General features: G+C 39.2%; 2 protein-coding genes and 2 pseudogenes across 7 annotated transcripts, besides 19 other annotated features; 2 read left to right on the top strand and 2 right to left on the bottom strand.

Moving 5' to 3' along the window:
- Positions 33,283 to 33,854: an enhancer, noted in NCBI's record as "H3K27ac-H3K4me1 hESC enhancer chrX:148517664-148518235 (GRCh37/hg19 assembly coordinates)". NCBI's record gives its function as "activates a minimal SCP1, AML or CMV promoter by ChIP-STARR-seq in naive H9 embryonic stem cells {active_cell/tissue: H9 hESC(naive)}" and the evidence as "EXISTENCE:reporter gene assay evidence [ECO:0000049][PMID:30033119]".
- On the top strand, positions 54,481 to 55,110 carry LOC122319696 (uncharacterized). Its single transcript, NM_001395872.1, has 2 exons — positions 54,481 to 54,653; positions 54,841 to 55,110. The coding sequence occupies exons 1-2, from the start codon at positions 54,510 to 54,512 to the stop codon at positions 54,979 to 54,981; spliced, it is 285 nt and encodes a 94-aa protein (NP_001382801.1). The 5' UTR covers positions 54,481 to 54,509; the 3' UTR covers positions 54,982 to 55,110.
- Positions 270,372 to 270,691: an enhancer, noted in NCBI's record as "active region_30014". NCBI's record gives its function as "activates an Ori minimal core promoter by ATAC-STARR-seq in GM12878 lymphoblastoid cells {active_cell/tissue: GM12878}" and the evidence as "EXISTENCE:reporter gene assay evidence [ECO:0000049][PMID:35858748]".
- Positions 270,702 to 270,761: an enhancer, noted in NCBI's record as "active region_30013". NCBI's record gives its function as "activates an Ori minimal core promoter by ATAC-STARR-seq in GM12878 lymphoblastoid cells {active_cell/tissue: GM12878}" and the evidence as "EXISTENCE:reporter gene assay evidence [ECO:0000049][PMID:35858748]".
- Positions 270,792 to 270,881: an enhancer, noted in NCBI's record as "active region_30012". NCBI's record gives its function as "activates an Ori minimal core promoter by ATAC-STARR-seq in GM12878 lymphoblastoid cells {active_cell/tissue: GM12878}" and the evidence as "EXISTENCE:reporter gene assay evidence [ECO:0000049][PMID:35858748]".
- Positions 286,121 to 286,713: an enhancer, noted in NCBI's record as "NANOG-H3K27ac-H3K4me1 hESC enhancer chrX:148264804-148265396 (GRCh37/hg19 assembly coordinates)". NCBI's record gives its function as "activates a minimal SCP1, AML or CMV promoter by ChIP-STARR-seq in naive H9 embryonic stem cells {active_cell/tissue: H9 hESC(naive)}" and the evidence as "EXISTENCE:reporter gene assay evidence [ECO:0000049][PMID:30033119]".
- Positions 322,513 to 323,012: an enhancer, noted in NCBI's record as "H3K4me1 hESC enhancer chrX:148228505-148229004 (GRCh37/hg19 assembly coordinates)". NCBI's record gives its function as "activates a minimal SCP1, AML or CMV promoter by ChIP-STARR-seq in naive and primed H9 embryonic stem cells {active_cell/tissue: H9 hESC(naive and primed)}" and the evidence as "EXISTENCE:reporter gene assay evidence [ECO:0000049][PMID:30033119]".
- Positions 323,013 to 323,514: an enhancer, noted in NCBI's record as "H3K4me1 hESC enhancer chrX:148228003-148228504 (GRCh37/hg19 assembly coordinates)". NCBI's record gives its function as "activates a minimal SCP1, AML or CMV promoter by ChIP-STARR-seq in primed H9 embryonic stem cells {active_cell/tissue: H9 hESC(primed)}" and the evidence as "EXISTENCE:reporter gene assay evidence [ECO:0000049][PMID:30033119]".
- Positions 395,442 to 395,601: an enhancer, noted in NCBI's record as "active region_30011". NCBI's record gives its function as "activates an Ori minimal core promoter by ATAC-STARR-seq in GM12878 lymphoblastoid cells {active_cell/tissue: GM12878}" and the evidence as "EXISTENCE:reporter gene assay evidence [ECO:0000049][PMID:35858748]".
- Positions 469,324 to 969,370, bottom strand: AFF2 (ALF transcription elongation factor 2). Of its 6 annotated transcripts, none has more exons than NM_002025.4 (21): positions 968,843 to 969,370; positions 817,856 to 817,988; positions 807,219 to 808,079; positions 660,067 to 660,111; positions 632,254 to 632,340; positions 626,985 to 627,021; positions 626,554 to 626,605; positions 584,002 to 584,098; positions 565,729 to 565,766; positions 516,248 to 516,407; positions 513,374 to 514,384; positions 511,529 to 511,650; positions 507,050 to 507,272; positions 502,908 to 503,197; positions 502,295 to 502,358; positions 496,380 to 496,516; positions 491,983 to 492,054; positions 491,532 to 491,625; positions 489,197 to 489,249; positions 482,430 to 482,620; positions 469,324 to 478,776 (listed from the first exon to the last, which is right to left on the bottom strand). In NM_002025.4, the coding sequence occupies exons 1-21, from the start codon at positions 968,887 to 968,889 to the stop codon at positions 478,655 to 478,657; spliced, it is 3,936 nt and encodes a 1,311-aa protein (NP_002016.2). In that variant the 5' UTR covers positions 968,890 to 969,370; the 3' UTR covers positions 469,324 to 478,654. The 6 variants fall into 6 exon arrangements, with proteins under 6 accessions (NP_002016.2, NP_001162594.1, NP_001162595.1 ...); NM_001169123.2 differs by having other exon boundaries at positions 626,572 to 626,605; positions 817,868 to 817,988; NM_001169124.2 differs by lacking the exon at positions 632,254 to 632,340 and having other exon boundaries at positions 626,572 to 626,605.
- Positions 555,061 to 555,160: an enhancer, noted in NCBI's record as "active region_30010". NCBI's record gives its function as "activates an Ori minimal core promoter by ATAC-STARR-seq in GM12878 lymphoblastoid cells {active_cell/tissue: GM12878}" and the evidence as "EXISTENCE:reporter gene assay evidence [ECO:0000049][PMID:35858748]".
- Positions 647,539 to 647,823, top strand: RN7SKP267 (RN7SK pseudogene 267; annotated as a pseudogene).
- Positions 859,428 to 859,537: an enhancer, noted in NCBI's record as "active region_30009". NCBI's record gives its function as "activates an Ori minimal core promoter by ATAC-STARR-seq in GM12878 lymphoblastoid cells {active_cell/tissue: GM12878}" and the evidence as "EXISTENCE:reporter gene assay evidence [ECO:0000049][PMID:35858748]".
- Positions 913,824 to 915,023: an enhancer, noted in NCBI's record as "MED14-independent group 3 enhancer chrX:147636485-147637684 (GRCh37/hg19 assembly coordinates)". NCBI's record gives its function as "activates an origin of replication core promoter dependent on BRD2, BRD4, P300/CBP and CDK7 cofactors, and independent of MED14, by STARR-seq in HCT116 cells {active_cell/tissue: HCT116}" and the evidence as "EXISTENCE:reporter gene assay evidence [ECO:0000049][PMID:35650434]".
- Positions 967,833 to 968,710: an enhancer, noted in NCBI's record as "H3K27ac-H3K4me1 hESC enhancer chrX:147582797-147583674 (GRCh37/hg19 assembly coordinates)". NCBI's record gives its function as "activates a minimal SCP1, AML or CMV promoter by ChIP-STARR-seq in naive H9 embryonic stem cells {active_cell/tissue: H9 hESC(naive)}" and the evidence as "EXISTENCE:reporter gene assay evidence [ECO:0000049][PMID:30033119]".
- Positions 969,244 to 969,385: a tandem repeat, named in NCBI's record as "fragile site, folic acid type, rare, fra(X)(q28) E".
- Positions 969,305 to 969,349: a repeat instability region, noted in NCBI's record as "repeat instability region; expansion of the (CCG)n trinucleotide repeat is associated with fragility at this site". NCBI's record gives the evidence for it as "EXISTENCE:Southern hybridization evidence [ECO:0000078][PMID:8334699, PMID:9032643]".
- Positions 969,381 to 969,544: an origin of replication, noted in NCBI's record as "C amplicon; peak of nascent strand synthesis detected by quantitative PCR of size-fractionated DNA". NCBI's record gives the evidence for it as "EXISTENCE:fractionation evidence [ECO:0000100][PMID:16582587]".
- On the bottom strand, positions 1,004,406 to 1,005,318 carry RPL7L1P11 (RPL7L1 pseudogene 11; annotated as a pseudogene).
- Positions 1,027,903 to 1,028,577: an enhancer, noted in NCBI's record as "OCT4-NANOG-H3K27ac hESC enhancer chrX:147522929-147523603 (GRCh37/hg19 assembly coordinates)". NCBI's record gives its function as "activates a minimal SCP1, AML or CMV promoter by ChIP-STARR-seq in naive and primed H9 embryonic stem cells {active_cell/tissue: H9 hESC(naive and primed)}" and the evidence as "EXISTENCE:reporter gene assay evidence [ECO:0000049][PMID:30033119]".
- Positions 1,028,578 to 1,029,251: an enhancer, noted in NCBI's record as "OCT4-NANOG-H3K27ac hESC enhancer chrX:147522255-147522928 (GRCh37/hg19 assembly coordinates)". NCBI's record gives its function as "activates a minimal SCP1, AML or CMV promoter by ChIP-STARR-seq in naive and primed H9 embryonic stem cells {active_cell/tissue: H9 hESC(naive and primed)}" and the evidence as "EXISTENCE:reporter gene assay evidence [ECO:0000049][PMID:30033119]".
- Positions 1,042,863 to 1,043,718: an enhancer, noted in NCBI's record as "OCT4-NANOG-H3K27ac hESC enhancer chrX:147507788-147508643 (GRCh37/hg19 assembly coordinates)". NCBI's record gives its function as "activates a minimal SCP1, AML or CMV promoter by ChIP-STARR-seq in naive and primed H9 embryonic stem cells {active_cell/tissue: H9 hESC(naive and primed)}" and the evidence as "EXISTENCE:reporter gene assay evidence [ECO:0000049][PMID:30033119]".
- Positions 1,088,436 to 1,088,525: an enhancer, noted in NCBI's record as "active region_30008". NCBI's record gives its function as "activates an Ori minimal core promoter by ATAC-STARR-seq in GM12878 lymphoblastoid cells {active_cell/tissue: GM12878}" and the evidence as "EXISTENCE:reporter gene assay evidence [ECO:0000049][PMID:35858748]".

Raw genomic sequence — 1,128,651 nt, 5'->3', positions numbered from 1 at the left:
GACTACTGGGCCAGCAGTAGACTTCATTCTGGGCAGCCAGAGAAGGAAGTGGAGGGCAGCAGAGGGGGATTTTCATTGTATCATAGGTGGCACAACAAGCATTTCGGACCTGGGGCTCCTTAAGTTCCCGAGGTCCCAACATATTAATGTTCACCTCCCCCAACTCCTCACAAGGCTCTCCACTCTAGGTGGAGCTCTCCATGAGTCGGTGGTGACCTGCATCCCTGGAAATTTGTATTTTATGGCTTGGTGGATAAACAAGAGCAACTGAAGAGCCTCCAATCTCTGGCTCCCTTTTGGGGGTCTGCTTGGCAATTCAGGAAGCCCAGAAAAAAATGCCGGGGGATCTCAAGAGCAACAGCAAGGGAAGAGCCCTCGTGGCCCCAGATTGATCCTGTTCTGCCACTTGAGAGCTGGACAACATTGTGCAAGCCACTTCCCTTCTCTGGGTCTGTTTGTTCAGTGGATTGGGGAAAGTAGGTGCTCCTCTTGAGTGGGTTTTTGAGCCCTCAGTGAGCGGGTATTGAGAACATACGATGCCTGAGCAGTGTCTGGCATCTGTTCCATAAGTGTGCCTTCTCCTCTTTTTCCTTGTTCATGAGCCGTGGAGAAGGGTGTGATCCACCTGAAAGTGACCCTGATCCTGACCCTGCCATGTGGGTGACCCTGGATAAGTCTCCTTTCTGGGCTCGGGTCTTCCCATCTAGGGGCCATCCTTCCCAGCTGTCATACTCTACAGTCCTGTAAGAAGCCAGCTGTTCTGGACATAGGAGCTGTGTTCATTGTGAGCAGCAATATACATCTTATGCATTTACTTTCCTTCTTTTTGTAGACACTAGGCTTTGAAGGATCTTCCACCTCCAACCTCATACACATATATATTTCCTGACATCCTCAGGGGCAGAGAATCCCAGACTTATGTGGTACCAGGGCAGCCTGTAGCTTGACAGCCACTTCCAGGATGATGAGGACCAGGCCTGGGGAACACTTCCTGGCAGAAGGTATGCAGATGTGGGATCACCCCACAGGTTATCACCTTCAGCGGCCAGGGGAGCAGGATTTCCTCCAAAGATGCTGGGTTGTGGAAAGCACCATCTGCCTCATTCCCTGGCCATCAAGTCTTTAGACCTGCCACATCTCCCTCTGATTACCTTGCTTCATTTCCTTCATAGCATCCACCGTTTTCTGAACTTGAGTTCTGTTCTTGTTAATGGGTCATTGTACACTTCCCTGCTAGAATGTCAAGTCCAGAGAGCAAGGACCTTGTGGCATCTTACTTACCACTGTATTCTCAACACTTAGAATAGGTCCTGACAAATGTGTGAAAAATATGTATTTCATCACTTTTTAATGTTTATTTGAAAGCTCGTGAGAGAAACGGTGGCATATGAGAATGTGCCCTGAATTTGGAGTGTGAATTCTGACTCCAACCCTGACTGGCCGTGTGGCTTTGGGTAAGCGCATGAACCTCTCTGAGCCTTAATTAGTTTCCTCATGTGTAAAAGGGCATGATAGTACTATCTATCTCACTGAGTTGTTTTTAGGATATGATCAGACTATGTGAACTGTTCAGACTAAACTCAAGGTATTAGAACGGTTATACTACAGCAATATTGTCATGCATTTGGACAGCCCTTGACCTTGGGTGAGGCACTTAGGGGTTAGTGGTGATGTTGACACTAGGAATCCGGTCCCCTCATCCCTGGCCCAGACGACTTTTGATTCACAGTTAATGACCCCATCTGAGTGACCTTGGCAAACTGTCCGTACTCATGTAGAAGAAAAACCGGACTCAGATTTCCTAGTTCCCAGCATCCTTGCTTCCCCAGCTGGCCCTGAGCCACTCTTCTCACAGGATGATGGGTCAAAGGTGGGGGTGAGGGAGCAGAGGCCAAGACTTGTTTCCTAAAATGTTTCCTCTGTTGAAGGCTCCACTGTCTCTGTCATCATTTCCCACTCAACATGCAGCCCAGGCCCCTTTGGTTTTCATCCTTCTTTTGATGGGCTGCAGCTGTGTATGCTGCCGAGCTGCAGCATTCATGGGGATAGGGGTACACTTTTGCTAAGGCTAAATGCAGACCCTGTCCAAGGCTCTTTTTTCTAGGAGCTGCCCAGACCAATGTAGACAGCTTTGTCCCAGGAGACAGTGCAAAGAAACCTGACTGGGCCAGAAGTCCCTGCACCAGCTAGTTTTGCTGCTACTAACCTGCTAGGGTTTGCCATCTTTGCCAAGTTTATCTTGCCAATCCACTTTCCTAAATCAATGGCTTTAGTTAGATTCTGTAACAAGAGAAGTTGCAGCATCTGTAAGCACTTTGGCAAATATTAGAATGAGCTCGGAGCTCACGTGTGAGGACTCAGGAATAACCAGTATTGTGATTTTTTTGTTCTTTTCTTGGCCAGTTCCCCTAAAGGCCACTGGAATAAGAGACTTCAAAATAATTCACTTTACCTAAAGATGTACATTCATTCATTTGCTCATTTTCTTAATCCATCAACACAGAGTACCACCTACTCTTGGCCGTGCACACACTAGGCTGAAAGGCTTCAAAGGAGCCTGGGGCAAGATCCTCAGCTGATCAGATCTGGGCTCTAGGAGTGATACTTAATTTCAAGCTCCAGTCCCTTTGATGTGTGTGGGTTTTATTTATTTATTTTTGATGGGGCTGGGGAGGGGACCTCTATCAGGAAATGGAATAGGCTTCAATCAGCATGTAAGTATGTGTGGGGTAGGATAAGGTGGAGCAGGCTTGGAAAGCATAATTGAATTCAGTCTGGACTGGAATACAGTCCAGAAGAGGGATGGCAAGTAGATTTCTTCTTGCATGCCAAGCCCTGTTGACTGCAAAAGACTGCTGAGAGTGTATTCAGAGGATGCAACTGGGCCCAGAGGAAAAGGCCAATCCACAAAGGCTGTCATGGACCCGGGTGGGGGATCAGTAGGCAAGTGTTGGCCTGATCTTTATAGGTGGAAGCAGTGCAGGTCAAGAGATAGGGTTTCTAGTCTGAGGTTTACATCTAAGTAGTCTTGTGACCTCAGCAAGTCACCTACCTGTTCTCCGCTGTGGAATCTGAATCTTCATCTATAAGATGATGTCTTAGTTCAGCTCCCCTAGCAGCAGAGCCTGACAAGGATTCAGATACAAGTAGTTTATTTGGGAGGTTTTATTAGTCAGGATTCTCCAGAGAAACAGAACCAATAGGAAAATATATATATATATATATATATATACACACACACACACACACACACACACATATGTGTATATACACATATGTGTGTATGTAGTTGACCTTTGAACAATGATGCAGTTAGGGGCGCAGACCCTGCATATAGTCAGAAATCCATGTATAACTTTTGACTCCTCAACAACTTAATTACCAATAGCCTACTGTTGACTGGAAGGTTTATGGTTAACATTAACAGTCAATTAACACATACTTTATAGGTTGTATATATATTATATACTGTATTCTTACAACAAAGTAAGCTAGAGAAAAGAAAATGTTATTAAGGAAATCATATGGATGATAAAATTAATTTACTATTCATTAAGTGGAAGTGGATTGTCATAAAGATTTTCATCCTTATTGTCTTCATGTTGAGTAGGCTGAGAAGGAGGAGGAAGATGAGGAGTTGATTTTGCTGTCTCAGGGGTAAAAGAGGTAGAAAAGGTGGAGGAGGTGGAAAGGGAGGCAGGCACACTTGGTGTAAATTTTATTGGTGTCAATTTATCCTTATATAAGTGGACCTGTGCACTCGAAACCCATGTTATTCAAGGGTAAACCCATATATAGATGCACACACAAACATACACACCACATGGTATATACACAACTATATATATACACACACATACACACACATACGTATATGTGTGTATATATGTGTGTGTGTGTAGATATGTATATGTATATATATGCGTGTATATGTGAGAGAGAGAGAGAGTGAGATTTATTTTAAGGAATTAACTTACGCAAGGCCTTGGGGGCTGGAAAGTCAAAAATCTGAAGTGCAGGTCAGCTGGAAACCCAGAGAAGAAATGATGTTGCAGCTCAAGTCCAAAGGCAGCTAGGAGGCAGAATTCCTACTTTCTTGGGGGACCTCAGTCTTTTTCTCTTAAGGCCTTCGACTGATTGGATGAGGCTCACCCACATTATGGAGGGGAATCTGCTTTATTCAAGGAAAGCCTACTGATTTAAATGTTAATTGCATTCAAAATAAACTTTCACAGCAACATCTAGACTGGTGTTTGACCAAAAGCATCTATACTGTTGTTTGCCTAGCCAAGTTGAAACATAAAAACAACCCTTACAGAGGTGACCTCAGGAAACATTGGTAGAAGGCGAAGAAGTGATAAAGGGAAGGGAAAGTAGACAATAAAGGGTGTGTTGTCAAGTGAGTTACTACTGTGGACAACTAGAGCTGAATCCTTGTGGAGACCTCTGGGTACCTGATACAGTTTGGCTGTTTCTCCACCCAAATCTCATCTTGAATTGCAATTCCCACAGTTCCCCACCACAAATCTCATCTTGAATTGTAATTCCCACATGTCACGGGAGGAACCCAGTGGGAGGTGATTGAATTACTGGGGAGGGTCTTTCCTGCACTGTTCTCATGATAGTGAATGAGTCTCATGAGATCTGATGGTTTTAAAAAGGGGGGTTTCCCTGCACAAGCTCTCTTTTCTTCTCTTGTCTGCCATCATGTGAGACATGCCTTTCACCTTCTGCCATGATTGTGAGACCTCCCCAGCCACATGGAACTGTAAGTCCAATAAACCTCTTTCTTTTGTAAGTTGTCCAGTCTTGGTTGTGTCTTTATCAGCAGCATGAAAATGGACGAATACAGTACCAGAGTAGAATACATCCCTCAGAGTCACCCTGCCCACAGTAGGAAAGAATTGGGCCATTAATATACTAATTTCCATCAGTCAATGTTCCAGAGCTGCTTACAGTGTGGAGGTCAATTCCTCATCCTACAGGGATGCTATGTGGGCAGGTGAAGCTGACACTAGTGGTCAGAGACAGTGTCTAGGCAGAGACTCACATACTGACAGTCAGAAATTGGGCCAATATATATGGAAATGGCAAGGGCTAAGGGACATGGGTGGGACACAGAAAGTGTCTACAAAATAGAGAAAAACATGCATTCTCAAACTTTATTATTTCATTTCTAATGGTAAGATGAGAAAAATAGACATGAAAATACAATACTGGAATTTTAGTTTTTATAAATGAGATATTAACCATTTAAATAAAAAAGACTATTTCAAAAGCTATAATTTCAAATTAACATAAATACCCTAATTCATGAATATTCCATTTAATCAAGATTTTGCTGACAAATGCCATGTGAGGCTAATTTCTATTCATCTTTCCAATCTTAGTGAGGATGTCATATTTTCCAGGAAGCTTTCTCTGTCACCTCTAGCTATGTCAGGTTCTATGTTATACACTCTCAAAGCCCCATGTTCTTTTATTTTCCTTCAGAACGTTTCCCAGCTCCCTGAAGGAAAGGACCATATATTTCTTGTTTATTAATAATTCCCCAACATCTAGCAGAGTACCTAGAACATGTAGAACACCTAGTAGGTGCTCAATAAATATTTGATTAAAAAATTAAAGAGATATGGCAGAAAACCTTTCTTGAAATCCATAATGAATTACTGAATACTGTAAACTAAATTCATACTATGACTCATACTACATTGAGAAAGTATCTTTAGGAACCTAAGTGCCTTAATGAAGAGAAAAGAATGATTTTTTATCAATATGGCAATTATTCATAAGTAAATAGGTGCTTTTAAAGCACTTGAGGAAAAGTACTTTCTTAAGTAGATTGTCTGACCCCTGAAATTATGTTTACACTACTAATTTCAGTGGGAAACTCTTTCATCATAGTCTATTAGTCGGTATCAGTTACATTATGCTGTGGTAACAAACAACCCCACACATCTTAGTGGTGTAACATGACAAAGTTCTACTTCTTATTCACATGATTTCTCCAAAGCAGATCAGCAGGGGGCTTCATTCCTCACACTCATTCAGGAATTCAGGCTGGTAGAGGCCCTCTTGTCAAAATTTGCTTTCACAATCACCATGGTGGGAACAAGGAACATGGAGAATTATGTGCTGCCTTTTCAATTTTCTGGCAGAGAGTGACATGGTCATGCGGTTATCCATACTTAACTTCTGGAGATCAGGTTCCCAGAAGGAGTACCAGAAATATTTAGTGAATAGCCTTAATGGCATAGACTCCAAAGGTAAATTCCAGGCTAGGCTGTATCTTATATCACAAGTTCCAAAATCATAGAATATACGTAAATGAGGTTTGGCTGATTTCATCAGTATATCAGAGTCTCCCAATCAGAGATAAGATCTCTTTCTGTAAGTAGAGCTCATAAGAATCAACGCATGTTGGAGGAACTGAGCCATCTGCAGAAGTGTCCCATCCTCTCACAGGACCTGTAAATGTGCTGCTGATAAAGGCTTCAGAAAGCACTGGGTGTAATGAGGGCGACAAGAGTTTTTCCTCAGTGCCGCATTATATTAAAAAAAAAGCTACTTTATAAATGGAACAAGTGAAACAACTTCTGCATTTCATCCCCTTACAGGTAATTAAGAAGAGAGAATAATACACTCTACCACACCTCTGGTAGAGTGTATTATTTATTCTCTCTTCTTAATTACCTGTAAGGGGATGAAACATCATCTGTGATTGTCATGTTACCTGCAGTAAACTCCTCCCCATATGGAAGGACCATAAACTCCTGTCCCATGGAGTTTTAACCTGCCATGTCCATTCCTTTAGCTAAAGAATGTGAGTGGATATAACCGACTACATCCCAGTAGAAGCTTTAAGAGCCATTGTGAATTTCTGCCAGCATTCTTTCTCTTTCCTTCTGCCAGAAATAAGAACATCATCTCCCAAAGGGAGATTGCATCATTCAGGCTGGGTTCTGGAATGAGAAGACACATGGAGCAGAATTGACCCAAACCAGTGACCTATACTGTATATGAGAAATAAATGTTTCCTTTGTAAGCCACTGAGATTCTGGGGTTGTTTGTTACTGCAGAAAAGCTGACCAACACACTAAGGAATGAAGGTGCCTCAACAAAAAATAAAAGGATCTTTGGTCTAGGAAAGCTTTTTATACTCCCCTTTAGTACACACAGGGAGGCCCCAGAAGGAAGAACGTAATGAGAGGAGTTGAGATAAAGAAGAGTTCAATCACCATGTGTAATAAAGGAACTGAAGAACTTGAGGAGAATTTTCAATTTTCAATTTTCTGCTGGAGCACGGGATGGTAAACTATGGCCCAAGGGCCAAATGTAGCCCACCACTTGCTTTTGTAAATGAGGCTTTATTGGAACACAGCCATGTCGATTCATTTATGCATTATCTTTGGCTGCTTTTGCTCCATAAAAGCAGAGTTCAGCAGTGATGACAAAGATCTTATGGTGTGCAAAACATAAAATATTTACTGTTTTGCCCTTTACAGAAAAAGTTTGCTGACAAATGTCATAGAGAGTGGATGAGATGGGGCTCTGAAATTTGTACAAGAGGAGAGGTAGGAAAATGATTTCTATAGAGAGAACAGACACAAGCAACAAGAGAGGAGATTGGAGTCTAAGAAGAAAGATACCCAAGGACAAACATTGTGGTAGGGAAACCAAGGAACTTTGAGATGTCTAATCTTCAATTCTGCATTGTTCCCTTTTCTGTTCTGTGCAGTAATTCCCCTCCACTATCCCCAAGCCTTAAGTAAGTCTGTTACATAGAGTATTCCAGTGCATGGGGTGTCTGGAGGAAGGAAGGAGAGAGAGACTGTTACAGACATTGCAAAGCAGGAGAAACTAGGATAATAACTGCCCCTTCTCACCTCTTGACGATTCCTTAACCCTTAGTTTCATCTCCTTGACAGACTGAGTTACTTGTCGCCGTTTCTTACTCCTTCTTATTCCCTGTTAATCCTTCCTGGCTTTTGCTCTCTTAACAAGTTTGTGTTATTGTTGAGGTCATCTGAGGTGCAGCTGTCCTCCTCAGTCAGGAAGGGCAGATTAGTAGTCTCTCAGTAGTCCTGAGCTCACACTCCCCCAATACCAACCATTGGTCCTTTGAGTAACCTCCTAGGATTCTTGGGGAGCAATGTAGATTTTTGCTTTCAGAAGGCTCTAGAATGGGTCAGAACAATAGGCAAATTAACTTCACTTCAAGACTGCTGGATAGTCAAGGATGAAAATTAACTGCCTATTTTCCATTACAAATTATGTTCATTCATCTTATCTAGGAGAGCTCTTTAGAGATTCTTTATTGGTGTCAAATGGCAAAGTAAAGATTCTCTAACAATGAAGTGCTGGCAACATTGAGATGTCCTGAATTTGGATGTAATCCTCCTCCCCCATGATCTAATTCATGGAGGGAAATTAAAGCTCACAATTAAATCTTCTTATTTTTTAGAGTTAAGACCTAAAGAAGTTAAGGTTCAAAACTGAAATATCTTCTCCTTGTAAGTGAAAGTCAAAAGCTTAGAATTTCTATGTCCAGAGAAATTAAAGTCCAAAATGTATTATAATGCTGTATTCTCCTCTGTCTTAGCCACAGGGATTCTCAACATCTGGGTACAGTGTGGCCTTCTTCAGCAGCAACTGCCTGGGTTGTCTTATTCCTCAGGAGCCGAATGAGTCTGTCATGTGGCTATGCTGGTCTTCTACTTCCCCATAGCTGAGACTCAGCCTTCGGACCATTGCCATCAACTCCCATCACTGCACTCTGCTCCACTCCAAATGACCTTGTCACAACATACAATGGACACTTCTTAGCCCTTATTTAAGTAAATGACATCAGCATCGCACAGATGAAGAGGATGGTTCCCTGCCCTGTCAACAACTGTTCACCCCTCAGACCCACCTCCAACCCACATACAGATATCAGATTCCAGAACAACCACAGAAACAGAACCTGAAAAACAGACCCCAAATTGTATTACACATTTGGAAACATTAGTCGGTTTACTTCTTGTGAGAGGGGAGACTTGGCACTGATGACTCAGGTATTCCAAGTCTTCACTAAAATCACATAGATAGAAGGGATATCGGTGATCATCCAGTGAGGGCCTGCCTTCAGGTGGCTGACTCTCTAGAAGAGATGGCCAGTGATTCCCTTTTTAAGGACAAAGGAATAATAACATTCCTAGATGATCCATTCCTCCCCTTCAATATGTTTTATCATCCTGTTTCTGCTAAATACACCTTTGCCTTCTCTTGTTCAGCCAGACTTCCATTTTAAATGACTAAAGTGGTAACTTAATGCTATTGTTTCTATGTTAGTGCAATGGGAAGAAAGCCACTGGATTGGCAGCCACTGACTTGTGCAATGATCCTGAACAAGTCATTCCACCTCTTTGGCCCTCATTTGCCATATGTAAAATGGAGAAGGGGTTGCACTGGCTGATCTTGGAAAGTCTCTGTAGTCCTAGTGTTCTAGGGGTTGGCCTGATATTTACAAAAACAAGCAAACCAACCAACAAACAAAAAAAACCCTTGCTAGCCAGACTTTGCTCATGGAGACACTACAAATTCTGCCTGGTCTAGAGAACTTTTAGGATAGGTGAATGTTCAAAGTCCATTTTACTTAGGATTCAAATACAACAAAGACTTCAGCCTTAGATGATATGCCTTTGTACAGATCCCATTATGGAGAGCTATCTGCTGGAGTTTTTCAATTATGGATGGAGTTTATCAATTTTTTCCATCCTGAAGAATAGGGAGAAGATTCTAAGATTATGCTCATCTTTTTGGTTCAGGTGACTAGGTACGTGGTGGGGCCAATCTCTGAGACAGAGGAAAAAGAAGGAGGAGGTTTAGTGGGAAGATGATGTTTTGGATACATTGAGTTTGAGGTGCCTATGGGATATATTTGTGGAGATATTCCACATCCATTAGAAAATATTGTATTTTTAAAGAAAATCATGTTCATTTTCATAATCTTACTTCATTTTCATACCAATTCTATAATATTCCTCCCATATGACAGATAATTTGTAAGTATTATTTCCATTTGAGAGATAAACAGGCCAAAGAGGCTAACTTAAAGGAAATGAAATGATGGATGGAATAGTGACTTACAAACATTAAAGTGCTGTGCACATGGGGAGGCTGATAATTTCCTCCAGGTCCACCAGAAAGGGATCACTGAGCTCAGATTAGATCCTGGCATTTTCTGACATTTGTTCCTCTGTTTCTCCAGGAATTACATCATGCACCTATACATTAATTCATTCCTCAAATCAGCTAACTAATCAACATTTGTTGAGCAGCTATGTGTATTAAGCAGTATGCTCAATGCTGGGTTAATGAAGAAGACAATTTTTGTTCTTGAAGAACTTTCATCTGAGAGAGGAAGGCAGACCTATAAATGATGACAAGATAGTGTGGCAAGTGCTATTATGGGAGTAGAACAGTGAGACCTGACATAGTCTTGGGGTTTAGGGAGGGCTTCCCTGAAATAATATTAAGACCTGGAAGAAAAAGTCAGACAAATGGTGGAGGACAACGGTGGTTATGTGGCAGTGAGACATTGTGTGTGCAAAGCCTTGAGACAGAAGATATCACAGATAACCAGTACGGGTGGATGTGGAGTGAGGGAATAATGGCATGCAACAAGTCTGGGGATAAAGAACAGGGGCTGGGTCATGTGTGATCTTTTAAGACATTCGTTCTAGTTATCTATCACTGCATAACAAACTACCCCCAAACTTAGTGGCTTAAAGCAGCCATTTTATTTTGCTCATAATTTTATGAGTCAGAAATCTCGGAAGGGTGGCTGGTTGGTTTGCCTGTGATCCACATGGCATCATCTTGTGGGGGATAGGGCTGGAGAATCCACTTTTCAGTTGGCTTCTTTGCTTACATGTCTGAAATTTCAGGATTCTTTGACCTCTGTCTCCACACTGCATTTTACCCTGCGGTATGGCCATCTCAGGACATTTGGCCTTTTTATATGACAGCTGGCTTTCTCCAGAGTGAGCTCTCTAAGAAAGCTGGGCAGATGGTGATATAGCTTCAGAAGTCCCAGAACATCACTTCTGCCACATTCTATTAATTCAGCAAGTCAATAAGTCCAGGCCAGATAAAAGGGGAGGGAAAGTAGATTCCACCTCTCAATGAGGTTGGGTGGGGGTGAGGTTGCAAAGAATTTGCATCCATCTTTATTCTGTCACACCATGATAAAGAGTTTTGTATTTGTCACAAGTGCAATGAACTTATTGTGGTGTTTTTAGAATGAGGGTGACAGGATGATCAGATAAATTTTAAATATATCTCTTTAGCTTCAGAGTGGAGCATAAATTGGAAGGAGAATTGAGATAGGTGGAAGAGAGACCAGTTAAGAAATTTTTGAAGAGGCCAGGCTTGACTTGATGATAGGATGGTGGCAGTGATGTTAAAGAAAAGTAGAAGAATGTCTTTTAAAATTTCAGGAGGTAAAATCAACAGCATTGATTCAATAAGGGGGATGAATGTTCTTTTCATGTTATGCTGATGCAGTGTTTTTTCTTTTATTCATTTATTTATTCTTTCTTTTCAATCCATGTATTCACTGAAATACATTCACTGAACACTGACTATATTAATGCGATCTTTCAGGAACTGTGCTCTGTACTGTAGGAGATACCAAGAGGTTTCTGCTCTCAGGGAGCTCAGTGCAGTGTTAGAACTTGTTCACAGTTTCAATCGATTATTCAATAATAGCAATATCAATCAACCATGTGTTGACTCTTTATACTGTGCCAGCCACTTTACATATTCAGTAGCCCTTTGTTCTTTGCATATGTATTTATTTAATATGTGGTTTCAGCGACTGTTTAATAACACGTAGCCATTTGTAACTGATGGAGGCACTGGAGGTTGGTGTGTGGGAAAAAGTCTATAGCCCAATACCCAGTATCTGCAGATTCACATGGTTTTGATCTTCTCCATCCATCACTGCCACAGAAGAAGTTCTAATTTGGGATCCAAAAGTGCCCATGAAATTTTCCAGAAATACTTCCTTTCATGGGGAGATCTGTATTATGTATAGCCTTCTTTAATCCCTAACTCTATCATTACGAATGGGTTCCCATCATTACCTCTAACTCTCCACTCTCCACTCTGCTCCCAGAGACCAGACCTCTGAATACACTCTTGCGCAGGGCATGACTGTGATTCACTGGGGAGGAGGAGGTGACTCTTTCTCCTTCTTTATCCCAAGAACACGCTGCAGATATTTCACAGCTTAAAAAAAGAATAAAGAGTGTTAATTCCCACAAGCTTCTAGTGGATTTGGGACAATAATTCTGGGCATCCCAGCAATAATGGACCTCTTTCTTTGGAATCTAGAACCCAATTGGCCTAGCTGCTGAGAGTTCTGGTCAACCCATCTCCCCTCTGTCTCCATTCAGTGCCTCAGTACCACTTTCTCCCCTCTTCTCTCGATGCCCTGAAACTTTGGTATTTAGAAGTTAAACCTTAGTAATGCGGTTTGGTAACAACCAGACTGAGGTGGATTCAACCCAGTGACCTCAAGAGGAAAGAATTTCTGAAATGATTTTTTTTTCAGGTTTTCAAAGAAGCTGGTACTGTACTTTTCATTTCACACATCACAAATTTACATCTTCAAAAGCTAGAAAATATCAACACCTCAGAAAAATATGGTGTAAAATATGTGGACATCTGCTCACCTGAAGCAGCAGTAATCACAGAGAAAATTGTAATCCCCTGGACTAGACCAGCATTAGGCTTTAGTGCCTAGGACCTGACTTAGGGTCATCCTCAACCTTCTTAGTTCTATATAACATAAAAGTCCAGCCAGCACATTCCCTGAACTAGGCTGCTGGTAAAACCAGAGACTTGTTTCAACAGAAAGTCAACAATGAAGCCGTTGTGTTTCATTGGAGTGAGACAGGATTGGAGGAGCTAAGCTTCCCACTGTGGTTTAACACCTTCAATGGGGCCTTCCTCTCCAGCCCAGCCCTGTTGGGTTAGGAGTCAGCATTCGACAGGTATTTCCTGAGGGCCCTTTTCACTGTTCCCTCTCAACGTGTGCATTCACGGCCAGGTCGTTTATCCTGCCTGCCACCTTGGGCTGATGAAAATGTCGCTTTGACTTATGACATGAGCACTTCCTCAGAAAGTTGGGGACCCCAAGTGAGTTCTATCCCTAACTTTTCTCTATGGAAAGTTTTTTTTTTTTTAATTGTTTATAGTCTGTGAATTTTGGATGGCAGCCAATGCTGAAGCCAAGAGGAAGGCTGTCTCTGTGGGATGTTGCTTGCATCCACCACCGTGGTAAGCACGTGATGTTGTCATCAGTGTATTTGGCTCTAATGAAATGCTTTCTTTGTCTAAGAGGATATCTGTTTGCATGTTTATACATTATCCTACGCTGTTAATTGGCAATCATGTTTTTATTTAATTTTATGAGATTAATGTAACCTCTTTTTGAGCCCTAATACATCACATGGCAAATAAAACTCAGACATTTTTGGGTTGAACAGAACTAGCCTGCCACCAGACCTCTCTTCTAATTCCTGAAATATCAGCCAATTATACCAAGACTTAGCAGTACAAAAACCACAAACTCATCTGTAAGGCGAGGAATTGGTAGCACATAAAAGGATAATTATTTGAGTTTGAGGAAGAATAACTGAGGAAAGTGGTAAAATCTTTCATGACAATGTTTAGACATAATCAAAATTATCATGACTGGCTTGGTTTAGGTATTGCACTGTTGCAATTTGGGGGATGCAATGATGATGCCATTTAGGCACATAGGTGCCATCTAAGGGTTATGGTTGGTGGTAAGAAAGGTTTCTTAAGAGCAGCTTCTTGGTTAGATCACCACATTCTAGAGAATGTGGGTTTAACCTTTCTTGAGTAACCTTCTTGGTTAGGTCACCACATTCTAGAGAAGTGGGTTTAACCTTTCTTGAGTAACCTTCTTGGTTAGGTCACCACATTCTAGAGAAGTGGGTTTAATCTTTCTTGAGTCTTGGACCAATTTGGAAATCTGAGAGAACCTATGGTTTGCCCCACACTCCCACATGCTTATATGCTCATCTACACACATTTATACATATAGTTTAAGGGGGGCGTCCACTGAGCTTCCAAAGACTTGTCCTAAAGGACCATGGATTCCAGGTTAAAAACTCCAGTTCTCAGGCCTGGTTCTTAGTTTTAAACCGTCTTGGGGTGCCAGAGATGAGGATAGACTCATGCTAACTGAAATACCAGACAGTGATGAATAAGGCAAAATAATTTATAACAGGGCTTCCTTCTTTCCAATAACCAGAATGCTTTTGTGTTCACTTCTCAATATCCAGAGATATGGGAAATAGAATCATTTAGCCAAATATTACTTGGAGAGGTGAGTGGCCCGAGGGTGAACTTTTTACTCCATCAATGAGGGAACTCAGTGATCTGTCCCTGTCCTAGAGTAAAGATCCTCTTCTCAGTGGCCTCCAGATCCAGGATCTCTCTCCCTTAGACAGTGCTGGATATACACATGACAACTTGTGCTTCTTTGAATTCAGTTTTCCATGCTGGTTAGCCCGCTCAATTGATACGTTCTTTCTTTAGACAATACCTGTTCCCTTAAGCCCTGGAGCCACGTGTGTTTCTTCTAATTTTAAGATGCTGCAATCTTAGCTCCACAGGTATGGAGGATTCATGAGAGCAGAGATGGACCCAATCTGTGCTTTTCATTGACTCTAGTTGTTCCAGGAACTCACAAGAAAAGTTGAAGGAGTTCCTGTAAATTTGATGTGGTTTGTGGCAGTCATGTTTTGTTTGTGTCTACCCCAGCCCTGAGCTAGGACTTGGACAGGAGAAGACAGCAGTGGTCCAGGCTGAAAAATTCCCAGGTTTAACTCTCGGTTAAAGTTTTGTGTAGTCAGGGAGGCTGTGATTCACATTTCCCAAAAGACTGGTTCAGAGTATATATGCATATTTTAATGTTGTGTATTCATGCATTGGACCATATTTCCAGCCACTTTGCCAAAAAACTATCTTTACAATGTGCCCCCATTGGTGTAAATGTCTGAAGATCCAAGGGGGTTTGAATGGAATAGTTGAATGTCAACTTTGTCCCCAAAGTTGGTTCATAATCCTCTTAAAATGTTTATATTTAGGAGTTCTCTAATGGCCAAAACATCCTCATTGACTCATATAATCTAATACGGCAGAAGGACACATCTCTACCCTAACACGAAAACTGTTGGCCTCTCTTAAACCCTAATGGGACAACATTATTTCAGAATGCAAAGGCATCTGGTAGAATTTGTACTGTACCAATGCCTGGGAAGGGAACCACACCCAGTCCAGGCTTTTATTCATCAGTGGGTGAGTTGGACTTCTGGAAGGATGACAAGTATCTTAAAACAGTTATTACTTCCCTGTCGAAAGTTTGACAGTTGAGCTGAAACCTAATATTTCTAACAATAATTCCAAAATGTTGCAAACTAATGACTGATCCTGGAGAGAAAGGAGTGTCCGCAGCATAGAGCACTCATCCCTGGGGCACTGCCTTGCATTCTCATTCTTTAGACTAGCCTTACACCTCATAAATCTGTCAGTCATTTCAAATAAAATTTCTGTTTATGTTGTGAAAACTATTTCCAGTGTTTCACGTGAACTGTCTGCAAACTGATAAGACAATGAAGGCTGGATTCCACATTGAAATAAGGCAAGAAAATGAGTTTCTATTTTAACTGATAATTTCTTTGCTACCTCTAATGCTGCACACCTATTAAAAAAGCTAGTGTCACATTTCCTTCAGTTTGGAGAATTTAAGTTGAATCTTCTCATTTGGGTTGCCATCTGGTGTGCTACTAACAGTCTCCGAGAGTAAGAGGCCATCTGTTAATACTTTTTCCAGGAAGCTTTTTATAGAGCAGTGAAGTGGCAACTCTCAAAAACACATTGTAATGACTTACATGAACTTGAGTATATGTACAAATTGAGGCTGATACTTTGTTTCTACCAACACTATTTTCTTCCATTGAGGAGGGACAGAGGAATCAAGAAATGTATATTTGTATGCAAAAAATGTGCATCCCTACCATGTGGAGAGCCATAAAGTTAACAAGTTATTGGCTTTATGGTATTTTAAAAAGTAAGGTTATAAATACATACTGAGAAGTAATAATAATAATAATGATATTGATAGTCATATATTGACCACTCGCTATCTTCCACCTAATGTGTCAAATGTTTTACATGCATTGACTTATTTTATTTTTACAATGACCCTGATAAATACTTGCCAATATTATACTGTTTACAGGTGAAAAAGAATTGGTGCTCAGAGAGGTTAATGACATGTCCCTGTGCTGAGGTAGTAGTAGCCAGCACCTGAACACAGTTTTCTTTTCTTTTTAAAATTTTTTTCTGACTTCAAAGCCTGTGCTATTCTTTATGAGCTATTCTTTCTCACTGTCCTGTGAAGCTTGGAACAGTCTGTCTTTTGTAACTAGCTGGATACCAGCTACTAAACTTCCTATCACTAGAAATAAAGGTTTAAGTAAATTTGATCAAGGACAGCTGGTGGTTTGCATTAATAACAGTATGGGTTAGGTTTTGCTGTAGTTACAAATAACCCCTAAATCTCAATGGCTTGCCAAAAAAGAAAAAAACAAAAAACAAAAAACAAAACATATTTACTGGCCATGCAGCATGCCTGACTCAGGTCACGGGAACTCTGCTCATTGTGATGACTCATTGCTGGAGCCTCCATCCCTACCCAGGCTTCCATGATCACAGTGACACTGGCCACTCCTCACTTCCTCACACATTTCACTGGCTGAAGCAAGGACTTGATCAATCCAAATTGGAAGATTAAAGTTAATTTTTCTAAATGGGCTAGGAAATTTCAATTCTATATGTGCGTCCAGCAGGAAAACCACAATATTTGGGCCTACCCCTAGTTACTGCAGCAACTAGATCAGTTGATTAAAAGCCTTCTGATTTCTGGTCCTTTTTTCACTGTGGATTTTTCAATTTGAGATTATGATAAATGGTCCTACACCATACTTTTGCATTGCCTGGGCTACAATATATTTTTGTCTGGTGGCATTAACTGATCTTTAAGAATCACACCTTATTTGAACCAGACTTCTTTCTATCTAGCATCTGTCACATTTCTCTTTTGAATCTATGTTCTATAAACATAGGAAGACACCGGTGTACACAAATCATCCCAGTATCTTTTTCATCCAATTGGAGGTTACTCCAAAGATGATTTCAGATAGTATAATATAACTGAATTTTCCTTTTGGTCTATGTCATAGTATTTCAATTTCAATTATGTTTTAAAATTTTTGTTTTTAACAGGTCCCTATTATATTCAAAATAGACTTCATTTTTGCATTTGAGGTAAATAAATGATGAAGGTATTTATGTCCTGACATCAACTTTACAAGAGAACTTGAAGAGTAGTTTGGACAAAGCTATTGTTTAGGTGTTCCTTCATGTTGGCGGCCACTTCATCAGGCCACTAGGGTGAGTGTACTCAAGGACCCAAAGGTCAGCTTGCCCTTGTTAGACAGTATGACTTTTGGGGCCTTGGCAAACTATTCAGCAATATTTAAAATATCTAGTTTATTTTTGTTATGTTTTCTTTTACATTTACTGTTTATTTCTAAGATTATAAAAGTAATACATGTTGTATTAATCTGTTTGTGCCAGAGTACCACAGACTGCATAATTTATAAAGAATAGAAACGTATTTTCTCAGAGTTCTGGAGGCTAGAAAGTCCAAGATCAAGGTACTGGCATCTTTTGAGGGTCTCCCTGCTGTATGCTCCATAACACTGTGTACTCACGTGGTGGAAGGGCAAAGAGGCCAAAGGGAGCCAAACTTTCTCTTTAATAATGGCATTGATCTATTCCTGAGGGCAGAGCCCTCATGACTTAAATATCTTCCATTAGGTCCTATCTTCTGACACTGTTGGATTGAGGGCTAAGTTTCTAACACATAAATTTTGGGGGACACATTTAAACCATAGCATATGTTAATTGCTAAAATTTTGGAAAATATAGCAAAAATGATAAAAAGGAAGAATTGCTAATAATCATTAATGATTATATTAAAATAACAACCACTTTTACAATTTTGGAAAATAACTTTTAATACTTTCTGTATGTTCTGCCTATCACTCTCACCCTCCCAACAAATCAGTAGCCCATTTTGTACTGTAGTAGTAAACCTGTAATATTTCTTCAAAGTACTTAAGTCTGTAATTTTAAACAGTATTTATTTTTGTATTTATATGTTTAATATATCTGCTGCACCGGAATGTAAATACCATGAAGAGAATTTTGTGTTCTTGTGCCAGATGCTGGCACCTTGATCTTGGACTTCCTGGCCTGTGAGAAAATAAAATTCCTGTTCTTTATAAATTACTGTCTGTGGTGCTCTGTTATAGCAGCACAAACAGACTGAGATAACATGTATCTCTAGAGCCTATCAGAGTGCTTACCACACAATAGGCATCTGATAAATATTTATTAAATAGATGGAACGGACTGCCCGGGGAAGGGGAGGACTGCCACCTGGGCTGGTTGTACAACTCAGCTGTTCCAGCCTTCAGGCTATGGAGAGTCCGAGCCAACAGGGGCAGAGGTGGTTCCCCACCACGACGCAGCTGTTTGGTGGAGGCATGGCCAGACTGCTTCTTTAAGCGGGATCCCAATCCCACTCCTCCTTGCGGGGGTGGTGGGGGGGCGAGAAGGGGGGTCCTCCCAGTGGGGGCCACCGGCTACCTCGGCTAGTGTTCTCCCTGGGACGGAGTGGCTGAGGGCAGAGCAGGCCACTACCTTGACCATTTGAGCTTCTCAGCTGCTCCAACCTGTGGGCCTTGGAAAGCCCAATTCAAGGGCTGAAGGGATCTCCAACACAACAGAGCTGCTCTACCAAAAAGCAGCCAGACTGCTTCTTTAAGCAGATGCCTGATCCCATTTCTCCTGAATGGCTGAGACCTGCCAACCAGGGTCTCCAGCCACCTCCTTCATCCCCCCTGGCATGAAGCTTCCAGAGGAAGGGGCAGGCTGCCGTCTTTGCTGTTTCATAACCTTCATTGGTGATACCTCCAGGCACGGGAAAAATTAAGGCAACCAGCATCTGGAGCAGACCCCCAGCAAACTACAGCAGCCCTATGGAAGAGTGGCCTGACTATTCAAACAAACAAAGAAACAAATAGAAAACAAGAAAACAAAACAAAACAAAACAAAAAACCCCATCCAAAGGTCAGCAACCTCAAAGATTGAAGTTAGATAAGCCCACAAAAATGAGAAAAAAAACATGAAAATACTGAAAACTCAAAAAACCAGAATGCCCCTTTTCCTCTAAATGACTGCAACACCTCTCCAGCAAGGGCTCAGGACTGGGTTGAGGCTGAGATGGCTGAAATGACAGAAGTAGGCTTCAAAAGGGGGGTAATAATGAACTTTGCTGAGGCTAAATGAACATGTGGTAACACAATGCAAAGAAGCTAAGAATTACGATAAAACAATACAGGAGCTGACAGCCAAAAATAGCCCATTTAGAGAGGAACACAACTGACCTATTAGAGCTTAAAAACACAGTACAAGAACTTCACAATGCAATCACAAGTATTAATAGCAGAATAAACCAAGTGGAGGAAAGAGACTCAGATCTTGAAGACTATCTTTCTGACATAAGACAGGCAGACAAGAATAGAGAAAAAAGAATGAAAAGGAATGAACAAAACCTCTGAGAAAGGGTTCAATTCAACAGGAAGAGCTAACTATCCTAAATATATGTGCACCCAATACAGGAGCACCCAGATTTAGAAAGCAAGTTCTTAGAGACTTTCAGAGAGACTTAGACTCCCACACAATAATAATCAGAGACTTTAACACCACACTGACAATATTAGACAGGTCATCAAGATAGAAAATTAACAAAGATATTTAAGGCCTGAACTCAGCTCTGGGTCAAGCAGACCTGATAGATATCTATAGAACTCTCCACCCAAAAACAACAGACTATACATTTTTCTCATCACCATATGGCACTTTAAAATTGATCACATAATTGGAAATAAAACACTCCTCAGCAAATGCAAAATAACTGAAGTCATAACAAACAGCCTCTCAGACCACAACATAATCAAATTAGAACTCAAGAATAAGCAACTCACTAAGAACCACACAACTACATGGAAACTGAACAACCTGCTTCTAAATGACTCTTGGGTAAATAATTAAATTAAGGCAGAAATTAAGAAGTTTTTTGAAACTAAGGAGAAAAAAGAAATGACATATCAGAATCTCTGGAATGCAGCTAAAGCAGTGTCAAGAGGGAAATTTATAGCACTAAAGGCCTACATTCAAAAGCTTGAAAGATCTCAAGTTAACAACCTAACATCACAAGTAAAAGAACTAGAGAACCAAGAGCAAACAAACCCTAAAGCTAGCAGAAGATAAGGAATAACCAAGATTAGAGTTGAACTGAAGGAGATAGGGACATGAAAAACCCTTCAAAAATCAGTAAATCCAGGAGCTGTTTTTTTGAAAAAGTTAACAAAATAGACTGCTAGCTAGATAGCTAGACTAATAAAGAAGAAAAGATAGAAGATCCAAATAAACACAATCAGAAATGATAAGGGGGATATCACTACTGACTCCACAGAAATATAAACAATAATCAGAGAATGCTATAAACACCTCTATGCACATAAACTAGAAAATCTAGAAGAAATGGATAAATTCCTGGATACATACACCCTCCCAAGACTGAACCAGGAAGAAATTGAATCCGTGAATAGATCAATAACAAGTTCTGAAATTGAGAAAGAAATACATAACCTACTGGCCAAAAAAAGCCCAGGACCAGACAGATTCACAGCTGAATGCTACCAGAGGTACAAAGAAAAGCTGGTATTATTTCTACTGAAACTATTCCAAACAACTGAAAAGGAGAGACTCCTCCCTAACTCGTTCTATGAGACCAGCATCATCCTCATACCAAAACCTGGCAGATAACAACAAAAAAGGAAAACTTCAGGCCAATATTCTTGATGAACATCACTGCAAAATTCTCGACAAAATATTGGCAAACCGAATCCACCAGCATATCAAAAAGCTTATCCATCATGATCAAGTAGGCTTCATTCCCAGGATGCAAGGTTGGTTCAAAATAAGCAAATCAATAAATGTGACTCATCACATTAACAGGACTAAAGACAAAAACACATGATTATCTCAATAGATGCAGGAAAGGCCTTTGATAAAATTTAACATCCCTTCATGTTAAAAACTCTCAATAAATTAGATATTGAAGGAACATGCCTCAAAATAATAAGAGCCATCTCTGACAAACCCACAGACAATATCATACTGAATGGACAAAAGCCCGTTCTCCTTGAAAACTGGCACAAGACAAGGATGCCCTCTCTCACCACTCCTATTCAATGTAGCATTGGAAGTTCTAGCCAGGGCAATCAGGCAAAAGAAAGAAATTAAGGGTATTTAAATAGGAAGAGAGAAATTCAAACTATCTTTGTTTGCAGATGACATGATCCAATATATAGAAAACCCCATTGTCTCAGCCCAAAAGCTTCTTAAGCTGATAAGCACTTCAGCAAAATATCAGGATACAAAATCAATGTGCAAAAAATCGGTAGCATTCCAATACACCACAACAGACAAGCAGAGAGCCAAATCATGAATGAGCTCTCATTCACAATTGCCACAAAAAGAATAAATACCTAGGAATACAGCTAACAAGGGAAGTGAAGGACTTCTTTAAGGAGAACTATAAACCACTGATCAGAGAGGACACAAACAAATGGAAAAACATTCCATGCTCATGGACAGGAGAAATCAATATTGTGAAAATGGTCCTACTGAGGCCAGGCACGGTGGCTCATGCCTGTAATCCCAGAACTTTGGGAGGCCGAGGCGGGCGGATCACCTGAGGTCAGGAGTTCAAGACCAGCCTGACCAACATGGAGAAACCCTGTCTCTACTAAAAATACAAAATTAGCTGGGCGTGGTGGTGCATGCCTGTAATCCCAGCTACTTGGAAGTCTGAGGCAGGAGAATCGCTTGAACCCAGGAGGCAGAGGTTGCAGTGAGCTGGGATCATGCCGTTGTACTCCAGCCTGGGCAACAAGAGCAAAACTCCATCTCAAACAAACAAACAAACAAACAAACAAACAAACAAAAAAGAAAGAAAGAAAGAAAGAAAAAAACATAATGGTTTTACTGCCCAAAGTAGTTTATAGATTCAATGTTATTTCCATTAAACTACCATTGATATTCTTCATAGAATTAAAAGAAACTATTTAAAAATTCATTTGGAACCAATAAAAGAGCCCAAATTGCCAAGACAATCTTAAGCAAAAAGAACAAAGCTGGAGGCATCACATGCCATGACTTCAAACTATACTAGAAAGCTACAGTAACCAAAACATCTTGGTACTGGTACAAGAACAGGCACACAGACCAACAGAACAGAATAGAGAACCCAGAAATAAGATCACACACCTTCTACCATCTGATCTTCAACAAAACTGACAAAAACAAACAGTGAGGAAATGATTTCCTATTTAATAAATGGTGCTGGGAGAACTGGCTAGCCATATGCAGAAAATTTAAACTGGACCCCTTCCTTACACCATATACAAAAATTAACTCAAGATGTATTAAATACTTAAATGTAAAACCCAAAACTATAAAAACTCTAGAAGAAAATCTAGGCAATACCAGTCAGGACATAGACATGGGCAAAGATTTCATGATGAAGATGCCAAAAGCAATTGCAATGAAAGCAAAAATTGACAAATGGGTTCTAATTAAAGAGTTTCTCCACCTCAGAAGAAACTATCATCAGAGTGAACAGATGACATACAGAATGGGAGAAAATTTTTGCAATCTGTCCATCTGACAGAGGTCTAATATCCAGCTTCTACAAGGAACTTAAATTTACAAGAAAAAAACACCCATTAAAAAGTGGGCAAAGGACATGAACAGACACTTCTCAAAAGAAGACATACATGTGGCCAACAAACCTATGAAAAAAGCTCAACATCTCTAATCATTAGAGAAATGCAAGTCAAAACCTCAATGAGATACTATCTTACACCAGTCAGAATGGCTATGATTAAAAAGTCAAAAAGCAACTGATGCTGGTGAGATTGTGGAGAAAAAGGAACCCTTTTACACTGTTGCTGGGAGTGTAAATTAGTTCAACCATTGTGGAAGATAGTGTGGTGATTCCTCAAAGACCCAGAGGCAGAAATACCATTTGCCCCAGAAATCCCCTTACTGGGTATATAGCCACAGGAATATAAATCTATATATCATTCTATTATAAAAATACATGCACACGTATATTCATTGCAGCACTATTCACAATAGCAAAGACATGGAATCAACTTAAATGCCCATCAATGATAGATTGGATAAAAAAATATGGTACATATGCACCATGGAATACTATGAAGCCATAAAAAGGAACAAGATCATGTCCTTTTGCAGGGACATGGATGATGCCATTATCCTCAGCAAACTAATGCAGGAACAGAAAATCAAATACTGCATGTTCTCACTTACAAGTGGGAGCTGAACAATGAGAACACATGGACACATGGAGGGGCATACACACTGATGCCTGTTGGAGGGTGGGTGGGGAGGAGGGAGAACATCAGGAAGAATAGCTAGTGGATGCTGGGCTTAATACTTAAGTGACGGAATGATCTGTGCAGCAAACCACCATGGCGTGCATTTGCCTATGTAACAAACCTACATAACTTGCACATGTACCCCAGAACTTAAAATTTAAAAATCAGAAAACATATATTTATTGAATAAATGAATTAACCATACACACACAGACACACACGCACACATGCACACGAACATGATTCCAAGTCATATAATTGAATTTTCTTTTGTTAAAATATCACAGCATTTCAATTTAAATTATATTTACATTTCTTTTCTTCTTAGCAGGTTCCCAGTATATTCAAAATAGACTTTCTTGTTACATTCAAAGTAGGCCAAATGTTAGGGGTATTTATATATTGTAAATATATATTTTTAAAAAGTTGAGATCATACTTTATTACTATTTTACAGCATGATTTTTATTACTTTACATTATATTGTATTTTACTATATTTCCTAAGTACATTTATTACTAATTCTGACATAATTTTTCATGGCTGTATGCTGTCTTATAAATAGATCAGAGTTTATTTAACCATTTCCTTACTTTTGGATATTTATACTATCTTCAATATTTTGCTCTTATAAATAGTAGGGTGTGTTATCCTTATTTCTGGGAACTGTTCTGATATATGCTTAGGATAATTGGAAATTATTGGATCACAGTGAATGCAGTTCTTTAAGGCTCTTGTTATATTGCCAAATTTCACTTCATATGGAACCAAAAAAGAGCCTGAATAGCCAAGACAATCCTAAACAAAAGAACAAAGCTGGAGGCATCATGCTACCCAACTTCAAACTATGCCACAGTGCTACAGTAACACTGTAGGCACTTCAGAGAAATTGTATTAATTTATATCATCATCCATGACATATTATGCAAATGGCCTTATCTCTCTGTATCATCACCAAACTCACTTCACATACTATACTTCCTTTTTGCCAGTTTTGGAGAAATAAAATAAAATTTTATGTACCATTTTTTGGTCTGTTGGGATCTTTCCTTCCGCTTATTTTTAAGACCTCTTTTTATACATTAAGGTATTGATTCTTGCTTATCACAGATATTACAACCATATTTTTTTTCAAATTTGTCATTTATGTTTTATTCTTATTTATGGTCTTGTTGAAATAAATTTAAAATTTTTGATATAGTCTTTTCCTTTGTAACTTCTTATTTATGCTCAAAGAATTATTCCTTCCTCTGAGATTAAAAATTCACCTATTTTATTTCTAGCTTATTTGCCTCCAGTATTGAAATATTTCACATTTAACTATTTAATTCATAGATTATTTATAATGACATGCATTGCAATAAACCTATTCACTTCATTTTTCCCCATATTTAACCAATTGTACCAGCTCCATACAAGCTCCTTACTAACTTGGATTTCAAATCCCTCTTGCTAAAATGGAAGTATTATTTCTAAAATAAATAAAATGAATAAAATAAATAAATAAATAAAATGGAAGTATTATTTCTAGTGTTCTATAGGTTTTGTTTCTAAATGGGATCTCCTTTTAAAATTGTATTTTCTAACATGTTATTGCGGGCATATAGAGTACTGTAAATCCTATACATTTATTTTGTAACCACCTACTGAATTGTCTTAGTAGTTCTTATAGTTGATTCTCTTACATGTCTTAAGTAGAGTGCGACAGCATCTGCAAAGATGATTTTGTCTTCTAATTTCCAATATTACCTAATTTCTTCTTCTTGATTTGCTATATGCATGTTTATAAATATATTCTATAAATTTGGGATTATATAGAACATAAAATTCACACAATGCACATATATAATGTAATATATGTAGGATTTAATATAATTTAAATATAGTATGATAATTTAATATAGTGTGAGAATTTCCTCATTGGCACTCTACTATTTTGAGAAAATCCTAATTTTAATATTTGCATAAAATTGCATTGTATAAGGTGCACTATAATTTATTTTTACATTATTTTTCATTTTTAAATATTTATTTAACTTTTGATTTTAAAATAATTTCAGATTTACAAAAATTCAAAAAAGAATGCATAGCATTCTCATACGCCCTTCATCCAGTTCCCTCAAATATTAACATCTTATATAACCATAGTAAAATTATCAAAACCAGCTTATTATCATTGATGCAATACAGATGCTCCTCAACTTTCAATGGGGTTACCTCCTGATAAACCCATCATACATTGAAAATATATGTACAAAATGCATTTAATACACTGTAGAATATGGGTTGTTTACCTTCGTGATCACGTGGCTGGCTGGAAGCTGCAGCTCACGGCTGCTGCCCAGCATCCTCAGAGCATTGCACTACATATCACTAGCCTAGGAAAAGACCAAAACTCAATGTTCCAAGTACAGTTTCTATTTAATGCATATTGTCACTTTCATACCAGTTTTTATTTAATGTATATCATCACTTTCACACCATATGTAAAGTAAAATAAATTATAAGTTGAACCTTTGTTAAGTCAAGGACCATCTGTACTATTAATAAATCTACAGACATTATACAGACTTCAATTATCCCACTAATATCTTTTTTGAGGGGGATCCAGGATCCAATCCATCACCACACATTGCATCTAGTTGTCAGGTCTCCTTAGTCTCCTGTAATCCGAGACACTTCTTTAGTCTTTATTTTTAGTGATTCTGAGACTTTTGAAGAAAACTAGCGATTTATTTTGTAGAATGTTGTTCAACTTGAGTTTGTCTGAGGCTTCATAGGGCATCCTGTCTGGAGAGATAAGATGTCGATATGTTCCAATATTGATGACAACTTTGATTGTTGTTTGCCTGCTTTCTCCACTGTCAGGGTACTATTTTCCCTTCGTAAGTATAAGTATCCTGTGGGGAGATATTTTGAGAATATGTAAACATCCTGTTTTTCATCATGCTTTTATCCACTAATTTTAGCATCCATTGATGGTTTTTCTTGAAACAAGTATCACTGTGGTGTTTGCAAATGGTGCTTTTCTGTTTCCGTTACTCCTTCTATATTTATTAAATGAAAGAGCTTTCCTTTCTCCCTCATTTATTTATTTCAATTACGTTTTGTATGGACTCATGTATATTTCATACTTTGGGTTATAATTCAATACTATGTTATTTGTTTTGTCGCACAAATTGTTTTAACTGTAACCATTGGGTGCCTTTTCAGGTTAGCTCTTGAGTCCTTTTGGCATGTCCCCATCCCTTCATTCTTTGAGCATTTCTTTACTTTCTGGTACTATGAGATGCTTCAGGCTCATCTTGTCCATTCCCTGATCCAGTCCACTTCTCCAAGGAGAATGGTATTTTGAAATCAAAATCTGGGAACTAGGTGTGTTAGTTGCTACCAGGGCCATTGCTTCTGGGGTCTTCTTAGTGAGCAGAGCTGCAAAGTATATGTGTATATACACAGAAACATATACACATTCAGATGCATATTATATGTCTTGCTAAGGAAATGTTTTTATAACACATTTTATTAAGAATATTTCTTACGAACTTGTGGATTTTAACAAATGTCCTCCTGACATATATCAAGATGACTTTATCCCTTTGATACTGATGTGATGAGTGCTATTCATAGATTTCCTAACAATCGAACACCTATGCATGCCTAACATAAAACCTACCTAGTCATGGTGAACTAGTCTTTTAATACTTTTTATTCTTCAGTAATTGCATTGCTAGTATTTTATTTAGAATTTATGCTGCTATGCATCCATATTTTCAAATTATATTGGTTTTCAGTTCTATTTTTGGTACTTTGTCAGGTTTTGATATCAAAGTTAAGGTGGTTGTACTAGTTTCCTGGGGCTGCTGTAACAAATTATCACAAATTGGGTAGCCTAAAACAATAGAAACGTATTCTCTCATAATTCAGAAAGCCAGGAGTCTGAAATAACGGTGTCAGCAGGGTTGGTTCCTTCTGGGGGCTCAGAGGGAAAATCTGTTCCATGCCTCTTTCCTAGATTCTGGTGGTTCTTAAGATTCTTGACTTGTTCCTTGACTTATAGATGCATCACTCCAATTTCTGCTTCCATCTTCACATGGCTTTTTTCCCTGTGTGTCTCTGTGTCCTCTATTCTTCTTATAAGGAAGTCATCGGGTTTAGGGCCCATCCTAAATCCAAAATGATTTCACCATATGATCCTCAACTAGTTACATTTGCAAAGACTCTATTTCCAAATAAGATCACAGTTTGAGCTTCCAGGTAGAAATGAATTTTGGGTAGACACTCTTCAACCCAGTACAGTGGCTCAGGAAAATTAAGCAGATTATTATTTATTTTATTTTATTTTTGTAATTTGGAACCTGTTTCTTTTCAGTCATGGTAATCTGAAACCTGAGTGTCAGGTCTTATGCACTGCTTTTCTCATTTTATTTTATTTTTTTAAATTATTTTTTTTCTGTTTTTAGTTCTATAATCTTTTTTTTTTTATTATACTTTAAGTTTTAGGGTACATGTGCACATTGTGCAGGTTAGTTACATATGTATACATGTGCCATGCTGGTGCACTGCACCCACTAACTCCTCATCTAGCATTAGGTATATCTCCCAATGCTATCCCTCCCCCCTCTCCCCACCCCACAACAGTCCCCAGAGTGTGATATTCCCCTTCCTGTGTCCAAGTGTTCTCATTGTTCAATTCCCACCTGTGAGTGAGAATATGCGGTGTTTGGTTTTTTGTTCTTGCGATAGTTTACTGAGAATGATGATTTCCAATTTCATCCATGTCCCTACAAAGGACATGAACTCATCATTTTTTATGGCTGCATAGTATTCCATGGTGTATATGTGCCACATTTTCTTAATCCAGTCTATCATTGTTGGACATTTGGGTTGGTTCCAAGTCTTTGCTATTGTGAATAATGCCACAATAAACATACGTGTGCATGTGTCTTTATAGCAGAATGATTTATAGTCCTTTGGGTATATACCCAGTAATGGGATGGCTGGGTCAAATGGTATTTCCAGTTCTAGATCCCTGAGGAATTGCCACACTGACTTCCACAATGGTTGAACTAGTTTACAGTCCCAGCAACAGTGTAAAAGTGTTCCTATTTCTCCACATCCTCTCCAGCACCTGTTGTTTCCTGACTTTTTAATGATTGCCATTCTAACTGGTGTGAGATGGTATCTCATTGTGGTTTTGATTTGCATTTCTCTGATGGCCAGTGATGGTGAGCATTTTTTCATGTGTTTTTTGGCTGCATAAATGTCTTCTTTTGAGAAGTGTCTGTTCATGTCCTTCGCCCACTTTTTGATGGGGTTGTATGTTTTTTTCTTGTAAATTTGTTTGAGTTCATTGTAGATTCTGGATATTAGCCCTTTGTCAGATGAGTAGGTTGCGAAAATTTTCTCCCATTTTGTAGGTTGCCTGTTCACTCTCATGGTAGTTTCTTTTGCTGTGCAGAAGCTCTTTAGTTTAATTAGATCCCATTTGTCAATTTTGTCTTTTGTTGTCATTGCTTTTGGTGTTTTAGACATGAAGTCCTTGCCCATGCCTGTGTCCTGAATGGTAATGCCTAGGTTTTCTTCTAGGGTTTTTATGGTTTTAGGTCAAACGTTTAAGTCTTTAATCCATCTTGAATTGATTTTTGTATAAGGTGTAAGGAAGGGATCCAGTTTCAGCTTTCTACATATGGCTAGCCAGTTTTCCCATTTATTAAATAGGGAATCCTTTCCCCATTGCTTGTTTTTCTCAGGTTAGTCAAAGATCAGATAGTTGTAGATATGCGGCGTTATTTCTGAGGGCTCTGTTCTGTTCCATTGATCTATATCTCTGTTTTGGTACCAGTACCATGCTGTTTTGGTTACTGTAGCCTTGTAGTATAGTTTGAAGTTAGGTAGCGTGATGCCTCCAGCTTTGTTCTTTTGGCTTAGGATGACTTGGCAATGCGGGCTCTTTTTTGGTTCCATATGAACTTTAAAGTAGTTTTTTCCAATTCTGTGAAGAAAGTCATTGGTAGCTTGATGGGGATGGCATTGAATGTGTAAATTACCTTGGGCAGTATGGCCATTTTCATGATATTGATTCTTCCTACCCATGAGCATGGAATGTTCTTCCATTTGTTTGTATCCTCTTTTATTTCCTTGAGCAGTGGTTTGTAGTTCTCCTTGAAGAGGTCCTTCACATCCCTTGTAAGTTGGATTCCTAGGTATTTTACTCTTTTTGAAGCAATTGTGAATGGGAATTCACTCATGATTTGGCTCTCTGTTTGTCTGTTGTTGGTGTATAAGAATGCTTGTGATTTTTGTACATTGATTTTATATCCTGAGACTTTGCTGAAGTTGCTTATCAGCTTAAGGAGATTTTGGGCTCAGACAATGGGGTTTTCTAGATATACAATCATGTCGTCTGCAAACAGGGACAATTCGACTTCCTCTTTTCCTAATTGAATACCTTTTATTTCCTTCTCCTGCCTAATTGCCCTGGCCAGAACTTCCAACACTATGTTGAATAGGAGTGGTGAGAGAGGGCATCCCTGTCTTGTGCCAGTTTTCAAAGGGAATGCTTCCAGTTTTTGCCCATTCAGTATGATATTGGCTGTGGGTTTGTCATAGATAGCTCTTATTATTTTGAAATACGTCCCATCAATACCTAATTTATTGAGAGTTTTTAGCATGAAGGGTTGGTGAATTTTGTCAAAGGCTTTTTCTGCATCTATTGAGATAATCATGTGGTTTTTGTCTTTGGCTCTGTTTATATGCTGGATTACATTTATTGATTTGCGTATATTGAACCAGCCTTGCATCCCAGGGATGAAGCCCACTTGATCATGGTGGATAAGCTTTTTGATGTGCTGCTGGATTCGTTTTGCCAGTATTTTATTGAGGATTTTTGCATCAATGTTCATCAAGGATATTGGTCTAAAATTCTCTTTTTTTGTTGTGTCTCTGCCCGGCTTTGGTATCAGAATGATGCTGGCCTCGTAAAAAGAGTTAGGGAGGATTCCCTCTTTTTCTATTGATTGGAATAGTTTCAGAAGGAATGGTACCAGTTCCTCCTTGTACCTCTGGTAGAATTCGGCTGTGAATCCATCTGGTCCTGGACTCTTTTTGGTTGGTAAGCTATTGATTATTGCCACAATTTCAGATCCTGTTATTGGTCTATTCAGAGATTCAACTTCTTCCTGGTTTAGTCTTGGGAGAGTGTATGTGTCGAGGAATGTATCCATTTCTTCTAGATTTTCTAGTTTATTTGCGTAGAGGTGTTTGTAGTATTCTCTGATGGTAGTCTGTATTTCTGTGGGATCGGTGGTGATATCCCCTTTATCATTTTTTATTGCGTCTATTTGATTCTTCTCTCTTTTTTTCCTTATTAGTCTTGCTAGCGGTGTATCAATTTTGTTGATCCTTTCAAAAAACCAGCTCCTGGATTCATTAATTTTTTGAAGGGTTTTTTGTGTTTCTATTTCCTTCAGTTCTGCTCTGATTTTAGTTATTTCTTGCCTTCTGCTAGCTTTTGAATGTGTTTGCTCTTGCTTTTCTAGTTCTTTTAATTGTGATGTTAGGGTGTCAATTTTGGATCTTTCCTGCTTTCTCTTGTGGGCATTTAGTGCTATAAATTTCCCTCTACACACTGCTTTGAATGCGTCCCAGAGATTCTGGTATGTTGTGTCTTTGTTCTCGTTGGTTTCAAAGAACATCTTTATTTCTGCCTTCATTTCGTTATGTACCCAGTAGTCATTCAGGAGCAGGTTGTTCAGTTTCCATGTAGTTGAGCGGTTTTGAGTGAGATTCTTAATCCTGAGTTCTAGTTTGATTGCACTGTGGTCTGAGAGATAGTTTGTTATAATTTCTGTTCTTTTACATTTGCTGAGGAGAGCTTTACTTCCAACTATGTGGTCAATTTTGGAATAGGTGTGGTGTGGTGCTGAAAAAAATGTATATTCTGTTGATTTGGGGTGGAGAGTTCTGTAGATGTCTATTAGGTCTACTTGGTGTAGAGCTGAGTTCAATTCCTGGGTATCCTTGTTGACTTTCTTTCTCGTTGATCTGTCTAACGTTGACAGTGGGGTGTTAAAGTCTCCCATTATTAATGTGTAGGAGTCTAAGTCTCTTTGTAGGTCACTCAGGACTTGCTTTATGAATCTTGGTGCTCCTGTATTGGGTGCATATATATTTAGGATAGTTATCTCTTCTTGTTGAATTGATCCCTTTACCATTATGTAATGGCCTTCTTTGTCTCTTTTGATCTTTGTTGGTTTAAAGTCTGTTTTATCAGAGACTAGGATTGCAACCCCTGCCTTTTTTTATTTTCCATTTGCTTGGTAGATCTTCCTGCATCCTTTTATTTTGAGCCTATGTGTGTCTCTGCACGTGAGATGGGTTTCCTGAATACAGCACACTGATGGGTCTTGACTCTATCCAATTTGCCAGTCTGTGTCTCTTAATTGGAGCATTTAGTCCGTTTACATTTAAAGTTAATATTGTTATGTGTGAATTTGATCCTGTCATTATGATGTTAGCTGGTTATTTTGCTCGTTAGTTGATGCAGTTTCTTCCTAGTCTTGATGGTCTTTCATTTTGGCATGATTTTGCAGCAGCTGGTTCTGGTTGTTCCTTTCCATGTTTAGCTCTTCCTTCAGGAGCTCTTTTAGGGCAGGCCTAGTGGTGACAAAATCTCTCAGCATTTGCTTGTCTGTAAAGTATTTTATTTCTCCTTCGCTTATGAAGCTTAGTTTGGCTGGATATGAAATTCTGGGTTGAAAATTCTTTTCTTTAAGAATGTTGAATATTGGCCCCCACTCTCTTCTGGCTTGTAGGGTTTCTGCCGAGAGATCCGCTGTTAGTCTGATGAGCTTCCCTTTGAGGGTAACCCGATCTTTCTCTCTGGCTGCCCTTAACATTTTTTCCTTTGTTTCAACTTTGGTGAATCTGACAATTATGTGTCATGGAGTTGCTCTTCTCGAGGAGTATCTTTGTGGAGTTCTCTGTATTTCCTGAATCTGAACATTGGCCTGCCTTGGTGGATTGGGGAAGTTCTCCTGGATAATATCCTGCAGAGTGTTTTCCAACTTGTTTCCATTCTCCCCATCACTTTCAGGTACACCAATCAGACGTAGATTTGGTCTTTTCACATAGTCCCATATTTCTTGGAGGCTTTGCTCGTTTCTTTTTATTCTTTTTTCTCTAAACTTCCCTTCTCGCTTCATTTCATTCATTTCATCTTCCATCGCTGATACCCTTTCTTCCAGTTGATCGCATCGGCTCCTGAGGCTTCTGCATTCTTCACATAGTTCTTGAGCGTTGGTTTTCAGCTCCATCAGCTCCTTTAAGCACTTCTCTGTAGTGGTTATTGTAGTTATACATTCTTCTAAATTTTTTTCAAAGTTTTCAACTTCTTTGCCTTTGGTTTGAATGTCCTCCCATAGCTCGGAGTAATTTGATCGTCTGAAGCCTTCTTCTCTCAGCTCGTCAAAGTCATTCTCCATCCAGCTTTCTTCCGTTGCTGGTGAGGAACTGCGTTCCTTTGGAGGAGGAGAGGCATTCTGCTTTTTAGAGTTTCCAGTTTTTCTGTTCTGTTTTTTCCCCATCTTTGTGGTTTTATCTACTTTTGGTCTTTGATGATGGTGATGTACAGATGGGTTTTTGGTGTGGATGTCCTTTCTGTTTGTTAGTTTTCCTTCTAACAGACAGGACCCTCAGCTGTAGGTCTGTTGGAATACCCTGCCGTGTGAGGTGTCAGTGTGCCCCTGCTGGGGGGTGCCTCCCAGTTAGGCTGCTCGGGGGTCAGGGGTCAGGGACCCACTTGAGGAGGCAGTCTGCCCGTTCTCAGATCTCCAGCTGCGAGCTGGGAGAACCACTGCTCTCTTCAAAGCTGTCAGACAGGGACATTTAAGTCTGCAGAGGTTACTGCTGTCTTTTTGTTTGTGCCCTGCCCCCAGAGGTGGAGCCTACAGAGGCAGGCAGGCCTCCTTGAGCTGTGGTGGGCTCCACCCATTTCAAGCTTCTGGGCTGCTTTGTTTACCTAATCAAGCCTGGGCAACGGCGGGCGCCCCTCCCCCAGCCTCGCTGCCGCCTTACAGTTTGATCTCAGACTGCTGTGCTAGCAATCAGCGAGACTCCGTGGGCGTAGGACCCTCCGAGCCAGGTGCGGGATATAATCTCGTGGTGCGCCATTTTTTAAGCCGGTCGGAAAAGCGCAGTATTCAAGTGGGAGTGACCCGATTTTCCAGGTGCGTCCGTCACCCCTTTCTTTGACTCGGAAAGGGAACTCCCTGACCCCTTGTGCTTCCCAAGTGAGGCAATGCCTCACCCTGCTTCGGCTCACACACGGTGCACGCACCCACTGTCTGGCACTCCCTAGTGAGATGAACCCAGTACCTCAGATGGAAATGCAGAAATCACCCTCTTCTGCATCGCTCACGCTGGGAGCTGTAGACCGGAGCTGTTCCTATTCGGCCATCTTGGCTGCAGTCCTGCATTTCTCATTTTAAATTACTGATGCTATTGGTACCATATTTTAGCCTCTGACATTCCTTTATTATTTAGGCTATTTAGTGCCTCAGCCATCTTTATAGTTTTTTCATTGGTTAACTGTGTTTTCTTCATATATAAATCTATAAGTCACATGTAATCATGTAATTAAAAAGTATTTGTATGTTAATCTATGCAGCACAGTATGTATATTATATAGATACCTAAGGTTACACATTATTGGTATCTGGCAATAAGCTGACATCTGATGGGGAGTGCTAACATTTTATTAATTGCTTTGTGTTTATAATTGGTTTATGCATACTACATACGTATCACTCTTGCTTTTATTTAGAAAATTAACCATACATTTGTGATGCTTTTAATAGGGATCAAACTACTCCAATCAGTTCTCATTATATTAAAGAGCAATTATTTTCACCATATGCCATATAAAGCCTCAACCTTCAATCTTGATACCATCCTCAGGAGGGTGCCATTCAAACTTGTAGGATGAGTTGAATTTCAATGTAAATGTATGTCTTCTGTTAGAACTGGGGAATAACCTGAAGAAGGCCAGGAAGATCAAAGAGTAGGAGGTTGGCAAGCTCTGCAAGGAGCATTTGAGACAGACAGTGAGAGGGGAGGGATGTGGTCAATGAATCGAGGCCAACTTGAGGGGAGATCATGCTGTAAAGATTTTGTGGGAGAGGAATGCAAGCCCCTGTCTTCTCTTGCAGAGACTACTTGAATGTCTCAAGTCTTGTCTGCCTTTCATTTGGTTTATATTTAGCCCTGTGACTCTTGGGGCTCATCTGTCCAGCAGGGGTGTTTAATCCAACCTCATTCAAACCCTTCCAAAAAGAGAACCAGTCAAGATTCAGAAACTGAGTCATGGTCTTCCTTTGGACATTGCTTCTCTGCTTTTTAAATAAGCACATATGATGTGTTCAATTTATACTTGATGAGTAAATACTTCATGGTTTTTTTCCACAGCATAAAGCTGAGCATATAGTAACAACTGGCTACAATTTTCTTGAATACCTACTATGTACTCAGCTGAGTATCTCACCTGAGTATATGCTCACCTGAGTGATCTCACTTAATTGTTGCAAAAAGCAGATGACACTCAACTCAGAAGTTACTGTGAGATTAAATGATACAATTCATGTAAACCACTTAACATAGTGAGTAGCTGATTTTATAAATGAGAAAATGGAGGCCCAGAAAGGTTAAGCAACTTGCCCAAGGTCACATAGAAAGCAATAGAGCTGAGATTCCAGCCCAGCATTATCAGGCTCAAAACCCATGCTCTCCTTACTGTCCTATGCTAGAGGGAGGTGGCTTAATTCAAGTGGAATAAAGAGACTCTTTAAAGGCTGTATACCCCATGAGCACATTAAGCTGGTTATTTGACTGCTGTATTTTGCTAATTAATTTAATACTTGCTTAAACCTAATAAAAATGATTACAGTGAAGCTTTCAAATTTCCAGAGAACATTGTTTAAACACAGTGGAGCAAGCAGGGTAGAGGAAAAGAAATGGAAAAGAGGCAGAGGCCTTCATTGCATTGCCATGTGCCTGTTTTTTAAATTAGACATTCTAAATTCTTCCATCAGGGTGGTTTGGTGTGTCCATCTAGGCAGTTTTCCACTGCTTGGAAAAGACCTAAAGGCTTTTGTTCAACATAAAAGAATTTTCTCATTCCCACCTACAGTAATTGCCGAGAATGAGATCTGTTACAGTCCTTCCAAGAATGATTGCCTTTCTATGCCTAATGCCATGTAGTAGAATTTAGGATCACCTTGAGACCTTGCAGGGCACCAGCCTCCTATGTTGGTCAGCAGTACTGTGGTTTAAGAGGCATGCTTAAGTTTCCGTTTGCATCATGACGCTTGTTTATAATTATCTCTCTCTGGGTCACCCCAGGATGCTTCAGCAGCCATGAAGGACAGTACACTTTCAAACAGGGCCGTACACTTCCCTTGCCGTTCAGATGCAAAACTTGAAACCTGAATAGAAGAAGGGATTATTCTATGTCACATAGTAAGTTAGTGGCAGTGTGGACCCAGTATTCTGACTTCGTGGGGAAAGTGAACTTAATCTAAACTCATTGAAAACTGTTGAAGGATACAACTAATCATATGCACTAGATAAACTGTCACAGGAAACTGCAGGAGGTGCTGATAAAGAATTATAAAGAACAAAATGCCAGAGGAAGCCTAATAATCAGGAAAAACAGAACTCAAAAGTAACTACTGTCAAGGTAACTACTGATGTAAATTGAATATCTGCTGCTTCTTAAAAGTAGGATGATATAGAACAACTGTAGCTTTAATTCCGTACAAATAGACCTGAAAATCCACTCCAGCTTTGTAGACCGTTGCTAGTTCCCTGAATGCATTCAGAGTATTTTCTCCGGTCACAGTGCAATCAGCTAATTCTATAATTATGAACTGGTGTGCTCCTTTGAGTCTAGACATCTCTTTATTTTGTTCCCCTCGACACTTCCAAGCCAGCGTATTGTACCCCAGATAGCCTTTTCACTCCTTGTGGCCTTGCTGTTAAGGACTCAAGAGTTTTCTAGGAAATGAGGGAGTAGTCCTGTTGAAAGAAAAGAAAACCAAACACATCTTTCTCCAATTCCCCAACCTCCAGTGTTCCTTCAGTTCAATCATCTGCGAACTGCTACTATTATTGTTTTGTTTGAGGGTTTAGGATCCCCTGCTGGACACTATGTAATGTTCACCCCAAAGGTTTATGGATGTTGGCACAAATGACACATAGGCACCAATAGATGTTGCAGTAGGCTGAAATAGAGCCCCAGAATACATCAGATTCTAATCCCTGGAAACTGAAAACGTCAACATATTTGAAAATAGAGTCTTTGTGGATTTTTCTGCGATTAAGGATCTTGAGATAGGGAGATTATCCTGGATTATCTGAGTGATACAGAAATGCAATGACTTGTATCCTTATAAGAAGGAGGCACAGAAAGATTTTACAAACACACGGAAGAGACACCAATATAAAGACGAGCAGATAGAGACTTGAAGATGCTGGTTTTGAGGATTAGAGTGATGCAGTCACAAGCCAAGGGATACAAGCAGCCATCAGAGGCTTGAAGTGGCAAAGAACAGGTCCTCCCATAGAGCCTCTGCATGGAGTATAGTCCTGTCAACACCTTGATTTCAGACAAGTGAAACTGATTTTGGACTCCTGCCTTCTAGAAGTGTGAGAAAATAATTTTTTTTGTTGTTTTAAGACACTAATTTTGTGGTAATTTACAGCAGCCATAGGAAAAGCATACGGTTTATTACTCACATAGTAAACAGCAAAAGTATTCCCCAAAGAGAAAGCCTTAGGCTCTGTCTGGAGTGAATTAGGAGTGAAGTAGTGGTGGGTGGCTTTGGGTTTTTATTGTGGTTAAGGGTGGAGCTGGGGTGAAGGTTTACGCATGGGGTTGGTCTTTTAATGGTTTGCAATTTCTACTGGTACCAAGGGACAAAGCACCTATCTTGCTCAGATATGGGGCAAAGGGAAAGGAATAGGGACTGAACTTGAAAGTTCTCAGTGGAGAACTTTCTCTCTCTAAAATTAACTTTTAGAGTTAGTTATGACCTGACTCATAGACCTGTTGAGAGGATTAAATGCGTTAAAGCAAGTAAAACCTTTAGAACAGTGCTTGGCCCAAATTGTCTAATAGATATTGGCTGCTTTTAAAAATCACTTTGTGTTTTAGTTTCCCAAGCCAGTATTGGAGTACTCAAAAGGTTTGTTTCTGAGCTTTCTTCTTTTCTATACTTCCTCCCTAGGGTGGTTTCACCAATCCCTCAGCCTTTAAATGATATGCAATTTTACCTGCGCAGTGGCTCTTTCCCCAGGCTCCAGACTACTGTGTCCAACTCCATACTCACCATCTTTATATGGAACTCTAACAGGCATCTCAAGTGTAATATGTCTCCCCTTGCAAGTACTTTTCCTATCTCCAGTCTTCCCTGCCTCATCCTTCCTGCTGTCTAAGCCAGGACCCTGGAAGCTACGCTGGACTCCCTGCCCTGACCCCCATCATCACCAAGCTCAGCTGATTCAATGTCCTCTCCAATCTCGTCAGCCACTTTATTTCAGCACCTTAAAATGCACCCCTTATCTTAGCCCCTTTTGTTGGCAGACTTCATCAAAGTCCCCCACTCTGAATCTCTCTAGATTAGTGGTTGTCCATCTTGTGTATACATTAGAATCAACTGTTTTCTTTTCTTCTCATTACCAGACAAAGTCTGTTAGGATATCCAGAGATGAAACTCAGACATCAGTAATTTTTAAGCCTCTGGTAATTCCAATATGCAACCAAGGTGGAGGCCCACTGTGTTGGACTTCAGGTGAGAAGCTGGACACAATGCGTCAACAGAGGAGATGAACTTTAGGAAACTCCATACTGTTTTTTTTATAGTGACTGCACCAATGTACCTTTCTACCAACAGTGTACAAGGGTCCCATTTTCTCCAGATTTTTGCCAACACTTGTTATCGCTTGTGTCTTTGAGAATAACTATCTTCACAGGTGTAAGGTGGTATCTCTTAGTGATTTTGATATGCATTTTATTGATGGTTAGTGGTGTTGAGCACCTTTTCACGTACCTGTTGGCCATTTTAATGTCATCTTTGGAGAAAAGTCTATTCAAGTCCATTGCCAGGTTTTATTTATTTATTTATTTAGAGACAAAGTCTCACTCTGTCGCCCAGGCTGAAATGCAGTTGCACGACCTTGGCTCACTGCAACCTCCACCTCCTGGGTTCGGGGGTAAGCCATTCTCCTGCTTCAACCTCCCCAGTAGCTGGGATTACAGGCACCCAGCACAGAGCCCAGCCATTTGCCCATTTTTAAATCAGGTAATATATTTTCTTCTTATTGAGTTGTATGACTTCCTTATATAGCTTGGATATTAACCTCTTACCTGATATATGGTTTGTGAATATTTTTCCCAGTCTGTAGGTTGCCTTTTTATTTTGGTAATTGTTTTCTTTGCTGTGAAGAAGCTTTTTAGTTTGATGTGGTCTCATTTATTTATTTTTTCTTTTGTAGCCTGAGCTTAAGTTGTGATACTCAAGAAATCATTGCCAAGGCCAATCTCAATATTTTCCCCTTTATTTTCTTTTTGGAGTTTTATGGTTTTAGGTCATATGCCATTTGTACGTCTTCTTTTGAGAAATGTCTATTCAAATCTTCTGCCCATTTTTGATTGGATTAGTAGGTTTTTTTTCCTATATAGTTGTTTTAGCTCCATAAATATTCTAGTTATTAATCTCTTGTCAGATGGGTACTTTGCAAATATTTTGTTCCATTCTGTGGTTTGCTTCTTCACTTTGTTGATTGTTTCTTTTGCTGTGCAGAGTCTTTTTAACTTGTTATGACCACATTTATCCATTTTTGGTTTGGTTGTCTGTGCTTGTGGGGTATTATTCAACTATTTTTTGCCCAGACCAATGTCCTAGAGATTTTCCCCAATGTTTTCTTGTGGGAGCTTCTTGGTTTGAGGTCTTAGATTTAAGTATTTAATGCATTTTGATTTGATTTTTGTATACGGTAAGAGATAAGGGTCTAGATCCCTTTTTCTGCATATGGATATCTAATTTTGCCAGCACTATTTATTGAAGAGATTGTCTTTTCCCCAATGTATGTCCTTGTCACCTTTGTTGAAAATGAGTTCACTGTAGGTGTGTGGATTTGTTTCTGGGTTACTCTATTTTGTTCCATTGGTCTATGTGTCTGCTTTTATGCAAGTAGCATGCTGTTTTGATCACTGTAGCTTGAAATGCCATAAATTTTTGTTTGTTAATTTTATAACTTGCAACATTACTGAATTCATTTATTAGGCCTAACAGTTTTTTGGCAGAGTCTTTGTGTTTTTCTACATATAGTATCATGTCATCTGCAAATAGAGATAATTTTATTTCTTCCTACCCAATTTGTATATCTTTTAATTCTTTCTCTTGTCTAACTGCTCATGATAGTACTTCTGGTACTGTGTTGAATGAAAGTTTCAAGAATGGGCACCCTGCCTTGTAGTAGTTCTTAGAGAAAAAGTTTACAGTTTCTCAACATTGATTGTGATGTTAACTGTGGGTTTTTCATAATTGACTTTTGTTATTTTGATGACGTTTTATTCTTTATCTAAATTGTTAAAAGTTTTTTTTTTAATCAAGAATGAATGTTGAACTTGGTCAAATATTTTTAGTTTTTCTTCTTATTATTATATTGATAGTTTTGGGGGGAACAGCTGGTGTTCGGATACACAGATAAGTTCCTTAATGGTGATTTCTGAGATTTTGGTGCACCCATCATCCAAGCAGTGTACACTGCATCCAATGTGTAGTCTTTAATCCCTCAGCCCCTTCCCCCCAATTCCCCACAGTTCATTATATCACTCTTACACTTTTGTGTCCTCATAGCTTAGCTCCCACTTATAAGTGAGAACATATGATATTTGGGTTTCCATTCCTGAGTTATTTCACTTATAATAATAGTCTCCAACTCTGTCCAGGTTGCTGCTAATGCCATTATTTCATTTCTTTTTGTGGCTGAGTAGTATTCCATGGCATATATGTACACCACATTTTCTTTATCCACTCATTGGTTGATGGGCATATAGGCTGGTTCCATATTTTTGCAATTGAGAATTGTGCTGCTAAAAGCATGCATGTGCACATGTCTTTTTCTTATAGTGACTGCTTTTCCTCTGGGTAGATACCAAGTAGTGGGATTGCTGGACCAAATGGTAGTTCTACTTTTAGTTCTTTAAGGAATCTCCACACTGTTTTCCATAGTGGTTGTACCAGTTTACATTCCCACCAGCAGTGTAAAAGTGTTCCCTTTTCATCACATCCATGGCAACATCTATTTATCTATTTTTAAATTATGGCCATTCTTACAGGAGTAAGGTGCTATCACATTGTGGTTTTGATTTGCATTTTCCTGATCATTACTGATGTTGAGCATTTTTTCATGTTGTTGACCATTTGTATACCTTCTTTTGAGAATTGTGTATTCATGTCCTTAGTCCACTTTTTGATAAAATTATTTGTTTATTTCTTGCTAATTTATTTGAGTTCCTTGTGGATTCTGGATATTATTCCTTTGTTGGATGCATAGCTTGTGAAGATTTTCTCCCACCCTGTGGGTTGTCTGTTTACTCTACTGATAATTTCTTTTGCTGTGCAGAAGCTTTTGAGTTTAATTAAGTCTCCCCTTTTTAAATCTTTGTTTCTGTTGCATATGCTTTTGGTTTTTTGGTCATGAACTCTTTGCCTAAGCCAATGTCTGCAAGAGTTTTTCTGATGTTGTCTTTTAGAATTTTTATGTTTTCATGTCTTAGATTTAAGTCTTTGATCAATCTTGAGTTGCTTTTTGTATAAGGTGAGAGATGAGGATACAGCTTTATTCTATTACGTGTGGCTTGCCAATTATCCCAGCACCATTGCTTAATAGGGTGTCCTTTTCCCACTTTATGTTTTGTTTGCTTTGTCAAAGATCAGTTGACTATAAGTATTTGGCTTTATTTCTGGTTTCTCTATTCTGTTCCATTGGTCTACTTGCCTGTTTTTATAACAGTGCCATGATGTTTTGGTAACTATAGCCATGTATAGGTTGAAGTCAGGTAATGTGATGCTTCCAGATTTGTTCTTTTTGCTTAGTCTTGTGAATGTGTGGGCTCTTTCTTTGTTCCATATGAATTTTAGGATTGTTTTTTATAGTTCTGTGAAGATTGATAATAGCATTTTGATGAGAATTGCATTAAATTTATACATTACTTTAGGTAATATGGTCATTTTCACAATATTGATTCTATTTATCCATGAGCATAGGATGTGTTTTCATTTGTTCATGTTGTCTATGATTTCTTTTAGCAGTGTTTTATAGTTTTCCTTGTAAAGATCTTTCATCTCCTTGGTTAGGTATATTCCTAAGTATTTTATTTTATTTTGCAGCTATCGTAAAAGGGATTGAATTCTTAATTTGATTCTCAGCTTGGACACTGTTAGTGTATAGCAGTGCTATTGATTTTTTACATTGATTTTGTATTCTGAAACTTTACTGAGTTCATTTATCAGATCTAGGAGCTTTTTGAATGAGTCTTTAAGGTTTTCTAAGTATATAGTAATATCATCAGTAATCAGTTACTCTTAGACTTCCTGTTTACTAATTTGGATGCCCTTTATTTCTTTCTCTTGTCTGACTGCTCTGGCTAGGACTTCCAGTACTATGTGAGGTATGGTTCTATTCATCATGTGGTGAAAATTAGCACCCTTGTCTTGTTCCAGTTCTCAGGGGGAATGTTTCAACTTTTCCCCATTTGGTATAATGTTGACTGTGGGCTTGTCATAGATGGCTTTTATTACTTTAAGATATTTCTCATCTATACCTATTTCGCTGAGTGTTTTAATCATAAAGGGATGCTGGGTTTTGTCAATGCTTTTTTTGCATCTATTGAGATGATCATAGAATTTTGGTTTTTAATTCTGTTTATGTGGTGTATCACATTTACTGACTTGTGTATGTTAAATCATCCCTGTGTCCCTGGTATGAAACCCACTTGATCATGGTGTATTATTTTTTTGGATATGCAGTTGGATTCAGTTAGCTAATATTTTGTTGAGGATTTTTGCATCTATGTTCATTGGGGATATTGGTCTGCAATTTTCTTTTTTTTTTTTGTTATGTCCTTTCCTGGTTTTGGTATTAGGGTAATACTGGATTTGTAGAATGATTTAGGGAGGATTTCCCCTTTCTCTATCTTTTGGAATAGCTTCAGTAGGATTGGTACAAATTCTTCTTGGAATGTCTGATAAAATTCAGCTGTGAATCCATCTGGTCCTGGACTTTTTTTTTGTTGGCAATTTTTTTTTCTTACTGTTTCAATCTTGCTACTTGTTTTTGGTCTATTCAGAGTTTCTATTTCTTCCTGTTTTAATCTAGGAGGGTTGTATATTTCTAGGAAATTATCCACCTTCTCTAGGTTTTCTAGTTTTTGTGCATAAAGGTGTTCATAGTAGCCTTGAATGATCTTTTGTATTTCTGTGGTATTGGTTGCAATATCTCCCATTTCATTTCTAGTTGAGCTTATTTGGATCTTCTCTCATCTTTTCTTGGTTAATCTAATCTCACTAGCAGTCTATCGATTTTGTTTATCTTTTCAAAGAACCAGTTTTTTGTTTCATTTATCTTTTGTATTTATTTTTGTTTGTTTCAATTTCATTTAGTTCTGCTCTGATTTTTGTAATTTCTTTTCTTCTGCTGGGTTTGGGTTTGGTTTGTTCTTATTTCTCTAGTTCCTTAAGGTTTGAGCTTAGATTTTCTATTTGTGCTCTTTCAGACTTTTTGATGTAGGCATTTAATGCTATGAACTTTCCTCGTAGTCCTCTTTTGCTGTATCCCAGAGATTTTGATAGACTGTGTCATATTATCATTCGGTTCAAAGAACTTTTAAATTTCCATCTTGATTTCATTGTTGACCCTAAGATCATTCATGATCAGGTTATTTAATTTCCATGTATTTGTATAGTTTTGAGCATTCCTTTTGGAGTTAATTTCCAATTTTACTCCACTGTGGTCTGAGAGAGTACGTGATAAAATTTCAAATTTTTTAAATTTATTGAGACTTGTTTTGTGGACTCTCATATGGTCTGTCTTGGGGAATAAGTATGTATATTCTGCAGTTGTTGGCTAGAATGCTCAGTAAATATCTGTTAAGTCAATTTGTTCTAGGGTGTAGTTTAAGTCTATTGTTTCTTTGTTGACTTTCTGTCTTGATGACCTATCTAGTGCTGTCAGAAGAGTATTGAATTCTTCCACTATTATTGCGTTGTTGTCTATTTCATTTCTTATGTCTAGTAGTAATTGCTTTATAAATTTGGGAGCTCCAGTATTAGGTGCATGTATATTTAGAATTGTAATATTTTCCTCTTGGACTAATCCTTTTATCATTATATAATGTCCCTCTTTTTGTTTTTTAACTGTTGTTGCTTTAAAGTCTGTTTTGCCTGATATAAACAAAGCTACTCCTGCTCGCTTTTGGTTTCCATTTACATGAAATATATTTTTCCACCTCTATACCTTAAGTTTATGTGAGTCCTTATGTGTTAGGTGAGTCTCTTGAAGACAGCAGATACTTGGTTGGTGGATTTCATCCATTCTGCCATTTTGTGTCTTTTAAGTGGAACATTTAGGCCCTTTACTTCCAAACTTAGTGTTAAGATGGGAGGCACTGTTTTATTCATCATGCTGCTTGTTGCCTGAATACCTTGTTTTGTTTTGTTTTGTTTTTCCATTGTATTATCATCTTACAGGCCCTGTGAGATTTATGCTTTAAGGAGGTTCTATTTTGGTGTATTTTGAGGTTTTGTTTCAAGATTTTTAACTCCTTTTAGCATTTTTTTTTTTTGTAGTGCTTGCTTGATAGTGGTGAATTCTCTCAGCATTTGTTTGTCTGAAAGACTATCTTTCCTTCATTTATGATGCTTAGTTTTGCTGGGTACAGCATTTTTGGCTGATAATTATTTTCCTTAAGAAGGTTTAGGACAAGACCCCAATTCCTTCTGGCATGTAGGGTTTCTGCTGAGAAATCTGCTGTCAATCTGATAGGTTTTTTTTTTTCCATAGATTACCTGATGTTTTTGCCTCACAACACTTACGATCCTTTCCTTTGTCTTGACTTTAGATAACCTGATGACTATGTGCCTAGGTGATGATCTTTTTGTGATGAGTTTTCCAGGTATTCTTTGTGCTTCTTCTATTTGAATGTCTAGATCCCTAGAAAGACCAGGGACATTTTCCTGCATTATTTCCTCAAATAAGGTTTTCAAACTTTTAAATTTCTCTTGTTCCTCAGGAACACCAATTATTTTTATGTTTGGTCATTTAACATAATCCCAAATTTCTTGGAGGCCTTGTTCATTTTCTTAAATTCTTTTTTCTTTATCTTTGTTGGCTTGGGTTAATTTGAAAGCCTTGTCTTCAAGTTCTGAAGTTCTTTCATCTACTTTTTGAATTGTATTATCAAACCTTTCCAGTGTATTTTGCATTTCTCTAAAGTGTATCTTTCATTTCCAGAAGTTGTGCATGTCTTTTCTTTGGGAAATCTATTTCTCTGGAGACTTTTTCATCCATATCCTGTATTGTTTTTTGTGTCCTTAAGTTGGTTTCCACCTTTCTCTGGTAGCTCCTTGAGTAGCTTAATAATCCACCTTCTGAATTCTTTATCTGGCAATTCAGAGATTTATTCTTGGTTTAGATTCATTGCTGGAGAACTAGTGTGATCTTTTGGGGGTGTTATAGAACTTTGTTTTGTCATATGACAAGAATTACTTTTCTGGTTCCTTCTCATTTGGGAGACTGTTTTCAATGGAAAGATATCAAACTGAGCTGCTGTTCAAATTCTTTTGTCTCATGGGGTGATCCCTTGATGTGGTGCTCTCCCCTTTCCCCTTGGGGTGGGGCTGCCTGAGAGCCAGACTGCAGTGATTGTTTTTGTCCTACTGGGTCTAGCCACCCAGTAGGGCTACTGGGTCTAGCCACCCAGTAGGGCTACTGGGCTCCCAGCTGCTGCTGGGGAATATATCCAAAAAGTCCTGTGTTGTGATCTGTCTTCCAGTCTCTCAGCCACGGATACCAGCACCTGTTCTGGTGAAGGTGGCAGGGGAGTGAAGTGGACTCAGTGGGAGTCCTTGGCTGTAGTTTTGTTTAGTGAACTGTTGTTCTGGAATGCTGATTATGCTAGCAGTGATGTTGTCACCTAAACAGACTCAGAAGCCCCGGTTAGCCATACCATGGTGTTGCAGGCAGTTGAATTAGCTGTTGTTTACTCCTTCTTTGGAGCAGGGTTGTACTGTTATGAGTTGCCATAATGGCTTGAATTTGTTGGCCACCAGCCAGGAGGTGGTACTCTCAAGAGAGCACCAGCTGTGGTAGTAGAAGGGGATATGAGCTTACACTACATTGGTCAGGATAAGTAATCGGGTTTCTTGGGCAATGGGTGGAACCATAGTTTATGAGTTTAGAGCTGCCAAGCATTTATGTCTTTTGATTTTGGCTATCAGGGTAGATAGAGAAAAATGATTAGGTGGGACAGGGTAGGTGGGTCTGAGCTCAGACTCTCCTTGGGTGGGGCTAGCTGTGGCCACTGTGGGGGATGGGGGCATGGTTCTCAGGCCAATGGAGTTATGATCCCAGGGGAATTATGGCTGCCTATGCTATGTAATATAAGTCACCAAGGAAGTAGGGGAAAGCTGGCAGTGACAGGCCTCACCCAGCTCCTATGCATCTAGCAAGGCCAGTCTCACTCCTGCCATGCTCCATCAATAGCACTGAGTTTATATCCAGGCAGCTGGTGAGCAGGGCTAAGATCTTGCCCCAGGCTACAAGCCACCCTGCTGAGAAAGCAAGCAGGCCTCTCAGGCTTCACCCCTCCCCACTTGCCTGCACCATCAGCTGCAGCTTCTGCACTCATATCTGCACTTCTCATTTGCACCATTCCTGTATCCTGCTTAGGAAAATTCATGCTCAGTTGAAATCATTACAAAGTTAAGCTAGAAGCTTCCTTCACCCTATGGCCCCTCCCAAATTATACCGGCTGCCCTCCCCAAGGACACCTGTGAGATAATGTCAGAAATGGCTTCCCTGGGCTTGAGCTGGGGACTGGAAGGGCCTACAGGGCTCTTCTCACTGCTTCTTCTACTTTTATATTTTGCTTGGCTCCCTAAATCCGTTTCATCTCTAAGTAAGGTTAAATCCTTTCCTGTGATTTGGATTTTCAGGTTCTCCAGTGGGGATGTGTTTTTGGAGGCGTACATCCCCCCACCCCTCACACTTTGGGAACTTACAGTTTTTCAGCTGTCTCATGGAGTTTGCCGTGGCAAGCCACTTCTTTCAAAGCATCTGTGAATTCTTTCAGTTGTCCTGGTATATTCCTGCAGTGGTTCTTGGATCAAAAATTCATAGTGTGATTCTCCATATGCTGTTTTGTCCATCAAAATGGGAGCTGCATGTTAGTCCTGTCTTCTATCTGCCATTTTCCTCCCATATCTCAAATACTTTTTTGCATCAACTGATATAATCATGTGGGTTTGTCTTACGTTGGTTAATGTGATGTATCACACTGATTCAAGAATGTTAAATCAGTCTTGGATCTCAGGGATAAATCCCACTTTACTATGAAGTATAATCTTTTTCATGTGATGTTGAAATATAATTGCTAATATTTTATTAGGGATTTTTGCATCAATGTTAATGAGATATGTTGGCTTGTAGCATTGTTTTCTTGCATTGTCTTTGTATTCTTAGCTTTCAAGGTGACCCTGGCCTCATAAAATATGTTAGGAAATAGTCCATGCATCCTATTATTTTGAAGAATCTAAGAAGTATCGGTATTAATTCTTCTTTGAAGATTGGTAGTATTCACCTGTGAAGCTATCTGGTTCTAAGCTTTTCTTTGTCTGGAGGTTTTAAATTACTACCTCATTTTTTTTGTTAGTTGTCTATTCAGGCCTTCTATTTCTTCTTGATTCAATCTTGGAAGTTATGTGTTTCTAGGAGTTTATCCATTCTTTGGGCTATCAAATTTGTTGGCATATAATTGTTTATAATAGTTTTTTATGATTCTTTTTATTTCAGAGATGTTTATTGTAATATCACCACTTTGTTTTCTGATTTTATATATCTAAGACTTCTCTTTTTTCTAGTTTAGGTAGGAAAAATATTTTAATTTTATTGCTTTTTTCTATGGTTTTATATTTTCTATTTTTCATATTTATTCTTGTCTTTATTGCTTTCCTTCTGCTAAATTTGAGTTTAGCTTTTTCTTCCCTTTCTAGTTCCTTGAGGCATAATGTTAGGCTCTGTATTTGTAATCTTTCTTTTTATAATGTAGGCATTTATTAATATGAACTTTCATCCTAGAACTACTTTTGCTGCATATCATAGGATTTGATATGCTGTTTTCATTGTCATTTATCTCAATATATTTCTAAATTTCCCTTTTGATTTCTTCTTTTTTTTAAAATTTATTTATTTTTTATTGATAATTCTTGGGTGTTTCTCACAGAGGGGGATTTGGCAGGGTCATAGGACAATAGTGGAGGGAAGGTCAGCAGATAAACAAGTGAACAAAGGTCTCTGGTTTTCCTAGGCAGAGGACCCTGCGGCCTTCCGCAGTGTTTGTGTCCCTGGGTACTTGAGATTAGGGAGTGGTGATGACTCTTAACGAGCATGCTGCCTTCAAGCATCTGTTTAACAAAGCACATCTTGCACCACCCTTAATCCATTTAACCCTGAGTGGACACAGCACATGTTTCAGAGAGCACAGGGTTGGGGGTAAGGTCACAGATCAACAGGATCCCACGGCAGAAGAAGTTTTCTTAGTACAGAACAAAATGAAAAGTCTCCCATGTCTACTTCTTTCTACACAGACAAGGCAACCATCCGATTTCTCAATCTTTTCCCCACCTTTCCCGCCTTTCTATTCCACAAAGCCGCCATTGTCATCCTGGCCCGTTCTCAATGAGCTGTTGGGCACACCTCCCAGATGGGGTGGTGGCCGGGCAGAGGGGCTCCTCACTTCCCAGTAGGGGCGGCCGGGCAGAGGCGCCCCTCACCTCCCGGGCGGGGTGGCTGGCCAGGCGGGGGGCTGACCCCCCCACCTCCCTCCCGGACGGGGCAGCTGGCCGGGCGGGGGGCTGACCCCCCCACCTCCCTCCCGGACGGGGCGGCTGGCCTGGTGGGGGGCTGACGCCCCCACCTCCCTCCCGGACGGGGCGGCTGGCGGGGCGGGGGGCTGACCCCCCCACCTCCCTCCCGGACGGGGTGGCTGCCGGGCGGAGATGCTCCTCACTTCCCAGACTGGGTGGCTGCTGGGCGGAGAGGCTCCTCACTTCTCAGACGGGGCGGCTGCTGGGCGGAGGGGCTCCTCACTTCTCAGACGGGGCGGTTGCCAGGCAGAGGGTCTCCTCACTTCTCAGACGGGGCGTCCGGGCAGAGATGCTCCTCACCTCCCAGATGGGGTCGCAGCCGGGCAGAGGTGCTCCTCACATCTCAGACGATGGGCGCCGGGCAGAGATGCTCCTCACTTCCTAGATGTGATGGCCGCAGGGAAGAGGTGCTCCTCACTTCCTAGGTGGGATGGCGGCCGGGCGGAGACCCTCCTCACTTTCCAGACTGGGTAGCCAGGCAGAGGGGCTCCTCACATCCCAGACGATGGGCGGCCAGGCAGAGACGCTCCTCACTTCCCAGATGGGGTGGCAGCCGGGCAGAGGCTGCAATCTCGGCACTTTGGGAGGCCAAGGCAGGCGGCTGGGAGGTGGAGGTTGTAGTGAGCCGAGATCATGCCACTGCACTCCAGCCTGGGCACCATTGAGCACTGAGTGAACGAGACTCCGTCTGCAATCCCGGCACCTCGGGAGGCCGAGGCTGGCGGATCACTTGCGGTTAGGGGCTGGAGACCGGCCTGGCCAACACAGCGAAACCCCGTCTCCACCAAAACCAGTCAGGCGTGGCGGCGCGAGCCTGCAATCGCAGGCACTTGGCAGGCTGAGTCAGGAGAATCAGGCAGGGAGGTTGCAGTGAGCCGAGATGGCAGCAGTACAGTCCAGCTTCGGCTCAGCATGAGAGGGAGACCATGGAAAGAGAGGGAGAGGGAGACTGTGGGGAGAGGGAGAGGGAGAGGCAGAGGGGAGAGGGGAGAGGGGAGAGGGAGAGGGAGAGGGAGAGGGAGAGGGAGCTGTACTCTGACACTTCTACACACTCCCTTTTGATTTCTTCTTTGACTCATTGGCTGTTCAGGAGCATACTGTTTATACATATTTGTCAAATTTCTAAAATTTTATGTTATTGATTGCTAGTTTCATACCATTATGGTTGGAAACAATACTTGATGAATTTGATCTTAAATTTGTTAAGACTTATTTTGTGGCCTCACATGTGTTCTATCCTGAAGAATGATCCATGTGGACTAGAGAAGAAGGTGTATTCTGCTGCCATTGGATGGAAAGTTCTGTATATATCTGTTAGGTTTATTTTGTCTAAAGTGCAGTTCAATTCCAGTATTTTCTTATTAATTTTTTGTCTAGTTTTTCTGTCCATTGTTGAAAGTTGGGTACCAAAATCCCCTACTATTATTGTATTGTTATCTATTAATTAATGTTCATTAATATTTGCTTTATATATTTAGGTGCTGGTGCTCCAATGTTCTGTGCATATGTATTTATAATTATTATGTCCTCTTGATGAATTGAGCCCTTTATCATTAAATAATGATTTTATCTGTCACTTGTGACAGTTTTTGACTTGAGGTATATTTTATTGGACATAAGTATAGCCACCTATGCTCTATTTTGGTTACCATTTGCATGGAATACCTTTGTCCATTCCTTCACCTATATGTGTCCTTAAGGTAGAGTGGGTCTCTTGCAGGGAGCATATAATTGGCTCTTATTTTTTTGGGGGGTCCATTTAACCACTCTATCTTTTGATTAGATAATTTAATCCACTTAATTGAGGTGATATCTTATTGTGGTTTTGATTTAAGCATTTTTCTAATGATTAATGATGAGAACTTTTTCAAAAGTAGTTTTTGTAGTGCTGATTTGTTGGCAATGAAGTATTTTTATGGTCTTTTATCAGCACATGTCTTTTTTTCAATTTTGTTTTTGCATGACGTTTGAAAACAAACTCAATGTTCATCAATAGTAGAATAAATAAATGCATATACAGTCACATGAAAATTAATTCTATTCAGCAATGACAAAACTGAACTCCAGTATACACACAGTATCAATCAACCTCATAGACATTGTATTGCACAAAGGAAGCCAAGCATAAAAAATATATATGCTGTACAATTCCATATATATAAAGTTTAAAAGAAAGCACAACTATTCTATGTTGTAGAAGTTAAGATTGGTTTTTTTGGGGGAGGAAGGAGAAGTAGTGATTTGGAGACATCTGAGGGTGTGAGGGTGGTTTCTGGGATGCTGGCAGTGTCAACCAGGGTCATGGTTACATACGAGTGTTGACTTATGATTTATGCACTTTTGTGCTTTTGTCTTCATACATTTTCAGGTTAATATGTATCTATTATTCTGATATATATATAAGACATATATAATATATAATAAAATATATAATATATAAGACATATATAATATATAATATATTATTATAATAATATATATGTTATTATATAACATATATAACATGTTATATATAATAATATATTTAATATATAATAATATAATATATATAATATATTATATTATATATATATAATATAATATATATAATATATATGATATATATATATGTCTTCCCCCTAGGAGTGGAATTATTTGATAACAATGCATGGATATTTTTAACTTTAGTAGATACTGGCTCAACCAGTTGTCCAAAGTAATTATAACACATTACACTCCCTCCTCCAGCAGTATATAAAAATTTCAATTGTTGTGCATATATTCTTAAGGGGAATGTTAGGGTCAGTGAGTTCTCTGTGGTAAGTATAAAATGTTCTATTTACATTTTAATGCATACATGGGTTCTGGATTATTTGGGGCACCACTTCATAAATGAATTGTGACACATGACTTCAGCATCTGCTTTACCACTGGTATTTGTGATCGTTATGAACTAAAGTGGCAGTGTTTTTCAAACTTGAGTCCAAAAGACATGTTCTCAAGAGTCCACAGATTTATTTTTAGGGTCTTCATATTTTCATGTTTGAAAATATTTAATTTAACCCTTACAATAACTTTATAAGGTAGGTGTTATTAACTCCCTTTTACAGATAAGGAAACTAATTTGCCTAAGGTCACACAGCTTGTAAGTGGAAGAGCCGAGATTCAAACCCTATTGAATTACTTTCTGTTTGTTTGTTTGTTTATTTTTTGATATGGCATCTTGCTCTGTTGCCCATACTGGAGCGCAGTGGTGCAATCTCAGCTCACTGCAACCTCCACCTCCAGGGTTCAAGAGATTCTCCTGCCTCAGCCTCCCGAGTAGCTGGGACTACAGAAATGTGCCACCACATCTGGCTAATTTTTGTATTTTTAGTAGAGATGGGGTTTCATCATGTTGGCCAGGAAGGTCTTGAACTCCTGACCTCAAGTGATCTGCCCACCTCGATCTCCCAAAGTGCTGGGATTACAGGCGTGAGCCACCACATCCAGCCTGAAGCCTATTGAATTCCTTTCATGAGGAAAATTCATATTAATTTTAACAGCTTTGTTAAAATATAATTTACATATTATACAATTCAATCATTTAAAGTGGACAATTCAATGGCTTTTAATATATGCACAGAGTTAGGCAGCCATCTCTTCAATCAATTTTAGAATATTTTCATAATTCCAAACAACACCACTTCATCCCTTTGTTGTCACCTCTAAATTTCCTCATTACTTGGTCACCTTAAGGCACTACTAATCTCTTTTCTGTCTATAAATTTGCCTATTGTGAATATTTCTTTTATAGATATACTTTTTAATTATACTTTAAATTCTAGGGTACATGTGCACCACATGCAGGTATGTTACATATGTATGCATGTGCCATGTTGATGTGCTGCACCCATGGAAACATACAATATGTAATCCTTTGTGACTGGCTTCTTTCACTTAGCATAATATTTTCACATTTATGCATGTTGCAGCATATATCTGTATTTCATTTTTTCTATGACCGAACAATATTCTGTTATATTCCTATACCACATTTTATTTATCCATTTTTCAAGTTGATGGGCATTTGGGTTGTTTCCACCTTTTGGCCATTAGGAATAATGCTGCTGTGACCATTCCTGTACAAGTTTTTGTGAGAATATAATTTTCATTTTTCTTGGTACATACCTAGGAGTGGGAATTCAGGATCATATGATAATTCTATGTTTAGCTTTTTTTGGGTACCTGGCTGACTATATTTTAAAACTTCTGTACCACTTTATGTTCCCACAAACAAGATATGAGGGCTAATGTTTTTCACAACTTTACCAAATCTTATTATCTGCCGTTTTTTATTATTACCATCCTAGTGCATGTAAAGCAGTATCTCATTGTGGTTTTGATTTGCATTTTCATGATGGCTACTGATGCTGACTATATCATTATCTGCTTATTGGCCATTTGAGATATGTTTTTCCTACCCCTTGTCCACTTTTTAAGTTGGGTAACATTATTATTATTGAGTTGTAAGAGTTCTTTATATTATATATTTTACATGAATTTCACTTACTGATGTATGATCTGCAAAATTTTTTTCCCATTCTGTGCATTGTCTATCACTTTCTTAATTTTAACTGTTGAATCACAAGGTTTTGATTTTGATGATGTCAACTTATCAAATTTTTCTTTTGTTACTTGTGCCTTTGGTGTTATACTATAAGACACTATTGCTGAATGAAGGGTCATGAAGAATTTTGCCTATGTTTTCTTCAAATAATTTTATAGTTTTAGGTCTTATATTAAGCTCTTTGATCCAGTTTAAATTAATTTGTGTGTATGATGTGATTTAGGGTCCAAATTCACTATTTTGCATGTGAATATCCAGTTGCCACAATATCATTTGTTGAAATAACTATTCTTTCTCCACTGACTTGTCTTTGAACCCTTGTTAGAAATCAATTTTTCATAGATATGTGGGATTATTTCTGGCCTCTTACTTCTATTCTCTTAGTCTATATGTCTGTCCTTATGCCAGTATCACAATATTTTCATGACTGATAAGAGCTGCTATGTCAATCTGAAACTAGAAAACTTAAGAGGTCTATACAGACATTGGAAAAAGAAGGTGAGATGGGAAGTTTTGTGTAGTAGCCAAGAATGAAATTGTCTTCAAGGTGCATAAGATAAATCTTTTGAAGGGGAATGAGGTGATTTATATCTACACAGAAACTTAAATATAATCACATTTTCTTGGAGAGATTTTAGGTAAGATATCCAAAATATTAGGTCATGATGAAGGATGGGAGAGAACAAAATAAAAATGGAATGGGAGTGGCTATGGAGAAAGACTTGGAGGCATCACTTTTTTCTTGCCATCTGTACAAGTGATGAGAAGGGATTACAGGTCATTTTGGGAAGGCTTTTTAGTGGGATGTTAAGGATATGCCCCTGTCTCCAACCAGAGCACATGGATCTCCCCAGCATCCCCACCATTAGGCAGAAGCCAAGAGTGCTTTGTGATGTCTACAGCTCCTTTAACCCCTACTGGCCAGGGGAAGTGCCTAGATGAACAAATAAAGCTAAAGGGTGTGGCTCCTCATTGTCCTGATGATGGGCATTTTATATGCTGGTAGAGAAGACTACTGTGGGGTTTCAACATGGCTAAAGTTACCAGAAAGTTGAAGGGATCTAGCAAAGTTATGGAGCAATCAAACCCAAGCACAGAACAATTAATCTCAAGCACAAAAGGGAAGAACAAGATGAAGAAATCCTGTCAACCCAGGGCCAGAAAAGGGGGCAAGGTGAGACCACCTCACTCAAGCTCTTTTCTCTTGATCCACCCTCCCCTATGTCTCCTACGCTTTACCTGCCTGGCACAAACCCCCTCATTAGCCCATGTCCCTTTTTACAAAGCTCCTCTTCTCATTCAGTGCCTATCTCCTTCCTCGAACACAAGGTCCTTTTGTGATCACTCTATTGCCCTTTCAGGTGAAGAAGATACAGAGGGTGATAAAACGACTGCTTCATGGGAGTTCAAGAAAAAAATCGTCTAGTACTAGTACAGAAATTCCACAAAAGGTAAAAAGAGTGAAAAGAGCCAAGAATCGGCCACTAGCAAAGATTGAGTAGGAGCCAAAGCACTCAGGCCAGGCCCAAGATGCTGTAAAAAAAAATGACACTCCTACAAGATACAACAGCATAATGAAACAGCGATGGTGGTAATTAAAACAAAATCAACATGTTATGAAAAACCCTTTATTTCAGAACATGTGTATGTATTTCTGTAAGTTATCTGATTGTGGGAAAAGAGAGAAGGAAGGGAAGAGGCAAGTTTGTGAGACAGAAGCAAAGTGAGGTCCAGGAGAATTGGAGGGGGTTGACCTGCCAGTAGGTTTATATACTGACAGGTAGACATATTTGCAGGCCTACCATGAGCCAAACATTGGGGATAAGGACTAGGTGAGGATTGAGCACTGAAGAAAAATTTCCATTCTTAACATTATAACCCATAGGCAAGAAGAGAAATGGGCTTGGTGTTTCTATTTGTGCATATGTGCATGGGGATAACATTAGGGTTTAGGTTGCCAGAACACAAATGGGGAGAAGTGTAATGTGTGTTGGGTGACAGTATCACTTCCTATAAAAGGTGGACAAAGAAACCATCTCCAGGCCACATATTTCATAGTGGTGTTTGCTTTCCTTCAGACTATGTAACAAGCAATTAAATGATCTAAGAAAGGACCCAAAACTAACCCTAATAAAATTTGACAAAACTTCCAAACACTGAAATAATGGTGTTTAAATGCCACAGCCCCAATATGGAATATGCCATATTTTTTGCTAAGAAAATTTGGGATGCAGCAGTATCTTACTATGGTTAAGAAAATATCTGTCCAATCACTAGCCAACTGTTAAACTAAAAGAATAGATACTTTTGTGGTGGCTACATACAAGAAAAACTACTGACTATAGAAATAGTTCAGAAAAGTCACTAAACAAGCAAACAAACATTAAGCAACACCAAAAACCGCCAAGGAAATAGGGATAATTTGATTTCGAGAATTGCCACATTATATCATTTGTGTTAGGCCATTCTTGAAATGCTATAAAAATAACTGAGACTGGGTAATTTATAAAGAAGAGGGGCTTTAGTTGGCTCACAGTTCTGCAAGCTTCACAGAAAGCATGGTGCTGGCATCTGCTTGGCTTCTAGGAAGGCCTCAGGAATCTTACAATCATGGCGGAAGGTGAAGTGGGGGGCAAGGAAGACATATGGTGAAAGCAGGAGCGAGAGAGAGAGAGTAGGGGGAGGAACAGATGCCACACACTTTTTTTGTTTTTTTTTGAGACGGAATCTCGCTCTGTCACCCAGGGTGGAATGCAGTGGTGCGATCTTGGCTCACTGCAACCTCCATCTCCTGGGTTTAAGCAATTCTCCTACCTCAGCCTCCTGAGTAGGTAGCTAGGATTACAGGCACCCACCACCATGCCCAGCTAATTTTTGCATTTTTAGTAGAGATGGGGTTTCACCACATTGGCCAGGCTGGTCTCGAACTCCTGACCTCAGGTGATCCTCTTGCCTCGGCCTCCCAAAGTGCTGGGATTACAGGCATGAGCCACCGTGCAGGCCTCCACACACTTTTAATGTCACATGTGAGGCCACAGACCAGATCTTGTGTGAACTCAGAATGAGAGCTCATTTATCAGCAAAGGGATAGCCCAAGCCATTCATGAGGGATCTGCTTCCGTGATCCAAACACCTCCCACCAGGCACCACCTCCAACATTGGGGATTATATTTCAACTTGAGATTTGGGTGGGTAGAATATCTAGACTATATCATTTCACCCCAGCTCGTCCTAAATCTCATGTCATTCTCACATTTTAAAGTATACTTAGCTATTGAGAAATAGTCCCCCCAATGTCTTAACTAATTCCAGCATTAACTCAAAAATCCAAAGTCCAAAATGTCATCTGAGAGAAGGCAAGTCCCTTCCACCTATGAGCTTGTAAAATCAAAAACAAGCTCTTTACTTCCAAGATACAATGGCAGTACAAGCATCGGGTAAGCATTCCTGTTCCAAAATGAAGAAATAAGCCAAAAGAAAAGCTGCAGGCCCTATGCAAGTTCAAAACTCAGCAGGGCAGTCATTAAATCTTAATGTTCCAAAATAATTGTCTTTGACTCCATGTTCCACATATAGGGCACACTAGTGCAAAGAGTGGGCTCCCAAGGACTTGGGCAGCTCTGCCCCATGGCTTTGTAGGGTTCAGTCCCTGAGGCAGCTTTCAAGGCCTGGAGTTGACTGACTATAGCTTTTCCATGCTGAGGGTACAAGCTCCCAGAAGACTTACAATTCTTGGGTCTAAAGAGCAGTTGGCACCCTTCCCACAGCTTCACAAGGCAGGGCCCCATTGAGGACTCTGTGTGGATGTTTCAACCTCATATTTTCCCTTTACACTCCCCTAGTAGAGGTTCTCTCTGGGGTTCCACTCCTGCAGCAGACTTCTGCATGGGCACCCAGGATTACTCATACATTTCCTGAAATCTAGGCAGAGGTTCCCAAGCTTCATTCACTCTAGCCCTCTGTGCACCGTCAGGATTAACACCATGTGGAAACCACAAAGGCCTGTGGCTTGCATTCTCCAAAGTGGCAGCCTGAGCTGTATCTGGGTCCCTTTGAGCTATGGCTGGAGCTAGAGCAGCCTGGATGCAAGTAGCAGTGTCCAAGGCTGTGCAGTGTAGCAGGAACCTGGGTCTGGCCCATGAAACTATTCAGTCCTCCGAGGCTTCAGAGCCTGTGATAAGAGGGGCTGCCTGAAAGATTTCTGAATGCCTTAGAGGCTTTTTCCCCATTGTCTTAGTTATTAACACTTGGCTCCTTTTTAGTTATGCAAATTTCTCTATCAAGTGGTTGCTCCTCAGCCTGCTTCAATTCCTCTCCTGAAAAAGCTTTTTCTTTAGCACATGACTAGGCTGCAAATTTTTCAAACTTTTATGCTCTGCTTCCCTGTTAAATATAAGTTCCAATTTTAAGTCTTTTCTTTGCTCCCACATTTGAGCATAGGTTGTTAGAAGCACCCAGGCCACATCTTGAACACTTTGCCACTTAGAAATTTCTTCCACTAGATCCTGTAGGTCATTGCTTTCAAGTTTAAACTTTCATAGTCCACAGGCCATGGGAAAAATCCAGCCAAGCTCTTTACTAAAGCATAACATGCTTGACCTTTGCTCCAGTTCCCAATAAATTTCTCATTTCCTCCTAAGACATCATAAGCCTGTCCTTCACTGTCTGTATCTCTATCAGCATTTTAGTCATAACTATTTAATCAGTCTTTAATAAGTCTCAAACTTTCCATCATCTTCCTGTCTGCTTCTGAGCCCTCCAAACTCTTCAAACCTCTGTTTTTTTATCCAGTTCCAAAGTAGTGTCCACATTTTCAGGTATCTTTGTAGCAATGCCCTACTCCTCATTACCAACTTTTTGTATGTGTTAGGCTGTTCTTACATTGCTATAAAGAAATAACTGAGACTGGATAATTTACAAAGGAAGGAGGCTTAATTGAGTCACAGCCCATCAAGCTTTACACAAAGCATGGTGCTGGCATCAGCTCAGCTTCTAGGAGGGCCTCAAGAAGCTTACAATCCTGGTAGACAATGAAGGGGGAGCAGGCATCATACATGGTGAAAGCAAGAGTGAAAGACAGAGAGTTGAGGAGGAGGTGCCACAAGCTCTTAAGTGACTAGATTTTGTGTGAACTCAGAGAGAGAGCTCACTTATCACCAAGGGGATAGCCCAAACCATTAATTAAGGATTCGCCCCTTTGATCCAAACAACTCCCACAAGACTCAATCTCTAACACTGGGGATTAAATTTCAACATGAGATTTGAGCAGAGCAAATATCTAAACTATATTATTACTTGAACTCTTGTGTTTTCAACAAAAAGTTATGTGACATAAAAGAAATAAGAATGTATGACCCATATACAAGTATAAAAGCAATCAATGGAAATAATCCTTGAAGAAGCCCTAAAATTGGACTTACTAGGCAAAAGCTTTAGATCTCCTATTTACATATATTCATAAAGCTAAACTTCGCCATGTCTAAATCACTAAAGAGCAGTATAAGAACAATGTCACAACAAATAGAGACCATCAGTAAAGAAATATAAGTTAAAAAGAGCCAAATAAAAATTCTGGGGTGTGAAATAATTGAATTGAAATAATTGAAATGAAAAATTCATAAGGAAGGCTCAACAGCACATATGAGTGGGCAGAAGAATAAGTAACCTGAAATTAGTTCAATTGAGATTTTCTAGTCTGAGGAACAGAAAGAAAAAAGATGAAGAAAAATGAACAAGGCTTCAGTGACTTGTGCAATAATAGCAAGTGTGCCAAAATATGCATAATGGAAGTCCCAGAAGAGGAGTGAAAGAAAGATGTTAATATAGTATTTGAAGATACAATGAAAAAACATCCCAAATTTGATGAAATTAATCTGCCCATCCAAGAAGCTCAATGAACTCCAAATATGAGAAACACAAATAGATCTTCACCAGTACACAGCATAATAAAATTATCCAAAGACAAAGAAAGAACCTTGAAAACAGCAGGAGAGAAGTGACTCATCACTTACAAGTGAGCTTTAATGAGATCAACAGCTGATTTCTTATTAGAGACCATGGAGGCAGAAAACTGTGATAACATTTTCAAAATGCTGAGAAAAAATAAAAACTACTGTCAACCAAGAATTCTGTACACAGAAAAACTGTCATTAAAAGACAAGAAAGTAAGATACTCCCAGGTAAACAAAAAGTTGAGAGAATTTGTAACTGGCAGACCTTCAGACAGAAATAAAAGAAAACTAGATTGCAACCTAGATCCATATAAAGAAATTTAAAAAACTGTTAAAGATAACTATGTAGGTGATCTAAACCAGTATAAGTGCATTTTTCAGTATAATACCATTTCTATTCTATTTGACTTAAGACTACTGCATGATGTGATAATTATAAATCTAGTTGAGAGTCACACAAATATAAAGATATAATTTTTGACTATATTAGTATAAGAAGGAAAAGTTCCACAAAGGAGTAAGGTCTTTGTACACTATTGAAATTAAGTTGGAATTAATCTGCACTAGAATTTTATAAATTGATATGTTAAGGGTAATCCTCAGGAAAAACACTAAGAAAATAACTAAAAAATACACAGTAAAAGAAATGACAGCAAATAAAAATTGTACACTATGAAATATATATTTAACACAATACAAAGCAGTAATGGAGGAATTGAGAAACAAAAATAAATTACATATAGAAAATAAATAGCAAAATAGCAGACATAAATTTTGCCTTATCAATAATTACATTAAATGTAAACAGATTAAACATTGCAATTAAAAGGCAGAGATTTGCAGAATTTAGTTCAAAACTTTATCCAGCTATAAGCTGTCTATAAGAGACACTTTAGGTTCAAAAACATTAATTCATTGAAAGTAAAAGAATGAAAAAGATACTCCTAGACATGGATAAGCTGATCCTAAAATTCACATGGAAATGCAAGGAACCAAGAATAATTTAAACCATTTTGGAAGAGAAGGAAGTTGAAGGATACACCCTTCTTTATTTTAAGACTTACTATAAATCTCCAGTAATCAACAGATATGGTACTGTCTTAAAGATAGACATATAGATCAATGGAACTGAATTGAGAAGTCTATGGTAAAAATTATATCTATGATCTATCAACTAGTTTTTTTCAGTGAATGGTGCTGAGACAACTGGACATCCACATGCAAAGAAGGATTTGAATTCCTCCCTCACACCATATAAAAAAATTAACTCAAAATATATTAAAACCTAAATATAAGCACTAACATTATATAACTCTTAGAAGAAAACAAAGGTATACAACTTTGTGACCTTGAACTATGTAATAGTTTCCTGTATATGACACCAAAAGCACAAGCAACTAAAAAAAGTAAATTGGAATTCATCATGAGTAAAATCTTTGGCATATCATAATTAAAGTCTTTGAAGAAAATTTTTGCAAATTGTATATCTGATAATAATATAGCACCCACAATATATTTGTTTTCATATTTACTCTTATCTTTATTGCTTTCCTTCTGCTAAATTTGAGTTTAGTTTTTTCCTTCCCTTTCTAGCTCCTTGAGGCATAATGTTAGGCTCTGTATTTGTAATCTTTCTTTTTATAATGTAGGCATTTATTGATATGAACTTTCCTCCTAGAACTGCTTTTGCTGCACATCATAGGATTGATATGTTGTTTTCATTATCATTTGTCTCAATATATTTCTAAATTTCCTTTTTAATTTCTTCTTTGATTCATTGGTTGTTCAGGAGCATACTGTTTACTTTATATATATTTGTCAATTTTCCAAAATTTCTTGTTATTGATTTGTAGTTTCATACTGTTATGATTGGAAACAATACTTGATGAATTTAACAGGTAAACAATTGAAAAACAATTAAAAGGCAAGGCAATTAAAAATGGGCAAAGGATTTCAATAGACATGTCTCCAAAAAGAATACACAGGGGCCAGTAAGTACATGAAAGAATGCTCAACATAATTAGCCATCAGGGAAACACAAATCAAAACCACAATTAGGTACAACTTTGCAACTCCTGGGATGGTTGTAATTTTTGAAAATAGAGGAAAATAAGTTGTGTTAGTCTGTTTGGTCTGCTATGACAAAATACTTTTGATTGGGTAACTTATAAACAAGAAAAATTTATTGCTCACAGTTTTGGAGGCTAGGAAGTCCAAGAATAAGGCTCTGTCAGATTTTGTGTCTGTTGAGGGCTCACTCTCTGGTTCATAGTTCATGACTTCCCACTGTATCCTCACATAGTGGAAGGGGGCTAGCTAGTTCCCCAGAGTTATTATTGTAAAGGCACTAATCTCATTCATAAAGGCAGAGCCCTTATCAGCTAAACACCTGCCAAAGGCCCCAACTTTTAATACTATCACATTGATGATTAGGCTTCAACATAAAAATTCTGGGGAGACATAAACATTCAGTCCATCTGCACAAGTGTTGGTGAGGATATAGAGCAATTGGAGTCCTCATGCATTTTTGTTGAGAATTTAAATTGACACAGCCACTGTGAAAACCAGTTTGGTAGTTCCTCAAAATGTTCAACACAAAGTGGCCATATGATAGCAAATCTGGTTTTCACTCAAGATAATTTAAAACATGGCCACACAAAGACTTCTACACAAATGTCCACAAAGCATTATTTGTAACAGTTAAAAGATAGAAACATTCCAAATGTTCATCAACTGAAGAATGGATAAACAAAATGTGGTATACATACAATGGAATATTATTCAGCCATAAAAGCAACAATGTACTGATACAAGCTACAGTGTTGATGATCCTTGAAAGCATTATGGTAAGTGCAAGAAGCCAGTCAAAAAAGATCGCATATGATTCCATTTATATTTGATGTCCATCAAATCAAGACTACAGAGGCAGAAAGTAGATTAGTTGTTGATTAGAATGGGAGAGGGAGAGGAAAGAGAGTAGAAGGATGATAACTAAAGAGTTCAGGGTTTTTTTTTGAGGTAATTAAAATGTTCTTAACTGGAGTGAGGATTGCACATATCTGTGAACATATTACAAACCATGAAGTTGTCCATTTTAAATAAATAAATTGGATGATATGTGAGTTATATCTCAATAAAGCTGTCATAAAATCAAAAGAAAAACATGTCTAGACAAAATACATATTGATTTAGGCTTCTGCTTTGGCTAGGATCTAGCAGAGCATTGAGACTGTTAGTCCCACTGGACTGTTTTCAATGGAGGAAAGAAGATATTTACAATAAAAAACTGAGGTGCTATTATTTAAAGAAGGTGGGGCGAATGTATAAACTCCTCCAGTAAATTATAATTTTACTTACAATAAAATCCTAATATGTTACCATAGACTACTAGGTCCTAGATGGCCCATTTTCACCTGCCTCTCCAATTTCATCCTCTTCTCTTTCTTCTCCTTCTTCTTTTTGCATCTCCTTGGACACTTTAAGGTCATTTATGCCTCAGGGCATTTTTATCTGCTGTTCCCTCTACCTGCAATGCTTTTCCCCCAGGTATTTACACAGATTTCTTCTTCTCATCATTCAATTCTCAGATCACAGGTTATCTTTTGAGAGAAGCCTTCTCTGACTACCTCATCACAGTTGCTGGCCATTTTACCACTTTGTCTTCATAGGCATTATTATTATTTGATAACATTTTTATTATACTTATGTGTTTATTTTTGTTTTTCTCACTCTCATCCAATAGAAGGTAAACCCTATGAGAGCAGGAGCCATGATTATTCTATTCAGCAAGATAGTCTCAACCTCTGGCATATGGATTAGCACACAGTATAACTCAGGAAGTGTTTGTTAAATGAACTAGTGGTTTAAAAGCCCCAAACTTATCAAAAATAACCTCCTTTCTGTTATTAAAAAGAAATGTTATTACATTTCTTTTTAAACAGAGCAGTGGAAAGGAAAATAGGCATTGAAAAAAATCCTGAAGGAAGTTAAATCAGTGCTGTGAATGGGACCTAGGGAGCCACTCTCTGGGAGGCTGTGGCCCAACACATTTCTTCCCTATTTATTTTCACACTCTCAAATTCAATCCTTTCTGTCTCTCTCTTTGTAATGTAGACACATACAATAGGTAGTTAGCTGGGGCCTCATTTGCTGTATGTTTCTTTTTTCATGAAAGCAACTGTCCACATCACTGTTCATAGGTTAACTCAATCCCTTCTCTTTCTTCAAAATATTTCTAATTTGTGCCTGTTTATACTGTGCTACCTGGTGTTAGCATGCATAAAATAACTTGGTTGCCACCCCTCTCCTAGAGACGTCTTAAAGCTTCTGAAACAGAGTTCTAGTGTCCATGGCTATCTTTGAAATGGTTACGGGGTCATGGCTCAGAGGCTGCAGCCAACCTGAGAAAGGCAACACAAGAAGGTGTGTGACAGATGACAGATTGCTGCTGCTGAGTTGGTCCTGAGCCCTGGCCTAGCCCTTGGTGCTGAATGAATGAGTATCAGATGCCCACCTGCACCAAGGGAATTACAACACATAAGCACACTCATTCATGGGTGGTCCAGTGCTGAATGCCTTTCTGCATTGCACTACTTCTCTATCAGCAGCCTGGTCACGCATGAATAAACAGTTACTGGCTCCAGTCAAACCTGGCAGCTCATTGGAAAGGTGGAAATGTGCTGGAACTCTATTCTGGGAGAGACTTTAGGTAATCTATACCAGTAGGGGAACAGCTACTAAGCAGTTGTCTTGGTGTTCACTAACCATTTAAATGGGAATTACCTTTGGATAAACCAGTGAGGAGATCCTTGAGCCAGGAAGTCCTTGACTCAGAATAGGTTTCTTTTTGTCCCAGCCACAGGATCTTGGAGACCTGTAGACCTATTAAACCATAGGTCTATGGATGAAATTTTTGGGATGCAGGTTGCAACCTGACTGGAGAAAATAAGACAGGAAAGTGGAGGTAACTAGTTGTCTCATTTTATTTTCTGTAACTATATCAGAATACCCAAGAATGGGTAATTTATAAAGAAAAGAAATTTATTTGTTACAGTTCTGCAGGCTGAACAGTCCAAGAGCATGGCACTAGCATCTTGTGAGGGCCTTCTTGCTGTGTCAAAACATGGTGTAGGATATCACATGGTGAGAGGGCAAGAGCATGCACGTCATACCAGGTCTCTCTTGCTCTTCTTATAAAGCTACCATGATGATTTTATGTAATCCTAAGTAACTCCCAAATGTCTCACCTCCAATAAACATGTGAATTAGGGTATTAAGTTTTCAAACACATAAAAATTGGAGGACATATTCAAATCATAGTACTAGCAGTCTAGGTTTGCAAAGCCTACGAATGAGTTATTCCCTCTGAGATTGTTTCCCCTCCTTGCCTCACTGGAAATGGTTTAATTGGTTATCCTGTTGGCACAAACTGCCCAGACTTCCCATTTCTATTTTCAGGATTGGATAGGAGCCCTTGGAAGAGCAACGCCTCCTGTGGGCAAGGCCCTGGAACCACTAGCCATTTGCTCTACCTTATCTTTCTCCCCTGAGGATTTGAAGGTTTAGCGCCACATTTAGACACATGCAAAAATAACCCCTATATGGTCTCTGTGCTTTAAAGAACCTTACTTTGAAAAGGAGACAGTGGACCTGAGGAGATGTAACCATACAGAATCCTTGGTTCACCTTCTAGATCTGAGTGGGCACCTGGGAAGCTGGAATTCCCTGCCTAAATGTTCACAAGCCCATTCCTATTTCCAGAGAGTTCACAGACTCCATTCCTGGTTCTGTATTCCTGGGGACACACACACACACACACACACACACACACACACACATTTGTATGATTACCTGTATGCTTAAGGGGTTTCTAGGAGGCAGCTGTTTGTTATTTGGGGAGAGTGTGGATGAAACTTAGAAGCATGGGCTATAGGGGCCCATATAAACATGTGTAAGGCCCCTCACAATGAAGGGTGAACCCAGAGTAGGAAGAGAAGAGGGACAGGTGGGCCAGTTGCTGGGGTCTGGTCCTCTTCATGTCACCACATTTTGGTACAGAACTCTAAGGAATCCAAGGATTTTAAATTTGAATGTGGCTTTCCAGGTTGTTGTACACATATATTTGTTTAGGTAGAAATATAGAACAGTTTGTTAGCTTGATTTACAAATTTTAAATATTTAGTACAAATTTTAAATATTTAGATATGGTGTCTGAGCCTGCATTTATAATCTTATCTGGAGCCCTGTGGATTAGTCAAGTTTCTCCCAAGAGGTTTAGTTTAAGAAATTAGCTCATGCACTTGTGAGGACTGGCATGTTTGAAATCTGCAGGGTAGGCTTGTAGGTTGGTAAAGAAGAGTTGATATTGGAGCTTGAATCTTAAGGCAATCTGAAGGCAAATTCTTTCTTCCACAGAGGACCTCAGTCTTTTTTTCTAAAGGCCTTCAACTTACTGGATGAAGCTCACCCACATTATGAAGAGTACTCTGCTTTACTCAAAGTCTATTGATATAAATATTAAATCTAAAAGATCCATTCAGAGGAATATATAGACTGATGTTTTACCCAACAACTTGGCACCATAGCCTAGCCAAGTTGACACAAAATCAACTGTCACATCCTGCAAATTCTAGGAGCTGACCTAAGCAGATTCACCTTTCACTGCCACCATATGCTCCTCTGCCTGAGGGTCTTGTCAGATCAGACCAGTTTTCTAAATTCTTCCCAAGCCTCATGTCTGGTGAAAGTGTAAGTGGCCTCTTCTTTAAAAATGATAGTCACTGTGAAAAACCTCAGGAAAACAGGCTGGGATTTTTTTTTTTTAAGGTGGTACTCTCTATACCAGTTTTACCTTTCATTTCCTTCAAGAAGAGGTCCTCATGGCTACTCCAGGCCCTCAGGATTGTCTCTGTCTACACAGAATATTTCAGTCTTCCAGAGTCAAGTGGGATTCCCAGTGTGTCAGGAGAAAGTCAGAACTGGAGACCACTCAGTTCATAAACAGGGAAGGTGTGCATGAAGAGCAACATGATACAGTAGAATGAACAATGGATGTCAGTTCAGAAGATGTCAGATTGATTCTTGGCTCTGCCACTTATCATGACTGTCCTTGAGAAGCCATTTTAAACTCTTAGCCTCAATTTTCTTATGTGTAAAAATAGTCATAATACTACCCACTATAGAGGTTTGTTGTGATGAATTTTGGAGAAAGTGTACATGACAGCAAATAGAGGTCACTCATAGTCATCAGTTAAGTCTGAAGCTCTAAGAACAACTAGATGGAAAACTAACAATGTGATTTAAGACTTGAACAACACTATAAACCAACTAGATCTTTTAGACATCTATAGAACACACCATCTAAAATCAGGAGAATATACATTTTTCTCAACTACACATGGTATGTTCTCCAGGAGAGGCGTATGTTAGTCTATAAAACAAACCCCAATAATTTTAAGATGATTTAAATCATACAAAGTATCTGACAACAGCGGAATTAAATCAGAAATCATTAACAGAAAACAATTTGGAAATCCCTAAATATGCAGATATTAAACAACACACTCCTAAACAACTCACGATTCAAAGAAGAAATCACAAGAACTAGAAAACAAATTAAGATGAGTGAAAAGAAGGCATAACATATAAAAATGTGTGAGAAGCAGCTATAAAGCAGTGCTTAGAAGGAAATTTATAGCTTTAAAAGCCTATATTAAAAACCAAGAAAGATCTCAAATCAATAACCTACCTTTCATCTTAAAAAAAAAAAACTAAAAAAAAAAAATCCATAAACATTCCAAAACCAGCAAGAGGAAATAATAAAGACTAGAGTGGAAAGTAATGAGAATATAGACAAACAGAAAAAAATCAACAAAATTAATAGTTGATTCTCTGAAAAGATCAACAATACTGAAAAATCTTTAGACAGGCTGACAAATAAAAAGAGAAAAGAAAGACTAAAATCAGGAACGAAAAAGGGAACATCAATATTGATCTTACGAAAATAAGGACTGGCTGCAGTGGCTCACACCTGTAATCTCAGCATTTTGGGAGGCTGACGTGGGAGGACTGCTTGAGCCCAGGAATTCAAGAGCAGCCTAGGCAATGTAGGGAGACCCCCATCTCTACAGAAAAATTTTGAAAATTAGCCAGGCATGGAGGCACACACCTGTGGTCCTAGCTACTTGGGAGGCTGAAGTGTGGTGACTGTTTGAGCCCATGAAGTAGAGGCTGTAGTGAGCTGTGCTTTTACCACCGCACTCCAGCCTGGGTGACAGAGTACGACTCTGTCTCAAAAATAAATAAATAAATAAAAATCAGCTACTCGGGAGGCTGAGGCAGGAGAATCGCTTGAACCCGGGAGGCAGAGGTTGCAGTGAGCCAAGATCACGCCACTGCACAGCAGCCTGGGCAACGGAGCTAGACTCTGTCTCAAAAACAAAACAAAGCAAAACAAACCAACAAAACAAAACAAAACAAAAACAAGGTTACTAATTGTTTTGAATAATTTTGCTAATAAATTAGATAAGTTAAATAAAATAGAAAAGTTCCGAGAAAGACATACTATAAAAACTGACTGAATAGAAAATAAAAAATGTGAATAAGCCTATAATAAGTGAAGAGATCAAATTAGCATTTTTAAAAAATCCCACACAAAGGCCCAGGCCCAGAAGGCTTCACTAGTGAATTTAACCTAACATTTAAAGATGAGTTAATAAAAATTCTTCCAAAAAAAAAAAAAAGATAGAAGCTGAGGGAAGACTTCCCAACACATTCTAAAAGTCCAGTTTTATTCTTATACCAAAGCCACACAATGAAATATTAAGGAAAAAAAACTACAGACCAACAGCCCTTATAAACATAAATGCAAAATTCTCAACATATTACAAAATTAATCCAGTAACATATAGAAAGAATTATAACACAATGAATGAGTGGGATTTATTCCAGAAATGCAAGGTTGGTTAAACATATGAGAATCAATTGAAGTAATACACCGTATCAATAGAATGAAGGACAAAACTCACATTATCATCTTTTTTTTATTTTTTATATCCACAGGTTTTTGAGGGAACAGGTGGTGTTTGGTTACATGAATAAGTTCTTTAGTGGTGATTTCTGAGATTTTGGTGCACCCATCACCTGAGCAGTTTACACTGTACCCGATTTGTAGTCTTTTATCCTTCACTCCATTCCCACTCTTTCCCCCAAGTCCCCAAAGTCCATTGTATCATTCTTATGCCTTTGCATCCTCATAGCTTAGCTCCCACTTATAAGTGAGAAATACAGTGTTTGGTTTTCTATTCCTGAGTTACTTCCCTCAGAATAATGATCTCCAATTCCATCCAGGTCGCTGTAAATGCCATTATTTCATTCCTTTTTATGGCTGAGTAGTATTCCATGGTGTATAGTATATATATATAATGTATATATCACAATTTATTTATCCACTCACTCATTGATTGATGGGCATTTGGGCTTGGTTCATTTTTTTGCAATTGCAAATTTTACTGCTATAAACATGCATGTGCAAGTATCTTTTTTCGTATAATAACTTCTTTTCCTCTGGGTAGATACCCAGTAGTGGCATTGCTGGATCAAATGGTTGTTCTACTTTTAGTTCTTTAAGGAATCTCCACACTGTTTTTCCTGGTGGTTGTACTAGTTTAGATTCCCACAAGCAGTGTAAAAGTGTTCCCTTTCCACTACATCCATGCCAACATCTATTTTTTTTTTTTATTTTTTGATTATGGCCATTCTTACAGGAGTAAGGTGATATCACATTGTGGTTTTGATTTGCATTTCCCTGATCATTAGCGATGTTGAACATTTTTTCATATGTTTGTTGACCATTTGTGTATCTTCTTTTGAGAATTGTGTATTCATGTCCTTAGCCCACTTTTTGAATGGAATTATTTGTTTATTTCTTGCTAATTTGTTTGAGTTCCTTGTAGATTCTGGATATTATTCCTTTGCTGGATGTACAGATTGTGAAGATTTTCTCCCACTGTGTGAGTTGGTGAGTTGTCTGTTTACTCTGCTGTTTTTTTTTTTTTTTTTGGCTATGCAGAAGCTTTTGAGTTTAATTAAGTCCCATCTATTTATCTTTGTTTTTGTTGCATTTGCTTTTGGGTTCTTGGTCATGAAGTCTGCGCCTAAGCCAATGTCTAGAAAGGTTTTTATGATGTTGTCTTCTAGAATGTTTATGGTTTCAGGTCTCAGATTTAAGCCCTTGATCCCTCTTGAGTTTATTTTTGTATAAGGTGAGATATGAGAATCCAGTTTTATTCTTCTACATGTGGCCTGCCAATTATCCCAGCACTATTTGTTGAATCAGGTGTCCTTTCCCCATTTTATCACATGATCATCTTAATGGAAGGATTAAAAAGTTGATAAAACCCAAAAACCATTCATGATTGAAATTCTCAAGAAGCTAGGAATAGGAGAGAACTTCTATGAAAAACGTACAGCTAACATTATACTTAAGGTGAAGACTGAATGCTTTGTCTGCATGTCAGGAAAAGACTGGAAACAAGGTGAGGATGTCTGTTCTCCCCACTTCTATTCAACAACATACTGGAGGTTCTAGCCAGTCCAATTAGGCAAGGAAAAGAAATAAAAGGCTTCAAGCTTGGAAAAGAAAAAATAAAAATATGTTCATTCACAGATGACATAATTCTTTTTACAAAAATCCTCTGAATTCACATACAATAAAATTATTAGAACTAATTAATGAGTTTAGCAATATTAAAGGATGAGAGATCAGTATAAAAATATCAGTTGTATTTCTAAACACTAGCAATCAGCAATGTAAAAATAACTAAGAAAATAATCTACTTGATAATAGCATCCAGAAAATAAAAAACTTAGAAATAAATTTAACAAAAGAAGTACAAGACTTGTGGACTGGCAAATACAAAACACAGTTCACAGGAAATAAAGAACATTAAATAGAGAAATACTCCATGTTCATGGATTGGTAAGGGGACAATTTTCCCCAAATTGATCTGTAGATTCAACATATCTCTGTCAATATCCCAGCACAAGTGTTCATAGCAGTATTATGTATAACATATAAAAAATGTAAACAAGCTATAAATATCCAACAACTGATTAATAGATAAACAAAATGTGTTGTATCCATACAATGGGATATTACTCATCCATAAAAAGACATGAAATACCAATAAATGCTACAACATGGATGAACCCTGAAAACATTATGCTGAGTGAAAGAAACCAGTCACAAAATACTATTATACATACTGCATTTGAGTGATTCCATTTGTATAAACTATCCAAAAGAGAGAAATCTGTAGAGACAGAAAGTAGATTAGTGGTTGCTTAAGTCTTGGGAGAGGTTGGGGGAAATAGGTAGTGACTATAAATGGGCACACCAGGGATCTCTCTGTGGTGAAAGAAATCTTCTAAAACTGGAGGGTGGTGATGGTTGCACAACTGTGAATTTAATAAAAACAATTGAATTGTACATTTAAAATTAATAAATTTCATAGTATGTAAATTATATCTCAATGAAGCTGTTAAAATAAGCAAACACACAAAATCCTAAAGCTGTGGACCCTGAACTTGGTTCTAGGGATACGGCAAAACTGGGGAAGTGAGGCCTTGCTGGCCATCAGTTCCCAATTTAGAATTTCTAATTTTAATGCTAATCTCAATTTCTTGTCGTCTGCTAATTGTTCATGATAACCTAGATTTTTTCCTGATCAGTGAAATGACCTTGGGACAGCCTTCGACTGCTGAAGCTGTTACATTTTAGGAAAATCCATAATTCCTCCATTTCTTTGCATCATTAAAACCACACAACCCCATATCTACTAAAAAACAAAGACAGCTGAACTTCCTCTATAGTGTGTAAGTGATAATGCGTGTAGCCCCAACATGGAAGCAGTATTTCTAAAATCTCATCTTTGGTTTTCGCTTTCAATAATAGGGATGTAGATCTGGCAGTTCCGGTGGCACCCCACCACCGTGGTAACACTGAATCTACACTGCCCCTCCAGAAAGTTTATTTCTTCCCATCACCCCAACAGCCTAAGCAATCCATAGTATAATTGTATTCAGCCACTGAGCTATCAGTAATACAATAATGCAGACCTTCCAAATGCTTAATGTAGTCATTAGCTGTGCAGCATAGTAGAAATGCATGGATATGGTAATGGGCTGGGGGATAGCTATTTTTTGAATGAAGACAAATAATAGAACAGCTGCATCTCTCCACCAGGAGAACCTGTTTTCCTTTTAACTTTAGGAGTTTGGAATTAACTCTAGAGAGAGCAGTTGAAAAATTAGCATTAGAAGGAACCAAAATACTCAAGAAAGGGAGGCAGGGCAGGGGCTCACAAGAAACGTTCTTCTCCGAGGGCACAATGGTTGCTTTCTGCAGCCAGCAGCAGGCACTGCAGGTGGGGATGACCCAGGGATGATGCCAGACCCTTCTATTGCAAATCTGGGGGAGTGGCATAGCATTTGTACTGCTGTTTTAAAGTAAAAATGTCTCCTAGAAAGTAGGAGACTCCAATTTGTAGGAAGAAAAAAGTCGGAATGAGAAAAATTAGTCCATATCCCAAAAAAGAACATTAAGAAGTCTCTTAGGAACCTGATTGCATTTTTATAGAGCAATGCTGTCCAATATGGTAGCCACTAGTCATATGTTGATATTTAAATTTGCATTAATTAACATTAAATAAAATTAAAACTTCACTTTTTCAGTCACACTAGCCACATTTCAAGCGCTCAATAGCCACATGTAGCTAGTGGTTACCATATTGGAGAGTGTATATGTAGAACATTTTCATCACAAAAGCTCTTTTGAATAGTGCTCTTTAATCTAAAACAATATTAAAGACATCAGTGTATTTTGTATGGTGCCATTCACTTATCCTAAGAAGCAGGGAGATGGTATCTGTTGAGGGAATATGATTTTATGAGATTAAATTACGGCCAATAAGCATTGTCAATATGCAAGTGGTTCCTGGCACTTGCTCAGTGTCCTCAGCCTCAGGCACTCATCCACTATTTCTCAAACCTGGCTGCAAGCCTATCCTAGTATAACCTAGGGAGTCTTTAAAAATCCCAATGCTAAGGCCACAAAACTGATCAATTAAATCAGAATCTCAGGTGATGGGGGCAGTTATCAGATTTTTAAAAAATAAACTTTATTTTATAATACTTTTAGTACTACAGAAAAATTGCAAAGATACCACAAAGTTCTTATATATTTCATATCCAGTTTCCTCTATTATTAACATCTCACATTAGTTTGGTGCATTTGTCACAATTAATAAATCAATATGATACGTTATTATTACTCAGGTTTATACTTCATTCAGATTTCCTTACTTTTTACCTAATGCCATTTTTTGGGTCTCAGGATCCTATTCAGAACAGATAACACATTACATTTAGTCAACATGTCTCCTTAGGCTCCTCTTGGCTGTGTCAGTTTCTAACAGTTTCATTATTTTTCATGACCTTGACAGTTTTGAAAAATAATTGTCAGGTATTCTGCTTAATGACCCTCAATTGTAGTTTGCCTGATATTTTTCTCATTATTAGACTGAGATTATGGGTTTGGGGAGGAAGACTACAGAGATGAAGTGGCATTCTCATCATGTCACATCAAAAGTTCATACTATCAACACGACTCATAATTTTTGATGCTGACATGGTTGCAATAGTGTTTATCAGATTTGTCTACCATAAAGTTGCTCTATTTCCTCCTTTTCCACACTGTACTCTTTGGAAGGAAGTCACTTTTAAGGAGTGGGGAGTTATGCTGCACTTCATCGAGAGGAAAGTACCTGTATGAATCAGTTCTAGTTCTTCTACATGAAAGATTTGTGTCTTTTCTCTTATTTATTATTACATTTATTTGATTTCATAAGTATGGACTCATGCACATGTATGTTATACTTCAGGTTGTTGGCTATAAAAATCCTCTATGAATAAATGCTTGGTGCCACAAAGTGAAACCAGCACTCAGGCAAAAGTTTAATTCTCTCAGCAAGGCAATTTACTTCTGCAGAAGCATGCTACCTGCGTCAGTCAAGATCATAAGAGCACACGGAACAAAGGAGACTAGGAGTTTTTTATATCCTTAACACAATCCTTACTTCTGTGTCCCTCCCCCATGGGCTGGGGTCAGACTGCACAATCTGAGCTGACCCGATTGGCTACTTGTACATATTTTTCTAAATATAGAAGGGGAGAGGGATGTGTGGTACAGAGGTGGAGCATGTGAGATATGCAGTTTCGGGAGAACAGTGGGTGGGGGAAGGTAACCAAGGGAACAGATGTGAGTTATTCATTGGACCTGATGGGAAAGGATAGGCTGTTTTACAGTAACTAGGGGCAGGAGGAACAGGAAAGTTGAGTTTGAGAACAAAAGACAAGGAAGTTAGTAGGCTAAAATTAATTGTATCTTACAAGGTTATAATCCAATAATAAGTTATTTATTTTGTTCTTTAACTTGTTCTATCTCTGCCTATCAGAAGCTCTTTCAGTTGACATGTCTATCCCTTTGACATACCCCTATAATGTAGTGGGTTTTTTTCTTAGCACTTTCTTATGTTGTTGTACTATGGGATGCCCAAGGATCATCTTGAATATATCTTGACTCATTCCTAGAATCAGACATTTTTTCAGGGAGCACTGGTTCTTTTAATTGAAAAATGGTATTAGAGACCAAGATCTGGGCACTAAGTGTACTTGTTACTACTGAGGTATCATAGCTTTTAGGCCGACAGAACAACAAAATATATGTACATACACTAACTTGAGTATTTACATGCACATATCTTTCCATATTTCTCTATATAACCACATTTATATAATTTAAGCTGAAGATAAGCTCCTACTGATGTCTTCAAGTCTTCATTACCACATAGGTCATTCTAGCCTTGTCCTTTTACATATGTGTACCTACCCACTCCAATTGTGAGAAATCTGGCTCCCACCATATGCCTCCATTTACCTGATTGTTGAATTCCAGTAAACATGTATGGTAGTATCAAATTTGCTAACCCATATCCCTGTGGAAAACAAATGTATCAACTAGAGTACAAGGCTTATGTGCAGTTCTTACTGTCTTTAGTCCTACAATCTAAAGCAAAAAACACTCATTTCCAAAGTTACTTAGGTTGGTAACTTTTCTCCCATCTCCTTTCATCACACATTTGTAATACGGTTTGTATTAGTCCATTCTCACACTGATATAAAGAAATATCCAAGACTGGGTAATTTTTAAAGAAAAGAGGTTTAATTTACTCACAATCCTGCATGGCAGGGGAGGCCTCAGGAAACTTACTATATGGCAGAAGGTGAAGGGGAAGCAAGGGCCTTCTTCACATGGCAGCAGGAGAGAGAAGAATAAGGAGCCAAGGGGGAAGATCCCCTTATAAATCCATAAGATCTCATAAGAACCCACTTACTATCATGAGAACAGCATAGGGGAAACTACTCCCATGATACAATCACCTCCCACCTGGTTTCTCTCTCAATATGTGTGGATTATGGGGATTATAATTTGAGATGAGATTTGGGTGCTTCTTACTACTGAGGTATCATAACTTTTAGGTCAACAGAGCCAAACGATATCACAGTTCAATTCTTCATTTCACATTCTGTATTTCATCTTGGGATCCACTGACCTCAAATGATTTTTTAAATTTGTGTACATTAAGACTCACTCTTTGTAATATAAAGTTCTGTGGATTTTGAAAAAATAGCATCATATATCCACCATTGCAATATCATTCAGAACAGTTTTGCTGCCCTGAAAATTCCCCTGTATTCACCTATTCAACTGCCCCGATCTCATCACAAGCCCCTGACAATCATGATTTATTTGTTATCTCTACAATTTTGCCTTTTTCAGAATGTCACATAAATAGAATCATACAGTATAGCCTTCAGGCTGGCTTCTTTCAGTTAGAAATATTTATTTAATATTCATGCATATCTTTGCATGGTTTCTTGGCTCATTCATTTTATTACTAAATAATATTCCACCTGTATGGATATATTACAGTATGTTTATCCATTCTCCTATTGAAGGACATCTTGCTTGTTTCCAGTTTTGGGTGATTATGAGTAAAGCTGCTATAGACATTGAAATGCAGGTTTTTGTGTGGATGCAAGTTTTCAAATCAGTTGAGTAAATACATAGGAGCATGACTACTGAACTGTATAGTAAAACTATGTTCAGCTTTGTAAGCAACTGCCAAACTTTCTAAAGTGGTTGTATCATTTTGTATTCCCCACCAGCAATGGATGAGAGTTATTGTTGTTTTACAGCCTCACCAAGAATTGGTATTGTCAGTTTTTAATATTTGGCCATTCTAATACATGTACTTTTTTGAAAACCCTTAAATGTATTGAAATGTATTTTACATAAATTAAACATTAGTGCATTTTATTGTACAGTTGTATGAGTTTTGACAAATGTGTACACCTGTGTAACCACAACCACCATCAAGATATAAAACATTTCCATCACTCTACAAGATTACCTTCTGTCTCTTTCCAGTCATTTCCAAAACCTTGCTCCCACAGATCTGTAAATATATATCTGTAAAAATATATGCACCCAACACTGGAGCATCCAGATATATAAAGCAAATATTATAACAGCTAAAGAAATAGACCCCAATACAATAATAGCTGGATAATTTAACACTCCACTTTCATCATTGAACAGATCTTTAATACAGACAATCAACAAAGAAACATCAGACTTAATCTGCACTGTAGACTAAATGGATCTAATATTTACAGAACATTTCATCCAAGAACTCCAGAATACACTTTCTTTTCCTCAGCACATGGGTCATTCTCAAGGATAGACCATATGTTAGGTCACAAAACAAGTCTTAAAACATTCAAAAATGGAAATAACATCAAGCATCTTCTCTGACCACAATGGAATAAAACTAGAAATCAATAACGAGGAATTTTGGAAACTGTACAAACAAACAAACAGAAATTAAACAATATGCTTCTGAATAACCAGTGGGTCAATGAAGACATTAAGAAGGAAATGAAAAAGTTTCTTGAAACAAATGATCTTAACCATTTATAGGTGTGAAGTTCAGTGAGATTCAGTAAATTCATATTGTTGTGCAACCATCACCATCATCCATCTCCAGAAATCTTTTTATCTTGCACAACCGAAACTCTGTACCCATTAAACAACTCCTCCTTTCTCCAGCCTCTGGCAACAACCTTTCTACTTTCTGTCTCTATGAATTTGACTACTCTAAGTCACTTATATAAGTCAAATCATATTGTATTTGTCATTCTGTGACTTGCTTATTTCATAATGTCTTCAGTTTGTCCAAGTTTTAAAGTGTGTCAGAATTTTTTCCCATTTTAAGGCTGAGCAGTATCCCATTCTATGTATACAGTATCACATTACACATATCTCTTCATCTATCAAGAAGCACTTGGGTTACTTCCAACTTTTGGCTAATGTAAATAATGCTTTTATGTACATGGGTACACAAATATCTTTCTAAGTGCCTTCTTTCAATTCTTTTAGAATATAGTCAGAATTAAAATTGCTGAATCATAAGGTAATACTATTTTTAAATTATTTAGGAGCTGTCATACTATTTTCCAAAGAAACTGCACTGTTTTACATTCCTACCAGTAATGCTTGTACAAGGACTGTAATTTCTACATACCCTGTAATATTTAGCATTTTCTTTTATTCTTCTTTGTTAAAAATAGCTATCCTACTGTGTGCAAAGTGATAGCCCATTGTGGTCTTGCTTTGCATTTCTTTAATAATTGATGATTTGAGGATCTTTTTATATTCTTGCTGGCCACTTGTATATATCCTATGGAGAAATGTTTATTCAAATATTTTGCCCATTTTTTATTGGCAAAAGTGTTTACTATTTATTTATGTATTTTTTGTTGTTGAGTTATAAGTGTTCTTTATATATTCTGGATATTAACTCCGATATATAGCTTGCAAATATTTCCTCCCATTCTGTGGGTTATATTTTCTCTCTGATGATAGCGTCCTTTGATGCACAAAAGTCTTTACAATTTAATGTAGTTCAATTTGCCTATTTTTCCTTTAGTTTCCTGTGCCTTTGGTGTCATATCCAAGGAATTATTGTTAAATCCAATGTCATGAAATTTTCCCATTATGTTTACTCCTAAAGGTTTTTAGCTCTTTTGGCCTTTGATCCATTTTGAGGTAATTTTTGTATATGTTGTAAGGTATGGGTTCAACTTAATTTTTTCTCAGGTTTCCCAGTACCATGTGTTGAAAAGATCGTCCTTCCCCATCCAATGGTCTTGGCATCCTTGTTGAAAATCATTTGACTATGTATGTGAGGAATTGTTTCTGGGATTTCTATTCTATTCCATTGGTCTATATGTCTGTCTTTGTACCAGTACTACATTGCTTTGATTATTGTAGCTTTTTTTTTGTTGTTGTTGTTGTTTTGAGACTGAGTTTTGCTCTGTTGCCCAGGCTGGATTCCAGCTGGGACCACAGGAGCATGCCACCACATCCAATTAACTTTCAAATATTTTGTAGAGATGGGGTCCCCCTATGTTGCTCAGGCTGGTCTCAAACTCCTGGGGTCAAGTAATCCTCCTATTTCAGCCTCTCAAAGTGCTGAGATTATAGGTGTGAGCCATTGTGCCTGGCAATTACTGTAGTTTTATACTAAGTTTTGAAATCTGGAAGTGTGAGACCTTCAATTCTGTTCTTTTTCAAGACTACTGTGGCTATTCTTGGTTCCTTCCTATTCCATAGGCATTTTATGGTGGATTTTTCTATTTCTGCAAAAAGTGTTGTTGGGATTTTATAAGGTTTGCATTGAATCTGTAGATTGCTTTGGACAGTATGAATATTTTAACAATATTAGTCTTCTAATCCATGAACAAGAGATTTTTTAAAATTTATTTTTGCTGTCTTTAATTTCTTTCACCAGTGTATTGTAGTTTTCAGTGTACAAGACTTTTGGCTCAATGGATAAATTTATTCCTATGTATTCTGTTATTTTCCATGCTATTGTAAATGGAATTAGTTTTTAACCTTCCTTTTCAGATTGTTCATTGTTAGTGTTGAGAAATGCACTGATTTTCGCATGTTAATTTTGTATCTTGCATCTTTGCTAGATTTATTAGTTGTAACAGTATTTTGTGGAATCTTTAGGAGTTTTTACATATAACATCATGTTGTCTGCGACCAAAGACAATTCGACTTCCTCCCCTCCATTTTGGATTTATTTTATTTTTTCTTGCCTAATTGTTCTGGCTAGGAATTCTAGTATTATGTTGACTAGAAATTTCAAAAGAGTGCATCCTTGTCTTGTGCTTGATCTTCAAGAAAGATCTTTCAGTCTTTCATTACTGAATGTGATGTTAACTGTGGGTTATTTATGACCTTTATTATATTCAGGTAGTTTCCTTCTATTCCTAGTTTGTTGAATGTCTTTATCATGAAAGCGTGTTGAGTTTTGTCAAATGAATTTTCTGCATCAATTGAGATGATCACGTATTTTCCCTTCACTCTGTTAATGTGGCATATTACATTGATTTATTTACATATGATGAAACATGATATCCTCTTATTAGTATTTTAATATCTGTAGAATCTTTAGTGATGTCACCTTTCTCATTCCTGATATTGGTAATTTGTGTCTTGTCTCTTTTTTCCCTGATCAACATGACTAGATGTTTATCAACTTTATTGATTGATCCAAAGAGCTGGATTTTGGTTTTACTGATTTTCTCTATTGTTTTGTTTTTCTATTTTCTATTTCATTGATTCTGCTCTGTTCTTTGTTAGTTTTTTCTGCTTATTTTTCATTTTCTCTTTCTTTTCTAGTTTGTTAGGGAATAGGCTAATATCATTGATTAGAGACTTTTCTTTTTGTCTAATAGAGGTCTATAATGCTATAAATATTCTTCCAAATTCTACTTTGTGTTCCACAAATTTTGTTATATTGTGTTTTCTTTTCATTTAGTTTAACATACTTTTACATTTCCCTTTTAATTTTTTTTCTTTGATCCATGAGTTATTTATTTTATTTTTTTATTTTTTAAAATTTTCTTATTTTTAATTTTTTTTTATTAGTTTACAAATGTTTGGAATTTTTTCAGATACCTTTCTCTTCTTGATTTTTTTATTTGAAAGAGATATCTAGTCATGGGTGTATTATTTACTAGTTTCTAAAAGTACACACCTCTTGTTAATTTCTAATTTAATTCTATAGGTGTCAGAGAACATAGTTTGTATAACTTGAATCCTTTTAAATTTAATGTGACTTGTTTACAACCCAGAATATGGCCTATTTTGGTAAACGTGTCATGTGCATTTGAAAAAAAAATGTGTATTCTAATGTTGTGGGGTGGAGTGTTCTATGAATGCAATTAGATTAAGTTGACTAATTTTGTTGTTCAAGTCTTCTATATCATTGCTGACTTTCTGTTTATATTTTCTATTAGTTATTAGTAGAGGAATATTGAAATCTCCTATTTTAATGGCAGATTTTTCTCATTAATTTTAGTTTTTATTAGTTTTTGTTTCATATATTTGGAAGCTCTGTTTTTAAGTTCATAAATTCTTAGATTGTTACATTATATTGATTAATCAATACCTTTAACATCAGAAAATGATCGTTTTTTACTTCTGGCAATATTATTTCCTCTGAAATCCACTTTGCCTGATACTAATATAGCTGTTCCAGCTTTCTTTGGACAGCTGGACGTCAGCATGAAATATCATTTTTCACTCTTTCATTTTTGAACCTATTTGTGTCTTCATATTTAAAGTGGCTTTCTTTTAAGTAGCATATATTTAGGTTTTGCTGCTTTATTAATCTGATTTATCTGCCCTTTTGTGTGGTGTTTAGAACATTTATATTTCATCTAATTTTTGATATGGCTGAGGTTAAATCTACCATTTTTATATTTGTTTTCTATTTGTCCCATCTGTTCTTTGTTCCTCTTTCATGTCATTTTTGGATTAACTGAGTTTTTTATGATTCTATTTTATCTCCTTTGTGGGCTTGTTAATTATAACAAGTGTTTTGTTACTTAGTATTTCCTGTAAGTTTTATAATATGCATCTTTAACTTATCACAATCTGTCTTCAAGTGACATTATACTGTTTCACATGAAATATGAGAACCATACATAGTATACTTCTATTTCTCCCCTTTTGGCCTTTGTGATCTCATTTTATTTCAATATGTTATAAATCCTACGATACATTTTATTTTTTCTTTAAAAGAGCCAATTCTCTTTTTCTAATTACTTTATTGAGACGTCTTTGATATACTACACAGTCCACTCATTTAAAGTGTAAAATTCTGTTTTTTGCTATATTCAGAAATATATACTTATTACCACAGTCAATTGAAAATGTTTTCATCACTTCAAGGAAAAAACCTGTATCCTTTATCTGTCACCCCTCTATACCCCGTCCCCGTCCCTATTCCCCATACCTAGCCCTAAGCAACAATTATTCTATTTTTTGTCTCTTTAGATCCCTATTCTGGACATTCATAAGAATGGAATCATACAGTATGTAGTCTTTTGTGATGGACTTATTTAACTTGGCATGATGTTTTCAAGGTTCATCCATATTGTAGCACATATCAGTGCTTCACTTTTTATTAAGAATGAATTAATATCCCATGGTCTAGCTCTACAACATTTTGTTTATTCATCCATTGACTGACATTTGTGTTGTTTCCAGCTTTTTTTACTATTATGAATAATGCTGCTATAACAATCTGTATATAAACTTATATACAGGTGGACATGTGTTTTCATTTCTTTTGGGTATACACCTTGTAGTGGAATTGCTGGATTATGTGGTAACCACGTTTAATTATTTGAGGAAGTGCAAGAGTGTTTTTCAACATGGCTGCACCACTTTACAGTCTTACCTGCAGTTTATGAAGCTTGGACTTTTTTCATATCCTCACCAACACTTGATGGTATCTGACTTTTTGATGGTAGCCATCCTGGGGATCACGAAGTGGTATCTCATGATTCCAGTGATCTTTTAAAGAGATTTAAATAATGAGAAAAATTACTTATATTTACTTATGCAGTTACCAGCTCCAGGACTCTTTATTCATTTATTTAGATTCTAAGTTTCTGTCTGGTTTTGTTTTTCTTCCTTGTAGTACACATCTGCTGTTCAACTTTTCTGTCAGAGAAAGCTTTATTTTGCCTTTATTTCTGAAAGATAGTTTAAGATAGTATAAACAATTTTAGGTTGAATTATTTTTATTTCAATACTTTAAATATCTCGCTTTACTCTTTTCTAGTTTCCCTGTTTCTATTAGGAAATTTTCTATTATCTTCGTCTTTGTTCCTCTATATGTCAAATTTTCCCCTTCTGGCTGCTTCTAAGATTTTCTTTTTATCATTGGTTTTAAGCCATTTGATTATGTCTTAGTATAGCTTTCTTCATGCTCCTTGTGCTGCAGTTTGTTGAGCTGCATAGATCTGTGGGTTTACAGTTTACATCAACTTTTGAAAAATTTTGCCAATTTTTTCTTCAAATATTTTTGGACTTCCCCTCTCTCCTCTGTCTTTCGTAGACATCAATTGAATGTATATTTTGTTGCTGGCAGTTTGCACCATCGTTCATTAATTATTTATTTATGTTTTAGTTAGTTTTCACTCCATGGTTTATTTTAGAGTGTTTTTTACTCTGTGTGTATTTGTGTGTATTGGTATGTCTTCATAATCTTTTCATCTCCAATGAGTCATCTGTCATTAACCACGTCCACTAACTTTTTAAAAAATCTCAGACATTTTAGTGTTCATGTCTAGAAGTTGGTTTGGATCTTTTCATATGTTCCATTTTGCTACTTAACATGTTTAATCTTTCCTCCAGCTTCTTGAACATATAGAATATAGTTATAATAATAGTTTAATATCTTTTTCTATCAATCTATCATATTTTTAATTTTTCTGTCAATTTTGATTGATTTTTCTTTTGATGAAAAGAAAAATAGGTTTTGTAGGTTGTGCTTTCTGCTTCTTTGCCTGTCTGGTAAATTTTTATTGGCTACCAGGCATTGCATATTTTGCCTTACTAGTTACTAATATGTTTACATTTCTACAAATTGAGCTTGTTTTTGATCTTTGCTCTGGGATTCAGTTCTGTGGAAATTGTTGGTTTGCTTGTTTGTTTGTTTTCAGGTCTTACAGAAGCAAAAGTTTTCTTAGTTGGGACAAGAACAAGAACAGAGTTTAGTTTAGGGTTAATTTTTTTTTTTTTTTTTTTTTTTTTTTTTTTGAGGCAGGGTGTCACTCTGTCATCCGGGCTGGAATGCAGTGGTGAGATCATGGCTCATGGCAGCCTCAAATTCCTGGACTCAAGGGATCGTCCTGCCTCAGCCTCCCCAGTAGGTGAGGCAACAGACATGCACCACCAGGACTGTCTATTTTTTTTAACTTTTCTTTTGTAGAAATAGGGTCTCATTATGTTGACCAGGCTGATTTTGAACTTCTGGCCTCAAGTGATCCTCTTGCCTCAGCCTCCCAAAGTGCTGAAATTACAGGCCTGAGCCACCATGCCTGGATTAGGGTTAATTTTTGACTATTACTGAGGCAAGACCTTTTTAGTACTTTAACCTAGGACTTCTCAATTGCATCACTACTGACATTTTGGTACAGATAACTTTTAGTGGTGGGAGATTTCCTGTGCATTGTTTAACTTTCAGACTAGATATCAGTAGCATGCTCCCAGTTGTGACAACCAAAAATTTCTCCAGTCATTGCCAAATGTCCCCTTGGGGCCAAAATTGCCTTCCTTTGGGAACTACTGTTCTAACCAATGCTGCCTGAATTGTAAGATGTTACACATTGACTATTGACAGTAGATAATTTTTCTGAATATGTATGATCTCTGAGCACTGTTCTTTACAATCCTTGTGGGTGGTTATTTCCCTAGCCTTGCATACACAGATTAGCACTCTCTTGATTACTTGAGGGAGACCACTGCAGATCTCTGAAATTTTTCTCTGTGCATCTCTCTCCTCTTTGGTACCCTCTCATATGAACTCTAACCACCTTAATTTTCTCAGATTCCCACCTGTGTCTACTTAATTAAAGGAGGCTTCCTAAGTTACCCCTTTCTGTGTTGCACTCTGAAACTTTCTCCAAATAGTAGTCTGGGCCAATATTAGGGTTCACTTCATTTGTTTTTCATTTTTTTCAAGGATAATTATTTTTCATTGCCTGATGTCCAATGTCTTGAGTGCCATTATTTGCATGTTCAGTCTAGCCTTTTAGTTGTTTTAGAAAGGAGGATAACTCCTCTCCATGATACTTTGTCTTGATTTGAAGTAAAAGTAACATTTAGTAGGTTTTAAAATTTTTCAAATATTTGAGACATTTCCAGATATTTTTGTATTTTTGTTATTTATTTCTAATTCAACTCCACTGTGGCCATGAAACCTGTTTTAGTTAGGATTCTCCATAAGGACAGAGCTAATAGGGGATAAATACATGTGTGTGTAAACATTTTATGTATATTATATATATATATTTACACACACACACGTGTGTGTGTGTGTATGGGAATTCACTAGGAAGAATTGGCTCACAGGATCATAGAGACTAAGTCCCTCAATAGGCTGTCTGCAAACTAGAGAAATATAGAAGCTGGTAGCATGGCTCCTAGAGAAGCCAGTAGCATGACTCCCAGGGAAGGTATTAGTATGGATCAATCCAAGTCCTAAAGCCTCAAAACCAGAGAAGCTGAAAGTGCAGCCTCCAGTCTGAAGCCAAAGGCCTGAGAGCCACTGGTGCCAGTCCCAGAGACCAAAAGCCAAAGAACCTGGAGTCTGATATCCAAAGGTGGAAGGATGAAAAGGGCATATTGCTCTGGAAGATAGAGAAAGAGAGAAAGTGAACAAAGAAAAAAGAGCAAGCAAACCGAATGTCCCCCCTTCTTCTATGTGCTTTTTTGTAGCTGCACCAGCGGTAATTAGATGGTACCTGCCCATATGGAGGTCAGGTCTTCTTCTTTCAGTCCAGTAACTCACATGTCAGTCTCCTCTGGAAACACCCTCACAAACACACCCAGAAACAATGCTTCAGCAGCCATCTTGAAATCCCTTGATCCAGTTAAGTTGACACCTAATATTAAGCATCACAGAACCTTCTCTGTATGGTTTCAATTCTTTTAAATATATGCAGATATGATTTATGGCCCAAATATGTGGTCTATCTTGGTGAAATGTCCAATATGACTTTTAAAATAATGTGCTTTGTGCTGTTAGGGAATGGATGGAATGCTTTATAAATGCCATTTAGGTAAAATTGGTTGACAGCATTGTTCCATTCTTCTATATATTTACTAATGTTTAGGGTATACTTGTATCAATTACAGAAGATAGAATATCAAAATCTGTAAATGTAATTGTGAAATTGCCTATTTTTCATTTTCTTTGTGTCAGTGCTTCATGCATTTTGAAGATCTGTTATACACATTTATATGTTTAGAATTATATTTTTGATCAATTGGCTCTTTTATAATTATAAAATGTAAATGTTCCTCACTAGCCTGAGCAATATTCTTTGTTCTGAAGTCTTGTTTATCTGATGTTAATATAAAAATCCAGCTTTCTTATGATCAGTGCTTGAATGCTACATCTTTTTCCATTCTTCTATCTCTGTCTTCATATTTAAATTGTATATTTTATATGGAGCATTTAATTATTTTTGCAGTGTGATAGCATCTTATAATACATCATTTTCATTTAATGTATTTTCAATTTGTTTGGAATTAAATACATTGTTGTTTGTTTTCTGTTTTCCCCATGTGTTCTTTGTGCAGCTTTTTCTTTACTGCCTTTCTTGGCATTATTTAGGTATTTCATTAACATTCCATTTAATCTCTTTTCTTGACTTATTAGCTCTACCTCTTTGTTTTATCTTATCACAAGTTGCCCTAATATTTCCAATATGCATCTTTATCTTATCATGGTCTTTCCTCAAAAGATATTATATCCCTTCATGTAAACTGTAAAAACCTTACAACAATACTTTTCCATTTTCTCTTCTATTTTACACTATTATTTTCATAGATTTCCCTCTACATATGTTATTAACCACACAATCCATAGTTATTATTGTTGCTTTAAACAGTCACTTAGCTTTTAAGTAAATTAACAAAAAAGTGTGAAGGCATTTAAAAAATATTTACCCATATATTTAAACTTTCCAATTCTCTTTATTTCTGTGTATAAATCCATATTTTCCCATCTGGTATTATTTTCCTCCTGCTTGGTGAAATTCCTTTAATATTTCTTGTAGCACAGGTCTGATGATAATTAATTATATTAGATATTGCTTGACTGGAGAATTCTTTATTTTGCCTTTATTTCTGAAAGATATTTTCTCAAGATTGAAATTCTAAGTAAACAATTTCTTCAGTGCTTTAAAGATTTTGTTCCATTGCCTTCTGGCTTGCATAGCTTCTGATGAGAAGTTATTGTCATTCTTATGTTTGTTCTTTTGTATGTAATAACTGTATGTCTGCTTCTCTGGCTGCTAAGATTTTTTTCATCATTAAATTTTAAAATTTGATTATGGTATGTATTAGTGTAAATTTTTGTGTGTTTATTTTGTTTGAGATTTTAGGTTCTTGTTTATTGTTTTCATCAAATTTGGAAAATTTTCAGACATTATTTCTTTTATAGATCTATCTATTTATCTAATTATTTCTTCCCTTCTATTTCTGTGATCCCAATTACATATATGTTGAATCATTTGATATTCTCTCTCAGGTTACCAGGAACTCTGTGTTTCTTTAAAGAGTGTTAGGCTTTTTCCACTTAAGCAGGAGAGTCTTCAGTAGCCTTTTGTCAAGGAATAATTGAGCCCAGTACTCAGGTGTGGTTCTTCTTAGTGATTGCTTTTCTTCCAATGTAATATTCGCCTCCAAGTAATAACTACAGTGTCTTCATTATAATTATTTTTGAGAAGGAATTTTCCTGACTTTTATATTATTTCAGTGTGACTTACTACGTAACATTAATTTTTTAACAGTTTAAGACATGCTTGTAATTGGTCACTTCCCCTTCTGCCAACACATCCCCTTTTAGTGATATTTAGGTGTTTATACATGTTTGAATATGATATTTTAATAATTTAAAAATTACAATAGTGATACATATTCAGTTAATAATTTGAAAAAAGCAGACAAGAAAAAATGAGAAAATACAAATTATTCATATCACCCAACCCCAGTCAGAGATAAATACTTTGAACTATTTGATACACATATTTCTTATATATATAACCTTCTATAATAACTGTTAATTTTTATTTTTTTATTTTTATTTTTTTCCAGCCTGATAGATTTGATTTTAATAAAATAAGTGTAAACATTTACATATATGCTTATATATAAAGTAATTTCAATAAATGGAAACACATGCATACAAAACTGCAAAGAGCATTTTACTGTAGCAGGTATTACAGGATTAGCTAAAATGAAAGTTTCATTTCTTATTGTGTTTTTTTTTAAATTTATTATTATTATACTTTAAGGTTTAGGGTACAAGTGCACAATGTGCAGGTTAGTTACATATGTATACATGTGCCATGCTGCTGTGCTGCACCCATTAACTCATCATCTAGCATTAGGTATATCTCCTAATGCTATCCCTCTCCCTTCCCCCCACCCCACAACAGTCCCCAGAGTGTGATGTTCCCCTTCCCGTGTCCATGTGTTCTCATTGTTCAATTCCCACCTATGAGTGAGAATATGCGGCGTTTGGTTTTTTGTTCTTGTGATAGTTTACTGAGAATGATGATTTCCAATTTCATCCATGTCCCTACAAAGGACATGAACTCATCATTTTTTATGGCTGCATAGTATTCCAGGGTGTATATGTGCCACATTTTCTTAATCCACTCTATCATTGTTGGACATTTGGGTTGGTTCCAAGTCTTTGCTATTGTGAATAATGCCACAATAAACGTACGTGTGCATGTGTCTTTATAGCAGCATGATGTATAGTCCTTTGGGTATATACCCAGTAATGGGATGGCTGGGTCAAATGGTATTTCTAATAACTGTTAATTTTTAATATAAGAATTGGGATTATGCTGTGTACTTATTGAGCAACCTGCTTTTTCACATAATATACCATGAATGTCTTTCTATCAATTAAGCATTCTACTTTATTTGCTTAACAGTCATGTATATAATGCTTACTGTATTTCTGGCATTGTTCTAAGCATTTTACAAATATTAACTTATTTATTCCTCATGACATCACTATTAGGTAAATACTAATAACATCCCCCTTTGCACGGAAGAGGACACTGAGATACAGAGTAGTTAAGTAATTGCCCATGGTCCTAGAGATAGCCTTGTAAATAATGGAGCTGAAATTAAGCTCAAGTGGTCTAAAACATAGTTTCACTTTGTGTTCTAGATATAATCTAGTTTCTGTTTTTTTTTTTCACCAAGACACATTAATAAGGCCCAGATGAAGTAGTCTTCATTGTCCCATGCCTTATGCAAAGGAATGGGTTTGTTTTTTCTGCCTTGCATTCCATTTCCTTTGCTCAGGATCCTTGATTTCTTTTTGAGGACTCTTCTCTCACCGTGTTCAGCCTTGGTTGGGCAGTAGATATGGGACAGTTCTCCCACTTTCAAGGCTGGACAGGGTGTATGGAGATTCCTTCTATCAGATCATCCCCCTCACTGCCCTTATGAAGCTGGGGGCAGATACATAACCTCAGCATGGCCAATTGTGTGCTGTTTCCTAAGATTTTAATCTTTGAGGGTTTTGAATTTATTTGTTTCACCACAATATCAGCTTCACAAAGGCAAGGATTCTTATCAGTTTTGTTCATGGTTGTATTTCCCTTACTTAGGATAGGTTCTCTTGCATACTAGGACTCAGTAAATATTTTTTGAATAAATGTATGAATATGTAAAACACTTAGCACAGTGCCAGTCACACAGTAGATGCTTAAAAGTTGGAGATATTACTACTGTTATCAGTTTTTGCTATTTTATATCTCCCACTACCAGAAGGAATGTTCCTTGAGAATGAGGAATGTTGTCTGTTTTGTTTAATGCTATATCCTCACCATGTAGAGGATATAACAGCATCCTCTATCTGTTATCATGTGCCTGGCACATGATAAGTACTTGCAAATATGTGTTGGATGAGTGAATGAATTCCAGTGGTGGCATATACTTGATTGAAGCTGCTGGGTGTTCCCAAACCCTCTGGAGCTCCTGGTTCCTGTCTGTTTCAAGTCTAGTTCTTCAGTTTTCTATGATCTGATAAAAATTCCCCATGGCCATCTAATACTTTCTCATTTTTGCTTAAGTTACCAAGAATTCCTTGTGGTGGTTTATAATCAAAGACCTCCACCTAAAACAACAAACTATAGAAATGCCTCTTAAATTCGTAGTACTGTGTTATCAATATCAATAGAGGACCAGGGACACGTGATCTGTGATGTGATCTCTGTAACCTGTTGAAGTTGGTGTTGCTACAATTACTGACTTAATTTTGTCACTATTTGCTGAAATGTTGGTATTTCTAGGACACTTCAGGGGTTTATGTGGATACCATCTACTAGGGTATTTAAGGCCAGGACAGTTCCGGAAAGAGGGAGACAGACATTTGCTGTGTCTGTACTGCTTATTTAGCAAGGGCTCACATTCTTCCAACGCACTTTCTCACTTACTTGGCTGCATTCTGTTTCTAGGATGACTGCACATTTATTAAGGGTAGTTGTTATCTGCCTTGAAAGCAGAGATCTACAATTTGTCTTTTGGATGTGAAGCAAACTACACAATCTAGCATCAGAAGACCTCAGTGTTAATCTATTCCTGCAACTTATTTGCTCAAGCAGTTTCAAATCCATTTTTTAAGTGGCTTTGGTTGTACAGCACCAATGATATGAAGGACAATGCTTAGAACACTTGTCAAAGTCCCAGTCCCTATCTGTGACTGTCTCACGCTTTTCTTGGGACACCATTTTTGAAGGAGTTATAAAATGCCTCATTCCAAAATCAATGCTAATTTAATAAGCACTACCCATTTATTTTCTGTGCTTTTTAAAATAGCTTCAAGGGGCTAAGAATGGGCTCTAAGATGATCTGTAACTAGGTGAGCAGGCTGCTTCATCAAAGGTTATTTAGGGGGAAGGTAGTGGCCAAAAATCTACTGAGAAATTCTTTCTTTCACTCTAGGTGTATACCCAAATGTGTTTGTAAGTCCCTCTTCATTCTTACTTAGCAGCTTAATCGAAAGCCATTTAGTAGCTCTCACTCCTTCAGATTATTGCCATCTGGACAGTTTGCATTTCCTCCAAAAGATTAGTAATCAATTACTGTGCTAAATGTGTACATATATGTGTATATACACATATATGTACGCATACATATTACATAAATGTACACTATTACATTTATAAAATACATATATATTATTTTATATATATATTAAATATATGAACTATGTTTTTCATAGTTAAACAGGTGACATTTTGTTCCCATGCTTTCATACTTTTGTGGTTCCAGAAACATCATTATTTCCTAAAATAAAGCAGGAGAGTGGAAACCAGTAAGCCAATAAAATCTTTCTTTAGTAGTTTTTTACTATTATTATAAGAGAATACACAGATTTACTGGTAGGTGAATTTGTGAGGTGCTGTTGTAATGCCTTGAATTGAAGGCTTGTGGCCAAGTACGTAACCAAGCAAAGCTCGCTCCAACAGTACTGTGTTAGTAGAAGCACATAATTCCTTCTGAGTGAGTTTACATCTGCAAGGCTATTAACTGGCCATGGTTCCTCCAGATACTAATAGTACATGCTGGAGAGCCTCTTAGCCACACTGAGGAGAGTAATGCCAGGAACGTTGCTCTCTAACCAACATCATATTAATGATCTTCCTGTACAATATTGCCCATATAAGCAAATAGCTGGCTTGGAAGTTTTGTGGATTTCTTGTTTGTTTGTTTTACTTTTTAGATGCTGGGCCTTAAGCTAAATCCCTTTCTTATGTGTGCGCAGAACACTTTCTAAAAGGAGGAGTCCAAGGCAGTTTTGAGATTCAACTTGATTATGATGATTTTTGCTACCTTCAGCTCAAGATTTCTTAGATTCTCCATGGCAGAATACAAATGGGTAGAATGGCATCATAAAGGGCCCAGGAACAAAACAGATTCACACTGTGTCACAGACTTATAATTTTCCCAATAACTTCTTGTCTATCCCAGGAACCCATCTTCCGCAAAGCCTACCTTCTGGAGAAAAGATTTCAGGAAACAGCAAGATTATAGACTCCTGCGCATTCTCATCTGAGCTTTATGGGATGGGAGGGATCACTGGAGCATCCTAGAGAAGGCTTGGGCTGGTGCTCAGCAAAGTGGTAAGCAGAATACTTGGTCTGTAGCATTACTGTGCCCCCTCTTCTCTCGACCCCTCTGGCTGTCCAGATTCCTGATCTCAAGTTTCATTCAACAGGGAACTGCTTCACACTGGGGCCATAAAACAATGAATAATGGACAAGAAGAAGCCTGTAATGTGAAGATTTTAGGAAATTCAGGATCAAATTTCTTTTGGTTGTAAGTGACAGAAACCTTCCTTTCTTGTTTAAGCATGCAAGAAAATGTATTGGCAGAATACTGGTGTAGCTCCCAGAACAAGTGGAAGAGCTTCAGGAACTAAAGCAGCTCAGGAGACCTCAGTGATTTGGGGAATTGGAGACTTGATAACACCAGTGACTGTGTGCTTATATGCTAGTATGGACTAGTTCTCTCTCTCTCTCTTTCAAACACACACACACACACGCACATGCACACACACACACACACACACAGAGAGAGAGAGAGAGAGAGAGAGAGCTCTGCTCATTTATTCCTGGCTTCAAACTCTTCTACTGCAGTTGAGCTTTTTTCACTTGGTGGAAAACATAGATTCTGGCATCCTTGGATTTACAAAATCCCAGCATAGAGGCCCCAGAGAAAAGAGAATGCACCTTTGTTCTCTTATTGTGATTTGAACAATATCCAAGGAGAATTCTGACTTTGAATGTAAACATGGGGTATTAATTGGCCACAACTTGGTATAATATGACTTGCAGCTGATGCAAATGTGACCATGATCAGAGCTGCATTGATATGAGCAGATTGTCTAAAGCAAAGGATGTGGTGATCCAAAGTATTATCACTTTTTCTTTCAAAGAGGATGATGATTGAGTTTATGAGCCCTCTGAAGGTCTGGAAACCATGAATTATGAGGTCAGTTTTAAGAAGCTGTGGATGATTCATGTAGAGGAGAGAAGGCTCGGGAAAATTGGTTGGGGTGGTACAGGGACGTGAAAACTGTCTTCATATAATGGAGAGGGGCTAGATTTACTGGCTAATACAGAATGTAAAACTAACAGTAAAGCAGAGGCAAGGAGTAAGTAGTAGAAAGTAGTAGAAAGTTCATTGGTTTCAGGGTCAGAAGACCTGGGCTTTGACTTGGTTTTGCCTCTATCTGAATCTCCTCCTTGTTGGAGTTTGTTCAGCCATGGCTTGAACTGGCTGGGCCATGGTTCAGATGAGATTGCTGGGATTGTGGGGTGGAGTCAGTGGAGCCAAAGTTGTGGGTCATGATGGGGAGGCAAGTCTTAGTGTTTTACAGAAAGCTTGAGGCAAAATCCAGACCCCAGTCGAAGGTCCAGAGACAGGCCCAAGGTTATAGTCACAAGGAAGGCAAGAGTCACAAGGGTATTGGAACAAGAGCAGGTCAGGAAAAAGTGGGAGCAGATGGGTCTTGAGAAATTGGTAAAACATGAATAGGCTCTTTTTGTTTTTTTCCAAGTGTGTAAGGAGCCTGGTGAGGTGCACCAGCTTAGAGAGCTAAGTCATTTTTCAGCCATAAACTTGGCTAAATATCCTCTCATAATTAAGCCTCAGTTGCCTCAAATGGGAATTAAGGAGGTTGAAGAAAATGAGTTTCCAGCATCCCTTAAGCTCTAGTTTAAAAGTTAACAGGAAAGAAACCCTGGGAATTCTACTAAAACAGAGTTTTCTCCCATCTAGAAAAGTCCATTCACGGAGCTGGCAATCTTGGCAGCTTGCAGATCTATTGGCAGGGCAAGGAGGCCTAGACTGTGTACTTTCACCTCTTTTAACTAATAGCCCTTCTAGAAGGGTGACAGCATGCTGCTTAGGTAGTCTTCTATTGGCATCACTCTCTCTGTGCTAGGCTGGTTTTTCTCAGTCAGTAAAGCTATTGCAGAAATCGGATGTTCTCTATTTTGCCAAAGTAGAAAGCAAGACAAACACTTTTCAGATTTTCACTGGTGGGAGTATTTTCTGTTGTTGTTTTGTCTTCTCTTTGGAAAATCTCCATAGCTGTACTATTTGACTATCCGGAGCTTTCGCGTGCAGTGCAAACACCATCTGTTATAACCAGAGACACACATACTGCATGTAACTAATAATATAAGCCAGTGTTGCAGCTGTATGTGGCAGGAGAAATTGACAGAACCCCAACTTCTTTTTGTAGGACTGACAAGGTGAATAGGGCATTTGTGGTTTGTCTGAGCTTTTGTATTTAACAGTTAAAGATCTCTTTTGGCTGCTATGGAGATACTGCCTAGTTGGTTAGAAAACTTGCCTTGAAGAACAAAGTAGCTGTTGGGTGTTCATTCAGGAGGAGGTACAACCAAAAATGAAAGTCAGGTGGGCTATTTAAAGAGGCCTAAAAATTCCTCTGCCAGGGAAGTTCAGGTCTAGGCACAGAAGATGTGGTTCTTTCTCTGCTTTCACCATTGATATGTGCCAGAGGGGGCCCAGAGGGTCACCAGGCTGGCATATTCTTTATCTTTCCAGCTTTCTATACTAACTCTTAACCTCCCTGTTGCACTATTGTTTTTCATACACATGGTCATTGAGGCTTTCCACAAGGCAGGGCAGAGTGTACTATCTACTACTATTCAGGAGGTAACTGAAGCTCAGGGTTGATATGACCCATCCTTCATCCTAAGGGGCACAACTGGGATTAGAGCCCAGTTTTGAGGCTCTGGCCCTGTGTCTCTTGCCCCATTTTTTTCTTTATTTTTGCTCTGCTTCACCAGCCCTTTCAGCTCATGGCTTATGGGATGTTGTGAGGGCTTCCTGAGGAATATGTTTTTGAGAGCTATCTAAAGCAGAAAAGATCTACACAGGTGCAAAGTCCAAGTGCGCATGTTGGGGTGGTAGAATAACAATTCCTATGTTTGGGTATCGATTGTTGAGTTCCAGCTTCGAGCTGCCTCCTCAGCATTATAGAATGTAGCTCTTGTAAAAGGGCTTCTTGGTTCTTTCTAAGATGACTGTGAAAAGAAACCTGCCATAGGCACTCCTTAAAGGCAGGGATTATATGTACCTCATTTCTGTATTCCCTCTTTCCAGCTCAAGGTCAAGCTGCTTATGTTGCCAAGAGGCCCCTGGGCATCAGACAAACAGGTAATGGGAGCAGGAATACCTACTTTGTGCCAGGCCCTTTGCTAGCCGGGGAATAAGGGTACAACAGTAGCAAGACTGAATATTGTCCCAACCCTCCTGAAGGAGATAGTCAAATTAGGGAGATGCACTGCGAATAAGTGAACAAACAAGTAAATGATTACAAGGCATGATGAATGCTTGGAAGGAAATTAATTTACACAGAATTGTGTGTGAGATAGCTACTCAAAACTTGGTGTTCTCAACTCTTGGAGGAGATGGCATGGAAGTTGAGGCATAAAGGATGAGAAGGAGGTGGCTATTCAAGAAGTTGGAGAAAAGCACTTCAGGCAGGTTACCCCACTACCATGCTTATAAATTTTCCTGATGATGACAGGTGAGATGATGATGATGTGAGAAGATGCTCCTGACTTTCAGGATAGGGCTAGAACCCATGGAACAGGATTCAATGTTAAATGCTCAGTTGCCTGTGTGCATGGATGATACAAACTCTCAGCAGTGCCTGACCGCATGCTGCTTCATATGCACATTGCTCTGATGGTTTATGCCTATCTTAAATGAGGCCAAAGTCATTGATACAGGCAGCTGTCTCCCATTAGTAGTCTAAGCAGGATTGCACTTGGTGGTCCTCAAGGGCCTTCATAATCTTAAGATATTTAAGGACTTCAAGGGTCCCTTAGTCTCACTCTGTTCTCCAGTCCTTGACAGTATCTTCACACTGATTCCCAGTAGGACAAAATCATTAACCAACAAATTTGAAAATACATATTAATGACCATAGAATGTCCAGGAGTTTCACTTTTGGAAAATATATGCCAAGGAAAAAAATTCAAACTGTGTACGTACACATTGCAAATTTATCCAAATGGAAAATTTGGAAGCAATCCAATGGTAAACAGTAAGAGAATGGATAAGTTAAAAAATGGTAAGAGTAGTAATATCAGCTACATGTACTAAGGAGTTACTCCCAGCACCGTGTTAAGTATTTTATGGCATTATCTCATTAAGCCTCAAAACAACCTGATAATGGGTACTCTGCTATTGTCATCCCTAGTTTATAGAGAAGGAAGCTGAAGCTCAGAGGTTGAGTCACTCATGTAAGACCACAGAACCAGTAAATAGTAGAGTTGCAATTTGACTCCAGCTGCATCTAATCCCAGAACACATGTTCTTAACCACCTATGGTGCACTTTTTTGTCTCTATCACATCCATTTCGTGTGGCTCTCAAAATGATGGCTGTAACATGTAAAGATACTTAAGTTGTATGTATTTTTTAAGTACAATTGTGGACACGGTTCAATTACAACATTATAAAACAAACAGGACTTATTTATAACCAAAAAGACAGAGCATTTGTTACTCTTAGTCAGCTTGGGCTGCTATAACAAAATACTATACACTGAGCAACTTAACAACAGAAATGTATTTCTCACAGTTTGGGAGGCTGTGGAGTCCAAGATCAAGACACCAGTAGTTTCCATGTCTGGTGAGGTCCCACTTTCTCATAGACGATGCCTTCTTGCTGTGTCCTCACACTGTGGAAGAGACAAACTCCCTGGGGCCTTTTTCATAAGGACAGTAATTCCGTTTATGAGGACCCCACCCTCTTGACCCAATCACCTGACAAATGACCCCATCCCCTAATACCATTGCATTGGGGATTAAGCTTCAACATAATAATTGGGGAACATGAATATTCAGACCATAGCAGAACCGTATCAATGTTTACATTAGTCATTTTGGGATAGAACTTATTTCTCTTTTTGTACAATACTCTAGATTTTCCAAATTTTTCATAATGAGCATTTGTTACTCTTAGAGTAGAAACACTGCCAATGGACTTGTTATTAAACATGGGAACACCAATGGAAACCCCATTCATCTTTGCTAACCAAGTGGCCTCCATTTTATTTCCCTTTGACTAGTGAGCCAGAAGCCTCATTTGTGTATAGTAAGCATGGACAAGGAAAGGAAATAAATGAAGCACTTTAGTTGTTTGCCTTCAAGTCCTTGCAGGAGGAAGTAATCACTTCTGTGCACAGGAGTCTTGTATCCATTTGCTGCATATCCTATAGGAACAGGTGTGTAGCTGGTCATGATTTCAGTGACATTCACTTTGATTAGATATTTGCCTTTTATGTTGGATTTCTTGCTAAATGCAAAATGTTCTTTCTAGCCAGATTGACATGTGTTACTTCAAAAGTTTGAATGGTTCTGATCTTGGAAAAAGAAGGGCAATTTCTTGTCTTGAGCACAAAGAGGGGAAGTTTAAGAATATTGGGTTATCTAAGGCCATGATGTTGAGATGTGACTTGCTGGAGTGTCTGGATTTTGATATTTAAAACCTTTTTGTTTGAAATACTGTCTCCCTTGTGGCAGCTATCTGAAAAACTAAGCTTCTTGATGATGGGAGAAACAGATTTTTTCCTAATTATGAGATGCTGACAGGCTGTCTGTGGAATGACAGAGTGAGCCTGCATCAGCTAGGATATTACTGTCATGATTGAGGCAAGAATGCCTTTGGTCACTTGGGTAATGCGCACTTTGTTCAGGGCTAATCAAGTATCTCTAAGGCCAGGACTACTAGAAACTTCTGTCATGCCCACTGCAATTGCAGGACAACCCTGCTGATACTTGCTGGACCCTCTGCTTGGTGTACTTATCCTCAATTTCACCTGGCCCAGGCAAGGATTAGGGGGCTCTTCTTGTGTTCCCATGCCCCCGAGCTTGTTTTAGCCTTGTCATGACAGATCCAGATGGTCCTATGAGATCAGCTGCTGTAGCCCCTAATTAAGGACACTGAATTTAGGGAGGAGCTGGTATTTGCTCAAGAAAGAACACATGGTAGAGGTAGGACTGAGCTTCACAAACTTGATTCTGTTCCAAATATTTGTGCTGCACCTAATGTAAAAAATGTGTATGTGTGTGTTTTGGGGCGTGGGGACGTGGTCAGGGAGCTCCTATAGCCTTTGGGGCTCCATTGCTCATGGTCAGTGTTGTGGTTTCTTCCCTGGCACCCTGCCACATTCTGAGTATTGAGGAGAGTGAGTGGATAGGTTTCAAGTGCATGCTCTTTTCACTCTTATCCTTTCATCCCAGTGAAGTGCCAGAACTTGCTCCCCTCTCTCCCTTCTCCTTCCCCTCCCCATAGCCCCCAGAGTGATGACTAGCCTGCCTGCCCTGGTCTTGCTCACTGGACTCCCTCAGGTGTTCCATTTCCACTCCCAACAAGACTAAGGCATGGGGTGGTGGCTGTCATGTAAGTGATGGATTTCTCTCTTGCTGCTATATCCCAGCCTCCAGCTATATTTTCAGAACAGAGGTGACAGCAGCCTCAAGAATTTTTAATGTCACAAAATCTGCCTGCTTGGTGTTCTCCTTGGCATATTTTGCCATGGTTCTTTTTTCTTTTCTTCCTTTTGTTTTTGGCCACTTTCCAATACATCCAGAATTATCTGGTAATCAGTAAACAGAATTACAGAAATCACCAATTTAATCTGTGATTTCAATTTCTCCTTTCAGCCTCTCCTCCCTATTTTCTCTGTGAGCTTTTTGGTTCACTGAAGCTTGATCTTAGCACTGATTTTTGTCAGTAGACATTTTGGATATGAAGAATTCCAAGTGGTTTGTTGGTTGAATTGAATGTGCAAAGCAATAGGCAATGCCGCCTGAATCATGAATGACATATTTTTCCCTTTACTAATTTTAAACCCTCATATTCAGATTGACAGTGTTAATATTCTTCTGTCTGCTCCCTTCTTTCCTTGTACGAATTGGCAGCAAGGCTATGCGCTGTGTTGTCTGAGCTGGGGATTATGGGACTCAGGGTTTTGTCTCTAATGCTTTCCTTATGTTCACAGACCTTACCAATTTCTGTGTACAGTGGCACGTACCACCAGTGAAGGGAGCATGATTGGTGTGAGCTTCTGTCTCCTGGGTGATGGGAGGAAGCAACTGTGAGCTGAGGAATGATTTAGAAAGTAAAAGAGAAACTCAGATGATTGTCACTTTATTATTTTTTTAAATCCCCATTCAAGTGCAGATTCTGTCATTAGATAGCCTAGCTGTGAAGGCAGATTCAGAGTACCAGGGGGGATGATTCCACAGTGTTCTGGCATGTCAGCAATGGAAGAGCATGTGGCAGATCATTCAGGCAATAAACATTTTCAGGTACTGAGCTGAGGGTTAGGAATGCAGCGAAGAGCATACATCATCCAGTCTAATTACCTCTCTTAGCAGATAGGCACTTCAGCTTCCTCGAAGACAGGAGGGGCTTTCTCAAGGTCACACAATCCATAGCAGGGTGAGGCTAGAACCCAAGGCTCCTGGCCCCCAGATAGCAGTCATTTGTGTCTTAACTCTGCTGTTATCCATGATTGTGTTATACCCATGGTTGGACAGATTCCCCTAAGTGACTTGAGCAAATTTCCCCAGCTCCCTCTCCTCTCATCCTAAAAAAAGCCAGGTTCCATGCCAGGTAGGTAGATAACTCTGGATATTAGTTACCTGGAAAGACTGCAATAGGTCTGCCCACATGTGTATGTATATGTGAGCTCATAGATCTTGAAATGAGGTGGGTAATGTCTTAAGAGGGGAGAATAGAAAATGATCCTGCCAGGACTAGGGCCATACAGCTTAGTGACACTTAACAGGACTAGTTTTCTGTGTCCACTGATCACAGCCCAGCTCAGCAGCCAAGATCCCTTGAAGCACTTGGCCTGTTAGTCTCCAGAGTTCTCCTGGCTTTGCACATGCAGGTGCTCAGTAAGTATGAGTAGAATTGATCCAAGTTAGTGAGAGTAGCACTGCAAAGAAAGATGATGAAATAACTGAATTAAAGGAGCTTCTGGGCCATGAATTTCTGTTCTCTTGGCAAGTGGCTTCTCTGGAATGGCTCCAGAGAATTGTCACTTGTCCCTCCAACCCCCACTTGCCAAATTTTCCTGAGAATGGACTGCCCAGCACATCAGGTGCTGAGCTAAAAGTTGGGTATTATGAAGCATGCCACATTAGCACATCTTCCTCTTCTCAGAGATGACAGTACCAGTCACTGTGATGGACAGCAAGACACTATTCGTTGTTTGTTAATTATTAGTTGTCAACTCAGAGACTCGTTGGAAGATTCAGGCAAGTTGTAGAATCCTTCCTTTAGAGATATTACAAAAACATTGTTTAGAGGAAATAAAATACCCTTAATTATCAAAGTCTGCTGAAACCCTTGCATACTTGCCTCTGCTGGCAGCAATGGGTTTATTGAGATTTCACATTGAAGTGCCTTTATCTATGGTTTGCTCCTTGCATAATGGCTGGGTAAGAAATGGGAGTGTTTCATTGTCCATATGTCTCTGAAACATTTGAAAGGTTATTTTATGTTTTCTAAAGAAAAAGACCCACAAAAAGATGACTGGGCTCTATTGTTAACTTCCAGTTTGGAAGTGTGACCTCTAGAAGTTAAGAGACATACTTTTTAAAGAAGGATTTGGGGCTCACCTGTACGTAAACTAGCTAAGAAAACATTGAAGGTCATGGTGAATACTCTTGTGAAGCTGAACATTCACCTGACCTTCTGCTACCGTGAAAGTACTTACTTTGTTCATCTGACATTTTCTAAGACCGCATTCAAGAAAGGCACATTTATAGCAATTGTCTGGTTATTCACTGATTTCCAGACTTGTATAAATGGGTCTTGCTAGCAAGATGATTTGTCTCAGTGGAATTTTGTGTCGGTCCGAGCTCTTTACGATATAGAGCCTAACATTCCTCTGGTGTGTACTCTGCGGCCATCTAAGCAGCTGTGAGTGAAAGGAGTAAGCTATCCAAGTGCTTGCTTTGCAGCTCAAAGAGAGGATTACTTAGAACTTCATTCTTAGTCCTGGTTTCACTGTGACTTAGAGCAGAGGTAAGAGATTTGCTTGAGGGAGATGAAAGAAACATTGAATGGCCATAAATTGGGGGTGGGGGGGCGGTGTTGGAGGTGGTTCCTTTCCTGTTAGCTTCTTCTCTGTGTTATTTCCTAGGAAAGTTGGGGGAATCATGCCCATTTCTTGCCCATCATAGCTTTTGATACATGACATCACTGACTGGTGGATCACAGAAGATCTATAGGCTAAAAGTCTTTATGATTCTAAGACAGTAGAACTATAATTATTGTGTTTTTCCTCTGGGATACAGAAAACTCCAGAGCCTTGACTGTGGTCTGAGGATTGCAGAATCAGCATCTCCTGAGAGCTTTTCAGAAATCCAAATCTTTGGCCCACCTCAGACCCATTGAATCAGCATCTGCATTTTAAGTAGATCCCACAGGGACTACAATTGATCTTCAGTTTTTGCTTAGTCTTGGTTTCAAATTCTGGATCCACAACTTATTTAATGATGTAACTTTGAGTATGTTAACAAACTACTCTAGACCACACCTGTGAAATCGAAATGGGAGTAATAATAATATCTGTCTGGCTGGACGCAGTGGCTCATGCCTGTAATCCCAGCACTTTGGGAGGCTGAGGTGGGTGAATCACTTGAGGTCAGGAGTTGGAGACCAGCTTGGCCAACATGGTGAAATCCCATCTCTACTAAAAATACAAAAAAAAAAAAAAAATTAGCGGAGCATGTTGGCACTTGCCTGTAATCCCAGCTACTCAGGAGGCTGAGGCAGGAGAATCGCTTGAACCCGGGACGTGGAGGTTGCAGTGAGCCAAGATCGTGCCACTGCACTTCAGCCTTGGCAACAGAGCGAGACTCCATCTAAAAAAAAAAAAAAAAATAGAAAGAAAGAAAAATGGACTGGGGTGGAGCAGGAGATTGGTCCTGTTCTTAAAGGAAGGTTGATTTTTAGGAATAGACCCTGCTCTAAGGAACCCATGTGTATTAGTCTGTTCTCACGCTGCCATAAAGAACTGTCTGAGACTGGGTGATTCATAAAGGAAAGAGATTTAATTGACTCACAGTACTGCATGGCTGGGGAGGCCTAAGGAAACTTACAATCATGGCAGAAGGGGAAGCAAACACATCCTTCTTCACATAGTGGCAGCAAGGAGAAGTGCAGAGCAAAGGTGGGGGGAAGAGCCCCTTATAAAACCATCGACTCTCATGAGAACTCACTCTCTATCACCAGAACAGCATGAGGGTAACTGACCCCATGATTTAATTACCTCCACCTGGTCTCTCCCTTGACACGTGGGGATTATTGGGATTGTGGGGGAAGGGTTACAATTCAAAATGAGATTTGGGTGGGGACACAAAGCCTAACCATATCATCATGGTCTCTCCAGTCCACAAGAAGGTAGTAGACTGCTCTTTCAGCCAAAGACAGATGAGAGGAAGTTTAAAGGTACTTGCCACAGTAGTGAAGGAAAACAACTCCTGACTCCTTTACCAATTAGGCATGGGCAAAGGGGAAAGAGAAATAACGGTAGACCACAGGCTGCAGCATAAGTAGATTGAGCCTCAGTTTCAGCACAGGAGGAAGGGAAGCTCTTCAAAGAGCAAGTTTTAGCCTGGATTGTTACTCTAGAGCTAGACCCAGCAAGACCCTGTGAGTCCAGTCAAGCTGGAAGATGCGGCCCTGGCTTCAGATGAGGCTGATTTGGGATAATTCCTGATATTTGAGGGACAAGATACTACCTGGATTGGCCTAGATCCCTCTAAGTCCAGCCCACATACTTGGGCTGCTGAGAGAGAAAGGCCCCACCATCTCAAGTTCTCTGTGGTCAGCAGTAGTCTCTGCTCACGGAGGTCTCCCTGGTCCTGCTGTTGTCTTTGTTGAGCAAAGATTACTACCTTGATAGCACTGACCTCTGTGGCTTATCCTGTGTTTTGCTTTAAACCTGCTTGACCTCTTTCTCCTCACTTATCCCTTGGACCAGCCAGGAGCCCTACCTGGAGGTGTGATGACTGTAAAACAGGCCCGTGTGCACGCCTAGAAGCAGGCTTCTTTCTTTTTCTTTTGCCACTCCTACCCTTCTTCTCCTTTCTGTCTCTCTCTTCCATTTTATGTCAAATATTTGCTTGGTTTACAGCTCATAAAGTATCATTTTGTTAAATCATGTTTCCATTTAAGTAAGATGACTGTCAGAATGAAGCTATTTTATTGTGTTAGGAGTTAGAAAAATATAAAGAAAAATCCATTTTGAGAATGGAATAACACAACACATTTTAGTTCAGTCTTCTTGGTTTTTCTTTTAATAGGATTATAGATCTCTAATTTTTTTCCCCACAATTCAAAGCTAGTTGCTTCTAAGGGGGTCTCTGGGCCCCTTTGTGAACTGTACCCTCCACTCCTTTCTAGTTATGTCTTTGGACACACTGATCTTGCTGCTTTCCATTCAGTCTATCCAGCTGCTGGGTGTATGCAATTCAATAGTTGACAAACTGATTCAATGCCCATTATGGACTGCCCTCCATGTGTCCTGAGAAAACTGAAATCATCAGAATGTGGTTCCTGCCCCCTAGGAACTCATGGCATGCATGTCTGTAGGGATGACAGACATGGGAAATTCATTATACTATGATGTTTTTCATTCTATGCCAGAAGTGTGGAACATTACTGTAGGAACACAGAAGAGTTGCTAAATTGCCCCTGACAAGAGCAGGATGGCTATGTACAGCCATGCAGATCATGCACTGTGCAAAGGTGACAAATTTAAGTAGAAACCACCCACAGTGTAGGTACCCAAAATATCTACATTAGGGCAGTTTTCTGGCAGATAAAGGAACATGTCTGAAGGAAGGGATGTATTTTAAAAATTCTCACTAAGGCACTGTATGGGTTAGCGGGTGACCGTGGACAGGCACATGATTTGAAGGGCGATGGAGAGGAGATGGTATTGCGTCTGGGCTATACAATGGTATTAAAAGTTAGCTGGCCAGGCAACCAGGCAAAGAGTATTCTAGGCAGAGGGAGAATGAGTTGTGACAGAGACAGGAAATCACAATGGTGGGCCTAAGAAATGAAGAGTGGCTGAAATCATCAGAATGTGGCTGTTGCAGAGCACACATGATGGGGTATTATGGGCTGTGGTTTGTAAACACAGTTTAGAGTTAGATTATGAAGGTTTTCTGGAATGTTTTGCTAAGGGTTTGAACTTTATCCTGAAGGTATTATAAAGCCATTAAAAGTTCTGTATTGATCTATTTTTAAAAATAATATTTTATAAAGTATAAGTAATCGTTCCAAAAAGAATGATTTGAGATGGAAAGATACACCAGCCTTGTTACCAATATTGGAATTCAAAAATCATTGAAGGCAGGGCTTTCAAACTCAAACACCTACAGGGGCCAGGCAGGTAGCAAGTAAGGGTACTGAGGGAAGTGGATTTAATACAACAGAGGGTGATGCGAAGAGCACATGCCCCAAGGAAGTGAGTAACCATACTGAGCTCTAGCTGATTGTTTCCAGGAGGAACTCCTGTGTGGAGGGAGGTCAAGTGGGGCCATTTCATTCATGTTTTCATGAGAAGCTGGAAACTTAACATTTGTGTAAATTTCCTAAATTCTAAATGTTGGCAGGTAATTCATATTTTTAAAAATACTGTGTGTGTCTTTCAGTGCAGGTCTGCAGACCAGAGTCACCAATGGGCCACTGGTTTACAGTCTCTGATAATGAGAGATGGAACAGAAAATTCCTCTAGGAAACTGAGATGAGATGTTAATGAGCGCTAAGTTGATCTCTGAGCTTCACCGCAGGTAAAACAAACATAGATACCAATTCCACTCCTGTTCGTGATGGGAGAAGAAATGGAGGCCAAATTTAAGTGGGCAAGAGATGATCTCTGTGGATATGAAAAATGAATGGAAATTAAATGACTGATGAGTAGGGCTCATAATAGTCTTTTTGTGGCAAATTCTTTCTGTGAGAGTATTTCCTTAGTGATCCTTGAGTTGGTTGTGGCAGAACTGTCAGCTGGCCAGGGCCTGAGTAACGTTGCTTGAAAAAAGAGGCTCAAGGTGAAGAGTGTACTATCACTTTTGTATCACACAGCTTTTCTGGGTCTTAGCCCTTACTTGTGGCTGTCAGGGGGTTGAGTGCTATATCTAAGTGCTTCAGTGGCTCCCAGATTCTGAATAGGTTTTGAATATGTGTAGTAGAGTGCCTGTCCCATGCTCAGCCCCAGCTCAAGGGGTAGCCCTTAGTGGGATGTGTTTAGTACAACATGACTATTCTCAACTGTAACTAATTGGACTAGGGTGGGCACTTTTAAGGGTAGCTCATCTATAAGCTGATAAACAGGCTTCAATAGGATTGCCTGTATCATGACTTTTTCCTAAGCCTCTCTCCTTTTACATGATTATCTTTGATGTGGCCATGTTCTGACCTTGCCCTTTGGCCACTATTGTTTGGTTCAGTAGTGTAGGCACTATCCCAAAGCTGGATGTACTCCCTTCTGTAAGAGTTTTGAACTTAACCTCAAAAGAATCAGGCCTGTAGCTACACCTTGTAAGGTTTTAGTGCATGTGTGTTTGCATGCACACACACACATAAACACACACACAGAATTTACAAGTGAAATGTGCATATGCTTATGGGTGAGCTAGCTGATGGTATTTGAATTCCTGGTTCCTATTGTTTTTGAGGATTCTTGCCCTTCCCGGGGCTTGAATTTTCAAACTTTCCTTGGACTTTTTATTTTAAAATATTACTTTAAAACACTTTTTGGAATTTTTTTTTTTTTTTTTTTGCGGGGGAATGCTTAGGCTAGAATGAATTTGGTTACTTTCAGTTGAAACCAAAATATTCCTGAGTAATGGAGGTGGTCAACTATTCTGTGGCCTCTGGAAAATACCAGAAGAATGAATCATGAAACTAACCAAATAGCTAAAACTCAAAGGATACCTACAAAGAATAGTCACTGAGTCAAAGTACAGGGGGCCCTAGGAAGGGTTTTCCTGCTCATTAAATGAGAGTGTTAGATGGAGAGACAGTATGTGCTGAAGGATATCAGACTCTGGGAAACCCCAGATTTCTTGTAGGTCAAAATTATTAGTTGTATTTGCTATGGTGTTTCTCTATAGTTGCCTCAGAAAAAAGTAAAGCAACATGATATTTGAACCCCAGCTCTGCCACTTCCTAGTCACGTGACCTTTGGCAAACCACTTACCTCTCTGAGCCTTGGTTTCCTCATCTGTTGACGTTAATGGTAATACCACTCTCACAGGTGCATTCTGCGGCTTAAATAAGGTAGCATGAAGGAAAGCACTTAGCATTGTGCCCTCAGCTCTGTAGAAACTTAATAAAAATGGATTTTCTTCCAACTTTTATTTCTCTGATTAAATACCATAAAGAAGCCAGTACTGACACTTCCTAAAAAGCACTTGATGGGGCTATTTATCTATAGAGCTAATGTCAAAATTTAATCAGCAATTAACCATCTTCTTTCAGCTGTTTTATTTGTGATCATTTCCACCTTTCCAGGTATTTTTCCTGCCATTTACCACAAAGAATAATTTCTAATCATGTGTGAATTTCTTTTAGGCTGGGAAAAACCATGACACAGGAGTTATTTTTCATGTTGCAGACTTGCTTCTTGTCAGAGGGATCTTACAAAGATGACCTTAGTGATGAAGACATTGTGAATTAAAATCATTTGTTCTGAAAGGTGGGACCAAGATGTAAGCTTCAGGAAACGTTGCCTCATCTACTTTCAAGGTGGGGCTTTCTCATTAAAGTGCCTATACGATGTTTCTCCTTCCCAGAGATGAAGGATAAAAAAAGAATAAAACCATCAGGCATTTTTGTTTAACTATGTCATTGTTGTTTTATAGTAGTTTTATTACCTGCATGTATTTAGATATGAGAATTCAGAGAAGGCTGTGAAATATATTCTAAAGCTTCAGGGGTAGGAAAGTGCTCTGAACTGGTTAGTTGGTGTGTCTCCCCAGAGAATTATCTTCCAGGCTGCAGATTCTGACAGAAGGCACTCTCTGCCTTTTATAGTCCTGCTCACGGAAGGGGAAGTGGAGGGGGAGAAAGCCTCTGGAAAATATCTTACAGAGAACCGACAGAGCACTGTATTGCTTTCAACAAGGTGTTTCCATCTCCTTTTCTTGCTGTTAAAATTACCTGCAAGCCAAGTAGGCCACATAAAATGAAGGAAAAGGAAATGAAGTCCGTTAATCTCCCAAGACAGACATTTATTATACGAAAGCCAAGTGACAACTTTGAACCATTGGCCTCACCTTCTGTGGAGAAAAAGGCTCATGCCTCAGAAACTGCAGGAATCTTGGATCTGCTCCCTGGTAGGGGAGTTGTATTGGTCGTCTGAAAGGAGACTGGCCTCAGCCAAATGTCATCTCCATGAATATGAGCCCAAAGTTCCAGTTGCTGAAGTATCTATTGATTAAAGAATCATGATAAATGAGAACAAGGCTGTGAATAAGATCAATGCCACGGACCTCAGAAGCAAGTCTCCTGTGAAACTTCACAGGAACATCAAACACTCCTTTGGAGAAGCACTGATCTCTGGTCTGAGCGAAGCCTTGAGGATTTTTAGGTTCTTCCAGATGTAACTTTCTATAGTGGATCTTCAGTGAGCATACAGTTATATGAGAGGCAGTGCCATGTAAGGGAAAGAGCACTGAATGTGGAGTTCAAGCCTATTAGCAATTGCAAATCAGGGATATTGAAAACAGCCTCTGTTTCTCAGCATAGCATCCTGGTTGCAAGTACAAATTCTGGAGCTAGATTACCTGGGTTCTAATCCCAGCTCTGCTGTTTACAAACTGTGTGACCTGGGGCAAGTTATTTAACCTTTCTGTGCCCTAGTTTTTTCTCCTATAATATGATAATAGCAATGGTATCTACTGCAAATGATTGTGATGATGATTAAATAACCTAATCTTTGTAAAGGATCTAGAACAGTGCTATGGTTACTGTTTGCCGATTAAGTTCCTTCCCTATTCTTTTGTTTGTTTTTCAAACTAAGTCTGTTCTCGCCACACTGCAGAGACAGACACTGTGTTAGTCAGGGTTCTTCAGAGAAACAAAGCCAATTGTGTGTGTGTGTGTATAAAAGATTTATCTTGTTTTATTTATGTATTTTTTTTGAGACAGAGTCTTGCTCTGTCTCCCAGGCTGGAGTGCAGTGGCTTGATCTCGGCTCACTGCAACCTCTGCCTCCCGGGTTCAAGCGATTCTCCCACCTCAGCCTCCCTAGTAGCTGGGATTACAGGCTCCCGCCACCATGCCAGGCTAATTTTTGAATTTTTAGTAGAGACAGGGTTTCACCACGTTGGCCAGGCTCGTCTCAAACTCCTGACCTCAGGCAATCTGCCCGCTTCGGCCTCTCAAAGTGCTGGGATTACAGGTGTGAGCCACCATGCCCGGCCTATAAAGAGGTTTACCATGAGAGATTGGCTCACATGATTATGGAGAATGAGACATCCCATGATTTACCATCTGTCAGCTGGAAGTCCAGGAAAGCCAGTGGTATATTTCCAGTACAAGCCTAAAGGCCTGAGAACCAGGGAAGCCAAAGGTGTAAGTCCTGGTCTGAGTCCAAAAGTGCAGGAACCAGGATTGCTAATGTCCAAAGGCAGGAGAAGACAGACAGCCCAGCTCAAGGAGAGAGTATGAATTCCTCCTTCTTCCATCTTTTTGTTTTGTTTAGGCCCTCAGTGGATTAGATGAGGCCCACTCACATTGAGGAGGGCCATATTCTTTACTCAGTCCACTAATTCAAATGTTAATCTCTTTCAGAAGTACCTTCAGAGATGCCCCCAGAAATAATGTTTTACCAGCTATCAGGGCATCTCTTAGCCTAGTTAAGTTGACACATAAAATTAACCATCACAATTCCTCTCCTTGTCAACTTCACACCTGTATGCATCTCCTTAAGCCATACTTAATCTCCAAATAAAGGCCAGGAGTAGTGGCTCACGCCTGTAATCTCAGCACTTTGGGAGGCTGAGGAGGGCGGATCACCTGAGGTCAGGAGTTCAGGATCAGCCTGACCAACATGGAGAAACCCTGTCTCTACTAAAAATGCAAAAAATTAGCCTGGCATGGTAGTGCATCCCTGTAATTCCAGCTACTCGGGAGGCTGAGGCAGGAGAATCGCTTGAACTCGGGAGGCGGAGGTTGTGATGAGCCGAGATTGTGCCATTGCACTCCAGCCTGGGCAACAAGAGTGAAACTCTGCCTCAAAAAAAAAAAAAAAAAAAAAAAATCTCCAAATAAAGACAATAACAAAGTCATAATCAGCTAACATGATACAACTGTTCTCTGTGCAACTAATACACACTTATCCCTTTCCCATAAGAGGAGATGAAGTCCTTGAGTGACGTTTATTCTTCTTCTGATATCCTCTAACTTAAATACTATGAAGTAACATTAACATTACTTAAAAACTAATACAAACTCAATACATCTTATGTTACATGATAAGGGAATACAAGAGGAAACAAAACAAAGACATTTGCTTAATATTTCCCTATTCTCTTTTTTTCACACTAAGTTTACATTTATTCACACAAATGTATTTATGTAAAATAAGAAAGAAATACTCATGACAAGTATAGCCCCTGTTTCCATAACTGGTCTTATGATAGTAGCTGGTATTTATTACCCCCTTTTTCTATTACCCATGTTGGATTCCTTTTGTCTTCAGCAACAACCTCAACTGGTCATGGTTCTTTACCTGTCAGGATGACCCAAACCTTCATTCTTGAAGGATCTGGGACATTCATAGTCCTACCTGGATTTTTTCCCCATTAACCTTAATCGCAGGGTATGATAATACTAAGAGACACCCTAAGGGATCACTGTTACTCCAGACATATTCTTCTTTGCTTCCATTGTGGAGCATAGTCCAATTTCCCCCTTGACATTGTGACTCAATCACTGCAGCCAACACCATAACTCCCTTCTTGGCCTGTTGACTCAGAGGCATGAGGACCCCAAAGTAGAAAGGTGGTAATCTTATTTGCCAATTAAATGGAATCATTGTGTCTCCTGGTAGAAGCATCCTTCCTTTTGGAACTAACATATCTAGGCCAGTGGAACTGAATTCAATAACACATTAAAAAGATCATTAATCAGGACCAAATGGGATTTATCCCAGGGATGCAAAGATAGTTCAACATATGCAAATCAATCAATATGATACATCATATCAACAGAATGAAGGACAAAAACCATATGATCATTTCAATTGATGCTGAAGAAGCATTTGACAAATTTCAACATCTCTTCCTGATAATAACCCTCAGAAAAATGGGAATAGTAGGAACATACCTCAACATAACTAAAGCCATATATGACAAACTCACAGATAGTATCATCCTGGATAGGGAAAAACTGAAAGCTTTTCCTCTATGATCTGGAGCAAGACAAGGACGCCCACCTTCACCACTGTTATTCCACACAGTACTAGAAATTCTAGCTAGAGCAATCAGACAAGAGAAAGAAATAAAAGGCATCCAAAGTGGAAAAGAAAAAGTCAAATTATTATTGTTAGCAGATAATATGATCTTATGTTTGGAAAAACCTAAAGAATCCACAAAAATACTATTAGAACTGATAAATAATTTAAAGTTTCAGAATACAAAATTGATATACAAAAGTAAGTAGGATTTCTATATGCCAGCAGTGAACAATCTGAAAAAGAAATAAAGAAGCAATTTCATTTACAATAGCCACACATAAAATTAAATATCTAGGAATTAACCAAAGTAGTGAAAGATCTCTACAATGAAAACTATAAAACGTTCATGTAAGAAATTGGAGAGAACACAAAAAATGGAAAGATACTCCATATTCATAGATTAGAAGAATCAATATTGTTAAAATGTGCATACTACCCAAAGCAATCTACAGATTCAATGAAACCTCTATCAAAATATCAATGACATTCTTCACAGAAATAGAAAAAACAATTTTAATGTTGGTATGAAAACAAAGAAGACTCAGAATAGACAAAGCTATCCTAAGCAAAAGGTCACAACTGGAAAAATTACATTATCTACTTCAAATTATACTACAGAGCTGTAGTAACCAAAACAGCATGCTGCTGGCACAAAAACAGACACATAAACAAGGGGAACAGAATAGAAAACCCAGAAATAAATCCATACATCTACAGTGAACACATTTTTGACAAAGGTATCAAGAACATACACTAGGGAAAAGACTGTCTCTTCAATAAATGGTGCTGGGAAAACTGGATATCTATATGCAGAATAATGAAACAAGGCCCCTCTCTTACCATATATAGAAATTAAATCAAAGTGGATTAAATACTTAGATCTAAAAACTCAAGCTATGAAACGACTACAAGAAAATATTGAGGAAAATCTCCAGAACATTGGTCTGGGCAACAATTTTTTGAGCAATACCTCACAAGTACGGGCAGCCAAAGCAAAAATGGACAAATGAGATTACATCAAGTACACCACTGGCATTCCTGGGCTTCCAGCTTGCAGATGGCAAATGACAGGATGTCTCAGTCTCAATAATCATGTGAGCCAATCCCTCATGATAAATCTCTATCTATCTATCATCTATCTATCTATCTATCTATCTATCTATCTATCTATCTATCTATCTATCTAATCTATCTATCTATAAAGGATATAATCAAAAAAGTGAAGAGACAACTCACAGAATGGGAGAAAGTATTTGCAAACTATCCATCTGAAAAGAGATTAATAACCAGAATAAGCTGGGCTTGGTGGCTCACACCTGTCATCCTAGCACTTTGGGAGGCCAAGACGGGCGGATCACAAAGTCAGGAGTTCAAGACCATCCTAGCCAACATAGAGAAACACCATCTCTACTAAAAATACAAAAATTAGTTGGGCAAGGTGGCAGATGCCTGTAGTCCCAGCTACTCGGGAGGCTGAGGCAGGAGAATCGCTTGAACCTGGGAGGTGGAGGTTGCAGTGAGCTGAGATCGCACTGCTGCACTCCAGCCTGGGTGATGGAACAAAACTCTGTCTCAAAACAAAACAAAACAAAACAACCCAGAATATATAAGGATATTGTATTAGTCTGTTCTCATGCTGCTAATAAAGACATATCCAAGACTCAGTAATTTGTAAAGAAAAAGAGGTTTAATGGGCTCACAGTTTCACATGGCCAAAGAGGTCTCACAATCATGGCAGAAAGCAAAGGAGGAGCAAAGGCACATCTTACATGGTGGCAAGCAAGAGAGTGTGTGTGGGGAACTGCCCTTTTTTAAAACCACCCGATCTCATGAGACTTATTCACCATCACAAGAACAGCACAGGAAAAACCCACCCCCATGATGCATTTGCCTCCCATTAGATCTCTCTCACAACACATGGGGATTATGGGAGTTACAGTTCAAGATATTTGGGTGGGGACACAACCAAACCATATCATTTCACCACTGGCCCCTCCCAAATCTCATGTCTTCACATTTCCAAACCAATCATGCCTTACCAACATTCCCCCAAAGTCTTAATTGATTCTAGCATTAACTCAAAAGTCCAAGTCCAAATTCTCATCTGAGACAAGGTAACTCCTTTCTACCTATGAGCCTGTAAAATCAAAAGCAAGTTAGTTACTTCCTAGATACAACGGGGGACAGGCATTGTGTAAATATACCCATTCTAAGTGGGAGAAATTGGCCAAAACAAAGGGGCTACAGGCCCCATGCAAGTCGGAAATCCAATAGCACAGTCATTAAACCTTAAAGTTCCAAAATCATCTCCTTAGACTCCATGTCTCACAGCCAGGTCACACTGATGCAAGAGGTAGAGTCCCATGGCCTTAGGCAGCTCATGCCCTGTGGCTTTGCAGGATACAGCCATACTTTGGGCTGCTGTCACAGGCTGGCATTGAGTGTCTGTGGGTTTTCCAGGGGCACAGTGCAAGCTGTAGGTGGATCTACTATTCTGGGGTCTGGAGGACAGTGGCCCTCTCATCAGAGCTCCACTAGGCAATGCCCCAATGGGGACTCTGTGTAGGGACTCTGATCACACATTTCATTTCTGCACTGCCCTAGCAGAGTTTCTCCATGAGGGCCCTGCCCCTGCAGGAAACTACTGCCTGGACATCCAGGCATTTCCATACATCCTCTGAAATCTAGGTGGAGGTTTCCAAACTTCAATTCTTGACTTCTGTGTTTTTTTTACACATGGGCTCAACACTACTTGGAAGCTGCCAAGGTTTGGGGCTTGCACCCTCCAAAGTCATGGCCCAAGCTGTATCTTGGCCCCTTTTAGCCATGGCCCAAGCTGTACCTTGGCCCCTTTTAGCCATGGCTGGAGAGGCTGGGATGAGTGCACCAAGTCCCTAGGCTGCACACAGCAGGGTGGGCCCTAGGCCTAGCCCATAAAACCATTTTTTCCTCCTAGGCCTCTGGGTCTGTGATGTGAGGGGCTGCCACAAAGGTCTCTGACATGACCTGGAGATATTTTCCTCATTGTCTTGGTGACTAACAGTGGGATCCTCTTTACTTATGCAAATTTCTGCAGCAGGCTTGAATTTCTCCTGACAAAATGGGTTTTTCTTTTCTATTGTATTGTCAGGCTGCAAATTTTCCAAATTTTTATGCTCTGCTTTCTCTCGAACACTTTGCAACTTAGACATTTCTTCTGCCAGATACCCTAAATCATCTCTCTCAAGTTCAAAGTTCCACAAATCTCTAGGGCAGTGGCAAAATGCTCCAGTCTCTTTGTATAGCAAGATTGACCTTTACTCCAGTTCCCAACAAGTTTCTCATCTCCTTCTGAGACCACCTCAGCCTGGACCTTATTGTTCATATCACTGTCAGCATTTTGGTCAATGCCATTCAACAAGTCTCTAGGAAGTTCCAAACTTTCCCACATCTTCCTGTCTTCTGAACCCCCCATCCCGAGTATCTAGGAAGTTCCAAACTTTCCCACATTTTCTTATCTTCTTCTGAGCCCTCCAAACTTTTCCAACCTCTGCCTGTTACCCAGTTCCAAAGTTGCTTCCACATTTTCAGGTATCTTTATAGGAGCACCCCACTACCTAGTACCAATTTACTGTATTAGTCTGTTCTCATACTGCTGATAAAGACTTACCTGAGACTGGGTGATTTGTAAAGAAAAAGAGGTTTAATGGACTCACAGTATCACATGGCTGGGGAGGCCTCACAATCATGGCAGAAGGCAATGGAGGAGCAAAGACACATCTTACATGGTGCCAGGCAAGGGAGCATGTTCAGGGGAACTGCCCTTTTATAAAACCATGAGATCTCATGAGACTTATTCACTATCATGAGAGCAACATGGGAAAAACCCATCCCTGTGATTCAATTACCTCCCAACAGGTCTCTTCCACAACACTTGAGGATTATGGGAGCTACAATTCAAGATAAGATTTGGGTGGGGACACAGCCAAACCATATCAAACAACTGTATAGGAAAAAAAAATCTAATAATCCAATTTTTTAAATGGGCAAAAGGTAAGAATAGTTGTTTCTCAAAAGAAGACATACAAATTGCAAACAGGTATGTGAAAAGGTGTTCACCATCATTGATAATGAGATAAATGCAAATAAAAACTACAATGAGATATCATATCACCCCAGTTAAAATGGCTTATGTCCAAAAACAGGAAATAACAAATTCTGGTGAGGGTGTAGAGAAAAGAGAACTTTTGTACACTGTTGGTGGGAATGTAAATTAGTACGGCCATTATGGAGAATACTTTGGAAGTTCCTCAAAAAAGTAAAAATAGAGCCACCATATGATCCAGCAATACCACTGCTAAGTATATACCCAAAAGAAAGGAAATAATATATTGAAGAGTCATCTGCGTTCTCATGTTTTTTTTTGCAGCACTATTTACAATAGCTAATATTTGGAAGCAACCTAAGTGTCCATCAACTCAGGAATGGGTAAATATGGTACATATACACAATGGAGTATTATTCAGCCATAAAAAATAATAAAATCCTGTCATTTGCAACAACATTGATTAAACTGGAGGTCATTATGTTTAGTGAAATAATCCAGCACACAAAGACAAACTTCAAATATTCCCATACACTTGTGAGAGCAAAAATATTAAAACATTTGAACTCATGGAGATAGAAAAAGGATGGTTACCCGAGGTTGGAAAGGGTAGTTGGGGAGATGGGACAGGGTAGAGGTGGTTAACGGGCACAGATAATAGTTAGAAACAATGAATAAAACCTAATATTTGCTAACACAGCAGGGTAACTATAGTCAAAAATAATTTAAGTGTACATTTTTAAATAACTAAAAGAGTATAACCGGATTGTTTGTAACACAAAGCATAAATGCTTGAGGTGATGGGTACCCCATTTACCCTGATGTGATTGTTACGCATTGCAAGAATGTATCAAAATATTTCATGTAACCCATAAATATATACGCCTACTATGTATCCACAAAATTAAAATAAAAAATTAATTATTATCTCAAAACAAGTTTTCTAGTGGGTAACTAGGAGTAAGAGTGAATGGAACCACTCCCATTTCCACACTTTGATTCCTGGACCCATAAATCCTGGCTGTGAAAGACACACCAATACATATTACACACTGATTCAGAGTTTACAGCCTTTTGGAGAACCATTCCCTAGTCTTGCAAGATAATACCACCTAGCTGGCACTAACTGAATCTCCAAAAAGCCGTTCCACCATTTTATCAAGCCAGCTGCTTCAGGATAGTGGGGACAAGGTAAACAAGTGAATTCCATGAGCAAGAGCCCATTGCTACACTTCTTTTGCTGTGAAATGAGTTCCTGTGTCAGAAACAATGCTGTGAAGAATATCATGTTGGTGAATAAGACATTCCATAAGTCTATGGATGGTAATTATAGCAGAATCTTTGTATGCAGGGAGGACAAATCCATAGCCAGAGTAAGTGTCTTTTCCAGTAAGGATAAAACACTGCTCCTTCCATGATGCAAGTCGTCCAATGCAATCAACCTGCCACCAAATAGCTTCATGATTACCCTCAGGAATGGTACCGTTACCAGAGGCTCAGTGTTGGTATCTACTCCTTGTAAATTGAGCACTCAGCATAGTTGTATCCAGGTGGGCCTTGGTAAGTAGAAGACCATGTTCCTGAGCTCATGCATAACCTCCATCCCTACCACCATGGCCACTTTGTTCATGAGCCCATCGGGCAATCACAGGAGAGGTTGGGGAAGGCAGCTGCTAGTATCCACAGAACGGCTCATCCTATCCACTTAATTATTAAAGTTTTGCTCTCCTGAGGTCACCCTTTGGTAAGCATCCACATAAGACACAAATACCTTCATGTTCTTTGCTTATTCAAGGAGGTCTGTCTACATACTCCCTCTCCAAGTTTCTTTGGCACTAATTTTCCAATCACATTTCTCCCAAGTCCTTGCCCAGTCAGCCAAACCACTGGCTATTGCTCATGAACTAGTATACAATTGCACATCTTGCCATTTCTCCTTTCAAGCAAAGTGCACAATCAGATGCGTTGTTCAAAGTTGACCGATTGAGAAGATTTTCTTTACCACTTTCCTTCAGGAATGTCCCCAAAAGGGACTGTAGTGCTGAAGCTATCCACTTTTGGGTAGAGACTGTACGTTATGCAGAACTATCTGTAACCCAGGCCCTAGTCTTCTCTTCCTCTTTCAGCTGATTGTAGAGAACCCTCATGAAGCCATAGGTGCAGGCTGGGAGAGAGAAGCCAGTGTAGCAAGAGTGGGGACCTTGGGCATTTGGGTTACTTCTTGATGTAGCTTACTTGTGCCTTCAGGGCCTACTGAGGCCTGATCAAATATACACCACTTCCATTTAATGATGGAGTGCTGCTCTACATGCCCAACTTTATGACTTGGTGGTCAGATGACATCCAGTTCATGATGAGCAACTCAGGTTTTATGATAACTTGGTGGCCCTTGGTCAAGCATTCAGTTTTTACTAAGGCCCAGTAGCAAGGCAAGAGCTGCTCTCAAAAGGACAGTAGTTACCTGTGAATGATGGCAGGGCCTTGCTCCCAAATCTCAAAGGCCTGCACTGCAATTCACTTATAGGAGCCTCTTCAAACACCATTGGATTTGCTGGATCATGTGGCCCAAATGGCAGAGCAGCTTGCACAGCAACCTGGACCTGTGGCAGAACCTTCTCCTGTTCTGGGTCCCACTCAAAAGTAGCAGCTTTTTAGGTCATTGAGTAAATGAGCCAGAGTGACATACCCAACTGAAGAATATGTTGCCTCCCAAATCCAAACAGGTCCACTAGGTACTATGCCTCTTTTTTGTTAGGAAAAGCCAGATGCAAAAACTTATCCTTCACCTTAGAAAGAGTATCTTGATGTGCCCTACACCACTGGACTCCTGGAAATTTCATTGAAGAAGAAGATGCCTATATTTTAGTCAGATATATTTTCTACCTTCTGACATGTAAATGTCTTACCAATAAGTCTAGACTAGTTGCCATTTCTTGCTCACTAGATTTAATCAGCATCATGTCATCAATGTAATGGATCAGTGTGATATCGTGTGAAGTGAAAGGTGATCAAGTTCCCTTCAAACTAAATTGTGACCTAGTGCTGGACAGCTGATATATCCCTGAGGTAAGACAGTGAAGGTACATTGCTATCCTTGCTAGCTGAAAGCAAATTTTTTTCTGGTGGGCCTTATGGACAGTTATGGAACAGCTGTATGGATCAATAGCTGCATACCAGGTACCAGAGGATGTGTTAAGTTGCTCAAGCAATGAAACCCACACCTGGTATAGCAGCTCTAATCTGAGTCACCACATGGTTAAGTCTACTGCAATTCTGTAAGATCCATCTGTCTTTCACACAGGTCAAGTAGTAGAGCTGAATGGGGATGTGGTGGGAATTACCACCTGTGCATCTTTCAAGTACTTGATGGTGGCACTAATCTCTGAGATCCCTTCAAGGGTTGATTTTGATTTACTCTTTTTCTATGTAGAGGCAGTCCTAATGGCTTCCATCTGGCTTTTCCCACTGTAACAGCCATCACTCCAAAAGTCAGTGAACAAATGTGGGGATTTTGCCATTGCTGAATATGTCTATTCCAACTATGCATCTGGATCTGGGGAAATAACTGCAATATAGGTTCAGGAACCCACTGGGCCCAGTGTAAAATGGATTTGAGCAAAAACTCCATTGGTCACCTGTCTTCCATAAGCCCATTCTGACAAGAGGGCCATAGTGATGTTCAGCAAAGCAAAAGGAGTTATCCAAGGTCATTTACTTAATCAAGGTCAGCCCAGGCTCTAGAATCTAGTCCTCTGACTTTCTATACTGTACCCTTCCAGTGCCAGTCTGCCCACCTGTGGTCTTCACCTTGTTAGTGCTGGGTTGGGATGGGTAAGCCTGTGGGAAAGTGTCATGAAAGCAAAGCGACTTTATTCAAATATACAAGTTTATTAGGACTATGTGCTTATCAGTTGTGGCTGTTATAAGAGGTTTTGGCCATTGGATAAGAGACTCTATTCAGTTACAAATGTCTGGTAAAATGTTTCATTTTTCTTGAAAGCAGCAGAAGCAGATTCGAAGGCAGTACTAAGGGATAACTTAGCACTTAGGGCTGTTTTTACACTGTAAAGACTACACAAAAAATATGGAGGCCTAGGAAGGAGAACTGGGAAAAGCAAGGACTACTTAATGGAGCCTGCCTTCAAAGCCTTGGTAGCCAAGTGGTGGTGGCTGCATTGGTGGGAAGGCAGAGAACTGAGAAGTGAAAGTGGTGTGCAAGATGCTGAAGGTGGAGAAGAGGACATGTGTGGGAGTTTGAGTCTAGAGGGAGAGATGGAACTCTCCTGGGATGTGATTTGCAAACTTGAGAACTTATGGTTATTCTATGCATTTTCAGTGCTGAATAGGAGATCCAAGACTGCCTTTGATACAGGAGGGGGGCAGGGAAGTGCTGGGTAGAGAAGGGCAGTGTCCCTGGAGATGGCTTCACCCTTGGGCCTGTGCCACGGACCTAAGTGAGGGCAAGCACTTCTGTTTTTGTGCCCAAACTTTGCATTTTCCAAAACCACTCTGGCCCACCATGCCCCCATCCTGTGCCTATAAAAACCCCGAGACCCTAGCGGGCACATGCACAAGCAGCTGGACGTTGAGAGGAGCAGAGGAGCAGAAGAGCACACTGACAGACACCAGCAGATGCCGTCAGGCCATCAACAGTGGGGCAACATGGAATTCGGTTGGGGGCAGTCGGAGGAGGGTCCAGGCATTGGGTGGTTCGACTCCAAGAGAAGACTACATTCCCACTCCATCTCCCTTCTGGCCTCCTCATCCATCTCACTGAGAGCTATTTTCATCACTCAATAAAACCTTTCACTCATCCTCCAAGCCCATGTGTGGTCCAATTTTTCTGGTACACTAGGGCAAGAATCCGGGATACAGAAAGCCCTCTGTCTTTGAGATAAAGCAGAGGGTCTAATTGAGCTGATTAACACAAGCCACCTGCAGACAGCAAAACTGAAAGAGGACACTGAAACACACACCCACTGGGGCTTCGGGAGCTGTTAACAGTCTACCCTAGACGCTATGGTAGTGACGGAGCCCCAAAGCGCTCCCCATGACCTGCCCATCTGCATGCTCCCTCTAGGGGTTTGAGCAGCGGGGCATCTAAGAAGCGACCCACACCCCTGTGGCACGCCCTACATGGGGGATAAAGGAACTTCTCTGTTTCACCTTGTTCAACTTCCTCATGTGCCCAGGAAAACATTCAAGCCCCTGATAGATACAATCCATCCGAAGGATCTATAGTTGTGCCTCCATGTTGCCCAAGCAACTTTCTAATGGCAAGTTGGCTTCTCAGGGACCCAAAATGTCTAGGTTCCTTGGCAGTTTTATTTCCTTATTTTAATCCAGTAAAGAGCCTTTTTGGTTTTCTTTCTTATGGCCATTGGAGCTTTTGAGAGATGGATGAGCACCCCTAAGTCTAATCAACCCTGAAATAATTATGTGCTCATCATTAGTGCTTAGGGGATGTGGGCCAGGCTCTGTATATTCACCCAAGGGGGTACCAGCTTGTTTGGTCTTTGTGCTCTCAGCTGACAGGCCAATCCCAATGATACCTTTTCATATTACTTTGAGGCATTCCTTTTCTTTCCAAATATCAGCACTCTGCTCTCCTGTTCTGTTTGAGGACAGATGATAACCCTAATAGTGGTGAATACTGACAATGGTTCCATGTGTTTTTGGAATGTCATCTTAGTTTGAGTTTGGCAAGTCAGGGATTGCATTTAATTCTCCTACCTTTCTCGGGAAGAAGCAAATTAGAAGGAGCTCTAGTCCCAGAGTCAAGATAGCTGGCTTATTACTGGGGGAGTAGCCTGAAAGGTACTAGAAACCAGTTTATAGTTGAGGTTGGAACTTCCTCCTTCTGCCCTGCTGTTTGGTACTGGTACTTCTAAGGACATGGGGCTAGGCTTGCAAAAAGCCACCAATTGGGCAAAAGGGAGGTCTTAGGGAGGGCTGAGATTTTTCATCACAATGATTGCCTCTGGCTCCTCAATAATTCTTCCCCAGAATCGAGTTTGCCCCTTCTCTACAGGGATTTGCACTTAGTAGGCACTTATAGATGTTCTTGAAAGAGAAAGTTCTTAATAAATGGACTTGAACCCATCATATCTTAAAGCTAGAGGGGCCCATGGAAGTTGGCTTGCTTAAACCACTCATTATTTAAGAAATAAAGGACCTAGGTAGGGGAAGAGACTTGTTCAAGCTCACAGTGCAACTTGGTGACAGAACTGGGGTGACCCATTTTAGTTTTCAGATTGATTCTTCTCATGCAAGGAGTAGCCTCTGTTTCAGAACTGAACTGGGATCTGCTCAAAGGGCACATGAAGACCAGATATTAACATCAAGGTTTGCAGTGGGAGAAAAGAGGATGTTTATGTGCAGAGCACCAAGCAAGAAGGACTAGGCAGCTAATGCTCAAATCCAGACCTCCCTGATATCTTGCAAGCAAGAGTTTTTTAAAGGGGGATAAATTTCAGGAAAGCAGAAGTTGTAGGCAAAATCACAAATCAATACATAGAGATTTGGGATATCTTTTTTTTATTATTATACTTTAGGGTTTAGGGTACATGGGCACAACGTGCAGGTTTGTTACATATGTGTACATGTGCCATGTTGGTGTGCTGCACCCATTAACTCGTCATTTAACATTAGGTATATCTCCTAATGCTATCCCTCCCCCCTCCCCCCACCCCACAACAGGCCCCAGAGTGTGATGTTCCCCTTCCTGTGTCCATGTGTTCTCATTGCTCAATTCCCACCTATGAGTGAGAACATGCGGTGTTTGGTTTTTGTCCTTGCGATAGTTTGCTGAGAATGATGGTTTCCAGCTTCATCCATGTCCCTACAAAGGACATGAACTCATCCTTTTTTATGGCTGCATAGTATTCCATGGTGTATATGTGCCACATTTTCTTAATCCAGTCTATCATTGTTGGACATTTGGCTTGGTTCCAAGTCTTTGCTATTGTGAATAGTGCCGCAATAAACATACGTGTGCATGTGCCTTTATAGCAGCATGATTTATAATCCTTTGGGTATATACCCAGTAATGCGATGGCTGGGTCAAATGGTATTTCTGAATCTAGATCCCTGAGGAATCGCCACACTGACTTCCACAATGGTTGAACTAGTTTACAGTCCCACCAACAGTGTAAAAGTGTTCCTATTTCTCCACATCCTCTCCAGCACCTGTTGTTTCCTGACTTTTTAATGATTGCCATTCTAACTGGTGTGAGATGGTATCTCATTGTGGTTTTGATTTGCATTTCTCTGATGGCCAGTGATGAAGAGCATTTTTTCATGTGTCTGTTGGCTGCATAAATGTCTTCTTTTAAGAAATGTCTGTTCATGTCCTTCACCCACTTTTTGATAGGGTTGTTTGTTTTTTTCTTGTAAATTTGTTTGAGTTCATTGTAGATTCTGGATATTAGCCCTTTGTCAGATGAGTAGATTGCAAAAATTTTCTCCCATTCTGTAGGTTGTCTGTTCACTCTGATGGTAGTTTCTTTTGCCATGCAGAAGCTCTTTAGTTTAATTAGATACCATTGGTCAATTTTGGCTTTTGTTGCCATTGCTTTTGGTGTTTTGACATGAAGTCCTTGCCCATGCCTATGTCCTGAATGGTATTGCCTAGGTTTTCTTCTAGGGTTTTTATGGTTTTAGGTCTAACGTTTAAGTCTTTAATCCATCTTGAATTGATTTTTGTATAAGGTGTAAGGAAAGGATCCAGTTTCAGCTTTCTACATATGGCTAGCCAGTTTTCCCAGCACCATTTATTAAATAGGGAATCCTTTCCTCATTTCTTGTTTTTCTCAGGTTTGTCAAAGATCAGATAGTTGTAGATATGTGGCATTATTTCTGAGGGCTCTGTTCTGTTCCATTGGTCTATATCTCTGTTTTGGTACCAGTACCATGCTGTTTTGCTTACTGTAGCCTTGTAGCATAGTTTGAAGTCAGGTAGCGTGATGCCTCCAGCTTTGTTCTTTTGGCTTAGGATTGACCTGGCAATGTGGGCTGTTTTTGAAGCAGCAGCTTATAGGTCATAGGTAGAGTAAAAGATTTTCTGATTTGCAATTGGTTAAGGAAGAGAAGCATTCTTTAAAAATTTGGGATCAGCCGAAAATAATGATAGCTCTGGCTCATGGGTGTGACTCCCTCCAGGCTCCTCAGGAAGAAATTTAGAACAAAGAATAGTGGTCAGAGTTCAGTCTTCAGTTCCATCTTACCAGAGGGGAGTCAAATACTTCCTGACTCTAACTTCCTTGGCTAGTGTTTTAAGCTGCTATTACCTTCTTGCTTATCTAGTTGCTTATTTACTTCTCAGGGCTAACTAGGTGCCTAGAATTTCCCTTGAAGGAGCTCAAGATTTTCCTTTATTTCCAACTTGGGGGCTCCTAGACCCATAAGAGGGAGATTCCCTGCTCCATCTCACCTCTCCTTGGAAGTCAGAGTACACCTTTTTAAACTTGTTTGCCTACTGGCCTCACCCCTGGCATGTCAACCTTTTATCAGAAAGGTTCAACCAAAGAAGAGACATGAGTAGAATACACAGTTTGTTTGGGCTGGAACCTGTGACTATCACTGTCGTATCTATTTCATTCATGTGCAGAAGAAACAAGTTTTTCCAAAAATAAGGCCCAGGGATGTTGGGAAACATCTGGCTATCAGTCGGAACCCTCCTTTAGGCCACCCTTCCAGGATTCAATCCTTTTTGGTCAAAACTGGGCTGCAGGCATGTGGGCCTAGGTGCAGGGGCCTAGCAGGACCTCTTCTGTGAGGGAAAGCTGGGGAGGGGCAGGGTGGAAGAGGGCTCAGAGGGGTTGCTTGAGATGAGCAATAGGCAAGCAGAATCTCCGGGTTTTGTTATCAACACATTTAAAGGAACCAGCATTTGGAAGGGTCATGCTCCCAAGACAAGAAAGAGGAGTTCAGATGGAGGCAAAGAAAGAGTATTCAGACGTGAAGTGCTGTGCTTTCTTGACTGATCAGAGGACTCTTGAGGTACTGAATCAAAATCTGGGCTCTATATTCAAAGAGTCTGATAACAGTGTATTCTATGGGTTTATATCCTCGATCTACTACTTATTGTGCGATCTTGGGAAAATTGCTTAACTTCTGTGTGCTTCAGTTTCCTCCTCTGAAGAAGTGGGGTATTGTGAAGAATAAGTGAAATAATAGAAAGTACTTTGCGTGGGGCAGGGCACAAAGTCAACTTCCAATAAATGTCAGATACTTCTCCACCTCTTGTTACTCACATACTGCTTACATCACCATTGTAGAGGTCTGTGTGCTTGTTTCTCTCTCCGCTTAGATTCTAAGCCCTGGAAGGGAGGGCAGGGGTCATATTTGACATATTCACTGCTCTATGTCCAGAATCTACCTTTATAGCTTTTACTTAGCAGGGTAGGCACTCAAGAAGAAAAGGGAGGAAGGAAGCGGGGGAAGAAGAAAGATAAGAGAGTATTATTTAGTTGAGAAAGGGACTGGAAATCACATCATATGAGAAATGGAGGAAGGAAATGGGGATACTTAACTGATAGAAGAAAAAATTCAAGTTGCCATTAGAATGAATCTCCAAATCACCAAAGGATCTTCTAAAAGAGAGATATAATTTATTCTCAAACAAAGCCAGGGATGACCTGGAGAACAGCGTGAGGACCAATGATTGAAAGCAATGAAGGTTTTACTGAGTCCTTTAAAGAGAGAGCAGGCTGCCTTAAGGCCAAGTGAATTTCCTGATATTGGAGGAATCCAAGCCAGACCTGGACTAGCCTTTGATACTGCTGCTGGAAAAGGGATTCAACCATCAGACAGGACTAGACTGAGTGATCTGGAAAGTGTCTCAAAGTCTAACTTCCCCACCCCTTTCTCCAGGGCCTTATATCATTGTCCTTTGGATGGCTGTTTTTCTTGGGAGTGCAAATGAGGTGTGAAGTAACTTCTGATCTTTTCTGGCACAGTATGAAGTTGTGCGAGGCTCAGGGAAATAGTTAGCGCCACGGAACAAGCCTTTCCCAAGTCAGTATTGGGGAAAAAAAAATAACTCCATTAGAAATGCTAAATGAGGATCATAATGAGATATCCAAAGTCTTGCCAAGTGAATTTAATCACTTTCTGATCCCAACAGCCACACAATTCAACTCTTTCTGAGCATAATTAAGCAAGTGACAATGAGGATACTATTCTAAGACATAGTAATGAGATGCTGAGGGGCCTGAATTCAGCTGGAGGCAAATTCCTATTAAATATTTATTAGATATGCAAGTTCTTTAATAGCTAGAAAAAATAGAAAAGGAAATTTAGTTAAGTGAGGTCCATTTCCTTTGAAATTAAACTGTTGAAAACAGAAGCTGCCGGGTCACTGCTTGCAGGTATCTTCATTTTTCTGGCCTGAGGGCTTGGCTAGATTCTGTGGCTATAAACTCCTAGGTGAGCAGGAGCCACAGAAAAGAAGAATAAATTAGAGAATGATAGACTTTTTTGGCAGGGTAGTAAAGAAGAGAGAAGGAAGTACTAAGAGGTAGTGGAGTGGGGTAGAAAGCCTGAGTTCTGGAGGCTCCAGACAGACTTGTTTGAATTTGAACTTGAAAACCGCGTGTATGTGTGTGTGTGTGTATATATATCTGAGTGACCTTAGATTAATCTCTTTATCCTTCTGAGCCTGCAGTCTCTTGCTCTGTGAAATGGGTTTATTCATACCTACCTCACAGGGTTATTTAGAGGACCAGATGAGAAAATGGCTCTAAAAATGCCTTAGAAGGCTAGGCACTGTGGCTGACGCCTGTAATCCCAGCACTTTGGGAGGCCAAGGTGGGCAGATTACGAGGTCAAGAGATAGAGACCATCCTGGCCAACATGTTGAAACCCCATCTCTACTAAAAATACAAAAGTTAGCTGGGCGTGGTGGCACGTGCCTGTACTCCCAGATACTCGGGAGGCTGAGGCAGGAGAATCGCTTGAACCCGGGAAGTGGAAGCTGCAGTGAGCCGAGATCGCACCACTGCACTCCAGCCTGGCGACAGAGCGAGACTCCGTCTCCAAAAAAAACAAAAAACAAAAAACAAAAAAGCTAGAAACCGTACACACAGAAGGGGCATGGCTCATTGACTCAGTTCCTGCAAGAGAATTTCAGTCCCTGCAAGAGAATTTCCTGAGATGCTAGCAAGCTCCCAGCAGAGTTCAAAGCCCTCCTCAGTTGTTGCTTCAGGGAGTAAGCATATCCATTTGGCTGAAAGACTATTCTGCTTCACATTGACTTTGTTTCTACCCAGCCTTTACAGGACAAGGATCATGATCATGCATTTCTCCTAACTAGTGTTAATCAGTATGCAAATAAGATGCAGGCTCCAGGCTTGGCCAGCAGGAAGGGGAGTTCAACCCCTGCTGGGTCTCCTGTAGGGGTGTTTTGGGCAATTATGCGCCTCACCTGTGCAAGAGGCAGACTAAGCTAAGGCTCTGCTCAGGCCTTAGGCAAGCCTGTTTCAGTACTCCCAGACATTCACAGATTGCTTCCCTTTCTGAACTTTTCCTTGATTAACTTTATCACAGCACAGAGTGATAGCAATAACTGTTACTGCTTCTTGGGTGCTTACTTGTGCTAGGTGCCATTTAACCCTGGCAACAACCTGTTGGGTATGTAGCCCAGATATGGGAGATGATTTGCTCAGGGTCACAAAGATACTAACCCAGGTTTCTCTGACTCTCAAGTCCCTGTGATTTTCCCTCTTCCATACAGCCTTTCACAGAGAAGTACAAACTGAATGATTTGAGGGAACCATTACTTCTGCCTGGAGCACGTGGAGAAGCCAGCTTCTGAGGGCTGTATTCAGGCAGCAGAGGAAGGACTGCCCTTAGATGCATTGGGGTGGGGGTAGAGTTACACTGGTGAGCCACGTGTCTGCTGCTAAGCACACCAGGGGAGTGGGGGAGAATCATGCTTTCTGAGGAGCCCTTTGTGGTCTGGCATCTAGAGCTGGTGGGCTCTAGACAGGGCTTGTCTGTATCTAATCTTTGATATTGGGAGCCAGAGGGGTGTTCCACTCCTCCATAGGGATCTTTATCTTTTGGTCTGAAAAGGGCTTGGGTAATCTGCAGGGTGGGGCACTGGGAGTGCCAGGAGCACAGGCAGAATGCTTGCATGAGAGGGGCCTCTGCTGAACTACCCTTCCTCCTCCCCTGTGCCATCCCTACATGGGTCAGAAGCAGTGGATGATTTGGTCCTGAACCAACTGAGCAAATGGCCTTTGGCTAATAGTGCTCTTTTGGTATGGAGGGCTTATCTTGGGTCATGGATGTCAGCACCATGCTTGGAACCTTGCAGATCATAACCAAATCAGCTAGAGATATCCTTGACTCTCTTACTCCTTTTAGTCCATTCAGCCCTGTTTCTTCCTGAGAATTTACTTGCGTCATTTCCTTCTAGCATAAGCAAATACCATCTCTGTATCAGTCAGGGTTCTCCAGAGACACAAAGAAACAGAACAAATAGGAGAATATATATACACACACACAAATGCACGTATCTGACTGAAACAGTTGTCTCAGATTATCTATCTATCTATCTATCTATCATCTATCTATCATCTATCTATCTGAAATTATTATCATTATTATAAGGCATTGACTCATGTGATTTGAAGGCCGAGAAGTCCCATGATCTTCTGTCTGGAAGATGAAGCCCCAGGAAAGCCAGTGGTATAAATGGGAGTTCTGATAACTGGAGGGCCATTGGTGTAGATTCCTATCTGAATCTGAAAGCCTGAGAACCAACCAGGAGCTCCGAAGTTAGGAGAAGATCGATGTTCTTCATTCAAGCATTCAGGCAGAGGGAGGACAAATCCAATCTTCCTCTGCTTTTTTGTTTTATTTAGGCCCTCAACAGATTGGATAATGCCCACCCACATTAGGGAGAGCCATATTTTTTACTCAGTCAACCAATTCAAATGCCAGTCTCTTCCAGAAACATTCTCACAGACATGCCCAGAAATAATGTTTTGAATCAGATATCTGAGCATGCTATGGGCATATGTCAACGTGACATATAGTATTAACCATGAAAATCTCCTTACCCCTGCCTTGTATGATCATAGCAGGTTCCTATCAGAGAAAGCCTCTTGCCTTTCAGGCCCATCCACCCGCTGTCCCAGAGTCTGCTTTCTCAGAAAGCACTCTACATATGCAGTTATGCAGTTGTTCTAGCAGGATGGTGATGCTGCTGTAAACAACAACAAAAAATATCAGACCACATCAGGCCTCTGAGGTATATAGCTAAGTCTGGCAGATAAAAACAAGTTTGTGAAAAGTGAAGTGATAAGGCAAGATTCAAGCGATAGCTCAAATAGATAACACAGAAGAAGATAGATCACAAGCAGGGTGTGATTAATTTCCCAAAGAGTTTTACTGATGATCGTTCCAAGGGCTCAGAGTTGGGAGAAGGAGGTCATGAGGGATACTGGGTGGGAAGAAAGCTTGATATAAGAGATGGGTTGTGATATGTATCTTCAAGAATGAATTTAGTTTGGATGGGGAGCAGGGTCATGGAGATCATTTCCATTTATTCTAGAGAAGTTGTATGTCCTAGGTGGCCTCTGTGTCCAATGTGGCTGACACTGGGGATGCAGGGTAGCTTCCTGGGGTTGCTCACAGACAGAGCTTGACACAAGCAGGAAAATCAAAGGCACAGCCAAGGACCAGAGAGATTACTTGGTTTCCTGTCTCCTATAGAGTACAGATTCCTTCCAAAGTATTCAAGTCCCTCCACCACGTGGGTCCGATTTTCCTCTCCATTTTCATGTCCTCCTCTTTGTTCTATAATCTTTGCTTTATAAATTTTGAAGCTGGGCTGGGCACAGTGGCTCATGTCTGTAATCCCAGCAGCACTTTGGGAGGCCGAGGTGGGCAGATCACCTGAGGTCATGAGTTTGAGACCAGTCTGGCCAACATGAGGAAACTCTGTCTCTACTAAAAATACGAAAATTAGCCAGGCATGGTGATGTGTGCCTGTAATCCCAGTTACTCGGGAGGCTGAGGCAGGAGAATCATTTGAACCCAAGAGGCAGAGGTTGCAGTGAGCCAAGATCGTGCCACTGCACCCCAGCCTGGGCGACAGAGCGAGACCCTGTCTCAAAAAAAAAAAAAAATCGATGCAGGATACTTTGGTATTTTAAGATTCACAATGCTTACTACTTTTTGCTGAACTGTGTGTTTTATTTATATAAAATCTCTCTCTTCTGCTTAATACTGTTGCCTTAAACTCTACTTTGATAGTAATAGTACCAATCGTGTTTATTTGTATTTGTAGATATATCTTTGCCCTTTCGTTTTATGTCTTTGGGCTTAGTTGGTCCAACACCAGCTCTAAAAGTGATGGGGGTTGGAGGAAGGGGTTGAAGATCCAGCAGAACTGAATGCCGAGTGTCTAACAGTGAAGCTCAGAGGCAGCAATCAGAACACATCCTCAGTCTAACCAGCTCTGTCTTTCAAGAAGTTTGCCAGGATATCTGAGTGCCTTTGTCTGCTCCTCTCTTAGCAGGTAAACAGAACTCTTGGCCTCTACTGAACTTGCTGCTTCTGGCTTCCTTGAACCTTGCCCAATTCTACTAGCAATATAATCTTTGTCACCCTTTGCTAATTCCTGTGCCACTTGTTGGCCCAAACTGGGTCCAGTCTCATTTTACCTATCATCCCATCTGCCAATGACTCTGGCTGTGACTGATACACAAGTCTTGTCGCCTTGATATCTTTCCAGTTCTGGATGAAACTAAAAAGAATAAATATCTTAGAAAGCAACAGAATTCCTACTATAGTAATTAATCTCTAAAAATTAAGAGAGGAAGAAACTAAGCACCTATGATCCATACTGAGGTCAAATTCTAATAAAAAGAGCAGAAGTTTTAAGTCTATAAAGCCAATCAAATTTGAATTGTGGGTAATTCCAAGTTACCATCCAAGCCAAGGGAGCCTGTGGTCAGATGCCATTGCTGATGTTCATAGACTCAAGGTAAAGGCTAGCTGCAGGAGGCCATGCAGTAAGTCATGTGATCTCACTGGACTATGGGATGCAGCAGCTTTCAGAGAGCCCTGGAAGTAGAGGCTTAATAGAATTTTGGTGGGAGGGAGGGCTGTTCATTCCAGTGAAGTAAGTGTGTATCAGGTGTCCTTTGTGCCAGACACTGTGCAGGCACTATGGGTATGGGGTGGCTCCTCTGTGTTGCTCACAGACACAGCTGATACAAGCAGGCTTGGAGACAAAAAGGGGTGGAGAGTTCCTCCTAGGTGAATGGTGGAAGCTCAGTATGTCTTTGTGAATGAAAGAACTTAGAATTTAGCTTTTCAAATTACTACATATTTTTTCACTTGTACAAAGGAGTGTAAATCTTTTCTGTGTGCCGTTCACTTTATAGTTTAGAAAATATGTTCACGGCTGGGCACAGTGGCTCACACCTGCAATCCCAGCATTTTGGGAGGCCGAGGTGGGCAGATCACAAGGCCAGGAGTTTTAGGCCAGCCTGACCAATATGGTGAAACCCCATCCCTACTAAAAAGACAAAAAAAAATTAGCCGGGTGTGGTAGTGCATGCCTGTAATCCCAACTACTCAGGAGGCTGAGGCAGGAAAATTGCTTGAACCTGGGAGGCGGAGGTTGCAGTGAGCAGAGATAGTGCCACTGCACTCCAGCCTGGGTGACAGAGCGAGACTCTGTCTCAAAAAAAAAAAAAAAAGAAAGAAAGAAAATATGTTCACATGTTATCCAGTTTGATTCACAAAAAACTATTTTAGTCAGGCTCATTATCTTAATTTTACAGATAACAAAACATAGGCTCACACTGGCTAAGAAGCTCATGCAAGGTCACCTAGCTGGTAAGTGGCAGATCTGGAATTTATTAATTTTTTTACTCAGCTGTAATTTTTACTTTTTATCCATCATTTTTTCAATTATTAACATAGTTATACCCTTTGTTTAGTTCTGTATTTCATCATGTATATATTATTTATTTTCTCCAGCTTTATTGAGGTATAAATGATGAATAAAAAGTGCATATACTGAAGGTATACAACATGATGTTTTGATATGGAATTTAAATGCATGGCTCCTGATACCTAGTTCAAGGTTCTTTGTACAAAATCACTGCTGATGTCATCTGTTGGTGTGAGCCATAACAATCATGATTTGGACCTTTTCCACAAACTACTAAAATGCCAAAGAAATATGGCTACAAGGACATTGGAGTTTTACAATTGTATTATGCCTAAAGCCTTAGGACAGAAGCATAATAGGACAGAAGCATAATAAAGCCACTCATTAAAATATTTAAATCAACTGACAACCATAATAATATTAAATACTCATAGCCGTATTATACTGTGTTTTAGATTAGTCTTTTAAGTGCAGAGACTCTTTTAGAAAAGTGTATCTTCATTGTTTTAGGAACAAGAGGTTCTTCTGAGCAGCTGTAGATCATTGAGGATGGGAGGTGGAGTGGTGGGAGGACATTGAAGGTCTATCAGAGTAGGGTCCTGAGTACCTTCAGAAGTTTTAAGTCTATAAAGCCCAGTGAATTTGAAATGTGGGTAAGTCTTTCTTTTTTTAAATTTTTTATTTATTATTATTATACTTTAAGTTTTAGGGTACATATGCACAATGTGCAGGTTAGTTACATATGTATACATGTGCCATGCTGGTGCGCTGCACCCACCAACTCGTCATCTAGCATTAGGTATATCTCCCAATGCTATCCCTCCCCCCTCCCCCGACCCCACCACAGTCCCCAGAGTGTGATGTTCCCCTTCCTGTGTCCATGTGTTCTCATTGTTCAATTCCCACCTATGAGTGAGAATATGCGGTGTTTGGTTTTTTGTTCTTGCGATAGTTTACTGAGAATGATGATTTCCAATTTCATCCATGTCCCTACAAAGGACATGAACTCATCATTTTTTATGGCTGCACAGTATTCCATGGTGTATATGTGCCACATTTTCTTAATCCAGTCTATCATTGTTGGACATTTGGGTTGGCTCCAAGTCTTTGCTATTGTGAATAATGCCACAATAAACATACGTGTGCATGTGTCTTTATAGCAGAATGATTTATAGTCCTTTGGGTATATACCCAGTAATGGGATGGCTGGGTCAAATGGTATTTCTAGTTCTAGATCCCTGAGGAATCGCCACACTGACTTCCACAATGGTTGAACTAGTTTACAGTCCCACCAACAGTGTAAAAGTGTTCCTATTTCTCCACATCCTCTCCAGCACCTGTTGTTTCCTGACTTTTTAATGATTGCCATTCTAACTGGTGTGAGATGGTATCTCATTGTGGTTTTGATTTGCATTTCTCTGATGGCCAGTGATGGTGAGCATTTTTTCATGTGTTTTTTGGCTGCATAAATGTCTTCTTTTGAGAAGTGTCTGTTCATGTCCTTCGCCCACTTTTTGATGGGGTTGTTTGTTTTTTCTTGTAAATTTGTTTGAGTTCATTGTAGATTCTGGATATTAGCCCTTTGTCAGATGAGTAGGTTGCGAAAATTTTCTCCCATTTTGTAGGTTGCCTGTTCACTCTGATGGTAGTTTCTTTTGCTGTGCAGAAGCTCTTTAGTTTAATTAGATCCCATTTGTCAATTTTGGCTTTTGTTGCCATTGCTTTTGGTGTTTTAGACATGAAGTCCTTGCCCATGCCTATGTCCTGAATGGTATTGCCTAGGTTTTCTTCTAGGGTTTTTATGGTTTCAGGTCGAACGTTTAAGTCTTTAATCCATCTTGAATTGATTTTTGTATAAGGTGTAAGGAAGGGATCCAGTTTCAGCTTTCTACATATGGCTAGCCAGTTTTCCCAGCACCATTTATTAAATAGGGAATCCTTTCCCCATTGCTTGTTTTTCTCAGGTTTGTCAAAGATCAGATAGTTGTAGATATGCGGCGTTATTTCTGAGGGCTCTATTCTGTTACATTGATCTATATCTCTGTTTTGGTACCAGTACCATGCTGTTTTGGTTACTGTAGCCTTGTAGTATAGTTTGAAGTCAGGTAGTGTGATGCCTCCAGCTTTGTTCTTTTGGCTTAGGATTCACTTGGCGATGCGGGCTCTTTTTTGGTTCCATATGAACTTTAAAGTAGTTTTTTCCAATTCTGTGAAGAAAGTCATTGGTAGCTTGATGGGGATGGCGTTGAATCTGTAAATTACCTTGGGCAGCATGGCCATTTTCACGATATTGATTCTTCCTACCCATGAGCATGGAATGTTCTTCCATTTGTTTGTATCCTCTTTTATTTCCTTGAGCAGTGGTTTGTAGTTCTCCTTGAAGAGGTCCTTCACATCCCTTGTAAGTTGGATTCCTAGGTATTTTATTCTCTTTGAAGCAATTGTGGATGGGAGTTCACTCATGATTTGGCTCTCTGTTTGTCTGTTGTTGGTGTATAAGAATGCTTGTGATTTTTGTACATTGATTTTGTATCCTGAGACTTTGCTGAAGTTGCTTATCAGTTTAAGGAGATTTTGGGCTGAGACAGTGGGGTTTTCTAGATATACTATCATGTCGTCTGCAGACAGGGACAATTTGACTTCCTCTTTTCCTAAATGAATGCCTTTTATTTCCTCCTGCCTAATTGCCCTGGCCAGAACTTCCAACACTATGTTGAATAGGAGTGGTGAGAGAGGGCATCCCTGTCTTGTGCCAGTTTTCAAAGGGAATGCTTCCAGTTTTTGCCCATTCAGTATGATATTGGCTGTGGGTTTGTCATAGATAGCTGTTATTATTTTGAAATACGTCCCATCAATACCTAATTTATTGAGAGTTTTTAGCATGAAGGGTTGGTGAATTTTGTCAAAGGCCTTTTCTGCATCTGTTGAGATAATCATGTGGTTTTTGTCTTTGGTTCTGTTTATATGCTGTATTACATTTATTGATTTGCGTATATTGAACCAGCCTTGCATCCCAGGGATGAAGCCCACTTGATCATGGTGGATAAGCTTTTTGATGTGCTGCTGGATTCGGTTTGCCAGTATTTTACTGAGGATTTTTGCATCAATGTTCATCAAGGATATTGGTCTAAAATTCTCTTTTTTGGTTGTGTCTCTGCCCGGCTTTGGTATCAGGATGATGCTGGCCTCATAAAATGAGTTAGGGAGGATTCCCTCTTTTTCTATTGATTGGAATAGTTTCAGAAGGAATGGTACCAGTTCCTCCTTGTACCTCTGGTAGAATTCGGCTGTGAATCCATCTGGTCCTGGACTCTTTTTGGTTGGTAAGCTATTGATTATTGCCACAATTTCAGATCCTGTTATTGGTCTATTCAGAGATTCAACTTCTTCCTGGTTTAGTCTTGGGAGAGTGTATGTGTCGAGGAATGTATCCATTTCTTCTAGATTTTCTAGTTTATTTGCGTAGAGGTGTTTGTAGTATTCTCTGATGGTAGTCTGTATTTCTGTGGGATCGGTGGTGATATCCCCTTTATCATTTTTTATTGTGTCTATTTGATTCTTCTCTCTTTTTTTCTTTATTAGTCTTGCTAGTGGTCTCTCAATTTTGTTGATCCTTTCAAAATACCAGCTCCTGGATTCATTAATTTTTTGAAGGGTTTTTTTTGGTCTCTATTTCCTTCAGTTCTGCTCTGATTTTAGTTATTTCTTGCCTTCTGCTAGCTTTTGAATGTGTTTGCTCTTGCTTTTCTAGTTCTTTTAATTGTGATGTTAGGGTGTCAATTTTGGATCTTTCCTGCTTTCTCTTGTGGGCATGTAGTGCTATAAATTTCCCTCTACACACTGCTTTGAATGCGTCCCAGAGATTCTGGTATGTTGTGTCTTTGTTCTCGTTGGTTTCAAAGAACATCTTTACTTCTGCCTTCATTTCGTTATGTACCCAGTAGTCATTCAGGAGCAGATTGTTCAGTTTCCATGTAGTTGAGCAGTTTTGAGTGAGATTCTTAATCCTGAGTTCTAGTTTGATTGCACTGTGGTCTGAGAGATAGTTTGTTATAATTTCTGTTCTTTTACATTTGCTGAGGAGAGCTTTACTTCCAACTATGTGGTCAATTTTGGAATAGGTGTGGTGTGGTGCTGAAAAAAATGTATATTCTGTTGATTTGGGGTGGAGAGTTCTGTAGATGTCTATTACGTCTGCTTGGTGCAGAGCTGGGTTCTATTCCTGGGTATCCTTGTTTACTTTCTGTCTCATTGATCTGTCTAATATTGACAGTGGGGTGTTAAAGTCTCCCATTATTATTGTGTGGGAGTCTAAGTCTCTTTGTAGGTCACTCAGGACTTGCTTTATGAATCTGGGTGCTCCTGTATTGGGTGCATATATATTTAGGATAGTTAGCTCTTCTTGTTGAATTGATCCCTTTACCATTATGTAATGGCCTTCTTTGTCTCTTTTGATCTTTGTTGGTTTAAAGTCTGTTTTATCAGAGACTAGGATTGCAACCCCTGCCTTTTTTTGTTTTCCATTTGCTTGGTAGATCTTCCTCCATCCCTTTATTTTGAGCCTATGTGTGTCTCTGCACATGAGATGGGTTTCCTGAATACAGCACACTGATGGGTCTTGACTCTTTATCCAATTTGCCAGTCTGTGTCTTTTAATTGGAGCATTTAGCCCATTTACATTTAAGGTTAGTATTGTTATGTGTGAATTTGATCCTGTCATTACGATGTTAGCTGGTGATTTTGCTTGTTAGTTGATGAAGTTTCTTCCTAGCATCAGTGGTCTTTACGATTTGGCCTGTTTTTGCAGTGGCTGGTACCACTTGTTCCTTTCCATGTTTAGTGCTTCCTTCAGGCGCTCTTTTAGGGCAGGCCTGGTGGTGACAAAATCTCTCAGCATTTGCTTATCTGTAAAGTATTTTATTTCTCCTTCACTTATGAAGCTTAGTTTGGCTGGATATGAAATTCTGGGTTGAAAATTCTTTTCTTTAAGAATGTTGAATATTGGCCCCCACTCTCTTCTGGCTTGTAGAGTTTCTGCCAAGAGATCTGCTGTTAGTCTGATGGGCTTCCCTTTGAGGGTAACCCGACCTTTCTCTCTGGCTGCCCTTAACATTTTTTCCTTCATTTCAACTTTGGTGAATCTGACAATTATGTGTCTTGGAGTTGCCCTTCTCAAGGAGTATCTTTGTGGCGTTCTCTGTATTTCCTGAATCTGAACGTTGGCCTGCCTTGCTAGATTGGGGAAGTTCTCCTGGATAATATCCTGCAGAGTGTTTTCCAACTTGTTTCCATTCTCCCCGTCACTTTTAGGCACACCAATCAGACGTAGATTTGGTCTTTTCACATAATCCCATATTTCTTGGAGGCTTTGCTCGTTTCTTTTTATTCTTTTTTCTCTAAACTTCCCTTCTTGCTTCATTTCATTCATTTCATCTTCCATCGCTGATACCATTTCTTCCAGTTGATCGCATTGGCTCCTGAGGCTTCTGCATTCTTCACGTACTTATCGAGCCTTGGTTTTCAGCTCCATCAGCTCCTTTAAGCACTTCTCTGTATTGGTTATTCTAGTTATACATTCTTCTAAATTTTTTTCAAAGTTTTCAACTTCTTTGCCTTTGGTTTGAATGTCCTCCCGTAGCTCGGAGTAATTTGATCGTCTGAAGCCTTCTTCTCTCAGCTTGTCAGTCATTCTCCATCCAGCTTTGTTCCATTGCTGGTGAGGAACTGCGTTCCTTTGGAGGAGGAGAGGCACTCTGCATTTTAGAGTTTCCAGTTTTTCTGCTCTGTTTTTTCCCCATCTTTGTGGTTTTATCTACTTTTGGCCTTTGATGATGGTGACGTACAGATAGGTTTTTGGTGTGGGTGTCCTTTCTGTTTGTTAGTTTTCCTTCTAACAGATAGGACCCTCAGCTGCAGGTCTGTTGGAGTACCCGGGCGTGTGAGATGTCAGTCTGCCCCTGCTAGGGGGTGCCTCCCAGTTAGGCTGCTCGGGGTCAGGGGTCAGGGACCCACTTGAGGAGGCAGTCTGCCGGTTCTCAGATCTCCAGCTGCGTGCTGGGATTACCACTGCTCTCTTCAAAGCTGTCAGACAGGGACACTTAAGCCTGCAGAGGTTACTGCTGTCTTTTTGTTTGTCTGTGCCCTGCCCCCAGAGGTGGAGCCTACAGAGGCAGGCAGGCCTCCTTGAGCTGTGGTGGGCTCCACACAGTTCGAGCTTCCTGGCTGCTTTGTTTACCTAAGCAAGCCTGGGCAATGGCGGGCGCCCCTCCCCCAGCTTCGCTGCTGCCTTGCAGTTTGATCTCAGACTGTTGTGCTAGCAATCGGCGAGACTCCGTGGGCGTAGGACCCTCCGAGCCAGGTGCGGGACACAATCTCCTGGTGCTCCGTTTTTTAAGCCCGTCAGAAAAGCGCAGTATTCGGGTGGGAATGACCCGATCTTCCAGGTGCCGTCTGTCACCCCTTTCTTTGACTAGGAAAGGGAACTCCCTGACCCCCTGCGCTTCCCGAGTGAGGCAATGCCTCACCCTGCTTCGGCTCGCACGTGCACCCACTGACCTGCACCCACTGTCTGGCACTCCCTAGTGAGATGAACCCGGTACCTCAGATGGAAATGCAGAAATCACCCGTCTTCTGTGTCGCTCACGCTGGGAGCTGTAGACCAGAGCTGTTCCTATTGGGCCATCTTGGCTCCTCCCTGAGTCCAAATGTGGGTAAGTCTAAGTCACCATCCAAGTCAGCCATCGAACAAATCTAAACAAAGCTTAATGCTCCTACCCATGAGGACCAAAGGGCAGGATGCTCCAGTAGGCAGATCTTTCTAATGATGACAGATTCCTTTCTTGCATAAATGTTTGATCTTGAGATGTTGAGGGGCCTGATGGCAGTTGCCAAAAAAGTGTGGGAAGCTCAAAAATATTTCCTCATTGCTTGTGTCATAGTTTGTTCCACGCAGGTGGTCAAGAGAACACTTATAAAGCACCTAACCTAGAGAGGCTACTGTGGGCTTGATCTGAAATCCAAAGCTTTGTGAGATGACCCTTTCTCGGGCCACGTTGGCCTCTGAGGGATGCCTATTGTAGCTTGACAGTCGGGGTATTTTGTTCCCTGTGCCTGGGAGTGGTAGATTCACAAAGACTGTGGCTCTATGTTGAGCCCGGCTCTCGATCCTTGTTGCCTGAACCTATTGCCTAATCTTTGCTAGAACCATTTATGGTCCAGACTCCTGAGCTTGCCCCTCGCTGACCTCTGAATTCAGATCAAGAAAGTATATACAAAGATACTTACTTAGTACTATCTTTGTAAGGGAGCACCTTTCAAGTCACTTTGATTTTGTAATTACACTTGAATGAAGAAACATGGTAAAAATCAAGTAGCATAAAGGGGACTAAAACAAAAAGCAATATTTCTACACCTTATCCCTCTCCTGCCCCACCCTAGTAGTGGACATCTTTAATTATACCTGCTTTAAGCTTTTCTGTTGGCTAACTCTATAGCTGTAAAGAATATATTCATATTGTGATATCTATCTATTTATATATTTATAAAGACAATCACTTATGGATACTACCTTTCACTTCTTGGAGGTGGTCAACTTCCAAGATGGCCCTCAATTATCTCCACCTCCTATTATTCACATCCTTGTATAATTCCCTCCCATATTGTACCAGGGTCCATAGTTGAGCTGCATGACCAGTATCATATGGTTGAAGTGATGGTATGCCACTTCTGAGGTTAGGTTATAAAAGACATTGTAGATTCTACCTTGGTCTCTTTCACTCCCTCCCTGCCCCCCATCACTCATACTGGCTGAGGCCAGCTGCCATGTATTGAGGACACTGAAATAGTCCTGTGGAGAGGTCCACATGGCAAGGAACTGAGACTTACAGTCAACAGTCTGTAAGGAATTGAGGCCTCCTGCAAACAGCCATGTGAATAAGCTATCTTAGAAGAACATCCCCCAGCTCCAGTCAAACCTTCAGATGACAGCCAGGGCCAACAGCTTGATTGTAACTTCTTGAAAGACTCTGAACCAGAACCACTGAGCTAAGCTGCTCTCAGGTTCCTGACCCTCAGAAATAGCAAAAAAATGTTTGTTGCTTTCAGCAAATAAGTTTTGGGGTAATTTATCATGCAATAATTGATAACTAATATATCTTCCACAATTTCATGGATATTTTATTGTTTAATTCTCTCATTAGTTACATTATGACTTTAAATAATAACATTTCTTATTAGTTACATTGTAACTTTAAATAGTAGACCTCTATTTGGTTGACAACCACTAAACGGTTGTCATTTTTAAAAAGAGTTTCTTAGCTTTCTATTTTCTGGGATGAGAATAATATTGTAGTGTCCCTACCTCTTCCTCCACCTTTCCTTCTCTTTGTCTACCAATTAATGCCAGACAGCTTGACCTTTATTTTTAAAATTAGAAAGATTTTAAATGCACAGGAGTAAAGAGAATAGTATGAAAAACCACCACATACCCATTATCCAGCTTCAATAATTATCGATTCAGGGCCAGTTTTGTTGCATCTCTGGCTCCACCTACTTCCTCCCTCCTATATTATTTTGAAGCAAATCCCACGCTTTGTATAATTTAATCCATACATATTTTAGCATGTATCGATAAAAGTTATGAAATATTTTATAACATAACTAAAATGCAATTATCAAATATCAATATAGCAGAAATTTCTTAATATTATCAAATACCTGGTCAGTGTTCAAATTTTCAATTATATACACATATACACACACAGTATACACTTTTTTGAATCAGGATCCAAATAAAGTCCATATATTATAATTGATTGATTTGTCTTTTAGAATATTTAGAAACTATAAGAAGTTCTTCCATCTTTTTGTTCTCATAATTTATTTTCTGAAAAAAAGTTAACATTTTTCCTGTAGAGGTTCTCACAATCTGGATTTTGTTGATTGAATCCCCATGGTATAGGTTAAGATGTTCCTCTGACCTTTGTATTTCATATGAATTGGTAGTTGGATCTATAGGCTTGATCTGATTCAGATTTGATTTGGAGGAGGCAAAAGTAATGTGTCATATATAGTGTTGGTTGTCGCCTTCAGCAGGTAGATCTTTAGGTTTTGTTATAATAGCAAACATTATTTGTCAGTGTTTAGATCCATCACTTCATTAGTGATTGCAAAATGGTGATATTCTAATTCTAGTTATATTTTCACTTATTGGTTAGAATACTTCTATAAAAATAAATTTCCTTCATCTATGATTTGGTTGCCCAGTAGTATAGTTCATATGGGGAATACAGATCTAATACCTGATTCTTTCCTTTTAATTATGAATTTTCAAAATAATAAGTTGATTCCCTATCATCAGAAAAAAAGGGACCAACTAGATTTTTTTATAATAAAATTATGGATTTAAATATATTAAATGTGTTAAATTGCAGTCATTTTTGATACTTAAATTGTGCCATCTTTGGCCAGTAAGTTATTTCCTGAGTCCTTTTGCCACAGCCCTAGTAGTTTTATAGTTTCCTTGTTATCTGGTAGGACAAGATATGCCATGCTCATCTGGCGCGTTTCCTGACCCAGATCTGGAATTAGCCATTTCTCTAAGGGTATTTCATTTCTTTTAGTGGGAAATGGTATTTCAAGGCCAGAATCTGCATTTTAAGGGGATACATTTATATTGGATCAGTCAGTGTTTCTAGAGCATTTCAGTGGAAATGCTAGAAATGTATTTTTTTTTTCCATGGGGGTGGATTTCTGGTGAAAATCGGGAAATTGGCTAGACAAATTCTAAACAAATTGTAACAGTAGGAAATGTATTTTTAAGATTAAATATAACATGAGTTCATATCAATTCAAATTCAGTGCTACAGGGTATTTATGTAACTGCAGTCTTACATCCATATCATCTTACTCCCACACTAAGAATCCCAGTTTTCAAGGCCACAGGGACTGATAGAATTAAAATATCACACAATTACTTATTCAATTTATCTCACCTTACAAATAGAACTGTTTCAGAATAACAGTACTAATGCTACCACTGCCAACATAATTACTGTAAATAATTTACGTTTTTTAAAGTTATTTTTGTCCTTAAAATAAATCTCTCTAGGGATATACTATCAAATTCCTGTGTTTAGAAGTCATGTGGAATAGTTTCTCTCTGTCATCAACTACATATACATTTAGATTAGTTTACGTCATTTTGCTTTCAATTTTTAGGAATTGCTATTTTATAATGTTGTTTTATGATTATGTAACATGGTTACATTGTTCCAAAGTCAAATCTACAAGCCAGTATATATTCGAATAAGTCTAGCTTCTATCTCTTTCCTCTCTACCTTGTTTCCATCCAACTCTAGAGGCAACCATTTCAAAAAATTTTAAGTTTCATCCTTCTATTGTTTAATGTTTTAATAGAAGAATATTCATATATTATATTTGCATCCCTCTATTCTTGGATCAATGACACAATGATGTTAGCATTTTTCTACACCTTATTTTAGCTTAACAAAATTTCCTGGAAGTCACTTTACAGCAGTATATTGAGATCTTCTTCATGTTTTAAAAGCTGAACATATTTAATATATGCAACTTGATGAGTTTGGAGACGAGTACACACCTACTTAGTTCATCACCACCACAGTCAAGGCCGTAAACTTATCTATTACCTCCACAAATTTCTCTCCACTGACTTTATTTATTTATAGAGCTCTTCCTCATTTAACAGCTGCATAGTGCTCCGTTGTGTAGATGCGCTGTAGTTTGTTCAACTGATCCCCTATTGAACGTTTGCACTGTTACTAGACTTTTGCTGTTACAAATTATTCTGTAATGAATAGCTTTGTATATATGTGTTTTCATATTTTGGCCAGTATATCGGTGGGATCGATTCATAGAATTGGTATTGTCAGGTCAAAAGGCAAATACACATACTTTTGCTAAATATTACCAAATTTTCTCCATAAAGGGGTTGCATTTTGCATTTCCAACAGCAAGGCTTATAGCATTTCTATTCTCTCTAATGGCTATAATTTGCCCTTCCATGCTTTATCTGTAGTGGAAAGCCAATAGCAAGTGTTTATAGTACAAGGCAGTAGAGAAAGTGGTTAGACATACAGGCTCTGGGATCAGACTGCCTGCATCCCAAATCCTGGCTCTGCTACTAAGTAGCTGTGCATTCTTGGGCAAATTACTTAACCTCTCTATGTCTGAGTTCCCCATCTGTGAAATGGGCAAGTAGCCAATATTAGGCTGTTTTACCTACATTTAAAGTCTATTGTTTAATGAAGCCACTTTCATTAATTATCTAAGCAGGATCTTCTGAATAACTTGGCTGCAGCATCTCCATCTGCACTTACTGCTTCACTTTGCAATTTTATGCTATGGAGATGTCTTCTTCTTTTCTTAAACCTCATGAACCCACATCTGTGAGCTTCAGACTTTTCTTCTGCAGCTTCCTTACCTCTCTCAGCCCTAATAGAATTGAAGAGAGTTAGAGCCTTACTCTAGATTGAGCTTTGGCTTAAGGGAATGTTGTGAGTGGTTTGAACTTCTATCCAAGTCACTAAAACTGTCTCCATATCAGCAATAAGGCTATTTTGCTTTCTTATCATTCATGTGTGCACTTTTAATTTCCTTCAAGAACTTTTCTTTTGCATTCACAACTTGGCTAACTGACACAAGAGGCCTAGCTTTTGACTCATTTCTGTGTATTAGGCAATTCTTGCATTGCTATAAAGAGATACCTGAGGCTGGATAATTTATAAAGAAAAGAGTTTTAATTGACTCAGTTCTACAGGCTTTACAGGAAGCATGGTGCTGGCATCTGCTTGACTTCTGGGGAGGCCTTGAGAAGCTTACAGTTATGGAAGGAGGTGAAGGGGGAGCAGGCACATCAGATGGTGAAAGCGGAAACAAGTGAGAGAGAGTTGGGGTGGAGGTGCCACACACTTTTAAATGACCAGATCTTATGAAAACTCACTCACTCTTGTGAAGACAGCACCAAGCCATGAGTGATCCACCCCCATGATCCAAACACCTCCTACCAGGCCCCACCTCCAGCACTGGGGATTATAATTCAACATAAGATTTTGGTGGGGACACATATCTAAACTCTATCACTCAGCTTTCAACATGTCTTCCTCACTAAACTTAATCATTTCTAGCTTTTGATTTAAAGTGAGAGATGTATGATTCTTCTCTTCACTTAAACACTTAGAGGCCACTGTAGGGTTATTAATTGGCCCAATTTCAATATCGCATGTCTCAGGGTACAGGGAGGCCTGAGTAGAAGGAGAGAGATGGGGAAAAAGCTGGTCAGTGGAGGAGTCTGAACACACATATTATTTATCAATAAGTTTTGCCAACTTCTTTGGGCATGGTTTGCAGTGCCCCAAAACAGTTACAATAGTAACATCAAAGATAACTCATCACAGATATAATAATAAAAAGTCTGAAATATTGTGAGAATTACCAAAATGTGACACAGAGATGAAAAGTGAGGCATACTGTTGGAAAAATGGTGCTGATGGACTTCCTGGATGTAGAGTTGCCACAGACCTTTAATTTGTGAAAAATGCAATATCTGTGAAGTGCAGATGAGATATGCCTGTATATCAAAACATTACAATGTACCCTTGAATATATATAATGTTTATACCTCAATAAAGTTGAAAAAAGGAAACAAAATAGCTGTCTTCCATCAATGTTTTTCTAACTTTAAACCTTTGAACATTTTTTGTTAGGGATAAATGTTAGTCTTATGTTTCAGGCAGGGCAGGGACTAGGATGTGTGTGGTAAGTGAAGCACCTAGAGCATACAATTCAAGGAGCCAGTAGGTGCCACACTTATGCTGCCCTAGTCCCAGCCTGGCCCAAGGCTTTGCCTAGTCTAGAAGGATCCCTGAGGGAGTGAAAATATATAGTTAATGTTGAAAACAGAATCTGGGTCCTTACCAAGTAGCCAAATGGCTACCTCTTTGCCGAGAGAAACCATAGAAAAATAGTTGCCTGGTTCGTTTGTGTTGCTATAACAAAATATATGAGATGGGGTAATTTATAAAGAACAGAAATGTATTATATTTTCCCACCGTTCTGGAGGCTAGGAAGTCCAAGAGAAAGATACCTCCAGGTCCAGTTGTCTGGTGAGGGCTGCCATCTGCTTCCAAGATGATGCCTTTTTGCTGCATCATCTGGAGAAAAGAAGGCAAAAAGCCAAGCAAAGTGAATGCTGCATGAAGCCTCTTTTGTAAGAGCCTTAATCTCTTTTATGAAGGATTACTCTTCATGGCCCAAACACCTCTTAAAGACCCCACCTCTTAACACTATTACATTGGCAACACCTAAATTTTGGAGAGGAACATTCAAACCATAGCAATAATGTTTCTGTTATTCCAAGGGACATCACTCAAGGTACAGACTCCCTGGATCGAGCAGACAGAGCTAAGATCAGGAACAGCCAAGATATCAGATCCAAGTACCAACCCCCAAACATAGCAAAGAACAAATTTAATAATCTCAACATAAAGGCAAGAGTAAGCTTCTCAGCATCCTAGTTCAGATTTTTTTTTTTCTAGAGAGATTGGGAAAGGGCTACACACTACCTACAACATGGTAGAAAGGAAGTGAGCATGCAGACAGGAGGAAAAGCCTAGAAGCCTGGAAGAAAGTTGCCATGCAAAAAAAACTACTTCCAGGAAGATCCCCCTTCTTTTTCCCTGGTTCCAGAGAAGATGTGATCACCAAGGAGAAGTCAGTGTCAAGTCTCCCTCTATAACCTCTGATGATCTTGGAACTAAGATCAGTTAAACATATTACTTACTACAAAGAAGAAAACTTTATCTAATAAAGTTTCACCTGTTCTGGTTTCCTGGAATTTCTTAAGATTCCAAATATCCTAGCACCAAACACAAATTTATTTTAATTATGTTTTCCTTGATAAAATAATACATGATTATTGTGTGAAATGTGTTAAAGATAAGCATAAAGAAGAAAATAAAAATTACTCTTGATCTCACCTCTCAGCGATAACCATAGTTGATGTTACAGCGTATTTTCTTTCAGAATATTTTGTACACACAGGTGTGCATCCATGCATGGGATCAGACTGGTTTGTATACTGCTTCTTTGACTCACTGTATCTTGAATATCTCTATGTATCATGAAATACTTTTTGAAAATGTGATTTTTAGCAGCAACGTACTATTCTCATGTATGGCGGTACCATAATATCTTTTTCTACAGTTGAACATTTGGCTGTTTTCAAATTTTTGGAAAAACTGCCACAGTGGACTTCCTTGCACATGAATATTTGTTTATGTAATAAGTTCCTTAGACTGGATTCCTAGATGTCAGGCCATTCAGCCAAAGGGCCTGGTCATTTGTAGGGGTATAGGTTCTTACTCCTAAATTGCTTTTAAGAATGATTGTACCAGTTTTCACTTTGGCCAGCAGTATAGGTGAATGTTTCTATAGGTGTGTGCCAATCCAGAATATTATAATTAAATGTTCTTTTTTGTCTAATTGATAGGTGAAAAATGTTACTTACTTTTTAAATTTCCAGTTCTTCTATTACTAGTGTGGTTGAACATTTAGAATTGTTTATTGGTCATTTATATTTTTTAGTTGTAAATTATTTCTTATGAGGTATGCTTATTTTTCTTTGGAGATTGTGATTATTCTCTTAATGCATTGTAGTAGTAATTTTCATAATAAAAAAAGACTAATAGATAACATTCATTGAACATTTATGGCATGGTAGGCCCAGTTCTAAGCATGTTATATTTATTAACTTTTTAAATACTCATAAAATGCAAATAGGTAGGTACTATTATTATTCCCATTTTACAGATGCTGAAAATAGGAACGGGGAAGTTAGAATAATTTGCTCCAAGTCATACAGCTAGCAAGTGGCCAACATGCTTGAAGCAGTCTGACACTGAAGCAGCCACCACACAGTAAAGAGTTTATTAGCTCTGTGTTATAGTGGCTGTATATTTTCCCACTTTGAAGAAGCATTTGAAAAACACTATTAAATTTGACTACAGATATATATTTAAAATATCTGCACCTAAACATTCCATAAGAAAAACTTAAGAAACAAATGACCTTTTTTTCATGTATAGAAACTTTTTCTCCACCCCATGATCTGACATTACCTATATTTTGATGTACTGTTTAATAGATTTATTTCCAAAATGTAACTTTTTAATTAATTGGAATTTATTTGGATGGGAGAGGTGAGGTAAAAGTTATTATTTGTTTAATAATTCCTTGACATTCTGCCACCTTTATGAAGTACTGAGAATAAAATGGGGATAATAATGGTCTTTACCTCACAGGGTCATTATAAAGATTAAGTGAGATTAAATTTTTTTTAAACACACACACATACAAAGTAGGTACCCAACAGAAATTATTGCTTCCCAAATCAGTCTACACCACTCAGGAAATGTTTCTATGGCAATTGTGTGCATACTTAACTCTTTTGTACTTGTTTTCTCATCTTCTTAGAAAAGAGGGCATCCTTATCCAGTTTGAAAGCCTTTAGAGTTTTATGATCCCTTCTTGAAACATTTTATGAACAGTTTGAAACAATTTGAAGTAGACTTCTCTGAAAGAAGTCATACACTTCATAAACAAGGTATTTTGTCTGAGGAATGATATTTAAACAATTGATTCAGTCATGATGATGGACACAGCTATTGATTTAAGGAAATCAATGTGTTGCAATCAGTTACTTAAATTATTATGATGGGAAAAATTGATTTTGTATTTACCTGTTCCCTTTCATAAGTATTGTACTATGGGATGACTACAATAGACTTGTAACTTTGGTAGTTATAATCATAATAATGGCATCATCCTCAGTTCTTCCCCCTCTCACTCCTCACATTCAACTCAACAGCAAGTTCTGTTGGCTCCACCTCTGTCATATGGCCTATATCCATCTATTTCTCTCTAACCTTGTTGATTCTATCCTGGTCCAGCCACTATTTTCTCTCCTGTACCATGGTCATAGCTCCTGCTTGTCCCATGCTTCCACCCTTATCCCCATCAGTTCATTTTCCATGCAGCAGCCAAAACGAGCCTCTTAAAATGTAAGCTATATCTTGTCATTCTTCTATTGGAAACCCACAGATGGCCCTATAGGTCAGTGTTTAATCTTAATGTATTGACTCTGGACTACCTGCATAAGAATCAGCTGAGACGTGTGTTTACAGTATGAATGCCTGTACCCTGACTGAGACCTACCTACTGAGAATCTCTGCTGGTAGGGCCCGGGAGATTGCATTTTAAACAAGCATCCTGTCTCAATCAGTTCCCTTTGGGAGCCAAGATCATTCCCTGAACCCCTAAGAAACAATGACCTTGACTTTCTGATGTCTCCTCCTCTTAGGATCTAAGAAGGACTTGGCACATGAGAAGTGCTCAGGATTTCTGGGTTGAATGAATAGAATGGAGGATACAACGTATGCATATTTGAACCAAAGCTAGGAAGCAGGGGTGAAGACAGCAAGAGCTTGGGATGGCAGACTGAGGTGTTTCCTTTGCGCTGATGTTTAGGGTTTTTCCAGCTCTGACTTTTCTTATGCTTCTACCCACCATTGCTCCTTCCACCTGTCCCCTCTCCCACACAGCCTGAAGTCAGTCTGGACTGACTAATTCTGAACTCCTTGTTTTCCATAAGCCCTTGATTCTAGGCCTTTTGTATTAGTTTTCTATCACTGCATAACAAATTATCAGACATTTAACAGCTTAAAACAACACACATTTATTATCTCACAGTGTCTGTGTGTCAAAGGTCTGGACACAGCTTAACTGGGCCCTCTGATCAGGGTCTCACAAGGCTGAAATCAAAATGTTGTCTAGGGCTGAGGTTTCTTCTGGAGGCTTGGATGGGGAAGAAACTATTTCCAATCCTATTCAGTTTTATGGCAGAATTAATTTCCTTGTGGCTGTATGACTGAAGGTCTTTGGCTTTTGTTCCTGACTGTGGGCTGGGGGCCACTTGACCTTCCTTGTCACAAGGGCTTCCTCAACATGGCTGTTTACTTCATCAAGCCATAAAGGAGAATCCCTCCTTCTAGTCTGCTATGGTGGAGTCCTATACAACAAGGTAATCATGGGAATGACATTCCATGACTCCCATTCTGTAGGTTACATTCTGTATGGTTTGAAGCAAATCACTGGTACCATTTATACTCAGAGAAGAGATTATACAAAGGCATGAACACCAGGAGATGGGAATAATCAGGGGTTACCTTAAGGTCTGTCTGCCATATACTAGGATTGTCTGTCTTGTCCTAGCATTGTCACTGGCCCAGGAACTGCTTCAGAGGAGATTCCCTCTTCTGCCCCACCATTAGCAGTAGTGGGATCTTTGGCTATCACTGCTAAAGTGATTGATTGACTCTTCACATCCTAAGATTTATCCCAAGATACATGGTCTGGTACCTTAGGCACATCTGGGTCTAGTTAGATGAGTTGGTGAGAGCATGGTACCACAAGTTCTACTTCCCTGGAGAATATGAGCCTGACATGTGTGACCTGTGAGAAAGGTGATTGATTGGAAGGAGCGTGTATGGGAGCAGCAGTGCTCATGTATATGTCTATGTATATCTGTGCACACTACCAGATAAAATAATGCTAGGTTCAAAGGCTACTGGTAAGCTATTCAGAGCTTGTTCCTGGGTGTGGCTTAGCTGGAAGAGCTTTAAGAAGCTGAGGATCATAGGGAAATCTTGCTTTTGAAATTGTGGAGGAACTCTGATTTTATAAAAGCATTTGGAGTTAAGAGCCAAGAGGTAAATCAAAACCAGAAAGCCAGAGAAGAGAGTTCAAAAGGCTGACAACCTGAGGCTACAGAGGGAGACAGTGAGAGATGGGAGACAGAGCCTCACATGGAGTAGTCCTCTAGAAACCATGGGGCATTATTGTAATTAATGAAAGGTCTGCAGAATGATGGCCATGTTGCTTAGACATGAGTTACTCTTGAACATTTAATTTTCCATTTTCTCATAAATATTTGTTGGATAAAAGAATTTTCTTTATTTAGACATGCTACGTATGTAGGAATTTGATGCTGTAAAAATCCATGCTTGGGGCCAGGTCAAGTTCTCTTTTTGACTCATCAATAAAATAGTGCTTAAAGGAAATGATCTTATCTTGCCTTATGGGAACAAGTACCTCTTTGAAGGGCCCTGCTATCATTCCGTTCAGGCAAAGATTGCTCAACTTGTTCTTGATAGACTGTCTCACAGAGTCATTGGGCTGTTAAACATTGAGCTCTGCACAGTCCATTTTTTTGAAACCTCTTATGCCTTCTCCTCTGTGGGCCCTCAGATGGCCTGGCAGATCACCAGATCAGTTATGGAGGGCAGATATTCTAAATTGAACAGACTGTGTGAGGCTTAGAGAAACACTTGGGCTCATCACTGGTGCCTTCTGCACTCTCTATTAATGAGCATCAGTGCTGAAAATCAGGTGCCGTTGGGTTGGGAAACCTGGTGGCACAACTGCAGAAAGGCTGAACAGAGGTGGGTTGCTTATGGGTGGTAACATGAATGCTACAACCACCCAATTAATATCATTTTTAAAGAAAAGCCCCTTGGTCTGTAATCTACATGGGCATTTGTCTTCCCATGGAATGTCATTTGAGCTTGCATTGACCAATTCAGATACCTTCCTGAATGAGAATGATACTTTACCTCTAAAATTGATGCAAATCACTAGGCCAAGGACGGAGTCCTCACAGTGGTTGAGTCAAAAAGGTTTTTCTGCTGGAACGTGGAGTAAATATGCCAGCTAGGCAAAGTGTTCTCCTTCCTCCAAGGCATATCTCAGAGTAGTGTACTGTCATCTATTTAGTTGCTCAGCCCAGAATCTGAGAGTCATCCTTGATACCTCTTTCTCCTTGCTCCCAGCTCTGTAGATTGCACCTCCTGAATATCTTTCTCCTATGTACTCCTGTCTTCATTATTTTCTGCCAACCTAAGCCACATCATCTCTCATCTGGACAATTGTTATCAATGAAAAGTTTCAAACTCTGTAAAATATTTGAAGAGATTTATTCTGAACCAAATATGAGTGCCCATGGCCTGTGACACAGCCCATGGGAGGTCCTGAGAACATATGCCTAAGGTGGTCAGGGTGCAGCTTGGTTTTATACATTTTAGGGAGACATGAGACAGCAATCAAATACATTTGAGAAATACATTGGTTTGGTCCAGAAAGGCAGAAGAATTTAAAGGGGGGTGGGGGCATGCTTCCAGGCTATAGGTAAATTTAAACATTTTCTGGTTGACAATTGGTTGAGTTTGTCTAAAGACCTGCAATCAATAGAAAGGAAATGTTCAGGTTAAGAAAAAAGATTGTGAAGACCAAGTTTCTTTTGAAGTCTCATAGTGGTTGCCATTAGAGACAACAGATGACAAATGCTTCCTGTTCAGATCTTTAAAAGGTGCTAGACTCTCATTTAATCTCTTTAGGATTGGGAGGGCCTGGAAGAAGATCTAGCTATGTGAATAGAGACTGCAAATTTTCACCACAAAGGACGGCTTTGCAGGGCCATTTCAAAATATGGCAAAGAAACATATTTTGGGGTAAAATATTTTTATCTTCCTCTTTGTCAAATAATGTTATGCCGGAGTCAAATTGGAAGGTAAGTCACAATATATAGGGTTAAATAAAACCCATCTGATGAGAATATGTGGTTTGTAGGGCATGACTCCCCAGACCCCTTAGATAAGAATTTGGGCAAGATAAGAAAAAAATCAGAGCTTAGTTCTCACTGTCCTGGTTTCCCAACTCCAGGAGAAGGAGTCCTCTGTCAGTTTCTCCCCTTACCTGCTTTCAATCTGTACTCCATCCATTGGCAAAAGTGATTCTTACTAATGCAGACCTTATTAGGACATTTTCCTCCTTGCTTAGAACCTTGCAATTATTAGATCAAATCCTTAACACAGCTAATGATCACTTTTGCCTTTTTCAGCCACATCCTGAGCCATTTGTTCCTTCACTCTCTGCCCTCCAGTCACACAGGCTGCCTTTTGGTCTCTCAGAAGATATATGTTCTTTTCCACCTCTAGGCCTTTCTTTCCACATGATCCATTTGCATGGAATACCCTCCCCTTCTGCTCTTTTGATCTGGTTATTTCTTATTTATCCTTAAAAGTATTGCTCAAATGTCACTTTTTCAATGAAGCCTGTCTGATCCTTGCCCAAAATAAGATTAGTTTCATCTACTATTTGTTCTCATACCACTGTGTGCTTCTTCTTTGTAGTACTTATTTTCATGCGCGTCCCTGTGAAGAGACCACCAAAGTTTTTTTTTGGGGCACAGTCTAAGTTGGTCTGGTGTTGAATGAGACTGGGGCCTAATAAAAAGGAGCATCTATACAGGAGCTTAAATGGGCTGTACCTTGTAGCATTCTGAGGACAGGTCTGACTTCTGAGAAGGGAAAGTGGTAAAAGTATTGTCCAGTATTTTTTAAGTTGGTGGCTGAGCTTGGTGAGGTGTGTTTTTAAAAGACCTTTAGTCCGTTCTACTTTTCCTGAAGACGGAGGACCATAAGGGATATAAAGGTTTCACTGAATACTAAGAGCCTGAAAAACTGCTTGGCTGATTTGACTGATAAAGGCTGGTCTGTTATCAGACTGTATAGAGGTAGGAAGGCTAAACTGAGGAATTACGTCTGACAGAAGGGAAGAAATGACTACGGTGGCCTTCTCAGACCCTGTAGGAAAGGCCTTTACTTATTCAGTGAAAGTTTCTATTTAGACTAAGAGGTATTTTAGTTTCCTGACTCAGGGCATGTTGAGTAAAGCTAATTTGCCAGTCCTGGGCGGGGGCAAATCCTCGAGATTGATATGTAGGGAAGGGAGGGGGCCTGAATAATCCCTGAGTAGTAGAATAGCAGATGGAACACTGAGAAGTTATTTCCTTGAGGATAGATTTCCATGATGGAAAGGAAATGAGAGGTTCTGAGAGGTGGGCTAGTGGCTTGTACTATAGCATAGCCTGCCTTTGCTGGTGTGTGGCGATTAGGCCTGGTGGAACTGCCATCAATAAATCAAGCGTGATCAGGGTGAGGAACAGCAAAGAAGGAAATATGGGGAAATGGGGTGAATATCAGGTGGATCAGAGAGATACAGTCATGGGGGTCAGGTGTGGTATCAGGAATAATGTGGGAGGCCAGATTGAAGTCCGGGCCAGGAACAATGGTAATTGTGGGACTTAACAAAGAGTGAGTACAGCTGAAGGAGCTGGGGAGCAGAAAGTATATGCATCAGGTATGAGGAAGAAAATAGATTTTGGAAGTTATGAGAAATGTAGAGAGTGAGTTGAGCATAGTTTGTGATTTTTAGGGCCTCTAAAAGTATTAAAGCAGCGGCAGCCGCTGCACACAGACATGAGGGCTAGGCTAAAACAGTAAGGTCAAGTTGTTTGGACAGAAAGGCTACAGGGTGCAGTCCTGGCTCTTGTGTAAGAATTCTGACCACACTAACCATGCCTAGGAGGAAAGGCATTGTTGTTTTGTAAGGGATTGAGGTTTGGGAGATTAATCGGACATGATCAGCAGGGAGAGCAGGTATGTTTTTATGAGAATTATGCCGAGATAGGTAACAGATGAGGATGAAATTTGGGCTTGACTGAAGTAATGGGGGCTGTCTGTGAAGCCTTGCAGCAGTACAGACCAGGTAATTTGCTGAGCCTAATGGATATCGGGGTCAGTCTAAGTGAAAGCAAAGAGAGGCTGGGATGAAGGGTGCAAAGGAATAGTAAAGAAAGCATGTTTGAGATCCAGAACAGAATAATGGGTAGTAGAGGGAGGTATTGAGGATAGGAGAGTATATGGGTTTGGCACCACGGGGTGGATAGGCAAAACAATTTGGTTGATAAGGCGCAGATTCTGAACTAACTTGTAAGCCTTGTCTGGTTTTAGGACAGGTAAAATGGGGGAATGGTAAGGAGAGTTTATAGGCTTTAAAAGGCCATGCTGTAGCAGGCGAGTGATAACAGGCTTTAATCCTTTTAAAGTGTGCTGTGGGATGGGATCTTGGCATTGAGTGGGGTAAGGGTGATTAGGTTTTAATGAGATGGTAAGGGGTGCATGATCGGTCACCAAGGAGGGAGTAGAGGTATCTTACACTTGTGGGTTAAGGTGGGGGGATACAAGAGGAGGACGCAAAGGAGGCTTTGGATTGGGAAGAAGGGTGGCAATGAGATGCAGCTGTAGTCCAGGAATAGTCAGGGAAGCAGATAATTTAGTTAAAGTGTCTCAGCCTAATAAGGGAACTGGGCAGGTGGGGATAACTAAAAAGGAGTGCTTAAAAGAGTATTGTCTAAGTTGGCACCAGAGTTGGGGAGTTTTAAGAGGTTTAGAAGCCTGGCCATCAATACCCACAACAGTTACAGAGGCAAGAGAAACAGGCCCTTGAAAAGAAGGTAATGTGGAGTGGGTAGCCTCCATATTGATTAAGAAGGGGATGGGCTTACCTTCCACTGTGAGAGTTACCTAAAGCTCGGCGTCCGTGATGGTCTACGGGGCTTCCGAGGCAATCGGGCAGCATCAGTCTTCAGCCACTAAGCTGAGAAGGAGTCAGTCAGAGAGCCTTGTGCCAGAGTTCCAGGGGCTCTGGGAGTGGCTGCCAGGTGAGTTGAACAGTCCAATTTCCAGTGGGGTCCCACACAGATGGGACATGGCTTAGGAGGAATCCTGGGCTGCAGGCATTCCTTGGCCTGGTGGTCAGATTTCTGACACTTGTAGCAAGTTCCTCGGGGAGGAGGTTCTGGAGGAACGCCTGGCTGCTGTGGTTCGGGCATTTGGAAATTCTTTTGTGCTGGAGATGTGGCTGGGGTTTGTCTCAGTGGAGGCAAGGAATTGCAACTTTTTTCTATTATTGTACACCTTGAAGGTGAGGTTAATTAAGTCCTGTTGTGGGGTTTGAGGGCCAGATTCTAATTTTTGGAGTTTTATTTAATGTTGGGAGCAGATTGGGTAATAAAATGTATATTGAGAATAAGCTGGCCTTTTGACTTTTTAGGGTCTAGGGCTGTAAAGTGTCTCAGGGTTGCTGCTGAACGAGCCATGAACTGGGCTGGGTTTTTCATATTTGATGAAAGAGCCTAAACGCTCACTGATTTGGGAGAGGTCTGATAAAGAAAAGGAGCATTAACCTTGACTGTGCCTTTAGCTCCAGCCACCTTTTTAAGAGTAAATTGCTGGGCAGGTGGGGGAGGGCTAGTCACGGAATGAAACTGTAAACTGGACCGGGTGTGAGGAGGGGAGGTGATAAAAGGATTATAGGGTGGAGGAGCAGAGGCTGAGGAAGAATTGGGACCTAGCTTGGCCTGGCGAGGAGGGGAGAGGTCAGATGGGTCTATAGAAAAGGAAGATTAGAAAGACTCAGTGACGCTTGGGGTTGGGACTGAGGGGACAGGTGGGAGGGAAAGAAGGAAGATTTGGGATGAGTTGCATTGGGCACAGAGACTAGGAAGGGACCCATGTGTAAAAGAATGCCTGGACGTCAGGCACCTCAGACCATTTGCCCATTTTACGACAAGAATTATTTAGATCTTGTAGGGTGGAAACATTGAAAGTGCCGTATTCTGGCTATTTGGAACTACTGTCGAGTTTGTATTGGGGTCAAGCAGCATTGCAGAAGAAAGTAAGGCATTTAGGTTTTAGGTCAGGTGTGAGTTGAAGAGGTTTTAAGTTCTTAAGAACACAGGCTAAGGTAGAAGAAGGAGGAATGGAGGGTGGAAGGTTGCCCATAGTGAAGGAGGCAAGTTTAAAGAAAAGGAAGAGTAGAGACACGGAGGGAAGCAGTTCGGGGGTTCTTACCCTCCAGAAAAGTGGGAAAGGGGTCGGGGCATGGAAATAAGGGGTTGGGGCACAGAGATAAGAGGTCGGGGTGCGGAAATAAGGGATTGGGGTTTCTTGCCCCCTAGAAAAGTGGGACTTGCCACTAAGGGTGAAGGAGAAGGGGTTGAGGGGTACTTGCCCCTCCCCCAGAAAAGCAGAGAAGGGGTAGAGACATGGAGAGAAGGGGTTGAGGTACTTGCCCCTCCCCTAGAAAAGCGGGACTTGCTGCTAAGGGTGAAGGAGAAGGGGTTGAGGGGTTCTTGCCCCTGCCCCAGAAAATCAGAGAAGGGGTAGAGACACGGAGAGAAGGGGTTGGGGTACTTGCCCCTCCCCCAGAAAAGTGGGACTTGCTGCTAAGGGTGAAGGACCAAGGCAGGTGTCCCTGCGTGGTCTGACACCTCTGAAACATGGGTGAATAATCAGAGAGACATCCCTGCAACGATTAAACACCAAGGGAAGGCTGCCTTCCCAGTCCGTGACCGGCGCCAGAGTTTTGGGTCCACAGAGAAAATGTGTCTCCTTTGTCTCTACCAGAAAATGAAAGGAATTGAAATTAAGAGAAGGGAGAGATTGAAGTGTGGCGCCAAGATTGAAAGGACAAAGAGGTTGAGGGATAGTGAGGGAGGTTGGAGAAGAGAGTAAAAAGAGGCTGCTTACCAGATTTGAAATTGGTGAGATGTTTCTTGGGCTGGTCGGTCTGAGGACCTGAGGTCGTAGGTGGATCTTTCTCATGGAGCAAAGAGCAGGAGGATGGGGGATTGATCTCCCAAGGGAGGTCCCCTGATCTGAGTCACAGCACCAAATTTCATGTGCGTCAGTGTGAAGAGACCACCAAACAGGCTTTGTGTGAGCAACATGGCTGTTTATTTCACCTGGGTGCAGGCGGGCTGAGTCCGAAAAGAGAGTCAGCAAAGGGAGATGGATTATCATTGGTTCTTAGGTTTTGGGATAGGCGGTGAAGTTAAGAGCAATGTTTTGCAGGCAGGGGTGGATCTCACAAAGTACATTCTCAAGGGTGGGGAGAATTACAAAGAACCTTCTTAAGGGTGGGGGAGATTACAAAGTACATTGATCAGTTAGGGTGGGGCAGGAACAAATCACAATGGTGGAATGTCATCAGTTAAGGCTATTTTTACTTCTTTTGTGGATCTTCAGTTACTTCAGGCCATCTGGGTGTATACGTGCAAGTCACAGGGGATGCAATGGCTTGGCTTGGGCTCAGAGGCCTGACACTTATCACCAGTATAGTCATGTGATTAAGTGGAATATTAATTGTTCAATGACAGTCTCCAATTTTAGATCATTGGCTCCAGGAAGACAAGGACTGTGTTCTCTTGTTCACTGTGGTCAAACCAGCACTGAGAATAGGGCTTGGCATGTGGAAGCCCTGTACTGGATAGTTGGCACATGAATGAATGAGTTGTAGGTAGTTTTCTACCAGTTACTAGCTGTGTCCTCTTAGGCAAATTACTTAACCTTTTTAAGAGTCCTAATTTGTTAAATGGGCTGTTCTAAGGATTCAGTAAAAACACAGGTCAAGTACTTAGCACATGCTAGACACAACAAATATTATTCTTCTCTCAGAATGGAGAATCCCAATTCTGGGAATTGGTCACTGCAGATTCTCTCTACCTGGTTAAACATGTCAGAATTCATCTTGCTAATAAAACCTAGTTTCCTTTGGACAGGCCAATATTGCTTGGAGGACAAGATTAGGAATTTATCCATCTGACCCTACAAACCCCTAGAGCAAAACTGAGCAATTCATCTATGCATCCACTCTTTTAGTTAACAAATATATATTGAGCACCTGTGGGTTAAGAGCTTGTACTATAACAGTGATCAAGAAATATATTGTCTCTGACCTCTTGGAGCTTACAGTTAGATCCCTTCAATGGTTTGGTTTTCATGTCACCAAACAAAGGGCTTGACTCTTCTGTATTTGTCTTTAGGCAGCCCTAGCTGTGGTTTGTGGTACAGTGTGGAGGAACCTTTAGCTTCTTAGTTCAGTTAGAGACATTTTCTTCTCTAGATACATTTGCGCTGGGATTTTAAAATCATTATCCACAACTGCACTTGAAATTGCATTCTTTCTCAACATGAATGCAGGCAAGTTATTTGTCCTTTTTCTCAGAAGAACAGCTGTTTGCAAAGTGTTGGGAAGAAAGGTATCAGGTGAATGGGAATGATATTATAATTTATTGAAAACTATTCAATTTGTTTTCATTCCCTGCCATGTGTCCAAGCTGACAGCATGACTTTGCTTCTGAAGTCTGTTTGCATTTCTTGGTGATTTTAGCTCATTAATGACACCTACCTATTGAAAAGAACAAGGGAAATGTATAACTCCAAGGTACCAGAGCCCTGTCTTTTGCTGTGATTTTCAAAAACACTGATTGATGTATTGTGTATGAATAAGAATACCTCGATTTTGAAATGCATACACACAAAACTGCTCTGCAGAACAACTCATGCTATCGTGCTGACCCTGACCTGTGTAAGCTGCCTGGACTCCAACTCAGTGGGATGGGAAAACACCCTCGGAGCCAAGAGTCTCCTGGAACGATGAAACAGGAGGCTTTGCAAAATCTGTTTTTTTCTTAGTCACACGGAGAATCATCTGATCGTGGAGAAAGGCAGAATCTTGTCAGTACCTCATTTGTTTGTTTTGGAAAGAGGCAGCAGAGCACCCATGTGTGGATCTGTGCGTGAGCTTGTTGGTTTTGACGGGGAAACCCAATATTAGGAGAAAGAGCACCATTCTTCCTCTGTTCAGAAATGCAGGGGCCTCTCATGTGACAGAGCCAGTTCCACGGCTTCGCCTTTAATGGAGTGAGCAGATTGCAGGAAGAATGTGATGCTGCTCAGTAAATTTAATGACTTTATGAAGATAAATGTTTCCCTTCCGAGGCTCCTTCTTGTCAGAATACATTTAATACCGCCATTCCTTTGAGAACTAAATTCCTGTAGCACTTTGCAGCATATTAACATGTTTTTCTCACCACATGAAATTGCACTTCAAGCAAGAAATAATAATGTTTCTGCCTCCCCTTGTACATTTTTATTACTGCCAATGAATAGGAGTAAATTAACTATTATGGCTAACATTATTCACGGGGACAAATTCCTAACTCATTTTACAGAGAATAATAAATAACTGAATGAATAAGATGCCTTTAATTTCACATGTGAATTATCAAAGATTCCTCAGAGTAACAGAAGAGAGGCTATCATGTTTATACAGAAAATATAAATATATAGTCAGGGCTTAGCATCACAAGCTATGTCATCTAATAGTCACTTGCTTTTGGCTACACACAGGACCATGCTGCTCCGGGTCTCTGATCCTATGGCACCAAATTCCATCCATCAGTCACCCTCAGCCACATAACATATACTCTAATTAAAAACTAGAAGGGCTATGTTTAGCTTTTACAAACTGTAATTATAATTTTTCTCCAGGTGTTTATCACTTCATCCTCTGGGCAAAGTCAAGACTAAGTAGATCTTTTTCCTGTTAATGACATGACAAAGCAAATTCTACTCAAATGAAAATTGCCTAAGTCCTGGACAGTAATTTTTTTTATTTGGAATTGCCTTCAACACACCCAAATTCCAGTACAATGACATAATTTGAACAAATTCATGTAGCCTGTTCTAATGGGATTTTTGCTGCACCATAAATTGTCAAGGACCTGAAAGGTACAAGCAGACAGGATAATAGGGAACAGAAGAGCATACACACCCTTCTGGGATATTATTCTACTTAATGACCTTCCCAGATTTCTGTGGCTGCACTGCCACAGCTGTGCCCTCCTTGCCAGACATCTATTAAGCAAGGCCTGTGTTGGGGTGCAGGATACAAAGTTGAGGGATTTAAGCCTCCCTGAGAGAGCATATGCCACCTGGTATCCTTGGTTAGTTGCCTAAAGGGGGTGATAGGCCACAGCAGTGTAGGGTAGGCCTTCAGGGAAGCAGAGGATCAGCTTGGTGGAGAGGAGGGCAGGGCAAGAAGCCCTTCTGGGTTGACACACAGCAGAAGCAGATGTATGCAGGTGGGAATGTTTTGGGAATGCTTGGGAAAGGGGAAGGAGGAGTCCATTTCATTGGAATGGAGCCGAGGCTGTGTGGGGAAAGTGAGCATAGGAACAGACTGTGGCAGGCCTCAGATGCTTGGCTAAAAGAAGGGAGGGCTGCCTCATTCCCCTGGACACTGAGGAACTAATGAAAAATTTTGTGCAAGTGACATACCTGATACATCTATGATTTGTGAAACATTTTCTAGAAATTATGTGGAATGGATCTGAACAGAAGCCTGGAAGAGACAAGCCACTTACTAGATAATTGTTTCTCCATTCTTATCACCTGGAAAGTGGGGCTTGGTTTTCGTGACAGGAGAAAACTAAGAGAGCATTTGTTGTATACTTTGTCCTGTCTCCCCATCTTGGGACCAAGGAAGAACCACAAACATGGCTTTGCAAGGGTCACTTTAATAGATCACTCCTTCCAGCTACATTTTAGGATTAGGTTGGTGCAAAAGTAATTGCGGTTTTTGCCATTAAAAGTATTTGCAAAAACTGCAATTACTTTTGCACCTACCTAATAATTATAGACCAGCAACTGCTAGACTTCTAGGTCTACATAACACTAGGGCTTTTATTTAGGCGAATATCAGGGAAATGGCTCACTGAATGAATCTTGGAGGACATATTGATATGGACAGGAAGCAAGGAAATACTGGTTAAAATAGGATGTTTCCCCAGCAAAGACCTCACCCTTAAGCCTGGAAACCCGCAGCCCTAAAAGGGAAAGGGCATTCCTGAATTTGCTCCCAAATGTAGCCTTTTGGCTCACCACACCCCTCTATCCTGTACTCAAATAAGCCTCAAACCCCAGGCTCCACGAGAAGATGAGCAGAAGATCAGAGGAACAGAAGAGTGGCATGGCAGAGAAGGAGAGAAGAGAAGGAGCGTCTGTCTGGATGTTGAGAGGAGTTCAGTCAGGGATGGTTGGAGAGGAGATCAGCCGCAGGATGGCCAAACTCCAGGAGAAGATTATCTTCCCACTCCATCCCCTTTCCAGTTCCCCATCCATCTTGTTGGGAGCCAATGGGATGGTGAAGCCAATGATGAAGGAGCCACTTTCACCATTCAATAAAACCTCCGCATTCTCCATCCTTCAAGTCTGTGTGTGACCTGATTCTCCCTGGATGCCAGACAAGGACCTGGATACCAAGAGGGCGCTGAGCTGGTTAACACTTAAGCCATCTGTAAACAGCAGAGCTAAAAATAAAAGCACTGTAACATGCTCACTGGGGCTCCAGGAGTCACAGGCACCCAGTCCTAGACACTACCATGGGACTGGAGCCCAAAAACACTTGCCCTGGTTCATGCTCCTGCCTGTCTGCATGCTTCCCCCACTGTAAGGGGTTTGAGTGTGTGGTGGCCGAAGAGACAAGCTACACACCTGTCGCATGTCATGCGAGGGGGTTCAGGGAGCTCTCCTGTTTCAGTATAGGTGAACTAGTGTTCACCTGAGTGGCCATTCAGGCTGTTACTCCCTCAGGGAGCAGATACCCATTCAAAGACTTTCCTTGTGCTGAACCCTATTCAGATGCTCTTGGAACCACCCAGAGTAAGCCAAATCCCTGAGCACAGCTCAATCTTTCTCTTATTTGGATCAAACATCTCCAGTTCAAAAATCCCTGTGACGGATGAGCCAGCTTGCCTTGCTGGTCACCTACTCTTATCAAAGTTCAAGAATTCAATGTCCCTCTGAGAGCATGTTGTTGCCAAGAACTGACTAAGTCCCTCCAGCTGTGGTCTCCTTGGGACAGAGTTGGGCTGGTTCATCACCTCACTTGTTCTGAGCCGCATATTCTATTCAGAGAGCCCTAGCAGACACTGGTCTTCAGGGCAGCCCCATCTCACAATTGTTTGGGATACAACTGGTCCTTATTAAAAACCCACAATTCATTTTTATGAATGCCATTTATTCAGGTCTTCCCCTAAATACATTGACTTTTTGGACCTAAGTGCAGAACTTTGCACTATCTTTATTAAACTTCATATTTTTTCACCAACTCTTCCATTTAAATAACTGTGTGTCCTTATTCTCTTTGATATAGTTTATTTCCTTCCCAGCTTTGTGATATTTGTCAATTTGATCTATAGGCCATCAACGTCTGCATCCAAGAGTTTGTTGGAAATTGTTACACTAGATGGGCCTCAGGTCCCCCTGCCTCTAACATGTTTGAGTTAATTAGAATTTGAGGCATACAGGCAGTCATTCAACTGGTTATAAATCCACTAAACTATCTGATTTATAGAATTTGCCACCTTCTCATATTGTAAAATTGGGATAGAATGTTGTCTTTTCTAGTGTCCCAATATCATTCCTGTTCTTACAAGAGAAATTTCTCAAGGATTGCTAGACTTTAATTATTCTGTCATTATGATGAGCCTTGGGGCAGAATTTACCCAGGCCAGGAGGTACAAACTCATTTAGAATAACTTACAGTTTTCTTTTGGTAAATATATGCATTTTCTGATTGTAAAGTTACTGAACAAAATTGGAAAATGCAGAAAAGAAAATTTTAAAATCGCCAATATTCCTACCTCCCTGAGATCCTTCTGTTAAAATATTTTTGTGAGTTATTTCAGAATTTTTCTATGAACATATAGACATATGCATGAATGTATTAAGTGTATATGTCTGTACAAACATAAGATTGAGGTCATGCTGGATATTTTGTATCCTGTTTTATTTTGCTTATTAATTATATTATGAACAATATACTTTTAAAAACATAATTTAATGCCGAGTTGTACTCTATCACGTAAATATGCCAGAGTTTAGTTGACTAATTAGACTTTTAATAATAGTGTCAAATGCTCTCATTCACAAATGGATGCATTTTTCTAATTATCCCTGTAGGATACATTTTTGTAAATAGAAATATTGAGTCAAACAATATAGATTTTCCAAGATTTTCATATAATTTGCCAAATTGCCTTTCAGAAAAGTCTTACCAGTTGGTAATTTAACATAAGTGTATAAATAGTCATATCCCATTTGCTTTGCCAATTTTATGTATTTTCATGTTTAAAATTTTTGCTAATTTGATGGGCAAATAATGTTGTCTTATTTTCATCTGCATTTCTTTGATTGCCAATCATGTTGGCATTTTAAAGTTTATTAAATATATATGGTGCATATGTTATCATTGTCTATTTTTGTCTTTTGCCTCATTTGTGTTGTTTTCCACTTTCTGACTTATGAGAGTTTTTATATATGAAGGATAGTCACTTGTCATATTTCTTGGAATATTTATTTAGTTTCTCACTTGCTTCACTTTCTTCTGTAAAATAGGAATGATCCTATTTACTTTGTGAGACTGGTTTTATGGTTAGCCATGCAATGAATAAAGTCTCTAACACAGTGCCCAGCACGTGGTTGATGCTCAGTGCGAATGGTTATGACTATAGTTGTTATCAATTCAACTTGTAATCCAATGGATATGGCAGTCTAGGCATTTCCCCCACATGTCAGATCTCTGTGCAGGAAGCCCTAATACTAAAACTGCCTCTGGGCAAACACAGGGTCCAGTCATCTTCTGCCTGCAAGAGTACTCACTAGGTTGGCTGACCCTTTGAAGGAAGACTCCAGCTAGAGGACACAGACTCCAGTGCCACCAAAGAAGTAGCACAACATGCCTATGGAGTAGATGCTATCACTATTCCTCATTTAACCATGAGGAAACTGAAGCACAAGGGGCTTAAAGAGCTTGCCCAAGGTCAAAAAGTCACTAAAGAAAACCTAAGTGTGTAGCATCTCAAAAACCAGCCATATTAACTTGAGCAGATCTGCTCTCTGGGTTGAGGGTTTCTTATCTGTAAAGTGAAGAATTTTTAGTAGGCAATCTCTAAGACCCTTGGAATTCCAGCAGTCTGTATTTCACTTAGAGAATCTGTAGGACCCTGTCATTTACCAGCCCAAGTATAGCCCTGAATTTATCAGGCATAAAATTTATTAAATTAATTCACAGTTGCCCAAGGGCACTTTGTATCCTTTGCAACTCTTGGTTCTGTTACTTACCTTGCCAGTGAGAAGAGGGTTAAGAGGTACAAGATCAAGCCTCCTTATTCATTGGACTAGATTTCTACTTACATCTCTTCTGTAATACAAAGTGCAGGTACCAGCTCACAGGTCCCTCAGACTCAACATGTCCAAACTGAACTCAGCTTTTTCCCCTCTAGAATAGCATCCTGTCATAGCATTTCTCATGGTTTGTAATTATGCAAGGCTTGGTGGTATTATTTGCTTTGTATCTGTCTCCTCTAGGCAGTTTTACCAATCTAAGAGGTGAAAGGTGGTCCTGAGTGTTACTGTGCATTTTGATCTTACCTCAATTGCAGAATGTTCCACACCATGTTGTACTCGTTAGTTTAGTTATCTCTCTATGGCCAAAGACTGGGATCCTTAAGAACAAGGCACAACTTCTTTATCTTTGGACCTCTAGTTCCCAGAACAAAATAGCTTCTCAGTATTTTTTGAGCTGGTACAAAATAAGTGCTCCTTAAAAAATAGACAGCTGAAGGAAGGACTGCCCAACTGAGAAGGCCAGCCACTACTGAGGTCAGAGTCCACACCCTGACCCATCTCAGTGCCAGCAGAGCAGCTGTGGGCACCTCCTCCTGGCACACATCATACAAGATACTGAGAAAGCTTCCCTCCCAGATTGACGGCCATTCTAGCCTCCCACTGCATGAAGGAGTGAGAACCACTTCCCAACATAAAGTTGCCAAAAACCAAAGGAGGTAACCAAAATGATCAAACCCTATTAGGCCTCACCCAAGCTTGTTGGAGACCATGTTTTCTGTTGTAAGAACCATCTGAGTTTCCCAAAAGAGAAGCCAAAAAGAACTTCAAGAGACACTGAGGGAACACTGGGGAACCATAGTCCTTCTGGGGCTGCTCTGGCTTTGGCTGTCCCTAATACTATGTCCAGTCCTTGCTGAACATTCAGCCCAGGTGAGGATGCAAACATTTTCTATTAATTCCTGTGGCACTGTTGAGGCAGGCCAAAGTCTTCAAGAGAACTTAATACTGAGGGAGCATAGCAAGGCAGTCCTGATTGAGAGGCTTCTTGGGATGCCCCGATCACGATCAGGCTCAGGCCCCAAATGATTGGTTTTCCTTTGGCCTTTTGGTCCACTGTCCTGTAGTCCAGTCAGCTGTTATCACAGAAGATGCCAACAGACAACTGACTACGATGGGGTGGCTGCCTCAACAGGGATCCCCTACTCTGCCCTAGCCTGGAATCAGCCACTTTTCCAAGAAGCTCTGGCTCTTTTGAGTGGGGAGTTTAAACCAATATTTGGTCGCTAGGTGAGCTCATTGTCAATAGGGTATCCATGTTTCTAGCTTCTTTCAATGGACAGAGATAGAAATATATATATACACACACGCACACACACGTACCCACCCCAAATTTTAAATTGTAACTTGATAATGATACTTTTAGTTTTAATTCAGCGTTCTGTCTTCCTCTATTTTATATTTATATAACTTTTTTTCCAGAGTGAGAACTTTAGTTTCCAACAACATTAACGAATTTATTCTTTGCTCATTTCCATAATACACAAAAAGTAGTTTTGGAGCTGTCACCCCTATAAATACCATTACCACCAACAAACGTATTTAATAGAGTTCCAGCTTGACTGAGAACAGGAGTGCTGCTTCATTGCTGCTAGTTGAGGATGGAATTCTAGGTTCTCCACTGGGCCTCTGTTGACACTCAGGGATTCTTATTACTGCTGGACGGAGGTAGAAATTCATTCGGACTCCCCACCAGGCTTCCACTGATACATCCCTGGTCCAGATGGGGAAAGACACCTCATTACTACCCTTCACAGGGCCTCCACTGATACTGCATAGGGGGGCAGGGTTGATTTCTGCCAGCAGGAGATACCTTCAATAATACCACTCAAGCAGGGAGTGGGAAGGACACCTTATTACTGCTGTTCAGAGGTAGAAATTCTGCTTCCCTGTATGGTCTCCCCTGACACCATTGGGGGTAGCTTTGTCACCAATGGATGATGGTGAAAATATAGATTCCACTAAGTGTCCTCTGACACCACTGTAGCAAGAGGGATGGGGCTTCTTGTTACCAATGGGCTCCATGTGCCCTCTGGTGACACAGCATGATGGCAGCCTCTTTACTGCTGGGGAGAGGGAGTTGAAAATCCCAGCTCATCACTTGGCCTTCTGCGACACCACTCTTGTGGTGCTTGGTTTCAGTGTGATGAGGATGGAAGTCTAGGCTCCCCACTCAGTCTTTGTTGGCTGGAATGGGGCTGAGGCCATAGTTATTTCTGTGATGTTTGACTAAAATTGAGTGACTGTTGTTCGATAGTTTTGTCTCAATGTGGCTGCTCCTTTCCGGGTCCTTTGGCTGAAGAAAGTAGACTTTTGTGGAAATTTCCTTTTTTCCTGTACCTATTGGCCTTTCCACATTGCCAGGTTCTTCACTCTCGGTGGAATATATGAGGGGGGGGGAAAAAAAAGCAGGAAACTCACTGTCATGTCATGCCCAGGTCCTGGAATGCCTCCTTCTCTCTGATGTTCAAAATCTTCTCATGTTTGTTTTATATATAGTGTCCAGGGTTTTCAGCTGTACTTAGGGAGAAATGCCATGTCCCCCCCATTACTGGAAGTGTGCAAAAAATCCTATTTTTTTCCTGGAACCAGAAGTCTCAGTGTAGCTTTAATTTGCATTTATCTTAATATGAGTAAGTTGACCACCTTTTTATATGTTTAAGGGTAACTTGTGTACCTATTTGAGAACTATCTGGTGATGGTGCCAGAAATATTTTCTTTTTTCTCTCTTCTTCTCAATTTCTGGAACAACCTTCATTCTCAGCACAGACGTCAGCTTATGCAGGACTTCCAATCTGCAGCCCTCTCCCCTGGAACAGCTTTGGAGAAGTTCTCACTTCTTTACCTCTTTTTCCCGCAGCTCTTCAGAGTGAGCAATGCCAGTTTCTTGAATGCTATTGCTGATGCTGAAGGGAAGTCACAGGGAAGGCCTCTGTACTGAGCAATGGCAAACAAAAGTAGGAAAAATGAAAAAAATAAGAGGTTCATGAAATTGAGAGTGAGGATTTCCATGATTGAGTTGACTAAATCCCTGTTGTGTCAACACAATTACACAGAAAATACACTTTGGGCTTTGTGAAAAAGGCTGGTTAAATTTTTTTAATTTAATAGCAGTCAGCACGTGTAAAGGTTTTAATGGAAAACACTTGTGGCTGAAATGCCTATTAAGACTCTAAATATCATTCAAGGTCTGATGAACATGGCATTCATCATCAAAGAACCCTGCAAGGATTCTTCAATGTCTCCATCCTTGGTTTGCCAATGTTGGTCTGCACCAAAATATTACAAATCCTGGCTCAGTGGTCTCTATTGGGTTCCATGTATTGCTAATTTTCTGTGTTTCCAGGTGACTGTTATGTACAGAATTGAGAACCACTGGTTACAGGATCACTCTTACCTCCCTCTCAGCACTCCCTTCCCCTCTAACTCTCTAGCCAGTAGGATATACCCCTAGTTCCAGAAGTTTCAAGACTCTGAATCTTGCCTCCCATGACTCATTCTGCCTGGAACATTCTCACCTCTTCATGACGGTTGTCCAACTGGCAAACAGCCATTCTATCTGGGAACCATCCCCTGTTCAGTAGAACTGACTCCTTTGGAGTCCCATGTAGACTTTTCTCCTAGTTTCTCCTCCACTTTTATCTCTTGGAGCCTCTCAGGAGAATGTTCCTTGAGGGCAAGCACCACGACAGATTCATCTCTAGAGTTCTAGTGCCTGGCATTAAGCATGGTTAAGTGGATGGATAAAGCATGCTTAACCTCGGAGATTTTGGAAGAAAAACAAGAGGAATAACATGGTGTATTACTACTATTATGTCCATAGTTTTTGTCAGTGCAATTTTCTTTCGCTAAGTATAGTTTCAGACTCTAAAAAGTCAACAGCTAAATGTCAGTTGAATCAGCAGAATTGACCCACCACGAAAAAAGATTGGTTGGTTTTCCTCTTTTTTAGAGCAACCTTCCTGGGGATTGCTGCTTGGTGCGCTTGGTCATTTCCTCAAGGGATCAATATCTCACCAATCTTGTTCTGTAGAGCTGCGTCAGGCACTTTTAAACACCTTTCACTATTATTATCAGATCTATCTTTCTAGGCTAGATTCCATTTTGCACTGCATCAGTCCTTTCTCTTAAACTTAAGGCAGCCATACCTTCTTTCCCTTTACATTTGTTTTTATATTTTGTTTCCTGGATTACTGCCAAATAATTACATTAAAAGCTTGAATAAAAATTGAAACTATTTGAAAGACTATATCTACAAATATGGCCAAGGTCTTTTGCTCTGGGAGATATAGTCCCCTTTATCAGACATGATCTTCCTTTCCACCATGTGACCTTGACCTTCCTTTGGCCTATATTCATCAACACTCTGTACCTCGGGGGCTTCTTTCATCTTATAACTACACTGTCACTTTGGTACAGGTCTCAACAAATTGATGTGTAGTATCAAAGGCAAGATTCTGCGTGTGGAAGGAAGTCCAGTGGGCCTTTCCTAGACTGTGCTCAGGTTAACTACTTATTCAAAGGATCTTAGCAGACCTTACTTTTTTCTCTCTTCTTCTCAATTTCTGGAATTGTTTGTTTCTCATTTGTTTCCTTACTTCAATAAGCAATGCTTGGTCCTGGCTTATATTCCTACCCAGGGCAATGTCTTCTTTTTCCCTTATGTGTATCAAGTAATTAATCCCACAAATATTTATTGAGTTCAGAGTATTTTACTTCAGAATTTTCTTGAATGAGTAGCAAGATGTTCTCAGCATTGGGAATGCTTCCTCTGCTGGGAACACCTTTCATTTCTCCCCATTAATCTGGCAAATTCCTTATCCTTCAGGTTTCTACTTTGTCATCATATCTCCCTATAGCATCCCTTACCTCCCCATTCTAGGTTAAATGTCCTTTTGTTTTGTGCTCCCATGCCACCCTTTCCCAGCACTGATCTGCTATCTGGAAATGCCAGTTGACTTGCCTGTTTCATCTCCAATAACTCATGAGCTCCTTGGTGACAGGGACTATGTCTCGCTCACCACTATACCATTAGTACCCTGCACAGAGTTTTGTACTGGGCAGTTCCTTGTGTCAGTCAGGATTCAACCAAAGAAACATAAGGAACAGTAAGATACACAGACATAGCATATCTATCTATCTATCTTTCTAAATATATATGTATATGCATGTGTGTGTGTATATATATATATATATAAAACTACACTATTATATATACTACATAATATATATTATATACACTATGTATTATATACAGGTTGAGCATCCATAATCTAAAAATCTGAAATCCAAAACAATCCAAAATCCAAAACTTTTTGAGCGTGGTCATGATGGTCAAAGGAAATGCACATTGGAGCATTTTGGATTTTGAATTTTCAGATCAGGCATGCTCAAACAGTAAGTATAATACGAATATTCCAAAATCTATAAAAAATCTGAAATCCAAAATGTTTCTGGTCACAAGAATTTCAGATAAGTGATACTCAACTTGTGTGTGTGTGTGTGTGTGTGTGTGTGTGTGTATGCAAGGAACTAGCTTATGTGATTGTCAGGCCTGGCTAAATAAGTCTGAAGTCTGCAGAGCAGGCAGCCAGAAAGGAAAGATCACAAGCAGGCTAGCAGGCTAGAACTTCACAGACACTGGCTGAAGCTTGTTATCCACAGGCAGCAGTCAGGAGAGAAGACCATGGACAGGCTGAAACCCTGGAGCAGGAGCTGTTTGGAATCTCTGCCTCATGGAAGGCCTAAACTCTCTTTTCAAAGACTCATCTGATTAAGTCCGGCCCACCCAAGATAATCTCCCTTAAGTTAACTTAAGTGAATTCATTAGGAAATTTAAACACATCTGCAAAATCCCTTCTACCGTAGCACCTAGATTCATGTTTGATTGACTAAATGGGGACTGTAGCTGAGTCCCCATGAGTGTAAAATATCTGACACATCAAAAAGCCATCACAGTGCTCAATAAATGATTATGGAAGGAAAGGAAGCCTGGCTAACTGAGTGAAAAAGCTGGGTTGTTCAAGACCAAGGTCAGATCAAGTATGTATAATCTTGCATTTGGGCATGACAATGAAATAGGAAAACTCTGGAGTCATTTAAGTCAGGAGAGGGTAATCAAAGTACATGGAGTCATTTCTGATCAGTCCTGTGCTGTCTACAACTCTGCACTGACAACTGACTGAAGGTCTAATTCCTGAGTTTGATCTTCCTGGCTTTCAAGGAAAGGCCTCATGTCTTCAGCTTGTCTGTGGGGTACACGTGCCACAGCCAGGCCAGACCCTGGGGGTTTCTGGATTAGGCCCACATTCTGCCACCTCTGCTACTTTGCTTCTGTCTGCTGCCTGTCTCTGCCAACACACATGCTGCTCCTTCAAGTCCTTCTTTTAGTACTGTCTTAACTTCTTCCCAATTAGATAACACTCCTGCACACAAGGGAACCCTAGCCTACGGCATTAGTCTTGTAGCTATTTCAGCCCCCAAGCATGCTCTGTCTCTTGTTTATTTGTGGCCTTGTCTTCTCATCCATATTGGACTGCAAGCTCTAGGAAGGTGGGCATGGTGCCCTCTGCTTCTTTGTGTCCCCTTCAGAAGGCCTGCACAGAGCAGCTGCTCCATAAATCCTGGAAGCTTTGAATTGAAACAAAGAGTTTAAAATAAACTATCCTTATTCCTTAAGCGACTGTATTCTGTATCACGTTTAAATGAAAGACAATTTGTCTTCTAATTAGGTTTTAATGAATTGCACTTGACCTTTGAGCTCTATTTTTCAACCTCGAGAGCAGGCAGCAAATGTGTAAATTCCGAGTCTTGATTTAATCATAAAAATCACTTCCATTTTTCTAGCATTTTGCAGCCTTCAAATTACATTGCCCTCCCTTCTCTCACACAAGCTTGTGGGGTAGGTGGAGATTCACCCCATGTCACAGATGAGAAAACTGAATCAGAGAAGTCAAAGCCTCTGCCCAAGCTCACTCAGCTTGTAGGAGGCAAACCAGGGATTCCAACAGGGGTCTCCTGACTTCTAGTGCAGTGTGCTTTTTCCAAAGAGAATGGGTGAAATCACTAATTAGGAAGGCAAAACTGAAAACTAATCATTAAAGGTAATGGAGATTTTGTTATGGAACTTTCTGTCAAGTGGAAGCGAGCTCCTGCCTTCTGCTGTTTGCCCTCACCTGTACCTTTCTGCCATACTGTCAGCAGGGTCTCTTTGGGGGCATTTCTCAGTGCTCACTGGAGCATTGTGAGACATTTCCCAATATTTGCCAAAACCGATCTGCATGTGATTTCTGACAGCAATTGCTCTTATTTGCTTGTGGTGACTTTTATTTCAGTTCTTGGTTCTTGCCATAAAATTTTTTGACATGCATTCTTACAAAATTAAGACTGGAATGTAGAGAAACTGGGGGAGCAAGAGAGAACAATCATGGCTTTGGTCACCAGGCAATTGACAGCAGTTCAATATCTGGTAGCCCCATATGATTGGTCATTTTCTTTTCAGCACTGGGAGTCCACTAACCTGTTCTAGACTCTGCAGTGGCACTTTGGGTAAATAATGGGGAAAGGACCATTATTACCTTCGTTATAGAGACAGGCACAGCTGGGTTGGTTATCAAGGGACAGATTTGTCTCTCTTTATTGTAATTGAGCCTTATAACCTGGGGAAACTTCCTCATATTTTCCTCATTCCTTGTGAAATCCTCCTCAAACTTTCTGTCCCCACTTCACATTATCTGGGAGACGTGCTCAGATTACTCAGTCCTTGCTTGAGCCAACTGGGACATCACATTACTTAGATTCAGCACTTCATGATAGATGGAGCCCTTTACTCAGGCCACAGAATCTCACCTGGGTCTGATCATAGCCCCGTGAGGTAAGCAGAGCTATTCCTTTCACATTCATTGTACAGTCAAGGATCCTGAGATCCAGAGAAGTTATATGCTTTCTTCAAGGTCACGCAGGCAATATAACTGGTAGAATTGAAATATCTAGTCTCTGCAGCCCATTCTCTGCTTTGATCACAGCCCATGTTCTGCTTATCATATAAGAGGACCTATGAGTGTTCATTGCTGTGTCCTTGAATGTTGGATGAATGATTGTCTCTCTCCATGTGGTCCCAGGGCCTCTCTCTTCAAGTGTTCTTTTGTTATTTAGTAGTTTAGGCTGAGCTTCCTTACACAATGGTGAGCGTTTCAAAAGCGAAAACAGAAGCTTCCAAGCCTTCTTAAGGCTTAAGCTTATAAGTCACAGTGTCACTTCTGTCACATTCTATTAGCCAAAGCAAGTCACAGGGCTATGTATTCCAGAGTCAAGGGGAGAGCAAATTAACTTGATGGGAGGAACATTGTGTGTATATAGGAAGGGAAGAGATTGCTGTGGCCGTTTTTGTAGGTAATATACCATAGAAGGTATTTAATTAATGCCAGTGATCCCTTTTTCTAGACACAAGGGTTGGGACAAGCAGAGGAAGAGAAATAATGAATTAATTGATGAATGAGCCAGAGGGTGATATTATTTGGCACATGACAGAAGAGTTGAGTCAAAGAGGTGGGTTGAGTCAAATCGGGTGGGCCTAGTGGGCCCCCCTTAAGAGGTTGAGATTTATTCTGAAAAGAGTAGACAGTTTATAAAGGATTTCAAGGACATAATAAGGTGTGCATTTTATTTTTGAGAGAGTTAGGTTTCAGCAAGATCTCCCTAATGGAAGGAGAGTGACAGAGGGCAGAGAGACCAGCTAAGAGGCTGGTATAGTGACAAGGAGAGAAGTGGTGAGGGTTTGAATCATGGAAGTAGCATAGTAAATGGAGAGATCACCCATTTGGAGGATATTATAAAGGTAGTAGTACTTTTAAAACATTTTTGTAAACTTAGACTTGCCACAAAACCAGGCTGGCTAGCCCAAAATCAAACTGGATAATCCATGAGGGAGGACTGAGTAGGAGTTGGGAGATAAATAGAAATTTGGTCTCTTTACCTGACTCCCTTTTCATACTACTATAAAGAACTGCCCAAGACTGGAAAATTTATAAAGGAAAGAGATTTAATTGACTCACAGTTCTGCATGGCTGGGGAGGTCCCAGGAAAGTTGCAATCATGGTGGAAGGCAAAGGGGAAGCAAGACACCTTTTTCACAAAGCAGCAGGAAGAAGTGCTGAGTGAAGGGGGAAAAGCCCCTTATAAAACCATCAGATCTTGTGAGAACTCACTATCACGAGAACAGTATTCCCATGATTCAGTCACCTCCACCTATCTCTCCCTTGACATGTGGGGATTATGGGGATTACAATTCAAGATGAGATTTGAGTGGGGACACAAAGCCTAACCATATCATCTTATGTGCTGTTACTACCTGCCACAGTTCACTCAATTATTTAAAATCTCATCAGAGAGGAAGGTATTGTTATGGCCATTGAAGAGAGTATAATCCAGTTACCACCTTGTGTATATTTTTAGTGTACTCTCTGCACTAACATTCAGAGAGCAAAACCTTGTTCATAAGTCTTATAAGTCTGTAAAATATTTCACTTCTTGTTTAACGTATTTCTTCATTGGTTCATTTTAAATGGAAAAATAAGTGAGTTTTACAAGAGCAGTGGGCAACAATGACTCAATGTTTGCCCCTCCTTGAGCCTGTAGCCCTGAGAGCAATTATTCACAGTCCTGCTGGATGGACGTGTATCCAGCAGGGTGGCTGAGACAAATTACCCACTTCCCCACTGTCAGCACAAAAGGGCTTATTGGAAGCCATTTCATCCAAGCTACTTATTTTAAGGTGAGTATGGTGTGTGTGTGTGTGTGTGTGTGTGTGTGTGTGTGTGTGTGTGTGTGTGTGTGTTGGGGGGTATCAGATGGGAAGCCAGGAGAGGAGAGTTGCATGAACAATTCATGGAGGCCCCAGAGTCAGAATTGGGTTGTCTTCTATGCCTTGGCACACAGCAACCGATAAACAAGAACAAGTATGAAAAACAATTTAAAGTACTGAGGACCAAGGTTTTCCTTGCTAGGAGGCAGGTAGATGAAGCTGCATCCTCCTAAGCAATGAAAAGTTGTTCATCCGCCCTCTACATCACTCTAAGGCTTGCACCAGGCCAGTGTATTCAGACATTGATAGAATTGCAAAGCAAGTCAAGTATGGGAGAAAATCCCTGTCCAGATGGATGATGGTCTCTCAGGTGACCTGGCCTTATGTAGACTCTCACTCTAGAGAATGACACTTTCACAGATTTCTGTGGAACAAGCTCTGATGACTCGTGGAAGGAAAGCAGAAAAGTAGGCAAGAAAAATATTTGCATCTGCTACATTTGTCACACAAATCATGGGCCCATTATGTCTAAAGGGAGATCAGAACCATGTTTACAGAATGACTGTCAAGGAATGGAATGATTTAAGCATGTAGGCATCTGGTTTATTTTATGTTTGGTATTTTTCTGTAAGATTTGTAGTCATTGGGAATGATGAATGTGCAAAAGCCTGGGAAAGGAAAAGAAAGCCCCTGGATCTCCAGTGAGTATGTAAAGGTAGCTGTCAGAGGGTGGACAGCTGGGAGGACCCTACTCCCTGCCAGTGGAGACCACTGAGCAGGATTTGTAATATTTTGGTGTAATATTCTGGAGTGGATAGTGGAGGTGATGATGATGCTCATTGTCATTGCCATTATAAGCACCTACTGTGTGCCAGGCTCTGTGGTAAGCACTTTCCATGCATAATCTCCCTTAATTAACTTCGAAGCCCAGTGAGGTGTTGTTGTTAGCTTCCCCTTGTTACAGATAAAGAAACTGAGGTATAGATAGTTGATATAATTTCCCTCAGGATGCATAAGTAGTAAGAAGTGCAGCTGGAATTCAAAATTGTCTGGGCTGGGCGCGGTGGCTCACGCCTGTAATCCCAGCACTTTGGGAGGCCGAGGCGGGTGGATCATGAGGTCAGGAGATCGACACCATCCTGGCTAACACGGTGAAACCCCGTCTCTACTAAAAATACAAAAAAATTAGCCGGACGTGGTGGCCAGTGCCTGTAGTCCCAGCCACTCAGGAGGCTGGGGCAGGAGAATGGCGTAAACCTGGGAGGAGGAGCTTGCAGAGAGCTGAGATCACGCCACTGCACTCCAGCCTGGGCAACAGAGTGAGACTTTGTCTTAAAAAAAAAAATTGTGAATCTGAAAGGGGTTTGATGCATAATTTCTGCATTAAAAAAGTTACTTATAATTGAATTGTTTGCACTACGTTGGCAGATGTTAACATTTTGTGGTGCATTGTTCCTGCTAATACATACATTAGGGGTATCAATAAAGTTTATCATTTGTCTACAAATGGTGTTCGATGCATCTGTATACCTAGCAGTGTTTCACTAACATGACTCCATTGACCGTGTGAAAGAATGGGAATATGAGATCTAGTTATACTAAATAGAAGCTGTGTGATGTTGAACATGTGGTTTAACGTTTCTGAGTCCCAGACTCTTCACCTATAAACTGGAGTTAAAAATCCCTGCCCTTCCCCTTCACAAGATGAGTGTAAGGCTATAATGAAGCAAATTAAAAGCTTTCAGACTGGCCAAGTGCCATATGCATGGCAAGTAGGAGACTCGGTTACAGACCCAGGATTCATAAAACCCTCAGAAAGAGGGTCCAGGCAGGAGCCTATGACCCTTACCCGGCAAGGCTGATGAAGATCAGGGTCTGCCAGATGTAGGAGGAGTCCTTAGAGATCATGTGGTCTAAAATCTCATTGTACAGATGAGGCCACAGAGGCCCAGAGAGGAAGGGCCTTGCTTAAGGTCACACTGCAGGCAATTTCTCATTTACCTTTCTGAACATGAAGCATTTCATTTCATTTCAGTGCAGCATTGCACAGTTCCCATCTCAATGAACTGCATACTTACATGATAATCAGTTCAGAAAATTATTACAATACAAACTGAAAGATAAATGATCGTGGCATTTGTTAATACTGTAAACACCATTTGTTGACAAATGATAAGCTTTATTGATACCCCAATGTATGTATTAGCAAGAACAATGCACCACAAAATGTTAACATCTGCCAACATAGTGCAAACAATTCAATTATAAGTAACTTTTTTAATGCAGAAATTATGCAATAACAAAGGGTATGGCTGCAAATTAATGTGACACAGAGCCAGGTTTATATATTTAGAGGCATAAACAATAATTTTATACAGAAAGCAAGCAAAAGTTCTTTTAATCATCGCTTTGTCAAAATGACTCTCTGACACCAAATACAGGAGAAAGTCGGGGAATTGAGATGGTTATTAAATCTGACCTTGATCAGATTTTTATTATGTCAGAAAAAAATGGTTCTTAAGAGAGAGAGAGTTGTCATGGGATTAGAGTCCATCTACAGCGAGATGTTTCCATGGCAACAAATCAAACACCATTTCCTCTGACTCCAATCTCCTGCTTCAGAAGTATGAACTTAGCATTGAATAATTAGAGTGAGAAACAGTAATGTTGTGTAAAGACAAAACACAGAAGAATCAATCTGGAGGCAGTGAATTATTTTAAAATGGCAATTAACCCCATCAGCGTGACTGTCTGCAGCTCATGCTGGCCATGACAGGTCTCACGTAGGTATTTGCTTTTACAAATTGAAAGCATAACTTTTTTGTCACACACAACCTTAATAAAAAGCCAAAGCCAAATCATAATTCTACCCAAATTAATGAAGTCTGAAAGTTATAAATAAGGCCATAATAGAAATTCAGAGCTGTGTCCGAGTCTGCAGTAGGTGGTAGCATGCAATACTCTACCTGAATTCTCCTCATGTTTGAGGGATCTAAAAACATACTTGATACTGGTGCGTGGTTAGTGTCCCACAACCAATGAGCTATCTAAATTCATAGGCTCCAATGTCACACTCCTAAAATCTTGGTGGAAAGTTAAACTGGTGCACACAAAGCCACTTAGAACTTAGGGAGATACCTAAACCTTTTAGCTTCTTGGTTGGCTTGCAGTATTGTCATCTAATTGCATTAAGGTTGTGTTCTTCTTCCTCAGGAAATGTATCTCAGGAGCTAATCTGGTGGATGGCATCTGATGTTCACCGCTTTGTTGTATTTTTCCCCAGATGTTTCCCATTTCTTTCAGAAATGCTTTCTACCCACAGGAAGAGAAGAGAATCTAAGATCGGTATTTGTGCCAGGAGAACATGTTGTCTCACCCATGTTGCCCAAGTCATAATGGGTGAATTCATCAACACAGCAAATCTGTTCCAAACAAATTTGTTTCTATAAAGGGTCTTGGGGCTGGAGAAACACACTGCTCCTGAAAACACACTGTTTCATTCCTAAAACTCTTTCATCTCATTTGGGTCTCACCCAGTTCACTGTCAGAGACCCCCTTTTTGCAGCATCCCCTTTGTAATAATGAATAATAATCTCATTTATTTATTCAGTAAATACAAATGGTATGCCTCTAGATACAAGTCATCTCAAGGTGTTAATGTTATGGAGGTAGGCTGCCCAAGTAGGGCATGTGAGCCCCTAATTGGAAGGTGATGTAGACTCGTTCTCATAAATAAATATTCCAACTTTCTATGTCTCATTGGAAGAAAATGTTGGATTGGCTTGTCAATGGGACCAAATATGAGATTATGCGAGAGAGGCATTTCACAATTTATATGGCTGTGAAAACTGGTCTCTCATCTTCTACAAAGGGGGAGCAAACCTTGGCCAAGTGATTTCCCACCATAGTCTATGCAGAGCCACATGGCTACTATTGGTTGATTATTGAACAGATAGTAGCAAAAAAGAAGAAATACCTCAGTTCAAATTCTGGCTCTACCTCTTATTAGTTGTGTGACTTGGAGCAAGATATTTCAATTCTCTGGACCTCAGTTTCCCCAGCTATAAAATGGTGTTAATATCTGCCACACTGGGTCGTTGCCAAGGATGCAGGAGATAAAATATATGGTACACAGTATAGGACCTGCCATATAGCTTGACACACATTAATAAGAATGCTGATGAGTTGGATGTCAACTATATTTTCTGGTTAGATTTTAAAATAAGAACGATTCTGAGGGATTTTTGATGATGAATCTAAGAACAGTATTATTTAACAGACAGTACAAAATGGGTAGCTTATAAAAATTCATTGGGCTGGTATGACATTTCAGTTCTGTAGTACCTTTTGTGACTTAGAAAGGTAAGATAAACATTATTCCCACCTTCATTTTTCAACTCATTTCATTGTATGAAATCTCTTACATGCAAATTATTAGATACTTAAAAAAATGAAACAGCCACTCACTTGGGTTCTTGACCTCTTACATTTGAACAGTCTCACAATTTCTTTTATTCCAGGACAACTTAAAAGCCATCTTTATGTTAATGGTGAAATAGTTACTCTAGGTCTATTCTAATGCCTTTAATAATAGCTGGCAGTTAGAAAGGTGACAAATGCAAGTGTCCCCAGACAAATTTTGTGTCGTGGGTCTTGCTGAGGAAACATTTAGAAGAATTGCCTTTTCGTCAAATGGCTAATTGACAAGCATCTTGGCACAGGGTCAATGACTTCACCAAAGAAGAGGCCATGTTTCTGGAGAACATGTCATCCTTTGAGACCGTTAGTGAGATCCGAGTGTCTGAGTACCACTTCTATTGAGTAACAAGCAGCTGCCAGTACTCTGCTGTACTCCAGGCTTTCAGCACCCTAGAACCTGAGCTTGGACATTGTGTTCTCTAGATCCTTCCTTACTCACCATCTAAGATCTCAAACCTGGCTACCCTGTCATCTGTTTGATATTCAATCAAGAATGAGAAAAAGTCAAATCCCTCCCACCATCTCAGCAGCCGGTGTAGTTGCAATAAAGTCCATGTGCAGGTGGACTTCATTCAGAAATCTTTCTCATGGCCTCCACATAGTAGGTCGTTACTTGCCGTTGATTCCTAGGCCTACCAGCAGAGCAGAAGCAGCACTGAGATTTGAGGCAATATGTTATCAAGGCCGGGCTGCCAAAGAGTAGGAAGTTACAACTGACAGGGAAGGTGGAGATACACAACTAGTGCAAAGCTCATATTTCGATGCTGGAAATGCACACCCTTCACACACACACACACACACACACGCACACCACCACAAGCTGTCCCTTCTTTGGAGCAAGACAGTATTTCTAGGAGGTCCCTGTTGAATATCTTTAGGGTCCATATATGGTGGGAAAACCTGTTACTAACTTTCCACTGAGGTAAGCAACATGGCATGCTAGAAGGAGGCTAGCACAGAAAAAACAACATTGAGCTTGGGTATCCCCATGATCTGATAGTTCTTATAAGAAGGTGGAAACTGGGGACTGAGTTCCAAGTCTGTCTCTAACTCACTGTGTGACCTTGGGTAAGTCCCTTCTCTCTGGGCCACTTGCTCTCCAAATAGGATTGCATAAAACCAGCAATTGAGTTTAAAAGACATTCAACTGCTATTATTCTGTGGATATCCCTGAAGCTATAGAAACTGAGAGCTACATGTCCTGCCAGTCCATTGAAGGACAATTGGCTTATTCTACTGTAAAAGGAAAGCACTTTGTGAAGTTTAGTATCTTCGAGGTGGTTTCTAGTTTGACGTTCCTGGCCATGCCGTTATGCCTGTTGGTGAGTACATGCACATGGAAGATGGAGAAGGAAGGGGACAATAAGAGCATTGTTACCCCTGGTGCTTCAGTAAGTCTAGCCACATGTGTTTGCCTATGAGGGAAAAGTGTTTCTTCTCATCTCCTCCCCAACGACCCAGAGAGGCAGAGACTGGGAAAACAAGGGGCAGAGCTGCCTTCCCTATCCCCTTTCCAGCACCCGTCTCACTCAGAAAGCCCTTTGGGCTTTTGCGACCTCACTATTTATTTCTGACCTCTGGCCTCTAATTATACTTACCGTTACGGGTAGAATTTTGTCCATAGCCCCGCTATATGGTTTGAAATTTTGTCTCCTCCAAACCTCATGTTGAAACTTAACCCCAATTTGGCAGTATTGAGAGATGGGGCCTTTGAGAGGTGATTGGGTCATGAGGGCTCTGCCATCATGAATTGATTAATTCTCTTTTTTTTCTTTTTTTGAGACAGAGTCTCACTCTGTTGCCCAGGCTGGAGTACAGTGGCACAATCTTGGCTCACTGCAACCTCCGCCTCCTGGGCTCAAGCAATTCTCCTGCCTCATCCTCCCAAGTAACTGGGATTACAGGTGCCCACGACCACGCTTGGCTAATTTTTGTATTTTTAGTAGAGACGGGGCTTCACCATGTTGGCCAGGTGGTCTTGCACTCCTGACCTCAAGCAATCTGCCTGCTTCAGCCTCCCGAAGTGCTGGGACTACAGGCGTGAGCCACCGTGCGTGGCCAATTAATTCATTTATAGATTGATGGATTAATGGATTAATGGGTTATCGTGGAATTGGGACTGGTGGCTTTATAGAAAGAAAAAGAGAGACAGTTCAGCCTCCACAACTGTAAGCAATAAATTTCTTTTCTTTATAAATTACCCAGTTTCAGATATTCTGTTGTAAGCAACAGAAAACAGACTGAGACAACCCCTAAATTCATATGTTAAAGTCCTAAACCCTAGTATCTCAGAATGTAATCTTATTGAGATGAAAATCATCTTTTAAGATGTAATCAAGTTAAGATGAGGTAATTGGGATGGGCCCTAACCTAATAACCTGTGTCCTTATAAAAGGGGACATTTGGACACAGAGATGGATATGCACACAGGAAGAACACCATGTGAGCATGAAGGCAGAGATCGGGGTGATGCTTCTATAAGTCAAGGAAACAGCCCTGCAAACACCTTGATCTCAGATTTCCGGCCTCCAAACCTGTGAAAAAATACATTCCTGTTGTTTAAGCCACCCAGTTGGTGGCATTTTGTTACAGTAGCCTCAACAAGCTAAGACACTTGCTTTCTTACTTCTGCCACTCAACAGGTCACATGAGCTCATAACCTCTAGCAGAGCTCTCAGGGGATGAAATAGGCTTGTGTCAATGTGCTTGGATAGTATGGTGTCTTAGTTTAGGCAGCTATAACAGAATAACCATAGACTGGATGGCTTAAATAATAAACATTTATTTCTCATATTTATGGAGGTAGGGAAGTCCAAGATCAAAGTGCTGATAGATTGTCTAGGGAGGGCTCTTGTCCTGGTTTGCAGATGATCATCTTTTAGCTGTATCCTCACGTGGTCAAGAAAGAGATCATCTCTCTTGTTTCTCTTCTTGTAAGAGCAGTAATCCCATTCATGAGGGCTCTACCTTTATAACTTAATTACCTCCCAAAGGCCTCACCTCCCAATTACATCCTATTGGGGATTGGGCTTCAACATATAAATTTGAGGGGTAGGTACACAAACATTCAGTCCATACCATATGCTTCAGGAAGAATACATTCTAGTCTGTGCTTTGCCATAAAAAAATCTAACTGTGAGACTAAGGGAAAGGGACTTTCTTTTCTGGGCCTGTTCCCTTTCTGTAAATGAGTTGTTACTTTTAATTGATAAAATGTTCACTCTAGTTTTTAGGGAGCGAAATTTTCCTTTTTCAAAATCATTTTTTTTGTGTGTGTGGAATCCAAATAGATTTTTAAAAAAGTGGGGGCAGAGATTCCAATGTTCCTGCTATGCCTAAAAGTCAGAGATGTTGAGGGCAGGTCTGGGTATACACTGCTGCTGCCTCCTATCCTACAGGACCCAGGTCATGTTCATTGGTCTAAGGTGTTGAATTCAGTGGCATTCTGGTCACTTCCCAGGGGTTCTGAAGTTTGGCAGGTGTATCTGGTATGACAATGTGCATTGATGTCACACATCCTGGGAACAGAGGTGAATTCAGAGCCTCCCTCTCATGGAATTGCCAGGGTCTAGGACAGGAATGAGGTGCTCATGTCATTGCTGCCACTTGGCTATCTTTGGTGGAGCCTGAGGAAGACCCCAGTCTGCTTTTCCCAGCAGTTGGAGCTTGTAGGATATCTCTGGAAGTTCCTGCTGGTCCCTGGAGGATACAGCTCTTCTTAGCTGAGACTGCCTCTCTGGCTCTATTAGAGCCATGGGCCTTGGTGTGTGGAAGCTGGGCCAGAGTTGTTCACCAGGTATGGGGGAAGTAAAGCTGGAGTAAACATCAGTGCCTCAGGTTTTTGGAGCAAATCCTCCAAGGGCTAGTAAAAGAACAGATGAAAATGAGATCTGTCTGCAGGCCTTGTCTCCATGGAATGATATTCCCTGGGGAAGCCATGCTGTTCCTCAAAGGAGGAAGGCCTGGACTTTGGAGTCAGGCACCCCCTAAGTTTGTCTCTGTTGACTCAAAGGGTGTTTTTCTGAGAGACAGCACTAGGCTGGGCCTCTGAGGGGGTGGTGGGTATCATGCACTAACGATGCAGCAGGATACAAAGGGAGGAGTAAGCCGAGTGTGGTGGCACACACCAGTAGTCCCACCTACTCAGAAGGCTGAGGCAGGAGGATTACTTGAGCCCAGGAATTCAAATTCAAGACTACAATGAGCAATAATCACACCATTGCACTCTAGCCTAGGTGACATAGTGAGATCCTGACCTTCCCGACTAAAAAGAAGGGAGTGGTCACAGCTCCTGGAACACAATAGATGTTGAGTTTATGATGGCTCTTACTAATTCCTTCCTCCCACAACCTACAACTTGAGCCAAAGCTTTCTAAAATCTTGTCTTGAAAGCTTCATCAATAACAGGAAACGCATATTTACACAGGGTCCAGATGCTGCCTCAGACTCCTTCCCAACACAGCACTCAAGGCAGCCACTCCCACTCATTGAAAATTAGAAGGTGAGATCAATCGTTTTTGCTATACCTGATCCAGTTGCAGGCAGGCTAGCCTAAAGGAGTTATGGCTCCTGGCTGGTGATGTTCCAGGATGTCAGGCCAAATAGCCTCTGGCCCTTCCTCAGATACCTGAGATCCTCTGTGGGCCCCTTTTCCAAGCTGCGGAGGTGGGATTTGTGGGGCACGTGCCTAAGGAGCAGGCCTAGGAAAGAGTGAGATGAAGCAGGCTGGTCCCCATTGCCCACCCCTCCCACCTCAAGAGCCAACCAGAAAGATTAGTTCATCAAATAAAAGAGAAAAATGATTCCTACATTACTCTTAAATGGGTGATTATAAGATTTTGGGTAACAAAAGCAATAATGATTATATTGCTCAAATAATAAAAATGGAGAAGGGTTGCACATCTGAGCTGACCACATAGGAAGCATCAGGCCTAGCAGCAGGGGCACTGAGCAAAGAGCTGCTGGGGACCCCTGGCCACTGCTGCATGGGGAGAACAGCCATGGTGGAGAAACCTCATTTTCCCTGGGGACAAACCCAATTCTGCCCTCTCTTCGGAAACCTGGTTATTTCACTTATGTCTTCTTAAAACAAACAGAACAAGACAAGGGCTCCTGATGACAATAGCCTGATGTGCATTTGTTTTGGCACAACACTCTGGGACTGCCTTTGGAGTCTCTGACTACACTAGGGGGAGAGAAAGCTAAGGGTGAAGGAAGCCCTGGTCAACAGCTGGCCCTGTTGTTGGGCCAAGCCTCAAACAAGACCTGTTTTGATCTGTTCCTCGTCCAGCCACAGTGGACTCCTGCGAAGGAGAGACTACTGATGGCCTGGGGAGGTCCTTCTGTGAATCCTATGCTTTGGCCAAACCACATTCTTCATTGCTATGCAAGCACACCCATGCTTTCTTGCCTCTAGACCTTTGTGCATACAGTTTTGTTTTGTTTACCTGACAGCTACCCTATCTTGTGCCCTTTTGATTACTTTCTCTCAATGTCCAACTCACCTAAAAGACCCATCACAAGTGACATTTCCTCAGGAAGCCATTGCTGGCACCATCTCTCCCTACCTCCCTTCCTTATCTAAATTAATTTCTCTCTCTCTCTCTCTCTCTGTGTGTGTGTGTGTGCTTGAACTCTCTTTAAGAACCCAGGAATTTGTGCTCTTATTTTGGACATTTGTAACTCTGCTATGGGCCCATCTCCTCCACTAGACTGGGAGTTCCTTGGGGACAAACTCCAGACTTGCCTTGTCCCTGGAGTTCTCCAGGGGCTGGCCTGACTTGCAGTGGGCAGGAAAGTGTGCTGAATTGTATTTTGAGCTCAGTAACTCAATCCCAGGCTAGTTTAAGTAGGCTAAGGTATGGTCCTTAATGGCATTGCACTTCCCACCCTGTTGCCTGGCATGAAAGCATGTGTTTTCTAGTAGCATATGGCAGTGCCAAACCCTAATTGGCTAGGCCAGACCTCTGCTAACCCTCCATGGAGATTGATTGCTGGAACTGTACCCTAGTTCCTGAGTTGACAACAGACTTTCACTTAGCTTGTACCATCCTCTCTCCTATATAAATGGATGACAGTGTAGACCCATTAAGGTCTTAGCTTGGAGTGGTTGATCTAGGAAGAGGATGTCCTCGAGGGCTTTCTTATGCCTAGTGATCTCTGAAAAGTCCAAGACTCTATGTGATCTTATGAACTCATAGATCTCCAGTGTTAGAAGGACCTCAGAAAGTATGCACTATAACCCCTTCAGCTTAAAAGTATGGTAACAGAGGGGGCATATGAATTGTCTAGGGTCACAGAGCAAATCTATGGAAGGGATAGGAAGAAAATCTAGGTCTTCCGACTTCTGGCCAGTTATTCATTAAGTACATCCTCCTTTCTCTGTTTCCTGGTCACCCAGTTAACAAGACACGGTTAAGGATGTATGTAAACTGGTGAGGGGCTTGAACATTTCTGGGTTTCAAGTGTATAATTTTTAGAAAGCAATTTATCATGATTTATAATTGATTAATATAGAATGCCCTTTCAATATGCGGAGCAAAATTGTCATTAATAATTCACTGGATTCTACATTTGAGTGACTGTATAAATTGTTAAAGCAGTTGGAACTCCAAAATCCCAGAGCAGAGTGTCAAAAGTCTCATGGTGAAAATTCTCTAAATGATTATTGTCAATGTTGATGAGACTGCGATAAGACTGGATCCCTGGGATGTTTTAGGGACTGTGCAAATTGGAGCCGGCCCTTGGGGTTGCATTGCGTGTCATCCACTCACAACAGACTCGCTCATTCACTCTCATTTGTCTAGTCTTCTACTACATATGTGCCAGCCCACTCTGTCCTTTGGAATCTCACTTCTCCTAAGCTATGCTATGGAGTGGCATTTGGTCCCCAGTTTCCTGTAAGTAATGCCTGGGAAAGACAAAGTTCTATACTTAAGGGTGGCCACTGCAGCATTCTTTATAAAAGGGATATATACAAGTTACTTAGAGGAGACTGCTGAGTTTACTCAGGACCCATCACTGACGGATGATGTAGAACTTCAGACAGCTGGCTATAAAGACAATGTAGAAGCACATAAGATGCTTATGGTCAGCGAAACAAATGCCTTCTGTAGAGCAGGACTGCCTGAAACACTATTATGTCCATGCAAAAATGTGACTGATGTAAACAGGGGCTGGAAAGGGGTTATTCAAAATGAAAGTGTTAGCTTTGCTGTGGAGGTACGGTTGTGAGTGGTCCTTCTGTTTCCTAATTCCAGTTTGCTTGATTGATTTCACCTATTCACTTAAAAGGAAACAAAGCCTGATGTCTGCGGTCAATGCAATATGGTGTAGTTTTGGTCTTCTGCCAGCAGGTGGAGATGCCCCGCTTTCTGTTTCCTGGCAGTCAAGCTACCAGAAAAAAAAAGCCTTGGTCTCAGTTGGAAAGTCCTATAGATTCTCTGCATTTTTATTTAAATATCTAACCATGAATTCTCCAGCACCCAATGAGCCCTGAAAATTATTTCTGATCAGATTATGTGGCTTCAAGGGAACAGATCCAAGTTTTAAAGGCCTGAAGCTTACATAATTTGGGAGGCCTTTTTGAGAAAAATAATTCAAAATTACAAAATCAAGTGCAGAGCCTTGTAAGGGGCCCCTGCAAACATGGCCCATTGAGCTGAGTCTTCATGAGCTTCCCAATAAATCCACTTGAGACTGCTGTTCTTCACAGTCCATCTGGCCTAGGGAGGAAGGGCATTGCCATGGGAAGACCACAAGCTCTTTGAGGGATGGGTCATGTCTTTATCCCATCAGGCATTGGTAAAAGGTTTTTGACTTCCCTGTTCTTTTCAGTTTAATGCCGAGTGTTTAGTAGGTACTCAGTGACTGGGTATTAAATCAGAGGAAGCAGAAACAGGGGCTAGGAAGAAGCCTGGAACCCAAACTCACCTTGTATGGCAGAGGAAGCTTGAAAGTCATGCCTCTTCATCTCATTCTTCTGAGAGCACCAGCTAGCTGGATGGCAATGACCAGAAGTGCTGCTCTGTGGGCTTCCCACACATCAGCTACCACATGCAATTCATCTCTGGATTCCGGAGGGTCTGGATTATGCAGTCTTATTTATATAGAGAGAGTTTGACAACTTGAAAGACCCCTTCAGCATGAAATAGGTAAGGGAAGATTTTCCTTTAAATTATCCTTAAATTAAGTTTAAATTTAAATTCAAATTAATATGCACAAATAGTTGTGTCTGCAATTCATCTTAATTGCCCTGCCCCATTTTCTTCCTATACTTTATATACAGGTAGTCACAATCCTCCTTAATATAAGCATTCTGGTGACTGGCTACTTTCTTTGACCCTTCTGTTTATAGGAATGGTTAATCTCTCTCTCACACAACCATGGCATCTCCTTCTGGAATCATACCACCTGCTTATTCTGGTCTATAATGGATCAACCAGCAGTGGTGTCTGATCCTTATAATTTTTGTAACTTGTCCCTAAGGATAACTCCATACTGAATAGGTTTCTTCCTTGTCCTGCCTCCCTCACTACATCATTTGGGTTCGACTAGGCTGTAACAGCAAATAAACCCATACATCTAATGGCTTAACAGAAAAGAACTTTACTCTTTGTGCATGTAATAATCCAGAATGGCCCAAGAGTGGCAAGGGCCTCTGTTCCACACAGTCATTCAGGAGCCCAAGCAGAAGGAGGCTCTGCCTTCTTTAGCACATGGCTTTCAGCATCACTGTGATTATCTCCAACCCAATTAAGCAGAAAAGGAAAAACACACAGGTGCCCATGTTAAAGTTTGTAATGGGCCAGCCCTAGAATTTACACACCTTGCTTCTGCTTAAATTTCATCCACTAAATCTTAATGACATGGTCACATGTAATTGCAAGGGAGACTAGGAAATGTAGTCTTATTGTGCATCCAAGAAAAATAAATAGATTCTGGTGGACAGGTAGCAGTCTCTGCCATATCACATATAGCATGGCATATATTAATAAGCAGTTTAGGTTCCTCCCAGACATTAATTTTAAGATGTTAGAGTAAGAATGTTTTTACTTTTCGCTTTGAAACAAAATTGGGGAAAAATGAATGAGAAACAAAAACAAAGACAGTATTTTTGTTGAAACTGGGAAACTCCTATAATCAGGAACCAGACAAATAAGATGGGATGTCACATGCAGTGAACTTTGGACTGGAGTGATGGGGGCTCCAATAGAAAATAACTGCTTTTCCAAATCTTGAGGAGAGCTGGCAGAGCACAAAATTCTCCAAAGTAGGTGACCTGCTCAGAGGGCAAATCTAATAATTTTTTGTTTGGAACAATAAGATCTGGGTGGCTGTTTAGCTGAGGGAATCTCCCCAACTTCCTTGGATACTTTAAAATGGCAGGGGAGGTAGGAATGAGTGAGAAAACTCACGGATACTCCATCTTTGTAAATGTGCAGCATGTAGAAGAAAAACTGTGGGTGTTAAGCAGCTCTGTAGCAGCCATTCTTTGTGAGCTAAGAAGAAAGGTTAAACCACCTCTCAGTCACTCTCTATTGCACATGAAGCACATTCACAAAACCCGCTTCACAACCTTCTCCCACAAGACCATGAATCATAAAGGATTTTTCTAAGAATTAGGGGATTTTCTACTAACGCAGAACACAGCCCCAGCCCCTCTTCCACACTACTTCTTTCAAATACCTGCTCTAGGAAGATTTCTGCTCACTCAAGGATGACTAATAATAAAAAAGGAACAAGGAGATCCATACAAAAATGTCACAAAATGGTGGAAAATAGCAGGACAAAAAAGGCAAACAGCCTACACAGTATGAACATTTTGATGTGGAGTAGATGAAAATCATGACCAAATATTTGTTTAAGAACTCAATAACTTAACAATGGAAGTAATTTGTGAATTAAGAGCTTAATGCAGAGGTATAAGGAATCAAGAAAAGCAACAAAAATTAAAATTGAGCTGCCTGTATCTAGGACACAAAGTAGAAGAGAAAACTAAAATCATCAGAGAAATTATGGTTAGCTTGTAAATAGTAGTAAATGGTGACACAATATTATCATAGTAGCTGATGTAAGAGTACAGATTGTTGACAACAGAAAAATAGATAGCAGCTTTGAGGCAATTGAGCAAAATGAAATGGAAATTATAAAAAGTGATTAGAAGAAAATTGTAGATATGGAAGACAGGCAAAGACAGAATTAATGTTTTCTTCTTTAAGAAGAAAAAACTAGAGAAGTATAAAATATCCAAATATGTAAATTTAAAAACTTTACTGATATTAAAAAAGATTTGAATCTAAGGATCTAAAGGGCATGGTGTTTCTTAAGGAAAAAAATGTCTAGTCAGCACTGAACCATAGTCTAGTAAGGTTTCCTGAAATAAAGACAAAGAAAAATAATCCTATGGGGCATCTAGGCAAAAATGATCAAACTACTATAACAGCAAAATAAAAAAACACAAGTTGGCTTTAGGCTATCCTACATACAACATTACATGACAGTAGAGAAGTACTTAAAAAATTACCAAAAAAAAGATGATGTGAGCCAGTAAATTTGAGCTAGCTAAATTGTCATTCAGGTGTAATGGTGACAGATAAATATTTTCAAATATGCAATAATGTTTCATGGGCTGTAGTTTCCAAGAACACTTTTTTGAAGACACTACTAGAAGATAAAGTTGAACCAAAAGGTGAATGGGAAAAACGGTGGCAAAAATAAATGTAGAACTATGGTTAAAGGTTATAACAATTATGGGAACTACCACTGCAATATACATGTAAATGTAATCAACCACGATGATGAAGAAATATTAAAATACCCAGTAAAAATTAGGGAATGTAAGGGGAGAGAAAGTGAGATTGTGCGTGTAAGATGGCATGTTTATTTTTTATAGTGGGTGGGGTCAAAATATTTTTAAAGGTGGCCATTGAAGTTTAAAAGGTATAAACCTATTTAAATGTATAAAATTAACCACTAGAAAAACTAAGGCCAGTAGTATACCCCACAAAATTAAAAGGTGGAGGGCAAGGGGAGTTAGAAGTAGGGACATTTACTACTGTTATTGAAGAGTCAATATAAACTAGCTAAATAAATAGAAGATTAAGTACAGCCTATAAAATTATTTTTACAGAGGCAAACATTAAAAATAAAATGACACTATACACCTTAAAAAATAACCGGAGACCCCAAATAAAACAAAGGAGAGAAATCAAAGTTTTTTAAAAAATTGTAACACTCATACTACACATATCTACCCTATCAATACACAGGAAAAGAGACACTCATATTCAGTGACAAAGAAAAACCCAATTAAGTACTGACTGTAATATACTCATCTAGAATGAAATGACTCAGAAAAAATTGAAAGCAAATGAGTAGGCAAAAGCATATTAGAAAAATGGAAATAAGAAGAAAGCAGACAGCTGAAAATTAATATCAGACAAGACTGAATTCAAGGAAAAGTGAACCAAAGAAGGGCAGGGTACAACACATAATGAAGGTCTAACAGCAATGAATATCTATGCACCAAGTAACATATCAAAATTTATAAAGCAAATCCAGGCATGGTGCCTCTCACCTATAATCCCAGCTACTCAGGGGGCTGAGGTGGGAGGATTGCTTGAGGCCAGGAGCTCAAGACCACTCTGAGCATCATAGCATGACTCCATCACTAAAAATAAAAATAAGAAAAAAATTAGCAGGGTGTGGTGATGCACTTCTGTAGTCCCATCTACTTGAGAAGCTGAGGCAGGAGGATTGCTTGAGCCCAGGAGTTTAAGGCTACAGTGAGTTATGATCATGCCACTGCACTCTGGCCTGGGCAACACAGCAAGACCCCTGTCTCTAAGAAAGAAAACAATTATAAAGCAAAATGTAGAGAATACATAGAGAACTAGAAACACATATAGAGTAGTTCTATATTTATTTAGCTACACCTTTCCATAACAAATAGTCAAAAAATAAGTAGTCATGGAGGACTTAACCAAATTAATAAGGTAATTTAAAAATCTATTTTATTAATATCTAATCAATAGTTAAATCAATTACATATTCTTAAATCAGAGAATACATATTCTTTTTAAGCACCCATGGAATAATCATAAGAACTATTTAGAGCACCAAGAAATCACTGATGCCAAAACCTTAAAAAGGGTGCTAGATTTTCTGTTGTCAACTTGGTATTATCCCCACCCCTTTGGAGAAACAAGGGAATACATTTCCCAGAATTACCTGCCATGTAAGTCTTCTGGGTTAGACTTAAACAAATAAGAGGAAATCTTAAGAGATTTAGGAGACAGAAGAGAAGCAGAGGCCATTTGTCTTTGGACATAGTGCAATGAGACATATGAGCCATGTTGGTGATGGCTTGAGTACCACCACTTTATTGCCACAGAATGGGAGATTTCTCAGAGGTTCTTGAGAATTCCAGAAGTTTCTCAATAAGTATTGACGGATCCTTACTTCTATGCTTCAGGCTTAAGTCTTTAGTGTCTGCTTCCCTAACCTTCCAGATGTAACTTTCCTGGTCTTCTGCAGTAACTCTGCTGACCTGTTTCATCAGCTTTCCCAAAATTCAAATAAGCCCTCATTTCTATATGAAACCCTCCACTCCTGGTATACTTAAGTGGCTTCATTTTCCTGAGTGAACACAGGTTGATAAACACAAAAGAAAATTAAAGAAAACTTCTCATGTGAGTATAGATATAAAAATGCTAAATGAAATATTAGCTAATAGATTTATTAATATTTACAGATGTTACACCTGGAAAAACTAAAAGAAATACTGTAAACTATTAAGTAATAAAAACAATAAGGTAGCTGGGTAAAAAATTAATATACAAATATCAATAGCTTTATTTTCAAATAACAACTAGATCAAAAATATAAAGCAGAGGTTGGCAAACTTTTTTTGTAAATTGCCAGATAATAAATATATTTGCTTTCCAGGCCATATGGTCTTGTTATGACCACTTCATTCGCCATTTCAGTCTGAAAGCAGCCATACTCAACATGTAAACAAATGGGAGTGGCCATTTAAACTTTATTACAAAACTTTATTTACAAAAACAGGCCATAGTTTGCAGATCTTTGATAAAGAGCAAAGGGAGAAAAGACTATATTTAAGACATCCAAAATGGAGATTAGAAAAATAAACTTAATTAGAAATATGCAATATTTATATGAAGGAAGCTGTTGAGGGACATAAAAGAAGATTTGAGTATATGGAAAGACATAGCCTAATTTGGGATAAAATGAGTTAAATTACATTGATGTCAATTTGCCCCACAATAGCACAGAAATTCAATGCGACTTTTGATGCATAAAATAAACTTAAATATACAATAAGTTTAATATGTAATATTGTTTTGGGAAAAAGTAGACACAAGCAAAAAGTAATCTGAAAAACACAGGCTTCTGCCAAAAAACAAAACCAAAAATATAAAGACAGAAAAAAAAAGACAAGTTGGCTAAACACCAGCTGCCACCAGCAAGATAAAATGGAGCGGCAACATCTAGCTCTTCATAAGATCATAGAAATACCATCAAAGAAAGACCGCTCAGGCATGTAAAGGATCATCTAATATGTTAAGCTATTCCCCAAATTAAAATGACATAATAGAAGGAGCTGGAACCATTGGCTTACTATGGTCCCAGAAGAGGTGACACTGTGAATCCAGCCCAAGGGAGATAATAATACTCATAACTCAATAGCACTTATTAAGAACTTGTTGCCAGCCCTCAGTGGTTTACATGATTTCCTCATTTAACTTCTCATAAGGACTCTATGAAGTGACTAATATTATTACACATTGGGTGGAAAGTGGTGGGAGTAAGAAAAAGGGTTAAAGGAAAGAGGCAAATATATTTTGTATATATAGGTAAAGTTCACCTTGAGGACTTGAGAACTTCTTAGGTACTGCTGATTTGTTGCTTCTCCCTCTGACTTGCATCTAGGTGACGTAAATAATAAATTGTGAAGTTGCCCATTCATAGTTCCATATGAAGTAAGTATGGGGTGGAGAAAGGCAGAGGCTTAGTCCTCTGAACATTCCTGTGACAGGTAGACATAGGGTAATTTTGGAAGCCTTCAATATAGCTGGATCTCCTGTTTAGAGGAGAAGATGTTACTGGTAGCCAACAGCTGGGCTCTTGGAGTGGCTGTGGTCTCATTCCTGCCCAAATCAGTCACTATGGTGGGGAGAGCAGGTGCTAGGTGTTGTAATGTTTGGCAGGGCCAAGCTGGAGTTATTTCCAGCAGGCTTTAGTCTCCCAGGCCCTGCATAGTGTCAGGGAGAGGGCTGGATCCCAAATGAAAATTCAGGCCTATTACTAGATAAAGCAAAAATTAATTATAGGTAGGCCAACAATAGCTAGCTATTAATTATGCAAAGAATTTATCAATTTAACCAAGTACATATTAAGGTTTACATAGACAAATATTATAAGCAAAATGTAGAAACAGAAATGACAAACGGGGAACAACAAATTCCAAAATATATGACTAACAAAGAAGTAATTTCCTAAATATATAAAGAGCTCCTAAAAATAAACAGAATTGTTCCTTCTCTGCTAAAACTCCTTCAAATACCTCCTTATCTCACTGAGAGTCAAAGCCAAAGTCTTTCCAGTAGCCCACAAGGTCCTACTGAGCTGTTGTCTCCCTCACTCATTCCCTGCCACTCCATTCCACTTGCTCACTCTGTTCCAGCCACGCTGGCCTCCTTGAAATTCCTCCAACAGCTCTTGCTTTGGGGGCCTTGCTTTTCCTCACCATGTAGTGCTTGTCTCCAAGATGTCTGTGTGACTCACATTTTCACCTCCTTTAAGTCTTTACTCAAATGTCACCTTCTTGGTAAAACTGTCCATGTCCACCCTATTAAAATTGTAACGCTTCAATCCCACACTCCACATCTTTCTTACCCTGTTTTATTTCTCTCCATGGCACTTATCATGATCAGATTTTGTGTGTAGCTACTTGTGTTCATCAGAGGTCTCCAGAGAGACAGAATCAATAAGAGATATATAGCTATATAGAAAGAGATTCAGGATGAAGGATTGTCTCACACTATCGTGTAGTCTGAGAAGGACCATGATCTGCCATCTACAAGCTGGAGACCCAGGAAAGCCAGTGGTGTGGTTCCAGTCCAAACCAGAAGCCCTGAGAACCAGGGGAGTCAATGGTGTAAGTCCTGATCTGAGTCCAAAGATCTGAGAACCAGGAGCACCAAAGTCCCAGGACAGGAGAAGACAGATGTCCCAGATCAAGATAAGAAAGAGAGAATTTTACCTTCTTTGACGTTTTTGTTCCATTTGTGCCCTCAATGGATTAGATGATGGCCACTCACATTGGTCAGGTTGGATCTTCTTTACTCAGTCTACTGACTCAAATGCCAATTTCTTCTGGAAACGCCCTCACAGACACATCCAGAAATAATGTTTTAGCAGCTTTCTGAGCATCACTTAGCTCAGCCAAGTTGACACATACAATTAACCATCACACTAGTTATTTGTTTATTGTCTGCTTTCTCCCACTAGATATCACTGCTGTATCCTCAGTGCCTAGAACAGTGCCTGCACACAAGGACATCTCAATGAATATTTATCGGATGAAAAGATGTGAACATGTGGTTAACAGGAAAATATATGAAAATTAATTTTATTTCAATTTAAAATGTTACGTCTACTTAACAGGGCATAAATATTGCTCAAAATAAGTATGTATAGAGCTATTACATTCTTTTTAATGGTGCCGTGGATTTCTACTGGATAAATATACTGGAATTTATTTAACTGGTCCCCTATTGATGAATATTTACATTGTTTACAGTAATGTGCTATTGCAAATATTGCTGTGTTTGTGGAGAAAGAATCAACTCAAATGCCCATCAGTGACAGATTTGATGAAGAAAATGTAGTACATGCGCACCATGGAATACTATGCAGCTGTAACAAGGAATGAGAACATTTCCTTTGCAGGGACATGAATGGAGCTGGAAGAATAATCTTTCCAATAAATGATGCTGGAACAATTGAGTATTCAAATGCAAAAAAAGAACCTTGACCACTACCTCACTGTAATCAGAAATTAATCTGAAATAGAACACAGACCTAAATGTAAAACCTAAAACTGTAAAACTTTTAGAAGAAAATCTGTGACTTTGGGTTAGGCAAAGATTTCTTAGATATGACACCAAAAGCACAATCCATAAAAGAACCAAATGATAAACTGGACAAAATAAAAAAATTCATCTCCTTTACAGGACGCTGATGAAATAATAAAAAGACAAGGCACAGAAAATATTTGCAAAGCAAATACCTGACAAAGACTTATATTTAGATTTATACAGAGAACTCTCAAAAGTGAATCATAAGAAAACAAATAGCCCTCTCTAGGCAGCCCAGTACCTTAAGGGGCTGCAGCTTGTGCTCTCCCAAAGATGTGTTGCAAGCAGTTATGTCATTCATTCATGCAACAAATATTTGTTGAGTATCTACTCTGAGCCAGACATTATTTAGGCGCTAATGCTGCAGCAGTACATGAAATTATCATGAAGCATCCATTCTTTTTCGTTCTTTTTCTTCTTCTTCCTCTTCTTTTTTTTTTTTTTTTTTGAGAAGCCAGGATCCCAAGGCACCAAGTGAAAGACTGGTTGGCAAAAATCCATTTGAACTGTGATGTGAGTGGAAAACATATGCTTGTTGAATTAAGTAATGATCAATCCTATGCTCTGTTTTTACTCATAGCAGCTTCTGTTGTTCCTTTTATTAATACTTCTGGCTTGTTTCTTTTTTATCTCAGGGCTAAAATATCCCATTTGAAAAACCACCCTTTTTTTTCCAGTCTTTTGCTTTGTCAAGTTATAGCATAGCAAGTTTTATTATTCATTTAATTATGCTTTAAGTTCTGGGATACATGTGCAGAACGTGCAGTTTTCTTACATAGGTATACACGTGCCATGGTGGTTTGCTGCATCCATCAACCTGGGAGGAGATGGACCAAAACAAATGCACAGATTGATATATAATAGTCATCTACATAGGCTAAGTCTTCTAGATAATTCCATCTTAAATTACCATTTTCTCTGGTCACTAAGAAGGGACAGGAACCTCAATAGCATGATATATCCTTTCAAGTTGGTAGACATCCACGGGCATATGAAGGCAATCTTTCCTCTGTCCTCCTTTATTGGAGCTATTTGATAATGCCCACATCTTGAGTCTAGTTCTTAGAACTACCAACTGCCAAGCAAAGCAAAGTTCAAGCATCTTGAACTTGGTGTATAACACATTAGTGTACTTTAGTGTATTTAAAAAATTTATGTGTAAAATGGCCTATGCACATCCATGTTCTTCTACATACTACAATCAAGGATGCATAGGGGACCAGAGGACTTGGGGTTTAAATCCCTAATTTGGAATTCTTCAATGTAGCCACAGTTAACCCTGATGTTAGACAATGCCATCTTCTGGACCACTCTCAAACCATTCAGTTCTAGCCTCTTATTCACCTTGAGCCCAACCCACGTCTCATTCATGGAAGCAGAAGCATAACTTCTGACTTGCATTTCCTTTTTATGTGTCCTACCACTCATCAGAAGTCAGGGAATCTCCAGATTAAAGCTCTTGAGCCTTCCTTTGGGGAGTCAAGTTGGTGCTAGCCCAAGGGAAAAAGGAGGTGGTAATGGCCTTTGTCTTTTTTGTAGGCATGAGCACATGGTACTTGGCTAGGAAAGCCATTTGCATGTATAAAATATGTAGTTCCAGTAGCACCAAGCTAGCACTTTAAAAATGCAACATTTATTTCAACTGCTACTAACACTGCATGCATGCCTCATGAGTCTGGGTATCCAAGAGTAGGAATATTCTCCTTCCTGCTGACTTCTACTATGTCTATGCTGCACAGGGAACTAACTGAAGTTAAAATGCCATCCACTCTCATCACTTCTGTTCCTGTATTCTCATTTTTTTTTATAACACTTCTCACTAGCTGACATATTGTTTGGCTTGTTCATTTGTTTACTTATGATTCTCTCCCCTCACTAGAATCCTAGCTGCTTAGAAGAAGGAACTTTTATTTGTTCACTGTTGTCCCTCCACTGCTTAGCATAGTGTCTAAGTAAATAGTAAATGCTCATAGTATGTGCTCAAAAAATATTCTGGAAGAAAGAAAGGATGGGATAAAAGGAATGAGAAAGGGAAGGAGGCAGGGAGAGAGAGGAATGTAAAGGAAGGAAGAGAGAAGACATTCTGTTAACTGAGAGGGCTCTCTTACTTTTTCACTTCTGACTGATCAGACTTGGTAGACCAAAGGCCAGAATTTGGTCGACAGAGTTGCCAAATTCCTGCTGGAACCAATTGCATTCCATTTGTCTTTCCCTGGGGGCATTGAAGCCTACTCTCTCTGAAGCTCCTCCCCTTGATGGCAGACTGTTGCAAGGTATTTCTGCTCCGTTGTGCAGATGAGAAAAACAGATGTTATATCATAAAAGAAGACCTCACTCCTTCTTGAAGTTTCTGCAAGTGACTCCCCAGTGGCTGTGAAGGCAAGAATGCCCATCTTTCTGGAAAACTCTTTCTATTCTTGCATTTTCTTTTCCCTTATTAACTCTCCAATGCTCTGAGTTAGGACTACCCCCACTGAGAGCTCTCAGAAAATGTTGACTGACTAGCTAAATTATGCTATTGATGTGGCTTAATTAATACTAATGACTTATCATGAGAATTACAGATATGTACCCATGTCTAGGAAATGTCAGTGACAAGAGAATTAAGGTGTCAGTTCTCATAAAACATGAGCAAAAATCTCCTCAGGGTAGTTGGAGATAGTTACCTCCTCTCCCGGTAAAAATGCCCTTGAATTATATCAGAACCTGCTTGTGAATCCTGTATCTGTAGTCTTCTTAGGTTTGGAATGAGTGTGGTAACATTTAAATTACACATTCCACATCAACCATGCAGTTCTCAGTAAGATGATAACAAGAAGGATGGGGATGCAGGTGGTAAGAGTGCGTTGAACAGTGTTGTGCAACGGTTGGCAGCACAACCAGGCATCCATGGGTAACACATATCCAGGCAGATGAATATATAGATTAGCATCCTGGGGTTAATTTCACTTTGCAGATAATTAACGTGTCCTTATTTTGGAAATAAATGCTTCTGAAGTTAAAATAAATGTATTTAATTAGTAGAGGCATTTAGTTCTGAGGTGGAAAGTAAATGTACTAATGGAATAAATGGTTGTATACACATTTTATATTCCAAATCTAAGTTAAATGCATCTCCTTCAAGCCATACATATAGGAGGTGGATTTTAGATTGTGAGAACCTGTTGCTGGGAGGCAGCATGGCATGTGCCTTGTGCCAAGTTGCAGGCTAGGATTGTCCAATTTGTCTGAGCCTGTGTTCTGGATCAGTGACATAGCACTGGCCCGGCTTGTGGGCTGAGTCATCTCATGCTGTCAAATTCAGGTTGCTCTTTCCAGTGCTGACCTCTCTTCCCAACTGCCTGCTGGGCATTTACACTAGGCTGACAGCTGAGACCCCCAGTTTAACTGGTCAAGACAGGCTTCTGCACTCCTGTTGTCCCCAAAGCCCTCCAACCACACCAACACTTCCCTGAGGACCTTTTGTTTATCTTTTCTGTTCCTGGCTCTTTGTAAAGCTTGAGTCACCTCTGACTCAACTCTTGCCTCTTTCCTTCAAATCTTCCTTCAACTCCGACCCATCTTCCACGATTTCCCATCATCTGTTTGAAATCTAGTCCTGCTCTACATTCCCTTGCCACTGTCCTGGTTCTATTAAGTCTATCCCTTAAGCATCTCTTGATGATCCACTTTTCCCAGGTTCCCTCCATATATATGGTGCCAGTGAAACCTTCGCAATCTCTTCTTTGTTCCTCTGTACCTAAATCTTGCTTCCATCCAGTCTGTTTTCCACATTGCCACCAAAGTGACTGCAGATCAAAAGCTGATTATGTCACCTCCCTGCCTAAACTCTTTCATGGATTACACCCCCTACTCCTCAAACTGCCTTCAGGATAAAGCCCAAACCTTTCAAAAAGACCTTCAAGGAACACCATGGTCTGGGACCTACCATCCAGTTCAGTCTGTTCTTTATGTACCCTCAAGACACATATCAGAGCTCCTTACTAGCCTGTGGAAATTTCTGTACTCGTCATCATCAGTGCGTTTGTTTAGGCTATTGCTTTGTTGTAGTGTGATGAATTCCTTGGGCCTCTAAATTTGATTTATGGCAGAAACTATAGGGGAGTGTGGCCATTGTCCCAAGAAGGAATCACTCTTCACTACTCTATTCCTTGCTACCCACAAGCAATGTTCAGCCTTTGGAGACCCCTCTTGTAGATGGGGCTAGGAGCATGGGGGGAGATCCTCTTTTGATGAAGCCTTCCTAGGGATTTGGCTTGAAGATTGGGCTTCTCTTCCTTTATATACCTGTACCTGGACTCCAGGGTTCCTAAAGGCAACTCAGGGTAAATATCTCACAGTTAGGTCTACCTCCTGAGTTTTCTTGGAGCTAAAGGCTTCTCTCCATACCCTGGATTCTGACCTGGTGCCAACAGGAGAGTGAGGCAGCACTCTCACCTCAGCACAGGAATATCAGTTTTCTCTGCTGCTGCCAAGAATAACCCCTGAGCTCTGCTCCCTCTTTCTGTGGTAGAAATATTCTGAGCCTCCCCACTGGGAATCTTACTTCACACTCACCCACACCATTTGCACGCACACAGCTGCACATACGCACATGGGCACACGCACACACACACAAACACATAGTCATTCATCAGCACAGGCTTGGGCTGGAAATAACTGAGACTAGCTGAGGTGAGGACTTCAGAAAGATTCCAAGGGAGAAGGATCTTGCATCATGATTTGGATAGTACAGGAGAGCAAGCAGAGAGCAGAAGTCTTTGAGAGCCGGCAAGGTGAGACGTTTGGGTTGCTGAAGGGTCTATTCCTCTGGGTCAGGGAAAAGGCCCAGGCTGGAGATCCCTGAATCCAGTGCGATTAATTTATTTTATAAATGTTTATTTAGCACCAACTATGCACTGGGCACTATTCAATCTAGGCAATGGGGAGGAAACCACGAACAAGACAAACATGACCTTTCATAGTGCTTATTATGTTCTTGTGGAAATAAGAAACACTCCCTTAAGCTAATTGCCAAGTCTTGGCAGTTCTACCTCATAAATAGCTCTGAAGTGCACCAGTGTCACTCCTCTTCCACTGCTGGTCCTTTGGCTCAGGCTTTCGTTATCCTCATTCATTTATTCATTCATCCACCCATCACGTCTAATTTTTTTTTGAGACGGAGTCTCAGTCTGTTGCCCAGACTGGAGTGCAGTAATACAATCTTGGCTGACTGTAGCCTCAATCTCCCTGGCTCAAATGATCCTCCTGCCTCAGTTCCCCAGGTAGCTGGGCTACAGGTGCACACCACCACACCTGGCTATTTTTTTTTTGTATTGTCTATTTATTTATTTATTTATTTATTTATTTATTTATTTATTTTGAGATGGAGTCTCGCTGTGTTGTCCAGGTTGGAGTGCAGTGGCTCCATCTCAGCTCACTGCAACCTCTGTCTCCTGGATTCAAGTGATTCTTCTGCCTCAGTCTCCTGAGTAGCTGAGACTACAGGGGCATGCCACCACGGCTGGCTAATTTTTGTATTTTTAGTAGAGATCGGGTTGCACTATATTGTCCAGGCTTGTCTCGAACTCCTGACCTCAGGTGATCTGCCCGCCTCAGCCTCCCAAAGTGTTGGGATTACAGGCATGAGACACCGCGCCTGGCCATTTTTTTTTTTTTTTTGTATTTTCTGTAGAGACAGGGTTTCCCCATGTTGCCCAGGCTGGCCTGAAACTGCTGAGCTCAAGGGATCCTCCCACCTCGGCCTCTGAAAGTGCTAGGATTACAGGCATGAACCACCACACCTGGCCTCAGAATATTTATTGGGTACCTACAGTATTCCAGCAGTGAGCAAAACAGACAAATCTTATTTTCCTGAACTTAGAGTCTTGTTGGGGGAAACAGATATCAATATATCACTTAACATTTTAGACATTCTCGGATAGAAGTCTGTTCAGGGCACCTTGAGGACACAAAGGAGAGCAGGGTCACTTCTGCCAGGTCATTTGTTGGCAGGAAAGATTTGCTATGAGCTGAGTCTTTACAGATGAGGAAGTATCCTTCAGGTCAATAGGGAAATGTACTTGCCAGGTCCAGGGAGCAGGATGGGCAAAGGCATAGAGATGGGATACAGTCTGGGGTATTCAGGGAACTGCCAACCCTTACGTATGGCTGAAAGTTAAGTTGGATGATGAATTTGACTGCATCCATGAAAAAAAAAAAAACCGAGCTAGAGCTTTACCAGTTTACCTAGAAAGATTTCTGGGAGAGATTTCTGAGTGAGGAAAGTAATGTGCAGAAATTGTATACATTGTGATCTCAGATTTCTAAAACAATGATCAACTGCCCCAAATGTATTTGAGCATATAGAAAAATATTGAAAGATATCATTGAGGTTGTTGACATGTGTTATGGAGAATGAGACAGAAGTGAAAGGAGGTGAAAGAAGGGGGGAGGGTAGTGATGCGAAAAGGGAAAGAAATGTCAAGTAAATAAATAATGCATTTATTTATGAATGAATGTATGCATGCATAAATGAGTGGAGATTTTAATGGCAGGAATTAATATGTGTCTGGCTTCCTGAGTCCAGAAGATAAGGTTGAGTCCAGCCTGCAGTGGGAGTGTCATGGTAACAATAGTCTAGCCATAAACCTGAAGCCCTTGCCAGAGCCTAGGGTCCTGGGGTTAGAGATGAGTTCAGGCTCCTCCCACAAGATTGAGGAAAGCCCAGGTTTATGAGCACTTCTGATATGGTTTGGCCGTGTCCCCACCAAAATCTCATCTTGAATTGTAGCTCCCATAATTCCCATGTGTTGTGGGAGGGAGCCAGTGGGAGAAAATTGAATAATGGGGGGCAGTTTCCCCTATACTTTTCTTGTGGTAGTGAATAAGTCTCATGAGTAAATATATGAACATCATTAAAGACAGTGCCTGGCATATAGTAAGCACTCCATAATTGTTAGCTAACAACAGCAATAGCAATAATAACTATTTCAGAGTTGAGATTCTGCCAACTCTGAGGAATAATTAAAACTTTACTTTGCATTTAGATGTAGAAGAAAAGAAAGGACAACAGCATTTAACCAATGCCTACCATGTGCCAGGTTGTAGTAATACTTTTCCTCAGTTGATATGTCTACTACGTGTCAACTCAGTGAAGCTCAGGGAGGTTCACTGAAGTAACTGGGCCAGGTTTATACAGCCAGCAAATGGCAGAGCTGCAATTGAATTCCAGTTTATCTGATTCCAAGGCCTCTCTTGATTGACTTAGTCTACATACAAATGGTGCTTCAAATTCTTAAGTACAGCTTTTAAAAATCACTTTAGCCTTTTACAGTAATAGGAAACTTGAGCTTGGAATAAATGCCCAATGGATGTTGGGTTCCCTCTCAAAGGATTTACCTTTAATAGTTTCTTTTGGGTGTTGGCCCTGAATTGAAGCTATGACCACCTTCTCCCGGAAAATCCACCCAGGCACATGCACACAATGTTGTTTGGGAGGGTCTGCAGCTCTCTTGAACCCTCTCCACTGCCCCCAGTCTAAGAACTGCTGCTTGAAGGGGAAAGGAAAGCCTCGTGGTTTTAGAGGTGGCTTTCACTCCCTCTCCTTGTTGCTTTCTTCTTTCCACAGTATTCAGAGAAACACACTTTGCAGAAACCCAGGCCCAGAGATGGGCAATTCCTTATGCTGGTGCTACAACTGAACTGCTGCATGAGAGGAGGGTGAGAAGAGCTCCCGTTTAGCACTGTTTGGAGGTCTGTGGTTTTACCTGCACCAGCTCATTTAATCCTCATGATAATCTGAGTTACAATCCAGCTCTGCCAATTTACTAGCTATACTGGAAAATTACCAAATATTTCTGGGCCTCAATTTCTTCAAATGTAATTGAAGGATAAATCACAGGATCTTTGTGAGGACTGAGATCTTATGCCTGTGCCTGGGACATGTGGGGGCCTAGAGAGGTGATATCCTGCTCGCTTCCCTGCATTTCCCATGTCACAGGGCAGTATGTGGCCACCAACAGAGGTAACACATCCTAGCCTACAGTGGAGGGAGGCTCTGAGCATCCAATTTTTGCCCAGCAACAGAGATACACATATTTCCAAACATGCATAATTTGAGCGGTCTTGGGCAAGGTGCATGCATGACATGGAAGCCCTGTCTTCCAGAGCTATATCCTGACTGAGAAGTGTACAGCATTAGTGATATAGAGGCACAGAGGTGTAGGTCTTTGAAAGGCTCAGGGAAAAGGCTGTGAGACTCCACAGGAAGGACCTAAGCAGTGAAAGCCTGAGAGCCCAGGAAATCAGGTTTCAGCTAATCCCTACATGAAACACAGTGAATAATGGGAAAATCCCAGGCGGAATCAACAGCTCTATGCTTCAGGTGGCAAGCATGGGCTTCCCTGAAGATGCTTTCCACCACTGGCTCAACCTTTATTGAGCTACAAAGGAGACTTCAAGTGTCCTCATCATCTTTGTTTGACTCAGCCCTGTATTGCTTGGCTGTTTATTAGCCTCCTGCCTCATGACCAGGATGGAAAGAGCACAGAACAATGGATTGTGGGATTGTGGCCTAGCCAATCTCTTTGTTGAGTTATTGTCTGTGGTGGCTGCTGGCATGCTAGTGGCCCCCGTGTGTCTACAGCACCATGGTAAATGAAATGGTCAGGATAGGGGTGAAGTGTCTCCATCCTTCCCTTGGCTAAGCTGTTGCAGAGATGAAGACACCAGGAGTTAAGGAGTTGACATCAGCTCATGAAAGAGGCAGAGCCTCCCCTCACAACTACCACTAACTCTTTGGGCCCCACACACAGTTCTCTGCCAGTGCTCACTGTTGCCTCAGCAGGGCTGCCGAATCAGCCTTCCTGGTCCTCCCTCTCTCACATCCAGCACTGAAGTGAAAGCTCTCTGGGAAACTAAGCTCCAAGCTAGAGGAGGTCATTTTAAAATAACCTGCGGAAGTTCTTTGAAGACACTGCTGTCATGGCAGATAAAGGAAACTCAGGGGCTACAGTGTGCTTAGATTTTTAAAAAGCATCCGACAATGTTCAGCATCTGAGATGAATGGGTGAGGTAGAGGGTAATGAGAGAGGTTGTTAGATGGCATGATGGTTGAATTAAAAATAGCACTCGGCTCTTTTGTAAGTATGTCTTTGAAGGGTCTCTCCTATGAAATGCCATTGGCTACGCCCAGTTTCTCTGAAGACAGAATCATCCATGAGCCCAATTATTGCCAAGAGGGTATCTGCCCCCTCATCCCAGCTGCTCGTTGCGTAGAATATTTTGGACTTCCAGCTAGGATGTCCCCTTACACAGGGCTCACTTTACAGGGTTGTGCTTTGCCTTTGCTGTTTAATACAGTAGTCCTAGCAGGGATGTGATATGATATCAAGCCCTGGTTTCTTCCCCAACACCCTCCTGGCATATAATTAACACAAACAAATGTTCACTATGACAAGGATTCTCAAGGGCCACTATATGGGACGGGGGACATTGAATAAAGCCCTCATGTGACTCTCTCCCCAAGTCTCTTCCCATTGGAGAAATATTGCTGTAGCTGAATGAATACTGAGCTGGTAGACAGGAAGCCAGGGTTTGAGTCGTGGCTTTCATTTGTTAGTTGTGTGGCCTGCAGCAAGCCACTTTCCTCCTCCAGACCTAGTTTACTCATCTGTGGAATGATGACTTTTACAGTTCCTTTTCACTCTGGGTCTCTGGGTTTAGTGTTTCTCTCTGGACCTACCTGCCTGAGAACCATCAGGATAAAAACTTACAGATTTCTGGGCCCCTCCCCAGATTACTGAATTAGAATCTTAGGAGGTAGGGACTGAGGACCTACCTTCCTAACAAGATGCCCAGGGAATTCTTAAGCATTACAGAATCAGAGAGCCACTTTTCTCTCATGTCAATAATGCACATTCATACGTGTCCACCACTCACCCATACTTTCACACCCACACATACATAGATACACCCTAGCTCATACATAGATAACCCTAGTATTGGTATACTTACACAAATACCCTCACACAGAGACATATAGTCTCATAGATGCTTCCTCACTCATGCTGTCTCTCGTACATGTGGGTACCTAAACACACACACGTTTATATATATGCTTCTCACCTATTTTATCTCTCACACATAGATCCCTATACACAACACACCTACACAGAGGTGCATATACACTCCCTCACTCACTCTCTGTCTCAGCCACACAGATACCTAAACACCTCCCTCACCCATACATACACACACACACACACACACACACACACATTTCTCTTTTTTACACGTTTGAGTTCTTACTATGTGTCAGCAATTTCCAGACCCTATAAAACTCAATCATGTCCTACTAAGTATTTGTGAGCCCCAAGTTAAGATGCTCTGTGTTAAGCAGACATTGAGAAATAGGAATGCTCTCCCTCCCTTCCTCCTCCCCAGAAAGCATGGGGAAATATTTCTTCTGGCATTCTGAGCTGCTGGGGGATGACTGCACACCCTTTGCCAGTTTAGGCAGGCCTGCGCTCTCACCCTGCTCCCCCATGCCCACCCTTTTACCTCCACTTAGAAGTTGCAGAGGATCACAGTTTCCCTTTCCGTTGCTCAGTATGCCAGAAGAGAGTCAGTGACTTTTTCTGTTCTTCCATTTCTATTTTTAATTACAACTAACTGGGGACAAGAGTGAAACATTTTCGCAATTTAATCTTAGTGTAAAATGGTGTATTTTCACTTCATTAGCTAAAAGGGAAATCAAATGGCTTATCAAAGGTTGAGCTTCACATTTGCATATGGGTCTGGGATTCATGAAGCAGAATTTGTAACAGCTATAAAAGCCCTACAAGTGTCTCTGGAGACCACCGGCTTTATCATTTCAACTGCAGCATTATAAAATGACATTTGGACATGAAGTAGGGTGGGTGTGCTTGAGTCACAGTGAAGCATGTGGAAATTTCAGCTGTGTATTAGTTATCTATTGCTGCGTAACAAACAAAATCGCCCCAAAACTTAGTGGCTTAAAACAACCAACAATTATTATCTCACAGTTTGTATGGGTCAGAAATCTGGGTGCAGCTTAGCTGGAGGCCACTAGCTCAAGGTATGTCATGCAGTATGATGGCAGTTGGAGCTGCAGTCATCTCAAGGGTCAACTGTGGGGAAATGGGTCCAAGCTCATGCACATGGACCCCTCCAAATGATGGCATGGCAGCTGGATTCACCTAGAAGGAGCAATCTAAGAGAGAACAAGAGAGTACAAGCAAGACAAAGACACTAAGATGGAAACTGGAGGGTTTTTTTTGTTTGTTTTTTGTTTTTTATTCTTTGCCTGTTTTTTTTTTTATTATAGGGTACATGTGCACAACGCGCAGATTTGTTACATATGTATACATGTACCATGTTGGTGTGCTACACCCATTAACTCGTCGTTTACATTAGGTACATCTCCTAATGCTATCCCTCCCCCCTCCCCCGACCCCACGACAGGCCCCGGTGTGTGATGTTCCCAACCCTGTGTCCAAGTGTTCTCATTGTTCAATTCCCACCTATGAGTGAGAACATGTGGTGTTTGGTTTTTTGTCCCTGCGATAGTTTGCTGAGAATGATGGTTTCCAGCTTCATCCATGTCCCTACAAAAGACATGAACTCATCATTTTTAATGGCTACATAGTATTCCATGGTGTGTATGTGCCACATTTTCTTAATCCAGTCTATCATTGATGGACATTTGGGTTGGTTCCAAGTCTTTGCTATTGTGAATAGTGCCGCAATAAACATACGTGTGCATGTGTCTTTATAGCAACATGATTTGTAATCCTTTGGGTATATACCCAGTAATGGGATGGCTGGGTCAAATGGTATGTCTAGTTCTAGATCCTTGAGGAATCACCACACTGTCTTCCACAATGGTTGAATCAGTTTACAGTCCCACCAACAGTATAAAAGTGTTCCTATTTCTCCACAACCTCTCCAGCACCTGTTGTTTCCTGACTTTTTAATGATCATCATTCTAATGGGTGTGAGATGGTATCTCATTGTGGTTTTGATTTGCATTTCTCTGATGGCCGGTGATGGTGAGCATTTTTTCATGTGTTTTTTGGCTGCATAAATGTCTTCTTTTGAGAAGTGTCTGCTCATATCCTTTGCCTACTTTTTGATGGGGTTGTTTGTCTTTTTCTTGTAAATTTGTTTGAGTTCTTTGTAGATTCTAGATATTAGCGCTTTGTCAGATGAGTAGATTGCAAAAATTTTCTCCTATTCTGTAGGTTGGCTGTTCACTCTGATGGTAGTTTCTTTTGCTGTGCAGAAGCTCTTTAGTTTAATTATATCCCATTTGTCAATTTTGGCTTTTGTTGCCATTGCTTTTGGTGTTTCAGACATGAAGTCCTTGCCCATGCCTATGTCCTGAATGGTATTGCCTAGGTTTTCTTCTAGGGTTTTTTATGGTTTTAGGTCTAACATTTAAGTCTTTAATCCATCTTGAATTAATTTTTGTATAAGGTGTAAGGAAGGGATCCAGTTTCAGCTTTCTACATATGGCTAGCCAGTTTTCCCAGCACCATTTATTAAATAGGGAATCCTTTCCCCAAAAGCCCTGAAAACTCTCAATAAATTAGGTATTGATGGGACATATCTCAAAATAATAAGAGCTATTTATGACAAACCCACAGTCAATATCATACTGAATGGGCAAAAACTGGAAGCATTCCCTTTGAAAACTGGCACAAGACAGGGATGCCCTCTCTCAGCACTCCTATTCAACATAGTGTTGGAAGTTCTGGCCAGGGCAATCAGGCAGGAGAAATAAATAAAGGGTATTCAATTAGGAAAAGAGAAAGTCAAATTGTCCTTCTTTGCAGATGACATGATTGTATATTTAGAAAACCCCATCATCTCAGTCCAAAATCTCCTTAAGCTGAAAGCAACTTCAGCAAAGTCTCAGGATACAAAATCAATGTGCAAAAATCACAAGCATTCCTATACACCAATAACAGATAAAACAGAGCCAAATCATGAGTGAACTCCCATTCACAATTGCTTCAAAGAGATTAAAATACCTAGGATCCAACTTACAAGGGATGTGAAGGACCTCTTCAAGGAGAACTCCAAACCACTGCTGAATGAAATAAAAGAGGACACAAACAAATGGAAGAACATTCCATGCTCGTGGATAGGAAGAATCAATATCATGAAAATGGCCATACTGCCCAAGGTAGTTTATAGATTTAATGCCATCCCCATCAAGCTACCAATGACTTTCTTCACAGAATTGGAAAAAAACTACTTTAAAGTTCATATGGAACCAAAAAAGAGCCCGCATTGCCAAGACAATCCTAAGCCAAAAGAGCAAAGCTGGAGGCATCATGCTACCTGACTTCAAACTATAATACAAGGCTATAGTAACCAAAACAGCATGGTACTGGTAACAAAACAGATGGAACAGAAATGAGCCCTCGGAAACTGGAGTTTTTTAATAACCTAATCTCAGACGTCATATCCCATCACTTCTGCCATCTTTGGTTTTGTTTTAAGTGAGTCATTAGGTCCAGCCCAAGCCTAAGAGGAGAGAATGACACAGGGCATTGATACCAAGAGATGGGGCCATTGGGTGTCATCATAGAGGCCACTTTAGAGACAGCATACTACAAGTTGCAAGGAGGACTTGGAAGAGAAAATGTCATCAAAGATGAAGGAGCAGTACAGGCTTCCGGCCCCCTCCTCAGGTCTTCCTTCCCATTCTTTGCTTTTCTTCTTTCTGGGCCTTTTTTTTCCCTGTACCTTTCGAAGGCCCTCACAGAGTGTCTCATCAATTTATGGTGGGAAAAAATTATTTTTTTTTCCTTGGCCTCTCTAGGTACTCTGTTGTGCAGGTAGTGCCTGGGGATGTAGCCATGGAAACCAAGAGAAGGGCTCAATGGCTCAATATGAGAAAGTAGGCAGCAATATTTCAAAACCACACAAAATCCCAGGAGAGGGCTGGATTGAGGATGGAGCACCATTGAGGCCAAATGAGAGCTGCTTTTTGACATTAGGGGAGAAGGGAGAGAAATAGATGGAATAAGTAGGTACCACAAAGAGTGGGTTTGGGATGGAGAATTGGAAGAGGACTTAGAGAATATTTTGCTGCATGTTGTAAGATGTACTTTTGTCCTCACCTCTGCATACACTCTCCAACCTTCTCAAGGGTTATTGAGTGAAGTCCTCCCCTATTCTTCAAATCATTCTGGAGTTGGGTGTGTGATTCTTTTGCAGAAACACTGATCTTAGATTGGTTTCAGGGTGGTCTAGTTTCATTCCAGTTAAGGTTGTTTTGCTTTTATGGTATGCCTTTAAGATAAGACCCAGATCCTAGTGATCACTCTAATTCCATGTTTGGTCCAATGTTGGCATACAGTAAGTGTCATTGAGTAGAGAATGATTCTGGGATCAGGCCATTCACTTATATCCAAACATTTCTATGGAACATCTATCATGTGACAGAAACTGTGCTAAGCCCTTTAGAGAAGAAACAAAACACAAAAATAGCTCTTGTCCTCTAGGAATGTAAGACAGTGGAGAGAAGAGCTAAGACATAGGCAAAAACAAGAAAAGAACGATATTATGGCATGTACCAAAAAGGGTTAGGAAGCACTGTGAGAGTTGAGCCAGAGGCAAAATCACTTATGGCTGTGTGAGTGGAAAGGATAAAATATTTCCTGGAGGCAGTGGTTGTCAAACTGGACTTGAGGATGCCAAGGGAGGTGAGATTCAAGGTCAATGGAGTGACAGAAGCAAACAAAAGTGGGAAACTGGGGTCCTCAGTGTGACTGAGGCTTATAATCCACACTCAACTGTGGTAGGGGTGGGGAGAGGAGGTGGCATTGTCAAGTTGGACCCCAACCAAAAAGCTTTGAATGCCACACTAAGAAACTTAGGGAGCCTTTAGCAAGTTTTGAATAGATAAATGTCCTGCGCTTTGGTCAGAAAATGTCTGCCAATCATCTGTTGAATGCAGCAAGGTAGAAGAACTTTGGTCATGATCTGGATGAGAGGTAATAGGCTTCTGGATCACAGTGGTGCTTAGGGGAGTGGGAAGGAAGGGCCAGATGAGAGAACCAAAGCTAATGCTGACTGTCTGGGGCTTGGGGACAGATTAAGCAGGTGAAGTCAGGAGGATGGAGAAGGCATGGCTGGTAAGCTTCAAGCCAGGGTCAGTAAAAGAAAGTGGCATTAGGCAGGCATGGGTATGGCTGGAGTAGAGCTGGTCAGGCCAGGTGGTTGGCCAGCCTTGTTAGGATAGTGCTGACTATGGTATTGGCTGATGTAGCAAATACAAAACAGAATATCCAATTAAATTTACATTTCAGGTAAACATCAAATAAATGTTTAGTACATGTAAGTATTTTCCATGTGATTTGTGAGATAAGCATAACTATGGGACATACTTATACAAAAAAACGTATTAATTGTTTATCTGAAATTCAAATTTTACTGAACCTCTGTATTTTTTTCTGCATCCCTAAATAACTCTGTCATGAGGCAGCCGTGCATCTTTCTGGAGAGGCAGTGTAGAACAGCAGTGGTTAACTGCATGGAACCTGGTAGCAGACCAGCTGAGTTCAAATCCAGTTTCTACTGCTTATTAGTTATGTGACCTTGAAAAAGTGACTCTACATCCCTGAAAGCTCATCTAGGAATGGAAAGGATGACTTCTGTCTTGACCACCTACCAAGGTGATTGTGGATCCCAGATGAAGCAGTGGCGCGCAGTAGTGCTTTGAAACCCATAGGGCATTGTGAGGCACTGTAATGATCCCTGAACAAGATGAATACATTGGCCTCATTAAGAAGCCTGCTGGCTGGTGTGGGATTTGGGGCTCTAATTAATTCAAAATATCAAATACTAAGCTGTAGTTTTTTCTTTCTTCTTTCTAGAAGCTTGGGGGAGGAGGGGGAAAGAAACAGGCAGGCACTGTCCACGCATCCCCACCTCTGGGATTTCATGATGTCCTAAGGAGAAATATTCACCAAACAGCTTGCACTTAATTTCCCTGAAGCCATCATGCAGCTGAGACCAGAGCTTTTGGTTCTCCTAGGTACCTGTGTAATTGTCACACTGGCATTCCCAAAACACATTTCTGCTCAGCAGCTGAGTGCTGGCTGGGGGAAGAGTGAGGAGACTGAGTTCCGAGCACATTTCTCTGAAGGGGCAGGGCTTCTTATGCAGGAAGGGCTGTCATATAACACACGGGAAAGACAGGCACCAGAGTCAGTCACAGACTGGCATTTGAGTAGAATTCCAGGGAAAGGGCATATTTATCAGAAAGCAAATAGAGGGGTGGCAGGTATCAGCACAGAAAGTGTGTGTATAACTGTGATTTTTCTCAAAAGCTTGGCAACCAAGTCAGGGCACTGTGAGTGACAGAGAGAAGGCAAATTATTGCAATTCAAATCCCTTTTATTGCTTTAGATGTGGAGCAGCCATGGAAAAACCAACTACAAAACAGTGTCACAAAGCGCAAAACTCCTCTACAGCCACTAGACAGATGCAAAAATTCCCTAAATCAAAATGCTCTGAATCTAAAACTGCCAAAACATGGGTAGATATGTATGTATGTTGAGGGATGGGCCATTTATTTCTTGCAATGAATTCATAGGGGAAGTTTTCTTTTCTTGCAGTATTCTTCAGATTACCTTGGGAGTTTGTTAGGGGCTGAATCGTGTGCCCCTCAAATTCATACATTGAAGTCCTAACCTCCTATGCTTCAGATTGTAACTGTATTTGGAGATAGGCCTTTAAAGAGGTAAAATGAGGTCATATGGGTAAGCCCTAATCCAATCCAACTGATGTCCTGAAAAGAAGAACAGATTAGGACACAGACACACACACAGGAAAGGCTATGTGAGGACACAGGGAGAAGGTGGCCATCTGCAAGCCAAGGAGAGAAGCTTGGAGAGGAACCAACCTTGCTGACATCTTGATCTCAGATTTCCAGCCTCCAGGACTATGAGGAAATAAATGTCTATTGATTAAGCCACACAGCCTGTGGTACTTTGTCAGGGCAGCCCAAGCAAACTAAGACAGGGTCCGAGGCAGGAGCATCTCTGCTGGGCTCTTTTTAGTAGAGTCAGTTTAACAGTCTTTTTCTAAGGGCTTCAAGGGCTGTGCTGCTTAAACCTTTGCACTCATGCCAGACAACATTCTAAAACCTGAATAATGGCAGGACATCTTCCTGGAACAATCACTGTGTTTAGAAATGTCTAGGGAGCCAGTTTAAATTTAAATACCCATAAGTATATTTTGGAGCAGAATGAAAAATTTCACGTGAATATTTATTTGTTTGTTTGTTTGTTTATTTATTTATTCATGAGACCGTTTCACTCTGTTGTCCAGGCTGGAGTGCAATGGCGCAATCTTGGCTCACTGCAACTTCGGCCTCCCGGGTTCAAGGGATTCTCCTGCCTCAGCCTCCCAAGTAGCTGGGATTACAGTCATGTGCCATCATGCTAGGCTATTATATATATATATATATATATATATATATATATATATATATTTAGTAAAGATGGGGTTTCACCAGGTTGGTCAGGCTCATCTTGAACTCCTGACGTCAGGCGATCCACCTGCCTTGGCCTCCCAAAGTGCTGGGATTACAGGTTTGAGCCACCACACCCAGCCGCATGAATATTCAAGATAAAACAAGTTACCTTAAACAAATCTCCTGCTTGCTTCTGGAAAGGTATTAAGAACCAAAGCATGGAAAACCTTGTATGTCTGTGACAAGTGATGGGAAGCTATTAGAGGGTTTTGATGAGGGAGCTGACCTGGGTTGGTTATGTTTTTCAGTTTTTTAAGTATCTACTTGCTTCTTAAACAATATTTAACCAAGACACCATTGATTTAAAGCCCTCAACTCTAATTGGAATCATTAGAATCAAGGATGGCTAAGGTAAGGTATAAGAGTAGGGAGAGAAAGTGAGCACAATATTTTGGGGTTTGTTGATTTCTCATTGGTATTCATTGTTGTAAAATGTGGTAAGCTGTGGAACAGCATGTGGCCAAGATGGACTGGATATTCACCAATCCTGTTTTCTCTTCCTGGGTACACAGAAAGACTACATTTCTTAACCCTGCTTATGGTCGGGTTGGATGGAGTGTGAGCACAAGTAAGAGTGTGCCATTTCTAAGCCTGGCTATAGAATCCCTTATACCACTGTCCATGTTCTCTTTTTCCCTTCTTTAGAGATTGTGCACACTATATAGCTATCCCTCAGTATTCACAGGGATGAGTTCCAGGACCTCTGCAGATACCAAAAGTCGTGGGTGCTCAAGTCTGTGATATAGAATGGTATAGTACTTGCATATAACCTACACATATCCTCACCAATACTTCAAATCATATTGAGATTACTTTTAATACCTAACACAATGTGAATGCTATGTAAATAGTTGTTATACTGTATTGTTTTCTTCTGTTTGTATTTTTTACTGTTGTATTGTTATTTTTCATTTGTTTTATTTCTGAATATTTTCTGTCTGCAGTTGGTTGAATCTGTGATTGCAGAACCTGCCTTTAAGTAGGGCTCGTTATATGTTGAAGACTGCAGCATCACTAGATGGAAGAAATCTAGATCCCTAGATAATCACATGGAAAATAGCCTCCAATGAGAGCTGTCCAATCTATGTTATATTTTGATGTGAATGAGAAATAAATCTTTATTGTGTTAATCCACTGAGATTCTGGGGCTGTATGCCACAGCAGCTAGAGCTGCCTGTCCAGATACAGGAACAGAGCTAGCTTGATGACTCATCAAATACTTATTGAATGATTACTATATTCCAAGTATTGTGCCAGGTGCTAGGGATATAATGATGAGCGAATTAGACATGGTGCCTCTACTCATATCTTCTAGTTTGGTGGGAGAGGTATACATTTCAGTGAATGATCTCACAAATTTAAACAAAATTGCAACTGTAGTAAGTGCGCCAGCAGAAAGGTACATGGTGTGGCAAGAATGTAGAGTAAGGGGATATTACCTATTCTGCTGGGAGAGGGGATTTAAAATGACAGTGACAGTTGAGCTGAGATCTGAAGAATGTGTAGGCATTAGCTAAAGGAAGGGGTGGGGAAGAGGTTTCCAGGCCGAAGAAGCAAACAGCATGTGCACCAAACAGAAAGGAGGCCAGGGGGTTAATTCTTCAGTAATTTTTAGCTATAGTAACCTGCTCATTAGTCAAAAACTTGCTCATTTGCTTCTTTTAATAACATCCCTTCCTCATGATTAGGACCAAGCTGCAAAAGTGACTTCACCCAGATTTCTTATTTAATGGAGATCCTAAGACAGGAAGAAACACAAATGTGGTAGAAAGGAACTTTCTGAAAGGTATTCCTTGGCATAAGCAGAGTTCCATTTTAACAATAAACAGGAATTGATCATTTAGAGTTATTGTAGTTAATCATATCAGAGCCTACTCAAGGATTATTGACACTAAAAGCCTCAACAATGTGCCACAGTCTGTTTGGGGACCCTTTAATCTATGGTCGATTGACACCATCAACCATAACGACTTCTTCTGAGGGGAAATAAAATAACTACATGATATTGCTGCAGCACAATAAAAATGGAAGTTGTAAACTCGACAATGTGAATTAGTTTATTTTTTTTATACAACAGATGTTGTTTGACCTAGAAGAAGAAATAATATTATAGAAATTGTGATCAGTCTGAAGGAAAAATTAAAGATGTCTAAAAATAAAATACAAATAGCAGCTGCTTGAATTGTCTTTCTAATATATCAGGACTGACAGATTTTTCTTTTTCAATTGAGTTGGGATTTTCAAGGAGGCATTTGGATAGGAAGGTAGTTTCAGGAGGGTACTCATGTTCTGTGGTACATGACCTTTTCCACTGCCAGGAGGTCTCACTGTCTCACGACATCTCTGTGAGTCTGGCACTAAATCCTGGGACCAAAAGCAATGGCAGCTTTGTGGATCAGGGGCTCTCAGCAGCCCAAATCTTTTGCCATGGCATGCCCTGCATGCTTTTGCTTCTCTTCCTTCCTGTCCACTGATTTTGAGGACACGCTGACACACAGATTTTAATTTTTGCACATGGACTCCACTGTCTACAACAACCTTGTTTCTTCTTCTCAGCAAAAAAATAAATAAATAAAATAAAATAAAATAAAATAAAATAAACTTAGATGCAGAAGATGTAATTATCAAACTGCTCAAGGGATTGAGAGCAGAATATGGCGCTGGATTGGATCATATTAACTAGTGAAGAGCCACAGTAGCTTGAGAACTATGCAAAGACCTTACAATTCATGGTTTTCTTCACTTGAACCTTGCCATTAGCTACAAAAAATTCTATTCCTGTATCGTGTGCTTACTATGTGTCAGACACTATGCTAAGCACCTTACCTACCTTATGTCTTTTCAGGTCTCATGGTGAATTAAAGATGGATGCAAAGTTGCTGGCATTCCTTCCATCAAGAGGAATCTATATCTACACGATCTTTGACCAGTAGAATACAATGGCAGTGATGGGTACCAATTTTCTGAATCTTGAGACACCTCTCTGGGAACTCTGGGATGCTGTGGATGAACTCCAACTACCCTGAAGCCATGTGTAAGCATTCTGGTCAATAATCCCCCCCGAGTGGAAAACTTCCAACCATCCCCAGAAGTTGGGGCACCAGACATGTGGCTGAAGCCATCCCAAATTTTGCAAATTGGCCCACCTGTCAGCTGACACCACCAAGTGAGCCCAGTTGATGCCATGTGGAGCAGGATCTGCCAACTGAGCCCTTCCAGAATCCCTACCCCACACAATGATGACTGAAGCTACTGATGCATATAAACTTTGGGCCCTGGCTTCCTTCTGTTTTTGAGATTATCTTGAATGGAATAGATAGCATGGGAGCAGCATGGTGAGATTTTGTGTTAGATCCTATTTCTTAGCTATCAGGAGCTAACTATTCCTTGAGGACCCAGTTCTTGACCCTCTCAATCTCCCATCAGTTAGATCCTGCTCCTCAATGGTTACCCAGACAATAGCTTCCCTGGCAGAAAGATGGCCTGCTCTTCGGAGTCCTACTCCTGGCTTTTGCCTCCTTGGACCTCTTGGTAGCAGCAATTTTTTGACTCATATCTAAACTTGCCTTCCCTTCTAGACACTGTCTCCAGTCTCTCACTTAAGCCCTGGGGAATGGAAATACCCAGCCCTGTTTCTTTTCCTACATGTGCCATTGAATATAGCTCTGAAAATACCTCTTGAATCTGTCTACTCTTCTCCATTCCTACTGTCTCCACCTAAGTTCAGGCAACCATCATCTCTTGGACTATTTAAACCATCTTTCATATGGATAGTCTCTCCTCCTTCAACCTTTCACTCTATAGCCAGAGAGGGATTTCCAGAATTGAAAACTAACCAGCTACTTTATTGATTGTAACCTTTCAATAGCTCCATTACTGCAATAGTAATTCAAACTTCTTAATATGGTTTCATTACCAGGCTCCTGCCTATTTCTCCAGTCTCATATCTTGCTTCTTTGCCATTAGCCAGACAGACAAAATTGGATTCTTTAGCCAGCCTAAGTTTCTTTAGGTCCCCACAATGTGTCCTGTTCTTATTTATCTCTAAGCCTTTGGCCTTGTACTTCCCTTTGTCTGTGTAGAGTACCGTAGTACTCCCTGCTGTGTTCCTGATCAAGGAACACAGATTGTCTTGACCTCTATGCTACCTGGCCAGCTACATGTTTTTCCCTGCAGGCTTGAACACAAGCCAGGTTCTTGAATATTCCCAAACACTGATAAACTTATTTAGGCTACAGTCCAAAAAACTAAAAAATCAAACATATTGCTACAAACAAAAAATAGCCCCTCCCCCTGAGCTAGATACTTAAAGCCTCACATAAACTCCATAGCCCAACCCCCTTGTTGCAGACTACCTAGGTGGAAATTCTCCTTCTGCTCACTGTCCATTTTGAGGACTGCTCAAATTTACATACAGAACTCTGTATGTAAATTCTCTTAATAAATGCTTTGGATGGATCTCTGTGGCATTTAGTCCTTCTTTCTTTGGAATCCCAACTGGCCCTGTTTGGGGCAATCCCTTGCAGAAACACCCCTGCTACTGCTTTTGGGGCCACTCTAACCACAGGTTAAGCCTGATGGAATAACCTGCAACACCCTTCCGCCTTTGTCAGGCTTAGTGCTCTTCACTTCTATGATATCATCTTAGATGTCACTTCATTCAGGAAACCTTGCACCATCCCTGGAGACTAGGGGTTTTCTCTATGTGTTAGCATAGCACCTGTGCCTATCTTTATCACCATACTGGTCATAATTTATTTTAATTGGGTTAGTTATCTGTCTCCTTGCTATCTTGTGATCTCCTTGAGGGCCAGGGCCACATCTCTTTCCATCCTGAATTCATGATCATTTACAACAAAAGAAACAAGATATGGTCTCTTCCTGAGAGATCACAGGGTCGCCTGTCACTGTGGTTATAGCAAATATTTGTTACATAAATGGAGAAATGACAAATGGGGAGCAAGTTCAAGGCTTGGCAATTGGATGCTCCACTCCTGCTAGTGGCCATTGCCCTTGTTCTTCTTTTCCTTTTCTGAGCATGATAAAGCTGGTCTACAGGTGGGCCCTGAATTGCAGAAGTTAGGAGATCTGGTTGCCTTGCTGTTAGTGAAAGGTGCAGGAATTCTTTTGAAAGTGTATCCTTTTAGGCTTATATTCCCACTAAAAAGCCCTGACAAGCAGCCCAAGCTCTAAAGTATTTGACAGTGAAGAAGATGGGCAAGGCATTTTTAGATGTCAGAGTGGCTGAAATTCAGATTGTTGCAGAACAGAACCCATCCGTTTTTATTTTATACAAATGTGCTGAACTCCATTCCTTTCTCCAAGCTGCCCTGTCACGGAGGGATTCATGATGTGCACTGGCCATTTATTTGTCCCTGGCCTCACTGTTCGCAGAGGGAGGCATGTCCATTGGATTGATGGCATGATTTCTGCAAAAGGACACTATTTTGAAGTAATAGCAAAAGGCCTGTGTATTCTGTGGCTCAGTTAATCCAGAGAGATGCAGCTTTGGTCTAAGAAGGAAGGAACCGTTGGTGATTGCCAAGCAGACACTGAGTAACTCTGCAGCTTCCTACTAGGCTGGAGGGCTGGGATTGAAACAAGACTGGAAGGTGGCTCTTTTTGTCAGACTGTGTCCACTTTGATGCCACAGATATTAGCTGAGTCCATACTCTGTGCCAGCATAGCCAGAGGTGATGTCTCTGGTGCACTCCCTGTTCTCAAGGAGGCTGCTAGTCTTTACAATATTCCTTTTCACCTTATCTCTCTCTCTCTCCAAAAGGAAGGCCTGTATCCTCTTCTCTGTGCCTCTAGGGAGCAGGAAACGAAAAGACTCTCCTGAGCAATCTACAACAGGGGTTAATCATAGTAGGCAACCTAGGGTACTTGGAACCCAGAGATATTGATGAGAAGGTGGCACTGCCAGCTGCCTGGAAACTTGGTAGTGGGATAGCAGCACACCCTTTCTATGGCTGCTGGAGATCAAATGCTCCCTCTATGCTAGGCAAGCCCACAGCCAGGAGTCTTGGCTCCAGGTGGGGTTCATCTGTGGACTCTGCATGAGCTTCCTGGCAGAATCTTACAGCTGCTTTTGCCCGGATAATAAGGGACCTTAATTTGTGCCCATGTCTGTGACTGGGTGGGGGTCCTAGCAATTATGTATTTTGGCAGAAACTCTTTTTCTTAAAGAGGGGTTCCTCAAATTCTATGAGATTTAGACACAGCAAGACCTGGATCTACTCCTATAAGAATGGTTTGATTATTTCTTCTGTGTCTCTTTTTACTATATTGTATCTTATTTATTTTTACCAATGCTCTATATTTTTAATCTTTTATCCTCTTAAAAGAGATTAATTTCAAGGTCAGACTGTATAAAGGAAGGAAGCTAAGTTTCCTGTTAGTTCATTCACAAATATTTGCTGAGCACCTTCTCTGTGTCAGACACTGGCACAGAGGTGAAAAGAGGGTCAGTTTACCTACTCTCAAGGAGCTTGAAGTCTTATGAGGGAAACAATCAGTAGTCATATTAATACATGTAAAATTATAATAACAAGTGCTCCAAAGGGAAGGTTAAGAGACCCTCAACAGCCTATAAAGAAGGGGTTTGTCCTGGCCTGAAAGTCAGGAAGGGTTTTCTGAGAAAGTACTTTCTTCTTTAAATCTTCTAGGGCTTTCAAGATCTTTCTATGTGAAGTCAGAGATGTTATACTTGGCCTTAAAGAAAATTCCATACAAACAGAGATCAATTTTATAAAAAGTACACTTATCCCTGGAAAGCCAGGGTAATAGCCACATGGAAAGAACACAGAGCAACTTAGTGCAGCTGCACCTTACTTATGCATTCCCTATTGTACATTTCATCTGATAATAACTTGAACAAAACTTATGGAAGTGCTTATTCCCTGTGGGAATGTGGGCCCATCTGTGGTGCTCACTTCCAGCCTCAACTGGTAGCAATTTCCCTATATCTTCTTTATTCTGATTTAGCAAGCTTTCAGCTTGACCCCACCATAGGAGGCCACCTGATGTAGAAAAACTTTTTTTTTTAACTTAGACAGACCTGGATTTAGATTATGGTTCATGATATGGTTTGGATGTGTCCTCACCCAAATCTCATCTTGAGTTGTAGCTCCCATAATTCCCACATGTTATGGGAGGAAACCAGTGGGAGATAACTGAATCATGGGGGTGGTTTCCCCCATACTGTTCTCATGGTAGTGAATAAGTCTCATGAGAGCTGATGGTTTTATAAGGGGTTTCCCCTTTCACTTGGCTCTCATTCTCTCTTGCCTATTGCCATGTAAGACAAGCTTTTTGCCTTCCACCATGATTGTGAGGCCCCCCAAACCATGTGGAAATGTAAGTCCATTAAACTCTTTTTTTCTTTATAAATTACCTGAGTCTCGGGTACGTCTTTATCAGCAGTGTGAAAATGAATAATATAGTAAATTGGTACTGATAGAGTGGAGCACTGCTGTAAAGATACCCAAAAATGTGGAAACAGCTTTGGAACTGAGTAAACAGGCAGAGGTTGGAACAGTTTGGAGGGCTCAGAAGAAGACAGGAAAATTTGGGAAAGTTTGGAACTTCCTAGAGACTTGTTGAATGGCTTTGACCAAAATGCTAATAATTATGTGGACAATGAAATCCAGGCTGAAGTGATTTCAGATGGAGATGAGGAACTTGTTGGGAACTGGAGTAAAGGCCACTCTTGCTATGTTTTAGCAAAGAGACTGGTGGCATTTTGCCTCTCCCCTAGGGATTTGTGGAACTTTAAACTTGAGAGAGATGATTTAGGGTATTTGGTGGAAGAAATTTCTAAGCAGCAAAGCATTCAAAACGTGACTTGGGGGCTGTTAAAAGCATTCAGTTTTAAAAGGGAGACAGAATAAAAGTTCAGAAAATTTGCAGCCTGACATGGAATAGATAAGAAAAACTCATGAAAATCAAGCTGGCTGCAGAAATTTGCATAAGTAACCAAGAGACAAATGTTAATGGCTAAGACAATGGGGAAAATGGCTCCAAGGCACGTCAAAGACCTTTGAGGCAGCCCCTCTCATCATGGACCCCAAGGCCTAGGAGGAAAAAAATAGTTTCTTGGGGTGGGCTCAGAGCTCTCCACTGTGTGCAGCTTAGGGACTTGGTGCCCTCCATCCCAGCTGCTCTAGTTATGGCTAAAAGGCACCAAGGTACAGCTCGGTGCATGGCTTCAGAGGGTGCAAGCCCCAAGCCTTGGCAGCTTCCACATGGTGTTGAGCCTGCAGGTTCACAGAAGTCAAGAATTGAGGTTTGGGAACTTCTGCCTAGATTTCAGAGTATGTATGGAAACGCCTCGATTTCCAGGCAGAAGCTTGCTCCAGGGGCAGGGCGCTCATGGAGAACCTCAGCTAGGGCATTGAGGAAGGGAAATGTGGGGTTGAAGCCCCCACACAGAGTCCCCACTGGGACATTGCCTAGTGGAGCTGTGAGAAGAGGGCCACTGTCCTCTAGACCCCAGAATGGTAGATCCACCAACAGCTTGCATGTGTGCCTGGAAAAGCCACAGACACCCAACTCCAGCCCGTGAAAGCAGCCAGGAAGGAGGCTGTACCCTGCAATGCCACAGGGCTGGAGCTGCCCAAGACCATGGGAACCCACCTCTTGCATCAGTGTGACCTGGATTTGAGACACGGAGTCAAAGGAGATCATTTTGAAGCTTTAAGATTTGACTGCCCCACTGGATTTTGTACTTGTATGGGGCCTTTAGACCCCTGGTTTTGGCCAATTTCTCTCATTTGGAATGGGTGTATTTACCTAATCGTATCTAGGAAGTAACTAACTTGGTTTGGATTTTACGTGCTCATAGGCGGGAGGGACTTGCCTTGTCTCAGATAAGACTTTGGACTGTGGACTTTTGAGTTAATGGTGAAATGAGTTAAGACTTTGGGGGACTGTTGGGAAGGCATGATTGGTTTTGAAATGTGTAGACATGAGATTTGGGAGGGGCCAGGTGTGGAATGATATGGTTTGGCCCTGTCTCCACCCAAATTTCATCTTGCAGTTTAGCTCCCATAATTCCCACATGTTGTGGGAAGGACCTGGTGGGAGATAATTGAATGATGGGGACTGTTTCCCCCATACTGTTCTTGTGGTAGTGAGTGAGTTCTCATGAGATCTAATGGTTTTATAAGGGGTTTACCCTTTGGCTTGGCTTTCATTCTCTCTTGACTACTGCCATGTAAGATGTGCCTTTCACCTTCTGCCATGGTTGTGAGGCCTCCCCAGCCATGTGGAACTGTGAGTTTATTAAACCTCTTTTTCTTTATAAATTGCCCAGTCTCGGGTATGTCTTTGTTGGCAGTGTGAAAACAGATTAATACAGTTCTGCTACTTCCAAGTGTAATCTCATGTCTCTGAGCCTCAGTTTTCTTATGCATTTTTAAGTGTACAATTCAATGATTTCTCTTGTTTACTGAGTTTTACAACTATCAATATAATTCAATTTTAGAGCATTTTATCATAAATTTCTATCTATTAAAACAGAATGATACCCACATTAAAGTGCTATTACAAGGATGAAATGAGGTCATTATAAAGACAGATATTTCTGTGTCTGTAACACAGAAAATGCTCAAAAATGGTATAAAAGGTGAACTCAGTGAAATGCTGGAATAAGGAACTCCAAAAATCTGCCCCCCAAAAAAGTCAATTTAAAAAACTGGCAAAAATTATCAGAGTCAACTTTTTTGTAACTCTGAAAGTTAACCAAGTCTTGCAGCAACCCATGGGGGCACTTATTCAAAAAATGCACTGCTGAATCTCAATAAGAACAGCAAGCTTTATGGTATTTTCATTTACCCTAGTACTATTCCTCACTAACCAGCTCAGAGTTATCCTTAAATATAACAGCCCATATCACTGGTTCTGGAGGGAGTAGAGATTTCATTTGCAAAGAATTGTCATTATTTTATCTAGTGGTTCCCTGGAAGATCCAACCAGAAGCCCTCTCTTTATTTCATCTGACTCAGAACTCCCCCACTGCTCATGTTGCTACCCTGGGGGCATTTGTCAAAAATACTTATAGGCAAAAGTTTTAGTCTTTGCTGCTTGAGGCAATGCATAATAATCAGGGCAAACAATAGATTAACCAAAAAGCCTTGGAAGAAAGGCTGGGGAATGCATGTCCACAAGTGCTTTGTAAAGTTTCAACAAGTGAAATTATCCTGTTTTAGAAATAGAAAAATGAGTGAAGGAAAAAGAGCAAGGCCATCTGAGACCTGTGAGACACCATCAAGTGTACTAACATAGGTATAATGGAAGTTCCAGAATGAGAGAGACAAAGTGGCAAAAGAAGTATGGGAGAAAATAATGGCTGAAAAATTACCAAATTTTATACAAAACTATTAATCTGTAATCCGATAAGTTCAATGAACTATAAGAAGGATAAACTCAAAGAGATCCACACCTAGACATATCATAACCAAACTGTTCAAAGGCAAAGATAGAATCTTGAAAGCAGCAAGAGAAATAACTCATCACCACTTACAAGGGATACTCAATAAAATTAGCAGCTAATTTCTCACTGGAGATCACATCAGCCAGAAGATGGTAACATGGCATAGTCAAGGTGCTGAAATTAAAAAAAAATGCTTGCACCCAGGAATTCTACATCTGGGAAAACTATCCTTCAAAAATGAAGGAGAAATTAAGACATCTCAACATAGAAAAAAAAAGATTCTGGGAAGAGTTCATTGCTAACAGATCTGCCCTGTAAGAAATGCTAAGGGGAATCATTAAAGCTTACATAAAAGGAGACTAGAGAGCAGTAAGTCAAATACAAGTGGGAAAAAAGAACACCAGTAGAGGTAACTACATAGGTAAATATAAAAGACAGTATAAATGAATTTTTAATTTGTAAATCCTCTTTTTCTAGTTATTTGAAAAGACAACTGCACACAGCAATAATTGTAAATTTATGTTTATGAGAACTCAGTGTATAAAGAGTAACTTGTCACAATAACAGCAGGAAGTAGGAGTTTGAAACTGCAGGTACAAAGCTTTTGCATACTATTGAAGTTAAATGAGTATTAATCTGAATAAGATTATTCTAAATTAAGGTGTTATTTTTAACCCCCAGGGCAAACACCAAGAAAATAACTGAAAAATATATAGTAAACAATGTGTCAAGGGAATTAAAATGGTACACTAAAGAATATCTATTTACCACAAATTTCCTCTAGTAATAGAGGAAACTAAGAACAAATGGTATGGCATATATAAAAGATGTAGCAAAATGGCACAATTGTGTTCTTCTCTATCTGTAGTTATGTTACATGTAAATGAATTAAGCTCTACAATTAAGAGATTGACATAATGGATAAAAATGTGATCCAACTGTATCATGTCTACAGAAGACTCATGTTAAATTCAAAAATACAAACTCGATGAAAAATAAAAGGATGAAAGGAGATATACCATGAAAATGATAAAAAGAGAGAGTTGGAATGGCTATAATAATATCAGAGACAACAGACTTTAACAAAAATAAATTATTAGTAAAGATAAAGGAACATTTTATAATGATAAAGGGTAAATCCATCAGGAAGATGTTGGCAATGTATGTTCACAATTAGATAGCCTAGTGAAATTGACAATAAAAATAAGACCTAAAGAAATAGAAAGACAGCCTGTGTTAATGGATTGGAATGCTTAATATGCATTAGATGACAATACTCCCCATATCAATTTACTAGTTTGATGCAATTCCTATCAAGCTGCCATCTTTTGCAGAAATGGACAAGCTCATTCCAAAATTTTTATAGAAATGTAAGGGAACTTTAATCCCAAAACAATCTTGAGAAAGAAAAACAAATTTGAAGGACTCACACATTCTGATTTCAAAACTTACTACAAATTTCCAGAAACCAAGACAATGTGATACTGTGTTTTGAGAGCCTCCAGCTAAATTAGGGTTCCAGTACCAGAGCAACTAGTAACCCTGCCCTAATGGAAAATGAAGAGAAGCTGGGCTTTAGAGTTTATATTGTGCCTTTCATAAGATAATTTTTTTTTACCTAGTGAATGACTTAATGCCTACTTGTTCAACATGCAACCAAGGGGTCCCTCACATGAGAAACTTGTTTATACTGGCAGATGCCCTTGCGGCTCTTGTCTGACTCGTGTCCAGTTTATGCCTGCATGACCATCACTCTGGAGCTGGGAGACTGACCTTTTGTTCTCTCTGGCATTCTGGGGAAAATTTGACCTGGGGCAGCCCCTGATTCATCAGATGGAAGGCACAAATTCAATATACCACCACAAAAGGAAGTAAGTTCAAAGATTTTTTTTTTTTTTCTTACAGCTTCTGGACAGGGAGAGTACAACGAGTCAGGAGGGCAATGCTTCATTCCCACATCACAGGAGACAGGATGAACAGTCAGGCAGAGAGAGAGAGAGCATGGCAGCTAGAAGCATATAAATGTGACTGTTGAACAACATGGATTTGAACTTCAAGGTTCCACTTATACACAGATTTTCTTCCATTTATGCCACCCCTGAGACAGCAAGATCAACCCCCTCTTCCTCCTCCTCAGCCTACTCAACAGGAAGTTGGCTAGGATGAAGACCTTTATGTTAATCCACTTCCACTTAAAGACTAGTAAATGTTTTTCTCCTTCTTATAAATTTTCTTAATAATGCTTTCTTTTCTCTAGCTTACTTTCAAAGAATAAAGTATATGATACATATAATATACAAAATATGTGTTAATTTACTGTTAATATTTGTTATCTGTAAGGCTTCTGGTCAACAGTAGACTATTAGCTTTAAGTTTTGGGGGATTCTGACTTCAACAAATGGCTCTAGGACAACTAAATATCTCAGGCAAACGAATGTGTACCTTTACTTCATACCATATGCAAATATTAACTCAAAATTCATCAAACATCTAAATGTAAGAGCTAAATCTACAGAATTTTTAGAAGAAAATATAAGGATAAGTGTTTGTGACCTTGCACTAGGCAATGATTTCTTAGCTATGACACCAAAAGCACAAGCATCCAAATAAAAAATAGATAAATTGGGCTTCATCAAAAGCAAAACTTTTACAATTCAAAGTATAGTATCAAGAAAGTGAAGGGCAAAGCTCAGAGGAGATCTAGCAAGATGGGCAAATAGAAGCCTCCAGTGACTGTCCCTTCACATAGGAACAGCAAGTTGAATGGCTATCTACACACAAAAAGCACCTTCATAAGGACTAAAAGTCAAGTGAGTGATCACAATACCTGGTTTTAGCTGCATGTCACTGAAAGAGGCACTGAAGAAGATAGGAAAGATAGTCTTGAATTGCCAACACCACTCCTCCCGCATCCCCTGGCAGGGTCCACATGGTGCAGAGAATCTGTGTGCCTGGGGGAGGGCAAGTGTAGCACCTGTGGGACATTGCATTGGAACTCAGTGCTGCTCTGTCACAGTGGAAAACAATAAAGACAGAACTCATCCAGCAACCGTGGAGAGAGCTTTTTGACCAGCCCTACCCAGAGGCAAATCGTCCATCCCAGTGGTTGGAACCTGGATTCCAGCAAGCTCCTCCAACATAGGCTAAAGTTCTCTGGAGTCTTAAATAAACTTGAAAGGCAGTCTAGGCCACAAGGACTGCAATTTCTGGGCAAGTCTTGGTGCTATGCTGGGCTTGGAGCCAGTGGACTTGGGGTGAACATGACTTCATGGGACACCAGCTAGCGAGGCCAAGGGAGTACTTGTGTCACTCCTCCCCTAACCCCAGGCAGTTCAGTTCACAGCTCTAGGAGAGACTACTTCCCTCTGCTTGAGGAGAGGAGAGGTGAGAATAAAGAGGGCTTTGACTTGCAACTTGGATACCGGCTCAGCCAGAATAGAATATGATGCCAGGGAGAGTACTGAGGCTGCCATTCCAGGGTCTAGCTCTGGGATTACATTTCTAAACAAATTCTGGGCCAGAAGGGAACCTGTTGCCTTGAAAGGAAGGGCCCAGTCCTAGCACAATCCATCATCTGCTAACTAAAGGGCCCCTGGGCCCTGAATAATCAACAGTGGTACCAGGCAGTATTCACCATGGACCTTGGATGAGACTCAGAGCTGTGCTGGATTCAGGTGTGACCCAGTACATTCCCAGCTGTGGTGGGGGAGATATGCCTTCTGCCTGAGAAAAAGAGGAGGGAAGAGTAAAAGAGACTGTGTCTTGCAGCTTGGGTACCAGCTGGGCCACAGTGAAATAGAGTACCAAGTGGGTTCCTGGGGTCACCAATTCCAGGACTTGGCTCCTGGATGGTATTTCTGGACCTTCCCTGGGCCAGAGGGGAGCCCACTGTCCTGAAGGGGGACAGTGAGGTCTGGCAGCATTCACTGCAAGCTAATTGAAGTGCTCTTGGGCCTTAAGTGAACATCAGTGGTAATCAGGCAGTACTTGCGTTGGGCCTGAGGCAGTGGTGGCCCAGGAACAGACTCCTCTGCTTGAAGAAAAGGGAGGGGAGAGTGCAAAAGACTTTGTCTTCTGGCGTGGGCACCAGCTCAGCTGCAGTAGAATACCGGGTCAGGTAGATTCCGAAGGCCCCCAACTCTAAGCTCTGGCTCCAGGACAGCATATCTGGACCCATCTGGGGCTGGGGGAACTCGCTTCCCTGAAGGGAAGGACACAAGCCTGGCTGGATTTGCCACCTTCTGATTGTAGAGTCCTTGGGCCTTGAGTGAACATAGTCAGTAGACAGGCAGTGGTCACTCGGGCTTTGGGTGAGATCCTGGGCTATTCTGGCTTCAGGTCTGACCCAGCATACTACCAGAGGTGGTAGCCATGGGGATGATTGTGTCATCCCTCTTCCAGCTCCAGGAAGCTCCAGGAAGCAGAAACAGACTACATTTGTTTGGGGAAAAGTAAGGGAAGAGAACAAGTGTCTCTTCATGGTAATCCAAGAAATGATCCCAGATCTTATCCAAGACCACCAAGGCAGTACCTCCATAAGTCTGCAAGAGCCACAGGACTACTGGGCTTGAGGTGTTCCCTGAAGCAGACATGGCTGCAATTAACATAGATTTAGATCACCACACCCAAGTCACTAGAAATACCTGGAAAGCTTTCTCAAAAAATACTGGTACAAGTAAGTCCAGACTGAGAAAGATACAATAAATACCTAACTCTTCAATGCCCAGACACTGACAAACATCTACAAGCATCAAGACCATCCAGAAAAGCATGACCTCACCAAAAGAACTAAATAAGGCACCAGTGATCAGTCCCAGAGAGACAGAGATATGTGACCTTTCGGACATGTAATTCAAAATAGCTATTTGAGGAAGCTCAACGAAACCCAAGATAACAAAGAGAAGGAATTCAGAATCCTATAATAAATTTAACAAATAGATTAAATAATTAAAAAGAATTGAGCAGAAATTCTGGAGCTGAGAAATGCAATTGACATCCAGAATCTCTTAACAGCAGAATTGAACAAGAAGAAAGAATTAGGGAACTTGGAGACAGGCTATTTGAAAATATAAAGTCAGAGAAAACAAAAGAAAAAATAATATAAACCTATGAAATATGCCTACAAGATCTGGAAAATAGCCTCAAAAGGGCAAATCTAAGAGTTATTGGTCTTAAAGAGGAAGTGGAGAGAGAAAGATTAGGGTATGAAGTTTATTCAAAGGAATAATAACAGCTTTGCAAACCTATGGTAGCTATCAATATTCAGGTAGAAGAAGGTTATAGAACATCAAGCAGATTTAACCAAAAGAACACTACCTCAGAGACATTAAATAATCGAACTCCCAAAGATCAAGAATAATAATACAAAAGCCTTTCCTCTTAGATCTGGAACATGACAAGGAAGCCCATTTTCACCACTGTTGTTCAACATACTACTGGAAGTTCTAGTTAAAGCAATCAGGCAAGAGAAAGAAATAAAGCACATACGAATTGAAAAGGAAGAAGTCAAATTACCCTTTTTTGCAGATGTTATGATCTTTATTTGGAAAACCTAAAGACTCCACCAAAAAACTATTAGGATTGATAAACATTTTCAGTAATGTTGCAGCATACAAAATAAACTTACAAAATTGGTAGCATATCTATATGCCAACAGCAAACAATCTGAAAAAGAAATCAGGAAAGTAATGGTATTTATAATAGCTACATATAAAATAAAATACCTAGGAATAAACTTAACCACAAGATGCAAAAACATCTCTACAATGGGCCGGGTGTGGTGGCTCACACCTGTAATTCCAGTACTTTGGGAGGCCGCGGCGGGCAGATCACAAGGTCAGGAGATTGAGAACATCTTGGCCAACATAGTGAAACCCCGTCTCTACTAATAATACAAAAATTAGCCAGGCGTGGTGGCGGGCGCCTGTAGTCCCAGCTACTCTGGAGGCTGAGGCAGGAGAATCGCTTCAACCCAGGAGGTGGAGGTTGCAGTGAGCCGAGATTGCACCACTGCACTCCAGCCTGGGTGACAAGAGCGAAATTCCATCTAAAAAAAAAAAAATCTCTACAGAGAAAACTATAAAACGTGGATGCAAGAAATTGAAGAGGACGCCAAAAAATGGAATGATATTTCATTTTCATAGATTGGAAGAATTAATATTGTCAAAATGTTCATACTATCCAGAATAGTGTACAGATTCAATGCAATCTCTATCAGAATACCAATGACATTCATCCCAGAAATAGACAAATAATTCTAAAATTTATATCAAACCACAAAATCCCTGAATAGCCAAAGTCGTACTGAGCAAAAATAACAAAATTAAAGGCATCACATTACCTGAATTCAAATAATATTACAGAGGTATAGTAATCAAAACAGCATGGTACTGTCATAAAAACAGACACACAGACCAACGGAACATAACAGAGAACCCAGAAATAAATCTGTACATCCATAGTGACTTCTTTTTGACAAAGGCTCCAAGAACACACATTGCAGAAAGGACAGTCTCTTCATTAAATGATGCTGAGAAAACTGGATAGCCATATGCAAAAGAATGAGATTATACTCCTATCTCTTACCATATTCCACAATGAAATCAAGATGGACTACATGCTTAAATCTGAAACTTTAAACTATGAAACTACTACAAGAAAACATCGAGAACACTCTCCAGGACATGTGGAATGATCAAAGACTTCTTGAGTAATACCCCAAAAGCACAGGGAACCAAAGCAAAAATGGACAAACAGGATAATATCAAGCTAAAAACCTTCTGCACAGCAAAATAAATAATTAACGAAGTGAAAAGACAACATACAGAATGGGAGAAAATATTTACAAGCTACCCACCTGACAAGTCATTAATAACTGGAATATATTAACTCGATCAGAAAAAAAACTAATAATCTGGTTTAAAAATGAACAAAAGATCTAAATAGACATTACTCAAAAGAAGACATACAAATATTCTATGCCTGTTTCCTATGAAAAGAGGCATAGGAAAATGTACTCAACATCATTGATAATCAGAGAAATGTAAATCAATACTACATTGAGCTATCATCTTGCCCCAGTTGGAATAGCTTTATCCAAAATACACGCAATAATGAATGCTGGCAAGAATGTGGAGGAAAGGGAGCCCTCGTACACTGTTGGTGGGAAGGTAAATTAATACAACTACTATGGAGAACAGTTTGGAGGTTCCTCAAAAAACTAAAAAACTACCATATGATCTGGCAATTCCACTGCTAGGTATATACCCAAAGAAAGGAAATCAGTATATTGAAGAGCTATCTGCACTCCCATGTTTATTGCTGCACTATTCACAATAGCCAAGATTTAGAAGCAACCTAAGTGTCCATCAACAGGCAAATGGACGAAGAAAATGTGGTACATATACACAATGGAGTACTATTCAGCCATGGAAAAGAATGAGATCTTGTAATTTGCAGCAACATGGACACAGCTGAAGGTGATTATGTTAAATGAAATAAGCCAGGCACAGAAATACAAACTTTGCCTGTTCTCACTTATTTATCATTGCTAAAAATGTTAAGACAATTTAACTCATGGAGATAGAGAGTACGATGATGGTTACCAGAGGATGGGAAGGGTAGTATCGGGGGGATGGGGAAAGGGGATGATTAATAGGTACAAAATTATTGTTAGATAGAATGAATAAGATCTATTACTTAAGAGCACAACATGGTGACTACAGCCAACAGTAATTTATTGTACCTTTTAAAATAACTAAAATTGGATTGTTTGTAACACAAAGAAAGGGTAAATTCTTGATGTGATACTTATACCATTTACCCTGATGTAATTATTACACATTGTATTCCTGTATTAATATATCTCATGTACCCCATTAATATATACCTACCACGTACCACCAAAAATTAAAAATAAAAGGTGAATCACCGATCTTTAAAAATAAAAGGCAACTCTCCAATCTTAAAAAAATAAGAAAGTGAAAAGACAACCCACAAAATGGGGGAAATAAGGAGTTATAAATATTAAATAAATTAATAGTCATATTCAATAATACGTTAGCTATTATTATAAATTTATTACCAGGCTTATTCATGTTGTCCCAAATGACAGGATTTTCTTCTTTTAAAAGGGATAATAGTATTCTATTTTATATTTATGCAGTGTATTGCATTTTCTGTATTCATTCATTCATTCATTCATTCATTCATTGATGGATACTTAGGTTGACTCCATATCTTGACTATTGTGAATAATGCTACAATGAACGTGAGAATACAAGCTATCTCTTCAACATACTGATTTAATTTCCTTTGGGTATATACTCAGAAGAAGGATTGATGGATCATGGTAGTTCTAGTTTTGGTTTTCTGATGAAGCTCTGTACTATACTACATAATGTCTTTACATTCCCACCAACAGTGTCCCAGGATTCCCTTTTCTCCACATCCTCACCAACAATTCTCATCTTTTGTCTTTTGATAGTAGTCATTTTAACAGGTATGTGGTGATATCTCCTTGTTGTTAAATTAGTATTTCCCTCATGATTAATAATGTTGAGCATTTTTTCATATGTCTGCTGGCCATTTGTATGTATTCTTTTGAGAAATGTCTATTTGGGTTCTTTGCCCATTTTTTTAATCTGGCTACTTACTTTCTTACTATTGAGTTGTTTGAGTTCCTTATATATTTTGGATATTAACTCTGTATCAGATGCATGGTTTGCAAATATTTTCTCCCATTCTGTAGGTTGTCTCTTCAGTCTGTTGATTATTTCCTTTGCTGTGCAGAAGCTTTTTATTTTAACTTGATGTAAACTCATTTGCCAGTTTTCGCTTTGGTTGTCTGTGCTTTTCTGTCCTTAGCCATAATATCGTTGCCCAGAACAATGTCATGAAGCTTTTCCCTATGTTTTCTTCTAGTAGTTTTACAGTTTCATATCTTGTGTTTAAGTCTTTAATACATTTTGAGTTTAATTTTGTATATGGGATAGGATGAGAGTCTAATTTTATTCTTCAGCATGTGAATATCCAGTTTTTCCAGCACTATTTATTGAAGAGGCTGTCCTTTCTCTATTGTGTGTTCTTGGCATCCTCATTGAAAATCAATTGACCGTAAATGGGTTGATTTATTTCTGGGTTCTCTAGTCTGTTCCCTTGGTCTATGTTTCTATTCTTATACCAGTAGCACGCTGTTTTGGTTGTTATAGCTTGGTAGTAGATTTTGAAATCAGGCAGTCCGATGGCTTTGTTCTTTCTTCTCAAGATTGCTTTGGTTATTTGGGATCTTTTGGGCTACCATATGAGTTTTAGGACGTTTTTTATTTCTGTGAAAAATGTAACTAGAATTTTGATAGAGATTGCATTGAATCTGTAGATTATTTTTGACAGTATGGACATTTGAACAATATTAATTATTCCCACTTGTGAACATGGAATATATCTTTATATTTTATTATAGATATTTTATTATCTATAATATTATATATTATCTATATTATTATAGATATTTTACATGCTTCTAAGGTACGTTTGTCTTAGTAAATTAAGGTCATTTAAAGAGACTGGGACAAAATATCAGCTGACTTTTCAGCCCTGGTGTGGTACAGGACTTGTTCTGTAAGGCTCCCTAAGGACACCATTTTGAGAATACAGCTTGGAGGAAGACTTTCATCCCCTTGCCACTCTTATCAGTAGGCATAGTGAACTTATGTCACAGCTCAGAGCTACCCAAACATCTGTAGTGAAGGAAGTAAAACTATCCCTAAGAAGATGTACAACTTGGGGGACTGCAAATTTTTCTTCCTCCCTCAAGAATTCTACCAATAGAGATTCCTTTGGAAGGACAAACTACTCCCAGGTGAAAATTCATTTTTTACCAAATCGTTCTGGCATATGAATATTAAAAATGAAATTTGAGTTGCAGCAAGGTCCACAATGACTGTATGGGAGTGTCTGTAACTGTGGTTCATCCAGAGAAGCACTTCTCAACTATAGCAGCACATTGGAAACACCTGGAAAGTTTTTACTATATCAGTGCCCAGTCTCACTTCCAGAGATTCAAAGTTAACTGTTCTGGTGTAAATTCTGGCCATTGATGTGTTTAAAAAGCTCCTCAAGTAATTCTAATGTGCAGCTCACACTGAGAACTACCAAACTAAAGATACCTGCAAAGCAACAGCAGGTGACCTACACAAAGTTGACAAACAACCTGAGAATTTCTGTAGTTTCTATTTATTTAAATTCACTAATTTTATCATTTGGCATGCAGGATACTGTCCCAGAGCAGTGACCCAGCCAGCTTGGATGCATGGACTGAGAGACACTATGAAGCTTCAGACACATGAGCCTCTGATCATAGACTGAATGTGAAAGTGTGGGATTTCCATGTGAAATATATGCAGCAGAGAGTACGAGCTTTGATAGGTGCTTCCATGGAGACAGTGGTTTGCAGGATTAGCTATCTGCATGGGTAAATGATAAATGTGTAATGTTAATTTGCAAAAGGATTTGTTTTTGCTGAATTCATTTATTTTGTGTGATTTGCCTTAAGATTATTTGAATGTGTTTATAACAAACAAGACTAGAATCAGGGCCTATTTTAATTTATTAGGCATATAATTGGTTTGGATGGTTGAATGAAGTTTGGCCAACATGGAATAATGTGGCCATATCTGATTGCCACAGTCTCCACAAATGTTGATGGCATATATGGGTGTAACCATCAGCTACCAACCTTATAAACATGAGCAAATGGACAGCTGCTGTATTCTGGCCTCGAAACTACAAAAGCATAAAACGTACCAACTTCTAAGCCAATAAAAAAAATAACACATGACTTGCCGAGACTCACAAAATTGACACTCTGTGACTTCTATAAAATTATGCTAAGGATTTGGCCTGAAATTGTCAGAATCTGAGATAATGAAAGACCCATCTGAAAAATTTCACTGGCAGTTCTTTAAAAAAATATTTGCAGTATAATTGAGGGTACCGTGTCAATTACCATAAATTTCCCAGCCAAGGAGACTGATGAACAAATGAAAGTCCCCCTCATCATCTGAGCAAAAACTTAGCTCATCAAGATTTGGAATTACTTAGAGCAAGGCTACTTCTGTGATGGCCTATCCTTTAGCTTGGCTGTTGTGCACAGCAGTTATAATGAGGGAGAGCTGAGAGTGATTATTCTTAAAGAAGATATGCTGGAGTAGTTGCTATTTCTCAGTATTGGTAGATGGAGGTGTACAGATGTGAAAGGCCATGACTTGGGTTCTATTTCTGAATTTGCCCACCTGTATTTCCATATGTGAAATTTCAAAGTCAGCATTCTTTCATCAGCAACCTTTAGAGAGAGTCTACTATGTGCAAGGTATTGGGAGTTCAAAGGTGAATGTGATATGGCTGTTTCCTTTGAGACGCTCATAATCCAACACTAAGTACAGACACATAGTTCAATGTAACAGAATAGGAGTCTAGAATTTTACACACATATATTGTTCTTCACCACTACAGTTTTACCTTTTGGAGACTGTTATATAAGTGGATAATATAGAATACAACTTGAGACTAGCCTTTTGACTCAGCATAATGCCTTTTAGATTCATCCAAGTTGATACCTATGACAATTTATTTTTTATTGCTGAGTACTATTCCATTGTACACATGTATCATAGTTTGTTGATCTATTCTCCTATTGAGGGACATTTGAGTTGTTTCCAATATGGGGCTATTGTAAATAAGCTGCTCTGAGCATAGATACATATGTTTTTGTGTGGATATAAGTTTTAATATCTCTGGGGAAAAATGTTCAAGAGAGCTATAGCTGGGTTATATGCTTAGTGCATGTTTAACTTTATAACAAAACAACCTGTTTTCCAGAGTGGCTGTACCATTTTGAATTCCCACCAACAATGTATATGAATTCCAGTTGCTCACTGACACTTTGTCAGTATTTTTTATTTTAGCCTTTCTCATAGGTTTGTAGTGATATATCATTGTGGTTTTAATTTGCATTTCCCTGATAGCTAGCGACGCTGAACATGTTTTCATATGCACATTCATCTTTCATATATCCTCTTTGGTAAAGTTTCTCTTCAGGTCTCTAACCCATTTTCTAATTGCATTGTTTTCTTATTGTTGAACTATTGTTGAGTCTCTTTACATGTTCAGTACAAGTCCTTTATCAGATATATAATTTGAAACATATTTTCACAAGTCTTTAGATTGTATTTGCATTTTCTTACAGTGTATCGCACAGCAAAATTTTTCATTTTGCTGAAGTCCAATTTATCAATTTTTCTTCTATGCATCAGTCCATTGGTCATGTCTAAGAAATCATTGCATAACTTAAGCTTACAGAATTTTTCTCCTGTGTTTTCTTGTAAATCTTTCACAATATCATGTTTTACATTTAGATTGATGATCCATTTAATTTTTATAAGGTGTGAAGTTAGGTAAAATAAGATGTTTGTTTTTCCTATACATGTTCAAATTTTGTAAAACCATTTTTTGAAAAGACTATCTTTCCTCTGTCAAAAATCAATTGAACTTATTTGTGTGGATCATTTTCTGGACATAATTCTGTTCCATCGATCTGTATGTCTACCAATATCACACTGTATTTATTACTGTAGCTATATGCAGATAATAGGTTGTAAAACTGCATAGTGTGTCTTTCAACATTATTCTTTTAAATTGTTTTCACTATTTGGGTTCCTTTTCTTTTCCACATAAATTTTAGAGTTACCTTGTCTGTATCTATTAAAAATCCTGCTGGGATTTTAGTTAGAATTTTATTAAATATATAGAAAAATTTTGGGAAATATTGTTAATATGTTGAGTCTTCCAATCTGTAAACATAGTTTGTCTCTCCATTTCTTTCGGTTGTCTTGTTTTCCGTCAATGTTTTGTAATTTTAAGCATACGCATTCTATACATGTTTTGCTACATTTATACCTACATATTTTTTAGCTATTGTAAATGGCATTTAAAAAAATTGTGGTCTCCAAATCTTCATTGCTAGTATTTAGAAATATGTTGGATTTTTGTGTGTTGATATTCTATCCTGTGACTTTGATTAACTCACTTATTAGTTCTAGGAGATTTCTGTAGATACCTTAGGATGCTCTACATAAGCAATCATGCCAAATAAAATAGGGATGATATTATTTCTTCCTTCCCAATCTGTATGGTTCTTAGTTCTTTTTCCTTCTTTATTGCACTAAGACTTTCAGTAAGATATTGAATAGGAGTGGTGAAAGTAGACATTCTAGCCTTGTTTTAAATCTTAAGGGAAAAGCGTTTAGTCTTTCACCATTAAACATTATGCTAGCTGTAGGCTTTTTGATAGATGCCCTTATCAGTTGAGGAAGTGTTTCTTGTAAATGTATATTACATTATGTCAAATGCTTCTTCTGCGTCTGTTGTTAGGATTACGTTTTCTTCTTTATACTGTTAATATGATGGATTACATTCATTGATTGAATATAGAACCAATGTTATAATTTCTTTATTATTATTCCTTTTACATATAATTCTTTTTACATATTGCTGAATTTTATTTGCTAATATTTTGTTGAAGAACTTTGCATTCATGAGGAGTATTGGTCTGTACTTTTCTTATAATTAGTTTGTCTGACTTTGGTATCGCAGACATAATGGCTCATAAAATGAATCAGGAAGTGTTTCCTCCTCTTCTAATTTTGGGAAGAGATTATGTAAAATGGGTGTTATATCTTGTATGAGTGCTTAATAGAATTCGCTAATAAATTTTTCATTTCTTTTTTGAAAGTTTTAAACTACAGATTCAATTTCTTTATTAACTATAGTACTATATAGATTTATGCATTTCTTTTTAATAAGTTTTGTTAGCTTGTGGTTTTCAAGGAACTGGTCCATTTAATCTAAATTGCCAAATATATATAAATAGAGTTGTTCATATGATTCCCTTACTTTTATTGTTTGTAGGGTTTCTAGGGATATTCCCCATTTTATTTCTGATATTAATTTGTGTCTTCTCTCTTTTTTTTTTAATAAGTCTTGCTGTGGGTGATATCAATTTTATTGATTTTTGTTAAATTTTTTATTTCATTGTTTTTTTCTATTGTTAGTTTTAAATTTCATTGATTTACGCTCTTATTTTTACTATCCTCTTTCTTCCGCTTGCTTTTGCTTTTTTCATATCTTTTAAAAATTTTATTTTATTTTAATTTCCAGGATACATGTGCAGGGCGTGCAGGATTGTTACACAGGTAAATGTATGCCACGGTGGTTTGCTGCACCTATCAACCCATCACCTAAGTATTAAGCCCTGCATGCATTAGCTATTTATCCTGATGCTCAGCCCCCCAACTGCATCCCCACCCCAACAGGCCCCAGTGTGTGTTGTTCCTTTTCCTGTGTCCATGTGTTCTTATTGCTCGGCTCCCACTTGTAAATGAGAACATGCAGTGTTTGGTTTTCTGTTCCTGCGTTGGTTTGCTGAGGATAATGGCTTCTAGCACCATCTATGTCCTTGCAAAGGGCATGATCTCATTGCTTTTTATGGCTGCATAGTATTCCATGGTGTATCTGTACCACATTTTCTTCATCAAGTCTATCATTTATGGACATTTGGGTTGATTCCGTGTCTTTGTTATTGTGAATAGTGCTGTGAGGAACATACACATGTATGCATCTTTATAACAGAATGATTTATATTCCTTTGGGTGTATACCCAGTAATGGGATTGCGTGGTCAAACGGTATTTCTTGTTCTAGATCTTTGAGGAATCACCACACTGTCTTCCACAATGGTCAAACTAATTTACATTCCCATCAACAGTGTAAAAGTGTTCCTATTTCTCCAGAGCCTTGCCAGCATCTGTTGTTTCTTGACTTTTTAATAATCTCCATGCTGACTGGAGTGAGATGGTATCTCATTGTGGTTTTGATTTGCATTTCTCTAATAATCAATGATGTTGAGCTTTTTTTCATATGTTTGTTGGTCACATCCGTATCTTGAAGTGCAAGCTTATTTGAGATCTTTCTTATTTTCTAAAATAATCAGCGCTGTATACTTTATGTGCACCTTTGGCTGCATCCCACAGATTTTTATATGTTGTATTTGCATTTTTATTCAGTTAAATATATTTTTAACACTTTACTGAGACTTTTTCTTTGGTTTATGGAATATTTTAAATTGCATTTTTTTCTAAATTTGTAGGTTTTCCTGATGTCTTTGTATTATTGATTTCTTGTTTAATTCCCCACCCTCTTGGGACCAAAGCTGTTCCAAATGGGGAAGACTTACCCCTCTCAGAGTTCTAGGTGCTTTTGGGCCCCTGCTGCAGTGACTGTAATTTGCCACTTGGATTCAAACACAGCAGCTGGATTTGGGACCAGTTCTTTCCGATTCCAACATTTCAAATCATCCTTGACTTCTGCTTTTTTTTTTTTTTTTTTTAAGTTTTCTTTTACTATAAATTCTGGGATACACGTGCGGAATGTGCAGGTTGGGTTTGTTACATAGGTATACGTGAGCCATGGTGGTTTGCTGCACCTATCAACCTGTCACGTAGGTTTTAAGCCCTGCATGCATTAGCTATTTGTCCTTCTCTCCCTCCCCTCACCACCCCCCACAGGTCCTGGTGTGTGTTGTTCCCCTCCCTGTGTCCTTGTGTTTTCATTTTTCGACTCCCACTTATGAGTGAGCACATGCAGTGTTTGGTTTTCTGTTCCTGTGTTAGTTTGCTGAGGATCATGGCTTCCAGTTTCATCCATGTCCCTGCAAAAGGTATGATCTCGTTCCTTTTTGTGGCTGCATAGTAGTCCATAGTGTATATGTACCACATTTTCTTTATTCAGTCAATTATTGGTGGGCATTTGGGTTGGTTCCATGTCTTTGCTATTATGAATAGTGCTGCAATAAAGATACATGTGCATGTGTCTTTATAATAGAATGATTTATATTTCTCTGGGTTTATATCCAGTAATGAGATTGCTGGGTCAAATGATATTTCTGGTTATAGATCCTTGAAGAATCACCACACTATCTTCCAAAATGGTTGAACTAATTTACATTCCCACCAAAAAATGTAAAAGCGTTCCCTAATTCTCTACAGTCTTGCCAGCATCTGTTGTTCTTTGACTTTTTAATAATAGCCATTCTGACTGGCATGAGATGGTATCTCATTGTGGTTTTGATTTGCATTCCTCTAATGATCAGTGATGTTGAGCTTTTTTTCATGTTTGTTGGCCGCATAAATGCCTTCTTTTGAGAAGTGTCTGTCCATATCCTTTGCGCACTTTTTGATGTTTTCTTTTCTTGTAAATTTGTTTAAGTTCCTTGTAAATTCTGGTATTAGGCCTTTGTGAGATGGATAGATTGTAAAAGTTTTCTCCCATTCTGTAGGTTGCCTGTTTGTTCTGATAGTTTCTTTTGCTGTGCAGAAGTTCTTTAATTAGATCCCATTTGTTAATTTTAGCTTTTGTTGCAACTGCTTTTGGTGATTTCATCATAAAATTTTTGTCCATGCCTATGAATTGAATGGTATTGCCTAGGTTTTCTTCTAGGGTTTTTCTGGTTTTGGATTTTACATTTAAGCCTTTAATCCATCTTGAGTTAATTTTTGTATAAGATGTAAGGAAGGGGGTCCAGTTTCAGTTTTCTGCAGATGGCTAGCCAGTTTTCCAGCACCATTTATTAAATAGGGAATCCTTTCCTCATTGCTTTTTTTTGTCAGGTTTGTCAAAGATCAGATGGTTGTAGATGTGTGGTCTTATTTCTGAGGTCTCTGTTCTGCTCCATGAGTCTATATGTCTGTTTTGGTACCAGCACCATGCTGTTTTCATTACTGTAGCCTTGTAGCATCATTTAAAGTCAGGTAGCGTGATGCCTCCTGCTTTGTCTTTTTTGCTTAGGACTGTCTTAGCTGTGTGGGATCTTTTTGGCTCCATATGAAGTTTAAAGCAGTTTTTTTCTAATTATGTGAAGAACGTCAATGGTAGTTTGATGGGAATAGCATAGCTCATAGACTACAATCCTGTATACTATTTTACTGTACTGAATACTGTAGGCGACTGTAACAGTATGGTAAATATTTGTGTATCTAAATGTATCCAAATATAGAAAAGGTACAGTAAAAATATGCTATTATAACCTTATAAAACCACTGTCTTATATGTGGTCCATTGTTAACCAAAATATTATGTGACACATGAGTGCAGTTTTTTTAAACACAAAGCCAGCTGTACACAATTCATCAGTAGGCATCATTTGCACCCCAGATTATGACTCCTGATGCAGATGAAGAGAAACTGTTAAAGATAAGCAAGGATTTAACCCTGAAGTTCCTACAAGACAAGGCAAAGATGGACAAATCATGGCCTAGAGGACCTTCAGCTGCTCACAAAAGGAAGTAGACTAGCCTATAAAGAGAGAAAACTTGTTTTTTAAATTTCAGAACTCTAAGAAAAAATTGTTGCCTAAGTCTTTGCTTAAGGGAACTTGTATGACACAATGGATAATATACCTAACAAGAGTTTTACCTAAGAAAAGTACTGATATTTTACATATGGTATCTATTATGTGGGCCCTCAGGAAAATCCAAATGCATAATGTTAAGCTATAGTTTTGTAAAGGCAGTTCCACTGGGAGCAGAGTGATAGAGACCAGGTCTGTAGCTTCCTGGTGCGCTGGTATGAAAGGAGGATAAAGCTTTGAAATTTTGGAGGAATTCCGTAAAACTGGCACTCTCAAATATCAACAACTTCCTCTGGGTTTTTGACAGAACTGTAATGCAGATAATTCAAACTCGTGGTCCCAAGAGAGGGTTAGAAAGAAAGAGAGGTGCTCTTCAATGTTGACAGAAAGAGGATCTATACCCAATTCAGCATGGAGTAACCAGAATATCACCTACAGGCTGGGACTATGCTCATCTCCAAGGAAAGCTTTATTTATACATTTGGGATGTATTATTTCTTTCTCCAGTCAACCTTTGCTGCAATATATCTGTGCATAGCACAGACACACAAGGAGCCATGATTACATCCATTCTCATTGCTTTAAATATCAACTTTATGCTCATGGCTTCCAAACTGGTATTTCTAGTCTAGACTTTTTTCCCTGAGCTGCAGACTTGCATAGTCAACTGTTTTCTTTACATTTCCCCTTGGATGTGTCATAAGCATCCTACATCCTGCATGGCCAAAATGTAACTCTTCATTTTTTAATTTTTTTTAATTTTCAACTTTCATTTTAAGTTCAGGGGTACATGTGTAGGTTTGTTACATAGGTAAATGTGAGCCTGAGCCTTGAAGTCTGATGCTTGGGTGTGACTCCTAGGGCCATTTTTAACCAGTTGTGTGACATTGATCAAGTCATTCAAAACCTCTATGACTCAGTTTTCTTATTTGCAAAATTGGAATAATAATAACACTTTAAGAGTATTAAATGAGAGACAGCATAATAAACTCTTAGAATGGCAGCCAGCACTTAGTAGTGCATGTTCAGTAACTGTTTGCTGTTATTATCCTCCCTCCTACCTTGTATTCTGTCTATTAGCAGTTTTATTCCTCTGTGAAATATACATAATACAGTTTATATTGCAGGAATATTTGGATGATTAAGTGAGATAAAGTACATACAGCACCTGAGTGTCAGATCCTCGATAAATAGTAACATTTACTGATAATTATTATTTTTGCTGAGGCATCAAGGAACAGTAAAAAGAATTTATTCATCCTTTATGATTCAACAAATATTTTTTAAGCATCCACTAAATGTCAGGCATTATGATAGACACTGGGAATGGAGTCATGATATAAACAAAGATTCCTATATCTTTGCCCTTGTGAGAGTTTATTTTCCAATGCCCAATGTAGGATTGGATTGTCCCCCATCTAGGCAGATAATCAATCAATAAGTGAAGTAAATAAGTCACTTATATAGTATGTTAGCTGGTAAAAAGTGCTACTGGGAATATTAATGCCAGGAAGGAAAATTAGGAGTTTAGGAGAGGGGAGGATGATAGTTTTAAACAGGATGGCCAGGGAAGGACTCCCTGAGAAAATAATATTTGAGTAAAAACATAACTGAAGGGAGGAGAAAACCCCGTGAATATCTGAGGAAAGAGAATTGTAGGCAGAGTGAAAAGCACTTGCTGAGGCCCTGAGTAAGTCACATGGCCAGCTTGTTTGCAGAACAGCAGAGGGGAGTGAGGAGAATGATAGCAAACGAAGTCAGATAGGCAACAAGGGACTAGAGCATGGAGGGCATTCTAGACCCTTGTAAAGACTGACTTTTAGTTTGAATGAGATGAAGAGCCTGTGGAAAGTGTCAGTGATGGAAAAAACATGACACATTTTGAAAGATCCATTCTGCCTGCTATACTGAAACTATACTGAAGTGGTTTGGGGGAAGAATGGAAATAGTGAGTCTAGTTAGGATGCTATTGCAATAAAGTGAACCAGAGAAGATGGCAGCTTGGGCCTGAGTGGTTTCAATAGAGGGAAAGAGAAGGGTTCAACTTCTGAATATATTTTGAAGGTAGAGCTCGCATGGTTTTGCTGACTGGCTATAAGGTATAAAAAACCAGGAGCTGGTGGGGCGGGGCCAAGATGGTCAACTAGAAGCAACAGTGATCGGAGGCTCCAATCAAAAAAATCCAAAACAGGGTCCAAATCCTGCACTGGCAACCGAGGTATCCGGGTTCTGTCATTAGGACTGACTAGGCAGTTGATGTGACCCACAGAGAGGAAGAAAGAGCAGTGACATGCAGCCACCGACTTGAGAACCACGGGGGGCAGGGGAGCCCCCACCCCCAACCAAGGGAGGTGGTGAGTGAGCATGCTACCCAGACTGGGAAACTGTGCTTTTTCCGTGGAACTGTGCAACCCACAGATCGGAAGATCCCACTCAGGATCCCACACTGCTGGGGCCTTGTATCTTAACCATGGAGCCACGCAGATTCTCAACAGCCACTGGACTAGAATCGGCCTGAGCCTTCCAAGTTCCCCAAGGAAGGGGTGACCATCACCACTGCTGTGGCTGCCTGCAATCTAAGCTGTCCGAGCTCCTTGGGGGAGGGGCAGAAGCCAACACCAGGGCTGCAGGGCCTCCCTGCAGGAGCTACAACTCCAGCCAGGGGCTCAGGGACGAATTCCGATCTCCCTGGGCCTGGTTACCTAGTGGGAGGGGTGGCCGTAGTTTCCACGGATCAGCAGACTTGGTCTTTCCTTCTGCTAGCTCTGAGGAATCCAGGCGCACAGATGAGTGGGTTTCCCCCCAGTGCAGCATACCCCCTCCACCAAAGGAGATCCAAAATGCCACATTAAATGGGTCCTGCTTCCTGAGCCACCCAACTGTGTGAGAAACCCCAACAGAGACTGTCAGACATCCTGTACAGGAGCATTCCTACTGGCATCAGGTTGGTGCCCCTCGAGGTCAGAGATCCCAGAGGAAGGAACAGACACCCATCTTTGCTGTTCTCCAGCCTCCTCAAGTAACATCTCCAGGCATGGGAGCAAACCAGAGGAATAGGACCTGAAATGGACCCCCAGCAAACCACAGCAGCCCTACAGAAGAGGGACCTGAATTGAAAGAAAAACAAACAAACAAAGCAACAACAACAGCATAAACAAAAAATAGTCCCCACAAAAACCTCATCCAAGGGTCAGCATCCTCAAAGATCGAAAGTAGACAACCTGATGAAGATGAGAAAGACTCAACAACAACAACAAAACACTGAAAACACAAAAGGCAAAAGTGCCTCTTCTCCTCCAAATGGTCGCAACACCTCTCCAGCAAGGGTGCAGAGCTGGATGGAGGATGAGATGGATGAATTGACAGAAGAAGGCTTCAGAAGGTGGGTAATAACAAAGTTCACTGAGGTAAAGGAGCATGCTCTAAGCTAATGCAAAGAAGCCAAGAACCTTGATAAAAGGTTAGAGGAGCTGCTAACTAGAATAACCAGTTTAGAGAGAAACAAATAACCTGATGGAGCTGAAAAACATAGCATAAGAACTTGGTGAAGCATACACAAGTATCAATAGTCAAATTGATCAAGCAGAAGAAAGAATATTAGGGATGGAGGACTATCTTACTGAAATAAGGCAGGTAGACAAGATTAGAGAAAAAAGAAATAAAAGGAATAAACAAAACCTCCAAGAAATATGGAACTATGTAAAAAGATTCAATATATGACTGATTGGAGTACTTAAAAGAGATGGGCAGAATGGAACCAAGTTGAAAAACACACTTCAGGATATTATCCAGGACAACTTCCCCAACCTAGCAAGACAGGGCCACATTCAAATTCAGGAAATACAGAGAACCCCACTAATATGCTCAACGAGAAGATCAATCCCAACACACATAATCATCAGGTTCTCCAAGGATGAAATGAAGGAAAAAATGTTAAGGGCAGCCAAAGAGAAAGGCCAGGCCACCTACAAAGGGAAGCCCATCAGACTAAGAGCAGATCTCTCAGCAGAAACCCTATAAACCAGAAGAGAGTGCAGGCCAATATTCAACATTCTTAAAGAAAAGAATTTTCAACCCAGAATTTCATATCTGGCCAAACTAAGCTTCATAAGTGAAGGAGAAATAAAATCCTTTTTAGACAAGCAAGTGCTGAGGGAATTCGTCACTACCAGGCCTGCCTTGCAAGAGTTCCTGAAGTAAGTACTAAATATAAAAAGGAAACACTGGTATCAGCCACTGAAAAACAGAAGAAAATATAAAGACTAATGACACTGTGAAGAGACAGCATCAACTAGTGTGCCAAATTACCAGCTAGCATCATGATGACAGGATCAAATTCACACATAACAATATTAGCCTTAATGTAAATAGGATAAATGCCCCAATTAATAGACACAGGCTTGCAAATTGGATGAAAAGTCAAGACCCATCAGTGTGCTTTATTCAAGAGACCCATCTCACATGCAAAGACACACATAGCTTCAAAATAAAGGGATGGAGGAAAGTTAACCAAGCAAATATAAAGCAGAAAAAAGCAGGGGTTGCAATCTCAGTCTGTGACAAAACAGATTTTAAACCAAAAAATAACAAAAAAGACAAAAAAGGGCATTACATAATGGTAAAGGGATCAATTCAACAAGAAGAGCTAACTACTCTAAATATATATGCACCCAATACAGGAGCACCCAGATTCATAAAACAAGTTCTTAGAGACCTACAAAGAGACTTAGACTCCTACAGAATAACAGTGGGAGACTTTAACATTGCATTGTCAATATTAGACAGATGAACGAGACAGAACATTAACAAGGATATTTAGGACTTGAACTCAGCTCTGGATCAAGTGGATCTAATAGATATCTACAGAACTCACCACCCCAGATCAACAGAATATACATTCTTCTCAGTGCTACATGGCTCTTACTCTAAAATCGAGCACATAATTGGAAGTAAAACACTCCTCTGCAAATGCAAAAGAACTGAACTCATAACAAACAGTCTGTCAGACCACAGTGCAATCAAATTAGAACTCAGGATTAAGAAACTCACTCAAAACCACACAACTACATAGAAATTGAACAACCTGCTCCTGAATGACTCCTGGGTAAATAATGAAATTAAGGCAGAAATCAAGAAGTTCTTTGAAACAAACCAATGAGAACAAAGAAACAATGTACCAGAATCTCTGGGATGCAGCTAAAGCAGTGTTAAGAGGGAAATTTATAGCACTAAATACCCACATCAGAAAGCTAGAAAGATCTCAAATTGACACCCTAACATCACAATTAAAAGAACTGGAGAAGCAAGAGCAAACATATCCAAAAGCTAGTAGAAGACAAGAAATAACTAAGATCAGAGCAGAACTGAAGGAGATAGAGACACAAAAACCCCTTCGAAATATCAATGAATACAGGAGGCATTTTTTAAAAATTAATAAAATAGATGAACCTCTAGCTAGACTACTAAAGAAGAAGGGAGAGAAGAATCAAATATACACAAGTAAAAACGATAAATGGGATATCACCACTGGCCCTACAAAAATAAAAACTACGATCAGAGAATACTATAAACACCTCTATGTAAATAAACTAGAAAATCTAGAGGAAGTGGATAAATTCCTAGACACATACACCCTCCCAAGACTAAACCAGGAAGAAGTCGAATCCCTGAATAGACCAATAGCAAGTTCTGAAATTGAGGCAGTAATAAATAGCCTAGCAACCAACAAAAGCCTAGGACTAGACAGATTCACAGCCAAATTCCACCAGAGGTACAAAGAAGAGATGGTATAATTTCCTCAGAAACTATTCTAAACAATTGAAAAGGAGGGGCTCCTCCCTAACTCATTTTATGAGGCCAGCATCATCCTGATACCAAAACTTGGGAGAGACACAACAAATAAAGAAAACTTCAGGCCAATATCCCTGATGAACATTGATGCGAAAATCCTCAATAAAATACTGGCAAACCAAATCCAGCAGTCCATCATAAAGCTTATCCATCACAATCAAGTCAGCTTCATTCTTGGGATGCAAGGCTGGTTCAACATATGCAAATCAATAAACATAATCCATCACATAAACAGAACCGATGACAAAAAAACACATGATTATCTTAATAGATGCAGAAAAGGCCTTTGATAAAATTCAACATCCCTTCATGTTAAAAACGATCAATAAACTAGGTATTGATGGAACATATCTCAAAATAATAAGAGCTATTTATAACAAACCTGTAGCCAATATCATACTACATTGGCAAAAGCTAGAAGTGTTCCCTTTGAAAACTGGCACAAGACAAGGATGTCCTCTCTCACCACTCCTATTCAACATAGTATTGGAAGTTCTGGCTAGGGCAATCAGGCAAGAGAAAGAAATAAAGCATATTCAAATAGAAAGAGAGGAAGTCAAATGGTCTCTGTTTGCAGAAGACATGATCCTATATTTAGAAAACACCATCATTTCAGCCCCTAAACTCCTTAAGCTGATAAGCAACTTCAGCAAAGCCTCAGGGTACAAAATCAATGCGCAAAAATCACAAGCAGTCCTATATACCAACAATAGACAAGCAGAGAGCCAAATCATGAATGAACTCCCACTCACAATTGCTACAAAGAGAATAAAATAAGAATACAGCTAACCAGGGACAGGAAAAACCTCTTCAAGGAGACCTACAAACTACTGCTCAGGGAAATAAGAGAGGACACAAACGAATGGAAACACATTCCATCCTCATGAATAGGAAAAATCAACATCATGAAAATGGCCTTACTGCCCAAAGTAATTTATAGATTCAATGCTATTCCCTAGTCTAGGAGCAATAGGCTATACAATATAGCCTAGATATGTAGCAGGCTATACCACCTACTTACACCTAAGTTTGTGTAAGTAGCCTCTATGATGTTTGCACAATGATAAAAATTCCCTGATGAAATATTTCTCAGAACATATCTCCATCGTTAAGTGACTCTAGTTCATATCCTTATTGTTAAGTGACTCATGAACACACATAGCTTTTGAGCATATATATATATTCATCAGTTCCACAGGCCCTACTTATCTCAATTGTCTCAAACCTGGCCCCACACATTTATTTTACTTGCCTGGCCCCTTTAGGCATCTGCATTTGGAGTCTCTGACCCAGATCTTCCCAGATCTTCCCATATAATCCTTTTTTTCTCCCCTTAACTCCTTAATACGTGGCCCTTCTATTTTTTATTCTTGTTTAATAATTTTGTTTTATTGTATTGGTACTAAGATATCATACTTAGGCTGCCTAAAATCCTTCTGGAGAAATAGATAGGGTATAAAGATATAACACACTGATTGTCTCTCCACATATACTTGTATTCCCAAGGTTAATTATTTAAGAGTGTCTGCTTTGATCATATTACCAAATGACATTGCGTTAGAATGCACATAAAAGCTCAGCCAGTAAGCATGTTCAGAGTTCACAGAGTCAAGGTTTGCCAGAGATTGGATGGATATGTTGGAGCCTAATTCCTTGGGAGGACGACCAGATGGTGGGGCGGGTATAGTTTAGAGTGAAAGGTACTCTTCTTAAGGATTGCATTATGTAGCTTGAGAACAAAGATTATAATTTATTAGCTTGAGTAAGATCCTGTGCCTTCTGGAAAATGGTCAATTGGTGAAAATATTGACAGTTACTGTGTCATGGTGGGCCACCTTATTTTTTCCCCTGGACCTTTCTGCAAATTGTTCTCCATGTTAAGCTACACATCACATCTGTCCCCCTTTTCTTCTATGGATATTTTTCTACATTATTTTAAAGGGTAAGAAAACAGGAGGCTGCTGTCAAATTAGGGAACTTTGTGAAGTGGGTAGTGAATAGCCCCTGGATTAGAAGGCTAAAAGAAGGATTTAGAATGATTTGTGAGTCATCGATCTCCCTTTTTTCTAGTTACTGGGGATCAATGAGGGATTTATTTACAACGTGTACCCCACCTACTTCACACATGCTTTAGAGGTGGCTAAGTCCAACTGCTCAGTGTTGGTAGGCATGTTAGAGGTCATATGCTCCAACCTGTACATAATATCTGAATTATCTGTCAATTGTTATCCAGCTTCTGTTTGAATGTTTCAAATGATAGTGAATTCATTACCTCATGAAGCATGAGTCCTATTGTGGCATATGTCTAAATGTTCAGTGTTTCTTATGTCAAATTAAGATCTGTGTGAAGTAGTGTATATGGAGCAGGACAGAACTAATGTCAAGATTCAGTCTTCCTTCATTTGACTCTGGGGAAGCCACTTTGTCTCTCTGAGTCTGTTTACCAACTATAAAAGAAGAATAATACCTTGTTTTGCAGATCGGACCCTACTTCATGGGTGGTCTGAGGATTACATGAGACCATGTATGGAAACCGTAGGTCCCTTGTATGGCGCGTGAAAGGAGCTCAACAATGTTTGGTTAAAAATGTTTTAAATGTAGTTTTAGCTATTCCTTTGGTAGTCTAGAGACTATGTACAATCTCCTCTCCTCATGATGTCTTCACTAAAATAACTGAAAATGCCAACTGTATTCATCTAGAGCCATTTCCCAACCAACAAAAAGCCTGGCCATCTCTAAAGGTTTTCCCATGCTGTGAGTTCAGACCCTTCTCTCTGATTGCCATTCTCTGTACTTGCTTTACTTTGTTAGAGCAACCCTGAAAGTGTGGGGCCCAACCAGGGTCCTCATGCTTCATGCAGAAAAGCCTACTCATTAACCAGCATCCCTCTGCCCCAGCCTCAGCCCAAGCTTATGAGGCAACCCTCCTACAGAGCCCCCATTGCTTTGTTGAAAAGCTCTTCAGTCGTATTATGTCCTGTAGCAAGGAAGACGGCCTGGACTCTCAAGGGACAAACCACTTGCCAGAATATCTTTAATGTTAATACTTCAATTATCCTCTAGTGTCTCTTTATGGTCACCATCAGTTTGTGCTAATTTCTTGATTATTCTGCCCAGGCAGTAGTAGAAGCTGATCTTCTCCTGAGTTCTCAATTTTCATATTTCTTAACTGTAATTAGCCTTTATCAGACTCCAGATGCTTCTCATCACAATCCAGTTTTTAAATTGCAGACCTATTGGAAAATGGAGGGGCCATGGTCCTAAGCAGCCCAGTATATGGAGGCCCTATGGAAATGAGCTATTCACCAGTAGAAACCTGGCTAAATTTGCATGGGTCAGTCCTTAAAAAGGGCATGAAACTGGCGAAAAACCTGAGATCAGAGGATAGGCCACTTTCCTCTGTTCTTGGCTGGCTGGGTGACCTTAGGTAAGACTTTCGCTTTCTATGCAGGTGAAGATTAACAACCGCCTTACTTGCCTAAAATGTTTTTGTGTGAAGGCAAACATGAATTTATTGATGAAGATATGCTTTAAAAAGCACAAGTTCTGTATTTATGCCAGGCTTGTATGACACTAGTAATCACCATTCTAACACCGGATGGGCTGGTTGTAAGTGGGACTACAATCTTTGTGCATAAAAATAGACCACTGGTCATGAGACTGGGGCCTCAGGTGATTTGGGTTAGCCCCAGAATGTTGTTATGGGTCTGGGGTCCCAGACATGGACTCCTTGACAGCAGCTTGCCCCTTTTTAGTCTTCTCTTTGCCAGGCCTGCCTCACTAGTATGTTTGTGGTAATAACCTGTGCTCTAATCCTTACTGTAACACAAAATTATTAACCTGCCACTGGCCCCAGCCAAGGCAAAGCCACACTTACCGTGTCTAGAGCCTGAGCCCAGATGTTCCCCTCCACTGCCAAGGCCCATTCCTCTGGCTGCTTCATCAGTGTGGAGCACCTTCTCTCTGCTTTCCTCTGTCCTGGTTCATGCTGCACCCATCACACCTCTCCAGTTTCATGATGTGGCCCAACTGGAATAAACTGTACAATTTCAGAACTTCCATGTGACATCTCTATACCATGTAATACTTTATACTCTACCTAGTATTTTTACTTATGATATTTCAACTGTGAAACAATATCTAGTAGTCTTCAGAACTAGGCATACATAACGCTAACTTCTAGAAAAAGCTTTTAGTAATGAAAGTGTCAAATTCCCTTTGCCTTTTGATATGCTAAGCAGACCCCACTAGCAGGTTTCCATAAGACCAACAAATGCTGTGCTGAAGATTTTGGTAGGCAGAAGCACGATGCTCCCAGAGATGTTTGTCATACTCACCTCAAATCAGACTGAAGACAAATTAACTGGATTTTTATGACCAACTCAGGGCCTCTGGGTTTCAGGAGACCTTTTCCAGCTGTTCCCAATGGGCAGAGAAGGTTACACTAGCAAACAGGCTACAACACTCAGGTCTGTGTTGCATTTTTCCTCCCTGAGTCTTTGTTTCAATACCATATGCAACTGGTTTTGCTGGAGCCATGTTTATGTTCTTTGTCCCAAACCTAGCTATTGTAAAATTCTCTGAGATTAAAAAAATGCAAGACAATAAAACCTTAGGGGGAAAATATGGGCCACTGGCTCAGAGAATGTATGTGTGGGAGGCATTCTAGGGCCTCAGCTACTCTGAGTCACACAACTTGACCTTTGGCACAGGGTCCCTGGGTGGAGAAGTATTATCTTCCACATATATCCCTACTGAGACTGTGGATTATTTCTTAATCCAGAGTCTGGGTTGGGGCAAATTATAAGCCTATGATGCCCATACCTCAGTTGAGAAGGTTGAGGCATGTGTCAAGTTTCCATGGCAGCACGTTGAGCTTGGAGAGCTTGTAAGCCAGATTTATAGTGGCAAGGCCTTTGCCTGAACCCAGGAATTCATAAGCCCCAGAGGAGTTTTCAGACCTCCAGGTAATTTTGAGCATTCTTTGATGCTGAAAAGTAATGCATGTTACACATTCTACCCCAGGATCCATTATTTATGCAAAGTGCAATTCTTGGTACAGCGGAGAGAGCGTTATCATACAATGAGATTTTTCTGTGGCCCTTTCATGTCTGGTAACATAAAATTTTTCCTTAAATTCAGATTCAAGTTCTAACTTCATTTACACATTATTGAAAGCATTACAAAGCATAAATCAGTTCAATTTTTAAAGTTCCTGTATGATATTTTGAGAGCATCCAAATTCCCCTGCTTGTCTGGACTCTTTCCCACTGCCTGCCACAGCTCGTGGCAGGCGAAATAACTGTGGAGAAAAAGCAGGTTTTCAGCGGCGGCTCAGATTACTCTGTCACCCTTCCTACATGGCAGACAGGCCCCTGCTGACATGGAGAATGAAGACAAGAAAATTACTTCATTACAGTGTGTCCTGATCAATTACAAACGTCTAGGAGTCAGGTCTGTCCATCTGCTGCTCTGGTCTGGCCCTGGACATAACTCTGGGTTATGAAAACAAGGATTGTGTTGCCTTAGGCCCCAGGAATTAGCAAGTGAGAGGTTTTCAAATCCCCAACCAGAGTTGTTCTTCTGGTGTACGTTCCTATTGGAGTCAATGTGTTCCAGCTGGACTGCCTTTGGAAATCATCTAATTTACTCGTTCATGATCCAAAGGTCCAGAGAGGGTGAGTCGCTTGCTCAAGCTCACAATGTAAGTTGATAGCAAAGTCAAGCCTAGATTTGAAAGAACATGTCAGGTATCAAACATTGCGACCCTAAGTGATGGCAGTGAGGTTTAGTTTTATCAGTAAATGTTTCCCTTCACTCTCTTCCAGCAACCAGTGTCGCCAGATTCTCTAGAGCTCACCTCTTTGATGATGGCTGATATATCCTGTGGTGTAGGAGCCTGGCTTCCTGGGGAGTCCAGGTTTATGTCAGTTGTCCCCAGATCATTATTCTTAACATCAAGCGCTTTCTAAGTACTTTATGTTTATTCCCTCACTCAATTTTTATAGCCCTGTGAACTAGGTTCCACTATTTTCATCAAGGCTTAGAGAGGTAAAGTAACTAACCGGAGGCCACACAGCTATTAGATGGTAAAGCTGAGAAAAGAGGCAGGAGGTCTGGCTTCAGAGCCCAACTTTTAAATCACTATACTCTACATGTCCACTATCCCTTACCTGAAACTCTTGGAGCCAGGTGTGGTTCAGAGTTTTACAAATTTCAAATTTTAAAAAGGCAATGAACTGCATATATTGTGTATTACATAATACTAGGGCAGCAACTTCTAATCAAACAAATGATGTTTCTGCAGTAATAAGTAGGATTATTCACATTATGAATCTGGCACCTGCCTTCTGAGAGGGGTGTACATCACTCTGGGTTTAACAGCATGGTGATGTATTCCTTGATACCACCATTTTTGGTCTTCCAAAATTGAAAGTTTGATTTATCTTGCCAAATGTATGAGCGGCATGGATAAAAATGATTACTCACATGTGGATAGAGGACAAAGACTGTCCCTTCATGGCTGCATGTAATTCTCACAACAGCCCTGAGATGAACATAGGCCCCCTGCAACCTCAGAGCACCTTGGCTGGAGAGCTTTTGGGGATACTCTGAAATATTATTCATAGAACCAAGAACAAGTAAATTTAAACAGCTAAAGTCCTACATTTTGGGGAGGCATGCTTAGTGGTTTATTACTGAAATTATTTCCTAAAGAATATCTATTAAATTCAGGAAATTCAGCATGTAGTTGAATTTTTACATTTTTAAATGGTAGAAGAAACTATGTGGATATTAAAAGATTACAAATAGATCTGAAAAATATTGTTACCAAGATGACAAAATAAAAACACCTGTAAACAGAAGAAGAAAAAAAGATTGCAAAATATACTTCTATTTTACTCAGACCAGAGTAAAAACTAATGAAAAGCTAAATACAATGTAGACAACTGCAAAGAACAAAATATTCCTGAGCAGACAACAAATGAAGAATCATGTCTTTAGAGAAGAAATTTATATAGAAAGGTGACTTACGTGAAGCAGATATAAAAGTAATGCAACACTTAAAGCATTTTTGTCTACTCAAAACTAAGGGTATAATTTTAAAAATCCAGTTTGTGATACATCATTACAGTCTAATTATAACACATGAAAAGAAAATGCTAGATATGCTCATCCAAAGAGGCTGTCTCTATGGGCTTTTTGCTGAGAGGGGCCATATGAGTAGGAGGAGTGAACATGCCACTCTAGCCTTCAACATATCCCGAGAGATCCTCAAACATGAGACACCTACCACTTATACGTGGCATCATCTGCAATCCACGGCAATTTAGCTCTCAGAAAATTTTTTCTGAGGACATAGGAGTGCAAGGTTGAAATCACTATTTTTACAAAGTTAACAACCAATGCCTTACACATATTTGAGACTGAATAGTAGCCAAACTAGGCTCTTCTGTTCTCCTATCCAGAAAGTCCTTAAAGCAATGGAATAATTTTCTAAGATCATGAGGCCAGCCCATGCAGAATTGAGACATACCTTTAATGTCTTCTCCAGTCCAAGCCTCATTACTACAGGACCAGGCATCTATGTTATGGTTTTACTTTTGTCAACATTCTCACCTGTTATTTCTACTTTTAACACAGTATTGGCCCTGTGAGATATAAGACGAGCATTATTATTCCCATGCTGCAGATTAGGAAATCAAGATCTAGAGAAGTTAAAGCACTTACCTGAGATCCAAGCAGTAAATCTCTAATGTAAATCTTAGGCTGAAGCTCTTTGCACTCTACTATATTCTTTTGATTTGCACTTTGGACATGTGTCTCTGATCTCCTAAGGGTAGAGCAAGACTAGGACTCTGGTGGATAGATGCATGGAAATGGTGTCTGGTCACAGACTCTTAGGGCCATAGGTCTACTGCAGTGCCTTCCTTGCATGTTGTCTGTGCTTAACAACTACTTTTCATTTTCCCTTTTCTTTGAAGGAGAGTTCAAACGTTTCAATGCTTGCTCATTAAAGCCATTCATCTTTTACCTCATAAAATAACAAGCTATACTAGCAGGGTTATATCTTTCTTGCCTTTAGGGTTAACCATGTAACTGGAAAATTAAAAAAAAAAAATTTTTCCTGATCAATTCATAATAGTGTCAGCCCTTCAAAATCTCTTCATGGTCTCCTCAAGCTGACACCTCCAAATTTACCACTTACACAGTCCAGCTGTCTTTTGCTTTTGATAAAATGACTTAGCTACAAAAAGTAAAAAAGATTGTTACATATTTTGATTGAAATCTGAAGAAATGGGTTTCTTTTGTACTAGTTGGGGCTTTCCGGAGAAATAGAATCAATGGGATATATTTAGAAATATGGAAAGAGATTTAGTATGCAGAATTTGCTTGTGTAATTATGGAGTCTGAGAAGTCCTGCAATCTACTGTCTGCAAGCTGGAGATTATGGAAAGCCATGGTATAGTTACAGTTGAAGCCCAAAGGCCTGAGAACCAGGGAGCCAATGGTGTGAGTCCTATTCCAATTCCAAAGACCTAAGAATGGGGAGTGGGTGTAAATCCTACTCGAAATCCAAAGGCCTAAGAACTGGGGAACAATAGTGTAAGATCTGGTACAAGTCCAAAGGATGGAAAATAAAAAGCACCCATGTCCAAGGGCAGGAGAAGATGGATGTCTCTGCTTAAGCACAGAGAGTCAATTTGCCCTTCCTCTGCCTTTTTGTTCTATCTAGGCTGTCTATAAATTGGATGATGCTCACCCACAATGCTGAAGAAAATATTTTTTACTAGGTCTAGCAATTCAAATGCTAATCTTTTCTAAAAACACTCTCACACTGTATTAGCTCCTTTTCACACTGCTAATAAGGACATACCCAGTACTGGGTAATTTGTAAAGAAAAAGAGGTTTAATGGACTCACTGTTCTACACGGCTTGGGTGGACTCACAATCATGGCAGAAGGCAAAGGAGGAGAAAAGGCATGTCTTACATGGCAGCAGGCAAGAGTGTGTGTGCAGGGAAACTGCCCTTTATAAAACAATCAGATATTGTGAAACTTATTCACTATCACAAGAAGAGCATGGGAAAAACCTGCCCCCATATTTCAATTACCTCCCACTGGATTCCTCCATTAACTCAAAAGTCCAAGTCCAAACTCTCATCTAAGACAAGTCCCTTCCAGCTTGAGCCTGTAAAATAGAAAGCAAGTTAGTTACCTCCTAGATACAATGGAGGTACAGGCATTGGGTAAATGTTCCCAGTCCAAACAGGATAAATTGACAAAAACAAAGGGACTACAGGCTCCATGCAAGTCTGAAATCCACGGGGGCAGTCAAGTCTTAAAGCTCCAAAATGATCTCCTTTGACTCCGTGACTCACATCCAGGTCACGCTGATGCAAGAGGTGGGCTCCCATGGCCTTGGGTAGCTTGGCCCCGGTGGTTTTGCAGGGTACAGCTCCCCTTCCAGCTTCTTTCATGGGCTGGGGTTGAGCATCTGTGGCTTTTCCAGGTGCATGGTGCAAGCTGTTGGTGGCTCTAAAATTCTGGGGTCTGGAGGACAGTGGCCCTCTTCTCACAACTCCACTAGGCAGTGCCTCAGTGGGGACTCTGTGTGGGGGCTCCTACCCTGCATTTCCCTTCTGCTCTGCCCTAGCAGAGGTTCTCCATGAGGACTCCACCCCTGCAGCAAACTTCTGCCTGGACACCCAGGCATTTCCATACATCTTCTGAAATCTAGGCGGAGGTTCCCAAACCTCAATTCTTGACTTCTGTATACCCACAGGCTCAACACTACGTGGAAGCTGCCAAGGCTTGGGGCTTGTACCCTCTGAAGCCACAGCCTGAGCTGTACCCTGGCTTCTTTTAGCCATGACTGCAGTGGCTGGGATGCAGGGCGCTAAGTCCCTAAGCTGCACACAGCAGGGGAGTCCTGGGCCTGGCCCATGAAACCATTTTTCCTTCCTAGGTTTCTGGGCCTGTGATGTGAGGGGTTGCCATAAAGGTCTCTGACATGCCCTGGAGACATTTTCCCATCATCTTGGTGATTAATATTTGTCTCCTTGTTACTTATGCAAATTTCTGCAGCCAGCTTGAATTTCTCCCTAGAAAATGGGTTTTTCTTTTCTACTGCATCGTCAGGTTGCAAATTTTCCAAACTTTTATGTTCTGTCACCTCTCGAACACTTTGCTGCTTAGCAATTTCTTCCACCAGATGCCCTAAATCATCTCTCTCAAGTTCAAATTTCCACAGATCTCTAGGGCAGGGGCAAAATGTCACATCTCTTTGCATAGCAAGAGTGACCTTTACTCCTGTTCTCAACAAGTTCCTCATCTCCATCTGAGACCACCTCAGCCTGGATTTCATTGTCCATATCACTATCAGCATTTTTGTCAAAGCCATTCAACAAGTCTCTAGGGATTTCTAGACTTTCTCAAATCTTCCTGTCTTCTGAGCCCTCCACGTCTCTAGGGAGTTCCAAAGTTTCCCACATTTTCTTGTCTTCTTCTGAGCCCTCCTAACTGTTCCAACCTCTGCCTATTACCCAGTTCCAAAGTCACTTCCACATTTTCAGGTATCTTTATAGCAGCACCCCACTCTACCGGTAACAATTTACTGTATTAGTCTGTTCTCACGCTGCTAATAAAGACATATCCAACACTGGGTAATTTATAAAGAAAAAGAGGCTTAATGGACTCATAGCTCCACATGGCTGGGAAGGCCTCACAATCATGGTGGAATGCAAAAGAGGAGGAAAAGCACATCTTACGTGGGGTCAGGCAAGAGTGTGTGCAGGTGACCTGCCCTTTATAAAACCATCAAATTTCATGAGACTTATTTACTGTGACAAGAACAGCATGGGAAAAATCTGCCCCCATGATTCAATTACCTCCTACTGGGTCCCTTCCATGACACGTGGGGAATATCAGAAGTACAATTTAATATGAAATTTGCAACCTACTCATCTGACAAAGGGCTAATATCCAGAATCTACAATGAACTCAAACAAATTTACAAGAAAAAAACAACCCCATCAAAAAGTGGGCAAAGGACATGAACAGACACTTCTCAAAAGAAGACATTTATGCAGCCAAAAAATACATGAAAAAATGCTCATCATCACTGGCCATCAGAGAAATGCAAATCAAAACCACTATGAGATATCATCTCACACCAGTTAGAATGGCAATCATTAAAAAGTCAGGAAACAACAGGTGCTGGAGAGGATGTGGAGAAATAGGAACACTTTTACACTGTTGGTGGGACTGTAAACTAGTTCAACCATTGTGGAAGTCAGTGTGGCGATTCCTCAGGGATCTAGAACTAGAAATACCATTTGACCCAGCCATCCCATTACTGGGTATATACCCAAAGGACTATAAATCATGCTGCTATAAAGACACATGCACACGTATGTTTATTGTGGCATTATTCACAATAGCAAAGACTTGGAACCAACCCAAATGTCCAACAATGATAGACTGGATTAAGAAAATGTGGCACATATACACCATGGAATACTATGCAGCCATAAAAAATGATGAGTTCATGTCCTTTGTAGGGACATGGATGAAATTGGAAATCATCATTCTCAGTAAACTATCGCAAGAACAAAAAACCAAACACCGCATATTCTCACTCATAGGTGGGAATTGGACAATGAGATCACATGGACACAGGAAGGGGAATATCACACTCTGGGGACTGTGGTGGGGTGGAGGGAGGGGGGAGGGATAGCATTGGGAGATATACCTAATGCTAGATGACGAGTTAGTGGGTGCAGCGCACCAGCATGGCACATGTATACATATGTAACTAACCTGCACAATGTGCACATGTACCCTAAAACTTAAAGTATAATAAAAAAAAATAGAAGTAAATTAAAAAAAATAAATAAATAAATGACATTAGTTAAAAAAAAAAAAAAAGAAATTTGGGTGGGGACACAGCCAAACAATATCACACACACATACCTAGAAATAATGTTTAAACAGCTATCTGGGCATCTGTTAGTCCAGTCAACTTGACACATATAATCAGCTATCTTAGTTGCTTGTGCTTTTGTTGTCATATCTTAGAAAATGCTGGGTCAAATTGTAGGTGAGTTTTGCATTGCCATGGATAGTGCCAAATCAATCTCCAGAAAGATGATCTCTATTTATACTCTTACTAACAGTATAAAAGAGGTCATTTTCTTACTCCCCCTCTTATCCACACCAAGTATAATATAGTGTAGTGTGTTTTCAATGTGATAAGCAGAAAAATGGTATTGCATTGCTTTGATGTACATTTCTGTATTTTGGGTTGAGACTGAGCATATATTCTTATGTCCACTTTAAGAGAACCGTCCATTTTGATACTGTGGTTGTTAGGTTGAGTTAGTTTGGATTTGGATAGGTGTGGGTGATTCCAGGCAGAGAAGGCCCTTGGATCATTGCATTAGCTGTTCATAGGAACTCCAAGGGCCTGAGAGAACTGTTTGTCACCTCTGTTGGCCTGAGCATGTTGACATCCTGTCACAACACCACAGCGTGTGCCCATTCTCCTGCCTCTGGTCCCAAGTGTCGGTACTCAGCTAAGAGGTGAAATAAATGACCTGAATTTCCAACTTTGCCATTTACTTACCATGGGACTGTGGGCCAGTCACCCACACTTTTCTAACCAGAGGCAAGAAGGGATTAGGACTTCTCATTTTGGCATCCCATTACAGTTAGAGTAACCAGATAAAATACACAATACACAGTTGAATTTGAGTTTCAAATAAATAATGAATAATATTTTAGTACAGCTATGTACCATGTAATATGCTAAATTACTTTTACTAAGTTTGGCAACACTGGCTACAGTGCTAATTCTAGATATATAGTATACTTTTTCATTATCATTTCAGTCTCTCTGAGCCTCGGTATTTTCCTCTGGAATGTGGGACTAATAACATCAGCCCTGAAATCCTCATAACGCTGTTGTAGGGATCAAACAGGATAAAGCATATGACATCATTAAGCAAATTATAAAATGCTTTTCAAATGTTAGATGGCAGCATGAGTGCTTATAGTATACATAAAACTGGCATTATGGAGAGGCTTCCCAAATGAGAAACCCTCTTTTGGGAAGCCTCTTTCTCTCTTTGTCCCTACCAAAATATGTGAGAGGTTGTTTTGGAAAATGTGGATTGCATCTCAGAGACTGTGGTGGCATAGAATGAGTCACCATTATCTTCTCCAATGCAAACATAACAATGTTTCATATTTCGTACTAAATAAGCACTTGGGTTTAAATATAACTCTTTCTGTTAAATCGATATTTTAAATAATGTCTGCATGGGGTAATTATTTTTCCTAAAGAGTGCCAGGAATACATTGCAGCCTCCTTTCTGCTTAACAGTGTGTAGTAATAAAAGGTCTATCACCCTCAGAATGCTTATTATGGTGACAAATCACTTGCAGAAGGGGGAAATGATTTAGTACCTGCTCAATTCCATTTATTCAGATTCTGCACATTCCAAATCTGAGGCATGCAGCCCTGTGTGGAGGGCAAGCAGGAAGCAGTGGTTTAGGTGAAAGGTATTGGGTCAGTTTTCCACCTGGATATTGTTTCCAAATTGTAGCCAAGCAATTAAATGTTTTATTACTGAAGTTTGATCATCTCCCTCTTGCCACCACCTCTCCCCAAGTAGCAATTCTCTTGTCTTCCCATCGAAGTGAGCCCTGCTATAACTTTAAGAGCATGAAAGAAAACGTTGGGAGGAGGTCAGTGTGCAGGGCACCCAGCAGGTTTGATGTGTCAGTGGATAAATGATGGGATCACATCTGGAACAGTTTGGTGAATAAATAAAATGTGAAACCTCATATATCACTGCCCACCTTCCAATCTGTAAGGGAAAGAGCAAATAAATTCTCTAATGACCTTGTAAAGCACATAAAAGATATTGAATAAACTCTAGACATTTTGTGGCAAAAAGCGTCCATATTAAATAACAAATTTTAGAGTGAGAAAATACTTGAAATACAGGATGAGTCTTCCTCATAAAGTGCCGTTTTATTTTATGTGTTATTTATTAGTCCACATGTACATAGCTCCAAATAATATAATTTAGATTATAACTCAGTTTTACAGAAACACTTTTCCTTCAGATAAATTCCCAGAGGAGTTTTATATTTATACCTAGAAAATAGTTGTTCTCTGTTTTTATGGCTTTGGCTGCCACAAGATTCTACCATCTCCAGCCATCATTAGTTTATGCATTTTTTCCCATGGCATTCACTTTAGGAAATATTGGGGACAACGCAGGTACAGGGAATTCTATCTGCCAGGTATTAATCAGAATTGGGGTGCAGCTGAGTGCTCCTTGGGATAGGTTTAGGAGGAAGAGGAAGCCAGAAGCGACTTGTCTTGGATCCGTCAATGTTCTATCACACACATTATTTACTTTCAGGGGTCATCTATGTACATTTCATATTAAGGAGCAATTGACAAGCAGGTGGTACCCTGGCCACTGCCCCTGGAGGACTGGATTCTTGTCTCAGTTCTCTCCCTAACTTTCTGTGTGATCTCAAACAAGCCTCTTCTCTCCCTCCACTTCCTCATCTGAAAAATACATGAGGAGTGGGCCTTCATGTGCTCCAAAGGCCCTCCCACCTCTGGCATTTCTTGAGTCTCTGATTTGTCAGGGTGAACAGGAAGCAGCTGTCTGACCAACAGGTGAGTGTGATCATGGTACTGACAGACACAGTCAAGTGAAACCCATCCCCAATTCCTTTGATGATTATAAAAGAGAAGAGAAGTTTTTATAGCCAAATCTTGAGCTTTGCAGTTGTTTTTAAAAAGTCACATCTTCAGTCAGCTCTGTGGGCAGATGTAGCAATTCAGAGCAATGGCCACAGTTCAATCCATGTGATGCATCGTTAATGAAGGCAGGGTTGCTTTGGAGGGTCTGACCAAACTTTACAAGTGTTCAACCAGTACTGTATCATGACAGGTCTGAAAATAGGGGAGCCAGCTGCCCTCGCTGTCTCATTCCTCATGTGGTACCTTGGGGCCACTTCTCTTGCAGTTAAATAAGCCTGATTGAGGCTGACCATTCCAGAAGCCTGGTTCAGGGCCTTGGAGAATAACATAGTTTGTTCACTTTTCCTATCTTATTTCATTCCTCTCTGTCCAACCAGGATGACTGATCCACAGGAAAGCTGCTGGCTTCTGGGTCTCCTCACTGTTGCTGTAGAAGGACTTCATATTGTGATAATGAGGCTCATGGTCATAGCTCTTAGTGACCTTCTCTTTTGCATGTATTGACAGTATCTGCAAATACTTAGTTAAGGATGCAATTAGGCAGTTGTTTCCCCAAATGAGGAATGGTCAGCTAGCTCTCATAATTGCTCCAGCAGTTGAATATTTACAGGTATATTCTGGCCATCTCTAGCATCAGACTGCCTTGGGAATCACAGTTAACTCCAGAGAGAAAGTTTAACAGGGACCTTTAAATGATATGTCCCTTAATTACTTTGTTGCTCATTTTATGTGCTCCTAAGTGAGAAATTCTTAGAATTACTTCAGCCCATTTTTCCCTTCTGTGATCCCAGCGATTGTGTGTTCCAGAACTTTTGGAGTGGGGACATACACTCTGTTGCTAGTTGGTGAGTTTGTGATCTGAGTATGAAAAGCCAGCTCTCTGCCTTCCAAAAGCATTTGTAGCAGGGGCAAGATCTTTCTTTGTCCCTCAGCTGTTCTTGGCTCATTACGATCTTTCTTCTGTGTTTAGTTAGGGAAGGGGGTAAAGTTGAAATCCAATCATGGGAAGAACTGATTTCAGGTCCATTTTGGGGCATGTCATTAGACACACATTTGGAGATTTAGAAGACAATGTTATTTATTGGTGAGACAGGATTTTGCTGTTGTCCTCCCACCTAGAGGTTAACCTTGTCTGAATGAGAGCACTGTTTACTATGTGGCAGGTAACCTGTATTAACCTGTATTGGTACCCTGGCCCCTTTGGTGGTCTGGTGAATCCTATAGGCCCATATCAGAAAATGGTATTTAAATGAATATAATAAAATAAATGAGGTTACAAAAGACACAAATAATATTGAAATATAGTTATAAAATGTTTTTACAAACAAATTTGTAATACAGTAACATATGTACTCCTTGCTATGAACAAGTACTACAGTTTTAGAGTAGTGAGTATAAATGACATTTTGAGATATGTTCAACTACTCTAATCTAGATATAGATTTGCAAATATCTATAATTTATCTTGATAACATGTCAAAAGTACTGCTAATACTGCTGTGGTTTATTACCTATATTCATTAATTAGGGGAAATTCTAAATCTACTTAGAAGCTGGTGAAATTAACAACATAACTTTTTTCCAATCCAAGTTCACAGTTTGCAGGTCAAGAACCCCTGCTAGAAGAGGACAGGCCCTGAGCCAGGTGGCAGGAGTCTAGGCTGCTAGTTCCCTCCTTTTTCTCTTCTGAGCAGTGTGGTCTTATGGAGGAGAGCTGCTCCCCCAGGGAACATCCCTCCTGTACCTGCAAACTTTCATTCTTGTTCCAGCTCTGCCAATCATTTTCTATGTGACTGAGGTCAAATCACTTATTCAATCTGAGCTTCAGTTTTCTCAATTGTGGAAAGAGATGGGTGGGTTAGATAATTTCTTGAGATCCCTTCCAGTTGTAATATTTTGTAATATTTCTGATTCTATGACACCATTGAAAAATTTCAGTCATACCAATTCTGGGAAAAGCAGATAATCTGGCATTCCGTGGTTTTGTGTTAAAAGCACAGCTTTTCTAGTTACTAACTTGTGATCTTGGGCCAATTGCTTGACCTGCCTCAGCCTTAGTTTCCTTATCCATAAATTGGGTGAAATAATAATATCTACTTCGTGGAGTTAATGTGAAGAAGCATCAACCAGAGAAGGTTTTAGCTGGTTTATGTCTTTCTCATCTGGTCCATAAAGGACTTGAGAGGGCTTGATGATGCATACCCAGTCCAGCATGTGACTCATAGTAGGTCCTCAAAAAACGACTGAGATGATCGTTAGACAGTGATGTCCCATTTTTTTGTTTTAATTAGTTCCTTCAGAGCTGGTGTCATGAATCAGGCTGCCGCTGAGAAGAGGTACCATACATTGGTTCTAATCACCACCGTCCACCTGTGTTAACAGCCTTGTTTTTACAAGTGAAAAACTGAGGCTCCAAAGTTTAAAGATTCACCTCTCTCTCTCTTTCTCTCCCTCTTCATCTCTCCTTCTCACCAGAATAGGCACTCTGGCATTTTCCTTTAGTATCTTAACTTCATGATAAAATGTCAAAGCTAAATTTATTCTCTTCATTTGTGTTAAAAGCATCACAAAGAGTTAATATTTTGGAAAAGCAAAAAATGTAAGTTAGCAGACAGCAAAATTTTGAGCTTCCTCATGGCTTCCTTTTTCAGGTAAAATGTGGAACTGGCTATCAAATGAGATAAATGGTGGCTTGATTCATGAAATTATTATTGAAGACATCACGAAAATTTAGCAATTATTTTTAAAATTAAAAAAAGTGCTCTCTAAGATCATGATAGTTGTTAATGTGCTTCCTCATTTCCAGATCCCGGTGTCAGGAATGCCCATTTGTTTTGTTTTGTTTTGTACAGCATAAAAATTTGAAGAAAATACAAATACCCAATGAGGAAATTTGGATTCAGCTAATGTAATGCCTACCTAGGAAGACCAAAAACCTAAATGTGGTGGGTAATTTTCATATCTTGTTGGTTTTTAAAATCCTCAGGAGCACTCCTTCCATTGCAGAACAGGCTAATTACTAGAGACCTATGGCTAGCCTAGCACTGGGAGCCCGGGGCCAGTTTGCACATTGCCTATCTTCCTAAGTAGATTGCTAAGGTTCACATCTTATAGGTCCTCCTTCACACCCCCTCAGCCCAGGAGAAAGACCCCTCTGACCTTAGACCTTAGGATGACTGTCACCATCACCATTATTGACCATTGCTGGACCATTAGCTGGACCATCCCCATCCTATCTAAGTCCTTCTTTCTCCTAGAAGCATGTAAGTTTACTATTTGGTAGAAAAAAAAATGGCATCTTCTGGGGCTTCTGGGCCTTCAACACAAGAGGAATGTGTTTCATACATATGGCAGCAGGAGAGATTGATAGAAATATGACCTACCACATAAAGTCTGTTTCACTCTTTAAAAAAAATATGGCTAGAGAAGGAGAAGGATTCTGCTCATGAGAACCTTCCCTGTTATGTTCTATTACAGTGGAAACATTGTCTTGGTCAGAGGCCTGTTTCTAAAACATTCCCAGGATTTTACATTTTGAAACCAAAAAAAGGAAAGAAAGTTTTCTGTTATAGTCTGCCAAGGCAAATACAGGGCCAGTCCCCCAGAAACTAGAAATCATAAGATCATGCAGACGGTCTCAAGGGGGTCATCACAGGCCCTGAATGGAAAATGATTGTTCATGCAGAATGTGAGAATATGAAAAGCAAATGTGGTACCTTCCCCCAATGCCTGCCGACCTTGATTGGGATGATTTATTAAAGCATCAGGCAGAGAAAGACAAAATCGCCTTTAAGGACTGGCTAATTTCATGTTTTAGTTGCTGATAAATAAGTTAGTCCTAGATAAATGTACTCATCGCGTGCTACAAAGCTTTCTTCTGTGGAGGAAGAAACACCAGTCCTTGAAAATATTCAGTAGACTTACATGCCAAGTCCACTGTTGCTGTCTGTGTCTGAGTGTCTGAAGTGTCTGTGAAAGTCCCCACAGTGTAAGGCTCCTTTTGAAATGATTTTGAGGAAATCTTGCTTGAGAGGACATGCTCAAGTAGCTGTCATCATCTACATAGGGGCCAGCCAGAAAGGCATCCCTTTTCTGCCACCCAAAGCTATTCAACTAATCCTCATGCCCCCAGCCCCACATCCGCTTGTAAGTCTCTGGCTAAAGTCATTTTCAGAAAGTTTTGCATGGTGGATTGAGAAGGGAAGACTGCAGGACTGCCACGATCGCCTTGTTGATGGGAGTCATTGTTATTCTTGCTTATGACAGGCTTTTTATAATCTACTTCGCTCACCTCAAAAGGCATATTCTTCCTCATCGGGTCTAAAACAGTAATATGTGTCTACTGGGTCAGCCCAATGACTTTCTCAGCCTCTCTTTTTGGACATGAGTACTGTATGAGTCTAGGGTTGCCAGACAATTGTGTAGGTTGTGCACTGTACAGCTCTAGGGGATGCCCCTCACTTAGTAGATGGAAAAGATTTGTATATTTCTTAGAGAAGTTGTCTAACTAAAGTAAGTAAAGTGTCTAGAGGGAGGGGCACTTCTTCTTTTATTTTCACAAAGGCTAACAGCAGCCTTGGGATGGGACATCTTCTGAAATTAAACTGTGTACTCTGAGATTCCCATCTGACTATACAACATTAGAATGAAAAGTGTTTAGCAGAGAAAACAGAGACCCAAGGGGAAGAAGGAACTTGCTTAAGGTTGCACAGCAAGCCAGAGGCAGAGCTGAAGTTAGAACCTTAACCTGTCTTCCTGTCCTTCATCCTTCCCACTGCAGCCATTTTGTACCTCTCACCTGTGCCTATATTGCAGCCATTCTGTTTGGTTGGTATATGCCAGGTAAATGCATATCATAAGTTTGGCCCCAAATGAGCCCATTTCATTCAAGTATTCCAGGATTCAGCCAACATTCTTTCTATATCTTCTGTAATTGGATAAACATTTATACAGTTTTATACTATAAACTATGAAATGCAGGTTTTTCTTAGAAAATTTTCTCCCAGGCTTGGTTCTTACAAAATGAGGATTCCCCAATCATGCAGGCTGTTGTCCTCTGGCAGTTAGCCCATCAACCACAGAACAGCTCTTCTCCTGTGACTTCCGTGCTCAAACATGATATATATATCTCCCCATTGACTATGGGCTAAAGTCCATTTTCTTCAGCTTGGCAAATATGACCCTCTGTGATCTGGCCACTGTCTGCCTTCCATTCTCATCTCACAGCTCAATTACATATCTCTGACAGTGGTCACCCAGCCTGCCCGCTGTCCACCAAACATCTTCCATTCTTTCCTGGTTCCACGACTTTGCTGTAGCTACTCTATTTCCCAGAAACACACTTCCTCACCCTTCTTTGTCTGCTAAAGCATTACTGGACCTCCAAGGCCAAACTCCCATCCTTTCGTCTCCATGGAGTCTTCCTCTTTGACATGACTGCCTGCCCCATTCACTAAGAGCACTCTGCATCTCTCTTGGATTATTCATTATATCTGGATTGTTTGTGTGCCTGTCTATGCTCCTAGCAGCCTAGACAGAGGGCTCAAACAGGGACAGGGACCATGCTGTCTTGTTAACTACTTTTAGAACAAAGCTTTCTACAGACTATGCACTCAGTATATGGTGAATGAACTAAAAGTAATTGGTTCATTTGCTTGCATCTATTTATTATTTTATTCAAAATACTTATCAAGTACCTACTCTATGCCAGACACTAGGGAGTTAGCGAGGACGAAGAAAGATGTAGTACCTGGTTCATTTGAGCTTACAGATTATGCAGAGACAGGAAAGTAAACAGTTACTAAAGAGTGTGGCCAGTGTCACTACAGAATATACACAGAATGCCAAGGAGTGCATAAACATATACTTCCAGGAAAAAGTGACATTTAAATTGAGACTCTAATGATGAATAGGAATTAGCTAGGTGAGGAAAGTGGGAAGGGAGAGTGTTGCAAGCAGAAGGAACAGGATGTAAGAAGGTTTGAAAGTGAAAGAAAGCAAAACTCTTTCAAAGAACTGAGAGAGCAAGCTTTGAACCAGAACAACGGGCAGTCAGAAGACATGAAGCTGGCAAGAGGGAGGGGTCAGAAGATTCAGGGCCTTGTGAGCCATATCATAGAATCAGATTTTGTCCTAAAAGCAAAGGGGAACCTTTGAAGGGTCTTAAGCAGGGAAATGACACTGTCAAATTAGTCTGTGATTGCATCCACTCCCCGTCACCTCTTCCATGTGTCACAGTGGAGGGAGTCTGGCTTTTCCCTGGGTTTATATGATGGTTAGCATCTGTGTCCTCTGGGGCCACTTCCTGTTCCTGAAGTCAGTCACCATCTTTTTTTGTTTGTTTGTTTGTTTTTTCCATTAAAAGGAGAGGCCATTTCTCTCCACTCCACCTAGTCTTTCCTAATGAGGTAGCTTTGAAGGAGCTTCTTCCCCTAGGGTTAGATTCTGATTTCTCTTGCTTTACCTAACTGCCTCTGCTCTCCTAGCCTTTCCTTCCTCCTGAGTGGTGTTTGACTTTGGCCTCTTTTCCTTCTGATCATTTTTCCAACTCTGACCTGCCCCAGACCTGCCTCCTAGCAAGACCTCTCTGATGGCACTAATTTCATGTCCAGACTTTTTGTGACTGGAAGCCTGGGTGGCTTTGCTCTTTGTTCCCACATCAAATTAGATGATTTTAAATAGTAACCTCTTTGGGCAAGGACTTTTGCTTGTGATGCTTGAAAGCTGTGTTTACATCTATTCCGATTCCTAAATAATTGCTCCCAGCAATATGCATAGTAACTCACACAGTCACACTGAGAAATCATTGCCCAGGCCCTACTCTGTCTTTGTTTCCTGTCTTTGCAGGGGCACGAGCACAATTTATGGGTCCTTCAGTACTGTCTTTGTGGCAGAACAGCTCTGGCTCATGAAAGCCTTACTGGCAGCAAGCCTGATGTTGACCATTTACACACTCAGAAGAAAAACTTCTTAAGCCCTTAGAGACTTTGAGTTTAAATGTCCTGTTGATGTTCAAAAACTTACAAACGATTAAAAGATGCTCATTTTGATTATCTATATAGTAAAATTTCACGAATAGATACACTACTCAACAGTGAGGGAAATGATTTAATGCATTTTGGTACATTTGGTACATCCACTTAACATAGCCTACAACCTTAAAAATGATGAGAGTGGTGATATAGCAACAAGCAAGCAAGTCCATGATAAGAGCAAAGGGCAAGTTACGAATTTACGTGTAAAACAATCGCAGCTGGGAAAGTTCTATGTGCTTATGGACAAGAGTGGGAAGAGAATATAAAAGACAAAAGTAATTATAACCAAAGTACCCAGTAAATTACAGTTATGAGGTACTTTTAAGTACATTATTTCATTTAATGCTTACAAAAACCCTGGGTGGTTGGCATTATTGTCATGCTCATTCTGCAGGATGAGCGTGAAGCTTAGTGAAGCTGAGCAGCTTCAGACCACATTGCTAGGGCGTGGCAAAATCAGGACTCAAAAACTGATTGTCTCTGATTATGAGATCCTGTTTGATTCATATAGCTGGTGGGACTGCAGGTACAGTAGTCTGTTTTTGATTTCTATTAATGTTATAATGTTGTTATAAAAAGTAGTGAATGATAAATGTTTAAAAATAACTGGAATATGGAGATTTGGGATACCATTTAGCAAGGAAGTTAATGAGTGTAACTCAGTAAGAATGATTGTGAGAATATCTCGTAATCTTTGTTTTCCCCCTATTTTTTTCCTCATATTTTTCTATAGTGATTAGAAGGATAGGAGAAAGAAAGAAAGAGAAAGAAAGAGAAAGAAAGGAAGAAAGAAAGAAAGAAAGAAAGAGAGAGAAAGAGAGAAAGAAAGAAAGAAGAAAGAAAGAAGGAAGAAACAAGACAGAGGAAAGAAAGAAATGTGCAAGAACTTGTAGTGATTCCTATCCTTATTTACATGTCCCCTTTCCAGATTCACCAGTTTAGCAAGTAGGGATAGCTCTCCCACCTGTCTTCTGGTCCTGTCTTTCAGGTATTTTGCCCATTCTGCATTTTTCCTTTTTCCTAAGACTTATTCTACCCTGATAGCTGTGAGGACTCCACCAACCTCTGTGCTCCTAACACCACCACAGCCATGAAAATACTTTAAGAGTTGGGCCACGTAAGTCCTACAGGTGACTATTTCCAATTTTGGAGTATCTGCATTTTTTGATACAGGGCTTATTAAGTGCCAGGCCACATGCTATAGTATGATATAAGTGTTGTAAAGCTTAATTTCACATGGCTCCTGTCCTGTAAAGGAGCATTAGGGCTGAGAAGTCAGGCTCAAATCCAAGGTCAACACTTCCTGGCAATGTGACTTGCTTCAGGTTATAAGGTGAGATAGAGATAGAGCTAGGCTAAAAAGCACCTCTCACATAAGTGATTTTTAAAAAACTAAAGCTTATCCTTTTTTAAATTTTAAAAGCATATTTACATATAAAACATGTATTTTAATGTAAACCATTCTAAAATTATCTATATGTTAATTTTCCTAAGTAAATACAATACCAAGTAGAAAAGAAGACTTTTTCCCATTTGACTCAGTGACATAGTCCTTTTTGCTCCTGCACTGAATGGCCCCAGATTGTATGGTTCTTCATCATCTCCTTGACTTCCAGCTGCAGTATGGGGTACAGATGCTAACTAAGCACAGAGTCCATGATTCAGATTGTCTTTCATTCAGGACTTAGTTCTGCAACATTATCACTGTGTATCTTTGGGAAATTAATCTCTGTCAGCCTCAAACTGCTCATCCCTTAAAAAGTGCAAGAAGAGAAAGAGAAAGGGGAGGAGAGCATCTTTGAAGAAATAATAGCTGAAAACGTTCTAAATCTGAGGAAGGAAATGAACATCCAAATCCAAGAAGCTCAAAGGACTGCGACTATGATGAACCCAAAGAGATCCACACTGAGACACAATATAATCAAACTGTCAGAAGACAAAGACAAAGAAAGAATCTTTAAAGCAGCAAAAGAAAAGCAACTTGTCATGTGCAAAGAAGCACCAATAAGATTGTCAGTAGATTTCTCAGCAGAAATGTTACAGGCCAGAAGGGATTGGGATGATATATTTAAGGTGCAGAAATTAAAAAAAAAACTTGCCAACCAAAAATACTAAATCTGACAAAAGTATTCTTCAAAATGAGGGAGAAAAAAAGTCCTTTTCAGTTAAACGAAAGCTGAGGGAGGTTCACCATCAGACCTGCCTTATAAGAAATGCTAAAGGGAGTTGTACGAACTGAAACAAGAGGACACTAAACATCAACAAAAAAGCATGCAAAAATATAAAATTCTGTGAAGATAAATAAATAGATCAGTACAGAGTTCTATAATATTGTAATGATGGTACATAAATCACTGTTAATCCAGGTATATAATTTTAAAATATAAGAGCTTAAGCAATAAGGATAATTATAAAACTATGTTAATGAATACAAAATATAAAAAGATATAATTTGTAACATTGATAATGTAAAGTGGAGGGGGAAGGGTAAAGGAATAGACTTTTATATGTAGTTGAAGTTAAATTGTTATTGGTTTAAAATAGATTATTATAATTGTAATATATTTTATGTAATCCCCATGTTAACCAAAAATAAAATATCTACAGGAGCTGGGTTGTCTATACTTATATCAGATAAAATAGACTAAGTCAAAAATTGTAATAACAAACAAAGAAAGACATTATATAATGATAAAAGTGTCAATTCACCAGGAAGATAGAAGAATCACAAATTTGTTCACACCTAACAGCAGAGTAGCCAAATATAAGGAGCAAAGACTGGCAAAACTGATGAGAGAAATAGTAGTAATACAATAATAGTATGAGATTTCAATAGCCCATTTTCAATAACAGATAGAACAAACACACAGAAGATCAATTAGGAAATAGAGGACTTAAACAACACTATAGACCAATTGGACCTAACAGACATATACAAGATGCTTTACTAAACAGCAGAATGCACATTATTTTCAAACAAAGATAGAACATTCTTTAGAATAGATCACATGTTAGGCCACAAAACAAGTTTTAACAAATGTAACAAAATTAAAATTATAACAAAGATGTTTTCTGACCACAATGGAATAAAAGTAGTAATCAATAGAAAAAGGAAAAAAACTGGAAAATTCAAAAATATGTGGAAACTAAACAATACGCTATTGAACAACCAATGGGTCAAAGAAGAAATCACAAGGAAAATAATAAAATATCTTGAGACAAATAAAAATACAACATACAAAAATTTTTATGGAATGCAGTAAAATAAGTAGTGAAAGGAAAATTTATAGTAATAAATGCCTACATTAAAAGAAGAAAGATATCAAATCAACAATCTAACTTCATATTTCAAGGAACTAGAAAAATAAAATGAAACTAAGCCCAGATTTAGTAGAAGGAAGAAAATAATAAATATTAGAGCAGAAATAAATGAAATAGAAAATAGAAAAAGTAAAAATAAAAATAAAAGGACTACGAGTTGTGTTTTTTTTTAAGATCAAAAAAATTTGACAAACTTTTAACTATACCAAGAAAGAAAACAGAAGACTCAAATAACTAATACCAGAAATGAAAGAGGAGGACCAGAAAAATGGCAGGTAGGAGACAGAACTAATGTAAATCTCCCACTTGGATGGACAGAAAAGCATGTGGAAACTCACATTGTGAACTTTTTGCTCCAAGAACAACCACAGGAATATACCAAGAAAAAGGCAAGAATCCACAGACCCTTTGAAAGTAGCAGCTGGCCGCTGCAAACTCCATGAGACAGCCAAAAAACTGTGAGTTCCCAGCATATGAGAGGGGGAAATGTCTGCCTCTGAACACACATCACTAGTGGGGAACCTAAAAAGCTAGATCATGGGAGAAGAATTTAACCTTATCTAGTGCTGAAATGGATTTAGGGAGTTGAACGATGTATGAAAGACGAAGAGGGTAATTACATAATGACAAAAGGATTAGTCTAACAGGAAAATATCACAATCCTAAATATATTTGCACCTAACACTGGAGCTCCCAAATTTATAAAACCATTACTACTAGACCTAAGAAATGAGATAGATGACAACACAATTATAGTGGGGGACTTCAATAATCCACTGACAGCACTAGACATGTCATCAAGACAGAAAGTCAACAAATAAGCTATGGACTTAAGCTATACCCTAGAACAAATGGACTTAACAGATATTTGTAAAATATTCTACCCAACAACTGCAGAATATACATTCTTTTCATCAGTACATGGAACATTCTCTAAGAGAGACCATATGATAGACCACAAATCAAGTCTCAGTAAATTTAAGAAAAACAAAATTATATCAAATACTCTCTCAGACCACAGTGGAGTAAAACTGGAAATTAACTCTAAAAGGAACCCTCAAAACTATACAAATACATGGAAATTAAATAACCTGCTCCTGAGTAATCTTAGGATAAACAATGAAATCAAGATGGAAATTTAAAAATTCCTTGAGCAGAATAATAGTGACACAACCTATCAAAACCTTTGTGATACAGCAAAAGCAGTACTAAGAGGAAAGTTCACAGTATTAAATGCCTACATCAAAAAGTCTGAAAGAACACAAATAGACAATCTAAGGTCGCACCTCAAGGAAGTAGAGAAAAAAGAACAAACCAATCCCAAACCCAACAGAGGAAAATAAATAACAAAGATCAGAGCAGAACTAAATTAAATTGAAACAAAAAATACAAAAGATAAATAAAAGAAAATCTGGTTCTTTGAAAAGATAAACAAAATTAATAGATCATTATTGAGATTAACCAAGAAGAGAAGAGAGAATATCCAAATTAGGTCAATTCGAAACAAAATGAGAGATCTCACAAACGGTACCACAGAAATACAAAAGATCTTTCAAGGCGACTATGAACACCTTTATATGTACAAACTAGAAAACCTAGAGGAGATGAATAAATTCCTGGAGATATACAACCATCCTAGGTTAAACCAGGAAGAAATAAAATCTCTGAACAGACGTATGACTGGTAGCAAGATTGAAACGGTAATAGAAAAAAATTGCCACCAAAAATGTCTATGACCAGGCAGATTCACAGCTGAATTCTGTCAGCCATTCAAAACAGAATTGGTTCCAATACTACTGAAACTATTACAAAAGATAGAGAAAGAGAGAATCCTCCCTAAATCATTCTACGAAACTAGTATTATCCTAATACCCAAACCAGGAAAGGACATAACAACAACAACAAAAAAACTACCTACCAATATCCCTGATTAACATAAATGCAAAAATCCTCCAAAAATTCTAACTGAATCCAACAGCGTATGAAAAAGATAATCCACCATCACCAAGTGGGTTTCATACCAGGGCTGCAGGGTTGGTTTAACATATGCACGTCAATAAATGTGATACACCACATAAACAGAATTAAAAACAAAAGTCAAGGGGCCAAGATGACCTACTAGAAACAGCTGTCATCGGAGGTTCCCACGAAGAGAAGAACAAAATGGCAAGTGAATCCTGCATCGTCAACAGAGGTATCCAGGTTCTCTCATTTGGACTGACTAGGTGGTTGGTGTGACTCATGAAGAGTGAGGAAAAGTAGAGTGGTGTGACGGCCCACCTGGGAGCCACACGGGGCAAGGGGAACTCCCACCCTCAGCCAAGGGAGGCAGTGAGAGATCATGCTACCCTGTCTGGGAAACCACACTTTTCCCACAGATCTGTGCAGCCTACAGATCAGGAGATCCCCCTTGTGAGCCCATGCCACCAGGGCCTCTGATCTCCCTGGGACTGAGTCACTGAGAGAAGGGGCAACCACATTCTCTGTGTATCAGCAGACTTAGTCTTTCCACCTGCTGGCTCCGAGGAATCCAGGCAGTCCAGATGAGTGCGATTCCCCCCAGCACAGTGCTCCCCCTCTGCCAAGGAGTAACCAGAGTGCTTCGTTAAGCAGGTTCTGGATCCTATGCCTCCTGACTGGGTGAGATCTCCCAACAGGGGTCACCAGACACCTTATACGTAGGAGCGCTCCTACTGGCATCAGGTTGGTGCCTCAGTGACAGAGATTCCAGAGGAAGGATCAGGCAGCTGTTGTTACTGTTCTGCAGCCTCCACTGGTGACACCTCCAGGTGTGGGAGGGACCCAGGAAAATAGGGTCTGGAGTGGAACCCCAGCAAACTGCAGCCGATCTATGGAAGAGTGGCCTGACTGTTAAAAACAAACAAACAGAAAGCAACAACGACCACAGCATGAACAGAAAAGTTCCCACAAAAACCCCATCCAAAGGTCATCAGCCTCAAAGATCAAAGCTAGATAAACTCACAAAGATGATAAAGAATCAATGAAAAAACACTGAAAACTTAAAAAGCCAGAGTGCCCCAACTCCTCCAAATGATTGCAACACCTCTCCAGCAAGGGCACAGAACTGGGCAGAGGCTGATATGGATGAGTTGATAGATGTAGGCTTCAGAAGGTGAGTAATAATGAACTTTGCTGAGCTAAAGGAACATGTTCTAACCCAATACAAAGAAGCTAAGAACCATGATAAAACATTACAGGAACTTTTAACCAGAATAACCAGTTAAGAAAGGAAGATAATGACCTGGTGGAGCTGAAAAATGCAGCACAAGAACTTCAAAATGCAACCGCAGGTATCGATAGCTGAATAGACCAAGCAGAGGAAAGAATTTGAGAGCTTGAAGACTATCTTGCTGAAATAAGACAGGTAGACAAGATTAGAGAAAAAATAATGAAAAGGAGTAAAGAAAACCTCCAAGAACTATGGGATTATGTAAAGAAAACTGTACTTGCAACTGATTGGGTACCTGAAAGAGATGGGGAGAATGGAACCAAGTTGGAAAATATACTTCAGGATATCATCCAAGAGAACTTCCCCAACCTAGTAAGGCAGGTCAACATTCAAATTCAGGAAATTCAGATAACTCCAGTTCTCTGAAAGATACTCCATGAGAAGATGAACCCTGAGGCACATAATCATCAAATTCTCCAAAGTTGAAATGAAGGAAAAAAATGTGAAGGGCAGCCATAAAGAAAGGCCAGGTCACCTACAACAGGAAACCCATCAGACTAACAGTGGATCTCTCAGCAGAAACCCTACAAGCAAGAATAGATTGGATGCCAATAGTCAACATTCTTAAACAAAAGGATTTCCAACCCAGAATTTCATATCTGGCCAAACTAAGCTTCATAAGTGAAGAAGTAAAATCCTTTTCAGACAAGCAAATGCTGAGGGAATTTTTAACCACGAGATCTGCCTTGCAAGAACTCCTGAAGGAGGCACTAAATATGGAAAGGAAAAACCATTACCAGCCACTAAAATAACACACTGAAGTACAAAGACCAATGACACTGTGAAGCAACTACATTGACAAATCTGAAAAATAACCAGCTAGCATCATGATGACAGCATCAAATTCACACATAACAATATTAACCTTAAATGTAAATGTAAGTGGGCTAAATGCCCCAATTAAAAGACACAGAATGACAACCTGGATAAAGAAGCACAATCCAATGATATGCTCTCTTCAAGAGACCCATCTCACGTGCAAAGACGCACATAGGCCGAAAATAAAGAGATAGAGGAAAATTTACTAAGCAAATGGAAAGAAAAAAGCAGGGGTTGCAATCCTAGTTTCTGACAAAATAGACTTTAAACCAGCAAAGATAAAAAAAAAGACAAAGAAGACCATTACATAATGGGAAAAGGTTCAACAAGAAGACCTAACTATCCCAAATATATATGCACTATCCCAAATATATATTGATGGAACATACCTCAAAATAATAAGAGCCATTTATGACAAACCCACAGCCAATATCATACTGAATGGGTAAAAGCTGGAAGCATTGCCCTTGAAAACCAGTATGAGATAAGGATGCCCTCTCTCACCACTCCTATTCAACATAGTATTGGAAGTTCTGGCCAGGGCAATCATGCAAGAGAAAGAAACAAAGAATATTCAATAGGAAGAGAAAAAGTCAAACAACCTCTGTTTGTAGATGATATAATCCCTTTTTGTTATGTGTTTTTATATTATTATTATTATAATACTTTAAGTTCTAGGGTACATGTGCACAACGTGCAGGTTTGTTACATATGTGTACATGTGCCATGTTGGTGTGCTGCACCCATTAACTCATCATTTACATTAGGCATTTCTCTTAATGCTATCCCTCCCCTCTCCCCCCACCCCATGACACAACCTGGTGTGTGATGTTCTTCGCCCGGTGTCCAAGTGTTCTTATTGTTCAGTTCCCACCTATGAGTGAGAACATGCCATGTCTGGTTTTCTGACCTTGTGATAGTTTGCTCAGAATGATGGTTTCCAGCTTCATCCATGTCACTACAAAGGACATGAACTCATCCTTTTTTATGGCTGCATAGTATTCCGTGGTGTATATGTGCCACATTTTCTTAATCCAGTCTATCATTGTTGGACATTTGGGTTGGTTCCAAGTCTTTGCTATTGTGAATAGTGCCGCAATAAACATACGTGTGCATGTGTCTTTACAGCAGCATGATTTATAATCCTTTGGGTATATACCCAGTAATGGGATGGTTGGGTCAAATAGTATTTCTAGTTCTAGATCCTTGAGGAATCACCACATGGTTTTCCACAATGATTGAACTAGCTTACACACCCACCAGCAGTGTAAAAGTGTTCCTATTTCTCCACATCCTCTCCAGCACCTGTTGTTTCCTGACTTTTTAATGATTGCCATTCTAACTAGTGTGAGATGGTATCTCATTGTGGTTTTGATTTGCATTTCTCTGATGGCCAGTGATGATGAGCATTTTTTCATGTGTCTGTTGGCTGCCTAAATGTCTTCTTTTGAGAAGTGTCTGTTCAAATCTTTGCCCACTTTTTGATGGGGTTGTTTGATTTTTTCTTGTAAAAATGTTTCAGTTCTTTGTAGATTCTGGATATTAGCCCTTTGTCAGATAGGTAGATTGCAAAAATTTTCTCCCATTCTGTAGGTTACCTGTTCACTCTGATGGTAGTTTCCTTTGCTGTGCAGAAGCTCTTTAGTTTTTTCATTAGATCCCATTTGTCAATTTTGGCTTTTGTTGCCATTGCTTTTGGTATTTTAGTCATGAAGTCCTTGCCCATGCCTCTGTCCTGAATGGTATTGCTTAAGTTTTCTTCTAGGGTTTTTATGGTTTTAGGTGTAACATGTAAGTCTTTAATCCATCTTGAATTATTTTTTGTATAAGGTGTAAGGAAGGGATCCAGTTTCAGCTTTCTACATATGGCTAGCCAGTTTCCCAGCACCATTTATTAAATAGGGAATCCTTTCCCCATTGCCTGTTTTTGTCAGGTTTATCAAAGATCATATGGTTGTAGACGTGTGGTGTTATTTCTGAGGCCTCTGTTCTGTTCCATTGGTCTATATGTCTGTTTTGGTACCAGTACCATGCTGTTTTGGTTACTGTAGCCTTGTACTATAGTTTGAAGTCAGGCAGCATGATGCCTCCAGCTTTGTTCTTTTGGCTTAGGATTGTCTTGGAAATGCAGGCTCTTTTTTGGTTCCATATGAACTTTAAAGTAGTATTTTCCAATTCTGTGAAGAAAGTCATTGGTAGCTTGATGGGGATGGCATTGAATCTATAAATTACCTTGGGCAGTATGGCCATTTTCACATTATTGATTCTTCCTATCCATGAGCATGGAATATTCTTCCATTTGTTTGTGTCCTCTTTTATTTCGTTGAGCAGTAGTTTGTAGTTCTCCTTGAAGAGGTCCTTCGCATCCCTTGTAAGTTGGATTCCTAGGTATTTTATTCTCTTTGAAGCAATTGTGGATGGGAGTTCACTCATGATTTGGCTCTCTGTTTGTCTATTATTGGTGTATAGGAATGCTTGTGATTTTTGTACATTGATTTTGTATCCTGAGACCTTGCTGAGGTTGCTTATCAGCTTAAGGAGATTTTGGACTGAGATGATGGGGTTTTCTAAATATACAATCATGTCATCTGCAAATAGGGACAATTTGACTTCCTCTTTTCCTAATTGAATACCCTTTATTTCTTTCTCCTGCCTGATTGCCCTGGCCAGAACTTCCAACACTATGTTGAATAGGAGTGCTGAGAGAGGGCATCCCTGTCTTGTGCCACTTTTCAAAGGGAATGCTTCCAGTTTTTGCCCATTCAATATGATATTGGCTGTGGGTTTGTCATAAACAGCTCTTATTATTTTGAGATATGTTCCATCAATACCTAGTTTATTGATAGTTTTTAGCATGGAGGGCTGTCGAATTTTGTTGAAGGCCTTTTCTGCATCTATTGAGATAGTCATGTGGTTTTTGTCTTTGGTTCTGTTTATGTGATGGATTACGTTTATTGATTTGCGTATGTTGAACCAGCCTTGCATCCCAGGGATGAAGCCCACTTGATCATGGTGGATAAGCTTTTTGATGTGCTGCTGGATTCAGTTTGCCAGTATTTTTTTGAGGATTTTTGCATCGATGTTCATCAGGGATATTGGTCTAAAATTCTCTTTTTTTGTGTGTGTGTCTCTGCCAGGCTTTGGTATCAGGATGATGCTGACCTCATAAAATAAATTAGGGAGGATTCTCTCTTTTTTTCTATTGATTGGAATAGTTTCAGAAGGAATGGTACCAGTTCCTCCTTGTACCTCTGGTAGGATTTGGCTGTGAATCCGTCTGGTCCTGGACTTTTTTTGGTTGGTAGGCTATTAATTATTGCCTCAATTTTGGAGCCCATTATTGGTCTATTCAGGGATTCAACTTCTTCCTGGTTTAGTCTTGGGAGGGTGTATGTGTCCAGGAAGTTATGTTATCCATTTCTTCTAGATTTTATAGTTTACTTGCATAGAGGTGTTTATAGTAGTCTCTGATGGTAGTTTGTATTTCTGTGGGATTGGTGGTGATATCCCCTTTATCATTTTTTATTGCGTCTATTTGATTCTTCTCTCTTTTCTTCTTTATTAGTCTTGCTAGCAGTCTATTTATTTTGTTGATCTTTTCAAAAAACCAGCTCCTATATTCATTAATCGTTGAAGGTTTTTTGTGTCTCTATCTCCTTCAGTTCTGCTCTGATCTTAGTTATTTCTTGCCTTCTGCTAGCTTTTGAATTTGTTTGCTCTTGCTTCTCTAGTTCTTTTAATTGTGATGTTAGGGAGTTGATTTTAGACCGTTCCTGCTTTCTCTTGTGGGCATTTAGTGCTGTAAATTTCCCTCTACATGCTGCTTTAAATGTGTCCCAGATATTCTGATATGTTGTGTCTTTGGTTTCATTGGTTTCAAAGAGCATCTTTATTTCTGCCTTCATTTCGTTATTTACCCAGTAGTCATTCAGGAGCAGGTTGTTCGGTTTCCATGTAGTTGTGTGGTTTTGAGTGAGTTTCTTAATCCTGAGTTCTAGTTTGATTGCACTGTGGTCTGAGAGACTGTTGTGATTTCTGTTCTTTTCCATTTGCTGAGGAGTGCTTTACTTCCAACTATGTGGTCAATTTTGGAATAAGTGTGATGTGGTACTAAGAAAAATGTATATTCTGTTGATTTGGGGTGGAGAGTTCTATAGATGTCTATTAGGTCCACTTGGCACAGAGCTGAGTTCAATTGCTGGATATCCTTGTTAACTTTCTGTCTCATTGATCTGTCTAATGTTGACAGTGGGGTGTTAATGTCTCCCATTATTATTGTGTGGGTGTCTAAGTTTCTTTGTAGGTCTCTAAGGACTTGTCTTATGAATCTGGGTCCTCCTGTATTGGGTGCGTATATATTTAGGATAGTTAGCTCTTCTTGTTGAATTGATCCCTTTACCATTATGTAATGGCCTTGTCTCTTTTGATCTTTGTTGGTTTAAAGTCTGTTTTATCAGAGACTAGGACTGTAACCTCTGCTTTTTTTTGTTTTCCATTTGCTTGGTAGATCTTCCTCCATCCCTTTACTTTGAGTCTATATGTGTCTCTGCATGTCAGTGGGTCTCCTGAATACAGCACACTGATGGGTCTTGACTCTTTATCCAATTTGCCAGTCTGTGTCTTTTAATTGGAGCATTTAGCCCATTTACATTTAAGGTTAATATTGTTATGTGTGAATTTGATCCTGTCATTATGAGGTTAGCTGATTATTTTGCTCATTAGTTGATGCAGTTTCTTCCTAGTCTCGATGGTCTTTACAATTTGGCATGTTTTTGCAGTGGCTGGTACCGGTTGTACCTTTCCATGTTTAGTGCGTCCTTCAGGAGCTCTTGTAAGGCAGACTGGATGCACAAACTTCAGTAACCAATTCGATCAAGTGGAAGAAAGGGTATCAGTGATTGAAGATCAAATGAATGAAATGAAGCAAGAAGAGAAGTTTAGAGAAAAAAGAGTAAAAAGAAATTAACAAAGCATCCAAGAAATATGGGACTATGTGAAAAGACCAAATCTACATTTGACTGGTGTACCTGAAAGTGACGGGGAGAACAGAACCAAATTGAAAAACATTCTTCAGGATATTATCCAGGATAACTTCCCCAACCTAGCAAGGCAGGCCAACATTCAAATTCAGTAAATACAGAGAACACCACAAAGATATTCCTCGAGAAGAGCAACCCCAAGACACATAATTGTCAGATTCACCAAGGTTGAAATGAAGGAAAAAATGTTAAGGGCAGTCAGAGAGAAAGGTTGTTTTACCCACAAAGGGAAGCCCATCAGGATAACACCGGATCTTTTGGCAGAAACTCTACAAGACATAATCCTATATCTAGAAAACCCCATCATCTCAGCCCAAAAGCTTCTTAAGCTGATAAGCAACTTGAGCTGTCTCAGGATGCAAAAATCAATGTGCAAAATTCAAAAGCATTCCTATACACCAACAATAGACAAGCAGAGAGCCAAATCATGAAAGAACTCCCATTCATAATTGCTACAAAGAGAATAAAATACCTAGGAATACAGCTAACAAAGGATGTGAAGGACCTCTTCAAGAACTACAAACCACTGCTCAAGGAAATAAGAGAGGACACAAACAAAAGGAAAAACATTCCATGCTCATGGATAAGAAGAATCAATATCATGAAAATGGCCATACTGCCCAAAGTAAATTACAGATTCAATGCTGTACTCATTAAACTACCATTAACATACTTCATGTAGTTAGAAAAAAGTACTTTAAAATTCTTATGGAACCAAAGAAGAGCCCTCATAGCCAAGACAATCCAAAGCAAAAAGAACAAAGCTGGAGTCATCATGCTATCTGACTTCAAACTATACTATGAGGCTACAGTAATCAAAACAACATAATACTGGTACAAAAACAGACACATAGACCAATGGAACAGGATAGAGATCTCAGAAATAACACCACACATATACAACCATCTGATTTTTTACAAACCTGGCAAAAACAAGCAATGGGGAAAGAATTCCCAATTTAATAAATGGTGCTGGAAAAACTGGCTAGCCATATGCAGAAAATTTAAACTGGACATATCCCTTATACCTTATACAAAAATTAACTCAACATGGATTAAAGACTCAAATGTAAAAGCCAAAACTATAAAAACCCTAGAAGAAAATCTAGGCAATACCATTCAGGACATAGGCACAGGCAAAGATTTCATAACAAAAATGTCAAAAGCAATTGCAGCAAAAGCAAAAATTGACAAATGGAATCTACTTAAACTAAAGAACAAAAGAAACTATCATCAGAGTGAGCACACAACCTACAGAATGGGAGGAATTTTTTGTAATCTATCTATCTATCTATCTATCTATCTAATCTATCTATCTATCTGACAGAGGTCTAATATCCAAAATCTACACAAGGGATTTAAACAAATTTACAAGAACAAAACAAACAACCCCATTAAAAAGTGGGCAAATGACAGGAACAGACACTTCTCAAAAGAAAACATACAGGCACCCAATAAACATATGAAAAAAAGCTCAACATCATTGATCATCAGAGGAATGCAAATCAAAATCACAATGAGATACCATCTCACACCAGTTAGAAAGTCAATTATTAAAAAGTCAAGAAACAACAGTTACTGGTGAGGCTGTGGAGAAATAGGAATGCTTTTCCATGGTTGGTGGGTATTAGTTCAGCCATTGTAGAAGATGGTGTGGTGATTCCTCAAAGATCTAGAACCAGAAATACCATTTGACCCAAAATCACATTACTGGGTATATACCCAAAGGAACATAAATCATTCTATTACAAAAATACATGCACATGTATGTTTATTGCAGCACTATTCACAATAGCAAAGACATGGAATCAACCCAAATGCCCATCAATGATAGACTGGATAAAGAAAATGTGGTACATATACACCATGGAAAACTATGCAGCCATAAAAAGGAATGAGATCATGTCCTTTGCACGGACATGGATGGAACTGGAAGCCATGATCCTCAGAAAACTAACACAGGAACAGAAAACCAAACACTGCATATTCTCACTTGTAAGTGGGAGCTGAACAGTGAGAACACATGGACACAGGGAGGGGAGAAACACACGTTGGGGCCTGTCGAGGGGCCAGGGGAGGGAGAGCATCAGGATAAAGAGCTAATGCATGCAGGGCTTAATACCTACGTGATGGGTTAATAGGTGCAGCAAACCACTATGGCACTCATTTACTTATATAACAAACCTGCACGTCCTGTACATGTGTCCAGGAATTTAAAATTAAAATAAAATATTTTTTTAAAAAAGAAAGAAAGGAAAATATTTGCAAGCATATATCTGATATGGGGTTAATATCCAGAATATATCAAGTATTCCTCAACGCAACAACAAAAACCAAATAATTCAATTAATAATGGGAAAATGACTTGAATAGACATTTCTCCAAAGATAATATATAAATGGCCAACAAGTATATGTAAAAATGCTCAGCATCACTAATCATCAGGGAAATGCAAGTCAAAACTACCATGTGATATCACTTCACATCCATTAGGATGGCCACTATTCAAAAATGCAAAATAAGTGTTGAGAAAAATGTGCAAGAATTGGAATCCTTGTGCACCATTGCTGAGAATGTAAAATGATGCAGCCACTATGGAAAACAGTGCAGAAGTTCTTCAAAACATTAAATACAGAATTACCATATGATCCAGCAATTCCACTCTTGGATTTATATCTGAAAGAACTGAAAACAGGATATCAAAGAGATATTTGCACAGCCATGATCATTGCAGCATTATTCACAATAGCCAAGAAGTGGAAGCAACCGAAATGTCCACTGATTGATAAATGGATAAAGAAAATGTGGTACATACATACAATCAAATATTACTCAGCCTTGAAGAAGAAGAAAATTCTGTCATATGGTACAACTTCCAAGTTCATCCAGGTTGTACCATATGAAGTATTGTGCTAAGGATATATTATTGAGAACATTATGCTAAGTGAAATAAGCCAACCACAGAAAGGCAAATACTGCATTAATCCACCTATATGAGGTATCCAAAGTAGTCAAATTTCTAGAAGAAGAAAGTAGAATACTGGTTGTTAGGGGCTATAGAGAGAGGTAAATAGGAGTTGTTCAATGGGTACAGAGTTTGAGTTTGAGTTTTGGAAGATTCAAACGTTATAGAGATCTGTTGTACAACAATGTTCGTATAGTTAAAACTATTGTACCGTGCACTTAAAAAATGGTTTAGATGGAGGTTTTGTGTTGTATGTTTTTACCACAATAATAAAAAGTATGGAGATAATAATATTTAATACTACATTACTTGATTGCATATAATTAAATAAGTCATTGTTTACAGAGTACTTATCATGGTACCTGGCATTCAGTAAGTGATAGTTATCATCCTTGTGTGTATTATCCCATTAAAGGTATCTATTTGGCTTTAACTAGCTGACACCCATGACTGAAGGTCTAAGAACAGAAGTTAAGTGTTAAAAGAGAGAAAAGCAGCCTCTGACATCTGAAAGCTAGTTGAGCATTCACAACTAGACCTTGGTGTTCTCTGGTTAAGCATAAACAATTACACAGAGCATCAACATCAGATAACGCCATTCTGTGGCTTTGATGGATCAAGATTACTTGTAAACAAGTCTGAGCACAGGCATAAACAAAAACATTGTCCAAAGCACAAAACCAACCAAATATCCCACTATCCTGGCTAATATGAGTAACTGCTACTTTTTTTTAACTAGTTATAGACTTATTTTCATTTTGTTTTTCCCATCTTCAAGATAAAAATTAAGATACTCAAATCATAGAATTATCCTCACTCCTCACAGCATCCAATCCATAACAGAGTCCCACTTCATTGAACCTTTCCCTAAACCACTTAATGCAATCCCAGATCCTATGATAATCTTATAAGTGCTGTCTATCCTCCTCTTCTTGTGGCACCATACAATTCCTCATGATGTGTGGTCACCCTCATTGCAACAAATCAATAGTTCTGATTTGTTGAACTACAGTATGCTCCTTATGGTGTCTGGCTGGAGGAAATTGACAGTGCTGACCCTGTCAAGTGTAGCCTGGTATCTACTGATACAGTGCAGTAGTACAGATGCTCCCCTGTAATGACAATATATTTCAATGAAGCCTACCTCCTCCTCAAAGTTTTCATGGATTTACTTAGTTCGAAACAGTCTTTCCCTTTCCTTGCCTCCCATGACACTTGCAGTGTACCCCATTACCACCCTAGTCTCTCCCTGGAGCACAGTCTGGGAAACAGCAAAGACTAATGGGTGAAGGCACCAGCTTCAGAGTCACAGCCCTCTGTGTTAGAATCCCCGAACTTCCCCCTTACAACTGTGTAGCCTTAGGCAAGGCACTACATCTGTAAAACCTATATTACTTCTGTTGTGAAATGAAGAAAATGATATTTTCTTTCTTAACCTAACTCGTTTATGTTGTGAGGATTAATGGGATAATGTACAGAAAGCATTTAGTCTAGTGTCTGGAACACAGCAGATATTAAATGTGTTGTACTGCTATTATTATATTTATTACACAAAATTATTCTTCCCTGAAGAAATCTAGACCTTATGAAAAAAAGGGTTAAGGGGACTGAGGTTATGAATCATGTTCAAGGCCCCTCTAGGTTGATCTAAGGCTGTGGAGACTTCCATCTCTGGGTCCCTTCTCCGTTGAACAACCTTTATTTGCCCTACACTCTACAGTGGTAGAGGGGTTACCCATGCTTCCACCTTAATATACTGTCCTAATGTCTGGACTACTGCACTATATCAATAGATACCAGGCTACACTTGGCAGGGTCAGCCACTGTCTTTGTTGGCTTTGGTTCTGCATGGGAAAACAGCAAGACCAAGTGTATTGATCTTGGCCTTGTTTAACCTTTCCTTAACTTCTTTTTTTTCCTCCTCAGGTTTCATTGCAAGACTCTCAACTCCTTCTTTGCGTTTCCCTTTACTTCCCTTTTTATTTCTCTACCTCTTATTCCCTCTTTTTTTGCTTCAAATTATTGCCAGTAGGAATGACTCCTAATTCCTGTGCACTGAGACTAAAACTAGCACGATTGCTAAAAAGGCCAAAAGTGCATTTGCATTGCCTAGAATGTTATAAGAAGTGTTATAATTGGGGGATATAGTTGTGCCATATACAATGCTGCACAAACTCACTACTCAAAAGTGGTTCAAGCAAAATGCCATAGGAGCTCAGGGAAGGAGAATGGGGTGTGGGGATTCATGGAGGCTACATAGAGAAGGCAGTCAACGGACAATGTAATGGATGAACAGAGGAGGCCAGAGACAGGGAGCGGAGAGACCCTTCAAAAGGCTCTTCAAATAATCAAGTAGAAAAGTACCGAGAGACTGATTGAGAGAAGTGAGTGTAGGTGGGAATGGAAAAGAAGGATGGATAAGACAGACTTGGGTCTCACAGTCCACAAAACATGGAAAGTAGCATGCTGCAGGGGACAGAGACTGTGAATGAGCTCTGTGATCCAATGCTAGGAGACCTATACCACTCATAAGCTGAGTGCCCTTGGGCATGTAACTTCTCTTCTTGTGCCTCAGTTTTCTCACCTGTAAAATGGGGTTGATAAGTATCTGCTTCATGAGATTGTTGTCAAAATTACGTATGTTGAAACACCATTATGTTTTCTTATCTTTTGATGAGATAATTCTGCAAATGCCTTCTTGGTATTATTACCGGGAAAATGGAGTTAACAGGAGAGCCTTTGACTACAGCAGTTGGGGCCATTGGACTGCTTGAAACTATGTATTCCGTCTTTTCAGGATTACTCTGGACCATTCTCATTCAATGGTGGGGCATTCCTGTCCCTGACAGAGACCTTCCTGGAGCATCTTCACCCCAGACCAGTGGGAATGTTAAAGGGCTTGTTATGAAGCTCCTACATCTGGCCATAGCCAGAGTGATGCCCAATGGTTGGTTAAGAAGCACTTCCACCTACACGCACTGTGTCTGTGAAAATGAAGGAAGAAGGAAGGGGTTGTTTCTGCTAGCCGTGTCTTGTGAGGGAGCTCCCTCACAAACTCACCTCCTCAAATTCTCTGACTCTGAAAGGGAAGCATTCACACATGATATTTCTATAAAATTACTTTTATAGCCACTTAAACACAGGCCTGCTTTTTTTGTGTGTTTCTTTTGCTGCATGACTAATTGGGACTTGAGGAAAGCATCCAGCAGCACACCTGTTTTATCTGTTGTGACTATCTCTGCTCTCCAGAGAACATGTTCACTATGTAAAGAGGAGAAATGTGAACATCGTCATTAGCAACTGCTTATTGTTTCCTTTCCCCAAATCAGTTTTAACGCATCGACCTAGTAAAGCATATGCTGAGTTATTGGAGTTGGTTTTAAGAAGAGATAAGCCAAAAGGTTGTTTTAAATTGTTATGGCATGGAGGTGCCAGCCCTTTCAAAATATTGTGAAGTATGTCATGCACACAAAATAATACTACTAATAATAGTTAATAAAAAATTACCCACCACCCACCTTAAGAAATATTACCAGTAATTTAGAAGCCCCCTCTATGCCATGTCCCTCCTTCCTTGCCCCAGTTGTAACCTTTCTCCGGAATTTGTATTGATTACTCATTTGTTCTTTGTTTTTCCCATCTTCTAGATAAAAATTAAGATACCCAAATCATAGAATTACCCCTACTCCTCCCTTAGTTTTTGTGCTTATACATACATTCCTGAGCAATGTATTGTCTAGTTTTGCCTGGTTTGGGGCTTTGAATGAAATCATACTCTAGGGAATTTTCTGTTGTTTGCTTCTTTTATTCACTTTGTCCTTTTTGAGGTTTTCCAGGTTGATGCATCTATCTGTAATGGGTTCTTAACCTGTGTGAATGCCCCCTTCCCTGGAGTTCTGCCATAAACAGAGTAGCCCAGGCTGTAAAGTAGCCCAGGCTGTGTGAATAAACCACAATTCATTTACATATTCTGCCAGTGATCAATAATTGGACTTATTTCCAGGTTTTGGCTATTTGGTACAATGCTGCTATGAAGATTCTTGTACATTTCTCCTGGTATAAATTTTTCTAGGCCATACTTAGGAGTAAAGTCACTGGATTGTAAACATGCCAGGTTCAACCTTACCAGGTAATGTGAAGATATTTTCCAAAGAGCTTGAGTCACTTTGTGTTTTAAGAAGCATCTGCCAGAATGGAATTTGATATTCAAGAGATTTGTTGGAGAAATGGTGAAGGATAAAGGGGAGACAGAGGTGTAGACAGAGAAGCTTCAGACCTCAATACAGGTCTGGCCCTGTGAAAACAGAGGGGGATGAGCAGTACATGTCTATGATGCCACAGTAGCTACACCAATTCACACTCCCACCAGCAGCACCCAATTCCTGTTTCTCTGCATCCTTGCTGACACTTAGTTTTGTCAGACCTCTTAATAGTTGCCAATGTTTTGTGTGTAAAATGATATGTCATTGCGGTTTCCACTTGCATTCTCCTGATTACTAACGAGAATGGGCATCTATCCATAGTGTATGGGCCATTTGTATTTCATCTTCTGGGAAATGCCTATTCAGTTTTTGTGCTATATATATATTTTTTTCTGTTGGGCTATGTGTATTTTTCTAAGTGGTTTATAAGAGTCGTTTATATATTTTGGATGCTAATTATTTGTAGGTGATATATGTTACAAAAATTTTTACCCAGCTTGTAGCTTGTTTTTCTATTCCCTTCATTGTGTCTTTTGATGAACCAAAGTTCTAAATTTTGACGTATTTGAATTTATTAGTCATTCCCTTTATAATTCGTGCCTTTTGTGACTTGTTTTAAAATTTTCCCACTCTAAGGTTATATTGGAAATGTATTATTTTTGTAAAAGTTTGAATACTTTTAAAGTTCACATTCAAGTGTTTACTCCACTTAGAATTGAATTTATATTATGCTATGAGATAGGGATTCAATTTTATATTTTTCTTTATGTGAATAGCCAATTGTCTCAGTACTATATTTTGAATGGTGTTTCTACCCATGGTCGGCAATGTTATTCTGTCATACAGCATTTCCATATATGTGTAGGTTGTTTTCTGGGCTCTCTAAGCTTTTACACTAACCTGTTTATCCCAGGGACAATCTTGCACCGTCTTATTTACTGTAGCTTAAAATTATGTCTTGATATTAAGTAGGCTAATTCTCCCTACCTTGCTCTTTTTTTAGGAGGGTATTGACGGTTTTAAGACATTTGCTCTTTCCATGTAAAATTTAGAATAAGTGTAACTTCCCCTGGAAAAAATTGCAATTTTTATTGAAATTGCTTTGAATCTATAGATCAATTTAGAGAGAATTACATCTTTACAATGCTAAGTCTTCTTACCCGAGAACACCACCCATTTCTCCATTTATTTAGTTTGCTTTAATGTCTTTAAAGTTTTATAAGTTTCTCCAGAAAGTGCTTAAACATCTATTTCCAAAGCAGTGTTTTCAAATGATGTAGGTTTAGGAAATTTTTGCACCCTTAAAAATTATTTAAAAACTCGAAGATGGCCGAATAGGAACAGCTGCGGTCTACAGCTCCCAGCGTGAGCGATGCAGAAGACGGGTGATTTCTGCATTTCCATCTGAGGTACCGGGTTCATCTCACTAGGGAGTGCCAGACAGTGGGCGCAGGCCAGTGTGTGTGCGCACCGTGCGCGAGCCGAAGCAGGGCAAGGCATTGCCTCACCTGGGAAGCGCAAGGGGTCAGGGAGTTCCCTTTCCGAGTCAAAGAAAGGGGTGACGGACGCACCTGGAAAATCGGTTCACTCCCACCTGAATATTGCACTTTTCAGACCGGCTTAAAAAACGGCGCACCACGAGACTATATCCCACACCTGGCTCAGAGGGTCCTATGCCCACGGAATCTCGCTGATTGCTAGCACAGCAGTCTGAGATCAAACTGCAAGGCGGCAACGAGGCTGGGGGAGGGGCGCCCGCCATTGCCCAGGCTTGCTTAGGTAAACAAAGCAGCCGGGAAGCTCGAACTGGGTGGAGCCCACCACAGCTCAAGGAGGCCTGCCTGCCTCTGTAGGCTCCACCTCTGGGGGCAGGGCACAGACAAACAAAAAGACAACAGTAACCTCTGCAGACTTAAGTATCCCTGTCTGATAGCTTTGAAGAGAGCAGTGGTTCTCCCAGCACGCAGCTGGAGATCTGAGAACGGGCAGACTGCCTCCTCAAGTGGGTCCCTGACCCCTGACCCCCGAGCAGCCTAACTGGGAGGCACCCGCCAGCAGGGGCACACTGACACCTCACACGGCAGGGTATTCCAACAGACCTGCAGCTGAGGGTCCTGTCTGTTAGAAGGAAAACTAACAACCAGAAAGGACATCTACACCGAAAACCCATCTGTACATCACCATCATCAAAGACCAAAAGTAGATAAAACCACAAAGATGGGGGAAAAACAGAACAGAAAAACTGGAAACTCTAAAACGCAGAGCGCCTCTCCTCCTCCAAAGGAACGCAGTTCCTCACCAGCAACGGAAGAAAGCTGGATGGAGAATGATTTTGACGAGCTGAGAGAAGAAGGCTTCAGACGATCAAATTACTCTGAGCTACTGGAGGACATTCAAACCAAAGACAAAGAAGTTGAAAACTTTGAAAAAAATTTAGAGGAATGTATAACTAGAATAACCAATACAGAGAAGTGCTTAAAGGAGCTGATGGAGCTGAAAACCAAGGCTCGAGAACTACGTGAAGAATGCAGCAGCCTCAGGAGCTGATGCGATCAACTGGAAGAAAGGGTATCAGCAATGGAAGATGAAATGAATGAAATGAAGCGAGAAGGGAAGTTTAGAGAAAAAAGAATAAAAAGAAATGAGCAAAGCCTCCAAGAAATATGGGACTATGTGAAAAGACCAAATCTACGTCTGATTGGTGTACCTGAAAGTGATGTGGAGAATGGAACCAAGTTGGAAAACACTCTGCAGGATATTATCCAGGAGAACTTCCCCAATCTAGCAAGGCAGGCCAACGTTCAGATTCAGGAAATACAGAGAACGCCACAAAGATACTCCTCGAGAAGAGCAACTCCAAGACACATAATTGTCAGATTCACCAAAGTTGAAATGAAGGAAAAAATGTTAAGGGCAGCCAGAGAGAAAGGTCGGGTTACCCTCAAAGGAAAGCCCATCAGACTAACAGCGGATCTCTCGGCAGAAACCCTACAAGCCAGAGAGAGTGGGGGCCAATATTCAACATTCTTAAAGAAAAGAATTTTCAACCCAGAATTTCATATCCAGCCAAACTAAGCTTCATAAGTGAAGGAGAAATAAAATACTTTACAGACAAGCAAATGCTGAGAGATTTTGTCACCACCAGGCCTGCCCTAAAAGAGCTCCTGAAGGAAGCACTAAACATGGAAAGGAACAACCGGTACCAGCCACTGCAAAATCATGCCAAAATGTAAAGACCATCGAGACTAGGAAGAAACTGCATCAACTAATGAGCAAAATCACCAGCTAACATCATAATGACAGGATCAAATTCACACATAACAATATTAACTTTAAATATAAATGGACTAAATTCTGCAATTAAAAGACACAGACTGGCAAGTTGGATAAAGAGTCAAGACCCATCAGTGTGCTGTATTCAGGAAACCCATCTCACGTGCAGAGACACACATAGGCTCAAAATAAAAGGATGGAGGAAGATCTACCAAGCCAATGGAAAACAAAAAAAAGGCAGGGGTTGCAATCCTAGTCTCTGATAAAACAGACTTTAAACCAACAAAGATCAAAAGAGACAAAGAAGGCCACTGCATAAAGGTAAAGGGATCAATTCAACAAGAGGAGCTAACTATCCTAAATATTTATGCACCCAATACAGGAGCACCAAGATTCATAAAGCAAGTCCTGAGTGACCTACAAAGAGACTTAGACTCCCACACATTAATAATGGGAGACTTTAACACCCCACTGTCAACATTAGACAGATCAACGAGACAGAAAGTCAACACGGATACCCAGGAATTGAACTCAGCTCTGCACCAAGCGGACCTAATAGACATCTACAGAACTCTCCACCCCAAATCAACAGAATATACATTTTTTTCAGCACCACACCACACCTATTCCAAAATTGACCACATAGTTGGAAGTAAAGCTCTCCTCAGCAAATGTAAAAGAACAGAAATTATAACAAACTATCTCTCAGACCACAGTGCAATCAAACTAGAACTCAGGATTAAGAATCTCACTCAAAGCCGCTCAACTACATGGAAACTGAACAACCTGCTCCTGAATGACTACTGGGTACATAACGAAATGAAGGCAGAAATAAAGATGTTCTTTGAAACCAACGAGAACAAAGACACCACATACCAGAATCTCTGGGACGCATTCAAAGCAGTGTGTAGAGGGAAATTTATAGCACTAAATGCCTACAAGAGAAAGCAGGAAAGATCCAAACTTGACACCCTAACATCACAATTAAAAGAACTAGAAAAGCAAGAGCAAACACATTCAAAAGCTAGCAGAAGGCAAGAAATAACTAAAATCAGAGCAGAACTGAAGGAAATAGAGACACAAAAAACCCTTCAAAAAATCAATGAATCCAGGAGCTGGTTTTTTGAAAGGATCAACAAAATTGATAGACTGCTAGCAAGACTAATAAAGAAAAAAAGAGAGAAGAATCAAATAGACACAATAAAAAATGATAAAGGGGATATCACCACCAATCCCACAGAAATACAAACTACCATCAGAGAATACTACAAACACCTCTACGCAAATAAACTAGAAAATCTAGAAGAAATGGATACATTCCTCGACACATACACTCTCCCAAGACTAAACCAGGAAGAAGTTGAATCTCTGAATAGACCAATAACAGGCTCTGAAATTGTGGCAATAATCAATAGTTTACCAACCAAAAAGAGTCCAGGACCAGATGGATTCACAGCCGAATTCTACCAGAGGTACAAGGAGGAACTGGTACCATTCCTTCTGAAACTATTCCAATCAATAGAAAAAGAGGGAATCCTCCCTAACTCATTTTATGAGGCCAGCATCATTCTGATACCAAAGCCGGGCAGAGACACAACCAAAAAAGAGAATTTTAGACCAATATCCTTGATGAACATTGATGCAAAAATCCTCAATAAAATACTGGCAAACCGAATCCAGCAGCACATCAAAAAGCTTATCCACCATGATCAAGTGGGCTTCATCCCTGGGATGCAAGCCTGGTTCAATATACGCAAATCAATAAATGTAATCCAGCATATAAACAGAGCCAAAGACAAAAACCACATGATTATCTCAATAGATGCAGAAAAAGCCTTTGACAAAATTCACCAACCCTTCATGCTAAAAACTCTCAATAAATTAGGTATTGATGGGACGTATTTCAAAATAATAAGAGCTATCTATGACAAACCCACAGCCAATATCGTACTGAATGGGCAAAAACTGGAAGCATTCCCTTTGAAAACTGGCACAAGACAGGGATGCCCTCTCTCACCACTCCTATTCAACATAGTGTTGGAAGTTCTGGCCAGGGCAATCAGGCAGGAGAAGGAAATAAAGGGTATTCAATTAGGAAAAGAGGAAGTCAAATTGTCCCTGTTTGCAGACGACATGATTGTTTTTCTAGAAAACCCCATTGTCTCAGCCCAAAATCTCCTTAAGCTGATAAGCAACTTCAGCAAAGTCTCAGGATACAAAATCAATGTACAAAAATCACAAGCATTCTGATACACCAACAACAGACAAACAGAGAGCCAAATCATGAGTGAACTCCCATTCACAATTGCTTCAAAGAGAATAAAATACCTAGGAATCCAACTTACAAGGGATGTGAAGGACCTCTTCAAGGAGAACTACAAACCACTGCTCAAGGAAATAAAAGAGGACACAAACAAATGGAAGAACATTCCATGCTCATGGGTAGGAAGAATCAATATCGTGAAAATGGCCATACTGCCCAAGGTAATTTACAGATTCAATGCCATCCCCATCAAGCTACCAATGACTTTCTTCACAGAATTGGAAAAAACTACTTTAAAGTTCATATGGAACCAAAAAAGAGCCCGCATCGCCAAGTCAATCCTAAGCCAAAAGAACAAAGCTGGAGGCATCACACTACCTGACTTCAAACTATACTACAAGGCTACAGTAACCAAAACAGCATGGTACTGGTACCAAAACAGAGATATAGATCAATGGAACAGAACAGAGCCCTCAGAAATAATGCCGCATATCTACAACTATCTGATCTTTGACAAACCTGAGAAAAACAAGCAATGGGGAAAGGATTCCCTATTTAATAAATGGTGCTGGGAAAACTGGCTAGCCATATGTAGAAAGCTGAAACTGGATCCCTTCCTTACACCTTATACAAAAATCAATTCAAGATGGATTAAAGATTTAAACGTTAGACCTAAAACCATAAAAACCCTAGAAGAAAACCTAGGCATTACCATTCAGGACATAGGCGTGGGCAAGGACTTCATGTCCAAAACACCGAAAGCAATGGCAACAAAAGCCAAAATTGACAAATGGGATCTAATTAAACTAAAGAGCTTCTGCACAGCAAAAGAAACTACCATCAGAGTGAACAGGCAACCTACAACATGGGAGAAAATTTTCGCAACCTACTCATCTGACAAAGGGCTAATATCCAGAATCTACAATGAACTCAAACAAATTTACAAGAAAAAAACAAACAACCCCATCAAAAAGTGGGCGAAGGACATGAACAGACACTTCTCAAAAGAAGACATTTATGCAGCCAAAAAACACATGAAGAAATGCTCATCATCACTGGCCATCAGAGAAATGCAAACCAAAACCACTATGAGATATCATCTCACACCAGTTAGAATGGCAATCATTAAAAAGTCAGGAAACAACAGGTGCTGGAGAGGATGTGGAGAAATAGGAACACTTTTACACTGTTGGTGGGACTGTAAACTAGTTCAACCATTGTGGAAGTCAGTGTGGCGATTCCTCAGGGATCTAGAACTAGAAATACCATTTGACCCAGCCATCCCATTACTGGGTATATACCCAAAGGACTATAAATCATGCTGCTATAAAGACACATGCACACGTATGTTTATTGCGGCACTATTCACAATAGCAAAGACTTGGAACCAACCCAAATGTCCAACAATGATAGACTGGATTAAGAAAATGTGGCACATATACACCATGGAATACTATGCAGCCATAAAAAATGATGAGTTCATGTCCTTTGTAGGGACATGGATGAAATTGGAAACCATCATTCTCAGTAAACTATTGCAAGAACAAAAAACCAAACACCGCATATTCTCACTCATAGGTGGGAATTGAACAATGAGATCACATGGACACAGGAAGGGGAATATCACACTCTGGGGACTGTGGTGGGGTCGGGGGAGGGGGGAGGGATAGCATTGGGAGATATACCTAATGCTAGATGACGAGTTAGTGGGTGCAGCGCACCAGCATGGCACATGTATACATATGTAACTAACCTGCACAATGTGCACATGTACCCTAAAACTTAGAGTATAATAAAAAAAAAAAACATTAAAAAAAATTATTTAAAAACTCAAAGATTTTTTTGTTTATATGGTTTATAACTCTCAATATTTACCATATTCAAAATTAAAACTGATTCAATTTTTACATATTTATTTATTTTAGAACAATAACAAAGTTTTTGCTATAATTAAAACATGATTTTATGAAATATATTTTCTGAAACAAAACAATTTAGTCAGGAGTGTTCCATTGTTTTAATATTTTTAAAATCTCTTTAATGTTTCCTTTAATAAAAGGTAGTTGGATTCTCATATTTGCTTTTGTATTCAATCTGTTGCATTATATTATTTTGGTTAAAGGAAATATGACCTCACACAGATACATAGCAGGAAAAGTGAGGTTTCTATTCACCTTTTTATATAATTGTGGACATTCTTCTTTGATATTACATCAAACCCCCAAAAGTTAGCTTTTTAAAAGTTAAAATCTGAATTCTGAAATCATATCAATGAATCTTTTATACTCAGTTATATAAAAATCCATTGGTCTTGCTTACACTTTGAATGAATCTTTTACTCAAACATAACTTTTTAGTGTTATACATTAGGATTTTTTTGGTAAAATACTGGGTCACTGAGTTATGTAGATCTTCCAAATGTTCACATATTTCAATATGAAACATCAGGAATTCACATTCATTAATGTTCCCCCCAACTCATAAAAATCCTTAAGTACTGGAAAGCTGTCAAATTCTAGGTGGTAGATTCAAATTTTTCTAAATTCTAATTTTCACTTTAGTGATGGAATTTATCATAGGCAACAAATACCATCAGTTGTTTTTCTCCTTTTTCTTTTTCCTTTTCTTTTTTTTTTTTTTTTTTTTAGACAGAATCTCGCTCTGTCTGCCAGGCTGGAGTGCAGGTGGCAGGATCTCAGCTCACTGCAACCTCCACCTCCCCGGTTCAAGCGATTCTCCTACCTCAGCCTCCCAAGTAGCTGGGATTACAGGCTCACGCCACCACACTCGGCTAATTTTTGTGTTTTTAGTAGAGATGAGGTTCCACCATGTTGGCCAGGCTGGTCTGGAACTCCGGACCTCACGTGATCTGCCCGCCTCGGCCTCCCAAAGTGCTGGGATTACAGGTGTGAGCTGCCGCACCCGGCCTGTCAGTTGTTTTTCTTGAAGTAGTAGCCTCATTTTGTTCGTTTTCAAGAAAATGTCTGCTAAATACCCAAATTTGAATAACTATAGTTTGTTTCTGAGTTGTTCTTTAAAGTGAGTGTAATGCCATGAGAAAAGCAGATAATTCAGCTTGCAACTCCAGTCTGAGACAATCACTGGACTTTGGTACATGGCAGAAGTGTTCTCATATGAACTTCCCATTTTGTCACATGGAATATTAAAAAGATGTGCTCAGGGGTCAAGATTTAATATAATTAATACTTTTAATATAATTAATGATTCATAAAGGACATTCTTATGTGAAATTGGCTTTTTTTTTACTGTAAGCATGAGACAGTGAATAAAACAATGATTACTAACATGTTTATTTGTTGTAAGTTTTTTTGTTAGTAGGTATTGTTACACTAGGTAGTGTAAATTCTAACCTTCATAATCTAGATTTCTGGAAAGCTTTATACTTGGCCTCATTTGTTTAGCTTGCTATAGAGATGCCCTAATTGAGTTGTGCTTTATTGTTATGCCCTTGGCCACAAAGAAAATGACAAAATATTTTCTAAATGAATGGATGGATAAATTATCTGCTGCATTTACTACAAAACTATCATGTAAGATATTGTCCATTATGTTTTTCACAGTCCCTGGTATAAAAACCACACCACCAAGAGAAAGTTTAATTTCCTTGAAGAATTGTTAGATTTCCTTCTGTCAGAAAATACTTCTATAGCCCTTTTTCTCTAGTTGCTTGGAAAATCCGAGTGAAGTTTAATGCTCAATCACTATAACTCTCAAAGCTTAATGTTAGCTTATTTTCCCTTTGCATTTGCATATAATTAATCTTCCAGTTTTATCCTACTGATTTCAATGTGTATCTGTATAATGACAATAACAACAAACATTTATTGAGTTCTTACTACTTTCCAGATAATGATCTAGGAGCTTTGATTAAATTATGTCATTGTACACTGCTGCAGAACTTTTTGAAAAAGTATAGGGATATAAATCAATAAAGGTGTACATACATGTCAGTGTGAACTGATCACTATTTGATAATGAGATTTTATGGTGATAATAAGATTACATTCAACATGGGGCCACCCTTACATTAATGTGTCAGTTGATTACTTTTATTTAAAGAGGAGTTAGGGAACTTCAGTTTCCAACAGTATTATGTCTTAGATATCCTGAACAACACTCTTGATGAATATAACTAAAATACTAGATAGCACATATCTATCCCTAATTTAATGGCTTTAATTTGCTCCTGAAAACCCTGCTGCTGAGTGAAAAGCTGTTAAATGAAAAAAAAAAATCCCACTAATTTTAACAGGAAAAATTATTATGCATTCATCTCAATCCAAGATACATAAGCAATTATCACCTATACTGAACAAGAAAATTGAATAATTAAACAATGAAAATAAGTATATGTATGTAATAAACAACAATGTGAAAATAAATATAGTCTGAACATAAGGTTTAAAGTAATCAAGGTTTATTATGCTTTATTTTTCTGTATACATTATAATCTTGATCTATTTTCCTTTGTTGAGGTGGAGGGACTCATGATTATCTTGTATTGATACTGCATCTAAAAATAAAATTACAGAACAGAAAATCAACTTTAGAGGAAAATAAAGAAAAATCATTTCATGTTGAAATATGTGAAATAGCTCATTTGCACAACAGAATGAAGCTACCTCTTCATCCCTCTTACTTGGTATGTATGCCAAGCAAAATGTTTGGGTTCATTTAGACTTAATGCACAATTCAACTTTGTTCCACTATATGTATATATATATATATTTGTTTTTACTAAAAACTGTTTTGCTGATTAAATTCAGGAGGATGTTTTTGTCTGAAATTTTAATTTTGAAATATCACTTTTTATAGCATATTTATTTACCATGATTTTAGTGAATCAATACAGTGGCCAAAAAAAAACATGTCAGTAGTCATTGTTTTATTCACTGTCACATGCTTGTAGTAAAAAAAAAGCCAATTTCACACAAGAATGTCCTTGATGAATCATTAAAAATTATTAGTTATATTAAATATTGACCCTTGAGCACTAGTCTTTTTAATATTCCATGTGACAAAATGGGAAGTTCACATAAAAGCAATTCTGCCATGTACCAAAGTCCATTGATTGTCTCAGCTTGGAGTTATGAGCTGAATTATCTGCTTTTCTCACGGAATAACGCTTTCACTTTAAAGAACAACTCAGACACCAGCTATAGTGTCTATAAATAGCATGTTCAATATCAACTTCTTTAATTTTTATACCTCTCTGCTAGAGTTTTGCTAGTTTTATGGCATCCACTTCAAAACTTTGGTACTCTGTTTAACATACCTGGTAACCTGGTTAGTCAGTTAAGCTAAGATTAATATAACTTAGCAAATAGACAAGTTGGTGACGCTATTAAAGTTAACTACAGTGACCAATATTTTCACCCAGATAAAAGTTTATCTTGTAGACAGAATTTCTCTCACAATGCAGTTCTTCACCAATTTAAATATTCCTTTTTATGTAACAAACACTAAATATTTACCATGTACCTGACACTACTCTAAGTGCTTTACAAAGATTAATTCATTTAATCTTCATCCTATGGGGTAGGTACTATAACTTCTCCCCCTTCCTGTTTTACAGATAAGGAAAGTAAAGCACAGATATCTTTAAAAAATACTTACCTAAGGTAACACAGCCAGTAAGCAGCGGTCAGGAGTTGAACTCAGGCAATGTGGCTTCAAGATTCATGCTTTTACTACAATGATATGCTACCTCTTGGACAGGTACTTCACTGACATCCTGGAGTTCCACAACTTATGAGAAGCAGCTTTGGAACTGGGTAACAGGCAGATGTTGGAACAGTTTGGAGGGCTCAGAAGAAGACAGGAAGATGTGGGAAAGTTTGGAACTTCCTAGAGACTTGTTTAATGGTTTTGACCAAAATGCAGATAATAATGTGGACAATGAAGTCTAGGCTGAGGTGGTCTCAGGTGGAGATGAGGAACTTACTGGGAACTGGAGCAAAGGTGACTCTTGCTATGCCATAGCAAAGAGAATGGAGGATCTCAAAAGAAGACATTCATGCAGCCAACAGACACATGAAAAAATGCTCATCATCACTGGCCATCAGAGAAATGCAAATCAAAACCACAATGAGATACCATCTCACACCAGTTGGAATGGCGATCATTAAAAAATCAGGAAACAACAGGTGCTGGAGAGGATGTGGAGAAATAGGAACAGTTTTACACAGTTGGTGACACTGTAAACTAGTTCAATCATTGTGGAAGACTGTGTGGCGATTCCTCAGGGATCTAGAACTAGAAATACCATTTGACCCAGCCATCCCATTACTGGGTATATACCCAAAGGATTATAAATCAGGTGGCTGTAAAGACATGCACACGTATGTTTATTGTGGCACTAGTCACAATAGCAAAGACCTGGAACCAACCCAAATGTCCAACAATGATAGACTGGATTAAGAAAATGTGGCACATATACACCATGGAATACTATGCAGCCATAAAAAAGGATGAGTTCATGTCCTTTGTAGGGACATGGATGAAGCTGGAAACCATAATTCTGAGCAAACTATCACAAGGTCAGAAAACCAGACACCACATGTTCTCACTCACAGGTGGGAATTGAACAATGAGAACATGTGGACACAAGGTGGGGAACATCACACACTGATGCCTGTTGTGGGGTGGGGGGAGTGGGGAGGGATAGCATTAGGAGATATACCTAATGTAAATGATGAGTTAATGGGTGCAGCACACCAACATGGCACATGTATATATATGTAACAAACCTGCATGTTGTGCACATGTACCCTAGAACTTAAAGTATAATGAAAAAAAAGAGAGAGAATGGAGGCATTTCATCCCTGCCTTAGAGATCTGTGGAAACTTGAACTTGAGAGAGATAATTTAAGGAATCTGGCAAAAGACATTTCTAAGCAGCACAGTATTCAAGAGGTCACCTGGTTGATTCTGAAAGTGTTCAGTTATGCATGCTCACAGAGAGATGGTTTGGATTGGAACTATGTTTAAAGAGGAAGCAAAGTGTAAAAGTATGGGAAATTTGTAGCATAACCAAGTGGTAGAAAAGAAAAACCCATTTTCTGGGGAGGAATTCAAGCTGGCTGCAGAAATTTGCATAAGTAATGAGGAGCTGATTGTTAATAGACAAGACAATGGGGAAAATGTCTCCAGTGCATTTCAGAGACCTTCACAACAGCCACTCCTATTACAGGCCCAGAAGCCTAGGAGGGAAAAATGGTTTTCCAGGCCAGGCCCAGAGCACCTCTGCTCCATGAAAAAGCAGCCCAGGGTCTTGGTGCCCCGTGTCCCAACCACTCCAGCTCCAGCCATGGCTAAAAGGGGCCAAGGTACAGACAGCTCCAGCCATTGTTTCAGAGTGTCCAAGCCCCAAGTCTTGGCAGCTTCCATGTAGTGTCAGGCCTGCAAGTGCACAAAAGTCAAGAATTGATGTTTGGGAATCTCCACTTAGATTTCAGAGGATGTATGGAAATGCCTGGATGTCCAGGCAGAAGTTTGCTTCAGGAGTGGAGCCTTCATGAAGAACCTCTGCTAGAGCAATGTGGAAGGGAAATGTGGGGTTGGAGTCCCCACACAGAGTCCCCAGTGGGGCACTGCCTAATGGAACTGTGAGAAGACAGCCACTGTCCTCCAGACCCCAGAATGATAGATTCACTGACAGCTTGCACCATGTGCCTGGAAAAGCCACAGGCACTGAACACCAGTTAGTGAAGGAACTGCCCAAGGTTGTGGGAACCCACCATTTGCATTATCATGCCCTGGATGTGAGACATGGAGTCAAAGGAGATCATTTCAGAGTTTTAAGATGTAATGACTGCCCCACTGGGTTTTGGATTGGAATGGGGCCTGTGACCCTTTGCTTTGGCCAATTTCTCCTATTTGGAATGGGATCATTTACCCAATGTCTGTACCCTACTGTATCTTCAAGTAACTAACTTGCTTTTAATTTTACATGTTCATAGGCTGAAGGGATTTGCCTTGTCTCTCAAATGAAACTTGGGACTTTGACTTTTGAGTTAATGCTGGAATGAGTTAAGACTATGGGGGACTGTTGGGAAGGCATGATTGGTTTTAAAATGTGAGGACATGAGATTTGGGAAGAGCCAGGGGTGGAATTATATGGTTTGGCTCTGTGTCCCCACCCAAATCTCATCTTGAATTGTAATCCCCATGTGGCAAGGGAGGAACCTGATGGGAAATGATTAAATATTGGATCATGGGGGTGGTCTCCCTTATGCTGTTCTTGTGATAGTGAGGGAGATCTCATGAGATCTGATGGTTTTATAAGTGCCTGGCATTTCCCCTGTTGACACTCTTCTCTCACCTGCTGCCATGTAAGACATGCCTGCCTCCCCTTCTGCCTTGATTGTAAGATTCCCGAGACCTCCTAGCCATGCTTCCTGTTAAGCCTGCAGAACTATGAGTCAATTGAACTTCCTTCCTTTGTAATTACCAAGCTTCAGATAGTATGCTTTATAGCAGTGTGAGAATGCACTAATACACTTGGCCTAGAAGAATTTCAGAGTGGGTGTTACTCCCTTCAGCCATAGGAAACACTCATTCACACTCCTCAGAAGGTCTGATTCTATATGAGGCTGCTAAGATGAGTTGTCTGCCAAATGTGCCCTGGAATAACTGACCAAGTTTGCCTGCTGAGTGTTGTTTATTTATATTGTAGTGAGTGTTTACAAGGTCTACAAAGATAACTTTAGTTTTGACCAGGGCCAATTACTTATGAAATCTTCTCAAATTAAAAAAGGTACTAAAATATAGCCCTCTATTTTATCTTTGGAAATTATTTTCTGTCATGTCAGGGGAACATTTATGCCTACACTGATTCTTTTAGTGATACAACAGACACATTTTGCAGAGGCACTTATAATCAGGGGTCTATGGTAATGTCATGTAGTTTGCTTTATTGATAGCTTCTATCTGCATAATTGTGGGCAGTAAAAAATAATAAAGCCAACATTTTCATCTATGCTATGTATCCCATCCCTGCCCAATTTTACAAAATCATACAGCAATGATAATTTCTTTCTTTCTTATGTATATTCACCATTTTCCTCTTTACACTGTATCTTCTCCAATAATGTTTAAACATGCTCCAATCATTTATCTCTTTTAAGGATGCTCTTTGGTCTGTATTTCCTCTTCCTGCCCTTGTCCTGACCAGTTACCACCTCATCTCATCTGCTACCACTCACTGAATTGGTGTCTTTTTCTGTTCCTATGCTGCTATAAAGGAATATCTGAGGGTGGGTAATTTATAAAGAAAAGAGGTTTATTTGGCTCATGGTTCTGCTGGCTGTACAAGAAATATGAATCTAGCATTTGAATCTGGTGAGGGCCTCAAGCTTGTTCTACTTATGTTGGATGGTGAAGGGAAGCCAGTGTGTGCAGAGATCACATGCAGAGAGAGGAGGCAAGACACAGGGGAGGAGGTATGAGGCTCTTTAACAACCAGCTCCTGTGGAAACTCATAGAGCAAGAACTAACTCACTACTATGAAGATGGCACCAAGTCATTTATGAGGAATACACCCCCATGACCCAAATACCTTCCACTAGGTCCCACCTTCAGCTTTCAAATTTCAGCATGAGATTTGGAGGGCTCAAATATCCAAACCATATCAATTGGCTTTTGTCAAGATAATTATGGTATTGAATACTGATGACTAAATGTAGCCATTGGAATCAGTGTGATCTATTACATGAAGCTGAAGTTGGGTGGTCTTGGTGGTCACTAACTTCTCCTAAATTCGGATTGTCCAAAACTAAACACATCTCTCTTCTAAGTTTTCCCTCCTCTTATGCTGACCATTTCAACAAATGTAATTTTTCATTCATCCAATTAACCATGTCAGGGAGTCACTTTAAAATTATGTTTTCAGTTGTGAATATGTTGAATTTGAGCTATTCATGGTCAAGAGGAGATATTAGGCTAGATTTGTTCCAATATGTATTTATGAATATGAGCCTTAAATGGATCATTAGTAAGGCTTGACCTTCCTTGTATGTTTTTCTGGTCAAACAATTTTCCTCTTTCTACAGCAACTTTTCTTAAAACTACATGTGTCTCTAACCTCTTAAAATGTCTCTAACCTCTACCACCTTCTTCATTCTCAGCAGATGTCTTTTCCTTCTATTTAATAGAAAAATAGAGCCCATTAAATGGAAAATCCTCCCACATATACACCCATCCTCTTCTCCATCCCTCGTATTATAACACAGGATTTGCTCTTCCTCCCATATAAAGTCAGTTTTCTGTTGCGGGAAGTCAGGGACCCCGAATGGAGAGACCACCTGAAGCCAAGGCAGAAGAATGTGGATTGTGAAGATTTCATGGACATTTATTAGTTCCCCAAACTAATACTTTTATAATTTCTTATACCTGTCTTTACTGCAAATTGTGAAGATTTCATGGATACTTATCACTTCCCCAGTCAATACCCTTGTGATTTCCTATGCCTGTCTTTACTTTAATCTCTTAATCCCATCATCTTTGTAAACTGAGGAGGATGTATGTCACCTCAGGACCCTGTGATGATTGTGTTAGCTGCACAAATTGTTTGTAGAGCATGTGTTTGAACAATATGAAATCTGGGCACCTTGAAAAAAGAACAGGATAACAGCAATGTTCAGGGAACAAGAGAGATAACCTTAAACTCTGACTGCTGGTGAGCCAAGCAGAACAGAGCCATATTTCTCTTCTTTCAAAAGCAAATGGGAGAAATATCGCTGAATTCTTTTTCTCAGCAAGGAACATCGCTGAGAAAGAGAATGTGTTCCTGAGGGTAGGCCTCTAAAATGGCCGCTTTGGGGGCAGCTGTCTTTTACAGTCGCAGCTGTAGGGATGAAATAAGCTCCAGTCTCCCATAGCGCTCCCAGGCTTATTAGGATGAGGAAATTCCCGCCTAATAAATTTTGGTCAGACCAGTTGTCTGCTCTCAAACCCTGTTTCCTGATAAGATGTTATCAATGACAATGCATGCCCAAAACTTCATTAGCAATTTTAATTTTGCCCTGGTCCTGTGGTCCTGTGATCTCGCCCTGCCTCCATTTACCTTGTGATATCTTATTACCTTGTGAAGCATGTGATCTCTGTGACCCACACCCTATTCATAGACTCCCTCCCCTTTTGAAAATCACTAATAAAAAACTTGCTGGTTTTGTGGCTTGGGGGGCATCACGGAATCTGCCGACATGTGATGTCTCCCCTGGACAAGCAGCTTTAAAATTTCTCTCTTTTGTACTTTGTCCCTTTATTTCTCAGACCAGCCAACACTTAGGGAAAATAGAAAAGAACCTACATGAAATATCGGGGGTGAATTTTGCCCAATAGTTTTCCATCTGTATTCTAGATTCCATCCACATCGGACTTCTCAACAACTGAGCACCATTGATTGTCTCCTTTTTAAATATTAGACCACCCCTTCTCAATGATAACCTTCTTCTTTGCCTTAAAACATGCTCAAGCCTCTTCCATTAAAATAAACTACTGAAGACTTTTGCTTTTAAGTAAATTGAAATCACAGGGACTAGTTTTTCCCTCCCAGATGAAATAACATACAAAGGCAAACTCTGAAATGACAATTCTCAAAACATTAAAGATTAGACAATGAAGAACTGTGATCCTAGAGGGACAGGAAGCAAATATAGCCTACAATTGGTTTAGCTTACTATTTAGAGAAATTCTTCAAGCTAGATAGTAGGTAGGGTTATTTCCCTAATTTGAGAAGAAGGAATTAGGAGTCCAGGTAGGCTGTGGCAGCTGGAGATCACAGGGTAAAATACCAGAGAAGATAAGCTACATAGAGAAAGAACTCTAGAGATCTGCACAGAGTCCCCCATGAGTATTCATCCAAGTACTAGTAAGTGCATACATGTGATGAAAGTACCCAAGGTCATGAAAAGAACCACCTAAAAAGTTATAGATGGAACTATCCATGGTGTCCATACATTTCCTGGAATAGTGCTTGTTCTCAAGAGCCATAGTGGAAAATCTCATAACTCATTGGACATTAAGTTGAATACATAGATGAGGTTTACCTCAGTCACAGGGAAAAATTAACCCTAAAGTAAATGCTTCTCTGATCCCCTAAGAAAGCTAGAAAGTAAGACCTTAAAGGATAACACTATTTCCAAGTAATTTAGGTGAATTTACAAACAAACCTTGAGACTATAGGAATACAAAAATATACAACACACATCAATTTAAAAGATAGAATGTCTACATCCAATTGAAATTATCAGTCATGCAGAGAAACAGGAAAAAAATAATAAAATTTATCAACAAAAACATTCAGAAATGATACAGATGATAGAATTAATAGGCAATAATATTAAATGATTATTATAGCTATATTCTGTATGTTCAAGAAGCCAAGGGAAATATTAAAAATATTAAGTTGAGATACAAAATGTATGGAAAAAACCCAAGCCTAACATCTAGAAATAAAATCATAATGTCTGACAATAACAATCCAATGGATGCTATTCTATTAACAGCAGATTAGACATTGCAGAATAAAGGATTAGTGAACGTATGGATACATAGTTGGTGTATATATTTATTGGGGTACATGAGATTTTTTTAAAAAACTTTTATTTTAGGTTCAGAGGTACATGTTCAAGTTTGTTATATAGGTAAACTCATGTTACAGACCTTTGTTTTACAGATTATTTCATTACCCAAGTACTAAGCCTAGTACCCAAATAGTTATTTTTTCTGATCCTATCCCTCCTCCCAACCTCCACACTTAGAGAGGTCCCAGTGTCTGTTACTCCCTTGTTTGTATCCATGCATTCTCAACATTAAGCTGCTCACTTATAAGTGATAACATATGGTATTTGGTTTTGTGTCCTGTGTTAGTTTGCCAAGGATAATGGCCTGCAGCTCCATCCATGTTTTTGTAAAGAACATTATCTCATTATTTTTTATGGCTGCACAGTATTCCATTGTGTATATGTACCACATTTGTCTTTATGCAGTCTGATTTCATGTCTTTTCTATTGTGAATAGTGCTGCAGTGAACATATACATGCATGTGTCTTTATGATAGAACAATTTATATTCCTTTGGGTATGTACTCAGTAATGGGATTGATGGGTTGAATGGTAGTTCTGTTTTTAGCTCTTTGAGGAATTACCACTCTGCTTTTCACAATGGTTGAACTGATTTACACACCCACCAGCACGTCTGTAAGTGTTCTCTTTTCTCTACAACCTTACCAGCACCTGTTATTTGTTTGACTTTTTAGTAATGCCCATTTTGTCTGGTGTCAGATGGTATCTCATTGTAGTTTTGATTTGCATTTCTCTAATAATCAGTGATACTGAGCCTTTTTTCATATGCCTTTTGGTTGCATGGTATGTCTTCGTTTGAAAATTGTTCATGTCCTTCACCTTCTCTTTAATGGTGTTTGTTTTTTTCTTGTAAATTTAAGTTCCTTATAGATGAAAAATATTAGACTTTTGTCAGGTGCATAGTTTGTAAATAGCTTCTCCCAATCTGTAGGTTGTCTGTTTAGTCTGTTGATAGTATCTTTTGCTGTACGGAAACCCTAGAGTTTAATTAGATCCCAGTTGTCGATATTTGCTTTGGTTGCAATCGCTTTTGGTGTCTTCATCATGAAATCTTTTCCTGTGCCTATGTCCTGAATGGTATTGCCTAGATTTCCTTCTAGGGTTTTTATGGATTTTGAGTTTTAAGTCTTTAATTCATCTCGAGTTGATTTTTGAGTATAGTTTAAAGAAGGGGTTCAGTTTCAATCTCCTGCATAAGGTTAGCCAGTTATCCCAGCACCATTTATTAAAAAGCGTGTCCTTTCCCCATTACTTGTTTTTGCTAGCATTGTTGAAGATCAGATAGATAGTTGTAGGTGTGCAGCCTTATTTCTAGGCTCTCTACTCTGTTCCATCGGTCTATGTGTCTAGTTTTGTATCAGTGCCATGGTGTTTTGATTACTGTAACCCTGTAGTATTATTTGAAGTCTGGTAATGTGATGCCTCTGTCTTGTTCTTTTGCTTAGGATCGCCTTGGTTATTCTGACTCTTTTTCATTTCTATGTGAATATTAAAATAGTTTTTCTAGTTTTGTGAAGAATGTTATTGGTAATTTGATAGAAATAACATTGAATTGGTAACTTGCTTTGGGCAGTATGGCCATTTTAATGATATTGATTGTTCCCATCCATGAACATGGAGCATTTTTTCATTTGTTTGTGTCATTTCTGATTCCTTCAAGCAGTGTTTTGTAATTATCATTGTAGATATCTTTCATGTCCCTGGATAGCTGGATTCCTAGGTATTTTATTCTTTTTGTGGCGATTGTGAATGTGATTTCATTGTTGATTTCGCTCTTGGCTTGGCTGTTGTTGGTGTATAGTAATGCTAGTGATTTTTGTGTGTTGATTTTGTGTCCTGAAACTTTGCTGAAGTTGTTTATCAGCTTAGGGAGCTTTCGGGCTCATACTATGTGGTTTCCTAAATATAGAATCATGTTGTCCGCAAGCAGGAATAGTTTTACTTCCTCTCTTCATATTTGGATGCATTTTATTTCTTTCTCTTGCTCGGTTCCTCTGGCCAGGACTTCCATTGCTATATTGAATAGGAGTGGTGAGAAGGCATCCTTTCTTATACCATTTTCAAGAGGAACACTTACAGCTTTTGCCCATTTAGGATTATGTTGGCTTTGAGTTTGTCATGAGTTTGTCATGGATGGCTCTTACTACTCTGCGGTATGTTCCATCCATACCTAGTTTACTGAGAGTTTTTAACATAAAGCAGTATTGAATTTTATTGAAAGCATTTTTGCATCTATTGAGATAATCATGTAGTTTTTGTCTTTAGTTCTGTTTATGTGATGAATTACATTTATTGATTTGCATATGTTGAACCTACCCTGCATCCCAGGAATAAAGCCTTCTTGATCATGGTAGACTGGATTTCTGATGTGCTGCTGGATTCAGTTTGCTAGTATTTTGTTGACAATTTTTGCGTCTATGTTCATCAAGGATATTGGCCTGAAGTTTTCTTTTCTGGTTGTATAGTTTTCAGGTTTTGATATCAGATGATGCTGGCCTCATCGAATGAGCTGGGGATGAATCCCTCCTCCTCAATTTTTTGGAATTGTTTCAGTAGGAATAGTACCAGTTCTTCTTTATACATCTAGTACAATTTGGCTGTGAATCCATGTGGTCCTGTGCTTTTTTTGGTTGGTAGGCTATTTATTACTGATTCAGTTTTGGAGCTTGTTATTGGTCTGTTCAGTAATTCAATCTCTTCCTGTTTCAGTCTTGGGAGGGTGTATGTGTCTAGGAATTTATCCACTTCTAGATTTTCTGGTTTGTGCGCATAGAGGTGTTCTTTGTAGTCTCTGAGGGTTATTTGTATTTCTGTGGTGTCGGTGGTAACATCCCCTTTGTTGTTTCTAAGTGTGTTTATTTGGATTTTCTCTTTTTTCTTCTTTATTAATCTAACCAGTGGTTTATGCATCTTATTAACTTTTTTTTTTTTAAAAGATCCAGCTCCTGGATTGTTGATTTTTTGAATGTTTTTTTCAGGTTTCTTTCACAGAGTTCAGCTCTGATTTTGATTATTTCTTATCTTCTGCTAGCTTTAGGATTGGTTTGCACTTGCTTTTCTAGTTCTTTTAATTGTGATGTTAGATTGTTAATTTGAGATCTTTCTAACTTTTTGATGTGGGTGTTTAGTGCGATAAATTTCTCTCTTAGCACTTCCCTAGGTATGTCCCAGAGATCCTGGTATGTTGTATTTTTGTTCCCATTAGTTTTAAAGAACTTTTTATTTCTGCCTTAATTTCATTATTTACCCAAAAGTCATTCAGGAGAAAGTTGTTTGATTTCCATGTAATTTTATGGTTTTGAGTGACTTTCTCAGTCTTGATTTGTATTTTTATTGCACCGTGGTCTGAGTGAGTGGTTGGTATTATTTAAGTTATTTTTGCATTTGCTGAGTATTATTTTATGTCAAATTGTGTGGTTGATTTTAGAATACGTGTCATGTGGCCATGAGAAGAATGTATATTCTGTTGTTTTGGGGTGGAGAGTTCTATGGATGTCTATCAGGTCAATTTGGTCCAGTGATGAGTTCAGGTCCTGAATATTTTTGCTAATTTTCTGCCTTGATGACCTGTCTAATATTGCCAATGGGGTGAAGTCTCCCACCATTATTGTGTGGGAGTCTAAATCTCTTTGAAGGTCTCTAAGAACTTGCTTTATGAACCTGGGTTGGGTGCATATATATTTGGGATAGTCAGGTCTTCTTGTTGAATTGGACCCTTTACCATTATGTAATAATGCCCTTCTTTGTCTTTTTTGATCATTGTTGGTTTAAAGTCTGTTTTGCCTGAAATTAGGATCTCAACCCCCATTTTTTCTGTTTTCCATTTGCTTGATAGATTTTCCTCCACCCCTTTATTTTGAGCATGTGAGTGTCACTGCATGTGAGATTGATCTCTCAAAGAGAGCATACCATTGGGTCTTGCTTCTTTATCCAACTTTCCACTCTGTATCTTTTAATTGGGGCATTTAGTCCATTTACATTCAAGGTTAGTATTGATATCTGTGGATTTGATCCTGTCATCAAAGTATTATTATTATTATGCAGACTTCTTTGTATGGTTGCTTTATAGTGTGACTATTTCATGTATGTAAGTATGTTTTTGTAGTGGCTGGTGATGATCTTTCCTTTCCATATTTAATGTTTCTTTCAGGAGCTCTTGTAAGGCAGATCTGACAGTTATAAATTCCCTCAACATTTGCTTATCTGAAAAGAATTTTATTTGATTGGGAAGTGTAGTTTGGCTGGATATGAAATTCTTGATTGGAATTTCTTTTCTTTAAGGATGTTGAATTTTGGTCCCCAGTCTCTTCTGGCTTGTAGGGTTTCAGCTGAGAGGTCTATTGTTAGCCCGATGGGCTTCTCTTGATAGGTGACTTGTCCTTTGTCTCTAGCTATCTTTAACATTTTTTCTTTCATTTCAACCTTGGAGAATCTGATGATTATATGTCTTGGTGATGATCTTCTTGTGAAGTATCTTTTGGAGATTCTCTGCATTTCTTGAGTTTGAACATTGGCCTCTCTAGCTACGTTGGGGAAGTTCTCATGGGTATTCTGAAACATGTTTTCCAAGTTGCTTTCTTTCTCCCCATGTCTTTCGGGGACTGACTGTCTTATTTCAGAAAACAAATCTTCAAGCTCTGAGATTTTTTCCTTAGCTTGGTCTATTCTGCTGTTAACAATTGCTATTGCATCATGAAATTCTTATAGTGTGTTTTTCAGCTATATCAGGTCACTTACATTATTTTTCTATACTGGCTATTTTACCTGTCAGCTCTTGTATCATTTTATTGTGATTTTAGCTTCCTCAGATTGTGTTTCAACATTCTCTTAAATCTTGATGATCTTTGTTCCTATTCATAGTCTGAATTCTATTTCTGTCATTTCAGCCATCTCAGCCTGGTTAAAAACCCTTGCTGGAGAATTAGTGCCATTGTTGGAGGAAAGAAGACATTCTGGCTTTTTGAGTTGTCAGAGTTCTTGCACTGGTTCATTCTCAACTTTATGGGCTGACGTTCCATCAGTCATTGAAATTGCTGTCCTTAGGAAATTTTTTATTTCCTTTGTCCTATTTGATGACCTTGAAGGTTTGATTATGATATAAGGTGGGTTCAGTCAACTGGTTTTGTTTCTGGAACATTTTAGGGAGCCAGGGTTCAACACAAGAATCTTGGCAGTATGATGGACGAGGGGCAGGGGTGGACAAATTTTGGCAGCAGTGGCACCACAGGGTGCACACACACATTTGCACTGGTAGAGAAGGAAAGGCAAAGTTCACCTGTGCAAACATGCACTGGCAAAGTGATGTTGAAGGTGGCTGTGGGCAAGTGTATGCAGGCAAAGTGACATGGGGGAGGCTGCAGTAGGGGGAGGGCATGGGCAGGCTGGTGCATGTCCATAGGGGTCACTCTGTAGAGGCTCTCTGCTGGTCAGGCATAGTCTGCCAGTTCAGAAGCTATGATGCAGGCCCCAAGGGGGTATGCCCCCTGGGCACCGGAGGCTGCTGTGCAAGCAAGCATGGCCAGGCTGAGTCCCAGGAGAGGCCAGCAGACTGACACATGCTCAGCTTGGACTGGGCCTCTCTCATGGGCAGGACTACCCTTCAGAGTTCAGGTCCCATAGTTCCTCTACAGCTAAAGTCTTCTATAGGAGCAAGTTGAGCCTAGGCAGATGGGCTTCCCTGGCAGTGTTCCACTACAGATTCTCCCACACTAAACCCTCTGGGCTCTGCGCCAGCTGGAGTTCTGCCCCTAACACTTCTCTAAGCAGCTTTCCCTGTGAACTCAAGTGTCCATGGTGACCACAGGGTCTCCTTCTGCTGGGATTCCAGGGGCCTGTGGTGAGAATGGGTTGTTCTTTGCCTGTTTAACTTACCCATTCCCCAGGAGTCATTGGGGACCAGGACTGAGTCCCAGTGTGTTTTATCACTATTCAGGGTTCCTAGCTGCCTCCTCATTCATTCCAGCATCTGTGTCTTTCCTCCATCCACTCTCAATGCCTTCTCTCTGACGATCTGCTAGTAGTGCGCCAATCTTCCTGATGTCCCAGTCTCTTGGTGGCAGATGTTCTTCCTGGCTGTCTCCAGTAGACCATCTTGCCCCTCAGTTGACATGAGATGTTTTAATACAGGCATACAAAGCATGATAATCACATCATGGAGAATGGGGCAGCCATCCCTTCAAGCATTTATCCTTGTGGTACAAATAATCCAATTGCACTCTTTTTAAAAAATGTACAATTTTGAAATGTACAAATAAGTTATTGTTGACTATAGTCACCCTGTTATGCTATCAAATAACAGGTCTTTTTTTTCTGTTGTTTTATACCCATTAATAATCTTTACACCTCCACCCCCACTACTGTGTGCTCACAAAAATTAAAAATCAAAAATGGTTAGTGAATTTGAAGACTAGCAATAGCAAATATCCAAAATAAAAACATAGACTAAAGATAAAGAAAAATGAACAAAACATCAGTGAGCTGTGTGACAATTTTGAGCACCCTACTATATATGTAATTAGATTCCTGGAAGAAGAGAGGGTAAGGTAGAGAAGAAAGCAGAAAATATATTTGAAGTAATAATGAATGAAACTTTTTTCAAATTTGATATAAGCTATAAAACAACTGATATGGTTTGGCTGTGTCCCCATCCAAACTTCATTCTGAATTGTAGCTCCCACAATCCTCATATGTTATGGGAGGGACCCAGCGGGAGGTAGTTGAGTTATTGGGGTGGTTACCCCCATGCTGGTGTTCTGTGGATAGTGAGTGACCTGATAATTTTATAAGGGGCTTTTTCCACTTTTGCTGTGGACTTCTCCTTGCTGCCACCACTGGAATAAGGAAATGTTTGCTTCCTCCTCTGCCATGATTGTAAGTTTCCTGAGGCCTCCCCAGCCATGCAGAACTGTGAGTCACTTAAATCTCTTTCCTTTATAAATTACCCAGTATTGGGTATGTCATTATTAGAAGCATCAGAATGGACTAATACAGTAAATTGGTACTGGGTAGTGGAATGTTGCTATCAAGATACCTGAAAATGTGGAAGTGACTGTGGAATTGAGTAAAAGGCAGAGGTTGGAACAGTTTGGAGGGCTCAGAAGAAGACAAAAAAGAGGGAAAGTTTGGAACTTACTAGAGACTTGGAGGGCTCAGAAGACAAGATGTGGGAAACTTTGGAACTTCTTAGAGACTTGTTGAATGTCTTTGACCAGAATACTGATAGTGATATGGACAATAAAGTCCAGGCTAAGGTGGTCTCAGATGGAAATGAAGAACTTGTTGGGAACTGGAGTAAAGATCACTCTTGTTATAGAGAGAGACTGGCAGCATTTTGCCTCTGCCCTAGAGATTTGTGGAACTTTAAACTTGAGAGAGTTGATTTAGGGTATCTGGCAGAAGAAATTTCTAAGCAGAAAAGTGTTGAAGAGGAAGCAGAACATAAAAATTTGGAAAATGTGCAGCCTGACTATGTGATAAAGAAGAAAACCCCATTTTCTGGGGAGAAATTCAAGCTTGCTGCAGAAATTTGCATGAGTGACTAGGTGCAAAATGTTAATCACCAAGACAATGGGGAAAATGTCTCCAGGGCATGTCAGAGTCCTTTACGGCAGCCCCTCCCATCACAGACCTGGAAGCCTAGGAGGGGAAAATGGTTTCATGGGCCAGGCCCAGGGACCCCCTGCTCTATGCAGCCTTGGGACATGGTGCCCTTCATTCCAGCTGCTTCAGCTCCAGCCATGGCTAAAAGGGGCCAGCTCAGGCTATTGCTTCAGAGGGTGCAAGCTCCAAGCCTTGGTGGCTTACACGTGATGTTGGGCCTGCTGGTGCACAGAAGTCAAGAATTGAAGTTTGAGAACTTCCACCTAGATTTCAGAGGATGTATGGAAATGCCTGGATGTAGAACCTCTGCTAGGGCAGTGTGCAAGGGAAATGTGGGGTGAGAGCCTCCACACAGAGACCCCACTGGGGCACTGCCTAGTGGAGCTGTGAGAAGAGGGCCACTGTCCTCCAAACCCCAGAATGTTACATCCACCAACAGCTTGCACTGTGCAAATGGAAAAGCCACAGACACTCAGTGCCATCTCATGAAATGAGCCAGGAGGGAGGCTGTACCTCACAAAGCCACAGGGGTGGAGGTGCCCAAGACCATGGGAGCCTACCTCGTGCATCAGTGTGACCTGGATGTGAGACACGGAGTCAAAGGAGATCATTTTGGAACTTTAAGGTTTAATGACAGCCCTATTGGATTTCAGGCTTGCATGGGGCCTGTAGCCCCTTTGTTTTGGCCAATTTCTCCCATTTGGAATGGTTGTATTTAACCAATTCCTGTACCTCCATTGTAGCTAGGAAGTAACTAACTTGCTTTTGATTTTACAGGCTCATAGGTGGAAGGAACTTGTCTTGTCTTGGATGAGTCTTTTGAGTTTGACTTTCAGTTAATGCTGGAATGAATTAAGACTGTAGGGGACTGTTGAGAAGGCATGATTGGTTTTGAAATGTGAGAACATGAGATTTGGAAGGGGCCAGGGGTGGAATGGTATGGTTTGGCTGTGTCCCCACCCAAATCTCATCTTGAATTCTAGCTCCCATGTATTGTGGGAGGGACCCAATACGAGGTAATTGAATCATGGAGGCAGTTACCCCATGCTGCTATTACTATAGTGAGTGATTTGATGGTTTTATAAGGGGCTTTTCCCCCTTTTGCTGAGCAGTTCTCCTTGCTGTTGCCATGTGAAGAAAGACGTGTTTGCTTCCCTTTCTGCCATGATTATAAGTTTCCTAGGCCTCCCAGCCATGCAAAACTGTGAGTCAATAAAACCTCTTTCCTTTATAAATTGCTCAGTATCAGTACGTCTTTATTAGCAGCATGAGAATGAACTAATACACCTACAACTTCATGAAACCCAAACATACCCAAGAATAAGAAACATGAAGTAAATTAATACCAAGATACATGATAATCAAATTACTTAAAACTAGCAATAAACAAAAAAATCTTAAAAGCAGACAAAAAAATAGAATATACATAGAAGAGTAAAAATAAGGAGGTCAGCACATTTCTCATCAGAAAAAATGCAAATGAGGAGAGAGTGGAGTAACTTCTTTAAAATGCTGAAAGAAAAAAATCCTGTGACCTAGAATTTTTATCCAGCATACCAATGAGTGTTCTTAGGAAAACAGGGCCAGTAGGAGAGAGGGGTAGTGGGGGAGTTGCTAGTTATTTTAAGGAATTGGCTCATGCAGTTTTGGTGAATGGCAGTCCCTAAATCCATAGAACAGAGTTGTAGGCTGGGAATTCTCAGGCAGGAGCTGATGCTGCATTCTTGAAGCAGAATATTTTCCTGCTCAAGGAAACCTGTTTTGTTCTTAAGGCCATTTAAGTAATCGGATAAGGCCCATCCAGATTATTGAAGATAATCTCCTTTACTTAATTTCAACCAATTGTAGATGTTATCTACATCTAAAAAAATATTTTAACAGCAGCAAGTAGATTCGTCTTTACTTGAATAATGTGGTATTATATAGCCTAGCCAAGTTAACATATAAACTCGCCATCAAATTCAGCTAAAATATCTTTCAACAATGAAGACAAAATAAGAACGTTTTCAGACATACAAAAGCTGAAATAACGCATTACCCACAGAATTGCACGACAATAAATTTTTAATGAATTTCTTTTAGCAGAAGGAATATCATACCAGATGTAAATCTGGATCTATAAAGAATGAAAAATATGGGAAATTTATTGGCATGAGTAAGTATGATTGACATTTTTTTCTTAACCTCTGTAAAAGATAATTGACCATTTAAAGCAAAAATAATAACAATGTATTGTGGGGTTTATAGTGTATGTAGAAGTATTACAGAATGTAATGTGGACAATATAAAAAAGCTTGGAAGAAGACAATTAAAAGTATACTGTATTGAGGTTCTTATACTATGCATTAAGTGGTAATAACATCACTTGAAAGCATGTTGTGACAAGTTAAAGATGTATACTATAAATCTATCCTAAAGCAACCACTAAAGAAACATAACAAATAGTTATAATGAATAAGAAAACAAACGATATAAAATGAAAGTATAAAAATTACTCATTAGTGGCCTGGCGTGGTGGCTCACGCCTGTAATCCCAGCACTTTGGGAGGCCGAGGCGGGTGGATCACGAGGTCAGGAGATCGAGACCATCCTGGCTAACATGGTGAAACCCCATCTCTACTAAAAATACAAAAAAATTAGCCGGGTGTGGTGGCGGGCACCTGTGGTCCCAGCTACTCGGGAGGCTGAGGCAGGAGAATGGTGTGAACCCAGGAGGCGGAGTTTGCAGTAAGCCGAGATCATGCCACTGCACTCCAGCCTGGGCGACAGAGTGAGACTCCATCTCAAAAAAACAAAAAAACTTACTCGATTATCCAAGTTAGGAAAAGAGGGGGAAAAAGAACAAAGAACTAATGGAAAAAATAGAAAACAATATCAAAAGGATAAATTTAAACACAATCATATCAATAATAAGATTAAATATAAATGGTTTCACAATACCAATTAAAGAACAGATTCTCAGATTCAATTTAAAAAAAAGCATGAGCCAATTATATGCTCCCTAGGAGGAAACAACTTTAAACGTAAAGGCACAAACCATCTAAAAGCAAACAGACAGAAAATGAAATATCTTGCAAATACTAATGAAAGGAAAGCTGGAGTGGCCTTATTAATATTAGACAAAGTAGATTTCAGAACAAAAATATTACCGGGGTAAAGAGAGTAATTTTATAATGATAAAGGAGTCCATTCATCAAGAGGACATAAGAATCTTAAATGTTCATAAACCTTAAAATGGAGCTTCAAAACTCAAAAAACAAAAACTAATAGAATTTCAAAGAAAAATAGACAAATTCACAATTACAGATTTCAATACCCCTCTATCAATAATTGACAGAGCGAGTAGACAGAAAATCAATTAGATTATTGGAGATTTGAACAACAGTCTCAGCCAAGCTAATCTAATTGACATTTATAGAACATTCCACTCAACAGCAAAATACAAATTATTTTTAGTGTACACAGAACATTTAACAAAATAAATCATATTCTAGAACATGAATTTAAGAACACAACTTATGTTCTTTGACAACATGGAATTAAATTAGAAATCAATGCTAGAAATATAACTGGAAAAATCCTCAACTATTTGCAAGTAAACAACACACTTTCAAATAACCAATGGGTTGATAAAATCAACCAAAAGAGAAATTATAAGGTATCCAAAAATAAACAGAAATAAAAATACGACATATTAAAATTTGTAGAATGCAGCTTAAGTAGTCATTAGAGGGAAATTTATAAGTATCAAAAAGTTTATATTAGAAACATTGGGTGCACATGGACATAAAGTTGGCAACAATAGACACTGGGGACTACAAGAGAGGGGTTAGAGCTAGGGGAGTAAGGGCTGTAAAACTACCTGTTGGGTACTATGCTCACTACCTGGGTTGTGGGATCATTCATACCCAAAACTTCAGCATCACACAATATACCCATGTAACAAATCTGCACATGTACCCCCTGAATCTAAAATAAAAGTTGAAATTATTTTTAAAAATTTAAATATGTTTTTAATTTAGATGCAATATATTCTAATTGGTGAATTTGATTGTAGTTTTTGCAGGATATCACATTTTTTTTTTTTTGAGACAGAGTCTCGCTCTGTCGCCCAGGCTGGAGTGCAGTGGCGCAATGTCGGCTCACTGCAAGCTCCGCCTCCCGGGTTCATGCCGTTCTCCTGCCTCAGCCTCCCGAGTAGCTGGGACTACACGCACCCGACACCACGCCCGGCTAATTTTTTTGTATTTTTAGTAGAGGTGGGGTTTCACCGTGTTAGCCAGGATGGTCTCGATCTCCTGATCTCGTGATCCACCCGCCTCGGCCTCCCAAAGTGCTGGGATTACAGGCGTGAGCCACCGCGCCCGGCCAGGATATCACATTTTAAATGATATTTTGTTTTATGCTGTGTGGGAGGTTGTAACTCGTGGTACAAAATGTAAAACTGGGGTAAAAAGAATAACTGCTTACACAAACAATTTAAACGCTTATACCTTAGTAGTAATGAAACTTACTGAAAAAGAATAAATAGCTATATTTTTGTCTTCTTAAAAAATGCTTATATTGGAAATGAAGAGAGGTTTCAAATCAATTACATCAGCACTAATATTTAAAAATTAGATTAAGAAAAGCAAATAAAACATAAATTAAGCAGAAAAAAATAATAAAAATCAGAGAAGAAATCAATGAAATAAAATACAGCAGAATATTTTTTAAAATCAATGAAATGGATAGTTCTTAAAGATCAGTAAAATTGATAAGCTTCTGGCCAGACTAGTAAGAAAACATAGAGATGACACAAATTACTAACGTCAGGAGTGACAGAGGTGACATCTCTTCAGATACATTAGATGGTAAAAAAAATAAGGGACTATTACCAATAATATTTTGTCAATAATATTACTAAGTTAGATATAGTGGTAAAATTCTGTGAAAGATGCAAAGTATCAAATCTCACTGGAAAAGCTATAGAAAATTTGAATAAGCTATATCTATTACAGAAATTGAATTTGTAGTTAATCACCTTCCTGCAAAGACAACTCTGGAGCCATGTAGATTCACTGGCGAATCCTACTAAACATTAGAAAAAGAAATAATAGCAATTTGCAAACTCTTACAGAAAATTGAATTGGATTTTGTCAAATGTTTCCTATTGAGGTGATTATATACTTTTCTTTTGTAGTCTGTTAATATGGTAAATTACATTGATTTTCAAATGTTCAGCTAACCTTGCATTGACAAAATCCAACATCCATTCCTGATAAAAATGCTCAGTAAACTAAGAATAGAAGGATTCTTTAGTCTGCTAAAGACCACTGCTTCAACATTGTAGTGAAGGTTTTCACCAGTGTAAATAAGAAAAGTGAAAGAAATAAAAAGCATCTAGATTTAAAATAAAAATTAAATTATCTTTATTTGCAGATGACATGTATATCTAGGTAGAAAATCTGATTGAATCTGCAAGAAAACTATTTGAACTAATAATTGAATTTAGCAGATACAAGATCAATGTACAACAATTAATTGTAGTTCTAAATAGTAGCAAAGAACATTCAGAAATTGAAATTTAAAAACAATACCATTACAATACCATTTACAATAGCTTAAAAATATATAGGGATACATTTGACAAAACATGCAAAAGAACTGTACACTGAAAGCTGTAAAATATTGCTAAGAAAATTGAGGCAAACATAACTAAATGGGGATCTGTAACATATTCATGGATTGTTAATGTGTCAATGCTCCCCAAATTAATGTACAGAGTCAACATAGTCCCATTTAAAAGTCCAGCAGTTCTTTTAAGAAATTGACAAACTGGTCTTATAATTCGTATGGAAATTCAAAGAACCTACAATAACCAGAACTTTGAAAAAGGAGAAAAAAGTTAAAGGATTTTCACCACCTGAATTCAAGACTTATTATAAAGCTACAGAAAGCAAGGTAGTGACATAAATATAGAAAAATAGATCAATGAACCAGAAGATATGATCAATTTAATGTAGATGAAAGAACAAAGGCAATAAAATAAATAATGTAGATGAAAGTACAGTACATTGCAATAAATGATGCTGGAGCAATTGGATATCTATATGGAAAAACACACAAAAAATAAAACATAACCTTGGTTCCATACTTTACACCATTTAAGAAAATTAACTCGAATCACAGACATAAATATAAAACCTAAAATTGTGAAACTTCTGGAAGTAAGCATAGGAGAAAATTGTGACCTTCAGTTAAGCAAAGATTTCTTTGCTACAACACCAAAGTCATGATTAATAGAAGAGAAATAAAAATGATAAATTGAACTTTATCAAAATAAACATTTCTGTTCTTTGAAAGACACTGTCAGAGAATGCATACAAGGTGTAGACTGAGAGAACATATTTGCAAAGCATATAAATAATATAGCTAATAAAGGATTTAATTCTAGAATATATAAACAACTTTCAAAACTCAATAATAAGAAAATGAACACCTAAATGAACAAATGAACAAAGGATTTAAATAAACTTTAAACCTATGAAGATACATAGACAGCAAATAAACACATGAGAAGATTCTTGGCATCATTAGTCATTACGGAAATGTATATTAAAACCACAATGAGATACCACTACATACTTACTAGAATGACAATTAAAAAGAGAGTCAAGGAGATGGTGAAATTTGTGTCATACGAGGTAACTCTATGTTTAATAATTTGAACGACTGCCAGAATACTCTATTTTGTTTTATTGCCTGATTGTCCTGGCTTGAAACTTCAGTACAGTGTTGAATGGAAGTGGAAAGAGTGAACATATTTTTCTTCTTCCTGATCTTGGGGGACAGCATTCAGTCCCTCACCATTATGTATAATGACATTTGTAGGTTTTTCATAGATGCAGTAGGTTGAGGAAGTTCCCTTCTTTTTCTAGTTGTTTGAGTGTTTTTATCATGAAGTGTTATGGACTGAATGTTTGTATCCGCCCCCCTCCAAAAAAAATTCATATGTTAAAATCTTAACTTCAAATTTTTCTTGGACAAGGTGACTGACTAGAAGTAGCTAGTGTGTGCCACTCTCACAGAAAGCAGATGAGACTGGCTAGTTAACACTAGCTCTTCAGCTGGAATGTTCAGGAGGACATCCTGAACATTGCTTTCTTGAGAGTCATCAAAGAAGCAATGTGAACCATGTAGAGCAGAGAAAAGCAAGACAGGACAGCCACCCACTCAGGGCTGGTGCAGAGCCAAGAGAGGCTTACCACCGTGGGAAATGAGTGAGTGAGAACCCCTAGAGACTGACACTTCTGCCACAGACTTTTGCAATCCTGGGCATAGGAAATTCTCCCTTGCTCCCTCCTCCCAGGGCCTCCAGACTGAATTGAGAGCTGCATGGAAGCTGGAAAGAGCTGCTGCTCAGGCCTCCATGGAGCCCAAGGTCCTTGAATCCCTAAGCACCCCAGCTCCAGCTTGCATGCCCCCAGGATAGTGACTACACCCATGGTGCTGAGGAGCAGATGAACTACAGGCCTTGTCTCTGGTACACCTTGTCAGGCATAGTCAACTGGCCTAGGACCCCAGTGCAGTCACCCTACCCCTTCCTGAGCACTTGGACCCATAGAAGATCTGCATTTCTCTGGGATGGAGGTCCCAGAGGCAACTGACAGGCCCACCATTGTTGCAGCTGCCACAGCCCCCACTCATACAGCCCTCAGTCTATGGAGGGAGGGAGGAAAGAGCCTAAGTTCTATCATAGGCCTCCAGCAAACCACAGCTGCCTTATGGAAAAGCAGCCAAACAGTTTTTCCCATGAGTCCCTGCCCCTCCTATTCTTTACTGGGGTGGACCTCCTAACCTGCGCCTCCAGTATAGCTACGTCAACCCTGCCTGAACATTTCAGTGGGTGGCAATACTGCATTTCTCTGAGGAGGAAATCCCAGAGGCAGAGAATCCCACAAGTTCTTCTCCATTGCCACTGCAGCAGTGTCAGCTTTGCTTGAGTGTTATTCAGCTCAATAGGCCCTCTGTCTTTTTGCAAGGGCAGAGGGCCAATGTGACAGCTTTCTGTATCCCAAGTTCTCACCCAGTATCCAAGAAAAATAGGGTCACACATGGGCCTGAAGGATGAATGCGGAGTTTTACCGAGTGGTGGAGGTGGCTTTCCGCAGGATGCATGGGGAGCTAGAAGAAGGGGATGGAATGGGAAGGTGATATACCCCTGGAGTTGGGTCCCCCAGTGGACTCCTCTCCAACCACTTCAGTGGAACTCCTCTTGGTGTTCAGATGATCCTCCTCTTCTCTCTTTCTCTGCTGTGTCATTCTGCCATTGTCTGCTGATCTGCTGGCTTGCTGGTCTGCTTCTGGAGCCTGGGGTTTGAGGTTTATATGGGTGCAGGACAGGGGTCATGGTGGGCCAAAAGGCAACTTTTTGGGTGCAAAAACAGGAATGTCTGTCTTCATTTAGGGTTGTGGGTCTTCAGGTTTGAGGGTGGGGCCTTTGCCAGGAAACTGCCATCTTCTACCCAGTATTTCCCTCTCTCCTGTCCTTATCAGAAGGACCCCTGGCATGGGCCTGCAGTGTAGCTACCTCACCCTGGCCTGAAGGTTCCCCTTTGCAATGTTTTGTGTCTCTCTGGGGTGGAATTCCCAGAGGTATCTGACAGCCCCTCTGCTACTGCCAATGTAGCAGTACCTGCCCTTGCTACCACCAGTCCAAGAAGGGAACAAAGAGCCTGAGTGCTTTACTCACACCTCCAGCATGCCATAGCCACCATACAGAGAAGCCAGACTGTCTTCCCCGCAAGCCCCCCACCCTCTTGCTCTTCACCAGGCAGGGCTCCTCAGTTTGGGCCCACAATGCAGCTGTCCCACCCTAGGCTGATGTTTCTGATTGGTAGCTGCTCTGTGTTTCTCTGGGGTGGAGTACCAAGGGACAAGTGAAAGGCCCTCTGCCATTGCCAGTGCCAAGGTCTCTGCCCATGCTGTCCCCAAGTTGGGGAGGGAACAAAAGCCTGAGCTAGCCCCACAGCTGCAGTACACAGACTGGGAGTGTCAAGCCGACGTCTACAGCCAGCATTGAGGGGGAAAGGAGCCCACACTCTCAGAGCACTGAGAGGGAGCATGGCTACAAATGCAAGAAAATACAGAGAAGACACTTGGCTAAGGGCCTACCTACCATCCATTATGCTTAAGCACCATCTACTGGATTTACTGGATTGAAGCTCAAACTTCAATGCCAAAATACTTTGTGAATATACCCCCCTGTGAAATAAAAGACAGAATTCAACCACAAATAAGGGCCTTTCAGAAAGCCTCAGCCCTCTGAAAACATCCAGAAATGAAGACAACTGGCCATACTCAAATTGTACCACATTTAAAGGAACATCAGCCCATACAGATGAGAAAGAACCAGTGAAAGAACCCTGGAAACTCTAAAAGCCAGAATGTCTTCTTACCTCCAAAACTGCACTAGCTCCCTAGAAACAGTTAATCAGAATGAAATGGCTAAAATGACAAGCATAAAATTGAGAATCTGGATGTCAACAAAGATCACTGAGATGCAGGAGAAACTTGAAACCCATTTCAAGGAATCTAGTAAAATGAGTCAAGAGATGAAAGATGAGATTGCCATTTTAAGAAGAACCAAACTGCACTGATAAAGCTGAAAAACTCACTACAAGAATTTCATAACATAATCAGAAGTATTTACAGCAGAATAGATCAAGTTGAGAAAATAATCTCAGAGCTTGAAGACCAGTTCTTTTTTTTTTTTTTTCTTTTGAGATGGAGCTTCACTCTTGTTGCCCAGGCTGGAGTGTAATGGTGCGATTTCAGCTCACTGCAACCTCCACCTCCTGGGTTCAAGTGATTTTCCTGCCTCAGCCTCCTGAGTAGCTGGGATTATAGGCATGCAACACCATGCCTGGCTAATTTTTGTATTTTCAGTAGAGACGGGGTTTCTCCATGTTGGTCAGGCTGGTCTTGAACTCCTGACCTCAAATGATCTGCCTGCCTCGGCCTCTCAAAATGCTGGGATTACAGGTGTGAGCCACTGCACCTGGCCAAAGACCAGTTCTTTGAATTAACTCAGTAACATAAATATAAAGAAAAAAAATAATGAACAAAATATCTGAGAAATATGGAATTATGTAAGGAGATGAAATCTACAACTCTTCAGCATCCATTAGAGAGTGGGAGAGAGAGCAAGCAACTTGGAAAACATATTTGAAGATATGATACATGGAAATTTTCCCCAACCTTGCCAGCAAGGTCAACATGCAAATTCTGGAAATTTAGAGAACCCCTGTGAGATACTATACAAGTAAAACATCTCCAAGACACATAGTCATCAGATTCTCCAAGGTAAATATAAAAGAAAAATGTTAAAGTCAGCTAAAGGGAAGGGGCCGGTCGCCTACAAACAGAACCCCATCAGGCTAACAGTAGACCTTTTCTCAGAAACCCTACAAGCCAGAAGAGATTGGGGGATTATATTCAATATTCTTAAACAAATTTCAACCAAGAATTTTATATCCAGCCAAACTAAGCTTTATAAGTGGAGGAGAAATAAATCCTTTTTCAGACAAGCAGGTACTATGGGAATTCATTATCACCAGATCTGCCTTAAAAGAGGTCCTTAAGGGAGTGCTAAACATAAAAATAAAAGACTGGTACCTGCCACTGCAAAAACACACTTAAGTCCACAGACCATTGACACTATAAAGCAACTACACAATCAAGTGCACATAACAACCAGCTAACAACACAATGACAGAATCAAATCTGTACCTATCAATATTAATCTTGAACATAAATGGGCTAAATGCCCCACTTAAAAGGCAGAGAGTGGGCTGGATGTGGTGGCTCACGCCTGTTATCCCAGCACTTTGGGAGACTGAGGAGGGTGGATTGCCTGAGGTCAGGAGTTTGAGACCAGCCTGAGCAATGTGGTGAAACCCCATCTCTACAAATACAAAAATTAGCCAGGCGAGGTGGTGTGCGCCTGTAGTCCCAGCTACTGGGGAGGCTGAGACAGGACAACTGCTTGAACCTGGGAGGCAGAGATTGCAGTGAGCCAAGATTGCACCACTGCACTCCATCTCAAAAAAAAAAAAAAAAAAAAAGGCACAGAGTGGCAAGTTGGATAAAGAAGGAACATCCAATTGTATACTGTCTTCAAGACATCCATGTCACACGCAAGGTTATTCATAGGCTCTAAGTACAGGGATGCAATAAGATCTATCAAACAAATGAAAGACAAAAAAGAGCACGAGTTGCTATTCTTATTTCAAACAAAACAGACTTTAAGCTAACAATGATAAAAAAGGACAAAGAAGGACATTACATAATGATAACAAAATCTTCTTGTTGAATTGAACACTTTGTCATTATGTAATATATCCTAAATATATATGCACCCAATACTGCAGCACCCAGATCCATAAAACCAGCTCTTAGACATTTACAAAGAGACTTAGATAACCACATAATAATAGTGGAAGACTTCAACACCCCACTGACTGTATTAGACAAATCATCATGGCCAAATACTAGCAAAGATACTCAGAACTCAAACTCTACACTTGACCAAATGGCCCTAACACTCATGTACAGAACGGTCCACCCAACAAAAACAGAATACACATTCTTCTCATCTGCACAAGGCGCATACTTTCAAATTGGACAGATGCTTGGCCATAAAGGAATTCTCAACAAATTGAAAAAAGGAAAGAAAGAAAATTATGCCAACCACAGTCTCAGACCATAGACCTAAAAAAATATAAATTAGTAAAAAGAATGGAAATTAAATAATCTGTTTCTCAGTGACTTTGGCGTAAACAATGAAATTAAGGCAGAAACCAAGAAATTCTTTGAAAGTAATAAAAACAAAGATAAAACATATCAGAATCTCTGCGACACAGTTAAAGCAATGCTAAGAGGGAAGTTTATAGTGCTAAATGCCCACATCAACAAGTTAGAAAGATTTCAGATTAACAACCTAACATCATACCTAGAGGAACTAGAAAAACAAGAGCAAACCAACACCAAAGGTAGCAGAAAAATGAAATAACCCAAATCGCAGCTGAACTGAACAAAATGGAGATGAGAAAAGCCATACAAAAGAACAACACAACCAAAAGTTGATTTTTGAAAAATAAATACGATTGATAGATCACTACCAAGACTAATAAATAATAAAAGAGAAAATCCAAATAAACACTACAAAAAATGACAAAGGGGCATTACCACTGACTCCACAGAAATACGAATAAAAACTTCAGAGACTATTATAAACACCTCTATGCACACAAACTAGAAAACCTAGCAGAAATATATCTAGCTGAGTCTGGGGGTTTTCATGTGCTCAGAATGGAGGGAGTGCATGCTGATTGGTCCATGAGTGGCCATGGGTGGGCTTGAAAAAGCACCATTCAATTGTCTGAAAGGCGCCAATGAAATTCTCACTCCATGTGGTAGACTCCACCTTAACTGGCAGCCTGGCCCCCGGGCCCCAGGCTTCAGGCCTGGCTTGAAGGTGAGGTTTCACTGGGGACCTGCCCCTTCCCCCAGGAACCTGTCTGCCTCTGCTGCCATCAACATGCCACCCATGGTGCCCAGGCTTTCCATGCTGAGGAGTGCCTGTAGACCCATGCCAAGCCCCCCTCAGCCCCCCTCTGCCCTCCTGTGTTTGTCAGTTCCCAAAGTCCGGAGGGGGCCAAGGCAGCAGAGGGCTAGCATGTCAATGCCACCCCAAGCATGTGCACACTCAGCCGGGTTTACCACAACTTTGCTCCACACTGGAGCAGACACCAGGAGCAGGGAGAGGCCAGGGAGCAGGAGCAGGCACTCCCTGGGCTCCTAAGAGTGCAGGGATGCCTGGGTCTAGAGCCATGGCTGGGTGGCTACAGCTGCACCCGGGAGCAGGGGCTCCTGCCATGCCAACTTGGTGGGGTTCCCACTTGGATCACCTGTTTACAGCACCCACTGGCTCCACAGAGCGCATAGCCCTTGCCATGCCTTCCCCGCTGCTGCTGGCGTCTTCAAAGCAGCCACTCTAGATAGGCTGCTGCCACCATCAGTTTTACTTATTTTCACTAGCTTGTATAATTTTCACAATAAAAATTATTTAAAAATTATTTTTAAAACCCCACAAGACAGGGGAAACAGTATAGCAGTGAGAAAACATAGGGGCAGAATGAAGCCTTGGCCAGAGGAGATAAGGTTATAAGGTAGGATGGAGCCAGGTTTTGTAAAGTGACAATTGAAGTTTGAATTGTTTTCTCTAAGTTGCTGGGTATCTGTGGAAAGTTTTTTTTTTTTTTTTTTTTTTTTTTTTTTTAAATAGGGCAATGGCATAAGAAGACCTGGCCTTCTTTTTCTGGATTGAAGACATTTTTATCTGGGGATTTTTAGTTGAACAGCATCCCAGGTGCTTTCTGGTGATTTTCCAGGTCTCTCTTGGCTTTGCCTTCGACTTTTGAATGACCTGTTTGCATGTCTGTTACCACCATGATACTGCAAGCTCTGTGAAGGCATGGATTATGTCATCTTCAACCCTGCCGCCTCTCCAACTTCCCACCCCCACCCCAGGGCCTGACCCCAAGGGAGCTGTCAATGGATGTTTGCTGCATGGAATGAATGGGGACTGACTTTTGCTATGGCAGTTTCTTAGGCGCCTCTGACATAAGACACCTCCCTTCCCTAGGCACATAAATTTAGGAAGAAGGCAGAGTCTTCATAGTTATGAATTACTTCCTAACTAGTAAAACTGCAGGAAAGCCCACAAAATTGCCTGTAAAGCAACAGCCTCATTAGTTGTAATTATAATAAAGAGCAATGACTCAGCAGACCACAACCCACACCCACAAGCACACAGGCCCTCTAGCAGGGCGCCTCAGGAGGCAGGCCTGGCTCTGGGACACACAGGGAAGATCCATGTCTGTCTTAGCGTATTCTTTTGCTAGACTTCAGCTTTAACCAACTCCATGTGACCCCCCAACCCATTCTATTTTATACAACAAAGTCAGGGGGGTACAGAAGATAGAGTAGGCAAGCCTTAATCTTCAAAGTGTGACTGTTTCAGAACTTCATGACAGCCAGTCTAAGAAAATGCTTATCTCTTGCTATCTCAATTCTCAAAGTGTGCATGTAATTTACTGTGGACAATACTCCTACTGGAGTCCATCCTACTTCTGGTCAACATGTTTGAAAGCTCCATTAAGTCACTGACATGAATCTGGATCTCTCCAAACACTCTCTGGGAGGAATTAAACACTGATGGACTCTAAGCCATGGACCTTTTCTTCCATTGTACCAGTTATGATATTTCACAGATTGTAGGGTCAAAAAATCTGTTTATCAGTTAATATGTAATGATCTTGCAGGCACTTGCACTGCTAAGCATAAGAAAACTGTGTGTGATGATGCTGATAATTATTGTTTTGAAGATATTGTAGGAGCACTACACCACAAAACTTGCCCTTTGATAAGTTAGCAAGGATCAGAAGGCTGAGGTAGCCACATGGTGGTAGCGTCCTCCCAAGTGCCTGGGTGCTCCTCTGGCAGGAGATTTAGAGCTTTTCTGGGAGCAGATTGGGGATCATGGCTTGAGCATCAGTAGTTTACACCTTTGTTGGAGGGATTAAAAAGAAGAAAATGGTAAGTTACTGTACTCCTATTACATGCCATTTGCAAGGCTAGGCCTTTTACATGCATTAGTCAGTTTAGGCCTTAAAATGATACTGCAAGGTAGATATTATTCTTTCTGCTTATTTACTGCCCTTAAAACAATAAATGATAATCCATCACATCAACAGACTAAAAATGAAAAATCACATAATCATATGAACAGGTACAGAAAAAGAATTTGACAAAATGTCACACCCATTTGTTATACAATCTATCATCAAACTAGAAATAGAACAGCTTTATTTATAATTGCCAAAACTTGGAAGCAACAAAGATGTTCTTCAGTCAGTGAATGGATAAACAAACTGATATATCAAGACAATGGAATATTATTCAGCACTAAAAAGAAATAAACTACTGTCAAGCCACGAAAAGACATGGAGGAAACCTAAATGCATATTCCTAAGTGAAAGAACCCAGAACCCAGTCTGAAAACTTTACTAACTATATGGTTCCAGCTATATGACATTTTTGAAAAGGTAAAACTATGAAGACATTAAAAAATCACTGATTTTTTAAATGGAATGAATAGGTAGTGGATTTTTAGGGCAGTGAAACTACTCTGTATAATATTATAATGGGGATGCATGTCATCATACATTTGTTGAAACTCAAAGAATGTACAACACCAAGTATGAACCGTCACATAAGCTATGGACTTTGGGTAAGAATGAAGCATCAATGTAGGTTCATCAGTTGCAAGAAATGTACCATTATGGTGGAGGATATCAATAATAGGGAAGGTTGTGCATGTGTGAGGTAATGGGATGTATAGAAACTCTATACTTTGCATAATTTTCCTGATACCCTAAAACTGCTTTAAAACTAAAGTCTATTTTTAAAAAGATTATAATAAAACAGTAAATGGGAAAGCAGGGTAGTAAGGAATTTGAGAAGCCTGCCCATGATTACACAGTAAGTGTTGTTTGGAAGTTGATCTACTGGTAAAGAGAATATAACAGTCTTAATTTGAAGGTGCTTAGCCTGCTAGTCCATGATCTGGAAGAGGAGATCTGTAAACTCCTCATGACTGCATGAAAAATTGTGTAAAGAAAGTCTCTTCTGGATAGACTTTCCCTAGCTATCTTGGAAACTCCAACAAGATTAAGAACCACATTGGACACATGATATTGGAAATAGCTCCATGATAAAAGCAGAGAGTCAACGTTGGAATTATGTACAATCTGTTTGAAAGTAATGGTCACATATTCCAATATACCTAGGTTAGGATTGGTCAGAAGTACCCCCTTTCTATTTGTGACAGAGTCAGCACACCCCATATCATGTGGGCTTCCTTAGGTTGATTTTCTGAGGTGAATTATATTCTATGAGTACATAAGAGAGTCTTATTAATGTTACTCTGAGAAGTCCAAGTTACATTTGATGTCTTTTTTCTTTCAGAAGCTCTTAGATGATAAATTTGATCTTTGAATTATCTTCATTGAATGGTAAACTTATTTAAGATCACCAGGATTTCAACTGTATTATGTTTCTGTGACAGAACAAGAAATACATAAGCATCTGATAATAAACACTGTTACACGCTGTTAGAGCAAAGCAAAAACAAACCCTAAAATTTCATCTCTCTCAGTGTATATCAGGGGTATTGATTCTGAGAGAGGAAGAGGGCTTGCCCATGGTCTCTCAGCAAGTTAGGGGTTAAGTAATGAGCGATCCTGTCTGTAGCCTCCCAGGCCAGTACTCTTTTCGGAGGGATGACTCCTCAAACTCTTCCACTTGTGATACTCACATGCTTACTGGACAGCTGTACTTGTGATATTCACATGCTTACTGGACAGCTGTACTTGTGATATTCACATGCTTACTGGACAGCTGTACTTGTGATATTCACATGCTTACTGGACAGCTCTACTTGTGATATTCACATGCTTACTGGACAGCTCTACTTGTGATATTCACATGCTTACTGGACAGCTCTACTTGTGATATTCACATGCTTACTGGACAGCTCTACTTGTGATATTCACATGCTTACTGGACAGCTCTACTTGTGATATTCACATGCTTACTGGACAGCTCTACTTGTGATATTCACATGCTTACTGGACAGCTCTACTTGTGATATTCACATGCTTACTGGACAGCTCTACTTGTTTACCTCTCTCAGGCAGCTCAAACACCACATATTTAAAACCAAACTCATTATTTTTCTTCTGCTTTTTTCAAAACACCTCTTTTACCCACCATCTCCACTCTCTATTGTCCCCACAACCCCTCAAGCCAATGACCGATTTCTCTGCCCTGCTTCTGTTCCAGTTATCTACCGTATAACAGGTACCTCAGAAAACATTTATTTTGCTCATCAATTTGCAATTTGAGTAGGGCTTGACAGGGATGCCCATCTCTGCTGTACTCAACCTCAGCAAATTGTCTGAAAGGCTGGAGGGTGGAATCATCTGAAAGCTAACTTACTCACATTGTGTGGTAACTGGTACCGTCATCTGTCAGCTAGCAGACTAAACTTCCCAGGCTTTAGCTTTAAAGCCTACAAATAGTCTTTCCCTGTGGCTACTTGTCTTCCTCACATCGTGGTGGCTAGGTTCCAAAGACAAGCATCTCAAGGGAGGAATGGGGTGGGTAGGTGAAAGTCATGTTGCCTTTCATGCACTAGTGTCACATTGTTATTTCTACTACATTGTTGAGGCAGTTACAAAAGCCTGCCTGGGTTCAAAGGGAGGGAAAAACACTCCACCTTTTGATAGGGGAATAGCAATGTGCAAAAGCTTATAGATCAGAATTATTGCTAAGCCATCTTGAGATCATTAATTATAGCACCGATCTCTGGGCGCTACTTTCTGTTTTAGGATTTGAAAGTCACTTATGTACTTTTTCAGGACTCTGAAAAAAGGTATATGGTGTTAATATTACAGAACAGCTATGCTAAACAGTTTTTTTTCATTTTCTTCCATAAGATCTAACAATATGCCCATTAGAATAGTAAGAAACAGGACCTTGACTACTGTTTCTATATAAGCAGAGTTGCAGTCTCCAAGGACCTACATCTAAATCTATTGTGAATGCCCATGGATTTTATACTGCTATGGCAGGTACTGTACATTCAAAAGTATGTTCACAAACATTTTGAATATGTTTATGACTTCCCACTTTAAAACAGACTCTTCATTTGGAGAATTTACACACACACACATACACACACACGCACACACACTTACACTCATATATTCTGATTGGTTTGTTAAAAAAACATGCTACTTCAATAGATTATATAAAATATTCTATAAGATGTGTTCTTCCTAAGCAAAGCATTAACTGACTGCAAAATGAGAATAGAAATGGAAACTTTATTATTAAGATAGTTAATTAAAGAGTATGGTGGCTAATTAATAACTTGTTAGCAACATATTGATACCAAAAACGTCACTAGAATCTCACGTCATGTAAAAATAGACCTTCACAAAGACAGTGGTGGTAAATTGGCTCTACTGTGTATAGTTCCAGCAATACATGGAACCAGAGCTAATAGATGCCACAGCTAATATAAAGGGATGACCTCTGGTATGTATCTGCTGACTATCAACCATGCCTGAAATATTATATAGCCATGAGCCCAGTACATCTTCAGAGAAATAAGGAAAAACATGATCATGCTAAGGGAAGAGCTCCCAGGATGGAGAGAGGTCTCAGAATCATGTCGTATGAGAAACAGTTGAAAGACATGGGGATGATGTGGTAGACTAAATTATTGCTCCCAATTTTTCACTGCCCTGTAATATTTTTAATGCATCCACATCTGTGCCATAACCTTGTGGCAGGTAGAGTGTATTTTCCTGCCCCCTTGATTTTGGCCTTGCCAAATATAATGTTAATAGATTTGATGCTAACAGAGCTTGAAATGTGCTTGTGAAGTTAAGTTATTCTCCTGCACTCCTGCATTTCACCATGAGAATATGCTCATTTAGCCACGGCCCAAGGAAAATGAGAGACCTGTAGAACAGACCTGGATCCAGCCCACAACTTAGAGCAAAGCCCAGTTGAGCCCACCTTTCATCAGCTGATCTCTAGCTAATCCACGAATATGTGAATGCAAATGAAATAGCTATTATTGCATTGTGCTGAGTTTTAGGAGGGGAGCTTGTTATGCAGCATTATTGTGGTAATATCTTACTAATATAGATGGTGATTGGTCATTTTGGTGTTACATAGTACCAGTACCATAGGATAATTAACTAGCAGATGGAGTAAAATAGGAGGAAGGTTTATATGCCCATTTAAGGTCTTTTGTAGTCCTGATGTTCTCCAATTTGATGAATGGATGCAAAAAGTTTTTGAAGTAAGCAAATCCCTTTTGATCCGTTTTCACAATTCTAGTTCAGTCAGAAATACACTCCATTGAGATCAATGAGTTAAAGTAGGTATCAGTCTTACTCTAGCTCCTTAAAATCTTTCATATTTCTCACAAATTTTAAAATAACTATGTGATGTTGCTGCTCTATGTCAACTTTATTATCTCCATAAGTTTGGAGAAGGCTCCCCCAAACACTGGCCCGGTGAAGTTGTGATCCAGTGAAGAGCAAGAGAAAGAAGTCAAGGAAAATGATCTGCTCAGCTTTCCAGGCCCCAGATGAAAGCTATCCATAAGCCATGTCTTCCTTAGCTTTAACACATGCCAGAGACATTCTTCCTTTCACTGATTATATTCTACTCAAGTAAATTTTCCATCCTACAAAGTCTGCAAAGGGTAAATGATGGGTTAACAGTCATTTTGATCTCTATTTTTCATGAGAACTTTGGTCTTAGAATGTTAGCGTGTTAGTAGTGTTGCCAGAAATTTTAAAAATTCAAGGATCACTGGAATCTAGGTTGAATATATATCTAAATTATCTCTCCAAATCTTTCTGAAGTTAGAGAAAAGCAACCACTGGATAGCAAAGGTGACTTAGTAATCCACTACACCACTGACTGGCACTGATTTTTCAGATATATTAAAATCCCTGTTAATAAGATTATTTTGTTAAATAGTACTGATTTTCTGCCTTTCTTGCTCCCAAACTCCTAATATATGCCCCACCAGAAAATAACAGGAACGACCACTCTTCTGCCTTAATCTTTTTTTCTGGCTACAATACCAGGTTGAAACAGATTTGTTGATCTGAGCAAATGAGTATACAAACCACACCAGGGCCAATTCAAGTAAGGAAATAGTATTTCTCAAAGTGCAGGCTTCAGAACACCAACATAGATCTCTGATGGGATATCACGTGATTCCAAAAACATTCCCTAGTTTCAGTGGAAAAAGCAATGAAATTAATTTATTCACATACGTTCCCTAGATTTGAAATGTAAGATTAATTATGATTGTCACAGAAATGTCTTAATGTTCTTAATAATCATTATAGTCTTAAAATCGCACATCCACTATAAGGACTTAGTTGATTAACTTCTCTTGCCTAATATTAATTATAAGATAGCTCTTCATTTTCATATTTTTATGTCATTTGTATATTATTGCTTATTGGTGTTGTGCAGTATTTTTTGTTGTTCCTTGTGCTTGATTTTAAGCTCAATTCAAAAATAGATTAGTGACTTAAAAGTGTTTAATGAAGTATATAAAAAACTTATGAAAATGGTAACCAAAACATTGTAACTCAGAATAAAGTGGTAAATTTAAATGGTGAGCAGGACTCAAGTACAAATATAGACCATGTATCTGTATGTTCTAGGACAAGTGAATGTGTGATTGGGATGATTTCATGTAAGCAGGCAAAAAAAAAAAGAAAAGGAAGAAAGGAAAGTGGAAAAGAAGGAAGGAAGGGAGAAAGAGAGAAAAGGAAAAGTGTGATGAGAAAACATGCTTATGACTGTTCAAAATATTAAAAATTGTTAAATGGTTGCATAAAGGCATCACAGCTTTCATGTCCTTTTCTAACAAAACACATGACATTAAATATTTGTTATGCAAGTGGACAATTAAGTTTTCCAGTAATTAATTAAACACAAAGAACAGGTTCAAACTACAAGAGCACTATTTAAGGATTTGCTGCTTGTAGAAATATCAAGAAGTGACAGAGGTTACTGGAGGTCACCCGGATCTGTGCTCCACTTTTTTTGCAGAAAGAAAAACTCTGACATTTTAGTTGGGCACGTGGACACTCAGAACAAATGTGTAATTGCTTAGCTTCTTTGCAGCTATGTGTGTCCAAGTGACTGAATTCTAGCCAGTGAATATGAAGGCAAGTGATTCATGAGACTTGAGTATGTCATTAAAGGAAAGAGACATTGTGCCTTCTCCCTTTTTCTCCCATCTGCTGCCTGCATTGTGGATGTGGTAGTGAGCTATCTTGAACCACATGGGTGAGGGCAGCACTTAAAAGAGGAGAAGCAATAAGCTAGAAGAAGCCTAGATCTCTGGATGACTTCCTGGAGCGGAGCCTACGTGTCATTCCTGAATCTTCTAACTCCAGACTGTTATAAAAGATAGAAGCCTCTGGTAATTTTGGCCTCTTTCATACAGCCAAACACATACTCAGACTTCATCACAGGTGTGAAGCCACTTGATCACCAAGAAGTTTGTGATAGCATTGCAAATTTAGTGATAAATATACTGCTCAGAGAGAAAGAAGAAAAAGGTGTTAGATGACACTGTTGGATGTTACAAAACATCAATAACAAACAAAAGAAAGAGCAATTACTATCATTTGTGCATGAAAGCAGATATTTCACAAAACAAAACCACTCATGTATAGAGTATAAATCAGCTCTTGGCATATGTGTGGGACATATATGATTGTTGAATTCAATCACTTTTATTATTGTTATATTTATCACTGACAACTGACAGTACAGAAGGGGAGGGGGCTTTCTTAATTTACTTAATAATTATTTCATGAGTGATTGTTTAAACTGGAGAAAACAGTGCATCTGGATTAGTACTGATGGAGAATCTGCAATGTGTACATCAAGGAAGGGTGTTGCCAAATTAAACATTAGAGGTTATGCCTGAATGCCCAAGCGTACATAGGTTTGTTTATAGAAAATAACTAGTGGTCAACAACTGGTCTCCTGATCTTGTCTCGGTTCCGAAAGGAATAATGACAGTTACTAATACGATCAAAATATGTGCTCGATTACATTTCTTTTCAGGTTGCCATGAATCAAACAATGAATCTAAGACTCTGCTTTTCTACCATGAAGTATGCTGACTGTCAAGGGGCAAGATGCTGCATGTGATTTTGAAAAGAAGGATAAGATTTCCTCACTGCATTGAAACAATGCCAGTAAAGAGCATTCTGATTTTGGAGACTCGCTCAAATGGGGCATTTCAGTGAAGGATCTGAATTGACCCCTTCAGGGTTAAGCTGGCATGATGTTTTATGTGGAGGATTAGATATAGAAGTTTATTAAAAACAAACTGGGTCAAGTGGCTTGATCTTCAAGAGTTGTACTCTTTCCCATCACTAGCTAATTATCTTCACCGGAAGAAGAAGTCAACTGATGACATATTATTGCATGTGGTGGGCTGATACACACCTTAGTTCTGGATGCTATAACCAGTGACCACACATTGAGTAGTTTAAACAACAAACATCTATTTCTCATAGTTCTGGAGGCTTAAAGTCTAAGATTGGTGTGCCATTATGGTCAGGTTCTGATGAGGCCACCCTTCTGGGTTGCAGACTATCATCTTCTTGCTGCGTCCTCATATGACAGAAAGAGGGTGTGTGAGCTCTCTAAAGTTTCTTTTATAAGAACATTAATCTTATTCATGAGGGTTCCAACCTCATGATCTAATCACTTTCCAAATGCCTCAACTGATAATAACACTGCATTAGGAGGGTAGGATTTCAACATATACATTTTGGGGGAACATAAGCATTCTTTCCATTGGAATACATGAAATAATAATATGTCACACCTTTCTATCCCTACTATCCATTTATTTACCACATCACCCTTATACACTCAAACTAGACTTTGGCCTACACAGTCTCCAGGAAATAATGTGATAGCTGAATTGGAAACACAAAAGAAGTTAACTCCAGGTAACACATCTATGTTCCACACAGGAGACTGAATGAATATATAAGACAGTGTCCTGGCAAAAAACAGGTGAGTTAAATTATCAAATTTAATGGATGGACTTTTTACAATTATATGGGCAGAGAGAAATAAAAAAGGGATGGTAAGAAACCCAGGAGTTAGCAACGATAGGGAGCCATTACCATTCCTTGGCTTGAAGGGGAAAGGGACAGGAATGATTATAGTAATGCAAAAAGAGCTGCAGCTATGGTTGTAAGGGAGGGTTGCCTGATCAGAGCTGTGGCCTTTGATAGAGATAAGAAGCCACTGTCAACTTGTGGCCCAACAGGGAGAGAGCCCAGGGAACAAAGATCTTGATTTCTCTGCCCTTCCAGCATCACTCTCCTACTGGTGCCTCTCATTGGCCAAACCCAAACAAGAAGCCAGAGGACAAGGACACTGATGAGATCCATACAGGTTGGCCTGGGGCCATAGAGCAGAATGGAAAAGGGTAGAGCAATTCTGGAGGAAGAAATGCAGAGTATTCATTACAGGGGAGAGAGAAAGTAAAAGAGATTAGGCTACCTGCATGTACCTATTTTAAGGACTTTCATAGAATTCCCACTCAGTAATTCTACTTACATCTCATTTTCCAGCACTGAGTTAGCTACATCATCACATATATCTACAGGCAGGATTGGAAATTTTGTTCTTTTCTTTTTTTTCTTTTTCTTTTCATTTGGGCACATTTTCCTACTAAATAAAATTAAGATTCTACTAGAAAGAAAGAACAGGAGAGTGGATAATGCGTAGGCAACTGGCAGTCTTTGCCACAGCCTACTTGATCAGCTGCTGCAATTGATTGCCACTATTTTACTTAGGATTTTAGATCTATTTTCAGAGAAGAGAATGGTTATAGGTTCTCCTTTTGTGCTAAACTTATCTTTTGTAAATATAAAGGTAGTGTAGCCTTGTGTAACTTGAAAGTAAACTGTCAATGTCCTTAAATGCTGGGAAACAATTTACATCATGTGGAAGCTTTCTTGACTGTCAAAATTATTGGAATAAGCTTATAAATCCTCTAATCCTCTTGTAATTTATAAAATCTTAACAGCTATATGCAGTTATATTCCTTTTCACATTTCTACTTGGTTTAGATGTGTCTTCTTTCTTCTTCTTCTCTTGAAGAAGAGTCCAGCAATACCTCTATTCCAAAGCCAGAGAAAGACACTACAAGAAAAGAAAGTTAGAAGGAAAGTTCAATATCCCTGAAGAACATAGATGCAAAAGTCCTTAACAAAATACTAACAAACTGAATCCCACAGCACATATCAAGGACCTCACACCATGATTACCTGAGATTTATCTCTGAAATCCAAGGATGACTCAACATACACAAATAAATAAGTGTGATACACTACATTAACAGAATGAAGGATTAAAATCATATGATCATCTCAATAGATGCAGAAAAAATATTTGACACCATTTACCATTGTTTCATGACAAAATATCCCAACAAATACACTATGGAAGGAATGTATCTCAACATAATAAAGGCTATGTATGACAAGCCCATAACTAAACTCATACTCAAATGTGACAAGCTGAAAGCTTTTCCCCTAAGATCAGGAACACTATAAGTATGCCCACCCACTCTCATCACACTTCTGTTTAATATAGTACTAGAAATAAACCTACACATATGCAGTCAACAGATCTTTGACAAAGGCATCAAGAATACACAATAGGAAAAGGATAGTCTCTTCAGTAAATAGTTTTGGGAAAATTAAATATCCACTTGCAAAATGATAAATTGGACCTTTATCTGATACCATACACAAAAATCATCTTAAAAAGGATTAAGGACTTAAATGTAAGACCTGAAACTATAAAAGTCCTAGAAGAAAACATATGGAGAAAACTCCTTGATAGTCACCTTGGCAATCATTTTTGGATATAACACCAAAGCACAGGCAACAAATGTAAGTAAAAATGAACAAATGAAACTATATCAATCTAAAAGGTTTCAGCACAGCAAAGGAAACAATCAACAAAATGAAAAGGCCACCTATAGAATGGGAGAAAATATTTGCAAACCATTTGTGTGGTAAGGATTCAAATAACTCAATAGCAAGAAAAGAAAAACAAAACACACACACACACACACACACACACACAAAATTTTAAAATGGGCAAAGGAACTGAATAGGCATTTTTTCCAAATAAAATACACCAATGGCCAACAGGTATATGAAAAGGTGCTCAACATTATTAATCATCATAGAAATGCAAATTAAAACCACAATGAGATATCACCTCATACATATTAGGACGGCTATTATAAAAAAGTCAGAATGTAAGTTTTGGTAAAGATGTAGAGAAAAGAGAACACTTATACACTGTTGATGGGATAGTTCATTGGTACCGCCATTATGGAAAATAGGATGAAAATTTCTCAAAAAACAAAAAGTAGAACTATCATATGATCCAGCAATTCCACTCCTGGGGACATATCCAAAGGCAATGAAATCAGTATGTCAAAGAGGTATCTGCACTCCCATGTTCATTGTAGCACTATTCACAATAGCCAAGATATGAAAATAACCTAAGCATTCACTGATAAACATTTATCTCACATTTTCTGTATATATATGGAATATATATATATACACACATATATAAGGAATATATATATACATATATATACATATTCCATTGTGTGTGTATATGTATACATATATTCAACCATTAAAAAGAAGGAAATCCTGCCATTTGTGACAACCAGGATGAACCTTGAGGATATTATGTTAAGTGAAATAAGCCAGACACAGAAAGACAAATATTGCATGATCTCAATTATAGATGGAATCTAAAAAACATTGAACTCATAGAAACAAAAAATAAAACGGTGGTTGCCAGGGTCTGGGGTGTGGTTGTTGGTCAAAGTGTACAAACTTAAGATGAGTAAGTTCTGGAAAGCTAACATATAGCATGGTGACTATAATTAATAATGCATTGTATACTTGAACTTTTCTAAGAGTAGATATTAATTATTCTTACCATTTTTCCCTCCATCATCTCTCTCTTTTGTTTTTCTAGAATTCTTCTTGGAAGAAGTTCCCAAATTAATTACCTTAACTGTTAACCCTGGAGCCTCTCCAGCTACTTGATTCTATTGATTATGAGCTTGAAGAGATCTTCTATGTGTACATTGGTCTCAGTTTCAGTCCAATTTGTTTTCTATCTTCCAGGGATTCCTTAACATTTCTGGTCTCCCAATGACAGTCTTTCTTGTTTATCAGCACTTCTTTACTTTATTACTTCCCTATAAAACATATTTTTCTGTATTTTCTAATAATATGAGGAAGGATGGGCTTAATCTGCTATGTTGAGGGGAGCCTCCACACTTATTTTTGTCTTATTGTGGAGTATATCATTTACGTTGTGTCACAACCTTTGTGGAACTAGGCAGATTAAAAATATCAAACACAGAAACATCAATAAAAATCATAGAAGTTATCAAACCTGTTCATTTTCACACAAATATTTACTGCAAATCTTGAAATTCTGAAAGCAGTCAGTCGTGTTATTTTGGAGACAGTTTGATAACTTGTGTCTCAAGCCACGGGGGCGGCAGAGGAAGAAATACAGGAGTCTCCACATAGTGACAAAAAGCCATTCCAGATCCCTCAGGGCCACAAGTGTGAGCACAGGGTAGATTGTAAGCTCCACTCATTCAAGGACCACAGCGATCTATATCATTGTTCTATTCTTTGTGCCTGAGCCATACTTGTTGCTCAATATATAAATAAAATAAGAAGAACTTGTTGCCGAGAAAGAAGATGCCAATTACAAAGTTATGTCCTCACTCTTGTCGTTTCCTACTCTTATATGGAGGCTAGGTTATATTTTGACCAGTGGTAACTTGTGGGTACAATCTCAAAGGCAGCCATGTGTGTGAAATCTTCCACCAACGGTCTAGAATACTTTATGCATCAGCAAAAACAAGAGTTACCATTCAGTTAGTGCTTACACTGCATCATTCTTCTAAGTGCTTTAACGTGTGTAATCTTTTATTTTTACAACACAACCCTCTGAAGTAGGCACTATGGTGATCTCCAGTTTACAGATGTGGAAAGTGAAGTTCAGAGACATTAACATAACCATATTCACATAGCTAGTGGTAGTAGAGTCAGCATTTGAACCCAGGCAGTTGGATACACTGCCTCCATGTCTTGCCTTTTTTGGTGGCCCGACTCTACCTTATCTTTAAAAAATGCCTTGAAGCCTTTGTCTGGAGCACTGCAGCTTGATTCCGGAGTCTTTTGGGACACGGCGTATGAATGCTCATTCTGGTCTTTTAACAACCAGTCCCATGAAGGCAAGATGCTGAGTCAGATCTGGGCCAATCCAATGTTCCCTCCAACAAAATTGCCTTGCATAATATATTATATGGATCTGGCTGTAAATCCTCTTCATAAAAATCAGTACTAGATAGAAACAATTTTTGAAGTTGATGTCATTAGTAAGGAAATAGTCATTTAACCAATGCTATACTGTCCTTTAGAAATGATATGACTATATCTGTTCATTTGTGGACCATATATTTGTGCATAAACTATTTCCTAACTCTGTCACACACCTCATAAAATCAACAGGATCAATTCACAAATGATGTAACAGTTCTCTCTCCTCTCAGAGAGGCCTTCTCCTTCCTACTTGACAGACACAGTGCTTTAAACCTTTCAGTCAATCTCTTATGCATTCATTTTCGGCTGTGGTCATTTTTGTCTATGGTCGTTTTTTTCCAGGTTGTATTCACAGCTTTCAGCCATGTTTATAAGGAGCAAAGTATTATATTAACCTCTGGATTGATGCAGTGTTTAGAATAAAAACATTCCATTTTTGACTCAATTTTGCCATGTTTTGGCGAAGTATACACATGTCTGTGGAACACAATTTAGATTTTCTTTTGCTGCATGATGATTGTCCACTAATTTGTTTTTCCTTTGCCTTTTGTATGGTTCACTTCTGTCTGGACAGTTTTAACTCTTGAGAATTGGAATAATATATGCTCTAAGGAGCAATGAATCATTCCACAGATGAGTCAGGTTGTCTTATTCAAGGACAAGAATCCATTAAGGGTTAGTAGTGTATGTAGTGGGAGTGGTGGAGGAGTACTGAATCTTGTAAATAAGGATACCATCTTGGTCAGTATTTAATAGAAGAATAACTAACTTTATACTTCAATGATCTGGAAACGGCTGTTCCTGTGCACCGCTCATATTTATACATTGGAAACTGGAGAGGGAAATGTGACTTGCCTGGAAAAGGTTACAATAGATTTGTAACCAAAGGGTTATGTCTAAGGGGGCTTTTTTCCCCATTTGAGACTTAAATAAACTAAAAGACCTGCCCTTCGCTTAGATGGATTGAGTCCAGGTTTTCTCTTAAAAAAAAAAAAAGAAATTGGAGACCTTCACCTAAAAAACCAAAGGTCTCTTACAGTGAGCCCTGTGTAGGTAGGATCAGGTTTCCCTACTTGCAAACAGGATTGAATTGGAAACCAGCCTGAACAGATCTATCCCCACCTCAGCCCCAACCCCAACCTGGAATTCAACCCAGGGAATAATTTCAAAGTCTCAAATCCTAAGTTCAACCAAGGTACAATAACCTTCCTCCTACCAAAAATAAAGTGGGATATTTCTAATACTCTTTAAAATTTGAGATAGCTAAAAGTGGCTTGGATCTATATTTGCTAAATCTAAAAATATGGAGAATAACGTCAGCTACAACTCAAAGGAAACTTTTCCATGTGGGCTTCTTTGGGTGTTTGGCTTTTATCTATATTGAGCTGATTAAAAACAGCTGCTATTTTAAAACAAGTAGCAAATTTTATTCAGCAGGATAGGGGAAGGGCAGGCCTATTCTAAACAGAATCTATACATCTGTGTGTGTGTGTGTGTGTGTGTGTGTGTGTGTGTGTGTGTGTTTTAAGGGTAATGCTATATACAGGAAGAGGATAGTATGATTTATGTTAAATCTCTTGCAATCGTGTTCAACTTGACAACAAGATAACATGTCACTTAGCCTTTAATTTCAGCAGAAGCTAATTATACAGTGGATTGTCTAAGGGCTACTCTGTCTTACCATCTTTAATTCACAAACTCTGAATTTTAAAACCTTTCCAACCAACGCAAAGATTGCACCTATGCAGCCATCATTGCCATGGCAATAATGAGAAATTTCCTGAGGGTCGCCCTTTGTCCTCACGGTAGACATCATAGTTACTGTCTCGTGTTGTCAGCATCTGGAAACCTCGCAAATTTTCCAAGATGAAACAAGCCTTGGAATTTGGGTGCAATAAGTGAATTGCTAAGTGGGTTCCTTTGTTTAACCCAAGTGACTAAGATGTAGATGCAATAAATACATTTGTCTGTCAAGTGAGACTCTGGCCTCCAATATCCACTGCTCTTGGTGACATCAGGGTGGTTATGTGTGTTCTTGAGAACATAAATCTGTTGTTGTTTCTGATTTTTATTAATCTGCCTTCAAAACGCTTGATTTTTTAAACAGGGGCTAGGAGTCTTAATAAGAAAAGTACAAAAGGCAGTGGAAATAGAAATGCATGCTTCCGCTGTACAGAACAAAAGGATTCAGGTTGAAAATGAGCAAAAATGGAATCCCATTTGAAAGCAGAATTTGCAATACTAGGCAGCAGTTGTCTGCAAATGTCTGTGGGGAATTTTTTTTCAAGTTACAAATTAAAAGGGGTTCTTTGGTAAAGAAAGGTTTGAGGGAAAACAAACTCAAACTGCCATAAATCTGAGACAAAAATATTCTGAGTCGTAATGAGAGACATTTGGAAGTAATAGCGTTGTATGCCTCCTGAGTGATTGCTTGATTTTAAGGAAGCAATCTTTTTTTTTTCCTCAAAGAAAACCTTTTGAACTTTCAGAACTCCATTCATTTGTGTTGATTCAGTTTTTCAAGGCTAAAAAGGCCGTCTGGGTGAAATTGACACTCGTTTCTAGGCATACATTACATGTCATAACCAGATTACTGTTTTCCTGCTCCCTTTCCACTGTTCTTCCTCACTGATGAGTCATTACATTGTGAGTTGACACCTCAGGTCACCCGAGAAGGTCTCCATACATCATCATGGCTAGAATCTGTCACTTTTGACTGGCCCTTGTTTTGAAGCTTGCGATCTGGTGTTAGGATAGTCAGCACCCTTTGACCTTTCTGATGTAACTCCTCACATAGACTGCTTGTTTAGCTTTTAGAGCCTTTAGGTTGATTAGACAGAGTGATTAAATCTCCCGGATATGTTCACTTACATTTAATGTTCTTGGACATTAATTTTAATGCTCAATAAATGACTTAGTTTGATAAGGTGTTAAGTGACCTAAATGGATAGAAAACAGCTCAGAGACCTCAACCAGGCTTTCCTTCCAACTTGGGTGGGAAGGAAAAGTCATCAGTACATTCTCCGTTTTTTCTTATTATCAAGAGACTCCTGAGTGCTTGGTTTATGGGAAGGTTGTGAATGAGCAGTGGCACAGTGGGAAAGGGCCAACTGATTGCCAAATGTTCAAGCATCATTCACAGGGTATCCCTCAGAAATTGTTGAGAGAAAGAGTTCATTTTGGAAAATAAATCCGGTTTAACTACTAAAGTACAAAAACAATTCCCCCAAAGCAAAGCAATTCCATACATGGTGATTTCTTTTCATAGCCAACCCCAAAGAAAGCAATAGACCATTTTTAATCTCCAAAAATTGCATGGTTTCTGTGACTTGCCTTTCAGAATCAAGTATTTCACATTCAGCTCATGATTCTGAGCCAGTTTTACCTGAAAATCACATCTCAAGATGAAAATGGCAATTGACCTCAATAATTGGCATTAGGGAAAAATGATTTCTGATCTGTGGTAACTCTGCTGCCTGTAGTCCTCATTAGAGTTCCATCAATACATATTAAAATGCATGTTCAATTAAAGATCATCAGGAAAATATTTTAATTGCTATTTAATGACAGTTGAATCACTGTCACATATGATCAAGTAATGAGGGCTGTATGATCCAGCTAAGACATCTTTACTAATTTGAGAAATCTTACAAAAGGATTCCTAGTTAATTATGATGAATTTGCTTTCCTCTGATAAGTAAAACTGTTTTCAGGAAAAGTTAATAGAGAAATCCTGTTTTCAAATTATAATTTGTTTGATTTTATCTAAGCACATTTTAAGGTTCTTAAATTCTATGTTAAATAAAATTACATTTGAGGCATAGATTATGAATCTTTTGGGCACTCACTTGGGGCAGGTACGATAGATACTATCATGGAGAATGCACAGGATTATGAAGACTAGGCAGGTACCAGACAGGCTCACAAGTAATAATATTGTAAGATACAAAAGATAATTGTGTTCAGAAAAGTGCATAGAAAGAATTATGGGAGTATAGAGAAGGAGGCAAATTATTTTACAGTGGAGATGACATTAGAGTTGAATGTGAACCTCAGTAAGATGGCAGTAGGCCAAAAGGGTAGGGAAGGGAGTTGTAGGAGTGACCAGTTTGAACAAAAGTGTTGTATTAAGCCATTCTTGCATTACCATAAATAAACACCTGAGATTGGCTAATTTATAAAGAAAGGAGGTTCAATTGGCTCATGGTTCTGCAGGCATCTTCTTGCCTTCTAGGGAGGCCTCAGAAAGCTTAAAATCATGGCAGAAGGCAAAGGGGGAGCAGGTGTCTCACATGGTGAAAGCAGGAGCAAGATGGAGGGGTGGTGCCACATACTTTTAAATGAGCAGATTTTGTGTAAACTCAGAGTGAGCGCTCGCTTATCACCAGGGGGATAGCCCAGGCCATTCATGAAGGATCTGCCCCCAATGTTCCAAACACCTCCTACAAGGCCCCACTTCCAACAATGGAGATTACATTTCAACAAGACCAACCTTCAGGTGTGAAGCCATGAAAGGTGATTGTATATGTAACAAAAACAGGAGTAGTCTAGTGTGACCCAAACTCCAGAGGGATGCTGTGATGTAAGACTTAAAAAGCAGTTTGGGGGCTAATTGTAGGACAACTTTAAATACTTGGCTGTAGTGGGAGTTGAATGTTACTCTTCAAGCCCCCAAAATTTATAGGAAAATATTGAAACCTAAGGTTGAGGGATGTGATGGGCCTAGAAGACCTGAATATCCACTGGGGAATCTGAAAAGAAAGGTGAAAGTAAACGTGTCAAGAGACAAGGCAGCCTGGGCAAAATAACTTTTTTTGTTATTATTTAATACAAGGAGTTATGTCACTAAAACAAATTTCTACTTTAGGTTGAACGTAAGAAAGATTGAAATTATTATTGAAATTATTATTATTTTATTATCACTCTATAGGAAAAATGTAGATAAAAAGCTGGCAATTGATTTTTTCATAGTGTATGATCAGCACAAACATTTATTCATCAATCTGGGAGATTACTGCTTACCTTTATGTGCCAGGAACTGAGCTAAAAGCTGAAGATATAGTGAAGAATAAGGAAATAACTCTTAGCACTCAGGGAGATCAGAATGTGAGAAAAAGAGATGAATAATACATTTCAATGCAGAGGAATCTGTGCTGAGCTCCAGATTCCTATAAGAGTGGCAACAAGGAGGGGAGGGACCAAGTCTGCTTGGGTGCATCCAGGAAAGCTTCCCAAGGTGGGAGAAGCATAAGCTGGACCTAGTCTCTTCAAAGAGCAGTGGTTTTCTCAGGATACCAGAGTTTCTAAAGAGAAACCTTCGAACAATCATGGCTGAAAAGCCCAAGCTGAGTGTCCATCCCTGTAGAGTAAGAATCCTAGATAGTAGGAAGAGGACAGGGGCTGATGCCCGCAGGCATCGGATGGGCCCAAAGATAAGACAAAATTCAATGGGAGAATGATCAGGCATTGTAAAAAGGAAGCCCAAAAAGCTTTACTTTCTCCTGAGGGCAAGAAACATCCTACCAGATATTACCAAGTGCTTTTTTTCTTTTGAGTGTTTTGAAGCAAAGGCTCATGGAAGCCATGATTATTGACATAATTTTTAAAAGTAGGTTTAACCAATCACCATCCCCACCTGCTGCTAATTGTTCTTTAGAAGAACAGAAAAGGTGACCCATTTCTCAACTCATCAGAATACACAAAACTAAAAAGAGATGACTGTAACAAAATCATAGAAACTCACAAAAAATGGTTTGAGGGCATTCTGAACACATCGCCCTATTCTTTTTCAGGTTACCCATTACAGGCCTCAGACTCTCTAGGTTCTATTCCCCAACCCTGCTCCTGCAGCCCTTCCCTTGAGGAACTGCTGCTGGGCTCTGTTCAGCATTTGCCTGCAGTTCAAACTAATTATAGGTGGCAGGGCTGAGATTGGGCCTGATTGCCCAGAAACACATCAGTTATTTAATGAAGCAGGTAGAATGAACTCTTCGGCATCCACAGCCTGGTCCTCAGTGAGGTTTGTAGGAACAGGTCTTGTATCTGTTGGTGAGAGCAGCCACAGGCTACATCTCTTGCAGCAGCTGCTATTGAGATACATTAAAGTGTAGATGGCACCGTGCACATGCCTTGAGTTTGGGTTTACACTGCATCATCCATCATCCAAACTCACCAATAATACTGATGGTAAAATAACAGCACCTATTCACTGAGCACCTATTAAGTTTATACAGATGCTGTTTGACTTACGGTGGGGTTATGTCCTGATAAACCCATCATAAATTCAAAATACTGTAAGTGGGAAATGCACTTAATACACCTAACCTACCTAACATCATACCTTGGCCCAACTTACCTTAAACATGCTCAGAACGCTGACGTTAGCCCACAGTTGGGCAAAATCATCTGGCAATACAGTACACTGTAGAGTATGGGTTCTTTACCTTCGTGATGTCATGGCTAACTGGGAACTGTAGCTCTTTGCTGCTGCCCAGTATCACAAGAGAGTATCACACCACATATCAGTAGAGTAGGAAAAGATCAAAATTCAAAGCACCATTTCCACTAAATGCATATCCCTTTTGCATCATCGTTGTAAAGTTGAAAAATTGTAAGTCGAAACATCATATGTCAGGAACCTTTTGTACAGCTATGCATGACTTCATTTAATTATCACAACAGCCTTTAAGGTAGGCATTATCTTTTTGATACTACAGTGGGAAAAAATGAGAAAGTCAAAGTGAAGTAACTTGTCTTCCATACTGGTTGCCTTCCAGAAGTTTCACCTCCTCTGGATCTGGCTTTCTGAGAAAATTGATACCCCTTGGAGAAGAGAATAGTGCTTGGAATTGATCATGAGGAAGACATCTGGGATCCAGGTAATGTTCTATTTCTTGACCTGGGTGGAGTTGTATGAGTGGATTCACTTTGAAAAATGATTGGTTTTTTATATATTTCTTTATGTTTACTTTACTTGGCTTTTTTTTAGTTCCTACCATTTTCCTCTGTTTTCATTTCTGTCTCTATTATTTATTCCCACTTTGAATCAATCACTCAGTTTCCCAATAATTGTTAAAGAGGAAAGGCCTATGACAAATTGCCTGGAGGAATGAATGGGACAACATGCTATGGGGTCAAGTGGTCCACATGTGGATCAATCTGGAACCCTTGGCCTGTGAGCACTGTGCTCTAGCCAATTGAGTTAAATTAGTCCAGTCACCACAAAGTGGTCTTATCACAAATTAGTCTTTTGCATCAAATAGTGGTTATTTTTACCTCCAAATGATTGATTCCCAACCCTGGGTGTGCTCTGGGTAGAGCTATGAGCAGAGCAGGATCCAGGGGATAAATGCCTTACCATTTGCCTGAAGTTATTTTTGAAAAAGAAAACTGGCTCTTCAGGATACTGCTGAGCACATCTCACTTAGAAAAGGTCAGAAAACAATCTGCTGCATTGATTTATCCTAGGACAGGAGTCAGGTAAAAGTTGCTGGCAGGGGTAGGAGTATTTATCTCAGTGCTCCCTATTTCCCAAAGTGGGTAGGGAACTGTGTTAAGTACCCCAGGGAGGACCCAGAGCACATAAGTAAAGGGGCGGTGATGACCAATCCTCTGGCAACTACATTATCCTCTTAATTCTGACTAGGTAATGCTGAAGTTAATGGGAGGCCATTGCTTTGGACTAGTCTCCTATACTAGGCCCCAACAAACCAGGCCAAACAAAAATGGAGTCACTTATGCCGAGTGCCAAACAATCAAACTGAAACTTTATGAAAGCAGGTAGATCCCCAAATAGACCAGTTTTTTTTTTTTATTTCCTGAAAACAGGAGATTCACAGCAGCCAATCCGAAAAAGCCCAATCTCCCTGAATCAGTGTAATAAGGGAATCCCCTTCTCTTTAACCCTTACAAGAAGAGTGACTGGTAACCACCTGATGTTGAGCAATCTGCTTTTTTTATTGTTCTGTTTGCTTTTTCCCACCCTACAGAAACCAATTGTTCTGTCATGCCCAGAGACAGTCATTCTATTTTATGAAATAAGGTGTTGCCAAATTCCCAGATTGCAAATAAAAACCAATTAGATCTTTAAACTAAATATGTTGTAATTTTGTCTTTTGACAGTAAGCACAATTATGTCCATGTCACACATCAGGAAAGTGAAGACCAGATTAGGAAAGTGATTTACCAAGAACGTATAAGCCAAAGGTGGCAAAACACAGTTTCAAACTTATCCTTCCCATTGTCCTATGACATCCACACACCCAAATCATTTAGAGGAGGAAGACAAGTGGATCAGTTGAATCAAATAACTATCATTCTAATTAAAATCTGATTTCTCAAAAAAAAAAAAAAAACTTCAACCACATTTTTTCCTCATATTGACAAGCAGGAGTTATAAACTTGGAATCGGAGGAATAAACTTGGGTTCAACTCCTGAATCTGCCACAAACTGTAGGACCTTGGATAACTCATTTCATCATTCTCAGTCTCAGTTTCTTCATCTGTGAAATTAGGATAATAATGCCTACCTACGTGATAGAGTTGTGAAGCAGATTATAAAGAGTCTTAGTTCAGGCTGCCATAACAAAATACCATAGAATGGATGGCTTGTAAGCAAGAGAGATCTATTTCTCACAGTTCTGGAGGCTGGGAAGACCAAATCAAGGTGCTGGCAGAACTGGTATCTGGTAAGAGCTCATTTCCTGGTTCATAGATAGCATTTTCTCTCTGTGTCCTTATAGAGAGACACAGAAGTAGAAGAGGTGACCTAGGTCCATTGGGCCTCTTTTATGAGGGCATTAATTCCATTTCTGAGGGCTCCACCCTTATGACCTAATCACCTCCCAAAGGCCTTGCCTCCTAACATCATCATCCTGAGAGTTAGGATTTTAACATATGAATTTTGGGCTGACACAAACATTCAGACCATAGTGCTAAGATACATAGCAATTTTATAAAATAAAAACTGCTATTACATGTAACAGGAGGAATTATTCAAATATAGGCTAGAGAGTGACAAAGCACAACAGAGGCAGAAAGCAAGTACTCTGAGTGGGGGTCAGAAGAGGAAGCAATCACTTCTGGCTGTGGGAAACAGAAGACTTTATGGGGGAATTGACCTTTGAACTATATCTTGAAGGATGGAGAAGAGTTGGATATGTAGGCATGGGGTGGGAAGAAAGGGTAAAATATGGAAGAAATGTTTGTTAGGTGTACGCAGAACAAGCATTTTAGTTGCCTGGAGGAGAGGATTACATGAAGGGTTGTAGTAGCAAAATATTGGTGTGGAAATGTGGTACGAATAGGGCTTCTGGATTCTCATGGAACATGTCTTTATTTATTTTCTTTTTATTTTCAATTTTTTTTATTATTATACTTTAAGTTCTAGGGTACATGTGTGCAACGTGCAGGTTTGTTACATATGTATACATGTGCCATGTTGGTGTGCTGCACCTGTTAACTCGTCATTTACATTAGGTGTATCTCCTAAAGCTATCCCTCCCCTCTCCCCCCACCCCACGACAGGCCCCAGTGTGTGATGTTCCCAACCCTGTGTCCAAGTATTCTCATTGGAACATGTCTTTAAATGCCAGGACAAGGCAATGGGACTTTCTTATGCAAGCAAATTGAAGTCTTTTAGGGTTTTGTGATGGGAGTGATGAGCAGGGAGGCAAGTGATCAGAGCTGAATTTCAGGATGGAAACTGCCATGGTGCCTTGGGTGGAACAACACAGGTATGCAGACCCTTGGAGATATTATTACAGTATCCCAACAAGAGGTGATGAGGTGCTAAGCAAGGGCAGCCCCAGAGAGGCTGAAGCAGGTAGAAGACTCTATAAGACAGAGAAACAACGGGACATAATAGCATCTGATGAGAGGCAGAGAAAGGGTCCAAATATGGTTCAAAGCCTGGAACCAGAGGAAATGGCAGAATGATGATGGGGTGGAATGGGTTGGCCTTTCATACACAAGAGACTAGACCCACTGCTAGTGTCTGGCACATTGAACCTCTCAAGTTTGGGCACCTGGATAAATCTGCTTCCACTACTACACAGAGACAAGCTGGCAAAAGCCATTCAAGCTTGGTTTCAATAAAACCACTGGTGAGAGATAGCTTTTCCATTTTGTTGTTACTAATAATATAGTCTCAACTACAGCTCTATACAGACTTCTAATAATATATTTGCCACTTTACAAAGCCCAAGTTGCTTCAGCACCAGTAATATTGTACATAGCATGAACAACAGCCCACTGCTCTCTGGGGTTTAATATGCTGTGAACACATTTCTGCATCTTTAAATGAACATAAAGCATTTACCCAGACCTTTGGCATTGTCTTGGTCCCATTGTTAATATGATAGACCCAGCCAAATGCTATCAGGGAAGAATGATTTATACATGAAAGATATTGTCAGAAATGGTTGAGGGAAAATGTATGAAGGAGAGGGGCATTTCATTTGTCTTCATGTAACTCTTTAAAACCAGTGAGAGTAGTAAGATGACTGAATTCTTCAATAAACCTTTGATAAAGCATTAAGGAAGCTGACATGGTATCTCTTGATGGGCCATTACTACCTGCTTTGGATGCCAAGTACTTTCATCCACTCCAGAAGTATATTAATGAGGCAGGAAAGGCGTATCTGGGAAATAAAATCATCATCTAAGCATGGCTTTTCTTCTTTGTTAATCATCTCCTCTTTCTTTTTTTCTCCTTTACATTTCAAAAGTTGGTCTGGGTAGAGTGAAGCCTGCTGGGGTTTTAAGAATAAGAAACACATGCTATTGGCTCCCACTGGGTTTCACTGATTTTTTTTTTTTCTAACACATGCAGGGTGTAGGCATTTTGATGTTTGCTCTTGGGCGGCTTTTCCCAGGTGCTTTCCTCCCTCCAATTTCCCCCTTTTTGCTGGGCTTCAAAGGGGTAAATGAGGAGTCAGTGGCCACATTTAGCAGTTGAAATAGAAACAATGCCTTTTCAAAGGGGTGCCACAGAGGCTGAGGTTTGGAAGGTGGCTCAAGTGGCATTTCTGGGAGCAAAGAGAGTTCAGCAGTGCGTGGCAACTTGCTTCGTTCAACAGAGCTTTGCTAGCATTCAGGAGACTTTCAACTCCAAGCCTCTGTATTTGTTTTATTTTAAAGGGAGCAAGAAAAGAAATCAGGAGCATTCTTCAGATGCAAGTCACTAGGAGCCCTGCCTGTCTTCTGCATGGAAGCCTGTGTTAATCCGTAAAAAATTGATTTATGTCACTGCCAGTTATGTGCTCATGTGGAGACGAGAGCAGCCCCATGGAGATGAAGGGCTGCTCTTCACGCTATCTTCATAGGAAGAACTTAGCAATGGAATTGCCCTGGTCTTCTCCCTGCTTTCTTCTTCTGGGAAAGACGGGTTGCAGGTGTGTTAAAGAATAGTGTTTGCTTAATGATGCACTTAATGAAAGTCTTTGATCAATGATAATTTGTGAGCTTCAAGTAGGGGAGGCTTGAAAAGCACAATCATTCAGCGAGTAACTATTTTCTCAGGCAAAAAGGGGGAAAATTGATGCATCAGGTCTAGTAATCTGCAAGAATATGACAGAAAGATATGTGTGGCTAAATGCTAGATAGACAAAAGCTACGGATGAAGCTGGGAGGGGGGTGTACACCAAAGTGCTAATTGGCAAAGTGGAAATAAAAAACAGTGAGAAGGAGTGCCCAGGAAGAGAGACAGGTTAGGTGAAATGAGAGATGAAATCAAGGGAGGAATGGGCAGCAAGGGCATGCTTGCAGAAATCAACAAGTTAGGAGACCAAAAGGGAAAAAGCACAACATGGAGATCAAAACCAAGATTAAATTGTCTACAAAGGAAGACAGTGAAACAAGGTAAATGACTGTTAAATAATACACTTGGCTTGCAGCAGGCAGTAATTCAATCAGTAGCTCCATCAGAAAGGGAAGCTGCTGTGGCCATGAGAGAGCACTGCAGCAAAAGCTTCCTCCCCACAAGACAGACAGGGACCTGGAGGAAGGAGGAGGGAGTGACACCCAGCAGGCAACCCACCAGAAACTCTTAACGGTGGCCACAGGGTCTGTGACGCCTGCCCCAACCCTGCCTGCCACCCCTGCAAGCTAAGCAGAGCATTTTCTACCTCTTAAAACTTATGGACACTTTAGGTCAAAGGATAGTATGCTATTCCTCCCACCCTAAATTAACTATAAAAATTCCATTTATGTTCTCTGTTCTCAAGAGTCTAGAGGGCTACCGTAAGTTTGCATTTGAAAGTTTCAATAAAAAACCAATAGGGTTTTTTCTCGCTTTTTGAAATACACAATTATAATATTAAAAGCCTTTTTTTTTAAATTCCACACACTCTGAGATTCTGACACCCCACCTTGGGGAATGTAGTTCTCACTCACCACTAAGAGTCACTGGCCTTTGAATAGATAGTAAAAGCCAATTAATATGAATCTTTAAAGGCAGATTCTTAGAGCTGTACGTACCCCTAGTCTAATGCCTCTCTTTAAAGATGGAAAAGTTGAGGCTCAGAGAGAAAAACAGAGTTGTCTAAGGTCATACTTAGAGTGAAAGACTGAGTAAGGTTTGATACCTAATGTCTCTTGAGTTCCAATTTAGTGTTGTTTCTGTCTCCTTTCATTAATTTCTAATTCAACTTGGGTTGAGCTGAAATACACCGGGGTTTGATCTAGAAATAAAAAAGGCAGCTAAGCAAAAGAATTTTATTATCCAAATTCTAAAGGAAGGTGTCTTATCTGTATACTTCAGAAGTCTGAAAGTAATATAGGATCAAGGCCTAGCACCTAACGCAGAAATTCACATGGCCTAAGAGTGCAGAAGATATTTCGTGAGTAAATAAATGAATGAGTAAATTTTTTTTAAAACGTGGAAAATCTGCCTAGTTTAGCACGTGGTCCATGGTGTCCCTTTTTTGGGTGAGCCTCAGTTTCCTAATCTGTTCAAGAAGGGTAATGCTGCTCCCTGTCTTAAGCAGTTCTCACAAGGATCAAATGTATATCAAAGTGATTTGTAAACAGGGAAATGCAAATATTATACAGAAGAGCCCTGTGAATTGGTTTGATAAGAAGCCCAGAGAACAGAGATAAAGTCCCCAAAGAAAAAATGGAATTATACAAATCCTTTCCCCACTGTGAGTTCCCCTCAAGCAAAATTCTAGTGTACATAGCTTTATTTCTATATACTTTACCAGAAGCCAATCTTTGTTTAAGTATATGTGAGTCAAACTTGATAGAGGTAATTAGAGAAAGGGGGATTTGAGATAGGAAATGGAAAGAAGAGTGGAGTAGATGGTCTAGCAGGAGTGGAGACTTTTGGGTAGTGAAAAAAAGCTGGAGAAACAAAGGAAACTGCAACATGACAAACTACACCAAATATTTCTAAAATGCAATGGAAAATTTTAAAGACACAGTTTCTAAAATCGCAATGCCTCACATTTTGGTTACACCATGCATAACATATTTACATGATACTTTTAAAGACATTAATGTCAGTCTTGTTTAAAATAAAAAGCAAAAAGGGGAGAAGAGCCTTTGAGATATTAGGCAAAATTTTTAAAAAAGCAGACAAGTCATATAGCCTGGAAATAAATTGGATTAAGGGCAAATGAGTTATTTTTCTTCCTTTAGCTCAGACATATTTATTTAACTACACACATACCTATATTAACACACTAGTGTGTGGCATTTATAGTTCAAGCATCCAATAATTATGGTTTGGTTCTCTACAGAACAGGTGATAGTTTTGTACGTATGAAAACAAGGAACATTGGTTCAAAGAAAAAAGGTACAGAAGTTAAGTGTTTTGAGGTGGGTGTCTGGGAGCTTGAGAGAGACTCAGAAGATGGGAGCTAACCACATGACTCTAATATAGGAAAGTTGTTGAACATAGAAGTGGACGTAGAAAAATAAAATTGTCTTCTGGGTATCATGTGTAACAAGGCAAAACAAATGGAAAACTTCTTATTGACAATGCTGGGATGGTGAGATCCAGGGAACTTTCTAGTCCATAAAGGTTGGCAGGTGTAAATAAACTGGGTAATTTTCATGTCTCTCATTTGTGATATATAAACTCTTGTTAAGATCTTTAGTGATTTGTCTAAACTATTTTTGTGAAAGTAGAGGAACTGGTAAGTGTTTTCAATTGCTAAATTGGTCCCACAAGAATATTTTTGGATAGGTCTGTCAATTGCTGACTTCTACAAACACACACACAAACACACACACACAAACATCTGTGATGGTTAATTGTATGTGTCAAATTGGGTAGGCTAAGGAATGCCCAGATAGCTGGCAAAACATTATTTCTGGGTGTGTCTGTGAGGGTGTTTCAGGAAGAGATTAGCATTTGAATTGGTAGACTGAACTGGTCGATCAATTGGTAAAGAAGATCCACCCTCACCAATGTGGGTGGGCATCATCCAATCCATCGAATAGAGGAAAAAGGTAGATGAAGGGAGAATTTCCTATCTGCTTGAGTGGAGACATCTGTCTTCTCCTATCCTCAGACATCAGAGCCGGTTCTTAGGCCTTTGGACTCAGGCCAGGACTTACACCGTTAGTCTTCCAGTTCTTAAGCCTTCAAGTTTGGACTGACATTACACCATCAACTTCCCTTGGTCTCCAAATTTTAGACAGCAGATTATGGCACTTAGCCTCCATAATCAGGCAGGTCAATTCCTTGTTTTATACACACACACACACACACACACACACACACATACACAAACACACATACATATAACTGGTACACACACAAATATATATATATACATACACATACATATATACACACACACACACACACACACACACACACACACACATACACATATGTATATATAATGGTATGCGTCCCAGTTAGGGTTCTCCAGAAAAAGAGAATATATATATATATATATATATATACACATATATATTATATATTATATGTATTATGATACACACACCATAATAATGTTTTGATTGATCAGGCTAAGTCCATTTATCTCATACTGCAATAAGAGATATCAGTATTTGCCTGTCTTAGTAATGTCTAGAAGGGGTAGTCAATAGTAAGATATGCATAAGACTCTGGGGGTCTGATTTAGAATAGATAATTTAATGCTGGAGCATGATTAGGATTGGAATAATTTGTGATATTTCAATCATTTGGAACTGATGAACACAGTGAGGTAAGAGTTTTGAAGCAAGCCTTGAAGTGTAGCAATAACAAAAAAAGTGCACGGAATGACTTGGCAATTTGAGAAGGGGCCCATTGCCCTGATGAGAATTAGATGAGTGTTCTTTTGTTCAAATATTTGAATTTTTAGGAAGTCCCTGAAACAACCAAAAATTATATACAATTTCATCTTCTCAGATAAGAATTTCCTGGAATAGTAAGATCACGTTCTTAATGCAATTATGCTGTGTAACCACTGATGGTTTCAGTTCTCAGGTGACAAAATTGAGGCTGAGAAAGTCCTGGCTTCAAGAGTTAAGATGGAGTAACCATACTCTACCTTGTCTTTCTTAGTGAATACAGTTATAAAATTTAAACAGATTACCTGCAGCAGCTAAGTGAGAGCTTTGAAAAGTAAATGGTAGCAGGAAGATTGATGAGGAAGATGAGAATTTGAAGTACCAACCAACTGTTGGTGAGTTTCCCATTTTTTCCCTCCAGTATCTCCAGTCCTGAGTCCAAGGTAGGGACCTAGACAGAACTGCAGGAAAAACATAGTTCTGGTTTAAGAAGCAGGAAAGTGGATAACTAATATTCAGAGGCAGTAGGATTCATTTTACTTTTTTTTTCTTCTTTTCCTTCTCAGCCCCCAGACAGTCCCACAGTAGTAGTGGTGATAATAACAGTGATGTCAGCAAGGCTCCAGGTGCTGAAAACTGTGAGAAAGTGTAATTACTTGATGGGTTCTTCCTGCCCACTGCATGGACAAAACCAATTCACGGAGACTGTGGTTTTGCAGTGGAGAAAGAGCTTATGTATGTATTTTTTAAATTTCAACTTTTATTTTGTATACAGTGGGTACATGTGCAGTTGTGTTACGTGGGTATATCACATCTAGGTAGTGAGCATAGTACCAATAGGTAATTTTTTAGCCCTTGCCCTCCTCCTTTCCTCCCCCATCTAGTAATCTGTAGTGTCTGTTGTTCCCATGTTTATGTCCACGTTATGGACATATGTTTAGGTCCATGTTATGTCCATTTATGCTCAATGTTTAGCTCCCACTTATAAGTGAGACATATGGGATTTGTTTTTTTGTTCCTGTGCTAATTTACCTAGGATTATGGACTCTGGCTCCATCTATGTTGCTGCAAAGGACAGGATTTCATTCTTTTCTATGGCTGCATGGTATTCCCTGGTGTATATGTATTACATTTTCTGTATAGGATCCACCATTGATGGACACATTGGGTTAATTCCATGTCTTTGCTGTCATGAATAGCACAGCAATGAACATACAAATGTATATGTCTTTTTGGTATAATTATCTATTTTCCATTGGGTATATACCCCATAATGGGATTGTTGAATCGAATGGTAGCTGTTTTAAGTTCTTTGAGAAATTTCCAAATTGCTTTCCACAGTAACTGAACTAATTTACATTCCCACCAACAGTATATAAGTATTCCCTTTTCTCCACAGCCTTGCCAGCATCTGTTTGTTGGTTGCTGTTGTTTTTTGACTTTTTAATAATAAGCATTCTGACTGGTGTGAGATGGTATTTCCTTGTGGTTTTGATTTCATTTCTCTGATGATTAGTGATATTGAGCATTTTTTCATGTTTCTTGGTTTCTTGTATATCTTCTTTTGAGAAGTGTCTGTTTGTGTCCTTCGCCAATGTTTTCATGGGGTTATTTGTTTTTTGCTTGTTGATTTAAGTTCCTTGTAGATTCTGGATACTAGACCATTTTTGGGTGCTTAATTTGCAAATATTTTCTCCCATTCTGTAGATTGTCTGTTTACTCTGTTGATAGTTTCTTTTGCCATGCAGAAGTTATTTAGTTTAATTAGGTACCACCTGTCAATTTTTGTTTTTGTTACTATTGGATTTGCGGACTTAGCCAAAGATTCTTTGCCAAGGCTGATGTTGAGAAGGTTTTCTTCTAGGATTTTTATTGTTTGAGGTCTTACATTTAAATCTTTAATTCATGTTGAGTTAATTTGTGTATATGGTTAAAGGTAACAGTCCAGTTTCCTTCTTCTGCATATGGCTAGCCAATTATTCCAGCACCACTTATTGAATAGGGAGTCCTTTCCCCATTTGTTTTGTCAGCCTTGCCAAAGATCAGATGGTTGTGGGTGTGTGTCTTTATTTCTGAGGTTTCTATTCTGTTCTGTTTGTCTTTGTGTCTGTTTTTGTATCAGCACCTTGCTGTTTTGCTTACTGTAACCTTATAGTACAGTTTGAAATTGGGTAGTGTGATGCCTCCAGCTTTGTTCTTTTTGCTTAGGACTGTTTGGCTATTCAGGCTCTTTTTTGGCTCCATATGAATTTTAGAATAGTTTTTTCTAATTCTGTGAAGAATGACGTCAGTAGCTTGATGGGAACAGCAGTGAATCTCTAAATTGCTTTGAGCAGTATGGCCGTTTTAACAATATTGATTTTTCCAATCCATGCGCCTAGAATGTTTTTCTGTTTATTCGTGTTATATCTGAGTTCTTTCAGCAGTGTTTTGTAGTTCTTGTAGAGATCTTCCACCTCCTTGGTTAGCTATATTCCTAGGTATTTTTTTTGTGTGTGTGTGGCTATTGTAAATGGGATCGTGTTCCTGACTGAACTCTCAGCCTGGATGTTAATGGTGTATAGAAATGCTACTGATTTTTGTACATTAATTTTGTATCCTAAAACATTGCTAAAATTATTTATCAATTCTAGTAGCTTTTAGTCAAGAGTCTTAGCAGCTTTCTAGGCATGAAATCATGTCATCAGCAAAGACAGATAGTTTGACTTCATTTCTTATTTGGATGTTTTTTATTTCATTCTCTTCCCTGATTGTTCTGGCTAGGACTTTTGGTACTATGTTGAATAGGAGTTGTGAGAGTGGGCATCCTTTTCTAGTTCCAGTTCTCAAGTGGAATTGTTCTAACTTTTGCCCATTCAATATGATGTTGGCTATGGGTTTGTCATAGATGGCTCACTATTTTGAAGTATGTTCCTTTTGAGACGTGACAACGTGCTAGCAGCCCTCCCTCACTGTCAGCGCCTCCTCGGCCTGGGTGTCCACTCTGGTTGTGCTCGAGGAGCCCTTCAGCCCACTGCTGCGCTGTGGGGGCCCCTCTCTGGGACCAGCCCAGGCCAGAGCTGCTCCCTCTGCTTGCAGGGAGGTGTGGAGGGAGAGGCGTGGGCGGGAGCCGGGGCTGCGCCCGGCCCTTGTGGGCCGGCAGGGGTTCCTGGTGGGCTGGGCTCAGCGGGCCCACACTCAGTGTGCAGGCCAGGCGCCTGCTGGGCTTGATTGGAGGCTGGGTCCAGCACCTGCTGGGCTTGATGGGAGGCTGGGTCCTGTGTGTGGACTGCTGTTCCCTCTTCGCGGGGTCATTGGCCATGATGGCGGGTCTCTGTCTCTTTCTCGCTTCCCCTCTTTTCCTCTTGGTTGTCCCGGATGAGCTCCCTCTGGGCTACCAGACTGCCTGAGCTAGGTGCTGCAAAGTCCCATGGCCAGTGCCAGTGAGAGGTGAAGCCGGCTGGGCTTCTGGGATGGGTGGGGTCTTGGAGAACTTTTCTGTCTAGCTAAAGGATTATAAACGCACCAATCAGCACTCTGTGTCTAGCTAAGGATTTGTAAATGCACCAATCAGCGCTCTGTGTCTAGCTAATCAGGTGGGGACTTGGAGAACTTTTGTGTCTAGCTAAAGGTTTGCAAACGCACCAATCAGCACTCTATCAAAACGGACCAATCAGCTCTCTGTAAAATGGACCAATCAGTTCTCTGTAAAATGGACCAATCAGCAGGATGTGGGTGGGGCCAGATAAGGGAATAAAAGCAGGCCACCCGCGCCAGCAGCAGTAACTTGTTCAGGTCTTCTTCCACGCAGTGGTAGCTTTGTTGTTTTGCTCTTCGCAATAAATCTTGCTGCTGCTCACTTTTTGGGTCTGCGCTGCCTTTATGAGCTGTAACATTCACTGTGAAGGTCTGAAGCTTCACTCCTGAAGCCAGCAACAGCAGGAACGCACTGGGAGGGACGAATAACTCCGGCTGGGAGGAACGAACAACTCCAGACGTGCTGCGTTTAAGAGCTGTAACACTGACTGCGAAGGTCTGCAGCTTCACTCCTGAAGTCAGTGAGACCACGAACCCACCAGTAGGAAGAAATTCCGGACTCGTCTGAACATCAGAAGGAACAAGACTCTGGACACACCATCTTTAAGAACTGTAACACTCACTGCGAGGGTCCGTGGCTTCCTTCTTGAAGTCAGTGAGACCAAGAACCCACCAATTCCAGACACACTTTGATGCCTAGTTTTTTTGAGGGTTTTTATTGTGAAGTGTTGCTGGATTTTATCTAAAGCTTTTTCAGTATCTATGGAGATGATAATATGTTTTTTGTTTTAATTATGTTTAATGTGGTGAATCACATCTCTTGATGAGCATATGTCAAACTGGCTTTGCATCTCAGGAATAAAGCCTACTTGATCATGGTGTATTAACTTTTGGTTGTGCTGCTGGATTTGATTTGCTAATATTTTGTTGAGGATTTTTACACCTATGTTCATCAGAGATATTGGCCTGAATTTTCCTTTTTTGTTGTGTCGCAGCCAGATTTTTGCAGTATTAAGCTGATGCTGGCCTCATAGAATGAGTGAGGTCTTTCTCCTCAATTTTATGGAATAGTTGCAGTAGGATAGGTACTAGTTCTTCTTGATGCATTTGGTAGAACTTGGCTGTGAATCCATCTGATCCAGGCATTTTGTGGTTGGTAGGTTTGTTTTTTCTGATCCAATTTCATAGATCAATATTGGTCTACTCAGGGTTTTAATGTCTTCCTGATTCCATCTTGGGAGATTATGTGTTTCCAGGAATTTATCCATTTCCTCTGGAGGTAGTAATTTGTGTGCACAGAATTGTTCATGGTATTCTCTGAGGATATTTTGTATTTCTGTGGGATCAGTTGCAATGTCATTTTTGTCATTTCTGATTGTACTTATTTAGATCTTCTCTCTTTTTTTTTACTTTGTTAGTCTTTTTTTCCCCTTCATTTCTTCTAAAATAATAAATGGGATACATGTGCAGAATGTGCAGGTTTGTTACATAGGTATACGTGTGCCATGGTGGTTTGCTGCACTTACTGATTCTCCAAGTTCTCTCCCCTCACCCACTACCTGCTAAGAGGCCCTGGTTTGTGTTGTTCCCCTCTCTGCATTCATGTGTTCTTAATGTTCAACTCTGAATTATGAGTAAGAACATGCGGCATTTGGTTTTCTGTTCCTGTATTAGTTTGCTGAGGATCATGGCTTCCAGCTTCATCCATGTCCCTGCAAAGGACATGATCTCATTCCTTTTTATGGCTGAATAGTATTCCATGGTGTATATGTAACACATTTTCTTTATCTAGTCTATCATTGGTGGGCATTTGGGTTGGTTCCATGTCTTTGCTATTGTAAATAGTGCTGCAATAAACATACATGTGCATGTGTCTTTATAGTAGAATGATTTATATTCCTTTAGGTATATACCCAGTAATGGGATTGCTGGGTCATATGGTATTTTTGGTTCTAGATCCTTGAGGAATTGCCATACTGTCTTCCACAATGGTTGAACTAATTTACATTCCCAGTGTAAAAGGGTTCCTGCTTCTCTGTAGCGTTGCCAGCATCTATTGTTTCCTAACTTCTTGATAATCGCCATTCTGACTGCTGTGAGACGCTATCTCGTTGTGGTTTTGATTTGCATTTCTATGATCATCAGTGATGTTGAGCTTTTTTTCATATGTTTGTTGGCCATGTAAATGTCTTCTTTTGAGGAGTGACTCTTCATATCTTTTGCCCACTTTTTGATGGGGTTGTTTTTTTCTTGTAAACATGTTTAAGTTCCTTGTAAATTCTGGATATCTGACCTTTATCGGATGGGTAGATTGCAAAAATTTTCTCCCATTCTGTAAAGTTGCCTGTTCACTCTGATAGTTTCTTTTGCTATGCCTAGAAGCTCTTTAGTTTAATTAGATCCCATTTGTCAATTTTGGCTTTTGTTGCAATTGCTTTTGGTGATTTCATCATAAAATTTTTGCCCATGCCTGTCTCTTGAATAGTATTGCCTGAAATTTTCTTTCTTTGTTGTGTCTCTGCCAGGTTTTGGTATCAGGATGATGCTGGCCTCATAAAATGAGTTAGGGAGGAGTCCCTCTTTTTCTATTGTTTGGAATAGTTTCAGAAGTAATGGTACCAGCTCCTCTTTGTATTTCTGGTAGAATTCAGCTCTGCATCTGTCTGGTCCTGGGCCTTTTTTGATTGGTAGGCTATTAATTACTGCCTCAATTTCAGAGAACGTTATTGGTCTATTCAAGGATTTGACTTCTTCCTGGTTTAGTCTTGGGAGGGTGTATGTGTCCAGGAATTTATCCATTTCTTTTAGATTTTTAGTTTATTTGTGTAGAGGTGTTTATAGTATTCTCCGATGGTAGTTTGTATTTCTGTGGGATCAGTGGTTATATCCCCTTTATCATTTTTTTTGTGTCTATTTGATTCTTCCCTCTCCTTTTCTTTAGTAGTCTAGCTAGTGGTCTATGTATTTTGTTATTTTTTTCAAAAAGGCAACTCCTGGATTTGTTGATTTTTTGGAGGGTTTTTCATGTCTCTATGTCCTTCAATACTTCTCTGACCTTAGGTATTTCTTGTCTTCTTCCAGCTTTTGGATTAGTTTGGTCTTGCCTCTCTAGCTCTTTTAACTGTGATGTTGAGATCTTTCTAGCTTTCTGACGTGGGCATTTAGTGCTATCAATTTCCCTCTTAACACTGCTTTAGCTGCATCCCAGAAATTCTGGTATGTTGTCTCTTTGTTCTCATTGGCTTTAAAGAACTTCTTGATTTCTGCCTTAACTTCATTATTTACCCAGGAGTCATTCAGGAGCAGGTTGTTCAATTTCCATGAAATTGTGTGGTTTTGAGTGAGTTTCTTAATCCTGAATTCTAATTTGATTGCACTGTGGTCTGAGAGATTGTTTGTTATGATTTCAGTTCTTTTGCATTTGTGAAGGTGTGTTTTACTTCCAATTATGCAGTTAATTTTAGAGTAAGTGCCATGTGGCGCAGAGAAGAATGTATATTCTGTTGATTTGGGGTAGAGAGTTCTGTAGTCGTCTACTAGGTCCACTTGATCTAGGGCTGAGTTCAAGTCCTGAATATCCCTTTTAATTTTCTGTCTCATTGATTTGTCTAATACTGACAGTGGGGTGTTAAAGTCTCCCACTATTATTGTGTGGGAGTCTAAGTCTCTTTGTAGGTCTCTAAGAACATGTTTTATGAATCTGGGTGCTCCTGTATTGGGTGCATGTATTTTCAGAATAGTTAGCTCTTCTTGTTGAATTGTTCCCTTTACCATTACATAATGCCCTTCTTTGTATTTTTTGATTTTTGTTGGTTTAAAGTCTGTTTTGTCAGAGAGTGGAAATGCAATGCCTGTTTTTTTCTTTCAAACTCTAATATCCTTTTTCTCCATTTGCACTGTGTTCTGAGAGTGTGCTTGGTGCAATGTCAATGCTTTTGAATTTATTGAGACTTGCTTCATGACTGGTCATGTGGTTGATCTTAGCATATGTTCCATGTGCAGATCAGAAGTATATGCTGTGGTTTTTGGGTGGAGTGTTCTGTAGCTGTCTATTAGGTTCAATTGGTCAAGTGTCGAGTTTAAGTCTAGAGCTTCTTTATTAGTTTAGTTTTCTGCCTTGATGATCTGTCTAAAGCTTTCAGTGGAGATGTTGAAGGCTCTCACTATTATTGTGTGGTTGTCTATGTCTTTTCATAGGCCAAGAAGAACTTGTTTTATGAATCAGGGTGCTCTGTTAGGTTCATATATAATTAAGATAGTTATGTCTTCTTGTTTATCTTTATCCTTGTTTACCCTTATGTGATGCCCTTCCTTGTCTTTAATTTTTGTTGTTTTAAAGCCTTTTATCTGATATAAGAGTAGAAACTCCTGCTCAAGAAAGAGTTTAATTAACACAAGGCCACCAAGAGGCAATCCTGGAGTTGTCACTCAAGTAAGTCTCTATGAAGGTTCAGAGGTTAGAGTTTTTCAAGGATAGTTTGGTAGGCAAGGGGCTAGGGAATGGGTGCTGCTGATTGGTTGGGGACACAGTCATGGGGTGTAGAAAATGGTCTTCATGCAATGAGTCTACCTCTGGGTAGAGGCCATAGGAGTAGTTGAGTCTTGTGTCTGGGTGGGGTGAGTCAGTTGCCAGAATGCAAAAGTCTGAAAAAAATCTCAAAAGACCAATCTGAGGTTCTATAATAATGATGTTATATATAGAAGCAATTGAGGAAGGAAGTCAAAAATCTTATAACGTCTGGCCATATTGACTCTTGAGCAGTAAGAGATTATAGAAAATGTGCCTATATTTTAGCAGAATTACGTCCTTCCCATAATCTAATCTTGTGGTCTTTCATTAGTTTTATGAAGATTGTTTCAGCCCCCAAACATAGAGGGGATTAGTTTTAGGAAGGGACTATTATAATTCTTTCTTCCAAGTGAAACCATAATCTAAATTCCTTGCTTAGTTAGCTTGGCCAATGCCCAGGAATGAGTGAAGACAGCCAGCCTGTGAAGCTAGAACCAAGAAGGAGCTAGCCATGTTGGATTTCTCTCACTGTCATAGACTTTTCAAAGGTGGTTTCAAAAGGGAAATCTATTTTTCTGATAAGAGGGATTGAAGTTATAGGATTCCCACAAATAGAGAATAAAGAATGTGATGCAGGTAAAATTTGAAGAAATAACGACTGAAAAATGCCCACGTTTGATAAAAGACATAAACCCACAGATCTAGGAAGCTTAGTGAAATCTAAACAAGTTAAGTCTAAAAAAAATCCAGGCCCAAGCATATCATATTAAAACTTCTGAAAACTAAAGATAAAGAAAAAATTCTCAACTGTAGCCAGACAAATATAATACTTGAGTTATAAGGAAACAATGACTTGCCTGTCTGTGAATTTCTTATCGCAGTGGAACAGCTCCACCATGGCACTCTGACCATCTTGCACATTTCCACAGAGGTTCCACAGGCAAGGCTAAACCATACCTTGACCTAATCCTGTGATCTTTCTGAAACATGGTATGATAGGCAACATATTAGGAGTGATTGCAAGTTTCTCACTTGCCTCCCTATTTTTTGAGAGGCTGCCATGAGCAAGGTCCTCATCCTAACTCCCTGATTCTGGTGAAGTGTAGGGCTATTCACCTTGCCTCCTCCCCTTTAACTAAAGTCTAGAGTTGGCTGTTACATGACAGAGCAATCCTCAGCTTATATTGTTGATCATCTGGTCCACCCAGTTCAGTGTCATCCTGTGGGAATAGGGATGCAGATAGTTGACACCATGCTGATCTTGCTTATGCTATCAGTGTGAGTACAACTGTCTAACTCTATTTGGACTTGCTGTCTCCTTACTAGCTGAATCTGTGGAACTGTAACAACCCAACATAATAGTTGCTACAATGTTACTGCTCAGGGAATGTTTGACACTCATCAGAAACCATTTAGGCTAGAATGAAAGTTCAAAACATTTTTTTAAGTTCTAAAAGAAAAGAGTGCCATTCCAGAATTGTAGGTGGAAATATACTTCAGAAAAAACAAACGTAAAATACAGATATTCTCAAATGAAGGAAAAGTAAGAGAATTAATTTCTAGTATAACTGCTCTGAAGATTTGCTAAGAGTTCTTTACTCCGAGAGGGATATGATACCTGAAGGAAATATGAAACACCCAGAATGAAAGAAGTGCAACATAAATGATAATTAGACTATTCTTATCTTGATTCTTAAAATATATTCAAGAGTTGAAATCAAGAGTTGCTGAGAACAGTGGCTCACACCCATAATCCCAGCACTTTGGGAGGCTGGTTCAGGAGGATTACTTGAGCCCAAGAGTTCAAGTCCAGCCTGGGCAACATAGTGAGACTCTGTCTCTACAAAATTAAAACATTTTCCTGGGCATGGTGGTGTGTTCCTGCAGTCCCAGCTATTCGGAAGGCTGAGGTGGGAGGATCACTTGAGCCCAGGAGTTTGAGGTGGCAGTCAGTTGTGATCATGCCACTGCACTCCAGCCTGGGCAACAGGGTGAGACTACATCTAAAAAAAAAAATCAAAACTTATAACACCGATTGGGTTTTAATGTACAAAGGTGTAATACAGAACTCAACTATTAATATAATATAAAATGGGGGAGGGTAAAAGGACCAATATGATGATGAGAGCTCTATATTCCTTTGAAGGGGCAATTGATTAGTTCTAAGTAGACTATAAAAAGTTAAAATGTATATTGTAATTACTAGAGCAACGAATTAAAAAAGAATCACAGATGTGTAATCAAAAACACAGTAGATAAATTGACATGCATATCTTATGTTCAAATAAACCTAAAGAAGACAGAAGCGTGAAAACCAATGGATGAAAAATAGAGAAAACCAAAAGAAAACAAATAATAAATGATGAATTCAAATCCAAACCTATCAGCCATTACATTAAATACAAATGGTTTAAACATACATATTAAAAGAGATTGTCAGAATAAACTTGAAAAGCTATAGGACCCAACTATATACAGGAATTTAAATTTATAATATAATGATTTTTTCATAAATTTACCGAGTTGTGCAGTTTTAGAACATTTCCATTACCTCAGTAAAATTCTTCATGCCAGTTTACATTTAATCACCATTCCTTCCTCCAGCCCTAGGCAATCACTAATTTACGTTATTTCTTTTTAGATTTGTCTTTTCTGGACATTTCATATAAGCAGAATCATACAATATGTGCTCTTTGAGGCTTAGCTTTTTCTATGTTATACTTAAAATAGTATGTTCAACTAATATTATTGAACACCCATTTTATTACAGGCATTATAAACTAGGCTCCTTGTGACCAAAAAGAGACATGAATCTTATAGTCTAGTGAGGAAAACAGACTCTAACCACGTACTCATACAAATGAGTGTAAAATATTTCCTAGATTTCCTGATGCTATGGGAATGTGACTAGGGGTTGAGAAAAGCCCTCACTGGGGAAGAAACATTTGATTCATACTCAAGAATAGGAGAGGCAAAGGGTAAAGCATTCCAGCTAGATGGAATAGGATGTGCCTACTAGCAGGAGGGAACATATTTATTATAAGTGACTGACAAAATACTGTTTGGCTGGAGATCAGAGAGGAAAGAATAGTGGAAGATAAGGCTGGAGAGAAGGGTAAAGGCCAGACCATGTTGTCATATTAAGCTATGTGTACGATTTTGCTCTATTTTAAGACCAATGGGAAGCCATTGAAATGTCTTAAATTGGGTTGGTGGGGGAAGGTGGGTAACTCGACAGGTTTGTTTAGAAAGACCCACACTAGCTGCAGTGTGAATAAGAAATTGAAAGAGAATCAATGTGGGTGCAGGGAGGTGAGTTAGGAGACTGTTGTGGTAGGTGGGTCTCTCTGGTGCCCCAACTGGCATGCCAGATGGATCTCATCCGGGTGATCCCCTGTCATGCATAACCCTTCAGGGTAAACTTCACAGTCACATAGTGTAGGTTAAGGGATAGGCTTTATTGAGAAAAATAAATTTGCAGGTCCAGAACAGCCAGAAAAAAAAATAAATCACAGACTCTCCATCCTCCTGTCATCCCATGAAGAGGCAAGCCAAGAGCCAGAGCACTACTGGGTCTTAGTAAGGAGAACATACCCCATTGCTAGGCCCCCTTTTTATTGGGTAAATGTGAAGAAGCAGTCATATCAATGGGGGAATATACAAGCTGCTGAGCAACAGGCAGTTTGGATTTGAGGTGGCGGTGATTTACAAGAGTTGTCTGGGAATGCCAATTACCCATGGAATGTTACAGTCTTCATTGCTACAGTGAAAAAGGCACCAGTCCCATGGGAACTTGAGTTTTGGTGCAGCCCCTTCCCCTAGGAGAAGTCAGAACCCCAGCTCCTACTAGTTCATTCTCCAGGCAATCCAAAATGTACAGCCAAAGTCATTGTCTGATAGTCCTGCTCATTGTACTATAGGGGCTGCTTTAGTAATCTAGACAAGGGGCAAGCTTTATCTGTAAGGGAACAGATAGAAAATAGTTTCAACTTTGCAAGCCATATGGTCTCTGTGACAACTACTTAACTCTTCTCTTGCAGCATGAAAGCAGCCATAAACAATACATAAACAAGTGGATATGTCTGTGTTCCAATAAAACTGTATTTACAAAAATTAGTGGTGACCGAGATTTGGCCTGTGGGTCACAGTTTGTTGATCTCTGTTTCAGGTAAGAGATGTTACCTATTGATTTTTGACAAAGATACAAAACCAAGTCAATGGAGGAAGGATAGCCTGTTCAACAAATGATAGTGATTAATTGGACATCCATCGGTAAAACAATAAACCTTGTCCTAAACTTCATACTTTATACCGAAATTTGCAGACAATGTATCATATATCTAAATGTAAAACCTAAAACAACAAAACTTTTGGGAAAAACAGAAAATTTTTGTAATCTGGACTTAGGCAAAGAATTCTGAGACAGAACACACACACAAAAATCTATAAAAGAAGAAAAAAATGATAGATCAGACTCCATCAAAATTAACCATTTTTCTTTGTCAAAGCCACTGTCAGGATAATTAAAAGGTAATTACTGACTGGGAGAAAATATTTGCAAACCACATAGCTGACAAAAGATATGTATGCAAATACATATGAAATTCTCAAAACTCAACACTAAGGAAATAACCTAATTGAAAAGAAGTGGGCAAAATGCTTCAACAAACACATCACGGATGAAAATACACAGATGAAGCACATGAAGCACAGAAAAATAGGTACATGAAGATGTTCAATACAATTGCGCATGAGGGAAATTTGAATGAAAACTACAATTAAATACCATTACAAACCTATTGGAATGGCTGAAATAAAAAATATTCACACTATGAAGTGCTGACAAGAACGCAAAGCGACTGAAACTCTCACACATTGCTGGTGGGAAAGCAAAGTGGTGCAGTTGCTCTAGAAAATAGAGTGTCAATTTCTTATAAAGTTAAATTTATCCTTACTATATGACTCAGTTAATCACTCTTTCCTAGAGAAATAAAAGCTTGTGTTCACACAAAAGCCTACGCATAATCACAGATCATAGCAGATATATTTATAATCACCAAAACCTGGAAACAACCCAAATGTTCTTCAATGGGTAAATGATTGGTTAAACAAATTGTGGTACATTTATGCAATGGAATACCACACAACCATTAAAGGGGAGAACTTTAGCTAAGCACAGTAACTTGGATGAATCTCAAAGGCATGCTGAGTGAAAGAAGACAGTTTCAAAAGGTGGTATACTGTACGATTCCACTTATGTGACATTTTTGAAAAGACAAAATTATAGTGATGGAGAACAGATCGGTGGTTGCCAGGGAAGGGTGGGAGAGAGTGCCACTGTAAAGGGGTAGGAGAGTTGTTACTATAAAGGAATAGCAGGGGGAAGTTTTATGGGGTGATGGATTTATTCTGTTTCTTTATTGTGTTGGTAGTTACACAAATATACACGTGTTAAAATTCATAGGACTATACACCCCCAAAAGTCAATTTTACTTTATGTTAACTTTAAAAATAAAATTAAAAATCAAGTTTGTGAATAAGCAGTGATAGCTAGAGTTCTCACAATTCAACCAATAAAACAATTTAATGTTTATATGATAATTATTACCAGAATAAATGATTATGTTGATTGCTTTATTTTGTTAACAAGCAGTTTCCAAATTCATAGTTTTAAAAATAACAATCAAGACCTTTGGGATATTTTTAATAAAGCCTGGAAAGATTTTGAAAGAAAAAAAAAAAGTAATTGAATCTGACTGGCTCAGGGTTACATGATAAAAAAAAATTGCCCGTTTAGAACTTGAATAGCGATTTGTGACTCTAACTTCCACTTTCCTTTCCAGCGTCTTTAAACGGGCCTTTGTTGCTGCCCCCTGTGGCATCAATGTCTGCCCGGTAGCTATGAGGGTCACACACCAGTTTCTAAGGCAGAAACTCAGCTGATTGGGACATATGGACCAAGCTTTCCCGCACAGGCAGCACCCTACCCCATCATTCCCCCTGAGAATCTCACTACCGTCCTCCTATTTACAGCCCTGACTGAATGCATCTCTCTCAACCACCCAGTAAACACAGTTTTATGATAGGGATTGCTTGCTGCTCAAAGGAGAAAAAAGAATCACTTACAGCTAATTTTAGAGCAAATTAATAATACCAACAATAATAATTATTAATATGCATTGCTATTCTTTTAAGTCGAATTATATGTTGTTATAAACCAGACCAAAAATATGACTTTCTCTCCTAGTGAAAGTCTTAATTAAACTGATACGTTTTAATATACTTTTGCTACATAATATAAATTATCTCTCCCTACCTCTATTTTTGTATTCTTCCCTTTAATAATCTTTAATGTGCAGTGTTAAAGAGGAAGAAAATTGGTGATTAATAAAGGAATGAACAGGTGGCTACATTGCTTCTAAAAGATCAGTAGTGTCATAATTTCTTAATTATTTTTATACTCTGTAAGGATTTTTAAATACATGACGATATATTTCCTTCTTATACTTCTGGCATACTACAGCTAGTGGCATTACATTTCATTTCGAATAATAATTAATGAGAAATGAGGTATCTCTATACATTTCAGTCCTCCTGTTTTAGTCTCTTAAGTAACCGTTCTGTCACATTTGTTATGCAAATGCTGCAGCACTGCATGTAATTTCAGCAATATGGGGGACCACATCTCAGAATGCCTTGAAGTACTTTTGTGGAATTAATAATTTTTTCTTGAAAGCAGAATTTTCCATATGCCTTTCAAAGAAGCAGATGAAAGCTGCGTAATTGCTCTGTTTTCATCAAGGTGAACGAACCAATGAAACATTGAAAGTATCAGACAATAGAGGGAAAAAATAAGCTTGTCTTTCCTCTGGCACGTTGGTGTATGTGAAAGGGTGCTAAATGTACAATTAGATACAGAGTACCTGCCATCTCCTTAATAGCCACCCACTTAGTTGGATAAGTGTCCTGCCTGTCCAGATAAGGCATGTGTTTGATTAAAGGAAATCATTCAGTGTAAATGCTCGTCTATGGAGCCAATCAAAGACAGAGTCAGCTTGTCTATTATGGATCTGTCAATCTCGTCTGTTTGCTTATTAAAGTTTCTTTAGCAAACCCAGTGGCCTCCCTTTGGTATGCTAAGCAGGCCCAAACTTTGCTAACATCTTGGAGTGAAGTCACCAGCCTTTGAATGACTCTGGGAGAGTCTACAGGCCTTCTCCAATTTAGCAAAGCGTTTTGTTCCAAAAGTTTGTTTGTAAGTCAGTTGTTTGGAACTTGAGAAGCATTTTTCCCATGGAAACAATGTTACAAATGGTGAGAAGGTTCCCAGGCCAGTCCACAAAGGCCTATTTAACCAAGAATATGGCTGGACTATAGGGCCCATAGCACTAGAAAGCCAGCCGCCATTAAGATTATTGTTTCTATGGGAAAATGTGCTCCCGGGGCTAATTGTGGATGCCAGCAGCAATTCCATAGCCCTGTCTAGCCTCTGGCAGCTGGAGCCTGGACTACCCCAGTCTCCTCTTTCCTTCAGGCTTGCAAGGTGGAAAGGTGAAAAGTCCCAGGGGAATCAGAGAGAGAGCGTGGGAGGTCCACGGGCTTCAGCAGGAGAGATCTAGAGGGACAGGGTGGCCAGATTAGAAAATAAAAATATAGGATGCTTAAAGTTGACATTCAGAGAAACAATGAATACTTTTAAATATATATCTCATGCATTATTTGGGACATACCCTTTAAAAAGTATTTATCTGAAATTCCAATTTAACCAGAGTCCATATTTTATCTGGTAACACTAGGTAGGAATCATAGGCTTGGTGGATTGCCATGGTTGCAAGCACTCTGAAGCAAAAATGCAGGGGTTTAATAAGGAAGGATGGAATCTTCATAGGTCAGGGAAGTCTTCTTCAGGAAAGCAGCAGAATGCTGCTCTTCCGTATAAAGAAATATTTCAGAAAACTGAAGTTTATAGTTTATAGCCTTCAGCTCAATAACACTTTTGAGCTCTTTCAGTTGGAAATCTTTCTAAGCCATTGTACTTGCTTCGTTGACTTTTTAAGAGTAAATATAAGTTCATCTTGATGATATGAGAGTGACATTTTGGCTACAGAAGACTGTAACTTCTATCTTGCTAGCATTATTTTGTCCTCTTGCTGACTCACTCTGAAGGGAGCCAGCTGCCATGTTGTAAACTGTCCTGTAGACCTGTAGAGAAGCCCATATGACAAAGAACCAAGAAAGGCCCTGGCCAACATTCTGCAAGACATTGAACCCTGTCAACAACCTCTTGAACTTAGAAACGGATCTACTACTGTCAAGCTTTAAAATGACTGCAGCAGCAGTGACACCTTGATTGCAGCCCTTGTGAGAGACAGAGCCAGAAGATAAGCTAAACTATACTCAGATTTCTGACCCACAGAAATTTTGAGGTGATGAAAGTTTTCTGTTTGAAAGCACTAACTTTTGGAATTATTTGTTACACAGCTATAGATATAATATACCTCCATATGCCCATATTCTACAATTAACCTTTTACTACACTTATTTTATCACCATGCTTGCTGTATCTACCTATCTATTCATTCTTCTATTTATCCACCAATCTATTTTATTTGTTGTTTTTGTTGTTGTTTATGGCTACATTTTTTTTACTTCTATACTGATTACTATGTTAGAGATGCCTGAGGATGTGAGAACACTAACCTTTAAATAATTAAACTAATAGAGTGTTTGATCCTTCCTAAATTATGGATCAAATATGAACAATCCTATAACCCAGGGACATTGTCCAATAATTTATCCTTGAAAGATGAGACTATTGCCTCCAAACTATCATTCCCACCCTGCTTTGTAATCTTTTTACAATGCATTTATTTATTTATTTATCTTTTAAAATTCCATATTTAAGATGTTGCCACTTTTCAGTGCTTCAGCCAAAATTTTCATTTCATCACCTTTTTTCAATTATTATTGCTACACAACACTCTGAATTTAGTGTCAAAACCAACAACCATTGATTTATTATACTCAAGGATTCTTGAGTCAAGAATTTGGACAGAACACTGTGGGGATTGTTCCATGTGTTGTGGGGCCTCAGCTGGGAACACATATGACCGGGATAATTTGAATAGCTGAAGACTGGAATGACTTGGAGGGTTCTTCCCTCATTTATCTAATGCCTAGGCTATGATGTCTTGAAGGCTGGACTCAGCCGAAATTGTTGACCAGAGTACCTACATGTAGCCTGCCATATGACTGGGGCCTCTTACAATATGACAGCTGTCTTCTGAAAGAGAGCATCCTGAGATGATGCTTTCAAAGAGAGTAAATGTTCCAAGAGAACTAGGAAGGATTGGTCTAGCCTTTCATAAACTGGTCTTGGAAGTCACACAATGTCACTTCTGACATATTCTAATTATCAAAGAAGTCACAGCCCACTCAGAATCAAACGGAGGGGACATGGACTCCATCACTCAATGAGAAGAGTGTCAAATAATTTGCAGCCATGTTTTATAACCACCAGACATTTTAATTTCTCTTAATTGTTTCCTATGCCTACTAAAGAGGTAGTATATTTGGAAGATGCTGCCAAAATTGTTCACGCTTTCAGACAACCACAAGATATAATAGTTAACTCAGTAAACAATGTAATTTCCAAAATACAGCTGTTATATGATACTTGAGAAAACTTGACAGAAATAACTGATGACTCATTTGCAAATTTTGGAACAAAAGGTAGTTGACATTACACAGCATGTTACTATCTCACTATTACAACTGCAAAGAAAGTCACAACTGAAATACAGAAAACTTCTCCCTCAAATCATATTTCTATGGGTCCTTAAAGTGTATAAGAATCTCACCATACCCTTGTGTTTCTCTTTTCATTCATAAATGTGGTCATTCAATGGCTTAACCACCATCCACTTACCCAAATAGCCTCTTCTAAAACGCTTGTTGAATGTATGATTGAATCAGTGAGTGGACAGAAAAATTACTAAACCTTTGCCTACCAGAAAAGATACTTGGTGAAATAAAATTATTGGATTTGGAGTCTGGAAATGGAGACTTTTCACCAAATGTAAAAAGCAAATTCTGAATTGTTCAGTCATCCATCCATCTATCCATTCATGTTCAACACATTTTTGGAATCTAGGTCTAATAGGGCAGAAATTCAGTGGACAAGTAAAATATCTGATTAATATAATGAAAATACATTATAAGTACTATGAAAGAAAAAGCAAGGTTGTTCTAAGATACAATAATGTAGAAATAGACTTCATAATAGTTGGTCAAACAAAGTTTTTTTAAGGAGGAGACATTTAGGCTGATACCTGAAGAATTTGAAGGAAAGAAGGATTTGAGGAGTAGAAGAAAGATAGTATGTGTGAAGTTCCAGAGACAGGAAAGGAATTTGGAGTGTAGCTGAATTATAATGGACAAGGGAGAGTGATACTAGACAAAGTGCTGGCTAGCGTAAGAAGTTTGGAAGGCTGTAAGTGAGGAGTGATGGGATCTGATTTATATTTTTAATAAACACTCTACTACATGCATAGTGAAGTATAAAAAGCAAAGAAGAAAGCATTGCTTGCCTTTTCTCTCTTTTAATGAAGTCTTTGGATAAAAATTATTTATTTAATGTACTCCAACTTAATAATATTTTCCTTTATTGCTTATTGATTTTAGTGTCCTATTTAAAATTTTGTTTCTATCTTCAGGTTATAAATATACTCTCCTATATTAATTTCTAAAAGTTTAGGGTTTTGTCATTCATATTTAGCTCTACAAGATACAATTAATTTATTTTCATGTATAAAATGAGGAACAGGCCCAATTTCATCTTTTTTGCAGATATACATCCTATTGATTCAATGTCATTTATTGGAAAGGCTATTCTTTCTCCAGTGCTGTATAATGTCACCTTTACATAAAAAAGAATCCATATGTGTGTGGGTCTATTTCTAGGCTTTCTATTCTGATCACCTTGTCTATTTATTTCTCTGTGTATTCATGCTATGCTGTCTCAATTACTGTAGTTTTATAATAAGTGTTGATATCCAATATACCAAATCCTCTCATAATCTATAGATTGGCTTTGAGAAAATTAATATATTACAATGAGAGTCTTCTATTCTGTGAACATAGTACATCTTCTCATTTATTTCAATATTCTTCCTTCCTTTCTTCTTTCCTTCCTCCTTCCTTCTCTCCTTCTTGCCTTCCTTTCTTTCTTTTTCTTCCAACCCTCCCCCACTTATTCCACTAGCCTCTGTGTTTTTTACAGTCTTTTTTTTTTATTTTCCATATTTTGTCTATTTTTAGAAAGCTTATTTATCTTTTAAAACATCTGCTTTTCTATGGTTTCCTATTTCCTGTATGTATTTTCAAACTTGCACTTTTAGGCATATAAAATATAGCTGTTTTATAGTCTTGTTCTATAATTCTAATATCTAATGTCTTTCAGGTCTGTTTCTACTGTTTGCTTTTACTATTTAATCATTCTCATTATTCCTTATTTCTTTAGTTTTTTAAGTTGTGTTCTAATTCTTGTCCTTTAAAAATTATTTATAGAAATTGTTTGATGTCTATGGCAGTGAAGCTTTTCTCAAGAGTAGGATTGCATTTGCTTCTGCCAGGCACCAGGGTCACTAGTAGCCTGGAACCATTTTAATTTCAATTCATGACTTTTGGTGTTTGGGATCATGCAGACTTTGGCCAGTTGGGCTTTGAATCTTTATTAATATTAGCTTATGATTACTACTTCTGAGGGTGAATTCCCCCTTAGTACTAAGGCAACTTTCTTTACAGTGATCTGGGGGGTAAAGTGGTAGGTTTACACATGGTTCATCTTTACACTGAGGAGGCGGCCCTTTGAAACCCAAGTTTAAAGTAAAAAGATTATTCTGTCTGATGTCTCCCACTTTGGGTGGGCCCTATGTTTTGACCTTTGGCCTCCTCAGAAAACCCAAGTTAAAAATAGAGAAGACTGGCATATGCCTTTAGCAAAAGTGGTCTCAGTTTACCTCTTTATAAACTTGTGTATTTCTTTTTCCCTTTAGATTTTGACCTTGTAATTCTTTACTCTGTTATCACATCTTCAAAAAGCTAAAAAATATTTGTTATTAATCTTTTGTTGTTTAGTGTTGGAAGGTTGTTTGAATAATCTAGTATGTCATAAAGGGAAATTGAAGTCTCTGGGCCATTCTTTATCCATTGAACTTTCCTTCATACTTTTAGTGTTGAATTTACTGAAAATCTATGTTCAGGTGTAAAAAGGTGTGAGTGTGTGTTGGTACGCATGACAATGGCACTGTGAGGTCACTGTATTTGCTGCACTCCAATGTAGGTGGAATATTCTCTTCCAATGTGCTACCTCTGCTGCTTTTGGCAGAGCCAGAGGCATTGGAGTCTCTGCTCTGGGTCAGCCTGTGGTCTCTGGTTAGCAACTGCCTCACTCTTTTCCTTAGAATGGAATTGACTACTTGGGTCCTTTTTTGGTTGCTTGAAAGGGTCTTGAAGTAGTTTGCTTACTCTCTCTGCATTTACATGCTTCATTTCAACAATACATGAAGAAAATACTCTTTTTTATTTATGCTTTCACAGTTGAGAACTGTGAAAATGCTGGAGCTAGCTCATCCAATTTTTATAACATTTCCCAGGTCACAGAGAATGACAAACCAAATTTAACTTTTTGAGAAAAAGTGACAAATGTGTATCTGTTTTAGTCATTTCATAGAAATTAATCTTTGATGAGTAGAACTTTTAGGTAGAATGTTCAAATGTATTTATTTGTAAATTGATAGATAATATAGTGCTGTAAAAAACTTCGCAGTGCAGATATTTTTCTTGAACAATATGATGTTTTGAAATATATATATTGTGGAATGGTTAAATCTAGTTAATTAACGTATTGCCTCACATAGTTATCATTTTGTGATAAGAATACTTATCCACTCTTTTAGCACTTTTTTTTTGAGTTGGAGTTTCTCTCTTGTCACCCAGGCTGGAGTGCAATGGTGTGATCTTGGCTCACTGCAACTTCTGCCTCCTGGGTTCAAGCGATTTTCCTGCCTCAGCCTCCTGAATAACTGGGATTACAGGCGTGCGCCACCATGCTTGGCTAATTTTGTATTTTTAGTAGAGACAGGGTTTCACCATGTTGGTCAAGCTGGTCCCAAACTCCTGACCTCAAGTGATCCACCCACCTCGGCCTCCCAAAGTGCTGGGATTACAGGCATGAGCCACGGTGCCCGGCCTCTTTTAGCATTTTTTCAAGAATAGAACTACTCAGCTTCAAAATACACTATAAGGCTACAGTAACCACAACAGCATGGTACTAGTACAATAACAGACACATAGACAAATGGAACAGAATAGAAAACTCAGAAATAAAGATGCACACCTACAACCATCAGCTCTTCCACAAGGCCAACAAAACCAAGCAATAGGGAAAGGACTTGCTATTGAAAAAATGATGCTGGGTAACTGGCTAGCCATATGCAGAAGAATGAAACTGGACCTTTACCTTTCATCATATGCAAAATTAACTGAAGATGGGTTAAAGATTTAAAGGTAATGCCTCAAACTATAAAAACCACAGAAGACAACCTAGAAAATATTCTTCTCAACATCAGCCTTGGCAAAGAATTTTTGGCTAAGTCCCAAAAAGCAATCACAACAGAAGCAAAAATTGACAAGTGGGACCTAATTAAACTAAGGAACTTCTGCTCAGCAAAAGAAACTATCAACAGAGTTAACAGATGACCTACAGAATGGGAGAAAATACTCACAAACTATGCATCTGACAACAGGCTAGTATCCAGAATCTATAAGAAACTTAAACAAATCAACAAGCAAAATCAAATAACATCATGAAAAAAAAATGGGCAAAGAACAGGGACAGACACTTCTTAAAAGAAGACATACAAGTGACCAAAAAACATATGAAAAAAGTGCTCAATATCAATAATCATCAGAGAAATGCAAATCAAAACCACAAGGAGATACCATCTCACTCCAGTCAGAATGGCTAAAAAGTCAGAAAAATAGATGCTGGTGTAGCTGTGGAGAAAGCGGACACTTATATACTGTTGGCAGAAATGTAAATTGGTTCAGCCACTGTGGAAAGCAATTTGGAGATTTCTCAAATAGCTTACAGCAGAGCTACTATTCGACTCAACAATCCCATTACTGGGTATACACCCAAATGAAAATAGATCATTATACTGAAAAGACACATGCACTTATGTGTTCATTGCTGTGCTATTCATGATAGCAAAAACATGGATTCAACCTAGGTGCCCATCAATGGTGGATTGTATAAAGAAAATGTGGTACATATACACAATGGAATACTACACAGCCATATAAAAGAATGAAATCATGTCCTTAGTAGCAATATGGACGCAGCTGGACAACATAATCTTAAGCAAAGTAATGCACAATTAGACAATCGAATACTGCATGTTCTAACGTACAAGTGGGGGCTAGACATTGAGCACCCCTGGACATAAGCATAGGAACAATAGATACTGCAGGCTGCTGGAGTTGGGAGGAAATTAGGGAGCGGGGGGCATGAGTTGAAAAAATTACCTACTGGGTAGTATGCTCACTGCCATTAACAAACCTGCTCATCTGCCCCCATATCTAAAATAAAAGTTAAAAAAATAAAGAATACATCATCTTTAAATATAGTCACCATGCTGAAAGTAGATCTGTTGAATTTATTTCTCCTACCTAACTGTAATTTTGTATCCTTTGACCAACCTCTCCCCATCCCTCCCAATCAGCACAGCCTCTGGTAACCATCATTCTACTCTCTATTTCTATGAGATCAACTTATTTAGATTACACATATGTGTGAGATCATGCAGTATGTGTCTTTCTGTGCCTAATTTCACTTAACATGATGTCCTCCAGGTTCTTCCATATTATTGTGAATGACAGAATTTTCTTCTTATGGCCAAATATTATTTCATTGTGTATATATACCACATTGTCTTTATCCATTAATCTGTTGATGGACACTCAGGCTAATTCCATGTCTTAGCTATTGTGAATAATGCTGCAATGAACACAGGAGTACAGACATATCTGATACACTGATTTCTTTTCCTTTGGATATATACCCAGTAGTGGGATTGCTGGATCATATGGTAGTTCCATTTTTATCTTTAGGAACCTCTGTAAAATTTTCCATAGTGATTGTACTAATTTACATTCCCACCAACAGTGTACAAGGATTGCCTTTTCTCCACATCCTCACCAGCATCTATTATTGCCTGCCTTTTTATAAAAAAACATTCTAACAGGAGAGAGATAAAGAGATAATATTTCATTGTGATTTTGATTTGCATTTCTCTGATGATTAGTGATGTTGAGCATTTTTTCATATACCCTGCATTAGTCTGTTTAGTGTTGCTATAACAGAACACCTGAGATTGGGTAGTTTATACAAAAAACGTGTCTATTTAACTCATGGTTCTATCAACTGAGAAGTTCAAGAAGTGAGGTGCTGGCATCTGCTTGGTTTCTAGATAGGGCTTTTTGTGCTACATTATAACATGTCAGAGAAAGTCAAAGAGGAAGTGGACACACGGGAGGAGGCAAAACCTGAAGGGCATTTTAGTTTTAATACAGTGCACTTTCAAGGAAACGAATCCATTGCCACAAGAACGAATTCTGTCCTGTCAGAGTGAAAACTTAATCGCTACTTTGAGAATGGCACTAAGCCATTCATGAGGGATCTGCCACCATGATGCAGACACCTCCCACTTGGCCCCACCTCCCAACACCGCCATACCGAAGATCAAATTTCAACATAACTTTTGGTAGGGATAAACAAACCTTACCCAAACCATAGCTCAGTGAAGGATGAGGGTCATATGATGAGGAACACAGCCACATCTATTAAATGAAGTAGAGCAAGGTGTTCAGGGACACCTTTTGGAGTCAGACAAAACTGAATTCAAATCCCACCTCCACCATTTACTATATCTATGTGTCCTTGGGTGAATCATTTAAACTACATCTTATCTGCAAAATATGAGAATCAGAATTTACTACATAGGCTGCTTATATGGATTAAATGAAATAATGTGTAAACTACACCTAGCATAATGAATGACATTGAACACATGATAAGTCATCAGTAAATTTTAATCATAATAATCATCGCTGAGTGGAAAGATGTGTGTGTGCGTGAAATGGGCACCTGTATACATATATAGGTGTATATACCTGTATATATATATATGATATATACATATCTAGATATGTATATATCAGATCTTCTGGAATCCTTTTAATGATATGAATTTATGTTGGAGGAGGTATATTATAGATCCAGTTATCTGGGAATAAGTTATCATCTGTGATAAGCTTAGAAGTGTAGTTAAGCCTTTTCAATGTAAAAGTGAGACCAAGAGTCCCAGTGAGGAAGAATATGGCCAAGAATCTGGCAATTGCTTCAAAACAATCCATCCAAAAGAATTTTAAAATGGGTTCACATTTGGATATCTTGTTCATTTCTTGAGAGGTATGTGCATAACTTGCTCTGCACAGTGCCAGGCATATAACATGTACTCAATAAATTTATTTACTGAATATTTCATATAACAACTGGCTATACAGTAGGTGGTAGCTGACACCCTCTAAGAAGGAGTCTAAGGGTGCATTTGGCATTTTCACTTTTGGCCTATCTAAGATTTATATTCATTAGCCTATAATAACCGCAAGAGGTATACAAGTCCGATATGAAGCTCATATACATTAGAAAATGTTCCCAAAGTTGTATAACTAGTTTATTGGGAAGGGGCATTAGGACTAAGCATTGTTTCTTTTCCACCACAAAAACTGAAATTTGTACCCAGTAAGAGAGTTATAATGTAAGGAGCACTTGGAGTTTCACCTTCGAAATTTACTGATTTAACTTCCTTGGATAATTTCTTGTAACTGGAATAGCAATGACGTCAGTAAAATAATTTAGATTGATTTTCATCAGATAATCAAAGAAAGGCAAACAAGGATGAGCCCACGAAAGATATTGGAGGCTAGAATAAAGAAAGAGAGTATTACAGTCTCCCTCTGATGGGTCAGGTTACTCCAACTTTTCCACCCATGAACAAGAAAGGGGCTTGCAAGCCTAGAGTTCTAGGACTCTCCAGCCACTATTCCCAGCCTAACCTATGGCTGTCCAGAAAAAAAGCTAAGTAGTGACATTCTTTTTGAAGTTTAGAAAAGAAACATTGTGAGGGATTTTAGCCATTATTCTCTAGACATCTATTCCTCTCCAACTTTACTTTCCTTATCTTAGAACTTCCCATAAACCTATCTCTCCATAAAATCTCACATCACAGAAATCCTCATCCTCATGTGTATTTGCTAGAATTCTAGAGCAAAGAGAGTGCATATGCAAAAAGGTTTAACTGAAAGGAATTTAATGAAGGAACTATGTATAAAAGTATGGGGAAGGTTAAGGGAACTGACACTCTTCAATGCCTGAGTAGTGGGGCACTCAGAGGCTAGCAACAATGAGAAGCTGTTACATCTCTAAGCCCTAAAGGGGTAAGAGTAATAACATCATTACTACAGCTCAGTGAGAGTTAAACCCATAGAACAGGGGCTACCCTGTTGGGCCATGGGTAAAGGAAAGCAGCCCCTGAAAATCCATGGCACTGTGGGGACTAGGTGAGGAGAGAGTCAGTATCCCAACCTCTTTCCTCTCACCCTCTTATCTTTTACTGTTGCTCGAATTGGCCAAACTCAACCAGAAGCTAGGGAGTCTAGGTGAGGCAGTCTCATGGGGGTACAGAGAAGAACAGAGAAGGGTGGATGATGGATTTTGGTGTGGGAAAATTGGAAATAAACCCTACATGCCCACTTTGCCTTGAAGCACCTAGTCTCATCTTTTGCCTAGATGAAGAAACTCCTATCCTCAAAACAAAGACCCATTAGCCAATGTATCACAAGTTCATATATCTTTATTCATATTCCTGCCTAGAACACACTTCACGAAGTTAGAAATATTAAGGGGACCTGATACTCTTCCTGTAATGAACCAGGATGAAGGGAGGGAAATAATTCATACAAAACACATGGCTACCATAGTTCCCTTTTGTGTAGCTGATCATCAGGCCTCTATTGATAAATCGTATCTGCCTTGTTTACGTACCCATTCCACCTTCTTTCTACTCTCTGATATCTGCAAGGATTTTTACATGGCATGATGACCCAAAGCTTCATTCCTACAGGGGTCTAAGTCCTTAATGGTTCACTCTTATTGAATTGCCTCAGTCTTATATTAACTTTTGTTATTGACAATGGGAATGCTAGAAGGACCTCAGTGAATCACCTGGGTCCATTTTCAGTCCTCCTGGCTGCTAGTGTGTAACAGTAACTCAATTTTATCTTGGCAATCAGGATCAATCACCCCACCCAGTATGGTCATCTGTTTCTCTACCTCTTGGTTCAGCATGTTGGGGAACCTGAAATGATCAGCAGGCAGTGTCAACTTCTAATTCATCAGCTCTTGCTTAAAAACCTACGTGTGATATTTCAGGCCTGACCATAGGTGATTACAAAGAGTTTACTTGGCAGATAAAAATCTTCCCTGTTCACTGTAGACTTGGTGCACAGAAACAGAGTTGAAGTCAAGGCCTTAGATCCTTCTAGCCAGTCATGATCTTTACGTATTTATTTTCCTAGCCTGGACAGCTTAACTCCCGGACTCTCTATCTGAGGCCTTGGGCAGAGGCCTTTCTCAGGCATCTCTGCTGAGACCTTCTTATAGGAGGAAGAGGGGAAAACCTTGAAGACACTTCACACCCTGACTCAGGACCTAGTACTTTTTCACTCTGAGCTCTCTTCTTTCTCCCATTCCCCATTCCAGGGCCCATAAAACTACTGGAGCCTTTTATTTAGGGCTCCTTCAATAGTGAGATGACTCCCACATCTGCACTGATCCACTGGACCCTCAACTTGTGTGCCATTCCATAGGAGGAAATAAAATAAGGAGTTGGCACTCTGGTTTAGACTCTTGCTAATACCATCTTAGTAAGTGATTAGAGGCTTAACTCATTTGTAACTTGTTACTTTAATTGGCTACAATGACACCTGGCAGCTCAGCTGGCTCTCCCAACTCAGCTAATCTCCTGACAATGAGAACCATTACCACTATTTTCTGGTGGAAATATTCTTCCCTTGGGTACTGGCACTTCCAAACCCATTAACCTGAAGGCTTGAGAGAGAGGAAGCACACTTATGTAATGTATAATAGTGATTGAGGTCATTTTTATTTATTCCCTTTGGTTCCCAGACCTGTGTATTCTGGCTATGGAAAATCACCGTATCTTGACTAATGCTTTATTTATTTATTTATTTATTTTTTATTATACTTTAAGTTCTTTAAGTTTTATTATACTTTAAGTTCATGTGCACAACATGCAGGTTTGTTACATATGCATACATGTGCCATGTTGGTGTGCTGCACCCATTAACTCGTCATTTACATTAGGTATATCTCCAAATGCTATCCCTCCCCGCTCCCCAAACCCCACGACAGGCCCTGGTGTGTGATGTTCCCCTTCCTGTGTCAGTGTTCTCATTGTTCAATTCCCACCTATGAGTGAGAACATGCAGTGTTTGGCTTTTTGTCCTTGCAATAGTTTGCTGAGAATGATGGTTTCCAGCTTCATCCATGTCCCTAAAAAGGACAGAAACTCATCCTTTTTTATGGCTGCATAGTATTCCATGGTGTATATGTGCCACATTTTCTTAATCCAGTCTATCATTGTTGGACATTTGGGTTGGTTCCAGGTCTTTGCTATTGTGAATAGTGCCACAATAAACATACGTGCACATGTGTCTTTATAGCAGCATGATTTATAATCCTTTGGGTATATACCCAGTAATGGGATGGCTGGGTCAAATGGTATTTCTAGTTCTAGATCCCTGAGGAATTGCCACACTGTCTTCCACAATGGTTGAACTAGTTTACAGTCCCAGCAACAGTGTAAAAGTGTTCCTATTTCTCCACATCCTCTCCAGCACCTGTTATTTCCTGACTTTTTAATGATCGCCATTCTAACTGGTGTGAGATGGTATCTCATAGTGGTTTTGATTTGCATTTATCTGATGGCCAGTGATGATGAGCATTTTTTCATGTGTCTGTTGGCTGTATAAATGTCATCTTTTGAGAAGTGTCTGTTCATATCCTTTGCCCACTTTTTGATGGGGTTGTTTGTTTTTTTCTTGTAAATTTGTTTGGGTTCTTTGTAGATTCTGGATATTAGCCCTTTGTCAGATGAGTAGATTGCAAAAAATTTTTCCCATTCTCTAGGTTGCCTGTTCTCTCTGATGGTAGTTTCTTTTGCTGTGAAGAAGCTCTTTAGTTGAATTAGATCCCATTTGTCAATTTTGGCTTTTGTAGCCATTGCTTTTGGTGTTTTAGACATGAAGTCCTTGCCCATGCCTATGTCCTGAATGGTATTGCCTAGGTTTTCTTCTAGGGTTTTTATGGTTTAGGTCCAACATTTAAGTCTTCAATCCATCTTGAATTAATTTTTGTATAAGGTGAAAGGAAGGGATCCAGTTTCAGCTTTCTATGTCTAGCCAGTTTTCCCAGCACCATTTATTAAATAGGGAATCCTTTCCTCATTTCTTGTTTTTGTCAGGTTTGTCAAAGATCAGATGGTTGTAGATGTGCGGTATTACTTCTGAGGGTTCTGTTCTGTTCCATTGGTCTATATCCTGTTTTGGTACCAGTACCATGCTGTTTTGGTTACTGTAGCCTTTTAGTATAGTTCGAAGTCAGGTAGCATGATGCCTCCAGTTTTGTTCTTTTGGCTTAGGATTGTCTTGGAAACGCGGGCTCTTTTTTGGTTCCATATGAACTTTAAAGTAGTTTTTTGCAATTCTGAGAAGAAAGTCATTGGTAGCTTGATGGGGATGGCATTGAATCTATAAATTACCTTGGGCAGTATGGCCATTTTCATGATATTGATTCTTCCTATCCATGAGCATGGAATGTTCTTCCATTTGTTTGTGTCTTCTTTTATTTCGTTGAGCAGTGGCTTGTAGTTCTCCTTGAAGAGGTCCTTCACATCCCTTGTAAGTCGGATTCCTAGGTATTTTACTCTCTTTGAAGCAATTGTGAATGGGAGTTCACTCATGATTTGGCTCTCTGTTTGTCTGTTATTGGTGTATAAGAATGCTTGTGATTTTTGCACATTGATTTTGTATCCTGAGACTTTGCTGAAGTTGCTTATCAGCTTAAGGAGATTTGGGGCTGAGATGATGGGGTTTTCTAAATATACAATCATGTCATCTGCAAATAGGGACAATTTGACTTCCTCTTTTCCTAATTGAATACCCTTTATTTCTTTTTCCTGCCCGATTGCCCTGGCCAGAACTTCCAACACTATGTTGAATAGGATTTGTGAGAGAGGGCATCCCTGTCTTGTGCCAGTTTTCAAAGGGAATGCTTCCAGTTTTTGCCCATTCAGTATGATATTGGCTGTGGGTTTGTCATAAATAGCACTTATTATTTTGAGATATGTCCCATCGATACTGAATTTATTTAGAGTTTTTAGCATGAAGGGCTGTTGAACTTTGTCAAAGGCCTTTTCTGTATCTATTGAGATAATCATGTGGTTTTTGTCTTTGGTTCTGTTTATATGCTGTTTTAAAACATATACTGCATCCTATAGATCAGCACCTCAATTTTGCAGAGTGTTATCTCCCTGCTGGCATTATCACTGAGTCTCCAGTAGGCCGTCTCATCTTCTATTAGGCCTCTGAGTGAGGGGACACATGTTAACACTAGTGAATTCCACAGGAAAAATACAATGACTCCACTTTTGCTGCAAAATTAATTCTCTGGTCAAAAGAGGCAATGTTGTGGGTGATAACAAGGTGGAGAATAAAATATTCCCTAAATCCATAAATGGTAGGAGTGGAAGAAGTGCTGTGGATTTGAAAGGCAAATCAGTGCTCAGAAAAATATTTGTTCCCACAAAGACGAATTTCTGCTTCCTTCATGATGGTACAGAACAAACCTGACATGAGGTGATTAGCTCAGTGAGAGGCGAAGCCAGCTGGACATCTGCATCGAGTGGGGACCCAGAGAACTTTTCTGTCTTACAAGAGGATTTTAAAATGCACCAATCAGCACTCTGTGGCTAGCTAGAGGTTTGTAAAATGCGCCAATCAGTGCTCTGTAAAAACACACCAATCAGTGCTCTGTGGCTAGCTAGAGGTTTGTAAAGTGGACCAATCAGAGCTCTGTAAAATGGACCAATCAGCAGGACGTGGGTGGCGACAAATAAGGGAATAAACACTGGCAACCTGCTCGGGTCCCCTTCCAGGCTGTGGAAGCTTTGTTTTTTTGCTCTTCACAGTAAATCTTGCTGCTGCTCACTGTTTGGGTCTGTGCCACCTTTAAGAGTTATAACACACACTACGAAGACCTGTGGCTTCATTCTTGAAGTCAGCAAGACCAAGAACCCACCGGAAGGAACGAACTCTGGACACATCAGCATTCCAAGTGAGAGGTACCATGTTGGAGATCAGCATTGGCCTCTTCTGTTGACAGGCTTGTCACCCTGTAGTGACAGTATCCAAGTCAAGCCTGGTGAGCAGAAGGCCATGTTATGGAGCCCATTCATAGCCTTCATCCATGCCACTGTGGCCACTTTGTACACAAGCTTATTGAACAAATATTGATGTAGCTGGGGAAAGTCTCATCTTGCCTACCAGGTTATCAGGGGCCTCCTCTGGAGTGGCAAGTCTCTTTGGCAAGAACACGTGTAAGACATATATATGTGTGTGTGTGTGTGTGTGTGTGTGTGTGTGTGTGTGTATAATTTCAATAGGTCTTGGGGAACAAGTGATGTTTGGTTACATGTATAAGTACCATAATTTCATTCCTTTTTATGGCTGAGTAGTATTCTATGGTATGTATATACCAGCATTTCTTCATCCACTTGTTGATTGGTGGGCATTTGGGCTGCTTCCATATTTTTGCAATTGTGAATTGTGCTGCTATAAACATCTATGTGCATGTATCTTTTTTGTGTAATGACTTATTTTTCTTTGGGTAGATACCCAGAAGTGGGATTGTTGGATCAAATCATAGATCTACTTTTAGTTCTTTAAGGAATCTCCACAGTGTTTTCCATATTGATTGTACCAGTTTACATTCCCACCAGCAGTATAAAAGTGTTCCCTTTTCACCACATCTCCACCAGCATCTCTCTTTTTTTTTTAATTTTTTTTATTATGGCCATTCTTGTAGGAAAAGGTGGCATCGTATTGTGGTTTTGATTTGCATTTCCCCATCATTAGTGATGTTGAGCATTTTTTCATATGTTTTTCCATATGTTTGTTGGCCATGTGTATGTCTTCTTTTGGAAAGTGTCTATTCATTTCCTTATCCCAATTTTGATAGGACTGTTTGGTTTTTTCTCTTACTGATTTGTTTGAGTTCCTCATAGATTCTGGATATTAGCCCTTTGTCAGATGCATAGTTTGCAAAGATTTTCTCCTACTCTGCGGGTTGTCTGTTAACTCTGCTGATTATTTCTTTTGCTGTGCAAAGGCTTTTGAGTTTAATTAAGTCCCATCTATTTATCTTTGTTTCTGTTGCATTTGGTTTTGGGTTCTTGGTCATGAAGCCTTTGCCTAGGCCAATGGCTAGAAGAGCTTTTTCCGATGCTATTTTCTAGAATCTTTAGGGTTTCAGGTCTTAGATTTCAGTCTTTGATCCATCTTGAGTTGATTTTTGTATAAGGTGAGAGATGAGGACCTTGTAGTATGGTTTGAAGTCAGGTAACGTGATGCCTCCAGATTTGTTCTTTTTGCTTAGTCTTGCTTTGGCTATGCAGGCATTTTTTATATGAATTTCAGGATTTTTTTTTCTAGTTCTGAGAATGGTAATGGTATTTTGATGGGAACTGCATTGAATTTGTAGATTGCTTTTGGCAGTATGGTCATTTTCACAATATTGATTCTACCCATCCATGATATTGGGAAGTGTTTCCATTTGTTTGTGTCATCTATTGTTTCTTTCAGCAGTGTTTTGTACTTTTCCTTGTAGAGGTCTTTCACCTCTTCGGTTAGGTATATTCCCAAGTATTTTACTATTTTTGCAGCTATTATAAAAGAGATTGAGTTCTTAATTGGATTCTCAGCTGGGTCGCTGTAGGTGTATAGCAGTGCTTCTGATTTGTGTATATCGATTTTGTATTTTGAAACTTTACTGAATTCATTGATCAGTTCTAGGAGCTTTTTTGGATGAGTCTTTAGTGTTTTCTAGGTATTTGATCATATTATTGATGAACAGCAACTGTTTGGTTTCTTCTTGCTAATTTGGATACACTTTATTTCTTTTTCTTGTCTGATTGTACTGGCTAGGACTTCCAGGAGTATGTTGAATAGAAGTGGTGAAAGTGGGCATCCTTGTCTTGTTCCAGTTCTCAGGGGCAATGCTTTCAACTTTTCCCCATTCAGTATAATTTCGGCTGTGGGTTTTTCATAGATGGCTTTTATTACCATAAGATATGTCCCTTCTATGCCGATTTTGCTGAGGGTTTTAATCATAAAGAGATGCTGGATTTTGTCAAATGCTTTTTCTGCATCTGTTGAGATGATCGTGGGATTTTTGTTTTTAATTCTGTTTATGTGGTGTATCACATTTATTGACTTGTGTATGTTAAACCATTACTGTATTCCTGGTATAAAACCCACTTGATCATGGTATATTATCTTTTTGATATGCTGTTGGATTTGGTTAGCTAGTATTTTGTTGAGGATTTTTGCATCAGTGTTCATCAGGGACATTGGTCTGTAGTTTCCTTTTTTTTTGTTATGTCCTTTCCTGGTTTTGGTATTAGGATAATACTGGCTTCATAGAATAATTAAGTGAGAATTCCCTCTTTCTCTATCTTTTGGAATGGTGTCAACAGGATTGGTAACAATTCTTCTTTGAATATCCGATAGAATTCAGGTGTGAATCCATCTGGTTATGAACTTTTTTGTTGGCAATTTTTAAATTTCCATTTTAATCTTGCTGCTTTGTATTTGTTCAGAGTTTCTATGGCTTCCTGTTTTAATCTAGAAGAGCTGTATATTTCCAGGAATTTATCCATTTCCTCTAACTTTTCTAGTTTGTGTGTGTAAAGGTGTTCATAGTAGCCTTGAATTATCTTTTTTATTTCCGTGGTAGCAGTTGTAATATCTCCCATTTTGTTTCTAATTGAGTTTATTTGGATTTTCTCTCTTATTGATTAATCTTGTTAATGGTCTATCAATTTTGTTTATTCAAAGAACTAACTTTTTGTTTCATTTATCTTTTGGTATTTTTTTGTTTCAATTTCATTCACTTCTGCTCTGGTCTGTGGTCTGACAGAGTACTTGATATAATTTTATTTTTCTTGAATGTATTGAGACTTGTTTTGTGGCCTATCACATGGTCTATCTTGAAGAACGTTTTATGTGCTGATGAAAAAAAGAATGTACATTCTTCAGTTGTTGGGTGGAATGATCTGTACATATATGTTAAGTCCATTTGTTTTAGGGTATAGTTTATATTCTTTCTTTGTTGACTTTCTGTCTTGATGACCTGTCTAGGCTGTCAGTGGAGTATTAAAGTTCCCCACTATTATTGTGTTGCTGTTTATCTCATTTCTTCGGTTTAGTAGTAATTGTTTATAAATTTGGGAGCTCCAGTGTTAGGTGCATAGATATGTAGGACTGTGATATTTTCCTGTTGGACTAATCCTTTTATCATTATATAATGTCCCTCTTTGTCTTTTTAATTGTTATTGCTTTAAAGTCTGTTTTGTCAAATATATGTATAGCTACTCCTGCTAGGTTGTGGTGTCTATTTGCATGGAATATCTTTTTCCACCTCTTTACTTTATGTGAGTGCTTATGTATTAAGTGAGTCTCTTGAAGACAGTAGACACTTGGTTGGTGAATTATTATCCATTCTGCCATTCCGTATATTTTAAGTGGTGCATTTAGGTCATTTGCATTCAGCATTAGTATTGAGATGTGAGGCACTATTCTATTCATTATGCTAATTGTTGCCTGAATACTTTTGTTTTTTAATTGTGTTATTATTTTATAGGTTCCGTAAGATTTATGCTCTAATTTCAAGGCGAATTTCAAGGTTTTGTTTCAAGATTTAGAGCTCCTTTTAGCAGTTCTTATAGTTCTGGCTTGGTAGTGGCAAATTCTCCTAGCATTTGCTTGCCTGGAAAAGACCGTATTTTTCTTTTATTTATGAAGCTTAGTTTTGTTGGATACAAAATTCTTGGCTGATGGTTGTTTTGTTTAAGGAGGCTAAAGATAGGACCCCAATCCCTTCTAGCTTGTAGGGCTTCTGCTGATAAATCTGCTGTTAATCTGATAGATTTTCCTTTATAGCTTACCTGATGCTTTTGCATCACAGCTCTTAAGATTCTTTCCTTCATCTTGACTTTAGATAACCTGGGTACTCTTTGAGCTTCTTATATGTGGATGTCTAAATCTCTAGCAAGGCCAGGGAAGTTTTCCTAAATTATTCCCTAAAATAAGTTTTCCAAACTTTTAGATTTCTCTTCTTCCTCGAGAACACCAATTAATCTTAGCTTTGGTCATTTAACATAATCCCAAATTTCTTGGAGACTTTGTTCATTTTTTTTTTTAATTCTTTTTTCTTTTCATTGTCAGATTGGGTTAATTTGAAAGCCTTGTCTTTGAGATCTGAAGTTCTTTTTCCTACTTGTTCAATTCTATTGTCAACTTTTCAGTGTATATTGCATTTATATAAGTGTGTTTTTATTTCCAGAAGTTGTGATTTTTTTTTTATTTATGCTATCTATTTCTCTGGAGATTTCTCCAACCTATCCTGTAATATTTTAAAAATGTATTTAAGTTGGTGTTCACCTTTCTCCAGTGCCTCTGTGAGTAGCTTAATAATCAACCTTCTGAATTATTTTTCTGGCAATTCAGAGATTTCTTCTAGGTTTGTATCCATTGCTGGTAAGCTAGTGTGATCTTTGGGGAGTGTTAAATAACCCTGTTTTTTCATATTACTGAATTATTTTTCTAGTTTCTTCTCATTTGAGTACACTATGTCAGAGGAAAGATCTGAGGTTCAAGTGCTGCTGTTCAGATTCTTTTATCCCGAGGATGCTCACTTGACCTAGTGCTCTCCCCCTTCCGCTAGGGATGGGGCTTCCAGAGAGCCAGAATGCAGTGATTGTTATTTCTCTTCTGGGTCTAGCCACCCAGTGGAGATCCTGGGCCCCAGGCTGGTACTGAGAAGTGTCTGCAAAGACTCCTGTGATATGATCCATCTTCAGGTCTCTCAGCTGTGGATACCAGCACCTGCTCCGGTGGAGGTGGCAGGGGAGTGAAGTGGACTTTGCGTGGGACCTTGGTTGTAGTTTTGTTTCGTGTGCTGGTTTTCTCAAATGCTGGTTGTCCTGGCAGTAAAGTTGTCGTGTGGACAGACTCAGGACCTCTGGCTAGCCAGGATGTTACAGGTGTTGAGGTTAGCTGTTGTTTTCTCCTTTCTTGGGGCAGGATTGTTGTTTTATGAGCTGCTGTAATGGTTAGTGTTGGTTGGCCTCCAGCCAGGAGGTGGCGATTTCAAGAGAGCATCAGCTATGATAGTATGGGGAGGATACAAGCTTGCCCTAGGGTCTCCTGGATAAATACTGGGTTTCTCAGGCAGTGGGTGGGGCCATAGAGCTTACATCTTTTGAGATTATGTCTTTTGTCTTTGGCTACCAGGGTTGGTAGAGAAAGACAATCAGGTAGGGGCAGGGTTAGACCTGCCTGAGCTCAGAGTCTCCTTGGGCTTTCTGCAGGTGCTGTGGGGGATGGGGTGTGTTTCTCAGGCCAATAAAGTTACATTCCCGGGGGTATTATGACTGCCTCTGCTGCCTCATACAGGCCACCAGGGAAGTGAGGGAAAGCTAGCAGTGACAGGCCTCACCCAGCTCCCATACAGCCAGAAAGGCCAATCTCACTTCTGTGGTGCTACCCCAACAGCACTGAGTTTATATCCAGGTAGCTGGTGAGCAGGGCTGGGAATTTGCCCCAGGCTATAAGCCTCCCCACAGGACTTTCAGGCTTCACTCCCTCCATGGCATGGCTTCTGTGCTCATACCTGCACTTCCAATTCGCCCTGAACCCCCGGATTCTGCCCTGGAAAATTCACGCCCAGTCAAAATTATTATAAAGTTCAACTGGAAGTTTCCTTCTCCCTGTGGTCTTTCCCCAATTCCACTGGAAGCCTCCCAAAGGATCCCTGTGAGATAAAGTCAGAAATGGGTTTCATTGGCTTCGCTCAGGTCTGGGAATGCCTGCAGGGCTCTTCCTGCTGCTTCTTCTACTTTTATATTTCTCTCAGCTCTCTAAATTTGTTTCAGCTCTAGGTAAGGTTAAATCCTTCTCCCATGATCTGGATTTTCAGGTTCCCCAGGGAGGATGTGTGTTCAGGGGTGGGCTTTCCCTGTCTCACACTTTGGGCACTCAGTTTTTTGGCTCTCTTGGATTTTGCCTAAGACACATTTATTTTAACACCCTGTGCCCATTCTGAGATGGGCACATACCTCTCCAAACCTTGTCATAAAAATGCCAATATTGTTCTCTCCAGTTGCCTAACTAGCCACCCATCTGTTAGCCGTAATCAAAGAACCTGTGTCTGAAGTTCATAGAGATCAATTTTCTGGAGTGGAGTATAGATGGAGATGTGGCTAATGGATAATAACCAGCACACAGGCTGTTCCAGATTTCCTGCTCTTCAAGGGACTTGGATACCTTCCTGCATTCCTGAGGCCTAATTTTAAGTCATAAACTCTGACTTTGTTCTGCTCACGGTGCTGGTAGAAGTGGGTGGAGGAAGCTATCAGTCTCTCATTAAGCCTGGCTGGTACTCCCCTTTTTCTATCTCGCATCTGTCATTTCCTCAGCCAAATCAATGCTGAGGAGCCCCTAGAAACAAGCAAGAGACATACCTCAGACCTCTAAAATAGTGTTATTTGTCTTTCATCATTCATATGTTCATTTATTCTTTTAAAAAGTATTGAGGAACTATATTGTCATCTTCAAGCCCCAGCCGAGGTCCCAAGGGACTGAGTGGACGGGGAACAGGGAGTTGGAAGAACACTCAAGAGACAGCAGGTAGATGGGACATGGCTTTATTCAGCAGCTCTTTCACAGTGTCAGTCCTGCATTTATACACCTCACAGACAATAGTGGCTCAGAGCCAGGTGATGAGCCTTCCCATGTTATGGCTACATAGCTGTGGTTATATAATGCATGGAATTGTGCACCTGCACTCCAATCCCACTGAGTCATGCAGGATGTTTACCTCGGCCTATGCCTGCCTGGCTGCAGTACAGCCATGTTCCTTACAATCCATCCCCTAGGCCGGGGGAGTCCTCTTAGTGGGGACCTGTGCACATATGATGGCACCCTGAACCCATAGGCCACAGCAACAATACAGGGAGCAACAGCCTATCACTAATATTCCTGCTATAACTACCCATTATTATTAGGGCCCAATGTAGGTTAGAGCCCAGAGACGCCCACCATCTCTGTAGGGGGTCATCAATAAGGCACTCAATCACCTTAATCTCCTGTAACACCCCTTGTAAAGCTGCTATTATGTTCTGGTGGTTGTCAGGGATATATGTACAACATTGTGACCCTGTAAGGGCACAGGTGCCACCTTGGTCAGCTGTTACTATGTCTAAGGCCATCCAGTTTTGCAGTACTACCTTCCTGGTTTGATCAACCTCATCAATTAATAGAAGGAGGGCAACTCGGGTGTAATTCAGGACCTGAACTGTGTGTTATGCAAGGGCTGTAATCTGCATTTCTACAGTGATGAAAACTGCTCCAATGATAGTTATTGCTAAGGGGTAGAGCCACCAGGGGGCCCACCACACTGGCGAAAACCAGGAATGTAGCACCTTCCAGTTGTGCAGGCACCTAGGCAATGAGGGAAGTACGGTGGCAGGCACATAAGGGCACCGCCAAGTAAAACATCCAGTCCAATTGGCTGGCAGATATGGCCATCCCGTGTCCCCTCAGACCCATAAACTCCCAGGGATACAAAGTCCATCAGGGCTCAGCCTCGGTAAGGCAGCTTGTTCCACCACAGCCTTGGTGTGGTGACATGTGTTATGTTTTTACAGGCCACGGTGGGCAACCATCCCACAGTGACTTTACCCCAGTGTTGATCTATATATTATGGTACCTGCAATGGGGGCACCATGTGTTCTCTCATTAGCCAGCCCCATTCATCATGAATGCTATGGGTCAGCCAGGGGGCAGGCATTTTTTGCAATGCAGGTTTTGCAATGCCCCCTATCCAAAGTTTGCCATGTTGCATCCCAACCATTGTCCATGAGACCCCAAGTCTCTAGCCTCATCCAGTTTTTCACAGAAGCTGAATGTACATGCCACGGCAGGCCATCTACAGCTGCTGCTGGAAGGACAGTGCAGATCCAACAGTTGGAGACATTGGTCACTTTGCCATAGGTGTGGGCCCTGTCCACAATGATGTTGGAGCATGCCAACCTATGGCCGAAACGACAAAGCAAGCACAGGTAATAAGAGGGGTAAATCATGTCCCTCAGGCAAAATACAGGTCAACTTTTTATCTCTGGATAACAGTGCTGCCACCAAGGGCTTCTGCACTGGGCAATGGTACCACACCTTCTCAGCTCCCCGTGGTTCTTTTGGGTTCTGTACCCATGCCAATGTCGCAGGGGAGCTCATGATAGGCCACACAGACAGCATATATGTCCCCTGGAGGAGGGTCCCTTCCCTGGCCGTTCTCCTAAGAACGGTCAGTTGTGGAGGTCACACATTAAATACCCAAAGAGTAACATGTAAGTCATACTGCAAGCCCTCCCCACAGCGGGCTATGATAGCCAACCATCTGCAATTGGGGGCTTGGAGGGTACATGGCCAGCATCAGGTTTTCTCTCCCCCTGCCTTCAGGGGCATTGGGGCAGGCAACAACAGATTACTGTTTGTCCCCATATCTGGTTGTAACAGGTCATCCTTTGTGTGTATCTGTAGCTGGATAGGGGTGCCGGCCTGGTGTAACAGTGCCTCCACTGGGGCTGGGCCACCTTTCTGTGGCCGCCCATTCAAGATTTGGAGCACTAGGTCCAGCCTGGAACTCCAGGCCCGCAAAGACAGGGGAGTAACATGCAAATGTAACCTGTTCTTCAGGAGTCTGTTATATCACTCAATCATGCCAGCGGCTTGTGAGTTATAAGGAACATGAAACCCCAACTGTATGACCATCTGCTGTGCCCACTATTGTGCCTGCTGTCCAGTGAAATGAGTTCCCCTATCACTTTCAGTGGTCAGGGGATGGCTGTATAAGGCACATAAGTGTTGCAGGGCTTGAATAGTGTGTTGCTGGTTGGCCACCCTGCAAGGGTAGGTGAACAACAGGCTGGTGGCCATGTCTACAGCAGTCGGTGCATGTGTGTAGCCCTGCAATTTTGGCAGTGGTCCAATGTAATCTATTTGCCATCTGGTCAAGGACATCCACTCTACTGTCCACTTGTAGTGTTACACTAGGCAGTTGTCTCTGTCTATGGTATGCCTGATCACACACTGGTCACTTCTGGTAGGCCTTGCAAATGTCCTGCTGGGGCAAAGACAGATCCCAGCACCAATTGACCTGTTGCATCAGCTTATCCCCCGCATGTCCAAGTTTCCTGTGTAGCCGCAAGTCCACATCTCATGCCGACTCTAACCACTGGATCTTGGCCGAGGCATCTGCCTCATCATTACTGGGGGCGGCCAAAGGCATATGGCCTGACACATGATAGATAGTTACATCTTTCTGATGACCTGTTTCCCAAAGGTCTTGCCACATGGTTTGGCCCCAAGTGGGCTGATGGCCTGCAAGCCAATTCTGTAACTTCCAGGTGGTCAACCATAAGTTAAGCCTCAATAGACTGCCCAACTATTGGTGCAGATTATCATAGATGTCTCCTCTTTGGTGATCACCATCCACACTGCTCTGAGTTCAGCCCATTGGCTGCTTTGTCCACACCCAGTATGAAACTATATAATGTCAGGACTAAGCTGGACTGTAATAGCAGTCCAGACAGCAGCATCGCCCTGGCTGGATTCATCCATATACCTTGCACCATCAGGAATGGGGGTGGGGGGATGCACCCTTCCTTAAACAGTGATGGCTCAAGGTCTAGGGTGCCTCAGGCCCCATGGCCTTATCTTGCATTAGGACTATAGGCCCCAAGACCTCTTGTAATTCTGCTACTAAGGGACTTGTACTCAGTGTACTTCACTGTTCCGAGTAGGCACCCCACTTTGCTAAAGTGGGCGTTTGTGTCATCCCAGTGTGGAGGGTCGTTACTCAGGAGCATACCCACCCTGCTATTGAGTAAGCCAACCATATGACAACTGTAGCCCGTCCCATCATGCTCTCACACGCCTGAAGGGCAGCATATGCAACAGCTAATTGCCTCTTTATCAATGAATACTGGAGCTCTGCTCCCTTCCAAAGTTGGGACCAAAAGCCTACTGGCATTCTAAAATGTTTTGTGTGCTGCCATAAGGCCCAGCCAAAACCATCTGTAGTCACATGTATTTCAAGTTTGAATGGGCACCCCGATCTATCACTCATAAGCCCTGTGCTTGCTGAATAGCCCACTTGGCGGCCAGAAAGCCTGTCTCAGCCTCATCATCCCAATCCCAGGTAGCCCCCCTTTTTGTTAACCAGTATAATGGTTTTATCATTTGAGCCAAATGGGGCACAAATGCCTGCCAATACCCCCAAGAGGCCCACAAAAGTCTGCAGCTGCCTCACCATGGCGGGTTGGGGGTATGCCTGGATTTTATCAATGACAGCCTCTGGTATGGCCTTTGTCTTACCTGACCAAATAACTCCCAAGAATTTGGTAGACAATCCAGGCCCTTGGACCTTGGATTCATTGACAGCCCAACCACATGCTGCTAAATGTTGCCGCCAGAAGAGTGCCACCACTTCTAAATCTGCAAGAGAATCAGAGATTAACATAATATCATCAATATAATGGAACAAGTGGACCCTTTTGGACATTTCCAGGCAGCCAAATCCATGGCAACAATACCATGACAAATGGTGGGGCTAGGCACCCTGTGGCAGCATGGTGAATGTTCATTGTTCTTTCCATGTGAAGGCAAACCGTTCCTGGCTCTCTGGAGCAATGTCAATGGAGAAGAATGCATTAGCCAAGTCTACAACATAGTGGTACTCTCCCAGTTCCATTGTCAAGCGGTGCATCAAATCCATGATGGGAGGTACAGCTGCATGCAGAGGGGGTGTTACTTTATTCAGTTTCCAATAATCCACTGTCATCTGTCAAGTCCCATCAGGCTTTCTGACTGGCCATACCAGGAAATTGTAGGGGCTATGGGTGCCATGCACTATTTGCACCTCCTTTAACTTCTTAATAGTCTCAGTTATCTCCATATGCCCCCCTGGCAAATGGTGTTGATGAGTGGAAGTAACCCGTCAGTGTTGTGATAGAACTTGGGGCCGGTGATGTATGTCCACGCAGTACCGGCTTTACTACACAGATTTGGAGTCTGAATTCTCCAGCCATGGGTGTAAGTTCAGACCATGCAAAATGTCCATCCCCAAAATATATTCAGGTATGGGAGAGACATATGTAGTGTATAGGTGGGGCGCCAAGCGACCAATGCCAAGATGCAGAGACACAGGTTTTACCTTCACTGACTGGCCCCCATAACCGTTAATACATGCAGCTCTGCCTGGAAACTTACCCAGGTTCCCATAAACAAGACTGCAGTCTGCACCAGTATCTACCTGTGCTAGGACCCACTGTACATTCGTGGGGGACCAGTGGATTGCCAGCTCTACATATGGCCTCTGGTCATCTGGTGTCCCCCAGAGCCAGGCACCTTGGTCAGTTCCATAATCAAACAGGAAAGTCTCCATATCTTCACCTGCCTGCAAATAGTCCTTGAGTTGAAGCGTCCCAGTGGGATTAGGTTGAGCAACATTGTTTTGCCCCCTCTTGGGCATTTTCCGGAATTGTTGCTCTGGGGACAATTGCCTGCACAGAGCCAACAGCATTCCATTGGGTTGCCTGCCAATTTTCTCTTGAGCAATCCCATCTGAAATTAAATCAATCCACATCTGCATGCAAGTCACCTGCTGGGGCTCCTTTTTATCTCATGGGGTGATTACCTGTGGAGGGAGCATCTTCCCCTTTTTTATGGCGTGGACTCCCCAGTCCTGCCAATAGCCTTCTGCCTCCCTGAGGGCTGCCATAGTCACTTCATGTACGTGACATCCCACATACAGCGTGAGGACAGTGGCCAGAGAGCCAAAAGCACTTGGGGGTGCTGAGCCCAGCACAAGATCCCTCATGTGGGAGGTAAAGCATTCATCATCTGGCCCTGGGGTACTCAGATCAACCATGGCCTGCCACATACCCATCTCCTGGAGTATCTGCATTAAATCTGTATATGATTGCCATTTATTCACAGTTTCTGGTATTTCTGCAGCATCGTTCCACACAGTTTGTATGGCTCCCATCAGCCACTCAATCAGAGTGTGGTCATTTTGCCCTTTGCTAACTGTTGGCTCAGCTGCAGCCACTGACAAAGGGAGGGGTTAGTTGTAATAGAAACCAGCTTCTCCATCTCAGAGGCAGAGCAGGAAATGCTGTCAGCGCCTTCGTCCCAAAGGCAGAGTAACCAAGCAGGGAGGGGCTCCCCCGGAAGCTGCTGACATTGCTTGCCTAACTCCCGCAGCTCAGTGGGGGTATAGGCACTATAGGAAGTCTGTTCCACCACGGTAGGGGGTCCCTGAGGCCCCATCGGCTGCTCATATTCTACCTTCTGATGGATCATGAGGTAAGCCCGCAGTGAGGGAGCTTCCTCCTCCTCAGCATCAGACCAAACAGGAGTTTCTGGCCAGGAGGACAGGCTCAAGGTCGCACTGACGGCAGTCTCTAACTCCTGTTCCAGGCCGTTTATCTGGACCACTAAGCACCCTGTTTGCGCCTGGATGTCCCTTACCCCCAGGTTTTTCTCCAAGCTGTGTATTTGGGCCCCCAGGCACGTGGCTAGTGCTTGAAGGTCCCTTACCTGTGCAGCATCCCGCAGGGACTGAACATGTACTTCCCACAGTTCAGTCAGAAACACCCATCCGACTCTGCCAGTGAAGGTGCATTTCTTCTCAGTGCTATGTGCTTCCAGCTCCTTCAGTGCTTTCTCCACACTCATGGGAGACCCCTCCACTACCTCCCATGTTTCCTTTGGGGCCCATCCTAGTAGCACCACTGCCACCGGGTACCACAACCCATTCTGCAGCCACATAGCCAACCCGGGAGCCTCAGGGGCTTAAGGCCCACTCACCTTATCCTGCTGACTATGTCAAATGTCAGGTTCAAGCCCCAGTTGAGGTCTGAGGGGAGAGGGTGGATGGAGGGCAGGGAGCTGGAAGAACACTCAAGAGACAGCAGATAGATGGGACATGGCTTTATTCAGCAACTCTTTCACAGTGTCAGTGCTGCATTTATACACCTACAGACAATAGTGGCTCAGAGCCAGGTGATGAGCCTTCCCATATTATGGCTACATAGCTGTGGTTATATAATGCACAGAATTGTGTGCCTGCACTCCAATCTCACTGAGTCATGCAGTGTGTTTACCTCGGCCTATGCCTGCCTGTCTGTAGCATAACTATGTTCCTTACATATATGTACAAAGGAGGGACTAAGGATACAGTCAGTCATGGTGAATAAACAATGTGCGGCCCCTGCTCGTGTGGCATGCATGTTTAGGAGAAGAAACAGATAATAGGCAACCAAAAAATGCATAGGAAAAGTTTATGTATTGTAACTCTAGTGGAGCAATTAAATGGTCATATAATAGAGAATTACTACAAGGGTGTGTGTGTGTGTGTGTGTGTTTTGCACGTTGGATTTTCCATAAAGCTGACTGTGAGACAAAGATTAGTATACAGGAAATTTATTAGAGAGCTACCTCAGGATCAACAACTGTGGAAGGGTAGAGAAGAAAGGGAAGAAAGATCGGCAGAGGGAAATGTTGAACTGTAACACTGTTCAACAAAGGCCTGACTCCAACGGGGGTGCCAAGCTGAGACAACCCTTCAGAGTTGTGCCACGTTATGGCAAAAAGATGAAGCATTTTTACACTCACATTTATCAGTCATTGGGTGCAAATTCCCTTAGGAAGGGTGATATGAACTTGGGAGAGGTTCAGCTAAAGCCAATTTCCAAAGAGAGCTGACAGCTGAAAACTATAAGCCCAGCAGCTCCAGTGGAAGCTAGGGAAATAAATCCTTCAGTCCTGAAGGCACATTTGGATTGTACATTTTTAACAACCACTAGAGTCCATCTCTTCTGCCACTTGGACCCCCTTCTTTATAGAAATTCTGGGAGCATCAACTCCAGAACTCTGGTGAGTTTCTTTTCCTGGGGAAAAATTTGTAAGAGGGTTTATGAGACAAATTATAGCCCTTGTTGTTGCAACTAATTTTGAGGCCAGAACTGACACTCAATATCTCTCTCATCTAGTCTCCTCTCCAAATTCTTCTTTTCCTCAGTTAGTACTTTGACTGGTCTTGATGGCTTATGTGGTGGCATGATTGAGATCTTATCTCTGAAGTGCCTGAATCCCTGTTCACCTTTTCAGTCTTTCCTAGTTCTATTCTACAATAGCATCTCTCCCTCCTGTGCCCCTAGTAGAAGTGTTTTCTCTTTAGGAACTATAAGCTCTAAACCCATAGAGCCCAGAGTTGCGAAGACAGGAAACACAAATTCTCCAAAAGATCAGAGTGAACAGTAAACACCAATCCTACAAGAAGGGCCATTCCTGCCTTTACTCTTTGAATCTCGATTCAATGTATTTTTTACCCACTGGGGACACAAAACCATAAAAAGGTCTTGATTTATAGTGTACACTGTATCCTGGAGGGTAACTCCCTTTGAACTGTCACCTCTGCTGTGCCTTCATCAGGCTGTATTTTGTCAGGATGGCAGCTTCTAAGTAGTATAGGTGTGCTATAACCAGTGGATCCCATGGTCATGCACTCTTTTCAGCACCTCTTTGTCTGTAAGGTACATTCCTTGGTTTGATGTGATGTTATATGTAATCCTATGCCAGTAGGTAAATCAAATGTTCTTGTGCTGTCTGAGATTATTTCTAGAACATAGTTTTATTCTTGTCAAAATGAAGCACTTGCCAAATGTATCACTCTTCTCAGGTGGAAGAGTTCCCATGTAGTCAATTCTGCAAGTTCATACATATCTCAGACCTCCTTGACCTCAATCTTATATTTCTATTTGCAGGCCTCTGACCAACCAATCTATTGGTAATTTCCTGTGATGCCTTACATATTATAACCTCAGGATATCTCTTTTCAAATAAAGTGAATGAACAACTGCATCACCCAAAGCTCTGCCCATTGGGAGGATTTACCTTCACTGCTTCTTTTAAGGTCACCCCTCAGTGGGCTACAATGCAGCTATGGTCTGTCTTCAGCTTGCTTCCTGTTTCTTCAGCCAGTCTAAGAAAGAAACTGTGTTTTCCCTCCTCCATCAGCTGGTCTTACAATGGATTGCTTCTGAGTACACCTAACCTTATGACTTGGTGGGTCTAAAATCATCCAGCTCATGTAGAGCAGCTCTGGCTCCATGGTCATTTAATGACTCATGATCAGACACCTCATCTTTATCAGTGCCTGGTAGTATGCCAGAGATTGTTTTATAAAAGTTATATAATTCTCCACCATATATGGCATGACCTTGCTCTTCTTCAACCCTAGAAGTCTTTGTTGTGATTATCCTATTTCGGATTACCATAAACCCAAGTGACACAAGGGGCTTCGTTTGGCCTGATCCACTATTATACCTCTTATCTGTCAGGCCAAGAAACTAATTCAGGTCATGTGTCAGCTACCAAGTATGTCAATTCCAATTGTATGTTTGAAAACTAGAGGAATCAGTGATTATCGTTTGGGTCTATGGATCCTGCGGACATATTGTTGAGCCAGGTCTGGGCCAGGGCTACATTGGTTACCTGGTCCTCATATGCCCCTACTGTAATTGAGAGTCATCATGATGTTTCAAGTCCTTAGTTATCAGTAGAAACTTGTATGTTGTGAAATGTTTGGATAGTCTCTTTTCACAACTATACAGTTATCCAAGTAAATGACCATTTGTCCCTTTTGAGAACATGTAAAGGAATCATTACCATATATACTTGCCTTCCTCCCAGGGACCCAGCCTCCATTCAGTGGATTCCAGATCTGAAAATTTGCTCAGGTGTAGAAACTAAACAAGGAATTTTGACTTTTTGTCAGTGTGACTGCCCACAACCTCTTGTTCACCCGTCCTTGATTTCCTCTGACTGTATAGATTGAATGCTACACTTGCTGGCTGCCCATCTAGCTTGTCCCTAAGGATACTGTGTTTTTTTAACTATCTCCATAGCTCTCTATAGGTCAGGTCCTCATGGCAACTCTGATTTTGCTGCTCATTACAGTAATTATACTCATTGCTTCTGATGGTAAAATATTATCATATGCCCTCTATTGCTATTCTTATTGCTATCAGTAGACTCATCTCTATGATCTCCTGTAGTACCATCTGCCCTGTCCTGCAGGGGAAATCCACCACTGACCATAGTGATGCTGGTGTTCCTCTCTCCTGTGTTTTCCCAATGGCCTTGGGAAATGATATATCCTCCATGCCCTCCTGTACAACATATTCATCCAGTAGGAATTCCAGACTTCCATGGGATAGCTACTGTAGCATGCCCACTTCCCAGGGCCTTTAATTCCTTTTGCTACTGCCTGTCTCAATTCTGGCATTTCTACCTTAATTGGTGCAGACTACTGTTTTTTTCCATATTTCTAAGCATCATCTTAGGCAGCATTTTCGTATCATCTCCCGGGGTCCTTGCCAGAGTGTTAAATCTTGTGTCTATTGGTGCTCTCATATAAATACCTTTTATCCAGTTTAATATTCTGACTTCCTTTTGATCCAGTACCTTCTGAATTCAGTCCCATGCACATTCTCCTGACTCCTGCTGGTTAGTTCAGGTTGACTAGGTCCAGCAGCTTCTTTGAGGTCAAGTTCCTTTAGTCCCTTAGCAGGCCCATCATTTCCCCCAGCCAGGTTATATTGTGACATAACCTCCCTATTGGACTATCTGCCAGAAGAAGAGGCAGAGGCAGACCCTGAGAATGCGTGTGTCATTTTCAAGGGAGAGGCCTCTGAATCATCGTCAGGAAAGGAAACAGCATTTCTAGGAAAGACTGGGCCACTTCTGCATATGCACAAGGTTTGGGAGAAATCCTGAGGATTCCAGATTGCTGGTATATCAAACCAGGTGTTTGATATACCACACTATGATTTGGTGTCCCATTCTTTCCCAATCAGGGCCCTGGCTTTGGTCTAACAGGTCTGTGGTTGGGAGTTTAAACTTCTTTGGAGCTTTGTTACTTAGATGATTCATTTTTAAGCCTGGGTCTTAGCTTTCTCTGCTCTCTGGATGCAAGATATGAGAACCTCTTTACCTTCTACAATAATCACTTGTAGCCTTTTGTTACCTTTCTCCAAAGCATTAATTATGCTTAACACAGGCCAACCAATTCTACTCTTGCTAGTGAATTTCTTTCCACAAGCATCACATCCCAGTTCCCACAGGTAAAATTGTTAACAATTAAATTGTTGCTATTTCTGTGCCACCTATCTCCAGTGAAGGGTTCCACAGTGCCAACTGTCTGGCAGGTGGTCCAGCTCCAGAATGCCGTCTTAGTGTTTCCTTTCTCAGATTACTCCTGGCAGCAACCTTTGCAGTTTTAGTTACCTTGGACTCTGAGTTGGAAATTAGTGTACAAGAATATCTTTGGGAAATGCTCTTGGGATCAACAGCTACGGAAGGGGAAGAAGCAGAATTGGACAAGGGAGAATTTGGGCTGTGATGTATTCTCAGCCAAGCCTTCTGTCACCTGTTGGGGAGTGCTGAGGCTGGGATGGACCTTCAGAGTTGTCCCACATTACAGCAAGGTGTCTGTGCCCACAAACCTTACCAATGGCAAGTCACTGGATGCAGGCTGCACCTGAAAAGGTACAGTCTTTCCAGCCAAAGTCAAGTACTGACAACTTTCTCACCAGCTGGGGCAAGTTCTTCAGTCCCTGAAGGGGAATCTTGGTGGCACATCACAGCATTTACATAAAAGTTGTCTGTGTACAAAATCATCTAGAAGAATCAGGGAAGGAATCTTAAGGGAGGTGATTTGGGATGAGATCTAAATAACAAAAAGAGTTAGGGTTAGGAATAGTATTCCAATGTTGAGGTACAAGGGCTCTGAGGCAGGACAAGCTCAGCATCTTTGAGGAACAAAAAGAGGTCGGTTAAAGCATAGTAAATGGAGGAGGAATGCACTCAGGTAACAACGGGGAGACGGGCTTATAGGTCACATGAAAAAGGTGGACTTCAAGTGCAATAGGTAACCACTGGAGGGTTTTAAGCAGGGGAGAAATGTGTGATTAGACTTCTTTTTTTAAGATAACTCTAGGAGCAGTGTTGAAAATGAGGCAGAGATTGTTAAATTTTGCTATACAGTGGAATCACATGGGGATTGTTACAAAATGCTGATGCCTGACTCCCACCCACAAGTCTTCTGCTTTAGTTAAGTGTGTGACCTGGGAATGGGAAATTTTAACAGCTCCCCAGTGAGGCACAAGTGAGAACGCTTTTGGGGTGGGCCCTAAAATCCTGGGATCTGATATCAGTGAAGTTGTCTTAAAGGGCCCACAAGTCACAGTCTTGCTTGCCCATGAACTTCCCACCTAGAGCCTATAACCTCTTCACCACCCCTATCTGTACATTAAGGGTGGGGTTCTGAACTCCAGCAGGAGAGATGCCCAGTCATGCTTTGTTCTGTCCTTGCCTTATTATCTCAGTGGACACCAGCCCATAATGCCCATGACACCTTGATCTCAAAGAAGGGGAATTTGGGTAGTAGAGGTAGCCCCTACACCTGTAAGAGCCTCTACCCCTGGAGGGGGAGGAAGGAGCTAAATAGAGCAAGCTGGAACCATGACAGTGGTTAGCCATACTCCCATACTCCCTGCACATGTATGTAAAAATCTAACCATAGTATCTGCACATTACATGCTGGCAATAAGTATTAGTTAGCCAGTTATAATAGCTAAGCCACTTGTCCACCTATGTGGTTTCTTTAGCTGATTGGCTGTCCTAAACTGTGATGATTGAAGGCACACTCTAGCACAGTGTTTCTCAATCTCTTTTTTCATTATTGCCCATACACCCTCCACTCAAGGAGCCTTTCAAACTTAAAAAAAAAATCCAATTTTCTTTCCCCATGAGATGTTAATACCACAGATATACTGTACATCTATTTGTGAAGGTTAGTTTTACGTGTTATAGTGGTTGGGCCCTAACGTTCCCAGATATTTTGGTCAAACATTATTTTAGGTGCCTCTGTAAGGTGTTTTTGGATGGATTTAACATTTAAAATCAGTGAACTTTGAGTAAATCAGATTACCCTTTATGATATGGGTAGGCTTCATCGAATCAGTTCAAAGGATGAATAAAACAAAAGGACCAAGCCTCCTCCAAGCAAGAGAGAATTCCCCAGCAAATTATCTTTAGATTTCATTTGCAACATCAGTGCTTTCTTGTTCTATAGCAGATGGCTTTCAGACTTGAACTGGAACATTGACTCTCCTGGATTTCCAGGCTGCCAGCCCACCCTGCCGATTTTGGACTTGCCAGTCTCCATAATCACGTGAGCCAATTCCTTATAATATCTATATCTTTGTATAAATATATACACATATCCTATTAGTTCTGTTTCTCTGGAGAAATTGACTAATATACTATTTAGGTACTGTATGTATATTTGGGTCTTATATATAAGAGTAATAATTTTTCATCCTGCAAAAAATAAATTATTGTCCTCTTGGTAGTGATATGAACTCTCTTGAAAATGAATGCTCTAGAGCCAGATTACATGGGTTCAAATACCAAACTCACCACCTACTAGCTGTGTGAACTTAGGTAAACAGTGTAACATCTCTGAGCCTCAGTTTCCTCATCCTTATCATAGGTTAAAAGTAAAACTGACCTCATAGGATTGCCATGAAGATTGAACGAGTTAATATATGTAAGATTGTGACTAGCAACACATAGTAGGTGCTGTGTAATTGTGACCTATTTAGTATCTTTACTTTGCAGGTAGGCAGTAAACTATAATAGCTATGGTGGAAGAGGCTCAGGAATTAATTGAGTAGTTTCAAATCCTGATTCTGCCACTACTAGCCTTTGAAATGCTTTGCCACTTGTGAACAGACATTATTCAAAAACATGAATTAACAATAAATAAATAAAACTCCCCAGGTGATTCCAGTGCACAGCAAAATTTGACAACCAGTACAATGGACTGAATGAGATCAAGAGCAGAACCTGGGAAATCAGTTAAGTAGGCTATATTGGAATCCAGGCAAGATATGGTGGTGGCTTAGACCATGGTGGTAGTGACAGAGGTGGCTAGAAGTGGTCATATCTTGACTACCATTTTGACCTCTTCTCCTGCACTTTTTCTTACTCACAACCTCCATGCTGCTCTTCATGCTACTCCTGCACTCACCAAGGTCATTCATGCCTCAAAACCTTTGCACTTGCCTTGCCATCGGACTGAGACACTTTCCCCAAATCCTCACAAGGCTTCCTTCCTTACCACATACTTCCCTCTGTTCAAAGCTACCTCCCCAGAGACAGTTTCCTTCACCCCTCTATCTTAAAAGAGCACCTTTACCCCCAGCCTCACTTAATATGTCAGTCATGGACCTCTTGCCCTGATTCAGTTTGCGTCATAGTGCTTAGCACCACCTGATATTGTATATTCATGTGTTTGTTATCTGTCCCTCTACTAGATTATAAGCTCCATGAGGGAAGGGTCACTATCCATTGTTCATTCCTGTATCCTCTATGCCAGGTTGGGGGATGTGTAACCTTTTTCCAGGAAGCTCATAGCACATGTCACCCTGATCTCTGATGTGGTAGGGATTTATCATCATTACTGCAATGTTCTTCATGCATAGACTCTAATGCCGTGTAAACCACAGGGATGAAATTACAAATGAGTGTTACACGTTTGGGGTTAATTGATGTTCCTGGTCTGCCTCCATCCATCCTCCTATCCTTCATCCTAGAATTCAGAGCCATGCTCCTCCTCCCTTTGGCCTTGGGGGCTGCATGTTTATCTAAAGGACATTGATATAGATTAGAAACCCTTAGGAGCCATATTCATAACTGAATGTTGACACCCAACCGATTAAGTTCTGAGCCACTGAGCATTTCTAGGCTAGAGTCTCTCCTAACCAGTGTTTGTGTGCTGGATTCTTTTCTGTAAAGGGCAGCAGCAGCCCATAGCCAGGATATGCTTTATGGAATCTCATTTTTATACCATCCCCAACCTGTGCTTGAATAGAGCAGGGTACATTTCACCTCTGTGACTATCATGAAACCAAATATGATTTCTCATATTTAAAGGATTAGGCAGGTTATGCAGCCATTTCTCAACTGTCATATCATGAGTTAGAAAGAAAATGTACATTTATTGGGCATAGTTTCTGTGCCAGGCACTGTGCTAGATGATTTTACATGTATTACTCCTCTAATTTTCAAAACGAACTAGAAGTTAGATGTCAACTTTACAGGTTAAAAATGATATTTAGGCAGATGAAATAATTTGTTGCAGGGCTTGCAGGTAAGAGGTAGTATTTCACCCTGGGCCTTGTATAATTAGTTTCTTAATAAATGTTTTTGAATGCTTGACAGAGCAGAGCTGGGATGAGAAACTGGACCCAGTCAGTTCCTAATCTTAGACTCTGTCTATGTAAGGAAATGGCTGGAAAGCACCAGAATCATGGGGCAACGGCATCAAGGAGGTGTGCCATCTTTGGTTTCGTACATACAAATAAATAGCAATATCCTCTCTTGAAAATATTTATATTTTTTGGCATCAGTTGATTGAGGAAATGCAGAATAACCATAAGCTACATTAGGTTACATTTTAAAACAAGTTTATATTTAATTTATTATAATAGCATCTAGAGACATTTGAAAAAATGTGGCACACATGTAATAATCAAATATTTATATGCTTCACATATGCTAACTCGGGTAAATATTGTTATTTATTTCAATTATATAGATGAGGAAACATGGGGCATGACAAAATGAAGAAACTACCCACATGTCAGAACTGGGATTTGAACTCAAGCAGTCTGGCTCTGGGGCCCCAGCTCTTGACCACTATGCTATAGTACCTCTATGAATCACCTATACTCTTTATTCAGTCCGGAGTTGGTGCTTGCTTTCCATGCTGAATCTTCTTCATTAATTCCAAAGCCCCTCAAAAATCTGTGGTTTTCTGGGTAGAGAAATATTGGTCTAGAGCCCAGGTCAAAAGATTTTCTCTTGTGCTCCTCTGGCCACCTTTCTCTACTATTCCCTCTGGGCCTGGCACAGTGTCAGAAACACAGAAGGCATGAAAATGTGTGTGTTATGAATGACTGAGCAAGTGCATGAGGGGACGGAATCATTGATAGGGTTTGGCTCTGTGTCCCCACCCAAATCTCATGTTGAATTGTAATCCCTATGTATTGAAGGGGGAGCTTGACAGGAGGTGATTGAATCATGGGAGTGTACTTTCCCCTAGCTGTTCTTGTGATAGAGTTCTCACGAGATCTGGTTGTTTTGAAAGTGTGTAGCACTTCCACCTTAGCTCTCTCTCTCCTGTTCTGCCATGGTAAGATGTGCTTGCTTCCCATTCGCCTTCTGCCACGATTGTAACTTTCCTGAGGCCTTCCCAGCCATACTTCCTGTATAGCCTGTGTAACTGTGAGTCAATTAAACCTCTTTTCTTTATAAATTACCCAGTCTCAGGTAGTTGTTTATAGCAGTGTGAGAATGGAGTAATACAATCATGAATGGCAGATAAATAAAATCAGTAAAGTATGCTTTCTGGCTCTGAAATGCTGGGGCTCTCCTTATCGAACATTATCAATTGCAGCTAGAAACCATCCTGAGAATCACTGGCCCCAGACTCAGCAGAATCGATGACCTATGAGGCTCACTGGTGAAGCTCAAAGCCCTGTGCTGTGGACTGAATATTTGTGCCCCCACAAAATTTATATGGTGCTATCTCTGCTCTCAATTTGATGGTATTTAAAGATGGAGCCTGTGGGAGTCATGTGATTGTCATAAGGGTAAAGCCCTCCTGAACTGGATTAGTGCCCTTATAAAAGAGGCCACAGAGAGCTTGCTTGCTATCTTTCTGCTTTGTGAGGACACAAGAAGACAGCATTCTGTGACCAAGAAGAGGGTCCTCACCAGAATTCAACCATGCTGGCACCCTGATCTCAGACTGCCAGACTCTGGAACTGTGAGAAATCAATTTCTATTGCTTATAGTATTATGTTATAACTACTTCAATAGACTAAGACACCTGGCTACCCACTTCATCCCCAGTCTTTATCTTGCCAGTTCCACTCTTCATGGCCATGTTATACTTGAGCTTTGTTTAAAGACATAGGTGATTTAAGTGGCCTTTCAAGATGTTGCTAGACATATAGTCTTAGTTTTCTCATTTAAGAAGAGGAGTGATATAGCCTAACAAATAACGAGAAAAGGGGTGAAGTTGGAAGGGTAGTAAGATGGGTGCCTAGAGTGGCCCTGGATCCTCTATATCCCCTGAGTTTTTCAGAGTTGGAAAGCATCATTTGGGCCCATCACAAGCGTACTGCAGCCAACCACTTGCAGCTACTATTGATGCTTCTGCAAGTAAATTACTTTTTTATACTTTGGTTAAAAAAACACATATAACATCAAATATATTCTCCTAATAAATTTGAAATGTACAGTACAGTGTAGATAACTGTATGCACATTGTTATGTGCCAGATTTATAGAATTTATTTTCATCTTGCATAACCAGAACTGTATACCCGTTGATCAGCAACTTCCCTTTTCCTCCTAACCCCGGCCCCTGGCAACCACCATTGTACTTTTTGTTTCTATAGGTTGACTACTTTAAATACTTCATATATGTGTATTCATACAGTATTTGCCCTTCTGTGATTGGCTTATTTCACTTAATCTAATGTACTCAGGTTTCATCCATATAGTAGCATGATAGGACTTTTGCTTTTTTTGAAAAAGGCTGAATGTTCCATTGTATGAATATAACACATTTCCTTTATTCATTAGTTGTTGAACATTTACATTATTTTCACCTCTTGGCTATTGTAAATAATACTGAAATGAACGTGGGAGTGTTAATATCTCTTCAATATAATGATTTTATATTCTTTGGATAGATATTCAGTAGTAGGATTGCTGAATCATGGGTAGTCCTATTTTTAGCTTTTGAGGAAACTCCATATTGTTGTTCGTAGTGACTGTATCAATTTGTCTTCCCACCAGCAGTGCACAGGTATTCCCTTTGCTCTTCATCCTTGCCAACACTTGTTATTTTCTCTTTTGTTTTGTTTTGTTTTTTTGAAGGCCATCCTAATGGGTGTGAGTTGGATTATAATTTAAAACTTTTTTTGCATGTTACGTTTTTTATATACAGCAATTTTGCACATTGCAGAAGTGGTGTAAGATCTTTAAAGACACCGTGTTGAACCACATAATTTGAAGGCTTTGTTTGTCTTTGAAAGGGAATTGTGTTTGCCTTTCTGCCTTCTCAGTTTGAAGCATTTTTATTTGTTAAGAGGAAATATGTTTACTTATTTCGGATTAGAACCTGTTTCACTTCAGAGAGTCGTATACTTCTGGATACTGATCTCTCCAATGAGAGAAAGCTGGGACGAGGGCTGGGAACTGCTACTGGTGCAGCCTGCCTCAGAGATCATTGCCTGATAATCGGTGTTTAGCAGTCTTTTCAAAATAAGGGGTCTGCTTCTATTGGTGAAAAATCAGGACATTAGTGGCTCACGAATCAGGTAACCACCAAATTATATCATAGGGGCCTAAAGAGTTAAAGCACCCCTAAAGTGATTGCTTCCATTGTTTCACATGGCAGACCAGCCAGTACTCCATTCGCCAAGCATGCTTAGATCTTTGTCACCTGTGAATGAGCCTCTATCACTACATGTCACAAATAAAGGCCTGGGAGATTGATTCAGCTAGCTCTCCCAAGAACTCTGTCACAGGTCAGAATTGAAGTGTCTTGGCAATGGTAGGTACCTGTCCCACAACTGCCAAGCCAATTTGTCCTAATGCTTCACCTCTAAACACACAGAATGAATACAATCAATCTCCCTCCAAATTTCAGCAGTTCCTGGTCATCCCATTTTTAAAAGTTGCCTGAATGTAAGGGGACATGGGAATGCTGGTATGGTTTGGAGCTGTCATGCCACAAGACACGTAGGAAGTGGGACCCTCATGCTCATCTTCAGCCCTGGAAGAAGCTTAGCACAAGAGGCAATGCAGAAAGGAACACCTTTAGGCAATTCCTAAAAGGTACAAAATGCCCTTTTGCTGTACTTGGGTCACTATTAACTTGAAACATCTATGAAATACATAGATGACATGGCTTTTATGGCAGGTAAGAACTCTTTTAGCTAACAAGTTAGAAAACGAAGGTATGAAAAAAGCTGCCTGTGGTGCCCTGAATGTTTCATTCTCCAGAATATGTGGTCACTAGTGTTTGAAATCTGCTTTCTCAGATTTCCATGACTGTTGGACCAGATGGTGAAAATCCAGGTTTCCAAAACAGATAAAGCACTTTCATTTGGCTTGATCCATACCTGGGAAAGAAAAGTGAGGTTTCATCTGGGGTCATCTATATGCTGCTGCTTTTGATATCTGACCAACATATTTTGCTGATCACTTTTTCCTCATGGTAGAATCTGTAAGTGCTTGAGGCAAAATCTCATCCAAATCTTGCTGAATCCTTTACAATTACAAAAAGGTCATAAGGAACTTTTGATGTCCTGACAACCTACAAAGCCTTTGCCAGTTCCTTTCTTCTGACTCAGAGGCAAAGGATACCACAATACTCCAGCAGATCATGGCCTCATTTCAGAACTTAGAAGTGAAAAGTATTCAAGGATTTCAACTCCCGGGAGTCAGTCCATATTGCCTACTTGCCAGGCTGCCTGTGGTTTCAAGGTATAAGTTCAACTGGAAAGTGAAAGAACAAGTTCCATATGAGTTTTCCTGATGGAGACAGGAGACTCCAACAGCTGGTGTCTTGGTTTTGCATGCATGCCAGATTGGAAGTCGCAACAGGCCAGCATGAGGACCTCCTGGGGGGAGTATCCTGAGGAACATATTTGTTTTCTATGTCTTTATGTGTTTCCCATGTGAAATAGGAGGAAAAAGTCACAGAATTATTTGCAGCTGGGAAGTAGTAGAGCAATGAGACTGAAGCCTTTTTACTTCTAGGTCTAGCACTCACCACAGAAATACCGATTCTAGAAGCCTGAGGGTGGGGAAGAAACCAATTACATAATTTTCAAGGCAAGTGTAAAATGAAAATATGACTTCTGTTCAAAAATTATTACAAAATTCAAGACTCCTACAGTAGAGCATTAAATCAAGTACACGGAGCCCTTCTAAGCTTCAGGCCCTGTGCGAGTATATAGGTTGCATGCTTACGAAGTTGGCTCTAGTTATAACAAGCTTCCAGCTTCCTGAAGGAGACACTATGTGATCAAGTCCTGTCCATATAGCTCCCCAAGTAGGATCTCTCATTTGGGTTTATGGACCTGGAGGAAAGGCATGGTGGGGTTTACCCCAGCCCTTAGGTTCCTAATTGACTAGCAAATTGAGCCAGTTTGTGGTCCTCACCTGAGCACACACCTATTTGGCATAGTGGGGCTTCCCAGGGTGTCCTGTGAAGCACTTACTTCCTGGTGTCCACTGATTGCCTTCTCACTCAAAATGCATTACATTTCTTAAAATTTTAGAAGGAAAAGCAAAACACAACATGAAATAAATCAGAAGACAACTGACAAATTGGGGGAAAATTGTAATGTAGAGGTCTGCAAATATGTGTAGCTTAGAGGGCTAATATCCTTAATTTTAAAGACTGACAAATTTTTGGACAATGGACCCAAATCTAATAGAAAAATATGAAAAAGACATGAGCAGGCAATTCATAAGTAGGTATAGAAATAGTCCTTAACCACATTTAAGGCTGGTTAACCTTACTAAGTTAAGTGCAATACACTGAATATGCGTGTCCCCCTAAAATTCATAAGTTGAAATCTTAACACCTAAGGTGATGGTATTAGGAAGTGGAGCATTTGGGAGGTGTTTAGGTCCTGAGAGTGGAGCCATTATGAATGGGATTAGTGTTTTTATAAAAGAGGTCCGAGAGAGAGACCCTCCTTGCTCTTTCTATCATCTGAAGTCACATCAAGAAGACAGTTGACTATGAATCAGGGAGCAGGCCCTCAACAGACACCAAATCTTCTGTTGCCTTGAAATTGGATTTCTCAGCCTCTAGAACTGTGAGAAATAACTATCCATCTTTATAAGCCATCCAATTTATGGCATTTTCTTATAGTAGCCTTAGAAGACTACGACTAATTTAAAATGAAAGAAACATTGAATTTAAATTTTAAAAACCTATCCTGAGAAATGGAAACTGTCTCCAAACTGACAGATTTTAGAATTAGACAAAGACATTAAAATGGTTATTAAAACTGAATTCTATATGTTCAAACAGTATAGTAGAATTATGGGAGACATAAATATCACCTAGCTTGTGCTTATAGAAATAAAAACTAGCATTTGTGATGAAAAATACATTTGATAACATTAACAGTAAATTAGACATAGCAGATGTAGCAGAAGGAAAGGCTTGTGGACCTTGAAGACATAGCAGTAGAAGCCACCTAGAATGAGACACAGAGCTCATCCATATATAAAATGGATAATACACCATGATCAAGTGAAGCGTTTCCCAGGAATGTAGGGTTGCTTAAGCATTTGAAAATCAGTCAATGTAATTTACCTTATTAACAAACTAAAAAAGAAAACAATAGATGCAGAATGAACATTTAACAAAATCCAACAATCATTCCTTATAGAAACTCTTAGTAAAGCAGGAATTGAAGGGAAAGGTCTCAGCAAAAATACAAAATAAAGCCTGGACACTACAGGTGAATTAAAAAACGTTTTGGCAAAAAAAGTCTCCCACCAGTAGCATACACAATGCATTCCATACCAGAAAGTAGTATTTTTTTAACACTCTCTCCTTAATTGAACAAATTTTCAATAATATAAGGAAAATAATAATAATGCTTCAAATATATACATATTTTAAAATTTATTTTATTGACTTTTATTTATAATTAAGGCAGTAAAAATATTTTAAGGCAACCAAAACATCTGCAAAGGGTACAATTTAAGTAACCACAGGTAATGTAATGCTTTATTTTCCTGCTTTGTTCTATAGTCTTAAAATAAGTAACTAACAATTAAAGAAGAATAAATTCTGCTTTATTTTTATTTTTTTATTTTTGAAAAATGAAGACTTTTTCAAAATAAGTATAAAATATTTTATGCTCGAATACAGGAAAATCTTGGACTTCTCAAGCAAAACTTTGCACCTAAGAGTTCACACCGTTTTGCTGATTTAAACATAAATAAAAACAAGTTAATGTGGTAGTGTAAACCCTTACAATCTTTGTGCTATCATTGTTTGTTTATAATCTACTGTTTCAACATAAGATATAGGTATTCCACACATCAACACAGGAATTGAAGACAGGGATTGCACTGAAAGTGACCTAAAGCCATTTCAAACCATTAGAAACTTGCTACAGAAAGGAGCAGTGGTAACTGTCAGCCAGGGTTGGGGGCCAATCTGTATAACAGGGAGCTCTCCAAATTAACTCGCTTGAAGAATACATTGGTTTTTAAGGGATAAGTGCTAAGAATGTGGTAACATGAAATAATTTCATTCATATATATACACACACAAACACACATACACATACACATATACATACAACATAAATCACACCAAACTTCTAGAACTTAGACCACCAAAAGACTTTGTGGGGAGTGGAGAGTATTTCGTCACTGACATCTGACATTATTCAAAAATTTTGGAGTATGAAGGTGATAATTAAAAACAGCAATAACTTTTTTGGGGTTTATGTTTACAGAAAAAACAAAACAAAAGAAAAGAAAACAAAACCTCTGCAGATAGTGCTTTATTTTATTGCCTGCGTGGAACGCACACCACTACCCCCAACTGCTACTCCCTTGTTCATCCACTACTCCGCCCCTTTTCTTAGCAAGAAAGTTGCATAATCAGTGTTATGTATGACATCTCCAGAAACACCACTATTTTAATTCTTTGGACTAACTTTTAGAAGGGTAAGATATTTGGGGTTTTTTGAAGGCCTTTAGGTGCTTACATCATAGGGTAGAGTGCAACAAGCACCATTATCAGGTAGGTGGCCTGCAGTTTATTTTGTTGTCTGCCTTTTTTGGGGGAGTGTCATTGTCACCCCACACATCACATCTCATCTGGGTCTGCCCCCCAACCCCACAGGCAAAGATACCAAGTCCTTTTCCACCTTACCCATAGGTGAAAATGTTCAGTAGGAAATTTGTCTTCAGTGTTCAGCACTTACCTAATCATTATCTGCCGTGTCTGGTTAACTGTGGACCTGTCGGTCTGACCCCAACCCCACAGAATCCACTTCCCTCCCTTCCCATACAGCACCTCTTCCCTCCTTCCTCCCTCTCCACCATCCTAGAACATGCAGACACACAAATCATTTTACAACAGGTTTATTTTATTTTCATCACCATGGGGCGTACCCAGTGGGGTATAGAATGTACTCTAGACCCTGTTGGCTATTTATCTGGGGTCAGACCTCTGGAGACTTTTCAGATAGATCTGAGGTCTCTGGCCTTGCCCTGAAATTACTAGCTGTCCAGGGAGACACTGCAGATGGTGGAGGTCTCCTCACTTTTTTGGTCCTGCTGTGGCTCATTTTAACTGAGCTCCTCATTCAGCTGGTCACAGTGGCCAGATACTGTTGGCCTGCTCTCTTTCTCATGTTTTCTTAAAGAGGTGGTCTTTTAGGGAGTGGCCTTTTTCTTGGAACTTCCTCAAAGGGTTCCTTTTTCCTTCGGGTAGTCTTGGGAACCTGGAAGGACAACAAGGAGATCACAGAAGGGCATCTGTTTTAAGGAAGTAGATGGAGGAGGGGTGGGAACAGGGGCTTCATGAGAAGCGGTACAGTCTGGGGCGGGGGTTGTGTCAGGCGAGAACAGGGTAGGAGTCTTGGGAGGGAGGAGTCAAGGGGAAGACAAGGAGGAGCTTGGGTGGGTTCCTCACCTTGATAGGACTTTTGGACTTTGGTTGAGAATGGGCCTCCCTCTTCCTTGGCTCTTTGGTGTCCGCAGGTGGTTGTTCCACAACTGGGCTGGAAGCTCATGGTGTCCTGGTCATCTTCACCATGTCTGTGTGTCTCAATGGTCTACCTCAGCCTGCCTGCTCTTCCTATATATACCCCTCCCGGGACAGTGACAAGCCTCACCCCTGAGCTTTGATTGGTCAGTAAGCCACTACCCAGCCCAGCCAATGGTAGTCCTGGGTGGTCGAGGGAGAGAGGCTTAGATATCAAATGCACTATCCTGACAACTTATTACGGGAAGGGGTAATGTGGAAGGGGTAATGTGAGGGAAGTCATAATGTTCTAGTTGGAGAAACGGAGCACTTCTTTCGTACCCCCAAAAGAGCTTCCAGACTTACCTGTCACAGTCCTTATCTTCCCATGTTATTTCTGGTGGACCACGTGGCAAGGAGAGGATGTCTCTTTTGAGCCTTTCTCCACAGCCACCCCATTCAGTGTTACATTCTGTTTTCTACCATTCTTCACCATTACCTAGTTTTTGTATGTCTTACTTACAATCCACCCATGGTGATGTGGCCATATTTAAGTGTCTGTGGAGACATAAATCATCCATTTTCCTACTAAAATTTTATCTTATGCACATGGAAGACTTCTCACTTCATGGCTACCACCAGAAAACTTTTCCATCCCATCTCCTTTTCCCAACATCCATGCAACTCTCCTCAGTTTTTCATAATCCATTCTGAAATCACTGACCTTAGTCTGTGTTCAGTAAACAGACTTGCTTCACTGGGTATCCTTATCTCATCTCAAACCTTGGGGTCATGGTCATCTCAGCAGATGTAGTACTGGACTTGGGTTTTAACAGCGTAGGAGAGATGAGGCAGATATTCATATGCCAGAAGTTATGTTGGGAGATTGCATGCAGAAAACTCCCACCTAAGACTGATGAGTATTCCCATGGAGGAGCTTGCCTTAGCAGAGGTGTGTGACCTTTAGGTGCAAAGGTCTTCTGAAAATGTGTCCTCACAAGCCAGATGCTTTTCTCACCTTATTTTATTGCTGTCACTGTTAGCATCCTACCTTCCTGGGATCTTGCCTCACAGGAGGCAAGTTGATATACTGGTAGAATTCATTTTTATGAATAGCTCTAACAAGCTTCCAGTTTCTTGGATGGGGCACTGTGTGATTAATTTATATCCATGTAGCTCCCTAGTTAGAGGGTCTCCAACTCAAATTTTTGGCCCTGAAGGAAAGGGAAAAGAGATTGTGAAGTTATCCATAGGTCTTATATTTCTGATCAACTAGCGGATTCGGCCTGCCTGAAGTCCCCTGAGCATACAACCTTTGGGGTTAGCGGGGCTTCCCATGATTTCCTTTGCAGCACTTACTTTCTGGTGTCTGCTGGTTGTATACTCACCCAAGATGCATCACACTGCTTAAAATTTTAAAAAGCAGAACAAAACCACCATAACAAATTCAAAAGCCAACTGAAAAACTGGAGAAAATTTATAACCTAGATCATTAATATCACTAACATGTAAAAACTTTAAAAATTGTTGAAATAAAATACCAAAAACCTTATAGAAAAATATGAAAAAAGACATGAGCAGACAATTTACAAAAAAGATATAGAACCAGTCTTAACCATATTAAAAGATGTTTAACCTCACTAAGTTAAGAAAAATCAAATGAAAATTACCTTGAGAAATCAAATCTGACCCAGAACTAGCACACATTTCAGAATTATCAGACAGGGCATCAAAATAGTTACAACAACTGTATTTCATATGTCCAAAAAATAGGTAGAGACATGGAAATCATAAAATAGACCCCAAATGATCTTATGGAGATGAAAACTATAGTGTCTGAGGTGACAAACACAGTGGATGGAATTAACAGCAAATTAGGCATGGCAGAAGGAGAAATTTGTGTTGTTGATGACATATAGAAAATACCTAGAATGAAGTACAGAGTCCATCAGTACATAAAAAATCAATGTACCATGATCAAGTGAGACCAGAAGGGTTGGTTAAACATTTGAAAATCAATGTAATTCATATTATTAAAAAACTAAAAATGAAAAGCTTTATGATCATCTCAATAAATGCAGAGGAATAATTTGATAAGATCCAATACATATTCTTTACTTTAAAAATACTCTCATCAAATTAGAGATAGAAGGAAAATTTCCTCAAACTGATGAAGAGCATCTAAAAAACCCAGTAGGTAACATCATACTTTATGGTAGAAGACTGAATGTTTTAATTCCAATGTAAGGATCAAGAAAAAGCTGTTCACTTCCGTTTTACTGAAGTTCTGGCCATGAAATTAGACTATAAAACAGTATCAGAAGCATCAAGTTTGGAAAAGAACTAAAACTGTGTTTATTTGCAGATGGCTTGATCATTTATGTAGAATATCCAATGAAATCTACAAAAAAACTACTAAAACTGGTAAGTGATTTTAGCAAAGTTGCAAGATAAAAATCAATATATAAATTCATTTTTAAATATACTAGGACAAATAATCAAAATATTTTTAAAAAGTAAAGGCATTTCCACTAGCATTAACGTATGAAATACTTAGGGATATATCTCACAAAATATGTGGAAGACAACAACATAAAAAAATAGACAACAGATTTGTACAGCCAATTCATTGAAAAAGATATAGGAATGTAAGTAAGCACTACACACCTGCATGGATGGCTATGATGAAGAAACAGAAAACATCAAGTGTGACAAGGATGTTGAGAAATTGAAACTTTCATACATTGCTGGTGGGAAAGTAAAATGGTGCAATCTCTGTGGAAAATATTTTGGAATTTCCTTAGGAAGTTAACATAGGGATATCATATGATCCAGAAATTCCACTCCTAGGCGTCTACCAAAGAAAACTGAAAACGTATGCATACACAAAGACTTGAACACAAATGTTCATAGCAGCATTATTTCTAATAACCAACAAGTGAAAGCAACCCAAAGATCCATCAACTGAATAAACGAAACTTGGTATATCCGTACAATAAAATATTATCTGGCCATAAAAGGACTGGAGTTTTGATGCATGCTACAACATGCTACAGTTCTGAAATAATTATGTTAATTTAAAGAAGACAGACACAAAAAGCTATATATTGTGTGATTACACTCATATGAAATATCCATACTAGGCAATTCTATAGAGACAGAAAATACATTAGTGGATGCCAGGGCCTAGGACAGGGGGAGGTGGAAGGAAGGTGACTGCTAACCAGTAGTCTTATTGTGTCTCTTCTTAAGGTAATGAAAATTTTCTAGAATTAGGCAGTGATGATGGTTGCAAAAGCTATGCATATACTAAAAACCACTAAATTGTACACTTTAAATGATGAATTTTCTCCCAAACCACCAACATAGAATTCTATGTTCAGCAAAATTATCCTTTAAAACTGAAAGAGAAATAGACATTCTTATATAAACAAAAATTCAGGGAATTCACTCTTGGCAGACCTGTTATGCAAGAAATATTAAAAGTTATTCACACAGAAGCCAAATGATATTGGACAGAATCTAGATTCTACATAAAGGAAGGAAGAGTGTCATAAAATGAATACATGAAGGTAAAATAAAATCTTTCATTTTTCTTATTTTTTTGTTATGAATTGATAATTTATAATTGTATATATTTATGGGGTACAAAGTGATATTATAATTTATTTTTAAAATATGGCATAATTAAATCAAGCTAATTAACATATCAATCACCTAGAGTACTTACTTTTTATAGTGAGAATATTTTAGATTTACTCTTAGCAATTTTGAAATGTAAAATACACTATTATTAACTATATTCACCACGCTGTGCAATAGATCTCAAAAAATACTTCATTCTTCTCTGAGATTTTGTACTCTTTGGCGATCATCTCCCAGTTCTCCCTACCAGTCTCTGTAACCACCATTTTACTCTCTGATTCTGTAAGTTTGTTTTGGATTCCACATATGAGTGAGAACATGTGTATTTTGTCTTTCTGTGCCTGGCTTATTTCACTTAGCATAATGTTCTCCAATTTTATCCATGTTGTCACAAATGACAGAATTTCCTTCTTTTTAAGGCTGAATAGTATTCCATTGCATATAATACCTCATTTTCTTTATCCATTCATCTGTTGGTGGGCACTTTGGTTGATTCTGTAATTTAGTGTTGTGAATAGTGCTGCAATAAGCAAGGGAATGCAGCTATCTCTTTGATATACCATTTGAATATATACTCAGCAGTGGAGTTGCTGGATCATATGGAAGTTTTATTTTCAGTTTTTTGAGGAACTTCCATACAGTTTTCCATAATGGATGTACTAATTTACATTCCCATCAACAATGTACAGAGTTCCCTTTTTTACATCCTTGCCAACACTTGTTATCTTTTGTCTTTTTGATAATTGCCGTCTGACAGGTGTAAGATAATATCTCATTGTGGTTTTAATTTGCATATTCCTAATATTAGTGATGTTGAGCATTTTAAAAAATATCTATTGCTCATTGTATGTCTTCTTCTTTTTTCATTAACTTTTATTTTAAGTTCCAGGGTAAATGTGCAGGATATGCAGGTTCTTTACATAGGTAAACATGTGCTATGGTGGTTTGCTGCACAGATCAACCCCTCTCCTGGTATTAAGCCCTGCATCCATTAGCTATTCTTTCTGATGCTCTCCCTCCCCCCACCCTCAGGACAGGCCCCAGTGTGTGTTGTACCCCACCATGTGTCCATGTGTTTTCATTGTTCAGCTCTCACTTATAAGTGAGAACATGGTGTTTGGTTTTCTGTTCCTACGTTAGTTTGCTGACGATAATGGCTTCCAGCTCCATCCATGTCCCAGCAAAGGACATGATCTCATTCCTTTTTATGGAAGCATAATATTCCATGGTGTAAATGTACCACATTTTCTTTATCCAGTCTATCATTGATGGGCATTTGGGTTGATTCCATGTCTTCACTATTGTGAATAGTGCTGCAATAAATATACATGTGCACGTATCTTTATAACAGAATGATTTATATTCTTTTGGGTATATACCCAGTAATGGGTTTGCTGGATCAAATGGTATTTCTGCTTCTAGATCTTTGGGGAATCACCACATTCACAATGTGTTCCACATTGGTTGAACTAATGCATTTCTACCAACAGTGTAAAAGCGTTCCTTTTTCTCCATAACCTCTTCGGCATCTGTTGTTTCTTTGTATGTCTTCTTTTGAGAAATGTCTATTCAAGTCTCTTGCTCATTTTTTAATTGGATTTTTTGTATTCTTGCTATTCAGTTGTTGGAATTTCTCATACAACTTCTTATCAGATGTATGGCTTGCAAATATATTCTCCCAATTCATAGGCTGTCTCTCCTCATTCCTAATTGTTTCCTTTGCAGAAGCCTTTTGGTTTGATATATATATATATATATTTTTTGAGACAGCGTCTCACTCTGTTGCTCAGGTTGGAGTGCAGTGGGGTAATTATGGCTCACTGCAGCCTTGACTTCCTGGGCTCAAGCAATCATTTTGCCTCAGCCTCCCAAGTAGCTGGGACTACAGGCATGCACAACCACGCCCGGCTAGTTTTTAAATTTTTTATAGAGGCAAGGTCTCACTGTGTTGCCTAGACTGGTCTCAAAGTTCTGGCCCCAAGCAGTCCTCCCACCTTGGCTTCCCAAAGTGCTGGGATTACATTCATGAGCCACCATGTCCAGCAATTTGATGTGATTCTGTTTGTCTATTTTTGCTTTTATTGCTTCAACTTGGGGGATCAAATCTGAAAAATAGCTTCCCAGACCAATGTCATGTAGTTTTTTTAGTGTTTTCTAGTAGATTTACTGTTTCTTGTCTTATGCTTAAGTATTTAATCAATTTTCAGTTGATTTTTGTATGGCGTGAGATGAGTGTCTAATTTCATTCTTTTGCATGTGGTTATCCAGTTTTCCCAAAACCATTTATTGAAGAGACTATCCTTTTCTCACTGCAATATCTTTCTTATTCTTAATTGGTAAAAGATAAATGCTCATTTAAAGCAATAATAATAACAATTTATTGAATGTTTATAGCAAATGGATAAGTTAAGCGAATTACTGCGATGTCATAAGAGATAGAACAAAGAACACGAGACTACTCTGCTATAAAATACCTGTATTCTTTTTTTTTTTGAGACAGAGTCTTGCTCTGTCACCCAGGCTGGAGTGCAGTGGCGCAATCTCAGCTCACTGCAAGCTCCGCCTCCCAGGTTCATGCCATTCTCCTGCCTCAGCCTCCTTAGTAGCTGGGACTATAGGCACCTGCCACCACGCCCGGCTAATTTTTTGTATTTTTTTAGTAGGGACGGGGTTTCACCGTGTTAGCTAGGATGGTCTCGATCTCCTGACCTCGTGATCCGCCCATCTTGGCCTCCCAAAGTGCTGGGATTACAGGCGTGAGCCACCATGCCCAGCCTAAAATACCTGTATTCTATGTGAACTGGTATAGTGTTGTTTGAGGGCATAGATTATTTATTTAATAATATATATTATAAACCATAGGACAACACTAAAATTTTTTACAAATCATGTATAAATTATATGCAAATAAAATGAATAAATTGGAATCATATAAAATGCTCACCTAAAACTAGAGAAAACAGAAAGAGAGGGAGAAAAAGAAATAAATAAAAAGAAAATATTTGCAAAAATGGTAGATCAATAACCACTGCCAATATGAATTCTCTAAATATGCCAGTTAAGAGCAGAAGTTGTCAGAATAAATTTTAAATAGAAAGGTAAAGTGCATATTGTTTATAAAATTAATTATGAAGATTCAAATAGGTTAAAAGTAAAGATGAAGAAAGTTACCTTATGTGAACACTAATCAAAAGAAAGCTGGAGTAGCTCTCTTAATTTTAGACAAGCAAACTTTAGAATAATGAAGATTAACAGGGATTAAGAGGAACATTACATAACGTTAAAAGGTAAATTTTCCAAAGACACGTAACAATTCCTAACATGTATGCACCTAGTAACAGAGTATCAAAATACATGAGGTAAAATCTGATAGACCTAAAAGAAGAAATAGATAATCAGTCCACCATTACAATTAGAGACTTCAACACCTCTCTGTCATTAATTGCAAGATCTAGGAAGCAGAAAATCAGTAATGATAAATATGACCCGAACGGTACTATCAATCAATCAACTTGATCTAAATTACATTTATAGCAGAATCCATCCAATAAAAGAATACACATTCTTCTGAAGTATACATGAAACATTCACCAAGATAGATAACATTATTGGTCATAAAGCACACATTAACAAATCTAAATAAATAGAAATTATATAAAATATGTCCTCTGACAAAAATGTAACTAAATTAGAAAGTAATAACAAAAAGACAGCTGGAAAAGTCTGAAATGTTTGGTAAACTACACATTTCTAAATAAATCATCGGTCAAAAAAGAAGTGTCTGGAGAAAGTTAAAGATTTATTAAACAGAATGAAAATGAAAATATATCTTATCAAATTTGTGTGATACAGCTAAAACAGTGCTTAGAGAGATATTTATAGAATTACTTGCAAATATTAGAAAATAAAAATGATCTAAAATTAATAATCCCAAGATCCTACTATAGAAAATAGAGAGTGAATTAAAAAATAAACTAAAGTAAGCAGAAGAAAGAAAATAATAAATATTAAGCCAGAAACCAATGAAATAAAAAAACAGAAAAACAAGAGAGAAAATCAGCAAAACCAAAAGGTGGTTCTTTGAAAAGATCAATAAAATTGACAAGCCTCTAGCTAGGCCAATGAAGACAAAAGAGAGAAGACACAAATTACCAACATCAAGAATGAAAAAAGTTTCATCACTAATGATTTTATGAATATTAAATAAGATAATATGAGAACACTATGAACAACTCTATGTCCACATAAAGCTGATAATTTAGATAAAATGAACCAATCTTTTGGAAGACACAAACCAAGAATATTCACTCAATGAGAAGTGGATAACCTGGATGTGCTAAATCTATGAAAATAAATTGAATTAGTAGTTTAAAACATTCCATAGCAAACAAGTAAACCATCTAGCCCAGATGTCTTTTTTCATGAATGCTACAAAAAACTTAAGGAAGACTTAATATCAATTTTACGCAATCTCCTCCAGAAAATAGCAGAAGGAACACTACCCAACTCATCTTCTGAGGCCAGAATTACTCTAATATGAAAATTATGCAGAGCCATTTTAGGAAAAGAAAATTACATACTATTTCTCCTGAACACAGATGCAAAAAATTCCAAACAAAATACTAGCAAATAAAATCCAGCAATATATAAAAAGGATAATGCATTATAAACAAGTGGGGTTCATTCCAGAAATACATGCTGGTTCAACATTAATAAATCAGTCAATGCAATTCAACATATTAACAGCATTAATAGGAAAAACAATGAGGCTATAACTATAGATGCAGACAAAGCATCTGACGAAGTTCTATACATATTCATAATAAAAACTCTCAAAAGCTAGGAAAAGAAGGGAATTTCCTTATGCTAATAAAGAGTATATGTGAAAAACTTACAGCTAACATCATAATAGAGAGAGACTGAATATTTTCTTCTTAAGATAAGAAACAAGGCAACGGTATCCTTTTTCACCACTCCAATTCAACATAGGAATAGGAAGTCCTAAGACAACTGGAAGTCCTAGCTAGTGCAATAAGATAAGTAAAAGGAATAAAATGTGTACAGATTGGAAAGGAAAGTGTCTTTCTTTGAAGATACATGATTTTCTATGTAGAAAGCCCAAACAAATTAAAAAATGTTCCTGGAACTAATGTGAGTATATCAAGATTGCAGGGTACAAGTCTATATACAAAAGTCAAATGCTTTCCTATATATCAGCAATGGACAATTGGAATTTGAATTTTAAAATATATTACTTATAATAATAGCAAAAATGAAATACTAAGGTATTAATTTAACAAAATACGTTTGATATCTGAGCTCAGGAAACTACAAAACACTGATGAAATAAATCAAATATACAAAAAAATTGAGAGATAATCCATGAATAGAAGACTCACTATTGTAAAGATATCAGTTCTTCCCTATTTGATTTGCAAATTCAACACAATCCCATTTAAACTCTTAGAAGGGCTTCTTTTTTAAAAAAAAAAAGAAAAAAGAAACCATATTGGCAAACTGATTATAAAACTTATATGTAAAGCAAATGACCTATAATAACCATCACAATTCTGAAAAAGAAAAATATAGATGGATGACTCATATTACCCAATTTCAAAACTTTCTACAGAACAACTTCAATCAAGGCAGTGTGGTATTGGTGTAAAATAGGCATATGGATCCATAAAGCCAAGTAGAGAGATCAGAAATGGAAACACACAATTATAGTCAACTGATTTTTTCCAAAGCACAAAGGCAGTTTGATAAAGAAAGAATACAAACAGAGAAAGAATACAGATCATGGATGAATCTTAAATATATCTTTCTAAGTAAAAGAAGCCAGTTTAAAAGAATACAAATGGAGCTGGGACAACTTGGGATTCATAAGCAAAAAGAAATAAAAGAACTTGGACACAGACCTTACACCCTAAATTAAAAAAAAAATTAAAATGGATCAAGGACATAAATGTGAAATGCAAAACATTTTAAAAATGAGAAGATAAGTTCATAATGCAAAACCTTTAAGCTTCTAGAAGAATACAGGAGAAAATCAGCATGGCCTTGGGTTTGGTGATAATTTTTTCGTATAACACCAAAAACATGGTCTATGAAATAAAACATGCATTAGTTAGACTTTACTGAAATTTTTAAAATTTACTCCATAAAAGACACTGTTTGGGGAATCAAAAGACAAGTCACAGAATTATAAAGGACTTGTATACAAAATACATAAAGAACACTTAAAATTCAACAATAAGAAATCAAACCACCCAACTTAAAAATGTACAAAGCATCTGAACAAATATCTCACCAAAGATGATGTACACATAACAAATAAACACGTGAAAGGAGGTTCAGCATCTTTTGTTGTTAGGGAATTGCCAATTACAACAACAATGAGATACCACTACATGCATATTAGAAGACCCAAATCCAAAAAACAGATATTACCAATTTCTGGTGAGGATGTGGAGCAACATGTACTCTCATTCATTGATGGTAGGAATGCAAACTGGTACAGCCACGTTGATAGGCAGCTTGGCAGTTTCTTACAGAGCTGAATATAGTCTTACCATAAAATCCAATTGTGCTTCTAGGTATTTACCCAACTGACTTGAAAAGTTATGTTTACACAGAAAACCTGCATATGAATATTTATAGCAGTTTTAACCATAATCAGCAAAAACTGGGAGCAGCCAAGATATCTTCAATTATCAAATGAATTAACAAATTGTAGTACATCCATATAATAGAATACTATATAATCACGAAAAGGAATGAGCTGTCAGGCCACACAAAATCATAGATGAATCTTAAATACATCTTGCTAAGTAAAAGAAGCCAGTTTAAAATGAATATGCACAATATGATTCCACTTATATGACATTCTGGAAAAGACAAAATAAAGTCAGAAAACAGGTCAATAGTTGCCAGAGGTTTGGGATGGGGGTACGATTGAATAGGTGAAGCCTATGGGATTTCTTAGGGTGGTGCAACTACTCTGTATTATATTGTAGTTGTGGGCACATGACACTGTATTTGTCAATCACCACACAAGTACAAAGTATGAATCTTAATGTATGTACATTTAGAAAATCATTTGGGAGATTATGAACCCAAATTGGCAGACTGTGACAAAATAATCTAGTTGTATTAGAAATGTGTGACATAACCACACTAAAAGGGGTAGGGGAAAATTTGCTGACTTAAGCAACTTTGGAAATAAGTAGAGATGTTAAGTCTAAAGACAAAAAGAACTGTACTGGCGAAGTTGTTTTTTACTGTATGGATGAAAAATTCTGAAACCATTGTACATGTAGAATGGGATTGAAAAAAATAAGTAAATGGATGGCAGATGGTGATGTCATGTTCTTTTGAGATGATGTAATGAAAATGGCACTTTACTTCTGTGGCTTTCCTCCCCAAAACCCATAATACCAATCTAGTTATGAAAAAAAATCAGACAATTCCCAGTTTATGGTCATTCAACAAAATACCTCACCAATACAGATGCTCCTCAATTTATGATGGGGTTATATTCCAATAAACCCATCATAAGTTGAAAATATTAAGTTGAAATGTATTTAACACACCTAACCTATGGAACATCATAGCTTATCCTAGCCAACAGTTAGGTAAAATCATATAACACAAGATCTATTTTATAATAAAGTATCAAATAACTCATGTAATTCATTGAATACTGTACTAAAGTACAGTTTCTATTGACTCTATATCATTTTTGCACCATCATAAATATAAAAAATCTTAAGTCAAACCATTGTGTTGGGGACTATCTGTATTCCATAAAACCATCAAGGTTATCAAAAATAAGTCAAGCCTGAGACACTGCCACAGCCAAGAGGAACCTAAGGAGACATGACAATGAAATGTAACCCCGGATGGGATCCTGGAACAGAAAAATAACATTAGGTAAAAACTAAGACTTGGGAGGCTGAGGCAGGTGAATTGCTTGAACCCAGGAGGCGGGGATTGCGGTGAGCCAAGATTGCACCACTGCACTCTGGCCTAGGTGTCAGAGCGAGACTCCATCTCAAAAAAAAAAAAAAAAAAACCTAAGAAAATTAATATGGACCTTAGTAATAATAATGTATTGATATTAGATCAATAGTTGTAACAAATATGTCATACTAGTGTAAGATGTTAACAATAGGGGAAAATTGATGTGGAATACATGATTGCTCTTTTTACTATCTTTGTAATTTTTCTCTAAATCTAAAACTATTCTAAGAAAGCTTATTTTAAAAACACAACAATAGCTATTATAATAGTTCCATATGTTTAAAAGTGACTAAGACCCCTATAATTCTCATTCTCGTTGTAAAAGTAAGATGACCAAGACTTTGAAAGGTAAAGTGAGTAGCCCAGTATTATAAAGGCTTGTACATGAAGAACTAGAACTTCAAACCACATCTCACTGATTCCATAGCCTATGACTTTCCTGCCTCTATTTGAACACCTAATCCACTAATCTGAAAGGAATCCAGGTAGTAGAGAAATGCTTCTGGATTACAAACCATGTTTTGTTTGCATGTTTAGATTAGGAAACTTATGGTTGTGCTTCCGGTTCCACTTATCTGTTGATACACGTTCCTTGTCTCAGTAGAGAGGAAGAAGCATGAAAGGCAACTTGACCTCTCTCAGAACTGTTCACCATTGTGTGTTCTAGAGTTATATTATATCCTCCCCCTCCCCCTTTTCTCATCTAAGCCCTCAAGTGAGTGAGTTGAGATGAGATAGAGAAGTGAGAGGTGGAGAAAGGCACAAGCTGAGATTCTCTGAGGCAGGCAACTCCCCAGTCTCACCCCATTTTCCTCCTTCCCTCAGGAGACACAGCAGAGTCCCATTATCACATTCCCATCATCATCTTCACTCTTACTCCCTAGAGCACCTGTTATAGTGTGCCTTCAAATCTTCCCTGTTTACAGATGAGCAAACTGAGGCTCACAGAGGTAAAATGGCTTGTTCGAGTTCATACAACTAATAAGAGGGAGACAAGTAAGAATGGGCCTAGAGAATACTTTAGCAGATGGGAAGAGGGCATAAAATTGAGATGAATTCATGCCCCTTGGCTTCAATTTCCTTGATGAAGTAGGATAACAGGAGGGAATCGGTGTCGTCTCTGGTTTTAAGGCTGGGAGTCACTGGGTGAATAGGAGAGCTCACTGTATAAAATAGCAGACATTCAGGAGTGTCCTTGTCAGCATCTTCCATAGCCCAAATGTGTATGCAGTGAACCCCTCTGGCAAATTAACATTTTCTCTTCAATTCAAAATGGACAGGAGTAAGGAAATCATTTAAACCAGTTATTTGACAAAGCCAACAGTTGATTGCCTGATATTTTTCACTTTTCAGATGGTATTACTGGCGCTTCTGTAAACTGCCTGAGGCCAGGCCTACAGCACTGTAATTATCCAGGCAACTAAGTCAGTATTTTCCTTATTTACACAGGAAGTGAAGGGGAGAAAGGGATTGTTTATTTTTTCAGGCTGAATTATACATTCTGAACTGCCCAAATTTATAAGACATTGCTAATGCTCTAGACTTGGCAGCCTGGATTTGTCTGTGTGAGTGTAGCGCCTGAATCAACTCCCACACCAAACCTCACTGGAAATTACTGCCTCCCCTACCTCAGCAGCCAATTTGCATTGTGAAATATTTTATTACTTAAACACCTTTTGAGGGGGGCAAATACATTACTTCCCTGGGCTGAAAAATGCAATTGATCTTCTCAGCATCAGCCGCCTACGGTTGTTTTAACTGCCATGGAATCATGATTCAGTGAAAGCCTAGCAATTTGACTTAAAAGGTGATTATGGCATCTCAGCTAAGTTTTCCATTACCTTCAGTGTACAATTGCATTGCTATTTAGTAGGCATTTAAATAAAAATATATATTTATCAAGTGAAAGCAAAAGCATGGTATGTGCTAATTTGGCAGAAGAAAATGTGGTTTTTATGTTAAAAGTATACATACTTTATATATCTGTGAACAACAGACAACTGTAAAAGTACAATTTTATGGAAGTCGAAAATTTCCACCTCTGCAAAAAACAATTTCTCATTTCAGGAAAGAAGAGCTATTAAGTAGCCAGGCTGTATCATGAACCCCAAACACCAGAGGGCCTGAGTGTACAGATTCATCTGAGCCAACTAGATGAGTTTCTCATTTTGCTGATAGGCTGTAGACAGTGAGCATCTCAATGACCACCATGATGGCTGAAACACTGAAGGCTCTTTCTTTAGTTTCTTAGATTGAATAAACTCTTGTTTTCTTCAGATCCAATGGAAGTAGGGAGGTTCTCCTAGTATTACCACCATCACAAGGAAAAAAAATGATGGAGCTCTGCAGAAGGCAGAGTAATGGCCCCCACAGATATCTATGTCCTAAATCCAGAACCTATTACCTTACATGGCTATGTTAACTTTGCAAATGGGATTAAAGTGAATGACATTGAAATGGGAAGATTGTACTGGATTATCCAGGTGGACCCTCATTTTAATCACATGAGTCTTTAAAAGTGAATAAACTTTCCTGACCATAATCAGAAAGCAAGGTCACAATGGAAGAAGGGTAAGAGAAAGGTGACACTATTGACTTTGAAGATGGAAAAAGAGGCCATGAGTCAAGGAATGTCTCTAGAAGCTGGAAATGGTAAGGAAGCAGAGTCTCCCTCCAGAAAGGAAACAGCCCTGCTAACTAACACAATGACTTTAGACTTGTTATACCCATGTCTCACTTTTGATCCCCACAACTGTAAGACAATAAATTTCTGTTGTTTTAAGCCTCTAAGTGTGTAGTAGTTTGTTACAGTAACAATATAAAACATATACAAGCTCAGATATTGATCAACAAGTGCCTGGTCAGGAAGGTTATTTTCTCTATTGGAGGACAACAATGGCAGCCTGAAGGGCTATATTCTGTGCCGCTATAACCAGTGGGAATAAATTCTAGAATGAGTAAAGTGGAGGTAAGTGTAGCAACCAGGATTTTGTAGTTGGGGTAATGCCAAAATAGTGCTCTGGATAAACTGACCCACATTCAGTGGTTTGTTTTTGGCAACCAACATAACTTTCCAAGGTTCACTGGTCCCTTACCCATACAGTTTTTGAGGCAGTTGCACTTACATAAAAAAGAAAGGAAAATTCAGGGAGAGCAGGAGAGGGAGAGGAAGCAGTAGTAAGAGTGTGCTGCCAGATGTTTTTGGCTAAACTCGAGAATATTTGAACTTGAATCCCCCTTTAAACATCAACCTTATACTTTTAATGGCTAATCTTAAAGAAAGAATAGTCTCATACATCATTTTTTCTCCTTTAGAATGTCATCTAATGCCTTAGTTTCAAATTGTTGCTCAAAGTGGTGGGTACATATACACAGACATGCACACAGACACACACACACACACACACACACACACACACACACACACACACTCGTGCACCTACAGGCCAAATTGGGTAAATGTGATCTTTGGCTTCCTTCTGAAAAGAACAGAATAGAAATGTAAGAAGTCACCTAGAAGATGGGTTTAATGGCTTCTGTTATTTTCTCAAATTTTGCCCAAATGAGGTTTCTTTTAAAAAAGTTAGAAGCTCTTTCATAAAATGTTTATACGTATGGGTGGACTATTCATTCTTTATTCACAGAACCATTCTAATATAATATGTAACAAGAGTCTAAAAGCTAATCAATAATGGAACATAGATCTGCCTATGGAAGTGTCTGTGCCTCCTCAGAGAGGAAGATGCACAAGACAGTGAGCCTCCAAGGGCAGTTCCAACTTTATATTTACTTTATGATGATTCAACTCTATGTGTAATTCTTTGTATTGTCACTTTCAATTATTTTCGGAACAAAACCGCTAGGGAAATGAGTTACTCATTTCAAAAAGCGCATTCATATTTGATAAATAGCTTACAGATTAGAGAGAAGATGTTTACTGAAACCAGGATTCAAAGCTCTTTCCTGGGAATCAGACTAAACCACTAGATTAAGGATGATAAATCTGCGTTGCCCAGATCATCTGAAGCTAATAGTGTAGGGCTGGGCTGAGTTGCCTGTAAAGGTACTTCCCTAGGAAATAGCATTAAGACAAGGCTTTCAGTGGGTTTCTGGCCAGATGCAAGATCCTGGGAGGGCTGCAGTCATTTCATAACTTCATGTTCAATGGCCCAGTGGGGAAGAAAGAGTCTGCAAGGGCCTCTTCTGGTTTGACAGACAAAAGCCAATTTCCACCTTTACTGCATTGGATACACACTATCCAGGTGCCCAAAGCATCATGCTTCCCTATTACTGAGTTCTCCGTTCTTCTCCAACTTCCATTTCAGGGCATAGCAGAGGTTTGGAAAACAATATAATTATTCTCTGTTTCCTGAGCTCTGGGTCCCACAAAATGAAAGTGAAAATCTCTTCTTACCAATGTGCTTTTTTGTTTGTTTAGGTATTGGGTCATTTAACATAAATCTTTGCTGAAAAACCATTAATATGATTTATTCATTTATTAATATACTCCACACGTATTATCTCAGTATTATAGTGCCAGTGCTGAAACTCTAAATCATTTCCATTACTCACTTCAAAAGTAACACTTCTGGCCGGGCACAGTGGCTCACACCTGTAATCCCAGCACTTTGGGAGGCTGAGGTGGGCAGATCACGAGGTCAGCAGATCGAGACCATCCTGGCTAACACAGTGAAACCCCGCCCCTACTAAAAATACAAAAAGGTAGCCGGGCGTGGTGGCACACGTCTGTAGTCCCAGCCACTTGGGAGGCTGAGGCAGGAGAATCACTTGAAACCCAGGAGGTGGAGGTTGCAGTGAGCCAAGATAGCACCACTGCACTCCAGCCTAGGCAACAGAGTGAGACTCCATCTCAAAAACAAAGAAACAAGCAAACAAACAAAAAAAACCACTTCTGATTCCTTTTTTGTACCTTAACCTTAGTTGCCCTCAGTTCATAGGTAGACAGAAGTTTGTTTGGATAGGGAATATGGCTTTACACCAGAATTTCCTATATAGTGTAATTTGAGTCTTTGAGGGACTGCTATGGTTTGAATGTTTGTCCTAAGACTCATGTTGAGATTTAATTGCCATTGTAACAGTATTAAGAAGTGAAACCTTTAAGAGGTGGATTAGGCCATGAGGACTCCACCCTCTTTAATGGATTAATGTCATTATTGCAGGAGTGGGTTTGTTATAAAAGGGCAAATTTGGCCCCTTTTTCTCTCTTTCTCATGCCCTTCTGCCTTCTGCCATGGAGTGATACAGCAGTAAGGTTCTCACCAGATGCTGGTGCCTTGATCTTGGACATGCCAACCTCTATAGCTGTGAGGAAATACATTTCTGTTCCTTATAAATTACCCAATCTCAGGTATTCGGTTGTTGCAGCACAAAATGAACTGAGATGGACACTAATCAGCTGCAGGAGCCTCATTCCAGCTGAGGTCTATGGAAAGTAGCCAGAAGACTTGACCTCTTTGAGCATCTACTTCATAGGCTTCTTGTGAGCATTAAATAAAGGAATACATGTAAAGTGTTTAGAACCATGTCTAAGCACATGATAAATATTCTCAGAATGAGATATTCTATTTAAAATTATTAGAAATAATTAAGACTTGGTCTACACCAGGTGCAGTCTGGAGTCTATGTTAGCCAGTGGGTGTGCTGATTGGCAACGTCCTTCCTTCACAGGGCCTCAAACAACCACCTAACTTGTATGGGGAAACTCTAGTAATTCTCTGAAGGGAGGCTAATCTCTATGAGGTAAGGCAGGCATCTCTGGTGGTCAGGCCATTCAAGGCTGATCAAGAAATACCTGCACTAGCTCTAGGAGGAAGACTTGGGCTTTCAGGTTTTTCTACTAATGGTTCTGAGCCAAGCTACTTAGCAAATGCTGTGTTGGTGATAGGGAAGTGTAGTGGTTGAGGGCTCTGCTGTGCTGACACAGCAGAAATCTCTGAACTGAGCCATGGCAGTGCATGCTCTGACATCTCCTTGCAGCCACATTTATTGAAGCTACTAAATGCACAGCCATATAGCTAATGAGAAGACCAAGGTAAAGATTCAGCAGTGTTCCAGGACAATACTATGCTATAGCCCCTTGAGTCCTCAGGAGTTACTTGTTAACTGACTGAACCATGTCCCAATGTAGCAGTTACTGAAGATATTCACCTTTCTCTTTTCCAGGAACTCTAAGTCACAGAAATACTTCAGGAAGGTCATTAGACACTTCATTTTCTGAGCACAATATTAAAATAGCAATAATAACAATAGCAATAATGTATTATGGAATTATTAATAATAAATTCCAAGTACTGTTGTTGTGCTTTACATGTATTATCCCACTAATCCTTACAACAACTCTATGCGCCCAATAGTGTTATTATTCTTATTTTACAGAAGAAACTGAAACTCAGAGGAAAACAAGTTTTTTAATCACACTGCCGCTAAGTGGAAGAGCTACAATTTGAATCCAGAATTTTTGGACTCAAAAACTTCATGTTATGTCTTCCCCAGTGGGACTAAACAGTTCTTAAAAATGAGCTCAATCAGAGATTCTCTCAGGAGTCCACCCAAGTGAGTACATGGTGATTGACAAACTTGTCAAATGGAAAGATTAGATAAAGCCTGACTTTGCTGAGTGAGTGCTTCAGAAGCCTCTTGGGCTCCATTTATCCCAAAGACCCCTTGACCAGACACTGGTGGAGAACAAGGCTTGCTGTAGCCAGGCACTGAGGTATCCCAGTCTTTACTGCACTGGGCCATTAATTGCCTTTCATGGGCTTTTGTTGTTTAACATGTAGCACAGATTGTAGATTCCTCTTTTCAGTTTAAATGGGAATACAATAGCTTCCATGTTAGGGCCCTGTTACAAGACTCTGATGGTCTTTATCCCTTGCAGAATATATACTGTCATGGTTATTGAACACATTGATCATTACACTGTGGCTATGTCTTCCTAGTTAGGCAGTTGGCATGTTATGTTGCTAATAATGTGCTAATATGGAAAAAAGACTTGCAGAAACAGAAAAAAAGGGCAAAGTGGATTTCATGTGTGGATTCCAGGTGCATCTGGCTGCCATTTCATGTTATGCTTAGAAATCGAGGTTGCATCAGTGTGAACAAAGATCCTTACACGTCAGCAATACTTTGGGCATCACCACAAAATTATGCCTTTATATTTGATCAGGATTATAGCACAACTGCCGTGATTTATGTTTATGCTTTTTTAACATTTGTGGTAAAATACACATACCATCAAGTTTATCATCTTAACTACTTATAAGTATATAGTTCAGTAGTGTTAACTCTGTTCACATTGTTTGCAACCAATCTCCAGAACATTTTCATCTTGTAGAACTGAAACTCTATACCCATTAAACAATAATCCCCATTTCTCCCTCCCCACAATGCCTGGAAACCATCATTCTACTATCTGTCTCTATGACTTTGACTACTCTAGGGACTTCACATAAGGGGAATCATGCAATATTGGTCTTTTGTGACTGGCTTATTTCACTAAGCATAATATCCTCAGAGTTGATTCATGCTGTGGCATATGATGTAATTTCCTTCTTTTTGAAGGCTAAATACTATTACACTGTATGTATGAACCATGTTTTGTTTATCAATTCTTCCGTTGATAGACATTTGGGTTGCTTCCACCTCTTAGCTATTGTGAATAATGCTGCTATGAACATGGGTATGCGAATATCTCTTTGAGATCTTGCTTTCAATTCTTTTGGGTATATTCCCAGAATTGAAACTGCTGGATCATATGGTAGTTCTATTTTTAATTTTTTGAGGAACAGCCATACTGTCATCTACAGCAGCTGTGCCATTTTACATTCTCACCAACAGTGCCGAGAGGTTCCAATTTCTCCACATCTAACACTTGCTGTTTCCTGTTATATTGATAGTAGCCATCCTAATGGATGAGAAGACATTTATATATTCTAAAATTCTGCCTTTGCTCTGTAATAATTTCTTACATACTTTACATATCAAGTGTGGCCTACCAAAACAATGAGGAGCAACATACTCTCTGTATTCATAGAAGCAGTACACTCTGAGAGACTTGGCAAGCTTGCCCTGGAAGAAGGACCTAGTTGCTTCTTTCATACTTTATACCAAACTCAAGAGAAGAAAAGACAGTAACTTTCCTCTTTGCTTGCATGGGATTATATCATTATTTGTCTGTGTGCCTGTCTCTCTCCTCTAGCCTGTCAGCAGTTCGAGGCAATTCCTTATGTACTCATTCAAAAGATGGTCATTTATCTAACACCTACTAGACCTGAGCATATTGCTTAATGTTGAGAACTGTCCTCTCCAATTCATTTCAGGACTCGCTTAGTCCTGGGCTGTTTCTGGATGTATCACACACATAGTGCATCAGTTAAACATGGAGACTCTGGAGTCAGCCTGCCTGGGCTGGATTCCCAACTCTGCTGGAATTTGCTTTGTGGCCTTGGGCGGGTTATTTCCCCTCTATGGCCCTCAGTTTCCTCATCTGTTAATGAGGATAATAGTATCAACCTCATAACCTTGTTGTGAGAAGTAAATTAGCCCATGTAAATTGCTTAGAACAGTGCCTGAATAGACACTCAAACATGTTAGTTCTTGGTGCAGCTATAAGAATTGCTATTACTATGTTACATTTCAATCAAATTCAAGTTGTCTGGGTGGTCCATGGTAGTGCTCTGTTCTGATTCCCAGGGTCTATAATTAAAGAAGGTGGATTCTTAGACAACTAAAACTAGGTAGGTGGCCTTGAGGAAGCCAGGAGAGGGGAAGGGGACCTGAATACTCTTTAAGTGGATATTTTGCAGTCTACTATTTAGGGAGTACAGATCTCTGAGCTAGTACCTCTGGGTGCTTGCCAAGATTGCTTTTGCTGAGCTTGTAAGTAGACCATGAGCTAGAATGGAACAGGAACTAGGGGCTCCCTAGAGAGTAAAACTAAGCTTGCAAGACAGATTATATAGATTCTTAGCTCACTTTGGTTAATTTTCTAGTTGTTTTTCTCAAGCCTTTAGTAAAGTCTTACTTAAATGCTCCAGCCATGTCTCCGTTAAGCTGTGAAGTAGTAAAGTGCAAAGTCCTATGTCCATACTCTAGCCAGAATGATGAGTAACAGGATGGGGCTACCTCTACCACCATACCCTCTCTCTACTTCCAATAATGCCAGTGCATGAGCCACATCTGGAATCAGAGAGGTCATACAACGAATGAGGCTGGTTTTAGGTAAGGGTGCAAGATACAGCTTACAAAGTAGACCTTCTCACTTCAAGAATCTCCCTCTGGCATGAGATTGCTAGCCTTGAAGTATATAAACTTTATCTTACTTAGGAAGGTAGTAATTTTCTTCAAGTAGACAGAGGCATCAATATAAGTTGTGGATAAAATTTCATTTAGCACTGTTTAATACTAGGGTGGTAGAACTGGCCTGTAAGACCATCTGGCTGGTCTACCCCTCCTTTTCTAGCCAGGGAAAACAATGTCCAGAGATTAACCTCATTCTCAGGTCCAGAACTAGAGACTAGCAGAACTAGGATGAAGACAAAGGACACTTGTGTGCTTTCTTCACTACCCAGGCCTGGACCAGGCCCTTCAAAGAAGCTAGAGTGGGAAGTTAATTGACATGGTCTTGGTAAGCTGTTCCTGTTGGGGGAAACGTGGACCTCAGTGGTTGTGGATCCCTGGAATTATTGTGAGGACTCCATCAGTTCACAAGGACACTTATATTTGAGTATAGACTAAATAATAAAGACATTTAAAACATATAGTTAAAATCATAATTTTTTTCATGAAACTAATCTACCCCTTTTCTCACTAATTCTGTTACTTCTATCACTCTTCAGGTAACCTATAACCCCACCTCCAGATGAGCTAATTTGAGTAGCTAGTTTAGCACTGAAGGAGGTGCACAGACCACCTAATTTGTACAAAGCACCTAACATAATGCCCAGCAGATAGTAATAATGTCACAGATAACATTTCTTGAGGCCTTCCAATGTGCCAAGCATAGAGAATTTTATGTAGATTAATTAACTCATTTCATTTTCACAAGAATCCTATGTGGGAGGTGAGTCTTATTATCATCCTCATTTTGCAAATGAGGAAACAGAGGCTCAAAGAGTTTAAGTAACTTGCCCTAAGTTCACTTAGCTACTAAGTGGCATTGCACATAATAGATTTTTAATAATAGGTAGTATTATTATGTAATTGCCATTAATATTATCATAACTAAATTTTTAAAGTAGGGTGTTGAAACTGAAGAGTTCTTTAGAGATTGCATCCAAACCTTTATTTTCCTGGTGATGAAACCAAAAGCCAAAAGGGAGAATGGCTGAGGCAAGGTATCCCTGGGTGTGAGTGGCAAAGCCAGGTCATGAACTGAGGGCTCCTAACTCTCAGATGGTGCTGTGAGCTTTACAACCTCTGGGACTGTCTCCTGTGGAAGGACAGGATTGGATGTGAAGCATTTCCAGGTCACTTTACCTGCCTTCTCCTCTCACTGGTCGGGGGCAGTGTTGTCTTAAGACTGGGCTGGGGTTAAAAAATGCTTCTCAAAATTCCTCAGAAAGACTGTTGGAATGACTTTGTCAGGAAATTCTTGGAAATGAGAGTGGAAGAGATGTTTTTGTTCACTCTTCAGTGAGTAAGAGAAATGGGAACCATTACTAAGGTCTTACTTCCCAGGAAGATTTAGTAACACATTCATTTTCAAAGGGCCTTTCATTTTTTAAACATTCTTAATTTCAGGACTTTCTCCCCACTGGCCCCTGACTATTGGCTTTCTTTTTTAAATGGAATCCACTTTGTTAGGCCTGGGATCCTTAGGGAAGAACTGCCTCTGCCTTCCCAGGCAATGCTGACCTTGTGTGGGCTCTGAAGAAAGCACCGTGGGACTCTTACGAAGAGCAGTGGTGCTTCTGGGACCAGCAAGCAATCGGAAGTGACAGAGATGAAGAAGCCAAGAGCAGTTTACCCTTCACAAATATGGATAATTACACAGAATGTAAAGCTGTGGAGAGATTAAGAAAGTTCAGCAGGAGTCTTGGGAGCTTTCCGAACTTTTGAGGATTTATCCAAAATTAACCTTTACCCTTTTACAGTTCATCTTCAGCTAATAAAAAGAAATCAATCGCGGTTATAATCCTGATGAGTCCTCCAAGAAAGAAGATATCAGAGAGGACAAATCTTGAGACGTGTCTGTCCTTGGAAAACTGGATTTAAATAGAGGAAAACACTCATTTTCTTTAGACAATACCTTGCTGGCAAGCTGCCCTCTTACTGTCAACACACATATATGCACTGTGTTTTCAGGTTGAGGAAATTTCTCTCATTTTAGAGATGGAGAAAAAGCAATGCTAGTAAGGGCTTTGACAGTGTTAAGGGTGGATTCACAGAACCTGTCAGGGCTGCAGCTCAGGGCACACTTCTTGGGCCAAGGTTGTACCAAGATGGGAGGAGCCTGGTGCTTTCTCCAGATACCCATGGAAGCAGGGCAATCCAGCTCAAGCAGTGAAGGCCTGAGTTCCCATCTCAGACTTACCTGTTTCTGGCTGTGTCACCCAACTTCTAGGAGCCCCTGTTTCCTTATGTATAAAAAGAAGAATCATGTACTACTAAAAATATCATTACTATTAATAAAAGTCGACTATAGTTACCATTAATTGATTATTATGGGCTGGGCACTTTTCTCAATACTTTTATGTTATGTCATTATATCTTCCCTGCACTCCTAGGAGGAATTGAATCATACACAATTGCCAATATTTAACCATTTCTGATGTACGAAATGACAATTTCATGTATTTTAACCTATTATGGCCCATTTTACAGATGAGAAAACTGAGGCACATAAAAGATGATTAACATGCCTATGAACACAATCTCTTAAGTGATGGAAGTAGTAAGAAATTGACTTGCCTCATAAGGCTGTCATAGGGATTAGATGAAATGATGCATGCAAACCTAGCATAGTGCCTAGTCAGAACAATTGCCTGACATAAAATACCTATTATTATTAATGAGTCTTTATTGAAGACGAGTTGGCTACACAATTTTCAGGACCCAGTAGAAAATTAAAATATGGTTCCCTTGTTCAAAATTCAGGGGAAATGCTGTTAAAGTTCCAAAAATATAAAACTTTCTTTTCTTTCTTCTACCTTTTCTCTCTGACCTGTCCTGGTGATTTGTATTTGCTATTTAATGCTACATTCAGTTGGCCACAGAGATACTTGCAAGGAGAGTACAAACCTCAGAGATACCCAGGGGACCCTACGAGGTCCACCAGCAGCCAGATTCTCCCTCCTGCCAGTTCCTAGACATATACACACACACAGCCCTGGCTGAGTGCTTGAGAGCAGAGAAGCCAAGCCAAGCATTTCTCCTTCCCATTGGATGGCCACCCCAACCCACAGCATACAGGAGACTGCTGGAGATTGCAACCTCTCCTCCAGGGCATCTACAGTACCCGGATCAGGGGTAGATGCAAGGCTCATCCCTGCCTAGTTGCTGAATGTGCTGTGAAGCCATGACTCACCCTGACACTCCACAGTGCCTGTGTGCCTGGTTTCCATGCTCAGGCCCTTGCCAGGGGCAGAGGGCAACTATAGTCTCTGGGAGGTGATGTGGAGGGAGAAGACTGGTGGTCCCTAGAATACCGGGGTCAGAGGAGCAGGTAGCCAAGCACCTATTCCAGAGAGGTAGGGGGTTGGTGGGAGGTGAACTGAGGCCTTATTGTCTCACCAGATTTCATTTATAAAACACAAATTCAAATGAAATTATTAAGAATTTCAAGACAGTGACCACTGAGCATTAAGCGAAGCACAAAACCCTTATGAGCTCTGAGCTTGGAGCCCTGGGGAGCTACCCTGACTGCATGCTCATGAAGCTGACCCTGATCGGGCACCTGTTCTGTGCCAGATTTTGTACTCATTGCTGAGAGCAGAGAGGAATCAGGCCTACCTCTGCCCCAGAGGAGCAGACAGTCAAGCAATGGAGAGAGCATAGTTCCAGGCTATGGTAAGTGCCACGTGGCATCAGGGGCCTGGGGAACTGATTTGCCACAGAAAAGGATGCTGAGAGACAGAAGCATGAGAGAGGAGAGCTACACATCCATCCCCCTCCCTGGTATGTCTCAGGCCATCAGGCTGTCAGGCCAAATTTATCCACTCCCTTTCTCCACCCCCTCCCCATTTCTCCCTACCTGGCTACTCCAGGCTTCTCACATTTCCTCAGACACTTTTCCTCAGGCACATACCAAAAGGCATCTGTGAATTCTGATTTGATGTAAATTCTTCTTTCTTATGTCATTTCTAAGACGGATAATAAAACTCTGTACCCTGGATTTCCAAACCATAGCAAAGAGGAATGCCCTTCAACAGACCTCTGTTGTGGTTATGGTGGTTCCCGATCTGAAAGGTGGGAGAGACAGATGCTCACAGAGAGAATGCTGTGGAATTTAGCTAGTTAATATAGTTAAAACACTTTGAAGATAAAATGTGCTACATTAATTCCACATTCCATTATTACTAATAAAGGCTCAACCTTCGTGCATTGGAATATCCAGAAAGGGATATTTGATTCATGATGAGTCAAGCGTGATTTAAAATATTGACCCTAGCTCTAAGCATAGCCAGAGTTTTATGTGCATCATATAATGCAATAATTGCTATAGTAACCACTCATTTATATTAATTAGAGGAGTAAATAGAGTTCTGTAATATATATTACAGACTACTGCTGAGAGCATAAGTAACATCTTTCCATTGAAAGGTTTAATTGATGCATTTGCCTCATAGGAAAATTTGCTTTTTTGCTTCATAGGTATATTTAGCCCATTTAAAGCAATTTTCTTTTATTCTCCCTCTCCCCTCTGTCTTGCACTGCCTCTGGGATTCCAAGGCAGTTAGCCATTTGTGTGGGGAAAGGAAGGCCATAATGGACAGCAATCCTGAGATTTTTTTCTGAGTGAGTACTAGAGATGTTTCATGAGTAAGTAATAGGAATAGATCCTTCTGAAGCCCTGGCTACTAGGGCAAATCTTCTAAGCATAAAGTGTTAAAAGTTAAAGGTGAAGTCATCAGGTGACTTTAAGCCTATCATTTGGAAGACATTGTGGGAGGCCTATACTGGGTCCATTGTGTTCTAAAATTTGTCAGCAGAAAAAATGAGAAGCCCTAACAATACAATATCGCATAGATAGATATTTCAAGACTAACCAGGGGTCAATCATAGACTAGAGATGTACTAGTCAAATGAGACCCACACATGACTTTCCTCTTTCTTCTGAAATGTTTTAAAAACTTGAATTTTATTCCTTTAGGCAGGGCATGTGTTCATCTAAGTTCCTACCACTGCCTACTGCAGTAGGCTCAGTTGAAGCACATAACCTATTTGTGTTATCTGCCTAGTTCCAGAAGGCACTTGAGTGTTACAGCCCAGAGGCCACCCAACACATTCATCTTACAAATGGGGAGACAGAGAAGCCAAGAGACTTGCCCAAGGTTACACTGTGAATTAGTGGCAGATCTGAGACTATAGCCTTGGTCTCCTAGTTTCTGAGTCAATACTCTTTGTGTTACTCCAAGAAGCCTCTATTGTCAACACTGGGAAGATCCATGTCACTTTTCTCTGGTGCAGGCACTGGCCCTGTACCTCCATGAAGAAATGGCTGGTTGATTTATGCTCCATCATCTCTGTCTCCCTCACCTCATGTAGGTTGTTATTGCCACATGCCATATTCTACATTTTATCTACTACAGGCCATTTTGATGGATTTCAGCCACTTTAGTTCCCAAGTTAATTTGTTTAGGAGAATGCTGGTTTCAACTGACATCTGGCCTATGATATGATATGGTTTGGCCTTGTGTCTCCACCCAAATCTCATGTTGAATTATAATTTCCAGTGTTGGAGGTGGGGCCTGGTTGGAGGTGATTGGATCACGGGGGTGGTTTATAATGGTTTAGCAACATCTGCCTAGTTCTGTCCCATAATAGATTTCTCATGAGATCTGGTTGTTTAAAAGTGTGTAGCACCCATGTCTCATTGCTGTCTTCCTCCTGCTCTGGCTATGTGAAGGCCTTCACCTTTCGTCATGATTGTAAGTTTCTTGAGGCCTCCTGAACCATGTTTCCTGTAGAGCTTGTAGAACCATGAGCCAATTAAACCTCTTTTCTTTATGAATTACCCAGTTTCAGGTAGTTCTTTTTTTTTTTTTTTTTCGAGTTGGGGTCTCCCTGTCTTGCCCAGGCTGGAGTGCAGTGGTGTGATCTCAGCTTACTGCAGCCTCTGCCTCCCGGGTTTAAGTGATTCTCCTGTCTCAGCCTCCTGAGTAGCTGGGACTACAGGCGCATGCCACCACACCTGGCTAATTTTTGTATTTTTAGTAGAGACGGGGTTTCACCATGTTGGCCAATGTTGGCCAGGCTGGTCTTGAACTCCTGGCCTCAAGTGAGCCACCCACCTCGGCCTCCCAAAGTGCTGGGATTACCGGCGCGAACCACTGTGCTCAGCCTCAAGTAGTTATTTATAGCTCTGCAAGAACAGATTAATACAGATAGAAGGCTAAATCCTGAGCCACAAATTGTGGGGAAGGGGGTTAATATCTTTCTCCTTTGTTGATTGCACGATGGCTATCCTATGAGAAATACCTAAGAAGAATTGTTAAGGTTTAGGTTTCATAGACTGTTCTAAGATAAGCATGATTAATTTTGCAAAAGGTGCTCAGTAATAGAGCTGTGAGAGGTACACAGCTGGCTTTTAATATGATTCTCTCATATCCCCAAAGGAAAATATATCAGCGAGGATAGACTAGAAGGTGCTGCAGTAACAAACAACTCTCAAATCTGAGTGGAGTAACAATAAAGGTCTGTTTCTCACTCATGCTATATATCCAACATGAGTCAGTGAAGGGGCTCTGCTCATTGCAGCCATTCAGAAACCCAAACTTCTGGAGGCTCCACCTCAGTATGTGAGCTCATGATTACCTCAGAAAGTGGAATACTATGCAGCAAATTGCATCCAGAAGTGACAGTGTCACTTGTACTCGTATTTTGTGGGCAAATCAAGTCACATGTCCCAACCTAACTTCAAAGAAGGGTGGGGAGGTACAATCCTACCATGTGCCTAGAAGACAGAGAGCCAGAAATATTGGGTGATTAGCACTAATGACTCTCACAAGAAGTTATATGCAATTTGGTGCAATACTTAACTGATGCTGGTGGAGGGCTGGGATGAGACACGTTTACAATATTTTCCTGTACCATGTTCAACTCCTCCATCTCTAACATGCTCTGACAAACCCTCAGGACACAGAAAATATAAAAATATTTTTGTAAAACTTACTCTTCATTCATTTTTGAGAGAGGTGTTTTTATTATTATAATAAATATATGTTATTATAGTAGTAACTTACAAAAATGCATAAAAAAGAAAGAAAATTAAAATCACCAATACAGTAGTCCCCATATCCAGTGGGTAATTGAAACCAGCCTCTTCTCATCCATGGTTTCAGTTACACAGAGTAAACCACAGTTCAAAAGTATTAAATAGAAAACTCCAGAAATACACGATTCATACATTTTAAATTGTGCACCTTTCTGAATAGTGTTATGAAATCTCGCATTGTCTGGCTCCATTCTGTCTGGAAGGCAATCCTCTCTTTGTTCAGTGTCTCCACACTGTAGACACTACCTGTAGCCAGTCAGTCATTTAGCAGCCATCTTGGTGATCAGATTCACTATTTTGGTACTGCAGTCCCTGCGTTTAACTAACCCTTATTTTACTTCATAATGACCACAAAGTGCAAGAGTACTGTGCCTAATTTATGAATTAAACTTTATCATATGTACATGTGTATAAGGAAAAACCATAGTATATATTGGGTTCAGTATGATATGCGGTTTCAGGCATCTGTTGGCAGTCTTGGAACTTATCCCTCCATAAGAAGGGACTACTATACTTCCACATCTGTACTTCCATATATGTATTTCCCAGACATGATCATTGTAAACATTTGAAAGTATATCTTTACAATCTTATCTTATTTTGTTTTGCCCTATTTTTTATAAATTTTCCTAAGTCTAAAAATATATTATCTTGAATGGGAATCTGAGAGTCCCTTCTTTCTGGCCTTCTTCTTTATTTGCACCCCTTAGTCTTTTTCCTTCTGGTAGCTTCATAGGCCTCTCATACTCAGAAAATGTTGATTCCTTCCTGTTTTCATTTTGGAGCAAGAAGGGAAGCTCACAGTGAAATATTTATGGGTCAAGAAAAAGGGTCTCTGGCTGAAATTCCATCTTTTATGGAAAAATTTCAGTAATATTTTATATCAATGTCTCCAACTATTTCCTGGGACTTACCCAAAGTTTTTTTTGGGGAGGGGTATGTGGAAGGGTGAAGCTCTATCTTGCATCATGTGCTGGTCATGTAACCTACCAAGGACTTTGATTTCTTCCTCGATAAGTTGACATGGAAATTGCTGCCCAAGGTGCTGGATCAAATTTATGATTCTCCTTGGTCTCAAAAAATTCATCTCTTTGTGACTGCATTTGGCTTCCTTTTCACCCTGATGTGACAGGTTTTAGTTCCTATCATTTCTGCTGATTCTTGGATCCTACTATTTCCTTCTTCCATCATTTTTCTTCATTCTGCTGAAATATATCCTTTGTAGTTGTGGGAAACTCTCTTATTTTTTGTATGAAAAATCATCTTTTATTGTACATTTATTATTGAATTCTATACCAAATTAATCTTGACATAGAATCCTGGGTGTGTTGAATGATTGTGCTTACTCCAGAGCTATTATCTTTTTTTAAAAAATACTTTTCTTTTTAAAAAATTGACTCTTGAAGAAACATCTCTTTTATTATACCTAATTTAGCTTGGAATAAAATTTTAGGTTGGTTGCTATTTTCCTTCAGTACTTTGAAGATATTCTCTCATTATCTTAGAATCATTAGAATCCATTATTGCTGTTGAAAAATCTACTGTGAGTCTAATTTTTACTTCTTCATCTGCCAGTAGTAGGCAACGTCTAAAATGAATGATGCCTAAGAATCTCAACTTGCTATTATGTGTGCCCTTGTGTATTCCCCCTGCCCGTGAGTATGGGCTGAGCCTAGTGACTTTCTTCTAATGAATAGAATATGACAACAATGATGAGATGTCACTTTGAAGATTAAATTAGAGAAAATCTCAGATGCCCTCTACTCCTCCCGCACTTGGTTGTTCTGATGAAGTCAGCTGCCTTGTTGTGAACTTTTTATGAGAGTTATATGTAGCAAGGAACTGAAGGAGTCCTTTAGCCAACAGCTAGAAAAGGCTGAGACCCTCAATCCAATAACCGGTGAGAAACTGAATATTGCTAAGCTCACATAAGTAAACATGGAAGCAAAGTCTCTCATAGTTCAGCCTTCAGATGCCACTGCTGCCCCATTTAACATCTTAATTGCAGTCTTGTATGAGAAATTAAGGCTGAGTCAACTAGGTAAGCTTCATCCAGATTTCTGGGCCACCAAAACTGTGAGATAATAAATGTTTGTTATTTTAAGCCCCTAAGCTTTGGGATAATCTATTATGCAGCAATAGCTAACTAATACACTGCCTTTACCATAGTGTTTAAGATTTTTTCTTTTTCCTTCATATCAGAACATGAAGTTTATTATGATGTGTCTAGATGTAGATGGTGAGGGTTTCATTTTATTTATACTGCTTGGAATTTTAAACACACTTTAAAAAACTTTTATTACAGAATATTTCACAATTGAAATGGTGATTAATTCCTTAATATTATCAAATATTCAGTAATAGTACAAATTTATTTTCAAGTTTTCTTAATTTTTTACACTTAGTTTATTCAAATCAGAGTCCAAATACATATTCAATTTATAATAATACTTCTAAATCAAAATCAGGTTCATAAACTTTATAGTCAGTTTCTTTAATTTTATGTTTCTATTTCTTTTTTTGTGGAGAGGAAAACCTCATTGTTAAAGACATGATTCACCTAATTCCTTAATTAGGTTAATTATATATGTATAATTATATATATAAATTATACATATGTGATTGTTTCAAAGAACAATAATAATTTTTATTACCAATGTTACTGAAAACTGTTTATTTTTTTTCCAGTTCTCTTTTGCTTGTTTGTTTTGCTTTGTTGTTGTGGGGTTTTGACTTTGCTTTGGTTGATTTTTTGTCATTGTTTGATTGGCATTTTTTTTGTCCTAGGGTGTATCCTGCTAGGGATGAATGGTCCAATTAGTGACAGTTGAAATAATCTCTTTCTGTGTGGCTCTGCCACAAACTCAATATGCAGTTTCATTCATTTAGTTTCCAGTTTATAGGAGTAGATTTGTTTTCATTTTCATTCAATTATCCTTGAAAATTATGTAAAACATTCATATCATTCCAAAGTATAATATACAATCCAAGTATCCCCAGGAGACATGGCTTTCATCTCTATACTCCCATCTTGTGACTTACTTTTTCCTGTAAGCTGCCATTTTAAAAATATTATGGCTATCCTTCCATGCTTTTTGCGAGGAGGGAGTAGGGGTACAACAAAGACACACAGATATGTGTGTGTGTGTATGTATGTTTGCGTGCATTCACTTCCTCCCCTTTTTAGATAAATGAGAATATATAAATATTTTTTCTATTCTAATTTTTTCACTTAGCAATTTTAGATGTCTTTTGTCCATTATAAATTGTCTGTACACATAAAAGTCCATAAACTATAAGGGTATGGTTTGAAAAATTTTCACCAAGTGAATACATCTATGTCAGTACCATTTAGATCAAGAAATACATTACTAACATCCAGAAGCCCTTCTCCTGTACCCTCCCAATCATTTTCCACACCCACCTCTTCAAAGATAACCATGATTTTTAACTTCTATTGCCTTAGATTAATATGCCTGTTTTTCAAAGTTTAAACACATAGAATCATACATTTTCTACCGATTTGCATCTGGATGCTTCTATTCACTTCTGTTTGTGAAATTCATCCATGTTGTTGTGTGTAGAAGTAGACCATTCATTCTTATTGCTGTATAGTAGTCTATTATATAATTACAGCATAATTTATTTATCTGTATTGTTAATACACATTTGGGTTTTTCCAGTTTGGGGCTTTCAGAAATTGTGCTGCTTCTTTGGAATAGTTTGAGTAGGACTTATATTAGTTCTTTAAATATTTACTAGAATTCAGTGGTGAAGCCATCAGGTCCTCGGCTTTTCTTTGATCGGAGACCTTTTATTATGGCTTCTATCTTGGTACTTGTTATTGGTATATTCAGGTTTTGGATTTTTTTATGGTTCAGTCTTGGTAGGTTGTACATGTCCAGGAATATATCCATTTCTTCTAGGTTTTCCAATTTATTGGCAAAAAAAAAAAAAAACCAGAGTAGCCAAAGCAATCCTGAGCAAAAGAACAAAGCTGGAGGAATCACATTACCTGACTTCAAACTATACTACAGAGCTATAGTAATCAAAACAGCATGGTCCTGGCATAAAAACAGACACATAGACCAATGGAACAGAAAAGAGGACACAGAAATAAATCCACACATTTACAGTCAACTCATTTTTGACAAAGTCATCAAAAACATACGCAGGGAAAGGGCAGTTTCTTCAAAAAATGGTGCTGGGAAAACTGAACAATTATATACAAATTAATGTACCTAGACCCTTATCTCTAACCATACACAAAAATCAAATCAAAACGGATTAAACACTTAAATTTAAGACCTGAAACTATGAAACTTCTAGAAGAAAACATTGAGGAAAATCTCCAGAACATTGGTCTGGGCAAAGATTTCTTGAGTATGACCTCAAAAGCACAGATGACCAAAGCAAAAATGGACAAATGGGATCACATCAATCTAAAAAGTTTCTGCACAGCAAATGAAACAATCAACAAAGTGAAGAGACAACCCACAGAATGGGAAAAAAAATTTGCAAACTACCCATCTGACAAGAGACTAATAATCAAAATATAAAAGAAGCTCAAACAACTCAATAGGAAAAATATATATATATATTTGGTATATTTTTGGATGCATAGCTTGCAAATACTTTCTCCCATTTGTATGTATATATATATTTAAAAATGGGCAAAAGACCTGAATAGACATTTCTCAAAAGAAGAAATAATCCAGATGAAATTGATCTGATGTGCTTCATTAGGTAATAAGCTTGCTACCCAAAAGGTAGTTTTTCCATCCTCACTGTCCTCCCACCCTCCACCACCCAGTAGACCATGATGTCTATTGTTTTCTTCTTTGTGTCCATGTGTTCTCATTGTTTAGCACCAACTTATAAGTAAGAACATGCAGTATTTGGTTTTCTCTTCTTGTGTTAGTTCACGTAGGATCATGGCCTCCAGCTCCATCCATATTGCTGCAAATGACTGCATTCTTTTTTATGGCTGCATAGTATTCCATGGTGTATATGTGCCACATCTTCTTTGTGCAGTCTACCATTGATTCTGTGTCTTTGCTATTGTGAATAGAGCTGCGAGGAACATATGCATGCATGTGTCTTGATGGTAGAACAGTTTATATTCCTTTGGGTATATACCCAATAATGGAATTGCTGGGTCAAATGGTAGTTTTATTTTAAGTTCTTTGAGAAATCACCACACTGCTTTCTACAATGGCTGAACTAATTTGCACTCCCTCCAGCTGCATATAAATATGCCTTTTTCTCCACAACTTTGCCAGCATCTGTTATTTTTGACTTTTTATTAATAGCCATTCTGATTGGTGTAAGATGGTATCTCATTGTGTTTTTGATTTGCATTTCTCTGATGATTAGTTATATTGAGCATTTTTTCATGTTTCTTGGCTGCTTGTATATCTTCTTTTGAGAAGTGTCTGTTCATGTCCCTTACCCTTTTCTCATAGGGTTATTTGTTGTTTGCTTGTTGATTTAAGTTCTTTGTAGATACTGGATACTAGACCATTTTTGGATGCATAGCTTGCAAATACTTTCTCCCATTTGTACATTGTCTATTTACTCTTCTGACAGCTTCTTTGGCTGTGCAGAAGATGTTTAGTTTAATTAGGTCCTATTTGTCGATTTTTGGTTTTGCTGCAATTGGTTTTGGCATCTGCGTCATGAAATCCTTGCCAGGTCCTATGTCCAGAATAATATTTCCTAGGTTATTTTCCATGGTTTTTATAGTTTTTGAGCTTACATTTAAGTCTTTGATGCATCTTGAACTTATTTTAGTATATGGTGTAAGGAAGGTGTCCGGTTTTAATCTTCTGCATATGCCTAGCCAGTTATTTCATAGCCTTTCTATTATGACCATAACCATTCTATTATAACCATAACCATAACTATTTCATTCCCATTTATTGAATAAGGAGTCTTTTCTCCATTGCTTGTTTTTGTCAATTTTGTTGAAGATCAGATGGTTTTACATGTGCAGCATTGTTTCTGGGCTCTCTAGCTTGTTCCATTGGTCTATGTGTCTGTTTCTGTGCCAGTACCGTACTGTTTTGATTACTGTAGCTTTGTAATATAGTTTAAAGTCGGGTTATATGGTGCCCCCAGTTTTATTCTTTTAGCTTAGGATTGCCTTGGCAATTTGGGCTCTTTTATTTGTTCCATGTGTATTTTAAGATAGTTTTTTTCTAATTCTGTAAAGAATGTCAGCAGTATTTTGAGAGGAATAGCATTGAATCTGTAAGTTGCTTTGGGCAGTATGGCCATTTTAACAACATTGATTCTTCCTATACATGTTCATGGAGTGTTTTTCCATTTGTTTGTGTCATCTCTGATTTCTTTGAGCAGTGTTTTGTAGTTCTTCTTGTAGATATATTCCACTTCTTTATCCTTAGCTATCTGTATTTCTATGTATTTTTATTCTTTTTGTGGCTATTGTGAATGGGATTGCATTCTTGATTTGGCTCTCAGCTTAAATGTCTGAGTGGAGCACCATCCCAAGTCCTCATTTCAAGCTACAAGCCTTGCATCCTTTTCCATGTTGTGTAGTGTATTTCTGTGCCTCATCAAACATCAGAAACTTCTACGCACTTCTGGTTGTTTTAAAAACCATGCCTTGTACACCATCCTGGACACTTCATCCTATGTGCTACTTTGCTTTTCTGTATTAAGGGTTATCATTCTGTCTTGGAGTGTGGCTGTTTTCTTTTAAAATTTTCTCTGTACATTTTATCTAACAGTGATGTATGTCTAAAGAATGGGAAGGGAAAAGGGAGGGAGAAAGGGTGATGTGGTAGGACATGGTTCAGAATATGAACTGAGAATACCATCTTAATTAGAGGTCTCCAATTTTTTCTTTGCAAAAATATGCTTACATTATTATTATAACACTGTTTCAGTGTTATACAAAAATAATGATTATCTATTATTATTTAGGTAAGGTTATATAAATTATTATTTAGATAAGATACTGTTATCTCTCTTTTTGTAGTCTGCTATATTTTGAACACTCTTCACACCATTAAATATTCTACGACAGTACATTTCTGTTCATGCTGATCAAATTAGATTGTGGTAATCTACTAGATGTGGTTTGTCTCTGCCATTGTATGTGAAACTGAAGGCCTAAGGTTAAGACTTGTTTATCTCTTTCTGCATCCCGATGGCTCAGCATAGAGTAGGCTTCAGGAAATATACATTTAATGAATAAATAAGTCAATAGATAAGTGACCTTTGATTCCTACTATGTGCATATTATTGAATTAGATTTACTTTGTGATTGCTTGGAAGAATTTACAAAGATGAGTAACTGACAATGTTTCAACCCTCAAGGGACTAGTGATATATTTAGAAGCTGACAACCGGTTGATGATTGAGATGTTGCTTTTCACTCTGTTTTTATCTCTCTGTCTCGCTCATATAACTCTATCACTTAGCTATGCAGTGTTTCTTGGGCTTTGATAGCAGGGTAACCACAAAAGAAGAGATCATACTTGCTAAAAACTCCCAGGTTTGGAGTAAAACCAAGACATTTCCTATTGGGATGAGTTCCTGTATTAAAACAGCTAAAAATGAACTATGATTTCTATTGTTTTCTAAGGCATGATTGCTGTGGCTGGAAATCCCAGAGTTAATACTTAGGACCCTCTTGACAGTCACTTTCTGACTAAAACTTTATAGTTCTTAAAGACTTCCAATTTAATTTAGGATTCCTAATGATCTTCATTGTTGTTTTTTCTATTATAAGGCTGTAGTCTATAAATCTGGAAGCTGTTCAGCATGCACTAAAAATGTCAATATGTTTCAAATAAGTACTGTTGCATCTCATAAAAATCTATTCCTCATGAAAATCCCCCATTAAATCAATATCATCAATTATTAGTGTTCTATATGCTATATTTCAAAGTAAAATGAAGACTATGAAGGGCCATGAAATCATGTAGTCAATCAAAGCTCTGCCTAATAAATTCAGGGAGCACAAATCAACCTCATTACCTTTCTATACTTTTTTTTTTTTTTTTTTGAGATGGAGTTTCGCTCTTGTTGCCCAGGCTAGAGTGCAATGGCACGATCTCGGCTCACCGCAACCTCCGCCTCCTGGGTTCAAGCGATTCTCCTGCCTCAGCTTCCTGAGTAGGTGGGATCACAGGCGTGCGCCACCATGCCCGGCTAATTTTGTATTTTTAGTAGAGACAGGATTTCTCCATATGGGTCAGGCTGGTCTCGAACTCCCAACCTCCAGTGATCCACCCACCTGGGCCTCCCAAAGTGCTGGAATTACAGGCATGAGCCCCAGCACACAGCCCCTTTCTATAGTTTTTTAGCTCCAGGGTTAACCACCATTGTCCTAGATCCCTTACGTCTACAAGGGCTCCTGGACATTGGAGAATTTTTGTGGAAAGCTCAGACACAGTTGTCTGAACCTGCAAGTGTCAGTTTTGCAGAGTGCAGCTAGAAATGCAAAACACAAAAAAGACAGACCCATCCCTTTTGCTAATCCTTGTCCCCTGAGCTGTGACCTCTAGGCATTTTGTATCTTCACCTGCTACAGTCCCATTGAATCCCAAGCTATGTCAGATTTAATGAGGTTGCTGGTAATCAGAAGGCTAGAAGACACATTTGGAGAGCTTTAAGACTGTATCATGCCCACTCTTAATGTAAGCCCCGTGTAAACTTGAACTTTACATTTTGAATAACACTTGGTTCTCTAACAAATAAACCTCCCAAATGTCAGTAGCTTAACACAATAGAAGTTTATTTCTCATTCAGGTGGCAATGCATTATGGAAATTGCTGGTTGGCAGCCTTTCCTCCACGTATGATCTAGGGACATTGGGTCCTTCCATCTTGTGGAAGTGCCACAACTAGGGCCTCAGAGAACTCTGCTACCAGCTGGCAGAAATGGAAATGAAAGGTGGACAAATCATTTCTGTTTTTTTTATTAGTTTGGCCTGGAAGGACTACACATTAATTCCACTCACATTCCATTGTGAGAACTAGTCTTATAACTCTACTTAGATTCAAGGAGAGCTCGGAAATACAGTCTCTAGCTGCAATACCACCCTCAGACCTGAGCAAACATATCCTCTCATCCAGTCCCTATTCCTCAGGGGTCCCCTGCTTTGGAATGCTTTCCAGAATTTTCTGAGACCCCATCTGGTACCTGTGACTAGACAGGGCCAGTAGTATCATCCAGGCAGGGTGTTGCCAGTCTGGACTGGGTCCTTTATAGGTCCTGATCACCGGAAAATCCTTCCTTGAAAGTTTCTAAGTCCCCTTCCAGTGAGAGGGACCAGACAGACTGGCAGTGCCAGTTGAACAAGGCGTCCTGAGCCCAAACAGGGACCGATGTAAGTTCCAGTCTCCATTTCTTCTCTCTGTGTACTCTCCACCGATTTCCCTGTGGTGCCCTCACAGGGCACAGGTGATCATGGGGTCATCTAGATCCCCTTTGGAGCTCCTGGACTCATATCTACAAGTTGTTCCAGTGTCTTGTATGGCATTTCTTTCAGGAAATTGTGCAAGACTGGGCTGCTAGAATAATGCTGACATGCTGACTTGACTGACATAGGATAGGCTCAGAGCCCCAGGATCCTGTTAGTATACCATCACCAGTTGGGCTTGAGTTGCATGTGTGGGCCCATGCATGAGTCTTTGCCCATCTGTGTGCCCACCTCTAGTCTATAGCACCAGAGGTGGAGGTTGTGGCAGGAGTTTTTTACCTGATATGACCCCTTCCACTGACACCCAGGTCACCACTCTATGGGCTCTCTGGCACTTGTCAAGCAGTCATATAGAGTTAACTATTTCTATCTCTGTGAGCTTCTGATATTGTTGTCTCACTTTTTCAATGGGCCTTTCTGATAAATTTCCTATTTTGCTTTCAATCATGTGATGATGTCATGATCATTCCTTACATGAATGTGATCACTTTTCATGCTCTGCCAATGGGCCCCCTGCCCCCGCCACTCATCCTCCCTGCTTGTGGTGGCATGTGTAGAATGCAGGGGTGCAGTCAACATGGAAAGACATCCCATCCTAGGAATGCGATGATTATGGCCTCCAGGGTTCAAGAGAGGCTATGGTTGGAAGATGTGTCATTCTACATGTGTGCTATAAAGTGCCAAATGGTATATTGAACATGACCATAAAGTGATATATTGTTCACATTTTCCTGCACACTCTGGAGAAGGTATGCCTTTGTGCTCATCATCAACGAAGCACAGTAACAACGTCTGAGAGTCCACAGGGAGCTGATATTCACAGGCAGCCTGGTGGATAATGGCAGTGTCATGGGTCTTGGTGTAGCCTGCATGAACTTAAGGGTATCAGGGGCCTGTAGAGGCAAGAAGATCTAGACTGTTTCAGTACAAGTAGGTGCTCAAGAGCCATGGCACACTGAGCAACAACAGCGATGCTCTCTTTTCTTCTCAGTGGGAGATATCACCTTAGTCATGTGTGGTGCATTAGACAATTAGGAACATAAAGACATGCTTGCTGAGCCCAGACAAGATGATGTGGAACCTGAACCCTATAGGGAAACTTCACAAGCACTAACGGCACAGTAAACAGACAACTAAGTACCTCCTCTCCCCCTGTAATGCTCAATCTTCATCAACAAATCACTATACCTCATGTGGGCCCATGAATTTCACAATACATGTTTTCATTAAATTGTTCATATAGAGAAGAACCCACAAAAATATTTGCCTAGGACCCTGCACATCCCAGGGGCAGCCCCGCCTTTATGGACAGCCCCTTCTCCAGCACTATTCTAAACTGTAGAATGGGGAGAAAAAAATCTTGCCTGTGCTCCTAGCTAAGGTCAACTCTTCCATGGCAAGTGGAGTCAGGGCCTGAGAAAGACAGTGTCTTCATAGGGGGTTGGCCTCGTATGGAGACTCACGGGTGAGTAGGGTGAGGTTGATGTTGACAAAGAATAGCATTTCAGCCTGTGGAAACCAGAACCAAAGCAGGTAAGGTGGATGTCTGTAAAGAGGAGTAGCCTGTTGTGGTAAAATGTGATCTTTGGATTATACAGTTCTCAGCATTAATTAATTAATTAATTAATTAATTAATTCAATCGAGCTCCTACTGTTGGCCAGGCAATGTCCTAGGCCACAGTGAACACGACAGAAGGGTTTCCCACAGTCATGATTGCTGGACTAATTCACACACAACTCAGAACAGGAGAAAACTTCCCTGAGGGTTGCTGTCTCTCTTGCACATAGCTCCTGCTTCTTCTGTGATCCATGTGAGCTACCTTTTAAATGTGAGATTTGTTTTCAAATGTGGCTTTCATGTCTAAGGCTTTCTGTGGAGTGGCTCAGAAGACCAATTTTATGTGCCTCATTGTGATTCACTCCAATCTGCCCTTTAGGTGCAGCCTTCTCTCCCTGAGGGCCCTCCTGGTTCCATCTCCTCTGTCAATAGACCCCATTAGGGCAGCATCATCAGTATCTTAAAATGGAAAATGAAATAGCCTTTGCAAGAAAAGGAGTGGAATTTTCATTTTTCTCACTAAGCTCCCTTTGAGTTAGCAATTTTAGGGCTTCTGCAAACACTCCCTGCAGAGAAGGCTCTGTAAATGTAGCTTTTGCTCATCTCTGAAAGCACTACTCTTCCATGAGCGGTATAGTCCATTCTTACATATACAGAAATCAGAAAAGTGGAGAAATAAAGAGCATAGTAGCCACCTCCTGGTGAACCTTTCACAGTACCCTATATTCAGCTTCACTCTCAAGCAATTCATTCGTTCATTCATTCATTTTTTCATTCAACAAATATTAAAGGAGGGCCTGCCACATATCAGACCCTGTGCCTGATGACATGAATACAACAATGAGCAGAACCCCATCCTCACAAAGTTTGCAAACTGGATGGGGTTTATGCATAGAGGCAGACTCAATGGCACAGGTCCCAGAGTCTGGTGAACATAGGCACCCATTTTAAAGGGAGTGGCATGAAAATTAAACAGAACAATGATTCTTGAAGTGTGATCCATAGACTCATGGGCACCCAGAGACTCTTTTGGAGATTCTGTGAAGTAAAAACTATTTTCATTATTTGCTTTTTTCTCTGGCTTGACATCTGCACAGATGGTGCAAAAGCAGTAGTGAGTAAAACTACTGGCACCTGGGTACAAATCAAACCAGTAATGCCAAACTGTACTAGTAGTTTTTGACTTCTTCACTGCCACACTTGCAGTTAAAAAAACAGTTTCACTTAAGAATGTCCTTGAAGAAGTAGAAAAAGTTATTAATTTTATGAAAGCTCAAGCCTTGAGTACAGGTCTTTTTAATATTCTGTGTGACAAAATGGGAACTACATATAAAGCATTTGTTATACACTATAGTACAATTGTTGACTCAAAGAAAACCACTTGTGCAATTGAGTTGTGAGATGAACTGGCTGAATTTTTTTCCATAGAACCCCATTTTGACTTGAAATTACGTGGGACAATCTATGGTGACTTAGACTTAAGTATTTAGTAAACATCTTCTCAAAAGTGAACACAGAGACCCTGCCACTTCAAAAATAAAAAACAAATTAATTTCTTTCCAATGACAAAATTTGAGCTTTGGAGCAAAAATTAGAATTTTGGGAAACGTAGATTCACCACTGTGAGCTTGACAGCTTCCCAAAAGCCAAAGACATTTTCCATCAGATCAGTGGTGATACTAACAAATGTGGCTTTGGGGTATTACATAATGAAAGGTATCATCATTTAAAAGATAGACGCAACCCAGGGTACCAATGCTTTCCAAATGAACAGTGCACAGTGTTACAAAAGCATGACTGCTTAAAAATCCATTCAAAGTGATAGATCAATGGATTTTAACATAGCAGAGTACAATCATTCATTGATATGGTTTTAGATCTTTATTGTTACTAAACTTTTTAAAAAGCCCCTTTTGTTGAGATTTTTCATGTTGCATCAGTGAAGAATATTCAAAATTATCTGGTCTATTAAAATAATTTTATTTTTTCTAAATGCGTATCTATGTGCATTTTCTTCATATACTTCAAACAGAGCAACATACTGCAAACAGATTCAATGCAGAAGTGGAAGAATCCATCTATCTTTCATTAAGGCAGAGATTAGACATTTGAAATACTGAAAAACAATGCATCTCTTCTAACTAAATAATTTTTGTTTTGAAAAAATATAGTTGCTTTTCATAAACACGTGCTGTTTATGACACCATGTACTGGATTGATTTTTTATTTTATAGTTACTTAACAAATTAATATTTTTAATATCTTAGTCTTAACTTCTAATACGGTAGATAGTGATAGACATAATCCACGTAAATGCAAGTTGTTTAGGGTCCTCAATAGTTATTAAGAATATAAAGCTTGACATCTGCTGACGTAGAGAAAGGGGCATGTGGCTATGTACTCATCACCACCCACAGGTCTCTCAGCACAGGTTTTGTGGGGGCCTCTTGTCTCCCCTTGAGGAGGGGAGCCTGTCACATTCATTTTTGTATTCTTAATGACCAGCAAAAGTGCTCGTCACATAGTGAGTGTCCAGTGACTGTTGAGCTCATGATCATATGAGTAAATGAGACATTGGATAGCTTCACAGAAGATGGGGGCTGGGACGTAGGCAGAGCAGCTCAAATCAATATGAAGCCAGACCCAGGTGGAGATAATGAGATGATCTCTGAAGACCCAGTTTAGTTTCTTCCAATGTTCTACTTTGCTGTTGAATCAGCAGTCGGGGCTTATGCTACTGGCTTCTCTCATCGTGATCCAGTGGGCCATGCTAAGACACAGGTACCCTGGGGAAGGACTACTATAGGTAGAAGAAACCTCAAGTGATGTGTTTTGCTTGGCTCCATAGCAATGACCTGATTCAATGGGAAATGTGCTTTATCCTGGCTGCTGCCAGCACACCAACCAGGCTCATGAAGGTGATAGCAAATCAGCAGAGTGTTCACGGACACATGCCTGTGAGTTGAACCCATTCAGCAACAGAAACAGCTTTAGATTCTACCCACTGAAGTTTATTTAAACACTTCTGGCCTGAATTTACATGTGTCATGCTTACATTTTAATGGTCACTGTAGTGCACACCAGGCCAAATTCATTGGTAAATTCCCTGCATAGACAAGCCAAGAAAACTGGCCATTCCTTCTATACAGGTGCAGATAGACCACTACATTGGAAAGGTCCTTAGTGGTTCTGTCAGGCTGGAAGCCTCGAACCCCTGACAATGGGAATTTTCTAATTAGAGAGACATGAATGTCCCAGTGGACTTTAAAATGTTAATGCGGAGCCATAAAGGCTTTGGTGCATTTGAACTTCCGGCTGGTGATCAATTGAGAAATATACCCCCAGCTTTCTATACAAGAGAGCACTGCCAGATCTGCTCCATTCCTGTACATTCTTCCAAATGACTGTTTCCAAATTAGCACCAATGTGTGCTTTTTAATATACTCCCTACCATGAACTTCCTGCTTTATAATCTTAACGTCTTCCATATGAGGGAGACCTTCATTTTTCCACCCATTACCTTGGACTAACTGGGTCCTAACAAGCTCATAGAAATCTTCACAAGGGATCAACTTTCAGCCTTGCCCTTCTATGGTCCCCAAACCACTCTCTTGGCAAGAACTAGCCCTTTATTGGCCATTGTCTTCTTTGCCTGGGGAAGGACCTTGATTGCTTTCACATGCCCCCTTGTAGTAACTTGGGAACAAGTGGAAAGAATCAGAGACTCAGAAGTGCTGGTTTGAGCTGAGCCTTCACTCTCAGGATTTGTAGAGGGGAGGGGGCAGAGAAACTCTGAGCTTCCCATTCTTCTTATAGGGCTTCCTCTTAGGGATATCTGGGGCACTGGGGGCCAGAGGCCTTAAGACATCCTTCTGTGTCCAAATGGGGCATGACAGCCTCTTGGCCTGGGAAGTCTTGTGGTGAGGCTTCAGTTTTCTCCTTTGAAAAGTAATAACAATGGTGTGGCTGTGGGAAGGGAAGAGTTAAATAAGCAAAGAGTAAGGTAGAACAATTCAAGTTACGATTTTCAGAGCATCAACTCCAGGCAAGACCTTGTGCTAATTGCTAAAGAGATAAGGGATACAAAAACAAGTCTGATTTTGCCAGACAAAGAAGGGGGGAATCTGCACTTCAAGTAAAGAGGGCCGTGTGGGTAAAGAAATTCACTAGGTATTTTTGGGGAAATGGAAAGTAGCCGGGTGCTGCTGGAGTGGAGAGGCGTATGAGTATGTTGGAGGGGTGGAAGAAGGGGTCAGTGCTGACAAGAGCTAAGATATAGTGAAAAACTCAGCTGGAGCAAGAAGTTTTTTGAGTTAGGCAATTATCCTCTAGGTAGAATTTCCTGCACATTTTCCTGGAACACTAGAACATTTCATTCTCAGATGTGTGTGCCAATGTCCACTGCATGCCCTTCTGTCACAATGGATGAACTGTCTGTACTCCTGTGGAGAGCCAACCCTGCGCGTTTTCATTTGAATCCCTCCCAGTCATCCTCTTGTCACAGTTGAGCAGCACTTATTACCTGGTGTTCTAGAGTTTATTTTGTGTATTGCCTTTCTTCCTCACTAGACTGTAAGCTCTGTAAGAGCATAGAATTAGTCCTTTTGTTTTCAATGATATATTCTCAACACCTAGACAATTTATAACATAAAGCCCTCAAAAAATAGTTGCTGAGTGAATGTTAACTGTTGTTCAACAAAAGTCATTGTCAAATATATTTGGTAACTTGAGGGTTAACCATAGTTCAAGAGCTTTCCTTTTCCAGGAGACTTTTAAGACTCTTTAATATGCTACTGAACAAATGAGAGATAATGGTGGCTTGAACCAGCGTGGAGGCAGTGGAGGTGAAGGAAAGAGATGGCTTATGAATTTGTTTTTGAAGTTGAGTTGACAGGACTTCTTGATGGATTGGATATAAGTGATTATGGAAAGGAGAAAATCAAGGAGAACTCTGTGTGTTTGTGTGTGTGTGTGTGTGTGTGCGCACATACAGGTACGCATGCACATACGCATGCACATGCTTCATTTGTGCACCTGAGTTGATCGCTGGCCCATTCAATGAAGCTGTAGAGGAATTGGTAATTGGTTGGAAGAGGACAGCTGGAGAGCAAGGCAGGCGCCAGGACATTCAGGTCTTGTCACATCGCACCAAGGCTTCTGGACTTTATCCTGGGAGTGATGGGGAGTCTCTTAAGGATTATAAATGGAGAATTGGCATCATCAGATTTGCATGTTAAAAAGGTGCCTCTGGCTACAGTTAGAGTATATTAGAGAGGGCAAGAGTGGAAGCAGAAAGAACAGATATGAGGCTGTTGCTGCAATGCAAATATGGAACACCCCAAACCTTAGTTTGCTGGGCAGGGGCCAGTCAGGACACTTGAGCCAGGTTTGGTATGATCCCCTCAATGCTCACATAGCCTCTCATTCTTCACACTCCCTCCTGTGTAGGACCCTAGTTAGAATGGCCTCTTTCCACATCTGGGTGGGTTATGTGGATATGCACGCACACAGACCCAGTGCCTAGCAACCAGTCCTGGCACTGACCCTCAGAAACATTGCCACAGACACCCCCACATCAGATTAGTTTCCACCCAGCCATTGGCTACAGCAGGGAAACATGTCTGCACGGTCAGCTGTGCTCACCACTTCATTTTAGTTCGTATTTCCATCGCTTCCTCTTTAGTCAAAGTCTAATTTCACTTTGTTGTAGTTCTGCAAATCACAAGCTATGAACTATGCAAAGCCTACTCCATTGGAAGAGAATATGTAGCCATGAAACAGTGGATCATGTGAGTCTGGGCCATTGGCACATGTGCATATTGAATTCATGAAGTCTAATGGTTCATGGGGAGAATGGTTCAGTTGTATTAATGGCCAGGTGGTGGGAGTAAGACTGGCTAGATATGCACATGTCCGTAGAATCACAGCCAGTCAGAGGTAGGTGAGCACGTAGTGAGCATCTACTCCAACCCCCTTTATCTATAAACAGAAACTGAAGTAAAGAGAGGGATGTCTCCCAAGCTAATGTGCACTTGGACTATACTGCAGTGAGTAATGTGATCAGGGCAGTATAGGTAGTAGAAAAACGAGATTATTTGCCCTGAACATCAGAAGATCTGCTTTTAGGAGCTGTACTCCTAAATCTCTGGGCTTCAGTTTCACCATCTGAGCATTGAGGAGGCTGGGGCTCAATTTAAATATAACATATATTAATAGCTCTTGGCTCCTTTTTCAGATTCATCTGAAAAGCCTGAAGCTCCCCTTCCCATCCCAGGTTGTCATCCTTCTCCACTATGGGCAAGGATGAAATTTCAAGGGCAACAATTTCAGACTGGTTCCTGCATGGTCCTGCATCACACAAAGAACATCTGAGAAAATCAGCCAGACCCTGGTCACTGGAATTCAATAAAGTGGGAAAAAAAATCCCTATCTGCTCCAAAAGTTTACACCTGAGCAAAAATAAAATTTTACCCAAACAGCAGACCTGCTAGGCTGCAAGTTTAATAAGCTATTAAATGGCACCATCTGAAACCTGCAATCAAAGCAAAAACACTGTAAAATAAATCAAGAGAGATAAGAAAAGATTTCACATTGTTAAAAGTTTATGCTATTTCTGACTTCCCGAAATGTTACCATTAACCTGGGAGTTAATCAGAGTTTTTCATTTACCCGTTGTTCGAAGCCATATGAGCACTTTAACAGGGTAAATAAAAAGATCTAAAGAAGCAATAAACGCAATGTCACAAGTGGCAATCATCTACCTTGTGAGGCTCATGCCATACAAAGTGTCGCACAGCTGGAAACAAATGATTCCACAGAACACTGTAAATAACCTCCAAGCCCATTCCTAATTAAACTGAAGCCCCACTTTCTCATGGGCATTGAATATATGAACCAATTAAGGAAATATCATTTCTTTCCTGAAAGGGCTGTGCTCTCTTGTTCATTCACTCTCTCTCTCTCTCTCCCTTCCCTGTCCCTCCCTCTTTCCCTCTCTCTCTCTGTCTCTTTGTGTGTCTCATTCTCTCCTCTATAGAATTTCCACCAAAGAGCTGGTCCCCAATGTTCCTGAGCTGCAATAATGAGACATCCCAGCTTTAAGCAAATTTTGCACCTGTAACCTGCAGAAATATAGCCGTAGCATTTGAAAAATTACCTCTATGCTGCACAGTGCCATGAAAATTTATCTTTGAGATGATTTTATTGCATGGTTACCCTAGGCAATTAAATCAATAAATCTTAACTGTCAGGAAGGTTGGCCCTGTGCCAGAAATAAATGAAATGCACAAAATCAGTAAATAAAAGGTTCCTGACAACTCATTCCAGAAATTATTTAGCAGTTGGGGTTGTGGGGGGTTTTGTGTTTCACTCCCCAGCCTTTATTGACATTCTTTCTGCGAAATGATTATGCTAACAAACACAATGTCTCCACTACAAAGAAGTCATAGTTTGCCAAGCCATAAATTACAGTCCCTGAAAATCAGTAAGGAAATATAGCTACGTGGCCAGAAGTGGTAGGCCAGGACCAGTTGGGGCTGGAGGCAGGTCTGGAGCAGCTCCCTTGGCCCTGCCTCCTCTCCTTGACTACTCAATCCCCATTCCACTGGCCTTTGGCCTAATTGGAGGCGACCTCCCCTCACAGGGCCCAACCTGCTTGACTTGCCTTCTCATACCCTACCACCTGTATTCTGCTAAGGGGTCTAGGGAAGGTTAATCTTATGGGTATAGTGTGTCTACCACTCCCCATTTCCAGAAACAATCCCAATGCCATATGTGAATGTAGAGGAGTAAAGTATGGGTAGAATTGGTAGGTTAATAGTAGTAGTTACTGAGTATTTCTCCTGTGCTATATATACCCTTTATATGGGGTTAAAATTGGGAGGCACTTTATTGTCTCCATTTTACAGGTGAGAAAATGAAACTCAGAAAGGTTAAATGATGAGTTGACCAGAAAGCGGCAGAATGACTATTCCAGCCAAGGCCAGCCTTCTCATGACTCCATCATGTGACACCTGTGCTGTCTTTGGTGCATATGTCATGGACTCAGAGGGCAGAAAACTGAAGCCAGTATTTGGGCAAGTCTGTTCTTGCATTAGTTCCCAGGCCTTCTTCTCATCAGAATTCTTCCTCCCTTAGTGATGGGTATCCTCCATTGAGGGTCCTTTGGGTATGCCCTCACAGAGCTGACAATGGCTAATGGCACTCATGCATGGGCTGTAAGGGTGACAGCATGTTGGAAGGCCATCTAAGAGTCTGTGTGGGGGCCTGCAGCAGGTCCTAGCATAGGGCCTTTGTACCAAGTACACCCTCGGCCTGAACTGCTCTTCCCTCTCTTCCTTGTCTACTTGAGGCTTACGTAGTTTTCAGGTTTCAGATCAAGTGACACCTCCTCAGTGAAGCCTTCCTTGACTTGCCACCCACCTCCCATTATGCGCTAGGCTTTTACAGTAGCAGGCAATTTTTCTTCACAGTATTCATCTTAGTTGCAATTTTCCATTTATTTGTGTAAATACCTGCTGGATGGCTCTCTCTCCCTTTGGACCATATGATCCATGAGGGTAGGGGAGTATCTGGTTTTGCTTCCCCATGAGGTCCCAGAACCTCATACTGTCCACATAATGACTACTTATCAAATAAAGGAATGACTGCTATATTAATTTTCTAGGACTGCCATAACAAAGTACCATAGACTTGGTTGCTTAAACAATATAAAGTAAGGCCGGGTGTGGTGGTTCAATGCCTGTAATCCCAGCACTTTGAGAGGCCGAGGTGGGTGGATCACCTGAGGTCAGGAGTTCAAGACCAGCCTGGCCAACATGGTGAAACCCTGTCTCTACTAAAAATACAAAAAATTAGCCAGGCATGGTGGCAGGTGCCTGTAATCCCAGCTACTCAGGAGGCTAAGGCAGGAGAATCACTTGAACCCGGGAGGCAGAGGTTGCAGTGAGCTGAGATCGTGCCATTGTACTCCAGCCTGGAAGACAGAGCAAGACTCCATCTCAAATATACATATATATGTGTGTGTGTGTGTGTGTGTATGTGTGTGTCACAGATTTAGAGGCTGGAAGTCTAAAATCAAAGCATCAGCGGGTTGGTTCCTTCTGAGAGCTGTAAAGGAAGGATGTGTTCTGGGCCTCTCTCCTTGGCTTATAGATGGCCATCTTCACATTTACATGGCCTTCTTCCTCTATGTGAATCTGTCTCCAAATATCCCCTTTGTCTAAGAACACCAGCCATGTTGGATTAGCACTGAAATTAACGAGTGTATTTTAACTTGATTACTTCTGAAAGACTCTCCAAATAAGGTCACATTCTGAAGTACTATGAGTTAGGACTCTGACGTGAATTCAACCCATAACTAGGCACAACTGACCCAAGGGCAGAAATTCTTCAGACTTTTCCATGGCAAGCAGTTAGAACTTTTCTCCAGCTCAGAGCTAAGGAGAATGGCAGATCTATTCCCAGCTGGCTTCTACAACTCTGCACATTCAAATCTTGTCAGCCTGTCCCTGGGAGGATTACAGCTGAGCTGCACAGCTCTGACACCACTGGCTACATGGAAGTCTCCTGGAGCTAGTGGAGGGCTGGACGACCTCAAGAGTGTGGAGCAGCTGGGGTCCAGCCCTTTGTCAGTACAGCGAGTGAGAGGTACTGCACCAGCTAGGGATGAGCACAAACGAAAGGCCTCAGACTTGGGTATTTCTAGGTCAAGGCCTGCTTTCCTCTCCCTTCCCACCCACTCAATCCTGTCTCTACCCATCGGCTCCTACAGCAGGACAGAGAGGCAGAGGCTGGGGTAAACCTTGGGAAGTGCTCCTAAGGAGGATGGATTTAAGAGAACCCTCTAGGGCTGGAGACAGGCTAGGGGTTTCCTGAAAAGATAAAGGATCTGCCTGTAGATAAGAGATTCCCCCATGACCAACAAGGGCAGGGTCGATTGCAAGGAAAAAGCTCAGGAGAATATGCACAGCTCAAGGGGAAGTGGTGGAAGTAGGCAGGGACTATAGATGAAGGCTGAGAGAAATAAAACTTGGCCCCATCAAGAGTCTGATGCTACGTGGGGAGCAGGGCTTAGGTCTTCCAGGAGTGCTTGGAAAGCAGGGACCAGAAAAGGAAGTTGTCCTTGGCAAGCCCCCTGGCCAGGAAACCTTACGTCATCTTAGGGCAGCTGCAGCTATAGTCAAAAGAAAAGGAGTCAATCTGCACCTCACCCATCAGGACGTTGGGGCTCTCTGGGATGTGAGAGATGTCAGAAACCATTCTGCAATCTCTGGAGGGTAAGAGAAGCAAACAGTGGGAATATATTCTTCCTTCTTCCTCATTGGCTCTCCTCTTTGAGCTTCAGCTAATGCAAATCTTTTTTTTTTTTTTTTTAAATAATTCTTGTTGGCAAGTTCCCAGGGCAGATAATTCCTCATCAGCACATCATGAGCACCAAGGTGGTTATTTCCAAATTAATGGTTTGAAGCAAAATATGAGCATTGTTAGTGAACTGGGGGCTGATAGATGGCAAAGGCACAGTGTCTAATAGCTAAGTGCGAATTTTCTGATGACAGCCACAAGATTTCAAAATAACAATAATTTGCATTTCTATAGCACCTTTCATCTGACTAATGAGCTTAACACAATTAATTCATTAATTTATAACGCTCCCTTAAGCAGCACAGAAGTAAGGGTTGTTTGAATAATTTTCTGCTTGGAGAAACTAAGGCACAGAGAAAAGGATGGTGTTGGTGGCAAGGCCATAGTTTAAGTAGCTCCAGGTCCACTGCTCCAGGGATAATAGGAAGGCACAAGAGTCTTCTGTGCAGGATGAGAAGTCTTCTTGCACCTAAGGGGAATGGGGTAGAAATAAATCTAAGAGGGCCCATAAGATTCAGGCCCCCTGGTATGCACACCCTGCATAAGCCCCCTTGAGTGTGGGCAGGACCTGTGAAGACAATGAATGTCACTTGTGTGACTAGGTTGCATTATACGGCAAAGGTGAAGGGATTTTGCAGAAGTCATTAAGGACCCTCATCAGTTTAATTTGAGTTCATTAACACAGAGATTATTCTGGGTGGGTCTGAATTAGGGGATATTTTGAAAGAGGGTCTAGAGGACAGGCCCCATCTTCTGTTGGTCTTGAGGAAGCAAGATAACCTGAGTTTCATGGCTGCAAAAAAAATGATCTCTGCCAACAACCCGAGGAAGTGTAAAAGGAGACCCAGAGCTGCAGCTGATCACAGCTCTGGCAAATACCTTGATTGCACCCTCATGAGAACCTGAGTAGAGGACCCAGTTAAGCTGTGCCCAGACTCCTGACCCACCGAAACTGAGAGGTCATAAATGCATACATTGTTTTAAGCCACTAAATTTGTGATACTTTGTTACCCAATAATAGAAGCTAACATAAGACATCGCCTGTACCTTGCAGATGATGTGTTTTGTGTTCTGAGCTGATTAAGACTGTGGATTCAACTGGATAGTCAAATATAACTCTGAAATCCCAAACGGAAGAAACTTTTTTCTCAGTCATCTTGTAACCAGATGTGCCCTAAACAATGCTGTCTCTCTTAAAGAGCCTTTATTTCACTCAAAGACTTGATGGAATCATGGGACACCAGTGCATGTCTCCCTAGAGCTTAGATGGAAATCTAGGCCTCCTCTCTGCCCCAAACTAAGGGTTATAATCTGAGAAGGCACTGGCATGGCTTAATTCATAAGGGACTACAACTTACACTTGACAGTTTAATTAGCAAAGATTATGATTATTTTGTCGGTGGCTATTTCTATTAATAACAGATTTCACAGGGATTTTAAGACTATTCTGGGATGCTAAGTGTACACCACGAGGTTTGCATATGAGTTCCCAAGCCCAAATGTCCAATGGCTTTTGAATGACCTTTGATTATCTACCAAAGATAGGCTATGGGCCCAGAAATTTGGCCATATTCAAGGATCCAGTCCACCACTGCCAGACATTGGTGGGGGTAGGGGGTAAGGTGTACAGCCCCGGATGAAGCAGCTTTGGCTAGAAAGTGGATTCTTAGTTCTGACTGCTGATTAGAATTACTTGGAAAACCTTACAAACTACCCATTTACGGAAGTTGAGGGTTGGAGGTAGAGAGTAGTATCCAAGTCAACTAGATCAGAATTTCTGGGATGGGCTCCCAGAATTAGTAAGGTTTAAAGCTCAGCCAAGTTGAAGGTGCTCTGTGCCAGAGTGTGGGAGATGAGCTGGGTCTAAAGTCCAGAGCAAGGCACACCTACGGGGCACTGGAGGTGTTTGGGCCATACTTTGAAGGAGCTGGCTCTTTCTCAGTGAAGGCAATGCTTTAGGATGTGTTTGGTGTCTATCATGGAACTTATTCAGTGATTCTTGGCCCAAGACTTGGTCAGTTTAGGGGGGTGGCCAGGATGCTTTGGGGCTTCCAGGAGGAGACCCCAAATAAAGCTTGCCTCTTCCCCCTGTCAGTTGACATTTCAAGGCCCTTTTTTGGTTCCTGGTGTGGTGAGTTTGCGGAAATTTGGGGGCTGATCAAGGAAAAGGATACCACCGTGAGGTGGCAGTAGCACACAACAAGCTTTATTTGGATGACACTGACAGGTTTGCATGTGGAGGGGTGAGGGAAAGTCCTTCACAGAATCAGACCTTCCAGATGCTAGGGTCCAGAGGCCATCACTAGGAAGGGGAGGAGAGCTAGGGACCTGGTAGTGGGGAGAGAGAGGGGAAAGAGTGATATCACTCAGCAACTCAGTGGGGAGTCTCTGGGTCAGACAGCTCTGAAGAGCAGCCATGGTCTTTATCTGGGTTACCTGATCTATGCCTAAGAGATGTTGGGCACAGTTTCATGAGGTATGCAAAACAAGCAGGCTCTAAACTGCTAAAAATCTGCTTATTCTGGCTATATTTAAAACAATTTGTTGTGTAAAATTTTGATTTTGTCCCCAGGGCTTTTGAACTAAACATTCCTTGCCTGCTATGAAAATGTAAACAACATAGGGGAAGACTGTAGGGAGGACTTTTAAAATGAACCTCTATGAGAGAAGGTTCCTTCTGGATCCTTTCTGGTCATTCACTGCTGTGTCCTCAGAGTTGAGAATTGTGGGAGAAACTCAGATCCACAACATAATCCTCTGCCCAGGTCCAGCCATGCTGAAGAGAATTGTTTCCAGAGAGGTACATTCTTCCTCATGAGTGTCCCCTTACATCTATGGCCTGCTGCAGGGCTTATCTTATTTTGGAAATGAGAATATGTTCAAGTGCATTGTGGTTTGAGCTAACTGGAAAATTCCTGGAGAGTTATAAAAGCATGAAAGGAAATTCCTTCGCTGGAGAAGAATACTCAGAGCTTGGATTCCTGTGGGATGTTTTTTCTAGAGCACTAGAAGCACCATTATCTCCTGTTCCCGCAGAAAGGTGGGTGGGATAAATAGGTAACTGGGCCTTTTCTCTGATAAGCCTAGAACTGTGGTTCTTCATCCTGGTTTCACATAAGAACCAAAAAGGGAGCCTTAAAAGATACAGATATCAGAGAACTTTGACACACACCTATGGAATCAATCTCTGAGGTGGAAGCCTGACATTTGCATTTTTAAAAGTCCCCCGGTATTTCTTCAAGGTGGAGAGTCCCAGAGCTAGAAAGACAGGGATTGAAAGTCATTTCCTGCCTCTCACTGAACTCCTGAACTCACACACTAGTTCGTGTAACTGTCAATCCCAGGAGACCTCCAGCTCATGACCTGCATAATTGCAAAGGGCTTTGATAACATGAGTCAATTTCAAATGCCTATACCTGAAATGTATTGGCCAAATTTCCCTTAACAAATTGTATAGATTCTCTTTCATATCACAGCTAACGTTTTTACAATTTTATTCCCTTTTCTTAAAAAGGGGTTGAAACAAAATCTCCCACCTAAGCTAAAATGTGTTTCCTGGAGAAACTCACAAAACTAAACATATTCTTTCCCCAAAGCATGAGCCTCAGTGTATTCCTAGCCCTCTGTGTGATACACTGTGCCACTTGTGGCATATCCCCTGCTAGACAGGCAACCTTGAAGTTGCCTCACTACTCTTACACCCTCAGAGGATTAAGTCTCTTGGCCTTGGTAATGACAGTGTGTCAGAAGAAATTATTTGGAAAACCTCAGGGTTTCCAAGAGAGAATGTAGGATGGGAAACACCAGTCTAGATAACATCTTGCTCATCTCTGGGTAGCAGGGAGAAGGTGGATATGACCAACTTCATTTTACGAGGAAGAAAGCGGGGCTTTCTTCCTCTTACATGTCTCACTTAATTCAGGCAGTGAGAACCTCATTTAAAATCCTGCCAAAAGCCCAGGGGACTCACTCCTCTGGGATGTTCTACTTCCCTTCTGAACCAGTGTCTGTACCTCAGAGGCAAGGGGTAGGAGTTAGGGTGGGGCTGGACCTGTCTTAAAGTGAACTGATTTTAAAACTCTACCAATCGGCCAGGCACAGTGGTCATGCCTGTAATCCCAGCACTTTGGGAGGCCGAGGTGAATGGATCACTTGAGCGCAGGAGTTAGAGACCAGCCTGGGCAACATGGTGAAATCCTATCTTTACTAAAAATACAAAAATTATCTGGACATGATGCCTCGCACCTGTAGTCCCAGCTACTCTGGAGGCTGAGGTGGGAGTGTTATTGGAAAGGTATCCTGATCCAGACTCCAAGAGAGGGTTCTTGGATATCATGCAAGAAAGAATTCAGGCAAATCCATAGAATAAAGTGAAAGCAAATTTATTAAGAAAGTAAAGGAATAAAAGAATGGCTACTCCATAGGCAGAGCAGTAGCATGAGCTGCTGGATGGCCATTTTTATGGTTATTTCTTGATTGTGTGCTAAACAAGGGGTAGATTATTCATGAGTTTTCTGGGAAAGGGGTGGGCACTTCCTGGAACTGAGGGTTCTTCCCCTTTTAAGACCATATAGGGTAACTTGCAGAGGTTGCCATTGCATTTGTAAACTATCATGGTGCTGATGGGAATGTCCTTTAGCATGCTAATGCATTATAATTAGTGTATAATGAGAAGTCAGGACCACCAGAGGTCACTTCCGTTGCCATCTTGGTTTTGCAGGATTTGGCCAGCTTCTTTACTGCAAACTCTTTTATCAGCAAGGTCTTTGTGATCTGTATCTTTTGCCGAACTGCTATCTCATCCTGTGACTAAGATGCCTTAACCTCCTGGGAATGCAACCCAGTAGGTCTCAGCCTTATTTCACCTAGCCCCTATTCAAGATAGAGCTGCTCTGGTTCAAACACCTCTGACAGGAAGATCACTTGATCCCGGGAGGTGGAGGTTGCAGTGAGCTGTTATTGTGCCACTGCACTGCAGCCTGGGCAACAGAATGAGACCCTGTCTCAAATAAATAAATACATAGATAAATAGCTCTGCCAATCCAATGCCTGATCTTTATCTCAGCCAGAGTGACAGCCAGTAAGGTGGTGCCATCTCTTCTTCTATTTGTTACTTCCAAGACTAAGGGGCCCCACCTCACCAAACTTTTTCTGAGTTGCTGACTCCTCCTGTGCCCTGGTCTGTCTTCATAGGAAAAGGTGTTTCTGAAGATTGGCCCAATGCCTTTCCTTTAGAGACCTCTGGAAAGACTGAGCGGAAATCACTTCCTGAGGGCCTGTGGTCCTTCTTTACTTTTGTTTCTAAAATGAAAATAATATATGTTATAGAATCAGTAGCATTATTAATAATAACAACAAGTAGTAGAGGATAGTGGTTAAGATTAAAGCCTTTGGGGCCACATTGGGGTCACGCACCTGGCTGTGTGACTTCAGGAAAGTTGCTTTCCTGAAGACCTCTTTGTGTCTCCATGTTGTCATCTATACAACAGAGATATACTAGTACCTATCTCATAGGGCTTTTACAAGAATTACATGCATTAATATATAAGAAAGTGCTAAAACAGTGCCTGGCCAGTAGTGCCTTACTGGTTGTAAATGTCACAAAAACTAATCAATTAGCATAATGCCAGCACTCCTAATTTTTTAAAATGTCATTCTCTATATTTCCTCTAAGTTCTTCTCTGCATGTGTGTATACTTTTACCCAGGCATGGTCATCATTTATGGTATCTGTTTGTTTTGAGAGAAGCAGAAAACAACTTGGTTGCTTGAGAACACATTTATAATTCATTTAGCTCTATTTACTCAGCTCAAATATTTCCCCATCATCTCACAATAAAAATGTTCATATTTACAGATATTGTGGCCTTTCCATTTTGGAAAGGATTTGGAATTCACAGTGGCGGTATTACAACTATCAGTTTCAATCACATTTAGCTATATTCGTGCTTACACTTGGACTATGATTATGATTATGATTATGCAGAGTCAAAATATCTGGTCAAGCCAAGTGTAGTTCATTTGTTCACAGGAAATCTAGCCAAGCTGTTAATGTTGCATTTACTGACAGGTGTTTTGTGCCGTGTAGTCTTAGCATTGCAATTCCTCACTTTACATGGCCAGAGAATACATTTCATGTAAATGAAATTTCTAGATACCTGAAACCTACCCTTTAACTGTCCAGAAATCTTTTTGAAGGAAACAGTTCTAACATATATGGCATGAGTTTTTGTGTTAGTTAAGAGTATACTTAACCTTTTCCTGATGACTTTCAGACATTATTGTGACCCGAAATTATTGCTTGTGCTGTCCTTCCAGGGCTACTGGCTGCATACCCCTGCAGTAAGTGGCCATTGCCAGCTGTGTTTTTAAGTTTTCAGTCTAGTTTTATAATTCTCTCTCTTTTGTCAGCATCTACTAGTTATAACTTTATACTTTGCAAGCTTTTTGTGCTGTGTACTAGGAATCCAGATAACTAATATTTTACAATTTTCTCTTAAATGGGCTTTGAATGATGGTCCAAGGGTCTCTCTTATAAAATGAATTGGCTTTGTGAGAGTTATTTTCTTTATGGCCATCAGTTTTATGGCTGTTGATGTAAGCGGGGGCACTGGCTATGTATTATAATGTGGAAGAGTTGATAACAAGGTACTATGGCTTGGAAAGTCTCTAAGCAGAATGATCTACATGTCTAAAATGAGATTTTCATAAAAATTTTATTTTGCATTTTTAAATAATTCAATGCATTGGCAGTATAGTTAATGCCTCTATGAGAGAAACCAACGCACCAGCTCAGCCAATATCATTTTTACAGAGACATCTTGTTGGAAAACAACAAAACCACATTAAAATGTTTGTACACAGAGTTACTGTACTGAGAACAAAGCACCAACAAAACGCTTGTGCGCCACACATTTGAAATGCAAAGCCACACAGGCAGATATAGTTTTATACACATAAAGCACATGAAACCAGCTTTTAAAAACCAGATAACATTTCATTAATTGATTGATTTTAGAACAGTTTACCCTGGTCTGTACAGGAAATTGGAACTTACTGAAATTCTGACAAGACGAGCATGCTTGTTAAGAACAGTGACAGTTGGTGGATCTGCAATGAGCATGAATGTTGGAAATCTGCACCCAAGAAAAGGTGGTTCAGAAGACTAATTGGATTCTCATAAAGCCAAGGGGGCACTTTCTGAATGATCATCACAATTTAATGGCCACCTGGGGTGCCCTTGGGGAAAGGGTCTTCCTTTGGGGACAGGACGTCAGGAAGTTTTCTTCATAGGAGCCAGGCAGGCTGTTCCTGATGGTTCTGCTCCTCTACTTACTTGGGAGGGAGCATAGGCCAGGCACGGGCCCCAGGGTTTTAGACTGCAGCTTGGAGCAAGTCAACTTCAACACTGAGGGCTCAACTCAGCTCATGTTCTCCAGTTGAGGTGGCCTCCATCTTCCCTCTCATGCATCTTGACCTACTACAATTTCCTCTTGGAAACTCAATTGGATTTTAACAGAGCCTTTTTCATCACAAAGTCCGGTGGAATCCGTTTAATTGAACCATGATATTATGACCAAAGCTTCCAAGAGGAAAGGAATTTTCATTTCAAATCACTGCCTTCATATAGTAATGTAACCAGGGCCTCCTGGAACTGTAAAATAATGTTTTTCAAGAAGGGAAAGCTAAAATCCCATGAAGGACAGCAAGCTAGACATGTTGCACATGCAGGGACACACACACGCACGTGTGTGCGCGCACACACACACACACACACACACTGACGATGTGTACTCTTTGTGCAGTTATGGCTTGCCACAATGGTCCAGCGACATGGTGTTGGTAAGCATCCCCACACACAAAGCATATGATGACAATTAAATTCCCATTTGTGTCCCAGTTACTCAATAAATATTTTCTATGACACTTAAATATACAAAATTTCTGTTTAAAATATGCATGAAAATGTCCTTTTTTTTCCAGGAAGAAGAGAAAGGTTATAGAGTCACATCTTCATTTACAACATGTTGGGATTATCTTTCTGATTCTTATATACAGGCTAATGGGAATGTTAGGAAATACTTCATATGAGTACACGAGACGTGAATGTGCCTGTTAGATACAAAGCAAACACACACGCTATAGACCAGGCAGAAGACACCCCTGACAACTCTCAGGGGTATTTTGCAAGTCTCAGTCAATTTACCTACTGGAAAAATAGGTGGAGTCATTTGTTAAACTGCATTAGGTCTCAGAGGATATTATTAAAGTGCTCTTTTGAAAAAACTACCTCTATCCTTTTCATTTATCACTGTGGGGTGTGAAAGGGCCCAATGAACATGGAGCATTCTTTGAAAACCCATCGATATTTGCCCAGATTTCATTCCTAGCATATAGCCTGGTCTAATGCAGATTTATCAAAGACTCCAGATTTCAATATTTTAATGAGGGGTGATGGACAGAGGGAAGGAGGAAAGAATAGAGGAGAGAGAGAGAGAGGGGGAGAGAGAGAGAGACCATTGCAATCAAAATATTTCTTCAGTCAATGATAACAACCCCCCCATCGAAAAATAATGGAAAAGGAAAAGGAGAAATGAAAAAAAAAAGATAAACCTAAAAAGTCTTGACTGAAGTACTATGGGAAATTTTTTGAAGAGGTTTTTTTCATATTTATAATGGTTACAGAAACATCTGAAGATGTTTGTAATTGCCAGGCCTCCAACTAAAGTTGATTGAAAAATCCTGATATAACACTGTCTCATCTGCCTGCAACCACTCCACTTGCTCCAGAATTATGTATCAAAGGTCAAAACACTGCTCCACAAAGTTATACAATTGGACAAATGAATTCAACAGACTAATATTTATACTGCCATGTAATAATGCAGTTATATTATCACGATTTCATAATACAGCATGCCTTTCCAGGGGGCATGTTTTAAATCAGGACACATCTATTTTTATTAATCTGTTATGTTTTGAAAGTATGAACAAGTACAATTCAGAAGCTCACATTTAATTTAACTATTTGTTTGGAAAGAGAAAGAACACTAGCAGGAAAGCAAAAGCCAGAGCCAGAGAGAGAGAGAGACAAGTAACAACAACCATCACAGCCACAGATACAACCACTACCACCACCAGAAAAGAAAATAAACCAATCTCTTCTTTGCAGGATCCAAAGAATATATCACTCATCTAACCAAGTGGGCAAAAGGGGAGAATTTTAGGTATCTTCTGATCCCAAAGAGGATTTCTGAGCATGGTATCTCTAAAAGGCTCACTACTGACATTCATTTTATCAAAGACAACACTACAGCAAACAATCTTCAGAAGCACTACTCAGAATAGGAGTAGAAACAGTAATTTGTTATATTGAGTAAATGTGAGGGATTTTATCTCAGACATTTCTCTTTCTAAAATATCCAGTAAGTAGAATCATCCAGGAAGAAAATTAAGTATTTGACAAATTGTCTTGAGATGGAATCAATCTCATTTGTAATATTTATGGGTGAATATGATTGATTAGTGAGGATGGTTTTGAATTAGGGGATGCACTGGATGATGTTAAACACATTTCTAGCTCTTTGTAGCTGTGAAAACTGGTCCACTGTCTGGTGTGGTGACGGGGGTGCTCAGAGTCCCTGTGTAAGTGTAATGCCAATTAAATCAGACCCGGATGTTACCATTTTCCAGTAAGGACAAATATTGTAGCAATACCATGAAAGGATAGACCCCCAGTCCCTGCTATCGTGCCAGCTACAAAAAGAATTGCAGAGGCAAAAGACAGAAGGGCCAGAAAGAGCGAGTAAGACATGGATCTCCTCCAGGGCTAACATTCAACCATGGATACAGGCCCAGAGAGAAAATGGAAATTTTTTTTTGAAAAATAAGATTTTAGAACAAGTTCTTCCATCTTTCCAGATACAAACCTCTTATTAACTGCAGAAGATGCACAGGACCAGGAGAATGAATTCTTTGAGATTTTCTATTCTACTTTCAAAATGATTTATGTGTGGAGGCCTAATTTAAAAATTTAAAAAGTGTATGTGTGTGTGTGTGAGTGTGTGTGTGTGTGTATTTAATGAAAGCCTCATTATATACTTTAGTTTATGCCTTCTTGTTACTGAGCTTAGTTTTCTTCGTACTGGGTGGAAAAAGAATTATTTTGGTTTGGATTATTGTTTCTGAATAGTCATGCAATTGATACAGAGATATTCTGGTTTGAGTTCAGAGCTAAAACAGTAAGTAGATACTTTTAACTAAAAACAAATGTTAACAAAAAACTTAGATTCCCTAATAACTAAAGTAAAATTCTTATGAACAACAATGTGAAGGTGGGAGAATTACTGAGTTTCCACGTCACATAAAAGAAAAACACAGTAAATTCTGGATTGTGCTATTCTCCATAGAGTTCCCGTAAATACTTTATCCTAGTTACATGTAAAAGTTACAAATAGCATTTGTAAATCAAAATAATGATGACAATAATAATAAAATAAAAAACACTCACTTATCTTTTTAAAAAATCAATCGTGAGGGTTTTCTGAGTGCCCATTTTACCTGTGAGATATGGAAGGAGATGATGGAACCATCTCCATTGATCCATCTCTCCTTTCAGCTCAGGAGGGCTTCATTCTTCTCAGCTATTCTCCTGCTTAAAACCTAGGCTTCCAGGGCAACCCATACCTCTAGGGCCTTATCATAAGCTTTCTACATTCACACATTGATTCATATCTTAAAACTATGTAATTGTTTTAGTCATCGAAGTGTGTGTGTAAGGGTGAGTTTGTGTGTGTGTGTCTGTGTGTGTCCACATGAACACATATATTAAATATGAACCCTCTGACTGGCTGCATCCAGTGGCGTGTTGAAGCATTTTTGCCCAGGCTTGCAAGAGCCAACTGCGTGCATCTCTTTCCAACCATGTGTTCAGTGACATCACAGTTGGTAGCTTAAAATCATCTAAAGTGGTAGTATTTATGCCATGGAAATTGGCAAATGGTGCAAACCAGGTGCTTTCTATTCTCAGCGAGCTGGTTGTTAAACATTTTACCAGCACACCACTGGTTGCATGCTAGGCTGACCAAATGAGAAGCTAGATCTTGTTCTGGGCAACACGGCATTAACTTAGCCTCGTTGGAGTGTCTCCAATTTTGCTTACTGTCCAGGGTCTCCTTCCTCCCAATTTCATAAACACTGCAGAACCACAACAGGGCTTGAGCATCTGGGGTGCATTTGACTACCCATTGTCACCACATTGGGCTCTATTCTCAGAGACACTTTCGTAGCCACATGAGTGATGCAGGACAAAACCAAAAAGGTAAAGCATCTGAAATTCCCTCCGAATATGACAGCTGGCTTCCTGCTGCAGAGACTGGAGAACAATGAGTTCCCCAATAGGAACAAACTATTCCCAGCTGAAAGCATCAGCTGGGGCATTCTTCAGGAGGCTTCCCACAGCTGGTCTGCATGCTGCTGCTCACCAGCAACTGCTGGCAGGCAGGCGAGCTTGAGCTTGCTACTGCAGCATCCTGTCAGGGGCCTGGACGTAGGCTTCCTTCACTTCCCCCTTCCCTCCTCAAAGTCTGATACAAATCACAGAGCCAACAAAATTGAGGTCACTGGCAAAAGAGTTTGAAATTTTGAATGATTTTTATTAAACACCATTAGTCTACACTGCACAGTTAATGAAACAGCAAAGCTCCAATCTCTTAGAAGAATGATGACTGATCATGGATCTAAAAAGCAGTTCAGTGTCCCCTAACCCAATGTGAGCACTATGAATAATTCTTTAACATCTCATGTCAGACGCAAAAAGGGGCAAGAACTGCAATCTGGCTTTGTGGGGCTTCCCCACCCCCCACCCCCCCGCCCCCACCCCCACCCCCTTTCTGCCCTCCCCACAATGCAATTTTCTTTTAGCTGGTAGATTACAGAGTAAAATGTGATGATTTTGGTAAAGAGGGCTTCTATATTTCTGAGGAGGAGGATGGAAAGAGAATTAATACTTTTTCCTTCACCAAAAATATCAGATGGTAGGATTAATGTCTGAGACCGGCCTATCTGATTAGTCTCCTGCCAGGGTAAATGCTGATTATGAATACACAGATGCCACTTCTGTTGTTGGAGTCTACTAACACTAAAGAGAAAATGAATTAGATTTTAATTATGAGAATAAGGCCGTGCGAGTGAAAATGAGAAACAACAACAACAATAACAACAACGATGAAGAATTTAGTCTGCCAGTCATGTAACAGAACACTGACAACTGGCTCAATAATTTTTCCCCACAGAATTAAATTTGGGGGTGCTGAATTGACCCATTCATTTGATACTGTGTAGCTGTATCATCTTGCCACACATTTTTCTCAATGGGGATAGTGATGCTTCTCTAAGCAAGCAGTTCATTGCTTTACTGAGTAGTCTTACCCAGTGATCCAGTTTGGTTCTCCCACCTGCCAACTCATGCAGGTGAATTTTATCATGTCTGTTGAGAAGTATGTGAGGCTTCACCCTCACAACTCAACTGATTCTGCCTTCAAAGATATTTTCCAACCTCAAACTCCAACTTCAACCTCCGGGATGCAAATTTGCATGAAACAGAATCCAAATTAGATATCTTTGGGAAAGATATGCTAGAAGAGTATCTTTCCAATGCAGACAAAATCTAATGAATTTAGTGATGTAATGTCCAAATGAAAATTCATCCATTTGGAAACTCAACAAAACACATTTTTAGCCAATGGTTTCTAATTTTGCAACTTGCTTTTTGCCTGAAGATTTTGGTCTTTTCATTTCCTTACATGGAAAAAAAGGCATCCCGACCTTAAGTCTTTTAAAAGTAGTAGCAGCTAATCTGCTTTTCCAATTATGTCATCCAAATATAAAACTACTAGTATTTTCCCAATGAGATTATTAAGTAATTAACAGTCTACAGGCTGGCTAACAACATGCTTACAGCTAAATTCTACCCGGAGGACCACACTAGTAAACCCTTTTCAAAGTAATCCTACCTACCAAACTCAGACAGTTATATGACAAAACCACTAAAAATCCAAAGTTAATTAAAAATACAAAGCCAAGCCAACATCATAACACAAACTTGTCAAACTCTCTGTGGTTGGAGCTTGGGTGACAAGTGAAGGCGTAGTGGTGGCCCTACCTGGGTCAAGTTGCAGGGCTGAGATCATTTGGTGTACTTGCTCAGATGGAGCTTCCTTTTACTCTGCCCTCTATTCTAACCTCCACGTGCTTATTTAAGTGTGTCTCACCAAGCCTCCATCAAGATCTAGAGGCACGATCTCTCACTGCCATCCACATGTCTCATATCCCTCCCACAAACTGGTATACTGAAGAGATTCATTTGACAGAATATCTCCATCCCTTAGTCCCTCAAATAGCTGCACACCTACGACACGCATCACCATTTACACTGTGATGAACAGAGTAACTATAAAACAGCAACAATCCTTAATCATGAAACTGAAAGATGTCTTATCTCAAGGGATAGGAAGGTAATTCATCCTCCATGTTTAATTAGTTCCTAAGCTGCTTTATAAATGAGTCTACTACATAATCAAGTGGTGATCCAGAGCTCGATTGTCAGATTTGGTCACTGTGCTGCAGACTTGGCACATATTTTACACTCAGTCACCAGAGATGACAGAGAATCCTCTTGCCTCCCTGTTGTATGTAAGTAGATATAACAAGTCACTGAAACTAGAACTACAAGTCTTTCATCCATGAGGCAATATGCTTGTTTCTCTGGGAAACTGCCTCAACATTCTAATGTCTAGTTTCTGGATGTGGGATTTCAAGAAGAATCTACTCCTAAATCCATGATGGTCTAGGATTGTGGTTTAGGTTGAACTTACAAGTCAAGCCAGTGGGCTTCATTATATAGTAATAGCCAGGCACTCTACCTGGTAAACCATGATAAAGAGACAACTTGAGTCACTGCAAAGTCATCAGCTTAATTTTTATATGTGACACCAACCTTGGGTGTTCAGAGTCTTTAATGTTATCATCATTTTCCTCTTTTAAGAGGCTCAGAAAAGATTCTTTCAGGTTTCATTTGTGAGTGTTTGGATGCATAAGTGTTGTTGCTGAGACTGTAAACATAAAGCTCAACCACAGTGGGAGCATAAAAAGTGCTGGGTTCAGCTGCAGGGATGCTCCCATCAGCCATATTAACAACATGGCTTCAGCCATTGGAGTACAACTTCCACAGCCTTATACAACAAAAGGCCTTAAACTCAAAGATGACCAGAGCACAGCTCAAGTCTGGCTGTTTTGCAACTGGGGATATATCTAACCTTGACAATGAGAGTGCAGAGTCATCACCTGCTGTTTCTATCATGGACCTGCATGGCTGGCTTTAATAATCACACAAGTTTGCATCTTTCATGTGCATATCTATTATTTATCTGGTCATAACTCAGTGAACAGAATTTGATAACCCAGCATATTAAAGGCTACATGGAATTATATACCAGCAGGTAATTACCAGTAAGTAATGCATGGATAGTGTTTACCCCAAGTGTAAGAATCTTCTGGTGAGCTGGAACATCAAAAATGATATTTACATTGTGATGTTTAGGGACATAAAATGAATGTGAAGGATCATAAGGGGGTAGTCACAACCAGTGAGAAATGTCTCCAAATTAGGTGAATGGTTCCCAATGTTTAGGGCTCTTTCAAAGCATCTCAAGGTGAAGCACTACCCCACGACTCATTTTAAAAAAATAAAAGTTAGCTACTATTTAGAGAGTTTGGAGTTTTCTTAGAAATTTTCATGGAAATGATTCACAATAATATGGACTTTAATAAAAGGAGTAATTGTAATTCAGTCAAAAGTTAATGAGCCAAACAAAGGAAAGGGAAACACAGATAAGAGAAAAAAGAAAGTAGAAAACAGAAAACCTATAAGAGAGAAAATGTGAATAATAATTGAGGAAGTCCAGATTTTCAAGCCACTAGGAAGAAAACTGTATATCATTACTTCTAGGTAGTGATACCTTGACTTTTGTTCCCATAGATTTGAGCAAAATACAATTTAAAAATCCTGCCAGTTATGGACCCACTTACCAACTGTGTAAATGTTGTTGTTGCAAAGGAGGCAGAGGTGTGAATTCCTTGTTGGACACTTTCCAGACCTCTCTTAACTCCCACTTGTAAGTCTAGAGTGTAGCATTTTGGCTACTAAGGCATGCATCAACCAAACTGTTCTTCAAAAGGACAGCTTTGCACACAGAGAACCCCAGGTGAGGATTTACACTTCAAATAATGGAGTTGAAAAACACTGATGCCAGCTGATGCCTAAAACTTGTCAAAATAAATGTCACCCTTTCTTCTTATCATTAAAATTAACAAAATAGGGAATCAGGAAAGGGATGCTAACAAGAAAGTCCTCTGGTTGTGTGGCATAGCATCTTTTTAAGAGTAGCATTGCTATGCTCATTTATTTTCTTGATACTCTTGATTTTATGATGTTGCTACAACATCTAACCAGTGGGTTTTGACAATGAAAATTCTCACCTGAAGATTGAATCTGTGGGATACACAAAAGTTTGACAGATTCTGAAATATGTTCTTTTCTGGGTATAAGAGTAGAGTTTGGGGGATGGTCCCTTGTGTCTAAGTTCTCATGTATATGTAAGACCACTTGTTGCATTTCTCAGGAGCCTGTCTTTATCACAAGTGCTTCCCATTCTTTGTTTTGGGTAGTGTGGGCTTAAAACAATATTGTAGGGACTGTCATTCCATAAAGCACAAAAAGATGGTGGAATCTGAGAAATGCATATCAAATGCTAAAAGAAAAAAAATGACTAAGTAATAAAACGTACACTGCCCTTAAGTTGTAGTGTCAACTTACAATGACTTCTGTTTTTTACAGATAACAAAAGAAGCATAAAAACAAACATAACCAAAGAGAACGTTCCCCAGTGAGTGGAGTTCCACCAGTGACCATCAGTGCGCTGGTAGAGGTAGAGTGATGGGTCGTGATGCTAGAGATCTGAGAACACCCACTACAACAAGTGGGCATCGATGCGCAGCCAACACAGTCCTTGGCGAACGTAGCGGACAAGATTGGTCATGCTGCTGTGCTGGGTCAGAGGCCCCATCAGCGTGTCCAGATCACCAAAGAATTCTGAAAAGCAGAGCAGTTCTCAGTTAGGCCTTTATATGATATCATGAAAATATGCACCACATTGAGAAGCTGCTTTCACACAACACCACAACCACATGGACAATGGAAATGTGATTCATTTGTCCATTCATTCATTCAACAAACATTTATAGAGTGCCTACTAGGAGACCAAAACTCCACAAGTTTATCAAGCCCTATTATTTTAATCTTTAGTGAGCTCCAAAAACTCTGCAGTACATAATACATTTATGTTTTCATAGATTATACATTTATATTTAGAAAAGGGTATTTCTACACAAAATTGTAGGGAGCCATGGTCTATCTAATGTCAAGCTGTTTGTCATTCAATGTGTTAATGAATTGAAAATATCCTCTTTTCCTTTTGTCTAAATGAACCGAGTTTACTGAGTTTTCTTGGCATGGTCTAGACAAGGCCCATGAATCTGGACATTAATAGTAGCCGTCAGCCTCCACAGCTAAATAAACATCTAGGAGGAATTTGATTCTGTAAGTCTTCTTACCAATTTCATTGGGGATGGAAAATGGCCTGCAAGTATCTGTCACTTAACAACTTTTCCAGCCCCTGACCTAGGACATTAATGGTAAGAATGCCCAGCTGATTTCCCCTTGGTTCACTTAGGGAAGGGGGCAGCCCTGAGGCTACACTACTAACTAGCGCGACTGGAGTTTTGGAACGTCTGCCTTAGGCGATAGAAGTACTATGTGGGAAAAACTATATGATCTCTAAAAACTAGCTAGGTGTTCCCTTTTCATGTACGAATTCATTTGCCTGGCACTTAGTTATGAGAGAGCTCTCTGGCAAAGGAAGCAGCCTCAGCTATGTGCTGGCTGGCAGCAAGGAATCCGTGTCAGGGGGTGGGGTGAGGGGATAGGACTGGAGACTGCCCTAACGTGGGATGCTCTCCTGCCTTCTTGGAAAGTGATTTCCATGCATGGGTTACATGTGCTTGATTGCTCAGCAGATGGAATTTCATCAAACAATGCATTTACTCTTCATGTTATATATAACATATGGGATCCTTCTCTAGGTGTCAACCTCATTTGATTATATGATACTTTTTAACCTGTACTATGCAATAAAATAATTTCTGCTGATAAAAGAGTAAATTATTTCTGGCATCTAAAATATTTTCCTATGTAATACAGTATTAAGGAAAACATTTAAGGACCTAGTCATTGTTGAATGAATGTGAGCCTCATATGAGCCAGGATGTTCCCTGGGTATTCTGTACAAAGCTCTCTGTGGCATTCTTAATTAGACACCATTTTAATAACTGCTCCAAATGAGCAGTATAAGCAGCTGGGCAGGTAAGCTTCTAGACCAAAGGCCAGAGGGCAGCATAAGTGCCATTGGCTCATTTCAGCACCAGAACCTTCTACAATAAGCCATCTGCAGCTGCATTGTGGGCAGTATGAGGCAGGAGTGGAGACCTTTCACTGGGAGAACCAACTTCACCCATCTCCACTGGGTAAAAAACGTGCAAATACGTGGTTGTCTCCAGTGAGATGCAGAGCTGCAACCAAAAGGGAAGCTCTTCAGTTCTCTCTTTTCTATGTAGACAAGGTAGATGTGAATAGAATCCCCAAAGCTAAGTAGATCAGAAATGACAAAGTATGAAACTCCAGGCTTTGAGCAGAAGATTTCACACTAGTCTTCTCCCCAGTCCGCTGAAAACCCCAATGACAGCATTAACAGGACACATTTTCTCTCTGCTGGTAGAGTGACGGAGTTGTTTTCATTCAAGATGACACAGGGAATTTAGCAACTCTTTGACACACTGTGCTAATGACAAGATTAACACCATTTCACCCTAACATCAGCACAGCCATCACATTGCTCCTGGAAAGTTCTGAAGTTAGTTAATTTAGAAGGAAATACTTTTAACAGATTTTGAAAATGGATGCAATGATAAAGGAAATCCATAAATATTGAACTGCCCTCCAGTTACTAATACAAAATAAGAGAGAAATAGCAGAGGCAGACATGCTAGGCAAATCTTAAGATGTGTCTATCTTCACTTGCAATTCTAGAACCCCTGGATGAGTCTGGTTGTATAGGCCAGTTGTCTCTGAGTTTCCAGAGGTGTAGAAAAGTAGACAATTTAATAATTATCCATTGCTCAGATAACTGGTTTGGGATCTCACCAAAGGTCTCTGAGGACCTGTCATTAATCTTGCTCTCTAGATGGGCAGTGTAGCCTATTGATTAAGAAATGAGACTCTGGAATCAGACACTTCTAGATTTCTGCTTCTAACAAGCAAGAGCTGTGATAACATGGGTGAGTTTCTTAATCTCATAGAGCCTCAGTTTCCTCATGTATGAAATAAGGGCAAATGAGACAACAAATGATAAAGCAATAGTGCAGTTCCTGGCACATAGAAATTGCTGCACAAACCTGTGGAACCAATACATGCAGATATTCCCAGGAGTCAGTGTAAATTTATAGCTGCGTTGAGGGGTGAGGTCTCAAATTATGGAATGTGCTTTGTGAGCCACAAAATCTTTGAGTTATATAGATACATAATATTATGGAGTAAGGAAAGATAATAAATCTTTGTAGAATTTCTACCTTGAACTCAGAATTTTATACTAGGTGCTTTACACCCATTATTTAATTCAACCCATCTCTATCATCCATCTGGGACGTTTCACCATCATCATCACCATTACGTCCATTATAGAGACAGAAGCTAGGAAGCAGCTCACAGATTTAATTAACTTGCCTAGGTTGCCTAGGTAATGCATGACCCAGGTAGGATTCAAACTTAAATGATTGGGTTGCAAAATCTGCATCCTTCCTATTCCAATGAGATGGTTTCCCCACATGCTCAGCGATACAGTAGTAATGGGTAGCCCACATTTGTCCCCACCTTGACTGGTGTGGAGCAGTCTGTGACTGCTGGGCCAGAATCAGCCAAGTCAAATGAATGGCTGAGACAAATGTGCAGTTTAATTTTACTTCCCACCTTCATTAGGGTAGTGAGGCTTTGTTGTGATCCTCAATGACAGCTAAGGTCACAGATGTCTGCATGAGTCACCAAAGACCACGGATTCACTCTGGTAAAGCAGGGTCCTCTTTGCATTTGTTTTGTAGCAAAGTTCAAGTGTCATCATGAACAGCACCCTGATTCTTCATCCCAGCCATCGGTGTGTGAAAAGTACTAGCTGAACTTTGGCCCTTGCTTCCAAATGCAAGCTGCGTTATCGTGTACTCAACTGGAGCTAATAATTATATTGAAGGTTGAAGGCCTTAGTTCAACCTCACCTCTCAAAAAAATAATAATAACAATAATAACAGGAGCCAACAGGGTCATAATTAATTGTAAACCATTATTTTTGTCTTTGCCTCTGTTTCTCTGTGTTGATCTTTGTCAGTGAGTGAAATTCAAAACACATCACAGTTCAAATGAGTTTAAGCTTTAAAGGAGGACAAAATTCCGGGGCTTTTTTATGCTCTCAGGAATAATAGGTCACTGTGTCAGCCCTGAGCGAACTCTGTCTTCCCTTATCTAAGTTCTGGAAATCAGAGAGACAGAAAGATATAAGGCCACCAAGTACAACTCAAGTCCTTCAAAGTGAAGTTAACTCCATCATGGTCTGTGAGCTATATGGGTAGAACAGATGAGCATACCTTTGTTTTCTCTTGTCAGTTTGTCGGCCATATCCCAGTGTTCATAGCCCCGTAACACATTGCTAGTGATGTTGACGTGGCTGGCAGCCATGTGGTGAATGCGCTGGGGAATGGTGACTGGGCCATTGTTACAGTTCCCCATTGCGTTGATGGGGGAGACGTTGTTGAGAGACACTGGGGATGGAGTGTTCCTGGGAAATGGAAAGAGACAAGCCTTGTTAGGCTGGTAGGAAAGAGTGACAGTGGGGTTCTAGGCCTTCCCCATCACGCTGGGATCTCATCAGAATGCCATTTGCTGGAGTGAAGTTTAGCATAGCGTACACATGTGAAGCCCCATCAGAGTGGAGCTTGTTCTGACATCCCACTGACTCTTCTCACAGTACAGCTACAGCTTTTGTCAATGCAATAGCTTTTGTCAACACAATAGCTTTTTCCAGGGGCTCTAGTGGATACAGAGATTATTACCACCCCATACCTGCCTCATCTGACCAAGCCACCCAGAGCTACAGTGCCACACTATAGAATGAGGCCCACTCTTCTTCTTTTCTAACATTAAACACCAAAGTCTCCACTGCCTTTGACCACCACCGAGGGCTCCATGCACACCACTGCTTTTGTCTTCAAATACCAGAGAGGGCTGGGTGGATATTTCTCTGGCATTAATTCTACCCACAAATATAGCTCTTCCTTTGAATACATATAACAAGTGTTGTGATGTTTCAGAGAAAGAAACAGCTCAGAGCTATGATGATTTCTCTACCTGCTGCTGGAACGGCTATCAGCAGTTAGAAAACACTTGATGTCCAATATTGGTCTATCATCAAAGTGTTTTGTGGAAACCACAATGTCAGTTTGCTCCAAATACTGTTACCACAATAAGCAAAGTGCAATTCTTACAGCCCCCCAAGGAGCAGTATTTGGGAAGCTGGGAAAAGTAGTATTCTCTCTCTTTAGGATTCTTTAAGACATGCTACAGAGATGGGCTGTTAATTGCTGACTATTTACCTGCATGCTGATTTATAAAAAGAAGTCTTCAGGGTTTCCACTTCAGAGAGTACCAGTGTTTAGACACACATTTTCATTATATTCTTTAATATTCGCAACAAGGAGTCACCTGCTGGCTGTATACAGCATGGGGGTCGTTTTTCTTCCAGGGCCCAGGGTTAGATCTGGCTACCTAAGGAACCTGAAGGCTTGCCCAGGAACAGTCACTAAAGCAAGGTCTGTGTGCCCCTCTGGTTCTCTCTCCTCCTCCAGTCACACTATGAACATCTGCCCAGGCAAACGCATCAATTTTTCAGGACAGAACATAATGAGTGAGTAAATGAAATGGAGGGAAGATGTCTTTAGGACTCCATGAGTCTGCATGTTTGAAAGAATCTCTTCATTATTCCTCTGAACACACCTTATCACACAATCAAGGAACTCTGTCTTCTGCCCCACCCCCCACCCCCTTACCAGTTGCTATTGTTGGCAACTCTAGTTTTCCAGTGTGGCTCCCAGAACAGATGTGCACCCTGACGGGCAGCACATACAGATGATTTGGGGAAACAGCAATTGTAGCATACCAAAATGCTGAAATGCTGCTGACTAGATCTGGGAACAATTACAACTGCAATGCTCTTGAGACTCACACAGGCTGTGCCTACAGCTATAGGACAGAGTTGGACCATTTCTGCAAACCATCTATTTTCTGGTATGTTCTGGTCTGGTCTGAGGGAGCAAGTTCATCCTCACACTTGCTCTGTGCTTGTCTGGTGTGAATGGGTTCGAGAGTGTTTCTGCTATGTTTATAATTTCTGAGCTACTTCGTCACTTCTTGATAGAAAGATTTATTCTTAAGGTAGGAGTGGGATGAGGAGATGTCCAAGCTAAGGGGTCTAGGCACAGAAGACAGTGAAATGACAAAAAGGCAGTGAAAGCTGGGTTTCTTTGTTGTGGTAGGTTGCAAAAGCTATTTCCTAGTCTTTTTCCCCAGTGTTAGTCATTAACTCTTAAATGTCAATTTATGGCAAGAAAGAAAGACTTTCTCGTCTGTAATTCTTAGAGAAAATGACAAAGTTGTCATGTGCCACAAATGTCGAAAGAAGTTAGAAAGGCATGTGACGTGTGCCTGTAGTTGCAGCTACTCGGGAGGCTGAAGCGAGAGGATTGCTTGAGCCCAGGAGACTGAGGCTGCAGTGAGCCATGATCGCACAACTGTGCTCCAGCCTGGGAGTCAGAGCAAGGCTGTATCATAAAAAAAAAAAAAAAAAAAAAAAAAAAAAAAAAAGGCCAGGCACAGGGGCTCATGCCTGTAATCCCAGTACTTTGGGAGGCCAAGGGGGTCGGATCACCTGAGGTCAGGAGTTCGAAAACCAGCCTGGCCAACATGGTGAAACCCCGTCTCTACTAAAAATACGAAAATTAGCTGGGCATGGTGGCACACGCCTGTAGTCCCAGCTACTTGGGAGGCTGAAGCAGGAGAATCACTTGATCTGAGAAGGCAGAGGTTGCAGTGAGCCAAGACACTGCACTCCAGCCTGGGTGACAGAGTGAGACTCCATCTCCCAAAAAAAAGACAGAAAAAAAGAAAACAAAAGGGAAAGAGAGACCACATGGTGCAGGGAAAGAGGTGCTGGAATCCCAGGAGATGTGGACTCTAGCCCTGGCCCTGCCATAAAATTGCTGTGTGCCCCTGAGCATATCCCTTCTCCTTGCTTGGCCTTACTTTTCTTGACTGCAAGAAAAGGTTGGATTCAATGATTTCCAATCATGTCCAGGAGTCACAGGAGAAACCAAATCATCTCTCTTTACCACATACATCTTGAAAAGCCCTTTTTACTTTATTACACTGAAGTGTTATTGGGGACTTTTCTCCCTACTATTCTCTAATTTATTTATTTTAAATACTCAGTGGTGGAGGCAAGAACAGCTAGGATAAGTGTCTGTTTTCAATTGTTACTGTTCTCACACCAGGCTCTAAGGTCTGACATATTCTGATGCACATGTCTGCACACTACCTTGTGCTCATTAAATGAAAACCTGCCTAAGAAGTTGTGACTGTGGCTAAGAGAGGGCTGATGCAGGGCCCACTCACTTCAGTGTGCTCTCCAACTCTGACTTAGCTCTCATCACTGCGTGGGGTTTCCCTTCCTGTTCTTTGTGTGTATCTGCTTGCAGATCTCACCCTTTTTTCCACATTTCCATGGCACATGCAAATGAGCATGCACACAGAAGCACATGCTTCCCACCACTTCCGCCACTACCACCCTGGTCCAACCCACCATCCTCTCACCTCTAAGCCACACTCTGCCATGCTGTTCCTTGAACTTGTCAGGCATGCTCCCTCCTGCTTCAGAGGCAGCTGCCATCCCTATGCTTGGAAGAAACTCCTCCAGCATTGCCATGGCTTTCTCTACCATCATCCTTCTCTAAAATCCCTACTCAAGATTCAGCATGGTACCACTGCTCCCTCCCCTATCCTCAGCAGCCCTTTCTGCCTGCCTTCCTTGTTTCAGTTTTCTCCATGACACTTCCCACAACCTAGTATGCCACATGTTTGTTGTTATCTTTCTCCTTCAACAGAATGTGACCTTGATGAGGGCAGTTTTTTTTTTTTTTTGTCTATTTCACTCTGTGCCATACTTCAGTATCTAGAACAGTGTCTGGCGTATATGTTCTCAATGAACACCAGCTGAATAAATGAATGACTTGCTTCTATTCTTTGTTTAGTATCTACTACATATAAAGCGCTCTGGAAGGTAGAAGGAGAAGAGCATATATAGCATGAGGATAGGGGATATGTCTACAAAAGGCCTGGCAGAGTGTCTCACACAAGGTAGGCACTCAATAAATATTTGGGGAATGATAGGATGGATGGCTACTTATTGCAAAAGAGCAAAGAGTATACTAGAGGAGCAAATTACATTCTTTTCTGGCAATCTGGAGTAAGTGCCAAAACTGTGGTGCTAACCAAGTGCTGTGGGAATTCTAGAGGTAGGATCATTATCTTTTCTAACTTAAATAGGTAACAATTACAACAGTAATCATGGCAACAGTAGCTGCAGCAGCCATCATTTGTTGCACAGTCTCTATGTGCCAAGCATAGTTCAGGGCTTCACCAATATTCTGTCCAAGCCTCACCATAACTCTGCAGGGAAAGTTCTGCTGCCACTGTTTCTGGCCTCAGAGAAGTTCAGCTCCGTCCTGAGGGCCACAGAGCCCAGAGAGCCAAAAAGCCAGGATCTAATAGCAGGTCCATTTTCCTCCAAAGCCCATTCTCTTCATTCTCTTTCCATTCCACCATGTCACCTCAAAGTCCTGCCATCCATGTTTGCCCAGCTTCTTTCTTTTTATTATCTCTCTGTGACATTCGAAATTGTTGCTCAGCCTTTTTAAACTCTCCACAATGTGGATTCCAGAACCCTGTGTCAAGAGTCAGCAAATCTGGCCCATCTTGTGTTTCTGTATGGGCTGTAAGCTCTGAATAGTTTGCGAAAGATGAACATTTGCAATCGATTTGTTGAGAGGGAACACTAACTTTGAACCCCAATTAAGCAAAATGTTATGAAAAAGATTTACATTCTTCTCACCAATAGACTTGTATTTCAAAAATTATATGTAATTGTTATTATATTTTGAATCTTATCAGTAAAAATTTTGTGAAAATTTGTTTTCTCTCATATTTTTCTACATAGTAGCCTTGGTTTCACCTCTTAGCACAAAGCCCAAAATATATAGTGTCTGGTGCTTTAAATAAAAAGTTTCCTGGCCCCTGCTGTAAACTCAGCAGATTTTTCTGCTTCTCCTTCCAATTGCTTCTTTGCACTTTCTTTCTCCAGCTTCCATGGAAGCAGTTCCTGAATGTCTGTTCTTAACCCTCTGCTCATCTCTCCATATAATTTCCTGCAGAGCCCTTAACCACCTCTGGGCAGCTGACTTCCCCAATTGCTAGCCAGCCTAGGAGGGTTTGAAGTCAGAGGGTGCTGCTCCTGGAAGGTGCTGTGAGAGCCCTCCTTGGGGGACACCACCCTCATTCACAGAGAAACAAGGCCATAATCTTGCTTGCAGACAAGAAGCCCTTCCTGGTCACGCAGGGAGGCCCAAGCTCCTTCTCCTAGGCTTCCACAGCACCTTGTTCATACCTGTCACCTCCTTCCACTGGACTGTGTGCTTCTGGAGTGCAGGGACCATATCAAATTCAGCTTTCTGTCCCCAGCCCATCGTGCTGCAGATGCACGCAAAGCATTTGCTGAATGAACGAGACATAACCCCTGAGTGACTGTTTTGAGTTGCCTCAGTCAAAAGCTCTGTGGCCTACCAAAGGGAATGTGCTTTCTTCATGCAAAATCTGCTTAAGAATCATTTCAGGAGGCTTTTCATGCAACTTCCCAAGCTTAGGTTGTGTTTGAGTTCTTGCGTTTCAGAATTTTTTTTAAAAAAACGCTTTTTTCCCCAGTGATTCTTTAATAGCTGCTTACCTGCCCTTGCCCTTACTTTACTCTGTGCTCAGGGAAAACAGAGCTGGGCCTTTCTCCGGTTATTTTTATTTTCTGAACTTATTTTTTCTCTTAAGAGAGAAGCACTCTTTCTCTTTTGTTCGTCAATATAAGAGTAAGACCTAATTCAACATTTTAAACAGTGCTTCCTTTCAGTGAAGTAATTGAGTTAATGTGTAGTTTTCAATGGATCTGTTCCCTCGCACTGAATGTTTTTATGATTTCAAAGTAGAGTTCATTGTCCCGTTGCTTTTGGAGTACGTTTTCTAGATATTTATAAAGTGGCAGTAGAGACTGTTTTATTCTTGAAGAAATTATTTTGATCAGAGATGCAGGAATTTTGAAATGATGAAAAACTGAAAAAGCAGCTTGGAGTTATAAAGCGGTCTATGTCCACAGTCATCTAGTTTCCCTTCCCATCACTGAGGGGTGTGGGCTTGGGCTGGTAAGGGGTATTTGGAAATCAGAGGAGAAACTGATGCTCAGGCAAGTTAGCTAACTTCACAGCTGACACAGAACTGGGATTCGAACTCACTCTCTATAAGAGACATCTCTTCAGTGGGACTTCGAGGGCATTGGGTCCAACCCCTTCATTTTAGCGATAAAGAACAAGCCCAGATAGAGGAAGGGGCCCTCTTAGCTTACCCTGTAAGCCAAGGGCAGCTTCAGCACCAGGTCAACGGTTTTTGGGCCCCTACTCCACTGCTATTAAGACTGAGCTGTCCCAAGCAGATAGAACTCTAAATAAGGCCTCAGGCGCAGGTGAGTTCCCTGAGCCTCCAATCAGCATTATAGTGGATGCTTTTCTATCTTAGGCTAGGGCATTTTAGTATTAATATAAAAATTATCATGAAGGCTTGGATAATTGGCTGAGCAAGTGCCTTCACATTTTCAGCACTATTATGCCTTTGGTTTTATTAAACAGCACTTACCATATATCAATGAATATTTCATTGGTCTTTCATTATTGAGTGAATCATTGAAAAATCACTGCAGTGGAGTTAACTTTGTCCTGCCTCCCTAAAATGGCATGGTGCTTGCCATCTTATTAGCAGATATTTTTATGGCTATAATTTGGCTTAAAGATCAAATAGTTAAATAACTCTGAAGCACATCTTTTTAAACTTTTCTGTCTTGCCATTAGCCGAAGCCTGGCTGGAATTTTGTATGCACAAAAATGACTGTAGTTCTAGAATTGACCTTCACTCCTGACTTGTCAATGCAAAATATCTGGGGTCTATTGAATCACTCATCTTCACGAAAAAGCAATTTTCAGAAAATACTTACTTTCCATTGCTTACCCATGGAGAGGGTATCTGTGCGACTTTTGAAGCATTTTGCTAAAAGAGAGAGAGAAGAGAAAGGGAAATAAGGACATCTATTTTGTGTTTTATTAATTCAGAAACAGATGGAAGTGTGATTTAGAGTACATTAATATTGATTGCAGCATTTCGGGATGCAGAGCTGGGATGTATGTGCACGTCAGCACACCACGACGCACACTCGATGAAAATAGCTGGTTAGGATAATTAGTGGGCTCCAATCAGGACCATGAAAGTCACTTGATGAAAGATCTTATATACTAAAAGGCCCAGTGAAATCAGACTCGGTTCTCCAAGAAGTGGTTTAATTATCCTCATCTGAAATTTATTCTGCCAAACAAGCTCTTCAGAGTGCAAGTAAGCTTTTCACCTTTAGCTCCAGTTGCAAACTTTTTCCCTGGGATGCAGAGTGAGCTGTCATTTCTAATAATCCAAGAATGTGTCAGAGCCAAGCAGTATTTTCGTTTGTTTGTTTGTTTTCAGGAATCACCTTGATTTGCTCTATTTACATGCAAACCCTCATGGCTAAAGAGCTTCCCTATTTAACAAAGTGACTGGTCCAGGGCTGCATTGCAATCAAATACTAAATATGCCTTTGTTCCTCTGATGGAAGTGGGCTGGTTTAAAGGATGGGCTTCCTTGTATTTTCAAGACCACACACTTGTGGATCAGAGGGAAAACTGACATTCAGCATTACCACTACAGGACAGGGATCAGGCTCATTGTAATGGCCTAGCCAGGTGGAAGGTCAAGCAGCACAGATGGCCACAACTCACACTCATGGCACTGTGCCTGACTCAGACCTGCTCTCGGAAGTTACATCCCCAGTGATGCTCATCTTCTGCCTCTTTGCTGCTAGCCCAGCCCCCTTTGCGAAAGGAGGGTCAGGGAAAGAGTCAGCATTTTCGGGAGTCCAGTGAGAACGGAATACTTCTCTGGAGCTTTGTAGACCCACACCTAAGGTGCATTCTGCAGACTCCAGTTTTTAATCTCAAGAAGGCTCAACATACTCCTGGATGAATGAATTATTTAGTATTTGTTTGGAATTTTACAATACCCTGTAAACTATAGAGGGTAGGCCAAAGAGGGCAAATATTACATCAGTGGGTCTCAAAGTGTGATCACAAGAACAGCAGCAGAAGCATCACCAGGGAACTTATTAGCAATACAAATTCTTGGGCCATACCTCAGACCTACAGAATCAGGTATCTGGGAGCTGGGGCAAGGCATTCTTGTTTCACAAGCCCTCTGGGGGATTCTGATGCCCACTGAAGTTCAATAAAGAACTTTCTAAAGCAGAAGTTAAGAGTGTAGGCATATGAAGAGAAGAGGGCCTGTTGTATATGACTCCCTTTTACCCACATCAATACTAGCCTTATGGCATTATGGCCACACCACATAATAGCTGGGAAACATGCTCTTTTTCCCAACTGTGCCACAGTGTCGTCATAAAGCTGTGCACTTCCACTCACTGCATGTTTCACATAAGGCCATAATTTCGCTCATTTCAAACAACTACTTTGGTATGATTTAGCCAAGAGGTCTCACGCACTTGGCAAGAAAGAAAAAAAATCATGTCCTTTTCTTTTTAGACCTGCCCAACAGAAGGAGCTTGAGTCTCCCCAACTCTAAATCATGACTGTTGTTGGAGAGTACAGTGATCAGGCCTAGTATGAAGTTGCTGTTTGCAATTTTTACCTGGGCTCATTCTCAAATTTTGGCGTTGCATTTTGAGATTGCCTATATTTTTTGTGCTTATAAGTTAAAAGCCCCAGCTCCCTACGATATGGCTTTGTTTGTTTGTTTTGGTAACCAAAGCAATCAGTTGTTTTTAATTACAACTACTGCACTCCAAGACTCCCCATGGACAAAGGCCTTCCAGGGTTGTGGACGTGCACATAGAGCCAGGGTGGCCACAGTGACTTCTCTCACTTCTGAGAGATTCCTGGGCTGACCTATCATTTAACAAAAGACTGGCCAAACCTATAGCCACAAGCTGTGCCCACCTCACAGAGCAGCAAAAAGGTGACATACTCCTCACTGCAACCAGGAGACTGCCAAGGGTCATTTGGTGAGTCTGGAAAAAAGTCAGCAGATTGCACCATCGTGCCTTCTCTCCCTGGAACCAAATCAGCCATAAACTCCTTGCTGAGCCCTTAAGGAAGGGTAGGACGGCCATGGCCAGCAGGGAGGAGAGAGGTTAAGCCTTTGGCAGCATTTGACATTCGATAACCTGCATGTCGTGTCTTATTAGTGATTTTATCATCCTGTACCTATAAATTATACAAAATAAGCATTACCTTAAAATATTCCATCAGTGATCTGGAGTACTTCATAGCATGGTCCTTCTTCAGCTTAAACATTCTCAAATAGAGGAGTGATAAACATCGGTAGCTGTGGTGATGAGGAAAGGCTTCTGTTAATGCCAGTGCTTAGTGAAACTTTATAAACTGTTAAGAAGACTGCTGATTCACAATTTGCAGTTACTTTCCTATGGTTAGATTGAGAAACATAAGTAAATAAAGAAATTCTAAAGAGGGAAGGGGCAAGCATTAAAATCCCATTTTGATAAGGGTATAAGTTAGGAGAGTAAATGTTTAGTCAGTGACTGAAGAAATCCATTAGTTATCCTTTAATAGTTTAATGGAAAACAAGAGTAATGATCTGGGGTAAGCAGCTTAAGTTGATCTAGAGTTTTCAAATCCTTCCATGACATTTCAGCAATTTCCTTGTGGCCTCCATGGGACTCACCATAGTACTGCTAGCTTTTTGTCCCCATCCGAAGCCAAGGGACTTGCAAAGTTCTTCAGCCTCATTGCATACCTTTGAAGAGAAAAGAAAAGCTAAAGTGGAATCTGTATTACCCTTCAGAAATGCCTAAAGTCACTGGTATTCTGATTGCCTGAATGAGTTATTCCCACATTTGTTCTGGGCAAGAGGACTGACTGGTACATGTGGGCAAAAGCATGCTTCCCCGAAAACATACACAAAATGAGGATAAAAATGTCATAAGAGGACTCATGTGAAATACAGAGTTGAACTCTGGAGAAAGCAGTGAAATCATGAGCCTTAGGACAATGCTGTGGAATTACCGTGAGTGTGTGTGTGTGTGTGTGTGTGTGTGTGTGTGTGTGTGTGTGTCTAAATGCTGGTAAAATACTGTTTCTAGGAACACTGTAGCTAAATACTATGACTGGTTTTCAATGAGAGGTGGACAAGAATGTCAGTTTCAGTTCAGTTTATGACAGATTAGGTAAATAATATATAACTATGTCTGACATGAGCATAGGGAGACCTCAATCACACAGCTAAAAGGTCTTTTCTAATGGCTCAGGTTTTGAATATATTCCTATTGAAAGTGGTTTGGTTTTTTTTTTTAAAGGAAGGTCGATTTCACAGCATTTTAAGGTCTAAGCACCCTTAATTTATGATGCTTGTATATTTTGTCTTTCTATTCTCCTTAATTGTTACTGTTCTGCACTGGGGTGATAAAAGGTTGAGTAGTTCCCATTTTTTTTTCTTCTAGCCAAGTACATTCCATTCAGAGCATTTAGACTCTTGAAAATCAATTCATTGCATAAAATCATTGTCTGAGCTTTAATGCAATTTCACAGGTACTTGTAGTAGAATAAGTAATGGAGTTCAGTGTGGCAGAAGGAAGTTGAAAGTTCTCATTTATAAGAAGGCGACAGAAAGCCTGCAGGGCCACTGAGCTGGCATGCCTGACTCCTCGCTTTCAGCAACCTTCCCCCGCAGAACACTGGGGAGCCCAGGCTCACCCCCTGAGACTCGGCCTCCTCAGCATTCTAGCCGCCTTGCTCTCCTGGTTATTGCTCTAGTTCTGTTGAGTGAACATTTTCCAGGAAAGGCACTTGTACATTTAACGTGGGTCCCTTCCTTTGTTGCAATATTAAGCAAAGGAATTTTTATTATGTAATAAATCTAGCTTTCTTTGACAGTTGGATCACTGAAATGTCAAGTCATTGTGATGCCCCACTTGTTTTCACAAATACATTTCTATTGCAGATTCCCAGAGCTCAGAGCAACTATAATTACTTGAATGAAGAAAATGGGGCTCTCTCTCTGTAGCCAGCATACTGTCGGGGAGAGAGTAATAAAAATTTCTTCAACATGATATTGCACTACTAAAAACTATGTTCACATTACACTCACCCTCTAATTGCAACCACATTTGAAGTGACTTGATAGTGGAGTTTCAATTGCTTAAGTGGACCAGAAGACCTAGTTGCTTTAACTCATTTTATTCCCAACTGAAATTCCTCTCATTAAAAAAATATTATACACACATGTAATTTACAGAAAGTATAAAAAAAGTAAAACATAGAGAAGACATAAATGGGTACATGCAAAAATGGTGAAGTTGGAAACAAAACAAAACTGGTGAAATCTGAATGAAGTCTTCGGAGTGTTTCAATGTCAATGTTCAGGCTGTGATACTGTAATATAGTTAAGCAAGATGTTCCCATTGGGGGAGACTGGGTGAAGAATACACAGGAACTCTCTGTATTAGTTCTTACAACTGCATGTGCAACTACAATTACCTCAAAATAAAGTTTAAAAACACTGACTTTAAAGTGAATGCTCGTAAATTCTCCATTGACTTTCAGATTTCATTGAAATAAACTTCTATGGGAAGTAAAATAGCATATAATAAAACATAAATCATGTTTTTTTCCCTAAATAACTTTTTCGTGAATAATTAAAAGAAAATTACTTAATGATTCACGTTGCACTTTTACCATAAAATGAAATTTGTATTTTACTTTCATATTTTTTTTTTTTTTTTTTTTTGAGACGGAGTCTCGCTCTGTCGCCCAGGCTGGAGTGCAGTGGCGGGATCTCGGCTCACTGCAAGCTCCGCCTCCCGGGTTCACGCCATTCTCCTGCCTCAGCCTCCCAAGTAGCTGGGACTACAGGCGCCCGCCACTACGCCCGGCTAATTTTTTGTATTTTTAGTAGAGACGGGGTTTCACCGTTTTAGCTGGGATGGTCTCGATCTCCTGACCTCGTGATCCGCCCGCCTCGGCCTCCCAAAGTGCTGGGATTACAGGCGTGAGCCACCGCGCCCGGCCTTACTTTCATATTTTTAAGACAGCATGTGTCTTCTTAAAAGAAAATAAGAAAGAAGAATATGCAGAGAGGGAAATCACCCATAATCTCACTGACTTATTACAGCTATGATTTCATTTCCCTTCCAGTTTGGTTCAGATGCATATACAAACTTTTCATGATCATAATTGTAGTGTGCATGTTATTCTGCAGCTCGATTTTATTTTAACATCATATAATAAATATATTTTGTGCGGCTGCATAGTCTCTGTCATTGTTGTATTTCAATCGCTGCAAAGTATTCTGTTGAGTGTCCTACTATGTAATTACTGTTCTATTATTATTTGGTGTGCTTCCAATTGTGTGCTATTACATATAATGTCAAATTGAACATCATACCGATTACTTGTTCTAGTCTTTACAATTGTTTTCTTCAGGAGAGAAAACTCAGATTTCCACAGTTAAAGTACTGGATCAAAAGATATGAATACTCATTTGTATGGCTTTCCCTACACAATGCCAAATTGCCCTCAATTTACAATAATCAATTTCCATTCCCATCAGCTGCATAGGAGAGGTCTGGTTCACTGCTAGGCCTTTTTTTGCTGTAGTTTTTAGTGCTAGATATTATCATTGTTACGTTTTCTTGTTAATTTAAAAAGTGCCTTGTTTTAATTTGCATTTTTGAATGAATAGAGAGCATGAATTGTCCCTGTGTTTGTTCACTAATGTTTCCCTTCAGTTTTGAATCCTTATGATTTTTGCCAGTATGTTCATCTTGTGTATCTTTGAAAATCACAGGTAGTTTGACTAGACACTGGGCAATCAATTTCTCCTTGAAAGCTACAGAATGGTGGTGGTGCTTTTCACAGTATATAAAATAAGTCAAGGAGAAATACTTGACACTTTTCTCAGTGCCTACATTTCAGAGCAGTGCAAAGAGAAAGATGGCTGATTGGCTCAGCAGGCAAGGCTAGAGCTGCCCTTATAATCACCCTACTTTTGTGGCTCTAACTAAACTTCTGATTCTATGTGAGCAGAGTTGCTTTAAAAAAATAGTTCTTTTTATCTTTTGGAATGTGTCACTGGGAAAATATGCACACTAAATCTGTCCAGTGTTTGTCTGAAGATTTAGGTACAAATATCCTCAGATTTGTAACAGTTAATGCAGGTACAAGCAAGATAGATAGTATAAACCAGTCCTGGCATTATTGATTAATCAAGCCAGATGGGACTGGACATAAGGACTTTTCAGGTAAAAAACTGCTTACTCAATCAATCAAAAGTGATTATTTAGTCCATCTAGTGAACGATGGTGCTTATCCACTATTCAGGGGTGGATTAAATTATTGTACAAATATCTGCAAATCACTGGATAACACCAGAATGGATTATTTCTTCTTCTACCTCTTCTTCCTCTTCTTCTATGAATTTTTTGATAACACAGAATTTCTACACCACCAAGACCAACAGCCAGAAAATTTCATTTAAAATGTAAATGAAACCAATAATGTGTGCAGTTAATATCCCCTCTCTTATTCTCATCCTCTCATCTGTACCGCCAGCCCCTACTACCACCTCATCTATTTCCCTAATTCCAGATGCATGGAAAGTCTACTCCACACCTGCAGCCTTAAACACCAACTCTGAGTTGGAACAGTGCCCCTCCCTTTTTAATAACCAAGATAAAAATTCTTAGAAAACATGGTTTGTAATAGAAATCCTGAGAGCACCATTTTTTTGAATTATAAAACTGCACCTTTGAAAAGACAAGTCAATGCTAAACGGTAAAATGATTATACTTATTTCTACCCACTACATTTCCATTTTAATGTTACGAATATTGAAAATTATAACACTCACATTATAACTTCTGGAGGGGATAATTTATAAAGTCAGCATCCATCAATTATAAATTTTCCATGATATTAATAAAATGGCAAGAACTAATTATGATGACTTCTAAGAGGATGGCTTGGACAAATTATTAATAAGTGGAAATGATACATTTTTTAAAACATAGCTTCTAATTCTAGCTGAAATGAGTGTAGGAAGATGATTGCAGAAAGGCTATTCACCTGAGGAGCTCCACAGTCTCAGAGTACATGGTGTATGGGGACTTTGCTTCCAGAGGGTCGCGTTCCATGGCATTGCCACATTCAGTGAAGGAGAGGGCGGCATCAGCATAATTCACAGCTTTGCCAAATTTCTCGAACTGAAACAGGAAGATGACTCGTCAAGATAATACTCTCTGTTTTCTCCTTCATATAAAAGAGTGGTTTGAAACTGGGGGGTAGTTTTGCCCCCTTCCCACAGGGAACATTTGGCAATGTCTGGAGACACTTTCAGTTGTCACCCCTGGGGAGAGGGGGCATCTGGTGAACAGAGGCCAGAAATGCTTATAAACTTCTGCAGTGCCCAAAATAGCTCCCACAATAGAGAATGAGCTGGCCCAAAATGTCAGCAGTGCCCAGGCTAAGAAACCCTGATACAGAAGACAATGTATGAATTGGTCTTAACAAACAGCATGGTACTGGTACCAAAACAGAGATATAGATCAATGGAACAGAACAGAGCCCTCAGAAATAATGCCGCATATCTACAACTATCTGATCTTTGACAAACCTGACAAAAACAAGCAATGGGGAAAGGATTCCCTATTTAACAAATGGTGCTGGGAAAACTGGCTAGCCATATGTAGAAAGCTGAAACTGGATCCCTTCCTTACACCTTATACAAAAATCAATTCAAGATGGATTAAAGATTTAAACGTTAGACCTAAAACCATAAAAACCCTAGAAGAAAACCTAGGCATTACCATTCAGGACATAGGCGTGGGCAAGGACTTCATGTCCAAAACACCAAAAGCAATGGCAACAAAAGACAAAATTGACAAATGGGATCTAATTAAACTAAAGAGCTTCTGCACAGCAAAAGAAACTACCATCAGAGTGAACAGGCAACCTACAACATGGGAGAAAATTTTCGCAACCTACTCATCTGACAAAGGGCTAATATCCAGAATCTACAATGAACTCAAACAAATTTACAAGAAAAAAACAAACAACCCCATCAAAAAGTGGGCGAAGGACATGAACAGACACTTCTCAAAAGAAGACATTTATGCAGCCAAAAAACACATGAAGAAATGCTCATCATCACTGGCCATCAGAGAAATGCAAATCAAAACCACTATGAGATATCATCTCACACCAGTTAGAATGGCAATCATTAAAAAGTCAGGAAACAACAGGTGCTGGAGAGGATGTGGAGAAATAGGAACACTTTTACACTGTTGGTGGGACTGTAAACTAGTTCAACCATTGTGGAAGTCAGTGTGGCGATTCCTCAGGGATCTAGAACTAGAAATACCATTTGACCCAGCCATCCCATTACTGGGTATATACCCAAAGGACTATAAATCATGCTGCTATAAAGACACATGCACACGTATGTTTATTGCGGCACTATTCACAATAGCAAAGACTTGGAACCAACCCAAATGTCCAACAATGATAGACTGGATTAAGAAAATGTGGCACATATACACCATGGAATACTATGCAGCCATAAAAAATGATGAGTTCATGTCCTTTGTAGGGACATGGATGAAATTGGAAACCATCATTCTCAGTAAACTATCGCAAGAACAAAAAACCAAACACCGCATATTCTCACTCATAGGTGGGAATTGAACAATGAGATCACATGGACACAGGAAGGGGAATATCACACTCTGGGGACTGTGGTGGGGTCGGGGGAGGGGGGAGGGATAGCATTGGGAGATATACCTAATGCTAGATGACACGTTAGTGGGTGCAGCGCACCAGCATGGCACATGTATACATATGTAACTAACCTGCACAATGTGCACATGTACCCTAAAACTTAGAGTATAATAAAAAAAAAAAACATTAAAAAAAAAAAAAAAAAAAAAAGAAATAGAAAAAAAAATATTTTCTAGGATTGAAAAAGCCTGTCTAATTAAAATAACACAACAACATTACTTAATCTGCAATTCTTCTTGACATGCCTTGGGACCCTGCCTTCAATTTTCTTTCATTAATATAGGCAGGGAGAAATGAGAGGCGGGAAGGTGATGGAGGCACTTTACAGTTCCTTTCTACCTAAGGGTCTGTCCCCTCCAGAGGCAAGAAACAACAAAGCATGTCTCAGTTTCCACCAAATTAATAAGCAAGATAGGGGAGAAATTGTCTGATAAATCTGGATGACATAGAGGACCAGTCAATTTCTCAAATCCCAGAGAAGACCATTGACCTGAAAGATATTGATTGGCCTTTCTGATACCTAGTCTCATGAAAAAAAAGTTTAATTTCCTATTTTCCTTTGGGCATAAAGCCCGTATCGCCTCACTTAGACAAAAGGACAGTGACATGTCTGCAACTGTTTTTTCAAACTTATTAGCAACACTTAGCCAACTATATGCCACCTATCTGCCTATGTATACTTTTCAATGCCCAACTATTCTTAATATATATTCCAGTTAACCACCTATAAATAAACTTGATTGGCTATTTTCAAAAAAAAAAAAAAAAAAACAATGAAGTTACCGGCTTAAGGTTCTATCATCATGACACCAAGGCTAGTTGAGAAGAGAAAAATGCAGGCAGGGTATCATATGTGGTTTGTGGCATTGTTGTTGCTGTTATTGCTATCTTTTTGGTGGACCTGAATCCAAATCATTGCCTCAACTAGTTTCTATTCATGAAATTTACTAAACTATCTGCTCATTGTAGTGTCCTATAGACAGTACTTGCAACTAAGGGCTGCTTTTTAGAAGTCTCATGGACAATGAACACATACATTTTTGCTTTAGAACTCTTTGTGAGGACATCAATTTCACTCTCAGGAGAAGATTAACAAATTGATGCTATTGTCATGAAAGATGAGAAGCTGTAGTATGACTGTTGACAATAATCCCATCACTTTCATTATAAATGATAGTTTGAAATAGTGTGTCAAAAAGCCAAAAAATATAGTACTACTAAATATTTTAGTTTGGTAAAATTTTATTGCAAAGGTTTTAGCCCTGATAATGGTCATGATTAAACTGACTTAGACATACTGATTTCTTTTTTATGTGTAATGAATATTATACATGACACTTTTATAGTGAGTATTTTATAACAGGATTTAACATTTTCAATTTTTGATAGCAGGATGTAAGAATTCCACTAATATGGTATTTTATGTAAAAGAAGGAATATAATGCAGATTTAGCTGTTTTAATTTTCTTGTATACCTTTTATCAAAATATTTTCTATGCAACTGTGAAAGTTTCAATTCTCAAAATGGCAGAGTAGCTGTCTCTAGCAAAGGATTAAGTACAACTATAAAATGATTAGCTAGAGGTCCTGCAGAATCTTTTATTGTAAATGACTTTTTACAATAAATGTTCTCCAGCTTTTATGAGCTGCAGGAATTCTGTGGTTTTCTTTCTGTAAGCTACTGTGGAGAAATATCGGTTTCAATCAAATTCAAGCGGATTTTGTGAAAACCTGTGTACATATATGCAAACTAGGTACTTTCTCTTTTGCCTTACAGGACAATTTCCTTAGGTCATCTGGCTCCACTGGCTCTCCCATTTGGAAATTGTTCTTAGATCCTGATTTCTGAAAGTGACTTTTCATTCACAACCCAATAGCTGGAGAGATCTGTAGAGATCACCTAGCCTAAACCCCTTCGTCCCTAGGAGTAGCTGATGTCCAGACAGAAAATTACATGACTATAGTGCCAATTAATAGCCAAGTTATGCCCCCCACCCCTGGGACTGTTTCCCCATCCATAAAATGAGTGGCTTAAACTATAAGGGTGCTTCCCAGGCTAATATATGCATAAGCCTAGCAAAAATATCATTCCTCTAAGTGTTCCTCAACCTTGTTTTTCCATATCACCCCCCCACCACCACCAAGGAATTTTTAAGATACAGTCAGCCCTCTGTATCCGTGGGTTCTGCATCCATGGATTTAACCAATCTTAAATCAAAAATATTCAGAAAAAAATGAATGGTTCCATTCGCACTGAACATATACAGACTTTTTCTTGTCATCATTCCCTAAACAATTCAGTATAACAACTCTTAACATACCATTGCATTGTATTAGATATTATAAGTGATCTAGAGATGATTTAATGTATATTAGAGGATGTGAACAGGTTATATGCAAATGGCCATTTTATATCAGAGACTTGAGCATCTGAGGATTTTGGTGTCCGAGGGGGTCCTGGAACCAATCTTCTATGGATACGGAGGGATCACTGTATTTTTTCACGTACCCCCAATGAAATTTTAATACAAGAAATATACTTATTCTCTCTTTATGCCCTGTGGCCCTTTGGAGGGTCACACCCCATTGCAATAACTAAGATCTTTTCACCCCATCTCCAAAACCAATTTTTACCCCCATAGGGGCAGCATCTCCCCAATTGGGAATGCATATTCTAAATGGATTAGGCCAAATGTGATCCCTTGAAAGACATACATATAAACACAACCTTGGAATGTAGAGTGATGTTAGTTCATAATCATATGTATATATGTCTGTGGTACCGATTTTTCTCAGTTCTTCAAACATTTCATTTACATGGTCTCCTATGTATATCCCAGTCTTCATCAGCTCATGTAACAGCTTGTCAATGGAACATGTGTATGCTCCCTAACCCCTGCTTTGACAGATGGCAAACCCTAGGAGCACTTGAGTGCTCTGTAGTGTCACAGAATTGAGGACATTTAGAGAAAACCTTTGGTCTTTGAGGGAGCAGCATTACCATCCAGTGCCTTTCAAATCTCTCATCACCTATACAATGGTCACAGGCACTGTTGTCCTGGCATCTCCAATGGAGCTAGCACCCAGCCTGCCTTGTCATTTTTGTCTGCAGGAGCAGGGGAAAATTGCTTCTAAGGAACAATTTACACCACAGAAAGGTCACCTGCAGACACGAAGCAATTTGTACCACAGTGGGGAAATGACAGAAAGTAGGGAAAAGGCAGATGTAAGGACCATGGACAGTTGATGTTGGCTACACACTAGTCATGGTATTTCATCACAGCATTCCCAGTATCAAACACCACTGGGACAACTAAGTCCTAGCAGGACACAATGCAATGTTTGAGGATGCTATTTTTTAACCCAATGGGGTTTAGTCAAAGTGAGAAGCCTGAATTTAGGGCCTTCCCTAGGACAGTCGTTCTCAAATATCTGCAATTGGGAATCTCCTGGGGAGCTTTAATACTCATTCCTGGGTCCCAGTCCCAGAAATTCTTATTTCATTGGTCTGGGATATGGGCTAGGCATCAGAGTTATTCTAAAGCTTTCAATGTGATGTGTGGTTGAGACCCACTGTTAGGAGCCTCAGCCAAATCAAACAACTCAAAATGTTGAGCTTATGACTGATCTAGGTGGCTAAAACCCTTGGAGGCAGCTGGGCAAAGTATCTTGAGAAATCCAGATGACAGCATTTCTCTTCTCTGCTTGGGGCCCCAGCCTAACTGTGGGGCTCACTCTGAAAACATGTCATCAAATGCAGCAAGGAGCTGAGTTTTTCCTCAGGCCTAGTTTTCCCAAAGCCAATTTTTGAGGCCATTTAGACAGCTCTAAACAACTCTCACATTCCCACACGAGTTCTGGCTTACTGGACCAAAAAAGCACATCATTTCCAGGGAAGTTTCATAAGTCATTCCAAAATCACTTGAAAGGTAATGACAGTGGTATATGCCATTGAGCTTCTGAAGTTGGGGTAAGGGGAAGAACAGTGGGAAAACAAATGACATGATAACCAAGCCCTGAGAACTTTGGGAATTACAGAACTAAGTAATTCACTAGTTCAAATCTCCCTATGTCAGGGCAGCAATGTGTTGACAGGCAGGTGTGGGCTGTGATACTGAAAATTTGTTTGGAAAAGTGCTTTCTTTGTTTTCCTTTGAAACATAAATCCTTAATAGGAACAAAGCAATGAGAAAAAGGAAACTTACCAGTGCATCAGCTTTGTGCTTCAGCTTCTTAGCTTCTTGCATGTAATAATCAGCATTGTGAACCCTAAATAAACAAAACAAGCTCTTTCAGAAACCAATGCTTCATCTTTTCAGTAAAAGACTGAATCATCAAACCTTTTCTGCTATAAATTTATTCCCATATAATGCCTTGAAAAAGGCAGACTAATGCTGTCATTCATATCATAACCAACCTTGAAATAATACTGTAAATGAAATCTGAAGTACATAATGGCCCATTAGGATAAATAACCACATGCTCCAACCCCAACCATTACAGTTGTCCAAATAGATCAAACAAAACCTAGCTATACATCTGTGTGTTGGTTATATGTGAGGACATGGATAGGAAAGGACAGAACAACCTGCCTTTGGAACAGTAACAATGCTGCTTAATTAAAATGGGCCAAAAACATTTCTTGGTGGGGACAGAGTGGTGAGTGTGTATGCAGGGGGTGGGGTGGACTTTTAAGGGTATAGGATTTGATGCTGAGGTCTTATTTGGGGTGACACATGCACAGCACTAGAAAAGCCATGCTACCCCCACCCCCCATTCACTACTCCAAACTGTCCATGATAATCTGGAACAACATACGAGTCATCAAAAGTGAGCTTGGGTCTCCGGACATTAGTGCTGCTGCTGGATAGAAGGGGCAGAGCCGCCCAGGACGTCATCTCCAGGTGACTGCTATCCATGAGGCCAGTAGTGATGGTAGAGGTGATGGTGGAAATGGTAGTGGTAGTAGTTGTGGTGGTGGCCGTGGCGGTGGCAGTAGCTGTGACAGTGGTGGTGACAATGGCAGTAGCAGTGACAGTAGCAGTGGCAATAGCAGTATTGGTGACAGTGATGGTGGCAGAGGATGCCTTTTTTGGAGTGTCTCCCTCCTGGGAAAAAGGAGGACAAATAGTTTCCATTAGGTCCAGCTTTTTAAAACACCTTGTCATAAATGCTTTGAATGTCAAGCACGTTACGAAAGAAGGCAAAAAAAAAAAAAAAGAAAGAAAACAATGCACACAGCTTGAGGATAAATAGGTGACCCTGGATATTTTATGAACGCCATGAATCACCAGCTTTTGTTCTATTATGACACCAAACATCAAGCTAATTGGGTGCTGCCATTACATAGCTCCACCATCCCATTAAGACAGCCACAGCAAAGGTCTAAATCTAGTGATAAATGTGAGGGGAAAGGGAAGGAAGAATATAGAGAGGAGAGAGGAGGAGGGAGGGAGAAAGGAAGAGATGCATGGACAAAGAGAGGGAGAGATAGAGATATTAAATAAATCCCTTGACCCCGCTGTGGGTATTTTTGATAAGGGAACCAACCCAGAAGCTTTCTCTAGGGTAAGTAACGTCCTCAGGTCACTCTGCAAAATACCAGATACAGTCCAGCAAAATACTAGGAAATTGTACTCTAATCATCCCTGCCCTGGCTGAAGTGAGGTTGAAGCCGCCCTTTTGTTCATGTGAGGCGCTTGATTGGTTTCTAGCTAAGTGAAATGTGAGTGTGTCTCCATTTTGTTTTGCAATCTTAGGATGGTGAAGCCTCATTTCTACCAGGTCCAAAATCAAATGGGTAAGATACTTACAAGGGCTTTGCTTTGAACTGTCATTGCTATAGAGAGGATGGAGAAAGGAGGTGGTAAGATCTGTAATTATGTGACAGTGTGGCATCACAAGACTACCTGCCATGTTCAAGTGGCTGACTCTGCCCTCCCGCCCCCAGCAACTGTGGGACTCTCCTGACTGTTCTCTGTCTGACCATACTTCCCATGGTGCCTCCTCTTCCTTCTGCTCTTCTGAATTGGTATCTCTCTAACATTGGTGTTCCCCAAAGTTCACTCCGCAGTTCTCTTCTTTCTTGATATGATCTGTCAATCTTGTGTGTTGTTGGCACAGATTCAACAGTAGGTAGGTAACACCCAAATGGAAACCTCAATCTTACCCAATCTCCAAAGCTCCAGCCTACAGTGACCATCTTAGGACAATTCTACCAACATGGCCATTAGCGCCTCAAATTTTTGGCAAACCAAATCACTAATCAAACCAGTTTCGTCTTTCTGTTAATGGCAGGATGGTCTTCCCTGTCATCAAAGCTGAATTTCTCCGTGTCAATAAAGAGTTTCCAAACTGACTTTGGCACAGTTACACAGGGAACTGCAGTAGTATCTGGGCTAGTGGCACTGAAACTGGCAAGGTAGAGACTCCCCACCTTTCCTTCCATCTGAGCTGCTCTGCTTTAATCAGCTTTATATATTGAAGTTCTGTAAATTACTTCATTTTGAAAAATGATAATGCTCCTAGAACTCTTCTTGAAAACAATTCCTCTATTTCATCTTTAATTTTTCTCCCTCAACATTACCAGTTAATTGCAGTTAATTACTCCTATTAATTGTATCTCCCCAACATCTCTCGAATTTGTCCCTTTCTCCCTCAAAGCCTCAAAATGCAGGCCCTCATGGCTTCTCACTGAGACTAACAAAGAGTCTCCTGGCTGGACTCCCAGCCCTTGAGCTAGCTTCTCCCTCCACCCTCAATCTGCTGTCTGCTAGCTTGAGCTTCCTGAACAAAGTTCCTAGCATCTCCCTGCTCTGCACTCAAATGCAAACTCAAGGCTGAAGCTCCTTTGCTGGCACTCAAGGCCCTACCTGATTTGGCTGCAGCTTTCTGCCCAATCTCTGACTGTTCCCTTCCATGAACCTTAGTTTCAACTGAACTGAACATGTCCCCGCTTTTTTCACTTTCCTGATTTGATGATACATGTGAAGTTTTAGATTTCAAAAAGCCTTCCATTCATTTGTTTCTTTTTTTACCACCTGGTGATAATTTATTCAACTTATTATTTTTATTGCATTTTGAAATTTTCATAATTGTGGTAAAACACACATATAATAAAATGTACCATCTTAACCATTCTTAAGTGTACAGTTCAGTCATGTTAAGTACATTCACATTGTTGTGAATCCCCAGAACTCTTTTCATCTTGCAAAACGGAAACTCTGTACCCATTAAACAGTGTCTCCCCATTTACCCTTTGCCTTAGGCGCTTGCAACCCCCATTCTACTGTCTGTCTCTATGAATTTAACTACTCCAGGGACCTCATGTCAACGGAATCACATGGTTTTGGCCTTTGGTGTCTGGCTTATTTCACTTAGCATAATGTCTTAAAGGTTCATCCATGTTGCATAATATGACAGGATTTCCTTCCTTTTCCATTGTGTGGATAGACCACATTTTCTTCATCCACTTCCCTTCATTTTTAAACCCTACTCATCTATTAAGGATCAACTCAGGAAACGCCTCCTCCACCAGGAAAACTACCTTATGCCTACAGCCAGAAGTACTTTAATCCTCCTTGGACCATTCAGAGACCTGTCTCTATCCCTGCCCTAAGACACCAATCACCAGCTATTTTATATTCTAGTCCTTTGAGCATATGTCTCATTGCTCACTTTAGACTGAGAGTTCTTTGAGCACTGGAGCCATCTCTGATTTACGATACTGTCCCTCCACCCCACAGCCCAGTGCCCTCAGTGTTTGCTGAGTGCATGCATGCACATATGCACAGACACTTGCCATAGTCAACAGGGTCACTTTAAAGATAAAAGCCAAATGTGAAATGTATTTCTTATATTTCTGTGGATCTTTTACACTTCATCCTGGACCTTCTGAATACAAAATAATTATTACCACCTAGATCTCACTGATATAAATGTGCTGAGAACCTACGCATCATCTACAAATTGTTATGATGGATACGAAGAAAATAAAGATTTTTTTTCAACCCAAACATTTTAAAGGAAACAGAGCCGTAAAAAACTTGTAAGCCAGCTTCGTGTCTCCACTGCCACAGCCCGATTGGCCTAGACCAAACAGTTAGGCCAGCCCAAGACAGTGTCATTTGTCTCTATGGCCAAGATATGTGGCAAGAACCCTGAAACATTACATCCACCACCCACGGCATTTATGTCAGTCCTGGCACATCTGACTGGAAATGGCTGAATTCAGCCATGATCATGTAAGTTACATAAAAATGTCATCTCTCCACACTCACTCACCTGTTGAGTCAATAAACAGGACTTCATGCCTAAATGGAATAGAGAAGACTCTGCGAGCACAAAATTGCAAACGTTTTTGGAGCTAGAAGAAGCTTTATAGATCATCTAGTCAAATCCCCTCATTTTATTATCTCAGAGATGTTTCATGATTGGCCCAGAGTTATCGAGCAAATTTGTTGCAGTGCTAGCACTATACAAGAGTTAAGTGTCTTAATCACAGGCTAAGGCAAAAATTATGCCACAAAGTCTCCTAGATTTCAAATCATTAATAGAAAGAATGGCCCAAGAAGAGGCACTGGTTGCTCACTGCTATCAGAGAAGCCTAGTGATTTCCCTAAGAAGGATGATATATTTCTAGGAGCAAATATTAATATATTTATCATGTTTCCCCAGTAGATTTTAGCCCTTGTGGAAATGACTTTGCAGATTCTTTTAAGCATTATCATTGTCATAATAACATCTGTATCATTTATAATCCCTAATGATTTGTGACAATATACTAGGCACTATACAAAAAGAAATAATGGAAAGTTTGTGTATTTGTATACACAGGCCTCTCATATTTCTTCTCTGCATCTTCCTCCCTTCCTCCTGCAACATCCCCAAATGATCAAGTTAGATGAGCTGGTTAACTTGTTTCTACCTGACAATAATAATATTTCTTCCAAGATGCTTACATTTACCGATATCCCTTTGAAAGTAGCACAGAATTTGCCTTCAGTTCTCTTAGGTTTGGTAGATGTGATTTGTCCAGTCATGGCGATGTTTTTGTCTTGACCAAAGGGACCATTATTGCCACTGACATTTCTGCGGCGTGGAGGGTCCTCTGGCAGTGGGGAAAGTGGAGGAGGAAATAGTTTTTCTTCCTTTCTTCTATTTGCTCTCCTGGATGAATTATTTCTGTGAAAAACAAGAAGTGTAGGGTGTCATAAAGTCTTCTCTCTCTTTATTCTGATTTTCCCCATGATGCTAGTACTGTAAGCTGAAGTCATATTTTAATTGCTGTCCCTCTACCTATGGTGAAGAGCATATCTAAAAATGCATATAGACATAGATATAGATATCTTTATAGATATAGATATCTCTCTATATAAATATAGATATATGCATACATATGTATCCAAGAATAAACTCATGTCTTTGCAGCAGAACTCCATGACAAATGTAAATGCCTAATGGAGTGTGCTACAGTAGGATATTTTCAACTTTTCAAGATTGCTGTTAATTAGATTTTTATGGAAAATACAATGAGGACTTTAATCCCATCATTTTTCAGGATGGTTCCTACTTATTTTGCCCTAGGACTTAACTGCACAATCATGCAATAAATGGCACAATAAAGAATCAGTGGAAGAATACTTTCTTAAGAAATATTATGCTTACGCATTACTTAGAAATAAATAATGCACTAAATAGTATTGCGACATACATTGCAAATTGTATATACAGAATGTTCTACTCCAACGCCAAGCATAATGAGCCTCTGACCTTAAATTGTTATACTGAAGTACTGATGTACTCCACTTTACAAAACTCCATTTAAAAATGTTATTTTGTCATATTCACACTAGACATCTGCAATTTTAAAAGTACTCCCGTGCTTTCAAACTGATTTATCTGCCCATTAAATGGGCACCACCAAATAGTCTGAGACTTCAAATGAAACAGAACAACTGAAACCTTATGCTAGCTGCTTAACATGGTAATTGGGTCATGGATTTTCATTTTAGTTACTGTCTTAGACTAATCAAGGAAGATTACTTGAATTTTAATCTTTGCTTAGACAACTAATATTGCACTGTGCAGCTATTTACTTTTCATGATTATTGACTACAATTTTCAATGGCAAATTAAGTCAACAAGAATTTATGTTTTCCTCTTGGTCAATTTCAGTCAGTGTCTAGAAATATAGATTTACAATATCTCAAAGCAACAAATCAAAGATGAACAAGCATTCAAGTGGTCTGATTCCCTGAAATAGAAGTCAATGCAGACTCCTTGGCCCACTTCCACTGTGTTGCACAAAATTGCCAATTGTAATATGTGTCATCTTCTCCATCTTTTGTTTCATAAATGTGGCCCTATGTTACTTTTTGTTGTGTAGCGAAACTGAAAAAACGCAACTGTTTCTGTCATTACCTCAATTGATTAAAATTAATTAAAAATACTTTCCAATGGATTTGAAAAATTGCTTTGACATGTATAACCATTTTAAAATAGTAGTGATGCCTGATTAAAATGATGGTGAACATATGGATTAAGATTCTTGTCCATGAGGAAGCTCCACAACAAGCAGATCACATTAAGTGTAATAATTACAAAGGCACCAGGCCTTTGGGAATTTATACGTGTGGATGTCAAGCATTGCTGTGGCATCTACAGGAGGTGAATGGTGGTTCATTAGCTGTAAATACTCCCCCACTACTTGAGCTGCCTGAGGAGAAACTGGGGGCTTCAAGGGAAAGAGCTGCTTCTGAGAGGCAGTTAATTTGCCATTGGCAACTACAGTCATGCAATGCCTGCCTGTCTGCCACTAAAGCAACCAGCGGGGATTCAGTGCATTCTGTACAGTGAGCACCCGTGACCTGGCCCCCTTTACATCTGCCTGGTCATGATCTGGAACCACGGGGTCTTTAAGGACTTTCTTGGTGAAAGACACCTAGGGAGCATTTTCTAGAGACCACTCAGTCATTGTTATGACTTACAACTAGAAAAGCAGCTTTTGCGTCTTTGGGTACCTCTTCCAATAGGCCAGAGTAGAACAGGAGACAAAAGAAGAGCATCACCACCTGCACTCAATTCCTCAGAGGGCCTGCTGAAGGTACCAGCTCTAAAGAAGAAGGGGAGGTCCAGGAGAGTCCTTCTGTTGAACTATGGGGAACTATAGCTGTCATAGTCTGGTGTGGAATCTTTGTTAGGTTTAGAATAGTCATTTAGAAAAGTGAATGTTGTCTCCCATTTTGTTTGAAAGGTTAATAAGGCACAAAGGTGCAAAGCTTGAGGAGGGGATTCCCAGGAGGAGACCCCTAAGAGGTCAGTCATTGCTTCATTCTTCTTCAACTCCAGAAAGTTTTCCAGAGAAAACTCATCTGTTTGATGGGCGTAAGAAACTAATTGAGGCTCTTTCTGAACGATAAAGGCTACAAGGGAAACACTGCTTTCCCACCTACTAGAAAAGCAGAGACATTGTAAAGATAGTGGATTAAAGACACCATTTGGTGTAAGGAACATGGCTGTGCTGCAGCCAAGCAGGCATAGGGCAGCAGGCATAGGCTGAGGTAAACAGCCTAGATGACTCAGTGGATTGGGGCACAAGTGCACAGTCCCATGTCTTATATAATCATAGCCATGAAGACGTAACACAGAGAAGCTCACCACCTGGCTCTCAGCCACTATTGTTTGTGTAATGTATAAATGTAACACTCACCCAGTGAAGGAGCTGCTAAATAAAGCTATGTGTCATTTACCTGCTGTCTCTTGAGTGTTCTCCAAGCTCCCTGCTCCACATCCACACACTCCCCTCAGACCTCAGCTGGGGGTGGACCCCAACCCTGAGTGTGACATTTGGTAAGAACCAACTCAAATGACTAGGCCTTTATGTAATACTTGGTCATCTCTCTTTTATAAGATGGGGAAGGCGACAGGCCACTGGGTCACCTAGAGAGTGTAGCAGTGGGGACCAAAGGCTGTGGCAAGGCTGGATGGCCCAAACTGGTCCAAGCCTGGAAACTGAGGGAACAATGCCACCACAGCTATGCCATTTTAGTCCTTCCTCCTTGCAAACAACGAAGGAGGGCTCTGGAATGACCACGTCTTACCATCAGGGGAGCATGCTTCCTCACATGCCTGGTCTACCCTGAGGTGAAGGGGTCAGCTTGCTCCACTGGAAGGGTCTCTAGTTCTGAGAACTTCAAGTATGTATGTGAAGGGATGTTTCAGAGCAAACTTATATCAGAGAATACTGATGAACCTCACCAATAACTACTGATCCTGGGGGCAGGGGGCAGCCCAGGACCCAAATCTCCTTATTAGTTAAACCAGATCTAGTGGTAATTGATCTTTTCTTTCCTTTCATCTCAAAACAACAAAGATCCAGACAAATGTAAGCTGATAACTTATTTCCGACATCTTATCTGTAGCAGATTGATGCCATATCCCTGATGTTAAACTGTAATCTGTGAAATCAATTGTTAGCTGCAGTTAGCCAGATTGCCTCTCTGCTCTGGGCTGCTAATAGGCTCCAAAACTGGCTTTGATGGAAGTAATCTCTAATGTTGAATGAATTTATGGCAATAATTACTCAGACAGAATGGTTCAAGTTGCTGACATGATTGTTAGTTAAGTGATATTTATAAGACAGAAATAACTTGGTCACAATGCTTGGCAGAAACAGAAGGCAGGACTTCTCTGAAGAAGACTCAAGCTGTTTGAGTGAGGAGGTGCCAGGAGGCCTCCTGCTGGACTCTGGAACCTTCCACACACAGAGAGAAGGAAGAACAGGTGCCAGCTCCTTGGAATGACATGTTTGAGGAGGCCAGAGAGATGAGCTGTCTGGGAGTGGCCCTCCTCCTGGGACAGTTCTGTGTCAGGAAAAGACAGCTTTTTTTTTTTTTTTTTTTCATTCCCTTGGCTTCTGTGGAGTTCCGGACATAGCTACTGGTCCTCAAGATTCATATGAATGTTAAGTAATGACATCAAAGAGGAAGCAGCTGCCTCGTTCTGTCAAGATCAAGGAGTTGCTTTTCCAGGGAAACTGAGTAATCACCATCAGAACTGAATGTTGGGTAGAAGCAGGTGATCTGGTTAAAGTGATAGGGGTTCTCTTGATGCTTCTTGTTAATTTATTTACTTCCTTTTACCCTTCACTGAGTGCTAAAAGTTCGTTTTGACTAATTTTAGTGATAAATCTGAATTAGAGTAAAGAAATGTTGCTAAAAGCTCATGGAGTCACCCCAATTCTGGCAGCATATGTTCTACCCCTTATCACACCCTTGTTAGACCAGTGGCCAGGGACAGCTGTCAGGCCTTGACTGAGAGACTCCTGTTTTTTACCTTAAAGTCTTCTGGGGCAAGATCCCCCAAACAGGTTCAATTAGGATTTCTTAGGAGTCTGAACAATCATACCAAGCCATCAGACAGGGCCAGGGCAAACTCACTCTCTAGTGTTGGGAGGCTTGTGGGGTGGGGCTGGTGAGATGCAAGGAGGGAGCAAGCAGATAGTTGTGGCCTCCTCCAGGCGCTGCTTCTTCTCAGGGATCTTCTCTGCAACTTCTATTGGCTTTAACAGGGAAAAAAATACACAGAGCTTGAAATGCATGGCACCATTCAGACATCCATATTTTATACACTAAAAATGAGCAAGATACATAGTTTGCTTTTATTTTAACTTCTAGATTAGGTAGGTGAGTTAAATGTGCACCTTTGATCAGACAGAAAAGCAATCAACCTTGCCTAGCCGAGTCCTACAAAGAAGTTGGCATTTGAGAGAGTACAACTGTGTGATCTGAACCTCTGTGTAAAGACTGGGTGGCATGGGAATCTCACAACAAAAGTAAAGAGAATCTATTAATACAATTTTTGGACACTTCTCCCATCAACAATGCCCCCACAAATGAGTAGTTTAGAAACTAACATTGTAACTTGAATGTGACATAAATCCTGTCCAAGCAGCATGGGGATCATGGCTGACATATAAAGGTTGCTTACACAATGAGCATCACGTAAGGAAATGAACCACGTTCAAAGCACACCTTTGGACTTTTGCATGTGCTGTTTTGAAGGTACACTGTCAGCTGTGGTTGTACTGTTGTCATCACTAAATGTGGAGAATCAGTGGTAGGGCAAAGGTCTTTGACTTCTTGGTCCCTATTTTGGAATATAGGCTGAGTAGCCATTATCCAGAATAGTTGGGACCAGAAATGTTTCAGACTTTGAATATTTTTGAATTTTGGAATATTTGCATTAAACTTACCAGTTGAGCATCTCGAATTCAAAAATCCAAAATCTGAAAATGCTCCAGTGAACACTTATTTCTCCTGAGTGTCATGTCAGTGCTCAAAAAGTTTCAGATTTGGAGCATTTTGGATTTTGGATTTTTAGATTTGGGATGCTCAAACTGTACTCTCATTAGGTATGCAACTCCGAGAGAATATCCTCTGTTTTGGAACTTGTAAAGTCAAGCTGAATGATGACTGCCATCATTTTTGCATCATCCTAGTCAGTCGGATGGCCTGGCCACAGTGGGGGCTGCGGTTCAATGAGGAATCTTAAGTCTTTCCTGGAAAGGGACAGAATAAATGAAGAAAGGACTTGGAACCTCCTTTCTAGCCACTGTGGCAGCCTTAGAAATAAGATTACCTGAATATCATCATGAGATAACATCACTCTAAAAAAAGTACCCTGAGATGTGGAGATACGACAGAATGAGCATACTGGATACCAAACCATTTCTCTAGACATAGTTCAAATGAAAAGGGCCACTCTGGATTTCACCTTATGAGTATACTTTATAGCCTTGGAATTCAGCTCTAGCCTTCTGCAGGTAAAATTTTCCCAAGTCAAGCCTACCACATAGATCAGTGATCCCAGCAGGCTGGGAAGAACATGTGGTTGGTAGGACCCAGGAGACTTAGAGTATAACTGGACTGTGGAGATGCTAATGTTTGTCCAGAGAAATTAAAAAGCCCTAGAAGATGCATTTGGACATTGAGGGCACTTGCGTGCCTTGCCTAAGTAAGGAGACTTTCTTCATATTTTTCTTTCCTACACATCATAAGCCCTCATATGCCATAATGGACACTCTTGCCACTGGCTACAGATCATTTCTAGTTTTTCCTCTCTGGTCATGTCAAATACTGCATTTCCCACAGAAAGCATCATCACCTTTGCCAAAATCTGCAATGCACTGCCATTGGCTTCCTTGAAGATGAGGCTCAAGATCAAGTTAGACAACAAACAGACACTGCTCACAAGCACTTGGCAGGCCACTTTAGACAGCTTACCTTGTGCTTACGTTTGCCCTTAGGGGCTGGTTTCTCCACAGCTGTGACAGCTGTCTGACGCTTGGGTTTTGTGGCAGTCTCCTTGTGGTCTGGCTTGGCAGGTGCTGCATGGAGTGAGCTGTGGCCAGGTACTCTAGAGAGTAAGTCAAGGTCAATCTTCACCCAGAGGTTTTTCAGGTTCTCATGATCTCGCAGAGGGGACAGGATTTCAGTTTGCATGACAGGAATAGGTGAAAATGTTGGCTCTTCATTACTGATGGATAAGTTGTTGTTGCTGCCACTGCTACTCATTAAGGTGCTGAGGGTCAGGCTGGCACCACAGATTTCCTTGGATTTGGCAGTATTACCTCCAGAAATAATGCACGGAGGCAGGACTTTGATTTGCAGGGTCTCTTCCTGATCTGTGTTGGAGTCAGATGTAGATGAATCTGTTTCAATGAATTCCCGAGACTTTGGCACAATCTTGCCAGGCCCTCTGTACTTCTTCTTCTCGGGAGCCAAAGGGATGTTAGGTCTTGGTTCTTTCCTAGGGGCTGGTTTGTGGGCAGTGGCTTTGTTGCGGCCTCTTGGTGGGTCATGAAGCTCCACACTTTCTTTTTCTTTGGGAGTGCTGCTGGTAATATTTGGTTTGGGCCAGGTAAACTCGTCAGTGCTGGTGTTCTTCTCAACTTTTTTGGGCTGTTTTTTCCCAATTGTCCTTTGAGACACTGTCTCACTAGTTGTTGACAACTTATGCTTCAAAGCCTTTGTTTCTGGAATTTTCTGAGTGGGCCGTGGACGGGCTTTCTCCCTAATGAGACTGAGGAGAGGCCTTTCTTTGGGTTCAGCTGGGACCTGACTGGCATTCGTCTTCACTTTCATCTGGACTTCCATTGGTTGGATGATTGGAGGAGGCAGAGAAATAGTCTCCATGGGTGTTTCATTTTGGCCACAAATAAAAGACTTGTTCTGGGATGTCACTTTGTTAAGCCATTTATCCAGTTGCCACTTGTTGGTTGAGGGTGGCTCAGGCTGCAGATTGAGAAACAGCAGCAAGAATGATTTTTACACTTGGGAAGGATTCAAGAGAACCCTGAGTACAGAGACTACTACTAAAAGCTTTGGATGTCAAGTGACTGTTCACACATATACAAATACACACACTCATACACACACACCTGCACATACCCACTATCCATAATATTCAAATGACCTAAATAGTCAGATACAAACCAGCTGCAGTCTACTTATTTAAGCTCATTTCGACTCCTTCTCTGAAAATATTCTCTAGTTTGGCCAGGAAGAAAAGAATTATTCACAGAGAGATGTTCCAGTGGGTTGGCAGGGATGCCAATGAGGGAAACCTGTTTCCAAAATCCTTTGTGGGAATCATCACTCAACCTCTCACCAGGAGGCAAAGGTAATAGTCTCTGATCCTGAAAGGAACGTAAGCACACCTCAAGTATAATTCAAAAGGAAAGGCTTTCCAGCTGCCAGAGTGCCAGTGCCTTCTATGTGATGCTGTCATTCCCTGCAAACAAATCAGGCCTTTTGTATTTTTACTGAAGGACAAAAAGATTTTACTTCCAAAAAATAGAAACCACTGAGCTTTCGTCGGTGTATGGGCAATAACCAATTTATAGGAACATGCATGCAGACATTAGCATCCACTAAACCATGGCAATGATACATACTATTCGGGTCCTTGATTCCTAACTCTGAGTTCTGCCATCAGTTTTATTAGAAGAGCTCTTCCTTTGAAAGCCATCAGCTGAGGCTTATGGTACCAGCCAATAGAGGGTGACAGAATTAAAAACACTTGAGTAGTTGTGATAGCAACCTGCACAAGACAATGGCAGGCAAGGGTTGAGGAAGTTGTATCAGCAGCCACTGTGGGCAGTGGAGCTTTCAGGTTGAGAACATCAGCTCTGGATACACATGGACCAGGGTTTTCAGTCCTGGCTCTACTACTGTCTATCTGTGAGGTCTTGGGAAAGTTCTTTTTAACCTCCTAGAACCTTATTCTCTCATTTGTAAAACAAAAATAATAATAAGTACTCTGTAAGGTTGTCATGAGGATAATATGAGAAAATGCAAGTCAAGAGCTCAGCACAGTGCCTGGCACATGCATGGTCCATGTTCAACAGGTATTTCTATTATTAATAGCAGTAATATTATTATTGTCTCCTATTTTTCTTTTCTGATTATTGAAAAACAAGTGTATGAAGAGCCGGGGGTTGAGGGTGGAATTTACTTGCTATACCAAATGCAGGCTCAGGGAAATTGAGCGGCTATCCTGGACTCAGAGAGGATGTGAAGCAAATTCTTTTATTTCAAAATTATTATTTTAGTATTTCATGGAGCTGTGTTAAATGTTTTGGTGAATTATTATCAAACACACTTGAAGGATGCATATTAAAATAAAGAACATATAACATTTAAATAATCATTTTACCGTTAAGGAAAGCCATACTTCTTGGGTCTTACTTGCCAAGTGGCAATTCACACTTTAATCACTTTAATCTAGAGTAAGGGTTAGTGTCCCCAAGGCCAGAATTGGATCTTGACTGGCTTCATTGATTCTCTCAGAAGACAAGCTGCTAGTCTATTCATTACTATGCTAGTTTTACTATGCTAAGAGAAGCTAAGTGAGTCACACAGCAAATCAGTCACACAGCAAAAAATGTATGCATGTTAGGAGTATGTGAATATATGCTTTTTAAAAGTGCTGTTAAAAATCTGGGTACTTTTCTGAAGTGGTTATCATGCTAAATTAATTATTAATTATTGTGCTGAAAGTGTGTGTGTGTGTGTGTGTGTCTGTGTGTGTGTGTGTTGAGGGTGCTGCCTGTGGGACAGGCAGATCATGGTTAGGGCCCTGGCACCTTCACTCACCTCTGGAGTTGCCACACGAGGTGCCTCATTAGATTCGCTGTCAGTGGTGCTACTTTCAGTGTCTGAATCCGACTCAGAGCTGCTCTCCGATTCGCTGGAGCTGCCAGAACCCCCGCTGGCTTGCACTGCAGGTGGGGGCTGGGGAGTGGCCAAGGGTGGGCTGAAAGAAAAACAACATAATTCATTGCCTCATTTACTCTCAAATAAGATGGAAAACAGCCCAGTTCAGGTGAAGGGCCTGTGGTCTGTGAAATGCAGGTAGAGTGGGGTTTACCGTTCCCATTTTATAGATAGGAAACGTGAGGCTTAGGAGGCCCAGTGACTGGCCCAAGTTGAAAGCTTTGAAGAGAACCAGGCCTATGTGTATGCAAGTTCCTTGGCTTTCCATCACACTGCCTTGTCTTCCAGAAAAGCCTTGCCACCCTCATTCAACATAAAAACCTTAAGCCAAGTTTGCATGCCTTCTGGATGCAGATATAGATGTAGTGCCTTAGATGTTGAACTGTCCCATTTTTTTCAGTTAAGGTAGTTTTTCATTTTTTGTTGCCCCCTTGTTCAATACCCCACAGGTTCGTCAAGGGGCTCTGATCTTAGCTAAACATATGGTATATAGTTCTATTACCAAGAAGGAGTGAGTTCAATTATCATTTTAATTAGAGGAAACTGAGGTTCAGAAAGGGGGTGGAGCTGGTCTCTGCCTCACAGCTAGTTGGAGAGCCAAGACTAGCACCTAGGACCCTGGCCCCCCAGCTCCTTCAAAGGGCACTAGCTGTGCTGAGCATATTCATTGCTGAGGGCCTGGCGCTCAGCCCCAAAGTGACTAGAGTTGGTCCTCAATTTCTGTCTGTTGGGTGCATGAATAAGGGAATGAGACAACACACTTCTAGGCCTCCTCCACCATACTTTTTATAACCTCTTTGTAACTCTTACAAGGAGTTATGATCATAAGAGAGCAACCAGCTGTAATGATTGATTTTAAATTTGTAAAGCTGACCAAGCAAAGCATTTGGAAAGTGACACCATTTGCTACTCTGCCTTTATTGATAAATAATACTCCTCCATACCGATCGTTTGCTCTCTGCGTCCTATAACAAGTCAGCCTCAGCTGCAACTTGGTACACTGGGGTATGCCATCACCTTTCTTTTTCTCATTGTTGCTTTGGACTGAATTTTGCTTTCTCTCAGAAATGGGTCTCTAAATTTGGGGGAAGGTTCTAATCTCCCTCTGTGTCTTCAGCCTAACCCCTCTTTGGAGATCAGTTTAGCTCATGGGGAGGGGAGTGCTCGGGGCCTGTTTGTCTGTTTGCCATCTACTGGGCCTTCGCAGCCTCTTGCATGCAGCAGCAACCTGACTTGCTCTCTCCCTCGCATTCCACAAATCTGAAGCAGCAGCTCAGTCAAGAGAGCCCAGTATGGTCCTGGAGGTCACCTGGTCCTGTGGCCCCATGTTCAAATGTGAGAAAGAGGATCCGCAAGAATTCCCCAGCCCCCAGCTCAAGGAGCACAGACCTTTATTCATTGCCTGAACCCAAACGAGTTCATGACCCCACCCTATGCCCTCACTAGAGCCTCTTCTCCAACATTACAACTCTCACTCACTGAGCTGGAGCCATACTGAGCTGCTGCTTGGGAAGGAATAGGATCCCTTCAAAGCCAGCACAGGCTCCTCATCAGTCACTACTCAGTGCAGAGGGCCTATCCACTTCCTGTGCCGTGTGTCCTTAAAGACTGGCCCTTTAATCTCCCAGGTAGACATTTTCTTTAACATAGTGAAAGCTCATTTTAAACTGCTATCTGCTTAGTAAATGCGAACTACAAGTACATTTCTCTGTCAAGTACATCAAGAGATTAGGGAAAGTACAAGAAATAAGGAGACTACTGTATCTCCTGGGAACTGTGTGTCTTTCTCCAGCAGTGGGGGGGAAAGGGAGGAGACCTATAACAGGGCTCCTATTTCCCTGCATTCCTTTGTAGATCTCTCTTTAGTGTCAGTAATGATACCCTATTTATGCAAAGTTCTCTTTAAATCTAATCAATTGTTTTTGTCTTCGGTTACTAAATAAAGATTGAGAGAACAGAAATCTAAGTGAGACTAATCCAGAGATTAGGCTAACTTGGCCTCAATTCCTCCCAAGTGAAGTTTTAAATATAACACAGAGCATCTGCAACACTGAGAATACTGGGTGGTGGATTGAGGGATAAAATCTAATTTGTATCCACATTTATGATTCTCAAGAGAAAAGGCTGTTTCCTAGTATCATTTCACATTTATGCACTCATTTCTTTTAATACGAAGCTGGTCATCCTGCTATTACTAAGCTAAAATAGACTCTAGGTTGACTTTGGAATATTTCTGGATAGAGTTCCACTTACTAGATAATTTTTTAGCAACTTCTGTAAGAAACAAAAAAATCCCTGGGATTACTCCTTCAAAACCAAATACATTAAGGTGATACACATGAAGCAGGGATGATTTATTTACCAAAATCAACTTATTCCTCAGCTAAATCAAAGTTCCATGGATTTAGTAGAAAAATTGGGGTGTGTGTGTGTGTGTGCGTGTGTGTGTGTGTGCGTGTATGTGTTTTGTATATATCTTTCCTATCTAAAGCCCTTCTGAGAACAGATGTATTTTAGTATTCGGATGTTTTTAATTTTAAAAAGTACTATGCTGAATATACCATATATAATATTCTCAGTGGGATCTGGATAAGCACCCCTTAATAAAACTTGTTACTATTGTTGCAGTAACATTCACAGTAAGAGGAATACATAAATGTTTTAAATAAATATCTTTACAACAGTTTAGGTCAGGTTTTATCATCAAATGAGTTTGTCTCAAGGTTAGAAAAAATATTGGTTCTCAGAACTTTTTGAATTTCAGAAGTGTAAGAAATTATGGATGTAAATAGAAATCATATATGAAAATTTGACAATACTTATAAGTAGATATAAAGAAAGACATGAAATTAAAACTGTTTTAAACATAAGGGCAACCTTGACTGAGACCCAATGAAATGAGACCTGAAATTATGTATCCTAAGAATTTTTATAGCTAAATCTGTTTCTGTGTTCTCAGGTGGGACTCCAACACAGTCAATTTTGACAATGAACACTTAGAGGAAATTAGTATAGGAAGAACAAGAAGAAGTACATCAGCTTTTTATACTTACACATACAGATATGGGGATAAGAAGGAGGGTGGACTTTAATTCAGGGAGGACACCATGAGAACTCAAACTAGGGGTGAAGGACTTCAGTGTGTTAATGAAAAGGAATTGCTTTCTCCGGGAAGTTGCACAGTTGGAAATGGAGAGCCAGCGTTTGTGGAAGGGAATAATGGTTGCTTAAATGGAGGCAAAATTGCTCTCACCAGCACCTTTCCTGTGCCTCTACTCTCCATCTTCTGCTCATGGGCTTGCTGGAGACTGTAGATGCAGCCAGTCTGCTAAGGAATGTAAGCTTTACATCTGAGTCTGGGCCTCATTTCCTCTGGGCCTACCTTGCGCCCGGTTGGGACTGCTCCCAGGGACAAAAAGTGAGTACAAAACTGAAACATTGTCTTTAAAAGCAGGACAAACATCAATGTCTGAATAGTTGGCTTAAGGCCACATTCTTGTCTGGAATATACCATGGAACTTTCAAGTTGGCAAAGCATCATAATATGTCACTTTCAGTTCTTCACTGAAATCTGTTAGCTGTTCAGCTAGTTAAATTTCCACTTCTGCTACATTTATTTTCATACGTTACTAATTTATTTTCCAGATGTACATGAAAGTGGTTATGAGTAAAGCTAGCCCATGTAATACTTGATTCTGCCTAGGAGATGAAAAACTAATGCACAGTTTATATATTCTTCATTCACTAAGACTGTATTAATGTTATTTTTCACACATCATTTACTTTCATATTTCAATAAACTGCTTTTAAAAAGAATGCTAGTGATTACAACAAACATAATGTCTGATACTAAAAATAATTAACATTTGCTATATTAAGCCATCCACTCTATAGTCTGTAAATATTAAAAGTGTACTCAGTAACTTCACTACAATGTAACAAAACTTCTCAAAGGACCCACATTTGTAATGACTTCAAAGTCAACTGCTCAACCTTCTCAAAGATCAGATTTTGCTATCATATTCATCAGAATTTGCTATCGTATTCATCATTCATCTTTACCAAGTAGAACTAAGCTTTATTTTAATCCCAAACCCATTCATTAGGTCTTCATGGTCATAGGCCAGACTGGGGGCAGAGAAGATGGCTTAGCAAGTCAGTGACCCTAGTGGGGGAATCCAAAGCTGGGGAAGGCGATCAGAGAGTAGGCCAGTGGGAGAGAAGCTGGGGAGGCGTTTAAGGTGCCTTCTCCAGACACGGTTGACCCTGGTGGAAAGCTTGAGAGTGACAGGGGAAAAAAATGGGCTTTAAGAGATAGTCTGGGCACCCTAGACTCTATATGTGATAGTCTTTCTATGCTTACACCACCCAGACTCTTCTGCAATAAAGGGATTAATGTGTAGCACCATAATTAATGAATAGATGCAGATAAGATGGAGAGGCCAAAGGCCACATTGAAGAAACCGACTATTCTGCTTGAAGAAGACTCTGGGTTGGGGATGGGGGGAGAGGCACATATACTGAAAATTTTCAAACAATGTGCAGGTCTGCCCTGGCAGCAGGGAAAGAGTGGGCTTGTTCTGAACTTCCACGGTAAATACAAAACCAATGAGTTGGAGATCTAGTCAGGAAGATTTTACCTCAACATCAGGAAATACTTTTAAAAACTTACAGCTGACCACAGAAAGAATGCACTACCTTGCATGCCAGTGAACCCTGCACTTTAGGTGAGCAGATAGCCAGTGGCTATAAAGAATGTGGGAGAAGAATCCTTATTGTGGGTCTGAAGTGGGGTTGGATGATCTTTAGTATGGAGTCCTGATAAGTAAGCAAAAATGAGGAAGGGGCCCCAGGTGTAGGAGGGCCCAGGTGGGGAAGAACAATGAACAATTGTTCTGAGAGATGGCTAATCCCAAACAGTGACCTCATTCCACAGGCACAATGATCCTGTTTCATGGGCAAAATGACCTCATTCTGCACATAGCCCCCTCCAGCATGACCCTGTAAAATTTCCCTCCAGCCCCTGCCTCTTTGCAGACAGCCCCTTCTCTGCTGTTGCAAACTTGCAACATATTTTCATACTTTAATAAATCTTCCTTTCTTTACCTACAACTGTATTGGTAAATTCCTTTACCACTTGCACCACTGGCCCCACTACCCACAAAATTTAAGGTGTCTTCCAATTCAAAGATTATAATCCTTATGAACCTAAAGTGTATTGGGGATTTTAAGTGAGGCTGTTTATGGACTTTATGAGAAACATGTGAGGAGGCATTTGTGCAATCCAATCTGCTCCTTAAGGCAAGTCTAGGAATGTCCTGTCTCTACAGTACTCTATCAGTCACAGGGTTATTGTATAAACCTCACAGGATTAAAACTGCACTTCTGTAGGCTATTTTATAAGTCAGACTTTTTACTAATTCAGATTAACAGCCTCCAGAAAGCCAAACACCTGCACCAGTGCTGTTTGATTCTAATTCTAATTTAACTGTAAATCCCTTTCTCTGGAGATAAACAGAGATGATGAATTGGCCATTCTGCTCCAACAAGCTGTGTGGGCATCCAGACTATGTATAGGAAATGTACATGGGAGGATTCTATAAGCAAGTCCACATATTGATCTTGGCAACACATTTCACAAGGCCCAGAACTTGCCAAAGACATGGAGCAAGACATGTTTAATGGGAGAGTCCTACATGAAACTCTCCTCTTCAGTTAAGACTTGCATGAATTTCATCAGCTTGACTGTGTTCCAGTTTTACTGGGATAAAATGTCTATTAGGTAATTTAGAATGGTTTCATATTTGATTTCATCATTAAGCTGTAATCAGATGAACTTCAGGCAAAGGAATCAACATCCGCAGCTGATCTTATCTTCCTTCCTCCTTCGTTTTTGTCTCTGAACTCTGGGTTCCAGAACTGGAGCATTATGCCTGCCTCATCACATTAGGCCACCAGAGGCAGACACTCTGAACCCTGAACTTATTCTAGCTAGAGACTGGGAAGATTCCATTTTGTCTGTGTCAGCAGTTTTGAAATCTTCCCCCATCTCCCCTGTCCCCTGAAAATCCACTTAGCCCATTTCTGCAACAAATAGTGTATGCAGAAATAGAAAGCAATAGAAAGTGTACACAGAAGAATAATATATAAAACCGATAAAAACAGAATTGCTGTGGTGGAAAAAAGAAACAAGGGATGTGGAGAGGGGAGGGAGCCTATGTCCCCAGCAGCTTCCCTACCTCCTTGGGATGCCCCCTGAGCACAATTTGAAAATAAAATAATTCATATCCCAATATCATCACAAGCAAGTCACAATCAAATATATTTTCTGCTAATTCTCTGATGCTATTGATGAGCAGACAGTCGATTATGGTCCAGTTGTGATCTGGGCCACACCCTGATATAACTTCATAAAAAGATTGTCTTTGCCTAACATGTATACACTAGGATGTTTGTCCTGTTATCTCATCCTGATGTTTGAAATAGAGCCGCCTCAATTTACTTGCAAAGAGTAATAAGGAGGTCCACACCTATTCATTCCTATTCATTTTCTCAGACAAGTTACTATACATGACATTGCTTAAAGCCCTGAATGACTGAAGTGATCTGTGGTTGATGGAGTAATGACTGACCCAAAGATGTCCATAACCTGATCCATAGAACTTCTGAATATGTTACTTTATATAGCCAAGGAGATTTCACATATGTAAATATTAAGGATCTTGAGATGGGGAGATTATCCTGGATTATCCAAGTGGGCCCAGTGTAATCACGGGGATCCTTACAAGTAAAAGAGGGAGGCAGAAGAGGAGGCCAGAGTGATGCCATGTGAGAAAGACTTGACCTGCTATGCTGGTGTTTGAAGATGGACGAAGGAGGCCAAAAGTCAAGGAATGTGGCAGCCTCTAGAAGCTGGAACTGGCCCTCAGTTAACAGCCAGCAAGACAATGGAGAGTTCTGTCCTATAACCACAAGGAATTGAATTCTGCTAATAACTTACTTGAGTAGGAAACAGTTTGTTCCTTAGAACCTTCAGAAAGGAATGCAGCCATGCTGCCACCTTGATTTTAACCATGTGAGACCCACATCTGACTTTTGACCTCCAGAACTCTAGGATAACAAATGTGTGTTGTTTTAAAGCACTAAGTTTGAGGTAATTTGTCACGGCAGCAATAGGAAGGTAATACAAGATCCAAATAATTAAAATTCTGAGTGCACCCTCTTACACCTGAACAGATTTTCTTTTGTTTGTAAAATTTAGTTTCCCTTCAGAGAAGTCCAAACATATAAGCCCACCCTGGGAAGGGAACCTTGATGGCTAAATGACGTGCTGGGAAGCAGATCTCTGAGTAAAAAGACGCTAGTAGATTAATGCCACATCAATGGTGCAATGAGAGGTTACATCTTCCAGAGAGGCTGCAAACAGACCGTTTGGAACTTTTATGATAACTGTAAATGACCGGCTTTTTACATTTTTCGATCACCAGCTGTTGGTTCCTATTTCTTCTAACTTACTCAACCCCTACTTCCTTTCTGAGATGATAATTATGAGTGATTTTGGCAATGGCTTTTCAGCACCATGTTTGACTCACAACTAATCAGGGCTTGGTTGTCCTTTCTGTAGATTGACCAGACTCAGGCACTTGGCCTCTTCTTTTCCTACCTGTGCCCCGTCTCCCATTTTCAATCCACTGCCACATATCTAGACAGCTGCATTTTCCTTACTGGTTTTAAAGAGTCAGTTTTAGTACAATGGGAAGAGCATAGGGTTGGAAGTCAGATGATCTGCTTTTGAGTGTCACCTTGGATACTTCATCAGTGTATGACCTTAGGCTAGGCACTTAACATAAGGGTCTCAGTTTCCTTACCTGTAAAATGGGGATAATATATCACATAGGTTTTTAAGAGGGCTGGATGAGGTAATTTAGGTGAGGAAACTCACAAACCCATGCTTCTCCAAATTTAATGTGCATAGGAATCACCTGGAGATCTTATTAACCTGCAGATTCTAATTAGGTAGGCCTAGGGCAAGGTCTGAGTTCTGCAGTTCCAATATAATCACAGGTGATGCAGATAACTCCCAGTGGACCACATTGAGCATGGCAAGGCTAATATCTACATGGGGCTATTCAGATGGGAGCCACTGGGAGAAAAAGAAGTTGGTGAGTTACGAATTTGAAACTAAAGGCTAAAACCCAATTTTAAGGTGAACTGTGAATTTCACTTTTTCATAATTATTCTGTCCTCCTTTAGCAACAGAGAAAGTTGACTACCTTGTATCATTTTTAATCTGACTTGGTGAAATTTAAGCTTTCTTTAGGCAATTGTTCCTGAACAATTTCTATCAGATTCCTTCTGATAAGCTGGGATATCAGTTTACCACTTTCCTGAACCTACTTGCCCACACCAGCAGTTCACTTAATGTATGTTTCTTTCCTGTGAGCACGTCCTATGGATCACTAATGACGTTCAAAGGTGGCTTGCCACTGCCCAAGCCAAGGGTCAGGGTCATAGCAGGCTATATCCATGGCCGTAGTGGGGATCCAGGGCATAATTCATCCTGGTAGTGCTAGTGTTCATTATATGCCAGGAACTGGGCTACTGAGCACCTTCCCTGCAGTTTCTCCCTTAATTTGCACCACAACACGATAAATTAGATACTCTTACTACTTCCAGTTTACAGCTGAGAATACGGAGATGTAGCACCAAACCATATCAAGTTGAAAAATAGTTTTAAGGATACTATGAGATTAACTTCAATATTGCAATTTCAAAGGAATGAAAAAAAGGCACCTGGATTCAACCTGAATGAAAAAAAGGCACCTGGATTCAACCTCACCATGGTACATGGTGAGGTGACACTATGGAGGATGTCAGCATGTTCCCAGTAAGACTGGCCAACGTTGGCTAATGGACCATTATGTCTTCAAAGCATTGCAATTTGCATATGGAAGAATAAGCTGATATTTCGGTTTCTATGGAAATAATTTAAAAAATCACACTGACTTTTCTGGCATGAGACAGAGCTGTTTCAATCAAACAGCCAAACAGGTGGGAAAAAAAATCATATAAAGCCAAGTATTTTTGTACCTTTTGCCTTTAAAGCCCATTTTTAAAAATGGGAGCAAAGGAGAGAAGAAAGGCGGGCAAGTGGATGTGAACACTGACTCCCGTGAGCTCTGGCCTCTGCAAAGCTGAGAATGAATGATTGAGTGGCAGCTTGCATTCACAAGAAACCCAGAAAGGGCCAGCCTCCAGGAGTCTACAACAAGGTCAAGACCTTCCCACAAGGAATCATATCAGTTACAAATCGTAGGTGGAGCAGGCTGTGTACTTCCACTGGGTGTCTTAAACCCAGAAACTGCTTCCATGGAGGAATCTCCTCCACTGTGTTCCAAAAGCTGGCCCGGAGATGGGGCCCAACTGCTTGTCAGGAGAACCCAGGCAGATGGCGGGCTGAATTCCCTAGGAAAGTACAAAGCATGCTTAGACAGGCACAGGTCTTCCTGAAGATAGTCTCACAGTGGCTTAGCATAAGCCTCCGCCTTTTTCCGTGCTTTATGTCTTCTTTCCTATTACTCAATGTACTTAGACCTGCTGCTCAATTTGGGAAGTGGGCATTGCTCTTCCAATCTCTCCTTAGACTACATCTCTTTTGTGATGTTGGTCAATGCCATTCTCCTTATCAGTATTGTCTGCTTCCCTTCATGTCTGATCTGTTACCTGATGTATCACAGACACTTGATTTAGAAGGTAAGCTTCTAAGACCAGAGGCTTTATCAACCACATATTCTGTAAAATGCTTAGTGTGCTTAATACACCCTAGAGTAAAGCCACAAAGAAGTCTTCTCTATAAATCTCAGGGAGGACTGTCCACAGACATATCCTCTGCCTTTGGGTAGGCACTTAACATCCCTATTGCTCTGTGACTCTATGGTTCCAAGAGGATATCATCATCATTGGATCAATAAGATCAGAATACTTTTAAGTGCAGAGCACTTGATAGTTTTCAAGCAAGTTAACTCCCATGATTTGATTGCCACAAGAACACTAGAAGGTAGAAGGAACAGTTATCGAAGGATACCTATTCACTAGGCTACTGTGACCATCGACTAAACACTGTCAAGCTAGAGGCAATGAGAACAATCAAAACCCACTACAAAACTCATCTTTCTAATCATCTCAGAAAGCAATAAGACTCAAAATTAATCCAAAAAGTTTTCTTCAGCTGACCTAATGAATCTGGTTGTAAGAATTTGGTGCTGAAAACACTGAAGGACACCAACGCTGTGTGCTAGGAAAACCTTGTTGCAGTCAGCCTATTCAAAGTCACATACGCAATTTCTGAAATAAAAGTCATATAGTTTCCTTACTGAATGAATCTTACTTCATAATTGTATTGTAAACACGATCATCAGAAATCTAAGTGAATGGCAAAAACTGTAACTTGCAAAATTGCTGTATCTAACCCTCACAAGGCAGCAACACAACATATTGCCAAGAGAAGTGGATGATGTACAGACAGCCCTGCTGGGTGGTCACCCAGACTAGCCCATACATTCCTAATCAGGAAAAAGTCACTGACTGTCTTCCACCATGAAAATGTCTTAAAGATGTGGTCAAAGTCAACACTTATTGGTTCCACTTCCTCACCACTGGAAACTTCTTCAGGCCTAGTAATTAGGCTTTGAAACTCTTTTGGCTACTAAAACTGCTTCTTAACTGCCCGCAACAACCCTTCTCTTCCTGACTCATCATTGCCAATCCAATGTTCTTTTCTTTTCTATTTTTTTTTTTTTTTTCTGAGATGGAGTCTCACACTATCGCCTGGGCTGGAGTGCAGTGGCGCGATCACGACTCACTGCAACGTCCGCCTCCTGGGTTCAAGCAATTCTCCTGCCTCAGCCTCCTGAGTAGCTGGGACCACAAGTGTGTGCCACCATGCCCGGCTAATTTTTTGTATTTTTAGTAGAGATGGGGTTTCACCATGTTGGCAAGGCTGGTCTCGAACTCCTGACCTCGTGATTCACCCACCTTGGCCTCCCAAAGTACTGGAACTACAGGCGTGAGCTACCGTGCCTGGCCGCAAATCCAATGTTCTTTTCTTACTTGCCTTGACCTCATTCCCTGGTGAACTAAAAGCTTTGCTCTTTTATACTCACCCTCTGTGACAATATGTTGTATCATGAGATCTCTCTATTTCAGAATTCACAATGACTTTCTGGCAGATATATACACTCTTTGCTATAAGGTTTTCAGAGTTAGATCTCTATCAACACCCTACCTTAGTGTCAGTTTTATTTCTGATTGTTATTCCCAACAGAAATGCGACTTTTGTCTCCTCTCTGCTCCCACATTGCCTCCATGCCTTTGCTTATCCTGTTTGCTCTATCTACAGTGGCACGTTTCCCCTCTCTTCTGCTTGGTTAAATCTTTATCTTTCAAGCTCAAATTCAAATAATATGAAGTCATCGCTAATGACTTTTTAATTCTTACAGATATCTCCCTGTTTTGCATCACAGTTTATCACTTCATTAATCTCAGATGATTTTATTTCGTTGTGCTAACCTGCACCACTAAATTGTACATTCCTTGATGGCAGGGACCAGAATGTAAAGTCATTTTGCATATCCCAGGGTGACCGGCATGATAAATTGTATATAATTTTCTTGTTATAAGAAAATACTTCAGATGGCTTTATAATATATAGAAATGAAGCACAAACAGAGTCACCTGGTAAAGAACAATACTTAACTGTGAAATGTGTATCAACAGAAGCCAGTACTTAGGCCAGCCTATGGAACACAAAAACATCATGAAGCATAAGTTAATTTGATGAAAATAATCAGGCAAATAGGTTGCATGATGATGGATTTGTTGTAACCCTTCAACTGCCTCTATGGATGCTGGCCATATGACACAGTGCCCAACTCCTTCTTCAGCTTCAGTTTCATTGACAAAATGCAAAGTATCTGGATGGATATTTTTAATGTAATTGGTATTTAGAGCAACAACCATTGATGGGTCGCAGAGTGTACAAACATGCATGAACATGAAAAACAAATGGTGTGGTTCTTACTGAAAATGAATGCTACATACAAACAGACCTTCCTGTTTTTAATTAGAATGATGACTCCATTATTCCAATTTGTCTAAGATGTGAGTTACTCTAATCATGTCATTTTGATACATTAGCCAACCCAGCCTACATTGTGCCTGTTATCAACTCCCTCTCTAGTTGATGATTTTTCCAGTGGCATAATTAATTTCCTTAAAGAAGAAAAAATATTCAGTCAGTTTGGGATTAAATATGAGGTTGAAGGACTTTCAGAAAAGGCAGAGTTAAATCTCCTGGCCCACATGCATTGCTAATTATGACACACTCACATTAAGAACAAGAAGGTGTTCCCTTCTCATGATAAATGGGCCTGGAAATCCTCCCCAGCATTTACTATAAATCACAAAGACCATTAATAAACAATCAGAAAAAAAGGCAGTTTCTACAAAAATTCACTCCCATTCTTTGCCAAAGACTATCAATGTCATATTTAAAGCTGACATCTTAAATCTTCTACACAAAAGCCCTCTAGTCAAAAAGCCCAGCTATTTTAAACAGAAGTTCTTATGCCTGTTATTTTGAATGACAGCATAGGAAATACTAGATCTTTAGTCTGCCTGAAAATCTTACCTTCTAGCTAATAGTCTCCCTTCTCATCAATGTTAAATTGAAGGAGGCCAAGTGCAAATGGGAGAAGAAAAGAGGAACACAATTTCCTCATGTTAGGGGAACTCATTTGATATTGTACCCAACTTGCCTTTGACGTCAAGAGGAAGTCTGTACATGGCCACTAGTGATAAGATAGCTGAGGACAGGCAGCCTTACTCAACACTGACTCCTGTATGTGGAATGGCAGGGCTTACAACTAGATCAATAGCAAGAGGAATGACAATCCTGAGTTACAAATGAACACAGAGTCTATTAAATGCTGACATAGAAAGAAATGGAAACAAACTTAGGCATTTCACCAAGAACTGGCAGGACCTGTGATGATGACAAACAGGCAGGTGGTAATAAGGTCAGGATGTTTGGTTTTGTTATTAAGAGGGATTTAGGAAATTTAGCAATTTCAAAGAAGGAAGAATTTAGAATAAAATGGATTTAAAACAGGAATTAAAATACCTTCTGGGGTTAAGCAGATTACATTTGTGGTCAACCACTTCATCAGAAAAATCTAGAAATCTGCATTTTCTGAAGGTTACATCATATCCCCTTTTAGTATGTCAACAGCAAATCACAATGCTACAGGGTCCCTACCTACTAAATTCAAACAAATGCACATCTTAGGGATTATAGTGTAGACAAGGCTTTGACAACTTGGGGGGTGGGGTTTAAATGTCCAAAACAAACAAATAAACAAAATATTCTCACTTGCAAAGCATGGGAGACATGTACTTTTAGTGAGATGAGAGTAATTTCTAGTCTGATGGTATCAACATCTCAAAATCCAGTGCAGTTTCTGTGAGTCCCATACTACTACAGCTTCTTAATGACAAAACCTGGGTATGTTACTGTGCCAGTTAGAAACTTGGGCAAAACACTGGCAGAGAGATATTTTCCAGAAAGGTTATATGCCAAAATGTTCCCTTTCACTATAATTATATTTCAATACTCATTTCAGGTAACTGTGCCTAAATTCAAGGTGTTTAAACAAGAGATAATATGTGTGTGCATGTGTATATATACCTGCGCCTCATGAATGGATGAATGTGTGTGTATGTATGTATGTATGAATGCACGTGTGCCAGTCTGCATTTGAGTGAGTGTATATGTGAGAGTGTGTACACCTGTTGGTTAAAATCCAAGATGGCTAATACCAAGAAAGTAGAATCATTTCAGCACTAATTGAGATGGCTGGCTAAGAAGTGAAAACATTGGGAGAAGTGTCATCCTTCAAATGGTGTGCATAACATTAATTTAAAAATAATGTTACTATTAGCTGGCTAAGGACAGAAATGTTGACTTCTGCAGCACATGTTGGCCATTAGTCATTTATTAAAAATGATATTGCTGCCAGCCAATGTATATACAACAACCCACATTTGGGTTCTAGCCATGATTACTAGCATACACATATGCACATTCATATGTATGAGAGTCAAATGTAACATTTCCATCATATACACAAAGATTAGTGTTAAAATAAGAATATATAAAGGCAAAAAGTCTGAAATAATTGAAATGGTCGTTATTTTTCTCTTTTGGGCATGACCCATTTAATATCCAAAGAAAATGTCAACACTTTCAGTTAGGCATGGAACTCATGAAAACTGATAGGCTTCCAGTGGCTTGGTACAACAATGAGGAAGTGATCTACTCTTCTAGTAGTATAGATAATTTATACAGAGCTAGTATAAATGATCGTTTTTATATATTCAGTATATTTCAGTCTTGCCAAGGGAAAAATAAAAGCACAGAATTATTTTTCTTTCCTCCTTCCTCTTTCTTGTCTTCCTCCTCCTCCTGCTCCTCCTCTTCCTTCTTTTTCATCTCTTTGTGGTATCCTACTTGTAAATGTCTCATTATTCAACATAATGCTGTACAGTTTTAATGGTCCTTTATAATATGTCTGAATTATAAAATGACTGGAAAGTCCATTTTTAGAGATGTTTCCAGTATATGCACTTTTTGAATTATTTGAGTCATAAAGGGAGAAGATTTTTTTTCTCCAAATCCCCTCTAAATATCTTGCATACCTATAACAGGATGAAGCTACAAAAATAACATGGTAAGTCAAATATTCAAAAGTTTTTAATATCTGTATTTGAAATAGTTCTTATGTAACTCCATTCTAGAATGAACAAGGAGAAAGAACCTAACCTCCTGTGATTTGCATGTTACTAATGTTGTTACAGAAGGGCAAGAAAGGGCATGACATCAACTGAAACATAAAGATATTTTAATCAATGCTTTCCTTGTTGTGCTCTTTCTTTAGTGATTGCATCTTTGGGAGGCCATCCTGTGTTAAGAGGATCTGTAAGAGGAGACCAAAGCAACTTTTGCGGTGTGGTTTTACTTTCCTTTAATACGATGGTTTATACACTGTGGTTTATTCATTTATTGGTCTGATGGTTTTTATGAGTTGTGATTCAACATAGGTTCTTTTTTAGTATCGTGCTTTATAAAGATATGGAGAATGTAATATAAGTCTGATACAATTATGGTTATGTGCCACGCAAGACAATACTGTAAATATAAGGAGAGTCTCAAAAGCTGCTTAGCAAAATGATCTTAATATACAAGGCAGTGTGAAAATGTAAGAGGAATCTATAATGACAACGAAGATTAGCCATTTGCTCTCTAACCTTATTTACAGAAGCAATCAGAGGTATTCAGGTCGAGTTAATGACCATGTCTCCAATTAATTCAATTGTCTACAAACAACACTGGTGCAGTGGCTGTCTCAAAGTCTGCCACACAGTCTCAGAGGGAATACATAAGACTCCATTAAAAGTGACAATCATAATGCATTTATTACTGAAACACTATTGTACTATAAATAAATTCCTCATGTTAAATTATGCTCCATGCTTTAACAGAAATTCAATTACTGAAATAATAAAAAGACGGTGTATTTGCCAAGTGCTTGGACTATAATTTGGCTGCTTAGTTACCAGCGGTTGGCTGTTTTGCAATTTTTTCTTCATAGACTATTTCTTTTGAATAAATGCCAGACTTTTTCATACAAATTTTATGAACAAGTTGCAAAATGAAATTTTGAGCTTTTGAATCCAATTATGAAAGACATAACTAAATCTATTATTGAAAAACAATTCTAGTGAGCCCTTTCTGCTGCTGTTGAGAACTGTCTGGTAATTGAGGTAAGCACAGGTGCTGCTCATTATGGACCATTGTGCACCATCTGAATCCTGGGAACTGTGGAATTCACATGGTTTACACTCTGTTTGTGTGAATAACAAACAGGCCTGATTCTGCGCTTGTTTGTACAAGCTTGTACACAGCTCATTTGGGACTTTGAAGACACCTGCTTACCCTTTTGAAGCCAAAACAGTATCATTTATGTTCTGGCTATCCTTTCGATGACAATTTTGCAAAGGCAACATATTTTGCACTCTTCCTTCATTCCCACTATCTCCTCCACCATGCAAAAATTCCAACACATCTTTGTCTTTGGCAATAGAAAAATTAGTTGTGTAAAGCTACTACAATTATCTAATGACCAGAGATGACCCAAAGCTGTAAGATATATATGGGGGAAAAATGAATCAACTCTTCTCATGCAAAGTTGTTTTTAACAAACCAGAGGTCTAAGGTGGACTGGAGATATGATTTAGTTGTGTTTAGGGCTAGAAGATTTTCTTTATTTCCCTTTCTTTTCTTCTTTCTTCTGGGTCCTCATATTTGTCTTTCTAATGTCTAGTCTCATAGTTTTTAGATGGATCATTTGGAAGCAGAGAACCTTATAATCACAGACTTTTTTCCTGCCTTTATAATGCAAAGGAAAAACTATTCTTAACTGTGGTCTCCTCTCCTATCCCATAGGACCCATAGGACTACCAGCCTAGCCGGCAGCCATCAGTTGAGCTGGTTTGCAGGAGAAGGCTGGAGCCTGCACTGCATTACTGAGCCTCTGAGTAATGTCACATATTAACCTGAGTATTTCAGCCCTGCCGTAGCTTCTCAGTGCTCCTACTCACTTTATTCAATGACTTTGCATTTTCCCTTGATATACTGAAGCTCTTACGTACTGAAAAGATCACACCTAGAAGATATGTAGTAATGAAGTAGTAGTTCTGCTGCAGAGCATAACCCAAATCTGGATTACTCCTACCCTCAACTCCAACTTTGGGTCCCCTCAACTGTAGCCCGTTTCCCACAGTGACTAACCATAAAATGTGACATTCTAAAAACCTACATTTGTGAATCCTGTGGTGGGAGTTTGATTTCATATGAATGCAGAAAAATAGTTGGAGGCATAGGGAATGATAAATAAAAGCAACAGAAGAAATTACGGATGCAACAGTATATGCTTGGAAGTCTACTAGGAGACATTCCAATTCACCACAGTGGGAATGTAATCTTCCAATTTAGCAAACATGTTCACTCCAAAGTCCTAGAGAAGTGTCATGGTGAAGCAGAGTAGTGAAGCCATGTCCCTTTGCAAAGGCATGATGGAATATTACCGAGTGCGCTGCTAACTTGACACTTGATTACACTTCTATTTACCTTGTCCATCAGACAAAGTTACAGCCTTGACAATGCCTAATAAAGCCAATCAAAGTGGGTATCAGCCAAAGTAAATTCCTGCATGTCAGATATTAAATAGGACTAATATGGTTTGACAGTGCTCCACAGAAGGCATATTGGAATCTTACCTTTTCCCTTATCATTATCACAGAAAACGCAAGGTAAATTTCTGCAGGAGTATAAATAATTTGGAAACCCTCATAGACAATATTCTATTGTGTGTCTCATTTGCACTTAAAAAAAAGCTGCCCTACAGACCTTATGTACTTTTAAGATTTATCTGAAAGATCCACGAAGAAGACTTCCAGTCAAAAAAAGTACATATTTAATGGAATTAGATCTCTAGGCAAGAAAATGTCAAAAGAAAAGGCAAAATATTAAAGTGAATGCGAGGTGCTCTTTTCCACGGCTTTCCTGCTTTGATAAATATCTTCTAGGATGTCATTTACTAGAAAGTCATGATTTTACAAAAAAAAAAAAACCTAAAGTATAAAAAATACTCCCTCTGTTGCTGAAGTAAGTCACTATTTTCACATTTCTCTCCAAATTCTGCTTTTGTCAGCCAGAAGTCTTCTTGATATTTGCCTTTATATCTGCCTTTTTATCATTCTTATAAAAAACACAGCAATTCTTGTGAAATATCAAAATTGCCAAGGCAGGAGCAGAGCTGGAGAGCTGTGCTTATTCCAAGTCCTGATTTCCCGTCTGGCCTTTAGGAGGAGGCAATTTCACACGAAACCAAGGATCACGAAGTTGGGTGTCCGCTGAGAGCTTCAGGAAGGTCTGGTATGTGTTGATTTGGACTTAATTTGTCCATGAGAGTGAAGAGCACTAATAACATTACCTCTGAAAATGAGCTACTGATATAGAAAAGGATGATAGGAATATGAAATTTGGGCATAGAATTGTATAAGAATGCACAGATTCATATATATGTGTGTGTGTGTGTGTGTGTGTAGTTTCAAATGACACAAGTTTAAGCTTATTGTTAGCCTATCAACAATCTGTAGCTTATAAAGAGAAAGTCTTATATAAACCTAATTTCAAAATATGTTATGTTCCTCTCTCTTCTGAGTCTAACGCTTGAGTGTAAGACCTAACAAAGTTATTAGGACATCATGCATATAAATATTTTTTGTCCAACATGGTTCTTTTGTCACCATTATGTGTGTGTGTGTGTATATATATATATGTAAAATAATGATAATACCAATAAAACTTTGTTTGTTGAGTTCTTAATGTGTGCCATGACTTTGTCCAAGGTATCACAGCCAGTAAATGGCTAGAAAAAAAAAATTAGGCTTTTCGGTTGTTTTTGTTTTGCCTAAACACACTTTGAAAAATTATGCTCTATTTCAACCAATCACCCATCCATATATGTATATTCAGACAAACCCATTGAAGAGCTAGTCCTAAAATCTTTAAACATATGCTTTCATAAAATTATTTGCAGCCTTCTCTCCGCCTTTCAATGACAATTGAAAATGCATGTTTATCTATGATTCTTCAGTTAATAACAATGATGATGATGATGATGGTGATGGTGATGGTGATAGCTACTTTTATGAGACATACTGTGTGTCAGGTAATATGCTAACTACTTTTCATGAAACCTCACTTCATCCTTATAATACAAGTATGGTGCACATGCTGTTATTACCTTCACTTTACAGGTGAGCAACTGAGGTGTAGAGGCGTTAAGCAACTTGCATCAAGGTTCGAATGAGACTCTTTCCAATCACAAAGGCTGTATGATCTTTTACTACTATGCTACGTTGAATTGACTTGGAATTAATTCTTATATGAAATTTAAGTAAGATATCTGTCATCATCATTTAGGTTTCTAGTTCTTTGAATACCCAGGTTTAAGGGGTAAATGGCCTTCTAATAACAATTTCATAGCAACGTGGCAGAATCGCAGTATCATAGAATCATATGGGTGTAGAAGACCTTGAAGATTTACTAATCCAGCTCTTGAAACTGTCAAAAGCGGAATGGAGGCCAAACAAAACTGCATTCACGGAAGTAAAGGTCACATGAGTGAGTCCATCAACTGCCTAAACCCCCATCTGGATAAGATCGGTTATGGCCATTTTACTTTGATGGTGGACAGAAGCTGATGAGTACAGATAACCTGGACAGAAAAAATGTTTTCTTTAAAACACCCAGCTATTTTATTTTGAAAGCTGACTGGTGATCAACCACAAACCAGGTATTTGACTGATTCAGTCATGTAAAAATATGTGACAACTTGATGTGTGTGAATGCTGTGTGTTTATGCGTCAGCAGTCAGATTTCACGGATATGAGAGGGTGATCTCATACCTGGATTTCTTAACAAGCGCCATAGTTGATTTCCAAGTTTGAGAACCACTGAGTTGAGGCATGTAATTCTAGCCTGGACTTATGAAAGTCAATCAAAGGAATGACCAGGTGGGAAGGAAAGGAGGAAGCACTGGTCAGTGTAAGGAGAAATGATCTCACATATTTTGGACATTCCCCCTCAATATTGGTAATAGATAACAAGCAGCTAACATTCTCCCACTCTGTTTATTGAAAAAAAATTATTTAAATATTTCCATATGGTCTTATTGTTATCATGCTACCTGTAAATAATAATTATAGTAAATGACTCAGCTAATAGCAAATACCACCTTTCCAAGTGCTCAGGCTGAAACTCATGGAATTGTTTCTGACTTTTCTTTTTTGTCTGTATCCCTATTCAATTACTCCATTAGCAAATCTTATCTGTTCTCCTTTCAAAATACATCACTAATCCATCCACTCTTCACCGCTCATCACCACTACCCTGATACAAGCCACCATCCTTCTCATTTGGCTTATGGTAATAGCTTCCTTACTGTTCTCTCTGTTTCTACCCCTGCTCCCTTCCCATAGTCCTTTGACAATAGGTATAGTGTGATCCCATTATGACATAATTCAGATCATATCTCTCTTCTGCTCGAAATTCTCTCGCAGCTCCCAATTCACTCAATCTAGGCCAAGTCTTTTTAATGGCCTACCAGCTCTTGTACAGTCTAATTCCCACTGCAAGTTCTGATCTCCTTCCCCAACATTCTTACCCTTGCTTACTCTGCTTCAGCTGAACTATCTTCTTCACTGTTTCTAAGGCACACCAGGTATACTCTTGCCTCAAGGCCTTTGCACGTGCTATTCCTTTTCCTGAAATGTTCTTCCCTGCAATTTCTGCAGGGCTCACTCCCTTACTTCCTTTTGGTCTTTGCTCGATGCAGCTCTCAGAAAAGCCTTCCCTGATAACCCCATTTAAAACTACAGCTCTAACTCATCCATCTCTAGCACAATCCCCTGATTTATTTCTGTCTAGAATATTTATCACCTTCCAATATATTTTATCATTAAACTTTCATATTGTTTATTGTCTGTCTCCACCCAAGAGAATATAAACTCCACTAGCGCAGAGCTTTGGACTGTTTTGTTTTTTGCTGTATCTCTAGTTCCTAGAACAGTCCCTGAGAACTAGTAGGCATTTAATGAATATTTAATACACAAATGAATGAATGCGAATAGATGTAAAAGTGTGTGTTTTCAAAATTATGGTAAGCTTGATGGTTTCAACGACTGACAAAGTGAACCCTAATAACAGAAAACAGGAACAAAAGAACCTATTTATTGAGCAACTACTCAGTGGTAGGGGGGTTGAGTACTTCACACAAGTGTTCTCAATCTTCACAGTCATTCTTTGAAGAGATAGGAATAATGCTGGAACCCAGTTAACCCAACCGGAGAGAGACTGTGTTTATGAGTTTGATGCTGGAAGGTGGGCAAGAAAGGCTTCTTAATGTGTAGCTGGTTCCCAGACACTGAGGCTCAGGTAGCTTAAGTAAGTTTGCCAGTGATCACAAGTTATAATTGGAAGAGCTAGCAGTCATATCTAGGTCTACCTCACTCCAAAGCTCTTCCTATTATGCAAAAGGGAACAACAAATAGAGTGGTAGATGCCCAAGAAAATCATTCTTTTCAAACCCACAAAGGAGCAGTAGCCTCTCAGCAGGCCTATAGTTTCTTGTGAATCCCCAGGAAATCCAGAATAATTCTAGCTTGTTTCCAATCTGAGAAATTCTCAGAAGATTAAGTTGCACAGGCTATACCTGATCTCAACCTAAGCGGTACCTTCAGTTCCATGATTCATCCTCACAAGCAGATCCAAATTTATAAAATTTCCCATCAAACTTTTTAGAGCTGAACTTGGAGAATGTCTCATCTATTCCTCCACTCAGCAGGAGCATAAATTGATGCCCAGAGAGGAAAGGGAATTGACAACAGTGAAATCCTGAGTTGGAGGCAGATTTGGTGGGAGAGTGCTAGTCTTTTGGCTCCCAGTGGAGTCTACTACATATCTGCCATACTGAGGATGACGTTAGCCTAAGACGTGTTTCCTGATATCAGCAGTAGCAGCAACAGCAACAAAGAAAATATAAAGCCCCAATTACATGTAAGTAGCAAATGAACAGTCCAAATTGTTGGATTTAAGACCGAACAGACTGTGATCATCACTCTTTTCTTTCTGGAGTGGATTCTTCCCATAATGGTGTTCTGAACTAGTTCTCCAGCACTCACCCAGTCAAAATCAGAATTTCCCAATGCATTTTCAGAAAGAGAACCCCACTCCTTCCCAAATATGACATAATACCTACAGCAGAATAAAAACATGCATTTCAGCCTTCACCTTATTAACAGTTACAAGAGAAAACAAGGTAATTTGCTTTTGTCTTTCTAACATTAACAAATCTATTTCAACAATGTAAGTCATTATAGATGATAAAAATTGTGTAAAACATGCAAATAAGATGATGCTAGTTGGTGTGATTTGTGTTTATATAGTGACTAAAGTTACAAATTAATTGGAGCAGTACAATTTATAACTGTACCACTCTGATAAATGGGTTATAGTGACTATAATAACCATCACATTTTAAAATTTTTACTCTAAGAAGCAGAGATATTACTTAAAATATCAGTGCACTGCAATGGGCAGATACTATGAAATAACTCAGTGTTGAGAATGCAAATCACAAACATGGCTTGTATATGAATTTTTTTTTTTTTTTTTTTTTTTTTTGAGACAGAGTCTCGCTCTGTCACCCAGGCTGGAGTGCAGTGGCGTGATCTCGGCTCACTGCAACCTCTGCCTCCCAGGTTCAAGCGGTTCTCCTGCCTCAGCCTCCTGAGTAGCTGGGACCACAGGCGTGTGCCACCACACCCAGATAATTTTTTGTATTTTTAATAGAGACGGGGTTTCACCATGTTACCCAGGATGGTCTCGATCTCCTGACCTCACGTGATCCACCCACCTCGGCCTCCCAAACTGTTGGGATTACAGGCGTGAGCCACCGTGCCCGGCTGCATATGAATTCTTAAATGTCCACTTAGCACAACCAGTTGTAAAATGTGGTATTTGATGAAATGAATGAAACCCATTACTCAGAGGCATTTGCAGTTTGCAAAAATATCACTCATCCCAAGACTCTATCTGAAGTCAGCCAGCAGAAGCTGCAGAAATAGCACTGCCTTAGTGGCCATGGGACCAGGAGCACTGTGTTATTTAAACCCTCATCAGCTTCAGGTCAGTGATTAGCAAGGTGATAGACATCTTTCCAGGTTGAGTAGCCAGAGGCCTCAAAGAGTCCTTGCTTTATTTGTGATACACATACGTGGTTTGGGACCAACGCAATTGAAATTTGACATTTAGAATGCCAGTAGTGAATGGGGATGGAGAACAGAGCATTTGGACATGTAGTGACTTGCAGGCAAGGTTCTGTTGCTAATTGGCCCTGGCTATTTGAGGTGATCACTAGTTTCTATGCCAGGGAGGTAATGCTGGGACAGTGGACATTTCACAATGGCCTAGGCTGGCTCAGAAACACAGAGGGCTTCTGCTATCCCCTGAGTAATTCCATTCCAGTGTAGAAATGGCAAGTGTCCTGCACAACTTCAGCCCCCACCAGGGCTTCCCCTTTGGCCTTTGCTTCCCCTTTAATGAAGGAAGCTGGTATAGTTCAGTGTGAAAGATTTTCCAGATTCATAGGATATTTTCTAATGTTTACTGTAGGCCAGGGCATGTTGAGACCTGATGTTTTACCTGCCTCTTTGGATACTGTATGATGAGAATAATCTCATGTTAATTTATAGCCTCTTATCACTTATACATAATTTGGACAAAGAACATCCTCTCTTTGTTCCTTGAAGTGACCTTGTGAGGGAGCCAGTGCAGAGACTGTAACTTCCATTTACTTATTCCCATTTGCCGGTAAAAATCATGATGCTCTTGAAGGAAACTAGACTAGTTTGAGGCCACAGAGTTAGAAACACAGCAGTGTCAGAATGGCTCAGGTCTGTCTCATCTCCAGCTTCTTGTGTCACAGTTCTGCCTAAGGCTATGATGCTGCAGCATACACTCAGGCAAAGTGTGCTTTCTGCCCATAAATTTAGCAAGTAGTGGATGCCCACCGACTTCCATGTACTAGAGTGTGACTCATTTTGTAGGATCTTTCAGAGCTGGCTTTGAGCCCTGGGGACTTCCAGAACTCCTCTGGACAACTTGAATCTGGGTTTCCTCCCATCTTTGGTTTTTATAAGCCAAGAAAGGGGATAATACCTACTGGGTTCCAGACTCTTAGCTAAGCTACGACTAGTGAGTGATCTGCTGAGAGTGCTCTACAGGCATGAATTCTTGGGGTGAGTGAAGATTTTGCAAAACACAGAAATAGACATTTTCGTCTGGTCTCAGAAAGACTACATAGACCGATGACAAGAACACCGGTCTAATCTGTTTTGCCACTTGAGGAAAGAACTTCAGTGATGCACAAGTGGCACAAAAATACTAGGACTCTTGCCTCAGCTATACTACAACCTAAAGATAATTATGAGATGTCAGGTTTCCTAATGATATTAAATGAGGCAGTAATACTTTTCATTTGTTTGCAGAAATCAGATTGAGTACAGCAGCAACAAAATTTCATTTCATATGTCTTCATTAATGGAATGCTGCTCTTTAAAGAGAAATGTTAACTGAAGGGAAACCAGAAACTACTTTTATTGCTCAGATGGAAATAAAGATCTGGATAGACTGGCTGTGCATCAGCTTATAATCAACAGTGAATCATAAAGATACATGCTAAAAGACTTGCAATTGTAATCTAATTAGTTTTCTTACTGTTTGGGAGAGATTAATTTAAAGCTAGAGCAAGAAATACAGAATTACATATAGCCAGGAGATCTGTCAGCTCCTGCCTCCAGTCTAAGAGGACATGAAGATTAGTCTCAATTTGGTAATGTCAACGTGACTCAAGTAGAAAAATGTGTGTGGTGTGGCTCTGGCCATCAACTGACTCATCAAATGAAGGAGGAACCTGGCAAGATCACAAGTGAGGTAACCAAGCAACCTTGGGTTCCATTCTCAACTACTAGTAATTAACTTTTCTCAGCCTCAGTTTCCTCATCTATAAGAAGAGAATAAGGCCTTGCAGAGCTGATGAACTGATTAGAGATGATGCATATAGAAATTGTTGTGCCCAGCAGGCCCTCAGTATAGACAGCAATTATTACTGCAATTGCTTTGAGAAAGCTAGCTGGGTCTGCAGAGCCTGAAATGATGGACATGGTAGGTTGTCTGACAGCATTAAATACCAAACAGGGCCTGCTTCTGAGTGCCATCTTGGAGCCTCTATGGGCTCCCCAAAGCAGGGCCGCTCTTTCTTCTACTCAACTTCAAAGTATTCATCCTTCAATTGCAAAACCATTTTGAAATGTGTAAATGAAGCATCCCGGGATGACTCCCAAATTTGTTGCTGACAAATGGTCTTGGGTGGCATCTTCTCATTCTGTGGCTTAATAAATCCAAGAAGCACTAATTGCTTTGAAGTTAATAAAGACTTTATTGGCTTCAAATAATTGGTGTTTGTTTGGCTACTGTGATTATGGTTATCACAGTCTCTCTACATAATGTAAGCTGGCAGAAGTTTCTACCTTTTACAAGTTTTAAATCCCAGTAGAATTGACAGAAAAAGCTATAACCACAAATTGGTTTGCAATTTTCCTCTTTCTTTCCAGTCCTGTATGGTTATATTATGAACCTTGCTTCACACAAACTGCTTGTGACTTTTATGGCCCTTTTGTGATCTAAATGGCTATCTCATAAGATATTCCATTGCAGCTTCTTTTTCAATTGCTTTTACTGTGAAATGCCCTTGTAGAGAGTTCTGGGGAACATTTCACACTCTTATGGTATTGATTTGCTAAACCTGATGATAGGTTTATATTTAAGATACACTACTTCATATGAACAGAGTGGGAACCTTACGAAAAACAGAGCCAAAGGCTTCATTGAGGAGATGTTGGATACCATCTGTATCTTCAGGAATACAGTGAAAATCCCTGATCATCTTTGCATTCATTTCAGTAACTCAGCACATGGAAATACCACCTGAAAGATGCCAGTTTGATATACTTAATGATTCCTTCCCCAATGTTGTTTTATTTAAATAAAGTACAATTCAATAGTGAATGTGTAAAAACATTGTAACATCATGTATTCCATCTCCAAAAATAGGGAGTTTGACAGTGCTTTGGTAATAAACAGTGTTCATGACACTCCATGAAAGAAGTCAACATCTCAGTAGAATGCAGAACGCCACATCCCTCTTGCCTGTGAGCGAATTGCTGTTTAGTGTTCAAAATAATAATCGAGCACAAGAGAATAGCTGGAGGACCCTTCCCTTTAACCTAGCCTCCAGGTATCTTTACTTTCCTTCTATAAACTACAGTCTAATGAGACTATAGTGGAGTTTGAGCCCTGGTGGGTAGAGTGTGAGAATGTACGACAGAAAAAAAAGGAAAGGAAAAGAAAGAGAGGACTGTGAGGAAACAGGAAAGAGAAGGCGAGGCAGACATGCAGCAAAAAAGAAAAACAAGATAAAAGAGAGAAAGGGAAAGAAGAAAACAGGGAGGAATGATTTACAGTAAAAGTGTTATTTGTTTAAATAAGAAAAGAAAATTATTAAGCTTATTTAGTCTGACTGCTATAAGGTTTCTGCCAACACATATTCTCTGCCTTGAACCCTGCCTCAGCCATACTCCCTGCCTCTCTCTAAATAATTCACTAGTCATAGCATTAGTAGTTACTGATAAATGTCCATGCTCAAGGTCCCAATTTCTCTTTTTTCCAAAATGTATTAGCTTTCTGGATAAATTGTAAAGTTTAAGTCTCAGGCATACCATAAGAAAAAATCCTAACATTACTCAGAGTGGCACCAAAAGGTAAACCAATAATGAGAATTCATAAAAAACCTCAAACACAATCACTAGAGAAAGTGACGCCTTAGGTCTCAGGGTTGGAAAATCTGAAAATATCTGGGGAAAAGTAGAACTGTGAGGTGGGCACCTGTTAAATGCTTTGTATTTCTTTCTATTAGAGCATCAGAGCAGAATTCATAAGCTGTTTTTTCCATGTGACACTGAGGCTTTTATTCTAAGAGGTCACCCAAATAGATCCACCAATAAGCTTTCATTTTATTGACGAAAATCAACGAATATGGATTGAAGTGGTGTGCAAGGTTCAATCACTGGGAAAATGGCCAGGAGGTTATTGCAATTTGGCAATGCTTTAATGTGGGCAGGAGTGGATTGCTGTGAACACCAGCAAGATGGACTTGACCGACAACATATCCTGTGTAATTATGAGCTATAAATTCCACTCTGTATTCTCCATATGCTGTGTCTTCATTTAGAAACTATGGAATTCACGGCTACTTCCATTGCTGCTCTGCAATGAAATTGATTTCACACAGATCCCCAACAAGAGTAATGACTAGAGTGGAGGGAGACTCTCCCTCCTAAACTATACCATCAGTCGGCCACTGTCATTGGTGGAGAGGGAGCTCATGCAACCAGTGTGAGGTGGAGTGCGAGAATTTCCATTCACCCCTTTTCATCTCAGAAGAGACCAAATAAATAGAACTGTCAGGCTTTGATGTGTTTAGGTCGCTCTTGGCAAAAGATACCAACACATACTTTGTTATTTTCTTTTATGACATAGCAAGCCTCGGCCTAAAATGGAACTTCCAGTACAGCCTTGATGCTTCCCCACCTCTGGACTTACTCTCTACGTAATGCACAGTACATGGGAAGCAGTAGAGCTGCAAGATAAGGCAAGAAAAATACCAGGAATGTCAGATCAGCTTAAGCGTGGCTGGGTGTGGGGGCCATTGCTCTAAGGACCCTCATCCAGCAGACTCAGAAGATACTTATCCAGCACTTACCATATGCCAGGGATTTTTGTACACATAGAATCTCATTTAATTCTCTTTTTTAATCCTCACAGCAGTTATAGGAAGCATTATTTCATTTTAGAAACAAGGAAACTAAGGCTAAGAAAAGTTAAAGAAATTGCCCAAGGCCACAAAGCTAACCAGATTTCAAATCCAGGTCTTCTTACACCAGGTATGGAACTCTTGCCATTGAACCCAGCTGGTAGGCTATCCAATATGGGAATGAACACCATACCGAAGGCTTGCATAGCTACACTATTCCAGCTGCCTTACACATATCACCTCATTTAATCTCCATCACAACACTATAAGGCACATTCTATCATTATCCCCATTACACAGATGAGGGAAGGGAAACAAAGAGAGCTAAAGCAACTTGCCCAAAACTACCCAGTGAGGAAGTGACAGAGCTGGGATTTGAACCCAAACACTGTGCCCCTCACTACTCCAGGCTATGCCTCTTGTAACCTAGGTTCTTTGAAAGCCTTACAGGAGGCTTGAACTCCCAAGGCCAGAGCCATCGGCCAGCATTCTGTTATGGAAGTAACTGTTTGGAACACCAAACTGCTGACTTCTTAGCATCCCTTGGGACAAGTGTACCTGTAACACACACTGTGGAAATGTTGTCCTATAGGCTGAGGTTTTCTTTAATATTTCTTGCATTCAATCATTTAAACAAATATTAAATACCTACTGTGTTCTAGCCACTAACTCTATAAGCTGGTTAAAAAGTTCAAATTATTTTCTGGTCTTTAAAATTTTCTCTAAAAATAAAGATGATAACATCTCATCGGTATAATGGTTTCTTTAAGATTTGGGATAACACCGCTGAATATTCTTAAGTTTATCCCTATGGCTATCTACTGACAGGAAGCTACACATTAGCAGATAGGGATTTACAGATTAGACAGGATTAGAACTGTGTGGAGCCACAGTGCTCATGCATTTCCCCCCTTCTTTTGATTCAGGAAGGGACGTATGCAAACTGGACAGCTGCTCTTAAAAGGAAATCATTAAAATAATCTGATCTAATATCATGCAGATTTACTTTTTATTACTGTTTGATGGAATGGTTAGATTTAGAAGTCTGTGCAAGTGTCTTGTTATATGCATTCACTTATTGAGTAGATCTGGCTGGGCTGTCTGCTGATATTCAGCCTACAAAGAACCTTCTGGCAAAATGTGAGGTAGATAAAGTGTGTAGACATTAGAACTCAACAGAAGCAGTGTAAGCCTATATTACCCAAAGGTTGTTGAAACTAGAAGGATTTGTGGGGAATTTTGGCCTAATTCTAACATTGTAAGAGTTTTTCTGTGTCATACTTGGGTTGGCATCTATCTGGAAGTAGAAGAAGCTGTGTGTCTGAATTCCTCCTTTCCCTGATCCCACCCCACCTAACCTCTAATGCCCCTATAGGCAGGTGTTGGCTTCCTCATTTTGAAATTCCCTACTGTGTCTAGCAGAGTAGAGGCTCAACACATTTCCATTCACATGCATCAAATTAAGGAGAATGTTTTCCTTGGAAGAGATACTAATTGTCCAAGTTATCTCCATTTTTCATAATCTCATAACATCTAGCATTGTTCATCTGCATGGAAGGCATAGGCTTCAGGTAAGAACCCTGAATTTAGGCAGATTTGCCTCCAGTGAAAGAAAACCGATGTTTGCTAAAAGTGTATACAAACACCCCCACACACATGCACACCCATGCATATACATGATGAGTTTTCTACAAATCTCACTATCTCACTATTGTCTTTTCATTAGCTGGTAGGTTTAATCATTATCTTTGGTGGTTAATTCTGTCCCTGAAGAAAATCAAAGTCCATATAGTAAAAAGGTTTTACATTTTGATTTCCTATAGTTGCTATTCCACTCTAGGAAGAGTTGAGGTTCATCCAAAGTATATGAAGCTGACATTCAATTCACTTTTTATAGAAAAATTAAAAATCTGGTGATCATTTCCATTGTTATTATTGATTTAAATAGAGCTGAAGTCCTACATATAATTAGGCCTCGTTTATTTGCTGGGAACTGCCAGAGTTTAAGCTGTGGCTCTATTTTGACATATTCTACTTTTTCACAAAAGATAAACAGCTCCAGAGAAACCTCCATAACTTCCTTTTTCTGTAACAAATATACCCAAACAGTCTTCCTTCTTCAAAGGCCTGGACACTCACCAGCCTCATAAACACATGCAATCAGAGAAGCTTTTGGTTGGATTCAGAAAGTGATTTGTGATCCTGCAAGAGGGAATATTTGGTACACTGTGGATTCCCTCACAGAGAATAAAACTCTTCTAGGCAAAGACTATATACATCCTACAAAGCAAACAATTGAGTGTTTTCTTAGAAGTCGAAGTATTTTTCTATTCTCTGTGCTGTATCTGTGGGACCCAGTTCAACTCTGCTAATATACATCATGTTTTTTTTTTTAACACATGCCCATATTTTATCTATCACACACACTTTGGGTTTTACTTACTAGTGAGCTAAATATGGTTTGGTATCTTTCCGTTTCAAAATTTTTGCAAACAGTAGTAGAGTTTAATGTTTATACTCTAGACCTGACATCATAAAGCTGACCTTAGAAGCAATATTAAGGAAGCGGCCTTTTGACAAGACGCTTTTGGCTTTCAGAGACAAAACCTCTTGTCCCAAGCATATGAGGTTCAAAAGCAAATCATTTTAATCTCCAAATCTACAAAGTCTGATAAACGCAACCTAACTGTATCAAAGTATAATCTAGTCAGTTACATATGCATCATACTATACATATACATCATAGTGTAGATTGCTCCCATCTCAAATTTGTCACGGGGGCATAAGCTCTCTATAGTTTTTGGTATGTGAATGACATTATTGGTTTTATGTTAGAAATGTGCACGTACTTTATAAGGAGCACCTGTGTAACAATGAGCACAGCACAAGCCAAAGGACATTCATGCCTGAAGAGTGCCAGCCAATTGCTTGCTCCAGCTTCAAAATCTGTCAGTTAAATCTGGCAGAGTCATGTGCTTCCTCTAATGAACATGTTCCTCCACCCATGGCTGTTGAACTCCCAGAAGCCAATAAACTGTTCTGAATTTGAAGTAAGAGAATACATCTTGGCAAAGTGGAAACATTGCAATGAATAATGAATGTTATCTCCTCTTTGCTGCCTCGGAGGGAGAGGAATGGGAGTCACCTTCTTCATAGGTGATTGACTTCGAATATCAGGCAGAGGGTTGGAGAAAAGGGATGGTAAGTGAAAAACAGAATCAAGTGTTGGTGTTTTGCTGAGAACATCCTGATAAGTAGGAAGAGATCAGGGATGTATGAGTGACCATTAATAAATAAATAGCACTGATGTATCTAAATCCCCTTGGCAAAGTTATTCCAAATTTCCAAAGGGACAAATGTAGGGGAAATAAAGTCCTTAGATTAGAACTACTTTCCAGTTTTCCTTCTTTTAACAGAGAATATAAGAGAGCAAGATGAAACAGTCATTGAATTTCCCAAAATCGAAACCATATTCCATGAAGACCAAATGGTGCTGCATTTGAATTATTCTTTAGCCACAAATTAGCACCTCTCAAGAGCTTCATGTTTTTGAGCCATTGATTTTTGATAAATCCTGATTGGCAAATGTGAGAACAGATGTAGGTGTGCCAGACGGTTTTTCCAGACTTACTCAGGTCTAACTGCCAGACTTTGGACCAACTAAAGCTGAGAAAATTAAAGAAATAATTTATGCTCCTTCCCCTGACTCTAGGGATGGTGCTCTCTGTGTTCACTAGTTCATGCATCGTGTGCGACATCATCCGTTTGGAAGAGAATCACTTCTAGGCCAAAAGAAATATACCAGGGGAGGAAATACAGAAAATAGTTTCAAAAAATTAAAATATGCTGAAAAACAGGGAAAACAACAATTATCAGTTGTCCAAGATTTTATGAGAAAATGCTCAAATCCTTTGTGCCAATGGTGTTTATGGTTGCAGCAATGAAAATTCTAATTTTGTGCTCTAATGAACACAAAACGATCCATACTCAACCTTGGCAAAACTTATAATGACTGTGTAATTGGAATGAGTTTGCCATATTAAAATATTTCATAAAATAGGAAATTGCCAGATGTAAGAATATGAATTGGGAAGCCATAGATATGTGATACAATAGCCACACCACCTCCTTGTTTTGCAAGTAGGACGAATAGTTTACAGAATTGAAGAACACCATTCATACTTAACACCAGCTTACTAAAAACTAATCCACAAGATGTTCAATGCTTTTGAGAAGGATCCACATAATAGAGTCATTTTATCTTAAGCATCAGAATGTATCAAGTTATCATTTACTTTTGTTTCAATATCTCTCAATGTTCTTAAAATGCCATCAAATTCCTTCTCCCTATACATTTAGAATGTAGAAAAGGGAAGACCATTCTTTTTTTCCTAGTAACATTCCCTAGTTAGAATCAGCTAGTGGTTCTAACCCATGCTAAAACATGGATGAACTTTGAGAACATACTAAGTGAAAGAAACAGACACAAAAGGTTACATACTGTATGATTCCATTTTTATGAAATATCCAGAATAAGTGAATCCATAGAGACAGAAAGTAGTTTACTGGTCAAGGCTTACTGGAGGGAGAAATGAGGAGTGACTGCTTAACGGGTACAGGGCTCCCTTGGGGGGTGAGAGAAATGTTCTAAAATTGATTGCGGTGATTGTTACAAAAATCTGTGAATATATAAGCCAATGAATTGTATAAATCAGTGAACTGTATGATATGTGAATTATATCTCAATAAAGCTGTTAAAATTGTGTAATGATCTCAAAATCCCCACTTTATATGTCTACCATGGGGAAAGTTTAAGAGAGGAATAGACATTACTAACGATGCTGACCTAGCCAATATGAGTATTCATAATCACCTAATTAGTTGAACCATAAATCTCCAACTTTTTAGCTCAATTTACCTGCTTGCAATGAGGCTGTGGCTTAAAGACTCCCTGCTTAGGACCACTGTCCAGCTTAGTGGCCCCATTGATAGGCTGGTGAACCTTCCAGGGTTTGCTGCAGCGGCTCCATATGCCAGAAACATGTTGCCTAAAGACATTTTTGCTTCTGGCTCAGTTAGGGGTAGCCTTACACAGCAATGACTTTCCTTAACCCACTGATGCGTCGAAATCACCAACACAACTCAACTTTACTCATTCCAGCATGTCTCAAAGTTGATTCTGATATTCCATAGGCAAAAAGCTTCTAGGGTCAAATAAGCTATGGAAACACAACAATAAACTATGTCCCCCATCTTAGAGGTGCACAATGTAATATTAAGGGCTCAAAATTCAACTTAGAAGAAAAATTTTAAAACTCAGAATTTCCCATACTTATTTAACCACCCTCCACCAAATACACACACACACACACGCGCACACACACGCACACTCACACACACACCCCAAAGACATACACATTTTTGTCCTTCACAATACCTATTGACATCCCTCAAAACACCATTCATGGACAATACTTTAAGAAATGCTTATTTAGCTCATCAAATTGGCTGAAGGAAGAGAGAACCATGACTTTAAAGCTTTTACCATCTGAGTACTTTACCTTGCTTTATAGAATTTTAATTTCAAAAAAATGAACATGGATATGCAACACCTAAATCCCTAGGATAGTAATTCCTAACCTTTTACAAATCTTGGCCCACAAAGGAAAGAATTGGAATAGTATGTCAGGATAAACTAACATGATGGTTTGCAGTCAAGAGGTTCAGGGCTCCTACCCCTTGTCACTCCAAATGTTACAAGGATCAATATGTCTGGATTTCAGTCATCTATACCACTAAAAAGCCTGGGGGAGTTCTACTCTCAATAATCTATAATCTATAGAAAAACTACCCCAATACAACTATCTTCTTGTTGGGAAAGTAGGAGACAAAATGTCTAGGCAATGCTTGACTTAACCTGGACACTGTAGAATTTGTGCAGACACTACCGTATGTTTTTTTTACATCACAGTGTGATTGACTATAGTTTTGTTGAGGTGGTAGGAAGCCACATAGAGCAAAGGTGTGATTTAACACCAAACTACCAAATCCAAGAACATAATTTGATATTCTGGAAAATGAGACTGAGCATGATTGTGTCCAAGCACCTAGAACTTTTGAGTAATCAGAATTTCTGTGCAAATGGCACAATGAGAACTATTCACAGTGAGAGTCTTATATGGTCTTTCTGAATTAGAAAAGATTATATTATGGATCACATTGTTTCTTTTTTTTATTAAGGGTATATAGCCTTCTAATTCCTTGAAAATCATTCTCTCTATATGTGGTAGCTCTATTAACCAAATTATTTGGATTAACCAGAGCACTTCTTCCCCCAGACTTGTCAAATATGAAAAGTGAACCTATAACTTTTTTCAAATGTCATAATTTTGTTTTTATTATTCATTTTCTATATTATTCTTCTTTGGGGAATTTGAAATAAATAAATTATATATTTATATATATATGTAAAAATTTTATAGCAGTAACAATTATTTCAAGGATGAGGTTTCAGAAGGCTTCCCAATATGCTTTCACTTGAAAGACAAATCCAATTCGACATGAGGTTTCATTATGAAGAAACTGTTACAAGTGATGACACTGGTTATTGAAAATTGAAATGAAGTGAGAGGAAGCTAACACCAATGTGTATGAGATTCTTTATTCTTTGAATGACACAAAGAACTCAATATATCTAATCATCTCTTATGCCCACTGGGAACTGAGCTACGGTGATATTGCACAGGGTTGCTTTTTGATTGCTGAAAACCCAAGTATTAAGCCATATGCCACCTATATCAGTAGTTAAAAAGCTTTGTGTCAGTGCCGAATCTTGGGAATTGTTTTACTTTCCCTCTCTCAGTTAGAGTAAATAATAGTAATCTGGACACAAAATTCATAAAAGGAAGGTACCAATGAGTCAGCATAGACAGATATTTTGGCTTTCTACATTAATGTCTGAATTATTACAAATCTAGAAGTAGGCATTAGGTACACTGTCTCTGAACAAGTTTTCTTGTGCTTTGGTGAGTGGCCCAGGCAGAGAGACTTTCAAAAGGAAGACAACAGGGGGTTCGTTTCTCTCCTTCTTATTGTAGGTTTTGCCTAAGAAGCTGGAAGATCAGATGCAGTCTGTACTTTGATGAGATATATGCTGTTTCCCTCTCTTGTTCATAAAACTATCCTTTCTGGATTTTTCTCCAAGTATCCCATCTTGAATCAAATCAGCTTTTGAGTATCTGTCCTCTAGCCTCTAGAATTAATGTCATCCCAAGGTCACCAGAGTTCGCAGATGTGTGGCTTCTCTATCAATTTCCTCCTCCCTTTCCTTCCTCCTGGAGGCTCAATGTATTCCATTTATAATATTCTCCATTTCCACTTGGTGAAGTTTGGAAGCTGGGGTATATTTCCGAATTTGTGTCTCTGGGTGAGTTGTGCTACGCTGTGCTGTCAAGATAACTATGGATTCTTTTTATAATTAAAAAAGCCAACTAACAGGAAATGCCTGTTCGATAAGCTGTGCCTACAAAGGTAACATGAGATCTTCACTACTCAGTACCATCATACTCTCTCCTATCAATCTACCCTCCATAATTCTTCCCAATTAGGCAGGATCTTTGAGTGTCCTATATTATGTTAAAGAGTTATCTGTTAAGCATTTGAAATAAAAACTACCGCGAGTCTCACCACTACTAGTAAAACATTCAATGTGCATGTTAAGAGCTACAATTTGAATACTGGCCTGCTAGCCAATAAGTCTTGAAAACAATTTAAAGTAAATTCCCTGATATGTCTAGTTATTCTACCCTGTTTTAAGGGTTGCTAATGAATGTGCTGCCTGAATGAACAGAAAGATTGGGAGCTCAAAGAGTGCTAACCTGGATAACATGACACTGGCACCAGAAACCAGTTTGTCCCATACAAAATCTCCTCTGGAGTATGTTCTTCATCTAGTGGTGATTTTCCAATAAAATCAGCCTTGGTTATTGCAAGCATTGGCGCAACCCCCGAGGGAGGAGATCAGGCAATTCAGTTCTAGGAAATGCTGTATGAGGCAAAATTAACCTTGTAGCAATGTTATTTCCTTTAACACGGTCTTGGGTTTTGTTTGTTTGTTTGTTTGTTTGTTTTGTACACTTCAATATTAAGAGAGGGATATTTTTACCCCATCACTGAGATGTGACCAAGGGATTTAATGACTTACATATTCATGAGAAGCATATAAAATTAAAGAAAGCTTGTTTAGTTTAACCACTTTGCAGAGATATTGCCTAGACCTTGTGGCTAGAAACGTCCGTGACAGTGAGTCAAGCCTTGCTTAAGGGCCGCTCCCTTAGAGCTTTGGAGCCATCCAACTTCTCCAACTACTGGCCAATGGGAAAAGCTGCTGAATGCTTTTTAGTCCTGTGACAGTGGAGTATCGCAGGAAGGACAAAAGGGAAGTATCAGATGCATCTCAGACTTCATAACTCCAAAGAAGAGGACAAGTGTGAGGGTTCTGAAACTGGCTGCTGTGTGTCCAATCCTGCAGATTTCTGAGGATCAAGATGCCTTTCCAAAATAGAAAATTGCATGTGTTTTCAACTGTTAACTTCATGATGTTTTTGTTTCCTTGTCCCATGTTATGAAAATTTGACTTCTATCATTCTTGAAAATGCCTAATGACATACATCAAATATAACTACCCATGCACTAACCCCCATTCATAGGGAGGCCGACATCTTCACTCCTGTGCCTCCTCTTTTCAATTTGTAGAGGGAATGAATCAAAAGTATGAAGGTGGATATACACCAGAAGAATCACTTGGAGGGTCAAATTCTAGCTCTATTAATAACAGTAAAACTAGCTTTATGATGGCTCAGAATAAAGCTAATATGGAACATAGATTATTATAAAATAAAACTCTATTCCTTTCCAACAAAAGCAAATAATTTACCCAATGGTTAATAATTAGTTCAGTATGATTTCCAAAGGGCAGCACAAAATCATACTTATTCTAAGACTAAACGCATACTCAAACTAAACTAGGACGGTTGAACTTTAAAGTGATATCCTTAGATGTTTGCACTTACTCATTCAAGATACTGAGCTGTTGTTATATGATAGCTACTATTTGAGATGCTGGGGTTACAGCAGTGACTAAAACAACATTCTCACTTGTATGGACCTTACATTCTTGTGGGAGGTGACACTTCAAAACATGGAGAGAGAGAAAGGGACAGAGTGAGAGAGAGAGAATGATGAGTACTTAAGAGAAAAAATAAAGTAGGGTAAAGAGAGTGAGCGTGTATAGGTTGTATGCTATTTTGTATACAGCGGTGGTCCAATATTGTTATTCCTGCTCAAAGCCTTGTAAAATTCCTCTTCAAGGCATTCACTATGTGCAAGAAGAAATCATTCTTATTTTGAACCACATTAACTGCTTTTATTTACAACTGGTTTTCAACATCCATGGCTCCGAATCACCATCTTAGATTAGTTTTTAAAAGTTAAAACCGGCCGGGCACGGTGGCTCAAGCCTGTAATCCCAGCACTTTGGGAGGCCGAGGCGGGAAGATCACGAGGTCAGGAGATCGAGACCATCCTGGCTAATCTGGTGAAACCCCGTCTCTACCAAAAACACAAAAAAATTAGCCGGGCGTGGTGGCGGGCGCCTGTAGTCCCAGCTCCTCGGGAGGCTGAGGCAGGAGAATGGCATGAACCCGGGAGGCGGAGCTTGCAGTGAGCCGAGATCGCGCCACTGCACTCCAACCTGGGCGACAAAGCAAGACTCCGTCTCAAAAAAAAAAAAAAAAAAAAAAAAAAAAAAAGTTAAAACCACATTCAAAAGTCTATTACCCATCACTAAGACCAGGAGAAGAACCTCATACATGGTTTGACCACACTCTCCAAGGGGATCTCCCAACGGGCTGTGCACCACAACAGCATCCTTGCAGGAAGGGCACAGCTGTGCTCTGCTGTGTCATTGTAAGGGTGGCCCTTATTTGGGTGTTGATTTTAAAAACACATAGCTTTTTCTAGTTCCATCACATATGTAAACAGATGTTTCTGTAGTGTTTGGAAATAGGTTCTTCTGTTTTCTTTAAACATTCTCCTGTACAATCTTGTTTCAATTATGTTACATCCCTGTTTGGAAATAGGTGAAGCTTAAATTATATGTGAGTGTACAATGTGTATGTAGAGAGTGTATATACACATCCACATATATATTTAAAGCAAGTTTTCTAACATGTCTAATTTGCTATTAAACCTGCGCAACATGGTATGAGTCAAGTTAAACTTTCACCTAGCCAGTGTTGGAAGTTACACACATCTCCAGCTCGTGAGAGAGATGAATAAGTTGTGATTTTAGATGTAGATGCTATTATTAGCAGATCCCCAGCAACCACACTGCAGCGTTTGATAATGCAAACATGAATGAGTACGAAGGAGCTCTTTGGCTGCCCTGAGCTCCCTTTGCCAGGCTTCCATGGAGGAATATAAGCCACAACAGTTTTCTGAAATGCTTTCCCCAAGTACGTGGGACCCACTTGTTGTGACAGTATGGTGCTGAGAGGTGCAGAAGACAGTAAACAAATTGGAAAAGGAATGAGAATTGAGAAAAAGATTTGAGACCTTCTTTTAGTTATGGCTGCCTCTGCCTGCCCCAACAAGGGGAACAATTCTGTCTTGGATTTAAATTACCATGGTGCATGAGGGTATGCTGATATAGAGTATATAAACACATGTGCATATAAAAACTGGATTATAATGACATGTAATATACCCCTATGCTGTAAATTCTACAAATAAAAACATTTTCTTGTGGAAGAATGATTTACTTTTTTTTTCTTTTTCAATGGTGGCTCTCTAGTTAACTCCTGTTGATTTAGGCAAAAGCTTTAAGAAAGCAGATACTATTTGTTTCCTATTTGAGGCCCTGGCCAAAATGAGTCATTTCTGTAGTTCTCAGTCCCCCCAAACTAGTAGTCAACTGAATAATAACTTACTACCTCAGGCTCTTGACTCTGAACGCATTCTGCGGTCGACAGAGGACTGATTTACTGTTTGGACCCCTGTCTATAGTCACCATGGGGGCATGCATCATTTCCCTAGAAATAAAAATAGCCCTAAATAGCCCTACTGTGCTTATGTTTTGGGCTGACAAAAATACATTCAGAAAGAAATTTTATGTCTGTGAAGTGAATTCAGAAACTGAAGCTAAAATAATAGTGTTTTGTGTCATGCCTAAAATACTATATCTTAGTGTAGCCTAGACATTTGTGTAATGTGAAAGGAACTGTATGAAAGAAACATTTTGAAAAATGCAAGAAATAATCAAGGGTTCATGAAGCCACAAGGGAACAGCTGAATGCTTACAGGAACTCTATATGAGCTGAGGTTTACATAAAAGTCCACAGAGAAGGATTAGCTAGATATAATCAGAAAGGATTTGATGTGTCTATTTATTTGCAAACAGTTTAAAAAGAGCACCTTATAATCTCTCCCTAACTCTAACCTTTAACTTTCTAGAATAAAAGAATCCTTTCCAGCATTTTGTTAGTTTCACCCACACTACACTGCTCTCCTCCTAATACCAAAAGTAGGGCCCAAGTATTAATATTTGGCAGTGTGATGCTTTAGGTATACTGGCACATGCAACAACTCTTTCCTTTCTTTTCTATTCTACAACTCACACACTTGGTATTTTCCGCTACTGTGAAAAATGCCACCCCCCGCCCCAGCTGCCTCTAAGTACCAGACATTGCTCACAACACAGCATCTGCTTTCTTCTCTTAGTGCCTTTTGAAAATGTTGTTCTGCTCTCTTGAAAGGCCTCTCCCCACTGTTCACTGGGGGACTCCTGCTGAGATAGGGAGAGCTCACTCTCAGCAGTCACTCCCTCCTTCATCTCTGTCCCATAGAATGCTACACATGCTTCAATCATACAAACGACCTATTCTGTAGTGTAATGGCTTTGTCTTTCCCTACCAGTGTGTGGGGACTCTCACAGTAGAGATCTTATTTAACTAATCTCTCTATTAACTGTGTCTGGCACATAGTAGGGACATCATTATTGTTTGTTAAAAGAGCAAATGTGTGGCTTGCTTGAATTCTAGCAGGTTAGCTATGTGACTCTACATTTTTGACAGTTTACTGAAAGATCACTACACGGCAATATTGAAATAAAATTCTAGGTGTAACTCTTATGTACCCAAAACTGAGCTGACTTATGTGGGCAGATTAAACAGCGTTGTCCATTCTTGTCTAAACAGCAAACACTAAGAAGGACAGAGTTAGAAACTAACACGTGGACCAGGCAGTATTTTATGAATGTTGATACTAAAAATAACATGGTTTAGTTCCCTTTAAAATGGTTTAATTCCACATTTGCTGGCTTAGTTGAGGTCCATCAGATTCACCAATAAATGGGTGCTTTTTGTTTCTATTTTATCCCTATGGTTATTAGGGTATTAATTTAACACCTAAAGAGAAAAGGTTCTCATAAAACTTTTGGAAAGATGAGTGATGGTAATTTGGCAACTAACGTGTTTGAAGTTTTGAAGAAACTTATCCTTACAGATATAAATTTAATATAATTGAAGTTGGCATAATTGTTAAAGAACCTGCAAATCTGATGATTCATTAATTTTTGACACATTTGGTGTCATGTTCTAAGAAAATAAATTGTTAAATAAAGTTACATAATACAACTGAAAAAACCAATAACACATTTCTAGGCATGGAAAGTGGACATGTGTGTCCTGAGAGGGAGTTGGTAAAAACTGTAGAGTTCCTGGAAACTTGGGGTTCTGGGCAGTTTGCTCTTTGGGTCTCAGTTTTCTCATCTGAGATTGCCTAGATGGTACAAATCCAAATACCAATGAAAAGGAAGGTGTTCAGACATTTGTGCAAATTTCATTAGCTGTGAGGATGATTGCTGGAACCTGTTGCATCCAACTGTGTCTATCTGAACAACATTAAGAGCCCAATTTATTTTATGCAGCTATTTAGAGAGAGATGTTATTGGTATCTCTCCATTAATTGTCCTTAAATTGGCGAGAGCCAGTTAGAGATTGACTAGAGGTTTGGGGAGGATGTAGGAAGCACATTGTTGAGGGTGCCTCATTATCTTGAAATGAGTGGACTGGGCATTTTGCCCACTGATCTGATGAAGCTCACTGGGGACTACTTAGCTTCATGTATCTCACTCGGTGGGACCCACCCCAAAATTTCCTATACCTTCATTGAGGACTGTGTCTCAGGGCATTTACAATCCATAAAAACAACTTACAGTGTCACACTGTAAAAGAGACATAGGAGCCACACAGAAGAATGGCACAGAATAGAGAATCCAGAAATAAATCTAAGCATTTACAGTCAATTCATTTTCTTTTTTTAGAAAACTTTTATTTTAGGTTCAGGGGTACATGTGTAGGTTTGTTATATAGGTAAACTGCATGTAATGGGGGTTGGATTTATAGATTATTTCATCACTCAGGTAATAAGCATAGTATCTGGTAGGTATTTATTTCTAATCCTCTCCCTCTTCCCACCCTCCACCCTGAGATAGGCCCAGTTGTCTGTTGTTCCTTTCATAGTGTCCATTGTTCTCATTGTTTAGCTCCCACTAAAAATATGCAGTATTTATGTTCTCACTCATAAGTGGGAGTTGAACAATGAGAACACGTGGACACAGGGAGGGGAACACACACACCAGGGCCTGATGGGGGGGTGGAGGGCTAGGGGAGGGAACCTAGAGGATGGGTCAATATGCGCAGCAAATGACCACGGCACACGTATACCTATGTAACAAACCTGCATGTTCTGCACATGTATACCAGAACTTAAAGTAAAATTTTAAAAAATAATGCAGTATTTGGTTTTCTGTTCCTGCATTACTTTGCTTAGGATAATGGCCTCCAGCTCTGTCCATGTTGTTGCAAACTACATAATTTCATTCATTTTTATGGCTGCATAGTATTCCACGGTGTATATACACCATATTTTCTTTACCCAGTCTTCCATGGATGGGGATTTAGGTTGATTCCATGTATTTGCTATTGTCAATAGTGCTGCAATGAACATACACGTGCATATATCTCTACGGTAGAATGATTTATATTCCTTTGGGTACATATCCAAAAATGGGATTGTTGGGCCGAATAGTAATTCTGTTTTAAGTTCTTTGAGGATTTGCCACATTACTATCCACAACGGCTGAACTAATTTACACTCCCACCAGCGGTGTACAAGTGTCCCTTTTCTCTGTGACCTTGCCAACAAATGTGGAATTAAAGATTTTTAAATGGAATGAAGCCACTTTATTGTTAGCAACAACACTCGATTTTGTGTTTCATGAAACATTTGCCCTGCCAGACAAAGATATCCTCTGGTCAAACACATTTGGGAATCCTTAGGTAAGACAAAGCTAAACAGAACTCCTTCTTTGAGCCTACATTATGTGAATGTGCACAGTGATGCTCCAGGGAAGGGATATGATAGAAGATGCCAAAACTTCTTGGTGCTGGAGCCTTTTATTCTCAAGGAGAAAATCCCACAAAACTTGTCTGGCAGAACACAAATCAGATTCCACTGCCTTATTCAGAATGGTGACTTAACTGACTGACATTCTGCATGTCTGTGATGTGCATGTATACAAGAACATCACAAGAGATATGGACTCCAAATGCAAAATTACCTTTGGTCCTCGGGGGCCATTTCAAAGGCTTTACCAAGTGTCTTTGGAGCCACACTTATTTTCCACCTAAGATATCTTTTTTAAACTCTAATGATGTGTCTTCTTGTCCTTTATTCCACAAATGTAAAAGGTAAAAATGGTGGGGAAAGGCATTATGTGTGTGCACGTGTGTGTGTGGAGTTAAATACAGATGCATTATACACACATAAACACACACACACACACATACACATATATATATATATATATAATTTATGTGCATGCATGAATCTACATCGAACTAACAGGGTTAATATTGTTCTAAAATGAGTATAATCATAAAACAGATTTCCAGGCTTTGACTTTTTTAAAGAAGTGGAATGTCCATGTAAATAATCTAGCTGAGGCCTATAACAAGGAGTTGACGCATGCAATTTCATACTACAAACTAATATCAGATTCAAGACTAGAACCCAGGTCTATCAACCCTTTGTGTTTAATAATTAGGGGACTGATGGATAATTCACATTCAGTACCAAGTGAAGAGCTCTTTAATGCCATTTGACTCTACCATGTGAATCTCTTTCATCTGGGTGAGCTCTGAGGGCCCTAAGCTACCATTTCTACTCAGCCTTGGTTTCCAACCTGGTATTTCACTGCCTGCACCCCATCAGGCATCCTGGGCTCCTTGCTTTCCCTTGCCATACCTCAGCACCAGTGTCGCAAACCAGCAGTCCTTAAAATCCTGGTGCAAATGTTTTCTCCTCCCCCATTGTCCCTTCCATCTTTGACAGTGTTAACTAGAAGCATTTTTTGTTCTTAGAGCCTCCCTGTACTTTATCTGTTCCCCACTTAACAAACATTTCTCTCCCCATATATCTTGTATTTAATTTTTTACAAACCGATTTTATCTTTTCTGCTAGACTCTAAACTCCTCAAGGGTAGGACCTGTGTCAGATTTACTTTTAATTTCCTCAGCACCTATCACAGTTCCCAGAATGTTGTAGAACCTAAATAAATATTCATCAGATGAATAAATGAATAATGTGCAAATATCATAGTCAGGAAAATTTTTGTGGCTATTTGTCATTTTCACTAATGAAAGCACCATATCTATGATGAATCAGGTCCTAAAAAAACGTAATTTCCTACGCAGAGTGGATTCTGATCCTGAATTGTGAAAGACAATCATCACATTGTTTAATGTTGTTAAAGTGTAAAAGCAGGGAAGAATTTTATGCTTGACAACAGTGTGTGCATGCTCTCTCTCTCTCTCTGTTTCTTTCTCTCTCTCTTTTGGTAACAGATGTCAACCTTGGTTAGATTCAACTCAACTTATTAGTGCATGGCTTTTAGCCAAAAGCAATTCACATTTTCAGAAATGTACTATCACATATGTCTTAATAACAGAAATGTGTTTTTGAAAAAAATGTATGTGATAAGTCACATATGGTGAAAGAAATCTGTACATCTCTCAGGCCTTGCTGTCACAATGAAATCTTGGAGATGACTGCTGCAGAGCATTAAAATACAAGTGAAAGTCTTTCTGACACATTAAAGAGCCATAATTTGAACATACTAATCAAGCTCTGATAACAGTATGGTTCCAGTATAGTGAGAAATAGACCAGGTTTCCCTTGTCCTGATCAGTGATCTTAAGAACACTCATGTTTGAGTCTTACCCTCAGAGGTAATATTTAATGTTTCAAGGAAATGGCATTAGTGTATCCAGGTACATTATGTGCTTACATTCACTAGGCATATACTTAATTTCTTTTTTATATGGAGCATAATTACTGTATATCACAGTCTCCCTATGGCAATGAAAGAAGCAGCTTACAACCATGAAAGTATTAAAAATAAATTGAAAGAGTGGTTAAGAAATAGGGGAGGGAGGCAAAACTTTTAGAAACTTATTAGCCATACACTAATAAGTTTATTTACCAGCACCATAACTGAAAGCTAATTTAGCCTTAGTTAGATGTGGAAGTGACAGAATTTTAGAAAATTAATATGCCCTTTGCAATAAATCCATCTACACACAATTTGGAAGGCTAGCAGTATGCCCTAGATATGTGTTCTATGTGTTCATTTGTTTCTGAGGCATCAATGCCCTGTCAATGGATCTCATATCCATATGATTTTCAAAGGTAGTGAGTGAAGAGCGAATCTGTTTGCTCTGAATGAGAATTAAGTGGCACATCAACCCTAGAAAGTCCTAAACACACAATAAGGGCTCATTAAAACTCACTGTTTTAAAGGCCAAAGGAGAAAGGATTGATAGTTTAACCTTCAGCATCACAAAAAAGCTTAATGCTTTTTTCTGCCTCACCAACTAGAGCAGGAGTCCACAAACTTTCTATAAGGGGCCAGATGGTAAAAATGTACAGCTTTGTAGGCTACATACATTTTATGTCACAACTACTCAACTCTGCCATTGTAGCACAAAAGCAGCCACAGACAATATGGAAATGAATGAGTGTGGCTGTGTTCCAATAAAACTTTATTTATGCTTACTGAAATTTGAATTTCATATAATTTTCACATGTCAAGAAATGTTCTTCTTTTTATTTTTTTCAACCATTTGCCAAATTCTACACCAAAGGGCTATATGAAACCACACACATGTTCATATTTACCAATTTGTGTTCATACTTGAGTTGTAAATGATGCCGCTGGGCCTCTGTTTTCCAGTAAAACTGTACACAATTTTCATTGTATGCTCAAAAAGACAATCAAATGTTATTTCTTGATATGAGATCAAACAAGGAACTGGTCAGAAAAAGAACAGCTAGAAAGAACCAGAGCAATGGAGGAACATTTTTACATGTGGCATGAGTCAAGAATAACAGGGACTGTGTTGCGGGAAGTCAGGGACCCCGAATGGAGGGACCGGCCGAAGCCATGGTAGAAGAACATAAATTGTGAAGATTTCATGGACATTTATTTGTTCCCCAAATTAATACTTTTATAATTTCTTACGCCTGTCTTTACTGCAATCTCTGAATATAAATTGTGAAGACTTCATGGACACTTATCACTTCCCCAATCAATACCCTTATGATTTCCTATGCCTGTCTTTACTTTAATCTCTTAATCCCATCATCTTCGAAAGCTGAGGAGGATGTATGTCGCCTCAGGACCCTGTAATGATTGCCTTAACTGCACAAATTGCTTGTAGAGCATGTGTGTTTGAACAATATGAAATCTGGGCACCTTGAAAAAAGAACAGGATAATAGCAATGTTCAGGGAACAAGAGAGATAACCTTAAACTCTGACCGCTGGTGAGCCGGGCGGAACAGAGCCATATTTCTCTTCTTTCAAAAGCAAATGGGAGAAATATTGCTGAATTCTTTTTCTCAGCAAGGGACATCCCCGAGAAAGAGAATGCGTCCTTGAGGGGAGGCCTCTGAAATGGTCGCTTTGGGGGTGGCTATCTTTTACGGTTGCAGCTGTGGGATGAAATAAGGCCCAGTCTCCCATAGCGCTCCCAGGCTTATTAGGACGAGGAAATTCCCGCCTAATAAATTTTGGTCAGACTGGTTGTCTGCTCTCAAACCCTGTCTCCTGATAAGATGTTATCAATGACAATGCGTGCCCGAAACTTCATTAGCAATTTTAATTTTGCCCCGGTCCTGTGGTCCTGTGATCTCGCCCTGCCTCCATTTGCCTTGTGATATTCTATTACCTTGTGAAGCATGTGATCTCTGTCACCCACACTCTATTCGTACACTCCCTCCCCTTTTGAAAATCACTAATAGAAACTTGCTGGTTTTGCGGCTTGGGGGGCATCACAGAACCTGTTGACATGTGATGTCCCCCCCGGACACCCAGCTTTAAAACTTCTCTCTTTTGTACTCTTTCCCTTTATGTCTCAGACCAGCTGACACTTAGGGAAAACAGAAAAGAACCTACGTGAAATATCAGGGGTGAATTTCGCCCGACAGGACTGGACCACTTGGTTAGTTACAATACACATGTTCTTTTAACATGATGGTGACACTCTACTAGAAGAGAGCCACCAGCCTTATCAAGCCTGCAGGCTAGGTTCCTGGAAGAAACCTATTTTCCTGGAAGAATCCCTGTTTTCTGGGATATGTCCAATTTGTTTACTTATTCATTCCGTAAACTTGTATTGAACCTTTACTCTATTTGGAGTTCCAGTGCATTGTGTGTAACTGAAATTCTCTAGTGTTACCGGGGGGATCTTTGTTCTTCAAGCTCCCAAGATGGTGGTGGCCACTCCCAAGATGGGGCGGGCCTTTTATTCTCTGACCTGGGGTTCTTGGCCTCATGGATTCCAACGAATGGAACCTTGGGCCATGTGGTGAGTGTTATAGCTCTATTAGAAGCTGTGAGTCATGGAAGAGAACCGTGGAACCCAGCGAACAGTGTTCAGCCTGATTAGGATGAACCCAGGCACTTAGCTGTGCAGGAACAATGGCAAGCCTTTAGCCTGATCGGGAGTGGCAATGGGTGCCTCGCTGGATCAGGAGTGCAGCGGACACTCTGCCGGATCCGGAGGGGTGGAAGTCAAGGGCAGGTCTGCAATGGCGGCATTCAGCAGTGGTGGACGGCGAGCAAAAGCTCAGCTTGAGCCGGAACAAACATGGACCAGAAGAGTGTGCAGTTGCAAGATTTAATAGAGTGAAAACAGAGCTCCCATACAGTGTGAGGGGACCCAAAGAGGGTTACCTGATCTGGCTCAAATGCCTGGGTTTATATCCCGATCATTGTCCCTCCCCCTGTGCTCTCAGGCGATAGATGATTTGATTATTTCTTTACCTCCTGTTTTTAGCCTAATTGGTATTTTAGTGAGCTCTCTTTACTACCTGATTGGTCGGGTGTGAGCTGAGTTACAAGCTCTGTGTTTAAAGGAGGGTGTGGTCACCTTCCCCAGCTAGGCTTAGGAATTCTTAGTCGGCCTGGGAAATCCAGCTAGTCCTGTCTCTCAGTCCCCCTCTCAATGGGAAAACCCAAGTGCTGTTGGGGAGGTTGGCCAACAACTGCTCTAACTGCTTCCTGCTGAACTGGGGGCATAGTAGGGTTGTGCAGTCGAGATTTCCTCAAGAGGGATGCCTTTGATGTCATCAGAAATGGCAAAAGGACCACTATGTATAAAACTTTTTAAAAACTTTGACTCTGTTCTCCTGTCAGGCAGAGCAACTGAACCCTGCTGTGGAGTTTTTGTTTCTGAGCTGAGGTCTTGAGGAAGTCTCCTTCTTCAAGTGCTGAGTTTGGTATCATGAACCCAAACTCATTCTGAGAACAGTATCTTACTTAATTAGAAGACAATTCTAAACACCTACCAGTTGGTTATGACTTAGGTTTATTACTAAGCAGATTTTCAAATATATTTAAAGCACAAAGCTCAATAATCCTTTGACTCTTCTAGTTTCTGTTCCTTCTTTTTATAACATTCCTCAAAACGCTAGACATTAGATAGAGTGTGCACTGTGAATTAATAAGAACTCATAAAAATACAATTACTGTAGGGTCAAATTCTCACAAGGAGCAAAGAGAAAACAGGTCCTGCTTCTAGGCCATTAGAATAGAATTAAATGCAACCCCAAACACTGCCAATGGGCTATTCCATGCATGCAAAAATGCAACTTGGGAATCACTTCCTATTGGGAGGGCTGGAGCTTGGAGACATTTGCCATTGAGGGCCTTGATTTACATTCCTCCAGCCCTAGCCCCACTCCTTATGACCTGGGGCACACATCTGCATGCAGGCGGACTGAAGGGAGGAGTGCAGTTGAACTGCAGGAAAGAAGATCACTAATCGCCCACCCAGGGACAAAAGCCCTGACCCTGGCCTCATTAGCACCATCCTCTAATTCTCCGAGCTTGCCAGCCACAGGCTCACAGTGGAGGAGCCTTTAGGGCATTCAGACGGAAAAGAAATCAGGCTGCAGAGAAGATTTCAACCCCCAGCTGCACGACCTGACAAAACCTCAGCTACTACAAATACTTCCATAAGACTACAACATAATATATCTCCAGACTACGGATGCCCCTCTAGATGTTACAGAGCCTGATAGGGAATATTCTTTGGCCTAAGAAAAATGAAACTTAAAAGCAAAGTACACAACACCTTTTGGAAAAACGTACTAGGGCTTGGATTTAATGGTATGCTAAATGCTACCCTGGTGCTCTGGAAATTTAGTTATTTTATTATACAAAACAAAAACATTTCTTGTTGGCATTAGCTGATCCATTCTCCCAGAAACTTAAAAATCTATGTACTCTCCATTTCTGTATTTGGTACCAACTATAAAGGAAGTCAGCCAAAATAAATTAACACATAGTTCCTCGAGATGTGATATTACCAGACCTATAATAGCCCAGCAAATAGAGAAAGTCCTCCCTCAGCCACAGAGCTGGCAGGACTAGCATGCATTGTAACACTGCAATCAGATGTTACAAACCAAATGACAAGACAGCCATCCTTCTTAATTTGAAAGTCTCCCTTCTGGAAGAGACAGGATGTCTAAGATGTACTATATTTAAAGGAGGTCTGTGTAGCTTGTTTATGATTTAAGAGTATCTCATAAAATGCCTTGGGAATTGCTTTCTGTTAGCTAAAACAAAAAAGAAAAGCCTTTAGTTAAGTATATTTTATGAGCTTTTCATTAACAGAGTATTGAGGCCTTGATGCCAAGGTGCCAAACCTCCCCACGTGGCTGGAAATCACTTGGCACACTTTCAGTCATTTATGTCTCTGTCATAGGTCCAAGGTTTGCAATTAAAAATGTAATCTTTTTAGCATGTGCAAAACCCAAAGGCTTGAAGTACTATGTATTGAATATGATTATAATCGTATTTGGCAGCTATTCATGGATTGCACATATTAATTTATGTAAACTGGGTACAACTTGGGGCATTTCTTCATCAGGAGCACAGGGAAAAATATAAGCTGGTCCCTGCTCATTGGAGGATTTTTTTGGCTTGTTTTGTTTTTGTCTTTAAATTGTCATGAATAGAGATTAACTCAAAATCCAAGGTCTCTTTTATGACCTTATTTTTTCACATGCATCGAGTCCGTTAAAATTAACATTTGCAACTAATAAAAATAATAACTTACTTCACAGGATTATTCCTAGGTTTTGCCTTTTCAACAGCCTGTAAACAGAAGAAAAAATGCAATTAGACAATATTAGCAGGCATAATCATTGCAACTAGCTACCAAAACAATAAGCAATATAAAATGCTCTTCAGAAACATAAGGAGCTAACCGAAACAGGGTGCTGTAGATAAGCAGACTGGAGACTCAGAAAGCAATTTTCTTCTCCTGGGAAACATGGTTACCTGTCCAAGTGCAGCTTTCCAATACAGGTGGAAATTGTGAGGTGGATATTGTGAGGGCTGCCTAGAAAGTTCATCAGGGACCATAAAAGTGGACTTCTGGGTGCATAACTAGGGTCCCTCTCTTCCCACCTTTCACTCTAATCTTACCGTGTTTGGACCTGCTTGGGTTGTAACGACAGGTTAGGGAAACAGATGCAGACGGAATGGTCATGGGCATATCCTGGATTTTTAGATTTGTGGTAGGGAACTGCTCACCCTAGCACTACTACTGACATCTGGCCATACTTCCACCATGATAGAAAGTCGAGTGTCCCTTTCTAAAATCATTTTTATTAGCCGACACCACAGAAGGGCAAGGAATGACTGAATACTCAGATCAATTTCCTCCTGTGGAACCTTTAAGAAAATATACACCAAATCATAGAAATGAGGAAATCTCTGGGCCTCTCGGCCTGCATTGCCTTAGACATGGAGCCCGGTTCCAGTTTAGTGCTGAACCCATTGATCTGTGTACAGTCCATTTATCATTCATGAAAAGAGCTAGTGATCTTCACAGTATATTAGAAGAAACAACTCAGATCATCTGTCAACAGCCCTCTTATTTCTGTTTCCTTCTCCACAGGGATTTCATCTCCTTCGATTCTTCTGGAATTAAAATGTTGCTAAGCAACACAGCTGGGGGTGCTGATGGCAGAATGGCTACAGTCTATCAAACTGTTTAAGCACCTGGAGGGTTTTAGTGATGATTTTTTTTTCATATTTCTGTAGCATAATTATGTAATCAGAACCAAACTTGTACTCCCATAGACTTTTTCAGGCTATAGACGTTATGTTTGATAAAAAGAGCATTGAAGCAGCTATTTGACAACCTCAGGGTTGTTCAGATCCTTTAAAAAAGTATCTGTTTGGGGATCTTTGTGAATCTTGGAGGTGGGTAAGGGCTACAGAGAAGAGAATACTGCTGTAAATTAGAATACAGAGGCAACCACTTTTAGCAGAGACAACATATAATCTAACTCTGGACTTGACATTCTCGGTGACAAGTGATATTCAACATACTGAAGACCTCTATGCATAACAACTGAATAAAACACTTCCAAATTTTAGATGTTAGTGCTGGAAATCCATGCTTCCATTTACTAAGTCTCAGGTTCTGTTTCTAGATAAATAACCATTAATATTTGGGCACTTTCTTTGGCTTGGTAGGCAAAAATCATTTTCTCACCATCTGTGCCTGAGGTTGAATTTTGGCAAGTGCTAGAATAGGAAAAAAGCTAAGGAATGAGGTAAGAGGTGAAAATGAGAAAACAAGAAATATGTGTCTGGCTGGCCCAACTCATCTGTCACATGTATCTTGGACATGAAAACTTGTCCATTTGCTGTCCATTTGCAGTCCATGTACAGAGGATGTGAACCTCACTCATCCTGCAGATTCTCCCATGTCAGAAGAACAAAGGGAGAAGTGGTGCTGGCAAGAAGTGGGGACTGCCATGCAGCTTTCCTACAGCAGCAGGACCCAGTCTGTACATACATGCACACTCACATCTGCCTTTTTTTTAAAAAACCCTTTTCTCTCCCAAGCCTGGCTGGTTTGCAATAAGATATACTAGTAGGCTGAAGACATGTCACTGTGGAAATCATGTGAATCCACTTTTTTCAATCCCTTAGAATCCAGATAAGTCTGTTCTAGAAGACTTAGGTTATCACAAAGTAATGGGTGCTGTGTTCAAGTGGTTTCCTTTTAAAGCATGCTGGATGTGATAGGATGAGCTTGCCACTGGCAGGAGACAGGAAGAGGGAAAAATCAAAGTGACATTGCTTATCCTCCCTTTGATTCGGAGGCATGTTTTTTGAAAATACCCTCTCTGCTCTATGCTTTGGAACTGTCAATTAGACCCAGTTATTTTTCTCTGATCAGGAGGAACGTGATCATGTTTGAGGCCAGTTTCTTTGAAACATACATCTTTTTATAGAGCCAACATAGGAAAATAACTTCCTTCAAATTATTTTTTCTGGGTTGCCTGGCTATTGATTGAAAATGTCTATGCTGAGAGGTTCTCTTTTCTTTGGAAATTAACTTGTGATCATTCTGATGTCCCAACAGCTCTAGTCAGATGTCCTCATGTCATCCTCTTGTGTGCTCATCACCTTGAATCTCTCAAGTAAATGATGGCAAGTAAATGATGGTAGAGTAAATGATGGCAGAGAACCTTGCCATATGAGAAAAAGCTCGCAATGTGTTACTATGCTTTCACTGTAATTTGATGTTGTTTTAGGTATGCTATGAGGAATTATTACATTAAGAGACTTTGAGGAAAAAATTTTAAGTGAATTATTTATGTGCAAATGATATGTGAATTATTCTACAAGATACACAAAGAGAGAATTTCTCTTTTGAAATGATGGGACATAAGAAGACCATCCCAAGTTCCAGATACACTTGCCAGAATGTGAGACACACTGCAAAAGGAGGAAAATTAAAAGGAAGTGACATAGCACAATTCACCAAACATCAAGACAGTTACATATTGGGATTGCAGCTAATTTTAAATTTAAAAACATACATTAAAGTAATTTAAACTGATTGGAAAATGGAGGCTGGAGAGTTAACAGTTATGCTGCTTTAATTTATAACGTCTATATGCTTTTAAAAACCTATATTCTCCTTATTTTGTGCCATGGTTCCCTATCATGATATTTATCTCACAATTGAGGAAGCTCTAGTATAAGAAAAAAACAATAAAAGAAATTAAAATGTTAGAGAATGTACTCCAGTATGGTGTGATGAGAGGTAATAGGCTAGAGTGGAGAGAGTGCTGTGCCAGAAATGTTAAAAACCTGGGTTCTAGTCCCAGATTTGCCACTTACCCTATTGGCAAGTACTAAACACCTTTGAGCATCAGTTTCTTCATTTTAAAAATGAAGATAATAATTCCTGCCTTTTCTACAGCAACGGTGGTTGTGAGTAGCCAACATTGACAACAGTGCTCTGGAAGCTGCAACATGATATGCAAATGCAGTGCACCTTGATTGTGACTGCTTTCTACACAGTTGTTCATGCATAGATTTTTACAGCCAGATAGTCTATGGGCTTACTGAGTAGAGGCCACATTGTGGTATGAAACCTACGTAGTTATTCCAATGAGGATTATAGGAACCACTATCTTCTACTCTCCATATCAGTAGTGGTTCTGGAGTGAATAGAATGCTTCTGTCTGGAAAGTGCTATTCACAGAAGACTTTGATATGTTTAGATTCTACAGACCTCTCTTTCTCTCTACTTTTCTTTCTCTCTTTTCTCTCTCTTTCTCTGTGTTTCCAAGGAAGCCTAGGATGATTCCATATTTTCCAGTTGATCTCTCCTTTAGTAGCCCCTCCTTCCACACTTCACTCCATCAGATGGGCTCTTTACTTTTTTATTAACATTGGACCCTGAGGATGGGGAAGCCCTGAAGCTCCTATTCTACATGGGCCACCTCTGTCATGGGGTATCTTGAGAAATTAAATGCAAGGAAGAAGGAACTTCTCTGATTCCAAGGAGCATTTCTGAGGTGACTCCTCTCTCATTATCAGCACATTTATTTCCTTTGGAGGGATGATGTGGCTACAGACAGGCTCAGATTTGCTCACTCGCTAAACCTATGTTCCTGAAAATAAGAAGCTTGTCTTTCTTTTATATAGAGAATCCTTGTGCTGCACTAAAGCTCAAGTAACCCAGGAACCATGTTGAATTACAAAAACCATATCATATAGCACTATTACAAAAAAATAGGTAGAAAGAAAGAAGGAAGGAAGGAAAGACAGTTGCTGTCTCTTGAGTCCCATCCACGTGGCATACATGGTATCACATTTCCTTAAGGATAAAATATGACATAAAAGGTGCTTAGAAAACTTGCCAGCCATTTTCTTTATAATGATAACACTTCTTCAAAATTCTTTAGCAAGGTAATTCTGTCTCAGAGATTATACTCAATTAATTGCTATTCTAGTCCAATAGACATGTATAAATAGACATGTCTATTGGACTAAAAATACATATTTATAGAAAATGTAGAGAATCTTTTGGGGGTTATATATATATATATTTATAGAAAATGTGAGAATCTTTTGGGGGTTATAAGAAGCATGCTCTGAACAGTCAGACTTATGACATTATCCCCCTCCTTTTACAGAAAACAAATCTAATGCAATATGTTTCCTGTATGTTGAGACTGTCAAAGTGAACATTTGGATGGCCTAGAGATATTGTGGCAGTGGACTCAGGTATTCATTTCTTCCATAATCAATAATAATACTGTCAGTCAAGCATAAAATGTGATTTTATTAGTATTGCTCTATATGCCTTTTACATTTCCATTTCATATGCATTTTCCTTTCATTCTACTAGCAGATACATCCAAACTGGGTTTTTACATTTCTTAATCAAAAGGGAAAATCCAATCATTCAGATAATTTCAAATAACTGGGTATTCAACAACATGGAAAAAGACAGAAAAACAATTAATTGCATTGGTTTTGTGTTTCTTTGTTTTGTTTTGGATTTAATTTTTTTTCACATGATTGTTCTGTGGGGCACAGCTATACCCTAACCTAGCAGCATGTATTGGTAAATTGCATCGATTGCTTAAGTTCAGAAGAGAAACTCTTCCATTAACAAATGAACTCATCATTAGGGTATTCAGATGGCCTAAAATCAATACCAACAGAATTGGCTAAAACAATTGAAGAGACATATACTGACAGCACTTGCTTAAATATAAAAATGAATCGCTTAATTACAGCATTTAAATAGATTTCACTGGAATGAGTAAAATGGCAAAAGACAATGTATCCTGTAGGCTAAACCCCAGCTGGCATTAAGCACACACAGCCAAGGGTGGCAGATTAAGAGGACAAAATGTCACTCAAGATTTTGCAACACCTGGATGCCTGAATTTCTGACTTGTCATACGGGGATTATAATCTTCAGGAAAACACTAACCATTATTATGGATGCCTGAAAACGTGCATGGAAACATTCTGTATTTGAACCTTGAACCTCTAGGAAGCAAAAACATGTTACCTATCTTTAGATCACTGGGCTTTCCACATTTTAACTTTATTCATTCTTTTCTAATAATCAATGAAATAGGTCTTTGCTATACGTAACAGGGGCAGGAACATACTTTTGACAGGCAGAGGTTGGGGAAAATTTGTTCTCAGTGGATAGAACTATGTCTTGCACTTAATAGTCACTTAAACATTGATGAGATAAATGAATCAAGAATGACTAGGCAAACTCATAGGCCTGGACATTATGCTCTGGGCATGAAAATGTGCCAGAGGACAGTAAGCTCTGTATGGAGGGAAAAAATAAGCCTCTGGAGGAAGAGCTGAGCTCCAGGCTGATGTGCATCTCAATTCATCCTGCAACTGAATGTAAGGCTCTTGTTTACACTCCGAAGAGGAGGGAGTCTGGAGCAGCATTCACAGGGTGAATTTCCCATCCCACTTTCTGGAAGAAGGCTTGTAGCTACCTGTGCCTTCCTCACTCTTCCTGCAACTACTGCTAACTTGATTTCTATTGCCTCTCACCAGGACTATGGCCACTGCCACCTCACTTCTCTACTGGTCTCCCTATTCTAAATCTATTTTATGTTCTACTTCAAGATGAATCCTCCTAAGGCTCCACTTTGATCACATTGCTCTCATTGTCATAATCCTTCATGGCTTCCCATTGCTCATTGAGTAAATATCAATTTCACTCACACTGCCATTCTAGACCCTGCCACAGCCAGTTGAACAGCCACTGAATAGCAGGTACTACTTGTACCTGCATGTGCATTTCACTACCATGGAAGCCAGAGTTTTGTGAGCATCCAGCCCAAAGATGACGTGATAACAGCATTCAGAAGTGCCTGCACTCCATAAAGACTTGCTCCCTTCACTCTGGCTATGTTGCTGGATAGAAAATCCTTTGGCAAGATCCATTTGTCAATTGGAAATTTCCTTTATAACTAAGGTTTGGTTTATTGTAACTTAATGAAAAATGTACTGTCTTTGGTGAAGAAGCATGTTTCACCCACAAAGTCATCTGTTGACACTAATCATTCTCTAAGTGGAGTAAATATGCAGATGCCAGCCAAGCACTTCAGTATTGCATTGAGGTGTTTATTTTTTCCCAGTCAGGAGGCCCAATGTAAGTGGCACTTGGTCACTCTGTTCCCCTGGGGTTTGTGGGTTTGAAAATTCAATTTTCTTCCCCCTAACCAATCTGAGCCCTCTTGCCCCTGATGCTAAGGGGGCACACCTCATAAAATGACATGTATCTTTTAGTGAGAGACAATCAATGCCTAATAGAGGTTTTCTCCCTACCATTCATAACCAGAAGAAATGGGAAGTGTATTATTAGTACATAGTAGGTACTCAGTTACATATTCAAAAACCTAATTGGCAGGAAATACTGATAAAATATCTTTATCATTAACCTGCTAGTGTGATAAGGCTTCCTATCCCTTTGGAACACATTATACTGTGGGTAATGAGACTACATTTTTATTTATATACTAAATACTAACTGACTGCTTTGTATCTCAGTTTCCTTATTGAGAAAATTAGAAAGCTAGAGTAAAAACTCTCTATGGTCATTTTAAGGTCTGGTATTCTATATTTTAATACACACACAGGAGTATTTCACATATATCTAAAAGGATTATATACATATGGATATATATATGTATTTATATATATACACACATATGGATATATATATTTTTCATATACATATATATATATATATATATATATATATATATATATATATATATATATATAGTGGACTAAGGCTTCATATTTAGCCCTGAATCATATATATGTGTGATTGAATATTGAGTGAAGGACTTGGCAACAATGTCCTTGGCAACAATGGTGTTTGCCCTTTATTACATAAAGTCTGTAGTATGCAATGGAGAATGTAGGGTTCAAGGGAAGGAATTTTAAGCAGAAACTGGATAGAGTCAGACTTGATGTGGGAAGATAAATGTGGATACAATAAGGAAGATGGACACAATGAGGGAGAAACAGGAAGCTAGGGAGTTACTTTCTCATTAATCAAAAGAGAAGTAATGAACACGAGAACATGGCAGATCAAAGCAGAATGTCTCTTGGACCACAGACAGCATTACTATTTCTGTGCTAACAACTCAAAATAGTCTGAACTAGGAGGCAAAAAATACCATCTAATTGTCTAATGTACTAAATTTTCCCTCAGTCTATTTTTAACTCTAGTCAGGAAAACCAGGCTCTGTAGCATGTCCTGGTAGTACTATCAGGTCCACCCTATCATCATTCAGGAAGGGAGCCTCTCAGGAAACACTACTTCTGCTCTGGCTGGAAGGGACAATATAATATGTTTTATCAGAAAAAAAATGTGGAATTTTCTTCACTTTCTGCCAAAAGAGCTGAAACACATGCAAACCTCTCTCCAAATACTGTATCTGTTCACCATTAGTTATAGACTGAGAAGGAGAATCTTGCTGGGTTGGAAGATAGTTGCTGCCATTATCTGCAGGCATGCACACTGCCAATAAACAGAGTTGTGCCACAGAGTCTAATGTGTCTATTTTAGATGTCTTCTCCTTCATCTTTTGAAGCCTCAATTGTAACAGTTGTGAAACTACGTCAGGATTTACACAAATATATTAAAACAGAAAAGTTGCTGAGAACAGTTTCATGGTCACACTGTGAAGACTTAATGGTACAAAATCAATGTTTTCATGGCTCCCGAGGGAAGCTGAATTAATATCATCCCCCAAACAGATTCCTCCCTCTTCAGGATAGTGCCCTTCCCCTCATTTCATAACACACCTGCTCCCCTGAGCTAAGGAGTTGTATCTAGCACGTTGTTTCTCTGCAGATGCAGTAAAGAGGAATAAAGACTTACTAAGACTTAATGACCCTCGAGTCCATGTTTATGCCCAGAGGATTCTGAAGGCTAGGCTTGGGGATTCTGGGACATGCCTGGTCATAGGGATGCTCTCACTCACTATAAAGTTTTCTCCACTTTACCAGGCAGGCTCGTGGCTCAGAGGCTTGAAGGTGAACCTAATCGCTGTCTTTAAGAACCTGAGCTCATGCTGTGATTCTGCTCCAAGTGAGGGCTGGGAGAAGAAATATTAGAGAGGTAAGAATGGTTGGGCAGGAGAGGTGAGAAGATACAGAGGGGAGAAGAAGAGGGAAAATGAGGATATAAGAGGCCAGGTTCTTCCACTTTTCTGAGGAATTATCACAAGTACCACTGCACTACTCTTCACAGAGGAACACAACAGAGCATATGGGATTGGAACAGACACATCCATAGGTGAGGGCAGTGGTGTGCCAATCAGTAATGCACAGAATTTCTATTTGTTTCGGTATCTCTGTATCTCTCTCTCTCTCTCCCCTCCCCCTCCCTCTCTTACACACACACACACACACACACACACACTCACTCACTCACAGAGTACACTGTTCACAGCCAGAACATCACAAATACAGTCATATAGTAGCATGGCCATACTTGTTGTCAATAAGACAAAAGGATGTTATTGCAGACTTCATTTATATGTGTGTGTTTAAGGTGGTGGGTGGGTGTCACTTATGTCAATATTCAAATAAAATTACATGGGTATTAACACACTTGGACTGTACACTTTTACTCTCTTTCCCTCATTGTCTGTGTGAATTTAATGTTGCCAATTGTAACTTGGTTCCCTGTATCCCTACAATAAAAATGTAGCCATTTTTATTGTAAGCACAATACCCCTGCTAGCAAAATACAGGGGTAGAGGAAGCAGTGGGAAAAGCCCTGTGGGCTTGCTGGCCCCCCCAGTAAGCAATTTCAGCTTTGCCTCACAGAGGTCCTTTAGGAGGGCTGCTAGAGGCACTCGGAAAAGGCTACAGGGAGAAGGAAACCTCCAGCTGAACTTTGTAACAATTTGAACCCATTGAGAAATCTCCTGGCCAGAACTTGGGGAAGGGCATGAATCCGGACTGCAGACTCCACAGGAGGGGGAAGAACTAAAGCCCTACTTGCTTTTGCAGCAATGTTGCCAGAAATGACAGGATTTTATACTCTTTTATGGCTAAATAGTAATCAATTTTGTGTATATATATATATATCTATCTATCTCACATTTTAACCATTTGTCTGTTGATGAACATTTAGATTGATTCCATATCTTAGCTATTGTGACTTGTGCAGCAATAAACATGGTGGTGCAAGTATTCCTTTAATATACTGATTTTCTTTACTTTGGAAAACTACCCAGTAGTGAGATTGTTGGGTCATATAGTAGTTCTATTTTTAGTTTTTTGAGAAACACACACATATATATGATTCAGGGTTAAATATGAAGCTTTAGTCGACCTCCATTAACAATAAACTAGCTTTAGCAAGTTTATACATTTTTAGTAAAATGTTCCAAAGACTCCTATGAAATTTTTGCTGTGTGAAATACGAGTTATGTGGCCCCATACATTTTGGAAAGTTTTGTTTCTTTTTTCCGCCCATCCACCTGTATTTTGAATGGTTAATGTTGGATTGGTTAATCTCAAATTTGGAAACTCTTCTGTGCACTTACAATGCTTATGCTCTTTGCTCTTGATAAATAAAGATAAAAGTAAATATAGCTGCTTAAGAAAATATCAATTCAGTTTTCCAGGCAGAACAAGGTCCTTGGTGTTTTCAGCCTGCCTGGTGACTTTTTTAGCAGATGGCAGATATCTGGGGGGGAGGGGGTAGAGTTAAGCATTCTTGAGCCCTAAACCAAAGCCCCAGTAAATTGTTCAAGACAGAATATAAATTTCAAAATCTTACTTTTTCAAAGTGGCAAAGTGTTTCATTATATAACTTTTGCTTGAGATGTGCATACTGTTCTAGGTATATTCTAGAACCCTGATTAAACTCAAGGCTTGGAAACTACCAATGAAGTTAGGCACACATGGTGCATTTCCTGGGACTTACTTATGGATGACTCCAGAGTGAAACTTCCAGGCTGCAAGAATGGATTAGGACCCTAATTGGGATGATGAAGAGACTTAAGGAAAAGAATGTGCTTGGACCAAACAGAGGGTGGGGTTTGAGTGAAGAAAGGACCAGTGATGTCCAGTCACTTCCTCCAGCCCAGAAAGGGCAACATGATGAGGACTCTTTTCTCCAGGCACTTCAACTGAAGTCTGTACTTAGTGGTCCCCAGCTTTCCAGAGGTGGCTGCTCTCTCACTGCCACACTCTTTACAGAACCATATATGTGCTGTGTGCTCTTTGTGGGTGAAAAGGCTGTGGTCATCCCTGTCACATATGAGCATTATCTATTTTGAAATGACAGATCATATCCATTTTTGTTTCTGTTTGGATCTTGGGGCAAACAACATACCCTCACCAGTGTCTGACTTAAGGTCATTGTGGAAAAGTGCTAAGCTAAGCAAAAGAGCTATTGGCTTTGCAACTGAAATGCTCATAGTTGGATAATTCATAAAGTTTATTAAACACTAGCCAGTATTTGGTCATTACTGACCATGAGATAAGCACAATACATAAAAACATTACACTTCTATGCATCTCTGTATGCTCAAAGCATTCTATTGTATATAGATTACAAGTCAAAAAAATTGGTACTGAAGGAGAAGACCTAATTGTAATAAAAAAATTCAGCACACAGGTTTCTAAACAGTCACAGACTTGTCTCAAGCATATTAAAAACCACATCATACAAGCCCTAAGCAGTTTCTTATTAATCTAGTCTCTGTGCTAATATAGCCAAATGGGAAATACAATCTTGGGAATATGAAGGCCAATGTTATTCTATTAACCTTATATGTTATCCTATTTACTCTCCTGTCTTTAATGAATAAATTAAAATGTCCTCTCATTCTCTAATTGGTGGAGAGTTTGAGCATGACAATGTATGGGTTTTATTCAGCTACATTCTGTAACCTTAACGGCCCAAATGCTATCATTCTGTGAGGGATTTCAATGAAAGGCAATGACAGATAAACTGTTTACATTAAAAGACTCTATCAAAGTTATTTTGCACCCAGTTTCATCCTAATCCATCTGCTGTTTCTAGAGCTCTGACAGGCTGACCTCTCTTGCTGTGTGTGTCGTATCGATGTCATTACTGAAGAGGCTTTCCCCAGCCTTTCTGCTGATAACAAAGTAAATAGAAATGCAGAGAAACCTTGGGGAGGTAACAACTTGTTCAGTATGACGAGGGAGAACTGTGGCTACAAAATAGGACCGATTACAGCAGGGAAGAGTATCTGTTGTCACAACTAATGTATTCTATACAGCACACCAACTTCAAAAGAGCCAGCTGATAGCAGGAGTAAAATTCATTGCATCTTTTTCATTAGCAAACTTAAAATATAAATGCGGGCTTTCAATTTAATGTGGCTACTAGGTTCTGAAAGTTCAGTGTGCATCACAGGTATCAGGAACACATCCCAAAGCTGACAGAATGTTTGGGTCTTCGGTGGCTATGTAATTATTTCATTTGAAATTCTCAAATAGCAACCAGGCCAGTAAGCTCGCTCAACAAGAACAACAACCATGACCATGACCACCACCAAACAACAAACAAATCAAAATGGATCAAATATAAGACCTGGATTAAAGAAACTGGATTAAAAGCAACTTTTTTGTGTTCGGTAATTAGTAATCTGAAGATTTAAAAAAAGAAAAAACAAAACTATGAAGTGGAGGGGAAGATCTAAGAAGATTATTGTTTTCTGTAAATGCTCATATGCTTAAGGTGCGACTCTGCTACTAGTGTCTAGTTGGAAAGTCCATACATCTCCAGTAATTAATATGCTTTCAATTAAGTGAACATTTCACAGAATACCAGCATACTTCTTTGGCAGAAAAAGAAATAAGATGGGGTTAAATAAAATTGGGTACACTGGAGCTACTCACAATCACATGCCCAGACACAACACATTAGAATGTTTTGTGTTCAAAGAAAATTTTAATGGTTCAGTTCTGTTTTTAAAGCACTAGCATACTACTCCAAGCTTTAAGTAGGGTCTTTTAGTGAACCTGGTCACTAATTGAACATTTTCAGTCATATCAAATGTTTTCTGAACTTCTAACTGTGCTAAATGAAGTCATCTAATATTTCAATCTAATTCATATTAATAAGATGTTACTAATGTTATAATGCCCTAAAGGAAGTTTCTAACAAGACCCATCTCTTTTATGGCTTTTAGATTTCTAAAGTCTGCTGCTTCTAATGCCAATGTGAGCTAACTGGGGCATGAGACAGCCATGGCCAGATCTAACTAGGCTTCAGAACCCAGGCATCACAAGCCATCCCGCTACCTGTGGACACCAGACTACATGTTTAGGGCTGTGGAAATCAGACATCATAATATCACTCAATTAGACATTAAGCAGATGTTTACCTGGCTCTAAGAACATGTGCTGGAGGGAGCTTTGGAGTTTGCCCGCCACACATTCTAGAAGCCTTTGGAATAAGTCAAATTGCGGATAGTTTAAAACTTTAAAGACAGCAATTTTAATAAACCTGTCCATACAATTTCTTTGTTAAAAAAACCTTTGAGACTGATTAGGCTGCTTATATTGAAAGAGAAGCACAAGGTCTATATCTTTAGATCTTTTATTGAACTGCAAGCATAGCATCAATAACTGCTTCTCAGCTGTAAATGAAAATTGATTCCAGGTTTAACTCCTGATTTTCAGGGGTTCCTTTAACCCCGAGAAAAATGAAAAGAAAAACTGACAAAAAGAAAAACCAGAGGTTTAGTGGTATGAGGCAGGGCATACAGAGAACATAACATATTCCCACTCCCAAAACGTCTGTCCTCCTGGGTCAGGCCACTCCCTAGCCAAACCCCAGTGGCCATCTCTGCCTACCCTGGAGGACTGGCTTGAAAATGGAAATTCAATAAGTGTTTCATGGGGAAGGCCAGGGCTGGATTTTATATCTATGATGCCAACAGTGGCAGCTGAGAAGCAAAAAATGCAGTCAGCCAGGTAATAGACATCATGTGGCCCCCAAATCTCAACCATGCCATTGATATCAAACTTAAAAAATACATTGCAGCACATATGTTTATTCAGACACTAAGTACATAGCACTATGTCTAATTCCAACACTGTTCTGGATGTTTGCAATGTCTAATGTCAACTTCAAATAGTTATTTATCTCCCATTCAGGGACAGCTCCTGAGAGACAGCCAAGGTGAGTATAGCATCCTAGAAGAGCCTTCAAGCCTTTCTCTAGGGGACAGCATGAGCTCAGAAAGAGAAGGTAAGAACTGCAATAGAAGGGTATGAATCAACTCTCCACCCACGCCAATCCTTGGAAGAAAAACTCTTTTGGAGACACATAATTTCCTGGAGGACTTGGTGCAGATCATTGGCAACCTAGCCTTTCTTTCTGGGATCTCTAGTTTAAAAGTTGTCAGGGCTTAAAGGAAAGTTAAGGTCATTCATATCTGATGGCTGCCTTTGGGGGCCAGTTAAGACATGCAATGCAGTTCCTAACAGATCCCTATGGATACCTAGGCCAAAATGAAGGGCTATGTCTATTTCCCTATGGATCCTAAAGAGAGGGCTGCCAGTTAATGTTTAAAAGGACCACAAGGAAGAGTAACCACCTATTTTGTAGTTCAAGGCATTTTCTTATACACTGTCTTCACTTGATCCTTACAGTACTCCATGAGTTAGACAAGGCTGGTTTATTCCAGTCTACTGGTAAGAGATCTGAGACTTAGAGATGTTAAACAACTTTCCCAATGCCATACAGCTAGTATACAGCTAGTATTTGAGGCCTGGGATTAAACCCCAGGCTTCTTTATTCCAAAAACTATGTTCTTAATATCTACATTTAAAATTACTCATGGCCAGGCACACAGCTAATAAACTTTAGGATGACAGACATTTTCATTCAAGTTTGCCATATACAGGATAGAAAACCCAGCAGCTGTCTTTAACATCCCATTCCTTACAAGAAAAGGGAAAGTAAATATATGTAGCATCTCAAAGAATGTGAAGCTTTTTAGATCATTAGTAGCACCCATAACAATGATGATTATTATCACGTAAAGTGGTGAGTACTTACTATGTGCTAAGCATAGCATCAGGTGCTTTTGCCTGTATTGATTGACCTAATCATTGAATCCCCAGTATGACCCAATGAAGAAGGTGCTATTTTTACCTCTATTTTATAGGTACTTAGGTCTTTGCCCAAGGTCAACCAGTTTCAGAGTGGCAGAGCTAGAATTCAAAGCCATGTCCGTGTAACTATACAGCTATACTCTCACACGCTCTCCTACACTGTCCCAGCATTGTCCCACCACCTTAGAAAACAGCATGCATATGTCTGCTGCCCAAATAGTCCCAACCAAGAAAGTCAAATGCAGTAGAGGACTGGAGAGAAAACACAAAGTTTTAACAGGTATTTTCAGGCTGCAATCACTATCGTGTCTTCATTGAAGCCATGTACATGTGTGATTACATATCTCTGACTTTAAAGAGTCATTTGAAGGTAAAATCTTCTGTTAAAAATGTTTTCTTATGATCATGAGTCTCTATGGCTGACCATTTGGCATCTTTAATTTATATATTATAATTCCCCCATTCTGGACTCATGTTCCATTTTCCCATTTGAGGGAATAATATTTAGCATTTAAACATACCCTACTTGCTCTGCTTGTGTTTGTGCACATGACCTGTCACCTGGCTCAGCATGGCTAACACTGCTGTGGAAGGTAGAAGTAGCAGAAAAAGGGGAGGCTGTTCTGATTGTAAGATACTCGGTACCCAAATGCCAGTTTAGAGGCTGACACAACTTGATCCTGTGTTTCATTTTCATACATGTATTTGAAATGTATTCTCTTGGGGATGCTTATGCTCTAAGCCCACATTATAAGCTCTTAGATACTGTTTGAAAAAGATTGCTGTGTACTCACTACACCTGGATAATTTGAGTTTCTTCAAATGAGTCAAGGTGTGATGATTATGGATGAGATGATTTGGGGACGTCTCCAGAAAGTAAATGGCTTTTTTATTGGACTATGTCTGCACGAATGCAGCCACTGGGTTCTGAGCCATTTCTAACTATTATGTCAGCTGAAACCAGCAGTGTTGTCTGGGCTCTTGAGCACAGTTTTATGGACCAATTCATTTGTCTGTATGCTTTCTCCCCAATCATTCTGCCACAAATGGAATGACTCCGCAATTCTTTTGCTCAGCCAGGAGGCCCAAACCTACTGCTAAGGTTTGCTGTAAGGTTCAAATGAGACACCACACCTAGCTTGTGCCTGGCATAGAGCAAGAGTGGTTCCAAAAATGGTAGTCTCAGTACTCCTCCTTATGATGGTGCTGGAGGTATGACTGTCCCAATTCAAAGATGAGTGAACAGTACTATGTTATATGCATGGCACTATATTATCTAAAACAAAATGATTTTGGTGATTCCTCTATAAGTTAACTGTAGAATTACCATGTGACTCATCAATTCCACTTCTAGGTACACACCAGAAAGAAAACATGTCCATGTGAAACTTATATACAAATCTTCACCGTAGCACTATTCACAGTAGCCAAAAGTTGGAAACAACCAAAATGTCCATCAAATGATGAGTAGATAAAGAAAATGTGGTTTATTCATACAATGGAATGCTACTTAGCCATAAAACAAAATGAAGTACTGATACATGACATCGAACAACCAAGAAAATATTATGGTAAGTGAAAGAAGCCAGACAAAAAAGGTCACATATTATAGGATTCCAGTTACATGAAACAGACAAATCCATACAGACAAAAAGTAGATTAGCAGTTGTCGGGGTTAGGGGGAGGGGGAAATGGGGAGGAACTGTTTAATGGGTATGGAGTTTCCACTTGGAGTGATGAAAAATTCTGGAACTGGGATGGATGCACAGTCTTGTGATTGTATTAAGTGTCACAGAATTGAACACTTTAAAATGGTTAATTTTATGTTATGCGAATTTTGCCGCAATAAAAAAAGAAAATTATTTCAACCCATTTACTTTTACAAAAAGACATTATGCATCCTAAAAGCAGAGCTCTGCAAACATTGCTAGTATTACTGCTGCCACTACTGCACAAGCATTCTCTTTTGGTCTATAGCCTTCCAGGCCTTGTAACTCATCTTCAAACTCTACAAGGAGGGTTCATTTGCAAATGTTTATAACCTTGTGCCTACATCTTGCTCCTAGGACTCAGCTAGAGGGAATAAGTTGTCATTTTGCCTCACCTTAGAGCCCCTAGTTCAATCTCCCCATCAAATTTTCACTGAGAACCTAAGCCTTTTTGAGGAAGACATCATGACTAGCGGCAACATGTCATAAAAAGGTTCCAACCCACCAATCCTGATCATCTGAGAGTCTCAGCACTTACAAAAAGTCAGTGAATATACCCTAAAACTCAGATGATTCAGGCTAACAGACCCTTTGCCAATTTTGAGATAAATACAGAAAATAACTTTATAAGTTAAAAAGTAGATTACATTCATATAATTACATAAAGAGGAAGTCAATGTGCAAAATCTACTTTCAATTATTATTGAATTCTACTTTAAACATTTCCATTAAAAGGCAACTTTTTATCTGTCAAAATCAATGATCTAGAATGTTTTCATTTTTGCTTTTGTTTTACTTACAAATATGATGCTCCTGCTATTGGCGTATTAAATGTGTGAAGGAGAAATGACAATTTTTGGAAATGAAGTGTACATTTTACATTTGCTATGAAGCCCAACTCAAGCAGGAGGGAGACAGCTTGCATCCAGTAAATGTACAGCAAGCCCTTGGGGAACAGTTGTGAAATTGGCTTAGGCCAGCACTATGTAGTCTGCACTTACCCTGTGGTTGTTCTTGATAAAGCACTAAACTTGCAAAGATGCAATTATTTTTTACATATTATTAAAATTCAAGCACAAGAAAGTGGAGAAAGTAAAGTAGACAAAAGTTTTGGCCACATAACGTTGAAGATGGATTTTATTTTTAAAGTATACCAGAATGGTAGGAGTTCTAGTGTGGTAAACAGCTGTAGATGAGAATAGAGTAGCTGAGCCTTGATAATTTTTCCTAAGCTTTTCTTTGTAGGCTCTTCCTCATGAAATGTTCAATGAACATGGAATTCCATATTTGTTAACTCTCTTGAAATACGAGTGCATGAGCATTCCTTTAAACAGTCTGTTTTATAATGTAGCAGACTTCACTGTAGGAAGATCTTGGTCAGGTACTGGATTTAAAGAAAGGCAATCCTTCTGCATTCCTCACTTGAGGTGATAAGCACACCCAGAAGGACCCCACATTCGAGACAGTTCTCTCTCAAGGAGAAAATGTGCAAGCATCATTGACACCACACACTAGGTTGCCGTTCTCATGAGTCATACATGATACTTGGCCTTTTCAAATCATAAAGTCCAGTCTCATTGAAATGCTGAAAACACACATTCCTGCCATCTCATTTGGTGGTAAAATACTGTAAATGCTTAAAATGTGGGATAGAAGGATACAAGGGCAGCCACAAGTTTTTGCCAAATGTCTTCTGCCTAAAGGTTCATTTAATGGCAAGATGTTGCGTATTGATTCTCAGCTGCATTCTGAAATGGTGCATCTGGGAAAGGTGAATGAAGCATCACATTTATATCTAAATTAATGAGTATGGGTTCCAAGCCTCACACCAGAGTCACCAAATGAAAATTATACCTCACCCAAGACAATAAGTAGTCCAAGAGAGGGCAAGACAATCTCTATTGCTTACCACTGACCAGCATTTGTGTATGGAACAGAGAGAGAGATGGGAGGGGGTTGAAAGCAGTTTTAAAGAGCTCTGCATCTCCTTACTATAGCTTTAATGAAAGTTTGAACTGATTTGACCTGTTCCAGAACACTATGCTCATCTTTGCTTCTTTCCCTCTCTCCAAAGCCCAGAGATAAAGCATGGGGAAGTTTGCGCATGTCAAAGCATGTCAAAGCCATTCCAGTTCCTCCTGCTCCCCCCTTCATCCCAAAACAAAGCCCTAAGCTCTTCTAACCTGGTAGAGCTCAGTGGCAGTGCACTGAGTGGTCAAGGTCTTCACAGGCTCAAGGTCATCTTCATCACTGCTCAGCTTCAGGTCATCCTCAAGCATCCTACAAAGAGATCAGAGTGGTGTTTGAGTTAGAAGGCATATTTTCTAAATCATCCTCGGATACATCTTGCAATGAGAATAAAGTATTGGAGCTACAATCTGACAGCTGCAAATCCTTCAAAGGTGTAGAGGGAACCAAGATTGTTTCAGCTAATTAGATATTTGAGCTCTTATATTTATATCATATTTGCACATATCTTCCCTCTCTACCTTCCCCTAAATCAAGGGGAAAATACTATTTCAGCATCTCCAGAGATGACTGGATTCTATACATTTTTACTACTAAAAGTGCAATAAATGTACTGATCAATCACTGTGTATGTGGGATGTGGCACTGGATCTCTACAGGACAAGGTGCTCAGAGTTTCCCATGAAAGAAGAGGGGCATGATAACCATCCCTAGCTCTGGAGGCTGTTGTCAAAGCCTGCTGGGTCTCTCTGGATGACGGAGGTAAAAGGCACAGTGAACCTGCACTGCCTTTCAGTGCCCTCTGCTGCTGGGTAGCTGGGTGGCCGCAAAAGAGCTGGGAGAGAAATGGCTAGTCATTAACCTTCTGATATATGACCGATCTCTTCCTGTAAAATTTGATCTGAGAGATGTAAGCCCATGATGTGGATAAGAAATCTTTCTCTCCTAAGGCAAGGCACCTGAAAAATGAGTGGTCTGGATTTTGGTGATGAACTAGCACTTTCAAGATTGTTTATGGAGCCACAAAGCCTTTTGTTTCTATAGGGATATTAATTCCAGTGGCATCCTCTCCAAGTGTGAGCTACAGCAGGACGAATAGCTTATTATCTTAAAATTCCAGCTACACTGTCTTTAAAGACCTATTGGTGTTCATATTTTTATTTATTATATATAACTTTATACCTCATCCTTAGGCTTCAAGAAGGGACAGTCTCAGCCTCTCTGGACCAATGACCATTTCCTATGCATATATTGCTCTTTCTTGCATCTAGGCTCTGCATCAGGCTCAGCTCCAGGGCTAGAAATCTCTTTCTTAACTCTGGAAATCCTATTTATCCTTTGTAGCCCAGTGATCCCACTTTCTGTACAAAAGCTTTCTAGAAAGAACTCTCATCTCAGGAAGAATATTTTTTTCCTCTACCCAACCCTCAGCTCCAGCTGGATCACAGCACAGCTTTCCACTGAATCTCTCCCCACTAGTCCGTAATTCCCATGAGGGCAGAGGGTGCAGCATTTTCACCTCACTGTGCTTCACAGCATCTTCCCACAAATGATAGAGTCTACTGGCCTCATTTTGCAGACAAGGAAGGAAAGATTCAGAGAGGTGAATTGCTTTGCTGAAGCTCACCCAGCTATTAATAGTTAGTGCTGGAGCCACTCCTAAAATTTCCATCTCTGTAATCCCACTTGGGTGTTTTTCCAGAAGAGAAGCCAGAAGGGAAAAGGAAGCTTCTAATTTGATAAATAGGGGGAAAGTTACTTCAGAGGTTATGTTCAAATATTGAAAGGAGAGTCAGGGCAGAGCGGATATCCAATAACTCTCCAAAAAAAGCACAGCTCCCCCACTTTCATGCTCAGTCACATAACACTAGAATGTGTACACTGAGGTCGGCAAACCAAAGACTGATATAAAGGATGATTGCTGGGAAGGACAACTGTTAGAGTGGCTTTCGGATAAACTAAATTTGCAGGATTTATGACTGTCCTTCAAGAGACTAATGGATGTTTTGAAGATCTTAGAGAAGGAGAAAAAATGTATCTTGGTATTTCTTTTGCAGTTGCAGACTTCTGACTCTGAACAAATAATTCTTTACAACACATTGTGGGAAATGAAGACTGTATCATTCTCATAAGCTATAGAACTCAAATATTTACAAACTACCTATGCTTGTTATTATAAATGGCTTTACTTTCCGTGTGTGTGTGTGTGTGTGTGTGTGTATCTCAATACATCTAGGGAATGTCTATGTGTTAATTTATATTCAAGTATTCAGCAAAAGAAATGGTAAATAATTCCTGCATTTAGAGGGTCAATTTTCAGAGACAGAGAAAGTCCTAAGTATTTGACCAGCAGCACGGAATTTGGTCCTCACAATACTTCTATGAAGGAGATGATGTTACAGCTGCATTTTTCAGATGGAGACTCTGAGGTTTAGACAGGTTAAGGAGCTTGCTTGTGAACACACAGCTAGAAATCACGGAGACAAACATGGAACCTAGATCATCTCCAGCTAGAATTGGGAGTATACAAGGTTTTCCTAGAGTGTACAACTTATAAAAGATGGTATATTCAATAAAATTGACAGCAATAACAAAAACCTCAGAAAACATTAGCATGGAGTCAAGATACTGGGACTCAATTGCTGGCTAATCATAAACCCCGATATCTGGGGTAACTTACCAGCTCTGAGGTTCATCTGTGTCCCTCATCTGTTCAATGGGATAACACTTTGGTTCCATCACAGGAGGGTGGTGGTGAGCATAACAGGAGCTAATGCATGTGAAAGTGCATTATGAAAGCACAAAACTAATAATGCGGGGCACCATTAATTTGGAAAGCTATCTCAGTTGGAAATAACGGACTTCATTAATACTATTAAAAAGTAATCAGAAGCAGAAGTTTCTGTGTGCCTTTGCTCCTCTCCTTTTAATTTTCTGAACAATCTGAAGGTAATCCATGATGACTTGGGAAATGTCTAAGGGCATCTCAAGGCCAGATGTAGAAATGTGCTTGTGGTCTTCCGGTTTCTCTCCTTCAGGTAGAAGTAGCACATCCAGAGTCAGAGCACAGAGGTCTGAACTCAGCAGTTATTTTACTCTCCAATCAACATTATATGATTTTTAACATGGAGATGAAATGCACTCCAATGTACAGTTCTGGAAATAGGCAGCCAATCTACACAGCGATCCACATTAAACAACCTCCCCACATCCCCACCATGCAACAAGCTTGGTATGGATTTGGCTGTTAATAAAGGAAAATCTGATGCATACATTTAAGTCCCAGTAAACACAAGTCAAAGAAGTAACTAGGAAGCAAATTACTATTAGTTATCTCTGGAGGAACTAGGCATTCATTTCATTCCACTTCTTCCCTGACCTATTAAGCTTTATTATTGAATATACATGTACTTGTTTGCATTTTCATCCTTGGCTAATGCTGAACATTACTCTAGGGAAAGCGTAGGATTATGAAAGATATTAGATTTAATTATTATAGCAGCACCATTCACACCCAATGCAGTTAAGGTCGTCTCAGCAGAAAAATGGTAATCTCTTTTCATGAGGTTATAATTCCATAGACAAATTCATGACACATAATGTGAAAAAAATTGCTCATATAAATGTATGCCTGTGTGTGTGATCTTAAAAAAAACAGACATTGTTCTTCAACTTTTCAATTAGGTGAAAACAGAACCAATTAGACCTCCTTAGTGAAGTCTGTTGTCTGTTCAGGGTCTAGTCATCCACAATGTTCATCTTGGTGTAAAAATGCTGTTTTTAGTTTTACTGTGACCTATAATTTGTAGTATTGAGACATAGAATAATCTATAAAACTGTGAACAAAAAACCAAGTTCTTGCCCTGAGGAGATGATCCTATAAAAGCTCAGATAGTGAAATTTGGATGAGATGGAATGGACCAAAAGAAGATCTTTGTCCTTGATTTTCTGAGCTTCAAGCTGAACCTAGTGGCCTCCAAGGGCTCTTTGCACTGAAACATTCTAGTGCACTATGACATGACAGGTCCCATGTGAATGATAACCAGAAAATCATAAGATCACTCTCCCAAAACCTTGCCAATTTACATAGTGGAATGCTTAGATGATTTTGAAGAGGGAAAAATAGAGGGCTTGAAACATTATTATAGAAGGCTGGCAGGAAGAAGCCCTTGGTTGAGTCAGCATGGACTTAAGAGCAAGGTCTCGAGAGCCAAACAGACCTGAGTTCAAATACAGGAATTCCTAACGGATTTTTTTTTAATACAGTAAATAAGACCTTTTGAATCTCAATTTTCTATATGTTAAAATGGGCAATAATAATACCTACTCTGGACAATTTTTAGAATTAGAAAATAAAGTTTATACAAATTGCCTAGGAGCCAATACAGCTACCAGCTATCACTTTCATCTTGGTTACTATTGATATTGTTATTATTATTGTCAAAGGAATTTTGTTGTAGAGGTGGGAATAATAATTTTTAAAAGCTGATGTGTTAACCTAGAGGCTGGCAGAGGAATCAGGCCCCACACATCATTGGAAACCATGACCAAATAAGGAGAGGTTCAAAGACTATAAAGGAGTTTGGAAAGTTTCGGAGCTTTGGTTTACTCTTCTAGAAATGGCCTAAATCCATCAGATCTGTCTTGGGTTTTCTTAGATCCTCTTGGAGTGCTTAAGTTATCCCAGAAATTTGAAAGACAGTTGCAAGAGGAAACATCCAGACCGTACCAAGTGAGAGTTCAGAAAAAAATGAGTGGTCCCGATGTTCTGACCTTTATACCTGGGAAGCTACCTGCTGATCCAGAGAAATGAACCAAGGGCGACCCCCCAGTTGAAGTTGTGCTCACCTTGAGCACCGTGTCTTTAGGCCTGTCACTCTCAGGAAGCTGTTCCAACACACATCTGTCTCTGAAGTTTGCGTGTAAGACTGGGCATAATAGGCTCCTAGTTGATCCAGAATCCTTGCTCAGAAACAACCGTTGGGACACTGAGTTGTTCTCAGGACTTGCAAGCCTACACAGTGCCTTTTTGTGAACTACAAAATGGTGTTCCTCTTGGCAGACAGCAGCACTTGATACTGGCTAGATTCCAGCTTCAAGGTATCTATGGTGCTAGCTGCAATGCTGGTGACTGATTCTCAGATGTACTCTTCCAGTTGGAAGTACTTGAGAGTGCTATCTCTTTCACCATGTCACTGTGTCACCTAGTGGAGAGAACTGCAACATTCCTAACATATGGTCATACATGTTTTTTTCTGATAGGTAGCTAACAATACCTTTCTATTGTTCAATACCTTTAATTGTGAGAATGATCTGCCAGTTAGGAGTTGCCACGTGCTTTCCTGTACCTTCTACCTTGCAGCTGGAGTCTTGCTCTCTATAGTCCACACTCAGAGACTAGACTTGTAATGATGTTGGAGACAGAACCAGTGTTGCTACCTCTGTCATATAGGAGAGGGAGGAGGTTATTACACTCAGGTTTTAAGCTCTTAACTAAAACATAGAGCTATAACTTCTGGCCCAGTGAGTTTGGGGTCTTCCGGTTACTGGTTTAAATTATCATTGTCTTTCTAAATACCCCAGAGTTCATGGCAATCAGAGTAAGTTTCTGATGGCCCAAATGAATGACACAATTGACTTTGAGGATAATAACACAGCCTAGAGAGGGCTTGCATGTTCTCATTAGGCAGAGTCTTACTCTGGTCCCTCTTCTAGGATAGTAACTTAGCCCTCTTGACTCCTTAAAGGGCACTTCCTCTTCATAAAGTAACCTAAAAGAAATAAAACATGACTGGTTTAGAATTACTCAGAGAGTTATATATTTTCCTATCTAGTGCTTTGTAGTCTCCACAGCATTGAATCATTTGTTGGTAGGAAGGCAGGTGATAAGGAAGAGGAGGTGATATTTTTCAGGGAATTCATTCTTCTTCCCTGCAGTAAAGGTGCTCAGGCTGTTTTTTCCCCTTAGGAGGAGCTACATTTAATTTTCCTAAGGTTTTAACTTAAAACTTTGATTCAGTGGCCACCACCTCACTGGGAATCCTACAGAATCCCTGTCTGAGGGCTGTGGCAGTGACAACCAGTTTGAAAATCTGTATTATACTCTATAGGAACAAATCTCCAAGATCTATCAGGGGTGGACCCCTAGCCCAGTGCCAACCACTGTGCCCACAGGCAAGGTCTAAACATGCATCCTGCCATGGGCACGTGGGCCTGATAAAGATTGTCTTCTGTAGCTGATGGCCTTCCAAGGGGTTCAGAAAATAGGTATTTCATAAGATTAATTGGGCTTCTTAGTGTGAGAACTAGGAGTTCCCTTAGGGGCCATCTAGTCTAGGGATTGGCCAACTGAAGGCCTCAGCCCAAAGCAGCCTTCCGTCTGTCTCTGTACTGCTTATGATTTTAGAACAGTTTTTTTTTTTTCATTTTTAAATGTGTAAAAAAATCAAAAGAAGAATAATATTTCACGACACATAAAAATTTATATGGAACTTAGATTTCATTATCCATAAATAAAGTGTTATTGGACTACAGCCACTCCCATTCATTATATATCATCCACGGCTGCTTTTGAGCTACAATGGCCAGGTTGAGTAGTTGCTACCAAACGAAGGCTTAAAACATTTATCATCTAGGTCTTTATCAAAATAGAGTTTGCTGACCCTTGCTTTAAGCCAATGATTTTCAAACTCTTAAACTCAAAAAATCTTTTCTTGTGTAGCCAAATGAAACCTTACAGGAAACCTCAAATAAGATTAAAGTAGTTTGTTTTGTTAACTCCCAGGGATTTGCAGGAACAAAGCTTAAAAACAACTCATCTAGTTAAGATTCCTCATTTTATGGAGATGGTTGTGGCTCCATGGATATTGCATAGGATTTAATAAGAGAACTTGAGCTTAATTTACCTACCCTCTCTGAACCTCAGTTTTCTCTTCTATGCAATGGGAATAAAAATAATATGTATCTCAGAGATTCAGAAAGTGCCACATAGCCTGACAGCCTACAGTGCTGAGTTCTCAAACAACAGTAGGAGAATAGTAGAGTAACTATCCTTTTGTCTGGGTGCATATGTGATACATATGAATCTATGTCTATATTGTATACACAAGCCAAATCTAATAGTATGAACCCTGACGTATATGACTTGAATCAATCAACTGTCACCTCTTCAACCTTGGAATTCCTTAGAATTGGTCACATACATTCATCACAATACCAATTTTCTGCTCTACTGTCACTATTTTGGATTTGATTTTCATTTTCTTAGTATATTTCTCTGGGTTATACAATGTCCTCCCAATGTGGGAACTCAAGTTATCATGCAAATGACAAAGTGCCTAATAGAATTCAGATGGCTTTCAAGAAAATGTTACTCACAACGAAACAGTCTTGTATCATTTTTTAGAAGTGTGTGTGTTAAAACATCTAAGAGTGAATTTCCCCAGAGAAGACCATAACTCAGTAGATCAACCTGGGCCTGAAAACAAATGCGGGGATAATTCCAAAGGAGAACACAGAATCTTTTATCTTTAAAAAAAATTTCAAGTATGGACCCTGATAGCTGATGTTCTGCTCTTTGGTAGGGCGGTACAAGTCATCTTGAAAGAATTTCCTTTGAGTCATACTGGGTGATATGGAAAGTCATTCAAGTGGAGGAATAGGAATTCATTCAAGACCATATACGAGGCTTGGTATTTGCCGGTGAGATTTCAGGAAGTAAAGAATATAGATTGACTGAAAGAAGGAGGCAGCAAGGAAACCAGTTAGACTGCCATCGTAGTACTCCAGGTAACACAGGTTGGTGGCCTGGGTCAGGGCACAGACAGTAAAAATAGTGGAGACCAGATTCTAGAGACATTTCAGAATTGGAGTCAACTGAATTTGGACACTGATGATCCTAACATTCAAGGTTGTCTAAGAACACTGAATTTAAATCAGGAATTCCACCAGACATCAAAGCCTTCCCTCACACTAGGCTGCCTGTCTATCAAATGTCTCTTCATTTTGATAAGGCTCAGATGCCAAGTGAGGACTTTCTCTATCAGGCAGAAGAGTGTCTCTAGTACTCAGCATTCTCTTTGGAGACAAACCCAGTCACTGGTTAGCTTCCATTCTCAAGTGATGAGGAAAGGCAGAATTCCTTTTGGAATTGCCCCTCTCAGTCTCCCTTCAGCTTCTTAGAGCAACTACAGCAGATTAGATATAAAAAACCCCTGTGGCTACCTCCAAAGTACAATCACAGAGGGTACTTCATTACTCATCTCTTCACGTCAGCTCCTAATTGTCAAATGATTAAGGAAATAACTCCTTTATGGAGTTGGTCCATTAATATCTATCTAAGGAAGCTGTCCAAAACAACTGAAATACTAAGTCGCTGTTAAGTGCACTACAACTCATACCTGCTGACAGCCATTGTGTCTTACATTAAACTCAATGGGGGCAAGGACCAATTCTTAGTCCTATGTGATGCATGGCAAATTTTCAGCTGCTGATAACAGAACACTTTAGCTTGGAGTGCTTTAAACCATTTCTCAAACCCATTTCCAGAGAAAGGTTGTCAAGAAGGCCTGTCTACCTGAATTGACACAGGAAATAGGATTTCCCTTATGCTGATGCATAAAGAATTCACATTTTATTTCAGATTATTTTAGCAAAACATTCAGGACTGACAATGTAGGCCCAACTAAAATGTTGACAGCATTGTTGCTCAGTTATTTATAAAAATCCCACCTGATTTGTATGCTCAGCTCTTTTGGCTGCATCAAAATCACTCTCCACACTCTGGTTTAGGGGAAGAGGTAGATTGCTTTCTAACCCATATTGACAGTATTTTAACTCTGTAGAGCTGGATAGACCTTCTTGGGCACATGTAGCCCAGGACCCCTGTGAGCATTCCAGCAGATGAGTATGAGTACCTCCTGTTAACACACACATAGAAGACAGGGCAAGGTCAAGGCCAAGGCCTGGCTAATTCAACCAATAAAGATGCAGGTCCACTTTTAGATACAGATAGTTTAGTACTTACTAAACTAGGCTTGAAATAAAATAAAAGAAGAATTGCCAAAGGTGCCAGCTGACCCCCGACTCTTGTCCCACACACCAAAAAGGAGGATACCAACCAAAAGAGGCCAGATGACTGAAGACCAAGTTATAGGACACACTGTAGCTGAGGAGTCAATTTTAGACTTTGGCTTAGCAGTTGTATAGGCTAGAGTTCTATTCAGTGGAGGGCAGGACAGAAAACTCCTCAACAGAACCTGGGAGGTGATGGGAAACTGTCTCATGATAGCATTCCAAAGGAGATAGGGAAGTGAGTGGGAGATGGCCTTAAAGTACATCTCACAATCTTCTTGTCCTCTCTTGTTCTGGGAGGATCAATGGATGTTCCACCAAGGCTCAGATTAGCTGTGGTTCAAGCCTCTGCTTATGTGGCCTATTTGGATACCTGCAGGTTCTCCAGGGTGCCATGGTAAAAGTGCTCCCCTACACCACCAGACATCCCTGTAAGTTGATAACTACTCCTTACAAGACCTGAGTTTCATATCCTGGTGACCTGCTGAACATAACTCTCATTTACTAAGGTCTCATTGTGAATGTGCTGTCCACATTTAAATTCTAACAAAGGCTGGTAGTATCATTACCATAAACAGAACAATAGCGAATGGACTTGTTTCTCTGCTGGGGTGATGCATGCATGCTAAGCTAGCCAGAGCTCATCATGTAACATGTTGGGTCCAAGGGCACACACATCCATAAGAACTAGCCAATATTCAGAGTCCTCAGAGACCAGTAACTTTCCACTTTGCAAAGCTAATTGACTTGTGTGTGGCTACTGAGTGCACTGAAAAGCTCAGTGTAGCAATAGAGCTTGCACTGCAGTCAGATAGACCCAAGTTCAAACTCTGACTATCTGTGTCACCTCAGATCAAATCCCTTGAACTTCTGAGTGTCTTATAGAATTGCTATAACTATTAAATGCAATATCTCACTTCAAACCCCTAGCACGTAGGAATCACCCAATCTTTATCATCTGTGATTATTGGCTCAAGATAGTTGAGCTTGAATTATCCTGACACATCAGATGTCATTTTATTTGGAAACAAGGCAAACTAGAGAAATGTGTTCTCATGTTAAAGTAAAAATCGAAAGAAGGAAAATAACTGTATATTTGCCACAAATAGCTTTTGCATGCCAGAAACAGAAGTAGATCATGTTTTTAATAATGAGAACCTTTTTAATATTACTATATCAACTTTTTCAAATCTTGAAAATTCAAATCTACCTAAAATGCAACTGAACTATATATCATCAAATATTAATCTAGTATCATTCCAGGAGTGCTGAAACATTTTGATAATGAAATGTCTATTTGTAGAACAAAGCACATCATCAACAAATAAAATGATGAAAACCAGATGATCACCTCAATAGAGGCCAAAAATATACTTGACAAAATTTTATATCCATCCCTCACCCAAACTCTTTAACAGCTAAGTAGAGAAGGATACTCCCTTTTTGCATAAGGAATATGTAACTGCAAACTCTCAATCTAAGGTATATTTTAGTATGTATGGAAGGTTAGATCAATTTTTAAACATATACTTTAAAACAAAAAAGAAACCACAGATGACCATGTTTCAAATGTTTTTAAAAATATGTATTAATGTTGATTCATTGGGTAGACAGAAGGAACACAAACAGACTAATATCATCCAATGACACCATTTGTTCTGATAATTACTCCAATTTAAACAGTTTTAAGGCATCACATATGGCTTCCACAAGGCATTCTCTCCACGTAGGTAGACAAAATTAGAAAATGACATAAAAAGCCTCAGTTTCCATTTCCATGGTTCATAAATTATTAATCTTTTAAAAACACATCACCTTTTTATTGATATTCACAATTGTCTGCAAGCTTTATAAATGCAGAGATGCTTTATAACCTGATTGAAAATTTGATAGTATTGTTTTAACAAAATGAGGATTGTTTTAGAAGGGGCTCCACAATGTCTGGGCATATATTTTCCCTAAGTAACAGTATGAGGCATGCATTTCCTTCTGAGAATTCAACATTTATGTTGATGCACTTGGCTGCAGAGCCAATCCTGCACTGGCTCTAATACAGAGGAATTTTCTGAACATTTTGAGTAACGGGACTGAAATAATTTAATGGCTCCTTCTGTGCATGTTAAATGAGTTGCATGATATATTTAGCTTTTGCAGGAAACTTGTTTACACTATAAATTATAGCACATGGCACAATTACATTGATGTGGAAAGCCAACCATGTTGAGTCATTTTGGCCATCTCTCTCCAAATTTCAACTTGCGGCAAATGAATTCTCTGTAGCTCACCAATATACCATGAGTCTTTCTTATTCCTGTGACCCTGCTGAACACATGTAAGGCCATCATCTTAGCACTGCCACTGACTCATAAAGAAAAACTGAACCGGAGAGGAGGATTCTCAAGAAAAGGGAGGGCCACTGTCAACAAATGACACACTTATCTAAACTGTTCTGTATTACCATATACTAATGAATTAGACAGGATTGGCTTTCTAATTCTGAAACACGGAGATAACTCAGTTGTCTAACAATCAAGGGCTCTGTAATTCAATTTCCTTAGGGGTAACAATGTGTAAAGGAAATAGCAAAGGGTTGGGAGCTGAATAGACTACAGGTCCAGCCTGTGCTCTTGCATTTACCAAGTGTACAAATCTGGGCAAACTAATTGACCTCTCTGAGTCGCCATTTTTTTTTTTCGTCTCTAAAACAAGGCTAGTTATAACAACTTTGGACGGTTGTTGCAAAGATTAGCTGAAATAATATGTGAAAAGAGTTCGTCGTGAGCACTTGATAAATGCCACTGCTTCCACTATTACTGATATTAAGGCAAACTGGAGCCTGGTTCTTATATCAATGTATTTAGAAGCAGCCTTAAAAGAATCACTGTAGAGGAAATCACCAGGTCTCTGGTTGAAGAAAGCAGTTTAAGCAACAACAGAGAGACATGAGAGTAGGTTTTACATATAGTGGATGAACATCTTGTGAAATTGGAGCTCTACTCTTTCCTGATTTGGCTTCAGGTAAGAGGGTGCCAATTCTGAGTACTTGCCCCAGAACTTGGCTATTTCTATCCTATTATTCATAGACTCACCTTCTTGATAGATAGGTAACTAGCTGTCTAGATAGAATCAGAAAGAACTGTAAATATAGATACGTGGAGAATAGCAGACCCCAATACTGGCCAAGACTTAGTATTTAATATCTAGAACTAGGAAATCTATTCAGAATAAAAATGTAGTCCCTCAAATAAAATTGCTCCAATCATCCTAGGAATAACATGTTAGTTCAATCAAAGCACTTTGAACCTTTCACATCACACCTGTCAGATGTACAATTATGACTTGAGGGCTTACACCTTGTCTCTGTCTCACAATAAATCCAAGTCAGCCAATACTAGCTAATAATAACTAAGACTTATTGAGGTAAGCTTAATGTGTGCCAGACATTCATTTCTCTAAGTGCGCTAATGGATCACTTCATTGACTCTCTCCATGAAATTTGGGAGGTTATACTGGTATTTTCTCTGTTCAAGTGAGGAAATTCAGGTTTAAAAAAGTTAAGAAGAAAACACACAGAATGGGAGAAAATATCTGTGGGTCATATATCTGATAAGGATCTAGTATCCAGAATTTATAAGGAACCCTGGAAACTCAGCAATAAAATGATAAGTAACCCAATTAAAGAGTCTGAGTCTATTTCAACAGAAGAAAAAGGTGTCCATTCTTGCTGATCAGAGGTGCACACTGCCTGGATTGCAGACTGCCTGGGTTGCAGCAGTTTCTCCTCTGCTGAGTCTATGCAAGGCCCAGTCCTTCACTGGCTAATTGATTTTCCAAACCATGACACGAGAGGTTAGATAGCCGGGCTCCTATCAGGGCCCTGTACTGGTGTGTAACTCCTGCAGTAAGGCAAGATCCTGTGGGCAAAGACTCTTCTCCTCCTCCCTGACTTTGGAATTTCCAAACCTGAGGGTAGTAAAGAAGGAATCTCTCTGTGCAATGTCCCTCTCAACAGTATAAATCACCTGTCCCCATTCCCAATAAAACCCGAAGGCAGGCATGTGGTTAACGTGGGCTGCCAATTTAGATGAGTTGCTCTAATACGATGTGAGGGCTGAAGGATCTGAATAGACATTTTTCCACAGAAGATACCACTGTGGACTGAATGTTTGTGTGTCCCCCTCCCTCAAAGTCATATAGAGTTGAAACTCTAATCCACAATGTGATGATATTAGGAGGTGGAGTCTTTGGGAGGTGACTGGGTCATAACGGTTGAATACTCATGATGGGATTAGAGACCTTCTAAGAAGAGACCCAAGAGACCTTGCTTCCTTTCATTCTCTTTCTACCATGTGAGGATATCAGGATGAGGGTTTTTACGAGAACCCAACCATACTGGCATCCTGATCATGGACTTCCCAACCACCACTTACGTGAGAAACAAGTGTTTGTTGTTTAAGCCACCCAGCCTATGGGATTCTTGTTATAGCAGCCCAGACTGACAGACACAGAAAGACAAATGGCCAATAAGCAGATGAAAAGATGCTCAACATCATTAACCATCGCGGAATAGACATAAAGTAGAAACAGCACAAATGTCAATGAACTGATGGAATGGATAAACATGATGTGATAGATCCATGAAATGAATGATTATTCAGCTACAAAAAGGAAGAAAGTACTGACACATGGTACAACATGAATAAGCCTTGAAAATATTATGCCAAGTGCAATAAACCAGTCACCAAAGGCCACATATCACATGATTCCTTTCATATGAAATGTCTAAAACAGGCAAATCTGTAGAGACTGAAAGAGACTGGTTGCCAGGGCTTGGGGGGATGGGGCAAGGGGAGTGACTGCTAATGTTATGAAGATTCTTTCGGGGTGATAAAAATATTCTAGAATTAGACAGTGGTGATGGTTTCACAACTCTGTGAATATACTAGAAAACACTGAATTGTATACTTTACAATGGTAAGTTTTATGTTATATGCATCTAAATAGAGCCGTCTTTTTTAAAAAAAAAAGTCTCACAGCTGGACAAGAGAAGAACGGAGAGCTGGTCTGGCAATCCACAGTGGCCTGATTCCAAAGCCCATGTCCCTAACCACTCTGCTTACTGTCCTGCATAACGAAGTACGGCAGAAGGTCTCCAATGCATTCCTAGACATATCTGCCAAGAAAAACACAGAGAAAAAGAGCTATTTTTTCCTGCCTAATCTCTTTCTCACTGTATTTTTTCCCTACATTAAAACTGCAATTGATATGACCAGCAGAAGCCTCACCAAGGGAAAAGAGCTTTGTCTTTTCCAGGAGAGACAAAGCATTATATTAAAGAGACAGCTGTCTGGATGGGGTGGAGACCAAGCCAAGATCCTGTGGGCAAAGACTCTTCTCCTCCTCCCTGACTTTGGAATTTCCAAACCTGAGGGTAGTAAAGAAGGAATCTGTCTGTGCAATGTTCCTCGCAACAGTACAAATCACCTGCCCCCATTCGCAATAAAACCCACAGGCAGGCATGTGGTTAATGTGGGCTGCCAATTTGGATGAGTTGCTCTAATACGATGTGAGGGCTGATGGAAGGAGGCTCACATTTTAGTGATTACAGAAGAAGCTGGGGTAAGGATCATGTTATATATGAATTCATTAAGCACAGGCAAAATGGGACTCTGAATCTATTTCAACAGAAGAAAAATGTGTCCATTCTTGCTGGTCAGAGGTGCAGACTGCCTGGGTTGCAGCAGTTTCTCCTCTGCTGAGTCTACGCAAGGCCGGGTCCTTCACTGGCTAATTGATTTTCCAAACCATGACACGAGGGGTTAGGTATCCAGGCTCCTATCAGGGCCCTGTACGGGTATGTAACTCCCACAGTAAGGCAAATGTTAACTCACAAATCCAATTTAAGTTGGGGCTCCCTTAAGCTGAGAGATAATTTCCCTTTAATTCTCTTCCGGTTGTCTGTCGTCTAACCTTCACAGTCTTGGATATGACACTGTAAAACTGTCCACACTGCTTTTTCTCATGCAGAGGGCATCATCACTGCCCCCCACCCGCTCCCCACAACCACACACACACAGCACACATACTGCCCTCACCAGTGACACTGTTTCCAATTATGATCAGCATTCAGAACTCTTTGGCCACCTTGAACTTGATAGAGACCTTGTTGCTGTCTCCCCCACTGCCACCTTCCATTCCCAGACCTGGCTAAAGGAAAACACCCAGGGAGGGAGGATGCCTTGTCCCTGTGAGATTATGAAGGCCACACTAACTGCAGGCTAGGTCCATGTGTGAAATATTCAGTTGCCCCCTTAGTTTTGAAACCAGGAAGTAAAAAGGGTGTTCCTCTCTCATTCTTCTTGCCTTTTGTTATTTTTAATAGCCCACCTATCAGGACCAAATTGCCTTGTAACTGTCTGCAGAACTTGAATGTGACAGAGATAGCTGCTGTTGTTAATAGGAGCCTTCACTTCAACCCATTTAACAGCTAGTTTGACAGCTTCACAACAGCCACCTTCCCTTGAAAGAAAACTGTGATTTAGTGGAAAGAAAATGTGGAACAACAGCCTGATCTGTCTCTTGGTCTTGAGCGAGTTCTCTTGGCACAGTGTCCCACCACAGAAACAGAGAATGAACTACCATAGGAAAACAAGATGGTCACAAGCCAGGCTTGGTCAAAGATGCTGAGAAAATCCACAGAGCAGAGCTGCTTACAAAGAATGTGAGAGCTGCTTCCTACAAACATTTTGTCTTCACATAAAAAAGTAAATCTGTTTGTTTTTTTCATTACCTTATCAATTGCCCAAGTAGTGGTTGGGCAGGCTTTTCTCAACTTGGTAATTGCAATAACAATGTTATTTGAAAATGACTGCAGGCAGATGACTCTTAGTCAGCTCCCTAAGTCCATGTTATTCTGAGAGATTGCAGAAGAATGGACGGAAGCTCCAGAGTGGTTTTGGGGGTAAGTACCCCTAAATTCCCTCTACGTAGGATGGGACAGAACTGTGCAGCTGATTACTACTGCAACTGGAGGATCGTTAAAATTGCTGCCATTCAGAAAAGGGAAATTCAGGAAATGGGCTTGTTAGGGGGTGAATTGCGTTCCTACCTAAAACTCATACGTTGAAGCCCTAACCCCCAGTATTTCAGAATGTGGTCTTATTTGGAGATAAGGTCTTGAGGTCCTTACGGTGATCCCTAATCCGATATGACTGGTGTCCTTATAAAAAGGGGCAATTTGCATACGGTCACCCATAGAAGGATGAGTATGTGAAGAGACTCAGGGAGAGAGAAGACAGATGTCTACAAGCCAAGGAGGGAGGCCTGGAACAGATCCTTCTCTTACATCCTAAGAAGGAACCAACTCCTTGTTATTGGACTTCTAACATCTGGAAGTTAGGAAGACAGGACATTCCTGTTGCTTTAAGCCTTCCAACTTGTGGTACTCTGTTATAGCAGCCCCAGGAAACTAATACAGGGCTTTGCCCCAGTTCCTACCTTCCCAGCTCTCCAAAATGGGTGGGCTGAGGCAATGTATTTACAGCCCTGACAGCTATAACGCTCTTTTGAGCTCCTGGCACCTAAATCCAGTTCCACCACAATGTTCCACAAATGCCTCAAGCCTAAGAAAGCTAAAACTGAGCTCACCATCTCTGGCATGTCCCTCCTACTGGTTTAAGTATGTATGTATGTATGCATTCCTTCATTTATTTTGTTTTATTTTTAATCTATCTACTTATTTTGTAATAAAATACATATAACATTTATCTTTTAAAATGGACTATTCTGTGCTTTTTAGTATCTTTGCAGTGTTGTCCAGCCATCACCATGATCTAGTTCAGGAACATTTTCACCACTCCAGAATGAAACCCTGTAACTTTTAGCTATCATTCTCCCAATCCCTCTATCCCCTCCACCCTCCATCCCTGGGCAACCTCTAATCTGCTTTCTGTCTCTATTGATTTGCCTATTCTAGATATTTCTTATGAAGGGACTCATATAATATGTGGCTTTTAGCATATTATATTTCACTTAGCATAATGTTTTTGAGTGTAATCCATGTTGTAGAATGTGTCAGAAGTTAATTCCTCTGCTTTACTTTTGCATCTGCCATGGTTTGCATGTTTGTGTCTCCTTCAAAATTCATGTTGAAACCTAATCCCCAGTGCAACAGTATTAAAAGGTGGACCCTTTAGGAGGTGACTAGGCCATGAGGGCTCTGCCCTTAAACATGGGGTTAGTGCCTTATAAAAGGCTGGAGGGAACTTGTTAAGCCGTTTTTGCCATTTTGTTCTATCTAGCATGTAAGGACACAGCATTCATCCCTCCTAGGGAAGCAGCAACAAGGCATTATCTTGGAAGCAGATAACACGTGCTCACCAGACAACTGAACCTGCTGGTGTCTTGGTCTTGGACTTCCAGCCTCCAGAACTGTGAAGAAATAAAATTTCTCTTCTTTATAAACTACCCAGTCTTAGGTATTTTGTTATAGCAGTACAAATTGACTAAGATATCTCTATTGTATTACCACCTATCCAAATTATCAAGCAAGCAAGCTTGATCATTTTAACACTTCTATTCTCTTTCCCACTTCACACATCTTGTCAGTTACTCAAATCCATTGATGGGAACACAGATATCATACCTTTCTCCAGTCTGTCCTCTCTTCTCTATCCCTACCTATTTCAAGCCTTCAAGATCTCTCACTATGGCTTCAGTAATCATTCTAAAGCATAACTTCGGCCAGGCAATTCCCCTAATTAGGATTCTTCAAGGGCAACAGAAGTCACAGTCTCTGAAAATCACTATTGGGATGCATGGAGTCTGCAGATTTTTGTGGCCTTGGGGGAAGAAGAGCTGGGGGAATCTGGTGGTGGTTGTTTTAAGAGTATGTAAAAAGGGTGGTTGGCATTGTGATGTACCAGCACAGTGTATGGCTCTTGGATGGGATCCAGTGTCAGCATCAGAGAATGCTGATGAGGAAGGGATACCAGGCATCCATGGTGAGGAGGTAAGAGAAACCTGGTAGGGCTGCTTGGGACTGACTGTACCCTCTTCAATTGTAGTAGGTGCTTGGTGACAAGGAAAATGCCTTCAGGGGCAAAGAGTGTGAGTAAACTGAGAGGAGCCTAGGCTTTAGGTTCCAGGGTGTGGACAGGAAATCTAAGCTATGAGAGATGGCCTTGAGGAAGTACTGGAAATCCCTTTGTCTTTGGAACTTGGAGTATTTACATAGCCTCTGTAGTGACTTTTTCATTGTGTGGACCTGTGTTCTAGGAAGTCTTCACCTAGGAATTTATGCTGGTGTGCAATCTTGAGAAGTGAATAGAAGACAAAGATTCCAGAGTACCACAGGCAGAGAGGCATGACACAGGAGGCACATGCAAGTATGGACAGGTATGAATGAAATGTTTTGTTTGAGGAACTGGGAATTCTGTTTCCACAGTATCTGAACACATAAGAAGCCGAATGAACATCTGTGTTGCCTTCTTGTACTTCAAGAAGGACTGTTCGCATCAAAGAAAATATTGCTTAGCTCATCTATGTGCATACTGTTGCTAATTATCAAAGGATACTTTTTAAAAATTTCACTATCTAAGGATGGGCTTTATTCTGCTCAGTCAACACTGTGCTCTTCTGAAAGTTGCTCAGGAAACAAAAGGCCTTGCTTAGATAGGAAGCTACCTGGCTCTACCAAACTTAGCCCTGTAGTGAAGGCTGGTAGCATGGCCCTTCCCTCATCTCTTTTACCAGACTGGTGCACAGATGCTCTAGCTATTGTGGGTCCTTCTCCAGGGACCTCCAGGTGGGCCCTTCTCCAGATACTTGCCCTTGGCAGAAGGAAAGCCACTTTGCTCTTGGATGGGAAACCCCTATCCAAATGACGGGAATGCGTTCAGCCAGTATCCAGCCAAACGGCTGGCCCCATCTTGCCTCAATGTGGGACAACTCTGTGATTTGGTTCATGCTCTAGGACTCCTCATGGGATCAAGCTGCAGCCAAGCCCACCATCCCACTTGTTCTCTTCACTTCCTTACAGGTTTCTTTTTCTTTAGAGTTAATTCACAGGAATGCCTATGTCAGGCTCTGCTTCTCAGGAACCTGCCATCCAGCTGCCCCATTCCCACACATGATTTCTACCACATGTGCGTTGTTGATGAGCATTCTTTGAATCTAGTTCTGGATATCGAATCCCTCGGTTTTCCTAGAAAAATAAATGGGCTTAGTCTAGATTTAAGAGCCTCTCCAGCTCTTCAGCAATGTACACCATCATGCTACAGTATACAAAAATCTGTCAAGTTACTAAAAATGACTTTAATCCATTCTTTGAATTCCTTATTAGCACTAAATTGAATAAATGCAAAATAACTACTTTTGCATAATTCTCAACTTTGCAATTATAGAGAGAGAAGCATTTGCAGAAACTTAAAGCATACTTCCATATAGCTCTGCTTAATGTATATTAGAATGCAGCCACAGTTCCTTCAGCATGCTACTCATTTTAGAGATAGCTTATAATTATAAGACACCTTTATGCCCCAGGACATCCAGGTTCTTTACAGACTTTAGCCCTCTCAGGAGGCTGGTGGCATTTTGCCATTTTACAGATGAAGGTGATTATAAACAAAGCATTGAAAAGATGTATTGCACAGCAGGTTGCAGGAATTTGTGCCAGTATAAAACACCTTCTTTGTTCGCTACTAGTGTTAACATCTATAATGTGCTTAGATTGTTTTTCTCATCCTTAATACAGCTTCTTTCTTTTTTTCTTTTTGCTTCTGCTTCTTTAAGCAGGGACAAACAAACCAACATAAAAGTGCTTGTCACTCTACCGTATTGATTGTTTCCTACTAATTACACTTTATTTAATTAAAAATAAAAGCCAATGTATATCCTAGGCAAAGAATCTTACTAAGTTGACAGCTTAGAAATGCGAAGACTGTCTTTGTTTGGGGGCACAAATAATCCTTGAAGGCTAAGAGCATAAGTTTACCTACATTGCTCTCCCCTTATCCTGGAAAGAACAGCTATGGGAGTCAGCAGGGGAAGTGCCATAGAAATAACCTTGTCAATCTCTCCCTGCCAACAAGGGTGCTAATTAGTGCCAATTAAGAGCCTCGTTTTTTGTCTGTGGAACATCTGTCCATAGGCATTGAACTCAAATGCCCAACTCGTTTTATCGAGGCCAGAATTATCAGACAGCAATTCATTTTGGTCCCTGCTAATGGAACTTCATTTTAAACTCAAGTGAAGTTCTGAATCTTGCTCTTCCTAGTCAGGGTCAGCTACAAGATTCCTGCCTACTCCAATCGTCATTCATATTTACCTTATTTTGACAAAGATATGCTTTCATGACATCTACAGTGCACTGGCTAAGAAAAGAAGTGGCAAAGATAAAACCATGGGAGACCCACGCCTCTTGCCTACCCTATGTTCTACACTCTGCCTCATTTTTTAAAGTAATGTATTGTTACCCAGATAAATGGTCTTTGTTTTGTCTTTAAGAAAAAATCCTGGTGGGGTAAAGGCCAGTGTAAAATGGCTTCTTTTTAATTGAACCTATTCTGTGTACACAGTGTGTCCATAAAAGCGCCTCCATCATTAGGGTTTGGTGATGCAAATGAGGGTGCCCCCGCTGTTTCTTTCTCCCTTTATAAAGTGCCCTTTCAATCAATGTTTGGGACAGGACAAGAACCTTGTGACTTGCAGCTTGTTTTATTCTGTGTGGCCACAAGAGGACTTTCATTCATTCTAGGGCAGCTTTATAATGACATATTATCACAGACAGTACCTAGGCTATTCTTTCTACTGCAAAGTACGTGGTAGGTTTTCTGAATTCACCACAGACTAGGAAAGCCATTTTATCTGGCAATGATGCCTTTAATTCAGGCATTTCTCTGAATTCCATTATGAAGCCTTTGTCCTTTCACTTCAAAGTAAACAAACACACTCATTGATCTTTAGAGGGCTATCAAATTTTACTGTAAAACACATTATTGCCATATCATTTTCTTCAGTTCTCTAATAAAGTTATTTCACATTATTCAATTTGTGACCTGCCTTGTACAGTGAAATGTCATGAGTCTTCTTAGAGTGACTTAGAGTCTCACAAGAAGTAGAAAAATAAATTTATTTAAAACATGATGGAGTTCTGACTGCTAACACATTATAAATTGCTCGATTTTAAATGTCTGAACTGGGCATGCTTAAAATACAAGGGCATATTTCATCAACGTTTATACAATTTTTCAGTCGACTTTTCCCAGCGTTTCACTCATCATCAGATGAGAGAGAGCTTGTCAGGAAAAATTACAGTTAATGGTAGTTAATGGCGGCTAAATTCAATGTTCTTGTTTTTATTTTGTTTTACACTTGCTGGAAATAATGAAAGTATTACATGAACAACCCTTATGCTGCTTGCAAAAACACGTCCAGTTCCAGTGGTAGGTAACAAAAAGCTTTATCAGACTTATAAAACAATCTATGTAAATGTATTTTTATGTTTTATTTCATTCTAGCCATTAGCTAGCCTGAGCTAGGAAGTAATTCTATGATATATCTCACAGCAGCAATTTGCTGTACTATGCCAAATTAATCTGCATAAATCTACCTGTTTCTAGGACACTAGAATGGAGTTCATGGGAAAAAAATCTGTTTATATGGTTGTGTTTGTGGAATTTGGGGGAAAGTCAAGCCATTGGTCTTCACCTCAAATAGCAAGGCTCTCCTGCCCAAAAGAAATGCCTGTTATCTATATTAACCATACCACCAACAAAACTCCTAGTTATCCATTGCTAAAACAGAAGTTACAGAGGCAGAGAAGCCTTTCCACCTTTCAGCTAATCTCAAGTCACTGAGTTGGATCTCCAACCAGTTGGAGGAGAATATTCTGTTGAAAATTGTGTCAGTTAACCATTTGAAGCCAATACACTCTGGGCTTTCAGGGTAAGTCAACTGGCAGAGTCAAATTCAACGATTATGCCACTTCTCTTTGAGTTAAATATCTCTCATCAGCCACGCACCAAATGATGACGACTTGCTCACAGTACACTGAGGCTTACCAATGAACACGCAGTGCCACATCAGGGCATCTTTGAGCCCTAGTTTGATACTGGTTAATTGATTTTTCTCTTGGCTTTCATCAGAATTTGGGGAGAAAAGCAAATTAAGGACCTTCCTCCCCAAAGCCAGGTCCACCTGAGGTGGATTTGTCAGCAGAATTTTATCTTACAGCAAACATAAGAATCTTCTGACTTCTAAGAATTTAATTTATCTTCTCTTTGTAGATGAAAATATACATTTCTTCACACACTGCTACCCGGATTCCTAGCATTGTTCCCACCCTACCCATTTTCTCCCTGTGGACAAATAAAATTGCAACAGCAAGAGAAGGCTCAACTAACAGTGAAAAGCATCCCTGCAAAATGATTACCTCAATTTTACAAGATAAGCCAGGTATCTCTACCTACTCTTGGTATTTCCTCAAAGAATAACCATAAATCTAGACTAGGAATACCCACCAGAAGTTTACTAGTATTCCTTTAAATGCCCTTGAAAAAGTACATGTTGCTACTGCCTGGATAATGTTTCAATCTGAGGTTCCCCAGACCTCAGTGAATAGGCAATCAATCAGCCAGATTTTGCAAACATTAAATAAAGTTGAATGGCCACTTCATAGCGCAGGTAACCAAGATAATGGAAAGTGAGTTTAGCTAGATGAGGTGTGAGACCATCAGCCACTTTTCTCCAGCAACTTCCAACCTCAAGGAGAGTACAGTCTTGTAAACTGTACTTTTGTACCAGCCTCTCAGCATTTTGTATTTTCATCTTTGGTATTTTCTGTAGATAGTTCTTCTATTGTCAAGTTTCTAAATTTAACCCTACCCAGTTTGCTGAGAAAAAATATTTTCAAATCATGTCTCTAACACCATACATAAAATAAACAAAAGTAATGATTAATGAGAAACTCTAAAGTAAAATGTTAATTCCAGAAATAAAAATTTCAATATTTGTCTTCATAGATATGATAAGGTAGCTGTTACAATATAGTCCAAATACAATCACTGAGCCATCTCCCTGTGTACAAATTCCAAACATGCGTATTATAAATATTAAGTATATACCAGAAATAAATATAAAAAAATATGTAATTGGTGAGGGAAGAAAGAGTCAACTAATTGGAGCTCATATCTGCTACCCAACAATATTTTGGGTGTTTTCATATTCAATCAAATAATTATCTGCTATCAAGCTTCAGATAATGTGAATGAGATAAGAAATAATGAAAATTATAAATTGCTTGTGTATTCATTGTTGTTGTAAAATGTGTTCAATACTAATGTTTAAGTCAATAAAGTAATTAAAATGATAATTAAATGAAGTACTGTGCACACAGAAACGTATTTGCTTTAAGTGTGTAGATCAGAAAACCAGAAATTCTAGTTCTTGCCAGTTTAACTATGTAGTAAATGCTTCTCATAATAGATCAGTTATCAAGAAAGTGCTTAAATAAAGGACACATTCTTGGCCTTGTTGAAAATATAATTTGGCTGTTTCAGAGGGACTGTATCAGCTCTGGATTACTGGCGTTAATAGAGCCAAGCAGTGCACAGAAAATGAGGGCATAATGGGAAGTCCTTTCCTTTAGACTCTGGATTGTGTATAACGCATCACCTCCTCCCATCATTTTTTAAAAAATATCTTCTTAATTGCATTTTTTCTCAGTCTAATGTTATGCGTGTTTGCATTCTCAAAACACATTCCCACAGAGGGCAGGGGAAGGCAGCCCAGAGCTGGGCTGAGTGGCCTCAACAAGCCAGCTAGGGAAGACACAGTCTGAAGTGGACGATCCACATGCTTAGATTTGAGAGTTGACTTCATTACTGCATTTTCAATAATACTAGCATTCAGAATGGTCTCAAAAGTCACCCGGATAATAGGACTATTATCTCTCTTGGCAATATTTAATAAAAAGCTCTTAAGCACATCCAGTCCCTGGTTTTATAAAACATGGCAGCAAATTATCTCCCAAGAATGTTCAGTGAGTATGCAGTGTTTTTGTCTCTATTCAGCCAGCTTTTCTCTTCACAGTGAAGGAAGATGATCCCAGCCAGCCACCCCGGAGACAACTTACAGTTGCAGGTGGTCTGAGGGGGGAAAAAAAAACAGACAAAAGGCTCCTCACAAAAGAAATCTGGGTGAAAGTTGGTGGAATTTCAGAACACCCTCCATATTATCAATACAAAAATAAAGCCCCCAAAATTTTGAAATACAAATTATCTGTAATTTCACTAAGCTGCCTATAAGGGATATTTGATTTAAAATGTATTTTCAGATGTGGCGGGGCAACTGGAGTAAAGGTGGAGTGAAGATGGCAAGATAAAAGATAATGAGCATCCATACTCCAGGTAGATATTGAAGCTGAGTCTACCTATGCACAAAGAACTCTATAATGGTGTAGTTATCTAGATTGGAGAGGCCCAAATTATTCCACATCATGTTGGTAGAGATTCTGGGAAAAAAAATTCTATAGCCAAGTTAGTTTGAAAAACACTTCATATTCTACACCCCTCTTGTAGAAACACAGTGAGCATTTGCATATTAAAGGCTCAAAGAATTCCTACAATGAAAAGACTTGTTAGTTTTTTTTAACCCGCTGTTTCCCAAATATGTTGGATCATATAATTCCCTTTTTTGCTGAATACCAATTAATATTTCATAGTAACTATTTCATGATAAAGGATTTAGAAAAAGAGAATCTAAATATTTCACACTTAAAATAATTTTGCCTCACACATACACATAATTGATAGAAAAATGAGGTTATTTTCTTTTCCTCTGATTTTATTTGCCTCAACTATTCACATCATTTGCATGGCATAAATAAGACCATATAGCCTAAGCTTCCAAGGAAAGTTGTCTGATATTAATAAGTAACTTTTAAAAAAGCACAGCAGCAACGCAATTTTCAATTAGAAGATGAGTCAGTATACTCAATTTCTCAAAATAATCACTTAGTGACACATACATGATTCTCCCACTGACCTGCTTGGTGGCCACAAATAAACACAATTGGATCTTTTCTTTTTAAATCTTAGAAGCTCAATTTGTTCTCAGACATTATCTGAGAAAATTACATTTTTTAAAAAGTCTGAAATTAATGCTTTATAAATAAAAGACCCAGGATTAACTCTGTACAACCACTTCAGAATTACCTTATGTAAAACCTTCAAAGTTGAAGTCCATGGGAAAGTTAAAAAAATGTGTTTACTCAAGCTGTTGGGGTGAAGCCTTAACTGCTTAGATATATTTTAGGGGCTGCTATTTCTATGCAGAAAAAAAGTGACTTCCCCTAATAAAGTTTCTTAGGAGAGTAGAAAAGCCATATAATGTCAATTTACATATTGCTGTAAATGTTCTTGTGTGGTTTCACCCTCACCCTAACAAAGATTAAACACATTTGTTTTAAAAAGCAAAGCCAGCCAGCACACTATTTAAAATATTACCGTGAAAGCAGGGAGGTGCGTCTTCTGTATTCAAGATGTGCTTATAGTTTCTGGATGCACAGATCTCAAATGACGCTGCACAGCTCAGCCCTAGCTCTTTTCCAGCGTCATTTTGCTCTATTCAAAATGATGATTCCACGTAACATTTTCACATGGGTTGCCAGGGTTCTTTAGAGAATTCATGTTCTGTGAGGTGCTACACCACACTTCCAGTTACTGATCTGTCCATTTTACCTTGGCTGTGCAAACAAAGGCTACATTCCTTTTCAAATGTTATGCAAACTGATCTAATTTTCTCAATTTATTGTTAGATTTTCAGCTCATGGAATGTGTCTGTGAACCAGACAAATTTAAGGGGAAAGAAGGGACTCAAGGATTAGATTCCCATGAGAACAAGAACAAGGCCGTATTTGATCGGCTGCTGCTGAAATACGGCATTTTGATAATCAAGAATGAGCTTTACAGAATTAGCTTTTAGGCAGCCAGTGGCATCTCCATCTCAACTTGTGTTAGCAAAATCTGCTGGACTATAAATAGTTAATATTAAAGACAAGCAAACTATAAACTATCGACTCAAATTTTTTAAAAAAATACTTCTCCTTTTTTATCCTATACAAGTAAGCATCACTTGGCACCATAGATTTGTTACTGGAAAGTGCATGGGATAGCATTAGGAGAAATACCTACTGTAAATGATGAGCTGATGGGTGCAGCAAACCAACATGGCACATGTATACCTATGCATCAAACCTGCACATTGTGCACATGTACCCTAGAACTTAGAGTATAATAAAAAAATAAATCAATTAATTAAAAAAGAATAAACGACATAAAACAGGTAAAGAGCTTAGAATACTGCTTGGCATGTCAGATGTGCTATATAGTGTTTTTAATTTTTAATTAAATATTTTAATTTTTAATTATACATTTTAATAATTTTTAAACAAATATTTGTCTACATTTGTTTTTCTGTTTTTATTTTATTCTTCATAAAAACTTAATTTTTATTCATACAAACTTTCATTTCATTGTATGTAGGAAAATTCCATTTGTTTATAGAAACATGGCATCTTTTTCAATACAAATGTTATATTTCAGTTGTTTATAGTTATTCATCTTTTAGAACTTCTGGATTTCTGACTTAATTAAGAAGGACCCTCTCCCCTAGATTGTAGAAACAGAGTTCCAAGCATTTTTACTAAAGGTATTTTCATTGTTGTTGTTTTATATTTTATATTTGTATCTTTTTTAACTTTTATTTTAATTTCAGGGGTACAAGTGCAGGTTTGTTACGTAGGTAAACTCCTGTCATGGGGGTTTATTGTACAGATTATTTAATCATCCAGATATTAAGCCCAGTAACCATTAGTTATTTTTTCTCATTCTCTTCCTACTTTAATATATTTAAATGTGATAGGAAACTACCTTTGTTTTCTTCTAAATGGAGATCTAGTAGTGCCAGTATCATCATTACATATCAATTTTTTTCTCTTTGAATCAATGTAATGCTGTTGTTACATATTACATACATATATAGGGAGAGAGATTGAATTGTCTCTTCTGTTGATCTAGTATCTATTTTCATGCTAATAATGTATTGATTTTGTTAAAGCGTATTGTAGTTTTTTCATATATCTAGTAATGAAAATCTTTCCTACTGTTCTTTCTTTTCATTTACTATGGTTGAGCATTTACCCTTTTAGTATATGAACTATACAATAATTTGTCTCATGCCAAAAAGAATCATTTTGAGGAATTCTAATTGGAATTGCATTATAAATTAATTTTGGGAGAAATAACACTATAACACTTCTGCTATGAGAACATATATACCTTTCTAGTTCTTTCAAACCTTGTTTATGTACTTCGGTGTTATTTTATAGTTTTTTAATGTAAATCCATATAACTGTTGTGAATGAAGTGGGGTTTTCTTGCATCTCCATTTCCAAGTACTTATTATTAGTTTGAACAAAACGAATTGATATTTGTATGTTGTACATTATAATATTGTGTATTAATTAGAAAAAATACTTTTGCTTTTTTATCCTATACAAGTAAGCATCACATGGCACAATAGATTTGTTACTGGAAAGTGCATGTAAATTGATGTTTTGAAAATCAAACCATATTGTAAATGCATGAGATGAGCTTACTATTTAGAGGGAAACTATGGTGAATCATTTTCAAAGTGAAGGATTCTTTTTAAGGGTGAAAAACTACCTTTTTATCTGTATGGAAATATATGCTAGAATTTCTGTGAGAGGTTTGCTTCAAGTGGGAAAACATCTATATATGATTTTCTTTTTATCTCCCATGTAAAATTGTGTATTATAATCATTCAGTAATAACCATCATGCAGCCAAACTACACCATAATAGGGTGGGCATGTGAATGTGCATTTTCTCTGTTTTCTCATTATGGGAGACTGACATGATTCATCCACTTTACCCCTTGCTTTCCTTTTAAAAGGAGAAGCTATTGAAATTCTATTTATAAGAAACGTTGCTTTGAAATCTTTCCTCATGTATCCCATTTACGTTATTGGAATTAGACTAAAAAAAGAGTTTTATACCACAGGTTCAAATTTGGGAAATTATTTAATGGCTTTAAACCAGATATGTTTTGAAATGCTTTGATGTGCATAATGAACTGCCTTATCATCTCCCCTCTCTTCTCATCCTAATCTCATCAAACTTTTTAATATGGAATTAAAAGACAACAAACCTGAATTGAAACATAATTTGAAAAGTCAAGTTACTTTAGTTGAGATCTAAAATTTAAGCAAGAGCATTGGAGGGTTGAAAGCTTAGGAACACCTCCTATTATTCTATAATTTTTGAACAGGTTTCTAGGAGTTTTGCATAAAACTTATGTGAAGTTTGGTTTTCAAGAGAGTTGCTCTTCCACAGAGGTAGTCTCTTAACTTGGATAAATCATGTTGTTCAGAGAAAGATCTCTCTCTGAAAAACAAAAATCAGTGTATTTATATCCACATAAGTACTCATTTGACCTGCAGTTTCAGGCTTTTATAATAAAAGTGCCAGTAGCAAACACAATGAGTATGAAATGCTAAATTATATGAAAAATTGGAAAGCTATAACTGAACTTCTTTTAATTCTATTTTATAAAGTTAATTTATGTTGCATTCAGAATCAAATTGCTAAAGACATTTCTTTGCTCAGAATTGTTATCTTCTACAACTATTTTAGACCCTCACTTAATATACCACTTAGTTAAATTCCTTACAGTGTACATTTTAGCAAGGGAAGAAAAAATGATTCGTCTATTGGGCCTGAAGAAAGTATTCTTTAAAAAACACACAAATATTTTTAAACAGTGCATATGTACTTTATGGCATTACTCTCTTAACTTAGTGCTTACGAGTATGGGAAACAGTACCTTGGTGAATTATTTTTCATAGTTCACTCAGCAATATGTTTACTAAGCCACTGTTACAACTATGCACTTATATATTTTGATATACAGTGTATTCTACATTAGTGTGTCTTCTGAGATTCCATTCCTACTCTTAAAACCAATTTAAATGTTATTTTACCTTCCCTCCTAGCAAAAATAAGGTTAATTCTCAAGGGTTAATAGTCAAGCCTTATCGTAATTAAAGGCAGAGTCTGAAGTGTCTTTTTAGACCAAGGAAACAGAAGTAGATATGCAGCAACAGGAACAATTTGCCCAGGCAAGGGAATGGAATGTTTATTTCACAGAATGGCAGAGGCTATTCCATGAAATTTTATTGACATGTTTTCTTATTCAGACGACTTCCTTTATGCATGCAAAAACTGGGAATAAAGAAAAGAATTTGTTCCACCTGATTAGAAAATTGACAACATGCTTGTTATATATTTCAAAAGCAGTTTTTCATATATATGTGAACCACAGAATTAAAAATTATGACTCAGCAAATTATACCAGTGGTGATTTTACAAAATGTGAGAGGATGTTTTGGGACTCAGGAGCAGAGAATATCTCTGGCCAAATTCCTGTCCTCCATTGTTTTCTCCCTCTTGTATTCTTGTATTTGCTCCACTACCTCTGAGGAGGTGGTGCCATTTCCCAAGACAATCAAGTCCAGGTGGACTCTGAGATTGGAGAGTCCATGGGTAGGCAGGAGGGCCAGGGTTAAGGGGTCTCTTACTGGAGTCAACCAGACATAAGTTCAAGTAATGAATCCATCATTACTGGCTATAAAAATTTAGCTTCAAGTCATGAAACCCAGTTCTTCATTTGTAAAATGTGGGTAACGGTAGTGCCTACATCTCACTGGGTTGTAAATAGTCAATTAGCTAGTGGATATAAAACACTCAGCATAGTGCTTGGCACTTAATAAGTCCTAGCTTTTATTTTTAGAAATAACTACAAACTAAGAGTACAATTGTGACTGGGATAAGATGCTGTGTTGAGCTCCAAGAACGAGAAGACTGTGCCTAGTACCAAATATCTATACATTTAAGACGTTCTAGCCATTCTTTGTTTTTATCCTCTGGGACTGGGGTAGGCAGGTGAGCCAAGGAAATGTTCAATGTAGTCCAGGTTTGCTCTTTCTGGAGAGGTCTTTCTCCAACTGGAGACCTCTGGGACAAGTCAGGGAAGAGAGTGAAAGGCTTCCCAAGTGACTGAAGATTGGAATGTAGTACAAACAGCACTCACTCAAAAGACTCAGTGATCATGACCGCAATAATCATGAACATGATTAATAAAAGTGTTTATCAAAAAATTCCTACGTACCAGGCACTGTGATAAGCACTTCAATCATTTAATCGTATCATGTAGGTGCTATTACTACTCACCATTTTACAGATGAGGAAACTGAGTGATAGAGAGGTTAAGTAACTTGACCAAGATCACATGGCTAAAAGATGGTGGAGCTGGGATTTGAACCCAGCCATTCCAGCACAGAGCCTGTCCACTTCAAGTTCTGCATTGTATTTGCTTTCCAGCCACATACATATGAGCACACATATGCACACATGCATGCATTTATATTTCTTCTTACGATACTACTTTTAAAATATGGATTAACAAATATAAGAATACAATATTTAAAAAAAAGTTACTTCAGAGCAAGTGACACCTTCTGGATCATTCTTTCACTTTACACTCAAGAATATTTTCTGGTTATCTGTTGTGTAGTAGGTTCTTCCTGTACCGGCTGCTGAAGAAATAGGGGAGTGGATACCACCCCTTCCACTCAGGTAAATAGATTTGTGAAACTATTATGTTCAGGAGAGTCAAACATCCTGCTACCTGTGGTTCCACAGTCCTCACAGGTAGAAGACTGGTGATATGTCTTTGTTGGGCTTTCATGGGCATTGCTTGGGTTTGGAAGTATATCACAATTCAGTCGTCACTATCACAGTCTCCTTAGTACCCACGCTGACCAAACCAAAATGAAGAGACTCGCAAATGAGGTGAGAGGCGATTCTACCCAAAGTCTTTAGATAGAACTACCCCTCAAGGTACTGTCCCACCACTAGGTGGTGAGAATTCCTATGGCTCCACATCCCTCAGTCCCAACTACTTGATATTGTCCAACAGATTTAATATTTGATATCTGTTTTGTGCAAAATAGTATACCAACATTCTCAGAGTGAGAACATCACTTTTGGTCTGAAATTTTTGAGACCTTCAGAGAGTTAAAGAGTCATTTTCTATGTGTGGCATTAGAAGCACAAATCAAAATCCTTTTATAAGAATGTCGAAAAAAATAAAGAAAAGAAAAAGGCCCAATAACAACAACAACAAAAGTCCTGTTATGGAAACACAGATACAGCCACAACTAATTATAAAGCCAGACACACCGTGATGTGCTTGCCTTGGGAAAGACATGCACAAAGGAATTCCTGAAATTGCAAGTGCCACTCACCCTCATGTTCCTGAAAGCCAAGAGACCCTATGTTGCTTGTTTCATTTCCCTGGCTCTGGGAGCATCAATATGATCTCAGCTTTTATGCCACTAAGCAAATCAGTGACTGCTGGCCCTCTTGATCTGAAAGTCTGTCATGCGGCTGCTCTGCATTCCCCAACTTCCCAGAAGCCTGGGCACAGAAATCTGTGGTTTGAAAAAGGTTGCCATTTGGACCCTGGGGCCACTGGGGTTTTTCTGGGATAGATCCCCAGCAGTATCTTCTCTTAGTATCGTTACATCTTTACTGTGTATCTTGGCTTCTTGCCACCGTGAATACTGAGTATCACATTTCTTTCTGAATAGCATAAATTGAGCTGAAGTTGATTTAAATCTCATGCAGAAAACAGCTCTGCTTCGAACTACAGCCATTTTTGTGTTAAAAATCCATCAAGATATAATCTTTTTGTCCCTCCTCCCCAAGACACACAAACTCTTTCTAGCAGATGGGAAAGGCAGATTATTTCAATTAAGAGGCTGTCGCTGACAATTGTATGCAACCTTTCTTCAAAGTTCATGGCAGCAGTGCACTTTTACATTTCTTAGTGACTCTGTCAGGATCTAATTTTCAAGGTACGGTTACCATAGTAGCAACCTGAAATTTTAATCCAGTAGTAAAGGGCAACACAGGTCACCCAGTTTCAGGCCCTCTTCAATATCAAAATTTTAAAGCGCTGCATAAAAGCATGAAGATAAAGGGTAGACCTAGTCCCAAATCCCATTCTCTAAGACAGTGAGATTGTAAAACGTATGAGATTTTTCTAAAGTTTTCAAATTCTTCTACAAGTGCTAAAACTATTACTAAATTGAACAATGTTTCCTTGGGTATAATTGAGTGGAAAAATGCCGTCACTCTTCTCAGCAGCATGAAACATCCAGAAACATGCTGGGGATATCTAATTAGGAGAGGAGTGGCACACATAGTTATTGATTTTAAGTCTATCGCTCTCTGACAGCATTGGCAGTTGATCTTTTGATTTAAACTGCATTGACAGAACACTTTTGAAAAATAATGGCCAAGATTAGCAAAAATAGCACTCAACTAGGAGTCAAGAAACAGGACTGAGCTTTGGCAACACTATTACCTGTGTGAGCTGGGACGCCTCACTTAGGTCACCTGGGCATGACTTTCCTCACTTCTAACATGGAAAGAGAACCAATGAGAGCAGGTGACTGCAAAGCTCATTCATGAGCTCATCTGTTGACAACACAATTCGCTACAGAGTCTGAGTAATATATCATCTCTGTTTTATTATATGAAGAAACAAAGGCTCAGAAAAGCACCAAATAAATTCATCAAGTCACATGACAGGGGAGTGAGAGCGCTGGAACTTAAGCCACTCAGAAATGGATGCCCCACATCTGTGACCTCTCTAGGACAATAATGGCTCCCTCCCCTGTCTCCTTGCTCCAGAAATTGAGTGAAGACCAAATCTAAAAGATTTAACAATATAACAATATATATTATGTGTTATATAACAATATGTGTAGAAAACACATAATGCCAAAGAACTAGAAAGTAGTATTATTAAGATTATTTTGTTATTTTTCCTTCGTATTTAACAATTAATAAGATTTCAGTTGAAACTTTATGTGGGTGAGGCAAACAGGGTATTAAAAAAGGTTTGAATTTTGTAATCCAAGAATCCTGGAGTGAAATTTCATCTCCCTCAACAACTAGCTGTGTGATCTTGAGCAAGTCATTTAACTGTTCTGGGACGAAATTTCCTTCTCCATAAAATCAGTTTAATCTTATCAACCTCTCAGAGACATTATGAGCCTAGAAGGTGATTAAACAAGTGAACCAGTGAAATTGCACAGTGGAAAGAGCACCAAGCAGGCCTGACTTCAAATATGACTACCAGCATTGGCTGTGCAGCCACAGGTGTTTGGCATTCTCTCTGAGCCCTTGAGAGTACAATCCTGGGAGCGATGATAGTGGTGACGATGGCGATGGAGATAGCGAAATCTATCTCACGAGGTTGCTGTGAGCATGAAATAGCTGATGCTTATAAAATATTTCATGGTGCCAGGTATATAGTAGGTTCCAAAAGTGGTGGTTGCAATTACCCAAGAATACTGCTCACATCCAGATTGTTTTCTTCGTTTCTTTCTGTACCATGTGATATACAAAAATTATTTTGGAGAAACCTAGAATGACCCTTTCAATTTTTAGATGGCCTAGACAATTTCCATATATTATGAGGAATAGGTACTTTAAAAGATTTTTCTTTTGAAAAATAGAAAAATATTCTATGTACTCACACCAGTTAGAATGGCTATTATTTAAAAGTAAAAAAAAAAAAAAAAAAAACCAGCTGCTGGTGAGGTTATGGAGAAAAGGGAACACTTACACACTGCTGGTGGGAGTGTAAATTAGTTCAACCATTGTGGAAAGCAGTATGGTGATTCCTCAAAGAACTAAAAGCAGAACTACCATTCGACCTAGCAATCTCATTACTGGTTATATACCCAGAGGAATATAAATCATTGTACCATAAAGACACACGCACACGTATGTTCATTGCAGCACTATTCACAATACCAAAGTCATGGAATCAACCTAAATGCCCATCAAAGACAGATTGTATAAAGAAAATGTGGCACATATATCCCATGGAATGCTATGCAGCCATATAAAAGAAGGACATCATGTCTTCTGCAGAAACATGGATGGAGCTGGAGGCTATTATCCTTAGCAAACTAGCACAGGAACAGAAAACCAAATACTGCATGTTCTCACTTACAGGTGGAAGCTAAATGTTAACAACTTATGAACACACAGAATCAAGCAGCAGATACTGGGGTCTACTTGAGAGGAGAGGGTGTGAGGAGGGAGGGGAGCAGAAAAGATAACTATTGAGTACTGGGCTTTATAACTTGTTGATGAAACAATATGTATAACAAACCCCCGTGTCACATGCACCCCCAAACCTAAAATAAAAGTTAAAAAAAAAGAAAAAAAGAAGAAATATTCTATGTAGTTACAAAATTGAAATCTCCATCTGGAATTTTTATAAAGTGGGCTTCTTATGCCAAAACAAGTAACTCCAGAAATTAGGCAATGGAGCTGTCAGAGTTATAGGTTGCTAAATCGTTAGCTTCTACTCTTCTCTGGATACTTTTCTCTCACTTATTGCTCTCTCAGGGACCCTAGAACCTTTGGCAAGGACAAGGCAGTATACTATGGGGTTGTACTGTAGATCTTCAGTGTCAAAAAACCACAGGGTAGCAAAGAAAATAAATTTTATTCTTTTGGTTTTCAGAAGACCTACCCCAACCCCATCTACTCCATCCCACCTACTCTGTTCCAGTCTTGGCAGCATATTTGTAGATGTCAATCAAATAGCTTTGAGACCTTTTCCTTTTTTGGTCCACATTGTTAAAGTGGGTGGATGAACCACAAAGAAAGGCATTTGTCAGATTCTTCAACTGATTTTACAGCTGTAATTTTGTGTGCATCTGCAGTATTCTACCAACACTGCTCCCTACTCGTCAGTGTAAAATGGAGGGGCTTTAAGCAACTCTGAGAAGGTGTCAAGAGCAGACTATTTAAACCTAACATTCCCAGTAACCTAATTGTGGTAAAGGATCTGGCTGTTTGTGAGATGCTTGATAGGAGGGAAAAACAAAATGAATAGTTCAGAAGTAGATATTTCTTCTCTTCTACTCCAGTCTCAGTTGGATTTTGTTTGTTTCTTTATAAATTCTAAGCATAATCCATGGAGCTTGTCTACACTGCTGTTATATGTTCTTCATCTGGGCCTGGAAGACTTGTCAGGACTCTGATGAGTTCTGGCCCTGCAGCCATCTGGGGAATCTGGGCACAAGGCAGCATATTCTGAGAATGCAGAATCCTGGCTTCTAGTCCCAGCCCTGCCACTCCCTAGGTGGAGGACTTTAGGAAAATATCTTCCCCTCCCTACGCCTGGTTTCTTTTCAATTGGCTATCTAACAGGAATGCTGTGCCACTCACATGGGCTAATGTATTGTGTGAAAGTGTGTTAAAATTATCATTCACTGTGCACATGAAAAGTATCTCTGATCATAGCACTTTACAATGTAATAACTGAAAAAAGAGTGTGCATATGTCTATGTGTGCATCTCATTAGATCAGACATTAGAGTGACCTACTGTTCTGGGATACAGAGCATATGTATGCATGTGTGTGTGTGTGGGGGTGTGTTATCACAACATTACATTCAATTATACAAGTGAATTTTTTTTAACTTTGGTCCCTTGCTTATCAATTTCAGTGCCTTCCACCAGCATTATTTGCTTCACTCCCAGTTACTGTTTAAAAATGCTGAGAAGAATTTGGAAATATGCCGCTGTGGTTGATAACAGATGGGGATATTTTTGAAAATTATTTCACCATGAGGATATAAAGCCACTTTCTAATTATCAAACAAGTTGGTAAGCATGAAAGGCAATGGATGAGTCTCTTATAAAAATAGACCCAAATATTAGTTTTCTCTTCACTTTAATGTGGCACAATGGACATTTCTGAAGGGATATGCCACCAAAATCAATCTTATATGAATTTTATTTTTGTGATGGTCTAAGTCTCTTGCAGGAATAGATCCTTCAGCCTCACTGAAGGGAATATTCTAGAGTCCTGGTGACACAATCTGGATGCAGGCCCTGAGTTGAGGACAGATCTGTCTTCAGTGTCCATGTCAGCATGTGTAGTATATGCAAGACCTAACTCAGTTATAATATTTAGATCTAATACTTCCCCTGATTTAAACCAAAATGGCATTGCCATTTTGGCTTGCATTGTGGTTAGTCCATTTTGGCCTAATGCCTGGGCAAGATCACACCTGACTGCAAATCAGTAAAGCCACCTCCAAATGACTCATGGGATGGCTTTAGTGTAAGTTAAGAGCATATGTTCTGGAGTCAGTCCTGTTCTGCCTCCCTCTTTGTTACTGTGCCACTTTGAGCAACTCACTCAATGTCTCTGAGCTGGGTTTCTACTTCTGTACACTATAATGATGATGAAACCCATGGGATTGCTTGTAAGGAGAAAAAGTGCATGGGAAGTGCCTGGCACATAGTAGGCACTCAATAAGTATGAGTTAGTTGGGTTGCTGGCATTGTCGGTGCTAGTCTTATCTTCACTAGACCATGAATTCCTTGAGACAATGATGTGCAGTGTTTCACCCTGAGTTACCAGTGTTTTAGCCCAGAACCTTACATGTAGTAGATACTGAATGCATATTTGTTGAAAAAAAAAATGAAATCTAGTAGAAAGGAAGCGATGTTTGCCTTTTCCCAGACAGAAAAGAGAGAAGGAGAGAGAGGGGTGGTCAGCGGGGGGGGGGGGGGGGGGGGAGGAGAGAGAGAGACATTTGCTTTCCATTACAGAGGTGTCTCAAAAGCCATCTGAGATACACAAATCTTATGATAGACTTAGGTCCATGAACACCACCACAAAAATCAGATCTAATCTTTCAACTATGATGGCTGAGCCAACCCATCTCTGTTTTCAGCTTTTGTGATAGAAATGTAAATCTACAGCTCTCTTTGAAGGGAGCCCCCATTTTAGATCTTGGTACCCATCAAGCCCCGGCAGCTTCAGTGCTTCTTGATGCAAACATTCCAAATGCCAATATTGCTTGTTGTCACATTAGCCAATATACAATCCTCAACATAAAATCCTCTTGATGTCTGATTACTCTTCTCAAGGACCACACGCTGATTCATTTCAAACTGTGAATTACCTTTAATTCACAGCTTGAACAGGCTGCCAAATTTTGTTTTCTCTGCTCCCAGGTGGCTGCCCCTGATGCAGTGGAGAACTTCCAAAAATATATTAAGTCCTTAGGAAAATTTGGCAAGCTCAGAGATGCAGGGCATACAAGACAAGTTAAAAGCAAGAGTTGGTATACTTCTTGATTTAAAAACCAAAATGTCTGCAACTAGTAAAGTTACCAAGATTACCAGTTTATCAGGAGAGTTAGTTTGGCTTTTATAAGCCTCAAACTGATTAGCAGTATTTTTAAATTCCAAGTACCAAATCATGTATTCTGATTAAGAATTAATCTGATTAAGAAAATAACAGTCATTTCTTCCTTGCCCCATTACACAGTCAATTTGCTACCGAAATTGCATCCAAGTAGCAGATCAAACATCTACATGGGGAAGAATATATGAAATTGCTAGAAAGTGGGTTATTGCTCTGCAATAATGCATTGCAGTTCTTAAATTTCAAATCAAAATCTCGAAGGAAACATTTCCAGTGATGAAGGCTTTGGTAAAAGGATGGCCAGGGTTGTAATGAATATCAATTGTTTTTTAGCAAAAATATTTTCAAAATTGATCTAAAAATAATGTAATTCCTGTATTGGTTATAGCAATCTGGAAAACATCCTCACAGTCTTTCTATTCTCTTTGGTAATGAAATTTTCATAGCACTTACAGAAAACTTTAGAAATAATGACATTTTCATTACATAAAACAATTTTGACCCAGTTTTGTGTCATCGAAAACAGAGCGGTATAATTTCTTGTGGGACTACATCCCACCAGGTTGTGGGAATGTTGTGTCCAGGTACAAAAGGAAAACTTTGGCATACTAAATCCCTGAACTTATCAAATCCCGTGAGGAAAGGCAACTCAGCAGGATGAGAGACAGCTTTGAACTCACAGGGCCCTTAGCCTGCATTCAAACTTTCTCACTGAGGAGCATTATGACTCAGAGGGCTCTTCTGTATGTTTGTAGCCAAAATATCCATTCAAAATAAGTGGGCATGGCCAGTCTGTCTTCCTACTGGACTGTGTACACTTCAGGAGGAAGGACTGTTATTCTAGCTTTACTTTGCTCATCTGTAAGATGGGAATAATTTGGAGCACCTCCACGATGCCTGGCAAGTTTAATAAGGCAATGTACATAAAAGCACCTGGCACCTGTTCTCAACAGCACAATAATTATTATTTGTGTCTGTCATTCCTGTGATAGTATAGTGCCCTCTCTTCCTAACTATTGCTACAATCAAGGATGTCTTCATGTGACATGCATAACAACCACCCACATGTAAACTCAGGCTGGCCTCAACCAATCTGTCTCCATAAGACCTTCCATCAACTCTCTGGATCTAGAGTTTGGATGTTTTAAAACATATAGTTAATACCATAAGTTGGCAAACTGGTTTTATTAAAAAAAACCAACATTATGGCTATATTAAGATTTTATGGAAACTATCCAGGCATTCTCGACAGCATGGTTTAAAACACAGGAGCTGCTCAGTTAAATGGGGGTCTGGATGGTTTCCACCTGGACATAGTCCAAATGCTAACAACCAAGTTTTACAAAGGAGCTTGATATTTGGAGCTGCCATCTCCTCAACAGTCCTCACAAAACTGAAGTTAAGAACTAACTGGATGTACACCCTTGAGTTCATGGAACCTGCCTGAAAGTCCTTTTCGGGGCAACTTAATAACATCTTATCTATTCCTATGTATGATGTCCCATAAAAGACCAACAAGGTCATGCATTTGGGAAGGCCACTGAACTGACAGGTAAGTGGCAAGATTTATAATACACTAGATGAATCAATCCAACTGAACAAAGAAAATCCAAGTTCTTCACCTTGGTTTCTGTTTTCTCCCTCACTGCTCTTTAATAACTTCATTAAGAAACTACAGGTGGCGGGCACCTGTAGTCCCAGCTACACAGGAGGCTGAGGCAGGAGAATGGCGTGAACCCGGGAGGCGGAGCTTGCAGTGAGCCGAGATCCTGCCACTGCACTCCAGCCTGGGGGACAGAGCGAGACTCTATCTTGGGGAAAAACAAAGAAAAAGAAAGAGAAACTACAAAGCAACACAATGTCTGGTGAGTCCATTCACAGTCTGAATCCTGTCATTGAAATAAAAAGATCTCTTTGAGACAGAATAGACAGCCATGATATTACTGTGTAAACATACAACTCCACAGCCCTGAGAACTACAATTTCACCTTCTTATGCCCACGCTTCACCCTCTTTTTTGGGACAGAGACATTTTTGGGGGAGATTAGAAACTCCGTTTGATTAAGAAGACCTAGGTGGGGCCTGTTCCAAGACTGTAACATAGCACAGAATCATAGAGGCTGAGGGGTGGGAGACCAACTTCTGGTCTTTTCTCCTCCAGAAAGTATTAATGATTAAAGTTAAATGTATTTTTATGTTGCTAGATTTAATTACTAAAAAGTATAACTGCTTAAATTTGAACACTGACAAGTGTTTGTTGGTGTACCTGCATGTGTAGACACATATACTCATTAATTTGTTTAATTCCCTTTAACAGACTCTGTCTGTATAGTTTAAAATAAAAATAAATTCTCCTGTGATTTAACCTCATATCTTCTGGATACTAGGTCAGTGCTTTCCCCCACAATAACACAACTGACACAAAGGAGGGGATTAAACCTAGGTCTCCAAACTTCCCCAATTCAGTACTCTTGCCTCATAAGCATTCAGAGTTCCAGCTGAAGCAGGTAGGATGTCATGGCATGAATGGACACTGATAAAAAGCACTGTATGCCAATGCACTATACTGAGAAGGAAAATACCCAGTTTTCCAAAAAGCCAGTCATATTGTTGGGGTCAGGCTCAGAGACAGCAGTAATTGTCAAAAAGAAAGAGGGAGACTGGCTAGTTGCAAGTTTATACTCAGGCACACTGTGGCCAATGTTTTCAGACCTGGTGCCCATGTGTATAGTCCTTATAAACAATGCATACTCCAATGGAAGATCTGCATTTTGTCAACTAGGGAAAACAGGCCAAGATGAGGAAAAGTAATGAAGTGTCCCAGTAATTAAGGGATTCTGTTTTACAAGACTCTAATCTCTCTTTACTGCACTAAGTGTCAGGAGTGTGCTTGGGACACTTTCTGGCCTTGGGTCTTTCCTGCATCACGGCTGACTTACGGGCTGCTTCTCACCAAGGCGCAGGCATTAGCAGTCTGTCTGCACTCAGAATAATCTTAATCACCTGGAGGATTACCCTGCCAAATGGAAAATCCTAGGAGGTGGTTTAAAAAGCACACTGTAGTTAAATGTGGGAGAATGATAGTAATGGCTAAGCCGATAAGTTGGAAGCTAAAAATAAAAATAACTTTATTACAATTCTGATCTGTCCTATGTTAAACCCATACCCTACAGTAAGAAGGGAACTTATTGCAGCTAAAATCTGATGGATGGTGCTTGGACTTTAGATCAAACAGACAAAAAGAGAGGAGCTCATTCATAAAATGGACTCAGTGTCTTCTAGTTTTACTGATGCTTCATATAGAGTATTTTAGTTGTATTGGCTACACTATATATTACTGTGCTACGAAGTGCTGTTCTCTGGAAATGCAGCCTCTAACTATAAACCACAATTGACGAGTTTATTTCTGTTAGTTACAAACTACTGAAACATTGCATTCTATGGTATATATGGAAAGCAGCATATTTCACAGTGGGAGCCTAATACTCTTGCTTTAGGAGTAAGATAATTTTACATAGGAAAATCTATTTTTATATTTTTTTCAAGTTTGGAAACTTGTGTTGATTTCCTAAATGCATGTGAGTGTGCGTGTGTGTGTGTGTGTGTGTGTGTATGTGTATGTGTGTGAATCTTATTGACTTTTTAATGGGGATGAAGTGAGGCAGGAGTGAAAGCAGGGAGGATTAGATCTATTGTTTCCTAGAATAACAAGGGGGAGGGCAATTCAAAATGTGATTAATGGAAAAGCTAAAACATACAGCATCAAAGATGATTTTGATTTTTGTGTTTTCATATAATTCGGTCCTTAAATCGGGATTATGGTTTTATTATCCCCTTCTCTTGTTTTTTCTTGCTTCTTAAAATTGAGAATTCTTGGTTGTTGAAATTGAACTTTGAATTAGAAGGCACAGATCAGTCTAGAAAAGCAAATAAATGGACCAGTGATGGGGTCAGGGCTTTGGGGCTTTGCTACTGCACTGCACCAAGAACGTAGAAATGCCACTTACTTTCTCAAATCCTCAGTCTATTTGGGAGTCATTCCCAGTTTTTTTATGCAATTATTCATGATCTTCCAAAAGGTGAGCAATTCACTTCAAGTGTGCCATTAGGCCACTTGAATGTCATAAATTATTTCATTTTGAAAAATTCCAAGTATGTGCCTATTACACAAAAAAATCGACTTCCATTTTCTATTATTAGGTATGAAAGAAGTTGTGAGAGAAATAATACTCCCTTGATACTCTCTTGGACAAATGGATATTAGAAAATCTACAATAGTTAATATGAGGAAATTGGTTTCTCCAAACCCCTCCTTCAGTTAGCATTAATAAAAAATGAAGACAGTGCTGAATGAATTGCAGGGCCCTGGCTTCTGAACTTCAAACTACCATCATGTAATATCTTATTCCGGCTCTTCCTGGATGCCCTTGTTTGTCTTTAATATACAGGTGCCTGATGACCTGCAAATAGTGAGGTCTTGGGCTGACTGGCCATAGCAATCCACTCAACATTTCATGTCCAATCATGGCTGCTTAGATTCCCTCGTCCATCCTAGTCAGTGGTGACTGAATATTGTGTAAAATAATGTCTTTAGCTGATACTATACAGTGTTTGAACTAGTTAAAATGTGGGAAACAAGCCATCTAGAGATTTATTTTTTCACTGAAATCACAGTTGTTTTCGTATCCCAGGTATTGACCTGGTCTGTATTTACAAACTTAGAGAACTTAATGGTGATCTCATTAACTTTTACTGTTATTTACTTATTATGGGTCCTATAATCTGTTTGTATTACTCCAAAATTAATATGCTAAAATCCTCACCCCCAAGGTGATAGTATTAGGACATGGGTATTTGGGGAGGGGATCATGACATGAGAGTTGAGCCCTCATGAATGGGATTACTGCCCTTATAAGAGGAGGCCTGAGAGAGACCCCTCACCCCTTCTACCATGTGGGATTAGAGTAAGAAAACAGCTTTCTATGAGGAAATGGTCCCTCACAAGATACCCTTTATGCTGGTGCATTGATCTCAAACTTCTCAGGCTCCAAAACTATGGGAAGTAAATTTCTATTGTTTATAAGCCATGTTGTTTATAGTATTTGTTATAGCAGTCCAAGTAGACTAAGACAATGGGAAATTTGATTCTCCCCCCACCCCAACCAAACTACATATTATTATGAGTCAAGGTTCATAGTTTCAAGGAGCAGAGGAGAGAACAAGATTAGATCAGCATTGAGGCACTGTTTCCTTGCCAAATATCCCCAAAAAGGCCTGATTTGGAGATCCAACTACTCACGATTTGAAAGACACTGACTTTGTAGAAGCTCTGGTGGTTGGGTCATTCCACTCTGAAAAGAAAAGATATAAACAATTACTGTTCATGTTCCTACTGTCAAATGATTATTCTGAATTAAATTGATCTCCAAACATGCAGTCCCCCGAGTTACCTTCTTGAGATAAGTAACAGATTAAAAAAAAAAAAGGGGGGGAACCAGTTAGATATATCACGGGACTGGAAGTCATTATGTTAAGTGAAAAAGGCCAGATACAGAAAGACAAACTTTACATCTTCTCACTTATTTCTGAGAGCTAAAAATTAACAATTAAAATAACTTTTTGTTATTGTTGTTCTTTCATGTTTTAATGATTTTAAGTAGGAAAAAGGAAAAAATGAGGGAGCAGAGGACATGGATGTTTGGACTAAGAAGGATTTTCAAAACCACTTACTTTGTAAGGTGAATCCTGGGGTCAGATGCTGCGATTCCTATAAGGAATAATATATATGACACAAACATTAGTTAAATGACACAAGGAGAGTAAGAGGTATATTAATTATTGCTGAAGATATAGTTGACTAATGTTTGCAAATAGGAAGCTGCTGTTAACAATTCCATTAATTAGGCTTTTGTCTATAGCTCTATTTGAAGGATAAACATTTGCCAGCCAAACCTGCTGCAACATGATCATAACTGCCATTTAATCAAAATTATGCAACATGATCATAACTGCCATTTAATCAAAATTATAAGTAAGACTGGTATCTATTTGGAAATGTGTGTAACATGGGAACAAATGACCCATATGTGTGAAATTGAAGTGTATAATTTCTCACTTAGCTGGAAAACGATGCCTCTAAAAGAATAAAGAGGACTTGGTTCAAACAGATGATCATGTTTTTTGTAAAACTGTAAACAAAATGATAATTAATAGATCTGCCCAGTTTTTCCCTTTTATAGAAACAGATCCAACTTTCTATGACACATGTGCACAGATGTACCTCATTTTATATATAAGAAGTGTTCTTAAAACTACATTGCAAGTCTGTCGAAGTATAGAAAGCAATGTGAAATGTTAGTGGACTGTGTTATTTAAAGGAATTTAAATTTGATTTGAAAGTCACACTATACACAATTCATTCACTGTTTTGAGAAATCCAGATTTGCACATGCTGCCTTGCTTGGAGTGTGGCACACCTGTGTGGATACTGACAAAACTTGAAGGCAAAAGCATTACAGTAACGTTCAGGGCACACATGGCACTGTGTGGATGGAAGAGAAATGGTACAAACCGCAATACAGGCATTCCAGAAACTGGAGACAATGAATTCAAGTAAATACAAGAATTAGTTATATCAATCATTGTTCCAAGTAATCTATTTATTAAGCCTAATATTGACCCTCTGTAGATGAAAACTAGGCTCACAGCATTATCTTTTATAAAAAGTAAGCAAGAACTATAACACTTTGCTTTAATCAAAAGTGAAATTTCCCATCTATTTAGTATGATTCTGTTGCTCAAGAGATTTGTCTTCTGGCAAGATCACCACTCCAGAAGATTACCACAAACTCAACAAGAGGCAGAAAAGGCCTCTTAGAGAAAGAACTGTCTGTCACAAAGCCCATATAGTTTGCTGCTCAGAGGCTTCTGTGCTCTCCCTGGTAGAGAACTGTCTTTTGACAAAGGACTCAAATGATTCCCACTCATTTTCAAATCACAGATGGCAAGGAAGGGGAAATAGTTCTAGAGGCACAGGCACTGAGAAAATTGACAGGTGAAAACCAATAGCAAAGGAGCCCACAAAAATGACACAGAAAAGTCTGAACTTAAAAAGCACAAGAATCTACAGTCATTTAATATAGAGGCAAGCATTCCCACCTGTCTTAATAGACCCTGAGAACATAATTGCAGCATAGTATAATATTACACATACTACAATAACTTACACTCATCATAATATATAAGTTATCAAGAAAGAGTAAAGCATGCTTGATATAATCTTTAAAAGAAGTCAGGAAAATATTAATTACACTTCAAAATAATTTATACTGCATGATTCCTATAGAATAATAACCTTCAGTTATCCAATAATTTTAATTATCCAGAACATCTCATTTTCCAGAGTGTCAAATAAATGACTTGTTAACCATGTATATCTCTGTAACTATATACAAGTATTTTTATCTGTTACTATTTAAGGGATTTCATTACAAAGGTACAGGATGAGTTTGGGCTTGTATACCTCCAGGAAATTAAATGACAAGTTCCAAAGTCAATTAAGCCAAATATCTGATCAGAGAGTAAAACATGCAGGCCGTCTTTGTACTGGTCTTATGCCTGAATTTTTAACCTTCCTCCAAATGTTTTGGACTTTACACCTAAACAATCAGTTCTTCCAGACCATCAGTGCAACAATGCATACAGCAAACTGGAAGATTGTGTTATTCACTGAATTGGAGTAACTGATATTTATTCTTGATACAATTTTTAATGTTAAACTGAATTTCACACTTCTTTTTACTTTATTTTTTAATTTTTAATTTTTTGGTACATAGTAGGTGTAAATGTTTATGAGGTACATATGATGTTTTGATCATTATGCATTGGATTTCACATTTCTTAAACTACAAATCAAATCAAAACAAATGAAACTCCTTTGTATATCACCAAAGTTACTTTACATACATATCCAGCCCCAGTTGGAAATAGCTTGGTTGTAGAAATAATCTGCACAGTTCTCACAGTAATTGTTAATGCACAACAAATAATACAAATTTATTTTAAATGCCTGACTTTGCTTTATGCATTTCTTTCATAGACATGTCATATATGTAATTTTTGCAGTAGAATATAATGATGCCAAGTTCTTTTCACAAACTTATATGAGGTTCTTTTAAGCAATAGCCTTGACAATAATCCTAAAATCAGAAGTTCCTAAAGGATCTAGATTATAGAGCAAGGGTCAGCTAACTTTTCCTGCAAAGGGCCAGACAGTAGATGTTTTAGGCATTGGGAGACATACCATCTTTGTCATAATTAACTGGACTCTGCCATTGTAGTGTGAAAGCAGTCATGGACAATGCGTAAATAAGTGGGTGTGACTGGGTTCCAAGAAAGCTTGATTTATAGACACTGACATTTGAATTCCACACTCATGTGAATATTATTCATAATAACATGTTATTTTTCTTTTGAAAATGTTAACCCTTTAAAGATGTAAAAACCTATGGGCCATAGTTTGCCAACCTCTGTTCTAGAGGATGTTTACCTCCAGGAAAACTTTATTAAACTTCTCCTGAGGATATGATTATTCTCTCAATTCTACTTGGCATGCACTTACTCCCTTCCTTGTGAGGTTTTTCATCGTCTATGAGAAAACATGGCATTTTCAATTTGAAACTGATAAGTAAGCTTAAGTAAGTTGAGAATTTTCAACTGTATTTGTTTTAGTAAGCTTACAGAATCATCAACTATTTTACCTAGAAAATCCATTGGGATTATATAGTGTATACACATACACACACACACACACACACACACACACACACACACACACACCATGCCCCAACACAGATGGGGAAACAGAGGTTTAGAGGAACTTGAACAGGACCACACAGCAAGCAAATGGCAGTGCCAGGATTAAAAGCAGCTGGGAAGGCAGCTCTTAAGACAGCACTCTTTCCTCTGGGCAAGCTCTGTCATGGATGTAAGAAACTGATGCTTTCTGAAAGGATGCTGTCACCTAATTCTGGTGGAAGCACTGAGGAAAGGGAAATCACCTTTGTTACATATAGGGATGGCCATGTTTTGGAAGATAGAATTTGAACTGGGGCATCAGTGGGCCTGTGTGATAAAAGATATACAGAGAGACAGTATGACCGCTGGTGCCAGGAACACCTGGATCTAAGTACTGGTTCCCTTATTTATTAACTGGATAATCCTGAGCACATTACTTAACTACCATGTTTCCTCCTCTGTAAACTGGGGTAGTAAAATTACCAATCTCTTTGGGTTGTAGTGGGGATTAAATTATTTACTATATATTAAGTGCTTAGAATGACGTGAGGCACATGGTGCCATTGTATGTGTTGGTTGTTATTTAAAGTGTACTTTTCTTTCAAACCAACGTTTTGGCAGGAATCAAATGAGACAGGAGTGGGTGTGTAGACTTCTTGCTTTCACCATTTTAGTCCACTTGCTTCTACCTTTGTCATGGGGTTGATGGTAGCACAGATAATTGGCAGAAAATGCAAACTGTGCCTGATTTCAAAGTGTGCACTTAACTATAAAAGCCCATTTAAACAACAGTTCTATTGTATACACTTGCAAATGTCAAAATTGCAACTTGCACAAATTATCTTCAAAACTGGAGAACCCACCTGAAAACACTGCAATTGCTGTACAAGTGTTGGACCTGAACTGGATGGATAACTCCCTTTGCTGGAGATGCCAGGGGGAAGGAGAACAGAAGCCTAAAAAGGGTGGGTGTGAATGCAAAAAGGAATAGCACACACCCATACTGGGACAGTGAGATTAGCTGTTCGTTTAGTTCTGACCTCTTTCATAGGTGAAGGAAGATCATTAAGCAAAGTTTAGATCAGTGTTACTTTCAAAATCATGACCCTAAAATCTAAGGGTTTCTCCTTTGGGTGTTTCTCCTTCTACAAATAAAGTCCAAACTCCTTGAGGTGGTATCCAAGGCGTTTTCCAAATATGCACCTATTTGCCCAGGTTTCCTCTCTTTCCACTCCCCATCACACAAACTTTAATCCTGCCACTTGAGACCTTATATCACCATGCACTACAGCATGATCCCTCATCTCTCATGACCTTGCTCACACTAGTCTTATGCATGCGGTATTCTTCTCTTGGCCCCTTCTTCACCTGTCAGAGTCTTAATCATCCCCTAAATGTTTCCACCTCAGTGGTGAGCACTTCCTCAACTCCCCAGGGGAGTGTTAGATACGACTCTGAGTCTTGTCTTCTCTATGAAGACATTTACTACATTGTTTTGTGATCTATGTGATAGCATGTAGACGGTTTTTCTTCACCCCTACCTTTAAGCCCACTGTATCTTCTCAGTAAATGATTTCTGAATAAATGGATGGAAGGAAGAAAGGAATGGAGGAAGAAAGGAAGACATTATATATATTTTTAAAGTATGTTAGAATAGCCATGTCTAGACATTTTAAAAAGTGATGGCAATAAAGCAACTCTTGCTGAGAGAAGGTAAATAAAAATAATATTAAACATTTGACAATAGAACTGTAGAAGATAAAGCTCTGTCAGTGTGATGTGGTGTTTTGTAAAGATCTGTCTGCTTGTGAGCAAGAACTGGAAGGTGATAAAAATGAAAATCAGTTCATTAAAGAGTACAGGTTTTGTAACTTTAAAATCTTGAACGTTGCTGTTCCATCATCTATTTGATATTTCTTAAGGGATGAGTTATTCAATCTCTGTCTCATCTGTTCTAGGCACAGCGACTTGGACAGTGGCAACACCCTATGGAGTAAGACACGCATGCCGGTATCTGTGTGTATTTTGTTTTAAAGACTCACTTTCAATAAAAATTATTTTTATATTGCTATTCTGAGGGGCAAGAGAGTCTAGATTTTATGGCACTAGAAGACCAAGGCCATTTTTGCCACTGAGAATCCAGTTGGAAGATTGGTATAATTAAAATAAGACAAACAAAAATGCAGGAAGGAAGAGAACTGACCTGTCCTGGGATGGAAAAGGTGCTCTGCTCAGAGTGTCCAGCAGTATGCATGGAAGTGAGAGGAGTAGGCCAGGAATGGGTCATCTCCTAATGAGGAAAAATAAAGAAACTTTATTTCAGGGCAATTAAAAAATCAAGCCCTTTCTTAGCACTAAACAGTGTAGGTCCTTTATAAATACTAACTTAACTTAACTGACCTAATACTTAAGGTGAATTTAAAGTCATTTGGACCATCCAGCAGATGCTTGCAAACTGCCAGTGACAGGGAGCTTGCTACTGCTTGAAGTAGCCTGCTCCATGTTGAGACAGCATCATCAGGCTATTCTTCCTTTTTTGTGAGTTAAAAACTTGTCCCCCAGGAACTTCTACTTATAGACTGTACTTTGGAGCTGCACAGAATGCATCTTCTCCTTCTTTTGAATGACAAGCCTTCAGTTGTTGGAAGATAGTAATCCTATCCCCTGGCATCGTCTCTTCTCCAGGCTGAGACATTCTCAGCTTGTTCATTCATTTATTGGGAACCTTCAACTTTTCTTCTAATGCTCAATTTCTGTACACTGTCACTATTGTTGGTGCTTCCAGGAGGAACTCCAGATTGCCTGGGGCTCTTGTAACTCATGGTATCCTGTTCCACGTGTGATCTGTCAGCTCAAGGGAGGACAGTACTGTCGCTGCCTTCTGATACTCATCTTCTCTTGATACAGCCCAACAGTTAGTGACCCATGATGCACATACTGTGGGTTTTTCCATGCAAAGATGAAGCCGCTGAGGGGAATTCTTTCTCATTCATAGAGAAGGTTACTATGTGATTGGTAGCTCGGTTCCACACAGCCATACACATAGACAGTGTATCTGTGAGTTCAAGTCTCAAAACAGGAAAAGCCCCTTAGGCTCCCACCCTGTGTTATCAGCAGGGACACCCTCTCAGCTCTTTCAAATACTCAGTTTGAAAGAGGTGCTGTTCAAATCTTACTTGAGTCTTAGGGCATGTGGCCAACATGCTTTACGCTAAGAGCAAGGATAATTGAATCACATGCTCAAAATCCCAGCAACAGAAAGATGATAAGTTTTGTGAAGCAGGAGGGAGTCAGCATGTGTTGGAGTCATCATTTTCATATAGAACCATTAAGCATTAAAAAAAAAGTCATGATAGAAATAAAGTAGGGATTTGGGGAAGGATGGAGGGGATCAAAATTTATGAAAGTCTTTTTTAATGAGTAAGTTACATAATACTTGTTTTTTTCCAGTCTTTATAAGTAACATAATTAGTCATTTCAAAGGTAATATTAATAAGAACTCTCAGGTAGCACTAAAACAAGGTTTTTTTCCTTCTATAATTACTCAGTTCAAAAAGAGTCTTTGATGTATGAAGAGCTGTAATGCAAGGAGATACTTCACAGATTCATTCACAGTGGCACTGCTGAAGCAGAATTTGTAAGTATTATTCTGACAAAGATTGAATTTTACCTAGCACTATTTAAAAAGGAGGAGGTAACTACATTAAAAATGCATACACAATTTAGAGGAGATGCTTAACCTACTTAAGAGATAGACTACTTCCAAGTGTTTTTGAGTTGTGCATTTGTATCCAGTTGATAACATTCATGACAAATCCTACTCATGTATTCATCAAAACTGGCTGCAAAGTAAATATATGTGACAACAGTAATTCTAATTACTCTGAGTTTTAAAAATACTCAGTGATCTCTTTTACAATTTAGATGGTTTTTCCTGATTAAGACTGGTCTCCAAAATAGTCAGATCATTTAAAATATATAGCTTGGGATGGGGGAGCTGTTGGTATAAGAGTACAAAGTTTCAGTTTGAAGGAGTAAGTTCTGAAGATCGGTTGCATAACATGGTGACTATAGTTATTAATAGTAATAATGTACTGTATACTTGAAAATTGCTAAGACAGAGTTTGAATGTTCTCACCATAAAAAAAGTATGTGAGGTGGACTGGGTATGGTGGCCTGTAATTCCAACACTTTGGGAGCCCGAGGTGGGTGGATCACGAGGTCAAGAGATCGAGACCATCCTGGCCAACATAGTGAAACCCCGTCTCTACTAAAAATACAAAAATTAGTTGGGCATGGTGGTGCGCGCCTATAGTCCCAGCTACTCGGGAGGCTGAGGCAGGAGAATCGCTTGAACCTGGGAGGTGGAGGTTGCAGTGTGTCAAGATTGTGCCACTGCACTCCATCCTGGTGACAGAGCGAGACTCCATCTCAAAAAAAAAAAAAAAAAAAGTATGTGACGTGATGGATATGTAAATTAACTTGATGTAATCATTCCACAATGTATATACATATCAAAACATCATGTTTTACCCCATAAGTATGTACAATTTTTGTCAATTAAAATAATTTTTTTCTCAAAATAAATAAAATATAGTTCATATTTAGCCAGAGTCAATAAAACAGCAGGTAAGTCTCTTCCAGAAAAAGGAGTGTTGTCTGTTTTCAGCAACTACTGGGTATGCCTAAATTGATTAGAGGCTTAGTTTTATCCCCTTTCACCACTGATTTTAGAGGTGTGCCTCTGGGTTTATTAAAAGGTGTTTCAGACACCGGGAAGAATAAAGTCACTTCTCAAAAGTGTACCTTTTCCCCTAGGTTTTCTGTATTTACTCGGAGGCAGAATCTGATTATCTTGAATTACCAGTGGAGTGCACTGCCCTGTTAGCTAATCCACATGGAACTGCACAAACTTCTACATTTTCAATTACAACTGATTTCAAACTGTATTTGAAAATGTGAAATTTCATGAAACAGCACACTGAGTCCATGTTACCACTGATGCATTTGATTACAGTAGGCAGGATGTAGTTGAAAGGAATATAATTTCCTGAAAGAATATCTTCCTCAAAGGACTTTGGAGCAAGCAAGCTCTTTCACTTCTCAAAATGAATTAGACTTGTAAAGTGTGGCACACTCACAGCAGATATTCCATTGTTATCCTTTTCATTAACACTTGAAGGATATTAATCTAGTTTATGTTCTTGCTATTCCTAAGATAAGACACCTATGCATTCTTACCCAACTTTACTAATCCTTCACCCAGTCATCAGGTAGGGATGAGCCCCTGCTCCCAAAATGTTGCCACAGCTTTATAACAGGATCCAATGATGAGTACCTGTACACAACACCAAGAATCACTTCTCTTTTAACAAAAATAAGTTACATACACACACACACACACACACACACACACACACACACACACACATCTGAGACTGGTCTGAACTTCCACAAGGAAGCACTGCTTTATGTTTGGGATCCTTTGATCCTTTGAGAGAGAGACAGAGAGAGACAGAAAGCAGGGATTCATATTCCCAACGGGCAACTGAGGTAATGGGGGTTCCAAGAGGTGAGGTCACTTATACACAGCCTTACATTTAGTAGCAAGTGAAGTTTGATTACTGGTACAAGAGTGCACACTTTCCACTATAACAAATATGTCTCCCTCTGTAAGACTGACTAACATGGATAATGAAGAAAAGACTAAGGAATACTGTTTTATCTTTTAGTATTTGGCAAAGAATGGATTTCATAAGTGATAGAGCATTCTACATAACTTCTAATAATAGGAAGACACTTATATTAATGTGATATGAAGACTCCAAAGTCAAACCCCACAAAATCACAAAAGGCTCAATTTTCCACCATATTATCCAAACAATAGCTCATGGCTAGGACTCAAAACAAATCCAAAACCACTTGCAGGTATCCTTGCTTTGCCCAATTTAGACACGAAAGCTGGGTATGCCACAGGCTGAAGGACAGAAGACAGTCTGTGTTCCAGGCTTTGCTAATCTCAAATGGATCCTGTACTCATCTAACACACAGCTACCTGAATAGCTGTTATCTCAAGTAACTAGTATGTTGTCACAAGCCTCACCTTATTCACCTTTGTATCTCTCCTGCCTAGTGTGTAGTAAGTAATTGGTTGGTCTTTTTGTACCAGAAACTAAACAGGCAGGGATTAGCCTCACACCCTTTTCACAGACAAGGAATTGAAGCACAAAGAGGTAAAGTGACTTGTCCAAGGTCACACAGCAAATGGCAGATCTGTTTGGTGGATTCTTTGCATTTGTTCTACTAATTTTTTATTTTTTATTTTTTTTTTTTTTGAGACAGCGTCTCACTCTGTCACCCAGGCTGGAGTGCAGTGGCGCCATATTGGCTCACTGCAACCTGTGCCTCCCAGGTTCCAGCGATTCTCCTGCCTCAGCCTCCCAAGTAGCTGGGACTACAGGTGCGTGCCACCATGCTAGGCTAATTTTTGTATTTTTTAGTAGAGACAGGGTTTCACCATATTGGCCAGGCTAGTCTCAAACTCCTGACCTTGTGATCAGTCTGCCTCAGCCTCCCAAAGTGCTGGGATTACAGGCGTGTGTAGCCATTATAAGCCAGTCACTAGGACATGGAAATGATAAAGTCAAGGACCTCTTTTTGAAGCGTTCACTGCCTGACATGCGAATCACCTTGAGAGGGGAATGAGCAAAGGTGCAGAGAATAAGGTGGTGGGGAAAGTCACTGTGCTAGGCATTTGGAAAAGGCTTCAATAGTTGAAGTGAGAGGAGCAGTGTTTTTGAACACACATGTGTGTTTATGTGTGTGCGAGTGTGTGTGTGTATCCCTTTTACAGGCTATCATTATACTTGGCACATAGTAGCTGCTCAAATAGTGTGTTTAGGTTAAGCATAAATATTAAGGTACTTACTGTAAAAGAGCTCAAACTGAAGAGATGATTAGGGCGATTTTTCAAATGACCACCTTAATGAATGCAAATGATGATGATAGTTCACATATTTCATTGTTGTTGTTATAGTCAGAGAGAGCCCCAAAAGCAACATGGACTAAGTATTAAGATAGGGAGAACTTAACTCAAGCCTAGCTCTGCCAAAAGCTATGTGGGTGGCCCTGGTCAAGTTGCTTGTCCATTCTGGGCCTCAGCTTTCCTGCTTACAACATGTGGGCTTTGACTTGGATGGCTTCTAGTTCTCCCAGTTAGCAATACCGTTCATCTCTGATTCTACCTGTTCTGCCTACCTCACAGGCTTGGCATAAGGGGAAGCAAATGAATAATTGTGTAAGGGCTTTGTAAACCATATAGTGTTGTACACATTCAAAGCTCATTGCTACCAGCCCCACAGGTATGGCTATGGCATTGTCAGTATGAGCCTGCATGCCTTGGCTTAGCAACCAGGCAGCTTGGGATCTGCCCAAGGCTCAAGATGGAGCTTGCATACACCTTTCTCCCTTCCCTCTACTAAAATACCAAGAACGTAATAAATGCAATTTTGGAAGTATTCACAAATTCTTGTGATTAAGAATAAGCGTGAATAGCTGAGTGGCTCAAATAAAAATATGGTTGAATAGAAGAATACATCTGCAAAATCGGGTTCAAGTTTATCAATATTTTCACAGGAAATCAGAAGTAAATGACTCACAAGTCATGGTAACTGAGTCATGGTAACTAACCTTGGTGTCTGACTTCCATTGGAGGGGCCCTCCCTTCCTTGCTTCCTTCCTTCCTCCCTCCTTCCTTCCTTCAGTTTTTCTTTTCCTTTCTTCTTTTATTTTTTAGTTTTGCTTTACAGATAGTGTACTCCCAAAAGGTATCCTACTGAGTAGCTTTACAAATCACCACAGACTAAGGATGAAGAAACATCAGCATCTTTCCGTCACCAAAACTAAATTAAACCTGAAAACATTTATGTGAGTGAGGTCTTGTTATTAGACTGCTGAATCTGTTTCTTTATCTAAAGGTCCTTATGCATTTACAAAAACACATATGTGTGTGTGTGTATGTGTGTGTGTATAGAGGAGGTGTTAATGACTTACCAGAAAAACCTAATTTGTTTGAATGAATGATTTAGACCCTTTGTATCCATGGTTCCTGACAGTTCTGTGAGGAGCCAGAAAAGGGGGAATGAAGCAGCTAAGCACCAGGATGCAAGGGAATAAGGCGCAAGTGCCCTTAGGATGCCTAGAAAGGGCTGCCCTGGGGCTAGGGTTCAGGAGAACAGCAAACAAATCCTTCCTTGACCTTCAATCTGCTATCAATTGCTAACCAGCCTGTAGGATGCTCTGCTCCTCCCTGATAGGAGAGCAAAGCCAGGCAGGGCATTAGCACCCTTATCTGCAGCAGCAGTGGGGGTGTTAATAGGAAATGGACAACAATAGCAGGAGTAGGGTTAAGATGGGTGTTGTGGGAAGTCAGGGACCCCAAATGGAGGGACCAGCTGAAGCCATGGCAGAAGAACATAAATTGTGAAGATTTCATGGACATTTATTAGTTCCCCAAATTAATACTTTTATAATTTCTTATGCCTGTCTTTACTGCAGTCTCTGAACGTAAATTGTGAAGATTTAATGGACATTTATCACTTCCCCAATCAATACTCTTGTGATTTCCTATGCCTGTCTTTACTTTAATCTCTTAATCCTGTCATCTTCGTAAGCTGAGGATGAATGTCGCCTCAGGACCCTGTGATGATTGCGTTAACTGAGCAAATTGTTTGTAGAGCATGTGTGTTTGAACAATATGAAATCTGGGCACCTTGAAAAAAGAACAGGATAACAGCGATGTTCAAGGAACAAGGGAGATAACCTTAAAGTCTGGCCACCTGTGGGCCGGGTGCAACAGAGCCATATTTCTCTTCTTTCAAAAGCAAATAGGAAAATATCACTGAATTCTTTTTCTCAGCAAGGAACATCCCTGAGAAGGAGAATGCATTCCCAAGGGGAGGCCTCTAAAATGGCCTCTTTGGGAAAGTCTGTCTTTTTTTTTTACAGTTGTAGATAAGGAATGAAATAAGCCCGGGTCTCCCATAGCGCTCCCAGGCTTATTAGGATGAGGAAATTCCCGCTTAATAAATTTTGGTCAGACCAGTTGTCTGCTCTCAAACCCTGTCACCTGATAAGATGTTATCAATGACAATGCATGCCCGAAACTTCATAGTAATTTTAATTTCACCCTGGTCCTGTGATCTCGCCCTGCCTCCATTTGCCTTGTGACATTTTATTACCTTGTGAAGCATGTGATCTCTGTGACCCACACCCTATTTGTACACTCCCTCCTCTTTTGAAAATAACTAATAAAAACTTGCTGGTTTTGCAGTTTGGGGGGCATCACGGAACCTGCCGACATGTGATGTCTGCCCCAGACACCCAGCTTTAAAAACTTCTCTCTTTGTACTCTTTCCCTTTATTTCTCAGACAGGCCGACACTTACGGAAATAGAAAAGAACCTATGTGAAATAATGATGAATTATTGGGGGCAGGTTCCCCCAATAGATGGGCCCATGGAGGGAGCCACACAGCCATTTGTAAAAGGATTCAGGGGGCTGGATGTGATCTGCACAGGCTGCTGCTCCCAGTGTGGTGTGCCAGAATGTAGCCAGGCTGCTGTGCAGCCTCTACAGACACAGGAACTTACCTGTTTCTCCTACTAGGCCCCCTCAGGCAGGCTTCGGAAGGACAGGGGCCCTTTGCTCAGGGTCAGGGAGCTTGGCTGTTCCAAACGAAATTCCCTTAGAGGGAAGTAGGGCATGTGGGAAGAACTACTGATCTTTTTCCTCTCAGGGCCCTCTCAGAGTGCTCTCCTGGATGTCCCATCTCAGTGGGGGCATGGGAATACTGCAATACCTCTAAGGGACAGCTATCTGAATGGTAAGAGCTTGGAAAGCTCATCTCATGTATACATAGACATTAAAGAAACAGGGAAAGTTTAGTCCACAGAAAAGGGAGAGTGAGGAGTGTCTTTAAATCCATGAAAGTCTTTCACATGAAAGAGATTTGAGACCTGCTTTGTGGACCAAGAGTTTAGGACTGGCTGTATGGGTAAAGTTATCAGGGGACCAATTTTAGCTCAAACTACTAAAGAATTTCCAATCATTTGAGGTTTCCAATCATGGAGCCTACTGTCTTAGAAGGCAGTGAGCAGTTCATCTCTGAAGGCGAAATGTCCTCTGCCTAGAGCAGTGAAAAGGGATTCCTAAAAGGTGGCGGAGTGGGTGTTGTGAATCATCTGTACTGCTTTACCTAATCAGATAATCATACACTTTACTTCTGTAAAGTCAAAGATATATATGAGAAGATGCAAAACTGAATCTGGAGCAGTTGTTTTGCATGACATATAAACACGGCTGACTAAATTGACTAAGGAAATTTGTCATTCTCCCAGGGATGGGGTGGGGGAAACATGCTGAGGGGAGCCTATTGTCTCACAGTGAGACAGCTAACAGCCCAATTTGTCTGATTGTTTGCTGAACTCTTAGAAAATCTAACAACAGTGGAACCATAGACTTTCCTAGGCTTGATCACTAGCCATTCCTGCCAAGCTTTTCTAGTGGTCAAAACTCTGTTCCATTCAATTGAATGAATATTCTTCTATTTGGAATGCTGTTAAGACAGTCTCCTGAGATTGCTCCTCTGATTTCCATGCAAGTGCTCATAGAGAGGAAGTGTAAAATCAACGGTTACATTAAACATAACTTCTTGGCCATGGCATAACAATGGGTCAATGCAAAATGCAATTCTTTTAAAAGTTTCTAACACTAACTTATGATTTAAATGGCATGGTATAAAAACCCTGGCGATGTTTCTTCAAATAAATAATGGAATTCTGTATTCAAACTCTTTAGTGCTGGCAGTTGTTTAAGGGAATCTGGAAATATTCTCCTTCGGATCCAGGAGGAGAATCTGTACATGCAAAAAGTTCAGCTCACATTGGCTGCCTTCATCCTGGCAGCCCCCAAACCAGGGTTCCATTGAAAAAGAGCCCTAATTATAATGTACAATTGGGAAGTATAGTGATCAGTATTCTGAATCTCCACTGTGTACTCAATCAGGCAATCAATCAAGCCATCTTCTTGCCATTGCCAGATGCAATCAATTCCATTTCACCCACTGAATACAACAGGAACATATATGACCATGTGCAGGGCCTATTCATGCAACTTTTTTTGGCCCAGTTACTCCTCGGGCATTCTACATTCAAACACTGCAAAGAAAGGTCTCCAAAGGTAAATACAAGGGAACAGAACACTATAGTGATATACTGGGCAGAATTCAACCAGACCTTTTTAGTTCAGCAAAAGGTTTCAGCAGCAGCAACCTCAGGCCACGGCCCATCCAACTAATGGTATTTGATTCCCTAAACACGATTGCCTTGTAAATTTTAATCTTTATTAAGACCTTTGTCTTTGTCTAAATTAGGTTGAACCAGTCAGAATAGAAGACTGAACACCCCACTAGGAAATGTTATCAGATTGAACAACACTGAATTGTTTGCCTTGTTTGGTACAGGCAAAATTAACACAATATCAAAGCTTAGAAATGTAAGAACTGGCCACTGAGAAAGTGTTCTGCAAAGAGCAGTATCAAAAAGGGAATCAAGGTAGAGGGCTTTTTCTAAGTGGTCCAGTTCAGGTATGTGAGGATTCTGGGGTTTCTTCAGGGCCAGTTCTTAACATTTCTAACCCTTGAAATTGTTTCTTACATTCTTAAGCTAATTTTGACATCAGATCATTGTAACTCTTTTCAAAAGTGATTTTTAATTGCAATGTTGAATTTCCAGCTCTTCTGTTTCAAATTATTTTGCCGTCAACTACATCCAATGACCATCACTTAAAATATACTGATTTGAGATAATTCGCGAGGCTTTCATAATACTACAGCCATGTTTTTTTTTTCCTTTCACAGTCACTTCAAAAGATGGAATGACATGCTATATCCTCACAGCATGAGATGTTTCTTAATGGTTACCTTCCAATTTGCTCCTTTAGCACCAGCTCAGGCAAACCAACTTGATAAAACTCACACACTTTCATTGGCTTCTCCTCCAGCAGCATTTCTAATAATCTATATTTAATTTCATTCATTCAGAAAACATTTATTGAGTGTCTACTCCTTGCAAGGTATCTGACAGCCAGGAGGCTAGACTAGGTCCCGGTACAGGGTCTGGTGGTACTCTCTGTAGCTAGAGTATTGATAATTGGAATGAGAGTAAGGTAATAACAATTACCAGTTACCATTCGAAGTAGAAATAAAATAAGCCCATCAAAGTTGATTTTTTTTAGAGAATAATGCACAATTTGTTATATGTTTCAGAAATTGCCAAAGGGATTTGTTGATTTCACATTGTTGGAGAGATACGGTGTCAATGCAACAACACAGCAGTCCTTTAGAAAGCCAGCTTATGCTATAAGTGAAAGGTACTAGAGAATGACAACTCCAGGCAAAGGGGGGCAGAAGGATACATTTCACACAATCCTCAGTCTAAGTCCTTTCAAAGAAGTACACAAGGCATGTTAGTATTCCATTTCTAAGGGCTGCTGTAGCTTTTCAAACATGATAGCTTTCTTGTAGTTTACACTTATCACGTTAAGAAAAATGGTAATGAGGAGTTCATGACAACTACTTTTAGAAGGGACAAAGGCTCAATTGCTGGGGAATAAAGAAGTAATATCTATTTTCGTGGAAAGAAGCCTCCAGTTAAGAACTTGGCTATAGCTTTGGTCTCTCATTATTCCTGAGGTCAGTAAAAATAAGGTACCAGGCCGCTAATACAGCTGAAACTCCATCCAATATGATTTGCATGGAATTGTCTTTCCTCTGAAACAGCTATTTCAATCTTAGAATCACAGTGCCAGGGGCAGGAAAGAGAACTGGTTTGTCCCATTCACATGAAATTAACTAACAAATCTATCACAAGATGTCAGTCTAACTACTGAACACCAGGCCCTCTCTCCCGCCCCCCATCCACAGATACCCCTCAATAAAAATAAAAATAAACCAACAGAGGTATCAAATTCCTTGCAGTAGTCTGAATTTAACAACATCAAAACCACTACTAAGTCACAGTGAAATTGATTCAGAAAGCCCCCTCCAAGTATTCCAAGCCCCTAATAGGTTGAGTATTTCTGAATGCCTGGACTCCTCTCCCCAGATTCGTTTTTCTCTACAATTCCCCAAATAACGGAAAATAAATAGCATCTGTATTCCATATTAACAGTGGCAAAATCACAGCACAAGTGAGAGGCATATCTTTTTCTAAAAGGATATTTGACTGATGAAGAAGGAGAACTTTCTAAACTCAATATGAACACTGGGGGCCAGTGGTATGTACAAAAATGTGGCCCCACAGGCACGCTATAAAGCTTCAATTCTATTTTAAACCCAGGAAAGCAGGTCCCTCTCTGCCTTGATATAAACAGCCACTTGCCAGCATAAGCTACAAGTAGCTATTGATTCATATCTGATATTTTATACTAAGTATTTGTTAAACATCAATCCAATCTGATTATTGGATTTCACTACCAAGTCTTTTTTTTTTTAATTAAAAGGTAACAATCACACAAGAAGACTATTATAAAAGTTTCTTTTATTGATAGTTTCCCATTGACATCTTTTAGGGCATCCACATTTGTACTTCAAAACATTTACTCACCATAAGGAAGGGGTGCATTCCAATTACCCCCACCCCCCGCCCCTTGCAAGCTTCCCTAATAACCCTCTGAGAATCCACTGCCAGTGGATGTCTCTAAATCCTCTTTAAACCTCTACCTTTTTTTTGGCCTAAAACATCTTTTTGGGTAACCAGATCAATACGTTTACTCCTGGCTATAAATTTAGCAAAGCACCAAATAGAAGATTCAAAGGGAACAATGTCAAACCCTTACCTAGGAAGGTTTCAGTGTGCAAATGAAACATTGGTCTTGAAGTAAATAAATAGCTCAAGGAGAACTCTACCCCACCCGCAACACACTCACAAACCTGGATCTCTCAGGCCTGGGATTCCAACTGTTACTTGTAATCAATTTGTAACTCTTGTCCAAAAGCCAGTTGGCAACCAGTGCCACAGCACGTTGCCTTCCTACTCCCACCCCCACCACTGCCTCCTGCTCATCTAGTCTCTCCTTGATTTGTATTAAAGAAGGAAAGAAATGTGCAAAATGATTTAAAAAAAAAAAAAACCCTGGTCAGAGATTTGCAAGCCACCCACAGAGACTGCTATACAGCTGACAAAAACCAACCGGGCAGGGTCTCTGGGCTAATTAAACAAATTTGACAATTTGAAAAGCTGCAATGTGCCTTATGAACTATGGAGTGGTCAAAAATGAAAAAAAAAAACTACTCTATTAAAGACATGAAAGGAGCTTACATATTTAATATTCAAGAAAATCACAGGGGCAATCTAAACTCCTTGGCCAAATCAGATAGAGAGTCTGTGAAGGGTCGAAATATGAAATTCAAAGTGACCCTTTGAAAATATTTGGAATTTCTGAATAACAAGAAGAGTCACAATAACAATCCAATAGGAGCTTGTATGTATTTGGGGGTTAGAATTCACTGTTTCATTTATGTTACCATATTTAATCCACTCAATAATACAGAGAAGTAGTTTTTCTTGTTCTCATTTCATAGGTCAGATAACTGAGTTTTGGAGACAATGTCATGCAGCTCAAGGACCTCTGCCCAGGTGTCTGGCTTTGAGCTCTAGGCTTTGGGCACCACCATACTCCATAGGACAGGTTTTCCAAAAGGGAAAACTCCAATCATGTAGCAGGAACAAAGCTCCCTCACCTTTCTGGAAGTCCATTATAATTTGGTGGTTATAAGAAGTACATTATCATCATTTTGTGTGTGTGTGTGTATGTGTGTGTGTGTGGTTTTAGAGATGAGGTCTCACTCTGTCTGTCACCTCAGAGTGAGTAGTGTGCAATGGTGTGATCGTGGCTCACTGCAGCCTCCAACTCCTGGGCTCAAGCAATCCTCCTACCTCAGCCTCCCTGAGTAGCTGAGACTACAGGTGTGCACCACCACACCCAGCCAATTAACTTATTTTTATAGACATGTGGGTCTCCTTTTGTTGCCCCAGGCTGGTCTTGAACTCCTGGTCTCAAGCAGTCCTCTCACCTCAGCCTCCCAAAGTGCTGGGATTACAGGCATGAACCACAGAACCCAACTTATAATTGTTTTGAAACCACTGCCCTTACTCATGCCACACGCAACCCAATGGCAAGTGTGAGGGTCACACAATCCAAATGGCAAGTCAGTAAAAATAAGCCGATCCCTAAGGAGAGGCACGAATTTATTAAATTTCCCTTGTCACCAGAATGCATTCCAAGTAATGGCTTTTTATTCTCGAACTTTATGGAGGTATAACTGACAAAATAAATTATTAATATATATTTATGGTATACAATGTGAGTTTCTGATGTATGTATACATTGTAAAATGATTGCCATAATCAAGCTAATTAATATGTCCACCAACTCACATAGCTACCTTTATTTGTTGTTTAAATGTTGTGAGAATATTTAAGGTCCACTCTTTTAGTAAATTTTGAGTATATAATACAGTACATCTTCAGAATTTATTTACCCTACATAACTGAAAGTTTGTACAATGAATGGCTTTTCTCAGGACTCAGTCCATTTTAACGTTAATAATCCAGATCTCAAGCCCCTGTGCAAGGTGTAGGTAAGCAACTCCCCTTAATGAAGAAATGGGGCAATTAAAGCCACTGGAGCTGTCCAAGTGCTGCTGTGGTACTTCCTTTAATGATGCACCTTAGGTGGATGTCTAAAGAGATGGAAAAGCTGAAGAGTGCAGGGAAGAGAGAGTGAGAGAGGAAGAGAGAGAGAGAGAGAGAGAGAGGAAGCAAATATGAATCAATTCCTGGGTTTTTATAGTACCATTTCTCTCCTAAAAGGGCCATTCAACGGTCTGATGTACCCTCTTATTTCCAGAGCCTAGGGATGAAAGCATTATTAATGTTATTGAACATAGGGAAAGACACTTTGTCTGAGGCCTGAGTTAGGAGTACATGGGTCCCTGCATTGCCCAACAAACCAGGCGTATGCCTGAAACTTCTCTGGTCTTCTCTCTTTTGTGGGAATACTTGCTGTATCTTTTTCTACCTACTCAGACTTATTTTTTGTTCTGTCTTATATAGTAGGGGCACTGCTCAGAACCAGAGTTGAATTTGATCAATGTATTGTATATAAGACTCAGGAGGAAATAAATTAATCAGATATACTCTAAACACAGTCTAGAATACACAGTCTAGAAGGTAAAACAATATTTGATTTTATTTTATGATAAAACTCAGAATAAAAACCTAGAGCAAATCTGAAGAGATATCTGGGGCAGTTCTGTTCACTGTATCTTTCTACAGTGATGGAAATACTGAGTTTTGTGTTGTCTAATATGGCAAACACTGGCCACATGTAACTAATGAGAACTTGAAATGGATGAGGAACTGAACTTTTATTTTGTTAAAATTTAATTAATTTAAATTCAAATAGCCAGCCACATGTGGTTGGTGTTTCTGTACTGGAGAGTGCAAAAAATTCAACACTTTACAGATGGAGAACCTGAAGCACACAATGGTTAAGAGACTAGCCAAGGGTCACAGAATAAGGTAGTGGCAGGGTCAGAACTAGCTCTGAGGTCTCTTGATGTCTGGTCCAGTGTCACTGGCACATTGTTTTCATCTTAATCCCAGTTCTTTCAAAGGCCGATGCTGCATGGTCTCCACTCTGTAACACAGGACAGGAGCAGACCAGGCTCTAACATCAGGGTGGATTCTCCAGGTGTCAGACCTGCTATTCACTTTTGCATCAAAAGCACTAGGGGTGTGAGGATGTGCTGGGAGCTCCTGGATTAAAGAGCAGTGAGGAGGCTGCAAAGTTGGAGGATAGACTAGCTTTTCGGGTATCCTCTGAACGCAACAGGTCCTGAGAAGTAGTAAGGGAGTTCAATAGAAAATAATCAGAGGCCCAGACAGCCAGGATGCTGTTTTTACACCTTGGTTTTAGATTGGCCTTAGTTATTTATTTTATGATTCTGCAATTTCCAGTTAACATGTTGCCAGGAAAAGAGCAGGATGAGTCTGTTCGTGTTAGTGTGTTCATTCCAATAATGAAAGGCTTTGGGGAATGGAGTGTTTAATGGAAGCAACTTACAGGCTATCAGCCACACACACACACACACACACACACACACACACACCCTGGAGGAATCACTTTAGGGAAGAAAACACATCTTGTGGAAGCTCTTTTCTTGTGATCACAGTGATAATAAGCACAGTGAATAGTGCCAAAACATTATTTGAGAGATTTGAAAATCTCTCCCATTGTAGTAGCATATGGGGCCCTGTCTTTATTCAGTACCTTGTTTACACTGATAATGCTAGCATTATTGTATTTTGAGGAACAATATTAAAAATGGACTATAACAATGGTATTAAATAATAATTTGCAATTGAGGATGTGATGACTATCTGGCTGCGACATCTGTTACCCCACTGAACGTCAGGTTTGATTCAACTGATCTGGCTGGCTAGATGGGTGTCATTTCTCGCTCTTACCACTGCTTATCTATAGAGTTGAATCCTTCTTAGGTCAAAGGTATAGGAGCAGCTGTGCTTCCCTGCTACAACCTCCAAGCAAGCTCTCACGGTCCATTTCTAGGAGAACATAGGGTAGTCAAGTTTCCAAGAATCCAGACACATCTAAACGATTGGAGCTGCATGCGGCATTTTGCCCTTCTTAAAAAGAAATTGGCAATGGAAAAAGCACACAAATGGTGATAATATATCATTTGGAGAAATAAGAAATGGAGTCATTAAAATGCCTAATATTTGTATAATTATTCTACTCAATAAGCACTATTATCTGCTTATTAACTTGTAATATTTTCATGGAAAATCAAATCATTATTGTACCTTGGGTGGAAATAACACTATGAGGTCATTTTCTCTAACCATTCCTCTAAAAATTTAAGTCATTTAATAAACACATTACATCTAATCTATGCACTTTTTATGCACCTACACTTGTCACCTTTGTGTGCATGTATGTGGGGGGGCCTTCTGGAATTGGCCAAAGAGACAGAATAAGGATTTCCACACAGACTATGACCTAATGGACCTCACATTCTACCATAAGAGGCAACTCCCCAACATACACACATACAAAGGCCAAGTGTAGATATATAAAAATTGCTATGGGGACCTAGAAGACAGATAGAGAAATTAATTCATTAATATCTGTGATCTCTGTGGTGGATCTTACATGGTGTAGATAGGAGGTCACCAGACAAAGACAGGAGTGGATGAGATCACAGGCAGAGGGAGGGGGCAGCACACAGAGGCAGAGGAGGAGATGGCACATTTGATAAAGGGGGAGAAGTCTGCAGTGGATGTGGAAAAGGGCACACAGTTGGGAGAATTGGCAATATGTGAGGTAGGCATGAGTGGTGACATAAAGGAAGGACTTTGACTGCCAAGATCTGGGTTTGGAAGTTTATCCTCTAGGTACTGGGGGAGCACAGTGCCTCTATTGAACACTTTCAGTGACAAAGACCTCACCTCCTTCTACCCTTGGACAGATCTACCAATTAGAACAGGGGAGAAAGGAAGGATCTAATTGAGTGCTCCAAGCACTATTCCAGAGGTTTCATATGCATCATCTCATTTAATTGTCCCTATAATTCTGAGAATTAGGGCATATTATCTCACTTTTGTAAATGAGGTACGAAAAGGTTAATTTACCCAAAAACATTCAGCAAGGGAGAAGAGCTGAGCTCTACTGTCTTAACCATGATGCCCCACCCCCCAGAACATTCTTGCTTGTATTGCCCTAATACTTATCCCTCTATAAGTGCCCCTCAAAAGTTGGATTCCACCATTTGAGGCCTTCTATCCCAAATGCAGCCTCTGAGTCTCTTGCTTCCACAGGGTAGTCTCTCAGGCAGCCACAGCCTGCTCCCTCTTCTAGTTCAATTTTCTGCTGTTTAATCTAGTCTATCTCTTTAGACGTTCCAGTTTGGAAACTACCCACTATCCTGGTTACTCTTTGCTAAGTGCATTTTAGTTCAGCAATATAACTCTTAAATTGTTTTTTCATTTTTATTTAAGTTCAGGGGGTAAACATGCATGTTTGTTACATGAGTAAATTGCCTCTTAAATATTTTTATGAAAGTAATATAAATTATAGAAATTGAGAAAATATAAAAAAGAAGAAACTCACCCATAATTCTAACTCTAACAAAATAAGAACTATCATTTCAAAATATTTTCCTTCAGTTTCTTTTTAGTCATTTTTTATAGAGATATAATACTTAAGTACATAAAATGTTATATTCTGCTTATTTCAGTAAACATTATCTCATAATTTTTCCTCATGTTGTTACATCACCGGCAAAGCCATCTTTTTAATGGTTGGTTATGATTCTGAATGTATAAATCTGAGTTTGCTTAACTATTCTCCCACTGTTAAATATATAGTAGCATTTTTTGCTATTACAAAGAATTGTGTAATGAATAATTTTGTTCACATAGTTTTTCTAGGAGCTTGGATTTTTCTCATAGCATGAATTTTCTAAAGTGGGATTATAAATTACCAGTGTCCCTCTAAAAATAGAGTAGCCAACCCAAATAAATGGAGAGGCACATTGACCACATCCATGAGATGAAAGATGCACACAGTAAAGGTGTTAATTCCCTCAAAATTGATTTATAGATGTAATGCAATACTAGCCAACATTTAAGCAGAATTCTTTGTAAATATAAATAATATATCTAAAATTCATATGGAAAGGAAAAGGAACTAGGATAGCTAAACCATTTTAGGAAAAGAACAAAGTTGGAAGATTCACATTATGCTATTTTCAGACTTACAATATCTACAGAAATTAAGACATTATGGTATTAGTGAAAGGTCAAGGACACAGACAAGTAGAAGAGACTGGAGAGTCAAGAAGTAGACCCACACAAATATGGTCAATTGACTTTTTACAAAAATGCAAAAGCAATTCAATGGAGAAAGATTAAATACAATCTTTTCAATAAATCGTGCTGGAACATAATGTAAATCTCAACCTATACCTCACATCACACATAAAAATTAATCCAAAATGAAGACTTAAATAAAACTCTTAGAATAAAACATGGGAGAATTTTTTTGACCTTGAATTAACCCAAAAGTTCTTCGACTTGACAGCAAAATAATAATCCATAACATGAAACAAAGATAAATTGGATTTTATCAAAATTAAGAAATTTTTCTCTTAGAAGGATATCACCAAGAGAATGAAAAGACAAGCCACAGCCCGAGAGAAAATATTTGCAAATCACATATCTGACAAATGACTTATGTCCAGAAACAATAAAAGCTCTCAAGATTCATTTATAAGGTAATAGACAACCTGATTTAGTAAATGAGTAAATGATTTGAACAGACACTTCATCAAAAAAGATATACAAATGGGAAATAAGTACATGCTGAGTAAGTGGTCTTTCATACTTGGCTGGTGTAAGTGCAAAATGGTACAGCCACTCTAAAAGCAATTTAGTATGGTTTTTATAAATTTAAACATACTCTAAGCATATGACTCTGCGATCCCACTCCTAGGTATATTCCAAAGATAAATGAAAACATGTGTTCATGCAAAAATCTGTATATAATTATTAATACCCACATTATTCATAATCACCAAAAACTGCTTGGTTTGAAATTTTGGCTCTGCCACTGGTTAGCTGTCAAACTTAGAAAGTCACTTAAGCTCAGAGTACTTCCACATCATTATCTAACAAGGGGATGATAATAGTACTTGCTTCTCGGCATTGATATAGTGATTATATGAGTTACTATATGTGAAATTCTTCTAACAGTGCCAGGTACAAAAAAATGCTAGGTAAGTGGTACTACTATTAGTATGTACTTTGGGTTCAGGCCAACATGAGTTCCAATTCTGTGTTAGCTGCTTCATAACCATATGAATATATGATTCGGGGCAATTTTCAACCTCTCTAAGGCCTCCAGGCTGTCATCGACCCATTAGCCTGTGGTCTCTGGGTAATGAAATAAGCACTGCTGGAGGAAATTATATAATCTACAGATTGAAACCTGTATAAATATAATATCTTCAATATCACCTGGAGCCTTGATGTTGCCTCATAATCTTACTATATTCCCTTAGAGTGAGAGACTTCTCTCTCTTTCAATTACTCTTTCATTCTCCAGTCTCCTCTAACCTCTGAACTTTCCCCTGACTGCTTCTTATCCCTGCCATCTAATTATGAGACTTGATCGGAAAATTAAAAATAAATTAAAATCTTCCATATATACTTCTAATATTTTATGTTTTTGTTTTTAATCTTTAATACATCTAGAAGTAATGTTTTTGTATGGCGTGAGGTAAGGATCCAAGATTAACTTAGGGAGAACACAAACGTCTGTGACATTGTCTTCCTTTTCAGGAATTGTATGCCTTTTTATTGAAGTATTCTTTGGCATCTCTCATAGTGACTTAGTTTGTTTATACAGCTCTGACACAATTCTTGTTACATCAATTCATAAGGTGTAAAAGGATTTTTTTGCCCATTACATCTTATAGTTGCTTGCTTTATATGTAAAGACTATTTTTTGCCATACATTTATTTTGCACAGAGCAACTTGGCTGAATTTGTGTATTATTCATAATAGTGTTTTCAGTTAATTTGTTTCTGGTTTCCAGGAAAACAATATATGTATAATGTACAAATAGTAACCATTTTAAGCATTATCTCTCACTTTAATGCCTCTTATTCTTTACATATTTAATTGTCTTGGCTAACCTCCAGAAAAACATAAAATGATAGTGGTATAAAGAACATCTAGTCTTTTTCTTGACTATAATGAGAATGCTTTGAGAGTTTCTCCATGAAATGTGATACTAGCCTTTGGGTTAAGGTGGATATATTTTATCACATTAAATATGTTTCCACTTATTTCTATTTTATCAAGAATGTGTATTCAGTTTTGTCAAGTGTCTTTTATCATCTAAATGAAGATGACTGTGTAATTTTTCTTTTTTTATTCTCTTTGTAAAAGGCATTATACAAATGGATTTCTTAACACTGAACCAGTTTTACACTCCTGGAATAAAACCCACTTGGTGATATTGTATATCCTTTAAAGTGCTGTCTGATTCTGTTTGTTAGTATTTCATTAAGGAGCTTTGCAACAATAATCATAAATGATACTATTATGCAATTTTCTTTTTTGTGTTCTATTTTTGTCAGATTTTAGTATCAAAATAAAAGCTAGATTGGCTTTTCTAAAAAGTACTTTGCAAATTTTTCTTTTTGTTCTATGTCGTGTAAAAGTTATACTGTCATATTTTGTGAAAGTTTAGTTTAATTTCCTCACGAAATCCCATCTGGGAGTGACGCTTTTGTTAAGGGGTGGGGAGAGTCTTCATTTCATTGATGGCTATAAGCCTGTTTAGATTTTCTGTGTTTTCTGGAGTTAATCTCTGTCAATTACATTTCACTAGAAAAACCATCCATTTCATCCACCGGTTTATATTTATTTGTACAGAGCTGAGAAAATTGCTACTCATTATTCTCTTAGTTTTCTCTGTATCTGAGGTTATTTCTGTTTATTAGTTCTTGTTTTATGTATTAGTGTTTTCCCTTTTTTCTTGATGGCGTTAAGTAACCAAGTATCTATTTTATTGTATTATTGTTTTATTTGGGAAAAGGATCTTGAATTAATTAATTATAATGATTTTCTGTTCATAATTCATTAATTCACACCTCCTGATTTATCTATTTTTTAAATAGCATCTTTAAGTTCCTGTATCACTGATTTTGTTCTTGTCTTTTCAGATAAAATTGCTTCATGGTTTTAACAAATTCATGCCACTATGTTGGTCACAGCTTTAATTTTTCCATAAAAATATTGTTTTTCTGGTACACTTTTCTCACATGCTTTTTTGTGTATTTTTTTTTTTTTGCATAGATCTTGTGGTGATTCTTTTTTATTACTATTTTTTTTTTCATGTCAAGAGTTCTTCCAGGACCAGTCAGGGCTGTGGCTGAATTCCAGACTAGCAGGAATTCTCTTCGGAATACAAGGCTGTGTGCCCAAATGCTTTCAGGCTTTACTTCTCTGTTATCAATAAACATCAGCCCTACAGGCTACTTGCAAAGCAGCATCTCATTCATCCACCTTGCCTCACTAACAAAGTGCCTTCCACAAATATGGATCATTTATGTAATTTCTCATTCAGTCCTGCCTTCCCTACTTCTCGAGACTGTGTCCCAAACTTGGTCCATGGAAGCTCCCATCTCCAACTTTAATGCCCATTCTCATTATTCTAATACTGTTATTGCTTTTCACCATGTTCCACTTATTCTGAAAATCAGTGTTTCTTACATCTACTATGCCACAAATCCAAGACCATGGGAATCACTTATTGGCTTCTTCCCTGTTTGACCTTCACAAAATAAATTGTGAGTCAGGCTTATGGATACCCTTTGGTTACATCAATCATGGAGTTTCAGTTTATTTTTCTCATTCTCCTGAATGCTTCTAATGACAAACGAGAGAAGGGACAAGCCTTGTTTTATTCTTTCCTTCTTTCTTTCATTTCAAAACTGGGAGATGCCTACCAAATGGATTCCAAGAGGCTACTTCCTCAATGTGTTTTGCAGAGACACGAGTTTCACCTTTACACAGATGCAAGTGGAATGGTTAACTTCCTTGCATTACTTCTCCTTTCCCCAGCCCAATCCCACTAGCAAAGCTAGTACAAAAATGCTGGTTCTTAGACAACAGTTGGAAGCTGTTACTTCTTTCAGATAAGCTTAGAATGCTTTTTGGCAAAACAATGTGTTGTTTCATTACTCTCTCCTTACACCCAAGATACAGAAAACAGGTGTAAATTCTACACATGGCCTAAATTCTCACCGGCTTTCATCCAATTCAATAGAAAATCACAAATCACCATATTCACAAAAAGAAACAGGTTGACAGAGAACAGACTTATTTTTATAGCATACCTAAGATATACAGGAACTGATAAATTTACTCAGCTATTTTAAAGGGGCTACTCTTGCTCATTCTCTGGACAGCTAAATGCTGGGTTGCTAAGTTACTTCTATTTGATATCATCTCTTCCCTGACATCTCCCCATGTTTGACAGGTTCCCATGATTCACTGGCCCAGTCACCTCATTACTCATATTACTCACTTTCCCAATGACATCTGTAAAATCATTTAAAATTCACCTCATATATTAGCTGCAAACCCCTAGATTCCATATAAAAATATTTAAACTGCTTGACAGGTTCTAAGTGCATTTGGAAGCACACTGGATGGCTTACCTGCATTGTTCACATAAAGTTGTTATAATTAAATTTAGCATCTTTCTTCTGGGTTGGTTTGTGTTTGAGAAAAGAGGAAATGATTACTAGGAGGCATATAATGGATAATATCTCTTATGAGCTAATTTGGTTCCATGAATAGCTCACCTCACATATGCATGCTACGTATTAAGTCCATTAGTGCTTTGAATTAGCTTCAGAAAAGGGAATACTGCACATAATTTACCCAGTCAAGGGCATTTTCACCTGCTGACAAATTTACATATTTCCCAGTGCCATTAGGTAAGAACTAGTCATCAGATTAGCAAAGGGCACTATCATTAGTTAGTTCATTCATTTGACTCCATCAATGTTAACATTAATTATAGTCTAAATTATATTTAGGAATTGTCTTTCTTGGGCGGAACACTATATTACTATTTCAAGAAACTATAATTTTAAAAGTCCACATCCAAATAAGATACATGCTTTCTGAAACATTCCAGAAGGATTCCTATTTAAGACAGCTATATAGAAAATCGTTTGCATGAATCCAAGTTGAACATTATTTATACATTAATTTGACAGGATATAAAATCAATTGCCTAATTATTGGTTAAATTTATAAAAGAAATTCTACTGAAAGGTGCTTGATTATGCTGCATAGTTATGATAATATAATCAAATTTCCTTTCAGACATAATTGTCCGACCAATTTTGTTCCCTGATCCATTTTTTTTCTTACTTGCAAGATGGGCTTTTTCATTTATTTCCCTGTTAAAAAATAAAAATAAAATAACAAGCACTGCCCTGTAAATATTTGGTAATTTTTTTCCATGCTAAAACTGTTAACTAAAACACAAGCCTAATAAGTAGAATTGCCATAATTTAGAATGCTGTAAACACAGATCATACTGTAATCAAAAAGAGGTGGCCAAGTAGGTGTTTACCAACCTGATCCATATGGCAGGAAGAAATCTGTAAGAAGATACAGTTTATCAAATCAAGTTCCCTAAATCCTAGCTAGCAAATTCAGCATCCCTCATAAACACTGAATTACCCTTACAGATGTTTGCCTATGAAATTATCAACCACAGAAGGTGCTTTGCTAGGAGAGACAATCTGTTTAGCATCAAATCTAAAAGAAATGCTCTATCTGCATTTTTGATTCCAGAAAGGATTTCATAGTTTCTTGATTTTTTAAAGTAAATTCTTTCTATGAACAAATAAATCATACTACTGTAGAACAAATAATCATTGAGCATCCATCCTTAGCTAGTAGCATTTAGAGCATGCTGCTCTCCTTGTCTTAACTCTTCCAGAAATGATTACTCTAGGATCCATAAAACCCCGTAGAGCTCAGAAAAGAAGCTGCTGCTGGTACCCATATTATTACAGATGAGCTGCCTAGGAATCCCTCAGATGATTGATGAATTGTAACTGCAAAATGCCATCACTGTGGCCAGAGCTGTTATTATTTTTCATTTCCGTTTGCACGTGAGGGTAGCTTGACTCTAAAGAGTAAACAGCATGCTGACGGAAGCAAGTGTAAAAGCTGGGATGCATTGCACAGATTGCTGCCTTTAAGTTTCTGATTTGTAAAATTCACAATAAGCGATAATATGCCTGAAAAGGAGCAAAGACACCTGAATTCGTACAGCTCATTTTGTGGGAGAAGGTCAGTTTGGTGAAAAGGTGTTGTAGGCCAGTGAATTCTAGTTTGTTCAAAAAACTACTTAAATTATTCTGGCATAACTGAATTTGTACAAATTGAGGAAACAACAGAAGCTGAAATGAATTGGTGGTTGAATCCACTATAATGTTAATCATAAAGCAGACTGGAGCCTGTTAAATAAGAATGAATTCAGATAAGCCAACAGGACCAGAAGAACGGATAGTATGACTCTTGTCAGAGACTTGGAGAACTGTGACTTGAGGCAAATTACTTCACCTCTCTGACTTTCACTCTTTACCATTCTGTAAAGCATGACTAATAATACAATTTTTGAGGGTTATTGTAAAGGTTCAAAGACATAATGTGCTTATGAACTGTGCCTGACATGCAATAGACAACACATTACTATTATCAGTTGTTTTATTATTAGAAGAAAATTTGCTATTGTTTTATTATTATTTGAAATGAGATTCAAAATATTAAAGAATGACAAAAAAGAAGAATTAATTTCTAAGATCTGTTCAAATTATGTTGGTTTGCTGGTATTCTTAAAGTTGCTGGAAATGTCAGCTACTGTCTGAAGCAAGTTTGTTTAACATCCAGAGATTCTCACTCTAGATTTGTGAGAGGGTGATTGAGAGTTGGGTGTAGTGCAAAGATCACTAGATTTAGAAAACAAAGGCCAGATACCATTTTACTTCTGCCACATACCAGCCCCACCCTGGACTGCAGGTCATTTAACCTCTCTGGACTTCGATTTCATGAAATAATAAGAAACTACCTTACTCCTTATGACCAAATAAGACAACGAGGTTCAAGTGCTTTGACAATCTGTCACCTGCTATAGGAAAATAAGGTTGACACATCAGGTCAAGTTAGCCTGTTATAATCTGATTGCATCTGTGAGAGCATGAGGGCAAGAAGAAAATTGCTGGAAGACCAGACAAGGTGGGCTCCAGCATATTATAGCACTTTGCCCAGGGGGGCAAAGAAAGAAAAGTGGACCTGCTGGTTTGAAGGGGAGCTGAGAACATTGCCAGATGAATGGTGAGAGGGGCTTTCAAGAGAAACCAACTGGCTTGAATTTGGACAGCATTTTGAGAAAGGGGGCCATAACAAAACACATAAGGCAAAAGTATTTCCATAGCCTGGAGGATTGAGGGGCTGAGAGTGGGGAAAGGCTGGTTGTGTTGCATTTGGTTAATAAAAGAAGTCTGTCCCCATGTGAGATGAAGTGGGTTTGTATGTGTTTGCTTGCCAGGCTGTGGAGGGAAAAAAGGGGGATCAGGGAGGTGGGAAAGTTGGGAGAGCAAATGGACTCAGATTTTCATGGTGCAGATGCAAACAATGTGTATAATTTAAATATTCCTTCATTGGAGGTGGGTAGAGAGATGGGCGGGGTAATAACTAGCGCATGCTTCTAGATGAAGAAACTGAAAAGCAACACAGCTAGGAAATAAGGGAATCTCATGAGCAACTGGAAGCCAGCTCCTCCACTCCGGGGCTAGTGCTCCTTCCTCTGCATAGCTCCCCTCAGTGAGGAGAGATGACATTGTTTGGGCCTCTGCTTAGTTTGAAAAGCAGCGAGCATGGCCAGGAGAGGTAGGGAGAAAGATAAAATGTACTTTTCCCTAAGAAAGGGGTTTATGGGGAATGAGGTGACAAATTTACTGCGGAACCCGTCACAGGCCTCTAAGGCCCTCAAACCAAAAGGAACATGAATGTGTAATTAAGACAAAAAGCCCAACAAGCATGCTCTATTGTGACATGCAAGGTGGTCTATAAAAATTTAACAATTAGTCATAAAATTGGGGACGCAAATTTCAGAAAGCTTATTTTTATTCGAAGCATGGGGAATGAAACATTCTTTCTTTAATAAAGGAAGGCCCACTCATTAACAGCGTTGTTGGAAAAAAAAAAAAAGAATTCTATACAATCTATAGCCCTTCAAAAAAAAGAGACATTTCTCTAGATTCTCTTTCAAGAATAACAGAAGGACTTTTGTTACTTTCTCAAAGCATGTTATCTTTTGTGAGCCTATTAAGGCAACCTGCTTCTTTTCTTTCCATGTGTAAGTGAAATTCTGTTGTTTCTCTAAGTGGCTCCTTTAGGAGACTGGTGTCGCCAGCCTCAGCCAGGTGTTCACCCTCCTTCCTGCATTTAGTCACATAACCACCTAGGCACCAGGGCTGGGTTGCTTTTAAGTATGTAATTTCGATTGTGACAAATTAGTGAGATTTTGAGATATGCCTGGCATTCCTTTGGGAGTTTATAAAAAGGCCACTGAGTTTATTTATGCTTGTGACTCGGAGAAGAAAGGAATAACAAGGTTACTATCTAGAGCAGAGTAAGACATTTCTTTCAATGTTATTACCTTCTGTTAAGGAAGGCTGTTGACAAGTGAGCAAGGACTGAATGTATTTTCCCAATGGGAAAGGCCTGAGTTCCCAGTGTGCATTCCTTTTGTGGTGCTCATAACAGCTGCCTCGTCTCCACCCAAAACGTCGGGCCCCTGAGACAGATGACTGAGGGGTTGCTGGGTTCTTATCTTACCAAAGTAGTCAGCATAGTCCTAATCTAGCAGTCCCCAACCTTTTTAACACCAGGCACTGGTTTCATGGAAGACAATTTTTCCGCAGATGAGGGGGTAGGGAGTGGGAGTAGGGGTGGGGAGTTGGTTTTGGATGAAACTGTTCCACCTGAGATCATCAAGGCATTACATTCTCACGAGGAACACATGGTACCAGTCCATTGACTTGGGATTGGGAACCCCTGCCCTAATCCATATAGTCTCATCGTTGATCAAAGTGATATGACTGGCTCATCTCTTTAATAGTCAAGAACAATGTTCTTGGGCTGAAACAGGTGCACGAATGTGTACATCAGGTATACTCCGGGTGGCAAGCCATTTCAATGGTAAACAGCTTTTGGCTCTTGACTATTCCTTTGGCTGCATTTGCTCAGGGCTTGCTTCAAACACTGGGCTGCTGAGAAGGCACTTACTGGGAGAGGGGGATCAGGAGGGAGTTGGAGTGACTTTGGTAACTGAGGAAAGGGGGTGCCAAATTTTCACTGGCACATAGATTATTTTCTTTCCCAGATAGAAAGCCTTCATGGTTTTTACATGACTACACTGGTCATCATTTATCACAATAGCCAGCATTTATATACCACTTGGTAGCCTATAAGGGAGTTAGGGCAGGTATTATTGTCCTCTTTTACAGACGAGGAAAGGAGATTCAGAGAGATAAAGTCATCTGTCCAAGGTCACAGAAGTGACAAATGGTAGAGCCAGGACAGGAGCTCAGGAGCTCATTACCATGACTCCTATTCTTGAGATTCCATACTGCCTTATGATGCCAATGGCCAGAGAGAGCAGACAGATATGTTTTTCTTGCTTAACTTTGGTTTCTTCTTTTGGTTTGATTGTTTACTTCAGAAGAGATTATAGCCATTCTTTCAACTTTGTTCTGCCCTCAAGGCATTCACACACATACACTCACTTCCATAAGTAACACTTTCCACAACATGCCATCATTTTCAAGTCTCTCATCTTCTCCTCCTCTCCCATTCCCACATCTCTTCCCCTTATTATAGGCCACAATCAATCTCGGTAACCATGTTCCACATAGTGGGCGGCAGCAGTGAGATTGAGCTGAGATCCCAGAAAGGTAAAAGGCAAAGGTTTAGGGTATGGTGCTTGAACAGGGAACGTTTCCTAAAGAAGGTGGTAAGTCTCTGTCTGAGAAGGATGTAGGAATGGATAGGGCAGAAGCTTAGTGATATTAGAAGACTAGCTTGATTACAAAATGGAAAGAAGACAGGCAAGAAATGAGGCCACTGGAATAAGCAGAAGGGTCTTGAAGTAGAATATCAGGATTCCCCATCATGAAACTCCTTGAAACAGAACAGTAATTACTTTAAACAGCTTAAGCAGATAGATTGCTTCATTATTAAAAGGCACAAAAATAAAGGTTTAAACTCACCCGCAAGATTTCTTCAACACAGCTTGGATCACTGGGAAGGCTTACCTGAAACAAAATAAACAGAAAACATTAGGCACAATCTACTTCTTCTTCTTGTATAATAGTTTACTCTGTAGGACAAACTGTAAAGCAAGAAAATCTAGCTATCATTTTTTTCCTATTAAATACAAAAGAATATCTGCAAATGACTAATTTTGTTTTACTTTAATGAAGCGGTAAGATCGCAGTGCATGGTGCAGAAATAAAGTGACTCCTTGTTCTGTCACTGATTTGCTTTCAGGCACTGACCCATCCCCCATCCCCTGGGGCTTCTCTTTGCTCATCTATCCAAAGAGAGCTTGATCTCGTGATCTTTAAGGCATCTTTGACCCTCTGACATACTTTTGTATATTATTCATTAAAAATATAAGGCCTATACGAAACACTTTTGTGATTAAATTGAGTTCTTTTTGAACTTGGGAGTCCAACTAGGCACCTACAAAACACTAAGGATAACGGCCTGTGTAAATTGCATGCTTGCCTTGGCAGTTAGAAAAAGTCTCAGAAGTATACTCAGTGAATCCCATGATGCATTTTTCCCAGTGTGACACCTTCCTAATGAATCAAGATTCAAGTCACTAGCAGAAATGTACTGAGGGTTTACTCCATGTCAGGCCCATAGCCCTTTCCTGCAGGTGCTTTATAGTCAGTGAAAGCAAGAAGCGAGATAACAAAATAAGCAACCAGCTGTAAGACAGTGCATGATCAGGAACTTGAGAGTCAGGCAACCATCTAGAAAAATCTCTGCTGATCACTACATTATCTGTGCAGGTTTTAGGCATCCCCCAAACATTCCTAACTCCCCTTCACACCTTCACCCTCTCCAGGATTGCAATCCGATCACATCTGCTTCCTGCCTGCTCTGGTAAGAACAGTGGGTCTCTCATTCACTGCCTTGAAAGATGAAAGCCCAATCCTGTTAAGAGAGCACTGCCGTTACATCGACATTGCCCAGGCCTCTTGCAAGGACGATTATTAACTCCCCAACAGACTTAAGTATGGACTCAACTATACTTGGGTAAATGAAGAACAGAATACGGCACTAGATTTCCTCACCTGTAAAAACTACAAGTTAAACAATACAGCAAATCTTCAAACAGCATTATGGTCACTTCTGTACATGCATTAATTACAACCAGTATTTATTGAAGACCTTCTACATGGAAAAGTCCCTGCTCCAAGAGGCCCAAAATCCCAAATAGGGGAGACAGCCTGAGACAGTCACCAATAATGAAGGGCTATCAATTCTAGATGGCCCAGTATAGCCCCAGGTTACACTTCTTATCTGTGTAATTATTGATAGTATTCCCTTTCCCTCTCAAAAATGTCCTCCAGTTTGGATGACAAATTTATACAGTCATCCTTCCGATAACAATAATACTCTAATACTAGGTAGAAGAAACAGTAGAAGAAAAGACTTAAGTTGGCTGGGCATACCTTGTAAAGAATCTAAAATACAGGTTTCATATAGAGAACCACTGGTGATTTGGTGTAGCACAATTCATTCATTCATTCAACAAATAATTTTGGAGAGCCAAAGGCTGTGCCACTTGGTGCTAGGCAGAGATACAATGGGAAGCAAGAGGAGACACAGTTTCCTCACTCATGGAGTTTACAGGCTCAATAGGAAGGTGAATATGAAGAATCACATAGTTAATGCACAACTATAAGCTCTGGGGAAGTACAAAAAGGTGACCATCCCATGGACACTAGTTATGCAAAATGGAAGGTTCTGTGTTCAAAGAAGTATGGGAAATGCTGCAACCCATATTGTATCCCCCTTTGGAGATCCATGATGCAAATAAAAAGCTGTGAGACACCTGTCTAAAATTTTTAATAAAGTACATTCCCAACTTCCTTGGCTTCAGTCTTGGGTTTTTAGTTTTAGTTGTTTGATTGTTTGTTTGCTTGTTTTATTTTCCAATTAATAACTACTGTTATTCCACACAATGAATGTTTGCAGAATATATACTGGAAGATGCTGGTCTAACATGTTTATATGATTATACAACTAAACTGGTAATTCTCAACTGCAAATACAATCCCACTCCATTGTTCAGTGCTGCAGCAACTGTATTTTCCAAGAGAGTTCTTGAACTTCTAACAAATACATTCCCCAAATACAAAGGTCAAAGGATTATAAGAAAGGCTTAAATCTTCAATATCATTGTTGTATTGTATTAGAGTGGGCAGCCTAGGCTAAAAATGTATGGCCCAGTCTCATGAAAAGGTCTTTGTTCGCCTTTTCCCACGCAAACACATCAGTGTTAATTTTTAAATCACAGTGAAAATATATCACTGATATGCAGACACAGCAAGAGCACCTGCTGATGAGTCAAAAGGGTTGGGAAGGAGTCCTGGCCCTACCACTTGGGAACAGGACTTAATAACTGTACCTTTCTGAGTTCTAGTTTTTCCAAATGTAAAAGAAAAGGAAAGAATAATAGTAATACCCATCCTTTTTAAATCTCACAGGGTTTCTGTGAGCATCCTGTGAAATAAGTGATGTGAATGTGCTTTGTAATCCGCAAAGCCCAATACAATGAATTAAGTTATTACCCCTTGTCCTGTTGTTCTCCTTACTTTTCTTAAGTCCTGTCTTCTCGTCTTTTCAAACTAAGATTTGACTCACTCTTGCCAACTGAAAATATCATCTCTACTCTTTGAAATATAAATATCCACTTCTTTATGGGAGGAAATACTGTCAGAAGAGAAAGAGTTGTGGACTCTGGAGCTTTGCAGCACATCTAATAATGACTGACTATTGGAGTCGGCAGCACTCAGGACAGACAGAGAACTCTAAAGGCAAGAGCAGTCAAATAAATATGCATTCACACTCAGTGATTAGATATTTTTCTTTAGAAAACACTAAAATCCAGCATTCTCATGAAGTTACTAGTTCCGCAAATTCATCTAGCCCGGGCCCACTGCTGTTTTCTCCGTAAGACAACCACATTTGAACCGCAAGTGCTTTTCCTTCCTGCAAGTGCTTTTTAATTAACCAGCAAATATTTCCTACGTGCCTAGCACAGTGCAAAGCATGGAGAGTTGGTAATACAAATCACTCGGAGTCTCAGGTTCTTTCTCTCAGAGTTAAATGTCTAGATGGGATAGGAAAACAAACAATTAGAAACCCACTGGGACATACATTGTAAGGTAGTCATGACAAGGGTAATAGGATCGCATTCATTCGCCTGTCCGCCTATTCATCAGCTCTCCCATTTATTTCTTTAGACAACAAATCCTGATTGAGCTCACACTGTGCTCAGGATGGTGCCAAGAGGGAGGATTTAAAGACACTGGAGGCAGCATCATTTCTGCCTTCAAGACTCCATGCAAATTGAGGAGACAACATTTACGGGGAAACAGACAAGACCAAACAGGAGGTCTGATTTAAGTGCCAGGGAAAGGGTACCTACCGGGTTCACCGACACTGCCATGTCAGACAGAAGCTCCCAGCCGTTGAGGTCCCCACCGTAGTCCTCGCTCCATATGGGAGTGAGAGGCCAAGGATTCGACATGGCTGAGAAGTGATGGGGCCACCTGAGGCCACTTCAGTCACTGAGCCCCCTGCGGAGATGCACCAGGGTCACTCTGCACACTGGAAGAAAGCTGAGCTAAGGCTGGGGCTCGGCCCCAAATGCTATTCTCTTGCACTCTCTTTCTCTTTCTCTCTCACACACACCCACACGTCTTCGCAGTAATTCTGGAGGAGTTACTCGGACAGGTGTGAAAGACAGAGACTGAGAAAGAGAGCTAGTGGTGGCACTGGGATTAGAACTGCTGCCCGTTGAGTTGCCAAGCTGCTGCTTAATTCCCGAGGCACCTTCTCCTCTCTTTAAATCCACTCTTGAGTATTCAGATAGTCCACAAAGCGCAAGTTAGCCACTCAGAGCTGCAGCGTCCTTTCTCATTCCCCCTCTCCGCCCCCTCCTCCTGGAGCAGAAAGCAAGCTGCACGACACACAGGGGAGGCTGTGCTCTCACTCCTGGCCCCAGACGACCCTCTTGTGCTGGGCACGGATGTGGTCCTCTGAGGGCCAGGGAAGGGAGGTGCACATCAGGCAGGTGGTGAGTTTACTGAGAACCCTCACAAGTGCCTACCCTCTCTGCATCTGACAGTGCAGGCTGCCACCCCATGTAGCCACAGAGAGACCACACACAAATTATCTGCCTGGTGATAAATACATATCTTATGAAATAATCAGGGTACCTTTAAATCATCAAATATTCAATTAACTGCAGCAACAATAAATGAATTGCATAGGATGTTTTAATCATTCTGGAATTAATCAGTTTGGAGCATACTTCTTAGCGATTAGGGTAATACAAGATATCAAAAACACCCTGATAGTGGCATTGAGAGACATAAGCAGCAGCCATCACTAATAGAAAACATGGAGATTAACGTAAAACATTAATAGAATAATGATCAACACATGGTTAATCCAGAGGAGCTCAATGCATGCCTCTGAGTATATTATTACCAAGGGATTGTGAGAGAAGACAGGTCATTTTTTCCCATAAAATCATCCTGAGGGCGGTCCCACAAAGCTGGCAATCATAGTCCACTAGTCTAGGCATATTCCACCTTGACAAACACTTTCTCAAAGTAAAACTTAAAAATCAAAAGTTTAATTGCAAATTAAATAACTGGGCCCAGTTAACCAATATCCACAACAGACACTGATGGCGGCTTCCAAACTAATTCCGTTTGTACTTTCATTAACAAACTTCCCCATTTATCCCCATGATTGATTTATGGTACACAGAAGTCCCCTGATGCAGAATTACTAATAAAATAAAAACTCAGGTTATGATACTGTACTACCAAATGAGTTTTCAATCTTTTTAAAATTTGTAATTCCCATCGTTGGTAATTTGTAAAAACAGAGGACAGCAGCCTCTGAAGTTCTTATTTGCATGCATTATGAAATCCCCTATGTCTCTATCCAGGGAGTCCCAGTTTTCCAAAATGAATTTGGAAAACTACAAACTCAGTTCACATTAGGATCTGTCTGTCCCTTGCTTCCTGCCTCACCTTAACCGTCCCTATTCTAGTTTGTATTCATGAGTCTATGATTAAACGGGAACAGTTAATATTGCATAAGCTGTAGACAGAAGTCCTCGGGTAATATAACTTTAATCAAAACAAAAACGATTTCACAACAGTTACATGGTCCAGCTAACCAGCTCATCTTCCAATTTCATTTCAATACAGCAAAAATCCTGGGCATCCAAAGAGCTGGTGTTTACTTTAAAATACTGCTTCTGGCCAGTTTTTAAGTAAGTCTCCTGGTCAAAATACTTCATGTAAAACAAGGTAATATGCACCAGAAAAGTACAAAAAGAACAAAAAGTAGAGCATGAAGATCAAAATAATTTAACACATGTCTTTTTAAGCCAAATACAGGAAATGACCCTTTGTTTGGAATCATACATGAACATAAAACTAAAAGGTAACCATGAACTTTTATTTCTTTGAGCAAATGAATGAGATAATTTACTGTGTTTTCTGGGGGCTCCAAGGGGCAGTGGAAAGAGCCTGGTCTTTGAGGCTCCATAGAACTGGATTTCAATCCTATTTCTGAAGTTCAACTTGCTTTATGACCTTGGGCAAGCCACTCGAACTTGTTTGAGCCTCTGTATCCCTACCTATGTAAGAAAAAGTTTTAAAAATCCACTTCTAGGATTTTTGTGATGTTGAAATGAAGTGAGGTTTATAAAAGTACCTTAGCCTAGTAGGGGGTGCATGTTAAGTCTCCATCAGCACTTTGTATGCTAAGTTCTCTCAAAAGTCCTTAGAAGGGTGTCAGCACTCTGAGCCTTGGAACCACTGAGGAGATAGTTTGGTTGCCTTGTAAACTGGCTCCCATGACATCTTATGAATGTTGCTAATTACTGAATCCTATTCAGGGTCCCAGTGTGTAAAGAGTCTCAGGCTGCTTTTCCATCTGCTGGCTCTCATTAAAGGTGAAAAAGGAGGCTGGAGATGGGACTTAAGTGGATATGACAACAGAGATAAGGGAGAGTGGGAATGAGAAGGGTGGAGGAGGGGTGGGTGACATGCTTCATTATGAGGACATCTCTTCAGTGATTACATTAGGTATGGGCAACGGTGGAATGCATATGCAGAAAGGCCCATCATCAGCTGAGAGTACCTAATGGCAGATGGAATTTCAAGTGAAGAGTACTTAATTCAGTGGGCTCTGAATAGCCATTAACTCACTGTTCATTTATTTGGTCTAATAACTAGTTTCGATAGAAAAGTGAGCTATAAAAGGAGATGGGGGGAATGAGGGTATATTACAGTCTTCGACAAAAACAAGGTAAACATCTAGAAATATTACTGTTAGAAATCAAGAACCTATCTGGAAGCACCTTGCTGCCTGGCTCACATTCCCTCAAGGATGCCCTGTCTCAAGTCCCCTGGGCTAGTCAGTGAGGCCATTCTGGTTACTGTTGCTGCAGCTACCCAGACTCATACCCCAGCTGAGTAGGGTCTTCCAGCCCGGTTCCACAGGGACAGATCTCCAACTTAGAGTCTCTAGGCTTCTTGCTATGATTCCATCATTCTGGGATCAGACTCAAGCTGTCTCCTACTTCTCTTTGCCAGCCTCCGTGACTCTGACCCCACTTGCTTGCCCTCTCTTGCCTATGCTCTTCCTGACCTTCTTTCTTCTTTTGGTGCCTGCCCTACAATCCTCAGATCTTCTGGCCCTGGTCCTTTCCTTTTGAAATTCCTAGGTAAGCAGCCAACTCCTCAGGGCCTACAGGATACCCACTTCTGTCCCAAAGTCCTAGTACTGCAACCAAAGACCATTTAGGATCAAAATCTAGATTCCACTTAATCCCTACTTAGTGTACTGCCATTAATGGTAATGACTGTCTTGTGTGCAGGTGCATAATAATCTCTCATAATAAAAGAGAAGACTGCAAAACTAGAGATGTACAAACTAGATTGAACTAATACATTATCTAAATATATAAAAAAGATATATCAGGAGGCAAGTTCACCTTTGAATTCTGTCAATTAAAGAGTAAATGTTAGAGTTTTTAAAGTTGTAGTATGCTCTTGACCTCTTCAAAGATCATAGCACACTCTCATAATATAGAGAAAGTAAACAATTACAAAGCAGTGATCTCACTTTCAGGTAACAAATCTTATAAAGTAGCGAAAAAACCTGACAGGAAACAGTAGTTATGTGTCCAAGCTCCACCACTAATTAGCTGTGTAATTTGGGACAATTCACTTCTTCACTCGCCAGCCTGCAGCCTAAACAGCCTATACAGTGAAGGCATGAGAATATATTCCGAGTACCCAGTGTTTTGTATTTCACATAACAGTACAAAAATAATGAGGGATATGTATAAGATTACTAACTTTTTCTTTTATCAATAAGGGCATTACAAAACAAAATCCACCATTGGCACTATTATTTTGTAAAAGAACATTATAACATCCAAAAGGTTAATAAGGCATAATCTCAGAATAAAGGCCAGTTTGTTCAAAATACAGAACAGTTAAATTTATGCTAACATCAAACATACTGGCACACACACACACACATCATTATCTTACTTTTCTTATGTTGCCACAGAATAACAACACTTTCACTTTGGGCTGGTCACCGGGTTATGCGATCTTTCACACATCTTTTGGATTCTACGATTTTATTAACACTCTGCTTTATTCTTTCCTATTTTATGTATTTTGCTATATGTAGTAGTCCTTTTGCCAGGAGGCCACACTCCGCATAGCATAGCATATTATCTATGACATGTCATGTATTCCAAAGCCAAAAATGAATTCTTAAAGTGTGTATGGAAGCAAGCATGGGGTCACAATAGCCTAGAAGAAAAAGTGCTTCCAGGAAAAACTGGTCATTAAATAAGGATGAGGCTGCAGAATAGGCCATTGGCTTTAGCAATATCTAGGTGATTTGTATCCTCGATCATAGCTGTTTCAGCAGCATGGTGGGGATGTAAACCTGATTGTGTATTGAGGAGAGAGTGGAAGGGGCAGAGGTGGAGAGAGTGAATAAACAATTCCTACTGTGAAAGGAGGTGGAGAAATGAAATAATATAAAGTGGTGATGTGGAGTCAAGGTTTTTGTTTGGTTTTGTTTTTATAAGAGGGATGATATTAAGATATATTTATATACTTGATGCGTAGAACTCAGTGAAGAGGGAAAAAGTGTGGCAAAAGAGAAACTGGATGATTGTAAAAGCAAAGTCCTTGATAAGGAGGGAGTCGATCAAGACACAACTGAAGAGGTTGGCCTGAAATAGGAACATGGACACTTCTGTACACTTCTTCCATTGTAACAGGAGGGAAGGCAGAGTGCCTAGGTACATAAGCAGCTGGGTTGGAGAAATTAAAGATGAGAAGATGACATGGTACTTGTCTGATTGTATCTTATTTTTCTCTATGAAGTATGCGGCAAGATCATCAGCTGAGAGTGGGGTGTGGTTACTGGAAATTGGAAGAGAAAAGAAAGGTTGGAATAGTTGTCTTCGAAAACAGAAACATGGATCATAGACTTGCTAGGGAAGTATAATAGAAGGGATAAGGAGGCGGGGAGAAAGAAGGGAGTTGGAGGCCAAGTAGCTCTGATGATTTGGAAGAAGGTGACACTGCTCCTCACTGTTAGCTTCTGCTTTTTCCAACACTGATTAATTAACCATAGTTCACAGTTCTCCAAATGCTCTAATCTAGAAGAGGCTTCATTCTGACTGCAATAAGCAGAAAGCGCAGGAGTAGGACTAATGACCAGGACTCCACCGTAGTGACTCCTGTAATATTATCCAGAAGGCCAGATGAAATTAAGCCCAGGGCCAAATTTAAGCCCCAAGGCTTGAGGATCTCCCCTGGGCCTAACTGAATGCTACTCTGTCTCTTTGGGAGCACAGAGAACTCGATTAACTCATATCCTCCTGAGAGAAATCATTCCTTTAGAACATTAGACGGAGTTTCTGAATTGTTTAAAGAAGAGCTATTTTTAATCATTGAAATATTTTGTATTCAAGCAAGCATTTTACACATTTAATATGTGATTGCTATCATGTAGTATTTTAAAATACGATTATCTTTTATGTGTCTTGGACTGACAAGTTCTTCAAATCATTTACAGTGTCTAAGATACAAGGACTTCCTCATGGGAAAAAAAAAGTGGGAGTTCAGTTTTTTCTGGTAATTTCTGAAGGCATTGCCACAGGTATATTATGGGGTCTTAAATTAAGTTCCATAACCCCGTTTAAAAAAGAAGCTTTTAAATATGTACCTTTGGCTCTTATTTTTTGAAAATCTTTTAGAAAAAAAAGGACTTACCTTGACATTCACAATCCCTCGCCCTAAAGAAACTACAATGGTCTTCTTACAAATAAATAACTAATGATTTAAACGTCTTTTTGAAAACCAAAAACTCAGATATCAGTTTTTCCTTTAACTAAATTCCTCTTAAAGCAATGTAAATGGAATAGACTTTATAAATCGTACCCACAGATGCCCTCAATAAAACAGTGACAACAGAATACACTTGATAGAAAGTGGCTCTACTTTTGTACTAACCTCTAACGAACTTGGCGCCTTATTGACTCTCTATACTCCGCACTTAGGATTGTCTTAATTGCCAGTGGATGACACTGAAATTCCACAGAAACAGAGTTACAATTGCTCTTCTTTGACAGTGATGATCCTAAAGAACAAGCCATGTGCATGGGAACTGAATCCTCGCCAGCTCCCCTATTATTTATGACTCTAATTAAAACACTTTTATCTATTAATGCCAAGTGACACAGCTAAATATATTCAGGGAAGTTCACATTTTTTCTGTACTTCTGAAATCTCTTAGATCTGCGCCCACTTACATGTGGTTTAACTGCTCACTAAAATGAAACGATAGCTAAGAATAACTCACTTTCATTAGATTTATAAATCTCATTAATTAAATCTACATCTCCAATGGTGTAGAGACCAAACTCAAATGCAAGATCTAATTAAAGAGAAGTAAAAAAAAAATGTTAAGAAACAACACTGAGATTGAAACACAGAAGTAACTGTTTAGCCTCAAATTAATGAGGCGCTATGCTAAGCAAGCATGTCCATTAATCCCTAATGAGGATTTTAAACACATTAAAACTTTCTAATACAAAATGTTTGCCTTCCTTTTATCCAATAACAAATAAGCCAATAATTTTCTGGCTCTAAATGACACTATTAACTGTCATGGCATGTTTTATTTGACAAACCCTCCATTCAAATACTGTAAAACCAATTAATTTGCCTGCTGTGAAATGTGTTTCTTGATAGCTTTTATGTGATTTTCTTTTCTTCTCAAAGAAATGTAAATAGGAGGTCAATGTAGGTGCCTGATTTTGCTTTAAAAATATGCCACAGTAGGTATAGGTTGTCCACTCGGTTTGCATTTCAAATGAATTGAAAGACAACCTCCATTTTCAGGTCATCAATCTCAGATTGTTCTCCTGATAAGTAAACTGTGTCAGAGTAATAGTTTGATTACCATGATGATGGTCTTATATTTGAGAAGGGAGTGTTGGCAAAATTACCATTTTGTTTGATTATAAATAATGATTTGCAACCGTGGCCCTTATCTTTCCTGCTTTGTTAAGTGACCTGGCTTTGTTACCTGTGTCTGACTATATCCAGCCTCTTCCAAAATGCACCTGCATGTGTGTCCAGGAAATCACTCAATAAAATTGGAGCTTATTCCTGATGCTTTTTATTTGGAAACATCACAATTTGTTACACTTCTTGTTGGCAAGAAAATCAATAGAACAAACACAAGAAGTTTGTTTCTTAAACTTCCCCTGGGCCTTACTTAGTATCTTCTGTTAGCTGGAGAGATGGCCCCAAGGTCCTGTCTGTCCACCATTTATGAGACACTGAAATTCTTGGCTCATGGAAGGGCATGGCACTTTTCCAGAAAATCACTCTGCAAAAACTGACCCCTGAAATAGACATAGTGTGTGTCATAAAGGGTCTGTGACATTAAATGTGGGCCAGCTCTGTGGAGCATCTCAAGCCCATTGAATTTTATGCTGAAGATCAAAGAAGGAGTGATACATGGTGTACCATGGTTTATGAAGCCTAACGGTCTATGCCAATTAACGTGGACAGCATATACCCAGCATCAGTGATCCTAACTTTTCTCGCATCCACAAGAAAACAAGGTATTGATTATTTCTGAGTTGTGGAAGTATGTAGGATAAACAGATACCTGGCAGGCATTTATAATTTCAGGTACAAGCACAACACATTACTGATAAAATAAACTCTTAATGAACTAACCAGACCTACTCTTGACCAGAATTAATGTGTTGCAGTACTTCTAAATTTGGCGTTTGGAAAATCTGTTCATGTAAAGGAAATAATCCCAAATGACAAATATGCATTGCACCCTCAGTATGCACAGTGCACTAAGCTAAGCATTAGGTAAAATGCAGTACATGATAAACAATGGCTGTCCACAGGGAGTGCTATGGCTTGAATGTTTGTCCTTTCAAAACGTCATGTTGAAATTTAATTGCCACTGTAACAGTATTCAGAGGTGGGGCCCTTAGGGTTGATTAGGCTATGGGGGCTCTGCCCTCATGAATAAATTAATGTCATTATCATGGGAGTGGGTTCCTGATAAAATGACAAGTTTGGCACTCTTTTGTTTCTGCTTCTCTCTCTGTCTCTCTCACTCTCTCTCTCTCTCTCCCCAACCTCCAACTTCTTCCATGTGATGCCTTCTACCATGTTATAATGCAGAAAGAAGGCCTGTGCCAGATGCTGACATCTTGATATTGGACTTCTCAATTTCTAAAACTGTGAGCCAATAAATTTCTGTTCATTATAAATTACCCAGTCTCAGGTATTCTGTTATAGAAGCACAAGACAGACTAAGACAGGGAGGGTATACTATAGACGAGTAGACAAGACCTGCATATCTAAAGTGAGGAATTACAGTGCATGTTAGCAGATATCTTTTTTTGATCCCTAAATGAGGCACATTGGCAGAAAAAAAATTTTCTTTCAGTGGGTACCAAAGTCAGCTTGCATGACGTGATTTACATGGCCAAATATGGGAATTTCTAGAATACCAATTTATGGGGAGAATGAATTGAAATCAGGGCTATCCTGGAAATCCAGTTTATGTGGTGATCATATTTTAAAAAGCCAGATTCATGGCTCTGACAATAACTTTAATAGAAAGTCACGAAAGGAAAAACTGTCCATGGATCTGGTGGTCAAGCAAGGAAGTAAGACAGGACCTTAACTTTGAATAAGAGAAAAAATTCAGATAGAGAGTGACTTTGGCATTTGGAAAAGACAGAAAGTAGTTTCCTGAAAGTACTTTATTTTTGGCATAGTGAAATGTAATTGGCTAAGAACAGAAAATGTGGTAGATTAATCTGAACAGAGTTCCTCTGAGTATGGTGGACATCTATATGTAACACTTTGTCCCTGCCCTCAGGATTCCTTTAGCACTTCATGAGATACTGTTTAATATACTTGAACTGACTGTCTTGAAGAAACTCTATTGGTTCAGTGACAAACTGTATGACTTTGGGCAAGTCACAGTTTTCCCAGATGTAAAACAAGCGGGTTGGCTTAGAATCCAGTCTTTAAGGTGACTCGTGTCTGTTAAGTCTGTCAATCTGTGGCCCAAAAGCAGATTAATTTGAAAGATTCAACTTGTGTTAATCTCTAGCTAGTAGAAGTCTCTAATCTAAAATTAAAAGCTACACATTTCACAGGTACAGAGCCTGCATGATCTACAGAAGTAAAAATGTTAAGCCATTCCTGCAAGTATTTTCATAACGAAAACAGACGACAGGCAACGTGCTTTAGAGCTAAAGTGGAAGCATTAAAATGTAGATAGTTCAATTTTTAATACCAAACATACTACAATGACAATTAGATGTCATTTTCAAAAATAACCTGTTGCCCCAAGGCCAAAGTATCTCAACTATGTGAGAGCTTCATGTTAAGTATGAGGTTATTGCTAAATGGTAGTGAAAATATAATCGATACTTTGCTAAGTCAATAAATTTCAAGCCAAAACATGTAGAAATGGCTCTGTTTGAAAAGATTATTTTGAAAGAAAAAAACATAATTGTTCCTAAGTCTTCCATTTTAATCAAGATTTGGCAATACACTGAGACCATCAGACATCAAGCGTTCTTGCGACCTTTTCAACTGTCAGGCCAGACAGATTTTTATCTTATGTGAACCAACCCACAGCCTCAAAGGTGCAGTGTCAGAGCATGAATCCATTTCGCTAGACAGTCATTGAAATTATAATTCAAAGTTCAACTTACTTTCGCATTGTCTAATGCAATACTTTGGGCAGCCCAGGGCAGAAAGTCGAAGCCCGGTTTCCAATGGAGATTATTTCTAGTGGTTTCTAACTGTTGGCAGCCAGAATTTCTTCTTGTCAAATAGATCAGCAGATGCAGGGTTTCATTAATTTACTTTCAATGACTGCTGCTAACTCTTAGGAAGCTTTTCTTTACCTAAGGATGTTGACCTGCTGTAGGACCCCATCAGAAACAGACAGGAAGAGACACTGATATATTAGGAGATTGGGAAATTTCCCTCCAGTGGCCTTCACAGACTCCACAAATTCCATTTATTCTCACTCATGCCATCAGCACAAAAACAACAACAACAACAAGATTTGTGGTGAAGACATATAGCTGGAATCTATAAAAGCTCCCAACTCAAGATAAATAAACTCACCAACATATACTACACTATGATGTGTTATTTGAAGATCTTAGAATCAGCTTTAAGGTCTTTCTTCATGAAAATGCATTATCATGAAGAAGAGGGACCTTCTAAACCTAAAATAGTATACCAATTTAAATAATGCAATTAGTAATACTTAGTGTGCATTTAATTGGTTACCTGAAAAGCTCTAGGCTGAGGGTATTTGGTAAATAAAAATTTATTATGATCACACTAATCTTGAAATTATCTAGTCTGACACTTAGGTGTGTATATATATATATATATATATATATATATATATATATATATTTTTTTTTTTTTTTTTTTTTTTTTTTTTTTTTGAGACAGTCTCACTCTGTCGCCCAGGTTGGAGTGCAATGGCGGGATCTCGGCTCACTGCAACCTCCACCACCTGGGTTCAAGCGGTTCTCCTGCCTCAACCTCCCGAGTAGCTGGGACTACAGGCGCATGTCACCACACCTGGCTAATTTTTTTGTATTATTAGTAGAGTCAGGGTTTCACCGTGTTAGCCAGCATGGTCTTGATCTCCTGACCTCGTGATCTGCCAGCCTTAGCCTCCCAAAGTGCTGGGATTACAAGCATGATCTACTGAGCATGGCCAGGTATATTTTTTATAAATATGCTTTATTAATTTCTAAATGTTTTACCCTTCATTTTGCAATCTATGCTGAAAAGGAAAGCATTATACCTTATCAGGATGCTACAAAGTTTCAGGGCAGCATCTAACATCTACTCTGTAATGATAAGCTTTACAATTAGCATTTTCCAGATCCTCAGTTTCAGTTCTTTATAAATGATAATCTAACCCCATGAGAGACATCTCCTAAATCCTTAAAGTGAAGATATTTACCCCTTAATTCAAAACTTTAAGAACAGAACCCTGGTGGCATATGAAAACAAAGGGGAATGAGGGAATTTATATATGAGGATGATATAAAGAATATCTTCAATTACTGCTACTAAGACCATCGCTAATAGAAATCATTCCTTGGAAATTTAGAGTCCTTGCCAGGTTACAAAGTCCTTTCACATCGTCTCCATCTGTTATCCCCCTCCCAGTATCATTTGTTGCTTACAACAATCTTCTGAAGTAGACAAATAAGATAAAATGAGTTTCATTTTTTAAGATGAAAAAGAAGCGAGGCTTCAAAAGGTTGCATGATTTGTCTGAAGTTTTATGGCTAGTCAGAGGTGGTGGAGACTAGCCCCTGGGTTTTTGGCTAAACAATCCAGTGTTTCTTCCACTATTTCATGCTGCTGTTGTTTAACATAGATTTATCCATGTAGTTCCCACTAGAGCCATAGCAATCCAGGAGACAATTTGATAAACTGCCATGAACCCCCCACCCCTGCCTCTGCAAGATGAAAGATTATTTATCCCTGTTATATGGTAAATAATGTTATTACAAATTCCAAGCTGACCATCAACATCAAAGGCAAAATACTGATAGTCTAAAAAGGAACCTGCAAAATGGCATGTTGAAAACTTGAAAGTGAAGAAGATCTTGAGAGAATGTTGCCTCTACAATGACTCAGACAGTCTGTACCTTGGAAAGCACCTGCTGTTATCACAAACAGACCAAGTCTTTCCTCCATCCAGGACTTCAGAGTTGCTAAGCACTAAGGACTCAGGTTTAACAATGAGTTCAGCACCTTGATGCTGTACTCCTTGACTCCTCCTTTAGCTTTTGTTTCTTGATCATTTTTCACCCAACTGAAGGGAATTCCTATGGGTTCACTGGTAATTCAGATGTGCCCTCAAAATTGTCCTCCCCCCAACATCCACAGTCAATATTGATTTTAGGAGTCATAAATTTGTGATGAAATGAGCTTACTGGAGCCATGACAAGGCTGGAATGAAGGCAGACACTTGCTTATTCAACATGGGATACCATCTCCCTTTCATTGCTCCTTTCAAGAAATAGAGAAACAGTGAAATAGAGTTGGCAGGGGCAACCCTTCCATCTTTAGAAATTCTGGTTTACTTACAGTAAGATAGGGACTTTGAAAAAGGGCTGCCTCTGGCAGACAGTTACTACAGGTGCAGCAGAGGCCGAAAGCATTAAAACTGACTGAGATCTACTAAATCTGTTGGAAGACAGGGAGGGGAAGGACAGGTAATACATGAAATAAATCTGATAATAAATGTGCCATCATTCACATGCAAAGCTAATGTTGCTTGTTCATTCTCAATGGAATACTTTTGAGTTGCTTGTCCAGAAATGAGTGGATACTCTCATCTCCTATACAGGCTCCTGACAGAGAAAAGGCCCCGGGGATTATATACTCCAGCCTTCTACCTTCTGTCCCATTTTAAAGATGAGGACAAATACAGTGCACAGAGGTGAAATGATTTGCCCAAGGTCACATAACCATGTGAATGGAAGGTATGGGATTAACCTTAAACCATCTGATCAATCCAAGTCCTGTCATCATATCATACAAGTACTGCTGACATGACTCTCATGACAGGGGATTTGTTACTTCATGATTCCATTTGGTTCCATTGAATTGATTACGATTTAATTCAGCAACTCAAGAAGCTCTAATCGAGCTTCTTCTATTGGAAGTCCTACAAAGTCTCTTCTGTATTCTCTTGGGAAGCAGCAGGGGTGGAGGAGAGGAGAGGAGTTGTGCCCCACCTTACTTCTGAAAACAGTATCTTCTGAAAACATAGTATCTCTTCAAAAAATTCTAAATACTGTGATGATGGGGTAATTGTTAAAGCTGTGACAAAAAGATGTCCAAAAAAGCAGTGTGAAAGCAAGAACAGAAGTTACATAAAAGGGAGGCAAAGTCTGTGGGCACCTTTTTGATGCACTTGCTCTCCAGTTACCCAGCAGTGTAGGCCCTGCCCTCCCCCACCCACCCTGCCAAAGACTGGACCATCCAGAAGTCAGAATACAGCTTTGCCTAGTGCCAGGTATGTTATGTTAGGCAAAGGGCTGCAGCTCCTCCTTAGAATCTTTAGCTGTAGAGGTGAGGTTAGCTAGTGTGTAGGAGGTCATAGCCATGTTCAAAACAAGGAGATGAGAAAATATAATGCTAGCAATTTGGAAGTATTGAGAAGAGAAAGTTGGATGAATAAACCTATTTTGTAAGTTATGATTTAAGTGCAGAAAATAATAGTACTTATTAATTTCTGGGGAGATATACATTAGAGCAGCTGCAAATGCCCCACTCCTGTAAAGGACCCAGGCATGCCTCCTTCCTAAGGTTGTCTGTGAGCTGTGTTTCTGAAAGTGTAGGAAATTTCCTGTCTTCTTTCTTTCTTTTTTTGTCTAGTTTCATTCATGTAACCCTAATATTCAACCTTTAAATGGAAAGGCCACATCAAAGAGAAAATGATCGCTTTCAATGGGGTTCCCTAATTAGGCATTGTGGTATATGCCATCAGCCAAATCATAGCCTAACAGTAACCTTCAGGCTTAGTCCATCCTAGAGAAAACACTTTTTCACAAATGCCTCCAGGGCACACAGAATTCTATATAAAGACCCTCTTAGCACTGCCATTTTACATAACTATTTTCCCAACTGAATGATTAATAGTATACTGAGTTAAAGGTAAGGTACAAAAATGAAAATAACTTGTGTCAGCAAGGCCCTTTGTTATCACTTTTGTGTTAAAACAGTCATAAGAATGGTTATATATTATTTTTATTTTTTGGAGACGGAGTCTCGCTCTTATCGCCCAGGCTGGAGTGCAGTGGCACGCTCTCGGCTCACTGCAATCTCCGCCTCCTGAGTTCAAGCAATTCTCCTGCCTCAGCCTCCTGAATATCTGGGATTACAGGCATGTGCCACCATGCCCGGCTAATTTTTGTATATAAATGGTTATTTTTATAGGACATGCTTTTTGAGCATTTAGGTGTACCAGGCCTATCCTTTAACTTGCTTATTCTACATGACAACTCTAAGCTACAGGCATTATTGTCGCCATGGTGTAGATGATGAAAGTGAGGTTCATAGAGGCTCAGTAATTTTCCCAAGGTTCCACAGTTAATATGTGATAAAGCCAAGAAACAAAACCATGTCTGTAAGACTTCAAACCCATGTTCTTAATCACTGTACAAAAAAACTGGTTCCCAACTATATTATCAAATAGGAATTTATATTTATATGTATATATAAATCTAGTAGCCACTACTGAAATATAAGATGTTTCATTATTTTTATTTTGCAAAATTCCTTTGTTGTACCAATATAATACAATGGAATGATCATGAAAATGTAAGTTGCAGTTCGATGAGCCCAATTTGTCCATTGCTCTGATGAGCATAAAGTTATATACACCCGGCTCAGTAACATAAGCAAGATAAGATTATTATTTCCTTGCATTCATAACCACTATGGCCAATACAATCACTTCAAATTAATCATACAAAAAATACAATGTGGAGCTCAATTGGCTATTTTATAAAATCTCAAAAAGCAACTGATTAAAACAGCCATAAGAGGACTTCGTGCTATTTTTTGCATAACAGATTAAATCAAATGAGAAGCTAAGATTATCTTGAGGCTGTTGAATAAAGACAAGTAATTCAAGAGCGGAAGTTTTAAAACAATTAATTGACCTGCTATGGATTTCTGAATTTGCAACTGATATGGTTTGGCTGTGTGCCCACCCACATTTCTTCTTGAATTGTAGCTCCCATAATTCCCACATGTCATGGGAGGGACCTGGTGGGAGTTAATTTAATCATGGGGGACAGGTCTTTTCTGTGCTGTTCCCATGGCAGTGAATAAGTCTCATGAGATCTGATGGTTTTATAACGGGGAGTTCCCCTGTACATGCTCTTGCCTGCCACCATGTTAGATGTGACTTTGCTCCTCATTCACCTTCCATCATGATTGTGAGGCCTCTCCAGCCATGTGGTGCTGTGAGTCAATTAAACCTCTTTCCTTTATAAATTACCCAGTTTGGGGTATGTCTTTATTAGCAGCATGAGAACAGACTAATATAGCAACTTTAGTGTTTCTCTCTGCATATGTGAAAGTCTATGTGAGAGTATACATAGAATAATATGTATTGACCTGCAATTGACAATTTAATGGTAAAATGGGTCCTCCTTATGGGAATTTTAAAGCTTAATTTTTCAAAAGCTGCATTTCTCACGAGTTCTGTCTAATGGACTAACTACTGGTTGGTTGGTTCCATTTAGCTCTAATGAGAGAAAACCTGCTCTTTCCAGTATTATCTCCCAAAGCTTTCAAAGTGCATAGACCTTGCAATTTGGTCTCCTTTAAAATGCTCCCTCAATCTTTTTATTTTTATTTTAAGTTCTGGGGTACATGTTCAGGATGTGCAGGTTTGTTACATAGGTAAACATGTGCCATGGTGATTTTTTGCACCTATCAACCCATCACCTAGGTATTAAACTCAGCATGCATTAGCTATTTTTCCTAATGGTCTCCCTCCCCCAACCCCACCCCCAACAGGCCCCAGTGAGTGTTGTTCCCCTCCCTGTGTCCATATGTTCTCATTGTTCAGCTCCCATTTATAAGTAAGAACATGCAGTGTTTGGTTTTCTGTTCCTGTGTTACTTTGCAGAGGATAATGGCTTCCAACTCCATCCATGTCCCTGCAAAGGACATTATCTCATTTCTTTTTATGGCTACATAGTATTCCATGGTGTATACATACCACACTTTCTTTATCCAGTCTATCATTGATGGGCATTTGGGTTGATTCCATGTCTTTGCTATTGTGAATAGTGCTGCAATGAACATACATGTACATGTATCTTTGTAATAGAATGATTTATATTCATTTGGTTATATACCCAGTAATGGAATTGCTGGGTCAAATGGTATTTCTTGTTCTAGATCTTTGAGGAATCACCACACTGTCTTCTACAATGGTTGAAAAAATACACATTCCCACCAACAGTATTAAACAGTATTAAAGCGTTCTAATTTCTCCACAACCTGACCAGCAACTGTTATTTCTTGACTTTTTAATAATTGCCGTTCTGACCAGCAAGGCCAAGCTAACCATTTGACAACCAGTACCACTGTTTGGGCAATTCAACATATCAATGGACTTATTCTTACAGCTCTCTGTTTTCAGAGTGCTAAGTTGGACAATAAGTAAATCTCATAATGGGCCATTTTTTAAATGGGAGGTTTACTGTGAAAGAAGAGGGGTGACCCATAATAAAGAGCCCAGCAGCTGAGGTCAGAATATCCTGGTTATACTTCCCCCTCTTTAGATCTCTGTCAGGTTCTTCACCTATGAATTGAAAAGGCTGGAAAAGCAGGTATTCCAGGTTTTGCACCCCTCCCAGATGTGTAAGACTGTAAATTGAGATAAAATGTATTGATTATACCGATTAACAATGCCAAGAGAAAGTCATTTTATAATACTCTACAATTGATGATTCCTTTCAGGGGAACATGGTATTCCTTCATTAAGAACACTTGGTAAATGTTGGCCTGTCAAGCATTCTCCATTCTGTCAAGGCAACCTTTGACAGCCTCAAAATATATTACAGGGACCATACCTCTCTATTTATTCTGGCAGTTAGGGTCCATTTTTTAAATCAAGTTTAATTTACCTAGTTGTGTGCCTTTGGTGAATCACCTATGCTCTCTGGGCTAAAGTCTCCTCACTATGAAATGAAGGGTCCTGATTCCCTCTCTAGTGTATTTGGTCTATTCTGGCTTCTATGTTATATGAGTTTACAAGTGTGATTCATAAGATCTCAGAGAGTTTTTCAGTGAAATCATTATCTTTGGTAATAGGCAGTATTTCTGTCCAAATTCAGGGGACATAGATTTTGTTGGAATCGTGGTATAATCAGCTAATGGGAAAACAAACTCAATCCTGTCATCCTTTTACTGCATCAAATTCTCATAATTTCCTTGGGTCTAGATAAGAATTGCAGGACTAGATGCTTAATTAGCTGAGATAAGGCATGGGCACATATTTTATAAAATTGACAGACTATATCTCTATGGAGGAAACATGTTCTTTGGATGCAATTTAAAGCAATTTGAAACCAAATAATAATCACTTTGAAAGAAGACAGAAAATAATATTCTTCAGCAATTCTGGTGAGAAATACACTATCACAGTTAATAGATCCGTAAATAAATTAATGCCATCCAGGAGTGTCATTTCTTTATTTAGAACATGTTCAAGTGAGTGTCGGTAACTTGGTTCAGCCTCTTTTGAAAATATGCAGTGAGTTGTATACATGGGCACAATAATCTGGACAAACATAACCACCCAAGGCTTGCAACTGATGCTCATAAATTGTTTTCATGCATTAAAAAACCAGAGTAAACATAACAGCTTAAAACCTGAAACTGATTTAAATCTGTTTTAGAAAACCCAACCAAGTAATAAGCAAGCTGTTTTCCCTGAGAGACCCTCCACACGCTACCATCACAGCACTAGCCCTCAGACTGCAGGAACTGATGGGAGTTACTGAGAGCAGTGCAGCAGCTGAAACAAAGAGGGCCTCATTACCATGCGAAGCACAACATCCTTCAGATGTGATGAGAAACGTGACTGCATGATAAACTGGTCCTGGGGAAATTTCAAAATATGACCACCCAAGCATAAAGAAGAGGGTGGTGAGAACAGAGGCAGGACAGTGGGAAGGTGCACAGACTTGGCACACATAATGTTGGCTTAGGCCCCAATATAAATAGCGATGGACCCTCTGACCTGCAATAATGCAAATTTTATATTAATGGGGGCCCACACAGACATATGTTCTTGATACGTGGCTCTATGTAACTGCTGAAAAGAGAAAACTTAATGTAAGTACAGTGTTCTTGCTTCATTTTTATTGCATTAAGTTGTTTAGTATGCATTTTTACTCACAATTCTATACTGCTTTATAGAATTAGTATGAAACCAATTGCAGCCAGTGGATAATTCTGAATGAAAATAAACAGTCTCTATAGCTCCCTCTCTCCTCCAAATGATTTTTCCATGATGCCTAACCCAGTTAGGATGTGCAGCCAAATGCATGGAAGCTGAGCTTAGTAGGGAGATATAGATCAACTTTTAGATAACATGAATGACAATGTAGCCATCCACTGAGAAGGTCCACATTAGGACCTGGAAGCTGAAAATGAAAAAAGTGCTCTGAACTAAAATATGAACCTTCTTCCACAAAATGTGCTACTGTATCTTTTACAGTTCTGGAAGGGCAAGATACTGAGAAAGAGAGTTTGCAAATTCCTGTGCTCAGATCAATATAACTCCCTTGCTCTAGAGTCTTTTTATTGATGACAATCTCTTTCATTGTAGTGATTACAGATTCAACATCTTTTAATCACCTTCAACATGACAAATATACGTATCTATATCTCTGTGATTTACTGCAACTGACACAGTGTGAAAAAATCAGTGATTATGAGGTTGGCTGTTTGGTGTTACTGATTTTCCCATCTATGTCAACCAAGTAGCAAATAATGCACATTAAGCCACTGTTGCAATGTTGAGACGAGCAGGCAAAAGGAAATTGGATTTGATTTTGACACTCTTGTGTTACTGAACTGAAACTATAATGAAGAACAATGTCAATGTGAACTTTGAATTCTCCTCGTTTCTGGACAAGTGCCTATTTTCTGTTTCCTAACTACTGGACATCATGGCCTTAGATATAGTGTTGTCATTGGGAATATTTTCTTACAAATTACATACATTTCTGAAGTTTAATAGACAAATTTTAATTTGAAGTGATAAACTGGATTTTCCAATTCACAAATTAAATATCACACCTAAAAAGGCAACTTGGACTGTCCAAATAAACGTATGTATACACACACATACACACACACACACACACAGCCGCAATGTTGATTGTTCCTCACAAAATTGGTTCATAAAGTTGGCTGGCTGCTCACACCATTCCAAACCAGTGCATTAATTTCTTTCCATTACACACGGACTAGGTAAAAAACCATGAAAGGAAATGAAAAAGAGGCCAACTTAAGAAAGATGTTAAAAACTTAATTCTGGCCAACAGTTGTGACTAGATATGTAGGTTTCAATCACTCCTACAGACATTATTTGTTCGTTAGTTTACTCAGCAAAAATTTGAGTAATAACTAACTTTACTGAGCATCTAATATGTGCAGGTACTTTGCATGTATATAATCATTAGTGCTTATTACTCCCATTAAGGTAGGAATGAGGAGCCTCACATTTAGATAGAGAATTAGACTCAGACTGGCTAACTGGTCCGTGGGTGGGGAGAAAAGAGATTAGAACCCAGGCCTGTCAACTTCTACCACATCAGGCCCATTGCTTCTTCAAATATAGTCCAGGCACTGTACTGGACATCATTGTAGGAGTTTCAAACACAAATAAAATGCAGACTATATTGTTGATGGTGATTGTTTGGGTTCAGTTGAGTTCCCCCAAAGTTCATGTTGAATTCCTAACCCCCAGTACCTCACAGTGTGACCTTCTTTAGTTATAGGGCCTTTACTGAGGTAATAAAGTTAAAATGATTTCACTAGGCTGGGACCTAATCCAATATAACTGGTGGCCTTATAAAATGTAGAAATGTATACAAAGATACGCATAGAGGGAAGGGGATATGCGGACACAAGAATGGATAAGATGGCGATCTACAAGCCAACGAGAGATCTGGATCTGATTTTCTCTCACAGTCCTCCGAAGATACTAACACTGCCAAAAGCTTGACCTTGGAATTCTAGCCTCCAGGCTGTGAGGCAATGAAGTTCTGTTGTTTAAGCCACCCAAGTTGTGGTACTTTGTTATGGCAGCCCTAGCAAATTAATTCAGTCATATAGCCTAGTTAGTGGGTGAAGACAAATACATGAATGCCTGTACTACAAGGCAGACTATAGAAAATGAGAAGAGGAAGGCATGAACAATACTCAATGGCAGGAGGGCAGAGTTAATGACTGGCCAGGGTGGGGTGGGGAGGCAACAGCAGTGCAGGGTTAATTTTCCATATTTATTGAGTAAAAGGACAACAGTAGAAATAATTACAGCAATAACAATAATGACAGTAATGATACAGTCACATTTACTAAATACTTAATATGGGCTAGGCATGGTGCTAAGTGCCCTACAAAGATTATCTCATTTAACATTCACAACGATCCTGTGATGTGAGTTCTACATTATCCCTATGTTACATTGGGCACCTTGCTGGGACAGAGACCTGGGTACGAAGTGAGTCAATTCTGTTCCTTGTCCAACAGTGATGCAGAGTGAATTGCTTCTACCTGTATGAGGCCAATTTGCGTGGATTCCCTTACTCGTAACTTCAGTGCTCCCTCAAAATATTCTCCTTTTTTAGTCACAGACTGATTTGTCTTAAGTGTGGCTTATTTTCCTTTTGGCATTGAGCTTCCAAGCCAGTGCTAATTAATTTTTTACAGCTGACCTGCCTTCCTTATAGCAGGGAGGGTATTCTTATGAGAGAGCCAGTTCCTCAGAGCTAGGCTTACAGAGCACAAAGTCAAAACAATAAGTACATGTTGATGGCTGCTAGAAGTCAGTCTTAAAATTTGGGGAACATATCTATAGCATACCTTCCACAGCATGAGATATGCAACCAGCCCCTGACCCACAGACACAGAAGAGCTACTTCACCAGTTTTCAGACATGTCTTGTAGCCAGGAAGGCTGTTACTAATGCTGTGCACCAAGCCACAAAATGAGGCCGACCTGGGTGAAGAAATGAGGAAATAGGTAAAGTATAAATGTGGCAGCAGTCCCTATTCTGGTCCCATTGACATAAGCCATAAGAATGTCCCAGAAATCACCTAAATTTCACCTCCCAGGCTGCATCTCTTACCCTGAAAATGGCATTAATATCCTGATACTGGGTACAGATAAACTTGATTCCTGAAACCATATGGATGACAGAGAAAGATAGTAATAAAATCCAGGACTAAAAGCTAATCTCATCAGGCAAGGGAACTATCAGCAAAAAGATGAGTAGAGCGAGCCCTACAAACTAGTTTCTGTGTGACTCTGTGTATATGTGCATGCGCATGCGTACACACATACTCACACAAGCTCAGGAGCCCGGTGCCCCAAGCCTCTCACTGCCTTGGGGGAAGGGGGGGAGCAAGAGAAGCGAAAGCAAAAACAGCTGAATTCAGTCAAAGACCTGATTGTTTCCCAAATGTATATGCGGCTCCCAAGTGAAAGGCTTGCCAGATGGACCCCCACTGATGGCCTATGGCTTTGTTTGTGTCACCCACTTATGTCTGTCTCCGAGAGGGGCAGCCCGTGCATGGAGACAGTGAGCCGTTTGGGAGCCGCTTCTGCATGTGTAATTAGTCACGGTGCACCTGTACCTAACTGCATTAACAATTAACACAATTACATACACAATTGTGGAATTGCCCCCACTATTTGAATAATTAGTGAGCGAACAACATGATTTGCAGGTGCAATTGAGCAATTATGTACAGTTCCAAAGTGGAATATGCATATTTAGAGGCTTGGATGAGGCCCATTATAAATCTTGTTCCAAATGGTCAAATTAATTTTATTATTACAAGGAACAGTACTCAGTGAGAACTATCTCATCCTTAATGCACCGTAGCATTAGGTACTGGGGAACGCTTCACCTCATCAAGGTATTCAGCCCTGGGGTTTTGCCAACACAGGCACCCCTGCCATAATGCTGCCAGCCTGTACACTATCCTTTGGCCTTTCCGACTCCAGAGTATCCCCAACTTCCTCTTGTCTCTCCTTCAAAATGCTGCTGACACTTTGATGGCTCCCTGCAGCTTTTCCTAATTAAGTCCCATTTTTCTTGAGTCGTGGGTTCAGTAACACAAGAGCTCAGCACTAGGGGCTGAACAAAGACATTACCTCAGCTGCCTCTGGCAAGGAAGAGACCCAAAAAGGCAGTGGCAGTAACCAGGTGGTACTCACAGCCTGTCTGCTTAGGGGTGGCAGCATTGTTGGACATTGACAGCAATGGCTGGCACACCTTCCAAGTTCTCTGGCATTAGGGAAGTTTCCTTAATCTACTCTGAACTCCTGTCACCCCCTAGCCATGTTGGTATCTCCTCAGCCACTGGAGAGGAAATTCACTGAAGGCTTGAGTTTCTAACTTGCAAAATGGCAAAACCAGTTGGGCTGTGGGGCATTTGCTCCCAGAACTATAGAAAGCTAAGGAGGAGAGGCAGCAGCTCAATTGTGCTGCAAACACATGGAGAGACCCAGGGCTACTGCTAATACTGTGTGATGCCCCCTTAGTTCAAAAGGCCTGTAGAATCTGATGCTTGGTTCACCTGTACTCTCACAGGTCCCCTTAAGAGAAGTGTTCTGTCTCTGTCAAATCTGTCTATACTTCTGCAAGTCTGCCCTCATTTGTTAGCTATCTGAAGGCAAACTGCAGAAAAAGCCACCTATGGGTCAAATTAGGATTATTGCAGATCCACCTCCCCTCAAGACCAAGGCAATGCTTCCTTCTAGAGACAAGCTAAAAAAAAATCATATCTTGGGATGGTTATTAAGTTCTAGAATGAGCTCCAGTAGTGTTACAGCAACCATTTAGTTGTCTATAGGAGATGTTTGGAACTGACAGAGTTAACAGAAATGAGAGGAACAAGTGGGCAAGGAAAGATCCCCTGAAAGACAATCTCCGCTTATTTTCCCAACCTGTAAAAACTAACTAAAATACAAGTCAGGAAAAGGAGATTAACACTTGTAAGTGTACCGGAATCTTTACAAATAAACCTTTTCCCAGCCTTCATTTCTGATTTGCTATGTTAAGTAACAAATAACATCAAAAAAATAAAAAAAAAATGGTTGTTTCCCATCCTTGATCTTTATGTCTTCATAAAACCTCACCCAAACCTCTTGGTGGTTCATGGTGGTTAAAGCAGAGTCTGAGAAAATGGCTCAGGCTTCACATTGGCAAAGTGTTTTGTTTTTGTGTATGTGTTTTCTGAACATAAATTGGCTTTTTTCTTTATACCACCGAGGGGGAAATATCAATAGCATCATACTTCCATCACCTAACCAACAAAATCCAAAAAGGAAGACATAAAGATTGAGGATAGAAAACAGCCTCTTTCTCTTTTTCAATGTTATTTGCTCCCTAACACAGTGAATCAGAAATGAAGGCTGGAGCAAGGATCGTCTGTAAAGATTCCAGTATCCTTATGAGCGTCAGTCCCCTTTTCCTGATTTATACTTTAGCTAATTTTTACAGATTGGGAAAATGAGTAGAGATGGAAGACAAGATCTGTGTGCCTTTCTAACAAGACTTCAGGAAAACTATTATTTTGGAACATTGCATTTTTCAGCCACCTAGATGCCGTTTTTTACTGTTCAGTTTCATGAAACATTACCCAAGTTCTTGAAATAAATTTCTTGACCCACGTATAACTACATTAAATGGTGTAATTTAATGCAATCTAACTAAATTAGTACCAATTAGGCTAAATTAAAGGGCATGTCACTAATAAATTTTATGCTAAACATATTACTGATAATAAGCTCACTAAAATGCATAATAAAATAAAATATTATTTTTAGCTTAGTTTAATCCAAACAATATCCAGAAGTCTTTAAAATAAAATATACCAAGCAAAATCCTTAATTCCTTAAAGAGAAATGGGAAAAACCATCCTGCTATATTAACTGTGAATCTGATTTGTCTTTTTGTTTGTTATTAATATTTCTTAACCAGATATCAAAACATCTCTCCTTTTGGGGACTCAGTTCCTAACTTCCAAAATGTAGACGTAACATTGACTGGTCTCCAAATTTATTCTAGAGCAGAGATAGGGGTAGTTTGCTACAGGATTAGAAGAACACAGGCTTGTCTATCAAGATACCTAAATTTCAGTTAATCATCTCAGCTCTGTCACTTATTGGTTGGATATCCTTTGTGGAAGATCAGAAAATGGTTCCCAAAAGATATGTCCACGTCAAATCCCTGGAATCTGTGAACATTAACTTATATTACTTTATATGGAAAAAATGTGATTGAGGATCTTAAAGACTCCCCAGGCAAGATGTCCAAATAGGAACAGCTCTGGTCTGCAGCTCCCAGCGAGACCAATGCAGAAGGCAGGTGATTTCTGCATTTCCAACTGAGGTACCCAGTTCATCTCATTGGGACTGGTTAGACAGTGGGTGCAGCCCAAGGATGGCGAGCAGAAGCAGGATGGGGCGTCGCCTCATCCTGGAAGTGCAAGGGGTCAGGGAACTCCCTCCCCTAACTAAAGGAAGCTGTGAGGGGCGGTGCTATCCAGCCCAGATACTATGCTTTTCCCATGGTCTTTGCAACCCACAGACCAGGAGATTCCCTCGGGTGCCTACACCACAAGGGCCCTGGGTTTCAAGCACAAAACTGGGTGGCCATCTGGGCAGACACCGAGCTAGCTGCAGGAGCTTTTTCTTCATATCCCAGTGGCACCTGGAATGCCAGCGAGACAGAACCATTCACTCCCCTGGAAAGAAGGCTGAAGCCAGGGAGCCAAGTGGTCTTGCTCAGTGGATCCCACCCCCATGGATCTCAGCAAGCTAAGATCCACTGGCTTGAAATTCTCACTGCCCCAGCACAGCAGTCTGAAGTCGACCTGGGATGCCATTACTGAGGACTGAGTAGGCAGTTTTCCTCTCACAGTGTAAACAAAGCCACCACAAAGTTTGGACTGGGCAGAGCCCACCATAGCACCACAAAGCCGGTATAGTCAGACTGCCTATTTACATTCCTCCTCTCTGGGCAGGGGATCTCTAAAAGAAAGGCAAAAGCCCCAATCAGGGGTTTATATATAAAACTCCCATCTCCCTGGGACAGAGCAACTGGGAGAAGGGGCAGCTGTGGGCGCAGCTTCAGCAGACTTAAACGTTCCTGCCTGCAGGCTCTGAAGAGAGCAGTGGATCTCCCAGCACAGCGTTAGAGCTCTGCTAAGGGACAGACTGCCTCCTCAAGTGGGTCCCTGACACCTCCCAGCAGGAGTTGACAGACACCTCATACAGGAGAGCTCCAGCTGGAATCTGGCGGGTGCCCTTCTGGGACGAAGCTTCCAGAGGAAGGAACGGGCAGCAATCTTTGCTGTTCTGAAGCCTCCGCTGGTGATACCCAGGCAAACAGAGTCTGGCGGAAAACCCCAGCAAACTCCAGCAGATCTTCAGAAGAGGGGCCTGTTAGAAGAAAACTAACAAACAGAAAGCAATAGCATCAACATCCACAAAAAGGATGACCATGCAAAAACTCCATCCGAAGTTCACCAACAGCAAAGACTGAAGGTAGATAAATCCATGAAGAATGAGGAAAAACCAGTGCAAAATGGCTGAAAATTCCAAAAACCAGAATGCCTCTTCTCTTCCAAAGGATCACAACTCCTCGCCAGCAAGGGAACAAAACTGGACAAAGAATAAGTTTGACGAACTGACAGAAGTAGGCGTCAGAAGCTGGGTAATAACAAACTCCTCCGAGCTAAAGGAGCATGTTCTAACCTAATGCAAGGAAGCTAAGAACCTTGAAAAAAGGTTAGAGGAATTGCTAACTAGAATAACCGGTTTAGAGAAGAACATAAATGACCTTATGGAGCTGAAAAACACAGCAAGAGAACTTTGTGAAGCATTCACAAGTATCAATAGCCAAATTGATAAAGCTGAAGAAAAGATATCAGAGACTGAAGATCAACTTAATGAAATAAAGCATGAAGACAAGATTAGAGAAAAAATAATGAAAAGTAATGAACAAAGCCTCCAAGAAATATGGAACTATGTGAAAAGACCAAACGGACGTTTGATTGATGTACCTGAAAGTGCAGGAGAGAATGGAACCAAGTTGGAAAACACACTTCAGGATATTATCCAGGAGAACCTCCCCAACCTACAAAGACAGGCCAACATTCAAATTCAGGAAATACAGAGAACACTGCTAAGATACTCCTTGAGAAGAGCAACCCCAAGATACATAATCATCAGATTCACCAAGGTTGAAATGAAGGAAAAAATGTTAAGGGCAGCCAGAGAGAAAGGTTGGGTTACCCACAAAGGGAAGCCTATTCGATTAACAGCAGATCTCTCTGCAGAAACCCTAAAAGCCAGAAGAGAGTGGGGGCCAATATTCAACATTCTTAAAGAAAAGGATTTTCAACCCAGAATTTCATATCCAGCCAAACTAAGCTTCATAAGTGAAGGAGAAATAAAATGCTTTACAGACAAGCAAATGCTGAGGGATTTTGTCACCACCAGGCCTGCCTTACAAGAGCTCCTGAAGGAAGCACTAAATATGGAAAGGAAAAACTGGTAGCAGCCACTGCAAAAACAAACCAAAATGTAAAGACCATCAACACTATGAAGAAACTGCACCAACCAATAGGCAAAATAACCAGCTAGAATCGTAACGACAGGATCAAATTCACATATAACAATATTAACCTTAAATGTAAACGGGCTAAATGCCCCAATTAAAAGACACAGATTGACAAACTGGATAAAGAGCCAAGACGCATTGGTGTGCTGTATTCAGGAGGCCCATCTCACGTGCAAAGACACACATAGGCTCAAAATAAAGGGATGAAGGAATATTTATCAAGCAAATTGAAAGCAAAAAAAATGCAACAAGAAGAGCTAACTATCCTAAATATATATGCACCCAATACAGGAGCACCCAGATTCATAAAGCAAGTTCTTAGAGACCTACAAAGAGACTTAGACTCCCACACAATAATAGTGGGACGCTTTAACACCCCACTGTCAATATTAGACAGATCAATGAGACAGAGAATTAACAAGGATATTCAGGACTTAAACTCAACTCTGGACCAAGTGGACCTAATTGACATCTACAGAACTCTCTACCTCAAATCAACAGAACATACATTTTTGTCAGCACCACAAAGCACTTATTCTAAAATCGACCACATAAATAGAAGTAAAACACTCCTCAGCAAATGCAAAAGAATGAAAATCATAACAAACAGACTCTCAGACCACAGTGCAATCAAATTAGAACTCAGGATTAAGAAACTCACTGAAAACCGCACAACTACATGGAAACTGAACAACCTGCTCCTGAATGATGACTGGGTAAATAACAATATCAAGGCAGAAATAAGTAAGTTTTTTGAAACCAATGAGAACAAAGACACAATGTACCAGAATCTCTGGGACACAGCTAAAGCAGTGTTTAGAGGGAAATTTATAGCACTAAATGCCCACAGGAGAAAGTGAGGAAGATCTAAAATTGACATCACAATTAAAAAAACTAGAGAGGCAAGAGCAAACAAATTCAAAAGCTAGCAGAAGACAAGAAATAACTAAGATCAGAGCAGAATTGAAAGAGATAGAGACACGAAAAACCCTTCAAAAAAATAAATGAATTCAGGAGCTGGTTTTTTGAAAAGATTAACAAAATAGATAGATCACTAGCCAGACTAATAAAGAAGAAAAGAGAGAAGAATCAAATCAACACAATAAAAAACGATAAAGGGGAGATCACCACTGATCCCACTGAAATAAAAACTATCATCAGAGAATACTATAAAACCCTCTACGCAAATAAACTAGAAAATCTAGAAGAAATGAATAAGTTCCTGGACACATAAACCAGGAAGAAACTGAATCCCTGAATAGACCAATAACAAATTCTGAAATTGAGACAGTAATTAATAGACTACCAACCAAAAAATTAAAAAATAAAAAGCCCAGGACCAGACAGATTCACAGCCCAATTCCACCAGAGGTACAAAGAGGAGCTGGTACCATTCCTTCTGAAATCATTCCAAACAACAGAAAAAAAAGGACTCCTCCCTAACTCATTCTATGACACCGTCATCATCCTGATTCAAAAACCTGGCAGAGACACAACAAAAAAAGAAAATTTCAGGCCAATATCCCTCACGAACATCGATGCAAAAATCCTCAATAAAATGCTGGCAAACCGAATCCAGCAGCACATCAAAAAGCTTATCCACCACGATCAAGTCGGCTTCATCCCTGGGATGCAAGGCTAGTTCAACACACGCAAAACAATAAACAGGATCCATCACATAAACAGAACCAATGACAAAAACCACATGGTTATCTCCATAGATGCAGAAAAGGCCTTTGATAAAATTCAACACTGCTTCATGCTAAAAACACTCAATAAACTAGGTATTAATGGAACATACCTCAAGATAATAAGAGCTATTTATGACAAAACCACAGACAATATCATACTGAATGGGCAAAAGCTGGAAGCATTCCCTTTGAAAATTGGCACAAGACAAGGATGCCCTCTCTCACCACTCCTATTCAACATAGTGTTGGAATTTCTGGCCAGGGCAATCAGGCAAGAGAAAGAAATAAAGTGTATCCAAATAGGAAGAGAGGAAGTCAAATTATCTCTGTTTGCAAATGACATGGCTTCATATTTAGAAAACCCTATCATCTCAGCCCAAAATCTTCTTAAGTTGATAAGCAACTTCAACAAAGTCTCAGGATACAAAATCGATGTGTGAAAATCACAAGCATTTCTATACATCAATAATCGACAAACAGAGAGCCAAATCATGAGTGAATTCCCATTCACAATTCTACAAAAAGAATAAAATACCTAGGAATACAACTTACAAGGGATGTGAAGGACCTACTCAAGGAGAACTATAAACCACTGCTCAAAGAAATAAGAGAGGACACAAATGGAAAAATATTCCATGCTCATGGATAGGAAGAATTAATATCCTGAAAATGGCCATACTGCCCAAAGTAATTTATAGATTCAATGCTATTCCCATCAAGCTACCATTGACTTTCTTCACAGAATTAGAAAAAACTACTTTAAATTTCATATGGAACCAAAAAAGAGCCCGTATAGCCAAGACAATCCTAAGCAAAAGGAACAAAGCTGGAGGCATCACACTACCTGACTTCAAACTATACTACAAGGCTACAGTAACTAAAACAGCATGGTACTGGTACCAAAACAGATATATAACCAATGGAACAGAATAGAGGCCTCAGAAATAACACCACACATCTACAACCATCTGAACTTTGACAAACATGAGAAAAACAAGCAATGGGGAAAGGATTCCCTATTTAATAAATGGTGTTGGGAAAACTGGCTAGCCATATGCAGAAAACTGAAACTGGTCCCCCTTCCTTAAACTGTATACAAAAATCAACTCAAGATGGATTAAAGATTGAAATATAAGAACTAAAACCGTAAAAACCCTAGAAGAAAACCTAGGCAATACCATTCAGGACAGAGGCATGGGCAAAGACTTTATGACTAAAACACCAAAAGCAATGGCAACAGAAGCCAAAATTGACAAATGGGATCTAATTCAACTAAAAAGCTTCTGCACAGCACAAGAAACTATCATCAGAGTGAACAGGCAACCTACAGAATGAGAGAAATATTTTGCAATCTATCCATCTGACAAAGGGCTAATATCCAGAATCTACAAGGAACTTAAACAAGTTTTGAGAAAAAAAAACAACCCCATCAAAAAGTGGGCGAAGTATAGGAACAGACACTTTTCAGAAGAAGACCTTTATGCAGCCAACAAACATGAAAAAAAGCTAATCATCACTGATCATTAGAGAAATGCAAATCAAAACCACAATGAGATACCATCTCACACCAGTTAGAATGGCAATCATTAAAAAGTAAGGAAACAACAGATGCTGGAGAGAGTGTGGAGAAATAGGAATGCTTTTACACTGTTGGTGGGTGTGTAAATTAGTTCAACCATTGTGGAAGACAGTGTGGCGATTCCTCAAGGATCTAGAACCAGAAATACCATTTGACCCAGCAATCCCATTACTGGGTATATACCCAAAGGATTATAAATCATTCTACTATAATGACACATACACACATATGTTTATTGCAGCACTATTCACAATAGGAAAGACTTGGAACCAGCCCAAATGCCCATTAATGTTAGATTGGATAAAGAAAATGTGGTACATATACACCATGGAATACTATGCAGCCATAAAAATGAATGAGTTCATGTCCTTTGCAGGGACATGGATGAAGCTGGAAACCATCATTCTCAGCAAACTAACAAAGGAAGAGAAAACCAAACACTGCATGTTCTCACTCATAAGTGGGAGTTGAACAACGAGAACACATGGACACAGGGAGGGGGCCATCACACACTCAGGCCTGTTGGGGTGTGGGGGGCAAGGGGAGGGAGAGCATCAGGAGAAATACCTAATGTAAATGACAGGTTGATGGGTGCAGCAAACCACCATGGCACATGTATACCTATGTGACAAACCTGCATGTTCTGCACATGTATCCCAGAACTTAAAGTACATGAAAAAAAAAAGTTAAGGATCTTGAGAGGATGCATTTATCCTGAGTTATCTGGTAGACCCTAAATATAATCACCCATATCCTTATAAGAGAGAGGCAGAGGGAGTTTGGGGACAGACACAAGGAGAAGAATAGAAGACACACAAAACATACAGAGACGAAATCGATGTGAAGATAGAGGCACAGATTGGAGCAATGAGGCCACAAGCCAAAGACTGCCAGCAGCTACCAGAAGCTAAAAGAGGCAAGGAAAGATTCTCTCCAAAAGCTTCTGGAAAGTTCCACAGTCACCTTGATTTTGGACTTCTAACCTTCAAAACTAGGAGGTGACAAATTTCTGTTATTTTAAGTTACCCAGTTTTTGGTAATTTGTTACACTTGCCATAGAGAAACTATATAACCTTGGTCCTCACTTTGCTTCACTGGCAAATGGGGCTAACCATGCCTACCTCACAGATTTAATGTGAAAAGTTTAAGTAAAAACAATAAATGCTAACATTTATATAGCACTTACCAAGTGCTGTCAAAGAAGGCAAAGTGCATGCCAGCACACAGGTCATTATTATTCCAGCTTGTCTGTTTCGATAGTTCTAATTTTATAAGCTATTTTCAGATACCAGAGTAGAACATGCATATTATACAGAACTTATAGGTAAAACATGCATATTACACAGAACTTATAGGTAAAAAGTTATAAACCAAGATAGATATAAGACTCTTTGCTGGCCACCTAATCAATTTTTATAACAAATATATCCCCTGATTATCAAACGTATCTAAATGAAGAAAGAGGGCTATACTACTTTGTAGAGCTTTTCACTAAAGGTGTATCCATTTGCATGAATAAACATTCAAAATAAGGATGTGTTGGTTATGCATAATTACAAATAATCAAGCAAAAGAGCTTAACTACACAATTAATAAAAATTACTCTGCCGGTTCAAGTCCAATAAAGTCCACCTCACTCATTTTAATCACTCAAAAGATCCCATAAGTTCATTACATGATAAAACAATCATTGTTTTTAATCTTTTCTGCCATTTGACCAAAGAATAAGCACAGCATTGGGCTACTGTTTTACAGAGAACAGCCTGTCCAGTTAGCTATAAACTGCAGTCCCTACGTACTGATCTGAGCCCAAAGAAACAAAATTTTCCCCAAGCAAAACCAACATATTCACAAAAATATAAGTAAGACGGAGAGAGTGAGTATTCTGGAAGAATTGCACAGGTTGCTATTAGGAATTTTTTTTAGAGCAGCGGCCATGTGTGTTAGAATAGCAGGAGTGAAATTATGTATATCTCCGGGGAAACACACAGAGAGGCTGATAAATAAGAGAGGAATGTAGAATATGAATTCAGCAGAGTGGAAAGGAAGAGGGAAAAGGAGAGGAAGAGATAAAATTATTAAAGTGCTCATCAAGCACAGGAAACCAGTATGAATCTATAGGGTGTTAGACAAATCTTTCCGAACTCTTGTTTTCTTCCACGTCAGTCTGTGCTCATACAAGGAGGATATGACATCTATCTCATGCTAAAAAGATTACCAGTGCTAAATTAAGTACTCAACTTTGGATGGTGATTGTATGTGAGGTTCCTGGTATGTCTCTTTCCTCTTGCGCTAAATAATTTTTTATAAATCTTTAATCATTTACTTGAATTGTTTGAATTGTTTTTGCTGACATTATTTTAACTTTGTGGCTGACCTGATTCATTTTTGGGAAAAGTTGGCATGTAAACTAATAATGGCAAGTGAGTTTAAAATTATAGGATCTAGGCAGTCACCCTGACTTGGCATTTCTGATGAGTATGTGCTGCTAGTTATACTTGTAATAACTCAAGATGAGCCCTAATTCTTCATTCAGAGGAAATTCTTGGAAATGGTGGTGTTCTCCAAAAAGCTTAAGAATGTCTATGAAATAACTTATTGGAGCATGGTGGTCACACTTCTCCTAGATTCTGACATTTTGCAAAATGAACAACTTGTAGCTCAGATCTTCTATAAGAGACCCAGTTTCCTGCACATTTGGAATCCTCTTCTTCCCAGCTTTAAGGGCTCCTGAAATGAGAGCTAATTCTACCACTAAACCTTTGACAATGTTTTCTTTCTTTCTTTCCTTCTTTCTTTCTCTTTCTTTCTTTCTTTCTTTCTTTCTTTCTTTCTTTCTTTCTTTCTTTCTTTCTTTCTTTCCTTCCTTCCTTCCTTCTTTCCTTCCTTCCTTCCTCCCTCCCTCCTTTCCTTCCTTCCTTCCTTCCTTTTTGAACAGCAGCTTTACATCTCTATAGCATACTCATCGTTTGCATTTGTCACTCTGATTAATTCTCTCCCAAATTTTGCATATTTCCAAGATGAATCTCATTTACTACTCAGGAGGCTACCCTCTTCACAAATGCTTGTTAAATTGCCCTGGCCCTCAACTGGTTTTAAGAGGCTAGTTAATAAGAGCTGGAAACAGAATTCTTTGGAGGATTACTTTCTTCTCATGAAGATTTGGGGAAAAAGATGTAACCACAATGAAATATATAGTCACTATTATTTTCAGACCTCCCTGCACTAATTATTACTTTTTAAAAGAGATACATATATTTTCTTTCATCTTATAACAAAAATTGCATGATATCTAAATATGATTCAGGAAATATATTTTAAAAGAAGAATCCATGGCTTCTTCACTTAGAAATTACTAGATTTAACATCTTGGTGTATGGTCTTCTAGTATTTTTTATATATTCAAGTGTTTTTCTTTCTGTTAATCAAATGCAATATATTTTTTGTTTTATTTTTTTACTTTCTTTTTTATCTTTATTTTTATTTTTTCTTCATTTCTCCTAAAAACATGGGATACATATGCAGCACGTGCAGATTTGTTACACAGGTATATTTGTGCCATGGTGGTTTGCTGCACCTGACCTCTAAGTTCCCTCTCCCAACAGGTCCTGGTGTGTGTTGTTCCCCTCTCTGTGTCTATGTTATTCAAGCATTTTTTAAACAAAAATGATTATGCTATACATAATGAGTTGCTTCTTTATCAATGGTTGAATTATTAGTTATTATTTGCTGCTCATTTTTTGTTGGTGATTCCATAGGGCTAACTCCATGACAATGTAAAATAAATGATAAGGCATTTGTTTTCTCAATCTCAATTCTAAGTTTCAATATCTTTACTGCCTCCACTTAGAAATTATTAATAAAGAAATATTTATGCAGCTTCATCAGAGGACAAACAAATTGCATCTGAAACAGACTTTTGGAAAGAACTTTAACTGAAAATTTAAAGTAACCACATATTATACCTGAAAATCATAGGGGGCTCTGGTCAAAAAAAAAAAAAAAGAAAGAAAGAAAGAAAAAAAAGAAAGAAAAAAAAACAACTTTGAAAATGTAAGCCACTCTTCTATAATAATCACATGGTGTTCTATACAGCCAACGTTAAACTCATCAAAAGCATCATTTTGCCATTCTTTCCTCTTGGATTCTAAATTTCAAACATCCAAGCTGCTTTCAGATGCCTCTATAATCCTTTCTTCATGGCTACACACTGTGATGCATAAAGGATGAGAAATCAAAGTTGTCAGCCATCTGAGAATTTTTAATGTATCAAACATTGCCTTCTAAATACATTTCTATTTCATTTCAGAAACAAAACGAGTGATTTGGTCTAAAAAAGTCAGTCTGGTTCATTAACCTATAACTGTACAAAAGCAAGAGTCAATTACCTTGCCACATCAGATGTGTGTTGAGATAATTACCCTGAAAAGAAGATGTAAGGATGCCCATAAAGGCAGTGAAATGTGACCTATTAAATCAGGCTGTAACCTATTATGGGTCAAAAAACACATTTGTAGGGCCAATAGTCTCCTGCCTACATCCAGTCTTGCATGAATCTTGCAGGTTTCTTTTTCAAGTAAACTTTCCATCTGTCTTTACATTTCAAACTGGGGTCTCGTCTTCCTACTTTCACTACTCTTGGCTATCTGGGATGCATATATACACGTCACAGAACTAATTTCCTACTTAAAATTACACCCTTTAAAATCTGTTTGCAAAATCTGACATAACAGGCCAAGATCAGGCTGTATTAAATCAGCAAAGAATCATTTAGGTTCACTTTCTTGTAAGTTCTCCCCTTGTTAATACTTTGTAACATTGATTTCCATCTCCAAAAGCAACATCTGTTACAGTGAGAGAGCAAATGAGTCAACAATCAGATTCACTGAGGATCACCTGGTGTGAGAGGAGAAAACATATTTACTACTGTCTTTACTTGGATTACTGCCAATCACAACAGAGACAAGATGGTCACAAGCCTGAAAGGGCTTCTTTTCTGAGAATTCAGTGTGTTGGAGGAATGCTCATTACTAGGCAGTTCAATATAAAAATCAGGGGCCATTCTCTTGCAATTACACATGGAAAAGAGAAGGAGAAAATGAATGTAAGGAGGAAATGCAGGTCTTGATTCTGTTTGTGAAAAATCAGCTGCACATTCTATAATTGGACATCCTGAATTTGAAAACTGGTATTTTCTTCTCTCAAATAACACAAAGAAGATAGTTACTCCTAGATACACTTTAATTATGTTTGGCAGGGTCCATAAGACCACCCACACATTTGGAGAATCACTAGGAACACCCATGGAATTCAACATATAGTTCACTCACGACTAAGGCTTATGATAGGAAAATAAGGAAAAAAGAAATAGGCAGAGTCTGGAGGAATCCATATGCGGGCTTCCTTGTGTTCTCTCCATCTCATGAGAAGTTCTGCTCATGGAAGCGCATTATAGAATTAGCACTGAATCTTTTCATTTGGGACTAGCCACATAGGCACCTTCTGCCCAGCATGTACAAAAATTCCAGATCCTGTGAAAGAAAGCAGGTATTCAGCATGAATCACAACATTTGTACAAACAATTGAGGCACAGTGAGCCACATTTTTTCCGTTAGGGAACATTTTCAAAGCCATATTCCCAGAGGCCAGCCACAGGCCAATCTTGTAAGCAGGCGCTTCAGGAAACTACAGTTTCAGTACTGCAATGTTAACTCTTTTCTGCACCAATACTCCTGCAGTGAAATACATTTACACCATATTAAGCTGCAAATAATTTCAGCAACAGAAAGGTCATCATAAGCAGATCAAGGAAGTATCTGCATTAAAACATGTTTTACCATCCTCACAAAGGAGTGAGAGGCTTTCTCCCAGCTCTTCATATGTTCTATTGAAGACTTGTGTGAGGCCCTTCCAGACGACAGGAGCCAGGAAAATCCCTCCCACTTATCAATAGATTATGGACTGCTGTACAATATCACTTATTATGTGATTTAAATTTGCACAAGTTTCTACCTCTTTGTCCATGTTTTTATTAACAGTTCCTCCATTTGTAGTACCTCCTGCTCTTGGAATGATACCCCCAACTTTACAATTACAAATCCCACTGATATTTCAAGTGTGTGGGACCCTGCCAAACAGGATTAAAGTGTATCTAGGAGTAACAATTTTATTTGTGTCATTTGATATAAGAAAATATCAGTTTTCAAATTCAGGATGTCCACGTATAGAATGAGCTGCTGATTTTTCTCAAATATAATCTTCTGCTTCTGAAGCCATCCCCAGCAACACTGGCTGGAGTTAATCTACACCTCTCCTAGCAGTTTCTACCTTGAGCTATAGATGCTTGTGTGAATATCATGCCACACGCATGATTTTCTCTCCTAATCTGCAAGCCACACCAAGGCAGTGTCTAATCCAATCATGATAAATGTTTGTCCTTTGCAGTTTTTCCCCCATCACACATCATCACTGATGTTTAGCACAGTACTCGCATATAGTAGGCACTCAGCAAATGTATGTCAGATGGATGGAAGACTGAATAATCTGGAAAGGCTTTGAATTGGCCCCTGTGAAATTGCTGATAACTGGACTTCTAAAGACGGCATACCTTTCCATGGAAAGCTCTGCCCCCAGCAGCAGAGATCAGAATGCTATGGAACCATTTTTATTGGTTTGCAAAATGCACTTCTTTGTCTGTAACTGCCCATTTCAGCAGCTAGAAATCTGGGGATTCTTCCTGGGAGTCAGTCTGAAATATAATATCAAGTTAAGGAGAAGGGGTCTGGGTTTGGAATCTGTTCTATTAATTTAGAGTCCTGAGTCTGAGAAGCATCATTTTCCATACTACTCCAGCGGCTCTGGCTCTCTCCCAAAACATTCAGAACGTCTGTTCTGGATTCTCATTGAAACTAAAGACCCCAGAGCGAAACAGGAGCCAAGTTGAGGATGGAGGGGCAAGACTGAGGTCTTAGTCCATTATGTACTAAGAAATGGCTCTACATTTCTAACTGAGCTTCCCAGTGACACATTCTGAGGAACATAAAGAACAGTGTATTGTAAAAGTGTTCAACAGTTTATCGATAGGGAACAAAAATACATCATTGTCCCTGCTGCCTGTTACCCTGTTACCTTAGTTTCTTCTGTTACAGGTTTGTATTCTTGCTATTCATGAAAACCACTCACACTCATGAAAACCACTCACACTCCATGCCTGCTGGCAGCCTTCATGACACTATAGCTGCCTTTTACCCAATGTATTCAATGGAACCTCTTCAGAAGGAAGGCACATCTTGCCTTCCACAAAGCAAGTCCAAATTGTAAAGACTTCTATAGTAAGCCTTTTAAAAATAAAAATTCTAATGTACTTGTCTTATAATATCATTTTTCATCTACCAAGTTTTCTTCAAGCAGGGTCCCTGCTCCATTCTGTGGAAAGAAATGAGAGGTTGCACAGTTTCAAGGCTCAGTCCAATGGGCATAAAACTCTAGCTGTACACATGTCAAGCTCCTTGTCCCTTCAAAGTCTCAATTTTGTCACCTTTAAATGAGAAAGAATAACATCTACTTCAAAGGAATTAAATGAGAAAAGTTGAAATAAAAAAGAAGTGACATTTTGGCAAGATCTGATTCTTGATCTGAATCTTGAACTTGATCTTGAACCATCACAAACTTGCCACCATCCAGGACACAGATGGGACTGTCGGCTGGGAGGAACCACCTGCAATTTAATGGCCAGTTGTACAACAAATGAGAAAAACAATGAACAAAAACATGTCCTCATAACTTTCTGCCACAGCAAAGACCTTTTGGTGAATGATCCCAAAATGCTGTTTTCCCTCCCTAATCTGTGCCTTAGAAGGTAATTTTAATTTATTCTCTATGTGATAGCTATGGGAATAGCTTCTCTATAGCCAAAGCTATTATTCTTCTCAAACTGAAAGGTCTTGCAGATCACATTAACTTGCAAATATGTGTGTTTATGGGTGTGTGTGTGTGTGTGTATGCATATGCACACATTTTTGGCCCAGTGTGAAAGCCCTTAAAGATCCTCCATAAAATTGTCAGCAAGAACAGCAGGAGTAGTTAACAGCAGGCTTCACGTCTGAAGGCCTGGAAGTGACGTCAAGGAGGTGTGAACTGCATTTAATTAAGGACTCTTAGTTTTCTTCTTCAGGAGAGGAGACATTTGCAGGTAACCTGGACACATGTCCCAGGCCAGCCAAGTGCAGGAAGCATATGTGACGAGATCACTATATTACAGCGTGATAGATGCCATAGTAGCCATAAGAACAGAACAGAGGGAGTTTGAACTAGGAAAGGGAAGGACTAACTGCTGGATTTGGGGGTGAGGGTGATTGAGGGGTTCAGAAAAGGGCTGAAAAGGGGCAGAACAAACTTCAGAAGAGAGACAAATTTGATCAGTCTCTCGTAGGATGAATAAAAGTTCACCAGGCAGAGGAAGTAAGTGGAAACAGTCAAGTATTCCAAGCAGAAGTGACAGCATGGAGGAGGCATAAGGCGGCAGTAGGCACCAGTCAGCCTCCCAGGGCGGATGGCCATAGTATGTAAGAGTTCAGATTACATAGGCAAGGCTCATCAGATAGAGCACATGTTACAATTATGCCTTCCATACAATGGGCCTGGTTATCCTGACGTACTTCCCAGAAGTCTTTGAAGGAAAAAGAAATAGAGTTGACTTCAATAATATGTGCAAATGTGAAGTGCTATGTAACTACATAATATTGCTAATTTAAAAGCATTAAATATCCTTCACCTACATTTCAAGGCAAGTTGTGAAAATAAAGCTGTCTTATTTCATTAAGAATACCCAACTGAGTTGGTAATGCCAATAATCACCCCCTATCAAGATGGCTGTAATTTGTTTGTCAACCCTTTTAAGTTCTTAGCAAATTAGTTTTTCAGCATGTGGTTACAAGGATATTATGAAATCACAGGGTTTAGGATGCCTTTCTGTCTTAAGACTGAGCTTTAGGTTGCTAGTGGCTTTCAGGGGCAAATTCCCTGAGAAACTTTGCATTCAGGTTGAAGCAAATCAGCCTATATGACTAAATATCTCAATTGAAAGTGCTCTTTTGAGTCTATCATTTGAAATGCTTTGTTTGCGTTTTAGAAACAAAAATCTTCCTGACATGGTCACATTGATGCCACTTGTTGCATCACAATCACACTCTCTTCCATGACATCATCTTCTCAACTAAAATCCTGTTATTTAAGTTATTAATGTTTAGCTTTTACAACTACCTTTTAATCAACAATTATTTAACATACATCATCCAACCACATTAACAATAAAAACTGGAGCTTCTTATGATAAATTATTATTTTTATTTGGATGTTTAAAATCCTTTCCCTCTTCCATGTTACTTTTATTTAACATAATATACAATAAATGAATCATTTATATAATTCATCCTGGCAACAACTGTTTTACCTGTACAAAACAGTTATCTGAGAAGTTATATTAAAATGGCATTTCAAGTATCATTCTACTGTGGTCCCTAAAATGAAATGACTTTCTCCTTTGCCCTTTACCCCAGCCCTTAGACCAAAATGAACCAAACAAATAAAAATACAATTCAAAGAAAAATGTGAAAGCTAAGGAAAGATACTACAACCAAGATTCAAGAGAGAATCCACACTTTGATGTTTCTTTTGGCACTTCTGAGTACTGGGAAATTTTGAGAGAACACTAAATCAACAAGAAATCTGACAATGATCAGGGTCATAGAATTGGAGAAACCTCAGGCAGCATCACTCTAAATAATCCTTGATGGATCAGAATCCTCCTTGCTTATAAAGACGTTCAAATGGGATCTAATTAAACTAAAGAGCTTCTGCACAGCAAAAGAAACTACCATCAGAGTGAACAGGCAACCTACAAAATGGGAGAAAATTTTTGCAACCTACTCATCTGACAAAGGGCTAATAACCAGAATCTACAATGAACTCAAACAAATTTACAAGAAAAAAACAAACAACCCCATCAAAAAGTGGGCGAAGGACATGAACAGACACTTCTCAAAAGAAGACATTTATGCAGCCAAAAAATACATGAAAAAATGCTCATCATCACTGGCCATCAGAGAAATGCAAATCAAAACCACTATGAGATACCATCTCACACCAGTTAGAATGGCGATCATTAAAAAGTCAGGAAACAACAGGTGCTGGAGACGATGTGGAGAAATAGGAACACTTTTACATTGTTGGTGGGACTGTAAACTAGTTCAACCATTGTGGAAGTCAGTGTGGCGATTCCTCAGGGATCTAGAACTAGAAATACCATTTGACCCAGCCATTCCATTACTGGGTATATACCCAAAGGACTATAAATCATGCTGCTATAAAGACACATGCACACATATGTTTATGGCGGCACTATTCACAATAGCAAAGACTTGGAACCAACCCAAATGTCAAACAATGATAGACTGAATTAAGAAAATGTGGCACATATATACCATGGAATACTACGCAGCCATAAAAAATGATGAGTTCATGTCCTTTGTAGAGACATGGATGAAATTGGAAATCATCATTCTCAGTAAACTATCTCAAGAACAAAAAACCAAACACCACATCTTCTCACTCATAGGTGGGAATTGAACAATGAGAACACATGGACACAGGAAGGGGAACATCACACTCTGGGGACTGTTGTGGGGTGGGGGGAGGGGGGAGGGATAGCATTGGGAGATATACCTAATGCTAGATGACGAGTTAGTGAGTGCAGCACACCAGCATGGCACATGTATACATATGTAACTAACCTGCACATTGTGCACATGTACCCTAAAACTTAAAGTATAATAACAATAAATAAAATAAAAATAAATAAATAAATAAATAAAGACTTTCTTAGGAAGGAAATCTACAACCTTCACAAGGTTTTAATCTAATCCTTCACAGGGTTTTAAAGAGCCCTAGGTGGAAAGGCATTCAATGTTACCCTAGCCAGAAACGCTGTATGCTATACAACTAAGATCTATTTTGTTTATGCAGAGAAAAACTCTTTATCCAAAATCAAGAATTAAGGAGCTTTGAAATGCATTTTCATTGGTTGGTCTGGGTCCACTTCTCCTGACAGAAACTCATGCAGTTCCAAGAAAAATGAAATTAGGAGTTTCACAATCTACAATAATATGCATCATTGTATGACAGAATGAATTTAATGGAAAAGAATGAAATTGCTCCCAAGAGCCCCTGGAGATTTAGTTAAACAGCCAAACCCACTACTACTACTGAAGAGACTGGAAGCTTCACCTTGGAGAAGGAAAAGGGAAGAAGAAAAAAGAAAATAAGAAAAGAGTAACAGAACAAGAGGTAAAGAAAAGCTAAGATTGGCCGGGCATGGTGGCTCATGCCTGTAATCCCAGCACTTTGGGAGGTCGAGGCGTGAGGATCGCTCGGGCCCAGGAGTTGTTGGCCAGCCTGGGCAACAACTCTATAGCGAAAGCCCATCTCTATAAATAAAAGTTTTTAAAAATGACAACAATGAAAGAAAAGCAAAGACTACAGAGTTGTGAAGCACCTACCATGAATTAATGAAGCCCCAAGATGATGGCCAACACCTGCCCCTGCTTTTCTCAACTGCTAGGATTGTTGGAAAAGTCCCCCAGTCAAGGGGTTGATTCTAGTAAATAATTCGGGAAGAAATATTTCAAAAAGAATTTGTCAATGGGATGCGCATTTTCCCTTTGAGTACAACCATTCAGAAATAGCACATTTGAACTCCAAGGTGAAAAAAGCAGGATTGTATCACAGAGTCTTTAGACATCTGCATTTCTGAAACTGTCATACACACTCTTTTCATACATGCCAAGTGAACAATTAAACTCTGTATTTTTATAAGGCATGTGTATATGTAAGTACACGTACGAAAAGAGACTTTGCAGACAGAAATGAATGATGGACTTTTAAGAATTAAATCAGATTCTCAAGAAAAATAGAAATAAAACAAAGCCAACAAAATTACAATATGACATTGACAAAAGAAATTAACAGCATTCATATCACTGATACTATTAAAGTTGTATCTTGAACAAACAACAAACAGGCAAACAAATTTGCATGTCCATAGTTCAATTATTTAGACAACTTATTTTATGGCAAAACCCAGAATTCATCAAAACTGGCATCTTTTAATGCTAATTCTAATTAGAACCAGCATTGCATTTTGTATGCTCTCCAATTATGCATGAGAAAAGTCAGCATAAGTGTCCTCTCTTATCATAATTATCTGTTTCTAATTTCAATTTTGGCTATGACTTTGCACTCAATGATGTAAATGTAACTGTTCCTGTCAGATGAAGATTAATTTGATTTAAGCCCTCTTTGTTCTAATTATATATTCTATTTCTGCTCACCATGCAAGTTCTTTCTATGCCACATCTGTATTTTATCACAACAATGGAGAATTTCTTTGGTATTTAAAAGGCAGCCATAAGATTTCTTTTTGGCACCATTATGACAATTTTCATTAAGCTTGTGCCAAAAAATTTAATATTTCAGCTGACTAATCTACAGATTAATGTAATTATTTGAATATTAAAGCATGAACTTTTCTGAAATGAAGTCTCTAAAAGTCATTGCTCTAATTACTCCCTTAGCTTCCAGGAAAACGTTATCGTTGTTAGTTTATTCCCTGGCCAAATTCATTTATTGGGTGACACCTTGCATGCTATGCTTCCGACTGGCACCAATATAGAAACAGTGGTAGAAATAAAAATCAGTTGAGATTCAAAGCTGTCCTTCTGGAGGTCCAGAACTGGAGCATCCTTGCATTCATCCTCAATTTATCTTACTAATTTTCTACTGTGCCACTTCATAAAAATAATCAGGTGGATTTCTATATTCCTCAATGTTGGCTGTTGTTCTTTTATGTTCCACCTACCTTTCTATTCTTTCTTTCATTTTTTCGTATTATCTCACATACGTATTAGTTATTTGTGGTGAGAACACTTACAATGTCTCTTAGCAATTTTCAAGTATACAACACATTGTTAATAACTAGAGTCACCATGCCATATCACCTACTTCTCTCTAAAAAAAAAAAAATCAGGTGGAAGATAAGAAATTACCCCTGCAGCAATCTCTTCCCATTCCTTCAAAGTAGAAAGTGTTTGGAATATAGCATCCCAAAACTAATACTGGTTCTAGGATGCAGAGATGAAAGCCAACCTGAGGGTTAATACTCGATTAACATGTTCTACACATATCTCAGAGACTAAGATTTTGATTTTGATTTGTACTCCCGTGGAAAAGCCCAGGAAGTAAAATATGGAGTATAATTAAATTCACTAAATACTTTATCAGTGCTCAACACAATGTCAAGTACTGCTGGATAAATTTTAGCAGAAAAGTATGGTCAAGTCTAGATACCTTTAACCTATAAAATGCATTGAGATTCTCAAAACTAAAAAAAGATTTTTGAAATCAATATTTGTTGTTTTGAGAAGGGACATGGTATATTTATTTTAAAATATACAGTAATTCAGCAAAGCAAACACAGAGTTCTAGAAGTTAGCTATTCAGAAAAAGTGTCGTCAGCCTGGGCTGTAAGATCAGTGACCTCGTGCCACATGCATTTTTATATTTTACATGTTCAATCCTGTTCTGTCACAAAATAGATGTCAGGCAGTTTGTGGATATAAACACAATACAATAATGTTTAAAACTGTAAGAAATATGGATGGTGAGATCAGGCCAAGATTAAGTAGCACAAGTACTTTCTTAGAGAGCCTGGATATTTAGTCCAAGTGGGTCACAAAGAGCAGTCAGTTCCCTAGCAGCCAGAGCACAGAGGGGCTCCTGAGAAGTTATAAGATGCATGGGGTACACGAAATGAGAATCAGTCAACTATCCTCAGCGATCTGAGGGAACTTGCTTTCCTGGATCTTCACAATGAGATGTTATATGCATGGCAGATCTAGCTTAAGCAGCATCATTTGGAATTGCAAAAATATGGAACCAGCTCAAATGGCCATGAATCAATGAATGCATAATGAAAATGTTATATACACACACACACACACACACACACACACATATACATATGTACACACATAATATATATATATCACTAAGCATATATATGTGTGCATGTGTATATATATATACCATAGAATACTACTCAGCCATAAAAAGGAACAAAATAATGGCATTCGCAGCTACCTGGATGGAATTGGAGACCATTATTCTAAGTGAAGTAACTCAGGAATGGAAAACTAAGCATCGTATGTTCTCTCTTATAAGTGGGAGCTAAGCTACGAGGATGCAAAGGCATAAGAATGATACAATGAACTCTGGGGACTCAGGGGAAAGGGTAGGAGAGGGTGAGGGATAAAAGACTACACATTGGGTACAGTGTACACTGCTCGGTGATGGGTGCACCAAAATCACAGAAATCACCACTAAAAAATTTATTCATGTAACCAAACACCACTTGTTCCCCCAAAACCTATTGAAATTTTAAAAACGTAAAAATAATCAACAGTTCTCCTAAAATATATATCTATCTATATCTATATCTATATCTATATCTATATCTATATCTATATCTATATCTATATACACACATACACACACACATATACATGCACATATATATAGTGAGGTTCATTATTGGCAGAGAATAGTGTTTGGAGCTTACAAAGTCTACACTTGCAGGGAACTATTGTAGCTCACTTTTTTAATAATATACTGATTCACTCTATCATCTGTCACCCATCAGCAAATCTCACTCTCACTAAGATCTACTATGCAACAGGCACTATGCTAGGCATTTGGGCAGCCACAACAGAAAAGACACACAGCTTACATTCCATGAGGATACAGAAGGTGTCTGTTGTGTTCACTGCTGTAGTACCAGCACCTGATATCATGCCTGACATAGAGTCAGGACTCTGTAAACATTCGTTGAATAAACAAATGAATGAGTTTGCAGTCTAAAGAGCTAATCAGCCATGGGGAGTTGACCCAGAAAATCAAGGTAGACTGGATTGCGAATGTTTTCAATTGGCAAAATAATGGGCCAAGTTTTTATGAAAAAAAAAAAAAAACAAAAAAAACTGGAGGACAGTTGAGTGATATGCCATCAAAATCATCTACCTCTTTAGTAATTGTTTGTAAATGACCTCCCCATATACACCCACAGGCCTAAGCGACAAGTACAGTGACTTTTCCCCCCAACTATTCTATCTGTAAAATGTTACATAATAGTTCTAAATAGTAGTTTAAAACAATAAAAAAAGAAAGAAAAATCTCTCAATGTTTCCAAATAGCCAGATATTTCCATTCTGGTCAAAGCTATACCTACCCATACTTTCGTCCAGCTATATTTTTGTACATTGAGGAAGTAAAGTGAAACACAGGATCAATGTTACCCTTGATCATAACCCTTGATTGTCACAACAAATTCATTAAATAGTAGAGATATAAAGTTCATTTTACATATAAGGAAACTGAGGTCAGAATACATAGGAATAGTGTTCTTAAATGTAAGACTGCTTTCTTCACACATTCTTTCTAGGGCCACATAAATAGATGAGGTAACATGGAAAGAGCCCAATGCAGAAGAGTTGCACTTAAATCTATTGGCAAATAGAGGTGTTTATGTTCAATATTTTTAGACTTGGCATTGAATGTCAGCTTAACACAGGAATATGTTAAAATCTTACCTAGTTATATTCTAAGGACATGACTTCATGTTTTAATAAAAGCTGTGTATACTATTTATTATATTGACAAACTATCCAACAATGCCTCACTTAAGGCACTTGTTCAAATAGATGAACAATACAAACTCTAGGCATGCACTTCTATACCTCAGCATACTTCACTGTTTTACACAACGGAAATTTCCAATTTATTTTCACTGATTTTGCTTCTCCTCAATATCACTAAAAACTTGCCCTTCCATTGTCTCATAACCCATTGAGTCAGTCCAGCTGTGAGCATGCAATTGGCACTACAATTCTTAAAAACCTCCTTCCCTGTGAATATTTGATGATGCCTGAAGGCCATCCTTCTTCCTGAGGAGCCACTGACAGAGACACTGTTGAAAGCTTGAGGAAATTTTTGTGAATTCTGTCAGAAAAGAAGAAAGAAAGGTAGTATTTCTTATTTGTCTTGTATACTGCTTTCTGTAACCAGGCAGGGATTGGAGTTCTTTTTAAGAAGGCCCATAGAAAACTCCAGTCTGGCTTTTTAAGCAGCTCCATTCAATGCTGCTTAAAGCTTTCAGGAGGTGTGTCACTGTTTCCATTCTAAATCCTGATTTGGGTGGGTTCAAAGCTTGGTTATTAAACCTGGCATAGTAACTGTTACCTTGGGCGTGAATTATTTTTCCAATCTGATGAAAATTCCAACTATGGTAAATTGGAACAAAGAAAATCACAAATGACTTAGTTTCAATGTTTTATTTTTAATTTTAAAACATTAATATTATGAAAAGAGTCAAAATGGCTTTTGGGCAGATGCATTTGTTAGAAAAGTGAAAAAGCTCTTTCAGGTGAATTGTCCACTCTCTACTCTGTCTACTGTGGCTCAAAGCAAGTATTAATTCACAATTGCTTTCACAATGTGCCTAAAAAGTTGATGGCATTACTGGATTTACTTGGTGGGACAATAATTTCTTATTCCAGGCTGAATGTAACTTACAATTCTCAGACACAGTTCAGGCATTGTCATAATCACAGTACATCGTGGAAGTGAAATGAAGCACAGGATAAATGCTGCTGAAGCTATTTTAATCTATTTATGATAGATCTAGGGAGAATCAGAGGCATTTCCATTAACAAAACTATTCCTAGGATAACATAATGATCCTTCTATCCTCAAAACATAATGAAAAATGTGTCCAGCCCCAATTTCTCTGACTGTGATTTAAAATCAACACCATGCTTGCACTGTGCATTCAGTGGTTACAATAATGTCAGCAGAGAGGACTATGTGAGAAAATGTCACTTTCAGAACCATTTTGCTTCTCTGAATTCACTGGGCCTTCATTGTCACACTGCATTCAACCTTTCTTATCTCAGTAATAATCCTTGAACTCATTCTACAATATTTCTTGGGAAATACAACTCTTCATTCTTTCTTGTTTGGGTATAAACATGTTTATTTCATAATTCAAAAGAAATCAGAACCCTGAATGTCATGCACATAGTTAAGTCTAGTACAAAAACCTAAGAGAAAGTAGAATGGTTTATAATTGTGTACATATTTTCTAGGATCATGTGAACTAAACGAGTGACTTTCCCACAGAAATGCAGCTTTCTGTAAAGATTCTCTCAAATTCCAAACCCAAAGTCGTGACATTTCCGGGATTTAAGTCCTATGTCTAGGCGACACAAAGCAAAATAGAATGACCAACTGTTCTCATCTGCCCAGGACTGCCGAGTTTAGCATCGAAAATTCAGGACTGTTGTTGGTACTCCTTAAAACATATTCTTGGCTGGGTGCAGTGGCTCATGCCTGTAATCCCAGCGGTTTGGGAGGCTGGGGTGGGTGGATCACCTGAGGTCAGGAGTTCAAGACCAGCCTGGCCAACATGGCGAAACCCAGTCTCTACTAAAAATACAAAAATTAGTCGGGCATTGTGGCGGACCCCTATAATCCCAGCTCAGTTGGGAATCTCAGGACAGTTGGGAAATATGTATCAATAGACTTAAAAATGTTCATACTCTCTGATCCAATCATTCCACTTCTAGGATTTTATCCTAAGGGAGAAAAGCTAAATATGCATGAAATGATTCATGCAAAATGCTGTTTATTGCAGCTCTATTTACAATACCAAAGAATGGAAATGTCTAAATGTTCAACAAAAGGGGAAATGTTAAATCAAAAATGTAATCACGTTCTATAATATTTATAGAAGGTCTTCCTTCAAGTTTTAAAAATTAATGATAAGTGAAAATGCTCAAAAAGGCATGACAGAAAACCACATACTCATTATGATTCTGTTTTGGGGAGATAAATAACCAGATAGAGACATAGATATCACCGAGCTATCTACAGTGGTTATTGCTTATTCATGAAATTATGGGTGATTTTCATTCTAGTTTTTATTCATTTCTGCAGTTTCCCAATGTTCCACAATCAACTTCTATCACTTTTATTTTAAAAAAGTTACAGGAAATGTCTGCCAAAGGGCCAACCTTAAAACTAAACAAGCAAAATCACAAAAACAGCTATCCAATATTTGAGAAACGTGTTTCTGTGTCTTAAGAATCATGTTGTTTCAAATAACCTGACATTTACGTTGACAGTTCTTCTCTCAAATTTTCCAAGCTAACATTTGGCCTCAGAAAATTGTTCTATACATTACTCTCAAGAGCTTCATACTCTGCTTCTTGCATTCTGCCCCTACTTACATGGTCTTTTGCTCAAATACAATACACAGGAATCAACCAGATTGCTCAGTGTGAGGCTTTGCCCTACATAGGATCATGCTAAATAATGCAAATATGTACTTTTTAATAACAGCAGGCCAAATGGAAAATGGATTACTCAGATAGTTATCAATGTCACCTGACTTCATCTAAATATATGAATTTACTCCGAATGAGCTCCGTGGTAGCATTTAGGACATTGCATGTTTTGACAAAATTACAGTTGTTATGAGAACGAACTTTTGTTTTTTGATATTGCTGGTTCTCTTCCCAGCTTATAAAGCAGAGAGATGCATGAGAGTTTAACCTTTTTGAATAATTATAAAGCATAAGAACAAAAATAAGAGTGAAAGATAGATTTTTAAAATGGTTTGAGGATTTTTAAGTCTTATTAAGTCAATGATTGTGCTCAATTTTGGCAAAGAAGAGTAAAGATTGGGGTTAGTTCTCATTTTACCAGAAATGAACAAGTCTTCCTGCTCCTCACTTTCTTTATAAAATAGTCCTTGCTGATCCAAAACACTTTTTAAAGATCTAATCTAGGTTATTTTTTATGCAGACTATTTTTAATTCTAATAACTCTCATTCACTGGGCACCTACTGAGAGCCAACTACCATGCTAGTAGCATGGTATAGTACTCTTTATAATTTTCTAATTAATATGTATATACGGTGCTTTAAATTGTATTTTTATATATATGGGTATACACACACATACAGTACACACATATACATAGACACACATATAGGCATATATGTATCTGATAACTTTTTTCTTGTTCCTCTAAAATCGCAGTCAGCAAACTTTCCCGCGAAAGACCAAATACTACATTTTCAGCTTTGTGGGCTATATGGTCTCTGTCACAACTATTCAACTCTACCCTTGCAGTGCAAAAGCAACTATGGACAATATGTAAATGAATGGGTATATTTGTGTGCTGACAGTACTTTATTTGTAAAAACAAGCATTTGTAATTTGTAAGCTCCTGGTCTATACCAAATGGAACTTTAATACAATCCTGGCCATGGCGGCCAGTACTATGTTATACCTTGAGGTAAGATTATTACAGAACTGAACATTTTCTAAATATATCAGAATGAATTTAAATTGAATATGATTTTAAAATTCACCCTCCTCATATTATGTTCCCCACCTGACCCTTTTTTTGGACTCCATGTGCTCATGTTATGTTGTTGTTCTCTGTCATTTATGAACTCCCACCCTGACCAGGGGTCAACAGGTCAAATGTAATGACTTGAGAAATCAAAAGTTCTACTTTTATTCACTTACTACATTTATGTGTCTCAACTTCTTATATTCTAGTTGCTAACTTGCAAGCATGCACTTTGTGCTTAAGCTGCCAGATGAGCCCACAAAATATTCAGTCAGCACCATGTATATCTAATCATCCAGAAAGTGAGGAAGCTTGCTGCAAACATCTGTTTCATATATTTTATTTTTAAAATTCAAAACTATACCTTCATTCATCATGCTTGGGCAGGTTTTTATGTGAGTTAGACATGGTGAATGAATGAAGATTCAAATGTACTACTACTGAGATGTCAGAGGGAAATAAGTCAATTCTTGAATTGTCTTCTTTTTAATTTCAAATAAATAGGTTGATTATTTGCAGATTATAAAGGACACAAATCACCACTATCAAATGAAATGTTCACATTCCAAAATCATAAAGTTCAGAATTCTCATAATTCACCAGCAAAATGGAAAGCACAGTTAAGTCTTTCATATGAGATCATTCCCAGTTCAAGGTACACAGCACAAGGAGAGAAGCTCACTGTATTAATTTGCTAACTGTTCTTACCTCCCACCAATCTTAGCCAGTGCCATTCTTACACCAAGCCAGCTCTATATAAATGTTAGCACATATACAGCATAGCCAATTTTTGTGCTAAGCACTTCACATGGTTTATTTCATGTGATCCTAAAGAACCCTCTAAGGTAGGCACTATTATTGTTCCCATTTTGCAGATAATGGAAGTGAGACTCAGGGCAGTTAAATATCTTCCTTACAGCTAGAAAGAGACAGTTCCTGAATGTGAATGCAGGCTGTTATATTCTAAAGCCTATTTTATATGAATCCCCTATCCTACATTGCTCCACAATGATGTGGGCCCAGCCTCTTTTAATAGTTTCCTGGCTCAGGTCCAGTCCATCAAGCTTGTAAACAATCTCTAATTATAAACATTAAAACTAGCCAGTGTTTCAACTTCAGTTGTTCTGCCCCACTAATTTTCCTTGAAGGAGCAAAGGGCTCAGATGACCAACAGCATATTTGTTTCAGGGAAGATATTTGGGTGTTCCAAGCAAAATTTATGAAACATCTCATATGATGGCTCAGTAAACAGAAGCAGAAAGATGGATGAATGGATAGATAGATAGATAGATGGATAGATAGATAGATAGATAACAGATAATCACTGGATATTTTACCGTATGATAATTTAAATAATGTTTGAGTATTTTTGATTTTCTAATTAGAAATTCTGTATAATTCCTTTGTCTGAAGAATAAGATACTGTCACTCTAATGCTGTCATTTCACTTCAGAGTATCTGGACATATGCAGTGACCTCCACCTTTTCTTATTTTTCTGTTAGAATTTGATCCATACAGGCAAAAACCTAACAGCATGTGATTCTAACTTGCTGCAGAACCTGTCGCCCCCGCATCACTTTGTGATTTAGTGTAACCTGAACAGGGACTGCTTTGCTATTTCGCTGAGGAGCAAATACAACATGACTCAGAGCTAGGTCAGACTTAAGGCCCTGATTAAGGCAAATTGGAAAAAAAAGGGAAACGTTTTTCTGTAACTCAATATCATAATTAAGCACAGACAAAGCATTGAACTGTCTCAGCGTCACGATGATTTGAAAACAAAAGTGACAAACGCAGCTTCAGTCATAATCAAGATAAGGCTAAATACATAATATGGAAGGAAGTGTTTGAACATGGGAGTTTCTGGTATAAGTGCAAGTAAAATGATAACCTGATGCCAAGATGAAAAGCAATCAGGAAGTTTCAAATATTAATCTATCTCTTTGACTCCTACACTCGCTAGGACAGTTACAAAACGTAATCACCACTACAATCAACATGAAAAGCCCATCTATGAGTGCATGAACTCAATCAGCATGTTGATGCCTTCATTCAACTTATTCAGAATCCTTAAAGATGTTATAAGAAAGAGTCCTGTTATTTATTTCATTGTAATCCTTTGTATATTTATCTTAGTCTTCATAATAGATTATGAGCTTCCGGAGGGCAGGGGTTACGTGTATTATTCCTCTTGTGTTCATTAATAGTACAGTTGAATTGAACAGTCTCTCAACAAGAAAGAAGGGGAACACCTCTAATCACAAGTCACCACTTTTCAGCACTTTATACATCCCCTTGTAACAATGGTTAATTGTTCCTTCAACAATGTATAATCAACATCCAAACATTGAATGGATTCTGTAACAGGACTCTATCCTCCTGGTGTAGGGAAAAGGAATAGTGGGAGGGGCCACACAGGAAGAAGAGGTGAAAGGTGACTCGTTCCATTAGTTGAGATTAAGAAAGGTCAGATGTTTGGATCCCTAGAAGAAGCCCATAGATAGCTTCTGGATCCTCAAAGCAAATAAATTTCCTGCCCTCTTCATGCCTTCCTGATGGTCTTTGCTACAGGGAAATGTATTGACGGGAAGAAAACAGTTATCAGCTCCTGTTTCCCAGAGAAAAAAAAAAAGACTTTAAAAATACATGGAAAACCAAATCAATCCTCCAAAGTTTCTTAGGATTCTAAGAAGCCTAACACAATTATTGGTACTTACTGTTGAATTAATGCTTGTTAGAGCTTGCTTATTAGATTAGTAGAGATAAAAAGTGTTACATAGCATGGTTACTTGTGTTTATTGCATATTGTATGTGGCATAATGGCATCTATTGTATAATCAATGTGTTTTGTATGTTAGTGCTCTTCTAATAGGATTTGGAAAATAGTTTTAGTAGGTTCAGTGATTTGGAATCTTATCATTATGCCTTCCTCTTTTGTGGTCTACTTTTGATCATAGCCATGATTGATTGGATGGGAAGCTCTTGATCAAACCCCCACTTACCGCCTTGCTCCCTCAAGTGCAAAAGAATTTGCCTAAATATTGGGAGGCTCTGGAGTTTGTATTCTGCACCCCTTAGCTAGACATACGTAGTAAGATTGAGAGCCAATTATGTATTCAGAAGGAATGGGAGAGATGTCTGAAAGGCTAAGCAACAGGCCAGGTAGTAGTGGCTTTCATGGAATGTAGAACTAAACTGAAGGAACACAGACTCCATGGCCTATTTTTGTCAGTGGTCTACGGAAAACTTTTCAGTTCAGGACATTGGATAGAGTCTTAGCATCAACAACATATCCCAGTCACAATTAACAGTGACAAGCTGTGCCTTCTGCCACTCGGTAAAGTGCAGGATACACATCATAGCTACAGGAGATTAAAACAGAGACATCACTGTCTTCCCCCAAAAGATTCAATATTAATGTTTTACAAACCGAAGTTATCAGAAAAGCTATTACATGAAAAATGTGTCAGAATGGATTTAATGAGATAAATGAAAATGTGCCAAAGCATGTAAGACCAGATGCATATGTTATGGAATCAGCTGTCCCATATTATCAGGAGGTTGCCTCATAAGTCCATTTATGATACTGCCTCAAGAGTTTCCTCCAGGGGTATATAATTGCACTTAAAATTTACTCCACAGCTTATAATTTTCTCAGCAAAAATACAAATTAAAAAATAGCTGCAGAACTATCAGAGCAGTTACAATTCATGGATTCTTTTGAAGAATTTAAACTAGTATTATCGATACCCAGAGGCAGCTATTTTTGTAAAACAAGAAATAAAGAACATCTTTCATGACTTCCAGAAAAAAAGCAGATTATGCATACTATAAAAATGTGGAGTTGAGTGATTCTGGTATGGTTTCATTTCATTTAATCCTATTTCCTCCCCCACAGACAAACAGCTATATCATCACAACATCCCCAAGGTCTTAAAGCTTAAAAAGAAGTGAGCCTTACAAATGGCTGCTCAAGTTCTCCCTACCTCACCCTCCATATTTATGCAAAGGGGCATGATGTGTCCTGGGAAGGGAGGAATATAAGATGCAACATGACTCTGGGAGAAAAGATTGAGTTTTAATGTTGCGAAAGTGTACAGTTTTAAGAAACGTAGCTGATGTCTAAGAACCCTTTGCTCAATGAAGAAATCATTGAGAAGTTCCTGGCAGCATGTCAAATATTGCATTTAAGAAGACAATTAAAATAGTATAACGAAAAAGCTATAATTAGAAACATTATGTAAGTAACATACTATTTTTCTTCCATGAAGTTAAAATAAAAACACGAATTTCTGCCAGCTTTCATTAGGGGTCTTCATTGAGGAGATGGTTTCTGCTGCCACAAAGGTTAAATTAAAAAACAGCAAATGTCCCCAAAGTGATATGTTCTTACATCACTACTTAAATTTTCACACAACATAAATAAATCAGGGACGTGCTGTGGCTCATTCAATACTAATGTGAACATGACATTCTCTCACTTGAAATTCATTTTTTAAAAAATTGGGATGCTATTCAGGGCTAGGACTAGATGGACAAACTCCATAGTTGGGATTATTAACAAGTTGTTTGATTCCCCAGTGGTTTGACTAAATTGCCCACTTCTCCTCCCTTGTCTTCCTTCCTTCTGCAGACATTAAGAGAGCTCATCCTGGGTTCAGGACATCCTGGTAAGTACTGGATACAAAGGTAGGTGAAAAGCCCAGCAGCAGATAAAAGACAATGACTAACAAAGTTCATATTATAACTTGTTTGCTCTGTTGTCAAAGGTAGAGTCGATTATTAGCAGGGAAAATAGGATGGTATTCCTGGCAGTGGGAATAGTACATGTACTATAGTCTGAATGTTTACATTCCCCCAAATTCATATGTTGAAATCCTCACCCTCAATACTATGGTATTAGAAGATGTTGCCCTTGGGAGGTGATTAGGTCATGAGGGCTCCTCCTTCATGAATGGGATTGGTACCCCGATAAAAGAGGCTTCAGAGAGCTGCCTTGCTTTTCTGCATTTTCTGCCACATGAGGATTGCCGCAAGAAGATACTAAGAATGTAAGAGGACATCACTAGACATCAAATCTGCTGGCACTGTGATCTGGGACTTCTCAGCCTCTGGAACTGTGAGAAATAAATTCCTAATGTTTATAAGCCTTCTAGTTTACGGTACTTTGTTACAGCAACCCCAGTTGAAATAAGCAACATGCACGGAGAGTGAACAAATAAATCATGTCAGAGAAAGCAGGCAAATTAACTAGGCAGAATCCATGAGGCCTAGTTAAGAAATGGTGATGGCTGTCAATACCACCATTTTTTAAGCACCTGCTATTTGGCTACCCAGGACAAGATGGGCTTTCTAATCAGAAACTCCTCATGTCCACTGACATGCCCACACAATCACAATAGGCAGATTTCTCCAGAGAACAAGCCCTGTCTACTAGAGGTTGCTTAGCACACTCTTATCCTGTAATGTGCTTTCTCCTACAGAAAGGCCAGTCTGGCCATATGTTCTCTGTCATGGTGAGTAGGGCATCATAAGATTGTGCATAACTGTTTACAAATCTGGAAATCCTGAATGCTCTAGAAGTACCACAGGCCCCTCATTCCCAAAGCAACTCCCTAATTTAGAAAACACAACTATTGCATAGAGGGAATAATCTAGCTCTCACATACATCATAATGAAGGTAATGAACTAGCTAGAGAACTTTGTTGTTGGTTTTTACCCTGTCCACAGCAGTCCACATCTAGCATTTCAAACTGGCTACAAAAGTAAACAAACTAAGACAGAAACTTCACCAAAAATGTTGGTGATACTAGCAATTCTCTGGAGAAACTGGCTATTTCCTTGAAATATTCAAAAATGTTGTTAGCACAGAATTATTACTTATGGGATTTAAACAGAGTATCTTTATGTGGTTTCAATTATAGTCAGCAAACACTGGAGAATTTGGAAATAAGTATAAATTGTTATACTCAGCTCACAGAATGAAAATAAACCACTCTAAATGCTTGTTATCAAAAGAGAAGACAAGAATATACCTTTTGATTGAGGCAGAATGATATATGGATATCTACAGCTTCAAGTTGCTCATGGTCTCTCACGGAGACAAGATATGGTCATTAAGAATGACAATGCAAGGCAAGTTGTGCCATGTGACCCAAAAGTGGATGCTAGTAACAAGAACAAGAGTTACCATTTGCTGACTGCTTATTATGTGCAAGCCACTGTACTCAGTTCTCCAGTTTCACCATCTCATTTTTTTAATCTTTGCAAGAACTATTTAACCCTATAAATATTACACTTCATTTAACACTATGAAAAACTATTATTATTCCCAGTTTACAAATGAAGAGACATAGAAATGTTCATTGACTTTTCCAGGGTTGCATAGGATCCAGATTTAAATCCAAATCTGACACAAGTAGAGCATGGCTAGAAGTGTGAGACAGCAGTCTGGGAGAGATGGCACAGTAAGAAATGACTGGATAAGAGAATGACTACATCTGATTACTGAAAAGGCTCAAAGTTAAAGTACTGAAATGATACCTCATGCTGAGGGATGGAAGGGAAAAACAGCAAATCACAGACAGACAGGCGGGATGAGAGCCAAGAAAATACAATGTCAAGAGTCTTCAAAAGAAGGATGGGAAAATGTCAAATGCTATTCCCCCCAGAAAATAAAACCAACAAAGATGAGGTCCCAGAAAAGACGACTGCATAGGAGTCTCTGAATAAATGTTAAGGGTGCAGGCGGCTGGGCGCAGTGGCTCCGCCTGTAATCCAAGCACTTTGGGAGGCCGAGGCAGGCAAATCACCTGAGGTCAGGAGTTCGAGACCAGCCTGGCCAACATGGTGAAATGCCGTCTCTACTAAAAATACAAAAAAATTAGTCAGGTGTGATGGCGGGCACCTGTAATCCCAGCTACTCGGGAGGCTGAGGCAGGAGAATCACTTGAACCCGGGGAACGGAGGTTGCAGTGAGCCGAGACTTCACCATTGCACTCCAGCCTGGGCAACAAGAGTGAAACTCTGTCTTAAAAATAAATAAATAAATAAATAAATAAATAAATAAAGGGTGCAGGCCCTCAGCATCATGGTGGAGAAAGTGCTCACGGTGTAAGGTGAGGAGGAGGCAGTGGGTGAAGGGTAGAAATGGAAATACTTTTTGCTCAAATGTCTCACCAATGTCTTAATTGTGTTCTGGATTACTTACCATTCCTGAGCCTCAGTTTCATCATCTGTAAAAGATGCTTAATGCCAACTACCTTGCAAGTGCTGTGAAGATTTGACGGAGAGAAGCATGCTACATTATGGTGCAGCACGTAGGGTCTGGGGTCAATCCAAGTGGGGCTGCAATGCCTGCTGGGCCACTTCTGACCATATGGCCTTGGAATATTCCTCAGGCGCTACAGGACTCACCACAAGCTGCTGTTAACCATCAATATCAAGTAACCAGCCTGATCCAAATGAGGCACTCAATATATAGCAGATGTAGGTATTATTATTATTAATGCAATTTAGAATTTGTCAATTAAAATAACTTTACTCTAAAAGTGGTAAAGAAAATATGCAATGGAACAGACAAGCTGGGAATGCTGGCATGCACCTGAAGTCCCAGCTACTTGGAAGGCTGAAGTGGGAGGATCTGTTGAGCCCGGGAGTCCGATGCTATAGTGAGCTATGATCACGTCATTGCACTCCAGCCTGGGTGATGGAGCTAGACTCTGTTTCTAAACTTAAAAAAAAAAAAAAAAGACTATTTAGGAAGGCAACGTAAATTTCACTAGTTTAAATAATAATTCTCAATCAGCAAAATGATGATATTGTGTGTATTCAAACATGGAAAGCCAACATAGAAGCTATTCTGTTTAGGGCAACAGAGAAACTAATATGTATTTGTAACTAAACTATGTACTGGGGTTTCCCCTTTTTAAATTCTGTGAAGCACAGCTTTTACAGTTCCTCCAAAAATTAGAATAAAAATGGGAGAAAATTTTCCCAAGCCTAAAGGATATTATTCATGGTAATGAATCATGAAATTAATGAGCTGTCTACTAAAGATCTACCATTAAAAATGTATGTGAGAAAACCATTCTATGCAAACTCCATTCCCTCAATCTGCAGACGCTATCCTGGGAGTTAATTCAGTACTTAACAAAAGTTCCATTAACTCTTGCAAACCAACCTCATCTCAGTCAGCTGTGAAAGATGAATCTGTTCCATCCCCGTCCCCACTATGGCCTGCAAAAGGTTAAGCACTTTTTCAGGAATGCCAACCATTTTTCCCAAATAGGGTCTCAAGTGCTTACATATGCTGGCCAGGGTGCTCTCTGAGCCCCCCAGTCAAGGTAGCCCATCTTCCCTCCACAGGGCACAATACCCATCCTCTGCAAAGGATGGATAAGGACCCATTATTAGTACCACACTGACTGCTTATATTGGAAAATGAGGAAATGCTAATGAAATTGCTTTTATGGGCTGACACTCATGGATGGCAGAAAGGGACATTAGAGAATGAGTCCGGTATTTGCTCTTCGGGAGTATTTAAGCTCCCAGCCCAAGCTCACTGGCAAAATGCACACGTGGGTACACACACTAACACACTCATGGCTGCACGCTGTCTGTAAAGGTCACTGAGTACTTGTTAACCTTGAAGGGGAAAGAAAAACCTCAGTATTTTCCCCAACAATACTCCAAGCCTCTTGTAAATCATATTCATATTCATACACTTAAGCATTAATTTACATACTTAATTTCTGACAGGCTGACAAACACAGCCCTTCTACCCTCTCAGTGTAAAGTGAGAAGTCAATTGTTATTCAGTGTATCCGTTACAGTGGTAGTGCCGCTAACTGTATTTTATATAATGTGCTATCTGCAGAAAGGCAGATAAGAATTTGATTTAACATCCAATTAAAAGCCGTCATTGAAAAATTACTTCAAATAAGCCTTTTATTTTCTTTAATCAGTCTTCAATTCAAACCTTCCTTGGACCTACTGAACCAAGCATCAGGACTCATGAATTTTGATTAAAAAATTTGAGCCCATTTCTAACTTAAGCAGATTTTTTTTTGTTGCACTGTTTGATAGAAATTTAATAAATCTATGATTCCTAGCCAGCATCATTTATCATCTTTTTTTCCGCAAGACTGGCCTATTATACCTAGGCAGTAAATTATGAGGGAACCAGCAAACCAAAACTTTTCAGCCCGTTACTGAAGAAGAGATATAATCACTTGCATTGAACCATATAATTATAGTAGAATATGAAGCTCTGAAACATTAGGTCCTGTTTTGAATATGTAATGCCCAGCTTTTGAGAGTCTAAAAGATTTCGAGTTGATCTAATGTAGCTCAGTTTAGTATGATATTAAAATATTTGTTGTTAATGAAAATAACAGCAGGAAAAAAAATAAAGAGATGTGTAAACAACAAAACAGTCCCAGGCAGATTATTTGGAAAGTGACTCTGGGCTTTGAAAGACGAATCAAAAACCAAAAACTTTCAACTTGGTGCTTTTAAGTTAAATGTCTTATAATAAAGATTCAAATTGTGTTACTTCCATTTACTCTTTTAGCTACAATATTTTTTTTTGCGTGAGTGCTCAAGGTTGTACCTGTATCCTTCATAGAGTTTTAATGGGCATAATATATATTCTTTTGTTCATTCAAAAATTATTTGTCAAGCTCCTTCTAGGGGCCAGGCACCATGTTGAACTTTGAGATACAATGGTGAGCAATATAGGCAAGTCAGCCTAGCGCAAAAGATGATGTTTGAGCAGTGCTCTGAGAGGGGACATGAAGTCAGGATCAAGGGAAGCTTCCTTACAAAAGTGCTATTTAAGCTAGGTCTTGAAGGGTGAATAGGAGTTCATGAGGAGTCTTGGTTACTGCCAACAATAACCTTTATTGATATAAATGTCTCTGGGTGTGTGAGTCAGGAGAGCTTCATGTAGAAATCATGGGGTCATTGAAAATTATTTGTATTTTTCTTAAAGAAATAATCAAATATCTAATGCTTCTCTGTATCTAGGAACCCCGTCCCCAGTCCATCTACCTCTCTGCCACTATGTCAATGACTACACATGCTGAATTTCTTTCCAAAGTGGGCCAGATCATTTTGCATTTCCATGCTTTGGTACAATCTGTTTCTACCTCATTGGTATGTCAATCCCAACTAGTCTCTACCAGTGAATTGGCCCTCAGTCTGCCAGAAAGGAATTGACTAGAGAAAACTTGCCTGATGGCAGTAAGCCCCTCCTTGCATCATCCCTCTATTAGAAAGCTTGGTATCATCACTGCTTATTTACTTATCTGTCTCCTGCCCAGGATAGGAAGTTGCAGGAAACGTAGAATGAGTGAATGAATGAATGAATGGGAGAATTGACAAAATGTTCTTAGCTTCTTACTATGCTGACTTGTATGGTTGTGGTAATTCCTTTCTGGAAGAGAAAACAGTAGCCTAAATCCTTTAGGCAGGGGTTTAATGTGCTCCAACAGATAAATGGCTTTGATCCCTTTAGAAAAACCAACATTCTGATTGATACAATAGAAGTAAGAGGAGGGATTCTGCCTGGCTTTGCAACCTGTGTTTTCTTATTTGTAGCTTTCCAAAACACTCTAGTTACAAAGGAAGGCAAATTATGCTATGAAATATTCATTTTTAAAAGGCTTGAGAGAGAAAAGGTTAGGCTGTAGCTAGGAGAAAACTAAATAGCATCTTACAAACAGGGTCTGATATCCAAAGGAGCAAAATGGAATTTTCAGTGAAAAGCCTGTCAGGGTTTCAAGATTAATTAAGAATATATGTAAGTAGAAGACTATTGCTATTTGTCTGCCTATAGCACTATCACACATTACTAATAAAGTAGCTGTTTCAACTGATATTTCTTCTTTTTGCTTTGGCTACTATTTTTTAATTTATAAGCTACACTGTGCTTGCTTATGCAGGCGTTTTTCCCTTTCAATAATGCACTACGGGCTGGGCGCGGTGGCTCACAACTGTAATCCCAGCACTTAGGAAGGCTGAGGCGGGTGGATCACTTGAGGTCAGGAGTTCAAGACCAGCCTGGCCAACATGGCAAAACCCTGTCTCTACTAAAAATACATAAATTAGCCGGGCGTGGTGGCAGGCACCTGTAGTCCCAGCTACTCGGGAGGCTGAGGTGGGAGAATTGCTTGAACGCAGGAGGCAGAGGTTGCAGTGAACCGAGATCGCACCACTACACCCCAGCGTTGGCGACAGAGTCAGACTCTGTCTAAAAATAATAACAATAATAATAATAATAAAAATGCAGTATGATTGTCAGCTGATGCCTACTTGTTCTTTAGTGGACATGTAATTGTAATAGGCACTGCAGGCTTCAGTATTTAAAGAGACAAGAACAATAATCACATTCATATAAAGGCATAGGCACGGAAAACCTGGGTTAAGTTTCAAGATACTTTTAAAAACATTTGCCAAAATCTTTGTTTCATTTTTAAACCAGTGGACATTTCAAGTAAAATAGAGTCCATATGTTGCTGACCTATATTAAATTAAGTCATCAAAATATTGTTTTGCAAAAAGTCAAGAAGCACTTGGCTTCTAAAAATATAATTCCGGAGATAGAGTAGATGGGGGAAGGGGTTAATGGAAATTAGAAAATGTTTTCTACTTCCCCATCACTGCCTGTGGAGCTGCATTAGAGGGCTCATGTCTGGTCATCCATTTACTGAACAGCATACAATAGATGTACAACAATTTTAGAACTTGTAGGAATAAGGAGATCAGCTAATCCAACATCTTCATTTTAGAGATGAAACCACATTGAGGAAATGACTGGCTCTGAGTTATATGGCAATGAGAATTAAAGGAACATGGAAACCTAGGAGTGCTGACCACCTGTTAATTTACCAAAGGATATATACAGAAGGATATTTACAAGAGCAATAATCCACCAACACATCCACCTAACTCGGGAGCCAGGCACAAGACTCACTATTCCCTGTGCCATGGTAGAGACAACTTGAAAAATCCTAGCCTATCCTTTATTTCCTCAGCCAAAGTCCTACATATTAAGGGATCCTGAATCTTCATTGAATCCTTCCCTCACCAGTGAGGGGCACTCCTACTTTATAGATAAATCACAGAGAGAAAATCATGACAAGTCTAGGATTAAGAATGGAAGCAGGGTCTGCTTTAAAACCTAACAGCTTAGAGGCCTTTCTCTCCATCCGTCTGTGAAAAACATGAAACAGAACAAAAAATAAAAACAAAACAAAACTCACTAAAGTGACACCTCCCCATGACAATATGATCATGAGTATTAGAAGGCTCTTAGATCGCTGGCATGTGTCATCTTTCCATTTTGGACTGTCACCAATGATGGATGAATTCATTTAAGAAGGGGTGGCATGAACCAGGAGAAAGGCATTGGGAGCTTAAAATTATAATTCTGAAGACTATCTAATGACATGATGAAAAGCTCATATTGTATTACAAGGAGGAAAACAAGGCGCAAAACTCTGATTGCAATGATAACCTCAATTCTTGTCTTCTGTCTACCCATGCATGCATCTGAAAGGAAATAAACCAAAACATTAGTAGTTGATATTGCTGCGTGATGACATTATGCCTTAACTTGTTTTCTTCTTCACACGTTTACATACATGCAAGATTCTTAACTAAATTATCATAATAAAATAATACAATTTTATTACAAAAAATAGACAAGGACACTTGGTTATGTGCCATGTTTTATCCTCAGCCCTTCCACTCATTGGTTGTGTAATCCAAGGCAGATTGCTACTTAACCGTGCTGAGACTCAGGATCTCTATCTTCACAGGAGCCTCTACTTCACAGGCCTATTGTGAGCATTAAATGAGATGAGGTAGAAGGTATCAATTTGAAAAATATAAGGGTATTCTGCTTGGATTCTTAGCACCATTAATTACACCTTTCTTTCGGCATATAACGTAAAAAATTAGAGATATGATTCCTTGGGCTGTTTCTATACAGAAATCCTACCATGGTAGAAAATAGTAACATATGCACACAGTTACCCATTTCCTTCTATATATTTCATATACACATATTTACTTATGTTTCTGCCCCCTCTTTTAAAAGCCTTTCAAACAAATTCAGTCTGTATTTGGCAGTTTTCTCCATTCTTTGCAAGCATTCCACACTCCCATAATCAATTCAGAATGTATTAGTGATAGACGCCATTAAGGACTTCATTTTAAATCAAATAACTATTACACCCTACTCTGACCACCCAATGGAGTCCTTTTTAAAGACCTCATTAGAGCTCTTGCCTTTTCTATTCATGTAGTTCCTCAATGTTCTTTGTCACTGGGGGAGTAGACATGGTTGAGAAAATAAAGCATTCAGGGTCCTCCAGCAAAATGCAAGGAGCAGAAACAAGAAGAAAATAGGAAATAAATCAAGTGCACTCACCCACTCCCCATCACGATACACACACTCACAAACATACCCACCCATCAAACAAAATTTAAATATCATTACCGAATGTTCATTTTCATTGTTTAACAAGCCATGAAGAACAAAATATCTGTACATAATAAGAAAAATTATTTGTGTATGTGTATCTCCAGAAGCTCCTATGCTATATTTAAACACTTGCAGGCATTGCAATTTTCAGTAGTTATTTTTTAAATTAAAACTTTGATCTGTAAAATCTTCACTTTCATCAATTGAAGGACACAAAATTCTTTCCATTAGTCAGAATGGAATTATACCTGCTTGACAAATATTGTTACTCATTGAAAAACACCTCATTCATGCAACAGTTGATTGTATTAGAGCATTATAATGTAATACCATTTGTTTATCTCTGGTCCATGAGAAAATAGTATCACAAAAACTTTACAGACATACTGAACTGCAAGCTGAAAAGAAAATATTAGTTTTAAAGTCAGTTTTAGAGAGAGAAAGTGAGCCTGAACGTTTAGACAGAAGGAGCTGGCTAGAAATAGAGCTATAAACAGGTGAACAATACATGACTTACCTCTGTCAAGAAACACAAAATAGCAGCAAATCACAAAAAGAAGTAAAAAGGAAGAGGAGTAGAGACAAGTTTTACATAAACAAATAAAATATAAGCTGGAACAAAACCCAAATAAAATTTCTGAAGCCAAGAGAAGAAATTTGGAAAGCACATACAGACCTCTTGAGTGATTGCAGAAAGATGGACTGATAAGAGTTTATGAAGGAAATGGGAAGTCTAGGAATAGAGAACATAACCCACTGATATTTAGCAACCGGTCATCCTATTCCTGCGGGAAAATAATACTCATCTCACATTTTTTACAGCAAATATCGTTCTTAAATCCCTTACCTGCAAAGCACATGCAAGTTTTCCAACAATGTGGTAGAATTTTAGGGATTCTATTAGTCCCATTTTTTACTTTATAGACAGAAAAACAGAAGTTCAATGGATTCTGACTCTGATGCAGTAATTACTCCACTATAGCATGCTATATTCCTCAGCAAACTAAAACTGAAATGCTTACATTTATTTTAGAGCTTTTTATTGTACTTGAAACAGATAATGTCTAATACCTCCTACAAACTCATACATAATAGAATGATTAAACCAAAATCTTACTTTCTCCTTTCCTATTTTAACAAACATGGGTAGGTCCAAGTTTTGGGAGGACACAATCAAGTATAATTTTCATCCAGAAACTAGTAAGAGATTTCTTCGCAGAAATATGTTCAGTAAACATTGCTAAATTATGATTTGTATTTTAATATATAAAAGATTAATAGAAGTCTTGGCTTGAAGTGTATGGAGTTATCATCTTGATTGTAACTCATGGACACTACTTGAAACTTACTTGTGGGGATCATGGTGGGTGGGAGGCAGGACTAGATTGCAGCTCCAGACAGAGCAGCATGCAGAGGCTAGCATTGTGAATTTTAGCTCCAGATTGAATGCAAGAACAAACCAGCAATCCTGAGAGGACCCACAGACCCTCTGAAGGAAGGAGACTGCTCCTGCAGGACCCGGGAGACACCCCAAATACTGTGAGTGCCTCAACTGTGGAAGTAGGAAAGGGAAACCCTCCTCTCCTGAATACACACTCCCACAGGAAAAGCTGAAGGTCTGTTTCCAGGAGAAGTTTCCAACTTTACCTGCAGCTGAGTCAAGTTAGAGAGCCGAGCCAAGTGAAATACAGGGGTAGAGGAAGCAGCAGAAAGGTCCTGAGAGCTCGCTGGGTCCCCAAGCAGCCCATTCTTGCCTGACACCACAGGGATCCATTGAGAGATTGGCCAGAGGAGCAGGGTGTAAAACTCCATAGGGAGAAGGAATTCTTTAGCTGGACTTTGTAACAATTTGAATGGGGTGAGAAGCCTCCTGGCCAGAACCCAGGGGAGGGCGCCAATCCTGCAAGCAGACTTCACAGGCAGGGTGAAGAACTAAAAAGCCCTTTTCTTCAGCAGCTGAGAGGAGGAAAGCCTCGGGCAAGTTTTCAAGTCCGTCTCGCCCTTCCTCTGGAAACAGACTTGGGGCTGTTGGGGGAGGCACAGTGGGGGTGAGACTGACCATTCAGTTTGCGTGGGAGCTAGGTGAGGCCTGTGACTGCCAGCTTTCCCCCACTTCCCTGACTACCTGCAAGACTCAGCAGAGGCAGCCATAATACTCCTAGGTACATAACTCCAGTGACTTGGGAATCTCACCCCCATCCCCCACAGCAGTCACAGGAAGACCCACCCAAGGAGTCTGAGCTCAGACACACCTAGTCCCACCCCACCTGATGGTCCTTCTCTATCCACCCTGGTAGTGGAAGACAAAGGGCATTTAATCTTGGGAGTTCTAGGGCCCAGCCCACTACCAGTCCCTCTCTACAGCTGATGCTTTCTGTAAGGCACCACCCCCTGGCAGGAGGTCAACCAGCACAAAAACAGAGCATTAAATCACCAAAGCTAAGGGCCCTCACAGAGTCCATTGCACCCTCCATCACCTCTACCAGAACAGGCGCTGGTATCCACGGGTGAGAGACCCATAGACAGTTCACATCACAGGACTCTGTGCAGACAATCCCCAGTACCAGCCTGGAGCTGGGTAGATTCACTGGGTGACTAGAACCAGAAGAGAGACAACAATCACTGCAGTTTGGCTTACAGGAAGCCACATCCCCAGGAAAAAGAGGAGAGTACTACATCAAGGGAGCACCCCATGGGACAAAAGAATCTGAACAATAGCCTTCAGCCCTTAGACCTTCCCTCTGACAGAGCCTACCCAAATGAGAAGGAACCAGAAAACCAACCCTGGTAATGTGACAAAACAAGGATCTTCAACACCCCCAAATATCAAACTAGTTCACCAGCAGTGGATCCAAACCAATAATACGCACCTGATTTACCTGAAAAAGAATTCAGAAGGTTAGTTATTAAGCCAATCAGGGAAGGACCAAAGGCAAAGCCCAATGAAAGGAAATCCAAAAAATGATACAAGAAGTGAAGGGAGAAGTATTCAAGGAAATAGATAGCTTAAATAAAAAACAATAAAAAATTCAGGAAACTTTGGACACACTTTTAGAAATGTGAAATGCTCTGGAAAGTCTCAGCAATAGAATTGAACAAGTAGAAGAAAGAAATTCAGAGCTCAAAGACAAGGTCTTCAAATTAGCTCAATCCAACAAAGACAAAGAAAAAAAAATAAGAAAATACGAACAAAGCCTCCAAGAAGTCTGGGATTATGATAAATGACTGAACCTAAGAATAATCAGTGTTCCTCAGGAAGAAGACAATTCTAAAAGCTTGGAAAACATATTTGGGGGAATGACCGAGGAAAACTTCCCTGGCCTTGCTAGAGATCTAGACATGCATATACAAGAAGCACAAAGAACACCTAGGAAGTTCATCACAAAAAGATCCTCACCTAGGCACATTGTCATTGGGTTATCCAAAGTTAGGATGAAGGAAAAAATCTTAAGAGTGGTGAGACAGAAGCACCAGATAACCTATGAAGGCAAATCTATCAGATTAACAGTAGATTTCTCAGCAGAAACCCTACAAGCTAGAAGGGATTGGGGCGCTATCTTCAGCCTCCTCAAACAAAACAATTATCAGCCAAGAATTTTGTATCCAGTGAAAGTACACATCATATATGAAGGAAAGATACAGTCTTTTTCAGACAAACAAATGCTGAGAGAATTCGCCATTACCAAGCCACCACTACAAGAACTGCTAAAAGGAGATCTAAATCTTGAAACAAATTCTGGAAACACATCAAAACAGCACCTCTTTAAAGCATAAATTACACAGGACCTATAAAACGAAAATACAAGTTAAAAACCGAAAAGAAAAAACTAAAAAAAAGTACACAGGCAACAAGGAGCATGATGAATGCAACAGTACCTCACATTTCAATACTAACATTGAATGTAAATGGCCTAAATGCTCCACTTAAAAGATACAGAAACGCAGAATGGATAAGAAGTCACCAGCTGTCTGCTGCCTTCAGGAGACTCACCTAAGACATAAGGACCCACATAAACTTCAAGTAAAGGGGTGAAAAAAGGCATTTCATGCAAATGGACACCAAAAGCAAGCAGGGGGTAAAGCAGGGGGTAGCTATACTTAGAATCAGACAAAAGAAATTTTAAAGCAATGGCAGTTAAAAGAGACAGAGAGGGACATTATATAATGGTAAAAGGCCTTATCCAACAGGAAAATAACACAATCCTAAAAGTATATGCACCTAACACTGGAGGTCCCAAATTTATAAAATGATTACTAATAGACCTAAGAAATGAGATAGACAGCAACACAATAATAGTGGGGGACTTCAATACTCCACTGACAGCACTAGACAGGTCATCAAGACAGAAAGTCAACAAAGAAACAATGGATTTAAGCTATACCTTGGAACAAATGGACCTAACAGATACATACAGAACATTTCATCCAACAACTGTAGAATACGCATTCTATTCAACAGTGCATGGAAGTTTCAAGATTGACCAAGTGATAGGCCACAAAATGCGCCTCAATACATTTAAGAAAATTGAAATTATATCAAGTACTCTCTCAGACCATGGTGGAATAAAACTGGAAATCAACTCCAAAAGGAACCTTCAAATACATGCAAATACATGGAAATTAAATAACCTGCTCCTGAATGAGCATGGGGTCAAAAACGAAATCAAGATGGAAATTAACAAATTCTTTGAACTGAATGACAATAATGACACAACCTATCAAAACTTCTGGGATACAGCAAAGGTGGTGCCAAGAGGAAAGTTCATAGCCCTAAACACCTACATCAAAAAGTCTGAAAGAGCACAAACAGAAAATCTAAGGTCACACCTCAAGGAACTAGAGAAACAAGAACAAACCAAACCGAAACCCAGCAGGAGAAAGAAAATAACCAAGATCAGAGGAGAACTAAATGAAATTGAAACAAAAAAAAATTCAAAAGATAAATGAAACAAAGAGTTGGTTCTTTGAAAAGATAAATAAACTTGATAGACCATTAGCAAGATTAACCAAGAAAAGAAGAGAGAAAATCCAAATAACCTCACTTAGAAGTGAAACAGAAGATATTACAACTGACACCACTGAAATACAGAAGATCATTCAAGGCTACTATGAACACCTTTACACACATAAACTAGAAAACCTAGAAGAGATGGATAAATTCCTGGAACAATACAACCCTCCTAGCTTAAATCAGGAAGTATTAGATACTCTTAACAGACCAATAACAAGCAGTGAGATTGAAATGGTAATTTAAAAATTACCGACAAAAAAAAAGTCCAGGACCAGACGGATTCACAGCAGAATTCTACCAGACATTTAAAGAAGAATTGGTACCAATCATTTTGACACTATTCCACAAGATAGAGAAAGAAAGAACCCTCCCTAATTCATTCTATGAAGCCAGCAGCACCCTAATACTAAAACCAGGAAAGGACATAACCAAAAAGAAAACTACAGACCGATATCCTTGATGAATATAGATGCTAAAATCCTTAACAAAACACTAGCTAACCGAATCCGACAACATATTAAAAAGATAATCCACCATGATCTAGTGGGTTTCACACCACAGATGCAGGGATGGTTTAACATATGCAAATCGACTAATGTGACAAACCACATAAACAGAATTAAAAACAAAAATCACATGATCATCTCAATAGATGCAGAAAAAGCATTCAGCAAAACCCAACATCGCTTTATGATTAAAACTCTCAGCAAAATTGGTATACAAGGAACATACCTTAATGTAATAAAAGCCATCTATGACAAACCCACAGCCAACATAATACTGAATGGGGAAAAGTTGAAAGCATTCACTCTGAGAACTGGAACAAGACAAGGATGCCCACTCTCACCACTCCTCTTCAACATAGTACTGGAAGCCCTAGCCAGAGTAATCAGACAAGAGAAAGAAATAGAGTGCATCCAAATCGGTAAAGGGAAAGTCAAACTGTCAACTGTTTGCTGATGATATGATCATTTACTTTGAAAACCCTAAGGACTCCTCCAGAAAGCTCCTTGAACTGATAAAAGAATTCAACAAAGTTTCCAGATACAAGATTAATGTACACAAATCAGTAGCTCTGCTATACACCACAGCGACCAAGCAAAGAATCAAATCAAGAACTCAACCCCTTTTACAATAGCTGCAAAAATAAAATAAAATACTTAGGAATATACCTAACAAAGGAGAAAAAAACATCTACAAGGAAAACTACAAAACACTGTTGAAAGAAATCATAGATGACACAAACAAATGAAAACACATTCCATGCTTATGGATGGGTAGAATCAATATTATAAAAATGAGCATACTGCCGAAAGCAATCTACAAATTCAACACAATCTCCATTAAAATACCACCATCATGCTTCACAGAATTAGAAAAAAACAATTCTAAAATTCATATGGAACCAAAAAGGAGCCTGCACAGCCAACGCAAGACTAAGCAAAAAGAACAAATCTGGAGGCATCACACTACCTGATTTCAAGCTATATTATAAGGCCATAGTCACCAAAACAGTGTGGTACTGCTATAAAAATAGGCACAGAGACCAATGGAATAAAATAGAGAACCTAGAAATTAACCCAAATACTTACACCCAACTGATCTTCTACAGAGCAAACAAAATCACAAAGTGGGGAAAAGACACCCTTTTCAACAAATGGTGCTGGGATAATTAGCTAGCCATATGTAGGATAATGAAACTGGAGCCTCATCTGTCACGTTATACAAAAATCAACACAAGATGGATTAAGAACTTAAATCTAAGACCTGAAACTATAAAAATTCTAGAAGATAACATTGGAAAAACCCTTCTAGACATTAGCTTAGGCAAAGATTTAATGACCAAGAACCCAAAGCAAATGCAATAAAAACAAAGATAAATAGCTGGGACCTAATTAAACTAGAGAGCTTTTGCATGGCAAAAGGAACAGTCAGCAGAGTAAACAGACAACCCACAGAGTGGGAGAAAATCTTCACAATGTATACATCTAACAAAGGACTAATATCCAGAATCTACAACGAACTCAAACAAATCATTAAGAAAAAAAAAATCCCATCAAAAAATGGGCTAAGGACATGAATAGACAATTCTCAAAAGAAGATATACAAATGACCAACAAACATATGAAAAAAATGCTCAACATCACTAGTGATCAGGGAAATGCAAATCAAAAGCACAATGTGATACCACCTCACTCCTGCAAGAATGGCCATGATCAAAAAATCAAAAAACAGTAGATGTTGGCATGGATGCGGTGACCAGGGAACACTTCTACACTGCTGGTGGGAATATAAACTAGTACAGCCACTATGGAAAACAGTGTGGAGATTCCTTAAAGAACTAAAAGTAGAACTACCATTTGATCCAGCAATCCCACTACTGGGTATCTAACCAGAGGAAAACAGATCATTATAGGAAAAAGATACTCACACATGCATGTTAATAGCAGCACAATTTACAATTGCAAAATCATGGAACAAACCCAAATGCCCATCAATCAATGAGTAGATAAAGAAACTGTGGTATAGATATACAATTGAATACTATGCAGCCATAAAAAGGAATGAATTAACAGTATTTGCACTGATCTGGATGAGACTGGAGACTATTATTCTAAGTGAAGTAACTCAGGAATGGAAAAACAAAAATTGTATGTCCTCACTGATATGTGGGAGCTAAACTATGAGGACACAAAGGCATAAGAATGATACAATGGACTTTGGGGACTTGCGGGGAAGAGTGGGAGAGGGGTGAGGGATAAAAGACTACAAATAGGGTGCAGTGTATGCTGCTCGGGTAATGGGTGCACCAAAATCTCACAAATCACCTCTAAAAAACTTACACATGCAACCAAATACCACCTGTACCCCAATAACTTAAAGAAAAATAAAATAAAATAAATATTTAGGTACTCAAAAGAAACAGAAACTTATTTGTACAATTCACTTACTTTTACTATAAAGAAATCTCAATGAATTGCATTCATTTGTTTACATAAGCAGGAAAAAAGATGGAGGTACTAGAAAAACAAATTTTAATATTCTCATATGTACCAATATTTTACCTGTTTAAAATTGATAAACTATATGGTAGAACCACATTTTAGCCCAAGTGTTCCAACATAGTCTTCATGTGCCTTAATGAAATGCAAAACAAAACAAAACAAAAATTGCACATTGTTTAAATTCCTAAAAGCTAAACATAGGATTGAAAGAAAGAATAACTAAAGGTGGATATGTGCATAAATATACACAGACTCTCAAAGAGAACTGTGCATCAGAGAATCTGAGAAACTATTTGTTTGCACATTCTTGGATGAAAAATTATTTTCCTGGGTCTTTGGTCTTTCCAGCATCAAAGATAACATGCCATCTCTTGCTTTAAAGCCTGAGATACATGTAATTCCCAAGCAAGCCACTTGTGCATATCTGTCAAACCTCTGCAAAACTAAGGGTCTATTCTTATATGAATCGATGCCTAATAAGTCTGGGCGACCTAATTTATAGCTATAGGCACACAATGACATTTTCTTCAAGGTGAAGTTCTAGTGTTTTCACTTGCTTGCTGGGTGATTTTTGGAGAGAATAACAGTCTCCTTCTCTGGATCTAAATTTCTGCATCTGTCAGACATGCTAGATGATCTTTCAGTGTTCTTCCAGTTCTCACACCTGTGTCTCCGTACATACTCAAACCAGTTGAAGGTACACAAAAAATACAAATGCACAAAATTTATGAAAAAACATGTTTATAAAGAACCATTTAGTAGACATTGGGTTTCACTGCCTCTGTTATTTGGTGGAAGTGGTGAGGAAGGGGGACTCTTATTCATAAATATTGAGATAGACTTTTTAAGATTCCTAAAATGTTTTTAGTTAACATTTTCAAAATTGTGACACTGGTTAGCCTAAGACAAACAAGAGAATGACCCATCTTCAGTAGATATCATATACGTCATTTCCTGATTCAACAAAGGAAGATAATGTAGTAGTCAGTGTGGCGAATTGAATAAAGCATATGGTGGAATACTTGGGATGGTATCCTGGCTCCATGCTTTACTGTGTGGCTTTGAGAAAGTGGCTGTTCTCTCTGCAACACAGTAGGGATACAATACTAGCTTCATAGTATTGTTCATAGTATTGTTGGGAGGTACACATGAGATAATGTGCATAAAGGCCTAACAGAGTGCCAAGCACATAATATATGCCTATTAACTATTCCTTTCCTCTTCCATTTTTAATGGCTGGTCTCTCACTACTATGTTCATAGTCCTCGCCGGCTACTGCATCCAAACTCCTGAGCTGAAATCATACAATAGCTCAAGTACAGTAGCCAAACAAGTGCCTATTACAGGAAAGGAATCCATAGACAACAACTAGAGGCAAATAAAGTGCAGAGCAAGCACTTCATCACCCTCCCTGTGTGAGTCTAATGTGGCCTGGAAGGTCCCCACTGGGTGGACAAGAGGGCTGCAGCACATGTTCTGTCCCCAGGCTTCTGGTCCCTCACCACTATGTTTATATAAGGTGATGCCATGCAAGGATATTTAATAGTCTTGCTGTAAATGGCACTATTGTTGGAACCAAGGCCACTGGATGGAAATAGCTAGGTAGGTTTTGGTCTCCTTCTGTCAGATTATAGACCATACACTGCATAACTGGCTAGTTTTGTCTTTCCAAACAAACTAGCATTTGGTCAGGCCCACTGTCAAATTAAGACATTTTCCTGTGCTTGGTGGGACTTTCTGAAAGCCACAATTTCCAAGCATTAATTATATCCACTGGTGGGTTGTGCATCTATTGATATGTTAACTCAGTGGCAGCACTGTAAAGGAAAAAAAGTAAAACGTACAAGCACAAAAACACAAATCGTGGAGTTTCAGAAAGTATGGCTTTTGCTTGGATAAAATATGTATTTTTGCTCATCAGTAATATTTCAATTTTTTATTTTTCATAAAAATTACTTTATTGTCTCCTTTGTGTCAGGTGTCTTATCATAGGCAAGCCTACGGAGTTCCAACTTCCAGAGCACTAACACAGTTTCTCAGACAGAAAAAGGGTTCATTCCAATATTTATTAAGGAGATGAATGAATGAAAGGATGAATGAATGAATGAATGCACAAAAGAAGGAAAAGTATACTAGATTTAAAGGGATACAATGTGTGAGGGCAGAAAAATCCTACAGTACTTAGTACCTAAGATGACAGTACTGGAGATGTGGGTGTTGTGTCACAAATATTTTAATAAATAAATGAATGACAATTTCACCCATCCTTAATTAAATGTTCTTAACACATAACGCCAAGCAGGCAGACAATGTTGCATGAGTAGTCAAAATAACTAATTTTTATTACTTCATTCTCAGCAGCTCACTTACAAGGGTAAAACAGTGAACCCTACCTCCAGACAAAAATCTTGCCAATAAAATAATATTTATTATTATAATTATTTTAGGTTGAACACAGTTATTGATGGGAAGTTAATTGTATCTCTAAATCAGAGTCAGTAATAACCTCTTGACCAAAGATCAAATCATTTTGAAGCTGGTGCTATTTATATACAAGGAAAAGGAAGCCACAAACATGTCATTCAGTGTTGTTTGAATAAGAGAGTTGGCTGCTGAGTTATTGAATTATTTCTGCCTCTAGTGACAGGTAGTTAATCTGGACAATTATGGGCCTTTTGCTCATAAAGCATACCACATCCCAAAAAGAAACTTCCAAATAAGCAATCCTTTATATTTTTCAAAGAATGAGTGCATGGATCACCTCCTCTGGCCCTCTAAGCAATGCTGAGAGGCTGGTGAAGCAGGTACTAGGTACTCCCATTCTATACATAAGAAGCTAAACAAGATCAGAATACTGAAGTGACTTACCCCAAAATCACAGTAGTTTTTTTTTTTTTTCATCTGCTTGTATTTCTTTCTTTTTTTTTTTTTTTAATTATACTTTAAGTTTTAGGGTACATGTGCACATTGTGCAGGTTAGTTACATATGTATACATGTGCCATGCTGGTGCGCTGCACCCACTAACTCGTCATCTAGCATTAGGTATATCTCCCAATGCTACCCCTCCCCCCTCCCCCCACCCCACCACAGTCCCCAGAGTGTGATATTCCCCTTCCTGTGACCATGTGATCTCATTGTTCAATTCCCACCTATGAGTGAGAATATGCGGTGTTTGGTTTTTTTGTTCTTGCGATAGTTTACTGAGAATGATGGTTTCCAATTTCATCCATGTCCCTACAAAGGACGTGAACTCATCATTTTTTATGGCTGCATAGTATTCCATGGTGTATATGTGCCACATTTTCTTAATCCAGTCTATCATTGTTGGACATTTGGGTTGGTTCCAAGTCTTTGCTATTGTGAATAATGCCGCAGTAAACATATGTGTGCATGTGTCTTTATAGCAGCATGATTTATAGTCATTTGGGTATATACCCAGTAATGGGATGGCTGGGTCAAATGGTATTTCTAGTTCTAGATCCCTGAGGAATCGCCACACTGACTTCCACAATGGTTGAACTAGTTTACAGTCCCACCAACAGTGTAAAAGTGTTCCTATTTCTCCACATCCTCTCCAGCACCTGTTGTTTCCTGACTTTTTAATGATTGCCATTCTAACTGGTGTGAGATGGTATCTCATAGTGGTTTTGATTTGCATTTCTCTGATGGCCAGTGATGATGAGCATTTTTTCATGTATTTTTTGGCTGCATAAATGTCTTCTTTTGAGAAGTGTCTGTTCATGTCCTTCGCCCACTTTTTGATGGGGTTGTTTGTTTTTTTCTTGTAAATTTGTTTGAGTTCATTGTAGATTCTGGATATTAGCCCTTTGTCAGATGAGTAGGTGGCGAAAATTTTCTCCCATGTTGTAGGTTGCCTGTTCACTCTGAGGGTAGTTTCTTTTGCTGTGCTTAAAATGGCAGAATTTTCTCTTGAACAATGAGCCTTTTGACTCTGTATCCAGTGGTTTTTAAACTCTTCCTTCTAAAATTTTAGAGTTTTCTACCTTGTTCTAAAGTAAGTGCTTTGTCCGAAATGCTTCCTTTCTTCTGTTATTTCTGAGAAAAGGTAGGGGTTGCACTTTGAAGGAAAATGCAATTTCCCAGATGCTTGGGGATGGAGTATAAAAAGTGAACCTGTAGTCAGATATCAAGTGAGGGCCAGCCCCACACACTCACAGAGAAAATCTTCCCATTCCTATGAAAGCAACTCATTTAGATAAATCAAACGTTGCCACTTCAGTTTAGGTCCTTTGGGACTGGTGCTTTGCCAAGACCAGCTGGGAAAAGATACATACAGCCTGGCTTGCTACTGCTAAACTCTGAGGTGTGGACACGTGCAGCAGAACTCGTCTCTATAAATTGGTCTAAGACACTTGGCTAGGCATAGATAGAAATGAATTCTTTGGGATCTTTTTGGGGGTAGAGCAGCATCGGGGAGATTTAGGTCACTCAAGGAACTGGATGCCATACCTTGAAATGGTCTCACTGAAATGACTTGTCAGAAAGAGCTGATCTGAGACAGAGGCCTTTAAAGTCTTGCCCAGATTTATGTACACAATCTTCCTGGCTGCCAAACACCTCATCCTGGAATAACATGCTTCAACATCTAGGCTGTTAATAGCTGAAATGGAGCTTCTGTCTTCCACAGCTTGGCTTCCTGAGACCACACCACCATCAGAAAGCTGCACTGGCAATGGGGAGCTCAATTCTCACTTGCCTGAATTTCCTGGTGAACTAGTTTTAAGCCCCAGGAATGGTTTCACTTGTTTGCTTGTTAGTAGTAGAACTGACATGCAACATTGGCTTTGGGTGTTTTGTTTTGTAAGTATGGCTAATACTGGCCAACCAAGCCCAGATGTTCTGAAAAACATAGTTCGGATCATGTCAATGCATGTGCATCTCATGAATGTGCAGTTTTGTTTTGTGGAGTAGATGTTGGGGGAGGAGTAGGCTGACTTCCTGAAAGGAAATGTCATCTAAATCTTCCCCTAATTTTCTTAACACTCTACAATAATCTGAGGTCAGTCAACAAAGGCATTTTTTTTCTTAAAGTTTTCATCATGATTTAGAAAAATAACAAAACTTATTTCTGTCACTGGGTCCTTAGGTCATCAATAAAGGACACTGCTAAACTCTAAAACACCTCTGGACTTCAACTGTTACCTGCAGACAGACAGGCAAACTCATCATCTAGGAAATCTTTGGTGTTTGGAACGGCTTTGGAGCTGGTGGAAAGCAGCCTCCAATCTGCTGCAAAAATCCTAGAAAGGTTCTTAAGACAACTTTGGATATTACATTTATGTTATAAAATAAAATTTTTGAATTAAATCAGAGAGGATTTGCAAATTAAAGAGAGGCCATCAGGGATTATTGCTTAATCAAATGGAGTCACCCTTTTATCACTTCAAGTGTTTTAGTATTTGGGTGTGTTGACTTTTCAGAAGATCTTCAAGCACATTAGTAGAAGTATTAGAAATCTTATTAATGATTATTGCATGCCACAGATATGCTACCACTCACACAAATGCGTAGAACATTCCTATGAGGTAATTACCATTGGTAGCAAGAATTATCATCACTATTTTACAGCTGGTGAAAATGAAACCTAGAGATACTAAGCAATTTGTCCAAACTATACAGTGGCGGTGACATAGGCATAGCAAAGTGGAAAGTTGAGACAATTATCTGGCCAAGTCAAGCCAATAAAAAACAAGCAATTGAGAGTAAAGTGCCTCCTTCCCAACTCCCCGAATTAGCGAGATCACTCTCTGCATTGATTAAATTCACTGGATAATTGTTTTAATGCCCCTTTCAAACCCTTGTCGTCCCTTCCCTGAACTATTGTTATAGCTCCTAACTGGTCTGTTTCCCTGTCTCTAGTCTTGTCTATTCCCTGTCTCTCCAATTCATTTTCTACTCACCACCAGAATGAAAGCCTGGGTATGCCAGTTCCCTTTTCACAGGCCTAGACTCAACAGAGAGCAAATCCATTCTCCCTCTCACAAATCTAAACAGAAAAGAAAATAACGTCTGTAGTGTCACATTGAGACTTTCTGTCATCTGCTCCATCCAGCCTCATCTCCTTTGCTCTTCTCCCTTCCCGACCATGCCCCTTTATTCTTTGGTGTCTTTGTTATTATTCCTTCAATGAATGAAAAATGTCCTTTCTCTACATTCCACTAATCATTGCCATTTTCATCCTTGAAGACCTAGCTCAAATGGGACCTCTATTATCACGCTCTTCTTTGGTCCCTTAAGTCAGAATGTACACCAGGCTTTGTGTAAGTCCAAGATATCCCTTAAGCCTCTATTTCACACGTGCATAATTCTGTCTTGTTTACATTTCTGTTCTTGTCTCTCTTCTGATTCACCCCATGAAGCTGTAAATTCCTGGCAGGCAAAGACAATGTTTAATTCATTTTAGTGTTTCATACATATCTCAGTGGTTAGTGTGGAGCCCAGAACACAGGGAATACACAACTACGTGTGTAGACACAGGCAAAGATGCAGAGTGACACACAAACCCAAGTATACCCAGAATAACCGCAACCTTCCCAAGTAATTCAATCCTACTCCCTTCTAAAAGCTTAAAATTGCTCGATGAATAATGGTATGCATTTCTTCTGTCAGTCTTCATTCCTAAGCAGGGGGAACCTGTTAGTTATATAGTGAACTTTATAATATGTGCCCATTTTCAAATAACTGATTTACTCACCTAGTGGATATTTTTTGGCATTTATCAGATTTCCAGACCTGCATGTAACTAGGCATAGAGGTATATTGGAATAAGGTGCTTACAAGTTACTGTCAAAAAGCATTTCACGCCTGGATCTGCATTTGCAAGTACACTATTAAAATGTGCTTTAACATGACTGCAGCATTTTTAAACAGCTGGCATATTCATCGGAAAAAATAATTAGTTTTCAATAAAAGTTGCTTTTTATTACTCAGGAAAAGTCCTCTGGTGACTTTTAAGGATCTGCCAGGTGAAATTTCAAAATGAAAATAGAGTATCCTTGCTGGCTAGTAGCCAAGTAGAATGAAAGACAAACACACTAATTTGTGCCAAGTCCAAAACATGTTGCACCAAGGCAAAGTGGGTAAGTACCCACCTGGGTTTAATGTTACATAAACCCACCCATCGTCTGCTTCAGCTCTACAGAAAACTGTCCACTTGGGGCCTATGGCCTATGGATTGCACCAGTTTTATCCCCTCTCTTCTTGCTGGCAGGAAATGAAAATGAGTTCAGTAGACAGCAGAGATTTCTTTAACAAGAAGCCAGTCCCAGGGAAGGCTAAGGCTAAAGATTTGCTGTGAAACAGCCTACAACAAAGGAAAATGGACAGTAAACCCGATGACGCTGTGGCAGCAGCTCTTTTTGGAGTGAGAATTGCATGCCACGCCCAAGCTCAGCTAGTTATGTACAGTCAATTGATTAACTAGTTAGTGTCTCGGAATAGTGTTAAGTTGAGATTTGTGTCTTGCAACTTTTTCCCTGTTCTAATGGCTCTTCAAAAGCACTCATGTATTAACACCAAAGACATCAACACCATCAATTACAGAAAACATACAAAATACAGTATCTTTTTATCGGAACTCTCTTGATCTTGAATCAAAGAAGTGAGGAACATCTGCAACAGAAACATCAGCCTTGAGACACTATAAGGCTATAAAGAACACTAGCAAATTGTCAGCTAGGCTTACTCTAGTGCTGTACAATTTCCATGCTGAAGCAAGATGAGAGGCTGAAGGCTTAAAAGCTAGCTAGCCTTGTGGTATTAATAGTAGCTCAAAAGGTAGAGTTGGGAGTCAGAATATCTATCTTTAATTCTATACATTGCTACTCGTTTATTTAGAGTGATTTTCAACGTGTTCCAAACTCATTTTTTTTTTCACTTTTAAAGTGGCAATGAGAATGCCAACCTCAGAGGACAATTGTGAGAATCTATGAGACAGTGTTTTGCAAAGTGTAAAGCACTGTATCATCATTGACCTCCTTTTCACTCTCTCCATTTATCTTTATTTCCAAAAGTTCTAATGTATAAGCCAATTTCCCATTTAAGAGAGTGCAATTTAGCATTCATAGTCATTTGGAGCAGAAACTATCAATTCTGCAAAGTGATATGGTGGAAATACAACATGCACAACTGTGACATGCTTCCCAGATGCTGAGGGTCATTTTATAAGGCTATTTGTCTGCTGGTATAATTCGATTGTTAAATGAATCTTAAAATTTGATAAATATTTGTGTTTGAAGTTGAGAGCAAAATAGCTCAATTCCTATAGGACATATTTAATAAAATGAAAAAAAAAATTTGTCCATCTTAATTTAGAAGCTTTTAGCAGTTAGGTTATTCCAGTCAGATAATTCTAAAACAAAAAAAGCAGATTTCCATTTTATTATGCTTAAATAAAGCCAATGATTATAGGTCATTATTAATTTGAAATAAATAAATAAACATTTAAATCTGACTATAAAGCATTGCTTCCGCCTTTCAGAAAGCACAAGAAAAAGGATGCCTGCCACATCTTTTTTGGGTGGGAGGCCACACTGGGGGCTCTGTTAATCTGTACTGCCCAGGATGCCCTAACAATTGTTAAGTTGTGTGTCTGCATGGGGACCATGTGTGCCCTGGGGGATTGTGTTTCTTGTGTGTGCCCTGGCTATCTGGATACCACTTCAGGCTTGCAAGGTTTTTGGGTCAACTGCCAACACACTGCCAGAGCTGTGCTACACCTAAATCAATACCCCAGGCCAGATCAAAATGGTTCATACAAAAACTTAAGAAGGAAGCCACCTGGCTTTTTAACACAGACCTTTGTGATTGGTGGGATTTGTTTTAACTGGCTAAATCCATGACCCCTAAAAGACACGACTGAGATCAATACTGCAGGTTAGTCTCACCCTGCCAAATGGGGTCATACTGATAGTGATTTTGCTATAAAGATACCTTGGCCAAGGGACAAAAGGATGGTATGTGCAGAACAGAGTTTAAAGTGGCAGGCCTGAGACTGCTCTCCTTAGAAAGGCTTTTTTATAAGGTTGGTCTTCGGCTGAAGTCTGGGCACTTGACTGGTAAACAGTTCCCTATACCGATAAGAAATTTCCCCTCCGTGACAAGACTGTTTTGCCCACCTGGGGCCCTAAATTGGTTTTCCCTCTGGGAATCTGAAATTTTGGTAGTTGCTAGGCAGAGTGGGCCTGTGTGACCAGACCCCAGTAAAAACCTTGGACGCTAAGTCTCAAATGGATTTTCCTGGAAAGAAATATTGCACGTATGTGGCTGCATTTTTGTTGCTATGGTGAGAGCTTGCTGTGCGGCCCCTCATGGCAGGGATAGAGCATAGGAAGCCTGCACATGGATTCCTCAAGACTCTTCTTGATGTGTCTTTTCCTTTATTGATCTTGCTGTAATATTTATTCTTGTTGTGTCTCTCAGTCTTGAGTTTGACTGCATGTTAAGTTCCACAAGTCCTTCTAGCAAGTCAATGAATACTGGGTGGTCTTGGAAAACCCCTAAACAATCGCCACATGGAAATTACTGAGGAAAACTGGCCTATAGCCCTTCAACACTCTATTTTTTAAAAATATAAAGTTCTTTTAAAACTAAAAAATCATTCTGATTTGTTGCTAGTTCTTCAAGAAACTCTTGGCCATCTTGAAAAGCCAGGACTGCAAACTAAAGTGGCCAAGATATACTATCCATAATAATTTAAAGTATTACAAGTAAAATAATTTTGAGTCACTTAAGTTTTTATAATCAATTGTCTTTTGGAGAAAAAATCAATTAGAGATCACAGATGTCTCGACAAAGACAGAAAGAAATGTCGAAGTGCAGTCAATGACGATTTGTGTTGAGTAAGAGAACAGGAAAAGGGAGAAATGCACTGAAAGTTTATCAAAGACGGACATTATGTCAGAGAAGTAAAAGTGTTCTAGAGGCACCAGCCATATCTTAGTAAGCTAAGTTTTCTTAGGACCCAAACTCTAATCTCTGCTTGCCCACAAAGTTGGAGGAAGTGCCTTTTAAGAAACTGTGTTGTCTTGGGATTTTCTCAGAGGGCACTGGAGCCTGTTTGTGCTCCATGTTTTATTAAAGGAGGAAATGGTCTTTTATTAGAGTACCTGATCTTCCAGACCAAATCCTGGTAAGAGGATCCCAGAACCCACTCCACCTCCCAGGAAATCACACTGGATGCAGGACAACATCCAGGTTAAGAGAGTTCAGTTGATGTGGAGCAGAAGATTAGGCCATGCAGGAGTGACACTGCTCACAGGGTCCCTGTGGGGGTAGGGCTTTTGGGACTGACTTTTCCATTCCTCACACTGCCTCCGAAGGGTTCTCCAAGGACTGATGGAATTATTGATGGATATGGCTAGAGTGGCTTTCTTTAGGTGTGCTGTAAGAGTCAAATGCCACCCTATGGCTTGACAACTAGACTAGGCTGATGTCTCTTCTTGACTCAAACTGGGTACCAGCTGACCCTATATGCTTGCCTGCTTCACAAAAAAAACTACCCGTGTGCCTAGTATTATCTATCCATTATCTAGGACCAGAACCATAATATTCAGTGGTGACCTACTGGAAGCAAAACTTGGCTAACAGTAATAATAGTAAAAGTCTAAATGATGTATTAATTACTAACTCCGCTGTTGCTTCTGTCCTCCCTATTGCTATTCCACTACTACTAAAGCGCTTAGCGTTAGCTCCTTTATGCTCATTGCAACATAAATTGAACACCTTACTCTAACTATATGACATGAAAGTAATAGTATTCTTTTCACTTCTTGGTTGTACTCCCTTGTAAGATTTGGAGAATTGTGTTCAAATCTAGGTGGCATTACTCAGTAATTCTGTGGCCTTGGGCAAGCCATTCAACCTCTCTGTTACTCAGTGCCTTCATTTGTAAAATGGGATAGTAATATCTCTCAGGCAATTTTGTTAAAATGATTAAGGGCAAAGTAGGTAAAAGACCTGGTCTAATATTTTATTCATCATAAGTTCTCAATAAATGAATGTGACTGCAGATATTGTTGTTGATTTTATTATTTTTTATATTGTTACTCTTATAATGAGGATGCAATTTATGCAATTTATGCCAAGGTATCATTGTTGGATACCTCTAAAGTTTGAGTGCAGCCTACTCTCTCAAAGGATGAGCACAGTAGAGGGCCATTGGGTGTTAGACTCCAAACATGTACCTGAGTTCATTTGTTACCATGGCCTAAACACAAGGAGAACCCAGTTCTGAGGTCTGCCATAGGAGAGAGGCACAGCAATCTTCCTAGCAGAAACATCCTCCTCAAAAGATACAATAGATCATGCTTATGTGTACAAAATCCCATGGCCATCATGAGCCTTGGGGCTATTTTCATTTGCTTTTCTCCATGTTTCAGGTTAATTGACAGTCTTTTGTTTGCTAGGAACGGGATGGGAAGAAGTGGCCAACCTTGGTAGTGACTTGCTTCACCTCCTCAGGCATACGCTTGGCAATGAGCATGGCTGTATGATTAACATGAGTAACATTGTTCCTGTTTCCGCCCCATGTCCAATGCCCCCACCATCATCACCAAAAAAAAAAAAAAAGAAAAAAGAAAAAAAGAAAAAAAAAGGTTTTCAAACCTGAATACAATTTTGGTTACAGAACAATAAAGGACAGAAGGACAGGTGACAGGCCCAGCTGGAAGGCCTCTTTTTCATTTTCCTGTGGCCACAAATCAGACATCTTGGGCTCACAGCAGGACAGGCTCCACTGGCAGTAATTGGCACCATCTGTAGCTGTCAGAACACTGGCTGGCATTCCAGCATTTCATCTTTCCAGTCAAGGCATTCATCACTAGTCCAAAACTCAGCCAGCTGACACTGGAAGATTAACTTGCATTGATTTGCTTGGCTAAACTCACCTGAGCTTCAGTTGGTACCGAACGTTCCTGTTTAATAGCCAGCCTCATCTCAAGATGTTTACAAGGTGATTGTCTACTGAAGTTATTTTTTTTTTTATTCTCACTCCTCATCTTCTGCCTAATGTGCTCTCAATAATTCAACTTTGGGAAATGGTGACTTAAAATGGAGAAAAGTGAATGCTTCACATGATCCCTGCCAAATGCCAGGCCCGTGAGCTGTATAATTAGAAAGTTTGTCTCCGTATCTCTCAGTTGCATTAAATTTCTCCCTTATCAAAGTGTTTGTATGTGGTAGAAGAGATATTTTGATCTACATTTTTGCCAGAGGACGTTAGGGAATCAATCATCTCAGAGGTAACTCCCAGGCCATGAGGTTGGCTAGCCTGCTACCTTTCTACTGTCCAGCCCATGAACATTTAAATTGGCCTTCTGCCCTGGGCTAGGCCCAGCACTCAGCATGGGGGCTACAGAGAGACATGAGCCATAGGCCTTTGCAAGCCACACTTCTCATTGTGTGGTGGAGTGGAAAACCACGGTAATTAGGGACTGTGGTACACTGTGCTATATGACAAGGTAGAGGACTGACCACAGCCCTATACTCATGAAGCATGAGAAAAATGAGAACCTATCTCAGACTAGACACTAGATCAAGGAGGGCTTCCTGGAGAAGGTAATACTTGAGTGGTGAAGACTTGAGAAAGAGCTAGCAAGATGGTAAAGGGAGAGAAAGGAAGAGAACATTGCCCAGAGGACTGGGGTATACAAAGGTAGTGAGGCATGACACACATTGGGGCAGTTGAGATGCTACAGTGGTAGTTCATTGTAATGGCACTGCAGGATGGCTAAGAATTGAGGGAGTAGGCATATTAGGCATTTATGCTAAACTAAGGAGTTTGAATTTCATCATGTTAGTGTTGGACAATCATTGATGGAGTTTTTAGCAGAGTGTTGACATGTTCAGATATGCAATAGTATGGAGGACGAACTAGGGAGAAGGGACTGGAAACAGAAAAACAAGTTAGAAAGAAGTCATTGCCATGTTCCAAGCAGTAATGATGCAGGCACAGGCCAGCTTGACAGCCTACAGTGATTGATGAAAGAGGACATCTCACATGAAGATGAGAAGAGGTAGGAAATTACAAGGTCTCGCTGGTCGAGTTCTTGCGAGCCTGAGTGGAGGGAAGGGCCATTCTTTAAGAGGGGGAATAAGACAAAAAAAGAGCCAGTGCAACCCCAAATATCAGAAGGCGTGGATACGTGTCACTTAGCCTGTCTTCTCAGCAACTCTACCCACCATGCTCACTGGGAAATCCATACTCTGACAACACAGTGTTACTTGCTGAACAAAATCTTGTGGGTTTTTGTTGTTGTTGTTGTTGTTCCTGAACCAGAACTCACACAATTTCCCTCATTTAAAGCCCTCTTTCCTCTGCCCTTCTGACCAGTCCTTCCATATCAAGATCAGCACCTAGTATACTATAAGACCTTAACAGACACTTGCTGTTATGAGTTGAACTGCGTTCCCACCCTCAAAAGATGTGTTGAAATCCTAACCTCTGGTACCTGTGTATATGACCTTATTTTTGAACAGGGCCACTGCAGATTAATTTGTGAGGTTAAGATGAACAGTTACTAGAGTAGGGTGCACTCTAAATCCAATATGACTGATGTCCTTATGAGAAGAGGGAAATTTGGGCATCGACACACACCCATGCAGAGAAGAATATCATGTGACAATGGTGACAGACACTGAAGTGCTACGGCAACGCCCGGGGCTACCAAAATCTGGAAAATGTAAGGAAGTATCTTCCCCTAGGGGCTTCAAATGGACCATGGCCCTGCCATCACCGCAGTCTTCTAGTCTCCAGAACTATGAGACAATAAATGTTTGTTATTTAAGCCACCTGGTTTGTAGTACAATGTTACAGCAGCACTAGCAACCTGATACACTTACTAATTGAAATAGTCAAATAAAATCATGCCTCTACACTGCCCTCCACTGTTGGTCCTAGGCAGATGATGCCATCCTAACGAAGGGCTGACACAGACAACCTGTCTGATAGGATAATAGTGATAACTGCCCCTATTTATCCAATGTTCTATCTGCTAAGCACTAGATAAATATTATTTCATGTTATCCGCACAATGATTTTCAATGCATTTGTTTCATTTGTGACTCACAATGACACTATGAGGTAGAGACGATTATTATCCCCATTTCACATGTGAGGAAACTGAGGACCAGAGAAGGACTTTCCCCAGTGTTCCAAAGCAAATAAATGGTAGAGCCAGTGTTGGCCCACTCCAAATCATGTGCTCTTCACTGCCAGGTTCAAGTTTTCATTTATCCACACCTATTTTTTGTCAGGCCTGTCCAATTTTGTTCAGTGTCATGTTTCTTTCTGTGCATATATTTTCCTTTGCATTTTGGAATATCTCACTTTGATTGTAAAATACACACCCAAAAGAAAGTTGCCCTCCACCAAGTGGATTCTTTACACATAGACTTTAAGCCTATAATGTCAAGAGGCAGTTAGACAGACATGTTATAAACCCTGGAGGCTTTCAATCAACTAAACTACCTGAGACAAGGAAAATATTCCAGGGTGCAAGTTCAGGTAATATCTATATCTCATATCTCTATGGAGGACAAATATCTCTATGAACCCTCCATAGAAATATGAGATATGGATATAGAGATCTGTTTTATCCTTCTGAGTATATTTGAAAACACTTAGAAAAGAATGATTCTAGACCCATTTCAAAAATGCAACTCCTAGGACTTGCCTTGGAAAGCAAAGCAAGTGATAAATTGCAAGTGTCACTTAAATTGCCACCCTCTTACTTGACAATGTAAATAAAATGTTCTTCTGTGAATGAAGATGTAGGAGTCAGAATAGCATGACAAATATCTGTTTATATAGTTATTATCAAAATATTACTAACAAATATGCTTCCACCATCTTTTTGGGAGTAACTGATGGCAACATTAGTGTTTAATTTTGTACATGAGATAAAAAGCACTGAGGAATAGCACATGTGTTGCTCTTTCTATCACTATTATCATTGTTACTCATAATAAACATTTATGGAGCACCAACTATAAATACTCATAAGCCCAAAGGGGAAAAATGAAGATAGAATTGACAAGAGTTATAGGTAAAAGATTAAATATATATATCTATATATGAATATGGATATATGATTGATTGAAGGAAGGAAGGAAGAAAGGGGGAGGATGGGAATGAGGAAAGAAGAAAGGAAGAAAGGAAGGGAAGGAAGGAGAGAGGGAGGAAGACAATGTACATTTGCGCATGGTTTCTTTAAACATTCCCAGAAAACTAGACCTACATTTCTATAAGTGGTCCAGCCACAACTTCCCCCCACCAAAATTAAATAAGTAAATTTCCTTCAAAGCAGAACTCAGCAGCCACTTCAGCAAGGTGAATTACTGTAGTTGGAGTATATTATGCTCATAGATCTCACTGAGGAACCAAGCAAAAAGTAGGGGAGGAAAAAAAGTGAGAGTTGAAAAAAATTAGAGAAAGACACAAGAGAACACAGAGGGAAATAGAGTAGAGTTGGGGGAATGGAAGAGGCTGGGAGTGCAAATGGTGGCAATGGTCTAACTGATGTAAATGGGCAAAGTGAGTGGTTATCTTTAGCATTCTACATACCCATTGCCAAGCATCCCTCATTATAGGTCTGTATTTCTTAACATTCAGTGAGCACCTACTACATGCCAGGAGCTCTGCTGGGCCCCTCCATATGCTAAGTTTTGTTGTCATTGTTGCTGGTTAGAAAGCAACAAATCTAGCTGATAATAAAGAAGCTAATTCTGACTTCAAACTCAGCCCCATGTTGTTGGCCTGCACCATCCATTCTGGAACATGTGAGCACTTAAATAGCAGACAAATAGGCTGTTTTGTTATCGTTGTTTGTTTTGATCCCCACGACCACTTAGTAAGTTAGAGATAATTATCCCTATTTGGTGGATGAGAAAATGGACATTATCCTTTACTGAAGTCTCAGAATGACATTCAGTTTTCTTCTGTTCACTTTCTGATGTGAGAATCTCAGATCCAATCCATTATGCTCTGGTTGTCCTTAGTTCCAAAAGGGACAGTCAGTGAAGCATTCTGACTACCCTGAGGCCTTTAACTGGTGTTTGTCTCAGTTTCCTTACTTAGTGAGAAGGAAATCCATACAATTTTACCTCTAAGGAACTGTATTTAAATCAGTGCTTTGGATAGCTTTAAGCCAAAGGAAATACCTCACTGTGATCAGGACTCATTTGTAAAGAGAGAGAAAAGCTACTTGTTAAGCCTTTGGCTGATTGTAGACCTTCTACAGCCAACTCATATTGCCTACCTTCATCTTGAAGAAGGACGGAAATGCTTGGTGCCTCCTTTTGAACTTCATGGATCAAGAAAGAGGGGTGAAGCATATCTTACATCTGGGATAGATAGATGGGCCACTGCAACCTTCCTCTGGGTTGCCACAACCAAAACTCACCTTAATATCCCAGACTGCCCCAAAACTGTTGTGGAATCACCATGTTCTTTATTCTAGGTCACAATAAATAAGCTAATTATGACATCATCTCAATTTAAACTCTGTTTTGTTAGCTTCCTCCATCCATTCTTAGACACCTGAATACTCAAACTATCAAACAGTGTGCATGGTAAATCGTGGGACACTGTAAACCATTACCTCATGAGAATAATTCAAAATACAGTTGGTTTATTTATCCATTCACTCAACCTAGCCTAACTAACTATGCTCCTACTGTGTGTATAGAACACTGCTCAGTGCCAGGGATACAGAGATGAATAAAACAGGTTTCCCTTTTCTCAAGGGGCTCAGAGACTCCACATGTGTACTATCATAAAATAAAAAAAAATTATAAATATGCAAACACACATAGAAGGAGAGAGGTTTTAGGTTTTCTTGATAACCGCTTTTATGTTTGAAGACTAATAGTAGTACTTTCTATTTATGAAATTGTACTTTTCAAAGCAGTTATATACCTTTGATTCATATGAACTTCACGGCGACCCAGTTAGATAGGTAGGGATGATATCATTTCGAACTTGAAGATAAAGAACCTGCAGCTCTGAGGTTAGGTGTCTTGCCCAAGGTTGTACAAATTATAAATACAAGTGTTGGGCCCCAAATCCACGCTTCTAGTCCTAGGTCCATTGCCCTTCCCAGTTCACATCATTGCCTCGCTCAATTATTTATAAGTGTTTCTGAAAAGGAAATGATGACCCTATGCTCATTTTGTGGGGTCAGAGGAGACCTGAGAATGCAACAGTGGATGATTATCCATGATTATGTTTTCTTCAAAAGCATCTGAGAACAGAGGGACATGATCTCTCTCTAAATGAATTCACTTTTTCTTTTGCATGTCTGTTTTATTTAATTTATTCTCACATAGAGATTCACTGAAATAATATCCCTTTAAATTGTTGGGAACCTTAACCTTTCTTCACTGATGTTACAAAAGGTAAGTCCACACTCCTTTATATGAGATAAAGTGTTACTGAAAGATGCATTCTATGTTAAAAAAAAAAAAAACTAAGGGGAAATATCATGTAAAGGAAACTCATAGTCAAAAGAAATAATGTATGATCAAATTCTGGGCCTTGGGAAGTATCTGGAGTGATTTTTCTGCCTTTTCCCTTCTTTTCCTCACCACTGCCAGTACCATCATCACTGCAACTTTGGGCAGGTAACTAACTGTGGGCAATTGCAGCCAGTGGTGTCTAAAACAGCAGGTGAATGAGGAAGACCAAGGCTGCCTCTGTTCCTATTGCCCTTCCTTTACTCACATCCAGGCACATTGCCTCCTTCCTGTTCTCTGAACACACCAGGCAATGCCCCTTCTTATGACCCTTTGAATGGCTGCCCCCGCTACCTGGTATGTTTGCAGCTCAGATGGCACCTGTTCAGTGATACCCTTCAAAATTGCACTCCAATTCTGCAATCCAGGTCCTCCTTGACCTGCTCCATTTTTTTAAATGTAGGTAAAACTACAAGACATAAAATTAAACACCAACCATTTTTAAGTGTGTAATTCAGTGGCATTAAGTACACTCACAATGTTAAGTGAACATCACCACTGTCTGATTCTTAAACATTTTCATCACCCGAAAAGGAGAGACTCTACATATTAAGCAGTTACTCTGTGTTCCCCATCCTCTGGTAACTGATAAGCTGCTTTCTGTCTCTAGGGACTTGCCTATTTCTGAATGTTTCATATTAATGAAATAATATATGTGACGTTTTGTTTCAAACCTCTTTCAGTTAGCCTAATGTTGTTATGGTTCATCTATGTTGTGGTATGTATTCGTACTTCATTCATTTACATGGCTGAATAATATTCCACTGTATGGATAGACCATATTTTGTGTATTCGTTTGTCCATTGATGGAGATTTGAGATGTTTCCACTTTGGGGCTATTATGAATAATGCTATTATGAACATCTGCGTGCCATTTTTCTGTGTGGACGTATGGTTTCAGTTCTCTTAAATGTATACCTAGAAGTGCAACTGTTGAGTTATATGATATCTTTATCTTTAACTTTTTGCAGAATTGCCAGACTGTTTTCCTTTTTTTCCTCTAGCACTTAGCATGCTTGAACATACTATACTTTCCTTATTGTGCTTATCATTTATTATCTGTCTCCTCCCTCTAAAATATAACCTCCACATGGGCAAGAATTTAGTTTGCTGTATTCCTTGATGGATCCCCAGTGTCTACAATAGTGTGTGGCACATAAAGGTGTCCAAGAACTATTTGTGAGAAAAAGAAGGAAGACAGAGGCCACAAAAGGCATCTGTGGTGAGTGGGGAGAGCAAGTAGTAAGTCACTATTCCTATGTAAGAGTATATATAGATAAGGCAACTGAGAGAGGGGCTCCCTGCATTTAGAAATCCCCTCTGATATGCAGTTTCAACACCTTGAGTTGTAATTCCTTGAGTAATTAAAACAAGACACTGTAGCAGAGCCATCCATAGTAAACTCAGAGAGAAAATGGCCTGCCACCCTGTATGTCATGGGAAAATATATGTAGGACCAATAATGACTAATCTAGAAACACTCCCCCAACCAAGGTCATTCATATCACCTGAAATAAGAAGTTAAGGAAATAAGGAAGCTCATCTTACACTGGCATAGATTCTTCTATCAGAAGACATTTGTTTAAAATTAAGTTGTAGGGTCCAACGTTCTCTCTTTTGATTCTTCCCTGGGGGCACTAGGAGTATAGTATAGAAATGTGTTAAGTGTAGCACTGTTTCCAACAGCCAAAAAACTGGAAACAACTCCAGTGTCCTCCAACAAGGGGATGGCACAATAAACAGTGCATTATCATATTTAATAGCCTAGAATTTGGGACAGCTGGTCAAAGGATTGAGTTAAAGCCAGTAGATTACTATGACATATAGTTAGCTGAAAACAGCAACACTTACTATATATGTACACACAGACACATACACATATATATGTATATATAACCATTTATGTAAAATGCACCTATGCAAAATAATATATATAATGTGGTTGTGAATACACACACACACAGAGAGAGAGAGAGAAATGATGCTTTGAAGGCATCAAATTCATAGCAGTTTTTACCTACAAAAGCAGGAGAAGGGACAAGAATTTCAGACAGAAGCAAAAGGGCACTTGAGGCTTATCTGTAGTGTTTGTGTTTAATCATGTATTCCTGTATTCCTTGAGTAATTAAAACATTTTAAATGTATGGGATCATCATTTCCTGTGGGAAATCAGAGAAGATGATTGTATTAAAACTTTGGGACCCCTAGAAAATTAGACTGCAAAGTAAGTGTATCTGAACTTGACTTGGTTCTTACGAAGTTGATTAAACAAATTCATACCTATGCTGTTGAGCAGTGAATTCATCCATCTGGATTCAAGTCTATAAGTAGAATGCTTTTGACCACAATTAAAACCTCATGGTTTCTCTTTGGACATATGTGTTCAAATGGCCCCTATCATCCTCATATTGGGATATGTGCAAGAGACTTCTCTGTGGTCTGCTCCCCATCATTAGAAGAGGTCAAGTCTGGCAGCAACAGGAGAGAGCTATGCTTGGAATCATCCGGAGCATGCACGCATGTGTGTGTGTATGTCTGTGTGTGCCAGCGAGCACACACTAGTGGGAGTGGAATGGTGTACATATATGTGCTGATCTGGGGCTTTCTTGATGTATTACTTGCTGAACTTCTTCCCCTTTGCTTGTACACCTAACCAGAAACTAAATCTAGTGACATTAAAGGTGCTAGAAGAACATGCTTACTAATTGCTTGATAAGGAACATGCCTACATTTTTATAAATTGCTTGATAAGAAACTCAGATCACTTGCTGCTCTGCAAACATAATGTGTCCTTTCCCTTGTTAGCGCTTCTATCAACGTCATTCTCCCAGCCAGACTACGCTTCATCCTGGTGTTCAAGGTCTGCTGTTCAAGGTCCTGGGATGCTTCCTTGAACCCCACCTCTGCAGTGACGGCATTCCTGGTTTTTCCTGGCAGACACCATCAACTCATTTTTGAACTTTCACTCTCCTCTTCCCTTTATTTTATTTTTGTTTCTCTGATTTCTGTCTTCAGCCTCATTTCCCACATCATCAAGACTAAACTACTCAATAGGAGGGACTGTGACCTACTTGGCCTAGACCCCTGCACACAGTAGGTATATAGCAAATGTTTGTTCTCACATTTATTCACTCTTTCAACAAATATGCAGTAAGCATTTACTCTGTGTCCAGCACTATGATGGTTAATTTGATGTGTCAATCTGGCTAGGGATACAGAAGTGAATGAGACAGAGGAAGCTCCTGACATTCTGGAGGCGACATCTTAGGAGGAAGGAGACTATCGACAGGCCATTGGCATAAAATTTTGGTTCTCAGTAAATTTTTTGTGTTGTAGCCATGGTATATACTTGTTCAATTGAAGACACTGCACGACTTCCACAAAACACAGTACTGCACAGAGTAGGTACTCCAAGGGCACTGAATCTGACTGAACTAAGCTAGCATTATTATTATCAAACTCAACTGTGCCAAAGCAGTAAGAATAAACATGATGAACATACTGCAGGTCAGCCTTGAGTTTCAGAGTTTTCTATCTTAAAAAAATAAGCATCATAAACTAAATCCACAACATAGGAATGCAAATATTAGTCTGAGATGGAAAACAAAGTCTAAAGGAGCATATTTTAATTAATTAGGGAGTAATCAATTATACATAAAGACACATACCCTAAATCTTACTTTAAAAAAGTGGTCAGTATATTTTATATTCCTGGTACCACAAGCAATTAATCAAAAGTTTACATATTTCTTCAATTAAGATACAACATGTCAACAACTGCAGTTAAATGCATCATAGAAATGGAATGCTCTTGCAGAAGGTTTCATTAAGTTTAACATGATTTACAGAACTTAAGATACATTGCTGGGAGATTTTTTATAACACTGCAGGAAGTACTCCAGGGATATCTTGACCCACTTGAAATTATTTTAGCTGCACTATTACCTGGGTCACAACTGATGGCAGCATATATCAATTACATTGCAGTCATTTAAAACATGCTTCTATGCATCTGGTCATTGAAAGATTCACTTCTTTGCATTTTCATACCCTGAAAGAACCATTATAATGGAACTTCTTAAACAGACTAAGATTAACTCATTTACCTCAGTAGGGCCCCTACAAGACATGCTACTAGGAAATATGCCCCTTAAGACTGCAAATGTCCCCTTCGTGCATTTCTGAGGAGGCCAATTTTTCAATCCTCTTCCTGCTTTCTTCCCAATCTCTTTTATTTGAGAACTGACTACCTCACATTGATTTTTGGACTCAAGACTCAATAAGTGGGCAGCCTTTTCAAGTTTATTCCTGCCAATGGATAGAAGAGATAGAGATGCCTATAATTAGGCTGACTGCAAGTGGTTTTGGAACATAATTTATTTTTCAGAAATTTTGTATGTTGGGTGAAATAGGAAGTACTGGAAATCCTATGCTGAAGGTATTTTCTGTAAAATTTATTGCTAATTATTTAATCAGGGCACATTGTGCATTCTTCACTGCAAGACCAACCTCCCCCAACACTGAAGGTGCTAGCCCTAAGAGACATGAGTTTTATAAAATCCCATTATCGAAGTTTACTATATCACATCAAGAGAAATGACAAAATTTGATGCATTTCTATAACCACCAAAGTGCCATGCAAAGGTGCCTCACTCGTGCTGCTCAAAACCCTTCAACGGCTCTCATCTCACTTAGAGTAAAATCCATGGCCCTTATAAATGGTCTGCAAGATGCTGCTCCAAGACCTGTTCTCTACCTACCCAAAATGGAAACAACCTTCCCCTCCCTGTCTCATCTGCTGCCATTCTCCCCTTTGAGTACTCTGCTCCAGCCTCTATGGCCTCTTTATATTTTTCAGACATCCTTTGCACTTGCTGTTCCCCTTGTTTGGAAGGCTCTTCCCACACATAGTCCATGGCTTGCTTCCTCACCTCCTTCAAGTCTTTGTTCAAATGTCACATCCGTTAGGCCTCTCCTAACCACTCTTAGAAATTGAGCCCCTGAGCCATTCTCTAACACCCTCCCTGATTTCATGTTTTTAATAGCACTTGTCATCATCCTACATATTTTATATTTTACACACTTATTTTCATTATTCTCTGATATCCATCTGCCACCGCTCCAAGGATGCAAGTTTGAAGACGGCAGAGTCCTGACTTGTTTTATTCATTATTATGTCCCTAGAACCTAGAAAAGTGACCAGTCCATAGTAGGTACACAATAAATGTCGCTGAATGCGTGAATGAATGAATGAGTATAAATGCACAACAGCCTCTCTCTTCAAATGAAACATTTCATTATATATTGTATTTCTGACATTTCATTGTATATTGAATTCATTGCATATTGAGTTTTATACTCATTAAAAACTACACATAATAGACTGTTTTTTCTTTATTTTTAATTGAGGGAGGGGTTGCCCAGTCTGATCACTGCCCATCTTTCAGGGAAGGATTCCAAACCAAAGAGGCTGTCTAGGCAAAGAAACACACACTGTGTGATCTTTTAAAATTTGTGTTGTTCTTTTCCCTAGGAAAAGTGACCTTCTTCGCTGTCTTGAGGGGAGTGAATACAGATTTTTTTATATATGAAATTCTACTTTACAACTTTACAAATGCAATATAATGTTATTCTTTGAAAATGAGGGTTTTTCAGGAACTTAATCTTTAAATATAATACCTTGGGTTTGGCATACGGCAACATTCCCAAGGCACAAGAATTCTTGGTATTGAGGATAAACATAGATTCTATACTTCCAAATCCTATGTTTATCTCTTACATTGGCAAATTGAACAAATAGTAGAATAAAATCCTGCCAGAATAACCTCAGACCACCCTTCCATGTGAAGATGGAGGCAGATGTGACTGCATGCTTTAAACCATTACTTGTATTCATGTCTGTTTATTGTGTGTGGATCACACCAGAGAGATGCTCCTTACCAATGCCCACAGACTGTAGCACAGCATCGAGATGAGCAACCACCACCACCACTACAAAAATCCAAAGGAGGAGATGAAGCAGGGAGTGAGTGAGGGAAGAAAGGCAGATACAAGATCATATGGCAGAGGGCTCTTAAACCACACAAAATATTCAGAAGAAAATGTAGAACATATTTCTCTATCACAAGGCATGTGTTGAATGACACAGGATGGGCCTAGCACATACTACCTTTTAAGCAGTATTAGTGCCTCAATACAATTGATGAAGTGCTTCCATTTAAAGTTATTAATTAGGACAATGGTTTGAACTCAATAAAAGAAATATATTGGATAAAAAGAAAAGCTGAACCATATTGCCTTCATTAGCATAAAATCTTCCAGGTTCCCCAATATACTTTCCAAGGGGAATGAGGAGATGCCTCAATTTTAACCAAATTTTTATAGTTTTAGAGCAGGCATGGTTATGCATGAATTTCAGAATACATTTACTTGAAAATTCATTATATGAAACATTTATCCCATGAATAAATTAGAGACTCTGAAATACAGTGCAATAAAACTTTTGCTGCTAGAAGAATTTTTATAGGTGAAATAATGTGAAAATTAGTAACATCAAATACGATTCCCCTTAACCTAGACTAGTCCCACACACAATTATTTTGACATGGTCTGTCATACATAATAATGTAGATTTTCTAATAATGCTAGAGAAAAGACTTGTAACAATTCTTATCAGAATTTAGAAATACATGATGAATCACTGGGTAAGAAAAATGGCAGTTTATCCATTTTACAAAATGATTTTTTTTCCAGAGCTGAATTGGATTCTAGCCTTTGTTCTCCATTAGAAAAATTTTTAACTATGATATATTCAAGCAAAGGAAAAACTATTCTACATAGAGAAAATTTCTTCATCCTTTATTTACTGAGTTGCTCTTGACTCTATACTTGGCAAATTAAGCATTTTAATGATAATATTTGACTATGGTTGGCACATTTAAACACATGGTAATGCAAATAATTTAATCAGGTATAATTCATTACAGAAAAAGGTTTCTAAATAATTAAACAATATATGAAAATGGTGATCAGTAAGAGTATTAAAATGAGCCCAGTCCAGCCGTTATTTTTAAGATAGATAATTCTTACAGTTCATCCAGTCAACTGACCTTGGCCCAACCTATGAAACTGGTACTATTTCACAGGCTCAAAAATATGTGAAATTTGCCTCCAAGGGCTATGACATATACCTAGGGCAAATAAATCATGGTTTAAACTGAATTTAACAGAAAAAGAAACATAAACCCATTGTGCAAATTATCTACATGAGGTTAATGCACTACTCTAACAAATTTTCCAAAAATCAACATATATTTTATTTCTCAATGTGTTTTATATTAGACTTTTTGTTTCAGGTGACAAAAAAGTAAAATTTTGGAAATAGATAATGATGACAGTTACACAATATTGCAAACATACTTAATGCCACTGAATTGTACACTAAAAATGGTTAAAATGGTAAATTTGATGTCATATATGTTTTGCCACAAGAATAAATATGTAATGCTATGTTATTTATAAAATCATAAGAATTTAAATGTTTCCATTTGTCTAAGCAGAAAGATGGAGCAGAAGCCTAGAAAAATTATAAGTATTGCTCTCAAGTCTATATTGCCTATGTGATGGATGGAAACTGCTATGTAGGGAGGCAGAGAGGAAGGGTGCAGAGAATCATCCATTTTGAAAGAGATCCATTTTATCACTGCATATATTTTAAGAGCCTTATTTGTCTTCAGTTCTGTTGTGCCATTTTTTAATCCAAGTCAGTTATGCAATGAGAACAACCTGATCAATTTCATCACTAGTTGAATGCGTAATTTCTAATTGGAATCTTCCTCTTAGAAATTGTGTCTGGCTTTGGGCAATTTACTTTATTTAACAGGGTCTCCATTTCCGAATCTGTTGAGTAAGGGATTTTTCCAGTTTAAATAGCCCATGACTATTCTAGGTTCTGTGATCATCATCATTAAGTGATGATTTTTAGATTAAGTATTTATAGGTCATGAACCTATTCTTATTTTAGGCTTTCTCAATTTATACTAGGTTTATCATTGACTCAGGGCCATTAAGTACCTTTGAAAAGCCCTCTAAAGAGAGTTTATCTTAAAACCCTGCCTTCCAGCAGTTCAAGTATTACAATTCCCATTTTACAGGACAGACAATTGAAGCGAGATAAGTAATAATGCCTTCCTGACTTCAGAGAACATGCAAACTTTGGAATAAGCATTCAATCCAGTTCTCCTGACCACTAGTATGCTACCCTTTCTACCGTGCCACACTATGTGTGTGCACTTGCCTGCGAGTGTGTGTATGTGTGTATCTCACAATTCAAACAGCAAAGTCATTGTAAAAAGCAAATCCTCTACTATGTACTTTACACCGTAATATTTACTGAGTGATTACAATGTATCATACACTACTCAAAGGATTTAACATGATTATATAATTTTATCCTTATACTGTAACTCTATGAGATAGGTACGATTATAATTTTGCAGAGGTGACAAATAACATATTGTGTTTTTCCCTTGGTGAGCACTCACATTAAACACACTAATTTATACATTCAATACATTGACATTTATTGTGTGCCAACGACTGTTCCAGGTGCCAAGGATGTGTAAGAGACATCCTTAAAAATAGTCATTCTAATCCTATCTTTTCCCATTCAAGTTAAAAGTGGTCAGGGAGGCATTTAATTAATGGCACATTTGGCAAGGCAGTCAATCCAAAATTTGATTAGCCTAAAAAAATTTTTTTAGTATTTTATTGAATAAGTTTTATTCACAGAAAAATAAGCTTTAATCTACAATGAATGCCAGATTGTACAGCAGAAAGCAATTTTCTTAGTTTTCCACAATAATAGAAAGGTTCTTACTAAGTGAAAAAGCCATAAAATTATATTCACAAATATAATACTCTGTCTCAAAACATTTCACATGATTATTCACAATACTAATACAAAGAGATCAGTCATTCCGTCAGGTTAAAGTACAATGGTAACGAAAAAAATGCAAAATCTAACATAAATTACATTAAAACCTTTGTTACATCAAATCAAAAATGCAAATTTCTTACTAAATACAGAAAAACGGTAAAATATATAGTAATTTAAAATATTTCATTAGTGATACAGACTAAGAAAGTGGTAAACTCCAAAAATCTATAGGCATATCTGCAAACTTCAGACTTCAAAATAGAATCTTACCACCCAAACATTAATGTAGCATTTGTCTAATTTTGTTTTGTTTTGTTTTGTTTTTGAGACGGAGTCTCACTCTATCACCCAGGCTGGAGTGCGGTGGCGCGATCTTGGCTCACTGCAACCTCCGCCTCCCAGGTTCAAGTGATTCTCCTGCCTCAGTCGCTCGAGTATCTGGGACTACATTTAAACAAACAAGTTGACCCATGAAATCTTGACCTGAAGTGATCCATTTTGCACCATATTACCATATTTCTAGTGACTGTAATATTTTCATTTAGATTAGAAGAAAGGCAAAGATTTAACCTGCTGGGGATTTTTTTGTTGCTTATATAGCTCCAACTGAGTTCAGCTGATCAAAGAATATGAGAATAAAGCCATTACTTGTAAGATTTACCTTTCACTTAGACCACAATGGTACATGTGAGTAGTTGTCTCTAATGGAGTGACAGGAGGCAGCTTAAATCTTTGATTTAGCTCCTTTTTATTCCATGACATAACTTTCTAGCATGTTTTCAATATCTCTAGAATGGTTAAAGTGCACAGTTCAGACTCTAATATGTGCACATTTGCAAACAAGCTCATCTATAATATTCTGAAGATTTTTTAAAGATCCAATTACCAGAACATTTTGCAACAATGAGTGAGCAAGCATTAAAAAACAACAATTGAAACACTGGAGTACTAACAAGAATAAGCCAACAATTGTGGTTGCAAGTTAGTAGGATTTAAAAGATTTAGGGGGCTGCAGGGTAATTCCAACAGTATGCTTTGTTCTTTTTATTTCATGTGCTTATTTTATATTTGTGATGAATCATTTGCAGTTCTGTCCTCTAACATTACCACCATTAAAATTTGAGTGGCCATTCTTTCTGCATTTCTTTAAATATGAGCTATTCTTAGAATAAATGAGAGGCATTGCAAAATTCTAATGATGACATTGGATCAAAAGTAAAACACTAATACAAAGCACGATGCCACAGACAACAAGCCCAATTGCATGGATTTATTGTAGTTTAAAGAAACATTGGTTTGGAAACTGGACAGATTTTTAGTTTAAATCCTTTATTCTATGACCTCAAGCCAGATACTTTAATCCCTTGGAGACTCAGTTTGAACATTAATAAAATTGGGATGATGATAACACCTGCTTCAAAGAATCACAAAAATTAAATGAAATGATGTATACAAAAAAACTTCCCACACTTTTTGGCAAATAAGAGATACTCAATGTAAACCACCTTCCTTCCCCCAAATGACAAAAAAAAAGGAAAAAAAATATATATATTATTTTCAGTTCTATAGTGATATATTATTTTTCTATAAAGTGATAATATGCCTAATTACGAGTTATAATTTCCAAACATGAAAGTGCCAAAAAGATTCTATTCTGGAGAACTTAAAAAGATTAATATGTTAATGCCTACAATACACAGATTTTAGTCTCTACAACGAATAGATAAAACTGAATAAAAGATATCTCTGTACAAATACAGCAAGCAGAACGATTTCAACTCCTCAAAAATATGTATTTAGGGCAACATTAGAACTTACCATGTTACTATCCCTAGAAATGAGAATTAGATGGTGTCTCTGTATATTCACATTCTATTTTGACAGTCTTCTAACAGTCTAGATTCTTCCAATTTGCAAATCAGAGCTATTGTTATGAAACTAAAACTGAAATAAAAACTAGAACAGATCACAACTTTCCAAAACAAATTCAAACCATTCAATCTAGTAAATGGGTCCAAAGCCATTACTATGAGTACAAGAGACTCTGATAAGCTATGTCTACATAGTGAAAGACAAGACATAATCTCTGTCCTCAAAAGAAACGATAGACTACTGAAAGAAGCAGCTTGGCTCTAACACCAGACAGGATGAAAGAATGATATCTATCCTAAAAAGAGAATCTTCTGTTTAGGCACAACTCAGTCAAAACATTTGCAGACAATGACTTTTTAAATTGGCCAATGATTTTTCCCCACTACACTCAAATGTGAGTTGCATTCATGAACTATGGAACATCCTTGCAAATGGTCAGTAAAGCTGAAATAAGGGCATAGGAAGCCATAAGCATTTCAAGTGATCTCTCTTTCATTTTATTCCAAGCCTCAAAGAAAGAGCATCCTTATATTCTGGTGCGGGCTATCACATCAACACACCCTCTTGATCCTAATTTGAACATTCTTGATCTGGAAAAGGAATCACACAGGTACTTAAATGTATCTGGGACAACTCCAATAAAGTGAAGGTATTACAGTAGTGGAAGCGTGTGCCATGAATGTCGTATGACATGTGAGCTTTCTCAAAGTTTTAAATAGCTGAGTTTACCACGGCAGATAGCTTTTTGGCAATAGTGATGCTGGTGGATTCAATGGTGGGAGAACCCTTGACAGAAGCTATCAACAGTTCCTCTGGCCTACAATTCTATTGCTCCATATGCAAAGGTGAATGACTTGTTTTCTTGCCGAATGGACAGGTTCCGAAATGGCAGACATCATGTCCATATAGTTTCCCAGGAAGAACTGTAGCTAGAATGGCTACCAGAAGCACTCACCTCTGAAAATGCAATTTTAATGCAAGGCTCTGAGAAACAAGATTTTGGAGTTAATTACTGGAGAGCACAAATGATTCTTGCACTGAAGTGAAGGGAGTGATATCAGAAGCTAGAATAAATAAGTTAAGGGTTTAAGAAGTGCAGTTGATTTACAGAGGATCAAAATGTACAACTAAAACTGAAGTTCACAAATATTTTATGAGATGATAAGGAGGGCTCCTCCCAAATGTATAGAGCCCCAGGATTGCATAGTTAGAAGGATCTCCTAATTCTGTGAATGTATAGAGCCCCAGGATTGCACAGTCAGAAGGATCTCTTAATTGTAGACCTCTAGTTGATGAGGATCCTCATCTTATACTTGACTCCTCTATGAATCATCCCCTCTCAAGAGCTTCTCTAGCCTCTCTTTACACACTTTCTGTGACAGAAAACTCATACTTCCTCTAACTCAAGATGAGGCACACATTATTGACCACTCAGCCAATACTGGCCTTGATGAAGTTTTCATCAGTTGATGGGGACTTCATTCCTTATACCCACATAGAACAAGCCATATTACTCTTCCCTTCCATTCAACAGACTGTCAGATATATGATGAAAACTCCGTTGTTCCCTAAGTTATCTGACTTGGCTTCACATGAAAAAGCTAAGTCCTCTGCTCACATTCTTCTCAACTCATTCCAGTTTATGGTGCCTTTAACTGTGGCACACAGTCCTCAGTGAAACTCCTGTGGCACAGTCTTAACAGTATAGAGTCAACTGCAACGTGATCACTGCCCTTTTGGAAAATAATACACTTTCTCCTGGCTAAGATTCTGTTTGCTCTTTGATCACTACATCCCATGTTAACCACTAAGAAGTGTACTGCTTCTGCTATGAGGTCTTGACTGTGGCACCTTGACTTTGTGCAATTATATACTTGGATTCCATTTGATTCCAGTTGACTTGATTCACAAACATTTATGACATACTCACTGTGTAAATGATACTGTGTTGGGGAGTGGGGATACCATGATGAATATAATAAATGATCTATTCAAGGAATACACATTATACAAGAAAAGGTAGAAGTATCAGAATAAGAATTGAAGTGGGATATATGTTACAATTAAAATATTTAAAATATCCAAAGAGGAATGCATCATAAATTGGTAAATTGTCAGGCAGTACTGGATTGGCTGTTGAAGGTAGGGTTTTGAACTTGGGTGCCTGTGTGAAACAAATTATGTTATAAAGGAAGATGGGGGCCGGGCACGGTAGCTCTTGCTTCTAATCTCAATACTTTGGGAGGCCGAGGTGGGAGGATTGCTTGAGGTCAGGAGTTGGAGTCCACCTTGGGCAACATAGTGAGATCCTCATCTCTACAAATAATAATAAAAATAATAGGCCGGGTGTGGTGGCTCACACCTGTAATCCTAGCACTTTGGGAGGCCGAGGCGGGTGGATTGCCTGAGGTCAGGAGTTCAAGACCAGCCTGGCTAACATGGTGAAACCCCATCTCTACTAAAAGTACAAAAATTAGCCGGGTGTGGTGGCTCACACCTGTAGTCCCAGCTACTCGGGAGGCTGAAGCAGGAGAATTGTTTCAACCTGGGAAGTGGAGGTTGCAGTGAGCTGAGATCGTGCCACTGCACTCCAGCCTGCACGTCAGAGCAAGACTATGTCTCAAAAAAAATTTTTATATATATATATAAAAATATATATATACACATATATATAAATATATATATACACATATATATAAATATATACACATATATAAATATATATATACACATATATAAATATATATCTACACATATATATAAATATATATCTACACATATATATAAATATATATATACACACATATATATATAAATATATATATACACACATATATATAAATATATATATACACACATATATATAAATATATATATACACACATATATATATAAATATATATATACACACATATATATATAAATATATATATACACACATATATATATAGGATTTCCAATACTTCCTATTTCACCCAACATAAAAATTTCTGAAAATAAATTATGTTCCAAAACCACTTGCAGTCACCCTAATCATAGGCATATATAAATATATATATATATAATATATATATAATTATAGGCATATATTTATAATATATATATTAGCAGGGTGTGGTGGCATGCACCTGTAGTCCCAGCTACTTGGGAGGCTGAGGTGCAAGGATCATTTGAGCCCAGGAAGTCCACGTCAAGGCTGCACTGAGCCATGATTGTGCCATTGCACTCCAGCCTGGGCAACAGAGCAAGATCCTGTCTCAATAAAAAAGAAGATGGAGTTCTATTTTTCTGGCCTATTTAAGGTTGCATTAATAATTATAACTAATAAGTGAAACTCTTAAGAATAAAATTAGTGGGTTTTTTACTATGTGTGGGGTATCCAGGTGGAAATATAAAATAAAGTTAGAAATCTAAGTGTGGACAGGAGATAGGATTTGGGAAGGATTAGCATAGGTAGCAAGAAGAGGGTAGAGGAAAAGGCTGTGAACCATACAGTGAGCTGTATTAAATTCTATTACCTTAGAATCAACCATTGATACGCTGTCTGTTCCACTGCATCAGTAATTCTAAAGCAAGAGATTTACTCTCAAAAACTCTGAAACAAAAACTAAACTTCTAAATCCATGCCTCACCTAGAATAAACCTACTGTTTTAATATCCAAGTTTAATGTACCTTGGGGGATCCATATAAATCAGACAATTATTTTTCCTGGGATATGCACACACCTGAAACGTGGGAAACAGATATTATTTTTAAAAGAATCATTTGGCATGACACCTGTTACCAGTTCATGAATGGGAGAAATGGTTCATGGTTAGTGAGGATTTAGAAAAAGAAAACAAATTATAATCTGAATATCTTGGTCCAGGCTTGGCATTCCTTTGTCTTCCGGGCCCTGTAATATGAAAATAACTTTTGTATGCAATTTATTCCTGAAATTAGAAGATTGCAGTTGATATTAGAGTGGAGAATCACCACATTGTTAAAGGTAACAGGAAATGCTGAAGGTAGGATAGAGAGGTCTAAATGCCTTGACACTATGCCTTTATTAAACATACTTTTATATGTACTTTTGTCTGTTCTGGTCCCTCAAATTCTTTGTCTCTTCTCACTGGTTTTACTATAAGATAAAACAACTGAATCAAATACTCTATTATAAATACTGGCAGATTTCAGCCTCAATTTTCTTCCTGAGCCTAATAGGCAAAGAGTTTCAATGAACTTGTTCGCTTTTCCAAGTGAGTCTAGAGGGGCTTGTTTACCCGAAATCGTATCTCGAGCAAACAGTTCACTGTAGCTGTACAAACAAGCTAAAATCATAACCGTATGCTATTGTTTCTCAACAATCCAAAGCTTTGATGCAGACTGTCTGCCCTTTCCAGTACAATTGGATATGAAGCCACTTTTGTTTAAAATGCCCTAGGAAGATTCATCACTAATCATATGGGCTTGAACTGCAGTGTTAGGTAATTCTGCTGGTTAGATTTCGCTTAAGTGTAGAAGTGACTCACAGGAATCCCCTGTTCAGAAATGACAAATCAGCCTAGTTTGGAGATATCTGGAAGGGCTTTTTCATGGGACACTCCTGACAGCACTAAATATTCATTCACTTGGTGAAGGGAACCACCTGTGCCTGATTGCGGCACTGAAGGAACAGATAAAGCATTAAGAAAAGACAAGAACAAATGAGGGCTCGGTATGGTGGCATTTACCAAAAAAGATGCAGAAAAACTTACCTGGAAATGGCATTTCTTTTCTTTTCCTCCTCACCAATGTCTCTTTAACACCATTTGCACCACATTGTTCCCAGTTATCAACAATGAACGCCATTCTAATGGAACTGCCATTACTCAATATTTCTGACAAGGACCAAGTAAAATTTCCTATTTCCAAGCCATATAATTAAACAATTTTAAGTATGAGAAAATTTAGTTAGGAGTTTTAGATGTTTAGAAATGAACTATAGTTATGAGAGAATCCATCAACCAATTCTAGAGTGGAATTGAAGTAAAACTATAGTAGAATATATAAAAAAAATGTGACATCCACGTGGATACCTAATGAATCCATTATATTAAGTACTTTTCCAGTAATAGCAAATGAATTCACAATAATGGCACACTTAAGATCAAATGAAACCTAAAAATATAAATGTCAAAATATCTATACATGGTTCACACTTGTAATTTACTTTTTCAATGCACAGCAAATACAATGTCAAAATGCTTCAATGTTCAGAATTTTAGTTTAATACTGTTCACTTGTAAATTGGGTTTGATGATTATAAATGGAGTTTTGTGTAAATCAGAGAGACAGATGATAAATTTCATGGGTTGATCACGGCAGAGATGGCAAATTTCACAGTAAGTTACAGACTAATTCACAGACATACAACCACAAATAAAATCAATTTAAGTGCCAAGTAAATTACACTTCAGGGTTAAAACTGAGTGTGTGAGTGTACCACAATGTGTTCCCAATAAAGATGCACTGAAAACTACATTCTAAAGCAACGATTCTAGAAAAATGTTTCTTCAGGAAAATAGTGCTATTCTGTAGAGTATTAAAATAATTTCAAAATTTTGTTTCTATTTTTGAACATCTGAAATCATGGATAATGGTTGGAAATAATGGTTATATTTTCAATGCAGATTCTTCCTGGATTGGCTTTCCTCATTTGGACATTATATAAATTCCCTGGAAATTTTGTCATTTATCATGGCAATGAATTCTAGAACAATGAACATATTTTTCTTATCTATGAAGGAATGGATATCAGAACAGATGGAGGACCCTATATGATTCTTTAAAGTGCCATTTTTAAAAAGCACTTTAAATGTTAAAACTAGTGAGTGTTCCACCAGGCGTTGAGAGATGGGTCGAACATTTTCCACACATAAGCTTGTGCTCATCAAAATGCTTACTAGCACATCCCTTAGAACACAATTTTGTCTGCGAAAAACCACTTTTCTCTAAACCTAGGAGGTCTATTTCAATATTATGGACATGATATAATTGTTCCTGCCAGAATTACAGATTTTTACACAGCTGAGTGGAATCCACCAAGGCAATTTACCATAATGGTGTGGGCACATGTGCACATGGGCACAAAACACACACACACACACACACACACACACACACACACACACATTCTCTCTCTCTCTCTCTCTCTCTCTCCCATCATACCTACCAAAAAGTTCTCACAGAATACAAAGGGCAAAGGCCCCAAATTATGAACTGAAATTTTATTAGGGGAATTCTAGTTAATTTTGAGCCTTATAATCTCTAAGAGCTAGAAAGATTTCCAGCCACAGAAGGCATTTTGACAGGACATTTGCTTGCCAATTAAATTCTCAGGAGTATAGCAACAGAGTAGGGCTAAATACATATAATATAATTTGCCCTGTAGTTTGCACAGCAGTAAATTAGAATCTTGAAAAATAATTGAGTCTACAGATGTTCTTTCTAAACAACAACAACAACAACAATTTTTAATGCTTTTCTGTAGTTATATTCCAAAACACCTGTTATTAACTTCCTCTTCACGGCAGCATCTGCAAAAAGCCAAGGACAGAAGAGCTTATTGGAAAGAACATATCAGGGGAGTGGAGCTTGTGGAGGATGGAGTGCCTCAGTGCCAGGACCGAGGCTCTTTTAGAAACATGGTGGGCACTTCAGAATAGAATCCCCCCGCAATCACCACACACACACACACACACACACACACACACACACACACACACTTCAACAGTACTCCCTTCCTTTGGATCAATATGGGGCTCAAATACTCCCTTGGGTAACTCCACCACTTCGGGTGCCTGGCACATTTAATTAAGCTAAGTAGAACGAGAGCCTGCCCTGGGAGTCAGCCTGCTTGCCTGGTCCTGTTGCAGGGAAGGCTGGTTTGAACAGAGCATCAGGAAGTTGAGATTTGGCAACTTTTTAGTTCATCTGCTCAATGAAAGTGGCCAAGGTAGATAATTTTTTGTCTGAATTATCAAGTTTGGCTGTCTCTGTTGTTGAAATGACCCTGGTAATTGCCACATCTCCATTTCACCAGTCTCCACAACCCAAATATGTCACTGATATTTTGAGAATCACATCACATACCCTGACAGTTTCTCCATTTCTTAAACAGGATGAACAGTGCCTGAAATCACATCCCATTTGTAAAACGATATGTAACCTTCAGGTGAAATGCATAAATTACTGTGTGTTTAAGCTTTTTAAAAGAAAATACAATGGCCCAAAACAATCTAAATAAAATTTAACATTAAAACATTGACATTTGATCGGATATACTTATACTTGCTCTTTATTTTGGCCTTCCTTAGAATTACTGTCTGGTTTTTAAGCATTCTTATTGAGTATGCTGCTATCCAAAGGAAACATATGGCAAGTAAAAATTCAAAGACAGGGACCCATCAGTTTTCTAGCTGTGGTGTCTATTCTGGCAGCTTATCTAAGGACCAACTGTGGCTTTAACTGAGCTAAATTTCTAGAAATTGATTTTCCTCCTTCAAAGACCTAAATACAGACCCTGAGTGAAAGTTCATCATTATCTACCAAGAGTCATGACTTTCCCTACCATATAGACCTTCTTCTGACTTTGTTTTGAGAGCACTTGCCCTCTAGATAGGTGTATTCCATGCTCTCCAAAGTATCAGCACCACCCAGATGGCATTATAGATGCTATTTTCAAATATCACCCCTACATTTTCCTTGACTGCTCTAAACACTATTTGTCATTATCGTAGCAGCTTACTCTAAACCAGAGGATATAAATGTGTCTGGAATCTGACTGGCAGGGGCGTCATAAACAGTACAGACTGAGTGTATGTGTGAATGCATGCATGTGCAGGTATACCTATGCGCACTTCCATATGCATGTAAGCACACACATTGCACATACAAAAACACACTCACTTGCTTTATCCTTCTCTCTGGGTAGAAGCACAAATATATTTTTCCCATGATAAAAAGCCAGGACTGACTCCCATCAATCAAGTCCTGTCTTCCCTGTTAATCTCTTCTCACACTGTAGTCAGCTACTGTACAAACTCCTCAAATGTTTACCAGAATTATGGCATAACCACTCCAACAGAAACAATAGCATCATATAGATTTAAATAGTGGCATATCAGAAGTTCAGATCCAAATAATATTACACATTCTACAGTAACCTGGGTTATTAGAATTTTCTCACTTTAATCAATCACTGTCAGTTGATCTTTCTTATTGCAAAATAAAGCACAAGACTTCATAAAACACATGTCTGCTTACCCTGGTATTAAAGAAGTTCAGCCCTATATCAAGTATAGAATCTAGGCTAACATAAAATACAGAAAAAAAAAAAAAAAAAAAACACTAGAACTCAGATTAGATCCCACTGCTTCAGCTGCACATTTTGTTTTATTTATATCTTAAGAGGGGAAACACATCTGTAAACATTTTCAAAGTTTAAAGCACAATGCAGAGGGACTGGTCACATTATTATCTATTCAGAGCACGCAGTTTAACATTTGTTTATGCAAACCATATAATTGGAAACTCTGTCCATTTTTTGCATGTGCTAAGTATTCTGTGTATAAATACTTTTTCATAGTAGATAAATAGGGTTTTTATTTAGGTCTTATCACCTTCATATTACATATTCATTGATTTCTAAACTGCCTTAAACAGCTCTGTAGCTGAGAAACATTATGAATTCAGCTTTGGCACCTTGGTATTAAATTTGCATAGCAGGTCACGCGTCGCTTGACATACATGCAAAATTGCACTGTGGCTATTTTATTACAAGCCACAAAAGATATTCAGAAACTGCATACAGCATCAAAAATAAATTAAGATGGATCAAAGACCCAATAGGAAGCCACTTTTTTTATACTTTTGTGATGCCTAAAGCCATTTAGATGTTCTAGTCAATAAACAAAAGTTAGACTAACAATTTTGAGTCTTCCTGGTTTTATATTCTAATTACCAAAGGTTAACACAATTTTTTAAATGAAATCAGGACTGACTTTAGTCAAAGTTCAATACAAATCCACTGTACTATGACGCCTGCAATGACATGTGTACTCTAGACACACACGTATATGTTTATTGCCATAATACAATTATACATGGTTGCAATACATTCAGCATTTGCACTTCTGAGGAGATCTGGAATTTGTTAAAAGTGTATCAATATCCCATTATAAATTACCTGTCCTGGTATTTTACATTCAAATACATTAACAAAACATTTTTCTAGCCTAAAGCTATGACATATATTTCAAACCAGCTATAGTCATATCATTTATAAATGCAGTAAAATCATTTTCCATGTAGAAAAGGCTCAGAGCCCTGGGCTGGACTCTGTTGCATCCTGTATACAACAACCCCACCAGGTGCTTGCAGACCCATGACCTCAGCTACTCAAGTATGAAGATGATACATCAAATAACCTCAAATAACCAAAGTTCAGAATTATAAATTTACCTAAATTGGTTCTTTTTTTTTTTCTAATGGGAACTAGGAATTAGATAAATGTCTCCTGTTGAAGAGGAAGGGGAAAGATTGAAAAAAGTGGCGACAGAAGGAACATTGTATATAAGGAAAAATGGTATGAACAATGGCCTAGGGAAAGAAATGTGCCTGAGGAGATCGGATTGGTAAATGGCCTGACCCATCTGCTGTAGATGTAGTAGCAGGACATAAAGGCAAGATCTATAACGCTCAATACTGATTATTCATTTGAGACAGTAAATCTCAGCCTACAATGGTGATACTCTCCAGTTAGAGGAGAAGCTCTTTCAACTGGAATTGATTATAACCCTCAGTTGGCCATCAAATCAAAGGATTGTATTTAAATGGGGTATCACAACATTTGGTATATTAAAAATTATATTATAACTTCATCCATAAAATTGTAAATCTTTTAACTCAAGGCCAAGGCCTTTGAGTACAGACTCACTGACTGGATTTCCACAACATACACATCTACAATACATGCTCTAAGGTTGCTCATTTGAGATTCCTGAAAGTGGAGTAGGAACTTAAAGCCATTTGAGAAGGAATAGGAAACTGATACCACTAAACTTTTCCAAAACATTCATTTTATAGGGGAAACAACTTTCTTCTTTTCCACTCATTTTTCTTTGGTTTATGCAATACTAAATTTAATTACATAACTACAATAATATGTATGACTGGCATTAACAGGGTTGGGAGCAAACACAACTAGCCCCCACTAGCCATCCAATTCAACTTTTGGGAGCAGAAGTGGCAGTCTACCCAAAAATTGCCTCTGGCCAACAATGTATATATCATGGGCAGCAGTCAGCATACTTCCCACAGGGTTCAGAGAGTGTTGGTTAATCTTGCAAATTTTGAATTGGGTGATGAGTTAAGGGAGTTTCTACTGTATTTGGTGTTAGAGCACAGACTCTCTCCATACCTTGTCTTGTTCTTAAAAACACAACACTGACATGTGACACAAATATCCTTTAAATAGGAAAGTAAAGTTTTAAAACTTTATGCCATTTTTTCCATTTCCCTTTGGATAACTGGAAATGCCTAGTCATGTTACAGAAGAATAAGAAAATTTGATGGATTTTCTATCCAGGCTCTGCTAGAATGGTGCACATTTTGGAGTTAACCAGAGCTATGTATATGAAGATAAAGATATGAGTCAGAAACTAATTTGAAAATATTATTTATTTATTTATTTATTATTATACTTTAAGTTTTAGGGTACATGTGCACAACATGCAGGTTTGTTACATATGTGTACATGTGCCATGTTGGTGTGCTGCACCCATTAACTCCTCATTTACGTTAGGTATATCTCCTAATGCTATCCCTCCCCTCTCCCCCCACCCCACAACAGTCCCCGGTGTGTGATGCTCCCCTTCCTGTGTCCAAGTGTTCTCATTGTTCAATTCCCACCTATGAGTGAGAACTAATTTGAAAATATTTATAAGCCCTAGGCCCTTGAACTGAAACAGAAGTCAGCACCATTTCATCATTCCAAAATAATGTGGATGTTCTCTGGAGTTTGTTCTAATGGCAACATTATACAACATTATGCAACACTGATAAACCAAAACTGAGGCACCTGATCAATAAAGCATTACTTCTTGAAAGGAAAGATTTGTTTCTTTGTCTTGTGGAATGAGTGCTTTTCTAAATCTCATTAAGGTTTATACCTTAGAAACCTACCTACTAAGTGATCAAATAACTCCATGATGTTAGACTTTGTTATTGTCATACTTACATTTGAGTGCTCTAGTTTTAGTTAAAATCTATTGGCTGATAAGATGGCTTACCTTTGGCTTTGCCCTGGCTTCTCTGAGAGATCACCCACAATAATAATTTCTAAACAGAATCACTTTCTCTAAACTACATGTTAAAAAAGGAACAAATTAGTTCAAAGCATTATTACAGACCACCATGTGAAATTCCCACATTCTTAGCAGTTTAAAAAATGTTTAATTTATGTTTATGTATTCTTATTCAAAATGTTAGTTAACAGCCTGTAGGGACCCAGTAATAGGACCTTTTTTCTTTTTTATGTTTATTAGCTACATTAATGACTGTTTCTGCAATTCCACTGCAAAGACTTTCGTTAATGAATGCCAATTAATTCTGAAATGATTTTAAACAAAGGGTGATGAGAATAACCAATCAACCATGACAGTGTAAAGAGCAAGCAAGCTGTTGTGGCCTAAATTTCCTGCGTTGATTATTTGCTGTCAGATGGTATTGTTATTCATCAGGCCTGTCTTCGGATTCTATATACATGCATTACACTAGAGTGTCATTATCTCAGACATACTTGGGCCTCTGTTTCCAATGGCACAGATTCCATCATGACCAGGTGTCAGCAACATCCAAATGCATAGTCTCTCTGTCACCAGATGGGGCCTGACCATACGAATACAATTTGTACTTAATAGGCTCTCAAAAGATTATTGGTGAAGTTGAAATGAAGCTAAAAGTAAAACCTAGCCCACACAAATGGTAACTGGAATGGCTGGATGGTAGTTAAAAATGTGCTTTATGAAGGCCAGGCGTGGTGGCTCACATCTGTAATCCCAGGACTTTGGGAGGCAGAGGCAGGTGGATCACCTGAGGTCAGGAGTTCGAGACCAGCCTTGCCAAAATAGTGAAACCCTGTCTCTACTAAAGACAAAAAAATTAGCCGAGCATGGTGGCGGGCGCCTGTAATCCCCACTACTCAGGAGGCTGAGGCAGGAGAATTGCTTGAACCCGGGAGACGGAGGTTGCAGTGAGCAGAGATCGCGCCACTGCACTCCAGCCTGGGCGACAGAGCGAGACTCCATCTCAAAAAAAAAAAAAAAAAAAAAAAGTGCTTTGTGATACCTTGTTCATGGTTGAAGATAGATTATTTTATTTTCAAATTTAAAATGTAAACATAAATTCTCAAAACCCTTACTATAAAAGGTTAATCAAGTAATTTTTCTAAACTCATTAAATTAAATGACATTAGCAGGATGAACACATAGTGCTTATGTACATTTATCTCTTGGAGTTAAAGCAGCAAAACATGCAAACAAACCACAGATGATTTGGGCACAACAAAGCCAATGTTTTCTTTTAAGACTGAAAACACTAAAAAATTTACTTATTGTAGCTATTGAACTTTATGAACTCCACTTGACCCTCCTCCATCCCCTATCTAGCAAAGTTGATGGACATTAAATTGTATGCAATAGTCCCACACCCTTGAGTTGAGAGTCCTCTCCATCTAATAAAGCCTTCTTCATAAGGCATCATCAATAAGTTGGTCCTAGCCAATTGGACAGCTTCCTGTCTGCTGGTGTTTCATTCTTTTTTTTTATTATTATACTTTAAGTTTTAGGGTACATGTGCAAAATGTGCTGGTTAGTTACATGTGTATATATGTGACATGCTGGTGCGCTGCACCCACTAACTCGTCTCTAGCATTAGGTATATCTCCCAATGCTATCCCTCCCCCCCCCCGACCCCACAACAGTCCCCAGAGTGTGATGTTCCCCTTCCTGTGTCCATGTGTTCTCATTGTTCAGTTCCCACCTATGAGTGAGAATATGCGGTGTTTGGTTTTTTGTTCTTGCGATAGTTTACTGAGAATGATGATTTCCAATTTCATCCATGTCCCTACAAAGGACATGAACTCATCATTTTTTACGGCTGCATAGTATTCCATGGTGTATATGTGCCACATTTTCTTAATCCAGTCTATCATTGTTGGACATTTGGGTTGGTTCTTAAATGGGACTCAGCTTTTTACTTTCACTTTGAAGTATGGCAAGAGGAAAGGAAGTTGAATTCATTGTAAATTCATGCCACATAATAACTTGTTGCCAGGTGAGGCCAGGAACATGCATTCCATTGAAACGACTGATTGTTTCTGGGCAATCTAACTTCCTTTCCTTGGGCGGACAAGATCTGATGTGTACAGAAGGGAGAATTATATCAATATACAGCAAATGATGGCCTTTTCTTATGTGGCTTAGTCCAGGAGGCCAGAGCCAGAAACAGACATCAAGTTGAGTCAACTGAAGACAATATAAGCAAAAGAAGCATATATCAGACCACTCTGGAGAGAAGTGGTAGAAGAACTAAAATTAGACATGGGAAATCATAAGCTAAACATCTATTAAATGTACCACCATCAATGTAAAAACAGGTTTCCATAAGATGCAAAGGATATTCATATTTGTCCAGATGAACACGTCCATGGTGTGTTCCAAGTGTCCCAGATCCCTGCCTCTTTCTGAGCAGAAACACTAATTCTTTCATCTTCTGGGAGAGCGGGCTGCTGGCTGCCCTCCACTGAGTCACCTTTCCAAGAATTTCCCTTACCCTAAGAAAGCTCCTGACTCAAAGTTGTGCCTACTTCCTGGGGCAGCCCACATCCAATTACTAGTTGATGCAGGGGCTTAAAAACCTGGCACCTTGGCCGGGCACAGTGGCTCATGCCTGTAATCCCAGCACTTTGGGAGGTCGAGGCGGGTGGATCACGAGGTCAGGAGTTCGAGACCATCCTGGCTAATACGGTGAAACCCCGTCTCTACTAAAAATACAAAAAATTAGCCAGCCTGGTGGCAGGCGCCTGTAGTCCCAGCTACTCGGAAGGCTGAGGCAGGAGAATGGCGTAAACCCAGGAGGTGGAGCTTGTAGTGAGCCGAGATCGCGCCACTGCACTCCAGCCTGGGCGACAGAGCGAGACTCTGTCACAAAAACAAAAACAAAAACAAAAACCCTGGCACCTTGCCTCAATTCAGGACAACTCTAAAGAGTCATTTCATTTTCTTTACTCCTTCACAAGTGTTGACCATAAATGCACTCCCCAAGAACCTTCCCACATGCAAAAATCTTCATCTCAGAATCAATTTCCTCAAGAAACTGACCTGAGATGGCTTCATTGATACCATCCTTTGTCTCTGCACACATATAAGAGAAAACCTAAGAAAGCAAATAGAACATGCAACTACATGTAAGTTTTATATGCTTATATATAATTATATGTATGACACAAAATAAATGACTTTATCTTGCCAGAAATGAATAGTACATGATTTATAAAAATTGTATACAACTCACCAAAACTGAGAATAATCATTTTAATCTAGTTTATCTCCCTAACAGGAACCTTTTCTTTTCTGAACAAAAACATAAGTATTAAGATGGCACACAGAAAAGCAGGTCAAGTTTTCTGGAATACTGTGGGTCTTGTGACACAAATCAGTAATGCTGACCAATACATCCAGTCCTAAATGCTTGCCTTATTACGATAGAGGGCAATCCTAAAGATTTTGCTTTGTTTGCATTCTTGAGGAAAATCATGTATCCCTTAGTAGAAGCAAAAACGCTAAGACGTATTATTCCTTGAAACTTTCCGATGCTGAGTTTTAGGCCAAGATTCCAATGGTCATGATATGATGATGTATTTGAACATTTCATTGAACTTCAAGAGCCTGATAAATTCAGATCAAAATGTGAGACAGTTTTATCTTTTTTCCTTTTTTTAGAAAATCATTGTAAACCCAATTTACTACATGTTATCTACTTACAGTTCTTCCAACGAATGTTCCTATCACATCTACAAATCAGGCAAAAAAAAAAAAGAACATTTTTGCAACCTAAGGAACTATGCAGTTTTAAACTAATAATCTCAAGTCTAGTAGTTTTAGGTAAAATGAATATTTCTGACTTAATTTTATTCGTTAATAATTGTCACTGTCTACAGCTGGGATACAGGCCAACTCCAGTTGAATGGTGATGGTTGCCTAAACAGCTGTGTTGAGATGGATTTTAAGGTCTCAATCAGGATTAGTGAGAATGAGTGATGTAATCAATTAGTAATGTCAGCCATCACTATTAGCCAGCTTCAACGTACAGAATATGAGTCTAACCTACTGAGCATGGCAAAATGTCCAGTCTCATCACATACCACTTTCCCCAACACAGCTGATACTCCAGCTGTACCAAACTACATTGGGTCCACTCACCACCACATTCCCTAGACTTTATTCATGCTGTGCCCTAGGTCTAAATTTTTTCCTACATTTGGCTTGCTGACCAATTCCTACTCACACTTCATGATTTGGCTCCTCACTCACATCCTCCAGGAAGCCTTTTAGATTCTCCTAGGTCAAATTAGTTCTTCTTAGTGACTCCCTGCTCGTATTTCATTGCACTTTGTACACATTGTAATCATGTGTCTCCGCTCTAGACTATGAGTTTCTTCAGACCAGAATGGCAACTACCACAATATAAGATACACAAATATAAAATAAACAACTGTTGAATAAGTAAATGAAAGTAGGAAAAATGTTTTGACATTTTAAACACTTAGATTTCATACTTGCGAATGAAATGAAAATCCTAGATTCTGTTGTTGTCAGTTTATGAATTAACAACCCACACTACCACTGTTCTAGGCATTCTATGTTGGACCAATTCATTTAATCTTCACACCCTTTTGGGGTAGAATCTATTATCATCCCTGTTTTGTTGATAAGATAACTGAGGCGTAGACACACGGTTATGGGCTGAATTGTGCCCCCTTCCAATTCATATATGAATGTCCTAACATCCACTACCTCAGATTGTGACTATGTTTGGAGATAGGGTCTTTAAATAGGTAATTAAAATTAAATGAGGGAATATGGGTGGGCCCTAATCCAAAATGACTAATGCCCTTCTAAGAACAAGAGATTAAGATACACACAGGGGAAGACCACATGAAGACATGGGGAGAATGTGGCCATCTACAAGCCAAGGAGAGAGACCTTCAGAGGATACCAACCCTGCTGACACCTTTATTTTAGACTACTAGCCTCCAAAATTGTGGGGAAGTAAATTTCTGTTGTTTAAGCCACCAAGTCTGTGGTACTTTGTTCTGGTAATGCTAACAAACTCATACAGACAGGAAGTGCCTTGCTGAATGTCATAGAGCCAGTAGGGGATACAAATCTGGGCAGTTTAGCCCCTGAGCACATGCTCTTAACTGCTAAACACTCTTGCCTCTCAACTGAGATGGTAAGCCATAGTGCCTCTAAATGGTGAGATGGCTGGCAGAGGCCTAAACACTCTGATATAATGAAGAAAGGAGACTGGACTGAGGGTCAGGAGACCTAAATGCAGGTGCCAGCTCAGTCTCTGGCCCAACACATAGTCCTGAGTAAGTTCATTCTCTTCTTTGGGCCTCAATTTCCCTAAATGTCTAAATGAGGTTTAGACTAGATGGTATCTATGGGTCCTTACTGCTACATTCTCTGTGGTTCTATGATTCTATGGTCCACACTGCCAGAGAGCGGGTTGTAACTAACTAGTTAACTGGAAAACAAAAAGCTTTTTGCTCAGTTACTGAGTTATCCTTGACTTGGCATAAAATGATTACACATTCTGACAACTTGAGGCATGCTCTTTCCTGATTATTTGATCACAACAGTCCCTCACTACAAACTGCAGTGAAGGCAAGTAGCCTCTTTTCTCTGTAAGATCTATGATTCTAGACACTTTCTTTCCTCTGACCTGAAAAGTCTGGGTCTGCTGACATCAAGGGCCCATCAGTTCAAACAGGCCTTCCATAAGATGGGCTGTCAGGCCAGGCTGAAAATACCTGAGTCTTTTGGTAACATTTTAATTTTATATTTAAACTGCACAGGAGTCTAGGATTTTATATACAGAAAGAATACTTGAGAGATGGCAGACAATGTCAGTCAGTCAAACACACAGAGAGAATCGGCTATAGATGATTCACATGTTTCTGAATAAGCAAATAACTAATAGATTCCATTCATCAAGAAGGTGAAAATGCAACAAAGCCAGCCAAATACTTTCTGAGTATCCAAGTTTGCCTTAACAGTAGTAAGTCAATTCAGAGAAGCTAAGGGTAAAGTTTTTCAAACATGTTTGCATTCTGATAATAGTCACATTCTAAACAGTTATAATATCATTCACTGGGCACTGAAAGTAAAGGAAAAGCCCTCAGATCTGGCAGTATAGCCAATATTACCAAAAGACATCTGTTCAACTCTGATTTCCTGAACACAGCCTATCATCATTGCTCCTTAAGCAATCAAACCAGTTGAATCCATGAACTAGAAAAAGAGAAACTCATTGCCCAGGAGTGGTCCTGGGGACCACACACACTTAAAACCTGGGACCTTCCCAACCACAGACACTCCAGGAGGCCATTGTGAAAATCCCACTCCAAACATTTCTATTCATATCTCGTAAGACAGGCCTTCAGGACAATCAAGCACTAGTCTGAAAATATCTGAAGGGCAAGTGCAATGGGCTGAGTTTTGTCGCCTCCTTCCAAATTTGTATGTTGAAATCCTAACCCCCACTGCCTCAGAATGTCACTGTTTTGGGACATAAGGCCTTAAGAAAGGTGATAAAGGCAAAACAAGGTAATCAGAGTGGGCCCTAACACAATCTAAATGATGTCCTTACAAGAAGAGATTAGGACACAGACTTGCACAGGAAGATCATGTGAAGACACAGAAAGAAGATGGCAACCTACAAGCCAAGGAGAGGGGGCTCAGAAGAAACCAACACTGTCCACACCTTTGTCTCAGTGTTCTAGCTTCCAGAGCTGGGAGAAAATGTGTTTCTTTTGCTTAAACCACACAGGCTGTAGTACATACTTTGTTATAGCCAACCTAACAAACTAATACAACAAGGAACACTATAGCAAGTACAGTCATTTCAGTCAACAACCAACCACATATGTCATGGTGGCCTCATAAGATTATAATAATGTATTTTTACTGTACCTTTTCAATGTTTAGATATGTTTAGATACACAAATACTTACCATTGTGTTACAGTTGCCTATAGTATTTAGTATAGTCGCTTGCCATACAGGTTTGTAGACTAGGAGCAATAGGATGCCATACAACCTAGGTGTGTGGTATGCTATGCCATCTAGGTTTGTGTAAGTGCACTCCATCATATTTCACAAAATGATAAATTGTCTAATGATGCACTTCTCAGAACGCATCCCTGTTGTTAAGTGATTCATGACTATATTTATTAGGCCCCTACTTAAGTGCTACGTTCTGTGCTAGGTACAAGGGATACAATGATAAATTAATTTCACTATACTCCTTGCCCTCAAGGAGTTTCCAGGCTATTGGGAGAGTAACATATGTAAACAGGCAATCAAAATAGAATGTGAGACGAGTTTCAGTGGCGTAAGGACTACAAAAACTGCAGGAACAGAAAAGAGGAATACCTGCTTTGAGAAGTCTTCCCAAAGGATATCAAGAGTAAACTGAGATTAGCTGGTAAAAGTATGATGGCACACTTCATATAGCTGGAAGGCAGTAAGTTAGAAGAAGCTGGCAAGGGCAGCAAGGGCCAGGTCACAAGGGGATCTCCAGAGGTTTGACTTCTTTCTTTAGGCAATGGGTGGCACTAAGAGATCAGTCTGGCTGCAACGTGGAAAAGGCAGGGGTTCAGCAGTGTGGGGCCAGAGGTAAGAAAACCAGCAGCAGAAATCAGCTGAGTCATGATGCTTACCTGTTGTAAGGTGATGGCCAAAGTGTTGGAACTACAGTTTCAAAGTAAATGAGGAAGGTAGGATTCGGTGATTGATAGGCTATAGAACATGAGGGAGGGGGAGAGATTGTAGGTGATTCCAGGCTTCTGGCATAGATAGTAGCGCCATCAGCTGTTCAGTGTTAATTATTATGAATATGAGGTCCCAATGGGAACATCCAAATAGAGATGTGTACAAGGCAGCTGCATATACATATCTGATGTCTAGTGCATAGTAGCTATCAAATACAGAAAGAAGGGAAAGAGATGGGGATAAGCGGAGAAAGAGGAAAAAGGAATGACTTACCATACATACGTCTAAATTATTTGCCAGCTGGTTTTCTTTAGCAATATTTAAATGTTTAAACATCAATGTGTATTAAACAAAGCGACACACCTCCTGACATCCTTGGTTGTACTACACATACCAAAAAAAAATCCACATTGCATAAAAAGAGACTAGGAAGCTAAAGACACAAGCTTCTGGTTTCACAGAAGGATCAAGCAGAAGGGAAATCAAAGGCTTTAAAATAATGAGCTCTTACTTAAGTACCAATATCATCTTAAGAAGTAAATATGTAGAAAACTCTAAATCTCATCAGCTAAATGACATTTGAAAATATGCCCTTCAACATTTTTTCTAGTATGAAAGGTATTACATATTATATTTTCTGCTACCAAATCAACACATTGATATGTACCTAATTGATTTGAATTAAAAATAAAGAAACAAGGATACCTTCATGTGAAAACTAGATTTTGTAATCTGCATAAATTATTTTTTGGACATCTAAAAAAATTGAAATAAATCTCAAAATTGACAAAATTACAGGTTTAAAAATAAGTTCTTGGCAAGATTGTTTTAATAGTTGAAAATGAAACCTGATAATTTGTTGTTTTTAAAAAAGGAAACCCTATGATATAGAGATGGTTATTTGTATTTATTATCTTCTTGTTCCAATGAAAATGCCAACATATATGACAACAAAACTGATGCTTTGCACATCTGAATGTAGTCAGGAAAATTCCCCTAGAGTCACAAGCCACTGCTTAAGCGTTAAAGTATCTATAGAGACTATATCAATCCTTTAAGCTCCACAGGTTCTTATTTTTTCATTTGACACAGGTTTGTTTTACTTGCCTATCTTTCTGTACTCATCTTAAATATATATATTATTTGCTAAATGAGAGTATTCAATAAATAGCTAGTGAATTAATTAATTAACTAGCAGCATCAAAGTAAATGCAAAGATAAAAAGACATAGACCCAGCTCTCCAAGAAATTCTGGTCTAAACAGCACTAACAGAATACAGGCATGCACCCAAAGGACCCCAATAGGAGGCAGCATTCAGTAAATGCCATTAAGTATTGGACAAAAACACCCAGGATTCCAGAAGTAGGAATGCTTCCAGGAAAGAGGAAGAAATCAAAACCTTCTGGAGGGCCTACTGTGTGTAGCAGGTACTGGTAGGCACTATACACATGCCACTTGATACATATATTATCATCATTCCCAGTTGAGGAAATTGACTGAAAGAGGCGAAGTCACTTGTCAAAGGTCCCTCAGCTGGAGTCGGGCATCTGTTTCACTAGTTTATGCCCCTTTTCACTTTCAAAACTGTCCTGCTCAGAACAATAACTCATACAGTCACCCTATCACTATCTAGCACAGAGTAGGTGCTCAATCAATGTGTGCTGATGGATTGACTCAGTCTAAATGAAGGAAGAACAAAAGACAAGGGCACTGCTGCTGCATACATTTATGTGAGAGTCAGAAGAACTGTTGTCAATTACGGCATCTCTCTCTTCCTGGGCCTTTCATTCAGCATATGTAAAATAAGATCAATGGTTTCACCCCATTGCTCGATTTCTGGATTGTCTCAAATATATATGAAATCATCAGGAATTTGTCAGAATAAAAACAATTAATGAGATGCAACATTTTGTTATCATGTTTATTAGTTCTCACAGATTCACTTAGGCTTTGCTAAAAAAAATACAGACTTCAAAATTTCCACTGTTAATATACTACTGAATTCCATGTTGGTATTTGTTAAATAGAAAAATTCATAGCTGTTTTTGCTTAAAATCTCCTGAGAAGAAAAGAAAGAAGAAAAATGGTTACAGATAGGAGTGTGTGTATATGTATGTATGTGTGTGTGTGTGTCTGTGTGTGTGAGAGAGAGATAGAGAGAGAGAGAGAAAGAAAGAAAGAGATTGAGACAGAGAGAAAGAGAGAGACAATGTAATATATTTTCACCTGGACACATTCTATGTCAAAGCCCTGAAAATTTACAAAAGAGATAAATAGACCGGTAATTTTAAAAAAAATGAAGATTAAGTGATATTTTGATACGGGTCTGGGAGGTAGCTATGCAGAAAACGGGAGATATTTGGAAATTCTGAACATTAGATTCTGAAACTATTACATATACATGAACATTGGCTCCTAAATGGTTCCTATCTACAATAGTATTTCACCAGAATCATTGTTGTTTATTATGTATAAGAATAGCTATTTCTCCACTGAGAAATTACTCTCCCATTCTAGAATTTGGGAATGTCATTTAGTTAATGATAATACTGAATGCTTAATAGAATATTTTAAAAAACAAAAATTCAAGTTTTTATAAAAATAAAGTCACCATTTCTGCTATCATGGTTCAAGCTTTAAAGGCTCTAAGCAGATGCTTTCAATAGCCCTGTATATTCCTGTGGCATTCTCCAATAATTCCTGCTATGGGCAGGGATAATTCACTGGGTTAAAAATGTTTCTGGTTTTGTGTAAATAATGCACAAATTAACCAATGTGGAAAGTTAATTATTAAATTACTTTAAGCCACTGGTCATTGTTCTTCCTTCCATCTCCCCTTTTCCTCCTGTCCCAGTGGAGGTAGCACCAAGATCTGAGCTAAGCAGCAACCTAGCAGATCACTTCTCACTCCAGGACTGTAGTTCAGAGTAAATTGGCTCACATCAGATTTGACTCTAATTTGGGTCTTAGCATGCTTAATTTGCACTTAATTGCCTACAGAAATGTCTATAGTCAGGGATGTCTACTGCGGAATCCAGCCTGAGTTATGCTACTTAGATCAAAAAGCATTGCTTTCTCCTTAAACACTAAAAATACTTTTCAACAATTACACACATTTATTTTTACCTAGCTGTTGAAATGTAAGAACTGCTTTGATTCCTAAACATACATAATACAGATAATACCTGTGAAAAAACAAGTTATAACAATCCCAAAGTTAAAATATGGCAATGTTAGTCAAAATGAAGACATTTTCCTTTTGAGCTTATTCTACGACAATGTGCAGCTGCAATGACCTGATTTCTATTTCACCAAATAATTACAATTGCACTTCTCAATTTAGCTACTGGGGTGCTTATTCTTCACATTGATACTTGCTTATTGAGGTTCATTTGCAATCTTAGGAGCTTAGCTCCAACATTTAGAAAATCAAATAGGTGTGTAGGTGGGCCAGGTATATATTTGTTCTAAGTGCCTAAGTGCTATTTTGAGCAGTTACAGAAACTTGTGCTTATAAGAAAGGGCCCAGGTTAGAAATTGGGACTGCCTCATTAACTTATGGATACTTCCTTTATCAATCAAACTTGAAATACTGCCTTTTAAAACTTTTTTGAAGAAATGTATCACATTTTCAGTAAAATCTACCGAGGCTCCCATATAATATTGCATGAACTTGCTGAATTTGAAGCTGAAGGTACAAACTTAAAGGCCAACCAATAGCTTCCTTCAAAATTATCACTGCTGGACATTGCTAAATTCAAAAATGTCAGAAATCTCAGAGCTAACTATTTCTAATTTGAAAGCCTCTGATTAGTAAGGGCCAATAATATGCATTAATTAGTTTATGACAATAATAATCTATTCTTAATTTTGCTTCTGTGCATTTAACATGTTGGTCTTATGTCAGAGACATGTCTTTTGTCATAACTCTTATTAAAAGTAGCCTCCATAGCTTCTTCTCTAATGACGACACTTTAAAAACTTTTAATGCCTTTCAGACCTAGATTGTACATAGATCTAATTCATTTAAAATGTTTGCACAGGGTGTCTCACAGGGTAACTTCTGAGATATTAAGTATGGGTGAAATTAATGTATACCAGGCACAAATTCATCTTAATGATGGAAAGTCCACAGAAAGTAACTTTCTGTTGGGCAATGTTGCCTCATATAAATAAATGCTCTAAATAGTTCCCCAAGCCTCCAAAGCCAAAAAAAAGTCAGCGATGCAATGAAAGTAGTCTTCCGAGAGGCAACAAGCCAACTGAAAGTCTCTTGCCACTAGGGAAGGGTGCAAGTCTAAGCCTTGACCAGGAATGGGCAAAGCATTTGAGGCTGGTGTTTTGTCAAGAGAAAGGTTGAATCAGATGAAAAATCACCAGGCTTGGAAAGCCTACAAACAAAAACTGCAGTTACAACTTATCAATAGAGAAGGAAGAAAAAGGCCAGAAATATGTACTTTATACTTAAAAAAGACATGTCTCCCCTGTAAGACCAACATGTTAAATGCATATAAGCAAAACTGACATAGAAGTACTCCAGAAGCATTTCAGACCTCTTCATTCGCAAGAAAGCAGGGTAGCATAGGAAACATCCACATGGACAACTCCAGAAGTTCATAAATATGCAAAGCTAGAGCTCAAAACATGGTATTTTAAAAGTAAATCCATTCTGTCATTGAGTACTACGTAGACTGATACATTCATTTTTGCAACCATAGAAATTGAAAAGAACACATATGTAATTTTAATTGCACAGATAAAAGCATCTGGGGAGCTCTACTGAAGATGTATGAAGCCCTCATCTTGCAAGCACGAAACACTTCACAGTTTACACAGCACTCACAATCCACAACCTCAGGACATAGTCACACAGCCTTTTAAAGAAAGTAAAAAGCAAAGATTACTTCTCCCTCTGATACAGCTGAGAAAGTCAGCTCAGAGGGTAGACGCAACCTGCTCAGTGTATGTGTAACCAACACAAGAAAATCCAAGACCACACAACTCATCAGCTAGATGATGGCAAAGTCCTCTGTTGATCTCTCTACTCAGGTCACCTCAGACAAGAGTGTTACCACGCTATATCCACTCTCATTTCCTGATACTCTAGAACTATTTGTCCTTCTAACAATAATAATAATGAGAATAGTATCTGCCATTTCCTGAGCACCACAATTCCCTGATATACTCTACCAAAGACATGAGGTTTAGGTATTTATCTATCCAAGTAAAGTTTTTGGAATTTCTCAGTACAAGAAAAAAAACACATCCAAATAATACAAGTTAGGAACATTTTTAATATGTTTTTGCTAAAAAATATAGAATGTTAACTATTGGTAAACCAAATCACAAGTATAATGTTTTGAAAAAGATTTCTTTTTTATGTAAGTAAATTAGCATGCCCTGGTGAGCCATTATGTAGATCCTAAACTTACTATGTCCTTAGGCTTGCTTGAAATGTCCATCCATCCATCCATCCATCCATCCATCCATCCATCCATCCATCCACCTGTCCACCCATCCTTAAACATAAGATATACGTACTTGGTGCCTAGTCTCCAAAAACACCTCATCGCTGTTCTCTAGTTCCTGCATTTTGCATCTTTCCCAGAAGCGGGCTGGTCTGGCTGTCCTTTATTTCCCATGTAACCTGTGAGACTCAGGTTCACATGACACTTGGCTGTGGCCCATGGTGGCAGGAGGCCTTTGGCACTTCCATTCAAAGGATTGTAGATGTCGGGAACAAGCTTAGCCCACATGGTGCATGTGCTGAAAGTACTTCCAAATAATTACTCATTTTATTTTGGAGAAAATAACTGCAAAGCAATGAAAAGCTGAATGGAAGGGCTTTTGTGTGCATAATGAGTGTTTATTCCATTAGTTTTCTTAAAATTAGGATTACATATTTTTAAGCCCTGCAATCAAAACGTTCACAGTATACAAAGCCAAACTGAGCCACCTGTACAACAACCAGCTGAGTAACTTTTGATTCTAAACCTAACCACCCATCACTACCCTTCTTTTATTTCTTCACTAAAAATCATGTTTGTAAAGCTACATTATAAGTTTGTACAACAGCTAAAGTATGTATTTGTCACCTGCTGCTTTTATTCTGTTATTATGCATGCTTTTGTGCATGTGTATGTGTGTGTTTGTGTGTTTCTTTGTGAGTATGCATGTTTCTACCAAAATCTTGAGTCATCCATCAGTAAATCAAAACAAACCATGGGGAAATACATGAAGATGGAAATACCTGAGGCCTAAGAAAGCCCAAAGCCCTCTGGTGGGGAAAATAAAAACAGAGACACTACTAAAGTCCCATTTTAACATTCCGTTCCTCTTTCTTTCTTCTTTCTTTCTTTCCTTCTTTCTTTGTTTTCTTTCTTTCTTTCTCTTTTTCTTTCTTTCCTTTCTTTCTTTCTCTTTCTTTCTTTCTCTTTCTTTTTCTCTTCTCTTTCTTTCTTTCTTTCTTTCTTCTTTCCTTTCTTCATTCTCTCTCTCTCACACACACACACACACACTGACACACACACACACACACACACACACATCTTTTAGCACACTGTGATCATCAACATTACAACTGAACATTTAGGCTCATTTTCTGGTGTTCTTATCCTAAGAATCCAGTGTGGGATATTTCTCAGTTAATTTCGCCCTGTGTACTCATAAAGTTTTGCATGTTGAGGATTATTCTAAAATACAAATAATCTGTTAATTGGTAAGAAAGGATAGAAAAAAGACAGCACTTGATAATAACCCAGCTATGCAGCCAACTCCCCTGCTCTCAATAAAACATAAGCAGCCCCAAGGTATTGTGAAAAGTAGAATGTGTTTGGTGCCTGGTGTGATCCGGTGATTTCTGTTAACTTGTTCTATGCTAAAATAATCTCAAGTAAGTATTATTATCCTTGTTTTACAGATGAGGAAATTGAGACTCTGAAGGCTTGAGAAACTTGTCCAAATCACAAAGCTAAAGGTAGCAGTTGCAATTTAAATATGGCTCTATCCCTTTCCAAAGCAAGTTTTCTCTCACTACCGCAAAGGTCTCAACTCTGGGTATATGGATTCCCTTGGAGGTCCACAGTTTGACTTCAGGAAGCCTAAGCAATTGCATGAAAAATGGTTTGAGTATTTCCAAGTCACATTTTTCTGAGACATGGGGGTAGAGATTTTACCAGCTTCTCAGAAAGGATGAAGTCCCCAAAAGTTTATGAATGCCCATGATTTCATCCTAGTGTCTTGTAGGGCTTAGTGCAGATGCCAATACCATACTTCCCTAGAGCCATCCTAAATCCACCTGCCAGCATGCACCTCTGTCTGCTCTGGGCTCCCAGGGTACTCTGAACTCTCCTGCAACCCTGATTTTTTACTTCATTTTGTTGCTTTGCTGTTATTGTGAATATATCAAAATTGTCCTGCTAGATGTAAGTTTCTTGAAGGCAGAACACAATCTTTTCCAATTTTGTGTCTCTCAAAGCCCTAGCACCATACTCTGCATATGATAAGTGCTTGATAAAGGTCAAACGAAGTTGATTTTTTTTTTAATTTAGTGACTGGTTGTTACCTACCGAAACCACGCTTACTCCTACTCTTGATCTTTGATTATCTAATTCCTCTCACCTAGAAGGCTAACTTCCTCAAATGTCAGACTTGTTTCTGGTCAATCTCTGGGCTGTCATCTTCAAGAAAGGCCTGCACATGCAATACCCTGATTTTATAACTTGTTATCACACAACTGCATACACATTTTCTTATTATTATTGTCTAATTGCTTCAGATATGCTATGAACTCTTCAGCTCTCCAGGGGATGTATTCACTTATTCAGCATGTATTTAATGAGCACCTATTCTGTGTCAGGTATTATGACTGGAATTGGCAAAAATCCAGTCATCTCTTCTTCTAAAGTTTTTGGATCCCCCTGTAAAGATTAAAACTATATTATGCATGTAGATGTGCTCAATACATAATAAATGAATGAATACTGTCAACCTTACCTTGACATTGCTTGTGTACTTTTTAATGGCTGAGGACAGGCTAGATTTATCCCTTCCACCTTTTGAAACATTGATTTTCTTGGAGACTAGTATGCTTATTCAGAGTTACAGCATTTATCAAGATTATAAACTAGTTTCAAATTAATTTATATATTTAGGAAAATAATCACCTGCATATGTATATTTGAAATCAGAAGTCATGTGAATGGCTTATTTTCAGAATAATGGCTTATTTTAAATAATGACTTACTTTCAGAAGAAAGAGAATAAGAAAAAGTGGCCTGTGCTGTTCTAAGTGAAATGTATTTAGATTGGCAATGTTGAATGGGTAGTAGAGCTTCCATTTGGCATCACTAATGCCTCAACAGTCCAGAATGTCACCCAACCAACTGAAAAACCAAGTCTGCTCATCTGGGAAGTAATTCTGTCAGTGGCCTTCCATTTCTCAAGATTTTCTTTCAAATACTACATAAATGAATAATTAAAGAGACAAGTGAAAATAAATATTAAGAGTTTTCCTAAACCATGTTCTCAAGGCATTTTTATCCCATTTAAATTTTAAAGGTAATTATAACGCCTACTGCCAAGAAAGTTAACACTAATTATTGGAATAAATAACACTGTACAAATTAAATAGGGATGCAAAGACAAAAATGCATAATGGCTTATTCAAAACAGGAAGCACGGCACTGTTATTTCTAGCTCTAAGTAATATATCCTCTTGATTTATGAAGACATAATTTTTAAATGTCTATTAGTAAAACCTTTCCTCTTGTATCATGTTTACTATCAGATTGCTATTTAAAATTACTATCAGATTGCTATTTAAAAAATTAACATTCATCTTTTCTTAGCAGTCATCTAGTATGGTTTTGCTTTTTTTACTTTATAGCTTTTATACGTATATTGCTATATAGTTTGGAAAGAAATGTACTTATGTCTACCTATGTAAATCACACAATGAATTATGTTGCAGTTAAAACCTACAAACGAAATCTGGTATTTCTTCAGTAATTTATCTCCAATCCAGTATGTATTTTAATGTATTATACAGCGGTGTTATGTAATATATGAAAAACTTTAACATGGGTTTTGACTAGCTGTATTTCAGCATTGAACGAGTGTTGATGCAAACATATAATACTTTTTTGTTTTTTGTGTGTGGAAGGCATTGGCAGTCAATCGTTCAATCTTACCAAACTCTAAAACTCTAAAGGCTAATTTCAGGAAGATTCAATAACACACTGTAGCTACAATTTCCTTTCTTTTCCCCACAGGAGGTGAAATGTACATATTTATGGGACAGGGAGGCCTTTTCCTTCATAAGTCAAAATATAGAAGTTAGATGTTGCTTTTTCATATGGCTAATATGTTTGCTGGAGCCTACCAACTAAGGAACTTTTATATGTATCTTTGGGTTATGGAAAATGGCCAAGTTCCACACTGCACTTGATTATTTTTGATGCAAGCTCTCTCAGATGAAGGTTTCACCTGTGACTTTTCAGGACTTTCTCATTCCTGAGTGAGGAATATGCAGCCTAAAAGCAGACTAATGTGTTTCTATTAAGCCAATTGGACTGGCTGGCTTTGCAGAGCCCTCTCAGAATCAAGAATCTGTAATTTTATAAATAGTACCACTATCACCTCTACAGTCTTACTGCCACTCCTTGTCCCCCACTCAAAGAAAATAATGATTCCGTTTTCTCAGAGTACTGCTCTTTCAATTCATGTGAATTAACAGAATATAAGCTGTTCTTCAAAATGCTGATTTTTTTTCTTTTCACTTAATGCCCAGATTTGTGGGTAGAGAGTTCAAGGCTCAGTTCTGTAATTAGCCAAGGTGAGGCATTTGGTGAGGCCTTCTCTTGCCAGGCTTCTATATTCTTCACTGCAAGAAGTGAAGCTTTCAGATCTCAAAATCTCTGTGTTTACAGCAATTTCAAAATACAAAAGTATATGGGAGTTACAGAGTATTTCAAATAGTTGAGAACTGAGACTGACTGCATAAGTAAAGTCAAGTAAATACATTATGATTAATTTCTCTATATTTGAAAAAAACATAATTGCAATCCTAGGAACTATGGAGTGCAAAAATATTGTACATTCAATTCCACTCTTTCCTCCTGCTTCTACCACCAGAAATTCACTGATCTTAACTAAAAGGCAATGTCCATGGTCACCAAATAAAGGCAGGGGAGCTGAGTCAAACAGTTTTTGAGGTAACAATTTATATACAGATAGTCAGAACAACCCTACACCAACTCCACCAAAATCAAAGGATGCGATTTCTCCATCAATATTTTATCATAGGGACTGAGGGAGAGAATAGCACTGAGTGCAAAGTCATTCCCACTCTCCATTGTAAACATGTTCCCTGTGTAGCCAGCTTCAGTCTAAAAGAAACAAAGTCAGGAAGTATCATAGAAAAGTCCACAGCTATCAGTACAAGATAAATTCAACTGGTAATGTGTTCATTTGACTTCAAAAACTACAAAAGACAAAACATAATTTAATATTTAATATACTGCATTACTAATAGAAACTTATCACTTCTATGATTTCTAAGAAAATATTCAGCATATTTTCCCATGCTCTCTAAAGTACTATCAAACCTCTCTGAGGTAAGACATTAATTTTTAAGTGGTGAACCAAAAAGGCCATTTGTAAGAAATAAATCTTTCAATGAAGCATAAGGAAATGATCATTTTTTGTACATAGCTTTACAACAAGAAGCACTGTGCAAACATTAATCAAATATCATGACATTCAAAGCCTATATCATGACAGCATGACAATAAAAGAGATAAAGGGAAAAACTTACCTGCTTTCTGAAGCTCTCAGTGTCAAAGAAAGGAATCTTGGGTAATGGTATCACCATCCACTGCTTGCCCAAGCTAGAAATCTCAGCATCATTTTAAATTCCTCTATGTGGGCTTCCTTTCAATGGCCCATCTAATTAATCACTGATTTCCATTGAATCAGACTTAAAAATCTGTCTCAGAAATGACCCTAATTCAAATTGCTAGCATTTCTGGCCTGGAATATTTCAACAGCCTTTTCAATCTTTCTGCCTCGAATCTCACCAGCCCTAACATGTTACTCCCTTCCCCCAACTCCCCTGCCAATCATCCTGTCAAGATGGACTTTCTGAAACATTATTTACCATGATTATACCTTATGCCCTTTACCTTTTAATGATTTAAAAGACTCCCCATCATGTAGAGGTGATACCAAGCCCCGAGTCTTCCCAACCAATCTTTCTTTTTCTCTCCAAACACAGCTGACTCTTGTGTCTCATGAATCCCAGAAGCCATCAAGCCAATTTACAACTTGATGTGGGTTTACATTGCAGGAAAGCTTATATTTCCACTTCTTCACCAAGAAAACTTCCAATCATACTCCAAGAGCTAGCCTCAAGTTACTACCTCCTTGAAAAAGCTTTTCTAAACACCTCAGATAGCTATTCTTTGTCTGCTTAAAGAGAATACCAAACACTGTTCTATTATACTTCACTGTGGCTTTTCTGTTTTTGTGTCTATATCTCTGGACTTAAGCTACCTAAGATAAGGCAACATGTCATCATCTCAGTTTTCCAGCTTCTGGCATGGTACCTGGCACACAATGGGCACTCAATGCAAATTCGGTAAATGAATGAATAAAAGAAAATACTGGATTTTACAGGTATCGAGTGAATCTTTCAAACAGTCTGTAAGATAATATTTTCAGAGTTTAAAAAAATCACGGGCCGGGCGTGGTGGCTCATGCCTGTAATCCCAGCACTTTGGGAGGCCGAGGCGGGTGGATCACGAGGTCAGGAGATCGAGACCATGGTGAAACCCCGTCTCTACTAAAAATACGAAAATAAGCCGGGCGTGGTGGTGGGTGCCTGTAGTCCCAGCTACTTGGGAGGCTGAGGCCGGAGAATGGCGTGAACCTGGGAGGCGGAGCTTGCAGTGAGCCAAGACGGTGCCACTGCACTCCAGCCTGGGTGACAGAATGAGACTCCGTCTCAAAAAAAAAAAAAAAAAAAATCACAATTCATAGTATCAAACTCAGTGTGAACTACTCACTCAAAATGTTACACTAGGTTTTTAAAAATGTTTGTCCTTGAGCTAAATGCTTTCCTCCAGTATTGAATAAGACCACTCCTTCTAGATTTATTATAATATATGTGGATTGTGGGTTCAGGCTTACATCTCTGGTGTAGGCCCTTTTTATCCATCAATCTTGACTGGGAAGGGAAGTTAGAGCTTCTTATCTTCCCAAGAATCTGAAGGCCACATTTATTCAAGTTAAATAGAGTAGAACTGCAGAAAGGCAGTTTTGGGGGTCTCAACACACAGGAGAGAACATTTAGTCAGACCCCACTCAGGATGAACATCCTGGTCTCCATATCCAGCAGATGCACAAGGAAGGCATTTCTGGATGTCCCAGAGGAAATCAGCTTCCCCAGTAAGTTCACTTCAAGGTCTAGATGAATAAGAGAACCTGACAAGCAGAGGAAGGCCAAAGCATAGGTTCAATCTAGAACTGGGGCCATCTCCTTAACTGACTCTGGAAGTCATAATTCACCCTGTTTTCTATGAGAACAGTGACTTTGAAACTATACAGCATAGCAGCTACTTCTCCCAACACCAAACTTCTTCATGAAACTGCAACATCATTGGAGCATTCTTCTATGATACCTACTTTAAGATGTGAGTGACATGATCCCATTCATAGGAAGCATGGACCTTACAGCCCCGCTAACTTTCAAGGCTTTATGCAGTTCATTACATCTAAGATACAGCCTCCTTTTTTTTTTTCTCCATCAACCCATGTGTTTCCCAAAGCCCTTGCTGAACCTCACCTCATCTTTAAAGCCTTAACTAAACAGATCCTGTCTGTTATTTCTCCTTCATTCTACATCACTTAGGAACCTAGATATCTCCCTGCCTGCTGGGCAAAAATTTCAGAAAGTACCAAGAATGCCATAATTTCTAGCCTCCTCCAGAAGTCCACTGGCTTTCTCAGCACCCCCTCCCCAAAGAGACACATGGACACCTAACACATGCATACGTGCATGCACATACTAAAACACCCCTACACATCAGCTATGCAAAGCCTGTAGGGGATGCCACAGACCATCAACCCTTTCACCTAATTTGACTCAAAGTCGTAGGCTATACAAGAGGACTTGTTTTTCTAAGAATCTTAGAAATCTCTACCTCCCCACACCCAAGTCAAATACATGCTTTTGTCCTTCTGATCTATAGGGGATTCCAGAATGTCAATTGGGTTTGGCCTAGGCCACCTTCTCCTTAGATAAAATAATAGGGCTGGCTTCCTTTTAGCAGTTATCTCTGTGGTCACCTCTTTTACATCTTGTGATTCTGAGTCCAAGACTGGGTATGCAAATGGTTTCCTGCGCTGGGAGTCCAGACACTCTAATTCTAAGGAAGCAAAAGGTAAAATGACCTTCACCCTATAAGTCACTAAGAAAAAAAGATTCTCTTGAATAGAGGGTGAGATTTGTGGTGTTAAAGAGTATTTCAAATCCTGGGTACACAACATTTACATCCACCTGTCTGTAGGCCTAGACCTGGGAGAGCCTCTACTCCCTTGGCCAGTTCTTCCTTGACTATAGATACCTCTCCTGACTCTAGGATTTTGCTCTGTACAAGAACAAAACTGACTTTCCCCACTTTCTAAAAACCATCTTCCTGTTGATAACAGGCACAAGAAGCAAAATGTGTTCTGCTGTGTGAAACTTTGTCTAGATCTAGCCCAGGGGTCAGCAAACTAAGTTTTGCCAGCCAAATCCAGCCCACTGCCTGATGTGGTTTGGCTCCCAAGTTAAGAGTATTTTTTACACTGTTAAGATGTTTGTAAAAGAGGAAAAGAATATTTCATGACACATGGACATATGTGATATTCAAGCTTCAGTATCCATATATCAAATTTTATTGGCACACACCCATATCCATTCATTTATGTACTGTCTTTGGTTGTTTTCATGCTACAATAGCAGAGATAAGTATTTGTGACAGACAGACCATATAGCCCGTATAGTAGAAAATAATTATTTTTCAGAAAAGGTTTGCCCACCTAGCTCTAGCTCACAAAAAAGTCAATTTGTACTAATAAATTATTTTTTATCTATTATCTAAGTGAAAAGAAACTTTATACTTCCCTAAAAGATTTTTAAATCTCATTTTTGCACAATTATATTTTACCAGTTTATCCAGAGCCATTGTCTTTCTCATAGTCGCAGTCAAGTTGAACAGCTTAAAGATTTGGCTCAGAAGCATTGTGGACTAAACCTGAAGTCAGTTCTGAGGTGGAGAAGCCCACCTCCCTCCAAAAGACTGGCTTAGGCTTTTCACATTGAGCACAGCATAGACTCCCTCTATTCTTAGTCTGAAAAATGGGAAGAATGACCTCTCTTATACAGGGTTGAATACTAGTCCCTAAAAATTCATGTCCACTCAGTACCTCAGAATGTGACCTTTTTGGATACATGTATAGTATTTTCAGATGGAGGTAGTTAAGGATCTAGACATGAATCATCTGGGATATAAGGTGGGCCCTAAATCCAATAACTGATGTCCTTAGAAGAAGAGGACACAGAGAGACACACCTAGAAGAAGACCATGTGAAGATGCAGGCAGAGATTGTCATGATGCTGCCACAAGCCAAGAAATGCCTGGGGCCACCAGAAGCTACTTAAAAGCAAAGAAATATTCTCTCTAGAGTATTGGGAATGAGTGTGGCATCTTTTTGGACTCCTGGTCTCCAGAAGTGTGAGCAAATAAATCTCTTGTTTTAAGCCACTCAGTTGTGATATTCTGTTGCAGCTACAGGAAACTAATATGCCTCCCATTTGCAGAGTCTTGCACATTTTTCAGAGAACTTTCACAGCTACTTAGTTCATTTATTTTCACAGTTATTTTCTGAAGTAGACTATCTATGGACCATCTGCGTTCTTTTGCTGAGGTAGAGCGACACTCACCCATTTAGTGTCTATGAATAAATGTCACAAATTCTGTCTGTTCCTTGCTAACTACTTTTGCAATTTGATGATCCTAGACAGTTTTTTTAAATTAATCTATTTTTCAGGGGCTCAAACAATTGAGAGAAGTCTTACTCCCTCTATAGCAATTAGTTTCATACCCACTTTTTACTGACCTCTCATTTACATCTAAGGTTTCTCTTGAGGGTGGCTGTGTTTCAACCACAGAAATTTAGATTTTAGCTGTGTTGTCTGAGGATTTCTGATAAAGTCATCCCACTAAAGACACAAAAACTCAGAAACTTTATGAACCAAGAAAAAGTCCTCTAACAAGTTGTGTCATATGTTACTCATTTAGGAATATTGCAAAAACACTACTTCTCACCATATTTGTAAATGAAAAACACATGACTATAACCTGTAATACCACAAGAAAAATTGCTCTTTTTGGTGTGTTTGGTCCAGACTTTCGAAATATGAACCTAAGAAGGGAATTTTAACTTAAGCTGGATTCAGCTCATTATTCTCTTGCCCTTTACGTGCCAGTAGAGGAGCTACTTTTAGAAAATTAACCCATACATATACAGTAGCACACCATACACCAAATGCCACGTGGAAGTATCACTAAAAGCCTGGGTCCTGGTCCTGCCATAGCCATTTGCTGGCTGTGTGCCTTTAGGCAAGTGACGCTTAGCCTCTCCGAGACTAAGTTTCTGCAGAAAAGAAAATTATGATAATTCCAGACCCCATTAGAACTGGATCAAGATAAGACATATGAAGGCATTTGTAAACTACAAAGTATAAAGGTAACAGGTTTATGTTATTGGCACCTGTATTATAAACTCAAATCAAAGCATAGTTCACTTTAAAATGATGGTTAATTAGAGATTATTTTCTTTCATGTCAAATAGAAAATACCAAACAGACTTACAACTCCCATAAAGAGATTTATGACTTATGTCTAAAGCCCCTTGCATTTACTATTTGGGTTGAATCAATATGGTTATCTACCTTTCAATTTCTCTTATTCTTTCATGCAGAACGAGAGAAGTCTTTTTTTATGACTGGCTCAGAAAGTACTGAACTAATCGATATATCCAGTGATAACAAGATGATTTGGAACACACGTAACAAAAGCTTACCATTTTACTGCATACTGAATCTGTCAAAATATTTTCCTAGAAGTAATGTGAAAATAGGAGTTCTCTATCTTTCATTATTTTAGTGGGTGGTGACAAAAGGATTAGGAGGCTATGTGCTGAGTCTACAGTTTGGTACTTTCTGGTAAAATTCAGCATATAGCTGTTACCTTAAAAAAAAAAAAAGGTGAAATATAAGAATACCCCAGCTGAATTGGTAGTCAATCCCTAAAAAGATCCAATTTGAGTCTTCCCATATTTACCTAGTCTTACAAAGTCAGAAACTGTTCTGAATGTGTGCCGGCAGGGCTCAGATCCCTTCATGTTGTTCTACTGTGGATACTCCTAGAGGGTTATGGGTGGGGGAGATAATGGCTGAAATTACTATACAAACAAGATAGGTTTGGGCTTAACTACAAAGAGAAGATTTAGAGCTGTAAGCAACCCCACCAATGAGTTAGTCTAATCTCCTCATGTGACAAAAGCCCTAGAAAGGCAAAATAACTCTCTTAATTTTACAAACAAAGTTCAGGCCAGAAGAGAAACCCACATCTCAGTATACCTCATTAAAACTATGCTTTGCAATATTTCACACTTTCCAAAGTAGAGATTTATTTTCAACTGCCTCATGAAGAATCACTAAAATTATCAAATAGTGCTGTTTTAAATTGCATCATTATTAATAATGATGACAGAAATGTGTATAACATAAGAATTAAATTTTGTTAAAACAGAGTAAGAATAAATCAATCTTTTGGTTTCTTTCCAACCAAAAAAAGTGTTAAACAATGACAAAGGCTTTAAAAGCAAAGTGCACCAAGAAAGATGCACTGAAACCAAATACTCTGATCTACCTACACAATGGCATGTTGAAATCACTGACATTGTTTTAGGATGCTGATGGCTAGAACCACTTGCATACAGCCTTAGAAAAGAAAAAAAAATACATAGGAGAAAGAAGAGGACTTGAGGAAAAAGAAAGAAAAAAAATCCCAAGTATTTGCATACTCTTTAAGAAGCCATCCTTGAGAGCTATCTCTGGGTTTGACTAATGCCAATGAAAAAAATGGAGGAGAAAGGGGGTGAGCGGAGGACAAGGACTCCAAGGGAAGAAAAGTATGGTATAAAATAGCCAGTTCGGCATTACTTTAGAAAAATCCTTGGGGAAGCACACTGAAAAAGAATGGATGGTTACAAGAGAAGAATTGAGATGTCCTTTCTTGTAGGGAAGTAGAGAACAAACCTGGGAAAGCTCAGAAATTACTGCTTGAATTGATGATGGCAATGGTCTTGAGAGAATTCCTAGGTCTCCTAGGATGACAGGGAAAGTAACGTGCCAAGTTCAGCATTACACTCTGGTTGCCACATTGCCTACAAATTCAAGATAAGTGACAGTCTGGCTTTTGAGCTCTCTCACTTTGGTCCCACATACCCGCAGCTGCAGATAAACTGGCTTATCCTTAGAATATACTTCACATTTTACTCACTTCCCCTTTCTGTATATGCTATTATCTCTATCCATCACTAATATGACTAATATGCACACATATGAACTGCTCTCCAGATTCCTCTTGAACTACTCTAATACCACCCAATATTAAAGGCCAAGTTCAAAACAAACTTCCCATTCATTCTCTGTGAAACCCTCCCTGGTTACCTCTATGTGTCCCCGACTGACAAATCAGTCCTGCTATTGTGAGAATGGTCTCAGTCTCCCCTCCTCAGGACACCCTTCCTAATCACTTCTCTTTTAGCATCTCCAACCTTCCCATCACAAAGAATGCAAAGCCAGGTATTCTATTTGTATTACTATCAACTACACATGTTCAGTTGGAGACAACTTCATTTAGCTTAGGGAGACACTAAAGTTAGGGGAAATATGAAGAGAAAGTTAGGAGGAATATGATAAGAAAATGAATTTGAATACCAATGAGACCAGTGAGTTGGAAGAGTTAGTAAAAAAGCATAAACAAAATGCAACTACCAGGGGATGGACTAGCAGAGAAGAAGGTACAAAGCTTTCTAGATTCCACACAGCTATAAGACAAATACTAAGTTCAAGAGTCTTTTCTGGCACCCTAAAAGTATAAAGTTATCCCTTCATTTTGATGGGTTTGGAAATAGCCCAGATATAGCCTTGGACTCAGTACTATTGTATTTTCATAAGAATGCACAAAAAAATAAACTGGTGATATACCTCAAGTGATATGGTTTGGCTGTGTCCCCACCCAAATCTCATCTTGAATTGTAACTCCCACAATTCCCATGCTTCATGGGAGGAATCTGGTGGGATGTAATTGAATCATGGGGGCAGGTCTTTCCTGTGCTGTTCTCGTGATAGTCAGTAAGTCTCACGAGATCTGATGGTTATTATAAGGGGGAGTTTCCCTGCACAAGCTCTCTTCTCTTGTCTGTTGCCATGAGAAACGTGTCTTTAACTTACTGCTACAATTGTGAGGCCTCCCCAGCCACATGGAACTGTAAGTCCGTTAAATCTTTCTTTTGTAAACTGCCCAGTCTCAGATATGTCTTTATCGGCAGCATGAAAATGGACTAATACAGGAAATTGGTACCAGGAGTGGGGTGCTGCTGAAAAGATACATGAAAATGTGGAAGCAACTTTGGAACTGGGTAACAGGCAGAGATTGGGACAGTTTGGAGGGCTCAGAATAAGACAGAAAAATGCAGGAAAGTTTGGAACTTCCTAGAGACTTGTTGACTGTCTTTGACCAAAATGCTGATAATGATATGGACAATGAAATCCAGGGTGAGGTGGTCTCAGATGGAGATGAGTTACTTGTTGGGGACTGGAGCAAAGGTGACTCTTGTTACGTTTTAGCAAAGAGACTGGTGGCATTTTGCCCCAGCCCTAGAGACTTGTGGAACTTTGAACTTAAGAGAGATGATTTAGGGTACCTGGCAGAAGAAATTTCTATGCAGCAAAGCATTCAAGAGGGGGCTTGGGTGTTGTTAAAGGCATTCCATTTCAAAAGGGAAACACAGCATAAAAGTTTGGAAAATTTGCAGCTTGACAATGCAATAGAAAAGAAAATCACATTTTCTGAGGAGAAATTCAAGCTGGCTGCAGAAATTTGCATAAGTAACAAGGAGCCGAATGTTAACCCTCAAGACAATAGGGAAAATGTCTCCAGGGCATGTCAGAGGTCTTCACAGCAGCCCCTCCCATCACAGGCCAGGAGGCCTAGGAGGAAATGATGGTTTCATAGGCCAGGTCCAGGGCCCTCTGCTCTGTGCAGCCTAGGGACTTGGTACCCTGCATTCTAGTTGCTCCAGCCATGGCTAAAAGGGGCTAAGCTTGGGCTGTCATTTCAGAGAATGGAACCCAACATCTTGGCAGCTTCCACATGCTGTTGAGCCTGCAGGTGCAGAGAAGTCAAGAACTGACGTTTGGGAACCTCCACCTAGATTTCAGAGGATGTATGGAAATGCCTGGATACCCAGGCAGAAGTTCACTGCAGAGGCGGGGCCCCCATGGAGAACCTCTGCTAGGACAATGTGAAAGGGAAATGTGGGGTCAGAGCTGCCACAGAGTCCCTGTTGGGGCACCACCTAGTGGAGCTGTGAGAAGAAGGCCACCAACCTCCAGACCCCAGAATGGTAGATCCATCAACAGCTTGCACCATGCACCTGGAAAAGCCACAGACACTCAATGCCAGCCCATGAAAGCAGCCAGGAGGGGGGCTACGCCCTGCAAAGCCACAGGGGCAGAGCTGTCCAAGACCATGGGAACCCACCTCTTGCATCAGCATGACCTGGATGTGAGACATGGAGTCAAAGGAGATCATTTTGGAGCTTTAAGGTTTGACGGCCCTGCTGGATTTTGGACTTGCATGGGGCCTGTAGCCCCTTTGTTTTGGCCAATTTCTCCCATTTGGAATAGCTGTATTTACCCAATGCTTGTACCTCCATTGTATCCAGAAAGTAACTAACTTGCTTTTGAATTTATGGACTCATAAGCGGAAGGGACTTGCATTGATTCAGATTAGACTTTAGACTGTGGACTTTTGAGTTAATGCTGAAATGAGTTAAGACTTTGGGGTACTGTTGGGAAGGCATGATTGGATTTGAAATGTGAGGACATGAGATTTGGGAGGGGCTGGGGGTGGATTAATATGGTTTGGCTGTGTCCCCACCCAAATCTTATCTTGAATTGTAACTCCCATAATTCCCATGCTCTGTGGGAGGAACCCAATAGGAAGTAATTGAATCATGGGAGAAGGTCTTTGCTGTGATGTTCTCATGACAGTTACTAAGTATCACAAGGTCTGATGGTTATTATAAGGGGGAGTTTCCCTGCACAAGCTCTCCTCTCTTGTCTGCCATAATGTGAGATATGCCTCTCACCTTCCACCATGATTGTGAGGCCTCCCCAGCCACGTGGAACTGTAAGTCCATTAAATATCTTTCTTTTGTAAATGCCCAGACTCAGGTACGTCTTTATCAGCAGCATGAAAACAGACTAATACATCAAGTGAAAAATTCTTAGCATGAGTTGTAAACAGCAACTGGATGGCCTTCCATTCATTGAAGCAGCTGTCTCTTTTCTGTGTAGCTGCATGGACATATCTAGAACATCAATGGTAATATCCTAGCATTCTCTGCAGTTCTCACACAAGGGACCTGAGTTTACTATCTAACTCACAATAAATAAAGGTAATTATACTCACAGTGTTCACTGCATAGGGTGTGAAACAAAACAGGCACAGTCACAAATGTGAGCAATAATTTTTCAGCTGGTTGACAAAGCTAACCACTAAAATAAGCTACAGACAAATCCCACACCATTTCTATTAAAGTTTTCTAAGGCCACTAGTTTTGTGGCAATTGGAGCCTCAGATAGCCTTAGATCACAGCCAAGAGCAGCATGTAAAGCAAATGACCCTTTAGGGATATGACACTCTACACGTTAGTTTTGTACTTTCAAAAGCTTACTGACTTAGGATGGAGACATTTAATATGTGATATCAATCCTTTCATGTGCATGTGATTATTTACTTGGCAAGCTATACTAATAACAAATTGCACCAAAATGCAGAGCTGTCTACACCAGCAGATTTTTATCCTAAGGTAAAAATGAACAAAAATTTCTGTAAAGAAATGTATAAAGCTACGTTTATTAACAAATTCATTTCCTAATAAAGCACCATCTGCAAGCAACCCTCAGTTTCCACTTGATATAAATAGGCCTTTTACTGTTTTCAGATGCAGTTCCGAGAAAATTCTTCTAAACCCAACTGCAGAACACATCAGCATTTTGTTGTTGTTGTTGCCAGGAATGTTAATAAACTCTATGACATGAAGTTTTGTTATTTATTTATTTATTTATTTATTTATTTATTTATTTATTTATTTTTGAGACAGAGTCTAGCTTTGTCACCGGGCTGGAGTGCAGTGGTGCAACCTCGGCTCACTGCAACCTCTGCCTCCCGGGTTCAAGCTATTCTCCTGCCTCAGCCTCCCGAGTAGCTGGGACTACAGGTGTGTGCCACCATGGCCAGCTATTTTTTGTATTTTTGGTAGAGATGGGGTTTCACCATGTTGGCCAGGATGGTCTAGATCTCTTGACTTCATGATCCGCCCATCTCAACCTCCCAAAGTGCTGGGATTACAGGCGTGAGCCACTGCACCCGGCCAACAGAAAGTTTTTAAACAAATTATTTGTTAAAATGACATGCCTCAATTGAAAAGCTGACCTTTTGCAATAAAGTTGGTTATACTTCTAATATCCTTATTGTTGATACAGAAATTCTAAGAAGCATGGAAATGATTCAAGGATAAAAAATAAAAATTTCCCCACTATATACTCAACATGTGGACACATAAACAAACATGGGCACACACACTTGCACATCACATTTCAATAATAGTTTGTGATCTCTCAATTCATAAATATAATGTTATCTGCTTATTTGTATAGCTTAGAATGTTGTCTGTTTTCTGGCCATTCAACCCATCCTGCTTCACCCTCCCCACAAATGCACTTCACTAACACTCATCAACCTCCTGTCACTAAAGCCAGGGAAAAAGTTGAGAATACTCAAAGAAATACTGTGATTGCTCCACGGATAAGCCTTTTTGGTAATAACTCAGAGTAATGCTACCACTCATCAAAGATGGCTACACTGACTAGAGACCCGGAACCTAGTGCCTGAAACTCCTTGGCGCCAGGAACTGGGGCTGAATTCTAATGCTAAGTGCTTTTGAAAAGTGCATCAAGATTTAATAGGGTGAATTTTCAGACTTGGTCAGAGTTTTAGCCACATAAATTCCATTAGGTTCAAAGCTCCATAATGCTCCTCCCTGTCTATATTTATGCCCGCATTTTAATCTGCACCCTTCTAAGCTCTCTTGTTGGGCCGTGTAACCTCTCTTTTCCTTTCCTCCTATTTTTGGTTTTCACATTACCCTTGGGTTCTGTATATGCCCCTGACTTTAGGGCTTTAAGCTTCTCTCTACTCTTCTGTCAAATCCTTCCTTGAAACCCATATTTTAAAATAAGTACTTTCTTCACTGATCTCCTATCATGACTTTATTGCACCTGGCCCATTTTTCATACAGAGCTCTAGCAAGGTCTGTTTGTACCATCACCAAAGGCTGCAAGCACATAGGCTGCTCCTGGGATAATCGTCTCCAGAGCTGATGACAGCTCAGACTGTCTTTGAAAATGTACCTCTCGTTGGTGTGCCAGAGCACTGAGTGAAAGCATGAAGTCATTTCTGAATCTGGGTCAGCCATTTTGTGAATGTATAAGAGAGAGAATTACAACAGGGTGGATTTCGCTGGGTCTGTGATTTGTCACTCTACTAATGAGGTATGGAAACAGGCTGACAGACTGCTTTATGGGGCAGTGCTATTTCCAGATCAGTTCTGGCTGTGTAAGGAGGGAACAGCAGCAGATACCAGGGCAAAAGAAGAAACAAGAATGATATCCCCACCTCCCATTATACTTGTACTTTTTCAAAGCAGATCTCTTTTTTGATTTTTAAGTATTAAAGCCTGTATTAAGTCATTCAGTAGAAATTATGGCTAGGATTTCTCAATGACAGAACAGGAGCAGAGCAGAGTAAGAAACAGGCAGACAGAATACAACTGAAAAAGATATAACTCATGATGGATTTCCTAGCAATTGTTCACATTTGTGCATGTTATTTGATTAACATTGTGGCTTAGAAAATGTAATCAAGTAACCATTTTTGAAATTCATTCATTCAACAAACATTTATTGAGTATCTACTATGTGCTAAGTATTTGCTAGGCGCTTGGGATACAGAGAGAATGAGGTATTCCTTGCTCTTAGTGAGCTCACAGTCTAGTAGAGGAGATAGAAACATAACTAAATCACTACAATACAATGGAGTCGGTGCCAATCAGGGCATATAGAAGGTGCTAGAGGAGCCAAGACAAAGGGGTTTTTAATTAAGCTGAGGGGATCAGGGAAGCTTTCACAGAGAAGGTGACAACTGACCAGACCTGAAGGAGAAACAGGACTTTACCAGGAAGACAAGGGAGGGTGGGGAAAGACATTCTAGGCTGAGGGGACAGCAAGCCAAAAAGCAAGGAAGCGTGATAAAGCATGACATGACAGGGAACCACAGGTAGTCCCATATGGCTGGGATTTCAACTGCACATGAAGAAGTAGTGAAATATGTGGCCAAAAAAGGAGTATGAAACTAAAGGGTGAAGAGCCTTGTATGTGTGACTAAGAAATTTGGACTTTTCCCTGGAAGTGATGAGAAGGTACTGAATAATCAAAAGCAGGGAGTGACATGGTCAGATCTGCCTGTTAGATGAGCCTGCATGGATGGTATGGAAGAGAGGTGAGACTAGAGGGAAGGAGACCAGTCAAGAGGGGCTCTCACAGCAGTCCACTGAAGGCTCACAGGTGGTTCAAAGGCAGTGGGGGTAGAGATGACAGACTGGAGAGATACTTAAGAGGAAGCTTGACAAGACTTGATGAATGATGATACAAAAAGCAAAACTGCCTCAGAAATGAAACAATATTAAAAACATACATTCAGAAAATATAGTCAACAGCCCCAGGCCTCCCTCCCTTTATGTTCCCATCGTCCTCTGAAATCACCGCATCTGCTGAGGATAAATAAAGGAAGGAGAGCCAGGGTGCTTATAGGGTCACACTTCTCTAACTCAGATACCACTAACTTGGAATCTACAACCATTCAGACAGACTGCCTGTCACTCCTATTGAGTAAGAATTTAACCCTACTTTCTTCCTCTGTGTTATTTCAAGCCTTTAGTCACCAGTGACAGGAATCCAATCTAAAGGCAGTGGCTTCTTCCAATCAAACGCTTGAGGTGCAGTAGACAGCCGCTTACATGGTAGTGTCTGAGAGGCAGCACCATGCATGACCCCCACCCAGGGGCCACAAGGCCTGGAATCCAATCATTAGCGATTCATTCCTTAGAAGAGGCTTTGGTGCCTCTGGACTTCTCTTTTACAAGGCAATGATTCCTGAGATGGGTAGGATATTTACTCATTCTAAACCAGTGGGCTTTTGGTTGCTCGTAATGCTTTTTGCTTTGACAGAAAGGATGAAAGTAGAATAAAAGGGCTATGTAGATACCTGTGGAGGAAGGAGATGCAGAAGGGAAGATTGATGGATACGGGAGAAAACATTAAGATCTTGCCAAGGAATAGCTCTGTAATCACTCAAGAAACTAAAATTCTTAAAGAACGCCTTCTACTTCAGGTTCCAGCAAACCACAGTTCTACATTCTTCTACTTTAAGGAACTTCTGTATTTTAGGTTTAGAATATGCTACTGAGTAGTGAAGGCATATAGTGACTCGCAATCTTCTCATGAACCTCATACTACTTATGACCAATTATAATCTCAAATGTTATTAATTTATACATAGTATTACCACAACTGTATTTTATGAAACTATTTTATAACTCCAACTTGTCATTCTTTCAGTCAGACCGACCTTGTCTTCTGTCATTCCAAATTATTGAGATTTAACTCTATTTGCAGCGTGTTAATCAGTTATGTCACAAGTGACAGAAGATCAAAATTCAGACCCTGAACTTGAAGAGTATCCTATACAGCTCATTAAGGTAAATGAGAGCTGCTTGTGAATACTGGATTATAGAGGTTAGAGCAGAGAACTAAAAAAAAGTGAAACCAAACAAAACTTTAAAAATTACTTACTTCACTTGTTTGGAGGATGGTGAACTTTGGCAGTTTAGTCTTTGAACTGGCTGCACTGGGTTTTCCATCCAAGAGTGTTCCAAATGACAGATTCCCAAAGCTGTTCTCAAATTCAATTGAAGGTTTCAGTGTTGGTGAGATGTCCGGTGCCTGGTCCTGGCCATCCATGGGTCTGACGTATGCAGTTGGCTTTTGCTGCCCCATGCTTGTTTTGCAGTAAAGCCCTGGTGGGAAGTTTTGAACTGAAAGGCCACTGCTAGGAGCTAATAAAGAGGAAGCCACTAGGGGAGACCCAGGCGCTTGCACGGCGAATTCAGATTCTTCCGGTGAATTGGATTGAAAGATTTCTTTGAAAGCATCTTCTCCACTAGAATTAGGGTTACTGTCTTCCTTTGCAGATGGGTTTGACTCTTCAACTTCTCCAATCTGGGGCTGTTCAGCTGGGTAGACAAAGAAGTCTTCCAGTTTGGCTTGAGACTGGTCCTGTGTCAAAGTCTGCATCTTGTTTGGCTGACCACTGGCCTGGCTTGCCAGTACAGTGCTAGGGTTATGACTATCACGTGACCACTCAGGTTTTGATTTTCTGTTGCTGTGTATTAGAGTTGAATTCAGTATCACAACAGAAGGTGGAGGCATTGGTGCTGAAGGATGGGTATTATCCTGGTGAGGTGGAATTATTCTGTTCTTTTGTTCTGGAAAAAAGCTTGGTTCATTTTTGTTGTTGGGATTCTGGGGCACAGAATTCTTTGGAATTCCCACTAGGTGATTCTGATTAGAATGGTTAGTTAGCAAATTCTTCATTTCATCATAGTTTCCAAGCGTGTTCTGGACTCGGTTGGCAAGTGCATCACCTTTGTTTGTCTAAAATAACAAAAAGATGGGGGTGGGAGGAGAGAGAATGAATAGGTTTGTGTTTCCTAATGTTAATGTTTCAAACAGATGCCCTAAGTAGACTATCATACGGGATTCTTTAAATATGTCTTGCTGCCATATAATTTCATGCTTTTCATGTGCTATGTAAGAAAAAAAATCAAGAACACTATTGAAAAAGCTTCTGGAATGAGCGGGTATGATTAACATTTTTATACTCCCTAGCCAGTCCTTAAACATGTTCATTGAGAAAAACTTTTAAATTACATCATTTATTAATTTTATTAGAAAAATAACTTATTCTGTGACAGATGAGCTGAATTGCTACATTCTACATTGTGATTAACAACTTCTGCTTACCAATCATTGGAGTTATAATGGAATTTTCTACCTATATAAATTTTTGACATATCAGCCTTTGCACCACATTATACCATGAAAAAGGCTTAGGCTATTGGATAAGAAAATCAGTTAAATTGTGCTACCATGACTATAATAAGTTTAGGACAGGAATGGAATTAAACAGCATCTAATTGAGCTAACTCATGATTAAAATGAATCTGATTCCTTCTAATCAAAGAACTGTATGAATTACTAGTGTTTGCCTGTATATTCTGGAATGACTGTGTTTACATATTGATGATTCATACTCATTTACTTTGAAATGATGCAATTGTTCATCAACAGTGACTCAAGCCCTTCTGTGTCTTTTCAATGATTAAGGAAAATTTATTCAAGTATTTAAACTGTTGTTTAAGGAAACCAAAACAAAGTTATCTTTTCAAAGTGATGTTAGCCTAATGTATAGCAGTTAGAGAGGCAACCAACTCATTTTATGGACAATCAGTATACCAGCTACACCACCCCCTGTAGGATGTATTGGTTCTATTAAAATGGCTGTGATTGTTTTTAAAATAATTATGCTCCTGCATGGGTTTTTGTAATACAGAAAGCAAAGTTATCATGACTAAAAAATGGTGGGTAGCTGTATACTTGGAAATGACTTTGATGAAAGCTCAGTTGATCACCCCCAAAAGTGACTTTCTTTATTCTCTTTATATGCCAAAGAGTTTATCAAAACAAGCTGCTGAATTCAGAAAGCCAAAGGACCTTTTTGTACCTAGGCTGCACTATCCTGGCCCAAGATGTTGCAATGATAGAAGGCTACCAGTATTCAAGGAGCCATCTGGCAACTGGGCCACTGGATGGGAAAAATACCACCCTATGTGGCCTTCAAGTCCCAGAAGCCATGGGCACATTTTCAGTGCACAGGAGGGAGTGACCATCTAACCATTGGTACACTCTCTGCTGAAGATAGTTGTTTAACATCTAAGATTTTTCACATGCCCTTAACACAGCCCAGTCTCCTAGTGTACACAGGGAGTATACCTATCCAGCGCTAGCATCTCAGTCTAAGGCTGTGTGTTTTCCTTTGTATGTGAAGATGGGAGGATATGCAGATGGCTAGAGGGCGAAGTGCTAGAAATGGGTGAAGTCGTCTGGGGAAAGAAAACATAGAATGAGAAGATACGGATTGGCAGAGAACCCTGGCAAGCATCAACCTTTAAGAGACTGAGAGAAGATGAGGAACCAGCAAACGATACCAAGAAGGAACAGAGAGAGAATCAAACCAGTAATCTTGGCCTCATTATCAGCACCATCTCCATATACCGTAAAAAGTATTTAACTCATACTATGTGTGTGTGAAACCATATGAGACACTTCCAAAGAAATGAGGGCAATAGGAGAAATATAAATTTCAAAGATTAAGGAAAAGTATGCTAAACATATGCTAAGGGAGCTCTGTCAGGGACAGATATTTTTAGAAGTCAAATAACTATATGTCAATTTTAGTTTGCTTATCCTCCAATCATATATTGTATCATACGCAACCTTAGTACTGAAGTAGTGATTAAACAATTAACATTCTGTATAATCCTCAGCTGAATAATCACTCTGTTTTCAAAAGTACATCTGAAAGATATATTTAAAAGTTATAGATGGGTAGAAGTCACTTTTATTTCCTAAAAGTCTCTAGGTTTGTCATTTTTAATGGCAGGAATTACTTTTTAGCCCAGACAAGAATAAACTCTTTGTATATAGTGGTCTCCTTCAACTGAGTTGCACAATGAACCACATGGACAGTAGCCAAAACCAGGCTCCCTGTTCAATCTCTAAATTTAAAACAAAGAAATTTCATTGTGCTGAGGGTCCAACAAGAATCTGATGCAAGCTTTAAACATTTGTAGGTTGTTTTGGCCTGTCAAACAGATTACCTCTTGGGTCAGATGTTTGCCTCATGAACAGTGATATCTGGCCATATTCAATGATCTGACTCAACAAGGGAAAACAACACCATTTCACTTCCCATTGGAATGCCTTCATTTCATTATCTGGCTTTCACAGAAACAGAGCTCTGCAAAATCAGAACCTTCTCCCTAGGTGTCATAGAGACCACTGTAATACCTCCATGCCCTGAAAAGTCATTGTAGTCTCCTTAGGGAAACACAATCAGGACTCAAGAATGTGAAAGCTCATTTGCTTACAAGCAAGCTAGTCAAATTCCTGTTCTTGTTTCAGGAGTAAATAAAAGAGGTTCATCTTGTCCTCAGTAGGGAGAACCTTGCCTACTTTGTAATGTCTCTTCATTGACATTTACTTATAATGATCTGGGTTTCTGAAGCAAGCTTAGATATAGTTTTCCATATCTAGGTTTTAAAAATATACTTGAAATTAAAAGAATTTCTAAACTGGCCAATGTCTAACACTGTGTCTATGTGAACAAAATTAGAGGAAAATTGAAATTTCTCTCAATAAGTCTGGAAAATCAACCTTCTACTACACAGTGTATACTACACTTATGATATCTTTCCTTGAATAAAACCATGAGTTCTTAAAGGTCAGAGACTACATTTCACTTATTTTTATATACCCAAGATGTAGCACCATGTCTTGTGCTAATCAAATACTCAATACATTTTTACAGAATTGAACAGGATAAATTAAAATTCATACCCTGTCTATATCAAAATAAAGAATTTGCAATGGCTGAAGTCAAAGGTACATAATAGAAGGCAAAAATCAGGCTAACTTCGTTACTATGATTGAACATTAAATTGAACTTTGAGTTTCCTGGTAGCTAAGGCAAAAAGGAAAAGCTCGTAGGTTATAGAATTATCTTTCATCGAAAGAAGCATATCCTAATTCATTAAATGAGACAAATGTTGTCTGATAATAAAATGTGAAAAGGAATTCCTCTCACTGATATTTTTACAAGAACACTTGAGCAATGTAACACTTTTTGGGGCCTCATTTTCCAAAATGATGCAAATATGTCTTCATGTGGCTTTTTCTTATGATGACTAACTCAGTGAAAGCCTGCCTGCATGTGGACTTAGAGGTCTAGGCTAATACAATCCAGGCGTGCAGCTTTCTTGCACAGTAATGACACAGGAGTGAAGCTGTGATAACCTGGAGAAATAGAGGGATGTCATCTCCCTTAGACTAGTTTCCTCATAGAGCAATTGTCTCAGAAGGAAGGACGTGTGACAGGAAATGTATAGCACACAGTTCAAGGTTGAGTTCACTGGTGATGCTTTCTGAGTTGCTGATTGAAGGAAGATCCATATGGTTTGCATAACAGATGTTCTGTGGCTACAAGTAGGAATTATTGTAGTAGTTCTTAAGACAGACACTGGTAAATTTGAGACCCTCCTGAGGCAGGGTTACGCACAGAGGACACATGGACACAGAGCCTCAAGAAGTTCACCATTCAACAATCAGCACATAATTAGTAGTCCAGTCCAGGTCGCCAGAGTAAGCACTCTACCTTCCCACCACTGGAGGTGGGTAACTGTCAATCAGCTTTTAAATTTCTCAAGATGGAGATATGAGAACCACTGGATAGAAAACCCAATGGGGCCTGAAATACATTTATACACACCTACACAATGTACTCTCATTATACACCATAGCAACTTCTGATTCATACTAAATGTTCTTTTTCACCCTCCAGAGTCTTAGTAATCCTATTAAGGAACAAAATATTCTTGGTAATCTTGATTGAACATTATAAACATGACAAAAATGAAATTCAGCCATTTCAATCAATTATATGCTTCTTTCAATTTGGCTAATTATTTACTTCCTGGTCTAGATAATTGGTTGATTCTTTAAAGGTAACCTCTGCAGCCATTATTTTCTAAGCAATCACAATTTCTCTATCATCAGGAAATGCATTTTCCAAGTATTTTCAGGCATAAATTACATGTCTGGTTTGTGGCTCATGACTAACAGCATTCCCTCATTTAAGTTTTTTTGCCTCTCATTACTTCAGGAAATGCAAACTTCCCTCAGTTTGTTTCTAATGCTATCTACAAATCAGTAGTATAATTTCATTGCATGCAAGACTAATGTGCTAGGAGGCTATTGTACCATAGTATTTCTTTTTAATACAAGTAGCAAAATAATTCAAGTTTTGAAGCGCATTTTTTTCTTTTATTTTATTGTGGCTAACATGTGATTTAGTAATTTGTCTTTTTCTAATTCTAGTATTTTTGCAGTTAATCTCTCTAAGCTCTAAGTTTCTATTTCCTTCTTTACTCTAATTATAATAAAGATAATACCTGAATTTGTGTAGCACCTTACAGATTTCAAAGCAAGGTTTCCCAGGTTATTTCATGTGATCCTTAAAACAACCATGTGAGTCAGCAGAGTAGCTCTGGCCTCCATCTGGCCTCTACCTCTATGTGTCCCAACACAAATGACCTTGGGTAAGCCATTTAATAATCCTCTGTGCACCTCAGTTTCCTCATTCTCATTGGGCTATGAAGAGCCATAAAATATTACTATTCTTATTAATTACTATGATTCAATCCAGAAAGGAAAAAGAAAACCTATGGATCAGAGAAAGGGAGTTTCTTCTCCACCATCACCCAGCAGGTAAGCTTATCAAGTATTCTGACATCCTGTCAGAGGATAAATAACTTCCTGTTACAGATACGGAATCATACAGAACTGGATGCAAGGTCTAAATTCGCCATGTATAAGGATATGAAAATGCAAAGAAGCCATCTCGCTTCTCTGAGTTAAAATTCCTCGGCCGGGCGCGGTGGCTCACGCCTGTAATCCCAGCACTTTGGGAGGCCGAGGCGGGCGGATCACGAGGTCAGGAGATCGAGACCATCCCGGCTAAAACGGTGAAACCCCGTCTCTACTAAAAAATACAAAAAATTAGCCGGGCGTAGTGGCGGGCGCCTGTAGTCCCAGCTACTTGGGAGGCTGAGGCAGGAGAATGGCGTGAACCCGGGAGGCGGAGCTTGCAGTGAGCCGAGATCCCGCCACTGCACTCCAGCCTGGGCGACAGAGCGAGACTCCGTCTCAAAAAAAAAAAAAAAAAAAAAAAATTCCTCATGGAAAACATGGGAAAGTTGCATACCCCAGTTGTTATAAGGACTAAATGAACACACACATTGTTATAAGGACTAAATGAGCATACACATAAAACTCTAGCACAGTGCCTAGCAGACAGTAAGCTGGCATGCACTTGTTACATGCCAGTTCCTTACCAAACTTAGTGCACTAACCTAGACAAGTCAAATGGCTTCATATTTTTCAGGCACATTTGAAGACATCCTTCTCAAAAGCATAACACAAACTCCAATTTGAAAATCATATGCTACAAAAGCAGCCCAAGAGAGAAGTTCCCTATTACCAACCAAATCTAGGGGTGGTCAACATTCTCTCCATTCTGGCAGTGGTAGAGGCAAAGAAAAGAAGGGAAAGAAATTAGCCAGGAACATGAGAGATCACCATTTATCTTTCTGCCAAGAAAGGATAATAGGTCCTAGAGATCAGTGTTCATGTTGGCTAATTTATGAACCACTGGCGCTATTGGACAGGTGACTGGACCTTGTTTTAGGCTTCAGGGTAGCAAGAACTTTCCTGAAAGTCTTGACCCACCATCAGGAATGTTTATTCTAAATTTGATAAGCACTCCCACTGCTATCTTAGGGAAGAGCTGTGGTATGTCCTCGTTTCTACCAGTGGACCATGGGCCAGCTCTAGGACTCCCATGACCACTGGCATGTCCAGATACTCCAAGGATATCAAGCCCAGTCTTGGTCTGGGGAGCCTTATGGAGGTGCAACATCAGTTCTAGTACTCTGTTACTCCTCAGTGTTCTCCCAGGGAACCCTGAATGTGGATGCAGCTCAAGATAACAACCAATCATCAAAGCAAGGGTGAAAGAAAAATAATTATTAGGTCACCAATCACTAGCATTATTCTTTTCCTTCACAGTTTTGACTTAAGAACAAAGGTTTTGGCCAGGCGCAGTGGCTCACGCCTGTAATCCCAGCACTTTGGGAGGTCAAGGTGGGCAATCACCTGAGGCCAGGAGTTTGAGACCAGCCTTGCCAACATGGTGAAACCCCATCTCTACTAAGAATACAAAAATTAGTCGGACATGGTGGTGCACACCTGTAATTCCAGATACTTGGGAGGCTGAGGCAGGAGAATCACTTGAACATGGGAGGCAGAGGCTGCAGTAAGTCGCACTGCACTCTAGACTGGGCGATAGAGCGAGACTCCATCTCAGAAAAAAAAAAAAAAAGGACAAGGTTTTTCCCCATCAGGAAGCACAAAGGTAACAAGCTACTAATCACACAATAGGCCCTGCCCCACACTATACTAAATGTTCCCATCTATGTCTCTACTTGATGTACCCTTGTAATATCAAGACAGATGGCTTTCAAAACTTCTGAAAATGTTGATAACAGATTTTTTTCAACTGCCTACTCAAAAAGACACTGCTAACATTTAAAAAATGGATCTATATAACAGGCCTTGTGAAAAGATGGCATTTACCTTAAAGGTACAAGACCATCAATTCATCGTGACTTAAAATTATGAAGGGAGAATAAATCAAGAGTTCTCCACCTCATTATAATGTTGAGGATAGTGTGGACATTGGATTTTAAGAATAAACCTTTTGAGTAAAGCTCATTTTTCTAACCCATCCAAAGATAACATGTAAAACTTATCTCCTTATTCCTTCTTCAGCTTGAGAAAGGATAAGACACTTACCGTGCTTTGACCTCTCCTCCATTTTCTGCAGAAAATGGAGGCCCTGATTTCTTGCACTTCCCCAATCTTCCTTCCCCTCGCCTGCTTTGTTCTCATTCTAATGTTCTGTTCCCACCTTCTACCCTATAGCTCATGATTCCTCAACTGCTCTCCATCTTGTATTATTTTTAATCTCCTCCGGGACCTTGCTCAACTTAGCCTCACCTTTCTCTCCTGTATCTTCCACCTTCTCATTCACCATTGAAGTTATTTGCTTCCCATCAATCTCTAAACATGTTCACGTTTATCTCATTTTTCTAAAAAGCTTCCCTTTATATAATTCCTCCCTTTACTTTCTAACTTATCTTTCTTTCTTTTTTCCTCCATGCAAAACATTTCTTCAAGATCATATCTACATTGACTGTCTCGCTTTCTTTACTTAACCACTTCCCATTTATTCTCCAACCCCTGGCAGTTTGGCATCCCACAATGACCATTGTCATCAACAAATAAAACAACTCTCCATAAGGTCACCAATTACTCCTTAACTGCCAAATCCAAACAGCCACTTTAAAGTTCTTACCTTTCCTGACCTCTCTGAGGCACAGCAAATCCTTCCTTTGTTCCCTAGGTTTCTATTAAATTTTCTTTCCTAGTTCTCTTCCTATCACTCTGATCATTCCTTTGGAGTTTCCTTTCCTGGCCTCTGCTTTCACCACCTCTTTTACCCCTTAAATGGTGCTACTCCCAAGAATTGTTTGTCCTCTTTTTTACTCCATAATCTCTTCAGTGATGGTAGGCATTCTCACAGCTTCCACTGATACCTATAAGACAATAACAGCTAAACTTCTCCCTTGACCACTCCCATGAGTTTCAGACCCATATATCCAAGCCTTCTGGATAGCTCTCTCCTGATATCTCTCTAGCATCTCAAAGCCAACGCACTCAAAACTAAATTAATTGTTTTTTCTCTACAAGCAGCAACCATGTTCTCCTCCTGAACAAAACTTGTTCATGATACCACCACCCTCTCAAATAAAAAACTTGGGAACCATTAATTCTTATTCCATACTCCCCACATGCAATTAGATACCCAATTCCATAATTTCAACTTCCTTACTCTACCTTAAATCATTCCTGACATAAGCTCCCCTCATCAATTACAATAGCTTCTTTATCTTTCCTTAGTTTCCCCTCCCTCTGACCCACTGTCCACACTGCCCAACATCATCATTCTAAACTGTTCATTTTTCCTGGCCATACTATGACTTAAATATTTGTAATGATTTTTTTCATCATGTAAAAAATTATGTGCAAGCTCTTTATAATGAGTTTGAATACAAAGTCTTCGCTGATCTGTCCCTTGCTATCTCTCTGTTACCATGCAGGCATGCCATCACTGTGTCAAATGATCTCTGCCACTCGACTAGGAACTCCTTGAAAACAGAGACTATGCTATTCCTCTTTGTACACTGGTGTAAGGCAGTGACTAGCACATAGTAGACCTTCATAAATGTTTGTTAAACCAATTATATATCTAAATATATACCTTCAAAGTAGTATACAAATTAACCTGTTGATATGGGAACACTGCTTTTTTAGGGATCATACTATTACTGACAGATTGAAAACCAGTAGCTTAGGTGACCTAAGTTTCTTCATCAGGCTTACCAAACTTGAAAGTTCCTGCAGTGTCTCAATCAAGAGTTGCTTACTTGCTTTGAACAAGGTAACAAGAACCTGGTCTCACCAGTCACCAATCCAAATAGCTTACTCTCTACCCCAAAGTAGTATTTGGGCCTATGCTGTCTTCCTTAAGAACTTTCCTTTTCCAGAAGTCACTGTCCCTTAAAGGGTACTCTTCTAAAATCACAGCTCTTGAAAATTTTCTCTATTGTTGTACTTCTTACATCATTTTTATTACAGAAAATTACACTGCTACTGCATTTCAATAAAAACCAACCAGCTGCCAGCAATTCAATAAGATTCTTCCATCATAATCTCTTCCCAGTCGCCTCTCATCTCTACCCCAAATAGAAAGTTCAGAAGCAGTCATTGTAAAATCAATACTTGTAGACACAGCAGTTTGATGATTATTGGAGCTACACACTAGTCAGAATACCACTAGAAATTCAACCTAGCTATACTACCCCCCTCTGGTTGAGACAATCTTCTAACCCATGATTATTAACCACCAGGAAAAATGATTGGCTTTTTTCCTTTATTCTAGAACAATGATTTTCAAAGAGCACTCAAACCACTGAAGAGCTGCTAACAACCTAAAATGGAAAAGAAAAACAGTGGCCTTGCAATGGATGACACTGATTGGGAAAAGAAACAGACATCTCCATTGACATTCTGATGAAGTCTTCAGGAGCTGCCTACTGACAATCACAGCAGTAGAAAGTGTCAAGGGGGCATTCCTTGCTGTAGGAAGTGTTGGGCAGAGAGGGGCTCATTGGAGACAGGAAGTCTCACAAGTCTCTCTTCAATCATACTGTGCTCCCAAAAGAAGATGAAATTTGTTTCTGAAGACTTCGTCAGAAACTTGCAGTTGCCTCAAATACAGTGTATGTACAAATTTCACTTGTAAAATATATTCCCCTGGAAATGAGTTGGGTGCTTTAAACATAAATTAAATGTTGATTAGTGAGTTCAAAAATGTAACAAGCAACCATTTTCCAGAAAGAAAAATTACATACATATTCAGCTACCTTGTATGGCTCCCCAAAAAGATCAAAGCCTGAAGAAAAGAGATCGTCTTCTTGCTGGACTTCTTGATTCCTCCGCTCCCATTCCCTTTTTTTAAGTGCACTACGGTCTTGTTCATAGTGACTGATATGAAAAGGAAAAGACAAAAAGAGAAAAAGATTAATTAATCATGCAAGTCATTTAAATTTTCCTTGCTGTCAATAATAAGAAAAAAATTCAAGTCAACTTGCTGCCCAAGTTGACACTGCATAGAGAACAGATAATCCTTTTCATTACACCTATTGAGTTTAAGATCCTGACCAGCTCTTCAGAATAAAGAAGAAAACAAAAACTTGCTTATTTGAAATGATATTCATGACAAGCAAGTAAAGCAAAATCTCTTCCCTTGTCCTTTTTTGATTATTATAAGCAATTACATACTCCCCAAAAGTCAGCCCACAGTGCAGAAAGGTACTGAATTAAAGTTACATTGTGTTGCCAACTACCTAGGGCTCAGAATCCACAGATGTCACAAAGTCCTAAGGGAAAGGAATTATCAAAGTACGGAGCTGAAGATAAATTGGATTTCTGTCCTGAGCCCATAGCCAAAGTGAGCTTGTTTTGATGAACTCACAGGAGAATTTAAGGGCATTTTCAGAAGTCCACAAAAAAATAAATCACCAAATCACCTACACTTCTTTGTGTTTGGTTGTTGTGGTGTTGGTCTTCTCACAGTTTTCTTCAAAAGTGAATGGAAGCCTTTTTGAGAAACTCTTCACAAAAAAAGGGGTCTGACTTGAATAACAAATGACTAACTGTGGATGAAAAAAAGGAGGTGTCAAAAGCCTTTAATGACCTCAACGAACAAATGTTTTATAAAGACTAACTGTGACTCTCATCACATTTCAGGCTTTCCCATTGGAGGATCAAAAGCTTCTAAACAATATTTAAGATATATTCCAGGCCTTCTGGTTTTATGGAATGGAATGCTTCCTTATTAAGAAAACAATTATTTTCTTCATCATGCAAGACTGCAAATTAAGCCATAATCTAAGTCTCGTAGTGGTGTATCTTATTTTATTCACTGGGCTTTTTTCATGCTTTTGATGTTAACCTTACCCAAAGTGAGTATATATACACTGAGCAAATTTAAATTACATAAATGTACATAAAATGCCTAGCAGGTGTTGGATAAATGTTGGTTTCCTTCCCCATGTTAATAGTCCCATGTTAAGACTTAATTAGATAATTGACATGCAAATGAACATAATAGCTAAAGGAATTATAAGAGATCTACTGATATAAAACTACAGTTGACAGGCTTTGACTATATCCGAAACCTTAATACCTGTCATTGGTAGGCTAGTTTGCTCAAAGAACCTAGAACATAAACTATCTGTGCAGCTTAACTAGATGTTGATAAACATGGAGTGTACAATGCCACTACACTTAATCATCCACTTTTCTTCACAGGAATCCTTGAATGGTCAAATTCAAAGTGACTTTGATAACTTTATCTCCTGGATAAAGAACACTCATTTCTCCATTAAAAAACAGCAACAACATTTATAGGATGTTTAAATGCACATTACACTTTCATAATACAAACGTCAGATACATTAAAGCTCACTGGACCATTCATGAGTATATTCAGCAAATGTTATCACTGTCTGAGTAAAGCAAAGAAAACCTTCAGAGTCCTACCCAAAGCCAGGGCCCCATATCTAGGCCTTGCCTGGTCAAGGAAGATATCAAGTCCAGATACTGGAAGCCAGGCTATTATTTGTAGTCTCAGATGCCCTCCATAGGTATTAGATTTTCTAGCATCATCTTTCATTTCCATTCACAAGTTGAACTCAGAACCCCAAACAATTGTTGTGTGTCTCAATGTCTCCATGTTTGAGACTGACATGGAAACAATCAGGCACAGTAACATCTTCAGTCCGTTAAGTGTGGCGCTTGTGACCGTACCTCAACACCATAAATTGGCTGTGTGTAATCCAATCCCATCAATTTATCCAAATGTAAGAAAGATTGGGTGTTATGGGGGTGGGGGTAGAGTAACAAGTTAAAGCAATATTTAGTGAGGGCAGGGTTGTTGCAAAGGAGAAGGACACTTAATTTCTTTGCTTTCCATAGCAGATTAGTATCTACACACAAACAAGAACCAAAGTCTTTTCCTTCTGAGTAATGCGAGCAGGATGTCAGTTTTCTAGCTATCTGTTCATTTTGTGCACCTGACAGCTAAGAATGACAGGCCCATAGATCACATTTAATTCTCCCATGAAGAGAACTGAAGTGCTTTGGTCTCTTGGCTTTGCAAACTACCTTCCTTCTCCGAGGGAAAGATATAATTAAAACCCTGAAGGAAAAAGAAAGGAGAAGGAGAAGAAAAGGAAACGTGCTTCAGCTTGCATGACAACCTTTCAAACGATCAGCAGTAAGGGCACTTTCGGTGCTTTAGCCCTGGCTTTGATTTGTTAGGAGGCTCTTGGCTGCATTTTGCATCAGTTCATTAGCTACCAAATTCCAGACACAAATTTGAATAGCAGATTGAGTGTGCATGCGGGTGTTATCTGTTGCAAGCAAAACTGCCTGCTGCATTTTTTAACACATCCGACAAAGAACAGTTAATTCTCATATCTCTGGCGAGAATGAATTTAATCTCCACAGAGCTCCACTGCTCTTGGAAGGCAACCAAATATCTCCAACTTTTTCCTTTCTTGCTCAGCATGGCGTTGTATTGAAGGCTTCACACAGTGAGGTCTAATGAGTAATGAACTACATGGTGATGAGGCTTTCAGTCTATAACGTCACTGATTTCTGACTGAAACCAACATTACTAATTTGAAGCACCAGCTAATTAAAACCACAGCTATGTATTTAGCCTCTTGTTATACCTACTGCAGTTTATAATTATGAGGACCTCTTTATCTACTCAATTAAATTTCTTATGATTCAGGCAGGTTGTGTTTGAACCTGTGAGCCCTGCAGAGGCTGCAGGAAAGTATATGTCTGTCCCCTGATAATTTGATACATCTTTACACACCCAGGCCTGCTTTCCAAAGGAAAAAGAGCTCCATAGCCCACAAAGAAATGCTCAAGCCAAAAACCTGAATTAATCATCATATCATCGGTATGAACAATTCAAGTTTATTCTGTGATGAAGACAGGATGAATTGATCCTATCAATCAGCATGAAAACCCATGTTCATACTGAGAAGTTAAGCCAAAAATCTCAACTCAAGGATTCATCACTCTTAGCAAGTTAGGATATTTTTCCAACTTTTTTCTCCTGGATATAATAAAATTGGTCACATTATGATAATATAAAAACTGACCACTCAAAACCAAATTTACTATGAATTAACCAAAGGCCTTAGGTTTCTCTCTCTCCAGGTTACCTTTTTGGAATCGCTATTTCATTGATATCCACGCTAGCTGACTGGAAAAGGTCAGAAAGAAGAACAAGTTCCATTTAACTACTTTGTTAATCACCTTGGTGTAAGGCATGATGGTGAGAAGCTTCTCTCTATCATAGGATTTTTTTTCTTTTCTTTTTTTTTTTTTTTTTTTTTTTTGACGGAGTTTTCCCTCTTGTCGACCAGGCTGGAGTGCAATGGCGCAATCTCAGCTCACTGCAACATCCACCTCCCAGGTTCAAGCGATTCTCCTGCCTCAGCCTCCCAAGTAGCTGGGATTACAGGCACCAGCCACCACGCCTGGCTAATTTTTTGTATTTTTAGTAGAGGTAGGGTTTTGCCATGTTGACCAGGCTGGTCTCCAACTCCTGACCTCAGGTGATCCACCCGTCTCGGCCTCCCAAAGTGCTGGGATTACAGGCATGAGCCACTGCACCCAGCCCAGGATTTTTATATTAGCTGTGATTTCACCCACCTGTGTGCTTCCCTAGCCACCACAAACAGAGGAACTGCCCTCATTTACAAAAGAGGAAACTAAGGCCCTCCAAAAATGAACAGAGGGAGCTGTCTCAAGCCGTCATCAAGCTAGTGGCAAAGGAAGATCTGAATCTGTTTCTTCCATCTTCAAGTACATGTAGTATCTTCTCCTAGCCTTCTCCTTCTCTCAGACACTTGAACCTTATCTTGTATGTAGATAACTCTCATTTTGCTCATTAAAAGCCTCAGGTTCATTGGTGGGACAATAAAATGCAGGGCACATGTAGATTCCGTGAGATCTAGAAAGTTCAATTATGCCGTCTTCATTAGCGCACAGTGGTAGCCCACACAGGCTGACAATGCAGGCTAGTCTTTTACAACAGAGACTGTTTATAACAGGAAGAGAGTTTAGCAATCATCTAGTTGCAGTGCCCTCATTTTACAGATGAGGAAATAGAACTAAGGTAAGGTAATGGGCCTCACAGCGGGTTTGTCAGAGAACTAGGAGGCTGGAACTCAGGCTTTCACATTCCCAAGCAACATGGTTTGTCCCTTCTGCCTCCTGTGTTTCCATCACACTTCAGAATGAAGATGAGTTTCACATGCACTCCATTGGTCACCTTTCCTTAGGACTGCATTTTATTAGAAATTGGCAGTAGGGAAAAACTTTAGGGATTTAATTTAGATTCGAGTATAGATAAACCACTAGTTTCCTTATATCAAAATGTACAGACCCTAAAGGGATTATAAAAATTAACTGCATCTGTGGGGAAGAGGCTGGGCGAGGGAGAGTAAAAACCAGTTTCAGTCCATTTGGTTCATATATTTCATGAAGCTAATACTCATTGTTTACCTAATTTGGTTATTTTACAAAGCCACTTGGGGAATAAAAAATTGATATTTTAAAATGATAAATTTGTTTTAAAATACTGCTAATATATGATTTACTGTAGTAATGGTGTACATGAAGGTAAATAATTCAGCCTCACTTGTTTTCCAGTCCAACTACAGTAAACACCTTTATTTGGCTAATATCTTTGCAAAAGCATAAAAATACATATTTAATCCACTCAAAGGACAAACATAAGCTATCACTCACTTCCTGTGGTTCTTCTGAATGAATCCCTGCCTTCTATAACATGTGTAGATATTTATCCATGTTATATGTTCCAGAGTGTCAGGTGATACTTTTTCTATACCGAGTCCTATTTTGAATTTGACACTGATCTAATCTCTACATAACTTCTTTTTGTTAAGAAAAGAAAATCTCTGCTATCCAATACCTTCAAACTTAACCCACATTATGTAAAGTGCTAAATTCAAAACTATAAAAGCAGCTCAAAACAGGCCATCATTATTTTACACATATAGAGTAAAAACACAAGAACCTTGGATCTGGAGGTGTGCAAAAGAATAGAAGGTAAGTGGCCTTGGAAAGGAATTTCTAAAACCAGTAGAACCTCCTCAGCCATATTTAATGTCAGGACTCATGAGGAACTCAGCATACCACCACTCTCTTCAGCAAATGAACTATCTCCCTGCAAACACTGTCTCTCATGAAAAATAATCAAGAAGAGAATGAAAAGGTGAGAAACACACAAGTTTTTAGCTCTAGACAGCTGCCCATCTGATCATTCCAATTTGTTTTTGATTTTCCTTTAAATCTGTGGTTTGTAAAATTATGTAGACATCAATAGTCCAGAGGTCCTGGCAGAAACAGGCTTAATATTTCAATGTAGGAGCATCTTGGGACTACCTCATCCCCTCCATTTCTGAAAATGGAAGCAAAGATTCAGCCCATCTGCAAAGCCTGTCTAAGCCTCCTCCAATTAAGTCAGGCAGACCTCCCAAGAGCCATCCCTCCTAACTTGTTTCTGTATCCCCTGCTTTGCTTCTTTTCTAGTCCTCTCTTTTCATTAATAACAGCTTGATTGAGATATAACTAATATAGCTACAATTTCACCCATTTAAAGTGTACAATTCAGTGGTTTTTAGCATATTCACAGAGTCTTGAAAGCATCACCATGATATTAATGTTAGAATATTTTCATCAACTCAAAAAGAGGCTCTGTACACTTTTAGGTATCATCCTGTCCTGCAATCCTACCATCCAGCCCAGCCCTAAGCAACTACTAATCTACTTTCTCTCTGAATGAATTTGCCACTTCTAGATACTTCATATACATGGAATTATGCAACATGTGGTTTTTTGTGCATGGCCTCTTTCACTGAGCATACTATTTTCAATGTACATCCACACTGTAGCATGGGTCAGTACTTCGTTTCTTTTTATAGTTAAATAATATTCCACTGTATGGATATTCCTGGTCCTATGATATACTGTGCTCATTAAGAGGGCTCAATTTTGTTTTCTTCTAATGATTTAACCAGGATTCTCTAAGTCTCCCATTAGACTTTTCCCTCCTTAAGGTCAGAGGTTTTTAAGTCACTGCATCCTCCAACTGAACACAAATAACCTTTCTGTACATAAATAAGCAATGGACAATGCAAATGTCATAAGGAAAACATATTTGCTTTTTTGAAAAAAAGTGTGTGGCTTAGGCTTTGGACAAAATTATTTTGACTGGCCTACCAAACACTCAAGAAGACGTTGTCATCTCTCTAACAAATACCAAATACTCAAGCTGCAAAGATAATTTAATACACTTAGGAGTGGTAAAAACCTACTAGAAACCTAACCTGATGCCAGTCAAAGAAACAGATTCTTTTGTTCCCAGGTAGAAAGCTTTAAGGAATTTTACAGTGTGTCCAAAAAAGATGGCATCCAGATTCAGATGATCTGGGACAGGCTCTGTCACTTTCACTTACAAGTTTCTTGTTCATTAATAAATTGCTTTACATTTAAAGCCTCAGTTTCCTTCTTTGAACATGAAAATTAACTTTATGTCTTCTCTGCATGGTTAGTGTAAAGGTTACATATGATAGTTATCAAAAAAGGCTTCTGTAAACTACTAATGACTGCTCACATTTAACAGATAAGATGACTGACACCCTGATAAAGCGATATGTAAATCTCTTTATAGCTTTTGGGTCCTCTTTACTCTGTAAAAACATAGCAAAATTTCATGGTTGCTGAAGTCTAAAGTCTTTCTAGTAACAGATTAAGTTAATTTCATTAGATATCCTTTACAAATTTTCTTCTATAGACTCAGATATGACCTTTGAGACAGAGACACTAAGTTGGTCAATTTAAAAATGTAATTCACAAATTAATAATGATCTGAAATTTAAAATAATAACTTTAAATTGGAAATGTTTCTAAATATTTCTTCTATCACTTGGTTCACAATTTTGGCTGCCTATCAGAATCATCCAGAGAAGATTTTATAAATCTCCAGGCTCAGGGCATACATTGGACCAACTGCATCTGGATCTCACAGTGTGAGTCCCAGGCATCACATGGAAAATAACTCCTGGTCTTTATATTAATAGATAAATTTCTTTATTTGACCCATTTGGGCATATCAAAATCTGACAAACTTAACCTGAAGAGATCATTTGTCTTTTCATTTCATGAAGGAAAATCAAGGACCAAACACCTTTAGGGAACTAATGTATTTATTCTATTATGTAGAAACATACATTGCTGGTATATGTTGGGAAAAGTGCCTTGAAGGTGAAAGCAGTTATTACAAGAATAGACTTGTGCAGAAGAACAACAATAACACTAATAGTTCCTATCTGTTGATTCCTTGTTTATGCCAGCCACTGTTCCAGGACTTTTATGAGTACTATCTTATTTAATCCTCACAAAAACTCTGAAGTGGTATACCATCCTCATTTTGCGGATGAGGAAACTGAGATACATGAGACACAGGGAGGTTAACATGCTCAACACCACACAATTAGTCAGTGGTACAAAAACACAGTAACCGCTGGGGCTGTCAGAATCCAGAGGCCACCCTCTTGGTCATAAAGAAGATTCTAGTCTTACTCACAGAAGAGAAGGGCACTCTATTCACAGAGAGGCACATCCACATATTTAAGCTCTGCTCACACAACGTGCACAGTGCAATTGATCCAGAAGGTATGTCTAAAATCTTAACTATCTTCAGAATATCTCGGCTTCTCAGGGGCTATTGGAGCATGGTTTACATTCTTCTCAGAAAAGCAAGCATAGGTAGACACTCAAATGGATATTGATTGTCAAAAATATTGTAAGAGTGCACTAAAACTCCATTTTCAGGGGATTCCATTTTAATGGAAATGCCACTTTTATATAGAATGACCATGACTCTAGCAAGCCAAAGTTTCCCATCTGCCTGCAGCAGTATTCAGCATATCAACCACTTTGTATGCCAATTAAATGTCCTCTAAAAGCAACCTCTCCAGTGAAATTAAATTCTTTTGTCCTCATACACTATAACTGTTGGCTAAGAGATATGGTCCAATATCCCTGACTGCTTGAGAGGGGTGCCTATCTCCTCAACAAATGTTACTTCGCTTCTCCCCCAAGCAGCTCAGAATGTGTCAGTTATCCCTTTACAACTATGGAATGTCTGATTTTATCTCCTTGAATCTCATGTCAAGCACTTCCTTGTCCTCTTCCATATGCACATACCCTACCACAGCTCTATTGCACAATAGATATCTAAGGATCCCTGAGTTTCTTTTCTGCTCTAATAACATGCTCTTAGATTACATGTCTGATTTCCATTTTTATAGAAAATCATTTTAAAATAACTTTAGTTCTGACCTATTAATTAAAAACGAGGCTTCACTATCACTTCATATGGCTCATTGACCCGTTTGTAACAGAAACCAGTGCCTTACAAGTGCCCCACACTCAACATGGCCAAACCAAGAGAGCTGCAAACAACTGAATGACTTGGAAGCTTATAAAAATACTTCCTGAAGACTAGTAGGGGCCTTGAATGGATGTCAAAAACCAAGCAAATATGTAATCGGATAGTGAATATAGCAAATGTATTCATTTATATTTTATGACTTTAGAATATGATCAAAAATTTAAACTACTGTACATAAATATCAAATTGATATAAAACATTACCACTTCCACTCTTGTCAGCATCCACCCTGTTCCCCATTGCCAATCAGAGGTAACAATTTCTTATATATTTCCTGTTTCTTCATGTTTCTTCCAATATTTCTTCATTCACTCTTTACTGTCAACTTGAACCAATCTCATTTATAATTCCCTATCTAAATTAATCAAAGTTGATACTAATGCTGAGCTTTAAAGAGTTACTAGATCTAATTCTTGATTTACTTCAGGAGGATCCTTTCCACAACTAGAAATGGTCCCGTGGATTTACGAGAAAGGAAGCAGAGAGGCAGTGACAAGCTTAGAATACTTGTGATGGCTCTAAAGTACTTCATGGTTTATTTGAATTCTGGCTTGAGGCAAGGTTCAGTTTATGGAATCTGTGGTGCTGCTCAGGAGTACACAGTTGATGTCATCGATGAGGTCTTCCTTTTCCTCTTCCTTCACCTCCTCCTTTTCCTCTTTCCTCAGGCCTGCCTGCCCTAGTGAGGCAGGCATAGTACCCTGCTCAGTGGCCCAAGGCTTAGCTTGGCCCTCTGCTCTTGATGAGCCCTTGTCCTGTCCCAATGTGTCCTGGCTTCATCCCATGCGCCACGTCCCAAGTTCCATACCAGTTGCTTCTGCAGCCAACTTACACAGATCAGCTCTGTCTTTCAAATTAGGAAAAAGCTACCTGAAGTATTTCCTCTCTAGGCCCATTAAATATCAGGAATTCTTTTCCAAGTCAAAGTCTTAATATAACCTTCTGGCTTCTCATAAGTGACACTTTTAAAAGGTGTTTTATTTTCATTTAGCTATAAGCAAGGCAATTTCAATAACTACTTAATTTAAAACAATATTTTCTCAGAAATAGTATTCTTAATTACTTTTAAACTAAGGAAATTAATGCCCTTAAGGAGCAGTTTATAATTGACAATTTTAAGCTGACTCTGTTTTCACATCTCAACAAACCCTTTGATCCACTTGCACTCACTAATTTTTGCCCAGGCAAATTCTACCCCCTATAGGCTTAACCTTTTGGCCCTGCCTCCTTCTACCATGCACTCCTGCAGAGCCCCGGCCTGAGTATGAAAGTAGGGCAGCAGCAAACTGTTATGACCGTAGGCTTGCTTTCTCATGTGGACCTATAGGTGTGACTCTTCCCTAGGTTACACTTCTCCCTCTTGCCCTAACAAGGTGCCTGACTAGAATCAGGGTAACCCTGTTGTGAGTTAAATTGCATCAACCCACAATTCCTATGTTGAGATTCTCATGCACAGTACCTCAGAATATGACATTATTTGGAAACAGGGTCATTTCAGATGTAATTAGTTAAAATAAAATCATACTGGACTAGGGCGGGCCCCTAATCCTATAAGACTGGCATCCTTATAAGAGGAGAAGATGTGAAAACAGAAACCCAGAGAGAACTCTATGTGAAGGTAAAGGCAGAGATCACAGTGATACTTCTACAAGCCAAAGAATGCCAAATATTGTCAACAAACTACCAGAAACTTCATACTTCATTCAAACTTCAGGGGTATTAGGAAGAATTAGCAGATTCTTCCTAATACTCGTCACAAGGAACCAACCCTGCCAACACCTTTACTTCAAACTACCAAATGCATGCACCTACAGACTGCATTTCTGAGCCGGTTCACAATGAAATCTCCAGGCCTCCTCACAGTGTGTGCAGATCATCTAGACCTTGTCTTTTTTACTCTATATTGCACTCGATTCATTCTAATCCTGTCCCTTCTACTCTACCTAGCACAACTCTCCTTTGGCTTTCCAACTCATTCTTCTTTCTCCCCTTTCCTGCTATGTCTGAAAGAACTTGTGGGTGTTAAATGAAACTGTCACTAGAGAGGAATAATGCATTTCTGCTTCCCATGTATCTGGAAACATGCCAAGCTCAGTGTTCAGCTCAAAATAAATATTTCTCAACTGAATGAATGAACAAATGACAGGCTAACATATTTTTCTACCTAAGTTCACTGACAAATGTTGACAAAATATTAATTAATACATTAATTTGTCTATTTAATCAACAAACACTTACTGGATATCTATGTCATGCCAGGTACCATGTTTAGTGCTCAGAAAAAAAGAAAAAAAAAAGACATAATAAAAGCTTTTGGGAAATTCACAGCCCAGGAGAGGCAAATCCATTCCAAAACAATTGCAGTGCAGAGTAACACATGTTATAACTTTATGAGGAAAGTGCCATAGGAACACTCTCAGGTTGGCTTGGGGTAGGAAACAAAATCAGCCAGCTGTGTTCCAGCTGGGACTTGAACACTTCAGCTAATTCAAGTACACATGAATGAAGTGGTATTAAAGATGAACCCATGCGACAAACATGGAAGAGTGAACAAGAGATCTACAACACTGGAAGGAAAACAATAAGAATTTCTACGCCTTGGGGAAGCTGGAAACTGATAATTTGGCCTTTGCGAATGCTTGTATTCTAGGGTAAAACCCTAACTTCATTTGAGATACGCAGTGACAGGAAGATCCTTGAAGAAATGGACAACTGAGATAAGCATGTGAATGGTTAACTCATAAAGAATAGATGAGATTTTTAAAGGGAAATATTTATTGTTTTGTGTATTATAGCACGTTGTCTCTCGATATGATTAGTTATCAGTCTCAGTTATCCAAAACTGGTATGAAATAAAGCGTTTACGCAGTTATGTTTCATTGATGTCAGCTAGGGGAGCATGAAAATCTCCATGAAGGTGGGTAATTGATGTGTAAATCAGAGCTCAATCACTTGGTAATAGAAATGGTGCCACTGAAAATATGCTTGTTGAACACAATCACACAGAAGCCAGAGGGAGGGAGGGAGGGAGAAGGTAGAAGGCTTATTTATTAAAAATGATAATAACTGGCAATTTGTGCAATTTTCTCTTCAACAGAGGGCTGCTGTCAGAAATGCTTTAAGCAAGTTGTGACCAGTATATTCAGATAGTTTTCTTCTGTTCTAATGAACTGTTTCTGTTTTATTTAAATGTTTGGAGACCTTGTTGTGGTGTTAAAAAAGCAAATTAAAACAACACAGTCTTCTTTTGAAACATGACACATGTAAATGATATCAGTGATAGTAATTTGGTTAACAATGCTTCTTCTAGGCAAGCTATTTTTAATAAAATTCTTCTGTAACTTTGCATTTGCTCTCTGAAGAACAGTGAATAAAAATGGACAATGCCTTGCAGTTTAATATTTTAATATTTCATAAACAAAACTTACTATCATTGATGACATAGCAGCTCCTTTCTCTATCTGCATTAGAATCATTATCTTTAGTACTACTTAAGGTGGTATGATAGTGTTTAGTGGCAGATTTTTCTTCTCCTCTACTATCCTCATTGAATAAAGAAAACATTCTCGGCACACCAAATACTGCCACAGAGGATTTTACAGCCCACATCCTACCAATTAATATGAAACAGAAAATGCTTGCTTTTCTTCTTTCTTTTGGACTCAATTTGAGCCATGTTTATCCTTTGCATCTTGTGTGGATCCACTGGATTTACCCACCAGTGCATAATTCATTCTTGAGCCTCGGCACTGCACACACACATGCATACACCCTTACACACACAATAAACACGTTATATGTGGCAGCACAGGAGCAATTCCATTGGCACAAATGTTTTCTGTTGTGGAGGTGAGAGGCCTCTGCTTACCTGGGGTCACCAGCTCAGCCTTCCATTCAAAACTATGTGTGCACCAATTGCTTGTCTCCTATCTAGCACTGGGCCTTAATACAAATGTTCTTTCTTTGACTAAATGCTTGTATCAAGCAAACTAGCAGTAGGTAGTTAAGCAAGTGACAGGCGGAGCTGGGGGTATATTGAGATGATATTAGCCTTATCTGTCATGGCTGAATTTTTTTTGAAGGTGAGTAAATTCACAGATTATTGATGTCATTACCAAATAAACAAATGAATAAATATGGGGCATACCGGGATTTTTAAATGTTTCTCTTTTGAAAAGCAACAGACTCTTCCATTTGCCTGGTACTTTTCACTGAGCAATTCCTTACACAAATATGATCTTACACAAAACTTGCAGCAATCTTCAGAAATAGGCCAGACAGGCACTCTGACTTCCCATTTCACAGATGAAGGCACTGAGACCCAGAAGGGCTGACTGCTTAGCATTCACTGTCACTCAGGTAATGCAGGGCAAAACCAGAATATGAATGCAGATTGTCTGAGTCCAGGTGCAGTTAATTTTTCTTCTATACCACCCCCTGCTCTCATTGTAAAATGCTTTCAAATTCTGTTCATCTAGAATGTAGAAAGAGGTCCTAAGTGTTAGAGCAAAGGGACATTATTTTAAGGTTTTTAGAGAGTAGCTTTCTTTGGGTGATATAGTTTGGATATTTGACAAAAAGCACCAAATCTCACGAGGTACTTAGGTCACGGGGGCAGATCCCTCATGGCTTGGTGCTGTACTTGCCATAGTGAATGAGTTCTCATGAGATCTGGTTGTTTAAGTGTGTGGCACCTCCCCTCTCTCCCTTGCTCCTTCTTTTGCCACGTGAGGTGCCTGCTCTTGCTTTGCCTTCTGCCATGAGTAAAAGCTCCCTGAGGCCTCCCCCAGAAGCCAAGCCATGTGTGAACCGCCTGCAGAACAGTGAGCCAATTAAACCTCTTTTCTTTATAAATCGCCAAGTGATATGCTTTGGCTCTGTGTCCCCACTCAAATCTCATCTTGAATTGTAATCCCCAAGTGTCAAGGGAAGGACCTGGTTGGGGGGTGATTGGATCATGCGGGTGGCTTCCCCCATGCTGCTCTCATGATTGTGAGGGAGTTCTCACAAGATCTGATGGTTTTCAAGTGTGGCAGTTCCCCTGCTCTCTCCCCTCCGGGCCACCATGTAAGACATGCCTTGCTTCCCCTTCTCCTTCCACCATGATTGTAACTTTCAGGGGCCTCCCCTGTCATGCGAAACTGTGAGTCAATTAAACCTCTTTCCTTTATAAATTACCCAGTCTCAGGTAATGTCTTTATAGCAGTGTGAAAATGGACTGAAATACCCAGTCTCAGCTATTTCTTTACAGCAATACAATAATAGACTAATACAATGGGTTATCATTATTAATTGACTAGCTAATAGATCATAATTGTGCTTTTATGGAAAACAAGGATATGGCAGGACATACAAAGAATGGACTTTTAGAAGGAGGAGGTCATGTGGTGGAAAGACCTCCGAGAGTGATTCTGCCATTTAGAGATTGTGTGACCTGGGGCAAGTTCCTGGACTATTCTGTGGCTCTGTCTCTGCAGTTTACACATTCAACCCCACCCTCCCAGCCTTCTAAGAAAAAAAACCCCAGTTATCCAAAGGAGCATAAAATAAACTGCAGGATAAGATACAATTGTAATGAAATAATCCAAAACTCCACTGATCAATCTGAGCCACTAGCCAATCTGAGCACTGGAAATGTGGTTAGTCTGTATTAAGATGTACTGTAAGTGTAAAATATATAACAGATTTCAAAGGCTTAGTATGTAAAAAATATTAAATATAGCATTAATAATTTTATACAGACACCATTATGAAATATTTTGCATACATTGAGTAAAAATAAAATGTATTAATTTCATCTGTTTCTTTATACTCCTTTTTAATATGGCTGCAATTCAAACTCACATATGTGGCTTGTATCTGTGGCCCACATTATATTTCTATTGGTCAGCACTAGCCTAAAAGTAGAAATTTTCTAGGTCTACTTAATAAGTCACTTAGAGCTTAAACAATATTGGTTTCAGTGCTGTGCCTCAGGACAATAAAAAACTGTGCCTTTGGGTTTGTTGTAACAGTCTAACCTATGCGGCCTTATGCCATCCTGTTTAATTATCTCCCCTTTTCTATTTTCATTTCTCCCCATCCATCTACTTTAATCTGGACCTGGGGCACATATGCCAATGTTGATTTTCATGACCATTGTATTGTCTAATTGGTGCATTGTTGATGAATAATATGTGAGGTGTTGAGCTCTGTTTGTGTAATATGTTTAATATGCTTCTACCCAATGCACCATATGGAAGCAGTGCACTGTATATTATGAGTGTATTAATGCTAAGACCCAATTGAGCATCACTGGTGCATAGTTAACTAGTACAACAAAACTATGCTAAGTAGTTTCTGAACATTGTGGTCCCTAATATTTTTAATGAACATCACAAACAGTGTGCTGGTATGTGGGAACCAGTGCGTGCCCTTCTCTGAAATATTTAAAGATCCTAAGCACTATTCCGGGATTAATGTAAATTGCCTTTTACAAGATGAAGTCATTTTTCAGGCACAAAAGCTAAAAAGACTAAATAATTGAGTGGGACAATCTACCAATAACTGTGTCTTTAAATCTAAACTGTGCAGTTTTGAAGTCTTTTATGTCTGGTTTTTTTTTTCCCAAGGTACTTACAATAGGTGGAAAAAATTTTGATTCACATAAGCCACCAGGAGTTTTTTCTACCTGTTTCACACACATTTCACACACAACTTTTAGAACTCCCTCAGTTTACTGATATTTTCTTGGAAAATTGCTAGCCAATCTATCAAAATTAAACTCTGCCTTTTAATATAAAACAATCTCTTATTAACACATACTGTTCAAGCCAGATAAATCAGCATCCTGCAAGGATGAATCATTCTATCACAGCAACTCACCATTCGTATGCTTTGATAGATGCATTCATTTGCTGTTGGGCACCTTGAAATAGAAGGGTGCAGGCCCATGCTCTGCAACACTTCACAGTCTTGTTCCTCAGCACTCAGTGTGCTCAACAACAAAAATGTAGCCAAATGAACAATTTACTATGATTAGTTTAGTTTCATTTGTTAATTACAGATTCAACAAGAACTGAATGCTGAAGCTTTTCAAGTATCAGACACTCATTGATCCATAGCCCTCGACACGCTCAAGTAATATTGGAAGTTTAACATAATTTATTGTTACTTAGAGCACTGATTGGCTAGAGGAATTATACTCCAATAAATGGCAGCACTGTCATTGAATCTGCCTATAATTGCCTCTATTCATCGTAATGTATGATCCAACACAGACTGGAAAGAAAGGATATGATCTACTTCAAGCTTCAGCTGTTTCAAATTCCACAGTGTGTCCCTAAGTTAATGGATATCGAATATTATGCTGATATATATGCTGGGAGTACTAAATGAAAAAAATATATATATATATATCCACACACTCATACATATATTGCATATATGTAGCTTTTACACAGATCTATAATTGATGCCCAGGCTGTGGGCTTGCTTATTCCATGGAATCAGATAGGATAACTCTACTAATGCTGGGCCAGGATACAGAATCCTATGAGTGGTGGGCCCCCCTACTTCTCTGCCCCCCGCTCCTCAATGTAAATAGAATCCTCAGGCTATTATTCATTTCCCTCTGGAGTGGCCCTACCCTGGGCACAGTGACACATAAAAAACTGTGCCCCAGTCACTAATTTCTGAAATGCCCAAACATCTGTGATTCATCTTCCTTGTTGCCTCCTTGAGGAAGCCTTGCACCTTTCATCCAGGCTGCATTCAGAGTTTCCAGTCCCCAACACTGTGCAGCTTCTCTTCAACGTCACTTATTCCTCTCTGATGGGGCTGTTTATTTGCCATTCTCCCAAATACATAATGAGTTACTAGGGACAGGTATTACATCAGTTTCATAGTAACAAATTACTACAAACGCAATGGCTTCAAACAACAAAAAAATTATTCTCTTTCAGTTCTGGAAGTAGGAAGTCTGAAATAGGTCTCACTGAGCTAAAATCAAGGTATTGGCAGAGCTGCGTTCCTTCTGAAGGCTCCAGGGGAGAATCCATATCCTTGCCTCTTCCAGCTTGTAGAGACCACCTTCACTGCCTGGCTGGCGACCGTTCCTCTATCTTCAAGGCCAGCAGCACAGCATCTTCAGATCTCTCTTTCTCTCACCCCTACTTGTTTCATCACATCTCCTTCTCTCACTCTGACCCTTCTGCCTTCCTTTTATTAGAGCCCTTATGATTACTTTAGGCCCACCACGATAATCCAGGATAATCTCCCCAGCCAGAGATTCTTAACTTAATCACATCTGCAAAGTCCCTTTTGTGTTGTAGTGTATTCACATTATATATATATGGACATGGACATTTTGGGGGAGGCGGGGCATTATTTTGCCTAACACAGGTATAATGGTTTGTTCACTGTGGTCATCCTAGTGCCTCAAACCATTACATGACATACAGTAGGGCTTCAAAATTCTTCCTGAGGCAAATTAATGCATGAGAATGGTTTATGAAAACTTTCAAATGTCTCTTCTCAGAACCACCTCACACATGAAGAGTGTCCACTGGGTGAGGAAGGGAAGAGCCTGAAGGCCTGTGTCATCCACACCTGCTCTGCCATTTAATGCCCATGAGAGCTGAGTTGAGCCACTTCAGCTCTGCAAGGCTGACTCTTCTCAACAGTTAAGTATCTCCGGGGATTGCTGTGACCCTCAAATAAGATAAGGTATGTGAAAATGCCTGTTGAAGACAAATTGCTTTATACACATCATTTATCTCTATGCTTGTTATTTCTATGAGAAGAGACACTAGATGTTTGAGAGAGGGAGAGAAGAGGGAACAGGTCCCACTTACATAGAGATGTAAGGTATTATTATTCTGTAAAACTCAGCAAAAGTAACCATCCAAAAGTGACCATGGAAATGTTTTCTATTCATATGCAAGTAGCTTAAGAGTCTGACACAAGACGCTTTAATTACCTCAAATAACTAGATGCTCGATTTCCCTAGATAAGTGGGGCCCCAGTTGCCCTCTTACGTTTTACTTGGGCACAACAATCAAAGACAGATTTGTCATGTTTACATATTACAGTCATATGAAATCTGTGGTTACTCATTTATAAAATCTAACATATTAACCCATCCATTTTATTGATAATAAGGAGTTTCAGTGATATTGCAACCATAGAGATGATGATACATCTTCCAATAGAAGGAAAATTACCCTAAAAGACACCACACACCTGCGAAACACTTTATTGTAGTTCAAATCGGGAACATGAAAACAGGAGAAAATTGAGCGTGAAAACAACCTTCAATCAAAGGGTTATTAGAGGGTATTGAGATCAAAGGCATCATTTTCCATTTTAGGGAAGATCAGGTACACGAAAAGGAAGTTGACTGTCCAATGTCATCCACCCGGTCAGTGGCATGACTTGGACCAGAGCCCAAGTCTCCTGACTCTTCATTTAGTGCTCTTTTCTCTCTACCACCCTTTGGGTTATTCTGACCCTTGATCTTAGTTCACTTTTTCATGGGAGAAAGGAAAGGTGAAAGAGGAAGGGAAAAGAGCATTCTTATATCATGTGGTTTGTAAACAGGAGGCTGAACAGATAAAATGAGTTTTGGAAGTTTCACTTAAAATGCTCATGAATCAGTACAAACTTAACAGGACATAGTGTCTGCAAGCAATCCAGTCTATGTGAAAAGGCTGTCATATTCCAGACTGTGTGGGATTAGTTTAGGAAAAAGGTAACTTGGAAGCCCTCCAAAGAAAGCCCAAGGTTTGGCACAAGGTAGAAAGAGTTATTAAATAAAGAAGGATGTGGAGACTAAATGGCCAAGTGACTGACAGAATGCTTTCTTTGTAAGTGGTTGTCTCAATTTTATCTTCTAGGGACAACAAGACGCTATTAAGCCAATTATATGACTGAATATAAGGGTACGGTGAATGCTGATGAGGCTTGTGTATGCGTGTGTGTGTGTGCACATGCATATGCACATCCACAATTGAGGGATGAGGCAGGCAGATTTACATTACAGTACCACAGAGTAGAAGAGGCTGCATGTAGTCATGCAGTTAAACTGTCCCACGTTTCATCCAATGTGTCGAATCCTCTTTCAGACAAGCAGTAAGATTAGTTTCAGGGTGCCCATGACCTAACAAGTTGGCCCGGTAATCTCTTTGTGTATGATCGTGACTGGGTGAGAAAGGGCACTGTGTTGAGTCCCTTGCCCTCTAGGCACTAGACCTCAGAGTTTAATACTACACCATCTTGTATTTGCTGCTATTTTTTCACATTACTCCTGGAACTCTGACTTTTGAAAGGAACTGCAGTATCATCCAGTTGCATTCTATACTATAAATGACTCTTGAATGCCCTTTACAACATCATTGCCAAAAAATCTAGGGATGTTTGATCCAGGAGTTTCTCCATTATTTATTTCTATATCTTCGAATAGATCAATCTCAGGTAACCACATGTGAGTTTCTATTCAGGGGTAGTTAATCTATCTGGATTAGAAGTGGAGACCTGGGTTTCCATCTTTCTGTCACTAACTAGCTCAGTGACCTTGAGCAGATCATTTAACCCTATTGGGCCTCAGCTTCCTCACATGTAAAACAGGGAGTTTGTACTGGAAAGTTTCCAGTGTGCTAAGCAATTCTTACATTCTGGGATTCTATGATTACATTCATCTTTACATAACTTCTCCTACTTTCCAGTAGTGAGCCAGCCTGGCTCCTGGCAGGCTGAGAGGAGGTCACTGGCAGTCTCACTGACTACATTATCATCCAACCTAGTAGAAGGTGTCATGTACAAGCCAGCTTTCCCCTAAGTATCTCAACAACAGTAAAATCAATGATCGGCGAGAGTACAAAGCACACATTGTCATGAAAACCAACACATAAGTACAAGCTGGAACTGCACACTTAGCAGTGTTTATATTTCAAACTCCTTTGCTTGGGCTGCCTCAGTCTCAGTATTTGATAACCCCCAATTCTCCGGGTGTAATGACTACCACACTGCAATTCCAAGTCAAAGTGTATCCTATTTTGAATTCTACACACCCAATCTGTTGCCTAGTATAAATATTATACTATGTAATGTGTAAATATTAAAATTTAACTTTAACAAGTTGAGTCACAGTCACTGGAATTCGGCCAAGACTCTAACACTTTTTCATTATTTCCAAAGAAAGACCAATTTAAGAAATGCAAACCAGTTCCAATTCACTTCAAAATTTGGCTTAACGTCAAAGAAATTTTAATGAAATTCTGTTTAAGCATTAAACATGAAGGTATTTATTTGATTATTAAGTTAACATTCAAGTTCAATACAAATTTGTTTTTAGTCTCTCACTACCAGGTTCATAGACCAGTGAAATCCAAAATGATGGCTGCATTTCAATAGAATCCCTCTTCTCACAAAGGTAGGCTTTTAAATAGACACTAAGACACATGTTATTCATCTGTGCCTTACATGGTCTCTTACTGTTCTTGGGGCATGGCTCTGGCATGGTACCCTGGCAACCTTGCACATATCCACACAAACAGAAGTTTGAACCATAGCTGATCTGAGCCTTTGTGGAATGCCTTGTGATCTCCCAAAACACAAGAGTATGTTAGGCCGTTATTAAAAGAGCTGTTCTGAGGCTATCTCCCACTTACCTCCCTAACTCCTCTGGAAGGCTGTTATGAGCCAGTTTCTCAACAACTCCCGGGTTCTGGCCCATGCCCTCCTCCCCCTGCCTTTCAATGGAGCTCTGAGTAAAAATGTCACTTAGCTGCAGACTAGAATGAAGTCTTCAGCAATGAGGTATCCTACAACTCACTTTACAGCCATCTGGCCCCTTTTATTTCTCTGTTGTCCTTCTTGTTGTGTGGGGAAAGAATAATAGGGAGCTGGCCTCTTTGGCTTATTCTTCTCTTCACAGTCTGTGTAGGTACCAAACTGTCTGAATTTGAAAATTTCTTGCTATATCTTTCCCAGTTCAATCAGTCAGGTTGCGCATTGCCCTTGTACTTCTACGTATGTGCTTGACAGTCGTATATATTTATATATATATGACAGTCATATATATTTCCTCTCTCTAAAAACTTTCTTAAAGCAATCGTATGCAAAATTGAGAGCTTTTTTCCTTTTCTATAGATGTAATTGTAAATCGTTTATCAATATAATTTCACTACTTTCTTAGACTGATAAAGGGTACATTACATTTGGGCTATATCTTCTCTGGTATTGAGTCTTTAGACAAGTATAATCTTCTGGAACCCTGCAACTAACCTAAAGAGGAAAATATCATCCCATTGTTCATGGGTGCTCAAATGCACTGGCAGAATGAAGAATGAGAGACCAATTTGGGATGGCATCAGGTTATTTCTTACTCTGTGGGGGAAAGTAAGAAGGGGCTGAAGATTGACAAATACTTGGAAGCAGTGAGAATCACTATGACAGGTGGAGAGGAAGAAAGATTATGAAACTCATGCCAAATGGCCAAATGACCTTGATTTCCTTAGAGAAACAGAAGATGAATTCATCTGCCCAGGTTGGGGTAAGTAAGAACCTCAGCTCACAGAAAGAGGAAAACCGTGGAATGGCAGCTATGAAGAACAGGTCAGGCTGAACCAGAGATTTGATGAACAGTCATGAGAGGGGAACCTGTAAAGGTTAGCAGGGATGAATGTATTCTCTGGACTCCACCAGCAGGTTTCCTTGTCTTTCTGCCCAGAAAAGTTATAAAACATAGAAAGGAGGGCAGGCTGGCTGGGGACAGGAATGGACACAGGAGCGGCAAGAGAGGACATTCGTCTGCAAGATCCGTTCCTCCAATGGAGGGAAGTGCCCAAAAGAAACGTCCTAAACGTTCTACTGTTAGGCGGGAGTGAGGGCAATGGGCGGAGGCAAGCTGTCTCCCACCTTGGAAACATCATTGGAACCTGCACCCAGGTGACCTTCAGTGTTTCCCACCTGCAACTATCAGGGAAGTCTTTGAGGAAAACAAGGAATAAAAATATTACCCCAAATGGTCAATAATTACACTACAAAGGCAAAGGCAAATGTTTATCTGTGGTATCTCACTCAAAACTGCTCCCCAAATTTATCCAGAAAATCAAAACCAAATCACCAAGATGTGGGCCCCTGCACATTTTTAAGCCCAGTGAGGGACTTTAATGCCCCCTGGGAAATGGCTACCTTCAGGCCCTTTGTGTGAGAAACCTCCTCCCTCATCAAGATGCTTCACTAACGTGCACACAGGTCTCTACGGAAAATACATTTAATTGGTAACCCTGACCAGAGAAGCTCTGGTAAGACCCCACACAGGGGGCATTTCTGTGGGGTCTGGTACTCTCTAGGGAACTAGGTAAAATGGAATGTATCAGCTTCAAGGAAAGCAGAGTGGGCTCACAACGCTGTTCTGTGGACAGTTGTTAAAAAAACCTGGGTATATTTTGCCTTTAAAAAGACAAGACTCGGCACATAGGGGCTCTGTCTTTCAATCTCTGAAGCACAGCTTGGGGAAGATAAAGCAGACTTCCTGGGGGTTCACAGAGAAGAAGGTGTATGATGGTGAGTTTGGTTCCATCCACAGGGAAGCAAGCTTTACTTGGCCCACTGAACAGGCTCAAGAGTTGTGGGTTCAAATACCTGACAGGGAGCCGGACTAGAGCCTGATAATCCTGAGAAGCCTTCTCACTTCTAAAGTTCTAATTTTCAGACTCACCGAGGAAGCATGTCAGTGTTCAAGGGAACTCACATTCTATAAAAAGCTTCCTTGTGATTCTAAGTGGGCCCAGTAGCTTGGCCCCAGGCCCAGCTCTCCCTCTGCACAGAGCCTGGTAACAAATTGTCTTTCTTGCAGCTGAACTGATTCTATAGCATTGTCTGTGTCTCACTCATCAAACTCTGTACCAATGTGCCTTTTGTCTTAAAAAATACATAATGAGATTTTAATTAAATTATAAATTTACATATTACCAACTGGAAATTAATAAACAATTTGTTTCAATCAGCTAATAGAAACAGATTAATGATGCAATTAATCAAATATTTGACTTCATAAAGTTTGGATTCATTAAAGTAAACTAACAATTTGCCACTTGAAAGCATATAAAGCTTTATCTCAAAGTTTTAGGCATGTCTGTTGCTGTTCCATTCTCAATATTAGAAGCACATAATATTTACAGTTGAAAGTACGCTTTCAGAGGCTAATCAGTCCTGTCCCCTCATTTTACAGATAAGAAAACTGAGACATAGAGAGATTATCATCTTCTCCCTATTCCTTCAACCTCGCTGATCATTCAGAACACACACACACACACACACACACACACAAACTCTTGTCATATAGTTGTAATTCACCTGAGGCCAATTAATATTCTTTATGAGGTTTCTATTTTCCTTGGATAATTACTTTAAAATGAGATACACTTTGGGAAATACATATTTTATTTCAGTATATCTAATAGTACTATGATAAAAGTCACATTTACTTATAGAGCAAATGCTCACTCCTATGGGCAATGCCAACCAACACATAAAAAAAATGTTAGAGTCAAACTGATATCTTAGCAAACCATGAGAGATGCCTGCTAGAGACTGCCACCATTCATCTGCCAAAGCAGAATGTAGCTTTCCAATACAGTGCAGCTGTTATATCAATCTGGAGAAGGTGTCAAAGTCTTGAAGAAACTGCCACTATGTCTTTACAGCAATTAGCATATCATTAACTATCAGAATTGGGATTTTACTTCTAGAAACAAATATCATAGCTAGCTTTCTCTGCTTCAATGTGTATGACCACTTTGGCTCTAAGGAGGCCATGCATTCATAGCCCAATAAATCTCTCTTTTTTTTTTTTTTTGGTTACCTACCTGTCCCAGACCAATAATTTTTTATAATGCCAAGTGTTCAACACAAGAAGTAACCCAATATGCTAACATGTTTTTCAAAGTGCCAACTAAATCAGGATGATTGGGGATAACTAAATAACCTTTCTAATCATGGTTGGTTCTCTCTGGCAAATATTTTAAAAGTAGTTTGCTTTCTCTTCCCAGTTATCTCCATAGACTCATCCACAGTATTTGACATTGTTGATCATTTCCACTTTTTTGGTATATTACATTAATATTTTATTCAAATTAAAGTATATTAATATATAATAGAAAATATATAGTAGAAAATTTGCCATTTTAACCATTTTTAAGTGTCCAATTCAGTGGCATTAGGTACATTCACAGTGTTGTCCCCCCATCACCAGTCTCTCACTTCAAAGCAGTTCCACTTTCCTGACACCTTCCTGCCTGGCTTCAGGAAAATGGGCCTCACCAGCTCTGAATTCTGCTGCCCTGGCTTCTTCTTTACAATCTCCTTTCCCACCTTTGGCTTCTCCTCCTTCCATTGAGGAAGTCCCCAAGGCTCTCCTTGTGCTTGCTCTTTCTCGAACACCATAAGCTTTCCCTTGGCCAGCTTGGCCAATCTCAGAGCTTTGAAGGGTGCTCTACACAAAAGACACCCAAATCTACATAAAAGACACCTGTGATACCCCCTTGAACTCAAGCCCTGAAATCTCACCTAGTAGAGGATCATTTCTGCCTGGCCCTCCAATGTCTCAAAGTTCATATGATACAATTTTTTTCTCAAACTTGCTCCTTGTCCTGTGTTGCTCATTTCTTTAATCAATTTCACCAAACCCCCAGTCACACAGACATGACATATGGGCATCATCTTTGCCTCCTTCCCTTTACTGCTCTTTGTTCACACTAATTCATCCATCTATGAAATCTACAAGCTTCCAGACCATTCATTTTACCTTCAGAATCCAGTCCTTCCTATCAATTGATATTGCTACTGCCCTGTTTTCATTACCTTTCTCTTATAAGCATTTCTAAAGTCTCCTGTCTTATTTTACAGTGTTCAGTCTTTCCCAGGCCAATGGTTACAATATGGCCCATGCCCATCTCCTAAATTTGCCCCTCACTCCTCTGTCCTCTACATTCTGTGCCTGGGCAAGCTGACCCCCATTCAATCCTTCTGCAACTCCATCCTTGCCACAATCCCTCCTTTGTCTTGTGTCTCTGACCTCATGATATTCTCTCCACCTCGAAAAACGTTTCTTCTACATGTCTACATGTAAAGGTTACTTCTTCTATTAAGTCTTCTCTAATGATCCTGCCTGGAATTTGCTTCCTGTAGCATTTGGCTTTTTGTTTTTGTTTTCAGAAATGGAATCTTGCTCTGTCACCCAGGTTGGAGTGCAATGGCGGGATCATGGTATAGCTCACTGGAGCCTCAAATTCCTGGGCTCAAGTAATTCCCCAACATCAGTCTCTGGAGTAGCTAGGACTACAGGTGCATGACACCATGTCTAGCTATTTTTTTATTTTTTATTTTTGTGGAGATGGAGTGCTAGATTGCTCAGGCTGGTCTCAAACTCCTGGCCTCAAGCAATCTCCTGCCTTAGTCTCCCAAAGCACTGAGATTACAGGCATGAACCACTATGCCCAGTCTTATAGTATTTTGAATAGTGATCTCCAAAATATATGTTCACCCAGAACCCGTGAATGTGAACTTATTTGAAAATGGGGTATTTAGCACCGCATTAAATTAAGAATCTCAAGATGAAATCATTCTGAATTTAGGGTGGGTCCTAAATCCATTGACTTGTGCCCTTACGAGAGAAAGGAGAGGGAGATTGGAGACACAGAGAAGGCCATGTGAAGATGGAGACAAAGATTGGAGTAATGCAGCCAAAAGCCAAGGAATGCCTGGGACCATGAGAAGCTGGAAGAAGCAAGGAAGAATTCTTTCCTAAAACTTTCAGAGCTAGTGTGGCCCTGGACACCTTGATTTTAGACTTTTGGCCTCCAGAACTGTAAGAAAAAAATATAACCATTGTTAAAGACACCAAGTTTGTGGCAGTTTGTTACAGCCATCCTAGGAAACTAATGCACCCCCTTTCATCTCAGAAATCCTATCATCTAACCTCTTTGTCTTTAATATCAAATATGCATCCATGTCACCTACACCCAATAGAACACAGCACCTTGGACATAGTACATTCTTGCCAAATATGGTTGACAAAGGTGGGAGTAGAGGAGGGAGTGAAGAAGAGACCTGAACTCGCACCAGGAGAGTAAAATGACTTGGGTGCAAGCTGGCAAGCAGAAGGCCTGTCTGGCTAAATATTAACACAAATAACCACAAAGAGTAAATGGTAGAGAGATGCTGCTCTAAGACAATACCACCCGACATCCATGTCTCTTTAGTTCAGCATGTCTGAGATTAAGAATTGAAGACAGAATAGGGGGAGAGTCCACCAAACTGCTGGGCCTCTCTTGGCACCACCAATTTTTCCAAAGGAGCATTTCCTTAGAAATTAAAAAGTGAAACTCAAATTTTTAAAACCATTTACTTTTTTATTGGATTAACATTATAAAATAAAATGATCAGGGTTCATTAATATAACTCGTGCACCTCTGTTTTTTGTCCAGTTTATAACAGCAATAATTACCTCCAAACGGGTTTTCCCCAGGAATTAAATAACTGATGGGAGTTAATGGCCTTTTGGTTTGGCTGTGGGTCATCAGCTCCCTTGAGTCTGTCATTAATCCCCATGATACACCCTGCTTAAACAGGTCATTGGTGATAACAGTCTTTGGTGCTTAAATTGAACTAATGCATTTTACCTTTCCCTTCTAAGTTAGAATGGCTGAAGGATCCTCTATCTTTAGGAACAAAGACATTTTTCTGATGGAGGAAAGAAAGTGTGACTTTTTTAAAGTAACACATTAATAAGACTAGAGAAATGAAAGAAAGGTAACTGGCATCTGAAGTTTCTGATGTCCATCCAGTCCAGAGGAGGAAGGGACAGGCAGCACTAGATCACTAAATGAAGTGTCCTCTAATTGGTGGGAGGCCAGATGCGACTGATAATGAGGCTGACTGAGCTACATGCTCTTTCTGACTGGAAAGAGTGACCACTCTCCTGTCCTTTGAAGATGTCTTTTGCTGCACTGACCTTTGCTTTGGCGGGAGGAGTAAGGGGCCAAAAGTCAGCACCACTAAGCAAATCTGTCAGTGACAAGGTAACAGTTCTACAAGTCACGTTAGTCTCAGGACAGGCCAGCATGCTAAGCCAGCAGGGGACACATCAATCTTGCACCTCTGGAAGCTCATGTGCAGCTGAATGCCCAGAAGTCAGTTATTCACAGCTATTGACAGGGCCTGGCTGCTGAGCTTAGAGCCTCAAGTTAGGTATCCCTTCTTTGGAGTAGCTAATCCCTGTGGACAAGCAAGGCCCCCAGGGAAAGCAAATTATTAAGATGAAGTCAGTGAAGAGTGACAGGTCCCTCATAGACACAAGGAAATGGTACAGAAGCCTGCAGAGATAGATTCACAAGAGACAAACTCATCTAATTAGCATGCAAAAAAAAAGAACAATGGAGAAAATGGAGCTCATAACTAGAGACTCAAAATGTTGGAAGTGGTTTTCTTATGTTCACTTGCATTTTGCTATGGGCTAAGTACAAACTAAATTCCAGACATCCTCGGACAATTGTTATAACTCCATTCTTAGACGCATCAATGTTTCTGAATACATGTTTAGGATGCAGATGATGTGCAAGTATAAAAAGGACTGTTACCATTTGGGGGAAAATTGGACATGTGACAGAAATTTTACTTCCCATCTGGATTTTGGGTGCCCTATAGTCTAGTTTTGGGCAGTAGTGATTTCTCTTATATTGAAAGTAACTGTGAATATTATTTTAGCTTTATAAATACTAATGATATGTAAACAAAAAGAAATGTAAAGAGAAATCAACACTAATTACATTGATTTTCAACAATCTAGTCTTATTTTCCTTCTGATTATCATTGTTCAATAAGAAGTATATCTATACATAAAGAAAAAATATACATAAATCAATTGAAACTCATTTTGCTATGATCAGCAAGTTAAATATCTGCACAGGCAATATAAGATATATATTGAAGCAGGTATACAAAGTAAAATAATGCCGGTAATATGGCTGCATTGCTTTAAAAGATGGGAGCAACTTCAATGCTGATACATCCTGAGAAAGCTTTTTTTAAGTTATGTTGGAATCAAACACATTTTAACCCAGATCATTATAGTTTTGTGTATACAGAATGACAAAATTAGGTGCTAAAGGAGAGGAGTTCAGAATAAAAAGTGGCTGGTGACGAGGTTAGACGTGGTGATGGGGAAGGGACTGCGGACTGCAAAACCTCTGCTGATTCAAAGCAGCTTAACTGTGAGAAGATGCATTATTCGACACTTCAAAATTGCCCACTAAGTCAGAAATTTAAAGACTTGGCCCTTACAAAATAAGCCTATGTTATTTGACATTAGCTTGCTATGTCTAGAGCTACTGGTTTAGAAACATCTTAAAAATTAAATTAGATGTGTAGTTTTTGTCAAATTGCAGTGACAAAATCACTATCTGAATAACAAAACTGCCAGCTTATCACAGACCTTCTACCAACCCTGTAGGCTTTAAAGGCACATGTGTTGGCCAAATTATGAAACCTCACGTTGAAAGAGGCAGAAATTTTCAAAAGAACTGGGATAGGAGAGGCTCACACTTGGGACTATGAATCTGGAGTTGCTTTTCTAGCTTGATGCAGTTTGAAACTCTGTGGTTATTTTATGTTAATACATAATACCTACACGAGTCTTCCATGCAAACAGATTATCTGTTTATTTTTATTTTTATTACCTATATATTTATTAACATAACTCTTCTTGTTCCTCATATGATTTGAAGTGGTTTAAATTCTAGACCAAGTTAAATATATATATATATATATATTCAAATGTTTGAGTGGGACATATATATGAACTATATAATGGAAGTGATAATACATTCACATAAAATATTAGGACTAAAATAAACCCTCCAATATTTAAGTTCTTCTCTCAGTCAGTTTCTGCAAACATTAATATGCACCTCCTTGGTGCCAGGCACTAAGCTAGGCACAGTGGAATGGGAGATACAAACACATCATTTCACTTTTTTAAGGCACACCAATTCACACAGATCTTAAAAAGAACAATTTCTTTCCAGCTCTAAGCCTTTCAAAGGTTTAGAAAAAACAAATGTTTGCCATTCTTTCAATACTAAATAACACTCATGGTCTTCTGCATGGAAGTCAATTAAAATCACTGGCTTTTAGAGCAAAGAGAACACTTCATCTGTCCCTTTCATTTACATATGAGAAAACTAAGGGTCAGCAAAGAGCAATGGTTTGCCCAGAAAAATACAGCATGTGGATTTCTTTATATTATATGATACCATCTTTATAACCTTTAGAACTAATCTGATGACTTTTTATTTTTATTTCTTAATCTCTGGGCAATTCCTACTAGAATCAATGGCAACACACTGCACCTGAATTGTTTCTACCAAGCCCCTGCTTCATCTTCATCAGCCTCCTTGCCAGGATGCAAACACATAATGTCCCTGAAGAGCTTACAGTGTAGTTGGAGTAAAAGGTTAGTGACAACTCAGTTAAAATACTATACAACCATGGCTACCAAATAATATGCTGAGTTCAAGGAGTAAGTGAATGAGAACGTGGCATGGGAAGGAGAGTGGCAGGAATAGGCAAACAGCCTATGCCAGAAATCTGGCACAGGTTGGCCTGGGACTACATCGCAAGAGACAATAGCAATTGACTCCCTACTACATTGTAGGGTTCTGATACTCAAGGCAGACAGTCTTGACTTAGAGCTCTTGAGCATAGAAACTGAGCCTGTCAGCTCCCAGCACTGAGCGCTGCACCTATAGAGTAGGTGCTTGTGATGGTAAACTGCAGATATCAAGTTGGCCAGGCTATGGTCCCCAGTCAGCTGGTCAAAACCAGTTTAGGTGTTGCTGGGAAGGGATTTTGTAGATGTGATTAATGTTCACAACAAGTTGACTTTAAGTCAAGTCAACCTTCCATAATGTGGGTGGATCTCATCCAATCAGTTGAAGGTGTCACAAGCAAGGGCTAAGGTTTCCCAGGAAAGAAGTTCTGCCTCCGGACTGCAACATCAACTCTTACCTGAATTTCCAGCCTCTTGGCTTCCCTACAGACTTCAGATGTGCCAACTCCCACAATTTTGTGTGTCAATCCCTTAAAGTAAAATTCTCTCTCCCTCTATTTACCTACACTACACTGTCTCCTACTGGTTCTCTTTTTCTGAAGGACCCTGACTACTACAGCTCAACCCATGTGCACTGAATAATAGAAATCATTGTCAGAGCTTTCGCAAAGGGCTGCCTCAACTGCTGTTTGCATCTACTTTATAAGCATCAGGAGGTATCACATGACAAAAATGCCCCACTTCACTTTGACTCTTTCAGGCTTGAGAATATGAAACTTTTCAATCACTCAGGTGCTGGATTTCAAGTAAACAATTGACAATGTTAAAGTAACAAGGTTAAATTAGCAGTATAGTCCTAATGCTCTTGACATGTTAACATCATAATTTAGTAATTGCAAATCATGCATAATAGACTAAAGTAAATAGGACAAACCTCTATAGCTATATTTACTTGTTTACTTTCTGACTCACCCACTAGAATGTAAGCTCCTGGTCAGTGGCATTTTATTGCATCACCAATATGTTCCCAGCACCTAGCAGAGTACCTGGCACATAGTAGGTAGCTCACTAAATATAATAAATAAATGAATGGATGATCCTAACACATTTTACTCAAAAAAAGCTAAATATCCACAGCTAATGGGCTCTTCAATAGAGTGCCTGAAACACAATGTTCTTGTTAGTTGAGTTGCGTTCTCACCACAGGAGAGTTTATGCCAATTGTAGTTGTTATTATGATTACATAATTGAAACAAATATAAGATAAACTGACTAAATATGAGTGAAAAACAGACTTACTGTTTCTATAAAAACTCAGCTGAATATCTAGAGAAACTTGATTAAAATGTATCACTAAAAAACTGCTGAGATCATTTCCCAAGTGCCTGTAAGCCCTGTTCCACTTCAAAGAAACTTAAACTGGAAATGGATAAAGGGTGTGGTTTATACAAAAAAAAGTCAACATGGAACTTCAATAAGTCATCCAATACTCCAAAAAAGACCACCAAAAATTAGAAAATGAATATATATATTATACACATTAAAACAAAATGCTTTATATGTTAAAATTTCTAAATAATTCCTTGCTTGAAATGACTTTTTGATTAGCCAACCAATAACTTGTCCCAAGCTCGTCCAATAAAAGGGCTCTTGCTCTAATCACAGATCCCATGATTCAGGAAAGCATAAAAATTGGTATGTCCTTAGCTCCTGCCATCACTTCTGCTATGGCAGCTAGACCAGGACAGCTCCCTGGAATCGTCTCTTCCAAACTCAGGTGCTTGTTTGGCTCATAAAGCATTCACTGCCTTGCACAGCTCTCCTTTGAGAGTGCTTTCTATCATCATTTTGCTATCTGAGAGTTATGTTACTTGTGCAAGGATTCTATTTTGATACTCATTGAAATCACCAACAAAGGGCAGACCAGAAAATAGAAGAGTTGAAAAATGTGAATCCATCCTTTATGGTATGAGTTGGCAGCTCTGATAAAAGGTTTTCATGAAATGGGTGGTTACTACAATTGCTAAAAATCAGAGTTAAAGAGGCACTGCTTTTCCTTTGGAGGCAACAAGTTCCAGAAATCTCCTAGAGGAAAAATAAAAGTCCCAGTAGGGAGGAGTAGCTAAGATAAGGTAGGGATACGTAAAAAGACTTGCTCAAAATCACAAAGCATGCTCAAAATTAGTATTAGAGAGCCTGGAATCCAGGTCTTCTGATGAGAATGTCTTTTCCAGAGTAAGATCAGTCTATATTACAACCCAAAAATCACTAGAAGAACAATATATATATATATATTTTTTAATTGAACCCAGGGCATAATGAAGGATTCAGAAATTAACCAGCAGAGATAAAATGCACTAATTTGTACATTTCAGTTTCTCTAAAATGAATGAATTAAGATATATTTTTAAAGGTCCTTACCTTACATTTTGGGAGTTCTAAGGCACATAGTATGAATAACAATGGTACGAAGGTGAAGAGTTATTGGAAAAATGAAAACAATCTTTATTACAAACACAGCTCCCCTGCCACCTAACTCATTCCCTTCACATTTGCTAGCCACAAACCACAAAGTATGGACTTCCTAAGAACATCACTTACTAGACTACTGAGTAACAATGAGAGACAAGCCTTACTTTATGCAACCAATGGCCCAAGACACTCTTCCCTAAGAAAAACTGACACCTGTGACTCTAGTCCTGGTGACAGTTCTGTTGAGACTGAACTCCGGAGTTTGACAATGCTGACTACATCTGCACGCTCATGTTATCGACATTCTAAGGACTTAGTCCCTCTGAGCTAACCTCAAAAGTGCATACACATTGGGGTGGCAATTACTGTCACTCTTCAAAATTATGTATTTCTAATCACACTGATGAAAATGCTTTGTCAGGACAATAATCTCAATTATGTATTTCTTGGTAAAATTGCTAAAGCAAACAAAAATATGCTGGTAGATCACACAGAACTCATAAAATCACATAGCCAAAGTGTGAAATAGCAGTCATCAAGACTGTGGTTTGGGAAAGTCCTCTAGGGAGGCAAGATGGAGAAAAACTGTTGTTATATATTTGGGTACATATCATCCGTTTGACTTCTGTATGTAGCTTATGCAACTGGGAGTTCAGATACATGGACTATGATAAATCTTTCCCATACAGTTGTTTACAGAAGGCATATCTGGAATATTCTATCAACACAGAGGTCTTAAATTAATGCAGCATTCCATCTTCCAACTATCTCTCATCTTCTGGACATCTTACCAACTTTTGGAAGATTAATAACAGGAATAAAAGATGAAACCCACTTTTTCTCAATCTATTTGTTAACAGCTCTGGTAAAGAATATGTTCATCAATTACATTGGAGCCATCCAGCAAAATGAGGTGAAGTGTGTGCAGGAAGGAAGTTGAGGGATTTCATTTTTATAATGCAACCTCTGGGCTCAGCTATGTATTTGGTCCAAAGTCCTTGTTCTAGTGCTGTTTCAATAGTCAGACTGCACTCCCACACACAGTACCGATCATTATCAGCTTTGTTTTGCTGACATTAGCACCTGAGCTATCTTGGAGAAAGTCTGTAGCCCCAGGATAAGAGAGGTCAGGAGGGACTCATGCAGGACAAATGACACGGTCTTTATGAAAGCCATGAGGGATTGTATGCAAGGCTACATGTGGAATCCTTCAAAACTGCCAGTTTGAGGGATTTTGAAGATGAATAATAGGTCATAGTGAAGGAAAATAGAATATAAGAAGCTGAGGAAGAAACAGGAAGAAAAGAATGTTTATCTCATTTTTTCTGGTGTCCTTGGGTGTTCTCATTTAATATTCTTTGGCCTCTGGACAGGTTGCATCATAACTTCACTCAGTGGCATAGGGAGTTCTTTCCTTCTGGTGGTTATCAGGCAGTGGGGTCTAGGGTCATGAGCAAGACAAAAGGTGCAACATAATACTCTTTCAGTACCAAAAGTCTTGTTCAGTAGGCATCCATTTTGACTAGAAATTTATCCCTGTTCAGTACTTGCTCACTTCTACGAATAGCAGAATCCCTTTGGTCAATCTGTTTCCTTCATAAGAAAATGATAACCATGCCTAAATAAACTGTCCCAGCTAACATGAAGCCCTCTTATAAAAATCCACCTTGTATCAATTTCTGCTGATGTCATCATAAAGCAAAATATTTGTAAAGGAATGAAATGGTATTTTTTTTAAATTAGATCCATTCAATCTCAAGGCTATGATATGGCTTGGCTCTGTGTCCCACCCAAATCTCACCTTCAATTATAATAATCCCCATGTGTCAAGGTCAGGACCAGGTGGAGATAATTGAATCATGGGGGCAGTTACTCCCATGCTGTTCTTGTGATAGTGAGTGAGTTCTCACAAAATCTGATGGTTTTATAAGAAGCTTTTCCCCCTTTGGTCGGCACTTCTCCTTCCTGCCACCATGTGAAGAAGGATGTGTTTGTTTCCCTTTCCACCATGACTGTATGTTTCCTGAGGCCTCCTCAGCCCTGTGAACTGTGAGACAATTAAACCTCTTTCCTTTATGAATTACCCAATCTTGGGCAGTTCTTTATAGCAACATGATAACAGACTAACACAGGCTATAAACCTCAACTGTCCCTTAGGTAAGAAAATAAGATTTTTTTTAATGACTCAAACAGATATTTAGAACTTTTAAAGAGTTAGTCACAGAAATAACATAATTCAGGTTATAAATAACTTTCATCTTCTAATAATATAAACTATAGATATTCATACATAAATATATACACACATAAATATAAATGTACAGATACACTCAGAGAGAGAGAAAGAGAAAATAAGTAAGGTTCATTGTATATATACCCTAAATGCTCTCCCTGGATGTCACTCCTGTGTAAAGATCTATCATCATGTTCTCCCTTGTGGAAAGATACCTTTCAATGGAAAGCAACATTTTTTAAATCAAAGTTTTACTTCATAATTCAGAGGAACTTTGTTGTATCTCTTCTGGCAGTGAATCTTTTTAGTAACCAAATATTACACGATCTTGAGGATACATATTTTGTATGAGCTTCTTACACGCTGATTCTATCGAACAGGTATACACAAGAAAGATTTTACAAGGAGTAAACATAAGGCGAGTGTGAATTGCATCAACACGCAACACTCAACATTCAAGGGGTCTTTGCATGGGCAAGGACTTCATGTCTAAAACACCAAAAGCAATGGCAACAAAAGCCAAAATTGACAAATGGGATCTAATTCAACTAAATTCTGCACAGCAAAAGAAACTACCATCAGAGTGAACAGGCAACCTACAGAATGGGAGAAAATTTTTGCAACCTACTCATCTGACAAAGGGCTAATATCCAGAATCTACAATGAACTCAAACAAATTTACAAGAAAAAAACAAACAACCCCATCAAAAAGTGGGCGAAGGATATGAACAGACACTTTCAAAACAAGACATTTATGCAGCCAAAAAACACATGAAAAAATGCTCATCATCACTGGCCATCAGAGAAATGCAAATCAAAACCACAATGAGATACCATCTCACACCGGTTAGAATGGCGATCATTAAAAAGTCAGGAAACAACAGGTGCTGGAGAGGATGTGGAGAAATAGGAACACTTTTACACTGTTGGTGGGACTGTCAACTAGTTCAACCATTGTGGAGGTCAGTGTGGCGATTCCTCAAGGATCTAGAACTAGAAATACCATTTGACCCAGCCATCCCATTACTGGGTATATACCCAAAGGACTATAAATCATGCTGCTATAAAGACACATGCACACGTATGTTTATTGTGGCATTATTCACAATAGCAAAGACTTGGAACTAACCTAAATGTCCAACAACGATAGACTGGATTAAGAAAATGTGGCACATATACACCATGGAATACTATGCAGCCATAAAAAATGATGAGTTCATGTCCTTTGTAGGGACATGGATGAAGCTGGAAACCATCATTCTCAGCAAACTGTCGCAAGGACAAAAAACCAAACACCGCATGTTCTCACTCATAGGTGGGAATTGAACAATGAGAACACATGGGCACAGGAAGGGGAACATCACACACCGGGGACTGTTGTGGGGTGGGGGAAGGGGGGAGGGATAGCATTAGGAGATATATGTAATGTAAATGACGAGTTAATGGGTGCAGCACACCAACATGGCACATGTACACATATGTAACAAACCTTCACGTTGTGCACATGTACCCTAAAACTTAAAGTATAATAATAATAAAATTTAAAAAAAAAAGAAAATGTTGTCCTTTTATTTTAAATTTTGAAAACAATGTTTTTGGTTATTGTATACCAACTTACACACAAGATGTCAACATCACCTCAAAGTACGCTAAATTATAACACAAGGGACACTGGCACAATAATATTCATCAACTGTTAATTTTCATACAAGGTAGAAGTAAAGAAATTCACAGAACTTTGGGTTGCAATGGTGCCTTGGCAATTATAAGATCCCAACTCTTCCCTGGGTTCTTTTCATTTTTATGAGTTAAAGAAGCCAGCTGCAAAGAGAAGTTCAATGACTTTCCCAAGATCATACGGCTAGTAAATGGAAGATTAAAGCCCAGAGTGGCTTGTCTAATGAATTTCCATGACCAGTGGAAGACACATAATGAAATTTCAGTTAGACACTTCAGAACATGATGATCCCACCCCCTCGCTCATTGAGGAGGGGCAGGGGATGCAGACAAGAACAAGGTAAGCATGTCTCTTTCTGTTTGTATGCTTGAATAACCATGAATGAGTTAACATATAAAGAGTAGATTCTTAGACTGATTTTCTATGATGTCAGACATCTGGATAAAAATGAAAACTTTTAGTAAAAACACCAGATATTTACAAATATATGGCTTCATCTAAATATTGAATTGTGCATACACAGAGCCTTAATGTAGGTAAGTGGAAAACACAAAATCACAAATCTCCATGATTGGGTGAATTATTGCCTTTGGGTTGGGGAGGGGGGCAAGAGTGGTATGCTCAGTATGCATGAAACATTTTGAGACATTTGCTGTGATGGATATTTTTAAATTCTTTCTACCCATACATAGAATGCAGAAATTAACACAAGAATGTCTTAATTGGACCTATTTTATATACAAAAGAATAATGGGCTAAATGGGTTGGAATGAATGCCATATTTATCCTTCAAGGGAGGAAAGACATGATGATTCACAGGCGGCAAAGCCAAGAGCATTGGGCCTTCTCATGAGTAGAATAAATATATCTATCTCCTTTCATAATATTCTGCCTTCTAGTCCTTAAAGGCCCCCTAAAGGCACGAATAGAAAAGAGATGGGAAAATCAGAAACTATTCATTTTAATTTCACATACAGTAATTTTCTTTTAGAGATTATGATGCAGAGCCACGATAATGGTTTGACAACTCCATCTAAACTTTAAACCACCAAAACGACACTGTCAATGTAAAATTCCATTCGATCTCTTTCAAAGTTATCACATACCTTCTATGTGCAAGAAGGCCAGTGACAGAGACTTGAAATGGTGCATTAGCTGAGGAGAGTAAGCCCTTGGCTTCTCAGTGCATTGTTGCATTTCTTGATTCTGCATGCTGCATATTTTACCCTCTTCACTTTGTTTTGCTTAGGCTAAAATGGGCTTTAATCCTCCCTAGTATGGAAGTCACAGGAGGAAAAAGCAGGCATGAATTGTGCTGGATGACAAAAGACATATAAACTTGCTGCAAACCTTCAAGAATTGATGACAACATTTTGGAGCCAGGCAAAAAATTATACCAGCCAACAGAAATTTACGTTCACTTTGGGACTAAAGAAATAAGGGAGGTGTGGGGAAATAATGTAAAGTTATTAAATGATCATTCCCCCTTTCTCTTGCATAGAGTCATTTATTCATTAAGGAAAACTGATTTGTCCTTTATCTTTGCCTGTAAAGAAACATAAGGGTGAAAAAGAAAGAAGGAAAGGGAGGAAGAAAGGCAGAAAAGAAAGATGAGGAAGAGAGCGAGAGAGAGAGAGAGAGAAAGGAAGAAAGAAAGAAAGAAAGAAAGAAAGAAAGAAAGAAAGAAAGAAAGAAAGAAAAGAAGGAAAGAAAGAAAGAAAGAAAGAAAGAAAGAAAGAAAGAAAAGAAAGAAGGAAAGAAGGAAGAAAAGGAAAGGAAGGAAGGAAGAAAGAAAGAGAGAGAGAGAAAGAAAGAAAGGAAGGAAGGAAAAGAAAGAGAAGGGAGGGAGGGAAAGAGGGAGGGAAGGAGGGAGGAAAAGACATGGAGGAGGCGGCCTGCTATAGTAGTTTTGAATCTGCTGACTCTGATGGTTGGTCTTTCCAAATCCTGCTGGCTAGGATGAGGTAAAAGTGCATCTCATCTATGTTCACCTTGCCAAGCAGGGATCACACCTCCAGGTGGTTGAAAATAGAATACTGTGTCTCATTTCTTCAATCTGGCCTCTAGCATTAGATTCATAAATGGCATTAGCAGACATTGCTCTCATTCAAAGGGCCAATTCAGCTTTCCACCTACAACAATGCAAGAAATTTCAGAAAGGTGTAGCTAAAAAATAAAAATAAAGCAAAGCTTGTAGATACACAAAATTGTGTGTAAATTAAGCTATCATCAGTCACTTCCCACTTTCTCTTTGATTATAGTTTTAAAAATGGTTTGTCTCCATTTCTAATTGCATCAACTGATAGTTTATCCTAACAATTGAGCTCTCCATCTCTGATGGTCCCCCTAGCCTCTCCATTAAGTTGTTAATGAGTTGCCAATTCTTACATATCTTATTTAGAAGAATGTGCTCGGATTTTCTTATGTCAAGTTTTTCCTAAACTGGATATACAGTTGTTATTAATTTAATGAACCGGTGCCAAAGCACCAAGCTAGGTTTTACAGGAGTACACACATCAATGAGACATAAATCACTCTAATTCACGGCTAAGTACAAAAACAGAGATACAGAGTGCAGCAGGAATGTGGTGGATAAAGATTTTATCTTCGGCTAGAATGACCTGGAAATGTTTCTCAGAAGTGATGAGGACCTGATGTGCATCTTTACAGATCAGTTAGAGTATATAAAGCAGGGAAAGGAATTTCAAAGAGAGAGAGAGAGATATGGCTCAGATGACAACAGGAGACTATAGCACAGGGCTCATGAGGGCATGTGATGGGAGATAAAGCTGGGGGTTAAATTGTGCTGGGGCTCACATTCCAAGCCCGAACATTTTGCCTTGGTATTGAATGGAGACAGAAAGGCATTGAAGGCCACCCCATTATTGAACTCTTTAGGCAGATGGCAATGGAGTATACATCTAAATGTCTCCATTCCCACTGTATCCTGGGTATTTCTATTGTAAAGGGCTTAGAGTGAAGGGTCTTTTTTTTGCCTAATCAAAGAAGATCAATCCGTAGACAAGCAATTTCACATTCATTTTCACTTGCAATTCTTTCCTGGGATGTCATCTGTTATGCATTTAATATTCTTTACACTCATCCCCTCACAAATTCTGCATCCAAGTGCATAAAGACGGATCCATTTCTTCAGACAATTCCCACCAAGGCCTCCCTGTGGATGCCATCAAGATTTTGCACCTGCAATTGGCTAATTGCCAGCACAATAGGCCACTTGAGCCTTCAAAATTAAGGATTTAACGATAAGTGGGGAGGTACAATGATAAATGAAAGGCTGAATTCACACTTCTGATTTCTATGGCCTAATATATTAGGGGATGTAAAATGGAAGCAGGCCATAATGAAGCCTAACAACAATCCTTATGGTCACTATTGAGTCTCCTGGAAAAAGCCTCTCCAATTTAGAAACTGTGAGTGAAAGACTGCCTTAAAATCTATGATGTGATCATTATTATAGTCTCAAAGGGCAGCTTTGACACAACTACAGTGATTATTTTCTAACTTCTCTAAAAGATTGACCACCTCCTTTTTCCCTCCCCCTCCTTTTCAAGAGCCAAGTTTCAAAAAGGGGGAAAGAGAGAACCAAAGAATGACTTCATGAAGGCCACATTCTCCAAGGTCTCAAAAGCACTTGGGAAATTTCACCAATTGGATCACAAATATTTGCACATTGGTTATCTTTTCGTACTAATCAGAAAATTCTCTTGTACAAAATGTCTGGCCTTAGCTAGCATGTTGTTTCTTCCAGTTACTGGGCTGCCACAAGGACAATAACCAGCTTACCAACCAGGTCTTACATAAGCCACAAACCTAGGATTGGTCTGGTGATCATGTCTCCTTTTAACCTTGTAAGTCTCTAGAAATGTTTTTCCCACATATGCAGTGTCTGTTTTTAGAAGCATGTTCATTTGCTAACGTGGTTGCATATATTTCTTAGTTTGGCAGCAGCAACAGCAGTATCAGGTGGAAAATACCCTATTAGAAAAGCAATGTATATTCAATAGCTTTGGTAAAACAGTTTACTCTTTCATATTGAGGAAATCCTTGGAGGAAATTACAAAGATTATGCCTTACAAGTATAATGCACAAGAAGAGAGGGCTTTGTTAATAGAGGTTTCAGACATCTTAAGCAGGGAGGAAAAATCTCCATAGATAAGAACTCTCTTTAAATAGGCCTAGTCTGATACATGGACGGAGGCTTAGGAAAAGTCGCTATTGTCAGAACTATAAATGGTGTATAGCTTACCACAAAACTTACATGAACTTTCATATAGTTTCACAGTCATGAAAATGAGTCAGTACATAATTCTCTATGGTAGACTGAGGGGGTTTCCTAAGAAATTAAAGGTCAATAAATTTAAATGGCATGAAGTGCCTGATTAATAGCACAGGAAAATAAATCCCAGAACAAAAGCCCTGCAAAGTTAATCCCTATTCACACATGCTGTTATCAAGAAATATGTATTTAAGGCTTACTAGGTACTAAATGCTGAGTGGAAAGCATGCAAATGTGCAAGGAATGGCCCCAGATCTCAAGATTATAATTATTTGGAAAAATAAGACCCATTGACATATAAAGACAATTAACTGATTTAGACACTCCCTAACAACTGCCAAATGAGTGGCTGGGCCCACTACGGGTGGGTTCAGGGAAAGGAGAAATTCTTGAAGGCTGGAGTGGGCAAGCAAGGCTTCATGGAGGAGTTGAAACTGGAGCCTCCCAAGATGGAGAATGGAGACTATGTAAGGCTCAGAGATAGGAGTCCAACCAGCCCACTCAGGGCACAGTGATTGTCCCAGTCTGTCTGAAGAAAGAGCAATTTTAAGGAAGCAAAGGAAGATGAGTTTGGGAACGTACTGGGTAGGGGTTGCTGTCATGGATTTTCCCCTAGAGCCTCCAGAAGGAATGTAACCCTGCTAACCCATTTTAGATTTCTGAACTCCAGGACTGTGGGAAAATAAATTTGTGTTGTGTTAAGCCACTAAGTGTGTGATGATTTGTTACAGCAGCCATGGGAAACTAATATATCTTATGTGTATACAAATACATTTCTCATCTTCACAAACATTACTGTAACCATTAGACCATACTATCTGAATGTAGTGTTTAATTTCAACAAATTGGAGACAAGACAGCAAAGCCAGCTTCTCCAAAGAAAGCTTACCTTCCAAATATCTCACTGCCTAAATCAACAACCATTCACCCAGGGCTTCCCCTACCTGCCAGACCACTTGATCATGAATGTCCAACTTCCAGGGTGCAAATTCACACAAGTGAAAATCTAGCCCAACTTTCCATTTAACCGTCACATCATATAGTTGATAAATGGGCCTGTTTTTCATGTCTCTGCTAGGAATACTGGGAAGACAGAGCAATATTTGAAAAACATTGGGCTAAGTAAAATAATTATAAAGCATTATTTTAATAAGTTACTGCTTTCAATGTCAACTAATATAATTCATTCAGTGTTGTTTCCTCCTTAGCTTTATTTCCCATTTAACAAGCTCCCTGAATACCTTTTAAAGGGATTGTGATGCCTATATAGAGAAATAAAATATATTTTAAAACATATTTTATTCTCACCCTCAACTATTACACAGCAGTCTTTGGAAAGGCTGATAAGATCAGTTGAGCCCAATGTCACTAAGTGGAGATAACCTGATGCCATTTCCCAAATGCCAGATTGTAGCAGCGGCCTGATCACCAACCCCCACAACTCTCCAGGCACATTACCCACTGGAAATGCAGTTGGAATGGCAGAAGTTCACTTGCATAAATAAATCCCAAGCCAATTCCATAAATAATAAATCACTCATCTTGTAGAAGAAAAAAGATGCAGCTACACAACTTTTACGTGTAATACTATGGCTCACTCAGAATGAAAGGGGGAGAAACAGAAAAGGGAAGTACAATTTCCTCTGCCCTCACTAAATGTTATTTGCAAGAATATTTGTTTTCTGTTTTGCTTCACTTTGGTTTTTATCGTTTTGAAAGGAAATGCACAAAAACATAGATATCATTAAATATGGAATACTAAGAGGGCAAAGAGCATCATGATCGGGTAGAATAAACCCCAAAGTAGGAGTCAGGAATCCCACATTCTGTTACTGGATTGGCCGTTAACTGCCAAGTGAGCAACAAACAGGTAGTTTCACCACCTGTGACTCAATACCAAGTCATTTACAGTTAGAATTATTAATAGTAGGGGAAAGAACTACAGCGATAATAACAATGCACCCATACTGTGTACCAAGTGTGCATGAGTGCTCTCACTCTTCCACCCCCCTCTCTCTCTTCACATGGGCAATTCCTAATTCTTAAAACGATCCTATGAGATAAGCACTATTATCACCCATCATTGACAGATAAGGGAAGTGAGGTTCATGAGGTTCAGATTACTCAGTAGTGGAGACCAGGAAGTGCTCAGGGAAAGCCAAAAGCTTTCACAGGCTCTGCTTTGCACTCACTCTTTCCCTTCCTAAGAACAAGATGGATGTGGGAGGGGCAAAGCTTAGGCCACTTTGCTCAGAGGCTGCCCCTTTCAACTGCCTTGCCAAGGAAGCAGGAAGGGATCAGATTTCAAGACAATCCTTGTAGTTCCCTGGGCAGGTTGGCTGAGCCATACCATGACAGGAAGAATGTCACCAGGACCATATCCAATGTGTGTGTCTCAGGGTACAGGCTTTAACAGGGATTGTGTTATTTATTTCCTGGTTATAACGCACATACTGAGTTGGGAAGGGTGTGTGGAGTAAGAAGGAGAGGAGTTAGCATGCAAAGTACTTTGGCATTTCTGCTTCTACAAGGAATTACAAAGTACAGAAAAGGAATGCTGCTATAAAACTCCCAAAATTAGACTTGGTTTCAGATCAAAAGCTAAGAAAATAGTGAGAACCCCTTTTAATTCAGCCAGTCACTACACACACAGACAGACCACAGCTCAAATAATATCCCAGAAACATACCCATGTACATTCAGAACTTAATATAACCCAACTAGAACAGAAGGCAGGTGTTAATACTATTCCTCAAACCACATTTCCATGGCATTTCAAATATTTATAGCTTGTTATAAATTACACCAAGGCCACATATCAAAGAATGAAAATCACCCATATTAAATTAATCAGAGATTTTAGAAAATTATACATTGCACATGACTGAGTATAATACATTTAATGTTTCAATGTCATGGAACATTTGCTTTATAAATAAAATATGAAAGTGATTAAGCTCTCACAGACCCTCAGCAATATGGCAAATCTATATGCGAGCCCCCTAAGCCCTGGATTTGTATCTCTGGATTTTGGTCACTGAAGAAAAACAAAAAATCATGCAACTGAACTAGATCTCACTAGTTGGTGATGCTCCAGAGGAAAGTCAATGTCAGCATGGGTAAAAGTGAAATTCAATATCCTAGTTCCTAGTACTCTGATTTCTTATAAAAGAATTCAAATGTTACCCTCAGCTCTATAAGCTCAGTTGCCACTCTCCTTTAATGGAAACTTAAGTGCACATTGAAGGCAGGATTTGGCTCAAGGACTTTCTATGCCACACTAAACATTCGTGTTGTTAAAAGCATCTTTACACATATACGCCATTAGAAACTAAGATTGGATTTCAGGACAAGAATGTAAAATGTAGACTTTGGAGATGTCTGAGGAAGTGTTTAAAATATTTCACCTAGCCCAGGTAACATGGTGAGACCCCGTCTCTATCAATTTTTTTTTTTTTAACTAGCTGGCATGCGGGCATGAGTAGTGCATGCCTGTAGTTCTAACTACTTGGGAGGCTGGAGTGGGAGGATGGCTAAGTCTGAGGTTACAGTGACCTACAATCACGCCACTGCACTCCAGCTAGGGTGACAGAGTGAGACCCTGTCCCTAAAAATTAATTAATTAATTAAAATAAAGTATTCCACTGACTCCCCTACCAATAAAGAATACAAGCCTTAGCTTCCTCCAGAGCCAAGCAACTACACAAAAGTCACCAGGTAGCCAGAGTTTTCCATGGATTCTGAAGATGCAATTCCACATCTGTGCTTCTTAGATTTCATGACATCTTTCCCATTTCTTTATGGAAGTACTGTATAGTTACGTGACTGTGTGTATGCTAATTCAAATTAATTTTGCTTTGAGGACCTTATGATAGCTTCATAAAGCCATTTGGAAAAAAAATTGTTGACACAATGGGGTATGTCAAAACCAGTGCTGTAAGTCCTGGAATACATCTCCCAAAACTATATAATCCAATACCAGACCATGGCTTTTTTGTCCCTTTTTACAGAACACCCTACTCTCAAGGGTCATATTCTATCCTGGACCTCGGTAAGTGCAACAAAACTAGATTATAGCTCTACACTGACTTCTAGTTTCCAAAACACAATTGCCTCTTTGCATGGTATATTAAATATTCCCTTTTAGCAGCAGTTCTGAATATGGCAAGGTATCATCAACTTCTCAGAATACTCATTGTATTATTCTGTTGAAAAGCTGCACATGGCAAATAGGCAACATTGGGAGTCCAAACCCTCTTCTTGGTCTGATGAGATAGCAATGGCCTGCCAGGCACATTACCAGTATATAGCTTCTCTAAAAAAAAGAAACCAGATAGATTTGTAGAACCATTTTTAAAAGAGATTTTTTTCCTTATAATTAAATATAAAATCAAGTTTCCTTGTCATAAACTAATTGATACAAATCTTCAAATGATGAGAGAAATGGTATTCCTGCAGGATTTATATAGAGTGGTTGTGTGCCCCTTTGATGTTGCCCTCTAATGTAGATAGACTGTATTAGTCCATTTTCATACTGCTATGAAGAAATACTCGATACTGGGTAATTTCTAAAGAAAAAGAGGTTTAATGGACTCACAGTTCCACATGGCTGGGGAGGCCTCATAATCATGGTGAAAGGGGAAGGAGGAGCAAAGGCACATCTTACATGGTGGCAGGCAAGAGTGTGTGTGCAGGGGAACTGCCCTTTATAAAACCATGAGATCTTGTAAGACTTATTCACTATCACGAAAACAGCACTGGAAAACTCACCCCTATGATTAAATTACCTCCAACCGGGTCCCTCCCATGACACATGGGGATTATGGGATCTACTATTCAAGATGAGATTTGGGTGGGGACACAGCAAAACAACATCACAGGCCAAATTCTCAAATAATTTTATATCTCTATTCTAAAGACAGTCTTGGATAATTCAAGGAACCTGAGTTTCGGAATCTGGAAGATTTGGGCAAGAGCTTTTACTAGCTTAGTGAGCATGGGAGCCAGTTACTTTACCTTTATGAGATTCTGTTTCCTCATCTTGAAGTACTCAGCCTATAGTAAGGTCTCAATTTTCTTGCTTTACATCTTGTCGTCTATGACCCTAAACATGTTGCATGGCACACGAAGCCAATTTCTTATAATTGCCTTAGAGCAAGAGAGCTGTGTAATGCCCAGAAACAAGCTCAAGTGAGTTTAGAGTAAATGCTTTAAAAAAAGAGAGCAAGTTCCTTATTTCACTTTGACTAATTCAGGCCTGAATTAGGAAAACACTCATTTATGTGTCATTGTCTCAACCAGGAATCTCTGTTAATTGGCACTTCTGTGTGAGTCTCCTATGCTGTACAACCATAATTTGACGTTTATAATCATGATCCAGAGGTATTGCAAAGTCCTGAAGTGCCTACTGAATCGTCAAAGATTCAATTACATACAATCTAGTTTTAGTTCTAAGTGATCGTTTGAAAATTGGTAATTCCTGTATGGTATAGAAACTGAAAAATCTGGCATATAGCATTCACATGCTATAGCATCTACAAGGCTTGGAAACACCATAGAAAATATGCAGGCTACTAAAAAGCAGGTTGGGTTTAGAAAATTTTACAAATCTATCCACAAGGCTGACTTGACTTTTTTTTTTTAATTATTTTGAAAGAATTTTAGACTTTAATACAGAGAATTTAGGTGTCTTCTCTGACTACCTTTCCTTAGTGTTAGCAACTTATATTACCTTAATTGAATTATCAAAAAAAGGAAATCAACATTAATAAAACACAATGAACTAAACTACAATACTCTTTTCGATTTCAAAAGATTTTCCTCTAATGTCCTTCTTTCTGTACAGAATCCTATCTTGGATTCTACATTGCATTTAGTTGTGTCTCCTTGGTTTCCTACAATCTGTGACAATTAATTCCTCATCTTTCTTCATCTTTCATGATCATGAGACTTTTTATGAATCCTGGTAATTTATTTTGTAAAAGTTTCCTCAATTTGTGTGTATCCTAGGTTTTATCATGATTATATGTGGAGTTATGCCTTTGGGCAAATATCACAGAAGTAATATTGTAGTTATCATACTTTTCTCAGTGCATCACATCAGAGAGTTCAAGATGTCAATAATCTTAGTTGTTAAAGTTACTCTTTTTCCCTTTTTAACTGGTCTAAATTTGGGGGAGATATTTTCAGACTATGCTAACACCCTGTTTCTCCTCAAATATTCATCCATAGATTTTGATATTCATTGTTTGAACTTGCCTGCGATAATTACAGAGTGGTCTTTCACTAATGGTGACTTGGTATTTCATTCATTCACTCACTCATTAATTCATAGCAGTATGAACTCATGGATATTTATTTCATTCTATGGATCATAACCCGTTACTATCACTGCTTATTTAGTTATCTAAATTGTCCATGATTTGACCATTGGATGCTCTTTTGTGCTGGCTCCTGTGTTCTTTGTCCTTTTGACACCTTGATCGTTTGTCAACACTTCCTTATTTCTAGCATCACAAGATATTATAGGTTTAGTTTACAGTTTTCTGGCCCCAGTGCCGGACTCAATTACTTCACCAAGAGGCCCTGATTTCACTTATCAGAGTATGGTATTTAGAAATTAAGATCTGGGTGCAAGGTGTGCTTATTGCTATGAGGATGTCATTACTTCTAGGCTCTCTCAGCAAACCAAGCTAGGAAATAATGGGAATGTATACATGTTTATATCTATTTATCTACCACCTATCAAACATGAGTTCATACTGATACCTCCAATTACAATCCAACACAAGTTTCAATCTGGACTTCCCCCTTTGCTTATTTGTAACTCCTTTTTCCAACAGTGAGAAACCTAAGCTCATTATCGTATATTCACATATATTAATATGTTATTCAAATAACATATATTCACAGTTTGCTCAACCGTAATATTCACAGAGTAGTTTTGGAACTGTGAAATCATCAGGGCCTGGTGTTTTTTGTGAAGTAGTTCATTCATAACTTTCTCTATGCCTTTCATGGATATTGATCTGTTTAAGCTTTTAAAATCAAGTAAGCTCAGTCTTGGTAATGTGTATTTCTCTAGGAAATTATTGATTTTATCTAGGTTTTCAACTTCATGTGGATATCTGAAAAGTAAATACTTGTGATTTTTGAAAACTTATTTTTCTCTAAAGGATAGTTCCCTCTTGTCATATCTTATTTTGTATAGTTTTTCTTTCTACTTCTTTTTCTTCATTAAATTAGCTAATAGTTTATTTGCATAATTTAAAAATCACAGAACTTTGATTTATTGATTAGATTTGCTCTATTGTTCTGCTCTCTACCTCATTATTTTCTATTTTGTCTTTATAAATTCCTTCTTTTTGCTTTCTTTTGGTGTACTTTGTTATTCTTTTTCTAATATTTTGATCTGGGCATTTTCCCATTGATTTCCACTCTCATTTTTATTGGTAAAAGTGTTCAATGAAATGAATCTCTCTCTAATCTTTGCTTTAAATGCATCTCATAGATTTTTATATGTAGTGTTTTATTTTCCTTTTTTTTAAATCTGTAATTTCAATTTGCATGTCCTCTCTCATTCAGGAGTTTTTGCAGTGGCACATGCCTTTACTTCCAGCACTTTGAGAGGCCAAGGTAGGAGGACTGCTGAAGCCCAGGAATTCAAGGCTGCAGTGAGCTATGAGCGTGCCACTGCACTTTAGCCTGGGTGAGAGAGCAAGACCCTGTCTCTTAAAAAATAAAAATAAAAAATAAACTAAAATTTCTAGATGAAAGTGACCATCTAGTTTTTATTTTGTTAGCAGTTTCTCAATTTATTGCATTGCAATTGGAGAGTGTTATTTGTATTATACTATTTGTACTTTACAAAAATGATTCATGTTTTCAATGAAACCTAATATATAATCAATTTTTGTGAATGTGTCATGGCACAGGAAGTGAAATTTTATACATTTCAGTTGAGTAAACCCATCTTCCAAGAAACAATTGCAAAGTACAAGAAAACTATAATCCAACACATAAAAAGATTTAAAATACTCAAAAAGAATATTCTTAAAAAAGCATTTGAAGATATGAAAATCTGCCTTGACTCAGAAATCTAAACCTAAAATTAGAGATGTACCAAAAAACCCAGGAATAAATGAAAAGTAAGTAATGAAACTCAATAAATAAATGAAATAGACAAAGTTATCTAAAAAATAAAGAATAAATTACAAAGTGCACGAGGGAGAATAGATTCAAATGAAATTTAATAAGAGACATTGAAGAAATATAGAAAAATAACCAAGATAATTACATAAATAAGAAAATCAAAAAGAAGCAGAAATAATGTATTGTAAATGGAAGAAAGGCAAAAAACAATTATTTTACATTTATATTATTGGGGTCCCTGGAAAAAAAAAACAAAAATGCTGGAACTGAGCTAATAATTAAAATTATAATAAAAGAAAATGTTCCTGAAATAGAAAAAGATCTGAATCAACCCACTGAAACGGCTCACTGCATCTGGAGAAAGTATCCTGAATGATCAGCTCAATGCATTTGGTGGCAAAACTAGTAATTTCAAAGATGATGATAAACATCTCAAAGTCTCCCCCTAAAATAAAAATAAGCTACAGAACACAAAAGAATTAGACTGGCATCAGAGTTTTCAAAACCAAGGCAATGATGGGGGAAAAAAAAAAAACCACCTAATGAAAGAAAGTGGCTAGATTTTATATCTAGCCAGTCTGTTATTCAGATACCAATATAGGAGAAAATAAAAGTTTTCAACATAGAAGAACTTAGGGAATTCTGCACATACCAACCCTTTTTGAAGTTTTTCTCAGTCGCCCCTTACTGACTGCAAAGTCTTTTATCAGAGCAGAGTCAGGGAAGAATCATGAAATCACACACTGAGATTTGGTGACATTTTTTTTTCCTCTTTACACATAGTGATTTCACATTTGGCACTGTCTGTCTTCAAATTATCCTAAAAGAATTTGGTTTAGTGTAGAATTTACTTTTCCTATATTGTTATTTCTTATGGTTTGTGGAGGTAAATCTTTCAAGACAGCCAGCTGTGCTGCTGACATTACCCTTGACTCACTAGACACATTCTTGACTTTTTAATGTGTCAAATCAGAAACTTCAGATTGGAAGAGGGGAAAGTCCCATCAGTTATGTAATTAAAAAAAATAACTTACATGAATTTCCAAAGTTGTTTCTCTCCTAAGACTCCTTTGTAATTATCTACTAAGCATTTATTATTTATGATGCACTGTGCTAAGTATTTTACCTGCATTAGTCCTTACAGATTCCATTTAAAAAAAAAAAAAACTTTTGAAGTGGCTACTATTATTCACCTTTTACAGATTAGGAAAATGAAGCTTAGAGAATATGTCCAAGGATCAAAACCAAGGCTGCTCCATGGCAAAATTGGAGCTCTTAACTGTTACTCTACATTGCCTGTTCTTCAGCCTCTTCTCGTTATATGGCCCCAACAATCACTCTCAAGTCATTTCTTCGTTCGTTTTGTTCACTCAACCCCAAGAGCAAATTTCATCTACCTACCTCCAAAATGTATTCCCTTTCTCTCCATCTATATTTCTATGACCCTGGCCCAAGTCAGAATCAACTCTCACCTAGAAAACTGCCATAATAAACATCCAACTCTTCTCTCATCCTCCGCTATCACCCCCTCCAATCCCACACCCCCCAATCCATTCTCCATATGGAAGAGGACTACATTTTTATTAATAAAACATAAATCGAATCTTGCCACTGTCTGACTTAAATTCTCCAACAACTTCCCACTGCTCTCAGAATGAAATCTAACTCTTTCCCATGGCCTGCCAGGCTGTACAATATCTGTCCCCGCCTTCTTCTTTTATTTCATTTCATGCCACTCTCCAACTTAATTACTCTTTTCTTGCCAATACTGGCCTCCTTTCTCTTTCTCCAACTTGCCAAGCTCATTCATACCTCAGAGCCTTTGCATTTGCTATACACTTAGCATGGGACAATTTTCTCCAAGCTCTCTTTTTAAATGGCACCTCCTCTGAAAAGCCTTCTTCTGAGCACCCTGTTAAAGGTAATGCCCTCACTCCATCACTTTACCCCATGCATCCTTACTCTAGTAGCCAAGGCTTTTTAATTCATAACAGTATCACTTGTTGTTTGGTCTGGTTATTTATTGTATCCTCAAGTATCCAGAATATGCAGCACACAGTAATGACTCAAAAGAAATTTATTTAATGAGGAATGAATAATCAATATATTGGCCATGTTTCCTGATGAGCACAATAAAACCATTATTGAATGGAGACATAGGATTTAACAAAACATTTTTATGCTGTTTGCAGAAAGAGGCATATAGAGTTTGTCGCTGGGATATTAAAATATTGAAATTTATAAGACATTTTAGTGATTTATGGAACTTAAAATCTTTTATAATAATTGTTCTCAAAAATTCACAATATATGGATTTCAGGTACTAAAGATATAACCTTAAGAAATTCCTACTTTCTCGTTGGAGGGAGAAAAAAAAGATATGCCTGTAATACATGCACACTTAATTTATACTGAATGCCAAGTGAGGGCCACTGAAGTTAAATGCCAAGAAAATTTAAAGAGCTGGAGAATACTAAAGGAAGATGAACTTAAAACTGATCTTAAAGGATGGGAAAGAGTTAGAAAGCTTTTTTACTGGACTTTTGTTTCTTAAAGGTGAATTTGGGATAAATTCATTGACGATTTACATAGATGCCAGGCTCTCCTAAAGTGTAAACTCACCTCCGACTGTGAGATATTTTAGAAAACTTCAGAAAATATTTGCCCTCGCTGGGGTACAATTTCTGTGAAGCAGATAACTTGCTAAACAGTACCTCTAGTGGTCTCAAAGAATTCTTTCAGCTTCTTAAGCTGCCTCATTCCCCAAGTAAGAAGTAGTTTCACAATTCTGAGAATATGACTCATTAGCAATATATGTGCTACATCTATAATTGAAATTAGTACTTAAGTAGCAAGATCTTCCCAAAGAGCAAAACAATGACAAGGAAAGAAAAAGAAATGTAAAAGAAACGCTCTCAGAATGAAATGTAACTCCTTTCCATGGCCTTCCAGGCCCTACAGTATCTGTCCTCCCTACTTCTTTTATATCATTTCATGCCACTCTCCAACTTAATTACTCTCTTCTTGCCAAGACTGGCCTCCTTTCTCTTTCTTCAACTTGCCAAGCTCATTCATACCTCAGAGCCTTTGCATTTGCTCTACACTTAGCTTGGGACACTTTTAAAATATTTCCAAATATGTTTTTTAAATGTTGCAGTCACTGCCTGCTTGGAGGAGGCTCAGCCTACTAACTGACTTGGGAGCAGGCACAGGGAGTTTGGGGGCGGCAGGCATCTGGAGATGGAAGGAGGTGAACTCCTAAGAACAGTAGTTGAACAAGTAAGAGTAGGTTCTGCCACATTGTGAGAAAATGTGAATTATCAACAAACACTTCCTACACCTGATATCTTTTGTATGGTGAGCTGCACATTTAATAAAGAAGCAGCTGCCACTACTGAACGATTAATCAATACTAGTAAGCTGACGTCCTAAGTACTGCTGAACTGAAGCTTTTCTTTCCTTCTTGCATTTACAAATAAAGTGCTCAGTATTTGAATAACGCCCGTCGACTTGACCAGAAAATATCAGAGTCCTATTTAAATGACATTTGTAGAGAATGAGATTTTCTTCTGGCTACTGCTCCTTATCGCTAATAATAACATCAGATTAGTGGATTTAGGCCGGCAGAGGAGCAATGCCTTTTCTGATCCCTTCTTAAAGCAGCCTTTTCCATCTGTCTCGCCAAGCTGTCCTCCTACTTGTTTGGGCCAATGAGCAATTCCTAAATGGCACTTCATTGAAACCATGTGGACTATCTATCTAAAGACCTATTGTGTTGCTAAATTCCACACAAGACTACCAAGTCTCCTTAGCTTGGAAAGATCAAAACACCTGCAATGTTCACAAGTGCAAAGATCTCTCTAGACGATATCCACCAAATGTGGAAGAGTCACACATACACAAAAACCAAAAATTGATCTCAATTGAAAGAGGTTTACAAATGTCCTTCACTTGTCAATTTTTTCACCTGTCATCATTTCAACTCACCAGACAGAAGAAAGTGTTATGTTTTATTGAAGGAGAAAGTTGTGATGGTTGATTGCTTTGGGGGATGGGGGAGCAGAAATCATGGCCAAATACACATACATGCACTTAGATGATTATAGGGGAAGATGTCTTTATTCTTATTTTTGCATGAATTGTTCAAGTTCGAGGACTGAACATGATTTAAAATCTAAATGCCAGGTCTTTCAAGAACAAATCTAAGTATTTCTAAAGCTCTATCATAAATAACTACATTTAATTTCCTTTTTCCAGCATTTGGCACTTTAAAAGCCCTTTTACAATTCGTACCTATGCTACTTAAGTTAATAACTGACATTTCCTCTTCGTAATACATAATGTAAGCTTGAGTGCTGCTGTGAACCCGAGATAAGCTGAGAGACCAGCAGACTCAATATGAAGCCAATGTTTCAAGATCATACTGATTGCCTATATCTTCTGCCTGTTTTGTTTTTCAGCAAAGTCTTGGTCATTCATAACGCTGACCACAAAAACTGCTTCTCTATGGTAGAGAACCCCATGCCAAGCAGAGCCACATCAAGTCAAATGTTTGGACTGATCAAGCCATATGGCTTGAATTGAATGTTTAGCAAGGTTAAAGTGAGACTCTTGTTTTCAAAGACAGCTCTTCACTTACCAACATGTTAAGGAAAATTCCTGAATCTGATGTCCAGTTGTTTTACATATATATTTTTCAATTCATCATATTGTTAACTGACTTACTTTAAAAACATAATATAAGAAATTGAAGGATGCTTTTATATATAGGACGTACTCAATTTTCAATGCATGCATGTCATAAAGTCAGTAATGCATCCTGCATATGACACAACTTATATTCATTTCACAGGGTCACAATAAGCACATGATTGCATTTCCTTCAGGAAGTCCACAGATGCTAAACCAGGCATTCTAATTTTGAGACAAACTTGGGCAAATTTGGATGAACCTCTTCAAGAGCCAACAACTATTTACCTACTCTGTTACCGTTCTAGAGTTAACATAGAGAAAGACAGTTTTAAAGAAACCACTTTTGAGAAAACCATAATTATTTAGCCCGACAGAAGGGAAACATGAAATGAAATAAATCTGATTGTTTTAGGCATAAATCAGATACATAGTTATTTTTCATGATAAATGGGAAGTTTAGTTGATTAATATCATTAAAGTTTACAAGGGATCTCTTTATAGTTAACAAGAACGAAATCGTTCAAGACATTAAACGCAAACACTACACAGCCAGGGTAGCCAAAGGTATGTTTGTCAACCATTAGATTCTATCTCTACTCTGTATTGTTTGGAAGTTGCTGGAAAGGGTAGTAGGTTTTTATCTGTTTATTTTGCTTTTCTTTTGTGTGACCCCTGCTCTAACACCGTTATTGTTCCTAGATGAAGAAGTAACTAAGTCTGGTGGTTGGAAGGAATTCTGGTTTCCCATGGCATGCAGTGTGCAGGCAAGGATAGGAGAACGCTAGTGCCTTGGGATGGTGGCACTCTAGGAAGCAGGGCCTTCTCACCCTGCCACCTGGCCATGGCACAGGAAGGATATTGGTCATTTTACTTCGTTTTTGTTTGTTTGGGTTTTATTTTTTTTATTCATTTATGGGGAGGGGGAAGGGGACGAACCATGTCTCAGAGCCAGAACTATCTCCTTCACCTAAATGGCCTCGTGTTCCCATTGGTCACATCTTGTTGCTGGCTGGAAGATGGCGTGAAAGTTTTAATGCTGGCAGTGATTTGAGGAATTATGGCCAAAATTTAGCAAATGTATTTGTTTCTCTTTTTTAGACTTTGGAAATGAGTTGCCTTACTATTATTTTATAATTTCATTCAAAAATGTCTAGTACCTTAAAAGCAAGACCTTTCCAATTAAATCAAACATTAATTATTAGATGTATGAGCATTTGTATACTTAATTTCATACACCCAAACTACCAGATGTACGTACTCTTCAAAGTATAAACATCAATTTAAAATCCCCCAACTCCTATTGATGATGTGAGAACAGCATAATTGATTATTTCACCTTCCAAAGTACGCATTAATGTTGTCACTGTTAATAGATGAAACCTTTATACCGCAGCGAGCCATTTCCTATGATGAAAGTCATTTTTCCTCAGTTTATTTCCGTGTAAAACGAAGAGTTTGCGATTAGCAATAAGGCGCCGGCGGGATATGTGGTTATGCGAAGGTAATCACAGCCCTGTGGGAGCAGAGGTACTCAACTGTACCTTTTGCTCTGTGACTCCTCAGGGGGGTGATTATCTCATGATAATCATATACCCTCACCCCATTGTGTCTTATTGCTTAATTAGCTACTGCATGAAACGTAGTTCTGTTTGTATCAACTTTATGTCGACTATAATTGCCCTGAGTTGCAGTTCTAAGATGAAAAAAGTGGATCAAATAACTACATATATTTTGTTTGATTAATCATGAAAAAATCATTAAGGGATTAAAGTGAAACCATTTTAGTCCTGCGGATCATGCTCAGCAATTTGAAATTATTTTATGATCCTGATCAATGTAATTAATGAGAATGGCTGTTAATTAGTTACACTAGCAGGTGGGCCATGAAAAATGTATTCACTTAATAATACCCTAGAACAACAAGCGATTAAGGGCTCCTGTGCTGATTTTACCTGGCACAGAGAAAGGAAATCGCTGTCCAGCTCACTGGGCTTTTTGAGATTACCACACTCCCCTCTTTGCCCTCCTCAGCTCCTCCACCACCTCATAGGGCCTTTCATAGGGTAACACACAAAGCAGCCCGACTTGAGATTTTAAAAGACATTAAGCATTTTTCGGCTTAAACATTCTCCTCTTTGTTGCAAGGCCCCACAAGCAGAGGTTTTTGGTAAACTCCACTAAGGCATTATTAATTTCAAATTAACTAACTGTAGCTTCACCATAGAAAATAGGGTAAGCCAGACCCCTTCATCTGCCCCCCAGCAGATGTCATAACCCTTTCTGTAGAGAGCCTAGCTATAGTAACCCCTGGTGGTTGTCTGGTGACAGACAGACAGGAAGTGTTAACATGGTCCATTGAGTTGTTCCTTAGTAGTGCTGAGAATTTATTGGGAGTTTTCATTGTCAAAAGATATATCACATCCCCTGAGGAGTTAGTCAATACTTTCAGTTATCTCCACAGTTTTTATCCTAGAGCAATACAAAAGGAGGCTAAAAGTGTAACAAATATTTCCAATATTCTCCTGATTAAACTATTTAGTCACATCAATTATGCAAATGACTACAAATATCTGTTAATATGACTTACCTGTGCACAGAGCTCTTTGCTTTCATTAAACCTCGCTAACTGACATTTAGGATCTGCCCCAGCATTCAGCATATCACTATTTGGCCTAATTGGGAGAGCTGAAATACTAAAAAGTGAGGCTAATGGGAAATTCCAGGGAAATCCTGATTCCTACTGTCAGAGGAGATGGGAACATAGTCGTCCCACTTTATGCTCTTTTCAGAGGCTACATCTCAAGTACCTATTGTATTTGGGTTAGCTCTACTGGATTTGCAAGCAATTAAGGAGAGAGACCTGGCTAGATGAAAGGGTCTTTGTGCAGCTTCCCTGGCCCCTTGACTAGGCAGTCACACCAGGGCACAAGTGGCCATGAAGTGGTTGGAGGCGGGCGGCGCTCTTGTTCCTTCAGATGTACTACAGCCCATTTCATTGGTGTTTGATTGTTTTTCCTTCAAAATAAAAGTTTGATGGAGGCTTTGCTTCTTTACTGTTGGACTTCTTTCTTTCTTTTGTAACTATCACCTGCTTAGTAGGAGTATATATATCTTATCTCCTACACCAAGGAAAGGAGTTTCTATTACTACTTTGTGCATTTCATTTTCTATCTCAAGGCAGTTTTCATTGTTGTATTTGCCAAAGAGCACAGTAGATGTTAGGGATTTTTATCAAATTGATGTATACATATGATGATTTCAAGAGTCAACTACCTATCAAAGCTTCTTAAAGACCCAAAGCAGTTCCCAGCCCTGCCACTGCACCCCTAGATTATTCCTTCTTCTCAACAAGCAATTGCTTATAACTTTATTTTATTCTTGGAGCATTTGCCTTCATTTCTCTAAAAAACACACTGGATTGCTATTTTTTTATTTTTAGGTATTATCTATTGACTTCCTTCTGTGGAAAATGAGCATTTAGTTGACCTTCTTGCTTTCCTCTTCCCTACTACATACTGGAATACTTGTCATCCCTCCATCTTCCCAACATATTTACGTCAAAAGTTTAGTTAGATCAATTTTTATTTTTGCAATTTTTAGATGGTATATGTTATTCAGACCTAAGCCATGTACTAAACTAGGATTTTCCTTTCCTGAGCAACTTTTTGGAGTCAATCATCATGACTGGCTTTTTATTAATGTTTGGTCATTTTTCTATGCACATATCACTAATCCAACCTTAAACTCTCTACTAGCTGCATAAATCCTGTCAATACATTTACTCACATTAGCTATCTATTTCATTTTCTTCATAAATTTCATTCAGAGCTTTCTGACCTACTTCAACCTCAACTGGTTGCCCTCTACATCGGGATTCTCTTCACCACTGTCTGGTAGACTCCTTTGGCCTCTCTCCTGTGTTATGGCTCCTGTTTCCTATAGACATGCTTTCCTCTCCTTTTATTTATTCCTTCTCTTTGGTGAACAAATACATCCTCTGTAGGTTACTGAGAAAAACTTGGTTAGAGGTCAATTTTTCTCTGAGATCTTGAGTGTCTGAAAATGTCTTTATCCTATCTTCCCACTTTATCGATAATTTGGCTAAGTAGAAATATTAAGGTGGAAGTTATTTTCCTTCAGGATTGTCTTTGAGTTTCAAGTGCTGCTGTGAAATCCAAAGCTATTCTGTCCCATTGCATGATACCTATTCTCTCCCTCTCTCCTACCTTCCTCCCTTCTTCCTTCTTTCTGGAGGCTTGTGGAATTTTCTCTTTATCTTCTTTTTTTCTGGAATGTCACAGTGAATCCTTGCTGCCAGCATTCTAGTGGAAGCAAACTGGCAGTCCCTGTGTGTAGCTGGTGGTGTATGCATTTGTTCACTAAAAATCCATGTTTCCAGAAAAGTACTCCAGGACAACAAACCTCTGTTTTATCCTCTCCAAAAAATAAAGTTCCATTTTCTGCAAGGCTGGGGAAAGGAAGAGCAGTAAGAGTGAGGGAGAGGAATTGGGGATCTAACTTCTTACACAGCTTTCAATCAATCCTCTATATTTTATACCCTCTTCACTCCTGCTTCAAGGGATATCTGCTATCACCAATTCCTTGGCTTTTTGAAGGTTCTGCAGTGTGAACTGTATTGATTCTAAGCTTTCCCACTGCTAGGATTTGGATTTCCAGATCTGCTAAATCAGCTAATATTTGCTCAAATGCTTTCCAGCTTCTGAAATTTGGTTATTTCCTCTCACATATCTCCAGTCCTTTTGAGTTTCTTTAAAAAAAAAAAATCCCTTATTGTAGTTTTGGTGTGGTTTTAAAAGGGAGTTAAATTAGAGGCATGTGATCAATCCACTATTGAAAAAAGTCAAAGCAGCTAATTCACATATGACAACCACGTCTCTTTCTCTCTTCTTTTAAAACATGAATTATGTGCCTGATGTTACTTCTGTAAACTGAGAAAGAACTTGAAATTTAGTAGACATAAACAAAAGGCAAAGAGGTCCTCAGGAGGGTGTTCCAGATGTATTTCTGAATTGATTCCAGACCCGAGTAAGTCCTGACTAGCTCAGGCTAAGCAGTTCTAAAGTGCTGTCTTGTAATTCTAACCGAGCCACAAGAGCCCACAAATGCTTAGCCGCATCCCACTCACTTCTGCTTGCATGTCTACAGCTTTTCAACTGACTCTGATGTTTCATAAACCGAAATTCCCAGCCTATTCTTTTTACTCCTACCACTACTAATATGCAACTTCCACACATATATCCATGCACAGTTTACAGAGTATTTAAACATATATTAACTCACTTAGTTCATATCCCTGTGAAGAAATTGTTTTGGTAGTGGTCATTCTTTCTAGAATCATGGTTAAAAGCTTGGACTCTGGAGTAAACATGAGCTGGTAAGGGTTCTGGTTCCATGCTGATTGTTCATACAACCTGGACAAATTATTCACACTCTCTGAGCTTCAGTTTCTAAATCTGTAAAATGGAGATAACTACAGTACTCTCAAATTATTTGAGGTTTTGTGAAGATTAAACAAGAATGCATGTAATGTGCTCAGCACAATAGCTGGTACAAAGAAAGCACTCAATAAATAGCAGCTATTACTCTGATTCTCATTTTACAGATGAAGATCCTGAGGTACAGAAACGTTAGATGATTTTTCCCAAGTCCACAGTACCAATAAGGCACAGAGATAAGACAAGGCTCAAACTCCCATCTTTGACTTAGAAGTTCATGCTTCTTCTACCACACCAGTGGTCTCATCTCTGGCTGCATGCACACTCAAATCACATGGGAAGCTTTGAAAACATTCCTATACAGGGTCCATCCAAGTGATTCTGACTTAACTGTTCAGGTGTGGATTCTGGACATGGGTTTGTTCTCAACCCTCTCTGGGTGATTCTAACACTAGGCAAGGGTTACAAAACTTACGTTCTTTGCCAAACTTCCTCTTTCACTCCCAGGTGGCCTTGAATTGTATTTTATCTCCCACCCATGTTCTAGACTCCTTGTCAGTAGCTAGAAACGCAACCATGATACACTAATTATAAAAAGTGTTAAGCAAATATAAAAATTGTTACCCCCATTCACTTGTTTGAGCACCCCAAGAACTTGCTGGTTTAGAGAATGCACAGCTTCTCAGAAATGACTAGAAATTAGCATATCAAGATCCAGCTACAGTCTCACCAAGTTTTCCTGAACACATGAGGATGTCCTTTGGTGTGGTCAGCCTGGGCTCCCCTCCAGGGTCAGCAGAGCGATCTATTTCAAACACTTCAGAACAACCTGAGGTTCTGAACTAAATTATAATACAGGTTTCTGGTTTTCCAAGTAAAAGGTGATACAAAGGGAGACTAGGTAAGAAAGAAAAGAGAGAAAAGCCACAGGGCTACTTTTGGGTAAGGAAAAAAGCCTAGAGGAGAAAAAACAATAGGCTGTTTCAACCTCATCCTGCCTGGGCTCAGCTGGGAGGTTATAGAGCTGACTCCCTGCTGATGAGGCACTTAGCTGAGCTCCATCCAAAGGCCACGTGCCTCAGGGCCTAACCCCATCAAGCTAGCTCACAGGAGTAGGCCAGTGCCCTAATGAAGCCCAAGCCCCATCATTTGCAGACCACTCTACCAGGCTAGTAACAGTCTCAGGATCAGAGAAGGTCACAGATCACTTTTAATTTCAGCAGCAAATAAAAGCTGTCATCATATATTCAGGGAAACTTCATGAAGGTACAGCTGGATTTTGATGTGCCCCATAAAAAATATTTATCTTAATTAAAAAGTGCACTTATGAAAAATATACTTTTTTTTTTTTTTTTATAGCAGGCCTTGGGTTTAAAAAGCTTTCTTCCCATGGTCATGAGAATAATAAACTTGTCTAGGACATGAAACCAAAATGAAAAGGCCAAAATAATCTTCTAAGGGATAAATGGGAAAATGACTAAAATGGCCAAAACCAGTCCTTCTAGGAGCTTCTTCTATAATAAACCAATGTTAGTTTTCATGGCCCTCACCTAGCTGCTATGGACTCAGCTCCAGTGATTCTCACCTGCTAATCCTGGGACAAAATCTGCTGTTCATATAACTATAAGCTCTAGCCAGCATCTACTGGCCTCTTCAGATAAAAAACAACTGGAGTCATCAGGCTCCTGAGCACATTTTCATAATCAGCCTGATCATGGGTGCATGGCAGCTGCTCGATTGATGGTGTTAGACAGGGAATAAAGAGAGATGCCAGGAGTGCCCTCAGATCTGACATAACGAGGCAAACATCAGTCATTTGGCTAAAAAGCTCATAAAGGCTCCATCAGCCATGACACAGGAGTTTGTCTTAGGCAGAGCTAATGAGGAAATGTAGCAGTGCAAGCCTTTTCCTTAGACAGGAACAAGTTGTGAATGGGCTGCATTTTCGATGAAAACAAGAAATGCAGTTGAAAACAGTGTATATCCTTACCCTGATGAGAAATGATATATCAGGGTTTTGCAACAATTGTCCAAAAGAAAAGATGTTTTTTAAAAAAGTGTTTCACTTTATTTGCCAAGTGCTCAAGTGCATGTAAAATTAGTACTTGAAAGTGGTCACTTCTATGGAAAGCAAGATTACACAAAACGTAATCTTGGCCCTCTCAGAAAAGGAAATTTCTTCGCTAATGATGGAATAAATCCAGTCCATGCCTTGAAAGAGTTGATTGTGGCTGGAATCCATTAAATAATGGACTTAGATAATAATATACAAACTACAAGAATAACCAGCATATGCGTGGCACTTTTTGGTATCTAAAGCACTTGTACAGCATTTCATTTGATGCTTAGTAACAAAAGCAGAGCAGAAATGATTATTAGCTCCATTCCTGAAGGAGAGAAAGAAACTGAGGCTCTTGTTGGTTAATTAACTTAAAGGCCCAGAACAAATCAGTAGCAGGGCTGGGCCTGGAACCTAGGTCTCCTGCCTCCAGAGCTTTGGAACTCTTTACCCTAGAGTTAAGCCAGAAGACTGACTTGTAGACAAGCTTCCACATATAGTCAAGTGTTCCTTCCATGTAAACAGTGCCCAAGAAATTTCACATGATTATGATGACCTATGGCCCTATTCCCTGTGGCTCATGTCTGCTGATGGCATTTAGGTCCAATATTATATTTGGATGATACTACCAATGACAGCAGCACAGCAAAAGCAATGAGTTCAAGAGGAAGAAAAATTATGCCAAACATTTTGGATGAAGATTGTTAATGTTTCAATGAACATACAAGTTCATCGTTTATATAATACCCAGAGGGCAACACGGGTAATTCAAAGAGAAACAGAAACAACCATCTTGTGCATCTAAGGAAAATTGCAGACCAGGATTATATAATAAACCACAACCTCCCTCCTCCAATGAGTTGCTGTGTACAAGTATTTTCTGAATGGAAAAACCACAAGAGTAGTTACGATCCAGTTATTTTGCACATATGATTCTTTCCCCATCTATGTTTACCCCTCTATGAAATCATAATGAAAAATATTCATTTTACTGGGTCTTGGGAGTAGGAAACATTTCCTAAGGAAAACAAATACAACAAATGAGGCAACTCCTTGTCTTGGAAATTAGCAACCCCTGGGCTCCTTTCTATCTTATCCTCATGATTCTTGGGTTCTTCTAGAAGGGTATGTGGGTATTTCTTAAAGCCACTAGGGTGCTACCAAGAACACTTCCATGTGGTATGATGCCCTGAGGTACTGAATGAGGCAACATTGGGGTTTGTCACCCATTTCCTAGCTAAGAATATAAAGAGGCAAGGATGCTTCTCATAGAGAACCACTGATGTCTCAGGGGCTTGAGAAATTAAAAAGGAAGAAAGGGAGGGAGGCCTAAAAGCATGTAGAGACTATGGCTATGCAAATAGCTCTTAGTGGACGATCAGAAGCAAGGTCTAGGTAGGTGCCCGCTCACTAGGAAGGAAAATGCATGAAACAGAATGCAGAGGCAGAATAACAGTGTTGTGCCTTATTATATCCCTTTGAGCAATATGATCTTCAGACAAAAGAGAAGAGATAATTACATATTGATGGATTTTCATATTTTGTTTTTTCTAACAGCCAATGGCTGTCAGCTCCTCAGAGAGCCAGCAAATCCAAGAATTGCTCTGTGTTCACACTGCCAGCTCTGCAGTATAAAATAGGTAGTATATTTTAATGTCTTTCCAACTGCGTGTTTGGTGGTAATGATTAGCAGATGCCCTTACTAAGGGGGAACTACACTTGAGTTCTGGAACAGAGCTCTAACATGAAGAGCTGCTCTGTGACCGCTCTCAGTTCCCAATCCATTGAACAATAGGGCTTTATCTTTGCTGAAAGGTAACACTGCTACGGCATTTGACTGTTTTACCTACTTCCATTTCTAGGTGAGTTTCCTTCAAAACATGGCCTTTCCGGTTACAATAATACAAATTAAGCATATTGTATAGGAAGGCTTTTATTTTTTCCCCAGCATCTGCCTTAGAGTTGCACTATTTATACTGGTATTTTTTCACAGTTTACTTTCTGCAATGTATTTGGTGTAACAAGATTGCTATTTAGTATAATATATTAGGCTGGTGGAAAAGTGCCTAGTGTAAGGAGCTGGTGAAATTTTCCTGAGAAACAAATGCATACCCTAGAGCCACTTGGGTGACATACTAAATGGTAAACAATTACAAGGCTTCTGCAAGCCTACCTGTTGGTGTTTGCATGAATTACACAGAGACACTGAGAGCCCTGATGCAGTGAGGTCTACATGAAATGAAGTTAAAATCATATTTCAAAACTCATAACATACCAACAAGCAAATAAATAAATTATCCTTTCCAAATGTCACCAGCCAGGTGATTTCCAGGCAGGCACTGCAGTGTTTTCCTGAAAATGTAAAAGAAGCATAGTCATCCTTCTCTGAACCCTATCTCCATGGTGTCCTGCATTGTCCCTGGAAGTTCAAGATTCATATTCCAAATGCTGCATGTAGTAGCCCTTTGGGGATGGATATTAATGAAGAGATGTTCTCATGTCAGAGCCTGCTTTATCAGAGTGTGAAAGGTACAGTCTGTTCAGAGCAGCTTTTTAATTTCTCATAATTAACCCTGCAAGAATTAACGTCCGTGGCATCAGTGGCAACAAATTTAAAAAGTCACATCAGCACAGTTAAATGCCTCTCACTGCCTCTCTGCCCCCCTCCCTCCTTATGCTGAAAGAGGAAAGTTCTCAAAGCCTGCCAATTTGATTGTCTTGTCACTGCACCGAGAGACCTGCTGGCTAGGTATGATCAGGCCACTTTTCCAACTCCCCTGCTGCAAATGCCAACCTAGTTCAGCTCTTAACTGTCCACATGCCATATGGATCCATGGCATGGATTCAGTTTCTTTTACTCAGTAACATATAGTGTCTCATGTGATCTCTAAAGTGAACATGGAGAACTGAAATCTGAGTATGTTTTTGCGGTTCTACAAGTTCTGACGCCGACTCACAATAGAAACACCAGGGAGTGCTGTGAGTCACTTTAGTTTAGCCTGGTTCAAGCTCTCTCAAACAATCCAGAGCAGATGATCAAAAAGAAGAAGACAGTGGCATGGGGGTGACCATACAAACATGACTACACTGGTAAGCTAGTAGAAATTGCATACTGTTTTGATATTGCTGCCTTTACTTAAAGCACAACTTTCACAGTAGAAGGAAAGTGTACCAATCAGGTAAGACTCAGATTTTGATTTTTTTAAAAATGTGAACAGGAATGATTGCTTTGGAGAAATAAAATCTACATGATAGTTTCTGCAAGTTGAATCACTGAACGACTCCGCAAACTCAATATGATCTTCATTGGAATCCAGGATTCATGAATCAGTCCCGTCTCTGCCCTCCATAAACAGTTTCCCTCTGGTTTGTTGGAGGGACTAACAAAGTAGAGGCCTGATGAGGTGACAGCTGTGAAACCTTCACTGTCTGCTGCACATCTATGGCCTCTGCCAGTTTTGTGAGTGCCACCCTTAAAGCGATGGCACTACTCACACACGTCACTTCAAGGAGTAACTTTGACAGACCCACATAATTGTATTAGAAATGTCTACATTTTACATATATGAACAAATATCACCAATTCTGGATTAACGTTGACATTTCATTCCCTTGAAAAGCTGTGGTATGTATAAGACCCATGTGAATACATGTACTGCATAAGAACCCGTGCTGCAGAGAGTAAGGGAGCAGGCTAGTTTCCTTCTGTTAAAAATCCACTAACGGCATTGAAGGGACCAAGACTAATGAAGCCACCACAGTTAAAAGCACACCTATGCTCCCTAAAGAGGAGCTCAAAGGACTGCCTTTTGGCGGGAGCTGAAACCCATGCAAAATCAATGCTATCAGCAAACCTACATGTGACATCTACTACGGGCAAACAGTATGCAGAGTGTCTGGGAAATTACGGGACTTGAAGATACATAGAATGAATAATACCTAAGGAAAACAGAGAGTAGATCTCTAAGCATGCCTGAAAAACTAATATGTCTTCAAGTCAATAAATATGCTTTCTCAGTTGGAGGGCATATAACTCTGGATTTTCTGTCTCATTTGTAAGGGTACTTTAGGGCCAGGCTGACCATGCAATCAACTTCAGCCACTTTTCAACAATCAACCGCTTTCCTTTGGCAAAGAGATAAAGGTAACTTTAGCGTGATGTTTCCTTTTAAGGGTTCAACTCAAACTTTCACTACAGGCCTTTTTCAAGATATAGTATTCTAATGCTCAAGCAGTTATGCATTGGTGTGCTCTTTCTAGGAGTTATTAGCCCCTTAAGCCATGTTTTTGTAATCACCTTTCTTTTTTCAATTATGCAATTTATTACATATTTCACACTAAGTATTACAAAATTCTGGAGCCAGTCACAGGCACTTTGCTTAATAAAATATTCATATACTAAAATGCATGCTTTTTCATCATGAGTAATATATTTAAAAGTAATTTCCCATTGGTCATTCAATTTTGGAGTGGTTGGCTCCTTCTGGCTTTGGAAACACTGTTAGAATCAATGTAAAAATAATAGCTCTTCTTGTACATATCCCCTAAAATATGCAAAAGGCTGGCTGTATGTTACAACTGTTTTTGTTTAATGCAGAAAGTATCTCCCCTTCTAGATTATCTGAATCAGTGAATCCTCAGCAGAGTAATGGAGTAGTGTATAAGCTCTAGTCTAGAAACAGTTATTAAGAGTATAGGCTAGAGTGATGAGAGCAAGGAACACTTTTACCTCGTAAATTGTTGGGTCTCCAGTGCTCAGAATTGGGTCTAGCACCTAGAATGTGTCCAATTTCAAATGTTTGTTGGAAGAAAATATGGAAGGGGGAAGGAGGATGGAGGGAGAAAAGAAGAGGAGGAGGAAGCCAAAAAGGAAGGAGATAGCGAGGGAGGGAAGGAGGGAAGAGAGGCTGTATTAAGTGTGTGACCTTGGGCAAGTAATTGATGCTGTCTAAGCCTACCCCATTAGATTGAATGAAGAGAGTGGGCCAGAAAATTTCTAAAGGCCTGCTCTATCAGTCTGTGATCCTATGGTTTAAACTGTCTATTGATATCAATTATAATATAGATAATAAAAAAGTACTTTGGTCACCAATGAAATATGTAAAAGTATTCAGAGGAGCATCTCTTATTAGTCCAATATCTGTCCTATTCTCTAAATATTGAAGAATTCTTTGTCTCAAATATTTAAACTACACTGAAAAGATGAACTGGGTATATATTTGCTTAATTTGCAGACTGACAGAGCTCAGATTGAGAAGTGTTTCCATAGGTTTACTAAAACACTTATCACCACTCTAATTCAACAATCTGAGTATTATCCTCTTGTAATAATGTATACTTATGAGAGGAAAGAAAGCTAATGTTACCTGAAATGAACACTTGTGGAACATTAATCTCTACAAATTCTAAAAGCCTAATATGTATTTCCATCATGGCGCAGCTGAGATTATCTTCTGGTAATATAAACGTTGCCACTGTTGCTACTAATTCTTCCACTTCCATATTCACATCTTCTGGAAGTGAGGTAAAGAAGTTTTTCCAAGTATGTATAAACCTATAATTCAAGCCTAGTTAATACACCTTGACCTGGCACCCAGGATTCTCCACTTAGAAGCTGTGTGATCTTGGACAAGTTACTTAGCATCTCTGTGCCTCAATTTTCCCTTACCAGTAAATTGAGGATAATAATAATAATACCTTTCTCACAGGGTTGGCGAGAGGCAGAAATGGACTGATATACATTTTATAAAAACACATTGATGAGTGCCAAGCATACAGTAAGTTGCATATAAGTATTAACTACTATACTGCTCCTTCCACAACAATGTAGTATGTTCCCAACATATATTTTGGGCTTTAACTCCCACTGCTCCCATCTTGACCATTCTAATGCAATCAGACTGGTTTACTCAGTCTTTTCTTTTTCTTTTTTTTTTTTTTTTTGAGACGCAGTCTCGCTCTGTCGCCCAGCCTGGAGTGCAGTGGTGTGATCTCCACTCACTGCAAGCTCCACTTGCCGGGTTCACACCATTCTCCTGCCTCAGCCTCCCGAGCAGCTGGGAATACAGGCGCCTGCCACCACGCCCGGCTAATTTTTTTTGTATTTTTAGTAGAGAGGGGGTTTCACCATGTTAGCCAGGATGGTCTTGATCTCCTGACCTCGTGATCCGCCCGCCTCGGCCTCCCAAAGTGCTGGGAATACAGGTGTGAGCCACCGCGCCCGGCCTACTCAGTCTTCTTAAATTACATCTTATGCTTCCTTGCCCTCATGCTTTTGCATGATAAATAGCAAATGTGTATTGAGAGCATACTCTGTGCCAAGCACTGTGCTAAAAGTTGAATGGATTATCTTATTTTGGTCTCACAAGATCTCTAGGTGGCAGGTACTATTATCACTCCATTTTATAGATGAGGGTAACTTATGCTTAGAGCAATGAGTGACTTGATCACAATTGTAGGGCTAATAAATGGCAGGACCACCATAGTGAAATCCAGGGAGTCTGGCTCTAGCTCTTTCATCAAAACCGCTGGACAGTCCTACCTATGTTTGTACCCAGTAGCTGTCTTACCTTCTGCAGTAGATCCCTGGTTCCTTTCACCTACCCATGTGCCCTCCCAAAAATTATCTCAACCCTAACTCATCCTCAGACATTCCCCGATCAATCCAGTTCTCAGAGTACTTCACCTTTGAACTACTCTCAGAGGAGTCAGGGCTTCCTTGGAAGCAGGGACAATCCATTTAGTCAAGTAATTATTTAGTATCCTGGAACAGCACCTCTATTTTCCTGAATTTGGAAAGATTTAATTTTCTTTTTGTATATGTTTGGTTGGTTTCTCCAATTAGATCTGATGTTCTGTAAAGTCAGCAGCCAAATCTCATGTTTCTTTTATGTCCTAAATAGCACTTGCCACTAAGTAGGCATTGAGTTAAAAAGTGATCATTTCAGCCAGGCGTGGTGGCTCACATCTGTAATCCCAGCACAATGGGAGGCCGAGGCGGGCGGATCACGAGGTCAGGAGAAGATCGGGACCATCCTGTCTAACATGGTGAAATTCCGTCTCTACTAAAAATACAAAAAATGTGCTCGTAGTCCCAGCTACTCAGGAGGGTGAGGCAGGAGAATCGCTTGAACCCGGGAGGTGGAGGTTGCAGTGAGCTGAGATCGGGCCACTGCACTCCAGCCTGAGCAACAGAGCAAGACTCCGTCTCAAAAAAAAAAAAAAAATCATTTCATTTAACTCCAGGGGCAAATAACTACGTCAAGCTGACCTGGGCTCCTCATTTTAACAGCTGGCAAGCAGACACAATAAAATTCAGTTTTTCAATACCTTCCTTGATTATTTAATTACTACATCAGTCATTTTCCTAGTTTTCTCTCTTGAATGCTAATGTTTCCTTGGACATACTCTGCCACCATTTTAACAGTTTCTCAGACCCAGGAATTTGAAAATAAAATTCAAAACAGAAAATAAAATGACTTTTTTTTTCTTGTAAAGAGACCAATACATTATTGAACATTCCTCTACTAGAGATTTATTTAATTAAAATAAGCTTTAAACTGAGGAAGATCTCTATAAACTGATGTTGAGTAAGATCCCGGATACCTTTTTAAATGAAAAAGTTCTGACATTTGAAAGCATGTTAATGTTTCACAGTGTTTTTTTTACAAAAAGAAAAGAAAAAATAAACAAAGGTGAAAAAACAAAACTTTTAAAGGAATTCAAACAGAAATAAGCAAACTTAAGTATATTTCAAATGAATAACATATCCACAGTGGGGGTGGAGGCGTAAGGCGACTAAGAGCTAATGTAAGTGATTTTTGCACACAATCTTCAAACTATATGTCCTTAGGCTAAAGACAAAAATAACTCTAAGCAAATATTGTACACTAGCTAGTAGGCTTCTTTCCATAGTGTCATGGGTTAGCAATTCTGAAAGTACTTTTCCGTGTATTCTAGAATTGAGTTAATTAGTTAATATATAGTGAATAATTGGACTCAGGTTTCTCAGTGTCAGAAAAAGGAGTTATAAATACGGAAAAGGAAAAAGAAAGAATGAACCCTGTTATGTCAGATGGAAATTAGAGTATGAGTACAAACTTGTAGCTTTTAATGTGTGTCTTTGTCTATATTGAAGTCTGTATGAAAGAAAGATAAAAAATATATAATAGATGTGTGTATATACATATGCATATATGAACATATGTATACACATGGATTTTCTAACTCTATCTGCTAAGAGGACTTAGCATTTGCAGGGACTTTTAGGACATAGAAACTACTATGCATGATACTATTATGGTGAGTGGCTATACATGTATGGGGGCAGGGTGCATATGGAAAATCTCTGTACCCTCTGCTCAATTTTGCTATGAAACTAAAAATGCTCTTAAAAATAAAGCCTATTTTTAAAAAAATCACCATTTGGCATCCACCACAATAATAATTGATTCAGCAGAATTGTCAATGAATGCTAAATCTAGTGAGGGAAACTTCAGTTTTTGTAATGGCTTTACTGAGATACAATTCACATACCATACAATTTACTATTTTAAAGTGTATAATTTAGATGTTTTTAGTGTACTCACAAGGTTATGGAACCATAACCATTATTAATTCCAGAACACTATTTATTAACCCCAAGGAAACCCTGTACTCATTAAGCAGTTGCACTCCATCCTTCCATCACTAAACAGTTACAACCACTAATTTACCTTCTGTCACTGTGTCTTCGTCTATTCTGCACATTTTACATAAATGGAATCATACAATATGTGGCCTTTTGTGTCTGCCTTCTTTCATTTAGCATGTTTTCAAGGTTGTCCAAGTTGAGGTACAAGTTGTAACATGCATCAGTACTTCATCCTTTTTCGTGGCTGAATAATATTCCATTATATGGATATATCACATTTTGTTTGTGAACTCACCAGTTGATAGACATTTGGGATGTTTTTACCTTTTGGTTATTGTGATTAGTTCTGCTATAAAAATTTGTGTACAAGTTCTGGTGTGAGCAAATGTTTTCGATTCTCTTGGGTATATACTTAGGAGTAAAATTGCTGGGTCATATGGTAACTCTATGTTTAACATTTTAAAGAACTACCAAACTGTTTCCCACAGTGGCTATACCATTGTATGTTCTCAGCAGGAATGAATGAAGATTCCAATTTCTCCACTTTTTCAGCATTTGTCATTATGTGTCTTCTTAAGCATAGTTACTTTAGCAGATGTGATGTGGTATCTCACTGTGGTTTTGATTTTGAGGTTTTGGTTTGCATTTCCCTGATGATTAATGATGTTGAGCATCTTTAGATATGCTTATTGGACATTTGTATATGCTCTTTGAAGAAATGAGCATATTCATATGTCCTTCTTATTTTTTAATTAGTTTGTGGGTAAAATTTTGATGAGCAGCAAGATCATTTACATAGTCTCAAAGTACTTCCCTACAAGATATTTACTATTTACAAAGAAAAAAATACTAACTTTATAGGGAAGAAACCTGGCATTATCGTGACAAGCTTTCTATCACCTTACCACCTTAAGCAAATGATCAAAGTTAACATCACCAGTAATGGGACAAATCAACAATGTTCCTCCTAAAATGATGCACTGAGAAGAACACAACGTCACTTTTGTGGTATTCCTGCCAGTAGTACATAATACGACTCTAATCACTAGAAAACTAACAAAGACAAAACTAATAAGACAAACCCAAAATGAAGGACACTTTGCAAAATAACTGCCCTGTATTTTCAAAAATATCAAGGACATGAAATAACAAAGACAGAGCGAGGAACGTCCCAGATTAAAGGAGACTTAAGAAACATAATAACCCAATGCACCATGTGACCCTGGATTTTCTTTTGCTCTAAAGGACATTATTGGAACGATTGGCAAAATCTGAATAAAGCCTTTAGATTAAAGTATTTAGATAGATTAGTACCAATGTTAGCTTCCTGATTTTGATCAATATGCTGTGCTTATGTAAAAGAATCTTTATTTTTAGTAAGTATACATTGAACTTTATGTTCAATATGTCTGTGACTTATTCTCAAACAAGTCAGGAAAAAAGTGTATTTGTGTATACATATACGTATACGTATATATGTGTGTACACGTATACGTATATGTATATATGTGTGTACACGTATACGTATACGTATATATGTGTGTACACGTATACGTATATATGTGTGTACACGTATACGTATACGTATATATGTGTGTACACGTAGACGTATACGTATATATGTGTGTACACGTAGACGTATACGTATATATGTGTGTACACGTAGACGTATACGTATATATGTGTGTACACGTAGACGTATACGTATATATGTGTGTACACGTAGACGTATACGTATATGTGTGTACACGTATACGTATATACGTGTATATGTGTGTACACGTATACGTATATATGTGTGTACACGTATACGTATACGTATATATGTGTGTACACGTATACGTATATGTGTGTACACGTATACGTATATACGTGTATATGTGTGTACACGTATACGTATATGTGTGTACACGTATACGTATACGTATATTATATATGTGTGTATACGTATACGTATATGTATATGTGTGTATACGTATATGTATGTGTGTATACGTATATGTATATGTGTGTATACGTATACGTATATGTGTGTATACGTATGTGTATATATACATATACACATATGTATATATGTGTGTATATATACATATACACATATGTGTATATATGTGTGTATATATACACATATGTTTGTGTGTAGGAGGTGCATATATGTATATATTTGTGAGAGAGGGAAGAAGGAAGCAATGTGGTACAAATGTCAACATAGGAATCTGGGTAATAGGGATATGAGAATTCTTTCCATGATTCTTATAACTTTCTGTATGTCAAAATAAAAAGTTTTTTAAGAGCTGTAATAATAGTATAAAATTGATTTGTTATTTACATTAAGAAGTACAATTATTTTATTTCAACCCACTTACCTAAGCTTATTTTTTAAAAATACACACACATATATATATACACACACACACACACATATATATATATAAAACTGTTATGAACTTGTTTCTTCAAAAATGTGCCTAACTTCAAATAATTTTCTTTAAAATTTTGTTTTGGTCTTTTCTACAACTTCATCTGAATGAAAAAATGGTGCTTCATTATCACAACAAAAATCCTTTTATTTCAAATTACTATTTGATTATGTCTGCTGCTGGATCACTCTAAGGGTGCTTGCATTCCTGATCTAGACACATTTTCTTTACACTTACAAGAGCTCTGTTGTCTGATGCTTCAAAACAGCTTAGCTACCGTGCTAAGAGACTTGGCTAAAAGAATAGGAAGATAATATTTTTCATTTTATTTTACCTATTTTCCCCTTAAATAAATATCCAATGACGGATATTTTACTTGGGGGTTCTTTTACAAAAGGTGGATGGGCTGGTTCCAAGGATAAGCCCCCTAAGAGCCTCCTAGAAGCTGAGTTCAATTTGATAACCACAGGCTTCACTGACTCATAACCAGTAGCAGCCATCTGGCAAATAGGAGGCACTGGGCAAAAAGCCCCTGGATATGAATGGGCAAGTGTATCCAGGCAAATGCAGCACTACTTGGACAAGTATTAAAGTACTAGTTCCACAGATGCACCTTGGTTTATAAACAGCATAGCATGTTCAGCTCAGTTTGCAGTCTCTGAGCTCTTACCAACTTGGCAGCAGAGAGGGTTGCAAAGTTACATGTTATCTCTAAAAATCATGCACTATCTGCACAATAGTGATGCCTGACCCAAAGGAAATTAGTTTAATGGGACTGCAAAAGAGACGCTGACCTACCTCCCTTTTTCACTCTTAGTACACACAAGAACTCCAGGCTGAATTCTGCCACTCCTCCATGTCCTTCATAGCACCTCAAATTATTTACTCTAAAGAAATCCTCATATTTTATCATGTCTATTTGGCCATCTTGCACATTAAATGCTTTAATAAAGCTCAGCTGTCAGTTTCATGACGAGTTTTCCAGTCACAGTAACAAAACATCAAACTTTTTACTTGGTTTCCACACACTGCATGCAGTGATAGCTCCTTAATTTTATTTAGTCCAGTTTTCATGTAGGTCTTTGAGCAACAAAATATTCTTTCGATACTACTATATTTAATAAAACAAACATGAAACAGCATTTATGTTGGGGCATAAATGACTAACAGCATCATTTAAATATATTACAACAGACAACTCTCTTTTACTATGGCAAATGACAACAATCGCTTTATTTTTCAAAACGTGTAGCTGTGATATACATGCTGCTGATAAAAGCCTGTTATTCACCAAACTAAATTGTGTTTGGCCTTGCATTGAACTCAGAGAAAATTGTGCATGCGCATCTCAGGTAAAACTTAGCTCCCTATAGATGTGTGCACTACTCCAATGTTATTTACAGACCAAATATATTGGAGCCAATCTGGTAACAAATACGGAGGCTATATTCAACCATTTCAGCCATCAATTACAGACATACGTGGGTTTTCAGTTCAGCGTATGGAATCTAACAATGGTGCTTAATTATCACAACAAAAATGCTTTTATTCCAAATTACTATTTGATTCTGTCTGCTGCTGGATCACTCAAAGAGTGCTTACATTCCTGATCATAGACACATTTTCTATAAGTTTACAAGAGCCCTAATGTCTGATGCTTCAAAACAACTTAGCTGCCATGCTAACAGGCATGGCTAACGTGTAGCCTAGAAACAAAATCTGCAACTGAGCTCAGCCTCTGGGAAAAGGCATCCTTTCTAGTGGAACCCACCTCAAAGTAAGACCTTTTTATTTGTAATTAATTAAGGTGACAATGGTGACTTTATTTTCACTGGGGAGGGGTGCCTTTCTAAAACATTTGCCTAAAAGTCTAGAGTCTAACATTTATGTCCCTGGATGCCCTCCACACATTAAAGAAAAAACTAATTCGTTCAACCAATGTTTCACAGTCCATATTCAAATATTTTTGCCCTGCAAAGTGCTAGTTACATGACAGATATGTCTCCAAGTATCCCATGATGTTTTTTCCCCCAAAACAGAACGCATCTATAGATAACAAAAATAATCCACAGTAAGAAAATGAAGCAGCCTAACAACCTTTAACATGGAACCAACATTGCCAGGAACATGTATTGGGCACCTACTATGTGATGAACAATGTACAAAGGTCTGAGGATAGAAAAATGAATAACATACAGTCTTTGTTTTCAAGAACCTCAAAGTTTTCAGGCAGCAGGGGAAACATAAAAGCTGATCCCTTCAACGCACCTATTAGTGTCATGCCATGGTCTATACATGGGGCACTTGGTTCAGACTGGGAGGGGCTGGTACCATGAAAGAGGAAGAGATGACTCTTAAGTGGAGTCCTCAAAGAAATAATCTAGAAAAATGATGAGGCAGAAGAAGGATGCTGGGAAGTTATCAAAATGAGTTTGGCCTTTAAGAAACAACCAAAGGGACTGTCAGGGAGAGAGCCTAAGGGATAAAGTGGAGATAATACGGGATTAAGTCAACAAGCCCTTGCAAACAGGTAAACTTCATAAGCACAGGACTACAAATTTCCAAAACCTAAAAGCACAAGCAAAATGATATAAGAAAAGACACCTCCAATTGGAATTTTCTGACTAAGTCAGTTCACAGAAAAGTTAAAGGCCAAGAGTGAAAGTAAGTGTAACACATGACCAAATAAAAATAAAGAAAGAATTTGGGGATTTGCTGAAGCATCAGTCCAGTATTTGCCTGGTAATTCCAAAAAGAATCGCAGAGGAGCTGCAACTTATCAACAGATGGATGGAAGCCTGGCCAGCGATGCAGTTGGAATCCTAATGAAAGCACAGGCACAGCCTCAGGGGTGCAAAGTAGGTGGGCCCTAATGCAAGTGAGACACAGTAATACCTTGTTGTAAAGGCATTTGGGGGAAAAAAGATGATGCCGCTGAGCATATTCACCATAGAGAAAGGATCAGTGTAAGATGAGAGAAAAATCTGGAGCTCCGAGGAAGATCCCCACTATTTATGCACATTTAACAAATGAAAGTGCAAAAGAAAATAGTTCAAACATGTGTGGGCTTCCTTCCATGAGATGGCACATTTCTGTAAGAAAGACAATTTTAAATAGGCAGAAAACTAGAAGTAGTAACAAAAAGAAATCTTTGCTTCCCTTTATTCTTTTTACTCTTCTGTTATTTGTTAATGGTATTACTAATCACTTCCTTCATCAGTCTAGGAAAGCAGAGGTTTGGGAGCCTTAGACACTGCAGTTGTTTGTGGAATAAAACTGAGCAAATAGCAGCATACACGGTTTATGAAACCAGAGGGTTTATACTCTATAAATAACTTCCAGTTATTTTTATTCTTTTCACGTACACCATTACTGAAGACTGGATGATAGCTTTTTGCTATTGCCTGGTTGACTTGTGCGCACGTGTGTGCGCGCACACACACACACACACATCCAAGGTAATGACGATATTGATTCTGAAGAGACACTTTTTGAGACAAATAAAAGAACCATATATACAACTGGTCTAATAGAGCAGGTCTAGAAACTTCGCAGTAACACTAGGCTTTTTCATGAATAGCAATTGTCTAACACACTTGAAAATCTTACAACCTAATAACATCAGAGGTTTGGGGCAGCATTAGAAAGGATGTGATACCTTAGAGATACTCAAGACAGTGAGTGGTCTATGCTATTTTATTGTAAATTAAGTTCTACATTTTCTCTTTAATAAAAAAGTAATAACCTGTGACTGAGCAGCCCTAGATAAAGTATGAAAACAGAAGCTTGCATGTGAAAACATTTCAATTAAACAGAGAATTCAAAAATAGAGCGAAGAGAACCAATTAAGCAATTCAAACACAAAAATATAAAAATAATTGTATTATGAAGCAAGGATTAGTTTTTCTCTGTCTCACACACACACACACACACACACATACACACACACACCCCAAACCACATTCATGTCGCTAAACTAGGGGAATTGGGAAAAAGACTTTCGTTTTTGGTGGGTAGCCACCTTTTCGGTTAAACGTTATATTCAAAATGTGCCTAATTCTTATAATCCAAATATGTGACACTGCTTGGGTTTCCATGACTACTGCTCAGAAAACCATATTAATTATTCAAGAAGACCATGCCGTTCTCCTTGCATGCCCTAAGGAATGCTGGGAAATGCAACATGCCATTATAAAGGAAATAGCTGTTAAACAGACTGCATGACCAAGTCTAAATAGGAAAGTTATTTCCTCGAAGTACTGACATCATCCTGATAGCATTAAGCAGTATTATTTAAACTCCTCAGAACAAAATTAAATAAGGAAATTAAAGAGTTTTGCTTCACGTTTAATATCTTCACAATCTTTGTATGACCTATAATTGTAGACTCTGCTCATTCCTCTGATAGGATCTGATTTTAAACCAAGTTGGCTGCCTTGCCTAAAACAGTGCTCATTCTATGAAACTTTCCCCCAAAGGCTGCCACTTTGTCATTGCAGAACTTGTAGGAAATCAGATAATCCAGTTATTAAGACAAACTGCAGCAAAGCATCTGGGTGCCATATCTGCCAATGCCTGAATATAACAATAATTGTAATAGGTGCTGCTGCCTATGATCTTTCCTTCATTATAAACATTACCAAAACAGAAGCAGGGAGGTCTGTCTGTGTTCAAGCAACCTGTACACTGCTACTGAATTCTTGTCATAGCTAAACTTGCAGTGTCAATCCCATAGCAGGCAACAACGGGCATGATCAGCCCAATTACTCAAAGACAGGAGAGAAGAAAGCTAGAAACAACACACCACATGCTATTTAGCTCCTTGAGGAGTCAGAAATGTTATTATTTGTATTTATTATATATATAATATTATAATATCAGATAATTATATATTCTATTCTATTTTATTATATAATTTATTATTTGCACTTACACATTATTTGCATTTATTAGCAAAAAAAGACTGATTTTAAAAGAGATGGCTATTGCAATGGGACACAAGTTGAAGTTTCTGAGTTCAAGTTCAAAGATCTCTAAATATGAGCAATTTAGAGAGATTTACACCAGTACTGGGCTTCATTAATTTTGAATTCTTGCTTATCATACATATTCAGGGAAGAAGAAAGAAGGGCAAATTTTCCAGAAGCAAAGAATGTGAGAGATTCAGGGTGATTTGAATACACTGAATTCTGTACTGCATAATCTTGCAATCAAATTTCAAAATAATGTGATTAAAAATTATACCCTGTGGAAACGTAATCACCTGCCACAAATGATAAAGAAATAAAATGAAGTGATATGTAACAATTATCTAAAACATAATGAACAGTCTATTTGCTAATTAAAAGGAAAACATATTATGTATTGTAATTGCCATTCAATATTCAGTAATATAATTTCTCTATAGTTAACTTATACTCCTTTTCGTGAATTAAATGCTGATGGAAAAGAGTGAAAATGAGAACAGTGATAAATGCTCACCCCACAAATAAACAACCTTTATTATTAATTATTCTTTCCATCAACCAATTACCACTCAAATTGTAAGAAAGCTAATTACAGAAGGAAAGCCAACTTGAAAAATATTTAGTGAGATTTTAATTCAATTCAACCATTACCTATTGAATCTGCTAGGTAGGCATTGGCAAAATAGTCAGTGCTATGTCGGACAAAAAAAAATGTGACTCTCATTTACTTAGTGCTTCTCTTGTCCCAGGCACAGTGTCCAGTGCTCAGTCTCTCTCTCACACACACACACACACACACACACACACACACACACACACACCCCAGCACTATGTATGTATTTATGAATCTGCACAATATTCCAATGAAAGCAGTTACTGATACTATACTTACAGACTTCTCAGACTCTCAGTTTCATCATCCCTGAAATGGAAACAATAATGTGTACTTCTTAGCTTTTTCTTGAGAGTTAAACGACAAGGTAAGTAAAAGTCACAGTCCAGTACCCAGTAAATGGTAGTAACTATTATTAGATATTAGCAGTTGGGTAAAGACTAAGGCCACAGCTGTTGTGCCATCATCTTCATGAAGCACAAGGGCAGGGCAGGAAAGAGTACCATAAATTCAGCCCACCATTCCTTGCCTCCAGAAGTAAGATCCTCAGTCACAACCCCTTCCCTAAACAATTTGACCCAAACAAGAATAAACAATTTGCTGTGCTACAGAATGAATCTGTGTGCTCCTATTATTAAGAAAGATTTCCAGGTCATTGACTAAGATCAAAGCAACCAAACCCAGAGCTGTGGTTATGGCTCAGTTTGCTGGGTGTTTCTGACTACAAGAGGCCATGAATCATAATGAAGAATCCACTAACTTTGGCCTTGTCGACACCAACCCTTATAGAGCTATTCAATCACATCCATTCACAAAGGCCCGACTTTTCCCTTTGTCACTAGGGCAGAAGGGCCAGAAATAATCTACATATTAGATAATCTGCTTTTAGGATTGGTGGGAATTGACTATATATTGTTGAGAATTAATGTTTTCATGAGCCATCAGTACACTATAGACAAGGATTACTGATTTCCATGACTCAGACAATAAAAAAAATTTAGTTGTTATTAAATCCTTACTGAGCAATATTTATTCTTTCTTTGGATGATTCAGGTCATCAAAACCCCTGATGTTGCTGTGAGACATATAGATTGGGTTAAATCTCAACTATCTCTCTATATTTATTATCTTAAAAGATTGTTGGCTTATCCTTTGTCTCCTCCTTATCAAGGCAGAGTACACGATGCTAAGGGTGAAAAAATCCAGCTCCAAGATTTTTAATTTGGAGTCTCAGAAATAGAAATTTGCCCCACATTTCTAGTTTGGATTGTCACATCGGAACATGACCGCTAATACTAACTTTACTGTGGAATCATGATTTTTCTTTCTCCCCAAATACAAGAAATATTCCATTTGTTCTATCTTTTAGCTTCACTTCAAAGAGTAAAGCTTCAAATCTCTATATCATTTAACCCAAACTTGTTTCCATGACTGCAAAAAACACTAAAGTTGCCTATGTTGTGGGAATAAGACACGTTAACCTTAAATGTCTGCAGTTGGTTTTCAAGGATTGTTCACATCAAATTTAACCTTCCTCCACATGTTTTTTTCTTAAAATGTAATTTTAAAAGATCCCTGATGTCCAATGCAAACAGATTCTAATTTTAAGGTGCTTTCCATGTGATTCTTGAGGACAAAAAAAAAAGTCTTTATCACCATTTTAAAGACCAAGAGGTTAGTATCGATTATCGCATTCCACAGACACTCACAATATCCGGAAACTATACGTTGGTCTAGAAGTTCAAATTCCTATCCACTCCATATAGCACTTCCCCCAGGCTTTTAGCCACCCCAAGACCACTCATTGCATGTTTCTTCTGTCTCCCTTGCTCCCCCTCTAGTGGATGTGCTGGGGATCAGGGTCCCAGAGGCTTCATGGAGTCCATGGCTGACCTTACAACTGAAAAGCCAGCAAACTACAAAGTTTTGACTGTCATTGCTGGTTGATCCACCACTGAAACCAGCCTGTGTATCTTTTTCTGGAAGCTGGGTGAATTCTTACAAAACTAGAGTGATTAATGTTTTCTAACATAATTTCCCTAACAATTTTTAAGTCTGTCTGCTATTTATCATCACCATGCAGCAGCAATTCTAAATGCCAATGATAAAATACTCTTTCTGAAATAAAAATTGTTGGTCTAAGTTGTAAACAATATATCTAGTTGCTGTTTCAAAGAATCATCAGTGAATGTTAAAGCTAGTTAGTGAAACTGTTTTTCTAAAAACTTTCCTGAGATATAATTCATAGATAATACAATTTACCATTTCAAAGTCGATAATTCTGTAGTCCTTTCATATTCACAGATGTGCAACAAACACCACTATCTAATTCCAGAACATTTTTATTACTTCAAAAATAAACCCTGTACCTATTAGCAGTCACTCTACATTCTCCCCTCCCAGCAGCCCCTGACAACCACTCTATGAATTTGCCTATTATGTGTATTTTATATAAGTTGAATCATATAATATGTAACCTTTTATGTCTGTTTTTTCTTTCACTTAGCATAATGTTTTCAATGTTCATCCAAATTGTAGTGCAAATTGTGACACACATCAGTACTTCCTTCCTTTTGTGGTTGAGTAATATTCTTTGTATAGATAGACCACATTTAGTTTGTCCATTCATCAGTCGATGGATATTTGAGTCATTCCCACTTTTGGCTGTGACAAGTAATGTTGCCATGAACACTCCAGTACAAGTTTTTATGTGGACATATGTCTTAAATATTATTCCATGTATACTTAGAAGCGTAATTGTTGGGTCACATGAAAATTCGATATTTAGCTTTTTGCGGAATTCCCAAATTGTTTTCCACAGTGTCTGCATAATTTTATTTAATACATTTCCACAAGCAAAGGGTGTTAATTTCGCGACATCCTCGCCAACACTTGTTGCTGTGTATCTTCTTGGGCATAGTGATTCTAGTGGGTGTGAAGTGGTGTCTCATGGTTTTTATTAATATTTGCATTTCCCTGATGACTAAGATATTCAGTGTCTTTTCATGTATTTATTAGCATTTGTGTATCTACTTTGAATAAATATCTATTCAGATGCTTTGCCAATTTTTAATTGAATTATTTTGTAACAGTTTTTTTTTTTTGTCTTTTCTGGATGCTAGTATGTTATCAGATCTATGGTTTACAAATATTTTTCTCATTCTGTGATGTGTCTTTTCACTTACTTGATGATGACCTTTAAGCTCCCTACCAATATTTAATCAAAATAGTTGCTAATGCCTCAGGCTGAATAATCTTTTTTCTCATAACTTTTAGAAAGTGCTTCCTATATGTAGGTGGATCTAGAGATATTAGTCCTATTATCACTGGCCCTTTGACCCTGTGCTGATCCTTAGTTAGATTGGGCCATAAATACTTTATCAGGTGTCCATCTGTCCTTAGGACAATGAACCGACTCAGGCTTCCCAGAAAGCTTTTAGAAGCTTTAAAATGATAATACTATCTTGAGAATGACTGCTTTTAAGCCAGTGAACTCAGTGCCTTTTTTTAATTGGCATTATTTGTCTAGGAGGATTTGGGTTAGCAGCTTTTCCCACAGGAATAAGTTTAGCTACAAGACTTTGAGAATTCCTCTCTTTGATCAATACAATCTTTTACTTTACACTCCCATACAGCTTTTCCATCTGTTTTCCCACTGAAAATGTGCCCCAAAGTTTAAATTTTCTTGATATCTTTCAGACCCAAACTTACGAACCCAGATGAGCTGCAGTTGGGGGTAGCGGGTGGTGCAGAGTAGAGACCAGTCCAAGCTAAATTACTGGAAATGCCAAGTTCTGGAACATTTGGAAAGCAATGCTGCAGCTAATCATGCACAGTAATCATAGGCAGGAGGGCAGAAGTGTCATCTTTAAGAATCCACAGAAGCATGGCTTCAAGTCAAGCGGCCTAATGGTAGAACTTTGATAACAATTAAGTAGTCCACAGGCTTGCCCAGAAAAGCAGCTCCAAAGAATACAGTTGGGTTTTTTGAGCTAATGCTTCATCTATACCACAAGTGCCAGAGGTGCAGTTGCAAAGAACAAACTTTAGTATGAAAATTTGTTATGAATTGAATTGTTTCCACCCCCTCCAAAAAAATATGTTTAAGTCTTAACCTTCAGCACATCAGAATGTAACCTAATTTGGAAATAGGGATCTTTCAGCGGTGATCAAGTTAAGATGAGGGTCTTAGGGTCAGCCCTAATCCAATATGACTAGTATCCTTATAAAAAGGGGACATTTGGACAGACAGATAGGCACACATAGAGGCAAGAGGATGGGAAGACACAGGAAGAAGATGGCCATGTAAAGGTGGAGGATTGGAGCGATGGATCAACAATCCAAGGAACGGATGCGGTTACCAGAAGCTAGGAAAGAGGCATGGAACACGTCTTTCCTGGGACCTTTGGAGGAAGCATAGCCCTCCCAACACCTTGATTTTGAAGTTATAGCCTCTAGAACTGGGAAACAAAACATTTCTATTGTTCTAAGCCACACCAATTTGTGGTGTTTTGTTTCAGCAGCTCCAGGAAACCAATACAAAGCACCAGGCCCTATGCAAAGGGAGAACGTCCTGTGTCTCAGGTAGAAGGATTGTCATTACACAGACCCTTTCAGTCACATCTGCATGCCCAGATCATCAGTGTTGTAAGCAGCACTATCTTTGAAATGAAAAGGAAGAATACAAGTACACATTCCACATTTCTTCTACGAAGATGCGTATTTCTACTTTACTAAATGTTATGAGACTTCAAATCTTGATCCACCTATGTGTGTGGTGTGTATTAAAAAATGAGTAATGATTGCTTGGTTCAAATTGAAGAGGTTGTCAGAGAAATAAGCCAAGAAATCACAACTGCTTTCTCTTCCTGACTCATTCTTAATAAATAATGAAGATTTCTTATTGGGTGATATGAAATTTCATCTTAAGCATACTGAGGGTCTATAACCATGTAGATGTGACACTATGTAGCTTGTACGGTTCAAAGTAGGCTTGATGATGATGACAATGACTGTTTGGAGATTACAGACCAAAATAAACATACACTGTACACTTTGGATTGGTAGAAATTATAAATCGTCTGCATCTTGATCCATCAAAATTATGTGAAAGAATAATCAAATTAATTATGGTAGCCTGTCTATAGGAAATATTGGATATGAGTATATATCAATCAAGCCAGTGAGATGGAGACAAGGATTCTTTCCATTTTACTGACAGCTATCCTTTTTATATATATTACATGTGGTCTGATATCATGTATGATTGTATGAAAAAATCACTGAAACAAATGTACTGAGAGTAGTTTGGTAAACATTACATTTTTAATTTTATTGCATAATAATTTCATTTATTCATTAAACAAATATTTAATGAGCCCCTATTATGTTTCACAACCTGTGCTAGACAACCAAGATTTATCCATGCATAGAAAGAGCTTCTGAACACTAATGTCACAAGGGGCTAACACCGTGACTTCAGCTCTAGAGGTCAAACACACACACAGTTATCCTCAGAGAATCAGGAAAGCTTTGGTTCTAACATAGCAAATCTCCACATTTCTTAATTTAAAATTAATAGAAGAATTTGATAGATTTTGCACCCTAACTCTACACCCAGGGGAAAAAACTGAAATAAAATGTGTCTAGAAAATATGGCATATTTCTTACTCCTTGTATTTTTGTTTGTTTTGCTTTGTTTTGTTTTTTAGAGATGTTTGGTTACTTTTCCCATATTTCAGCAAAACTTCAGTTCTCATTGAATAGCAAAGAAACGACCGCTAAAAGCTTGGTAAAAGCGAAATGTTAAGTACTAACATGGTTTGTTCTTAGGGAAAGTAGAAAGGAATATGACTCACATTGTACATCTTCTATATGCAGAGTTTTCTAGATTTTCTTATCTAAATTTTACAACCCTAGATAGAGAAATCCTCTTCCTCCTATTCCTACTTCTGTTCCTCCTCCTCCTCCTCCTCATCATCATGATCATTATCACCATCACCATCATTTTTACTACTACCATTTTGCAGATGAGGAAACTGAAGTCAGAGAGGGAAAGTGACTTACCCAAGGTCACACAGCCAGTAAGGGGCCACTTCTTACCATTCCACAATGCAGTGTTGCTTCCAAAGAACAGTTTCAAGGAAATCATGAGCTTTTCATACCTGCTTACCAAATGTAGTCTTACACATTTGGCCCAGCATCTTACTAATGGCAATCTTTAATGATTATAACCTATAGATTACGAAATATGCTCCTTTTATTTCATAATCCACTCCCCTTATGTCTTGTGTTTTCCTGTGATATATTTTAGATCTGAGGAAGTTTATATTTCAAAACGATTCATTCTGCTCTGCCAACTGCAAGGCAAGATTGCAATAAATGTTCTCTTGTTGATCAAGAGTGTATATTTGTGAGCAGAAAGAAATACTATCTAAATTCGCATCATGTTTTGGGCCACCACTAACTAATATATTGACATGCCAATATACTGGATTATTTACATACAAAGTAAATGTCAAGCAAACAGAAAACTCTTTTGTCAGTTACCAGATATTTCTCTTACCTTCTGGGGCATGTCAGGTTGAAGCAAAATGCATCTGCTTCATCCTGTCATTACATTTGACCTAAACTTCATTTAAAAGACTAGAGAAATCATTGAAAGCTGTAGTACTGATTAGGCTTTAGAAAAGTATTTGCTTTGGAATTTGATTGTAAGTCTTGTCCAACATTCACTTGTCAGGAATCTAACAGCTCTAGAAATTTAACTTTAAAAGATACATTTAATTCAAATTTCATTTTTTAAAGATTTTATGGAAGTAGACAAACCAAAAGGGAAACAAATTGTCATACAATCCAATGATTCGAATGCGTACTTTGGACAGTTTATAAGTGATCTGGTCAGGACTCAACCAGGGTATTTATTGCTCAGTGGTAAAGAGCATGTTTAAAGGCCTGTTGACATCTGATATTAAAGCTTTCCTATGTTTATCTTTTTCCTCCCCTTTTGACAGGAGATTCCTTTAAAAACCTTTCTGGCTCTATGATGCTGAGTGACTGTGGACTGCAACCCTACTCAGCTTATGAGGAACCAGGTATTTCCAGCAAGATGTCCCCAACTCCCAATGATATCAAAAGGACTCAGACAGAGGCACTCCCCCAGCTAGTGGGTCTCTGACTCCAGCTCTCCAGTATGCTGGAGACTGCTGAGCTGGCCTTACTAATGTGTATGCTTAAAAGAACACCTCGCTCCTCCTGATCACTACTGGTTTCTATAGAAACAAGAAAGAATCTGTTCTTTTGCTAAAATTTTCTCCTAAAGCTTTTTCTAGCAATGTATAAAACATTTATTTTTTGCTATCAAAGTCCTTCATTTATAGCGTCATTTGACCAATTAAAGAACAATGGGCTGAGTAAAGATAAGAGTGAGCTTCATTTTAAGAAACCAAATCCTATGTACAGGAGGCAGCCATGGTCAGTTTATCTCTCTTGGGTCATTTTAGGACTCAAGACTCAAGTATTTTAGTGTAAATCCTTGAAACAATGGTATATCAGAGAGTTAAAAGAAATAACAAGGTATTGACTCCACCGTAAGCTGAGTTTTTCATTCTGGGATACTTCAGCAGTTACAGTATTTAAATGAAGTGTCTCATCAGTGTCACCATAAATAACCCTTGAAAACTCCAGAGCTCCAGACCACAGGAATGCGAGCTGCAGCCTTGATGCCTGTGTGGCTTTGCTTCAAGATAACGGCTAGGTTTCCCTGCTTTATTACTATGTTCCCTTCTCCAGGGACCACATTTGCTCAGGAATTGCTAAGGCTAGTAAATATTGTATCTGTCCTCTTGTAATCACCAAGCAAACAGAATTGCCCTCCATCACATAAAACCCCTAGAGCTGTTAGGTCATGAAAGAGGTATTGAACTAGGGGTGTGCTTAAATATTAAGAATGAGAATCACTGTAGCATAAATCAACACTAAATCCGCTGCATGGTTGTATGTGTTCAGTCTTCTATTAAATTTCAGTCATTTATTTTTCCATCAATAAATATATATTGACTTCCTGCTATTTGCCAGCCACAAGGTTAAGCACCGCAGGTAAGGTGGAGTACTGAGCATTACAAATACAGTCTCTGTCCAACTGGAGTTCATAGTCCAGCATGGCAGACAGGCATTACACAAATAATCACTGAACTCTAAGAGTAAGAAATACTATGAAGCAAAAAGTACCACAAGTGCCTAATAGAGAGTCTAATCCAGTCCAAGGGTGGTCAGAGACACCTTGTTGATTTGCTGGCACTTTGGTTATAAAGAGCTACAAAGGAGATTTTGGCTTAAGGTGAAATTAACTTGATAAGTGTGCATGTCTTGCAAAAATCACAGAATTGTCAAAGATCCCAAGAGGTGAACGGTTCAGCTATCTAGGATGAACAGTTTTCTCAACATGGAGATTCTTAAGGATAGAGACCTTGCACACCCCTTGATGGCTCATCTGGTGTTTCAACATCTTATTAATCTGAAAACACTTTCTTAGCTACTGAAGTACCAAAAGGACCACACCATAAAGTAATCCAGCCAGAAGGTGGTCTTCAGTTGGGGAACCTAAGGGGGATGCAACTGTCACTGAATTGCTGCATTTCATTGCTCTGATTCAAATAGAGAACTATTGTCTGAGAACTGACTCTCTACTCCAATGCAGGATTGCCAGAGCATATATATATATAATAAAACAAATAGATCTTTGGTATTCATGACCATCCAGTTTTGATATTCAAGCAACCATTTTAATACTTTCATTCTTTTGTTCCTTTAATTCTGAATCTAGACTTCTGGGAAGAAATCAGCATCTGATTCAACCAGAGACACTTAAAAACATAGGGAAAGAGAATGAGCTTGGAAGTCAGACACACTTGGGTTTCAACCCTGACTGTGACAACTGTTAGCTGACAGACTTGGGCAAAATAGATAATAATAATATTTCTGAGTCTTGGTTTTCTTATTTGCACCATACGATAATGATACCTCACAGAGTTGTTGCAAGTGTTAAATGAGATGATGCACATAAACTATTTGGCACAGTGCCTGGCAGAGAGTAAACAATTAGGAAATTAAAATTACTAAGGATATGTATACACATCTGACAATGTACTTCTCATTTATACTTCTAACTATACACGCACATATTTATATATACCTTTAACCTAACTCATAGATATGCATGTATATTTTATATATATATATATGAACTTTTAACAACCTTGTTGATCTTTATACCCCTAGTCTTGGGCTCTGAACCCAACCATAGCTGTTATGTAACAAAGGGTTGTTGAAAGGAAGGAAGAATAGAAATAAAGATATTCAAAGACACGTTAACTGGCTAGACAAGAGTTTCTACTTGTACTTTTCCAGTAACTTAGGACCCAATTCTTCAGTTGATTGTGTGGAATGTCAATGAAACAAAAATAATTGTGATCAAATGATGCTCTTAGGGCCATAAACCTATGAGCAAGCATATGGATTGCTACACATTATATTTGTACCCCTAAGGTTTGTTAAACACCTTAGGATGAAAAAAGCTAATAAGTATGAAATTTATTTTTATCATTATTAACTTAAAAATGGGAAAAGCTAAAGATAACAGAGAACTATGAAGCTAAAACTAACATACTCGAATGACAATGTATTTAAAACTCTTATGGCTAATGACCTTAAAATTTTTCTAGCTCTGTGTTGCAGGAATAAAATCCAAATCATCTCTAATAAAAATATTCATAAACTTTTGCTGCTGATGCTTTTGGGGGAATATTGAGTAAAGTGTTTGAAAGATGTCAGTAGTTTTTTTTAACAACCTAAGAAAAATAAAATACAGGGGAAACAGAGTTCTTATCATAAATATATTTTAAAAACTAGAGATTAATTACATACTATTCCTTCAAGAACAGATATATATTCAACCATTCAACTAATATAATATGGTATAATCTTTGGCTGCAGTCACAAAGCCAACTACTGCCAGTTTCCTAGGTTGAGACTAGCAGTCCTGTCACTAGCATAATTTTCTCCTACCATGCCCATGATTCCACTGATAACAAGCATCATACTCTTTCTTCTTAATTTCAATTCCATGTAATGTGTCAGAGCTTGCATTTATTTTGACCTGCTGTAAAAAGCAAAGAGCAGCCAATTCTACATGTCCTCCTTCTGATGCAGAGGAAGACAATAAGAAACAGGACCATGACATTAAAGCAATTCCACTTAAGCACTCAATAAACCTCTATTGAGTATTACTGTGTGGAATGTGCTACCTAGGAACTGTGGAAGATAAATACAATGTAGTTGTAGGAGGCATCCATAAAAGCTGCACATAATACAAAGCAGAGGAAACATGGAGGAAGGTATGAATTCAGCCTGGGGAAGTCCAGGAAGGCTGCTTTGGGGAGACTGCATCTGAGCTGAGCACTGAAGGATAATTAGGCTACTTGAAGTAGAGAAAGTGAGGGAGATATCTTCCTGGCCACTGGAAGAGCAAGACTAAAGGCACAGAAGAGTAAGCAATTAAGAATGGAAAATGGTGTAAAATGGCAGAGCAGAGGCTGGGGTGAAAAAAGGAAAGGCAGGTTTCGGCCATGTCAAAACGCCTCCAAAATGGCATGCAGAGTAACGTTGATTTTTTTTTTTTTTTTTCAAATCAAGAGGGAACTACCAAATGCTTTGGAGGAAAATAGTTTTTCTTCCAGACAGCTCACTGACTCTATTGCATCAAATGAATGAGGCAGCTCCTCTACAATTACATAGGCATTTTGTACTTCCCTTTCTTAATAATTTCTTTATTAGTTACTGAATATAGCCTAATGATAATATACCTGTCATCCTAAGTGTCTCAGACATGAACAACATATATATTTAAAACTTATCTGGGATTGAATTCAAAGGATCAACTGAGTTGAAATTTAGTCCTAAATACTAAGATACTACCAGACAGTTAGGTAAGTGCTGCTATAGATTTATTGAATATTTCAACAGTGAGGGAAGAAGTGATCTACAGCATGTCTGTTGTTTTGTTCTATCATATTTTTTCCCTTCAGGATATATTGAAATTTTCTTCCTAATCTGCAGAGATGCCCTTATTTTATTTTCCTTTTTGTGTCCTCTTCATTGTCATGATAAGCATTAGAAACAAAAGATAGTCAAGTTCTGGAGAGGGTCAGTTGTCTTTCCTCTCTTCCTTTCAACAAGCATTTATAAAACACCTGGCATGTGCTGGTCACTGACACTGACACTAGAAGTACCAGGAGAAATAAGATATGGTGTCTTATTTACCCTCAAGTAGCTCACAGTCTGGAAGATAACCCAGGCTGAAAATCAGTCCCCAGATGTTAGAAATCCTACACATGAATGTGTGAATCTGCTAGTAAAAGACAACCATTTGAGTACTGCAAATAGTTTTATTTTACTGTTGTCTCACCAGAGATAAAACTTACTTGGCAAAGATTAGTCCTTTGTGAAAAACCATCTCAATGGACTGTCCGAGTTATATAAGCATAAAGCATAGCAAATGGCACCACTATCCTCTTGGCCGCTCAACACAAAAATTGAGAAGGTATACTGGACTCCTCCCTTTCATTCACCTCCATCACCCCCAGCATGCACACACACACACAGGATCCATCAGTAACTTCTGTGGACTCCACCTCCAACCTCTCTCTCCTTCCATGGCCACTGCCTTGGTGCACACCACTGCAATGACAGCCTCCCAGCTGGCCTCCACTGCCTTCTTTGCCTTCCTACATTTTGTTCCCCACATAGCAGCCAATGTGCCCCTTTAAAATGTAAATCAGATCCCCCTGCCCATGCTTAAACTCCTCCAAACGCTTCCCATTGCAGGTAGAATGAAATTCCAATTGCTTATCTGGCCCTTTGAAGTACCCACAGGTCTGATCCTTGCCTACATCCCTAACCTCATCCTCTATAAAGTTACCATCCTTAACAAGGCTCGTTTTATTCTGTGAACAAGCCAGGCATGTCCCTGCCTCAGGGCCTTTTGTAATTGCACTGCTGTCTCCTTGAAATGCTTCCCCAAGATCCACACTTGACCAGCTTCCTCTCATCCTGCAGGCCTCGGCTCAAACAGGGCCTTCTCAGACAACCAAGGCTAAAGTCGGCCTCTTCCTCTTCTGTAACTGCATTACAGGAACCTGTTTTACTTTCTTCTGATGAGTTATTGCAATCTGAAACTGGATTGTGCCTTTCTTTGTGGCTTTTTTCATGTCTGCAGACCCTGACTGAAATGTAAACTCCATGCAACCAGGCATCAAGTTCCCCACTGAGCCCCCAGTACCTAGTTCAGGGCCTCCAGTTTGGCAGGCCCCTTTCAGGAGGTCAAGAAAGGAAAAGAGATAGGGGAAGGAATAAAGAGAGGAAGAGAGAGGAAGGGAGACATCTATTATTCTTGGGAATAACAATGAAATCACCTTCAGCCTGAACTCAGTTGTCTTCAGGTTTGTTTGGGGTTTTGTTTGGAATAGTTAAGCTGACCTATGTCTCTAGCCTTGGTTTCCAGAGGGCTTGGGGAAGCAAAGGAAGAAAGCATGGTTAGACAGATTGTTTTAATGACTGCTTACATGAGAAGACAAAACTGAGGCCCTTTGGTGGCTTGTTACCCGTAGCTATGAGTGAGGTTTAGAATCTTTTGGAGAGTTGCTTGCAGAAAACAAGGGGCCCAGGGGAGACACTAGAGGTTGTACTTTTCTGAAGAACTTGGGAAAGCTGAGCAGCAGTGTCTGTGATTATGAGTCTCCATTCTTTCCATGGTTTATATTCTGGTGTTGCATGACTTTTACTCACCATTCAGCCATGGCTTCTTAACACTAAATCAATACACAGCTCCCAGCACAGCACAGGCTGTGTCTGTGTGATGCCAAAGCGACTTGACAATTGATTAAATGTGGTTTAAAAAGAAATCAGTCAGACCAGTCATTTGACATCAGGTAGACAGAACAAAGCTGTCATTTGCTGGCATAACTGTTGTCTTAAATTCTAAAACAAGCAACAACGTTAGTGGGTGGGAACTCACCACTTTCATTAACATTTTCCCATATGTAAGTTCAATAATTTCATAGTGTCCTGCAACTAGGATTAGATTTCACAGACCGTGAATCCTAATCATAATAGCTCCACATGCAAGGGGCCACTTCAACATTGACTTTTACTTCTCTAATTTGAAGTGATCATGAATATTGTATAACTTGCCCCACTCTGGTTCTGTTTTTTTTTTCTTTTAGTAAAAAAGATTATTTCCCCTTGGTTGAACCATTTCAGCTAAAAGAAACTCACCACTGAATCACTGTCATAAAAATGGGTAAGAAAATGTAGCCCTCAAAAAAGTAAAGTAGGCTTCCAAACAGCTTGGCCACACAGACCATTTAGGTTAGATTACTAAGGGCTGCAGTGTATTCCACCGCATTCCTTCTAGGACCAAAGAAGTCAACCCCTAGAGATCCTGGCTCAGTAGGAGTGAGACGAGGTACAGGTAAGGATTGGCATCTGGAAAGAGAAGCCCACCCCACTCCTGATTCTGAGGCAGGGACCCGGATAAGGACCACACCCTAGAATAAAGCCAGATAGGCTTGATGAAGCATCAACTGAAAGCTGACACTCAGCAAAATATCATCTCTGTCCTAAGACTGACTAATTTGATGCTGAATTGCTCTTGAGTTTTCTATGTAATGAAAATGAGTTCAATGCTTGGATAGGTTCATGAAGATGACTTTATCATTACCCATTTAGCAAACAAGACTCCCTGCCTGATGGTTATAAGAGAAAATACCCTAGAGCCAGTTCTTTCCAGGAGACTTTGATTTCCCAAATTAAGGGTCAAAATTGACCCAAGGTTATATTTAGGAAAATTGTTGAAATGTAAATCCACTAATAAAATGCTAAAAGAAATCTCAAATGTTATGTTCATTTATTCATTTAACTCATTCATTCACTCATGTTTTGGTTTTTAACAATCAACAAATATGTTTATTATTACCTACAAAATGTCTGGCTGGCATTATGGATACAAAAAGCAAAAGACATAGACTTCATCCTCAAGGAAGCCATTGTCTTACAAAAAACGCAAATACTTCAAATACATAAAAAATATGGTCTACCATGGCAGAAACCATAAGGAGATCTGCAGAAAGTATTGATGGATGACCAGAGGTGAAATACATTCACACTGAAGTGGCGAGGGGTACAGAGAAAAATCAGGTAAAACCCCAGAGAGAAAGCATTAGAGCTGGACTTTGAGGAGAACAGGAGGTGCCCCCCCCAGAAAAAAACTGTCATCAAGATAAATGAAATTTTAATGCAATACTGTTAAAAATCGAAATGTCTTATTTTTTCCTTTTGCCTCAGGCTTCAATATGGCTCAGAATGGCACTGTTACAGATCCTGTCTTTGTTTAAAAATCAGATATTTCCATACAAATTTGTTTAAGTTCCTTATACATTCTGGATATTAGCTGTTTGTTAGATGAATAGATTGCAAAAATTTTCTCCCATTCTGTAGGTTGCCTGTTCACTCTGATGATAGTTTCTTTTGCTGTGCAGAAGCTCTTCAGTTTAATTAGATCCCATTTGTCAATTTTGGCTTTTGTTGCTGTTGCTTTTGGCGTTTTAGTCATCAAGTCTTTGCCCATGTCTATGTCCTGAATAGTATTGCCTAGGTTTTCTTCTAGGGTTTTTATGATTTTAGGTCTTACGTTTAAGTCTTTAATCCATCTTGAGTTAATTTTTGAATAAGGTGTAAGGAAGGGGTCCAGTTTCAGTTTTCTGCATATGGCTAGCCAGTTTTTCCAACAGGGAATCCTTTCCCCATTGCTTGTTTTTGTCAGGTTTGTCAAAGATCAGATGCTTGTAGATGTGTGGCATTATTTCTGAGGCCTCAGTTCTGTTCTGTTGGTCTATATATCTGTTTTGGTACCAGTACCATGCTGTTTTGGTTACTGTAGCCTTGTAGTATAGTTTGAAGAAAAAAACAAACAACCCCATCAAAAACTGGGTGAAGGATATGAACAGACACTTCTCAAAAAAAGACATTTTTGCAGCCAACAAACATATGAAAAAAAAGCTCACCATCACTGGTCATTAGAGAAATGCAAATAAAAACCACAATGAGATACCATCTCATACCAGTTAGAATGGCAATCATTAAAAAGTCAGGAAACAACAGATGCTGGAGAGGATGTGGAGAAATAGGAATGCTTTTACACTGTTGGTGGGAGTGTAAATTAGTTCAACCATTGTGGAAGACAGTGTGGCAATTCCTCAAGGATCTAGAACTAGAAATACCATTTGACCCAGCAATCCCATTACTAGGTATATACCCAAAGGATTATAAATCATTCTACTATAAAGACATATGCACATGTATGTTTACTGCACCATTATTCACAATAGCAAAGACTTGGAACCAACCCAAATGCCCATCAATGATAGACTGGATAAAGAAAATGTGGCACATATACATCATGGAATACTATGCAGCCATAAAAAAAAGGATGAGTTCATGTCCTTTGCAGGGACATGGATGACGCTGGAAACCATCATTCTCAGCAAACTAACACAGGAACAGAAAACCAAACACTGCATGTTCTCACTCATAAGTGGGTGTTGAACAATGAGAACACATGGACACAGGGAGGGGAACATCACACACCAGGGCCTGTCACGGGGTGAGGGGCTAGAGAAGGGATAGCATTAGGAGAAATACATAATGGAGATGACGAGTTGATGGGTGCAGCAAACCACCACCATGGCACATGTATACCTACGTAATAATCCTGTAACGTTCTCCACATGTATCCCAGAACTTAAAGTTTAAAAAAAAATCAGATTGTTTATTCATTGTGGATTTTTCTGCATGCGTCTTGATTTTTCACAAATACCACATTAAAATATTATTCATCTTGATTAGTGATATTTTTAAAATGTTGTGACCCTAGTAATGGCCCTTCCCCAAGCCAAGAAATCTGTGTGATGAGGGAGTAGAAAAGAAGTCCATTTTCCCAACTAGTCAACTAGAACAGGCCAACTCCAGTTGCCAAACTAGCTTCTCTTACAGGATTGAACCTGTCTTTTTGGAGTGGAAATCTCAATGGTCACTCCTATTACCACTATCTCACACACTAAGGGCACCAACAGCTGAGAATGGAAGACACAGTATTTGAGTGGCATGTTTCTCGCTCACAGCCACTACCTAGGATGCCTGGTGTCTGTTCATGGGTTTCCTCTAAGCGAATTCAGTACTTCATAAAATGGCCATAACCAGTCATCAGAAAATTGAATGGCATCCATTGCTATTTTTCTCTTTCTTACTAAATTAATGCATTTGGCACTGGTAAATCAGTTCCCTTTAGCTGAGTAAGGCTAAAGAGATGGTGCCAGTCTCTCCAAGAGAGGAAGATGAAGCCATTTGCAAGAATTCCAGGCTATAATTTTTACATTACAGTGTTATTACCAAAAGGTGGTTTTGTTTGGCGCTTCCTTTTCTGTCTCTTTTCTTATATGTTTGGAGACAGGCATGAGAGCATACGTACTCTCTATTATTTCTTCTTGACGTTCCTCTTGTTTAAAATGGGAAGATGGGTATTGGGAACCCAGCTCAGTGACAGAGCAGCTATATATATGTCTGTAAATGACAGAACTAGCTGCGAATAGAACAACACCCAAGCCTCTGGCTTCTGGCTTCAAAGGTGCAGCATGTTAAGAAGGGAAAACACTTGGGCCCACAGAACTGCATCTCACTCTTAGAGCTCATAACCTCATTGATTTTAGCCCGGATTTATGGCATCATTTGTTCCTGATAAGAGCCACTCGCCCGCACAACTCCACCGTGAAAAGGTAAAATATAACCTAGCAGGGCAAAATAGAAAAGGAAAAGACAAATAAAACCAAGTGAGGGCTGGAGAAATTCACTGCTTTTGCCTTGATTCTTTTGTTCATTTGATACAACTTGCTCTGTAATAAATGGCTGAACAGTCCTTCCTTTTGCCTTGATCAACCAAGAGAACAGCTAGAATGCTGGGAAGCAGTAATCTGTGGCTCTACTCAGGATGCATGTGTTTATCAAATGTATTGAAGCATCAGGTGTGGCAAAATGTGCAGACCCTGAGTTAGACTGGCCTGACTTTTCATCCCAGCTCAGCATTTTACAAGCTGTGTACCTTGGACAAGTTATTTAACCTCTCTGTGAATATAATTGGCACCATTTGAAAGGATGGGTCTCTAAGGTTCTCAAAAAGTCATAGGTAAACCAGTTAAAGCACGGGAAACACACTGCCTGACTAATGGTAAGTGCTCAATAAAATGCCAACTATTAGCTAGCATTAACAAATATTTTTGAGAATGTTTCCATGCATTTGTATAAAGATAATAGATTTAGGAAATGCCTTTATTATACGTGACAGGTTGTTGTAGTTTGAATGTCTCCCCCAAAGTTAGAAATTTAATCTCTAATGCAAGAGTGTTGAGAGGTGATATCTTCAAGAGTTCAGCACTCTCCTTGCTCCCACCTTGCTCTCTCTCTTTCTCTCTCTTTTTCATGCATTCTTTCTCTGAGGGATTTACCTTCAGCTACAGTTAGGAACCACGTTCTTCCACCTTCTGCTATGGCAGGACACAGCAAGAAGGCTCTGCCAGATGCAGCTCCTTGATCTTGGACATCCCAGTCTCCAGAACTGTAACAAATAAATCTCTGTTCTTTATAGATTACCCAGTCTCTGGTATTCTATTATAGCAACAGCAAAATAGGCCGTAAGTGATAACAATTTTTAGCTTCATTACAGTCCAATACTTAGAATTTAAAGAAATCTCCCTTTATTTACATGATGTATAACTATAAGACAATGAGACTCTTCATAAGAGAAACTACCAGACATTTAACATTTAAATAAATGCTGACTCTTAGAAGCAACACTATGAGGAAACTATACACTACCCTCAAGGAGACATGCATTCTTCAACCATGTTTAGAACTGCTCTGAGGGAATTACCTTCAGCTACAGTTATGAACCATGCATGAAAATTAGGCTCATTATCTTAGAGCCACAGCTCATTTTTTAGTAAAACCTATATTCAACCTTATCAGCCTCCTTACTCACCAAATCTTGCTCCAAATTGCTTTCTGGTTGTTTCAAAAAAATCACAATCACCACTACCATCAAGAAATGAAAATCTGGAGTTTATAATAAATGATATTAAAAAAGAACCAGCCACAGATTCCAAAGACCATTCACAAAGATGAAATTTCAAACTGTTACCTGCCTGGTCAGGTAGAACTGTTGGAATAAGATGGTGCCTCCCTAAGGGCCCAATTTGAATGGAGCCACACACTCAGATCAGATAGGTAAGTTCTGGACAGACATGGCAGTTAAATGTCAACCAGGTTTTACTTTATGGCCAATGCGATAAAGCCTTTCAAAGGGAAACACAAGCCATTTATAGCAAGTCAACTTCTTATCTAAGCATCATGACCATTTTCATTTTTTTCAAAATTAATCTCTGCCTATTTTGAGATTCTACAGAAAAACAGCAATCTTAAAGAGAATAGCCTCTCTGAAATTATATCTTTTTAAAGTTAGCCTAAAAGTAGAAAAGGCCATTCAATTTTGGTCTCACATTATGTGGAACTCAAATATTTTCTGGAGTAAAAAAATATGCAGCCAGAGGATAAACTTACTCCACGCAGGGTTAAAAACAAAAATGCTGATATAACCTTAAGTATGGTGGCGCCCGGAACCACGGCTATAATTAATCTAAATGTACTGTAATTACACTAAATGTTACTTCTGTAGAATACTTTCAAATCATGAGGCTTTTCTATGCTTAGATAACATGCAGTTTTTTTCTAATCATGGATGTAGGCATGATTTGCTAAAGGAACATTAGGTCTGGAAGCAATATCTTAATCAAATCAGAATTTCTTCTGTAAAACAAATCTTCGGCTTTTGAAGAATTAGCGGCATCTAATGCCTTGGGGTAGAGATGTGAAACTGAGCTAAAATCTCCACCGCTGGCTCTCTCCCTCTGCTCTCTGGCTTCCAGTCATTCGTAAGTACCATGTAGCCTCCTACACACACACCTACAGTTTCTGTGGCCATAAACCACCACAGCTACATCTAAATTACACCCTGAAAACTCCACATTTGAAATCAGTTGTAGGAAAATTCACCTCGTGTGGTTTACGTGTCTCTTTAGAACAGAAGGCTGGTTCCTTTTGGAAGGAACTCATTTAAACAAAACCTAATAGCAAGCATCCATAAATTAGAGGGTTATTGGTATGTGCATAATCAGATGCATAAAAACTGAATGAATATTCCAAGGCTGAAAATACAGACTCTTACATATGCAGAAAGATTTCTTATGGTGATTTTAGTTTTGTGAGAGATGACAAAAATGGGATGGGAAACCTATAGTCATTGGCTGTCATCTTTCTAGCTGTTCAGTTCTTTCTCCCCAGTGCTGTGAGCTTAATCAGTAACTGTCCCAAAAAAGAAATGCTGATATTGCTGAGGGACATGTCTTGACAAATCCAAGTCCAATGCTCAAACCAGGAAGCAGAACGTGTTACAGATCAAAAAGGTGGCGGAAACTGGCCTTATCAGGGCAGAACTTGGAATCACTCTATGTCAAAACTAAAATGTATCATTTAAATAGAGGTCAGATGAGGATTAATTCTTCCTCTTCTTCATGCACAGCAATGGTCAAGTACTCAGTGGGTGTATGATGAAAATACAGAGAAAGGAACGAATAATTAAACACAGGTTTCAACAGAGACCATAATCCTCTCGCAGCCCCTTCACTAATCCTTTGCAACAACAATGGGATCAGACATCTTCACTGAAACTCTTGTTAATGTACTCTGTTTTTAATTGGCTTGAGTTCAGTTCCACACAATATAGGCTAGTGAGCAGCTTACACAACATGTGAGTGTCAGGGGCCAGGAGACTGGAGAAAATGAACCTTGGGAGCCAGATGATCATGAAATGTGAAACACAGAAGCGATCCCAGAGGTCAAAGCCCATTCGTTTTGCAGGTTGGGCAACAGGCCCAGAGGAGTTAAGTGACTTGCCCAAGATCACAAAGCAAATGAATGGCAGAGACAGGGCTAAGACCCAGACATCTTAACTTCTAGGCCAGGGCCCCTTCTGTTGAATGGAAAGATGCCTCTTCTCTGCAGGGGTTGACCTGTGGGAGGAGCCTGGAATAGCCAGACTGACTCTGCCAGCGTCTTGGGCATCCATCCATTCTCCCATCCAGCCATTCAACACACATCTATTGAACATTCATTCTGTGCCAGACCCGGTTCTGGCCAACATATGCAGAGAGTCAAGAAGAATCTAAGTCTAAGCTACACTGCAAAAGCAGTTTGGGTGGAAGATTCAGGGATAGCATGCTCCCTAATCTTAAAGAGTCTGAAATCAGGATGGTAAGACATGGCAAATGCAAATTAAACTGGAGTGTCTTCCATTATCCCCACGAGAAACAATAGTCTATTCTAGTTTTATTAAAATACTTGAATAATCCCAAATATTGGAAAACTTATTGAAGATTTCCAAACTTTTTTCAGCAGGATTGAGACTGTGATGGGGGACCCGATCTAACTCCTTCAGTTTTATCACCCTCTGCTAACCTCCAGCCCTGTCTCCCTCCAGGCACAGGTAAACTTGATTTAAACCTCTCACTTTTCTTCAGCTGCACCATGCACCATGGCCTTTCTCATGTCTGCCTCTCCCCATGATAATAAATATTGTTAATTTAACTCCTCAACTGGATGTCAAACTTTAAGAGAATACAGACCACGCCTACCTCACTTTATTGCTGTATCCGCAGCAACTAGCCCAGCACCTGGCATATGGTTGATGTTTTAAAATATCTGTTGAATGAATGAGTGAGCAAATGAGCCAGTCATTGCAACAAATGTTTAATATTCTTTTTTGTTTAATATTTGACAGCTCTGGTAAATATGTGTATTATCCCTGTTTTGCAGATAATGGCAAAGAAGCCGAGAGAGATGAAGCAATTGGCTCAAGGTGACACAGCCTATAAATAGTAGAGCTGGCCATCTGACAGTTAACCCACACTCTATTCATTCTTAGACCCTCCTCTTTGCATCCTCAACTCCTAGCCATACTTCCATGTTGTACCTTCCTCTAACCTGAGGAAGCTTCCTCTAACCATAGGCTACCTCTAGTCGGAGGGCTATGTCATAGTTTTTAAAGGTGTCTGGAAGTGTCTTCCACTGACTTATAAGTTCTTCCAGGGATTACAATGCCTTTCTCTTGGGAGCACTCTGTAGATTGTCCTTCATTGGCAAATTCTCAGTAATATTAGTGGAAGGAAGTTAGGGTCTGGGGACACGGAAGAAATAAACAAACAGCAAAGAATGAGTTGAGGACACAGATAGAGGCTCAGCTACAGTTTCAGTCTTCAGATCAAGTTCTAGGAGTCTGCCTTCTGACCACAGGGATTCAGGATTCAAAGTCACTGGGAAGTGAAACCCAAGGACAGCTCTCTGTTCCAGAAGCCTGTACTCATTCACAGCCTGAGCACTTTATACCCCTTTCAGAGAAGGCCACAGTACATTTGTTATGTGTTTTCTACCACAATTTTTTTAATATTGGCATCTGAATGAAATGTGTTGTAACTATAAAATATGCTTGTAACAAAGACTTGTTACAAAGAAAATGTGAATTTTAATTATAATTTCTATGTTAATTATGTGTTGAAATGATGATGACTCAAATACACTGGATTGAAAATATAGTGTTAAAATTAATCTCACCTGTATCTTTTTACCTTTTCTAATGTGGCTGCAAAAAAACTTAAAATTGTAGATGTGGCTTGTATTATATTGCTATTGGACAGAGTTGGTCTGTGTCTTGTTTTGGGTAGCAGTTACCTGGATGTAAGCAAATGTCAAAACTCACTGAACTGAATACCCGTATATTTTATTGTGTATTAGTTACAGTTCAATTTAAAAAGTACATAAAGAAGAGTCTCCTCTCCTTTTAGCCTCAAATAATGTGTTCTGACACAGAGGGGAGAACCATCCTGAGCATTTTTTAAATCCCCACCATTTGTCAGATCTTTGGTGCAATTCCCTGTCTTACCACCAGGATCAAGCTACTATGGGTAAAACCACTCATTTCTTACTGTTTTGATTTTCTTCCTACCAAGCAACAAATACCTAGAATGGAGCTGGGGCCCTAACTTAGGCTGTTATCACTGCAGAGGCTTTAAGTAAAGGATGTCCCCGATTTCCATATCCAGAGGTAAACAGGCTTTGAATAAAACATGTTAGAGAAAAATCTAAAGCTCTAAGGTCTTCCATTCTCCATTCTCCCAGATTTGACTTTTTCATTCATGCAAAGGCATCTATCTGTGCTGTCAAGCCAAGACTTGTTTTGTAATATTAAACCTATTCCCTCTACTCAAAAAACAAAACAGCAAAGTGAGCAGACCAACAAGCATAGTGGTTCAGGTATACTGCTCAGAACACTTTGAGAACCAAAGGCAATTAAAGGCCATACCTCTGCTATGCTTGCCTGGCAAGGGAAACCCTGGCAAATGCACACATGTGTCTGATTCTCAGGGAAGGGGATACTGACCAATATCCTCCCCAGGTGGATAGAACCCCAGGTATGAAGTGCAGCTTTCCCCCCAGTCAGGTCCTTGGGTTCCAACATTCACCTGGCTTGTGAAGACCCTGCCTACTAGAGGACAAAATAGCCAGTTCAAGCTGTACATCAAGTCAGAGTTGACACACACTGGGCAAGGCTTTGGGGTTTTCATACCACGCTTCAACCCTGACCTTCCCCATCACTCTCTGTGAGTTAAAGGACATGTGGCTGTGTCAGGGGTTCCCAAGACCACCCTCAAGTATGTTTTGCCACAAGGACTCAAGTCACAGAAACTGCTATACTCATGGTTATGGTTTATTACAGTGAAAGAATACAGATTAAAATCAGCAAAGGAAAAAGGTACACATGGTGGGGTCCATGAGAGACCGAGTACAAGCTTCTAGTTTTCCTCTCCCAGGAGAGTAGTAAAGACAGTGCTTAATTCCCCAAGCAATGATGTGTGACAATATGTACAAAATATTTCCAACCAGGAAAGCTCTCCGGAGTATTGGTGTCCAGATTTTTATTGAGGACTAGTCAGTAGTCATGGAGCACCCACGTGCCTGATTTTAGTTACTCAGTCTCCAGCCCCTCCAGAGGTCAAACTGATACACAGTGGCCCAAGGACACTACCATAACCCACATTGTTAGCATAAACTATCTGGTGTGGCTCAACTCCCCAGGTATACAAAGACCCTCTCATCAGGCAGAATATTCCAAGGACCTAGAAGTTATCTCCCAGAAGCCCTTGATTGGCCCTGTTTTTGGAATATGCAGGGTTGGAACACCCCAAGCTTGCTAGGTTAACCCTTTACTGCACAGGTGCTCTCCAAAAGAGAGGAAGTCCTCTTCTTGAATGGGACCTTTGCAATACACAGGGTCTCCAGAACAAAACTTTTAAAGTTGTGATACCAAGGATCACAGGCAGAAAACAACTCAACTTTTGCCCAATCTCTTTTCCTTTCTTTCTTTCTTCTTTTTTTTTTTTTTTTTTTTTTTTTTTCACTTCCCAGCATCTGGAGGAGAGTTTAGAGTAGAGAAGGACCATAAGTTCTACTACTAATTTGGTAAGGGGTTCATTGCTTATTATTAAACATACATTAAGTGCTAATTGTGTGCCTAAACATATAAGAAATCTCTATGCCCATATTGTTTTATGTAGTCTATTTATTTTATGGGGAGGGAATTGGTGGCTTATCAAAATCATTCATCGCCTGACAACTCTGTAAACTTCAACCAGGCCATTATCCCACACTTTCATTCTTCTGAGAATGGAAAGAGAAGAGAGTAGTGTAGGGGAGCCATGTTGTTGCTTACCTTATTTGTAGTTATTTAAGCCTTAGTTTTATTTCTATATGGCTTGAAAGTTTCTTACTAAAGAAACACTTGTTTAATTTATATCAGTGGTTCTCAAACAGGGCTGATTTTTCCCCCTCCCAAGAGACATTAGGCAATGTCCAAAGACATTTTTGGTTGTCACACCTATGGAGGAATAGGTGTTTCTGTTATCTAGTGTGTATCTAGGTCAGGGAAACTCAGGACGATAATCAGGATGGCCCCTCACAACAAAGAGTTACTTGGCTGCAAATGTCAGTGGTGCCAAAATTAAGAAACCCTGATTCACATATACATGTTCTTTAAACTGTAACAATATAGAGAAGAATGAAAAATACATGAAAGCAGCCTGTAATCTTATCAAGCACTGATAATAACCATTAACGCAATACATTTTGGTATATTTCCTTCTAGTTTTTTTCCTGCACATACGTATTCGCAGATGCCCCTCGATAAACCCATCATAAGTTGAAAATATTGTAAGCTGAAAATGCATTTCAATTACTAATTTGAAGTATGGTTTCTACTGAATGCTTATCACTTTCAAACCACTGTAAGGTCAAAAAATCATAGCTTGATGGGGGAGCATTTGTATATGATTTTTTTATTTGATAAAATAGGGGTCATATTTGATACATGCTTGTGTCTTTTTTTACTTGCTATATGAGCATGTATAAAAGTAATGCAGGGCCACTGTAAAACAAAATTAGAAATTTCAAAAAAGTACAAAGAAGAAAAATTAATTATCATCCAGTATAGGAATGTACCAAATCTGATGCAATTCTCTGTTAAAAATTTGGACTGATTTTTCATTTCAGGTTTGCCTTAGGACTGAATCTGTATAAACAAATCTGTGGAAATCAGTTCTCCTCCCCCAAAAGGAGACTCAGGCATTTAAATAATTATCTTCTGCAATTAAATAATTATTCTCTGCAAATATACACCACAAAGGCCCTGATTCTTGAAATCACTTCTTTTGACAAAATTCACACAAAATTTCCTGAGTTAATATCCAATTTGTTCTCAAACTTTAACATTTTACCAACTCTGACACACCTCACTTGACTAAATCTGAATTCTGTCAACTCTCATTCTAACAAAAATCCAGTCTTAGAGATAAGAAGCAATCCACTGGGGGCTAAACAACAGCAAATCAATATTTCTAGCTAAAAGACAATCTCTGAGCCACAGAATTGTATGGGGCGGGAGAAATCTTTCTCCAGTTTTTAGAGGAAGCTATTTGAAAATGTATAATAAACTATTAGACATATTGTTTTTAATAACCAAGAGTGAAAGGTAGCAGCCTCCTTTTCTGATGCTGTCTAATCACAACTGTGAGTTCCAGAAATAGCAACTGGGGGAAAGAAGAGCAAAGAGTGGTCAAACATAATTTTGAAAAAAACTCACCACAAATCCCACAAAACCCCTATTGTCTTATGGTTTTCTTTATGCACTAATGAAGTCTGTGATTGTCATCATCCAGGTTTAGATACAAAATGCTCACTAATCCCTCTGTAAATCTCACATTGGCATATCTAGGCCTAGGCTCTAAAACGGAGAGAGGATTATGATGTATTTGGGGATCAGAGAGCCACAGAGACTCTCACAGGCTTGGAAAGATGAACCTATGAGGAAAGGTAAACGAGGCTATGATTACTCAGCCAGAAGAGACGGGACTGAGGGAAGAATTAATAACTTCCTTCAAATAGAGAGGGTATGATGACTAGTTGAGGAAACTCACTTACACTGTGCAAACTGAATAAGAAGAAACTGATTTCATCTGTAACATGAGAAAATCAGGTTAGCTATATCCGAAAATTTCCTAGTGTCTTGTCTGTCCATTCCTTCTTCCACGCATTCACTCTACAAATATGTGTTCAGAATTTGCTTTCTACCCAATTAAATGCATTTCCTTTAAGGCTCATTCGCTTTTTCAGTGAATATTTGTTGAGTCTCTGCTATTTCCAAGCAAGGAATGGGATGCGGAAATAGTTGACATAGCCCCACCTCAAGGTTGAAAAATTATTTTTCAGGACACTGTTAGAAGCAAACTACATTTTCACTCGCCTAGAATGGCCGATTCCTAGATTATGAGAACAAATCTGATGACCTTTAAAGTTCCTTTTAGCCTATGAATCTTTTTAACTAAAACAAAAACATCATAAAAAGTAAATATTTTATAGCAATGCAGAGTTATTTTCATGACGGATGATATTTCAATACTTTAAAAATGATTAAAGATGTATCTAGCCAGTATATATTACGGCACACATACCAAAAAGATTGTATTTTTATCTTCTTTTAATTTCATGAGCCAATTGTTCAGAATCCATTTTAACTATTAAAGGTATTCCCACCTTATGACCATGCCTACACTGGAAGACGAAAACAGATGTTTTAAAGTAAATGGGAGGCAGACCAGGTGCGGTGGCTGACGCCTGTAATCCCAGCACTTTGGGAGGCTGAGGTGGGTGGATCACTTGAGGTCAGGAGTTCGAGACCAGCCTAGCCAACATGGTGAAACCCTATCTCTAGTAAAAATACAAAAATTAGCCTGGTGTGGTGGCACATGCCTGTAATTCCAGCTACTCAGGAGGCTGAGGCAGGAGAATCGCTTGAACTCGGGAGGCGGAGGCTGCAGTGAGCCAAGATTGCACCACTGCACTCCAGCCTGAGCAACAGAGTAAAACTCTGTCTCAAAAAAATAATAAAATAAAATAAAATAAAAGGGAAGCAGCTTCTTTATTTGGCTGCATCCTTAGACATGGATGGACATTGCAGTTACAGAAAGCCCCAGTGTGCAAATAAGGAGAGCTCTATGCATGGCAAAACCTTGGGAAGTAGTGGTTGGGAGTCAAACATTTTTGCCAATATGCCCACCACAAAGTGTCTGTTGGTGAAACCCACTGGGTAGAGGGTATTGTCCAAGGGCCATAGGTAGGTAAAGCAGGAATTGATCTTACTCCTACTACCAAGGAGCACTTACATTAACAAACTGGCCAAAAGTGTGACACAGATACAGCACAAAGCTTGCTGAAATAATTTTAGGCAAAAACAATTGACTTGCAGTGGGAAGACAGCTGAGTCAAACTGGCCAGCCAATACTGCAATGTCCTGCTTAGCACATGGCCTCTGTTAAATTACAAGTCAATGTCGGATGATGAAAGAGCTTAGCGGTATGAGCAGTGGAGAGTGATAGGTGCAGGATGAAGGGGAAAAAGTGACCCTCTTCTTGGTACACACGTAGATAGACAGGTAGAACTAATAGAAAGGAAATACCTCCAGGTGAAATGGAGGTCTCCTAGGAAGGACTTTTTCTTTGTTCAAATGTTATTAAACCTGGACACTTGGGAAGTTGATATTTCTCTCTTTAGAGCTTCTGAATTGTACAGGGGCCTTTGGACAGACCTAGGTCACGGCAACTAAATTTGTTGTGCCATTGCTTAACCATCCCACATATTTATTGGAAGTATTTTGGAAGCTCTTCTCCTGAAATATATTCATAGGCCTTAATACAAGGAAAGAATAAAAGCACTCCCTTCCTCAGAGAAATTTTGAGGATGAAATGAGAGAAGGTATATACGATCCCTAGCATAGTAACTGGCCCACAGTGAATTAGTATGCCCTTACATTTTGGTACTGCCTGTCTGCAGCCAGCCAAATCCTTCTTACTTTCAGCTAGTTCATGGCTTTCTGCTACATTCTGTGTCATGCAACCAGACAAAGGGATCTGCAAACAGTTCCCTGGATATTCTTTTGTTTGTTTCCGTGTTTCTCCTGTATCTTCCACTTAGATTGTCCTTTCTCATCTCTTCATGTACAAAATGAACCTCAGAGCCACTCTGGACCCTTCACTGCAAGAAAGGTGTAGTACTTTCTTTGAATTCCCGTCATGTTCAAAATGAACCTCAGAGCCACTCTGGACCCTTCACTGCAAGAAAGGTGTAGTACTTTCTTTGAATTCCCGTCATGTTCAAAATGAACCTCAGAGCCACTCTGGACCCTTCACTGAAAGAAAGGAGTAGTACTTTCTTTGAATTCCCGTCATGTTCTCTGTGTAGCTCTCATACTTCTTAATTCTGTCTACTTTTTACGGTGTTTGTGGGTATGGATTATCTCTCTGACAAGACTGTAAATTCCTTGAGGGCAAGGTCAATATCTTGGCCTCATGTTCATTTCTCACAGCTCCTTGCATGTAGTAGCTGCTCAATTAAATACATGCATGATAACACACAAATAACTGAGACCCAATCAGTGCTAAAGTAGTAATATCTTTTTTGCATATGGCCACAGCAAATACAAAGCAGTATCATACATCTAAACCCAATACTACAAAAACACTAAATATACTGGCCTGCAGAGAAGGAAACACTGAGGCACAGGGCCTCAAGACTTGGTTTACTATTGATTACATAATTAGAACCATTGATGTACCCATCCAAGAGATTCTCTCCAGCATAGACAAAGAAGAAAATGAGCTGTGCTTATAATACTATTGAAGCAGTATTAATGAAACAATATTAATGAAATGTCAGGGAAATATCAATGTGGAAACAGAGCATGATACAATGATACACACTGGGTCTCAAATTCAGTTCTTACATTGTGTTCTTCATACATAATCCTCTACTACGATGGGGAAGTGATGCAGAAAGAAAGCATATGACAGTCACCAAAAAGTTACCAAGAAAAAGCAAACAAAGGAAATTTGTTGTCATCATCACAGTTGGTAGTGTGTGTGCATGCACACATGCATCTTTTGTGTCTCCTTTATATGAAAGAGTAAGTCATGAGGTCAGTTTATGCCCTTAGCCTATCAGATAAAAAGGTCCTCTACCTGCGCAGGTGTCAATCCCAAAGTCAGTGCCATAAAGAGTGGAAAATTATGCTGGCTCCCCTACCAGTTCCATTTCTCTTCAAATAAAAACTATGGAGTCTATGCAAAATTTAAAATCTGTAGGGAAGAAAAAGATTCAGCAAGATTTAGAGGGTATATTCAAATAAAAGGTTACTATATCCAACTCCATTTAGGACTATTAACAGTGCTGGATAATAGTGATGTCATTTTTTATGTACAGCAATATAATTAGCAGTGCTATTACTACTATCTTACCTTTGTGTCAGTCACTACATCTCTATAAACATAATTTACTAGGTAGAAAAAGTAAGCAGTTTTTAATATAAATCTATTCCATAGCATCATGTCAAGGTGTAAAATATTACAATATTAAGAAATTTATTGATGTTAATCAACACATTAATCACGCAGCACCTGCAGCACCTTAGAGCGTGTTAGAAACGCTCATTCTCAAGCCCCACCCCAGACCCAGTGAATCACAAATTTGGGGGGTGGGATCCAGCTGTCTGTAGTTTAACAAGCCCTCGAGGTGACTCTTTTTTTTTTAATTTATTTAAGCCCTCCAGGTAACTCTGATGTGGAGCAAAAGTTTGAAAACCAGTGGACTGGGGTGACTATATAACTGATCATCAAAATATGCACACTTTTGAGGGGGAAAAGGTACTATACTGATGATTACACCTGAAAAACAGACACTAAGTAGGACTACTCAAGACAAACCAGTGTGCATGATCACCCTACCTATGCTGTCTTATTATCGGATAACAACCTAAAAGGGATACAAAAGGCATCCAGCTTATTTTAAATTCCACTCTACAGTAGATCAAGCTAGTGAAGTTATTTGTCTGTGACAAAAAGGCTTTCCAACACAGCAGGCTGACACCCAAAATTTCCTCCTGTACCCAACTCTGAAGGACAATCAAAACTGTATTAATCAAAAGATAAACAAAAAGCACAGCAAAGTGAGACAGTGTACCTAGATACTTCTCAGTGTTTCATAAAGTGGCACAGTATAATGGAGACAGGCCTGAACTGTGAGTTCAAAAAGAGATCTGTGTTCTAACCCTGGTGCTGTCTCCAAAGGCATGATCTTGGGCAAGGCATTCCCCTCTCCAGCCTGTTCCTCAACCAGAAATGAAGGGGGTAGAAAACCCCTAGCTACAGCTAGAACAATTTCAGCAACAAAATAAATAACAACAGTATTTGATTATAACTCATAGAATAAAATAAATATCCATGATTCCCAACTTATAAAAAAACAAATTGAATAATGCATAAATAGAAGAAGGGATTCTTCACAGAAGAAATTAGTAAAGGTTGATGGAAGGAGGGAAATAGAAAATCATCATTAGAACACCATAGTAATAATTCCTGCAGGCAACTTTCATCAATGGATGCTAAAATTAGTGGGTGAAGCTCTAAGAAACAATGGGATATTTGCATAGCCTCACAGCATCTCCTCTCAAATTTACTCATGACTGTGGTGATCGTAACACAGTACCAACAGATCCTGCCAGTGACTGGACTGGCTGTTCATGTGGACAGAGCTCAGTGGACTCATAAGAGGCCCATGTCTTTCTCATGAAAGGCTCATGAGCCTGATGGCATGACAGTTGAGAAAGCCCCACAGTAAGAAAGAAAAAGATGACAGCTTGTGAATACAGAATTGCCCTACATAACAAGGGAGAAAATATTAATCTCATTAACAATCAACATGTAGGAAAATCTGCCCATTATAAGGCTGCTTTACAGCAGCCCCAATCCCTAAGACAGAGGCAAACTGAGACACATGTGTGCACACTCACACATTGGGAGGATTCTCAGTTGGCCCTAGTGGAAAAGTTGAAGAAATCAGAGACAGAGAGAGAGAGAGAGAGTGAAAGCAGGGTGGGGATGGGGATATGTAAACCTGCTTGTTTCCTTGGGGCAGCAAATCATTTCCCAGCTGGGATTCTTTTAAGAAACAGTCATGGGTATATAGGAAAGATGTCTTGTGGGTAATTCAAATGGCAAATCCCAAAATTATTTCAACTTGGAAAGGACTGGATTATATTTAAGCGGTGAGTATTTTGTTTGGGAAAAATGTAACCATATAATGAATTCGAGCAGGCTATGAAATAAAACACAAGGCCTGAGGCAAATGGGTGGCCCTGGGAGGTTCCTTATCTTGCTGCCTGGCAAGGTCCCCGCTTAGTGACCATTCACTCCAAGTTCGAAAGTGACCACCTCACCTCACATTGTGGCAAATCACCAGCTTAAACTGAGTTGACCTTTTCGATGTTTCTTGTCTTCCCAGCTTTCTCCCAGGGGAGGTAATTAGCTGTTGAGGCTTAAAAGACTTCTGCCTTCACAGAACATGGAGGGACAAAAATAAATAAGTGATATGGATGGTAGGAGCAGAAGAGTTGTTCACTTACTTTAACCCTGTTAATAAAAAGTTGAAAGTAAGACGTGCAGATCATTAAACAAAAGTATCTAAACTTAAAACACTGTTACAGACCAATGTTATTTTTCATAATACTGCCAAATATCAATTCTTGCATGTTTATCAAGAGATGCTGTAAGCCACTACAAAAAATATACTCAAATAATTAGGGTTGTTAAACAACAATAATAAAATCAATCCTCTAGAGATGTTCCCCGAGGAACTAGGCAATTACATCTCCAGATTTTCTCTCTGTGCTTTCTACTACAGCATGCTGTCATGCGGAAGGCTTTGAAATCACACAAACTAGGGTTCAAACCCCAGCCTTGACAATTACCCTGTGGCCTTGGGCAAGTCACTTTGTTTTTCAGCTTAGAATTCCTTGTCTATAAGATTAGGAAGACAGTGCTTATCTCCCAGGGTAGTTGTGAAGGTTGAACAAGCAGAAATATAGGATGCCAGGCACATTCAGTTACTGGCACAGGGTAGGGGGTCCAATCAAGATCAGTTCCCTTCTTCTTTTGTAAAAGTAAGGCAAAAGAACACAATCTTTAGTCATTGCACATAAGATTCACATTTCAATGAACCAAGCCTATCAGCAGGGCTCTTTAGTCTTTATTGTGCATATGCATTCCCTGGGGATCTTTTGACAATGCAGACTCAGATTCAGGAAGTTTGGCTGGCACCTGACATTGGGCATTTCCAACAAGTTATACCAAGAGAGGTCGATGCTGCTGTTCCATGGACCCCCTTTTGAATACCAGGGTCTACAATTTAGGAGGCCCGGATCCAGTCCTGGCTCTGCCCTCTAGAGGATGGTAAGTCATCAGGAAGGTTTCATGCAACCATTTGCTAACACCAACTCACACAGAAGCAGTAAGGCCAACTGGTTTCAGAAACAGATTTCATTACAGCTCTCCCCCTGGTGATCAACTCTATGGTTTGGAGGGAAAAGTTCCATTTCCAGGTGTGGACTTACTTGTGATGAAGACGGGGATGACCCAAAAGATAGACTGCTCAATGAATTCTTAAGCCACAGTCCCCTTCCTTTTAATCCATTCTGTTTAACAATACATACCGAGTTTCTCCTCGCTCTAGGCTCTAGCCCACCTAGAGGAACTCATAAATATATGAGGAGAAATAATCTTTGTTTCAGTTCCTATCCCACTTCCTTCCTTGCTGTGACTGCCTTCCCCTGACAGCCCTTCAGCCTGTGGGCACCTGTCTGCATGGATGGCTGCTAAGCAAAGTGGTCTGCCCAGCAGCCAGCCAAGCCTCAGTTCTTCATGCTCCCTTTTAGGAGGTCTCAAGAATATCCTAGTATAGAAGATCAAAATGTGTATCCTTTACCCATTTGGACCTTGCAATAGGTAGCAACAATTATATGTGCAACATATCTACACAAATAGGTTAGAAGAGGCATCAATTTGGGGATGTGCTAAGGCACTGGTTCTGGGTCCCAAATTTTCTTAGCATGGCAAGGATTGAGCATAGAATTGACCTCACTATCCCTTTCAAGAAAAAACTGTCCTAACTTCTGCTTGGGAAATGTTGGTTCGCTAAGGGCTGTAGAGCCAAAGCTTGTGTCTTTAAGAACACTCTGCTTTGCCAAGTAGTAGACATCACCCAACTTGACTGAGCTAAACGTTTTATAAGTAAACTGAAACCACCCACAGGGTAGTATATCACATATATGACTTGCACAGAGCACACCGCCATTGTTTTTAAAAGATGCAAATCCCTGATTAGCTAAATAAATATTTTTAAACATTTAATACAGAATAAACACAAGTTATTCATTTTCAAAAGATTTGTGCTCACCAGAGGCTTTCTTTTTTCCAGCAGAGACTATACATGGGAAAAGCATGATTCCTAATACAAAGGTTCAGTGAGAATTTAAGGGTGAAACCCACTTCTGCCTATCTAGTGGCTGGCTGATCTTCATCCCTCAGGTTATTTTAGCCTCACTAAGCCTCAGTTCACTCATCTGTATAACAGAGGTACATAGTGCCTGCCCTGGGTATCAACCAAACATAAAAGAGCATGGTGAAATCTAAAGTACTCTACAAATGGAAGCTCTTCTGTTATGCATAGAACAGAAAGACATCTGCTGTAATGTGGTTTGTTTAAAATTAACCTGATGTGGTCCAGCAATGAGCACAGACACTGCCATAATGTTAATAATATGATACACTGAACTGATTAAAATTTCAACTATGCTATCCACCCCCATCTCCTTGGAAAGTTAATGAATTAATGAATCTTTAAAGGACAGTCAGGGAGGCCTTAAAAAGAAGATGCCTTTTTGAGTAAGGAGAGAAAGTGGTGGATTACAACTTAATGGCTTCAGAATAGTGGTAATTTCCCTATTTTCTTCACTTGCCTTAGCTCAGCTAATGGCTTCATTAATGGCCACACTCCCCAGCGAATAATAGAGGCCCTTGTCACATCCATCATAGTCACATCACAATAAAACCAGTTTAATACAATCCAGCTCCCTGTCTCATGCCAGTCAGCACGAGGAATCAGAATTAGGCGAACAAAACATACAAAAACTTGTATGTTAAATTCCTTTTAACAATAAGCACGCAACAGGCTACTGGTAATGAAACGTTAACTGTATTGTGCATCCCATGTTGAATAGATAACTATAGCAACAATCACAAAGCTGTGAGGATGAGCTGCTCTTTATTACAAGTTGAGCCACAGTGCCTTTTTATTTCCTTCATTCTAGTTTGATCAAAGTAGCATATTTTCTCACAATTAGCACAATCATGTCAAATCTGCAATGTCATATCATAATCTAAAATGTCACCTCATAAAATCAGGCTGTTTGAATGACTGAGTTGTTTCTTTTCAAAGGCATCTGGCGTAGCTGAAAGATCTCTAATTTTTAGACATTTATTTTTTCTCGCGTCTTGGCTATGAAGAAGGAAACTAGCAGTGAGAGGGTAGTTTTGCTTTCCTGAAGGATGTCCATGATTTTTACTAACGAAAGACACCAACTGTGGCTGCTTCACAGCTTTATACTGGATGTAACAGGATTCTGGAAGCCTCAGAATTATCTCATTGCGTGAGTTTTGCACATTCTCCTCATGCACAAGCTACTTCTGGAAGTCAGGATTTTTAGGAGCTGCAATCATTTATTTGAGGCCACTAGGGAACCAGTAAGTGTCCTGAAGTAATAACTAACTGAATGGGACCCTAGTGGCCTGAGACCAACTGGGAGAGCAGCTCCCAAAAATGCTTCATTTACTCCCAGGAAGTGGTGTCTGCTTAGGGGGAAGCTCAGTTGATGGGTTGATGGGAATGACACTAAGGCACAATCCCTGTTGTGGGAAGTGTAAATTTAGCATCTGCGACTATACTGGCTTTTTATATTATATTTTTTTCCTATTTTTAATGCATTTTAATGGGATTCCATTTTTAGATTCTGAGAACATGAAAAAAAAAAAAAAAAGGTCACTTTTTAGCTGGTCAGCCACAACCTTTGTTCCTGCTGATATGGTTATCTTTCCCCCTCTGGCCTGCAGCTCATTTCAGATAACAATTTGTCCCTTTAATTTTAAGAATGCAGAAGGTGTTGTGCTTTTGCAGTGCTTCTCTAATCCCTCCTTCTGGCAATGTAAATATGAACCAGCTGGACCTGGTAAGGTTTTAGGTATTTCATTTTAGTCCTCATCTTGAAATACTGTTTATACTCTTTATTAGCAAATGTAATATAGAAACCCCTTTGCCATTCTCTTGAGTAACCCTAGATTAATGGAAGTGCACATACTTTCAGCAGATGCCTTACTGTTATTTCTAATTAAAGCAAGCTGATGTTTAGGGCTAAGAGAAAAGACAAGAAATGACATCTTGTATCTAGCAACTTAAATCGTGTCTTTCTAAAGCAGAGATACAGACATACTCTAAGACCAAAACTTTCAAAGTGACAGGTAGCATTTACCCTTAATTAATGGGAATCTAATGGCACTCCTCTTTGTAATTGTGAGGGTCAAGGTGAACACTACTGACCTGAAAATCCCTGTGTCCAAACTGCAGCCTAAGTAGGGCTTAGTAGGGCTTACTAAATCTAGATTTCAATGGTGTGCTTTTGGTGATGATGATGGAACTGACTAAAAACCCCCATTAAAGAATGTTAACACTTGAACAAATAAGACAGGAAGGAGCTAGTTCAATGTTTTATTTTTTTAAAAAAAAAAGATAGTTCAATCTTAGAGAATGTTGGGTGGGGAAAGGGAAGAGGGGAGAGGACAACAGAAAGAGGAGAGAATAGCAAGAGAAAGAGAAATGAGGGTGTACAATGTTGTGGATCTATGTTGCTTCCAGTTCTTGTTGATTCTCATAAAAATAATAAATAGCTACCATGTGCTGAACACCTAATCAATGTCAGACATTATTATTTGCCTGTATAATGAGTATCAGTCTCCTCATTTTACAGATGAGGAAACCGAGAGGCACTATGATCTAACGAAAATAGCATGGCTGAGAAATCTAACGTAGCCAGCTTCCAATCACAATTCAAGTCTCTGTTTAGCTGTATGATGCTAAACAAGTTAGTAAACTTCTCTAATATCATCCATAAAATGGGGAGGGTAATTCCTACCTTCAGGATGGTTAAGAGAGTTACAAGATAAAAAAGATATTAAAGCACAAGGTACATAATAAGTGCTTAATGAATTAGATTACTTTGTCTTCCTGTAACTCTCATAGGGCATACTACATTTAAAGCTTGCCCAAAATGTAAGAAAAATTACAACTCTATAACCCATCACATGCTTAATGAAAAAAAATTTTTTTTAATTTCTGGTTAGCAGAGCCTGTCTGCTTATCTGGGTCTAGCCATAAATACTCTGCTCAGCAGAGGACAAGTCAAAGAAGGATCAGCAAGGAACATAACTGACAGTAGGGTAGACAGTTTAAATATCAAATTAATGTCTTCAGAGTGGAAACTATCTTGGGTAGCTATTAAGAGAAACAGTGTAGTATAAAAGTCACGGGGCTTCAAAATCAGCCACACCTAGGTTCAGATCTGGAATCTGTCATTTACTTAGCTGTCTGACTTGAGTAATCTCTCTGAGCCCTCAGTTTTCTCATCTGTAAAACGGGGATTGTCTTCACTTTAATAAGGTTAGTGTAATGACTAAATAAGACAAGACATGCAAAGCACTTGGCACAAGACCTTGCACATAGTAAGGATTTAAGAAACAGTAGCTATTTGTGATCAAAGGCTTATTTTCTTTTTAAATACTGTTTTTGATAAATCAAAATTTTCAGGCAAATAAATCAATAGGCTTTGCTTAAACTTTCAGGTAAATTTAGTCAGTGCTTCGCCAGATATTCTGAGGCATAATCTGTATTTCTACAAAATTCCTGAACGATTTCTGTGTACATTAAAGTTTTGAAAGCATGGACCTCGTAAGTTGACCTTCAGCCTCATACTTCAAGTGCGGTCCAGGGACCGGCAGCATGGCCTTCACCTAGAAGCTTGTCAGAAAGGGAGCTTCTCAAGTCCCACGCCAGACACACTGAAGCAGAGACTCTAGGGTGAGGCCCAGCAATCTGCACGCTTCTACCAGTCCAGTGACTCTAATGCTCACCTATACCTGAGAACAACTGTATTAGGCACAATGCCTTACACACAGGGAAACATCCAATACATGTCCTCATAATTTTGCTTGATTTTATTCCTTAATAAACAGTTACAAGATTAGAAACAGTACATTTTCTTGAATTCAGTCAAATACCCGTCAGTGTTTCTGAATAAGAGGTTTTGATACTACGTAGAAGGTTGGTCTAATGACACTGAAGTCTGCCCTTGAGGGGAGGGGAAGGATGGCCCACGTCTGAGTCTATTTCTTAACTTGCTTCATTACAAAGTACCTACACCCCCGCACGTCCTGTGCGGCACCACAAGGACACAGCTATCAGGGTTTGGCTCGCAGAAAACGCCTCATTTCCTACCATTAGATGGGAGAATCGTTTAATCTTGATGCGACTGATGGGGCCATTTCTGCTTCTCCCTAACCCACTGCCTTTTACCTTCTGCTATCAGCGCTTCATTTCAGGAGGACAGAACAAAGGGGCAGCATCATTATCCTGACCTCCCAAAACGAAGCAGCTCTATGGGAAGCCCTGAGCTAAGCAGCAGGGAGGAAAAGTAACACATGCAGCCAGGGGATTGACAGTGAATGGATCTCGGTAAAAGGTCCTGGAAATAAACAAAAACATACACTGCAAACTATATGCCCTAGAGCATAACGGCAGGATCCGAGAGGCTCCAATTATATAAGCATTAGCTAGAAAGAAAAAAAAAAAACTTAAAAAATCAAAATTTAGAAACAAATTTCTCCTCCTTTCCTTTCCATTCCCACAGCTCCCATCACAGAGCAGGCTCTCTCATCAACTTATACCTGGACCACGTAAATCATCTTGGCAAAACTCATCTTTGAATTCAGGGTAACTTGGTGCCCAGCACATAGAAGGTGTTTAGTAAATGTTTGTACCTATTAATATGTACCTCTCTCCTAAGCAACATCTTTCACCAACCCTTTCCCCACCTCTACGACAATCAGATTTGTTGTATCCATCTCTGTCTGTCTAAAACATCTCAACATCTAACCAGTCTGTAGCTTTTCCAAACCTCTTGTATGCTCCTGGGGAGGGTCCCCAAAGGCAGCTGGGAAATATTTTTAAGCAAGAAAGACACACATTCCTTTGCTATTTAAATGGCACCAAACACAGAATTCCTGAAGTTTAAGTCATCTCTGAATAGGCATCTTACCATGCATTAGCTGCCCAAACTTGCCTTTTCTGAGCAAAGTTTAGAATTTAATTAAAATTTTCTTTAATTAAAATGCAAATATTCTAAGACTTTACCAATAAATTGTTTACAACAGACTGAGTAAAAGCCCTCAATGGCTTTGGGGAAAAATAGTTTCAGTTGCAAGCTATAGATTCAGATTTCACTGTTCACTGAAATGGGAAAAGATTTTCTAAAAAAAAACCTATTGGCTTATTAATCTATTTTAAGCAAAAATGCAGATATCACAATGGGTGTCTAGGAGTCACATACAGAGACCAAAATTCCCAAAGTTCACTACTGCTAATTAAATAATTAAGCCACTTCAATGTCTCCTCTATGGGTTTTGAAATAACCTTACCGGACTTAGGATAGCAACGTAAAACTAAAAATCAAAGCTTGATAATAGTTAATGTTTTCTATGAAGATATTTATTATTCTCTTTATTAAAGTTTCAACACAGGTAGTTGACAGTTATCTCAATTTGGGATAAAATGATTACTAGATATCTGCATAGGTTTCTTCATAAACAAGTACTTAGAAAAGTTATAATGAGTTTCTGTCTCTATTAGCTTCATAGAAAGTTTGGGCCTCTATATCGCAGTCATTTCAATTGGGCAGCTATCAATGGCTTGTCAGCAATGCTGAGGGGACTGTGCTGGGAACTGGGGCAAGGGACACTGAATCCAACCAGGCACCCCCAGCCCTCCAGGCTTCCCAATCTTGCAGGACCCACAACCAGGCACAAGATTGCCTGCTGATGGAAGGCAGATAGTGTTGAGTCTGGGGAAGATGAATAAAGTGATATGGTTTAGGGTCTAAATGGATGGTCGAATTCTTTTTTTTTTTTTTGAGACAGAGTCTTGCTCTTGTCACCAGGCTGGAGTGTAGTGGTACAATCTTTGGCCCACTGCAACCTCCACCTCCTGGGTTCAAGCGATTCTCTTGCCTCAGCCTCCCGAGTAGCAGGGGCGCACCACCATGCCCGGCTAATTTTTGTATTTTTAGTAGATACGGGGTTTCACCATGTTGGCCAGATGGTCTCAATCTCTTGACCTGGTGATCCGCCTGCCTTGGTCTCCCAAAGTGCGAATTCTTAAAGAAAAAATGTGGGAATGGGAATGAGGGGGGCACTCTAGGCAGAAGGAACAGCCTGAAGCAGAAGCCTAGCAATTATTCAGCACCCTGGCTGCACATCGGCATTGCCTAGAGGAGCTTTGTACAACATGCCAATGCTGAGTCACACCATCATAAAATCTGTTGCCACTAGCTACGATGAAGCCAGGGCAGAGAACCACCATGACAGTTAGGGGGCTGCAGAGCAGGATAGTGATTGGGGTAACTAAGGCTATAGCCATGGGGAAAGTGAGTAGGCCCACCAATCTTCTATACACTACATATTTGGGAAGTAAGAATTAACAAATGTTAATAAAAATAAATAAAGAAAAATAATAAAAAATATTTCTTGTTACAATGCCCGGCACAGGGCCTGAATGCCGCCTTGAGTAGAGACTTCAGAAATGGGTAAATTTAGGAAACTCTGCCTTTCTGGAAGTCTTTCTGTCCCCTGGCAGGAAGTAAGGTGGAGGTACTGGTGGGAGGTATAGATGTGTGAGTAGGGTGGACAGATTTAGTCAATGAAAACACAGGACGCCCAGTTAAATTTGAATTTCAGACACATAGTGAATGATTAGCTAATATAAGTATGCCTCATGCAATATTTGGGCCATACTAATACCAAAAAAAACTGTTTTGTAAGGAATGAAAAGAATAAAGGTAGATCGCATTATAGAGGGCTTCTAAATGTCAGCCTCAAGAGTTTGGATTTAATTTTTAATAATCATAATAATCACATCATAATAACCACAATGATGGTGGTAGCAGCTCTCATATTGAGTGACTATTATTCGCCAAGTCCTTGTGTAAATTACCTCACAGTCAAGTACCCTATGACTTAGGTGCTATGATTTCCTCCATTTTCCAAATGATGAAATTGAGGCATGGAGAATTTAAGTAACTTTACCCAGGCCACATGATGAGTAAGGAGAAGAGTTAGCATTCAAATCCATGTCTCTCTGACCACAAAGCCACACCTTTTATCATTTCCTTATACGACAGCTCAGGGTGTCATTTGAGGAGCCATCCTATTCTATTGAGCAAGCAGGTAACAAGATTGGATATGTGATTTAGAAATGAAACAAAACTACATGGACAAATGTGGGATACTCAGGACAATTCAATAAAGTTTTGAGGATCAAAACTTCTGGAAGGAAGATAATGAATACAAAAAGAAATAAAGCTTAGTCAGACATCTTCTATTACTTGCAAAATAAGAATAGTGGTTTTTCTTTCTGTCATCATTAATACAATGTATCCCAGTAGTAACATCTAACCTTTATTAAGAGTCTTTTTTTGTGCCAGACATTACTTTATTCAACCTTTACAACAACCTTATGAGGTGGATAGTGTTATTTTCACGATTTCACAGCTGTGGGAATTGGGGCCTACAAAACTATGTGACATGTCCATGGTTGCATAGCTCAACATGGATAGTTCTGGAATTCAAATGCAGACTATGCAGTGCCACAGTTTGAGCCAAAATAAACATGTGATGCCAACTTTTAAATGCCTTGCTCTATTAACTAAGTCTGAATTCTTGTCATTTTTACATCCTTTTCATATTCCAAAGAACTTTCACCTATGTGTATCATTTGATCTTCATGGTAGTCACAGATGAGGACACTCAGGCACAGAGTTTGACAGCTTGCCGAGAGCCATGAAGCTGGTCCTAGGCAGGGGTCTTCAGACTTGTGGCTAAGTGCTGGGCCACTGTTGCATCCAATCACCCTATCTGAGAAAAGCAGCAAGGCTTTCACTCACATCCCTATGTACAGCTTCCATTGTTTTGCTATAGGTAGAATTCTATTTGAATCATTTGGTTCTAAGTGACCTAGTGAGTTAGAGTGAATTAGATTTTCCAAGCACAGACCTTGCTTTAAAACTTCATTTTTCCTCAATAGATTTGCCAGGGAAATAGGATGTCTGGCAAAAGTGGCAATGGGAATTACATTGAAGTATGGTTTTTAAAAGAAAACGAGAGGACTTAGTGAGCTGTATTTGAAATACAGTCCATTAAGAGATTTAACATTTATTATTAAGATATTAAGTAATAAATATTGAATTTAATGATTCACTCTTCAAAATTTTCAGAATGCTGATATATTTTAAGTCAAAGCAAATGAAAATTGAGTTGGAGACTATGAAAGACAAATTTATGAAGCCAGTAAAACCAATTTCTAGATTTGCCTTATTAAAGTTCTTATTAGAATAATGGCATAAATATGACCCTGGCAGAAATTTCATAACATATTCTCTTTATTTTGGTTCAATTTTCAGGAAGATCACTTGTCATCAATCTAGATTCTCCAAATCCACCGCCGATTAGAGAAACTAACATAAAACAAATTATCGGGCCAGGTGCAGTGGCTCATGCCTGTAATCCCAGCACTTTGGGAGGCCGATGCAGGCGGATCACGAGGTCAGGAGATCAAGACCATCCTGGCTAACACGGTGCAACCCCATCTCTACTAAAAATACAAAAAATTAGCCGGGCTTGGTGGTGGGTGCCTGTAGTCCCAGCTACTCGGGAGGCTGAGGCAGGAGAATGTCGTGAACCCGGGAGTCACAGCTTGCATTAAGCCAAGGTCGCACCACTGCACTCCAGCCTGGGCAACAGAGCAAGACTCCGTCTCAAAAAAAAAAATAATAATCAAAGGTTAACACAATCTACTAATCACCTGGATACCATATTTCAACCTTAAAGCCATTACTATATTTGTGAATCATAATTTATGCACGCTTTAACACAACACTTTTTGGTGAAAGGAAAGATTTGTTTTCCTTTCATAATTATTGCATCAATGTGCATAACCTTTACATTTGCAAAAGCCACTCTGAATCCCAGAGACAGAAGATAATTGACCTTGAGTTCTGTTCAGTGGTGATAGAGCGTGACTGCAAATTCCTGGTTTCCACATAATGGATTGAGATGATCTCTTCCAGAATTAGCCTTCTATGAAACATCACTAAAAATTGGCTAAGCTGCTCCCAAGATGCCAACACTTCATAACTTAGCTAATTAATGTTTGATAAAGTATGAAGACACTGTTTGACCGACTGTTAAATACATACACACACACACACACATACACACACATCCAGGCTCACAATTTGGTTACAATATTTGTTTATGTCTAAGTAATTTGGATAGAATCATTGTGCACCATGGCAAAAGTATACACAATTAGTTTGAACAAATCAGGGCTGAATTTCTCATCCATATACTGTGGAAGCAGCTCAAATTATAATTACTTCCCAATATCCTGCTTAAAACACTGAATGTGATGCCTTGACTTCTTGCTAAATGCTACTTCTTTCAATTGTTCTTTAACTACATCTCTCCAAGTGATTTCCTTTATCTTATTTGTCTGTTTCTAAAATAACTTTCTTAAAGAATGCCTATTTTCATGGACAGAAACTGTTTTTTCTGAATGAACTGTCATAAAGTCATTCCTTGACCATTCTTCCTGTGTTTGTGTGTTTTGGTTGTGGTGCATATGGTTAAATAAATCTTACTGAAATGCACAATAGTGTCATCTACAACCAATTACCATCAGCAATTGCTTTGTAAACACTCAACAATAAAACAATTTGTTTTAGTGAATGGAGTCTGTGTCAGTCCAACATTAAGTTAAAAAATGGCATGGAATCCACCTCAACTACAGTAATACTTAATTGCTACTCAATTTGCATAATTTATACAAATTAATGTAGACTCAATAATTAGCATTTTCATATGGTTTATTGGAATCTAAAAGGCATAACAGTACGGTCTGTTAGCAATCTGAACATGTTTAAACAATATGTTTTGTGAGTCACTGGCATCTTAAGTTAGCCTTGCACAAAATGGGAATCAAGAAAACATACAAATATCAATTTGTATGTTCTGTCTTAGTAGGGCTTACTAAATCTAGATTTCAGTGATGTACTTTTGGTGATGATGATGAACTGATTAAAAACCCCCATTAAAGAATGTTAACAACACTTGAACAAATAAGACAGGAAGGAGCTAGTTCAATATTTTGCTTTTTTTTTAAAAAAAAGATAATTAATCTTCTATCAATACTTATTCTTCTCATATGTATATACAAATATTCTAAAATAAACAAATACATAAAAATAAAAGCTGAGGAAATCCAGCTGACTTGTGTAGCTGTTAAAATAGTCAAATATCTGATTCCTGGTAATAAAAATACAAATACTTCCAACTTAACATATAGACAGATAGATGCTGTATACATTTACAAACATAAATTCAATATTTGGGAAAACGTTAACCCCTTAACCATCTTCCACATTTGTATGCTGCTTAATAGTCTACAAACGTTTTCACCTACACTATGCCCTAGGGCCTCACAACAACCCCATTACACAGATGAAGACACTGAGGCTCAGAGAGGTCCCATGCTCCTCCTTCTACTTCATGCATTACCTATAATAAATAGTCATGCACAAATGAATGCATATTTGAATTCCTCTTGCCTCAGTAGAACTCGGGGCAACTTTCCTGAAGATGAAATCTCGTGTTCCATAATGCTGAATGTTTTCCTACTGTATCTTCTATGAAATGATGATAAACAAGCCACATTTTTCCAACCTGCCCTTTACCTTGTACCTAAAATAAATATTCAGAATTCTGGAACATGGGATTTCATTTTATTTGGATCAGTACTAAATTTCATTGCCTTCTTTTGTGAAGGCGAATATTCAGTCCTCCTGGCAAATACAGTGCTTTGTGAAGACTGTGTCAGATGGGGGATGGGGAAGACTTGTGTTTGCCTCTACCTCATCATCCCAAGATGCATTTGAATGTTATGTTCATACTTTTACCATATATTTTTTGCTTTCATTTTTCTGATATATTTTAATAAAGTCCATTTTAATAAACAGAAGTTATATTTTTCTTAATGAACAATTCACTGGCCATTTTTCCTGTCTGTATGCCTAAAAAAGAGAAAAAGCCAGGGCAAAGTTAATGTCTGTTTTCCATTTTTTCCTCATCATTGGTCCCACAGCACTCAGCTGAACACCTGGCAGAGCCACCCAAACATGTGCTAAATGTAAATGATTAAACAGACAAAAACAGGATGGTCTTAAGCTTTCAATTCTCTCTCAAGAATAGTCAGGGTACCATACCTATAGGATATACTTGTTGTAGTCCAACTTATTTTATATAATTTCCAATATTCTCATTTCCTAAGTATAACACTATTTTTTCCCTAAATTCCAAGCTTCCCAATCTTAAAAAATTCGAGAATGAAACATATTTTGTGTTAGTCCTCAGCACCTGCTGGTGATGTGGGGAATTGCAGCTTAACTATATAAGACATTGCAAGCAAGAAAAAAAAAAGGAGCAAATTTACAAGAATTGCCACCAGACTTAGGAAATCTCAACGCATAGAATTAATTCATATCAAAAGAGGAAGGCATGGGATGGGAATGAAAGACTGGAGTTATGAACAGTCTGCAAAAATCACCCCAAGGCAACACTTGCCAAGTCACCTAACTTGGAAAATGTTTTAATTCAACCAAATGGAAGATTCCTGGACATTTTCATGATGTGATAACAATTTTAAATAGTAGTGACACTGACATTTTTTAGCACTTATGTGCCAGGCATAATATTATATAATATTAACAATAGCTACCATATATTGAGTATCTGCTCTTCAATGGAAAAGGCTGGCAAATCTGCCCACAGATGACCTGAGAATGACAATAATGATAACAGTAGCGATATAACATTTCTTGGGTGCTCAATATGAGTCAGACACCATCCTGGATAATTGACACACATGAAGTCATCTAATGCTCCTGACTTCCCCATGAAGTAGGCACAGGTATTGCCACATGCCAGGCACTCTTCTCAGCCCCTTCACATATTAACCTGTCTGATAAGCACAACCACCCTTTTTTACAGATAAGGAAACCAGGGCACCAAGAGGGGAAGGGACTTGCCCAAAGTCGCAGGATTACATGGTTAAGCTAAGATTCAAATGGGCAACAGGGCACCTCCAGAAACTCCTGACTACCCACTTGCTGCTTATCATTTTAGCCATTCCAAGAGAGCCACTTATGTCACTTCATTCCCAACAACAGAGGAAAACCATTTCCAATTTTGTTTTAATAATCGTTACAACCATCTGGTGATACTTAGTAAAATATGGGTGGGTTTTCCAGAAGCCTCATTCTTTGGTTTGGAAAGCTGGTGATGAGGGTGCTAGAAGCCTCAAAGCAGGTTGCCATGTGGTGGGAGTACTCCTACCCTCAGAATAATTTATTTACTCCTTGAACCTCATCGGAGAATCTGCGCACATCAGAAGGTTTTTGCTAAAATATCATGTTGCATCAGAAACCATTGGACAAACACGCATCCAATTTATCACTTTCTCAAGCTTAGTTTTGATATGTTAACAACCATCATTTAAACAAACAAATGACTAGGTTGACAACAGAAATGTCAACACAAGCACAATCTACTCATTTACTGATTAGCCAGTTGCTGTAGCTGTGTTGACCTATACTTTGTTTTTGTACATAAAGGCCCCATTGCATAGGAACAAAAAAGGTGCCTGATAGATGCTCTCAGTGTTCCTTTAATGATAACACACTGCCTCATGTCATCATGGGTGAAGAAAAACTTCAATGGAATGGGAAGGGTCATGGGGTCATGCATGGCAGTCCACTCCCTCAACCTACCAAAGCCAGCACTGGGCTACCACAGATTTTCTCATTAACTAAGGAGGCAGACAAAATGTCCTGGACATCACACTGGTGTGCACCTCCATTAGCACCCTTGGAGTAGAAAACAGATGGGCTTATTTTTACTGGCTTGTTTATAAATCTTTATGATTGATGATATTTCAGATCTGGAATCTGGGACAAAATTTGTATCAATATAACTTAAGTTATGATTATCAACTTTATGAGCACAGTAGGAAAACAGAAGATGTTTCTTAAGGAAAATCTTTAAAATAACTTATCCGCATTAAATCAAAATTTTTACTTTAATGACCTGAAAGAAATTTGTATGAATGTTCTCAGATAACTACAGAAAAGCCCTTTATTAAAAAAAAATAGGGACCACTTATACTCAACATGGTGAAGTTGAAGCAAATTCCATACCCAGATGTGTAATTTTCTGAATGAAAATAACATTCATATGGCTTTTTGAATACATTGGTTTAAGTGAGTTGAGAACGGATTGTTTCTTTTAGAAATATTTATTATTTTAAAGTATTATAGTGCTTATGAAAAAAATTAATGAACTGAAATGAATCCAAAATGTGAACTGGAGTGAATCCAAAATGTAAATGGGAAGGCACTTCTCTCCCTAGTTCCAGAAGCTTTCCTGAGCCAGATGATTGCCATAACATCATGCCTAGCCCCAATTTCCACTCTGCCTTTCAAGAGACCATGTTACCAGGAGTTTGTCAAAGGTCTAAGGCTGAACACCAGGAACGCCATGAGAATTTCTATAACATATATGTGCACTTCACAACTGAAGACATATCAACACAGAAAAAAATTCCTTTAACAAGAGTAGGAAGTGATGACTGATTTTACAAAAGAATTGATCTCAGTTTCCCTTTAAATGAGAAGCTCACCTCGAGAAGTTAAAATAATATATAATTGACTAGTGTGCTAAAGTTTTCCCAAAGTAGAAAAATATCTAAAAGGTGAGGTACAGCTGTAAGGGCAAATCAAATACCAAATTAACAAATTAACAAATCCCTCAAGTTTTATTGGCTCTCTTGTTCTTTCTTTTCCAGAGGTAAATTTAAAAAGTAAAGTGAATTACAGTAGTCTTTGCTCTTCTCCTAGCACAGATTGTTACTTGCCTTAGGCTACTCTAAGCATATGAAAACAGTTGAAATCTGCAATTACAGGACACTACCTATGGTTAGCAGCGCATCACTTTCTTGGGTCAGCTAAAGGCAAATGGTCATTGGAGAGCTGCTAAAAAGAGTCAAGGAAAGGATAATGTGTATACTGTCCTTCAAATGGTTTTCTGATGTCAGGAGAAGAAAGAAATCAACAGGAGAAATGGGATACAGAGGTACAGAGGCAGGCTCATCTGAGCCAGTACTAGAGTTAGGGCAAGCAAACAAGATGGTTTCAGGTGACTTAGAAGGGACCCAATTACTGGTCCAGGAAATGACAAAGGTCAATGCATAGAATGAGGATGAGGTGGCGGGGGAACATTTCTCATTTGTTTTTTTGAAACATTTTTATTTTGAAAAAAAATTCAGACTTCCAGAAAAGCTGTAAGAACATTAAAATAGCCTATATATCTTTCACGTAGTGTTAATTGGCAGTCATGATAGCCCCCTACCTGTAAACCCAACATTGTGTATCGCCTAAAAAAAGAACATTCTCCTACATAACCACAATATGATTATCAAAATCAGGAAATTGATGTTGATATTCTACTGTTATCTAACCTACAAACTTTATTTAGATTTCACCAACTGTCTCAATAATATACTTTATAGAAAAAAAGAAAGAAAGAAAGGGTCCAAGATCCAATCTAAATTCATGCCTTGCATTTAGTTTTCATGTTTCTGTAGCCTCCTTTACCCTGGAGCACTTCTCCAGTTCTATTTTTCACTATCTTGACATTTTTTTAAGAAAAGGGGCACTTATTTTGTAGAATGTGCCTCAATTTGGGTTTATTGTCTGATGTTTCCTCATAGTTAAATCCAGATTATGTACTATTGGCAGAAATGCCACAAAAGTGATCTTGTGTTCCCCTCAGTGCATTTCATCAGGAGGCACAGGAGGTCTCCATGTCTCATTCCTGATGATGCTCACTTTGGTCACTTGCTTAAGGTGGTGTCTGCCAGGTTTCTCCACTGCCAATTTGCTACTTCTTCCCCTTGCAATTAATAAATATTTTGTAGGGAAATACTTAGAAATTATGTAAATATTTCATTACTCCTCAAACTTTCACCCACTGCTTTTATGATCCATTGATGACTCTTACCTGAACTGATTTTTCACAGTGCTAGGGGTTAGCACATTTGGATTGACTAAATAACTAAGTATATTGTGGATCATGTGAGCTAAATTTCTCAATTTTAGAGAAGGGAGTTACCGGTAAGAAAAGGGGAAAGACTGGAATGTGGTGTTTTATTGGAATTGGTGAGATCATTATAACATCATGATATTTTAATATGCTGTATATACAGATGAACAGATATAGAAATAGAGATAGATGTGTGTTCATGTATGTGTATGTGCATGTACGTGTATATATTTCCTAGCTCTATTTGCTGAGATGGCCTAGAAATAATGGCACTCCGGTAGTAAAGGTATACCTATCCCCTTTTCTATAAGTACCATTTTGTTCTATATCTTGTTCTATAAGTACCATTTTCCAATAAAGGAAATTAGGCTTCTAAGAGAGATGAATCCAGGGCTGAAGCAGAGAAAGTACCAGGTGAACCTGAAGTATTTTGTTCCAGAAATTAAGGAAGTGATTCATAATCAAAAGGACATAGGAGCCAGCTAGAAACAGCTCCCACTGGTCAAGTCTGGGAAAATTTGTGCATCAAAAAAAAAAAAAAAAAAAAAACAAGATTGTATTGTACTATAGTTTCGCAAGATATTACCACTGTGGAAAACTGGATAAAAGTACACAGGACTTCTGTATATTCTTTCTTGCAACTATGTGTGAATCTAAAATTACCTCAAATTTTAGCAATAAATAAATAAATGATGATAGTAATGGATTATAACTCATTAAATAAAATAAGAATCCACCGACTAAATGAATTAACAAAGGTAAAGTTATTTCTTATAGTGGAGTGCCAAGTTTTTTGTGCCACATTTCCTTTTCCTTTTCTGCCAACTGATCTTCTTGCTCACGGAAGATCACTTTATTGAGTCAAAGCTATTATACTATGATTGCTCTCAGAAACAGGTGTTTTCAGCAAACCTAAGGATGTGTCTCTCTGAGCTGTGACTGGTGTGCCCTGGCTACTCAGACTAGTGGAAGTCCTGAAGTTGGTAAAGTCTGGTACCCTGTGGAGGTCCTAAGCACACAGAGCAGTCAGAACTTTCAGATTTCTCGTATGTTATCTCAGCCTACTGACACTGAGTCCCTACTATGGGATACATTATATATACATGAAATCAAATGTTGTTTTCCATCTCCAAAATAGATGATGTTTAGAATGTTCTTCCTGTCTTTCTCTGTGAATTTCACAACTGTTTTTTCTAACATTTCAAATCCTTACAATTAATGGCTCAAGTGTGATTCCTTTTAATGATACTATAAAATTACTTAAGTGTTAAATTACTATATTCAATATTCATCTATTTATAGCTTTATCTATAGATAGATAGTGTTGAAATCTATAGCCCACAACCTAATGTGTATTTATGAAGTCTTCTATTCTGGTTATTTAAATATAAACTATTTCTAAGTAATATAGATAAGCTAAATGATAATATCTGACTAATGGGACCATTATCTATTGAGAATCAGCTCATTCACTGGGCTGAGATTATCATCTACATATTTCTATAGTGGTAATTTAATGATAAGTGTTACAATTTTGTTTGTTCTTATAAGCTGTAACATCAGTCAGACCTTTTTGATTAAAGTCAATATTTGCTATATAATATTGACATTGGCTGGAGTTTAGACTTTAAATGTTATGTCAAAGCTCTCTTTATATATTATGCTTGGTTATAGAAAAGAAGAAAAGGAAAGTTATTACTTCAGCAAACTGGTGGCTCTAACACCTCTCTCTCTCTCCTGCACATGCACACACACACACGTACACATAAGTTAAATTTTGAATGTACTTTCTTTTATACAATTAGCAGGGTCAATATAGCAGGAAAATATTACTATAATTATTTTTTCCTAATAGAATTCTGACATCTCTGTTTTTCATTTTTAACAAGCTACAATTACAACTGCAGTTGAAGCTTTTTGTACAGTTAATTTACATTCCAAAAATATTAGAAAATTCAACTGACCTAATTTCTCAAAACTTGTTCCTTTAGAACACTTAAAAGGGAGAGGTGCCCACAACAGTTGTCAACAAATAAGACTGAGTACTTTACAAGTCATGACTCCAAATGGTGATGTGGCAGTTACAGCCCTTAGTAAAGGAAGGCAAGCTCAGTGTCCCAGGACACACATGCCGCCTACTGCCTGCTCTCTGGAAGATGAGGCATTGGTAACTCAGATATAAAATGTATGGAAAAGTGCTCTTTACACCTGGCTTCTGAAACACACATAATGTCATCCATTCAAATGTTGTCTCCACATCCTCTTTAAGATGGGAATATTCTGAGAAATTCTACATGACTGAATGTTAATGGATCCAGAGATTCTTGTTAGCTCCTCTGTTTCTGAGTTTATGAAAATGTTTTAAATTGGGGAAGGGGGTTGTGAGAGGAAGAGAACTCAGCTCTACAGCCAAATTGAGTGAGACTGGTACTTTAAAAATTATTTCCTTTGGGAATTCCATATGGTACATTTGAAAAGGCAAATTTTAATGCTAAGTTCCTGTGGAAGTACTTATCTGAAAGGCAATGAAGAAATGAGAAGTAAACTGAACCATTAGCCTACAAAAACAGAATATTTTCTGGAAAGTATTAAGTCATACAAATCCTTCTGGAACATTGTTTAGAATGGGCAAATTAAAAATGGAAAAGCAATAAATAAATTACCTCCTTTTCTCTATAGGGGCATATATTTACTTTTACCCTTCTCATGCACATTAAAAGACTAGGTTATAGTCTGAAGGGGGATACAATTTTCAAACCACACACACACACACACACACACACACACACACAGAGAGAGAGAGAGAGAGAGAGAGAGAAAGAGAGAGAGAGAGAGGCTTCAACCAAAGCTGTACATCAGTACCGAAGTGCTAACAGTAAGTTTAAGTGGCAAGATGCAGAGTTTCTTCTTTGGTGTTCCAGGCTTTGAATGAGAATCATACTGCCCGACATCTAAGAGCCACTTTGAAAATACAAGGGTGGAGTGGGTGCCTTTCCAAGTCAAAACACAGAATTCTCTCTTCAACCATTCTCCTCATCCCTGCCTACACGATTACCCTAAAGAGTATGTCATTCCTTTCTCAATCTGGAGGAACTGGATCCAAGGATTTTCTGGAGCAGCGACAGTGTTGAAATATCTGCTATGAACTACATGAAAGAGAAAAGAAAAGCAGTTAAAATTCCATTTTACACTTGCACAATTTTGAAACTGTCAAGAACTAAAGACTAATATTTGGAAATTATTTTATGAACAGGCATTCTAAATTTTTTTGCATGAAATCAAACAAAGCAGGCTTTGTCTTTCATCCTAATTTCCAAACACTTCTTATAAATGGTTGCTAACATCTCTATCTATGCTGCAAGAGAGCTATTTTCATTTGAACAACACGGTATATAATTGAAGTCAGAGTTGTAAATTACTCGGCCATCTGTCCTTAAGCTGTCACAAATCATACATGGAGAGCATATGTATAATGAAAATAGATTAACAAACTTTTTAGAGTTTACATGCTTCTGAGTTAATTAATCCTCTGTCCCACACATTTCCAAGATTTTTCAACAATATGTTTGATGAATCTGTTTAATTACATGAATGGGGTATATGTACATGTATATGTTTTATAATGTCATTATTACAAATTCAAAGGAAATCATGCAATTGATTTAACATTTTCACTTAAAAATGAAAATAAATAAATTTAATCATATACAGGACCTGGATCTATTGGCTTCATTCTGCTCATTTTATTATTAATGTTGAAAATTGATATTAACATTAGCAGCTACCATAAATATCTCACTTTCCTCTTAATGAAGATGATATATATGCATATATCTCACCCCTGCATTTCACAAAGATGCTACAGAGAGCAAGTGTTTTAGTCACTGGAGTCGAATTCCTGTTTCAAGGACGTATTCTCAGTACTATCACAATACAAAATTTGACCTCAGGAAATTTGCATGATTTCCTTGCCTCAGTTTCTCCTTTTATTAGTGTTTGCATGCCCACATGTGTGATCACGTAGAGCAGATCTTTATACTAAGTTATTGGAATAGTTTATAAATGGATGTGCCAGAAGGCTTTAGTTGCAAGAAATGAACGTATAAATATGACAATATCAACAAGATAGGAATATATTAATAAAGTAGTTTTTTTTCAAAACTGGAGCAGGGTTTTGTGATACCACTCTTGCCTAGCCAAAGCCAATCTAAATACACATCAATCATAAGTAATCGTTGTGCAACTGTACAATTGTATAAGCAACTGTACCAGCAATTGTATACTAAAAGGCTTTGCAAAGACCCGATGAGCATTTAAAATTTAACTCCCACTCAATGCAGACCTAGAACAGTAAAATAGTGAATAGAAAAACTTAAAAGGTTCCCACAGCATGTTCCCTAAGCAGGAAGGGACTGAAGTTTTCCCGCAAAGCCTTTTCCCTATTGCTTTGTAGACACAATGTATGCCTGTTTCCATAAACAAACAATTCCATGCCCAGAAAGTCCACTCTCACCTCTTAATACAAAATGTTCCCGAAAATACACATATAATGTGAAACTGTCCCTATCACCAGATGGACTGGAGGCAAGAGCTGATCATTCTGCCCCATGCAAATGCATGCACAAGCCCCCTCTGGGACAGCCCGCATAGTTAAATATAGTGAGCTGTACACCTGCAATCCTTGGAGAAGAAGTGAAGACTTTAGGTCCAGTAGGTGCAACCCATGTTTCCTCTTGTCGTCAGGACAGGTGGCAAGCAAGTAACAGCCGTGATTTGACTATTTTGCATCAGAACTTTTTCAGGGCACACTTAGAAAAAGAACAACAGGGGAGATTGTGAGAGTATTCTTGTTTAGCCATCAGCACAAAGGGGAAAGATTTTGGCTCACCGACAATATGGTGACAAATGCTTGCACTGTGGCGGAAGTTTCATTTGAAGTTCTCTGCCCCTGTTGATTGCCCTAATCTGGCAATGGTATGAGTTCCACAGAAATTTGATGCAACTGAGGAGAAAGGAGCAGTGCTTTTGGACGGCACAAGGGCTGTTTCATGGACGCAATGCCTTTTCAATCTCAGTGCAAGAGAGTCTCAGATGTGACACATTTGACTTATGTCTTCCTTTTTACACATTATCCACACACTTGCATGCTACAAAAATAAGAGTTTATGATCAGATCTGATCTTATCTGAAATATTCATACGTAATTCCATGTAGCCTCAACTGAGAAGCTAGGTGGTCATTTTGTCCCTGACTTTCACATCAGGACAAATCTGATGATTGGCATTTTATTGACATATAGAAATCCTTGGAGATATGGATATATAAACTATGCAATGTAATTTGTTTCTAATACCTTCTTAAGGTTTATGAGATAGAGGGGAAGTATATCTTGATAACAAAAACTACCTCCTACGAAATGTGCTGCAGTGTTAGTTACCACCAAAGGTAGACATATTATTTTTTAGGGTAACTTTTTTGCAAGATCCAGGCAAAAGTCTCAGTGAGTGTGTGTGTGTGTGTGTGTGTGTGTGTGTGTGTGTGCATGCACGTGCTTTTCAGGTACCTGTGGAACCTGAATGTGGTACATTCAGTTTGTAAGTTATACCTGAATGTACCATGAATTTGAATAATTACTAGGAGCTTTCCTGGGTTTGTAATTGGCCAGTCCTCTGTGTTGTCACAGGGTGCAAGAATGGTGACAGTGACATTATCAGAGCCTCCACACAAATGGTACCTGGTGACCCACTGATGCACTGATATGACTGCAACCCTGAAAGCCTGCTTCCCTCAAGCCAAACCCCTGTGAGAAGGAAGTAGACTTAAGGTAGCTTCTATCCAAGTTCATTTTCAGTGCATAGTAGGCCATGCACTGATAAATGGCTTTCCTGGCCTTGGCAATGTCTGCCGTCTTTATGCTCCACTAAACTGTTTGACTTCCACACAAAGACTTCTTCTCAGAGGCACTGTCTGGGTCATTATAGAATAAGGCTATTAGAGCACTTTGTAATTGTAAGCATAAACAAATTACTTTACAAAAAAGGCTAGAGCCACCAGCCACAATGAAAGAGATTGATCAAAACTGTTTCTGATTACTGTATATCAGATTCCTTAATATTTTTTTTAGAAAAAGGAACTGTAGGTATAGTGATTAAAATTATTAACACAGCTCTAAAGTCTGAAGTAAAAGGCACTGTGAGATATGGAAGTTATTCCCACTTAAGACATTTTATTTCACATAACAAATAAGGATAAAGGCCTTTCTTCTACAGAGTTCAGTGAAAGTTCTGGTTACAGGAGTCAATTCTCTGTTCAGTTTAAATCTATTTGGAAATTCTTTCTATTGCATCCAAAAGAAAGAACAGCTGGGCCAGTGTTAAGAAGAACCAGAAGAGTATTGCAACCTGCTGAGCCCAGTTACGCCAGCACAAAAACGTGGGAGCCGGGTGCCTACCACCTGGAGCCCCCAGGACACTCTGCCTAAGCTACAAAGAATTGAACTCAACCCTGGTGGGCATTTCAATTTGTTTACCCTCAGCTAAATATGACTTTTTCATGGAAAGCGGCAGTGAGAGTGGTGATGAAGGTTTGCAAAAGTTTATTTTCAAAAATTCACAAAAGCTTCTAGAACATCAAATGCTCTTACAAAACATTTTGATGAGTGTAAATAAATCAGAAACACATGTATTTCATTTCCTTCCAAATACACAGGGGTCTCAAAGTTAAAGAGGGAAAAAGGGCTTGAGGCAATATGCATTTCGGGTTTCACTGAATCCAAAAGCATTTGAAAATAGTTCTAGACAAGCAGCAGGCCCAGAATACAGCTGGGTGTGTCCATCTTGGACATTAAGGGATTTTGCAAGTTTTTAAATTGTTAGATAGTTAAAGTCCCTCTTTGAAACATCTCAGATGTAAACTAGATTTATATACTTTTATTTTACTTTTAAATGCACAAATCTTCAGGGCAGCTAGCATTAATTATTTTATTCTAAAAAAATGTTTAAAACAAAATGTCATAATATGTTTAGACACAACAGCCTTCAACCAGACAAAAAGGCTAACAGAGTAAGAAAGGTTATTTGTATATATGGAGTGGGGAGAGGTGGTATGGGGTATTAGGACCACATATCTTAAGAGTTTAAGTTTCACAAAAGCCTAGACTCTACAACTAGCTTATATATATGTTTGTATATACAGTGTGTATGTATACGTACATATGTATGTATATATACACACTGTATATATGCACAGGTAAACATTCTTATTAACTTATTTCCTCGGGTCTCCGAATGGCACATTCTAATGTCATTAAATGATGTCACATGCATAGTATGTGCCCTTAATGCATAAGCACAAGAATAGTTTAGATTCTTCTCTGAATTTGTAAACACTCTTTCTGGTTTTCTTTTTTCATTTGTAGTTTCTTCCGCTTCGTATTATTTTCATGTCTACGTGAGTGGGAGATGTCTAGTACAAACCAAACACTAGAAATTGCTGCAAGTGATTTCACGAAGAATGTGTTCAAAGACTGTAATATTTATTCCATTATGCTATGAACAAAGAAGATGCTTAGGTTTTATTTTAAAAACACACAGAAAGTGAGTAGATAAGAGGGAGAATACCATATATTCTTCATTGTGAGAATGCTAACATCTCACTTCTGACCTGAAGAATAGTTAACTGACTTCTGTAACAAGCAGGCCAATAACCAAATGGAGAAGGGTCCCTGCACTACGTCAGAAATGCAAAAAATGGGGTGTGTTGGGAGAGTAGCAACTAGCTTCACTGCCTCTATTTATATAAGGTGCCATTAAAATGACAATAGGAGGCAACAGTAATTAATACGCTGGAGTTGTTGAGCTCACAAATGAGACAAAAAGAAAAATAAGGCAATATATAGGTCAGTCATTCCCAATCCTTTTAATTTTTTGAGAAAAAAATTTTAATTTTGATGTATGATGCTGTTTTCATGGTTTGTTGTATTTTATGTTGCAATAATCTTCCTCCTATTCTCCCCTTTACCCCAACCAACAACAGACAAAATATTGTTAAGTCATATATTTCTAAACTTTAAAGTGAATTTAATGTGATTTGATTTGAGCATCATTTTCCAACAATTTCAAGCTTGGGATTCACAGCCAATGGTCTACACTGCAGCTTTTCTCCTAAGGGATTTTAAAGCATCATAAAAACTCAGCAGCTGAAACAACCTCAAAGGTCATCTAGTTCAACCTTTATCTAATGCTGGAATTCCTTCTGCAACATTCCTAATAAGGGTCATCCAGTCTTTGCTTAAACACAAGACATGCATACTCCTCCACCTTAAATTTTACCAGGTAACTGCCACTCAAGCGGAAAGTGACCAAACACAACACACCACTTTTTCCTTTCTCCATCAAAGCTCAGTCCCATGAGGGGTCATTGCTCAGGGCAGAACACAAAGGACATTGGTTTATAAATGTCTCGCCTGACAGACAGTAAATGACCCATGGTCGTGGATAACTTCTCTTGCAGAAGTGAGACACTATGCCAATGAAGCACTGCAAATACTAGAGACCACCGCCCAAGTAAATACAATAAACTTCTCACCACAAAGGCTGTTATCTGACACCCACACTGATAGTCAAGGTGGCTCTCTGGAAGAAAACAGCTGGCTCTGTTTGGTTTTTTTAGCAAAATCCACACTCCCGTGCCAAGACCAGACCAAAGCAAAATGGAATATAAAGTCCTTTTAATAGACCTTTCCCCCCAAGTCAAGATGAATCTCTAGACTCAATTCTAAACGCAATATTTATAAAAGGTATTTGGTAGCAAGAAACTATTCATCTTGGGATGCCCCATTAATAGCTGTGACAATAGTATTTGACAAAATTATTTTCTTTTTTTTTTTTTTTTTGAGACGGAGTCATGCACTGTCGCCCAGGCTGGAGTGCAGTGGCGCGATCTTGGCTCACTGCAAGCCCCGCCTCCCAGGTTCACAACATTCTCCTGCCTCAGCCTCCTGAGTAGCTGGGACTACAGGCGCCCGCCACCATGCCTGGCTCATTTTTTTTTTTTGTATTTTTAGTAGAAACGGGGTTTCACCGTGTTAGCCAGGATGGTCTCGATCTCCTGACCTCGTGATCCGCCTGCCTCGGCCTCCCAAAGTGCTGGGATTACAGGCGTGAGCCACCACGCCCAGCCATCAAAATTATTTTCTAATTTAGAGTCCCTTTGGCAAAAAGAACCAATACTGTACAGTTGAATTCAGGGTTTTATAATAACTAATCAATAGTGCAGTACAAGAAATGATTTGTTGAATAATGACTGAAAGGTTGCAGTAATCAACAATGTGGTACAATGTACTAAGGGTTAGATTTTGACTTAAGATGCCTCTTGTACAACAAGTGAAAAAAATGAGTACTAGACACAAAAAATCATTCAAGGGAGTGTTGGGTCCGCTTGGCATCCTGGCAGCCACAAAGAAAGCCAGATGCCCTGTGCCATGCATTTCCTTATATGACAGATGACTCAAGCCCTTTCATTGAAATTGGATTTGCTGTGGTTTTGACCAATTCCATCTCCTATGCTGATCTCATTCACATAAATCTCCAGCATGAAGCAACGAGGGCAGTGGTACTGAAGAGAAGGCTGGGTAGGATTGGGCAATGGGTATCTGTTTTTGTCATCTTAAAGTGCCACAATCTCTGCCACCAGAAGGATTTTCAGATATGATCTAGGGCATCTTAGAAAAACATTGGACTTTTTCCCACTGCTTGTTCTACTTTAAGTATTTAATGGTCTGACTCCAGGGGCCATTTATACAAATATCACTATGATATCCCCAGTGCCTGGCTAATGGTAGACACCCAGAATATATTTGTTGAATGAACGAATGAATGAATGCCTATTCCTCTCTTCAGGAGGCACTATACTTAAGATTTCACTCATCACAAAGCTGGTGCTCGGCTACCAAATAGACTGCAAAGAGAATGTAGCTATTCAATGATGTAGTATTAGAGTGGAATGAATAATACTAGGACCCAATCTCCCCCTTACAGGATGAAACGATGGTCACAGCCAGAAGAGTGGCTTTTCATAACTTCCAAGTAGTAGCTTGTTCAGAGGGGGCCAACGTTGAGCAACATCTCAAGACTTATCTCTGAGAAGCTGTATCACAGTTCAGTGTTACAGTGCCAGGGTTCAAATCCCAGCTCTACTACTTACTTATGTGATCTTAAGCAAGTGACTCAACCTCTTTGGGCCTCAATTTCCCCATCATAAAAATGGCAATAAGCTTGCCTACTACTTCTCAAGGTTACTGGAAGTATTAATAGTTTATGTATGGAAAGTGTTCAGATGAGTGTCTGACGTGCAGTAGTTGCTCAACTCTGAGGGCCATTGTCATCTGCCAAGTATATGCCAATATGGTGACAGTGAGAGATGTATGGTTTCACAGGAAGCATCAGGCTTCAACATTAGTTATTTGATTCCTCCTGGAAACGTTCCTGTTAGCCTTTTGATCTTTTGGGGTTCTCATATTGTGGCAATTAGAGAGGATATCCGGAGGGGTGTTTTCCTGGGAAAAGGATGTTGAATATCTGCTTCTCAGCCCATGTTCCCTCAAAAAAGTTTATATGCAGGAGATAAAGACGCCTCTCCCTGCTCTATGTAACCTAAAAATAGAGTTAGAGCCTTTAGGGCCCAGTCACCTCCCACCTGCATATCTAGACAGAGTTTCTTGAAGTCTCTCCAAGCTTGGCTTGGGACGTTTTGCCCTAAAAAATGAGAACACAGCGAACACAGATAGGCAAGCTGTCCTTTGACCTTGGGAGGGCTGACGTGAACTGAAGAGCTTAGACTATTTTGTGTGGTCTCCAGGGCAGAACTGCAACCAAGGGCTGGAAGTTCAAAGAAGGCTTCTTTGCCCACATACAATGGAATTTGTTCTGACCTATCCAAAAAAGAAGAAATTTGCTACCATAGGAGGCAGTTTCATTCTCATTATGTTTTTGTTTTTGTTTTTTGGCTAGCAGAAGCTGGATGATTACTTGTGGGGAGACTGAACAAGGGGTTGGCCTCACTCTCATCCCCCTTAAGGACCTTTACAGATCTGAAGTTCTAAGATCCTATACCACTGCTGGGACATGAATCAGGAGCAACCATTGCAAAGAACCAATGGGAGATTCTCCTTTCTTCTTTACACATCATACATTGCACGAGAACTGAGCCATAGCTGCATTCACCATTTTGCCTGCACACCACTGAAATTAGTTCACACTGATTCATAAAAATTGATCACATTTCTTTTTATATCGTTATAGCTTTTATGATTTTTACAACTCTATTTTTAAATGGGAGACTATCATTATGAAAAAAAATGTATCTCACAGAGGGCCTTAATTGTCCAGTTAATAAATAATGGAGGGATACAAAGTATCAGTACTAAAGCTAAGAAGGCTTGCTTATCCATTGCCTATTTATGAAAATTCAGTCTTCCTGGAAATAAGACACTGGAAATAGAAACAAGTATGGCTTTATTAGCTAAAGCAAAACAGCTAGAATTGCTAGTGTCTTTTCATTTCATTGAAAATTAAGGTCTAATAATTCTACAATTTAAATGCAAGATGCCTCCTTGGATTTTTTTAAATGATGGTTCATAAGTCTACATTAGCAACGACAGTTTTGGACATGAAATTCAGAATACAGTCAAACAGCCTGCAAGATATTAAAGGCCTCTGCCTCCCGAATATGTTATTTCCTCCCTTTTTTCCAGTGAGGAAACAATTTGTTTATTACCTTTCAAAGTAAACTTACGGAAGGTAAAAATGGCTTATTTTTCCTTTAAAATAAGGTTTCATTCTGTCCAGTCTCCTCAGTCATTCAGTGTAGGCTGTCTCATTCATAACAACCTTTTAAACATTTATCTCATAAAATGCACCATAGTCTTTAGAAAAAATTCAGAAAGCAGTGTTGTGTTTCTCACCTTTCAAAACACTGCCATAAGTATCCTAGATCAGTAATAAAAGGTAGAAAATAATCTGAAAATTTATCAGATGTAAGTAATACAATTAAAAGGATGACAGTGAAATAAGACCATGATGCCCACATCATAAGCTGTCTTTTTCCAAATGCTGTCAGACCTATTCAAGGAACCAAATAAAACAGTAACTACTGAACTGTTTATATGAATAAATGTCAGGAATTTAAAAGATAGTGAAAGAGGAGGGTAGGTGATAGAGAACTGAGGGTTGTGTATTTAGAAGTAACATCAGGCTTGTCTTCTATGGCTGTTAAAGTCGGCTAAGCTCCAAGTTCCCAGGGAAGGCAGTAAACACTCATAGTTAAAGGATCAACATCACATAGACCAATTCAACTTGGACATTTCCTTGCCTCCAACGGTCAACACCAAAATGTAGCATCACTGCTAGAAGTCCTTTGAGAATAAAGCCATATCAGAACTATGTTCAGGAAATCCGGGTGCTAAGACTGCTTTGAACAAACACGTATTTACAAATACACATTTCATGACTGACCACCCTACACATCCTACAGTGGAAGGCCCAAATTCACAAATGAGATTGTGGCCAACTCCAAACTTTCACGGCATGTGGGAATAAAAGGAAAGAAAAGGAAAGACAAAACATAAGAAAACACCAGAAGAAATAGCCCTAACTTTGGCATTGCACTTTTTCTTCTTCTTTTTTTTCCTCTTTGCATTGAACTTTTCATTACTGGTATTTATACTTCTGTGGTTTTCCGGTTATTGTCATTGTTAAACAAATGCGTGCCTATCAAATAATAAAAGTCACATTAACCCCAAGAACCTGGACCATTTCTATAAAGTCAGATAGGCATGGTTATTCAATATGTCTTTCCCTTTCAAATTCCTATGAACAATGGCAAATAATTAATTAATTAATTAAAGTTCAATAAAGATTTATGAGTGGGCCCTCTTCCCAACTTCTGCCACTGTAGCTGGGTGGGACAGCTTAACTAAAATATCCCTGAGAAATACCATGAGCCATGAAGTTCCTGACTCGCGTATCATTTATGATACCCTTGGGGAGCAGGCCCTGCCTAAGAAAACCGAGGCCCAGCACCCCATAAGGTTCTCATTACCAACAGGAATGTGCCAGGTCAGATGCACTGGAGGTTGTCAAGCTTTGCAAACTCTTCCCCCACCCTCAAATCTCATAAATTTTGCAGAATATGTTGCTTTGCCTTGAATTTTTATGATTATGTTCAATTTAAGAAAACTTATCCCATATTTTATAATTTACCTTACTTTCTAAGAGTTACATGATGTCCATGAAGTTCTGAGAACTTTCTCCTAATCATATTTTTTACATCTTAAAAATATAAACCCACATATTTCCAGCCAGCCACGAATTTAAAACCTCCCCCTTCTTCTAATTTTGGTGTGCAAGTGTAGGCCGAACAGATTTCAAAGTTTTTCAGTTGGGCAAACTCACCTTTCCGTCCTCCATTAAGGCAATGAAGCTACTAAAAGACAGAAATAATGGTGATCAGAGTGTAAAAGTCAGCCAGGTCTTGGCATTGAAATCACATTTGGGTTGACACTGTAAGGCTCAGAGAGGTACATCCCTGGAGCAGCTACTGCAGCATTCACAGCACAAAGAAAAGACTCTCCCAACCCCAGGGTCAAGGGTGAGGGAGATGATGGTTTGGAGTATAGGCACGTAGGCAAAGTTTGGTGATCCCCACATTTTCACCTGCTTTAGCGCATTTGAATGATTTTAGTGTTATTTTACTGAATTTGCTTTATAATAATATGTACTCCAGGTTTAAGAATGTAACCAAATCTTAAAAATGAAATAAAATCGTTCAGCAATATATAAATAGATAGTGATATACTCCTAATGATATATTTAGAGTAGCAACGTCTTTAAACCCTTCTATGTGCCTCACTGTAGATGTGGTAGTTCTTAGTACTACCCCTAAATCAGTGAATCTTCCTTACACACTCCAGAAACCCAGAGGCAGGGAAAGGGCTGGATGGTCCGATGTCATCTAACGAGATATGAAACAAGAGAAAAGATCCCACTCTACCTACAAATGTTTAGGATAGGAATAAACTACAAAGACAGATGTAATCCTTTGCTAAATCTGATTATGAGAAGCAGACAAAATCACAACTGTATTCAGCATGTCATTTATCCTGGGTGACTAATGCATTATTTGTATGAAGTTAAAATTGAGCTCTGAGAAACTATGAAATAAATCAAATGCCCTACTTTATGTAATTTTAACAGACAGATCCCATTAGGATTCTACTATGCGTAGCTGTTGGGTAAAATCATTGACCAATATCCTTATAAATTAATCAACTGAGGTAATGCTGGCTTGGCTGTCATCATTTGCTACTAATCTACATTTAGAATTCGCTTTAACTTTCAAGCCTTTTGAAATAGGTTGATCAAATTTCTATTTTTTGTTCAAGGTATATGAGTCACTGCAATTGTTTACCAAAGTATGTATGGCAGACGTGTGTCGTGGGTGTCCTTTTTCAATGGCATTAGAGTGCTCATTGGCATTTCACTGTAGTTTCTAAGTATGATGCTAATCAGAATACAATGAAAACAGTCTTCATCATTCTTGACAGGAAGTTTTACCACTTACAGTCTGAATATATTTGCACTGTTGAAGTTTAAACTGTTACAGAACTTCAAAACTAAATGGCCAAAATGCCTAATTGTAGCAAAAGAGATATAGTTAACATTTAACTGTTATTTTTTTTAAAAAGGTCCATCATGGCTCTTGCATTTTTTCTGGATCTGTAATTAATATTCAGATAAGTTTCATTTCTGATTATGAGACCCAATTTATTAAAGACCCATTAATTATCTACAGTCTGTCCTCCTAATATGTAGCTTAAAGTCTGCTTCATTTAACTGGCTGGGTGTTTCACTCCCACTAAAATTTCCTAAATTTCTTTGTCATCTCATGTTTCTGTCTGTCTTCCTGACCTGCATCCTGACACCTTTAATTTTGCAATTTGAAAATAATAAAATAATGTTCAGGGGTGTTTTTCCACATTACTTTTAGTACATTGAAGGTACCCAACAAACTCTATTATCAGCTCATCTTCAACTCTGTGAAGGCAGGTTATAGCAGAAGGGATGTGGTCTTTGGGCCCAAGAAACCTGAGTTGGACTTGGGGCTCTGCTGTTGGCTAATCATGTGACTTTGAGAAAGTTAGGGGTGTACCCCTCTGATTCTCATCTTTCTTGTCTGTAAAATGGGGGTGAAAACCCTTATTTTTTAGGGTCCTTGTTCAATGAGGTGATGTTTGTAAAGTATATGCCATAATGCTCTGTAAATGCTAATCCTCTTTCCCTACCAAATTATCTTATAGATTTCTTTAAAATCAGCACGTGTGGAAACTTTTCTGCACATCCTTGGGATGAAATTGTAATTTGAATCCTCCAGAGGCATAAATAGAAAATGTGTTCAATGTAAAAATATATGTTAGGAAAATTCAAATCCCAGGTTAGCCTCCAAAGCGGGAACTATTAAGCAAACGGGCATCTAGCTAAGAGGAGACAACGTTACAAAAGCGCGGAGAAAAATACTCAGCAAATGTTGAAGTCTGTTATCCCCCCTTTGTACTAGATGAAAGCTACAATTCAGGGATGGTAACAAGTTACTACACCTTTTTTTTTTAAGGCTGCCCAATTACCCTTAAAGCACTGTTGCAGATATTAAATGTAGGTATACCTCATGACAAGAAAATGCTGTACACAAAAATCTAAAATCTCAAAATGCTGTACACAAATCTGATAAGTTTAGGGCTGTTTGGGAGAGATTTTGCTCATCAACAAAGACTTCCCTACGGTATTCCTGGCAAGTAAGATGCACATAAAGAACATTTAATTTATAACATTTCTATAAGCATCCTATTTCAGAAAAGTATGTACAGAAGGCAAGGCAACACACCTACCTGTACCCACCTGTCTGCTCATTGTGATTTTAGCACTTCTCTTGGTCCTCATTCTTACACCTCTTGAGCTATCTCTTCACAAATTTAATCACACAAAGTATTAAGCAGGTTTTTGTCTATCATTCCATCTACCTATTCACCAAAAAATAACTGAGCACCTACTGTGCACCACACACTGTTCTAAGCATTGCAGTGTCAGCAGTGAATAAAACCAACAAAACTCTCCACCCTTAATGAGCTCACATTCTTGTCAAGTTTGAATTAGGTTCAGGTTTTTGAACCAGTATACCTTCCTCCCAAGATCAGAATCTGCCACTTACACCAAAGAGGAACAGACTTGTGTGTCTCTTGTTGGAGTAGATATCTGGAAAGTCATGCCTCATATTTGATAATGAACTTAGACCCAATTTGTAAATACTAAGGATGAGTGGTAAAGTCCTCATTAGCCCAGTCTACTATAGAGCCCAAGCACAAGCAGGGCTTGCCACTAGTATAGCATCTATCCTAGGGTATCCTTATAGATTAGCAGAGAAGCTAAGGATTCACATGGCCTGTGGATTAATTCAAGCTCAGCAACATACTACCAGTATGGCCTTGGGCAAGTCGCTGAACCCTTCTGTCCCAGTTTCCTGCTCTGTTAATAGAGAAATCGGATAACACAAATCAGAACCTGTAACATAGGAAATGTTACCTGTAATTATTAGCTTAAATTATTACTATTAATACCGTTTTTAGGTCTTCTCAGCTAGATTTAATATTTTGAAGAACTAGCATAGTGCCTGAATGAACTGAATAAATGAATGATGCTGCACTCTGAACTGGCAGCATTAGGTTATTATTCTGGGCCAGGGACTGGGAACACAAAAATAAAAGACACATTCTCATCTTTCACAACAACAAAGTTGCATGGGAAGAGTTGGGGAAGGGAGAAAGCAGGATCCAGCCCAGGTGGAAGTCAGCTCAGGAAGGTATGAAAGCACAGAGGAGAGGCATCTGAACAGACTGGGTAGGAGTATGGGAGTTTGAGGGACGGAGGAAGCAGGAGGTCCTGCTGCTCACTAGCAGCTTCCCAGAGATAGAGTTGAGATTTGAACAATGACATAGCCAGGCAAAGAATTACTTGGTGGCCAAACAGCTAATCGTAAACACAGATGTCAACACAATTCACACAGTACGAAGGCACCAACTCCCTTTTTAGGAAAAAAGAAATTCTAATGGTAAAATGTTGGTACACACCTAACAAACAAAACAGTTAATTATATTTTTAGAAAAGGAGAAAGAGCAAAAGAAACAATGTATTTGTGAACATCTCAAGAGCTACAGTATACCCTTCTTTTGAAAAATGGCCATTTTGCTAGCAATTGTACCAATTTACAAACACTTGTTTCAATTATTTCAGAAAAAAAACACATTTTCATTTGGTATTTCTTTGAAGAATGTTTGCACAAATGTTTCCAAAGCTCTTCTTGGGAGACTTTTGTGGTTGTCCCTCAGCAAATGTTGGTCTGTGTTAATGAGAATACTCCATTCACACAGCAAAAGAGGACTCAGGCAATTATGTGATGAATGTGAGCTACTGTCAAACCAGATAATTCAGGGTCCAAAGTCAATTGTCTTATGTTGAGTATTCAATGCTCCGGGTCCCCTAAACAATAAAAATTTCTGGATTTCCATTTCACTCTGAAGTGCACTAATAGTAATAAAAGAGTTTCATGGGCCTTGACCAGGACTGTTTTGCCTACTTAGCTTGCATTCTCTCTCTCTCCCAGAATTCCTGTTTTACTTACAGTCCATGTCATAGTATTTCCCTAATTCTAATTATACTTTCCAATGTAAATTCTGTGAGGCCAGAGGTCATCTTCTACGGTCCTTTCATCTCTCCCTAAAAATGACTGACTAGCAGAGTGTTGGGCACAGAGTAGGTAGGCAATACAAACAGTTCTTGAGAGATGACAAACACTGAACCAGGGTACAAGGGCTCCTGACCCGGCTTTGCCAATTACTGACTGGATGTCCTTGGGCAAGTCATTTTCCCATCCTGGGCCTCAGTCTCCTTATCTGTACAATGAGGAGTTTGGATCACATGATCCAAAGGGGCCCTCCAGCCTTAAAACTCTAGCTTCTACGACCTGATTAACGTCTACACACCAAAGCCAAGCACTTTGGCAGCAAATAAATAATAGCAAATTGATGAGACCTCTCCACGGCACTTCATCAGAAACATCCATCACACTGAGTCTAATTTAGTCACTGTGGTTGTGCCGACCTGGCATGAAAACAATCAGTCCTTTGGAAAATTAATTCATTAAAAAATTTGTTGGCTGACATCCTGAAGGGGGAAATAAAGCCTACGTAATTGCATTTTTCATTGTTCAACAGATAGTCAGGTTGTCATGTACATATTGCCGTAGTCTACAGGTTAAAATGACCTTATAACAACACATTCCATCTGCTTGGTTGGTTTGATCAAACCATACTAGAAACCCAAACACCAAGAAGACATCACAATTTTAGCAAGCAACTTCTTCCAATGATTGTTAAAGCTGAGATTTCAATTTCAGCACCACTACAAAACAAGTAGCATATTATTTTTTACTTATACAAAAAAGAAACCATTTCAAAGCTATTTATTTCCAGGAGATACGTTGCCTACAAAACACAAAAACTGACTCCAGGAAAATGGTTTAATAAAGGTCACCAAGTGAACCAGTATCTGCTACTGAGATCTGGTTTTCATTGAAGATGGTAGATGATGCAGAGAACTATTATTTGGAAATCTAACAAAACAAACTGTTCTCCATAGGATGGAAGTAATGTCTTTTATTTCTCCAACAAACGAAGCATTGGAAAAATAAACAGATGAGTGATTTTGATTTTGTAATGAAAACAAAGCTTGTTTCCTTAGCTTAATCCTCAAAGTGTGGCTTTTACACCTTCATATAAGAGAACGTACCTACTGAAGAACCAAATCGAAGATTACTTTGAAACATTAGCTGATTTTATTTTTCAAATGAAGCAAAATACACAGGTATGTTTGAAAAACAGCATCCCATAAAGTAAGCAATCCATAATCAAAATCACATTCTAGCTATAGTGCTATTGTCAGCTCTGCTTAAATCATGTCATTTTTTTCAGCTCTCAGATAACTTTTTTTCAGCTCAGTAAGTAGGTAGATGTTAGACGCTAAGGTCATCTAAAAGATTTACTTCAAAATAAATTCAACAATTCAGTGCATCACCCTCTCTACGGTGTAAAGTGTGCCTTGCTTTGAACATGCATATAAAATTTCATTAAAGTGTAACATAAAAGTTTTACATTAGAAGAACCCAGGGCTGGACCTTTGTTTAACAGTCATGATAATTTATGGTGTGGATCTGCTACAGTTAAGTAGAAAAACAGCCTTCTCATGATGAAATACAAGTCATAAAGACTGAAACTCAAGGAAAGCTGGAGGAATCCCAACCCTCCGACCACTCATATTTTCCTCAGATTTTTGTTACACATTCTTTATTAATGTTCTCAATGCAGATTGAGACACAATACCAGTCCGTTAATTCCTATAATGCTGTACCTTAAAAGATATTCTTTCCTCTTGTTTTTCTTTTGGGCTAAACATATCTTGGAATTCATAGAAATTCTGTTTCTTAAAAACATGCCAATTACATGGATACTATTTTTGCCTTTTCCTATTAATCTTCTTCTGTATCCATTGGTTATTCTCTTTATTTTCTGCAAAAAGATCAGACTGGCTAAGAGACATGAAAAGAATTACAAATAACTAATATACAATCACACAGGCAGAGGGACAGTATTATCACTAGGATTTAGTAAGTAACTATCCTTGAAAGAGACCTGCATTTGCATGGAACAGTCTTTGAGTCGAATGTGACTGTAACATCAATCAACAGATGTTTATTGAGTACCTCTGATGGAAAAACACTGTGCTAAATGATGCCAGAGGGTGACACACCATTCTCTAGGAAGCAACGTGGATATTTAAATATTAACAACTTAATGCACCAGTGGTGATGCAGCGAAAAGAGCAACAAACACATATCCTAAGACTATTCACCTACTGTGCAAATTCAGGCAAGTAACTTAACCTCTCTGAACTTCCGTTTTATTATCTACAAAATGAAGCTAAAATATCAATCCTAACAAATCTTTAAGGTTATTGTGAGGGTCCAATCAATTAATACATATGGTAAGATTAGAAAGCTTTGGAAAGAAATGTTACCAACTTCCCACCTCCAGTTTTGAGGCTCCAAATGAGCCAAAAAATATACCATGGTCTTCTTTATGTTCAAGTATCAAATCTTCAAAATTTGAGCATTCAGATTTAAATGAACAATTCTCAAGGACTTGAGATTTGTCTCCTTTATATATATATATATAATTTTCCATTCTCACATTTTCATGAAGGGGGCATCCATAAATGACATGCTAAGAGATTGTATCAGTATATAGACTGTTCTCTTTCTAATTAAAAGGAAAAAGCAGAGTTCCATGGCTGGTCAAATTACATGGTAATTCCACAGATTTCTTCCACAAGTACAATATACACAATCCAATCCATTTGTTTCAGTGACGGCTAAATAAATATTCGGATCCACACAAAAAATGAATGAATTTGCCATTCAATAAAATGGCAAGAACCCCTGAACATTCTAACTCACAATGATCAAATGAGATAGCATGTGGAAGAGCATTCCACATGTTGGAAAGGCTCAGACAAAACGTCAGTTGTTGATGATGCAGGCTCTGGAGTCAGCTCCATCTATGCTGAAACCTGGATTGCATCACTGAGTGAGTACCTGTGTGATTTCATTGCTTCATCTGTAAAACAGGGATCATAACAGGTCCTATCTCAGAAAGTTGTTGGAAGGATTAAACGAAATTGAGTCTTTACAGAATTTAGTCCAAGCTTGTGGCACAGAGTAAACACTCAAATTATAGTAGCAATGATAATGTTGAGTTCTACCACAGGTAACACACACACACACACACACACACACACACAGACACACACACTCAAAAAGGTTTCTTCAAGTTTGGTCTTGAGTTCTTTAATCAGTAACATTTCTTTCCATTTATCAGTAAGCAAGTTTTTGAAATCTCTCTTTATCCAACAGCAATCAGAAAAAGAAAAACAAAATTACAAGTGAAAAATGCAGTCACTGCAGCAAAAATTGTTTTGTCTACGTGACAGGCTAATCAAGTATATGGCAGTTTTCCGCTTTGAGGTATGACCTACAGTTACAAGCTCTTAAGGCCACAGCTCTAAATTGTTCCAGAGAAGGCCATTTCATTGGACTTCTACAATTTTGAAATTATGTTAAATAAGTGCAAATTTTGCATGGCAAAATAATCTTAGCTAAGAATCATGGGCATTTATTACATGTTAAAGGTTAGTACATTAAAGCCATTTCTATTCAACAATAATTAGCATGTTTAAATACAATATAATTTGTATCCATCTACAGGATGCTTAAATGTATGGAATCTCATTCATGTCTATAATGATGGACTCATTTTCCAGGCAGTCATTTTCTACCTTGATTTGTATATTTTAAAGTTGTTAAATGCTTGACTGAATCATTAGCAAAACAATTCATGTATCATTAAACTGATTTCTACCATGAGATAATTTTCTTCCGTGTCCAATAGATGTGCCTCTTAAGATGTACTGAGATAGCTTTTATTCTTTGGAGGGTTTGGGGAGTTGCGGAGGAGACCTTACTAGTGAATTTCACCAACTTAAATTTCTCCTACCCACACATTCCCTTAAGAAACACAACCTAAAATGGTTTGTTGAATGAATGCTCAAACACACGGGAGAATGCATACTGTACTAGCAAAGAAAACAGACCATAGGCAGTCTCCCTTTTAAGAGACCACAGAGGGAAAACGGGAAAGATAAATGGATGGAGGTAGAGAACAAGAAATGCTGGGAATCTCTAGGCCTTATTCAAAACAGGACTTCCCCTCCCCCCACCCCACCACAGCCCTAGTATCTCCAAGTTGGCAAAGGTTGTGTTCCCCCCATCTCCCACACCTTCCCATCCATAAACAGTCCTGTTCCGCTCTTCTGGAGGATTGTAGCTAACGAGGCCTCGGAAGACCTGTGCGCACAGAACAGGAGGAGGCAGCCGGGTTGCTGCAGTGCATGGGCCATGCCCGGCTGGAGCTGAAACAGTTCACTTTTGTCTAGAAAGCAGCCCCCCGCCCCTTCTCCGGCACTGCCCCGCCCTCGCAAGGTCGAAGAAAACTGGGGAAAGTGCAGTTCGGACTGCTGGGGCAGGCCCTGGGGGCTGCCTTTACCGGAGGAGGAGAGGCCTGGCCGGCACATGGCCCCTTCTCAGCCTTGACAGCCCCACACAGACCTTTGAACTTTCTATTTATATAACAGTTTAGTGAGTTTAAGTCTCTTCCTGTATAACTGCCCGTTTGCAAGCTTGCCTCTAATTAGGCTATTTGTGAGACATCACATAAAAACTACAAACAATTGATGCTGTCCCTTGCGGTGAGAAGCCAGCCACTGTCACAGTCACTTAACTACGATTTTAACTAGGCTTTTGAACGTTCTGATTTTGCTATCACGGTGGTTTTCTTTTCTTTTCTTTTCTTTTTTTTAAGAATGTGTCCCTTTCTGTATTTTCTTTCTTTTCTTTCCTTTCCTTCCTTCCAATGAAGAAAAGGTAAGCATCCCCACAAAGAACCTTGGCTTGTCACAAAGCAATACCTAATCAATACTGGGTGGGAGGTGCTTACAGAACTGAAAGGCTGTACATTTTGTAGGCCCTCTGAATTTGCTTTTTTTCCCTCTTAAATGGGGATTAATGACATCATTACCTGATCTTCAGTCACCTCAAGTATTCATTTACTTGGTTACCAAAAACAAGTCTATGGAATGATTTAAATGAAGAAATTTGATTTTTTTTTAATTTATCTTTTTCTTTAAGAGCAAGTGATGTCTTTCATGCACACAGACAGACATCTGTGCCATCTTTTTCTTTCACAGAATGGTTTATATTAAATTCAGACTCAGGTGAACATTGCTCATTCATCCAAGAATCTTAAAGAACTTGAGCTTTGGCCCTTTAATCGAGTCCAGAGCATGACCCATTAAGTTATTCTTGCAGTTTGTGAAATCCAGTGGTATGTTCCATTAGGCATGTGAGCATTCCAAAACACTGCACATAACATGCACACTGCAGCATCATTAGTACCCCATCCTTTCCATTTGCATTTGCCCTAACAAATGTGTGTGTTTATAAATGGGCACACACTTTTTGTTTACTACAGTCAAGTGTTTGCAAATAACACATATGCCTGTGTATGTAAAGTCTTTCTTCATTATGTCTAGGAAAATGAGTTTGTTTTTAAGCTGTCCTGATCCATTTATTGTCAGACATCTAGGGTTGCAGTAGAGACAGCTCAGAGCTTACTGTTCCATAAGTGAATGTTAAGAATAAATTCAAGGTAAATAAGATCGTTAACTTTGCTGGTCTTTTTTCCTTTCTTGGCCCTCCTGGGGGCTTGGGGGCGTGGGGAGTGGAGGCCATCACTTTAAGTAGCTATTTACTCCCAAGGAATGGAAGTAAACATATAATGAACACGTAACTGGCATGCTCTGGACTTCCAAAGAGAAGTGGGAAAGGTACCAATTTCCACTCAAGACAATGTCAAGCTTTTTAGTTCATCCACTATTGTCACATTTATGTTCCTTTTCTCTGTGGAGCTATACAAAACACAAAAGCACAACCACATTACAAATGTTTATAAACAGAGATGCATCACGAAGTGTGCCACTCACGAGCAGTAAGAAGGAGAAATTTTCCTGGATCATGTACAGAGGGAAAGGACAGGCTTATTTATGCAGATGCGTTACACTAATTAATCAGTATTTCACATAATATTCACGAAGTGTCCAAGTCTATGCTTCTTAACTGATGTGTCTCAGTTAGGGATCTGGAGGAAAAAAAGGTTTTGCATTTTCCTTAAGATAAGAAAAAGAAAGCCTCCCACAGGGGTGAGGGAGCCTATCATTTTTTTTAAAGAAATCAAACATAAAAGAGTCCATTCCCTTTAAATATGCAATTGCATATGCATAAGATTAAACCGGAATTAATATAAAAAACATGTTTCTAAAAACCTAATACCTTGTATATGTTTAACATTTGAACTATACCCATGAAATTAATTATAACAATGTCTGTTAAATTAACGATGTAACCCACACCACATATTAGGCAAATTGTATGCAAATAGAGTGCTATGGTTATCAGTTGTCTGCAAAATAAATTAGTGAAGCAGAGTAAAGGCTGTGTGCAGAAGCATAATATCTAATTGAGCAATAATTTTATAGTAATTTTTACTTTCAAATAACAGCATTTTTTAATGTAACAATGTATTTCTACAGAGCTGATAAAACCGTGGTATCCAAAACGCCTTATAGATTAATACTGATACAGCATAATTTGCGCTTCAAGGATTTATCCGGAATTGCTGTAAAATAAAATGTATTTAAGTTCTGACTATCTTGGATTTGCAACTAAAGGAGGCATGATTGGCATAATGAAGCTGTTGGCTAAGCATATGACCCTTTTTTAAAGAAGGAAATTGCCTAAAATATCACATCAACAGGGGAAATCCTTGTAAAAATACACAGCATTCATAACCAACGGCCGCTAGTAGTTTAACATTGCAAAAGATTTCGCACTATTGGTAGGTACTACAGATCATTCTAAATACATTTTAAAAGGCAATAACCAAGAATGCAATTTTAAGCGGTTACCACTGCGCCCCCTCCCCATCTAATTCCTTAGACTGCGGGGGGAATCTGATACGTTTAAGTATTATGACAAATAAACTGTGATAATGTTTGTAGTAGGTGAAGTTTTTGAAAAGTTAATAGATATGTATATCAGTATTTATGCACACGCGCACGCACATCTCTAAGAGAGTTAACAACTTTCCAGGTCCCCAGTCACCTTTCTACCATCTTTCAAAATGTCTCAGCGACAAGTTTAGGGTATTTTGTGAAGAGCTGACTCAACCTTTGAATCTGAGCTGGAGGTCCCTTACAAAAAACTACGGCTGCCTCCCAGTGGGAGGCCGAAGGGGGTCCATCCGGTAATTAAATGTGCATTGACATCAGAGCTGCGGATTTGGGGGGCCAACTCCGAAAACCCTCAGTCTTGAAAGCCAAGCGCCGAAGTCGGCCTCGAACCAAGGTCCCCTGAGTGGTGGCCCCCAAAGCCGCTGCTCCACCCGGGAGTGCAGGGAACTTGGGCTGAGTCGGCAGAAGGAAAGGTGTGCGCGCCGCGCAGCGCAGGGATGGAGGTGGCGGCAGCGGGGGCGGTGGCCACCAAGGAAGCAGAGGGCTGCTGGCCGCACCTGGCCGTTGCCTTTCCCCCATGGCCCGCCGCGGGCGTTGGGCACCTGGAAAGTTGAGACATTTCGGGCGGGCGGCATCCGGGGCTCAAGGAGGCCAGACCGGCAAGCCGCTCCGAGAGAAAAGCTCCTGGGAGGTCGTGCGGTTCAGCCCTCGGGCGGCACCGAATTCGATGTGAGCCAAATGCAACTCTTTAGACTTGGAGCGCAAAGCGACGCTTTCGGGTCCGCATCCCTCCCTCTTCCCGCACCTCCCCCCACCCCGGCATCCGACCTAGGAGTCAGCGCGGCCGGGGCCAGAGGTGGCTGAGAGCAAGTGGGAGGGAGTCCGGGGCGCCCCCCACGACAGCTTCAGCTCCTCTTAACAAAGGCGAAAACCTCAGACTTCGCCAGGAGACTCGCTCATCAAAGGAGAAGGCAAAAATCAACACCTACCACTGCTGCTCCAAGTCCCAGTCTCTGAAAAAGTCGAATAGATCCATAGCGGCCAGGCGGCGGCGGCGGGCGGGCGCCTGTCCCTGATCGCAGCGGGTCGGCGCGGCTCTCGGCACAGCTCGCTGGCGGTTCTCGGCGGCCCCCGGCTCTCCAGCCCTCCCGCCCAGCTAAAAGTGTCCGGGCCGCATCGGCAGCAGCAGCGGGCGCTGGAGGTGTCTGGTCCTGTGCTCCGGCGAGGAAGCGGCGGCAGTGGCACTGGGCGGGCAAGCGCCTGGTCGCCCACTCGGGTCCGCTCGGTCCGCGGTAGCCCGCGCACCCAGCGACCCGACGCTGCGGCGGCAGCCGCTGCGGGCTCAGGCGGGCTGGGCCGCCCGCCTGGCTGGCTGCGGGCCGGCGGCGGCAGCGGCGGCGGGGGCGGCCGGGGCAGAGGCAGCGGCGCGGCGCGGCAGCCGGGGCGGCAGCGGCGGCGGCGGCGGCGGCGGCGGCGGCGGCGGCGGCGGCGGCGGCAGCGGCTGCACAGGCGGCGGCGGCGGCCGCGGCAGCATCACACACTTACACACTCACAGGGGGCGGAGCCTGGACAGCTAGAAGCCGCGACATGGAGCAGGCACGTTATCATCCCCGGATCTGGCAGGGGCTCGCCGCGCCCGCCCCTGCCTTTCGGGAACCCTCTCCCACCCCCCACTGTCAAAATCAGCTAGTGGGAGCGGCCACAGAGCTGAGGACCCGGACCCGGACCCGGGACGCAGGGGCCGTGGCAGGGATACAGGAGGTGGGCTGGCGGGACCAGGACGCGGGCTTCGGGAATGGGACCCCTCTCTGAAGCCCAGCCCACCCCCACCACTGGGAATTAGTTTTGAACTAGAAAAGACAGCACAAACAGCCGTGGGGTTGAAGGTCGCCCCCTGCCACCTCAAGCACAGCTCCTTGAGCCCCCGAGTAGTGGAGCAAACTTTGCGGGCCTGAGCATCCCTCAGGTCTGTAGTGCGTAGCACGCGGGTCCAGGAAGGAGAAGGCGGTCACCTTCACCAGCCCCGTGGCTCCACGTGCCCGCACCCAGGCCCTCCAGGCATGCCTTTAGGCGCGCACCTAGTAGGTCAGCGAGCTATAGGCCCTGGATTCAGTGGGCAGCAAGGATAGGAACAAATGACTGCCCTTGCGTGGTCCTTGAGTTCGGGGTTAGGATACTGTTAAACTGGGTTCCACTGTCACTTTCCTCGCACGGTCACCAGGTGCCTTGAGCAAAAGACTTCTGCTAGCTCCTCCTCTGAGAAATGGGAAAACCACTGGGTGTGTGCCCAGTATCCCACGCACCGGCTGCCCGTCTCCCTTCTGGCCTGAAATTCTCTTTCTGCACGTGGAGGGTTTAACCGAGCCTCCTACTCCCTTCAACCTCCACCTCTGATCCAGGAAGGAGTGGATCCCTTTAGCCAATTCCCTGGAGGGAAAGGTTCCCTGGCCTCCGTGCAGAGAAAGGTCTGTGGGAAGGGGCGGGACCGCTTTCTGGCATTTCAGGACATGAGCATTCTGGAGTCCTAGGCATGTAATTTGCCTTCTTCGTGTCGTTATACAGAGGGAATAGTATTGGCACATTTTTCAAATCCTAAGGCTAGAACTCTCTTGGGAAGGACAGCAGACTGAGCCCTGACAGAGCAGGGTGCCGGTAGCTCTGTGTGTGACTCCAAGCAAGTCACTTATCTGGGCCTCAGTTTCTCCATAAAACACCCAGCAGCCCTCTGGCTCATACTTCTCTGACATTCTCCCTTCTATTTGAATATGCTTCTACAGTATTATCTCATATTACCAAAATCATCCAAATACCTTTTAACTTCATTTTTTTCCTGAAGAAACAGAGACCCTAAGACATTAAAATGCTCAAGATCTGATATTTCCCCTAGAGGGGGATCCCAGATTAGAACCTAGAACCTGGGAAGCTCTTCCAGGGCTGGAGCCAGTAGAAGGTGCCTCAGCTCCAAGCATGAATGACTTCAGCATTTGAGCTACAAGGGGCCCAGGGTCTGGTCTCTTTCACATTGTTTTACGGGGGGAAAGAAAGCACATCATTAACATAGAGAAACAAGGCTCTAAGATTCTGCAACTCAAGCATCCACTGGGACTTTGCTTAGATGTCTATTTACTTTGCATGGGACCAAGTCCTCAACAGATGCTGGTTGACTGATGGAAAATCAACCAGTGGGCAGCCAAGGGGAGACGACATCTCAAAGTGGCTTGTAGATTTGGCTACCTGTAAACTCCTCTGGTCAAAAAGACTCTATGGAGAAACAGTTATTGGCAAAAATGGTGCTGGGGATTTTCAAATTATCTCTGTGACTTATTTATTCATGGAATTCTAGTATTCAGCCCTGGACTGAGAGCCCTTAAAGCAACAAGGACGGCCTCGCTCAGATCTGTGGCCCCCGACCTTTATGCCTTCAGTAAAAAATCCTCAAATTGGATTTGATTGCTGATGATGGTTGCCAGCATTAGTACTTGATCTGCTTGAAAATCCTTAGAGGAAAGCCAGAACACCTACAATTAACATTTAAATGGTGATTATGGTCACTTTATTTCTGGTTTACTTTTCTCACAAAATTGTATTTAATGGGGAAAGATAGAAAAAAAAATAACATGCTAGGCAAACAAATTTTCAACAGAAATAAAGCTGCCCCTTTAAGAGTTCCAGCCCCCCATCACCTCACTGGTGCACTTTCTTCCCAATCAGCAGGAGGACCAAGCAGAAGCAGAAGGAGCCAGCAAGAGGCAGCACTATGAACAGAAGTGCCTGCGGGAAGGAGAGAAGAGACAAGTGGTGCCGGCTGCTGCTTCAAAAGAGGGGCAGGGGCTTTCCCTTCCTGAGATCAAAACCAAGCAGGAAGGTTGGGTTGGGTGGAAGGAGCCCCCACTTCCTAGCCACTCTCCTCAAACAGAGATGAGGTTAAGACAGGCAACACTGAAGGGGCCAGGCTGTCCCTGAGGCCTCTTTGGCCGGGCCTGGCACCTGCTCACTGAGCATCAGCTACTGAGCAAGATAGAAGCTTTGTCTTCTCTGATCCAAGGTGTGCTTTCTCCCTTCCTCCTCACTCTGTGCATCCGTGGCTCTGATGGGGCCAGGGGCCCTAGAACTCAGCTCTTCAATGAATCCTCAAACATGTGGGCAGGATGCTGGATCCAAGCCATGCTTCCTCCACCAAAAAGCTAGCAGGAGGGTGGAGAAAGCACTTTGCATGGAGGGCAGTAGCAAGAGGAAATAAAAAGGCTATCTGGAGGGAGGGCCCACTGCTGCTGTCATACTGGGGTCATCTAGCTGTCATCTAGCCTGTGGTGGGGATCCAGTTGCTTCCCTCTCATTCCACTCACTATGGCATCTTAGCTATGGTGGAATACTCCCCCTCACCAGCCTAATGCCTTTGTTTTGGCTGGAAAAGCTCCTTTCTTACCTAGCAAAACCCACCTCAGGCCCCAGTTTCAGAACTCTCAGTTCAACCGAATATTTTAGAAACTGCAGGCACAACCTTCTCTCCCTCTGACCCTTCTCCCTCTGTTGGCTTCTCCCATTCTGACTGTCTCCCCCACCCCTGCCAGTGCCTCACCAATTTCCCCTAGTCACAAAACCCCAACCAAAAGGAACCTACTGGGAGAACCCGTAGGCCAACAGAAAGCCATCTTTTCTGACAGGAAAGGATCAAAACTGAGACTCCATGCCCCAATCCACTGAGATAAAACCAGAAATTGTTTTTAAGAGGGATTGGTTTTATAGAAATGCTGATTTTCAGATTTTCTAAAGTGAGATTTTTGACTTGAATTACTTTTAAAGGAGTTTAATTTGTAGTCTCCAGGTACTAATCTTTGTTTCAAAGAACTTGAAATCCTCCATTTGTACAGTCGTACTAAAGGCACTGTCATGCAGGTTCGGGTAGTGTCTAAAAATTAGGATTAGTTTAAGAAAGTTGCACTGTGCATGTCAGTTACAGGAAATGAACAAATTGACAACGTGTGATACACATGTCATCATGTCACACCACAGATTTCCACTTAAAATATTAAGCATTTGTTTCTGACCTGGTATGCTGTCAGGCTGACTTACTTTCTAGGAAGAAATTACGATCCAGGTTACAGCTCATTTGGGGAAGCTTGCTGGAAAGAATTCCATGGGCACCATGGGGACTACCACCTTTCATAACCGTGGCTCCTCTTCGGACAGAGCCACTTGGTGCTGCCATGAGTTTAGAATGGAGTGACATGACTCTGAATTTGGGGCAGTTTCCACACATGGGCTGCAATGTCCAGAATGATTCTTCTAAAGAAATACTTCAATCTTTTCTCTCTTTTTTTTGAGACGGAGTCCCACTCTGTCAACCAGGTAGGAGTGCAGTGGGCAGTGGTACGATCTCAGCTCACTGCAACCTCCGCTTTCCAGGTTCTCCTGCCTCAGCCTCCCCAGTAGCTGGGATTGCAGGGACACGCCACCACGCCCAAGTAATTTTTTTGTAGTTTTTAGTAGAGATGGGGTTTCACAATGTTGGCCAAGCTGGTCTCGAACTCCTGGCTTCAAGTGATCCACCCGCCTCGGCCTCCCAAACTGTTAGGATTACAGGCGTGAGCCACAGTGCTCAGCCTATTTCAATCTCAGTTCTCCCTAGAAACTGTAAGCCTTATGAGGGCAGGGCCTGAGTCTATGTCATCAAAGCCTAGGATGGTATCTGACACATAGTAGACCCTTCCAGGATCTATCTAACCAGCTTCTGTATAGGTAGCAATCTCAGGAGTTGATTTCAAATTGGGTCAGGACAATTCTCTGAACTTCCTGAATATGCATATGTAATTTTTTTTCACAACTCCTGTTTCTACCACTTATACTTTGGATCTCAATCATGCATCATGATTGAAAGACCCTATACTTGAGTTTTCTGGTTATCATAGGTAATGATCCCATTTCAGAGCTCTTCTAAAGTCCCTGGCTCTGGATTCCTACGAAGTCCTAAATATCAAACACCATCTGACCTTATGTCAATCATCTGCTTCATTAGGTTTATGGTATTTGAAAGGTCACGTTATTCTGATTTTAGATGATATGTTGCTGTAATTCCTTTTACATATTTAGCATAACCATAAAAGAGATAACATTGATTGAGCCTCTATATACCAGGCACAGTACTAAGCGTTGTATATACATTATTTCATTTACTCCTCAGCATGATTCTCTGAGGTAGATACTAGTATTGTACTTACTTATTTTGTAGGAGAAAGCCAAGGCTCACAGAATCTGAGTATTTACTCAAAGTCACAGAGCTCATAAGTGCCATAGCCAGGTTTTGTCCCCAAGCTGGTTTGCTGGCAAAGCCCATGTACTAATCCACACTGCCATACTACCCCCATTGTGCATTCACAAAGTATTTCATCTCACTTTAGCTCTGAGAGGTAAGCAGAGAATTAACCATACTCTCCATTTGACAGTAGAGGAAACAAGTTAAAGTGATTTCACCAAGGGCACATGGTGGGACAGCTGAGCAGCTGGGGCTGGGCATGAAATCCAGTGCTTGTTCTACTTACCACATTGTTGTTTATAGTCTCAGGGCCACCCTGATGAACTATAATACCCTGGGAGTTTGGGACTGAAGTGGCATCAGTTAACTGTTGGATTAGAAAAAAAATTCTCATGGTGCAATTTCCCTGATCTCAACTGTGGCTGAATTGGAGGAAGGCAGTTGACTGAGCCATGCCCTTGTATTAATGAAAGTCAATCTAATAGGCAACAGGAAGCAAGAATACGGTGGAGCAATTCTTGCTTCATCATTTAAGAAGACTCAGATGGGGCTTTTTCCTGGAGATTATAAATCTAGGGCTAAGAAACCTCTTTGGCCAACTGTTGGGGAACACATGTTGGTGGGCTGTAAGGTGTCCACAGGGAGTTATCTTCTGCATATGACTATGCTGCTATGCAACGACGAATCCCTGGCTAGTTCTTCTAACTTCTTGAGGGCTCCATTTTCTTGTGTATAAATTAAGGAAGTGGGAAACAGTCCAGCTCTGGCATTCTATGGCTCCTTGATTTGAAGTCCCTTTATATAACCTCCAGTCCATGGCCAAATGCAGATTCGTAGTTTATAATGATGAGGGAGGCAAAGTGAAGAGTCATCTGAATTGCCCAGATCAATAATCTCCATGTCTGATATGGTGATTGAGAAATCTACTTCCTGGAGCTCCGAGTGCTATCCCTGGGCTGCTCTCATCAACCCATTCAGCAGTGTGGCTGCCAACAGTTTCTTCCTGGAGCCAGCTATACAGAGCTGAAGGACTGGATTCCAGAGGGAAGTCAAGCATTTTTCCAGTGGCCAGAGAGGAAACCTAATGTATATGAGAGTGCTTTGTAAATGGTAAAAAGCCCCAGATAAATGTGTGCTCTCATCATCCCTGGAGCTGATGTCTTAGAGGCTTCCCCATTAGGTGACATCAGCAGTGCTAAGTGTACTAGCTATATTTGGATGTTTTATTCTAGTTTTTGTTGTTGTTGTTGTTAGTTTGTTTACAAAAGGGTATATATTAACCAGGCATGGGTTCCAGTTGCAAGTTTTCATGCTTTTAAAGTAATATTTATTAAGATATATAAACTTCTTTCTACGTGGTAATCATTTTTTGGAGGGAGTTCAGATCATTGATTTTCATACTGAAACATTTAAAGGGATTTAAATCAGTGTCTTTGTTTAAAGCATCCTGATTATTAGCATCGTGAGAAACTTTTATTTTTCTAATAAGTTGCTAACAATAAAATCCTCGGCGGTGTCATTAATAGAAATGAAATGACTGCCTAAAGTCAACTTTTAGCTGCTTCTGCCTTTTTATTTTCAGGAAATGGAATGCAGTAAGCCCCTCAAGCTCTGAATTATTCTTGAACGCTTTGATGCTTGGGCTCAGTGATGGCCATCAGAGATACAATTAGGCTGTGTTGTTCTGTGGGTGAAAGGAGAGCAGAGGCCTCAGCCTCCAGAACTTTTGCCTAATCACTTCACCTCCTGGGAACTGCTGCTCCAAAGAGGCCATGCTTCTCTGCCACTAGGTGGTTCATCCTTCCTCCTTTCACAAAAGTCAAACCAGATCTGGATGATCAGGATGACCCAGAGTTGGCCTGGATTGTAACAGTTAAATGGCTGAGGAGACTTTCCACCACTACCCCAATGGCCCCCCTCAGGCTCTTTCTTCCATAAACCTGCAACCTCCCCAATGAATGAGATGCCTCTGGACCCACCACCAATGATAATGGGATCTGTTGTGAACAGGCAAAAAAGTGCCTGCCCATTTCCACCCCATAGTCTACTTTGCATTGCTATGAGGGATCCAACCAGGCCAAAATGCTTTCACAATCTTCTGAGAGACCACAGCTTGGAAGAGGGCCATATCCCTCACCCAGCTGCACTTCCAGGTGTCGCACTTGTGCCTCACTCAATAGCATCTTCTTAGGTCAACTGGCCATGCTTTGAGACTTTACTTATCAGTGATGACATTTTAGTCATGTACATTTCTCAGCAGGGTGATGGCCCCAAGATAGCCTTTTTCTTTTCTGCCAGCATATAGGGTTTTTTAAAATATCATAGAATATCAGCACTACCAGGAACCTTATTGATTATCTATAGTCCAGTGGAGGCTCAGGTTACTCACCAAGATTGCACAGCTAGTTATATGAATCAAAACCATAAGAAGATCCCCCAAGTCTCAATTGAAACTCAAATTATGCAGTCTTGAAATCTTAAGCCACTGCATCTTATACCATTTTATGTTTTAAAATACTTATCATTTGAACCATAAATTAAGGAAAAACTTATGCTTTGGAGAAAAATGAAAATTCCATCCAATACTCTGTAAGAGAATGATTTACTTTTTTTGAGGATTGATTATCTGTGTAATCAACTATCTTCAAGAAGTGTTCATTAAGCTCCCAGTTTAAGGTCCCAGGTTAAGTAGACACTTTGCCATACCATTGCTTGAAAGAGAAAATGGTCAGCTCTACTTGGAAAGCACATGCAATTCACTTTATTTAAAGCATGCCTTCCTGGAACAAATTATACTGGCACTATTGAGTGTAAGGTGGCAAAGTAATTCTCAGTTAAAAAATAAAACCCAAAAGAAGGCCACAGGCTCTAGGATGGGAAATGTTCTGGCTGTACTTTCATTTTCTAGTATCCTCATTAGTAATGTGTGTTTTCTCCAACATGGTGTCATTGACGTAGCATATGTAAAGTCCTACATGCAGCCCCCCCTTCTGCCTCCCCAAATCTTCTATCACGATAGAATCCTGCCTTCCCCATTCTGATCTGCTGGATTGTGTATGGGAAAATGTTTCACCTAGGTCAAATGGCAACCATATTCTATCTCTGAAGCAGACAAAACTTTTGCTTACTTTTCTCATTCACCTCGAATGCGTCAGAGGCAAATGTGAGTGTGAAGAAAATCTTTTGATCTCATATTCAAGAGCTAATGAAGAATGGAAATGTTACCTAGTATTTTCTTTCCATTTTCACATGCCCCAGTTTTGGCCAAAGTGTCTGCTTTTAACCAAAAGCATATTTTAAATGAGTAGGTTTTTCAGTGCATTAACCTTTATTACAGGCCTCCAAGCAGCCAGTTAGAACCATTACATAGCACTCACCAAAGTGTAGTTTCTAGAAGTTCACTGATAAAAAGATGATAGAAACTTTCTGCAGTAATTTTGTTTATAGTTAACATTTTTTAAAGGTTGAACAGGCATCAGGACCATTTATGGGAACAAGAAGTTTATAATCTCTGTGAGATTTATTTAAAAAAACATAAAATAAGGAAGAAACTTCTAACAATAAGTCCATTAGGAAAGGGCCTAGTGTTCCTCTTGGACATCCAAAGTACCTCAGTCAGCAATTAATTTGGTTCAGAGTATGTAGGCTATTGTGATGCGTAAACAGAGGCTTTCTATACAAACTGGGGATAATATAGAAAAATTGTAAAGAGTTCATTTAGAGGTCCCAGGTGCCGAAGAGTATGCCTACTGACAAAAAATGTAGGTAGCAATTCCTGACACTTTGAACTATATAACCATGTCCTCTATAAATGTTGAAGCATTAACATGTAAACATCAATATCAATATTGATTCATTGACATGTAAAATTTTAAAAATTGCTGAAAACAGAATAAAAAATTTTGACTAAAAACATTTAAAAATTTTTTGATATATAATACCAGTATATATTTTGAGGGTATATTTGATATTTGATATTTTGATACCTGTATACAATATGTAATGATTAAATCAGGGTATTGGGATACCCATCACCTTAAATATTTATCTTTTCTTTGTGTTGGAAACATTCCAGTTCTTCTATTTTAAATTATTATTAAACACAATAAATTATTAATTATAGTCTCCTAACTGTACTATTGAATACTGGAACTTATTCCTTCTTTCTAATTGTATTTTGGTACCCATTAACCAACTTCTCTTTATAGTCCACCTCCCCTTACCTCTAAGCCTCTGCTAACCACCATTCTATTCTTTATCTCCATGAGATCCACTTTTTAAGTTACCACATATGAGTGAAAACACGCAATATTTGTTTTTCTGTGCCTGGCTTATTTCACTTAACCTATGACCTTCAGTTCCATCCATGTTGCTGTAAATGACAAGATTTCATTTGTTATGCCTGCATGATATTCCATTGTGTGTATATATACCACATTTTCTTTATCTATTCGGCCATTGATAGATATTTAGGTTGGATCCCATATCTTGGCTATTGTGAATAGTGCTACACTAAATGTGGGAGTGCAGATGGTCTTCAATATACTGATTTTCTTTCTTTTTGGGTATGTACTCAGCAGTGGGATTGCTGGATCATGTGGTAGTTCTGTTGTTTTGTAAGGAACTTCCATACTGCTTTCCACAGTGGCTGTAGTAATTTACATTTCCAGCAACAGTGTATGAGCACTTCCCTTTCTCTGCATCCTCACCAGCATTTGCTATTTGTTGTCTTTTTTTTATAATAACCATTCTAACTGTCTCTTAGATAAATGCCTTTTTAACTGGGATGATAGGATATCTCATTGTAGTTTTGATTTGCATTTTCTTAATGATTACTGATGTTGAGCATCTTTTCACATACCTGCTGGCTATTTGTATGTCTTCTTTTGAGAAATGTCTATGCAGGTCTTTTGCCCATTTTTAGTCAGATTATTTGGTTTTGTTTCTTACTATTGAGTTGTTGCCAACTCATTTTTGACAAAGGTGCCAAGAACATACTTTGGGCAAAGGACAGTTTCTTTGATAAATGGTGCGGGGAAAACTGGAAATCTATATGCAGAGGAGTGAGACTAGATTCCCGTCTTTCATCATACAAAAAAGTCAACTCAAAATGGATTAAAGACTTAAATCTAAGACCTGAAACTATGGAACCACTAAAAGAAAACATCAGGGAAACACTACAGGATATTGGTCTGGGTAAAGATTTTTTTTTTTTTTTTTTTTGATAAAACTTCAAAAGAACAGGCAACAAAAGCAAAAAAAAAAAAAATAGACCAATGGGATTATATCAAGCTAAAAAGCTTCAGCATAACAAAGGAAACAGAGAAAGTGAAGAGAACCTACAGAATGGGAGAAAATATTTATAAACTATCCATCCAACAAGGATTTAATAACCAGAATATATAAGGAGCTCAAACAAGTCAAGAGGAAAACACATAATCTTATCATAGAATGTCTCAACTCAAGGGAAACTTGAAGATTATGCATAAGTTATGACATTTTGCAACTGAGGAAACGGATCAGAAAAGAACAATGAGCAAATGAAGTTTAAAAGCTTTATTAAAAACTCAAAATTTGAACCCATGTCTTCTGCTACAAGCCTAGAGCTCATTCCTCTCCATCACGATGCCTTTTCTGAAAACACACCAGTAGTCAGAATCCTCTAGAAGAGTAGCACAACTCCTCAAGCTCACACAAACTAACAAGGCATTCCTTCAAATGAAATATCAAAAAATGGGGAGAAGGGATTGAGACAATAGCCACATGAAGAAATATTACTCAGCCATTACAGTTATGTTTACAAAAGGTTTGTAATAACCTGAAAAATGTTTTATTATGAAAGGAAAATGTATGAAATCATATAAACGTAAGTCTGAACTACATGAAACAGATGCATAAGAAGAAGACTGGAAGGAAGCAAATGTACCAAAAAGTAAATATAGTCTTCAGAGGGAGGCGAGGGAGTGAGATGTGGGTGATTTGTTTTTCTATTTTTCTGTGTTTTCCAAAAATTTTTGTAATGCTCCTGTATTACCTTTTAAATGAATATATATATATATATAATTTTTATAAAAAGAGGTTAATTCTGCATTCAGATTGGGGTAGGTTCTCTGCAGAAGTTCCCAAGGCCAATCCCCACTGGGTCTCAAAAATCTGCCTTATATTATCTAAGATATGTAAATTAGTAGAAACCTTCTCAGTGAGGTATATCCCTTTGAAGAAGTGGAAAAGGCAATCTATTCTGGAGACAAAACCGTTGAAGGAAATTGAAAGGGGTGGGGAAATCAGAGATGATGTCCTTGTTACACCTGATTCAAACTATGTAGGGCTCCATATATTCATACCAACATTGAAAAGACAGCAAGGAATCATAAAAGAACCATTGCAGCAACTCAAGTCAGCAAACAGAACCTATGAAAGTGCAAGAATCTATATTTGTATATTTAGCCTCTCGAAGGCTTAAGGCCGTGCTTTACCCCAGGTTTTCACTATATTTCCTGGGGGATAGGTCCAGGGTTTTTGGTCTTTTTTTAACTTACATGATTATGCTTTTTCTTTTTTTTCCTTTATTTTTTCTCAGAATGATAGCTTCAGAAGGGCAGGTCTTTCTAATTTGTACTTTTTTTAAATAAGAAATAACTTTAGGCATACAGAGCAGTTGCAAAAATAATACAGAAAGTTGCCATTTATCCTTCACCCAGCCTCCCCTAGTGTAAATATCTTATATAATCATACAAATTATTTGTATTTTGATACAAATTACAATTGGTACAGTACTAGTAACTAAACTGCAGAAACTATCCAAATGTCACCACTTTCTGCTCTCATGACATTTTTTTTCTGTCTGAAGATCCAATTCTGGATCCCACACTGCATTTAGTTGTCCTGCCACCCTAGTCTTCTCCAGTCTGAAATAGTTACTCAGTCTGTCCCTGACTTTCATAATATTGGTCAGTTATTTTTAGAATGTCTTTCAATTTGAGTGTATCTGATGTTTTCTCATGATTAGATTGAGGCTATGCATTTTTGGCAAGAATATCACAGAAGTAATACTGTAACCTTCTCAGTATGTCTCATCATGGATTTCGTGATGTTATCATTGGTGGCATTAACGTTAATAAAGTATCTGCTGGCTTTCTCCACTGTAATTTTCTCCTTGTAATTAATAAATACCTTGTGGAAGATACTTTGAGACTATAAAAATAATCGGTTTATCCTCACATCTTTGCCCATATGGCTTAGTCAAGTTGACATGTAAAATTAACCATCACAGCAGGTGAGGAAACCAAGGCTTCAAGAACTTAACTAACTTGTTCAACATCACACTGCTGATAGGTCACAGAGCCAACACTCAAATTGAGGTCTGTTCCTCTGTAATGTTCCACTCCTTTCCAGGACATCCCTCATTTAGAAAGTGAGAAGACTCAAAAAAGACAAAAGCCTTGCTGAAGTCACAAAGTGGGCCGGGATGACACAAGATCCAGGGTTTACTGACAGCTCATTTTCCACCACATTGCTTTGGAAGACTTCGGCTTAATGTCTCCTTATAGCTAGCCCTTTACCCACAGTCTCCCTAAGTGTGTTTTCCAATGGAGAGTCAAGGGTCAGTACCTAATGAAGCATAAGAAGGAGAGGGATTTGAACAACCAAATGAGTTTACTATCTGCTGATAACCAAAAATGACTAGGATTTTGTAGTTCTTCACAGGACCTAAAAAAGTCCTTATGGTGAGGTATACTGGGATCACTATTAGCTCTTCTGTATTCAAATTTAACATTTTAATCAGTGGGTTTGATTAAGACCTAAACATCATGTTTGTCAAGTCTGAGGAGGCCTTACATTATGGGGGGCTGTTATGATAGAGGACTAAGCTGGTTCAAAGCACCTTTGACCCTTGAACAACACAGGGGTTGGAGCACCAACCCCTAGAACAGTTAAATATCTGCATATAAACTTTGACTGCCCCAACACTAAACTACTAATAGCCTACTGTTGACCAGAAGCCTTACTGACAATTGAAACAATAAATTAACATATTTTGTATGTTATATATATTATATATTGTATTCTTATAAGGTAAGCTAGAGAAAATAAAGTATTAGTAAAACTATCATAAGGAAGATAAAATATATTTAAAATATATTTACTATTCCATTAAGCAGAAGTGGGTCATCATAAAGGTCTTTATCCTCATCATCTTCACATTGAGTTGGCTGAGGATGAAGAGGAAGAGGAGGGGATGGTCTTGCTGTCTCATGGGTAGCAGAGACAGAAGAGGTGAAGGAAGTAGAAGGGAGGTAGCAGAGACAGAAGAGGTGAAGGAAGTAGAAGGGAGGTAGCAGAGACAGAAGAGGTGAAGGAAGTAGACGGGAAGGCAGGAGAGGTGGGCACACTAGATGTAACATACTGAATAAAATCCACGTATAAGTGGACCCTCACAGTTAAAATCCGTGTTGTTCAAGGGTCAACTGGAATCCCCAATCCCTTCCTTTTCTAGGTCTAGGCAGTAGTGATTTACCTGCTCACTGACCTGGAAAAAGTATAGCTCAAGCAGCAAGTTTTCTATAATTCTATTGATTTAATGTAGTACTCTAGGAATATTTAAACAATTGCTTTAAAAGACCTAAACAAATTCAAATAATTTAATATTTCTTTGATATTTGAAAAATTCCCCAACAAAATATATGTTAAATCTAGGAAAATGTAGAAAATACAAATAAACATAAAAAATAAGTATTACCAGAAATCTTCCAATTTAAGAGCTGTGTGACCTTGAGCAAGTCACTACACATTTTTGAACATCTTTTGTGTCCACTTACAAAATATCAAGTCAGGTTCTTGGGATGTTGAAATGGAAAATGACTATTAAATTTGTAACAGTGCCTAGCTTAAAAGTAGCTGGGCTTTCTGTCATCAAAAGTAATGGCAAAAACTGCAATTATTTTTGCACCAACCTAATAGTTATGGATTTGAATTCCCTTCTCTGCTTATTCCATGCTTGCTCTCACCATCCCCAGTTTTAGGGATAAGCAAGTATTTATTTCTTTTTAAACTATATATGCCCAAAGCTATTTATTTATTTTTATACAAAGTTTACCTTTAGAACACTTTTAGTTTCACAGCAAAATTGAGCAGACAGTACAGAGATTTTCCATATACCTTCTGTCTCCACACATACACAGCCTTCCCCATTATCAACATCCTCCACAGAGTGGTGCATTTGTTGAAATCAATGAACCTACATTGACACATCATTATCACCGAGGATCCATAGTTTACATTAGGATTCACTCTTGGCATTGTACATTCAATGGGTTTGGACAAATGTATAATGACATATATCCACCATTACAGTATCATACAAAGTAGTTTCACTGCCCTAAAAGTCCCCTGTTTTCTGCCTATTCATTCCTCCCTCCTTTCTTAACCCTGGACAACCATTGGTCTTTTTACTGTCTCCATAGGTTTGCCTTTTCCAGAATGTCATACAGTTGGAATCATGCAATATGTAGCCTTTTCATATTGGCTTCTTTCACATGGTAATGTGCATTTAAGTTTCCTCCATATCTTTTTATGGCTTGATAGCTTATTTCTTTTTAGCACTGAATAATGTTCCATTATCTGGATATTCTACAGTTTATCCATTCAATCACTGAAGGACATCTTAGTTGCTTCTAAGTTTTGGCAATTATGAATAGACATTATCTGTGTGCAGGTTTTTGTGTGGACATGAGTTTTCAACTCCTTTGGGTAAATAACAAGAAGCACGATTGCCGGATCTTATGGTAAGAGTATGTTTAGTTATGTAAGAACTTGCCAAAATGTCATCTAAAGTGTCTGTACCATTTTGTATTCCCACCAGCTATGAATGAGAGTTACTGCTGTTCCACATCCTCACCAGCATTTGATGTTGTCAGTGTTCTGGATTTTGGCTATTTGAATAGATGTGTAGTGGTATCTCATTGTTTTAATTTGTATTTCCCTGATAATATGATGTGGAGCATCTTATATGCTTATTCATTATCTGTATATCTTCTTTAGTGAGATGTCTGTTAAGTTCTTTGGCTCATATTTCAGTCTTGTTTTGTGTTTTCTTTTGAATAACAGTCTTTTATCAGATTTCTTTTTATAAATATTATCTCTCAATCAGTGGCTTGCCTTGTCATTCTCTTGAGAGTGTCTTTCACAGAGCAGAATATTTTTTATTTTAATGATTCCCAGCTCATCAATTTTTTCTTTCATGGATTGTGCCTTTGGTGTTATATCTAAAAAATCATCAACAAACTCTAGGTCATCTAGATTTCTTCTTTACTGTGCTGGTTCTTTGTTTGTTTTAACAGATGGGGTCTTGCTATGTTGCCCAGGCTGGCCTTGAACCCCTTGGCTCAAGCAATCTTTCTGCCTCAGCCTCCCAAGTAATTGGGACTACAGGCATGCACCACAATGCCTAGCTTACTGTGATGTTTTAGTGGTTATTTTCTATTTCTCTCTTTCCTTCTGCATTTATCAATTGGTATTATTCTGTTAGAATGAATTACCCAACCCCTCTCCCCATTTTTTGAATTATTTATATCAATATGGATTCATGGATGTTAATTTTATTCTATAAATTATAATCCAGTATCATCATTATGTATTTTATTTCCAAACTGTTCCATTTTTGGCCATTGGGAGTGCTGTCATTTTGGAATCTGATTTTCTTTCTTTCTTTTTTTTTTTTTTTAATTTTTTTATTTCCATAGGTTACTGGGGACAGGTGGTGTTTGGTTACTTGAGTAAGTTCTTTAGTGGTGATTTGTGAGATTTTGGTGCACCCATCACCCGAGCAGTATGCACTGCACCCAATTGGTAGTCTTTTATCCCTCACCCCCTTCCCACTCTTTCCCCCTGAGTCCTCAAAGTCCATTGTGTCATTCATAAGCCTTTACATTCTCATAGCTTAGCTCCCACATATGAGTGAGAACATAAGATGTTTGATTTTCCATTCCTGAGTTACTTCACTTAGGATAATAGTCTCCAATCTCATCCAGGTCACTGCAAATGCCATTAATTCATTCCTTTTTATGGCTGAGTAGTATTCCATCATATATATATCATATATATCACGATATGTATGATATATGTGTGTGTGTGTGTGTGTGTGTGTGTGTGTGTATATATATATATATATATATATATATATATATATATATATATATACCACAGTTTATTTATCCACTCATTGATTGATGGGCATTTGGGCTGGTTCCATATTTATATATCATATATATCACAATATATATTTAATATATGTGTGTGTATATATATAATCACAGTTTATTTATCCACTCGTTGATTGATGGGCATTTGGGCTGGTTCCATATTTTTGCTATTGTGAATTTTGCCACTATAAACATGCATGTGCAAGTATCTTTTTCGTATAATGACTTATTTTCCTCTGAGTAGATACCCAGTAGTGGAATTGCTGGATCAAATGGTAGTTCTATTTTTAGTTCTTTAAGGAATCTCGACACTGTTTTCCATAGTGGCTGTACTAGTTTACATTCCCACCAGCAGTGTAGAAGTGTCCCCTGGTCATCACCGCGTCCATGCCAACATCTACTGTTTTTTGATTTTTTGATCATGGCCATTCTTGCAGGAGTGAGGTGGTATCGCATTGTGGTTTTGATTTGCATTTCCCTGATCATTAGTGATGTTGAGCATTTTTTCATATGTTTGTTGGCCATTTGTATATCTTCTTTTGAGAATTGTCTATTCATGTCCTTGGCCCACATTTTTTTTTATTTTGTTGCTAATTTGTTGGAGTTTGTTGTAGAATCTGGATATTAGGCCTTTGTCAGATGTATACACTGTGAAGATTTTCTCCCACTCTGTGGGTTGTCTGTTTACTCTGCTGACTGTTCCTTTTGCCATGCAAAAGCTCTTTAGTTTAATTAAGGACTGTGGTTTTCTTCTGATGTGCATCCATCCTTTTTGAGCATTTCCTTATTTTTTATTACCACAAGATATTCCAGGATCATCTTGTGTTTTCTTTGCCCCAGCTCCAGAATCAACCACTTCTTTGAGAGTTCCTGGTTCCCTTTATGGAAGCAAGGAGTTTCGAGACCAAGATCTGGGCACTGGATGTGTTCATTGCTACTGGGGTATTCTTGCTCCCAGGTGTCCTGGCAGACAGAAGTAGGAAGAGCGTGTGTGTGTCTGTGTGTATCTGTATGGAAGTGTGTGTTTGTATGTGTGTATTTGTGCATTGCCTCTTCTTGTCTTCCCTATCAAAGTCTTGGTCATTTGTTCCTTAATTTTTTCATTTCAACTTTTATTTTAGATACAAGGGGTATATGTGCAGGCTTGTTACATAGGAATATTACATGATGCTGAGGTTTGAAGTGTGAATCCCGCCACCCAGGTAGTGATCATAGTACCTGATAGGTGGTTTTTAAACCCAAACCCCTCCCTCCAAACACCCATTAGTTGTCCACAGTGTCTATTATTCCCATATTTATGACCATGTGTGCTCAATGGCTAGTTCCCATTTATAAGTGAGAACATGCAGTATTTGGTTTTCTGTTCCTACATTAGTTTGCTAATGATAGTAGCCTCCAGCTCCATCCATGTTCCTGCAAAAGACATAATCTTTTTTCTTTTTTATGCCTGCATAATATTCCATGGTGCATATATATGTGCCATGTTTTCTTTTTCCAATCAAACATTAATTGGCACCTAGGTTGATTCCATGTCTTTGCTATTGTGAATAGTGTGGCAATGAACTTATGAATTCATATGATTTTTTGGTGGAATGATTTCTTTTCTTTGGGGTATATATCCAGTAATAGGATTGCTGGGTTGAATGGGAGCTCTATTTTAAGCTCTCTGAGAAATCTCCAGACTGCTTTCCACAGTGGCTGGACTAAGTTGCATTCCTACCACCAGTGTATACGCATTCCCTTTTCTCCATAGCCTTGCCAGCATCTGTTGTTTTTTTACATTTTAGTAATAGCCGTTCTGACCGGTGTGAGATGGTATCTCATTGTGGCTTTGATTTGAATTTCTCTGATGATTAATGATATTGAGCATTTCGTATATATTTCCTGGCCATTTGTATGTCTTCTTTTGAGAAGTGTCTTTTCATGTCTATTGTCCATTTTTTCATGGGATTGTTTTTGCTTATTGATTTGTTTAAGTGCCCTTAGGTTCTGGATATTAGGCCTTTGTTGGATGCATAGTTTGCAAATATCTTCTCCCATTCTGTAGGTTGTTTGTTTGCTATTTGATAGTTTCTTTTGTTGTGTAGAAGCTTTGTTCCTCAATTTCTAACAGTTTTTATATCATAAGGATATAAGTCTTTTGTCTGTAGTATATGTTGCAAATATATTTCTCCCTGTTTATCAGATGTCTTTGGCTTTTTATATAATATTTTTCATGTATCTTTTAATTGTATGTAGTCAAATTCATCAATCTTTTCTTTTTTGGCTCTGGATTTGGGGTCTTAAAGTTTGTTTACCTTAAGGTTAAAGAAGAATTCTCTCAGTATTCTTCTTGTACTTGTAAGGTTGTATTTTTGACCTTTGGATCCCGATCCATTTGGAGTCTATTGATGTGAAATGAGGATGTAATTAATCTTTTCTTTTTCATCAATTGGCTTCCCAGTTTTTCCAGAACAACCTACGAGAAAGTCCTTTATTCCATCTTACCTTGGTGACTTAACACTTTTGTCATATATTAAATTATTGTTTTCTTCAGTGTTTTGTTTTATTTTTATAAATTAATGAAATTTGCTGAAGGTTTTTTTAGCATCTATGGACATAATTGTGCATTTTTTAGATTTATTAATATAGTATATTAATGAATATTCTATTGTTGAACCAACCTTACATGCCTGGAATAAATCTCACATGATTATGGTATATTATTTTCATAATATGATATTGCAATCTATTTAATAATATTTTATTTATCATTTTTGCATTATAATCATAGGTGATACTATTCTCTAGTTTAGTTTCTTAATATTACATTCATCTGATTTAGTTACTTATGTTATATTCACTTCATGAAAGTAATTAGAAAGTTTTCCTTCCTTTTCAATGCTTAGAAAGAATTTATAGCCCATTGAGACAATCTAACATTTCAAAGCTTGGTAGAGTTCCCCTATAAAACTATTTGAGTGTGACTTTTTAAAAATATAAGATAAATCCTTAAAACTTTCTCTATTCCTATGAAAATTGGTCTGCTTAAATTTTCTATATTGAATGAGCTTATTTTTAGTAAGTGGATTTTCATTAAAAATTACCCATTTTTCTAGGTTTTCAACGTATTTACAAAGAGGTCTGAAAAGTAGTATCTTTAGATTTTATTTAAATTTCTTCCCTCTTATCAGTTCTTTTTCTGCACAATTTTACTTCCTTCTTTGTTTCTTTATTTAGTTAGTTACTGATTTTGATGTTTTGGTAACATTGAGAAAAAAATCCCCAATAATTTTTAATGATTAATTAGACCTACTTTTTTCTATTCTCTGCTTTATTAATTTCTATTTTTAACTTTACATTCTTCCTTGTTCATTTTTTTTTGTTTACTTTGTTGTTTATTTATTAGTGTTTCTCCTTTTAGTTTTTTAGAGCTGGGCATTTCATTTATTTTCAAATGTCCACTTTTATCAGTAAGTGTATAATGTAGTGAATTATCCCCTAATTCACTGTTTTGAGTGCATTCCATAGATTCTGATAAGAAATGTTTTTAATGTCATTATTTTATTTTTAAATTCTATAACATCAATTTACATTTTCTCTTATATTCAAGAGTTGTTGGCCAGGTGCAGTGGCTCATGCCTGTAATCCCAGCACTTTGGGAGGCTGAGGCGGGTGGATGGCCTGAGGTCAGGAGTTTTAGACAAGCCTGGATAACATGATGAAACCTCATCACTACTAAAAATACAAAAATTAGCCAGGCATAGTGGTGCATGCCTGTAGTCCCAGCTCCTCGGGAGGCTGAGGCAGGAGAATCGCTTCAACCTGGGAGGCAGAGGTTGCAGTGAGCCAAGATTGTGCCACTGCACTCCAGCCTGGGCAACAGAGTAAGACTCTGTCTCAAAAAAAAAAAAAAAAAAAAAAAGATTTTTTTGAATTTCAGGTTGAAGGTCCTTTTCTATTTTCTGGCTTTTTAAATAACAATGTTTTCTTTCATTATACTGTGATTAGAGTATTGCATGCAATATTTTTACTTGATTTTTACTTTTTACTATTGTTATAGCTTTTTCTGAATGTAACCAAGCCGGTATAGCTATTCTTTACATTCCAGTATTGATCAGTATTGTGACTGTGCCACAACTGATTCAGAAAAATGCGTATTTGCTATTATAAGGACATTCAATATATATCCATAAAATACACTTTATTGATTGTGTTGTTTAGATTTTCTCTATCCTTGCTTATGTTTTGTCAATGTGATCTGCCTTGTACTGGAATTAGTTTATTAATCTCTCCCATTATTAATGCCATCTCCTGTATTTTTTGCTTCATAAAGGTGGTTGCTATCTTATTTGGTGCATAAATATTTATAAGTCATATATTTGTATTCTAAATTATGACTTTTAGCACTAATATATATCCTTGTGTTGATAAGAAACCCACCTTAAATACAAATGAATGGTTAAGTTAAAATTAAAAGATGAACAAAGATATATCATGCAAACATTAACTAAAAGGAAACTGTATTAATTACAGGCAAAGTAGACTTCAGAATATCATTAGAGGGAAAAAGGGAAATTACATAATGATGGTTAATTCCTCAAGAAGACATAACAATTAGAAAATGTATATGCATCTAATAACAGAGCTTCAAAATACATGAGGCAAAAAGACTGATCAATTTGAAAGGAGAAATAGACAAATTCATACTTAGAGTGGAAGACTTTAATACGCCTCTTTGAGTTATTGATAAAACAAGATGGCAGAAAATCGGAAAGTATATAGATGACCTGAACAACACTATCAACCAACTTTACCTCACTGATATTAATAGAATGTTCTACCCAGCAGCAGCGGAATACACATTCTTTCCAAGTGCACATGGTAGGCCATATTCTGAACCATGAAATAACAGCTCAACACATTTGAAAGAATAGAAATAATCAAGTGTATTTTTGGACTGTAATGGTCTTAATATAGAAATCAATAACAAAAAGGTATCTGTAAAATACCCAGATGTTTGGAAAATAAACAACACATTCTAAATAACACATAGATCAAAGAGGCAATTGGAAGAAAAATTAAAAAGTCTTTTGAACTGAATACATTTTGATACTGAATATCAAAATCTGTGGGATGCAGTTAATGTAGCACGCAGAGGTAAATGTATATCATTAAATGTATACATCAGAAAAGAAGAAAGATCTAAAGTTAGTAACCTGATTCTACCTTAAATAACTAGAAAATAAAGAGCAAGTTAGATGCAAAGTTAAGAGAAGAAAGTAAGTAATAAAGATTAGAAGAAAGCTCTATTCAATTGAAAAAAATAAACACAATAGAGAAAATCAATTTGTATTCTTCAATACACAGCAGTGACCTTTACATTTTTTCTTTCACGCTTCCTCCTCTCAATTTTAGTTACGTTATTTCCACTTTATCACAATAGATGATTTTTGTGTGTGTATATGTCACCCTCACTCATACTTTTTGTCTTAGCTGTACTTTTATAGTTTTAATATGTCACCATATGTTCTTTTGCAGAAGTTTCACAGTCATAACTTGATTGGATGAAACTTATCCCCTAGTGTATTCCACAGAACAAGGTGATGAATATCAAATTCTTTAAATTATTGAATGTTGAAAACTGGTTTTCTAGTCTTGAAACTTGAAGGAGAGCCTGATTGTATTAATATGTACAATTATTGGTTTATACTTTATTTCATTGAGCATTTTATTTTCAAAATGCTGCTTCATTGCTGTTCTGCTTGTATGTTGATTATGAAAATTCTGTGCCAGTCCAATTGTTTTGTAAGTTAATCGATCGCTTTGCCTAGAGGCCTAGAAGATTTTACTTTTATTTTTTAAATGTAATCATGTTACCAGGTCATGTTTTAGAGTTGAAAATTCTGTTAATTTCCCTAAGTACTCATGGGTCAACTCAGGCATTTTTCTATTTCTGGGAAGATATTTGTTTCATAGTTTTAAATATTAGTCCTGTTTCAGTGTTTCTGCATTTTTTCTCCAGGGACTCCAATAATAGAAATATTATTCCTTCTTTACCTCTCTTCCATTTCCACTACCTTCCTTTTGACTGTTTTTTACTTATATTTTGTGGTCTTTTAATCTTTTTGCTTTTTTTTCTCTGCCCCTTATTGCATTTTTTTTTCAATGCCCCTTATTACATTTTCATTTCAACCCATTCCTTCTCCCTTGGATCCCTTGTAATTTATTCTTCTTTTATAAGATAATTTTGTATTTTTCTTCCATTTATTTGCAGAGTTTACTCATCTCTCTTACTTCTTCCAGTGTTTAGTTCATTTCTACTTTTAGTGTTTGACTTTCTGACTCAAGGTAGTTTTTTATAGCCTCACAAGCTTGTTTAAATTTATTTAATTCTATTTGGTGTGTTGACTTACTTCTTTATATGATTCATAGGTTTTTTTTCGGGGGGGGGGTTCCTCAGTTCATATATATGATATTTTGTTTCCTAATTTTCTGTCATAGCTTTGTTAACTTCAGTTTTCTTTTGTTCATTTTTATGGTACTGAGTTATTTTTATAAGACTGCAAATTAAATGCCATCTTCTTTTGTCAGTATAGAAAGGACCAGGTACTTTGGCTGTGATGTGGGAGTTGTAAGTGCTTAGATGATGTGGTTCTCTTTTGTCTTGCAGGGCCCTAAATTTCCCCCCTTTGCCTTTGTATTCCTTTTGACTACCCAATTGTCAAATATTTCTTTTCCTTTCCTTCTTACTTTTCTTCTCCCTGCCAAAGCTATGTGTTTTGAAGCCAATTCCTTCATATCATGCCTGCTCTTTTACATCATGCCTGCCTGCTTAAAGAGTGCTTGACTCCTTTAAACCATATGTGCCCCTTTTAATTATGTATAATTTTAAGTTCTCTCCTTATAGTTCATGTTCTCATCTTCCTAGAAACTTTTTATTTTAGTATTTTCGGGATTAAAGTGGACTTACTCTTTCTGGAAGTAGATTTAAAATAAACTTAGCACATTTTCCTAGCTTCCCTCATTTGTCTTCCCTGAGGTTTTTTGTTTGTTTGTTTGCTTACAGTCTGCCTTTGCTGGCCACAGAGCCTTACAGTAGGACAGACATGGGCCAGGACCACGAGAGATGAAACTCTGGGAATAGGTGAATTTTATCTTTTCACTCACAGTTACTTTGAAGTTTGGGCATTCTCTGTCCTTAAGCTATGATAAGGGCATGGTTTTTATATTGATTCATTTCTTCCTTTTTTTGTCATTTTTGTAGGCTACATTAGCAGGCAGGTTGCAGGCTGCTGTACTACAATTACTACTTGATGTCTGTTTATGTTTTTTTTTAGAGATTTAAAGATGCCTTTTATCCCAACATTGTAGATACTAAGTTTACTCCCTTTTATGGAGGGTAGAAAATAACAAAAATATTGCTATAATTCAATAGAGATTAAAAGATAAGAATTTAAATTTAAGGTGAGAGGACTTCCCATTAGCAATGGACAATTCAAAATTTTTGATATGAAAATGATGTCTAATAAAAAAATTCTACTATCAGGCTCCTCCTTCGTATATACTTTATTAATCTTTTGCTTTTGCAATCTAAGTGATGGATGACATGGGCATTTCTAAGGAAAAATGTTATTCACCTTTCTAAAACTGCCAATATTCCCTATGAATACTTCTTATATTCATTAGGAAAGCTTTAGGTTGAAAGTAACTAATACCGGATGATGAGTATAGTTTGAATCTATGAGGATATTCACTGTTAAGTATGAAGTAAGGCAGTCTCATTGTTGAGCAAACAGCTTAACAGTGTCCTCAAGAATTCAGGCTCTTTCCATCTCTTTATTCTGCTACACTCAAAGTTTTGGCCTTTGGGTTTGTGTGTGTGTGTGTGTGTGTGTGTGTGTGTGTGTGTGTGTGTGTGTGTGTGGTGAGGTTTTATCACCTTATGGTCACATGAAGGCTGCTATAGCTTCAGACATTATGTCTTCAATTTAGCAGGAAGAATGAAAAGGAGAAGACACACGTGCTTTGTTATCAGGAAACCACAATAGTTTCCCCAAGTCTCAAACAAATTCTGGCCAAACCTAGCTATAAGTACCTAGCCTTCCAACATCTGTAGGAAGCAGGGAGAAGAGAGTTGGAAATGGCTGTTGAATTTTCCAGCCAACAATGTGTATGCCAATGGTTCCAAAATAGTTAAGTGGTGCCACTAGCAGTTCTAGGAAAGACATCCAAGAATACTTGTAGTCCAAATGCTTTCTAAATGACAATAATTGTCATTGACACTTTAAGACTACTTACTATAACCAAAATATGGAGTTCAAAGTTTTTCTCATTCTGACCATTCTGTTGTACTTACACCCTCTGGCTTAAGGAAGGGGTACAAAGCCCTACTTGTGTATTTGGAAAGATGGTGTGGGGTACTCAGCGGAAGTGTAGGGAGTATGCAAGCAAGGCACAGCCTACGTAACTATAGTGCTCTGTTGCTTGCTTAGTGCTTAGAGATGGTGACATTGTCTGACTGAGTGATTAAGAGACTGATAATGTCACTGCAACATTGTGTCACTGAAAAAAAAAATGAGTACAGATAATGACCTGGTTCCTTTTTGAGTGCCACCACTTGAGAATACCCACAGTGCCCTCTGCATATTCTAGTCAATCAATTGTAAAGACTGTTGATGGTTTATAGGCTTTCAAAATTAGGGAATTAGGATTAGGGAACAACAAGGCATCGAAATAGAATTTAGAAGCTCAAAGAAATCAAACCACTTTTCATAAATTCCTAATGGAAATACTGGGTATGGAAACTGATTTGGGCATAACCATTAACATATAACACTTACGAATGCTTCCACTATTCTTTCTGATATGATTCATCTCTGTATTTATCTGTTTTGACTTCAGTGTAAACTATACCAGCTGGCATCCTAGTGGAATAGGAACATTATACAGTTATTAAACAACAACAAATTATATATTACACATGACATAAAGATAAACAACCAATAGTTAATTCTTATAGGAGAATAGCAAAACTTTTTCTCAATACTGAGAATGAAGTACAAAGCTCTGGCATTTTATTGTTTGCAAAACTTTGATTTGATTTTATCCTCCCAAGAAAACAGAAGACGTATTATTGTTCTTACTTTGCAGATGAGAATCATAGGCTCAGAGAGGGGAAATGACTTGGCCAAAGTCTCCCTGTTTCTTAGTGAAAGTAGTAGGACTTGACCTTAGGTTTCCTGAGTCTTCATCCATTGCTCTTTCCACCTTTGCAGGCTGTTTCCTGGACCACTTTGTGGTTCAGGTTTCTGAAATAATATATTTCTGACTAGTTTATACCCCTGTTGTGCTAAATAGAACTGAAGTCTCAAATCTGGGTCCACCTGGGACCACTATTTCAGATGAATTAACTGATTTCAAATGTCTTGGTCCACTGTTTCTGTCAATAAATAAGGCATTTGCCATTTTTTGTTGTTTTTGTTGTTGTTGTTGTTGTAGTTGAGATGGAGTCTTGCTCTGTCGCCCAGGCTGGAGTGCAGTGGCGCGATCTCGGCTCACTGCAAGCTCTGCCTCCTGGGTTCACACCATTCTCCTGCCTCAGCCTCCCGAGTAGCTGGGACTATAGGCGCCCACCACCACGCCAGGCTAATTTTTTTGTATTTTTAGTAGAGACAGGGTTTCACTGTGTTAGCCAGGATGGTCTCGATCTCCTGACCTCGTGATGCACCCGCATCGGCCTCCCAAAGTGCTGGGATTACAGGAGTGAGCCATGGCATTTGCCATTCTTATGCTAGTTTCCTTTTTTTTTTCTAGCTGGACATAAGCTAGAGAGTTAACTTGTATCATGATCAAAAGCAAGAGGTGATTTGCCAACAGCAAAATCCTAATGCTATTTATCTATAAAAGGAAGATAAACAGATAATGCAAAAAATAACCCAACCTTGATATTTCAGCCATGTAGCCATGTAAAGTCAAATAAAACCATGATAGAAAAAATAAAAAAGATTTCACTGTTCGATTTTCCTCTTTATTCTCCTTAATAATACAACAAATACTGTACTTTACTTAGAATGATTTTTAAATGAACTACTAAAATGACCCAGTCAAAAAGCAAGAATAAATTTGACCAAAGTTTAAAACCAATGTCAGTTTTCAAATTTCTGCAGGATAAACATGACCTTATTGCATTTTAAATCTGTATAATTTTACAAAATATGATGCTTAGTCTCCAAGAAAAATTCTTTTAAGACTTAATAAGTTACTTGGATAGTATATAGCATATTCTTATCTGTATTTTTCTCAAATACACAGATTCACTATTCTATTTTTAAAAAGTGTTTGAAAAGGGCATTTGAAGTTTTCACAGATAACTGAATAATGGTTTGCAATGTTCACCACGGTAAAAACGTAGTTTGCTTGGTTCGCTATGACTAATTATTCTGAGAGATACAAATATGTGCACTTATGCTGAAAAGCTCTCTTGTCCTGCCCTCTAGCATGCAACTTTTCATGAATTTTATGCAAATCTCTGTATTCAACAGCAATTTTTATTTGAAAAATAGAACAATGAGTAGCATAGAAAAAAATAAGAAAATTAAGGTCAACTTTTCTATACTCTGGTCTTTTATCTTCACGATCTTCACATTTATTTTTACTGTTCCAGCAAGATTGGCTTCTTATTTTCACTGTTTCAGCATCAGCAGGGTATTTTCTGTAACAGCTCCATATGGATGATGTACATGCTTCTTGGCTTATATCTACTCATATGTTCATGATTTAACACCAAATGGAAATTACAGCCAACTCTCAATGACCCATAAAAGAGAGGGGCATTGTAGTACAGATAACTCAAGAAGTCCAAAAACCCTAAGTCATTTGTTTGGCTTTGGATGTGTTCTCTATCTTAGCTTAGAATACTTTGTCTTTTAATTAAGCCTACTTTCCTAATTGTGTTTTATAAGTCAGTATTTTCAGCAAATGAAAATGTAAATAATTCCAGTCAATGGGGGAAGTTGATTTGGAGGAATGTTGCATGGAGTTGTGGGAAGCTGATAGAGGCATTAAAATTAATGCAAACAATTCACAAAAAAAATACAGTACATACAGATAATCAGGCATTGACTTTATTATACTATATTCAAAAGGTGAAAATTATGCCTGCTTAGTCCTGTGCATGCATACCTGGGATAGTCTTATCATCTATAGAAAATGCAAAATAACATTTCTCTGTGTATATTTACCCCTTGTTGCATTATTTTGACTATGATCATCTATTTCTAAAAATGACATACCCGACTAAGAAGTAAGGCGAAACCAAAAGCATCAAGAAAAATGTAATATTAGCATTAGGCAATGGAAGCATTCAAATCAGATACTGCTTAAAGGTAAGTCAGTAAAGATTTAAATAAGCTTAGCCAGAATTCCAAACATAGAAAGGAAATAAGATTCAATATTCTTTGCATAAGTAGGGGAGATTTTTACAAATAAAAGCACCTCATGTGTGCTTCTATGAAGTGTTTAAGTTCTGTGGCTTAGATAGTTGTGTAAAGATTCATGAAAATAAGGTAAATTTGACTCCAATATTGGCTCTCTACCAGGTGCCTTTTTATTATCAAAAAAAAAAAAAGAAAAAAACAATGTAGTCATGCCCTCCAATACTTGCACTGTACCTCCTATGGTTTATTTTAGCATGGTCTCTTATTATGAGGGTTGACATTGGACCTGATTTCTTTTGATTCTAAATCTGTGTATTAGCTTAATATTTCTTCTGTTCAATCCTAGATCTTTTAAATTAATTGGAGAGTTATCATTTTATGTGGTTTAATATGGAAAATTATCAGTAGAAGATAGATTCAAGAAGGCACAAGTTAAAGGTGAGATGGAGGTATGGCAAGGCTAAGGCGTTTGCCCTGGCTAGGAGGTTCATTTCAGCACATGGAATGGACCTGCTCAAGTTGTGGGCAGAGAAGGAGGTTCAGGAGAAGATATAAAGTGTGCTTTATATCATTTGATAGAGACCATCTTAGTCCTGCTTTATTGAGATCTAGACTTGCATAGTCCCTCCAAGCTCTTGAGAAGCAGAGTGCCAGAGTGGGAAGATCAGGCATGGCCTTTATATCCAGAGACCTGGTTGGAATTCTAGCTCTGTCACTTGCTAGGCTTGTGACCTTAGATAAATTGCTTAGTCTTCCTTAGCTTCACATTCCCCATCTATAAAGTGAGGACAATATTAACTAGTGCACAGTATAGTTGTGACTATTAAAAAAAAAAAAAAAAACTAAACATGAGTCCTTGGCGTGAATCTCAGGCCTTAAACACAAGTATGTAAAATTTGTGACTTCTTTTTTGATAAATCAATTTAATTCCTTTTTTAGTGGTCTCCACTTTGCTAGATGGAAGACATACCATCTCAGTCAGGTCAGGGGCTCTCTCTTTCCACTTACCTCTGGAGTTCCAGGGTCAAGTGTACTGGTCGTCAGCAGGCTCCATCTTCTCATGTTGGCACCCTGCCTTAGTATGTTTTGTTTTGTTACAACAGAATATCTGAGGCCGAGGAATTTATAAAGAACAGAAATGTATTCTCTCACAGTTATGGAGGCTTGGAAGTCAAAGGTCAAGGTGCTGACATCTGATCTGGTGAGGTCCTTCTTTCTGCATCTTCACATGGCAGAAGGCAGAAGAAGAGACAAAAAAGGAATGGAACTTGCCCTTGTATAACAGCATTAATCCCATACATGAGGGTGCAGCCATCAAAGACTAATAACCTCTTAATGGTCCTACCTCATAATACTGTTTCAATGACAATTAAATTTCAACATGAGTTTCGGAGGTGAAAAACATACAAACCATAGCACACCCACACAAGTTGTCACTGTTCTGACTCTCACTGTCCTCTGTGGGCCCTCTCCCCATTCTGGCTTTCTCAGTCCTGGACTCCATCTCTGGTGTATGGGAAACCATCCAGCTCCTCTTTCTTGCTGCTCTGGGACTGACAGAAGCTGAGAGGCTACCTCTGTATCTTCAACCTAGGGACATCCTCATCCATTTCAAATCTATAGCTGCTCAGCCATGTTGGGTTCAAGAGAGATGTCTTTGAGGCTCACTGCTGCCTAGTCCACTACCTGCAAAGTGTGGCACAAGTCACATCTGTTATTGAAACCCTAGAACCTGCCTACAGTTCCTGTAATCCAACCCTTCCCATGTTAGTCCATTTGTGTTGCTATAAAGGAATACCTGAGGCTGCCTAATTTATGAAGAAAAGAGGTTTATTTGGCTCATAGTTATACAGGCTGTACAGGAAGCATAGTGCCAGTGAGGTAGGTACTACTTTTGGCACTATTTTTGCAGGTGGAATAACGGAGGCACCGAGAAGTTAAGGGCCTTTCCCAAGGTCACATAGCTAGCATGTGGTGGAGTTGGGATTTTCACTCATACAGCCTGTCTGTGATGGTCACACTTTGATGATGATACTATATTGCCCCTCAGAGAGTATATACCAAGGGAGTGGGTGAGGAGGCTGATTCAGGCTGGTCGCATGCCTAGACATTCTAGATCTCAGCATGTGAAATTCACAAGCCATGAATTTGGCTCTCATTCCCTTTTCATTTCTGTTGTAGTATCCTTTCCCCGTGTCAATGAAAAGAACAGAATGAGAATGCAGTACAATATGTGTCCCTTTTGTTGGGGGGGGATAGCAGCTAATTCTTCATAATTGGTATTCTGCTGCACTTTTCAAGCACAGATAAGTTAGTTCCCAACTTCCTCTTCAAATTCTGTATCATGGAGTTTGCCCTCAGAACAAAAATTTGCTCCACATAAAACTTAGTTCTACACAAAATGTTTTAACATTAATATTCAATTTTTAATGAGAAGATTCTGCTTCCTTTATATGTTTGTATTTCAATTAAAGAAAACACTAAGCCTGCCCCCATAACTATACTTGACTATTCAGAAACCTTGGAAATCCTGGTGAAAGGCGGACAAGTTATAGCAAAGGCCTCTGTGCTGTCCTTTCTGAATCCAGCCAGTTTGGTAGATCACCACAGACACAAGCATAAGGCCCTGCACATAGTAGGCCCTCAAAAATAGTGGTTGATTGATTGTGAGATGCCCAAAAGGAAGAAGATGTCAAATGGGAAAATTGCTCTTGCCATATGCTTGACTGGATGGTCATGCATGGCTGAGCATGTTTCTCCTGCTCTCCATAGGTGTGCTCCACTGTCACTGTGCGACATTTGTGACCTCTGAGGGTTCAGAGTTCATGTCCTCCTCTTCAAAGGCTTGGGTTCTATGCCCTTCTCTTCTTAGAATAACCCCAGAAGGGCAATTAGGTTTTTAGAAAATGGTTTTCAATGGAGATGATGTTGCCTGCACATTATTCAGAGCAACTGAGTGGCTGGTAGGCAGTGACCCTGTATTTCACAGCTCTCTAGTTCAGTTATTTTGTAAGAATGCCATAGATGACTGATTAGTGTGTTCTCAGCTTCCAGATAAATTGACAATGGTAAAATATGGACATCTCAGAGAGTCCAGCCATTTTCTTGCAGCTTATGAGAAGTGATGACTTTTAGAGCTTCAAAGAGAAGTAAAATGCTACAACCAGCTAGAAATGCAGATACACACCGCTGCCAACTCCCCATTACAATTCTCTGTCTTTCAAATGGAGATTAAATGCAGTGCCAAAATGTGTCATCTGGTGTTGCATTTTTGTAATGTGGACAAATGTCGATAAAATTCATGTGGAGTCACAAAAATCTAACTATTTATGAATTAAAATTAAATGTAAGTTTTGCCATAGGTAGAAGCCTTAATTGCTAAGGCTAGATTCAGTGCCATTATCAAAACAGCAACACTTCCTTCCTGCAATCACCAGTTCAAAAGGAGAAAGGGGAAACTGCCCTCTCTGACAAGCTACTGTTCATACCAAGCTTTACACCTGTAATCTCAATGGGTGCCATATATCAGACCTGATAAAAGTGAATCAGATGATTTTGGGACTGCCTACTGTGTAGATAGTTGTTACATTTCAATCCATCTAACAAACCCATTCACAATTTTGGCAGGCACAAGCAACATATTTTGCCTTCAAAATGTGCTTGTGTCTCGCCATGCTCCCCTGGATCAATCTTTATTCTTTTTCATCCATATAACTTCCCTCGCAAGACCTTTAGACCCTTGCCAGGAAGCAGAGGAAACTAAAATCTTCCTCTATTCAAATGTTCCAAATTGGACTATCACTACTCTGGGTAGTATGACAATAACTGTTATATATTTCAAATTCTTGCTGATTGGCTATCTGATATTCATGATTTACATTCACATTTTAATATGAAATTCTTCCCCATATGCATGTGTTTACACTAATTTCAATGAAATTTTTAATTTATTTCACTGTCAATGGCTGCCTGTCCAGTGGATCTATACAGTTAGCACTGCCTCTTCACGGGAGAAATTTCATCCGATGAGTGAAGTAACAACTCTTGGAAAGTTGTTTACAGAAAACAGCTTTTCAGTAACATGAGAAGATTATGACTTGAAGCATATATGCCCAGCATTTTGCCTCAAGAATTTAGCCTTGCAGTTGACCATGGCAGATATAAATGGCCAATCCTTGGGGAACGATGGCAGAGAGAAACATGGTAAGCTCAAAAGCTTCATATATTTCATCATTAGTAATATATCAAATACTTATTGAAGATCTTGATTTCATCCCTTCTGGACTCCCTATGTTTATGACAGCCAATTCCAACATTTCATCAAGCTTCCAACTCTACAAACCCTCCTCAGTTGACAACCTCACACCTTAATTTACTGACACAAGTTTCCTCAGTTTTCTTCTCATTCATGCTAAAATTCCTCTCTACCTTATTCATTTTTTCTACTATCTCTCTTTTTATAATCCTCTTTCTTTCCAACTCCACTTCTTCATTGTCTACTTACTCCTGAACTTAGGGTTTATATTTTCAGCATGCTACTCAACATTCTCTTTTGCAAGCAACTATGATCCAACATGGTTGGATCCAACATGCTCTTCCTCATTGAACTATGACCTATTGTAATGTTGACATTTCCTTCTAGAAACTCTTTTTCCTTGGCTCAGGCAATCTTACAAGAAATATATGGTTTCTCCTCTTGCCTGAGGGCTCCTTGTTTTTCTTCACTGCTTCCTCTTCCAAGGCTTTGTCCTTCACTTTTTTTTTTTTTTTTCCTCTTTAGAAGCAAGGTTTCTAATCTTAGGAAGAAATGGAAAAGCTTCTGAGGGTTCCAGGAAACCTTGGTAAGTTTATGCCAAATTGTATTTGTGTGTACATCTGTTTATGCATTTGGGTAAAAGGGGCCATAATTTAATTGAATTTCAAAGAAGTCCAGGACCCTGCAGAAAATGTTAAGAACTTTTGCTCCAGACTTCCTTCCTGGGCAATTTTACCATCCTCCAGTGCTGAAATGATTGCCTTCCAAATCTCAGTCTTCCACCTGACCATCCTCTTAATCTTTAGCTTTTTAAGTATCTCTGATTCTTTATGTTTCCTCCTGGTATACAGTAGTACTACACATTAGTAAATATACTCTCTATGGAAGCCACAACAAGTGAAGCACTCATTTTACCAGCCCTACTTGCCGGGTACCCATATGGCAGCTCTGCACAAAAATTTTAAAGTGCACCTTTCAGGGAGGTCCAGTGCTATGGGTACATGGCTTAGTAACAGGATGGTAGTTTTGTGGGGTTTTTTGTTGTTGTTGTTGTTGACTTTTCAATATTGTATCTCCATCATGCCAAGCCTGCATTCAAGCTGATTTTGAAGCATCTTAGTCTGACTCTCAAGGACCTCCATGATCTGGTCTAAACCCTATGCTTCTAGCATAGTAACCCACTAATCCTCTCCAAAAAGCTTCCACTCTAGCCAGACTGGTCTGCTTATTGTTGCCCGGACAGACTATATGCATTCCTCTGCATATTTGCTCACCATATTTTACCTACCTAGAATCTCTGCCTCTCCAACATGTTAGACTGAGTGAGTCCTCTATACTTTCACATCTTAGTTCTAGCTCTACTTCTTCTAAGAAACATTTTATAATAACTCCAGTGCTTACTGACTTCACCTTCCTATAAGATCTTGTTGCCCTTATTGTCTGTATCACACTGTTGACTGTGAGCACTCTTCAGTCTTTGACTTCTAGTACAGTGCCCTAGGACCTTGGCATTCAAAATGTGGTCCATGGACCAACAGAATGGGCAGTACTTGGGAGCTAGCTAAAAATGAAGAATCTCATAACCCACCCCAGACCTACCAAAAAATACTCTGCATTTTAACAAGATCTTCAAGTGATTCTTACAAATGATAGAGTTCGAGAGGCAGTGCCCTATGTCATGCATTTGTAGTTGTTAAAATATCTTAGTTTCAGTCCCTGAATATACCTTATGTTTCATGACATTTTACTTTCTGATCATGCCTTCTCTGTTCCCTATTACTTTTCAGAACTCTATGTATTCTATGATGCTTTTCCTATATTCCCCCATTGAAAGTATATCTCTTCTTGAATTACTTTGATGCCTCTTTGCTCATTTTCTACATGTATCTTGTATTAAAGGGCATTTTGTGTGCAGAGGTATTAACTCCTTTGTTAGATTATAAGCTCTTTGAGGGTAGGAATGGGATTTTCTTCATCTCTGATCCTTGACAGATTCTGGCAGAGTTCCTGACACCCAGTAGTTAAAAATAATAAATGTTTGCTGAATGAATGAATGAATGAATGAATGAATGGCTAATTTCATAATAAATTCATTTGGATTTTAGAATTTACTTGGGAAAAATGTGATAGATAATTGACCATGGGTCGTGCTGTTCGTAATTGCAATGTTTTTATTTTTCAAGCCAAATATTAATTATCTAACCCAGTCATGCTGTTTCTTAATGACTTTTAAACCTGTACCACTATGAATACAAGCCTGCATGAATTTTTAACAGTCTCCAAGTAGTTCATAATTAAAGACCAAGTGATTCAACTCACTGTCGCAATCAATGCCTTTGTTTATCGCTTAGTTTTCATCTCTGTATAGATAACCAAGAAAAAAAAGCTAACAAACCACAGAAAACAAAATCGGATGATAAAGAAGTATGAAAAAGTATCTCACCACCCATTCTGTGTCTGAATGACTAGTAATGAAAGGGAAAAGTGTCAGTAGCCATTCAAGTTAATCAATATACTGACTCATCTACTCAACAAATTCTAGATGAATCAGAGGTCTTTGTGTTTCAAAGTTTATGACTCATATCTCTTAAACTCTGTGGACCTAATCACAGAAACTAAACAGGGGAGAAAACGAAATGATCCAAATCCAATCTTTGAGCAGTGCAAGAAAAAAAGAAACTTTCTGAATTAGAAGTCATCTTCTTCTAGAGGCTTAACAGTTTCAGATGGATTTCTCCAGTTATCTAAGAGAGATCAGTCTGTATCCAGTTTCTCCTTCTGTCACAAAACGCAACAGTTTCTTTTTGAGATCAAAATGATGTTGCCTTATATTAGAAAGTGATTGTAGTTATTAAGGTGTTTTGAAAGTCTTTTGTTTACTGACTATGACCATTTTGGAAGATGATTTATCTGTTAGATTGACTTTTGAGAAAAGAACTGGAATACCTGGTTATACAAACATGAAAGTCCCCTAAAATTATATCCCACAGGTCTACTGCTCTAGATTCTTCATTGTGAATACACTCAAATCTCACTAAGTAGGCTAGTAAAGAGAAAAGTCAATATAGCAGAAAGTATTTCTCTTTCTTTCTTCTTTCTTTTTTTTAGAGACAAGTAAATATTTGTTTTCGTGCCTTACTTCCTATGTGTATTTCAAGTCTTTTTCAAAACGAGGCCCCAGGAATCTCCAGATTCAATTATGTCCCTGGGCTTGGTCGACTGCTGCAGGAGTCTTAGGAAGCCTTATACAAATGCTAGAGCTACTCATTTACCAACATTAAACCTGGGATAGCAGATGCAACAAAGCAGGACTCCTTCCCCCATGGAATGTGCTGATTTCAGATGAGGCGGCAGCCACAATATAGAAAACACTGGGAATTTTTCCTTGGAACTGGGCTGTGATGAGAGGTGCTTGCCATGAACATAAGCTACTGTCTTTTCTTTGACCCTTCCTTTCCAGTTTTTGAAGACAAAGCAGGAAATAATCTTCTCTGAAGATACTTGATAAAAATTCCCAGAAAACAAAAACACATGCTTCCACTTCATTGATAAAAATTTACTGCAGTTTGGCACCTGGGTCTAGTTCAGCTGGCAGATGAGCTGATTGATGCATTCACCCTGATAGCCAGGTGTGCCCATCTCCTTGAGGAAGCCCACTCTATTTTTGGTAGCATGATGGGCCACTGAGAGGTGGAAAGGGCACAAGAACCATAAGATCTCCTGGAAATGCTTCCCTGGGAAGGCAATTTCATAAATGAGGTCTTTCAAGAAAATGACGCCAACCTTCCCCAGGTGCTCCTCAATCACTGTGTTGTCTGTCAGAGGGATGGTCTTATTCTTGACCTTGGATTGTCCACGTTTCAAAATGAGTTCCCAGACAGACTTCAGATTTGGAAATCCCCAGGTCACACAACGTTCCACTATACGCAGCATTTTTAGGTTCTGGGGGGTGACTTTTACAAAGACACCACTAAAAATTTTCTTTAGGCGAAGTCTTGCAATGGTCTGCACCAGTAAACTCACGCCATCAATCCTTTCGATGCATACAGCAAAGGCCAAGGAATGTTTATCTGGCAATTCCAAGTCATGAGGTTTCACTTCTAGTTGTCTGAGATGCACCTTGTCACATTTCTGTGACTTGACAATCATGTAGGAATGACTCCAGTTGCTTAAACCTGAGCCCTTTTCCTTTCCTCTGCTCCTTCTTTGCCAAAAGTGCCTGCTTTGCCTGGGTGGCTTTGAGGGCTTGATAAACCTTCCTCTTTTTCAGGAGATTTTCTGGAACCAAAGGGATTTTTCTTTGCTCTTGCTCTGCCATCTTTCTAGTGTTGCAGCTACTTGCAGAAAGTATTTCTTAAGAGCTGGGCTTCATAAGCTATAGAGAGGCAGTAGAGAATAGTGGCTAAAAACATGGTGTTTGAAATTGAGCTGATATGGATGCAAATCCCAACTTGCTTTCTTAATGTTTGTGTAACACTATGTAAGTGCCTCACCTATGAAGTGGGGATACTAATAATGCCTGCAGGATTAAGTGAGAAAAATGTAAACAGTGCTAACCAAAGTACCTAGCACTTAGTGAGTTCTCTGTAAGATTTAATAATTGTTATAGTAGCTGTTAGTAAGGCTGTATCACTGCCTTTCCCATGCTCACTTCCTGGTCAGCAGTCTGTCTCATCTATGGATTCTTCCACCATCCATGTCCTTTGGAGGCTCATTTGACTGTCCCCTTCTCTAGGCAACTGCCCTTTTTTTCCTCTTCACTATTCACACTGGGCTTGGACCCACAGCTGGCCTTGCGCTTGCTTCTTTAGATACTCTCAGTGGCCACCACCCTCTGCCTAGCTCATGCTGATCTTGCTGGTAAGTGATCTTCAATCTAATTCTAATTTCCCTCTAGACCTCCACCAAACTTCCCTAACCACATCTCTAACCAAGGCCTTTAACCTGAGGAAGATGAAGGAACATGCATGAACAGAAGCAGAAGGAGGGCCTAGTACAAGTCTTCCCAAAGTGTATTCTGCAGAATGCTAATGCTGCAAGTTCTTATACAAGAAAAGATAGCTTTTTTTCTGGTAAAATAATTTTGGAAAATTTTGCATACTATTTGTTCCTGCAGATTCGCAGTGCACCTTAGTATTTAGTGACTTGGACAAACAGTGGCACAGAAAATTAACTCTTTTAGCTCAAAGACATTTTTGGAAATACCAGCATAGCTCACGTTCCATGCCCGTTGTAGTCACTTAGCAGCTACTATAGCAAACATTGGCAGTCCCCGTGGCAAATAGAAAAGAGAACTCTGGAGGGTATGATATTGACAATTAATTGCTCTTCCCAGAAGTGGTACATGTTACTGCCACTAACCACTCATTGTTTTCAGTCATCTGGCTCCACAAAACCATAAAGAAGCCAGGAAATGCCATCTTAGCATCTGTATAGGAGGAGGAGAAGTAGAAACATGTGGTGAACAGTATTAATGACTGCTACACTGAACCTCAATATTCATATCTGTAAAATGGGAGAAAAATAGCCTTTTATGAAGATTAAGTGAAATACAAAAATAAAATTTTTTATAAAGTGAGAAGTGCTATGCACAGGTAAAGGATCATTACCCAGTTAATTCATGGGATTTCTGCTTTGTGAGATCAGGATCAGAACATGAGCCACAAATGAACTGCATGGAACTGTGGGTAGCTGGGATGGTGACAAGTATAAAAGGACAAAGAAGGACGGGGACCTAATAAGACAAAGTTATGGATAATGGCCAAACAAATTGCAGTGATAAGAATTATCTTTTAAAAAAATGAAGAAGAAATTTTCTAGACAAAATAACCTTCTGTCCACCGTGTCCAAAAGATCACATATTGAAAATGAGTATATCTGAGTTAATGATGTTTTACCATAATTGCTCATTGAATTAAACCACAAAGGAAATCCTGTTTTTATTCAGAAATATGATCTTCATAGACAATTTCTCCTCAGGCAGACTCTAGATGCTGTTTTCATTTGCAAAAATATATTAGCTGTCATCTATCCTTCTTTTTTTCCCCACATAGAAATTATACAACAAAAGCTTTTCAAGAGGGAATACATTTGTACCACCTAATTCTTAACACTTTAGAGCAGATTTCAATAGTCTGGATTCAGGAAATGCTATGGTCCAATTCCATTTGTCATCATTTATTCCTCCCCTAACAAACATGGTCTGCATCTACTTGAAAATGACATGTATTTAAGTTGTAATTCATACTAAAAGTACTGATTATGCTATATTATAGATGCATCAGAAGCAAGCAAAATAGATTTTCACTAGAAATTTGGAAAATCCTGCTTATAATCATGTTCTTTGTATTAACATGTCTACGTCAAGTTTTTTGTTTGTTTAATGATGCCTTAAATTTTCTAATTGAAAAGGATACTCCTGATGTCATTGGGCCATTAGGGGGCTATCAGATGCCTACATGTACAGTATCACCGAGTGTAAATCTAGAAGGCCCTTAGCCACGCTCATTAACAATCACAGGCCAGGGCCCCAAACAATTTTAAGGACAGTGGGCCTGGGGTGGGAATGGGTATAACAAGGTGGGGGAGAAACAAAGATGGAAAGGACACGAGTAAAGTCTAGCAAGTTCTCACTTAACATTTTCAATAGGTTCTTGGAAATTGACTTCAAGTGAAATGATGTATAACAAAACAAATTTTTAAAATCAACATTATCAGAAAACGGTGTTGAAGGAAATTATGTTACTTGAAAATCTGCTGTGTGTCATTTCACTTAAAGTTAGTTTCCAACAACTGATCAATGATGTTAAGTGAGGACTTACTGTTGTGAGTCTTAGGGAAGGCTTAGTGTCAATAGCAGTATAAAGCTTCCCAACTCAAGATGTGAAAAGTGACAAACAAGCACTATATATGAACATCAAGGGAGACCTCATGGAGTAGTTTGTAGATAGTTGTTTCTAAGTACCAAACTCCACAGTAACACAAGTTGTCTAGTAGCAAGGTTATGGGTACCATGAAGGTTAGTGACCACAAATTCAGTCCCCCAAAAAGTTGGAATGCAATTATGTCTCAGTATAAAGCTCAAGAATATCCACAGGAAAATAAAAATATACAATATCCTACAAGCTAAAAAAAAAAAAAAAAGTCTGGCATCCCATCAAAAATTATCAGACATCCAAAGAAGAAGAAAAATACCACCTATAATAAAGAGAAACTTCAATCAATTGAAACTGACCCAGAATTAACACAGATGATAGAACTAGTAGGTAAAAATATTAAAAATATATTCCATATGCTCAAGAAGCCAGAGGAAAGACTGAACATAGTAAAGATGGAAAATGCAAAAAGATTCAAATTGAAATTCAATAGATGAAAATGATGATGACTAAAATAAAATGTAACCTGGATTTTGGATTAACAGCAGATTAGGCATTGCATGAGAAAAAATTAATAAATTTGTTAGATATATAAATAGGAAGTGTCCAAAATGAAACCCAGAGACAAAGGAATTAAAAATAAACAAATAAAATAAGCAGTGTCAGTGAGCTGTGGGACAACTTCAAGTGCCCTAATACATACGTAACTGAAGCCCCCAAAAAAGAAGAAAGAGAGGGAAGAAAAACTATTTGATAAATTAATAGCCAATTAATTTTCAATTGTGATAAAATGTGTAAACCCACAGATCAAAGAAAGAGGCTATTTATCATCCAGGTGAGAGTAGATTGTGGTTTAAATTGGGGTAGTTAGCAGTGGAGTTGGTTAGAAATGGTCAGATTCTACACATAACTTGGAGGGTAAAGCCCATAAGATTTCCTAATGGTTTGGATGTGGAGTGTGAAAGGCTTCAAGGATCACTCCAAGACATTTGGCTAGAGAAAATGGAAGGCTGAAATATGACAAATGATTTTCACTTGAAAGGGACCCAGTCAGAATAGGAACCATCGGCTCAGACCCAAGCCAACAATTTCTCAACTTTATTATTTAGAAATTTGCTGTGTTAGTTTTTACTAACAGCCTTTGGTATCCAGAGCAACAATAAATAATTAAGATGAAAATTACTCATGTTGTCCTTCCAGGGTTCTTGAATGGGAATCTCTAGGACCTCTTCATTTAACCCAGTTCCCAGCCTACTTTTAGATAGCATGGATTCTCATCAGAGATAGAGTTATCTAAGCGTCCGAATGTTTTGGTTTGCCCTTTCATATTTATAACTCCTTTCTTAGAAACAGAGAGAACAAAATGTTGTGTACATTTCAACTGACAGCAGCTTACCAGAATGGCAGTGTCCAGGGTTTCTTTTACTTGTCCCCATGGGCTGTGGCAGAATGGTTTCCTAACATTATTTACAGCCCTGGAACATTTTATACTTTCAGGTCTTGCCTGAATGTATCCAGGAACTCATGTGTCACCTGTGAGACAAGCAGGAACTGAGAAATGGCAGGGGTGATTTCTTTTTCAGATGAATTAACTTCATAAATAGGGTTCAGGTATGACAGAGAGTAGAAAAATTAAGAATCAGGATATGTAATCAGCAATATACTTATAAAAGGATAACATGATGGCTATATTTTTTATCATTAAAAGAAAGTAAGAAAAATAGTAACACTGATTTTTTTCACTAATTAAATGAAAAGCAACTTCTAGCAGAAAAAGGCATAAATTTGCTATTTATAAACCTCCCTACTCCATTGGATTCAGAGCCCGTGCTTTGGGAAGTCTTCCGGAAATTCAGTATTAAACCCCCAGAAGGGTGAGGTTCCAGAGAACTGTTTAGGGTATTCTACTTTATACCTCACATGGATTGAACTGTGGTGAGAGGCCAGCATAGCTGAGTCTCACAAACATGAATATAAGATATTTTTTGATTCAAGAAATTTCCTGAAGTCCCGTAAGGCACTGTGCCAGAAGCTGTACACGTGTTCAGGAGAAGGATGGGGGAGGGAATAAAGGGATTTTGAAAGACAGAGAAAAGATTGATCAGAATTCTCACCTTACAGAGACTGACACGCTTATGGAGAAGATAGGCATACAACTATATTATAGGACAAACTGATTTGTCCCTGAGGATCCTCATAGGATATAGTCATGGTCTCCCAGGGTGTTTCAGCTCACTGAACATTTGCTCAGAAGTCTATAAGTCAGGCTTCACATTTTGACTTTTTTGAATGGGCAACGGGCACCAGAGGTCTATCTATGCCTGGACATTTCCACTGCCTGACCTTGTCAGAATTGCCCAAATTGGCTCTGTGGAGGCCAGTTAACCATGTAACCAAGAAGAGGCTAGTTAGAAAACAGACATGGATCGACTGCTTTAAGTGAAGGAAATCATGTGGACTCCCACCAAAACCAAAATGCAGACTGAAGTAAAACTTTTCTTAGGTCTGAAAAAGTTTCATAACCATCCTTGGTGTCTCTCATTTTCACGCTCTGTTTGCATGCTTCACGGCTTTCTAGTTCTACTAAAAGCAGAAGTGCCACAATATTTTAATGACGTTTATTCTAATGGCACTGAAAGGCCAGGTGTTAACAGTCAACAACATGTCAGGAAGAGGATGCAGACTTTCCTAAGAGACTGGAGCCTTCCTTTGAGGAGCAGCCATGTGACTGGGCTATGGCCTTCAGTTTGCCATCCTTTACACTATGCTTTGGATCTATGGGGCAGACCCATCCAAGGTCTAAAGCACTGTTAATAAGGACACATTGATTTTCAGTTTGTAAATCAGGAAAACTAAAATGTGCAGATATGGTCTGTTCCTAGCAGAGCCACAAGCAACAACACTCTTAGTCCCTCATTGATTAACAAAATAGGGGAGCTTGTTTTTTAAGGGCAGGCCACTATTACTTTACCTGATCTCCTATGGAAGCTGTTGTGTTCACTCATTAAACGATCACATATTTCTCCAAAATTAATTTGAGAATAGGGTTGTTAGGTCAGGAGCTACAATTGTTCTGTAAAACCACCGGAATTCTAGCCCAATTGTTAATCATCATTAATAATTAACTTCATCCTCCCAGCCTCAGATAGAAAGTTGAGGATATAAGAAAGGATATAAGGAAGTTATTGGCAGGTTATCTCAAAGTTGGGAAATTTAACTTTTAGCTTATATTTATCAGCGGTGGGCAGTGGGAACAGAAGTGAGGGATGAAGTTTCCAGAGGAGAAAGAGTTTGGCACATTCAAGGAACCACAAGCATCACACTCTGGCTGGACCACATTGTAGGGGGTGGGCGGGGGGCAGTGCTGCTGGACAGCAGCTGAGGCAGAAGATGGACAGCAGCTGAGGCAGAAGATATACATCAGACCCAGATCACAAAGGGCCTTATAGCCCACATGAGACATAATGGACTTTTCCCAAGAGCAGAGGGAGCACTGGCAGGTTTTAAATAGCAGATAGAAGAGTTGCAAGTTGCACAGTGGTGGTTTTTGTTGTTGTTGTTTTTGCTGTGGTAAGGGGGATGGCTTGCAGGTGGCATGGCTAAAGCCAGGAAGGTCAGGTTGTAACAGTGTAGGGCAATTATGATGGAAGCCTGAACAGGCACATCGAGTGTGGGGATGTGTTCATTCACCTAACAGATAGCACTTGTCCATCATACACCAGGCACTGGTCTTGATCCTGGGCAACACTGGTACACAAGGGAGAAAGTGTCACTATGTGCCTTCTGGTGGGGGAGGAGAGAACTAGATGATGATGCCTTTTCCTAGACTTTTTTCCTATGCCTTGGGTTTGAGACTCGTGTGCAATATAACCTCTCCCACTGCGGTGTTAGCAATTTGAGAGTAGGAGCCACACCTTATTTGTTTTGACAGCCCTTGGTACTAGCTAGAATACTTGCATGAACTTAGTATGTGCTCAATATGTGTTAGCTGTGAGATTGCACATCATGCTATTATGAGAATTAATGAAATTATCTCCATAATAGACCAGAAAATAAGTTCCTTATAAAAAGCACTGTGCAAACCCAAGTCATTTTTGTATTGTTCCTCCATTCTAACCTTACACAGTTCAATAATTCATATAGAAAAAGGGGAATTTTAATCCTCTATAAATCTTTTTCTGTTAAAAGTGCTCAAAGCAGCCTGTTCTTCCCTCTTTTATTGCTTGTCAGTATTGTAATTTTACTTGCATTTGTATTTATTTGAGTAACAATTCTTTTCCCCTCAAAGACTTTGCGTTCCTTTGAAACACGGATAATATCTGGTTTTGTTCAACATTTCATTCCCAGCAGCCAACATGGAGCCTAGCACATACTCAATAAATATTTACAAAATGAATAAATAAACAAATAGAGGGATGAAGCGTTGTAGGAATGAGCAATTAATTTCAACTGAAGAAGATGTGCAGAAACTTCCTGGGCATTTGAGCTGGGCCTTGAAGAGGAGGAAGTTCTTCCAAAGTGCGGTGGTGGTATAGGTGGGAGGAGGGGCGGGGACCTTCTTGGAAGAAAGACAAGCACAGGCAAAGGTCCCCAAGGGCAAAACTACACCGGAGGTTCAGGGAACAGTGAGTGGTTTGCTGTGGTTGGCACACAGGATGTGTGCAGGCTGGTGGTGGACAATGAAACTGGAGAAGTGGAGACCAAGTGGTTGGAGGGACATGAAAGAAACAATAGCAACTTTCATTTACAGACAGCATAGTAGGGAGGCTCTCAACATGCATAATCTCTTGTCCTCACAATACCCTGTAATAATGGTTCTGTAAGTGTAGTCAAGTGCCCAGTAACATCAGCATCACCTGGGAACTTGCTAGAAATGCAGATTCTTAAGTCCATCCCAGACCTAAAGAATCAGAAGCTCTGGTGGTGGGTCTCAGCACTTTGTGTTTTAACAAGCTCTCCAGGTGATTCTAATACATACTAAATAGTGAGAACCACTGCCCTGTAAGGCGAGAATTATTGTCTATATTTTACAGGTATAGAAACTAAACTCAGAGGTGCAGTAACTTGCTTAAGGTCATATAGATAGTTAATTTTCAAGTTGTTTATCTAACCCCAAAACCCCTGAGTTTCTTCCAACATCACGCTGCCTTGCTCCTGGCAGGGAATATTTTTCTGAAGACATTGGTGAGTCATGCAACACTTTTAATGAGGGAAATAACTCGATCCCATTTTTATCTTTATAAATATCATTGTGGCAATATAAAGGGAGTACTGGAGGAGAGCTCTCAGGTGAGGAAATCAGTTAGGAGGCTGACAATATAGACCAGGCACAAGTTGATGAAAACCAAATGATCACCATTTCATATCTGAGAAAACTGAGGCACAGTATATTTTTGTTGCCCCTTTTATTCTTAAATAGTTGAAGGAAAGTGTCTCCTGAAACAAATCAGAAATGGTTATTCTGAATTATGTGTTATATATCTCCAGTGTTAAAACTTACAAAACCTTTGCCAAGGTGGGGTAGGATTGAAGTTCTTGACAAGAAGAGAGAAACCTCTGAGTATTCCTGACAACAAGAAGAGAGAATCCTCTGAGGTCACGCAGGAAACAAATATGTGAATACATCTTGCATCTAGTCTGAGGGCATGGTGCACACAAAGCCTACCTGGTGGACTCAGGTTTTCAACTCACCTGACCTCTAAATGCTGGTGCTCTTCAGTCTGGTACCTGCTTTTCTCATCTCTCTCCTTTTGATTTGAACCTCAAGTGTATTGGGTTTTATTAGTTCTCAAATCATGGCCCTTTAATTGGACAGCACAAGGCCCTTCTCTTGTTTTATTTATATATCTGTTCCCTCTCATCGACAACTCCCAATCCCATTTCCCTTTGGCCTCATGGATAACCATTCTCATATAATCAATGTATATCCTTTTGTTTGTAGCTGTTCTTATGAAACAGAGAGTCATTTCATGTGCATGTTTTTCTCCAGTTTCACTGAGGTATAATTGCCAAATAAAAAATTATATATATTTACAGTGTATAACATATTTGGTATATGTATACATTGTGAAATGATTACCACAATCAAGTTGATTAGCATATCCATCATTTCACATAGTTACCTGTATGCATATATTTTACCTTACATAAATGGCATTGCATAATATGTGGCAGGCTTTTTTTTTACTGAGCACTAGTTAGATCCCTTTGGTCCACTACTGAGCATGGCATAGTACTCACGCCACATCCTGCCCATCCTCTCCTTCAGTTGGAGATGCACAAATTATCTCCAACTCACCACCACTTTTTGATTGTCAAAATTTCCATGAACATCCTTGCTTATGTCCCCCATTTGGCCCATGTGAATATTCCTTTGAGCTATAATCCCAGGAACTGGATTACGAGGTCATGGAGTGGGTGTTTAATTTGGCTGAGTACTACCAGGTTGCCCACTAGAATGGCTGCTCCAGTCTCCACTTGCCAACAACAGTACATGAGGGCTCCTTGATGCCACATCCCCACCAAAATTTGGCATTTTTCACTTTTCTGAGTCTTCTTGTCCATTGGATGATCTCATTCTTGTTTTAATTTATATTTCCTAGTTAACTAGTGAGTTTGAGTGTCTCTTCAAAACAAAATTTAAGCTTTTGGTTTCTCTTTCTTCTCTATCCATATTCTGTTCTCAGGAATTTTAAATTAGCCTACATCTAGGCTGATGACTACCAATGTTATATTTCCAGCCCTGGCCCTTCCCTGAATTTTATGCTCACATGTCAAAATATACTCTTGCATTTCTCATAGAACATGTCAATTATAACATATCTAATTTAGAGCTTTTAGGTCCTCAGCACATCTACCACCGATGTTATATGCCTCATCTTTCTCATACCAATAAAGAGCACCATCATCCACTCAGTTGCATAAATCAGAAATCTAGGAGTTATCACTGATTACTTTTGGTCTTTTATGCCACCACATCCAAACTATCAGCAACCTTGGATAGATAGCTCTACTTCAAAAACATATCCTGAATCCATCTACTTCTCTTTATCTTTGCTTTACCCCACCCCACCCTAGAATATACTATGACATTTCACTGAGTTTATGCATTTCACAATATGAATTTCATCTGTTCATTTAAGTATTTATTGCCCGTATCTCCCATTAGATTGTCAGTTCCAAGAGGGCAATAACCATGCCTCTTTTCGTTTCCATTGTGTCCCCAGGACCCTGAACAGTGCCTGGTATTCATTAAATATTGGCTTAATAAGTGGTTTCTTTCATTTTCACCCTTCTCTGTTGGAAGCTGAGCAGCCAAACACCAATAAAAAGCTAGAGGTTCCCCTGACCACTTGCTCTAGAATGGGAAGATACAGACCACACATAAGAATTGCTCAATTAAAAGTCTTAACACCTATGGCATTGTTAAACTCTATTGAGATGAAAATTATTTCTTAACACTTTTTAGCCTTTGCCTAGCATAGCATCTAGTATGTAAAAATGAACAATAAATACCACTGGAATTAATACACATGTTTAATATTTTGAGTATGTGGGAAACAGCTTCTGTGTGTGTACATCACTTTGAATGTACACATAACTTCCTTTTTCATTGGTGGAATTGTTGCCGACACCACTACTAACGTTCATTTAAGGTATTATGATACAGCTCAAATTATGAAAGTTTATGGAAGATGACACCCTGAAGACATCTAGGTTCTGGAATTAGTGGAGAATTGCCGAAAATTGGACAATAGAAATGGTTAAATAAATGATCGGCTGGGGCGGCCACTGAGCTCAGTTTTTGTTAGGCATATCTGCTTTGCATCTAAGGAAGAACTGATTCTTCAAACTAGAGAGAGCCATTCAGAAAGAGGAGACAGACTTCTCTGCGTGATTAAGGAAGATGGGATGAAGTGAAGACACTGAGAACCAAGATGGAATTCACCACAGTGGCCGCAGAGGTACTAGAGATACGGCTCTCAGATACTACTTCAGAATCACCTGGGGTAGATAAGTTATGATACAGATTTTCAGGCTCATCGCAAATATTATTTTGAAGGTCTAGTACTTGGCCCAGGAATCTGCATTCTATCAAGCACCCTAGAGAACTGGGCCACATTTTGAGAAAATCTATGCTGACCCAAACAATACACTAGAGTAACCAGTGAAGATACATTTCTTAATGGATAGGGCTGTCTTTAACAATGCACAGAGAATTGGTTTCAGACAAATAGAAAAAGACAGAGAATGGTGCAGGGATAAGTGTAGTTTTCCTAAAGCTGAGAACCATAGAATCTTTCATATCCAAGTGCAAAGGGAGTGACTGCAAGGTCAGTGAAGGTTATGCAGTTTCAGCGCTTATGTCTTTGAGTTTCTCCTCTTCTAAATCTGGTCAGAACCTTCTCATTCCAAAAGCAATTAATCTGTTCATTAATTTAAAAATCCCTGATACATTGTTTGGCACAGAATTTGGCACTCTGCAAATGCTTTGAGTTATTGAATTGAGCATGAGTTTTTTTGTTTGTTTGCTTGTTTTTTTGAGATGGAGTCTTGCTCCGTCGCCTAGGGTGGAGTGCAGTGGCACGATCTCAGCTCACTGCAAGCTCCGCCTCCCGGGTTCACACCATTCTCCTGCCTCAGCCTCCCGAGTAGCTAGGACTACAGGTGCCCACCAACATGCCCAGCTAATTTTTTGTATTTTTAGTAGACATGGGGTTTCACCGTGTTAGCCAGGATGGACTCGATCTCCTGACCTCGTGATCCACCTGCCTCGGCCTCCCAAAGTGCTGAGATTACAGGCATGAGCCACCGTGCCCAGCCTGAATTGAGCATGAGTTTTATCAAAGAAATAAAGGCCCTTATATAACCCTTTCCCCTGAGAAATGGTAATCTACTCAGATAAAATTTACAATAAATGAAACTCTAGAATATCTTTAAGTGATCAATAATGAGTCCTGGTCATGGGAAACAAACTAATATCTGAAGTACTAATAAGACAGAGTTAAGTCATTAGACAGAAATAAGGATGGGAAAGACCTCCTACAAAATAGAAATCTTGAACTGGATCTTGACTGAAGCAACTGAAATTTCAGAATCTTATTTAACAAGAATGTACTCTCCTATTATCTATGTAATTTAAAAGATGTAATGGGATACAACCGTTGAGAAGGAAGAAAAGAGCAGAAGCAAGGCATTTGACAAAGATGAGGCCTTCATTCTCATTTATATTCTGGGCTGGACACAAGTTTGGGTTAAGTCAAAGAAATATCACATATATATTATATATAATACATATATAATATATAATATACATTATATATAATACATATATAATATACATTATATATAATACATATATTATATATTATATATATACACACATTTTGTTTAAACCATATTAACTCTACTTCTGAGGTCCTAGACTTTTGGAATGGTAGGCTGTCTAAACTTAGTCATTGGTGGGGACTCTACCACACCTGTGATTATACAAAAACCCCAGGGACTTAGACGACACCAAAGCATTGAGGAGAACTCCAGGTCATGAAGCTGGTTCTTCTTAGGAAAAATATTGTCTTAGTCGTCATGGGCCCTTCAGGGCTATAGCTCTGTTACTTGAGGCCCTGACTCTTCAGTAAGGCATCTCTTCTACATGACCCTTGCGGCCATTCCCCTGAGTTCTTCCATCTTCATAGCCCTTCCAGTAAGGTAGTCCAGGGCATATATCTGACTTCAAACCTGAAAAAATCCTTGAGGCAAGGAATGGCCAAGCTAGACAGCCTACTTAAAAATAGGACAGTATGGAGAAATATGGAAAACAGGACAAAATTACACACACACACACACACACACACACACACACACACACATTCATATTCTTGCCTCCTTCATAGTTAGAAAAATAAAATTCCTGGTTATGGAATTCAGCTGGGCTCTCCAAGTATTGGTCAGAAGCTCTTTAAAGTCTTCAGGAGGCAAACTGCATTTATAAAATAAAACGCTGACCACATTCATTCACTCCTATTTTATATTTATATGGTGACTTTTGTACTTGATATTCAAATGTGCTTCATTATGCTTTATGACTGTAATTTGCATACTGAAATAATATTTGAATTCAGGCATTTGGGAGTGATTTATAGTGTTTTCAACAGTTCCAGTGCGTTAGAAGGAAGGCTATATAGATCTATACAATCAGAGAACTTTAACTGCAGGATTTTGTCTCATTCAAACAGCCTAAACCTCTCATTTAAGATGATGAGTTGCCAACAATACAAAGGCAGCAGCAGCGTGGTCATTATTTTGATTGGGATGAGGTTGAGCCTCCCAACTACACCTGGTATAGTTGTGATGGCCACCTTAAACTTAAACTCTCTTGGTTTAAGGCCTAGCCTGGTTCCCTGCTGCCAAAGCTTCCAGGCTTCCTGCTGGAGCCCGTGAATGCTGACCTAGACATTCTGGCTTTCTCTTCGAGCTGAGATCAAGCCTGTTGCTAGACATGGGGAATGTAGAGAGTGTTCTAGCTCCTTTATAGACTCAAAAGTGTTTTCTGTAAAGTGAGGTGCTGAGATTTGGTCAAGAGACCTCCATGGTCTGTGGGTCCCCAGTGAGTGCTTGGGGTCCATCCAGCCTTCCACCTCAGCTTCCAACAGTGAACCCCTGTTTCCATGCTTGCTATAATAGGCTTCCATAGAAGATGGAAGATTTCTTTTGAGAAATGGGTTCAGACACATACACACACACACACACACACACACACACACACACACACACGAGTTTGAAAACCAATGGAGTACATGGCACATGAATTTCTCTCTTCCCTGGCATCTCTGGTCTTTGGCAGCAACTCTGATTTTGGTATCCTGATTCTCTAGGAACTGGGCTTCAGCCTGTTATGGACTGAATTATACCTCTCCCCAAATTCATATGTTGAAACCTTAATGCCAAATGTGAGTATAATTAAATATAGGGATTTTAAAGAGGTGATTAAGGTTAAATGAAGCCTTAAGGGTGGGGCCCTATTCCAAAAGGACTGGTGTCTTGATAAAACAACAAGATTAGGACACAGACACACACAGAGGGAAGGCCATGTGAAGATGCAGAGAGAAGGTGGCCATCTGTAAATTTAAGAAGAGAGGCCTCAAGAGAGACCAAACCTGCAGACTCTTTGATCTTGAATTTCTGGTCTCCAGAACTGTGAGAAAATAAATTTCTGATGTATAAGACACCCAGTCTGGTGTATTTTTTAAAAAAACAAAACAGTGTTTTGTTATAGCAGCCCTAAAAGACTAATACAAGCCATAGTGATTCAATATTTAACTATTATTGAACACTCACTATGTGCCTAGCACTGTTCTAAGCCCTGGAGATACAATGGTAAAGAAAATAGACAAACCTCTTTATCTTCAAGTCAACTAACAAGAGGCAGATTCAGGAGCCAGATTCACAAACTGTACTACTTACTGGTGGTATGACCTTGAGCTAGTTACTTAATCTCCATGTGCCTCAGTTTTCTATGTCCACAAAATGGATATGGTAAAATTACAACATTGGAGTTGTTGTAAAGATTAAAACAATTATTATATGCAACGTACTTTTAATAGTATCTGGCAGATGTCAAGTGTTAGCTATTATTACTTTCACACAGTAATCCAGACAGACAAAAAAAAAAAAAAGTATTGTCTAATTCCAGGTAGTGCTAAGTGCTATGAAAAAAGGTAGAGGATTGAGAATGATGGGAGGAGGAAAGGCCTCTTGGAGGGTGTTTCAAGCACAGCCCTAAATATTTATCAGTTCTGAATAAACCAAATTAAACCAAACAAACTAAATATTGTCCTTAATAAACTGATATAGAAAGTCATGCAAAGAATATTCCAGGCAGGGAGAATAGCAAGTGCAAATGTCCTGGGGTCTGAAGATATTTGGCATGTTATAAGAATCATGAAAAGACCAATGTGGTAAAACAACATGGGCAGTACACAGAGTAGCTAAAATTAGGTCAAGCAGATTAGGAGGGGGCAGACAATGAAAAGTTTAATTAGGCCAGAACTCTTTCCTCCAACCTCCCCAATATAAGGTAATCGCCTTGGACCCGTGTCAAATATACAAATTGCCAGGGCTTTTCCAAGGAAATTCTGATTCAATAGTCTCATCACCTACTACATGGAAAGTAGCATTTTAGGCACTAGGAATACATCAGAAAAAAAAAAAAACCCACACACCAACAAAAGAGCTTATGTTCTAGATGGAGCTTATGTTCTAATAGGGGAAGACAGAAAATAAACATGTTTAAAAATGATATAGCCGGGTGTGATGGTACACACCTGTAGTCCCAGCTACTCTGGAGGCTGAGGCAGGAGGATTACTTAAGCCCAGGAGTTCGAGGTTCCAGTGAGCTGTAGTTGCACCACTGAACTCCATCCTGGATGACAGAGCAAGATTATGGCTTTTAAACAATGACATCGTACATTAGATATAGCTACATGCTAAAGGAACAAACAAAACATAACCCAATAAGTGGAATTGCCCAGTGCTGTGGATGCAGGTAAGCTGCATTGTTTTTATATAGGCTGATCAAGTCTGGATTGGAGATATAAATTTGGGAGTTGTCCAGCAAATAGATGCTATTTAAATCTATGAAACTGGATGACAACACCAAGGAAATAAGTATAGACGGAAAAGTCTAAGGACTGACTCTGCAACTCCAGTGTTTAGAGAATGGGGAGGTGAGGAGGAGCCAGCAAAGTAGTTTAAGGAGATTGGTGGGGAGCAACTAGTGAAGTAGAAGGTAAACCAAGAGTTTGGGGGTGTCCCAGAGATAGGAATGGTAAACTGTGTCAACAAGCTGTTGCTGGGTCAAATAAGATAAGGACAATGAACTCACCATTAGATTGAGCACTAACAGCTCATTAAGTTAACAGGAAGGAAGGCAGGTTGGTAGATATAGTGGAAGGAATGTGAGTAAACTGTTCTGATTGCTTCGATTTTCTCAGTGAATAATAGGACGCATGTTTATCAGCTGAAAATGAATATAGAAAGGAGGAGGTGGAAGCTTGATTAGTAGAAAAGGTATGTAATAGTCATCTTGGAGAGTGGAAGAGTAGAAGAAGCTGACAAACCTTTTACAATTGCTGAGCAGCATTAAGGGTCCACTTGAGGTTCATGGTCATGAATTCAGAGTGATACCAGCCAGCATAGTTGCGGGTTTTTTCCCAGTCATGACTGACTGCACAAGTACAGTGCAAAGTAGGCAGAGAGACAGATTTAACTGAGATTGTGGTTTTGCTAAACAAAGTGAAAGGGGTGCAGGAGAGTTGAGGCTACGTATAGGAAGCAATTAAAATGCTTGTCCATGCAATTAAGGAGGGAAGAGGGGACATCAGAGTGAAAAGTTTGTAGGATCAATCAATTGTACGGTCCGCCATGGTTGAAGTGATGACTGGAGATAGAGCATTAGATGGAATGAGCCAGAAAGATGGGAAGTGGTGGAAAGAGAATAGGATAGATGACATTGAGTTTGTGGGAGTTGTAGTTATTGGTAATGAGAAGAGCTAAAGTATGCCATGGGAGTGACTGGCTGAGGGGGTAGAGAAGAAGGTCACAGGAGAAGAGGAGGAAGTCAAGGAACTGAGAGGCCAAGGTGTTTGAATTTCGTCCATGTCGGTATTGAAATCACCAATAATTAATACAAGACTAGTATTTGAGAGAGTGCCAGTCTTCTGGCACAAAATTGAAAAGTTTTAACAAAAACTCTGGGTGATTCGGGTGATTCTTCTCTTTAGGATAGTTTGCAAACCCTGCCTAGGGTCATGGTAAAGGCCCAGGATATTATTCCGAGTGTGATTGGAAGACAGTGCAGGAGTTTGAGCATGGGAGTGATTATTCCCATTTTACAGATGACAAAACCATGGTTTGGAAAAATTAAACATGTTATTCAAGTTCACTTACCTAATAAGTGAAAAAATGGCAGCTGCTCTGTGAGTATTTGTTACCTGTAGGGCAAGACTGTGGTTCTTATGCAACTTCTCCTCCCTCCAAAGCCCATGTCCTATTCAGCACTACATCTCTGTGCACGAGCAAGTAGGAGTTAACTATGGCCTACAAATACATTTTATTTCAGCTCTATTCTCCACACCTAGAGATACTCAGCAAACCGTATTGCAGAATTAGGACTTGTGCAGTGCTAAACTGTGGCACAAAATCACAAGGAAACAACTAGAGAAGGGAAGGGCATTCAGTAACATCAGAAAAAAGTGAGAAATAAGCAATATGTCTCTGTTTTTCTCATCACCAGATTACTTGCAATATCTCATGGCTGTATTACCATTTCTTTAGATTTTATACGCTAAACAGGAAAATAATAATGTATATATAAGTGACGACGTGTGGTGAACTTAAACTAGACATAAAAGACCTATTGGACAGCCTCAATTCCATAAAGAAACATTACAGGGCTTGTCCTTCTCTAATTTTCCCCATTCTACAAAATCAAGGATTCCATTAGATAATATCTGAACAAATATTAATCAATCTAAACTCTAAGCCACCCTTGGGGTAAGCTCTCAAATGTAGGTTACTACCATGCATGGTCTTCTTGTCATAAGATGGGTGCATGAATAACCAAGCTCCCCAGCACTGTTATATCCCAAAGCACAAAAGAAAGAAGGAAAGAGTCTCTCATCCTGAAATTCTAGCCTGTCACGTCCACCACACCACAGCCCAAGTATTTAGTAGCCAGAGAGATGCCTTCTTGGTCTGTGATTTTTAGCAGGCACATTCTATCCTGAAAATAACATTTATTTCATAAGCATTCAAGAACCCGGGAGCCCTTAGAAATCTGGAAGGGGTCTTGCTTTTTAAAAAGTATTTCCTCCGAGGAAGAAAACAGGTGCCCTTATTTTATTTCATAGGGTTCTGATAATCAGGGTAGCCTTTTCCTTAAAAAAAAAAAAAAAGATTCTCCCCTGCCCTTAACCAAAGTAACAAAGTAAGTGTTCTATAATCCTCCACTAACCACATTTAGCTTGAAATATTTAATAAATTTCCCACAAGCAATACCCCCTAGCATGTTTGCTGCGACTAAATGGCAAAATTACAGGGCCAGACATGGAAAAGAAAAACCAGGCATCCCCAGTGGAAATCAGGAAGTCAGCAGCCTTTGTACCCCATCATCCTGAAAAGGCACATCCAAACACCTAAAGGTCCAGGCTTCATGTGGCTTCCTCCTACTTTCCCACAAACATGTGGACTGGTCAAAGCCCTTTGCATTGAAAATGTACCTCTCTTCTGCAGGAAATCATAGCATCTGACTCATCGTTCTCCTCTCCCCAGGGAAGACTTGCTGGCCCCTGCCCATCTACTCTGCCATACCACTACCGAGCGAAGCTACCAGTACTTGCTCCCTCCTATGCACACCTCTGAAACGGGAATTTTTTTGGCCTGGTATTCATATGTCTGCTGTCTGTGTCCCCTCACTGGCTGTGAGCTCCCTTAGGACAAGAACAAGGCTAACTTATCTCTGGTTCCGCAGAACCTAGAACAAAGCCTGAGGCAGGGTAGACAAAGGGTGACAGACAGAAAGGGAAGAGGATATGAGGGGAGAAAAAAGAGGGGAGGAGAGGAGTAAGTGGGAGTATCTGCTGCAGCCAGCCAGATAGGCAGAAGTCCCTCCATAGGGCTTTCTATTCCAGGTGTGCCCCACCTAGTTGCGCTAAGAGGCCTGGAGGCTTGAACAAAAGAGTCTCACGAAGCTCCCAGCATTCTAGTTTTAAAAAATGGATGGTGTTCTCTGTCTCTATCCAAAGTAGAAATATTTTTGCAGGAAAGTGAATGATTTGGTTGCATCATTCTTCCCTCTTCATCAAATCTCATTCCTCTTGGTATGGAGAGACCACTTTGAAGACATTGAAGCTCCCTGAATGCACAGAAGATAGGCAGTAGCAGGATCTGCCATAATTCTAAAAGTGTGCATGGGAGAATCTTGCTCTGCTACCTCTTTTTATGAACCCTCCTATTTTTTTCAATTCAATTAAAAAAAAAAAACCTTTTCGAGAGCCTACTCTTGATTGAGAATATACATTTTTCTATTGCATTCAAAAACATCAGCATCATTTCAAGCAATTTGTCTCCGAATCATAAGCACTAATTAGTGTGGCACCCTTTTTGAAATTTCAATCACACCATTGTATAGTGGTTTCATTTCTTTTTCAAGGCCAATCACAGAATTTTCTAGGCTTTATGACAGCAAGTGACAGTGTGAGAAGCAGCTTTTTTTCTTAGTGCCAAGAGAGGCATCTGCTGTGAGGCCCCCTCCTATTCATGAGTTAGAAAGGCTTTCCCCCAAACCTTGAATGTGTTCAGCCTTCTGTGTTGCCATGGACTAGAGCTGCCACAGAAATGATGTCTCAGTATGGAGTCTTCCATATTATTGCGCTCCAAAAGACCATTGAGTGTCTTGGTTATTAATTTAACCAAAGGGATTCTGGAAGTTAGTCATAGACCCTGCAGGACTAGGTCTAAGAAGGGTAATTTGGTGAGAAGCTACTCTTCAACATCATGATTCTCGTTTTCCATCTAAAAAATGTTTTATTAAGTAGATGTGCTGAGCTCTCTATAGTAGTTTGTTTGGTTGTTTAATAGAATGTGAATTAAAATTTAAAAGGCATTTAGAAACATTTCTTGTAACCAAAGCACTAGATGTATGTTTCACTAGGGTGAGAACTGTCTATTCCACATATCTTTACCACGAGCTGTCTGATACATTTATTCAAGTGCACAGTGAATGGCGCATGGATGAACAAATGAATAATCTGAACAGCAAGTAGTAAAATAGTAGAGCTGGATAGGGCCCTTAATAAAAAGTCATTATAAACTTGTCTGACCGTTAGAGTTACCTGGCCACTTCTTAAAAATATAGATGATCTGGTCTCCACTCTTTACTGGAATCCATAATTCAAACAAGCTATTATGGTGATTCTTTTATTTTAAAATGCATGATTCAGTGGTTTTCAGTATATTCACAAGGTTGTATAACTCTCACCACTAACAAATTCAAGAACACCTTCATCACCCCCAAAAGGAAACCCCGTATTTATTAAGCAGTCATTCTCCATTCTCCCTCCCCCAGCCTCTGACAACCATTGATCTTCTTTCAGTGTCTATGTATTTGTCTATTCTGGACATTTAATATAAGTGGAATCATACAGTTTGTGGCCTTCTGTTTCTGGCTTCTTTCAATAAGCATAATTAACATCATGTATTCAAGGTTAATTTTTACCATAGCATGTATCAGTACTTCATTCCTGTTTATTGGTTGAATAAGTTTTTAATATACGGACATGCTGCATTTTTGATTATTCATTCACCAGTTGATGGACATTTGAGTTGTTTCTATTTTTGGACTATTATGAATAATTCTGCTATGGACATTTGTTGAGTAGATACCTGTTTTCAATTCTCCTGCAATGTGTAGTGATAGCAGGCAACAATCAAAGATCTGGAGTGGGGGAAACAGATGCAGGATTTGGGGAAAAGCCATGTGCAAGCTCACACAAGGAATCAATGGCAGAGTTGAGTCCAGAGCCCAGACCTCCTGACTCCAAAAGGGACTCTTGACTCCTCCAAAGGGACAGGACTCTGTCTCTCCTTTGCTGAAGTGTTCATCCCAGTCAGAAATCTGTGCAAACCTTTCAGAGATGTTTCTTCCAGGGATTTGGATGAGGGTACAGGGTGAGCTGCCATATCTGAACCATCTATAATCGGTGAGGTCCTGACAGCAACTGGGTTGAGTAACTGCTTCTACACAATAGTAACAACCCATTAGAAGAGAATGTATAGCTTCTTGGGGACCCTCATTTATTTAACATGGGATGAAGAGTGAATAATAATAACTATTGACTCGTCTACTTGGAGGAAGTTAAAGTCACTTCCATTTCTTTGTCAGATACCCCAGAGTAGCATTGAGCACTCTTTTTCTCAGAAACACCCTCTACTTAGCTGACTGCTATCATTGCTGACTTGAACATTTGAAGGAGAAACAGTCTGCGAACAGGCACAATTTTTTCAGTGCAACATGACTTGCAGGGGCAAATGTCCACTGGGGACTTATTTTCTAGGCACCAAATACTGATTGAAGATGTAGTTAACTATGTATGAAATTTTAGCTCCCTCAATTAATTGGGGGCACTAAATTATGGCTGCTCCAAAAAAGCAGAAAAGACTTTATGAAAATTGAACCTGTTAAAGGGAATTCTGCCAGGTTAAGGGCAATAAACTACAGCAGCCTGCAATGATGATGACCTTTAGCAAGAACAGCTAACTTCCTTGTCAGTTGAAAAGGTATCAGAAGGCTAAATTTGAGGCTGTGCAAAAAGTGCTGGAAAAACCCAATTCAGTTAGGCTAGACCAACTATCAGTCCTAAAATAAAATTGCACTGTGTTTGGTTGCTTAATCAGCATTGAGAATATTAAACACTGTCCTCTTTCATTCTTTTTAAAAAGATATCTGACTGCTCTGGTCTGAATGTTTGTGTCCCCCCATAATTCATATGTTGAGACCCTAATCCCCAAGGTGATGGTATTAGGAGGTAGAGCCTTTGGAGATGTGATTAGGTCATGAAGGCAGGGACCTCATGATTGGGATTAGTGTCCTTATAAAAGAAACTTCAGAGGACTAGCTAGCCCCTCCCACCACGTGAGGAAACAGCTAGAAGGTGCCATGTAAGAGCCAGGAAGTGGGCTCTCACCAGACGCTGAATCTGCGGGTCCATTGATCTTGGACTTCTTAGCTCCCAGAACTATGAGAAATAAATTTCTGTTGTTTAGTAGCTACCTAGTATATGGTATTTTGTTACAGCAGCCTGGACAGACTAAGATGTTATTAATAAATATGTTTTCTGTGCTTATCTTTCTGAAAGCAATAAATCTATAGATTACACAAGCACCTAGAACAGATCTGGCACTCAACAGATGCTTTGAATGAATGAATGGATGATAAGGTCTAACAAGGAAATAGACCTTGTTCTTAAAAGCTTGCAATGGGCATAAATGAATTCTAGAAAGTTTAGAAAGTGTCGGTAATTGAGGTCATGGCAATGGGACCAAAAAAAAAGAATTATAACTTCCAAAGATAAAAACTAAAACATGAGAATGGTGTCAGGATCAGAAAGACATCTCAGAACCTACCAGTCTTGGGTCTTGAGCTGGGCTTCAGATAAATAATGGTAATGTGAGAATCTTGTATGACAAAGAGGTATTCAGTTATTATCTGCTTAATATGAATAAGAATAGGAATAAGGAGAAGAATAAGAGAAGGAGAAGAACAAGAGGAGGAGGAAAAGTAGGAGGAAAAATAATAGAATGGAATTGACAGAAAGAATGGAAGAAAGAGAAGAGCAAAAGCAAAGGAACACAAAGAGGAATGAAGGGATTGTGTCCAGGAGGTCAAAATAATGCAGGCACTCTTTTTGATTTTATCATCCTCTGCTGTCAGGAACAGCTTGGCATCCAGACCTTAGTTTGTAAACTTTCCCTGAGCCAAGTTCATTTCCTGAACCCACTTGAGGGTTCTTTCCCATCAACCCCTGGAGCCTTGTTCTGGCCTTAGGCAGAATGCAGAGCCTCTATGTTAAAAAGATATTTACTCAAAGGTTACTGCCAGTTACTTGCATGCTGCTCAGCCCTCATACTTTTGTATTTCAGATCCATATTCTGGATGTGTGAAGAGGTGACTTCTTTTGTTAAGTTCATTGAGGTTTGTTGGTTTGCTTCCTTCTGCCCATCTGCTCTGAGCGGAGGAAGTTCCGATTGCCAGTATCTCACCTCCATGTTCCTCAGGACATTTTCCCTACCAGGGTGCTTATTTAGGCCTCTAGAACTCACCTGTTTCCTCCATGTGATCCCTGGGAAAGTCACCACTTCACAATACTTGAGTCTTTGTCTGGGTTTCAGCCCTCTGCCTCAAGACGCGGACTTCCCACCTGGACCAATGGTAACTGGCAAGACAAATTCTATACAAATTCATCTCCTAGTTAGGGTCCTTAACTGCATGGTCCTTAATGTAAAGTGAACTCGGTTGGTCTCCTTTCTGCTCAAATTGTAGCCTGCCACTTGAGCTCTCTGAATTCTCTCATAACTTATCTAAGTATGTGAGCAGTTAATCACACTTCTGAAAATTTCATTCCTTGACTAAATATTCATCAAGCACTTACTATGTGCCAGGAACTAGGATATGGGGACAAACAGAGCTTCCAGTCTGAGGCAAAAATAAATGTTATTCAAATCATTTTATAAGTAAACTCAAGAGCAGCCCTGTGCTGTCCCATCAGCAGCTCTACCCCTGGCAGTTTCTTAGAGGATACTGAGTCCTCACTTTGGACCCCCTTCATCAGACTGAGACTACAGTTGAGGAACCTGCCTAGCAAACTGACCACGTTCAAAAGAGGCAAGACAAAGGAATCCCTTTCCATTCAAAGCTTCTGCCAGGTGTTTGTGTAGCTAAGTGGTGGCTATTAAAAGTCCAACAACCCAGTAATGGCTCCCATTTCTTATGCACCTACAGGCCTCCCGGGCACAGTCATGAAAGCATTAAAATGAACAAAGGGGAACTGACAAAGCACTGCATAGCAGAGTAAATTGCTACCTCCAGTACCTCCTGGGTCAGCTGGGCTGATCGCTGTGGAGTCAGGAAGTGTTTCTCTCCTTTAAAGAGGACTCAGACAACTCTGTTTGGAGAATTTATATTTGTCCTTTGGGGCTGCACGTATGTTCATATGGAGGCCTTGTCTCTTCCTAATAATTTCCCATTGGATCGCCTGGAAAGAGAAGGCCTGTAAAAGAGCCCTTCCCAGCAGGGGGATAGGGAATGGACTTAGGAATGTCAAAGCCTTGTTCGAGGTTCTAGGGGAAGGAATGGATTCTTCTGACGACTCTCCCTAAAGCTGAGTGGGAATCTGCACAGAGAAGGTGTGAAGGTGAGGATGTTCTCTGTGAAGACTGGGGCTGTGCAGGGCTCTAGGCCCTGCACAATAAAAGTTATTAAGCACTGGAGTGAACCCATAAGTGGATTTCCTGTGAGAGCATGTGTGTTCACCCCTTGGACTACGGAAATAGTCCATAGGAATTGCAGGCTGCAAAATGAAGTGGAAATGGGAGAAGCAAGAAGGCACAAGCAAGACAGAGTAGCGGTGGCCTCTGGAATAGACTGACTCTCACCTTCCCAAATATGCCCCGTAAAAGATACTCTGTTTACAGAGCTTGAGGCATGTGTACTGAGTATAGTGACATATCTGTGAAATGCTGTATTTAGCAGTGTGGGTGCATGTATTGCTTTCTTTAGTGGCATATTTGAAACTATGCTTCACACAGCTAGGTGCACGAATGACTCACTACAGTGATATCTGCATGAAACACTGTTTAGCAACACATACTACATGTAGACTTCTTTAGGGATGCATGCTGAAACTATTTCAACAGAGCAAGGTGCGTGAATAACTCACTATAGTAATATCTGTGTGACGCACTATGTTTAACAGGGTATTGCTTTTCTATATGGACTACATTAAATGATGAATGTTAGAACTCAGTTAACAGAGCTTGGTGTATGTGGGTGTGTATGTGTGTGTTACTGAGTATGATGATATCTTTGAATCCCCATGTTTAGCAGTGTGTGGCATATGTATTACTTTGTTTAGTTATATACGTTGAAACACTGTGTTTAACTGTTAGAGAAAGATAGAACAAGACAGCCCAGCATTGGAGGAGCTGTAATTTCAGGGTTACATTAAATTACTATAATCGTGATAAGGGAGATAGAGATATGTACAGTGGACCATGGGCACATCCACCAGGGAGACCTAACCATGTCTGGGGCAGCTGGCATCATAAAAGGACCTCTCTGAGGACAGGACATTGAAACTGCACCTGAACGAATGAATAAGAGCACCTGTTTCCTGGGCAATTGCTCCACGCCAGGTATTATTTGAAGGGCTTTACATGATTGAACGCACTTAATCCTCACAAAAGCCATTTATCGTCATTGCACAAATAGAGAAACTGAGGCATACAGCAAATTTAGGTAATTCTCCAAGATTCTGAAGCTGCAGAGCCTGTCCTTGTCACCACTATGCTATAATGTCTATTTAAAAAAAAAAGAAATTAACTTACACAGAGGTGGAGAAAGAGTGTTTCAGGAACAACAAATGAGGTCTGGAGGAGAGAGTTTATGGTGTGTTCAAGGAACTGAAAAAAGGCTGGTGCGACAGGAGTGAGGGCACCAGGAAGAACCCTGTGAGATATAAAATAAAGCTTGAGAGGACCACAGTGGTTCACTCATTCAAAGCCTTGTGAGTTGTGGGAAGGGTTTGGATTTATCTTCAAGCAATGAGAAGCCCTCAAATAGTTTTGAGCAGGGAAAAGACACAATTGTTTTAGTGAGAAATCGTAGGATTCAAGAGAAACTTTGCCTTTGAAATCAATTACAACTTGGTGATAAATTGGGTGTTTGGGCATGAAGAGGAAAAAGTAACAATGACATGCGGGTTTTTCCACTGGAACAATCTTGTATGTGGTGATATGTTCTACTGAACTAGGGATTACCGGAGGAGATACAGGTTGAAGAGAGGGTGTGGGAAGCTTGAGAGCTTGGTTTCAAGCATCCATCTTTTGGTGTGCTCATGACACATTGAGTCCCTTGGATTTATATTATCTATACACCAATGGCTCCCACCTTATTGATAGCTGTCTGTTGAAATTTAATTTATCCAAAGAAGCATAACTTAATCTTGTTCATTCCCACAGGAATGAACAGCTTCTCCTCATCTTCCCCATTACAGTAAATGGTACCACCATCTATCTGGGTGCTCCAGCTGAAAACCTATGACTCTCCTCTCTCTCTCTCTCGCTCCTCACATCCAATCTATCGGTGGTTCTGACAGCTGTTTCTTCAAAATGCGCCCACGGTCCAAACACTTCTGTTCACCACCTCTACTGTGATCCCTCTAGCTCTAGTCACTGTCCTCTCTCACTTGAACAACTGCCGCAGCCCCCTACTTGGGCTTCCTGCTTCTACTCTCACGCCACTAGGGGATTTATCATCAGTGCAGCCAGAATGATCTTCCAAAAATGTAAATAAAATCATATCTTCCTGCTTCTCAAATCTCTTCAAAGACTTCCCTCTGCACTCAGATTTAAATCCAAAGTCCTTAACAGAGCCAACTAGGCATAACCTGACCCTGCCTGTTTCTCCAGGCTCAGCTCCTACCACTCTGACCCTCACTTACTCTTCTTGTTTTTCCTAGAACTCCTCCAGCTCATTTATCCCTTAGGGCCATTGTATTTTCTCTTCCCTTGGCCTGGAACACTCTACCTTCCAGATATTCTCATGCATTGCTATCATATTTCATTCATGGCTCTGTTCAAATGCCACCTTTTCAGAAGTCATGTCCTTCATCATCCTATCTCAAGTAGCACTACCTTTCACTCATTATTCCATTTACTTCATTTTATTTTCCTTCCTAGTATTTCTTATCACCTCAAATTATGTTATTTATTTCTTTGTTATTATTCTCCATAAGAATATACCTCTTCGAGGGCAGGGGCTCTATCTCATTCAGTAAGGCATGCCCAGTGCCCAGAACAGGATTGGGTATATAATAGATTTTCATGAACTCTTGGCTAAATGTATTACTGAATTTTTTACTTGACGTCTATTGTCTTGTTTATCCCCAAATTGTCCTTCATTTCTCTGAACTGCCCTTCTGCTGCCCACTCTCCATCACTAGCTTAGCTGCAGAGCCCCTACACACAGTGATATAGCCAGGGAGCTGGCACCTATCCTAGGCTGAAACAATCAACATTCTTTCCTAGCATTTGAGACACAGGGCTGATAAAGAGGAGTCACACTCTCTTCTGCCAGATAAAACAGAGGACTTGGAAATTCAAAGGATGGTAGTGACTGTGTTCTGAAATGTCAACTAGGAGCAGAAACATTCAGGTACAAGCAAAGGGAAATCATGAAGTAGATGCACACAGAGAGGAATACAGCACTAGATGGACAGAGTCCTTCTTGGGTTCTAGTTTTCTTGGTTCCAGTTCAATTCTGGCAGATATCCCAGACTCTAGCTTTCTTAAGACAATTTAATAATCTGGAAAACAAATTATGTTATATCCATAAATCATTTGAGTTAGATTTCTATTATTTGCAACCAGGAATCCCAACTTAAATAGATTTGGAAGTCAGAAGAGAGGTCTGAGCTAGACGTATCATTTGGCGAGTTAATTGGCATATAGATAGTTTGGTGCAAATAGTCAGAACTCACCATAATCAGCTCTCTTCTCCTTCCTTGGCACATAATATGACTTCTCAGCCTCCCTTAAAGTGAATTCAAACGGTATATCTAAGTTTGGCTGTGAAAGTGACACATGTCACTGTAAAGTTGGAAGTAGTTATGGGGGAAGTGGGAGTTTTCCATGTTTGAGATTCCCTGATGTAGTGGACACTGAGGCCATATCATGAGATTGGGAAGTGATAAAATGTCATCCAGTGTCCCTGCATTGGCCATGAGTGTGAAATAAATTGTTTTTTTTTCAATCTCTGATATTTCAGGACTAATTTCTGACCACAATATAACAGCTCATCCTGACTAAAGCAGGTGGTAATTGAAGTTATGGGAGGGCCTAGAACAGGGCCATAAGAACATTGGTAACTAAAATTCAGGGAGAGGTGGATTGGGCAATGAAGATTATGCAAGATCTGATAAAGTGGTAGGAGGAAAACCAAGATCACAGAAAATCCTAAAATCAATGGCAGTGAGCGGTTAATGGACGAGGGCAGGCCCAAGAAGCCATGGAAATTCTGCTGAATGGTTAAATAATATGAAGACAGAAGAGTGTCTGTTAGATCCTGCAACATTTTAATTATTGGTGACTTTGACAAGTTTGGAAGCATCTGAAGAATAATTGGGGAGGAAAGGAAATGACTGTAATGTGTACACATTATTTGTTCAGTTGTTATGTTGCAGCAAATACAGAAGGCAATAGTTGGAAGAGTATGTGGGAGCTTTTTTGTTTTTACGATGGAAGACACTTGAGAATATTAGAATTCTGATAGAAAGACTCAAGGAACAATAGATAATACCATTAGCTAACATATACTGGACACTGGCTAAGCACTTTTCATGTATAATCTAATTGAAGCTTCACAGCAACCTTATCAGATGATATGTTTATTGTCCCCATTTTACAGTTGAGGACACGGTGGTGCCGAGAGGTTAAGAGGCTTACCCAGTGTTCCGCAGCTGGTAAGTGACAAAGCCAGTGTGCAAATCTGGGCAGTAAGAGCCCTTGCTTTTACCTTCTCTGATCCAGAGATGAGGAGGTTAAAGAGACAAGTGTGGGGGTTAGAAGTGGTGCTTTCCAGGGTACTGGTCTTTGATACAGCACACCTCTTTATGGTAACAGCAGGTGAGGACCGGATGGGAAAGAAACACACATGTGGACTGGGGTGGTGAACTGTTGAGGGAGGATCAACAGATGTTCTGATGGCATCTGTTTTCTCTGTAATGTGACAGGCTAGGTGACGCTTAGACAGAAAGTGTGAAGCAGGGCAAGGTGCTTGAGGAGGGTAAAAAGATTAAAAACAGTGGGTACAGTGGGTGAAGGAGTAAGCCGGGTTAAGGACCCATTTGAGGTTGGTAACCAGGAATTTAAAGAGGAACCAACCTGCCTGGTTGCATAAATTTCTCTAGCAGTGAGCAGCTGTGGATAGAATAATAGCAGCTAACTTAATTGAATACTTAGCATGTGTGAGGCATTGTGCTAACCACTTTACATGTGTTACCTCATTAAATGCACTCAATAACTATGAAATAGGTTCAAGTGCTGGCTTGAAGAAGTCTGCTAACTCAAATTATTTCAGCTGGAGTTAGGCTTTTATTTTTTTTATCCCTCATATCCATACACCATCAGCCACCAAGTCTTGTTGGTTCTTTCCTGACACTTTCTTGGTCTTGCATCTTCTCCTTTTCATTCTCATTGGCACTTCTCTGGCCAGGCCTTTCTGACATCAAGCCTAAATGACTGCAGCTGGCCTCCTCACTGGCCCTTCCCTCGTCAGACTTGGTGATATGGTTTGGCTGTATCCCCACCGAAATCTCATCTTGAATTCACATGTGTTGTGGAAGGGACCCAGTGGGAGGTAACTGAATCCTGGAGGCAGGTCTTTCCTGTGCTATTCTCCTGATAGTAAGTCTCACAAGATCTGATGGTTATTGTAAGTAGGAGTTTTCCTGCACAAGCTCTCTTTGCTTGCTGCCATCCATGTAAGAAGTGACTTTCTCCTCCTTGTCTTCTGCCATGATTGTGAGGCTTCCCCAGCCACGTGGAATTGTAAATCCAATTAAACCTCTGTCTTTTGTAAATTGCCCAGTCTCAGGTATGTCTTTATCAGCAACATGAAAACAGACTAATACACTTGGTGTGCTCCTGTTTATCTTTCCCATGGCTACAAGAATTATCTACTTTTAAAAGCATGTTGATTTTCTTCCTCCCAAGCTCAAGAACCCACAAAGCTTCCCACTACACCTCAAGTCAAATTCCAACTCTCCCGATCAAGATTTAAGACCCTCCATCAACTGATCTATTTTTTTAACAATGTTATTCATTATTCCACACTATATTTTTGCATAAGGGTTTCTAAAAGCAAAGATCACTCATTATTCTGAATCTTATGGACTGCATGCTTTTATCCTGTTTTACGGCCTCCATATAAACTTGTGTGTGGAAAACAGCCTCTAATTGAAGAATCAAGTCTAGATCTCTCTCCCAAGTTTCGGTTTGATATATTTCAATGTGTTTATGTACTTACAACTCAAAATGTCCAAATTTGATGTCATCTTCTCTCTAAAACCCCTATGCCTGTCCCAAAGTACTATAATTATGTTCAAACAATGTGCAAACAACCTAAGTATAAAGTTCAATGAATATTTGCATGTGTGTACACCCATGTTACCACTCCCCCTCTCAAGATGTGGAAGATTTTTAGTGCCCCAAAGGCTCCCTAGTGCTCCTTCCCAGTCAGTACCAACATCTAAAGATAACCACTCTTTTGACATCTATAACTTTTTATTAGTCGTGCCTGCTCAGATAAATGGGATCATATTGTAGGTACTCATTTGTCATTCATAAACATTATATCTGTGAGATGTATCTATGTGATTTTATCTGTCAGTTATTTGTTCCTTTTTATTTCTCTGTAGTATTTTATTTTATGAATATACCACAACTTGTTTGTCCATTCTACTGTTGATGGAGATCTGCATTTTTCCAGTTGGGGCTCATAAGAATGACATCAATATTTTTATACACATCTTTTGGTAAACATAGTCCTCTATTTATCCCAGGAGTTGAACTTTTGAGTCACAGGGTAGATACATGTTTAATTTTAGTAGATGTTGCTGATCAGTTTTCCAAACTGGTTATACCAATTTATACTCCTACCATCAGTGTACGAGAGGTCTAATTGTTCCACATCTTTGCCAAAGCTTGATATTGTTAGCCTTCTTAATTTTAGCCATTCTGCTGGGAGTATAGTGATATCTCACTGTGGTTTTAATGTAAATTTCCCTCATGACTAGTAATGTTGAGCACCTTTTCATATGCTTATTGACCATTTAGAAATCCTCTTGTAAAGTGATTGTTCAAGTCTTTTACCCAAATTTTAAATTGGGTTGGCTTTTTCTTCTTAATGTATATAATTTCTTTATATATTCTAGATATGAGTTCAAATCATCTTCTCCTAGTCCTTACTTGGCCTTTTCACTCTATGAATGGCATCTTTTGACAAATAGAAGTTCCTAATTTTAATAAAGTCAACGTATGTATTTTTATTAAAATTTCATTTTCTAGTGCTTTTTGTTTTCCATTTAAGAAATTATTGCCTACCACCATCCCTACTTTAACTTCACCCCCTGCTTCAACTCCCAGACAACTAAATTAGTCACCAATTCCTGTAAACTACGTCTCCAAAATATATTTCAAATATGTTCATGTTTTCCATATTCACCTTTAAAATCATAGATCAGGTCACCATTATCTCTCACCTAAGCTGCTACACCAGTCTCCTAGCCACGCTCCCTATCACAGGAATCCTCTCCAATCAATTTTCCTCATTGAAGCCATAGTGCTGTTTCTAAAACGCACATTTGACCATGCCACTTCCATGTTGAAAACCCATCAGTACTTACCCACTTCTCTTCAGCCAAAGTCTAAATTCTTAAAGACACATTTAATACGTTAACAGTTCTTCATGCTCTGGTTCTTTGTTGCCTCTCCTGCTTCATCTATCTACTAACCCTATTCTCACAACTCTTTCACCAACCATACTGATTTTCTTCATTCTTTGAATGTGCTATATACATTCTGTCTTTCAGGGCTTTGTGCATGCTGTTCCCTATTCTGGAATACCTTACTTCAATACTCTATCAAAAAGGGGCTAATTTGTACTCATCCTTGCTAGATTACCATAGGATTTTCCTCCTTACATCACCATGAGGGGGCTAGATGACCCTCCAAAGGGCTCTTCTAACATTCATCTACCCTCGTTACACTGAATTGTAAACATCAGTTTATGTGTGTTTTTTCCACCAGACAGTGAGCACCTTCAGGGCAAGGACTGTGCCTGATTCTGTATCTCCAGCTTAGTCCATAGTGTTTGGTACACAGTAAGTGCCCAGTAAATAATAAATAAATAAATAAATAAATAAATACAGAGTAAATGGATGAGTCAGTACTTAGGCAGTTTTCTCTAGTTCATGGAGTGGTCTTGTGCCTTGCAATAGGAATTGGCTGCTGTCACTAGCACCAAGACTATAGTTGCCAATTGTATCCAGGGAATCTAATATCTTTTCCTTAAAGCTGAGAGGAAACTAATACAGCTTTAACCTCCAGGACCCCAGGAAGCCACTAAAGGCTCCTTGGTAGAAAGCAGTCATTAATGTGAGAAATTAAGGATGAATCTGGCCAGAGATGGAGAGTGGGTTGTTGAAGAATATTTGTGAAAGTGCTGAGGACACTAGATAACTCCAGGAAGGAGCCTACTCAGGGAATAAAGAGATGAGGGCAAATACACATGATGTTCTGTTCAAGGAAATGTCAGAACATGGTGACAGATGGGTTGTGAAGAACAAAGCATACTTAGGAGCCAAAAGTTACTCTCCAAAGAAAATGTTTTATTTCTTTTCCCTACCAAGAGGTCTAGCTTCTTTAACTGTTGGATAGCCCATAATTTAATACTATATATGGAAACAAGACAATACAACCTTTGGGCTTGCACATTCAGTCCCCAGAGCATCCTGGCCTTTGTTGGCAGGAGGAAATCAGTGGGCCCTTGGTCCTGAGTAGAATGAAGAAATGTCTGCAATAACAATGCTTCAACATAGCAATCACAATAACCAGGTGAATATTTTCACTGAAATGGCCTCTTTTCTGTAGTGTACATATTTGAGAGTGCAAAACATAATAAAAGTGAGGACTCATTGCCAGCCTCACTCACTGTTAACACCACACTTTGTTTATTCATTCATCTAATTCAACAAATACTTATTGAACATTTACTATGAGCTGGGCACTGTTTTTGGTTTTGTAGATACTGTAGTAGACAGAATAAAGTCTTGTAAAACTTACATTTAGATAGACAATAAAGCCCCAAACAGGTAAACTCAAAAGATAATTTTGGAAATTGAGAAGTACTTAGAGGAAAGGAGAGTAGACAAAGGAAATTAGGAAGCTTTCAGCTATATGTAATAGAAACTCCAACTCAAAATCATTTAAGGAATAAAGTCCAGAGGTAAGGTAGGCTCCAGAATTGGTTCAATAATGACTCAACAATATCAAGGATCCATGTAGTCTCTATCACTGCTCCGTCATCTTTGAAACTGGCTTCATCCTCAGCCTGGGAGGAAGATGCTGCAGCAATTTTAGGTATCACCTGAAGATACAACAAAGTCATTTTTCTTTTGGGCCTCTCACAAAACAGGGGAAACTTTATTGTGATGCTAATGAAGATTAATCAAGCTTTAGGGTCCCTCACTTGAACAGGCTCCTTTCAAAGCTCTAGGTAGGGCCTAGCAATGTGTTCACAAGGTCATAGGTTTTCATAAAATTTGAAAAGATAAGATTTTGACCACTTTCAGTTAAAGCCACTCTCTCTACTCCAAAATCTCTTGTTACACTTTCCCTTGGGGCAGGTTGCACTGGGAATTTTAGGGAAATGAAGGTGCTGGGCAGAGATCATATCACAGTATTATCCTACAAAGCCCGATACCAGAAATATGTGGAATTGGAAAACAAACAAGGTTTGAAACAATCAGAGCCAGAAGCTACTCTGTGAAAAATTCTTCCAACCATCAAACATAAAATTATAAGGGGAAATTTTGGTTTTCATTCAAACTTATCAAAACTGAAATTTTCTCCTATATCAGCATCATAATTATAAACATCCAACAGAAAGACTTGGGTTTTTTGATATTCCACTTAATGAAGAGGAGTGAATCACATAAACATATTGGAGAAAATACTTAAATTTTTTTGTAATTTGCTATGAACTAATGATACTGACAATGAATATAAAACTGAGTTTGCCATTTGTAGGAGGCCATTCCACAAACTGGTTTATAAGTGTCTTAATTCAAAGAGTAATCTTTGCACAAGAAGACCTGAAAAACTTTTCTTTCAACATTAATGAAAGAAATTTGATAAAGGTTTTCCCCAAATGTGACAATTCTAAAAATCTATCTGATAGTACTAACATCAAGTTCCGAAGCTCAAAGTAATGCTTCTAAATTACTAATGAGAAAAAAATAAAATTTTAATCAACCATGTTAGAGGAAACACTAATTTATCATTCTGTAGAAAATATTACAAAATCATTGTCATTAAAAGAGGTGATCAAAGAGTTTCGGCCAAAAAAAGTCTAGGGAAAAAATATATAACAGTCTGCAAGGCAGCTGATAAAAACAATGAGTTGCTTTGCTGAACCTGTGATGTCAGATTTTTAAAAGTTATAACTTATGATTTATGTTCTCATTTTAAATATGAAATCCCATAAACAATTTTATGCTTGCAATTTTGAATTGCTTTTATCAAAGAGTACTCCCCTCAAACTGTAAAAGCTTTAGTTCCCACATGATCTGGATCTACTCCTACTCAAATAAATGACAGGAAAGTCTTACCAGAAATTCTGCAACAGGCTTCTCCTCATGTCTCATTATATCCATCTTTTACTCATGTCTCTACCCATTCAGCTGAATGTGCCAAGAGAAAACCTTACCACGGTAAGGACTGGTCTCACTTGAAGTTAATGGCCATTGCCTTAGGTGAACTCTTAATGCTGCCTTGCAATCATATTTCCTGACTCCATTCTTTCTTCTACTCTTCTGGAAAACTCTTTTATACCTTCTGTGATGATTAATTGTATGTGACAACTTGACTGGTCTAAGGTATGTCCAGATAGCTGGTGAAATATTATTTCTGGATGTGTCTGTGAGAGTGTTTCTGGAAGATATTAGCCTTTGAATCATTAGACTGAGTAAAGACCTGCCCTCCCCAGTGTGGGTGGTCATCATGCAACCTGTTGAGTGTCCGAATAGAACACAAAGGTCGTGGAAGGAGGAATTTATTCTTTCACTTTTTGAGCTGAAATGTTCATCTTCTCCTATTCTCAGACATTGGAGCTTTTGGTTCTCAGGCCTTCAGACTCTAGAACTTAAACCAGCAGGCCCCCTGGTTCTCAGGCCTTTGGACTCAGACTAAATTACACCACTGACTTTCTTGGTTCTCCAACCTGCAGATGGCAGATCATGGACTTCTAGACTCCATAACTGCATGAGCCAATTCCCATAATAAATCTCTAAATCTCCTCCCCCCACCACACACATATACTATATAATACATAATATATATATACACACATATATTATTTATATATAGACATTATATATATAGAATTTATATATATATTATATGTAATATATATTATATTTATATAATATATAATATATTTATATATTATATTTATATAATATATAATATATTTATATATTATATATTATATTTATATATATTATATTTAATATAATATATATAAAAATTATTGGTACTATTCTCTGGAGAACCTTGACTAATATACCTTTGTTTCTTTCCTCATACTTTGAACTCTTCCTCCCCCACCTTACTATCAGTTGATGACCTTACTTCCTATTTCAATAAGAAAATAGAAGAAAACTTGAATGAGCTCACACCTACTTGCATTTGCACACAGCCTGCCTTCCCTCCAATTTCTATGAATGTACCGTACAGTACACTTCATCATCCCTCACTTAACCAAGGACTTTGTTCTAATCAATCTCTTTCTTCTCCATCATCAAGTTTTTCTTCTGCAATGGATCATTCTCATGAGCATGTAAATGTGCTGTTATTTCTTTTATCTTGACACAATTAAATGAAATAAACCCCTTGACTCATATTTCCCCTTTAGCTGCCACCTAAGTTCTCTCCTTCTATTTATAGCAAAACACTTGAAAAATCAACCTATGTTCACAGTCTTCAAGTTCTTTTTCTCTAGTTTTCTTTTCCACCCATTCCAATCAGGCTCACCCTGCCTGCAATCCCAAATGATCATGATTTCCATGTGACTAAATCTGGTGCTCATTACTCCATTTTGGTTGGCCCTTCTGTAGCCATTGACACAAATGATCACTCTACCCTCCCTAACACACTTTCTTCATTTGACTTTCATGAAGCCATATTTTTAGGGTTTTCTTCCTACTTTTCTGACTATTCCTTGCCTGTCACCTTTGCTGGTTCTCATCTTCTTCTGCAGATTTCAGCTTAATATCTTATTTCTCATTTCACTTTTCTTTTTTTTTCTCTACAGTAAGTCTCATGATTATATCATCTAGTCTCAAGACTTAGATCATCTATATGCTTATGACTCTCAAATTTATAATTCCAATCTGGACCTCTCCCTTGAACTTTTATAATCAACTGCCTATTTGATATCTCCATCTGTATGTCTAACAGCCATCTCAAACTTAAATGTTCCAAATTCAACTCCTGACCACCCCCCTAACCAGCTTATCCTGCCATCTGTCTAATCCAGTTAACAGCAACTCCATTCTTTCAGTTTCTCAGGAAAAATAATCTTTGTATCTTCCAGGATTTCTCCCTCTTTTGTTTATACTTCATATTCAATTTACCAATAAATTCTATCAGTTGTACCTTAAAAATATATTCAGAATCATACAACTTCTCACCACTTCACTGTCACCATCTCTCACCCTGATTGTGCCTCAAAAATATATCCAGAAACATACAACTTCTCACTAATTCACTGTCACCATCTCTCACCTGGATTATTGCAATAATTAAGCTGCTCTCCCTATTTCTGCCTTAGCTCCTTGCCTGTTCCCCCTACTACAACGTAAACTACATGAGGGCAGATTTTTAAAATTTGCTTTGTTTATTGCTGTATCCCCAGGACATAGAAGTGTATGGTTTATAGAAGGTGCTAGGATTTGAATGTGCCCCTGCAAAATTCATGTGCTGCCAATGTGATAGCATTAAGAGATGTGGCATTTAAGGGGTGATTAGGCCATGAGGGCTCCTCACTTGTGAGTGGGATTAGGTACTCTTTATAAAAAGGCTTGATGGGGGGAGTTTACCCCCTTTACCTTTCTACCTTTTGCCACGTGAAGACATAGCTTTCCTCCCCTCCAGAGGATGCAGCATTCAGGGCACCATCTTGGAAACAGAGACCAGACCCTCACCAGACAACTAAACCTGCTGGTACCTTGATCTTGAACTTTCCGGCATCTAGAACTGTGAGAAATAAATGTCTATTGTTTATAAATCACCCGGTCTGTAATATCTTGTTATAGCAGCACAAACAAAGGCCGAAGGTGTGCAGAACACATCTCTTGCGTGAATGAATGCATTGTCTAGAGTTGGGTCTCATGTCCATTCCTCAACCAACAGTTAGCAAGTAAAATACAGTTACCTGTATACTAAGCATGCCCATTCTTGCAACTATGGCAGCATCAGATTCCTTTAAGACACAGAGTTGAATGGGAGACAGTTAAACACATGAACACAAGCAGTGTCCCATTTAGGCAGGAAGAGGGAATTCACGCTATGTAGTCAGTTAACAGTGTCCACCATGTAGGATGAGGAGATAGGGTAACAGAAAGGATGCTTTAAGTAAAGTGATAAAGTAAAGACCTCTCTGAGTAGAAGACATTTTATCTGAGATCTGAAAGATTAGGATGATAACAAGATCTGGGGAAAAGCTTTCCAAGCTGAAGGAAAAAGTCCATGCAAAGGTCTTAAAGAAGATAAGAGCTTTTTGTGTTTCAAATGCTGAAAAGAAAGCGGTTTGACTAGATCCCAGAAAATAAAAGGGAAGAGTGGGATGGGGTGAACTGGAAGAGGGAGGCTATGCCATCTCCAAGCCTTGAATGCCAAGATCAGTGATGTGAGGAGGTAATAAGAAGCCACTGACAGGGTATATGCAGGGGAATGACATGATTTGTCTTATGCTTGAAAACACTGACTTTATCTGCTGGGTTGAAAATAGGTTGTAGCAGGACTAGATAAGGAGTGCGAAGACCAAGCTACTGACCTGGTCAGAGATGACAGCATCCTCCTCTTCCTGAACCTTTATAATAGCCTCTAACTGGCTTCACTGCTTCCACACTCTTCCCCTTCCACTGTTCTTTGTATTGATACCTTGGCAACTTTTCTAATGTTACTACTTTGATACTCTGCCCAGTACAGTCAAGGCAATTCCCCACTCCCCACTGGCAGAATCAGGTCCAAACTTCTTATATTCCATTTCAAAGGCTGCACACACCTAGACAAAGGGGTACTTTGTCTAATTTGCAGAACAGTATGAAATGGGGGTGGATCTGTTCTCCATATGTTATTGGCTGACTCTAATTCACCGTTTAATCAGCTAAGGCAGCAGCACCTTCCCACAGAACCAGGACCCTCGTATTGCAAGTTATGTGACTAGTGTTCCTCAGAATCATGCAATGTGGTGGTCCTGCCTGAAGTCCCAGGCTGTGCTAGTTGCACCTTGTCTGTCTTCCCACAGGCCTGAATATGCTGAATTATATGAGCCTTCCTACTTGCCTTCCCCCTTTCACTAGAAATTGAATGCCCCTGTGATGTTTTCTCCTCCTCCACCTCCTCCTTCTTCTTCCCTTCTTCATCACCTTTATATCACCAGTATCTTTACCGTGCCTTGCACAAAGTAGGTTGCCAGTATTATTTTTACTTGAACTAGGCTAGATTCCCTGGAGTGTAATGATCGACTCCTCTCTGTGTCCAACATAATAAAGGACCTTGCAAAGAGTAACTGCTCACTAAATGCTCCTTACATTGAACCCATTATTTACTCAAAGGCCTCCTGCAAGCCCTGTTGTTATGAATGTAATGGGGATTTGTGTTACAAAGCACTGAACAAGGTCACGCCCCAAAGCTAAACTTACACTCTTACCCCAGTTGAAAGGAAATGCCTTCTGATTACTCCTCTCTCATCACAAAATCTCTCTAAGTACCCTCCAAAAGCAACTGCTCCTGAGAATCACATTCAAACATGGATCCAATTCCAGCTTTGTGGTATCCAGATCCACATTACGAAAGACACAAATATATGCCTGAAGATATTTTCCAAAAATTTCCACCCTTAGTAACCTCCCCTCCCCTTAGGAGCTAAGAGGTTTTGGTATCCCTCAAAAATGAGAGATTATTTACGGGAGAACACATGTCTACTTACAAGAAAATGCTTCAAAAGTATACACAAAAAACTCAACCCACCAGCCATTTGTAGTATAGATAGAAATCATCAAATACTATACCACTGATTAAGATATTTTTGTGTGTTTTTGTCAACATTTATATATGCGTTTTGATGCTTGGTGTGATAACTTTTTTTTTTTAAGTGTAATTTATCAAATTACGCCCAGGAAAAGAAAGCCATGGCTCGTACTTGTTATGGGTTGAATTGTGCCAAAAATAATTTGTTAAAACCCTAATCCCAAGTACCTCAGGAATGTCATCTTATTTGGAAATAGGGTCATTGTAGATGTAATTAGTTAAGATGAGGTCATACTGGAGTAGAGTGGGCCCTAATCTAATATGGCTGGTATCCTCATGAGAAGACAGAAATTTGGACAAAGACGCAGAGACACACAGTGAGAAGGCCACATGACAATGAAGATAGAGATTGGAGTAATGCAACTACATGCCAAGAAACACCAAGGATTGATGGGCTAAGAGGCAAAGAAGGGTTCTTCTCTAGCGCATTCAGAGGAAGCATGGCTCTACTGATCCCTTTATTTCAGACTCTGGCTTCCAGAATTATGTGAGAATAAATTGCTATTGCTTTAAGCCACCAAGTTTGTGGTACTTTATTACAGTAGCTGCAGGAAACTAATAGAGTTCTTCATGCCATTTTAAAGGAATAAAAAGGAAACAATGACTGAGTAGTACAGCAGTGCATTTGGAAGAATACTGGGTTAAGTCATCAGACGACCTACGTATGATCCTGAACTAGTATTAAGACTCAGTTTCTTCATCTATACAGTGGGAATGTGGACTGGCCAGCTTACCTTATAAGACTGTTGTCTGTTGTAAAGATCAAGTAAAATAATGTGTGGAAGTCATTTGAAATCTGTAACATCAATCCAAATGTGAAATATCATTACTACCATTAAAACTAGTAATTTATTTGATTTAAATAAATCCTCAAATAATATCAGTAAATTTGTTTTTTTTAAAAAAAATAGCATTTAGAAAAGAAAACCTTCAAAATTGAGGAATGTAGGTCTACTGTGAAAGAGAGGAGCCCCAGAGTTCTGATTAAGATGAAGGAAAAATATTTAATTGGTCCCAGGTGTGTGTGCATGTCTGCCTACTAAAATTTTTTTTGTTATTGTTCTTTTGTTAACAATCCAGGATGTAAAAAAATTAAGCCCATCAATTTTTAAAAATATCTGAGATAATTCTTTCAACCCCTTGGCATTGTTAGATGAGAGTAAATTGCTACTACATATAAAAGGTTTCTTTTTTCTATTTTGGTGACATTTTCACAAAGATCTTTGATTTTATAGGGAGTTTTAGTCACTTTTACTATTAAGAAAACATATATCAAAATTGCATTTGTATAAGGTTTCAAGTCTAAATCTATAACACAAAAATAGAAAAGTGAGTCATAATTGGCTAAAGGTACCCCTTAGTTATGGAAAGGGCCCCAAAATGGAAAGGTGAATCATTTTCTTAAATGACAAAGAAAGAAGACAATCTAGCCCATTTTCAATCTCAAGATCTCTTACTTCCACAACCCTACTCAACACACCTGTGCATACAAAAGAGAGGGGGGAAAACACTATAATGTAGGAACTAAAAATACATCGCAACTGCTTCAGGACCTTCAAGCACTCTACCTTCCCCTGTGACTCCGGGAATACTCCTATGTCTGAGGACAAAGAACTTTTAGGGGCTTTCTAAATTTAGTATGTTGTGTAGACTGATAAATGATGACTAGATGTTACCACCAAAACCATAGCTTTGGCTTCCACTATTCAAGGCTATTCAACATTTAAGTAACAACTGGGGTAACAAACAGAGGATATCTGTTTGGATAGAATAAGCATCAAATAAATGTTTGTTGCTGCTGTTGATGCCAAAACTAGAAAAGCAAACATGTCCATTGAGGATGATGATAATGATGATGATGATAACAATGGCTAAAAATTACTGAGGCCCTATGTGATGGTTAATTTTATGTGTCAACTTGACTGGGCCATGGGGTGCCCAGATTGAACTTTATTTCTCAGTATGTCTTCAAGGGCATTTCTGGATAAGATTAGCAGTTAAATACAGGGATTCAGTAATAAAGAGGATTGCTCTCCTCAGTGTGGGTGGGTATAATCCAATCCACTGAGGGTCTGAATAGAACAAAAGGTGGAGGATGGAGGAATTTGCTAGCCCCCCCTTGCATTTTGTTTTCTGTATCACAGCTTGAGCTGAGACATCTCATCTCATCTTCTGCTCTTGGACTAGGAATTATACTATTAGCTCCCATGGTTCTCAAGCCTTTAGGCTCAGACTGGAATTATACTATTAGCTTTCTTGGGTTTTTAACTTGCAGACAGCAGATTGGAGGGCTTTTCATCCTCCATAATCATGTGAACCAATTCTTCATAAGAAATATATATATATATGTATGTATATACACACACTATATATATACATACATATATATATATATTTATATATGCTATTAGTTCTGTTTCTTTGAAGATCTCTGACTAAAACAGCCTATTATGTTTCAGAAACTGCACTAGGCACTTCATGTGCACTTTACATTGACTTTAATTCAATTTAAGAAATTTAACACTCAGGACACCATTGAAGTTTAGAAATGCAAGGTGACTTCCTCAGTGTCACACAAGCCAGGACTCCAGCCCAGGTCTGGGTGGGTCCTAAATCCACTGTGCTCTCAATTAGACAACTTCTGGGTCTGGTTTTGCTTTTTAAAAAGTTTCTTTATAAAAAGATAAAAAAAAAATCCATAGTTTTTTATATGTTTATTTGCTCATGCACATGAAATCATATTGGCTTCATTTTACAGATGAACTAAAGCTCAGAAAGATTAACCAGCCCCACACTACAGACCTAAAAGTGAGGAAGGCAAGGCTATAACTAGATTTGTCTGTCTCCAAAATCTACATTTTTTATTGGCCGATCTCTTTTTAAAAAGGCACAGTAAATTGTTCCGTCCCCTCTCCTCCCCTCCTCTCCCCTCCCCTCCCCTCTTCTACCCTCCCTTCCCTTCATCTCTTCCCTTACCAGAGCAGGGACTCTCTCCACATAAACAAAAGGAAAACCATGGGCCAGGGTATGGTCAATACCTCAACATATCCAGACATCACAGCACCAGAACACCAGTACGTATATTCCACAAGAAATTAAGATACCAGCCAAAGCCTCAGAAAGGCCTTCCCGAGAAGATACATGGGGGCAATGGGTACATCACTGAGGGCCTTAGATCACAACAGAAGATAGTGGAGGTCTTTTCCCATCTTCATTGCGAAGCAGCTGCTCAATGATAAGAGCCATATAGAGTCTTCCAGAAAGAAAGTGGTCCAAAGTAATTAGGAGAGCATCAGATATCAATGTTGGAAACAAAGTTATCAGAAAGAGCATCTGGGAGAAATCATATTATGAGTCATTTGGGATCTATTTTTTTTTGATATTTGACTCAGAAGGAGCCTTTACGTAGTTTCAAGGCTTTGGATTGTCAAAGCACCCTGAACAGCTGGTCACGTTGAACCTTGACTGGCATCTGTGGTGATTCCACACTTGGCATCCCTCTTATGACTCACCACCACTGACTACATTTTTGCCTCAGCCTGTTAGGGCAACTTGTTCTCTAGAGTAGGAGAGTTGAGGGTTTCCAGGTACAATATCGCATGTAACTTCCAGTGAAAATCTTAAACATTTCCTCTGCAGTTATCATTGCCTTAACCAAAACACGATTTTCCCTTAAAATGTCATTGTTTAACATTACTCTTCAGTGAAGGCTGCTCACTTTTCCACAGTACTCACTCCACAGGATAACATATAAGCTATCTCTCTCCCTGCTCCCCAGCATAACTTCCATAAATCTTCTTTAGCAACCCCTCTGTCCCTGAAGCCTATGCCATCTGGTTAGTCTTACTTCTTCTCATCTTCTGCATTATTAAATAAAAAAAAATACTGAGTATCTACTGTGTGCCTTGCACTAGGCTATGTACTTTGCACACATTGTCCTAAATAATCCTCACAATTTCCCCATGAGCTATCTATTATTATCCACGAGGGATCATATACCCTTCCCAAGGTCACACAAATAGCAAGTGGTTGCATGAGCTATGAACTTGGATCTGTCTGGTTCTAAAGGCCATCTTGACTACTAACCTGTGTAGAGAAACAATGACAATCCTGCATGGTAAGGGCAATACTGGGGACATATAAATGGTACAGTGTGGAAACACAGTGACTGGCATGGAGAAGCTGCCTGTAGAACTCAAAAGTCTTCAGAGAAGAGCTGAGGAGCTGAGATATGAAGGGTCATTCCCCAGGAAGAAGGGGAATAAGGCAGAAATGCATTCTATTCATAGGATGCAATAAGTGTTAAGGCCTGAATGTTCACACTGCATTATAATAAATAAGAGTAGTTAGTATGGCTAGGATATTGTATCCATGTGGGTGAGTAGCAAGACACACTGTTTAAAAGGTAGATAAATCAGTCTGGGTCACAAGGAGACCTGGAAACCTTGTGAGGGGGCATAAATGTTTCCAAAAGGCAATGGGCATAAATCCCCTTAAGGGTTTAAAGCAAGTATGAGATTTGTACTTTTGAAAGCTCACTGTGGTAACAGTGTGAGACAAATTTTAGCAGGGAAGCTAGGAGGCAAAAAGGTGTTAGGAGACTGGTCATCCAGGTAAGAGAGGATGGTTGTCTTGTGATGGAAAGAAGGAAACAGATTCAAGAGATAGAAAGAATTTAGTATAATGAATAAGTACAAAATTAATGTACTCAAATCAGTACTTTTCTATATACAAATAGTAGCTGTTTAGATTATATAATGGAAAACAATTCCATCACATTAGCAACACAAAGATAAAAACCCAAAGGATAAACGTTATTAAGTCCTTGGAATTATCATTTTGAATAGTCCTGTAAATAAATATATAAAACTCTATAAAGGGGCTAAAAGAATAATTAACGGAGAAACATACCTTGATTTTAGATAGGAAGACTCAATAGCATAAAGATATTGATTCTCCATGTATTAATCTATAAATTTAACATAATCCAAATTAAAATTCCACCAGGATTTTTTTTGGAGAAACTTGTGTCTAAACAGTTATCTGGAATACAAACATGCAAAACGATATAGCGCAGTGGTTAAAATCATATCCCCTTGAGTCCAAAAGACCATAGTCAAATCCTGATACCCCTCCCCCCATACATGCCTACCACTAGCTTCATGAACTTTAGCAAATTTTGTAACCTCTCAGTTTCCTCATCTGTAAAATGGAGATGATAGCATGTACACTCTAGAGTAGTTGTCAGAATTAAATGAGGAGATATATGTAAATAAAACACAGTGATTTGCATGTGTTAAATAAATATCACTTATTGTTATGACTAATGAATACATTACATTGAACCATATGAAACTGACATTTTTATAGATCAAAAATGGTCACATATTGGCAATTTTATGTGATTCAACCTAATATATGACAAAGATGCAGGGCTCCTCGTATATAAATAGTTCTACAATGTTGAAAAAAACATCCTAATAAGGAAATGATCAAATAAACAAGCAGAACAAATTTTAAATGGCCAATAAGTATACAAAAGTGGTCCTATCACTAACATAAACATATAAATCAAAATAATTATGAGGTATTATTTTGGACTTACATTGGCAATAAGTTATGATAAAATGTTAAGTATTTGCAAGGCTATGTGGTTACAGGTGCACCCAAATCCTATTGGCTTTTGAGGGTGGTGGTTAAAAAACATGGATTTCAAAAGCCAAAGTGCCTGGATTTCAATTCCATCTTTAACATAGAGCTAGCTGTGTGAATTTGGGCAGAAAATCATATTTCTCTTTCCCTGAGTTTCTTAATGTTTAAAGTTCACAGTCTCTGTCTTAAAAGTTTTTGTGAGGATTAAATAAGTTAATTTATGTAAAACCCTTAGAACAGGCTGTGTGTTAAGTGTTATGTAACAGTTAAATGTTATGTAAGTTATTTATTTATTTATTTATTTTTGGCTTTTTAAAAATATTTATTTTAGGTTCGGGGGTACATGTGAAGGTTTGTTACATAGGTAAATTCATGTCATGGGGGGTTGTTGTACAGATCACTTCATCACCCAGGTATTAAGCCGAGTACCCAATAGTTATTTTTTCTTCTCCTTTCCCTCCTCCCACCCTCCACTCTTTGATAGGCCTCAGTGTGTGTGTTGTTCCCCTCTATGTGTCTATGTGTTCTCATCATTTAGTTCCCTCTGATAAGTGAGAACATGTGGTATTTGGTTTTCTGCTCTTGAGTTAGTTTGCTAAGGATGATGGCCTCCAGCTCCATCCGTGTCCCTGCAAAGGACATCATCTCATTCTTTTTTTGTGGCTGCATAGTATTCCATGGTGTATATGTACCACATTTTCTTTATGCAGTCTATGGGTATTGAGGTTGATTCCATGTCTTTGCTATTGCAAATAGTGCTGCAATGAACATTTGCATGCATGTGTTTTTGAGGGAGAATGATTTATATTCCTCTGGGTATATACCCAGTAATGAGATTGCTGGGTTGAATGGTAGTTCTGCTTTTAGCTCTCTAAGCAATTGCCATACTGCTTTCCACAATGGTTGGACTAATTTACACACCCCATCAGCGATGTATAAGTATTCCTTTTCTCCACAACCTTGCCAGCATCTGTTTTTTTTTTTTTTTAACTTTTTAATAATATCCATTTTGACTGGTGCATGATGGTATCTAATTGTGGTTTTGATTTGCATTTCTCTGATGATTTAGTGATGTTGAGTATTTTTTCACATGTTTGTTGGCTCCTTGTATGTCTTCTTTTGAGCAGTGTCTGTTCATGTCTTTCGCCTATTTTAATGGGGTTATTTGCATTTTGTTTGTTGAATTAAGTTCCTTATAGATTCTGGATATTAGACCTTTCTCAGATGCATAGTTTGCAGGTATTTTCTCCTATTCTGTAGGTTGTTTACTCTGTTGATAGTTTTGTTTGCTGTGCAGAGGCTCTTTAGTTTAGTTAGATTCCATTTGTCAATTGTTGTTGTTGCTTTTGGTGTCTTTGTCATGAAATCTTTGCCCATTCCTATGTCCAGGATGGTATTTCCTAGTTTGTCTTCCAGGGAATTTTATAATTTTGGGGTTTATATTTAAGTATTTAATCTAGCTTGAGTTGACTTTTTGGTGTAAGGAAGGGGTCCAGCTTCAATCTTCTGCATACGGTTAGCCAGTTATACCAGCACCATTTATTGAATAGGGAGTCTTTTTTCCCATTGCCTGTTTTTGTCAGCTTTATTGAAGATCAGATGGTCACGTCTTTCTTCATCATCTCCGTATCCAACTGATCAGGTTCTCCCTCTTCGGTGTGGAAACACAAAAAAAATTGCATTCATGTCTTCATTTCCATTATCACCACCATTCAGGCTCTCAATATCTTATCATCATTTCATAACCTCATGATTACCTCCAATTTATCCTGTATCTCCTCTCTCCCCACCATCCATCCTTCCATACCACCACCTACTTTTTCTTACTTAACCTCAAGACAGATCACATCTATCTCCTACCCCAAAATGTGCAACGCCTCCTTAATGCCTACAGAATAAAGCATGGAATTCAAGACAATCTAAATGTCAGTATAAAAATTCATGCCTTTGTGACTTTCCACACGCTGCTCTCTCAGCCTGGGATGCTGTTTCTTCAGTTCTCCATCTCTTGCAATCATACCCTTCCTTAAGTCACAGCTCAAGTGCCACTTCCTCTGTGAAGCCTTGCTTGATCATTTGATCATCAGTTCCATTCCCTGCCCCTACCAAGTCAGATTTATTTTATTCTATGCTCTGAGCTTCCATAGCCCATCTACTGTTCCTATTCATTTACTGCATCCTGTGTGGATTAGTAATTATGATTTACTTGTCTCCCCCACTGGTATGGAAGCTCCTTATGAATAAGAACCATCCATCTTTATTCATTCTTCTTATTTCCCACATGGCACAGAGCTTGCCTTCTAGGAGATCGGTTCAGGCTTATTGAGTCAGAAACTAAACAGGATCATTTAAAGCCATAGACCACATTGAGTAATAAAAAGGATGACTTATCAGTTTTCTGCTTCTGAGAAGATGGAATGCCCCTACTGAAACCCAGCCAAAAGTCCATCTGGGTGTTTTTCTAGTTAGGTCTACTTCCCCCAGGGCTCAGCCACAAGGTGTAGTTGATCGGCTACATATCACCCAAAGTCTCCGTCTCAGACTTGTGTGTGGATAGAGATGTTGTGAATGGTTGAGAAGCAGGTCTTGGATGGCCTTTCAGAAGGATGCATTATTTTGGTGATTTATTGGTTTCTGAGTAAGTTTAAGCCCTAAATACAATGGCATATTAATAAGTTTTATTTATTCAAGAAACTATTTACTTTCTCCATTACCCCTGTCATAAAAGATTATTCTTCCTTACAATTTATCACGTTTCTTTAGTTGGAAGTCATCAAATTAAGGTAATATGTGGCCATTTAGGAAAAGAATCTATACACACAACTAAATCAACTGTTGAGACTGTCATGTCAATCAATAAGATACAGACAAGTGTTTAACACATAGAGTAAGCAAATGTAGATGTGGGGTAGTGAAAAGAAGATGAAGTTCAGGATCAAAGATATATGAGTTTGATTCCTGGCTCCACCACTTCTAGCCGTATGACCTTGGATCAGTCACTTAGGCTCTTGAGTCCTGGTCTTTCTCTCATCTGTAAAATGAAGAAAGACAAATGGTTCCCTTGCAAGCATGTAATGATGAGTAAATGCAATAAGGCTCATAGAAGTGGTTCATGAGGCCCTCTGCAAAACTTAGTTATCATTATTTTTCAAGTAAAAAGGCATTTATAGATGAGTTAATGTGACATTCTCCTTTTGCCCATGAGGATACTTAGGCTTAGAGAAGGGAAGCGGTCCCACAGCTAGTTAGTGGTCGAGATCAGTTTAGAATCCAATTTTCTGGCCTCCTACCTTCTTGCCATTATATCATACTTCCTTATAGACAAGGGAAGCAAAGTAGCTAACTGCTTCCCAGAACTTAGGACAAAATGGACTAGTTCCGATGAGGTGTTGACACCATGACTCATCTTGGAGGCAAATGTAATTTTCTTAGTACATGCTCTTTTCTTCCCTAAGATCGCTTTTCTAGACTTCCATGAGAACACATTTATCCTACTGAGTCACTCCTGCCTTGCAGCTCACTGAGTCAGAATCTTATCTGTCCACATCAGAGGTTCAATTTTTTGTCAGGAATAAGATGAAATGAAAAAGAGACACAGATGCACAGAGAGGCCATCACTTTTCTATCCTTGGGGCATAAAGTAATTTGAATAGAAGAGCACTAAAGAGGGACACAATCACTAATTTTATTGCAGTATTAGTGCCTGCTGTGGAAATAAATTGGTAAAACAAACGTAAATAGTGTCATCTGGGGGTATATAGTAGTCAATCACTAGTATTTGTAAGGTGCAGTAGAGAGTAAGGGTATCTGATGGGAGGAGAGATAACCTAGGTTCTGGTATTCATCCTACTAGCAGTGTGACCTTAGACATGTCTCTTAGCCTCAAAGAACCATAGATATGGATGCTAGTTTTGCCAGCTTCCCAGGACTGAGTAAGTTTTAAATGCAACACATGATACATGTGTGGGGATTCAAGGAGATAAGGAATCAAAAGCCCCTAGTCAGTGCCAGACACAGTCGGTTTAGCTCAATAAATATTAGCAACTAGTGTTATTATTGTTATTGTTATGACTGTCATTGTTTAGCAGCTCTATCTTATATAACTACTTCCCCATAGTAACTACCAATAAAGGTTTTAAACAGTATGAGACCACACATAAGTAAGAGGTGGAAGTGAAACAAGAAGAAAGGGAAGGCAAAGTTCAGAAGCCGCAAGGGATGATGGCAAAGAGCTTGGGCTCCAGGGAACTTGGATCTGAGGTAGAAGCCAGGCTCCATATTCTAATTTGAAGGTGCATCAGCAGGCACAAGGTACTGACTCAATCCAAGCCTCAGGCTGCTCATCCACAAGCTGAGATCATAGGCCCTTCTGTATGAAGCTCTTGTGAAGGCTAAATGAGCTAGACTGTAGAACGTGTCAAATGCCTAGCACAGAGGAACTGTTGGGTAACTTGTTGAAGCAAAAGGATATACATCAAAGAACACTACAAACTCTAAAGTGATATAAACATGTAAGAAATTATTATAACAAGGACAAAATTCTATGCAAAACACTAACGCTTAGCTAATTGCTTAAGTATTATGGGAAAATTCATTATACTGTCCAAATGTAAAACATGCTCATTTACAGCAGTTTCCCCTACAGCTGTGCCAGTGGTGAGGTAGAGAATATTTGAAGATTTATTTTAAACACAGCTGCTTTATGTATTATTGTCAATTTTCTCCATTTTCTTCAGTTTGAACCTTTGAACTCCATCTTTTATGTTTCTAAAATGGTCAGAACAGTAGACATTTGATGAAGGTAACTCACAAATGCGCAAGTGAACACTCCAAAGTGAGATAGAATCCATATGAATTCCTTTTCTCTAAAAGTCCATGGTTTGTCCCAGATAATTGCTCTAAAATCATTAGCCTTAATTTATGGAATATTGCAGAAAAGAAAGATAATTTGCCTTCAGAACTTATTTGGGGATATCTTTTTACAAACGGCTACTGCTGTAACTAAGTTTCCTGATAATTAATATTTGGGGAGAAATACAGTGTTATAGATAACTATTTTAATAGTTGTAATATTGTAAAACTGAGATCTCAGTGAATTGTACATATATACATATGCAAACACACACATACATATTCAGCACAAACATACACATACATACATAAACAGTATATATACATACATGTATACAGAATATCTATATACTTCATATATACATACATATATACTGTATATATGTATGTGCATGTTTGCATATGTATATATGTACACCCATGTTTTAACTATATGCTGACATGCATATATAGTTAAAACCCGAATGAGTTAAAGGTATCTTTGGTAGCTCTTTGGGGTTCAACCTTATTGCAAAGCTTGGAATTTAAGAATTTATAATTAAATGCACCTAGAAGATCATATTAGTCTGAACTTCTATTGAAACTAGAAACTCCCTCTACAGTCTCTCGAGCAGATTCCCCTACAGTACCTTCCAGTCACAAAGCAGCCTGTCCCAGCTTCATTTTGAGAAATGACTATCTTATGCAGAGCTCCAGCATTTCTTCTTATTCATTTCTATAGAGCAGAGACTTGAGGATTGCAAACTGGTTGGAAGAATGGGTTAGAAAACTTGTCTTGAAGTTGTATTTGCCAAGCAAATATATGTTTTTTTTTTTTTCCTGAGAGACGGTCTCACTCTGTTGCCCAGGCTGGAATGCAGTGACCCAATCATGGTTCACTACAGCCCCAACCTCCTGGGCTCAAGCAATCTTCCTACCTCAACCTCCCAAGTAGCTGGAACTACAGGCATGCACCATTACACTTGGCTAATTTTTACATTTTTTGTAGAGATGGGGTCTTGCTATGTTGACTAGGTTGGTCTCAAACTCCTGAGCTCAAGCGATCCTCCCACCTCAGCCTGCCAAGGTGTTGGGATTACAGGCGTGAGCCACTGCACTTGACCAAGCCCATAGTTTTTACCTAGAGCATATGTTTACTTGAAGTAGCTTCAGAGTGGGGGAAAGATATGGAGATTAAGGAGGGTGGGGGGTGCTAAAAATCTTGTCCAAACTACTCATTGGTACCTCTACTGCTCCCAGAAACTTTCATCCTTTCAGTTTGGCCCTTGGTAGCATGCCACACGTATGTGTGAATGTGCTGGCTTACACAGAGTGTCAGTAAAATGCCAAATGCCAGGGTATTTTGTATGTTAAAACTAAATTATACAAATGATCATTTGCTAAATCATCATGATTTCAATAGATCAATTGTGCTAAGGACATTCTGATGAAAGAGTAAATTCAAGAGGCAAGATATTGTCAATCAAAATTAATTAAGAAATTATGTATCAATCAATAATGTTCTAAAAAGTATTGTAATGACCTCTGTTATTCTGTTTAAGCATAAACAAGATAATCAACCATGTTACCTATCTGGAGATTAGATTTTTTCCAATTAACTTGACTTAATTAACTCTCTAAGGCACTGAACTTCAGATGCCTCAGATACTGTACTTTAAGATTATTAGAATTGGAGGGCTCACTGGGTTTACTGTTATTTTAATGTTATAAATATATTTACTCATTAGACAAATGGAATTCAAAATTTAAATTCATGTGTGTGGTGGGGAGTGAGGAGTTATAGAATTTTTTTAAAATGAGCCCAATATAGACAACTGAAATAAATTAAAATGAAAGACTCTTGAGAACAGTCTTTGTTCCCTCATTAAGGGCTATAGGAAAGGAAAAGTCAGTCAATTTCCGGTAATCACACGGGGGCTATTTCAACTAGCCAGTTTTAATCATTCCTCTATATATTGCCTTTGCTTCCGATCTCATAGAGAGAATGTGAATAGATTGGAAAATCTTCAACTTCCTCTATATACCCTCATCTGCCTTAGCATCACTTTTGCCTGCCTCCCATAGGATGCATAGTTCCATCTTTTATTTAAAGTGAACCTCTTTACCTCTGGCTCCCATCCCAATTGCCTCTGTAGAAAACTCACTCTATTTGTCTCTCCTGTATTCTCAGCCCCTTTCTCTCCACTAGTTGCCTCTCCTTAGTAAATACAACGGCCTAAGTCTCCTGCATTGTTGAGTGAATAAACAATATCCTCCTTTAACCCTCCAACTCTAACTTTATCTTTCTACTTCTGGAAAGATTTCTGTATACTCCTTGCATCCCCTTTCTCAATATCCAGTCATTACTCAACTGACTAGAGTCTGACTTCTTCCTCACTGCACCACTGACACTGCTCTTATGGAAATCTTAATGACCTCTTAACCCAAGGGTCATGCTCAGTCCTTGTCTTTTTTTATCGAGGTAAAATTCACATTAACATAAAATTAACATTTTAAAGTGTATAATTCAATGACATTTAGTACATTCACTTGTTGTGCAATGATCACCTCTAGTCCTAAAATATTGCCATCACCCCAAAAGGAGACCCTGTTCTCATTAATCAGGGTCTCTCCCCATTTCCCCTCAATCCCCTCAGCCCCTAGCAATTATTAATCTGCTTTCCGTCTCTATGGATTTGCTTTTTCTAGACATCTCATCAAAGTGGGATTATACAATGTGTGGTCTTTTGTAACTGGCTTCCTTTATTTAGCATACTTTTTATCCATGTTGTCGCACGTATCAGTACTTTATTCCTTTTGAAGGTTGAATAATATTGCATTATATGGATTTACCACACTTTGCTTATCCATTCATCAGTTGATGGGCATTTAGGTTGCTTCCACCTTGTGGTTAGTTCTCATCTGATTTGACCTCTCAGAGGCATGTGACATTGCAGACCTCTATCATAAATCCTTTCTTTCCTTCACTACTGAAATGGACCACTATTCCAACTTCTCTGACCACCACCCTTACATTCTCTCTTTCATGGGCTCCTTCAAAGTAGGGATTCCAAAGAGCCCAGCCTTGATCTGGTTTTCTCATTCTCTGCACTCCACTTAGTTGAGTGAGCATACCTACTCCATAGTACCAATTACTAATGGCCCCTATGATGACTTTGTCTGCTTCTAGTACAGATCAAAATGTACTATTCCCTGGATGTGAAGAAAAATGAAACAGGAGTATTTGGAACCACAGTATGCAAACTATGTTTGGGATAGCTGCGGAACAGTTTATGCTGACTCTCAATCATTCACCACCCAGGAAAAGTCAGATTATGAGAAAGAGAATGATGTGGAACCAACTGCTTTTCAAAATACCCTCCCCTCCACTGCCCCATTTTCTACTCTTCAAACCACACATACACACTATCAATTCAGTGGGTAAAGAAGTCAAAGCATTTATGTCATGTGGGCAGAACAATTGGTTGACTCACTTTTTCATTTCCCAATCTATTGCTTTGTTGTCAGACACAGTGTCAGTGCAAAGTTTTAGCAGCAGGGCGAAGGTTCATTTCAGCAATTCATGCTTTTGTTATTTTATTTTTACTCCTCAAACTGACTCACCTTTGGCTAAAGGAAATATACAATCGGCAAATATTGACTCAAAGGACTATGCAATTTACATCTTAATGCAGAGTAATAAGTCTCATCGGAATCCTCTTGGGTACTACCTATCCTGGCACATTTTTGCCGTTTGCTTTCAGTTTAACACCGTTTTTACTTTGTGATTTTAACAAATAGCAAAGATCAATGCTTTACATTTCCAATGGTAAAGCTAGACACTGTAATATCAACAGTTTCTCTTTAGTTTCCAGTCCTTCCTCAGGGATTGTAAAGGACAGGAGTCATTAGGAGACTGTCAGTGTCTCAAGAGAAGTGTTTCTCTTCTTAGTAAAACTAACTGGAAATCATTCATTAAAACTGTGGTAAGCATTTATTATCTACCATGTGTTCCCATAGCCTTCTTGACATTCATACCTAGGACTGCAATCAACATATTGAATAGAAATTCTGTTAACTTTTATATTTCTCTACTTTCCACCATGGACTTTTTGGGGCAAGGACCATGTCTTGTTGTTTAGTGTGTCTCCTATACCTGTATAAGAATAAATTTTCATTTATTCATTCATTCAAGTAGTCAACAATATTACTGAGTGCCTACCATGTGTCCAGGATTGTTTTATATACTAGGTATTCAACAATGAATAAAACAGACAACAATCTTTTTTATATACTAGGTATTCAACAATGAATAAAACAGACAACAATCCCTGATTCTCTTTAGTGTTTGTATTCTCTGGGTGAGCAGCAGAGGGGTAGACAATAAACAAGAAAGTAAAATACACAGTATGTTAAATGATGACAAAGTTCTATGGATAAAAACAAAATAGGTGAGAGGTAGGGTGTGGAGAATAGGGCAGTTGGGGAAGGTCTTACTGAGAAGGTGATATTTGAGCAAGGAGCCGAAGGAGGGGCAAGAGCAAGCCATGTGGATATCTGTGAGAAGACTATTTCAGGCAAAAGGAATAAGTTTAGGGGGTCTTATAGGTGGCTGTAGAAATTTGACTTTTACACGAAAATAAATAGAAAGCTATTGGAAAGCTCTAAAGAGGACAATGACAGGAGCTGACTTGTATTCTAACATAATTACTCAGTCTGCTGTGAAGAAAATAGACTGTAGAGGGCAAGAGTAGAGGTAGAGAAATCACATAGGAGGCTACTGTAGAGAACATTCAATCAAGAAATGATGGTGGCTTGAACCAAGATGGGATCAGTAGATGTTAGGAGAAATTATTCTGTTCTGGATAAATTTTGAAGGTAAAGCTGAAAGGACTTGCTAGAGGATAGCATGTAGGGTGAAAAAAAAGAGAGAGTAGTGAAGCATGGCTTGAGATTTTTTGACCGGGAAAATGGGAGGTTAGAGTTGCCATTTACTGATCTAGAGAACCCTCTAGAAGGAGCATATTTGGGGACTGAAGAATGAGGAGATCAGTTTGGGTTATGTGAACTTTAAGACGCCAAGTAGGGATGTTGAGTAGGCAGGTGGATGTAGGAGCCTAGAGTTCAGGGAAGAAATCTGGGCTGGGGATAGACATTTGGCAGTGATTGGCATATAGACAGTAAAGCCAGGAAATTTGGCAATAGCAACATAGGGGTGAGTGTAGACGGAGTAAAGATAAAAGGTGGAAGAAAGAGGGAAAACCAGCAAAGGAGATTGAGAAGGAATGGCTTGTGAGGGAAGAGGAAGCTCAGGAGAATGTGCTGTCCCAGACGTTTTTCAAAGAGAAGAAATTGATCAACTGAGATAAATGCTTCTGACAGGTTAGGCAACATAAGTACTAGGAGTCAATCATCAGGTTTAACAAAGTAGAGGTCATAGGTAACTTTGACAAAAGCCATACTGGTGGAAGGGAATGTTTGATATGAACAGGTTCCAGAGAGAATGAAAGGAGATAAAATGACCATTTAGGGGGAGACAAAGTAAAGAAAATCAATACAGGCAATTTTTTAAAGGAGTTTTTACTCTATAAAGGGGCAAAGAAGTAGAGTGGTAACTAGAGAGAAATGTGGGGTCAAGAGCATTTTTTCTTGATTGGGATACATTATGTGTATACATTTGTGAAAATGATCTAGTAGAGAAAATAACATTGATGACTCAGGAGACAGATAGGAGAATGATTAGGACAAGGTCCTTGACTAGTAGATGAGATGGAAGGAGTGTAGTGCAACAAGCTCCTCAGTGAATAGCTCCCAGTGAGAACTGCCTACGCTAGTTGTTTGCATCTCTAACATGGGACTAGTGGAATTCTCTAAAATGTAAACTCCATGATGGCAGGAGTGTTTATGTGGTTTGTTCTTCAATGTATTCCCAGTGCCTAAAAGATGGTTTGGCATGTATGAAAAGATCCTAACAGATATTTATTGAATGGGTGACTAACTTGCCTCTAATTACTTAACGATGAATGGCCCCAGTGCTTCAAGATAGGCTGAATAGTGCTACGGGGTTTTTTTTTGTTTTTTTGTTTTTTAACACATACATTTGTTTATTTTAATTGACAAATACAAATTGTGTATATTTATTGTGCACAACATGTTGTTTTGAAATATGCATACACTATGGAATACCCAAAATAAGCTAGTTAACACATGTATTACTTCACATATTTATTTTTTGTGGTAAGAATAGTTAAAATCTACTCTCATAGCAATTTTTAAAAGACAATACGTTGTTATTAACTATAGTCACCATGTTGTACAATAGATCCCTTGAACTTATTCCTCCTATTTAACTAAAATGTTGTATCATTTAACCAACATCTCCCCAAACTCCCATCACCCCTGCCATGTTATTAAGCTTTGACAATTAAGTGGGATGTATGCTAACATCATATTTTGATCTTCAGAAACATACCATATTTTCTAAAAATATGTTCTTACCTGTATACACAATGTAAAAGTGACAGGAAAGTAAATGTTTTGGAGGCAGGAGCAGTACCATCAATGCTATCATAAATATATCTTAAATATACCCTCAAAAACATCTTTATATTTATTTAGATCATGATAGTTTTGGAGGCTACCGGCATTACTGGGGAACAGTTAAGGAAGTGTTATGCACACATTTGTTAAGTCAAAGTTACAGCTTAAAGCTGTTGGGAGAAAGTGAATGTTGCATTCTTTGGACAAAGTGGAAATTCACCTCTTTCTAACTAAAGACAATTAGTGACAGAGAGTTTTTGACTGTTAGCATAAGGATGTGTTACAATGGCTTTTCTCTTTAATTAGTTCCAAGAGCCAGTGCCTGATATAGGACAGAACTCTCAGCACCTAAGACTCCTTTAGGAAGGTCCTGATAACAAGCTCCTTGGAGAACAAGCCTTCAAAGCATGAAAGAGGCATTCTAAATAAAATGTTTATTTAACTCAATGAATATTTTTTTCATAGTGTTCATCTTACATTTATATGTTTTGCTTCAGGTGTGGTGATACATAAATGAATAATACACTGATTCTTACCTTCAAGGATTTCATGGTCTAATAGTGGGGACCATCCAGGGAACAGATAATTAGGTAGCACTAATGGGATGATATAATACTGCTGTTAAGGATTATCTAGGAGGGACACCTAAATAAGCTGAATAGGGTATTTAAGGAAGATTTTTTTAAATATATCTTAAATATATACTCAAAAACATCTTTACATTTATTCAGATAATGATAGTTTTGGAGGCTACAGTCATTACTGGGGATCTGTATATAAATATACCCTAAAGTAAAGAGAATTCTATATTAAACCCCTGTGTACCCATATCCCAGCTTTAATAGTTACCAGCATCTTGCCAACCTCATTTCATGTACTTTCTTCTTCCCATTTTCTCCTGAAGTATTATTTCAAAGCAAATCGGACGTTATTTCATTTCATCCATACATACTTTCCTGCACATCTTTAAATTTAAAAACTTGTTTTCAACATAACTGTTATCACACTTAACACAATTAACAATAAGAAAGACTTCTTAAGGAAAGTCACATCTGAATACATGCCTGGAAGACATGCAGGAGGGAGCCAAGAGAAGGCAATGGACATGGCAGGTTGTGTTTCTGGCCAAGTGAAGGGGACTATAAGCCCTTAAAAGAGACCAGAGAGAGCCTGGCTCTTCTGGAAAACCACAGGATTAGTACAGCCTAGCTTATCAAAGGGAGAATGTAGATGGCTCTGGGCCAAGCTCTTCAGTCTTGCTGTCTTGCTTAATCTTTACATCAGTGGCACTATGAAATAGGAACCTATCATTAACCCCAAACAAGGAAAGGAGCCTTTGAGATGTTAGGTAACTGACCTATGATTCTGCAGCTCAATAAGTGGAAGAGCTGGGTTATCAAGCCTGGTCTATTGGAATACCTGGGTGCTTAACTATTGCACCATCCTACTTGCACAGACGTTTGTGATTGGCCCTATATTCAAGCGTTAATCCCTTCAATCTTGTTCTATTTAATTATCTACCATATCAATTAATGATCAATTAATTTGCTTCTTAAAGTGTTAAAAATGAATTTTGGGGGTGGAGGGGTTAGTTGGGTTTAAAGAAGTAGAAATTCACAGCAGGACACTCCTCTAGGAATCTTTTGTAGCTCAAGTAACATGAATTTTTTTTTTAATTTTTATTATTATTATACTTTTAAGTTCTAGGGTACATGTGCACAACGTGCAGGTTTGTTACATATGTACACATGTGCCATGTTGGTGTGCTGCACCCATTAACTCGTCATTTAGCATTAGGTATATCTCCTAATGCTATCCCTCCCCCCTCCCCCCTCCACAACAGTCCCTGGTGTGTGATGTTCCCCTTCCTGTGTCCATGTGTTCTCATTGTTCAATTCCCACCTATGAGTGAGAACATGCGGTGTTCGGTTTTTTGTCCTTGCAACAGTTTGCTGAGAATGATGTTTTCCAGTTTCATCCATGTCCCTACAAAGGACATGAACTCATCATTTTTGATGGCTGCATAGTATTCCATGGTGTATACGTGCCACATTTTCTTAATCCACTCTATCGTTGTTGGACATTTGGGTTGGTTCCAAGTCTTTGCTATTGTGAATAGTGCCACAATAAACATATGTGTGCATATGTCTTTATAGCAGCATAATTTATAATCCTTTGGGTATATCCCATTACTGGGTATATATCCAAAGTAACATGAATTTAACTGAGTCATCTACTGTTGCCAGATAGTAGCATACACTAATTGTAATAAATAAAAAACATCTAAAAGTTAAAAAAAAAGTCTCCTGAGTGCTGAACTTGCAAATCTACAGCAGCAAAGCAATAGTGAGCATTACAGACATAAGTACCCCCTTATTTCCTTTCTTGAGAAATTCCAGTATCTGCTGATGCAGCTATCCTAAAGTAAGAAAAGGTTAATTATTATGTTTTTATGAGAACCGAATTTTGTATTTAATTAACAGATTAAGTTATTCCCTGTTGCAAACAGGCTCTGTTCTCGATGAAACCAAATATTATGACAATTGCCAAGTTTATTAGTTTATTGTGTGAATGCAAAAAGTTACTGAACCCCCACCCCTCTTTATTAGATTCTGCCTCAAGCTGATTTTAGATATTACAATTTCCCTGCCATTTTAGTTTGGTAGTTCTGTAATTCTCATGGTACGCATTTAGTTTCAGGTTTCTCCTTTACAAAGTGATACCCCAAAGCCTGAATATCTACAACTGTTGGTTGTGTTTCTCCTGCCCCACTTCAATTATTACAGCATCAGAATCACAAGAAAGAAGGCACATCATGGTCAGCCTGCTTCATAACCCCACCATGCCTCCACAGGACATACTGGCTGAGGATGTGGGCTCTATCCCCAGACAGACATGGATTCTTTTTCTAGTCCCACCACTGACTGGCTGTGGAACTGGGGAAAAGAAAACGTGAACATGGTATAGTGGTTAAGTACCTATGCTTTCATCCAGGCTACCTTGGTTTGATACTCAGCTCAGCTCCTTGCTTAACTGTATATGTTCTGGCAAATTGCATAACATCTCCATGCCTCAATTTCCTCAGCTGCAGAATAGGGATGTTAATAATAGCATCTACCCCATGGAGTCATGGTGAGGAGGGACTGAGCGCTTGGCAAATAGACGTTAGCTTATATTAATTTCCCAATGTCCCAGATCAGAGGCAAAGGAATATTTTGTGATTGTGGAGGACCTAAAGGGCTGCAGATATCTTCTGTGCAAATTATAAAACAAATAAGAATGTGATTTACTCCACATGTACATGAGAGATGGAGCATTGCAAGTTGTTCAAACAGTGGCCACACAAGGCTAGAATGGCCACCTTGTGGAGAGGTCCACCATGACTGTTTGAGTGGGTCCTGGCCAAGTAACTAACAGCTGTACTCTCTTCAAGTTAGAGCATCTTGGTTTCCAGAAGGGCCACATACAATCAGCTTGTCTCTCTAGCCCTGGGAAACTCCTTGGGGTAGGGGGAACAGTGAGGTTAGGGGAACTGCTGAATGCAGACAAGATGTCAGCAGCCTGGTGAAAGAGTCCCTGAGTGCCAGATGGAAACAGCATTACTGCAGGATCTCTAGAACGCCTCATCATAACCTGTGGGTATTAAGAGCTTCTTGCATATATTTTGAAATTTGATTTAAAATAAAAAAGCCTGGTTTGTTAAGAGAGCAGAGGTTGGTAGCTTTGTTAACATCTAAATGCCACTTGAACATTAAAAAGATCCCAAAGGGAATTTACTTAATCCTAATGTAGGGTGAGGGGAAAGGGAAGAAATGGGGTTAGAGAAACAAAGAGAAAAAGAAAAATGATGAGTAAGGTGCAGAGGAAGGGAGTAAATAGAAATGTATAGTGCAGAAGTATGGAAAGAGCCTGGACACAGAAATGGATCCCAAAAGCCACACTGGGACACAGCTGCATAGTGTGTAGGGAAGCACCTCAACTTTAGCGCAGAAAAGCTCCTTAGATTTCACTTAGTCAAACCTGTTCATATTAGAGATGGGGAAATTGCAGGCTGCCTGCTCATGGTCATATAGAGAGTTTGTGGGACAGCTGGGTCAGGAACCCTGGCCACTTGCCTCCTTATCTGGGGCTCTGAAAATTTGTCCCTTCCTGGGTGCACGTTTTGGTTGTAAATGAGAACTGTTTTCCTCCTAGAATACTTGCATCAAACTGCAGGTATATTCATGCCACTTCCTGCCCTAGAAGTTAAGCCTTCATTGCATGTTGTGTTTTATAAGTGATATATGATTGCCTGGGTGTAGCTTGGGTTCTTTGGGAGGCCAAGAGGTGAAGGGCTCCACCAAAGCCCTAGAAATAATAGTTAAGGAGCCTTACTTACCTGAGAAAAATGAAAGTCCTGAATCTTGTACAACTTTATCAAGGCAGATTAAAAATGAAAATTGCAATTTCTCCTGAGAAAATATTGGTGTGTTCTAGCTTTATTAAAGAGTGACTTTCTCTTTCTTGATATACATGCTAATGCCATGGAGTGATTATTTGTCCCATTGATGCCCAGTGACCTGGGAGAAGAAAGAGAGAAATCTTGTAGCCTGGCAGAATTCCCTTGAGAAGCAGATGGAAGCAAGTGATTTTCAAAATTGTTCAGAATAATTTTACAATATAGACAAAAGCAAACATATACTGCTTCTGACTATAAATTCTTACACCCTCATTCCATCCATAAATACATTTCTCCTGTGAGTTTACTGACCAGCCATCTTGTCTTTGAATTCTCATCTTGCGCTAATGAACAACCCAGACCTGCACAGAATAGCCCTTTCATCTGGTCCAGGCTTTAGGCTCTTCAGCTTTAGTTCATCCTTATGAATTTCAGTACTATCTTGCAGGAAAAACAAGATCACTACCAATTTGTTTGATGTCCTTTGCGAGCAGCAATAGGACATTATTAATTCTCTCCCAAGACCTTTCCCCTCTCACCAAGGGTTATAAACAGAGTTATTCTAAACCGTTTGCTGTGTTTTGACATTCTTTTCAGAAAAACCACCCTAACCCATCCACAAGAGCAAAGGAAGACATAAAAGATAAAACTGCCAGGGTTTAAGTCAAAGATCAGTTAAAACATCCAGCACTTGTCAAAAATAATATTTAGAAAAAGAATTCCCAGAACATATTTTATGCTGATTTCCACAAGATCATAAAGGTCAAAGGAGCAAATCCCACGATGAGCATTAGGTTCAAAATGAAGAGCTAGATATCTAGTTATGTATGAATAAAATAATGTAATGCATTGAGAAGGATATTTTTCTTTTAATGAAAACATTAAAAAAAGATTTTCAAAGTTAATAGGGTTGTGGCAGGGAGTCTGCCATCAAATGATGGAATTCACTAAGCAACTTCACTGTAAGAAACTCAGCTAAAGAAATGGTTACAGCTCCTTCAATTTGTGTGTTAGTTGGTACTGAGGGATGGAGCCAGTTGGCAAGTTACGGTCCGGTGGGTCGGGTGGCGGGGCGGGGGGGGGTGGGTAACTGAAATTTGAATGTAAATAATAAGATTCTAGAGCCTGTGCTCTTAATCAAGAATGATGTGAGAAATGGGGTTCAGATGAAGCTCAGGGATGGGATGTATGGTCACTTTGAAGATATCACCCACCCTCCCCACTAACTCTGGGGATATATTGGGAAGCAGAGGTGGTAGATAGGAAAAGGGCTTCCCAGAATGATATGGTTTGGATATTGTATTAGGCTGTTCTCACGCTGCTAATAAATATATACTAAAGACTGGGTAATTTATAAAGGAAAGAGGTTTAATAGACTCACAGTTCTACATGGCTGGGGAGGCCTCACAGTCATGGTGGAAGATGATGGAAGGGCAAAGGGATGTCTTACATGGCAGCAGGCAAGAGAGCTTGTGCAGGGGAACTCCCATTTACAAAACCATCAGATCTCATGAGACTTATTCACTGCCATGGGAACAATGTGGGGGAAACTGCCCCCATGATTCAATTAACTTCACCTGGCCCCACCCTTGACACAAGAAGATTATTACAATTCAAGGTGAGATTTGGGTGGGGATACAGCCAAACCGTATCAGCTGTGTCCTCACCTAAATCCCATATTGAATTGCAAGTTCCCATAATCCCCACATGTCATGGGAGGGACCTAGTGGGAGGTAATTGAATCATGGGGGCAGTTACCTCCATGCTTCTGTTCTTATGATAGTGAGTGAGTTCTCATGAGATCTGATGGCTTTATAAGGGGCTTTTCCTTCTTTGCTTAGCACTTATCCTTCCTGTCACCATGTGAAGAAGGACAGGTTTGCTTCCCCTTTTGCCATGATTGTAAGTTTCCTGAGGTCTACCCAGCCATGCTGAAATGTGAGTCAATTAAACCTCTTTCCTTTATAAATTTCCCAGTCTTGGGTATGTTTTTATTGGCAGTGTGAGAACAGACTAATACCCAGAATTAAAAAGAGTATTTGAGTTTTTTATTTTGTCCATTGTTAGTTTCTCATTCAAGTTTCTAAACTCGGTACTAAAGATGTAGCATCGTTGAAGTGTAGTTGGTTGGAATCTCTTCCTTTAATCAAGAGATTTTTAAAAATTTATTGCTTTTTATAGGACACTCTTATGAATTGAATTGTGTCCTCCATAAAGGTATGTTAAAGTCTTAATAAAGATACATGTGAATGTAACCTTATTTGCAAGCAGGATCATTGCAGGTGTAATCAAGTTAAGATGATGTCATACTGGATTAGGCTGGTGATATGGTTTGGCTCTGTGTCTCCACCCAAATCTTATCTTGTAGCTCCCATAATTCCCACGTGTTGTGGGAGGGACCTGGTTGGAGATGACTGAATCATGGGGGTGGGTCTTACCTGTGCTGTTCTCATGACAGTGAATGGGCCTCAAGAAATCTGATGGTTTTAAAAATGGGAGTTTCCCTGCAGAAGCTCCTCTCTTTGCCTGCTGCCATCCATGTAAGATGTGACTTGCTCCTCCTTGCCCTCCACCATGATTGTGAGGCCTCCCCAGCCATGTGGAACTGTAAGTCCAATAAACCTCTTTCTTTTGTAAATTGCACAGCCTTGGGTATGTCTTTATCAGCAGTATGTAAATGGACTAATACAGTTGGATTAGTGATTGGAATGATGCTTCTACAAGCCAAGGAATGCCAAGGATTGCTGGCAACCACCAGAAGCTGTAAGAAATAATGAAGGATAGACCACCAGAGCTTTTAGAGAGAGCATGGTCCTGCCAACATTTTCAGTCCAGACTTCTAGCCTCTGGAACAATGTGACAATACATTCCTGTTGTTGTAAGCCACCAAATTTGTGGTCATTTGTTATGATAGTCCCAGGAAACTAATAAAGACAGTATTACTTTGGGTTACCTTGGAATAAAGTTACTCCTCCAAGGAACAAACTTTTCAGTTCTTCTGTCTCAGAATTGAGTACTAATAATAATCCATTCTGGATGGATACTTCCAAATGAGTAACTACACCATTTTTCAAAAACACTATGGTGAAACTTTCATTATGGTGTATTGTTTATTCATAATAAGCTATCTATAGATATCCACTGTGCAAAATGGACACTCAAGCTAACATATTTGCTATTTGCTAAATTAATTCCATCTGCCCCACTGATTTATCATTTTCACATTGCTTGGTTTCTTTTGATTCCTGGCTTCTACATTTCCCTCTGTGCTCACTTTGGAACAATATGAGAACAATTCCTGGAAGACAGTTCTCTACATGGGATCAATTGCAAAAATTAACCTTTAACCTTCTGAAGCAGATCCTTGATATCAAAGAGTTCCAAACAGCAAATTATTTCCTTTAAAAAGTTATCTCTTAATTAACATTAAGTAGATCTTCTTATTATTCCAATAGATTTGCATTTTTCATTGCTATTGATAAAAGTATGTGCTTATCTCTTTCATGCATTACAACGGAAAATTAGAAAGCAATATTTAGTATGTCACTTTACAGCCAAGAGACTGTAGAATTTTGTGACAGTAATCTGATTATCTTATCTGAAATGCATTTAAACACACACACACACACACACATACACCAGCTTATCTTTGACATTGCTGTCAAGAATCTAGTATTACTATTCAGCAAAACTTTTTGTGTTAGGAAATCAAAGCACCTGATTAACCTAATTACGTGGCTTAATCAGGGGTTTTACTGCAGATGAAAACATTGCCCCCACTCTGCCTATGAAGTGTACGTTCTTATGCAAAGCAAATGTAATATTTGAATTCTTAACTGGCGGCCTTCATAATGCATCTATAGAATTAACTCTGCAGAGAGCTGCAATCAATGAAGTTCGCCAAGGTTATACCTTATCCAACATGTGTCTTCCACCTGCTTATCTAGGAGTTTCTCTGAAACCTCCATTATTTCAGTGATTCTTCAAGGTTTGACAGCTAATGCAGAAGAATGCATACAGAAGTCTTCCATTAAATGAGAACGTGTTATAATACTAGAGAGATAAAGGAATAGTCTGGGGCATAGGTGCTCTAGTCTCGTTTTATTCACATATTGAGATGAATTTGTTTATCCTATCAGATATTTGACAGCTTGGAATCCAGAGATAACTCTTTTGCTGTGAAGGATGAGGTTCAGGAATTAGGGGGAGGGATTGGAAAGGAGGCCTTGGCCACTCCTGGATAATGATATTGAGCATAAATACGGAGGGATAAATAATAATAGATGAATAGCATCTCTGCTGAAATGGCCTACTTACCTACCAGAACTCTTCAACTTCTAACCTCACCACATGGAGCATATCTTCATTCTCTAAACTTGCATGACGAGCACTAAGCCTGATGTTACAACTACAGAGCTTTAGACCAATAATATTATGACCAAGAGCTTGGGCTTTTGCAGTGAGACAGATTTGTATTTGAATCGCATCTCCACTATTTACTGGCTGTGTAACCCAGGGCAAGTCACTTGAGCTCTATTGGATGTTCAGTTTTTCATCTGTAAAATGTGGATAATGAAACTTCCCTAATGAAGTTATTATGAGGATTAAATTACATAATGCTTAACACACTGTCTTACATATAATAAGCAATAAATAAGTATCAGGTATTATTATTACTATTACTATTATTTTTGAGACAGAGTCTCTCTCTGTCGTCCAGGCTGGAGTGCAGTGGTGTGATCTCAGCTCACTGCAACCTCCGGCTCCTGGGCTCAAGCAATTCTCCTGTCTCAGCCTCCCAAGTAGCTGCGACTACAGGCGCCTGCCACCATACCCGGCTAATTTTTGTATTTTTAGTAGAGATGGGATTTCACTGTGTGGATCAGGCTTGTCTCAAACTCCTGACCTCAGGTGATCCACCTGCCTCGGCCTCCCAAAGTGCTGGGATTACAGGCATGAGCCACCATGCCCAGCCAATATTAGGTAATATTAGTGATCCCAATCCAGGCAAATTAGCATTTGCTTCTGGTGGTCAGCCATTGAACAGTAGATCAAATAGTTGATTAATTGACCTAGTTAGGTCCCTGAGAAATCCAAAGTAACCTTATTCTATTTGTGAGCCAGTTATATCACCTTACTAATCAAACGGGGGCATTTAGTGGTTTAATTCACTACTATCCAATGTACCTGCTAGCAACTAATCAGTTAAATTATTGGGAGACAGAATGAATAGCAAGGTTTCAGTAGAACCCAACAAATACTTTTGGCTGATTATACTTAGGGAACAGGACTGTGTAGCACGACCCCCAAATTTTATGATGTTTGCATTCTTTGGCCTCCTTACCACACTTGAAGAGTGTCCTGTATGACTCTGAGAGAGTCTGGCATCCAGATGGTTGGGCTCTCTCCCCTTCTAGCACTCCTTTTCAGACCCAGAAACATTGTGAATTCTTTTTCTTATTAAAGTAAATGACAAGCTGAGACAGAAATCTCAAGAGACTCCAGGAAAGGCCCAGCTGGGGTGCCAAAGTGTTTGGTAATCAGAACCAAGGATGTCAATAGTGAGGAAGAATATGGACATCCAGAGGAAGAAAACCAGACCAGGGAAAGGTATAGGGGACAGGGACAGGGACAGTGGGATACAAGTATTTGAAGGGTTCTCAAGTGGAAGAAGGAGTAGACCAGTTCTGATTTATTCCAGTGGGACCAGTAGGTAGAAGGGCTGGAGAGACAGATTTGATAAAACTGGATTGTTCCAAAATGAAGGAACTCCCCATTGATGAAACTGTCTGAGCAGAGGCTCGATAACCAATTCTTAGGGAGACGGGGGAGAGAATTTCCTCCTTTAGAAGATAGGGATCCTTCTACCTCTAAGATTATATTACCCAATGACTTTATAACAAGCTAGAAGATCTATATTTACTATTTATTTCAGGAGGCTTCCATTAGGTTGTAACTCCCATTATGGATAATCCCATGCCAAAAAATGATAAACTAATCAAAGAAGTAACTTCAACCTGCTTTATATAAATTAGGGCATAGTTACTCATTCCAGTCTAAATTACTTTTTAAAACAAGTGAACAGTCTATTACTAGTACTGGGATTATACTGAGGGTATATGCTATTTGTAGATATGCGCAGTAGGAGGAATAAAATATGCCCTAATAAAATAACAGCTCATAAGTTTCAACATTAAAAACCCTGAGTTAATTTTTAATCCATCCTTATGAAGCCACTGAACATTTATAAGCTTTTGCCTAATGAAGATCTACAGCATAATGGCCATAGTACTCTGAGGATGGAGGGCAATGTACCTCGAAAAACACTTGAAAATCCATTTAATTATATCAGGCCCCATGACAAACACTTATGAATGTACACATCAAAAGCTAGAAGTGTGATTTGGGATCACATATTATTGGCTAAGCAGAAGAAACAACACTAAGTAAAAATCTGCTTCTCTTTCCCAGTCAACAAGACTGACAGTTTAATTCAAGTTTTGGGTTCCTTAAGGAATAAACCTACCATGCAGTACTATTTCAGCTGTATCAAATTCCCCAATGCCTAATACTGAGTTCTTATAACTTTTTCAAAGCTGGTAGATATGCCATACATGTTTATGTGGAGACTTATTGTAGACAATAAGAGTGTTCATCCATGCAAAGAGGATAGGTCCAACAGCATCCTAGCCTTCCCACACACTGCTGTTTGCACCTTAGGTGTTATAAACTGAATACTAATTAGATTTTAACACGCATAATTAGATGGTTTATACATGCTGTTGTAATGTACTTTTCTTTTCCAAATTTGGTTTCACAGTTGTCACTTTCCAGATAACTGCCTGAGATTTTGGTGGCATCATTGATAACTTCCCACAACCTCCACCATTGCTCAATGCTTATTTGTTGAATGAACAAATTCTTAAGAATACAACCACTTCTGGTTTACTCCATAGTCAACTAAGCTGGACTAGCTTCTTCTATCTTTGATCACTCATAGTCTGTTCTTAACATAGCTGCCAGAGGGGTTCTCTTAAAATCAAAACAAGATGATGGCCCTTCTCTGTACACTTTCCTCTAGTAGCTCACCATTTCACTCAGGATAAAAGCCAAAGTCTTGTGTAAGGCCTGATCTACAAGGTCCTATACAGCCTTGTCCATCTATTCTGTCTTTCTTACTCCTCTCCTATTACTCTCCCCTTCATTTGCCCTACACCAGTCAACTAGCCTCCTTCCTCTTCCTATGCCTAGAATGCTCCTGCATTAAACGCTTTTCACTGGTAGAGCTTTGGCAGTACTGGAAATTATCTTCTCCAAGATATTAGCATGACTAATCCCCTCATGTCTTTTAGGTCTTTTCTCAACTATCACCTTGACTACCCTACTTGAAATTACAATCCCTGCCTCCATTATCCTGCTCTTTTTCATACTTAGGTATACATTTGATTTAAAGAATACACAAAGGCCTGGAATCATGGCTCCTGCCTGTAATCTCAGCACTTTGTCTGTTCAAGGTGGGAGGATTGCTGGAGGCCAGAGTTTGAGACCAGACTGTGCAACATAGTGAGACCCCACTTCTACAGAAAAACAATTGAAAAATGCACAGGATCTGTAATCTGAAAGCCACAAAATGATGATGAAAGAAATCAAGGACCTAAATAAATGGAGGGACATACTATGTTCATGGATAAAAAGATTCTACATAGCAAATATGTCAATGCTCCCCAAATTGATATACAGGTTTAACACAATCCCTATCAAAATCCTAGCAGGATCATTTTGCAGATATAGACAGTTTGGTTCTAAAATATATATTGAAAGGTAAAGGAATTAGAATAGAAAAAAAAAACTTAAAGAAGACTAAACTTGGAAAAATTATTTTGCCTGATTTTAAGACTTATTATAATGCTACAGTATTTGAGACAGTTTACTGTTGGCTGAGGGCTAAACACACAGATGAATGGAACAGAATAAGAAACCCAGAAATAGACCCAAACAACTATTACCAATTGACTTTTAACAAGGTACAAAAAGAATTCAATGGAGAAAGAATAGTCTTCAACTAATGACGCTGGAACAATTGGATATCCCTAAACAACAACAACAACAACAAAATGACTCTTTATCTAAACTTCACACCTTATATAAAATTAACTCAAAATGGATGATAGATTTAAATGTAAGACATACAATTGTAAGATATTAAGTAGATAAGATAGGAGAAAATCATCATGACATGGGGTTAGGATATAGGTTCTCAGATGTGGCATCCAAAGCATAATTCTGCAAAAGAAGATAAATGAGTCCTTAAAAAAGTTTTTAAAATGTTGTTCTGTTAAAGACATTGTCAAATAAATAAAAAGACAAATCACAGATTAAGAGAAAATATTTGTAAACCACATATCTGACAAATGGCTTGTATCTAGAATATATAAAATCTCTCAAAACTCCATAGTAAGAAAACAATAGCCCAATATTAAAAAGAGCAACAAACTCAAACTAAAACTTCACCAAAGAAGATATAAACAAATATGTGCATGAAAAGATGTTCAACATCACTAGCCATTAGAGAGATAGATGCAAATCAAACCTTGGTAAGAATCACTACATGCTTATTTAGAAGGGCTAAAGTAAATTTAAAAAGACAACACCAATTGCTGGCAATGATTCAGAGCAACAATACTTCTCATTCGTTGCTGGTGGGAATGCAAAATGATATAGTCATTTTGTACCACGGTTTGGTGGTTTCTTAAAAATTTAAACATATGCTTGCCATATAATCCAATAATGCCACTCTAAGGTATTTTCAAGTGAATTGAAAAAAACTATGTTTACACAAAAACCTGTATAAAGATGTTTATGGGCAGCTTTATTTATAATTACCCCAAACTTGAAGCAATAAAGATATCATTCAATAGCTAAATAAATAAATAAACTATGGTTTATTCATTCAATGAAATACTACTCGGTGATTAAAAGGAATAAGCTATTAATCCACACAACACCATGAATGAAATTATTTCACCTTTCCATAAGTTTATAATATAAATACAGTAAAAGTATGAAGTGCACTAATTTTTGATGTAGGTATTTTATTTATTTATTTTAAGAATTATCATATAGTAAATTTTACTTTTTGGTGTGTAGTTCCATGAATTCTATCCCATGTATAAATTCATATAACCACCAGGACAATAAAAATACAGAATTGTCCCATCACCCTACCACTAACCCCTGACAACTATTGATTAGTTATCTATCACTATAGCTTTAGTCTTGTCTTTTCAGAATGCCATCAACATATCATTAAAATGCACATATGACATGTAACCTTTGGATATTGGTGTTTTACACAGCATAAATCCCTCTAAGTCCATGTAAATTGTGCATCAACAATTCATTCTTTTTTATTGCTGACTAGCAGTGTGTGGTATGGATATATGACAGGACTTTTATTTAATGATTTGCTTGTTGAAGGACATCTAAATTTTATTTTTAGTTTTGGTTCTTATTAATGAGGTTTATATAAACATTCCTATACATTTGTTTGTGCATGTATAAGTTTTCATTTCCCTAGGGTAAATGCCCATGAGTGCAAGTGATGATTTGCCTGATTAGTGCATGCTTAGTGTATGATTAGTTCTATGAGAAACTGTCAAACTTATTTCCAGAGGGTCAAACTGATTCCCACCAGCAATATATGAGTGATCCAGTTGTTCTGTATCCTTGCCAACCCTTGGTATTATCAATGTTTTAAAAATATTTTATTTTGAAATAGTTTTAGAATTATAAAAGAGTTGCAAACATAGTTCAGAAATGTTTTGTATACACTTCACCCACTTCTCCTAATGTTAATATCTTACATAATCATAATAAATTAATTAAAATTGAGAAATTAACATCAAGGCCACAGGGATCACGAATAAGCAGGAAAACGTACACCATCAAAGAAAGTAAATAAATCATCAGTAACACACCGTGAAAAAATGGAGATTGATGAACTACCTAACAAAGAATTCTCAATAATTATATTAAAGAAGCTCAATGAGCTACAAGAGAACACAACCAGACAACTATACAAAATCAGGAAAACAATACTTAAAGCAAAACATGTTTGACAGTGAAATTTCAAAAGAGTACAAAGTGTGCCATATTTTAAGGTCTATATTTTCAATTAAAGTTAAGCAATGAAAAAACAAAAAAGACAAACAAATGGGGCTGTGTTAGCTGTATTTTTTGTATTAATTTTTATTTACTGCAGAGAGCTGATTATTATACTTTAAAAGGTGTTAGGCTTGCTTTTGGCCCAAGGTGTTGTAAAAGCTTTAAAGTTTTCCACATGAGCTTTAGAAGAATGTACATTCTATATAGCTGTGGACTTCTTTTACTGATGCATAATATTTACATATATTTATCAGGTACATGAGATATTTTGTTACATGTACAGACTGTGTAATGATCAAGTCAGGGTATTTGGGGTGTTGATCACATTGAGTATTTATCATTTCTATGTATTGGGAACATTTCAAGCCCTCTCTTTTAGCTATTTAGAAACATACAATGCACTGTTGCTAAGTATAATTACTCTACTCTGCTACCTAACATTTGAAATTATATCTTCTATTTAACTACATGTTTGTACCCATTGGCTGACCACTCTTCATTCCCTCATTCCACCCATGCACTGTTCCCAGCCTCTGGTATCTACTTTTCTACACCCACAAAAATCAACTTTTTAAGATCCCACATATAAGTAAGAACATGAGAAAATTGTCTTTCTGTGTTTGGCTTATTTCATTAGACATAATGACATCCAGTTCCATCCATATTGCTGCAAATAACATGATTTTATTCTTTTTATAGCTGTATATATACACACATATGTATGTATACATACACATTTGTATATAGATATATGTATGTGTGTGTGCATATATACATGTATGTGTGTGTGTATATATGTATGTGTGTATGTGTGTGTATATATATGTATGTGTGTATGTGTGTGTATATATGTATGTGTGTGTGTATATATACGTATATATACACACACATATATACACACATACACATATACATATATACACACACATACACACATACATATATACACACATATATATACATATATACATATATATATACACACACACACATACATTTTCTTTATTCATTTAACCATTGTTGGACATTTATATAGGTTGATTCTATATCTTTGCTATTGTGGTTGCTGCTGCAATAAACACGCAAGTACAGGTATCCCTTTGATATATTGGTTTCTTGTCTTTGGATAGGTACCTAGTAGGGGGATTACTGGACCATATGGTAGTTCTATTTGTACTTTCTTTGAGAAATTTCCTACTGTTTTTCATAGTGGCTGTACTAATTTAAAATCCTACTAACAGTGCACAAGAATTTCTTTTACACCACATCTTCACCAGCAACTGTTGTTGTTTTTTAATAATAGCCATTCTAACTCAAATAAAATGTTATTTCGTGTGGTTTTGATTTCCATTTCCTTGGTTAGTACTGCTGAACATTTTTTTCACATACCTTCTGGCCATTTGTATACCTTCTGAGAAATGTCCGTTCATGTCCTTTGCCCACTTTTTAATAGGATTATTTGAGTTTTGTTGTTGTTGTTGTTGTTGTTTTCTACCATTGAGTAGTTTGAGTTCCTTGTATATTCTGGATATTAGTCCTTTGTCAGATGAATAATTTGAAGTTATTTTTCCCATTCTACAGGTTGTATCTGCACTCTATTGATTGTTTCCTCTGGTGTGTAGAAGCTTTTTAGTTTAATATAGTCCCATTTGTCCATTTTTGTCTTGGCTGTTTGTGCTTTTGGAGTTTTAGACATAAAATTTTTGCCTAGACCAATGTTCTGAAGTGTTTTCCCTGTTTTCTTTTAGTAGTTTTACAATTTCAGTTCTTACATTCAAGTCTTTAGTCTGTCTTGAGTGTATTTTTGATAGGGGTCCAGTTTCATTTTTCTGCATATGGGCACTCAATTTTCTCAGAACCATTTATTGAAGAGAGTATTCTTTCTCCAATGTATGCTCTCTATGCCTTTGTTGAAAATTAATTGGCTGTAAATAAATGGATTTATTTCTGGGTTCTCTATTCTATTCCATTGGTCTATGCATCTGTTTTTCTACAAATACCATGCTGTTTTGGTTAGTACAGCCTTGTAATATATTTTGAAGTCAGATGGTATAATGCCTCCAGCTTTGATATTTTTGTTCAGGATTGCTTTGGATATTCTGGCTCTTTTTTTTTTTTTTTTTTTTTTTTGGTTTCTGTACAAATTTTTGGAGTGTTTTTTCTATTTCTGTGAAAAATGACATTAGTATTTTGGATAGGAATTACATTGAATCTTTAGATTGCCTTGGGCATTTTGGTCATTTTAATCATATTAATTCTTCTGATTCATGAATTTGGGATGTCTTTCCATTTGTTTGTGTCCTCTTCAATTTCTTTTATCAGTGTTTTGTCATTTTCCTTGTAGAGACCTTTCACCTCCTTGGTTAAATTTATTCTTAAGTATTTTACTTTTTTGTAGCTATTATAAATGGATTTCTTTCTCAGCTATTTCATTGCTGCTATATAGAAGTGCTGCTGATTTTCATATGTTGATTTGTATCCTGCAACTTAATTTATTTAACAGATCCAAGTGTTTTTTGGTGCAGTCTCTAGGTTTTTCTAGATATAAGATCATATAATCAACAAAGAGTAACAATTTGACTTCTTTTCCAATTTGGATGTCTTTTTTTTTTTTTCTCTTGCCAATTCCTCTGGCTAGGACCTCCAGTACTATGCTGAATAAGAGTGGTGAAAATGGGCATTCTTGTCTTGTTTCAGTTCTTAGGGAAAAGGTTTTCAGCTTTTCCTTATTTAGTATGATGGTAGCTGTAGGTTTGTCACATATGGTCATTAATATGTTGAGGCATATTCTTTCTATGCCTAGTGGGTTGAGAGTTTTTATTATGAAGAGATGTTGAATTTTATCAAATGCTTTTTCTGTTTCTATTGAGATGATCCTATAGTTTATGTCCTTCATTCTTTTGGTGTGACATATATTGTTTATTGATTTGTGTATGTTGAACCCTCCTTCCATCCTTGGGTTAAATCTCACTTGATTATGGTATATTATTTTTTGATGTGCTGTTGGGGTTAATTTGCTAGTTTTTTGTTGAGAATTTTTACATCTATGTTTATCAGGAATATTGGCTTGTAGTTTTCTTTTTTGTGTTCTTGCCTGTTTTGTCAATTCAGAGTATTGCTGGCTTTGTAAAATTAGTTAGAGAGAATTTCCTCCTCTTCAGTTTTCTGGAATAGTTTGAGAATTGGTGTAAGTTCTTCTTTGGATGTCTGGCAGAGTTTGGCAGTGAAGACACCAGGTTCTGAACTTATCTTTGTTGGGAAGCCTTTTATTACTGATTCAATCTCATTACTCATTAGTGGTCTGTTCAGTTTTCATATCCTTTTCTGATTCAATCTTGGTAGGTTGTGTGTACCTCAGAATTTATCTATTTTCTCCAGGTGTTCTAGTTTCTTAGTGTATACTTGCTGATTATAGACTCTGATGATTTTTTTGTATTTCCATGGTATTAGTTGTTATGTCTTCTTTTCCATTTCAGATTTTATTTTTTTGGTCTTCTCTTTTTTAAATCTTGGTTAGCCTAGGAAATGGTTTTTCAATGTTGTTTATTTTTTTTTGAAAAAAACTTTTTATTTAATGAAACCTATGCATTATTCTCTTAATCTCTATTTTTGTCTAGCTCTGCTCTGATTTTTATTATTTTTTTCCTTCTAAATTGGGGTTTTGTTTTCTCTTGCTTTTCTAGTTCCTTGGGTTGTATTGATAGATTGTTTATGTGAAATAATTCTACTTTTTTGATGTAGGCATTTATTGTTATAAAATTCCTTTTTACCATTGCTTTTGCTACATCCTATATATTTGGGGATGTTTTGTTTTTATTTTCATTTTTTTCCAAAAATTTTTTTTTATTTCCTCCTTAATTTCTTGCTTTACCCGATGATTGTTCAGGAGCATGTTGTTTACTTTCCATGTATGTGTACAATTTTCAAAGTTCCTCTTGTTATTAATATTTGGTTTTATTCCATTATTGTCTGAGAAGATACTCATTATGATTCCATTTTTTTAAAATTGGTTGAGATTTGTTTTGTGTCCTAACATATGATCTATCCTGAAGAACTTTCCATGTTCTAATGAGAAAAATGCTTATTTTGTAGCTGTTGAATAAACTGTTCTATAAATGTTTGTTAAGTTAGTTTTATGTAATGTGCAGTTTAAATCTAACTTTTCTTTGTCTATTTTTCTGTCTGGATAATCTGCCTAATGCTGAGAGTGGGGTGTTGAAGTCCCCAAGTATTATTGTATTGAAGTCTATCACTTCTTTAGATCTAATAATATTTGCTTCATATTTCTGGGTGTTCCAGTGTAGGGTGCATATATGTTTAGCATTGTTTTATCATCTTGATGAATTAATTTATCATTATATAATAACCTTTTTGTCTCTTGTTACTATTTTTGACTTATTATTCATTTTTATCATTCAATGTTAGTTTAGTTACTACTGCTTGCTTTTGGTTTCTATTTGCATGGAATATCTTTTTCCATTGCTTTAGACTGTATGTGTCTTTACAGGTAAGATGAGTTTTTGTAGGCAACATATAGTTGGGTCATATTTTTTATCCATTTAGCCAATCTATATCTTTTAAGAGAAAAGTTTTATCTGTTTACATTCAAGGTTATTATTGCTATTTGAGGGCTTATTCCTTTCATTTTACTGATTAATTTCTGGTTGTTTTGTATTTCCGTCTTTCCTTTCTTTCTCTCTTTTGTTTATCATTGTGGTTCGGTAGTATTCTGTCATAGTAACATTTCAGTTGTTTCTCTTCCTTCTTTTAGTGGTTGCTGTACCAGTGTTTTTATATTTTCATGATTGTTCTTTCATTTCTTGCTTTAAGATTCTCTTAAACACTTTTTGTAGAATCAGTCTAGCTGTGATGAATTCCCTCAGCTTTTGCTTGTCTGGAAAACACTTTCTTTTTCCTTCATTTATGAAAGATAGTATTGCTGGGTATAGGATCTCTGATTGCTGTTTTTTTTTTTTTTTTTTTTTTTTTTTGTTTCAGTACTTTGAATATATCACACTATTCTCTTCTGGCTTATATGGTTTCTGCTGAGAAATCTTCTGTTATTTTGAGGGAGATTCCTTTATTTCCTTTATAGGTGACTAGATGCTTTTCTCTCTCTCTCTCTCTTTTATTTTTTTTTTTTAAAGACATAGTCTCACTCTGTCACCTAGGCTGGAGTGCAGTGGCACAATCTCGGCTCACTGCAACCTCTGCCTCCTGGGTTCAAGCGATTACTCCTGCCTCAGCTTTCTGAGGCGCACACCACCATGCCCAGCTAATTTTTGTATTTTTAGTAGAGATGGGGTTTCACCATGTTGGTCAGGCTGGTCTTGAACTCCTAGCCTTGTGATCCACCCGCCTTGGCCTCCCAAAGTGCTGGGATTACAGGCGTGAGCCACCGTGCCCAGCCGCTTTTCTCTTAATGTTATACATTTTTTTCTCTTTGACTTTTGACTGTTTGACTAATGTGCTGTGGAGAAGATCTTTTTGACATGTATCTACTTCTGTATGTGAATGTCTGAATCCCTTGCTAGGCTTGGCAATTTTTAAATCTATTATTGCATTAAATAGCTTTTCTAACCCTTTTGCTTTCTCTTTGCCTTCAAAATTTGAATGCTTGGTCTCTTCATGGTATTTTATATGTTATGAAGGCTTTGGTCACTTTGTATTTTTTTAAATTTCTTTCTTACAGGGCTATTTAAAATGAAGTGTCTTCAAGTTCCGAGATTATTTTTTTTCTACTTGAACTAGTCTATTGTTGAAGCAAATGTATTTTGGATTTCATCAGATGAATTCTTCACTTCTGGTATTTCTGGTTCATTTTTGATGTGTATATATATTTGGTAAATTTCTCATTTATATCATGAATTGTTTTTCTAATTTATTTGTGTTTTCCAGAATTGTCTTGTATCTCACTGAGCTTCTTTACTATGAATATTTTGATTTTTTCCTTAAGTTTTGTAAGTTTCTTTTTGATTGGAATCTGTTGCTGAAGAATTATTTTCCTTTGGAGATGATATATTTCTTTGCTGTTTCATGTTTCCTGTGTCCTTACATTAATATATTCATATCTGGTATAACAGTCACTTCTTCCTATTTTTTAAAATTCATTTTTATATGGGAGGACTTTTTCCTGAACACGTATCTATGGTATTGGTTTGGGAGGGCACTTTGGCTTTGATTCTACATGCATACAGTAGTGTGTTCTTTGTATGATTTCTTCAGCTGTAAACACTGCCAATAGTGTCTGTGACTTACTTCATGGCTTAGGGCATGGTTGTTAATGAAGGGGGTGGTAAAGTTTTCCTGTGGACTGGGACACCAGCTGGGCTAGTCTTTGGGCCCCAGTGGTGGCACTAGTGGGTTACGCATTCCTGTTCTTGGGTCCCAGGGTGGCATATGCTGCCACCTGTGCTAGCAAGTCTAGGTGGGCTGATTTGGGGGCCTCTGGATGGCTTGATCATGTGCCAGGAGTGGCTGTAGGGGGCTAAGTAGGTGAGAGAGATTTCCAGCTCCTGGGCAGCAGGTGCAGCCTGAGCAATGGCAGTGGCAGCAGTAAGGCACCTTCTGGGATCCAAGCGGTCCATGTTGGGGTTGGTGGTTGCCTGTGTTGGTGTTGGGTGGGTCAGTCCCCAGCCCTCCATATGGCCTGTGCAGTTGAGTTTCGGCTGTGATGGTAGCAGCAGGTTGGATGGGCCTGATGTCAGACCCCAGGAGGAGTGCTCAGGTGCCCCCAGTGGTGAACTGGGCTTGGCCATCGCCAAGCCCCCAGATGGTGTGTTTGAATACTGGGAGTGGGTAAAGCTGATCCAAACAGACCTTCCCTCAGAGTCCCTGTTGGTGTGTACAGGTACTGGTTATGGTTGGCAAGGGTGGGTGATCCACAGGCCCCCAGAAGAATTCTCAGGTAGAGGCAACAGCAGCTGTATAGTGGCCCTGTTACTGGGGAGGGCAGTGTTACTTTAAGTGAAAACAGAGGTAGGCAGGTAGCTGGGGGTATGGGCATTGCCACCAGTGCAGAGCCAAGGCATAAGCAAAGCCCAGTCATATTTGTCCTTTGGGTGAGTGAAAATCTGTGGCCACCCCTTTGCTGGGGTGTTTGGAGTCGTTGACTGTGGCTCTCATCTCAATCCTGGTGGTGGTGGCTATGAGTAGGGAATATCAGTAGAGCTCCAGGTATGTGGAGATGCAGGGGCTGTTGAGCCCCAGGGAAGGACACTGTCTGGTGAGGGCTGATCTCTCAAAATGGTGCCATGCTGGAGCTTCTTGGGGCTCAGGTTTTGTGGGACCCAGTATGAGCCCTCTCTCTGGAGCAATGCCTTCACAAGTCTCCAGGCAGATCCATGTGTGTGTCTCAGGGCCTGTGAGGGTCAAGGTGCTTTCCTGTGGCTAGGATTATCTGCAAAGGAAATGTGGACTGCTGGGGGTCTCTCACTTACCCTTTCCCCACAATGAGGAATCTCTCCAGACTCTCTGCTAATTCCAGCCAAACAGGCTTCCTGGCTTTCTTCTCCTTCCTTGCTTTCAGTGCTTCCCATCACTTCTCTGTTGAACTACAGTGTTCTCTCTTAGATGATATATTCAAAGTGTGATTATCTACTGGCTATTTTGATTCCTCTCTGCGGGAAAGGCAAGTACCAGATGCATCTAGTCAGCTATCCTGAGGCCCCTTCCTTATCCAGAGTATTGAATTGTCATCAGAGTGTTTATTCTGATGAAACTTAAATGAAAGTCCTCACCGCATACTTTGTTACAGCTCTAACGTAACTAACCTCTGCCGCAATTTCCCTTATCTCCCTCTCCTTTCCCTCGGGATCACTTATTCCTCTGTGTCCCTAGCACCTAGCTCAGCACTTGACACACCGTAAATAAATACCTAATATATTCTAGAACAATGAATTGCCAGAATAATTTGAAACCAGGAATGTGAGTTCAGACTTCCTTACTGGAAGCCCAATGTCTTTTTCACTGTACCATGCTTTTTCTTCCAGCTCAACACTAACCAACTCAGAACTTGTTCATGCATATTCAGAAAGAATATAAGAAAACCACTTGCAAAAGCAGAAATCACTGTCTGAATCAGGTTCACATCTTGGCATTTGAGCCATTTACTTGAGCTTAGATTTATTATCAGCCTGTATTATGGCCCTTCTGTCTGCTGTGGCTCCTGACACTGTGCTGTCTCTTTAACCTGTACTTTGCATCCTTAGGTTTCTGAACCCCTGACTGTACTCTGGTGTCCCATGCCTGACTTCTGTTTGGAAATTCCAGCTCTTCTGTTACCTGAGAGGCAGGCCTTTAGACTGGGCAGCTTTGCTCCTCACTCATTGAGTCAATGAGGTGGAAGGATACACATATATGAACTTACTATGATTCCCTGCCTCAGCTGAGGGGATCAAGTCATCAATGACTGGGCTTATATATTTGTTTGTTCAGGCTTCCATAACAAAGCACCACAGATTGGTTGGCGTAAACAATGGAAATTTATTTCCTAACAGTTATGGAGACTAGAAGTCTAAGACCAAACTATCAGCAGTGTTGGTTTCTTCTGAAGCCTCTCTCCTTGGCTTGTAGATGGCTGCCTTTTCCCTGCTTCTTTAAATGGTCTTCCCTGTGTGTCTGCGTCCAAATCTCCTCTTCTTATCAGGACACCAGTCACATTGGATTAGGAACCCACCCTTATGACTTCATTTAACCTTAATTATCTCTTTAAAGATCCTACCTTCAAATACAGTCACATCCTGAGGTAGATGGGGTTAAGACTTCAACACAGGAATTTTAGGGTAACACATTTCTGCCCATAATTGCTTATGCCAAAACCAAAAATTTCTGTGGCCTGCCCATGCTACCACACAAATCTCACCGACACAAATGAGATTGCCTCTGTGTTACCTAGGTTTTGGCAACAAGCAACATTACCTTCCACAAACAAGCTGTACCATCTGCTTCCTAAGGCAAATCTTGTCTGTTATGAGAGAATTGGCAAGCATCAGTGTGAAAGTTTGAGTCCCAGATATTAAATATTTAAATATTAATTTGTTCTTTGAAACGCTTAACAAAGTTATTAGTATGTTCATTATAAGCCTCATAATTATATTTAATATTCACTAATAAAATCAACAGGGTAGGATTCTATCCCCAGTTCTTTGATGAAAGCAGAATGTCTTATTTTGTTCCCCATGTCATTATTTCTCTTTCCCGCAATTAGTTCAGTGAACCATACAAGACTGTAAATATTAAATTCTATGACATGCTTAATTGACAAAATATGGAAGAAATGTGTGTGCCAGTGGCTATAAATGACATCACATGCTCTGGAGGAAAAATGGTTCAGTGGGAAATAATGTAGCATTAATAAAACATACCAGTTACATTCAAAATAGGAAAGCATTTGGGTGACAGAAAAAATTTTCTCACAGCATGGAATTTTTGATGGAGAAATTGAGTTTAAGTTGGTTTAACACAGAAGGTGCGTGTATGTCAGCACTAACAATTGGCATTTCTGCATTTTTATTTAACATTATTCATGGCTTCAAAATAAATATTTCACATTTTTATCCTGCATCGTAGAATGTAAGTGGTATAAACTTCCCAGGATCCCCAAGGAAATAATGGCTAACACTTATTGAGCACATCTTTGCCAAGCATACTTGCATTAGCTCGTTTCACCTGGAACTCAATCCTAGGAGGCAGGTACCATTATTTTCCCTACTTATTGATGAGAAAACTGAGGATGGAGAGTTTGGGTAATTATCCCATGATCATACAACTAGAATATAAAGGAGCTATGGGTTGAATCTCACTGACTCCAAATCCCATGTTTTTATTGTTATATTTAAACTCTCCTTGCCCCAATGTTTCCTCATGTGTACAATGCATAAGATAAAATTAAATACCTTGGCAATGTTGAGGAAATACCTTACCTGAAAACATTATAAAAATACAAAACTCTCTGCAAATAGGTGCAGATATCTAAAAGCTAATTAAGGAAAAAATAACTCTCACATCCAGGGACCCAGAGGTTTTGTTGTTTGAGGTTTTCCTAGACTGGCAAAGTTAAAATATTTTATTTTTTGATAACTTTAAGGGTAAAATTTACAAAATATTTATTAGGAGATAGTACACAGTGGTTGGGTCTAGATATTATTAGTAAAGGAAAACTTTAAAAAAGTTGTCTTGGCCAGGCATGGTAGCTCATGCCTGTATCCCAGCACTTTGGGAGGCCAAGGCGGGTGGATCACCTTAGGTTAGGAGTTCAAGGCCAGCCTGGCCAACATGGTGAAACCCCGTCTGTACTAAAAATACAAAAATCAGCCAGGTGTGGTGGCACACACTTATAATCCCAGCTACTCAGGAGGCTGAGGCAGGAGAATCGCTTGAACTTGGGAGGCAGAGGTTTCAGTGAGCCGAGATCACGCCACTGCACTCCAGCCTCGGTGACAGAGCGAGATTCCATCTCAAAAAAAAAAAAAAAAGAAAGAAAGAAAAAATGTTGTCTTACAATAGATACCACTTATTCTCTTAAAACATACTGAAAATCAGTATTAACTATTTACAATGTGACTCTAAGTAATAATGACTAGAACTAAGAGAAAAGAGCAAGCTACTGACTATCACCTAATTTTTTAAATTATTGCATGGGAAAACGGAGGTGTAGAGGGCCTTGTTCCTTATTGCTTTGGAATGAAGGAGGCCAAATAATTGGCTTTGAACTGAAGATTTGCAAAAATAATCAGCAAGTAAATTCTTGCCTTGGGCTTATTTGCCAATATCAGGGTATTTCAATGAAAGTAACGGTAATACATAGCAGTGTATTGAAGCAGACATTTCAAATTCCAAATATGGGATGACTCACTGGGCAAAAGAGTCAGGTCTTGTGCAGGTTCTAGTGCAGGTCTTGGTATTTACATCTAAGGACCTTCAGTTGGCCACCTCTTGGGTCTGTTTCCCTACTGGAAGCATGAAGAGCTGGACCAAATACTCTGTACAGGCCATTTCAGCTTGAGTGACTCGTCCTCCTTGCAGCCTCTTTCTATGGGTGGAAGTTTCTGGGATTAATTGGAAAGCTCCTTCTCAGTGCCCAGATGTGAGAGCACTGAAAAGCCCCTTGTCAGGAAGGAGTATATTATTTGACTGTTAAATGGTGTCACAAACACATGCTTCAACAAGGCAAGAGCTCTCTCTCATGCAATGTAAACACTCCCTATCACTGAGAGAGACAGTACATTATCAACATCAGCAGTTTATTGGGTATCAGCATTAGCCACTCAAGCTGAGCTTAACCGACAATTCTTGCAATTCCATATCTTGTCTGATTTTCCCTTTCTAGTTTGCTGTCTTCCCATTGTTCTTTTGCACAGCATGGGAGCTGCTTCTGTTTCTGTTTGTTGCCATAGGAATCGAGTTTCACAGGAGTATGCAAGTGCCCCTGACTCACCTGCTTCTGCAGAAAAGCTATGGGGTATCTGGTCCTTCCAAAGACACCAGGGCTCCAGGTAACCACTCCCTGGTATTAGGAAAAGTAAGCACATAAGATTTACATGGCAATTACATTTGTCAAGGTGCAGGCCATCCATGTTTTCCCTATCTTCCTGAAAACACATATTCCAGTGAGGTACACAGAAGAGGTTTTTGCCCTCCATGCAAAATGGGGTTGCTGTGTATCCCTCTAGAAAATCAAATGAGATAACATACACTTAGAATAGTATCTGGGGTGTAGTTAGTTATCACTCAATGACCATCATTGTTATTTCTGAAGAAAATCAGGTCACATTTTCTGCCACTAAACTTTCAGCCAGCGGTTTTCTTCTAGCTGGCTGAGATGCATTTTGCTGGACTGAGATTTCCATGGATCTGGTGCAAAATTCTAAAAGATGGGGACTGCTTGCCCTTCCTTGCTAGTTCTACTCCACATCATTTCTGCTACAGTGGAACCCACTTTGATTTGGCTTCTGAGTTGATTATTGGTACACAGGCCTTCCCTCTGATAGTTAAAAACATTTGACTGCTGCTTCTGCTTGGACACTGTTGCTATGCTTGGGATTTTTACCCCCAATGGATCTGACCATTCTAGCAAAGTGCAGCCAGTGACAATAAGTAGAACAGAAGGCAAGAGTGATGTATTTTAGAGTATAAATGGGGCCCAAGCCACAGATTTATCATACACGTGTGTCCCTTTTTGCATGTTTTTGGGTTTTTGTGTTATCTTAGTGTTACAAGATGACTGATTTCTTGTGTTCAAAGACTTTACATATGAAATGGGTCATTCCGATGACCCAGCCCAGAGACTCTAGTGATGAATTTGAGCAAGAATGGTCACTGATCTTCCTGAGACGGGCCCCCAAAGGTTAGGGTTTACATTAGACTTCCTGGAATTCTCTGAGAGCCCAGTAAGATTATCACTCATTATATGATCTAAGCCAATCGACAGCCCAAAGCTTCCCATCATCAAGGCCACCTTTATAAAGAACTCTCCTCACTGGGGACTACACATTTTGAAATATTTTGCTATATCAAACAGCATTTATTTATTTGAATAGCCTTCTTTACCACCTGCATTTATGAGGGAGTAATTAAATAAATTTTCCCTTTTAAAGAATTAATTGAAAGGATTGGGTAACTCCCAATTAGTTTCTTGTCAGCATGAGATGCCCTCAAGTTTCTGCAAAATAGAGGTGATACTAGTCATAACCTCAGGGTTGTTATGAGGAGTAAAGGAAGTGGAACAGTGGCTGGCATACAGAAAGTGTTCAGTCAGGGTTAGCTATCATGGCTGTGAAGGTGAGGTTAAAGGATTGATGGACCTGACAGAATCCTTAGCCCAAAGTCAAAGCACTTGTGACTTTGTCTGCCTGCCCGGTCTGAAAGGGAGCGTATGTAAATTCTCTGTCTGGTTGGGAGGATTATTGTTTGTTTCACATTGAGAAAAACTTGTGGACCTCTATTATGCCCTCTAGACCTCTAGGTGTCCAGGGAATGACCTAGGCTCCTTCTCAAGCCAGTCTTTTCAGGCTCTACAATTTGAGGTTAAAAATACAATTAGTATTTTTGTTCCCTAAGACACAGAAGACAACTGCCTTTAATTTGTTCTAAAGTGCTTTCTTTCAGTTTCAGGATGTGTACAAGGCATACTGGGAAGGAAGTTTTTCTTTCACTTTAGCAACCCAGGACTTAATGAGTAAAGCCAGCATGACCTATTTATAACTTGCAAAGGCGGCGGGGTAGTATGTAGGGTAATTAGAGACATAAGCTTTGAGTCATGCAGACGTGGCTTCTCTCCCTGACCCTGTCACTCACTGGCTCTGTGACTTTGGTCAAGTCCCTTTCACTCTCTGAGACTGTTTCGTCACCTACGAAGTGTAGGTTATATTAATACCTATCTCATACGAATGTACAACAGGTAGAGGACACACATAGAAGGGGGAGAGAGAGGTATCCGTGCCATCCTTGTTTTCTTTCTGCTCATTAGCATACCCAGGATCATTTCCCCTCTCAGCCTTTCCCATTCCAGGTTAACAAATCCAAACCTCTACAATGTGTCTAGTCAAAAGACAAAAGGTAGGATGGCATTTTGGTTAACATGAGTCTCATTTCATCTGAGAAAAGGAAGGTAAGCTGGGAACAGATTAAAGCAAACTAGCTATGAGACAGGCAGGCTGGTTGGTTCCCTGTTTTAATATGGTCTGGAGTAAAAGAATGCAAGTTCCTTACTCAAGCTGTAGCTTACCTAACTCTCAACCAATCAGTAATAAAAGACCCAAGAAGCTGTTAACCACAAATTCCTGCTTCGGGGGCTAGGGACTTCCCCAGGGCCCTGCATGTGCAGTTAGAGTTAAACTTCGAACTACAGTTACCCCTTCCTTATTTTAATGTTAAAAATCATGCCCAGAGGTGGAGATGTAAAATGCTAATTCTACATATGATGTATGAAAAAGCATGTTGAGCCAATGCACAAGCACTAGAAAAATCCCTCCTACTCCTATACATGCTCGAATGTAATACTTTCCTGTAGAAAACTCCTGTAAACCTAACTCACAGACTACCCTCGATAAGCAACCCATTTCTTTTCCCTTCTTGGTGCTGACTCCCCTGTGCACAAGCGGAATAAACTTTCCTTTGCTGCTATGTTTGGTTATCTCTTTTGGTTTCTATCCTGGGCAATCACAAGAATCCATGATGCTGGTAACATTTTGTGGCACCCCAGGTGAGGCTCTCCTTTTAGGTCCCAGGAGAGTGAGTGAGATTGCCCAGAGGATGGAGGTGTCTGACCAGACATGAACAAAAGCTGGCACTCTGGACCACTGTTTCAGTGTTAGCGCCTTGGTGAATCAGATCCAGACTCTGAGTGTGTCCCCGTTCCCTTTCATTCATCTTCTATCTTCCCTTTGCTTTCCTTTTTTTCCCTTCACCTTCTTCCTTTTCAGTCTGTTTTGACTCTTCAGGAGTCCTGGTGTTTAATTAATCAGCTCTTGGAACCCTGGTTTCAGTTTCTGTTTGGCCAATGGGAGTGATTCCTATTTACCCATCTGGTATTTTGTTTGGGTAGCTGGAGTGAATCTGGCTCAGCTTTCTGGTATTGAGCTGAAAAATTGTCCCCTGTTCGTGAGCTGGCTAAAAAGTAGTCAGCAACCTGGAGTTCCCTTTTGTCTCAGACTTTGAAATTTCTCAGTACTTTCCTCAATTTTTGTCTTCTTTATGGGGTCTGGAAACTGGAAATCTGTTTTGTCATTTGTCTAAGTGAAAATGTACTTCCTTTGATGGTCTTTGTTGCATGTGAGCCTGACCCTTCACAATTCCTGGGAGAAGGCCTTACTCACTAGACCAGATCACCACTTTACTTTTTTGGTTTGTCTAGTCCATCATGTTATCTCTTGATAGAGTCAGTGCCAATGAATGTAAATATACAGTAGGTTCTACTTAGAGCTGGTGCAAAATCTACAACCTATTAGATTTTGAGGGCTGTGGCCAGAAAATTTGAGAGCTAGAGTCTCTCAAGCTCCCTCAGTCAGCTCCCTTCCCTCTGTCCTCCTTGTCTTGCCTGGTTCTCACCAGGTTTCTGAGGGTCTGGGTTGGGTGGGAAGAAGAGGGGTTTGTCAGAGCCAAGGGTTCCATCCCTCACCAGGCTACTTAATCATAGGACACCAGGTCTACCACGGAAAACACTGCAGGCATACCAAAAGATTTCTCCCTAGGATGCATCCTGAGTAATTGAGATGAATTTGAATTGGATAATCTAAAGAAAAAGAAGCTGATGTTTCTCTGTAATGTTGCTTGGCTTTGGAATCCCCAGGGGGACAAAGAGACACAGCCTAGGAATGGGGTCTTTGAGTTATAACACTATTTACAATTGAAATTGTATTGCAGAAAATTTCTAATAAATGCATTGAGATCCCATATGTGCTGGCTTTTATAAAATTAAACCAGGATCCAAAACTCCGGGACTCCTGCAGAGTCTGTGTGGCATCTCTTAAACAGTTGAAAGAGGAGCCAATTTCTGCTTTAGACTTTGACCCTGTAGATGCTGTCTTCTCAACACCTCTCCAGGGGAAGGCAGGAGCAATGAGTCCTTCTGCCCTGGTGGGTCCTCCTTCCTCTCACTCTGAGCCTCCTCCATATTAGGCTGGGTCAGGAAGGACTTCCCCTTCCACTTCCCAACAACCTCCAATGCTATTCCCAATGGGGCTCTGATCAGGTTCCAAGCTTGCACCTTCCTTTACTTCTCCACCAGCTCAGAGATACTTTCCCCTCTGGGAGGTAACAGATGGCGCTGGAAGGACAGTTTGGATACATGTACCCTTTTCTTTTTTTAAAAAAAAATAGAAGTGGTACCTGACTTCAAACTATACTACAAGGCTACAGTAACCAAAACGGCATGATACTGTTACCAAAACAGAGACATAGATCAATGGAACAGAACAGAGCCCTCAGAAATAACGCTGCATGTCTACAACTATCTGATCTTTGACAAACCTGAGAAAAACAAGCAATGGGGAAAGGATTCCCTATTTAATAAATGGTGCTGGGAAAACTGGTTAGCCATATGTAGAAAGCTGAAACTGGATCCCTTCCTTACACCTTATACAAAAATTAATTCAAGATGGATTAAAGACTTAAACGTTAGACCTAAAACCATAAAAACCCTAGAAGAAAACTTAGGCATTACCATTCAGGACATAGGCGTGGGCAAGGACTTCATGTCTACAACACCAAAAGCAATGGCAACAAAAGACAAAATTGACAAATGGGATCTAATTCAACTAAAGAGCTTCTGCACGGCAAAAGAAACTACCATCAGAGTGAACAGGCAACCTACAAAATGGGAGAAAATTTTCGCAACCTACTCATCTGACAAAGGGCTAATATCCAGAATCTACAATGAACTCAAACAAATTTACAAGAAAAAAACAAACAACCCCATCAAAAAGTGGGCGAAGGACATGAACAGACACTTCTCAAAAGAAGACATTTATGCAGCCAAAAAACACATGAAAAAATGCTCACCATCCCTGGCCATCAGAGAAATGCAAATCAAAACCACAATGAGATACCATCTGACACCAGTTAGAATGGCAATCATTAAAAAGTCAGGAAACAACAGGTGCTGGAAAGGATGTGGAGAAATAGGAACACTTTTACACTGTTGGTGGGACTGTAAACTAGTTCAACCCTTGTAGAAGTCAGTGTGGTGATTCCTCAGGGATCTAGAACTAGAAATACCATTTGACCCAGCCATCCCATTACTGGGTATATACCCAAAGGACTATAAATCATGCTGCTATAAAGACACATGCACACGTATGTTTATTGCGGCACTATTCACAATAGCAAAGACTTGGAACCAACCCAAATGTCCAACAATGATAGACTGGATCAAGAAAATGTGGCACATATACACCATGGAATACTATGTAGCCATAAAAAATGATGAGTTCATGTCCTTTGTAGGGACATGGATGAAATTGGAAATCATCATTCTCAGTAAACTATCGCAAGAACAAAAAACCAAACACCACATATTCTCACTCATAGGTGGGAATTGAACAGTGAGAACACATGGACACAGGAAGGGGAACATCACTATCTGGGGACTGTTGTGGGGTGGGGGGAGGGGGGAGGGATAGCTTTAGGAGATATACCTAATGCTAAATGACGAGTTAATGGGTGCAGCACACCAGCACAGCACATGTATACATATGTAACTAACCTGCACATTGTGCACGTGTACCCTAAAACTTAAAGTATAATAATAATAAAATAAAATAAATAGATTTTAACTTTTATTATTATTGAGTTGAATGAGTTTTTTATACATTCTTAATACAATTCTTAGCAAGTTTATAATACACAAATATTTTCTACAGGTCTGTAGTGTGTCTTTTAATATCTTTTTTTTTTTTTTTTTTTTTTTTTTAGACAGAGTCTTGCTCTATCCCCCAGGCTAGAGTGCAGTGGCGCAATCTCAGCTCACTGCAAGCTCTGCCTCCCGGGTTCACACCATTCTCTTGCCTCAGCCTCCTGAGTAGCTGGGACTACAGGTGCCCGCCACCACGTCAGGTAATTTGTTTTGTATTTTTAGTAGAGACGGGGTTTCACCGTGTTAGCCAGGATGGTCTCAATCTCCTGACCTCGTGATCCGCCCACCTCAGTCTCCCAAAGGGCTGGGATTACAGGTGTGAGCCACTGCACCCAGCCTTTTTTTTTTTAACTTTTATTTTAGGTTTGGGGGTACATATGAAAGTTTGTTACATAGGTAAACACATGTCACGGGGCTTTGATATACATATCATTTCATCACTCAGGTATTAAGCCTAGTACACAATAGTTAATTGTTCCTTTCCTTTCCCTCCTCTCACCCTCCACTCTTTGACAGGCCCCAGGGCATGTTGTTCACATCTATGTGTCCATGTGTTTTCATCATTAAGCTCCCACTTATAAGTGAGAACATGTGGTATTTGGTTTTCTGTTCCTCTGTTTTTTTGCTAAGGATAATGGCCTCCAGCTCCATCTATGTCCCTACAGAGGATATGATCTCATTCCTTTTTCATGGCTGCATAGTATTCCAAGGTGTATATGCACCACATTTTCTTTATCCAAGCTGGTCATTGATGGGCATTTAAGTTGCTTCCATGTCTTTGCTATTGTGAATAGCACCGCAATGAACATACGCATGCATGTATCTTTATAATAGAACGATTTATATTCCTTTGGGTATATACTCAGTAATAGGATTGCTGGGTCAAATGGTATTTCTGCTTCTAGGTCTTTGTGGAATCACCACATTGTCTTCCACAATGGTTGAAATAATTTACACTCCCACCAACAATGTAAAAGTGTTCCTTATTCTTGGTAACCTTGCCAGTATCTGTTATTTTTTGACTTTTTAATAATCACCATTCTGACTGGCATGAGATGGTATTTCATTGTGGATTTGATTTGCATTTCTCTAATGATCAATAATGTTGAGCTTTCTTTCACATGTTTTTTGGCCACATGAATGTATTCTTTCGAGAAGTGTCTGTTCATGTCCTTTGTCCACTTTTTAATGGGGTTGTTTTTGTCTTGTAAATTTGTTTAAGTCCCTTATAGATGCTGCATATTAGACTTTTGTCACATGCATAGTTTGCAAATATTTTCTCCCACTCTCTAGGTTGTCTGTTCACTCTGTTGATAGTTTCTTTTGCTGTGCAGAAGTTCTTAAGTTTAATTAGATCCCACTTTTCAATTTTTGCTTTTGTCATGATTGCTTTTGGTGTCTTCATCATGAAATCTCTGCCCATGCCTATGTCCAGGATGGTATTACCTGGGCTGTCTTCCAAGTTTTTAGAGTTTTTGGTTTTACATTTAAGTCTTTAATTCATCTTGAGTTGGTTATTGTGTATGGTATAAGGAAGGCGTCCAGCTTCAATCTTCTGCACATGGCTAGCCAGTTATCCCAGCGCCATTTATTGAATAGGGAGTCTTTTCTCCATTGCTAGTTTTTGTCAGCTTTGTCAAAGGGCAGATGGTCATAGATGTGTGGCCTTATTTCTAGGCTATTCTGTTCCATTGGTCTACATGACTGTTTTTGTACCAATACCATGCTGTTTTGGTTACTATAGCCTTGTAGTATAGTTTGAAGTCAGGTAACATTATGCCTCCAACTTTGTTCTTTTTCCTTAGCAGTGCCTTGGCTATTCAGGCTCTTTTTTGGTTCCATATGAATTTTAAAATAGTTTTTTTTTCTAGTTCTATGAAGAATGGCCTTGGTAGTTTAATAGGAACAGCACTAAATCTGTAAATTGCTTTGGGCAGTATAGACATTTTAATGATATTTATTCTACCTAACCATGATCATGAGATGATTTTCCATTTGTTTATGTCTTCTCTGATTTCTTTCAGCAGTGTTTCATAATTCTCATTATAGAGACATTTCATCTCCCTGGTTAGCTGTATTCCTAGGTATTTTATTCTTTTTGTGGCAATTGCGAGTGGGATTGCTTTTCTGATTTGGCTCTTGGTTTGGCTGTTGTTGGTGTATAGGAATGCTAGTAATTTTTGTACATTGATATTGTACCCTGCAACTTTGCTGAAATTATTTATCAGCTGGAGGAGATTTTCAACTGAGACTGTGTGATTTTCTAGATATAAAATTATATCATCTGCAAACAGAGATAGTTTGACTTCCTCTCATCATATTTAGATGTCCTTTATCTCTTTCTCTTGCCTGATTGCTGTGGCTAGGACTTCCAATACTATGTTGAATAGAAGTGGTGAGACAGGGCATCCTTGCCTTGTGCTGGTTTTCAAGGGGAATGTTTTTAGCTTTTGCCCATTTAGTATGAATATTGACTGTGGGTTTTTCATAGATGGCCCTTATTATTTTGAGGTATGTTCCCTCAATTCCTAATTTTTTAAGAGTTTTAACATGAAGCGGTGTTGAATTTTATTTAAAGCCTTTTCTGCATCGATTGACATACTCATGCAATTTTTGTCTTTAGTTCTGTTTATGGGGTGAATCATATTTATTGATTTGAGTATGTTGAACCAAACTTGCATCCCAGGGATGAGGCCTACTTGATCATGGTGGATTAGCTTTTTAATGTGCTGATGAATTTGTTTTGCAGGTATTTTGCTGAGGATTTTTGCATCAATGTTCATCAAGGATATTGGCCTGAAGTTTTCTTTTTTTGTTGTGTCTCTGCCATGTTTTGGTATCAAGATGATTCTGGCTTCATAGAATGAATTGGGGAGGATTCCATCCTCCTCAATTTTCTTGGAATAGTTTCTGTAGGAATTGTACCAGCTCTTCTTTGTAAATCTTGTAGAATTCAGCTGTGAATCCATCAGGTGCCAGGTTTTTTTTTTTTTTTTTTTTGATTGGTAGGCTATTTATTATTGATTCAATTTCAGAGCTCATTATTGGTCTGTTTAGGGACTCAATTCCTTCCTGGCTCAGTCCTGAAAGGGTGTATGCAAGATGGGGACAATTTGCTTATTCTTAGTGAGGACTTCCATGATTCTCAACAAAATACTACTAAAATCTTAAGTTCCTTGGCTGACTACGGATATAAGAGCTCCTATTCAAAGACTCAGATCTCCAAGATACAGGTTCACTATCTAGGATTCATACTTACTGCAGGAGCCAGAATACTCACCCCAGACTGAAAAAAGGCAATTGCTTCCTACTGGTCCCTGGTAATAGAAGAGAGCTATGGGGATTTCTGGGGATGGCCAGCTTCTGTCAGATTTGGGTCCCAAACTTTGACCTCATAGTTAAACCCCTTTATGAGGTACTCAAGGGTGGAGAAAAAGAACTGTTCCACTGGGAAAAAGGTTTTCTAGCAAGCATATGAAACTCTAAAATCTGAGTTTTGGCAGGCTCCTGCCTTGGGATGTGTGGAACTTGCCCAGATTTGTGGAAGACTTTCTTTCTTTTTGTACATGAGAGGTATGGATAAGCCCTGGAAGTCCTAATTCAGAAGCTAGGGCCTCTTCAAAGGCCAGTGGCTTACTTTTCAAAGCAATTACACCCAATAGCCCAGGGGTGGCCCAGCTGCCTTAGAGCACTGGCAGCCCCTAGCCTCCTGGTTAGAGAGGTCTCCAAACTCACACAGGCCAACTCCTTGACGTTTACACTCCCCACCAGGTCCAGGATGTGTTAGAAATAGAAGGGCACCACTGGTTGACTGGGGGGAGGTTAACTCAATACCAGGCCCTGCTACTGGACACCCCAGACCTTAAAGGTATGTTAGACCTTGAAACCTGCCACCCTGCTTCCGTCACTCACTTTCGAGACACCGGAACACACCTGTTTGGAGACTTTAGAGAAGACCTATTCTAGCTGAATGGACCTACAGGACACCCTCTTAGAAAATCCAGATGAAGAATGGTTTACATGGGAGTACCTTTGTAGAGAATGGAGTCTGGAAGGCAGGACATGCTGTCAGCCTAAACTAAGCCACAGAAACAAAGCACTTCCCCTAAGCACTTCAGCTCAGGAAAAGAGCTCAGAGCCCTACTCGGGGCTCTTCAGCTTGGGGAAGGAAGAAGACTTAATGTATCTACTGACTCTAAGTATAGATTCCTGGTGCTCCATGCTCATGCAGCCGTCTAGAAAGAGAGGTTAATATTGATTGCTAGGAGCTCCCTGATAAAAGATAAGGAAGTGATTCTATCCTTTTTTGAGTCAGTTCAACTCCCTGACCAAATAGCTGTTATACACTGTAAAGGGCACCAAAAGGACAGTTCTTTGATCAACCAAGGAAACAACCAGGCTGATAAAGTGCCAAACAGGCAGCGTGGATAGGGTAACCTGACACTTTGGCCCTTGTAATAAGACCCTCCACTTTGCCTTGAAATCCCCAATAGAGCCAATTAAAACAGAAATTGCCAGAGGAGGAGGGATACAATTTAAATGGTCAGGGATGTCTAGAAGATTAGCAAGGATGCCTTTTCTTACCAGAAGCTGACCAGTGGAAAATCATAAAGGGCCTTCATGAGGCAACTTATTATAGGAGGGGCTCACTATGAAATTTAATTCAAAATCTCCTACTGGGCAAGGCTTTAAAAACCACAGTGGATCAGGTAATTCAGGCATATGAAATTTGTCTTAGAAATAATCCCCAAGCCCATCTACCGGCTCCACCTCTGACTGCTCTAGTGCAACACTGGGGGACCTGTCTTGGAGGGGATTGCAAACTGATTTTTCACAGATGCTCCCAAAGGGGGATTCAAATATCTTTTATTTTTGGCAGACACTTTCACAGGCTGGGGGAAAGCTTTTCCCATGTGGACAGAGAAAGTATCTAAAGTTTGTAAATGGCTGCTTAAAAAAAATAATTCCTAGGTTAAGGCTCTCAGCCTCCCTACAAAGTGACAACAGGCCATCTTTTATCACCCGGGTCACCCAAGGACTGTCTAGCAGTCTTGGCATCCAGTACAAACTTCACTCCACCTGACATTCTCAGTATTCCAGGAAGGTTGAAAGAATAAACCAAACTCTTTAAGAAACAAACAAACAAACAAACAAAACCTTGGCTAAACTATGCCAAAACACCAAGGAATCACAGATTAAGTTTCTTTCTATTGCCTTACTAAGATTAAAAGCTGTCCCAAAGGGAAACATAAAGCTGAACCCCTTTGAAATGATCTGTGGGTGGCCTTTTCTCAAAACAAGCTTTCTGCTAGATGAAGATTTAAATCAGGCTCTAAAATACATCATTAACTTGGGACGAGTTCAGCAGTCAATCATTCAATATAGTAATAAGATTACCTCAGCTAGGAAAGGGGATTTCAGATCATTTCCGTGTTAGCCCAGGTTCACAGGTCCTACTCAAGACTTGGTGAGAAGGAAACCCGGAGGATCAGTTAACTGAAAAATAGAAGGGTCCTTACCAGGTTATCTTGTCCACTCCAACAGTCATAACGTTGGAAGGACTTCCGACTTGAGTCCATGTCTCTAGAATAAAACCTTTTGCTTCTCCTGATGAACAGGCCTTTTCAGAGGAAACAGTCTACTCCGGGAAGCCTACAGAGGACCTCAAGTATTTGTTCAGGAAGCTGCCTCTGGAAGGCAGCAATAAAACTAAGCAATACTCTTAAATAAATAACTGATATGAGTGTGCTTACTCTTCCTGTTAATTGTTAGTGTTTTCTTAATAATCTACTGGTTGACATCACTCTGTCTGCTCCCTATTGGCTAGAATCAAGTCACTTACAAGTGCATAATTATTAACCAAACTGGCATCCTGCCTTGAATATTAATCATGCTCTCATTATACCCTCTTCCTTTTAGTCTGGGTGCAAGGCCCCTGGAATCGCAATAGCCTAGTCAGCTTCTCCAAAATCATCAGTAGAGGAGAATCCCTTTCTAACTGCTGGATTTGTCACAGGCACCCCCAATTCTCTTTGGGTGTTCCTTTTGCAGATCCTTAAACCTGTCTACCCTAAACCTGATCATATATCACTTAAATAGAGGCCAGCTATCTAAACCCTATCCTTTAGCTGCCAGACTGCTTCCTACCCATCAAGTTCCTTGTTATGCCCTTCCCCCAGCTAAAAACTATTCTCTCGCTATAGAAAATGAGGAATTAAACTACACCTGAGCAGGATGTATTCCTTGCAATTTTCCTTCTCATTACAACTTTACTTGGTACCCCGCCTGTAACTTAAAATTCTGCACATATAAGTTAACTCATTGGTGCCCTATAGAATTACTAAAAATATATGGGCCCAAACCTGCTAGCAAAACGCTTTCTGATCACTCAGAGCAATGTGAATACTGGCAGGGTAACATCCCACCACTTTAGAAATACGGCTTTACACTGCCCCAAGGGTTCACAGCAATTTACAAGCTCAGTTACGGGGGCAGATCTGCCATACTCCAAGGTACCTCAAAGGTCATCCCTGACTACCTAGTACATTAAATCATGGAGCAACACACAGACAATTATCAAGGCCCCAGTTGCACAATTAATAACCTGAACCTCACAATTCTCAATAACACCCAGGAGGACATTTGCATTTGCACTCCTCCCAGAATTGTTTTTCTTTATGGTCACCCTAATAGCCACCTCCCATGGGTCACGTCCTACTTCTCTTATACATTTTCTCCACTGGCTCAGGCCTATTCTTGCATAGACAATATACAATTCGTGGGTAAATGTGCCTTGGAAATGATAAATGAAGTAATCTTCTGTAACTCTACCTGCCAACATCAGGCCCCTAGTTGAGCAAGGTGAGGCCTCGGCATGGTCACAGTGGGAATAGGCCTAAATATTGGACTAGTAGCCTTTTACGGAGTCTTCCCTTACTGTGAGGTAACCTTATGTAATCTGACATGACAGACTGGTCATATAGTAGACAAGACAGGAAAGGCTCTGAAAGTTCTGAAGACCTCCATCAATTTTCTTGCTAATGTGGTGTTGGATAACCACTTAGACCTAGACTATCTATTGGCAGAACAAGGAGGCATATGCACTGTCGCCAACACCTCCCGCTGTACTTGGATAAATACTACAGGGCAAATAGAAGTTAACATCCAAACAATTTGTAATCAGGCAAAGTGGCTACACTCTTTAGGTAAAGGGAATCCAACAGCTGACTCGATATGGAATGCTGTAAAATCAGCCTTACCCTATATAACTTGGTTTCTTCCCTTCTTGGGGCCCTTACTGGCCATGCTTTTTCTATTAATTTCTGGGCTGTTGTTTGTTTAATGTTTGTTTAACCTACTAGTAAAATTTTTGTGTTCCAGATAACAATTTTATGTCAAGTTAGTTGTCATACAAGGCTTCCAGCCAATTCTGTAGGCCGCCAGTCCAGACCATATTGGCCTCTTTACCAAGTTATGAGAGATGACTGTTCCTCCCAGGGATAAAGATAGGGAGTATGCCCATGCTCAGCAGAAAGTAGCTACAGAAAAAAAGACCTTCACCCAGAACCCCTTAAGAATAAGGAGGATACAATCTCTCAGGGAGGAATGAAATAGGCAGGCTGGTTGCTTCCCTGATTTATTTTATTTTTTAATTTTAATTTAGAAAGTTTTTGAGGAACAGGTAATTTTTGGTTACATGGATAAGTTCTTTAGCGGTGATTTCTGAGATTTTGATGCACTCATTACCTGAGCAGTGTACACTATACCCAGTATGTACTCTTATCCCTCACCCCCTCCCACCCTTCCCCCAGAGTCCCCAAAGACCATTATATAATTCTTGTGCTTTTGTGTCCTCATAGCTTAGCTTCCACTTATAAGTGATAACATATGATATTTGGTTTTCCATTCCTAAGTTACTTCACTTAGATTACTGACCTCAAGCTCCATCCAAGTTTCTACAAAGGCCATCATTTTGTTCCATTTTATGGCTAAGTAGTATTCCATGGTGTATGTATACCACACTTTGTTTATTCACTTGTTGGTTGATGGTTATTTAGGTTGGCTCCATATTTTTGCAATTGCAAATTGCACTGCTATAAAGATGTGCGTACACGTGTCTTTTCCATATAATGACTTCATTTCCTTTGGGTAGATACCCAGTAATGGGATTGCTGGATTGAATGGTAGTTCTACTTTTAGTTCTTTAAGGAATCTCCATTCTGTTTTCCATAGTGGTTGTACTAGTTTACATGCCCACCAGCAGTGTAAAAGTGTTCCCTTTTTATCACATCCATGCCAACATTTACTATTTTTTGATTTTTTAGTTATAACAATTCTTGAAGAAATAAGGTGGTATCTCATTGTGGTTTTAATTTGCATTTTTAGTGATGTTGAGCATTGTTTTCATATGTTTCTTGGCCATTTGTGTATCTTCTTTTGAGAATTGTCTATTTGTGTCCTTTGCCCACTTTTTGATGGGATTATTTGTTTTTTCTTGCGGATTTGTTTGAGTTCCTTGTAGATTCTGGATATGAGACCTTTGTCAGATGCATAATTTGTGGAGATTTTCTCCCACTCTGTGGGTTGTTCCTTTACTCTGCTGATTATTTCTTTTGTTGTGCAGAAGCTCTTTAATTAGTTCCCATTTATTTATTTTTGTTTTCATTGCATTTGCTTTTGGGTTCTTGGTCATGAATTTTTTGCCTAAGGGTTTCATGTTTTAATATGGTCTAGAGGAAAATAACAAGAATCTACTACTCAAGCTGTAGCTTACCTAACTTTCAGCCAATCAGTAACAAAAGATCCAAGAAGATATTAATAGAAAGTTTCTACTTCAGGAGGCTAGGGATTTCCCTGGGGCCCCTCATGTACACTTAGTCTTAAACTCCAAACTATGGTTAACCCCTCTTCATTTTAATGCCAAAAGTTATGCCTAGGGTGGAGATTTAAAATGCTAATGCTACATATGATATATGAAGGAGCATGTTGAGCTAATGCACAAGCACTAGAAAAACCCCTCCTACATGCCCTGATGTAATAGTTTCCTCTAGAAAATCCCTATTGCCCTAACCCACAGACTACCTTCAAGAAGCAGCCCATTCCTTTTCCCCTTCTTGGTGCTGAATCCCTCTGCACAAGCTGAATAAACTTTCCTTTGCTGCTATGTTTGGTGATCTCTCTTGATTTCTATCCTGGGAGATCGCAATAACCCAGGGCACTGTTAACAACTACAACCAAATACTGTCCTTGCACACGTGATCAAATTCAAATAGCTATTGAGTTATCAGTTGAAGATGATGCCATCTCATGACATTGTAACTCTCTTTGGGGGAACTAGAGGGTAACATCCATCAGTTCTATCATGAGGAATCTTTTTGCTGGCACCAGCCTTCTCAGTGTCTTTGCAAGCTGATTTCATACAAGTACTGGTAAAGCCTCACACTGGTTATATGTGATGCCCAAATCACTATGAAAAGGCTGGAAACAAGGGTAGAAAATTCACAACGATAGGTCTCAGAGTGTGTCACATTTTCTAAGTTTCTTTTTGGGGCTTCCTCCAAGAACCAGAGAAATAAAAAGCCAAGGGCAAGAAATTTCCAGAGGACCTATTCCCTTCCAGGTCCACATGGCTCCCTTCCTGTTGGAGTCCCTGATGTGCATCAACATTATGTTGGTGTGCTGGTTTGGCAGGCTGCTGTAATAAAGTACAGTCGTCCCTTGGTATCCATGGGGATTGGTTGCACAATACCAAAATCCCTGGAGGCTCAAGTCCCTTACTTAAAATGGTATAGTATTTGCATATAACCTACACACATCTTCTCATATATTTTAAATCATCTCCAGATTACTTATCCCTAATGTAATGTAAATGCTACGTAAATAGTTGTTATACTGTATTTTTTAAAATTTTGTGTTATTGTTACTGTTGTACTGCTATTTCTAGAAATTTTGAATCCATGATTGATTGAATTTGCACATGCTGAACCCATGGAAAAGAGGACTGACTGTACCACAGACTGGGTGGCTTAGACAACAGGAATTTACCGTCTCACAGTTTTGGAGGTTAGAAGTCTGCAGGTTTGGTTTCTTTTGTGTCTCGTCTCCTGGCCATCTTCTCCATGTGTCTTCACATGGTCTTCCATGAGTGTGTGTCTGTGTCCTAATCTTCTCTTAAGGACACCAATCCGATTGGATTATGTCACACCCAATTAAACTCATTCAACGTAACTACCTCTTTAAACATCCTATTTCTAAATACAGTCACATTCTGATGTACTTGGAGTTAGGATTTCAACATATAAGTTTCGGGGTATATAATTCAGCCCATCACTGCTTTTATGCTCACACACAGTGAGCCCAGGGTCCAAGTCCCCAGTCTAAGAGAGAATCCTCCCAGGGTACTGCCTGCCCTTCAAAATGCTAGTTTCTTTTTCTCTTTTTACTCTAATGCCAAATGGAGACCTTAGGTTTTTTTGTTTTTTTTTTTCTTAGAGCTTTTGCTGTTAACCTTCCTCACTCCTCCCAGCTGCAAAAGAGATATGACCAAATGGCTCCAAGGTCACCCACCCATGACCTTCTTCTGACCTTTTTCCTCGGAACAACAGGCCTATTCTGCCTTGCTTTATTAAAAGGTGCATGCATATTCGACACAGATATTGCCAAGGGATATTTGAGCTTTTTCAGGACAGCCCAGATTTCAAAAAATCCAATCTCCTTGTTAAATCATGCTGATTATGCTTCTTGGTTTGGGATTTGGGAACTGTGGTCACTGTAGGTAAAAACCATACCTCTTTAGAGGCATATGCATAATTATGTATAATAATGTACCTCTGAAGATGGATAATGAATGATAATTAAGATATTTACATTATGCACATGTGCTTTCAGCCCCAGGACTCCAATTCAAAAATGCCAATTGTCCCTTAACATAAAATGAGATTCATAACAAACCTTCATAGAATTTTGTCTCAAATGTTTTCCTTCAGTTCTATGGAGTACAAAGAAAGAGACCAGAATCAGACTGCTGGATATATCACACATTCTGAATTTTCTAGGCAGTCCCAGTTTCAAAGTGTATGTCCCAGTTTGGGTTTGGAAAATACAATCCTCATAATTGCAACAGTAATTGAACAATAAGATTTGGTTACTTCACTTTTTAAACAGTCAATCCACATTTTTTTAAAGAACCTACAGGGCATACCACATAATGAAGACCACTGCTTTTTTCTTTTCTTTTCTTTTACTGTGAACTGTTTCTCTGTGTACCTCTTGGTCTGTCACCTCCAAAGAGGAAAACCTCAGATCACCTCTGGCTACTTGGGTATTAATAATGTGTGTGTATGGGTCTGTTATTACCACATTTTCTATGTCCTGTACGATTCAATGTATTTAAAGACCTCTTACTATAGTTCGGCTCTGATAATATTATTGTCGCCTCCTTAGGTGATGAGAGAGGAATGCCTAAATTTCACCTTAGAATGGCAAAGAACATTCTAGAATATATAATTTACAAAGTAATTAGAAAGATTCACTGAGCTCTGATTCTGTGTGCTTGATGCCTGAAGTAGGGAGGGGTGGTAGTGGAATAGGAGTAAAGAGACATTTCTATTTTTTCCTCTGACATTTTATTGTAGAAAATTCAAATCCACAGCAAAGTTAAAAGAATTTTACAGTGGAGAGTATTCGAGTGGTTTTGAACTATAAAAATGGTAAGTTTTTTCTTTTCCCTAGCACACCCTGAGCAAGTGAGCTTGGGCAGAAACATTTTGTTCTCTGTCCTTCTGAACAGTATGTTCCTAAGTGGGACATTCCTTTGTAATCTGAACAAATTGTATCTACATTCTCAGCAAATGAATGAAAATACAGTATACTTCTAAAAAGTTCCACAGCTTTTTGTTGCTTAATGAATACTGGTCACTCCTTTGCCCTGCCCCATGAGTTCTTCCAACTGTCTGCCCCCCATCTCAGCCCATTTACTCGTATATCCCTTTTCCCCTTCTAACTCTAATGCCAATCATTTAGGAATGTGAAAAACTAGACTACAGGGAATATTTGGTTGATATCTATCAAAGACAGTTTAATGAAACTGGAAGAATATTTTTAAAGCAAATGTCACAGAGAACGTCCAGCCATCTGAAGTAACCTTGCTAAATGCAGAAATATCTCTCCTCCCTCTTATTTGGCTCCTGATTTCTGTGAAGCTTGAATAAATAACACAGGGTTATTTAAGTTTTTCCTGCCATGAATGCAAGGCAGATTACTAAAATTATAAAATACAGGTGGCAGGGCCGGGTGCGGTGGCTCACGCCTGTAATCCCAGCACTTTTGGAGGCCGAGGCTGGTGGATCACCTGAGGTCAGGAGTTTGAGACCAGCCTGACCGACATGGTAAAACCCCCTCTCTACTAAAAATACAAAAATTAGCCAGGCATGGTGACGCGTGCCTGTAATCCCAGCTACTTCAGAGGCTGAGCAGGAGAATCACTTGAACCCGGGAGGTGGAGGTTGCAGTGAGCCGAGATCACTCCATTGCACTCCAGCCTGGGAAACAAGAGTGAAACTCCATCTCAAAAAAAAAAATACAGGTGGCAGAATGTACTTGGGTGAGACTAGAATCTGTATAAGTTTGTGCCCACCCAAATGAGTGAGAACTCTAGAGGGAATAGAGACTACCTCCCCAAATATTAATTTTAAAGGGTTTGTTCAATTTAAACAAGTCCTAGCTGTGAATCTGAATTGAACAATGTGTGTGTGTATTAATTATAACTTTCATAATAAGGAAGGTAATCATACCTTACACATTTTAGACTCTTTAATTCAAAGACTTCCAGAAAGTTTATAAGCATCAATTACTTCTTTCAGTTCCCCTATGATGCAGATAAGTTCAGTATATTCATTTATATTTATTAACTGACACTCCAGAAACTGTATTCATTTTGGTTTTAAAATGTATCTTGGCTGAAAAGTGTCTGTTTTGTATATGATAGTACTTTTCATCTAAATATACCTTTCTTCTAAGAGCTCAGTGTCCTGAAGAGCTATCATTACAAAAACCTTTGGGGTAGATAGGAGGAGGCACCATTGCTTTGAACATCTAGATGGGAAAACAGTAAAGAAAATTTTCAGTTACACTGGGACACAGGAGCTTAGTAAAAGGCCAAAGTCCACTTTCTCATTCCAGAGAGCAAGTTGGGCAAGAACAAATTTCCTGCCAGGAACAAAGTATAAGAGCTCACTTCTCTGTGAGCAAAACTCTGAACCTGAGGATCAGCCATTACTTTTCTGATTATGGCCAGGCATTACTGGGAAAAGTCTAATTTTCTCATTCTAAAACACAATGCTTAAAAAGAAAATCTTATTCAACTACTACATATTTAGTTCCTACTATGCGTTTTAGAAACTGTAAAAAATATCCAGACGGGTTGTATATAGTTTTCTGCTCTCAAGAAGCTTCTAAAGTATCCCTTAAAAGAAGATAATCTTGTTGATAGGATATGCTTCATGTCATTAGGTGAAGGTGACATGATCCAGTTTCCCTACAAGCTTCCTCCAGAGCCTTTTCATTTCAAGTAAAGAAAATCAGCCAAATATGACCCTTCTCACGTCCTGGCTTTAATAAACAGGACTGCAAGATTCCTTCAAAGCTCTAGACAAGTCACAATTTCCTTGCCTCAGTTTCCATACCATCTTAAAAGGGAAACAGTCTCCCAGGGTATTTTGTGAAGACAGATTTATGACTACCAAACAGTTTAAAGATTATGAGTGTTATATATTATTGCACACCCTTAGTCAGAAATCCTAACAGACCTATATCTTTATAGAATTTCTTATCTTTTCTAATGCATCAATTACTTTTAGGGTGACTTAAAATAAAATGTATATTTGAATCGCATCCAATTTTTGACATAGTATTTCTCATTACGATTCTATATATAATGTAAATATTTGTTTTCATTTATATGCTAAATTTAAATTTTTTGGTATTGACTCAGAACCATCAAACTGCATGACACCTTGAGATAAATTCCCACCCCTCTCATTTTATAAATAAGGAAATTGAAGCCCAGACAGGGAAAACGATTTGTCAAGTGTCAAATAGTGAGTCAATACCAGGGCTGGTACTAAAACCCTGGTTTCTTGATTCTATCCAAGTTTCAGGCTTTTTCCACCACACCATACAGCCACACTGCTTAAAATAAAATACAATTTTATCTGAAGACACAAATTACTGACGTTTCACATACACATATCATAAATGTGTCCCCCTTCTTCCATTCTCAACTCTATCTCTCCATTGTCAGCAGATGACCTTGCTTCCTTTTTCACAAGAGAAATAGGGGCAAACAGTGAGAGTGCCTTCAAGCTCCCCTCCACCCACCACATCTACAGAAACAAACATTTTTACCTTTCACACACCCACCTCTTCCTGTCCAAGGGGAGCAATTCCTCTGGATACATCCCCATTAAACCTTCCTTTCCCCAGCCTATCAAAATGCATAAGTCTCATTCAACTAATTTTGAAAAACCCTCCCTTAGTACCAATTTCCCCCTTTAAATTCAACCTTCAATATTCAACTACCTGCTGGTCTACACCTAAATGTCCCCATCAGCACCACAAATTTAGCTCATCCAAGACTAAACTCAGTGTCTCCATCTTCAAACGTTCTTGGTCCCCAGTATTCTCATCCCAGTGAGTGGCATTACCTGGTTGCTCAAGTTAGAAATTTGGAATCATCCTTTATTCCTTCTTCCCCCGCCGATGCCTCTTATCCAACCACTCAGCATGGCTTCCTATTCAAAATGTGATCTGAAGACATACCACTTAAGCGTCCCCTGATCCTTGCTTAAAATGCAACATCACAGGACCCATCCCAGACCTATTGAATCAGAATCTGCATTTTAACAGGTGTTTTTATTTTAACACATAATAAAGTTTTGGAAGCACTGGTTTATGCAATATTTGTGAGGTACACAACTGCCTCCACCATTAATCAGCCTTGTTTGGTATGTTGAACCCGTTCTCCAGGCATACTAGCTTTCCATTAGGTCCTCTGATTCCCCATGCTCCCTTCCCTCTCAAGGCTTGTACAGTGCTGTTCTAGTGCCTTGAAATGCTCTTGACTCCCCTTTGCCTGGATGACTCCTATTCATATTTCCGACCTCAATTCAAATATCATGTGTTCCTTGATCTCCCAGCCAGGGGTCAACAAATTTCTGGGCCAAACAGTAAATATTTTCAGGTTTGCTGGCAGTATAATCTCTGTCACAAAGATTAAACTCTGCCATTGTAGTATAAAAAGCAGCTTTATAGTACACAAATGGGTGTAGCTCTGTTCCAATAAGACTTTATTGGCAAAAACAGATTGCAAGCTGAATATTGGCCTACAGGCCAAAGTTTGTAAACACCTGTTTTAGATTGGGACAAGAACCCCTGGCATATGATCTCATAGCACAGTGTATCTTTCTTTCTTTGGGTTGATTCCAGCATGCAGTTACACATTTATTGGAGTAACTTTGAGGTCATTAGTATATCCAAAGTATTTTTTTTTAATTATTGTTATACTTTAAGTTTTAGGGTACATGTGCACAATGTGTAGGTTAGTTACATACGTATACATGTGCCATGCTGGTGTGCTGCACCCATTAACTCGTCATTTAGCATTAGGTCTATCTCCTAAAGCTATCCCTCCCCCTCCCCCCACCCCACAACAGTCCCCAGAGTGTGATGTTCCCCTTCCTGTGTCCATGTGTTCTCATTGTTCAATTCCCACCTATGAGTGAGAACATGTGGTGTTTGGTTTTTTGTTCTTGCGATAGTTTACTGAGAATGATGATTTCCAATTTCATCCATGTCCCTACAAAGGACATGGACTCATCATTTTTTATGGCTGCATAGTATTCCATGGTGTATATGTGCCACATTTTCTTAATCCAGGCTATCATTGTTGGACATTTGGCTTGGTTCCAAGTCTTTGCTATTGTGAATAGTGCCACATTAAACATACGTGTGCATGTGTGTTTATAGCAGCATGATTTATAGTCCTTTGGGTGTATACCCAGTAATGGGATGGCTGGGTCAAATGGTATTTCTAGTTCTAGATCCCTGAGGAATCACCACACTGACTTCCACAAAGGTTGAACTAGTTTACAGTCCCACCAACAGTGTACAAGTGTTCCTGTTTCTCCACATCCTCTCCAGCACCTGTTGTTTCCTGACTTTTTAATGATTGCCATTCTAACTGGTGTCAGATGCTATCTCACTGTGGTTTTGATTTGCATTTCTCTGATGGCCAGTGATGGTGAGCATTTTTTCATGTGTTTTTTGGCTGCATAAATGTCTTCTTTTGAGAAGTGTCTGTTTATGTCCTTCGCCCACTTTTTGATGGGTTGTTTGTTATTTTCTTGTAAATTTGTTTGAGTTCATTGTAGATTCTGGATATTAGCCGTTTGTCAGATGAGTAGGTTGCGAAAATTTTCTCCCATTTTGTAGGTTGCCTGTTCACTCTGATGGTAGTTTCTTTTGCCGTGCAGAAGCTCTTTAGTTGAATTAGATCCCATTTGTCAATGTTGGCTTTTGTTGCCATTGCTTTTGGTGTTGTAGACATGAAGTCCTTGCCCATGCCTATGTCCTGAATGGTAATGCCTAGGTTTTCTTCTAGGGTTTTTACGGTTTTAGGTCTAACGTTTAAGTCTTTAATCCATCTTGAATTAATTTTTGTATAAGGTGTAAGGAAGGGATCCAGTTTCAGCTTTCTACATATGGCTAACCAGTTTTCCCAGCACCATTTATTAAATAGGGAATCCTTTCCCCATTGCTTGTTTTTCTCAGGTTTGTCAAAGATCAGATAGTTGTAGATATGTGGCGTTATTTCTGAGGGCTCTTTCTGTTCCATTGATCTATATCTCTGTTTTGGTACCAGTACCATGCTGTTCCAGGAGCTGGTTTTTTGAAAGGACCAACAAAATTGATAGACTGCTAGCAAGACTAATAAAGAAGAAAAGACAGAAGAATCAAATAGATGCAACAAAAAATGATAAAGGGGATATCACCAACGATCCCACAGAAATACAAACTACCATCAGAGAATACTACAAACACCCCTACGCAAAAAAAATAGAAAATCTAGAAGAAATGGATAAATTCCTCAACACATACACCCTCCCAAGACTAAACCAGGAAGAAGTTGAATCTCTGAATAGACCAATAACAGGCTCTAAAATTGAGGCAATAATCAATAGCTTACCAACCAAAAAGAGTCCAGGACCAGGTGGATTCACAGCCGAATTCTAGCAGAGGTACAAGGAGGAGCTGGTACCATTCCTTCTGAAACTATTCCAATCAATAGAAAAACAGGGAATCCTCCCTAACTCATTTTATGAGGCCAGCATCATCCTGATACCAAAGCTGGGCAGAGACACAACCAAAAAAGAGAATTTTAGACCAATATCCTTGATGAACACTGATGCAAAAATCCTCAGTAAAATACTGGCAAATCAAATCCAGCAGCACATCAAAAAGCTTATCCACCATGATCAAGTGGGCTTCATCTCTGGGATGCAAGGCTGGTTCAATATACGCAAATCAATAAGTATAATCCAGCATATAAACAGAACCAAAGACAAAAAGCACATGATTATCTCAATAGATTCAGAAAAGGCCTTTGACAAAATTCAACAATGCTTCATGCTAAAAATTCTCAATAAATTAGGTATTGATGGGACGTATCTCAAAATAATAAGAGCTATCTATGACAAACCCACAGCCAATATCATACTGAATGGGCAAAAACTGGAAGCATTCCCTTTGAAAACTGGCACAAGACAGGGATGCCCTCTCTCACCACTCCTATTCAACATAGTGTTGAAAGTTCTGGCCAGGGCAATTAGGCAGGAGAAGGAAATAAAGCATATTCAATTAGGAAAAGAGGAAGTCAAATCGTCCCTGTTTGCAGATGACATGATTGTATATCTAGAAAACCCCATTGTCTCAGCCCAAAATCTCCTTAAGCTGATAAGCAACTTCAGCAAAGTCTCAGGATACAAAATCAATGTGCCAAAATCACAAGCATTCTTATACACTAATAACAGACAAACAGAGAGCCAAATCATGAGTGAACTCCCATTCACAATGGCTTCAAAGAGAATAAAATACCTAGGAATCCAACTTACAAGGGGCGTGAAGGACCTCTTCAAGGAGAACTACAAACCACTGCTCAATGAAATAAAAGAGGATACAAATGAGAACATTCCATGCTCATGGGTAGGAAGAATCAATATCGTGAAAATGGCCATACTGCCCAAGGTAATTTATAGATTCAATGCCATCCCCATCAAGCTACCAATAACTTTCTTCACAGAATTGGAAAAAACTACTTTAAAGTTCATATGGAACCAAAAAAGAGCCCGCATTGCCAAGTCAATCCTAAGCCAAAAGAACAAAGCTGGAGGCATCATGCTACCTGACTTCAAACTATACTACAAGGCTACAATATCCAAAGTATTTAAAGCCATGGGGCCACATTAGATCACCTAGCAGGTGAACATAAATAGAAAAGATGAGAAAGCCGAGGACTTAGCCCAAGGGTACTCTGATATTTAGAAATCAGGAGTATGAGGAGAAACCAGAAAAGAAGACTGATACATTAGTGGCCAATGAGGTAAAGCAAAACCCAGAGTGTGGTGTACTGAGAGACAACTGAAGAACATATTTGAAGAAAAATGAAGAAACTAATGTGCTAAATGCTGCTGCTTGATGAGGACTGAGCAACATCCATTGGATTTGACACCAATGGAGTGACTGGTAGCCTTGACAAGTGTAGTTTTGGGGATGAAAGCCTGACTACTTTCACTTAAGCCTTCACCTAAGGCATTCAACTGAACTCACTGCAGTGAGTTCAATGGAGAATTGGAGGAGTAAGAATTGAGAGAGCAGTTATAGACAACTCTCTGGAGAAGATCTGCTGTAAAGGGGAGCAGAGCCACTGGGAAGTAGCTAGAGGAGGATATGGGGGTCAAGGGAAAATTTATAACGTTGAGAGATATTATAGCTGATGAGAAAGATCAAGTAGAAAAAAATGATCAGGAAGGAAAACAAGGACAGATGGCAGGAAAGAAGTTCATGAATGTGTGAGGGGCATGGGATCTAGGTAGGGCACCATTGCAAGGACTGGCCAAGGAAAGAACATGACCAATTAACCCAGTGTGATAGTTAATTTTATGTGTCATCTTGGCTGGGCTGCATTACCCAGATATTTGGTTAAACATTATCCTGAATATTTCTGTGAGGGTGTTTTGGATGTGATTAACATTTAAATCAGTACAGTTTGAGTAAAGCAGATTCCCTTGTATAATATGAGTGGGCCTCAGGCAATCAGTTGAAGGCCTTAAGGAAAACTGAAGTACCCCAAAGAAGAGGGAATTCTGCTTCCAGAGTGCCTTTGGACTTGAACTGCAACATCAACTCTTTCCTGGGTCTCCAGCCTGCCAACCTACCCTGCAGATTTTAGACCTGCCAGCCCTAACAACTGTGTGAGCCAATTCCTTAAAGTCTATCTGTCTGTCTGTCTGTCTGTCTGTCTATCTCTCTATCTATCTATCTATCTATCTATCTATCTATCTATCTATCTATCTATGCATATACGTACACACACATCCTGTTGGTTCTGTTTCTCTGGAGAACTCAAATTAACCCAGTGTAATGGAACAGAAGACCAAATACATGGCTCAGGTGAAGGTGGTTGGAGAGATGTGGAAGCTTGTGAAAATTCCCTTTGGATTGTTTTGGTGTTTTTGATGAAGTAAAATGTAAGGTCATCCCCTAAGTGAGAATGGAGCAAGATGTGTTGGGTGATTGTGGAGAGGGAGTGTGGGAAATTGTCATATTGAAGAATAGGAGGTGAATGAAACCAAAAAGTGTAGTCGTATTAGGAGTTGTACCTCTTGTATGCACATAGCATTGTCAACTTAGATTCTCATCCAGTGTGCACATTTCATCATACCTTCTGGACTGTAATCTTCTCTGCTGCAGTTCCCATGACTGATATGTCTCCAATGAATCCATGAATGCAAGTGAGACCCTGGGGAGAGGGATACTGAGGAGAGCTGATAGCTCTTGAAGCCCACCCACCCCTGGACCCAGTTCTCTCTCCATGTCGTGAGGTAAAAATGACAACTTATTGGGCTTCTTCTCTTGATTAGCCATTTGTTCCTGAGGTTCCTGCAGTGGCACTTCTATGGCTTGAAGGTCCCCTCCAAAATTCATGTTGAATGTTAATAGCCATTTTGATAATATTAAGAGGTAGGACAGTTAAGATGTGATTAGGCCATGTGGGCTCCACTCTCATGAATGGGTTAATTCCCTTATCTCAGAAGTGGGTTCGTTATTGTGAGAACTGGTTGTTACAAAAGCAAGTTCAGCCTTCTCTTGCTTTTTTACTCTTGCCTTCTCTTGCCCCTCCTCCCACCACCATGGAATGGTGCAGCATAAAGGCCCTCACTGGATGCTGACTCAGCCTCCAGAACCATGAGCCAAATAAATGTCTACTGTTTATCAATTATCCAGTCTCAGGTATTCTGTTATAGTAGCAGAAAACAGACTAAGATGTGCACCCTTTCTCTAAGCCAGTAATTCTCAAAGAGTGTCCCCCCAAAGGAACAGCATCACATCAGAACTTGTTAGAAATACAAATTATTGAGCCCAATCCTAGGCCTACTGAACAAGAAGCACTGGGAATGGGTCTCAGTCCTCTGTGCTTTTACAAGCTTTCCAGGGAATTCTGAGTCACGCTCAACTTGAGAAATAAGTGGTCCACGATAAGTATGACTTGCCTGATTTGGTCTTACAGGTTTGGGTCTGACATAATAAATCTCTATCAGTCAGGAATTCCTTGAAAGCTGAGCTATTGGCACGCCTAGCTGAAGCGGGGAAAGCCCTGAGTCCTTCTGAGTTATGGCTGTAGGGGCTCTCAAAAAGGTCTGGTCACTTTTCTTTAACACTCTCTTCAACATCCTCTGTCCCTAGAAATGTTTGACTGGCCTTCTAGAGTCACACTAATTATAACCATTTATAGAAACCACTTAATATTTTGGCCCAGTTACCACACAAATCATTAGACATGTCTCATTTTAACTTCGTAACAAGTTTTATTTGATTCTAACACTATTTTTTCTTCTATGCTCAATTTTCACAATTTATCATTCATGTAATAGGGCCATCTGCTCCCAACTTAAAAGAATTAGGGAGACCCTGTAAAAATATTGACCCAGTCAGCCTGAACACATGAAGACTGCAATTACTATTTCCCTGGGCTTACATATGAATAGGTTTCACTTCTAAAGAAGCTGAATATACCAGAAACCATGCTTATAAAACCAGTGATGATATTCACATTACAAAAAGATATTTCACTTTGCAAAAACTTGTTCTTCAATAGTGACCATATACTGTTAATTTAAAGCTTCATTATTTATGTATGTGGATGTGTTTACACAGTGATTTTCAGAAGCACACCTATTACATAAATGGGGGCATACCTGCAAAAACCTCAGCCTCTTGCTGGGAATAAAGTGGGGAGCTCAAGAGCACCATTTGTATTCTAGAATATTCTGAGGCTGTCCTATCACAGATCCAGTCTGTTCCTGGAGAATTCCCAATGATGCCAAGGACAGCTTCCTTTATAAAATCTAAAAACCCTGGCAAAATATGAATTATAGCACAGTAACTCATGCCTCATGGATTATTCTTGAGAAGGCTAAAGCCTAAGTGTCACCCACACAACTAGGTGAGAATCAATTGCTAGCAGCTTAGGGAGGGAAGAAACTTATTACCATACTGTGTTCAATTCCAAAATGTTATGTTAAATAAATATTTATATTGTTAATGAGGACAGGGACTATATAAATCTGATGCACTGAATTATCATTTAATGAAGCTTTTGCTCAGAATTCTGATTAAGCCACCAGGTCAGTCAATATCTTCTGCCCACTTTATAATGATAAATAGTCCATGAAGTTTTCTGTCTGGCAATGACCTTCCTCATTTATAGAGTCTTACACAATCAAAAAGGAAATACCTTGTCTTGCATGTGAACGCAATACTCAATTGTGTGGTCATCCAAAGCCCTCTTGTCCATGCCTTTCTGCCCAAGCAGCCTTGTTCCTGCATGCCAGCTCAAGAATCAAGTGCTAAACAGACCTGCTAGATCTCACTTTAAGAGAGACCTCTTCTGGGGGAGTCTTCTTGGAGTAATCCCTTCAGATACACTCCTTTCAGCTCTCCCCTTTCAGCTCTTATGTATTCAGATTGGACTGCATTATTCTGAACTTAATGCACTACTCTGTCAAATAAACAAAAAAGAGAGAGATGGAAAGGAATGTAAATCTGAGAGTCTGACATAGGAAGGAGGCTGAATCACTGTTATTGTCAGAGTTCAAAGCTTCACAAATGTTTCTTCCACTGTAGTGATTCTTTTAAAAAAATTATTTTACTTGCAATATTTGTGAGGACATAGATGTATATATTTATGGGGTACATGAGATATCTTGGTACAGGAACACAATGTGTAACAATCATATTATAAAAAATTGGGTATCCATCCCTCAAGCATGCATCCTTTGTATTACAAATAATCCAATTATACTCTTAGTTTTTTTTAAATGTACAAGGAAATTATTATTAACTGTAGTCTCCCTGTTGTGCTATCAAATACTAGATTTATACATTCTTGTTAACTATTTTTTGTACCCAATAACCATTACTCCCTGATCCCCACTACCATTCCCGGCCTCTGGTAACCATCCATCTACACTCTCTGTTCATGAATTCAATTGTTTTGATTTTTAGATCTGACAAATAAGTCAGAATATCCAGTTTGTCTTTCTGTGCCTGGCTTATTTCACTTAACGTAATGATCTCCAGTTCCTTCCATGTTGTTGAAAATGATAGAATCTCATCCATTTTTATGACTGAATAGTACTCCATTGTGTATAAGCACCTCATTTTCTTTTTTTTATAACTGTTAAGTTCAGGGGTACATGTGGAGGAGGTACAGGTTTGTTACATAGTTAAATTTGTCTCATGGGGGTATATTATACAGATTATTTCATCACCCAGGTATTAAGCCTATTATTCATTATTGTTTCTGATCCTCTCCTTCCTCTCACCCTCCGTACTTCAGTAGGCCCCAGTATCCATTGTTTCCTTCTATGTGTCCATCTGTTCTCATCATTTACCTCCCTCTTATAAGTGAGAACATGCAGTATTTGTTTTTCTGTTCCGGCATTATTTGCTATTAATGGACTCCAGCTTCATCCGTGTCCCTGCAAAGGACATGATCTCATTATTTTATATAGCTGCATAGTATTCTATGCCTGTATCTGTACCACATTTTCACTTGTCCTTTACTTCCCTTTTTAGGTCTATTCCTACGTATTTTATTCTTTTTGCAGCAATTGTGAGTTGTAGTTCATTCACAATTTGGCTATTGGCTTGACTGTTTTTGGTGTGTAGGAATACTAGTGACTTCTACACATAGATTTCATATCCTGAAACTTTGCTGAAGTTGCTTATCAGCTTGAGAAGCTTTTGGGCTGAGAAGATGGAGTTCTCTAGATATAGGACTATGTCATCTGCAAACAGGCATACTGTGACCTCCTGTCCTCCTATTTGAATACTATTTATTTCTTCCTCTTGCCTGATTTCTCTAGCCAGAACCATATATATATATATATATATATACATACACACACACATATATATATACACACATAAATATATATCTATATACACACATACATGTATATATACACATATATATGTATTGGTTCTGAGTAAATTTAATGAATAAAGTTTTCAAAAATCTTGTTATAATAATTGGATAGTTATATTAAAAATGAAACAATGTATCTCAATTACTATTTTGGTCCATTCACAAAAAATTAAACTCAATATGGTCTATATAAATGAATATAAAAGGTAAAGGAAAACTTTAAGAAAAGTTGTAAGAGAATATCTTTCAACCTTGGAGGTAGACAATGATTTCTTAGAGAGAACACACATAAAATATTGTTAATCATTTTAAAAATTGGTAAATTTGACTTCAACAGAATTCAAACTTTCTCTTCCTCAAAGACATTCTTAAGAAAGTAAAAAGTCAAGCTATAGACTGGAGTAAAGAATCACAATATGGCAGTTCAAAGATTGCTAAATAGGAACAGTTCCAGTCTACAGCTCCTAGCATGAGCGACTCAGAAGATGGGTGATTTCTGCATTTCCAACTGAGGTACCAGATTCATCTCACTGGTGATTGTTGGACGGTGGGTGCAGGACAGTGGGTGCAGGGCACCGAGCATGAGCCAAAGCAGGGCGAGGCATCGCCTCACCCGGGAAGTGCAAGGGGTCAGGGAATTCCCTTTCCTAGCCAAAGGAAGGGGTGACAAACGGCACCTGGAAAATCGGGTCACTCCCACCCTAATACTGCGCTTTTCTGACAGTCTTAGCAAACGGCAAACCAAGAGATTATATCCCGCGTCTGGCTCGGAGGGTCCTACGCCCACGGAACCTCGCTCATTGCTAGCACAGCAGTCTGAAATTGAACTGCAATGCCGCATTGAGGCTGGGGGAGGGGCATCTGCCATAGCTGAGGCTTGAGTAGGTAAACAAAGCAGGCCGGGAAGCTCGAACTGGGTGGAGCCCACCACAGCCCAAGGAGGCCTGCCTGCCTCTGTAGACTCCACCTCTGGGGGCAGGGCATAGCCGAAAAAAAGGCAGCAGAAACCTCTGCAGATTTAAATGTCCCCATCTGACAGCTAGGAAGAGAGTAGTGGTTCTCCCAGCATGCAGCTTGAGATCTGAGAACAGACAGACTGCCTCCTCAAGTGGGTCCCTGACCCGCGAGTAGCCTAACTTGGAGGCACCCCCCGGTAGGGGCAGACTGATACCTCACATGGCTGGGTGCCCCTCTGAGATGAAGCTTCCAGAGGAACGATCAGACAGCAACATTTCCTGTTCAGCAATATTCGCTGTTCTGAAGCCTCCGATGCTGATACCCAGGCAAAGAGGGTCTGGAGTGGACCTCCAGCAAACTCCAACAGACCTGCAGCTGAGGGTCCTGACTGTTAGAAGGAAAACTAACAAACAGAAAGGACATCCACACCAAAACCCCATCTGTATGTCACCATCATCAAAGACCAAAGGTAGATAAAACCACAAAGATGGGGAAAAAACAGAGCAGAAAAACTGAAAATTCTAAAAATCAGAGCGCCTCTCCTCCTCCAAAGGAATGCAGCTCTTCACCAGCAATGGAACAAAGCTGGACGGAGAATGACTTTGATGAGAAGAAGGCTTCAGATGATCAAACTTCTCTGAGCTAAAGGAGGAAATTCGAACCCATTGCAAAGAGGTTAAAAACCTAGAAAAAGATTAGACGAATGGCTAACTAGAATAACCAACGCAGAGAAGTCCTTAAAGGACCTGATGGAGCTGAAAACCATGGCACGAGAACTACGTGATGAATGCACAAGCTTCAGTAGCCGATTCAATCAACTGGAAGAAAGGGTATCAGTAATGGAAGATCAAATGAATGAAATGAAGCGAGAAGAGAAGTTAAGAGAAAAAAGAATAAAAAGAAAAGAACAAGGCCTCCAAGAAATATGGGACTATGTGAAAAGACCAAATCTACGTCTGATTGGTGTACCTGACAGTGACGGGGAGAATGAAACCAAGTTGGAAAACACTCTGCAGGATATTATCCAGGAGAACTTCCCCAATCTAGCAAGGCAGGCCAACATTCAAATTCAAGAAATACAGAGAATGCCACAAAGATACTCCTCGAGAAGAGCAACTCCAAGACACATAATTGTCAGATTCATGGAAGTTGAAATGAAGGAAAAAATGTTAAGGGTGGCCAGAGAGAAAGGTTGGGTTACCCACAAAGGCAAGCCCATCAGACTAACAGCTGATCTCTCAGCAGAAACTCTACAAGCCAGAAGACAGTGGGGGCCCATATTCAACATTCTTAAAGAAAAGAATTTTCAACCCAGAATTTCATATCCAGCCAAACTAAGCTTCATAAGTGAAGGAGAAATAAAATCATTTACAGACAAGCAAATGCTGAGAGATTTTGTCACCACCAGGCCTGCCCTACAAGAGCTCCTGAAGGAAGCACTAAACATGGAAAGGAACAACCAGTACTAGCCACTGCAAAAACATGTGAAATTGTAACGACCATCGAGGCTAGGAAGAAACTGCATCAACTAACGAGCAAAATAACCAGCTGACATCATAATGACAGGATCACATTCACACATAACAATATTAACCTTAAATGTAAATGGGCTAAATTCTCCAATTAAAAGACACAGACTGGCAAATTGGATAAAAGAGTCAAGAACCATCAGTGTGCTGTATTCAGGAAACCCATCTCATGTGCAGAGACACACATAGGCTCAAAATAAAGGGATGGAGGAAGATCTACCAAAGAAATGGAAAACAAAAAAGGCAGGGATTGCAATCCTAATCTCTGATAAAACAGACTTTAAACCAACAAAGATCAAAAGAGACAAAGAAGGCCATTAGATAATGGTAAAGAGATCAATTCAAGAAGAAGAGCTAACTATCCTAAATATATATGCACCCAATACAGGAACACCCAGATTCATAAAGCAAGTCCTTAGAGACCTACAAAGAGACTTAGACTCCCACAGAATAATAATGGGAGACCTTAACACCCCACTGTCAACATTAGACAGATCAACGAGACAGAAAGTTAACAAGGATATCCAGGAATTGAACTCAGCTCTGCACGAAGCGGACCTAATAGACATCTACAGAACTCTCCACCCCAAATGAACAAAATATACATTCTTCTCAGCACCACAACACACCTATTCTAAAATTGACCACATAGTTGGAAGTAAAGCACTCCTCAGCAAATGTAAAAGAACAGGAATTATAACAAACCGTCTCTCAGACCACAGTGCAATCAAACTAGAACTCAGGATTAAGAAACTCACTCAAAACCGCTCAACTACATGGAAACTGAACAACCTGCTCCTGAATGACTACTGGGCACATAACAAAATGAAGGCAGAAATGAAGATGTTCTTTGAAACCAACGAGAACAAAGACACAACATACCAGAATCTCTGGGACACATTTAAAGTAGTGTGTAGAGGGAAATTTATAGCACTAAATGTCCACAAGAGAAAGCAGGAAAGATCTAAAACTGACACCCTAACATCACAATTAAAAGAACTAGAGAAGCAAGGGCAAACACATTCAAAAGCTAGGAGAAGGCAAGAAATAACTAAGATCAGAGCAGAACTGAAGGAGATAGAAACACAAAGAACCCTTCAAAAAATCAATGAATCCAGGAGCTTTTTTTTTAAAAGATCAACAAAATTGATAGACTGCTAGCAAGACTAACAAAGAAGAAAAGAGAGAAGAATCAAATAGATGCAATAAAAAATGATAAAGGGGATATCACCACCAATCCCACAGAAATACAAACTACCATCAGAGAATACTATAAACAACTCTACACAAATAAACTAGAAAATCTAGAAGAAATAGATAAATTCCTGGACACATACACCCTCCCAAGACTAAACCAGGAGGAAGTTTAATCCCTGAATAGACCAATAACAGGCTCTGAAATTGAGGCAATAACTAATAGCTTATCAATGAAAAAAAGTCCAGGACCAGACGGATTCACAGACGAATTCTCCCAGAGGTACAAGGAGGAGCTGGTACCATTCCTTCTGAAACTATTCCAATCAATAGAAAAACAGGAAATCCTCCCTAACTCATTTTATGAGGCCAGCATCATCCTGATACCAAAGCCTGGCAGAGACACAACCAAAAAAAGAGAATTTTAGACCAATATCCCTGATGAACATCGATGCAAAAATCTTCAATAAAATGCTGGCAAACCATATCCAGCAGCACATCAAAAAGCTTATCCACCATGATCAAGTGGGCTTCATCCCTGGGATGCAACGCTGGTTCAACATATGCAAATCAATAAATGTAATCCAGCATATAAACAGAACCAATGACAAAAACCACATGATTATCTCAATAGATGCAGAAAAGGCCTTTGACAAAATTCAACAACCCTTCATGCTAAAAACACTCAACAAATTAGATATTGATGGGATGTATCTCAAAATAATAAGAGCTATTTATGACAAACCCACAGCCAATATCATACTGAATGGGCAAAAACTGGAAGCATTCCCTTTGAAAACTGGCAAAGACAGGGATGCCCTGTCTCACCACTCTTATTCAACATGGTGTTGGAAGTTCTGGCCAGGGCAATCAGGCAGGAGAAAGAAATAAAGGGTATTCAATTAGGAAAAGAGGAAGTCAAATTGTCCCTGTTTGCAGACGACATGATTGTATATCCAGAAAACCCCATCATCTCAGCCCAAAATCTCCTTAAGCTCATAAGCAACTTCAGCAAAATCTCAGGATACAAAATCAATGTGCAAAAATCACAAGCATTCTTACACACCAATAACAGACAAACAGAGAGCCAAATCATGAGTGAACTCCCATTCACAATTGCTTCAAAGAGAATAAAATACCTAGGAATCCAACTTACAAGGGATGTGAAGGACCTCTTCAAGGAGAACCACAAACCACTGCTCAATGAAATAAGAGGATACAAACAAATGGAAGAACATTCCATGCTCATGGGTAGGAAGAATCAATACCATGAAAATGGCCATACTGCCCAAGGTAATTTATACATTCAATGCCATTCCCATCAAGCTACCAATGACTTTCCTCACAGAATAGGAAAAAACTACTTTAAAGTTCATATGGAACCAAAAAAGAGCCCGCATTGCCAAGTCAATCCTAAGCCAAAAGAACAAAGCTGGAGGGCATCACGCTACCTGACTTCAAACTATACTACAAGGCTACAGTAACCAAAACAGCATGGTACTGGTACCAAAACAGAGATATGGAGCACTGGAACAGAACAGAGCCCTCAGAAATAATACCGCACATCTACAACTATCCGATCTTTGACAAACCTGACAAAAACAAGAAATGGCGAAAGGATTCCCTATTTAATAAATGGTGCTGGGAAAACTGGCTAGCCATATGTAGAAAGCTGAAACTGGATCCCTTCCTTACACCTTATACAAAAATTCATTCAAGATGGATTAAAGAATTACATGTTAGACCTAAAACCATAAAAACCCTAGAAGAAAACCTAGGCAATACCATTCAGGACATAGGCATGGGCAAGGACTTCATGTCTAAAACACCAAAAGCAATGGCAACAAAAGCCAAAATTGGCAAATGGGATCTAACTAAAGAGCTTCTGCACAGCAAAAGAAACTACCATCAGAGTGAACAGGCAACCTACAGAATGGGAGAAAATTTTTGAAATCTACCCATCTGACAAAGGGCTCATATCCAGAATCTACAAAGAACTTAAATAAATTTACAAGAAAAAGTCAAACAACCCTATGAAAAAGTGGGCAAAGGATATGAACAAACCCTTTTCAAAAGAAGACATTTATGCAGCCAACAGACGCATGAAAAAGTGCTCATCATCACTGGTAATCAGAGAAATGCAAATCAAAACCACAATGAGATACCATCTCACACCGGTTAGAATGGTGATCATTAAAAAGTCAGGAAACAACAGGTGCTGGAGAGGATGTGGAGAAATAGGAACACTTTTACACTGTTGGTGGGACTGTAAACTGGTTTGATCATTGTGGAAGACCGTGTGGCGATTCCTCAGGGATCTAGAACTAGAAATGCCATTTGACCCAGCCATCCCATTACTGGGTATGTACCCAAACGATTATAAATCATGCTGCTATAAATACACATGCACATGTATGTTTAACGTGGCACTATTCACAATAGCAAAGACTTGGAACCAACCCAAATGTCCAACAATGATAGACTGGATTAAGATAATGTGGCAGATATACACCATGGAATACTATGCAGGTATAAAAAATGATGAGTTCCTGTCCTTTGTAGGGACATGGATGAAGCTGGAAACCATCATTCTGACCAAACTATCACAAGTTCAAAAAACCAAATATCGCATGTTCTCACTCATAGGTGGGAATTGAACAATGAGAACACTTGGACAGAGGCCTGTTGTGGGGTGGGGGGAGAGGGGAGGGATAGCATTGGGAGATATACCTAATGCAAATGACAAGTTAATGGGTGCAGCACACCAACATGGCACTTGTATACATGTGTAACAAACCTGCAGGTTGTGCACATGTACCCTAGAACTTAAAGTATAATAAAATATATATATATAAAGAATCACAATACATTTATCTATGAATCAAAGGACTTGTATCTAGAATATGCAATGAACTCGAACAAATAAATATAAAATGGCAAAAACTCAATTTAAAACAAAATAGACAAAAGATTTGTAAACAGATTCCACAAAGGAAGATTTACAAATGATAATTAAACACAATGAAAAGTTTTCAACATTATTAGTAATCAAGAAATAATAATTAAAAACCCAATGGGATACCATGAACAATTGCCAGTAGCTAAAATTTTAGAAAGAGTTATGATGAGGATATGGAGAAACCAGAGCACTCGTACTTTGCTACTGGGAGTATGAAGACGTAAAACTACTTTTGACAATAATTTGGTAATTTTCTATAAAGATTAATATACAGATATTATATGATCCAGCAGTTCTACTCATTTTTTTATTTTTTATTTTTTTGAGATGGAGTTTGACTCTTATTGCCCAGGCTGGAATGCAATGGCTCAATCTCGGCTCACCACAACCTCCGCCTACCAGGTTTAAGTAGGCCTCAGCCTCCCGAGTAGCTGAGATTACAGGCATGCGCCACCAAGCCCAGCTAATTTTTGTATTTTTAGTAGAGATGGGTTTCTTCATGTTTGTCAGGCTGGTCTCGAACTCCCGACCTCAGGTGATCTGCCCACCTTGGCCTCCCAAAGAGCTGGGATTATAGGCGTGAGCCACTGTGCCTGGCCTGTCAGCAGTTCTACTCCTAATACCCACGAGAAGTGAAAATAACTATTTTGATTGTTCCTGTGTAAAAAATTATCTCAAAACTTAGTGGGTTAAAACAATAACTATTTATTGTCTCAGGATTATCTGGGTTGACAGAGGACTGGACTCATCTCTGTGAACCTTCTGCTCAATGTGCTTGGAGTTGCAGACATCTGAAATGTGACTGGGCAGGAAAGTATAAGATGATCACTTACACTGCTGCAGGTTGGTGCTGGCTGTCAGCTGGGAGCTCAGCGAGGCCCATCAGCTGGAGTGCCTTGCAGAACCTCTAATATTATGTTGAATAGAAGTGGTGAGAGAAGGCATCCTTGTCTTGTGCAAGTTTTCAAGGTGGATGCTTCCAGCTGTTTCCCATTCAGTATGATATTGGCTGTGGGTTTGTCACATATGGCTCTTATTATTCTGAGGTATGTTCTTTCAGTACCTGGTTTATTGAGAGTTTTTAACACGAAGGGATTAATTTTTCAGAAAGCCTTTTCTGCATTTATTGAGATAATCATGTGGTTTTTGTCTTTAGTTTTGTTTATGTGATGAATCACATTTATTGATTTATGTATGTTGAACCAACCTTGCATCCCAGGGAAGAACCCTATTTGCTTGTGGTGGATAAGCTTTCTGATGTGCTGCTGGATTCACTTTGCTAGTATTTTCTTGAGGATTTTTGCACCGATCTTCATCAAGGATATTAGCCTGAAGTTTTCTTTTTTTGTTGTATCTCTGCCAGGTTTTGCTAACATGATGATTCTGGCCTCATAGAATGAGTTAGGGAGGAGTCCCTCTTTTTCAATATTTTGGAATCGTTTCAGTAGGAATGGCACCAGTTCATTTTCATACATCTGGTAGAATTTAGCTGTGAATCCATCTGGTCCTGGGCCTCTTGCTGTTGTTGGTGGTGGTAAGCTATTTATTACTGCCTCAATTTCAGAACTCATTATTGGTATATTCAGGGATTCAACTTCTTCCTCGTTCAGTCTTGTGAGAGTGTATGTGTTCAGGTATGTATTCATTTCTTCTAGATTTTCCAGTTTATGCGCATAGAGGGGTTTATAATATCCTCTGGTGGTTGGTTGAATTTCTGTGGGCTCAGTGGTAATATCCCCCTTATCATTTCTGATGGTGTTTATTTGAATCTTCTCTCTTTTCTTTATTTGTCTAGCTAGCAGTCTATTTTATTAATTTTCTCAAAAAACCAGCTCTTGGATTAATTGATCTTTTGAATGTTTTATTGTATCTCTATCTCCTTCAGTTCAGCTCTGATTTTATTTTTTGTCTTCTGCTAGCTTAGGAGTACCCCATTTTCTATGTTAATGGACACTTAGGTTATTTCCAAATGTTGGATATTACTGCTGTAATAATAATGGGAGTGCAAACACCTCTCTGATATACTGATCTTCTTTCTATTGAGTATATACCCAGCAATGGGAATGCTTCATATAGTATCTCTATTTTTAGTTTTTTGAGGAACTTCCAAAATGTTCTCCATATTGGTTGTACTAATTTATATTTCCACCAGCGATGTACAAAGGTTCTCTTTTCTTTACATTCTTGCTAGCATCTGTTATTGACTTTCTTTTGGATATGAGCCATTTTAACTTGACTGAGATGATATCTCATTGTGGTTTCAATTTGCATTTCTCTAATGATCAGTGATGTTGAGCACCTTTTCCTATGCCTGTTTGCCATTTGTATGTCTTTTTTTTTTTTTTTTTGAGAAATGTCCATTCAAATCTGTTGCTCATCTTTTGATCAGAATATTACTTTTTTTTCCTATAGAGTTGTTTGTGTTTCTTATACATTCTGGTTATTAATCCCTTGTTAGATGGGTAGCTGGCAAATATTTTCTCTGATTTTATGGGTTGTCTCTTCATTTTGTTGATGCAAAAGCTTTGTAACTTGATGTGATTCCATTTGTGCATTTTTGCCCTGGTTGCCTGTGCTTGTAGGGTATCGCTCAAGAAATTTTTGGCTAGACCAATAACCTGGAGATGTTCCCCAATGTTTTCCTGTAGTAGTCACATAATTTTAGATTTTAGAGTGAAGTCTTTAACACATCTTGATTCGACTTTTGTATGTGGTGAAATATAGGGGTCTAGTTTCATTCTCCTACATATGGATATCCAGTTTTCACAGCACCACCATTTATTGAAGAGACCCTAATGTATTTTCCCTAATGTTTGTTCTTCACACATTTCTCAAAAATGAGTTAACTGTAGGCAGTGGATTTCTTTCCGGGTTCTGCCTTCTACTCCATTGGTCTATGTGTCTGTTTTTATACCAGTACCACATTGTTTTGGTTACTATAGTTCTCTAGTATAATTTGAAGTCAGGTAATGTGATTCCTCCAGTTTTGTTCTTTATGCTTAGGATAGCTTTGGCTTTTCTTGGTCTTTCGTGATTCCATGTAAATTTTAGGATGGTTTCTTTTAAATCTGTGAAGAATGTCATTTGTATTTTGATAGGGACAGCACTGAATTGAATCCGTAGACTGCTTTGGGTGGTACAGTCTTTTTAACAATATTGAGTCTTCCAATACATGAACATGGTATATCTTTTCATGTTTTGTGTTTGTCCTCTTCAATTTCTTTTATCAGCTTTGTGTAGTTATCCTTGTAGGGATTATTTACTTCTTTGGCTAAGTTAATTAACGGTTATTTAGTTTTATTTGTTGCTATTGCAAATAGGCTTACTTTCCATTTTTTTTTCAGATTGTTCACTGTTGGCATACAGAAATACTACTGATTTTTGTATGTTGATTTTGTATCCTGCAACTTTACTGAATTCGTTTATCAGTTCTAATAGTTTTTTTGTGTAGACTCTTTAGGTTTTTCCTAATATGAGATAATATCATCTGCAAACAAGGATAATTTGACTTCTTCCTTTCCAATTTGGATGTTCTTTATATCTTTCTCTTGTCTGATTGCTCTAGCTAGGCCTTCCAGTACTATGTTAAATAACAGTGGTGAAAGTTGGCACCCTTGTCATGTTTCAGGTCTTAGAGGAATAGCTTTCAGTTTTTCCCATTCAGTATGATACTAGCTGTGGGTCTGTCATATACAGCTTTTATAATGTTGAGGTATGTTCCTTCTATACCCATTTTTTGAGGGTTTTTGTCATGAAGGAATGTTGAAGTTTATCAAATGCTTTTTCAGCATCAATTGAAATGATCATATGATTTTTGTCTTCCACTCTGGTGATATGATGTATCATATTGATTAATTTATGTATGTTGAACTACCCTTGCCTCCCTATGATAAATATCACTTGGTCATGATGAATGATCTTTTTAATGTATTGCTGAATTTTGTTTGCTAGTATTTTGTTAAGGACTTCTGCATCAATATTTATCAGACATACTGGCCTGTAGTTTTCTTTCTTGCTTTCTTTCTTTCTCTTTCTTTCTTTCCTTCTTTCTTTCTTTCTTTCCTTCTTTCTTTCTTCCTTCCTTCCTTCCTTCCTTTCTTTCTTCCTTCCTTCCTTTCTTCCTTTCTTCCATTCTTTCTTTTTGATGTGTCTTTGCTCTGATTTTGGTATCAGGGTAATACTGGCCTCATAGAATGAGTTTGGAAGTACTCCCTCCTCCTCCATTTCACAACAGTTATAGTAGGATTGGTATCAGTTCTTCTTTAAATGTTAGGTAGAATTCAGCAGTGAAGCCATTGGGTCTCAGGCTTTTCTTTATTGGGAGACTTTTTATTACAGCTTAGATCTCATTTCTTGTTATTGGTTTGCTCAGATTTTGGGTTTCTTTATGGTTCAATCTTAGTAGGTTGTATGTGTCTAGGAATTTATCCATTTCTTCTTGATTTTCCAATTTATTGGCACATAATTGTTCATAGGGGCCACTAATGATCCTTTGAGTTTCAGTTGTAATATCTCCTTTATTAAAATCTCCGATTGTCTCTATTTGGGTCTTCTTTTTTCTGTAGTCTGGCTAAAGGTTTGTCAATTTTATCTTTTCATAAAACCAACTTTTTGTTTCATTGATCTTTTGTATTGTTTTCTTCATTTCAAATTCATTTTTTTTCTGCTCTGATCCTTATTATTTATTTTCTTCTCCTAATTTAGGGTTTGGCTTGCTTTTGCTTTTCTAATTCTTTAAGATTCATTATTAGATTATTTATTTGAAGTTTTCTTTTATTTTGATGTAGGCATTTATAGCAATAAAATTCCCTCTTAGTACTGGTTTTCCTGTATCCCATAGGTTTTGGTATGTTGTATTTCCTTTTTCATTTGTTTTAAGAAACTTTTCAATTTCCTTCTTATCTTTTTCATTGACCCACTGATCACTCAAGAGCATATTGTTTAATTTCTGTGTGTTCCTATAGCTTCCAAAATTTGTCTTGTTATTGATTTCTAGTTCTATTCCATTGTGGTTACAGAATGAGAATAATCCATGTGCTGAGGAGAAGAGTGTGTATTCTGCCATTGGATTAAATGTTCTGTAAATATCTATTAGGTCCATTTGTTCCATAGTGCACATTAAATTTGATATTTCTTTATTGATCTTCTGACTGGACTTCTGTCTAATGCTGAAAGTGTGTGTTGAAGTCTCCAGTTACTGTTGTATTGGTGTCTACCTCTCCCTTTAACTCTATTAATATTTGCTTTATATATCCGGGTGCTCCAGTGTTGTGTGCATATATATTTATAATCATTATATCCTCCTGTTAAATTAACCCTTTTATCATCATATAATAACCTTCTTAGTCTCTTCTTTGCAGTTTTTTTCTTGAAACCTATTTTGTCTGATATTAGTATAGCTACTCCTGCTCCATTTTGCTATCCATTGGCATAGAATATCTTTTTCCCTTCCTTTATTTTGAGTTTATATGTATATTTATAGGTGAAGT

The sequence above is a fragment of the Homo sapiens genome, chromosome X, assembly GCF_000001405.40.
Source record: "Homo sapiens chromosome X, GRCh38.p14 Primary Assembly".
Lineage (NCBI taxonomy): Eukaryota > Metazoa > Chordata > Mammalia > Primates > Hominidae > Homo > Homo sapiens.
This window is presented reverse-complemented; position numbering and strand designations above follow the sequence as displayed.

What these genes read in the sequence shown, in the direction of transcription:
- LOC122319696 (NM_001395872.1), top strand. Translation starts at nt 54,510, where the DNA reads ATGGCTAAAGTTACCAGAAAGTTGAAGGGATCTAGCAAAGTTATGGAG. An exon ending in GGGCCAGAAAAGGGGGCAAG is followed by an intron (nt 54,654 to 54,840) that starts GTGAGACCACCT and finishes TTGCCCTTTCAG; the next exon opens with GTGAAGAAGATACAGAGGGT.
- AFF2 (NM_002025.4), bottom strand. Translation starts at nt 968,889, where the DNA reads ATGGATCTATTCGACTTTTTCAGAGACTGGGACTTGGAGCAGCAGTG. An exon ending in CTCGTGTGGCAACTCCAGAG is followed by an intron (nt 514,385 to 516,247) that starts GTGAGTGAAGGT and finishes CTCAATCTGCAG; the next exon opens with CCTGAGCCACCCTCAACCAA. An exon ending in ACTGACAAGAGAAAACAAAG is followed by an intron (nt 478,777 to 482,429) that starts GTATGCTCATCT and finishes TCTGCTTTTCAG; the next exon opens with AATTCTTTGGTGATCTGGAC.